General features: G+C 41.2%; 12 protein-coding genes and 13 long non-coding RNA genes across 79 annotated transcripts; 9 read left to right on the top strand and 16 right to left on the bottom strand.

Moving 5' to 3' along the window:
• Nucleotides 1–29,202: 29,202 nt before the first annotated feature.
• LOC111925514 (uncharacterized) lies at nucleotides 29,203–51,092 on the bottom strand. Of its 4 annotated transcripts, XM_086866136.1 has the most exons (6): nucleotides 51,061–51,092; nucleotides 49,717–49,791; nucleotides 36,299–36,411; nucleotides 35,501–35,564; nucleotides 33,638–33,772; nucleotides 30,189–33,417 (listed from the first exon to the last, which is right to left on the bottom strand). In XM_086866136.1, exons 2-6 carry the CDS (start codon nucleotides 49,748–49,750, stop codon nucleotides 33,410–33,412), a joined length of 354 nt encoding a protein of 117 aa, XP_086722262.1. In that variant the 5' UTR covers nucleotides 49,751–49,791; nucleotides 51,061–51,092; the 3' UTR covers nucleotides 30,189–33,409. The 4 variants fall into 4 exon arrangements, 1 of the variants encoding a protein (XP_086722262.1); XR_015279870.1 differs by lacking the exon at nucleotides 33,638–33,772 and having other exon boundaries at nucleotides 29,203–33,417; XR_015279868.1 differs by lacking the exons at nucleotides 30,189–33,417; nucleotides 33,638–33,772; nucleotides 35,501–35,564; nucleotides 36,299–36,411 and adding exons at nucleotides 46,680–47,383; nucleotides 47,479–48,515.
• A 25,267-nt stretch (nucleotides 51,093–76,359) lies between these two features.
• Nucleotides 76,360–179,803, bottom strand: XYLB (xylulokinase). 4 transcript variants are annotated; one of them, XM_086866081.1, is made up of 20 exons: nucleotides 156,995–157,090; nucleotides 155,958–156,064; nucleotides 154,736–154,818; nucleotides 153,808–153,877; nucleotides 152,326–152,406; nucleotides 151,038–151,124; nucleotides 149,757–149,885; nucleotides 148,425–148,490; nucleotides 145,609–145,681; nucleotides 140,117–140,235; nucleotides 138,895–138,976; nucleotides 137,829–137,869; nucleotides 137,307–137,422; nucleotides 135,158–135,273; nucleotides 132,795–132,868; nucleotides 131,311–131,407; nucleotides 90,535–90,593; nucleotides 86,640–86,727; nucleotides 84,355–84,449; nucleotides 76,360–76,645 (listed from the first exon to the last, which is right to left on the bottom strand). In XM_086866081.1, the coding sequence occupies exons 2-20, from the start codon at nucleotides 156,057–156,059 to the stop codon at nucleotides 76,562–76,564; spliced, it is 1,662 nt and encodes a 553-aa protein (XP_086722207.1). In that variant the 5' UTR covers nucleotides 156,060–156,064; nucleotides 156,995–157,090; the 3' UTR covers nucleotides 76,360–76,561. The 4 variants fall into 4 exon arrangements, with proteins under 4 accessions (XP_086722207.1, XP_086722197.1, XP_086722189.1 ...); XM_086866071.1 differs by lacking the exons at nucleotides 155,958–156,064; nucleotides 156,995–157,090 and adding an exon at nucleotides 178,726–179,803; XM_086866063.1 differs by lacking the exon at nucleotides 155,958–156,064 and having other exon boundaries at nucleotides 156,995–157,168.
• On the top strand, nucleotides 169,467–176,402 carry C1H9orf152 (chromosome 1 C9orf152 homolog). Its single transcript, XM_023921967.2, has 3 exons — nucleotides 169,467–169,557; nucleotides 170,503–170,889; nucleotides 175,582–176,402. The coding sequence occupies exons 2-3, from the start codon at nucleotides 170,664–170,666 to the stop codon at nucleotides 176,151–176,153; spliced, it is 798 nt and encodes a 265-aa protein (XP_023777735.2). The 5' UTR covers nucleotides 169,467–169,557; nucleotides 170,503–170,663; the 3' UTR covers nucleotides 176,154–176,402.
• Nucleotides 179,672–193,947, top strand: NUB1 (negative regulator of ubiquitin like proteins 1). Of its 3 annotated transcripts, XM_023921960.2 has the most exons (16): nucleotides 179,672–179,958; nucleotides 181,136–181,290; nucleotides 182,147–182,264; nucleotides 182,351–182,512; nucleotides 183,775–183,833; nucleotides 184,373–184,443; nucleotides 185,228–185,410; nucleotides 186,925–187,013; nucleotides 188,405–188,511; nucleotides 189,370–189,556; nucleotides 189,908–190,015; nucleotides 190,176–190,328; nucleotides 191,212–191,358; nucleotides 191,624–191,719; nucleotides 192,462–192,654; nucleotides 193,269–193,947. In XM_023921960.2, the coding sequence occupies exons 3-16, from the start codon at nucleotides 182,148–182,150 to the stop codon at nucleotides 193,430–193,432; spliced, it is 1,836 nt and encodes a 611-aa protein (XP_023777728.1). In that variant the 5' UTR covers nucleotides 179,672–179,958; nucleotides 181,136–181,290; nucleotide 182,147; the 3' UTR covers nucleotides 193,433–193,947. The 3 variants fall into 3 exon arrangements, with proteins under 3 accessions (XP_023777728.1, XP_023777727.1, XP_023777729.1); XM_023921959.2 differs by lacking the exon at nucleotides 181,136–181,290 and having other exon boundaries at nucleotides 179,744–179,958; XM_023921961.2 differs by lacking the exons at nucleotides 179,672–179,958; nucleotides 181,136–181,290 and adding an exon at nucleotides 181,352–181,507.
• Nucleotides 193,948–196,058: 2,111 nt separating this feature from the next.
• On the bottom strand, nucleotides 196,059–218,279 carry WDR86 (WD repeat domain 86). 5 transcript variants are annotated; one of them, XM_086866108.1, is made up of 8 exons: nucleotides 217,842–218,279; nucleotides 216,976–217,260; nucleotides 214,122–214,263; nucleotides 212,444–212,677; nucleotides 212,251–212,359; nucleotides 203,502–203,637; nucleotides 199,100–199,203; nucleotides 196,059–197,203 (listed from the first exon to the last, which is right to left on the bottom strand). In XM_086866108.1, the coding sequence occupies exons 2-8, from the start codon at nucleotides 217,136–217,138 to the stop codon at nucleotides 196,985–196,987; spliced, it is 1,107 nt and encodes a 368-aa protein (XP_086722234.1). In that variant the 5' UTR covers nucleotides 217,139–217,260; nucleotides 217,842–218,279; the 3' UTR covers nucleotides 196,059–196,984. The 5 variants fall into 5 exon arrangements, with proteins under 5 accessions (XP_086722234.1, XP_086722226.1, XP_086722218.1 ...); XM_086866100.1 differs by lacking the exon at nucleotides 217,842–218,279 and adding an exon at nucleotides 217,628–217,756; XM_086866092.1 differs by having other exon boundaries at nucleotides 212,251–212,677; nucleotides 217,842–218,257.
• Nucleotides 218,280–233,960: 15,681 nt separating this feature from the next.
• CRYGN (crystallin gamma N) lies at nucleotides 233,961–244,775 on the bottom strand. The gene is made up of 4 exons (XM_086866014.1): nucleotides 241,811–244,775; nucleotides 241,104–241,352; nucleotides 239,224–239,369; nucleotides 233,961–234,188 (listed from the first exon to the last, which is right to left on the bottom strand). Exons 1-4 carry the CDS (start codon nucleotides 241,829–241,831, stop codon nucleotides 234,053–234,055), a joined length of 552 nt encoding a protein of 183 aa, XP_086722140.1. The 5' UTR covers nucleotides 241,832–244,775; the 3' UTR covers nucleotides 233,961–234,052.
• A 4,556-nt stretch (nucleotides 244,776–249,331) lies between these two features.
• On the bottom strand, nucleotides 249,332–287,715 carry RHEB (Ras homolog, mTORC1 binding). Of its 2 annotated transcripts, XM_086866003.1 has the most exons (8): nucleotides 287,467–287,715; nucleotides 269,417–269,488; nucleotides 263,048–263,115; nucleotides 259,888–259,970; nucleotides 255,721–255,777; nucleotides 255,573–255,620; nucleotides 254,970–255,051; nucleotides 249,332–249,865 (listed from the first exon to the last, which is right to left on the bottom strand). In XM_086866003.1, exons 1-8 carry the CDS (start codon nucleotides 287,516–287,518, stop codon nucleotides 249,773–249,775), a joined length of 555 nt encoding a protein of 184 aa, XP_086722129.1. In that variant the 5' UTR covers nucleotides 287,519–287,715; the 3' UTR covers nucleotides 249,332–249,772. The 2 variants fall into 2 exon arrangements, with proteins under 2 accessions (XP_086722129.1, XP_086722133.1); XM_086866007.1 differs by lacking the exon at nucleotides 255,721–255,777 and having other exon boundaries at nucleotides 287,467–287,713.
• A 306-nt stretch (nucleotides 287,716–288,021) lies between these two features.
• On the top strand, nucleotides 288,022–303,700 carry LOC147656015 (uncharacterized). Its single transcript, XR_015279838.1, has 2 exons — nucleotides 288,022–288,525; nucleotides 301,084–303,700. It is a non-coding gene; the product is annotated as an uncharacterized LOC147656015 (long non-coding RNA).
• On the bottom strand, nucleotides 295,039–539,663 carry PRKAG2 (protein kinase AMP-activated non-catalytic subunit gamma 2). 10 transcript variants are annotated; one of them, XM_086865886.1, is made up of 18 exons: nucleotides 539,521–539,663; nucleotides 533,189–533,348; nucleotides 516,170–516,263; nucleotides 438,916–438,987; nucleotides 427,587–427,866; nucleotides 361,968–362,182; nucleotides 341,436–341,517; nucleotides 323,495–323,604; nucleotides 310,831–310,912; nucleotides 309,240–309,298; nucleotides 307,781–307,826; nucleotides 307,046–307,100; nucleotides 305,045–305,171; nucleotides 304,207–304,372; nucleotides 303,845–303,882; nucleotides 300,536–300,682; nucleotides 298,384–298,477; nucleotides 295,039–296,146 (listed from the first exon to the last, which is right to left on the bottom strand). In XM_086865886.1, the coding sequence occupies exons 3-18, from the start codon at nucleotides 516,197–516,199 to the stop codon at nucleotides 296,115–296,117; spliced, it is 1,635 nt and encodes a 544-aa protein (XP_086722012.1). In that variant the 5' UTR covers nucleotides 516,200–516,263; nucleotides 533,189–533,348; nucleotides 539,521–539,663; the 3' UTR covers nucleotides 295,039–296,114. The 10 variants fall into 10 exon arrangements, with proteins under 10 accessions (XP_086722012.1, XP_086722020.1, XP_086722002.1 ...); XM_086865894.1 differs by having other exon boundaries at nucleotides 538,276–539,628; XM_086865876.1 differs by lacking the exon at nucleotides 539,521–539,663 and adding an exon at nucleotides 538,968–539,222.
• On the top strand, nucleotides 341,756–359,675 carry LOC111925507 (uncharacterized). The gene is made up of 3 exons (XR_015279849.1): nucleotides 341,756–341,889; nucleotides 351,505–351,666; nucleotides 357,696–359,675. It is a non-coding gene; the product is annotated as an uncharacterized LOC111925507 (long non-coding RNA).
• Nucleotides 458,191–458,908, bottom strand: LOC147656014 (uncharacterized). Its single transcript, XR_015279853.1, has 3 exons — nucleotides 458,835–458,908; nucleotides 458,362–458,419; nucleotides 458,191–458,273 (listed from the first exon to the last, which is right to left on the bottom strand). It is a non-coding gene; the product is annotated as an uncharacterized LOC147656014 (long non-coding RNA).
• On the bottom strand, nucleotides 464,951–472,252 carry LOC111925506 (uncharacterized). The gene is made up of 4 exons (XR_002862272.2): nucleotides 472,170–472,252; nucleotides 467,482–467,549; nucleotides 465,557–465,635; nucleotides 464,951–465,471 (listed from the first exon to the last, which is right to left on the bottom strand). It is a non-coding gene; the product is annotated as an uncharacterized LOC111925506 (long non-coding RNA).
• LOC147656013 (uncharacterized) lies at nucleotides 481,448–483,488 on the bottom strand. The gene is made up of 3 exons (XR_015279850.1): nucleotides 483,384–483,488; nucleotides 482,064–482,996; nucleotides 481,448–481,516 (listed from the first exon to the last, which is right to left on the bottom strand). It is a non-coding gene; the product is annotated as an uncharacterized LOC147656013 (long non-coding RNA).
• Nucleotides 508,081–514,625, top strand: LOC147656012 (uncharacterized). The gene is made up of 2 exons (XR_015279856.1): nucleotides 508,081–510,633; nucleotides 513,458–514,625. It is a non-coding gene; the product is annotated as an uncharacterized LOC147656012 (long non-coding RNA).
• Nucleotides 539,190–585,927, top strand: GALNT11 (polypeptide N-acetylgalactosaminyltransferase 11). Of its 6 annotated transcripts, XM_023921953.2 has the most exons (14): nucleotides 539,414–542,968; nucleotides 543,871–543,955; nucleotides 546,115–546,285; nucleotides 554,983–555,315; nucleotides 559,038–559,161; nucleotides 560,522–560,688; nucleotides 565,003–565,128; nucleotides 566,423–566,672; nucleotides 568,956–569,073; nucleotides 570,709–570,861; nucleotides 573,450–573,668; nucleotides 576,795–576,899; nucleotides 582,060–582,197; nucleotides 585,154–585,927. In XM_023921953.2, the coding sequence occupies exons 4-14, from the start codon at nucleotides 555,021–555,023 to the stop codon at nucleotides 585,283–585,285; spliced, it is 1,827 nt and encodes a 608-aa protein (XP_023777721.2). In that variant the 5' UTR covers nucleotides 539,414–542,968; nucleotides 543,871–543,955; nucleotides 546,115–546,285; nucleotides 554,983–555,020; the 3' UTR covers nucleotides 585,286–585,927. The 6 variants fall into 6 exon arrangements, with proteins under 6 accessions (XP_023777720.2, XP_023777724.2, XP_023777721.2 ...); XM_023921955.2 differs by lacking the exons at nucleotides 539,414–542,968; nucleotides 543,871–543,955; nucleotides 546,115–546,285 and adding exons at nucleotides 552,051–552,119; nucleotides 553,964–554,037; XM_023921952.2 differs by lacking the exons at nucleotides 539,414–542,968; nucleotides 543,871–543,955; nucleotides 546,115–546,285 and adding an exon at nucleotides 539,190–539,339.
• A 2,161-nt stretch (nucleotides 585,928–588,088) lies between these two features.
• On the bottom strand, nucleotides 588,089–779,879 carry KMT2C (lysine methyltransferase 2C). 26 transcript variants are annotated; one of them, XM_086865599.1, is made up of 61 exons: nucleotides 779,535–779,871; nucleotides 779,247–779,423; nucleotides 732,463–732,551; nucleotides 719,423–719,561; nucleotides 705,844–706,050; nucleotides 701,646–701,785; nucleotides 699,911–700,020; nucleotides 676,576–676,738; nucleotides 675,741–675,912; nucleotides 672,876–672,990; nucleotides 671,900–672,072; nucleotides 670,967–671,127; nucleotides 668,476–668,589; nucleotides 666,098–666,831; nucleotides 658,820–658,939; nucleotides 656,316–656,432; nucleotides 652,465–652,566; nucleotides 652,182–652,286; nucleotides 650,832–651,013; nucleotides 649,962–650,126; nucleotides 649,254–649,363; nucleotides 643,840–643,905; nucleotides 642,190–642,402; nucleotides 639,389–639,517; nucleotides 638,063–638,182; nucleotides 635,784–635,914; nucleotides 633,998–634,184; nucleotides 628,646–628,750; nucleotides 628,245–628,292; nucleotides 626,947–627,084; nucleotides 626,731–626,763; nucleotides 626,525–626,644; nucleotides 624,320–624,458; nucleotides 623,848–624,062; nucleotides 623,658–623,731; nucleotides 620,914–621,096; nucleotides 618,417–620,285; nucleotides 617,057–617,382; nucleotides 614,456–616,275; nucleotides 613,278–613,389; nucleotides 612,251–612,329; nucleotides 612,068–612,131; nucleotides 609,798–610,030; nucleotides 605,201–606,904; nucleotides 603,765–603,977; nucleotides 603,179–603,343; nucleotides 601,782–601,923; nucleotides 600,525–600,672; nucleotides 599,633–599,811; nucleotides 599,387–599,538; nucleotides 598,938–599,190; nucleotides 598,272–598,411; nucleotides 597,269–597,373; nucleotides 594,276–595,395; nucleotides 593,221–593,357; nucleotides 592,908–593,050; nucleotides 592,475–592,643; nucleotides 591,482–591,598; nucleotides 590,802–590,875; nucleotides 590,317–590,425; nucleotides 588,089–590,098 (listed from the first exon to the last, which is right to left on the bottom strand). In XM_086865599.1, exons 2-61 carry the CDS (start codon nucleotides 779,420–779,422, stop codon nucleotides 590,006–590,008), a joined length of 14,961 nt encoding a protein of 4,986 aa, XP_086721725.1. In that variant the 5' UTR covers nucleotide 779,423; nucleotides 779,535–779,871; the 3' UTR covers nucleotides 588,089–590,005. The 26 variants fall into 26 exon arrangements, with proteins under 26 accessions (XP_086721725.1, XP_086721738.1, XP_086721729.1 ...); XM_086865612.1 differs by having other exon boundaries at nucleotides 592,920–593,050; XM_086865603.1 differs by having other exon boundaries at nucleotides 601,782–601,920.
• On the top strand, nucleotides 779,116–881,749 carry ACTR3B (actin related protein 3B). 2 transcript variants are annotated; one of them, XM_086865938.1, is made up of 12 exons: nucleotides 779,116–779,593; nucleotides 862,018–862,073; nucleotides 863,914–864,038; nucleotides 864,980–865,090; nucleotides 865,477–865,572; nucleotides 865,727–865,834; nucleotides 867,094–867,237; nucleotides 867,838–868,011; nucleotides 870,461–870,553; nucleotides 879,619–879,744; nucleotides 880,138–880,221; nucleotides 880,813–881,749. In XM_086865938.1, exons 3-12 carry the CDS (start codon nucleotides 863,967–863,969, stop codon nucleotides 880,906–880,908), a joined length of 1,104 nt encoding a protein of 367 aa, XP_086722064.1. In that variant the 5' UTR covers nucleotides 779,116–779,593; nucleotides 862,018–862,073; nucleotides 863,914–863,966; the 3' UTR covers nucleotides 880,909–881,749. The 2 variants fall into 2 exon arrangements, with proteins under 2 accessions (XP_086722064.1, XP_086722060.1); XM_086865934.1 differs by lacking the exon at nucleotides 779,116–779,593 and adding an exon at nucleotides 854,493–854,656.
• LOC147656011 (uncharacterized) lies at nucleotides 783,543–786,855 on the bottom strand. The gene is made up of 2 exons (XR_015279855.1): nucleotides 786,759–786,855; nucleotides 783,543–784,596 (listed from the first exon to the last, which is right to left on the bottom strand). It is a non-coding gene; the product is annotated as an uncharacterized LOC147656011 (long non-coding RNA).
• LOC147656010 (uncharacterized) lies at nucleotides 800,185–804,176 on the bottom strand. Its single transcript, XR_015279852.1, has 4 exons — nucleotides 803,941–804,176; nucleotides 803,823–803,894; nucleotides 803,628–803,719; nucleotides 800,185–803,466 (listed from the first exon to the last, which is right to left on the bottom strand). It is a non-coding gene; the product is annotated as an uncharacterized LOC147656010 (long non-coding RNA).
• XRCC2 (X-ray repair cross complementing 2) lies at nucleotides 817,544–831,792 on the bottom strand. The gene is made up of 3 exons (XM_086865948.1): nucleotides 831,682–831,792; nucleotides 827,288–827,369; nucleotides 817,544–821,678 (listed from the first exon to the last, which is right to left on the bottom strand). The coding sequence occupies exons 1-3, from the start codon at nucleotides 831,718–831,720 to the stop codon at nucleotides 820,963–820,965; spliced, it is 837 nt and encodes a 278-aa protein (XP_086722074.1). The 5' UTR covers nucleotides 831,721–831,792; the 3' UTR covers nucleotides 817,544–820,962.
• Nucleotides 832,515–833,772, bottom strand: LOC147656009 (uncharacterized). Its single transcript, XR_015279851.1, has 2 exons — nucleotides 833,671–833,772; nucleotides 832,515–832,874 (listed from the first exon to the last, which is right to left on the bottom strand). It is a non-coding gene; the product is annotated as an uncharacterized LOC147656009 (long non-coding RNA).
• Nucleotides 881,750–924,450: 42,701 nt separating the features above from the next.
• LOC147656008 (uncharacterized) lies at nucleotides 924,451–927,672 on the bottom strand. Its single transcript, XR_015279792.1, has 2 exons — nucleotides 927,619–927,672; nucleotides 924,451–927,055 (listed from the first exon to the last, which is right to left on the bottom strand). It is a non-coding gene; the product is annotated as an uncharacterized LOC147656008 (long non-coding RNA).
• A 100-nt stretch (nucleotides 927,673–927,772) lies between these two features.
• On the top strand, nucleotides 927,773–971,518 carry LOC111925496 (uncharacterized). Of its 2 annotated transcripts, none has more exons than XR_015279790.1 (5): nucleotides 927,773–927,925; nucleotides 928,669–928,853; nucleotides 946,266–946,483; nucleotides 966,021–966,203; nucleotides 966,677–971,518. It is a non-coding gene; the product is annotated as an uncharacterized LOC111925496 (long non-coding RNA). The 2 variants fall into 2 exon arrangements; XR_015279791.1 differs by having other exon boundaries at nucleotides 927,821–927,925; nucleotides 946,277–946,483.
• A 64,904-nt stretch (nucleotides 971,519–1,036,422) lies between these two features.
• Nucleotides 1,036,423–1,037,181, bottom strand: LOC147656007 (uncharacterized). The gene is made up of 3 exons (XR_015279789.1): nucleotides 1,037,109–1,037,181; nucleotides 1,036,851–1,036,909; nucleotides 1,036,423–1,036,777 (listed from the first exon to the last, which is right to left on the bottom strand). It is a non-coding gene; the product is annotated as an uncharacterized LOC147656007 (long non-coding RNA).
• A 6,939-nt stretch (nucleotides 1,037,182–1,044,120) lies between these two features.
• Nucleotides 1,044,121–1,046,361, top strand: LOC147656006 (uncharacterized). The gene is made up of 2 exons (XR_015279783.1): nucleotides 1,044,121–1,044,199; nucleotides 1,044,303–1,046,361. It is a non-coding gene; the product is annotated as an uncharacterized LOC147656006 (long non-coding RNA).
• Nucleotides 1,046,362–1,153,433: the final 107,072 nt, after the last annotated feature.

The raw sequence follows: 1,153,433 nt of genomic DNA, 5'->3' as shown, positions 1-1,153,433 counted from the left end.
CTCTAGCAGCTTTCTGCAAGTAAGGAGAGGATGTCTGAGTAGCAGACCAGGTTTGATTATTACTCCTGCAGTCTTTATGGTTTTGAATAGAGAAGATGAATGTTCTCACCACCTTCTATCACTGAAGAACTAACAAATTCCATAAATTCCAGCCAAAGGCGATTTGGATGGTGGATGCCAACAAACCTGGTGCAACATACCATGGCAATACAAACGTAAAATTCATGGACATATTCAGGCTTAAAGAGACACACCCATGAGCCTAGTGACCCAACTGAATTTTTCAGGGACAAAAATGAACCCAGGAGAACACAAAAAAAAAAAAGATTAGATTAAAAAAATATTTGGGGAACAGCATTTAAGACTTACAAGAAACCACCCAATTTTCACCAACACTGTCCACTGTTAGAAGAACAGATTGTTCAGACCTCTGTCTAGAGCTGTAGTGATGATGTTGAAAGGAAACAAAATGGGTTCTGTCTTAGAAAATTGAACCATTGCACAGTTATAATTGAACACCTACCTACCCCTGATAGCAGAAATATTTGGTACATGCACACCATCAGCCTGACTGAGGCTGGGCCAAGGCTTGCTCTGCCACCTGCTTTGTGGGGGACACTCTCTACAGGACAATGTGCAAATCTCCATCCTGCATGTGTTTCTTCCAGGTAACAGCAGGATGGTCCAGACTCAGGACAAAATAAAAACCATATGTAAGCACTCTGGGGCACAAGTAAGTTCCAACTGCAGAGCCATGCAATTATGGTTGCAGGAGCAATGTGAGACCAGATCCACCAAGTCTTCCTCTTACACTGTGTCTCAGGGCCTGCAGACAGCAATCTTCTGCCCAATTGCACATCATTTTTTGCCACTGTGATTATAAGGATTGTTTTGCATCTGTCCAACTGCCTGTCCAGAGTCAATGAAGCTACAAGACCTTGCACTCCTGGAGGAAAGGAAGACATTGGTCAATGATTTGTATTTTTCTTGCTCTTAGCATGGTCATATTCATACCTTCTTGGTGGGCCAGTTCCATCATCCACAACCCATGTCTCCTTCAGCAAGGAGGAGAGCACACAGAGATGACAGAGGGCTGATTCATCCTGAGAAGGTTCCTATCCATTTCAGATCCTACCCTACTACTGCTGAGGCAAGTAAAGTCCTTTCAGGGGCTTCCAGCTTTGTGCACACTTGAATTTCCAGTGGCAAGATTAGAGACTGTTCCATGGGCTGAGAAATGCAACAGTAAAAACCATGACCTAATATCCAAACTAAACTCCCCCCTCCCATTGGTTTTATCACATTACTCCTAATTAATCCCCTTTGCAGCAATTATTATTTTTTCCTGGCAAGTATGATTGCTGATTGTTGCCATAGGGCCAATTCTCTTTCATGTTAAGGTTGGCATAAATCTATTCTATAGGGGTGTCAAAGAGTTTGAGAGGTTAAGTTTTGTCTTATTTCAATTCCATGGGGAAAACACTGTAAAACTATCCAGAAGTTGCCCTATTAGCAGTGAGAGAGCAGAGATGTCCTGGGCCAGGCAATGTGGTGTAAGGGAGAGGGGATCTCCAGTCCATGTAACCACGGCACCTCTCCAGTGTCCTGGCATTCACTGCAATCACTACATCCCCTACAATCTGCAGGTCATTTCAGTATCATAAATGATAAAACAAGATGTAAGGCATCAGGGAATAGCCTTCTGTGGATGTAAGCACATAACTCCCATTAATGTGAACAGGAGTTATGCACAGGCAATGTGCTGAGAATGTACTCTCTGCTCTGCAGAGCACACTCGGCAAGTCTGAGTAATCTGTGGTTGATTTTAGTTTTCCCCCCAGAGCTCCCAATGAAGGGGGAGGCATGAGAAAGCTGGTGTACAAGGCATTAGCATCAAGGCACAAGTGAAAGAATACTCAATGGGATTATTAGTGCTTCCCCAGCACAGTAATGGATGGTGTCCTATAGGAATACTTTACATTCAGGAGCCATGAACCCAGCCCTTCTTTTCAGTGCAAATGAGGAGTGGTGGTTAAAGCAAAGGGGAACAAAGTTGAGAGCAGAGGAAGAGCTTTTTTATTTTCCTTTTTGTGGCCAGGAGAGGCTGTTCCTTTCTCTTGTCTTCATCTAACTATTGGTTGAAGTTTACCTACGTGCTCTGAGCACTCACATCCTTTTCTGTTGACAAACTCCCCCCGCTGCTCTCTTGTTGCCAATCCAGCTCACCATCAGTGTTCCAAGAGGATCTGGTCATGGAGAAACAAGAGACCCATGTAGCAAAGAGGGAGAGAACCCCTGGAGATGAATCCTCACCTGCATGGGATGAGCTGTCACAGCAGAGGATGATTGAAGCATTGAATCTACACTAGGACATTCAGGGAAATTAATTCAATTTCTGCTCCCACTTTAAATTAATTTGGATTATTTAATCCACATTAGGCTCCTTTATGCACACTCTCATTCAGAATTAGAGTGCCACTAATTCAGTTTACAAAGTAAATTAAGCTCAGCCAAATTATGCTATGTTAAACTTGAATGAGGGTCTATGAAGAGATTTAATGTGGTTTAATTATCCACTTTACATATCAAAAAATGCATAAAATAACACATTAAATGACAAAACCGGTCCCTGGAGCAGGAGAGAATGAAATCTGGGGCTCCTCCTCCCAGAAAAGGCCACTGGATGAGAGTCAAATGCCTTCTCCTTGTCTTGGGTTAGCTTCTCATTAAACAGGAAGAGTGGAGGCCTTTGAGCAGCTGAAGGTCCCCTGTCCCTCGTCATGACTGTGAGACAACTCTCTGGAGATGTGATGGATCAGTCTCCTGGATGCTGAGAATGAATTCTCTATTTAGGATATAGACTGTGAATATCTGCCCTAGGCATCTTCCGAGGATTTTCACAGCAGGAAAAGAGCATCCAGCAGCTCAGTGCTGAAGATCAGAGGAGAGAGAAAGAAACCACAGCATTTCAAAAGTGGGCTAGAAGATCTCTGAGCCTTTGCCTCAGCACCTATCCAGAACTCCTGAAGAATGGTAGTTGTTACGGGAAACTGAAAAACAGCAAATGGAAAGAGAGAGAGAGAGAGAGAGAGAGAGGAAAAACAATTTAACTTCAGTTTCCAAAAAAATACAAGCACAAGAGTTGAAGATCTTTCTAAATATTTACAGGACATCCAGGAACACTGAGCAACACTCGTATTTGGATTATTTTGCTGTTTAGAATATAAATAATAATATAATATATTTTTTTTATATATATTATATTTAAATATATATATAATTAAATATATTTTATAATAATATATCAAATAATATAAAATCATTTCTAAACCAATCTGATTCACTTTGGCAGAGTGAATGGAAGAAGAGCAGTATAGATCATTCCTCAGCTTCACCATCTTATAACATTTTGTATCAAGGTACTGAAATATGCTCTAGGTAAAACCGCTATTGGAACATGCAAAACTATGCGAGAAAATATAAATTAGTATAATAGTAATCAGCAGCTCACTTGCAAGAAGGAGGTTTATATCAAGAAAAAATCTTCAAGGTTCTGACTGGGATGTCACACTATGCAATATTTTCCTTAACAACATAATCTTTATGTTTACATATTCACACACAACACCACGGAGGGAGGGGCTACCAGCACACCAGAACACACAGGGCTACAGCTCAAAATCATCCTGGCAAATGATAGAAGGGGTCTGAAAAACCAGGATGTAAATGAGCTTTTGTCCTCAGTAAATATCAGGATCAGAGAGGAGCAACAACTGTATGACTACAAGCCAGCAACAACAGACTGGGGAGGAAGATCTGCAGAGAGGGACTGGAGGGTTGGAGTGGATCAGCAGCTAGATGTGAATCAACAGGGTTGTGCTGAAAACAGCTAACACCATGCTGAGGCATGCAAAGAGCACCAACATGTTTGAGATGTGTGAAGAAAGCCTTCTGCTCTGTTTGCTGCTGGTAAAGGCTTCACTGGAGAACTTTGTTTTGTTTTGGCCTCTGTATGTCAGAAGAAGTTGGATTAATGCAAGAGAGAGAGAGGAGATACAAATTTTAAATTTTAAAAAATAATTAAAAAAAAAAAAAAGAAAACAAAATTCAATCCATTACAAAAAAGACAGATATCATGATTTGTATGGAACAAGAACAGGGAAGTCCAGAAAACAGAACATGTAAAAGTAGCACCTGGTAGTGTTTGAAATTATTATCACTGGAGTGTTTCAAAAATTATATACAGAAGGTTTTGTTTGAACTGAAGTAACATACAGATTGAGGAACTGATTAGATCACTGGTTGGGTCTCTCAGAGACTTTTTACACCAAGAGATTTTACATTTGTTCCCATTTTGGTGGGACAATGTGACTTTGGTCAGATAACTAAATTCCTCTACTTACCAGTATTTCCATATGCTCTATAAATATACAGAAACTCATCCATTTCCAGAAAAACAAAAAAGTAACACACCAAGAAAATTTGTCTGGTCATGGATCTGCCAGGATGGAGCTGACTTCCAAAAATAAGTCAAAGCTGATCCACCCTGCTATGAATAGTGATAGTACAGATCAGGTTCATTCAACTAATTTTGCATATCGGCAGTAATGAGAGAAGAAGGGTTTTGTAGTCTAAATAGTTGTCTGGATTTCACCTTAAAGCCTCATTTCCTCAGAGAAAATGGTTGATCAAATACTGCTCCAATAAAAATCCCACCCATTTACAGCAAACAAGAACAGTTTCAAGACCACAGGAGTGTAGAACAGTCACCAAGGCACCACTTTAACACTGAACCTGCACCCAACTGTTTCTTGCTCAAAGGACAGGAAAAAAAAATGAGTGTAAACACAATGAAAGGAGTATTGTTCATGTGCCACCCTAATACTAGCAACCAGGATCTCTGGCTGATTTTGCTTATCATCCATTAAGGGAAACAGCTATAGGTCATCTCTGTGATTACCTAACACTCAGGAGAAGCAATAAAGCTCAGCTGGAGGTGTCACACTGCAGCAAAAAGTAAAGGCAGCCCAACTCTCATTTTTGTTTTTCACTACATTACTTCAGTTAACATAGTGCACTGTTAACATTAACTCCTGGCCATATATTGCTTTATAGATAGACAATCAATACTGCAACTGAAATATGATTTTGTTAAAACATCTAGGGGGCTGTATGCATTTAGCTTTCACACTATTTTCAGAAAATGAACATCAATATAAAAATAATGAGCCTCATAAAATAAAGCCTTGTTCATGTGGCTGAGCTGGCTTTTAAGAAAGAGGGCAGAGATTTATACTGAAGGCACCACAAAAGAAACAGCTTAGAACAACATTCAGCATCTCTATCAACCCCTGGAAGGACAATCAAGGCCAGTGCTGAAGCACAGTTTGCTTTTGCTCACTAGGGCATCCACTGGGATGGCAATGCTTGGCAGGAGCAGTTGGAAACACCAGCAAGAGAAAATGGCAGCAGAGCCTTGAACAGGAATATAAAATCACCTCTTTTTTCCAGATCCTCACAATAAGTCACATGTCTCGTTTTTGTAGACAAGTTGCTTTTGTTTACAAAAGAACTCAAGAGATTCAGAAGAGCCCAGCCTGGACACTGAAGGGCCAGCCAAGAGGAGAGGGAAGTCATGGGCACAAGGGTGCTGGTACCAATGATGGCAAAAAAATCCTCCTCCCCTAACAAACCAGATTCTTGGACAGTGGTAATCACTTTTGTCTTACCAGCTACAATTTTTGTTTGGTTTTCCCTAGGAAAAAACTAGTGAGGGTAGGGTTGGCTTTGAAATGTGACAAAAAGAAGTATTTCATCTCTTTGACAGACAAGTGGTATAACATGAAACTTCGCATGCTGCACCTCAAAAATTAAGGAATGTGGTCATGAAAGTGTGAGTGCCACATGCACAAGACAGTCTATGCTAAACTCCTTAAGACACGAGCTATACATCAAAGCCAAGATGAAATTAGGACATGTACATTGAAAATGACACCCTCTTCCTCCCATCCTTATAATTGTCAGGATCTCATACTACTACTTTTTTTAAACCTTTCTGAAATGTTTGCAGTGAATGAAGAGGTGACAGCATTCCAGGAAGTAATGTTAAAAGGGAAACCTGTAAAACAGCTGAATGACAGTAACCTGAATCAAATCAGATGGGGGACAGGTCCCTTTAGGATCAGATCCCTTTTAATTTATCTAAAGCAAGTCTCACTTCATTCCATCAAGCTCTTTTCACAAGATGTCTTCATTCAGAAATGAAGGTTCCAAAACACCTTCCTAAGACATGAGCAATCATCTGTTCATGGCTTTCCGTTTCGACTCAGGGGACATCACAGGTTGGGATGTCCCCAAGGAGAAGATGATCAAATGTTCAGTTCAGTTCAGTTGAGCCATTTCCAAGTTTAACCTCCTCTGCAGCTAACTCTGACCAGCAGGAAGCACCACTAGAAGCTCTACTCAAGATCAGATCTAAATGGATATCAGCCCATCAGTGTTTCCCTGAGCAGCAAAGCTGAGATTAAACATGGGCCCATGCCAAGAATGAGCAGAAGGTACTTCAGATCACAAGAGCTTGAAGAAAACTGATCATATCTTGTATATTGTAGATGTTCACCTGAGCTTGGTTTGTCATTTTTTCTTCTTTTTATGTGGATGGCTGATGTGAATTTATGGAAACTTTAATTTGTTTCAAACACAATAAGACATGCTGTGGTATTTTAAAAAACAATTAATCATCTTGAGTTTTCAATTAAGGATGTGCATAGACTGAACAACTTGCCACCCCAGCAAGGCAGGAGGAGATGATTAAAAACCTCCCGTTCTTTTCAGGTGGTGTACAGTACCAGCTGGCTTCTTCTTGCCTCAGGGAAAGTCCTTTCATCTATCACATGTTGTGTTATTGGGTGGATTATGTCATATCAAAGCCAATTACCTCATGTTATGGCAGCTCCTGACATAATGTAACAGAACGTTCTTTGGACGTGCAGCTCAATGCAGGAAGATGCAGATCTGTAACACCCAACAGGCGCAGCACTGTCTGCACTGCGGGCTGGTTTTGTGTGCCAAAACACCTCCTCACAGCTCTCTTCCTCTGCCCAACCTCTGCATGGGCTCCAAACCTGCTCTGAATAATCAAATATCATCTCCAAATCCATTTGGAGGGGAGCTCTTAACAGCAAAAATCCCACACCAAAATTTTCTATTTGCTGTTCAGGCACGAGGAGAAGCAGTGATGGGTACAGAGATAAGGATGGAAGGAGGGAAAATGGGAGCAAGCCCAGGAACACAGGCACAAACACCTCCTTCAGAAGGCAAGCCAAGCAACAGCCTGAAGCTTGATGAAATCTGGGAGGTTGGTCTGTCTGTTTAATATTTGTTTACATGTTTCCTTTCCTTGTTTCATTTGTCCCAGAAAGACAAGCTCCCAGGGAAGGAATTTAATCACTATCTTACTTAAGAGCATATCAGAAAAAAAAAACAACTCCTGAGAGGATGACAAGGTTTCTATCCTTTCCTGCTGTGAGCACAAGGAGTGGATTCTCTCTAATCCTCATTCCTGCACTGTGTTCTCCACCAGGTGCACAGGGGACCGTGAACATGAATCTCAGCCTCTTTCTCCTTTCATGGATCTGCCAGCTCAAAAAGTACCTTTTCTTCCAGTCTGAAATCAGACTCTTCATGTTTCTTCCCCACACAAAAAGATGTTAGCTAAGCAGATCTAAGAAGGACTAAGCAGGACTGCACAGACCTCAACCTGGTTCCAGTTGAGGATCCAACTCAACACGTATCTTCCATTTTTCCTCTTCAACTCCCAGAGCTGGGTCCAGGCTGAAAGTCACTGTCTCCTTCCTAGCTCAGAGGAGTCATTAGACCCTGGATGACCAATCTGCTTGTAGATTTGGGCATATCCAGAGTTTGTAGGACATCAGTGATCTTCATCCAAAGACCCAAGGGATCAGCTCTTGGTTCAGGTGAGTTTGCAGTGGTAGGAGAGTGATACTCAGGAGTAGGTTAGAAAAAGGCACACACCATTTTGGAGTAATCACAGGGTACATTATCCTTCATCCTTTGGTATTTTCCTTCAATGGTCTTATCTTACCTGAAAGGATCCTTCTGTTTTTATCAAGAACCAGAGATGACATACTGTCTCCTTCTCATTGCCCACACCAATTCCCATAAAGTAACTCTTATTCCCTTAAAAATTACTCAAAAATGTCTTTAGGCTGTTCTGCCTGTGTAGAGAGCTGAGGAAAGAGCCCAGAGACTGGAAAATGTCATAGTTTGCCATGCAGGTTTTCCCTCCCAAGCCAGCAACAAGCTTTAAACACCCTACACGTTTTATGAATTCTCCTGGGGCTGGAGATGTGGTTCCACTTATTTGTGCAGTATATAGCCCAACATGGTCCCATTGCTCCTGATTTATTCTGCAACATAAACATTAAGTAATATGTTATGACCTTTAGTTGATAACAACACCAGGGTGATGAAGATTTTGGCACAGGATGAGCAATGTGTCCTGGGAGATTTTGATTATACCCTTGATATTTAAATCACTCTACAAATGGCCAGCTGAAGAAATCTGATCATTTTGAAGATCTGGACCCTTACCAAAGAAACTGAGTCTCCTTCCTCTATCACACATACCTTAAACACTTATGTCCTGTTGTGGCTGTTTTACAGCCACCACTGGCACAGCTCCAGGGAGGGCACTTGAACCCCACAGCAAGGACTCAACTGTGCTGTCAAAGCCAATCTCTAAGTCAGTGGTGCTGGGTAAAATCTCACCAGGCAGAAGCTGGGTTGTGATGAGAACAGTAGAGACAGGAGAATAATGGTCCTTCTTGCTTAGTGGGTGATGTTACTGTGCAAAGGTTAATAACAAAGCTCCTCTCCACAAGTAGAACAAAGACACATAAAAGTTCTGAAGTGCCTGAGGTGTATCTTAGGTCCTGTATATGATGCAAGGCATCATATTTATGCATTCCAGAACAATCCCTGGAAGAAGAACAGCATAGTGAGGCTAGCATGAGACTACGCCTGAATTCATTAGCTGAGGCACAGGTGATGACTTTTTCTTTCTTCAACATAACTGACTCCCATTGTTGTCTACACAGGGATGTGAGAAAATGTCTGAGTGCAGAGATTCACAAGGTTTACAATCCCATAAATGACATCCTCTATGCCATACCACATTGGTTTATTGAAGTTTTGGTATTTTTTGCCATCAGATGCCAAAATGGGTGACTTCAGGGGAAAAGCTGAACTGGAAGTGGAGCACACCAGAAGCACATACAGGTTTTGGCAGGTCTAGGGATAATGGTGAGAGTACAACAAGCTCAGAAGATTTACAGATTTGGCCTGATATCCCAAACTCATCTGACCTTGCTAATCTTCTGCATTTCCACTATCACTTATGATAAAGGGGAGCATGAATTAAATGGAATAGTTTTACACACCTTTCAGTAGAAAAAGGATTTGTAATTTACGGAGTCTTTTCCTTCCACTGGAACAGTAAGTGGCAGAACTATGGGGCCTTGACAGGTTCCATATAACATTAAAGTAAACAGTGAGATAATAGAAATCACATTTAACTGCCAATGAAGAAGAGAAAAGCCTAGCAGTCCTTATCTCAGCTTTATTGGTCCTTGGGTAATGCTGTTAGCTTTTACTGTTGTTGATACACCCAATGTCCATTCTCATAATTTATGCTGCATCACCCAAATGAGAACATGAGAGGAATTTAGGTGCACCTGAGCCAGAGGAATTAAGTCAAATGGAGAGAGAGCATCACTGCCTGTAAGTTCTTTCTGTGCATTAGAGCTGGAGAAAAATCTAGTGATATGTTTACCTGGAAGGCAGAGTGTGTAGATTTTGGGTACATATGTAAAAAGTCCTCTGGTGAGCACTGATTGAGCCACCTCAGAGCCAGAAGCCAAAGCTGGACCATCAGCTTTATCAGTGAAATCATCCTGCTGAGAAAAAATGGGATTTGTTAGATTGGACTGAGCACCACACCAAAATGCCCTTGGATGCCAGTCAGACCCCAAAGGTGCTCCAATTATTGAATCAGCCTGCACATATCAGGACATGTTGTTCTGCTCAAAGGAAAATCTAAACCAGGTAAATAGGACAAGCAGAAAGAAAGGAGCAAATATATCTGCAACTGCAAGATGGCAAAGCTCTCTGTTCCTGAAGGGAACAAGTACCATGGGGGCAACTGAAATAAGTTTTAAGTCCTCACATAACAAAACCAATTAAACCCACCACGTTAACAGGATATTTAGGATAAAGACAATCCTGTCCATCTCACACATCTAAGCTAATACTTCTCCACAAGGCCCTTTTTAACCTCTTCAGCAACAGGCATTGTTCAAACAGTAATCTTGCAATGGTCTCCTGAGGAGTCCCAGCTGATGGACTCATTTCCATTAGATGCCAAAGCAGAAAAGCACCTATGAACTTCATAATCTTGATCAGCTTCAGCCCAGGGAGCCAGAGACAATTGTTTCCATTCAAGCAAGAAAAACACTTGAAACACCAACATGGGGAAAACACTTAAATCTTTAAACTCCCAGACAATGCTCAGTGGCAGCTGTCATGTTTTACACTCTCTAGTTTTAGAAATGATAGGTTGAAAAGTACTTTTTACTCTAGGAACAACTGGAGGTGCTGAAGTACTGCAACAAGAAACTGTTATTGTCATGCATACAGGATGTGGAAGATAAGCAGACTGTGACAATGGTCATTTGATAGTCATTACAAAAAGCTCAAATAGCCTCCCATGGCATGGAAGTTTATGTCCCCACCTCTCCTCAGATCATGTGCCCAGCTGTGTTGTGAAGTGGGAACAGCTTTAGTGCTTACAGAAAATTCATGTTCCATATTCCATGCTGTGGATTACTTACAGCATGGCACATCAGCCATTATTCACAAAGTGACTTAAGTTTCTGGAAACTTAATTAACTCCACACTTGGGATGTAGATGATTCTGACTTACCAGGAACCCCTCCAACCCACAGCCTTCAGCTAAACAGTCCCATTCTTTTACATACAAATGAGAACTAAGGCAATTGTATGGTTATCCCTGAGAACGAAGCCTGAGTCCAGGATTAAAATCCCAGCCATGCTCCTTCACCATGGAATCCTCCTCTTTGCCTGGCTCTCCTTTATCCACAGATGTTACAAACCAGCTAGTTCTGCTGGACTATGAGACTCAATGTCCCACAACAGCATTTGGCTCAAGGATTCAGTTTTGTGGATTAGCAAAGAGCTGAGTGTGGGTGACCATACACAGAAATCAGCACAGACCTGGAGTCATCCTTGGATATTTTTTCTAGACAGAGTTGTCAGACAAACTGTTAAAAGACTAAAGAGTCAATGTGGACAGCACCTACACACACATTTTTGGTACTAATAAAAGGGAGCTTGAAAGCTCCCTTGAAAAGGGAGCTGTGCTGTCTCAGCTCTCATTAGTGTTCCAGGCTTTGAAAAATCAAGTGAAAGTTTCAGAGATGTTTGAATGGCTGATTTGTCTCCAAGTTTACACTCCAGGGTGCTTAGTTTTAGAAGTAGGTGTAGAGCTGGATTCACCAACATATGGCACTTTTGTAATATCTCAGCACCTCTTTGCCCTGCCCCTACATCTGTGGCACCATGCAACTCATCATCTAAAGCTGTGCCAAGGCATTTGGAACAGTTACCTCCAGGTTAGCAGGACTGTACCAGCTCTGTATTGATCACTTGTCAAATATCATGCACATGTATCTGCAGCTGGTTAAGAAGCATTTCCTCTAGAAGTCAATATTTATTCATTAACAACCTTTTAGCTGGTTAATTGAAAGTGACAGGATGCATTTTGCCTAACAGATTGCATTTTACTGAGTAATTTCTAATTTACAGTAAATATGATTGAAAATAAAACTTAATTTCTGGTATCAGTTTAAAAATGGTTTGTGCTTCCAACAATCGTACCACAGGGAATGGTTTGGATTTATTTGTGTGTGTGCATGTGTGAGTTTTTTGAATTGCAGCAACTTAGTTGAGTTTGCCTCTTAATTTTGGGTATAAGAGCAAAGGGACCTTGTGGTGAAGGTGACAGCAAATTGTGTTAAAGAGTGATTAATCTGCTATTTCACCTTCTGGTCCTTTTTTAAGCAGGATTAGATATTTTCTTTTTCCTCTTCCTCCCTGTGGCATCTCGTATCCATTTAAAAACCTAAGCACCTAGGGGTTAATATGTTCCAGATAATAGTACAACAGAGATTTAAAAAACAAAAGTCAGATGCAGTGAACTCTGAACACTGCTTGTATTGTGGAAACTCTTATAAATAGGCACAGAAAAGAATAGCTGGTGCAAAGAGTTTTTATTCCCTCGGTAACAAAGGCAGGCGGCTTGTTACTGTGCTGAGCTCCTGCCTTCCCCTCGGCTCCTCTCACTCTGGCAGGTGAAGAGCATGATCCCTTTTGCTTGAAGTGTGTCCTACAGAGCAGGAGAGAGGCTGAAGCCTCCCAGGCTGTATTCCCAGCTCAGCCAGACTCCTGCAGGGTGTGGGAGCTGCTCTGAGGGCCGACACTGTTCGGGGTACCCCCATGAATTCCATGTTATTGTCCTCCAACAAGGTTGTACCAAATGTGCTTCATTTCCAAATAAATGGAAAAGGAAGGGTCTCCTCTCTACCCTCCTCACCTACCTTGCAAATTCATCCTTTGGATGTCCTGTGGAGCATATATTGACAAACTGGGCCAGGTTGGATGGGGCTTTGAGCAACCTGGTCTGGTGGAAAGTGACCCTGCTCACAGCAAGGAGGTTGGAACAAGATTATCTTTAAGGTCCTTTCCAACTCAAACCATCCTATGATTTTTATGATGCTGTGAACAAGAAATTGTCCAGAGCTTGAGCTCAGGAAACAAATGTGCTGAGGAGGCTGGCACCAGCCAAGAGGCTGCTCACCCTTCATATGGGGACAGGGGAGTCCCATGGCCCAACTGACCTGATGGAACACGGCAGGGAGCAGCCCATCTCCCCTAATTTAAGTATCCAAATGTCCAGCTGAGGCATATTCACCCTTGGTCTCATTTACAGCCAACAGTGAGATGGGAAGTGATCTCATCCTAAAATAAGTATCTAAGAGAGGTCAGAAGAACCACCCTCTACAAAGGGTCATTTTTCCTCCACTCCAAGGAAAAGGATCCTGGAGTGACTTTTCCAGTGAATATAAAAAACACCCACAATTGCCAACTTTGAGCTTCAGCACCGCTAAACTTTGCCATCAAAAGCGTACCTAGAGCAGATGAAGCTCCTGCTTTTAATTGATCGATTATCCCACAGAAGTCCTTTGAACCTGAGCCTAAATCAGTGATGCTGAGCTGCAGAGGCAGCAGCTGCCCCCAGCTGAGGCAGGGGGCAGGTGAAGCTCTGAAGACAGGTAGTCAGCAGAGCAGCACAATAAAAAGATTACATTTTTTAATGGAGATATTCCTTAGAGTCAGAGCCATGCTTTTTGATCTCTGTAGGAATGGATAATGAACTATGAAGATAACGCATGCACAACATTTAAGTACCAGGCAGAATTTGTATGCAATTTAATTAATCACTTTGAGGTGGGAGGGAAGATGTAATATAATTGCAACAGCCTTACATTTCAGCAGAGATTGATTAAAAATCACTTTTTTACACTCTTACTTATGCTAGTACAGCAAGCAGGGATGTACCAGGGAACTCGAGGGAAGTTGTCTATTACAAGACACCTTGTCACCTGTTTTCTGGGCAGGTTTCTAGGAGATCCCCTTCTTCCAAATGAAGAAGGTTCTGCTAACAAATCCTGGGAACATTTTACCCTTTCACATCCCCAGCATATGAGCACAAATATCAGGAGTGTACCATAAGAAATACTTTCCATGTGTCAGTCCTACAAAAGGGTAAAATTCTTCAAGCCAAGTTTCTTCTTTATTTAGCCAGGTCCTACTAATTTTCACCATAAACCCCACTGATTTTTATGGTGGATTTTTCAATAACTGAATTATTAAAACCAAGGTTTATTTTCTTATTAATAAAAAATATTATTATTTTCATAATAATTTTCTTTCTTTCTTTCTTTCTTTCTTTCTTTCTTTCTTTCTTTCTTTCTTTCTTTCTTTCTTTCTTTCTTTCTTTCTTTCTTTCTTTCTTTCTTTCTTTCTTTCTTTCTTTCTTTCTTTCTTTCTTTCTTTCTTTTTCTTTCTCTTCTCTCTCTTTCTTTCTCGTTTTCTTTTTTTTCTCTTTTTTTTTTGTTCTTCCACAGACATCCAGAAGACACCTTCTGTAATTTCACCAGCTCTGCCTATCTTAAGGTAAATACCCAGAGCTGTTCTGCCAGGCAGAAAGGGATATATGTCAGCTTTTGGGGTTGAAAATGGGTGCCATGGGATTGTTTCCACCATGGGAATCCTTGAGGTGGGCAAGGAAACTTTTCCCCCATCCTGGACATCCAACCCTCTCAATTCACCTCAGTTTATGATCCTACCTAATATACTACTGAGACATCAACCGGGATAAGTATGCCAGCCCTTTAACCAATTTATCAGCAGCTTTCCATGGCTTTAGCCTTGAAAATGAGAGGCTCTATTTCAACAATTTGCTTCCTGAATATCTCCCCTAAAATCCTGATAATGCTAACAGCACAAGGACCAATAACCTCATCCAAGGACACTGGGAGCTTGAACAGCTCGTGCAGTATCCTTTACGGATCGGGAGACCAGAAATGCCAGTGTGACATTACAGAGAGGGGAGCAGTATGCTAAAACAGCATGTTGGGCTCAGTGGAGAGTAGTATTTCTGCCAAGTACCACAGCTCAGCCTGGAGACAGACCGCTTTTGTTTTAAATCTCTCTGGCTACACTTCCGTCGGGATGATGCAATCCTTGAAGCAAATTAGTGTACACAGGAATCTCCATTGCACTGGAATATGTCATTAGAAATAACTGGTTTTAATGATGTTTTATCAGGGCTATGACAGAGTCAGCAAGTCATCTGAATAACAAGATATTGCTCCTCTGCAGTAGCTCAGGCTGTGCCAGAAATCCAGACCCTGTGACTAGTCTTTGAGTCTTTGTTGTTCTTTAAATGTCCTCAATATGGAAGGGAGAAAAGAAAGGGGATACAGAACAGCTAGGAAAGGCTGTTCTGGTTGCAGATCAACTTGGGCCAAAGGTTAATATTATTTTTGCCCTGCTTATATTGGTCCCATTGCAGAAAAAATTATATACAGCTTCCCAGCCTTTAAAGAGATTTAAAGAATAGAAAGGGGTTTGTTGTTTGGTTTTTTTTTTCTTGGAAATCTCCACATCTTCTTTCTCCAAGTCCTACAGAAAAGACTAATGATAAACCACTGTTTAGGGCACAGGCTTGGAACAGGGGAGAGCAGACTTCAGCTGTCAGTGTCACAGATATCCTGGGTGATCTTGGGCAAGTCATTTAGGCTGATTTCAACAGGAGGACATGCCTGGAGACCTGAGCTTCAGCTCTTGTCTCAGCTGGTCATCTCCAAATGCCTTCTAATTCATCTGGCTACAAAAAAGCTACATCACAATGCAAAAACAGTCATGTGGTAGTCCTCCACAGGAATCTCAGCAGCCAAGTGAGAACCAGCCCCAGTGGGGATGCTCATAGCTCACACAGACTTTGAAAGAATCAGCATAAGGAAAAACTGTAGACATGTAAGTTGTCAGCTCATGAAAGGTGGTAATTCACTCTGGTTTGTGTCTCACAGACCCTCTCCAGAGTTTCCTTAAACAAAACAAACTGCTTTCCCTGCAAGCAGCCAAAAAGGCTGGTTTTCCTCCTGACATTGATTAGTCTCTCTAGAGCTAGGAGAGGCATCATCATATCCAGAGGAAATTAGAGGGAGGTGGCAATGTGTTGTCAACAGAGCTGTAAGAAATTAGGAAAAACTGCCTGGGGAAACAAGCTGACTTGTGTTTCTTTGAAAAGTCATCAAGATTAGGAGTCTTGGGAAAGCTTCGCTGAAGTCAGTAGAAAAAAATTACAAGTAGGGATATTAATTTGGGCAGCAAGAAATTAAACACACAAAGAAAGAAACCTTGAAGTCGGTCAAAAAGGCTCCAAGAGGAAGATGCTGGTACTGTTAACCCAGCTGAAGGGGTGTGAGAACTCAGGGGCAGGGAAGGTCTCCATTTTGTGGAATAATGATGTGGAATAACATTTCCAATGTGTGGCATGGCTACACAAGATTGCTTGGAAGCAGATGGTCAAGGTACAAGTCATACCAAGCAACTCACTGATGAGCAGACACAGTGAAAGACCTGTGCTCAGGCTGGTGAAAATATAAACATTTAACTTGGGAAACAACTGTCTGCACTGAACAATGAGGCAGGAGGTTGTTTAAAAGTCAGACAGACCAAAGAAATGCTGACTGACTTGCTTTGCTTCATCAAACTACTTGAAAAAGTCAGAGGTTAGGATACTGATACTACAGCTCAGTACAGGGTCTTGAATGTAACCCTTGCACTTCCAAGCCAAGTGTTTTACATGTATGAATTCTTAGTTGGCAGGAGTCAGTATCCACACATCTTTTTCATATTTTCTATCATCCTTAACCTTAAGAAGTTCACCCTTCAAAAGTCTTACTGAAGTATATTTGTTTCAGGGAAGAAATTTCTTTTGAATGATGGGTGTTTCCTGAGGGGTAATTTCTTTGTAAGATGCCCATTAAGATCAAATTGTCATAGAGGTGGAGAAGAAACTGCATTTTCAAAGCACAGACCCACTGTGTGCTTTCAAAGAGAACCCTGGAAGACAGAACTTTTTCCAGGGTTTTCACTGGACAGAGTGATCCAGGACAAAAACTTTGGACCAATGCATCACTGCATGTTCCTCAGCTTTGCTTCCTAAGCCTACAGGAGCTCCATTACCCAATGTGGAGTTTAAAGTAGCAAAAAACATAAGAATAGAAAATGACCTTTGCTGTTCTGATAATTTTCTCAAGAGATTATCAGTTATAAATAGACCATCCCTACTAGGAAATACCAAAGAGGCCCCTTCCTCCCAAGAAGGGCAGGAGAAGTCTTTCTGCTCATCCCAGGGCAGTTCCAGGTTGGTGCAGGGTGACTGACACTGCTGGAGCTGGATTATACCAGCTTGTGAGCCACAACCATGTGATGCTCCAAGAAAAGGCACAGGTCAGACGTCTCCCTTCTTTTCATCTTTCTGATTTCTAGCACTACCTAAAAAAGAATTTGACACCAAAGAGGTGTGAGACAGCATGTCAGAAGAGAGGTTAATTTAGGACAATTTGGGGCAGATTTCTGCATATTCAGACAAAAAAGAAAGGGAAAAAAAAAAGTTTAAAAAAATTAAAAATAAAATAGTTTAATCTGGTCTGTTAAAGTTTGTAGGTGGCTTCGTTCTGGCAGGGACTGCAAATCAGCCAGCACCTGTGTGCATGGTGCAGAAAGCTCTGGCATCTCAACACCCTCTCCACCACTCAGCAGGATCAAAGAGCCATGTGCTCTGTCACCTTCCATTTCCAGATCCATGTACCTAGAAATGAATGGGGCAAGCCTGGCAGAACAAACAAGAGGTCTCAACATGTACAACAGACTTGATGCCTTCTTGTGAACAGATGCCAACTCTCTTCTTGGGCAACTCAAATTACCTTCTCAAATGCTTTTTGCACATCACTGTCACCCATATGCATGGAAAATTATGCCTATGAGCACACACAGTTGGGAGCAGGGAGCAGACACTAGAAGACTTTCCCTCCAGAGCTCAGGTATTGCAACATTTCCTTGGCCTGACTCCTGCCTGCCCTGCACTCTCTGGACAGCTCTTGCCTCTGTGTACGTGCAGGAAAGTTGCCAGGCTGCTCCTCTATTGCATAGCACCTTCAGCTCTGATCCAGGGAATGCACAAGGGACAGGAAACTCTGCTTTCCATGTCCAGGGCACTGAGAAACCCCAGAGCTGGGTGGCATGGTTACTTGCCAGTTTCTCCCCACAAGGCTGCTGCATGCTATGGAGTGATTAGAGAGACAAAACTACAGATACCTTTGTTTAAAAGAAGAGAACAAACAAGCAAAACTGTTTGCAAAAGCTACTTTTGTCATCAAAGAGGAACATAATTAACATCCCTTTTATGTCTCACTAAATATGGAGAGTAAATGAGCACCTTCTGATCTCCAGACTTCTGTGTTTATTTCTCTATTTTGCTATTGCTGGGGGACAAAAGTTGCTTTTCTCAACAAGCAGGGCCTCTCACAATAGCAGGTAATTAGTCAAGGGGCCCGAAGGGATCGAATCTTGTCAAGGGAAACTCATTTATACAGTCAGGTGATTAAGGCACATGATTGTGGCTGAGCACTGCAGTGGCCTATTGAGATACAATTGCATGCTTGTCACATGCAATCGGTGGCATTGGGAAATCACTATTTTCACACAGGCATCCCCTTTCCCCTTCAGGGAACCAGAAAGTGCAGCAAATCAGTTTGTGGGGGTTGTGTGCCATGTTTGGGGTGGGATGGGGAGACTGGTCCTCTCCTGCTCCAGGTCATGTTACATGGTCTGGCTGGGAAGGGGAAAGGACTTGGCAGTGATGCTCCCTGTGATGGTTCTCAGAGTAATTACCATAATGTGTCTCACTTTAAGAGACCTTTTCCTGGGAAGACTGAGGGTCTGTTTATAAATATTACCTATAAATAAGCCATGCTACCCCATGTGAGCTGCCCACGAGCTATAATTAGGGTCATGATGAATCCACATTGTTATGGATGCGCCTGACACCAAATATCAGCCTTAAATTTCCATGAGTGCCAAATGCAAGCATGGCAGAGCAGATACCCTATCCCATTTGTTGAAAATAAATGTCTTATTTACGTTGCCCTGGTTGTAATCTCTATCCCCAAGATGCTATTATTAACTACCACGAGTTTTCTCACTGAGCTGCACCGGACAGCCAAACAGGAGACAAAGATCTTGAGGGAGGCAGGAATGTCATGGGAGAGGCAGGATTTAGGAGCATGCTTTACTTAGAGAATTATTTCCAAAGCCTGTGGATGGTTAGGCCTTTATTATCTCCCTAAGAGCAGCACTCTGGACCAGACACCGAGGTGTGACCAAATGCTTTTGCATTTATACGTGATATTACATGTGATCAAACAGAGACAACATTCTGCATGTTATATTGTAAGATATAACTGATATAATTCTGTTCCTCCCATGCTATCCATCTCCACTGCCTCTGAGCTCACTCTCCATCCAGGCTGTCCCAGCATCCAGCTGGTTTCAATGCAGTTATGCACCTAGCTTTGCTCCAGAGGGTCTGTCAGGGGAAGAGAGTGGACCCAAAACCCCATCCATGCAGCCTGGACAAAGGAAACTCAAGTTCAGCTCACCCTAAAAGCCATGGAAGTGTTCGAGTTAAGCAACCTACCACTGCTGAAACAGCCTGAATTTGGAGGAGACCGGAGTCACAGCTTGTCACTGTCACAGCTTGTGCTGCCGGTGGGTCCGAGCATCGTCTCACAATGCAGACACCAGGCCTGAGCGTTGCCCTGGGGCACAAGTGAAGGTAATTTTGAGCATCTCCTAAAAGCCACCCTGAGCTTTTACCTGCTGACATTGGGAGCTGAAGCTGCAGCATCAAATGAGGAGTGAGAAATCACACTGAAGGCACCTTCCCAATGTGTGCCAAACACTTTCCTCTGGGGTAACTTAAAACTCAAGGCTTATTATTCTTTGCTTAGGGAACCACCCCAATTAAAACAGTCTATCAACACAACCTATGAGCTTAAATCTTTTTCATCAGGGGATATGGCATGAGTTCTTCCTTGCAAACATTGATCCCAGGGAAGCATTCCTGGCAAGGAGAGAGTACTGCTAAGTAAAGTCATGGAGAAATCCAGGGTTTGAACTCGCCTTCGCCCCTGTGTCTGCAAAATCTCTAACTGCATGCATAAGCACCTTGTTTGTGCAGGCAAATATGGGCTTAACATGCACAGCCAGGCACAATGAAGTAATTTTACAGTCAGTATGTACGTTCCAACCTCTGAAAATCTGTCCTCAAACATCCTTTAGATTCCAGAGTGCATCTGTCCGGAAGTCAAAGCAACTTTTGTATTTGCTCTTGTCATGAAATGCCTCCTCAGCAGAAATGATGCAGAACCATTTTTTGTCTTTCCCTTTCTATTTGGCTGCATTTGGAGAAGCTTAGAGCTGCAAATGATGGCCACCCAGCATCTCTGAGCAGCCCTCCAGCATTGGGATGAAATGCAGCTCTAACACCATGCACACAGATGACAGATGAGTAGCTTTGAGAAGCTGACTGAAAACCTGCCTCACCAGCCCGGGGCTCTGTCTGCTGCTGAAGGCATGCAGGTATTCCAGTGGGACGTGCAGAAATGTAGGGTATCATCGGCCTGGGGTTGGCAGGTCAGGCTGAGGGCGTGGGGAAGGCTTTCTCCACAGCTTATTTTTTAAATCCCTTGTCATGCACAACCCCCCTGTAGCTGTCATAATAAGTCCCCAGAGGCCATGAGAGGCCAGGGTGTCAGGTGGGTGTTTAGGTTAAACCTATATGGCATGTTTTCATAAAGTCTGTACTTCTGCCTGTTCTCCCCTTTCCTTCCCACGAGCTTCCTCCTGCTCCCATCATCCTCCATCCTACTACACTCACTGGAGAGGTTCAATTGACTCCAGTATGTATTTCTTCATCTCACCTCCTACCTTCCCAAACTCCTCAAAGAGTCACAGACAAAGAACCCCAAATGCAGGTCAAGCTGCCCTTGAAGTAACACTGCTGAGCCAAAGGCAACAGCCTCATGGTGGAGGCTATCAGGCAACAAAAACCCAGCCAGCCCTGGGGACCAGTGGTTCAGGTCATGGTTGCTGTAGTGCATCCCCACTGACTTCTGTGCAAGTCTTCAGCTTCTGTGCACAGTCTACAATGTCAAAGTCACACAATATATGTATATTCTCCCATGCTCAAAAAGAAGAGAAGGAAGAGACAGCAGATCTCATATTGATGACCATTTACTGACCCTGAGACACTGACATCATCAGAGCATGTTATTCAGGATATTTGAGCTCCAGATAAGTAGCAAAAGGGATGGTAATAGTCCATTCTGAATTGATACAGTCTGTCTGGTCAATGCTAACTTAGAGCCAAATTCAATAAAGCTGCTTTCTTCAGCATGACTAAAGGTTACATCAGGCAAGGTACTAAACACTGAGGAGCAAAACACCCAGAACAAAAAGGGTAGATAAATTTGACTGGCCCGAGTTACTTTGAGACACTGGGTATGCTGCTCTGGATCTGGCATGGCTTCAGATCCCAGCTGAAGACCATGGCCAGACAAGAGAACAGTCAGGAAGTCCACACCCCACTGCAGTCAGTGGCACATGTATTATTGACACTGGCGGAAGCAGAATTTCACCCTTCTTGTAAGGGCTGCACTAATTATTTGCAACCAGCATTGAAAACCCATGGATATAGGATTTATTTTCTCAACTGCTGGAGTCAGAGCAATCCAGCCTGAAGCATCTCGAGATATTTTGATCTCCAGAAAGTGCAAAACACCTCTCCTGGGACAGGGCCTTTAGCAGACCATCCTAAAATTAATACCACCCCGAAATTACTAGCCACCATGGACTGCATTTTCCATAACTCGTCTCAGATCAACAACCCAATTTGCAGCAAATGGTCCAGCTCTAGAGGAAACCAGCACATTTTTCTCCTTCCCCCGAGGATCATGCAGTCCATGTTCAAACTGCGGCTGGTGGGAGTTTTCGTGTTTAAAAATACCCGTCCCCATCCTCTCTCACACACAGGCACGGCTTGCGCGTGATGATCATTTATTAAAGCTCCTCGCTCGGAGGCGAGTGGCTGCTCCAGGCGGGTTGGTGACGGAGGAGGTGAGCGTGTACCCACGCCGCCGTTGGAGGTGCAAGCAGAGCTGTGCCTGCTGGGCTTCCTCTCCCTCCTGGGCTCCCATTCCTTGGAGAAGCGGCAGGAGGAACTTCGCTGGGGTCCTGTGGATGTCCTCGCCTTCTCCCTCCCAGTTGTCGTCTTGTTTGCTCGTGTTATTCTGCCTCTGAGTTAATGATGAGCCCTGACGTGGTTAAACACTGACCCAGACAGGGGTACTGACTACAGTGATATATTTTTATTATTTCTTTTGTACGGCGCTTCCTTTACAGCGGTTCATATTATACCAGGAATCAGTTTTAAACACACTCCAGGGTCTCTTCTTCCTATTCAGTGCATCCTATTAATGCATCCTGAAAGGGATTCTCACATGCACACACTTGATGTGGTTGCTATTTTTTTTCCCTTTCTTTCCTTTACCAATCTGCATCTCTCCATCCTGCCGGGGGATTAGGGCCATTGTTGCTATTTAAAACAGCTTCGCTTTGGTCTGTGCTCTGAAGGCTGGATGCTGGCCTGTCACTTTCCCACCTGCTTGGATAGTCTCTGCTTGGGCTGAAATCCCTCATTATGCCCTTCACTTCAATGACATGGATCTGCCGTGGAATCAGGGCCATAAATAATAGGCATCCCATGTGGTCCTGCCTCTGCAAGTACTAAATCAGTGCAGCTTTTGAACTGATGCAGTTGGCCCACTGAAATTGAGAAATTAAGACTTTATCTCCACCAATGCACAAAGTGTGGGTTTGGTTTCCTCGCCAACTTACAGCACTGGTCCTGAACACACATGTACCAACAGATGTAACTCCATTGTTTGAGCCACATCTCCTCTTCCAGCTGTGCTTACCCTGCTGCAAGATCTGGGATGGGAATTCAGGGGTTGAGAGTTAAGAAAACAGCAATCAAGGGAAAGGTTTAGGGCTTCTTCTATATCTATATATCATATAGATATAAGGTACGGGGAGCAAAACAGCTTCTTCGCAAGTTCAGCAAGCCTAAACCTCACCAGCTGTGATTCCTCTCACATTCAGCTCACTCCAGCCTGCTCACAGAGGAGATGCAAATAGGGGCTGCCTCATCTTTATGCCACCTGAACATTAAGATGACAAGGCAATCTCTGATTGCAAGACTAAAGCATCTCTCCATCCTTTTAGTGTTGTTGGAGCATTTCAGGAGACAGATCTGAGTGCTTGGGTCCAGCCCATTATGTTCAATGGAGCTGCATCCATTTATAGCTGTGCTACATTTGACTCTTGTAAAACACATAGACATGGGGAATAAATTAGTTTATGTAGGTCTTGGAGTTGTACACAAATGCACAATGATCTCAGATCCATCTGCTCCCCAAGGCCTGAAAGTGAAATCTGCTTCCAATCTTATGTTTTATGCTTATTACTGTCACGCTGTTTATACCCCTGAATGCTGCACATTCTCGTTTTGTTTAACATAAACAACAACTATGCACCGTCTGCTGAAACTTTGTCAACTGCCTCTTCCTTCTGTCTGGATAATGAAAAGACACAATCTAACAAATGCATCTTATTCTGTTTGCTTCCAGACATAATACATCAAGCCTGAAGGTAAGAAGCAAGGGGAGAAAATTAGATGGATTTGGTTTCAGTAGATGTAATTCAGCTTGGCTTCATGGAAGTCAGTAGAATAACTGGAAGCAAGCATGAACCAACAACCTAAACCAGTGCTGTACCCTTTTTAATCCCATTCCTGATCTTGCCACTATGCCAAGCAGAGAGGTGCACTCACAGGTTTGTGAATCCCATTGGATTCACCTGGAAAATGTTCACTTTTGAGAAGCTAAAGCAAGACCTACATTTGGGGCAACCTTCCCACATCCGCAGTGTTAGACTTTACCCTGATATATCCTGCTGTCCAATGCAGAAATACAGGACGTTGTGAACCTTTAGATATGGGATGTTTGAAGATTAGAATGCATGTGGCTTTTCTGCCCTGTGATATGTCCAGTCAACACATCTGCAGTGGCCAGCACCTCTGGGGAAGCTGAAGTTAGTGTTTTTCAGAATCTCTGTTACACCTAAATGTGTCATGAGCCACCCAAGGCATTTTGCTGTGGAAATTCCTCTGTTAATTTTCTTCTAAATAAATGCTCTTACAACCACAGCCAGGATTTGAGAAATGATGAGGAGAAAAAAAAACCTTGTCTGATTGTCATTTTCTCATGGCCATCCGAACTGCAAGAATGTCGGTCCCATCCAAACAAAATGTCGTTGCTGTTCCCTCAACAAAATGACATCCAGTTCCTCAGCTGAGGCTGCAGAACTCTTTTTTATGAAGAGTAACAGCAAATACAGAGAACAAGAAAAGGGAGAAAGGAGAAGAGACATTGACAAACTGATTTTAAACTCCCAATGTGAGCTACAGTTATAAAACATATGTATCATCCTAGCTTCTGTCATGCTAACTGTGCCAAATTCAGGGGGGAAAAAAAATCTACTAAAAAGCTCAGCAAAGCCCCATCCAAAAATATAGAGCCTGAAAAGTTTTGATTTGACTTTTTTTTTTTCCCTTTTCATAACTCACTTAGCTGTGTGGCTGCAACAAACCTAGCTGCCTAGAGTGATTTCCACCCTGCATTTCCCCAGCTTCTAATGGCTGAAATTAGGTAAAAGGACATGGATTTATGCAGGTCCCTGCCTTTATTTATCTGCACCTTCTTCCCCTGCAGGACTTTCTCTGAAGTTGCCCTCTGTTGTCAACAACCATCCCTTAGGTCTCAGTTTCCCCCTGCTAGAGCCTGCCAATCAAGCTCCACTGCATTCCTGAGTCTTAGCATCCCTAGCCTAAAAATCAGAGCATCTCTGTGACCAGATATTCACCTAAAGGACTTTAAGGTGTTCCCTGGTAGTTAATCATCACTCAAATGCACACTTCTGCAGAGACAGGGTAAGAGCACGCAGGATACCCAGAGCCACCTCTGCACAGGGATCTGGATTCCTGCTCTGCCAGTGCACTGCACAAAACACTGTCTTTGGCTTGCCACAGCCTCTAGGTAGATTGAAGCTGAGTTTAAGACACTGACAATGGGTGGAAAATGAACAGAAATGAGCTGTCAAAATGTTTTACAAACTTAGAAAAACTCAGGAGCGATGGGGACAGTAACAGCAGAAAGAGTCACAGTAACAATAATTACTGCTATTGATATCTACTAGATAATCAGTAAAACATAAAGCATTTACACATAGCTCTTGTCTCAGCTGTTTGATCATTTGATTTCCATTTCTGAATAAAGAAAAGCTTGTTTTGCTATTTCAACTCCTGAACCAATCCAAAACATATGCAGGGATGCCACACACACAAAATAAAACTAACACACACATCCTCCACCAGAGACAACCCGACATTTTCAAACCTAAAAAAAAAACCAAAATAAACTGTGAGTTTATCCTGAATGTGGGTGAGTTCTCATTTCACTGAGACAACTTTCTGGTGAAAATGACTAAATAATCAGCTGGGAAACTAAAGAAATAAAGTCACTAAAAATCAGCTCACCGAAGGATTTCTGCCCCAAATTTGACATAATGCATAATATTCCTGTGCCTTTCACTGCACTAGCACATCTTTACAAGCCACATGTTCAGGGCAGGTATGGACATTTCAGTAATAAGAACGATCTAGGTGAAGATGTCCCTGCTCATTGCAGGGGGGTTGGACCAGATGACCTTTAAAAGTCCCTTGTAGCCCAAACTCTTCTATGATTCTATGAGCCACAGGAGTAATAAAAGCAAGGCGTTAAAAAAGCTCTAGCAGGTCATCAGAGATATAAAACTCCTTGCTTGTGTGATAGGGGAATGAGAAGAAAGCAAAACAAGGATTTTGTAGAAAAGTTTCTCTGTGATTAACTGTAACAGCAGGGTTTTTTTGCATCTGCCCTGGATAAGAGCTGGTCAGGATGTGGGATGGGAATTAAGTTGGACTGGAGGACAGTCCAGCTTGAGGCCTTCCACAAGAAGCATATTCATCTCAAAAGAGAAAAGAAACGCAGCTTGAAGCCAGGAGCCTGACCCTCAGTCCCTCTGTTTCTATTTTCAGGTATGTGTAAGAGTGACCCTTATTTTGGCTAAAACCTGTGCCTGCTGAGACCAGCTGAGAAGCTCATGGTCCCTGACACAGGACATTGGTTTGGGAGTGCAGGGACAGGCCGAGGAAAGGCTTCACACAGGATGAGCTCACCAGGCTACCAAGGTTTCACAACAATCAGTGCTGTGCACGTTTGTGCCCCCTGCCCCAAATTTTGAGCTCAAAATCAGGAAACGATGAGGTCAGTTCCTGAGACAGCACCACAGGACTGGGTAAGTGGCAAGACTGAGGTGATATTGTCATAAAAGCTCCTGCTGGGGGCTGTGTTTGCTGGCAGCAGCACAGTTGCATTGCTCATGTCTGGGAGTGTTGAGAATGAGAAATTTTCTGTAACAAAACCCAGCCTGAGCCAAGGTGCAGAAAGAAGACAGAGGTTATAGGTCCAGTCTGGCAGCTGACCCACCTGGTGAAGACCTCAACTCAAAGCCAGAGGCCACAGAACAGAATGTGGAATGTAATAATCAGGTCCCCATGAGACAAAAATAGAAGTGTTTGTGGGGATGGATGCACTAAGACAATGCAGCCATGAAATAAAAGAGCCCAGCTCAATCTTTCCCTGTTTATTACAAGGAACAAGAGGCTGAGCAAGGTGAGCAGTGAGTGTGGAGGGAGGAAGGAAATGCATCGTGGGAGCCCCATGGAGTGAGCCAGTGTCGATTTGTTACCTGGGGTGAAGCAATCGCTGGAAAGTCTCCTGTGTTTGTGGTATTTTGTCACAATGAATATTTAATTAGGCCAAGGCATGCCTGGCAGTTTGCAGACACATTCTCACTGCTCCAGAGCCTCCATTGAGATGGGGGATGCACAAAGGAGTCTACAACCTCAGGCCAGTGTTTCTACCAAGTCACTCTTGTAGGCAGCTAAACCCTTGACCACTCCTTTAAAAACCTGACTTAGAGATGATAAATACAAGCACCGAGTGAGCAGCCAAAAAGAGAGCTTCCTTAAGCCTAAGCATTGCCAAGACTCAGAAATACCCTTTTTGTTTTGGCAGAAACGAGGCACCTATTCTATCTATGAATGTATGGCTGTAAGTATGAAGTTGTGTATACTGCTTGCTCTTGAAGAAAACCCTCAAGAAGCTTCATTACACTGAAAACCTCATTAGTCCTTTTAATTCCACAGTGGGAAATGTGACAGAGTCAAGGGTAATGTTATCCTGCACAAGTAGATGTGGCTGTGGGGATCACACATCAATGCTCCCAAGTAATCAGAATTCAAATCTGGCCATGGAAGCTGGTTTTGCCTCCAATAAATTAATTCCAACTTTTCACCAACCTTTCCAAATCAGGATCCTCAGAAACATGAGTGTTTCATTGTCCCCCCGGTGTCCTGAAACACATCCAGCCCTGAATCACCCAGCACTGGCAAGAGCAAACAGCACACATCTGCAGCCAGCAAAATGGCATCTGACAGCACCAAGGAGGCTGAATCCTGTGCCAAGGGCAGCTGCCAGCCTGGGGATGGTGGACTTCAAGATTCTGATGGGACATGAGTATTGTGCAGGCTTCCTGAGAAATTTACTCATGGCAAACACAGCAGTGCAGGATAAATAACTTTTCTCTCAAGGGATCCCTACCTTCAGACCAGCTCCCACAAATTTCAGAGGGTAAATTTCAGGCTGCCATTTTGCATTCTCTTATCACATTCTTGGTCTTAGAGGTGAAGGGAAGCATCTTCTTCAAGGGAAAAATATATCAAAAATAGTCCTGATGTTGTTCTCTTTCCTGTGAGCACATATACCTCAATTATTCTGTCATTTTCATTGATCCTAATGAAAGCACAAACTAAAAACTGATCATTAATTCACAGGCTCACTCGGTCCCTCTCTCACAGATTAACATTTGCTTATTTATGTAAATATTCCCTTTTTTTGCTCCATTCCCCAACATGCCATCATGCCCCAGAGGTTAAAAAAAAACAAACCCTCCAAAATCTGAGATTTCTTTTTTTTTAATTACCTGGAATTACCTGGACTGCACCAGATCCTGCTGGAGGCCTCAAACCACCCCATGATCACCATCACAGTGATTTTCTACTTTTCCAAACACTCAGCCCTATGACGCCCCTTCATGCCAGTTTGGCTCAGTTTTGAATTCACAGCAGGTCTCTGAAGGACAAAATTAACCTTAAGACCCTTTAACACGTGTTTGTCTGTTACAGCCCATTGAGATTTAACTTATTTTTCAGTGGATGAGCCATTGGCTTACAACTACCTTCTGCAAAACAGCTTCTCTGCAGCATTAGACCTGGCAGAGAGATGTCTTGAAAACTGCCTTTGCCCCAGTCAATCAGCAAGGGAGGAGATCTCAGCCTAGCTGGGGCTTCAACAGTTGCATGGATGTGCAACCACGTTGAAACAGCTCCCATAAATGCTTGCAGCAAGTGTGGATCCTGACACTGGCAACAGCTTTATGCTTCAAAATATCTTGCTACCTGTAGGCTAACTGCTTCCCATGTCAGCAAGGGGGAAAAAGGCTGAAGTGGGGGAAATTCCCCATTTGTTTGGCCTTGGAGGCTGCATTTGCTTGTGCGCAGCCTCTCACATGCTCCAACACTCCATCAAAATGTTGCCTGAACTCTTCCACCAATACTTCATCGTTCATCAGCTGGACTAACAAAGAGCACCTTCCCTCCCACCTCAGACCTCAAATCTCTGCTTGTCCCTCTGCTTTGGCATGGGTTTTCCAGGCAGAAAACATGGGGTGTGTTAAAGACCCCAGAGCTGCAGCAGGAGGTGGCCAAATAAATGGGACAAAGCTGCAGAAGTCAGGAGAAGAGCAGCAAAGAGAGGCCATGGTCCATCTGAGGCTTCCCAGCCCTGTGCATTAACCACAGTAAGCCCTCCGCTTACATCTTGTTTTATCCTCTAAATGCTGGAGGCTGTTTAGTGTCTTTTTTTCCTTTCCTTTTTTTATTTTCTGTTCAAATATTTTACTAGCTACACTGAAAAGAGAGCTACAAACAGTAGGGGAGAATCTCTCATGGCCAGAATACAATGAAGCGCATAAGTGCGGGGGATTGCTCCTTACAATGCTTGAATCAAAGATAAACATGAAAAGAGCTACCTCCTTAGAGCAAAAAACAGAGCAAGACACCATTCCCAAGGGGAGCAGTGGTGTCTTTAAAAAATAAATCAGCCACCCCAAAGGTCAGAGCTATGTGGGGAAGAATATTTTTTTCATCCTAGATCTCACCTGAATTTCAAATCCAGGTAATTTTCTGGCAAACAGCATTTGAGAAAACATTGGGGTGTAGGACTCACTGCAGAAAAGGTGTCTCTTCCAAGGACCCCATAACACTCCACAGTGTTTAAGTAAGGAAACTTCACAACGCCCCTAACTACTGTGTGGAAAGCTCTTCCTCATAAAATTATGTCATGCCTGTTTTGGGCTGACAGACCTCTACAAGACAACCACTGGCAGAGTGTGCTCTTCATCCCCTGTTTTCCAGCCCAGAGCTGCCTTCCCTCTGGAAATCTTTGGGCCCACTGTGGCATCCAGCACTGGCTGTATCCCAGAGAAATGAGCAGGCTCTTTCCCAAAAGCAAGGTACCTCTGTACCAGGAAGCCTTGGGTGCTTCTCAGCAGACCTCTGGAGGGCACAAACATACCCTAAATCCATAAAACATCCAAACTTATGAAATTAAGAACCACGGAGACAAGGACAGGCATTCTTGAATAACTGAGGCCAAAGATAAAGGTCCCTTGATGCCCTCCAAGGGACCCCATTGTCCCATATGGATGTTGCCAAAGCCTCCACAGCAGCACTGTGCAGCATCAGTCTGAGCCTCAATCCACTTCTACAAACCCCACGAGCTCTTCCCCTCAACTGGGATCTGTATCAGCAGACACAGGTCCCAGGGTCAGTGACACAAAAGTCACCCTTCAGCCCTTGGGTTGGGGTGAATCTGTTCCTGGAGAGCATGGAGGGTCTCAGGACGGGACTTCAGACCACAATCAGAGCTGCAAGAGGCTGAGATCATTGCTCCACTTGGATTTTCCAGCCAAGTAATCCAAGTGGTGAGGCACTGGCATGAGGAAAAAAGAAAAGTAAGCTTGAGGTGTCTTCAAAATGAATCCCCTTTTCTTCTGCCCACCTGCAGGGAAGGAGTAGTCTGGCTCTCACGACTGCCTGATAAATCCATGCAATATCCCAAAATATATGAGTTTTTATTTGGTCATGGGGTAAAAGAGAAAGCATCACAATAAGGGTTAAACCCCAGGCTGAGAGGGAGTGGTAACATGTGGAAACCAGTACAGTCTGCTGAAAGCTTCAGGATACTTTTAGAGCCCACCCTGTTCCATTGCCACCCAGAGAAGATGGAGGGCTAAATATTTATTGCCCTTTGAGAAAAGCTTCCCATGGCTGACTGGGCCTGTTCACCATGTCAGGGCTCTGCCACCATCGGTTGTAGATGCCAAATTTTTTGACACTTACACCCAGTGCAACTGCCTCCAGCAGAGTCTAAACACATGGGTTCTGCTGCTGCTTCCAATAATTTTATTCTGATGGGGGAATCAGCATGGCAGAGGAGAGGCAGGGACAGATTGCCCAGGACAGACACTGGGGTGTGCTCAGCTGCCACTACAGGCATAGCCCAGGCAGCACCAGCTCTTGGTGAAAAAAAACCCAAAAATATCTATCAGAGAGGAAGGAAACATGAGAAATAAAATGAGCATGCATAGCTCCTTCCAATGGTATTCCCCTAGCACCCAGAGGCAACCACAATTGAGGGGAAATTGGGTGGTGGTGTCTTTCAGTGATTTATCCTTTGAGGGAGAAAATCAAATTGATGTATTTCCCAGGGGAAGGAGAAGCCCACTGTCAGCACCAGAGGAATTTGATCGTAGGAGGGATAAGAGAAAAAAACACTTATTTTTTTTACTTGATTTGAGGATGCCTTTTCCTGAAAAAGAGAGGGAAATCCTGTTGTTAAGTTACACCATTGCTCTCCTGGAGCCCAGTAAAAGCCTTCTGCTGGCATCCACAACCTGAGTATGGGTCATTTGGGATGCATCACAGCCCAGGACAGCTGAGTACAGGCCAGACACATTTGAGTGCCCCATGGGACCCTTGTGCTTTGCATTTTGAGCCTGAGGAGGCTCAGTCTGTGTGATTACAATGCAGGGTTTTTTTTTTTGACAATTCATTGTCTTTCTGTGCAAATGGAAACTTCATGTCTTGCTTCCAGAGTCAGAGCAGCCTTCACTCTTTGACACATCCCTGGTTGCCTTAGCACTTTTCTCAGAGCTCTGTCCTTGTGTGTGCTACAAATTACTGTTTATATTTCCTCTGATTTGTGTTTCCTCTGATTGTGAGCAATGCTCAGATTTCACCAAGGTGTGTAACACACTCCAGTTAGCACAAGAAAACTCTGCTTTAGACAACAGCAACAAAACATCTCAGTTATATTTTCACCTGCCTCAAATTCCAGCTTTTCAAACACAAGGCAGACAGCAAAAGGCCTCTAGCAGAGGCTGGTCTGCCTGGAAAACAACTCAATTTGTACCAGCAGTGGAAAGCTGCTCCTGAACCTTACTCCTGCAATACAGACCAGTAACACAGCAGAAAGCTGAACCTTCACTGAAATGTGGTAAAAGGGATAAGGCCCAATGTGTGCTCAAGAGGATGTAAAAGAGTGTTTAGGCCCCAATATCACCTGGCATTAACTCTGTGGGAACAGCTGCAAAGATAATTTAACCAAACCACCAGGCCACCTCTTCCATCATGCTTCTTTACCCTCAAGAAATACAGAAAGAAAAAACCAGTTTAAGCATATTCATGGCAAATTCATGGCTCGCACTAGATTTTTAGTAGCCCAACAGGCCAAACATGGTCAATTCTTACCCCATGGCTAAAACAGAAAGTTGCTGCTGGCCAGGCTAACTTCTCATGGAAGAGATCTGCTGAGTTTGGTCCCGAAAAGGATTAAATTGCCTTTGTGCACTTTCCATGTGGATACATCCTGCTGGGATGGAGGGAGATGCTGGGCCAGAAGTTCTCATAATCTGCCTTGAAATTCAGTTTTGCTTTAACGGGTCCATTTTAGAGCCAACCTGGGACTGAGTGCATGTCAGAGGCACATTTTTAGCAATGTCATAGTTTGCAAAGAGCACTGGGGAGAGGCCCAGCCACAAAACACACATTCACCCAATGTCAAAGATGCCCAATGCTAAAGGCAAAGCAGCTCCCCACAGGCAGCAAACTCACTTGCCTGAGGCCACCCATTCGTGCTGCTGCAGGCGGCCGGGCTCCCAAACAAGCACGGGGCTGAGGGAGCAGAAAGGATTTTGCATGGTTCATGTGTCAGCCACGGCTCAGAAAGGTCAATCAGTTTTTCAGTGGGAGCCAAAGGAGAGAGAAAACTGCGGCTGATTAGGAGGCAGGGGGAGAAGGGGAGAAGGAATCTGCGGCCGTGCCAAAACCTTTGTAAACAAACTTCGCTGCAATGTTGCGGATGAAAGAGCAACGCCTGGCGAGCGGGACCCAGCTCCCAGCCATAAATCAGGAGCCGCTCCAGCAAAATCAAGGAAGTCACGCCGGCACAAGCGAGAGAAGAATCACTCCCTCCTGCTGCCGAACAATAGCCCCGGTCCCCCGAACACGGCTCCCCTCCCAGGCGGGAGCAGCGCGGCCGGGGGGCGGCACGGCCGGGGGGCTGCAGGAGCAGCCGAGACCCCGAATGCCAGACACAGCCGGCTTGGGGAGCAGAGGCTTCATCCATCGAGCCACAGCCGAGCCCCCGAATGCCAGACACAGCCGGCTTTGGGAACAGAGGCTTCATCCATCGAGCCACAGCCAAGACCCCGAATGCCAGACACAGCCGGCTTGGGGAGCAGAGGCTTCATCCATCGAGCCGCAGCCAGCTCAGGAGGAGGAGGAGGCGGTGGATTCACCTCCAACTTCTGGATTTCCTTTGTTCCTCCTCTCAAACAAATCCCTGCACAGGCGGGGATAGGGACAGAGATAGGGAAGGGGCGGTCGTCCCGAAAGGAGGAGAGCAGCAGCACGGACTGCAGCTCGCTGACAGCACGCTGAGCCGCAAGCCACTTTTTACACCCTTTTCAATAAATATTAGCTGGAGGGGGCTCTGCTTTTCCCACTCTCCTGCCAGCATGGCCTCTTATTGTTTACTCTCCCCCAGCAGTCCAGGCGTTCTTGTTAATGTGCTGTGATTGAGTACTTGGGAGAGGATGGCGCTTGGAGTTAGCTGCCGGCTCCCTTTGGAGAGCTGTTTACTCTTTCGTGGTGCCCATGGCCCGCTGAAGACAGTGCTCCTTCCCTCACCCCTGCTGCGTCCATCTGCTTTGTCTGCCTGTTTTCCTGCTGCCACCGGCAGGCAGCTGGCCTGCGCATTTCAGCTGGCTGTTCCTAAACCCCTGGAGGAAAAAATAAAATTAACCCCGTAAAGAAGGGGGCTGGGAAGGATGGGGAGGAAGGAGAGAGAGGAGCAGCTCTGCTGCCCAACGCTGCTCCCGCTCCACAGCTGCCTGCAAGGACAGGGGCCAGCACAGGGCTGAGCCTCAGCTGACATCAGGATGCTTCTGGAACCAGGCGAGGATTTGGCTGGTTTTTTTTGTCTTGTTTTGCATTTTCTACCTCCAGCAGGCAGCATGCAAGCACAAGGTTTTAGCTCTTCTTGAGTCTTGATGTCTCTGCCCCCACGGCACAGGGTTTCAGACTCCATTTCTCCCGGCCTTGATGTTGTTCCGTGGGTCTCTGCTGATCCCCTGGCTGAAGACAGCCCTCAGTCACACCTGGCAGCCCAAGCCTCCAGCAGGCACATCCTTCCCCCTCAGCAGCCCAAAACAAGAACATGCCAGTCAGACACCATGGAGCCAGGGCTGCTCTCCCACACTGTCACCTCCACTGTGCTTCTGTCAGTGCCCTACCAAAACCCTTCACATTGGTGCAGCCAGTGGGAACTCACGCTTGGTCTCAGGGACCCCAAAGGTTTATCAGGAGAGCTGTGACCAGAGTCAGTCAGTCCTAGCCATGGGGTGGTAGTCTGTGAGAACAGAGATAGCCTTACTGCCTTTTTAAAGTCTGTTTCTGCATTCCCCTGGAAACCAGACCCTTTGGAGTTGAAGGGAGGGCCAGGGTGTCTCTGTGGTTCACAGCATCACTGGACACACCAAGGCTCCACAGACCCTCAAGGACTGTGCTGTGCCAGTCACCCTCTGACCCGTGGGGACATTTTGTAGCAGAGCCAAAGACCATGTGGAGTCACTGACTACATGTTCACCCTGCAGGGAAGGTAGGAGACATCTGACATAAAGATGGAACAGGGCCTGGAGAGCCCGGTGAGGCTCCTGACGTTTGGGTAGCAAGAGGAGCCGAGCTTTCAGCTTGTCTTTCATCAGAGCCCTTGCCACAAGAGTATCCAAACCCTTTGGTCTATCCCAAAACCCTCTCAAACACTGCTCATTTCTGCACAGTCTAACCTGATCTGGGAAGAATTTTAACCACTAAAAGGCAGAACTGATAAGCAAGCTAACATGAGAACCTGCTGGGTGCCCACAGGCAGATGCAAATACGTACCTGTGTTCACACTCCCACCAGGCAAACACAGCAGCTCTAGGCATAAATACACATGTGACACACCCAGAAATCCCCACAGCACTCTCCAGCTGAGGGTTACTCACACACAGCTTTCCCCACATCTCCCTCCTCAAGCTCTGAGTGACAACTGGGGCCATTCCTGGCTTGCCTTTGACCTCCCTCAGCTCTGCAGACATAAACGAGGTCTGCTCCTCTTTGCACACAACACTCCCAGCTAACAGAAAAAGCAAGTGGAACCAGAAGTTAGCTACAGCTGTCAAGCCAATATTGTATGCTGGGGAAACCAGCAGAAGTTGCAAATCTCCAGGGAAAACTGTAAGCCCCCTTGTACACAGACTCCTACAGATAAGTAGGTAGCCAGGATCTAGCACTTCCCCAGGGGCCTCAGCGCCTAAGTCTGCTCCCTGGGGAGTCTTCAAAGCACATTTTCTTCTCCTTCACACCCTAAACCTGTGGAAGGCAGAGGCTTTAGTCTCTGCTCAGCCACACCTCTGCTGCTCCACGAGGCAGGCCTGGCAGGGGCTGTGCTTGGCACAGGTAAAGCTGATGCCAGGTGCACATCAGCAGGGAATCGCACCTCGGGATCTCACGTGTGCTCACTGGAGCTGCAACCAAAACCCTCTGCAAGACGTGCCCTCCCACTCCCCACCCACCTCTGCAGCAGCAGCTGGGAGAGCAAAGCTGCATCGCCTGTCTGGCACATTTGCCCTCATATACCTCTCTCCAGGTGTGCACAGCATTTTTTAACATTAGAGAGAGATGCTCCGGTGCCTCCAACAGAAAATAGATGCCCCTCATTGTTTGAGACTACATTCATAAAAGTCAAAATCTCTGTAAATAATAATTTCATGGATGTTCTGCTGTTGGTCTGGCTCCATTAGAGACACTTATTTTTCTTACCTTCATTTTCTCTCTGTTCTTCCAAGTAATAGGCTTTGTTGGTGCCAATTCCTTGCTGCTGCCCCTTGAAAATAGTTGTAGGTGAGAGAGGATGAAGACGTTCGCTCTCCAAAACCTTTGACTGTACAGCAAGGAGAGAAAATGCCACCTGCTACCTGATAGGGACTAGTTTCCTACTAGGAAAAATGGTTGCTAAACATCTGGCCTGACAGCTGACTTCCAGCAGAGCTGTAGGAGGCAGCAGAATATGCTGGACTGGAGACCCTGGCCACAGTTCAGCAGTACCAGGCTGCCCACTGCGATAGCAACAACAACAAAAAACTGATTCATCTTAAGCCTCTGGTTACCAGAATCCTCTGCAAATAACATGCAGGAAGCACAACAGTGCATATATGTAGAGGAACACAGCACCACAATGAGGATTTTATGCAAGCCAGGACCTCAAGCAGACCCAATGGAGTTTAGCCCCATCCCACTACCAGGTGCAGGTGCTGGGATCACTCCACACTGACCCAGTAACAGCCACTCATACCCTGACTGCAGTGCAGGAACTCCTGACCTGAGAGAAAGTGCCATGAATTTTCCTTTTTCTCTCCATAGCCCTTGGAGTGCTAACAAGTTAGCAGTGTTACTGATTCCCATCCAGGATGGGATTTGGGGTCCTACTTTCATCCCAGTCTCTATTCAGGCTGTGTCTGGGAGCCCTGGCCAGACATCTGATCCCAAACAGCAGAGGCCACCCAAGCATCCCAGAACCTGTGAGCTATGATAGTGAAATAACCTAGAAAGAAAACAAACCTTTTGTATTCTGGGGAGTCCACCACATTTCCAAAAGTGAGTCCAAAACTTAGCTATGGGATCTTTTACACAAGAGAGGTGGAAGTAGACCTGGATGGTAGAATTCTTCCTTCCTGGAGGAAAGGAGAGAAATTTTGGTTTTGAAATGGTGTGGAAATGTCCAGGGAGCAGAAGCACCAGCAGCAAAGGGAAAGCCTCAGGGCAGAGCTGTTGTGCAGGGCAGTCTGTATTTTGCAATGTGGCCTCATGCTGAGAAATGAATTATCTTGAATTATGACTCATTTCTGGTAAGCAGTGTGTTGTGAGGAAATACTTTAAGAGAGAGGGAAGATAAGGAGGTCCTGTGCACTGCCACAGAAGAATGACAGCAGGAGGACAACTTGGAGCTCAGCCTCCTGCCTTTGCTGCTTCTTCTAAGACACACATCAAAACAAGAGACATAAACTCTATCTCAACTGCAGAGACTGATCTAATTTTGCTCATTTCTTTGGCAGTTGGGTGAAACTGAATGAGCGTTTTTAGCGGTCTGACAGAGAGACTTGGCATTGTCATCATGAAGCATGAGAAAAACCATGAGTCAGGTTTGGAAATTGTGAGATTGGCTTGAAAAGCAGAAGATCTTTTTTTATTATTATTATTGCATCTGTTTAGAAACAATGCACATTCTTTGTCTTCAGCTACAGTTCACTGAAATGTTGGGGTCTGGCTTTTAAGGAAATCTATCTTTTTCAGCCAGAAGGAAAAAGAACATTTTTTTTCCTCATTAGTGATTGTTGTGCTGTTGTATGACACTGAACTCCAGGCTTTGGGGTGGGGGCAGAAAACTCCCAGCACCTTTCACGGGGCTTGCTGTGGAATTAATCAGTGAATTGGCTGGTCATTGACATGCATATAAATGCAGGCCTGACTCATGCTCCCACCGTGCATGTCCACTCATAGAATTCACCTCTCATAGTGTACGACTACATGAGCCAAAAGCATCCCCTCAGCTGCCAGAACAAGACAACAGATGTAAAAATTGGGGTCTGCCTTCTCATTTGCCTTCAGCTCTCACTAAATGAAGTTATCCCCCTGCCCACTCCAAATTTCAAAGGTTTGGACATAAGCACACAGCCAGGGTGCTCAAATGTCAAACTTGGTGTCAAGTGTCAAAGGTGGTAAAACCTTTCTGCTTTGATGTAAGACTCATGGCTTAGAGGCCTCATGATGAAATGCAAAGAATTAACCCCAAACATTCTTCTGCACGAGGAAAGCCTATCCCCTGATGCCTCCTCCTGCATGTCTGGTGCAAGCAAGACCGGAATCGGGCCATTTATCAAAGAAATGTGCAGTTTCCCCCCAGTACTGCAGTGGAAAAATGGCCATCAGTTTGCATTAAAAAGAAACCACAAACTTGGTACAAAGCACTCAGCCATGGAAACGTGCTTATGTGGCTCCCAGGATCCCTTTCTCTCCGTCAGAATTCACATGAAAAGCCCTCTCGCTGCTTTCCCTGTCAGCATTAACTCTTCCAAAATGATTGGCATCAAAGGTAGCAAACACTCCCTGCTGACAAAAGCCCCCCTCTGCCTGCCTGCAGCAGCCCCCCGCCCGCCACCGCCCCACTGCCCAGCGCTGACAGGTCCCATTGTGCCACTGTCCCACAGCAGCTGCACAGGCAACAAAGACATCAAGGCACAGGGGCTGGGGCTTGTTGGAGTTGTGGGAGGAAACACAAGCAAAGGAGAAAAGTGAGGCTGAAGGGAAGAGATCAACAGTTGGTGACTTAGGAGCTCGCTCCGAACACGTGAGAAGCAGCTAAAACCTAAAGGTTTTCTGCAAATGTACCTGCACGAGCATTTCTGCCTCTGATTATCCACTGCCCTGGCTTCCAACAGCACCAGAATCATTCAGCTAATTGCACTGTAAAGGTAACGGCCTATGAAATTTTTAATGGAGCAGATTGCACTTATAATTTTTATTTTTTTTTCCTCTGTGGTTCAATATACTTCAATATCTTTCCTCTCTTCTAGCATTTTATCCAGGATGACAGTGGATTTATACAATTGCCATTCTTTTTGCCATAAAGACTGAACTGTAAGACAGGTCCTTTTTCCAGCTGGATCCAGGCAGCTGGAGGCCACAGCTGGATGTACAAATGTTCTGAGGAACATTTGAAAACACATCCTGACCACCAGATCTCCAATAGATGCATGGAGCAATCACCTATCAGCAGTCACAGAGCTTGGGCATCCCTCTGCTGTGGCATAGCACAGGGGGAGGACAAAAGGCTTTGCTCAGGAAGGCATGGCTGCTGGGCTTCTACTGCTCCTCCAGGGAAAATAGAACTGGAAAAGGGAAAAGGAGAAAATATTTGAAGAGTTTATGCCAAGGATGGAAGTAAAGCAGTGTTTAAAGCAGGATGAGGGAAAATTCTAAAGGCAACATGGATCACGGTGATAGGATGCAGGAATAAGAGTACCAGTGGGGGCCAAACCCAAGGGAAGACTGCAGCATCCTTCTGCAGAGAATTTAGGTCCAAAACTGCCACATCTCACAGCCACTGCCAGCCCCCAAAGCTGACAACAGCCACTGGCATGTGGGTGGCTACACTTCTTGAGCAGAAACAAATCATCCTCTGCTGATGTCCAAGAGATCACGAGACATCCAGTTACAATCAGATCCTACAGACCCGTCTTACCCACCCTTATCCTCAATCCCATAAAGTTCCACCTTCATGGAATTGAGGATATAAGCATCCATCTTCTTTCCAGGTTCATCACTCATCCAGGATCCAGGCATCCCATTGCCTGAGGGACACACTTGGGGTTCATTGCTTGCCTAATGACAAAAACTCCTGCACAAAGCACAACCCTCAGGGTCACATGAGTGCACAGATATGGCTGAAGGAGGAGAAGAAGGAAAGGGATAATGTGATATGTTGGAGTTCTGCATATGGAGCAGGGGGAGCCAAGGAGTGCAGGGATCCACAGGTGTTTTTCATAAGACATCAAAATGAAACATCCTCTCAGCTCTTTCATATCAATACCATGAAATTCCTATTCCCTCAGAGACAACAAAATGCTCCATTTTCCACACTGCCTAAAAAAATTCCTGGGTGAAAAATTCCAGCTCCAGTCAGTCCTAAATATTAGCAGACAGGCTAGGAATACCACAGCCCCACTGGGCTAACTCCTCCTAGAAGATATGGAATCCCCTTAGTGGACTATATCACATCAGAAAAAGAGCAGGGAGAAAGAGCAAGCAGAAGAAATGGAGGAAGAAGCCCACACCCCAGAATTAACAAACACCCTAAGATGCCATAAATAACTTGATTTCCTGACTGAGCCCACCCTAAAAATGATCACCCATGGTCTGCACTGAGCAGATCATCATCAGATGAATAACCAGTGCTGCAAAAATGCCACCCCCTCTCACGTCTATAGAAAGTATCAATTTTAACAGTGTTAGTGGGAAGCTTTGCTTAGCATTGCTAACTCATACAAACACACACACACAATTCAGATATATCCTAATAGACAGCTCTGGCCCATGACATTCCTGCAGGTCAAAATTAAAATAAAAGGCAGAGACTCGGCGTGTACCTCTGGTTAGACTGCTAGCTTGCTCAACACAGAGGCTGCCTGCAGTTAATCAGCCTTCTTTCTCCACTAACTGTCACTGCAAACAAAGGAATTAGCAGAAGGTCTGTAGGGAGCATTGAGATAATTTGGCTGACTGAAGAAAAGAGAAAGAAAAGAAAAGCAAAACAAAATTACTGAGAAATTTACTTGCACTGACCTCTCCATAAATATTTAGATATAATCATCATTACCTTGGAGTAAATTAAGTTATAAACAGTCTCCACAATTGCACATGATGAATGCGTATCGGCATCAGAGAGCACTTTATTGCAAGTTAATGTGGAAACAGAACACCTCAATCAATCAGGATGCAGAAGAGCTGTCTGATGATATCAGCCCATCTCAACCTATTCATACAGGACACCATACACTCACTCACCCACACACGTCCTCCCCCCCTTTCTATTATATGAACAAATACATATGGAAGCCCAGAAGATGGTAAGATGTGTGTCTGTGGAGCTGGAATAACGAGGGATGTACAGTACGTGTCCTCAGTGGTGGTGGTGGTATTATTTATATCACGGTAACATCCACGGTGACTGAGGATACGGCCCCCCTGTGCTGAGCTCTGTGTACAAACACAGCCAAAAGCCATCTGGGTAGGATTCATCCGACTAGACACAGATATCCTCAGCAGGGATGTTGAGCTAATCACCGTCAGCTCCTTTCACAGCCAGCCGAGGGAAATCAGCACTTCCCGAGCACAACTTTCCAGACCTATTTTAGACATCCAGTTTAAGGAGAGATGAATCATGCCCTGGACTCCCTCGGCTGCTTTGGCTCTGTCCCCACAGACCCTTTGGGAGCCCCGGGTGACTGCTGCTGAAGTCAGCACCGACACTGCGGATGCCAGCTTGATGAGACAAGTCCCATCCGCTCCGACCGAGGGACTTGAGGGTTTAGGGAAAGCGGACAAACACATGGCAGGCGAAACAGAATCACATCTGAGCTACATTTTTGGATGTCAAACCACGTATCCTCCCAGGGCTGATGACTTCTCTGGCTTTGGAGCTGGGCTGCTAAAGAGCAGAGCAGAAGGGGGAGCGTGTTGCAGAGGCCTGTGCTGCTCACACCTCGCCTGCCCCTTCACTTTCAGTGTGAGAGCTGAGAGATGACAGTCCCTGAGCTTTGCCTTCCCTTCAAGCCACAGAGGCTCATTCCCCAGCCCTGTCTGACCCTTCCTCTCCAGCTCCTGCCCACGCCAAGCTGAGGCAGTTGCGAGTGCAGAGGACATATTTCAGTGAGCTCTGCCACCTCACTGCCAAACAGGAACAGGCTTTAGGAATTGGCTTCTTCATGTCACCTCCCCATCACACATTCTATTGCCACCTCCCAGTACTCCAAAACCCAGATGTGCCACACACACAGGACTAATAAGGGGTTTCCATCGTGCAAAGAAGAAAGGGAGTTGGTCTAATGAGACAACTGATGATGAAAGTGTTTCTCGGGAAAGGAGCATGATTAGAGATTATTAAGGCTCACAATTTCAGCAGTCTTGCAAGAGGACAAAGATTTTAACTGGAGGGTATGTATGCCTAAACCTCTTGAGAAAGTCACTGAAATAGGTCCTGACAATGTAAAGTGTTGGATTTAGGTCAATTCAAGACATCAGTGCATCATTCTGTGCCAGTGAAAAACTGGCTTCATCCAGTTTTCACTTCTGGGTTTTCTCTTATGAAGAAAACTTTCATATGCATTTTCCAACATGAACTGGGATGTCCAGTTCACAGTGATGCTCAGCTTTTATCTGCCTTTACAAGACATCAACAACAATAGACAGCTCAACAGGTGAAAAGTGCCAGACAGAAAATAATTAGAATGCAAACTAAGTGGGCTGAGAAGATCCTTCTTGCAGGAAGGTATTTATAGCAAGAGGTGAAAGAGAGACAACATAGCACTGACTGTCTCCACAATGTTACAAGGTGAAATAAAAATAAATAAAAATATTTCTTTTCTTACCCTCTTTGTTTATAGCCTAAATAGAATAAAGTAAATGTCCGTCTGTAGCTGCCTTGTTCCCTACACTGTGGGATCTTTCAAAAAGAGTTATCACAGATGCCTTTGCTGCTTTGGCGCCAATCCTGCCAGATTCTTCTTGGGACAAGACCCCTTCTTCTGTCAATGCCTTCCCTCAGTGCTACAACACCAACCCTTAATCCGATAATTACCTGGCCCAGTAAATTATTGCAATTAAGCCCAGTTCCCAGCTGCAGCCGAGCACAGCCTCCCGGCGGGGCTCCCAGCACAGCCCAGCAGAGCGGCCAAGCCCATTTTGCCAAGCAGTGTCTCATCCCTACTGAGATTTAGTCTAGAAGGAGAGAAGGAAATTGCTAAATCTTTCAGCACAAGGCCAAGATTTCTATAGATACCGAAAATCTATTGGCAGGCTCAGATCAAGGGCTTTTTAATTGAGTGAAGAACGTTAATTAGTAAATTTACTGACTTCTAAACACAGCAAGACCTAGGGCTTCAGATTACCATTGTGCAAGGACAAAGCAGCTTTCAAGGTCTAGAGAGCTTTTTCCCTTTTCTGCCTTACCCTCAAACACCAGAAACTATCTCAGTTAACTGTGGAAATACATGGATGGAGCAGTGGCAATCAGGCACTGCTTCTCTTTAGATGAGGGAAGCATTCAAAGGAGTCATTAGGGATGGTTATCTCTGAAAGGTGAAGAGGTCTGAAAAAAATACAAGGTGTTGCTAGAAAACAGAAAGATCAAAGTTAAAAGCATTTGGATGGATAAAGTGGTTGCAAAGATTATTACTTCTTAATATATAAATTACTCAAATCATTCCCATTTGTCTGCCTTCATGACCATATGAAAGAGGAGACCAAAGGCTTAGCTCCTGAGATGTTAAATCCTAAAAAATTCACCCATGTTTTAAGTTGTAATACATGAAGCACTTTTCCTGGAAAAACTGTCTTCAGACCAGCAGCAAAGGCTTTAAAACATGTTTGTTGTGGAATCAGAAAAAGAAGAGATCAAACCACAGCAGCTCAGCAGAGAAGGATTGCTGGAAAAGCAGAAACTAAAAATGTAATAACGGGAAGATGAAGACAGGAGGAAACAGCTCACCAAAGGGAATGGCCTTGCCAGGGAAAGGCAGCAGAGTTTATGGCCCTGCTCTTTATTAGCTGAGGAAGTCAACACACACTTCTGGGGAAAAAAAAATAGGAAAGGAAATAAAAAGGAGTTTAAGATTATTTTGATGGCTTGAGGCCAGCTTCATAGCAGACCTGAGTTGTGTCTGGGGATCTCTTCTCTATTTCCAACATTCCCTGTTGTTTTCCCATGAAATGATGGCTGGGAGGCTGGTGAGCACCATGTTTATGGTGTGCCACTCTACATCCTTTCCTGGGCACCTGCCATCCTTCCAGCCCAAAAGATCTATCCAGCAGCACTCAGCAAATGTCTAAACCATCCTCCACTTTCACAGTTCCTAATCCACTTTCCAGAGATGTGGGAAGCCCTTTCCCCAGCTCCATGGCCACATTTTGGCCGGAAATGCAAAACATAAGGAGGCTGGGAGTGTGCAAGGAGCCCAAGGAGGACGAATAGGGGCTTCAGCCACAATGCCACACATGTACACCACCCAGAAATCTCCCTTCCTGGGAGCAACAGGTTGATATTTTGGAGAGGTTTTAGCACCCAGGGAGAGCTACAAATTACCCACCATCAATAAGAAGCTTTTGGACAAGTGCAGCGACATCCTGCTTACCCAGTTTTCCCATATCTGATCAGGAGAAGCCAGAATATCTTGACGTGAAACTTGTGCAGGGATGTAGATAGGTGGGGGCTATTTTTCTAACTGTGTTAGGATCGAACAGGATGGCAGCCTGAGAATCTTTAATGGCCTCAGACAGGGAGAAAAACTTTGCATTTCACTTTGTAGAGCAGTGACAGAGCAGGGCACTTAGAAAGATACTGCACATGTTTGCATATTTATTTGCATGGCTACAACACATTATGCCCCTGGCCCCTGCAAGGTCAGCATTTACAGAGCACAGTGAACAAGGTGGCAGTCCCACAGTGATACCTGTCCTACATGTAGTGCTTGCAGCCATCCATTTTTGCCTTGGCAAAGTGAAGCCCAGGGTGAGTCAAGATACCTCCTAAGTTAGGGACAATTTTCAGTCTCTTATGGCAGGGTGGCACATCACTAAGACACACAGGCCTTTTTTTTATTTAAATCCTCCCTAATGGGGTTAATTGTGCTGCCCAGAAGGAAAGACCTGCTGCAGCACAAGGTTCTGCTGGCCCATTTAGCATAACCTGGAGTTTAAACAGAGAGGCAGCATTTCCTGTGTCAGCTCACCGCTTCAAATCTCACCTGAATCCTGCATCATGTATGAGACATCTGCACTGCAAACTGGTGGAACAAATCTGTCAGCAGAACAAACGTGCAGGGACAAATCTATCCCTGTTCCAGCAGCAACAGTGTTAACCCAGGGGACCCTTTTTGGCCTGCCAGAGTGAAACCGGACTCAGAGCAAGTAGGTCCCTATATGTATCTTGGAAGACAAAAAAAAATGACTGAAATAACATCAGTGGAAGCAGGAGTGCCTGTTCAGTGTGAGATGCACTGGTTGTGTCAGTCAAACTGTGTTTGGATTCAAATTACCACCAATCAGTTATGCCCTATACAAATCCATCCCTTAGTTAAAAAAAAAACCAACAAAAAACAGCAAAAACAAACCTTCTTAAAACCTATCTTGTGTTATGCCTTCAGGGCAAATTTGCTTTTATGAGCATGAATAATTCATGTATGTTCATTTATTATTAATTAATATTCCATGAACATGCATGGTTTATTCACCCAAACAAAGCATTGTGCCCCAGACTCTCTCCCTGCAGCCTGGCATTAGCTACATGCCACAGCCCAGCTGACCAAGGTGTTCAACCACTACCATTTATCACTTCTTTCTCCCTAGAATCCACCAAGAACTTTTTGACCCTTCTTGCTGCTCACTGACATTCTCCATTTCCAGGGCTGGAATAGGACAATTCAGCTCTATTCAACTTAAGTACTGGGAGAAGTTGAAAATGTGAGCTAGAGGGAGGCAAGAAGAGGAGTTTGATTTTTTTGGTGTGCTGTGCCCGACCGTACCCATTTCTATTTTGGAGAAGCAATGCCAGGCACACCAGATCATCACAGGGTCACTGGTCAGCTGGACTGATTGGGGGGAATTATTCCTCATTCATTGCTGCATCACCAGCAGCCACAACAGCATTTCCCACATGGAATTGTCTTCTGTCAGAGGTACTTCATTGCTGATATGGCAGAGATGCCTTAAGCCATAAGCCCATGCCAACCACATTTTCCTGCTGGGCAGGCATTTTGCTGAGAGCACACAGGGGTCCCCAGCACAGCCAAGAAAGTAATGAAAGTCTCTTCCATTTCAATATAGATCCTCATGTGCATTGACTCTGGCACCAGTCTGCACCATGAAGGGGCAGCTGGATTTTTCTCCTCAGCACACATCCTCTGAAGAGCCCACAGCTATTGGATTTTCTCCCATTGCTGGATCTGCACCCCAACACACGAGCAAAGCCTGCAGAGCCAGCACAAATCACGATCCATCACTCTCCAGAGGAACCCCAGCTGAGCCCCTTCAAGCCTGGTCAGAGCTGGCACTCAGCTCTCTGCAACCATCACCATCTACAGATCAGCAATCCACATTTTTATGGGACAGGCAGAGCAGGACTACTAATTGCCTCATTAAAATATGCACCTGCAGATGCCACCCACCACTGTCCTCATCATTGTCTCCACACCAGATCCAGGACTTCAGGTGTAAACAGACTCACTTGGAGAAACAAATCACCACCTGGATCTTTGCCCTCCCAGACAGGGCCCACGAAATCCCCCACCAAGGGATGTTTAGCTCTTGAATCTTCACCTGGTAGGAGCAGCCCTGTCACAAAACATTCCTGGAAGCTCAGTTCATGTCCCAGGTCTCAAAACCACCACTACACCTGCATCCTCTGTATTGCAGCCAGAAGAGTGCAGGATGAAGAGCTGGATTTCCTTTATTTGGGCTAAACCATTGCAATCTCTTTATATGGTCCTATGTGAGTCCTGATTTTCAAGCACAGGAATGCCGAGAGGAAATAGTAAAAAACTCCCTGTGTGTTAGACACTGGAACAGCTTCAAATCAAGAGTTAGCTGAAGCAAACAGAAGAGGCTCGATTTCAGCATTTATTAAAAGCAGAAGTGCAGCACAAAAAGAGGGAGAGGAGAAAGCTTTGCTTGCAGGAGATGCTCACGTGGTACTCAGCACCATGACGTACCAAGCAAAATGATGGACATTTCCTTGGCATTTCTGAAGTGGCACATGGAAGAAGAGAGGAATTAAAAACAACAATCTAATCAGTTTTAAATAGTGCTGGGTCCAAATCACATGTCTAAAGCCAGATAAACCCATCTTTGAGAGCCCAGAGCAGGGAGTGGAAGGGGCATGAAGCACCCCATTTCCCTCGCTTCTCTGTAAAAATTCGAAAAAAAGAACTGGGTCCAAATTCCCCCAGTTGTGGAGTGTTTTAGATCTGGACATGAAGTGCTTGATTCCAGTGAATACCCCAGGCAGCCTCCTATTGCCTCAGATTGTTTTACCAATAGAGATAAGTTCAGAAACACTCTTGACAGTTACAGACAATTTAACACACAGGGGCTGCTCGGGGAAAACTTAAAACTGTCATAATTCATCCTCCCCTTCCCCTAGTCCAGAAATGAAAGATTAAACCTAGGAAGATTTATTAAACTGACATTTTAATAGAATTTTTAGACTTTCCATGTTAATAGTTTAAATATAATTGAATTCCATGAAAGGGAGGAATAGAGGATGGAGCCGGTGTCCCCCAACAATAAGAATGTTTTAAACACTGGGGCATATCACTAATGCATAATTTAGTCCTATTTGCATGGCCCTTAGAACTGGGAGTAACGAAAACACAAATCTAATTAACAGAGTGAAAGAAATGCCTGCACCAGCAAACTTCATCTCAAGCTCCACTACCACACACCCACCCTCTGCAAGTTACAAACATGAAACAGATGGCAAGAAGGAGGGAAAAAAAATAAAAGACATCACACATCAGCTCTTGGAGAGGAAGAGGGGGGAAAAAAGAGAGAGAAAGCAGAAGGAATAGGATGGATAACCATGCTACTTGACGATGCAGCAATTAACTTGCTGAGGGTGGAATAATTCTTGCAGTGCCTCTCTGGTTGAAGAACTCTCCAAGCTTAGCTCAGTAGATGTACTGAGTGCAGTGGAGAGTAAACCAGTTTCCATAAATCCCAGCAGGAGTCCATTTCACTTTATAAGATTCATGTGAAAAATTGAAAATTCAGGTTTTTCCAAATGCATCTGTAATCAGCAGGCTGAGCCCCGTGGGTCCCCAGAGGTAACTGATCACAGCACAAAGTAGGGTTTCACAATCACACTGAGATTCTCCACTGCGTTTTCAAAGGTTAGACATTAATTCCTGATCAATACAAGGAACAGCAGGCTGCCCCCTACCCCCACTCCCAGAATTGTCTTACATTATTACCTGAGCCTTGGCTTTGTCCTGGAATTACTTAAAATCACAACTCAGAGCTGTAAGACACAGAGTCCCTCCAGATCCAGAGCAGAGGGGGGTGAGAAAGACCTTCCCCAGTACCTTCTTCCCCCATGCAGAAACAAATCCACCTAGGTCTGACAGTTGAAGGTAAACAAGATTTGTTGTGCTTAGCATGACACATTCAAAAATAAAAACCAGAATCTGAAGTTTCTCCAGGTCTAGTTGGACTCTGTAGAAAAAGGTCATTTCAAATTAATCTTCACTATCGAGTCTCCCTCCCTTAACAATGTGCCACACTTATTTTTGCTGGCTTTTTCTGTGCTATCACCATTACAGATTTCTTTGACATCATGATATCTCCCTTTAGAGCTGAAAACAAGCTCAGTGTGTGCCAAACACCATGTTTTCCAACTGAGATAAAAATAATGACAGAAAAATAAAATCTAGGGTATTCAACAGCTTCCGGTCATCAAAAACTTTCTGTTCTTCTCCAGACATGCATATTGGGCTGTCATTTGCTTTCCATTCACGTGATAGATGGTTTTTGGTGGTTTTGGTGATGTAGTTTGACATGGACTAGGTCAGGGGCAGGATGCAAGCTGGTCCATCAATCAGATTTAGAACCAGGTTTTGATTACTGGTCATGCTGGTTCTTACCCTGTCTCTCTTTCCATCTTGGTAACACTCCTGCAGATTTGAAGTCTTTAGCTGCTGACTGTAAGAGCTTCCTGGACTTCAGGCAGCATTTTGGGGAGGTTTTGGATACCTTCACAGTTAGGCAGGTTCATTAGCATGTGCTCATGGTCTCATATTTTTTACTGCCTCTCTGCAGGGCTCATTTATTCCACTAAAATCAAGCACAAGAATTCCCCCAAGGCATCCTTGTCAGATATGAAGTGACTGGGCTGCACAACACACTCTTTCCAGGTACTGCAGCAGGTACAGGTTTTTGGTGTCGTTCCTATTCCTTATCAAAGGGGAAATTGATGAATACCCACTTTTGCTGAGTTAGAATCTCCTGATGGCTAGTGAACGTGAATAAAACGTTATGCAAATTAGTGACTGAGAAGGGAATTCGGAACTGAACTTGAATATGAAACAGGTCATTAGTACAACACATCTTTAACATCTGTTGATTGTTTCTAATGTTAGGTTTGTGGCAAAACTGTCTATGTTGATATTTAGTGAGAGGAGCTAAAGCTGACCCTGCACTCGTGCCTTCTGAACGTGGTGCCACACTTGGTGTTAGGAAGCAGGAGTGATTCTGGGCAAACAAACAGGTCCCCAGACCTGGAGGAAAAACACTGTTTATGGCCTAAATTGCTATCTGATCACCTGCTCAGTACACCTCTGTGTTATGTGTGCCTAGGTGGCTGTGTAGAGTGTCTCATAAAATATGAATACTTCTTCCAAATAGGATGGTGCTTAATGTGCATTTACTGTATGAACACTTATAGGTTTCTATTATTATTTATAAGTCTACAGTGTGAGAAGCTTTTCTCTAATGTTCAAGAAGTGACAGTTTCCCTCTTGCCAAGGACAGGCAGAGAAGAGGACACATCAAGAGAAAGACAAACAGCAAATACTTTGTGTAAACAAGGAAAACTAGATTTTCTCTAAGTTATACAGGCTGTCTAGGTGTTTAAAATAAATTAAAATTGGGATGGATTTGAGCTTTGTAGGCTTGGTAGTGTAAGGTACAGTTTGTGTCTTGTCCTTTTGGTACAATCCAGTTTGTCTGGGCTCCTGTGCATGGGCTTATTTAGGGCTTGGGGGGTTTTTTCCAGGTTGAAGAAGGAGTGATGAAAGTCCTCAAGTAAAACAGGAAAAACTGACTTTCTTTGAAGATAAGCTGCCCCCAAAGGGTCTCCAACACATCACAGGAGAGGAGTGTCAAGTTAATGTTGGAGGCAGTGTGTCAGTAGTCTTTAAAAATTAAAAACTAATAATGTGACAAAAAAAAAAAACACACAAAAAAAAAACCAGTATCAAAATGAAGGAATGTTTCTTTGTGAGAAATAGGCTCTGGGATACACAGATATTCTCACATCCTTCTCCTCCCCTGGGACAGGATAGAGACCTCCCAGGAGGCCTCAGTCTCATAGGAAATGGTGATCATTACAGAGTGTTTTTAAATCTGGCTCTGCAAAGAAGAAACCTTCCAGTCTTGTGACATTCAAAGGAGAGATAGAAGGGGGGACAAAAAGAAGAAAATCTCTTTCCTACCTTCCTTCTGCTCAGTGGTTCTTGAGCTATCCATATGGAGTGGGAAAGGTGCAAGAGGAGAAAATGAGCAGTAATCTGTGAGCAAGGCAAGTGCAGGATGCAGCAGAGTGAGTTTCAAGCCATGGTATTGGTATGAGATTCAGTTTCTCATCTCTGGAGTGACCGCCAAGCTCATCCCATCTTCACGTACTCCAGATGAGGCTATTTCTCTCTGGCCAGAAATTCTGCCCTTCCAACATGAATTTCCAGCTTCCATGACCTACTTTTGACAATGCTGTCAGAAGTTTCTACACAAACTCTGCATAGGACAGCAACAGGAGCCCCCATTCAAATGAGGTCCTTCCTCAGGAGGGGGAGTGCTAAAAAGGTGGGGTTTTTTCCCCATTATTGCTTTAAATCCAGCACTTCATTTACAGCCTCTCTTTATAAAAGAAAGAAGTAGACAAACCCTCATGGCAGCAGTTGATCAAAGCTGATACAAGTGACCCACCCAAGCCATGGTCTGGAGTTTTGGTCAGCAATAGGAGAGCAAGGTACAAAGGTTACTTCTAGACGAGATGCATAACCAAGGAGAACACAGTCACAGCAGCAGTACAAGCAAAGAACAGACCATGTTCCTTCAGAAACAAAGGCACAGAGGCTTTTGCCTCCATGCAAGGTCCCCTCCCTGAAAGCAGCAGGGAGACAGGGGTACTGCCTAAAATTTCAGTGAGGAGAGAGGATATAGCACAGCACTTTCTATTGAAGGGTTCTGCCCACCCAGCCATTCTCTGTGTAGTGTCTGCACTTGCTTCTTAGGTATAAAAAGTCACTCACTGCCTGATGTAGGAGCTTTGAAACAAGAGACTGGTGTCTCATGATGTGCCAAAGCCTGCTGTCTCACAAGACAGGGATCACAAAGCTTGCCCTTTGTCAGAGCAAACCAAGGCAAAAATGGAACAATGCAAGAACTCAGAGCTTAGAGTTCTCCAAGCAGAGGACTCAGGGTGCAGAGATGCTCAGGATGCAACATCCAGCATGGTGATTTCAAAGATCTCATTCCAGATAAGAGCCACCTCCATAAACAAGGGGAAAGGAAAGGCAGTAGGAGTTTCCTGATCCAGTGTGCACTGCAACCCTCTGAACTAGAACTCCAGAGCTGGTGTAAGGAATGACAAACCACAGTGGGGTAAAGAAACCTGGAAGCCATGCAGCTTAACCTCAGCTCAGAGACTGGAGGTGCCTGAACAACAGGACATCAAGAGTCACCAGATTTACTGAATGAGGACCCACAGCCCCTACCCAGACCAATGCTTGGCTCCTGCATCCCCCATTCATTGCCTACTCATAAATGCTAAAACTCACCCAAGCATCTTCACCTCCCTTCTACAAACCACAGTGCTAGGCTACTACATTTATTATCCCATCACAATTAACCACTTCTGATTAGTTCAACTAATTACTGGGTGCTAGCAATTACTCACTGACAGGCCTCCTCAGAGTCTTTAATAGCTGTTCCCACAAGAGCAAACAGGTGAAGGCCAGAAGAGAAAAGCAAAACAACTAAACAAGGGGGAAATGAGGGAAAGAATTAAGAAATCCCTGGGCAGACCCAGGTCCTTTGAGATCCAGAGCAGCAAACAGCCCAGCTAATTAGCATGCAGTTGCATTGCCAGCATGCACAGAAATTCTCCCTCCAGCCCTTTTTCTTGCAGAAGCTCATGATTTGGGATTTGTCCACAATACAAGCACTAGACAGGATATGTTTGTACATTGTTGTTTCAATCCTGCAATGCCTCTCAAAAACACTAAATCGTGTCTGGGTAATTTTGTTTAGAGGGTGAATTTTGGATCCTAAAGCACCAAGTAGAGGCATTTTATTCACAGGTGACTGAAGACCTCTGAAAACAGGAGGATTAGGGGAGAATGGAAAATATGACAAAAGGGTAGCCTTTACTGATTTGGAACACACTTCTTTTATGGAAAACAGAGGAAAAAATCCTTAGGAGGATGCTCTAGATGTTGTAATAGCAACTGTATGTTTTCTGTTTCAGACCCTGACAACAGAACTTAACAGAGAATAAGTTGTTAATGACACTCATAGATGCAATCTTTATATGTATTAAATTCTACAGTGTGCAGAAAAAAAAAACATGGCTTTTTACCTGATGCTTAGAGAATACTCTTGCTCCTGTTGTCATTGAATTTTATGGGGTTTCCATGAACAGGAGAGTATCCAAATAGTGTCTTTGTTTCCAGGTGCTGCATGCTTCTCCCCCATGGCTGCAGCACCTGGAAGGTGTCTGCTTCCAGACATCCTACTCCAAACCCTTCTGAATTTAATAATACTGACCTGACAAGCTTTAAGGGAAGATTTCAACAAGTCCATAAAGCATTTGTGTTGACTTCCAGGTCGCTTTTTAACCAGAAGCCAGTCAGACACAGACAACATGATCACAGATCCTGAAGTACCTCAGCATCCCAGAGACAGTCTCCAAGCACAGCTGAGACCTTATCAGGAAGACTGTAATCCTGGGGAAGCTGCTACAGAACAGACATTAAGCAGCCTGACAACAATAAGCCTGGTTCAGTGCCTTATCCCTCCCTTGCTCAAAATGTGATTTTCCAAAATAATGAATTATTGTTTTCCAAGTAAGTTTTGCACTGGAACCACTCACTATTTCCCAAATTGTCCCTTCAGTCTGGAAAGACTGCAGTGAACACAAGGGAATGTATCCAACACTTCAAGCCTTGCTGTGCCACAGGTGATGATGGGGGGACTGGGCATGCTTGTGTGGAGACTGCTGGAAAACATGATTCCCACAGTGGAAAAGTTTCCTGAGCACACCACCTTGTCCCTTGGGTATCTGTGAGGGGTGGGGTGAATGTCCCTCAAAGCCCACAGATCCATACAGCATCACCTGCAGACCACAGATGAAATATTATCCCACATGTGCATGAAGTCATTACCCAAGTGCATTCCCAGCTTGAGCAGGAGAGGACGATGAGCATGGTCAGGAGACCTCTCCCACCCTGACAAACAGCAGCATGCACATCCTTTCCCTTTCCAAAGAAGAGCAAGGCGGGGAAGAAGGAGAGGACGCAGCTAAAGTTAAAATGTGCCATGAAACTTCTTTCTACAACAAACCGATTAACATCTGACTCTGCTATAGAACTCGAACAATGCTAAAGGCCGTGAAACGCTGTCTTAAAAGGCAATAAAAAACAATGGTCACACAAAGAGCCCTCACTGAGGCAGGAAGGGCCCCCAGACAGCCCCTGCCCAGCCTCTGCCCAGCCATCGACTGCTTTCATGCTCATGGCAAAAAGGTGCAGGAAAGACGTTTTGTTTCAAAGTGAAATCTTCCTGAATGAAGTGAGCATTGCAGAAAGGCAGGGCATGCAACGGCATCCCCTTGTACAGGAATTTCAAGAGCCCTTTGCTCAGAAGCCCACCCCCAGGTTCTGCTCTCTGCCCTCAAGGCACTCTGCTCTCAGCTCAGCCAGGGAGTCCCTCCTGTTTGCTTGTGTGGAGGTGGGATGCACATGAGCACTTGTGCAGCTGGCCACACAGCCACCTCCTGAGCTCAGCCAAGCTCCTGTAGCTCTAGTTCTGCTGCGTTTCTGCAGCTACATTCAAGATATTCTATTCTTCTCTGGTTCTGGGTGAGCTTTTCAGACCTCAGGAGATTATCCTGTGAACTGCATAAGAAAAGGCTGTTTTAACTCATGCTTTTGCTAATACGTTCAGTGCTGTAAATCAGCTGAAGTTCAAGCAGCCATGAATATCTGTAAGGTTAGATTTGATACTTCTAGTCAGCAATAATTTTTCCTGCAGACACACATGCACATAACACTGGGGTTTTTTTTCCTTAGAAGTCTTCATACATTTTCTTCACCTCTTTGTTCTTTTGTGCTTGCTTTCTACAATTGAAGCAGACAGAACATCTCCCAGGAAGGCTTTTGGAGATCTCATGAATTATATCTTCTAGGGTTGATTCCTTCATGGATCCTGCAGGCACCTCTGGCAGCAGAGGCAGAACTGCAAGTGGCCTCCAACATTTGGGGACCCAAAGGGAAAGCAACGGGAGCTGATGCACTGTCACCTCAGGGTCCTGGCAGACAACAAATTGTCCATGAGCCAGCAGTGCCCATGAGGGCAAGGCCAGTGGAATCCTGCTAAGCCTTAGAAAAAGCACTGCCAGCAGGTCAGGAAGGTGATCCTGCTCCTCTGCTCAAGATGAGGCACATCTGGAGATACAGATATCAGTACAGGAGAGATATGGAGCTCCTGGAGTAACTTCAGCAGAGAGCCACTAACTTGGTCAAGGCTCTGGAGAACCCCTCTCTTACGATGAAAGGCTGAGGGAGCTGTTCAGGCTCAAGAGGCGACTGAGGGGACCTCATCAATGTGTACAAATATCTAAAGGGTGGGTGCCAAGAAGATGGATCAGCTTTTCTTGGTGGTGCCAGCAATAGGAAAAGAGCCAACAGGCAGAAACTGATACTGAGGAAGCTCCACCTGAACATAAGGAAGAACTTCTTTACTACACAGTGACCAAGCACTAGAACAGATGGACCTGAGAGAATGTGGAGGCTTCCTCCCTGGAGATATTCCAGAGCCATCTGGACACAATCCTATGCCCTGTGCTTTGGGATGACCCTGCTTGAGCTGGGACACTGGACCAGATGATCCTCTGTGGTCCTTCCAATCTGACCTATTCTGTGATTCTGTGGTCTTGCTCACTCACCAAAGTGACAGGTTTTGGTGTCCCAGGCTCACAGATGATTGACTATTGGATTTGACGATCCTAAAGATCTTTTCCAACCTTAATGATCCTGATTTTATGAGCAGGGCTGGCATCCAGGAGCAGTGGTCCATGATCTAGAAAAGGTGGGTGCAGGAATTTCCAGAGAGGCTACTGTCAGAAAATCAACATCAGGAAGGAGCCTCTAGGAAGGGGAAATGTCAGACCAAGCTTGTCAGTGACCAGGGAATGGCTGACTAAGACAAGATTCCTGCCATGAATTACAGGGGTTTTATTTTTTACCTGCAAGAAGAAAAGGGTCTCTCACCTGCACGAGGAGGCACCTCCTACAAAGCATCCTCCACACTCCACCAAGCAGCAAAACAGTGTCCAGGTGTGACCAGCCTTGGCAGGGACCCCAGAAACAACCAGCATCTGTCCTGGGCAGGTCAAGCAGTGCTGCACAGGGCCCATGTTTGGGGCTGTGAGCCTGCAGAGGTGGGGCTTTGTTCAGAAGGGAGATGTGCCCAAGGGAAGCCCCACTGCTCCTCTGCACCAACCCTGAGGAACAGGTGGCTACAGCATGAATATCCATGCTGGCCTAGGATGTTTATTATCAAATCATGAGGGAAGTAAGGCCTGTGACTGCTTTACACTAATTCTGGATGGTATGAAAATGTAAGCCACTGGTTTTGCCTTTATGAGCAATACTTAGCTTGTTCTGTTCCTGAGCTTGTCTCCTGTGCAGTGTATTTCTTGTGCTGATAAATATTTATGCTCCGTGATTTTGATTTATACAAGGGGTTTAAATATTGTAAAGCTGGATATAACCAGCATAAAACAACATAAAACAAAGCACGAGTACCTAGAATGGGGTGGACTAAAAAGGGATGGCTCCTGCAGCAACCAAATTTTACTCCAGAGATGACCTCTTCCCCTCCCAGGAGCAGCAGAAATTGGCAACATCCCCCTCTCTGCTTTACAATTGAGATTTCCAACCTGTGTGTATCAAACAGGAGAGCTGTTTGCAGTATTGCCAAGGTTACTAGAGTGAAAACATTGCAAATGGCATTTGCATGATTGTACTTTCAAATCCTAACTTGTAGCAACAGTGCATTTTAAATGAAGGGGATTTATAACTCAAACCAGAACACTAATCATATTCTGGAGTAATAAGATTTATTTGTTGGTTGTTTGGTGGTTGTGGGGTTTTTTTAAGCTCAGAGACAACAAGCTATGTTCATGAAAAGGGGACTGGCTGGGCTTAAACCCTACTCCAACAACATTTTGAAAGGATTAGGAAAGAAACATGAATGTGCTCCATTTTCAATATGTGGTTCAGAGCCTGTGTAGTCTTTAAGGCTTCCTTGTATGAGAACATCCTAAATTGCTAAACAAGTTCAGACAATTGTCATTTTAAATGTGGAACTCAGATCAGCAAAAAAAAAAAGAAGGAGTCATCTGAGGATCAAGAATTGATGTTTAACAGCACCCAGATGTTCTCCAGCTATGAAATTCCTTACCCAAAGCACACTGGGCACACTCTGAAGCCATGCTCAGTCCTCCACTGAGGCTAGGATTTACAGCCCAATTTCAAGACCAACTAAAGCTGGGAACAGCTGCCATGTTCCCCACAACACTGGATTTCTGGAACAGGCTATTAAGGTTCTGGAGCACCTGACTTAAGGTCATGCAATATTTACAGGAGAAGGAGCTCATTTAGGCTGTAATTTAGGAGGTGCACTAAATCTCATGGTCTATATCCTTACATGGAATAAGTGGATTAACTCAATGTATACCACCCAAAGATCTTGATTTTAATCTCCATGCCCTGCACATGCCAGACTTACGGGAACAAAGGTGCTCCAAGAGGGTTTGATGGTTACCAGAAATGGCTCAAAAAAATTCCCTGGATTTTTGACAAAAAGGAACTTTTCCAGACATTTCTGAAATACCTCTGTAAAACACATGTTAAAGTCACCTTACAGGGTTGGTTTTAATATAAAAATTCTCAGTGGGCTGTTAAGCTGTCCTGTCAGACATGGAAAACCAGGAGTGCTGTGTGGTCTCTTTCTGTAGCCATCTGAAGAGATAATAAACCTCATCTGACCACTGAGAACTTCATATAACATGTCACTTAAATTGCATGATCATATACTTGCTGGCAGTTGATTTTAGACTAGTCAAAGGGTGTCAATTTAGGCAGCTAAAACCACCAACTAAAATCTCCAGTTGTGCTTGGAAATTCCAGCCTTCAGTGTATTCAGGCACACACTGACTTTATACAGTGTGTGTATATATATATATATATGTATAATTTCACACACACACATACATACATCTATAAATGAAAAAATTAATCTGAAATATGTCGCCCCGCAATCTGTCAAATAAAGCTGATATAATAAATATGTCACTTTATTTAACAACTGATGCTGAAGAGAACTAGGCAGAATGAAAGAAATGAAGACGGGGCTTAGTAAAAACACTGAGGAAGGCAGAAATTAAAGCAATCAATCACATTCTCATGGAATGTCTACACCACTCGAAATAATATTTTATTGTCTGCTATTGATTGGATGCCACTGAACAAAATTACAAACAATGAATCTGGTGTTATAAACAAGGATCACAATAAGAATAACTTATTTCAAAGCCTTGGCCATACACTTTGTAGACTGCAGGGTCCAGAACATCTGCTTCCTGTACCACCATAACCCAAGGGACATCCCTGCTCTCTGACAATGGGGAGGCCAAACTGCAAGGGTGCTGAAATAAGGGAACACTCCCATTTTGTCCTCCTTCACATTTTAAACATGAATGTTTAAAGCTTGCAAAATTTGGTAGGATTAGAGGACCCCACCAGGTAGGGGTGCACAAGAGAAGTGACGCTGTATTTTTCAAACAGTGAGATCTCAGTTTAGAAAGAAGGAGAATGCCTTGAATTTTATACTGATGCTTATCATAAGAAAAATAAAAAAAATTATCCTGCATCTGAGAGTAAAGTTATGGTACTCAGTAGCCAGTACCAGGCAATCTTTTGGAAAAAGAAAGAAAATTCCTATGGGCCCTCCATCAGCCAGTGTTCCCAAGTCTCTTGACAGGCTCCTGTCCCTTGCTGCAGTGGGATGATCCATGCAGGGACAAGGGACATGGACACATGCTGAGCCTGATGGAGGGAGCACAGGACGTGTCACATCCTCTTGCTGCTCACCAAGCCACAGGTTACTCATCAAACACCTTCACTAACAGCACCAGGACAACCTGGGGGAAAAGGTGTTCATTATGCTGAGCACTGGTCTGAAAGATCCTCCAGAGAGGATGAGCTGACACAGCAGTGAGAAGTAGGACCCACAGCTGCTTCAAAAACCCCTCTGAGCTTGGCTTGTTGTAAGGAGCAATGAATATATGGCAGGGAACTTTTGAGTAGCTTTCTCACCCCTCTGAAGCTCAGAGGATGATAAAACAGCATTACTAAAACCTCCAGAAAAATCAAATGAGATGTTTAGATAAGCCAGTCATTCCTGATACTGTCCACACTCTAAAATAAAAGTGGGAAAATATGTATGCAAAATGCTGGATGACGGAGCAAGCAGAGAGGATGGGTTAAAAGACACATCTCCCCTTCTTGAATTGTTCTGTGATGCCACTGCATTGTCACACATCAGCCATTTACAGACATGTGCAAATGGTGTGAAAACACTGGGCCAAATCCATCCATGGTGCAAATTCATTGAGTTCCAGCAGATCTACGCCGGGTTCTAATGAGACTTATTATGTATAACCAAACAGAATTCTAATTGGCAGCTTTGATTGCACCCCACATCATTTCTGCTCTAATTTACCCACATGGGGCGAGAAAGAGGTAACACACAGGTCTGGCTCCAGTGGTGACAGCAACAGGAGGAAGAGGGAAATCTATTCCTTGAGCTGTGCACAATGGCCGGGAATGGAGTTGAAGGTATTCCCCACTGAAGAAACATTTATCCTGCTGGTATGCAAGAATCAGGTTGTGTCTAATTTACCTTTATGCAGCTTTACCTACACAATAGTTTGCCAACCACCCCTGCAATATCAAACCTGTGTTACTAGAGATTTTATGGAGTGGGGGTCCTTATAGGCATTTGGGGAGTAAAAATTGTGCTTGGGATGTGAGGAAAAGTGTGTTTGTGCATGGGTGAGATTGCAGTTCAAGGGATTTGAAGACAATAATTACCTTCTCCCATCTGCCTCACATACTTTCCTTTCTTTTATAGACTCTACATGTCTCAAATTAGGAGACAATCTCAAGCCTACAGGGATCAGCATTCCCAACCCCACTTTTCTGGGAGGGAGAAGTGCTTCCAAGGGTCTCCCATTTAATGTGGATGAGATTTGTGTACACTGAACACACCCATCAACCAGTTTGGAAGGAAAAGCTGCTGTCCTCATGAATTACAGTCACTTCAGAAAGCTTGGCCTAGATCCCCACCAGGGTGAGATTGTCCTTGCAGGACTGGGACTGCTTGGTAGAGCCCATAGTCAGATCGATGGATCTTGGGTAGTTAATCCTGTGGATCCTTGGGGCCCAGAAAGATGATGGCCCCAGGCTGCAGAAAAGCTGTGGAGGTAAAGGCACAAGTGGTTGAAAGACAAAATACAAAGTGATTAGTGATGGCTGACTCCCAAACCTGCAGATGTTTGCCCCAGATCTGGGTGTGGCCAGTGTCTTGGTTGATGCCTTTGATGAAGGGTGGAGAACTTGCTTGTAAAATGCCTGGTGGGGTCAAGTCCTAAAGGGCTGGAAGTGTTCGAGAGGACAGGAGCAGAATTCAGACAGGCCTCAGCCTGAAATGCATCTGTAAGCAGCAAGAAGGAAATCTAGAGGAATGAGTTTAACCTCCTGCCCTGGGGAGGGACATCTCCAGAGCACAGGAACACAAGGTGCTTGTTAATGGCCTGGGGGACAGGGAAAAGGGCCACAAAGAGCCAGCAATGACAGCAGCATCCCATCAGAGCTATGATACACTGACTGGAGGGATCCACGGGGAAGCACGTGAACCTGCCATGGTGTAATGGGGGATAACCCCCAACTTTCCTGTTGTGACTCCCTATCCAAGACCAGGGCAGCCTCTGGACTTCCTATTGAAGACCAGGGATGCTTCCTGCTATCAGGTCAATGCACACCCCTCAATCAGACCAATTTGCTCTTTGGCCACTGCTGAATCTGTCTTTGGGACCAAGCCAGGCTGTGCAGAGGAGGACACCACATGTCCATGGCACAGTTTTCGGGGTGGACAGTGCTCTGCACCCACTTAGCAGCAATGCTGTGTGCACACAAGGAGTATTTAGGGGGTGGAAGGAGCCTTCAAGATGCACAAAGCCAAATGTGTCCAAATGTGAGCGAGGGAAGGCAGCAGGGTGGAGGAAAGCCGTCTGGCACCCTCTAGTGTGATGCTCTGAGAAAAGCTCGTCCCTCCACACCCAGCGCTGTTCCTCGGCAGCCTCTTTCCTCACCCCCACACCAACCACCCGTGCCCGCAGGCTCCGTCTCATCAGCCCCCTTTAATTACCATCCACTGTAGCAAGACACGAAACTCATTAGTGCGAGCGGCATCTCCTCGTGAGGAGCCTGTCGTGTCCCAAGACATCCAGTGAGTGTGAGCCTGATCAGAAGGAGATGGACAGCCCAGAGAGGCTTTACAGGAGATTTTAAAAGTTTTGGGGATCTGGCGTGGCTGAGGATAAAGAAGTGCCAATGCCAGGGCGTCAGGGCCACCATCACTGGCAGAGCCACATGTGCAGGGCTGGGCATGAAAACAGACGTGTCCCAGGGCACATGCTGGGAAATTAGTCATGTTGCTGTTGGACAGCATTTAGCTGGGAGAGAGCAGATTCAGCTGACTATGTGACATCTGGGGTGGGACATTTGTACTAAGAGAGTCTAAATTAAAAAAACAAAACTGCCAAGGACAGGCCAGGGTGTCCCAGTCCAGCCTGTACCCAGCAGTGTAGGCACAGCTGCAACCACCCAAGCATATTTCACTTTTTATGATTTGGCTCTCAAGTCACTGGAAGAAAAACAACTTTCTTCCGTTCCTAATCACCTTCACCGTCCTCCAGTGAACTTTTGGGTAATGTATGCTGTGTCACCGGAGCAGCGCTGCTCCATGAATGGCAAACAGGCACCCATATATTTCTCAGGATGACGGTTCCCAGCCGAGGAACCAACACAGAGCACATAAAGAGGAGATAAAACACCCCAACCCAGAGAGCACCATCCCCTCCCAGGCACTGGGACCACCTCCACAAACACTCCTGAACAAAATATCCTTCTCTCCCAGGGCTTTGAAAGCAAAAGTGTTTTGGTGTCAGGCCACGTGGCAGTGGGACAGTGATTGGTGGCCTGACCTTCAGCAGCTGTGATGGTGTAGGTGGGATGTAGGTCCCAGGAGCAGCTGCAGCCATCAGAGACAGGACAGGGCCAAGTCCCAGAAGACCATATGGGTGGTACTGCAACGACATTATTGTAAGTATCCCCGTTGACCGTGAAGACCTGGCATCTAACCAACCTTCCTGCCAGTGACACATCACTACCAGCATTTTGATGTGGTGGGGGTTTCTACAGTCTGCATAGAATTTTGTGTTTGGTTGAGGGCCAGCTTGTCACCTCAAAACAGTCCTATATCCTCATCCCTCATAGAATCATTTAGGTTGGAAAATACCTCTAAGATTATCAAGTCTAAACCTCAACCCAGCATTGCCAGTTCCACCACTAAACCACGTCCCTCAGTGCCACATCTACGCATCTTTTAAATCCCTCCCAGGATAGTGACTCCACCACTGCCCTGGGCAGCCTCTTCCAATTCTTCACAGCCCTTTCAGTGAAGAAATTTTTACCAATATCCAATCTAAACCTACCCTGGCACAAGTTCAGAACATTTCCTCTGGTCCCCTCAAAGAGACCAACCCTCACCTCTCTATAAGCTCATGTTCTTCCTTGTCTTGTTAGTCCAACACCAAAGGACTCTACTTGGGTAGGGAAAAACCAGGGCCATGTGTCTCCTACATCACCTCTTGCATCCTCACCACCCTCCTCTGTGTCCTGTGCTCCTCTGAGCCAGAAGGATATTTCCCATGAAAACCAGCTGCCAGTAATGCAGGCCATGGATCTGGCTCAGCTCTGGGTAAAGCTGGATCCAATTTTACAAAGCCCATCTCACAAGCAAGTTCATCTCCTATAAATAAACATAAAACCTGGAACATTTGCCTGGCCCCTGAAACAAAAGTAATTTTGCTACACAGCTTAAATTTTTATTGCTAGTTAGTGTAAGGCAGAAACACAAAAACACAGGCTGAACCAGGATCTGTGCAAGCTCTCACAGGCAGATCAGCCAGTGTATCCCCTTGATAACCTTTAAAATGCCTCTTGCCTGTCATGCTAAATTGTACAGCCATTTTGTGATGTGGACACATGTTCACAGATCCCATCCATGGGACAGACAGATCTCAAATATTGAATATATATATTCAAATAATAATGGCTTTTTTCCTCCCTTAGAGATGTAAGATTTCTTCTTTAAATCAACTTTTATTTTAAAAACGGAGACTCACCAAAAATGAGTATACTGAATTCGGTGAGCTAAAGGTATCAGAGGTGACTCAAGCCATGTTCAAGGCTTCAAAGTTATGACCAAATCACCAGCCCCCATCAGAAGCAGCAATTTGTTTTTTGGAGGCAGGGCAGGACAAGAAATGTTAAAACAACTCATTTACACCAGCCTTTCCACTTGCAAACCACAGCTCCTTTGACATGTGTGGTGCTTGAATCTTTCTGGGAAACCACAGAAAGATAGTCTTGACATAGAAACTTGACAGCAGCAGTGTTTCAGAGGGCATCACTTTAAAAACAGGTTTTGGTTGCTCTGTATCCTGCCTGCTGCAGTAAGCACCTAGGGAAGAGTAGCAAACAGACAACTCTGTGTAAAATTGGATTGTATTTTCTAGTTATGCACTTAGGTCACAAAAGGAAGAGAAAATGGGGTCCAAACCCGATCCTTGATCTGCAACATCACAGTGATCCACACCCACAGCTGTTCAGTGCTACTGCAGTAGAACTAATACAATGATACCCAAATCAAATTGGGACATCTTTCGTCTTCCCTCTGCCCTCCCCAAAAGTTTTGAATAAGAGCCATTAAAGGAAGGCTGGAGGGCAGGCCATTGCTCAAGGTCAATTAACACACCTCCCCTGTGGAAACTGCTCCTGGCAAGGGCTTGGCCACAACAGCTCAGGAAGGGGACGAGGGTCTGTGTGGATGAGAACAGAGTGAAATCGGTGACGATGAGACAAACAGTCTGAGCTGTTGGAAAACTGAGGAGTGAAACCAGTGAATAGAATGGAAAGATGAGGAAAAAAAGGAAGAAAAGAGGGGAGGGGAGGGGAGGGGAGGGGAGGGGAGGGGAGGGGAGGGGAGGGGAGGGGAGGGGAGGGGAGGGGAGGGGAGGGGAGGGGAGGGGAGGGGAGGGGAGGGGAGGGGAGGGGAGGGGAGGGGAGGGGAGGGGAGGGGAGGGGAGGGGAGGGGAGGGGAGGGGAGGGGAGGGGAGGGGAGGGGAGGGGAGGGGAGGGGAGGGGAGGGGAGGGGAGGGGAGGGGAGGGGAGGGGAGGGGAGGGGAGGGGAGGGGAGGGGAGGGGAGGGGAGGGGAGAGGAGAGGAGAGGAGAGGAGAGGAGAGGAGAGGAGAGGAGAGGAGAGGAGAGGAGAGGAGAGGAGAGGAGAGGAGAGGAGAGGAGAGGAGAGGAGAGGAGAGGAGAGGAGAGGAGAGGAGAGGAGAGAAGAGAAGAGGAGAGAAGAGAAGAGAAGAGAAGAGAAGAGAAGAGAAGAGAAGAGAAGAGAAGAGAAGAGAAGAGAAGAGAAGAGAAGAGAAGAGAAGAGAAGAGAAGAGAAGAGAAGAGAAGAGAAGAGAAGAGAAGAGAAGAGAAGAGAAGAGAAGAGAAGAGAAGAGAAGAGAAGAGAAGAGAAGAGAAGATAGACTGTTTCAATTGGAAAGGACATACAATGACCACTCAGTCCAACTCCCTGACCAGTTCAGGGTTGACCATGGTAAAGCCTGTTACTAAGGCACTGTCCAAAATCCTCCTAAATACTGACAGGCTTGAAGCATGGACCAAACCTCTGGAAAGCCTGTTCCAGTGTTTGACCACCCTCTCAGTAAAGAAATGCTTCATAATGTCCTATCTAACTCCTCCAGTGCAGTTTTCAACCATTCCCACACAGCCACTGGATGCCAGAGAGAAGAGCTCAGTAGTTCACTCTCCACTTCCCCTCCGCAGGGAGCTGTAGAGAGCAGTGAGGTCACCCCTCAGCCTCCTTTTCTCTGAACAGGACAAACTCAAAGCACTCAGAAGCTCCTCTCAGGACATTCCCTCCTCTGCTTTGTTGCTCTCCTCCAGACACATTCAAAGACCTTCACACCCTTCTTAAATTGCAGGGCCCAGACCTGCCCACAGTGCTCCAAATGAGGCCACACCAACACTGAACAGAGCAGGACAATCACCTCTTCTGTACAGGTGGTCTTGCTGTGTTTGAGGTACCACAGAATGGGTTTTGTCTTTTCAGCTGTCCAGGCTCACTGCTGACTCGTAGCCCACTACCAACCAGCATCTCACTGTCTGCACTTCTCAGCTGGGAAAGAGAGGAATGCTCAAGCAATGGCATTTATCTGTGTTTGTGCCATTAAGGAAAAAGCTTTAAACACAGCACATTATTTCTTGGTTTTAGTTACTAAAACAGAGATGGATTTTTTTTCTCAGTTTCCCTATTATCTTATTCTTCTTGCTTTTTCTTTAGCCATTACTTAGTTCAACTTGAACTTACTGTTAAGTGTACTCCCATCAATGCTGGTCAACAAAGCATTTAGGCACATGCTTAACTCAAAGCAGATAACTAAGGCACATTCAGCAAAACTCACCAGTACACCTCACTTTTTTTTTCTCTGAAAGGGGCCCTCCATCATTTTAAAAGCTGTATTTCTTTTCAACATAAAGCACTGCAGCCACAAAAATCAATCCACTCTGCTCCATCAGTGTGCATCTGTCACTCAGCTCCCAGCACGGGGAAAAGAGGAGGCACACACAGAAAACACTCACCCAGTCCCTTTCCTTTAAGAACAGCCAAGAGTAAAAAGATGCATAATTTAGCAGAACAGTTTTATTTGTGTATCAGGTTATTTTAAACGTCAGCTGAGGTTATGTTCTTATCTTCAGTTGCTGCTGGGTGTTGCTTCAAAGTCATTCTGAGTCACTGCTCTCCATCTTCATCTGCTGATGGGCCCCCAGGTAGTGATGGAAACATAACTTCCCTTGACATGGATAACCTCCAATAAAGGAGCGACTTCCCTTTTGACACGCTGATTAGAATGAAGGAGGGGAGGCGGAAGGGAAGAGGAAGGTGACTGTAGCTCTTGAAAAGCAAAGACAGCGGGCCACATCCTGCTCCCTGACTCTGTGCCATCAGATTCACTGCAAGTTATTTGCACAACGGCAAGAAACTCATTAGGTTGCTGCTAGGACTATTGATAGAAATGCAAATCTTTACCTACAGGACCTTATTCCACAGCAAATTAACAGCAGGCTGGGGAAAACCAAAAATCTGTAATCTCAGGGCTGAGAGTCTGTCAGAAGAAAATATAATTTCTGTTTCTCAGATACTAATCCAAAAAAAAAAAAAAAAAGACAAGGTCTAACTCCATTCAGATTTTCCATTGGTTGCATCAACATTGACTTAAAAGAAATTCTTCCATATTTCCATGAGCATGAATAAAGCAAGGATCAGAGCCTGAGAGTTCCATAAATTAGCCTGGCACAGTATGAAAGGGCTGCGCTCAGAGACACAGCCTGGCTGACTATTTAGAGGACCAAGAGAAGTCTACTCCAGGATCAAGTTTTGTTTTGGCTTGATAAGATTTTACCTGAGCCTTTACTTCTTTCCATTTTCTCCCATGGGCTTTGGATTAGGCTCCTTATAGTGAATTCAGCTTTGGCTACCCAATGTGACACCTCAAGAGGTCATCTAACTGAAAAAACAGGTAGAGGGTTTTCAGGAAAATCCTGCCCTGGTCTTCCAAGGGATCCTGCTAAGATGGCAACTGAGCCTTTGCATTGCTCCCAGTAAGGCTACCTGTAACAGGATCACACAGCCAGAGGCTTCAGCTCTCTAAGAAAGAGCATGAACACCCCCCACCTCGAGTCCTCAGTAGGGCCTGTACTTGCTGTCACAAGCTCATTTTCCACAGAGAGCCAAACATTGTCATTTACACCAATAAAAAGCTGAATTCAGCACTCTTTCCATAAAACGGATCGTGAACCCTTAACACCACTTGCCTCTCCTTGGAATAATAAATTATGAGGACAAATGGCAGAATCATTATCAGTTTCAATATCCAGTCATAAATAGTCTTGTAAGAACACTCAAATGATGGTGTTTTATTGCATTACATATCACTTGCCATTAATTACAGCATGAAACTTTTGTACTTTGATGAAAAGCATTTTAGCCAGCTCAGTTATAAATTTAAAAGAGTCTTAAAACAAAAGTCACCCCAAGTTGTGAGGTTTTTTTAATCTATAGATCTGAACACAAAATAGCATTTTTGTATTGGAATGACACAAAAGACAGGTTTTATAAAAGCTATTTTATTGCCCACTCATTCAGCTTCAGTGCTTACAGCAAACTAACAGTACCCATGACTATGTTTTACAATAACATTTTTGGCAGCCAGACTTCATTGCTACAGATACTTCATAGTCCATTTGGTTTAGTGGGGATTTTCTTCCTAATGATCAAGTGGTGTAGTGAATCAAGGTGATCTAGTTTACATTTCTGCCCTGTTTCTTTTGTTTGGATCATTTCTCCCTCCTTCTGTTACCACAACCCTCCATGCAGGACAGAATCACAGCTGGCTGCAGAGCAAGCCTGGCACCACCAGCAGCTGCTGGGTCAGTCCCCAGAAAATCTGGGATACACATAAAATCTCACAGAGAGAGAAAAATCTCATGACTTCAGCCTAAGAGCTAAATTTTCAAGCAATTGTGGGATCTGCCTTCGAATTTCCAGTTCAGAGGGATTCAGGCTGAAGCAATTTACGTTGCTGCTCCATGGCATTGATCACAATTTGCATTCGTTTGCAAAAGGGATTAAAGGGATTATCCCAGCCCGACTCTGGGCATGGAAACCTTGCAGCCACCACAGCCAAATTCCCCAGAGGATTCAGAGACTCTGCTCAGGTGAACAATAGTTTATCTATTATAGCAACCCCTCTGAATTCAAACAACTGTACATGAATGCACAGTCCCAAATCCAGGTGCTCTGCAGCAGTTTTACTGAATCCCATAAATTTCTCAGTAGATATGGAGAGGACATTTAGTTTTCCTTTCCCAGCCCTCTAGGAGGAATTATGAGTTGCCCAGTATTTAAATTATTCTCATGAGACCTGGGAGACCAAGGTTTGGCTCTTGTCCTACCAAAGGTCCCTGTTTTGCCCAGGGACACAGAAAAACACCCAGTTTCTCAGGGGTATGGTGGGAATCTGCTCGAGCTGAAGAGAGCTAAGCTTAGGAGTCAAAATCCTGTGACTGTCAATGGAGATCAGGTCCCTGCATTCCAGTGACTTCTTGCTCTTCCCATGTCTGGAAATGGTCCCCAGGGAGATTTGTACTGTGACCTTCATGGAGACAAAGGTAAAGCTGACCAGTCTGCAGTTTTCTTAGGCCCTCCTTGCTTGAGGATGACCTTGACATCAGCCTCTTCCCAGTCACTGGGGACCTTCCACAATCACCCCCACCTTTCAGAGATCACAGTGAACAGTCTTGCAATGGCATCTACCATCTTCCTCAGCACCCTTGAACACATCCCACCAGGTCCCATGCACCCATGTGTGCCCATTTTGCTTCACCAGTCCCTAAATTGATCCTCCCCTACAACAGGTGGCACCTGCCTCTCCTAAATCCTGCTACTAGGTATGAAAATGAAGAGGTTTGATGGCAGACCTTGCCAGTAATGACAAAGGCAAAGAGAACCTCAGCTTCCCCCATGCCCTTTGTCACTAGGTTGGCCAACACATTCATCAGCAAATCAGTGTGCTCCCATTTTCCCTTTCCTGGTGACTTACTTATAGAAATCCTTATTCCTGCCCTTCACAGCCTCACCAGTTTCATCTCATTTTGGCTTTTTGATTTTCATCCATGTTAGAGCATATCTGAGATCTGAGGACAAGTGACATTGGCCAAGACTCATCAGCACCTGTAAAAACAGATGTCATTGTCGCAACTTGACTGCTTCTTGAAAGGGTGACCATTTGCTTTTTGACACAAAAGTAAGAAATTGAAGAAAAACATCCTAACTGCTCATTTAAGGCAGCCTGTTCTTTCCCTTCTGCTTAGCTAGTTAAAACTCATTTGACAATCTGAGAGTTTAGCTCACAGTGCTCTTGCTTAAAATATAACAGATGGCCTCTAATAAGTAAATTGAAAAGTGCAAATAAGGTTAAAACAATTTTTCTTTATTGAATATCATTAACTTCAAGGCTGTCCACTTTAAAATGCTAATTAAACCTCACTTCCTTTTGCAGGGTTCCAGTGAAGAAAGATTGCCGTGGGGTAAATTCCTCTTGTTTGTAGAGGACCAGCCCAGAAAACTGATAGCAAACTGGGCTATTACATGCCCAAAGATTAAGGAGTTGGAAGCTTTCCATTATTTGTCCCTTCCTTACTTGTTCCTTCCCACAAACCAAACACAGTCAAGAAGAGGTCAAGTGTGAAACCCTGCTCTGTCCACACAGCAAACAGTTTCTCTAAAGGTCACTGTTGGTCCAAACCAGTTTTCACACAGGATTTCTCACACCTTGTTACCACCCTACAGCATGTTTTGCTGCAGGTGTGGAGCTCTGTATTCCTGGCACCACGCACAGAGTACAAGAGGTCCTCAAGCACCTCGCCCCCACCTTGCTCCTAATTTCCAGTGCTAATTTATTCCCAATCAGTTTGTGTCATTTGCTCATGTGCCAACACTGTTCTTTGGCTTGAAGAACTTTCTCCAACCTGAAGGATTTTTACTGAATAACCCAGTAAAAAAATTTTACTGAATAACCCAACTTCTTTGTGCTTCTGGCAAAGCAAGTTAAACTTTCAGCCTCCTCTCCTAGGACAGCCCTTCCTTTCCCCTGACCAAGATACCAGCACCTCCTTCACCTGTTCCAGTTTTAATTCTTCTTTCTTCAGCACAAGAGAGCAGATCTGGCTGTGTCTTACCGAAGTTCTGCATGAGGCAATGCTCCATCTCAACCAGAAAGGCACACAGGTAAAGTCAAGGATAACATTCACCTTCTTCATGGCCAGGTCATACTCATAGTTTTTAGTCATCATGTGAAAAAATTAGTATGCTTTTTACCTTTCACCTCCTGTTACTCCTGTTTACTCCTGTTGAAGGTTGATCTCCCAGTTGAAGGCAGATCCAAGAGGCACCACAGCTCAGCCCCCAAAGAGAGCCTTGTGTCCAACCGATGCAAAGTAGCCAGCTTTTTGGACAACAGCCTCAGGATGACAGCCTTTCACCATGAGCAGGGAGCTCTGGCTGCTGGATTTGACCCCAGGTGCCAGTTTGCAGGCCACCTTTGGTAGGCTGCAGGAAGCTCAGGGAGGGAGAAGTTTCCATGTCTGCTGTAAACCTGAGCTGCTGTAGAGGAAAAGGTTGGGATGCATCAGGCCAGAAAAAAAGAGAGCCTCTGCATGCCTGGGTCCCCTCATCAAGAATTCCCAAGTCCAGATGAATTCTCCCTCCCCCTCTAAACATGGTTCTCAGTCATCTGAGAAAGTTAATTTACTTTGTAATTTAAAGATTCAGAGTATAAATTACAAAATGCAGAACTTGATACAAATTGTCTGCCCAGTCTCACCTCAGTGATTTCTCATCCAGACAATCTGGCTGAACATTAGCATCCTTCTCTTCAAACTACTCATACTACAGATAATGCAACACTGCCTGTCCAGCAAACCTGAGTTACAACAAAGTTTCTGTGCCAAGAGGGAAGGGAAAAGAGCCTCTTGACATTTACTCTGGTCTTTATTGGAAGCCCTCTGTCCCACAGAGGCTCATCTTTCTTGCTGTGGAAGCCTGTGAACAAGGAGGGTTGACAACAGGCAGGGACAGTTGTAGCAACACTTGTTTAACCTGTCCATTTATAAATCATTACAAAACCACACACAATGAAGATCAAAACAAAAAAAAATCTGTATTCACTGGACAAACAGCAAAATTATTCTGTGCTGAAAGGTGTTTGGGAGAGTCTGCCAAACAGAGTCACAGAATGGTTTGGGTAAGAAGGGACCTTGAGATCATCTAGTTCCAATTCCTCTGCCACAGGCAGGGACACCTTCCACAAATGAAAAACAACAGCTGTATTTTCTGAGCCAAGAATCACTCTGAGGAAAATAAAACAATTTCACAGCAAGGGAGGGCTTGAAATGCAGCTTATTTGCTTATACACTCAGTTGATCTCTCTGACTAAATCACATATTGGATTAGCAGCATTCAATGTGTTCTCTTTCCTGAGCTTGAGTAGGTGTTTCTTCTAAGGGACAACAATTGCAGGGACCCAAATAATTTAACTGTGAAATGGAAATTGGGAAAATATATTGTTGCCTTTCAACAACATCTTTCTTGATGGAAAGGATGTTTCTGCTATATGCAGCTGTCCTCAAGCGGAGCAGTAACCCAGCAAAGAAATTATTCCAGGAGTGACAGGGGAATGTCCCATCCTAACCTAACAAGCTGTGACAGCCGTGTGAAGAGACGCTCCCAGGTGGCATAAACTGTGATATCAAAGTTGTGTGACTCCTTTGCCTCTCACTTGATTTCTGCAAGATGTTTTATTTTAAGATAAAAGTCCTCACCTAAGAAGCAGCTCTGTTTCTGCTCCACGTCCTTCTGTTACACAGCATGGCTTGGACTACTTTTTAAGGAGAATTCCATCTTCCAGAACACCAGTATTTATCAGATCTGGAAGAGAGTTGAGGTTTCAGGAGGGTAGTGAATACATGTCAATCAGAGAGTAAATAGTGTCCTCAAACAGCAAGTTGAGCAGACCTTTGTTTTCCTGTGCAAAGCTTGTCTCAGTCTTAAGGGAGCTGTCTTTCACTGAACCAGGGTTCTGAGCTTGCAGGCATAACACAAATGCCTGAGAGAGTCCAGCTTGAAGGGATACACACGAGCAAAGGCATGCAACTAAAGGACAAAAAGCAAGAATGTAAGTTACAAATCAAACAGTGTCTGCTGGATACCTCCATGCAGGTATGTGGAGAGGCAGTCTGGGGGGAGCTGGGGAGGTCAGTCTCACAGGTTTGACAGTAAAAACAGAGCAGTCCTGGAACAAGAAAGCTTTCCAGCTGTACAGTGGTAGCTGGGGACAAATCTTGTCTCCAAAGTTGAGACAAGCTTTCAATCAAGTCTTCAGGAGTTTTGGCACAAAAAGAGAAATCGGCTTTTTCTGTCCTCTTCTCCACACCACTGCCTTTCTACTCAGTAGGGAGAAACTGCTCACTCAGGAGACAAATCACCTGATCTGTTGTAGACATCTGCCACAAGGTAAGATGAACAACAGCCAGAAACTTCTCTCCCTCGTGGTCTTCTCCTCTGATTGCTGAAGGAGCCCATATGACAGCAGACAGAGATGTCTGCACTGGTCAGGTGAATCCCACACCTGAGTGACCAGACTCCTATTTGGCTGATGAGATGCTAAAAGAAGAACGACAACCAGATGGATGCATCACAGAGTGCTCTGCCAAAATATACCAAATAAAAGCATCTTAAGAATGTGTCACAAATACCTGTCATCTAAAGATGTTAGAGCAAAAAACACTGCAGGCAGTTAGTAATATCCCCAAAGTAGTCAGGCTGGTGATTGAACATGATATCTAATGGGCTAATGGGCAGGCTGACACATCAGAGCATGAGGTAACTCAGTGAAAGACTGGAACCAGAGATTGCAGCAGTATCCATAGGCTGTGATAGCTGCTCCTTCACCCTTCCCCTTAGGGTATGTGCTTCAAGAACACTGAACAAAGTCACTGAGTTCCCACTGTGGTTGAGACGTTCCCAGATGTCTGGGATCACCACAGAAACATTGTTCTGTTTGTTGAGGCCAACTTTTCAAAGCAGCAGAGAAGCAGAAGAACAGGGAATGAAAAATTACTCTTGGGATTGGATTTCAGCAAAGTGTCATGTAAGAGAACCTCTCAGCATCCCTCGGAAGTGGAAACAGCCAACAAGGTAAATCATCTACAAGAAAAGGTAGTTATCTGCTGTAAAAGAGGAAAAAAACTGCTTCTAGGGGAAAAAATAATCTAAAAATATTACATTCTGGCAATGAAAGCTGTGATGCCTGAAAGGTGAACCACTTGAACTGACCAACCAAAGAGGCTTGATCCAGACTGCAAAGTATGGAAGGTGAGCAGGGGTTACCTGAAGAATTCATTCAGACTTCTTTTGCCTTGCTCATTACGTAGTGCTTTTGACATGCATAAAATGAGCTTAAAGTAATAAAGAGGTAAGATTCTTTGGTGCAGACATGATTTTGCACCCAATTTGCACAGGAGTATAAAATTTCCAGCCACATGGAATCAGGATTACAGTCACTTTCAGAGAAGCTTGTTAGGGAAATGCTACTCACAAAACAGTGATGCCCTGGTATGAGATGAGTGAATGTTCTGCCTGTTTTCCTTTGCCATTTGTTTGGCAATTTCAGCCCATTTAACATGAGGGTCAAAACTTCATTAAAACCAAAATCCAAGAGGCTACATGAAAAATCATCAGCTGAGGAGAAGAGAAATCCAAAATATTCCCTTTCTCCTAAGAAGGAGGTTCTAAACTGGCCTTGCATTGATGACAACACCAAGATCAGACAGTTTAGTTCCCTAAAACATTGAGTTTTTTCCACTTAGCCCCTAACCTGCATGCAGCAGTCTGGGGACCAAGGTAATAGAAATGAGGATAAAACAAATTATTTGTTCAAAGTCCTGCTTTGGCTTTTAGTGGCTTTAGATACACATCCTTCACTGCACTGCTCTGTGATCTGTGGTGGTAGCTCAACTCCAAAGGAAAAGCAAGCTGAAAAACAAAAAGATTCCCCTGGGATCACACACGGTGGTATTCAGCTCAATTACTTATTAAAGCACCGACACAGCATGGATTTTTTTTTCAGTACATTACTTATTCAATCAGAGCTCCAACTCTCTCAGACTGATCCCTTAAGAAAAAGCAAACATCTTTCCCTGTTTGTTTCCAGCTGCATCACAAAAGACTTTAAAGACTTCAGGCTGCAAAAAAAACTGTTTGTCTTTGGGTTGTTGTACAGCAAGAGCTTGTGGGTGAATCCAGTCAAACTCTGATTGACTGGCAAGAGCACAGGGCCATCGAGCTAGGGAAGGTGCTTGGATTTTTCCATGTAGTAACCCATGACCCACGTCCACCCTACAGTAGCTTTGCTTGTGCAGGACAGGAGCTACAGGCGAGACAGCAGTGAATAATCTCTTTATGGCAATCAAGGGTTGTTGTTTTGGTTTTTTTTTACAGGAGGTGAGATCAATTTTCCATCAAGTTATTCTAGACTGGGAATAGCTCATCAGATATTTAAACACAGAAGCTGACCTTCCATCTAGGCAAGATGGGCATGCCATGTTGCTCACTTTGAAGAACAATAAGATCCCCTGTGGAGGAGGGAGGGAATCAACCTCGATAAAATATTTAGAGGTAGAAGATATTGCCTTGCCTTTGGATTTCTCTTAGCTAAGCTGTTGATTAAGTTGTAGAATCACTGAGATTGGAAAATAGCTCCAAGATCATTGAGTCCAGCTGACACCATAAGATTTCTCTGCTCCAGATAACCACAGTACCATAAGGTAAACAAGCTGGCAAAAAGCCCACATGGTTTTGGAAACCAAAGGGCACCAGATCCCATCACTGGGAACTTTTATTAAGGGATGTGCACATGAAAGCAGGAAGACTGTGTTTCCTTGGTAAGCTAATGTGATTTCCTAGAAGGACAAAAATAAAAGAGTAGTAGAAGTCTTACAGCAGAATTTCTTCAAAGGACCTTTCAAAGGGGAGATTTATTGAGTCTTATTCTATCAGACGCTAGTCAGTGAACATGTGCAACTTGGGTGAGCTGGAAAAAAAAGGAGCTTGTCTATAAATTCTTGTACTCCAGACACTGCTCCTCAGAGGACAGCCCTAATAAACCCATCAGCACAGCAATACTATAATTCAGTGGTGGCTCACTCTTCAGAGCCCTGCATCCGAGTCTTTTCTCAGGGACTCCTGCAGCAAACACACAGTGCATCAGCTGCCCTGAGGACACAGTGCTCTAATGCTAATGTGGAACATGTCAGAGAGCCCCAGCCCAGCCCAGCAGACAAGGAAGTGTCTCCTCTCCCTATTCAGAGAAGAATTCAGGCCCAGAAAGTAGTTAAATCATCCAGACAAAATCCTACTAGCACCACATAATACTTTGCTAGAAGCCAAGATATTAACTAGAAATGTTCTACAATGTGCTATGAGCTGGGAAATGTGAGCTTTAATCTTCCTCAGCTGAATAAGAAACTGATCTTGAGCCTCACATCTCACAAGCAAATAAAGCCAGAAAGCTGCAAGAGACAATAATCATCTCACCCTGACAAAACAAATGAGCTACTCAAGAAATTGTCACCAAAACTGCGCAAAGCTGAAAGATGTAGAGAAAGCAGAGTTATTGAATGCCTTCTTTTCATCAGTCTTTGCCAATAAGAATGATGAATCACTGACCCAGGAGACCAGGTTAAATGAATGTCAGGAGAAAGACCTTCCTTTGGTCAACAGGGGTCTGGAGAATCTCTCTTATGAGGAAAGGGTGAGGGAGCTGGGGCTGTTCAGCCTCGACATAGACCAGGCTCTGCTCAGTGACCCCCAGCAATGGGACAAGAGGAATGGGCAGAAACTGATGCCCAGAAAGTTCCACCTGAACATGAGGAAGAACCTCTTTACTGGTCAGTGACCAAGACTGGAACAGATCACTCAGAGAGGATGTGGAGTCTCCATCACTGGAGATGTTCCAGAACCATCTGGACACAATCCTGTGCTGTGTGCTCTGGGATAACCCTCTTGGAGTAGGGAGATGGCATCAAATGACCTCTGTGGCCCCTTCCAACCTGACCCATTCTGTGATTGTGACCTCTCCAAACCCCATCCCTGTGTTGTTAACTTTGACAGTAACCTGGCAGAGCTTCAGGCTACTGATGATGGTAATGCTACTTAAACTAGCAGGCATTGTTTAATTGTATAAATTAATCCTTCTGCATTTCTCTACAGCCTTGCTCAATGACAAAGCAAGTGCTGACAGTGGAGGCCTGCAAGAAATATTATATGTTCTAGCACTGTACCTTTGGACCTAGAGTAATAAGCACATAAAAGAGATAGATGTGTATTTCTAATGCTACCTTTTAAAGCAATTGCTTAAAAGAAGCCTGCTTTAGCAACTTGGAAATGTAATTCTTGACCTTCCTGAGCAATCATGCTAATATCAGGAGAAGCTGTAATTATTCAGTTGTGAACAAAAAAAAAGGTACTGTTCGTACTTAAAAGAGAAGCACTTAAATTTAAAAGTGAGTCTAAAGGAGGAATGTAAGTATTCCCTGGCCACTCCAGAGGTGAGTCATGGCAAGGGCTTCCCACTCTCAACAGAGATGTGGCAGGGGTAGAGAGAGTGTTCCTATGCCCCCAAAATATGAGGAATATGAATTTGAGTCACCCAGCTCCAGCAGGGGCACAATCCAGCTCTCAGTCAATAAAGAGATCCTCTACTCTCTACAATTCCATGGCTTATTTCCAATACACATTGCAGCTTCTACATACAGGAAGGGAAGAAAGGCTTCAGTCACTTCCATTAAACAATCTGCTTTATTCCCAGAAGAAATTTTATCCTAAGGGAAAAAATATCAGCTCCACAGAATGCAGTAAAGTGCTCCCACTTGCACAGGGATGTTCATTCAAATTCTGCAACTTCCACACCTCTTTGCAGAAAGATCTCTTGGCTCACATTTTCTAAGATTTTCTCAGCTAGAGGCTACTTAATCTGGACTTAAACATTTGAGGTGAAACAGTAGCAACAGAGCAAGACAATCAGGCTGTTCTATTCAAGATCTCCAAGAAAGAAATGGGATATTGGGGGTGTAAGAAAAAGATTTACCTTTCTGCCCTGTTAAGAGCAGAGCATGACAGAATTTCACAGCCAAGACAAGAAGGACAAAGGAAGAGAGTAACCCCAAGCTGGTATGCAAATGAACTGACTGCTTTTTGAAGCAGAAAGGGGACATATGAAACTTCTCATGTTTGGTCTCTTATTTTTTTACAAAACTGATGTCAAGTAAAACAATGCACAGTGGTGTCTGTATCACATAAAAACTCTGTGCTTTCCACAATCTATAAACCCCTACCATATCATGTTTTATCACAAAACAGGCTTTCCATAGTGTCATGTGGCTAGAATTTCCCATCTCAGAGGATCCCAGGGAGTCTTTATAAACTTTAATCAGCCTCCCCCACATATTAAAGAAAGATGGAATTAAGTCAGTGTGCTTATGCTTTCTGTGTAGACAAATATATAAACATCTCCAAGTTACAGATGAGCAGAAAGGTAGTTTCAAAATATTTAAGCAAGAGAAGTTGAAGAATTAAGATACTTTGCTAGACAGGTATGCAGAGGCTGGCATGCCAAACACATGGATCAAAGCTGACAGAGATGGGTAGAGTGACTCACATACACAAGGAACTTGACTTTGTCACCCAGCTCTTCCAAAACAGCAAGTGCAGTCTGAAAAGTACCTAAGAAAAATTGAGGCCACAAACACACAGAGCAATATGATGCTTTTTTAATCAGGTTTTCGATCACAATGTAATTTTTTTCCCCACCAACACACTCAAACACAGACATTTAAAAATTATTTGTCTACAAAGAGGAACAAAATGATTTAAACAGCTCCAGTAAATTCTGAGCAAATCTCTTCTGATCTTCTCCTTGGGAGCCCACTCAGCCGACATATAAATTTTGTTTGCTTCTATTTCACAAGACAAGATGAGGCTGGGTTGTAGATAACCTTCTGTTCAAGCTCAGCATATCTTTTCAGAAGTGGACGATAGAGCTAAAAAGGAAAAAGAAATAAATATGTCTCATTGAAAAATTAGATTTTTAAATTACACTACAGTTACAAAACATCTTCAGACATGAAAAATGTGATATCTTCACAGGTACCTGAAGATTTGGGGTGGTTTTCCCTCAATTTGCTCATGAAAGCACTGCAGAGTTTTCCCTCTTTAAATGTCACAGTTCTTTTTACCATCACCTTTACAGCTTAATTTTATGACATGCACAGGTTGTTCTTATTGTGACTGTGTTCTTGCTATAAGCAGAAGCCATTACTTTCAGCAGAAGCAGCTCAGCTAAAGTCACCTCTCCTGGTGTGACATGCCCCCTCAGTAATAGCTGTGCTAATCACCCAGGCAGAACTCCTGTCCTTGCCTCCCTCCACTGCCCCAGGATGGATCACTGCCTCTGTCTCCTCCTCCTCAGCCTCACTAATCACCCCACTGCCGCCCTCCAGCACAGTCAGATGGGTCCTCCTTGGCCAATGTGCTGACCAGGGCCTTCTAAAATGCACTTCACACTCCCTCTCAGACTCCTGCACCTTTTTGAGCTGCTTCTCTAATACACGTCTTTCACAGCTACAGCTTTTCCCATCCACAATCTGCCCAGAATGGTCCTTGCTCCCCAGGTCCAAGGACAAATGCAGACCCAGCTTCTATCCACAACTACACCAAGTCTCTGAGTAGTTTTTTTTTCTAGCTAGAATTTTCCAGGAGTTTTAGACACAGTATTGTTACAAACATAAAAAGAAGAATCAAGACTCAAATATATTCAAAACCCCAGACTCAGACATGTCCTGCACTTTTGGATATGGGTGAGATCCATGAAACCCTGAAAAAATATCTGTTCTGGCTCCAACCAAAAACTGTACTTCATCAAGATCTTGGAGATGCATCTTTCCCCTTATCTCCTCCCTCTGGTGTTAACTGTGCCTCTAATAAAATCAGTACCGTGACAAGCCATACCAGGACAGCTTTGCACATTTGCTGGCTCCAGCACAAAGAAGGGACTGCCAGGAGCCAGTGCAGGGTCTGGTACAGGCTCAAGCAGTCCTTAGGAGAATGAAATAAGGTCGTATCCCTGCCACAGTGAATCCTAGAGGCTGCCAGTCTGGTCTACGAGGCCTCTGCACTGACTCATAATCAGGGCAGCCTCGCTCCTGGCTCCAGGTTCAGAGAGGTTATAGAGCCATAATGAATCATACCCAGCAAACTGAATTACTGCTCTCATCAGTAAGCAAGATCTAGCATTTCAGTGTGTTTTGTCCTTCTCAGGACAGCAAACAACAGTGTGTGCACACACAGGAAAAATTCAGGAGGAAAATGCTTCAGCTGTAAACTCTGGGGATGTAATAGGAGACGAGCTTGTTCTTGTGCAGGTCTCTGTACAGTCCTGAAGTGGCCTCAGTGTCAGTAACAGCTATACTTTCCCAGATTAAATATATATATATATATATATATATATAAAAGAAACCACAAAGTTTTCTCACCTAAGAAATAAAAACAATGGGTTTTTGTTTTGTCTTTCAACAGATGGCAAAATACCCAGTTTTTATGTTTCATTTCTCCTGAATGATAGTTTAAGCCTGACCAGTAAAAACTGGATTTATCTGTTTATTTCCATTTCCACCTTCCACAACAGCAGGTGGAAGTGACTTAATGGACACATTCTGCAGATGGATCTAGTTTTGATCAACTCCTCCCTTTTTACAAACCAGATGTTACAGAAATTAAAGTTTCATTTCTGTTTCTATAACAGATTATGTACATGAAGAAGTATAGAAGAGAAGGAGCATCCACAGCAAGTGGAAAGAGACACTGTTCATTAGCCAATACTTCATGAAATAGTTTTTAAAGCCATCTCACAGTGACTGAGTCTTACAGTGTCTTCTACTGATTAAAGCAGAGAATCCTACTCACTCCTGCCTCTGCAACAGACTCATTCAGTGACCCCAGGCCAGGCATTTAATGTGTGTGTGCCCCAGCTCCTCTTCTCCACAGGACAGTGAAACTGAGATCCTGGAGGTTTATGCAGATTTATGGGGTTAGAAAATAAAATGCACCACTATTATGAAATGTCACATTACTCAGCATGGTATTTTTAACTAACTACATGAGGGCCTGGAGGGCTCAGAGAAGTACATATATATAAATTCTTTTCATGTTCCCAGAGAATATTATTGCTCCCATTTCTGGTAAATATGCACATCAGAGTAAACAAAACATTGAGCAGGCAGCTATGGCTATACTGGGAGTATCAGTATTTCAGACAAAACCAGCTCCTCTATTCACTGAAGCATCTGTAATGAAGACTGGCTATTTCTTACTTCACTATTCTGTAAATTTGATAAACCCTAAGTGCTCCTCAGCAAAGATTCAGCACAGCAAAGCTGCATTGGTGAGTGAGCTCAGGCACTGAGAAAGCAGGCTCCATATTATTTGCCCATCAGTATTTTTTACAAAATACACACAATGCATTTACCAGAAGGCTGGGAATTATTATTGTTAATATATCACTCTAAATTAAAATGTGTCAAAATAAATGAACAACCACATTTACTGACACAGTTTCTTTTTCCTGTTTATTGGACTTAAGCACTTAGTTTGTTAATTGAGAATATTCAGGCATTTGCAATAAGCTTTTCAGTCATTAGTGTAAATGAATCTTGCATTATGGACCATATGAAAAAAAAATTGCAAACAAATAATTAAGAATATTTCCTGTACTCTATTCCTGTTGTTTGGGGTAAAAAGCTGTGCAGCTCAGAGAGACAAGCAAAGCCTTAAATTCCTCCTCCTCAGGGAATTTGGCTGCAATACCACCAGTACATCATAGCTGATAAGTGCAGCAGTACCACAGGCTTTTCACAAGCAATATTTTTCATGCCAGCTGAGGTTTGGGGCTGGAGCAGTGCAGCTCCCAAGGAACACAAAGACCCAGAGCATGGCCTGAGTCTGCACTCAGGGGTGTCTGTGGAAGGTGATTCTCCACATCTCTCATGACTGAAGTACCTCCACAGAATCTTGGGCAACTCCTCCTGTGTGATCCCAGGAGTGTCTCTCCTGAGGCACTTATATAGATGTATTTTTATAATTGAGGTCCAAAGGGAATAAAGGACTCTCAATAATGCATAAAAACCCAAGGACATAAATTCCCTCTCTGCCATAGCCTCAAACCCAATCTATCAAACCATGATATTTAACAAAAGTAATTACATGTATCACAACACAAACCTTATTATTGTCCATAATTTAATTGTCCTTGCTTAATTATGGCCCTTTCTCCAGCTTATCTTTATACCCTACTCCACAACACTGACAATACTCTGACTGCTTCATTTACAAACCCTAAACTTCTCTCCTGGGACAATTTGGTCAGATTCTGACAGTCTCACGACTAAAGAAAATGCTAATGATAAATAATACATTATAACAGGGAATAATTTAACCTGCCCTCTCTGAAAAATGCATTTGTACAATGATACCTTGTTCTCCAGAAGAAATCAAATGTGTCATCCTGTTACTACATCTCCACATTACCAGCCTATGTGCTCAACAGGCCTTTCACTGTTTACAATGTCCCTGCCACCTTCTAATAGCAAAAGCAGCTAAAAACTATTACTACAAGTGACAATCCACATGGATCCTCCTATCTCCTGCAATGCTCTGTTAGCCAATCACTGGAGCAATTCAAAATTTACAAATTACAAAGATGATGTTGATGATTATCTCATTTTAATCTACCCGAGTACATTTAATCTACCCTGAATAGATTAAAATTAATCAGTCTCTCACAAACACTTGTAACTTCTGATAGGTTCCTTTTTTTTAAACCAAAGTCAAATTTCTCATACAGATTTGCTTAAGAAATCAAGAGTTGTTTTGTTTTTCAAATCATAGCAGTTGTTCACCTTTCTTAACAGAGAGAGAATAAAGCAGAAACAATAAAACAGAATTCTGAAGTACTCTGAAGACTTCTCCAAGGAACCACACCTGAAACAATTACATTCTTTACTTCAGCCATTCTGCAAGCCTATCTGAATCAGTTTAACAGGTTAAAAAATTATTGGCTACACAAATCACCTTAATCAAACTTCTATCAATAGCTATTATATGTTTGTGGTTGTATTATTATTACCTACTTTGCACTAAATTACCAACTTAAACCAATTCTAGAAAAACAACCTCCCCCCTTCAAAATCTAACTCAACAAAATATAATTATTTTAAATCAATAAATAGGTCATTATAACCTTCCTGGGTAATAGGGTCACTTCTATAAATCCAGCCACTTACAAGGCAATTCACCAAAGTCACAAAAACCTGTTAGGTTTACATTTTCCCTTCCTGAATTTTTTCAAGATTAATAATAATCTCAGCAGAGTCAATAATGCAATCAAAAATCACACATCCAGAGGTAGTGAGCTGCTCTATGCCTTCTCCCTACAAAACCCCACAGGACAATATCACAACCAATCTGGCACTCTGTCACAGGCACACAGCTTCTATAAACACGAGTGACCAACTCCCAGAAAATCGTGTTCTCTCTCATGTTTTATTTTTACTTAATTAACCAACTAGCCAACCATCCCTGTTTTAATAGATTACTAAAATAGATCTGAATTCTAATGCTGAAATAACAGATTATTTCTGTCTGTTAACATATATTTATTGCTTTAGAATCTCCTGGTTATTTTTGTCATGCTTAGTGGCTCTGATTAATCTTTTTCCTCGGGGAAGAGAGGAGGCCCCAAAGAGGTGAGATGACTCTTTAATTTTTGCTGTTCTGAAAAAAAAGGAAGGATTCATCCCACAGATTAACCCACAGATGACTGACTTGAGCTATTCTGGTGGAGTGAGTGACCAAGGACCATCACCACAGTGGTTTCCACCAGAACACCTCATGACCCATTTGGGTATGGACAGAGTTAGAAATAAACTCAGATTAATACCCATATCCCACAAAAATACTGGGAAATCAAGTTCAGCTAAGAGACTTGGGGTCATACCCACAGAGAGGGATTGATCCTCTTTGAAATGGTCTCTTCAAGGCAGGATGGTCTGCTACAGGACAAAGTCACATTGTTGCCAGACAAGTTGGAACTTTTGAGACTTCAGTTTCCACTAAAAACTGATTCATCGCCCACCACATGCTCTGTGTTCCCCATCTCGTGACTTTATTCTATTTTACCTGCCCATCAGTTTAATTGTTCCATAAGAGCTGCTCTGTGTGCTCTGCCCCTGCTTTTTTAAATCACATTCATTATCACAAATGATCCCTTAGAAATCAAAGAAAGGCTTTTTGCATTTTTGGTTCCTGGAAACCCCTGCTGTGGGCATAGGCCTTGGCAATGAAGGAGAAGCTACATCAAACTGTCCCATTTGACCTCTGTCTACAGGAGGTTTTCCTCTCTCCAATGATCTAACACCTTGTCTCCAAACTATACCCAGAAGAAAGGATGAAACCAGAGCAGATTGCTGTGTTATGACCTGTTTTTTCTCCACCCTGCCAAGATCTAGCTGTAGCCGTCCAAAAAATGTAAAGAAGTGGTTGGGGGAATTTCACATTGGTGAGCCAGACTCTTTCAGAAGAGCTCCTCAGCAAGACAGGACCTAACCTCGGGATGACTTTGAAGTTTATAAAAAGAACTATCATTTAAGTGAAAGGCTCTAACCTCAACAGAATGAAATTGGATGGACAGGGAGATGCAGCTCTGTATAAAACAGAATCAAACTGACTCATTGCATTATGAATTTTTACTGCACTGTTCATGCTAACACACTGTATTACTGACAGGCCCTCTGGCTTTCTGCAGTTTCACAGCCATGAAACTAGCCAGGGAATCCACCATCAACTGCAAAATTATGAGGCAGGAAGAAAAAAGAAATGGTGTGGAATATGTAATTGCAAGAAGCTGATTTTAATGGAATGAAGCTGGAAAGCTAAGCTAAAGAGCAGGAATGGTTATTCCTTCCCATGCTGTTTGGCCACTGCCTCCCTGTCATTCATTCCTATCTACTGGGGCAACAATTCACTACTGTACAATCATTTAAAACCAATAAAAAAGATGTGCAAGGAGAGCCAGCTCTAACCATGTGGAAAAGGAAAGTATTGAGAAGGAGATAATTAACTCTTTTAGCTTCCAGGCTGTTTTATGCAGAGAGCAAAAGAGAAAGAGGTACTGAATTCCCCAGTGATCTCTCCAGTCAGGTTTGCTTGGCCCCTGCAGGGGTACAAGGTGCTTGCAAGGCCCCTGTGAGTGACAGCTGTATTCTCTGCCCTTGAGTTTTATAGCTGAAGCAGCACCAGGGGGTCAAAATCAGGTCTCTGAGCACTTCCCATCTCCACCCCAGCCAGGCTGGCAGATTTTCAGCAGACAGCATTTTGGGGGGGGGACAGGGCAGCAACGTGAGGTTGAATCAGACACCAGGGAGCTGCTCCTGTGGTGTGTTCCCTGCAGAGAGCTTCAGCTGCAACACACGTGGCACAGGCCACTGTTGTTAATTATTTTATCTTTTAAAATGAGGGGGGAAGGTTGAGTAAATGAGATCAGATCAATCAAGTTTAAATTATTCAATGTCTTAATATTTCTGAAGGGGACTTCTATTCGATTACTGAGCTCCTCCATCTCAGTTAATAATTAAATAATACGCTGGCAGGCACAATGCAGCATGATCATTTCTGTTATTGCTCATGATGATATCTGGTGCTCCTCTACACATGTAGCTGGGAGTTAGTAGTTTTGGCAGATCATTAATTTCCCAGTTTAAATAAAAGCTTTAAAATCTTGTTGCCTGTAGTTAGGCCACTTCCAAATCTCATAAATGGTGGAGTGTGTGAGGCTGTGCTGATGTAAAAGAAGTTTTTTCACAGCTGAAGACCTTGGTGAGATTCACCTTTGTTATTTAAACATGTGCTCTGCAGGAACCTCGCTATATTGTATTGTTTATTTATTACCGCGCATTATATTTCAAAAGCTGTTGTAAACTAAAGCCTTTGGCTGAGAGTGAGACGTGCAGGGTTGCACTGGAGAGCCTGAGACAATGATTCCTTCCTTGGTTTTACAAGGGCTGGAATCACATAGTTACCAACAATGACTATCTCTTCTGCTTTGTCTACATGGGCCATAAAGCACAAGCCTCACCTTCAGACGTGCCGAAATTCACAGGAGGGGCACAGAACCAAAGATCTGTGCCTACTGATTCCTCCCAGCTGGCATGGTTTACATGGGAGCTACCACTTGATTATATACAATTATATACAATTGCTGACCACTCCTTACAGACAAGAAGGATTTTTGGAGGTGTTTTCCAAGAAGATAGAAAGCAGTCACCACACTTTTCCATGCTGCCTGGTGCAAACAAGTCCAGATTATTTTGTCAAGATTATTAGTTACAACCTGACTGGCCTGTATCCATATTCAACCTATTTTATAACTTTTTCTGTCCCTTAACAAAGAGATTTTTCTCTCTGATCACATCTTGTTTGGAAAATTCCTTCTCACAGACCTGGATGGTGGGATCAGGTTATTGTGCCATTACAACACCAAAAATCTCTCAAAATCAAATCTGCCTTTACAACAAGGAATAAGAGCTGTGTAACCAAGTGTTTCCTAAATCAATCCATTTTACCAGAAGAATTAGCAAACCACTACATTTTGAAGCAGTCAGGAAATGAAAAGAAAAATGGCATTCCCAAACTTGCTCACCTCCTCAGCCCCTGGGGTGGGTGTAACAGCCAACCTGGGCTCCGGTGCTAATTTCACAACATCAGCCAAGGACACATTCCTCTCAGCTACAAGTCCTGCAATGAGAATCACAATCCTGATCAATGCAAAGAAGCACCATGAGGGATGTGCCTCGACTCCCTGGCAAATTAATACATTATATTGATCTTCCCTGGTCAGGTCAGCATTCAGGATTGAAGGATAAATGGCAGAAGATCTTACATTCCTATGAGCTAGCCTGGGAAGTGGGGACTCTGTGATTGAGTTTTTGCCAATCACTCAATTCATACCCTGGGGAACAGGTAAGGAGCAGAAATGCTACTCAACAATATCAGTAATTATTTATGGTTACAACAATACAGTAAACAGCACTGAAAATATGAGGAAACAAAGGATTCAAGGACAAAATGTGACTAAACATAAAAATGAAGAGAAATTAAAACACAAGAAAATATTCTACGAATTATTTATATATTTATATGTAAGGAAGCAGAAAAATAGAGGAGTTCTGCTACAACAGCATTTTGCTCTGTGAGCAAATCACAGTGTTTCAGGAGCTCCCTGAACACCTGCTAAGAACCCCAGGCTAACTGTGAAACACCCCAGGTGCACACTGTAATATTATTAAAGAGCCCTTGCTATCAGTATTTCATTTATATAAGCAAGTCCTCACTCTTCCTCAATTCCTTTGCCTGGCCAAGAGTGAGGCAGCTGAAAGCATCAATCAAAAATGCCATTTAGGAACACACACAGCAAACCCCCTGGGGCTTGGCTGGCAGAGGACGTGAGCCGAGGAGTCTCTCCATCAGCACGGCTTCCGAAATCCTCACTCAAACGCTCTGTCAGCCAAGCCTCCACACCTCATGTGCCAAACTGGCAGAGGGAATACCCATCTCCCACACACACAAAATATCCACATGGCTCCACATTTCACATGCCATTGATGATGGCTCCACATTTCACATGCATTCAAGGACAAGGAATTTGCCTGCAGGATTAGGTGCTGGGAGGCTTCTGAAGCAGAAGGCAAAGTTTGAGTATAAAGAAAAACAGTTTGGAAACTTGACCCACGAGGTGCTAAAGTGTTCCCATTGTGGCTTCAAACATACAGATAACCCAAGTGTTTCCACTGTCCTGCAAAAGCCTATTTGGCCTGACAGAACCCTTTTGCCTTTTCTGGAGTTAAAGAGAGCGTGCTGTGTGCATTAAACACACCAGGTTTTGGTTGTACAATTTTTTGTGCTGTTTTCACATGCAAGAGATCATGTAGTCTTTAGATGCTATAATGTGACAGCAGAATTTGCTTCTAAAATTAAAACTTGGCTGATTTCTTCTGATGGGTGATGCTATCTTTTCCATGCTTGTTGCAATCCCATGGTCTTACATGAACATGTAGAAAAGTTATCCATGTCCTAAAGCCCAAATCCTAAAGATGCAAATCAAAAAAAACCTGAGGCTAACTAAAGTTGACCTAAACAAGGAATTCCACACTCCTTGAATTGTTTAGTTGTACTATATTAGAAACCATTTTAAAATACATGGATAAAAATTCATGGTTGGGATTCAAGTCTTAAATAGCTGACAGCCGACCCTCAACACACACCCACATGCATTAATAGATATAAGTTAATTAATGTGTAAATCTTGGGGCTTGGACTGTTATATTACAGTGAGCAAGATGACTGGTCAGCCTAAGAGTATACCAAGATTCATACTCTTATAAGAGAAAGTGCATGGAGCCCAGAAAACCTTGCATATCTTTCAACTTGATGTTTAAAAGCTGGAAGATAAATATAGGTTTAATACTGGACAGAAGTATTATAGGTCTTCTTGTCCCTGCCCGCTTTGATCTTCATTGCTAGGATCAACATTTTGTTTGGTTTGGCCATTTCATCAGCCCAGTTTACAGCCCACTCCACAAACTGGGGTGGCAGGCTGCTCCAGCACCTTCAGCTGGCTGTATTCTTCCGTGGATGTAGCAACTCAACATGTGAAGGGCTTAGACACTCCCCAGACAGTACCAACACTTCCCACACCCCATCCCTTGGTTGAGAAGCAGCCACCAGGCTTGGAATTGCAATGTAAATTATATTATCTGGCCTAATCCAAGTGTACTAAGAGCAAAAATCCCTCTTTGACCTGCACGACCTTCCAGTCAGATGTGCACAGCTTTACTCCCCGCTCATGTCCTGTAACATTAATCCCAAGTATTAACCAAGTGAAATTAAATTCCCTGACTGCTCCCAAGTGTCTCCTGGCAGCCTTACCGTGGATTGCTCTGTAAGCACTTCCCAGACAAGCAGAGTTGGCCGTGTCAATGGTGAACACGGGAGCATTGAACACATCAGACAGGACCTGAGGAGCATCAAAGCATCCATGAAACACAAAGGGCAAAGAAATCCTTCATCACTGCTCAGGAAAACAGGCAGCTGTCCCAAGCCCCAGCCAAGCACTCGGGAACCTGTGGAAAGAAGCACTGCAGGCAACAATGAGGCCTGAACTTGTCACACAACAGGGTATTGATAATTCTGAGCTACAGATGTAACTCTAGCCAGGAAATAAAGTCCCATTTCTCTCCAGATCTCTTGGTTACGGTTCAGAGGAGCCCCAGTTCAAGTGTCATCCCTCAAAAGCTCACACAATCAGCCCATGCTGATGTCAGGGCAAGGAGACCTGCTCAGGAATCCACAACTGGAGCCTGTTTCTTCTGTTTTCTTCCATCATATTAAGGCTGATTCAAGTGGAAAGGAAAGAGAGAAGAACCAGTCACGGCTCCTCCATTCTCAGCTTGGATAAAAATAAACCTCCAGCAATATGAAGGCCTGCTAAGCCTTTCTTCTTCGTCCCCACCATTCCCATCCTATTAGGATCAGCAGGGAGAGTGACACAGAAGCTGATTACATAGTCTCTAAATTTACCAGTTCTCCTTTTTTTAAGGGAACCTTAGCTATGAAGAAATATTGAGCTACTTGGCTTGAGTAATACAAATAAAATTTTACAGGCAAAGAATTTATTATGGTATCCAACAGGTACTAAAGTTATTCAACCACTCATCATTCTGCATTGAAATCAACACCATCAACACCTCAATGCACTTAGTACATGTGCTCTTCCCCACAGTTTAGGTTTAGAAAAACAATATAGAAGGGGAAAAATTAAGACATATTTGGATAGGGACATAGGAGGTTCAATAACTCCTTTCCAAAAACATGGTCAACAAATGCTTTCCATTTTGGTTTCATCACTTCTAGGGCTGCAGGTGCCCCTCAGGCTGAGCAAGGCAAGAAGCAGGAAACAATTGAGATATAATCTGTGCTGGTTTTATTACTTTTGCCAAAGGGAAAAGTGTCTTACCTGACTTAAATCCATGCAATTGAGTCTAAAATATAGCCAGATTGTCCAGCATTCCAAACCATTTGGATTAGTGCAAGGCAACCCTGATCCTGGAATTTATAACCCTGCTGTAGATGGACCCCAGGGCTTCATAAAAGATGACTAAGTATAGAAATATATTATACATGAAATTTCTAAAGGATTTTTCTTTCTCTGAAGTTTTATGGAGAATCTTCAAATCAAAACCTTTGAAAATCACTGATTTTCACAATGTAAATGAAAGTGGCTGTTTGCTGACTAGAACTTAATGGAAGCCTGAACTTTACACTTAAAAGTCTGTCTTCTGGTAAGACAGAGAAGTCAGGATTGGCTAATTTCATTTGCAAGCAAGCATTGAGCAACACATGAGCTTCAATGCTAGAGAACAAATGAAAAATTAATCATGGTTATCTTTTTAAAAGTCCTCTGGAAGTTATAAGGTCACAGAGCTCTAGTCCCACTGCCCATCCTGCCGGCCAATGCTACCACTTTGTTTCAACACATTCCCCATCTGCATCTTCACCTCATCTCTAGTAGGTATTTCTTGTCTTAAATTTAAATTGTACAATCTTTTGGACAACGATTTTTTTATTTTTTTTTCATCTCTGAAGAGCCTCATACAATGCAGCTCTATACTGATTGCTAAGAAAAATTATAATACTACAAATAATGTTTTAACAATTTAACAAATAACATTTTTTTACTATGATGATAAAATAAAAATTATTCAAAATTCATATATTTGGTAAGTCATTTGGAACTGTGTTATCTCTCACAAATAATTTAAAAAGAAACTGTTAAAGGCTGTACTGCTGAAGATAATTCACTGTGTTCCATGTGGCCATTAATCAAGCAGCACATATGTTATAAAAAGCTTCCTGGAACTGTGGAGAAAGCTGCCCTACTAAATTTTTTTAAACAGATTTTACTAAGTTGTCTCCTTTGTGGTGTAAAATATAGGAGTTCCTGAATGTTGATTAATTAAATGATAGTCTTTTGTAGCCCTGGAACAAATTATCCAAAATTGACCATGATAAGGGTGGAAGCTGTTATTCTTTATGCAACTGATATGGTTTCTGAGGTTTTGATTAAATTAAAAAGAAAGATCCAATTAACCAGTGATTGAATTAAGTGAATGACACTGTATTGATCATATTATTTTAAGGCACTTCTAATGAGTTTTAAAACCAGCTGAATTGTTATACGTGAAGAGCAAGCACCCAGCCCCCAGTCTCCCAATCCCATGATTTTTCAGCTGTGTATGTTACCAAATTACGCATTTTAAGAACATTTGTTTCTCTGCCTTCATTCCATAGCAAGGAGATCCTCCTGGCACCCTAACTGGAAATACAGCTTTAAAAACAAACTCATCTGTGAATACAATCTTTCCTGATGTACCCTTAGCAGAATTACTCCTGTAAGGACCAATGTTTTAAGCAATTAACCAATCAGTTAATTTTCCAGTGTCACATTCTTAGGCAAAGTAACCAAAGCAGGTGAAGAGAAGTGACATCTGCAGGCAAAACATGCCAAATTTGCTGCTCCCCAATCAGCTGTACAACCAGCACTTACAGACACACGTGCTTTAGATGCCTTAGGAGAAAACAGCTTTTTGCTTTTTTGCTCTTCGACCTCCATTTAATCCAGCTCAGGTTTTGTGGAGCAGAGAATTGACTGCAGTTGTCAAAGAGAATGGTGTGCAGCTGAGGCTGGCCTCGACTCTCTGGAGCTGACGGGAAGGGATTGCAATCCCCAGAAAACATTACACCTTGTGCTCACTGTTGCCAGTGATAAGACCTGGCCCAAGATTAGGAATTCTGGTGTACATGCCCGCCTCCACCAGTGTTGGAGGCTGTGGTTAAAGGGGAGCTTGTCAAGGCAGCCCTTGGAGCCCAGAAAGCTCCTTGGATCACCCAGAGGGAGACATTTACATTTTTTAAGTTAAAACACCATCCGTTTTCCTCTGCACTGCAACAGACGGGATCCCCCCTGATATTACAGGGTTGACAGATCGTGAGCAGACATCACATCACAGATGACTGGGTTTGGGCAGGATGAATCCCAATCCAGATGTCTCGCTCCGCGCTGTCGAAAGCCAGGTGAGAGGCCTCTCGCCATTTGTGAGCGAGGCTTTGCCAAGTCTCAGTGGGCAGAAACAGAGAGCACATGGTTCTCTCTTCTCCACAAGATGGATGAAGGATCTTACCCAGGCTGGATGTGCAGCAGCAGCAGCAAAAGAGGAGGCTGGGAAGAGAAAGGAACGACCCTACAGAAGTGTAGCCTCCTCACAGCAAATGTAACAATGCTAATAAATAACACAAAGGCAGGGGGTTGATATTTGTATGGGGGTGGTTGTTTGTTCATTTGTTTGTTTGTTGTTGGGTTTTTTCAGTGTTTAACACCAGCATGATTCCCCTTCAATTTAAAGAAACCAATAGTTCAACTTTGACTTGAATGACAAAAAAAAAAATCTCAGGTATTATATAAGAAGTTTCTTTGTGATTTCTTTGTTGATGGATTTAAGTGATGAGATCTGGAAATCACCAGTGCTTCAGATACACATTCATAAAACCAGTCAAGTGTGAAAAAACCTCTAAGTTCAAAGTAAAATTAGCACTAGGCTAAAGGTTTTCACACTAAACCTGAAGAAGCGCCCCAAAGACCTGCAGCAGATTCACAATTCCATATCTATACCTTCCTGTGCAGCTGCAGTGATTCTGCATTCAGTACAGCAAAATAAAAATGGAAATGTAATTGCAAATTCAGTTCAGGATTTAATTTCCTACTTACCTGTAAGATCTTTTTATTGTGGGATGCACCACCAGTAGCCAAAATCCTTGTTTTAGGCACTGCAATGCAATAAAAAGTACAAATCAGACTGACAGTGCATATGGTCAAGATTTGTGCTATTGAACCAAGCACAGTGAGAAGGAGGTGGGAGTCAGGGATCTCTCTCTGTACCTTTAATTTACCTTCTGTAAAAAAGGAGATAACACTAATTACCCACTTTTCCGAGGCACATTAGAACACTTCCTCAGAAGAGGCAACATAAATATTGCAGATCTATTATTATTGTAGTGCTATCAATGTCAGGGAGATTTGCAAAGGAGATACAGAGTAAGAAAGGCAGTGTTATTATATTACAGCTCTGGTTTGAGGTCAGATTGGTTTGGCTCATAGCTGTATATATACAAACTGACAGATAACCTTTAAAATCAGCAGTATTTTCCAAACTTATCTCCTCATGACGTTCACAGTCAGAGTTCACTGAAATCTGGGCAATCCCTATGTGCTTGAATGACAAGGAAGTGTGTCAAAAGGCAATTAGAGATGACCTAAATCACTGCACTAAAGTGAAAAATATATCTGAATCTTCATCCAGTGCAAACCCACAGCTTTGGGGGAGTTAAATAACATATCCTGTGTTCTTTAGGCTTACAGAAACCCATCCTTTCTTCCACATTCCTGAATGTCTGCCTTGCCATTTATTTGTGTGCATGCAACAAGCCACACATCTATCCATAATCACAATTCAGCAGGGCATAACAAATATAAATAGTCCAAATGGTCTCACTGAAGTTCTTCAAAGGCTTAAAACAAAATAAATGCATAAACACTTTGATAGCATACATTTTAAAAAATCTAAACACTTAATTAACCTGATTTATGACAATAAGTGATACCATCATATACCCTCCCAAAAGGGAAATTTCACAGTGGTTATTGTTTTGTTATCTTAACTTCCTTTTTAATAAAAGCTAAAGATAATTTATTTCTCACAAGGCGAAGTTGGGCAACTTACACTGATGCCCTAAATAACTTATTGTAATTTATCCTTTCAAGTATCTTAATGACAAAAGCCCCAAAGACAGAATTAGAAATAATCAGAAGATGCAGCTCACCACACCATTTCCAGACCCCCATCTGGGTGCTCAGGTGGAGCCCAAGACCCAGACAAAGAATTGCTTGGGAGACCCTATTTTACTGATAAATTTAATTTTATTTTCTTCTTTGGAGGATATTCAGTGATGCACAAATTGGGTTTTAAAAGCCATTAGGATCTCTGTCAATGTCAGTAAACAAATAAAACAAACAGCAGAGTGATTCCTCAGGGAAAACAAGTTTCAATTATACCAGCACAGAGTGACAGATTCCTGCCAAGATTATCACAACAACATAATAGCACAGAAACCACTGAAAAATAACCAGTAAGCCTCTGTTCCTAGAAACCAAACCAAACTCTAAATTATTTGTCTGGTAGTCACAATTCTGTCTTGCTAAACCTTGTTGCAAATATAAATTCTTGCAGAACTACCACATCCAACATAAAAACACCACATTTCAGAGACAGACAGCAAGGCAGGATAAGAAACAAACACACTGGCTACACTTTTCAGCAGTTCAAACCAAAGAATAAGTCAGGCTTTCTCTCCAGTGCCTCTGGAAAAGGGCTGAACCCACCACCAGGAAAGAACAGTGGGCAACATAAAAGGGCCAAAGCCAAACAGGAACCAGCCCTGTGAGAACAGCAAACACATCTTAGCTCAGCTGCCTCCTCCACTGTCATCACCATGCCAGCTCTCTGTCTCAGCACTTCTGCTCCACAGCTTCCCAAATGTTTGCATTTGGAATCCAGGAATGGATGGGAGACTTACTCCTTGATAGGTCAGAACCTTCAGGTTTTGGCTGCATTATAAATTTATGCCATCACTGTAATTCAAGCTATTTCTATATCAATAACTTATCAGAATCATAGGGGTGAATTTACAGTGCATTTGCTATTTAATACAGGCCATACACAAGAAAGTATTTACCCCACTATCAGTTGGGTTAGGTGTCTTCCAAGAGGACGAACCAGATCTCAAGCCTAAAATTGTTTAACATGCTGCTATCTGCACAACCATCTTAATCCAGACCAAGTCTTTTGTGGTAAAATATTAAGAATTATTTCAGAATGCATCTACTTGATAAAAGAAACTAACTTAATTTACACTGTGAAGTTTCTAACATTGGTTAGACAGCTCACATTCTAAATGGGATCCACTCATGAGTACAAACACTCACAGACACACAGCAAAAGCACCCAAAAACCTATGCTGAAGCTACATGAAGGGCAAAACCATTCATTCTCCTCCTCTTTGAGTAAATAAGATGTCTCATTTCACTGAAACACATCCCAGCAGGTTATAGCCAAGTGAGCTGTAGCCATCACTGTGGGATGACTGACTCTGAGCTGCTGTACAGGTGGGACTGATCCATCCAGGCAAAAGCAAAATCTCAGGTGAATGTGGTCCTCTGCAAGTGACCAGAGCAGGGAGAGCATCATCCCTCATTGAGTTTCAGTCACTTCTTACAGACAAGGATTAGATCCCTAAAGAACTACTTGAATTTGCTGAATTTTAGGTTTACTTCTTATTTCAGTCTCTCTCCAGAGAATGAGGAAAATACATTGATCACTGATTTCAGGGATTGTCTTTTTAATGCCAATATTGTGTGCTTTACTGAACAGTGGACATTTGCTCTGAGATGTGTAATTGGATACATCTTATAAATAAATAAAGCAAGCCCATCATTTATGTATAAAAGGCATTAACAGAGACATTGTTCATCCATCACCAGCAGTGTTCTCAGCCAGCTGTGTTTGAATCTGTCAGGAGCTACCATCCATCCCCTACAGCACTGCACAAAGAGAACTTCACAGTGTTACTAAAAAAAACCCCAACAGCAACTGTAGCAAACATAATTCAAGAATTCAATTCTTTGACAGTTGAGAGAATCAGATTTAAACATCTTTTAATTAAAAGCTCCCTGCATAGTACCTAACCAACCAGTTTATTTCCTTCTTATTGAAAAACTAATTATTTTTTAGAGAGCTGATGCTGAATTTTAACCCTATGTAGAAAGTTTTTGCAGCTGCACATGGCAGAGTGTTGTTCTGCCATGCACATCTTCTGGAGATCTCTTCTGTGGAACGTGGTGATTGACCTAACAAAACAGAGTTAAAATAATGGTTCCCAATGGACAGAAGGAGGGAAGAAGACCCAAGAAGCTTGTTTATGTGGGAAGTCTGAGCAAAAGGCACTTTCCCACACAATGCTGAGAAGGCAGCACACTCTGTGCACATCACTGAGCACACAAAAATACTCATTGTGCCTTCCACAGAGATCTAGCAAGAACTGAGTGATGTTAAAGTTCATCTCCTGTCTCTCACTTTCAGCCAAAATATTGCTTTCATGGAAAGGTACATAAGGAGAAGAAAAAAAATCTGTCACTGAGAAGAGAGGGAAATTACAATTATATATGTCAGCATTATATATAATTATATATTGTTTAGGAATATATATATATATAATATATCTGCATTGCCAATGGTCCCAAAAAGACTGCAGTCTTGCATCACTATGTGTTTACAAACACAGAGGAGGGGCAGGCACTGATCTCTGCTCTCTGGTGAGCAGTGACAGGACTGGAGGGAATGGCCTGAAGTTGTGTCAGGGGAGGTTTATGCTGGGTATTTGAGAAAGGTTCTTCACCCAGAGGGTGTTTGGGCACTGAACAGGCTCCCCAGGGCAGTGTCACAGCATCAAACCTGACAGAGTTCAAGAAGTGTTTGGATAACGCTCCTGGTCACATGGTGTGACACTTGGGCATTGGTCCTGTACAGGGCCGAGAGTTGGACTCAATCATCCTTGGGGGTCCCTTCCAACTGAGGGCATTCTATGATTCTATGATGATAAATGTAGATTTTAAGAAAAATAATTATATCAGCAAACTCACACCAGTCAGAAGGATAATGCTAATAATTATCACCAAAAGTCTTCTGCCACATTTGTGCAAGGAGACTGGAAGTAGAAAATCAGCCTCCTGTTCCACCAGGAAGATAAAGGACAGGTAAGACTGGTAACAGATCCAGATGCTGAAATTGGTGGGATGACTCCTGACCTCAGGGCTTTTAGATCTTGCTGTATTTCAACTGGACAGAAACGTGCGTCTATGTCACTGTGTCACTACAGAATTTTGCTGGTTCATGCACCTCTAAGTCCAAAACTAGAATTTGACTATCTATTTTGAGGCTAAAATCCCTTCAATATTTTCATCTAAATTTTCAGTGCTACCCACGGTCCTCGTTTGTACCCAAACTCCAGGCACTTGCTGACTTTCAAAACTCTTAAAAGATAATTCCAAGAATTCATCCAAGCAGCTTCATAACATCTTTCTCATCACAAATGAATCCATGAATAAAACAGAACAATAGAACATGTATTCAAAAAGCAGCTGATTATGCACATGAACCCACGCCAGTTATAAGCATGATTGCAAATAACTGCAATTTACAATTTGCAAGCAACAAGAAAAGCCCCTCCTTTATTTCTCTGATTAACTTCAAACACTGTAATTTAAAAAAAAAAAAAAGTATTTGCTAGCTTTCCTTTCAAGAAAAAACAAAACAAAACAGAACAAAAAATATATGGTTATTTTGTCCTATTTATCAAACAAATATTCCAAAATCATCCTCCTTGCTTATTAACTCTTCCAAAATTCATGCTAATTTTCTTTATTCATATAAAGACACTGAAATTTAACTCCCACTATGGTAAAATATTTATCTTTTCTAAACCCTTTTGATTATGGCCTTTTATGTCCCTGAGACTTCTCAGACTGGGTCCTAAACAATATCTACATGAATAAGGCAAAAGTAATGGAAACTGGAATATACCCTTTTTATTCTTTTATTTTATTTTTTTTATTTTAGATAAATACAACAGCCCAAGTAAAAGCCTTTCAAAATCTATTTTTTAGAAGTGTTTCTGACTTTCACTTCACTGAGGCATCAGCTAATTTATTACTGACAAAAACAAGCCAGTTTTGCCATAGAGGATGGTTGTTTTCTAACTGGCAAGCGAAGTTTTCATATATTTTGTAACATACTTTAATTTCACTGAGGGCTGCTCAGTTGTTTGTTAGGAATTTTCCAGACACAAAATTTAGTCTTATTTTTTAAATGCAGTGCCTGGGGAAGAAAAACAACTTTTACAGATAGAATTGATCATCAGCCTGTAAGGCCGCTGTAGTTGAGCTACCATTAAATCAGCTGTAATTCAGCAGAGGAGGGGGGGAAAGCCTGGATTTTCTCAGCAGCAATGACAAATATGCCTAATATTCTCAACATTTATGCTACTTACACAGATAAAGTCTCTACAATGACGTGGGGGTGACCAGGCATGCTGCTACTTGCTCCCACTGATGCAAGGCAAGAACAACACCACTAAAATGAGCAGAGGAGCAACAACTAAGCTGAAACAGAGTAGGAAGAGTTGAGTAACCAAGGCTCAAGTGCCACTGATAATCACAGGCCACCTTATGTTGTCAAGAAATTGTTTTTCATGAAGATGTCAAATTTAGCTTTCCTAAGACCTTATTTCAATCAAGACAAAACTTAGGATTTCAGAACCTGAAGCTTGAAAACACCAAATCACCTTACTGAAAATCCTCCTAGTGTAGCTCAGCTCAGAGATGAATTTAAAATTTAATGTTGACTCAAAGCCTTCACCTTCTTGATAGATTTCAGAAAGAAATAAACAAAGAAAAACATGCACATAAATTATCTCTTAACAGCTGTTTAAATTACTGCAGATCACCCCCAAAAAAAACCCACACAGCCCAAGAGGTACTACAGAGAAAACAAAATCTACTCAAGATAAAATTCAACTTCATTGACTGCAGCAGAATTATACTGCAGGGAAAACTTTGGTACATGAGTGGTAAAGACTTCTTTGGGAACAAGCAGATCGATAGTCATAACATTGTTATAACATATACATTGATATGCTCACAACAAGGCCTCTGAAATATTTGCAATTCTTGTAGAAATACTGCAGAGCTGCAACTGCTCATCAATTCAGAGTGATTTTTTAATTTTTCCTTTTTTTCTAGAAGCAGATTTCTATTTGACAGAATATTACAATGAAGCCTGGGACTTTCCAAAGGTAATTCCAAAGGTAGGGTATTAAAAAAAAAAAAATCTACAATTCAGTGATAGAGCTTATGGCAAGGAGACAGGGGGGAAAGCAGCAGATTCAGACAAATAATTTTTGTAGATAAAGGTTGAATATTTTGGAAAAATATCCCATTGAAGCTTTTAAGGAAAGAGATGGAAGAAATGGCAGAGGGATTGGAACTAGATGATCTTTAAGGTCACATCCAAACCAAGTCTTTCTGTGATTCTATGAACACTTAAAATCTGTTTGGTCAACACTGAAAATGTATTGGGGGAAGTCCTCTCCTGAAGACTTTATTACTGGAAGCAATTTATTGAACTTTGTTATCTCTTACTCATCTAATTTTTAGGTTCTGAATCAATTCATTAAAGAAAAAGCAGATAACATGTTTCACGAAGGAGCGTGATAAAAAGGATTCATGCACCAATGTAACTGCTTACATCAAGTTTTTGGTTTGGTTTTTTTTGGCCACTCAATTTTCCTCTTTTTTTACATAAAGGTTGGATATTATAAGAACTGTTTGTTGAGGGAAATACTAATAACCACAAAAACTGTTCAGCAGTTGTTCAAACATCTATAAAGTTGCCAAGGCTCCAATTAAAGGCTTAACCTAACAAGGAACAATCTGCTTTGATTTACCCTGTGTTGCCACATTATCCATAAGACTCTTGGCAACACCTCTACCTTCACCTTCCACTTCAGAATTCCTGTCATTCAGCAAATAAACAAGAGATTTGGAACCAATGTGACAAATGAAATGATTCTCAAAAAATGTTCTGAAGCAGGTGGTACCAGTGTGAAAACAAAACCTAGAAGAGATACAAGCCAGGCATTTTAAATCTGGCCATCACATCCAGTTTTTTAACAACATACCTGCAGACATCTCCAAAATAGTAAAAGGTCAGAGTGGACTATTTGCCTAAACGAGATCTCACAGCTTCCACACAGTGATCCCAGAGTCCAGATCTGTAAGCACTAAATTACAGTGACCTCAGAAAGACACAGAAACTCAGCTGAAGTGACTGAGAATTTACTGTGTCTACTGTTTTCATGTTTAATACCTTTAAATAGTTGCAGTCATCCTATAATTTATATTTTTATTCTTTAAACTTCACTTGATCTTTGTGGCTTTAGCCTTCCAGTTAAAACGTTATTATTAAAATTAGGTTTTCCTTTCACATGTTGGCACTTTACAGACCACAATTAAATTGCATCTTGTATTTCTTTTTAGTAAGCTAAGGATATTATGTTCTGCCACTCATTAAAAGGCATAATTTCAAGACCACAAACCACTGATGCTTAGTGCTGCTGGTCTAATACCATTGGCTTGCAGAAATGTCTTCACTTCTGAAACCATTATCAGAAAAAAGAGCAGAGTTGGTAAGAGCACTAAAAATGCCTGTCCCAGAAGTGTCTGACTGCATGTTGTCAGTTTGCCTATCCAGCTATTTACCAGTTTATAAAAACTCCTGATAAATCACAGAGGACCTTGCACTGGAAAATTGCCTGGGAGAAGTTTTTTGGAGAGAATGTTCTGGCTCTGAATGTCTGTAGCTCCAGCAGGCACATGCCCTGCAGTGCCACGTGAGAGGAGGTCAGGTGTCCTGTGGTCCCCATCACAGTGAGCACAGGGTTTTGGAGAGCTCTGCATGAGCTACATTCCAGTGCCTCTGGCAACCCTGACAATTCCTGCTGCTCAGCTCCCAGGCTAAGGTGAGACATTTACCCAGAGACTGGCACATGCAAGGCATGTTCAAAAATTAGTTTTAATAAAAAGGTCACTGCTACTTTAGGCATTCTCCTCTGACTATAACCAACTTTTTTCAGTTGCTCTGTAGGCAGCTTTGCAGCACAGTTCAGTATCTCCTCAAAGTATTCTGACACATGAGAAACTTGTGCTTGAAATTCAGCAAAATATGCATCCTCCCATGCCTATCACAATTCTGATGTCTATAAGTACCACATGTGGCTTTACAGATGACACATCAGTAAATAATGCTCGTTACTGAGTTATTTAGGATGACAAAAAACACAGTTCTTAACAAAGATTTGTCCTCATACACCAATATTCAGCATTGCAAATCTTCTAAGGGAAATAGAAAATTACATTGGCAAATCAACAAATGACACCATCCACTGAAGGTTAAAATGAGAAAAGCAAGCAAGGAGATAAATGAGCCACTCAAGGTCACACAAAATCAGAAGAACAACCAAGAATAGAACAAAGGCCTCTTCATTACTTAGATCACAAATGCATTCGATTCTGCATTAGTTAATCTGCAGAGTATGAGCATCAGTAGCAAGACATGTCCACAGGAGAAAATATAATAATAATGAGCTGCAAGTTCAGCACCACCTAAAGCCACAGGATATAATTAAAAGGCACAGGGTGCGATGACCTGACCTTGAATGCCACTCAAGTGATGAGAAAAAAGAACATGCTATCAAGTATTTTGATTCTAGAGAAACCCAAAGTACAACAAACCTGTGGGGAAAATCAATTTGGGATCTGGATTTGCAAAGCAGATCTCTACCATATCTCAGGTCTGCTCTGCTTCCCTCCACACCAGCCTTTGTGTCTTACCAGCAACAGCAATAAAAGCCTCTGGAAATGCAACAGAAAAGAGACAAGCCCAAGCAATATTTTATTTTTGCAAGGATAAGCATGATAAAAAACAGAAAAGAACTCCCAAATCAAGGGAATTTGGATGTTCTCTTTAAACATTTTTTTAAAAGAAGTATTACAACTGTTTTGACATCCACAAATATTGCCTGTAGCTTTTCATCTCCTAGTCCAGGAAGACTGGTTTGTGTTCATTCAGTGAGTGGTAAAGAATTTTTCTTCCTGATTTTTTTCTTTCATACCTCCTACTCTTCTCAATAGAAATAACCTACAGGTTGAAAAGTACTTCACAAGAATAAAATTAATTGATAGGAGGGTGTAACTGCTCGCCAAACACTAGCTGAGGTAGCAGAAAATCTGTTTATTTTGTTTGTTCAGTTAAGTTCCATATATCAAGAAGAGAAGAAAATGAATTGAGGCAGTAATATTTTTCTCCCTAAAAACTATGTACCAGACCTACTCACAGAAAAAAATCATGCTGACCTGCTCTATGTGACTATGCTGAGTTACTTCACTCCTCTGAACTCATTCTTTCTGTACCTAAAGAACACAGCACTGGGGACCACTTGAACCAGTTTGGTCTCTGAGCAGCACTAAAGCCTTCTGTTATTAATAAACCTTCTCTTTTCCAAGTGGATTATTTATAAATGAATTGTGTGACCTCTGGCAGGCTAGAACTAAACAGAGAATACAGTTTGGTCCCCTTTAACTGAAAAACAAAGGCTATGGAAAGATGAATAGAGAGAAGCAATTAATATTTCCTAATAATTGTCACAGTGAATGGGAGAACTGCTACGTTTCTCAGGGTTTCTGCACAGAAAGGTTCCAGGTAACTATTCATTCACGGGGCTGGGTTCATGTAAATCAGATGTTGTTGCCAAGCAACTATAGGTGCTAAGGAATGAAATACAGTCTGCAGAAACCTAATAGCCTGGAGAGAAAAAGGACTACAATCAGAGATTTATGGCATATATAAAAGGAAAAGAGTCATTCTCCCACACACAAAGAACACACATACTTTATTATAAGTGTCCTTAACATGTTTTTCTAAGGCATAATTAAGCAATAAAATTCCCACTACACCTCAAATCAAACAGGTAAATTCTTCTTTTTTTCTTTTTTTAATGTTTTGCTCGTTAAGTTTTCTAGAAATAGATCTTGGGAAATTAGCTACCAAGACAAAAGGTAAAATTTAACCCAAAGATCTTTCTTTTGCCCAAGGAAAGTGTTAGTTATACAGACAGCACTGCAACTGCCAATCAGCTTTACACTTTACCTTCTTATGTTTTTATACCATGCTCATTAACATTGCATCTGATCATCAGAAATTCTCTTTAAGCTTATTAAGATTTTAAAATATTTTTAGCAAGTTAATTAGAATACATTAACAGAGCTCATCTGTGTTCACCCATCATGCATATTTTATTTCATTCAGGCAAATTGCTTTTAAATGAAATATTAGATCTAGGAAGGGTACACTGTTGGGTACTGAACAATGCATCCCCTCAGTACAAACATGCTCTCTCTCACACCTTAATAGCTTCATGCCACTGAAAAGTGGGGGCTTTCTGATGACAAAGGGTTGTTTTAATTCCTTTTCTTATTACAATCCCCTGCAGTTGTGTTGTGCACACACGGGCCTGGTGTATCATCCTTGTACCTGAACCATTCTCTGCTGCCCTCATGTTCCCATATAATCAATAAAAGTAAAAGACTAAGAGTTCATTGCAACAGGAACCAAAGGTCCAGCTGAGGAGAAGGAGAAAACATTTTCAGCACCTCACACTGTAATTCAAAGGCTTTTACAAATTCATGGTGGGTGGGTTTGTTTTACTCCTGCTGATGGTGTCTGAGGATATCACTTGATCTAAGGGCAGGAGCCCAGTCAGGAGCTCTGGCACGGCGTGGCACAGGTTTGTGACAGGCAGGGGTGCCCATGGGTTTGACAGAACAAGAAGAAGCTCACAAAGGATGAACCTGAAATACCCTTGGTTTAGCAATCCTTGTAAATGCTTGCCTCTAATGGGCACTAAATGTCACCAAGTATAATTAAATAATAATTTCTGAAGAAAAAGGAGACAACAAAAATTACCTTGGTACATTTCTGGCTTGCCACTTGCAGAATTGTACTCAAGTCAGATGAAGTCCATCACTGGCCACTAAAACTTAACTATAATTCTACTAATAATATATTCCTCAAACTCCTAATATACCTTCACTCAATCCAGCCAAATAAGATATCTTTGAAATTATTCCTTTATGGCCCAAATACTTCTTCTCTGAGGAAGGATAGAAAATCACACTAATTTTACCAACAGTTCTCAAGTTACTTTTAGAGATCTGCAAAAATAAAAGGATAAACAAAATTTGCCAACCTCATGCTTGATTCAGATTTTGCACTCTCACTGCATTTCAATTAACCTGCCACAGATTGCAGAGCTGACATATTTGATTCAGATAGTAAAGAAAACACTCTTGAAAAAAAAAAAAAAAACAGGTCTGAATCCTTTGATGAGTGATCATACAATCCCTATCAAAATACACATTTAAGTCTCAGTCACCACACATTTCATGATCTGCATCATTAACACTGTCTGCTTTGAGGGATTTTGATAATCTCTTTGACAATCTATAGCAGTTCTTTATCTCCAAGGCACTGATGCCTTTTAACCAATGATCATTATTTAGGTATGCTTTGTGCCTGTAGCTTTCCCTGAGATGTTAATCTCCATAATTCAAGAAGCTGGTTTTTTATAAACTGCTGCCAAACTCCCCATGTTTTCTTCCACTGATGAACCCCTGAAAAATCAGGTGCGTTTCATTTAGCGTTTGGCTGAACACACCAGCCATGCTGACACGGGGATATTTTAAGCACAGATTAACAGTTTTTTGGAAAGTTCTTCCAAAGACCAAGAGAAGAGAACTGTTTCAATGGAGGGAGTCCCTTTTCTGTGGATAAATCACTATCGATTGCACTGAACCCAAACCCACCCTGCCATAACCTTTTCCTCTTATTTCTACATTTATTAATCAGCTCACACATCAAAAGCATAAGCCGCAGTCTACACTTTTTTCTCAAGCTTGACCAAGCAGAAGTTTTATGTTTTAAAGGAATTCTCAGCCTTTGGCAGCTGGAGAAGAGATTTCACATCCCTACCATGGAGCTGAAGTCCAGCAGCTGCCTTGGCTGCAGGGATCAACTGGGATCTCTCCCCAGGTCTCTCAGCACGCTGAGTAACAATCCCAAAAACCTATCTGCTGGCATTAAAAACAAAAACTGGCTTGGTTTATTTTGTAGCATTTAAGCAGAGATATGTCCTATCCTAAGGAAAAAAAAAAAACAACAAACCACATAGAAATCAATATAAATTTCTAGTAGCACTCTAATTGCAAAGAGTAGGGCTTGAATGAGCAATGAAGGTAAACCAACATTTAAATGTCATTGAGAGTGACCAAATACACTGAAATATGTTTACAATTAAGAGTATTCTCTAGATAAAGGAGGGGGTAAAGTAAAGCATGACTACCAGACAATAGCAAAATAAAATGCAATTTAGCAAAGCACATTTTTTCATTGGCCTACCCTGGCACATGCTCCTTGTTCCTACAACAGGAACAGTGACTCATTTATCCAAGCCAGCACCATTTTAACAAATCCCTATATTATCACTGCTAGAGCTGCATCTGTAGCACAGCTATGCCCAAGCTCACCTGCCTCAGGATTTTAATGACAACCTGGAGCACTCCATTTCTTTCAGAAACTTCCCTGTTAACCCAGCCTTCCCCAGAGCAGCTCAGTTATCCACCCCAATCCCCTCCTGCCTCTCTAGTCCCTCCAGAGAAGTCTCATCTATCTTCATTAAAGAAAAACTGAAGAACTCCTCCTGTCCATTCCCTCTCTCTTCCCCTTCTCCCAAAAACACAGCACAGAAGATTCACGGCCAATTCTTTTCTTTGAATTTTCTTCTGCAAAGGCCAAAATCTTCCACTACCTAAAGCCCAGCCCCAGATAAATATGGGACATCACTGAATAGCCACTGAATCTATCAATCAATTTTATTTTTATTTTTTTTAATTATCATTATTGTTGTTGTTATTTTAAAGTAAGAGGGTGCTCACATTTTCCTTTCAAATGCAAAAGGATAAGGTTTTCCTTTCTAGGTACATCCTCTGGGTACCTGAGATGTGGTTCACCAAAACCCAGCATACTCTCTGAGTCCCTTTCACTACACCACATCCAACCCTCACAAAAAACAGCAGTCAACAAAAATGTACAACATCTTTTCCCAATTCCTCACAGTTAACACATTAAGTGGCAATAAAGGGTGCAATGACTTTCCAAGGGCATGTACCTGTTTAATTATTCAAAAGAAAATTGACTCAGGCACCATGGTATGAAACACTAAAATATGCAAACGAAGTAAATTATGGGGGAAAGCAACAAAAGAGGAAAAAAGGGATCATGGTGAGAGGAACATATGGGGGCAGATTCTGATCATCTTGTGTTTCTGAGTTTCTCTATATATGTGTGTTTAAGAAGGAAAACTTGTGAAGTGACAGAGAAATTAATATTTACTCATCTCAGTATTCTGACCAGGGTCTTGAAACAATCTAACCATGCCTAGAATTTCCTAAGAGAGTGTTATTTTCACCTATATACATGAAGCAATTTCTGAAAAAGGAATGTTTACACCTTTCTAGACAATCAAATCTTACTGCTGGGAAAACACTTGTTTCAGCACAGGCTGTATAGAACCGAGGAAAATATTCAGGACCTGATCCATGAGTAGATCTCATTTATTCTAAATTAAGGGTCTGAAATAACTCACTAAAATAATAAGACCAGGTTAACAGAAAGGTATCATAACACCAATTCTAGCTATTTGTCCATAAAACATGAATATCCCATTAAAACAAAGAGCATTTGATTTTATCTTGGACCAGAGCAAATGTCTTTCCAATCAAGATATCCAGTGAATTGAATGTCTCTTGTAAGCAGGTGCTACTGTGTTATATTTTCATCCAAACTGCTGAGAATAAGCTGGAAGAAAATGACAAAGTAAATTGAACAAGAAAGTGTCTGATCTTGATGAATAATTCAATGATGCAATGCAACAAATACTGATTTTTTTTATTTTTTTTTTTTCCTGGTAAAGGCAGTTTACAACTGTCCTTTGCTTAGAAAAATGACCTTCTGATGGTAATTATACTTTTGTCTTTAGGCACTGGATGACAGTCTTAGTTATGCTCATGATTCCAGTTCGCAGCTCTGCTGCTGATCTCAAAGCACCCCATTCCTGCTATATCATCTAATCCTTTTTTAATAACATAATCCAACTGCTGAAGAACTTCAACTATAATATCAGGCACACTGGTCACTGACCGTTCTCTCACTATTCTGGTCACTTTTCTGAAGTCCTAAAAGGCACCAGAGAGCCACAGAGCCACAACCACCATTCCCATTCCCCGAGGAACTGCTCGAATGCAGGGCTAACATTCGAGGGCAGATAACAAAGGCATCACTGCCACTCCACAGCCAGCACAGACAGAAGGGAGCCTGGCAGTATTAAGCTGTGACACACAAAAGTTGGGCTTGCTGCAAGGTTTTGATAGTCAAGATAGCAAGACATAGGAAGAGGTTAACCACCATTGCCATTCCCTGAGGAGCTCCTTGACTGTGTGGATGACGATGGTGTGGACACAGAAAACCTTCACTCTGCACAACAGAAAAGTCACTCTGCAGCCAGGATTGCCAGAGACACAGGTGCAGGAAAACCACAGCTACACAATGAAAAGAGAATTCACCAGGAAAGGGCTGAGCTGGATACCAATCTCTGTTCCCAGAAGTATGTTTTTTATTACCAACAATTAAAAAAGGCAAATAAGAATTCACCTGTAGCATTCAGAATAAAGACTACGTTGGAAGAGCCCCATCAGTGGGGAGATGAGCTCAGCCTGGTGATAACCAGAGAGCCAGAGAAATCTTCCCTAGGGCTGTGGAACAGCACAGTGTATTCAGGTCTTTCTGTAAGCCATTCTTCACATATCAATATTAAAAAGGGACTTATTCACTAGAAGATCATGACTGAGAAAGGCTCATTTTGCCTTTTCTCATTTATTCTTCGTTCATTGGGCTCTACATCTCTTCCTTGGTGCACAGTCTTATTATGACAAAAAAGTAAAAATAATACAGTCTGCAGTAGGTTATCAATACAGCCAGAAAAACAACAAAATTATGAAAAATTAACCCCACTAAAATCTGTCACACTTGACATAACCAGGACTGTCTTAAATACAAGTAAGGACACAGGCACTCAGGTGCTTCTTTTCTGTCCCCTGCAATATTTCAACATTTCTTGCTCATGAATACTCAATTACATTTGGCAAGTTGGCAGCACTTCTTAACACCTAACAACCTAATAAAAATATTTTTTTCTCTGTGCTAGACAAATCTACCCACCTTCAACCTCTGCTACCCATAAAACAATTTATTCAAGTACCTTTACTCTGAGCACAGTTAACCTTTGCAATGTACAAAAGCTTCTGTGCCTCATAAATGAACAAAGAGCTCCTAATGAACAAAAAATACTTTCCTGACTTAAAGTTTAATATTAATTCTGGGAAAAGAAAGTATAATATTACTACCAATATATTGTACATAATACAGTATATAGCTCACGCATCTTCTTTTAAAAGGTTTCTCTTTTCAAAATACCATTGTATAAGATTTCTATACACCACAAGGATACTTTAGGTTACTGCAGATTTGCACTGGGAATCAGAAAAAGAATGATTATGAAAAGGGAAAAGCCCACTTGCACTAGTTAAAAAGCCAAGGGATGAATGAAAGAGGAAAACAAGATTAATTTTGTTTTCTTCATTTTAAGGTTGAACTTCAAGGAACCTTAACATCTCAAACATGGGTGTAAGTTTTCAGTGCATGAACTCCTGGCAGCCCATAATGTAAGAGAAGCACATTGGTTGCCAAGGAGACTTGAACTTACCACGCAAGAAGTCCAGTCCCGTATGGAAAAATGTAGGGACCCTTGAAGTCTTAAGTTTGAAAATCAATGATCAAGAGGAAAGAAAGTGGCATGGGAGCAGTTTTTATCCTCCTTTTCTTGATTTACAGGGATGAGGGATCAGAAGTGGACTGGAAGGCTTGAATTCACCAGTGTCACACTTCTCTGTAGAGACATTTTACATTAAAGCAAATTCTGGCTTTAGTTCTGTATTTTTAGCTGTATTTTAAATGAAAAACTGCACTGAATTCTGCTGTAACACAACTGTTGATCACACTCTGTTTTGTAACAGAAGTCCTGTCAGATATTTAGCCTTAGTTACTAAAAACTATCTTCAGGGAGTACAAACATTTCCCCTCTGGCATCCTGTCAGTCACAGCAAATCTGTAAATAAACTGTCAAACTCCATTCCAATCATTCCTGAATCTACAAGGGAAAAAAGTAGTAAAATTGGTGCAGCTGGTTGTAGTCCCTGTAGAGCAGGGCTGATTTCACAGCTTTAATATGGTTCACTACTTCACAGCCAGTCCGATCTGATATACAGCATGCAGAAATGAGTGACACCTTTGCTAATCATTTTCTTAAACTTATCACATGTGGAGGTAATAACAGATGCAATGACTTTTCAAGGGCATGGACTGGTTAATTTTTCAACAGCAAATCGACTCAAGTTCTGCAAAATTAAAAATCCACTAAGACACACTGTCAAGCTATCTAAATTATGGAAAATCACACAAAAAGGGAAAAACAAAGGTCTGGTCATGAGAAAGAGAGTGTTAGACCCTCTCCTTGTATGGTCTTATGCAAAGTAAGAATATAGCAACAGCAAACTGCCAAAAATCTAAAGAGAGGCGCTGACTTCAGCAAAGACTGACTAAATAAAATGGGAAACCCTATGTACTATTACCTAGAACATATTAGCACCTTTGTTCTGTAATTCATAACTTATTAAGTAATCCTGAAGGAGCTGGTCAAGAATTTTTCTGCCAGATACATTTTGTTGGACCAGAACTGAGGAGTTTCTGAAGGCCACATTGGAAAATGTGCAACTGAAGAAAGATCAGAAAGGCAGCAAATAAACACTGTCACCTTGCTGCCTATGGACTCAGTTAGGACATAAATACCCTGATTTAGAGCAAGGACAGAACATGAATCGGGATCCACTTTATCCTGCAGATTTTCCTTCACCATCAAGTTATACAAAGTCACAGTCTCTCTGGATTGGTGAATATTTCATAAGAGGCAGAATAGCCCCAAGCAGGAGACAGACTGACTCAAAATCCAATAGCAAAGACACTGGTTTGATTTATGTTAAATTTAAGTTCAAGACTCATTTCTGTTATCACTCAAAAAATGGATCTCTGTCTCCTAAAGGAGATGTATCCTTCATGTTTCCTCACAAAAACCCCCTAAAATGTGACTTTGAGACAGTTTGAACAGAAATTTTGAAAGCACATCACTTCTTATGAAACAAAACCACAAGTGTTTGATTGCAAATGCTCCCTCAGTCTCCCTGCTCAGGAAAGCAAACTTTTCATGCTGAAAAGCACCATAGGAAAGCAAAGAGCACTGAGGTCACTGTGACTGCAGTGAGTTTGAAGGTGGCAAAAACTAACATCACCCCCTTAATTAGGGTTGCCATATGGTCAGATTTCTGCTTTCACATTTCCTTTCTTAAGCTCAAATTTTGACTGGCTGGAAAGGGAGGAATACAAAATGCATCAAGGTTTACCATATGGGCCCTGGTCTCCAGTGCACTACATGTGTCAGAGATCTGACATATCGAAGACATCATGCTCACCATGCAAAGGCTACATGGCCTATCAGCTACTATTTCCTTCCACAAATTCCCAGAAGAAACCATGGGAGCCCTACCAAACATCTTCCATTTTCCTACCATACAGAAATCCAAACCATATGCTTCAAAGTTTGCAGAAGCAACAACTGCTGCTCTCCAGAGCTGAGTGTCAGCCTGGTTTACTCTCCTCTGTTTGTACACAAACATCCAAGCTGCAAATAACCCTTTGTGAACCTGAAAATTTCAGTGATTCAGGTCTGGACTCTTGTACATGTTGATGTTCAGGGTCCTTAGTAAAGCTTTCATCTGAGAATTAAACATCAAAATAAAAAAATTTTTAAAAAAAAGACAGGTCTGAATCTCATTTCCCATTTAACAGCTGAGGGAGTGGATAATCCCAGTCTAAAAATAGTCAATTCATGCTCAGAACACCCTTAAAAGACAGGAATTAACAGCATCCTGATTTCAAATGTGAGAAAAATAGAGAACACTCATTTAGATGAACTAGGACTGCAGGCCAAGTCTCCTGAGGTCAAAGCAGCACTGAAATCAGCCCATATTTTCAGTGTGAACTGCAGCCATGGCTCTGCTTGACGATCAATGAGACATAAAAAATCCAGCCTGTAAACTTCTTTTCATTCAAAAAAAGCAACATTATTTCAATTTCCAATAAGAAAGAAAATGGTTTATTGGATTGTCCTTCCAGTATTAAAAAAAAAAAATGAATTTACTTTGCATACAGAAGTTTCAGCCCTAGAAAAGTCCACAGTGAAATACATCCCTCTCTGGCAGCACAGCATAACACAGCAACTCCTGACATGAAATGAACCCTAAGATAACACCTGACAAAAAAGAGGACTTTAAGTAAAAAGAATGCAATTATCCCAATGGGAGTTGCTCCAGGGCACCTGTGTTAAACCCCCTGCCAAAAGTATTTTGAATCCTTTAATGGCAACAGATGATAAGAAAAGTTATGATGAGGGAAAGTCTGTGAGGCAACACCTGCAAAGTGAAGTATTTTTAAGAAAAATGCTTCAGACACAGAGACGGAAGTAATTAAAAATCCAAAGAAAAACGTGTGCTGCTGTCTTTGTTTTCACCCAAGCTGAACTTCCCCTGGAATTGAATCGCTGGCTCACTGGGGCAGCTGGCTGACATCCTGAGCCACGAACAGGAAAAGCTTGTCTGGGAAATCAGCACAAAACTCAGGATTGTTTGTTTGGAAAAGAGCCCACAAGTAAACACACACACACAGACACAGACCAAGGTCTGCAGCACAGACAGCTAGGGAATAGGACTGGGTGATCAAGGACCAAAATCCTTCATGTTGACTTTGCATCAATCTGATTTGCTTTCAGGAATGGCAGGTCCATGAGGCCAGGAGGGAAATCCAGGGCAGAGCAAACTCTCAATGGAACAGAGCAGGTTAGGGAACATTTATATAAACTAAATGCACAGAATTGCATGGGACCTCACAGGATGCACCCCTGAATGCTGAGGTGGTTGGCTGACATAATTGTGAGACCACTCTTTTGTCTTCAAAAGGTCATGGCCACTCAGGGAGGCCCCTCAGGACTGGAGGAAAGCAAATGTCTCTTCTGTCTTCAGCAATGGCAAAGGGGAGGACACCAGGAATTACAGGTCAGTCAGGCTCACCTTGATCCTTGGGAAGATGGAGAAAAACCTCCTGGAAACCATTTCCAAACATATGAAGGATAGAAACATGACTGGCATTAGTCAGCACAGCCTTCTAAGATGAGATGACTGGTTTGATGGATGAGGAGAAAGCAGGGGATGCTATCTCTGTTTTAGCAAGCCTTTTGACACTGTCTCCCACAAGATCTCCACTGACAAGCTGATGAAGTATGGACTAGATACATGGACAGTGAGGACTGAAAACTGGCTGAACTGCTGGACTTAAAGGTTATGAACAGTGGAACAAAGTCCAGCTGGAGGAAATTCCCTAGTGGTGTATCCCAAGGGTCAGCATTGTTCTGATATTGTTCAATATTAACAATTTGGGACAAAGTGTATCCTCAGCAAGACTGCAGGTGACACAAAACTGAGGAGACAAGACAGTTTTGCTGCCATCAGCAGGACCTCAGCAGGCTGGAGGAACAGACCAGGAGCCTCAACAGCAACCTCATTCAGTTTAATAAATGGAAGTGAAAAGTCCTGAAACCGGGGAGGAAATACCCCATGCACCAACTGGCTGAAGATTGGCTGGGAAGCAGCTTAGCAGAAAATGATCTGAGGATCCTGGAGTACAGCAAGGCAAACAAGATGTGTCAAACACAAAGCCATGTGTCCTTGCAGAAAAGGCAGCCAACAGCATCCTGGGTGGCACTAGAAAGAACAGGATGAGGAATGCCCAGCACATGGGACGCACATCAGCAGTGCTGGGTCCAGGCTGGGTGAGAGAGTGCAAGGACATGGTCACACTTCAGTGGGTCCCAGGAAGGAATGTGCAGATGATTAAGGGACTTCCAACATCTGGCATCCAAGGAGAGGCTGAGAGAGCTGGGACTGCTGAGTCTGGAGAAGACTCACAGGGAATCTTATCAGTGAGCATAAATTCTTGATGAGGGAGAGTAAGACAAGGGATTCTTCTCTGTACTGTCCAGTAATAGAAAAAGAGGCAAATGGCACAAACAGAAATAGAAAAAAAAATCTTTTCAATTATTTATTTTTTTTTTAATTGCACAGGTGATCAAATACTGCAAAGAGGCTCTGGAACCTCCACCTTTGTCTCTTTTGAGACAAAGAGTAGGTTTAGTTTAGCTATGAAGAAAATATGCTTTACTTGAGGGTGTTACAACACCCTCTGGTTGCCCAGAAGACTTGTGAGTGCCCCATCCCTGGAAGTGATCAAGGCCAGGTTGGCTGGGGCTTGGAGCAGCCTGGGATAGTGAAAGGTGCCCTGCCCATGGCAGTGGGGTGGAATGAGATGACATTTAAGACCCTTTCCAACCCAAACCATTCTGTGATTCTGTGATTAGAACCCAAACTGGACACAGTCCTGGGCCATCTCCTCCAGCTGGCCCAGCTCTGACTAGGCAAGCTCCAGAGATCATTTCCACCATCTTCCACACTGTGATTTGAATTGCTCTTAGTATAACACTATATGTAGCTGCAAACAGTGCAAAGTATCCTGAAAGACTACTTTGCAAAATCAGTCTGGGTGAGATATTAATGTATAAAGATCCATTTTTCCTCATCATATGCTTCAGTCTGTACAGACAAAAATACAAAGCTGCATGTAAGGATCGACTTTGAAATATATAGAAACTAAATAGCTGGGAAGCAGGGAGTTAGAGCAAAAGAGAAATGTGGTCATATGCCTCTAATTTTAAGTGCATCTTTGGTAGACTTAATGAAATCAGGGCAGAACAAGCTTAAGATGACAAAATTACTTAAGAAAGCACCATTATGAAGGTAATTTTTTTGACTAGTAAGTAATGACACTCTTGAGGACATCACAGCTATTTTGGAGAGCAAAAGTTTGTGAAAGTAGCCATCTTTGCCTTGCAGGAGCCTTTGACTCCGAAGCAAGCCAACTGATTTCAGTAGGAATTGGGCAGGACCACAGCAGCACAGTGCAACTCTTCAGGCTGTGATGATCTAATCCTAAAGACTTCAAGAACCAAACACATTTAGACCTGAAGACCTTGAAGACAGCTAATTTACATTTTGAGATAATACAATTGAGACAATCTTCTGTCCCCCATTATAAGCAGGAATACAATTGAGACAATCTTCTGTCCCCCATTATAAGCAGGGAACTCGTCATCATTTTCAAGGTCCTCATACATTTCATCAGAAAAACAAGTGGTACATCCAAGCATGCATAATACTATGGTTTTTAAGTGAGTAAAAAAGGCAGAAAAAGTATAAAGAACATGACTAAATTAATTTTCAGATCCTCCTGACTTCGAAGTGCCTGGAATTTAACACGGTGGTAGTTCCAGGGAGGAGAGTGGTCCATAACTTTGTAAGGAGGAAACAAAAGGAAGCACTTGGATGCTGCACGGAAACAGACAGTGGACACATTTACTTGACATGCTCCCTAAAAGCCCTGCAGGCTTCATCAGCTGTACTTGTAAGGCCTTTGAAGTGTGGCTGTTGCACAGCTTGTAAGTCCCTTCCTCTGGAGCTCGGGAGCTTGTGGTGTTATAAGCTACTTAAGCTCCTTAGTCCAGATCTAAGCAAACAGCTTGACACACTTACAAGCTTCACTCCCTCTTATTCTGAAGATGTTAAGCTGCTTAACTTACTGTCTTCAACTTTCAAATTCCTACAACCAAATCCTAGCCATATACCATGAATCTGCCTTTATTAGCCTGATTTTCCTCTCTGCTGAGGATCCTGAATGTCTTTTGCCAAGTCACCAGTAGAACAAAATGTTCTTTTATAGCTTAGTTCTTCCAAAGTCATAGCCAACACCTGAATGCCCATTGCTTTGGTAACTACCACTCTGCATTTCCAGTATCCACAGATTACTGTGTATCAACCATATTCACCTGTTCCAACAAATCTTTTTCCATTAATAAAGTCTGTCAAATATTTCAGTTAGTATTTAAAAAAAAAACTCCATACTGGTGTAACTCTCTCCTTGTTTTCACTATAAATTTTGGTTTGGTAGGAACTGTAGAAATTTTTGAAAGAAATTCTGCTTATACATAAAAGATGGTTTTCATCCAAATCAAACTGGTACCAAACTACCAGCATTTCCAATTAATAATCTTGCAAGAGAATCCTTAAACTTAGAAGTACCATAAGGCTGGCACAAATGGACATGACACATTTTCTAGGGCTGAAATCATTAAAGCTTTGTATCTATAAATAAAAGATAGGGCAGACATTAATAAATCTTAACAAGTAACCACAAAGAAGACACAATTCCATTTTAATCATAGCACAAAAAATAAGCTACTGAACCAAGTGTGGAAGTGCTGTTATATTGACACTAGAAATGTAAAAAATAAGATGGAAAGGCTTAAAATGCCTAGTTTTCACTGAGAATATTGATAGAAGCAACACACTGGTGAAAGGCAGGCAATCATTACATGCTGTAAAATAAAAGAACAAATTATATTGCAAAGATATAGGAAAACCACAGCAGTGAGTGTTGCTATACACTAATGAAAACCTGAAGCCAGAGCAGACAAAGCAGTTATTTGTACCAACTTGTAACATAATCCATACAGTCTGAATATCACATCAATACCAGAACCATACTACAGCCCCCTTGCCCAGGATGATGGCAATGATCAAAACACACACAAGGAGATCTCACAGACTGCCTGGACAGGCAATACAGGAACCATAACACACTACAGTTATCCCTATATTAGCATAAACTAATCAACTAATAAATGTTAAGCTAAACATCATGCACACAGCTGCTTTATGCTACTACTTCTCAAGAACCCTAGGGAAAAAAATCCCCAAGCAACTCCTGGCTTAAGTACAAAATCCATGAGTTCAGGATGTCAACAAGGGATGTTTAAAACAAATTATATGTTACCCATGCAAAAGTTGTGTTCAAATGGCCCAACTATTATAATGCTACCTGTAGAAAATATAAATGCTTTACACAAGCATAAACATAGATTTCCAATTGGTATTTAGATGAGGTCCTTCAGCAAAGTTTCTTGTACAAAGAAGGATGCCACAGGACAAGAATGAAAGTGGTCTCACAAATGAATAATCATTTTTTAAGACAGGACACGAAGAGTAGAAGTGATCAGTTTTCACAGCTGCTCTGTTTTTATAGCTGCTCTGAAAAAGCAGAGAATTAGACAATAAACCCCACACTGAAGAGATACCCAACAGCTGCTTGCACACCCAAGAGGCTCTGAAGTATTATCTTTGAGTAAAGCACAGTAAATTTTAAAAATTTCATAAAAATACCAGATCAATACTCAGAAAATGGAAAAAGCAAGTACATTATAAACTTTTATAAAAGGAATAAAGCCAGAAACAGCAGTATCCCATTGGTTAAATAAAAGTTGAGTCTCTGAATACTCAGTGCAGCACCACTCTTACATCTGAAAAAGAACATAGCAGAAATGGAAACAATATAGAGAGACACAACAAGGCTGATCAGAGGTGGGACAGCTTCCAATGAGACGTGAGTAAGTCCTGATTATAATTATTCAGCCAAGAAAAGAAATGGCTAAGGGGATACCAGGAGGAGCACAGCAGAGCACAGGAAGTCAGAGACTATAAATACAGAATAACTATTCCCTATTTCTCATAGTGCAAATCCTACCAAGGTGCAAATGAAGTTATCAGGTGACAAGCTTAACACAAACAAAAAACAGAGACATCTCAGACAATGCACAGCTCAGGTGAAGCTCTCAGCGCTGCAGGATACCATGGGTATCCTGCATCCAAAAACCTACATGCTTTTAAAATGTTATTAAAGAAATCATGGGGAAAAAAGTCCGTCAACAAATGTTACATAAAAAAACCCCTGAGGTTTGGGAAGTTGCTAAGCTGCAGACCAGGAGGATGCTCAAGCTTTGCTTAGTGTGTCACAGACTGGCCACTGTCAGAGGAAGACTTTGGCCTAGCTGTGCCTTTAGCAGCAGCAAAACTATTTCATCTTTGAGCACTCTTGGAAGAACTTCACCTTAATTCTCTTTTGAACAAAAGCTTGCAAATCAGGTCAAGCCAGAGGTGATCCAAAAGATTTTTTGGCTGGGAAGACACAGCTCGCACAACTTTCCTTTCACTGTTACAAAAGACATGAAAGTATTTTACATTGGGTGTTTAAAAAATTCACTATCAAGCCAACAAATAAAGCACCTTCAAATCTTGCAAAGAAATATTTGATTCTACCAGCCCCAAATGTCCAAGTGTAGCCATTCCCCCCTCAATAATTTTATTTCAAAAGTTATAAAAAGACAAAAGTCTTACAACCTTAATTATATTTATCATAATTCTGGAGATTGAAACAATCTTGACCTTTTTACCCACTTGCTAATGAAACTTCACATTAATCTTCTCTGTTTAGCAAGAGTTATCAAATGCCATATTGCATGTGAACTATATCTTGATTGCTGAGAAAACATCTCTTTGCTGAACATTATTTAGGCAGGCACTGAAGTTTCACTGACTTGAGAGGTACCTAAGAACCTTTTTGCATCAGAAATATCTAATCCTGACAGCGCTGAGCCAACTGGAGCCAAAACTCTGGACTTTAGCCCCAAAACTTTAGTCCATAATACCCCACCCAAAGGGTGGCTGGTCAAGATTCTGCTTTGCCTTCTTCCACTATCATGAAGAGTATAACACAACACAGATAGAAGAGAAAGCATTCTCTGTTTGTCAGAAATAATTAAACTCGTCACTGACTTTCTATAAAACTCAAAAGCCATCTGGGAAAAGAGCAGTATGTCTCCACATCCATGTGAGTGACAAGGTCAGAGCACCCCTCACTTCCTTGGTTGCATCTCCATCACTGACTCTGTTCATCATGCTGTAAATTAATCCATAAAAATTTGGATGGAGTACCTACTGTAATTAGTTCTATCTGTCTAAAGAATGCAAAACGAGATGGGGTGGCAGCTGAAGGATCCAATTGGCTCATGGCTGCAGAGTGACAGAACTAGGTCAATATACCAACTTTATTCAGAAGGAGGACAACATAAAATTAGCCTTGTCGTGTTACATTTCCCAGACAAGGTTTCAAGACCTTCAGTTAGCAAGAGCTCACTAATAAAATGTTTTATGTTTATACTCCTCCCTGTGATTTTTTTTTTTTTTTATATATCCCATTAGAAACTCTCCACTATAAGTTTATGGACTTTTGTCTGCTGTGTCCCTCAAACAAGAGCACCTCAAGAAGCTGACATTATGCCCCTCGAGAGCCTCCTTCAGGCTGAGGAAGTCCAGCTCCTCCAGCCTCTCTGCCCAAAGCAGGTCCTCCAGCCCCAAGGCATTTTGGTGGTTCCCCACTGCACTTGGTCCCGTTTGTCAATAAATTTCTTGCATTACATTAACAAACCTGGCACAGCGCTCCAGATGTCATCTGCTGGGCTGCTCAATTAAAGGACAATAATTCTTCTCCCTCAAGTGCCTGGCTGTGCTTCTGTTGGTACAGCCTTCATGTTCTCAGCCTTCCTTGCTGCAAGAACACACTGTTGGCTCATTTTTAGCTAGACCTCCCACATCCTTTTCAGCTGAGCTTTCCCCCAGATCCTTATCAAGGCAGGGAATCTATGTGTCCCAGGGGCAAGACTTGACATTTTTCCTTGTTGAATTTGATGAGGCTCCCAACAGACCATTCCTCTGTTTAACATGCAACTTGCATGATTTATTCAAGTCACAAGCATGAGTTTCTCATCATCACAGCAGAGGATAAGCCTGGAGATAGAGCTGAATGTGTAAGACAGGATTAGGTGTACGCTGGATGGAGAAGTGTGTTGCACAGCTCACCTCTTCAGCCTTTTCTCATTATATCACAAGACCTCTCTCAATGTTCATACTCACAGTGACTGACACACTGGGGGGTCTCACTGTTGAAACTTCTCTGGTCTGAGAGACTCTTTTTGAGGGATTTCTGCCAGGAATTTCTAAGCACACACTTGGTCACAAATGACATGACTCAGTTTTCTCAGTGGCTTTCAGGACGAGGTGAAAAATTAAAGTCCTGAACTTAGGAAACTGCTTCAGAACATGCTTAAACACAAATAGCATCATTAGTATCAACAAGTCAATGAGATGATAATGTCTGTATTTAAATGTAGGCTTATAAAAAAACCTAAAAAAATGGCCAGACTAGAGGTAAAGTCCATTTTTATAAAAATATGTACATTTTCTTCTAAAGATGCTTCCTTAAGTCACAGATGCAACTGAAGGGTAGGGAAGCTTTCACTGATACTGGCTCCACAGAACCTATTCTGCAGCTGAAGAAGCAGCTAAATTTCCACCAATGATCCTGTAGAAAGTGTGTTCCCTCTTGGTTTTGCCTTCTAAATTTTCTGTGAACTTTGAAAACATCTCCAGGAGTGGCCATCTGAAATTGTAATGGCAAATGAAAGGAGAAACACATAATTAAGTGTGAGGGAGAAGCTTCCACTACACTGACAAGTCAAGAAGTTCATGCATTTTTATTTATGTAAACCCATGGATACTTAGGATATCAACCAAATGTGTCTCAAGGTAAAATAATTTCTGCCACTAAGATCAGGATAGCGGGACGCCTGTGTAATTTTAAAAACAGCTTCAGAAGATTTAAAGACTGCCTTTTCACCAAAATACACATCACTAAATAACTTCTAAGGACTGTTTACTAAAATTATTGATAACATTCATACACCTGGGCATTTCCTTCGCATCATTGTCAGGACTAACACATCAGATAACTGCTGTGCTTGCAACCTAGAAGCACTTGGGCATTTCATGCATGAGCAGCACTAGGTCAGGAAGAGGTTAATGTGTGGAAACACAAAGTGGATTTGGCAAGAAGGAAGAGGAGGAAACAGTGCACTTCAGCAGAAGAATATGACATTTCAGCACACGAGGATATTAAAACATCAGCTATTTTCTTTGTAGGTAACGAGGGATGTGCACCACTATATGCTCCATATCTTGGCAAACTGAGGGTTACAATTTTCAGAGAACATGGAAGGGAATAACAGAATAATTTCTCAACACAGTGTGGGATTTGGATGAGGTGGTATCCACTAAGGATCTGGGAATGTCCTTTTTATCTCACAGTCACAAAACAATTTGAAACCTGGCAGGGAGGAAACAGTTATTCCCTTCCTGCTCTGTCGCTGAACCTAAATCAAGACCTGAAGTGTCAATTTACCCTCTAGAATCTTTTGTTGCAGTTTAATTTACTTTTTCTCCAATGTAATCCTGGTGTCACCTTACTGTTTAATATTGAAAGTTATTGACAAAAGAAATGCTGATTCATGAAAGTGAGATTTTGCTCTAATGTATTCATGTGAAAATAAATGAGCCTCTACTGCTACATGGTTTTTCCTCTTGCTCACATTTCATTTCAGCCCTGATAGAATTTCAGATGGGGTGAGTGGATCCTTCACAAATGCTGCAGCAAGTTTTTCTCAGCTGTGGGCCAACAAACAGAGCAGAGCACTGGAACAGCTGCCCAAGGAGGTCATGGAGTCTCTCTCCCTGGAGATATTCCAAACCCACCTGAACACGTTCCTGTGTCACCTGCTCCAGGTGACCCTGCCTTGGCAAGGAAGTCAGACTGGATGATCTCCAGAGGTCCCTTCCAACCCAAACAGTTCTGTGATTCTGTGAACAAATTTGATTTCAAAGAAAAGCCTCGCATCAGTGCAATAAGAATGCTCCTTGGAGTGTAAAAATGCACAACCACTCACACACTGAAGCAGAGCTGTCTCTGAACTTACTGGATCTGTTTATCTAGCTTGTTCCCTACTCATACAGCACATTCTGCTTCATGATACATATTTGCTGAGGCTTAATCCTGATTAAGATTTATATTCTAATCCAGCACTACTTATCCTCACTATTCATAGCAGCTGCACTATTCATAACCCAGTGCTTTCATTGATACTGTTTTGCAGGAGGAAGCAGCACAAGCTCCTGTTGTGCAGCATGGTCAAACCTTAAAGGTCAACACCAACCATGCTTCCTCTCTGCCAGTGCTTCCAGGGCTTCTCCATAATTGATTCCCATTTAACAATATGCATTGAAAATAACCACTGTTTGCTCTGCCTGGGTGCCAAAATCCTCATTCTTTGCAGGCTGCTGGTGCCACACCATTCAATTCAGTTCAAGTGAAAAATGCAACTTGGTCCTAGAAGGCCAGAGGATCACTCTGGAAGTCTAGTTATCCTCTGACAGCAGTGTGGCAAAAAGGCCCCTAAGCCTGGAAGAAGTACCTGAAAACATCTATGCAAGAGGATATTCAAAAATCTTCAAGAGGAATAGCCCAAGAAATGTCAACTTCAAAACCACAAGACATCTCCTGGAAGGTAAAGACCTGTCTCCAATCCAGAAACTCCTCTCTACACACCACCACTGTGAGGAGACACTCACTAGCTGCCACCACCCTCAGCAACAAAGCCAGCAAAACATCCAGGAGGTTTTTCAGCCAGAATGGTCCCATTTCTATTCCCAGCACAGATCAGGGATGACCATGGGAATGGAGTGGGATGAACAGACTACACTGACAGAATAAAGCACTTCAGAGTCTCATTCTGCAGCCACACTCCAAATATTTGTGCAATGAGAGAAAAGCATTGGAGAAAACCAAGAAAGGCAAGGACTTTGCTAATTGTATAGTAGCAGTTATTGAGCATTCAAATGCATGAAACAAAGCAACATGGCAAATAGCCTTAGGGTTCTCATCATGATGCAGAAAATGGGATTTTTAATTCTTTCCTGTAATAAAACATTTTGGAGTCTTTCAGTGCCTTCACAGAACCATTTTCAATGGCTCTGGATGCAGGATGATTCAGAATTCTGAGAAACTGAAACAAGAGGAGGAAGACAGAGACAGTCTGGGAAAAGGGTTGGGTTTCAATATTTGAAATACAATGGAAAAAAATTTCTCTGGTAACTGGGAAGAAGGAAGAAGGCTCACAAAACATGCTCAGTGTTCATTGTCATGTCCTACTCTGCCACATGCTCCCACTGTAGACACAGACATTGCAAATAACTTAATTCCAGCAGTGGAATCCTGCTTCCTGAAGCCAACAAGTGCTGTGGATGCACTAGCCATGCCCACCACATTAAGCTAAATAGAGCAGCAACCACCTCACAAACCTCTATCACATCAATTCCAGCAGTTATTCTGCCAGGAAAAGGTTAACCACGGGCTGTAGCAGAATCAGTTGTCACATGATTATGGAGCTACTTGCACTGCTTACCTCTTACACTGGGAGAAAAAAGGATCTATGAGCAGTGAAACAAGAGCAACTGCTGCAAACATCAGCTGTCACCACTGCTCTGCCAGCATCCTGCCTGCATGGATTCCCAAATGCAAGTGCTTTCCAGAAGATTGAAAAACAGTGATGAGGTCTCATAGTTTTTGTCTCTACACCCTGCTGTCAATGCAGAGCAGCCAGAGGAGAGGCAGCTCCTCCACTTGGGCTGGACACATGCCTTGACACCACCAGAATAAATTGAACTGAGGAGCACACTGAGCTGAAAGTATTTTTTATCACTATACTGACAAGCTAAGAACACTTCTGCACGGGGGCTCAACAGGACAGGCAAGTTCTTCCACAGTGTATAATAATGATTCTTCTCTCAGCTCAAACAGGAGTTGTAGAGAACACCTGAGAAGCCCCACCAGCTGATCCAGAGCCATGCAGCACCTGGATGGATGCAGAGGCACAGGCACAAGCCTGGCACAGCTCGGGAATGTTGGTCCCACCACGTGTGTCCAGCTCTCCCAGTCATGCAGACAGACCTACCCCTGTTGTGGTGTCCTCCCTCCACATGGGACCACCACAGGGTAGCCACAGGGAGGTTTGGCAACTGGTGTGCTCCATTTCACCTTCCTGAACAGCTTCCAAGGAAAACAGCAGCTTAAAAATGAAAAATGAGCTTTTACACAGGCGAGTACCTTGGCTGTGCACAAAGCAGGCAAGCCCAAAATGGCACACATATTTTCCTCTTTCCTCCCTGGATTTCTACTGATTCCAGTCAGTGTTTTATAAATACAAAAAATTATAAAAAAAAATATAAACCAAAGGATAAAGAACAACTCAGATCAATCCAGTTCTGATACGTTGAGGCACGCTTCATTTATTTTGGATGTTTTAATCATAGAGAGAGATATATCATGTGAAACGAGCATTTTCCTCGCTAGCTACCAGTATTTAAAGTTAGCAAAACAGAAGCCACTGAACATTTATTCAGGTGAACTCATGTATGTAATGGAGTTGCCTTCAGCAACTCTCCCTCGCTCCTGGGCCTCCTGTGACTGCACTACCTACATTTATCTTCCTCTGATGATCACAGCTGGGCAGGATTTTCAAACTTTAAACCAGAAAGCCTTGAAGCCTGCATTATACACAGTGCTAACAGCCCAAACAAAGAGGCAAGAGCAGCAAGAGGTTTATTGTAATACTGGTATTTTCCAAGCTCTTATTGAACAAAGCATTTAATCTAATGTATTACACTTAATGAAGAGTCAGGAACTTGTACTGCAAATAACAGATCAGATATAATTGGAATTTGCTCCGCACCACTAGCCTACATATATCAATAAAAACAATAACCACATTGGATTTTGGGCTCACTTCATTTGCATTTCTTAATTTAGTGTTTAACTAATTTAACAATAGTAATGATTTCATTCAAATTAAAATCTAAGGAAAATAATTTTAAAAAGGCATTAAAGATTTCATTAAGTTCCATCTAAATTAATATTAGCTTTCTTAATATTTTCAGTAAATTATTTTTTTCTCTCACCACTGAAACAAACGTGAAGTTTCCTCTGTGCAGTGAAGCTTTAGACAAACCTTGTTAGATTTATTGGTATTATTTCAAGCAATTAATTAATATACATTAGAGTTATTTAGAGAAAAAGCACAAAAAATGGCAGGAAAATAGATGAAGCTGTTTTTAAAACACTGCATTCAACTTAGATAATTGTTCTTTGAGCCTTTTATGTGAAGCTCTTAGGTACACACCATTCATCAGATCACTTTTTCCATACTTTTGGGGCATTGCTCCAAAGCATCAGATGCATGTGATTATTAAAGGAGTTATTGCAGTTCATTTATAAACAGAGTTCCATATTTTCAAACTGATATGTCAGCAATTGCTTATTCTAATTGTCATACTTAAAAGCAATGGTTTCAGATGTTCACCTCCCATTTCAGTGGATACCAGGCCTTTGTGTTCACAAAATTAAGTACCCAATATGAGCTTTGCTTCACTTTCTCTACAGAAAAACTGTTCATCTGCAGGTAACCTTAAGTCATTTAACTAGAAGTGCACTTAATTTGAAGAGATTAGTCAAGCAGCTCTTCACTTGTACATTTGTATTGCCATTATAATTAGAACTACTTCAAAATAACAAAAAGTTAATTTTTGACCAGAACAAACACAGGGAAAAAAAACAGATCAAGAGCACCTTAAGTGAAGAGATTGGATGCTTTTGAAAATATCCTTCAAAATCCCTCTGGGTCTGTGATCAGTGACCACCTTCATTCCAACACTACTCCCAGGGCTGCTGCCACACAGGATAAAATATACAACATTTCTGTATGTTTTAAGCTGGCCACCAAGAAAATGGCTATGTGCAGATAAATTCTGACTATCTGACTATTTACTCTGCTCTGTAACATATATTGGCAGTGGAGAGGGAAGGAGCTGAGTGATCCAGTCCTGGAAATACAAAGAAGGCAGCCAGGGATGCACTGGAATGGAGTCCCCAGGAGCCTTCCCTCAGCACGTGGACACCTCCAGGATACAAAGCCCTCTGCCAACAAAGCCCATATTTGAAATGCAACAAAAGTGATACTAGCCTGTTGAAAGGAAGACATAAGAACACCCTGAGGGAAGCTGCTAAATGATGGAGTACCTTGGCAAGATAGACAAGCACGCTGAAACTTTGGCTACCAACTTTAGAAGTTGAATGTGTTTACAAGTCAGTTAATTTCTTAGTGTTCCTGCAAAAGTGGAAATAGAAGATTTATATCTGAGCAAGATGCAGCCAATTTCTACAACCAGGAGCTAATTGAACTTTCATCCACCAGAACTTCTGAAAATGTTTAATAAATATGCATTTCAGAAGAATCCACAGAAATAGGCACAGCCAGAGGTGAAACATTAAGTGCTAAGCCACGCTTTAGGAACATTTCAGATAAATATTGACAAGTGCAGCTATCTGCAGTAGAGGTATCCTCTAAAGAACTTATTCACTTTGAGACACTATGAAAAATAAAACTATCACAAACCCTCCCTTTGCTTGTATGTATATACATACTTCTATTTTTAATTTCAAATTTCCAGCTTTCAGAGATTTCTTGACATTTCTTATTAATCTTCAGATATTGTCAAATGGAACACAAATACTTTAAAACCAACAAAAGTGGTAGAGAAGTGGCTGTTTTTAAACTCACTTTCTACTTGAGTAGTAATTGATGTACAGTGCTCAGCAGGCACTCCTGAGTTTAGTTTCACTTTGTCTGATGCTTTACAATCACTCTAACTGCAGACAGTAAAGACAATTTCAGATTCAAGCAAACTGTGTTCTTCTGTACACTCTTTGGATTTTCCAGCTAGGAAAGTTATAGCACTGACAAGCTGGAGGTCACTGCAAGACACTGTCAAGTCCAGCCTTTTGAATATCAAAGAGAAAAGTAATATCACTGTCCAGAGGCTGGGATCAGGAATTTCATGTCACCCACCATATCATCAAGGCAGGTAATTTTGTGGGTGTTCTAATCTTACTCATGCACACACTGATTTTCTTTCCTTGGGTCTGTCCTGTCACTGATCCCAAATTCCTCCAAGTGCAAAGGTAACACATTTCTGTTCTTACCTCAGAGAGAGAACAGCACTGCACTTGAAGGTTGTTTTTCATTAACTTGCCACCTTTTGCCACCTTTTGCACTTGGACTAAACTGAGGTTGTGAAAGCCTTGGGGTTGAGACCTGTCATTTTACATGCCCCACACACACCTTGCTAGTGCATGTTAGACACATCACATACAGATTAAATAACATTATAGTTTAAAGAATATTCTTCATGTGTGTTATTGAAAACTACAGGCCAGAAATAAGAAAAAAGAAGAGTTGCCCAAATTAATTCCTCATGTCTGAAGAGAATTGAAGTTATGCAAGTACAAAGCAAAATAACTTTTGTCCACAATTGTGTGAACTTCCTTAGGGTCTTACTTAAGAAACAAGAGAAGTGGTTGGCTATTTTTTTCTTGAGATATCTGGGTAAGAGCTGAGTAGCTGTCCTCTGGAAATCAAAGTCTGGATGGAAACAAAGCTTTAGATATCCAAAACTGTTTTTACAATTTAGGCAGTAATCTCTTTTTAAGTAAGGGAAAATTGCCTTGCCTAATTTCATGCAGCCAACAATCACAGCTAAAAATCACTGTATGTGCAAGCAATTGGAGGAAGCAGGGAAAGAATGACTTGTCTAGTAGGAACCCCTGTTAACACTGAAAACCTCAGGTGTGGGTTGATGCAGCTGAAAGCATTGAGACAGTCAATGCTCAGGAGTGATGCATAACCTGAGATGAGTTTAAGAAGCTGAATAACCTTAAACCAGAAAAAAAAGAAAAAAGCTGGAAGGACTAGGGAAGTCTTGGGAGAGCTGATTAGATTCACTAACAGGACTGTCACATTTAAGCAAAAAAATGAAAATACAGGAACATACCAGAAGAAAGATTTTAAACTAATAAATATGTAGCATTTCACTAAGTGTCAAATCAGGTAAATGTAGTATTTTAGAAGCAGAATGATTGTGAAAACAGAGCTTCATTTAAGTGATACCAGAAGCTGCTATAGGTATAAAAGATTGCTACACAGCAATGTTATATAGCTGTGAACCAGATGAACTTCCCAACAATGGAATTTCTTACAGATTCCCATGTGTCCGAGATGGAATGGACAGCTCTCATCTTTCAAACTCATTCTTCTATAACATAAATGATCTGTTTAGACCAGAGCACCTAGTTTTAGGGAGGGGAAAAAAAAAATCTTGTTTTAAAACTGCAAGTGCTAAAGAATCCACTACACCACTGTCAATTGCTGCAGTTTGATTTCAGTTTCTGTTAAAAATCTGCACCTTCTTTGTCATTTGAGGCTTGCCTGCTTTCAGCTTCTAGTTATTGAACCATAATGTTTCTGCCTGTAAGGCTCAAGAGTCCTATACTATCAAGTTTCCTTTCCCCAAGAAGGTACTTATAGGCTGCAGTCATGTCATTCTCTTGCTAATCTAATTGGATTTAAAACTGTAGATCAGTCTCAAAAAACAAGCAATAAAAGGAGATTTAGTAGATAACCCAACTGATCTCCAGGTCCCCAGCTTCCAGAGATCCACAAAGCTTTAACAAACCCGGCAAACTGACAACTTGACTATTTTTCTGAGTACTGCCTGAACAGTACATCCACTGACAGAGGCATAAACAATCTCTCCTAACATCAGGGCACAGGAATTGAAGCATTTACATATTTGGTCTTCTGCTGACCAGACATTAAAAGCAATTGTTCAAACACTGACAACATTTTATCATTGTGTCAGAAAAGAAAGACAGATAGTACCCTTTCCAATTAACTCTTCAGATTTTCTGTCTTCATTATGTTTCCTGTATATGTATGACAACAATAAAGTAAAATAAAAGCAAGACAATAGCCATTGCATGAAAAATTCTAGAGCACGTAAGCAGCTTCCTTATAGCACATGAAGTCATTTCCTTCAGAGATATTTTGTGTAACTCTTTAAAAAATTAGTTAAACTAATATTTTACTCTCCTGAGCCAAGCAATAATAAAAAGTCATTTTTTGTGAAATACTTGGTCAGGGAATTGGTAATAAGCTAACCAACCTTTCCAGATCACTGGCTTAAAACCAAGCCTTGCTTGATCGTGCCTTGAAGGCTCAGCTACGTGATAAAAGTCTGATGCTCTGTGAAAAATAAAAGGGGATAGAGTCAAGTTCTTGGCAAGCTATTGCCCATCTCACACTGGCACTCTTATCAGCCAGAAGTTTCATCAGAAAATACAAATATCCTCTGCAGCAGAATGACTGGCTTATCTGGGAGGAAGATCCTGCCTCTGATGAATTTCAAAGTACTTCTTGAGCCAACACTCCTCTCTCAAAAATATAGGTTTAAGACGTAATGGCAAGGCATTTCTGAGTTCTGTTTGTACTGCATGCCAAGCAGTACACTCTACTCCATCTCTGTTCCACGTTTCAATCTGGCTGTTACTGCTATTCACTGTTGTTTCAAAAAGAGAACTTCAATCTGCCACTGTCCTCTAATAATTTTTAAACTGTTTTCACAAGCTTGCTGAAGCGAAAGGCCCCTAACAAAGCCAGCACCCTCATGCTGCTGAAACACCATCAGCACTCTCAGCAGCAAACAGCAAGAGACAAGCACGAAGCCAACACAACATTTTAGTATTGATTTCTCTAAGAAATTTCAATCCCGCAGGGCATAAACATCAATTTAATCTGTATGCAACTACAAAATGGCCTCACTCCCAGTGTTCCTTATTTCAGCCAAAACACTGCTACAACTGGAGTAAACACACACCCAGCAGTGCAGGCAAAGGCTGACAGAACAAGTATCCCCACATTCCCAATAATTTGCAAGAGTTTTGGAGAGCACAGTCACAAACACCAAACAGTCAAGGACAACCACCAGCAGGAAAATCTGTCTCACAGCCAGACACAAAGGCACCCCTGAAGCATCCTGAGGACCAGTGGTTTCCAGCCCTGTTAAGCAGAAGAGCCAGTTAATCTTCCAATGAACTCAACATTTTGTGGTGGAGTAACAGCCTCACCTCTCACCTTTGGGTTTCTGTGCCTCCACGTGACAACAGGAACAATGAAACACAACTGCTCCATGTTGCACTTACTGATAGTTTGGAACAAGCTCCCAGGGAACTTCACTATCCCTGGAAGTGTTCAAAAACATGTAGGTGTGCTATTTCATGACATGTCTTAGTCAGCATGGTGGTGTCAGGTCAAATGTTGGATGTGATGATCTTGGCGGTCTTTTCCAACCTTAATGACTCCTTGAATCTATTTTCTGAGCATCCCTGACTCCATCAGACTACCTTCCCTGCAAGCAAAAAGCCACACATTACTGCTACCTCCAGCCTGCTGAGAAGAGCATCAGAAGAAAACACCACCTGAAGAAAAAAAAAAATTTATCACCTTGAAGTTTGCCCTCATAATCTTAAGCTGAGTTCTTCAGAGATGTAAATCCCCCCTCTAATCACCGAGAAATCAGGCCAGCATGCTCTGACATTCCTGTTTTTCTTCTTAGCACTGCAGGGCTGCTATTTTTTTCAAGAATGCACCCCACTGAAAAAAAATCAGCTCATTCTTGCAGCAGTGCAAAGCCCCAGGCATGTCAGTGTCACCCTAGCCTGCACTTGAGCACCAATACAGTCACTAGAATTCAAGGCACCAACATTATTTGTGAGTGATGGATTTATGTACATAAGAAACTATAAATAACACAATAATCACAGACACAGGGTTTTATGGACAAAGCCTGCACTCATAAAATGTGGCACCTTCTATCCACCTGCCCCTGCTGATGACAGGTGGCAGAATCAGATTCCTAAAGGTATAAAGGTGACAGAACAGCACATTGGGAATTGGAGTATTATGAACTCACTGATAGGCACAGAAAGCCCTGTCCAAAATTAGTAGCTTCAACACAGACCCCATCCCAGATAACAGCCTTCCTACATGGCAGGATTTATTAATTGCTGCTGCAGTGACACAGAAGCTTAATAAACACAACTCTAGCACACTCCTGACCCAACATGTATTGACTCAGGGCTCAGGTTACCATTGACATTAAGGTTCTACACTCTAGAGCAGAATATAATTTAAATATCTATTGACTACATGTGTGATCAACACAGAAACCCTACCTGTGTGCTATTTTTCTTCAGCATATGTGGCATACATCATGGCATATTTACTTCACCTGTCAGTAAGGTGGGGAATAGATTTTGCTCACAAAATTAATCAGTTTTGTGGGTCTTCACCAGGACAGCCTCACTAGGTCCAAGCAAGGACCATGGCAACATTCTCCAGTCAGTGGCAATTTTGGGATGAATTTTAGGATTGCTTGGTCTGGAATAGGAGCATGTCTGAAGTGATCATCAAGATTATTGAAGTACATAGTGGCAGATCAGTCTGTACCACTGACAGCTTTATAGCTGCTGTGATCACCTGTGTCACTGAGCTGCAGACACTGTCTTTTCTCCATAAAGTTACCATGGTTTTGACTTCAGAGAAACCCATAACCATGCAGTAAGAATGGCTGTGAGTCCAGCCTCTGATCTCCAGTTGTGAGCTTGGCTTTCCAAGGGGGATGGCTGTAAGCAGTAAAAGGAAGTGAAAAAATAGAATGTGTTTATGATACAATCAAAATTCAGGAAAATAAAGGCAGTACAGCAAACCTTCACCTTATCTTCATGAATCTCTGAATGGGAGGATGTAAACAAAAGGGACAGACCAAACTTCACTTGTTTGTTTCTAGATTCAACACTCAGTCCAGCCCTTAAGCACATAAGCAAAACAGGATACAGGGTGTTACTGAATGATTTCCTCTGAAACCTGATTGAGAAAGATTAGAGCAATTAGAACACGGTGACACACACTTTGAAAGCCCTTAAATCACGATTAATATAAGGTTTAACCTTTCTCCTAAGGATCATCTGGTGACTGTGTGCCATTTGCAGAACAAGGCTGACACGTCCCAGCCTCAGAGACAAAATTCATGAGACAGAATCCCCTGCCCTCTACTGGCGCCAAAGGCTCACTGAAATCTGAGCTCATGTCACAGGCAGCACAAACAGCACCTGAGGAGCTTTTTCAGAGGGTATTTTAAACTATTATTTGTAATTTATATCAGATCTATAATGTGCCGGACACATCCAACTGGGAACAAAACCTCACATATAAAAAGCTCCTTCAGCATCACTGCACTCCTTCCCAGAGCACCAGCTAGACTGAGGATTCAAAATACTGCTCCTTGCAAGATAATATATTCATTAACTGGAAGCTAATTCTAAGGGATTATCTAATGCTTGTCATGTTCACAGTGCAGAACCAAGAACTCTATATGGCAGGTTTTTATTTGTTTATTTTTCCAAAATTCTCTCTCACGTACGCTGTTGCTTTTCTGATTACAGCCATCCAAACTGCATTTGGCCCAAGAACAGAGAGGCAGGTTCATAGCTGCCAAAATCATTTTCCAGCACCTTGGTGCCAGAGCTAGGGAAATTCTTAGCCAGGTTTCTGACTCATAGGCACCACTGTGACAGCACCACACAAACCTCAGGGCACCCCAGGGATGCATTTGTTGTGACTGACCGTGTCATGTACGTTTCTCTTACACACTGATTTATTAGGTGTCATCACAGAACCTTCCAGATCTTGTGAGCACTTCCTACTGTGTTCTCCCATCAGTGCAAACAACAGCAATAAGAAAAAAAGAAGCCAAGATTTACCCTGCTGTGATTATATTTCTGAATGTAAATCAGCTTGATTCCTGGAAATATCAAAGTAAATCCCCCATGTAGGCAAGGCCTAAAAGGAATTGAATAAACACAAGGTCCTGACTGCATATTTAATCCAAAAAATAAATAAGCTTTTAAATCATATTAAAAGAAAAAAAAAAAAAAAAACAAAAAAAAAAAGCAGCCTGAAAAACAGCAGCTATTAAACAAGAGAAAGTCTGGCAATGCTGGAGTAATTCCCACAATGTTCATCCATACCCTGAAACACATTGAGAACACACCCTGTTTTCAGAGCTGTCACACAACAAATGCAGATGTGAGCCTGCCATCACTACACAAACAACAGAGTATGACATTTAAATAATACCACTAAGCAGAAGTGGGAGATGCACACAGCCTACACAATGTACAGCAGTTCTTTTTTAAAGCAATTCATCTGTTAAGCTACCAAATATCTAAAAGGCCCTAGGGATGCAACAAAACAAAAGTATACAATATTCTAAGGAATCCATGGGAATATAATCTAATCACACCTGTCTCCTTTTCATTGTAGGCATCTACAGTATTTTAAAAAATACTAATGAATTCTTAAAGCTTATTAAGCCACATCCTAAAACTATTTGAATTTTTGGCTGTACTACTCAGCCTAAATGTATTTACAGATAATTTATCCCCATTTGTTCCTGTGTCAGGATTGTCTGATATCTCAAATAGTTCTTCTCACACTCTAGTGCTTGTCTAACCCCTGACATTTACAGAGTGCAAAAGTGTCCTCAGCCATGAGCTTTCTAGGCTATATAAGCCAAGATTCTGGGGCAGCAGAATCTAAGAATGAAGGATAAACAGGTATTTTAAACACAGTCTATTTGAAATTCTGCCTGTCTCCATAAATAACCTCTACAAATAAATACAGTTTCAACTACATAAGAAAATATATAACACAGAAACCTTTACAGCGTAAATTTATGAGGTGGTGTTGTCAAGCCTTGTGATTTGTTCCAGCATCTCAGCATTTTCTCAACTTTAAACTCCTGGAGTTCTCTCTTAAAAATAAACAATAAAAATATTCTGTCCTTCATGATTATTGATAAAAGCCTGAGGGTAGGAGTCAAACAATGACTTGTGAAGAAGGAGGTCAGGATGTAAATAAAAATAATATTACTTTTAAAAATAGAATATGTATTAAAAATCTTCCAGAAGAGTTAATTCAGTATGTTTAAGGTACCACTGGCTGATACACTGACAGAAAACGTCAATAAAAATCTTACAGGCTTGCCTGTATTATTTTTGTAGAACTATACACCTAGTAATGAGATGAACGCACTCCTCTAGGTAAAATACTGGCTGACTTTGCTGTTCCAATGTGCTAAAAACTATTAATATCATAAACAGGATATCATAAATAAATAAATATTATAACATCAGTAATAATACCATATAATATCAAGAAATATCATGTATATCTAGGAAGCCAGACCTCTCACTTTCTAAATCACAAGACAGAGAAAGGGCTTCTGCCTTATTAATAGAAAACTGAGGTAAAGAGGTACGTGACCAGCTTATGGCAGATCCAAGAACTGAACATAGATTTCAGATTTTCTGAGTTACAATCTTGTGCTTCAGGCAGAAGGCTGGTCTCCTTTTCACTAACAAGCTATTGAAGGCCAAACTCTATAAAAATGGACAGTGCAGCTCAGAAACAATGAAACAGCAAGAATACTTGAAAAAGAAGTCTTCTTAAAGTTAAGCCTCCTTGGTCCTTCTAATGTTAACATCTGCAAAACCTTACACCCAACACAGCATCAACAGTTTTTCCAAAAGACCAAATTCATAACTCATAACCATTTCTGTATCCATCAGGCAGGACAGGAATCACAGTACAGACATTACTGCCTTTGGCTTCTAGTGCCATTAGCTCTCATCCTACTTACAGACTTTATATCCCAGCTTTTCAGCATGAATCCTCTTGGCCATGAACTGCCCTTCAATCAATGCTCGTATTTCTACTTCCTTTGGAAAGCTTGAAACCTGCACCAAAGAGGGAATGAATTAACAACACCATAACCAGCATACAGGGCCAAGCTACAGGGTGGTTAAAAACACAAGACAGATTTATTGACAAGGCAACTGATTATCTTTGCCTTCACCCTGAAGTCTGCTCTCATCTAGGCCCAGTTCTTCACTCATGCACGCAAGATGGACCTAAAGACTCATGACAGAGAACTCAAGCCATATCCTCAATGCTGTTGGCAAATACATCAAACCTAAAGTTGATGCACAATGAGAAGAAGTTTAAGGCAAGCTGCAAACTTTTCCCTAAGCATTTCCCATCACCAAGAGTGGCTTAGGAATCAATATCTCAAAAATAAAAGCAATTAGATAAAATTCAGATGAATTAAGCAATGTCATGGGAGTTTAAATCTGTTTCTGTCTGCACAAAAGTAAAACCATTCACTTTTCATTAATTTATTTAGCTTCTATCTATAACATTTTTCTGTTCTTTCATCAATGAGACAGGCAACAGAAGCACAAGAACATTGAACTGCAAACAAGTAGAAGGAATCCTTCACACAAAGTTAAGTTTCTCCATGCACTGCAGTAAGTGCCCACATTTGTGTAACAGCTAGAAGTGATTAAGCATTCATTTAACAGCCAACACTTAAGAGAGTAGAGCTGCACTGCAAACACCAGATAGCATCAATCTCTGTTCACCTACGTGAGGTCTAATCGACTGGGAGTCATGATTGATCAAAGACATCTCCTGAGTTTCAGTACCACCCAGAAAGCCAGGCATTTAAACAACATCCATTCCATCCATTCCTCAAAAAAAAAATAAAAAAAAAAAGGGAAAAAGATACAAAGAACTTCCTACAACTTAATTTCTATTTCATTCCACTTGGACTTGAGCCTGTGCTCACTTACATACCACTATGTGGCTTGTAGGTTACTCCAAGTCATGCAGGACAGCAAAATGAGGTTTTTAGTTCACACACTATATATATAGACAAAATACTACAGCCCAAAGTTTCAACACACCTTTATCTACGTGTCTAAAAACTTAAAAAACAAGGACTAAGTCATGTACATGTACTAAGTTCTCAGTGAGCTTAAAGTAAATCCTGTCTCAAAGACAGTGCTGGTTTCAACAAATCCAAATTTTCCAGTAAAGAAAGTATATAATAAAAAAATACCATATGAGTTCTAGTTCAGACATTGCTCTGTAGATGCTCTCAAGCTACAGACCAAATACTTCCTTATGAAAATCATCCCAGGGACTTGCATTAATAAATGACACTGGAAAGCAAGTATTTCAGACAGAAAGAAAATATATATATATATATATATATAATAGCAAAGATTTGAAGCCTTGACGGCACTCCTTCAAAGTTTGAGATATTAACCAGATTATTACTACCTTTTGGTTGTCTCTGTTGAATCTGTGAATCCCAACTGCTTCAGGAGTAATTTCCATCACATCAAAGTAGAAACCTGTATCAAGGAACATTAAAGAGTGTCATGTTTGCTCCCAGACCCAAAGTGGAATCCTATTTTTGCACACAGCTAAAATGCTAATAGATGTTTATCATGTATTTGGACAGATGAGTCACCACACAGCCTGTTTCTTTACTAATTTCAGTCCACACATCAACTTCTTAACAATGTTCTGAGCCATGTGGTTGGGTTCTTGGGGCTCTCCTGTGAAGAGTTGGATTTTAATGATCCCAGTGGGTCCCTTCCAACTCAGGATATTCTATAATCCTATGATTCTCCCAGTTTACAAAATGTGGATCTTAAACATGCCAAATGATGTAATAAACACCAAGCCTACAGAAGAGGATACATCCACCACAATACACACATTTGCAAGTAACACAGATAATACATTGCACATACAAGAAATAGTCTGAGTAAGAAATATGCAAGAGTGAAAGGAGAAAAAAAAAAACAAACACACACAATAAAAATGGCAAGTTGGTAAGAAGAGTACAGGAATATTGGAACATTTCATACCCTGGATTAAATTTCATGAGCTTATTAGAGAACATCAGATATTTTAAGTCACGAAGCAGAGCTGGTCTCTGAATAGTTTTGATGAGATCTGAGGAAATGCTGTAATGCTTTGTAGACAACTAGACAAAGATTCCTCTGGGTTGGTCAGAAAAGATATTCAAGAAAGGAGACCAGAAAAAATGAGGACAGAAAAACTGAACAGAATAGTTAACAAACTAAGGGGAGTTTTTGTGGTTCTAACCTTGTTAGAGCAAAACTGTGCTCCCCTATCAGACCTGTGATTACTGGCAAAATAAAATCCAAAGTAATATTGTGCTTTAGCACACATAACCTTTCTGGTTAAACATTCTGCAAAGTTGCCAGTAAGCAGCTCTGTGTGTCACAGACCTGCAGGCCCTGGCAGGGGATGCACATCCCAACCTTCCAATCCTGACCTCCAAACCTCTGCAGAGGCACCTCCCCACACAACAGGGAGCAAGGAGTAAAAGGGGGGGCATTTAACCAGCTATGCCTTTGCTTTGTTACCCCCAGACACCCAAATTATGGAGATTACTGCATTTTTACAGGTATACCCAGAGGTTATTCTAGTATATAGACTATTGAGGATGATTTCCATCAAACACCCATTTTATAGAGGAGTAAGATATTCAAGTGAATATACTATAACACAAACTTTAAAACTTCATGGCACTGTCCTGGTTCAGTAAAAATATTTTCATCAACTTCCAATTTTTTTAATATTGTCTAAACTGGCTGTCTTTGGGGTTTTAGAATAATTTCTTCCCATTTTCTAAAACACTAGAATTGATTTGTCTTCTAGTGAAAAGAGATTCCCGGTCATTTTAATACCCCACAGAGACTGGATTTGACAGACAACATAACACAGCTTCTAAAAATGAAAAATCTAATCTCACAGTGTCAAGAGGCTCTATCTTAAATTCACTTTGCTAAGGAGTGAAGTCTTCCATAGCTTAAATATCTACAATTAAAAACTTTGCTGCCTTTAATTTTACATTAATTTTACTCATATCAATTCACACCTGAGATGATGGTGATGATTTCAAACCCTGCTCTGCAATGGATCCATTTTAATCTTGATTAGACATGTGCTCACTTTTCAACAGCTTATTTCAGAGCTACATATTAGACTTGTAAAATGTTAAACTGTGGGAGAGAAAATAATGTAAAATTTCAAATCTGTGAGTTTAATAGTATTTTTAAAATATTTCCACCATCAGAATTTTGTTACATTTCATTCACTAACCATAACATGGGGGGAAAAAAGAGGAATGAAATTATTCTGTGACACACACTGGGGAAAATGCAGGAAATAAGAGCATCCCTTGACATCATTGCTTTGTACACATGCATGAGCAAGATTCTAGAGTAATGACTGAGAAAGAAATAATATGGAGCTACTTCATTCACTTGGTTTGAGTCTTCAGAAAAAGAAATAAACTTTAATGAAAGCCTCCTTCAGAAATTACTAGTTTTAAACATTCTACAGTTAAGACGTTACTAAAACCCTTCCAACGACCAAAGGAGATCCATAAATATGATTTTCTTACTCAGTGAATATTCAAGGAAAACACTGTGATGACACTTAGGCTGTCAACACGGTATTTCCAAGTACACATCAGGAATTTCTCTTGCTCTAGTTAACTTAATTCTTGACCTTTATGATGACCCAAGTAAAGCAGGTACAACACCCACTGCAGTATGTGTCTAAGCAAACCCTCAAAGTCCCAGCCCTGCTAAGGTTCATACCCAAATTTCCACTGTTTCCAGCAGCAGTTGATGATAAGGCTTTGGAGAATTCATCCCAGGAGCCTGAAGCACATTCATCTCTGATCCTCTCTCTCATCAGAGAGCCGTTCTTAAAACTGAAACACACAAACACACCATATGCATTTTCCAAAACGTTTAGCTCTAGATTTTTAAAGCATTTTGTTCCTTTACTTGCTATTGTTTATCAGCCAAATAAAGCTGGCCAAGTTAAAAGATATAATCACTTCATTATGGAAAGAGATAGAGAAAGAAGAGCAAGATAAAAGAAAACAACTTTTACAGGAGGTGCTGGGGAACACATTGCAGAGTCATTTCTCCAGTGAGTGGGATTAGACCCAGGCTGGCAGGCCATGCCAAACCCAGGCTAGCTCTGAACAGCTGAGACATCTCCTCAGAGGAGTGCCCTGCCACCACTCACTCTGAGATGACTCTGCAAGGAGCAGCAGGAGTGTCTCCACGTTGCATTTATGATTTCAGGACTATGGTACCTGCATGGAACCAGCTTAGGTCCAACAAGACTTATGAGGTCTGGTTCTGTGCCAGGATCTGGCAAAGGAAAGCACCACAGCCAGTAAACAAACCATGCAGTAAAATATGCATCTCTTCAATTTTTATGGTCTTTGCACACCTCATGCTGTCATCTTCTTTGTGAATATCACACTCCTGCAAAATACTGCAGCACTGGACTTTTATCCAGGAGAAAGCAGTTTGAACACTCTCCAGCACAAAGTTATCAGAGCAACTCAGCAGGAGAGGCACAGAAATATCAAAAATTAGGGCAAGGAAAACATTGAACTTTCATTCAGTAGCACCAACTCTTCAGTTGTTTCAGTGTTTCAGTTATTTGTTTTTTCTATACAAATACCCTGTCTTGTATATCAGGCATTTTTTTTCAAGTGAGAGTCCCCTATTAACTAATATTCCAGAAATAAAGAGGCCTTGGTTCCAAAGGGGCAGTGTCAGCTCAGAAATGACTAAACAGGAGGAACAGGAAGGATTAACTCAGCACTGCCAAGGCCACCACCAAACCACATGTTAGGCTGCAGTGAAAGAACAGCAGTGCAACATTTATTCAGAAAAATACCTCAGTATCTGCTTTCCTATTATGAACAGGTTGTTTATATAGCTCTTTTACACAGCAGAAGTAAAGAAAACATCAAGTAGAAGAAAAACTCAAATGTAAGTTAAAAACAAAAGCAAACAAACAAACAAGAAAAACCCCACAAAACAAAACAAACAAAACCTGCTGGGAAATCACTAAATAAAATTCAGTATCTTGCAATTGACATCATTTTTTTTAACTCAACTTCACGAACACTGTTCCCACTGTCATCTACTACTGTACAGGTGGGATTCAACACTACAGCTCCAGAGCAGACTTGAGCATTGCTGAAGTTCTGAGTTTCAAGCACATACAATCCAAGGGATTTAGACACAAAATTTATCTGTATATTACTTACAAATATTTTCCAAAACACTATGACCTGGACTGGAAATTTTAATCCAGAATACAGTGGTTCAGTGAGGGCAAACACAGCTCCAGTCCACCTGCTTGGCTGGCAAGGGGCCAAACAATTCCCAAATCACAGCATCCAAAAGCTACCAGGAGGATCATCTTCTCAGCTGGGTTTCTTGAGAGCCCAATATTTTCCTCAAGCACAGCCCTAATACACCCCTGAACAGCCCTGATTACACTCCTCTCTGGAAAAGGAATCTTCACCTGCTCCATTATGACCCTGCTGGACCACTAGAGGAGCACAGAAGTTGCACAGCCTGGTCAGGCTTCACACATCTCACATCCTGTCTCAGCAGGTTTGTTATTCCTGTACATTAAATGCATTACCTGAGATACACACAGTGAACAGGCTCTATCCGTACGCCAAAATAATTGCAGCTTTTATTGTCATGAGAATTTATCCCCCACAACTCTGCAGTTTCAGTTCTTCAAATTAAACAATAGGAATGCTACAATGTTGATGGAAATGTTTCAGCAGTAGATTGCCATATACCGTAGAGAATGCTGAATGTTCTATTCATTATCATTTCACAAAAGAAATAAAAAGCACTAACACAGGCAAAGAAATATATGTTATCGATCCCAGATGGAAAAAAAAATAAATTATATTACCATAAAAGTGCCATATATGTTTGAGAATCAACAGGATTGCAGAGGATATGACCTTCTAAGGCAGGAGTTGGCTCTTGGATCCACAGGAACAATGTGTCACTTGTGCCAAGGCTAATCTGGAGGGGAAAAAAATAATTGAAGCCTTATCACAATGTGCACGGAAAGCAATACAGAAATTAAATTAAAACCATTTGTTATTACCACTAATTGTTTTTAAATTACACATTAAGTCAATTGGATTTGTGTTGAAGCTAGCTCTGACTTAGGCTGTCATGCCAGTGAAATACATACGAGATGGAGACTTGGGTTTTAATGTCTGGAGTATTAGTTAAAAATAGTCACAAGAGTTTACTTAAAATCTTTCAGGCAGCTTACAGATTGATAGAAATAGAACAAACATAAATCCAATAAGCAAATCAACACTAGCAGGTACATATAACTGGTGACCTGCAGCTATTTATATTTCAAGTATTTCAAGCATCCAAGGACACAGACAGTTTTCAGGAGAGTGCTTTGACTTACTGCAATGTCTCCTTCTTGAAGTCTCATCCCTGCCAGTGATGCTGAAAGCAAAAAGAATACCAGGTACAAAGGTAGTTCTTTGACTCAATTACAGACTGTTTTCCAAGACATCATAGGACATTACAAACACTATCTCAAAGTACAATACAAGTGGCAAATATGCTCCTGATGGCCTTGGGCTATCCACCAGAAAAGATGGATAAAGCATTTGGGTGAGGGAGGGATTTTTAATAAAATCAAAATGCTCAAGACAAAGGACTACAGAACAGCATGATTTTTCTAATGGTTTATGTATTCAGGTTTTATATACAGTGGACCCTTGGTTAACAACACACTTTAAGGGAGGAACATTCCCACTTCTATCAGATTAATCACATATTTATTGGACTAAGTTGAATTTGGGTCTCTAGAAGAAAAAATTCGACTTTTGGGAAATGCAGTTTACCCAACTCCCAGAATAAGAATGTAAAATATATCATAATGAAGCTTCTATCATGAATCAAACCTGCAAAAGCTACTGTAATATGGGAAGTATTTTATTTTCATAGTCTTGAGAAACATAAATGTTTCCTTTACACTGAAAGAGTCTCCAGGATTCAAAAAGCTGACCCTAAATTGACACCTTCCCTAGTACTGAGATCTATCAGTCTGTTGAAAGGACAGCTCTAATTCGTAGAGAAAGCCAACAAGGTCCATCTCCAAATTTTTGTCTGAGAAGATACAAGAGCATTTTTTAAGTTCATATTTTCTAAAGGAAAATGTTAGCAGTTCATAGTAGGGATAATTTCTCATAGGCAGGTGAACAAAAACTGAAGCTATCAAGAGGCAAATGAATTCACCTCTGATTACTTGGCAAAAGAGAATTAATTTGTCATAAACAGCCTATCCAAGATAACTCTATCTCAGAAGAACTGGTGATGGAAGGGTGTTGGAAAGAGGAATTAATGCTGATAAAAACAATATTCTTTCATTTTATAGGCAGCACCCGAGAACCAGTAAGATAGATTTAGAATTTCAGTACATACATAATCATATCCACTGAATCTTGCACAGTTAATGATCTCACCTGGATTGTCTCCTGTAAATGCTACTATTTTACAGTCTGGGCTAAACCCATAACGCTGACTATAATATGGAGAAATGGGCCCCTAAGGAAAGAAAGAAAGAGAGGGAAAAAAGCTCAAAACAAATGGAATGCAGTCTTGCAATATATGACATAATATATTGTAACACAGAACTGAAAAACCCTAGAGCAGCTACAAGAATAATTTCTGAACATTTAAGGTATAAATGAATATTTTAAAAAAATTTAATGCACTTTTTTTTGTTGTAGTTGTTGAGAACCTCACAGAAATACCCTCAGATTAGATTTGGAAATAGGCTAGTAAATAGCAGCATTTTAGCTTTGGGTCTTTCTTCAGTTATTCACATCAAGTAACATAAACACATCTATCTGTTTTGCACATATACATGAATATTAATAGCTACAAATTAGAAATTCAATGCAAACATAAGAGGAAACACAACATTAATATACATCACAGCATCAAATGCTGGAATATGACCCTTATTATTTTAGAGGTCAAGAACTGTATTCTTTTAAGCCACATTTGATAGCCAAAGAGAAAAAAAAACAGAGGAAAACTATCCATAAAAAATACAAGGACATCTATAAGGATTTTTTTATATGTTCCTCTCCATTACAGCAGTGAATTCAGAGGGCTCAGGTGATGGGTATCTCCACTGCCTCACATGTGCACAGCTAAAGAATAGCTGGTTTTGTGCTGGGTAGGAAGATTAAACTCATTTACTCAGGAGATGTGAGGCTTGATTTGATTTCCCCATTATGCTACGTGAACTGAGGAGCTTTAAATATCCCAAATTATTCACAAAGATTACCTCATTAACTCTACAAACAGCTTAAAACAAGATCTCTGTTGAGAAATGCAAATGTTGGGTTCTGATTCTGCAGCAATAAACACCGTGTGCAGCTCTGCAGTGACCAGGTGCTCTGAGGCATGAGAGAGGACCCCAAAAATTCTTATCATTGGAGCATCTACCAAAAAGTTTCTCACACAGCCCAGGGCATGCAAGAATCCAAGGAGACCAAAGCTATGATGGGTGTCAGTCTCCAAAGATGTCAGTATTTGCTCTGAAAAACACCTTCAGAACACAGCTGGAAATATTAAACCAGCAGCATTGTACACACAAATGCACTCCAAATGCCATTAGCAAACTCCCAGAAAAGCCCCAGTTGTTATTTACAGCTCTTCTGGCCAGGCACATACCAGGACTGAGTGAGATGGCACAGGACAGCCTAGCCTCTCCTCTAATCCAGGGGCACAAGCATCAAGGCAGGACTTTGACCATGCCTTTTCCCAAATCTGCAGCAAGTTCATACCAGAACCTACAAGACAGATCAAAAGAGGAAGTGCATAGGGTTAAGCAAAGACAAGTCCAACAACAGAAAAATTTACAGATGTTTTACATTTAAAAAGGATGGTTTCAGCTCTTCTAAGAATAAAGGATACTGATAATTTAGCCTCTGGAGAGCTTTCACCTGCAAAAGTAGCAGAAAATGCTTCTCTGATGTACAGTGCACTAGGAAATTCAGTCATTCACAAATTATGAGTAATAATAAGAATATCATCCCCATCAGCTCCCCCCCAAATCTTCCACCCTAGACAAGGACTTCATACAAGTAACTAAAGGTGAAGGGCAATGTCTTGAAGATGTGCTGTGCTCAGTAGAGACCTAAAAGTGAAGAAATTCCCCCCTCACTGGGATGGCTTTACATTACTCCTACCTTTGAGCAGAGTATCCTATCAGCATCTAAATCCACACTGACTAATTTTTCTCCATATCAGTGTTTCCCTTTTCAACTTTTCAAATAAACCCTCTAATTTTGAGGATAATTTGGTATGCAGTTTTGAATACCAAAGCCATGATTTTCAGGAATGCTGAGCAGCCCAACTGAAATCTGCAACACCTGCGAGTGTGCAAACCTCTTAAGGCCAGGTTCTGTGAACTGATTTACAGGATGCAAAAAAACTAAATAACTGATTTGGTCACCTGTTTTCTCACCAGAACTATCTGTAGATCTGAAAAAGGCCTGTGCAATTTTGGTTCTGATTCTCATTGCTCTTTCCTCACTGCTTTATTGCTTGTTTAAAAGTTAATTGAAGTTGATTAGTGGCCAAATCTATACAACCTACTGAGCATTCCACACCCCTGGCTTCTGATTCTAAGATGCCTTTAATTGCACATTTCATTAGACTTCAAAATGTGTATGTTTTTTTGGTTAGTGCTGCTCAGGGACATAGTAATCTTACTCTAGATTTAGTTTTATTTCAGTTTTATTTCAAATACTGTTTGTCCCACAATTTATTTATCTCAGAAACACAGCCACATCATCAGTTGAGCACAGTGAAAAACCTGGTATTTCCTTTCATTCAGTACATTTTTAAGCTTTTTAAATCATAAAGATGGTGAAGTTGATGCCCCATGCAGTGCCTGTGGAACAGGACTTTGCTTGCAGTGCTAGGATGCAGAGGAAGAAAAGGATTCAAGCCCCAGACAGCACATCACAAGGCTCCAGCAGTGCTTCTACACTGAGAAAGGGCCTTTAACACACTCCTCATACACTTTGCTGCTGGTTACACAAGCACAAATGAGCTCACCCTACCAACTCCCAGCAGAGTTTTTCATACAGGCTTAAAAATGGTTTTAATAGCATTTATAAACAAACTTTATATTTATCGGTACAATCCCAAGTGCGGGATACAGTCCCAGTACAGTCCCAGTGTGGTCTGGACCTAGTGCTCCACACGGTGTTGTAAACAGAAAGTGCTGCACACTCGAGCTGAGACACTGGAAAAACTCAAGCCAAACAGCAGGATATTTGGATTATTCTTAATAACATAAAAACAGAATTAATTTTATCCAACTCAATCAATCCCATTTCAGGCAAATTAAACACACTTAACATATTTGCCCTTTGATGCAACAGCAGGAATTTGACAGAGTATGAAGTGCAACAATCCTCCCACAGACAAAGGATGTAAATCCCTTTTCTGCCATCAAAATCACCACTACACACCCAGAAAAGGAAAGATGGTAAGATTTACTCCATCTTATCTCAGTTCCCTATGAGAGATCAATTTTAAATCCAGCCATCTCCTCCTTCCCAAGGTAAACTGTGTCCTGACAAGGTAAACTCAGCCCAGAGTCACCACCTGCACTTTTCAGAGGTGGAGGGTGTGAGCAGCCACATGTTCCATGCTCTCAGGCATAACAGGGCTTTCTACAAGGAAACACACATATCCACAGATTTTCCTGGAAAAGTCCATGATTTAAAAGGCCAAAAATTTCTTCACTAAACTAAAGCAGTGAGGAACAGAATCTTTAAATTCACAGGAATTTTCTACAGAAAGGTTAGCTTTGCTGTTTTCTGCATTTTTTATTGGTTTGGGTTTTTTTAATCTTTCTTGGTCCATACCCCACAAGCCTAAAAGAAACATTTCACCAGAATCCTACAATGCAATTTTACAAGACATTAGGGCAGCCTTCAAGCTTTCCTGCTTAAAGCAGAAAAGCCTCTAATCTTTATAACTAAATGTTTACATTATACAGAAACAACTTCAATTTATTAACTGGCAGATGCAGTGGCACAAAGACTTTCATGTGCCCTGAGAAAAGAGAGATGAGGCAATTTGCCCCAGCCTCAGAAACTCATTTTAAAAATGTGAAACAACTGTTTTAGAAGAACTATTAATCTGTTGAGCTGGATTCATCCTATCCAGCTGTGGGCATGGGAATCTCTAGTCAGTGGAAAATAAACAGTTAAATGCTCCTCTGATTATATGAGGAGTGATGCACACCGAGTTTCTAACTCTAACACCTCTGCTCTTGATCTACTTCACAAAGTTTAATATACAAAATCAGTAATAATCTGATGAGTAAGGGGAGAAAACAAACAAGTACAAGGCAGCCCTTGTACTCATCACCCCATCAGCAGTGAAGGTCAACAGCCAAGGCCACAGCACAGTAAGAACTGAGGAAAGGGTCAAAACATGGATTAATAGATTTTCATATTTCACTGCAAACATCACTGACTTTTAGCACAGAATGACCAGGAGCATGATCAGGACTTGCTAATATTTATTACAAATACAAAAGTGTGAGTGCTTGAACGCTTAGGGGGGAAAGGGGAGAATACAAACACTTCCATTACAATGGCCCAACGATGCAGACTAACTGGTTTTATTAATCAACAAAGTAAAGATCAATATTTGCACACATTTATAAACAGGTAAGTGCATCTGTTTCTGCATTACAGCACTCTGGATTGCCTTTTCAGTGAGCTAAAGCCATGGGAAGTGTAATCACACAAGCTACAGGAGGAGTAAATTCAGCCCACCACACTCCTTTTGAAAAGGCTTCAGTCCAAAACATCCTTTTTTGATAGAACAACAAAAAACAAGTATGCTAAGCTACAATTTGCCTAAGGCTCTTAGAAAAGCATTTCAAAAGATAAAGCTTCTGCAGGTCAAGAGCTGAATTGCTGTTCTTTAAGGTGTCTTCTAAAAGAAACAATGCCCCAAGTGTTCAACTTCTTTAGGCCCCAGATGTATCTTACTTTTAACATCTGCACAATATAAATGAAAATCATTCTTCATTCCACTAGAAGGTAATTTCAGGTTTTTTAAATCAATCACTCAGGGTGCTCAGCCATTCACAAGTGATTTGAACCTTAAAAGATTGGACCTTTAAGAAGAAAAGGAAAAAATCCTGAAACTGAATAGCACATTTCCCACAATGACCTGCAAATTTAGAGAGATAAGTTATTGTGTAGAGCTAAACAATATGACAGGGTCTTTAAAAGACAATATGACCTGAAGTTAAACCTAAAGAAATGAAGAATAGGTCTATTATCTGAATATTATTTTGAGAGATGCATTTTAAACTACAATACACAGGTGCTAAGTAAAAGATCAAGTGAATCGAAAGAAACTGTAAATGACAAGAAAACAAGTTTTTCAGCTGCATCCAAATAACTACTGCATCCACTATACTTACATTTTATTACTGGGATTAGAATTTTCTCTCATTATATTAACAGAAGAAAGGAATGAATGAGGCAAAATATAACTTGCAATGCCAAAAAATCTTTTGTCTTGTAAAAAGAACAATAACATCCTGCTTAGTTCTCTTATCTTTTTTTCACACAAAGATTTAATAATCTTACATGCTCTGAACAGCACATAACATTTATTCAGGTTCTGCAAATATCCATAGGCGTAACAGAACAGGCTCTCCTGGAGCTGTTTGAAAAATATTACTCATTTTCTTAGAAAATTTTCCAATTAAGAAAATTTTAATTTTCCTTACTTTAAAATGCTTTGTTTTCCAACATTTTTTCATGTTCTGAAATTGGAGAAGAATGGCTTTCCTCCACTTTCTTCCAAGCAGAAAAGGTAAAGTAACATTATCAAAAAATGAAAAAATGAACGCAAATTGAAAATACTTTAAATGCTTATAATTTTAAACATTCAAATCAAAATTAACACTTCACTCTCACTGAAAAATAAAAAAATTAGTATGTTTCTTCATAAGAAAAAGCACCTAAAGATCTCACTATCTCTCTTTGAAGTACAATATGTAGCTGAGCAGCTCAAGTGCTCAGTATTTGGACCTGCTGAGGAGCAAAGTGCAAATCTCCAAAGAGTTATTGTTGCCAATAATACACAAAAAAAAATAAAATTCAGCTGTGGAAATACTTGGCTTAAAGGACAGGACCAGAAAACAGATATAATAATCTCACAAGTGTTATGAAATAAGCATGGATTGCTTTGCCATTTCTGAGGTCTCGAGCATAACTGGAAGCTCTGATAGCAAGTAAGTTGTCCATTAGCTAAAATTGATGTCTTGTCTTTTCCTGTAAGATTTGATGGAATAACAAAGGAGAAAAAATGAATTGGTTTTAACACATGGGTGTGAACCACGTCTCTGTAATGCAAAAATTCCACAGAGAGCCTTGTTATCTAACCTTTCAGCTCTGAAATATATCTTCTCTTCATTTCAGAGCAGAAATCAGAAAAGCTATTTAGAAATAACAGCAGAGCTCCCAGGAAAATGCTTTCCTTTGTAACTGCCATTTAAAATTGTCATTTAAAAGCTGGATAACTGAGATAATATACAACAGAAAAGACAGTAGTCTTGTCACTTTTTTGTCTTTGTTATGATGAATGGAGATATATGGAAGATTTCTTTTTTTTAACTGGGTTTAGTACACTTTGCTTTATTTATGCTTTTTTTCCTGGTTCATTTTGAAAATACATTTCTGTTGTAGATACACATTCCAGTTAGGTGGGGAAAAAAATCATCACAGTATACATCATGTTCACATCCTGTGCACCTCTGAGCTAAACCAGCAAAATCAAAGAAATATCAGAACTCTGAAGTTTAGTTTAATATTCCACAACTTTCTGATGCCTCTAAACAATCTTTCACCACTCCTGTACACATCACAAAATAATGAAAAAAGCTATAATTACATTTAGGAAGCTTTTCTGTGGAGCCATTTGATGGGAAGTGGGAATCAGTATGACGGGGATAGATAAGCTTAGCAAACAACAAACCCAAAGAAGTAATATACTTGTCATTAAAATTTAAAGATTGAAAACAAATTCCAGAGACCTTGTCCCCCATCTACATAATGCAGGGATGGAAAGGAAAATTTCCTTGTTAAACTGTTATTATGAAAAAAGCCCACACTTACCATCACTGTAATCAATGGGTGCATAAGTTCCTAGGAAAAGGGAAGCTGCAAAGCTACTGACCAAAGAGATTCTCTGAAAAAGAAAAAAAATTGGGAAATAGTGAGTCACATCAGTATTCACTTCAAAGAAAATAAGTGGAAAGCAAATTAAATAATTTGAAGCAGCAAATGTTAATAGATGCCTAAGGTTAGGCCCAGAAAGCACTCAAAAATACACCTAGAAGGATTATTCAGCTCTGACCATCACAGTAATACAGCACATATCAATCTGAAAGTAAACCCATGATAAAAGCTGTTAATAGCTCTGCCTTCTGAAACATGCAAAACACACCTACTATGTTTGCATATTCTGTTAGCATGAATCCACAACTTCAGTATATCACAGAATCTCATTTTCAAAGAAAAATACTTTCTAAAAAAAAAACACACACATGCAAAAAAAAAAAGAAAAAACCCACCTGTGTCTTGATGACAGGGGAAATGCTCAGAACCATGCTCTGCCCCACCCCCAGCACAGGTCTGTAAGCTTTTAGAAGCTCTGGCAAAGCTCTGAGAGCACCTTTAGCACCTCTTCATGACCCCTTCCTTCCAGCTGAGACCCCAGACCTCCCAGGAGTTTCTCACAGGAGCTGGTGATAATCAGTTTTGAACTGAGCCACTGCCTGCAGCTCTGCCTCAGGGCATGCTCCAGCTGCCTGAAATCCAGCTGTAGGGCTGGCCAAAAAATGCCCCATGTGACACAAGACACTGATCCACCATGAACCTGCTTCCTCTTCACATCTGCTGTGTGAACTATGAAATTAACCAGCCACCACCAGGCTTTCTGCATGATCAAGTATTGTCTGTTCCCAAGAAGCTAGCACAAAAGCAGACAAATTTCTCATTCTGTGCTGTGACTTGCTCAGAAGAAATATGGTTGTCACCCAATAACTAAACAGAATCAAACCTCTACTGGTGGAGTGAGCCAGAAGTGACAGGTTTTTTTATTAATGATCACAAAGCCACAGCTTCACACAACATTCAAGGGCAGCCTATAGCTAGAGCTCTAAGAGGTGATTGTAATGGCCAGGAAATTTAATGATGCACTTGCTCTTCATGCATCTCTCCTCAAGAATATATCACATTGTGCTGAGATAACAAAGGCTACCTTCTGTGGTGCCCCAGTGGGTAGTAGCTGCCTGAAATGGAAGGAAAAAAGGATGAAGTTAAACTGTAAATCAGCCAGCCAGTTTAGCAAGCTGACCTACAGAAGCAAAAACATCCACCTTCCACATGTCACTGAGACTGCCAAGATGTTAAGTGCTCCTTGAGGGTCCCCAAGACCAGCTCTGGCAGAGAGATATTTTGTGCTTGAACACACCTTGCATAAGCTTTATTGATAAAATTTGCCATCAGTTCAAACAGGCCCCAAGGTCCAAAATCAGTCTGACCAGTTCTCAGTTCCATGGACTCATGAAATTAACTGCTTCATACAGAGGTGAGATTTTAAAAAAATAAAACACACCAAAAAAAATTATTAATGCTATCAAGAACTGAAGGAATGGAAAACCAGGTCTTCCTTACTTCCTTACTTACTTCCCTTTGTACAAAAGGGGTCTATGTTTCTCATTTTCCAGTCAGTGGGAACTTCACCAGACTGTCACAACTTCTCAAATATGATGGACAGTGGCTTAGCCACTTCGTCCACCAGTTCCCTCAGAACCCATGGAAGTATCTCATCAGGTTCCATGGACTTGTACATCTTCAGGTTCCTTAGATGGTCTTGAACTTGATCTTCTCCTACACTGGGTGGTTCTCAACCGTCCCAACCCCTGCCTTTGCCTGCTGTGACAGGTGATGTGGCTGGAACTCTTGCCAGTGAAGGCCAAGGCAAAAAAGCCATTGAGTGCCTGGCCTTCCCCACAGCCTGGGTAACCGGGTCTCCCATTTCCTTTTGGACAGGGCCAACATTTTTCAAAGTCTTCCTTTCACCACTGACATACCTATAAATGCTTTTCTTGTTGCCCTTGATGTCCCTGGCCAGATTGAATTTTGTCAGGGTTTTAGCTTTCCCAACCTGATCCCTGACTGCTCAAACAACCTCTCAGTATTCCTGCCAGGCTACTGCCTTTATTTCCACCTACTGTAGGCTTCCTTTTTGTGTTTGAATCTGTCCAGGAGCAATTTGTTCATCCACACAATCACCAGGCCTCCTGATGTTTTTGCCTGACTTAATATTAGTTGGGATGCATTACTGCAGAGCTTGGAGAAGGTGATCCTTGAATATTAACCAGGTTAGGAGAGCCTGTATCCTTCCATTCCAACACTCCAGGAAGCATCCCACCACATCTCCATGATGCCAAAAGGATCATAACCCTCTAACTTCTGTTTATTCCCTGTGCCATGTGTGTTTGCCCAGATATTTGATCTGGATTGCCAATGAAGGTGACTTTACTGGCTGCTGCTGTCCTTCAGGTGCTCTCCTGCTGACTTGTCATCCCTCTCCAGGCTTTGGGTGTATCTCTTTCTGGTACTGGCATCAAACTGGTAGGAATGGGTTGGTCTGAGGTTCTCCTCCCCCAACAACTTCAGTTTAAAGCTCTATTCACCAGCTTGAGAAATCTAACACTCAAAGTAGAACTGATGTCAGATTTTTATCTGCCTAACTACTAATAATTTAACAAAATTAAAAAATAAAAAATTCAATTTTCATCTTTAATTCAAACACAAGAAGCAGAATAATCTTTAGCAAAAGGTCTGTATAAACATCTGTACAAAATTAATTTTAAAAGATTTTCAACCGTGTTTTCCAATAAGGGAATTGAAGTTAAGCCAACCTCAGTTTGCTTGTAGACCTCAGGATTCTGGCTGTAAATCTTTGCTATCTGGTTTCCTGTAAAACGCTGAGAAAGAAATGCAAATGCTTAGAAACACAAACCCTAAATGGAGTCAATAATCATTAACTCTGTGTAATGAGTTCAGAACATTGCACTTTGGATATTTAATTTGCCTGATGCATGATGAAAGTCAGTGCACAGCAGGCAATCTGCACTAAACAGGGTATAACACATAGTCTCATTATGAGAATTTTGTTCACCTTTTGAAAAAAAGGCATGTGGAAAAGCATTACTATCCATAATTTACATTTCAGAAATGACAGTTCAATGGAATGAATCACACTTATTCTGTGCACAGGAACCAGCACAATTCAAATGCTGCCTTCAAATCCTTGAAAAGGTTTAAGCTACACAATCTATGTACCTGCCTGTGAGGCAGGTGAATTGAAATTAAAGCAGAAAGTTTCATACTCAAAGCAGAAACTCCAGCACAGGCTAAAAACAGCTGTGAGAATATTTATTTTTCATCCACGTACTATGTCAAAAAATAAAAAAAACCTTCTAGCACTGAAACCTTAACATTTAACAACTAAAAAATAAACTGTTAGTGGTACACAAATTCTGATTTCAACAGCAACCATAAACTTTGAATGATGATTCAGAAACAGAAACATCATTCAGAAGTTAAAGCATTATTCTGTTGAACCAAGAGTATGAGCAGCCAGCTGCTGAGATGCCTGGAGAGCATCCCTGCTCCCACTTCACAAGGGATTGCCACAGTTACAAGGAGGGAAGACTCAGGCAGAGGAAACAAGTAACAATGTACCTCTGACAGTGTCCCAAACTTCCTAATCACTTCCCTTAGGTCAACAGCTGCTTGTTAGCCTGCAGGGACTATTAAAAGCCCAATATTTTAATTGCAGAAGTTTCCCAGAGCAGCAGTGCACAAATAGGTGGAAGGATTTACCCTAAACAAATCTGTAACACAAACTGGGTTTCCATCCCAATAGAAATGTGGCTACACAAGCTGTTCTCAGGGAACAACCAGGCCCTGAGACTTTAAGCATGGTCACCCAACACTGTATTTGGAAACCACTGGCCAAATGCTCACTCCAACTGCCTCCTGCTTCAAAAATTCCAGTGTTTGGTTCATTTCACCATAAAATTTCTGTATCTTCCTTTGTGAGACTAATGCAAAGCAATGGTTGGAGTTTCTTCAAAAGTTCTGTCGTTTAACCATGGCTGATGGTTACCTGCTGCAGTTCCCTGTGAGGATAGAATTGTTTCTATCACAAGATTCTGCTGGGAACTTTCTCCCCATCCATTCCTTACCTCATAGGCCCGGGAGCCAGTGACAGTGGCCAGGGGCTGGGCTCCCCCCATGGCTTTCTCCAGCGCTCTGCACTGGGAGGCTGTGCTGGAATCCATCCAGATGGGACTGTTACTGACTGAAAAACAGCCCTGTCATAAAAGAACACCCTTTATTAGGAAGTCTGATCTCTGAGAAGTCCCTGCTAGAGCAATAAAAATACAGCAGCCCTACGTTTCAGCTCCCAGCTCAGTTCTCTGACATGCCTTCTGCCATTCTCTCAGCAATTACAGAAATCAGATATCAGATATTGGGTAGAATGTTGGCCAGTGATGAAAAGTTCAGCCCAAATTTTACCTCAGTGGGAAACAACATTCTTTTTCTGCTGTCACTTCACAGACCCTGCAGCATGATGTCTCAGGACATCCTCTGGTAGCCAAAACCCCAGCCCCTTTTAGAACTCTGCAAACCATCAGATTATCTTCCTACAGCTCTACTAACACATTTGTCTTTAATGCATAGCCACCTGGAAATACAACTGAGGCTTAATATGCCATTTATTCCATCATTTTAATGCCATTTCCATGAGTTTTGCACAGATGAGATGGTTACAAAACCAGTGATTTAACACATCAGTTACACAAAAGTCTCCCTTTCAACATAAATCTGTCCTTTCTGACCCTGAAGTAAGGAAAAAAGGGTCTTCCAGAAGAAAGCTAAGTCCTCACAGGCGTTTTTTTTTGAATAACAGCTTGTCAAGTGTGTGTTCAAAGCTCAGCAATCAGACACATACAAAATGCTGAGGTTCAACAAGGTACTTGGTGATGATTTTAAGTCCACACAACATTACACTTACATTTTTCAGAGGTAAGTGTAAACTGGTCTTTTTAAAATAGATATATTTTCTTATGAAATCATTTGCACATCCTCCAAGGAAACTCAGTTACAGTGTGGTCTTTTCCACCACAATTTTTTTGTTAATATCAATATATTAAAAATGTAAAATATTTACAGATTGTTTACAAAAATATTACATTTTCTAGAAGAATGAAGAGACTGTTACTTTGACACAGAAAGATTCTGTGGGGATACCCACTGGCTTACCACTGTAAGCTTTTAAAGCAGAACATACTGTCATTCAGGAAAAAATAAAATGTCAAAAGCCCTGCAACTGAAGGAATAACTACTACATTTATGCTGGAGGGGCTTGCAGCCCAGCCAAACAAGAGGAAGAAGAAAAACAATGTGTAAGGATCAGAAAAAGGACAGTGTAGCCCTCCCTTCAGAGCTTTTGTGCATCTTACCTTTAGTGACTGATGTAAAGGCAGTTCAGATGATGCATTCTTTAAAATCTGGATGCTTCCTTTTTTCCAGTACACACTCCCATGTTGCTGTAGGAAATACAGAAACAGGGGATGGAGATGCCCTCCCAAGCCTCAAAGTTCATACCCTGATCTTACACTCTAAGTAACAAAAGAACTTTCTCCAAACTAGCACCAAAAAATGGCCCATTTCAAATCAAGGGTCTCATTAAAAACTCTTATGTAAGACTGAGCAAAGCAGACACTAAACCAGAACATTATTTTGAACTACGGAATTTTCTAGTGGGAGCAATTATTGTACTGCTAATGGCATTAGATACTTATTTGAGGGTTTTTTGAGCTGCAGCCAGGGCTCCAAAGTCAAGGTTTAGTTCTGTGCTATTACAAGCCTGCCCCCCTTGCTGGAGGGAGGCAAAATAAAGGGAATAGGGGAAGTCTGGAAATGTGCTCCCTTTTTTCACTGGAGTAAGGTGGGGTTACTTGGCAGTCCCCAGCTTGTGCTCCACTGAAGAATACCAGCTCTGATTTTCAGACACTTTGTTCAGACTTTCAACTGCAATCAATGAAACATGGAGATAAAAGCAAGGGTTTTGATTAATTAGTCCCAGATACATCAAGATGAATAACCTAAACCTCGCACGTCAGAATTAGCTATTGCTTTGGTGCTGTCTTCACCCTGAATATCATCTGTGAAAGTTAAAAAAGCTTTAGTTGATTCATTGGAGTACTAGAAGGAGACTGGCTAACTGACTAAAAGTCAGGGTGGGTTTTATAAATCTCAAAAAAAGGCATTATGCACTACAGGCTAAATCACAACAGCATTTTTGTAATTTCTGCATAATTTTTGCTGTTTCTGGGCAGATGCCTGTCCTAGCCAACAAGAAACTGCTCAGTAGGATGTTACTGTGCTTTTAGCAAACTGCTCCTTGCTGTTTCTCCTACCCCATTTTCCACAAGCACCTGGATCTGCTGAAATTCAAAATGAACAAAGAATTAAACCAAAGTGAAGCCAAGCAGTTCTGCACTATGCTGATCTAAATAACTGCACTGCAATAAACCTCATCCGCCACTCCCACAATCTTCTAGTGATTGTTGTGTGTGCTTCAGGTATCTGGTTCCCCTGAGGAATGTCTGTGGATGCTTATGTAGAAGTTGAGGTCTTATTTTATGCCTTTACAGTCTTCTGCCATACAATTGTTTAAATTTATCACTCTACCTTATACTTTGTCAAATAAATACAATAAAACTGAACTTTTCCGTACAAACTAACCTGGCCAGCACCAGACAAAGCTCTGATCTGAGAGAAGTTAAAGCCTGAAGACTTCATCTTTTCCAAGATCATATCCAGAGCCTACAACAACAAACAGAATCACGAATGACAGTAACGAGCTATCAAATTATGCATACTCACAATCTGGAATTAAACAGTAAATTCATGTCATCACTGATAAGAGTTCATTGGCAGATAATGAAAAATTAGTTAATGACTATGGACTTCTCAAAAATCTGCATAAATTAATTTATTAAGTGAGAGTCCATAAAAGAAAAGTTGAGTCACACGGGAAAAATAAGATCTTTAAAGAAACTGAATCACAAAGATCCATTCTTTGAATCCTAAATAAGAGGCAAAAATTAAAGAATTCCAATTAATTGAAAAGCACTTTAAGAGTGCTAGACACAAAGCAAGATTATCTTTTTCTGTTCTTACTTTTGAAAATCCATGAAATCTTAATAGGGTACACCCTGCACCCCATCCTACAAGATGATAAGCTCAATATCAGTGCCTCCAGTGTCAACAAATTCACAGATTGTATAACAGATGGATAATTAAAGTGATTTTAATATGTGATTTCAAGCATCTAGGTAAATTTTGTTCTTTACACATTTTCCTGAAGTTTAAAACCAAAAATTAATCTATTTTTGAATAGTTTAATTTAGAACAGCATTTCCCAGACTCTCTTGACAAATGAACCACTGCAAGACTTCCAAAGAAACATCATATATACCTATCTCATCATATTATTAATTTAATAATTACAACAGTTCCTCTTCATTATGGTTCAAAAAACCAGCTGCAAGCAAATTTACCAAACCTTTGTCAGCTACTGTGGATCACCAACTGGGGGTTCTGTGACCTTTCAAATATTTTAACAATTCAAATCCCTCTAGTGAGACAAATTTACATAGTACCATGTAAGTGTTGCAGAATCTGCACAGAAGTAAGGAAGGCCTTATTTTAAAATAGAAAAAAAATTTGTACTTCAAAATAAACATCAGTCAAAGTTACCGTGGATCAGTGAATAAATTGCCTTTTCACCACTTACCAGTTGTAACATCAACTGGTGAGCAAAGCTTATTCTAAACAAAATAGTTTAAGTAACCTGGGAGCTATAAAAACACAGATTTCAGGAAGGCAAAGTGACAGCTGCCCTATTTGTGTATGAGGGGGAAAAAAACAGTCTTTATTTCAAATGAAGAAAAGTCAGGAAGGAATATCTCACACATAGAATGCTGTAATAGTAGTGAGTGAAGAAATAAACAAAAAAAACCCATCAAAATGTTAGCAATTTCTACTATGTTTGTTGATAGCATTACTATTTGCATACCAAAGACATAGAACAACACTTCAAAGAAACAGAGTGTAAGCAAAAGGACTATGTTGATTTGAGTGATGGGTTCCACTATTCTCACAATAAACTTTCATTTCTGTAACAGCAAGGAAAAATTTGATCCATATAAAGGCTGTTCATACCTTGACCCACATAAGCACTGGTGAAGTGACTGTCAGTCTGTCACTGTGAATATAGACTCCACCTTGAGTCCTACAGAAAAACAGGATTTTCTCTTGGTAAATTCAGCAAATTTTTTTTTTTTTCTTTGCCAAGCACAGTTCTTCAAGTTCATTAATGACCAAAGAGAATTTGCAGTGCTTTTATGTTAAGAGCACAGATCGGTGTTTGAAACATAAAAAAGTAAAAGCCAGCTCCTAGGAGGTGACACGTTTGACCCAATTGCAAAGTAAGTGATTTTCAAGGAAAGGCCCTGATCCTGAAGATCTGGGATAGAATCCATTGCTGATACTGCTCATGGGCTCCATGTAATTCATAGTTATTTCTGTCACAATTAGTGACTTGAACCTCAAAGATGAAGTTCAATTTTTGCTGTTAAACCATCAAGTAAATAAATGTGTATTATAGAAACTTGTGACTGGAGGATGACATTTGTCAATTCTAGCCTATTGTTTAAGTAAGCAAATACTGTCATCCTATATCTTAACAACTGAATTTATCTCCAAATGCCTTTTAGATGCTCCCCTCATGCAATTTACATGCTGTTCTGAGAGCATCCCACCCACTCATGTCCACAAGTCTGAAGTGCCAAAAGAAAATTAATGGTTTATTTACACATAATATTTCAGGGTATATTTACTTAATTTATTTCCTATTGGGAGCTCTTGTTACATTTAAATGCAAGGAAGGAAAGAGCATATACTACCCTTGCAGAGTGAGAAACAGACATGACATGGCATGACATTTTCTATTCCTCCTACATATCAGTGAGACCAAATAGGGTAACAGTCCCCCCACCCCAATCTCCAAAGCTTTATTATTACCCAAGTAAAATATAAAATATAAAATATAAAATATAAAATATAAAATATAAAATATAAAATGCCTTACTTAAATTCTGGAAGGTCCTTATCAAAATGAACATTATCCTCGTAAATGACTCTCAGCTGTTCATCAATAGCAATGACTTTCAACTAGAAGATATAAAACAGGAAGTTAACAAAATCTAGCAATAATTGAATAGCACTGATGACTCATTTATAATAATTTAATTCTCACAGACAAAATGAAAAAAAAAAAAAGAAAAAATCACCCCAATCCATATAACTCATTGAAAGTAGGGCATAATTTTACATTAAACAAGTTATTATGTGATTTTCCAGCATGACACCTATTCAGAAACATGTGGGTTTGTTTGTTTGTATTTTCTTTCTCCTGTAATGCACAAGATTGGGCTACAGGCATGTGCTAAAGAACAGCAAACATATTACCAGGTTCATAGCTTGCATCACAGTAGCCAGTTTTTCCAATTCCTTCAAAGAATACAGTATCTTAGATTAAAGGCGTCATACACCCTCCTTTTTTGTCACCTCCTTTTTTTGCCTCATCTTACCAAGGAACCTTACAGACCCTTTAGGGTATCTTGAACTTTCCCTGCTCCCCAGATGGTGAGCAAATCAAACTCTGCCCATTTGGCAAAGCTCAGAGGGCATTACATAAATGTATTTTGAGCTACTGCAAAAGAATAGCAACATGGCCAGCTCCATAAAGCTGAGCCCTCTTGTAAGCATGAATTAGAAGGGTACCACAACCTTTCCTCATCTGTCTTTATTTAAGTTCACCTAGTTCTGAAGAAAGACAGTAAGAGCTGAGAAGAAAAGCAAGAGGGAAGCTCACATTCTGTGCCTATTTCAACCATGGGGAAAGTGCAAACTTCTGCTAAAGGAATTGATAAAAAAAAACCTACAAAGGCTGTCATTTCAAGGAGCTACATTCAAATAACAAGGCCATCCCCATTTTTACCACAGTAGTGTAGAGCCATTATCTATGCCCTGGCACAACTCATTACCAATCTGCACTGGCTTAAAAATGGCTCTGACCCACTGCAGCCTAATTGGCTCTCTGCTTGCAGCACGTCCCCGTGAAAACACTTGATCAACCTAACCTGGATGTGTCTTTTCAAGCTCCTAAACTTCAGCACAACCATAATGGTGATTTATGCTTGAGCACCTATTTTTAACATATTCAAGCCTCTGCACAACTTGGGCAGAGTTTCTATTTGCAGTGCAGCAATACCCAGCTGTGCCAACAAATCAGAATTTCAAGCAGAAACCTGAGCATCCGGGTTCACAGTCTTGATTAGCACGAGGACATTGGGAAACCAGGTTTGGGTGTGAATCCCAGCTCCCAAAGCAGCAGGCAGAGGGGTCTTCATGCAGCCTGCACATAGAGAAGGGCCACAGCACTATTCTGCAGGATTTAACAAATCCTTAGCAGGATGGGGAAGCAGGACACATTTGGACATACAACTCACTGCTTCAGATGGCAAACAGAAAGGGACAAAGGTGAAGGGGATATGGGAACCAGGTACATGCACTGTGTGGAGGACATGGACATCTTAAAACACACAAATAGCTTAAAATTATTATGGCCAAAAGCTAAAACATAGGAAGTTCCACTTCAAAATGAGGAAGAACTTTGTTACATTGACTGTGGCAGAGCATTGGAACAGGATAGCCAGGAACGACATGAAGTCTCCCCCTCTGGAGACATTCCAAACCCACGTGGACATATTCTTGTGTCACCCGCTCCAAGTGACTCTGCCTTGGCAGGAGGTTTGAACTGATTATCTGCAGAGATAATCACAGACTCACGGAATCGGTCAGGTTGGAGGGACCACAGCGGATCATCTGCTCCAGCCTCCCTGCCTTAGGAGGCTCGTCCCTAAACACACGGCACATGATTCTGCATAGACATCTACTATCTCCAGTGGCGGAGACTCCACAACGTTTCCGAGCAATCCAACCCTAAGGATGGTGCGATCCCGTGAATAATTTGTTCTCAGGCGTGTCGGGCTGCAGCGGGTGCGAGCCCCGGGCGGGGAGCAGGAGAGCGGGGACGGAAGGCGCGGGGAGGGGACGGAAGCGGCCGAGAGAAGGAAGGCCTGGCCCAGATCTTGCTCGGCGGCCGCGGTGGAGGGGGGAGAGCCGAGCGCATCCCCCGCACCCCGCCGGGGCAGCCCCCGTGCCCGCAGCCCGGGTGCGCCCGGAGCCGCAGCGGGCAGGGTCCGCAGCAGCCGGGGCGCCCCCGGCCCCGCCGCCCGGCCGAGGGAGGGGAGAGCACGGGAGGGGCGGGGGAGGTGCGCGGTACCTGCTGCGTGCTGAAATCCCAGCCCAGGTAGCAGGGAGCGGCCATGGCACGGCACGGCCCTCGCCGGAGAGCTGGGGCAGGGACCGGGAAGGGACCGGGAAGGGGGCGGCTCTGCCGGCCCGGCCTTCCCGGGCAGGAGCCGCCGGCCCAGCCCAGCGGAGCGGCAGCACCGCGGTTAATGAGTGCTCAGGGAGCAGGGAGCGGGACGAGCGCTCCATCCCTCGCACGGAAGAGCTCGGGGGCGATGTGGGGGTGGATCGAGGCCATGGTGGGGTGATGCTGCCATGGGATTGTCCCGAACGCGGGCCCGGTCCCTGCTGCGCAGCCCCAGTTCACACACCGGGGCGAGGTGATGCTGTCCCTCCGTTATGGTTTGCGGGGTAACCCGCAAAAGGCCGGCGCACAGGTCACAGTTAAACCTTTACACTGAGTATACATTTTAACAAAAGCGGCAGCTTTCATTGGTTACAAATTACGTGACTTTTCCCTGCATCCGAGTTTGCGTCCGTTTTGAGCAGGTGGTCCATGAGTTGATGGTCGCAATTACCCACTGCTGTAATCACTTTTCCCTCAGTTACTGCTCAGTTCTGCTGAATTCACTTTTGGTGGCTCTTGTCCAGCCCATTAATCTTGGGACTGTCTTCCCTTTCCTTAAAACAGCAGATTAGCCAAGCATACGGAATTCACAATGTAGTTGTTTAATCATAACTGTCCAGCTAAGCTATGGCTAGCAACTCAAAACAAAAAAAACCAGAAAAAAACCAAAAAAACACCTGCAAAGTTTGACACAAATCCTTGTTCAAATCTTGAGGGGCTTGGGATCAGGACGATGGGATGGTGGGATGATGTGATGCTGGGTCACACCATGGTGCCAGGGTGGTGCATGGGGCAGCTGAGCACAGATAACCAGCACCAATACACGGGGACCCCCAATGGAAGCACCCAGACCAGTGAGAGAACACCAGAGCTGCCATGCAGGAATCACCCAGGAACCAGAAACAAATCAAAATGAGCAACATCAAGCCACAGTCCCAAGGAATTAATTAAATTTTAATATCCCATTACTGCGATTAATATCCCACAGCCCTGTTGTGGTATCACACTCTAATCAGCACAAACACACACAGCATTCCATTAGAAAGCACAGTATTGTTACTTTGGTTGAAGTATTGTTTTCTAGTTTGCCTTTTTTCACTTGGGAGGGCTGGGGAGGTTTTAGGATTTTGCATTATCTGCCGTAGCATGTGACAAGCAAAGTGGCATTCCTTAACCAAAAGAAGACTCATGTGAAATACACTTCCATTCCACAGTCAAGGCAGTATCTCAGCAGAGCCTTAATGAAGTCAAATAGGTTTTGCATGCCCAAGATCTTAAACTATTTTTACAGTACAAACACTTAATTTGAGATAGCTCAGGTGGTCAGAGCATGGTGCTAATAATGCCAAGGTTGTGGCTTTGATCCCTGTATGAGCCATTCACTTAAGAGTTGGACTTGATGATCCATGTGGGTCTCTTTCAACTCAGAACATTCTGTGATTCTAATAATAAAATATTATAAAATTTCGTCATGGACTGAGCATTTAAAAATATATTCAGTGATTTCCAAAGCCCTAACACCCACAGACTTATACTTTCAATATTTCTAGTTATTGTTGTGAAGAACAACCTTTAGAACAATGGCCCACCATGTAGTGGTGGAATTTCCCTGCCCCTGAAGAGCTCATGCTGGATGAACCTGTCCTGAACAAAGGTCTCACTTAACCAGTGGCTGTGAAGGAAATAAGGTTTTTGAAATGTTACCAAGAACTGTTTCCTCAGTGTAATTTATACCAGAATAAAGGATCAAATAACACACAGAAGCTGGGTTTTTTATTAATGCTGAATGTGGCTGGTAAGCCAGAGAGGAGAGGTTTGCTCAGCCCTTTCATTGGCTGCAGTCTCTGTAAACAATAACAGATTCAAAGGTTGAGGCTTGAAGGGCTGCAATTTTCAAAAGATTTGAAAAAATGAATAGAAATTTAAGTCTGTAAGTCTGAATATAAAGAACAATGAATGACTTCTGAAAAGGAGAAATTTGTGGATTTTCATTTTTTTAAAGGGGGTATTGGCTAGTAGAAAGGGAACCAGAGTTTATAAATTTAAAAAAAAAAACAAAAAACCTTTTGATATTCTTTATCAGAATATCCTTCTGATATTCTTCAGCAACCAGATCAGAATACTCCCAAAAAACCAAGAAATTGCTTGACTTAAACAGCACAGAAAAGCTGGGGCTGGAATAACCTCCCTTGTATTATCAGTCTCCTTGATTAGGAACAAGGGGCCAAGACAAGTCAGGAGGAGAATCCACTGAAGGACAACTTGGGAATGTTATTTTTGCTGCTTTCACTGTTCATGTTTCTCAAAAGAAAATAAGGAAGTTTGGAGAATCAATGCCTTACCCAGTCACTCTGTTGCCCACCTTTTTATCAAGACAGCATTGTCTCAAATTTATTTTGAGTTTGGAATTATTTGAAATTTATTGTTTGAGTATGGAAAATGTTCATTGCTGCTGTTCTTTCTGGACTTAAATTCATGCCTACAGATACTGCCATAACTTCCAAAAATGTTTCCTGAAAGCAAAGAAGGTTTAGCTGTGCATTTATCAGTGAAGTTGCATTCATGTACTAGTGATGTTTTAGCACTGACAAATCCAGAATTTCCAGAGGGGATGGACAAAATCCCATTTATAATTGAAATGTCACCACTGCAGATTAACAGCTTGAGGCAAAGCACAGATTAATCACTCAAGACACATGGAGCAGAGTAAAGGGAAAAGCAAGTTATTCACCTTTTCCTATTAACTAGTTTCTGACCTGATGGAGAAGCAATATTTCCATGCTTTCCTAGGCCCCTGGCTGTTTAGATAAGTTACAACTAGGACGTCAATTAAAGCTATTTTTTCTTACCTCACTGTCAAGTTAACTGCAACTGCACATTTATATCAATTCATTGCAAACCATAAATTAACTGTATTCCAGATTCCTACATACTGAGATTTTTCACTTTTTATTCTCACTTCCAGTATCAAAACCTCCCTCTGATCTCAGCTGCACCCTGATACGAACTTAGATTTAACTGCACTCTTCAGCTTTGCACAGGGGAACTCCTTCAAAAACAGTGATAGCCTAAATTCCAGGCTTCATTATCATCACATCATCTGAGACATGCCAAGCTAAAGAGCAGATAGACCAGACCTTTGCTATAAATTAGGATGACTGTATTGACAGCAGTCCAGCTAATCTGATTTATACCAGCTACATAATTTAATGGGATGTGGAAGGACTCACACCTTCACAAGAAGCCCATAGGCAACTACAAAGCTAACAATCCTTCTGCTTCCAGAAGTAGATTTTGGGCACCTAACTAGCTATTTTAAGTAGCAGGGCAGCCTAGTGTTTCCAAGCCCCGAGCAGGTATTTCACACTGGGGAATCAGCGTAGGTGGGCCCAGCAGAAACAATGGGACAGGTAAGAGTCAGTGCAAATAGAGACTTAAGTAATGAACATGCAATAAACCACAGCAGCCCATGTCAGTACAGGCATTGATAAGTCTGCCAGCACAATTATCCTTTTCCCAACAAGAAATCTTGTGGCTCTTTAATTAGCCTCAGAAACATTAAACACAGTTAGCTGGGTCAGATGCAAGCCAGACTTTTTGCCAAGTAACCTGAGCCACCTGCACTGCTGCTAATGAGGTGGGAGATGTTTACAATGTTAAGCTCCAAGTAACACAACAATAACATATTAACACATCACGTTAAAAAAGAAATAATCTCAGCCTGAGCACTAGACCTACCTGCTAGAACAAAATCTGAACAATGGCAATGCTCTAAAGGTCATTCCCTTTCTACTCAGCATTGCAAGTACTCTTATCACAAAATCCCCAGCAATGTTTAACCAAGTACTGAGAATAAAAAATACCACAGGACCATAAATTAGTAGATGAAGTTTCTATTTTATTGAGATGGCATTGTAACACCAAAAGTGTTTTTCTTTCCCTAAATATGTATTTATCTGTTGAAGTTATTTTTGCACATGATCTTGTGGTAAACATTATATTTGTCTGTACCTCCAAATGCAGTGGAAAGTCTTATTATTCACTCTTTAAGAATAAGAACTTGATGCTTAAAAGCAATGTATTGAGGTGGGTGGTTCTTTACTGACTGTACTGTGAGCACCTGAATGTAAGGCAGAACTTTGTTGCTGTGCAGGCTGCCCAGAGTGGTTGTGGAGTTTCCCTCACTGGAGACATTCCAGGACCATCTGAACACAGTTCTGTGCAATGTGACCTTGGGCTACCCTTGACCAGGGATGTTGGCCCAGATGACCCACTGTGGTCTCTTCCAACCTAACCCACTCTGTGATTCTCTGAAGGCACGTACAAAGATCCAGCAAAATCCCTGTGAATGAGTTCCACAAAACGAAGCCCAGAGCACAGTTGTTGCACAGAGACTAAAAATGTAGATTATTTAAGTATAGTAATTACTCCACAAACTCACTGGCTGATTTAATTTTTTGACATGTGCATATTCAATATGCCAGGTGTGGTACTGCATTAACCAGTTAAGGCCCTTTATAGAAAACTCATGAGGAACTGGTGCAGGATTCCATATAAAAGCATGCACGAGCACACAAATAATGGGTAGGTAGAAGAGAAGAATTTAAATGATGGCTCAACTACACAATCTCAACAATACCATCAGTTTCATGGGCATTGGTCAATTTGCAGCTTCTATTTGATCATGTACTGAAAATACTCCTGTTTCCCTTCCATTGAATTCAGCAGATGTTTTGATTTCAGTGGGTACTGAATCAGGCACTATGGAATTGTATCTGGTTTTATATACTCTAGTTTTACAGATGTAATTTCCTTGACTCAATTAGGCTACCAGTGATTATGAAGTGCAGTACAAAGTCCTCATGAGATTTCTGCATGGAAGAGAAGTAAAGGATGCTTCTGAATAACAAATTATTTTTAGGATACTTCCCTCCTCTGCACGAACTTCAAGTCCACGTTCATTCTCACAATAGTAACAGTCCTCTTTGGAGGGCTATCCTAACTACAGCCATTTGCAAGGCTTATTAAAATTAACTTATGCACCCAGCAGAGTTTCTTGACAATGAATACCAAAGTAGTTTGTGTTCTAGTGCTCAAAAGCAAATATCTCAGAAGCAAGATGGTGTCATCCAGATAAAACTTTTCATTAACAACAGATTAACCACTTCTTTCACCCTGTACTTGATCCTTATCAAACTTCACTTACAGATAAGTACATCTTATTGATTAAAAGCAATCAAAGATAAACTCATTCCTCCTCAAACAATGCCTGAATTGGAAACTAATAAGGGACAAACCTTGCTCTTTTCAGCACCATCCTGCAACGACAAAAAATCTTCTTGCAGTCAAAAGTGAGTCAAAATCCTGTAGTTCTTAGGTGAAAAAATCAAGGCAGAAAAGTTATATAGCTTATACAATTTGTTTTAGAAACTGCTTGAAATTCCCACAGAATTCCTATATGCCTATTATGTTTCCTGGGAGAACAAATAACCACAGGCTGTTTTCACATCCCAGAACTGTAGCCTTCATAACTCCAGGGATAGAAAACAGTCAGAAAATTAGTTGGTATAGAAGAGTAACGCATGGGCCGGAGTTTATCTGTCTCTGTCACTTCAGCCCGCACCAGGAGTGGGTCACTCACATCCCCGGGAGCAGGATGACCCAAGGTGTGACTAGAGCACCTGCTCTACGGCTTTTTGGCTGTCAGTCTGAGCTCTGAGGAAGCAAGGACGAGAGGGAGGTCTTTTTCATGGGGTAATAGAGGATTTATTGCTCTGGGGAATCTTGGGGGAAAAAGACAGAAAATGCGAGCGTGAAACAGCTGAAATATGGAGGCGGTTCAAAGGGAGGGTACAAAGCATCAGCTAATTGGAGATATCCTGGGGAGGGTAAAAGGCAGGGTTCACAAAATCATCTTCCAATTTGGGAGGTAGGAGAGGAAATTGGGTCATATGGACTAATGAAACGTCGAAATTTAGGAGATTTCACAAGTGGAATCCCAAGCATGTGGTAGGCCTAAAATAGGATTGACAGGAGACTCAGGGTAGATTGACAATGTGGGGTGTGAAGGTCTGGGCAGGACGGTAATTTGGACCAAACCATCAACTTGGGCAACAACAGAACATACCATTGACAAGAAACACACTACAACAGAACAGAAGGATGCCAGGGGAAATGTGTGGGAAGATTTCAAAAGTTTATTTGTTTAAAATCTCTAACTGGTAAATATGTTCAGTCTCTTCTTAAACTTGCCTCTGCACATTGTCACTTTTAAAAGGGAATTTCAGAAACTCTTGGTGGGCAGGGATAGCAGAGCTGTGAAATGAACAATTCCTGACCCTCAATTTTGGAGGCTGGTTGTTTGCCCAGGAGAGTTTCCAGTCCTGTCAATGAGACAACCAACAGAGGGAGCAGCCTTCTAACAAAGCAAATTTCAGCATTTTTGTTTACTTTCTGTAGCAACTAACACTCCAAAGGAATATAATTTAATCCTCAGCAAGTGAAGACAGAGGAAAGGGGGTTTTAAATGTTTCTTATGTCAGGTACAAAAAACACATACAGAACATCTGCTGCATTTAGCTCCTCATGAGCAGCACAACTGAATTTGACATGCAGGAATACAGTAACTTCTGTTTGACCACATTTACCATCCACAAAATGAAAAAAAAACCAACAAAGAATGTGGTTCTGCAAAGGAGACTGTACAGCACCAAGCTCCTCACACCTGTAAAGCCAGATAAGTGAGTACTAAATCATAGACTCACAGGATACAAGGTTGGAAGAGACCTCAAGGATCAGCTGGTTCAACCTTTCTTGGCAAAAGCATGTAAAGTACAAGATATTTGGTATGAAACCTTCAGTGTTAACTTGGTTCAAGCCTTTAGAGACACTCAGGCAGAGTGCAGGATCAGAGATATTTGGTATATGCCTTCCTACACACATTACCTAATTATATTTACCTAAAGACACAAGGAATAAAACGGGTATTTAGAATCTTATCAAGGAAATGTCAAGATGGACTACATTGAACCCAAGCTCACCAAACCTTCAGAGGGATGTGAACAACAGCTGGTCCCTTCCTTTGACATACTTGAACCCTTTAGGTCTGAAAACACAAGAAAGATCAGATAATAGGAAACATCTCAAGATCATTTTGAAAACTTTCATCATGGGATCCTTCACCCCATTAGCAAGGACACGATGAGAGCACCAGAAATAATCTTGCACCATCAGAAAGTCTTGTGCTCTACTCACAACAGCCGTAACTGGGGCATGCTTTAAGGCTGTGCTTTCAAACAATAGAAATGTGTGTGCTCTTATCAAAAATCTCACTAAAAAGTAAACAATTACTATTGATTCTACTAATACTTTCTGGAATCCAAATAATAGCAGCCACCTTGTTTCTATCTTTTTTTGTGTTATTACATTTTCTAACAATAAAACAGTCACTTTCTTACACTCCAAGACTGCACTTAAATAAAAATTTTAAAGGCACTGTAGAAAGCTAGAAAAAGGGGATTATCACAGTTTCTTTGATTTTCTTTTTCAGTGCCAGTTAAAATCTACAGACATTTGTATTCTTTTTAACCTCCATGAACAGTGCTGAACATGTCTATAATTCAGTACACGAATATTATGAATAATATACCTCTAGTCTCAGGTGTGCAGTAAAACCCAGTGTTACAGGAAGTGCATTCAGTCAGTTAACCATTGTGAGCACTTTTAATTATCTTTAAATCAACAATTATTCCTAAAAGGTCCTCCAAACAATTTTTAATAAAAAACTAATTTACTACACAGAAATTAATTAGTATGAGATAAAATTAGTTGCATCTTTTTAAATGAGATTTTGCAACCAAGGTCAAGGGCAGTAAACATCTACTTCAGGTTCTAAAAGCCACAGCTTTTGGATTATGAAGTATTCTCAAATTTTTTATTGCCTCAAGGAAATGAAGAATTGGTTCCATTGTGATGGAAAGAAAAGACTTAAGGGAAATACGGCACTTCAGAATTCAGTGGATAATCAAGTGAAAACCACTCAGATGATGTTTTGATCAAGAATTTGTTCAATTAAAAAAGAACAAGTTTTGACACAAACCTAATCATGGCAATAAATTTTCAGAACCTATAGTGCTGTTCAGAGATACATGTGTCTGTGCTAGTAAATGGCTTGGCAGCTTAAACTCCTCAGCAACATAGAGCAACCCAAATGGAGATCTCTAACATTTCAGTCTCACTCCAATAGTGCCACCTGCTGCGTACTGGGAAAGTGTACAGGGCTCTGGAGCTTCAGGGAACTCAATTTAAAGATTGACTGGCTGATTTAAAAAGAAATCACATGGTGTGCATGTATGACAATAGGAATTTATTTTTATTTATGAGTAATACCTAAACAGGCAATACCTAAAAGGAAGTTGTTCCACTATCATGTAAGAACAGAACCTGTGGGTAATCTGTTTTCAAGTTTATCCCAGTGGCATAATAAGGATTAACTACAGCAGCTCACTACACATCAAAGTCACAATTAACCTCATGTACTTTCTGATGTCATGCAGATTAGAGCTGCAATTCATTTTATTAATCATATCCTGGTTGCAAATTTTTCACAAAAAAACCACACACACATATATATGTGTGTGTGTATGTGTGTGTGTGTGTGTGTGTGTGTGTGTGTGTGTGCGTGCAGACACAGAGATATGCCTTGATGGCAAAGTGTACCTGCACATACACACACACAAACCCATACACACCTCCAGAGACTGATTCAATCACATCTCAAATCCTGTGGGCAGTTTTGGGCCTGTCACGACAAGAAAGACATTGATGGAGCGTGTCCAGAGAAGAGCAACTGAGCTGGGAATGGGCCTGAAGTGGGGGCTCAGTCTGGAGAAAAAGAGGCTTGGGGGGACCTTCTCACCCTCTACAACTCCCTGACAGGAGTTCACAGTGAGGTGGGGGTCAGTCTCTTCTCTTGGGTAACAAGGATGAGAGGAAATGGCCTCACATTGCACCAGGAGAGGTTCAAAATGGATTTTAGGAAAACTTTTTCATGGAAATGGTTATAAACCATTGAAATAGGCTGCCCAGGGAAGTGGTGGAGTCACCATCACCAGAAGTATTTACAAAACACTTGGGGAATGGCACCTGAGAACATGGTTTAATGGTGAACATGGTGGTGGCTGGGTTGACTTGCAGGTTTCTTCCAGCCTTAACAATTCTGAGAAGACTGTTCACAAGTTTTCCCTGAAAAGCAAACAAACTGCCATGTATATGGGATTGGCTGAGCTAATCCTGTTTACAGTTCCTCTGTTCTGCTGTACCACCTGGACTCATTCCCTTTGTTTCACCAGCCATCTGGCTCTTTTACCTGGTTTGTGGCTCTGCAGTTTACCTGTGCTTGGGAGGAGACTGACTTGTATAAACCATTCATGTGACTACATGTGATGGCTTTTCCGTGATCCTGAGGGAATGGCACAGCACAAATAATTAATAGTAATTTCTGATCTAATATGAACTCGTTACATGTTAAATGCTCTTCTAATGAGAAGCCAAGCTCACATCCCTGAAGACAGAGCTTATGTTTCAGGTTTAAGGATGCTATCCTAGTAATTCCTCCTGCCACACACAGGAAGGCTGCACAAGTCACTTTCACAGGAGGTCAGAGAGTCAAATAGTGTGACTGGAATTTTAAAAAGGTTGGGTAACTTTTATGACCATTAATAATGTTTGTATTGAATGCCAGCTCAAACTGTAATGAAGTTAATTGAATCTCCTGTCCCAATGTATAAGGCAACCGCCTGAAGGTCCAGAGGCAGACTCCATGTGACAGCAGCTCAGAGCCCTGGATAAACAAGGCAATTGAGGCACTGCTTGCTGGTAGCAGGTGTTTGTCACTGCTGAAGGCAGAGTTTCAAAGTATATCTAACAAAGCCAATTGTTCTGTACATCAGAACAATTCTAACATGATATGTGCTTTTCCTGAGGTACAGAGAAGCCAACTTCAAGACTATCCACAGGGTTTGACAGAGTACTGTGTTTACTGTTCTCTCCCCGGCTAAGGCAGGAAAGGACTGAGCTGAGGTAGGTAACACAACTGTAAGACACAAGCATATTGGGAAGGCAGGAGTAATTATTGACAAGTCAGCTACAGCAAACTTACACATGTGAGCCTGCTAAGACTTCCCAGAACTCTGTGCACTGCATATCTAGAGTCTTGTCACCTGCAGACACAGAACTTCCAAGGGGATTCCCAGGATCTGCAGGATTTCAGCCTGATTCAGTCACTCGTTTACGAAGCAATCCAAGGAACATGAAGGAACAAGTGAACTATCTCAGCTCAGGCAACTGGGAAGCTCAAGTGTGTTGAACAGTCTCAGCTGCAATGTGTCAAGCTCCTGCCAAAAGCCTCCTCTGAAATCAGCCTCCTCTGAAATCAGCCACTGCAGCACTTTGGGCACATCAGCAGATTCCTGCTACAAAATGCACACCAGCCTGCAACAAACTGAACTTTTACCCTTTCCCAAATAGGAAAGGGCCCAGAATTTCTGAAGAAGGAAGGAGGCTTGGTTTATGTCTCACAATGAAGATGTTCAGTAATACCTAAAAGTTAGTCAGAAACCTGACTAAAAATAGCAAAGAAGTCTTCCTAGTTATATGAGTCAACCTGCTGAGGGTTTACTACTTTCATTAGCTACGGAATATCGTGACTACATAATCTGTATTATCTTTATAACTTTTTTAATCAATTGATACAACCTCTGCTCATGTCTATTGTTGTTTAATGAGTCTTAGTAAATGGCATCTTTTTCTTTTATATATGTTTTATAATAACATATTGTTGTTTCTCAGTATTTTGTCAGAAAACAATACTTGGAATTTATTACTCTGTTCCCTGACACCGTCTAACAAGAAACTTTTCTTACCAGAGTGTAACACATCTGTTACAGATATGTTACATACATACATGGTAACTCTTATTACCGTGTGTGCACACAGGGAATGTAACCATTTCAACTACGCAGATGTAACTGTAGTAGCACAACTGATTTTTATAGAGGGGATTTAACATCTTGCCTGGTGAAGAGGAAGTTGTGTGGAGACCTCATTGCAACCTTCCAGTGTCTGAAGGGAGCCTACAGGGAAGCTGGAGAGGGACTTTGCATCAGCATTTGTAGTGACAGGACAAGGAGTAATGGATACAGATTGATAGATGGGAAGTTTAGGCTGGATATTAGGAGGAAATTCTTTACTGTGAGGGTGGTGAGATATTGGAAGAGGTTGCCCAGGAAGGCTGTGGATTCCCCAGCCTTGGCAGTGCTAAAGACCAGGTTGGACAATTCCTTGAGCAAGTGTCCCAGCCCATGGCATGGGGACCTGGGACAAGATGGTCTTTAAGGTCCCTTTTAATCCTTAACATTCCATGATTTTATGAACTTCTCCTGTGCCACAACAGCACCACAAACCTGTGCAAGTTTTCATAAGTGAGTGGTTATTACCAGTCTAACAGGTACGGTTTATGTCCTTCTAGACACAAACTCTTCTCAGCCAGAAAAATAAAACATCCCCTCACAAAGTATCTTGAAAAGAGACCAGTGGATAAAAAAAAGCCTACTGTCAAAGCAATAGGAATGCTATCCATTTCTAAGAGAAACTACCACTTTCTTTCACTCAAGGCAACTTCAAACCATTAATCTTCTGTACAATTCCACTGACTTTAACTCAGCAGGTTAGAGCTGATCTAATAACACCAAGGTTGTGGATTTGATCCCTGTATGGACCATTCACTTCAGACTTGATCACCCCTGTGGGTCCCTCAGAACTCACTATATTCTGTGATTCTGTGACCTCTGTTGTGCCTGATGGAAGATACTGCATCTGGAGATGTTTGCACAAACCTATCTAAGCCTACACTTCAAGCAATGGAGATTCACAGTTCTAAGAGTATCACAGGACCTGAAGCCCAGAAGATGGGAAAAAGCATCGTGGAACCCACTGCTGTTTCCTCTGGCCGTACATCGCATTGTCCATTGTGACAAGTGCCCGCCTGGCTCCCGTGTCCCCACACCCCGGGTTCCATCGGAACCCACTGCTGCTGAGCCCCCGGCCCCGCCGCTCCGGACCCTTCGCCTCAAGGACAGCAGCTCTTACCTTGCTCCTGGGGAGGAGCTCAGGGAGCAGCTGGCTGGATCCCCGAGCATCCCCCGGAGGCTGTGCCCATGCCATGGGGTGCAGGTGGGTGCCCGGGGCTGCTGCAGGGCAATCTCAGCTCAGTGGGATGCTTTGGTGCCTCCGCTCTCCTAGAGTGTCAGAGCTGTGCCCAGTGCCTTTCCTCCTTGTCTTTAGGAAAAGTCAATGCTGCTTTATTAATCTGCATTTATTAGCCAACTATCCTGACAATTCTCTGCCCCTTCCATCAACAGTTTGGCTTTCCAGCCTTATTTCTCTACTTGGTTTATGCCACACAAAAGGTAAATTGTCTGTAGAGGATGACATTTTAGTTGCAAAAACTCTGTCTTGCATTAAAAATGGCTCTTAGGAAAGAACCCTGACTGTATATTCAAATTACTTTTGAGATAGTCCTTTCAAACTCTTACCAAAAATGTGTCACTGCATGAAAATGAGCAGATGCACGATTGTATCAAAATTGCAGTTTAACAGCAATTTTTTTTCACATACTAGTGTCTTGGGCCCTTGATGGACCTATTTCATGGACAAAAACTTGCAGTACACAGCCCCAGCAAAACTTTATACTTTACCTGATAGCCACACATTTTTCAAATTTTTGCCTCATTATGAGACAATACTGTTAAAATTTCATTAAGTTTTAAAATTTAGCTTACCATGCATTTTAAGAGTTTGCTCAGCTGTCATTAACAAAATTATTATTTCTTTAGTTTATTTCATTTTACAGAACAGCAGAAATCCTGAATGTATCAGAGTAAGGCATTCATGTCTCCAGTCTTCCTATTCCAAGTGTTGCTGGCCTGTATTTTTTTGACTCTGCACCCTGGCCTGAATACTTTTAACATATTATTTGAAAGGCAACAATAAGCACAAAAATATGAAAGCTTAATAAATACTCTCCTCCCATCCCACTGCCCCAAGAAACATCAGCAAGAATGTAACTGAAAGTTAAGGAAGAGGGAGTGGAGGGGGAAAGACACAAAATACACAGGAAAAAAGAAAAATATTTCCCAGGTGGAACTCCTGGCCTGGGGATGCCTCCACAACAGCATGCCTTTAAGAATTAGCATTGCTACATAAACCAGTATTACCCAGCTTTTTCTGCTCTTGTCTGTGTTCAACGAGGGTTTGTACTTCACTGTTTTTTTTGGCAAAGGTTCATATGCTCACAACCTTAAGTAAACATTAAATCCAGCTATGCAGACCTGATCGTGAACTCTTGTATGCAGGAGCTCCGGGCACTCGGCATGAAAACAACCTGAGTGACATCCCCAGCTTCAGTGCAGAGCAGACAACTCCCAACACAAGTCACTGTGCTTGGAAAAGTTACTCCTTCATTTAGGAAGATTTCAGATGCTTTGTACTTGATTTGCCTTTTTTTGCCTGCACAATGAAGGAAATGTCCTGCTTCTGCTTGACTTTTTCTTCCTTGTTGGAACAGATGGTGAAGGTTTACAAATACGTGACTGGTATTTTTTCAGTGACTCATAGCTCAGAGTCACAGGTTTCAGAAGGTGACAAGAAGCTCACCAAGATGGATGTAAGCATACTTGAAGAGCAGTATGACCATATAAAACAGAAGCAAAAACTGCAACACATTATTGTATATAAAACAGGTATGCTTATATTTGTAGAAAAAAATGCATATGTAATGTAAAGATGATTTCTTTAAATCTTTAATAACACCTAGTTTGTTCTTTTTGTCTTCAGCTTCAAGAAAGGTAGAAGTAAATTCCTTTTCTGTCATTTTGGGGTTTTATTTGTTTTGCTGAAAGGTGGTTTTACATTTATATCAATAAGCTTCATGTCAGTGAAATATTATTATGTATTTGAAACAAATGAACATATTTGAGGTAAGGTTTTACAGGTTTTATATCAGTAAAATAAAGTTCTAAACATAAATAGTAAACCTTACAGTAACCATGTTCTTCATGTCTACGGTAAGTGTATTTGTGCAATGTTTTCTGTAATATTTCTGCTCTCTTGAATGCTTCCATCAGAACCAGCAATTCTGGGTCACCTTTCCCTTTTTCCCATCTCTATCTGTGTAAAGAAAGACTACAGGAAGCAATGGCAAATATCAAGTAACAAGCACAAGTTGGGGTTTTGTTAAGAAATAACTTTGATTAAAAGTCATAGTGGGTAGCTAAGATACAAGCTTTGAGCAAAAGGTACTGTTTTGGAAGTATTATCAGTGCACATTGCTTGGAAAGTGTATAAATAGAAAAACAAGTAAGAATATGTATCACTCATCTACCTACCATGTCAAATTTATATTTTTATAAATATAGAAAGATTTTATATAAGAAACATACAATTATTTTAAAGTTGTTGGTTAGACTACTGCTGACAATACTACACCGATACATTAGCTTTCCAAGTTAAAGTGATATTAAGAATACTAAGAAAACTTCATGAAGTTGTCTTCTGAATTTAATTTTAATATAAAACCCATGCTTCATTCACCTCTCATACTAGTATTTAGCTCAACAAATGTAGAACTTAGGTTATTTAATTCTTTACATTTTCCTCTATGTTTTTCAACAGTTCTAGAATTTATCTGTGTAAGACTTCATGATCAAAACAATCAGAAAAAAAACATGTAATTATGAACTATGCAACAGATTTGCTTCTGCAGTATTCTTTCACCCAAATGTTTTGAAATTCTCATGCTAAAAGAATTAAAATCTCTGTGAGGAAGAAAAAAAATATATATACAAGCTTATTTTATCAGGTATCAAAAAACAACTAATTTGAAGACAAAACAGCCCATCTAATCAGTTATAGGAAAAATATGTTAGTTGAAGAAAGGGAGAAGAAGCCTTTATTCAGATTAATTCAAATGAAGTTTCAGATATAATGAATGTAATCAGAGCAGATTTTTTGCAAGGCCATTTGAAGATTAAAATATGTAAGAAAGTAGAACCGCACAGTTTCTGGGGAGTTTAAAATGTAGTAAGGTTAAAAATCCACATATGAATATTTTTATACATGTGCACATTCCCCAAAACATTCACAAAACCACATACCCTGCTGCACTGAACTTCTATCTTCAAACTATCTGTGTGAAAAGAATTCATGTCACTGTTAGAAGCAGTTGGAATTTGGGTAATTTTTGTTATGCTGAGTATTCAAGGTCCTAAAAGTTTATCTTACACATTCCTGTGTAAGCTGGGAAAACCTATTACATGGCTCAGCACTTTGCACCTGTTACATGCAACAGTTTTCAGGAATATGTGGAGCAGAAATGAACATTGCCATATCAGGACTGCCCTACATTACCCTGAAATTCCAGGTAGTTCCAAAAGGCAGTCCATGTATGTATCAGTGATTTGTACTGACAGCAAATTGTTTCCCTACCTAGAGGGTAAAATTATGGCTGTGCTGGGAAAGGGGTGCCAACAACAGCACCACCACAAACTCCACACATACACACAAACCTCAAAGGCCAGACACACAAACCCTGATGGAAGAGGAGCACCTTCAGTCCCCCATGGTATTAAAAGTCCCTGCCAAAGGTTGCTGTTCTTACCAGTAATACCCTGCTTTGCTCCTGCCTGGCAGAGCAGCTGTCCTTCCATGGAACCACAGGGACTTTGACAAACTGTAGGTTTGTTGCACCACAGCTGGAACAGTAATTCCAAGTTTTCCAGAGGACTTTTAGCTTTGTATGTCACTTCCTGCCTCCAGGAGTCGTGAAATCATAGACTTTTAGACAGAATTTAAGACCCTCTAACTTCTCTATTTTTTTGACAGAGGGGTTAGTAAAGAAGAAGTCACCTGAAAATAACTATGTTCTGTTTCTTCCCCAATACACACAGCCACATTCATGCTTCTGCCCACTCCTGATTATTTGAGAACAAAGACCATGACAAGATTTGAAAGGCACCAGTTAGGGAATAATACAGCAATGTATTCATTACTTATTGGCTAAGAAGCTGAAAACCAGTATTTACTTTAGGAATTAAGTGGGAGTATTCAGCACATGCAGTCACAAAAGAATAAATACTGGGGCAGAAATCCCTTCCAAGTACTTCCCAAGCTAACTTGAGATAAGATTAACTTTTGCCACTCCAGAAACCTTAAAAAAAAGTATCTATTAATGATGACAGCATATGGCCAGATGGTAAACAACTCTGCAACAAGTCAAAATAATACACAATTTACATGGAGAAAAAAGAAAGACAGAAAAACAGAAAGTCTGTATAAAGCCTTATTGAGAAGGTTGAACAGTGCTGGAGGTGTGTTAATTCAACACCCAGTGGCTCAGGACTATCGCATTTCTATCCAAGGTCATTGCTCAATTTTGTGTGCTGCACCTGTAGTCAAGCAAGGAATTAAATCAACCTTGAACTAAAAACCAGTGCACACTATTCAAATTGGACTAGATTTGTCACTCTGAACTTTCTGATCAGCTCAAGACAGAACATAGTTATTCTGATGACCAGTTCATAAGGTTCTAGATGTTCTGATGTTGCCTATCAATGTCAGTCCAGCCAAGAGCACGGTTAACATCACAAGAACATGCAAAGGTGCTTCACCTCAGTCTCTCAGTTCCATTCTCTCTTGGTTTTTCTCTTACATACAGAGAATAAGCCCTGGTTTTCACAGCTTGGTGCTACACTGTGCTGTTCTACAGAACACACAGGGCTCTGATTTGCACTCTTTTTGTAGCCAGCCAAGCTCAGCTTTATTTCTTGGATGAAGTCCAGTCATAACTTTGATTCTCACTGTTGCATGGTAGAGAATTGTGTGTTTTTATCTCTCTGAGTGGTGTCACCCTAAGAAATTCTGTTAACACACCTCACTGTACAGACAGATGCACAAACACACCTGTATCTCAAAGCTCTGCACGTGCCTCAGTCTCCTTTCTCCCGGTAACGCGGCACGAGAACCAATGTGGCCTGACATGGTTCTCCCTCCCAGCCATGCTGCAAAACAGCTCTTATCAGATCAACCCTTCATGGCCAAGGACCAGAAAAAACTCTGTGATATTATGCTGGGGTTGTTGTTTCAGCAGTGGGAGCCAAAGGCAGCAGAGAAAGCCATTGCTTAGCAAAATCCCTGTTGTACAGGTTCATCTACTGCCAGTAAATCAGCTGGGTCTGACATCTCCTAACACTTATTTGTAAAGATGACACAAAAGGCAGCTATAAAGCAGAGGTTGTATGTTGGGTTTTTGTGCAGGCAGCATCCTACTCACACTAGCTTCATTTCAAATTCAGGATTACAATCCTTTTAAAACAGCTGTTCAGAGACACTCAAAATATAATCAGCACTCTTCTATGTCTACTTTTCTCCCTTTAATGTGTTTCAGAACTTACACTGCAACAGACACAGTCACTGTAACTCAATCCTGTAAATAAAGCCAGCATTCTGCACAACCCCTGCTTTAAGCTGTATTTGTACCAACTGAAGTATATTTCATTAGTGCCAATGGATTATCTTTAGTGTAATAGATCAGTTTCTGTTCATTTTCAAGACACAGAAAACCAGCCATGTCCACAATTTGATGACTGCTACATGTAATTAAAGTAGCATTAGCATTTCTGTCCCTAATATCTTAAACATTTTTAAAAGTAACTTTCATAGTGCTTTAGAAATAAGGTTATAGAAGAATAAAAAAAAGGAGAGCAGAATCTCTCCAACTGTTACAGCTACTCTATACCTTTCACAGAGGAAGCAGATTCCTCTAAATTATCAGTCAGGCAACACTAGTGTGACAAGCTACTTACACAATTTATACTGACTGGAATAGTGAAACTGCAATAAAATATTAAAATACAAGCCTGTAATGTTCATGATCCCTCATTAAGAAAAGGAAGACATTCACAACTTGTTTCATCTGGAAATAGTCACAATATTATTAAGCTGTGAATACAAACTTCAAACAATATCAAACAGAACATTTTTGTCTTTCAAATTACAGCACTTGCCAACACACTGTGCAAGTCCCTACTCACCTTAAGAAGTTTTGCTTACAAGCAATTAATTACTGAAAGTCAATTCTCAATCTGTGCTGTTCATGAGTCTTAGAGTACCAGTTAGATCAATATTGGCTTGATGAATTTCCATTTTCATTTGACTAAAACTAGGATACCATTTATGCCCTCAGAACTGCAAAAGCAAGCATAAAGTAGCTCTACTCCTTAACCTGGCATCAAAAGAACTTGCACTACTCTCAGCCACTGAAAGAAAGAGCACAGCTAAAACTCATGTTAAAGCTTTCTAGATGAGTTTATGCTGCAGAAATCATATCCTTGATTTTTGCCACCATAGTAACACGCACAAATGCATTTCTCCTGCAGGTGGACATGAATATGTTCTGCCAGAATCAATGGTCAACCCTGTTCTAATTAATAAGAAAATTAAAAGATCAAAGTCATATAGAGGAGATGTTCCTGTCAGAAAGGTTACACTGGACACAATCAACAGCGGCAACTCAGAAGACGACTTGCTATGGCGCATCCACCTGGGAACTCACTGCCTGGGGCAGGCCCCTGGACAAGGAGATTCCTGGGATCTTTCCCATGGCAAAAGCACAGCATGGAGTTTTGACAACCAGAGACTGATTTCAGTGGGAAATGGCACACCACAGACCATGGAATCAGCAGGAGCAAGTGAACTGTCTCAGCTCAGACAACTGGGAAGCTCAAGTGTGTTGAACGGTCTCAGCAAAGAGAACAGCTGCAACATTTCAAGCTCCTGCCAAAAGCCTCCTCTGAAATCAGCCACTGCAGCACTTTGGGCACATCAGCAGATTGCCGCTATAAAATGCACACCAGCCTGCAACAAACTGAACTTTTACCCTTTCCCAAATAGGAAAGGGCCCAGAATTTCTGAAGCAGCAAGGAGGCTTGGTTTATATGTCTCACAATGAAGATGTTCAGTAATACCTAAAAGTTAGTCAGAAACTTGACTAAAGCTTAAAATAGCAAAATAGTCTTTCTAGTTACACAGATTAACCTGCTGAGGATCTACTACTTTTATTAGCCACAGAAGATTATGACTATATAATCTTCAATATCTTCATAATTGTTAACATATGATTTCATTATTCACTTTCAAGATATTCAAAATAATTTCTGATGTATTTTTTAAGTCAATTAATAAAATCTCTGCTCATTTCTATTGTTGTACTGAGACTTAGTAAATATAATTCCTTTCTGATACATAAATTCTATCATAATATATTTTTGGTTCCCATCTATCCTCATTGTTTCATTGGAAAACTAATGAGGTCTCCCCTTCTGCAAGATCTTTAGAGGGAGGAGATCTCTCTTGCAGGTGCTTTTCAATGACAAACAGGATCTATGTGTCACCCACTTCTGGCTGTAAGTGTTCAGACAGGTCTCTTTTCCAAATGTAGGCTTCACAAAAATCAGAGATAGGAAATGTCTCCCCACTGCAAATGGGTAGCCATGGGACATCATAATAACTGGGTTTTTTTCTTCACAGTTCAGTATTTAAAGAATGATTAGGAAGGAAAAAAAAAAAAAAAGAAGGAAAAAAAAAGATAAAGCATAGATATACCTAGTAGGTATACCAAGGAAAAATACTAGATAACAATTAGTCCATATGAAACAAGAAATTACCTGATAGGAAATACTTCAAAAACTTCATTATCCTTTGATTGATTTAGTTATCTTAATTAAACACGGACCTTAAAAACATTGGTTTTAAAGTCAGTGCAGGTTTATGCATGGACTAAGTAACTAACTCCTTTTTAAAATCTCATACAAACACTTTGTCCTTTCCTCAGGCTTCTCTAGCATATTACTGTACTTTGTACTGACTGGAACTAATTTAGAAAAGGCATTTTGCCTTTGGAGGATCTTTCAATTTAATTTCCAAGGACATTATGAAAGAGCATTTTCAGTAAGTTTTCATTTGTTAGTGGAGTAGTTTCAGTTATGAGAAAAGTTTCTACACTAAGATTTCATGAGACTGGAATATTACACACACACAATTGTCTAATGAGAAAATTATAGGTTTTTTCCTAAAAAAACTGCTAAAGCAGCTGTAGTGGGAATGAAACAGAAAAATAAAAAAAAACCCTAAAACTTCGAATACTAGGAAGTCCCACTTCTCAAGGGCACCTGATCTGCAAAACCTTTCCTGTTAACTTCTTCATGTTCAGCTATCATGGGCAGGAGCTTTCATCACTGTTACCACAAATGTAGCCAAGTTTCAAGCACTGAACTCAAGTCTGCCATAAAGCAAGTTTGCTCTGAATTTATCAGTAGGCAAGCCTGACTGATTTATGCACATGGGGGACCATGGAAGCCTAAAATTCTAGTTCAGTGTGTTGTTCACAAGCCCGTGATCCCTCTGAGGTTCTCATTTCCAAAGATGGAAACAGGACCCTCATGGTAGTTTGCTTGACTTCCTAAGGAAAATGTTAGGACATTCCTTCAGGTCCATCCATTCTAGAATAAATCACACTTCTGAGCAATTATTTCAGTCACACATAAATAAAATAAAGTAAAATAGAATGAAATCCCATTACTGCTGGGACAGCAAGCTGCTGGTCATATGAAATAATTAGCCCACATGAGTTGTAACTGGTGTTACCCATTAAAAGTTTATGTCTTTTACAGGCATCAAAAACATTCCAGGAACAAGCCCCAACCCCCTGAGGACCTCAAATACAAAACACAGTGTTGAGCAGCCCATGTTGAACAGCCAAATCCCTGAAGCCTCGTACCCTGCTCCCATTCCAGGACATTTTGGGGACTAGAAGTGACACTGGAGTACTTGCCTCAGCCTGAGGTGGTTTTTAGCATCAGGTTTTTCTACACCCCTCATGTATTCTTCCAGCCCAGTCTCTGAACCCAGGTTAGTTTCTGACAGCCCCACAACCAGGCAAGACCCTGCCCATCCCTGCTGATGGGGAAATACAAACTCCCATGCTAAATCTCAACCGCAACACTGCTGCCTTCAAAAAATACAGAAAAAACCCCCAACCTGCACATTTCTGACTCACATGCACAGAGGTGACAGATGAGGGGTGGCTGCAGAGCACTCAGCCTCTCCTGTCCCTCAGGCAGCCTTGGGGATCCCCACCACATCCCAGGAATGGGCTATCAGATACTCTGGAGCCAGAAGCTCCTGATGTTGTCACAGAAATGGATTTATTAACTGGTGTGCAACAAGCCAATTATATACTTGAGAGACACATTATTTTTTCCTGAGTTGTAAAAGCCTGGGTGCTGGTGGTCTCCCACAAATCAAGCACATCCACTATCAAAACATTTTACTACTTATATATTTTAGCAAACAAAGCCATTATTGTTTTTCTGCTACAAGTTAGGTAGTTCTTTTCTTAATTAGTATTATATCTTCTACTGGTTAATGATTCTCTTGCTTCTTATGATAATAAGCACTTTCTCATCTTTTGAGTCTGTGGGTTTCTTGGGAAAGTATTCGTGACATGTCCCTGCCAGAATTACCTTTTACCCAATTGGAGCGGATTTCAACACAGTTATTGAGTTGGTTTTATTTGTTTCTTCCTTATCTTGGGAGTTCTGCCCAATGTCCTTGCAGCCTGTAAATTCTGCATTCTTTGTGTTCACTACCAGTAGTAGCTCCTTCTTCCCAAGCTGTTAACCTTCCCCAAGGCCTGAGATCTTTGAAACATTTTGAGCCCTAAACCTTAATGTGGCAATTCTAATAACAATTAATTAATTTTTCTAAATAGTAGACATCACTTAGAACTTGTAAGTTGCTGTTTCGTGGGTTGTGTCTCACAGAACCACAGAATGAATGGGTCAGGTTGGAAGGGGCCACAGTGGTCATCTGGTCCAGTGTCCCAACTCAGGCAGGGCCATCCCAGAGCACATGGCACAGGATTGTGTCTGGATGGTTCTGGAATATCTCCAGTGAGGAAGACTCCACACCTTCTCTGTTCTAGTGCTTGGTCACTGCTCAGGGAAGAAGTTTTTCCTCACGTTCAGATGGAATTTCCTGTGCATCAGTTTCTTCCCATTGGCTCTTGTGCTGTTGCTGGGCACCACCAAGAAGAGCCTGGTCCATGCTCTTGGCATCTCTCTTTAGGCACTGACACACATGGATGGGGTAAACCTCCTCAGAGACAGGACATGGCCTCAAGCCGTGCCAGGGGAGCTTCCGCTGGATATTTGGAGGAATTTCTTCATGGAAAGGAAGATCAGACACTGGAACGGGCAGCCCAGGGAGGTGGTGGAGCCACCGTCCCTGGAGATATTTAAGGAAAGACGGGACACGTCACCCAGTTCCATGGTCTGGTTGATTTGGTGGTGTTCCATCATACATCAGACTCGAAGACCTCAGAGCTCTTTTCCAGCCTAACTGACGCTGTGATTCTGTGATTCCTTTCTTTTTCACTAGGCTTGAAAGCACGCAGAGACCAAGCCCCACAGAACGCCCCTACCGAAACGAATTCTGACCCACGGCGCGTCGGGCAGCGGGCCGGCCCGGCCCCTCACAGCCAGGGCAGGGCGCGGACATGGCGGGCGGGGCGCGGCTTCACGCACGTCACGCCCGTCTCCCTGGGCCTTCCGGGCTGCCGTAGGAGCCGCTCCCGATCCTCTCCCTCAGGAACCGCGGGCCTCGCCTTCCTCCCTCCCGGGAAGCAGCTCAGGAAGCAGCTGCGTCGGCCCCCGAGCTTCCCCCGGCGGCGGCTGTGCCGAGCCCGCGGGGCGCAGGTGGGTGCCCGGGGCCGGGGCCGTGCTGACACCGCCGCGGTGACAGCGGGGGATGGCGGTGCCGGCGCTGCCCTGGCACGGGAGGCACTGGATGTGCTCCTGGGGAAGGGATGAGGATGCCCGGGCACCTCGGGCTCGCAGGGATGGGGCTGCGGTCCCTGTGGGTTTGCTCATGGCGCTGCTTCAGTGCTTCCCCTCCGTCAGCCGCGGAGAAATGTGTCAGAGCTGTGCTTGCCTCCTTTTTGGGGAAAATTGATGTGTCCTGCTTTGTTATCCAACCATTCTGACAATCCCCTGTTCCTTCCATCAACAATTTGCCTTTTGAACCCGGTTGCTGCATTTTATGTCACGCTTCTTAATTCTTCACTTCTTTTATTTCACGTATAAGGCAAACTGGCCTTAGAGGATGACATTTTATTTACAAACGCTGAGTCTTGCACTCAGAGGATTTCTGGGGAAATACCCCTGTTGTTTACTCAAATGAGTTTAGAGAAAGTCCCTTTAAACTCATACCGAAAGTGAAATTGCGTCAGGAACGCTTGTGGTGTTTTATGGCTCGTGGAAGAGGAAGTCACAAATGTTTTTGCTATGGATTCTAATGCAATTTAGTGGTAGTGTGACGGAATTTATTATAAGTGTTAGAAATGTTACATATAAAATCGTAGGTTTTGTGTTTCTTAAAGTAAAAGTTTACTTTTTAAATAGAGGGTTTGTAAGAATAATTGGAGACTACAGCGGTGTTTTCTGTTTTGAGACCTTAATTAGAAATCACAAACTTACCAAGCTATAATATTGATAAACAAATGAATGAACAGTTTATAAATGTCACCCTTATTTACAATTCTTACGCTTAAGCATAGATTGCAGTTTTACATTTTATCTGGGTGACCCAAAACCAAGAGTAAGTTTTCTTGTAAATGTTAAGTAGAATTATGGCCATAAAATGGTTCTTCAGCATAACTTAAAAGTGGGAAAGTGATGGTTACAGTCTATTCATGAGAATTCCCTGGTGTGTTTCGGGAAAGGGGGAAAGCTCCATTAATAGCTACAGTGCACTGTTTTGAAAATTGAGTGGTTTTGTCACTTTTAGCTACGTAAATGCCATTGTTTGCCTTGGCTCTGAAATAATAGCAGCAGCATCCCAGCAGGAAAAAAAATGTGTGTTTGTCTCTGCTAGTTTTGACAGACACTGTGCAAATTACAGCAATCCAGCTGGAAGGGTTGTTAAACCATCCACTTGCCCAGGTCATCCCTCTGACTCCTGTTTAGAGGATACTGTTGTCAGTGCAGCTTCCAAGGAATTCTTTGTAGCTCAATAAAGCAGGGCTTGAGGTAAGACTGACCAGTAAACTTAACACATATTGAATATTTGCCTACTTTTTTCCCCCCTCAGATAGTGTGTTCTGAGCCAGGAGCAGTTTTTGAAACTGGGGGAACTTTTCCCTTTTCTCCTGAGAGCTGTGTGCCAATAAACAAGAGTCAAAGATGGAAACCACTCTGAAAGAAAAGTGAAGCTGATTAATCGAATTTCATGGTCACCTTAGGGCATGTATGCCAACATTTTAAATGCTTTTCTGTATAATTTAAAGGACATTTTCCATATGATTCACAGTGTTTAAGAGCCACAACTCTGCCATGCTTTATCATTCACCTAGAGTTTGTTTTTTCTGTTGTGATCTCTGCACCCACTTTTCCTTGTCCTCTGTGTGCCTTCCCTGCTTTTTGGGGTGTTTGGGTTTGTTTCCCAGGGGCATGCTGATTAATTCAGAGTTTCCTGCTTTGTCTGAGCTGAATCAGAAGTGGTGGATTGAGCAGCTGCATCCAGAGCAGGGCAAAACAACTGAATTGTCAATTTTGATGTATTGATGCTTTCTCCAATCACAGTTCACATGAGGGGATAGGAAGAGGTTTAATTTGTCTTGAAATGTTGGGGGACTTGTAAGTTATCCCTACTCCAACCCAAATTTTACCCTCTTAAATAATTTTTCCCCTGTCTTCTCATAGTTTAGCCTCAGTTTCCTCTCCTCACCAAAATGCATGGAATGCATTTAATACTCATTTATTGGAGAATTTTAAAATGTCATTTTGACTTCTTGAAAAGCAGAATATCTTGCTACAGGAAAGCTATATTCAAGAATTGTTTATTTTTCTCTCTTTTCCCTTCCCGACTGTGCTTTTATTTTAAAAGAATGGCACAAAAGAAGTATTTGATAGCAAAATTGACAAGCTGCTTAAGAGAGGACAAAATTCAGCTATGGAAACCACCATATACAAATGAAAAAAAAGAAGCTGGTGAAGAGATGAAGGTAAATATTTTCTCTGAGTTGATGTCATACATCTTCCATGTCTTACTGCTGGTGCATTTTCCCAGTTTTTCTTCTCATTTTCTCAGGAGCTTGTACAAAAATATTCATCCAAGCTGAATATCAATGAGAATGATACAGAGAATATGCTTGAAGAAATACGGTGTAAAGCAATTGAGCGTGGGACAGGAAATGAGAATTTTAAAGTAACTGGGATTGCGAGACTTGATATATATCTGCCTCGTAGAAAAGTGAGTAACACTGCAGCAAACTCTGCATAAGTAGCTTTATTTTGAGGTTTGAGTTCTAGATCTGTGTCTGTGCAGATATTTTCACCACAACTTTTTCAGGTGTTTTGTATGAGTGATCTGTGTCAGGTATATAAAAAATGGAGAGGGGAGAATTATGTATTTTAATTTCCCAGATATATGGGAATATGATGGCAAAGGAGTATAATATTGAGGAGTAATTTTCCCCTTCAGGATTTAATGGCAAATAATCTTTCCATTAAGAAAATTTAATTAGATTTAAGTGTTCATTTAAAGTTGATTCCTTCTGATGTAACTGCTTGTATTAGCGATAGAGAACAGATGTATTGTTTCAGCTGTAGAATACCTAAAGTTGATTCAGCATGTTAATGTCACTTGAACTTGGAAATGAGAAGCAGGATTTTCTTTTGTGATGGCAGTCACCTGTTCCCTTCCTCGATTCATAGAATTACAGAGTCACAGAATCATTAAGGTAGGAAAAGACCTCCAAGATCATCAAGTCCAGTCTTCACCAACCACCACCTTGTGAACTGAACCCTGTCACTTAGTGCCTCTTCCAGTTGTTTCTTAAACACTCCCAGGAGTGGAGATTCTACCACCTCCCTGGGCAGTCCATTCCAAAGCTCAGCCTTCTAGAGCAAGCTCCTAAAAGCTTCTCCAACAGAGAACTGAATTAAGTTTTGCCCCTTTAAAGTCAGGTTTCAACTTCTATTTTCACGCATAAAATACTCCTGTAGGGAAAAATAATTACCTGGGCTAAAGGGTAGAGAGTTTTAAGTGATTGTCATGCAGTTGAAACAACCAAGTGGTTTTATAATTCTACTTTATAATGCTGCTGGGCAAATAGGGGAATGAATTAATTTAAAAGTCCAGTTTATCTAATCTGGGACCAGAGACACTAATAGGAATTAATCATAACTTAGCCAGTCACAGGTGAGTGGCATAATTGCAAAGCACAGTTAAGATTGGAGGTGTATAATTAAATTAATTTAAATTGTTTGCTTCTGAATTTAGATTTATTTAATTCTGAATATTCTGCTGTTATAATGCTTGTTTTTAGCAGTTTAGCAAATACAGAACTGGAAATAACTACTACGTATGTCCAGCCATAACCTTCTCAATATGATTGCTATTTGGAAAAGAAATGTTATTGTAGAACATTTAATTAAGAAAATGTCCAAAATGTCTTGATATCATGCTTTTCCATTCCTCTTTCTTCTCCCCACCCAATATAATTACTACAGAGCAGGAAAATCCCACTGGAAACGAGTCTGTTCATCACAGGCAAAGAGCTCAGATCCCAGTAAGTGCAATCACCATTTGTGCTTCTCTCATGAGACACCACCCTGTCATAGAGCATTTTAAGAAAATGCAAAAAACCCCTTTTTTTGTTTGATTTAAACTTTTCTTAGCATGTATTCTCTGAACAGGATGTCCAGTGTCCCTGTAGGGCAGTTCTTCATGGGAACAGCTGTGGTTTAACAGATGGAAAACAGAAAAAAGATAGTTCTGTGTAAATCCCCAGCAAGTACTAGAGTTCCAAATATGTAACCAGGGAGATCCTCTGAACAGTGAACATTACCTTCTATTTCTTACGTGTTTTTAAACGTAAAAAAATCAGATTATTTTCTGTCTGCTTTTTTTTTTTCCATTTTTGTGTCCCAGGTTTTCTCTATATAGTACATAAGGCTCTCTGATCATCTTGTTTTACTTCTAAGCAACCATTTGTAGCAAAAATGTTAAGCCATTTATAATCACTAGGTTTCAGGTTTTATTGCTATTGCAGCAATATTGTATAACCTTGCAAATTTATGTTCATGGGTGAAATTATTTATTTCACAGGATAGCACAGGAATATGCATTACAAGAAAATGCTGTCAAAATAATCATAAATAAGAAGCAGCTTGATCTGGGTACGTATTTCTAGTTAAAGATACTTTTATGATAATTTTCTAGTTTTCTGTTTCTCAGAAGAAAAATTGCCTTGCAACTCCATTAATTTCAGAAATTTCAAAAAAAACAGCTGTTATATTTGTCAGATTCTGCTTTACAGGAAATGTATTAAATTATAATAATCCAAATTCTTAAATAGAATTAGATCAATTAAAGAAATACTGTAATGAATGTATAAAACTCCCTTTTCTGGTGTTGAAACACTGAAAATGCACATTCAAGAGAAACTCTAATTTTCTTCAAAAACCTTACTGTGTAATAGCATTTCCAAACACTTTTTGTAATGCTTTGCCATGCTCAACCTGTCAGACATATGGGAAATGATGATAACAGCTTTTTCTTTGCTGATGGCCCTGGGATATATCAGAGTTAGAACCATGGAACTGACAGAAGGCCCTCAGATTCACTTCCTTTGTCCCGTATTCTTGCGGTGTATGATTCTGGACATGTTCTTATTGCAGTTTTTGCCTGAAGTTCAATAAACTGAAATATAAATAAAGGTATTTTTTTAATGTTTTTTAAAAAAAAAAAAAAACAACAAGCAAAAAACAAAAAAAAACCAAAAAAACAAAAAACAAGGAAAGAAACATACCAGTCACTTCAAAAGCACTTTTAAGACACAAGTCTGATTCTAAATTTTGCTGACTGTGTCGGTAATTTTTAGGGGCTTTGACTGAGTTCTCAAGTCTTGCAATTTCAGCAGTTCCAGCAGTTGAATTATATTAATCACACTCTGTTATGCAGGTAAAACCCTTGAAGACCAGGGTGTCACACACAATGCAAAAGTGATGGTGCTTCAACTGGAACAGAGTGATGAGGAAACCAAAAGAAAAGTTCAGGAGGAAGAGCTTCAGTGTAAGAAAGAGAAAGAAATAAATGATAAGATGCAAAGAACTAAGAAGGGTTTGGAAATTCTAGCAGAGAGGGGTAAGTGGGCTCGTTGGGCTGGGGGGGATGTGGGTGTTCATTAACTTTTGTGCATCAAAAATTACATTCTCAGGCCTTTCAACATGGAAGAGTGCCTATACCATGGCTGAATTTCAGTTCATGCTTTTCTAGGTTTCTGCCTACTAGGAAACTGCATTTTAAGTTGGCTAAAACTTTTTTCCACCCTTTTTCCACAGCTAGAATGCTACAAAAAAACTTTGGCACTTTGCAGAGGATATAATATGAATCAGTTGTTTAATTGGCACTTGGCAGTTAAGAGACTGATGACTTGTGAGAAGCTTTAGATTTATTGTAGACAAAAGCACAGTGGCATAATGTGTTTTAAGTCATTAAACTTTTTTTTTTGTAGTTTAGCTATGGTTGTGTGTAACCATGGTTTCATTGTGCAGAGCAGCTCATTTGTCACTGTCATCTGCAACACGGCTGTGGTGTTCTCATTCCCTTGGATGCTGATTCCTGGCAACTGTGGATTAAATTAAAAGGATATAGTTAATTTAACAGTAATAATTTTTCAAATTGAGGTTGTGTTTGTGAACTGCAGTGCTTGATGGTGAGTTTAAATCACTTCTCTATTCCATTGTTTCACAAACCCGCAAGCAAGGAACTGAGAAGCTGGGCAGGTAACGAATTCCTGCCAAATGCAGAAACACCCGAACAAAGCTTCAAGGCTGCTGACTGCTGGTTTCTTGCCACAATACCAGGTTTTGAGCTCATGACAGAAGTGTTTGCTTCTTTTGGACTTAAGAGCTGGTTTAGACCCCAGATTTTGAATCCTGAGTTGGGTCTCTATGGTTTTTGCCACTGTCAGTTACAGCCAATGCCGGAGTAAAGAGCAGAGTCTGTAATGGGCTCCCAGGCTGAAGGCTCTGTCAGAGGTGTTGTAAGGGTTTAACAATCCTTTTGTTTCACCTGAGAGAAACCTCAGGACAGAAGCTGTTCATCTCAACAAACTCTTCCTTAACTGTCTTTTGTCTACAAGAAAATCACCTTTTCATTGTAAATCAAATGGAAGTGAAAACAAAATTGATAGTTTGATAAGAAGCATTAAAGGTGTGGGGAATGAAAATACTAAGCTGTATTTTTTCCCAGATTTATCAACTGTGCTCAGTTGTATTTTTTAAATATTCTGTGCTTTAGTTGATAAATCATTTCAAATGCTATGTTGTGTAAAGTGTAGGTGTTTTGTCATCTGCAAAAAAAACTTTATAATTCATGGAACTTCTAATACTGTGTCTAAATTTCTGCATGCACAAGGCCTTTTCCACAGTGACCTTTCTAGAAGTTCCTCATGTTTACCTAGCCAGAGCTACCAACTGGTTGGTCCAGAAAAACACACATGCAGCCTTTATATGTAATTATTGATATTTTTGTTGTTGTTGTTGTTGTTGTTGTTGTTTGCTGTTTTTTTAACAACATGCTAAAATAATCTTATGGCAGCAGAGTTGCTCTGTTGAAGGTGGTGTTTAAATTTTTAACATTTTAATATCTTTCAGAGGAGTACTTGGATCCAGACTCTGTCCCATACCTAGATATAGCTAATCAAACTGGAAGGTCAATTCAGATTCCTCCTCAAGCTAAAAAGGTAGGTGAAGGCATCTCACAGTGCCACTGAGATGGCTCTTTAAAGCTTGACCTGTGAAACATTTAAAATATGGGATTGAAATACACCCAGACTTTCTGGGAATGTAACCCTGGGCCCACTAGTGTTAAATACAAATAATTTTGAAATACAATTGAAGTAGAACTCTATAGTGGGGAATATTTCAGTCATCTGGAGATAACCTCCAGGTTCCTAATCTAATTGCAGGTCTAATTTTGCAGTAACCCCTGTGTGGTCCATATCTTACTTTGGGGTTTAAGACAGGCTTTAATTTTGTTATCTCAGTGCCTATTATAAATTTTGAATGTTTTTGAATGAAAAGCATGAAAGGTAACTTGTTTCTTTAGGCCTTATTTCTATTTGGAAACTTGATGAGTTACTCTAAATTTGACTCTGTTAAAGTAGTTTTTAGGTATTTTTCACTGTGTCTCCTTTCAAACTAACATTTATTCATCATTCAAGAAAGTTCCACATTCTTAACTGAAAATGCCTTTGGTTGGGTGCAAGTGTTGAGTTGCAGGATGACACACCTGATGTTGACCACTGAAACAGAAGAGTAGTGGTAGGTGCTGCCTTTCAGGATTACTGGATTTTCTGAAATAAATAAATTTTTTACAAATACTTGTAATTAAACCCAGTAACAAAATGTGGAGAAATGAGCCAATGTGTTCCAAGTGCTGTTCCAGCCTCTCCTGAGGCCTGCTGTGATTTCTGCATCACCTGAAGTCTCTGGGTGATGGGAATGTCCACTGTCCACTCTCACAGTGCATGCTGTTCTGATGAAGTGCTGAACATCATAATTCACTTAAAGAGTTAAAGCATCCAGTGTTCAAGTGAATGAGATTTCATCAGTATTGATCAAGGATCAGAGGATATATTGCAGGTTGTTTCTATCCAGAATTATTATTACATTTTCATGTGTTGTACTGCAGGAGTTTTCCTGATACATTCAAAACTTAATTTTCAGTTCTAAGGTTTTTCAGGAGGTGAATTTTTAGGTTTTGCTAGATAATTGTGATAGCAAAGTGAAACAAATTTGTTGCTGTTAGGAAGTGCAGCACCCAGAAAAATGCTGAGCTTTGTATCATTCACCATTAAAAATTTCTCTGGTGTTGTATACTTAAAGTAAGTTTGGTGCAGCATTTCATGTGCCAGTAATTTCATGTGCCACCCATTGCTTTTAACCAGACAATATCTGGCATTATCAGATGGGAGAAAAGTGTGAAGCAGTGTGAAATAGCACTGGTCTTACAGAACTGATACAGTGGTATTTTTCTAGGAAGAACAAGAACTCTGATGGATTACCTGGATATTTTCCTTTTAGCTCTTTGATTTGGGGAGGTGCAGTCAAAAGTCTCAATCTATTTTTCTAGGCACTTGTGCTGGCAATGGGTTACCATGAGAAGGGCAGAGCATTAATGAAGAAGAAAGAATATGAGATAGCACTGCCATATTTGTTGGATGCTGATAAACACTTCTGGTAAGAACATCTTGAGTCCTTGTGTCTGTCTTTACTGTCAGCCCATAAAGGAACAGCACAGCCTCTACCTGTGCATATAAATCAGGGCCAGTTTTGCCTGGGGTTGTTTCACACCCCCTCTTGCAGATGGGAAACAGCAGATAAAGCTCTGACTTGCAGTGACAGGTGGCTTCATGCAGAACAGCTGAAACAGATACTGCCACTGGGCAAGTTCATCTTTCATAACAACATAAACAGAAACTGTCAATATCCATGTACAAGGTTATAAATTGAATTAGCTTGAGAGACAGTTACGGATATTCATTTGCAGCTGCTCCTGTGAAGTAATAATTTCTTGTAAAAGGTGGAGCAGATAGTTGAGGTCAGTAACCATACCAGGGCTTCTGCAAGTAAATTAGTTTCTTATCAGCTGTCAGAGCCCTAAATTGCTCTCTTGAGATCCCAAAAGTAATATTGTCCCTGTCTGTTTCGCATCTGTGCGGGTGTGCAAGGAGACTGGCACAGTACTCAGCATGTTCATGTGCACTGAGGCAATTTCTCAGTCCTTCCAAAGACTGCACAGGGTTTAATTCCATTATGCTTTTAGAGATGCCATATTAAACAGTAGCCACAGCTCATTTTGTTAATGCTTTAAGATGTAGCACTGGCATGAGTCCTGCGTGTCAGTGAATGGAATGGGAGATCAGCGTTTGATTGCTGTTCCCCTGGCATCAGTTTGCTGCTTCAGATACAAAGAGTGTGCTTTCTCCAACATGAGTGTGCACACTTCTAATGTTGTTTTATGAATGTTAAAGGGGGGGAGGGTGCAAAATAAACAACCTTTTCCCAGAAAAAAAAAAAAATTGTTTTGTTTTCCAGTGAGTGTAGCACAGAGCTGCTGAACACAGTTGATAATTATGCAGTGCTGCAGCTGGATATAGTGTGGTGCTACTTCCGTCTGGAGCAGCTGGACTGCCTGGATGACGCAGAGAAAAAGCTGTCCACAGCACAGAGATGTTTCCAGAGGTGCTATGGGGAGAACCACGAAAGGCTTATTGACATCAAAGTATGCTGGGTTTGGCTGAATTTGGGTGGGATTTTTTCCTACATGTATTCAGTTACTGTTCAAGTATTGCAAGACTGGCTTTTAGAAGCTTGAAGTTTTCCTGTGTATCATTAGCCTGTCATCTGGTCCTGTAACTGTCAGCACAGGGAAAACATTGGGCCTGGCAAAAAGGTCATGGCAAACCCGTGTTTATATGCATTATGAAGGGTTTAGGTGTGGTGCTTTATCTGCACACTGAGTGTCACAAAGCCCTGACTGTCTTCTCTAGAGTGTTCTGTTGATAATGAACTGGTGTTCTGCTACATGCTTCTATCTACATGGTCCCCCCTCCTTCTTTAAACAATTCCTTAGGGAAGCTATGGTCGTGAGAAGGTTTTATTTCTACGGCTTTACCTCCTTCAAGGGATTGGGCACTACCACAGTGGCAGAGAAAAGGAGGCTGCAGAGTACATTCAGAAGGTAAGACACCTTTAGGTAAAACTCTGGAGTCCTTCACTCCAGCCCCTCAGTTTGGGTTCCATCTTGTACCTGTTCCTTGCTTACTCAGAGAAACAGGGAGGCATTTTTTGTTTGTATTTTAAAAGTGTAAGTGGTGTCATTTTGTTCTTTCCATATCCAGGCATCTTCTTTGTACGGAGAGCTGTCCATAGATCCTGATAAAGTGGATCGCCTGTCACTCCTGGGATTCTCGGAACAGGAAGCTCGCCTTGCCCTGCGAGCATGCCACGGGAATGTGGAGCATGCTGCCAATCTAATCACCAACAGGAGAGAGGTGAGGGCAGTGAAAGCATTAAATCACGGATCACCTGAGCTGGGGTGTCCATGAGATGTGTGCTGTGTGGCCAGAGAAGTGTGGTGCTAAATTAAGGACTTGGATTACCCCGCTCTGGCACTGTTGGTGTAGCTGACAGTTGGACGTGTTGGCACAAGTTTGAAACCAAAACTTAATGCACTAACAAGGGAAGCTCTGTCTCAAAATAGATGGGACCAGAGCACCAAGGACCTGTGGTTGTACTAGAGAGGTACATGGGAAGGCTTTGCACCACTGTTTGCTACTCAGCAGTGATCTGTATGGGAATAAACCACCAGGACCAAGCTGTCAATCCCAGGCTTGGCTGCCCCCTATTGTGGCTTTGTACTTGGAAGATCCAGGAGGGAAAAAGGATTTTTTTTTTGTGCTAGAGTGAGTGAAGACAATGCTGTCCAGATCTGAAGTGATGTTTGGTAAGCTGAGGAGGCACTTCTAGACTTCACACAGTGAAGTGTGGACAGAAAAGCCAACTGGCTGAGGGAAGGCTGAACAGAACTCCCTGGCTCCCTGCCCTGTTCTAACTGTCTGTCCTTGGCAAGTTTTGTCTGTGGGCCCATCTGCCAAACGGGTTTGTCACTTACCACACAGGGCCTGGAATAGCTGTGATGGCACCAGAGCTGATCTGCAGAGCGGAAGTGTGGCGACAGGGCTGGCTCATGGAAATGCAGCTTTATTTAGGAACGAGTGTCTGGCAGCACAGTCTGTATTTACAAAAAAAAAAAAAAAAAGCCTTTTCCTCAAGAGATTCAAACAAAGCAAAAAATCCAAGAAACCCTACATGCACAGGCTATGTGTTAAAGCGTTCCCATGCACAGTGAGCTTTGCAGTGTCTGTACTCTTGCAGGAAAAGGCGCAGATCAGGAGGGAGGAGAGAGCTAAAAGGCGGCGGCGGCTGGAAGACATCAATACCCTGAAAAGTATGGGCTACTCAGAGAGAGCTGCTCAAGTAGCTCTTCAAAAGACACGAGGAAACCTGGACCAAGCCTTTAAGGTAAGTGATTTGTCAGTAGAAGTAGTCTTGTACAAAAGAAATTTGATTGCTTTTTTTATTGTTTAGCAGATTCTTATTCTCTGTAGTCTACATTTTTTAGTTCATAGCTACCTCTTCTGAACTGTAATGACTGAACTTGCACTTCCTGACCCAATAAATCAGATGTCACTTAAGCTGGCTGGTATCAACCATTGGGCTGCATACACAACCATGTTGAGGACTGTTGTAGCTCTGTTGCTCTATTCTGATCTCTGTTTTCTTGCAGTTTATTCTTGACAATCCTGAGTTACTCTTGGAAGATGATGATGATGATTCTGTGGCCATGGACCAGTTTCAGGTTTCCCAAGAAAGTATTGAACAAGTAAGCTAGACCACTTGCTTTCTTGTGAGTTGGTTGTCTTGTTTCTGAGTTGTGCTTGCAAAGACAGCAGATTTTCCTTAAGTAAAGCTGTACAAATATTCTTTGACCCATGTCACTCAGGCCATCACAATCCAGGGTCCAGCATCCACTCTTTGTGGTGAAATCACCTGGGCTAACATGTAATTTGTAATTTGTGTACTTCCTGCCCATTGCACCAACCTGCCATGTGTGGATGTGGAGGGAAAGTGGGTGCACTGTAATGCTCTATCCCAAAAAAGACAGCAAATGAGAAATTTATTCAAGTCTCTAAATTCTGCAGTGCACAAGGGAAAGAGTTGGAATGTATTTCTCATGACAGGCTGACAAGCTTGCCAGTAGTTAAAGTGGCTGTGTAATTGATGTCAGGCCAGAAAACTGTATTGCCTAGGAAAAGTAAACAGCACATGCTGGATACACTGGAGTGGTTTGAAGTTTCCTTTTGAAAACAGAAAAATAATTGGTCTGGTACTAGACATGAGGCTCTTGATCCTGCTCAACATCCCCATGTGTTTAATAGGTCACTGCCCTGTTGTTAACTGTTCCAGTAAACCAGTCAGAGTCCTGGAATTCCTGGCATGTAGTGCTTTTCTCTGTGTGAGAGAATGACTGTCAGATGCAGAGTCAGATTCCTGTCAGACCCTGGTGTCAGATGAGCTTGTATTTCCCCAGATTTTCTGTACTTTCCTTTTTCCTCCTCCTGCAGCTGATGTACATGGGTTTCAGCCGTGAGTCGGCAGAGCAAGCTTTAAAGGTCTTTAAAGGGAACATCCACGTGGCTTCCCAAACCCTTGCTCATTATGGGGGAGTTCTTCCCCCTTCACTGCTGCTGTCCTCAGAAGGGTCCAGTCCATCAGAGGAATCTGCTTCTTCCAAGGACCTGCTCACAGAGTCTGCAGGTGAGAATGTTGCATCCAGCAGGGCAGGAAGGGGAGGCAAGGCAAGGCAAGGCTGTTCTGGCTTTTGTAGGAAATAGTTAAGCAATTTCTGCTGAAATAGTGGCACAGGGCTCCAGTGATACCCCAGGCTGTTTTTATTGGGAACACAGTTACAGGAAGGCAGCTGTTGTTCCCTGCAGTGGCAGCCACGAAGGGACCAGCTGCAGGCAGGTGCAGCCTAGGAGAAAAGGTGACTCAGGGTGTCTTGGGCAGGGCTAAGGAGTTTATTCCAGATCTGTGCTCTGCAGGTGGCTGATCTGCCTCTGATACTCCTTCAGCGTGTCCCTTACAGGATAGAACCATAATCCATAACTTTCCACTTAACAAAGAAACTTGCACATATTGTTTCTCTTGTTATTTGTCAGAGCTGTAGTGTTCCCTGCTGTATAATTAAAGTCTTTCCTGCACCATGTTTAAATAATAAGGGAAAAGGGCCATCCTACCCTGTCCTTTGCAGAGTAATTTTAAGAGGTGGTTGTGCAGGAGGGGGCTGACAGAGCAGCCATGCTGGTGAAACAGGGAGAGCATCAGCTTCTTTCAGTGATGAATTCACTGCTGCTGCTTTTTATTGGAAGGTTCCTCTAGTTCACCAACAGATGAAGACATGGAGACTGATGCAGTCAATGAAATCCTAGAGGATATTCCTGAACATGAAGAGGATTATCTGGATTTAACACTCGAGGAAGAAGAACAGATAATTCATGAATACTTATCCTATATACAAGTACCGCAGCACTAAATCCCATTAAATCTACTTCAGTTATATATATTTACCTTGTCAAATTGAGTTTGGATTATAAATGCACCTTCAGCTTATCTCTTACTAAGGGCCTTGAATTCCGTTAAACTATAGTTGGAATACTTAATTCCTGCTTATTTGTAACTCTGCTTAAAGCCTATGTTTGTGATACATTGTAATTTATTGTCATAGAAAAATAGAAACATTTATTTTCAGAAGAAAATTTAATAGAACTAAACTATATTTTTATTGTGAAAAAGGTTAACTCACTTAGTAAAGAAGCATTTCTATACCATTTTAAAATACCAGCTTTAAAAGAAAAACATGAGTTTGTAAATGAGAAACCATAGCTCATGAGGCTGTAGAGGTATATCAGCTTTCCAACTTTTCTTCTGAAAGATTTCTAAGAGACATTAATGTATCTGTTTTGCATGGGTTTATACCGTGTTCTGCTTGTCCCTTTCTGCAGGTGTTACACAGGCAATAAAGGTAACTCTGTGCTGCTTCTGCCTTCAGTGAGAGACCTCTGTGCTTTGTTTAAAAAGTGGGAACTACCTGGCAGGGCCCTGTCCTGGGACTGGGGGAGAGATGTACTGGAATTTCCTTTTATAGCTAAATAGCCACTTTCCCTAAGCAGCTCTGTTTAACCTCTGTAGGTGTGTGGCTTAAGGCTGATGGATTTCCACGGGATTACAGGATTTTCTGCAATCAGCTGTTGAACAGAGCTTGGTTCAGGCGCTGTCTCAGTAGTGGTGTCCAGCTCCAGCGTTCTGAAGAAGCATTTGGGGGTTTCTGTGGGTTTTTTTAACATCCCTTTTCCTGCCGTGTAAGCCCTCCTCTGCACCGGGAGCAGACATTCCTCTGCCTGGCAGCTTGGCTTGGACGTGGTTTATTCGTTTTCCATGACTCCACGCTCTCGGTAGAGGGAGCCCAGGCCCCGTCTGGAATCGGTGGGAGCAGGGAAGCGGCCGCGCTCTCCACTTGCAGGCAGAACATCAGCCCTCCGTGTGGTGCCAGTGTCTCCTTAGCCGGCACTTAGCGGCCGGGAAATGAGGCCGTGAACTGCTGTGCGCTGCAGGGAGCGGGGCCTCGGCCTGCGGAATCACTGCTCAGCTCCAGCGCGGGCACTGAACGGGCTGAGCACAGCATTGGCTTTTCGCTGATTCCCTCAGCCAAACACAGCAAAAAGCAGGCAGTGATTACATTGTTAAGGAATTATTTGGATTTCATTCTTCTCTATCAAGGCAAGTGCTGTAGAAAGTGAATGGCTTTCTATCTCTACCCTGAAAGCTGAAGGATTTACAAAGCCGGGAGTATGAGCTTCTGAGGGAGAACCAGCCCCAGCTCCATTACATCCTGTTTCTTTACAGGCCGGCACTGAGGAAATCCCCTGGACAAAATGCAGAGCAAAAACAGAACGGGGGAAAGAATTTAGAATTGAAAATATACAAATCATGGATGTAGTTTTAACAAGAAGGAGGTGGAAACAAATTTACTCCTCCATTCCCAAACCTCCTGGCCTCCTGGCATTGGCTGCCAGCCCCTGGGCATGCACTGAAGGCAGCACTGAGCTGCACATGCAGCAATTCCCTCTTTGAAGTGGCTTGCACAGCAAACTGTCATCGACAACTTCAGAAGGGAAGGTTTGTCCTTGGGGAATTTAAAATTAGCATCATAACATGCAGTGCTTGTCAGAGCAGCCATTCATCAATGATGTAACTCTGCCAGCGCAGTTGTAAGTCATCAGTAGAGCAGGAGGCATTGGCTGAAAGCTGTAAGTTAATTTTGACCGTGCATTTGGAGGCACTGTGATATGTTTAGCAACAGGCAGAAGTGGTAATGACTCATTAATTCCACTTTTTGAGATCTCTCCCTGCTGACTGTATGTGCAGCTGCTGTGTGCCCAGATAGGCTCTTTGTCACACGTACTGTGTGTGGAGTTTTAAACACAAAATGCAGCTCAGGTGATCTGGGGCACTCTGTCCAGCTCCTAAAGGCCTCCTGCTTAGCGTTGTCCTCAGAAGCCAAATACAGTCAGCTGCATGGCAAGCCAGCTCCAGCTCATAGTCACTGAGTCACAATGACCAACCTGAGAGGTTTACAGTGGAATTAAGTCTGCCTGATGCAGATGATCTCCCAAATTAGTCTCATGGTAGGCATTTCACATAATTTAAATGCTGTTTCCTACTAGATGTGAAAACCTGCCAGGTAAGAGCTACCAAAGCTGCTCAGCAGGCGAGGGGAGCAGGGTCTGTGATGGGCCTGACCCACTGACAGCGTTAAGGTGTCAGAACAGGAGGCTTTGGTGCCACCAGGACAGTGCTGATTCAGGGCCTGGAGCTCTTTGTCATCCCTGCTTTCCCTTAAGTCTGTGCTTTTGTGTCTGGTCCCTCCTCCTCCTGCTAGGGGAGCTGAGCTTTGGCACTTTGGTCTCTGGTGGGAGACAGAACAGCTCCACATACACCCAGCTCCAACCCCAGCACTGAGGGAAAGGCAAGAAATGTTTCCAAAAGTGTATGTGGGTTTTTTTTTCCTCCTATTCCATCCATTTGTGACTGCTGTGCTTCTGCAGCCAGGCCATACCCCCCCATATATGAGACAGGAATAAAAAGCAGACAGACAGTTGTCAGGAGATGCCACATGTTTATTAATCCATTCTAAAAAAGGATTACAGCATTTTTGTTTTGCTGTAGTACAGAATAAATAAAGCCATAAAAATAAAAACATGTGGTTAGATATTTTTGTACTGGTTCTACAAAGGCCTATATCTGCAAATAGAAAAATATAAGAACCCTTGTTACTTCATGGCTCAGTGGTTATCAGAGAAGGATGAACATGGAAAAAGACTGGGAAAACTCTTCAGTTTGACTGCTTCTCCAATGCTACTGGTAACCTAGCAAGACACAGCTTTAGGAGGAGGAAAGACAATACAAGGTTAGCAAACAGCTGACCTTGGCACACAAGGGCTGAGGTTTGGCTTGCTCTGTGGCTTATGTTTTGTTAAAAAAACCAATTAAATTCATTTCTGTCCTTCTACTCCCAGCTTCCCAGAGATGTCCAGTCTGCTTTAAACTCCTGCTGCAGAGGCAAACCCTCCTGTGTTGGCCTTGTCAGCCAATGACTGACACAAAGGTCAGCTGTGAAGATGGAATTCAAGGCCACCTTTCACTGCCACGCTGGGCTGAACATGGGTCATGGGAGTGGGCAACAGGAACATCTCCTTAGACATTGGGCACAGTGGTGCAACATCTCTGTGCCCCAGGGAACTGACACCAGCATTGTAAGGGAAGTTCCTAATTGCACACACACAATGGTACCTCACCTGAACCATGCTGCCTCCCCTCCTGACCCCAGAGCTGCTCAGCTGAGTCATCACAGCCACAGGATCTGACCTGAGTCCATCTGGCAGCCACAGAGAATCCTGGCTTCTCACACAGAGGTTCAGGCAAAGCCACTTCCCATCTCTTTCCAAGTTCTGGTTTACATGGACACAGTGGTGCAGAAAATAAAAGGTTCAGCTTTGGTCACTGACATAAAGCCTGCTCTGGACTGTCACATCAGTTCAACAGCCTCGTGCTGCCCATTCTCCTGCTGTACCATACAGCCAACTTTATTGTTGAAGAGACGAGACAGACTCCCCTTCTGGGAGCTCCTGCCCTGCACAGACCTCTCCTTCTTCAAGCGCCGCTTATTTCTCTTGCATATTCCCCGGATGTCCCAAATCCGTAGTGTGCCATCGTGGGAAGCTGTGTAGAGCAGCTCATTGTGGATCTGGAACAACAGGGTCACACTTAATACCAAGCCATACCGAGCTCAGAATCAGCACAGTCAAACTGTCAAAAATCAGAGCAAACACAGCTTGATCCTGACACTTAAGGCCTGAGCTCCTTGCAAGAGCCAGTATAAATTATCACAAAAGCTGCTGAAGTGGGATGAGACATTACCAAGTCAGGACTCATTTCTCAGCCACTTCACAGAGCCATAAACAGCAAGAGTTATTTATAACCCAGACCCTCTAGAAAAGCAATGAAGAACTAAACCCAGTGTCAGAGCAGGCTGTGGCTGGGAATTTCTGCACTGTTTTCAGACTCCTGGTTTTGATGTGGACTTAAGGAGGCACCAAAATCATCATTGGTGGGCAGTGAGGGAGTTCAGGGATGCTTCCTTTCTCACTTCCCTTCTTCCTTTGCACTAAATAATAGGTACAATTCCTCCTTCAAATTCCATTGATCTTCAAAACTTGCAGTAGTTTAACCTGCAGTGGTTCCATTTCCTTTATGAACTAATTGCTTCTATTGGGAATGTTTCCAATTGTCCTTGTCCTGCCCTGGAAACTAGACATCAGTCTTGGTGATCTTCCTGTTCCTGTCTCAGTGTGTCCCCCACCATGGGTGCCCCGTGGCTGCCTGTCTGTGCCGTGACAGTGAGCACCTCCCTGGCTTACATGAAGTACCACACCCCTCATTCAGCTCGTTATTGTACTTAAGTTCATCTTAAGGTTGCCTGGGTTATTTTGCCCCTCTACAGTTGGAAATTAAGTTACCAAGAAGAATACAAAGCCAAGCTTTGGTCTTGTCAATACTCAGGGCTACCCAGGGTGATTCTATCAGGTACTCCCCAAACACATCCAGGTGCCTGCCTGCTACACAACAACTGCCCTGTACCACGAGTTTGCAGTTTAAGATCATCCAGCCACTTGCTAATCCAGAAGAATATACAAGATAAAACCATATTTACAACTTGATGTGCTTGGGATCAACTCCAAAAGGAATTTTATCTCCTCTGTTTTTCTTTGGACCATCAGCCTTCCAGAATTACCAACATCTCATATTGGTAAAAAGCTTCATGCTGCACACAGCTTACTCTGAGATCCCAGTGCAGGGAGATGCAGATTCTTAGAGTGGCTGCCCCATCTGTGGAAGTGTTCAAGGCCAGGTTGGAAGGGGCATTGAGCATGAACCTGGTCTAGTGGAAAGGGTCCCTGCCCATGGCAGGGGGGTTGCAATGAGGTCCCTTCTAATGCAAACCCCTCTATGATTCCATGGTCTTTGCATGGCCACCAAGGATTACTAATTTCTCCTGTTTTAACTATGAAATGCCAGTCCCACTTGAGCCTAGAAAAAATGCAAACAACATTAACTTTCAGTTCTAAGCCAGTGACAGAAACCCCTCCACTTGCCTGGCAGGATGTGGGTCAGATATCACTACTGAGCTGCTTCTGACTGTTTAGAGATGCCATTCCCCCAGGTGGTTTGGGGACAATGCTATAATTATTCTTCATGCATAAGGCAGGAACTTCCTTTTCCCCTTAGAGCACTGCAAACACTTATAATTAGTGTCTTGTAATGGAAAGGGTCTCACGAGGCTGGAGTCCCTTCTGTGCCCCACACAGCATCAGTTCATCTGTCTCAGTTCTCGTGGCTGCTTATCCAACCTGACCTGAAAAAACCCTGATCCCAGACATGGGGCTGTCCCTGGGGACTCTTTCTGTGGTTTCACTTATTATTATTAACAAGCTTTTCTAAAATTACATACAGAATATTCAAGTCTTATGCTAGAACAACATCCAATCCAAGACACACAGAACAGTCAGCCACACCAGTTCCCACAAAACAAATGAGGGAGCAATCGAAAGGAAGAAACCCCACCAAGAAACCCCTTCCTGACCTGGATACAGTTGATGATGAACTTGTGTCCTCTGAAGATCTTCTGCAGGACTCCACTCCTGGAATTGAAAGCTCTTGCACAGGCATCACCACTTCCTGTGAACACTGACACAGCCACACAGCACAGCCAGATGTGAGCAGCCACATGAGGACAGTTCATACTAGTTCAAAAATGTACCTAAAACCAGCTCCCAGGGGGGCATGACATTTAATTTTGATTCTCTCCTCAGACAAACCAGGTAATTTTCATTTTGCTGACCCCAATATGCTTGTTTTGAGTTGTACTTTTTGAAACACTGAACTGGTTTAAACTTTAAGTTCCTACACAAACCACGATTTCACTCTACACATGCTTCAAGTATCTATTTCTGCTCTTCTCTTCCACAGCTATTTCCCTGCCTAAACGTGCCTCAGTAATTCTAAGCAGGCAATTTATCTCAAGTCTGGTTTTAAGGATTTCCACTCGACCTTTCCTTTGCTTTACCAGAGTTATTTACAGCTTTCCATTCAGTACTACAGTGTTTCCATCACCACTGCTGCTGCAAGAGGGGAAGGGCTGGGGTAACTAAATTGAGCATGACCAGGAATTTTGGCTATTCATCAGGTTTCCTTACATGTTCAAAGAACAATTTCTCAATGCTTCAGGATCTTCACATCAGATCCCTTGACTGCTGCATCCAGAAACTGTAAGGCAGTATTTTTAGATTTTGTACTTAGCAATATGCCCAGAAAAGAGCCCTTTCATGTGCCTTAAAGGTTACAAAGTGTTCTTGATAAACACTTTCCTTCAGTTAACCCAAACTCCTCAAGTTTATCTAGAGATAAATATTTCAGAGCTGCAAAAAGCAATATATTCACTGCTCCCTGCATTTCAGGTCTTTGTAAAAGACACTGGTATGGAAAAATTTTTACAAAACTGGAGTGCCTGAAGCCAACAGGCTCCTTATCTCTTGGGAGAAGTCAGGAACTGAATCTCTAAAGAGAGGTGGATAAATTATTATGGTTGTAAATTCAGGACTACAATAACAGATGAGAGAACAGACTATGTACTGCCACAAGCTTTTTAAATTCAAATGAAACAGCAGGGAGCTGGGCACCTCCTGGGTGCACCTCCAAGAAACATCTGGATGTAGAAAATCAATGTCACTTTATATGGGCCACTATAATTCAATTTCCAGCAGAGTCATGAAAAAGCATCATGTCCCACTCTGCAAATGAGCAGCAACAAAGTAAAGCAGGGAACAGGTACTGATTTTTCCCCAGTGAATGGAAATCACTTAATTCTGTTACAGACATGCAGAGTAGGAACCAATTAAGAGCTGCTTTCACTATGCAGCTGCCAGTTTACTTCAGCTGTTGCTATCAGAACTTCGCTTTTGACAGACGTCCTTTATCTCTTTTGAACTGTCACTCTGGATTTAGGAAGTCTCTCTCCACCTCTGAATTTCAAAGAAGAGCTGTTGATCTAACCCAGATTTAGAATTTAAATATATACTTATATAAGCCACCTGTGAAATAAGCAACAACAAAATAAAATTAATTTTCATTTTTTAATTTTCATAGACCCTTGGGAGAACAGTTTTGAAATGTTTCCCTTGAGTTTTTGCAACATGAAAACATATAAACCACATTAAATTTTAAATGGCTGTGCACATACTTTAAGAGAAAAAATAATCAATATATCATTAAATATATTAGATTGAGAGCCAGCTGTAGCATTCCCCATGCTATTAATTATACAAGCAGAGTGAGGAAAGCCACTGGAAACACATTCTGATAATTTACTGCTTAGTGTTCACATCTTTCTGGATTCTCTGTATACCATAAAGAGATTTTGGAAACAGACGTATTTTTCCTCTCCTTCTTCTACTCTATTTTCTTATTTAGACCACAAACTCCTTGGGGCAATGAGCCTTTGGGCAATGATCAGAGAGAAAGCAGCAGAATTACAATATTCTAACAGAAAATTACCACTTCTTGGCTGAGGATTTCTTTTTATATTCTTGTATTGGTACAAACGTGACATAAATCATAACAAACATAATTTAAGTATTTTTCTCCACACTTCTGAGAGACAGTTCTGATCTATCCCAGGTGAACAGATAGAATTTCAAGCTACACTAGTTCCATCACTGGTATCCAGTTAACATGTCTTTATAATTCTAATTCTAAAAAAAATATTAGATACCATGGAAATATGTGATAATAAAAGCAATCACAGTATATAAATTAATTCTTAAAGGGAAATTTCCTCTTTCATTGATTAACATGCATATAATGCATTCAAACAAGTACCTAATATTTTTCCAGAACTCTTTTTTTTACCCTTCAAGTGGAACAATTTGATACTCCCTGTTTGACACTTTTAGTATTTTTGCACTTGATTTAAAACAAGATCTTAAATAACTCTGAACTCTTCTATCTCACTATCAGGATGTTCTTCACAGGTCTGACTAAATGCAGCAATATTGTCTGCATTTTAATTTAAAAAAAGAGTGTTGTGGAAAAATAATGTATGTGCATGGCAGGAACAGGGTGGTGGAATGAGGGGGAAGAGAGAGAAAGCTGCAGAGTTGATGGGGGTGGCATCAGATAATGCAACTTTTGTTTGAGCTAAAGCTTTCTTTTCTTTACAGTTAGCTCAGGTCTTTACAGGCTGCATGAAAAGTAGGATCAACACTGAAAAACTGCAGCTCTGGAGGTCTCATTAAGGAAGGAGAGAATATCTGTCTCCCAGCCAGACATGAATGTCCATCACAGGATCAGGCAAACATCAGCTTAGCTCACCTCTGCCTAGTCTTGAGAAAACCAATGTTTTGGTTTGTGTCTTTATAATTAAAAGGAGGAAAACAACACACACAAAATCATCAGTACTTTGTCTACCAGTGATCATCTACCAGGATTACAATTTCTGGCTCATTTCCCTTGCTCTGCCTGCCTGCACCTTGGAGCAATAACGACTTGAAGGTGCAGTGTAGGTTCAGACCCTTCCCCCTTCCATTCAGCCTTCTAGCCAACTGCAGAAGCTGAAGTCAGCAGAAATTACAACCTACAGGTAGGGGAAAATGGGGTAATTCTGCCATGTAGGTGAGGAGAACTGAAATAACCATAAATTATAAATAAATATTTTACTGGGAAAAAAGCAGTGATGTGGGACTCATGCTGATAGGAAAACCAAAACAATGTTTCCTGACTAAAATTCTACCTCTGGGCCTGGTTACATGCTAAGTTTCCAAACATAATTAAGCAATCAGTTCAATTACTGGGTTATAATTGTAGTCAGGCAAGTATGGTGCCAGACAACTGCCACTAAACTGTGCAGGTACAACTCTGCTAACGTGCACCATCTTGCATCTGTCAGCCATTTATCACCATCACACTGAGGAGCTGCCAAAAGAGAGCTCAAGGCCCAGATAGCAACCACTCATTTAGTGTGATGTGTTCACTTCAAAGCTGAAGTGCAGAAAGCAAATCAGGAAAATGCTGTGAATGTCTAGGTTAGCTTAAGACATCCATGGCAATCTCCTTCAGGGTAGGAGAGAAGTTTTTTCTTTGGGAAGCAAGTGAAGGTACATCAAGTCAAACACCAGAGGCAGGATAAGACCAGGACGGCACAGAGAGAGGTTCACTGATAAAAACACAGGTGCTATCACAAATCCAGGCATGCAGAGGGAAAGCCAGCACAGACAGGGATTTAAAGAGGGAGATTTGATGGTCAGAATATACTGTTATGTCAGCAATAGACACTGATGTACAGAACCACTGTAAACAGGAGGACTGAAAGTAGGAGAGCTGAATCCTGAGCATTAGTAAGGCAAGCACAGCTTGGCTACTAGAGAAAAGTGCTTTGGGGAACAAATCCATGAATGATCAGGAAAAGAACACTTGTGGAAAATGAGTCTAGGAGACGGTCAGAGCCTGAACACGAAGCCTAAGAGTTAGAAAGGAGCAGTGAGCATCTGAGGTGTGATTCTGGTTTAGGACAGGTGTTACACAGAGCCTACAAGGCAGCAGAGAGAGGCACAGGGCTGTCCAGCAGCAGCACCTGCTGTACCCAGCACATGCAGCAGAAGTAGGTGACAGACACCAGACTAGTGAGGTTAAAGCACAGCTACACAAACAACCCCCAGACAGCTCAGGATTTAAGCCACTTCTCTTGGTAACAGAAACAAATCAACTGCCTCTTCATTTGTGAGAAGAGGGAGGTGGGAAATGAAGGGAAGGCCTAAGCTTCCCACATGGAGTGGTGCAGCAGTTTGGTACTGAACGTAAACATGCTGGAGTTGAAAAAAAGGACAACTTCACAAATGTTCAAAATTATTCTCCATTAACAGCCTTCAATCAAAGACAAACATTGAAAAGGAGACTGGAGGGGGCTGGAGAACACAGGAAAGGCAACTTACAGATGCCAGCATGGTATTTCAAAGTGCTAACGCTGTGTTTGTGAGCCTTGTAGGTCTGGATCCGCTCCCCAGTGTCTACAAACCAGCACTTCACTGTCCTGTCTGCGCTCCCCGAGTACAGGTGACGATTCACCAGCTGAGGGGAGAGAAAAACACATCAGCAGTGGCATCTCAGGCACCTTCATGAAAGAACTGCACTGAAGGGACCCAGCCCAAGTCACATTTTCCATCTCTGAGAGCAACAAGCTGTGCCTTGAAACAGAGGAATGGTGGGCAAACCAACCTTGAGTTCTTTGTAGTCGCATCTCCCAACGTCTTCTGGGTCTTAAAAACAGCCCCCAGCTTTCAGAACATAAAAGCTTAGCCCATCTGCTTGTGCCAGCAGGCAGGATTCCAGGGAGCTTAACAATGCTAACCCTACATCCATAATCAGTTATATTACTAAAACCTCAAAAGAAACCCCAGCAGTGTTGTTTCTGCAAAGCATATTTGACAAGAACTCTTACCAGATTGTTATGTTTTAATTAAAAAAAAAAAAAAAATCAGAACAATTCTGAGTAACAAGTTTTTTTAAAGAGGTAAATTAAAATTAAAATCCTACACACCATAAACCAGGGTTTATGTTTAGCATGATTGCTCTGCACAAGGTCAGTATTCAGAAACACTAACTCTTCCTTGAAATTGTTTTGTATCTGCATTTGCACAAGTCTTTTTAGACTGCTATTGAATAATTAAGTAACTATCCTGACACAGTGTTCTAAACGTCTTCAAGCAGATTGTCTTCTGCTGTGTGCTACCCCTTGTTGCACCAGTCATCTTGCACATTGTGAGAACTCACTGGTGGGGAAGATGGGGTTTGTTCCACATAGACAGGACAGAGAATGATGAAAGGAAGGACTGCAGCTGGGGAGCAGAGACAGAGAGAAAATAACTGACCTGTGCAAGACTAAAAAACCAACCAGTTCACAGTAAACAAACTACACAAAGCCTGGAAGCTCAGCAAGGAAAAACTCCATAGTGCATAGAAAAATCTGGCATTCTCTGTCTGGGCAAAGACATCAAACTGAAGGTTTTCATAGCCATTGTTATGTAGAGCCCAACTCCTGCTGAAAGCAGCCAGTCTCTCCAAAACCCAGCTGTGGCTCGAGGTATGTTTTATGGACTTGCAACAACCTCTGTATCAGAGGGATGGAGAGACAGGAGGGAGAACCCTGACCCCCACCACGAAGTGGAATTTTCCCAAGGTGTAATGAATGGTACCTTGTCTGTCCACCAGACACACAAATCAGAAGGTTGGAATGACCAGCAGTGCACAAATCCCTGATGCTTCTCCAGTATGTCCAGAAAACCAGAAAATGACAAATCAACTTGTGGTCATGCTTGTAGAGCACTTTTAAGGGCTGGTTCTTCAGCCAATCTGCTTAAATTTGGTCCCTGCTCTTTGCACACTCTGTATCTGTAAGGCTGGAATGTTCATGCTCTTCCATCTCTGCTCCCAATCAAAAAAGGAATGACTCCATTCCCAAAAGGCATCAGAAGTGAGCTTGTACAAAGTAACACTGTGCTGTGTTACAACGTGAAACAAAAGGTATTTTAAGATACCAAGCACTACAGTAATGGGACTGTGATAACCCACTCAGTAATTGTGTGCAGACAGACCAAGAGGTTCCCTGGCCACAGCTCCCACCAGCTCAGCTGGAGCAGGACATGCCCCTCTTCCTCCCAGCAGAACCTGGCCCATGGGAGAGATTTCATAGCTGAATGCCAGGAGCTTGTAAAGCACAAACCACTGTAAAAAGCCAGCAGTGCTTTGAAATGTCACTTCATATTACTTTTAAACTGTTTTAGCAACAGCATTAATGCTATATCTCCATGAGGAGGGAGAACAAATGGCCAGCAGCACTAACAAAACCAAGAACCACAAGTTAGCCTGAGGAAGGACTTTTAAATTTCAGTCTCTCCCTGAATAGGCATGAAGAGCATTGTCATGTGCACCTGCTGAATGGAAGAGAATGCTTTGAGTTGCAATCCTGCTGCATGGTTTGTGGCCAAGTTGTTACATTTCTTTTTTAGACATCTTGGTAGCAGCATCAACCCGCCCACTGAGCAAGGAAAAACACTAAATTATAACCTCCCACAGGTAAATGCCACTCCACATTAATAGTACATTAGGTTATACAGCTTCATTTCTACATTTAAGTGGGTGTATCAATGAACAGGAGAGCTGCAGTTTGCCTAGATTTGCTAATTTGTTAGATACAAAAATGTTTCAAATTACATAGACTTACTCAGGTAATTTATAGCATCAGGATTTTATTAGCTTTAGACTCATAGACTTGTTTGGGTTGGGAGGGACATTAAAGATCATCTCATTCAAAACCCCCACCATGGGCAGGGACATCTTCCATTATCCCAGGTTGCCCCAAGCCCCTTCCAACCTGGCCTTCAACACTTCCAGGGGTGGAGCAGCCACAGCTTCTCTGGGCAATCTGTTCCAGTCTCTCAGCACCCCCACAGGAAAGAATTTCTTCCTAATATAAACTAGCCTCTTTTAGTTTAAATCCATTTCCCCTTGTCCGATCACTCTACACCCGTATCCAAACTCCCTCTCCAGCTCTCTTGGAGCCCGCTTTAGGCACTGGAAAGGGCACTAAGGTGTCTCTGGAACCTTCTTTTCTCCAGATTGAACAACCCCAACTCTCTGTCCTCATCTCCATAGCACAGGTGCTCCATCCCTCTTCATCATCTTCGCCACCTCCTCTGGACATACTCCAACAAATCCATGTCTTTCCTGTGCTGAAGACTCTAGAGCTGGATGCAGCACAGCAGGTGGGGTCTCACAAGAGAAGAATCACCTCCCCTTTACTTGCCACCCATGCTGGTTTTGCTGAGATCTGGTGAGATGGTTCACACACCATCCATCTCTCTTAATTAAATTCAAAGCCTCTGTGCTGCCCCATGAAACACTTCATGCACCTTCCTTCCCCTCTCCAGTTAAAGCAATCTACCAGCTGCCACAGACTGAGCCTGCAGCAGAGCCAACAGCAAAACCCAGGGCAGGCTCTGACTGTCACAGAGCCCCTCATTCCCATGGCATTTTTATAAAACAGCATGAAATGGCTGTTAGTGAAGAAAGCCTTCCAGAGCTCTCAGCTTGGGCTGAAGTTGCATATCAGATTTGCCTTTAGTGATATGATAGGCATAATCTCATCTAAATTGGTTCATATCTCCACAGCTAAGGATAGCCCCCATTACAGTCACTGTCATCTAGGGCACAGTTCCTCTCATCCTGAGGCACATCTGAAAGAGATCCTGCCTTAGAAGTTGCTGTTTCTCCAACCTAACAACCTTCTCAGCTGTGACCAGAACAATTTAGGTGAGATCACTCTTTTGCTTAACCAAAGATAAGTCTAGCTTACAACTCCAGCCTAAGCTGCAACATTTCAGATATCTGCATTTAATCTGTATTTAAAATAAGAATTATCATCACTTACTGCTCCCCCAGCAAAAGCGCCTTAGAAGCTGGCCCCACACTGTTGTTTCAAAATGTTTAGGAGACAGAGTTACATATTCTAATCTGTGTCTGCCCAGAGAAGAGGTGACATTTCTAAAGCTGTGTTTTCCTTGGCTGGCTTTTGTGCACTTGGTTCACTTTGGCCAACTGCCCAACAAAGCTCCTGACCACAGAAAACCACAGCCAGGCAAGGACACCTGTAGCAGAGTGGATGACACAGAACAGATTTGCAGCTCAGATATCGAATGGCTGAGTGAATATTTCAAACCCATGTAGCTTCAAAAACATTAAAAACTTGGCAACAGTTTGATGCCCACTTCTAAAGCCTCAGTCAGACAGCAGAAAAAAAAAAAAAAATCACTGCATTGATATTTGCAGTTCTGGATTGTTAATTGTTCTCATGGCTCTGAGAGATTTTGCTTTGAACCAGATGAAACACTGACATGTGAATTGAGCAAATTTGTCTTAATCCTCGAGTCAAAGTACTGGAGAAGTAACTATGCCCTGAAAAAGTTCAGACGAACTGCTTGTGAGTTGCAGAGTAAAAGCAGTAGCAAAAGACAAGTTGTAAACACTTTAGTAGTTACAGGTCTTATTAATAAGAAAAAACCTTGGTTATAGCCTACAAAAACACCAGAATTTTAATAAAGAACAAATTATCACATCCAGGGTTGGTCTCTCAAGACAATCACAACCCTATTGCTTCACAAGTTTGGCTGAACTGCATAAATGCAGCAGCTTAAGATAATTTCTACCTGTAAGAATGCCAAAAAATATCTGCAAAAGAGCTGTTTAGCAGATATTTCAACTTTATAGGAATGGACCTTGCCCTCCCAATTAACCTTTGCTATGGGAAACAATTTTTGGAGAGGCAAGGAGAGGCAATTGATTCTCCCAAGAGATTTGGACATATCCTTTGGCTGAGGGTCACTGCACTCAGACTGGCCCTCATGAACTCCAGGATGGATTCACATGAGTGACCACATACCTCATCACCAGCTTATTCTTCTCATGGGGGTCAGCGTTCCTACAATCTGGAATTTGTGTCTTCTGCTCACAGCCACTTCTAAGTCAAAAATCACCAAGCTGGACCAATCTTGAGTTACAACTATGTAAGCCTTGGGCTGAGTTAAGAGTTTCAGGATCCCATTCAAACCACATCCATTTTAACGAGCTAACAAACTCCCTGTGGGCAAGAAATTGTTGGGTTGTGTTTTTTTTCCTGAGAATCCATCTAGAATGAGCTCTCTGGGCTGGCTGTTAAAAGAATGTTTTTCAACTTTTTTACTGCAGTGCAAAATGATGGCCCCATGTTTTGTTCTTACAGGTGTTGTACACTTTCACAATCTGTTCATTCACATCTCCATCCTCTGATGCAACAAATACAAACACAAGTTATGAAAAATACGTGCACTTAATTTAACTGGTGTAGCAAGAAAACATTTCTGTCCCCATGATCCCAACAGTTAAGCACATACAAAGAGTTCAGGCAGTGGCTTTGTTCAAAGCATTCTTTTCTTCTAGTCTGCTTTAAAAGGCAACTGAAGGGGATGGTCCAAACAAAGGAACTTTTGCAGGAAAACCAGAAGCAAGCCCTTGCCCACTCATGTTCATATTCTTCAAAAGGGAATTTTCTTTCAAGAATGTTTGCTGTAGGATCCAAGCTAAATTCCAAGCTGGATCATTTCTCTCTGCCAGCTTTTGGCAGCACAATTTTGATAAATACTCGGAGGCAGAACAATCAGCAAAGGACAAAGCAATCCTTGTGAACAGTTTGCAATGCTACTTAGGACAGACATTTAGAAAAACACACACAAACAAATATTTAAATCAGGGTTATTCAGCCTATTGCAGGCAGTCACATTAAGGAAAATGCATATTTGATTATTAATTGCAAATATTGGTCTTCAGCCAGGCCTGAAATTTTTTAAGTGGAAGAATGAGCATGAGCTATGTGATTACACTCAGCCCACCCTGGCTTTTTCCCATCACTTCCTATAAAATCTCATTATTGGCTCTTATATGAAGAGGGAGCTCCCAAAACAGCTGCTGCACTTTGTCTGCCAAGCTATCAACACACTGCAGGAGGAGGAGAGTGAAGAGTTCTCGCTGCTCCACTGCAAGTTACCTTGCCTGACTGGGAAAGTCAAGTAATCAATGCTGCCAAAGCACCTAACATCTACACAATTCTCACAGCAGATAGAAACTCTCTCAGCAAAACCTCTCAGCCCCATTTAAATGGTGGAAGGAGGAGAAAAATGGCATTATCACAAGCTGCAGAACCCCTTTGTCAGCAGAGCACATGCAGTGGGCTCAGCTGGTCACCTTCACCAGACTGACCCCTGGACCAGCCTGGGGAGCACAAACGACTCAACCTCATCACTCCCCTGTCCAGAACCACCAAGGACAGGGGACAAGGCAAAGCCCAAAGCTCACCAGCACTTTCTGTTCTGCCATGCTAGATGAAAGCTGCTTCCAGGCTCCTCTACTTACACTGCCTGGTAAGAACACCTTAAAGGATCTTAGAGCAACTGGGGAACATTCAAAATCTGAACATGTCTGTGGCATCACTCCTCTTCTTTCCACACACCAGCACTGCAGGAAGCAGGGTGGAAAACATGGGTGTGCTTTATGGCTATCTACCCAGAAAACTCCTTCAAGAAGCTCCAGGAATTTCCATTCACTGCTACAGCAAGACTATTGGTGTTTACTGGAAAGTAATGGGAGATGACTGGAACAGGCTGGACCTAATTTTCAGCAGTTCAGAACATCCTGGGGCATTCTCACTGTTAATAACAGCTTTTTAAAGTTGGGGAAAATATGGTCTCAATATCCAAATTTTTCCTGATCTGTGTCCAGGATGAGAAATCACACTGAGCATTTCTCAAACTTTTTGAAAGGTCATCCTCCCTTAGGGACCTTTATTTGAATAAATAAAATGAAAATAAGTCTTTATTTCTTTCCCTTTTTTTCTTCCCACACAAGCATTGTACCATCCAGAGAACAGGTAACTGCCTTCAACTGCTGGTACTAACTCAGCTCCTCCAGGACAGCAGAGTGAAAATCTGATGTAATTAGCAGCTCACTGCTGCACTGAAGAAAATTAATTACCATCAACAATTAAGACTTCTGTCTACTGTGAGCAGCTCACAACTGCTTCCCAGTCCTTCCTGACCCAGGATTTGAAAAATACCCTCCCAACTCACTGCCACAGATTCCAACACTGTCACTAGGATGTTTGTGGCAAAAAAGGCCCCAAAAGCTTTTTGAGAACAAAACAAAAATAATAGGAAAAACCCCACCTCTATTCAGGAAGTTTCCTTTCTGTTGAAACATCTTTGTATGGATTCTGGAGATTGACCCCTTTCTGAAAGAATGAAAATACCATGTGGGCTGTGCTGAATGGCAGCCAAGTGGAACAGAAGGGACAGTGTTGAACCCAGAAAGGCAGAGGGAGGAATTAGGAGAGATCGACAGCCTAAAGCTATTCAACAGCAGTGACTGCTTAAGCTGGGATAAGTTTGAGAGACCTGGACACTAAATGCTCTCTGTGGGGGCTGTTTGTACCTCAGCTGGACCCTCCCAGCCTCAAACATTAACTGGTGATGAGAGAAGCAAGGGGCTACCAGTCACTCAAGAAGATTTGGCCAGGACTGTTGCCAACACAGTCTTGGCAGCAGCAGTAGTCTTGTGTACTCTGAATTGTTCAGGTTTTCCAAATAGATGTATTGGTTTTGCTTTTCTTCTCCCCTACAAGAAGTTCTGTTTGTTTAAAGCCATTGCTTAACTCTGTGCTCACAGGCATTGCTCATTCCTGAGCATTCAAAGGGCGTAATTGAATTTCCCAGGCTTCTGGGAGAGGGTCAAGCCAGCTTTGTATAACAATTTTAGCAAGAACCCAATTAAATTAAGGCAAGTTCTGTTGTTGCCAATCTGTGCCTTGGAGAAGGGTTACAATTAAACAACAAAACATAGCGTGACACTAAGGACAGCAACAGATTTACTTCAGCATCCTTAGAGTACATTACCACAATATCATAAAAACAAGATTTAACACTGAGAATTTACCCAAGCAAGACAAACATTACTCCAGGGCAATATGATATTATGTGGGGTTTTTTTTGTCTTTCTAAAAGTGAAGGAAAACAGAATTCCTTCAGTACTCCCAGGTTTTTAGTCTGCTAGTGTCAGCTGTGACTACCTTATTTAGAAACAAAGGCAACTTTTATTAAACAGATATTAAAGATACACCCTGTAGCCTCTGTAAGGGAAAAACACTTATGGGCAACAAACACAAACAGGGAGAGCAGGGAGAAAAACTAGTCATTAACTTCGGTCAGACACATCCATGTATAAACATTTATGCTGACCTAAAGCTGAGTGACAGACCATCAGATACTCTCTTTAAATACACTATTAGTTTTTTCTGGTGGATAATGAGTGTACAGGAAAAGTGCTTGTGTGATAGTTCCCCTCTTGCTCCATCTGCCTGACCTTTTCCTCTCCCCTGCAACATTAACAAAGCTGGCAGCATTCAACAGAAAAATACTGCAAACAGAAAAACAGAGTATAGTTTTTCAGATCACGTTACATTTTTTCCCTCTCTCTCCTCCATCATTTCCTGATTTCTCTCCCCCATGCTCTGCTTCTTTTCTATTTTCCTTGCCTGTTTTCTTGTCATGGCCATCTGTTTTTCCCTTTCTTTTCTCACATCTCTCACATCTCCATGGTCTTTAATGTAGGATTTCTTTCAGCTTTATGCCTTCCTATTATCTTTTACCCACAGTTTTGGGTTGGACTTTGGGTTGGGTTTTTTGAAGTTATCTGGTTCACCGAGTGTTTTTCCCCTCTCCTTTTTAAATTACATGACCCTGTGTTACTTGCTCAGGTTATTTTCTTCAGAGTCTGGTGAGCCTGACTACACAATCCCACTCAGATGAACAGTGCTCTCAGCACACCTACTCATGAGTTCCATGACCTAGTGGAACTCAAATAGATATTAACCTAGAAGTTAGACCAGGGCAGCCACTAGAAGCTTAGAGGAGATCACTGAGTGTTTTAGAGAAAGAGGGTTTGCCTCAAAACCAGAGAGCACTATTATTTCATTATTACATGAATATTTAAGACCACCATTTACAACCACTTGGAAGAGCTTTATGAATGAAAAGACAACTGAGACCCACATGAGCTGACACATAGACACCCAAATGCCCTCAGGGAAGCTTCTGCTCTTACCTCTAGGCAAATTACTGATCCTTGGTGCTCCTTGAAAACTTTCAGCTGCTCTCCAGTGACAATATTCCAGGTCCTGATGGTGTAATCCGTGCTGCCAGAGAACAGCTCCCTGTTTGGTGCATCAAGTATAAGGCATAAGACGGCCCCCGTGTGTCCCAGCAGGGTCTGGTAGCAGCGCCCGCTGGACACCCACCAGACCTTCACAGTGCAGTCCGTGCTCCCTGTCACCAGCAGGTCCCTGCTCATTTTCTCCTCCTCTTCCTCCTCCTCTTCTTCCAGCACATCCCTGGAGGAATAGTGAGCTAGAGTCAGGACACAGTTCCGATGGCCCCGGAATTCCTGGATTTGTTTCTCCTTGTCCACGCTCCAGCAGCGGGCTGTCCTGTCATAGGAGCCACTGAAGAGATAGTCTTTAGCAACAAGGATTCTGCAAAAAATAAAGTGTGTGTATATGAACAGTATTGCTCTTTGTACATAACCATCTTTTCTCACAATTTCAGTCTCAAGTACTCCAAAGTCTGAAACAGCAGCATGAACATATCATATGTAAAAAAACATAAGCATTTTAAAAATCAAACACTTCCCGGTTTCTACTTTTAAAATTGAGATTCAGGTACGTTGATGCAGATATTTTTACACTATAGCATTGTAACTTTGTGCATTTTGCTTTGCTAAAATTCCTTCCAGCAAGGAATTGAACTTTTATAAGTTATATGTAATACCTAGAAATTTGTTTGGTTGTTTGCTTTGCATTTGTTGGGGTTTTTTGTAATCAGCTAATTCTTGATAATTGTTCATTAATATTTTTTTATAAAAAATTGTTTAAAAACAGATCTGTGACCATAACTTGGAATCAAAACAAAACAAAGCAACAAAACAACATTCCACGAATCTGAACTGTAACTGACAGTGTGAAAAATAACCATCTTTCTATCATCAAGTAAGGGGAGTGCAAGAAAAAAAAAATACACTTAATTTCACTTACGATCTCAAAAAAGGTAATGCAAGAGCACCCCACTTATTACACAACTGAAGACCAAACCAAAGATTACACCTCAGGAATTCAACTTCCTGGGCCTTCAAAATAATGAGTTGTAGCTGCACAAACATACAATAACAGAAAAAAATCTCTACAGTTCATATTTCCAAACCAGAGATAGGAAACACCCATAACCTGCCCTTTTTGTCAGCTGAGCTTGGTCCTCTGGAACCTTTCAAACAGGCAACAAAGTCATACGAATGGGGAACACATTTCCTATTTGCTGATTCAAGCAAAAATCAGGCCTGTGCCAAAACACAGAACTAGCCTCCCTAACTATTTACAGAATCTCACTACACATCATACGTGTTTTGAGTTTAGGAAGGAACTAAAAAGCCCACGTGCCCACCAGAAAATAAATGTTAAAAAAATACCAATCTTTGACTACTCTATTTGCCATTAATTAAATCCAGTCCAACTATTAATAGGCACTTTAAATGGAAAGGCCAATCAGCCACACACAGTAAGTTTATTATTAAACTTCATTTGCCCAAACAGAAATAATAATTACAGAAAAATCCCTGACTTTATCCCTCTTGCTGACACAAAAGCTTGACAGGATGTTTTTAAAGCTATTTATCAGAAGCATCTGTTATCAATTGGATAAGTTCTGGAATTTCATTCCTAGCCCTGGATTCCATTCCCCTGCTGTGTGCCTTTCATTTCTCTCCTATCTGTGTCAGCAGTGTTGCTAGAAAAACTAATCATTGCAGCACAGAACACAAACTCAGAGGTTTACACAGCCCCTTTTATGAGTGTAGCAATGGGGAACTGCAGTGAAATGATAAAGTGTGTGATAAGAGATGACAGGAACACGAGGGGAGAACCCCACCTGTTGACAATTGATGTGTGGCCTCGGTAAATGGCCAAGCACTGCCCAGTCACCACGTCCCACTTCCGAATGGTGTGGTCAGCGCTGCACGTGAAGGCAGCCTCGTTCTCCAAGTGACAGAAGGTGATGTAACTTTCATGTCCTAGCAATAACAAAGGAAATCAGTCACTGTGCATGCAGAAAGGACAGACTAGTCCAGCTCTTCAGCTTAACCAAAAGAAAGATACAAACAAATGTACCAAAACTCCAGCTTTAAATGCACCACCATGCTTTTCATGTTTAAAGATTTGTGTAAAACACAACCATTTCAAGTCACAGCAGAAAACTTCAATGATATCAGGATTAAGTGAAAGAGTAAAACAGTACAGTTCCGTCAATCAGGTAAACCAAACGGTATTATAAAAATGTAATGAGATAGACTAATATCAATATAATAAAACTCAGACTAATGAAGTTTGAAACCTTTAAAAAATAGCTTATTTTTTTAATTAAAAAATGTTTTTACTTCCTTCTTCTGAAAGCAGGGAGAAAAAGGCTGCATTTCAACCCAGCCCATTCATTGTCAGGACACAAACAGTCATATATCAAAGCATGAAACTCCAAAAAAATGACCTGAGACTTACCAGCAAGCCTTTGATTTCATTGTCCAGGCAGAATGAAAAGCAAACAAAAAAACATGCCAGGTAAATAGTCACGCAATACTTCCCCCATATGACTAAACCCCACAATTTTCTAAGTATCAGTATACCTTTAATGAGAAGGAAGGCAGAGTGGATGGGAAGGAAGGAGGGAGGAAGGAAGGATTAGAGCACAATTGTTCACACAATATTCAGAGTACACAGGGATTCTACAGTTATAATGAAAACAGACACAACCACTGCCCTAAAAATGTCACACTGACAAACAAGGCAATACCAAAAAAGAGGAATCAATACTACCACCTGAAGCCTTTGTTGCTGCTTAGCAGGATATGTCATTTTTTTATTGTAATATTAAATGCACCACACATAAAAATCACCTTAGGATTCAAGTCCCAGCTTCATCCAAGAATCTCTTGTGCGAAATTGCTGTCACCTATCTAATCATTGGACTACTATTACCTTGCACTCTTCTGTTTTAGACTGTAAGCTTTCAGGAGCAGAACAGCTTCCACTTAAGTCACTATGACAGTTATGGCTGAAGTTGGTGGGCCCTACTGTGACTTAAATACTACTCTTTGAGGAAAAAAAGAAAGAAAAATAAATTAAAGAAGAACAATTGTGATTAAAGAGAGACAGATGGACAAAGGTATTAGAAAAACAGAATATTGTAAAATAAAGAGATGGTAAAAAAACTGAGGGAAAGCAGACTTCCCAGTAAAACCCTGTTTCACTGACTGGAAAAAACAGATTTCACTACAATTCCTGAAGTTCAAAAGACTGTTGTAGTTCAAAAGGAAACCAGAATCCACGTTACAAACATATGGCTTGTTTCCTCTGAAACAAATTCATCAGATGCCAAAAATCAAACAGATCACCAGGGCTATAAGCAAAACTATATTCGTTCTCCCACATTTGTGAAACTTTTTGCAAAGAGGCCTGAATGGATCCAGTTTCAATCACTGGGATTTTTCTCACAGCATCATGTAATCCAGCTCTGAGACCAAAACAGCATCTTGGTTACTACAGCAAAGTCTGCCAGGCAGATTTTAACCATCAGCAGTACTCAACCCACTCACAGGGTGCCAAAATCCCCATATGGCAGACAAAGTCTGGTGCTGGTCTGGCCAAAAGCAGGCACCACACAAGTCTGCTGGTTGTGCTGTGGTGGAGCTTGAAACTGCATTAGAGACACAGGTTTATCAGTAATTATAGCTTGTAAAATTAAAATTGACACGACAACTGCATGTGTGCATAAGTATAAAATACATACAATTATCTGATTCGACTAACAGTTCACAAACCACCCGGCCCAACCTTCTTCAGATTTTACCCCAAACACTGGCAGATGTGGTAGATTCCATAATAATGGATGCTATCCAATACATTTCTCTTTCTAGTTAAAAGTTAATTAGTGGTTTAAAGAGATTTCTAAGCCTCAAGCAAATGCAGTGAGTTTTCCAGAAGCTAGAACCACGGCAGGATGTGGGGAAAAAAGACAATACTCCATAGTGAAAAACAAGCACGCAAGCAAACAAACAACAAGGAAATCACAGCAATGTGATTTCTTCTTTGGAAGAAAAAAACATTAGAAATTCCAAATTTAACAGCTTTATTTTTTTCTATTTGAAAAGAACATGAGAGGGAATACAAACATCTTTAGCCCACATCTAGACTCTTGCATGGCCAAACTATCTACAGTTTGTTTTTTTCTTTTCAATTACTGACATGACAGTCTAAGGATAATATTTTTTTTTAAGATGCAAAATAATTTAAATTGAAAAAGCCTTCAATTAACATTTCTGTGTATGAAATGAGGAGGGAAAACAAAAGCAACCTATTCAGCAAGGTTCTTTTCCAGACTTCTGGGTCAAGAGGTTCTAAATAAAGATCATCTGGAAATGAGATGATTAAAGAAAAAAAAAAGAAAAAAAAGAGAAAAAAAAGAATAACAAAAAGTCAGTATGTTTTCACGGTGTAAAACAGGGCAAGTTAAACAACTTCGCACACTCTGAGATAAAAGGATCCGTGCATTCAGTAGTGCTGGTAACCTGGTTTGGGTTGAAACAGCTCCTGCTTAACGTTGCTGTAATAAACAGCAAAACAAAACAAGTATGATTTTGGCTGCCCGGCAGGGACTGAAAGGGACCAGAACACGCTGTGTGGCCTGTGCCATGCTTCAGAGCCAAAGCCCAGGCGAAAAGCAGCTGCCGTACCTTGGAAGTGCCCGTGGCACTGGCTGTCGGCGGTGCTCCAGAGCCGCGCCGTGCCGTCCTCGCTGCCCGTCAGCAGCCGCTGCCCGTCGGGGCTCAGGCTCAGCCAGTTGATGCCCCCCTGGTGATCCGTGCAGACCTTCACGGCCGAGCCGCTGTTCCCCATCCCGGCGCTGATCACGGGCGCTTTGCAGCCCCCAGACCGTGCTCCGGACCTCCGGCCGTGCCCCACAGACCGACTGCTGCCATTACCTCAACTCCGAAACATCAGCAGGGCAGTCCAGGCTCCTGCACAGGGACACAAAGGGGGACCGGGAGATCCCGGTTAAATCGCTGCATCTCGCCGTGGCTGCATCGCTCCCTCAGCCAGGGTGAGCCGAAGCCCCGCGGCGGCAGATGGGCGCACACGCTGCCCGCTGTGCCCTCTCCGTGGCCATCGGGGCACATCCAGCCCTTTGGGGGGACTGAGCCCTGGCGGCGGTACCTCTACCTGGTGCCCTCGCCGAGGCTGCTGTTTTTAAAGCAATCTTAGGGCTGACTTTGGGCACGCCGGGGAGGTGACGCCTCCAAGAGGGGAGCCTGGGCTCAGGCGGCCCCCAAAGCTCCAGGCTGCCGCCATCCCTCCCGCACGGCCCCCCGGCATCTCGGCACTCACCGCCCCGGGCACGGCTCCGGCGGAGCGATCCTGCACTCGCCCTCCGGGCAGGGGGAACCTCCTCCCGCCAGGGCACCAGAGACACCGCCGGGGTGAGCACAGGGTCCCCCCGGCCGCCTCCACCCTGCGGGGAGGTGGGAAGGGCTCCCGCCGTGCCCCCTCAGCCCACCCCGGGGCGGGCCCTCAGCCCCCGCCCCGGCCCTGCCTCCATTACCTCCCGCTCCACGTTCGAGCCGCTTCCCCCAGCGGCGGCCGCCTCGCCTCTCCCGCGCAGCTTCCCCGGTGTTGCCGCTTTGCGCCTCGTCCTCCGCTCCGGAGGTGCCCGGCAGCGCTGCCCCTCCGAGACGGCCTCTTCCCGCAGCGACCCCGCTTCCCGGGGCTGCGGCCTCCCCGGGGCTGCGGCCGCCCCTACCGCCGTTCAGTCTCCCGGCGGGCCGGGGGAAGCGCAGGGCCGGGAGGGTCTCTCCCGGCTGGGGTCTCCTTAACAACCGCACTGCAGCCGGAGCAGCCCGACTGCACCCCCGCATCCGCGGCGGAGCCCCCGGGCTCGTCCCGGGGGAGGCAGCGCTTCCTGCCGCACCTTCGCCCCTCAGGACGCCCCGGGGGCACCGGCATTTCCTCCCTGGCCTCTCCTGGCCTCCCGGGGGGACGCAGAGGCTGCTGCTGGGAGCTGGGTTGAGGGAAGCCATCGCCTTTTGTTCCTCTTCTCGCCTCTCTCCCTGGGCGAGCTCCTGCCACGTTTCGCCTCGGGAGCCCCCCGACAGGAGCCCCAACCCCGCTGTCTCGCTTTGCCCCGACCCGAAGCTTTTGGGGCTCTTTGTTTGTTAGTGCAGCCCCTTGCCCATCCACGCCCTGCACCCCGTGGGCACGGATTCTGCTGCGGGCCCAGCTTTGTGCTGCCGCAGTCCACCTGGCCGAGGGCTCTGACAACATGGGCTGATGGGTTCTTGCCCACCGCGGTGTAAGTAAGTGTAGGAAGGATAAATCCCCTGGACAAAGTAACGTGGGGAGGCCAAGAGCTCCCAGCAAAACAGCAGCAGGGTCCGACGTGAATCACCCCCTACAAGAAAAGTGAGCTGCTGCTAATTTGCAGCTAAAAACGTGCTGGCGGGGGTAGGATAAATCACAAAACTTATTCTCCTAGCTTCTGTCCCGTTTGATCAGAAAAACACCTTTTTGTGTCCAATCCTCAGCCCCCAGCTCCATTTCAGTGTTGGTGCAGTATCGGGGTTCAGCAGGCGCTCGCTGACACCGAATGAGGCACCAGCCCTGCTCTGGCACGAGGTGCCCCAGCCTTGGGCCGGACAGAAATGTGTGCGTTAAATGGATTAATCCACGGGATGTGTTACTTTGCACAGCGCGTTCTGGCAGAGGCCAAACAGGACTAATACGTTACACCCAATGTAAACACGAGGTGATCCCGATTCAGCTGCCAGTTGTAACCATGCAGCCATGGAGAAACTTGCCAGACAGAGCTGTCGGGCTGCAAATTTGAGTTTTGTGAGGGTCAGGTCGAGCCCTGTAGCTTATGGTCCCCAGCCAGCTCTTTTCTGAAGAAACGTTTCCATACAACCCTCGTATGTTTGAGAAATGACCAAGAAGTTCTGGTGTGAGATGTGAATTCTGTATTTCTTCCCTCTGAAAATCACATTATCCGTGAAAAGATATTTTTTTGGACATGGAGGCCTGGGAATCGGCTGCTCTCAGGGAGTGTCCTTCACCATCTGCTCATACATCTGTCAAATCCACTCACAAACCCCTGCCCAGAGTCCTTGCTTGGGAAACTGTAGGATAGATTAGCACTCCTTTCTATTTTCCTATGTTTCTGTGGTGTGAATAAAAGAAAAAACTCAGAGGGAAGGGATATTTTGTTAGGTTTGAAGCAGGTCTGCACATTTTAAACCCACACAGTTTAAATCTCAAGGGGAGGCTGAGCTAGAGGGGAAACCCTTGGCCACAGTTCAACCATGCATCAGCTGTGGGAGCAGAGGGTGTGCTGTTCCTCCCCTTGCTCTTTTTAAAGCCTTTTCAAGGTTTTTTATTATTATTTCAAATTAATATTTCCCTCCTGTGGTGACTAATGAAAACATCTGAGCTCTTGAATAAATTCATGAATATTTATTCATTTTCTTGAGGTTTTTTTTTAAATCTTTTTTCAATTGGTTTTATCTGCCTGAATTTTAGGTAAGTTTTCTTTATTGTACTTGTGTTCTTGTGGCAGGTTTGTAATTGTGGGACAATGAAGAAAGTAAAAGAAAGTTACCTGCTACTTGATTTTGTTTGTCAGGACCCAAATCCTGCAGCTTATCCTCCTTCATCCAGACAGATGTGTACATACACAGATGCATGAGATGCTCTTATAACATCCAGACAGTGAAAAATCCTTAAGAAAGCTTCTAGATGTTTATAGCTGGATTCATAATACACGATCTGCAGGACCCAGTGGCTATTGCTAAGTTTGGAGCCAAGTTTAGAGTCTTCAGGCATCATCAGAAGTAAAGGAAGGATGCAGAGTTTAGATCAGCTACACTGTCTTTTGGAAGGGGAGGGGGACGCCTCTGCCCTTCACCATGGGCTATGACAGGGGTCCGACATCAGGCGGTTCCAAATTCTCCACAATTAAATAGAACAAATTGAGACTTTTATCTTCAAATCATACCTTCATTCCATCAAAGGTTCAACCTGTTCTCACATCTCTGACCCAGCAACAACACAGTACAGGAAGATACTTTAGTTCCCACACACACAAGACAGTAATGATCAGATGCAAAATCCTGTGTGAGCAACTTAATCCCAAATTACCTGTGCTTAGACTCACTTGCCAGATCTTCAGAAACACAGCATAGGCTCCCAGGCCTTAGAAATTACTTAGTCAGTATTTACATCACTATCTTTACTGATTATCTTTACTTCAGCATTTATATCTTTACTGATACAAATGCTGAAGAACGTTTCCCTTGAAAATATTTCAGTAATGCTGCAAATGCTTCCAACAATTTTATTGCTGTTGTTTGTGGAGGAAGGAACACAGGCAGCTCCTCCATGTCCACCTCCCCCTCCTGGGGCCTTGGGTATCAGGATGGGTTGCAATGGTCTTTGATGGACAACAAAGACTCTTTGTTCTGTCAAAGAAGCAGAGCCAATAACGCCCCAAAGAAGTAAGCACAGAGAGCTCGACCAAAAACAAAAGAATAAAGTGTGCAGCAGTGCAAATTATCTATCTTAGAGAATTAACCCCTTCCATGATCCCAGCCCCTCCCCCTTGTCTAAAGAAGGGCCTTTCCAGCTGCCAGAGTCTTTTCTCTTTCATCTATTGCTCTGCTTCAGGCTGTCAACCTCAATCGCTTTCAAAATTGCTGATAATTAAGTATTACCTCTTCCTTCACTTCAGAAAATTGCAAAAGCCAGCTAAGTCTCTTAAAACTAGTGTCAGGGACCTGAAGGATTTATAGTGGCACATTCTGCATGAACATGCAGTCTTGGTTGGTTTTTTTTTGATTCGACCACATCATTATAGTCAGTGAGAACTACAAACAAAAGCATGTTGTTGCATGGTGTCTCCAGAAGCAAGCTCCTTCACTGAGAAAACTACTCTAAGAAACTTTCCCTGGTAAAGTTAAATTTGATTTAAAAATCAGTCCAGTTGCACTGGTACAATGTAAATTTAACCTTTAATAGATTTAAATGTAGCTTCTACTAGTTTGATTTTATTCAAAATATTATCAACATCTAAGTGGCTTCACTTTGCAGTAAAAGTTGACATTGGTGAAGGCAATTTACGTTTACATGGGTTCAATTATCACCATGGTGCAGATGTAGCCTTACTCTGATGTGAGGATGGAGGAACAGTCTGCAGACTTTCAGACTGCAGACCCAAGATGCACAGCTGAACTCAGCATTGCAGCTCCTTCTGACCCCTCTGCAACCGACCTTTTTTACAGGCAGTACAGCTCTTTCCTTCCCTCCTTTGTGTGTGAATTCTTTGCAGCTTAAAATGCCCCAGGGTGCTCAGAAATCTAGTTCAGGTATAAACATTTAGCAAATTTCCCTGCAGGACAAAAGATGCTTGAAAACTGCTGCACTAGATTCTCCTGTAATTATATGGAACACTCTTTCGGTTTTTAACCAGATCTGAAACTGTATTTCCAAAACATTTATTTCTGATAATACTTGATTTTATGAGTTTCTTAACAAGAACACCCATCTGGAAAACCCATGTACATCCCTGCTCCCCAGTGCTGCTTCACCTGGGTGCCCCTAATCAATGCCAGGAGTCTGAAAGCTTGGGATCTGGAGAATCAACTGGTATCCAATGACCTAAGGAATGGTTAGGTGATATTAATGTTGCACAAATGGGCTCTTAGTAGCTGACTCCAATGTCAGGACCTGGTAGCAGTGGGAATTTAGCTGTGAACTTGGAGTAGGCAGAGAAAGGATTGCATTAACTTCCTGCTATGATGGAGCAATGGCTTAAAAGCAATGCTGCAGAGACATCTTATCTCCCTGGCTAAGAAAGCAGCTGCAATTTCCTAGAAATTTTTAAGCTGTGACATGCCAGGAAGTGTAAGAGCTCACGGCAGCTGTTTCAGAGATCACTGTAAATAGGTTTCTCCCCACACAGTCTATAGATGACAAGGCCCTTCCATCATGTCACGACATAGTGGGAACTTTACTGAATAATTCAAAATCACAAATATTTACAAAATTACAAAATAATAGTCAAAAGCTCATTTTACCCTGCTCCCTACTTCAATGGGAGCCCTGCTGTTTCTTCCAGACGGTAAGTTGGCCTCTTGCCCAGACCATATATCTCTTATGACAGGCTCCTTAAGGACCAAATCTAAATGGAAGCCAAAGGAAATATATCTTACTAAGTGACACGAGGGTAACTTTCTGAGTTTGATTCTGAGCCCATTTTAACTGCTTTTGCATGGATACAACTCTGCCGGCTTTAACTGCATTAATCCAGATTTGTACTGATGCAAGCAGAGAGCCTCAGTGTCTTTGACATTGGTACAAAAACAAATTTCCAAAAATGCTGAAGCTGCAGCCAGTGACCCAGGCAGTATTTTAACAATTGCATTCACATCTGGCCTCTGGAAGATTTCTCAGTTGTTTGTCTGCCTCATTATTAGCAGAGCCAAACCTTGGGTAAGGGGGGAGCAGTCACGATGTGTAAGACCTCGTTGTTGCTAAGAAAGTTATAGGAACAACTGATACCAAGCCCACTGACCACAGAATAATCTTCTGCAGCCTTGACTGAGCTTTGTATGAGGCTTCCAGGGCCAGACTGCCCCTGCTTCTGACACAGCTGCCACAAGAAGTGCACAACTCTTCCAGGAGTCTGAGAAAGGCAGGGAAGGTCTTAGATGGGTGTAGTTGGTGATGGTGGTAGTAAATAGTACCATTCAAATGTCAAAGCTTCTGCCCCACTCTGTGCCTCTGCCAGAGCATGTTTAGAGCCAGTGCTGTTCTTAATTTTCTCCACCAAATATGAGAGAGGTCCTTGGTAAACAGGACACCAGGGTGAACACTCAGCCCACCATGAGGTTTACAAGCACCTCCAAAGCTTGAACTGCTCAGCTGTAATATCTCAAGTTGGATTTGTAGAGAAAATATTCTCATGGTGCACCTATTCTTCTTTTGGCATTTCATGTTCTTTTGTGCATTTCTCACCTCACAAGATACATGCCTTTGTCTTCTCAAATACTCTCACCTCTAAGACTGAATTTTACTTCAGCCTGATCTAACATAGGTTTGCTTAGGGAAGCTGTGCTGTAACAACCTCCACCTCTGCTTGTGTGATTTTGAGTTCACCAGTGGGAACAATCTGTCTCTCATGTTCCTCTTGGGCTGAATAGAACTGGAACAGCAGCAACATCACTGGGTCCACAGTGCCAGAGCCTGGCAAAATCCTATGAAAATCAATGCACAATCCATGTGCAAAACACGGATAGTGACTGATGTTGTATTGAGGAGGGACATAAAGGAAGCCTGATGCCACACACTGATGCCATTACAAATCAGGTGTCAGGATGTCACCTCACTCCTCAATAATAGTCCATGGTTCTCCTGGTGAATAAATCTTTCTTTGTGTCTGCTCTCCTTTTTATCTCCCCCCTGAGTTCCCAGTAGTGTTCATCCCACTCTTGTTTTGGGAAGGCACCCTAACTGGAGTCCTCTCCTGCTGAGAGATTGCAATTTAGCTGGTCTGTAACCGTCTGTTTCCGTTCATTCCTGAGGTTTTCCAGCTGCCCACAAAAACAATGCACTGATACACTCTGTGCAGACTTGAACTACATCCAGAACAAAGGGTTAGGTGGGGCTGGGATATTCGGGGAGTGTTCTTTGTCCTGGAAAATGGAGCAGATACTGGCATGACATGATCAAAAAGATGATGATGAAGGAGCAATCTGCTGATATCCCAACCCACACATGGCCCAGCACCAGATTTTGGGCCCAAGCATCCAGCTCCTCACTGAACAAGTGTCAGGAGTACTGAACTCAGGCATCTAAGCACTGGGAGGGAAAACAAACTGAATTCTAAGGGGGGCTGATACTGCACTTTCACGGATGTGGAGTAGACAGATTTCATCAGAAAAGTTGTAATATTTAATTTTTCAGTTAAAGTCCTTCCCTCTCCTTTATTGTCCTTTTCTTTTCACAAAGAGGCATAAAGTGAGTAATAAAAATTGCTAACAGGAAAACTTCATGATTTATACCACCAGATCTCAGGCAGAACTCCCTGTTGAGTTTGAGGGAACAGCCTGATTAAACATTGATGCCACAATATGGTCTGTCTTAGCAACAACACTCACAAGTGAAATTCATCGAGGATATAAACCATGACATTTAAAATGCCTGTTGGGTTAAACTTGACCAAAAAAAAAAATAATACTTGTTGTGCGTGACTGTGGAAAATAAAGGCAATTGCCATGCCACTTTATGGAATATTGTGTGTGAATCACTGAAGCTATTAAGTCTTTTGCTGCCTTTTTCCTGGCCTCAAGAGGTTAACTTCTTCCCAGAGCCATTCTCTGGGGGGGAAATAAGAACCACGTGCGTGTGCCACAGAGCTGTGTCTGGTCTGGGGATGCGGGTGATCCGGATTTTGTGTTGTTTGCCTGAGAGACCCACTAGAGAGAATAATGAGAGGGTTCAAAGGAGGAATATTCTTCCTGCCAGAAGTGGTCGTTTAACTGGGCCTTCACTTATTTGTTGAGGGAGATTACTCACAGGGTCACCTGGCAAAAATGACTGGAAGTTAGGAAAGAAGGGGCCTCCTGCCAGCTATTTAAGAGAAAGAGAGAGAGAGAAATGGAGAAGAAACAGGAGAAAGAGCAGAGAGCTGTCTGCAGGGAAAGGGACATTTTGTGACTCAGAGAAGAAGCCAAGAACTAAGGCTGTAAAGGGAGAGAGAGGGAAGGGGCCCTGGGCTACTTAGAAGGCTTGGTGCTATATTCTGGTGACATTCAAGAATAAATTGGCACAGAGAAAAGTCATGGGCACGTACACATGGCTTGTGAAGACCTTGCAGTAGAGGTGGAGCTCTGGAAAAGGGTGAACAAAAATCACCAAAGTGCCCTGGGGTTCAGCCCTGGGTCTGGAGGTGTAGGGCAGCTGGGCTCCCCCATTCCACCTCCAAAGAGGGACCAAGAGAGCCTGTGCTAGGAAATCAAGGCCAGCAGGCTCAGCCAAGTCACTCACAGGTTGTTAGTTGTCCACTGCACCCGAAGGGGTGCTTTGGGAAGCTGCTTCTGAGATACCTCCATAAATCTCAGCCTGGACTGTTGTCACACCAGTAGGGGCCTTCTGGGGGTCTGAGGCAGCGTGGACTCACACAGAATTTGCCCTTGATCACGCCAACAAAGGAAGCTGTCGCAAGGCAGCAGCGATGCACCCACTGAGATCCAAGGACAAAGGAAATATACAGACCCAGCACAGTTCCCTGCTGCTTACTCCACTTCAACAAAACATCTGCTCACCCAGAATAAAATCCCTCCCCTGTTCTAAGCAGATCAGTTCCCCCTGAAATAGCAATAGGAGCTGCTGCATCTGCTCACACCATGGCCAGGCTTCAGCCCCAGGAGGATGAGGCTGTGGTTCAATCAGGCTGAGCTGCCTGCTTTATCTTACACTCTCCTGTGAGTAACTTTTCTTATTACACCTCTTTACACAAACACCAAACCCCAAGCAGGCAGAAAAGCCATCCAAAATACAGAAGAGTTATGACAGAGGCTCCAGCATCACGGGGTTTTGGAAAGGTTATTCATTTAGCAAAGAAGTAACTGTGCAAATTGGACTCTCTGGCAGCATTTGTGTGATGATAATCATGCTGATTAAGTGTTTGAGCCTTGGGATACTCTGGGAAAGGCACTAGGACCTAGGAAATAAGCACCCCCTGCTTTTGGAAGGCAGATAAGTGCTCTTCCTGTTCTGCTTTGTGAGTGATCCATCTCCTCTCACAGATCTGTTCATTCTGGATGCAGTTGCTCAAAATATGCATTACTTATGGTCATACAGATATATATACAAAGGGAATCAGCAGTTGTGCTGTTAACCCTTGGGTTCCCTGTTAGGCTGAGCCATGCAATGAGGAAAAGATTCAGAGCCCAGTTCTACAACTGATTTCAATTAAGTCAAATCAGTTGCATTAGCTAAGGTTATTAACTTAGGGAATATACTTTTCCTCTCTCCACTCTAAATTTGCTTTTGTGTCCATTACTCTTTGTTAATGAGGAAGGTGCTTTCTACCCTGATTTTTGTGTTGGTGAAGGAAAAGAGAAGCTGATTAGACAAATGGCCTTGATTCATTTCCAGCCTTAAATCTGACATACTGTTTTCATCTAATCAGCACTCTACAAGGGTATCAGCAAATATCTGATGTTTAAGGCATGGAGATGAATTCTCAGGGAGTTTCAAAGGCACAGAAGTGACAGAAGAAAAGAATTAGGACAGAGGAAATGCTATTTACCTCAGTCGGCTGTTCTGGGACTTTCCTCCACCCCTTCTCCAAGCATGAATTTCACAACTAAACCACTGAAAAGATAAAAACAATAGCTACTTTCCAGAGGCACTACTGAAATATGCAGCCTTGGAGCACTTGAACAGGAAGGGAAATGTGAAGAGTGACTTTTAACCATCTAGGAACATGTGCACGCTGTGGGCCAGCTATTCAGCTGCAGTAAATTGGTGCAGTCATGCTAAATAAATGTGATTGAACTATCTGGCTTGCTTGATGAGTCAGTTCTGCACCAGGCTCCTAAAGCAGCCGGTGTTCCTCTGGGACAGGCTGCAGGAGCCAAGGCACAGTTCTGGGCCAGCCCTAATTCACACTAATTGCCTTCAGTGCTGGGTAATCACCCTGTGCTGCCAGGAAATCAGGCTGTGCCCATCACTGCTGCACCCAGCAGAAGGCAAGAGCAGCGAAGGACTGGGACTGACAACTCCTGACACTGTTTTGGGTCTTTTCCATACAAGCTAAAATGCTCTGATGTGTCTTTCAAGAGGTGATTTGAAGCTAAATGGAAAAATCACTGATTTGAATGTTTTTATTATTGTTGATACTATTATTCATACTATTGTTATTCTGTGTTGCTTGGGAGGTGTTGTGGAAGGAACAGCTCCTGCAATAAATCAGTGCAGGCTTTGAGAAGCTGGTAATCTCTGTCCTCCCCTGGAGCTTCCATCATTTTGATGGCAAATTCATGCTGAGGAGTCAAATACCAAATTAAAAGAAAAAGGAAAAAAAAATAAACAAAGAACTAGAACAAGGGAAACTCTGTCTGGTGCTTCTTTCCAGCCAAAGAACTCTTTAATAGCAAACTATTAGACAAATCCCAGGCCTGGGGGGTTGTTACAGAGATTTTGGATTCCTACCAGAATTTTTTTGTGTGTATTTCCAAACCTGTATTGTCTGAATGCAGCTGAAAAGAAGAATTATTCAATACAAGGAGAACAAGTTCCAGTGTTGTGGATGCCCCTGTTTCTGATGGGATGTCCAATGTTTAATTGTCAAGGGAGCTGACTATTAAATATCATTTATTAATAAGTTTTAAGAAGAGAAGTCTGAAACCTTTGAAATGCTGATTGTCAATTCTACAGAGAGACCTGAACACAAATGATAAATTCCAGAAGTCAAAATTGTGTTTGCCTGGGTTTTTTCCTCTCTTTTTAGAAGGGAGATGATAAATTAATCTGGCTCCAACCCTCAGTGAAAAAAAAAAGAGGCTCTATTATTTTCAGAAGAATCATTTCGAAGGGCAAGTCAATAATAGCAGGACTCACACAAAATAAAACCTTTGAAATCCTATTATTATTATTATTATTACTATTATTATTATTATTACTACTATTATTATTGGTTCGTATGACTCAAACGTTATTGTTTTCTTCTTGCTTTACCAGCCAAGAAAACCAAAGACAACCATATAAAGTTTTGCAAATCTCAGCAATTTTGATTCCCACTTACACTGCTGGAGCAGCTGTGGCGCTCACAGAGTTTAGCAGGTCAGCTCTGTGTGTGGAGTGGCCCACAGCGTGCTTTGTCTTCTTGAAAACTTGATTTAAGAGCAGGATTAATGTACAGCCTGCCCTGCAGAACTAAAGGAAGCTCATAGTGCTGGGAGTGTTTCCATATAAGAGAGGGCTCAGTTGTGTGCTGGTACCTTATGGCTTCTGCAGAACTGGTTCATGTGCATGTAAGGGACTGGTTTTAGTGGTGGCCACCTTCAGCAAAGCATGCAAGGAAGAGATCTGTCCCATGAACAGTCTTTTGCTATTTCTGTCTAAGCTGCTGGTTCCCAACAGCACCAAAAAAAAAAAAAAAAAAAGAAAAAAAAAATCAAGGCTAAGGTCAGCTGAAACCACAGAGTTTTGCCCATCTGTGAGTCAGGATCATTCACCCACCTCCTCACCACCACGATCACAGGGCAGCAACGTCAAAGCTTAAAAGCACCTCTCCCAAAACATGAACAAACCTGTGCTGACCATGAGCCTTGTGTGTGTGGTGTCTTGCAGGGAAGGAGTTGCCCTGCTCACTTACCCCATCACAGATGATGAGCAGCACTGGTGGCCACCAAGAAATACATGAGAAAACTGCTTAGTTTATATCAGGCTAAACAAACTGAGAGGCAGCATACCAGAACTGCTGCAATGAGTTAACCAAATATTTTTAAAATTACATTTTTTTCCATGGAATAGCAGGGACTAATCCTTCACCATCCCAAATTCCCTAGCAGGAGCACATGAAACCATTCTGACTGAGAGGCAGCATTCAGTGCTTTTTGGATTGAGTGCAGGTGTGAATGCCTACAGGACATGTGGATTTACTGCAATCCACTACAGATCATCATATTCAAAGAAGGAATTTGCATTAACAATTTCTGTACGATTTCATGTTTACTTCACGAACAATTTGACTGAATACACTGGTACATTCCTCCATATGCTCACATGTTTAAACCAGGACAGCTTGACTTGATTACAAACTGTCTCATTCTGAATCATGTAAAGATGGTCAGCTGTCCATGGAAAACCTGGTACACCCACTTGCTCTTTCTTCAGTGCTCCCGTTGCTCATGGAAAATCAATATTTGTTTTATTTCTGTCCCTTTGCACTCTTTTCCATGTGTGTTTGGTTTCTGTCACAGCCACCAGTAAATATGGGAACAGCTCAAATTGTGTGGGATGTTATTGCACCTCCTCTGCTGACTGAAGGGTGACTCTTGGAAGAAGAAAGGACACCCAGCTATGTGAGCCTCAACCACTGAAGGTTGCTTTAACTGAGTTTAACCTCTCCAATAAACCAGATTATTTAAAATTAAACCCCCAAACAAGTCACCATTTGCAGTGTTGATGATGCTGATCACATTATGCAGATATTATCTAGTTCAAGACTTGTTAACTGTATCAGATTTACTCCTGGACAAGGGTTTGAGCCCATGGATAGTAAAAATTTCAAGGCCAAAGATGTGTTCACCCAAGTTAATTTTCTTTTGACCTCAACACAACATTGAAGAAAATGTGTAAAGAAAAGTAAGTGAAAACCAAACTAGCTGAAGCATGAGAACCAGAATATCTGTCAATGGTTCTGAGTATCATAGAATCACAGAATGGGTGAGGTTGGATGGAATCACTGGAGATCATCTGGTCCAACCTTCCTGGTCCCCTGGAGCACGTATTCAGGACGTCCAAAGAGCTTTTGAATATCTCCAGGCAAGGAGGCTCCAGAAGCTCTCTGGGAAACCTCTTCCAGAGCCCAGTCACTGTGTTCTCTCTACATTTTTACCTTCCCATTGCTTAGGTTGTAACAATGACCAGGGCTCTCCTCCTGGTGCCAGACTTCAGAGAGACCTTTTGAAGCTCTTCATTTCCTTTCTGCACACAGTCAAAGAGGTCACTGTTGAGCCAGACTTTCTACTTAAAGGACTAATAAAACAGTTCTAGCAGACACCAAAGAGTGAATTAATTTCTACCAGGTCCAGAGAGGTTTCTCTGGAGGAGGAGAGAAAGAAGCACAGGAAGGTGTGAGCGTGGGGCAGCCTCAGTAACAGGATAACACCTCTTTGATTCCCCAGGGAAGGGAGGTGTCTTTGCAGCCCTTTCACCTCTAAGCAGTGAGAAGAGATTCATTTGAACATGACAACATCACACATGCCAATAGTGGATCAGTAGGCAGTTTCCTTCTTACCTTCACTATATGTTCATGTACCAAGTAGTAGAGCAAGGCAAAAGCACTGCAGCTCCTCATATATCTTCCAGGGATTCATTTGAAAGAGATGTTCCATCAAATTTGCACATTATCCAGCTACAAAGAAAGGACATTGGTGTGTGCAGGCATTCTGGCAGGAGCTATTTGCTTCGGGGCCAGATGTAATTCAAAGTTATTCTAAATATTACACTGCAGCGTCTTAGCCAAGCACAGTAATGCTGATTATTAGGGTTTTCCTGGTTTTCCAGATGGAGCTGATTTCATTTAGTTCTCTCTCTTGTAATTAATAACTTGTCCCTTTTGTTCATTTTGAATCTTTGTCTCATCTTCAGCATTTTGTGGAATAGTATCCAATTTCCTCAAACCATTGCTTTCCTCCTCGGTTCACATAGCAGAGCTCATTCAGCCATACAGTTTAATGATGTGCAGCTCAAACCTCTGCTGCACAATCTCACATCCACTTCACATTGAGCTGGCATTTTTGTCATTTATATTTTATACGCTATAAACTAACAAATCATACCATTTCATACTAGAGCAATGTCAATAATCTTTTTTTTTTTTTTTTTTTTACAGAAAGAAACCACCAACGAGCCACTAGCAAGCATATGGGATCTGTACGTTCTGTCCTTTAAACAAGTGCAGATTTAGCAAGGAGGGGGAGGGAAAAGGAAGAGAACGAGAGCCACGTCCCCCCACTGCCAACGCAATGCATGTTCCTGCAGCACCAGTATTTGGATTAGGCCCATGGCCACCCTACTTATGTTTCAAATAGGCAAAAAATAGATGGAATTCAATTCCCCGCTGCCAGTTTTTAGCAAGATTAGGCTTGTGCACACAGAGGAATTTTTTTAAATAGCCTTCACATGGGACCAGCTCTTTGCATTGAGAGTGTGCTCATAAATGGGATATCAGATGTCAATAAATGATGAGTGTTTACTCTGCAGGCATATTACAGACTTGTGTAAAATGTTCTATAGGTAGCTAAACACTTACTGGTTACAAACAGGGTTCCACACAACAGCACAGATTAACCAGATTGTGTCTTTTGTGCTTTTAGTTCCTAGCATAAGGCATGGCTCAGTCCAGGAGTGGGATCCTAAGTATACTTCCACAATTTAAGCAGCAAATATTAATCTACTAGAGCATATAAACAAATAATTAGTTTGAAGTGTGTAGATGAAGCGGGCTTGCACACAGGGGCTGGATGCTGGAGTACAGCTGTGTGTACGTGCACAGTCCCACACTTCCCGCTGAGGACGGGCAGGGATGTCAGTGGGTCCCTCTAATGCTGCTCTGCACAGAGGGGAGTTGAACCACTGACCACTGGGAGCCATACAGCAAAATATCTGTGATATCACAGCTCTGACCCCAACATCAGTGGGACAGTCACCTCCCCCGGCTGTCTGTACAGTGTTGAAAAATGATGTGGGGGTGCCTGGGCTTATGCTGTTGTTCCCAGGGAATGTGGGTGGATGGTTGTTCTATATTTTCTTTTCTTTTGTCCTCCAAATACTTAGAGCATCTGGGACTCCAGTTATTGTATATTTTAAAGCCTTTGTTTCTTTATCCTTCATGCTGCACCGTGACACTGAATGTTTCAAATGAATGAAAAGCCCACAAAAAGCCTATTTTAAAGCTCATCACAATTCGATGCTTGTCTTTCTCTGGGACCACTTTGGGCTTTTTATAATAGAATAATGTCCAGGAGGTCACAACAGAGAGCACTGCACATGACTGAATATTAACTTTTAATAGAGTGCATTTTGCTCAGGAGCCGATTACAGCCTTCATGAGGCAAGAGCAATGCTAATCCTGGAAGGACTCCTAAAAATCTTTCATAAGCTGCATCTAATTAAAAGAAAATGAAATACGCAAGAGTTGATGCACGAGTTGTACATTTGTGCATCCCACTCAATGAATGAATCATTTCCCTGCCTTCTCTGACACAGAAATACCTTGCAACCCATTAAAGATCTTAAATATTTTTACATGTCTGATGGTCACCACAAGCCACCCAGGACATGGCCACTGAAGTCCAGAGCTGAGCTGGTGTAACTACAAGTGCTTCTGTGATGATTTGCATGGAGGATGCACCCAGACAACAGACTGTCTACATGAGGACATGGTTGTCTGTATCATTGCTAAGGCAGACATCACCCAAACTGCTGTTAAATTCGCAAGGTGGAATTTTTTTTGCATTTCCATATCCCCTCATAACACATATGTGCTGCTGGAGCAAATCTCAATCGATGCAACTCTACCAACGGTGTCACTTCATCACGGGAACAGCACATGTCCTCACATAGGCCCAGCTGTTACCAGTCACCCCAGTCCTGGTACTGGTAGAGAGCCACAGGGAGCCAAGATCCAAGTGGAAGGTGAATGACAAGGTGGATGGGTGTGAGTGGGTGGAATGGCAGGTGGATCTGGTGTCAGACTGGGCTGCAGCATGGGACCAACCAGCCCCTGGCACAGAGCACAGTCCTGCTCCTCCCCAGCGCTCAGGGAAGGGCAGATTCCCATTGCAGACCTGCAAAGCAGAGCAGCCCCGAGGGCACACACGCCTCGTGCTCCAGTATGCTGGGAACCTGTCAGCCTCACTCATGTCCCTGTAGAGGGCTGGGGCTGGGGTTAGATCACCAGCTTTCCCACTGGATTAACACAAAGCTTTGCAGCTCTGCCGGCACCATGCCTGCGCCTGTCAGGATCTATCAGACAGCCAAGGCTTAACAGCTAATAGAGTAACAGAGTGAAGAGAATAAAATTACCCCTTTCTGAAATAGCCAGAAACACCCTAGCTAATGCTGAACACAGCTTATTATTTTACAGAAGGGAGGCTACTGCCCTGTTGGGGGCTGCATGCTGTGGGAAGTGCCCTGGCTGCAGTGGACTGTCCAGAGCTGAAGGGGAAGAGTGGTTCCCATCCCAATTGCCAATCATGGAATGGGGTTCGGGGCACTGAAACAACTGGGGTGGACCAGGAACACTTAAGGGGCAGAAAGAAGGGGTTGTGAAATAAATGGCAGTGCAGTGGCTGTTTCCCTTTGCTGCTGATCCCTCAAAATGTCATTGTCATCTGAAGGGTTGAAGGAACAAAGAGAAGGTTGCTCAGGTTTTTGTGCCCTCAGGCTCGAGTTTTTTAAATGTATATTTTTAATGTGCAATGATTTAAAGTAAGTCAGGATGAATGGTTGCTTTCACTTTTTTATCAAGTCCAGCAGGTCATGGTCAGACAGACCCCACAAGTCGCTCAGCTCCTGCTATGATCCTCACATGTGTCCTCACATGGCCTCCAATGGCTCTGCGCCTGCGCTCCCCACCCATGTGTGCATCAACGTGACCCCCTCCAGGCATCAGGAGTCAGCTGGGGCCATCACATGGTGGCTGTAGTCAGGCCAGAGGGAACATGTGTCAGACCACAACCACAACCACAGCAGGCAAGTTCCTAGATCTGCTTGTCACCACCAGTTCTGGCCCATCCTCCCATGTCCTCCTTATAAACCACTGCAGAATCAGAAAGCAAATTCACAGCATGTAAATCAAGCTTAGAAAGATTAGAAGCCTCCTCTCTCTTGAACTTATGTTAGTTATGGAAAAAACGTGCTCGGAGCCAACAGCTGGAGTTTAACAATTTATTCCAGGGGTCAGTGAGTGGGGAGGAGGGTGATGCTCAGTCTCAGCAGGCCATGGCTGGCAGGGTGAAAGCTCAGCTAGAAGTAGTTGACAACTCTCCTGATGGACTGGACGCTGGCGCTGCGCGCCTGCCACTCGTTGAAGCTGCTGAACTCGCCGCGCTCCACCACGTACATGCGGCCTCGGTAGTTGGGCTCCTCGTACAGCACCCACCTGGGCACAAAGGGAGAGTCACCAGGGTCCCAGAACTGTGCTAGTGCCCTGCTCTGAGGGGCTGCTTTTAGGCACTGCTGTACTGCAAACCACCAGGGCCTGATTCCCAGTCCCATCCTGCACATAGAAATGCTCCTGGTGGAGTTTACTGTGGGTGCTTCCCCCTCCACCCCAGCTTGGCCTGGCAAATACCCACAGCCAGATTGGACCTTGCCTTTGGAAGATGTTTTGGGTTACACCACCAATAAAGCCTGGGCCCAAGGGCTCCCTGCTTCACATTACTGTAGGAATGGATCTCTCTGAGCTTCACTGTGTGCAACAGAAACAATTTAATAGCATTTTATAGTGCTAAAGAAGGATATGAGTCCCCTCAGCCCCTGCATAAACCACTTTTTTAGGGACTGTAAGGAGAAATATGCAATGCTTGATGGATGTTCTGCCTCTTTGAACTGATTCATTAGCAGTGATGGGAACCATATTTAGTAATTTCTCTCTTTGTTAGTAATTCTTAACAGCTTCTTTGATGCTTTCCAACAGAGAGCAGGGCTTGGCTTGGTTATCTTTATCTCTATCCAGAGTTAATGACAACTTTCCCTTGGAATGCAGTCAAATGTATACAACATTCAATAACCTTGGTGACTTTGGCATGCCTGATTTCTTCACCTGGCTTGGCTACATCATTCTCCATCACCCTGGCTTGTGACATGTCTTTCTCCATTTGAAGGTCAGGTCAGGAACAATTCTGATAGTCAAGAAGGTCAATTTTGCTGATTTTCTCTCCATTCACTTCATATGATCTTACTGTGGCCACAAGTGTCACCCCTGTCCTCTGTTTGAGTCTCCCATGCTTCTCAACCAAATTTTGCCATTGCTCTGAGTTTTACAGACAGGTTTCCACCCTGTCATTGCTGAGTTGCTCATCTCTGCCTCTTTCCTCTTATATTTTTTTAAGGTTTTATGAGGATTTCTGCTGCTTTTCCCATCTATTTGTTCAGCAATGACAGCAAAGCAGAAATGCAGTCCTCCAAATGATTTGGTTTCTGTGGTCTGCCTTTGCAGGAATTTAGCTGGGACATTGGGGTTGGGACTTACTGGATGTGGGATTTCCAGGGAGAAACTTCTTCAAGTACTGGAGGGGTCAAAGACTGCTGGGCCTTAAGGGTCAGACAACAGCTGGTGAACTCAGATCAGTCTAACCCGAAGCAAAAAGCTGGAGGCTTAGGAAAATAAGCTGTTTATACAACCAGCCACCCACGGGCATTATTTAAAAAACAAAACAAGAAAAGTTTGGGATATTTATCCAAGACACCTTACAGGTTCCTTGACATATTTGTTTTGTGTTTCTGAGAGGACATGAAGTGGGACTGTGGTGGTCCCTTCTCCCAGATCCCTGTGCAGGAGCAGGACCAGCACATGCATACCAGCATGGAATGCTGTGCCTTGGTTTTGTGAAAGAGCATCCTGCAGTGTCAGAGCCCTGTGTGTGGCATTGCTGACATGTGGCTCCTACAAACAGCCAACCTCATTCTCTGGCACTTGTTGCAGGCAGTTTATATCCAAACTGGAATTACAAAGTCATCCTCAGCCTCTGATGCTCACTTTGCAGCATGTGGGGAAGGCTGCCCACTGCTCACCTGTAAGTGCAGTGTACCCCCACCACTTATCTCAGTGTGCAGTGACACAGAGTGTCCTCAGCTTAATTAACAACAATTTATAAAATTCTCCTTCTCTTTGTTTTCAGTTCTTCTGCTTTAAGACATCTTTCAACAACAGGTGAACCCTGGGGAATAGAGCAGGGAGAAGAGCAGCCCCTCACAGTCACCATCTTTCCCAAGATTTCTTTCCAGACACATGGTTGATGTATCTGCACCATTACATGGAGGGAATGGGACAGGCTTTGGTGCAGATGGAAGCAGACTGAGTGACCTGGTGTGGTGATAAGAACCCCCACTGGCTTGTCCCTCTGCTTAGAGGAAGGCTGAAAAAACCCAAAAAATCAAAGGAATAAAAGGAATAACAGAAAGATGGGGGTGGAGTGTGTTGGCAGTGCAAGGTGATGAGTGAAGGACTGTATGGCTTACTTAGCTGCTCCTTTATTGCCTAAAATTTACGTTCTCTGAGACCATCAGTGAGAGGGGAAATCAAGACAGTCACGAGCCCAGAAAAAAAAAAAAAGAAAGGAGATGATCCTGTCCTCAAGCCCAGCATGGGAGAGCTGATCCAGGCACATAGCACACAGCCCTTAAACATCTCAGCACTGTGTTTCATTAGCACATAATCCCAGAGGACATGGGAATAAAATGCTCATGGAACCAACTCAAACTCTGTAAGTGGAAACTGGCTGCTCAAACTGAAAAATGAGGAGGGGAATGCTGTAGCATCAGCCTGAACCAAGCAGGAGGCTTTCACTGGAGCTCAAAGTCACTGATTCTCCGTGTAGGACTTGAGCGGTGCCATGGGCAAGTATTGCCTTTGCTAAGAAATATGTGATGTGCATTGGGCAGCAGCATTTGGGTCCCTGTTCTGCTTTGTATGTCACAACCCCACTGCAGAACAGCTACCAAACACTCATGAATGCTTCAGCAGGATAAATGGCTGGTCTGCTTCCTTCAAGTTATTCCACTGTAGTGTAGAAGAGCTCTTTTTGGGGAATTCTCTCCTGGACTGCAAAACAAATCCAGTTTTTTAAAACTGTTGTTTCTAGGCTGTCCTCTGTGGAGTGGCTGAGGCACAAAGGAGGACAAGAACCATACATCTTCATCTAAAATCAGATGATACCATATGTGATACTGGAGCTGGCTGTGCCCGTGGGACGGGCGAAGCCACTCACCACAAACCTGTAACAGCTTCCGAGGAGGCGGTGACACCGCAAAACTGCTCCGAAATAGCAATCCACTGCCAGCGTGGCTTAAACAGCTTTACCATCACCCTTTCTGGCTGTGTGGGGTAGCAATTCCCCACCCCAGAAGGGCAGCAGGGAAGGTGCTGAACCCCCTCAGGCTCACCATGCACCATGCCAAAGGACAATGTTTGTCTCCATTCCCATGTTTCCAGATGATCCATCATCACTTCCCGGGGGCATGGCCACCTCCACAAAGCGCAGGCAGCAACTTTTTATCAGCACATGACACCATCCATGGATTTTGAAATGGAAACAAATATTTCTGTATCCAACAGATGTCACATTGTGGGAATTGAGGGTGAAAATCACTGAGCAAGACTGTGGATGAAACTCCCTTTGTCTCCATTGATCCCATCTCCTCTGCTAACCAAACAGTCAAGGATGAGTCCTGGGACAGCTTTGCCAGGTTATGCCCAGCACCACCTACACCTGCAGCACCTCTGGAAGCACCTGGGTTTAGAAGGTCCATCCAAAGGAAGAAAGTGGTGCTATAGGGTCCCTTTCTTTCCCTGCTCCCACCTATCTGCAGAGGAATCTCATCCCTCCCTCCTTCCTACTGCAGCCTCTCTGACCTCCAGCAGGTCCCTCTGCATTGTCCTGCTTTTTAATTGCCTTTACAGACCTTTCCAAGCATGTCCTTCCCGGGATCTGAATGTAATGCTACAAACCTCAACGAGTTTCCTCACCATGCCTCCTCTCTGTGCTTTATTTTTTTCCAGTTTTTTCTCACTATTCATAGATCTTGAGAAGTCCTGTAATGTCAACACAAACCATCCAGACTCCTGTGTGAGGGAGAGCAAGCTTTGTTCCCTTTATATATTTTGTAGGGGAAAGGGAAAACCAATCTGAAAAATTCAAGTGCTTGAAAGTTTCTGGGCAGTTTCCCAATTTCTCAAGCTCCAGGCTCTGCTACAGGGACTCAAGCAGTAAATTGGCCCTAAAACTCTTGCCAGAGCACTCACAGGCTCCCTCTTGGCTTTGTAGTGTTGGTACTTGAATGCTCAGCACTGTCAGGGTCCCTGGTGGACTCCAGCCATTTCTTCCCATCAGGAGTGGGTAGCTCTGCTCCTTAATGAACTGTCATTGCCTAATCATAAGCCTGGATTTTTGGAAGAGGAGAGGCCTTGGCTGGATCAGAAAGAGTCCTGCAGGACACTTGCTGCTGTCAGGATATCTTGAACTTGGATGGCAACAACCTCTCCTTATTCTTAGGAAAAAAAATGGACACAAAGGGTCCAGCATCTCACACCAGGTGTCTGTGAGCTGCACAATATCCAGTCCAGGACAGGTGAAGAACAAGGTATCTGTGCTTCCTCCTCTGCAGGGGCTTCCCTGTGCCCCAGTGCCTCTCTCCAGCCACCCTCTGCCTGGCTCTGGGAAGCTGTGATGGCATTCCCCAGCTCCCAGCATGCTTGCAGTGAACACACAATTGTCAGACAGAGGAAAGGGGAGACAGACAGGTCTGACAATGAGAGAAAAGAACACAAAAAGGACCAACACCATTGAGAAAATACAAACTGCCACCAAACATCAAGGAAAAGGCAAAACTGATACCCTGCTCAGGCCTTCAGGAGCATCTGCAGGGGGAGGAGGGTGGGGCTGAGCCTCAGTCTGGGCATCACCACCGCTGTCAGCCCTGTCTTTCAGAGGAAGGATTTCATGTATAGGGGAGGTGCTCCTGCCTCAATTTTGCCATCACAGGAAAAGGTGTGGTGAAGTCACTTGCAAAGCAAAAGCCCTGACCTGCATCACCTGGAGCTGTCCATCCAACCTCCCTGAGCTTCAGCATGGATTTGAAAGAGGTGTGGAAGGCAAGCAGGAAGGCAGGCAGGAAGGAGATGGTTTTAGGCTTCTTGTTTCATACACCTTAAAAAGATCTCTCAGAGTTCTTGTAGCTCATGCTCGGCTGCCACCCTACAAAAGTCACGCCCCTTTGAAGCAGCTCTCAGTGGGCATGCACCAACATTCACCTTTAACAACAGGCTTAACAAATACTTTCAGGCTTTCTCCAAGTGACCCCAGCACTGACAGGGTTTTCCATGAGGGAGGAGTGTCTGCAGCTCCCTGTCCCCTGCGGTGCCCAGGGCAGGGAGCACAGCAGTGGCTGATGCCAGGACACGTGGAGTTACTTACGCGCCGTCGCCGTACACTTTGAGGGCATTGATGCAGGTCTTGTCCCAGCCTTGTCCCTGCAGGAAGGAGCAATCTTCTGTCAGCTCCATGCTGGGACCCCTAAAATGGCTCCCCTCGAATATTTCGATCCTGTAATGCTCACCGTGCTGGGGACAAAGGGATTGAAGTCAACAGCAACACCAAAAAAGCACAACAAATTATTTCTCTGGCTTTTATAAGACAAAGAGGGAGACAGAAGGGTGCTTTGGAAGGGGAATGTGAAGAGCAATCCAAGACCACTGGTGCCAGCATGAACAGAGCATGCACACCAACCACGAAAGCAGCCAAAAATCCCTATCCCTGTGCCTGGCTGCACCTTCCTGCACTGCTGTCCACATGCAAACACGGTGTGGGGTGCCAGTGCTCAGGCACACACAGCCCCTTGTCCATCTGTAGATCCCCCCACCAGCTCACAAACCCTCACCCCAAATGCAGCATCAGCTGTAGCCCTGATGCTCTGTGCACCCAAACAGGTAAAAAGGAACATATCCCGAGTGTACAAAGATGTTGGGCTACTCCCCTAAACTAATTCAGATTGCCTCCAGTTTCATGCATAGCTGCTGTTCCTGGTGAGAGATGTTCTGCCTTTCTTATAGGAAAATAAAAACGAGGGAGAAAAAGGAAACTTTCCCAGCATCATCATTGCTGTGTGAGCCCTTGATGGTCACACGACACAAATTACTCTGGGGAGATCTCTGCAGCCTGTGGCAGAGCTATGTGGGACAGAGCAAGCTCAAAGGATATTTTTAAGCCAAATTCAAAGAATACCTAAAGGTGTTTTTCAAATAAACAACGTCAGTGCACAAGAAGGCTGGGCTGCCATGCCAAACCCCACAGCAGGCAGCCGCCGGCAGCAGCTGAGGGACACCGTGCCTGAGCAAACATTCCTCCGGGAATCCGCGCTGCACAAATGCCTTGCAGCCCTTGCTGGCATCTCACAGGGAAATTCTTGGGCCAGGAAAGGAGGAGCACATCCTTGTGCTGGCCAGGGTCCAGGGCCTGGGCCAGAGCATCCCTCCACGTACGGATCATGGAGGTGCTTTGGGAATGATGTTACAGACCTGAAAGAGACCTGCTGCTGTGCCAAAAGCGATTTCAGGGCCAGTGAGAAATCTCACCAGCTCCAGCTGGGCTCATCATTGCCCTGGAGGACCTCAGTGATAGGAGAATTAATGGACAGACCCAACCCATATTCAGTTTTCTTTGCTACTTTTTAATCTTCCCATTTAAACCTTCCTCAGGTTAGTGTTTTTAAAAGCTTGATACAGGGAAGGGAAAACAATGGGTTTAGTTTAGGATTACTGGGGTCAGAGGGTGGTTTTCAACAGCAGAGAATTCAACTAAAATTTGCTAGGAGCAGCCCTATGTCTGCTTGGGAAGCCCTTGGACTGCCCTCTCCCCCTCTGGGTCTGTGGGGAGATGCAGCTGCTGCAGCTCAAACTTGCCTTGGGCAATGAACCTCTTCTGAATTCCCTTGTGAATATCCCATAGCAGCTTACATTAAAAGGAAAAGCACTCAGTACCAGCAGGACCTTGCCATCTCATCTAGAAAACCACAGGAATATCTCACCCTGTTAAAGGCACTGTGTTACACGGTGGGAGGAAGAAGATGTATCTTCCTCCTGTCTGGGGACACAGGGAACTGTCTCAGCTTTGTGGCCTGCACAGACCACTCTGAACGGGGACAAATCCACCCAGAAAACCTTCGTGCTCAACAGGCCACCCTATTTCTAAAGAACACAGATTTTTATGGCACTTATTCACAGGGCTCCTGTGACCAGGATAAACTAAACCCAGCGGTGCTCTGGCTGGAGAGCCAACACCAGCAGCGTCCCACTCACCATCCCGATGGGCCGGCAGGAGCCCAGGTGGTCGCTGCGTCCGTTCCAGCGGTAGAAATCGGGATACTCGCCGTGCTCCAGGATGTACTGCTGCCCTCGGAAGTCGGGGTGGTCAAAGCAGACCCAAGCTCCACTCTGGACACAGATGGAGTTGACTCGATTGAGGAAACCTTGGTCCTGGAAGCTGTTGCAGCTGCCACAGATGTCCAGCTTCCTGCCTGTGAAGCATCTGCCTTCGTAGAGAGTGATCTGAGGGAGGGAGGAGAAAGGGCCCGTGGTGAGGAGCAGGGACACGGCCGGACTCCCATTCCAAGCAGATGGGAATCTCTTGCAGATGCATCATTTCAGGATGGTTTGGTTTATTTTAGCTGCTTTCCAGCAAAAGGAGCACGGCATCACTGGCATTTTTTCCTAAGAAGCGTATTTGTTTTTCTGGGAACGCAGTGCGTCCCGCATTTATGACACTTCTTGCTGCCTCGTGCTCACTCACACATATTTCCAGCAGGAATGTTTAAACAGGAAATTCGGCTCCCGAAAGGCAACTCCTTCTGCCACACCCTCCCCATCCCTGCCACCAAATTTGCTCCCAGGATCACCACTCACACCCCGTCTGCTGGCTCTATTATCCTCATCAGCTCCTTCCACCCGGAGGATGCTCGGGCTCTCCGGCCCCAGGCTGAAAGGGAAGCGGTTGGGTCGTTACTTACTTTTCCTGAGTATTGAGACATTTTCTGCTGGCTGTTATCCAAGACCAAGAGCGGGAGCCAAACCAAAACGGCGATGGACAGATCGTTGGACACCCCACTATATAGGGGCCGTCGGGGGGGGGCCGGGCTGGGGCTGGTGTCGTGAGGGCTTTTTAACAAAGCCGCGGGAACCGGGGGCTTTGCGCTTTCCTGCTTCGTAGGCAGAACCGCCGGTAACGGGGCCTGCTGAGTCCGGGCTTTTGATTTTGGGCAGATGATCTGACAAAAGATTTGCTTGGCAGGGCTTTGGTCGATTAGCAGTGCACATTTACTGCTCCTTTTTGGAGGACTTCTTTTTTTTTACTTTTTTTGACCGTTTTTTGGTTTTTATTTCTATTTCTTGTTTCCTTCCCTCCTCTATTTTCCCCTGGGGTTTTTTTTCTCTCCTTTTTCTTTTTCCTCACAACAGATAACAAATAAGTGAGGAAACAACAGCATCTCTAAGCATGGCACATAATTTCTCTGTGTCAGGTTTGCTTTATCCCAGGTTGTTCCCACCTATTGCAGCATGGCAGCCAAGAGAGGGTGTCCTTGAAGACTCCTCACCAACAAATATTGCACTCCATCTGTCAAACCAATGATTTCTCATTTAACCTTTGAACCTCTCTAAATGGCACCTCCAAAAGCCAAGGACCTGATCCCCTCCAGAGCACAAAGGTTGGGCTCACAAGCCACTGATGTTACGCAGGAGCATCATTCTCAGGAATGTTTTGATCTTCCAGCATTGAAGCCCTGACTCACAGCTCTAAGTCAGGATTAGAGGGACTTTTGGACCATAAAGTTACCATATTAAAGTAAGTTACATTGCAGCTATATGGGACCATAAAGTCCTCGTCTGTGTTATAAGAATCCAGAGATAAAAATCCAGAGATTTTAACTGCCATATTTCCAGGACAAATAGCGAAGGAAGCTCCCAGCCCATAAACCCCATCAGTTTATATTAATGAGCCAGACTAGGAAGAGGTAAAGGCAGATGAATGGGGGTGGCCTATGGACCAGCATGCAGAGACATACCAAGGGGCCATGATAAAAGGAGATTTGTCTTTTATGCTTTTTAATAGCTCTGGAAGAGACTTCACACACAGCTCCTGCTCACTGAATCCTCCTCCTCACTCACAGGACTCCCATCATCTCCCCTTGCTGCTGCCTCTCTCCCTGGACCATCAGGCACACGCTTCAAATCCAGACCCTAAAACCTCCTCTCTTGGCAGGTTGCTCCCATCCTCACGCACGCCAGCAGCCTGGCTTGGCAGCCCCGCTCTGCTCACCACTTCATCTCGAGATTAAAGACTGCTTCAGGAGAAAGGATGTCATTATTAGGGCTCAAACGTGCGCCACCCTTTCAATTAAGATGTAAAAGTTAATAATTGTGTGTGCAGACACATGTAGGCTGAGCCAGAGAATGTCGCTGACTGGGATGCACTGGAGGAGGAAGGAGGGAGGTGGCACTTTGTGCTGGGAGAGGAAACACATCCTCCAGCTGATGCAGGCAAACCTGCCCCAGCATTGCAGGAACACAGTTCACAAATATGTATTGTGCTGTGAGGCAGGAAACAATAAAAAACCCTCATCGGATTAAAAAACCAACCTTGCCCAAAACCTCCTTGAAATGCTAGTGCTAATTTTAAGGTGTTAAATTAATCACCAGATGGTGCAGGGAAAAGTAACAGCATGCAGAAAGTCCCACTTGGAAGAGCTGCAGCCAAGATGGGGGGCATTAGCTCCCAAAAACCAGCCATTCCCTGTGGCCTTGCAGTGCCCTGGGAGGGAAGGAGAAGTTCCTCTTCTGAGTCATGGCTGGGAGCACGAGGACAATGGGGTGGCACCATGGGACCCAACTGGCATTGGGACCCAGCTCTCCATCCATTGGGGTTGTAGCTCACACACTCTTTGCATTGGCCATGAGCTGTTGGGTGCCTGGAGAGGAAGACCCTTGACATCCATGGCAGACTGCCCCAAGGCACCCAGGAAAGCAAATACTGCCTCAGGAGATTTTTATGGAACCACAAAAGCCTGGTTTCCTCTGGCTCTGTCTCATGAGGGGATTTTCCTTAAGGTGTGACATTTAATTCAATGTGCAAGAGCTTGATGAATCTGAGACTTGTGCTCAGCTGTCAGATTTCTTAAAAATTATCCAACAGATTCAAAAAGCTATTTCAGGAGAGATGGAAAGAGGTTGTGGCAATTTTATCCCCATTTTTTGAGAAACCACGTTAAAGACATGAAATAAGAAAGGACCTATCTCTAGAAAAAAAGAAAGTGATGGGAAAAAAGAATATTGAAGAATAGCAAATCATAATTCCTGGACAAACCCCCTTAACTCCTTGCCAAAGATGGAAAGGCTGCCAGTGGAAGAGAGAAAGAGTTAGTGGCTACTAACAGCATTTCAGGCAAGTGATGCTGGGGCTGACCTTCCCTCCTGATGCCCAGGTGCACCTGACCATGATCCCCACAGCAAAAGGGCTGTGGGCAGCTTTCTTCCACTGTGGCTGCTTAAAGGATGAAACACTGGGAATGAACTTGTAAATTTGAGTATTTGGCTTTAAGTCAAAACCCAAAAATATGAGATTCTTTTGTGGGTTTGGTTTAGAGGGAGGAATTGGGTTTGATGTCCACAAAGGCAGCTCCATGCTGTGCTATCCCTGCTGGCCTTCGCTGCCACAAGACTGAGGAGTGAAGTGGTGAGAGACAATTTGCTCTCCAAATTGTCCAGGCCAGAGCCAAGGGAGCTGAGCAGGGTATGACTCCTGGAGGTGAATCTTTGGGAGTGACCTCACTTATGTGAACAGCAATATTCCATGTCAGAGGCTTAGCAGGATTAGCATTCTGCTCAGAGGTACCTCCTACAGCTGGTACAGCCCCACACAAATAACCATTAATGGAGCAGCAACCAAGGAGCTGCTCCACATCCTCTGAAAGGGCCACACTTCAGCTTCTGGAGGAGCCTGTAATGTTTGCAAAGCAGTGTAAGACCAGGCACAGAAAATCCCTAGTTCAGGGCTTTCAAAACACCATCTTGCTTTGAAAAGCTCATAGATTCTTCACATACCTCAGTATGAGATACTTTGAGCTCATTAAATATGAAACAAACAAAAAAAGGGTCTTGCTCCTTCCCATGGAAAAATTTTTGGCTTGCTGCTGGGAATGGTGAGCACATCCTCTGGGCCTCCTCAGAGCAGCAACAGACCTGAGTGAGAAACTATCTCATGACTCAAGGGAGAGTTTCCATGTGAAATACACATTGCTTTTCAAAAGACCTGGCCCACCTCAGACCAGCTGCCAAAAGTACCAATTTCTGCTGGTGATTAACCCACTCTCTGTACCTGAGTGCACCACATGCTGCCTCCCAGAGCTGCCAGGGGAACTGGGAACACTGCAGAACATCTCCGCAAAACATTCAACCCACGCCCTCACTGGCAGAATACATCACCTGCTGCTGGAAATGGGAATCAGCTTCCAGGCAATGGTTTTGGGTTCAATGTGTTGCCTTCAGCATGGATGCACTGTGACATAAAAATCTCTGGAATATCTCTACCAAGGGTGGCCATCCCACACCCTGACCCACCACCCATCCCATGTCAGCAACACCTCATGTCACCCGTGTGGGGTAAGGACTCCAAAAAACCTCCTCAGACTCAGCAAACCCTGTTACAAAATAATGGATCTGACCAGGTTTCTGCTAGGAAAAACAGCTCCTCACCTTGGAGAGGGGACCTGCTGGTCAGGTGTAGCCAATTATGGTCCTGTTTTCAGTAATATTCTGTCCAGGGATCATCACACACCTCAGCATCTGACTGAGATGGGACTTTGGAAAGTCTCAGAAAGCCTGGGGTGTGAAATCCTTTCAGTTTTCATTGTATTTCAAAAAAGTTCCAGTAGGGGAACAGGAAATGCAAGGAAAAGCTGGATGTTAAGAACACCCATCACCCAGACCAGTTCAGTCACACTTCTGCATACTCACAATAGTTGAAGTGATCTGTGCAAAGGTTTTCACTCCATCTCTCCTGTTGTCAAAAGGGAGCAATTTTGACCTTATTAGATGAAGTTGTGAAGATGAGTCACTATTAGCAAAACACTTTGAAGATGAGCAGTCCTGATTACATAAGGGCTAATTAGAAGCTGTTGATTTCTCCTTCTGGAGAGGCTCAGCAGTGTTAATTAGCAGGGTAAGCCCAGCAAGCCTGGGCACATCATCACCACCTGCACTGCGCTCGCACAGCACCTGGGACATCTGCACCTTGTCCAGATATGACAGCACAGCTACTGCAGGCACACAGGAACAATGAAAACAATTTTCCAGCTTTTTTATTCTCTACCAAGGACTCACCAACCCTTTACAGAAGGTGGGAAGAAGCATTACAAAGAAGGTTCCACAGACCCAGAGCCAGCTCCCCAAATTCCCTGTCATGGAGTTAACCAGGTAGGGACAAACTTTGTTAGGCATGGAAAGAACAGGAAAAAGAAGGCTCATTAATTTATTTGGCACCTGCAGTCCATCCTGCCCCTGCTGAGCTCACCTGCCCCACTGACTTATTCATCCTCAGCATTTCCAGGCACGGCAGCTTGGAGATGGGCAGCTCCAGCCCTGGGACTCAGGATTATTCACACAGCAAAGCAAGGAGTTGGACAGGGGCACAAACAAGGCAGGAGTCACTTCCAAACCAGGGCATTGTAAATCCACACAAGTCAATGAGAGTTTAACATGACTTAGAATAGTTAATCTTCACATAACCACAGAATGGCTGGGATCAGCAGGCACCCCTGGAAGACACTTGGCCCAACCCCTGTTCAAGCAGGATCACCCAGAGCAGGTTGCTTGGGACCATGTCCAAGTGGCTTTTGAGTATGTCCAAGGTGGGAAACTGGTGGACTGTGCTCAACCTCACAGTAAAAAAATTTTGCTCATTTTCTCAACAGGAAAAGGACTTTTGCCCTTTTACTTTTGCAAATTATCATCGCTGAAGAATGAAGTTATTAAGTCTACATAATTCTTTTCCTAGCCTGGATCAGAGAACTTATACAAGACTGTATAAATTCATCAAGGAAAGCAGCAGTTTGCTACAAAGCATTATTCTGTACCTGTACCTAACAGGACTTCCACAACTGCCCAGCCCCTCCCCACCTTCAGGGCTGTCAGGGTGAAAATCCAACCTGTGCCAGCTCAGTACAAAGAAGCACAAGGCTTCCCCGGGGACCCTGTTAGACTCCAGCTGCTGAAGGTGCCATCCTGAGAAGCCAGGTGAAATCTCTGCAGCCAAGGATGAGGAGGAATTCACTGATCATGCTTAACTACACATTTCAGCAGAACTGCAAGACTATTGCACATGGCTGGTCTTTAGATCTTATTAGCAGAGAAAGGCTTGGACAAGTGGAATAATTTCCATTTTTTACTGGATGAAGCAGAAAGAGGAAGAAGGGAACAACATATGTGGATGAGTTCAATTGTTCAGCTATTATGGAAAATGCAAGAGCAGTACACATCTCTCTGTGCTGAGTACATTAACTGAGCTGGAAGGGACCCAAAAGCCCATCCAAGTTCCAACCCCCCTGCCATGGGCAGGTTCACTTTCTGCTTTGAGGTTGCTCAAAGCCCCATCCATTCTGGCTTTGTGGAGCATCCATAAACTCTGGGCAGCCTGTTCCAGTGTATCACTGCCCTTAAGAATTTTTTTATTACTCTAAACCTACTCCCTTGCAGTTTGAAGCCATTTTCCCTTGTCCTATCACTACATGGCATTGTGAAATGTTCCTTTCAAGTCTCAGAAATTCCCACTACAAATCATCCAGAGAATCTGCACTTGCCTTTAAGCCCTTTTGGAAAGCCTCACCACTGGAGGGCAGGACCTGAGTTACCCCAGACTGTTAAACTGCACGTGCCCTTATGCATCTCCTTTAAAACTCTTAGCAGCTGGCACACCTCAAGAAGCAATGCAGCAACTGGGGTTAGACTGATGCCAGTACACCTGCAGCCAGGTTTTTTTGACAAAAAAACAGGGCAGATGTGGTCACTGAGGTTTGTTTTACTCCAGAATTTCCACCTGTGACGCAGAACACAACACTGTGTCCGTGATGCAACGCCACAGCCTCGGGTCACGCAACAGCTCATCAGTGCCTGGGATGGGGCACTGAAGGATCACTCTGAACTGACACACCCAAGCTGGGCTCCTCCAGCCATGCCCTGCAGCCTCAGCCCTTCCTCCAGAGCCAAGCTACCCTCGCTCCAGTGCTGCAGGTTCTTGGGCAGCAAACAGCCCCAGCTCAGTCTGGCTCCCAAGTCAAAGCATGGACTCGTTTCCCTGAATGAGCTCCCTGCTGAACTCCAGCAATCCATCGTGCGTAACAATCTTCCAGCTACTCAACCTGTGCTTGGCACAAGGTGTGAGAATTCATGGAAAACAAGGTTTTCAGAAACACTGGGAAATATCCTAAGTGGAGAAAAAGGGCAATTTTTTTTTTACCAGTTACTCTCATGAGGACCAAAGAAAATACCAGGCTTTCCTATATACACTGTTGAGAGGTTTAGACCATTTTTTATATCATATGAGGGAACAAGCACACAAAGAAAATGAAGAACCAAATGCTTGATTTCTAGATTTTAGCACAGACTGGAATCCTGGTTGCAAAAACACTCCAACTTTCCTATGTACTCCTGTCAGAAATTAAGTTTTCAAATGAACACAAAAATGCAGGCTAAACACTTCATTTAATTAGCTGTTCCCCAAGTCAGCCTTGTTTGTTTTTACTGTTTTGGGTTTTGTTCTGCTGTTCGATACAAAGTAGGTCAACTGCAAATTTTTTAAATATAGAGTAGTAGTTTGTTACCAGACTTGAAAGATTACGGTTTGCTAAGCCTCCAGTCCAAAAGCCAAGGAAAAGCTTGGAGTTGGTCAGAGAAAGCTGTGCAGGAGCCCTGAACTGTGCATGGCCAGGCAGCAGGAGGCCGCTCACCTCTACCAGGAGCACAGGAATTCACAACAAACAGCCCACACTGATTTGTTCAGGACGTGCAATTTATTTTAAATGACATTTTTGTTCTCTTAACAAGTCTACGCTCGTGACCTGAATAAATCCACTCCATCCTGACAGCACTCCCAGTCACAAGTCCACGTGAACAGTCCGCAGCGCAGGAACTCGGGGTGGCTCTGCGCACCCTTTACTCAGTGGTTACAGAGGAAAAACACAGAGCAGGTTCTGACTGAAACCCAGGACTTCCCTTCCAAATAAAGCTGGCACTTGTCTCTCCTTCCCGTGACCGGGCACAAAGCAAAGCAGAGCTGCTTGGCCACCCTGGAGTTCCAGTAGCAAAAACGTTTGGGATCACTCGCAAACAACTTCCCAAGCAACAGTCAAACAATCCATTGGCTCCAAGGATCTCACGCCTCCTCTTAAGGTCAGCAGGTGAACATTTTTCACAAAAAAAAAAACAAACCAAAAAAAAAAACCTTGATATGGAGTAATCAACAAAAAATTATAAACAGAACATTTAAGGTTTGCAGCTATTTTATTTACAAGTATACATTTAACACAAAGAAACACTGATATCCAAGCCTAGTTAATAGTAGTGTAACAATATGCTTCATTTTGATGATTATTCTAACCAACAAACTACACTGAAAAATTAATGCCAGTAAAATTCTTGGTCATAATATTAAGAAATACAATATATAAATTGAAAATATGATTGCTTAAAATTTGAAAATGGAAGTGAAGCCATTTGCACAGGAGTCAGAGTTTAACATAATCTGAAGGGAAAGGCTCCAAACCAACTGTTTATCTTTCAGGTTAACAGAAGAAAAAAAATAAAATTAAAAAAAGGAAAAAAAAAAAAAAAAAAAAGAAGCATAGTTTATCCTTAAAGATAATGGGCAGTTTTGCTTCTTCAGGTAGAATGTATTCCCAGTGTTTTCAGGTTCTGCAGTGGAATTACATTACTGAGCATGAAGACTTCCCTTGTGAAGCTGCCCCATCGATTTTTTCTGCCTCCAAAATTATCCTCTTAAAAACATCAACGGCAGTCTGCAAAGAGAGAGCACACCATTAGGAGGGAAGGGGGGACTGCCCACTTACTGAAAGAACAACTGAAAAAATGTTAGCAGTTTCACCAACTACATCAGCAGATAAACTCACATCCAATGCTTATTCCAAAAGTGAGGAGGGCAAACACAGTAATTTTGGTTTCAAAGGGAAGTGCAAACCTCTATCCACAGCAATCCTCGGCAGGAAACTGAGCCAGATTCACAACAGAGCTAATAACTGTAATCACCTCACTTTGCCTGGTGAGCCTGCCCTGGTGACTGACAGCACAGAACGTTTGGATGCTGTGCTGCTCCAGAAAATAAACCAATCCGTTTGCTCTCAGTAATCTTTAAGATAAGGAACAATTACAGAAGGCAGCAGATTTTTCAGGTCTCAACACTGACTTTGCACAGCTCAGTATAAGGGGTGACTTTATTACACTTGATTTTCTCATTGTCCCTATGAGTAAGATCAGTATTAGACACGGTGCAAGGACACAAGGGGAAAGCACAGACTGAACTATCACTAATATTAAGCAATATCCTTTGATAAAGACCTCCTGAGAGAAAAGGGGTTACATTTTAAATAACCTGAGCTGCATGACTAGAGCTTCAATGTGTGCATCTTCAGCTTGGAAATGGTCCCCTGACCATCTCAGGCCACCATCTGATTCAACCTCTGGCCATCTACTTCAGGAATTCCAAGCACAGGAAAGTATTTATGTAAAAGTAGTCATGCTAGAAAGAGAATAAAAAGGGGGGTTTGCTGGTTTTAATCAGCAGGCTGAAGAGCACCCTGTGATTTATGGCTACATACTCTGATTTAACAGATGTTTTTCCACCTCCACAAGACATAATTCTTAACTGGATCACTTCCAAATTAATCTCATTGACTGAAGCCCCACAGCAATTTTAACAAGATTAGATTTAATGTTCAAGTTTCCCACATATATACTGTTTGTGCACAGTATGATCCCTGGAACTATTTAAAGTACTTCAGCAGCTGGAAAATAGGGTATTCCTCCATATAATGGAGTTTCCTGCAATCCCAACAGAACCTGACAGAACTGGCTCGTTAGTTCAGTAATGATACAACACATTTCCTGGGCAAATTAAGACTTTAGGAGAACCATGGCCAGGACTGCAGTTGCTATCAAACTGCTTCCACTAATGACAAGTTTCCCTTAATCAAAACCTGGTGGTGCACTGATTTACAAATATACTGCACCATCATTTTCTTAGAGTCAAAATTTTCAATGGTTTCGTTTTAACACTGAAGTTCTTTTTGCCCATGTGTCACAGCACCCATTAAAACTCCACAACTTACTCTGTCAACCAAAAGGCTGTACATTCCGTCAAAGATGAGCTGTTTGAAGCAGTAAGATGTAGGAGTTCACAGGGTATGTTAATTCATTTCACAGAAAATACAGATTCACTGGGAAGATTTAATTACTGTCCTACAGTGAACGCCTTGGAATTTGTAATTCAGCTCAAACGTGCTGAAGAGTTTTAGACTGACCCTTTAAACAACACAGGAAGATGTTTTGTGACAAGGAATAAAGGATGCAGCCAGACTTTATATGCATCTGCCTCCATATGGTCCAATTATGGAATGTGGGTCACACCCAGCCCACAGGAAGCCATCTGGCTTTTCCCTCTACCTTTCTCCCAGAGCAAACAGAAGAGATGCCAGCCTGGGCAACACCTGCTGCCCACAGAGCCCAGCAGTGAGCAGGGGACACCAGAGGCTCAGCTGCTGCTGCAGATGTGCCCTTGGTGTGAGCAGGGCAGGCAGCTCGGGAGGCAGATTCCCTGCACGGGCACGAATGTGCTGCCAGGAGCCAGCAGGAGGGTGCAACCACCCAAATCCAGCCCACAGTGCTGGAGTCACCCTTTGGCAAGTGTTTTGTTATTTCAAGGAGGAAACTCTCAGCTGTTCACACTACTGATTTATCCTAGCACAGAACTGGGCACAGGAATTTGAACAATAGCCAGGTAAAAGATGGTTTTTTCTCCCTGTCCTTTGCCATTCCAAACATGCCAGATCCCTGGATTCCAAACTACTCTGAAGCATTTACTAAGCAATGCATCTTCTGAGCTCCAAGACGAAGCTGCCCTTGAAAAAAGAAGTACAACCAAGCAATTATTTTTTAAGAGAGCTCCATTTTGGTAAGAAACAAATTTTTTGCTACCTCCTTGCTCCTTATGCAGTTTATCTAATGCATGTTGCATAACTGGATGAACACAATTTAGTTGCTTGTTACTTCCTAAATTCTTCCAGTAGAAGTTGGCTTCTAGCTTCACCTGGGTTTAAGACCACTTTGGATTCTGGCTGTATTTTCAAGAGTGACTTTACTGCACCAGGATTAAGATGAAGCACTCTATTACTGCCTAGGGAATTCCACAAGAAAAAAACTTGAAATTCCTGAAGTTAGCTGAAGCAGTTCAAGATGTCTGGTAATAATTAAGCATCTTAAGAAGATATGACAACAACAGCCCAGCAGTCATCACAGAGAGTCTTTTCCATTAAGTGTCAGGACTGCCTTCCCAAAGCCCAGGGATTTCCCTTGATGACTGATGTGCTGGTGATATGCAGACTCCTCCCAAAGTCCTACCAGGTCACACATGTCTGGAGGAACTGGCACATACTCAAGTTTATCTGACCTTGAGAACTCCTGCCAGCCACTATCATTTATCATCACCGCAGCTTTGATCTTTGCCTCTCTCACTTTCCATCTACTCCAAGTCATGCCACTTCTGGGATGTGTTATCTTTTGATAACTCTCTGCAGAATAGGCAGTTTGTTTAAGTTAATCTATAGAACTATTTCAATTGCCCAGTGTAATTTGGTTATTTATGCTCCATGGACTCTCACAGATGCTTCAAAATGGATTTTTAGAGGGGTTAAAGCAGAAAGGTAGAAAAGAGGGAAAAAGCCTTTGCTATCAGGGACACCCCCTTCTCCTCACCACTGTGAACAGCATCATGTACACAACCACTCTCAGACCAGCACACCAGAAATTGTCACATTTCTGCTCCAAATCCTCCAAATACAGATGGGTCTTGGTTTCAGAGAGAATTAACAGATATACCCTCAGTCAAGAAGCTTTGAACTCTCTGCTCAGGTTCCAAATCCCTCATCCAGTTTAGCTCATGCCTAAAGCATAAACCAGCTTTCTGTTAAGCAAACAGAAGCTGAAGCACTTTTGGAAGAAGTTTGGAATTAATCTGGATAGTCAAGTTACATTTGCAGTACCAAGCCAGTACAGGTGATTATTTGGATGAACCTCGATACAGAAAGTGCCAACCAACTTCTTTTTCCAGCAATGTTGGCTTATATAAGGTGAACACTCAGTACCAGGAAAATGACAAAACAGCTTGTTACCCAGTTCAAAACAAACCCTTCCCCCCCCCCCGACCAGACACAGCTTGAGAGTAAGAGAAGATACCCTGTCCTGACAGAAGTCTATGTATCAGCTCTTTTAATCCTGTCACATTAGGATTTGGAGGAGAAAACCCAAATGAGTTCAGAAGTGTTACTGCTCCAACTCACAGGGAGGGATGTTACAATGCCTGGTGTCTCCTTCTCCCCCAGCACCTTACAACTCCAGACTCCACACTTGGCTCTCAAAACTCAATCTTCCACCTCTTCAGAGCTGGAGATGTGTGAGAAGACTGAGGCAGCTGTGCCAGTGTTGGGCTCCTTCCCACTTTATTCCACACGTCCCAAGCCTCCAAAGGAAACACGCCAGAGAGCCTGAAGGATGGTCACATGCTGTGGGCACCTGTCTCAGAAGTGACATCTGATCTGCCAGACTTCTGAAGATGGACAAATTTACCAAGTGTATCCAAGTGTATTATATAGCAGGCATGATGCAGGAATTGTGTTCAGGCCTCTAACAACCTGCTCCTAAATGCAGAGGGATGGAATTTACAGCAACCTGTGATCACTGTTCTGAAGGATCCTGCAGAAAGGAAGATCTTTGACAGCCAGAATGCACAGGACTTCTGAATTCTTTTTGTGGGATTTGTCCAGGACTGTCCAGGATTTTGACTATCTGACATACAACTGCCATTCTGATTTCCCTGAAGGGTACCACATTTGATATATAAACTCCAGCTGGGAGCTTAACTTAATGCAGGAACACAAATACCTGGCAGTACAGGGGACTTTGTCACTGCAGCAAGTTAACATACAGGATATAACAAGCATCCTACAAAGCTTGTAGCTTCTTTACAAAAATAAACATGACATTTTTCTCCTTGGTTCAAGAACAATAAAAACTCCAGGAAAGTTATCAGTAAGATATTTTTCTGCTGGATATGGATTGCTGTGGTGTTACACATTGAGAACATATGCCAAATGAAAGAGAGCATAGGCAACAGCTTTGCCTAATCCAGAAGTATTAAACTATTTAAAGGGGTGGAAAAAAAGACCAGATATTTTTAACAGGTTTATTCTTTACACTGTCAGTTTAATTTCCTCTGGTATGCATTTGAAGCTCTCCAGAATAGAGAGAAGATATTGAGAAATTTCATGCTTCCATCATATGCCGTTTTGACAAGGTTAATGCAAGTCTTAGCCAGAAACAGAAATACTGATAAATTAACTCCAAGTGTTCTATATCACATAGCAAAAAAATAATCCAAGTTTTTCTTTCAGAGAAAAATCCAACTTTACTCAAGTAACTTGTACTATTGTTGACCATAATCAGACAAAATGATTATTCCCCCATTAGAGCCACTCAGCCTGCCCAGCACCTTAAAACACAAGGGTTCATCCTCTTACACCACCTTCACTGCTCTGCCAGAAGTGACTCCTGTTTAAGGTGAAAGACCCTGTTCCACCCACCTCATGGATATGAGTTTGTTACTAAGTGTTCTGATATGTTCAGTGAAAGCTGAAGTTCTTTCACTTCCTCCTCCCATTGACACTTGCAGGGAAAAACTTGTGTACATATACCTGAGTGCAGACAGTCGTTCTGCTTCCATCTACACAAAATATCTGTACAGCGCATGCAACTATTTTAGCTTCCTTTATTTAGTGAAACTCTGAGTCATCCATTACACTGCTATTTGAATAAAGTGACTCTTAAATCCATTACCTGATTTTCTTTAGCAGAAGATTCCAAGAAAGCTGCATTCCAGGATTCTGCTAAAGCTTTCCCTTCTTCATAGCTGATCACCCTGACCAGAGAAAGAAAAATATCTTTCTTATAACTTGCAGAAGAATTGGAATCTGATATGTTAAAAAATACCTCAGAGTACCAAAACACTTAAGTGTATTGTAATAGGAATGTCTTGTGAAGTCTGATCCAAAGCATTTGCTTTTGGCTGCTGTCAAATGCACTTCTGGGCCAGGTAAAACTGCTCTGTGACCCAGAAAAGCAGTTGTCCCAAAGTATTGCTTTGTTTTCATAATCTGTAATATCTGGTATTACTGCTATGACAAATACACTTCTGTTACTTACTTTGAAAAAAAACCAGAGTGTTAAATGACTGTCCCTGGAACCTCACTGCAAAAATCAACATTACAACAGAAGTTCATGGCTCGTAGTTCACATTCTGAACACAATTCCTTTGCCAGTAACTTATTTTGACCTAAAATTTGATTTTAGCTCTGGAAAGCCAAGAATAAACCCAGCGCGCTGCAGCCACAGGAATGCAGGCTGCTGCCTTGCATTTCCCACATTCTGGAGTTCACATACCGTTCCATATGCAGGTCTTTTTTATTTCCAACCAGCATAATGGGTATTCTGTGAAAGAAAGTTCAGAACTTCAGAACAGTTACAGTATACTGAACAAAGCACTAGCAACATGCCTGCAATGAAATGAGATGAAAGTGTCACTACTTACTGGACTTTTCCCACCATATCCAATAACTTGCCATGGATAACTTTTATCACTTCAAAACTGCAAAATAAAGGGATGAAGTCACACATGCACTCTGATGTTTATCCTCAATACCCAATACACAAGCAATTAAATGCATATGTAGGTTGTGTTTAAAACTTACTCTATGTATGCACAACTACACAGATGCTGGAATGTGTAACAGCAGCAAACTGGTCCCAGCAGCAGCAGAGACCAGCCTGAGCCTACCCTTACAGCCTCCCCAGTTATGGTATTTGCAGAAATAAATAATATTATCTAGGACTGATGCATCTAACACAGAATCATCCCAAGTCCCTCCCACCACTCATCTGGTTTGTATCTGCAGTGAGAAATTTAACTGCTGCAGTCCAACAGTCCTGGATGAGTATGTCAAATTAAAGCAAATTGAAAGAAAAAGTAATTAGTTAGGCAAGCTCCATCTTAAAAGAACACATTGTTTTTAATGAATATTTTGTTCATATATTTAATATGAAATAATTACTACTACTAATAAATAATAATAATTAAGTTTATTTATGTAAAAGCCAAAAAGAGCTAAAATTCTAATTTTCTGGAAAGTGAGTAAACTGATCTGCAAGATGGCACTGAAACAGTGATTACTCAAATATTCTGTTCCTCTACCATGTTGGTGAAGTTTGGATGACAGGAGGTAAGAAGCAGTACTGTAGAATATCAAGTCAAAAACCTCACTAACAAAATCCACTGCATTTGACATTTACTACTTTTGAGAACAAGCTATAAGTGGGGTTGAAGAGCAGATGTTGCACTTCTCTGGTTACACTATGGAAAAAATGCTGGTACATGAAGTGCACAACTTGGATTTAAGAGAGGCATAAGCTCAGGGATGAGACATGCAACTAGACAACAGAAAAGGGACCAAAACTTTTCCAGTTTCCAAGGTTGTTAGCTACAGGCAGTGTCTTGACTTGTACTGCATTTCAATTAGAAATGAAACTCTTCAAAATAGAGCAGCACTCAAACACACTTCCAGCTCAGAGCAATCAAAGACCTGGTGCCTAAAAACACCATTCAAAGCAGTAAAACTTCTCACTTCTAGAACAATAAACTCTACCACATTTAAGATGGATTTTCTGTCAAGTAGGTAAATTTGTCTGACTCCAGCAATAATATCTGAGACTCTGTGGAACACAATGCTTCTCCATGCTCAGCTAATAGTTTCAGTGTATCCAATCAAGAAAATGAGTTCTTTGTAAACAGAAGCGTGACTTAGTCCGGCACAAATTGCTACTGGTAACTCAAGCAGGATACTACAGATTACACCGTGGAAAATGTGGAATCAATGGAAAACGTGGAATCAGTGAAAGGACTTTAGGGACACAAGGAGCTTATGCTGAAAGAGTTTTAGTGAAATTCTAGTCTTGAGAACTGGTCTTGGATGCTCATAATTATTAAGAAAGTAAGAGCTGAATGGAGCTTGGCTGTGACAAGCGTTGAGAAGCATCGCTACACACAGAACTACGTGAACCTGCAAACTGAACGAATAAAAATGCTACCAAAACCCATCTGCTGCAGACCACAAAACTGTTTCTCAGTCTGAAGCAAGGAGAAAGATCTTAGCACCCTATCCACAGGCTAACTGAATCCCTAGGACAGTACAATCACAGTTTCCTTTCCACTATTAGGTGTGTTGTTTCCAGCTAAGCCAGAAACAACCACACCGCAAAAACACACCCTAGCGAGTCTTTGCCTGAGGCTCTCATGTACAATGCAGCCAGGAGCTCCTGAACCTGGGCTCTCCATTGCCCCACTTTGGGTGTCTATCTGCTTGTGTAAGATTGTTCACAAACTTCTTTTTTTAGTGAAAATACTACAAATAAAAAGCTGATCCTTGTTAACAAACCAAGGTGGAAACCACAGGAGAAGTGTTATTTAAACTCCAACACAATTCTGACACAGAAACAGCTTGCTAAGAACTGCCAGGAATGAAAGTAGCTTGACCAATTAATGTTCTAGAAAGCTTTCCAAATTAATAATGTTGAAAAGAGGAAGGACAAAAAGAAGCAAGGACTGACCAATCCAAAAATAGAACCATCACATCAAGCTGTGAAACTGTGGGATTTGGAGACTATAAGAGGTCCCTTCCAGTTCTGTCAAGCAAATGGGTTACAGCAAACAACTCAATGTGTGAAATACAAAAAAAACCCCACATTACTAGCTGTCAGATAAATGTGTTACACAAAATCATGGAACCTAGCAAGATACATAATTGGAATTTAATTAAGCTGAACTAGAGCAAAAGCCTTCCAGTAACCTTGCTGCTTAGAGCCTGGGAATAAGAAAAATCTAGGGCATTAGCTTTCATTCAAGTCCTATTTAAACTTCCCACTGGAGGTTAGCAGGGAAGCTGGAAACTGAAAAGAGCATTTCTATTAAGTCTGCTGTCAAAGCTCTCGCCCAGCTGGATCAATATTTGGATCAATATACACACTTTGACAGAAGTCAGGACAGGTGATGACTGATCTCATTGTCTGGGCAAGTCATCAAAGCTACCAGAGTTCTGTGGAAGATCTTTCCTATCACCTAAACACTGTCTTGATACAGAACATAAGGAATTGAACAAAACAGGATCATGGACATTTTGAAATTTTAAAGAAGAAACAGCAACAATTATAAAAACTTGGAATAAACTGATCAAGATTAAATACTGATGAAAAGACTTTTGAACTACAGCCTTAAGCTAGTCTGTCCTGTTTGTATTTTTACCGTAACTTGGTTTAACTGATTGAATGGAGTGGATGAGAAGGAACAAGTCCTTAAGCTGCCAAACAGGGAACAGCACGGAATCCTCTGAGCGATGTACATCAGTTTCAGTCAAAGGCACTTCTGTCCTCACAGCACCCATTGATCAATGATTTTTTGTATTTGCTTTAGGAGTGGAGCATTGTCTACTTAAGGCAGAGAATACTGACTCCTATTTCATACAAGTTACTCAGCACCAACACTGAACCTCCCACTAAAAAACCTCGACCCAACAGAGTTTGATAGTTTAGCATCTCTAGACACACAAAAGCCTAACACGTGCTTGCCCTTCTCTTCTTCAGAACTGGAGATGAAAACCAAGAATGAACAACTGTGAAATGTGTTCAACATTAAAGAACTTGCAAGCAGCAGAAGTTTATAGCCAGACTGTATCCTTCCTTTGAGAAGGAAAAAGAGCCAACTGGCAAGTTGCTTTACCTGTATTTTATGATAGTCTATCAAAGAGCTTGAAATGACCAGCTTTGTTTGATTCAGATGAAAATATATGAAACACTTCAGCACTTGTAAAAAGCTCATCAGCTGCCTTGAAAGTAGAAGGGAAACATCAACTTCTCTTGTACTTGCTGAGACTGAAAGGTCTAAGGTCTTAATCACTTTCTTCAAACAAAAATTTCAGAAAATGTTCAGCTGACCTAATAAAGATGCTGTACAATATTAGAAAATCAACTTCTATTCAAGAATAAGCAGTATTTAAACAAAACAAGATGACCAGAGGAAAGGAGGAAATAACAGAAGATGACAAAGCCACACAAAAGCTTGATGTGTCTCACATGACTCAAGGTACGATGGACTCTGGACAGGGAACGGCAAGGACAAGAGGGATGCTCTGGGACAACCTTCAGGGAGATTATTTGCAGCAGCATGCCAAGAGAAGATCTACAGTCCAAAGTCATCAATTGCTGTTTATATGAATATTTCTGTGGTTAATCAGGACAATTCAATACAAGAAGTCAAAGGAATTTCAGGTACTGTAAAAAGCCACAAGGCTGAAGGAATGATCTAGCAAGTGTTCTGTGCCCTTCAGCTTCGTATTTATGTCTGCCCTTGTATCTGATGCAAGAGCAATGAACTCTACTTATTTCTGAAACGATCCTTTGTACTTTAACTTACACCTCAAAACAATGTAGTTTAAGACTGTCTCATTTCTTACATGGTACCTTCCACATTAGCCTGCAAAGTCTCTGTGACATTTGGGTCTAGAGGGACATTTCTGGAAAAACATAAATATTCACTCCTACTATACTTCTAAGGGAGCAAGATTAATTGAAATAATCACACAAAATATAGCAGAGGCAGGAGCTAAACCCAGAAAATATTTAAAGAGAAGAACACAATAGATTTTATTACCTTTTTATTGACGTGACTGAATAAACAAGAATGTAGCCATTGATGTCTATGGAGTACGTCTGAGGAAATATGGAGTATTCATCCTGTGGAAGGAATATTGCATTTAAAATTAAGGGTGCCACAGTTCAGACCTTGATGCCATCAGATCACCATCAGGTAAATTGGTCATATCTCTACGACATTTTGTATAGGTAGAATTTTAAGAATTTTTTCATCATAATGTCACATGTGGCATCTTTACCAAACCAAGTGAAAGCTGTAAGTCTATGTGTATGCTCTACAGTTTAATCTACAGCTTTTATGGTTTATTCCCTCTAAGACTATGGATGAGCTGAAGCTCTTCCCAATCCTCTTATCCTGCTTAATTATCCCTTTGTATTAGGACAAAACATCCACTCCGTCCCACCACTAATTAGCAATTATGCCTCTTATCTTGCTGGTGATACATTTCAAAATCTTAATTTCAACAGCTGACAACAGGATTTAGCAGTTTGTAATTTCAAGTGACACTGATCACATCTAAATTACCTAAGGAATCTAGTAAGAAGTGAATAATTAGTGGCTTACTAACTAATGCTTATCAAACGCAAAAAACACAGTTATTAGTTGCTTTATGACAACTGAAAGTTACATTATAGGACAAGTGTTTACATAAATAAAAAAACAGGCAAAACCACCAGAAATTTTACTCAGTGAATTTATTACCCCTCTAGAAAAGGACTGACCAAATAGGCAAACAAAACAGACTGACATATTGCAGGTAAAGCAACACAAATACTATGGATCCAATGTTAAAAACCCGTTCCAATAGAAATTCCCAGGAAACATTTCCATTTTGACAAGAGCCATACTTCCTAATGTATGAGTTCTCAGATTGTTAAACCTATGCTTTGGAAGATGTTAATTTTAGCTGAAGATCAAACCTCTCTGTTATTGTCATGGCTGAACAGATGGAGCAGTGCAATCACACAGCTTAAATCTAGACAGCCAAAAGGAATCAAACTTCCCTTACTGGCAGAAGAGGAAAAACTCTTTATAAATCAACTTCACAGATCCAGCCAAAAAAAGTTTGAAAGAATAACACTTGGCAAAAGCTGCCCTCATCTGCCTTTATTGCTACACACTGAGGGCAGCCCTCCCCCATCTCCTCTGAAATGCCAAAGTACCACTCCAGTTGGATGTGATGTCCCAAAGTCAATACAGAAGAGATCTGAGCTAAGTCTGTGTAAAAAAGGTGAAAGTGCAACTCTGTAGTGGCTTGATTTTACCTGGAATTTCCCAGGACTGCCCCAGCTGGAATTTGGTGTTAGGTAAGATTTCCTTTTACACCCCTCTTCTGTGACTCTGTATCAAGACCCCTGTTGAACTGTACTGCATAAAGCTCAGTAAATAACCAGGAAAATAAAGAGGCACAAGACAGAGGAGGAATACCAAGAAAACTAAGTACCCTAATCTCAACTCTGCCTAATTCACGACTTTATTTTTAGCTTTTTAGGAGATGGAAGGAAAGCTGCTATGCTCACTGCAACTTATGGGTCAAATTAAGAAATTTGTCAAGTGATAAAATAATGTTGCTACAATTTTTCAAGCCATAGCCAGGTTTTCAAAAGTATGTAACAAATCTGCAATACAATTCTTGATGTGCTGTATACATATGAAGACTCCCTATGGGCCATTAAGCAAAACAGACTTGAGAAATAAATCTGTCCAAGCCACGCCTTCCACAACCCAACATCATCTCTCCCCTCTAACCCTGTGTGCCAGAAATCAAAGTTCAAATCGTTCCATGAAGAATTAAATCTGAAAATAACCACAGGCTGGGAAAAAAGCTGTTTAGGTTCCACAATACTGTATAACTTTAAATCAATCCTCAGCAATAGAGGTATGTTAGTGGTGAGTCACAGTGCCTTCTCAGAAAGCAATTTCCTCCTCAAAGAGGAATTTTTCTTTTATCACTACGCTATACAATTGGAGCTGTAACGCAAGTGCATTTACAATGGCAGTGAGTGACACCTATGGAGCTCATTCTGCTGCTCACACTCCTCAGCTTGCCCCTCTCTCACCCTCTCCTCAGCAGAGCATTCCCAATCCAGCAATCCTGCTCCAGGACATGTGGCTGGTGGTGTGCTCAGACACCTCTGAGTGATTACACATGTTGCTGATAAGCACCAAGGGCTGACACCATATAAATACAGCACGACTATTCCCCAGTCACACAGCTCTCTTCCAAGAAAGCAATCAAACATACCTAGAAAGCTCCAACCCCTCTGAAGAGTCAGTTATGAGCAGGCATCCTGCAGCTTTAAAGCTTTAAGTACTGGCAGAGTATTTTACAACACTAACATTGTTTAACACTGCTGATGGTTTGGAAAAACCCAAAGGCATAGTATGAGATCATGGAAGGCAAAAGCATGTAAGCAAAAAAAAAAAAATTAGTATAAAAATACAGGGGTTTAGTGGTCCCTGATGAGTTTTTTTTCCCTAATATAGTCTTTCAAATAATGCAGCACTCTCGTGCATGGGTTCAGCCAAGCAACACTGTGTAATGAACACCTGTACCTGCAAATAATGACCACCTGCACTTCCCAAAGCTCCCCAGCACGCTGCAGGACACCTGCTCCCTGTCATTATGTGGAGCTCGGACACAAACGTGAACCATCATGTTAAAATGCAGACAAACTGCAGCAGTTTATTGGTAACTCAGTAAGTACCACCTACATGAATCTGTCTGCTCCCCATGACTGCTCCATGGATACAAGTCATGGTAGTGTAGCTGGAGCAGACAAATATGAAAAAGCCATGAAAAATTTCCCCAGGGTTTACTGAAGCGCCATTTTTCATCTAAAGCAACACTGCTCATTTACTCTCTAAATATCACACAAGCTACTGAAGAACTTTTAGGACATCAGAGTTAAGGTAGTTTCCTCTTCCCTTTTTTAGGCACTCATTCAATAGATAGGGAAAAAAACAAACAACCCAGTAACAAAACACAAACCAAAACCTTTAAACACTACAGAAAAAGTTCTTTAGCGTCTAAATAAGTCAGGATCATTTTTAACTTTCACCTCTGAATGCACAGTCACTACCAACTTAGCTCAACAGGAGCATGAATACCTGTTGTCATAACTAGGAATAAAGATTCAAAGAAAGATTAACTTACCTGGCCAGCAGTGTCAACCAGCTGAAGATGATATTCTTGGCCATTTACTGTGATCAGTTTTGTAAAAGCTAGAACAAACAAGAAACACATAATCAGGTCAGAATTACACACAAGGAAGAGATTAGAAGTCACTTGTCCATGCTATCATCAGCCAAAGCATGAAGAAAAAGAACTCCAGTTAGAGGTTTTTAAATAGCAATAAAAGGTTGATCAGGTACTGTACTTTTAACTAGTCTATTGCAGATAGAAAAACTCAGAAATTTAATTTAAGATTTGAAATTTCAGATGATTCTCACACTGGATGCAGCAGCTTCTTATTTGCTCTCTTAAAAAGAAAGAGGGAATAAGAGGAATAAAAAGGGGGATTTCCATGCATTTTTACAAGATCCAGACAAACGTAATTTGTGGTAACACAAGACACTTAAATTCAGTTGGCATCAAAGCTAAGTTTGAACTTATTATAGGATCTTTTCCTTGCTTTCCAAGCAGTTTAGCAAGATAAATTTCCTAAATGCAAATACCATGAAGTAAGTGATCTGGACTGAAAAAAGGAAAAATCTTTGGGGGCTAAAACACACAGAGAACTTATGATTATATTAAACCTAAATGATGACAATTAGCTAAGTTCACCATGTTACTTTCACATTTGCTGTAGCTACCAGCCTATGCAGTCCCCAGTCACGAAGTACATTCAGTTCCTAAAAGTCCCTGAAAGTGATGAGAATTGCGGCTCTTCATTGGATTCATGAAATGCCAACGCGCTGTGAGCTGAGGAATCTTACTCAGTGTTTGTGTTATGCAACTGCAAAAGCAAACAGTGTCACAGCTCTTGCAGGAATAATGGCCCAACCAGAGCACAAAAACTTGGCTCTGGACGTCTCGTGTGGCCTTCAAGACACACTCCAGATGGCATTGCTGGGCACTACTGATACACTGAGTAAAGTCTGTGTTATCCTCTAGTTGGGGTGGTTTTCCCAACTAATAACAGTCCTCAGAAACCTCATCTGTCACTGCAGTGATGAGCAGAGAAACAGAGTCAGATGAACAGGGCACTTAGGTGAGCTGAGCTGGACAACAGCTTCCCAAAGCTGCACAGCTGAACGTTCCTGACCCCGCTGTGCAGTCCTTGCCCACGCCTGAAGTTGATGGAGTTGGCCAACTTTCCTCCTCCCAGCCAAAGCTCGTCGCTCTGTCAAGTCCCCACAATGTGAGCATTATCTTGAATAAGTGGGCTGAAATAGCTGAAACTGGAGGTTTCAACCCACCTCATAAATCCAATCCTTGAAAAAAAGGAGCAATTCAAACAGCAAAGCCAAGTTAAATGTCTAAATTAAAACTAAGTGTCTAAATCAATAATAGTGTAAAGTGTACCAGCAGTTTCCATTACCAGATCAGCAAATGACATTTGAAATGGAGCCTCAAAGAGAGCTCCTGCCTTACCCTGGTTATCATCTAAGATAGCTGCTTTAGCACATGTGCTGCCCTCAAATCAGTCTGGATAATGTTGTTATCATTGCACAAAAGTTTTAGGTTATGAAACAGATCCACAACAGCTCTTTGGCTTGGATGGATGCTGTGATGAGGACAAACTGTTTGAACAGATGTTAGCAGGCAGCATTGCTATATACAATATCACTGCTTGGAGTCAGAGGGAAAACAGACTCCTCTGGAGACACACTGCATTTACAGGTGTGTTCAAGTAACAGCCTCCCCAGTCTCTTGACACTTCACATACACATCAAAGCACTCTGCAGTCAAAGTAGCTTCAAGGGCATCATGAAGTTAATATTTAAAAAGAGACAGACGGCAGTTTTCTCAGACTATTCTAGAAGCCTAGAAGAGACACAGCAACAATGTCATCATCATCATTACTGAAAGCAGAGTGTGACAGAGATAGAAGGGAAACAGTGAAGGAGTCACCACAGCCTGGGAAGGAGAGCTGTGAGTGCAGTGCAGAGCCTTGCAGCACTAAGCACAGCCCACTGTGTGAAGACAAATCTGCTTTGATGAAGTCACAGCTAATGACTTCCATTTCTTTGCTGAAGCTTTTAAAAACACTCCTGGTTAAGAATTTAATTTTGTGAAAAACCTGGTCCCCTTGATCCAGTCAAAGTGTTCGCTTCCAATTCCATTACCTATCATCCTGGGACATCTGCTGTGCTTGTGCACAAGACAAACAACAATATGATGCCTGCACAATTTGCCTCTTCCTAATAGGCCAAGGACACTTTTCAGCAGACCTGACCTGACATTAAATCATAATGTGAGCATCTCCAAAACACTGCTCATCAACTGGAACATGGATTTTTGGAACAGTACGCTCTTATACCTTCCAACACAACTCCGGTGACCACCACTACCTGAAGATCAAGTACATTGAAATTAGACCAGCATGAATGAAATGATTTGAATGTGCAACTCAGTGACAGCTGCTGTGGAAACAAGCCATTATGATGAAAAAAAAAAAAAAATCCCAAACAGTAACAGGCAAAGAATTGCAGGCCTTTAGATCAATAGTGATACCAAGGAAAGGTACAGGAGTGATGTAACATCATTGCCATAATCTGGCTGGTAACTAAATACAACCAATTTGCAAGGGTTCCTCAGTTACCACCTCCTGCGTCCCTTTCTACTTGCCTTCATTCCAAAGTCAATGCCTGCCACTAATCTACCAGGACATCTTTTAAAACACTGAGATGGTGTGATGCAACAGAGTTATTTTTAGTTTTCCTCAGAAGCCTCACTTGTACCCCTTGGAAGGCTGCTCACCAGCAGCTCCTGAGAAGCACAGTTCACCCTTCCAGTGCAGTTGCCAAGGCACGTGTAGGAATTTAGCCTTGAAGATTCTCTGTCCAACTCATCTAAACCTAAAAGTGCCCCAAACACAACCAGTAGGATTCCTCCAGCCTCCTGCCCCTTTCTATTATGCTTCTACTCACATTTGTATTAAAAAACATGGGATGGAGGTAGGAAGCATGGGGGAAGATGTTCCTTTCCTTAGGGAGTTAGTGAGGCCATTTAGGGGAGAAATTAAGATCACAGAGCTGTGAAACAATGCTAGATGGCCCTCTAAAATAGCAACAAAAATTAAAAAGCAGCCAGGCAGGCTTTGGAGGACATATTTGACACCTGGCCAATCAAGTCATCTTACTTGCAACACAAGACATCCCTGGAAAGATGATGTGAGTGTAGTTAAGTGCACATCATCACCCATTCCTTCTGACCCATGTGAGTTTCAAATTCAGGTTCTAGATTTCACTCTTGTAAAACTGTTGCATTTTAATTTGCACCGGTCCTAGTTCATGTGAGTTGATCTGCCTGCAAAGCCCCATCCAGCCCAGTGTCCACACAGACTCCCTGCACATACTCCTGCTCTCCAAGGATCTTTTTTCTCTTTCCAACATTCCTGCAAGGAGTAGTTCCACTCACTTCTCAACCTGACTGTCTCAAGAATGGTCGCCCATTGAGATGTCACTCCTGTTGGGACATTCTGACAGGGAAAGTCTCTTTCCCCAAGCAATTATCTCTCACCTCCAGCGCTGTCACAACAGGATACAAGTTACTCTTCCTGACAGGTTTAGAAGGAGCAACTGAATTCAAGATGCTCCTTAACTGAAATAAATTAACTTTCTGGTGCTAATGTAATATAAGCAAAGAAAAATGTAGCAGCAAAGCTGTCCTAAATTTCACAAACATTAAGCAAAATCTGATGCACTTTCTTTTCCTTTTATCACTTCCAAAGGCAGAGATTTTCACCCTTAAAACCTGAAATTTCTACAGTATTAGGTCTTACTCCTATTGCTCAAAGCCTATAAACTACACAACTTGTTCCTGTAAGATCTTGACTACAGCTTGCCTTACATACAATTTAGCTTTGCAGTCAACATTTCATGCAAGTTTTATTATTTGAAGACAAAAATGATAAAGATTGTGTTACCAGCAGTACTGCAGCTTTCTACCCTTTCTTCACTGCTGGTAGAATACGGTAACAAATTATCAACAACAATTTTCTGGAGACAAAACAGAAATCACATAGGTCAGACTATCCTTTCCCATGTATACTTTTCATGTCCAAGTTGTTTTAAACATGTAGACCAAACCACTAGATGAAACTGAAAAGGTTTTACAACTTATTATAATGCCCTGTAAAAAGGCAACATTCTCCAACACTGTCCCTAGTATAAGAACCTGGACTTTAAACCCTTTTTGCCAATGTTGTCCAGCAAATGTGAAATCACAAGCTAGGAAAAGTCTTAAGAGTTGATCACATACTTTGCATCTTATGACCCTACACAGAATCAGAAACACAGCTGGGAGTGTCCAAAGATTTCACGGAACAAAGCTTTATAGTTAGGAAAAAAAATTAATGTATTACATTCTTAAATCAAAATAATTATTTTAAATTTCAGTGTTAAATTAAAATGTATTCTCTTGTCTGTTTTAAAATATTATCTCCATCAGGCATTCTGGGGCTTAAAGATGGCACAGATTTCCCACTGTTTTGAGCCCCAGGGCATAAGTTATCTTTTCAACATTTACTTCCCAGCAACGTTTTCTCATGTCAGAAGGACCCTTTAATTCTCTACCTTTCAGAAAGCAAATTCCTCCAGCCATGCCACAGATCACAAGACTTACACCAAATGAATAATGTTGTTTGTTTTCCAAACAGGAAATCAAATGAGAAGTTAAGGCTTTTCAAGATCCCCCTCTCAACAAGTCTTCATGGCCAGGACATGCTCAATGCTTAGAACTCAGATCAAGCAAACAATGCAGACTATGAGAGACAAGAGCAAAATTCATCTAGAGTTTATTTTTGTATAGTTCAGAAATGCTGAAGTTGTGAGACACACAACTACAGAGTTACAAACAGCAGCTACAGACAACAGATAAAGGATGAAACAAGACAAATCTTGTACCAACATGTCAAAATCCTAAAACAAGACACAGGTTCAGCATTTTGTAAAGACTTTGACTCTGTGTCTCTCAATCTTCACTCATTCACATGTAGCTGCATAAAACTAAAAGATTACTTTAAATAATTTGCACTTATATGGCACAGACAGTGAAAAATAAGCTGCCCCAAGTGACACTAAATCCCAGTATTTTGCTAGCAGCTTTAATTCAAGACATACACGATTTATAATTCAAGCCAAGTGAAAAAGGATGATGGAAAGTTAGTATTAATGACATCTGTATAGGAGCTAACATTCAGACCAAGGGCCAAAGTATCCACTCTGACTTGCTAAAGCAAATTTAGTTTCTCAAAAAGTAGCATTTGAATTTCAGTTCTAAGCAATAAAATAATCCCAAGTAAAACATCCTGATAGCTACTGATTTGTAATTATATACCATATAAATATATATTTTCAAAAAAACCCTTGTTCTTCTGATTGCTTCATTCAAACTTCCAGAGTATCATATAGGCTTAACATCATCCTGCTGCAGGAGTTCAAAACACTGAATATTTGTGCTAGACCACTGCATTTCAGAAGTCATTAAAATACAAGAACCTCAGAGCCACGATCATGAAACCACTTTTATTTGCCACATGACTAAAGTAAGCCAACATGATCACGTTACTCAGCCCAGCACTGCAGTTGTTCAAGTACTTTATGGCCACTGCTAGCTCAGAAAGAGGTGGCTGGATTGTAATGAATGCCAGGTAACCTCTGAAATGACTTTTTGCTCTTGGCAGCATTTTTAGCATTAGCGTCTTTACTCACCTGCTATGCCAGCTACTCACAAAGGTACGAAAATTATTTTTAAAAAAACTGATAAGAGAAAAACAAAAGCACTTGAGATGTCAAATACCCAGTATTTGCAGTAAGTTGACTGTGTACCAGCCTTGTTATCCAGCTGCTGGAAAGGAGTAAAAGGAGTAATTGAAAAGATTATCATGTTATCATAGCCACATAGTCTCCTTTCTAAGATAGTGGTTTAATCTTGATGGGTATTGCTGGCTTTCTGTTCATCTGGATATACTGATCCTATGTGAGACTGGAGTACTTCAGTACTTTTGGTGGCATGTTTTCATATGGTGTGATGTAAGGAATTTAAAGTGCCCCAAGCGCATGAGGGGAAGCAGATGCTGAACAACACACAAAGTACAAGGAGGTGAATTTTAGCCAGATTCATTAGATGTCCCTTTACTTAGTGTTCAAAGTTCAGCTGTTAGGTGAAATATCCACACAGTGATTTCCATGCTGCAACAATGCAGCATTGGTTTAAAAGAGTAATACAACTTCAGTGGTAATTAATGGACTTTAATGTTAATATGCAAATACCCACATAAGTAGTATGTATAACCCCAATGGCTTCTGATACAAGTTAGTTTGATACAGAAGAGGAGCTTGGCAGTTATTTACTTACTGTTCTCTATGGTTGGATCATATGAATCAACAAACTGTCCTTCCACAAACTGGATCGTCAGTGAAGATTTTCCTGTAAAGCAAAGGAAAGAAAAATCTGGAATGAAACAAAGTCTTCAGGTTGTTATCACTTCACTGCTTACTAGTAGATACACCAATTTTCTATCTAATATGAGCTCCGTGTGGTTTGTTTAAACTATCTATACATGACAACTGACCTATTTTTAATTTAAGTGCCTATTTCTAGTAACTGGGTCTCCTGAACATATAAAAAGCAGTGCAAAAGCTATTTGGCATGTGTTCTGCTTTTGTTTTAACAGGGCATAATTTAAATGATTCCTCCAGCTAAAAACAAATCTAAAAGCAGCAGTGCACAATCCTCATAGAACTAAATTTAACAAACTGATACACTTGGAACGTTTTTCTGTCAAGAAGCAAGTAAAATTCAAAATTTTCAGTAACCACAGAGGAAACTTGGATAGAATTAGCCAAATTTGCTTTTACTAGGAGACTGGACAGATTTCCCATAACAAAAGCATGATCTCAAAATTCTTGAGACAGATATACTCTCCTGTTAATCCTCCTACTGCCACAACAGACCAGTGGATGCCGTATTTTAAGCAGTGACTGAGGTGGCATAATTGGATTTTTCTTTAAAGCAATTTAACTGCTACTTTAGCAGACAACATTCTCCATTTCACTTAAAGAGTAATGCAAAGCACTGAACTTAGTAGCAGACTGAAAAAACGTTTAGTCTTGAAAGGTTTTACAAGATGGTGAATCAAATACATTGACCATAAAAAGCACCTTTAAAGCTCTGCAACTGAAGACTTCCCAAAGCATTACTGAAGCCTTAACACAATTTCCATTACAGCATATCATCTACATTTGGGAATCTCCTAGATCCTATTACATTATGTTTACTGGACAAATACCCTCTTACAAAGATTGCCAAGTGCATTAGATACTTTTGGACACGAGAACATTCTTCATGCTCCTTTATCTCTTTTCATCGTCAAGAAGCACAAACAAAATACAACCTCAAAATTTTGACTCAAAACCATCAGACTTGTTGGAAACCTCTCAATGACACCTTAAGTAACCAACATTGTGGTGGAAATATACAATACCATTGTTTTCAAGAATAAATTGCTTTGGGTAAAAACTGCCCACTTCCAGTACTCAGAAAATGTTCTTTCCTAAGCATTCCTTCAGGAGATAGTAAAAAAAAAAAAAGTCTTCCATTTCATTCTCTGCCATGCTTACACCCTTGCTGTCTCCTAATAATCATGACAGTTTATACAAGAAACAGTGCTAAAAAAAAAAAAATCCAGACAAACCCCTCAAAGACCAAGCATCACCAAGATTTTATCGAGTTGCTTTTTCTAAAATCAAGTTCTTAAGTTACATTTTCTGGTCTTATCTAACACCACAACTGGAGGTGTCATGCTCACAATGCATGAGTTGACAGAGGACATTTCACTCGAAACTGTTGCTCCAGAAAAGGCGCACACACCCCACCTCCAAATCATCCTAATAAAGTCAGATTAAGATTGAAATTAAGATTGAAACTGTGCCTCCCAGGAACTTTCTGAAACTGTGTATTTTGGACACCATTTAGAAAGTGAGCAAATTTTCAAGCTATTTCTCCTTTAGCTATAAATTTATGAAGTTGCTACCCAGAGTTCATGTTCCCGGAGTCTTTGCCAATACCAGCACATTAAGCACTCCATTTTAAAAAAAGGTTAACTACCTCTATATTAGGCTGTTAGATCTTCAAGGTAAGAGAGTTAAGTTCAGTAAAATCATCACTGAAATTTTTTCCTCCTAAGGATTCTGAACTAACTGAAAGACTTGACTGCTGCCGTCTGTCTGTGCTAAGCCTGGAAACTGAATAGCAGAAAGAAGTCAAAGCCAACAGAAAATGCTGCATTTCACACCCAGATGTATTAATTACTGCTTTTCTCCTAACAGTGAAAGAGGAGGAAACAGACAAAACCAGTGTTCCAACACTCTCCTCCTAAATTCCTCCAAGCTTTATAACAAGCCTTTCAGTAATGATGTGTTCATGCTCACGAGAGGAAGCCTGCTTTCTTCCATGAGGCACAGGGAAACTCTCCTGTCTGGAATTCAACACCCAACCCCTTGGGGTAAGTGCAGGCAACTGTACCCCACTAAACCAAGGCTTCCATGGACATGAGAAATCTAAACCCTGAGTCATTAACACCCAGCCGCCCATGTGTCTCAGCCCATGAGCAAGCAGAAGGCAGAATCCTGTGACCAATAGGTTGGCTTGAACTTTGTCCCACAGGGTTTTATTCCAGGCCTTTGACCTATGCTCGTGGACAGAGCGGAAAATCAAGTTGACAATTTAGCTCCTATCTGCTCTTGCCCCAGAAAGATCAGGCAAGGCTTTCAGCAAGGATTGCAACACAAACACAACGTCCGTGAGGCCAAGGGACTGCACGCAACCAGGCCTGCCGATGTGCCAGCTCCATCTCGGAGCACAGCAGGGAAGACGCAGCTGTCCAGATGTGCAGGCACCACGGGCACATTTCTGCCTCAACAGCAGAGAGAAGAGAGTCTGACACCAGCAGCAAAAGCTTGATTAGCTGATTACTCAAGGGTGCACACCTTGAAGAGAGGCTCAGCTCCAACGTGCCCTCCTTTGGAATAAAGCCACACATTTTTGCAGTTCACTAAGCTGCTCCTTGTAGCATCCTTCACACTGGTAAATTCAACAAATCCACTGTATTCAAGTCTCAGAAAAATAAACATCCACTGAGACCAAAAGGAGAAGGGAACTGAAGCAAGGCTGGAAGCTGGGTGCAGAGCCTTGCTGTGGTAACTCAAAGCACCAGATACTCAGTGGCAGAGTTGGAAGCAAAATTCTCCAAGTTTAATGACTCTCCCTCTGCCTGAAGGAATGGGGCAGAAGGGAAGGGCTGTAAGAAATGTGTTTCATGAGTGTTTAGAATACAAGTCCCAGGTGGCTGAAAACTCAGCTCAAGTTGTCCAGAAGTACCCAAAGTGTATTTGCATACACAATTCATTATTTATGGTATTATGTAATGTGAGAGTGGTAACGAAAAGAGTTTTCCACTGTCAAAACAGAAAAGGAGCACATTTTCACAGAGAAAGCCAGTTCAAAAACTGAAGCTGTTGTGTTTCTGTTCATACACTAGACCACTTGCACCATAAAGCAGAACATCCCATAAACACTCTGACTAGTGCAATCATAGCACATCAGTTTCAAATGCCAGTGCAATTGTCAAGGCAAAACAATTGCCAAATTGTGTTTTACTCATCCTTTTACTACTTGGACAAGAGCTGTGGTATTTATAATCCAGCCTTAAAATTCAAGCTTTACAACACTAGGCAGTTTACCAAGCAGATGAGTAACAGAGCCTAGGTGGGCTCAGGGACAGCTGGTCTCCCCAAAGAGGTCAGAGATTCTTCTGTGCACCACCACCTGCCTGCTGCCCCCATCTCACACCCTGTTCTCCTTGCAACAGGCTGGGGAAAAGCCCAGATTAAACTCTCATTGGCAGCCAAATTCTCCCCAAACCCAGGAGACAAAAATGATGCAACCAAGCATCGAGCAAGTCCAACAACAGCTCCACAAGCAGGGCATTGTGCAAGCAGGGCTGCACAGCTGCCCTCGGACGTGGCACGGCCACGGGCAGCACAGTGCAGCTTATCTCAACAGGAAGGGTTTCTCAATCCTTGAAACTGCCCACACAAGCCATCAGTAAACAGTTTGTCCTGCTCAGGAACAACAACTACTGAGGAGCTGCAGTTCTGCTGGCAGTGTAGATGCAGTTTCTTTAGCTCTTAAATATTTTGCTATTAAAATGCACAATTATGTAGTTGCCATAATCAATAAACATTTAACTGCTGGCAGCATCTCATCCACTCCTACCACAAGCCTTGAGCACCTTACCTAAGATAGTCTCTAGACTAACTTAGTAATTAGACTTACCTACTTAGTCTCCTTAGACTCTCCTTAGGTCTACCCAGTCTTGCCCACAGAACAAACTACTTTGGGCTTTGTCACAAAAAACACTCAACAAATTTCATAATGAAATGTTGTCACACACGTCAAATTAGGTAAGTGTGACTGCACACTCAAATTCCTACACTGCACAGAGATGAAGTTTTCATACCAAAAGAGACACTTCATTTAACTTGAACGTTGGTATCTTCATCTTCTTTAATTCACAATACCAAGATGCACAAAATGGAGACACTGGCATTTCCATAGTGCAGATTATCTATTCATCCTCAGAGCACAGAGCGCGACTGAACGACTTCCTGGAGCCGATGGAGGTTGGCTGGGTAGCAAAGAGGATTACAGCATCCCTCTTTGACAAAGATCTTCTCACAAGATCGCAGGCTATCTCAGAACCCATCACTAGCTCATCATTCATCTCAGGCCACATCATTAGCAACTTTCTATGCTTAATTAAGATACCCCCCCCAGGTACTAATTATGGCTGTGTAGTTGCTGTTTTGCTGATCATTGCTTTGTATTTGGTGAATTAGTCTAATGACTATAAAAATGATACATCTGTGTTAATAAAGAATTCTGTTTCTAGATCTATAAAGACAGCAATACAATGAGTAATTTGTGTTTTACTAAGATGCAACTTATTTCTACTATTAGACTTCTAATTGTGAGGAATTATATAAACATCTACATTGAGCTGTAGCTTTATACGTTATTGTAGTGATTTCCTTGTTATGCTAGCATTACAGTAACAGGATTAGAAAATTATTTTCTGATGCTTAGAGACAAAACTCTTCCTCAGTCCCTGCAATGAGCTCAATTCCTGCACTTGCTCATGATATTCATGCCTGATTTACAACACAGTGGTGGCACTCCTCTCAACGTGCTCTCTGAGCTTTCTGGAGGACACACTAAAGATTGCAATTCTGTAAGAGTGAAAGTTGGAGAACCTCAATGACACATCTTTTGGCAATTGATAAGGAGCCTCAAACACTGCAGAACCCTTTAAGACAAACCAAAGACCAAGTCAGCTTTTCAGGACAACAGAAGTTCTTCTTTAACTTCTTTGGCAATCTGTCTCATTGCTACAATTGTTCCCTGCCTGCTCCTGTCCTGTATTTTTTTATTAGCATATAAGGAAATATATTTGAAGTCCAAGGCAAGGTTTTGTAGCAAGAACTATTTCCGTTGTAAAAGAGGAGTTTCACGTGATGGCCTGTAACACCAAGAGCATGAGCCTCCTGAAAGATGCTTGTTTCCCTTCCTTCTGCATTGCACAATCTTCTTGAGGTTTATCAAAGATATTCCTCTGCAAGCCAGAGGAAATCTGAGAGCAGTCATTTAGAAGCAAGCCACATGGTTTCTTTTATTTTCTTCAGATTTCAAAGCAATCAGTCACAATCACAAGAGTACTTGCAGGCCCTTGCTAGGTCGGCAGCAATAAGCCTTCTGAACACAAGCCAAGAGTCATAATGCTATCTAGATCATATTTCCTGTAAAGAAAGCAAGAAGAGAGCATGTGCTTATTTTCCTTGATATTTAGCAGCAGGCTTGTTCCATCCTACAGCAGTGCTCATCCCTCAATGCTAACTTAAACTGTGTTGCAATGTATTACATGTCCAAGCAAGTATGTAGAGAAAAATTCCACTGCATTCCTGCAACAGCTTATACTTCCAGGCAGTCCATTTTTTGTCTCCAACAAGGTCAGTAACCACAGCAAAGGATTGTCAAAAGAGGTCTTTTAGTTATTTTAGCACACAGTCCAGTTACCTCTGCTTGTTACCCCTGCTGGCACAAAAGCAGAGGGCTGCAGCTTTCCTCCTGTTTCCCTTTTAATAAGCTAAATGCATTTTAATTCCATGTGTTTACTGTCAGTTTTGAAAGATGGGAAAAGCTGTTATAAAGCTTAAAAAAACCCCAAAAGCCAAAACAACTTCTGTGGCATATACCTCACCTGACCATGGAATGTATGCATACCTGGCTGCATGCAAGATGCTTTAATGAAGTATGGGGAACTGCATCCTGGTGTTCCTTAACTGCAAAGGAAATTCAGACATTCATATCCCAGACAGTTAACCTGTATTTTCTCAGATAAATACCATCCTCTCTATTTTCCCTTCATACTTCCTGCAGAAACTGTGCATCCCTGCAGCACCTTCCCACAGAACAAGGCTTAAAATATTTCAGGTGGCAGCAGGAATTCAATGGCCTTGGTAGGTGGGCAGCAAGCAACTTGAGTATACAAGCATCACTTGTATATTCTTTTACCTTTACTATCATTTACCTTTCCTTTTCTGTCCTATTAAACTGTCTTTATCCCAATCCCATTTTATCTTTTTCCCTAGCTGTGTCCTCAGTCCCACTCTGGGGAGTGAATGAATGGCACTGTGTGGTGTTCAGCTGCCCAGTGGGTTAAACCATAACAACTTCCTAGAAGAAAGTTTATTAAAGATCAGACTCTAACATTCCAGTTTATGACATACCTAAAGGTAAAGAGCCTGAAATTTGTACTGGCTTCCTCTCCAAAGGGGCAAAATTCAAGTTCTACTGCTGGGTATAATCCAAGCCCTTTCTCTCCATACACACACTTCAAGCAGCTCATTAGGTGTTTGAATAAACTTGACCTTTCCTTGGATCATTGGATATGTACAACATGAAATGAAATGCCTTTGAAAGATCCTTTTAGGAACTGCCATTGTTTCATCACTAAATCAGTTTTAAACACTATGTCATTACAAATAACACATCTCTCTTGCTTTAATGCATTCCATGTATTCCTCTTTTCTATCATCAAGGTTTTAGTTTCCACACAAGGAAACAAACTCTCAAATTCTGGTCACTTCTTTCTCGTGGCTAAAGATTTCTGGGATGTACAACCTAAACTGCCTTTCTTTCTTTAAGTGGATAGTTCCAGCTGTTCTCACAGTACCAGCTCTCCACCCTCTTCACAGACACTGCCTGTTGAATTTTCAAGTTCCATTAGGAAACAGTATAAACTCTTCCTTCCAGAAATCTCACTTGCATTTTCAGACCAGAGAGAACAAAAAGCCTTACCAAGATGAAAGACCTCAGTTCCACTGACATGCAGGTCTTCCCTAAAAAGGGCCTTGAAGACTGGAGCCATCTGACTCACAGCTGCCAACACTGTGGCCACCATACTTCAATCACTGCTTACAGCCACCACCAAGCAGAGGGCCAAGTCTCTGAAAATGTCATTAAACCCTTCCTGGCATCATTTAAAAACTCTAGGAATATGACCCTGAGCATATTGTAACACCAAGTAATACCAAGAATAGCTGAAATGAGTGAGGAATAGACCACCTTGGCAGTACTACTGAAATGGGTATGACCAGAGGGCCTCACAACCTTGGAACTGCAAAAACAATAGTAAGAGATATATTTCTCTTTTCCTTGTTGTAGGACGGCAGAAGGCAAGTACCTGACAAAATTCTGACAGGACATTAGTGGTAATATCATCCAGTCAATCACGTGATGCACATTTTTTAATTACTGCTAAGGACTTCCAGCCTTACTCTGAAGGGAAGTCCACAGAGCTCGCCACCAACTATAGCAAAAGCTGGAAGATACAACTGATTTGTGCCAAGAAGGGCAGGCTACCTGTACAACATAAAAAATACATAAATCAAACTGCATAATAATCACTATAAGATCTTGGCAACAAGAGACAGCTCCACTCTGCAGCAGTGTGTAACTGTGAGGTGGGCAGTCAACGTTTCAGGCTCTTGGTGTCACCACTGATGGTCCAAGGTCTGATGAACCCAAAGCCAGCAATGCACATGGCCAATAAACCCTGACACTCATGGACAGCTGCTACCAGCACCCAACATCAGCACACAGCACCATTCATTCACCTGATATTCCCATACTGGGGGAAGTCCCCAAGGCTGCATGAAGCATCAGGCACTGCAGTACCAACCCCAACAACACCAAAATCTCTTAGCACAGAACAGGGAAGGTGGTCTTTGGGGATACTGGCAGAGTTGTGTTGACTCCTTCTTCCTCCAGCACAGCAAGACATGGTCAACTCCATCACATCTCTGTCCACAACTCAGACACTGAGAGTTGTGATTAACGTTCATATTGTTGAGCCTTGACCATTTCTCCTATGCTAACCCAGTGGATCTACACATAACCACACCAACATAAAAACCAGCATGTGCCTGAACTGTTTCTTCTTCTACACAACTCTCTCCCCAACCACCAGGTTCTAATCACTTTTTGTTGTTACTGTTGTCTCTTCTCCAATTTCAGCTTTCTCTGAATTAACTGCCTGGGCACCTTCCATATTACTTCTGCTTATCATGGGAAGCTCCTCCCCTCTATTTATCAGGGTTGAAGAAAGCCACAATCTGTTAAAATGCCATGTTCACAGCCTTGCACTTTACCCAGCTGGAGTTAGTCATCAACCCCTCCCCACCAACGCTGGCTGCAAGCCTCCTGCATTTACACACTTAAATCTACCCAGGAGTAGCTGCTGAATACAGAGGACAATCTGTCAACAGTAAGGGAGGTTTAAAGTAATAATATACCAAAATCTCTGCCTGACGCACATGGGTAAAACAGCAGGGCAAAAATAAGACTCCAGACCATGCAGAATACCAGAAGAATCATTAGAGCCCCCAACCTTGGGAAATGTTAAAGGAATTCAAGCCAAAGATCGGTCAGATACAACATGACAGCTGATTTTGCCACAGGGCAGAGAAGATAGAATAAGTAATCCTTGTTTGCTATATCTTGCTATCAAGTTCTTGCCTGCCATGACAGTCAGCTGGCCTTCTTACCCTCCTAACCAGCACATATCCATCCATCTGTTGGCTCAAAAGGTACCTCAAATTCAGAGATTTTAGATAAGAATCATATTTCCCTGTTCTCAGTTTTCATATTATGTAGTGCTAAAAAGTCACAATACAAAACTCTGACCTTTGCAGGGAAGAAGAAAAACACAGAACAAATCAAAAAACATCACTACTGCCGTCTCACTCCCACCCTCCCTCAACCACCTAAAAGTATCCTGGGGGATAAAAAAGGATGACACCTGCAATTTGAAAATAAGCTCTTTTTCTATTTTTTCACAAATAAGCATCTTCCAGCCTGTCCAGCTCCAGCAGCTGAGGAAACCCTTGCAAATACCAGCTGGATTCTTCACTTCCCAGTGCTCCACTAGCACAACCACACAGCATGGACACACAGCTGAGTACTAAACTACAGTTTAAGACAACCTAAAGTCAAGTCAGACTTCAGGAGACACAGCAGAATATTCTATTTGTCTGCTGCACAGGTGTCTGTGTGCACATCAACTCTTCAGTTCTGCAAGTTTCACATTAGCTCTTCCTCTGTCCTATCACCACACTTGGGGATAAAAGGGTGATAAAAATGTGCAGTTGTAGGAGGGCAAGTAGAAAAAAGGTTAGGTGCCCTAAGACTCCTAAACACTCTGTATAAGGAAGAAGATTTTGAGACATTCAGACAACTTATTCTTCCTACCTTCACTGCTCAGAAAAACTTGCATTACCTTCCAACTGAACCATTTTTATACTTGAGTTTAGCAACCTCAAAAAGGTTTATGAAGAGTTTTGACTTTTTCTCAAAACATGAAGGTTTAAACAACACAACCAACACCTTCCTTTAGAATTTATCCACCAGAGACAAACCACACAAAAGAAGCGAGCACCATTTCCAAGAAAGCAATGAAGAACAAGGTACTTCAGCACACTAAGAAACATGGTGCTTGTTTACATGCACATTTCAAAGCAGAACCTTCCAGTTCTAATTAAAAAAAATGCTAATTTTGAAACGGATTTCAGAAGACCAAAAATTTGTTATTGATGGAATAACAAGCCTTGAAGCAAAATACACTTTACTGCATTAATGTCAAGTGCTTGATTGTTTTGACAGTTTGTAGGACAGATTTAATGGAGTTTTCCTACATATTATGCATCTCAGCTCTTTTGTATACAGCAAGAGTACCTTTAAAGGAGGTCATACATATTGAATGAAGTTTTGGCAATATAATTTGACAAGTTGTTGAAGCTAGACAGATGTATCCCACTAACTGGAGACAATGTTGTCAAGAGACACTTTCATATCCTAATTTTGTATTACACTTGCACATGTTTACATCCACACACTGAGGACCACTTGTATATTCCATCTTTGTCCAACTTAAAATTAATTTAACTCCATACCCCACGGAACACAACTAGGTTTGGCACAAATGATGTTCTGGTTCCTGTAATCTGAAATACCCAAGAACACTGACAACCATCCCAGAAATACTGACTCCTCAATCTTTGAGATTTTAGTGTCATATTAAAAAAGAGTGTTGAAAGAAAAAAAAAATCAGTTTAAAACATAATCTATCAGGGAATTGTGATTTCTACAGCTGATACCTATTTAACATAGAAAGAGCACAACTTTTCTGAACTAATCCTCCAAGTATCACATAGGGTCCTTCATTCCTTAAAAGCCCTTCAGAAATCATGCACATAATCTTATGCCTCATAACCTTTGGCCATTTCCCACAAACTCCTGATGACTCCACCCATACCAAACTGCTGTACATTTCCTCGTTCTGTTCTAGTCTCAAGTTCTCTAATTCATATAAGAAGTCCCATAAGAAATTCTAGCAGACTTCTCTTTTGCAGGAGCCCCCAAGGCTCAAGCTGGTCATTTGCTAGTCCTAACTTCATCTTGTAGAATACTGTGGTTGATGGTCCAAAATTTGCATTTTCAGAACCTTTGTCATCTGTTTGCACCAATGCCTCATCCACCACTGTCTCATCCAGCATCCATCATACAGCTATTCTTAAAAGGTACATGCCCAGCAATCAACATGTGTATGGTAAAATGAGGAAGAACCAGAGCATTTCAACAATTAAGCAGCTGTGATTCATCCCTCTGCTCCAAGTGCTGATAAACATAACCAAAGGTTGAGCCAACCAGGTTGAGGAGTCATCCAGTATTTGCAATAAACAGATACGCTGTAGGGTATCCTAACCAAAGACAGAAAACCACGCTGAAAAGCAACACAGTTTAGATTTGTTTCCACTGGCTTTCCACATAGGAAGGAAATCAGTGACTCTGAATGCCTTCCACTTCCTTGGACAGGTTGTAGCGAAGTGGGAGTCAGCCCCATCTCCCAAATAACAATCAATAGGACAAGAGAAAACAGTTGCACCAGGACAGGTTTAGATTAGATGACAGAAAAAGTATCTTCACAGAAAGTGTTGTCAAGCATTGGAACAGGCTGTCCAGGGAACCAGCTGAGTCACCAGCCCTGGAGGTATTTAAAAGATGTGTGGGTATGGTTTAGTGGTGGACCTGGCAGCGCTGGGTTAAGGGCTGGATTCCATGCTCTAAGAGGTCTTTTCCCAAAGCTTTGGTTTTGATCCATTGCAACATCTTTAATAGCACGAGTTTCCAGAAAGTTCCAGATTGTATCACTTGACACATCATCTGAATTTAAAGACTTTTGGAACAAGGTTTAGGTTTACCAGAGGTCAAATATTTTTTTTCCCTCAATTCCACATGAATTGATTAGATTTGACTACAGAAGGTTATTTAAACAAGTCAAGAACCTTGACAAACTTGATTTCTCCACGATTCCCTAGCACACACCTCACCCACCACCTGCACAAGGCAATCTTTTTCCATGAAGAGAACGAGTCCAGTTCAGAAGTTCCACTGCTGAAAGTTGACCAAAAGGTATCCATGCCTATCTCAGGTGGAGGAAAACACAGATGTGGTTCCATAACTAACCTGACTGAAGAAAAGTCTGCACAGCCACAAAGAGTCTACAACAAAAGCCTGTGCTCCTGACCCCATTCCCTCTGTCAGGGCTGCACTCACTGAGCTGACAAGATGAAGGAGACAAAAACCTTCCCTTCTGGCTGCTTTACTTTTCAAAGAAAACAATTCCCTGAGCTGGTGGACAGCCTTCCATCACACCGGTGCCGGTACCTGGATGGGGGTAGCAAGGTCCAACTTCCAGCCACAGCACAGGATTTGGTCAACTTGAGCCAAAAGGTGCCCCACCATACAGAGTTCATTTGCATCTGCCTTGATTACACAGCAATTAAAAAAGAAAACGGCTTGGATGTTTCTTGAGAAAAGCTACACCTGAAAGCCTGTTTTGGCACTGTGATCAAAAATTGCCTCAGTTTACTTCCTTGTGACAAGTTCAACAGAAGCAACTTTACCCCACAAAAAACCCAATTCAGCATCCACTACTTTGTACTGTATTTTGTATTTCTCAAAAAGGAAATGCAACCTGTAATGGTCCATATTAATAAGCTTTTAGTAAACTTAATAATCTGAAATCTTGTTAAAAGGTCTGCTAGACGACATAAAACAGATTTTGTCCACACTTCCCTTTTCCCCTATCCCATATACTCTCATTTACAGGAGAGCTGCCCACAATGGGCAGGAACCACACTGGAATGCCAATGTCCTAACCAGGACTGAAAGAGAGAAATCTTAAGGAACAACCATACCCCAAACTCAGGAAGCAGATTTTCCTTTTTCACATTCACAACAAATCTGCCATTCAATTCAAATACAGACCTTGGAAAACAAAAGGGAACCTCTCAAATCCTTAAGGAGACCACTGCATGACTGACAAGGGCTGCTTCGTGTTTTTACGCACCACGCTTCATGTCTGCAGCTTCTGATTTAGGAAAATTTGAGATGACACCAGCCAATTGACTCATGCAGGATTTGCAGAGCCTGAGTGCATTATGAACAGCCCACAGAGAAGCTGTTTCGATTTTGGATGGAATACACAATTAAGTTGAGCAGTTTTTAAAGCACGCCCTTGGATGTCACCTTGAGGAGAGCTACAGGAAGTTAATCATAATCGGCATTTATCACTTTTTAGCCTGCTCTTCTAATCCCGGCTGCGTGGTCACGCTGAGTTTCCGCAGCAGCCTGTACCGCAGAGGTGGCTGCCTGAGCCAGAACCTACACTTAAGGCAGTGTAGTATATATAAATGAAGAGCTCCAACCTTATATAGCTTATAAATTACACGATCTACATTTCATTTGGCTTTTCCTGTTGATGTTAACTTTAAGTTGTGCAATCAAACACCAGAACACCCCCATACATACAAGCAAAACGTGCAAGTGTTACCACTGATGGATCAGAGTAGGCAATTTAAGAGTTAATCCTGGAGCAGTGTCCTCAAATAACCCTACGGTGGCTTGATATTACAGCTGAACATGCTGCCTCTAGTGCTTCCCAGCTACTGCTATCAGATGCTCTGTAGCAACTTTCCCTGCTGTAGCCACTATCGCAGTCACTAACACCGAAATGCAATTAAAGCTGGCATTTCCAGTCTCATCCCAGTCCCCTGGGAGCTGCAACCTTTCCTCCTCACAGCACTGCCGCACCCTGGCAGAGCCAACTGCGGCCCTGGCAAGGGAAGGGCTGTGGAAGTCATCTTGGCGCTTACAAGGGACTCGGGAAAATGTTAACCTTACATATCAGCTGGCTCCCGAACCGCTCAATTTTCCTGTTAAATCTCAGGCTTTCCCATGTTGCGGACACAGCCGATTGTGTAAACCAAATTACAGCACACGACAGCGGTAATTTCTCCATTCCTCCTCTGTTGACATTTACACGGGCAATTTATCGCCTGCTAAAATTACCACTTCCCCCGTCCAATCCCAGAGGGATCCCTGCTCGGGGCGGAACGCTGCTGTGCGAGCAGATGCCATCTTTCAGATGCGAACAGCAAAGCCTCCGCTCCATTTTACAGTGCAAACCTTCTCATATTCAAACAACTTGCGTTTTCAAACTACGTTTTGCCATAACAATTATATTTACTATTTACAGGTCCATATTGAATGTACTGCTTTTTCTGCCCTTCTTGCTTTTCAAGTAAGGTGGAGGGGGAGGAGAGGCATTTTTTAGCTTAATACAATCACCTGGAAGCCCTTCCATACTGATCTAAACCTGACAGATCATTTTGTTCCATCACAGTTTTTTTTGATACCTGCATGCTGCAGTCAGACCGTGACTACTTCTGCCTGCAGCATGGTCTGCTCCACACCTACACACATAAAAGAAGTTGATTTATTTATCCGGAGAAGAAAATAGGTAAGTCCCCTATTATTAGTTGGATTTCCCCCTCAGAGCCATCAACTGCCCAGGAGAGCATTTTCAGATGACCAGTCCAAACAGGCAAAATTCAGAAAGAATTCCTGTTTCTGCAAGTACATCTGTAAAACCAGCAGCACAACTTATACAAACAGAAGAAAAGAAAACAGGCTGAGATAAAAACCTACGACTGAAACAGCTGATTCAAACAACACCTTCCTGCTTATCTTAAATCCATCCACTCAATATAATACAGAGAATCCCAGTAATAAGGTACTTTACAAGATGATCTAAGAAACCTCTTCTTTCAGACAGGCATCTGTGGTCTGAATTTGCATATCTGTTCTATAAACAGAAAGAGAATGAAACTGAGCACAAAGCATTTTTGGCGACTATGCTGCTTACTCTGAAAAGATTCAGAAAATCTTAGTCCTGCTTGATTTACTTCCAAGCAAATCCATTATTTCCAATTATATTTGGGATATTAGATTATGGCTGAAATACAAGTATGAAGATTCTTTTTAGTGAAGGCAGTAACTTTATAAAATTTTATGCTTCATCATGCATAAGACAGACTTCTTCCAGAATAAAATCTCAAGTAGCTAGTCTACCCTGGTCACTTCCCAACTAACAGTAATGGAAGTCAAGTTTCTCTGCTGTGAAACTCAAATCTTGGAATGAAATCCATCTGATTTCTACTCAGAACCTTGCTGAGACAAGCACACTTACAAAATGGAATTTAACTTTCTTAGACCAATTTAAGCCTGAGCAAAACTCAACAGAGACATTCTTGCGCAATTTTGTCTCATGTCATGCCACAACCTGCATGCTATATCCACAGATAATCAGTGTTCCTCACCAAAAAACAACTCCTGAAGCTCCTGGCAAATACTCTGTCTGCCTCTCAGAAAGGATGAGCCTGGGAATTCATGAGACTTCCACTCTGATCTCTCCCATCAGCAAAGAGTAAGAGTTTCACATATGAAAGGCTTGATGGTGGTGTTGAAAGATAGAGGGAGTGTATTCAAACAAGCAGACTCCTGAATTTTCTATTCTGAGAACTATTATACCAGAATACCACTCCCAACCGCTACTTTACCTGACAACAGCACTGGGATAAGATTAAAATTTAATGTAAGTAAAATAAACAAGGCCATAGCGAGAATCCAGCTCCATTTTCAGACCCTGTTTCACAAATCCCCATGGAGGGCGTGCCCACCCTTCACTCTACACGCTCCTAACCTGAGAGACCCATGGTGTTGTCGAATCATCAGCTGCAGTGGAAAAGGTCACTGTTTGAAATATATCATCAAAACCTGGTTATTTTGGCACCTAACTGAGAGAGACATGGGGAAAAAGAGCTCCACATTTTATGACAGCTTCATCTCAAACACTGTAGTCACAGGGGGAGCACCCAGCTTCTCAGAGCAGGTCACCTAAGCATTCAGGATGCCAAGCTATAAAACTGCAAGCATTTTACAACTCACCAGAGTTAGCCTGCCTAATTCCAGGGTCAAGATTAATGCTGATGGCAAAACAATGCCATTCACTAATTACAAAAGGAAATGCAGAAAGCATTTCCTTCCAGTCCTTCAGATTCTGGAATTATTCCCCACTTTAATGAGCATTACCTCTATACAATGCAGCATTTCCTCCAAAAGAAACGTACTTCCTCTTCTACCACCCAAACACTTGTTCTAAAATGAGGTTATATCCTTTCTTACCCAGGATTCAAGTGATATTCTTGCCATCATAATACAAAGCAGGACTTCATCAAAAGTTTCCCTGAAGCCAAACTCAGCCCCCATCCTCCTACACTGTAGGAGGCGTATTTGGGGAAGTAGAGGACAGCCTAAATCCCACAGGTTAACCTTCCTGCTTTTCTAACAGCTTTACAAGATGGTAGTAAAACCTCAATGGCCCATTTCTACTGCCTGAACTTTTACCTAAGTATTTGCCTAGAAATTTAATGAAAATGGAAGAAAAATTCCAGTAAATCGGATTTTTCCCCCCCTCTTAATTCTATTTTCGTACAACTTGTAGCTCTCCTAATAAAACTGGTCTTGTCCTATCAAGCCAAATTCCACATTAGTTCCAGAAAAGTTTAGTTGAAGAAGTTCAGCAGTAGGTCTCAAGTTAGGTACCTTTTAGCCATCCTTTCCATGAGTACTATTGCTTACATCACCAAACTAACAACAATATACTACTACTTCTCTATTTGTCCTCAACTGGTCCTACACACTACTAATATCTGATTTTTTTGACTGCTGTTTGTCAGTGTCAACAGATGAAGGACCAAAGCTCAACAGTACATTCAGTCTACACCACAGACTTCCAAAGGACAGAATTTCAAGCATTTCCCCTTCCCACTTACACTGTCCATTGCTTTGCTCCCACCAGTGCTCAAAGAAGAAAGAAAACGTAACACACAGGACAAAGAACAGACTGCAACAAGTGATGTCACACAGACTGTGCAAACTGATCAATCTACTACTCACTGTTCTGTTTAAGGACTGGACAAATTCATCATCCTTTTAACACCAGCCTGGCCACAACTATGCACATAATCCAGGAAAAAGCTCCTCTTATTCAGCCTTTTTTTTTTTTTTTTTTTTTTTTTTTTATTTAAAAGGGCTTTTTTAAAGGTTTCTTTATGCTGTGTACCATGTAAGAAAATTTGCTGATATAGTCACTACTTTCGATGTAAAAAGCCCCTTTATATCAGAGTAGTATTTCTCCGTAGCACCTTTTTTTCCCTAACCACACATTATCTTCCACACTGATCTATGCTTTTAAATTCGATCGATTAGCACCGGCTGTTCTACGGCTTGTTCCCCTCTGCTTCAAGAACTCGAATGCTGAAACATCTGAAACCGTTCTCCATCAGAGACCGTGAATGCAGGAGAAAGGGTCACACCTTTAGTATGGAACAAAACCCTCTATCAGCTGCTACAGACTCGTGCTGGACGCTTCTAGGAAGTTCGTCTGGATTGTCCCAGCAGCGCCGTGCCGGGCACAGCCCGGAGCCGACGCGGCCCCTCGGGAACAGCGGCTGCGCTGCTGCTGCCGCACCGGCACCTCCACGGGGGCAAAACCAGGCCAGATACGGGCAACAGACCCACCTGGCCTCCCCAGCATTTCAAACTAGCTCTAAATCACAGAATCACCGAGGCTGGAAAAGTGCTCTGAGGTCGACCAGGGACCCAACATAAACGTGTCAAGCACGGCACTGAGTGCCACATCCAGTCTTTCCTTAAAGACCTCCAGGAACAGTGACTCCACCAACTCCCTGGGCTACCCATTCCGGTGTCTAATCACCGTTACTGAGAATAATTTTTTCCTCATGTCCAAACTAAACTTCCCCCTGGCGCAGCTTAAGACTACGTCCTCTTGTCCTACCGCTGGTTGCCTGGGAGCAGAGCCCGACCCGCACCTGGCTGCACCCTCCTGTCCGGGACTTGTGGAGAGCGATGAGGCCTCTCCCGAGCCTCCTTTTCTCCGGGCTGAGCTCCCCCAGCCGCTCCTCACACGCGCTCCAGACCCTTCCCCAGCTCCGCTGCCCTTTTCCGGGCTCGCTCCATATGGAGCGCTGGATGGAGCTGGACCCCAGCACCTCCAAGCCGCGGGGCAGGACCCCTCTCCCCAGCTCCCCCGATGCCGCTTTTCCAGGCTGCGCTCAGGGCGTGCGGGGGGGCGAAACTTCCTATTAAGGGCACGGCGGCCGCGGGCCCGCAGCTCTGCGGCGCCGCCATGGCGGGGCCCTCCCTCGCTCCCTCCCTCGGGCCGCGGCTGCGCGCTCGGGGCGGCGGGAAGCGCCGCTGCCTCCACTGCACCTGCCGCCGCCGCCGCCGCGGGGGCGGGCGATGCGGGCGGCACCCGGGGCACCCCGCCCGCACCCCCGCCGCGACACCCGCGCCGCGCTCACCCACGCTCCGGTAGCCCAGGATCGCGATCTTGCGGGACTTGGACGGCGGCATCTTCTCCCCCGCCCGGCCCCGAACCACATCAAGGGCGGCGGCGGCGGCTGCGGCGGAGGGCGGCGGCGGGCGGCTGTGGAGGCGCGGGGCGCGGCGCCAGCGACATGCGGGGGGCGCGGGGGGAGCGGCGGCGGCCGGAGCGCGCTCGGGACGCGCGGCGCTGGCAGCGGCGGGGCCGCACCACGTGACCGCCGCCGCCGCGCGCCGGCCCCGCGTACGCACCTGCGCGTCACAGGAAAAAAACTCCCTGCGTCACCCCCGCCCGGCGCGCGCCCCCCTCCCGCCCGCCGATTGGCCGGCGCGGCGGCGGCGGCGGGCGGGGATTGGCCTGGGAGCGGCAACGGCCGCGTTCGAAGGGGAGGGGGCGGGGCCGGGCGGGCAAGGGCGAGCGGGGACACGGGGGGGGGAAGGGGTGGAAGAGGCGCGCGCCAAGGCCCCGCGCGCGTGCGCGCGCAGCGTGCGGCGGTTGGTGCGTCCCGCGCGCGCCGCTCGGGCCCGGGCCCGGCCCCTTTCCCGATCTCCGTCACCGAGACCGTCCCCGTCCCTATCCCTGTCCCCGTCCTTATCCCCGTCCCTATCCCTGTCCCCGTCCTTATCCCCATCCCTATCCCTGTCCCCGTCCTTATCCCCATCCCCGTCCTGACCCCGTCCTTATCCCCTTCCCAGTCCTGTCTCCACCCCCATCCCAGTCCCCATCTCCGTGCACATCCCTGTTCCTATCCCCATCCCTGTTCCTATCCCTGTCCTGGTCCCTATCCCCGTCCCTGCCTCCATGCCTGTCCTTGTCTCCTTCCTCATCTCCTTCCCCTCCCAGTCCCCGTCCCAGGGGCTCCTCCGCGGGCCATGGGATCTGTCCCGAGGCCCTCAGGCTCCCGGCTCGGCCGGGCTTGTTTGAATCTGAATTTATCTCGGTGCCTCCTCAGAGCGTTCCCCGTGCTGCAGATGATTTATGGAGAAACGTCGTGCCCCAGCGTCGATAAAGTGCTGGGAAGTGCATGGAAGGGAAGGTGGCGAGGCATTTGGGAGTTCGGGAATGGTTAGCTCTGAGGTCCAAGCGGTGGAGGGTTTTCTGCTTTGGAAAGAGGGCTGCGTGTACTGGTGGTGACCAACACTGAGTGGATGCAGAGTGGAAAGGAGAAAGACACGGAGACAGGAAAGTCGTATCTCCCCCCCTCTACTACTGATTTTGAACACTTTGGGTTAATATCTACCCTTTGCACATTTTCTTGAAAAATGAATGTTAGAACTGGTTTTTCTAATGTGCATCCTATCTTTCTGGGGAACACAGATACCTAACATGCAATTACACCAGGGTACAGCAAACCAACCTAACAGCTGGATGATGTTAAGGGGCATGGATTGGCTTCTCCCCGATCTCACCCATCCACTCCCACATATTCTTCTTACCTGGTGAGAAGGCAGGGAACTAAATCAAAAGAAAACCATTTGTACACAAAAGTGATTTGCTTCTTGGGGAGCAGACAGGCTTTTAGGAGATACCTGCATTTCTTGGGATAGTCTAATTATACCCTTTGTCTTCTGGATTATGGGGTTTTACAGGACAAGTGCTGGTAGCCTGTTAAACAGCAGGAATAACAGCTTTCAGTGAATAGGTACATGATGGAAGGATAGTTATTTCGTGACGGAACACGGGGGTTTTCTACTTTCTCAGTGATGGCTGTGGTGATATAACTCTGCATGCTCATTCTCTGTGTCCAGACTGTCTTTTCCACTCACTACAGCACAGATTCCCAGGTCATCACAGCCCTCGAGCATCACCCCATAGGAATTGGTGAGATCTGGGGGGCCTGCAAAAAAGCAGCAGCCTTTTTTGGCTTTTTTGGAAATCCAGCATTTGTAAACAGGGATCCTGTTCAAAGGTCCCCAAGAGGTGCTGGGGGACAGCCCTGCCTGATGTACAGCACCTTATTCCTCTTTGTTTTGTGTCTTGTAAAAGACACAATTGTTTATGAAGGACATGAGGATTGCAGCAGCCATGATCCTGCAGGACCAGCCCTTGGAGCTGTGCCATCATCTTTACATTCACTCCCTCTGGAACCATGCCATGGTCCAAAACTTGGGCTTTTTACTGAGCCAGAAAACTGAGAGGACTGAGATAAGAATTACCTTCTAATGACATACGTGGATTTGGAAAAATAGCTGAAGTTTGTGGTAATTATGCTTTCAGCTTCCATCTCCTTACATTTCTTATTACTTGCCTACCACACTTTGGCATTGGACTTTTTACTCTGGTGAAACCTAATTTGTATTTTCAGGATATATTTCCATACTCCTCCACATGCTCAGAGTGGTGAGCATCAGCAATTTTTTTCATTTGTGGGAGTTTCTGGTTTTGTTCCCTCCACTTGTTTTGATCAGGTCTTTTCCCTTATTCTCTTTTTTTCTTATCCCACTCTCCTTATGGAGCTGTGTCTATTTATTTATCTGGTTTCTATTAACTTGCCCCTGGCTCAGTCTGCTTGGAGAGTTCGCTACTGCAGGGTTTCTGTTTCTGTCCCTTTAGCTGGTTTTATTGCTTTGAATTGCAATGGAGTTGTCTCACCTTAGGATTACTGTCAGCAGCAACACAACTTGTCCTTCCTGCGCATGTGTTTATTTTGAAGAAAAACCTTTAACTTCCTTTTCTTCCACTGTTCCTTTGGAGAGAATTGGCTAATTCCTCCAGCAGGATCCTGTAAGTGCTTCATTTTGTGTTGGCTGGGACACTGGGAATACAGGGAAATACGGAGTTTTGAGGGAAGGTTTTGTGTTTCCATGCTGTAGGGCTGGGTGACACTGCTGATGGCCTTTGGCAGCATTCTGGGATGCTGCTACTCAAGTGGCAGCAGCTTAAGCAGAGATGAGAGGATCTGGAGTGTGGTAAGGCTGTTACTGCATTTCTCCTGCCCAGGTGAAATCTAAACACTTCTGGAGTGCTTTGAGCACAAGGCCAGCACACCTGTGGCTGATGTGAATGTCTAACCCAGGCACTGTGCATTATCTGAACTCTTAATGTTTATATATTTAGGACTGAACACCTCAAACACCAAGTGCCCCTTTGCTGAACTCCTCTCCCCATGGTAACAAGCCAGGTGTGATGCTCAGGTTGTTTTCCCAGGGCAGTGTTCCCTATGTTATGAATGGGCCAGGAGACCAGCTCCTTTTAAAAAGGCCTTTATTGAACAGGACAGCTCTGGGGTGGGGGCCCGAGGGGTCGCGCACACCGCCACTGCTCCACTGGACACCGTAGAAGAGGAGGATCCGTGCAGTTTTGTCACTAGGGCAGAGCTGGTCCTTCCTTCCTCATGGGAGTTCCTAAGAAGACTCATTTTTTTGGCCTTGTAGTCTAGGGTGTCATACTAGTCGAGTCCCTTAGTGGTTATGTCGGCCCTTGGAGGGAAGTCCGGGGACTCCTCTGGGTCTTCCTTGTTCGATGGTACTGGTTTTATTCCTCTTAGTGTGGCTTGTTGTCTCAGGGTTTTTTATCAGTGTGTGTGCGTCCCATGAGTCTCTGGTTTCTCTCGTTTACATAAAAGTCCTTATGTCATCCTCCTCCTCAGGGCCCAGCTGAACAAGGTACAGCAACCTGGGCCAGGGGTACAAGGTAAGGGGTTTACAAACAGTAACTGTAACATGGCTAACAATCTTCTAATTATTCTTAACACATAGCATCAGTTGCATTAGGAATTAGGGCTCTGCCTGTACATTCCCTGCTCCTGCTGCAGCCTCCTGACGTCTACAATGTTTGCAAACTGTGAGCTCCAAGGGAGTTCAGAGAACTGTGGGACAGGTGACGTACCCTGTGTGCCTCTGCACTGGCTGCACTCCAGGCCTTTTCCCTGTCTCCCTCTGCCAGGTACTCCCTCAAGTCAAACACAGCCTTGGGATCAGTTCAGATGAGAAATGACATTAATGTTATGGTAAATGAGATAACATGCTCAAAGAGTGCAACACATCAACTGAAAGACAAGAAAAAGGGGAAAACAGCAAGCAGGGGTAGAGTGAGTGTCTGTAGGGAGATCAGGGTGTTGAGGGAGGCTGGACAAACGGTGCATGACTTCCTTTTGTTGCCTGTATGTACCTTTTCCTGATGGACAAAGAACCAAATAGATTTCACATAGTAAAGGTAACTCAACAGTCAAGTATTTTTACAGTAATCCAGTACATGCAAACCCATGGCCACCTGGCTACTGAGCTCCCAAATGCAGAACAGCTCTGACTCGTACTTTCAATTCCTGCAGCAGCAATTACCAGCACAATTACCTGCTCTGTCCTTCAGCAAAGCGGGGCCTTCCCAAAGAGTGTTTTGAAGTGTGTCCAGTGTTTGCACTGGGCGTGCTTCCACAGGCACAGCACAGCCCCTGCTGCCCGCAGAGGTTACAAAGTACATTCAATTCAGCCTTGCACTTGTTTCTGTTCCCTCCTGCCTTTTCAGTGAGTGTGTTTTGCAATATTCGGCTAGAAACACTGGCAAAATATTAGTAGAAGCAAATTAAGGGACTAATTCAGCTCAGAGGGGCTGCTGACACCATGGGTTGATACCCTACAGGTCATGGTGTGCAGCTTGCAGGGACACACATTCCACAGGGTTTTTTCTAAAGGAATGAGTTTGATGTGTGAGTACAGGTCACCTCCTGCCCATTCACTTCAGCAGGAACAGGTCTGACTGCAACCACCAGAAAACAAATGAGTACCAAGAAAGCGACTTTCAAAACCACATTTAAATTAAGTCCTGAAGTGAAGAGTAAAGAGCAGTGTCTGCAGAACATTCTTTTTGCATAAATGCATTATGTGGGTACAAGGGTAGCATTAAATTGTCCGGAATGGCATTTTCCTCTGGAAATTACCTTTAATAAGTGTTCAATATGGGTGAAAGTTCACAGAAACTTTAGCAGTAAACTGGTTACTTCTAAAACTGCCTGCAGAACTCAGTGGGAGCAGTTACAGGGCCTGATTGAAAGGATTAAGCACGTGTGGTTTCACTTCTAGTTGGACCAAAACTGAAAAACTCCAACTTACCCGTACACTCATTCTAAAAATGACAAGGAGTGTTCTCCATGTGGAGTTTTGGAACTGCTTCAGTCAGATTCCTCCTGTCTGCCATGAGGACAAGAGCTCAGGCCTTGGAAATCAAGGCTTGTTCTTTATGTTTTAATCCAACATTCCCAGCACAACAGTATCCCTTAATAAAAGATGAATAGGTCTCAGATACACAACAATTGGAATTCACTTCCTAGCAAAGAGCAAATACTGTCTGATATCAGACCTTTTACCTAAAGGATTCCAGAAGTAAAACAGGAAAATGTTTTTCATCAGTGTCAGCAAAGGGTGATTTTTCCTCAGTTCAGAGCATCTCTAAGTACTGAAAAATACTGAGGGCCAAAGTCTACTAAAAACCATTTTCTTACACCTAAGCAGTTAAAAATATCTAGAGTAGGTAAAAGCCCTTCCAAGACAAGACCTTCAGAATAATTATCTTTCACAGACATCTCTTGCTGGGCAAGGAAATGCGCAGGAAAGCAAAGGCATCAATCACATGTTATTACAGTCCTGCTGGTTAAAATAGAACTCATTTCTTCACCTGCACTACTGAACAGGCTTTCAGGAGTCACAGGGGACATTTACTGACACTTCCATCTGCAGCATGGTCCAGTCTCTGACAAGGAGCTTCTGGAGCTGTTGCTGTGGTCTCAGGTCTATAGGTACAGCTTGCTGCCTGTCCAGAGGGGAGAATGCACAAGAACTGGAGTCTAATGACATTTTATTTATTCTCTTTCATGGCTGAGACCTCTAATGAGCTACATGAAGAGCCCTAGACTGAAGCTTTATTACACTGTCCCTTTAATGTGGAACATGCAGCAGCCCTGCTGAGTCACCCCTCCTCTCTCTACCCTCATTTACTTACTCCTGTCCCTTCCTTATGCTGGAACAAGCATTTTTCTAGCTCTGTAGAAAACGGATCTGTATTAAAAACGACACAATTTCTTTAGTTTTGTTAACTTCATCAGCACTGGCACTTGTGTCAGCACAAGCAGAGTGTATTTTGATGGCACTGCTGTTTATTCATGCTGGTGGGGTCACATCACAGTTCTGCCACTCACAAATGCAGACTTCAGAGCTGAATTCCAGAAAGAAAGGGTGGAAATTCTCTAAACACAGTTTTGTACCACTGAAGAGGCTGTTCTCCATAATTTTGCTAGTCCTGTGCCCACATGATAACAGCAGTTGTAATAATGTGAAAATGGGAAGCTTGTACGTGGCTATCTGAAAACTGCAAATTCATTCTGGCTTTCTGCACACTGCAGCAAGAAGGCAAGCCCACAGCATCTGCATGAACAGGGACAGAAGAATTTGTCCCTGTATATAAAATATATATATATAAATAATATAGTATTTATATATTTATATACATTTATTATAGTTAATAATATAATAAATACATTTTATATTTTTATATTTTTATATAAATATAATATTAAAATATTTATATATTTTATCTTTTACTAATATAATTACTGTATTTATATATGTATTATATTATTTATATATATATATATATATATATAAATATATATATAAAAAAATTATCAGTGGTTCAACCCTTATCTTTAAAAATACCTTGACCAGAGTGCTGAAGAATGTGCTCATGCAGCCGGGTGATAGAGAGATCTCACCATGCTTTTGGGCACCTCCCTGCCACCCCATCTCCCAGAGAAGGCTGCAGTGCCTGTGCTGGAGCAGAATCCTGCCTTTCACAAAGCTGCTTCTATGTGATTTGTGTGGCATTTGCAGGCAGCACTACTGCCCACTTACCCTTAATCAGTTACCTACCACAAATTCTTCCCTCCACACACCCTATGAAGAATGAGAGCCACTATTTTTAGTTTAAATCACTCCATCTCCCACACGAGGATTATCAGAGCTGGGCTGATGGCAGCTCTGATGGCAGCAACCAGCACCAGGCTGCTGCACTTAGGACAGTGCTCCAGTTCAGTATCATCAGGAATTGCAGGGAACAGAGTCAATATTTACCCAGTCAGAAAAGGTGCTGGAGAAGACTTGACAATGTTTTTCACATGGTAAGAAAGTGGAAGAAAGTCTTAAGTGAACAGTTTCCATTGTGTACTACAGGAATACTTTTAGTCATGAAAGATACCTGTAAGAAGGAAGTTTTTACACATTTAGTTCAAAATTTAAATTCTTGTAGGAAGGGGAAAAGTTTTGAAGAAATATTTTCATTACTATTATTACAATTATATTTACATTTCATAAGCAAACTGAAAACTGTTCACCTTTTACCTCCACATTTATAAATGGAAAAATAATGTATCCCTCTCCTGCATTTTTCCAGTGCAGTATTCAGGCTGGAAACACAGTACAGAAGTCTTACTGCAGTATTCCATCAACATAAGCCACCTTTAAATTTGAAGGAAAGTAAGAATGCTCCTGGTTTGCACTAATCCCAATGCATGTACATTCATACATGCGAAAGAACTTGGCACGAACTGCTAAAACCAAACTGATGTTGTAGGGTTTAATTTCTTCCATCTACAAGAATCTACAATTATAAAAGTCTCATCTTCAAACTTTACAGTACATTTACATTAGCAAATATCCCACAGCTTTCCTCACTCCTCCACTTCTGTACAAATCATATACAATAAAAAGTTTCGGGTTTTCATTGTACAAACATCATTTTACACTTTAATACAGGTGAAAATATTGTCCTCTGGCACCTCATTTCCTCCGTGGTGCCTGTGTATGACAGAGCACTTTCAATCCACGCTTCCGAAATCTTCAGCTCAAGTAACAAAGACTGGTGAACAGGGCACAGCTTCTGCAACTCCAAAGTTTTAAATAATGAGAAAAATCTCCCACTTGTTTGTATAACAATCAACAGTTTATTAATGGATATGGTGAAATTTTAGCTATCCACCAAAGATGTGTAAAAAATTGTCATGAAAGTAAAAATAAATAAAGCTGTTTTTAAATCAGTCTTGTTTTACACTTCAGTTCAGAATGCAACATTGAACACAAAACTGTCATTGAAGTTTTAAAGAAGTCTACCAATACCCAAATTACAGCTTTTATGACAAATCTAATGAGAACTGAAACTGATTTGGTTTTAGGTTTAAAGACTTTCACATTCAAATACAGTGTCTCGTTTAGCACAACACTTCCTTTGACAGTGATGGGCAACAGTGATGACATATTGCTGTATTTTGACATAAGGCACTATGATATGAATATGCCATACACTTGCCTTATGTCACATATATCCATTGCTGACCAGTGACTTCTGTCAAATACAAAATGAAAAAGTTTCAGAATACAGTGCATTTTAATGAAGGACATCATGTGAAGTCTTCCAGCAAATGTTTTGAAGACATTTTGAAATATGAGCCTACATTTTAACATAAGCTTTTGTCATGCTGCTTTTTTTGCGACATCACTGGGGGGAAGAGACTCATCATCCATCACTAAGTCCCAAAACACATTCTCAACCATCCTGCTCTGTTCCATTGCAGTCACTGCTCTTGAGACAAACGACCCAGAAACTCTGTTCAAGTTCTACAAACGTGTACATTCACAGCAGTCATTCGCTCTCGTTCTCCTTTTGTTTGGCACCTGGGAACAGAAGAGGAAAGCAGCTGTCATTTCCTTAGGCACACAAAACTGGAGAAGCTCATTCCAATTGCTGCAACTTTCCCTGATCACATCACCAGAATCAGAGTACTGAATACAACATTTCTAAAGAATAAACTGCAGGACTGCTAAATGTCAATGTGAGACACAGCAAGGGAAGCTCCAGACCATCACAGCTTTAATTTCATTGCTAAGTCTAAGTAACCCTTCTGGGAAGTTACTCCAAGTGCCTGTGAAGATTCTCCCCAGCACAAAAAAACATTAGTTTAAAAACCCACAGCCCAAACCTGTCCCTCATCTTAGAGCCAAGCTTCATCATCGTAACAGCCCCCAAAAAATGAATCCCTCTTGAGCACAAACTATGTGAGAATTTAGTTTAACTACACTGTGTTGATGGATCCATTTTTCCTGGCTCAGAGGCAGATTTTGCTTACAGCAGGGATCTGAGAGACCTGTCCAGCAGGACTGTGTAGCATCTCACCTGTTCTCCAGGTACTCAAACATGGTGAGCAATGACTGAACTTTATGGTGAGCTTGAACTCAGCAGCCAGCTCTACAGAATAAGAATCTCTTCCCAGAAACCTGGAGTTGCTACTTGTAATGTATAATCAAACACTGAAATATTCATTAATACATCCAGTTTTCACATCACAGCTGTTAATTTTTTCCTAAACACAGGCTGGTCTTAATTCCTGCCAGTCAGTAAATTTTCCTTTTCAGTCTGTGAAGAGAACTGGACGTGATTTATCTGCTGTTCTTAGGAGCAAAGTCGCATTTCATACTCTACAAATCAGATTTACATCGCAGACATTCTCCCTGCATGAGAAAAATTCCAGTCTAAAACTGGGCAGCTGCCTGTGGAAATGCAGTCTGATGCTTAACTGCTCCCCAGAACCACCTTTCCTCACCTCCTCTTTTCCAGTGGTGTAACCCTGCCCTCTCTGTTGCTCTAACCCCCGTCCTCAGTACCAGACTGTTCTGTGGGCAGGTTCAGCGTGCCAGGCTGACTAAACTGCAGCTTTTTTGCTGGCTCAGTTTCCCGTTAACTCAGTGAGTTACAGCAGCTCAGGGATCTCAGAGCATGCTGCTGGCCCAGAGTGGGAGCAGGAACGGCCCTTTGCAACAATTCCAGAGCACTTTGAGCTCAGCTCAGAGTTCCAACGTAGGTGTCCATGTAACTTCAGTACAACAAAGCTCTTGGTTTGTCAGCATCCAAATGCATCCTTCCTGTCTGAACTTTGCACCATTACCATTAAAATCTGCTTTCCTGGGCATCCACTCATACACTAAAATCCAGACCCTTCTAGGGTAGAAGGCTACCCTTCAGTCATGGATGAAACTTCCTCCTCTGCCTGGAGAGGCACAGGCTGCCTGTCCCTCTTCTTTCTCCAGACAAAGATTCCATTTGACCCAGATATCTGGGCTGATTTCTCATCCATGCTTTCACAGAGCTGGGTTCCTTGCTCTGCTCGTGCTCTTCCAGGTCATTAAAAGGAACCAGATGTACTGACAACACCTCCAGCAGTATCGCTGATTACTTCTCTTCAGAACTGAAATATTTCTGCTTGAACAAGGTACATTACCTTTTTTTTTTTTCTTTTCAAAGTCTATGGAGGTAAAAACACTTCTACACGATTATGCCATCTATCAGGGCAGGTATGAGATTTCAGTTAAGCTCACATCCTTAAAAAGTCTCTATGTATCTGGCTCTATTTGTCTGATTTGGTCTTTTTTGGAGGCAAAATGGTAATAATCTTCAAGACATTTTGCCTTCCTCACAGAGCTAAAGCAGGGCTTTGCTTTAGTTCTTGTGACACTGAAGTAATTTATGAGGTTGAAGTGAAGTTACAATTAAGAGCATAAAGCAGGTTAGTAACTCAGGCAAAACTTAAACTCAGAAGGTGGGGAAGGTGCCCTATTGTAGATGTTGTCTATACATTCTGCTTCACTCACTTAAAACATTAATCAAGACATGTTTTTCCCCAGAAAAGATATATGAACAGCAGGGACATTCATGAAGCTTCTGCATGCCCTCCTCAGTGAACAGGAGATTGACATTTAATATTCTGACAGCTTTTTCCTGAAATGAATTGTGTATTTAATAAGTATAATCAGTCACAAAAGCTGAAAATCAGACATTTATCACTGAAATAACTGAAATCCAGCAGGGTGTGCACACCACCAGTGCCTCATGGCAAGGCCCCAGGGCAGATCCATACCTGCAGGTGTGAGTACCAGAGCTTGTAGGATGTCAGAAAGGGAGATGATACCCACAATGCTATCAGCTTCATTCACTACCACCAAACGATGAACCTGCCAGCAGGGAGAAGAGTATGAGATGTATTTACCCAATTTAAAGTAGACAAAAGCAAAGAAAAACAGACAAAGAAACAAACAAAACCGCTGAAGTAAAGCAGTATGAAGACAAGTAGGAAAAAACAACCCAAAATGGTTCAAAATGTCAGGAATAGCAATTCTCTCACAGCAAGACAAACATGCTTGCCCTACATAAATGAAAATAGTGCATGTTTAAAAAGCACACAGCTATCTTACTCGGCCACAGAATCTGATATGAAGTGACAGGTAAGTTGAGATCTAGGTCTTGAAAATACTTCTGCTCTGAAAATGTGGCACTCACATCAAACACTTTTCCCCCAAGTTACAGCCTCTGCCCAGCTCAGCCTGTTGTCTCCAAAAAATTAGACACAGTAATGAAACAAGGATTCCTTCTAAAAAATACTTCCTAACTTCCTCAGCAGAGAGGCACAACACTAAAACTTATTGTCTTTTGACATCTCTGAGTTGGTTTTAACTTAATTTTTCTCACAGGGCTACACAATGAAAAGTGAGTGCCAGATTGGTTTTAAAACAATTAGTTTTAAACAGACTGCTTAAGACAGAAAAAGGATTCAATTTATCTATGCAAATAAACACAAGAACACAACCTGTAAGAAAGGTTTATCAACAGTAAGACCATATTTTCAAATAATGGCCTTATCCTTACAAACCTCTTCTATGGAACATTTTATACCACAAAACTTTTGTCCTAACTGTAGGGAAATTAGGTGGATACTCCTGTATCCTGAGGCTTATTGGCCCGAGCAAGCTGTGAAAGGCCACTGCAGAACCAGGAACTGTCTGTCCAAAGTTTAGAGCCTACTACATGTTTACTTTTATCCAAGTGAATTACCTTTCTTCACTATTAAGTTGAGAGAAAATATCTTTTTTTTGATAAGACTCTGCTGGTGGTATTTTAAACAGGTTTATTAATTTCAGCATATGCACGTATTTAGTAATTTTATTCCTCTCTCTGTGTAATGAATTCAAGAAAAATGGACAATGTTTCATTTGTTGAATTGCTTGTAAGATCAAGCAGTTGTCTGGCAGCTAAAAATAACTTTGTAGTAGTTTTGACTGACTCATTTTTACATGTAATCTTGCTGTGTTTAGACTGAACGAGAGGGTAGGAGTTGTTCTTAAAACCCAAATGTCTAAAGCTTCTTAAGATAGTAATAAAATAATCTAAGTTTGAAATCTGTGTATCAGGAATGCTAAAATTGTTCAATTCAGGAGGAAGCTCAAGCAAATGCAGAAAGTTACAAATTCAAATTGCCTAATGAGGTTGTAAGGGCTTATTAACAAAGTGGAAGTTTTCCTCATATCAAGTAAATGCCTGGTTACAACCCTAAAAAATTAGTAAATCTTGTAATTGATGAAGTTAAAGCATCTAAATGGAGCTGATCACACCCCAGAGAGGACTGAAACTGGGAATATTGATTTCCTTCTGCAGAGAAGCCTTACAGGGGAGGAAGACCTACAAACTCATTGACCTCTGCCTGTAAGAAGTTCCCAGTACTAACAAATAGACAAACTGCACCAAAAGACTGGACAGCACACAGATAAAAATTTACAAGAGCATTTAGTGAAAGCTTCTTGACAAGAATTTACTTTATGGTCCTGTTTCACTGTGTTTCTGTGAGAGCAGTGCAGGATTCCATCATGCATCAAAATGAGGTGCACCCAATAAATCTCCTGAGCCAAGCTATAAACTGGAGTTAAACAAATTATTTACTTGCAAAACTTATGACAGGCTTGGCAGAAACTTGGGAAAGCTCTGCACTCAGTTTAGTTAATGTCATACAACAGAAATAAACAGAACAAATAACTGAGTATTATTACAGGTACACTGTAAAATATTTTGCACATCCCTATAAGCATCTAAAACACGAGTCTATAGAGCAGACTGAGACCTAACACACACAATTATTAAAAAATACTTCCACCAAGCAATCAAAACAACTTAAAGAAGATAAATTTGTACTGTTTGCCAGTTTCATAACACAAATTGTAACTTATTATGTAGGGACTCACCTCAGCCTTCACTATTCTATCCACAATGGTCTCCAGTGTTTCCAGCATACTACACTTTACAACACCTTCAAAATACTGAGAGCGGTGCTGTAGGGCTTGTGTCACCGTGATATCTAAGTTATTATATGTTTTTTCAGCAGCAAGATTCTGCAAAAAAAAAAAAAAAACAACAAACCCAGGCCACATCAGACAGCTCAATACTTAGTAATAAAGTAATTAATAAAATAAATATTTTGGCATCAAGCAGATAGGCATTTCTGGTTTAAGTTGAGTCCATTCCAAGTAACATATTAAACAAAGCAGATGCTCTTCAGCTTCAGATTCTGGGAACTGTCAAGCACAATGATGCTAAACACCATCTGACATCCTGGGTTAATTGATAAAACTGGTATTATGCATTAGGCCAGTGAAAATCTTACTTTTTATCTCATCTTTGGCTTGGTGTCACTCATTCTGCTTTTGCCACGATCAGCAAATGCAAAGGTGAAACTCCTCAGATTTCACACCACACAGAATATACAATTTTTTTTTCTGTTTGTTTTTCACAGGGCAGGGGAAGACACCAACTGTTCTGAACACCACCCACAGAGTAGATGAGTGACTGAGAGCTAAGTGGAGAGCAAATTCATTCTTCACCTTTCTAATTTGTGGGCTCAAACTCCCTCTCCTGGACTCAGCTGGTGCTGTCATTTTGTGTGTCTGGGTGTATTTTAATAAGTACTGTAAGAATAATAACAATGAAATCCCATCCATACCACTAAAGGGAAGAGATTAAAAGAATTTGAAAGCTGACATTTTAAACTTTCATTCTAAGGATAGGATCATGCCTGCAGTGAGCGGACTCTGTCCAGACCTGCAAAAAGTTTCTGTAGGTGAGACCACAGTGATATTTTAGTAGTGTTGGCACAGCCTGGCCTACTGATTTTGCTGCTGAGGCACTGTAGGAAGAACAATGACAGAGCTTTTAAATGAAAGCATTGGACCAAGCAATACAATTAAATTAATTTTTGGCTAGACGATACACAGGTCAAGTTTTTTGACTGAATTACACCAAATGTGACAATTCAAGATGATCATGAAGATAAAAACAATTTTAGTTAATTATTTTAACCTGGTCCTAATGAAGGACATTGAGAGGACATAAAAACCTCTGCAAACTGAAGTCACCCTACACACAGTAACTGGTGCAATATAAAGCTATTCCTACACATCACTCCATTACCAGGTTTCCCCAGTCAAGAACCTGAAAATTAATTCACAGCTCTAAAAATGAAAGAAATCTATCAATTGAGACAGCTGCATACACAGACATGCCTTCAACCACCAAGCAAGGATATCAGCCACATGGTTACAAGTTAAAAATCAACATCTTGGAAATTCTACATTTATTGGAAGATCAGATAATATACTACAGATGAAATCATTTTTTTTTCATCTTTTAAAGCTGAAGATCAGGTTGAAGCAGACTGATGAAATCTGGAAGCTCAGAGGTGTTTATCTTTTAAGAACAGAATCTTTTCCCCCTAACTTAATAAGCAAACTAGGACATGTAAGGAAAATCCCAAGTAATCAATAAATGCCCTAACTCTTTCCCATGTTACTAGTTGGATGAAAACAATGATATATTTAAAATTATATCTTTGTGGTTTGGGGGTTTTATTCAGTACCCAATACATATTTTTTCCCAGATAAATGATTCTATATGTTACCTCATCACTTAAAATGAGAAAAGAAGTGAAACACATAAGGAGCCCTCCTCCTTTTAGTGTCTTTCTGAAGAAGAATGGGACATGAAGGAAACATGTCCTGGCTCAAAACCTAACACAGCTACAAAATAAACTGAAACACTGAATCCACCAGCTGTGAAATTTCATTGTCATTTATACATCAGGTCATTCTCTCCACAGCTACTGCCTATTCCCTGACAAGCTTTTATTGCAGAAGAGGATCTTACACAGTAGAGAATCCCAAATAATGAAGACAAATGCCTAGAAATGACAGGCATTTGATGAAGGAACAGTGACATCACAGAATTTTCAGTATTAAGAACAATGTTTGCAGCCAGAGAGATTTATAGGCTTAAGGTATTTCCACTTGGGACTATTCTTCATTTTACTGAAGGCCTTCTAGGTTGTGTTTCAGACATCTGGATTCTTCACTAGTGCAGCTGGTCAGTGGCAACCTGGGCAGTGAAATCTCTAGGAAATAATGTAGCTGTCAGATGCTGCAATTAGGAAGCAGGGGCACACTGCTGGGAGGGGTCAGGGATAAAAAAAATATGTATTTTTCAAGTTTCTGAAAGCCATGAGAATAGAAGAGCCCTTGCTCTCTGAGGCTGGTAAATCATGGCATGAATCTGAGTATGCAACTGGAATCTCGAGGAAAATCCAGAAACAGTGTCCTGGATTAGATCTAAAGCAGAAGGAATACGGATGCAAGGCTTTGGAGTCAGAGACACAAAAGAATGGGCCAAGTAGTTTTTACATCACTGAGAAGGTCAAGCTGTACAAAGTACTCAGACTGCACTGAGACATCTGCATTCTCTTTAAGAACACACTGGAGTGGCAGCAGCTAGAAAAAGGAAGTCCTCACTCAAAAACAGAAACCAACAAGAACAGAACAGTTCAGCTGTAAGAGACCTACAATGATCACCTGGTCCAAGAGCCTGATGCTCCAGGGAGGAGCAAAAGTTGAGGCATTTTATTAAGGGCACTGCCCAAGTGCCTCTTGAGCACTGACAGGCTGGGGGCATTGACCACCTCTCTGGGAAGCCTGTTCAGTGTTCTGCACCTCTTGGCAAAGAAATGCTTCCTAAAGCCCCATCTGAACCCCTGCAGTGTGGCTTTGAACCACTCCCATACTCCTGTCACTGGATCCCAGGGAGAAGAGCTCAGCACTTCATTCTCCACTTCCCCCCTTAGGAAGCCTCAAGAGCATTGAGCCCATCACTCTTGGCCTCCTTTTCTCCACACCAGACAAACCCAGAGTCCTTAGGTATTCCTCACAGGATATTCCTTCCAGCCTTTTCACCAGCTTTGATCCCCTCCTCTGGATTATGCCCAGCCAGATCTTATTTTGGGTAACATCCAGAGCAGTAAAAGCCTGTGTGCAAATAGTACTACTAAGGACAACTTAAATAAAAATAGTAATAAAAAGAAAAAAAAATTATGTGCAGGGTGAATTTGATTTCTTTCATTCTATTTATTAATTACAGTCAAAGGAACAAAATAAAACTATCATATTAATAAATTAATTTGCAAATGCTTACTACATATAAAATATTGAATAGAATTTAAGAGATATACTTACTATTACATCAAATTTGGAATAAATATCTACAACTTTTCCTAAAAAGAAAAGAAAAACCAAAGTTAACAAAGTGCTTAAAATACAGTATCAGTTTTCTTGCTTCCTGCTTTCATCTGTTATAATTACACAGAAAGAAATCACAGGTCAAGAAAGAAAGACTGAAAAAAAGCGCCCCAAACTACCAATAATTAAATTCTTCCAAGATCATCAACCTATATTTGCATAAGTATTTCTTTATATTCCCTTTCTTCCCCCATGCTTTTTTAATGATTTTTTTTTTTACTGTTTCTTGTGTTTTCCCCTCTGCCCCAGCATCAGCCCAGGGCTCAGCAGCATTTCTCTTCCCCCACTCTTGTACCCACCTGACTCATCCACAACAGGTAATGCCGATATCCTTCGCTCTACAAATATATTCAAGGCTTTAATGATAGGAGTGTCTGGATGTATGAAGGCAATGTTGTGATAAGTTCCTATTCCAAGTTCATCCAGATTCTTCTTCATAAAGGCAGGCTTTGGCATCTCTGACATCTAGGGGAATCAAAAGGAATGGATTTACACTGACATTCACTCATCCATCTGCAGATTCCAAGTCATGGTCACTGCAGTTTCCTGATACCAGATTAATACAAAACCCAAACAACCTAAGGGGTTTCTGTTTAAAGCAGCTCTAAATTAAGACAATGTAACCAGGATTTTTGCTCCATTTTTTTTTTGTAGCAACACATCACTAAAAGCTGTAGATCCTAAGCTATGTCATTCCCACTAAAACTGGAGAGAGAATATAGAAAACATTAATCTGAACATTTATTCTTGTTGCATTGTTTGGCCTCCTGTTCATTGCTGTGACTAACATTACTACAGAGAGTAATGACAATCTCATCTCTGGGAGACAATTCATTTTTCTTTTCATGTAAACAAACTCCTGAAGCTGAGGAGATGTTCCAGAAACAACAGCAAATTACTCCAATAGACAAGTCCTTCGTGTTAAGGTTTATTTAAAGGAGTAAAACAAAGTAAAGGTAAAATATAGGCCTTATATCAAACTTGAATTTCCCTGTTACAAATAAAAGATACAGAAAGACACAATGAATATGGAAGTCCATTATGAAATTTCTGCACTAAGACTTTAATTACTTCATTATATCAGAGGTCTACTGTGGGGAAAAATCAGTTAAGCACAGCATAGCTTTAAATACTTACAAAAAGCTGGAGGAACTTGAGGATTCTTTTATGGGTAAGTATATAAAGTGCATTTCCACTGACTGGATCTATAACTGGCAATCTGTGGATTTTGTTTTTGATCAATGAATATACAGCGTCAAAAAGGCTGAGGAGAAAAACATTTTATTTTGTTAATGAATTCTAGCTAACAACAAGTAATGCCAAATAATATATATACACATCTATAAATCCACATGAAGTATATGTGGTAATTATTTGTGTTATCTTTAGTGCTATAAAAAACAGAAGTTGAGGGATTTAAAACTAACTTTTGCAGGTTTTTGCTTTGCAACACATCAGAAACTATATCCTCATGGAAATCTAAATCTATTAAGAAAATTTAATGTAAAGTTTATTTTGTGGTACAAAGTACAGAAAAAATATTTCTTCACAAGTGTGAATTGTTTTTTCCAGTAAGTGCTGTGCTTGCAGTATCCCTGCACTCATAATGGGTCTTTCTGTTAAAAGAAACTGAAAAAATGGAGCTGTTGCACTTAATGAATCTCAGTCCCAAACTTCTATAACCTTTTCTACAAAGGGCATTTTTATAGCTACATGTATATATGCAAATAACCTCAAACAATTATTTAATAATTTCACTGAATTATCACTGGGGATTAGCAAAAAATGATCCTTAGGAGATCTAAAACATTCCCATGTACTGCAGACTAGGATGCAGCAACACTCCAACCTATGCAAATCTGCTCTTCTTGCAAGTGACACTTTTATTTTTTCCCTTGGTGTAGTAAGGCCATGATAAAGCAGCTGACTAGCAACTGCAATAAATTAGCAAGTAATAAAGTTCGTAAAACTCTGATAAACACCTCCTTGCTGAAGCAGGCTTCTTCCCATACACAAGGTGTGTGTTCTGAGTCCATCACAGGGATGAAATGGCCCCGTTTAATGCACACAGAGCCAAGATTCCCCCACTGCTGCAGACTCCACTCCTGGAGTAAGCATTTAACAATTCCCAAGTGCTGCAGTCTGTCACAGAACCCAAGCCCATCTCTGGATCAGGTCTGAAGCTGACCTGCCATAACCTTTTATAAAAGTTTTACTACATCTTCTTTATGGCAAGGCTTCTTGTGCTGCACCTCTGACTGAAAACAATTAAGGCTATTTTATTGTTTTAATAATATTATTTGCAACCTGCCACCATTCAAAATTCATCCCTCACAACTGAACTGAATGATTTATTCATAACTAAATGGCAATTCCACTGAGGATACAGCATTTCATTACTTCAGTGTAATCACTGGAGCTCCCTTCACCAGCTTCCTTTGCCAGGGCACAAATAATCCCAGTCCACAAACTGAAACCAAGAACCAGAACTTCACCCTCCAGTTCAACAATTACGTAGCACTCAAGATTTAAGTGATCAACTAAATACCCCTCTCAAGTAAATAAGGGATAATGACAGTTTAAAAACTATTTTTTTTAACTTCTATCAAGAAGAAAAGGACAGTCATTTATATTTTAAGAAACAGAGCCTTATAGCAGAGCAGAACAAACCACAGAGATATTGTCTTTCCTTTAGTTAAGGAAAGTTACTTGCCTTGAAAAGGACTTTAAGTTTCCAATTACTGTGACTGTTGAGGACAAGACAGCTGAAGGGCTATTTTTTTGTTTTTCATAAAATAAAGATGACCTGCAGGCTTGCTTGAAGGGTCATCCCATTGCCTGTTCTGCATTTTAATTTTGACCCATGTCTAGCTCATTTACCAGAACAGTTATGCTGATAAACGGCAAAAATTTAATTAAAAATTCCCTTTTTTTGATAATCTAAAATGTCTTCACTCACAATTAAAAAAAAAAGCTCTCACCCCTTTTCTTGATTAAAAGACAGTCCTTCTTTATTGTACTGCGGTTTGTAATACAAATTGTTTCTTAAGATAGAGAAGAGACCTTAAAGAGGCCTTAAAATCAGAGTTGAAACAGTGTTAGTGTAACTCAAGCTAAGACTGAACAGTGAAGTCCTACCTTGCATCTGGGGAGATGTTCACTAAAGGTTTAAAAGTCTCTTGTAAATAAAGCTCTGTGGATAGAAAATTAATAGACTGTTACCACTTCACACAAAAACATCAGCTCTTTTATGAAAGCATTTCATTAATTCATTCACACAAAATTAAGTGGCAGACAGCAATTTACAGTTATTCATTCTGCCATTTATGCACAGTGCTGTATACTGACATTAAAAAGACATAAAATTTAAAAGCAGGATTAAGCTTGATACCAGCAGAGGTCACTACAATTACAACAAATAATCCTTCACTTGTTCTGGTTCTGTGAGTGTCTGCTGCACACAGATACCTCCACCTATCATTCCATGGCATACAGACTACTTTTTACACAGAGCTGCCTCGCTGCAATCAGCACCTCTGCTCACACCCAGAATGTTGCACGAATTTCTGGCTGCATTGTGCAGATCACTCAGGCACAGCTCTATTCGTTCCCGCTCCACACTGCCTCACTGCAGTCGCTTTTTTCCTTTTTTAAAGAGCCATGAACGAGGGGCAAAGTGTTGTACAGCCCAGATCACCAGTCCACAGCTGTTTCAGATAAAAAAATAAGGAATAGGAGCCATAAGAGAAGCTTTTAGTATTTCTGCTTTCATTAAAGAATATGTGGAGAGAAGTCTATGACGAATTCAAAATCCGCTATGCTGAAAAACATCAGAACCTAGTAAATTATCAACCAAGTAGTAAATATTCTTACCCCTCCAGGTTTCTATCTTGTGCTCCTCCAATTCATAAATCTGAACCTACAATGAGTAGATGGAAATTCAACTTGAAGTAATTTAATTTTAAATCCATCATTAACTTGTAACAATCCGAATAATTTTCTTTTATTTCGTTGCCAAAAATCAAACAGAGTAAGAACAGTCCGTAATTTCTTGTAGGAGAAAGGGTGCAATCCTGTCCCTAATGCAGAGTACAATCCTGGATTTATCATTTCAGGGGACAAGAAAGCCTTTGCTGGCCTAGGTTTGTAGTCCAGCTCTTTTCTGGACTCAAAGGCATCACCTCAGTAATTTGTAACACTTTGCAACAACCATCCAGGGTAATCCCTTGGGTGACTGCTCACACACCCACACCAGTAAAAAGCTTACCCTGATCACCTGGCTTCTTAATGCTAACAGAATAAAGTTACCTGGTCACTACCAAGCAAGAGCACTTCTTTAGGGAGAAACTACCTGGATGTTCCCCATCACTCAATGGTGGATATTATCCAGCACATGAGTAGCAATGTGCTTCATACTGTATGTCCTGATGCTTTCAGAAAGAATGAATAAAATACTTTAAGAATTCAATTTTCTGCATAATTTCACCTATTAAAATTAGAGCATTCCCTGACAGAACATTTATTTATTTTTCTTAGAGAAGACTGCATCAGTTACTTAAGTCAGATATTTTCCCTCCTCAGCTATTCCTCCTTACTGCTGCCAGCTTAAGCAGAACCTGTGAATAGGACTTTAGGCAATGTAAATGAGTGAGAACTCATTAGGTAAAGTCTCATGGAAAAATCAGTAATATTGATTTAGAGGGTCATTACAACATGGAAACAATTTTAAAGAAGTCACCAGTGTGCAAGAACTTTTCATTTGTTCCTCCCTCCACTCCTTGTCAATCCCCAGGGAGAAAAAAAGAATTCTTTAACATGAAGAAAGGACAGTGCACCACTACTGGCATCTGATGAGAATTTCACTATAAATTTTAAAAAGTAACATGAGCTTTAAGAAGGTAAATACATCAGATGTCTGCTCCATGCAACTGTTCTTGATTTTCTTAGCCAGTGAAACATAGTACATATGTTTTAATTGGTAGAGAGGGAATTGTGATTTGACAGGAACAAGAAAGGGATGTAAATGTTTGTATGAACATGCAAGATAGAGAATTTCATCAACTGACTGCCAATGGGAATTTCAAATTACAGTTAATTGAAGTCAACAGATCTCCAACTGATTGTGCAATTCAGCCACATAACTAAAATATTTGCATACATTTAGCTAGTTTAACTTGTTTAGAATAGTAATTTTTTACAGCATCCAAGCCTCTGTAAGTTACCATCCAAAGACTTAAATAATAATGACAATCATCATAAACCTTTCAGTTTGATATTTCAGTCTCTGTACTGTGTGGCAAATGATCAAATTATAGCTTAACATCATACTTACCATTGGAGACTTATAGTATCTATGCAGTATGTTAATGAAATCTGTAATTGTTAACATTCCTGTAACAAGTGATACACAGAAAAATTCAGGTCTTTAGATATATACTTAATGTACAGAACTTTCAGCTATTTTCTCAATTTCTATTCACAATATGTAACATAAATGTCAAATCCATGTAAAATACTACTGGTATTGGACTATTTAACAGTAGGATTTCAAAACCATGTCTATTCACTTTCACATTGACACAGTGCTTCAGAATAAAAACACATCTGAAGTAGTATTCAATATTCAATATTATAACCCACTTTCAATCTGACTCAATAAACTCCTTGAATTCAGACCACATCCACCTCTAAAAACATGGAAAAAAAGGAGGAGGTTTAGAACACTTTTCAAGGTTGGAGAACTATTCTTGCCTTTCATTTTCTTTTTGAATAAGACACATTCTGATTATGTACTTGCCAAGTCAGGCAGACTCCTGAACTCAAACAAAGGAACAGTACAATACATTTTCTTGACTATTACTTATTACAGAACTTCATTCAATCATTTCCATGGTAATCCTCAATGTCTGTATGGAAACGTGACTTTTCAAAAGAGGAAAATAGCACATCCATTATATATCTATATATATATATATATATATTTTAAGCACCAACACCAAGCTATGTAATATAATATTGATGATTAGTTTAGTTACCTGAAAATATTAATCTTTTTTGAGCTTTCAAGTTCTAGACTTGAGAAGATGCAATTGCTCCACTGTTTACTACTCCTACATCTAAACTGAAGAAACTAAGAAATGGGGAAGGGAAAAATTAATCTGGAGGTCAGCTTCAAATCAGTAGAGCTTAGTTACAGACAGAACATCAAGTGAGATCAAATGAAAATAAAAACCACAGCACTCCTATGGTGTACTGCAAGACTGCTCCTACCCTCTTGGATTTAAAGTATTTTAACAAATGCTTTCTTAAGTAGCTACCATTCATTTCCAGGAATCCCCTTGTTCCAGGTCACAAGAAATACATACAATTCTATTTGTCACTGCCACTGTGACCCCATTTTCTAACTGCAACAGAGACCTAGTTTTGCAAAATTATTGTTGTGGTAATTAATGACCTGATTTTTAAAAAAGCAGTACATACAGCAAATGTTTTTCACCCAACATGGGACATCTCTGCAGCTTCAGTTCTGGTTTTAGAGATCCTCTCTGCCCCTTATTGAGCACAGGCAGAGACAGGCTCGTATTGCACTTATATTAGGATACTGGCATATTAAATTATTATCTTTATAGTTCCTGTTTTCAAATTTTACTTTCTGTGACCTTTCATTTTTAAATACACATTGAAGTGCAAATATTAGAGACTGAATTTCAGAAGGTTGGGACCTAAAAGAAGCATCATAATTCTCAAGGCACAGCAACACTGTGAAAGCTGGCACTATTTCACTCCTCACAAGGAGGGAAAAGAAACTCCCTTTGCCAGTATTTCTCTAGGATGTTACATGATGGCCAGGCTCAGACCACCTTCTGAAACAATAAAGCACCTTGGAAATTCAAGTAATCCTGGAAAATGTCAGAACTACTTACCTACAAAACTCTGTTTTTTACTCTCCCACAGTGGAGCTGCTCTCACACCGTTTGCCACCAAGGCAAAAAAGGCTTTTTTTACCTAAAAAAAAAAAAAAATAAAAAAAATAAAAAAACTAAACAAATATTTTTACAATTTTTTTTTTTTTTGCCTTGATTTAGCACACCAGACACCAACAGAAGGGTTTCCCCTTTCACCAGGAAAAACCCCAAAAGCAGTATAAACAGGTAGCTGGCATTCCAAATGGAACAGAAACCACAATGCCAAACAAAAACCTTAAGCTTTTTATTTTTAGAATGGTTAAAAAGCTAGAAAAAGCTTAGCAAAACTAGGTATGTTTTTCTTTTATTCTGTGAATATTTGAAATGAAAGCCTGATATAGCCATAAAATAGAGAAGGCCTTAAAATTAACACATGAAGACTATGCCATATTCTAGTCAATGTTTACTATAGCAAGTTGTTAAAAAAGTGAGATTGAAACAACAGCAGTTCCATATCCCCTACAGCTTTTAGACACCCGATTTATACAAATTTTAAAAAAGAGTTTGATTATTCTAAATACAACTGAAAGTTAAAAGAATTACCTAGTCTGTTTTGCTGCTGAAGAAATCAACCAAATACTTCAATTTTTAAAATGAATTAATCTTCCCCAGAATCAGAGGTTACAAGGTCATAGTGTCATTCTGAAAAGAAACACTTCCCTGTGAACTCTGGTTCTCTGAAAATGAAGGACTCAGGCACTGGTACACCTCAAAATCCTCATCTGGTGATGTGCTGGAGTATGACATCCTTCCTATCTTGCCCACACCCCTAAACAGTCTTCCTATGGAAAACACAATATAGAAGTTATGGCTCTTGCCCAGATTTTGACCTGGCACAAGACCAGGACACAACCAATCTTTATTTCTGTATCCATGAAATTTGTCCTTGGTCCAAGTAACACAGAATTGCAATTGCTTGCTGACTGCAACTTGAATAGATCATGATTATAAATCAGTATGTTAAAATTCTACTTTAAGTTATGTGCCAAGGGGATCCTCTCCACAACAGATCAATAGCAATAAAAGGGCTTCAGAGTCAAGGGAATCAGCATCCAATAAAGTAGTGGCAAAGTAAAATGTAGGGAGTGATCTGCATTTCTTACTACATCTATGCAGCCTGTCTGTTTCCTCCCTGACCATGAGAAGCAAATCCACCTTCCAAACAGCAGCAGATGACAGATTCAAAGCTGCCTCCTGACTTCAGAGATCCCATATCACCAATGAACAGGAATAACCACCAGCCATCATCCCTTAACTGCATTGAAACTGAAGAAGCCACATGGGGAAAAACAACAACAAAACCCTAGGGCCACAAGCAAGACTAAATACACATGATTTATCTAGAAAATGGTTAAACAGAAAGGTGCCAGAGGTGTTCAGCTACCCCACTGACACAAGGAGGAGTCAACCTAAACAAACATTACCAAATCCACCACAGGAGCATCTTAACTCATCAGGAAGACTGAAACCACAAAGAAACCCTCCAGGCAAGATGTATGAAGTGTTCCCACATAACAGCATCACACTTTGAGTTAAGCAGGGAGCTATTTCGGGAGCAGATACAAGACAGATGTGAGCTCACACAGACCAATTGCAGCTTGGAGCAAAATAAGTTCTAACTATTCCTCATCAAAAAAAGGGGAAAGGACACTCACACTGCTCGAAATCCCAAGCCTTCAGCTTTGGTATCTTTCCCCAACAAGAGTCACCACACAAGGTCACAGTCACTGTCAGCTCATGTCCCTAGTCTTTCACATATTCACAGTGAATATGAATCACTGTGAGATTGATGAGAAAGATGTTCAATGCTGGATCAGAACAAGAAGGGAACAGCTGATCTATTGAGGCCAGGGGGAAATAGCTTTCTCCCAGATAGCAATCATGCAACCCAACTCCTTCAGCAAGTTTACAAACCCTGTAATTGATAACCTGGAAAAGAAGCACGCCCGTGGCAGAAAACGCGTGGAAAGCCAACTACAGCACTTCAGGCAATCTCCAAATTCCTGCTACTACATCTTTCCCAGACACAGTAGCAGTTAGCACCATGCTCAGATGGGTGAGACAGCAAGGCTGAGATATTATTTTAGATTCAGAAAAGACATTTCAAAATAAAGTTCCAAAGATATACTACTCAAGATGCTGAGCTCGTAGATAATCCAGAATGAAAAGAAAGGATTCTTCAAAGGGTAAGTTCTTGCCCTGATCCTGTTTGATTTACTTGCAAGTTATTTGCCTCCAAGAATCACAAGAATCTTCAGTTAGGTGCCATCTTGTCTAGCTTTAAAAAACATGTTTTGGAAAATCTGAGGGCTGCAGAACAGATACAGCTACTAAGACAGTTCAGAATTAAATCCTTCATAAAAGACAAGGACTTTAGCTTAAGCATTAGGATATTAAACATCTGATGTGATAAATCACCAAAATTTAGTAAAGAAATACTTTAACTCAACCCCCTGGGCTGTCCTCCTAGACCACAGCTATTGTTGCCTCCAGTTGTATTGTAGAAAGTGTTACATAGTCACCTTTTAAATAAAGTAATAATACCATCAGCTCTTAATATTTGTCTCTTATTTAAGTAAGGAAATTACAAAGCAAAAACCCATCTTAACTCTTCTTTGCTAAAACTGCTTACTAGCACAAACATATACTCATCCACTCACACCTCTCTGCAGTTTCTGTGGTTGACCAATTTCAGTTGCCCAAAGTACTGCTTGGTGGCCAGCCAAAGCACAGGGGTGTGGAGCTGGGCTTCTGTCCAGCACTTTTAGATGTTTCAGTGATGCTCATGCAGAAAATACCCACAAGGACCTTGCTTTCTGTTGATACATAGTTAGTAGCCTTTGAAGATCTCCACCATGTCCCATCTTTGGACCTCCAACAGCGTCGTTAATTCTCGACCCCACAGTGTTGGACTGGCCTGACCTTCACCCATTGCTCAGCAGCCAGAGCCCATAGATTGTTGCTGTTCAACACCATATACAAACACTCTTAAAGCAAAGCACTTTTGTTCTCATTAACCATGTCCTAACACACACAATGAACCACTAAAAATGGGATTTATCTGCCCAGATTTAGAGGTTGTTCTGACATTTATCCTGACCTTGCATATTGACCCTGACTTCACAGTCAGCTGGGGCACAACTCACCAGCCTTCCACATCCGTATCCCACAGATGCCATCCTCCCCTCACTAAGATGTCTAGACATTTACAATTAGAAGATCAATTCTACTTCGTGTGACTGTCTTCTCCAAGATTCTGTCCTTTAAGTAGAAGAATCACATTTCAGCAAGAGCACAGCAATTAAATCTCAGATATATCATAGGTCACCTCAACAATAGCTGCTATTCCACTACACTGAGCACAACAGGAACAAGCTTTTTCTTACTACAGGAACTCATTACACTGTGAATATGCTGAAGAAAAGAACAGACTAATTTGGGTTAGACACAACCTCTGGAGGTCACTGTTTCAGCACAGCATTCAAACATTTCCACTGCAAGTCTGCAGGAGGACAAAGCCTCTTCCAATATAACAGTCATTACCAAGAAAGCAAGAGACCCAGATATAAAAGTCCTGTTTTTCAGGTAGAATATTTAGAAAACCTCATCCCTTAAAATTACTGAGCTCTTAAAAATAGCTGGATTACTGGGCAGTGAAACCAGGAACAGTAGTAGAAGATTTCACCAGACTCCAGAATAAGTTTTTGCTCACTGCCAAGAAACTCTGAAATAGACACTCCTTCTTACGAGATACCAGGAATTTTACAAGCCCTTGCAGAAATGCTCTCTCCAGTAAATATCTGTGAATGAGGGAACCACCTGAAAGGAAAACTGAGGATGAGCTCGTTTCCAAAAATTCAGTGTGTGTGCAACACACACACGTTTGTTTCACCTAACACTGTATTAAGAAAACTGTAACTATGTCCTTAAATAACCAGTGGGTTCAGACCTGTTTTCCAGGACTGTCCCATAAGGCAAGGAGGGTGACTGCTGCTGTTGAAATAATTGGCTTCATTTGCCTTGCAAAAAGATTCCTGTCCTTAACAAATTGTTGTGAGAAAAGAGCTGTCACAGTTCCTGGTGCTAAAGGGTCAGAGCTGAGCAGAGAATCCCACTGTGCTGAAAAACACAACTCAGCACCACTGCCTCGTGACAAAATTCCCTGAAAAGGCTCAAAGGCAGCAGAAGTGAGAAACAAAGCTATGGAACACCTTCAGATATGCTGGTACCAAGCAAGAGGATGATGCAATTCATTGTCCAGTAGCATTAAAGACCTGCCAGAACTTCTGAGGTAAGGCTGCAATCAAAAAGCAGGATGAAAATTGTGTATCTCTGTTTCACTGTGTAAGACAGCATCAGCCACTTGCCTGGAGAGCCCCTAATGTAACCCTAGGAAATGTCTATTTTATCAGATCAGAATAGAAAGGAAGAAGCTCCTTCTTACAATCTTTGGCACAGAGCTCCCATAAAAGCAGTATGAGACCCTGACACTTTTATCATCTCTGATTCCTGATGGATGGATGCTCTAAGGTGATCTAGAACATTCATCATCATTTTCACTGGGTAAATTGACAGATTCCCAGCTTATTTTTATTCCCAACTATTTTTAAGAAGTACAAAACTAGAGAGGACAAATACCTCCAAAAATACACATGTAGACTACAGTATCAAAACCAAATCTTTCAGGCAGTCCCTGAGAAACAACCACCCTTCCTAGCATTACAAAGTTTGACATGTACTTGAAAGGAATTTACAAGAGGAAAGCATCCAGTCTTAGCAGACTCAGTAAGAATAGCTGAAGAACTAAAGGAGAAGGTTGGATTTCTCCACCAATACACTCACATGTTTTAAGTACCAAACACCAAGGCATGAAGGGGCTTCTCGATGGCTTCCCCCTGCAAAGGGGGAAAAGTTTTATACTTTCAAAGGGAAACAGTCTTATCTCTATCTTCACAACACAAGCAAATGTGGCAAGGTCACTCCAGACACAGACTTTGTTCTCACCGTTAAGAGCGTGAAGGTGGAAGAAAAAGTTATTCCCTGAAAATTTCTTCTTCAGAGGCCAAACACTCCCATTTCAATAGTTCTTACCCAGTGGGAAGACACACAGCAGTACAACTGGTCTTTGTTGTAACAGGAAAATCATTAGGACTCTGCTGCAACCTTTGTACAGAATAAAACCTGGGCAACCCACACCTCACTCCCTTGGTTCAAGTGTGTTTATGAGCCAAGAGTCCTGAATGAGGCAGCAGTTTCCAGACCAACATAAACAAGACTGTGTTTCTTTAAGTAGCATGGCAAGTTCTCTGGCTGCCCAAATCTCAGCAAGTCTCTAAGAGAGGAAAAAGAAAAAGCTACTGCAGGTAAAGCTGGTCTTGCTCCCTAAGACAGGTGTGACAGATCTCCCCTGCTACTCCCTCATGCCACCAGGATTTCAGGCCATGCTTCCTCTGTACAAGGCTGCCACCTGAACAAAGTCCATGAAATATTATCTGGGAACGTGTTATAAACATATTACTAAGTTGAAAATACAACTTTGCCACAGAGCTCTTTGGACAGCCCTCCTCTTCTTTGCTGCTGGCATCATCTTCAAAGGACTTTTTCCTATGAGCTAAGTTGGAATATTCCTGCATTCATCCCCAGATCCCACAATTACCATTCTGATAATACAGAAGCAGTACAAGCTAAGTATTGTCCAACTCCATCATGCACTTTCACTTTGAAACAACTCCCAATGGAAATCATATTTAACTTACAATTCCTTTTTTTTTTTTTCCTTCAAATAAAGCTGTGATGCCCAATCCAGACATCTTTTTAAGTTACAGAAAACTACAGTCCTGTAAAGGAGCTATTTTGAAAAGTTAAAAATCTCTCTTCTGGTGCATTTATATAATTCAGTGTTTTTACTAACTGATTTGTCTGGGGAGACTAAACCAGTGTGAACAACACAACCAACCATCTCAACATTATGACTGCTGCATTCAAATTCATTTTCCAATTATTTTCTTCTTTGGTCTATGAATTAATTAGAAGCATATCCTCCTCAAAGGATCCTCAAACAAAGGCCACTTAAGGACAATAAAAACTTTCACCTAGGGCAAGGGACAAGCACTTCTTGGACTATATCAAGTAGAATTTTCTCCTTTACCTTACCAAGCAGATTGGGGAAACATTGGACAAACCTGTTATTAGCTGGGCAGCTACATTTGCTTCAATATCTGAAAAAACCCAACCAATAAGCATTCACAATCAGGTCCTCTAGCTCAGGTTGAATTTTGGAAAGCTTGTATGAAACCAGATCAAAATTCGTTTATCTTTTGCAGGTGATAGAAAGGGAACACTGCTGGGTAATCATGCACTTCTTACTGCCATGGCTGAGTAAAATATGTGATGGTTTAATACTCTTCAGGGCCAAGCCAAACCCCAGAAGTAACAGGCAGTCTTATCCTCAGGTTAAAACTATGCACATATTCTCGATTTCTCCCCTGGGAGCAGGTGCCATGTCCACATGCAGAGTTCTTCCCCACACCACATACCCGTGGAAAGATCCCAGTCCAGCCAAAGACACCAAACCAAGACCTGCACTGACACTCTGTGTCAATGTGTCCAAACTGGAGCTTTGTGCTGTCAGATTTCACACCACAACAGGCTAAGAGGGAATATCAGGTAAATCTGACGGGCAGAGCCAGTGGGAGCTGCTGCTGGGGAAGGGCACAGAAATTCCTTCACAGATTAAGATCTTATCCAAAAAGTGGTGATGGGGTAGAGAAGGCAAGGAGAATGATACGTAACTTTCACTCAGCCAAGCACAAACACCTTGCCTACACACTGTGTAGAAATTTCTGTTTAAGTGGCACCTATCATTCCTCCAAGATACACAAAGGAGCACTTCCTATTGATTGTGAGAGCTGCAGGAATTAAACTCCTATGCTTGTATACCAGCAACAGGAGAAGCTCTGAAAAAAACACAACAGACTTCCCGTATTTTGCTACTGATTACAGCCTGATCTCAATGAAGGGAGCTTTTATGTGGCTGCTCAACTGCCTCAGCCCACATGCTGGTTAGAAGCTAAATTAGATGATTCTCTTACAGTTCTGTGGGCAGGGTAAGCAAGGAGGGGTATTCACACTCCTCAGAAATGCAGACAGCAGCAGCTTCATCAGGGAGAAACCTCAAAGCCAACTAAGGAACAGACAGTCAATACTTTTGTAAAGCTGTGTGACAGCAGACCCAGAGTCTGCTGCGCGGTTCTGGGAGCAAACCATTCTGGAGCATTATTCCTGGAAGCCTGATTTATCTCATTACCTTGGAGAGAGGCAACACCCCAGTCAAGAATGACCTGGAGAGAATCAGAATAATAAATCCATTTACTGAATAGAGTCAGCACAAGAAAGAGAAATATAAATCCTCTTCCATTGTTCTAATGTTGAATCCATTGCATGCTCTGCAGAAGTTACAAGGCATATTTACTGATGGCTTGTCAAATCACTGAAGAGGTTTCCAGAACACTGTTTAAAATAAATTTTTTTAGTTATGTGGTAGAAAATTATTTGAACTCTTACTAGAGTGACAGGTTCCTACAAAAGCCTACATTGGTGATAACAAGATCTGGTCCATTAACAGCTTAGGTAATTTCATTAAACAGACAGGTTAAATCATTTATCCGAGTCACGCAAAATTTCTTCAGCACACAGAAGGAAATAAAAGGAAAGAGACTTTAGGATTCTGAAAGCTTATTCTGATTACTGTTTCCACATAAACATGATTTTTATTAGTTTATGAAGAAGTGCTGGACAAATGCTTTAAAAACAGTTTCAAGGTCATGGCGAGCAAAAGCTACAGATGTTTTATTATTAAAACCCAAATTTACTTGTAACAGGTAAGAATATAGTTTAGTCAAAGATTAGATAGAGCTTTTGACCCAAAGAGACCTTATGCAAACTCCACAAGACACAGCCACTACGTAACAGATCATTCTTGGGACTGCAGATTGCTGCTTGATACAAAGCAGGGAAGTCCTCATCTAATACTCACCTTCTACATTCCTCTTCTAGGGTTAATTGCTCTGTGCTAGAAAACAAGCTAATCCTTCTCATCTTTGTGTAGTCTGGGCAAAGCCACAACAAATTAATACATTTCTTTCAAGGTCAGACAAAAATCTGGCCTTAAGAAAGCTTTTGGAGCTAAGCTTCAGAGATTGCTATAAGCTAGGTAAGAGGCATTTCCTTAAAAAATGCTAATACAGTTCAGGATAGGGTGGGAGAGGGAAATGCATTGGTCTCTAAAAAAAAAACCAGATGCATGCAAAGAAGGAAAAATTGAAATCACATTAGATGATGACCAAATAACCTGGCAGACAGAATGTGAACAAAATGTTGTATTTTATTCACCTTTGAATTTAATACAAGAATTGTTTTGTTTTGTTTTCCATCAAAGGAAAATATCAGATTGTTGTGTCACTGTATATACCTGACAGAGGTTAAAACCAGCAAAAAGAAAGGCAAGGCAGACCTGGGTGTCCCCTCCTTCTCCCCCAGATCATCTGCACACCCAAATGCATGATCACTTGTACAGTGTTCACATGCTCTGCTCAAGACACAAGCTGGTGACCAATAAATCTGCATTCAGCTCAGTGATTTCCTGAAGTCTATCATAAAGACAAGCCAGAGCCATTTATATTTAGCATAATTAGAATGAAGAAGAATTGTAAGTTAATGCTTAGAGCAGCCCTTCAAGGGACAACCTCCATAACCCCTCCTAGGAGCTGTGAAGGGTTTATCCTCCTGTTTACATCAGGAGATGAGCAAAAGATGAGAAAGTTTATCCACGGTGAGCTGCACACTGTTGCAACTTGCCCAATTTCCCCATCATCCACAGAGTCAAATTTCCAGACTTCACAGGAAAGCTCATAACATCTAATTGTCTCCTGACTCCCTTCCTGGTCAGATCAGACTTTATGAAGTTTCTTTAATGTGTGCCAAGCAAAGGCAGTATCTTCCCTGGGAAAAGCCAAAGGCGGCAGCTTGTCACAAACAAGGAGCACTCGTGGGTCATGGGTAGGGAAAAGCCACAGCCATGAAGTTCAATATGATTCTATAAATATTTATGAGGAGCAAATAAGTATTAATAAACTGAAAAGGTAAAAAAACAGTCCACTATCAGTCTAGATCAAGAAAACTGGGCCAGCAAGCACTTTCCCAGGCCACTTCCAGGGCTCAGCACAGGATAGGAACCACTCCAGGCAGGCAGACCAGATGCAGATCCTGTTTTGGGGAAGCTCTAAGTAAAACCTCACTAAGGCAAACTGAGCTGTGCTGGCTGGCCTCAGGCAGAGCAGGGCTCAGCACACTGCATTTATTTAGTGTGGATGCTGAGTGCCAAGGGGCACACTGTCCTGCTGAAGCACAGTTCTGCACCACAGGAGCTGATGGCCAGCAGAGGTGCAAGAGCCACAGTGCAGCTGTCACAGTGCAGGTGTCAGATGAAACACACCACCCTGTGCTCTGGACACTCCAGCACAGAGTGCTGTGCCAGCACTGGGACCTGCCACATGCTGGCAGCTGCTGCAATCAAGCTCCCCATGCCTTCTGACTGACAGATAAGCAGAGCTGAAGAGACTCTCAGCCTTTTCCTGCTCTTTATTAGCTGCTATTTCTGCTATTTAAAGCCTTCTATTTCCAATGTAAGGGCACCTCACCATCCCCTCTCTTAGGGCTTAAACAAGATTCCTTTTGAAACTTCATACGAATTCCCTCACAGACACTGAGACTAAACATTTACTTTCATGAATCAGTGTTGCTTCAGTGGTATGACTGGTGCCTGTTATGTAAGGATAACATCTCCAATTTTACCACAACTAACAACAGGTTTAGAATACTTTCCAAATTTTATTATCTCACAAATAATTTTCCAGGGTAGAAGCATATGATGTGTGCTGTGATCGCTGACCAGCAGAGGGAGATGGGATACTGCTGCCAAACAAAAATCCAAAATGCAGAATCTTTCAAAGGATGCATGAGAACACAACCCAGACCCATTTTTTTCTTCTTCCTCCACTGATGATTACTAACTTATATTAATAAGGGAGGCAAGAAGTGAGTTCCTATTAATATTATTGATATTATTTATTATTGCATTATTTTTTGTGTGTTTTTAATATTATTAGAAACCTGAATTCAAAATACTGGTGAACTTTTTCAAGGCACCAGATCTTTTTTCTGGTGGGTGTTTCCTGTTTGTTTGTTTTTATATTAGGTGAAACACTAATCTGGATAGGAATGAAACAGACCCAGGAGAGATAAATATCCATTTGAGAGGATTCATGGACACTGAATGTTTCAGAGCTGGGTTTTCAAAGTACGAACTGACAGGAAGTCCTGAGGTACTGGACAGTAAATAATTTATACATTAAAAATTAAAATACAAGGAACGTTTAGAAGTTTTATTTGACCACTCTCATTGGGTTAATTCTCCACCATGTACTTATTCTGCTGTTTGAAACAAATGAAAAAAGCTATTCTATTCTTATATTCCCATATATGTTTGTGCACCAGCCACACCAACCAAACAATGACCATAATGTGTTTTGAAGAAACTGATGGTGGCACATTAACACAGGGTGCCAGATAAAGAACTAAACAGAAATACTGAACAGAAGTATTTAAGAGACCACCTAACAGTGTAGCCCTGGTAAGCATTCAGATCTACCTTTTTAGTGTTCTCTTAAATAGTTTTGTAAAACCTGAATTGGAAGATAGTGCCCATGCTGGAAGTGGACTCCTGCTTTACAGTGTTACGACTTTATGAATTGAAAGTAATGCAAGTGGATTAAGTGTAATAATGTAAAGTCAAAAAAATGCAGTTTAGAGGGGAAAAAAACTCCTCACCAGCAATACAAACTTAAGATTTGGTCCATATTTATTGTATATTACATTCTGAATGAGCAACTCCAGACATCCCTTCTATCACCAATGCTTTCAAATACCTGGAGAAGAAGACTAAGAATATGACTCCACGATCACAGACCAAGGTATTCCTTGTTCTCCTCTAGCTGTAATCCATGACAATCATTAGGGAAGCCAAATAAGACAGGGATTTTGGTGAAGTGCTGGTGGAAGTTCTTCCATTACCATGAAGTTACCTGTTCTCCTTTTATGGCGAAAACTGACTCACTCACTCTCTGCTTCCCCAGGTGTTACCTCACACTGGCTTGCCACCTGGAGAGGAAACTCTCACTTCTTGACATTAATAGCATTTTCTCAACTCAGCTCCAGCAATAAAAACTGGTATCTGGCATGATGTCATTCATCAACAGATCTGGAGATTCCAAAGGGAATCAATGGCCTGTCCCAAGGGCCTCAAGATTAACTGGTAAATGGAATAAAGAACAATCATCCCTGCAATTGCAATGGTGAGCAGGCTCAAGCCTTTGAGCCAGGTGAGCACACAGTGCAAGTTGTGGGTCATGCCCACTGCAGATACCAACTCCCAGCACATTATCTCATAGTGTGAGGAAAAAGTGTCTCCTGGAATGAAAAGGAGGCCAACAGTCTTTGAGAAGAGCTGAAAGAATGGCAGTGAACCCCATCATCCTAAAGCTGATTTTTCAGATCAAAGAGGTCTAAATTTTTTACTCAAGAGCTGACAGTCCTCCTCTCTTTCAGGCAGAAGAAAGGAAATACTGCAGAACTTTCCTCCCTCTAAGATGGTGAAAAAGTCAATGTAGATTTTTTACCTTTCAGACCATAGCACTCAGTCCAACATTATATACAATTATCTGATACACAAGATGGTTCTGTGAATGTTTTGGGACTGATATCTGATCATGGCTGCCTCTGACTGTGGAAAGCTAAGGTCTGAGTAGTACATTCCAGACCAAAATTACTAAATGGGCTTAGTTAAGTCAGAATTGGAGCATCTTTACAAGGCAAAACACACTGAAACAGCAAAAACCAAAGCAAGCAAAAAAAAAAATACCAATTGCAAAATCCAGGAAACAAAGAAAGCCACAGCTTTCTACCACACTGCAGAACAGATTAGTCTATTTCTATAGCAGGCAGCTAATGCCTTCTTTTGGCAAACAAATTCTTCAGACAGAGCCAAGAGTCTAGCAGATGATTTACTGATTAAATGCAAAATGAGAAGCTGAAAACAAAAATTTTCTGGAGAATGTAATAATTTGCATAATTAAGCCATCCATTTGAGTCCTAAACTGTCTTATCAGTATAGCAGGAACAGGCTCATAGCACCTGGGTACTCTTTAGCTGTTGCACAAGGGTCTTACACCAAATGTCTTTGAAGTAGATTCAGGTAGCCATGAAGAAGCCAATACAAATCTGGGGTCATCTGAAATTTTTATTTTTAGACAGAGAATTCAACTGCAAACCGAATTACATCCCCTCTTTCTGTTCTGCTAGGATGTTTTGCCCCAACTCCTCCTCGAGCATAACAGGAAAGACAGTTGAAACAATATAGTTTTGTACAGTCAAAGCACAGCACAATGGCAGCACTTCTCTTCAAGAGATTAAATTTCATTTAACACTCAGGAAACACTCATTAAAAAAAAAAAAAAAAAAAGAAAAAGAACTGCAAGCAAAGGCAGACTGAAAGAAAAATACTCACTTGTAGCGTAGTGTCGAAAACAACAAGCTTAGAGCTTGTTGGAACAATGTCATAACACTTGTGTGACCTCATGAATCGCACATAAATGTCACTTTCCGATTCTTCAAGTGCTGCAAGTAAAAACATTATGTTGTTTTATTTAAGGAACCTTAAAAAATAGAGTAGTATAAAAGCATGCCAAATCAACTGAACACCGCCAAAGGACAAACCTAAAGCAAAACTCAAATTCACACTTTCAGATCTGGACAGACAGTCACAGGTTTGCACTTTGCATTTCAGACTCATCCTTCCTTTCAGATTAAATAAAACAAAGACATAATGCATTGTTCCTCTTTGATGAGACAGGGTGTCTTTCCATACTAAAGAGTCAGATTCTTAAAAAAAATCTCTTTTTTTTTTCCCTAACAGCAACCTACTGGAATATGCATCTCAACACTATTATATACAGAGGAAGACAGTTTGAAACTTAAACAGTGTTTGGCTTCACTACCTCAAGCTCTTTAAATTAATATTTCTTGGATCTTTACTGCTACCTGCTTGACTTTTCATACATAATTCTCTATTTTCTGAAGAGACAGCAGGCAAGTTCCTTAATCAGTTCCATTCTCTTCAGGCTACAAAGAGCATCACAACTGCAACACTTCCTTTATAAAACCAGGATGCACGTGGCTGGAATGATTTTAGTGTTGCATGTCTGTAGCAAAGACATGCAATCCCACCCATATTATCTTAAATTTCCTTTGCATATGCTCAGATGCATGTGTATACACCCCCCAGATCTGCTCAGGTACATTAACTTTTTTCTTTTTTAAGCAGTTTGGCTCTTCATTCCTTCCAGCAGGTACCTAAAACTTGGTCAAGGATAATCCCTCCATCAGAGATGTACCCTTTAGACCCGTAATAATTCCACATAAACTTAGACATATATAACACTTTTGAAGAGCTCAATAAAAAAAACAAATAAAAAAAACCAAAAAAACAACCAACCCTTGAAATACCTACTGATCATTATCTTGCTCTGGATAAATTATTTGTCATTTCCACCAAATGGCTCTGCACAGCCATTTTAGTCCAAATTCACAGAAGCAAAGCTGCATCTCCCCTACAAGTGGCTGCTCCAGGACCCAGCATGTTCTACACACTGAGCAAGACCTTCATTTCCTATTCCCATTACTCATAAATAATTAAATAAATAATCAATAAGTCTGGTCTTTAGAAAGTTATGGCTGCTTCTACAATCCTAAGTGCAGTCCCAAGAGTTCTTATTTACTTCAACCTCAAGTTTGTAAACAATTAAGATACTATAGGTAGAAACAAGCATAGGAACACCTCAAATTCCACCAGAACAGTAAAATCACCATCCCTGGACGTGCTCAGAAAATGTGTGGATGTGGCACTTGGGGATATGGGATGGTGAACATGGTGTTAACAGTTGGACTTGATGGTTTTAAGAGGTTTTTTCCAACCTAAATGATTCAGTGATTCTATAAACCACAAAACAACCAGCTGAAAAAAGTGAACACTCTTAGAGAACATCATGGCTCCACAGAGTCGTGCCAACTCACTAACAATTTTTAAATGTATCAGGATAAGCACAGTAACTGTGAGCCAGAACAATTCAATCAGGGGAGGCTGTTCATGGCAGCCACAACCAGGAACTCTTACAGTGAAGGTGTGCTCATAAACCTTCCTCTCATTTACCACATTCCCACCCTCCAAACACAACTTCAACTGGACCTCAATAATCCCCACCCAGATGCAAAGGAATGGTTAAATGTTATCTCACCCTGCGCTGTCTTCCAGTTCAGGGGAGACACCACAAAGCAATTGCTTCCCTTTAATTTTAGCCGGAAAGTTACAATTAAAAATATTCATAAGCATGAGATAGCCATCTGTGAGCACTGTTAATACCCCTGTAAACAGCTAGGAAACTCTAGCAGGATCTGGACAAGGATCCAATTGTCCAGTTGGAACTGAAGTTTATTTCTACAGAAGATCCTTATACTATAAATAAGTACAATGCACCACTTTATTAGTTACTAACTAGCTAATCATGCAAAACATCAGCAGCACTGATTTAATTCTCATGTCCTACATAACTCCATCAAGTGCCTGTTGGAAAGGATATTTAAGACCTTCCAAGACCTTCAGCTACCTGGGAATACTCAACAGCTGCCACAGCCCAATTCTTTGTACAGGTATTGTGTATTATGTATAAATTATGTACATACACAGCTGTTCAGTGGAGAAAAAGTCTCCCAAACCTAAGGCTCAGCACTTCTCAGGGATGCACTCACACTCATCTTTCCTGCACAGCACAACTGCACAGGGCATAATCTTCTTCACAGTTTCTCTCCCCTTCCAGAGGACAAATTTCTTGCTTTGGGTTGTATCCAAACACCATTGTGCTGCAAATATAAGTAATCAAGTAAGAACACCCTCACCTCCATGAGGATATTTCTACTTTATTACCTGCCCACCTTCATTTTCCAGTCTTATTTGTTTTCCCAATAACTGCCCATTCATTCTGAAGCTTCTGCAGCACCTGCAAAGCAGTACTTCCTTCAGAAGGACATGGACAGATCCCTTCTGGCTTGACTTACAACCTCCCTTGGTCTCTGCACGTCATCTCTGAGCTGCACCCAAGATCATCTGCCCAATATGCAGGAGATATAAACACAGAACTGCCTCCAGCCAAACCTCAGCTCTCTACAGCTCATGATCTGGGAATCAGCTGGCTCACAGAGCAAATTCCCAGCAGAAGGCATCTGAATCTAGAGCAGGATTGGGGAGAAGAATCCACTAATAAATAGTTGAATGTGTATTTCTGTGGAGGTGCTCACTCACACAAGCTTATCACCTAAGTCATCTGGAAGTCATTTTGCAAGTGGACATTGCCCATGTGCACCCCCTCTCCCCAAGCCATAGGTGAAGGCAGAAATATTCAAATTCCCAGTGCTGTTTTTTGAGATTTTTAATAGAGAAGAAAGAGAAGTCACCTGGAAGGTTACAAATAAACCCTGTCAGACAGTTCAACACCTGACCTTGAGCACCTTGTCATACAGGCTTTTACAGAGTAAATTCTCTGTATTGGCATTTTATTTCATCCTACTGTTAGAGATCCTTTAAAGAGTAGAAGATCTATCTATTTGTATTTCTGCCATCCTGCTCCTCAGTCTTATTCACCAAAACGATTTTCACTTTCTTCCTTTTTCCCACCCTTCACCATTACATGAGACATGCTTTTGTTTTTTATTTCAGCCAGTAGCAGACGTTATTTACAAGAGCATCATAGCTCTTTTTTTTTTTTTTTTGACATTAATTATTCAACAATACTGACTCAGATATTGCAGTGGGACTCAGTACTAAGCATAACTGTCTATTCAGAGAGCTCTAAGGTAGAACTACCATCTGAATACTCATGCATGACACAAACTTCTGCAGCATTGCTGAAGCCATTTCCTCAGAGATCTACTGAACAGATGCCTTCCGTTCCACTCATACCTCTGCCACCATGCAGAGTGCTTTCCTATTCTAGCTTTCCCCTCAGAATTTCAAGGCTTTCAAAAGCAGAAAAAAAGAGAAGAGGAAAAAACAACAAAAAAAATGAAGTGCCTGCGGACGGAGAATAGGAATATAATACCAACACTTATAGAAAAGCTTCCAAATACTGCAACATAAAAACCTATAGAAAGTTCCTCAGAAGTGTCTCTTGCAAGCCACAAGCTGCATTTCTGGGCTGTGCTCTTACTGGGCTGGTCAAACAAGATCCTAGATCACATGTGCTTCCCGATTTCAACAACACAACATCATGACCTTTCCTATTATATTTTCTGTTACAGCTGTATTATGCTCCTGGTATCCACTCATATTTCAAGTTCAGTCACTGGTTCCAGGAGTGTTTGAAAGAAAGACACAGGTTCCACAGAGGCTGGGGTCTCACCTTCTTTAAAGTGTTAATTCCACCACAACCATGCCACAGTAGCTCTCCATAGCACCCCTGTCCCCATGGTTGCATTGAAGGCTGGGACCTCTAGCAACTCTCAACCATTTTATGAACTCAAACTTATCAACCTAAACCTTCTTATTAACCTAAACAACTGTTACTATAACTGACTTCTCAAAGTTTCATATGAAATTAATGGCCAATTTTTAAAGGCCCTTAAAAAGTAGGGAAAAAACAGCAGAGAGCAGTATGTAAAATATACACTCAACTAACTGCCTAGCCTGGTGAACAGCTTGGAGGAAGACAGAAACCACAAATACACACAGTAATTACACCATTCCCCCTGATTTTTTAATAAGAGTCAGTATGGAAACTGTGCAACTTAAAGAGCTTAAGAGTTTTCTTAGAGCAGCAGGAGCTGAGCTAAGCATTCCCAGCATTACTTTTCACCTTGACTACTACTGGCATAATCATCTCCCCTTAGCCAGATCCTATAGATAAAAGGAAATGGGGAAGTAGAAATGTAATTTTGTGATGTTCTCACTTGTACTAAACAATCCAGTTAGGGGAAAACACATTTTATTTTCTGTTACTTCACACATACATATCTGCACTTCAGGGCACTCCAAGCCATACTCCTATTCTAAAAGTCACATGATGTGCTGAATATCACATTTCAGATGCCAGAGAATGAAAATATTAAAGACCAAAGATTTTTTCATTACAATGTTCACAATGGAACTGATCCAGCAGCAATACATTAAGTAAAATTTATTAGTGTAATTATACTGATAAACTTTATTAAACGGTGTTATGCCACAGTACTCTCTACTATTCTTATATGTATATATAAACACATGTGCATATTTATATATAGATATTTATATATCTCCTGCCCTTTCCTTATACTAGAAGCTACCCAGAATAATGACAGCATCCACAGCAAAGATCAGCTTAGCTGTGCCAAATGGTGCCAGAAGACACCAAGGTGAACAACCACTTCAGTAAGTCAGGACAAGTTACCCTCCTGTTACAGATAACTTTTGGCAGAGAATATCACAGGTAAAAGACATCATTAACCTTGTAAATTGTTCTTCTGACTGCGGTTTTATCTGAAAGCTGTCACCAAAACTTGCTTTAAAGTTTCTGATAACTCCTGGTCTGAATTTACTGAAGCAGTTCTTTAATATCCTTGAAAACCTCCCACACAGCTTTCACAGTGCTGGAGATTGTAGGAGTTCTAGTGTAAGTCACTAACATAACACAGATCGGGAAAAAAACATTCACAGAGGATACAGTTCATCCACTCCAAGAGCAACAGTGACACTACTCAGAAGGAAGCATAAACTATTCCTCACCACCAGGCCCTGGAACACAGCTTTTAAGGGAAATAGAGGCATCTGAATGAAGCAGGGTTTCAGGAATAATGTTCTGGGAATCAAATGTCCAGGTAGGACTTTATCAGCATTCCTCAGCAGAGGGACAGATAGGAACAGATTCTGCAGAGGGATCCAGTATTCACTGTGTACAGGACATTGCTGTGATCATGAGCAAGAGCTTTACTTCAGCCTACCTTCTGTAAGACAAATATGGCTCATTTAGCAGATTTTTAGCTAGGTTTGAATGCTTCACATATTAAAATGTACATGGTATATCCAGAGAAAAGCCTGAGAACAAAGGGGCTGTCAGAGAAATGCAAGAAACTGCAATTTTGTCACAGAATTAAGGGGGCATGGCTGCTCAGTCTGCTGAGCTGTCTGCTAAAGAGCCAAGAACACTGGAAACAGTGAACAAGAAACCAGACACCAGAAGCTGAATCAATGTCAGACTTGGTAGGAAGGGAATCCTAACATAGTTTAAGAAGGGCAAGCACAGGAGAAAAGAAGCAGTGTTGTGTTGTATCATTTGATTTCTGTTTATTCATGAGGAAACTTATCTAATAAAAAGAAAAAAACCACACCACCAAAATAACCACCCATGCCATCAGCCACAGGGTAAGACTAAGTGGTAACAAAAGACAGAAAAAGCAGGAAGAGATGGTCACAAGAAACCTACTCTGTGTGGCAGGAGATAAATCACAGAACCAGAGAATATTCTGAGTTGGAGGGGACCCACGAGGATCAGAGTCCAGCTCCTGGCTCTACACAGGACAGCTCCAAAAGTTTTAGCACGTGCTTGACAAAACTTTGTTGCAGAGACGTCAGGCAAGACTAGCAATGTACTACTTATAATCATACAGGGGAAGAACCAAACAGGTTTACAGTCCAATATATAGGAAATAATAAGGTGACAGTGATAGGAGCTGACATCTCCATCACAAGCTGAAAGGCTTTCAAATGCAAAGAACAGGAAGAAAGGCTGTAGAGACAGAAACAAGACTTTATTTTTCTTTCTGATAACTACAAAGAAAAGTTATCAGAACTATCCTGGAAGACCACACATTGAAGTTACACAGTAGCATTATTCATGCAGCCACGGGCTATAGGATATGGATGTTGCACATTGAACATTTCCCACCCTGATCTAAAGGAATGTGTGAGCTGGCAGATAAAGATTACAGCAAGTTTATAGATGTAAGAAACTCTGATACAAAGGAGTGATAGGGAATGTATCAAGAGATCAGTATCAGGAGCCTCTTCAGTGTTCCAAGATTAATTCAATTGCATATTACAGCACAGATATATGATGTGACAGAGGAAAAGGACTTCAAAAAGAAGTGTGAGCACATAAGAACAACAACAGAGTAAGTGAGCTCTCCCTTGCTAACTGCACCTCATCCTGCAAACAGGAAGAGGGTCTAGAGGCACAGAAAATAAGAGATGAGAACAGGTACATGAAGAGATAAATAACAGTGAACAGAGAAGGAAATGCACTGTCTTGTTGCTCACGTCTTCAGAAAAAGGTTAATCTTTCTAATAACAGTAACAAGCTAAAAGAAACCAGAACACATCTTTAAGAACTATTTTCAGAATTGCTTAAGACATTTTCAAACATAACCTTCAGTATTGCGTGCATCTACCTTTTTTTTTTCTTTTGCACACATTTTAGTGTGTTTTCTGAATTCTAGAGCCAGTGCAACTGTTCAGTCACTTTGGATCACCAAGGTAATTGAGATGTTTTCTTCCCTTGTCACAAGGAGTTGCTCCATGCAGAGCCAGCAGGTTATTATGTGTGTAAACAGGAGTCACCCTAGCTAAAAGCAACCATTGCTGAACTGTGCAAGTTCATGCAGAAGATATACTACCAGTCTATAGGAAAAGCAAACAAATTCAAATCCAGTCAGATATTCCTAGAAGTGTACTGAAGCAAGTCATTAAAACCAGTGAATTTGTAAGCACCTGCAAAAGCAGCTCATCAAAAGCAAAGTCAACATGGCTGTGTCAGGAACAGCTCAGACTAATCAGTTTTTACCCAGAATAAAATGATCAACTAGATGAAAAAGAAGGGAGACACTAAATAAAAATAATATTAAAAAAAATGCAGTATGCTTGAGACACTAAACTTAAAGCAAGCAGGTACATCACTGCATGAGGAAAAGACAGAGTCACCACATGGTAGCTGCCTAACAAGCAATCCCAGCTGCAGCAAAACTAGTAATGTGTTTTTTTTAAGAGGTGGCAAGACTGGATGACAACAAGACACGGACTTCAGTTCAAAATCTTCCCCAAGCTGCAACATTTGCAAGGCTCACCTTATGCAAATCAGGTAGTGTAGAGTGGAATGCAAGCTCATACTGCACGACTTTACATTTTTACATCTCACTCTGGAAGTGTTTTTACCAGTAATTTGATACTTCCCATTACAACAGAGTATCAGGGGATCAAGACTTCATTTTATTCAACATTCTCTTTTGTGATCAAAACAGGAATAGACCACGCTTCAAAGAGCCTGCAGTAAGAGTTAGAAATTGTTGGAAGACTTAAAACTTTAGCATATCTTCAAACTGAATTTATAAGTGGCTTGGAGATAATACAATATTTCAAGAAATACCAAAATCTGAAAGAAACATTCAACTGGAAGAGTGCAAGTTATGGAGTGACTAAATACCACCACAACTGAGAGAGAAATACCTTGTTATTAACTTAATTTGCTACAGCAGAAGGAGGGAAGAAAAGACAGTTTGCTTAAGCAAAACAATAGGCAAACAGAAAAACCACCACAGGTGTTAGAGAGCCATTAATGCATTCCACAAGCTGGTTAGACAGGACAAAGCAACCTTATGACACTGTACAACCTCCTTCCTTAAAGGTCCAAAATGTGGAATGAAACAAATGTCCTCAAAAGCACATCCTGCTTAGAACAAAATAGTTCCTGACAATACTTCTAAAGATCCACATTTCTGGTTTGGAAGCTTAGATACCTACATGTCTTCAAATTCCAGCAGTACCTAAGAATCTTAAGAGAAAACTGATACAAAAGAAAACTGATCCAAACAGTTGTTTGGAACGATGAAAGAGTTGGATTATGTTGCAGTCTTACACTCACAGCACACTTCAAAATCCTGCACTTTTTTTTTTCCTCATTATTTGTTCCTTTTGTTCCTCATTATTGGTGTTAGTAAGTCCCAGTAACTGGGCTGAGAAGTTAACACTTCTGTTTTACTGTAGCTCTCCAGGGGCAGTGTGGATAAGCAAATGATTATTGTGAGATTTGAGAGAGACAAAAAAAAGTGATAGACACCTTAAGAAACTCCACATTCCAGAGCTAATCATAGGAACTCTGAAGTTCCCTGTCCAGGCAGGCAGAGAAACTTATTTGTGTATAAGCAAGAGCTGCCCTGTTTAGGAACTAACTGGTACACAGTAAACTGATAAACAGTATTGTAAGTCCAACCAAGTCCTTTCAAAAAATACTTCTGAAACAGCTCAGTATCTCTTAAATCAACTGTTGGTCAAAGGTTTGTACTTTGAGAAAAGCATCACTGTGGTTTTGTGAATAAAGGTAGCAACTTCAGCCTGCAGCCTTAGCGCTTCTAGGATTTTCACCACAACAAAGAATAAGCTGACCTGAAGAATTTTCTAAAACATGTTCAAGATTTTCCCTTGACAACAGGCACTATGATTTTTCGTTAAGCATCCCAAACAAAGATCTAAATTAAGATGTCGCCTGTCTGGAATGTGGGCCTGCTCTTCAAGATTGCGAGACACGAAATGCAACAAACTAAAAATGGTATTAAACTTCTGAATATTAATATCAGCAAACACTCTGTGCAGAGCTGGATTCAAGGGAAGTTTAAGGTATGTGATTAATGAGAGAATAAACCAGCCTGTATCTCTGCTGCAAGATTAGTAAACAATCTGAATTTTTGCTGTATCTTTAAAACAAGCCCAAGTCCTATTAGTTACACAGTTTGTACAAACTTTTAGAAAAGCAACAGCCATTTAAGCCTTCTAGGAATTAGTTTAAGATCAAACCTAAACATGCAGCTTAACCAAAGCATTAGTCACACAACGAGCATTTTCAAAATGAGCACATAGCATCTTCACAAGCTGCAGCCATATCCCTACTGAACAAGGCAAATATTTAATCTGGAGGCAATCTTCCACTGAAGACTAAACTCAAAGTATCGATACTTTAAGGGAGAAATACTTCAAGTCTTCAGCCATGAGAACTTTGGACTGTTTCCTGGAGAAACAGTTTTGTGAGGTCTAATAAATTGCTGGTCTCAAATCCTGAATAATTACTTACAACATCTTAAATTGAAGCTTTTAATAATTTGGTATTTACATTTTCATTTTTCTCTAGTTTGTCCTTGCACATTTCTTCTCCTTCCCTACCTATGCATGACAACACCTTCTAAACACCTATTACTGGCATTTCTTAGACAAATTTATGAACCTGCATGCACACTTTAATAGACTATCGAGTGTTCTGTTCCCATATATCACTAAGGAGATTTACCTACAGCAGGTGTAGCTTGAAGCTACACAGAAAAAGAACCAACAGCTTCATATCTGGAGCAGGTGACATCCAACACACACTCAATGTATGTGGGAACAATTTTCTGGAACCCATTTTACAGGTTTTATTGATCCCTTCTCTATACCACAGATACATTGCAATTCTTCCAAAGCTGACCTTCCCCTGAGCTGACTTGATTACTACACAGAGTAGCACTGGAGTTTTTGCCTTACTTTTTTTTAGGAACTGACTCAAAATTATACAGGAGAAATTCAAGCAAGACTGTGGCAGGAGAGATCTATGCAACTGCTTGTGTAGAGCAGAGCATTCACCTTCTGCACTCTGGCATTCACAAACTTCTGTCAAAGGCAGCCACGCAATCCCTTCCCCTGAGCAATCCCACTCCATCCTGCACTGAGTCAAAGCATTGAAGTCTCTCCTACAGTAACCATGCTGGAAGTTAGAATACTGTTTCAAAGCTCTTATAGGAAGAGTTTATATCCATTTATTCTTGTGCCAATGTTGTTCTTCATTTAATTTCCTTCCCTGGTGTTTACCCCCTTCCTGCCCCTTAAAGGATGTTTTCATACATACATATGTGTTATCACATCCCTTCTTGGTTTTCCTTTTACTGAGTTAAAGGAGCAAAGCCTTATGGTTTCCTCAAAAATGGCCTTTTTTTATGCCCATCTCAGTTTGCTCCCTTCTCCAGCAGCTCAGACATCTTTTTTCTCTCTGAATTTACATCAGTAGAAATTCAAAACAAGCATCAGAAAAGAATGCCACAGTGTAAGGGACTGGTAGGAAAAAAAAACCCTTTTTAATTCTGTTTCTTAAAACACCCAGTGTCAGAATTAAATACTCTGTCACAATACAAAGAGAAAAGCAAAATAATATAATAATACTGTAAAAAAAACCCCAAACAAACAAAACCCCCAACACAACTTATAAAACACCCTTAAAAGACAAAAAGAAAATCCCATCACAAGTAAAAGCAGTGGTCTATAGCACAGGAAAATTGCTTTTAGACAAAATGTAGAAGTACCATTAACTTCTGCCACAGTCAAAATTGGTAAAATCACCCAACTGGTTCAATGAAACAGTAAAATCCATAAAAAATTCAGCAAAGGAAGAAAGAACTTAAAACCAAGTTAGATTTACTCAAACAGTATTCAGTATATCTTGAAGATATCCACAACATACTCAAAAACCTTTTAGATGTAATCCACTCTTAGAAGGACAGGTTATCTAAGCTTTCCAAAGTTCCATCTAGATGCCAAGCTGGATGCCCAAAAGACAAATTCAACTTTGCTCTAACATAGTTAGGCTTGTATTAAACTGCTTTGGATTTAGGCTAATCCCAGCCATTAGTGCAACCCTTCCACAGAAGGATTTTCCCCTCAACTGTCAGATTTTCTATCTGTCAGTCTTCTTTACTCACAGAAGAGCCACAATAGCCACCCAAGGCAGTCACAGTATGGAGAAGAATATTTTGTCTCAAGATACAAGAACTGTTCCAAAAAACACAATGCCACCAGCTCCTGTATTTATTCTGGAAATGCTGCATTTCTTAACATGTTTCAGACTTAACTACTTCCCCAAATCCATGCAATGCTAATGAAGTTGTACATTCTGGAAGCTAAAATATTCAAATCAACAAAGTACCTGCAGACAGATTGTTGCAACCCGAGGATCAAGCTCCTACCCAAGAGCAGACCTGGTGTCAGTGTCATGACTTCAGGCTCCAAATGCTGCGATCATGCACCCTCAAGTTATCAAAACCACAGTGCACATTATGAGAAGTCCTATCTTACAGAACACCCACATCTGCTGCAGATGATTAATAAGCAGAAACATTTATGATTGTTTAGCAACAGTTAGATTGAGCCAACTGATGCAAATATTCTGCTGTCATTCCTGTCACACTGGCATTATTTCAGTTTGAACCAAGTCATCTCCACACAGAACTCAGCCATGCCCCAAGGCAGTAAGATTTCCAAGAGCACTGACTTGATCAGCCAAATTTAGAGGGTATCAATCCACCAAGACAGTTATCCTGTCTCATCTGTACTGTCCTGCCTATGTCTGTGCAGGGCATTAAGGAAGTCTATTGGACAGAACACTGGAGACCACCCTGTTAGGAAGTTTCTTTAAGGGAGGACTCTGTAGTCACCCTCCTCCATCCTGGTGATGCTCAGCAGAGCAGGCACAGACAAGTAACAAACAGCATTCTGGAGTCACCTACAAGGCCACACTGACACTGCTGCATCTTCCAGGTCTATCCTTGTTCAAGCACAAGACACTGTGAACTCAATGCCTGTTAAGCAAGAAATTGAGACGACATTGGCCAAAGTCCTCGATGACCTGTCAAGCAGTTGTTCACTAGCTGTGACAGCCCCTCTATCAAACCAAGCAGCTTCTGGACCAGGGAAGTTCTGCAGGGAAGCTCTTCACAGAGCTGAGCTGTTCCTCATCTGGTGCACACAGGAGTGGCAGCACCAGCAGGAGCAGCTGGTAAATGTGACTGTGAATCAGTCCTTGTCCAGCAGACATTAACACATGTGCACAACCTGAAGCAGCAATGTCATTCACATGTAGGACACCACCTCATTGTCCCAGTATTTCTTAGGGGTTTCACTTGGAAGATAATGTCTGCAAATCACACAGGTGCAACACTGGGCAGGACACAACGGGCCCCAGCACTTCCTTAAAACTGTTCTCAGCTCCCAGCAGCTTTGCCAAAGCAATTACATGGAATCACTGCCATGGTAAGCATTTTCTAGGAAGTCTCAGATACTTGTTTCCATAAACAAGTTAGGGAAAATACATGTTTTGATCACATTAAAATTTTATGAAAGCTTTCTCATCAAGAAGCTCTTGCATCCCTCAAGACCCAAGGCAGAGTTTTGAAGCATATCCTGTGTATCTTGTACTAAAACATCACTTCCCAGATGGGCAAGGCTTAAAAATTTTTGCTTCCTGAGAAAGACTGCAAATTTTACCTGCTAAATGGGTTATTTCCTAGTCAAGACAGAGTAGGGCTTTGCTCACTGTAAGGCTAAATATCATGTTAAGAATAAGACAGCTGTATCTTCAGTAGGAATAGGAAAACAGGACTGTTTGGCCACAGTAAGGACTGGGCTGACATGAACCCCTTGCAATACTTGCACAAGATAAAGACCTGTGTGTAGATCACAGGAACAACCTTCACTCATGACAACAAAACTTCCAACAGCTTCTCTTGCACTGCTCAATGAAGTTTTATACTTTTAATTATGTATCACTTGATCCATAATTTTCATCTTTAAAATATGAGGATGGAAGTTTCCTGGAGGAAAAAAAATCATGTATGGTGTTCCTACATAGCCAACTGGAAGGCAAAGGACAAGGGTGCCTAAGACAGTGTAGCACTCAATCATGATTTCTTGCATAAACTAATAAAGCTGACATCCGAATACTCCAGATATGTTGTTTTTTAACAACTTTGGAAAGTACATCATAGGAAAGATTGTATGAAATCTGTGAATAATAATTATCATCTCTGCTTAACAACTTCTTACTATGTTCACTCAGGATTCTAAACTATGTAAAATTTATTACAAAACATCCCTTTATCACTATCACCATGTCCCCAGGTATCTCAAAACACATCTCATGGGCAAAATACCATTCCTATGTGCCAGAGAGCATCAGCTTTAACAATCACATAATGAATGTTTATTAGAAATTAATTACAGTTGCAAAATAGTGGCTTAACTTTACCACCTCCTAACCCAAGCACTTGATCCTTCAGTCTTAAGAAGGAAACAAAACCTAACCTGCCTATTAACATGCATTTTATTACAAGCTTCTTTTAATTATTTTTGGCTCCAGAGTGACATCTGTTTTCATACCTTGATTCAGATATTCACTTGCCAGCAGGAGGCTGGCAGGCAGGAAGAGCTCAATAAACTACTTTTAATAAGACACAGTAAGAAAACCCGCAGAGCAGGGAAGGAATGACCCCAGACACAACAGCAGTGGAGATGCAATTACTGGAGAAAGTCTATTTCAGGAGACAGCCAGAAAGGAGCAGGTAATAGAAGAGATGCATGATTTAGGCAGAGTGAGATGAAGGCCAGAGCATCACTAGGAGAGATTCCACTGTAATGCAAACTGTTTATCCAATGTCTAAATGCAGCTTTGCGCAACAATTCAGAGAAGTAGAGCATTCAAGAGGGAGCACATTGGTTGCATGACGCTGATGCTACAACTGCTGCACACACTCTGCAGAATTCCCTTTTTCCAGACTAGGAATTGAGCACAGACTCATCAGAACCCTGCAATTAAATTAACTCAGTCTGCAGAAAGCACTTCCAAAAGGGGCTTGCAGATGCTACAGAAAAGGAGTTAATTCTGCTTTCAGCAGCTACTACTTCATTACTCAAGGTGAGCAGAAGGAAAAGATTAACATGGATGAGAGACAACATTGCAATAACATTGGTTTCCAAAATAACATGCTAAAACTATACCCACTGAATCAATACACCTGACAGACACCCATTTGTTACTCTAACCTAGTTTCTCTTCTCAGAGCACAGGAAGATGCTGGAACACAACCACTTATGGAATTCCAGCTTAACAAAATAAAGCTTGCAAGTGTAAATCATTAACTAAAGTCCTTTTTCATATTAGATCTTCAGAATAATTTATTTGTGTCCTTTTCCAAGCTCATCATAATCATCCATAGAAGAAAACCGAGAACCACTCTTGACACTGATCAGAAGTAGAAATATTCTTACCACAGAAACATTATTGCACATACACTAGACCTGAAGAAAAACACCCATGTGTATGAAGATAACCAGTTTTTGATCATTTATTACATTCATGAGATGACTCTCACTACTGTATTTCAGGCTACAATGTAAAACTCCACACCCATCAACAGGTAGCTCTCTCCCTTTTTGAGGAAAAGTAGGTAGGTCATTCCCACTCAAGGAATACTGAAAAGGATGAGGTCAGAATATTTTACTTGAAGTTTTCTGTTTATTTTTAAGCTGAATAACCCTACAGTTAAAAAGAGACTCTGGACTTCTTACATGGGAGTTTTTCCTTTCCTACTCTGACTGCTGCTTGGAGAAAGGTCCTTTAGGGAGACCTAAAAAAAATATCCCTGGCCTATCCAGTCCTTCTCCTCTGTGCACATACTGAGCCTGTTTGAGCTGTGGTGCACTGGTGCTGTTTAACATCATCTCACTCACATTTAGACTTACTTATCACCAAAGCAACATTATGAAGCCAGTCCTAGACAGAAGTAGTGACCCACCAGTAAGAAGTTACACTGCTCCTAGAGAGTTCAGCCAGATATATGAAGATGTTTCAGGCTAAAAACATGACCTGCACTTCCCTCTGCAACAATAGCATCCTATCTAACACTGTCCATGTTAATTAGGTATTAAATAGCTTAAACACATTCTTTTTACATAATAAAAATTAAAATTGCTCTTCAGTTTACACCACTTTTTATTTAGAAGTCACACCATGAGGGCCAGACTCTGCATACTTCATTACAGTACTACATAGACCATAAATCTTCCTAGCACCATTTTCTTCAATTTCACTCTCTTAATTAGAATCCAAATTAAATGAATGCCTTCTGTGCTTTCACATTCTCATTTGTGTAACCTTCGAGGAGAGGGACTAACAAATCCACATACTGGATGGCATTCAGCACACGCATTGAGCCTCATTTTTCAGCTCATTTTATTAAGTTCCCTGTTTCAACAGAACTGCACCATAATTTGATACACAAGATAGTTAGCAACTGTTGATGGATACAGAACTGGAAAGCTCACAAGAGCTGTAGTCAAAAGTAGAGGCAGTCAGGAAAGCAGTTCCAGAACAAGTTTCAAATTTCTCATTCAACTAGCAATTTTAAATGTCAGAAGAGAAACTTAAAGTTTGACAAAAGATCATCAGTTACAATTTGGCTGCAGACACTTAATGAAAGCTTATCAAGATTTCAGAGGTGTTTCTCAACTTCTGAGCACTTACCACTTGCTATCCAAAAACAAAGTGAACATCTCAAATGTCTTTTACTCTCCCACCCCCAATATTAGCACAAATACAATGACAGCAACCAGTGCAAAAATTTAGGTCATAAAGCAGGTACTGCAACTAAGCTGCCGCATTTCCAGCTGCATCTCAATTTTCAATGATTCTTTCTCTGGGCAGCAGGTTTTGGTCTGACTCTCACACTCTCACTTTTACTCACACCCTAGGTTCTGAATAGAGCACTCTACACCTTTACACTTGGCCTGAAAATTAGGCCTAAAGCCAGGTTCTCATTTAGTCTGAAAGGCTAATAAGGTGACTGCTCCTTTCAAAACCCACACCCTACTTTAAACTGGCCAGAGGCTTGCTATTAGACATGATCTTCTGACAGGCCTCTGAACTGCTCTCACCCACCCAGCTTGAGCATCCACAAAGCCTGAAATTTAGACCTAAAAGAGAGACAAAGCAAAACAGAAGCCTGAAAATCAGAAAAAAAAATTAAACCACTAAACTTTCTAAAGAATTCTGATTCTTTTACTGCAGAGTTTTAGAAGACATACAGATCTTCACCCTTATCAAGTGTCTCCACATAACTCCATGTTACACTCTTAAAAGCGCAAAGGTGTTTGAAACCTGAAAGTTTGTTGTTTCAGATTTTTTTTTAATCTAGAGATCCTTTCCAGATACCTAAATTTCTAAGATGATTAAAACAGATTTTAAAATGGCTTAACTATTAATGATTCAGCAGGTTTTAGGAACTTGTATCTCTCAGTAGCAAGCTTTATGGAAAAATAAATTGGTAAATCGGTAACTTTCTACCTCTCCATAAGCACAACATGAATACCTAACTAAAAATAGTTAAACAGTGTGAAAAAAACCAAAACCCTACAAGTTAGCAACAGATCCCCTGCACCAAATACTCACTTAAGCATGTTCAAGATGCACAAAGGCATGATTGCATTTCATTGCAATTCAAACTCTGTCTGGACTCAAAAAAAAAAAAAAAAAAAAAAAAAAAAGAAAGAAGGCAGCTCAAAGAATGCAATTGTTTAGAGCTTCCTTTTCTCACACACAGAAAGATTAAAATAAAAGGTGTTACTTTTCCAGACCAGTCCCACAACTGCAGTCAAAATGCTAGTAACCAAGAAGCTGCCTCATTAGCATACCAGCTTAGATATATCTTCTCACAGAATGACTCAGCCTGCTATTTTCAAAGTTTTCCTTAAATATTTGTCCTACATTTTACAATAAGAGTTACCAACTACAGAAAACACATCCCATGAAGTCTTAGCCACTTCACAATGCCGAGCACAGAGATTAAGCCATCCGTCCACATTTGCATCCACTAAGCTAATCCTTTCTGAAAATGAAAGCTCGAGATACTCAGCACGGATCTTTCAGAGGTGAAGTGGCTGCTTGGTGCAAGTTAGAGAAAAAAAGCATCCATGCTTTCCCACAACACGGTTTAGTGCCTGCAAGAGGGAAAAACTTGCCAGGAGTTGTCCTGTGAAAGCACAGCACACTCTGTCAGAACTGCAGCTCTTCAGAGCACAGCAAGGAACAACCACAGAGCGCAGCCACATAAGGAAAATTCAGTGTACAGCTGCCGCTTTGAACAGATGTATGTGCTGCCATAAGGAGTGGAAGCTTTAGTTGAAAGAGCTTTCCATCACTGCTCTCAAAGTCTATATTTGGTATCGCAGACGTATTCGAGGAGAACGGGTGTTTTACGGGGAGGAGGAGGAGGGGGTGCCATTCTGCGCTCCCCCGGAGCGGGACCCGGCCGGCGGCAGCCGCGGGTCGGGCACGGCCCGGCGGCGGCACCGGCACAAAAGCGCCGCAGCGGGAACGGCACCGGGACAAAAGCACCGCAGCGGGATCGGGCTGGCCCCGCGGCCGGCGAGGCTGCGACCCGCCCCGCAAGGACACGGCCCGGGCACGGCGCATCCCCCGCTCCCCGCCGGGGATCCCCCGCTCCCCCGCCCCCGCGCGGACCCCGCCGGCCGCGTGGGTGTCCCCGGCCCGCCCCCGGCCCCCGCTGCTGCCGTGGATTTTTACCTTCATCTTCGAGCTCTAGTTTCTCCAGCATCCCTTCGGAGGCGGCCGGGAGCTGCAAGGGAGCCGGAGCCGCTGCCGCCGCCTGCGGGAGGGAAGAGAGGAGAAGCAGATGAGCATCCAGGCGCGGACTCACCGGCCCCGCGGCGGCATCGGGCGGGGAGTGGCGGCGCGGAGCGGGCGGAGAGGAGGGAAGGCGGGACGGCGGCAGCTGCCCCTCGGCCTCCGCACACGCTGCCGCTCGCACACACCGCGGGGGGAGGAACCGGGGGGAGGAACCGAGGCTCGCCCTCCCTCAGCCCGTGAAGCCCCGGGCTCCCCCCGGGCTCCCCGGCCGTGCCTCCTGCGGGCGCCGCCTCTTCCCCGCTCGGCGGGAGCGGCTCCCCGAGCGCCCGTTCGCAGGACGGCGCTTCCCGCCACGCCTCGCCGCTCCCCCCTCCCCCCGGCGGAGCGGTTGGTACGTTCCGTTTTGCTGCAGTCGAGCCTGTTGGTCAGCGGCGGGAGGGGGAGGGAGCTACCACTTCCGCGCGGAAAAGGGAGGAGGAGGGGGGAAGGTTTAGTGCCCGGAGACCTCTGCTGGGGCAGCTGCTTCTTGCAGCCCGTTCCGCAGCCTCGGTTGTTCTCCGGGCTGCCCTGGACTAGAGCAGTCCGACTGAAGGTGGAGCGGGGGAAACCCTCCTCTCCCCCCGCCTGCGGGAGTTGGTACGCTCCCGCGCGTTCACCTGCGAGGCAGCGGCGGGGAAGCGGACGGTTCCACTGCCTCCCGGGGGGGTGTAAGGGTGTTGAGGGGGTTTCCCCTGTGCGTGACGGGAGCTCCCGCAGTGCGCCGAGCCGCTATCCCGGCCCTGGGGTGCCCTTTACCCCGGGATCCCCGGGTATCCTGGGTACCGCCATCCCGGGGTGCCCTCTATCCCGGGCTACCCTCTCTGTCCCGGGGTATCCCCGGTCAGGATACCCGCTCTATCTCGGGATGTTTTTTTATGTCGGGATACCCCCTCTATCCGGGGGTATCCGCCATTCCGGGGTACCCTCGATCCCCGGGTGGTCCCTATTTCGGGGTACCGCTCTGTCCCGAGGTGCCCGCTATGCCGGGGTACCCGCTCTGGGCACGGGCGCGCTCGCTTCCATTAAAAACAATTGCAGGCGAAGTTGCAATGCAAGGTTAGCCCGAATGCCGGCGTCTCCCGGGTGAGCGCCGCGGCTCTGCCCTCCCAGAGCCGCCCCGCCGGCAGCGCCTGAAGGACGGGCTGCACACCGCGGGAGCATTCCGTTTACCAGGAATGGGATTTACTGCGCCCAAATCTGCATCAGGGCCACTAAGCCAGTCAGGAGCAGAAGCGAGGGAAAAAAGGAAATATTCCAAATAGATTCGTCATTTACATTTATTTTGACAGTGAGGTGTGGCGAGCTTTAGCTGAGCTTCCTGAACTGAAATGAGCAGGTTCCCTCTGGCTGCTTAGGAAGCTCAGCGGGACCAGTTCAGACACGGATGCTGTGGAAGGGGATAAACAGATTATTTCTTTGGCAATGGCAGCAGATCTTGTGGGCAGACACACATGGATGGTGCTCCAAAGGAGTCACAGGAGTCATCAAGGAACATTTTAAACCTACTGGTCCCAGGGGGAAGCTCAGGCTTCAAAAGTTCAGTTTCTTCCTTCAAGGAGGGAAGGTTGATTAGACCTAGCATAGCACAGTAATGTGCATAAAATGTAGGGAAATATGAAAGATAATGAGAATAAAACTGTGACGGGGGAGAGAGCCAAAATTTATGGGAAAACAGAAAGCTGTCTTGTAATTTCTCAAGTCCAGTGAAGCTTCAAGAAAGGAAACAAACTGCTGGTGACAGCTTTTTTCTTTTCCCGAGCTCTCTCTTTCTAAGGACACTTTTAAGGATATATAAGGAAGTTAACAATAGCCTGTTCTTTACTGTGAAGGTCCTTTGAAAAGAAAATTCTAAAATATTTCATTCATAAGTTTATTTTTAAGATGCTTCTAGGATTTCAGTAAATAACTGACCAATCACACAAGACACCAAAGCAGTTCATATTCATTTATAGTATCTTCAGCCTACTAATCAAAATGCTTTGGAAGCTTTTAATTACTTCTGGGAGCTAGCTTTAAAAGCTCTAAATTATTTATCCTCCTTATCATGTACCTTGATACTGATAAGAGTTTTTAACACATTTTCCTAATCAAAGGAAGAGAAGATGATCTATCTGATTGAAAATAACTGCCATGATTTTGTTTCTTTTTATTTTAATTTACTCCCCATAATTATGTAGTAAGCACTAGCCACAAGGAAATACAGCTCCGAGGTTGTAGCTGGAAGTGACACTGAGACTTGAAAGATGTGCCTTGAATTTCACTGCTACAGAACACGAGATGTTTATAAGAAGTCAGTTAAGTCTATTTCCTGCTACACTGCGCTGCGAACCTCAGAGCTTGCTGCAAGATCAGGGTTTTACAGTGGCACAACCTACGTCCAGACCAAGAGTACTATGAGAAACTCAGGATAATAAAAAGGCAGTAATTTAATATAAAACAGAGATTTGTAATGGAAACATGTGCCATTCACACTGCTCAAAAAAGAAGCCCAAAGGAAATGGAGAGCCAAAGAGTGAAACCCCATCCTTCAATGTGCCTGCAGTCTCACGATTTGTTTAAACCAATTTTTGGAACAAGTTGCTGATCATGGCGTTCCTTTTGCTCCTCGCTTTGCATTCTGGCTCCTTTTGGCTTGTAGCAACACAGTGAGTCAGAACAGGAAACTGATGCAGCTGAAAACCAAAGGGACTAAAAGGAAAGATTGGGTTGTATCCAGATCAGCTCCTGATCCAACTCACTGTTTAGTTGTATCAGCACTGGCACACAAATTGTTCAGGGCAGGAGTGACAGTGGGACCACACCTTCTGGGAACAACCCACTCTTAAGTCAGCCTAAATCATGGGCAAAACACTGTCCAGATCATTATGGACAGGATTAGACAAATTAAAAGACATTTTAAACAGTATCGTCTCTCTACAGACTCCTTCTGTCATTTTACAGAAAGATTACTGGCTACAGAAAAAGAAAAAACATTTCTTGAAAAGGAGCTGTAATTTCTAGTGGGGTGATATTAAATCTTGTAACATTTCCTACCTGATTTTTTGTGACTATTTGTTCTACTGCCACAGAAGGTTTCCCTTAATGATAACCAAGGGATTTATCCAGGTTAAGCTTCAAAATTTGCTACCAGATTGTGTCAGGTAACCCAGTTTAACTGTTTGAGACACCCACTCTGACAGTACACACGTGTATCCTAAATATTGCCAGGCAACATAAATGCTAGAGAGAAAAGTTTAGAAGAGAAATATGTGCAAACCCCAAACTGCCTGAATACATTTCTTCTTTGCCACATTTTACAGGAATGTTACTTATGCCAAAAAACACAGAGCTACAACACGACCTTAATACAGTAGTGGCATCAATCTTTGTAGACATGAAGTAAAACAATTTGTGGTTGATACAACAGCAAAAGTCACAAAAGGTAGATGTAAACAAAAGAGATTTTAGGATTTCTGGGAAGGCTGGAATGTAAATTTGAATAGGTAACTGCTTACTTTGGCTGTTTTCTTTAGCTTCCTAGGGAAGTGAGGAGTGACTTATACTCTGTGGAAGTAAAATCAGTCCTGTAAATTATAGATGCACTTAATAATGAATACATTAAAGCTTATCTGATAATCTATGTTTCTTTTTTTCTGATAATCTAGGAGTCCTTTCAGTCCTGTGTTGTACTGAAGGAATCCCATCCTTTTCATAAGAACATGCTAAGTATTTAAGTTACAGGAATGGTTAAGAGATGTGAACAACAATTAACATCAGCAGAAGATCATTTTCTTTATAGTCTCCTGCCATCTTTCCTTACACTCTTTGGTGTAAGTTTGATTCCAAGATGTGTAAGAGAACAACTATCCCCATTTTAAGCAGATATAGGAAAGAAGGATCAGCAACCAAAGCCAAAGCACTCAGAGCCCCTCAAACGAGAGGATGGAAGTGCTGTGGGCAGCAGATGCAGTGTGAGTTCACTGGACTTCTGACACTCTCTTGCCTGCCGTGCACACGAGCAAACCAGATTGTCTGGGTGGAACAACTTCTAAAGGTCACGACAATATTCTCAAGGAAGGTACTAAGATTTCTTTACCTAACTGGAAGGGTTTAAGAGAGGGTTCCACAGAGGTCTGTGTTCTGTCTAACATCATTCAGTGTTTCCACTGATGATTCAATGAAGAAATGAATAACCTGACCACATTGTAAAATGACTCAAAGTGACTCAATGGTAAAAGAAGCTGCTCTTTTAGGGACAGCCCTAGAACTTAAAATAATTTTGAGAATTGCTACAGTGCTTTGAAAAACAGGATGCACTTTGATATGGGTAAGCAGAGTGTGTTATACAAAAATCAAATGGAAAAATAAAATGGGAAAGGATTGACTTCCAGCAGTCATGCAGGGAAAAGACCTGAGAGTGAAACTAAATGTGACACTACAATGTCAGTTTCTTGGAAATTTAAAAAAAAAATCACACTATTTACAAATGTGTTATAGGTAAGACATGGAGCATCTGTGCTACACATTCCCTGGTTAGATGCCAGCTGGGATACTGCATTCAGTTTTAGGGATTAAACTCAAGAATGAACTAAAAGAGTCTTAAAAAAAGGAACAGCAATGATCTACACGTTCAGAAAACATGACCTGTAAAGAAGAACTTGAAAACTTCCTAGTTTCTTCATCCACAAGGGGGAAAAAAACCAAACAAAAAACTGCACAAAAAACCCCACAGAAACAACACCACCCCAAATAAAAAACAAAATCAAACAAAAAACAACCCCCCAAAACCCAAACAAACAAACTCCCCCAAAAAACCACAACACCAGAAAACAAAGACTGAAGGAAAATATCTCAACAGTCTCCAAACATGATGTGTTTTTGCAAGAAGAAAAGTGACTAAAAATCTTCTGGGCCCACTGGTTATGGGATAAGAAGTTATCTACTTAGCCTTTAGTAAAGAATTCTCAGACTGGACTTAGGAAGAACTTTCTGAGTGTAACAGAAGTGAAGCACAAGCACATTTAGCTGAAAAAAAACTCTAGAATCTTCCATCACAGGAGGTTTTTAGCAACAGATTAAAAACCCCATTTATTCATTATTATTTCCATATAGTTGACTCCGTTGATGGGGGAAAATGAATTTTTAATGTCCCTTCCAGACTTGGTTGGTTTTTTTTTTAGTTTCTATTTTTGTCCAATCTTTAGAAAAATATATAGTCTTAGTATGGTAATTCCATGAGAACTCTTTATATGTATGTTATGTGCAAAACCCAGTTTACTAACCATCTATACAAATGTAAATTTTCTTTCACCCCTTCCTTCAAACAAGCAGCCTTAATTCTGAAATAGAAATATTATTGAGTATTAATAAAGATTACATATCAATCTTTGGTGACTGGATAGGAATAGAAAGAACAAACTAAAAAGAAATCCTGCTGCAACTCACAAGTGTGTCTGGAGTAGACTTACCCAGGCATTGCAACAAAAATGTTACCTGTGTTTTATTTAGAAATAGGCATTTCCAGGTAAATTCAAAGCTGTCTTTCTCTTTCCTATTGGCTTAACATGGATATGCTGGGATGCCACCTGCACAGCTCAGCAGTAAAACTGAATGCCCTTCTTGGCACTTCAGGGAAAAAAAAAGAAAAAAAAAAGACAAAAAAGAAAAAGGCTACTTACCTTATAAAACCTAATGGATTGAAGAGCAACAGGAGGAATTCCCATCTAAATGCAAATCAAGGCAAAGCCATTTTGAATGCAAAACTAAACTACAAATGGTAATTTTCCCACCATTTGCTACTGCTCCATACTACAATTACAGTTCTACACAACTATATAGTAGTTAACAACTCTTCTCCTGATGAGCTGTCAAAGAGCAATTTACAATTTTCCCCAAATGTATGTCATAAATATGTTTATTCTCTTGCAATCTGTGCAAAATTAATTTAGAACATTTCCTGCTTTTTTTTTTTTTTTTTTTTTTAATTTAGCCTGGTTTGTGAAGTGGAAAAGGACAAGTTATCAGGAGAAAAAAAAAAAGGTTTCATCTGCTGGTTACACTGTAAATTAAACTCCTACTTGTTTCTTGCTAGAGTGCAGTAACTGATACTGGTGGGCTTATGCCAGCTGAAAACACTTGAGTCAGTGAGGCTGAGGTCAGGATCCCAGCTTGGGTTCCTTCTGTATTTGATGTCTGAATATGAATTTTGTATTATCTGTGTGCTGCAAAGGTGACAGGGTGGCAGCCCCTGAGTCTGTCAGGTGTTTGAGGACACAGTTCTGGTCTGACACAGTCCTCACCTCAAAAACCTCAGGGTGATCAGAGCAGCTGAGCAGGAACTGTAATTTCTACCATTTATTCTAAGAACACTCTCCTCCAAGCACCAAACAAATGGTTAAGGAAGGGTATACCTCATACAACATACTGGATTTGAGTTTTTATTTCCCATATCCAGAAGGAATGCAATAAAAATTGCTTTAGTCTTAAGGCTTTTGAAATATCAAATGCTATAACCACGTCAGTGCGTAACGTGTAAATGAAGGTGGTGGCAGCTCAGATTTTACAATTTGTTTAGAACAGAGTAAAAAAGCAATCAATGTTCCCCACTGGATCCTTTCTGGATTCAGCTGGGTGTTCTGTCCCTAATCTGAGAGGCCCTCAGTGAATTAGGGACACAACTGTCCCATAGCAGGTATCAAAGTGAGGGAGTATCTATTCTAAATGTATTTCTAGTATGTACAGTGAGGCTGAAGACACTCTAATGATTTCGTTTCAAAACCCCTCAGACAGAGTTTGCCACTGGATAAGAACTCTACCCTGAAAGGATTTTTTTACTTCATCCCAATGTCATCAGAGTATGACTCAAGCAGTGGTCCTAAGCTGGAGTCTTTTGGCATGAAATACAGAACAACTGGATATTGCTTTTACATTTCATAACTAGTAACCAGCCTCCTGCTACAGGTATCCTCCCACATAACAGCTATGATATTCATTACTTTACAGAGTTAATTATTAGTGATAAGCAATTGGGGGTCTTTAGTAGGTCAAATAGATTACAAAAATGTAACAATAATAAATTTTAACCAAATCCTAAATAAATTTTTAAAAATTAAAAAAAAAAACCCAACAAAAAAGGAGAAATGGAGTGCATGTTGCACTAGAAAATATGATGAAATAGACAATCTTCTTTTCTACTAAATCCTCACTGCTACACTGAGTATGGGAATTTGCTTACCCTGGAGATACATGAAATGAACATGCAGAGAGATTTCACATTTTTAATGGTGAGCCCTTCCTAAATATTTCTGTATGGAAATGAACTTGAAGTTTAATCCCAGTGAGTTTTGTTCCTGGCTTAACTGAGAAACAGACTAGATTTACAGAACTTCCTTTGATCTAACACCAGAAACAAAGAACCTGTTTTACACATAAACACTGTCCTCCAGCACCTCAGTTTAAGGCAAAGAAAAATGGTCCCAGAGACAGAAGAGTTAAGCACTTCTGAAAAAAATAAACTTCAAAGAAAGTAAAATATGAAGGAATAGACTAGATCCCAAGCTAAACTCCTAGAGAGAAATCAAGGCAGGAGTAGAAAGGAGGCAGGATTTGTTTACATAACCTCTAATCTGTAGCTATGTCTGATCCTGTATCACTCTGCTACTCAGATAAAGTGGAGTTTAGAGTCAAGAATATCAGAGGCATTCTCCAGACAAGCCCTTGTGGCCAACATTCCTTCCTCAGATTACTCATGTTGAGTATAGGTGGAGTCCAAATCAAAATTATCAGTGTGACACATTATTAATCAACAGTTCAACAATTTAAATTCTGTCCTTTTGAGCACAACTTTCAAAGAAGTTAAATACTTGTGAGGAACTAACCTGAGTTTGTTATGAATACAGATGTTACAAGTGTTTTACCTGACTGCAAACACAGGGATGCCACTTAGTTTTAATCTCTACCAGAGTTCTTAAGTGTTCTTGTCTTAAATATTTGTTATTGTATGTGATCAAAAAGATGTACTTCAGCTGTTTTTACACACATGTTTGAGTGCTCCTTAGGTTTTCTTTGAAATAGGACCAACCTCTCATCACACTCAGGAGCTCAGTTAAGAGCAAGGGGGGAATTATTTCTGGTGAGAGCTGCAGCAATCAGGTACTGAGCATGATTACAGTAGATATTTTGTTGTGAAAAATGTACATTAAAAAAAAAAAAGCAAACAGAACAGATTAAGATATTACTAATGGTAAAACACAGGTAAACATTCACTAATTGAAAGTGAATGGGAAAGAAGAAAGTGAGCTCACATCAATATGTGTCTTCATTTGCTGGCATTGAATACAGGATTATTCATGTTAGTTAAAGTTATGCACTTACTTAAGTACTTTAGCTGGATTGAGGCCAGAGTACTGATGAGTAATCTGCAGAACCGAGGCCACTGAGAATAACAAATGAAAAAAAAAATACTCAGAGCCAAATCTGATTTAAATAAACACATTTACTATCTACCATTTTGATTTCTTCATCTTAGTGTTATATTTCAAAGCTCAGTCGTGAGTAGTGACTTCACTGCACGCTTATTACACCAGCTTTCAGTGATATTTTTTAAATTTAATATGAAACACGTTCCTGCTAAAAAAAGCCTGATATTAGTTGATACTACATTTGAGGCTCGAGTAAACATCACGAAATTCTAGTAACCTAATTGTAGTCTATCTTCAAAATGTAACTTTAGAATCACAGAATGATTTGGGTCAGAAGGGAGCTTAAAGATCATTTTGTTCCAACCCCCTGCTCTTGTCAGGGACATCTTCCACTAGACCAGGTTGGCTCAGAGTCCCATCCAACTTGGCCTTGAACACTTTCAGAAATGGGAAGTCCACGGTTTCAAGCCCAGTGCCTCACCACCCTTACAATAAAAAAATTCTTCCTAAAATCTCTTCTAAACATTCCCTCCTTCAGCTCAAGACCATTTCCCCCTCTCCAATCACTACATGACACTGTGTAGAGTCTCTCTCCAGTTTTCTTGTAGCCCCTTAAGGCATCTAAAGGTGCTCTAATGTCTCCCTGCAGCTTTCTCCTCTCCATTCTGAGCAGCCCCAAGATCTCCCAGCCTGGCATTTTCATGACCATCAGCAGTTCTGAAAGGCTGAAATCAGATGTGTCAAACCTGGATATCAGATGTAGGGCAGAGTTACAAAGGTGGTTTTCTGAGAAATACAGACAACCTTCAGCTCAGAGCTGAGTCACTCACAGCCTCAATAAAACTTCAAGAAATTTGCATAGACCTGGACTGAACAAGTCACCCCCTCTGTGGCATGAGCTGCTGTGCCACAAGGTGCAGGTAACTGCAGCTAAAGAGAAAATGAGCAGCTGCTACAGGTGGGCACTTTCTGCAGTGCTCATCACTCTGAAGATCCAGGAGGGCTCCAGAAGGAGCTTTTGGAAGCTGTCTCAAAGAGGCAGGCAAAGATAACAAGATATTTTTTAGTGCAGTTCTAGCAGGACTTTGAACACTGAGGAAGACTTCCTTGTAGCTCTTGGTGCTTGTGTGTTTGCATTAGATTTTAAGCCCACCCCACTGCTGAACAACTGGAGGCATGAGTGCTATCAGGGGCCCCACTAAGGCTTGTGAGGCCTGTTATCTCACAGTAGCTGCTATTATGCACAAACAAACCAATATATTAATAAACTTCCTTCAACACAGAGACTACGGTTGATCTGTAATCTCCAAGTAAATTAATTTTTGACTAAAAGCTGTTTTTCAGATGGCACTGAATGTGCATAGCTTGAGGAAGCTAACCCTCTTCCTGAATTCATTCCAGATTTGCTGCTGATCACTCCAGGCCTTGTTTTTGTGTGTTGCTTCTTTTTTCTATTGTTATGCACAAAAGAAATCTGCAATGACAGCAACATGCAATGTATCTCTTCCTTCTGCCCTGTATGCTTTCCCTTTCCACAGCCTCTTAACTACATCCTTCCCTCATTCCAGGTACACTGCCACTGAAACCAGATTGTACTCAGTTCTGATTCTGTGGTTTGACATCCTCTGGAAGGACTGAAACAAGGGCTGTGCTGAGCAAGAAGCGGATCAAGCACATGAGCTCAATGTTTCATGGCTACAAACAAGATCATAAAGGGACATGCAATAGTGGTAAGGCTTTTCCCTTTATTCCAGGAAGTAGAATTTAAAAAAATTGAAATTAGTTCCACACTAAGGACCAGGGATACACCTCCAGCAAGCCAGCCACCACACTCATGTTCCTGCAGAGCTGGTAGAGATGCAGATACAAAGGCTCAGTCATGGGCAGTGGGTGCTTTCAGTGTGGATATGGCAAATGCTGGCTTCACACTATGTAACCTTAGATGCAGACTGAGTCTGTAGTTAAATGTCTGCAAAGAACTGAAATTACTTCTTGACATGCCTCCCTGGGGCTCAGAAGTGCAGCCAACTTCACTGTGATCTTTTGTGTAAATCTTGATGTGCTCTGAAAAGATGAGGGCTTCCTGGCCACAGTTACAGCCTGCAGTGTAAAAGCCAGTATAAAAGTTGCTACAAACTTTAAACACAAGATTCTATCTCTAGTTAGCTTATCTTAAGCTACTTGCAGCTCCTGTTCAAAAAGTTATCTGAGTTATGTAGAATTTTTCATATATGTTTTACTATAACATTTCTGACTTAGAGAAGTGTAGCCCCATTTTTTTAATAAATGGGAAACTGAGGCACTGAGAAACCAAGATTCTCTGAGTTAGGGCTGCACAAGTGATCTCTGATGGGACAGATGGTTGCAGTCAGGTCTCTCTGATCAGCTGCTGGTGCTCCTCTTCAAATTCTTGCTTTTCTTAATGACTCTGCAACTGAAACATTCTTTGAATTCCAAGATTTTTTTCCCTGAAATAGCAACAGTCAAATCCCCGAGGGCATGAGAAAAAGAAAGTTGAAGAATGCATCCATATCTTATCCATATCTACATAACCTCTGTACCCATAAAATCTTTGATGATGGAAGAAACTGCTTAGTGACCAGTTCATATTGTACCATAGCCATGCCCTGATGGCATACTCCAGGAAAGAAAGTTGTGCACTTTCTGTGGCAACTATTTTGTATCAAGAATTGTGTAGCCAGCAGTGCCAGGGAAATTATTGTCTCTCTGCAGTCAGCACAGGTGAGGTCACACCTCACGTGCTGTGTCCAGTTCTGAGCCCGTCACAACAAGAAAGATATTGAGGGGCTGGAGCGTGTCCAGAGAAGGGCAACAGAGCTGGAGAAAGGTCTAGAGAGTGAATTCTATTAGCAGCAGCTGAGGGAGCTGGGGGTGTTTAGCCTGGAGACAAGGAGGCTCCAGGGGAGACCTTATCACTCCCTACAGCTCCCGACAGGAGGGTGCAGCCAGCTGGGGCTTGTGCTCTGCTCCCAGGCAACAGTGACAGGACAAGAGGCCATAGCCTCAAGGTGCATGAGGTTTAGACATCAGGAGGAATTTCTTTACGGGAAGGGTTGATAAACATTGGAATTGAGGCCCAAGGAGGTGGCAGAGTCACCATCCCTGGAGATATTCAAGAAATGACTGGATGTGGCACTCTGTGATCAGTGAAAGGTTAGACTTGACCTTAGAATTCTTTTCCAGCCTCAATGATTCTGTAATTCTGTATTCCTCACAGTGCTTCCTAAGAGATCAGTTTTGGCAGTGTCCTGTTCCTGTGTGCAGGATGTCTGTTGGGATTTACTTTTGTGCAGTTGTTTCTGGCAGGCTCAAGGGAAAGGGGTAGGAAAGGGGTCAGGTGTCTTCTCCCATGAGCCATGTCTCCATCAGTAGCTGTTCCCATTTACACAAGGAGCTCGATCCTAAATCCATAAATGTTTCCAAGTAAATACAATCCTGACACCCAAGAAATGCCAGACACACAACAGCAGGCAGACAGCAATCTTCCAGCTGCTGCCCTCCCTGCCACTCACTCAGCAACAATTTTCCATTGTCAGCAAGAATTCCTCTCCTCTCCTCTCCTCTCCTCTCCTCTCCTCTCCTCTCCTCTCCTCTCCTCTCCTCTCCTCTCCTCTCCTCTCCTCTCCTCTCCTCTCCTCTCCTCTCCTCTCCTCTCCTCTCCTCTCCTCTCCTCTCCTCTCCTCTCCTCTCCTCTCCTCTCCTCTCCTCTCCTCTCCTCTCCTCTCCTCTCCTCTCCTCTCCTCTCCTCTCCTCTCCTCTCCTCTCCTCTCCTCTCCTCTCCTCTCCTCTCCTCTCCTCTCCTCTCCCCTCTCCTCCTCCATAGTTTTTATTAATCTTTAACATTTTTCTCAACTCTTTTTTTTATCCTCTGCCCTTCATCTTCCTTTCTCATATTCAGTACTTGCTGTTGTCATTTTCAGATTTTTATAGCCCATAAAAATTGCACAAAGACCCTGATCCAGCAAAGTGACTTGACACACACATACCTTTAAGTGCTCCAGAACTGTTGACTCCAACAGAGCTACCACTGTGCTTAAATCGAACCACACATTTAAGTGTTTTCCTGGATCAAGGCCATCACCACACTGACATCAGCCAGAACAAAACAGCACCTGAGATTCAGCAACATAAATACATAGCAACCCCAACCAAACCCAGTGCTGTAACCTCCAGGTTACCTTTCCTCAGTGCTTTCTGTCATTGCTAACTCTGTTAAGGCTACATTTAAAATCTCTTCTGCAAGCATGCACTGGAAGTACTGCTTAGGAACAACCCTGCTTAAGCCAAGGCTTTCTTATGGTTTTAGAATTTGCCTGGCCTGTTTTGCTAGATCAGGATCTTGGACAATACGGTCCCCAGGGCAAAAAGCATGTTTATTTTTCTGCTTGAATCATATGTGCTCATATAGCACAAAATAGCAATTAGTAATTTTCTGTTCAGAAAAGGTACAAGGAAGATTCTCTACATACCACAGATGCCCTGACTTGTGCAGTTGTAAGTGAAAAATTATGATAGATCAAAATTTCAAAAGTCCAAGTTATTAACCTTAGCACTGGCACTTTACTGTAACCATAAATATGCAAAAAGACTAAAGTAATCCCTCCCCTCCTGAATTCTGCTCCCTCCCTTTCTTTTGCTAACCTTCTGCCTCCATTACTTTTTCTCTTTTATTCTCTCTTGATTACTTCACTGGTTTACACTTCAGCTTATAAATCCCATATGCTTGGAGCCTTGTTCTTTGTTAATCATAAAATAAGATTATGTGCACCTTGGGTATGTACAAATTATTACTGTCTTCCTGCAAATGTCTTCCACATGGCCCCACCCTCAGTTCCAGCTGAGAACTAAGCTGCTGTTGTGAACAGGCTCAAAGAATAAATATTTTGCATTCATTTCACTAGCACAATGGAAACATTTTTCCAGGCTGCTGCCAAGATGGTATCTAGTCCTCCTCTGACTCAGCAGCCCATGCAGCTGACTTTCAAATGACTTGCTTGATTGTAATCTTAAAAGAAAAAAAAACAAAAAACAAACCACAACAACCAGGTGCATTTTTAAAGAGCTGTATTGCTCTCCTCTTGTACAAGCAGGTAGTGACACTATAAAATGTGAAAGCTGAGAGAAAGAAGCCAAACAGGATTGAGCCCTTTTTGGGATGTCCCCTTTATTTCTTCCAACTTCACGGGTTTATTTCACCCAGTCAGAGAAAGGGATTGGGGAATGTTGTGAGGAAGTGAGAAAGGAATATGACTGCTTTATGCAGAAAATTTCCTCCTGGCATCAACCAGCCTTTTACATTCTTTAAAGCTCTGTTGGCCATTAAAGACAGTGTATCTAAAAATAAAATACAGACAAAGCTGGGTTAAGAGAGATGAAGATGGCTAGGAATTTTAGGAGTTCTCTTCCATTAGCATTTTTTCCTTATTCTTAGGTCACTTTCCCTCTAGTCCAATCCAGAAGCAGGAAAGGTGCAACGAGACAGGTTCAAAGCTGTTTATCTCTCCTCCATTCTCATGGGAAAACTTTGGTCTATAATCCCTACTGCTCTGTGAATAGACAGTCCTGATGGTGAATAATTTTAGTGTTCCAAAATTGTCCAGATACATCTGGTAAGAAACTGTCAGCAACCCTGCATGAAACTGCAGATTTATATTAAATCACAGAGTAGGCATCCAGCTTCTAATCACTGATGGAGGTTACTCCTACCAGAAGTTCTGATCTTCTAAACAGAATAAGAAGATGCTTATTAAATTAACAAGTCTAAAATTCAAAATAAACTGTGCCATGAGAAATCAGTTCAATGGGTAAAATGAGGCTGTCCCTCCAGCACCCTCTTACATCATGGTACTTAACCAAAAGATATCTATTTATATAGACACACGAGGCCAGATCCTTAGGTTTAGTCTTTTTATACCATGCATAGTGCAGGATTTAGGGTGATAAAAGTAATTTAGGTTTAAGCTACTAACTCTGTCTTCAGGGTGCTGGGGTCATGATTTTGGTACCAATGAGTATCTTAAAAAAGCCCCAGAGATGCTCTAGTTTTAATTGCCTTAGCTACTTATAGCCTTATGAGAGTTGTCAAAGCAGCTGGGAATTGATTGGACTCAGCATTCCTGCTATTCATCCTTTCCACCTCGCCTTCCTCCTTTTCATCTAGGACTAGGAGGAACAGGAATTGTAGGATTTCATGTCATTAAAATAAATTCTCCACTGAGTGAATGCATAGATAGTTGATTAAATTATTTCTGTAGCTGCAGAAAAAGCCACAACTTGACACAGACACACATTTCCTTAGGGCAGAAAAAAATCATCTTTATGCAATAAAATTTCCCTGCATTGTAAGATTGATTGCATGAATCTGAACACTGCAACCAGAATACAAATATATGAGGACACCAGTGTTTCAGGAAGTTGTAGCTGAACATTTTTTTCTTTTAAAACAATTAAGTAGCTTTTAAAAAAAAAAACAACCCAATGAATGAACCAGTATGAAAGGGATACCAAGAAGCTTTTTGCATATTCTAAATACTAAAATGGGAGAAAAACACCAAATGGGATACAAAAGATACGACTAATAGGGAGAAAGTGAAGTGAGGAAACAGAATATTAATCAAATGGGAGCTGGGATTAAAAAGTAGTGTGATATAGCTGAAATTTTCTATTTCTATAAAGTTCAGAATAATTTATTCTTTATTTATTTTATATTTATATTTAAATAAAATAAAATTTAAATAAAAATATTTAAATAAAAATATTTATTTTATATTTCTTTATTTAGTAGTATTATAATTATTATTATTATTATCCATTCCCACTAAGTCTCACTATAGACATTCCGACCATATTAAATAATTCTCCTATAAACTTATATTCAGTTCAGTGGAGGCACCATCATGCTCTGTCAAAGAAGACTGAAATCAGATTGGGTGGGCTCCAAACATTTTCTCATCAGTATTTTCATAATTGTTGTAGGGTTCATCACAGAGTGATTCCTTTACTAGGTTTGCTAATTTTAACTAATTAGTTATGTGCCCACTATTGGAAAAATATTTTAAATTTAAACACATTTTCACATGGATAGCAACAGGTCCCACAGGGAAAAAGGATTAAACAAGGATAGCTTGTTACAGCCCTTGGGATCTCTTAGGAACACAATCACCTCCTAAGAGTGCTGCTATTAAGGCACTTAAAAGGAGCCTGGACTCACCAGGCTGTAAATGACAGCCTTTGGGGCTCTAATTTTGGTCATCAGTTTACTGTGGTGTAAATCACAACTGAATCACAGTAATGTCTTGGCACCTTGGCACTCTCATACACTGCCTTAAACCACACAAATACTGAAATAAGGAGATCTGGTATATTGGAAAGCTGGGTTTTTGTGGTTTTTTTTTTTTTTTTTAAGACAAGCTCTCAGAATCAAAGAACACTTTTGTGTTCTCTTCATCAGATTTCAATCTCTTTACTCACCCAGCAGATTACAGAGCTCTGATAGGTGGTATGGCTTTTTGGAGAGAGCCAAACCAAAGGACCTGCTGCACACATCCTGGTTCCCAGGCTCCTTGCCAGCACAGGGTGTGATGTAACAGCCTCTCTCTCACGCTGAACAAGTTAACAGCCCCGTTGTGGAGTTTACTACATTTTGGCTAAGAAGCAGCATGAATAGCTTTGCAGGGAAGTGCTACTGTTTAACAAGTGAGTAGCTGCAGGAACAATCTGGTTTCTCCCTTTTATCCAGGACTGCAAGAGAGTCCCAGCTGTACATTACATCTCTCCTCTCCCATACACTGGAGCAGCAAGGACTGTGCAAGATGAATAGAGACCAGACTCCCTTCTGTGTGCTCTGTCTGCAGTTTAACCCACTCACACTGGCAAAGAGTAAGTCTCTGATGACCTTCTGGCTGACTTTTCCTCTTGTTAAGAACGTTCTGGGAAATTACTTGGCTTGGCAGTCATTTGGAGGAGGTAGCTCACTACACAATCGTATGGAAAGGACCATTTGTAGGCATGTTCTGACTTTGCCACTTCTTGTGAGCAGATGAAGCCCCAGCCTTGTTTTCCACCAAAAGAGACCTCAAAGGCAACTCTCCAGTCTGGAGCAAGCACCCTCTGGCCTGGGCTCCTCTCATGCTGGGAAAGGGGAAACCAGGAGATGAGGTATCACAGAAATGCTTGTGCTTGCAGGGAGTAGTGCTATTTTCACAGTGTCTTATGTGTCAGGGGAATAAAAAAGGATGAAAAAAAAAGGATGAAAGAAAAGGATACAACCACATAATGCCCAATGTACCACATTCCACTTCAAAATACGGACAAGGCGGAAACAGGGCAAACAGGTTCGTTACTGAATTTGCAACCTCTCTGCATTCCTTCCATGGTTTGTAATGTCACACTAGAGAAGAGTTATCGTTTACCACTTACTGCCTGAAGGTTACACCATCCAAACAGCACAAGGCCAAAGTACACAGTCGTGAACTGCATTGTGAAAAATCAAATTGCTCCTTTGCTGTTTAACGCAGCGTGCAGTAATCTTTGGGCACAGCTTTGATCTCTTATCAGTTGAATTTCTCATTATAACCTTCTAACTCAGCCACTAGGAACACCTACACATGCAGGGGAGAGCCTGGCAGAGCCACTGCAGTGGTGTGTGACAGCCCCAGCACTTCCAGCTTTGGGCATCTGAGGAGTGCCTGGATCAGAAATGCAGCACCTGGAGTCAATCCCTCCTTCACAGCCAGCCCCAGAGGCTCCTCAGCCCCCTGGGGATCTGATTCATCCCCTGCAAATGCCTCTCTGGGGGAACGAAGAGACAACTGGAGTTACTGTACTCCCAGCTTAAGCAGCTCAGAACGGTTTCTAAAGTTAGGTGGGATAAATGCAGACCTTGGTGATTACCACAGACACCCATTTAGCATGAGGTTAATTGCTTAGCTTTGTGTACTGTGGTGAGATGGTACTTGCTGAAGGAGGATCTCCCTCTCTCAGGAACGGTCTCCCACTATTTATTCCCCTTCCCAGAATCAAAGGCTTGAAAATCACATGAAAATACCCACTGTTGGAAGTGCTACTAAATTATGAAAGGGTTTGGTTACATCTGCTGGGAAATAAGTATTTTTATTCCTCCCTCCATGTCTTCTCTCTAACTGAACAGATTTAACTGTTTTGCACCCGAATCTCAGACAGGTGGAAAACAACTTCAGAACCAGTTTCAAGTGCCATTAATTATAAAAATAGACTAAGATTACTTCCAAGTCCTGGTACTGTATATCTTCCTATAGTTATCTGTTCTTCTGGTTTGTTTTTTTTTTAATATTTCCAAGGGTTCCCCTTTCCTACTGCACTATATATAGCAATCATGAATCATTTATAATAGTTCTGGGGTCTCACACATTATCATTATCAGTTAAGCAATGTCATAAATAAATGAGATTTAAGTTGACAGAGCCCTGTAGATAAGAGTCAACTTCTCATTTCAGATGTCAGCATAGATGCTTCCATATCATTGAATTGATCACCTAACAGCATGGCCACTGTGAAAGCCTTTATCATAAAATTTATAGTGTGTTTTTAAAATAACTGAAATTGTTGTGCCAGCAAATAGTGATCTAAGTTAAGAAGAAATTGAATTTGCCTCTTACAGATTTGTTTATGGCATGTGATTGTGAAATGATGTATTTATTAACACACAGCTCAGAATAAATGAAATATCTGAAATACAGTACTCAAGTGAAGAATGTTTGTCTACTGCTGTTGTATTTGCACAGGAATGTTGGGTCAATAATTTGCAGGGATCAAAATACACGACAGTGTTGAGAGAACAGAATCAGCTTCAGATTCATGTCCTTCTGCAGGAACTCAGCCTTTCTCTCTAACAGCTTCTCCTTCTAGAAGAGAGTGGCAAATCTTATCTCTCTTTCCAGTCTCTGTTGAAAATTAAACATCCACAGCTTTGTTCCTCACTGATCTGTGGCTGCTGACATTTATTGCCAAGTAAAGCAACACCTGAATGATTCACTGGCAGCCCTGCACACTCACTGCTCTCAGACATAAATGAGTACAGAGGGTACCAGACAATCAGGTGCCACACATCCCACACATTTCTGTATCTTCTGAACAGGAGAGCATTGAGTCCAGCATTCTGAAATCCCCCCAGACTTTCTCTTGTACATATATACAACCACAACTGTTCATAAAAACCTGCTGAGAATTCTGTTTCTTTATTCTGGCATCTTCTACTCAACTTCATGTTGTCTGAATCAGCAAATAATCAAAAACAAAACAAACTTTTCAGTCTTTCAGTCAGTGGAATGTGCTAAGATTATGCTGTTTCCTCACTTCTATTCTAACAGGTACAAAAGACTCTTCTGTAGCTGCATAACACAGATGAACACATTCATATGCAAATAATATGACTGATTGACTAAAACCTACCCAAAGTATTTTTGCATCCTACAAACCTTTGGGTTTAATAATTTCTGCACCCCAAGAATATACTGACACGGAAAGGCAGTGAGCTGGATACAGAAAAATTACACTGAAAAGAACTCTGGAGTTCCCTAACTATAATGTAGGACTTATTTTATTTAATACTTTAATAATTTCATTTTGCATAGCAGAAGAAAAAGTCTTTAATTTGTAGGGAGAGTTTGGCTACCTTGATCTGAAAAAACAAAGGCTGGCTACTGGTACAACAGGATGTAGCAAACAATGAATGAAAACAGCCTTTAATTATAACAGCAAATAGTTATAACCTGTCCATGAAAAAATTATGTTAAAAATCAGAGACTTCCTAACTTTTACAGAAGGGGCCCCCAGAATAGTGTGTGTGAATGACTTGAAAGTAGCAGATGAACTCTGATCCAGGACCCAAATGCTTTCAGCATCACAACAGCTACTGCTACTGGAGGTACCTCACACAAAGGCAAAAAGGCTTTGGGACTGCTGTGTTACTGTGTTCCAATCCTGGAACAGCTTTCCCATGGGTGAGTGGGAGGAAACTTCCTGCTTTTAAATAAATTACTGAGAGCTGGAATGAAACAGAACTCATAGCTGTTCAACAGAGCAACTGACCCCATGAACCTGTATGCCCTTTAGAGTTCTAGATTTTTAGATACAAAAAATGTTGAAGATTTTATATTTTGTAGGGGAAGAAAAGCTGGACAAGACAGATGCAGGGTGACAGATCACAGTCTGCTGGTTCCATGAGTCAGAGGAATGGAAAATACAGGTAATGTGAAGGAATTAACACAAAAGGAAAAGGGGGGAAAAAAGGCAGAGGAGAAAGAAAAAGAAAGTGATGCATCTGAGGCTCAGGCTGGCCAAGGGAGAGGGGAGAAGGCACAGAGCTATGCAGTACTGGAGAGTATCAGATGCTGGAATTCATGTGTTCCCAGGAACTGCTGAGTTCATGCATTACCAGAAACAGAAGAAACCACTCTTATGAAGACACCTTTGCTGTGTGGGAGGCTAGATAAATGCCCTGGTAGTGCTGCCCTTCTTTTTCTACTCTAGGAGCTGGGGCAGGAGGTGTGATAGCAACTTGTGCTATTAGTCACCAGCAGTCCCAGTCATCTCAGACTCCAGAGGCATCAGGAACTCGGAATCCCTGCAGCTCAGACTGTGAATTTCTTTTTTATGTGCTCTCTTTGTCTGCTAACTCTTTCATCAGCTCTTCTTAAGGGAGATAAAAGAAAATCCTAAATAAATTTTTATCCATCTCTGGGGTGGCATCTCAGCAGTGTATCCCAGGATCTGAAGCCATTGCAACACTCACTTTGAAAGCAGTGCAGAGATTAGTTACTATTTGGGTAAATCAGAAGGGAGTCACCACCTTTGGATTCCCAGTGTCCTCTCAGCCAAATTCTGAAGCAAACTGAAGGAAAAGGCCGGGTTCTCATTCTGTCCCACAGTATGGACACACACACACTGCAGCCCATCAGCTGTAACACAGGACACAGTCCACACACAACCCTGTACATTTCCCAGTGGAAAACTGGACACAAATTTTACTTACTGGTTTTGAGGTAGCACAGGGAGCTGGTGTCATGATGGGAGGCTTGGCTGCACTTTGAGATGGAGGCAGAGAAAATCTCTGCCCTGTGTCCGGAGGCGAGGAACAGTGAATCCGTGTTTCTAGTCTCTCAGGCTCATGCTTATAGGATTCAAGAGGAAACGTGGGCTGCTTGGTCACTTGTGTTGGGGTAGATGGAGAAGAGGAGAGGCTAGAGGCTGTGAACAACAATAATGACCACAGATCAGTTCAGGTGAAAAGCAGACAGAGATCTCAGCTTTACAGAAATCCTGTACTTTTTCATCACATTTCCCCAGACTAAAAGTAGGCATCTCACCTCCTTGTTTATGAAAGGGAATCTGTGCCTTGCCATTAAAACTCTTAAGTTGGTTGAACTGTCTGATCCACTACAGGAAGGCACAGTGGCAGGATGGGAGTGCTGGAGGTTTGTGTTGTATTAACCTCCTGTCTGATTGCTTATTTCTAAAATGACACTCAGTATGGGTATTACTTTATTGTTGTCATTTTAATACTCCTATGAGTCTCAGGATTAACTTTATCTCATGGCACATGGCTCAAAATCTTTAATGGTTGCTTTTTCTCCTTTTTCATTATTTTAACAGTATTTCAGTCATCAGTTAAAATACAATTAGGAGCAAACACAAAAAGGAACAAGGTGTATTTCTCCTGAGCCTCAGTTTGCTTTCTGTAAAGCTCTTGTACAGCATTATTACAAACCTAAATTGTTTTCAGCTGCCTTTGAGGAGAAAGATTGATCTTATCTTTTGCCAAAAATCAGTGTCAGCAGCAGATAATTTCTCTTGTGAGCACCCTGTTTTTATTTGACATGTGTATGTACCCCAGCTGTATTTTTGGTTACGTTCCTAGGGCAGCTCTGAATTGTGAACAAACAGATTTAAACTGTGTTTATTATCCATTTAAGAACCAGCAGACATCCACCACTAGTCAGAAAATTCAAGTTCCAACATCTGTGTTTCTGGTTACATGTACATCAGCAAACCAAGGGTGCTTCTCTGATGCCAGCATAAATCAGGACAGACTTAGGTGCATAAAATCCTAGAGGCTGAACCAGGATCTGTATTTTTAAGTGTGCTGCAAGACCTCTGAATTTGGCTCATTTCTTGTGCTTCCATAGACTTGTGTAGATGATTAATTAGTCCAAAGGGGACTCAAGCCCATCAAAAGAGAGCAGATTAATGAGCATAAAATCCCAGGTGTGTCAAAAATCAGAGAACTGTTTGAGAACGCATTGTTGCATTTTCATGGTAAACTTTCAGGGCTCCACCAGAGATTTTCGCACCAGAGGTTTCTTCCTAAATTCCTAGACTTGGAACACTGGACTTCCAACAACTCAGGGAGGGATCTGTTTCTTGGAGAAACTATTACTCCTGACATATCTGGGGAAGAGTTAGCATATTCTGTGTTTAAAGGAATTAACATATAATATGGGTAACTGTTCTTTCCCTATTATTCTTCTTTGAAAACAACTTTTCTTGATGGCTTTTACATAATAAGAGACTTAACTTTATAATAATAGAGTCACTCAACATGAAATCGGCAAAATAATTAGGCTCTAATATGTTTTATTAATAGTGGGTTTAGTGGTACAGAGCACTGTACCACTTTCAAAGAAAATCTTAATTCTCACTGATAAATTTTAGCTTTGATGGAATCAAAAAGGACCCCCTACTCAGTGCCTATCTTTGGTCCTTTTCCAAACTTGCAGATACACTTCCATTTAATTTGATTTTTAAAGAGCCCTGCAGCTCTGCCAGTCGAGCAGCAATGCCACAGGCCCAGAGGAGACTGGGGTTGGGGGCAGGTGCAGATGTTGGCTGATGTGACACAGAGTGAGGCAAGAGTAATAACCACCCCGGCATTTTGAATGTCCTCAAACCCTACTCATTTCAGGGGGACTGGAGAGGTGTGTTCCACTTCCTTAAGGACTGAAAGGACACCTAACTTGCCTGTTCAGTTTTTGCTCACTGACAAATTTAAATAAGCTGCTCTGAGGAAGATGTTCCTCTGCGTTTTTTATGGAATAAATGTTCCCTGAGTGCTCAAACTGGGAGTTGAGATAGCTATAATCGATGCAAATGGAAAACCACTAAAAGGGAGAAAACCACCATTAGATCTTAAATGCTTGCTGCTGGGATGTGTTCATTGTGTGCTAATGTATTCAGCAAGTCCACCAGAACCATTTCCAGTGCTGAGAGGCTCTGCCAGAAGAGCTTTTACCAGTCATAAACAGAAATACAGAAACTCAGCATCCGAGCAAGGCTGGCCTGCCAAGTGCAGAGGACATCTGTAGGACACAGGGACATGTGGATCAAAGGGGACCATGGAAGTCACATCTCTCACATCCTATGTAAACTACTGTCACCTCATCACAGACATGTAACAGCCCAGGCAGGACAGACAGAGTGGTTTCCATCTTATAAGAATGTTCACTGGTGGTGAATCTCCTTTTGGATGCCAGCCTTGGACACTTGGCCTGAGTTTTTATGGATGAAGAGAATCTGTGACTCCAGCAAACTGAGCCTTAGAACTGTTTGTTTCAACCAGGCACTTCAAACATAAAGTACTCACTGTGAGGCACACCCTAATACATCTGAGATTCAATTTGTCTGTGACTCAGTTTCTGCACAGAGTTGAAGGGAAAAATATAATTATTTTGCAGGCTACTGATAAAGTTAAGGTAATTAAGCTTTTCAATCTTTCAGAAGCCTACCTCATAGCATTTCTGTGGTATGTATGTTATTTACATTTGTACAATACTGAGACTAAAGTCATAATCACATAGGAAATGCTAAATTTTTAATGAATATTACAAGAAAATACTTTTGGCTGCTGTGATACAGCCTAGCACCCTAAACCCTATGAAGTTTTTTATAAAAGCCTTCCACATCAAAGAATGAAAATCTATAATATATCTCCAGAGCAAAGTTCAGGACTTTGTATTAACTTTAGTCCTATTGGACTGACAACTAAACAGCAGCGCTGGTGCAAATGTGTTGTTATCTGTACATGCAGTGGGGGCCCTGCTCTACTACAGCAGAAGGAATCCAGTGAAGAGACAAGATATACCTCTATCCCATGGCTAAAACCAGTTTATTTGGGAGAATGTACTTCAAACAAATGAGCAGGGAAAACCAGACAACAATTCAGGATTCTTTTATAATGAAGCTGCAACAATTCAGTAGGACTCATGTATGTAGAATTTGGGTGAAGAAACAAACTTGACATTGGCTACAAACCCTACTAGTTCTGGTAACAGTATGAACAAAATGTGGTGTTTTCATGTTATGAAACTAAATAGCTGTCCCTTTTTTTACAGCACAAAAGAATTTTAGAAAAAAAATTAAAAGAGAGAAAAAGGTCTAGCAGATAAGTTGCTGTGTCTCTGGCTAACAAAAGGGATTATCCTTTAGAGTTGGAACTGAGTAAGGTCTCTTCCAACCCAAAACATTTGATGATTCAATGATTCTATATTTCCTATGGATCAACCCTATCCATTCTGAAACAATCCAAGTTTTGCTTTGTTCTAATTCATTCTCACATTACCTTTCTTGGGACAAAACAAGAACAAATAAAGAGGATAACTTTGTGGTCTCCACATTGATGAATTGTAAGTACTAACATTTGCATAACTGATTATGCATATGAATTATAATGAGATTCATATGAATATGTGGTTCAAAACAACTTTCATATTACAGCTTTGCATGGAATGTGTATGTGAGATCCTAACAGAACTAGATAGCACTAGACTTCGAGCAGAACGGGGCTGTCTGCAGCTGCTTCCCCTTGTGACAGGGACAGCACATATGGATGGCTCAGCACTCAGTTCTGTGCCCCTAATTGAGCAACTTCAGATGGGATTGAGCCACACATCATGGGATGGATGTAAAAGTCCCAAAGAAGCTGGAATTGCAGTGCCCACACCTGTGGCTCAAGTCACACCCAGCACCAGCTGGTTTTGAGCTGGGCACAGACATACAAAACCAATGTTGCTCCTTTCACTTGTTTCTCTCGGGATTTACAACAATTTCTCCTAAATAAAGCCCTTATTTTGCACAGCATTAAGTTTTTCACCCATGTGAACATGGACATTCTGATCCAAACCAGCCCTTCACTGATACATAACAGGAAAGGATGAAGTGCTGCGTTGTCATCTGTGTACTCCCAAGGGAAAAAAGGGTGGATGCCCTCCTTCATTTCCTACATTCCCAGGGTGACACCCACAATGAGTTCTGTCACCTACATTTCATGCCTGACCTGGCAGGATGCATCTGGTGGTTTCTGAGAGGAAGGATGCTCATAACCCAGTGATTCCTGCCAAAGCCTCTCTTTTCATCAACCCTTTTCCAGAAAGAAAAACAGCTGCTGTCCCCATGAACCTTTGGAGCCACCCACCCCCATAGGATGCTGGAAGGGATTTCAGGGATGTGTTAACACTCCTTTACAGAGGTTTGGCTTCAGGGGGACAGTAATAGATAGAGTCATACTCCCCATTGAGGGCCCTAAGGATGGAGCCAGCAGCCTGCCCTCAAATTTTTATTTTTACCTTTGTGTGCTTAAATTGCTGAAACTGGAGTGAGTTACTGGCCATGAAAATGAAATCACTCTTCGCACTTTCCCTACAAAATCACACTTCAGTGTTCTCTCATCCTGTACCTGATCAAGCAAATAATAACATTGCTAATACATAAAGCTGCGGCTAAAACAGTTTTCTGAGGTCATCTATAGGGACATATTCATTTACCATTTAGAGTGAAACTTCTCAGCAAAAAACCAAAACAAAATAGAACAAAACAAAAACCAAAACCCCAAATCCCTCATCTCCTCAAAAAAACCCAAAAGACCAAAAGAAATTCCATTTGCAGTGTCTCCATGTGACACTTTTTCTTGACTCTTTCCCAGGACAACACTGTCCTTTCATTTGCATTCTCAGCTGGCAGTGAAACAGAGAAGGCGGCAGGCTGTGGCTGCTGAATTTTAAGTACCCTGCAGCACAAGTGAATCTGAGTTGAGCTGCTGGTTCATTAAGCTGATTCACTCTTCAGACACAATTCTATGTTAATTCTGACACATAAGCAAATCAATGCAAATTATGTGAAATGAGGTTTAATGCCACTTAATGGCAGTAAAGCTCTGAACCTATCAGCAGGTAAATGGCCACTGCCTGTTTCCATCCAAACAGTACTGGTGACATTGGCACTAAATGTTGTAAAATACCTATTAGTTTAAAAAATAATGAATTAAGTCTGAAGAGTAAATCTGAAGAGTTATGGTACCAAAAAACAGCATGGATACTGCCCAGGAAATTTCTTGTTTTATCTAACACTGTCACACACCAGTTCAGGTGCCTCTCACCATGTAAGAATTACAGCTCCTATTCTTGACCCCTATAGCCTTTATCTGTGATTGACACTGCATCACCCATATAATGGCCAGGCCTTCCAGCCCTTCCAAGCTCCCTGGTTCCAGCTGAGCAGCATCTATCCCAGCTGCATTAGCAAACACATTTATTTCAGTCTTACTAAAACAGCTCTGTGGCTTTTCATGTAGAGAGCACACCACTCAATGAGCAGCTTACTCGTTTCCAAAAACACCTTTCTGATGCTTTTATGAATCAGAGGAAGAGAAAAATACACCTCTGAAGTAATTAAAATGTTATATGTTGTCTGAAAATTTCACAGGAAAACATCTATTTTTGCAACTTAAAAATCTAAAACAAATCAAATGTATTTATAGTAGTTTGAACACAGTAAAGGAAACCACTTCTTAAGTGGTCTCAGCCATAGAAATACCTGACCCTAAAGCTCCAGCTTTTGCTCCAGATGCTATTTCATTTTGTAAAACCAAAGAAAAAGCCCCACTGGTATCCAGAATTCAGCCTGTTTTACTCCACTTGTGGCCTATTTATGTGCCAAACCCACACTTGTATCTGTGAAATCAGCAATGTAACACCTTTTCCTCGTAAAACTGAGAAAATCAGGAGCTGAGGAGTTTAATTAGCAAAATTTTGAGAACTGCTCTTCTTTCTGAAGATCTCAAGGCCCCTTTATGAGGAAAGGCTGATCAGGAGAAACTCTTGGCTGTATTCTTTAAAAATTATGAAGCTGTATCCTTAAAGGGGTTTACTGAAGATCTCTGCTGTAATGGTGATTAGACAGAGGATCTTCCACCTTGCCCAGAACCACACATTGGTTATCTTACATCTGTTAAATGTACTTGTCAAATCTGGAGAGGCTAAATACATTATGCCAGCTCATAAAGCAATAAGCACATGAGATCCAAGATCAGAAATCCTGGTGGAGAGCATCCCTCCCAATGGGCTTTTCTAATTCTCCTTGGCAGCAAGGTTCCAGCCTGGCTTCTAACTACTAATTTTCTGCCAATGCTTCTCCTTTGTCTTGCAAATACTGGAGAAAAAAGACCACGGCCAAATAATTCAGAGCAAAGAAAGGGGGATCACTCACAAGCTTGATGGCAAAGAATGGCTTTTTTTTTGAGACGGCCAAATGCACATTCCATTGCTGTTCGACAGCCTGACAGGTGATGAATGAAGAGGTCCTGGTAATGGTTGAGGTAGTCACTGAATAAGTGCCTGGGCTGGCACGAATAATTAACTCGGCATGGTAATTATACTGAGAGACTCAGCACCAAGGCTTCGTCAGACACCAGATGGCTGCGGCCAAGACTCAGAAACACAGACAACGTGTACCTTGCCAGCACAAGTGCCAGTGAACGGGGAAAAGCATTAACAGAGATCCTCAGCAGGTAGCAGCCTGATGGGGGAATATCCTGTAGAACCAGAAGCAGGAGAAGTTTGGGCACGAATCTTTACGAGAAACACACACATGAGCAAAGAATGCTTCACCCTCCTGGGCATCCATCACCCACAGAACACGGGCTCGTTTGCAGATATCAGCTTTTCACTTTCTCCGGGCAGCTCCCCTCCCCTGCCACCGACAGCAGAGCAGGAGCTGGGCAGGGCCACGAGGTGAAGGGCTCCAGCTGCACACAGAGCCGGGCAATGGCATGGGACAGCCCGGCATGGGGACGACCGCTGGGCTAGAACAGAAGCTAACTGCAGCGCTGTGATACCCAGCTAAAAAGTCGCTAAAATGAAAATCACTCACTGCTCTTCATTCAAACCGCGCTGTAGAGCCATGTGGCATCTGCGCAAACCCGCGTTTGTGACCCAAAGCCCTGAGTACAGAGCAGAATCGAGCCAGGGAGATGCACCCATGTGCGGGTGGCCCTTGGCACCAAAATCCCAAAGTCCCAAAGTCCCCGCTGCCTTCCCAGCACCGGCTCAGCTCCTCGGCCGGGCACAGCCCCACACCACAGGGCTCCCATGCTGCTGGCGCTGCTGGCCACAGCATGGGAGGAACAATGCCTACAGCGGGACGCCTTTATTTACCTAATACACCACCTGGCATTTAAACTTTCACTGAGTACTTCGTGTTCAGAGCCCTTAACGAAATAACTTTTGTTTTCTATTTTAGCAAAGAGGCTGGCTGCTCGGGCGGGCGTTTAACAGCGCTTTCCACATTAACCTCTGCTGTCCTGTCCAGGCGTCCTGTTCTGAGCCAAGCTGAGCTAAATGCCCCCCTGCCACTACAGAAAGCTGCAAGTTGCCCGTCTTTGGAGACACTTAGGTGTGTCCCTCCATCACCCTGCCCTCTGCCAGAGCCTGCCAGAACTGCTTTCTGCCTCTCTTTTGCACAGCAAAGCTCCCAAAGCACGGCCACCATCATCACTGTTCTGCTTCTGGGAGCACCCAAAGCTCTTCACAGACTGACGGGGAAACAGAGACCCCGGCCCTGAAGGGTTTGCATTTTGACAGGCAAAGCAAAAGAGGAGGAAAATTACGGGGGAAAGGTGGAACAAGGAACGCTGCACGCACAGTATTTAAAGATAAGTTTGGAAGCAATTACTTACTTGCTCTAATGGTTAATTTCACATTTAGGGATTTCATATTTAATCACTGCAATAAACATCAGCTTTTTGAAAGCAGCTGCTTGAGGGGTTGCAGAACAGAGCAGGCTGTTGTTTCACCTATGATTTATGATATGCTCATCCAGTGTAAATTAAAAAAAAAAAAAAGGTAATTGAGGCAAAGATTTGCTTGCAATAAAACAGTGCATTAACTGTGTAACTTATTTCTGTAGCACACTAAAGCAGAGGAACACCCCGTGGAATTGAAAAAAAAGCTCCAAACATTTTACAAATATGTAATTAGAGGTGCAAGTTGTCAAAAAGAACAGTCTAAATAAGAGTTCTGCATAACCCACTGAAATCCCTGTGGGTGATTTCATCTGCATAGCACATCCACTTGCTGTGTAACTGAGAGACAGAATATTAATGCACATAAAGACCAGTAGGGTATCTATTTGGAGGGTAGGTATGACAGCTCCAGGGCTGGTGCCAGGGGAACATGCACTGAACTGTGCACACAGCTAAAGGCTGTGATGGCACTGTGAGCCTTCCCAAGGCTGCCAATAGCAGGATATAAGGGTATCAGAGCAGAGACTTCAGGACTCAGGCCCTGGGACCTATTCTCTATTTAATTTATTGGTTTATGTTAGCCTCAGGTTCCAGCTCCTGCAATGAATAGGATAGCTCCAGAGGTGCCAGTAATAGCACCAGAAATACAGCTGGAATGCCAGTCTCACAGCACAGTTTAATTTTGTTTATTTTCTGCAATGTTTACAAGGGCACTGAGGTGTGAGTAATTAAATATTTGCAAAGTACTCTAAATCCTCAGGAAAGCTGAAGCTAAAGAAAGAAGCCATAAATTGACATTTCTTTGCTTCTGATATTATTTTTTTTCAACCTTTTCTTGTTTTATTAAAAGGAAAGAAAAATGTCTAATTCTAGCTGTTTTCAAAATTCAGCAAGAGTCCAGGCTTCAGCCTGTGGCATTTGCCTCTTCCCACTGTGTCTGAGTCAGACCTGTGCCTCATCATAATTCCTCTCTTGCTAACCTGGGAATTAATCTTTTTGTGCACATATGGCATGGCAGAGACAACACAGGGCTCTCTAGCACACCTACCAAAGGCTTCTGAAGAAATAACTAATGACTTCATGGCTCTTGTTTGATTGAAAATAAATTGCTGTGGGACTGCTCCTGCTCCTTATGCCACTTGGTAGCATAATTTCCATTGCCTTAGTTGGTACTGGATGGTGCTTTGAGCAGAACATTAGTGCAGTAAGTGGCTGCTTTCTCTAGACACCAGCCAGCACAGAACTTCCCCTCCCTTCCCTTGAAATGATCCATGCAGCACCAGCTTTCTTCTGCCTTTCACAATTAGATCTCAAGGTGATGTGGATGGTCAAAGAACTGCAGGCCTCAATCCTCCTGGTCAGTTCTAAATCAGAATGGTTTTCCAGAGCAGTACAAACACTCCTCTTGGCACAGGCAGCAGTGGGAAAGGGGCCAGGAGCAAAGCAGAATCACTGTACAATGGCATTGCTGGGTTTTACCCCTGGAAGTGTACAGGAAACTATAGCTCAATTTCTCCTGTGGGACAGAATTGTTCATCTAGGATCTGGTTGAGGATACAAGGGAGGAAAAAAGGGAGAAGACAGCTGCACAGCCATGCACCAAACCCACAGCTATATCAATACCCTGAACTGGGATGTATTTATCAACCACTGGCAAGTCCACACTGCCCATACATGAGGAATCAGTTATTACATTATTTTCACAGCACAGAAACTGGGTAAGGCTAAAATGAAATTAAGCCCTCTCCTCTTGCTGCAACTCTCCACACTCTTACCAATAAAGTACTGTTATGATACCCAGCAATGAAATGAGGCTGAGGAGCAGCAACATCACATCTGTACATTTAAACTTCAGGATGGAGCCAGGAAATACCCCAGGAAGCTATCCAAGGGTTATCAGAAGATATGTGTACAGAGTTTTAGATGCTGGTGTTGCCACAGCTGTGAAGTCAAACAGACTCAGCAACTGTGCTACCTGCCCAAGAGAGCCATGAACACTTGGGCCCATCCTACTCAAGGAGTTCAGCCAGAAATGAATCCCTACTTTGTTAACATAAGCCTAAAGGGAATTTCAAACTCATACCTGGATAAATATCAGTTACATGGAATGAACAAAAACTCTACTTGGGATATTCAATGATCCTATCAAGTTAAACTTTATCATCTTATTCTTCTTACCTGTCCATAAATAAAATTCAAACTCATGGGAAGGGACAACACTTCAGAGATGTCAATTGCATTGGATCAACCAACACCTGGTTCAATTTCATATCTCTGTTGTGAAGTGCTTCTATTGTCTGCAACATTTCTGATATTTCTGCACCAATTACATGGCACAGGGTTGGCCTGTGCCTTCCCAGCCATGTAGGTTTTCTTCACTCCTGATCTGCCTCCTTCTTCTTCAGACCAACCATCTCCTCTCCCCTCCATGTTTCCTGCTAAAATGTCATATCTGACTCTCCATTTCAGGACAAGTACAGACTGATGCTATGAGAATAAGTTAGAGGAATTCCTCACACATTTAATTTTTTCTTGCAATTTCATCTTCAGACATGCAGGCTGATTTAGACCTATCTCCTCCACTTGCCAAGTCAACAGAGTGCCTGCAAGACCAGCCCCCAAAAGCATGCACAGGGTGGCTCTCTTTGCTTGGCTGCCCAGCAGGTTACAGCTGATTCCTCCTCTCAACACCCAGCCCTGTGGTGCTGCAAACCTCTGGCAGAAAAGAGCAGGAGAGCCCCTTGGCAGAGCACATTTTTCCAAGGGCTAGTCAGGCAGTTTGCATCTCCAGGAAATCCTTCACCTCCCCTGTCATCCAACCCCAGCTTCACCCCACCGCCCATCCCAGGTCACTTATTATAGTGTGCCTCCAGCACATGATAAAGTCACATTCCTGGCTTGTTCTACTCCCCAGAGCCGTCATGCTGCTATAAAGCAAATGAAAACATAGAAGCCAAAAGGAGTCAGCATGCTGAGAATGAATACCTCACCAGCAGGCTTGCTGGAGCAGAGGATACCTCCATGCCAGAGATTCCCCCGGCTCAGTGGGAAATGTGACGTATTTAAGCAGATCTACCCCTGCCCTTACATTCTGCTCCTCTCCATCATCCCAGTTCTCATCTTTTGCAGGTGTCTCCCTAAGTCTCCAGAGACTTTGATCCCATTCCTGCACACCAGCATCAGCTGTGGACAGGCAGTTCACACTGACACACCAACCCAGCCACATTTCCCACTCAAGTTAATATTCCAAAGTGGGGTAGGGATTTTACAGCACCACTTCAGACCAATGCCCACTCACAGCCAGCCAGGTGCAAACCCAGAGGACTGGCATGCTGGAAGCTGCAGAAGCCAGGCAAAGCCAGAAGCCATAAAAATCAAAAAAGGTGAATAGATTGTTTGGTGTTTCCTTTGCATCAGAATAAAACTTGGTGCATCTCCAAGCAGGTACATTTGAAGAGGCTCTTCCTTGAATTTTGCTGCCTGTCTGACTACGGATAACACACTATCTAAAATCTTGGGCACGAGACAGACAAAGTCTCCAATATGAATGTTAATATACTAAAAGGGGAGCAATTGCAGGAGCAGTTCTGACCTGCTAACGTGCCAGAGAAAAGAAGCGTGGACAGACAGCTCTTAAGAATCTGCTCCTAGTGTTTTCCACCCAAGATGGATCAGTAAGAAAGCCACACTGATTACTCACAAAGCTCTGCATTAGAGGGAAGCCTGTGGGCAGAGGTGGCCTGCCCTGTTGTCTTCTGTAACTCTGCAGAGGTCAAGGAAAGGAGATGCACAGAGGACTTGTAAGCTCTTCTAGTTAAGGCTTTAATTCTGTGAGAATCTATGCACACAGGAGAGGGGTTTGAGAGGAGCCTGTAAAGAAGGGACCTGAGGGCAGGACCAGATCTCCTTGGGAAAGGATGACTCCACCAGCCAGGACCAGATGGAGCAATTGGTGAGGCTGCTGCGATAGCCCTGGCAGAGCCACTCAAATGCTGCTCTTCAGCTTGGAGCAGATGATTACTACAAACTCCACCCCACAACCTGCCCACTGAGACAGCTGGAAACAGGCAGGGGTCAGGGCTTCAAACCTGGAATAAAGTACATTCAACCTGAACCTTTCTGAAGAGCAGAAGGTCTCTTCACAGGACACGTGTGATCCCGGCAAGGCCAGCGGATGCTTCCCTGCCAACCTGCCCCAGCCCTGTGCAGGCCTGAGCAGGGGGCTGGTTATGCAAGTACTGACTCAGATGTCAGGGAGCAAAGCCAACACTGCAAAGGCCACGGGGAACAACTGTGAAATGATAAAAGATTTCAGTCACTGCTGACCGAAGCTGGATTTAACCTCACAGGGAAAAGCTTTTTAGCTTTTTATCTCATCACCAACCTGCTGCACCCGTCACTTCTCTCCAAGCTGCACTGTTTTGACCTCATTCCTGAAAATAAATTATGAGCTGTTTTCTCTGTAACAAGTAACTATTGCAGTGAAAAGTTGGTTGCTTTCAGTTATTAAAGCATGGATGTGCTGCAACCTGTTCCTGGAAGCACTGGCAGCTCTGGGACAAGTGCATTGCTATCTCAGCGTCTGCATATCTGAGATACCCAGGGCTCCTGCTCAGGAAGCCATTTAGATTGAATCTGCCTCCACAAACACTGTGACAAGTTCTCAGGCACTTCTGCAAGTAGTAACCCTCTATATTTTACCCCATTTTATGGAATGCTGGTGAAAATATATTTGATGCTGAGAGTTTGCTGCTGCTGAACACAAATGAATCAATCAGGTGGTAAAAAAACAGCTGGCTTTATAGAGCCACCCAGATGAGGGTTGGTGGCTGACAGCACATGAGCTGAGCCAGGTGCTGCAAAAAGTAGTTAGAAAAGGGGACTGGTTTCTAGTCCTTCCAGTCCAGACTCTGAGGACATAAGATTAGGAGACTGCACTTGCCAAGGAAACCACATCCTTTGCTTTCCTAAGCCTGTTATTTCTGAGGTATGTTCTTGATACCTCCAGAGAAATAGATGATACTGCAGAGACAGGGTAAGATCCTTAACTCCCATCAACCATGAGCTTCCAGATTGACTGCAGAGAACATCAGGAATCTTTGCAATGTTCTCCTTGCAAGAGAGGACAGGATGGTACAGAATAATGATCGTGGCTCTCCATAAGTTTCTCTAAGATTTATCCTTATGGGCTCTTGGAACAACAAGGGGCTTCAGCAGTTCATTTGCACCATTTGTTCCATTGCATTGTAAAGATGTGGCCAAAAGAAGCCTTTTTTTCTCTATTAAAAAAAAAAAAATCCCAACTCTTGCAGTGATTAAACAGATGTAGCCTGCTGAAGTTTCACCAGTGTAGAAGCAATTCAGCCACTGTTTTGGGGAAGGCAGCAGGCACTGATACTTTTTCTTGATTGAATATGAAGCATCCCTGAAGTTCTGTAGAACTTGAGCAGAATCCAGCTTGGAACAACTCAGCTGTATCAGTGGTTGGTACAAGCTGAACACCAGCCCAAGCCAGCTGAGATCTCTGGACTATCATGTGGCTGGCCACTGGCCTTGCAGAGCTTATGTACAAGGTATTCACACCATGTGGAGCCAAGTGAAGGATTTGTGATAGCATTTGCCTCAGTCCTGTCCACCTCAGTGATGCCAAGAGAGTGCTCAGCCCTATTCCAAACACAGATTGTGACAAGTTAGTCCTGGAGTTTGTATGAAAGTAACTTCTCAGCACAAACCTAAAACTTTGCAACCAGCAAACAGTTTTTGAGAAGGTGCTGACTTCCATTCAAGCGCAGTAGCAGCAAGAGTGGTTGTGGGTTTAAACCAAGACAAGATTGGAGCTGGGTGTGCTGGTACCGTTGGTACCAAGCAGGCAGGGCAGAGCAGGAAGCTTGAGATCTCAGGAGCTGGGGGACCAGTTTCCCCAAAATTGCAATTATTTGTGTTACTCTGGGCTCTGAGTGCATTACTTCATCTCGATAAACAAAGGCACAGTGCAAATAAAGGGCTCTGACAGTGAATCAAAACTATTTAGTGTGAAAGAAAATAATCAGAGCTGGGCAGGGGGCACAGCTGGCCACAGGAGGAGGCGAGAGCTGCAGAAACAAACGGGAATCAACCAGAGCCTGCCCTGCCATTAAAATGGCCAAGGTAAACAAGGCCAAATCTGTGAGAGTCCCTCAGCAATATGCAAAAGGAAAAAGGATCCCTGACAGACATGATTTTGTAACTTTGTCATTGCTGAGACACAATGGCACCAATCAGTGACCTTGCTCCCATTCCCTGTGTCCCACCAGAGAGAGCAGGGCTCCCAGCCACTGCACACCTTTGTACTATGGCAGAATGCATGAAATATGTAGAAATAAATTCATGCAGGAACAACAGAACACATTGCTAACTATATTTTGTTTCATTCCTTTGGTTGTTACCTGAAATCAATCAGAATCCAAAAGAAAATATTCCAAACCCTGCACTTAAAAATATATGTATCCCGTATTGATACTTTTCCATTTTTCCCGTGTTGGTGTCCAGTGCTGGAGTTTTAATGACATTTTGCTCTGGCTCTGTTTTCAACACCCCTGATGATAAGTACGTGCCAGCAGCTGCTGAAGCAACAGTTGCTGCAGATCCAGTGTCAGAGTGTGACAGACATGTGGACGGCTGCTGCAGATGGGAGGACACGCAGCCGGGGACCCTGTGATTCCCAGCCACGTGCCACAATGTGATCAAGTAAAACTGGCTCGGTCCTTTCCCTCGACTGCCTTCCTCTCCTCCTCCCCTTCCCTATGGAGCTGGGTTTTCTCTCTCACACTTGGAGCCCTCTAGTTTGGCTGACACAGGGGATTTAGCTCAATTAAACGAAGCAAGAAAGGAGAAATGTGTGCTGAACACAGGGAAACTGTCTGCCACCAGTATATATGGAGCAAAGGGTGCAGAAAACGCCTCAATATCCACAGCCATCCACAGCCACTTCATCCTTTACTCTGGGCTCTCCCAGCAGCCTTTCAGGCAGATCTAAAACCTTTAGCCAAGGGCTAAAGCACCAGGGGAACAGGATTCAGATTCAGGACTAAGGCTGGAAATAATCATGCAGTTTAGATGTGTGTCTTTGATGAATCACTAATGGAGATGGAGACCTTGCTGGGAGCCAGGCGCTGCCCTTGCAGGATTTCATTCCCTCATGGAGGTTACAGGGACGATTCCTGAAAATGCAGATGTTGCTATGTCCTTCCATATTCCTGTGGGGATCACCAGACTCTGTTAAATCTCTTCCTTCCCTCCTGCATCCCGGAGCTCACTGTGCTCCTGCTCCCATGGGTTTCTGAGGAAGAGGAAGCAGGAGCACAATGTGCTCACACCATCACTCTCCCTGGTGACAGCACTCACTGGTGAGCTGGCCTTGCCAAAGGAGGGGAAGGTGAGATGGCTCAAAGCACAGAGTCAGATTTCTGCAAATCCCAGGAGAACTGGCATCAAATATCAACATGTCCACTCAGCTCTGCAACACTGTCACAGATCAGCTACACCATCACAAATACTGAGCACTCTGCAGGGAAAAAATAACCAAATAGCCCTCACAATAATCTTCTACAGTAGATTATTAATCACTGTACAGATCCTTTTCAGGCTGCAGTTCTCTTCTCTCTGGAGAGTTGTATTTACCAAAACAACTGCCTTAAACATGTGGCAATGCATGTTTTGTCCCTTAAAAGTAATTATACATTTGCTTAGAGCAACAGGCATTTTTAAAGACCAAAGCCAACATTTGATGGTGGAGACTTTTCCAGAACACAAAGTCATGATTCAGCAGGGAGAACTTCTTCCTAGGAAAGTTTTCTGACCACAGAACTACTTAAAATGTCGGTTTGATGCACTAAGGTTGTTTATACCTGTAGCACAACACATATCCATTGATCAAACTGCAACTTCAAAACGGTCTCAGGTGCTTGGAAGCAGCAGTATGGTTAATTAATCATGTGAAACAAAACCCAGCAAAGGCAAGACATCAGCAGTAGAATACACAGGGCTCTGAAGAAATTCGCTTACATTAGACTTAACCAGAGCAGCATCTCTTACTCCCCTGAGAACAGAGATGCAATTTATCCCTTGAGCTACACAATTCTTTTGGAGCCAGACCCATTGTACCATTTACATCAAATATGTAGAGCATTATCCACAATGAGATGTAGACCAAAATCACAACCTACGCATCTCAGTTTACAAACCCAGTATTTATATGCTCCCCAGGGTTAAAAGTTGCTCTTTGAATGGGAGACAGAAGCACAAACCAGTGCATTCCCTTCCTTCCCGAGAGGCCCCAGCACATCCCTGTTCCTCGGCAGAGACATGCATTAATTCATGAGTTTTCCTGGGCAGCCGGGGCTGGCGGCGTTCCCACCGCACTGAGCTGAAATGCGGAGCTGCCCGTTCCTGGCAGGCTGCTGGGGTCAGCCTCTGCCATTGACTCAGCTGCCCCTGCTTGCTCTTGGGTTGCTAATCTGATCCCTCCAACACCATGGAGATGACTCCTGCTCAAATATTTGGCTTCCTGAGAGGCCAGCTTGCAGATAACGTGCAAAACGAAACGTGCCACAGAAATTCATGGGAAAAGCACATGCTTGTCATGATGGTAACACATGGAATGACTCTAGTTTGAAATGTGGCTAATCACGGCTAATCATGAATTTATTTGGTTTTTCCTGAAGATGAGCTGTTTTGCTTTAGGAAGCTTTCAGATCTCATCTGCTTTCCATCTTCTATGCATTTCATCCCACTTGGATAATGAAACTAATTCTCATTTGACCTTACTTCAAGGGGCACCTGGCCTTCCCAGTTGTCCCCACCAGTGCAAGGCTGCAATGCACAGGTCTGTGCTGCAGACAGAAACAAGTGAATTTCATTGAAATGCCATGAAACCTTTCTTACATGAGCACCTGTAATATATACCCATTTCAATAATAAAGTACATACGCTATTTTCACTTCTCCCTGCTCCAGTCCTACTCCCAGGGGATCTTCATGCCTTTTCTCTAAGGTGGACATTGCCCTTTCTAGCTGAGGATGCCAGGTCCACCCTCACTCTTGTGAACAGGCCTAAAAACCTCCCCAGTCATTCTGCTGAACTTCTATGGTTTGGATCTAGGTTTGGATTTTTAGGCTGTTTATCTACTCCATGCATAAAGGAAGACTGTCACTTCTGAGAGCTGTGGCTTCTGCTGGCCATAACACCAGAGTGTGGCCAAGCTGAACGTGCTCCCAAACACCTTGTTTTGCTCAGGGTGTTCCAGATCCCTTGGCACAAATGTTGGATCTCACACTCTGAGTTAGGTACAGCAACACCAACAATACATTCCCCTCTCAAATGTAAATATAACCCAGCATTTCAATGGCTGTGTTGTTACAAGTGGGCTTGATACGGCCACAGCAGAGCTACCAAAACATTGGATTAGACGTAGATGTCTCACAAGCCAATCCAATTTTAACTCATTCATTGATTGGCATCACAGGCAGCTCAGCCACCTTTGCTTGAGCATTGCACAACCCAGACCAAGAGCCAAAATTTTCAAAGAACTGTGCCTAAAGCTGTGCATGTGGAGCCTGTGTAATGCAGCTCTGATGATGAAGCCAACTTCTGGTTTATCTGCCTGGTATTCCATGGACATGTCCCAGGATTAAACAAACAAAAGTCCACTGGGCCTATACAGCCATTTTAATGCACATGGTCCTATTGTGACAAACACAACATTTATGTGCACACACTGTATTCACCCCTAAGACTGGTATCAAATGACTCAAAAAGTCACTAGCTCAAACCCTAAAGTGTCATGGTATTTAAGTCTATAAATGTCAGGATTCCTGTATTTTCTTCTTTTGAAACATTAAATCTTTCCAATATTTCTCTCCATTCAGAGGGGATATAAATTCCAAGGAGGGGGAAAAAAACCCAGTGCTTTTATTTTTGTTTCATTTTTTTAAAGAAAGAAAATTAAAGCTTTTATAAAGCAACATGATTCCAGAAGCCAGGGACATTAGAAACTAGAGATTCAATAAGCTGCAATAAATTTAGACTGGTAATTCTGCTTCATAAATTACTTTTGATTTCTTTTTTCATTTATATATACATATGAAAAATGAATACCTTAATTTACTCCTGATTTGTACTTATTTATGAAGCAAGAATCAGCTTCCATTGTACATAATATGATCATAAACCCAGCAATTATTCATGAGTTATGATCACAAAAATTGTAAATGTTCAACTGAAATAATGGTATAGAATATAAAAACAATTGAAATTAAAGAGTGTTCCAGCTCCACAATCTCATTTTCCTCTGATTCTGCTTTCCTTTCTGTGAATCCTGGGGACATTTCCTACCTACCACACGGTGATGATTTATGACTTGCTGTATCATGCTATGACTGTCTAAGAAACCTTTTGAATTTTATATCACAAATATTGGCAAAATGTAAAATAGAATACTACACCATCTTAGCAACACTGAAATGTGTGCTCCACATTGACAAAACTGATGGAAAAAGCCACAATAAACTAATTTGTTCAATTATTGTTGCAATTTAGCAAAGCTGTATTTTGGAAGAAAGGAAATGACTTGTGATTGATTCCATCTCTCATTTCACTCTCAAGCAAAAGTCTTGCTCTAAATCCCAATAAAAATCAGTAGCAAGACTTCCAGTGAGCATTACCTGGACTCCAAGTGAGTTATCAACTCACTCTACATATCTGCTCATGCACTTCCTGCCTCAGAGTAACTTCTAGAGCAAGTTGTTCACATCTGACTTGCACAGTCTCTGCCACTTTTATTCCCCGATATTTTAATATTCAACAAAATAAACTACTGTATTCTGGGTTGGGGTTTTTTTGCCTCTACTTAAGTATAGGTGGTCTAATGCATGCATGCATTAGTTTCTATAGAAATATCTGTTATAACTTCAGTCATGGTCAGGGACTGTATTTTGATTTGGCTGTGACATATGATTTGCTACCAGATTTACAGGTTACCAACTTCCAGCTGCCTGTACCTGTAATTGTACACATGTACACATGAAAATAAACAAATTGAAATTAAAGAACTCATAACTCAGGTTTTTAGAACAACTATTCCATGTAAAAATCCAGGCTGGACATCTTTCATATTTCCTAATTGTAAAACTATGCTAGAGAAGTCTAGGGACTTCAGTATAAAACCATGGCTAAAAAAAAAAGAAGAAAAACAAGCCATTCTTTCTGATGTCCCATAATGTGCTCTAAAGAAACTGAAATAAAAAGACCTAGGATCTTAAAAAAAAATTGATTCCCTCACTAGTGGAAATAGAAGCATTTATAGACCAATAATGTGGAGAATGAGAAGACACAATTACAATCCCACCAGCCAGCATGAAGGGTACTGTGTGTGTCAGTGGAAGGACTATGGAACCCAGACCCATCAGAAGGCAGCAAGAGAAATCCCACAAAAAGTGGAAATACTTCTAAATTAATGCAATATTTGTCTAATTGAGTGCCACTATATAAAATGGCACTTCTCTAAATCCTGAGCACCAAATGCACAACAGAACAGGGCAGTGAAGGTGCCTCACTCATTTCACAGCCATGCTGAGATGCCTTCCCATGACTCCTTTATATTAAATTTTACGTTCTTACACAACTCCCAAACTTGTCCCGATGCCATTTAATTAATTGAAATCACTCCTGCAGCCTGAGACTGAACACTGAGTGTTGTAATCCCTCTTGTTTAAATCAAGATCCTTTCAAATGTGGGCAAACATGCTGCCTGGTAGGTGTGCCTCTCTAAACATGTCAAAGAATAATCCGCCTGCATGTGCGATTGCCAAGCCACGTGGCTTGGCAGCCTCGCTGCAGTGGGATAAATATTATACCACTCAATACAGAGAGACACCTGGGCTTGGGGCATGCCTGGGTGACACACCCCGAAGTTAAACCTCCCATTTTTACATTCCTCACTGTGTGTTGAGAATTTAGCACATACTTTCTTGCTACGGGCAAACCTGCTGGACACAAGAGGTGAAAACCCAGGCAGGCACAGTTTAGGAAGGGCAGGACACAAGAGGCTCTATGAGAGACATCTCTGGCCTCTGCTGCAGAAAGGATGGGGCAGAGATGGGCCAAACCAGCCAAAGCATGATTGAGGACAGAGGGATGAGTTCAAACCTTCCCCAGCAAGGTCTTTTTGTTCATATTCTCAGCACAGAGAGCAGCTTTGCCTTGGCAAGTAATTTTTTGCCTTCCACCAGCTTTATGGCTGTGCTGGATCCAAGCTGATGAAGGGCTAAAGATGCTCTCACAAAGGGGCAATCACAGCCACCAAAACACTTGCCACAGCCCTGGATGATCTCTGCTGTTCCACAGAGGAGATTCTCCCCTTTTCTCCCTCCAAATAGCCTGAGTGCAGCCTGGTTTACAAGTTATGGGGATCTGGATGGAGACTGATAGTGTATTCTTAGATCTAAGCGGCTGCCAAAAAACCCCTCATGGAAATCAAGCAAAGCTGCCTGTGAGAACAGCTGAAGACAAGCAAGTGTTTGTCAGACAGCTACAGATAACTGCCAGGCTCCAGTACTCAAAACAGTACCAGGAATTTAGTCATAGAAAATCCTGAAACCCAACCTGCTTGACTGCCAAACCCTGTGTTTTTAACAAGGGTTGAAAAACAATCGAAAGTAACTCTGCTGGTTATGCAGAAGGAATAGTACAGTTTGATGCTTTTTAAATGGGAAGTAAAATTCAGCTCTTATTACATCTTTCAAGAAGAAAAAAATTGTAACAGCAATCCCAGGCAAATATGATCCTGGAGTAAGAAACAGCCATATATTTGTGTCCTGAAGCCCTTCTGCTGATTTCTACCTCCAACTCCTCCACCCCCATGCCTATGTTTCAATATTATCTCCTATAAAAAGTTGAATTTCATAATGTCAGCAGGACAGATGCTCCCTGTCCTGTCTGTATGGCAAGGTTTATGCAAAATAAAAGAGACATCCTTAGGGCTGAGAGAAGCAGATATTGCTATGAATAGCCCCACTGTGAGTTATTCACATAAGGAAGCTTTTACAGTTTTGAAAAGCTAAGCCCAGAAATTCTGCTGTGATTTTTAATGCCATGAAAACCTACCTTTACTTACAGCATCAAAAACCATATGGACACAGAATAAAACTGAAAAAAAAGCACAATGGTCTGTGTCATTAACTGCCACCAGTTACTTATGCACAGCCACACTGCTTTAGAGTCTTGTGCATTACCATTCCCCATACAGAACTAAAATTCTGTGCCTAATGTGGCATAATATTTGGGCTGAAACCATATGACAACAGGAAAGGTTAGTCACATATATTTTATACATAAAATAAAATCACAGCAGTGTAGAAGTTTGTGATCCATAGCTTATGTATTTCAGGTTCAAGCATCACATGAGCTTGATTCACACTGAGTCTGCTTTTGGAAGAGTCATGCTCAGCATGTGCCCAAGAAGGCAGGACAGGAAACCTACCCAGAGGCCCCACCTGCAAACCTCTTCTCTCATGAGAAGAAAGGCTCTCATGAAGGAAGCTCTGTGTCAGCTAATGAGCACTGACAGGACCAGTTGAGATTTTTATAGGTGGATTAGATTCCAAGAACTCACCCACGTACCTTCAACAGCCCATTAAATCATTAGAATGAAACACAGGGAGTTAGAAAGCAAAAAGCCAACTTTTCACAGTTTCTGTTCCTTTCTTTCCATTTCTGGGAGTTTGACACTTCTACCTGCTTTTCAGAAATCTTTCAGAAACTTGTTCTCTGGGGAGGAAAACCTGTTCCTAGTTTTTTTGCTGTTTGATGACACATGGCATTACTGCTTGCGCTACCAACACTTCCTTCCCAGAAGCATGCCTTTGACTTTTAGACTCTTGGCTACGTGTCCTGCTTCTCCCTCACTGACTGCACTGGTAAAATAAAGTCCATGAGCTCCAGCACAGCTTCCTCTCTCTACAGAAATACCCACAGCAGAGGACACTGGAATTGCAGACTCATTCCCAGAACTGCAGGATGATTCAAAGCTTACTGGGGATACAGAAAAGGGACAGCAAATACTAGCTCCTTTTCCAAAAGCCTTACAATCCATCAACCATCATTTCCCATTTGCCTCAGATCAATGACTCTTCAAATCTCCATCCTATATTAATGTGCATCAGATGCTGATAGTTCAGCTAAATTAAATTAGGGATGATTGGTGCTGATAGCAAATGTAGTGAGATTGCTGCCAAATGAGGCTCTCCCTCCACATTCAGCACTCTTATGAAATGCAGCCTCACAATAGGGAGCTCACTCTTCCACGTTTTTCACCAGCTGGGTAAACAGAGAGCTTAAGGCAAGAACTGTAAACTTGATCTGACACTCAAATCCATAGAAATTATTTAAATAATTGCCCAAGTGCTTTAGCTAAGGCAAAGGGCACTCACTGGATTCAGAGATTCCTTTGTACTACTGAAGGCTGTTCTGGCATTTTGCCACTGGGTTTTAGGAAATGAGCTGCAAGCACCTGAATGGGAAAATTTTTATCTGATTTACCCAAAATCACTCAGCAAGCTCTAATCAATGAAACCTAAACCTTTCATTTACCCTGTGTCTTTTCTAAGCAGTACATGCATCAACACCCCAATCTGAAATGGCAATCCCAGCCATCTGAAACTCAGCAGAATATTCTTCTGAGCATCCTTTTAAATTTCACAATACAAAAACATCTGGGCAAACAACATACTGATTGCAATAAAGAGCGTGTCTACACCGCAACCAACGGATGTAAAAATGCAACCATGCACTCACCAGGCCTGCCAACACCTCGGGGTATTTATGCAGAATTTCCTGCCACAGAGTTACCTGATTTAACTAAATTAATGCCTACTCAGTACACCTGCAAGGTGGCTGTATGTCATCACATCATGTCAGAGGCAGACACACACAGGCCTTCAGATTTCCTCCAAGAGAGCCAACAAAGTGTATTAAAATATGCTGGTTTCATCTCTGTGCTCAGCAATAACTGTCATAATTGCAAAATTAAGGATTATTCCATGTGTCCATTTTGTTTCCCAAACACTGAAATATAATCTCACATTGAAAGGGACACAGTACCCACAAAAATCTCATTCTGAGTTTCTCTGCTTGCTCTTACTCACTAATAACTAAATCACTGCTCAGCAGGCAATCGGTGTTTGTCCTTCTACCCTTCATAAAACTGTTTCTGTTGGAAAACTTAACAAGGATCTCTGCAAATGCACCTGCCCATGGGAAACACATACTGAGGATGAGATACTTGGATGAGATAACTGAGCACAAAGCACTGTCTTTGGATATGAAGATGGAAAACAGGCTCTGATACAACTGAAGGCATCCTGAGCAAACCAGGCCTTGAGTTACCTGCTTTGTAACCCCAAGGTGGAAATGTAGTTTGTCTGGTCTACTCTCCAAAGTCTTTCCAAGCAACAAGCAGGAGTGAATGAGTGCTATGATACAAAAAAAGCCCAGGAAAAATGGGAGTTCAGGAGCACTAATTTAAATAGAAGCACCTGTTACACTGAAACCAGGTGAGTAAGCCAGCAGAAAAGGTCCCCTTTGTGTAAGCAGAGAAGTGCAATTTGAAATAGAAAAAAAAATTAAAATTTCAGTTCTGGTTTTGATACTGAATCCCTCCTGACAGAATTCCTTCATCTTTCTGTGGCTGAGGCCTATTATAATCTGTAAAAAAAAGGGAACAAAGAATGAAACTGCTATTACTACCCCAGACCATGACACGTTATGGCAGAGAGCAAATTGATCATAAAGACTCTTTGGAACTGCTATAATAAGACTCCTGAAAAGAAATATTTAGGCAAAATGTGTTTTGGGTAAGTAACACTAAAAAAGTTGCATGTATAAACAATTAGTCTTTGTCAAATTCTCCAGTTATTGACATCATCCTGCTATAGCCCCTCACAACATCCCCTCTTACCCTGTTTGTGCTCCCTGCCCTCTCCTGTAGGAGCTGTGTGCCACTGTTAGTCAGGATTTACTATATTTGATTTCTTCCCTGAAACGAATGAGAGCAAAAAAAATAAAATAAAATACCTACTAACTGGAGCAGTGCCAGCAGGGACAGCAGCCCCTCTGCAATTCAGCTGCCCCCTCCCTGCTCCAGTTTGAGTGTCAGCAGCACAGTCCCCCCTGAGCAAAGCAGCTCAGCTCTAGAGCATCCCTTAATCGAAGTTAGAACCTCCTGCATATAAGTAGGAGTCAGCTGGGGTGAAACTCAAGCTACCGGTGCAGTGAACACTGATTTTCATCTGCTACATTAATCCCTCTTCTTATGACAACACATTTTCCTGAACGACCATACCTATGGGTCTTTAAAATTGAGTGGGTCAGATTTCTTTTGTCAAGTCTTTTCTCAAGGCTGAAAAGAGCTGTAGGAGACTGAGAGCAAGGGGGGAATTGATCTGCATCATTGTATCACTTTTCTGCAAAATACTGCATTTGAATACAACTCAGCTATTTTGTTCTCACATCCTTCACAATGCCTGAGTAAGCCACACAGAGCTGAGATTTGCTACTTTTCAAATGTATAACTACATTTGTCAGCTCATATTTCTGTTTAACCAGAAAGACATGTCAGTCTCTTTGAAGAAGAATATTATTGCAAAGAATGCAATCAGCTTCCTCTGTCCTGAAATGTTCCTTTTGCCATTAGACAATGGAATAAATCCAAGAACTCCTGTGAGTTCCTGTTTCCAATGATTGGTGCACAGTGTCTTAGCTATGAGCTCTTCAGACAGTCTCCTACATTGCAGGCTCAATGTTCCCTTTGGATTTCCTGTTCTTCCAGATGCCAGTGGAGCCGGGATGAGCTCTGCACCTGCCACTAAACACAGTATCAGTGTGAGCAGGGAGTAGGTTCAGGCTGGGATAATGAGCCTGAATTTCAGAAACCAAAAAATGGATACAGACCTGCTCCACTATGCCCTTAGAACTGCATAAAGGGAGTTTGTTCTGTCTCCCTCTCTCAGGTTGTACCCTTGAGAACTTAAATATCCAGCTCTTCACGGCAGGAGGGTGATTGTGTTGAGTCATGTAACCCAACAAGGGACAGAAGTCTGCCCTTATGCAGGGTGAGCTGACACCTCATCTATCTTTTAGTTATCCAAACCATTAAAACATGCAAAAACTCTCTCATTTCCATTTAGCTGATTAGCAGCTTTTGGGATGAGAATGTTCTTTATGTATAGAGCAATGTCAAATTCTGCATTTTATAAACTTTGATAAATACTTTCCAGGAATGGTTTAAAAGTATATACATTAAAGAATAATTTGATAAGCAATGTCTGCCCTGGGGTGTATGTCAGGACAGGTCTTGTCACAAAAACCTTTAAAATTAAAATGCTCTTCATTTCAAGTCTCACCTATTTCTGTCTCATTTTCTTACCATGACAAGCAGGGACACTGGGTATGGGCAGGAACAGCAACATGCCAGTGGTTCACCTACAGTTTTCCCCTCCTGCACCCAGGAAAGATGTGGTAGCCATGCAGAGCTGCTATTGAATTTAGGATCAAACTCTGCTGAACTTGTCCTACTCATCACTTCTAACCTTGCTTTTACCTGTTCAGCACCTTCCGTCTGCAACACCAGACTTGTGCTTACACTGTCTCCTTACACCTTGATAACCTTGTAACAGTGATGTGAATCCAAATGTGGGAAGAAAGGAGCCAAGGAGGATATGAACAGAAAATCCTGAGGCTGAAGAATAACCAGGTAACTGGCAGATTGATCACATCAGCAGCTATAACAATTTAGGATACTGAGGCACCATGAGGATCACAGAGTGAGGCTTCTTGTGTAATTCTTACTTTCAGACCATCTTAATGGGATTAATATCATCAGAATTGTACAGATGGGAAAATAGATTTTTCTCATCCTAATTGTGGTGTCCTTATGACAAAACCATGGGCACACTTCTACACCAGCAATTTTTTCCATGGCATATATACATCTCTGTGCCTCTATCTGCCTCATCACCTCGCATATGAGTAATAGCACCACAGCACAGAAGCTGTCACCACCAGGCTGGAACAGGTCTAACCAGGCATGGAGGCACTCCAGTGTGAGCTGGCCCTCTGTCAGGGAAGTGCTGCTTCAGGAGAAATTTGATTATAACATATCAGGAAAGGAAAAAAAGCCCCAACAACTCATTTGCACGTATAAGGTTTTATTCCTTTGCTGGAGGAATGCAAATACCAGGCAGCCTTTACATTGCCTCCAACGGTTTGGCTGATTATCACATTTCTAATTCCAGTTCACACAATCCACACAGCACTTTCTTATTATGGATGTGCTGCTGACATGAACAAAGACTGATTAGATAGTCAGACACAAGCCAAGGAAATAATAAATACACAACTCCACTTTTCAGAGAATTATTTTACTATAGGCACAGTTGTGTGCAGAGTTGAATTTGTCTTCGAGGCAATCTGATCTGCCTTTTCTTTGCAAAAAAGCTTTCTACCTATTGAGTTAAATCTTCCAGGTAGATAAATCACATAACAACATTTTTTGGGTTTATCATTTTCCCATCTGCTGGACGGGGATCTATTTTTGACTACCCTTATTACAGGTCTTACGAAGCTACATTCCTAATCCTATCAATGAGCCAAGAAATGTTTTCCCCCTTACATGTCCCACCTTGAAAATGTACCAATTCCTTGGTCATCAGTGTAGGAGAAAAATACACCATAAAGGCCAAGCTCTCTTCAGGTAAGCTGTGCCTTGGGTGGCCAAGGGTTGCATACCACAGTAGACAATCTACAGAGGTAAGTGCATGGGCTGCAGAACAAAAATCACCTTTTGTGTCAAGTTCTATGGGTCAGGCCCAAGGGTGGCATCAGTGGTGGCCTTCTCCTGTCTAACTGGTCACTTAGGAGCTGTGCTCAAAGGCAGCTTCGTGATACAGAGGTGCAGAATCAGCTGCAGTTATGCATTGCAATAGATGACCTTGGGTTTGTACTGAGCAAGCTCAAAGAGGACTAAATAAAGCCAGAGAAGATGAAGAAAAGACTGATAAAGTTGATCAAAGTGCAGGGTGATTCTTCTGTTTAGGAAAATATGACTGCAAGCAAAGAGTATGAGAGAAGCCTGTAAAATCAGACATGGGATGGAGATGGTAAACAGGGAAGGAGCATCAGATAAAATTAGCAGGAGGCTCAAAGCAAATACAAATAAATACTTCTGATATAACACATTCTTAAACAGCAGAACAGGTGCTGTTGTAGTTGCTAGATGTTTGGTTTTGAAACAAAATTGGACAAGATCCTGGAAAGAAACTATTTAAAGTCTACCAAACATCAGCTTTAGCTTAGGATGTGAGCCACAAAGTGCTGGAGGCTAAGAGAGTACAAAGGGAAATGTGTCCCCTACACTCATGTCCTGTTCTTACACTACCTGTGTCAGTGGCAATTGGCACAAAGAGACTGAAGTGGATGGATAATTGGCCTGACCTGGTACACTTGTGCTTTACCTGAAAGTTTCAAACAGTAAAAATAACAATGTAAGGAGAACATGCCTTTATCCTAGAGCCATTCACACAATGATTATGATAGAACACTTTATTTTCTACAGCCTAAACTTTACTATCTGTGAAATGATACTAATGGTGCCCATCTTTTAGCAACACACCATGATCTACAACTGAACAAACAACACAATGACAAAAAGTTGGTCATGTTATTAGCCAAAACCTTCCAGCCACCTAAATGTGTTGAGATGTCCTGGTCCAATTAGTCAAGGCTCTGTGAAAAGGTCTTAAAAGAAGGGGTAAAATTACATCAGGCATTAAATTTGATTTTCAGAAGCACCAACTGTTGCAGAGTATTTAATGCCTTTTGAAATCAAATCCTCCTTTTTGTGTTTATTTTGAAATCCAGGATGAGGGGTTCAGGCTGCTGTTTTCAGAAGAGTGAAGAGTCAAGTCCAAGATTTTGTGGCCTGTTTATGGCTACAAGATGTTGTAACAGCAGCAAGAGGATCAGGCCTGGTGGATTCCTGACTCCTATTAGAAAAGAAGCCAGGGAGGAAAAAGCAGGCTGAAATTGTCCTGCCTGCAAGGCAGAGAGGATGGATCCAAGTCCCCTTTAAACACAGCACCTGGATAACCATGTCAGCACAGCTGCTGGGCTTGCCTGGGAGGCAAAGTGAATTATGAACTCCATTGTGGGGCACTTGGGAAACTGATGCTCTCCTTTAAATTGGCAATCAGCTAATTTAAACTTGGCTTCTGTGGAGTCATTTTGCACAGCAGGACTGCAGCAGGGGCACACTCAAGCCTATGTGGTCACCCAAGGATGAGGCAGGGAAACAAACCCACCTTGGAAGCTACAGTGAGACTGAGGCTATTCCCTATCCCCAGATGGAGAGAAAAACTTCCACTGGTATGATTTCTACAGCCTAATTCCCTTCCAGTTTAGGCTGACTTTCCCCTTCATGTATGAGCCTCACAGACCTAGTTTTTGGCCAAGAGCCAGCACCAGGTGTATCATTCCAGGTCCTGACCACTCACCAGCTCCACCCAACAGAGAAGCAGCATCTCTTGATCTCCCAGAGAGTTTTGTAATTAAATATTACCGAATGCTGCTCATTCAGTATTTTCCAGGCTTTCATTTCAGCTGGCACTTCAAACCCATAATATCACCATTTCTCTACAAGCCTCCTCAGTTAGGATTAGTTTTGTCAGTCTTGAGTATTTTACAGTTTTTCTGTATTAGTCTCCTACATCTCAAGGTTAGTTTATGCTGCTGGGATTTCTTGTACGGGTATGGTGCTGCTTTGCTTTATGTTCTGTATCAGACTGGTATTTATTTTGAGAAAAAGTTGTAATGATTTGCAAGTTCAAACAGACTTCACATAGTGTCTAGTTTTCCTATTGCTGTTGCCCAGAAGGATCTCTGTGAAGTTTTAAACAAGGACCTGGCTGATGGAAAGGAAAACTTTGGTTTCCTATTACAGGATAAGAGGAGAAAATAGGGAAGAAAGTAAACTCAAGTCTGACAGCAGGAGAAAATTGTCACTTGCTCTGGAGTATGAAGGGGAGTTTTACTGCATCTCAGTGGAAGCAGAAGCTTCTTCATAGGCAGAAGAAGCACTTCTATAATCTTTCCAGCTAAGTGAGGTAAAAAACAGTTTACTGTCATGAAAAGATCATGAGAGGAGAATACTGGTACTGGGCACCCTGCTCTTTCCTGCTGCAAATTTTGTAACTGTGCCAAATCTGCTGCCAGGCTGAAGGTGGGAATAAAAGCACTAGACAGGGAATTTATTGGCACTAACTCCTGCAATTTGGGGAGAACTTCTGCCTTTTGGCAAATATAGCATTGTCACCTTGAGTGATGGTAACCAGCATCCCCAGAAGACTTGTGACTACACCTGTACAAGTCTTTGCATGATGTGTACAGTTCATTTGCTCTCATCTCCTCCTCATTAACACCTCTGTATTAGAGACATTCGTCCAAATGTTGATAAAATTTTAGATACCCAAAATCAGTGACAGAGGGCTGGAGTCATGCCTGGGGTGGGCTTTGTATCACAAGACCTTTTCAATGAATGACTTTCTTCTGTTTACAAAACTTACACTTCTATTTTCACACCTCCATGCTTGCTGTTTGGGAATACACTTAGGATATCTAATAACTTTGCAGTGCTCCTTCACAGCTCTAAAGCAGAGTAAAAAGATCATCTGGTGAAAAGAGAGGTGAGGAATATGGGTCTGATCCCCAGATAGTGTAAAAGCAGTGGGTCTCAAGTGAGGTCAAAAAATGTACTAAGAACTAATTCTATATTTTGCATTAAAATCCTTGAAAAGGATGGAGGGAATTTGGGATTGGGTGCAACCTCTCACCCTCCCCTGTTGCACAGGTGCATGTCAGCATTGAAAGCTGCTTATCTTAGTTCTTGGAAGATTAACTAAATGTAAAAGACACAATTTATAATACTAAACAAGAATCAGTATATTCAGGGCAGGGGCAGTTAAGCACCTACACATTTTAATATCAGCTATGTCTGCAAACTGTCAGCCCTAAAAGGTCATTAAAATAATCTGGCCCCTTATCAAGAACAAACTCTTGCTGACTGATAATTCTGAATACCTGATGCTAATTCCAGTCATCTCTACAAGCTAAATGAACCCTTCCCTGAGCATCATATATTCTGCCTGTGATATATGAGCTGTCTTTATGCAAATTCTGTTCTTTTCCCATCAAAGGCATTTTCAGTTTATTCTGTAGCTCTTTAACAAACTTTTAATGTTGTTGCTATTTTACCTTCACACCTACTGCCCTATCTTCATGAGGATAAGATGTAAGCACTAGCTGGGTTTAGAGGAAAAATAGGATCAAGTATCATTTACACGTCCTTTACAGAGGGCCCAGTTCCTATCAGGTGCCAAAACACTCAGCTCCCCTTAACTGCAACGTGAGATAGCAGCAACTTCACCAACAGCATTTGTTTTTTGTCAGGTTTGGGTCCCTCACAACTCTGTCCTTGCAGACACCAGCAACAATTTCAAAACGAGCAGGGATTTTGATAACTTATATACAAGACACAGGAGGCTATCAGCTCTGGTGACAGAGCTGCAGGTCTGCTTATAGGGAAGATAAGATCCCTTACATGTCTTTACTAGCTAAACAGCATCCCACAGGGTTTCACATCCCATGTGCTGGGTGATAGCTGCAAACACATCCTTCTGATAAAAAGTCATGTCATTTGCTAAAGCTTCAAACCCAGTGACAAAGGGAGGCTTCAGGATAAACAGATTCCCCTGAAATATTTGTTTTATGTGACAGATTATTCCTAAGAGGTTTCAAATGCCCCAGACTCCAGTCAATACCTGACTCTACAGCGCTTCCTATCACTGCCCCTTTTGATTTCCCTTGGTTTTCTTTCCTTGAGATCAAGGTGATCTATTTTTAGTGCAGGGACTGGTTAAGTGAGGAGTTGCTATAGTGACAGATAGCTGATACAAACTGAGTCCCACTGCAATTCCTGGGGCTGGGAAAGGAACAGTCCCCGAAGTGGGGCAGCAGCTGGGGGTGTTCAGACACTGCTCAGCTCAGGGACATTAAAAACTGCCCAGCACTCTCAGGGTGATGCTTAATGCATATGAAACAGCCAGAAGGCAGCCTGGGTACCTGTTGTAGGAAACACACACATCTTGCTGCCTCTGTTGGCCCAGTATATGTGCTGGTGTTGGTCTTCAGCTTTGCAGTGGTCCCCTTCTCTAAATAAACTGCACAAATGCATCCACCAAGAAGCACTCTGATCTTGAATGTTCATCAAAACAAGAACAATTTTGTAGCTGCATTGAGAATTGGGTGGGAAAAGATGAACAGCTACAATATTTGCAATTTCAGCTTTCCTTGCAACTGAACAAATGAGCATCGCAGAAATGCTGGTTGGAAAGGATGTCTGGAGGCCCTTTCTTCTATGTCTTGCTCAAAACAGGTCTGGTATCAACCAAGACTAGGTCAACCATGGTTTTGATTAGGAAACTCTTGAAAATCTCTTAGTATGGAGGCCACAGCCTCTGTAGGTTACCTGTGCCAGTACCCCACCAACCTCTTGAGGGAGTTTTTGCTGAGCCTGATCCTCCTCAGGCACAAATTCTTGCCTTGTCCTCCTTCTTTTACCATCTGTGACTCCTTACAAGAGTTTGGCCCTATCACCTTTGAAAGTGCCCTTCTGGGAGTTGCAAGCTGCTATTAAATTGCACCTTAGTCTTCCGTTTGCTGGACAAAAAAAAACTCTGCCAGTTTCCTCAGCCTCTCCTCACAGATCCCAAAACATCTGCTGTAGGTCACAAAACATTTTGACAGCCCTCCAGAAAAACCTTCTTCAGTTTCCCAGCCTCCTTCTGTCCTTCTGTGGAGGGGGAATCAGAAATTGGATACCTTGTTCCAGGTGCAGCCCAGCAGGCCAAGGTGGAGGGGGATAACTCCCTGGACTGGATTGCTGCATTCCTCCTGATGTAACCCAGTGTGTGGTTCACCTGCTGATAGTGACAGCACATTTCTGTATCATTTTCCAGATTATATCCACCACAACCTCTAGTTCTGGGGTGACTGACTCACTGGGAGGCAGGACCCAGCATGTCCTGCTGCAGGCTCACCTCACCACCCATAATCCCTGAGGGACATTACCAGGCCCCATACTGATCCCTAAATTCCTTAATACAATTAGGTCCCTTGGGAAATGCTGACATTTTTCCAGCTTCTCCTCCTTTCAATTCAATCCTCCTCTCAAGGAGACTGGTGCAACCCTTATCTCTGAACAGCCACCCAACTTTTGTAGCAAGAACCCTTCCATTGCAAGCTTTCCATCTCCTTCATGTCTCAGTTTGACTTGCCATTTCATTTCTGCCTGATTTGTATTTCTTAAATTGATTTATTGCCCTGTTCTTGTTTATTATCCCTAATTATACTCTATACAAGCAATGAAAATGTCACAAATCATCTGTTCCTCTTCAGGAGCATCACCCTCAAGGAAAGGCAGGATTGTCACAGGGATCCTGCGTTCACTATCATCATTCTTGCTCTGACTGATATAAAACCACGGGGCCAGATGGGCAGGATCTGTTAAACAATCCGGTGACTGTAGCTCCAAGTGTGTCAAAAGGGTCCTTGTTGCCCCACAGGGAACAAAGTACTGGGAAGCAGCTGTTTTCCAATGCCTGGAAGAAACTCTGAAGAAACAACAGGATGCTATTAATTAATGTCAGCTAATCCCATCACTCCTCCTCCAGCTAAACTGCCCCAGCTTTATCGAAGAAGGAGCAGAAAAAGGACAGAATGGGAACTCTCTGGTGCAAGCACGGGGGTCTGTCCTTAAACCAAGTAAGGCTGTGTGACCTTTCCAGCAGGGAGAATTCAGGCCTCTCAGCCAAGCCTGCCAGCTGCACCACGATATCTCACAGAGCAGCCCTTCATCTCCCGAGAGCGAAGCCTTCACGTGTCACTGTGACTCTGGAATGACATTAAATAGCTGAAACAATTTCAAGGCATTCAATCTCAGCATTACGGGCACTTTTAAGTCCTTGAACTGCTTTTAGAATAGAGGTGAAAGTAGAAAACAGCTGAATCTTGGTAATTCCTGGGATCTGCTGATCCACTAAACCTGACAAACAAGCTGCCTTAACAACATCTTTTAAACTTCAGTCTTGGGCAATTTGCTGAAACTTTGAGCAAGGAGTCAATAGTCCAAAACATTGATTTCTAATTAAACAAAAGTACACACCTATCTAAATTCTACTGTCAAGTGCAATTTTAGGCTGTAAAAACAGACCTGGGCTTGAAATTTGCTTTTAGAGTCTGACAACAGGATTTGTAATATAGTTGCATGGGAGTATAAATAAATTGTGGTCTAGCTTAGCACATTCAAATAAGTAGAAAGTCAGTCTAGGATAACAGCTTCTCATGCAGAGATATTCTTTTGAAGTGAGAACCCGTGGAAAGTACAGGGAAAGCAGGGGAAAAAAAATACCTCTATGCGACTCCCAGCTGGTGTAATAAGGATGCGAGAGGATGCATGGAAATGTGTAATTCCAGGGATTTTTAGTATGTAGGCAGTGACCCTCCAGCATCCATCATGAAGGCAGTCCAGGCTGTGTTCATTAAACTGAGGTGCCACATATAAAAGTCTTATCTACATTATTTTATTTCAGTCTTAAAAATGAATCAGATATTTATTTATATCAGAAGTAACAGAGATAGTGTCTGGCCTTACATACATATCAGAAATTACTTGTTACCTGAAGATAACAGAAGTAGAAGATGGAAAAAAGAAATACTGATAAATACATAAATATTATTTGCTGTCAGAAAAAGGCAGGATCTGCACCCTCTTTCACTCACAGCCAGTATCCAGCTTCCTTCTATCTCAGTTTCTCCTTCTGCAATGAACTCCTCCCCGTACTTGCATTTCACATCTTTTCTCAGATTCAATCCCAAGAATTGCTTTTCATTTCTTTCACTCAGGAATAACATTTATCCCACTTTTCAAATAACACTATTTGAATAGTTGCAGAATTGCAGGAAAGTGTCCTTCAGACAGTTAAAAATGAAATCTTTCTGCCTTTGCTGTGTCTAAGGGACAAACACCTGCACCCACAAGTAGCAACAAGAACCAGAACCACATGGACTCCTCCCAGATGGGAGATCTCCCTGCCTAAAAACCTGCACAGATTGTAAAGCAGCCAATCAAAAGGGAGGCTTGGCCCTGCTGCTCTCACCATGTTGTTGACAATATCATGTCAGTGCTGAATAATTCAGTCATTTATAATAATACAGATATTTTTGACCAAATTTTGTGATGAGACACACAGAGCTGCCTGGAGCAGGGCTAGGAGGAAGAGTCAGTGGGCAGACTCATTTGCAGCACTGATCTGGAAATTTGTGCCTTGAGAACACACTGTATTTTTACATGCCTAACCTGCCCTTCAGGCAAAAATAACTTCTTTGAAAATAAATTACTCAGAGAATTTGCATTCTTGGACAACTCATCATGAGGTCAGAGTCTACATCTACTTTAAGCCTGCAGGAGCTGCAGAAGCAGGATGCTGCACACTGTTCAATTTCCATTTCAGTTTCCACCAAATCAGTGGAGGTCTTATGGGGTTTATTACTGTCTGAATTTACAGGTGCCTGCTTGAAAACACCTTTCTGTTTCTAGTGCTTCATGCCCAGAGTCCTTTCCCCCCATTCAGAATCCCTCAAAGCTGTGCACAAAGCCAGGTTGTGCCAGAAAGCACCAGGACAGTGCAGGACAGTGCAGGACAGTATAAGGAAGCAGAAAATGGCAAACTAAAAAGTCTCAAAGGTTTAATCAGGCTTGTCACTGCTTTTCTCCTTCCAACAACCAGCTATAGAAATTTCACAGCTTCCAGGTCTTGGTGCACTCTGTAGTACAAGATTAATCAGTACTGATCAACCAGGACTGCACATCTTCTAAAATCACTGTCAGCTCAACAGAGCATGAAAACCAGTAGAGAAAATCATTAACAAACCAAAGCTGTCTCAGTCTCTCAAGCCTAGTCTCTGATGATGGTGGTTTTAAGCTGCTTTATTGGAACAACAGGATTTTGCTCTTTCAGTTCATTTATGGCAGTGCTGGAACATGCCTTCCTTCACTCTCATTTGTTTCTCCATAATTTTTTTCACTATTATTTCTCCTCCACTGCCTCATAACAAAAACATCCCACCAGAATAAGAAAAACCCCACTTTGGGGTGAAGCACTGGGTGAGCTGCAGCTCTCCAGGCTGGAAAAGAAGGAGATAAAGTCCTGTTTCCTTTTTACAATTGCTTCTCCATCATGTCTTCTATGCTTCATGTTTTTTCACCCTGCACTTCTCCTATGTTTTCTGTGCCTGTTCTCAGGCTTGTGCCAATGGACGCTGATGAGAGCCAGGCTGAATTATCCCCTGGGTTTTCATTTGCACTCGGAGGGGCTGTGAAACACCAACTCTTTGGTTTGGTGTAAGTCCCTGACGTGGACAGCTGTGTGAGCTGGTCACATCCCATGGCACGTTACCTGCACATGGTCATCATGGATGCAGTCGCCACACCCCATTATTGGGAAGGAAGAACATAATTTCTCTACTTGACACACAATCCATACTCACACCCAATCCCCAGGGTCTGGGAAGGACCATGGCACGAGACGGAAGAAGGCCCCTTGAGTTTTTGACTGAGAGGGGAAGTAATTTTCCTTTAGGTTGAGTACGTAGGGACAGCCCACAGCACCTCCCAGATGCACTCTAGAGCCTCAGCAGCCCTCCATTCCATGGTGGCTACAGAGACATGAGACAAAACATGCACTGAGCAAGATATGGAGCGACTCTGGGACCGCCCAATTCATGCGGGGCTGAAGCATCTTTGCACTTGTGTTCACTGGGGTCTGAGACATCCAGCAAGCTCTCTCCAATTTAGTCCCAATATGCACCTAATTATAACAATTGACAGGGAAATTATCCTCAAGAGTGTCATTGAGGTGGGACAGGACAGGGGCTGAGGGGCAGCACCAAGGTTTGCTTAGAGCCCCTTGGACCTGGCTTGTTGGGACTCAGCTTTGGCACCTGATAATTAGAAGTCACCTGACAAAAGTAACAAACCCCAAGAGAAGCAGCATGGGCAAGGAGAAGCTCCTGGGAAATTCCATGCAGCTAAAAGACTCCAAAGCGTTTTGAGGCTAAATGCCCGGCACTGGGCAGCCCTCACAGCGGCCACATGTGCTGCAGAGCATTTCCTTTGCTGGGCATGACCTGGGTAGGGAAAAAACACTTTAAATATTACTCCTTTTGCATATGTCACTCAGTTCTTTGTGGAATCCATGGTGTTGTTTAAAGGGCAGAGCAATTAGCCTCTCTGGGGTCACAAATTTTTCCCCTTCAGAAATGCCACAGAGCCTATCCATTTACAATACATCAAGCTGCTGCCAGGAGGAGAAACCGCCAGAATCCCGCACAGCAACTGCAAGAGGAAGGAGGAAACTATGCAGCAGTGATCTAGAGGCTGGAGAAAGTTCAGGTAATCCCTGTTCTCAGCCCTGCCAAAATCCTACTGCATAAATCAGCTTCCCTGCTGTTTGGTGGACAGCTCAAGCTTTGAGGTCTCCCTGTTGGCTGCTCCTCTCCCAGAGCAAACTGCGGGATCTCTGCCTTCACTCCTGCTCTCGTTTGCTCCTGGTACTCATTTGTGTTTTTCTCCTTTCCCTCTTTGTGTGTTCTCCCCTTCTGTTTGCATTCATGTCTCTCCTTGCTGTGCTCTTGGAATAAAAGGACTATAAAGCTCCAAACCTAGGGAATTACAGAGATGCCCATCCTTAGAAATGCCACTCTTTATTTCTCCACCAGCATGCAACTTCTGCACCAGTGCAGAGGAGAGAAGGGGTTTAGCTCAACTGATACACAGAAGAATGGTACTACTTGATAATTTTAGTTGGAGTGGCCTGATGACATCTAGCCCTGAGAAGCCAAGAAGCTGCCATGTCCCAATCCTATTTACAAGAACTGGAAGATTCTTCCATAAAAGATATGCAGAAGTGGCCAAGAAAAATCAAAAATTCCAAATTCAACCAGTCCAGGTATTAGATTACCCCTTTTGGGTGAATATCAGGGGATATTTTCTTCTTTCCTTTTCCACCCCTTTTCTGAATACAATCCAAGCTCATTTAGCAACAGGGAGGCTGCTGTCATTCATTTCTCATCTGATGGTAGATGACAACCAAATGCCATGTGCTGGTGTGTGATCAACCCTGAGAAGCCACCAAGCCTGGCTGCTACCAGCTCTCTTGCACACACTAATACTGATCATAAAACCTGCTGAGTGCCAGCAGTTCCCTTGAAAACTGCTCAGAAAGTGTCTATTGAAGCCTAATAACTACAAGATACAGATTAAATGTAGCAAATAATGCAAAGCTTTTGTTTTGACACTTCCCTGCATTTAATTAAGGCCATTGGGATGGGGGGATGAGGGGAAGGCATTTGCAAGTGTGTTAACCTGTTTCCTGAAAAGAACCCAGACTTTGTTGGGATGGCAGAGGTAATCCCCACAGCAGGGCATCCAAGGAAGGCAGTAACTCAGACTGCCTTTAGATTTTTCCCTTGTGACTTGGTAGTTTTCTGTTGATGATGGAAGTGCAGGGAGCTTAACAGGTCACACTCTTACAAGAACGGCATCTGCAAAATCTGTAGAGTGAAAGCTGTGCAGAAAACTCTGCCTGGTGCTCACTGGTGACTGGAGTGGGCTACAAAGCTGGAATAATACAAATGATGGAAAGAAGGAGCAAGTATTTTTGCACTGCTGGAATTATACTTCCAATTTTTTTTATATAACTCTGTCACAAACAGTACAGTTCATACAGTCAGATTTTTTGGTGCAGAACAAATTATTTTCTCCATGGAGTGAGTTGAGGACAGGGTTTAGAGTTAAACATGCAACACTGTGTTTAGTGCTTCCAGCAGTGAATCCTTTTGCAGATACTGGCTATTTCCTTCTGCTGATGAAACCACAATAAGACAGTGAATTTGTGGTTCAAAGTGCCATTCAACATTCAATCAACAAATAGCACATGTTTCTATCTATTCTACATGAGAATCTGGCACTTTTAATTAGAAATTTGGGAAGGAATTTTATGTCTTTAGGATAAATATTCCCCCTCTTGTATAAACACTGTGACCTGTCTTTGTGCATATTACTGACACTGTGAAATTCCAAAGACCTGGGTAATTTCTCATTCAAATCACCTTGACCTTCCTACCACTCCCACAGAAACCCTCAGGTGGGTTTAGGAAAACTCAGAACAAGACACAGCAAACAGTTTTAGATTTAAGATCACTCAACTGTACACAACAGGAAGAAAAGGAGAAGTGTTTGCAAGGATTACAACTTAAAAATTACACAACCAATCACTAAATAAATTAGAAAACATTAAACAGAAAACCAGGCCCCCTGGGCAGCCACCCATCCAACAGCTGTAATTCTTCATCACTAAATGTACATGTATGTCTCCACACTATCCATTTGGTCCAACACTACTCCTACTTTCATCATTCTGCTGGATTTGACACAGTGACTCCTGATCAATAGAGAGGAGAAGAGCCTTTGTACATGTCAGCCTCTCTAAACTGAGCCTGATCCAGCTGATTCAGTGTAACATCAGTTTTAACCCTCTTAGTCACAGAGCAGAATTTCTCAGTAACTCTCATGGTCTTCAGAGAAACAGCTACCATTAACCCATATAGGAAATGCATTAAAACTGGTATTTCTCCATTATTAAGAAAAAACAGCCAGATCCTGTTGAAAAATCCCCTTTCTCCTGACCAGCTGATCCCTGTGTGACACACAGATACTCTCTGACACACACACCTCAGCACCTGTATTGGAGCTAATACTCAGTGACCAGGAAATCTTTTGATTAAGAGAGAACGGTCCCTAATTGCAACTCAAACACAATTATACTGATAACTGCAGTATCAGAAAGATGTTTTTAAATGCATTACTTATGAGACTGATAAGAATTTTTTCTCTACTTAAAATTCATGTTTCAATAGATACTATTAGACTTAACTTAGAACTCAGTTATTATTGTTCAATTAAAGTAGCATCGGGCAACAAACCCTTCTGAATGCCATAGCATTTACTGTAAAGTTTCCTGTACCACCACTCTTTTCCTAAAGGTTATGGCTGATGTGGGTTACAGGTGTCAGCTCAGATTTTCATCTCTGGCACGAAACAACTCCAAAACACCCTCCACGTAACAAATACACAATTCATTCTGTGAAACTGGGGAGCACAACCTTGTTGCTCAATTATTCACTATCACCCTCTCCCAAAGGACAGTGAACATTATTCACTGACACCTTCTCCCTCCTTTCTGGATGCAGAGGGTCCTTACCAGACAGGCCCTGGGGGTCGGAGTGGCGCCTTTCCAAGATTTTGCATCGCTCCTTTCTCTTCTTGCTCCCTCTGAAGCTGCCAAAACGCTTCATGAGCTGCAACATGCACTCGCGTGGCGGCAGCTGTCGCTCATGCCCGGCGTTGGAGAAAAGAAAAGCAGCACGAGGGGCAAGGTGAGGTGTTGCTTTACGCCAAAAGCCCAGTTGTGAGAAAATAAATTTCCAGAAAGACAGTGTGGCTGCAAAAGAAGTCCAGCTGGCCAGCAGCTCAGCTCTGAGGTGCCTGGCTGTTGTCTTTGTGGAGAGCTGTCCTGCAGCAGGCTGCCGACCCTTGCTCGCCAGGCGCTTCCAGCCTTAATTCCGGCATACGGTAACTGCCCTGCAAGTCTGTGTGGACACGGGGAGAAGTTCAAAGTCTGCCCAGTTTGCAGCTACAGAGCTCTTATACATCAGCTGTCAGAAGCCACGGAGACCAAAACAACATTTCCCAGTGGATCAGCTCATGTGAAAAAGGTCAGGAGCCGCCTGATAAGCTCCCTTGTTTAAAAAATACTGCCTGTGCGAAGGAGCCACCAGCCCTCTTGAAGGGAACTGTCATGTGCAGCTTGGCATGATGACTCTTTCAACAGGCTGTAAAAGGAAAGCACCCCTGGACAGACAATTCCTGGCAGCAGTGTCCCAGGCGCACTGGCACCATGACGTGACATCACCCAACTATTTTGATTCACGTGTGCTGAGCCTTGGGAGTGACAGGAGAGCCCAGCTGACTGTCCATGAGCTCTGGAACGCCCAGCCCTCCACAGCTAATGACTGATGGATTCATGGGATCGAGCTCCTGCCAATTCATAAAAAGAAGGCTGATACCTTCTGGAAACCATAGTTGGAGTGATGGGCTGGAGTTTCTCTCTGACGTGCCCTCCCCATACTGCACATATCCCTGTGCTCAGTGTAGATTGCTCTGTTCAAATTTGCTTTCTGCAAAGCAGAAGGCACCAGCACAGCTGTTTGTAACACAGCAAAATCCACCTCGTGGTCTTTTCAATGAGACAAACATGCACGAGGCTGTTGCTCATCCCAATCAGTCAGGCTGTGTGATAATGTTCAGCTCTGAGTCTGTACATTTAGAGCAGTTTATTTTAGGAAAGGATTGCTCATTGTGGGCTGGATCTTGAGCAGCTGGAAAGGGGTGGAAGTGTGATCCAAGGCATGGTCAAACCATCGTAAGCAGCCTTCCTAAGATTATAGTAAATTCTCTGTTAAATCAAAAGCTTTTTTAAAAGTTTCAGAGCATCAGCCTTTCCTCTGGACACCACTATATTGTGAGGCTCAGCTCTTTCAGAAATAAAACCCTATATGAGTAATGAGAGTCTTATCTTTTTTTATTCCTATGAAGAATTAATGGTTATTTAATCTTTTTCCTCTACAAAGAAACATGACTTTTTCCTTGTGCCCATGATTGCTTCTGGGACTTAATATCATTAGGAAGGAAAACAAAACCCAGCCATGAATACTGCAGAAAAGGCCTTTATCTACACAGATTCCTTACAAGCTCTGGTTTTTCACAAAGATGCACTCATGCAAGGATATCTTGGGCCTTCAGGGACCCCAAGAATATGTGCAGAGGTGACAGCAAGTTCCTTTGTCATCCTCAGCTACCAGAGGCTCCCCCAAGTCTGCCCTGTAGAGAATGTGGAAGAAGACAGTACAGAGGACACCCTTGTTCTTTCACCTAGCAACAAAACGATCAAATTATTACCAAGGCACTTAATTACCTTCCACACAAGGCTCTGAAGTGATATCCAAGTGAGGCATGATGATAATTAACGTGAAGCTGTTCTCAGACTTTCCCCTTCTGACTAGTCCTCCCACTTTCTTTCACCCTCATCTCTGGCCCTGTTTCAGCTCTGCAAGTGAACATCCTGCTGCTTTTAACCAAATAACAATCCTTGACATAAAATCTCCTGTCAGCACAGTGTGTTTACAAAGCCCCTTCTCCAGCCCCTCCACTGAGACTCACTGTTCACCCAGTGCAGAGGAGAAGCAAATAGCAAATGGAGCAATGAGTTGAGGAATTAGCAGGGGAAAATGTGTTATTAAATATTTGGTTTAATATAGCTGTAAGAAGTCTTAAGCTCTGCACACCTCATCTGGCTTTGTGTGATCACCACATTTACCTTTGCAACCTCATCTGCACTGTCCCCTCCCTTCACTGTGCCGTGATCATGGCAGCACAACTGAGACAGCAGCTGCAGTGGGACAAACTCTGGCTCTCCCCACGAGCACATTTCATGTGCTGATTCTCAACCTACTTCCATAAGTACTTCCCATTTGAAAACCAGATCCCCATATCCAAAGCTGGATTCTCCTTGCTGCAAACTGAGCCCAGTCATTCTTCTCTTATCATGCACATGGAGAACAGTGTTCATTTCTGATCCAGAGTCATCCCAGGCATATTTGATAACAGTTATTTAGTTCCCTTTCCAGTCTTGGCCAAAATCACAAGAAGTGTTGCCTACACCCCCAATGCAGTTTGAACCTCAAGCTCCCCCAATTTCAGAAAAGCATTCCTCATTCTGCAGTGGCCAAAGGATTGCTAAGAATGACTTTATGTCATCAGAAAGCAAAAAATTGAAATCCCTTTTTAATGAGATAAGAATTGCTATCACTTCAGCATGGAAACAGCCCCCTTTTTGACAGAAACCAAGGATAAATAGTCGCTGATGACCTTTTCAAGCAGGGCCATTGCACCAGGAGGGCTCATTTCCCCTTATTAAGAGAAGCAGCAAGACTCTAATGTTTCTACACAGAGCTTCTAGAAAATGAAACAACACAGTTTAACAACTGACTTTCACAGTAATTTGTTAAAAAAAGCACTAAGTGTTTTGAGTATAATCAGTCTGTCTCCCACAGCTAATGGTCTAGCCCGTACTTGCACATTTACACCAGGTACTACATCTTCTTAATGATTCCAGTGCAAGGATCTTGTAAAACTAATAATAAAAAGCTGTGCTTCAAAGTGTTCCTTTGGGGCCATCTATGTTCTGGAGATTGAAAACACAAATCCTTTCCATCCCTTCCAAAGAACCATGAAATGGACTCTTGTCAAGCTACATTAAAGTCTTCCAAATTACTTATCCCATATTATAGTTTTTCAGCTGCATAAGGATAACACCGTGCCCCTCCAAAAATCCTACACAAACTCACTCTGGTAGATACCAAGCAATGGGCAGCTTAATAAAATTATTTTTGGGGAAGGAACAAACAAACACTGGTGTTTATGTGTGAAACATTTCTCTAGCTCCACTGTATCTGCAAAGTTCCCCAGACCTCAGCCCAAAAACCCCCCTCCCTGGCTGGGCTCCCTCTTTTTGATGCTTCTTGCTTTAAGTTCTCCATCTCTCAGGATAAGAGGACCTACCCCCCAGTGATTTGCCATGACTCTTCAGGCACAAACATACAAAAATAGGGGTTTTTTTTGTCTTGATGTGAAGATTTATTCTATGAGGTAGAATTGAAGGTGAGTGTTCAGATTTGGTCACCAGACAGAAAATAAAGAAGATGCCATCACACCAAACAAGTGCAGCCACCAGATATCAGAGCTTTGAAACACAAACTGATTCATCCATCTCATGGAGGTGTAAATGCTGTGCCATGGCAAAAATACTCTAAATACTGATATTTCAAACCATTTCTTCAGTTGCCTTTTTAACAGGAGCTTGAACCTGACATAAAAATGCAGCAACAAAAGAGGGCAAGCAATGGGGACCAGTTAGTGCTATCTAATTTATTCTGATGTGAAAATGGAAAAAAAAAAAGTTTTCCTCCTCAAAATTTAAGAGCTCATTTAGCTCAAAACAGGAAGGCTAAGAGGAATAGGTACCCCCTTAGTTACAATTACTGTTTGAACTGGCTGCTGACTGCACATCAGCAAAACCAAGCATTTCCCTTTCCTCATTGCTGAAAATTTCCTTGTTCAAAATGCCCTCTGTTTTTGTAATTGCTAAGAGAAAGAAAGTTCAGATCCATGCTCAGAAAGCTAAAGCATGAGTTATGCTTGCATTTCGACATGGATCATGTTTCTCTGCCATGTTGTCCTAAAAGTTTTCCCTAAATTGGATTTTTTTTTCTAATTTTCCTTTTTTAAACTCTACATAAATGTTGGCAAAATTAAGCATTTTTTAATGCTGTCATTGGTGCTGGCACATGCTTACACCTCTTGCAACACCAGACTGATCTTAACTGCAACCATATTTCATATAAATAGAAAATGTGGAAAATATTTCAAAATAACATGCAAATAAATATATAAAAGAGATTTTTCCTTTAAAAAAAAAAAAAATCCACTCGAGTCCAGGTGATGCAATGCACAATAACAAAAAGCCTGTTTAGCCTGAACACCATTTGCAGGCTGGTTGAACAGAACATATAGCTCAGGTTTTCAAAGAGAAACACAAACTACCACTTTCTCCATCTGGTCCAAGCCCAGCTCACACCCCATAAAAGACCTGCAAGTTTATGACTCCAAGCTGGGCTCAATTACTTCCCATAATCATAACCAAGTGTTTCCCTGTAACGAGTTTTCATCCCCCTTTTTTAAATACTATTTCATGCTGCTTTCACTACACATTAAGAAAGATTTCAATCTCTGAAAAATCTGTCAGAAAAATCTAAAAGTTTAATTTCACTTCTTACTAGCAGTCCCCTAAGGTGCACACTATATTCCCCAGAACTCTTGGTAAATTACTTATAAATTACATCCTGGCGTCTTTGTGATGTTTTCCTATCCTACTTTTCCAGAGCATGTAACACAAACCAGCAGGAATAGGAGTAACAACGATGGTAGTGTTGGCATATTGGTGATTTCTGGTACGAAAAATACTATTTCAGACCCAGAGCATCTATCCCAGGAGAGCAATAAACTGGGACTGATGACTATGATCCCATCCAGATGATAATTTTATCATTTCTCCACATCTTTCTGATAAAATTGGTGCATATGTTTCCAGCAGTCACTTCAGCAATTTCAGATCTTATTGTGGAAAATGGAGCTGTTTTTAAATGCATCACAATCTGGCTATGCTCAAAACACCAAAACAGTATTCAATCCAGGAAGTACAAGATGTCTGGTGACAACACCACTTCAAAAATTTAGTAAGTTCTCAGCTAAAGAAAAACATATCAGCAGTAACTTAAAAAAACCCAAAAAACCCAAACCAAAACAACAGAGACAATAAGTTCCTTAGAAGCATTTTCCACTTGGACTTTTCTCATCTCTTCTTGCTTCTCTTTCTTCTAGCTTCTGTCAAGTCTTTCAAATTTTGATCCACAAAACCTTGAGAAGGAGATGGGATTACTGGAACATCACAAATCTCCTTTTTGTTCTTTTCTTATCCTCCTTTCTTTACTGCTTCTTCAACCCTCATGAATTCAAACAGATTAAATTACATTGAAGTTAAAATGGGCATTGTAGGACTGAACAAAATACCACCTTCAGTTAAAGTCTTAAAGCCAGCACTGAATGGATCACAAAGGGAATGTCAGCAAATTAATTAGATTGAGATTGCTCAAAAAAAAAAAGTGATATGTTAGGGATGGCCAGTATCTGAAAAGTGAAATTCATACAACTATCCCAGTACTGAACTCCCATGAAACATAAGAGACTAAAAAATCACAGCATCACAACTCCACAGAAACACAGGCCTGCACTGATTCTGTTTTCAGAGATTTATTTGGAGAGAAGAGAAAAACTCACTGAATTAGCAACTGCTGGCACCAGTGCTCAGCTGTCCTTGCATGTCAACCCTGCACAAACCAGTCACCCCAAAATGACCCATTGCTCTGCCACAGTGGGTCAAATAAAGGCATATATGCTAAATCTATATATCTTACATATGTAAAATCAGACAGTGGCCAGCAGCACCCTATTAGACCTGTGAGACAACACGGAAATGCTGACTGAAGAGAAAATTGAACCACACCTTGAAAAGCTAAATGCTTAGATAATGCTTGAGAAGCCTTCTCCATTCCTGGCTCCAGCAGTTTCACCAATGACTGTCCCATTCTTCACTGATTAAAAATGGACCTCACAGTTCAGCTGCAAGGGAGCAGCAACTTCCAGAGGAATAAAACATTCCCCATGAGTCTGAAGGGCAAAGGAACATTTGTGTGCATCTCCTGCTCTTTGTTGCTGTGATGGTGCAGAAGAACCTGAAACCTACATTGAGGTCACTTCTTGGTGTTTACATAAATGTTATTTTGGCAGTGAAAGCAGGGTCTTGTAGCAGTGAGCTGAACTGCTCATCAACTCAAGCTCAAAGTTCACAAAATCCCAAGGACTAGCCAGGGTATCCATGGGAAGGACTTCAACTAATTATACAGCCACTGCCAGTCTGGTTACATCAATGGCCAAGGACATTGCACAGGACTCCATCCTGATGAACTAAACACAGGAGTGGTGCCAAGAGGGAAAATTCCTACAGGATCACCCAATGCTGCATTCTTAATACAAGTGGAATTGCTCCAGCAAGGGGAATACAATAGAAAGGGAGGAATCCTCTGTATGTAGACAGGGACTGCACTGAAAGCCCCTGTACAGTCCTTTTTCAATTGCAGCAAATACTTTCCTCTGTTCAAGCCATCCCTAGCAAAATACAGTAGGCCTTCAGGTCTTTAAAAAAACAATACAAGGGATTTAAAAAAAACCAACCAAACCTGCACAAAAAAACCCCAAAACCCCCAAAACAACAAAAAATATCAAACAAAACCATACGAAAAAAACTCCACAAAAGCTCCCCAAGATCTGTCTACATTTTCTATCTTTACTTTTCCTACAAATTAATAATTCAAAAAGCATCATTAGTTGGAAGCAAAGGAATAAAGCCAAGTGCCTTGCATGCTTTAATGTCATAATAACTGAACAACTGGAAAATCAGTTCTGTTAACTTCCCAAGATAAACATTTTAGGAGCCACCACCATCTCATATATAGAGAGAAATAGAGAGGAAGCTTACTAGGATCAGTTTTCCAAATATGCCAGAAGAGATGGGAATATAGAGGAGAAATTATACATTATCACACACATGAGGTCTGGAAGAGTAAATCTTTCTGGTTTCTTTTTCCAGGTTTTATTGTTGTTGTTGTTGTTTGTTTTAAAGGAGTTTGTTTTGTATTTTTTGCACTCAGATCTCACCAAGCTATTTTTATAGCAAAAGAAACTTCACTGACTTTTTAAAGAGAGATGAAAGCACTGTGAGAAAGACAGACCCTGCAGCATTTTTGGGGTGGTACAGAGGCACCTTAACAATCTTCAAAGGTACAGAAGGGACAAAGAAAGAGACAGTGGACATATATGAGAAAACTGGATTGTTTTACTGTCGACAGTGATCTAGAAACTTCTCAAGTATTTCCCATTGATTGATGATTCTACACCAATTTGTGTAACTGGCAGACAGATGACTTGGAAAAAGGACCCACAGGATCCAGCTAAAAAGCTGCTGTGACTGTGGGAGCCACAATCCTAGGATTCAAAGCATAGTGTGGAACAGCTTGGATGGTAAAAAGTTCCCTGTTCATTCACTGTACGAGTGAAAACACCAAGCACTGTAAAGTTCAGAGTTGTTATTTTTAGGATTGTGTGAAAAATCTCAGTGGGTTGGCTGGGACCAATGCAGACATGAACTAGAGAAAGCTTTGAGTTTTTATGCCTCGAGATGACAGAAGGGCTGGAAACCTGGGAGCTACAAGGCAGCAAGAGAATATTCCTGGAAAATCCAACCCTGCACACATAATACCTGGCAGGAGAAAAAATAGTCTGAAACTTTTCACAACAGCTAATGATAAAGGAAGAGACTGAAAAGGCTGTCAGCTGTGTCCTTGGGGATCTGCCTGAAAGCCAGAGTGGGAAAGGGGCAACACCACTGTCACTCCTTACACAACACTTCCTTGGTCATTTATATTTTAGGATCCCCTTATGAATCAAAGGATGTGATCAAGGCACATCCCAGATGACACTTTATTAATTTGCAGCCAGCATCTTTCCCTGTTCACTTCCTCAAAACATACTGAGCCTCAGATTGAGAGAATTCTGGAATCATGGAATCTCTTTTAGTGGTGACTTAGCTTAGCAATACATTGGGTCAAGCACAATACTAAATTGACAAATGTACCTTGTGAAGTAATTTTAAAATGATCTAAAATACTACCACAGATGTCCAGGATTTGTTGTAGAGAGCCATCAGGTGCCCAGATCTTGTCAAGGTTCATGCAGTGACTTTGGTGCTTAAAGTAGACAGCACTCTACCCAGTGGGTCTCATGTCACTAATCCCTAAATTCCACATCAAGAAACAAAGCACAAATTTAGTGTTATGGTCACAGAGCTCTGGATATATCCAGCAGCAGAGACTCTTGAATTTCTTGGTCTGCCCCAAAAGTCTCCTGAATCCTTAGTCCCTCACTCAGGTACCTCTCTTCTCAGGGGGACATTTCTAACACAGGCCTAGGAACCTTCTCTCACCTGGTGCAATTCTGGCTCTCAGAGTCAAGATTGCCTAAAACAGCCTGTAAAAACCTACCCATGTCCCAGGCTGAACACTTTTGTTATTATTAAATATTTGTGGAAAAAAACCCCTCCATCATCACCTGGCAGCTGGCAATAAAGCCTGGCAAATCTGACACTCAGCTCATTTGCAAGCACGTCACTGAAGCAAAAAATATTAAAATCTCTGTGCTAACAGACACAAACAGAAATTATTGCTCCAAGCCACATATTCCTTTAAACAGGTTGTTTCCAGTCATAATAAAATACTTTAAGGGCAGAGGAGGGGAGGAAGAAACACTGAAACAGGACTGAGTATGGCATTAATAGACTTTGGTTTTATTCTAAACTCTGCTATCAGGCAACTGCACAACCAGAGGAACAAAACTCTGCTATAAGGCAACTGCACAACCCACATCATCTTTGTGAGGGCTTCAGATGAAAATCTGTTTTCAGATGCTACTGCACTGCAAGAGTCTCATGCTTAGACTAATCCCTTTTCTACTCCTATTAACCAGAAAGTTAATTAAAAATCTAAAAGAAAATAAAGACCCACAGCAGATGAAGTAGATTTTTATGGTGACCACAAGTTTCTGGCTTTCCTCCCCGTTTATTTGCTGCCTATATCCATTACAGCCTATGTGCTCAAAGGCAAACAGCAAAATTCCTGTGCCTTCAGGAATTTCTCAGAGAGGAACAAGTGCAGGGTGGAAAGCACCAACCCTCAACCCAAGAGACCAAACTTCCACTGGCCTCAGTAGCAAAACTCAGGCTCACTGCCAGCACAACTGAGCTTCTCAAGATGTCTTTAAATTAATTTCCGAGTGGGTCTTTTCCTGCACGTGTTAAAAGATGTGACACGAGCTCCTGTTCCAAGCACAGCACTGACTAGGAAGGTCCTGCTGATCTTTGAATCAGAGCCCTCAACACCACCAGCCTAAATCAGCCCTTCAAATTCCCCCTGCACTCTTCAGTCCTCCCTATTTACAGACACCTGCTACAAAATTCACACTCTTAAACTACAATAATTAATGAAACTTCACAAAACATGGTGAATGTCCACTCAGGGTCATGGACAAAGGTCTGGGGAAACTGGAAGCAGAGGGAGATGCTCCTGTCCCAGTCTTCACCCACCAAGCTTGCACAGACCTGCCACATCACAGCCTGCACATATCTGGTGTGGGAGGGAATGCGTGGAGCACCAGCAGAGCCCAAAGGACTTTCTGCAGCTTAGCAGCTCCCTGGGCATCTCCTCCTAATGAGCTTAGCTACTTAGCCAGCAGTGAGCTAAACATCATGTCAGCAGGAAGTTTTTACTGGGTTTTTGTGGTACCCCCCTTCATGACTGCAAAGCTTTGTGTCTCTTCACAACCTTTCCTTGGTTGCCATCACCAGGCACTTCCTGAGGTGACAGATGGTTTTGCTGTCTGCTGCAGAGGCACAAAACATGCAGCCATGCCTGAGGAGTGCTTGGTGCTCCTGAGTTGGTCCATGGTGAGGAATGAACCTGTCTCTTCAACTGTTTTAACTGCTCAGCTCCAAGTTCCACTGTGTTAACAATGCCAGCACAAAACCATTTACATTTATCTAAGGACAAAGCAAACCAGTGTCCTTTCTTTACAGCACTGTGCCCACCCATCCCAACTTACCCCTTTAAGGCTGCAAATCAAGGGCTTGTTTCCCTCCTATATTAGTATTATTAGCATATTAATGAAATTCTTAACCTCATTTACCTCCTTGGTTTTTGCACCATGCAAAAAGAACAGAAAGAAGAGCTGAAGGCTTCCTTAGCACAGCAAAGGGCTCCTCTAATCCTGCAGCCTTCAGTCAAGTGGCAGACATTGCTTATAAACAGCTCAATTGAACATGATTCCTTCCCCAGTGCACAGCAAGTATCTGTGTCCAAGGCACAGGATAAGAAACTTTAGGGAAACAAAGTGCCAGCTTTAGAGAGAAGCACAAGTTCCTAGCCATGAATTCATCACAGGATTTTTCCCTCAGAATTTTTGCAAGACGTGCATGTGCTGTGGGCTGCTCAGCCTCACATCTGCTGGATGGACAAGAAAGTACTTTCTAAGAATTTCAGTGATGTCAGGCATTTTCTTTTTTTAATATGACCATAAAGTGGCAAAAGCTGTCAGTGGCACTGGCAGTAGCTTAAAAAAAATGTTGACGTTGCCTGGATACTGAGTCCTGTTCTAGCCTTGGATTTGCCTGCGTGTTTGCATTTGACAGAAGTAACTCCTTGGGATTTTAGGTTTTCTTTAATATTTTGAGATCCATGCAAATATCTCTCCTTATTCAGATCCTTCCTTCTGTCTCCTCCCCCACTTTTAGGCTTTGTAAAATGCAAACTAATTCCTCAACCATAGTAAAGCCACAAATAAGAAGCCGTAAAAATTTTTTTTCTAGCCTTTCGTTTTTTCCTCCAGGTTAATCTTTTCAGTTATATAAACACTTAGAAAATAGCATGGAAAAAGTATATGAGAATCTGTCTATGTGATTAAGCCTTTACTCCTTCTTTCCCAGTGACAGTATTTTATGCCTTGCATTTGCCACAGCTGAGATTTGCTCAGCTGTCTTTCTGTGACCTCCAAAGCTGAAGGCAGCAGGATTTAACATTGCTTTTCATGGAGTGCTTACAGTAAATCACTACTGGTGGGTATCCATGGAGTCTTGGGAAAAAAGAGCATTATTAATACCTGCTAATTTTTTGTTGCAGTGGATGGATTCCAGGTTTTCACTGATGGCAAAAATCCAGCTATTCCAACGGGAAGTGAATTTTCCCCAGTCTTTCCATTTATTGCTGTTCTGTTCCCAATCTGATTTGTGCTTTGGTGTCTGAAGAAAAGAGTTCTGGATGCCATTTAATGAAGTACTATATTTTATTATCCTTTATGGTAAAGAATTTGGAAGGACTTTAGAGAGCTTCATGCAGAAACAGAAACAGGACCAAAGTGCATATACAAAATAGAGCACTAAACTCCTCTTCCTGGCTGCAAGATGATAGAGAAGTAAATCCACTGAAGGCAATTTTTCCAGTCTGGTCCCTGACATGGTTGCCAAGTGAGGAACGGTGCACAGTTATCCCGGTGCCCCACAGCAGCAGATTTCAGCACCCTGTTGGGTTATTTTCCAAAGGAAATGATGTGCTGTTCAGATACTTTCTTTAGTGTCACTTGCTTTATTTATCTAATAATGTCACAGGATTTGAATAAGCAAGCAGATCTTTCAACAATGATACCCCAAACATCAGGTCCCCATTCCTGCAGAGCCCTTCTGCACTGGGGAATGACTCAGTTTAGCCATGCTCATGCAAAGGGCATACTCTCCTTCCTCTTCCAGTTCCTCATAAGAAAAAAAAAGTCCACATATTTTAACATTAAACATCATGACTGCATCATCTGAAAAGGGTAAATAAAGCTTGATTGCAACAAGAACAGGTACCAAAATCTCATAACTCTTCCCAGCTGATGTCAAGCACAAAGCAGTGTGAACACATGAGGTTCATCTATTCAATGTAATTCTCATTTTCCTCTCATTACAGTGGTAGCAGATGTGAGATTTTGGGCACTGTCAACTTCAACAGCTCTGTGGGGAGGAGAAGACACTTTCCTGTTGTAGCACTCCAAATCCTAAAATTTAAGCACTGGCAAAAAATGTACTCAGAAAAACTTGATGTTGACAAAAACCAGATGGAAACCTAGAAGCAGAAGCAAGCCCTGAAAAATATGTCTCTTCTTCTCAGCTTTAAAACTGGAATGGACAAAATGATAAGCATTTCCTCTCATAGCAGTGAGAGGAAAGAAAGGTGGAGATGCCTCAACAGGCCCATTTTGTGGTGATGCCTTTTGATGTTGCCTTCTCCAAGTCTGATGTTGCTGGAACCATCAGAGCACTTGGAAGTGTTTGAAGATGCAAAAGTCAGCGCATGGAGGCAGTGCCAGGACGCTCCCACTGAACACAGGCTTGTGCACAAGAAAAGCCTTCTTCCACTGCACAACTCTTCTGAAATACAAAATGCAATAAAGGAGTGAAAACGATGGTGTGAGTCCTGATAATCATGCTCTCCAATTCTCTTTTCCAAGCACAGGTGAGACTCCCAGCCCAGCCCAGGGCAGCTGGATCCTCTCTTGTCTCTCTTGACTAAACCAGAGCCAAATACGGCTAAAACCATTGCTGTATGTCCGTGCTCTCCTGGCATTCCCCCTTCCTGAGTTGTGGCTGGGCTCTCCAGGGAAGCAGCTGCATGCACTGGATTTAAGTTTCCCATTCTGCAGCACAGATTTTTTACACGTTCTGCTTTGTAAGCTTCTCCACTGACAATGTTCATATCTCCATATCCCGGCTATCCAGAGGGGCTGTAGGGACTTCCTGTGACAGCCACAGTGGCTTCCAGCTGCTCCAAACACTGCTTCAAAGCTCATCCCAAATTGATGGGTGACTTCAACAGCAGCATGACTTCTGGCCAGCCCTCAGCAGCTGCTGGGTTGACTTTAATGCCATTTAATTGCAGTGACATGTCTTTAATAACAAAACCCATGCCAAGAAACTGTGGTTGGAACAAGAGCTGACCTAAGGCCAGTTTCCAAAGGGTTTTCAATCCCCTCTGCTCTAACTTGTGGCTTCCTGGATGCTGCACAACCTCTCCTGGGTCACTGAGGGGACTGCAGCCACCCACAGCTTCTCCAGCCACTGGCACAGCCACACATAATGAGGACCCTCACCCCAAATGTCACCCTCTGAAAAAGCCATGTGCTCCTCCAGCACCATTCTCTGAGGGTGGGGACAATCCCAAGGTAGCCACCATCCTTGTCTGGTGGGGCTTTCTCCCTTAAAAAATATCTGAGATTCAACTCTCTTCCTCACCCCTGAATTCTGTGGTTAAATAAAAAAGCAACACATCAGCATGGGGCAGAAGCCCTTGATGACATCTCCCTTGCACAGAAGCTCCACACGCCCCCCCATACCACCCAAAAATCAGGACAGCCTTATCTTTCAGGATTTATCTGACAGCACAGATATGTGTGCCTATTGCTACATGGAGATGTTCCATATAACACACAGAAATACGACATGTTAATCTTCTTATTTGCATTTTCATATTCTAGTATTTTTTACACATTCTTCACTCCAGTGGCCTGGATAATACCAAAGCATAAGTCCTCCACTTAAACAAACTTCAAGGGAATGTGGCCCAGCACAAAGGAACCCCAAAGGCATGGCTATTTATTATATGCATCAATGAAATTGAGAAAAATGCTAAATCTCAGCTTCTTTTTTGGTCTTTGTTTCTACAACAAACAGGGAAAAAGAAAAATATTCTTAACATCTGCAACAATGCCCAAATCTGTCACTCCACAGCCGTGCCTTGGACCACTTCTCTAAATTTAGAACATCTGTCCCTACCTATCTTCCCTTGCCACTAGTAAGAATTTGCTGATAATCCACCTATTTTTCTGCAGACTGGGCTTCTGATCCAACAAAATCTAGACAGCTGTACAAATGGGTTTGCATTAATCCCCACCATTTGTTTGAAAGATTTCTGTGAACACCAGCAAACATACAAGATGTCAGATCAGCAATACTCCTCATTACTTACTATTTATCCCTTTGATTGCATTAGAAGTAAGAGTTTTCCTCTGGCTTTTAAGGACAAAACCCAACACTTAGATTACCATGTAGGAAACTATTATTTATTGTTCACCACCTTCACAGAGGGGATGAACAAATATTGCTGAAATTAGCCAAAATGTTTTTGGGTTTTCTTGTTGGATTTTTTCTGTTGTTGTTGTTTGGTTTGGCTTGGTTCTAGTTTTTTGTCTGTTTTGGTTTTTGTTTGTTTTAATTTGGTTTTTTTTGGGGTTTTTTTTTGAGTTTTGTTTTAAGGAGATTTTTGCTTTTTTCTTCGGATCAACTGACTTAGATGGATCAGCAAGGATTTACTACTAATTTCAGGCATCCACATTTGGAAATTGTTCCACTGGGTTCAGAGCCCAATCATCAAATCTTTACCTGTGTCACTGAAAAAGTCAGACATAGTAAATCAAATGAATTTAACTGCACACAACAGAGCAAAATTTATCTTCATGGAGGTAGAAACATGTTTTAAACAGCTTTGCTGCAAGAGGCAATACTTCTAAAAGATTAAAAAGCCCAGCTAACTGCTCATTCATTTTTGAGGTTCACACTCCTGAACAAGTTTAGGCTGGTGCTTCATTGCTGAGCCAAAAGCCCATTTCCATTACCTGGGTACTTGTTTCAGCTGCCACTGGTGCTTCTTGTCTTTCAGAAATCCTTCAAGATGCACTGAACATGGCCAGACTCACCCCTTCTCTACCACACACTAAAGAGGCAGCACTAATAGAGATGCAAAACACAGAATAAATCACTCAGGCACTATTTGCCATCTGTAGCTACTCTTGCTCGTGTATTAAGCATTAGCTCACGTGAAATTCTTTCACCTTCCCTCCAGAAAGTCTTGACCTTTGTGGAATTTAGATGTGCATGGACCTCTATTTTGCATGGATTAAAGCAAGTTTTGGCCTCTGGATGCTCAGTGCTCTGGGGCATGTCAGTGTGAAAGAGGAATTGAAGCAAAGGCTTTACTGCAAACAGCATCATCTTGTTGGAGCTACAGCTCAGGTTGCCAAGTGCAGTTCTCTCACCATTAAACAGCTTCATGGAAAGACTGTGAACATGAAGAGCTATGGAAACCTTATACTGAGGTTAAACAAACAAATCTGACACCAGACCTTCTGCCCAGGTCAGGCAGGCAATAAAGCAGATACTTTCATAGTGACCTTGAAATGAAATGCTCTGTACTTCCAAATAACAGTGTTGGTTGAAGAATATTTGATTAATGGCTTACCTCCACATATGTTCCCCAGCCAAAAATTAATCGCATTATGGTCCATGCATTTATCAACAATTAAATGTCTACCTTGATATAGAGTGTCATATCCTGACCTGAGGGCAATGTCAAACTCTCCTGGGATGAGGGGAGGTGAAGCTGATTTCCTGAACTGCTGAAATTACAGATTGGAGTGAGGGATTCTTTTAGTCCCTGATGTTTTAATTGGTTTTGAAGGGGGGAAAAAAACCAACGAAACCAACAAAACAGCAGCAAGTGTAGTCAAAGGTTCTTAGCTCAAAACCTAAAGCATTTCCAGGCAGGCAAGGCAATCCAGGCTCCCCACAGGAGAGGGAGAAGCAGTGGGATGCCCACAGGAGGGCACCTATGTTTCACAAGGCTCTAGGAGCTGCCAGGGAGGTGCAGTCCGGGCTGGCACAGTGTGGCACTGTCTGGCACAGCCGCTCCCACGCTCCTGTCACCGCAGTGCCGTGTCACACACCCACACAGAGCTCCCAGCCCTGCACTCACTCACATTTGGGGCTCAGAGAGCCGTAAACAGCAGGAGATGCTGCAAGAAGCAGACTACAAAGAAAGCCACCACAGCTGCCAACCAATAAAGTGTGCTTACAGGAAACCCAAGGCAAGCTTCAAAATAATTGAACTAAAGAACTGAGGTGCTTTGATGGTTGATCATCAAACGCTCTGAGTACTTGTTTCACTTATCAACTACACACATTAATATTTTCATCATCTAAGACTAGAACTTTTTTTAAGATACAGAAGAATGTTCAAATACTCTGTGATCTGCAAAAGAAAAGGGCATAACAGAAAGTTTATATAGAAAAATATCCAAAACAACAACAAATCAAAACCTAACAGTCCACAACCTTTTTTGTTTGTTTTGTTTAAAACTTAAATTAGAAAACTTTTTCCTTCTTATTTAAAAATGGATTTCATTAATACTTGGTGCCCTCTCTAGACTCAGCCTTCCCTGGTGGAAGGGTGGTTAAGTCTACTGATCCCTCTTAGAGATCCCAGGCATAGGAACCTTTGTAAGCTCTCTGCTGGCTTTAGGTTTGTTATTTAGCAGTCATCACTGTTGGTTTTAGGACTGTCATAAATCAGCTAATTTCTGACATTTGGATCTTTCAGCAATGCTCTGTAGATACACTGGTTTAGCTGTTCAGCTGGATAACAAATTCTAATACCCAAGCATACCAAAGCAGAAGCACTGTGTGAGAACATCAATTACAGATTATTGCCAGAGATGGATAATCAGAGATGACTCTATTGCCTAAAATCTTCCCTTCAGAAAGTTTTCTACTCAGGGCATTACTCTCAAAATCACATTCACTACAACATTTTTGCTTACCCCAGCTTTGCACTGTACCCCCACAAACCCTCATCTCCCTGCCCATCCTTTGCACTTTTTTCATAGAGCATCCACACACACCCACTTAGCAGCAAAACCATTTCATACAACACTGGCACAGCACAGAGGGCAAATCACAAAACGGTGCAAAATCTGGGGAGCATGGACCTCTGTCTAACATTCATGTGAGTGCCTGTGAGTAACAAAATACTTTTATAAGCCTGAATTGGATCCTTTGCACAGTGCTGTCTTTCATTCAGTATGTCCCACACTGTTCCAGGGAAGCTTGTCAGAAGCTTTGATGGATTTTCAAACAAATTTATTGAAAGGTTCAAATGGATGGGAACCGTTCATAGATCACTGTCCAAAAATTAGACCCAAGACCTGTTTTCTGACATGAGTAGAAGACTTCGCCTGTCATTTTAAATTAAGAACATGACTTCAAGCCTTCCAGCTGATGTGTTTATTCTTCTACTCACAATAAACCCCAAATCAATTAACTCACTGGGGTAGAAAATCCTAAACTAATTAATTTTAAAAAGTGGCATCTCTGTTCTCCTTGGCTTTGACAAAGGAAACATGAGCTCACTTTGGTCAAAGAGAAAGCAACATGGAAAGATTCAGCTGCACTACACAGATTCAGGAGAATGGGAATTAGATCAGTGACATAGGTTGGACTTACACCATTTCCACAGCAGTTTCAACTCTGTCAAACTGCAAGGACAAAAGACTTCTTCCTAGATATCCTAATTGACACTGATATTTATTTGACTTACTCTGGCAATGGGGAAAAATTCCTAAACCTGGCACCATGCAGAGCTTTATACTTTTTACTCTGCTTTTCCACATTTTCTTCTCTCAGTAATAACCAACCTGCTTCTAAGTTTGCTGTACAGATCAAATGGGCTAATGCCAACTCCACTGTCAGATGATCACTACAGGACTTGAAGGTGTTCCAGCCCCTGAGCAGATCCAAAGAGATGATCCAGGCTCTCCTTGCCCAGTTTGTGACTGCTGGAAGTGAGGAGTTGTTAAAAGCAGCTGCTGGAAGCTCATGTGATGGTTTATACCAGCTCAGCTGTGACAATGCAGTGATTCCTGCCTGTGGTTACTTCCCACACAAATGGGAACGTTACCTTCGCCTGGCTTTATGGTCAACAGGAAAATGTAGATGTGAAAACAGGAAGCAAATCTAGAAAACCTTGCAGGCAAGTGGCAGAGTCTGTGTGAAGTCTATAAAACCCTGTCAGTCAAATCACTGGTTATCAGCAGGACTCTCCTTCAAGAGCTTTTCACAGCCCCAAAGGCTGAAAAAAGCCAAGGCTCATTTCCACAAAGCCCATAAATTGAGACATGATAGTGATCAGCTCCTTGCCCTATTGACTCTCACAATGCACAGAGATTTACCATCATTTTTATAGAGCTTATTTTATTTTTAAAATCAGACCAAGCCCAGTCATAACTCACACTCACCCAAGAAGGGCTACATAAGAGCTGGCCTGAGCCTGGGATTTAACCCACTCTACTACACACACTGTATTCCTTAATCCAATAATTTTTCTGCCTTGTGATCTTTCATTACATATTTTTCCAAATCATAAAACCAATTGAGTCAACATTTATCATTTATTCAGTCCATTTTTGAGGTATTTTCCAAGCACTTTATCTAAGAAGCTGAAATCCCATAATATCTCAAAAACTTGGATTCATACCTTAAGTCATTATTACTCCTCCAGGCTCCAACCACATAGCAAAAAACCTTAGATACATAATGCCTTTTCAGTGGAATTATGACAAACATTCACTTAGAATCAGGAAAAGCAATGTACTTCTAAATGTGTGAACAAACCTGCTAAAATAAATAGGATTTCTCCTGCACTTATAAACAAATACTTCCTTAGGGGCCAAATTCTGAAATGATTGATGAAAATGTACACATCAATATAATTGAAAGTCTGCTCCTACATATATTCTCAGATTTGTAAAACACAGATAGTTAAATATAAACAGCCCAAGACCACCAAAAGTTCCACCACAATTTATTTCCAAATTATTTCCTGTAATCATAGACAGCAAAGCACTCTCTTTAGCTTGACTATTTCTTACATCTCTGCCTGCGTGGAAAAGTCACCTGCACATCAGGAATGCCCTTCAGAGAGGTTTTTTATCAAAAGACACAAAGAGCAGCAGTTCATCAGCCTTTGGAGATGTTCAGACTGCAGTTTCTATTTCCCCTTCATGCCAGCAGCAGTTTCTAAAAGAGCAAATATAAAACTAATGTCTTGTCCGCACATCACAAGGAATAATAATTTGGTTGTTATTAAAAGGTTTGATTATTTGTAGTATGCTCCATATCTGAAACCTCAGTAAAGAGACAGAAAATGGGGATGAATCTGGTCACAGATCTGTCCCATATTCTACAGATGAAAGTCAGAGACTAAAAAAATTACTTTTTCTTTTTTTCTTTTTTCTTTTTTTTCTTTATTTCCCTTTTTTTTTTTTTTTTTTTTTTAATGTTTGCATTTTAATCATTAGTAATTTAAGACAGTCCAAAAAATCTTTCTTGCCTAAACAGAGAGGGGAGGAATATAAAAGCATACTGGTCATACTCCCCCCATGCAGACAGCACTGACCATGGAAAACTAAGGTGAAAAGGGAAGCACATAGAAAGACATCTCCAAATAAACTAAGCACAATCACCATAGGCACGTTTTAACCAGACAAATCATCTGCTGCTGACAGCAGCAATCAGTAACTGGCAGGAGAAATGGTGCTGAATGTGGCTGGTCTTTGACCATGTGTGCAGCACCAGCTTAGCTGCAGCAGTGCTGACACATTTTGTCTGCAAAAAGTCATTTTTCTAGTGTAGATGAGACCAAAATGAACAATATTGGTGCCCTTGTCTGCCTTTGAGGGCAAAGCAAGCTTGAGAAAGGATGATTAGGTGTTCTTGCACACCAGAACTGGAGAATAAAGTGAGACAAACAGCTTTTTTCCTTTTTCCAGGTTTTATGGGATGACTGTGGAAGTGTCTACACCATCCTCCCAAGGTGGACCTGGACCGAGCAGCCCCGCCCTTCCCCAGCTTGCTCCCCTTGTCCTGCATAGTAGTCACAGCCACAAATCAAAGCTGTGTCCTGCCCTTTCCCTCTGCATCCCACCTGCCTGCCCATTCAGCATGGGAGAAGAGCTGGAAATGGAGTGGCCTCAGCTGTTCAGAGTCCTGGTGCAGACTGGAACTGATGAGTCTCTGCAGTTGTTGTCTGAAGGCTGGGAGGCTCCAAGATCATGGGAGGAATGCATTGATTTAGCAAAGAAAAATCGTAATGTAGATTTCACCAGCTGGCATGAGGAAAGACATCCCATTGCATGGTGACATTCTGCAGGAAAACATTCCTGAAGAGTAATGAGGAGAAATAGCTTGAGGAAAGGGAAAATAAAATGTCTCTGTCCAGCAGCCAACCCTCCACAAAAGCCTGTCCTGGGCTAAACCCCCTTCTCTGCAACCTGTCACCTAAATACCACAAATACAGAGTAAAATCTTGGGAGGGAATGAACTTCAGTCTAATGCTTGAAGAAAAATTTTAGCAGAGATCAGCCACAGTCCAAAGGCCTTCAAGGCACAATCTGGCAGCAGTGTGGCAGGGTTTTCCCAATTTCTTCCCTGGGTTACTGCAAATGAGAGCTACTTGCTCCATCTATGGGTAAAAATTAGTACAGTCAGGTTTTTCTCTTAGAGGGCATCATCTAACCATGAGATGTTCTACAAGGAAATAAATTACTAGAATGAATAAGGTAAATGACAACCATTCTGTCTTGCTTCTCACAGTCTTTTGAAAAATATACCATTTGGATCATTATTGTGGGAGCACCAAGAATCTTCCTTATGGATTACTTTTGGCATCACAGTTAATAGTATTGGCATTCAGAAGGAGAAAAAGTATTAAGAGGAAGCAGAACACTAAAACTTTGTATTGAAAAACATTTCCTTTCTCAAGTGCAATGAAAATTCACCATTCATGACTCAAATCTGACCACCAGCATCAAGGTGTTTCAAAGCTGTGTAATTTTCAATTCAATATTCCATAACCAGCTTTTAATTCTGAGCTAAATTTATCTTTTGATCCCATGTGCCACAACCTAAAGCTTTAGGTCGATGGAAACCTTTTAATTGATTTCCTTTGCTGGTAAAACTGACAGCATCACTAATGTGTCATGACTATTGCTGTTACTTGAACCAATTGTTTCAGAAGGCGAAGCAGCACTGAAAAGTGCTCAGATGTTCTTCAAATGAGGCACTCAGACCCACCAGAAAAGCTACATTTTAATGACTCAAATTTGATACAACCATCTACTTTTAGTAAAATATTCAGGGTGCTTGATTTTAGCCTATCTGCAGGGTTGCTCCCTGATTTCCAGTGGGTGAAATAAGATTGTTCTCATTTCTACGCGTCCTGCCTATGCAGGGAGAGCTCATGCAAGAAAAGTGTCATCTCTTGTGTTTCTTCCCAGTGCAGGTCATCCTCTTGGGTTTACTTTGGATCACCTCAGTTTACTGAGATGTGTTAGTGCTTTCTCTTGGCATTACACCTCTCACAAAAGTGACACACATGGGAAGTGCCTTCCCACTGCAGCCAGGGCTCGAGGATGTCTTGGAGCAGCAGATCCCAGCTTGTGCCTCATGAGAGCAGTTCATGCAGTTTTGAGCATCCTAAAACAAACTGGGAAGCAGTTTCATAATGCCAATTTTGAAATCACTTTTCATGACATCTCAAACTTCACCTCTTCACTCACCCTTTCCTCCTGCTGTCCCTGAAGAAACTCTGTGAAATCAGTGTCAGAGCTGTAGATGCCTACTGCAAGCTACAGGTCATACTAATGAACTCATATCCACTTAAAATGTAATTATTTTAATGTTCCATGGCTGCTCATGTGCCCACACTGCTGCTGGTGGTACTGAGTTTGATGTCACACCCAGATCCAACATTTTCCAATGAATCCCAATAGATCACAATCACCTTTCCTGCCCTTTGATATGCACACACAGCATTGGATTGTTGCAGGCTGAAGCCAGCTCTGGGTCCAGGTTCTGGGGCCAATCTCCACTTGCAGAAAGCACCTGGCTCTGGGAGGTATAAGGTGAGCAGCACAGAGGGGATGAATTTACCAAGCAGCACAGTACAGGGAAAAGCACTGCAGTCCACAGCACCACCTCAAAGCCAGGCTTAATTCACTCCCAATCCATATTCAGTTTTCAGCTATTGGTCTAACAGTGCTGTTGCAAAGAAATTCTCAGACAAAAAAAGAAATGAAAAATTAAATAAATTTGATAATTAAATTTCACAGCACTTGTACAGAAACCCAGCACACAAAGAGCTGTCTTGGATTTTTCTGCAGTGAACTTCTCAAAGTGAAGGGGCTGCACCAGTGGCCAAACACACACCTCATCCAAAAAGGTCACTGCAGGGCCTCTCCCAGAGAGACCTGAAGTGGATTTTTTGCTAAGGTGGGATGCTGAATATGAAGTCCCAAACAGAAGTTTACTGCTTCAAAGCTGTATTTATGAACTACCTGAAGTGGCTGGCAGCCACGTACATGTTATGGGAAGGCAATTTTTTCTTTCAAGGAAAATATTTTGTCAGATCAGAGCTGTGGGGTTATGACCAGATTCTGAACAGGGGTAACCAAAGGGAAGAGGCACAAAGATGAGCTCTTGGATATTGCAGAAAGCACAAGATGAGCAAAACCTTTAAACTCCCAGCCTGAAGTAGAAAGTATTTTAAGTTTCACATCTGCAAATCACTTTCTAGTTTGACATTGCCCTACCCTAGCTCTTCCTAAACTGTGTATATTCAAAAAACAAAATAACTTAGCTGGGAAAAGAGCAACTACATGGGAAAGCAAGCACTGTGAATACCACACATAGTCTTTAAAATGAAAACAAGCTCAGAAGAAGTTGCTTCCAAGAAAAACAAGGAAAATGCAGAGTAACAGGTTAGTCTATGTTTTGAACTATGTGTGGGAGGAGGAAGTGAAGGGAAGACAGAGTATGTTATTTGAAACAAAGACTGAAGACTGCACCTACTTTCCCTCACACACTGCTCATGATGACGGGAAAGGAGTGCAGCACAGACTCAGATAAAGTGCAGGACAAAAACAAACCCCAGGTCCCTGGGAACTTTTATCTGATGCTTTCTTTTTTTTTTTTTTTTTTTTTTAATTTTTTAAATTGCTGATTGCCTGGATAAAACACAGATTTGCCATAAACTCAAAGGGAAGACTTCAGTACAGAGTTTCCCAGAAGAGCCACAGCTGGGAGGGACATCTGCAGATCTCTGGTCTGATCCCTGCTCAAAGCAATGTTAAACTGGGATTTAGACTCAGAGCCTAGACGAGTCAATTTATTAAAATCTGCCAGGGCAGCAATTTCACAGCTCCTCTGGACCCCTGCTGCCACACCAGACCCTCCAAGAACGTTTTTTCCTACACATTCCTGGCATTTCCCTCACTGACTCCTGTACTTTCTCTGCACATCCCTGAAGGGCCTGACACTGTCTTGTCATAACCCCATTAGGAAGCTGAAGACAGCACAAAGGTCTTCTCCTCCTTTTTATCCTTCCCCCTACTCCACATGCAGCCCCAGTGTGATGGCCCTTTGCTGGACTGGTATGTCCCCATCTTTCTTGTACTGGGGAGCCCACAGCTGGACCCAGCACTGCTGATGTGTCTCACTCGTGCCAAGCAGAGGGGGAGAATGATTTCCCTTGCCCTGCTGGTGATCCTCAGAGTGCAGTCCAACAAAGAGTTAATTTTCATTTTAATGCAATTAATCCAGCACCAGCAGGGATGTAAAGACAGGCAAACACAGCAAGCCTAGCTGATCTAAATGCACTCACAGTTTGAGAGCTGATAAAACAACCTGAGTCCTATTCACTTTTAGCACAGGTATCCCAAGCTGCTTGAGTAAATGGGATTTTAATCACATAGTTTGTGGCAATTTTGAGCAGTGAAGCACCTTTAAGAAATGTGTTTTCACATTTAAGAATTTAAGCACCTTTAGAAATGTGGAGCCATGCACTGGTTTAGCTTTTCTCGGAGCTCTTCAGCCCAGCATCTCTGCAAATGTCTGAGGTGCCTGGTCTGAGGAGTGTCTGAGAAGCCTTGTCTCTCAGGAAATGCTTTTCAAGCCACAGAGAACTTGTTTTGAGTAGCACATAACCATTTAGCTTACTCTTCTGTAGTACATGGGTTTACTCTATTTGCAAAGTAGCAGAATGCAGAAGTACTGCTTGTAAAGATATAATAATACAGCAGAAATTTTAACCCATACTTTTCTGGAAGTCCTGAAAAGGTTTTGCTAAATAAAATCCTATCAAAGTTAATTAAATATAGTAAACTCTAAGAGTGTAATTCATTTCTTCTCCCTGTTTAGTACATCCTGAATAAAATCTACTTTAACGTGGCAGTGAAGGGTAGGTGTCTGCATTAGATTCACTGTAAGACACCTAAATGCTGTGAAAGCATGATAAGAAATGTTCTATTTCTCAGAAAGTTGTGGAAAGAGAAGAGTTATCAATTTAAACACCAATTAAAATCAGCACACCCTTTCCAAGAGGCTGTCTCTCTTGCCTTAAGAACAAAAGACCACGAGCACCCAAGCCCAGTGTAATTCCTGCAAGACTCCCGGAGCAGCAGGGTCATGGATATTTTCTGTTAGCTCAAATATAGCATGGCACCATTCCAAGCCTGCTCCTCAGGCAGTGGTGTGACCTTATCAAAAGGATTTTGCTGACTCCTGGAAGATTCCTTAATTTAATATTCTGTTGTACCTAGCTAGGACTTAAATAGTGCTGGCTGCTTAGATAAGTTGATTACAAAGTCCCAGGATGGCTTTACTCTGCAGTCTAAATTGCTGCTATTCATGCAGCAGAGATCCCTTTTCTGCATACTCCATCAGCAGAATACCACCAATATTTAAAGGCCATATTTAAACCTCTGTGGACTAGCAAGGAGAGCTTGAATGGATTTTAATTATTGTGAAGTTTTAACAAGAGGGGAGCATAAAAAGCATTCTTGAACTTCAAGAAGGGATGAAAAAATGTCCTTGAATAGATGTTTAGAGCCTTCTCTGAGTCTTTCAGAAACACTGACTCCTACTTTCAATCTCCTGATGGTGTTTTAGAGAGAAGCAAGGACTGGAAAAGATACCATTTCAATTAACCTTCAGCAGCACTTCTGACAGACAAAGAGAAAAATCCTGCATGGGTTTGTATTGCTGTGTTCTTGTGCACAAGACATTATGAAATGACCTGTTCTGATTAAAGCCAATGATTTTAAGAGAAATTCTCATAAAGAAAAATTATAAGGTCCTTCTCTACTATTTAAAATCACTGAAAACTCTCAATACATTGCAGGAAGTACACAGCCTAACACAGGTATAGGCATGACCATATTCTGTACCTACAATGTCACAGAAGATTTGCCAAAAATTTTTCATTATTTCTTCTGTTCACAGACTGAAAACTCACTGTGGTCTGACAATCCAGCAAGATATTATTCTTCTCTTTCCACTGTAACTCTGCTCCTTTCCCACAGCCACTAAACCCACATGCAGACCAGGTTTGGTTTGTTGACCAGCACTGGGAAACTTTGTTCAGTAAGAAAATTTTAAAATGGAAGCACATTCTCAATCCTGCTCATTTCTGGGTTCTAACAGCACACAGGCTGATGAAGAGCTAAAATCTTAGCCCAGTGCAAAGCTGTATATAGGAAAGTGCTCTGAGCCAAGGAGGTTTGCTATGCCTTTCATATTCTTGCAGAGGAGCTCAAATATCCCCTTCATGGTCATTTGACTGAAACAAATAAAATTTATTTCCATCCAGAAAAGGTCACTTGCCCTTCCTACAATAGGGCAAATAAATATCAATTAAAAAACACAGCTGAAATTCCCTTTGGGGTGTACAGACCTTTAACACCTGAGTGACATCATGTCAGTGCCCACCTCCACCACACATCCCAAGAATGTCTCCAGCTGTTCCCAAGTCCTGGCACTGATGTCCAACCAGCCTCGGTGAAACCACCCAGAAAATTCCCACTAACACGGACAAAGGATTTCTAAGCAGAGCACAGGAGTGTGATTTCCATCCTCAGCCCTGTGTAGGTGCCCCTGAGGTGTCCATGGCCCAAGTCACACCTCAGGGCCAGCATGTCAGAAACCCACAACACACGGTCAGTGAAAGAGATAATGAACAATTAGCACATGCCTCATCTGCACTTACTTCACTACCGCAGGTAAAGAATGGGCCAAGCCCAGGGGTACCGTGTATCTTCCTGAAATAACATGAGCAATTTCTTACTTTTTCTTGATCTGGAGAAAAACTTGATGCCCCCAGGAGAGGTAGACGGGTTAGAATTGGGGGAAGACTCTTTGGAGGAGGACCTGAAGATCCCACTGAAGCTCATTCGGCGTGGGGAGCGTGGGGGAGACTCCTGGTAGGGGAAGGGGAACACTGTTTTGGGTGAGCCAGGACTGTGTTTGGATCTCACAGGGGCAGAAACAGGGCTGGAAGGTCGGTTCTGGAGCCCTTTTGAGAAAAGGCCTTTTGAAGGACTGCCGGCTGAGTAGCTTTCGTCCACCTGAGGAGGAGAGAAGAAGGAAGAAAAAAAAAAAATCTCCATTAATTCAGTTCAGTTCAGTTCAGGCCTCCAGGATTTTTGAACTTGTCTCAACAGAGCCAGCTCCTGTTTGCTGGGTGGATCAGCCAGAGTTCCCCTTCCCCAGCATCTTGCCTCCACTGACACGCAGGTGTGTGTGTGCCACCTCTCTGGCCTCGTGCTGCCCCCTGCTCCTAAAGACACCCTGAATTTCACAAAAACATTTCAAGGTCTGCATACATTTTATTATCACACATATAATGCAGGACTTTGCTTACTGTTTTTATTTGCCACGCACCCCTCTTCCTTCCCTGCACAAATGAAAGATGACTGGAATGAATTTATTTAAGGCAATGAATGATCGTGGTTAGGAAAACACGGTGCCCCAAAGTCTTCCCCACGAATTTAAGCACCCACCCACACTGCTTAAATCTCCATCCCATGATGTGACTCAGCACAGCACACAAGTCCCCAGGTGCCTGACAGGCCTCCATGACACCCACCACAACCACAACTGTGGGATTGCAACTCCTACCCCAAAAATAGAGGAACCATTTTAGAGTGATGACGCTCCTGCTAATTACCTGAGCTGGCATATGACCTTTCTAACAGCTGTATCCCTTTTGGGATCTGTGCAGCCTTTCCAGCAGTGTGCACTCTGCAGGCTCACCCAGAAAGGGGAATAAAAGAACCCAGAAAAACAAACAAAAAAAAGAAATCAAGATTAAATTTTCCTCCCCTTACAATTAACAGAAGCTGACCCAAAATCTCTGTGGGATTTGCACGTGCCTGGGCTACAGGGAGAGTTTATTTCCTTCTGGAAGCACAAAGTCATTCTGTGGGTATAAGGCTGCTGTTTTAGCTGGGACATTTCTCATGAGTGAAGATCTCTGTTCCTGGCAGAAGGCAGCAGTGGGTTTCAGGTCACCAGGGAATGCTTAAGCCAAGGCCAAGGTGGATGTGCCCTCAGCCCCCTGCATGCCTTCTCCTCTCTGCCCAATTACTCAACACAAACCAGGAGGGATGGAGCAGGCAGCAGCTCCTCCCTGTGAAGATGGCTCTTGATGTGTGTCAGTCCAGTTAGGTAAGGGCATTGCTGCCATGGGGGTAATTTTAGGGAAAAATAGCATCTTTCATTAGGATGATTTAGATGAAAGGAAACCTCACAGGCACATATGCTCTCCTTTGGGTTGGTGAAGGGCTTGTGTGTATGAACCCAACTGAAAATGGTCAGCAAAGTTTAAAACCCATGCAAATAACTCCCTCTTCAAAATAGTGTTTATTCACAGCTCCAAAACACTTGTAGAAACATGTACAAGCAGCATAATGTCCAAATAGCTGCTCCCTCCATAACCCAAGGTCCCCTTCAGGTAGTCCTTTCTGTGTCCTGCACATGCACTTTGCACCAGCTCCTCTTTCCACTTGGGATGGGGCAGAGCTGGAGCAGGTCCCAGTGTGCAGAACTGCAGAATGGCCTGCAGAGATTACAATCTCCCTTTTGGGAAGGTTTCCAACCTAAAGGGCAAGTGACACCTTGTCTGGGAGATGGACACCAATAAGCATGGGTCACCAAGAGGGGCACAGACATGTGCCAGCACAGCCCTGGTTAGATGAAGAATTCTGCTCTGTGTTCCCCTGCACAGCACAGAGATGTCTGACAGGAGACAGAACAATTTTTATAACTGCATTCCTGTTTTTGACAGTGTGGGCAAAAATGTCTCAAACATATACCTGTCCTTTTACAGATGAATTAGGGGAGCAGTTGCCCTCAAGGGGGAATTTTTGAAAAAGATAAATCAATTCTAACTGAAGCATCAGCAACTACCAAAAGAAACAACAGATTCTGGACAGTCTCCACAAAAGAAAAAAAAAGCAGTAGTTTCATGCTTAATGTAGTTGCCTGAGGACCAGGCTTGCCTCCTAGCTCTGTCACAGATTCTCTGTGCAATCTTGAAAACTCATTCCAAATTAAAAATCTATTCTGCCATGAGGATTGTATCTCCTTTATTCCTCTAAGGCCTCCACCACTCAGACTGTCTCCCAGTGAGTATTTATCAAGAATAATAGGGCACAGTCCCTCAACTGAGACCTGAAATAATAACCACAGTATAGGAAGTTAATAAACAAATTGCACTTTTGTCATGGGTAAAACAGTCCCAAAGGGATAACTTTCTCATAAAAGCTCATTAACTTTACTAAAATATCACCTGTAAATCATCTGAGACTACTTATGCCTTGTTCTTTTCACAACTACACAGTTCAAGGAACAACCAAGTAGCACAATGGTACCTCCTTCTGCATTGCAATTTAAATAGGTCTGCTGCTAAATCTACTGCCTGAAAGTGAGTAGTAAGAACATTTTCTGTCTTATTTTAATCATGATACAAATCTGCCACTGCTACTGTAGTTTAGCTGTGTTTCCAGGATGGTAAGTTCATTATATTTTTTCCTAAAGTGACAAGCCATGGCATTTATAAAGCCAAGGACCTCATTCTGGCACTATCCTTAATGCTTCATGTTATCTTTTTTTGCATGCTTGTTTGGTTAAAATGACACAGATAGGAGACACTTCAAAACTGTGGTGTCCTTACACACTAAAGCAATTTTAGAGATGTAAAATGTCAAACAAAAATTTGTCAAAAAGGTCAGTATTCCCTTGTACATGCAAGCCAGACACAAAAGCAAATTGTTCTCAAATTCTGAGCAGAAGCAGCAGGGTGTTTTTATTTATTGCAATCACAACCAGTTGCCTTTTCTCCATCGTGCCAAGCAAATGAATTAATTAATTGTCAGAGCACCAGGGGCACACTGCTAAATACACATGTGCATGCTACCAAATTAAAGGAAATTACTACATTGAATTCTTCCCCAGCCTGTTAATTACACTCAGGTTACACCCACCATCACAAAGGGTAAATATGTGTGATTTTGCTTGGGGAATTACAACAGGATTGCTTGCTTAGAATATCATTTGTGGCTAATGGGTTGCAAGTTTTAAAAGATGATTAGGTGCTTCTGCAAGTAAAATCAGCAGCAACAGTTATCACAGCACATCCAAAAGTCATAAGGCAATGCTTATTTTCATGCCTCAACTGGGAATGCAGAAGAATCTTTGCTGTGGAATAAACCCCGTCAGCCCATGCAGACTTGGTGTGACAACTCTGGCAGTGATGCTAGAGGCAGGTTACACAGCTAGATCATTCATCAGCCTGTTCTTCATGCTTTTTGGACTCATTCCCTGAAGCTATGATAGGCAGGTAGGCTGAAAACTCCCACATGTGCTTTGGAAAGATAACTACTCCCCCAGCTGAGCTGTAGTAGCAGAATAAAAGTATTACACCCTGATTTCTCACATTAGTAAGCACTGTGAATCACTTTGTGTTGGCCCAGGAGAAGCTCTAAAGAGGGAACGGGCAGAAATATGAAACATGTCTAAAAACCCATATAAAAGCACATGAGGATATGGCTTATTTTACCCCAAACAGAAAATTGGCCTCTTGGAGAGAAGGAATCCAAACACAAAATGCAAGTACAATACTAATCAATGCACAAATAAGATCTAAAAAAAAGTTTGAAAAATTCTTCTAAGTACTAAGACTGTTCACCTAATTAAAACAAAACAAACCAAAACAAATAAAAAACCACAACAAAACCAAAACAAATACCCCAAAAACTCCAACCAACCAACAACAAAACATTTCCTATGCTGGCTTTGTGCAAAGCATATATGGGATGTTTGAGCTCTCTGCCCATCTCTGGACTCCTTAAACCTTAAAATTGGTTATGCTGGAGAGAAATGCCAGCTGCTGACCTTACGCCTGCAGAGAACAGTGGAGCTGGAATAGGGCTAAATTAGCAGCTGGGTGATAGTGCCAGTGTAACCCTACCCTCAGCCTAGAGCAGTGTACTCCCCAGGGAGGTGAAGCAACAGAGCAGAGCCCTGCCCTGCATCAGATGCACCGGTTCTAGTGACCAACTGCACCTGTTCAAGGCTGAACTGGTTATGTCACACAGCACTGAAAAAAAATCTCCTGAAATGCTCTAAGTTGTTATCAGTTTTCATGCTTTGCAGCACAAAAGGGTCCCGAGCTGGGGACCAGGGAGAGATTTTGCCCTCTTGTACACACTATGTTATCACAGGCAAGTTTCGAAAATACATCCAGAATTACCCACTCTTTAAAATAGAGCAACAAAACGAGGCATGTCTTACAGTGTTTGGCATCTAGGAGACTTAGCATCCCATTTTTTGAGTGAAACATAAAGTGATAGTGGGGCATTTGCACAAGTCAAGCAGCTCTGAAAGATTTCACTACAAGGAATAAGATTATGAAAGCTGCCCCAGTCATTTCACCTGAATGACGGAATCTTTCTCTCTTCCTAATCTCTTCTTCCTTTCTCCTAGTCTAGCATTTGGCTCTGCAACAGGATTGTGCACAAACCCTTTGTCTTCAGGCCAAGAGAACACTCCCTGACCTCTTTTACTTGTTGCTCTGTTTAACATACATCAAGTGAACAACCTTGTCTCTTGTGTGGTTAAGAATTATCCACCCTGAAGGTCATCCAAATCTTCCTGTATAAGATCCCTTTCTATGATTAAAAAACAATTTCCTTTGCATCTTCAACAGATTTAGTTACTGTGCTTCTGTTTTTTGTCTCAGCTTTACTGGCAAAGACCCAGGAGTGACGCTGGGGAAACCCCACTGGTTCTGTCCCTCCATGCAGCACTCATCCTTTCAATATTTCCTTCATCTGTTTTCTTACCTGGCTTGCAATTTTTCATCTTATTTCACAAGAAATACTGAAGTGCACTACACTTAATCACTACCATATGATAATCCCCAGTGCAATGGGCTAAGATAGCAAACTATTCATATTTCACCACTGACTGGTCTCTCGTCATCCTCACACCACCCATCTCAGCCCTGCCACGGGCAGAAATTTTCCCAACACTGTTATTTTCATTTCTTTGCTTTAGATTGGAAATCTGATCCCTCTTTTTTTTTTTTTTTTTTTTTTTTTATTTTTTTTTTATTTTATTTTTTTTTTTTTTATCTCCAGATAAAGTTCTCTCTAAGAATTAATTTCTGGTCCCAACCTAGAATTTAAGGAACACTGAACTGCAGGGGTGAGAGGTGTCCTGCCAAAGGTACATGCCCAGAAAAATGGATGAGCTCTGCTGAGAAGACCCTGACCATGGACAGGCAGAGACTGTTGGAAATCCAGGCACTGCCTGTGCCCCTGCCAGAGCACCTCTTCACATCCATCACCTCTGCTCTCCTGCCAAGGGTGCTCCAGCAACAGATCCTTGACTGAGCATATAGCTTCCCCAGAGGATGCTCTCGCTGAAAAATCTCTGGCTCTGGCTCAGTTTGTGGTGAATTTAGTTTCATTTCTCAGAACAGGCTGAAAAAATATTGTGTCAAATACAAATGGGCTCAATCTAAATAGTCTTTCAAAATGCTTCTGAAATTAAGTGAAAGTTATAAAATGCTCCTGAGCTCTGTTCCCTTTTATCCAACCCTGAACAGTGAGGACATTTATGGAGCAGTATGAAGTTCTGTTTGCTTTTACAATAGTGAGTTATTTGACCTTTATTTTGCCTCTTCACTTAAAATTTTTTTGAAAGGCAAGTAACAGAAAAGGAATTACCTCCCACCATCCTTGACAGGGACAGTAAACACAATTAGAGACAATACACCAGATAGATGTCTGCACTTGTTTCCTGCCCTTCCACTGAATCCCAACAAAAAAGCCCTTTGATAAAGTTAATTGGATGATTCTCTCATTCTGCTGGAATAAAAGAGCTCACAGAGACACAAGAGCTGACTTCATTAGACTGAAAGGTAATGAAGGACTTGCTCTCCCAGCGCTCACATTCACCACCACTGGTCCCCTTCGTTCTGCATGAGCTGTACCAGTCGAGATGGCATGGTATTTTACAGGGTCAGAGATGTCACTTCCCAAAACTAAAGTACAATGACACTTTCCCAGATTAAAATGCAGTGGGATGAGGCTGACTGCTCTGGCAGGCTCTGAGAGCTCTGGACTGCTGCACACATGGTCAGGGGGAGGTTTCCAGTAGTGAGCAGAGCTGCTCAAAGACAGAAAGCAGGTTTTAGGAAAGGGAAGAACAGGCTGGCTCCCTGTCCAGTTCCTAATCCCTAAGTACATTTATTTTAAAGCAGGATGGGGAGGAGCTGTGCACATCACAGTGAAGTGGTTGTTATGCATGCCCTTGCCCTGGGCTCCCTGCATCCACTGCAGATGACAATTTGTGCCAAGGCTGTGTCACTATCCAGGACTTGCTCCCCATCTTCACTGCTCATAAAAAATGGACAGTTAAAAGAAAAAAGTGAATCCAAAGGAGATTTATTTGCCAGTGAATGAGGAAGGAGGGGCTGAAAATGCAGATTTTTTTTTTTTTTCTTCTCCTCCCTTATCCAGAGGTCGCTCATGCCATTCCCATGAGTCACTGGACAAAACAAAAACAATTCTGTGACCAGTAGGAGGACAAAACACTGCTTGGAATCCTTCAGTATTGGGGTCACTCCCCCAATAGTCTGATTCTAGTTCACCAACACTTCCCTGCATTGCTGATAGCAGAACTGTGAGTTAGTGCCAAACACAGTTGGAGCAAAACCTCTACTTTCATCCTATTCCTTCATTTGTACATTGTACATTTGTTCATTGAACCCAATCTAATCCTTTAACCACTGACTCACATCCAGAATCCACAAACAGCTGATTACCTATAGCTATTCTCAAAATCTAACCCAGGCTTAGTGAAAGACTTCCCAAAAAGTCTGCATTAGATGCTCCTAGGTTTAACTGATCACAATTTGGCCAAATGAAGATGGGCTGTTTGTTTGCCAAATATGTTTTAAGTGAGTCATGTAATTTTGCATCAGAGTCTCTTGCTCAGAATTTATCACTCTCTCACCTTTCACTTTTGTATGAACCACAAATTGTAGCAGTAATGAGTCTGTCTGCCTTTCAAACCACTGATAAGGTATGATACAGTACAGCAACAGACAAAAACAAACAGACAAAAAAACCCCAATGTTTTGTCTGCCTAAAAACAAAATTTTCCACTGGTGAGTCTCCATTTATTTTAGAAACCAGGTTTTTATTCATTTACTAGGCTCCATGCTTATTCAGTCTCATTCCACTGTCTGAAACCAAAATGACTTGTGCTACTTTTCTATGTATGTGACACCAACGCTATGACATTTCTCAACCAAATTTATAATTTATAGTTCATTTAAACCCCCACATTTGTTCAATAAGAACAATTTACAATTAATTTAAATCCAAATGAGTCTATTATAATAGCGTTATTAATGAGCCAATATTAGGTATTTCATTGTTTTGCTCAGGACTAATGTTTGAGAAACCTGTACATTATCCTAATTGCAAACATCATAAATATTAACACAGTAATTGCCTTTTTTGCAGCCTTTTGAAACTTCATCTCTGCTCCATGATTTAGTCACAATCAACACTTGGCAGAGAAAACTCTGCCACTTCATTCAAGAGTGTTTCATCAGAGTTGTTTGGATTGAATTTTAAAACATCTTACTTTAACAGCTTCTGCTTTAAATACACTTAAGCTATTAATAGGATAGAGGTACCTTTGTAATCTAAAATAAACATCTCACCAGCTTTCTCCCCACACAGAGAAAAGAATTTTTAATGCACACTTCTTTTTCAAGCTTTGGTCTATATTTTTGTGACAATTCTGTTATTTCCATAAAGAAACAGATCAATATTATTCCTCAAATGTCTTTTCTCCCACCTCCTCCCTCCTTCATCTATAATTTTCTTGCTGACTCCTCATAAAGAAGTTTCCTGTGTAATTTTTTTTTTTTTTCTTTTTGATCATTCACAAACCTGGGCTTTAAGCTGAAGGCAATGGCTGTCAGTTTCCTGCAATTTCCATGCCTTATCCTTTAACCTACATTTGAGATGAAAGATCTATAAACATTCAGGGTGCTAAGACCTCTAAAATTGATAGAGCCATTTGGGTACAGGGGGGCACTCCTCCCTGACTGCTGCCCTGCCACACTGTACCAGAACTATTTTCTGAATGATTCTCCCAATCACTCATGATTTTCCAGGTCTCTTAACTGCCCCTCTTGCACTGTCTTTTCTCAGGCTGAGGAAATGCAGTAAATCTGATTGTTTCTCAGCTCCCAGCTGTCCTTGTGTATTATTTCTGTCTTTAACGATCCTCTAAGCTCTCTGTGCGGAAAGGATTTAAGCCATTTCTTTGAGCATGGGGCAGTCAGCAATACCAGTTGCTTTAGACAAAGCTACCTACACAAGTTAAGGCATTTTGTCAGGCAATAAGAAGGGCAGAAATATCTGTCCCAGGCACCTTTCTCCATCACACCATGCCAAATACTTCTACATGAGATCCTTCACAGTATTACATTCTCCATCTTCAAAAGAGGACGGTGAAAACTATCCCTATCCTCTTCCTGCCATTAGTCATAAAGGAAAGAAGAATACATCATTTATAATACTAGACATATTAATGAGAAGTGATTAAGGCTGAACTTCAGGAAATGTGTGTCACTTTACCACTGCTGCCAAAAAATTCCTACGTGAACCTGAACAAATAATTCTAGACTTGAATTTCCTAGCTGTGTAATGAGGTTTGTTGTCACAGGATAATGATTGAGAGACACTTGCATGGTAAACTGCTGAGAGTTTCTACAAAAAATGTTAATTCCTTTTCTAAAAGCCTTTCAAAAATAACAGAGAATTAAATTAATGGCATATTGGAAAGATGGGCTGTGAACTACTCTTGATCTATAGCCCAGGTGACAGAAGAGTTAAGTGCAGGAAGAGAGACATCCCTGATGAATTGCCTGTCTCCAGCATGATGAGTGAATGGAAAAAGCCAAACTACTGATGAAATACTGACTTTTAATAGATAAAAGTTACACACCATACAGTGATTTCAAAGTTGAACTAAGAAAAACTTTCCTCCTTGAAGAGCAACTTGGGGATTTTTTCATGCATCAGCAGTAGAGACTGGCAATGTTCTAGTGAGAATGAAATAAAATCTGCAGTCTGATGCTACTCATCATTCACTACCAGCAAAAATCCCAAATTTCTCATTGAGTTAAATGACATATTGGATGATATGTGTGGCAATGGATTTTAAAAGATGATCTGTATTTTTATCAGAAGTTGGGCACTTCTTACCATTCTGTTGTATGTGTTGAACAGAGCTCCAAGTATAATAGTAGAAAAAAACACTGGGTCTTATACACTCAGTCAAAAAGGTCAATTAAAAATACAACTTCAGATATTAAACCCCAGCTCTGTGGTTATTGCAAAGTCAGTTGCGCTTCCATAAGCAGAACTTGCCCCAGCATTTAGCAATGCTACAAAAAAAGAGGCAACTATTGAAATGTCCTTGCAGTTCTTCCAAGATATGAACTCATCTAAGGCCAGGTGGTGATCCAGGGTTGGACTCAATAATCTCAGAAGTATTTTCCAAAATAAATGAATCTGAGCTTTTGTGAAAAAGGAGTCCTGAGACCAGTTAGAAGAAAATGACTGGATTCAGGAATGGTAGAGTGGAAGTCATTAAACGATATAATGAAATTCTGCACATCAGGGCAATTAGCCTTGGCATATTCTTTCCTCATGACTGAGATTCATGCATCTTTCTCACCTTGCTTTGTGGAAAGAAGGTGATAAATGGAAAAATCAAGTTTTAGCCAGAAACCCCACCTTCTTCCAGCATGACTATCCCTTCCAAAAACATCACATTGTTCACTTTATTCAAACCCTCCAAACAGGCACTTTTTGGTGACACTGTATATTTTAGCTTCCCTGGCATCCAGAACACTTCCCCAGCATCAGCAACTCCTACCTCAGTCTAAAAGGTCCAACACAGAAAAGAATAAGGCCAGTATAATACATGTATTCAATTGCTGATGGATTGCAGAAATCCTAAAACATCTGTCCTTAGCTGTGAGGTGCAAAGGAATAGGAACTCATGCTGTCAACAGAGCTAAGTTATTATCATTCTAGATGCAGATCAGCTTCACTAAAGAGTATTTATTACTTTGCCTGCCTTAAACTAAACTTTCAGACTCTCTGCCACATGGCTAGTAGCAGGTTTAATGGTCCACAGCCTTGTAAATACTGTCACAAGTAAAACTGGTCTGCAGAGAATAGCTGAAGATCAGCTTGTGGGGCTCTCCATGGGTCAGAGAATCCCTCTTTGCCAAGCCCAGAACGTGGCTGGTAGGAGGCTTCCATTTATCAGACCAGCTTGCACTTGAATTCTTTGTGCAAATGAGGAGGCCAGGACCTGAAGATGACAGATCCCACCCACCATTTTTATTGCTTTGAAGGTTGTGTAGGTGCTGTATAACCATTGCCAGTGCCATCCATTGAATGTGCTGCCCTGATCCTTTTTAAAGCAAGCCAACTCTGTGGCTACATTAGCTTAATTTAATAGCATCAGAAAAACAAATCAGTGCCTCCAGAAGGATAACCTTGAGTTAATCCCACATTGAGGAGGAACTTTTCTACTTTGTTCACAGGAAGGCTCTACCACTATGGCTTCAGCAAATGAAGGCAGTTCATTTTTCCAGTGTCAAGGACAGAGAACAGTTAAACCCTCCAGAGAGAGAGTGCAGCCATCAGGAGGCAATTCCAGGAAAACCTACTAACAGCCACAGATTACTCTTTGGGCAGCAACACCTCAGGTAAGGTAAAGATATTCTTTAGAATACAGCTATGCAACATCCCCTCACTGATTTACAGCTGTGTTGCACACAACATCTGCAGTATTTACAATACCACCAGCAGCTTGCATCCTCTACAGGTTATACTGCACAGGCACTGTCAGGGTAAGGTCTGGATTTGCCTTAGTGCACCATTCTCAATGGGTTAATGGTATGGCAGGGAAGATAAAAACCCCAGGGTTTTATAAGCCTAAAAAATCATGTGTACCACAAGGGATTCAAGCACTGCAAAGAAGGGGAAGCTTTGGATATATCCTACCTTGCGAGAAGCATTTTTGTCTGTGCTCTCCACATCACCGTCCAAGAATGGCATGGCAAATGAGCTGAGATCCTGCAAGGACAGAGAAGAAAAGTTGATGTCTTTTATTAATGCCTTCTTCCTTCCATCAGAGTATCCCATGACTGAAGCCCACACATCTACTTCCAGAATTCACTGCTTCCCCCATAGCAATTGCTGGCAAGCAATAACACGGACTCTGATGGTTCTCCTCAGCTGTGAAACAATGCCAGATGTAAGTTACAAGTGAACAGGGAACCCTCAGCAGCACTTGCACCACATCACCATCAAAAACCACCTGCACAGCCAAAGTCAAAAGTCCTGTGTTAAAACTTTCAAGGGGAGGTACCGAAATCCCACAGAAAAATTGGTAGGAAATGATAGTTTAAACACATCCACTTGCTCAGCAAACACCTGTCTTGTCTTTAGTGGGATGTATGATCTTAAAGAATATTTATGGCAATAAACACAACCTGAATGAAAGAATGTCAACATTCTGAGAAATATGTAACTGCTAAAAAAAAGACAGAGAAAACTGACATGGTGCTCAGGGAGGAAATAGCAGATTCACTAGCACAAACGAAAGAAGCACCCACTTCTGCAGGACTGAAGACAACAAAGCCATAAGAAAAGCACACATGCTCATTTTTGACTAACAAAAACAAACTGCAATTATATTCCACCTCCTGCTGTCTGTTCTGTTTATGATACTTCATGTTCCAGCCACAGGGTTTTTAGAGCTCCTTTCTACATTCATAAGGAAATTATGTTAGTATCAAGTTTAGCATCTGTTTGATCAGAAAAGTACATCATGAGAAATTCTGTGACCAGAAGCATGAGGTTGCCTAATGCTGTATGCTGAAGAATTGATTCTTGGGTCCTAAATGGTGCTCTAAATGTCAGGAATACCTCCTCAACACAGAACCTTCCAGATGTGAGGCATCACCCTTTCCATGCAATGATTCAGTGCTTCTCAACCACCACATCTGCATCCATTTAAAAGAGTTCAAAATATAAATAAATAGCAATTTCACGTAAACCTAATTTGTGATGAAACAGAGCTTAATTAAAAATTAGCACTATCCATGAAGTCTGCAGGGCTTGCTTGTCTTCAGAATTCAGAGCAGCCACAGGTCTAATCACATCGCTTTGTGTAATCATATTAAAGTCAAAATATACTCAAAAATTTTGTATAACTCAGGCATAATTCTTACAAGTGTTTGAAAATATTCTGGTTACATAACGAGCAACAAAAATAAGGAAGAAATATTGAATTACTGGAACTGAAACACATGGGAATAATTCATGCCAAGTTGAAAAGAAACAAAAAAAAAAGCAGCCAGGCTTGGCCAAGCTGGCCTCAAATCATTAGGCCCCAAACAAATGTATTCCTGACAAATTTGTCTGTTCCCAGCCCTATCTATGCAGCACATTCAATGGGAACTATCTACAAAGCTCAACTATGCAACATCTCCCTCCTGCCTGGGCATCTGTTTCACATCACCTTTGTTTGCAAATAAAGACATAAGGAAACAACCCAAAACCAAAGGAAGAGATTAAAACTAAGGTTAAAATTACTTACTCCATATACAAATTATTTAGCCATAAATGGCATTTATAAACACCACCAATATACAGATTACCACTGTCATTATTATTCTTACTTCATATGCTACTACAGGGCTTAATTTAAGAATCTCTGTGAAGATATTTTAGAGCCTAATGAAAGTTATACAAAAACATATCCCCTTGTGTTTAATTTATCCAAAGGATTTACCAACATTTTCCTCTACCCATCTTCAGTAGTTCAGAAGCTGGAATCTGATGTGTGCTAAGTAATTTTCCATTAAATAAATCAAGAAAATAGCCTCTTTTGAGCTCCACATATTACTACCTCCATATTACTCCCTGGTGTAACTTCCAGGGAAGAAAGCAGCTGTTTAGGAAAGCTGGAGACTAGATGGCAGAAACTGGGTTGAAGGGGACACATATCTACTAACCAGGGTTGGAAAAGCTGTGCAGAAAACCTAGAACTGCCAGGAATTAAACCAAAATGTTTTATTTGAGCAGAAACCTTCAACATCAAGAGACAGTAGCTAGATACAACTATTTTTCTAGGAGATAAATTTCAGTTCTCATTTACAATTCCAAATTTAAAGCCACATATATATTAAAGTCTGAAGTCTACCAGTATAATGAAATCCAGATGATTACTCTGTTCTGATTTGTAGCTCTCAGATACTGTGGAGGTATTGTGATTTCATCTGTCTTTACATCCAGAACAAATCTCTACCTGTAAGACAAAATAACTGGACCTGGAGCTTTCTGGGCAGCATGAGACCTTTTTTTTTTGTTAATACAGCACTGCTGAACATTTTAAAGTGGGTAATAATTGTACTTTTAGTGCTGAGAAAAAGTCTATAATTGTAACTGCTACCTAACAATTTTTTAGTCTTTCATAGGATTCTATATATGAAAGCATCCATTCACAGAAGGAAAAAAAGTACATATATGAAATACCAGGCTACAAATGCTGCTTTCTCAATTCCAATTTGTTGGTTAAGCAAGGAAATATTAGGTGATTATTTCCCCTTCATGAATATTTCTGCAGAATACAGTTAGATAACTATTTATTTCTTGTGTTCCTCTTCATCCAGAAACACATGTGATGATGCAGTTGATGATACAGCAACTCTTAAAAAAACTCCAAAAAAATAAACTGCTCCAGAAGTGTTGCAAAATACCACAGAACTCTTGACAGACCGATGGTGCAGCCCTTGCCCTTGTCACAGTTATGGCTGCTCTGATCTGATGCCAAGAGATACACACAGAAGGCTTGCTCTGCCTGTGACTGGGGACTGAAGCTGCTCTTAGCTGTCCTGCTCTCCAGCTCTGCTTTACTCCACTTGGAAACAGCTCCCTGGACAACCACGTGGTTCTCAGAGACATTTAAAACTCCATCAAAGGCACACAGTGACGTCCTGGTAGGGGGAAGAGTCCTTCAGACCACGGAACCCTGGCTGCAGAAGGGCATTGTGCCCTGCATCCATCAGTCCTGCATTGTATCCTTGGACAGAAAACTTCTGCAGGGGCCACAGGCTGTGATCACCCCTGTACATGAAAAAAAAAAAGTCCTAGTGCTGCTAACCTGGAATTAAGAGTATGAAAAGCCTGTTTTGGAAGTTTCATTGGCTTTCCTGTCATGCTTGAGCTCCTTAGTCAGTCCTTCCATCACTCTGCTCCATCTGACAGCCAGACATCACTCCCACCATCCTGCTAGAAAAAATGACCTCTTGAGCACTTCAGATTTACTTTATAGCCACAAAAGCCACCTCAGATTTATTTTGTTTTCAATCCACTTTTATTTACAAGTGGTTGTCATGGCAGCTCCTGCTGTATTCACTGAAGAACACAGCCCCAGGGATAGCAAAGCTTTTCCTGGGGGACAGCAGAACCATGGCTCAGTGAGCTCCTGTCAGCAATCAGGCTCCCTCCTGGGGAGGGAAATATCCCACACCACCTACCCAACAGGTGAGTTTCCAGTGCAAGTCAGGATTATTCTGTTTTCATTTGCACTTACCTTCTCTATCACTTCTTTCCCTATTTCCTCTGGGCAAAAAACAGATATCTGGAAAGTTACAGATTCTTCGTGCAAATTTCTCCCTCAAAGGTGAGACCAATTCTAGCATGATTCTAGTCTAGGCTACCCCTACATCTAGAGGCTAATCCCTCTTAATTCCAGCTCCTTTTCCCCTGACATCCCTTGTATCAGAATATTTGGATTATGTGAAAAAAAGTAAGGATAAAATTTTTGTTCTTTTTTATCCTGGGAAAACAAAGAAGCTTTTCTCAGAACTGTTTTGGAGAATAGGAAAGAAAACCACATTTGAGGATGCAGAAAGCAAATATATTGGCTGGCATAGCAGAGTCAAATAGCAGGAGCAAGATCTGGTTAGCCAAACCATTTTTCACCTTCTCCAGCCAGTTTCACTCTTTCTTTCCTTACTGGGGAGAATTCCTGCCAAAAACGCTTGCCCAGACACGCTGGTCTGGAGGTTTATGCAGCTGGGAGACCTTGGTGTAAGAAGAGGGCTTCCAGCAATTCTGTTGCAGAGGCTGCATACTTAAATAACAGACCACTAAAGCCTTGAATCCAGTAAACAAAACAGAATAAACAGGATTCTTGTTGAATTATTGTTTAGTTTCATGGCTACTTTGGCAGCCAGGCTGATAAAGCTTCTCTGCAAGGGTTGAAGCCAAAGAGCCAGCAAGGGCTGGGGCATGCTGTGACTGACAACACAGACACCAATTTCCAATGTATTTTGGGTGGAAGCAGGACCTTTTTATGGCCCTGCTCAACAGTGTCCAAAATTTCAGGGCTGGGTATCAAAAGAATATTTCACAAACAGCTCCCTGCTGGCATCTTTTGCAACTGTCTATTCAAACATGAGGAATGGCTGTGAACAACATGGGGATGTGAAATTTATGCCACAGTGGTGGGTCCCCATGAACATGGTCAACTCTTTGGCCACGTTTCAGGGGTGACTGAGGTCAGAAGAGCTTCCTGGTAGCCCCATAACCAACCTCTGCTGAAAGTCTGGGTTCCTCAGCTATAAACAGCTTCAGAGTACTAGTGTGGGTAACATCACACAGTCCTGACTACGGATGGTGTCACCTTTGAGGCATTCTTTTTCTGCCTCACTAAGTTCTATATATGTGCTAGGATAGCACTGAATTTAAGGATGTGAAATGCCTGCCAGACATTACAGTTTATTTTTACAACATAACTCAAGCAGAAGGTGACACTTTACTAAGGCAGTTTTCAATATAGGAAGACAGGTCCTTTAATAAAATAAACAAAGAAAACAACATTCAGAGGAATTAATCTGAGTGCTGACAAGAGCTCTGATCTCACAAAAGATTGCTAAAAGCTGCACTCCTCAGCATCACACCTTAACAAAGTCTCCTCCTCTGCTGATACTACTGAGCTATAAGCACTTCAAGTATCCTAGCAAGGACAGAGAAGGTCAGGATTTTTATTAACATCAGCTGTGAACAGTTTCATTGCATTCTGCACACCAGCAGATTTTTTTAGATCAACCTTGAATTTTTACCTATGACAAGCCAATGTAAAACTCTGAATAGCAAATATGCTACATATGCTAATAGCCTGTGAGCAGAATCCACAGTTTGATCTCTGTGGAATAGAGGGCATAGCTTGGTAGCTCTGCTTGAACAGAAAATTGTCTTTTTCTGAGAACAAGACTATCTAGAAGCCCATGGGGATTTATTACAAATCTCTTCATTATTGCACAAGGAAAGATTCAAAACTCCTGACATACACAGGAATTTCTGTCCTTTTGTTATTGTTGTTTTGATATACCAGTTATAGTAAAGTATAAAAAGACTTGCTACATTCCTTTATTCTTTTAGGAGTAGGTTGCTCATTGCTTTGCTTTTCTCACTCCCCCATGCCATCTAGACTGTAGCATGTGTTTTGGAGAGAAATATATAAGTTGTACTGTGAGACTGAGGATGCTGGTGACTAAGTCTCAGTATGACTCAATGGGAGTGGGCAGGAACAGATGTACAAAGCTGGTTGGGTTAGTGCAAGCCAGTTTGTACTGCACAAGGCTATTCCAATTTATTTGTTTGCTATTACTTTTAAGGCTATTTGTACTTAAAAAAAAAAAAAAAAACAAACAAAAAAAGCACCAAAAAGACCAAACAAACAAAAAATAAACAAAACAGCCCAAAAAACAAAACAAAAAACCACCCCAAAACCAAACATGTAGGTCTAGAGTTTGAGGTGGTAGAAATAAGATATAGAGTCTTGATTGGTGAGGCTGTACTTGAACTGTGCTCAGTTCTGGGCCCCTCACTACAGGAAAGATATTGAGGGGCTGGGGACTGTTCAGAAAATTACAAGGGAGATGTGAAGGGTCTGGAATACAAGTCCTATAAGAAGGAGCTGAGGGAGCTGGGGAAGTTTAGCCTAGACAAAAAGAGGCTTTGTCAGACTCCACAACTCCCTGAAAGGAGGTTGGAGCCAAGTGGGGGTTGGTCTCTTCCCCCAAACAAGCAAGAGGACAAGAGGAAATGGTGGAGATGGCAGATTTGCAATGACCTCTTTGCTTCCCACCTAAATGATTCTATGATTTTGTCCACAATATGAAGATTCCAGAGGCAACACAGTCCAGGGGTTATTGGATGACTGTGCAGGACCAGATGTGTGCACTACAAGGTGGATACAACATCAGATTTGAAATAACAGAAGGTAAATCCCCCTAAATGACATGCCTGGAACAAATGGGAAACATTCCTTCCCAAAGAGGCACTATGTAAGAGGTTAGGGAGTAAAGGCTGACTGAAATCTAACCCAGATCTCAGTATATAAAAATCCTCATCCATCAGGTGATTATTCAATGTACTATGTAAAACAATTCACATATGAAAGCTTGGCAGAAGAAAACCACCCTACATGCAATTCAAAGGCATTTCTTTCAGCTGAAACAAGGAGTGGACATGGTCCTAAAGAGCTACTGAAGCCACTGCTCTCACCACAAGTCCTCCAACTTGGATTGCCTCCACTTGGGCAGAAAAAGCTGCTAAAACTATGCATTTCAAAGGGAAAGGAATCAAAAGAGCCATGAAACCAGCAAGTCATTGATATTTTCCTGAAAACAGCCGTCTTCCAAGCTGTTCTTCCTGAGTTATCCTGATCATGGGATACTTCCATGGCAGCATCCAGCACACTCTTCTTAATTTTTGAAATTCTTAACTGATCCTGACAGACATTAATCTCCAGCAGTCTACAGCAAATTCATTTTTTTCGTTTCTGGGGCTGTAGACAAGATCCATCAAAAAAACTTTCAAGAGAGTGTGGACTGATTTTTGTGTTGTTCTTACAGCACAATCTCAGACTTAAATCACAAGAACGCATTGCTTTGCTGTTTACAGAAAAAATGAAGTTTTCTTTCAAGCCTTGTGCTCTCCTGCCAGGAAACCCCACAGTATCTCATCAGTGATTCAGCCTTTGCAGATGAGCTGGGCACAGACAGGCTGGTGTGGGATGGAATCCCTCCTGCCTGGAGCCACATCATGTTTGCGATGTGCAGAGAGCTCAGGGCTGTGTGGAAATGCTGTGCTGGAGGGTGCTGCTCTCCACCTGATCAGTGAAGTCACAGAGCATCACAGAGGCACTCTGACAAAGCCTGACTACGATCCCCAAGTGCATGACAGCCTGCTTTGTCAGCTCCTTCACACCACAAACCACACAGCAGCGACTGGCAGCGTGTTTATTACAACAGCAGATGGACAACCTAGTGAACGTGCAAATAATGAAATGTCACTTAAAAAAAAGGAGAGAGAGAGAGAGAAAGTGAGAGAACAGCAGAGAAAGCATGCCAAGGAGGAAACCAAAATTCTCAATAGTCCCTGTGACACCACCACAAGTCACATACAAACACATGCACATACAAACCCATTATTAAGTGCTATTCCTGGGTGCTCAGCCAAAGACAACCTTTCTCCAGTGAGACATTTCATTCAAGAAGCACCCAAAATTTAGAAACACAAGGTAAAGGTAAGACAACACACCTCAGTTCTGGAAAATGTGATTAGGTGAGTGATGAGGAAGTTAAGAAACCAAGACACACGACTCTGAGGAAGGACTGCAGGAGACTGGAAATGTTACCCTTCGGATGGCACATACTCAGTGCCAATAGAAATGCTTTCCAATACTTATGAGTTTGTCTTACATAAATGAGACACAGGATTCCAACGTATTTGCAGAGAAAAACCAGCATTTGCTACAAAACACAATTTCAGCCACAGTGAAATGGCAGAACTGCAGGAAATAAAAGATGATTTTGCTGTAAAGTAATGAAAACACTTGAGCCACTGCAGCACAGGAGCAAACAATCAGAAGGGGATTTGATGCAAGGATCATATTGAGGCTTACTAAGTCATCTCCACACTTCAGCTACTATAGAAGTCACTATGTTTTGCAATTTTTATGTTTTTCCCCACTCTATTGGCCAAATCTCTTCAAAAACCATGTTCTCAAGGAAGAGTAGAACAAAACAGAATCAGAACTGAAAGCCCCCAGCTGATGGCCTTACCTGAGAAGGACTTGCAGGGTTCTCTCTTGCATATATATGACTACAAAAGGGGACATTCACACCAGGCAAAAGATCTCTGCCATAAATACTTGAACTGCAACTATTTTTTCCAGTTCACTGCATTTAGGAAGACAGCTGCCTGTTGCCTCCTCTTTCAATTCTTGTCAGTCAATAACTGTGAATAATCTTGACAATTAGAAGAAAGCTTACAGCTGGAAAGCCAGGCAAGTGAGAGGCCTGCTCTGATCTTGTAGTCCCTCAACTAAAAAAAAAATAAAAAAAAAATAAAGGGAAAATAAGCAGAAGCAAAGTGGAAATTAGGGAAGGAAATGAAGAACAAGATGATTCTGTGCTTTGTGTGCTGAAGACCTGATTGGAAGGTCAAGAGGGAACAGCACACAATGTCTATGATGAGGAAAGAATCCCCTCTTGGTGCTTACCTGACACATTTTCCTACTTCACTCTGCAGCTGCAGAGAACAACTTCATAGAGATGAAGTTTACAGTCACTTTGCTATAGCTTTTCTTATACCTTTAACACCACATGTAAAAAGAGACCAATAAATACAATATTCTTTATTTTGTAAGCTAAACTAGTTTTTTCTTTTCTCAAAAGAATGGATGTCTTCATTCATCATACTCTGAACTCTTTATTTTTGCTGCATTTTGCTGAAGCTGGCAACATAAAATGTCCTCATGGACAGAAGAAAGCTCAAATTCTCAGAGACAGTCGAGAAGACTTTATCACACTCATAGTACAGTATTCTGCCCAAACCCAGCCTGCATTTCCTTTAGGTCCCACCCCTGACTTTGAGCTAAGAGATAGTGAGATTCCTAGATTTCAGTTAGCAGTGACATCCAGTGCTAATAAATTACAACACATCATTCATGCTGTGGGAATCCAAAGCACTTCACAAACTACATATCCAGTCCAGAACAACTTCATGAGTACACTCCAGTGATGAGACTTTCATTGCCTGCTCTGGCTTTCTGGATTAGCTCTGGGAAGGCATTAGGAATATCTGTCACTAGTCATTACCACACACTTTCTGTCCAGCCTAGAGAGAAGGGGAAAGCCAGCATCTCTAACAGGCAATGTGCTCCCATTTCCCTGCCATGGGAGAGGCTGGACAGCTCGCTTAAACTTTGGAGGATTCAACACAGGAAAAATGAACACTGCATCTCACCTCTCCAACTTTACTGTCTATAAAGATGGAATAAAGTTGGGTGGGGTTTTCTGTTTTCTTTTTTCATTTTCCCCCTCTATTTAGAAAGCTGTCCAATCAAGGGGTTGCCTCTTACTACGGTGTGCACGGCAATGCGGAGGCTGCTTTACTCCGGCTCCAGCTCCACACACCGGTACCAGCGTAGCCATGACAACGCTCGGGCTGGGGATGCTGCTCCATCCCTGCAGGAGGCTGAGCCAATGCTCTGGCAGCAGAGTGAGCTCCCAGCCCCGTTGTTGGGCTGCAGGACCCAGCTGGGATATTTTCAGCCCAGTTTCAATCCTGGCTTTGCTCGCTGTCGAGACACACTCCAGGCATCCCTACACTGGGATCACAATGAGGCCCCAAGCTCTGGGGGCACTTCCAAGGGTTGCTGAGATGACATTTTCATTGCATGGCTTTGGCTGTTGTGTGGAACACAGGGTTAACTCCCTGATGGGGTGAGCGCCCAGTGGAGTGAGATGAAAGAACCACTGCATCCAACTGAAAAATCCCAGAATTTAAATTTCAAGGAAACAGGCCAGCTATACAACTTCTGAGAAAAAGCATGTTTGTTAAGAGAATTGGCAAGGTCCAAGGGATAGTAAATCTCACACTTCCAGGCCCACACACACCAAGCCCTGGTCACTTGTTAAAGTCTGTCACAAGGGATGTACTTTAAAGAGCATCAGAATTCTGCTTGGAAGAAGGTGTTAGAAGACACCAGTGATCATCTCTGGAAGAAATATGGATAAAATACTTGCCCATCTGTAAAATCTTGTGAACAATGAGACAAACAGAAGAACACAACAAAGAGATTACTCACTCATACTCTAGAAATAGCCACCACTGAAAATAAATTTTTGCAGTGGGTCTAGTTTGGAAATAATCCTCATATGGAAAGGGAAGAAATGACACATACCCAGGGTTTTTTTCGTAATTATTCTACATGCAGTACTAAAATTCTGAGGAAGATATATCCCCAAGTAAACTTCAGGCTTCTTTCAAGGACTATGACTTCATTAATATTTATTTTTTTTCAGAAATAGTTCCTAGTTTAGATCCAGTGCAGGGAAGAAAACCTTACAAACAATCCATATCAAATTCTGAACCCTTTAGCAGGAGTTTTCTGATTTTAGCCATTTTATTATTCCTTATGAGTCCATTTAAGCACCACAATTACAATGGACCAATCTAAAAATGCTGTGGAGAAATACACGCTCAGGGAAACCCAACTGAAAACTTAAGCTCATTATCCACATACACCAAAAGTAATTTCTGCTCTCTGCAATGGCTTTGAAACCCAGTAGGCACTGGTGAGCTGAAACAGGCAAATCTGCATTTGATTTGGCTGACAGTTTGTGCATCAAAATGTGTCGAGAAGCATTTGATCCTGCTTGGAGAGTGTGGGAAACATTTCCAACTTAGCAGGACACCCCGGACACGGTGACAGATGGGCAGAGTATGAGCCTGGCATGGGAGAGGCCATTTTAAAACTGGCTGTTGCTCCAAGCCATGTGGCAGACAGTCCAAACCCATTTGTCACAAAAAAATAAAGCTCACACCGGAATTACCAAACCAAGACTCAGGGAGAGGCCCTGCCTGCAGCTCAGCCTGGCACAGACACCCACCCTGCCATGGAGCATCATTGAAAACCTCCCATGAAATTAATGAGCATCCAAGAAGGAAACAAAACAAAGCAAAATACAGCAAAACTTTTTTTTTTTTTTCTCCCTCAAGATAAATGAAATCCACAAGCAGGAAATTTTGATTCAGAATAACAATTTTATTTTTTCATTTCTACCAAAAATTAAGTTTGTGCCTGTAATATGGCCCTAAAAAATACTGAGTATTTTTTTTCTCATCAGGAACATTAATTTCTATCTATATGTATTGAACAACTGTACAAGTATGAGTAAATATTTACATCCAAGTTTTATTCACACTTTTTTTGAGGTCTATCTGAAATGGAAATTGGACTTAGAACCACGACCAGGCACTAGAAGTCATCAAATACCTATTTAGGAAGTCTCTCTTACATCAGCACAGAAAGGGTAACTTTATCAAAATATATGATCTAAAAGCAAAGCCACTGGAATCTACACTGAGAAGCAGAAACAAACTGCCCTGGTGACTATGTCCTCCCAGATGTAGATGTGACAGTTCAACTCACAGGGCATCACTGTCCTACACACATATAAAACATGGTCTCATATAGGGCAGTGCATATGGAAACATATATAATTGTATGTGCATACAGACGTGGTAACAAGCTCTTACAGTTTTTAACTGCCATTTATTTTAAATTTAGGATCATTAACTATTTCTTGTCTTCAAATCAGCTTGTCACTGTCCCTACTTGGGTGGCCAAACAGGCTGAAATGACAGGAGGATTTTCTCCTCCTGATGGAAACCTGATGGCTCTTTGCTGACTGAAGCAAACTCTGGTTACAGGTGATTTCCATCAACTGTGTTTTGCTTCCAAAGATTTCTAACAATATTGCATTTGATTCCCCTAGTTTCTTCTTGATGAATGTCAGACATCCTTGTATAGATTGATGGGTGGATTTGGAGTGGGGGGTAGGTGGCTGAGCTTTTTTGCTTATTTCAAACTGGGGCATTTTAAAAAAATAAGTACATTTGTATTCCACTCCCAGTAATAAAAATGTACTAAACTGAAGTGCAACCAAGTCTTCTTTTGCTGGGTTTCCCACTGCCTCCCTTTGAATTGAGGGCTGGCCCCTTGTCAGCAGGATCCATTTCATCCTGCCGCCCATCATTCCCTCTTCCATCAGATAATCCTGCCCCCCAGGCTCCCAACTGCAGCAACTCCAGTTTCCTCACACCTCCCAGGGCTGCTCAAAGTCAGCACCGCCTCTGCTTTCCAGCCTCTCCTGCACTCACGACAGAGGAGACACAGCTGAGGGTGAAATCCCTTCCCCAAAGGCTGACACCCTCATCTCTCCCATGGCCCATAACAGTAAACAACAAGCAAAACACACAAGATGCTGGCAAAATACCCTGCATCTTATACTGGATTAAATTTAACTTGCTATTCATCATCACCCCACTAACAGAAGATCTTGAAACCCTTCAGGCTCTGATCCCAGGATGGAGCCGCCTCATCCGTTTTGGCTGTTCATTATCTCACAGATCCATTAATTGCAGTGCAAATTGCATGTGTCCAGCACTAATTCTGGTAGTAAAAAGGCAAAAATGCAAGGAGGAACACATGAATCCAATATTACACCTCTTTATCCTGACAAACCTCATCAAATATCAAATTAAAATCATTAAGCAAAACAGCAGTTCCTGAAAACCTGTGATTTGGGGTTGCAGTGACTAGCCATGGCAATTAGTTGCTCAGCAGTTCAGGAGGCTCTGAGATGAGCAGTAGGAGAAACCAAGCATTGCAGGATACAGAGACCAGATGGTTTTAAGCTGAAAATAAATGAACACCCCCCAAATGATAATCTCTCTTTCCAAAACATTAACGAAAAGTTATGCAAGGGATAAAAAACCAAAACCAACCCCAAACCCAAGCTACATTCTTTAACTAGATAAAAGAACATTTTGTTCAGCCTTGGAGTATCTATTGTAATTAAATGCTCTAAAAACAGGACAACAGCCCCGTGCCGGTCATGCAATCAAAAGAGACAAAACACGATGAAAAAACCAAAATACCCAAGAACCATGCATTTCTTACACAGCCCGGAGAATCCCTGCCTCTCGGCAGACTCCTACAGTGCACTCAGCCATCCACCTAAATGAATGCAAAACCTATCTTCCCCTGCTAAGATAAACCAATTTAATAATAAAAATAATCAAATCCAGAGAAACCCAAGGACAATCGAGCCCCCGCTCTGACTTACAGCTCTGAAAAATCCTGCAGTCTGGCTGGAAACGTCCATCGAAGAACTGCATTGAAAGCTTTTCCCTAAAGGCAAGCGCATTTAAACATCTCGGGCTCTGCTACTGGAGCCGATGCTGCAACAGATGGGGACCAGGGCTGGGTGTGTTCTGCCTCCCATCGCGGCGCGGGGATGGCAGCAGCGGTGGGAACCGCAGCAGGAAGGCGGGCGGGCTTCTCCCCGCTGCGGGCTCCCTGCCAAAAGCGCTCCCGGACTCAGGCAGGGCTCGCTGGCCCGGCTGCGGAGCCCGCAGCAGCCCGGCCGGGGGCCGGCGGCGCTCGGACACGGCGGCCAGGTCATGAAGCATCGTTTTGGGTGGTTAGGGGGATGCTCAGGGTGCGCCAGGGAAGTCGGAGGGTTCAAATAACCGCAGGCGTTTTTAATGCGATCTGATGGGGGGGAAAAAAAGATCCCGTTTTCAATAGCAGAAGTTTCAGATGACTGAGGCTGCGTCTGCATCGGTATCGAATACCTGGGGGAAGACAGCACAAAGCAGCAAATGCATTTTCAAGGTTGGAGTCTCTGGTGCTCCATAACAACCCTATTCTCCTCTTAACCACAGCTCCACTTTGTAGCTGCACAAAAGTCACATTATTTCTCTGGGCTTGAGTTTTCCCATCTGCAGCATGGGCAGGGGATAACTCGCCTGACTTTTTAATTTATTATAAAGACCTCACTGGGAAAATAAAGTGCCTGAGCCCAAAGTATAACCATCAAAAAAAAAAGAAAAAAAAAAGATAATAGTTATTTTGAAAGGGCACTGCATGAGCAAGTGCTTAGCAGAGCAGTGCAAACGTGCCCAGTAGGAGCTGAGAGATGGTGGGGGTTTGAGTTATCTTCTTCATCAAGATAAATCCCTCTTTTATAACCACATTCAGCTTTAATTACTCCAGCCAGTCTCACGGTGTCCTTTACTGGCAATGAAATTGTTCCCCAGACCACAGGGACATATCCTTGGCCAAGATGCTATCGAAGGTTGGCTCAGATGAGAACACCTCTGCTAGAACAAAGCAAAAGAAAGCAAAAGGCAGAAGGGTCATCCCTGCAGCTTCCAATACTTGAACAGAGGCATCAAAATGCCATGCAATGAACTGACACCTCTCTGGAGGAACAGGTGGCCACATCTTGAGCCATGGAGAATTGCCAATCCTTTCTTGGTCATCTCAAAATACCATTTGTGATGATCTCTTGAAAAACTCCCTAAGATGGAAGGTTTGCTTTAATTAATGACTACAGGTCACTAAACCATTAGATTAGTGGAGTGGACTTGGCTTACACTTCACTCTCAGTCTATTTATCCCATTCACTGGAGGATGCTGCACCCTTTTGCAAGAAGATGCAGCCAACACCGACCTTAATTCTGTCCACATCAAATAATAAATATCACTGAGGCTGGGCAGTACCTTTCCTTCAGCAGCAAAAGAGATGAGGTCCAGGTGACACCCCTCGTGTGCCAGGCAGACAGCACATCCTAGGAACCATGCACTGCTCTCCCTTCCTTCTGCGTGCTAAGTGCCTCTGACAACACAAACCCCTTGGGAGCAAAAAAAGCTGAAAATTGTACATAATGTTCACTCACAAATGGCAGCTATTGCTTGAATCCTTTCAAGACAAGATCACTGGCACACCTTAGTAACAAAAACATGCACAAATATTTGGTGTTTAGAAGATTTTTCCCCAGCTAAATGAATATTTTATGCATGCAGAATGTACAAATAGTTTAGGAAAATAAACAAGCTTTGTCTTAAATTCTGTTTAAGGGGTACAAGAGAACCCAGTACACCAGCTGGAGCAAGCAAAACCCATTTTGTCTCTCCTCCTTGAGCTGTAGAAGAAAGGAAGGAATCTCTGGTGACCTAGAGAGGGTAAAAAGGAAGACTGGATTCATAGTGGAATAAAAAGGGCTCTCCTGCAAAGCACAGTTCATGTCAAATACTTCTCTGTATAGGTAACTTCTAAGGATTATTCTGATTAGCAATCAGATCAAATAAAAAGGGGCATTAGCAGCCAGGAAAATGTCCCATACCCCTAAATCATTCCATTCAAATCACAGGGCTCAGTTCAATGTAGTCAATGCCAAGAATCATCCAGACCTATTAAAGTGTTTTTTTTTAAAAATAATCTTAAAACTGTTTCTGGTCTCAAAGTCTGATTGGCACAAATTCTACCTCTAGAACAAGAGGTAATTTCCTCCCCCACGTTTGGATAAGGAGCATGAAACAGATTGCACAACTACATCTCAGATAAGCAGAACAGTTAATGGTTTAGATACGATTTCATAAATATTTGCTGAACTAGTTTTTGGATTCCGTCCAGTTTCTGACAACCATTAAAAACATTGAAAAATTTTCCATTTTCTTTCACCCTTCTGGGTTGAAAAATAGGCAGGGAGGTTATATTGCTATCATTTCTTACCATTATTTAATGACTACTCGCATTTATGTTGATGTGCCCTGCCAAAGAAGCCCAAGTGATTCTTGAATTTACAGGCCTGAGGTGTCCAAATCACATTTATCTAAATATTTATATATTCTTCATTAAATATTCCCACACTGAATACCTGGGCTTATATGTGGCTGCATAAGCAAGTGGTGAAATCTGAGAGAAACCAACAATTTCTGAATAAACACCTTTTTTCACATTTGGATTTCAAGTGCCTGCGCTCTATCATGGATGCTGAAGCTCAGTGACTAAAAGCAGCAGTGAGTTACTGCACATCATCTGGCACAGGATGGTGCAATATGGGAAATCACACAAATAAAGTTATTTGATTACATTTTCAACCATACTTTACTGACAACTTCTAGGAGTTTCTGTGAACAGGGATCCAAAACTCCAGCCATTTCGTTGTTTCCTTACATATTAAGGATAATTCAAGAGGTTCCAGAAAATGCTTTATATAATCAACTTTCTATAACAATAGATTTTTCAGATATTTTCAATTTCTTCCCCCCCTCCACCCCAGTTCTTAAGTCCTTGCATCTCAAACTCAGCAGTCACTATTCATTTTATAAATATGTATCTTAAAAGAAAAGTTCCTTTTAGAGCACTACGAGATCACTCACATATTTGGACTGACTGTAGGATTCTCACACTTTACCAGGCAGTAACTCTGGAGGGAAAACAAATCACCAAAACCTGCTTGTGCCCTGGACTGTGAATCACACACCCACTTACAGCCCGAAGACTAAACTCTGAGCAAAGCAGATTTACGATGCTCACATTTTCACCAACATAAAGCTACAAAATTTCTTGCCCATCTGAAACAGGTTGTGCTGGTTTATTTTTCCTTTTGAAGAATTTGCTTTTCAAAAATGGAGAGTCAGACCCCTCAATCAGCTTCAGATTTGACTGCACATAATTCCTGCACAATTTCCTTGAACTGTTCCAAAACACAAACTCTATTTCATCTTTCTGGTCCAAGTACAAGCCTAAAGCATCATAAATACCTGACTGGCAGTACAGCAATCTTCCACAGTTTCCCAGAGGAGACAAAAAATGTCTGGCTATTGGTTGTTATTTATACTCCATAATTTTCCACAAAGATATGGTGGGTTTGTAAGTACTACATAAATTAGATGAGTTCATGGGGCCAGCTCCCATTATAGTTTCCTTTTTCTTAAGAGGCAAAGAGTGCCTTGAAATCAATAGAGCTTCTGTCTGTGAAGATATCACTTCAGAACACAGCAGATACAGCAATTATCCAAGTGCATGGTGAGCCACAGCTCTGCATGGCAGGGCAGGGCTTTGGTTCAGTGTGTAATTAGAAATATTTTTCATACTTTTTACAGCCAACACAGCCATCATATTCATGGTTGTCCTACCCCCATTCCTACAAGCACAAGCAGCAACCAAAAACAACATGCAATACAAATGTGCAGCCTCCATCCAAGAAGCCAAAGCACCTGGGCAATGCTCACATAAGAGAAGCAACTCCTTGAAGGGCAGAGAAATCCACAGCAGCAGCTGGGAGACCAGCAGAGCCCAAGGGGAAGATGAAATGGGAAGAAAAAAATCCCAAACCGCACCATAAACTACACCATCTCTTAGTAGGACACCCAAAGTAGTCTCTCAAGAGCTGATGTCAGGCAGAGGACAGCTGAGATCTGGAAGAATTGGAAAAGGGAGTACAAGAAAGAAACCAAAATATTTAGCCCCCAAGAGTAAGAGGCAGGGATGAACTGCAGAGTCCACCCCACCCAAATCAGGCAAAACTGCAATGCAGGGTGATGGAGATGGTACAAAAGAGAAAAATATCCCATGACAAACAAAATCCACAATTTACTCCTTTTTCCATCTCAAACAGCCACAATTTTTTCCTTGCAATTTTTCAGCCTGATCTACCAAGCAATGAACCAAGTAGCTGGGATTCCTGACTCACTGCTGACAAGCCAGAAGGAGAACATCCATGTGAGAAACATCAAACCCCAGTGAGCAATCACCCATCTCTCCCGGGGGAGGGAGCACCCTGCCAGCCTCTGCAATAAGGATGGATCATGCTGCACCAGGGATGCCTCAGCCAGCTCAGGCACCAAAAGCAGGATATCTGCATTCTCAAATCTCACTCTTCATCAGGACTCACACAAAGGGGTTTTTCCCTCTGTACTTGCATATATACCCAGATGCAAACGACACTGAAATGAGGAGGTGATCATACAAAGGCAGTATTGGAGGCTGCACAACAGCAGCCTAGTGCCTGCTCCACATGGACCCCACTGCCCTTCCCACCCATCTAGATCTCACAGATGGAGGGATGGAGCCTCTCTCCTATATCATGGTGGGGAGGATGAAGGTGTAGACACTTCTGGAGAGATGCCAGTTCAGAGCTGTACTGTGTCTGGGGTCAGGGGAGGTCTCTGGGTGCCTGGGGAGAATTACAAAGTCTGAGCTAGGACACAATATTCAATAACTGGGGGAGTGAAGGACCAACACTTTGGACTATAATCCTCTGTGGTGTGAGTGAAACCTCTCAGAGATGTCCTGGTCCTCTGAGGATGAATAAACCAGAGAGCAAAATTAATGTTAAAACTTGGTGGTGGCTCAGTGGTGCCTCATTCAGCTTTGCTCAAGGCATCTGGAGGGGCTGCCACACTGCTACCAGCAATGGTCTGGGAGGTTTGAATCAGTAGCAATTGGTGATTCAGGATGATCAGATTTCAACACTGTGGACTAGCTCAGAGTCCCCACTGCTTTCACTCTTTACAAAGGCACTGAATTTTTAAAGTTTTGAAGGACACAGGATGGGTCTTTCCTTGTTTCTACTGTATCCCTTAAGAACTTGGATGAGAAACACCCTTTGTGGGCCAGAAACAGTCCCACAAGACAATTGAAGAATGATACTGCAGCATCTAGAAATGGGAGAAAACCATGGGAAAGTAGGATCTGGTAGGTTATGGGTAAGAACTCCAACCAGGAGCTTCAGCATAGAATCCTTTTATATCTGTGTGCAATTGCTATTGGGATCTATAAAAAAGCGAAGTCTGCAATATGGCTTTCAGCCCTGCTGGTCCCAGAGTGGGATCTCTAAGGACCAGCACTTCCATGAGGACACAGCAGTGGCCAAATGGATGAATGGAGATGCCTCAGCTCTGCTGCTGCCTCCTCAATCTCTCTGCCTTTGGGTTGCTCTGTGCTCTCTCCCTTGGCAACACACACTGCTCCCAGGGGCTGTGGCAGCAACAGAGAAATGGGAGTCAGTGCCAAAAAGCCAGGGGAATAGGGTGAAAAAGTGAGGCAGGAAGGAGAAAAAGGTGATGGTAATTAGGTGCACATAAACCCTGCCACACCTGAGCAGTCTGTAACATTTTAAGACTGGCTTAGAGAGAGTGTGGTGGTGAACATATAATGCTACAGCACATCTGCAGCTCTCAGGAGAGCACTAATTATTTAGCCAAAAGAAAACATCCCGCTACAATAACATCACAGCACACCCATCCAGGAATTAAGATGCTTTTGCACGCTCATAGCAAGTTTTATTTTCTTTGAACCTCATGACTTAGGTTTGACTGATGTGCTGGATGTTGAGTTATTTCATTGAGGTTGTCTCTATGCCTGCAGGGCCCAGGTGAATTACCCACATCCTCACATCTTTGTTCAGCCTGGCTAGGGACGATATGTTCTTCAGGTCAGGGATTTTGGGCTTTCTAAGGCACTCTGTGCACGTAGCAACTTTGCTCTATGCAGGTTTTACCTTTTGTAGGTGTGCAATAAATAGTAACCATTAACTCTGAATTGAAGCAAGGGCCCACCTAGAAAAGGATAAAGTGGCTGCCTACATACAGGAATGAACAGTTAAAATGTCATCAAAGGTTTAGAAGCTGAAGTACAAAGATCTCTGCTGGTATCAACTGGCTGTTATAAAAAAAGAGGTAAGAGCACCTTGCAGCATTTAAAGTAGGTCAGCACTGCCAGAAAAGAAATACTTTTAAATACATCGTGATGCAGAAACCTGACACTGAGTTACAAATTCACCAGAAAGAATTTGTCAGCTTAACCAAGAAAGAAGTAAATGAGTTTTCCCACTCAATTTAACTTAGAGACATGCAGCAGTTGGGGCTGAATGTAATGGGTGTGAGCCACATCAACACTTGCAGACTGGCATGAACACCCTAGGAATAGTTACATCCACAGTATTATGGTTCCTATTGGAATGAGCAGTCAGACTTTCAGACTGTAACTAGAGATGAGCACAGGGAGTTCTGGAAGATAGATGGACCATTTCCCTGAGAGCCGGTTCATCTACTCCCACAGCACCGGTGGTTGCCCAGCTCTCAGGGAAGCTGCTCCACAGGGCTGGTGTCAGAGCAGAACACCTGGCACAGAGGGCTGGTGTCAGAGCACACACATCACACAGGGCTGGCGTCACAGCAGAAGATGTCACACAGGGCTGCTGTCAGAGCAGACACGTCACACAGGGCTGGTGTCACAGAAGACACGTCACACGGGGCTGCTGTCACAGCAGATGTCACACGGGGCTGGTGTCAGAGCAGAAGATGTCACACAGGGCTGGTGTCAGAGCAGATGTCACACGGGGCTGGTGTCACAGCAGACATCACACAGGGCTGGTGTCACAGCAGACATCACACAGGGCTGGTGTCACAGCAGACGTCACACGGGGCTGCTGGCACCAGCTCCCCTCTGCTGGTGCTGCAGCCCAAGGACCCCCCCAGCAGAGCCACCTCCCCTCCCCAAAAGGACACAAAATGCTTGGAGGCAAAGCCCAGGTGTTCCACTGTAGCATCCACAAACGCAGTGGAAGCCCTGTGGTGATGAGCTCTGAAATAGATGCCATCTATGATAAAAGGCCAGTGTTTATTTAATCAACAGAGGCAGTTCTGAATATAGGATGCACCCTGTGAGAGTGAAGTTATTTTAAGATCAAATATTTGATTACCACCACAGGGACTTATTTACAAAAAAACCCCCAAAATACCAAACAAACAAACAAAAAGGAAACCAAGTAAGAGCATATGCGAGTTTAGGTTATTCTTCCTATTTTGGTCTTGTAAATAATAATTTAACAAAATCTACCCACATTGGAAAGAGAACTGTGCTCTCAAAGTCTCTCACTGCAGGCAACAGCACTTTAAATACATCCTGGACACAAAATTTGCCTAAAGAAAAGTGAATGCAATTTGATTTTAAAGAATCCAACTAATAAAAAACAACAACAACAAAAAAAAATTAAAAAATCAAATACAAGTGCAAATTATCACGTCAGAAGAAACACTTATGTAAATTTCTGCAGTATTCTGGTTTTCATTTGTTTTGTTTGTTTTCTTGTGTTGGGTTTTTTGAAGGTAAGACAAAACAATCTGTGATTGCACAAAAAGCAATCACTAAGGTATGATATAAAACAGGCTTTTTCCACTTAAGAGGTTCATGAAATAATTTAAAAGAGGAAACCTTTTAAAGTCTGTAACCTTTACACCTTACAAAAAAAGGATGTAAACTGTCACTCAATTGATTTTATTCATACTGTGACCCTGGTTAATAAAAGTAATAATGTGTGTGAATATATGTAGATCTACTTGAAAAAATACACACACACTCATATATATAAATACAGACACATGCATAAAAACTACTGTTGCAGGTGAATATTTTTAGTTCTTCTGACCTTCCATGGCCTCCCTGCTACATCTATATTTTAAATGATGAAGGATGACTGTGGTTGAGGTTGGCAGGGTAACCACATTCTATTCCCAGTAGATAAATTCCAGCAAGCCCTGAAGGCTGATGGGTCTTCTCTCTCAATCATATAGGTTTGTTTAGGAAGAGTTAAATTTTTATTTTTTTTCAAATACTTTCAGCATTTTGTAGAACTGGAAGAAAAAGTAATATTTCTTTTTTTTTTTATACTTTGTACACTTGACACAATATTGACTTAAACACACAAATGAAATAGCAGCAACAACTACAACCTACACACAAAGCATCACTTGTTTGATTCCTCACACTGAAGTTGTCCTCCACAGACATCTGGTCTTCCAAACCTGCCCCAAACATCCCAGATTCCACTAGAGGCAGTATCACAAGCCCCAAACCTGTTTTGGGGAGATTCTATGAATTCTGATGAAAAAATACTGAAGATTGAAATCAGAACATTAATTATGTCATATCAATGTAAAAGATCAATCAATTTGATCCAACTTTCCCCAAGGCATAGAATAGCCCAAGTTGGAAAAGACCTCAAAAGATCATCCAGAACTACCTTTCATGGAAAGGGAGCCTAGATGAAATTATCTAGCACCCTGCCCAGTCACATCTTGAAAACCTCCTGGAAAGACCAATTCCATACCTCAAATACCACATTTATACAGTGTTTGTTTTAATCACTGTGTTATAGTGCTGCACTGGGTAACAAAAGTCCAAAGGCTTTTGAGCTGACAGAAACCCCCCTGAGAGTGCCCAACCACCTCCCTCCAGCTGTCAGCACCAGAGCAGCTTCTGAACAGGAACACATCCCATAAACAGCAGGATCATCTGTTTTGAAGGTTGGAGACTGAAATCTTGTTTCTTGGCAACATTCAGTAATTCAAAGCACATTCTTATGTGTTTCATAAAATGTCTTTTTCTTCCTTTTCTAGTACTTTTGAGCCTATACACATTTTCCAGTGAGAACAGGGGTGGTGCACATGGGTCCCAATCCCAATCTCTGACTCCCCACATGGACCTGGGCAAAACTGTGCTTTGCTATGGCAGGTATAATGAGACCTGACAGAGCTAATATGAGATCTAATACTTCCACTGATTTATCAGCAAGACTCACTCTTCCACACCAGGCTGTGCAGACACATTTGCAAAATGCAGGAGTATCAGTTTAGAACAGGCAGGTACAACCACAGCTCCTGTTTATTTGTCATAAAAAGGAAAAATCACTAATGGGTGTTCCAAAAACTTTGCTGTTTTCATTTCTCCCTTCCTGGCTGTTCTTTGTTGTTTTTTTAGACTACACTCTATTCAGAGGTACCACCTTTCAACAGAACGTACAGTAACAAGTATTGTTTAGTGAAATTCAGATATAAAGATAATAATATGGCATTAAATAAGAAAGCACCAAGAAACCTGAGAAATCATTTGGCCACAACACCAGCATTAACTATGACAAACAGCAGATTTGGATCTTGATCAACAAACAACCAGTGGTTAAGGGCTTTGCAAACAACTCCAGAAAGGCTTTCAACCTTGTCCTTGTTGTTGGATACCTCTGTAGCACTCCTGCCAAAGATAATTCTCCCCTACAGCCCAGTAATATGTTTTGAAAAGAGAATTTTATTTACTTTAGGATATGTTAATTAAAATTTGCGTGTGTTATTAGCAGCAAGTTCTTAAGAATGCACAAGTTGTCATCTATTTTGGAAGGAAAAAAAGGAGCAATTGCAGTTACAAAAAACCCCTGGGTTTACCCTCTCCTAGTACTTGAATTAAAACATTATGAGCATGGCATAATATACCAGCTACAATGTCCTAAAATAGAATAAACATTTCCATCCACATACAGCTCAAGATATTTTTTTCTCTAGGACCACTGCCTGTCTTGATTGCAGAGCAGTTTTTGAAAACAGATTTCTCAGCTCCTCAGCTTTCCACTCTAATGCTTCTGAAATATGCCCGTTTAACAAGTTGCAGGGGCACCTCAGGGACCTCCTGCTGAAACTCTGACAGCACACAGACATTGTAATAAACTGGCTTCCACCTCAGCTAAAGCTTTTTTTACAAAAGGTTTTTCCATACAGAATTCATTCCTCGGTGCTAAGAGTCTGATTACCTCTCTTCAGAGCATCATCTACAGATTTCCACTGAAAGTTTATCAGCAGAGACTGTTCTAGGGAAATAAGAGAAATATATCTAACTTGAACTTTGCAATGCAGCCTTTCACTGTCTTTGGAAGTTATGCTGTAAAGTCAGATTTTTGTGTAATACACACAACATCTTGAGCATCGGTAGAAAAGGAGCTAATTTGGTTTATTTGCTCTAGGGCAGGAGGAAGGGAAGCAGAAAACATCTGGAAGAAGAAAATTAAACCTCTACAACTGCCTGGAAAACACAATTTCAAATGTTAGATTTCAAGGTCACGGAAGGAAATGACCACTGACTGGACTCTATTTAAATGCACTATGAAGCTCAATACTGTGCCTATTTTTAGGCAAGAATAATAACTATTCCCCTTTCTTCTGTACAAACTTATTCCTAACAGGCATCCTGTCCAAAGAGTCATCCAGGGCAACTCCTAATACTGACAGGAGCACAGTATGGGGCTATATGGCTGCCTACAACACTTATTTCTTCCTACCACCAAGGTGATATTAGCACTACATTTCTAGGATGGAGCTTCCTTCCCTGGGCCCAAGTCCAACATCTACTCCAGTCAATGATGATCCAGAACTCATGTCAGACTCTAGGCTACATCCCAGCTGAAAGGCAGTCCAGCCAGTATCCCTCAAAATGTCTTAGCCTTAATTAGTCTGTGACAATTTTAGCTGTGGTCTTCTGAGCCAGAGCTTGGACAGACAGGTGCTTCAGAACCATCCAGAGTAAAGTGAGCACCAGTAACATCCACTAGCTTATGACATGGTTAACCTTTCTGAATCTATTCCTCACTTCAGTTTTACAAAAATTAAGCGGTTTATCTAATTTAGTGCTAGAGTCTGAGCTTCATGTACTGAAAGAACAAGCATAATGTTCTTGCATGAACTGATTATTGGATCATTGGGAGAAGAAAATGTGATTCACATGCTTGAGGTTAAAACAAATGAAGGTGTTTGGGACAGAAGGGATTTCCTCTTCCTCCTTCCTTCCTGCCCCAATGTGAAAGCGCTTTGTGTGGTTGATTTTTATCTTTTTTATGTGTGGTCCAATTTCCAGGGCCACATTGGAAAATTATCTAACAAATTCTTCCTGCTGGGAAAGTAAATTTCAGAATAAAAAGCTGGTAGCAGTCTTGATTACTCCAGCCCCTTTCCTGCAGCACATCATGGTGGTGGCTTTTGGTTTCAGTGACACTCTATTGAAGTGATGGGCTCTGAGCTGCAGTGGGTCCCTGCATACGGGGTGCAATGTTCTCTAGATCCTTGTAGCATGAAACCTTTGGAGATGGCAACTACCAACGCTGACAGAGGAGCACCACTTGGAAAGAATTGACATCAGTCATGGAACAAAAAGCAAACACAGCACTTCAGGGATGTACCCCCAGGTTTCTGTCTCTCACAAACATCGCTGCACACACACGCACAAACACAGTCATGGCAACCAGTGCCGCTGCACACAGATTTTTTGAGATATTCATTTTGTTGTCCTAAGCAACCACCAGATCAGCTTGTTCCTCCAGATGTAACCACAAACATTCAGCAGCTTAAGCTAAGCTCTCTGGCCAATTTCATGTATTTTTTTTCTTTTTTTTTTTTCCTTTTTTTTTTTGTTTTCCGTTGAGGAAATGAGGTAACAGGACCATGCAGGGCAGTCCATATTGATCTTACCCAGCTACTAAATTTCTTCAGTTTATGAAAATCACTAAGGGGTAGTTTCTGTGCCAGCTACTAAGAAAGCTGTAGAGCAAGTCAGTGCCTCTAATACATTACAAAACTAGTTGTAAAATCATAAGCTTGATGTATGGCTTGAGCTACAGCCACATGCTCAAAACAAGGGTTGCATCTGAATCCAGGATTTTGCAATTGCTATTTTAACAACCTGTTTTAAACTGCCTTCAAGCCTTGCCAAACTGTAATGAGAAAGAGCAGAAATTTTCCAAAGCTGTGTCTACCCAAAAAGGAGCTATCTGAGAAAACTTCAGCCAAAATAATTAAGCTGCCCCTAAAAAATGTTGCAGAGAATATTTCTATATAAGAAACAATTTTCATTTTAGAGGGAGATTTCTAGCTCCTCCTTGGTTTGGGTCTAAGAGTTGTGACTTGGCAAGACAGACTGCATAAGTCAAACATTTTTGCTCTCTATACAAAAATGAACCTAAATTAAACTATTTTATACAGGGACTTTCACACTTACATTGGACAAACACTGGCAGCAGTGAGACTGAAAAACTGAGCTCCTTCAAATAAGGGGAGGGAAAATGTGGGAGATAATGTGGTCAGACTAACAAGTAAGCAGCTGTGGTATCTGAGAATATCTCAAAAGGTGCAAAGGATTGAGAGTTGGAGAACAGAATCTAATACTTGCTGGACAAGGAGACTGAAATTGTGTTCAAAGATCCACAGAGTGGAAGTTGGGATTAAGAAGCAGACGAGAGGCAGGGACAGAGCAAAGTAGCTGAAGGCATAGGATGGGAGTGAGACAGCTTTATTGGGAATGGGCAAAAGAGACTTCACTTCCTGTCCACCTCCAAAAGATTAAACAGAATCAATTCCTCCTGAATAAAGCAACAGGACTGGGTAAACTGACATTATGGCTAGGATTCAACTGAGACTGAGACACCCAAGTTCAGGTGTCTCACCACAAATGCTTACATATTTGTTTAAATTCCCAGGATAGAAAACAGATGTGAAGGGTAGCATTCAGTGGCTGAAATAGAGGTCCTTATTGTGATCTGAGACAACACAGGTGAGGGCACAAGGCTGACATCTGCCACAGCATCTATGTGGGGCTTGCACTCCATGGGAGAACACCAATTTGTCTGGAGTCCTTTGGCAGAAAATATGTTATTGTTTGTGATTGACATATTCTCTCCAGAGAAGGGACAGCAGCAGTATCCCAGTGTCAATGAGAAAAGCTGAAGGCCTGGCAGGGTACCTTAGCACAGCTCCAGTGGTAGATTACAGGCTTAAACATGAGCATCCTAATGGATCTGCAGAAAAGAACAGAATTGAAGTTGGACAAATGTTGCGTCCGAATGTTTCTCAGCTTTTAAGGCATTGACTTTGTAACCTTACCAATATTCTTTCAACACTTCTTGCATATTCCTATATAAAGGCCTTCTGTATGAATTTGGACTGGGGTAGCCAGAAGCATCTGAGGAAATTCAAACAAATCTTTGATTTCTGGTAGTCCATAAAACAGCACTAGGCATACATAATGCACAGCATGTTCTCTACAGATAGGTACCTTTGCCAACTAAAGCAACCCCAGAGATGGTTTTCCTAACCACTAAAGACAAATACGCTTAAACAAATGGTTTATGAAATCCAATAGCAAGGCACTGAGAGCAAGGCCAGTCTAGTTTGATTTCTCTGCCTCCTGTTTATCTCTCCTTGAGGAATTCAAACTGAGAAGTCCTTGTGTAACTCGCAAAGACCAAAGAGGAAGCTCAAAGCACTGTGAAAAGGTTTGTGAAGACAACAACTGGAAGCAGATACATGCTTTGCACTATGTTAATCATGAACAGTTTTTGTTTGAAATCTCAAACACAAGCTCGAGCAATTCAGGCCCCAAACCTGATGCGGATATTTGGCAATCACCAATCTGTGTGCAAAAGAATAAAGAAAACCCTGCTCTTTGTACTGCCGTTAGAGCTGTTTACTTTCTGGCGTGAGTTCACAGTTCCTGAGATCTTAGAGTAAGTTCTGTAACCACAGAGCTGCAAAAGTTTGAGAACTGTACCAGACCTTGGGACAGCAGTTCAACAAACAACTACAAAAGAAGAATTCAGATCTTCAAAGAGAAAGAGGAAGGAAATCAGCTGTCAGATAGCTTAAAAAAGAAAGAAAAAAGATGCAGATGATTTATCGCTTACCACTGTACCTAAGAAAAGAATCTCAACAACCATGAGCCTGTGAGACTAACTGTAAAAGGTAATGGAAGCTGAAATTTTCTCCTTCAAGGAGACACAGCATTTTTTTCAGCAGGGATAAGATGTGTGGACCTTCAGAGGCACTAAACGCAGCCTGTCCCAATCCCTGTCCCTCAGCCCATCACGCTGAGCAGCACTAGGTGCTTCCTCAGGAGTCAGACACACCCCAAGCTCTCACAGTGAGCACTGAAATGACCTCCTCCACACTCAGGGGACCGTGATTTCTATCACACACACAGAGAAAGGTTAAATCAAAGCCATCTCAGCAACCTCGGCTTTTTAGGCCCAGTCTTGTAGCTGTACATCATTTCAGTAAGTTCACAGCTCCACACCAGATCCCCTAAGTGGGAATGCACAGAGGCCCTTGGGGAAAAAAAAATCCACAGTATCCCTGGGATAATGCCAATGTGTCATCTCAAAACTACTAACATCTAGTATATTTCAACTGACTTTGATATTCTGTTGCTATTTCTTCAAACAAAAGCTTTTTGATTTGTTGCTTTCACTGAAGGAAGAAGACTAGATTAAAAAAAACAGTCAACAGAAGAGATTAAGTATGGGATCCCAAGACAAAACAGGAATAAATTTACTTTGATTTTCTTCTCTCCTTTTTTAGCCCTCCCTTTCCACATTTCAATTGTCTTATAAAAATCTATCATGGTTCTTACAAACTCATAGAAGGAATAGTACAGATTAATTTTTTAATTTTTCAAATTAATTTTTAAAATATTATTTCTCAATTATTTAATAAATTGTATCATTACTTTGGGAACATGTCTTCTCTTCTAGTTTATTCCATTTGCAAGCACATAGTTTACCCCCAGTGCAAAAGCAGATGTCTCCAAGCAGCATCATCCAGGAATTTTTTCAGATAAGAAACAAAGTTATCTCAGCAATACCATTCTTGCCTTAACCAGCAGTGAGTATGTAAAAAATGGTTTAATCTGGGTATGATGCACTGCAGTTTACTAAATTGTATAACTTAGGGAGTATTTCATTTTATTTAGCTAAACTATTGATACACTGCAGTCAATTTAGCTGGATAGTTTTTGGTAATAACACATTTACCTGCATTTCTAATTGCCACTTCTTTTGCTTCCTCTTATTTCTGCCGTTTCATAATTTTGCTTGGACAACTAAAACACATATAAAACACAGTCTTTAACCTTCATTCTCATCAGAAATCTGCTCCCCACTAGCCATAGCTGTTCCCCCATCTCTTAGGCTCACACTCTAGTTTCACATACAGGATACAATTTACCCTAAACACATCCTAAAATGCACATATTCCAACATGATTACATCTCTTCTCAGTGTGAGTGTTGTTGCCATGTAGACCAAGCCTATGAGATAAATTTTTTCTTCATGGGCTGAAGTAAGCCAAATGCCCCAGTAAATTTGTATATGAGAAAAACAAGGCAAAATCCCAAAGTTACCATCCATATCCATAAAAAAACGAGCTGAGAAGAGCATGTCAGACACCCATGTAAAGCTTTATAGGCATCATTACTGGCCACAGGTTGAGCAACTGAGATGTGCACATTTCTTGTAAGAGCTACTAAAGGAAGCGACAATCTATAATTTAGCTTATTTTTCTATGTAGGAATGCAGCATGAGCAAAGGAAAACATGATTGACAGCCCACATACAATTCAATATGTTCCACTTAGGAGATCTTGGAGCATTGTAATTAGTGAAAACCAAAATACATGTTTTTGGTGAAGAGCTGTCACCAGCTCAACTCACAGGAATTGCATTTTCAGTTTGAAAGAGTGTAAGGATTAGTTTACAGAATTCAGTTTAATGTTATCCCAAATGACACTAAGCTTTGCTAGTGAAGGAGCCAAGAAAGACCAAAATGACCCACAGCAGACCTCCCAAAGACTGATTGATGATGAACTCAAATACTGTTTGCTAACAAATATCATATATTAATATCAATAGCAACTCAGAGCCTGTATTACATTGCCAACAACAGCAAGCTCCACAGGCCATGTTCCCCTACTGATATCCATGAATATTTTTGACCACAAATAGTATTACATAAAACTAAAGGAATATTTGTATCAATTATAGCAACTAAGAATAACTCCAGGAAAAAATCCTACCTTCCTGTGGTACCTCAACATTTTAAAATGGTAATTTGGTTCTCTTTGTTTATCCTACATGGCTGAAAGGTTTTTAAGTAATTCCTAAATTATGCCACCTTCAAGCCAAAAAGATCTGAATTCTGGAGCCAAGGCAGCCCAGCAGACAGACCCTCAGGGTGCTGGGAGCAGCAGAAGGAAATTCTAAAGCCAAAATGCTATTCAGGAGTTTGAAAATAAGTTAGGAATTTCCCCCAGAAAAGCTCTGCAGCAAAGAGGCCTGGGTGCACTGCCGGCTGCCGGGGAAGATCGAATCTGGACGCCTCTTTCAAGGGCCAAGGCATTCACCTGCTGCCAAGGAGCAGCAGGTCTGCCCCCATTCCTGAGCTGCCAACAGGCTGAAGTAGTCTTTGAAACACACAGGGTAAATTAGCATGAAAATGAAAAGCAACAAATTTAAAAATGCAGATGGAGGCAGAAAGTGGCCCCAAATTGGGATTTTCCAGGCTGTGACTGATCTGTGGCTTGTTCAATTACTCTGGGTTTATAAGATCATTACTATAAACTTACTCATTAAGCCATTGCAAAATGTGGTGGAGCTGCTTACCTGGTACTCATTTCTATGGAATCACATACAATTTTTGTAGGCCAAAGATTACCATCGAAGTTCAGAGAAATGTTGGTGGGGTTAATAAGGGAAACATTCAAATGAAAGTTCTCAGGCCGAGAATTCTACAAATGCTCCTAATTCATCCTCCCAATAGCTCCATCAGGGAGATAGAGACAAAAGCTTCTCCTTTTTAGAAACTTTGGAAAGAAAAGCAGAGAAAGTAATTTCTCCAGAGTTACTGCAGGAGCAAGCAGGAGGTATCCAGCTTTAGATCTTCAGTCACACACGCATTGGCACAAGTGTTGGATCTACCTGAGCCCTTCTCTCAGGTCAGAGGAGAATTCCTCATCGCCAGGACTGTATCTGTGTAGACACCACCAAATGAAACTTCAACAGGAAGACATGGAAATACTTCCTAATGAAACAGTTTGGCAGCGAGGCGAATTAAGGACCAATTCTCCTTGCAGGCTTGGCACATAAGACTCATTAAAGTTAACAACTGATATGAGACTCATGTGCAAGGGAAAGTGATTAGAGCCTTAAATCCAATCAACGTCAGGTTTGCCACATTGTTCCACTTCAACAACTTTGCTGCCCACGCTGATATTTCTTTCCCAAGGAAATTTGTATTTACATTTTTCTTTCTGTGGCTTTTTTTTTTTCTTTATTTTTCTTTTTGTTTTTTTGAGAAATTCAAACATTACGTATTTTGTGTTGCTGTTAACAGGGCTGCCTCTAAAAGTAAAAATGGTCACACCTGGATAATTGGGAATGTGAGGATTAGGGACTGTTCCAGAATTAAGGACTTCAAAAAAAAGCTAAAATAAAAGCTCATAATTCAGTGAAAGCTGAGAAGCTGTCCAGAGGGATGAATACATACACATACTCCTTATTTCTTGGTCAAGATGGAAAAAATGCACTAGCAGATTTTGGAAAATGGCTTCCTGGGAATCTCCTCGATTAGCAAGATGCTGCTTTCAGAGCCAGAACAGCTCTAAGAACAGTTCTTATCTCACACACACAAGCAGTGTTCAAACTACTCTTCAAACTAACAGCCAAGTGCTCCTTTTGTTGTTTTGGGGCTTTTTTAACCAAAAATAGATCGAATCAACCCAGGGAAGGACTCCACAGTGACCTTTGGGCTCCACAAACCCCACTTTTCCTACCTGCTTAGCACAGGATAACTCTCCTCTCCTGTGCTCACCAGAGCCCCTTCCCAGGTTTGTTTCCATCCCAGACCCTCCAGGTCACAAACCAGCAGGGTCTTTTAAAGACCCTCAATGTGCTTACCTGGAGCCAGTGAGAACTTAAAAATGGCACATTTGTATTACTTAAACCTTAAAAAATAAAGCTACTCAAGAAAACATCTACATACAGATGCTGTAAGATGTCAGAGCAGAGAATATTTCTAGAGATGCATGATGTGTTACATGACAGAACAGTCTTAGATTGGCAACAATAATACAAAATAATAATAAATAATACAAAGTTTGGTCATTTTCAAGCAGAGAAAGAGAAAAGAAAAGAGTGGTGCAGAAGCTTCTCGAACTTTCCCATCTCCAAAGAAAATAAAGCTCTGCTCTCCACCAACATGAGAAGCACTTTCTGCCCACTCAAATAACAACCATACTGTCACCTACATGCCACTGAGGTCTGTAGAGAAAATCTTTAATTCTTTTTTTCTCAATTTATATTCAAGCAGTAAACAAAAGCTTCTAAAAATATATGTGGAAAAAAAAAATACTGCACTGATGTTTTCTTCTCTCAGACTGGTACTTTTGATTATCTAAATGATGGAATTACAGAATAGAAGGCACAAAAATATTCTGAAATTTAGGATTATTTGGGGGGAAACAATGAATTGTTGCCATATGACAGTAAGATAAATATCTTACATAGGCAGGTTACAAATAAATCTACAAATAACAAATCCTACAAACTAATCTAATATAATCTGAAACAGCTTTTAAAAAGCCTGAGTGAGTCAAGAAAGAAGAGTAGATGTGATATGTCTTATGTTCTCACACATGACACTCTCATAACCAATTAGAGAAACAAGGTACAGGTAAAAAATCACTGTGAGAGTGTCCCCTCTAAGAAAGCTCTCAGAAGGGGAATCAGTAACTTGTCACTAAGGCTGGACATTTCCTGCATAGCATCACTGTTGGTCTGGATGTAGGCAGCACCTTATTTATCACCTGGATAACTGATTTGAGAAGATACTTCATAATGATTTTATTTAGACTGTGTGAGGTTTCTGAATTGTTTTAGGAACAGTAGAAGTAACCAGAGTGATCTTGCAAACCAAGAAAAGATCCTCATCCATGAAATAAACCACTGTAAACTACAACAGGTTAGAGAAAGGAGACAACACATAAATATGAAGCAGGGAACAGCTGGCTACTAGCCAGGCTGCTAAAAGGGAGAACTACTTGAGGATGAGTCAGTGACATGAAACTGAAAAAAAACCCCTCAAATGTATCCAAATGGGTACATTAGGAGAGCTGTCAGACGGCATTACAGGCAATTTTGCCACTCCATAAGACTCCTGTGAATCTAATTTTAGAACTTGTTTGTCCAGAGCATCTTCCAAACACAGTGCTCCAAAATGGAGCAGTCCAGAGAAGCAGAGGAGGATTATCACATTTGGCCTATGTGTCGATAGAACTGGGGTTTCCAGACTAGGAAAGAGAAAAGCAGAAATAAACATGGCAGTGGTCAAATATTCTCCATGGTCACTAAGCCAAGATATAAATCAACTTAATTTGTAGGAAGTAAGATTTAGATTGGACAGATAATTTCCTGTCAATATGACCACAAAGTTTACAAGACTGCCAAGGGATGCTGAAGAACCTGCTGCTTTGGGAGGTGGTAGATCTTTCTAGGATGAGGTTCTATCAAACAGAGCTTAGCCAGAGATGGTCTGACAGCTTTGGACACTGCATCTAAGATTTGTAGCATCCCACACACTTCGCTTTCATGGAAAGGGTTGTCTTGGGTAAGGGAAATTGCAGCATTATCTCCTCTTCCCATCTGGATTCAGCAGAGGCAGAGCTTCACCTGAACATCTGTGTGTGCAGGGCCAGGATGGGAGAGTTGTTTGTGGAAGCACCATCTACTGCTTTAACTATTTTCATTTTTCCTTTCTAACTCTTTTCATTGATCCTGCTGGATTTTTGTGACCTATCTGCCATCCATGGCCTCAGTCCAGTCCAGTTACATCTATCCTGCTTTAATGCAAGAGCCTGGACTGAGAGATCTCCTAAGATCCAGAAAAGGAAGCCACTTTCCAGAGGGTGTGTCACAACAATGGGGCTTAAGACCTTGGCTTTGACTTCATAAAGGCTGAATCCATTCTAGTTTCAATTGTTTTTTCCCACAACAGACAATCATGAACAATATGGTGATTCACAACAGGAATGAAATATAGTTTTTGTAACATCAGATCTGGTTCCCTTGCCTCATGTAACAAACAGAAAGAAAAATATATATTTGAATAGTCCTGATTTTAAGAGTCTCAAGAGCCCTCTTACATGCTGCAGTCTTCAATATATTCTTATAAGAACAAAATTTGTAATATTTTTTTTGCCTTTCATTCAGTCCTTAGGTATTCAATTTGTGGTACCATACAACATTCCACAAACAGGACTCTATGCAAAGTGTATAGTTTTCAATAAATAATATAATTTACAAAGAAAATAACCCCTGAAGCACATGAGCAACACATACACACTGATAGCTGTTCTTGTTCCTTCAAACACATCAAATCCACTTTCCCTTTGCACTCAGAACTTCAGGTGAGATCAGTGGACAGAAGGGGTTAGGCCACCCTCTGCTCCCACAGTGAATGGGCAAGGTGCTGCAGGTGCCAACCTTTGTGTCTCAAGTCCTCTTGTTTGGCACCAGAAACATGGCATTATTTTAGCAGAAACTGTACCTTCCCTCCAGCAATACCCAGGGATCACCTGAAGGAAAGAGAGCTCCAGAAAAAGTGCAAAGTTCAACTCACAAACAGGTCAAGTAGATTTTCTGATCAGATCACTTTTTTAATGCTATGTTTACACTGCAAAATGCTCCAAGCAGGCTAAGATCCCACCCAGACTATTCATCAAACACTTCAGCTACCTCTGAGCTTTCTTGTAAAACCCGAAAGCACTTTCAATTTCATTTAGGAAGAACACAGCACAAAGAGTGCCCATAAAGTCAATCACAGGTGCAAGAGCAAAAAGCTTCCTGACTCATTAATGTTTCTCAGCCAACACACCCTTTGTCTTCTCATGAGTTATGAAACTGCCTGAAGACTGGAGTTGGAAGAGGTGCAGTGGCTTTCACTGCACTGTAACACCAAGTCCCAGCGCTGCCCTTGTCTGCTTTGCTGCTTATGGATTTTCCTTCACACGCTCTCTGGGTAACACTGAGGAAAGCCCTGTTCCACCACAGTGGCTTGCTGTGAAAATATTTATATAACAAAGAGTTGCTGAAAGTGCAAAGGTGAAATATGACCCTGCCACAGTATGACATTTAATTATTAAGCAAGTTTTAGAGTTTCAAGATAGAGAAACACTGCCCTGATTAGTATCAAAGTAGTAAACACTGTCTTCAAAAGGGTTTTGTTACAAATGTAGAAGTGAAAAAAAAGAATTAAAGCAGCCAAAAATGTAAAGCTTTATTTCAACACAATTCTTTATTCCTTTTGTTTTAGCTGCAGAAACACAGGCACAGTACAATGCCTAACCAGCCATGCAGCAACCTGTCCAATTTATAGCAGTGCTTGGCAATTTTAGATTTTCCTTCAGGTGCTGACAGTCATGATGCAAAAGAAAAGCCACGTGACTGATTACAGTCTGCACTCTGAAAAGACAAAATAAAAGAGAAATGGGGAAAAAAAATAATTCCTGAACCTTCATGTTTGGCTGTCATTTGAGAGCTAGACAGAGAGATTATGTTGTTATACACCCATCTTTCTGTCCCTGAGGAAAGCATTCCTCAGGGTGACAATAAGGAAAGGCCACTGTGATGACAGGTCAGGGCTGGCAGTCATAACAGCAGGACATGCTTCCCCTGTCCCCCAGTTCCTAAATATCAGTTTTTAACTCACAGGGTACCATTGATGGATCCCAGAAGTGGTACTGAGCCCATGGTTACCTTCTCATTTAGAAATGTGGCCTTATTTCAGCCAAACAAATTTTCATTCACTGATTTCTAATTCTGGTCATCTCTTGATTAGCAATTATTTTCTTAAAGTAGTTCCTGGGTACATCACTAAGCCTAATGCATTCTTTTGCTCTCAACTATATTGACTTCTATAGAAAAAACACATTACTTCAGAAAAGTTAGAAGACTGGGTAAAGCCACCTATCCATTTTTGGGAGGAGGAGAACAAAATCAGGTCTACAGTCTGAAACTTTCTGTACCAAATTTGAAATTTTAAAATATGAGTCAAATTCGCAGCGTAAGGAGCTTAATTATTCTTTAAAAACAATCTGTTTTCTCTCAGTTATCCTATACTGCAGTATACAAATAACCAGCCCAAATTGTACAAGGGAAGCTGAGAAAAAGAGAACAAATTTTCACCATGGCCACGGAGACCGACAACTGCTGGAGGCAGGTTACCAGACATAACTGAAAAATTATTTCACCTGCTATTGCAAATCCTGCATTCCTAAGTACTTTAGACAAACCTCTTAATCCTCGACTTGAAACAATTCCCAGGCTGAAGCATTCAAATCAAAGTAACATAAAGTTAACCCTCAACAAAGAAAATTCATGGCTTTACAAAGATGTCCTTTACAGCAAATTTAGCTTGAATCAGATACTTGCAAAAGCACTCAAACCTGACTGATCTGCAAAGGCAGAGGCTTTTCTTTTAAGAAAAGAAGTGGAAGGAAATAAACAGTTAAAAAAATATTAAGATAAAAATCACACAAATTAAGAAGCCACAAAGAAACAGGAACTGTCAGCCAGTTATTTTTAACAAAACCCAAACCACTAAGGTATTGCTATAAGGTAAAAAAGGTAACTCATTACACTGATAATAAAAATAGATTGATACAACCAGAAAGCTTTCGTTAACTGTTTTAAAATTAAAATATGTGTATTTAAACCAGGTCAACAGCAATTTTACTTGTGAATTAAGATGCTGTTGCTGCGGAGTATAAAATCTTCCCAGATGTAGGTTACAATTCCTTAGTCCTGGAAGAGTGTATTGTCAGGTCATCAGGTCAGGAACTAAGAGTTGCCTCTGTCACTAATATACCTTCTGACTTTTATTAAAGCAAAGCAAAAATCCATCTTTCAGTCCTGTGTAAATACAGAATTTAAAGCCAAAATGCTCTGGAAAGACAACCTGTGTACTGACACCAGAAAATTTACAGTCTGTGTTTGACAAGGATTTACTAATGCTTATTTAAGGAGATCTGTGCATAATTCAAGATCATAAAACAATTCAAAGGGGAAGGAGTTTCTAAGTCTTTAGACCCAGCTCCTACTGAAAGTAGGGTCAGCAGGGAACTTCAACCAGGGTGCACAGGGCTTTGGCCAGTCTTGTCTTGAAAACCTCCAAATATTCATAATCTTTAAGATCTGAAAGAAACAGCTCCTTTCAAAATTACACAGGAGTTCTTGTGTCAAAACAAGCTTTGTGTGATACTCCTCTGATTGCCTCTGACATGGAAGCTTTTTATTACTGTACTGAACATATTTTCATATCACCTTCTCTCTTTTAGTTCAAGGCTCAAGACACACCTGCAGCATTAAAAATCCCAGATGTTGCCTTGATGATTGAGTGAAATTATGTGGCTATGTAAGCTGGAAATGGAATCAGAGCTGGTCACTGGCTAACAGACTCCAAATATGCAGGGAAAAAACCCAAACTCAAATTCTTACAAGGAATTATTAGAGTTTATAATTTTACTTATTTTAATGGGACAAACTGTGTTTTCAGCAGCTTATCAGTTTCTTAATCAGCAGATGAGCCTAAAAGGCATTTCTGTAAGTTCTAAAGCAGGACTGTGAGATCAGAGAACAGTTCAGGTTGGAAGGGAATGACATAAATATCTGTCCCAAACATCAAGGTTTAAAAGAGGTTAGCAATATGGTCAGACAAGGGGCTTAAAAGAAGGCTACACCCATAGTTTCAAATTGACTCTACAAACACCAAACATTTCAGAAAAATGGGGGAAAAATTGTTTTTAATTCAATCTCATCTCAGGTTTTGGAAAACATGGTTTGGAACATTTAGTTTTGGTTACACAGGAAAATTGACATTATTGGGTGGATAGTAAACTGTTTTGGTGTTATATAAGTCATTGGTTAAAAATCCATGTGACTTCAAAGGGAGATTACACAAGATTATAGACCTAGGGTGAAATTCTGGCTCTGATTAAAATCACTGGCAAAAATCCCACTGGCTTAACCACTGCCAGGATTCTGCCTCTAACACACCCCTGTTTTACCAGGCAAAGCCACAAATGCAGACCCAGATGTAGTTAACAAGTGCATTTCTCTGCAACAATTAAACTCAGAAAACTTTTCATGCTCTCCTCCGGAGCTGTGAGAGGATTTTTCTTATTTTTAAGATATTCTCTCTTCCACTGTAGATTTTTCTTTCTACACAAACTAGGAAGATTGTGGACGTAAACAAAAATAATTGTAACAGTCTGGGAAAAAGAAGCTGTGAAATGCATTTTTCTGTTGTTTTAGAAGCTGTGGCTTCAGAAATAGCATGGAATACAGAAACCTTCCTCCCTCTTCATTGCCTTTCCCACTACTGATGAAGCTGGAGTGACCATGGTCCAGCTTCAATAGTGGCCTAAGGATGGCATCCTGACACACAGGAGCTTGCAGAGCATTCTTTAGAAAAGCACCCTGAGACAGGCTAGACCTGATCCAGAGATTCAGATTCTGAGTGTTGAGGTGGGAATATTGTTCACACTGGCATTTCATCTGCATATCCACATTCTCCCTTTTATTTATTTTAAACCTGCCTTTACCACAGGGATGCTGTCAGGGGAACAACTCCATAACTGAAAAAAACCCCAAAACAGTCTGAAAGCAAGCACTGGAGTGCTCCTTGTGCCTCAGATAGTGTTTCATGTGGCAGCCCAAAGGCAGTCAGATTAAAAGTAAATTCTGATCCCGATTTTTACAGCGTTTCCTCATTCCCCAAGACAAATCCTGCCTGACTGTTCCAGCGTGCCCTGCACCAGCACGTTAATGAGCATGAGGCCAACACCTCTGCAAGTGATCAACACAGCAGCAGAGAGCCAGCCAGGCACCTTCCATGCTGACAGGAAAGCACCTGCAGCTGTCAGTGGACAGCTGAAAACATGCACTGCACAGCCCCCTCGGAGGCTGTGGGGAGATGTCTGCTCTCCCCAGCAGGTATAGAGGTCATGCATTATCATATATTCTCCCTTGCCAGGTAAATTCACGGCATCCTGCCTTGTTCTGGAAAAAGGCATTCTTGGAATCAATCCCAACACCACCATTTGTTTCCCTCATGCTTTCAACACAGCCCTGTACTTCAGCAAAAGGTTCCCCCACATAAAAAAAATGAGCCTAACACTCATTTACAGCAAAAATGTCGTGACAGTTAACTGAGTAATGCTGGTAAAGGCCTCTGAAAATATAAATCACTATAGTGTTGAATTATTAACCTCAATTATTATTGCTTATGCAGTGCTTTGGGTTAGGGCTCACAAAGGCAAGAGGAGATTAATTATAACTTGTCTCAAAAGCAAAATAGGAGGAAGTGGAACACCCTCAATTTTGCTGCAAAAACATGGTCACTTAGAGCAGCCTGAAGATGCTGAGATCACTATGTTCATTAGGCAGTGGCCAAGGGTGCTCCAGTGAGCACTTGGCCCACAAGAAAGGGATCAGTCAGTTTCTGCCTCTCAGCAGCACTTGAAACTCCATGGAACAACTCCACAGACATATCAAATGCTCCTTCTCACACTGGCCCAGTGACAAACCTTAACATGTACACAACCAAAAAGCATCAACTTAGGTTTCTTAGGAAAGAACCTCTTCCCAAAACCACAACCCTGCATTTGTCATAAAGTCTGCTTTTTATCATCTGCTTCTGTCAGGAACTTAACTCCAGAATTTAAATTATTGTTGCTGTGTTAAGAGAAAATATCAGTCTTCAGAGCAAGTTTTAAATGCAAGCAGTGTAACCCTCTGTGCCCAATGTAAACACTGCACAACTGCTGCCCTGCTGGGCTGTGGAAGGAGCAGGAGAGGCAGCTGTCACTGCAGGGCAATGGGTGCTTTATTTTTGTATGCTCTGAACTGATATGGAAAATCCAATTCTCTGTGAAATTACACCCCTTGTAATACTGGAAATGCACAGAGCAAAGTATGTGAAATGCAGGCAGCACTGGGGCTGCTTTTAGAGAAGTTAACTGTCTGGTTTCTCCAAAAGGCCTGCAGGATTCACAGGTTGTTTATCTTTTTCCTTCCCAAAACAATCAAATCATAGACTTAAATCTGTCACAGGCATTTTGTACTATGAGCATTACTCTCCAAAAGTACTGACATCCTTGCACATGGCATTGCCAAAACAGGTGAAAGAGGTAAATAACTAGAAAAATTAACTCGCTCCTGGCAACAAAGTCAGTAATTTTTTACCTTGATCATATCCCCTAAGGAAGGCAGCACTGCACTTTAGAGGACCTCAATACAAAGATTATCAGAGCAGTTCAGATACCAGGGCAAGTGAGACTGTGGTTCCTGGAGGAGCAAAGCAATTTCTTCAGAGTATGAGGGTATTAGCTTAGACCTCTTGAGCTGAACACACTGTATGTGCCAGTCAGAATTAACATGCTTGATTCAGCAACTATCTCTTTATTTGGATCCAAATGTTCACAAAAACAGCAGGGTTGGGTTTTTTTTAAGTCTTGCTGCAGATGGAAATTTCCATACTACAGTTCTGCAATGATTGTAAACAAGAGGTTTCAACACCATCAGATCTTAACCTTTTATAAGAAGAGTGTCTGAATAATCTGTTGGGAGGGAGATCAGGGCAATCCACCAAGGGCTTTGTGCAAAAAGAAGGAACTGAGACTGAAAGCTACAATTCTGGTGCTCCCCACTTTTCAACTCTGAAGAAGACAAGGCAAAAGCCAGGGGGGAAGGGATGGAAAGAAAAAAAAAAGTCACTAACTTTGCAGAACTTAAACTTTATTCAGACTTTAAAGTCTGATTCTGCTCCTTAATACAATATTATATATTAGTTTTAATTTTAGTCATAGGAGAAAAGCCTCTACAAATGCTATATGATTCCTCCCTCTCCCACACCTCCTAGTTCAGGACACTGCATAGATGCTTTCCAGTACTGGTTGACTTCGATTTTGAGCCATGGCATCCAAAACACAACACGTTTGAGTTTTTTTCGTTAACCTGAGGAGTGAACAGGGACAGAGTTTCCTAAAATACAACCTTTCTAAACCACATTCCCAGGCTGCTGTGAGGGAGAAGCAGCAGCCAATGCTGAGCTTCCACATCCATGCTCCATATCCCTCCAATTTGCTGCACATCCTGAAGATGAAGTGGCTCTGCTTCTGTCAAACCTTTTACAGATCATGTTTTCACATGTACACAGGAAAACACAGGGTTTCTGCATTTCCAACCCTTGTCCTCTGCGCAGAGGTTGATTTTTAAGCTACTTCACGATTTACCTTAATCTTCAGACATCAATAGAGGGATTGAATGTTTCAAGGGTGTATTTATACAAGCAGGCCTAAGTTATCTAAGGAACAAATTGTCCCTGCCACACCTTTCCATGGCAGGAGCCAGGCAGATTAGCTTTGTTTTCTCTCCAAGGAAAAATGAAGTAAAATAATAATAAAATAACAGTTTTTAAAACCCCAATATCTAAACACCTAATAAGTTGCATGGTGATTTGGGGTTAAATACCAAATTCTAGGTCTTCCTTAAGGCTTAAATTATAAATCAAGTGCAAAACTGCCAAAACCTTGCGTCATATCTAGCAAACACAGACACATATTTCAAGTGCAGAAAGAACATTTCAAACCCTTGAAACACAATCAATCTGGTTAACAAACCCACATTCTCCAAGCAGAGATGTTCTGGGTCATGACTTCTGAACTTCATACAGAGAAGTGACCCAGCCTTGTGCAAAGTTATCTCCATTGGAGAGGATTTCCCCCAGAGTCTCCTTTGACCATTTCCACCTTTCATAAGATTTACCAGACTCATTTACTGACTTGTTCATCAGGCTGTTTTAACAAAATTCTCTCTGTAACAGCTATGCTGTTACAGCAGTCTGAACAAAACCAAATGTTTAAACTTCCTTCCGTCCCATTTTGGCCACCAAGGGACTATCTTTTGCTGCCTATAGTTTCATATCCACTAATTAAAGAGTGCATCTCATCTGCATTGCACCACTAACCATAAAAACCCAATTAACCACCTGCCTCACACTTGTGAATTGAACTCTATGAATTATCACAGCACCAATAAAATGAGATATTACACTGTCCTTTTAAAATTAGATGAATCTTCTTCCTTAGAGTTGTTTTTGGGTTTTGGTGGTGGTGGGTTGTTTTTTTTTTGCTTTGGGTTTTTCTTTGTTTTTCTTAAACCTAACAGGACGGAGTTGGAAAGCCTGGTTCTTTATGAGTACCTGTCCCTCGAATTCCTTGTTCAAGTTTGCATCCTATGTATAATTTCTGATTAATATCTACTTGGCCACTTTGACTTTACTTTGAGTTCTGCGTATCATACTGGGCCTGGTTTTACAAACCTGGCAGTGATACCTGTAAGTTAAATTTTGTATTTTTTTTTGCATTAACAGGGATACAATTTGAGACTCTATTTTCGTTTCTTAAAAAACAACAAAAACAGTGTCACACAGAAAAATGGCTACTTTCATACCCTAGTGAGCAGTGACTATGGTTTGCTGCTGAATTATTGCATAGATTGGAAAACACAGCTCCGAGAAAAGATCTGTAATTGTTTAGTGGTTGGGCTGCTGGCAGAATTCCCTGCCTGGGGCTGTTTTTATAAATAGGCCTGAGGACAAACAAACAAGCTACTAATAACAAGTTGACTATTATGTTTTGAAGCAGCCCTGCTTTGTGTTTTCCAGCACATGAGAAGCTCAGATGGCAAATATAGCAAAATCCATAGCAAGAAGCAAGGCTAGATCATGCCCATGTCAAAATTTCAGTCCGCTAAAATAAACTTAATCTGGGGGAAATACCAAAATACACAAGGCTGCTCATGGCTGTGCTGTGTCAGATCTCCATTCCAGTATTACTAGGTATCGTTAGGAAATGAGGTAAAATGGCTCAGTAACAGACATCACTTACTCCAGAAATCCAGACGAATTCCTCAAGTCAGCTGGTCTTGCTTTTTCCATGAGTTCTTTTTGCCATGTCCTACTTAGAACAACATCAACAATCTGGACATTATTCATAACATCCTGTTTGACTCTGAAAAAGTTCTCAGGTTTATCAGAAACACACAGGTATCTCATCACAGCTTCTCATTTCATGAATAATCTGGTGGCTACTTTTCTGCCACCTCTACTTCAGCCTGTTCATCTAATCTCATCACACTGCAAAATTCTTTTCTTTCTTTTAACATTTTCTGAAGGTAATTTAGGATTCCCAGCTAAATACTCAAACTCATTTACTGGTTCTTCACTACCTTCTCTTGAGAAAGACATTCTGTCTTCTATATCATTCTCTACTATTTTATATACTTCATTCTGTTTCAGGAAATAATTACATCAGTAGAAGATTTTTTTTTTTTTTTTACCTTTGGTATTACAAGCTTATTTGTTACCAATCAATGGAAGCCAAGGGAGTTTATATGGGAACAACCATCCTGATGCAGTAACTCTTCCAAACAGTGCAGCTAAAGTAAAATAGCTTGGAGGAAGGTGAGGAAAATTACCTTTTTGGTAAAGGTGAGGGCCCTTACCTTTTACATTTCTCTCCTGCTGCTTATGGATCTTATCTGTTACGTGGAGGATGATCTTCACCAGTCTCTATCAGCCCTGACTTCCTTGAAATAGACATCACAACTTTCCTGACTGCTGCCCATCTTCTCTGCTAAGATTCCTCTTGGAGCGGCTTACTTTTTCTTTCCATAACTGTTTTGATTTTCCTTTCTTTTGTCTTATGTATCCTCCTTGGAGAGCACACTTTGTCCCCACAACCCTTCTCAGAGACTTAGCAGCTCTCTTATCTCTTTATGTCATTCAGCATTAGCAGCTTAGCCTTCAAAAACAAATCCTCTTTTTTTGCTGATAAGAGGAGACACTTACGCTCTTCCTTCCCCTCTGTTTTCTTCTGTCTTTGGAGGGAAGATCTCTCCAGTTCTAACAGCACTCCATGTGGTGATGCAGGCAAGAACATGGAGTCCAGTGGACCATGTGTAATTGCTACTGAGGAGAGCACTTTCCCGATAATACCCAGAAACGATGGAGTCAGCACGGATTAAGGAAACAACAACGCGCTCAGCATTTATGGCAACGCACTGACGCATTTCAGGGTGCGTGCTGCAGCCCCAGGGGAAGCAGCACTAACACCACCAGCACAGATGAAAGGACTCTAGGTAGTGCTAAAAACAAAACCAAGCCAGACCAATGCATTTTCCCAGAAGAAAACATTTGCTCCCAGAATAAGAGTTCTATCTCTCTGGCAGAACATTGGTCCTAATTGAAGCAGAGCAGAAAGAGGTGCTGGTAGGAATAACTGGGAGGAGCAGCAGCTGCTTTCTCTTCAGAATCACCAGCCACACAGACACAGTTCCCTTGGCACAGCAAATGCCCTCCCTGACAGTGCCTTCATAAATCAGCTTCACTGCCACAAGATGAATTTGTACTTGGTTGAATTTTGTATGGTCCAGAGTCTGCAACACAAAACAATCACAGCTTTCAGCAAAGCTTAACTTCTCCTACCTCCATGGGATGGTGGTGGGGTGCAGAGACAGATTCCCTCTCCAGGGAATCTTGGCAGGTGAGCCAAAGGAATTGCCAGGCCTAGGGCTGGGAAGGACCTGCTTCCTGGATAAATGGACTACTACATGGCTGTTCATCTAGCAATTTTACCACAAGCACTAAATCCATCAGGGGGAAAAAAACCCCAAACTTTACTAAAGCTTAAGCACTACCAAATCAGTTAGCTAAACATTTCACTATGTAAGTATACATACACGTAAGCAGCTTTGTTCTTGAAATTCTGCTGTTCCTCAGCAGGTATTTAAAAACACAAGAAAACCTTCAGAGCACCAACTTACACAAGAGGGGATGAAAATGACATTCTTTTTCAGCTTGAACAAAACCAGTTGTTTCTGCAAGTTTCTGCTGCCTTTCTGTACCACAGCTGTTCCAACCCCACTGTCAGCTTTAGCCAATTGTAAGTCATCAGTTTTCAGCACACAATGCAGCTGAAAGCCATTTCTGCTGGTAGCACTGTTGGAAATGAATCATTATTTGCTCAGATCTTGTATTAACCTTTTATTTCCCTTCAATGTCACCACTGAAAAAGGACAGCTCACACCCTTCAAAGAGACCTGAGAAAAGAGATAGCCAAAAAAAAAAAAGAGAAAAGGAGACAGGTCAGGGAAACAGGGAATAAGATATATAAAGTATAGCATAAAAAAAGGGAAACAACACTTCGAAAATTATTCCAAGCCTTATCAGCCTCTCAAGCCACCTGAAGAATACTCTGAAAAAGAATCCCATCAACTACTTGACATAAGCTTAGTTTCTTTCAAAAAGTATGCACCACATCAATAAAAAAAAATGTGGAAAGCAGGTTACCCTGAGCAGATGGAGACAAAGTGTAAGCAGGTTTAGCTCCAAAGGTCACATTTTTTTAGTCAAACCATTCAACATCTACTCCATCCACTTGCTCTAGTCACCCTCCCTACTGTAAATTTAAAGCTACTACTAGACAGCTACTACTGCTGCAAAGAAGACAGTTGAAGTCCTAACTAAACATGGAAACCTGTTAAATGCCATCTGAACAACTTGGTTAGATAATTATTTTGCCTTGCTGTACAAAACTGATCTATTTTCATTCATAGTTCTGTAACAAGAGGTCTATAGGCTATCAAACCTGTAGCTACACAAATACATAGACAATAACTTCTGTCTTAGTGGGCTATAATTCAACAAAAATGACATATGTTCCCTTATGGTATAAATTTTTTCAAGATAAGTTTTAGCTAAAATTAAGATTATAAAGATTTTTTTTTAAAATATACAATATTTTTCAAGTGAAAAAAAAATAATATTGAATCACAAAGGTCTGTCACTATGACCATGAAATCTGGTAGGGTCTCCTGGTCTGTCTTGTGCCATGTCTGTGAGACTGCCCAACTTTGGCCTAGCAATAAACCAGACAGGTGTGGGAAATACCTCAGTTTCTTACTAAATTCTGCCAAGATTTAGTTTGCACTCTTGTTATCCCCTTTGCATCCTCTTGCTGTTTTTCTTTGCCACTCAAGTGCCAGCTAACATTGCTGAGAAAAGGGGAAGTCTCATGTGCTCTCTCTTGCTGGCATCCTGGGCAGCTTGGAGGAACCAAGGAATTTCAAGTCCCCAGTGCAAAGAGAAGCAATAATCCTTCCATGAAACAACTTCCTGAAACCTGGGTAAACAACAGTGTTGTAAGCCAGGACCGCTGGTGATGATACCAAGATACTGGGCTGACACCCTAAGAGAAACATGAGGATCTCTCATGAAAAGGACTGGATAATCTGAACAGATGGAGGAACAGAAATCAGGTTAATTCAATTTAATTTAATTATTTTAGTTGAGTCCTTAATCCCTCATTTATGTATTCAAGGACTATAATTTTGTCTAAAACTTGAGCACTCAACATCTGGATAGAGACAAACTGAAGTGTACCTGTCTCAAAAGGTTAACTGGGAGATGCCCTGGTAATTTGCTATGGATAAAGCACAGGCATCAGGAGGCCTCCAGAACAGATAAAAAGCTTTAATCCTATATTGATATATATAAACAGTGTGAAAGCTCATCTGGAATAATGTGTACAGTTCTGGTCATCTGCTCAGGGAAGGTTAATTCAGCTGGCAACAGGTGCAGCACCAGGCTGTTTTGACGATGAGAGGAACAGAGAGTCTCTCTTGTGGGACGTGACTAAAGGAGCTTGGCTCGCTGGGTTCCGCAGTTGACAGCTGATAGTGTGTGTGATCCTTCTCCACAGTTACATAAGGTGCATAAACATCAACAAGGGAGAAGAGGTAAAGGACACTTTGTGTGTACAATTAGAAAATGGAAAATTATTGTGCATAAATTGAGGTTGGAAATTAGGAGGGGAAAATAGCGACATTCTGGGGGAAAGCTCGAATGAGAGCAAGAAATATCACCACTTTGCACACTGATGAAGTTTACTGTAGGGAAGATATGATGGCACTGCCTAAAAGGTTTTCCTACAGGAGGTAGGAAATAAATGGCAAGTTAAAGAAGGCTCCTTCTTGCTTTATGTATCCCCAAGAGCAAGAAGGGAAACAAATAATAATTATTTCTAGCATTGTTTTTCTAGACTCAAGAAATTCTGATCCTCCTGTTGAGACCCAATAACTGACTGATCTCCAGAAGAAAAATAGCTCTTTTGTCTAATGACTGAAAGATGAGGAAGGGATACAGACCAGAGAAATGAGTCATTCTAGGTATAATGTGAGAGTCAACATAAAAATATATGATTTAGAAAGGTTAATTCTGAACTGTTTTCCAAATCTAGAATGAGTCTGATACACAACCTGTGGCTCCATGTCAGAATGTGACCTTTTCCACGTTCAGAGTGTGATAACCATCTTCTGTGGCTACACGTGCAACAAAACATATCAGACGTGTCACAAGAAATCCTTTTCCCTGATGCCATGGTTCTGGTCCTTCTCAAAACCTCAGATCAGATGTGCCCCAAGGATTACATGCAAAAAAGACACATGGAACTACAGGTGTGTGCAGGCACACCCACATACACGCATACATAACACGGGATACTGCTCATAAAAATGTACCATCTGCTTATTTAAGAGTTTCAGGTGCCCCAAGTTTTGATGAAGGGCTGTATAATGAGTCCAAAAGGGAGTCAAGAGGATATTGCCTATGTAAACTAACAACAAGCAGAAACTATCTTTATAACCTACTGAACAGCCTGGGAAAACAAACAAGCAAGCAAACACTGTTTCTGTGAATCTGAATGAAATTTCTTTTTAACAGATTTGAAAGAGAAGCCTAGAAAGAGGAAGGATGAGCTTTAAAAGTGAATTTACAAGTAAACAAGGACTGAGAAAGAAAAGAAAAAAAAAACTTCCTGAAAATGGATGGGAAAGGCCACCTAGAAATACACAGATCTAGTATTTCCAGCATTTGACCAACCACCACCACAGTCCCAACTTTCACCTGTCTCAGCCACCTGGCTGATTTCTTTCATCACAATTAGAAAAAACAGACCCTCACTGGGGGAGATCTGAACCGATTTGTCATCATCCTTGCAGGTTTAAACCGCAGTTCCCACGGTGAGGGCGTCCTTCGCAGCACAGGCTCCTCCTCAGCTCTCCCCAGGGCTTAGGGAACAGAAGGCTCTCCAGAGACTTCAGCTGCTGGAACTTTGGGACTCTGCTGACCTGTCTTCTAAAATAGTGGGAGTGACTTCCGTTGCTGCCCCAGCAGTGCTTTAGGAGCCCAGAGCATGCCAAAACACTGCTTGCCCTTGCATATAACTCGAGTTACAAAAGCACAGCTGTACTCAGTTTAAGGCAGGGTGATGCTTTCCTACCCCTTATTTAACACTGGCTTATTTCCATCAGCCATAAGAACAGTGAATGGCAGGGAAGGAATGTTTTATGGGGAGCCATGGGTTCACGGTCCTCTTTGATTTTGCTTCAAGGGAGTCAAATCGTCTTCATCCACAACTGAAGGCAGTAAATGTTTTGACACAGGGGTCTGGCAGCAGACCTCATCACAGGTAAACTGAGGCCAAAGGGAGTCACATTATAGATGAGTTTATACAGGGAAAGCTCCACACAGAGCCAGTGAAGAATCAGGAGTAGAGTGGGTCAAGACATCTGCAGTGCTGAATTACCTACAATGGTCTGGCTTTAAGCTTGATGGGGTTTTAGCTTACATATAAGTGTAGGGAGCTATTGAGCTCTACTTTCCAGCATGCTATAGTCTTGGACAAGTTACTTATTAAATTTTTGCTTTCCAAGCTTCACATCAGAAGAAATTATACTTCCAGGGCAGCTTTAAATCAATCATTTCTCCTAAACATTTAGAAATTTGCAGAAGGAAGGACATGGAGGGGGGGCAGTGCATTAGGGTTATTATGTTGGCTCTTCCCCAGGCTTTCTTTCGAAGAGAGTTTTAAAAGAAATGCTTGGATCACATACCCGTTCAATAAAAACCTGGATTTCTTTCAAGAGTCTACTTCTTTGGCAAGAGCAAATAAAGCAGTTCTCCTGGTGTTTAAGGTGTAAGTGAAACATTGAGTGCACAGGAAGTTGGTATTAGAAGGCACAATTGTATGATAAGAGCTGCAAGAGGACAAACTGAGTATCATATGAATAACAAGATGAGACTGGGGAAAATCAGGACCTTGCATGCATCCAAGAATTGACAGTTCAATGACTGGTGATATTTACATTCCTGATCCAGATTAGTTAGGGCATTGATGTTACTGGGTTCGCCAGGAACCAAACCAGGGCCAGTGCAGGCAGGCAAAGTGCTAGAGAAGAAATTGAGTTTACATGGAATGAACAAGACCATGTTTTTCTCCAGACAGAGATAAGCAAAATTCTTGTCTTCATTCAGGATCTTCCAACAGTTTCCTTCAGAAAATGAATCTTTACTCTAAACTCTGTTCCATACTTGGCAGTTTTTGGCAAAGTCCTCCCTATCATGCAGTCCAGAGGAAGTAACTTCCTTGAATTCCAGCATAAATGTTCCTAGCACTCCTAAACACCAACAATGCACTTAGTGATCACTGCCCCAGATATCTATGATAGCTATCTACATGTCAGTCATGTATGACAAGACATAACTCCTACGGCACTTCAGGGCTTTTCATATGCAAAAGTTTGTATCAGCTCCAGAGCTTACTGCACACACTCTGCTCCCAGCCAAGTAATGAACCACCCAAAGATCAGCAGAGCAAGAGCTTGATTTGGGCTACACACTCCCTTCAAAATGAAGAACAAAGCCATTAGGGTTTCAGGGTCAAGACTTCCATGTTTCACACTTGAGGGATATCCTCTTCCTCCTCAGCCCTGACACATGGAAGGAGAAGCACAGCTGGATCCAAGATAAAGTGAGCTTGTGGTTAGGAGGTTACACTGTTGCTCAGTCTGGCTAAACTTGGCTTTAACCACCAAATCAGCTGTGTATTTTTGGACTGGTGAGGAAATGAGATGTTCATGACCTGATTCAGAAACTAAAACTTTGAACAAAGTTTTAGATGAATCTGTTAATGAATTAACAGCAATAGCTGAGCTTATATTTGACTGAATTTCTATGGTCAGCTTAATGAATACATGTACTTGGAAATTACTTAGCTGAGATAAACATTTGTGCTTACTCTGCTTTGAAGTAATACATAAAATACAGAAATATGTTGCACCAGTCACAGTTGCTTTACATGCAATTTCCCAACAATAAAAAGAGCAAGAAAATGTTAAGGCTTTTGCCAAAACGTATAATTAAATTTCCTTCCCAAAGCTATACACTTCCTGTGAAGTCCAACCAATGTGCCAGACCAAGAACTCCGGCTCCAGCCATCAGAGAAAGTCCTGTCCCTCCTCTGCTGTCACAGATATTTTTCTGAGCAGTTCTGTAACTGCTCACAGACTCACAGACAGCCCTGCTGAAAGGCCTGAGAAACAGAATATCCTAGAAAGGAAAAAAGGAAGTTTTAAGGCCTATTTTTAATTAATTACCAGATAGAAATAAACCTTTCTTGGAACTTCTGGAAGCTTCTCGGAAAAGCTTCTTGGAAAAGTCAACCTTCCCTCAAACTGGCCTTGTGTACAAATTAGGACAGATAAAAGAAGGGGGTTTTTATATTAATGAAATCATGATAAATTCTGAGAAGATGCTTAGAAAAGAAAACAACATTAACTAAATTGCTATGATCATTCCAACAACAAAAACATCTAGGCAAGTATATGTACTACATATAAAATATACCCTTCATATATTATGCAAACATGCATAAAACAGTTTGAATTTAAAAGTTCTCAGCCTGAGCATAAAGGCATACTTATTTAAATGGCTGTTATAAACCCATATAAAGTACAGAACTTAGCTTGATAACTGTCTCTTCATCTCATATAGTTACCATGCCTCTATATAAACAAAATATGGTCTGTCAGATTTCTGTTTGGCCTTTTTGTATTTTGTCTCTACAATGGGGATGTGAAAGAGAAAGGCTGAACGTATTTATTCTGGTCTGGGCATCTGGCCAAAAGTAAAAGAGATATTTTAGGTTTCCTGTCTCACAGTGAATTCAACCTTTTACCTGCCTCCCCATTTTAGACCACAGCTACAGAATTACAGCTGTAACACAATCAGAATAGCAGAGAGGGTGCATCATAGCATTAGCCATAAATATTACCACTGTACCCTGGTTTCACTCCCCCATCTCCATCTCAGCTCTCTTATATCAGAAACTTTGCACAATCCTCTCACATGTTGTAAGACTTGTGGTAAGCAGAGCTGTAAAATTTGTCTGCAAGGAGAGAAACTCTCAGCAAAACAACTAGTAGAAACCTGGTTGTTTTTCAAATGGAATTATTGCAAAATCAAAACCAAAAATACTGGGTTCACCAAGAACCAAACCAGGATATTTTAGTATCCATTCATGAGATATTCCTAGTACACTGTATTTTGCTCATTTATACTTTATACACTCACAAGCTTTAGGTGATTCCTTCTCACATCCCTCCAAGCTGCACAGAGCCATAACAAAATCCTAACACTTCCATCCTGTGCAGAAAGAGTGTCTCCAGTTCCAACCCCACTGTCCATAACAGCTCCAGTGTCAAGGAAAGTGCTCCTGCTAAGAAAAGTAACACCAGAATGGCATTCAGCATATCTAGTGGTGAGCAGCTCAGAATGCTGGAAATCTTCCTCCAGCAGATTCAGCTGCTCTATGCTCTGGGCTGAACAGGTTGCCTAAGCCATATAAAATAATTTTTAAATCCCCTAAAATGCTGATTGTAGGTATCTTCCATGAAACAGCAGGAACCTTGTGGCACACATTAGTGTTAAGCACCCCACCTGTGAGCAAAGTCACCAAAAATTCTGAAAAACAAGATATTCACTCCTAAAGTTTGCCCAGTCTCAGCAGTGTAAACAAATGTAAAAATCCTTTCCCTAAAGACTCAATACATAATTATGTGAGCCTGATTTTTGCTCTTCATGTTTTGTGGTAGGTTTTGGAAACTCTAGAGATAGCAGCTAGTGCTTTTGGCTTGGGTAATACTGCTCAGGGAATATTCACAGAATCACAGAACAGGTCAGGCTGGAAGGTACCACAGAGGGACATCTGGTCCCACCTCCATGCTCAAGCAGGGTCAACCCAGAGCACATGGCACAGGATTATGTCCAGATGGTTCTGGAATATCTCCCACAAGGGAGACTCCACACCCTCTCTGAGCAATCTGTCCCAATGTGTCATCACTCACACAATAAAGAAGTTTAAATAAAGAATATTACTCGTGTGGAGGTTACAGTGGCTTTTGGAAATCATAGGATTATAAAAATAGGAGCACATAATAAAGAAAAATCTGATGTGAAAACTGAAGACTGGGAAGAGGGCGGAGAAACTGAGATCTTTTGGCAACATGCTCAGAATCAGCCTTAGTCAGCAAAGATGTTCAGGGGATTACTGTGAAATCAAGTTCCCAGCCCAGTGCCAGGAAGTCAGATTTCCACATTACAATGATAAATATTTTCAATGGTAATTGCTGGGAGGCCAATCCTGCCTGTCAAAACAGAAGTGCCACAGTGGACTGTTGTGATGAATTTCATAGGATGAACTCAACCCATGATCAGTCTTTACAGCTGTCCTTGTGATAACTTTAACAGTACTGAATTTACATATTTTAACAAAAAAAGGGATCAATCTAACTGCTTGGATAAAACCATGCTATCTCTCTGCATTGTCACTTTTCTGCAATGCTATCAGCAATCATATTTCTACTGTTAAATAGTTTTCTATCTCCCTCATTCCATTTAAAGCACATTTTGGCATAATCAGAGTGCTTTTCAATCAGTCCTGGTAAAACCAAGTATCTGTCTTAGAGAAAAAGCAATTGCATTGGCATGATCAAGTTTCTAATGACAGATCCATTATATAATCAACAAAATGGTGTTTTTGCTGGCTATTGCCTTTCCTCTTGCCTCCATAATAGTTCTTCTCTCAGTCAGACATTTGCAACTCATTTAGTAAATGGACAATGTAAGCATTTGGATTTTCACCAGTTGTGTTGCATTGTGCTGATTACTAATTGCATCTGTTGCATCTCACTGCAGAAATATCTGCTTTTCTGCATAGGTAGGATGATCCTTCAGGCACAGGTGAACATGCAAGTGCCCTGCACATAACTTGTATTTTCTGCTTCCTTTATATAAAAACCCTTTCCATCTCCAGGGGATGGAAAGCTGGGGCTGGTAGCTTACTTGTGTACAAAAAAATTCCATTGTGGAGTGAAACATAAATTTACTGATTTTACTTTATGAATCTCACTGAATTCACTAACTTCATTTTCAGTTGCTCCTAATTCCATATAGCTCCCATTCTACAGGGTAAATGTGCCATTTTCAGGCTCATTCTACCAAATGGTCATCTCTTCATCACTGTCTTTACCTGTAGTGTTTCTGAGTTTAAGAAAACTACATTCTAGATATTTCTACATCACAGTTCTTGAGAGGAAATTATATTTTGTCATTATGAATAATCCTCTCCCCCCCCCAGTCTAAATATGTAATTTTATTTTACTTATTTTATGCAGTTTATCTGGAAACCATTCCACACTGCTTTGGATTATAGTACACAGTATGGAAGAGAGTTAGATATTTAACTCCACCACGATATATTTTGAAATGCCACTGCCATGTTACATTAATAATTAAGTCATTCAAGTTTTCCACTTCCAATATTTAGGCAATATCAAATAACCAGAACCAAAAAGTAACAGATAATTTCAAGCTAGCTCAGCAGTAAAATGCAACTACCTGTTACAATTTTAAGTTGCTGAAGTCTGCAATCCCAAATAGCCAAAAACATGGGTAGAAGTAAATAAATAAAAAAAGAAAACTTCTAAAATTATCTGGCAGGGGCAGACTAAACCAGAGGATTCCTGTCATGGGAGTTCTCCTGTGCTACATTTACATTCCCAATAAGCAAGTCCAGGCATATTTGTTTTTACACATTCGTTTCCACACCAAGACACATTTCCATTCCCCCCTCCCTTCTTCTGCTTTTGTGTTCCATCGTCCACATCAACAATTAGTGGAAATGCCTGGCTGTGCCTGTTCACATTGTTCCCAGACTTTTCTCTCCCCCAGTGAGCTCTGAAGACCATGCATTATTTGACATGACATGACTTGGAGACCTTCTACAGCAATGGCTGTATGCAGGGAAGCAGACAGAGGCAAGGAAGATGTGGTTACATCTGGGACAGTAGGATACAAGTCACTTTGTGTTAATCCCATAGAACAATAGCCCAGGTGATTGAACTTTAAGTAACTTAAGTCTTGTAAACCAAAAACCACCAGAAATCAAAACAGCCTGAAGGTTAAGCTCGTTGCTCTGTTTGTTTTGTGACATGAAAACACAGGATATGCATAACGTGGGGTTTTCCCCTGAAATAATTAAACATCTATTGTATTTTCCATCACAGCTCATTTCTCTGCAACATGAGCAATTTGCCAGCTTGTCTATACACACTGAATGTATTCAGTTTAGAGCAAACAGCTGCACACAGGGCAGCTTCCCTCCACACACACTAGCTCTGCTCATCACAGAATCACAAAATATGCTGAGTTGGAAGGGACCCCCAAGGATGATTGAGTCCAACTCTCGGCCCTGTACAGGACCAATGCCCAAGTGTCATACCATGTGACCAGGAGCGTTATCCAAACACTTCTTGAACTCTGTCAGGTTTGATGCTGTGACACTGCCCTGGGGAGCCTGTTCAGTGCCCAAACACCCTCTGGGTGAAGAACCTTTCTCAAATACCCAGCATAAACCTCCCCTGACACAACTTCAGGCCATTCCCTCCAGTCCTGTCACTGCTCACCAGAGAGCAGAGAGCAGTGCCTGCCCCTCCTCTTCCCCTCACAAGGAAATTGTAACTGCAGGGAGGTCTCCCCTCAGTCTCCTCCAGGCTGAACAGACCAAGTGCCCTCAGCCACTCCTCACATGGCTTCTTCTCAAGACTCCTTCATCATCTTCATTGCCCTCCTTTGGATGGTCTCTAATGGTTTCATGTCTTTCTTGTCATGTGGCTCCCAAAACTGCCCCCAGGACTCGAGGGGAGGGTGCCCCAGTGCAGAGCAGAGCAGGACAATCCCCTCCCTGTCCAGCTGCCAATGCAGGGCTGATGTCCCCCATGACTCTGTTGGCCCTCCTGGCTCCAGGGCACTGCTGACTCACATTCAGCTTCCACTGAGCAGCACCCCCAGGTCCCTTTCTGTACCCCTGCTTCCCAGCCTCTCATTCCATATATCCAGGGCTGCCCCACCTCAGGTGCAGAATCCAGCACTTTCTCTTATTGAACTTCATACAGTTGGTAAGGACTTGGGTCCTTACCTATTTTTTAAATTAGTCAGGTGCACAGAACATTCAAGACCATAACATACAAACAAAGGAACCTATTGCCCTCTGAAAATGAACTTTCAGAAATATGTAGAGTGTGTTAGTTAATATTTCTCTCACTTGTTGCTGAAGACAAGAAATTAGATTTTACCATTCCTCCAAGAGAAGGTGATTGAATCCCTGACACACTCACCAGATTTCAACCTCTGTGTCCCAACTCTCATCCATTAAAGTGCATATACTGATCAATGCCATTGATCTTTAAAGCCTTTGCTTTTGCATGTGTGCCTCTTCCTTGGTTACTTCAACCCAAATCCTTCTGCTTCATAAACATGCTGACAAAAAAATCAATGCATATTATGGCAGAGAAATATATTTTTTTAATTTTTAAAAATTTATATTTGAAAGTAAATTTGAAATAACTACTCACAGGGAGTCTGAACACATTAAATGCCTATAGTAGCTCACAAAACTTTTGAAGTTTACCTAGGTAAAAAATATATGAACAAAAAATCCTCTCACAATTTTAAATGATCACAGTCTTTTCTCAAGTTACATTGAAAAGAAATTTCTTTTTGAAGTCTTTATCACATGCAATACTTGGTCTCTCAGTCAAATGTAAGACAAAGATACACAGACTTTATAATGTGTCACAACAGATTGCAACGCACCAAGTATCAGTATTAGTTTCAGTCTTTATCATCAAGAGAGCAGCTGCTATTTATCTCTTCCCAAATTACTTCCTAGTATTACTTTCAATCTCTGTTCCATTGGAATAAAAACCAATTTCTGATTTGCTTGGGGTTTTTTGGTGTTTTTCTTGTTGCTGTATTTTTTGTTTGTTTGTTTGTTCCATTTTAGCTATCAGGCACAAGAGAATGTTACTGGAAGTGTAAAAGTAGGAAAGTGACTTTTTTGTAATGCAGTTATAAATAGCAAAGAGGGATGAATGGCATCTTGAAAGTCTGAAAGATGTAAAGCTTAATTTTCAAATGTAATTAAGGATATCCTGATGCAAATGGACTGGCAGGATCTTCAAATACTGTAAAAGAACCTAAGATGCCTTTGAAAATCCCATCTCTTTGAGCTACTAGCCTTCTTAGCACCTGTTTTCTTTTCTCAAGGCTTAATCTTGTGAATGGCATTTCAAGTAAACTTGAGTCATATTTGCAGATTTTTTGGATCTGAGACTAAGACAGATGGGCATCAAAAATGAGTGAGTTACCAATGCTTATCAAGTTACCACTCATTTTATCTGACAATGAAAATAAAACATATTGGCTAAGTAGGAAGGCATTGTAAGGCAACATGAATTTTTCAGCACAGCAGGAGGATGGGAGGATGCACAGAATCTATTGGGAAATCCAGCTGGGGAACAGCAGCTTCCCTTGCCTTGGTAAATGGTTGAGGTTCACCAGGACAGCTGAGGAATACTGGTGAAGAATAGTTTTGTCTGACTAAGGAATGGAGATGAATTCATTCCTGTGCATGGTTAAGTAAGACACTTCCTCTTTTACTGACTCCAGCGTTTTACAGCTGAAAATTAAGAAAAAGCTCTTACATTCCAATTGATGACATGTCCACAGATCTGCAGCAGATCTTTTCAGTAGACAAGAGCAAGAACTCTTAGTACAATAAAGAAAGAAGGGAATTCAAGTAATTGCACTTTTTGAATTACTGGATTTACTTTATAGAGAAAAATGCTGGCATGTACTCTCCTGCCTCTGCGCAGCTTAAAGCATGTAAAGTCATTCTAAAACACATAAAAAATATAAGGAAAATGTATAATTAATCATCACCCAACTAAAAGACTTCTCTTAAATTAGTATTTACCTTGATTATCAACTCACTAAATAAAGAGCAAAGGGAACAGCTGAATAACATATTCTACCTCCCATTCAAGCTATAAATTTTATGTTTATGAATAACGTTGGCTCAACTTTTCAAATGGCAAAATTTCTCCATTTTCCCAAAAAATGTAGAATTTATCTAGGATTAGTGGAAGGAGTATCAAAGAATTCTCTTTGATAGGAGTATTCTCTTTCCTGCTCTAGCTGGCAGCAGCACTAGAGAATGTCCAGCTCCAGTAAATGGAAGGACAGTCAGTGGATTTCAGGAAAGGAGACAGAATGCCTGCAAACTCTTTGGAAACTGCTGTAGATTGAACATGGCTGGTAAAGAGCTGTTTCAGATGTACCCAAACTCCATTTTCTTGACAATGTAGATGGCTACATGTGAAATAGCTGCAGATGCCTTGTTTCAAGAATTCTACAACTGATGTGCCACCAGCTATAAAGAAAAATAAAAGACTAACATTTCACAGCTCTCAACAACCACATGAACCGCATGGAGGATGTGATAATTAGGCACACTCATTGGTACCACTTTTGATGCTGGAAATTAAAATAGTCTCTGCTAATTTATTTAATATCCTCAATCCTTGGTCTTCCTGATCAGGCTGCCAAGAGTCCTAATAGTGTTATTTTAAGACATGGCATGTCTGTCTTTAGACATAAGACTGGAATCCTTTCACTTCACACATATTTTCAAAAAGCAAAAGGAAAAATACTTCCCATGACTGCTGTCTCAGGCTAGTGTTATATATGGATCTGGCTTAGGTTGAGCTTGTACATGGATCCCTATGGATAAATATCATAGAAAGTAGGCTTGGCTTATGGTTAAGGTACGGGAACTGGGTCTGAAAACTGCAGGAGTCCAACTATCACATTCCTATACATCATGAGAAAAGTTGCCTAAACTCCAGACATCTCCTTGAATATCAGCACTGCAGGGATGAAGTTGTTTCTCCGCACCTCCTCCAGCCAATTCAATCTGTCAAGGCTTTAAATTCTTCAGAGAGTTTGTCTTTACTAACATATGTACAGACATCTAACAGCATTCAGTCATGGATGGAAAGAAGATCCCACAAGCTGTTTTGGTGTTTCAGTGTGGCACACTGACACTTTAAAAGTTCATTCTTTGTGGACCTTTAAGCCTCAGCCATTCATCAATGCACAGCCTACGCCTCCTCTGCCCTCAGGCCATACAGCAGATAGAGACTCAGATTGCTGAGGATTTAGTGCTCTTATCCTTGAACTGTCTTTCCTCAGGCTTCTTGGTTTAGATCACACTCCCAACACATGATTAATACTCACTAACAGCAAATCCCCCTCTAACGAATTTATGCAAAAAGAATGACAACACATGATGAAAACCGCATTCCAGAAGATGCAATGATCTATTGAGAAGCTGGCAAACTCATACACAACATGGTAACACTGACTAAGCACCTTTTTTTACCTCTTCCTTACTCTTCCCTCCTTTTTCAAGTCTTGTTGGCACTATTTTGCCCCCAGTTTTGATACCCATCTCAGAATCCTTTTCCCAGAAGTCTCTACACTCCTTCTGACTGAATTCAATTTCACTCAGACTGGCTCTATGTTTTTGGAACAAGATCCAACCAACCGTGGAGTTCAATTCCATGTGCTGTGTAGTGACTGAACTGAACTGTCTGTCTCCAGGAACTTTCACTTGCTCGAATGTGTTCTGTCAGAGCAGTGAAACAGGGGAGTTTCCATCCTTAAAATCTGATGGGCACAATCCTGAGCAACCTGCTCTAGTCGACCACTGGGTCAGCAATCACAGCTGGACTAGACAACTCCAGATCTCTCTCTTCCAACCTCAGCAATTCCATGATTGTGTAAAAGTGCTTGTTTGCACTTACAAGGCCACATGGACAAAAGCAAAGCAACGCAGGCCTAGCAAACACATTAAATGTACACCTGTTTAAAGGCATACAACAGTCCTGTATCAGCAGAAATTTTTCAAGGATTAAGACTAGGTGGCCTTAATAGAGTCATTGTAACACACTTGAGCAATCTCTACATAATTCCTCTCTTCAGATTTCCTTGTAGAGTCCATTCAAAATAAGTGGCAAGCAGGTAACAATCCATTTCTTCCATTAGACAGGCCACAGGAAATGCTTATGGCACCTGTTTAGTCCATCACATTCCTAAACTATCCCATTTCTATGGAGAACTTGTCTTCACGAAAAAGTTTCTTCATGCTTGGACTCAGATTTTACCCCTAATCTAGCTCACCAAGCACTGATTCATCCAGTTCCATGGAAAACATGTTTCCAACCTCTTCTAAACAAATCAACAGGCATGTAGTTTCCACAAACCAGACCCAAACTTCAGTCATTCATAAAAGGCACCTGGTAAGTCCACAACTGAGCAGGAAAGTCCTGTATTTTGTAGAGTTGTCAGGCAGCACTCTGACCACTCAGAGAGGATTGCTTTCTTCAGCTTGCAGAAGGAGAGTATTTTCTTATTTTCATTGTTCTAGCAGCATTACTGACATGAAAAGTTGACCAAAAATTGTGCAATGGCTGTTGTACATAAAGGATAATAAAAGCTTCATAATATGGCAGACAATGCTTATAATGCACACACTTCCTCCTAATGAATCCTCAGTTATATGAATATGTTCTGCAGCAGCTTAAAAGAGGCATATAGCTCTCTCACCCTGGTCACAAAAATAGATTAAGTCTTCAGCTTATGACATAGGTTCTGGTTTTGGAGCAGAAGGTCACAGGCACCCTTTGCAATAATGACCATAAGGTCTGAAGAGTCATGGTGTGGGAAATAAATGACAACCATGAAACTCACACTGCAATGCATTTGCTCTGCATCCCACTGGGTCATGCTTACATAATGTAATTTACTGTCAAGCTAAATTTTATGAAAATTAGAAGGATTTTATAAACCATTCTATGAATCCTCAATGTCAAAAACTGAAGTATGCCATTATGGTTCTCTACTGGATAAATAATGCTTTCATGCTTTAAAGGTTTCATATGCAAGCAACTTAGGAGAGGAAGTATTACAGAAGCAAACACTAAACTGAAGCATTATACTCCAGTCTCTACAACTACATAAAGAATAAACACAAAAATCATTCTGCTTATCTAACATACTTTGGTGTTTCAGCTCACTGCTGGTATAAGAAATAGTTCAGTAGCAGTACAGCACTGTATCACCACACCAATAACAATATTTTATATTTATTGATGGCATCATATATTCATGTGTGTACATTAGTTTTCCTTTTCAGGAGAAAAACCACACTCCAGGATTGAAATCTTTTTCTTTTAGCCTTTGAAGACATGCAAAGGTCTCCCTGTTTGTGAGACTGTAATACTTTCTCCAGTGTGTCTACAGTGCAAACAACAGTAGAAAATTGAGACAGTGATCCCCTGCAACCAGATCAGGCCCTGGAGCCAATTCCCAAAGCCTGGTGATCAGTCTAGGGTAAAATAGCCCACATTGTGACATCTCTTGTTTGCTGCTGATGTCTTCCTTGATGCTTCATTTCTCTTGTAACCAACTTTGCTCTTTCATTATTCACTGTGCATGGGATGCCTTTTGACAGAAATTCAGCTTTTCTTCAAAGGGATGAGAATTTCATATGCTACTTCACTCAACATGAATGTCCCCAATTTGGGCAACCAGTACTGGCTCAGTTTTGCCTCCTTTCTCCTGCCAAGCTAGCACCTGGGCCCACCAACCTACTTCCATGACTGTCCATATACCATCAACAAAATGAGGGTGGAATTCTGGTTTCAGTCACATCTAAGTAGCTCCCTTGAATGCAATGTGAAGAAGTTGAGCATAAGCTGAACCTTGTGAGTCTGTGAATAGGAGCTGGAACTTCCTAGGTGGAGATCACTGTCCCCTACTTCACTCTTGATCCCTCTGGAGCATGACTTTTCTTCTGTTCCACTAATTCCCAATACAAGCACAATATAAACTTCCCTGAACCCGAAAGTCTCACCATCCACATTTCTGTGAGGTTCTTCCACATTCATAACTTATTTCTCCAAGGAAATTAACATTTCTCTGAGCTCACAGTACTCACAGGCTCAGGTGTAAATAAAGGAGGTTGGGTAAGACTCTTTAGGAGCAGAATCCCAAACCAGGAAAAGTAATATTTTCTAAGACACAACATGTTTCTATACACTGATGGTCTGTTTATGTTATGCTTTAGAACAAAAAAGACTAATGCTTCCTTAATTGCAGTGGCAGCTATTATGATTGTAAACATGAATCCTTTCTTTTATCCTTCATATAATTCAAAGTACCATCCCAACACTCCTGAGCAAATACCTCTTGCCCTTTCCTGTCTTAATATATCAGCTCTTGAGGGAGGAATCCAAATTTAAACTTCAAGGCCACAGAGGCTCAGGACAACTCAGAGCCTGCCCTGTGAGAACAAGAGGGAGAACAGTTGCAGATTTAATTTTAGGGAAACATTTCTCTCTCCTCTGTCTTTCTCTCCCTTCACCTCCTCTTCCCAAGAAAGCAAACATTTCTTTCATTCCTAGATCACATTTGAAGCTGATTTCTTTTCACCTTTGAAAGAATTCACTAGATTATTCCCCATCTGCAGCTTTCTAAAGTGACTCCTAGACTGAAGTGCTGTTCTTGTCAGCCCACCCTGCAATTACCAGGAGACAAGAAGCACCCTGCAAAAACTGTGACAGAAAAAAAATCATTTCACAGCGATTTATTAGGCATGCAGCCATTAATGACTTTGCAAGTGTGGAAAGCAAGATGGAGGGCAGAGCCTGAGCCAACAGTAGCTGTCAGAACATCATTGTCATCTATCGGGTTAGAAATACTTAAGCCATCTGATGTCCAGCCTGGCATCCCAGCATAACACCAAGCCTGGAAACAGCAATAAGTTTTGACATTGAGGGGTCTCTTCTAAATCACAGAGGTTGACAAAGAAAAGGGAGAAACTGCATAGATGTTTCGTTGTATGGCATAGAAAATAAAGAATCCTGATCTCCAAGCACATCCTCCTAGTGCATTAACTCTGCTGTCAGGGCTGAAGTACCAGAGGGAAGAACCACTTCACTGAACTGAAAGGTGTTTTGATATTCATTCACAGATGTTATTTTTGTGCTTATTGTGAAAAAAAACTTCTTTGTTCTTTTGAATAAAAAGTCACCTTGTGATGTATTTGGGAAAAATCCAAGGAAGTGCCAAGCTCCTACAATTCCCACCTGCTGGGAGCAGCGGGTGCTTGGCACCTGGCATAGTGAAGCTCTTGAGAGAGGTTGTGCCCCGAGTTGCGTTCGTGTAAATACAACACAACTTTGCTAGCACTGACTGATCCATCCCAGATGAAATTCAAAGTAAACAAGAGCAGATTTTTTTTTTTTTTTTTGGCAGCACCAGGGGCCTACAGTGGCAACGTTAACTTTAGAACAGATCGATTTTGCAAGATGACAAAAGAACATTCTGATCTCACTCCTGTGAGCTCCTACTCAGTAGACAATTGCATCCCATCTCAGAATAGACTTTTAAAAATGTTCAAAGCAATGTGCAAGCAGTAACTTCTAATGGCTTAAAAAGGAATTTTATAATGCTAATGTCTATATATTACAGATATAATGCATCTAGAGAGCAAAGGTTTCTATTTAAATCTGTAGCAGCTTTCAAAGATATTTGGACCAGAAATTTCCATTTAGGCATCTCTAATTTCAAGACTTCTGAATGTGCTGCTGAGACAGAAAGAGGTTGATATGACCTTTACAAAGGGTCCTGCAATTACATTCTGGTCCATCTAAATTACTAGTTTAGGTCAGTTGCATATTTACAAAGAAAACAACAACCAAACAAACAGATGTTCCATCATCCCAGCCATACAGCAAACACTCCCCTGCCATCCTACAGAATAAAGCCCCTGCTTTATTCTTGGCTACTGAGCACAAGCTGAGAGCAGTGAGGAAAGCCAGCCTGCAGGAATTTAGTGGTCCACCACTCCCAGAAGCACAGGCAGGGTACCACCCACCTGTGCTGAAGAAGACTGAGCACAGAAAGGTGAAAATAGAGTGTTTCCAGTGGTTTTTTTTGTATCTTCTATATTGTTCTTCCTTGAGAAAGGTGTACCTAAGAAATATCCTGGAGTGTTGCAAGCCACAAACCTGCTTTCTTCAATTGATCTCTTTTTTCCCACTGTCACAGACAACCCCCAAAACAGTAAAACTATATGGAGGAGGGAAGAAATGCATACAACTTTCTTTTCAGAAATCCCTATTACTCCACAATCCTCTAGCCTAATTATAGTGTATTTTGCATCCTTCACTTTTTTTCCCCCTAATGTATTTTACTTTTTCAGTCAGCATTTCTGTATGACCAATAAATATGTTTTAGGTCAGCCTGCATCACAACAGTACCTCTCTGTCCCATTGCTTCCTCTTTCAGAATGGACTCCTCTCTCCCCTCCTACTCAGATCTTGTTAGTTCTTCTCTTGTTCCTAATTTGAAGATCCAAATGAGCATGAATTACATGTCTCAGCAATAAACATGATCTCACAGAAGCACAAAAAAGAGGATGAACAAAATAAAAATTACTGTCTGGTGAAAGCTCCCTTGACAACTACAGCTACACTGACAGGCGCCACTGAAATAATAGGAATGATGCTTCAAAACAACAGCCAAGACAACGTTATGAAAGAGAAAAAAAAACAGTCTAAACAGATCTTTTCAAATGCAGATTCCTCTGTCAAGTAAGGAGAATGTGAAAAATGTTCTTTCTTATAGCACAGCCATGTTCAAACTCTGCCACATTCCAGAAAGCCACTAAAAATATGAGTACAACCATGGGCTCAGTTTGACGAATGTAATGATGCAGAATGGAAGAGAAGGATCATATTTTGGGGATGGAGAGGAAGGATGGAAGGTGTTATCACCAAATCTTGAAGTTCTTCCAACTGGGTGAACAACAAAACTTAGGTTGACTTCAGTGCAACATCAGGAGGCATTTGCAAGCTTGTATCTGAATCACTACCATTACCCAGGTGACAAACTGCATAGCAAAAAGCCAAGAGATCATGAACATGAAAAATTATGATCCACTACTAAAAATGTTCCATACAAGACAGAACTAAGGCAATACTCCTGAGTAAAGGTTCTTTATGGATTAGGGAGGAAATTAGGAAAAAAACATTAGCATTCCTCTGTCAATAATGATTTAGTGCTAATGAGTTCCTTAAATACTTTTTTCATGTAAGCTTCACACCATAAAAGAATGAAAATTGTTCTAAATTCTGGTATGGTCAGAGATATCTGGTGGTCAGCAGGTATTTCAAAAACCTGCTGGTTTTTGAAAAAAACCTGTAAAATCCTGCAACAACCACAGGAAACTCCAAAACTACCTATGTCTCCTCAGCAGGCAGAAAATGCAGCTCCTGGGATCCAACTGCACAAGAGTTTCTGGCTAGACTGAGTCAGAGGTGGGGGGGCAGTGGAAAGAGATGGCAAAGACAATATTGCAGGCAGGGTGGGAAGGAATAATGAGCAGGGGGGAGTGGTGCTTTGGTGTGGTACATTTTATTTGATGGTATTTTAGATCCCTATTGTGAAGTACTACTGGCAACATGGTAAAGTGTATTGCCTAAAATCCTCTGTCACAAATACATAGGCAACACCCATGTTAGCAGAAACAGACCCTTTTCTTCTAGTACTGAATGCACTCTGAGCTCCAGAAGTTTGGCTTGGGCTCTTGGGCTTGCATTCCTCCCCAGAGAAAAATAAAATCTGCAGAAGAGTCATGTACTTTTCCTCCATTTTATTCCACACACTCAAGACACCTAATAAATTTGCTTTGACTTCTTATTCTTTCCTAAAACAAAGGAAAAATCATAGAACCAGAAATATATTTTTTGCTCCTTGGTGGCCTGGCAAAGATACGGGTAGAACTGTTTCTCACTTTTATATAATGAGATTTAAAACAAACTAATAAACAAAAAAACCCCAAACATCAATAAATAAAACAACAGTGCACAGAAAAGATACAAGGACTTTGTCATTTCTTGCCAGAAGCACTGAAACCAAAAGTACATCAGGACTGAGAATAGCAAACTAATAGCTACATGGATCACAAGAACATCCTAATAGTAAAGAAAACAAATAATCTAAGTTTTGAAAGGCATGTAATTCTGAAGACGGAGCCAGTCAGCCTTTTAGTACTCACTGGAAATAGAAACTTTTGATCTGTGGTTATTCTGTATCTATATCTACAATTTCTTGCGTGTTACTTTATAGCGGAATACACAGAACAGAGCCGGTGAACAGGCTGCATGGCTCACTAGTTTGCTCCACTGGGAATACAACTGCTCTACTCCTTCGGCAATGACCAGACTGCTTGGATCCAAATCTGAGCGAGCTCTGGGTTCCCCAGCCCTGGGAAATTCACAAGTGGATTAGTCTTGAGAGAGAGGGAAGAATCAGATTAAACGCTGGTTCAGCCACAGGAAGGGACAGTTCCCGGAGCCAAACCTGGGAATGCTGAGACCAGCGTTTGGGGGTGAACAGACCTTTCGCGGCGAGTCTGAGAGGGAGCTGGGTGAGACAAACTGAGCCAAGCCCACAGCCCAGGGCACAGGAGCACTTCTACAGCAGGGAGTAAGAGTCACTTGTGAAACTGCGACAGTGAGGATACTCCTCCGTGCCACGGACCCTGCATCCTGCGCTCCCAGCACTGCACGGGGGGCAAGACCCCACTCCTCAGCCCACCCCAGATGTGGAGGACTCGCCTGTTGCAGGGAGCACCCCCAGCCCAGCATGCCCCAAACTGCAGAGCTCGGCGCAGGAAACACCTCTCCCTGCCTCTCACTGCTCTCCATGTCAGCGAAAAACATGCCTAAACCACGCCAGCTGCCGAAGGGGAGGAAGAGCGAGGAGCCACTTACGGGGATGTGCACTCGCAACATGAGTTTCTTGTGGCTGGAGCTTTTCCTGCTGCTGCTGCTGCTGGTGCTGCTGCTGGAGGCATCTTTCTTCTTGTCCATGGCAGTGCTTCCCATGCCCTCACCCAAGCGTGGTGCTGAGCGATGGATCTGGAGAGGGAGGCTCCTCTTCCACTTCTCCCCACAGTCCCACGGGCCGCAGTTACTCCAGGCTCCTAATTTTCTTTTTTCTTTTCTCTCTCTTTTTTCTTTTTACCTCCTGTCCTAATGGCCTTAGGAAATTTGGGGGGGGGGGGGGGGGGGCGCGGGGAGGGAGCAGGCGGAGGGGGGAGACTGAGAGAAGCCGAGGGAAGGGGAGGAGTTTCTCCAGCTCCGGTCTTTAATCCCAGCAGCGAGGTGTCAGGGGGGACCTTCGCAAGAGCATGAGGTGCCCCTACAGACGCTGCTCCCTTTCTCACTCTTCCGCCCTTTCGAAAATATCCGGAGCATCCTGGGGGAGGGGGGGAGAAAGTTTCCTTCCCCTCGCGTAGCCCGGCCGCACTCTCACCAAAAGAGAGAGAGAAAAAAATAAATAACCCAAACCGACCCCCAAAACACCCGAAGGCCACAAGACCCGAAAAGGGGAAGGCGTTCGGGCGACGCTCTTGGCAGACCGTGGAGTCCCGCGGGGAGCCCGACCGGGGAGGGAGAGAGGGAAGGAGGGCAGGAGGATGGGAGGAGGTGCCCGGGCGCTCCGAGAGCCCCGGCAGGGTCCCCGGGAGCTGCAAAACGAGCACCACGCAACTTTCCCGCAAGTCCGGCCGCTTCCCCCGGCTGCCGCTCGCCCCGGGCCGCCCCGCCGGCCCCTTGGCGGGGGGAGAGGAGCTGGAGCTGTGCCTGCATTCCCCGGGCTGCCGGAGCACGGAGGTGGGCAAATAGGCTGGGTTTCACCTTGCCAAAAACGCCCAAAGGCGGCGCGGTTCCTCTCCCTCCCGACCTCCCAGGCTGTTTCCTCGCCTCCCTCCCCTCAGGATTTCTCCTGGCCGTGCCCTAAGGGAGGGGTATTTCTTTCCCTGAGGCACCGCTTCCCACCCGCGCTCCCCGCAGCCCAACCCGGCCGCTGCAGCCCCGGGATGGCGCTGGGCAAGGAGGGGGCCCCGCCAGCTTTCATCCCCGCTGGGTGAAACCCCAGGCTGCCCTCCCTTCGCCGGGCTGACAGGGAACGCGCCAGGCCCAGGAGGGCCGCAGTCCACCCCTGAACGTAGATTTTTCCGCTCCCTCCCTCCAAAAAGCCTTCAACGCGCTTGCAGATTCAGCCGAGCGAAAGAGGCGGCTCTGCCCCCGCTGGCGAATGGATTTGGCGTCGCCGGGTCACAGAGAAGGAAAAGCTTCCAACATCCATCACCTGTGGCTGTGCTGCTGCCTCAGAGCAACCCCACGGCAGTGCCACCCCTGCTGCCAGGCTGCCACCAGGGCTGAGTCTGGGACACCAAGCACAGAGAGGTGGCTTTTCTTTAGGACAGCAGGTGGTTTAAACAAGCATACATTGTGCATCAAAAGGTGAGCGTTTGTTTCAGAAGTGGCTCTTCTTCCCTCGACAATCTCTGCACCTTTTTACGCTGCCTGAATTTGAGGATAAAACCAAGCCTGTTGCAGCCACAGACCTTTGATCACAGAATTTAAACTCAGATTTTCCCCGGGTTCAAAGATGTGCGTCACTCCCAACAAATCTTAGGGGATTCTATAAAACAATGTTTGAGGAGAGACGGGAGAAGAGTTTTCCTCAAAAAATTTATCTTCTGAAAAATACAGGGTTGCAGTGGTTATCATCAAGAAATACAAGAATTCAGATTTATTTCCCTCCTTATGGAAGTCTCAGTATTTAACAGGTGCAAAGTTTGGTTGGGTGGAAAGCCTGTAGCCACTTCTCCAAAACAATACAATTAAATAAAATTAAATAAAAATATGACCCCTTTAATGTAATAGACAACTGTGCTATAGGTTCCTACAGGATTTCATGGAAGGAAACAGAAATGAAACAGGGCTTAACATCACTGACACCAGGTCAGGAAGGGATGTGGATGGGTCTGCTTTCTCCCAACATTTATATAAACTCTGGCAACAAAGGGCTGTTTCCAAGGTATATGGGAATGACTGGAATAAAGAAATAAAAAAAAATTACTAATAAGCATGCCTATGAAAAAAATTGTCATAACATTTTTTCTAGATACTATGGCCTTGAGAGTTAAAAAAATTAGGGAAGAAAAGGTAGAATTTCTTTAGAAGGATTTTTAACAACGGGTATTATAAGCACAGAGATCTCCTGGACATTCTTCATTAAGTTAACAAACATTCAAGGTGGAATAAAAATTACATATATATAGTCCTTTTCCTTGTTTATGCAAAATTGTTTCCCACAATATTATAATTTATTTTCTACATTTAGTATTTTAAATCTAAATTAATTCTTCTTCTTTTAGATTATTTGTATGAATAATTGTGGTTATTGTAGAAGAAGTTTCAGAAAATTACATAAAGGCAGCACGATCAAACTCCCAAACCTAAAAAAAAATCCACAAATCAACCTCCCCACCATCAGGATATTGCCTTAAGCACATTTATAACTTTCAGAATACCACAGTAAGGGGTTATCCTTATTTTTTTTTTCCTTTGACCCTCTAAGATCTCAAATATGACCTTTGATTCTCCAGCCATATTTTTAAACTTTTCATTGCAGCTCTGAGGATTAGAGACATGTTAAAAAAAAAACTAAACAAACCACCAAAAATTACAACAAACAACAAAACAAAGCCTAAATCCTCCTACAGTTGCTAGACTTCAAGAGCTTGACTCCTTGTAAAATCAAGTGTCAATAAGACCCTGCCATAAAATAATCACCAATTATTTCAGACATTAGAGCACCATGTTTTTTATCCTTCTTTTATCTTTCATGGATAAACGTAGGCAGCATATGAACAAACATTGTAAATACCTTTAATGAAATCTGAAGTTATTTTGATTCATTTTATTACCAACAACCATGCGTGCAGACGCATGTAAGCATCTAAATTACTAATTTCACAGACAAATGGGTACTAAAACACTTTGGAGAATATCATGGAATCACAGAGTGGTTTGGGATGGAAGAGACCTTAGAGATTATTTGGTTCCAAACCCCTTCCTATGGGCAAGGACACTTTCCACTAGACCAGGTTGCTCAGAGCTCAATCCAACCTGGCCATGAACGCTTCCAGGGATGGGGCATCACATTTTCCACCAAATATTTAGAGGTTTCATGACCCCTCAGGGGGGAAAAGCAGAACAGCATTTCAAACACACCAGGCACACTTTGCCATTCCCCTACACCACCCAAATGTTCCCCATTATAGCTCAGCCCTACCTGTAACTCAGCAGAAGCAGCACATTTTGGGCTACACCCTGCCACAGGACTTGCCCTAGTTAATCCTTAAATACAGGCTGAGTCAATTTGTCCATAATAAATTTCCCCAAGTACATTCCTAAGTTTATAAAATAGCCATAAAACTTTTCTTTGAGCCTTGGTTGTATTGATTATAGTTGCTGTAAGGAAAATAATGTCACCAGTGAACTTTTGTGTTGAGGTTCCACACCCAATATGTAGAGATTTTCTAAAGACTTTAAATTTCACTGAAAAAATATATCTAAAAAAATGTGGTGAATGGGGAGAGCTACGTGAGTTGTTGGTGGGTTTTAAATCGTTATTAAAACCAGTATTTTTTGGTAACACTTTATAGTTTGTTGTTGGTAATATAATTTATATTGCATTAGAGAAAAAAAGCTATCTGTGAAAAAAACCTATTATTCTTTCTCTGCAGATGATATATTAATCATACTGTGAGCATTCAATGTAGATTTTTCACACATGCAGTCTGTAGGTATATTTCAGGCAGAAAACCCTGCAGAAGTCTCATTTTGGGTGACTAAATTTCCTACCAGAAATAATGTGTTTGTTCTATACCAGAGTGAATATTGTAATTTCTCAAGTCAACCACATTATTTCTTAAGTATATGTATACATATATTCTTATTTGGGACTTTCCAACCTTTTAAAAATGTTTCTAGAATTTAGAGACAAGTTCTTAAAAATCAAGACATTTTGAAATCTGGAAGCCCAAGGCCTTGTCTTGTTATTGGTATTCAGTATCACAGCATTAACTGTGCTTAATCATAGCTATTTTCTCTTTATTCTCTTCTTATGTTAATATTTGTCCTTGCTGGTCTCTGCACTTCCTCCTCTGCCTATCCCTTTCTTTTCACATTTCACCTCTCATTCTCATCTTTCTGATTTTGTTCTCCGTCTTTCTCTCTTTTCCAATTTGCCACTCAGTTCTTTAAGCACGCTTAGTCGATTGCTTGGTTTCTGTTCAACACATTTATTAGACTGAATTCAACCTTGCTGCATAGGGCTCCTTAACTTAATTACCAGTACAATCTAATTAACCTGATGCAGTATTGGGATGCAGCAGTCCCTGCACAAGCCTTCTGTAGAGGCCAGAGAGGACACCCCCTGACATCTGTCTTCCCACACCCACACTCACCTGCTACCTGCTGACACTCGGCACAGTACGGGACGCAGATTTCAAGTCAAGTAGAATACAGGCTCAACATAAGGAAATTCCTGTAGACAGCTAAATTGCATTGTTTGCAGCAAAACTGCAATTAAAATTGCCTTCCTGGGGGAAATTTTCTGGAGGAATTGCAAGTCTGCCAGGAAAGCCTGAGTGGCTGAAGCAAGTGAGGTAATGAGGTTAATGAGAGGAGCTTCCTGTCCCCAGAAGGTCTCCAGGAACATAACAGTAGCAAAGAGTGACAAATATTTGTGCTGAGAGAGGGGTTGTGTGGACAGGTGGCTGTGCTTCCTCTCTAGGCTGTCAGACACCTTCTGGTCTGTAAGTGGTCACTGCAATGGATTCTCTTGTCACCTGAAGCCCAGCAGCACAGTGCCCTGCCGCTCCCTCCTTTACTGTCACACCATTTCTGCTGGGTGCTGGCTGCTTCCTCCAGAGCTGCTGCACTGCTTCATCCTCTGGGTCACTGGGATGTCTTCTCAGCCAGACCACAGCACAGAGGAGAGGAAGTGAGAAAGAAGCAGTTTCATAGCACTTTCCTAGGCTGTTTCTCTAATTTAATCTGACTCCTAATTTCTCTCAAACTGCCAAGGGAAGGGGCAGTTTTTGAGTTTACTTCCTTTTCCACTTGCAAATCTTGTCCACCTTGACAACTGATCCTGGGTACCAAAAAGTTTCAGAAGTCTTCATTCAAAATGAGTAGGTCCATGGAATGGGTTTATTTGGTACACAGAAGGCCGTGGCATGGGCTCTGGTGCAAGGATTGGCAGGAGGCTCCCTGTTTGGCAGCTGCAGTGCTTGCCTCACTGTGCCTCATCCTCATGGCTCCAGAACCACAATCCCCACGAGGCTGCCCTCATGCTGCACAGCACTAACCCCGCAGGAAATGCAGGCACAGGAAATCAGATGAGCGCATCTGAACCCCATCGTGTGGTCACATTAAGGCCAGCACTGTTCTATAGACTGTTGACAGGTAAGTTCTATTTCTCATTTGTATCATTACACTGTAAAAGAAGAATAATGTTCTCTGGCATCTCTGCTAGAAAGCATCTGGGAGACCTGCCTAGGTACAAACATGAAAAACTCATTTTCTCGTTTGAACCACAACAGCTTGATAAAAGACCTTGAGGCTGATTTTTCAAAGTTCACACAACCTCTGTTGGTTCTGAGAGCCAGGAGAGCCTTCCAAAAATCGAAGTACCTTTTGAGACATCATTTTATTAGATTGGTTTCTATATATAAAAAAATTTCCATTAACTGGAATGATGCTGTTCAGCCTCAAGTTTTCTTAGTATTTAAGAGTCATAGAAGAAATGACAAAGACTTTTTAAAGTAGTTTTTTTAAAGTAGTGTCGTGGTTTTAAACTAGTAACAAAAAAACTACTTATTTCTTGTTGTGAGATATGGATTAGAACAAGAGCAAAACAGGCTTAAAACTTAAGAGGAATAAAGACAGTTTATTAACAAACTACAAGAACAAGAATACCAGAATAAACTTTCAGAAAACCCCCTTATCTTCCACATTTTAACTATTTCTCTGTACACATGACAACATAGAGACAAATAACTTTAGGACTTTGGTGGTTAAAAACAGTCTTAATTCTTGCTACAGTCTTTCATCAGTCTTTGCAGAGAAACAGAAGTCTCTTTCTGTTAGCTTACGGAGTTTCTCACTAGAAAACTATTTTTCATCATAGTTTTCTATTTCTCTAATGCCAGCTGCCCGGAAATCTGTCATTAGATCTTCTCCTCCCATTTCACATCTCCAAGGTGTGTATGGGTCACAGAGTTTAGGAATCTTATTTTAAGGATAAGTTATTCAAAGGCAGAAGTCTTCTTCATTTGTCTCTGTGAGCCTTCCTGGAAAACAGTTTTCTCTTTGCCCTCAAAGCTTCAAAATCTTCACTCAACTCAATTCCAGCAACTCACAGTATCACAAGCACTCTCTCTGTCTCTCTTCTGCTCAAAAGTTACACTTTGAATATCTCACTCCTCCTAATACTCTTATCATGAATTAAAGGAGTCTTTTTATACTATTATTGTCCATCTCCATAGCTTTAACAGAAAGATATTTCAGCTGTAAAGCATCTCCTTATTCTCTCTTTCTTATTTAAACTTAACTCTTTTCTTCACTGTTTTTGGTGGTTCTGTGATGTCTCCTCTATGTTGATTGTCTCTCTCTCTCTGTCTTTCTGAGAAAAGGAGTAATCTGTATGTTTATCCAGGTAGTAAAAGAATTAAAAGCTTTAGGAAAACTGCAAGAGTTCATGGTGTTAAGTTTCAGTCTAGCAGCAAAAACTGAAAACCAAGCTCGGCTGGCCAGCGCTGCTTCTCTTCTCCCTCCCCCCCCCCTCCACCCCGCGGCCTTGTAGGCCTGGAGAGGGGGGGAGGAGGCCAAGACAGAGCCTGCTACCTTGTCCGAAGCCGGAAACCAAAGAGAGCAAGAGAATTCTGTCTGTACTTCTTAAGGGGGTGTTTACAAGTTGAATTCACTTTTTAATGGTCAGATCTGCTGTCAATTCTTGAAAATGACCGATAATTGGTCAGGAGGGAAAAACTCCCATCAGCCACCAGCAGCTTCAACTTCCTCTTCCTCCAAGCTGTCTTAAAGGTAAAGCTACCCCATGACATTCCACCCCTTCAACTTGTAAACACCTACTCAAAAATTATCAATTATATTCAATATACAACTTAAAAACTAATAAATTGACAGAAAAGAAGAAACAAATATTTACTACTTTTTACCCCTAGATTTTACTATCACTGCTATATAAACTTAGAACAATCATGCTTTGCTCTTACTTAATCCTTTATCTCACAGTAACACTATTAATATACTAGTTTAGATTTGCTAATTTTCGTTTTCCCGGCCAATGCACCAATTAAATGTCGTGGTTTTAAACTAGTAACAAAAAAACTACTTATTTCTTGTTGTGAGATATGGATTAGAACAAGAGCAAAACAGGCTTAAAACTTAAGAGGAATAAAGACAGTTTATTAACAAACTACAAGAACAAGAATACCAGAATAAACTTTCAGAAAACCCCCTTATCTTCCACATTTTAACTATTTCTCTGTACACATGACAACATAGAGACAAATAACTTTAGGACTTTGGTGGTTAAAAACAGTCTTAATTCTTGCTACAGTCTTTCATCAGTCTTTGCAGAGAAACAGAAGTCTCTTTCTGTTAGCTTACGGAGTTTCTCACTAGAAAACTATTTTTCATCATAGTTTTCTATTTCTCTAATGCCAGCTGCCCGGAAATCTGTCATTAGATCTTCTCCTCCCATTTCACATCTCCAAGGTGTGTATGGGTCACAGAGTTTAGGAATCTTATTTTAAGGATAAGTTATTCAAAGGCAGAAGTCTTCTTCATTTGTCTCTGTGAGCCTTCCTGGAAAACAGTTTTCTCTTTGCCCTCAAAGCTTCAAAATCTTCACTCAACTCAATTCCAGCAACTCACAGTATCACAAGCACTCTCTCTGTCTCTCTTCTGCTCAAAAGTTACACTTTGAATATCTCACTCCTCCTAATACTCTTATCATGAATTAAAGGAGTCTTTTTATACTATTATTGTCCATCTCCATAGCTTTAACAGAAAGATATTTCAGCTGTAAAGCATCTCCTTATTCTCTCTTTCTTATTTAAACTTAACTCTTTTCTTCACTGTTTTTGGTGGTTCTGTGATGTCTCCTCTATGTTGATTGTCTCTCTCTCTCTGTCTTTCTGAGAAAAGGAGTAATCTGTATGTTTATCCAGGTAGTAAAAGAATTAAAAGCTTTAGGAAAACTGCAAGAGTTCATGGTGTTAAGTTTCAGTCTAGCAGCAAAAACTGAAAACCAAGCTCGGCTGGCCAGCGCTGCTTCTCTTCTCCCTCCCCCCCCCCTCCACCCCGCGGCCTTGTAGGCCTGGAGAGGGGGGGGAGGAGGCCAAGACAGAGCCTGCTACCTTGTCCGAAGCCGGAAACCAAAGAGAGCAAGAGAATTCTGTCTGTACTTCTTAAGGGGGTGTTTACAAGTTGAATTCACTTTTTAATGGTCAGATCTGCTGTCAATTCTTGAAAATGACCGATAATTGGTCAGGAGGGAAAAACTCCCATCAGCCACCAGCAGCTTCAACTTCCTCTTCCTCCAAGCTGTCTTAAAGGTAAAGCTACCCCATGACAAGTAGTTAATTTCCTCCTTACTGACACAGGAAATTTTCTTTAGTGTTTTCTACTGATGATTGTGAGTCAGAATTTCTGGCTGTTAGCCAAACACAATACTTGGAGCTTTTGATTTGCATATATATGCCTAAAAGTTAGACAGATAACCTCAATCAAAATTTAATATAACAGATTATATGCAAAACCAATGAGAAAAGATTCATTTTCCATATTGAGTGATTTTTGTCAGTTGTGCAAATTAACACAGAGAATTACAGTTAGAATTCAAGAGGAGTCTGCTTTTCATTTTCTTTTCTAACAATATGCATAATGCAGTACATTAGCTAAAAGAATATTTAAAGGAGGCAGAGACATGGTTCTACCAGATATGTGTGGGCATAAGAACAAAAAGGGTTTTCAGCAGCACGAATCTGAAAGTACTTCCATGTTCTTCCCAGTGAAGAATTCAGCAAGCTGAAGAATTATAAACACACTTTCTACAAGCCTTCTCTATGTGATAACATCAGAGTTTATTCCTTTGCATGAAGTGTGCTTGGCTTCAGACAGGACAGTGGGCAGGAGCAGCACTTTCCTTCTGGAGTGAAGGGGGTGAGACTGCCCCAAAAGATCAGTCTGTTACTGCTTGGTGGTGCTGCTGCAAAAAGAGCTGAGGCTTCCAAAGCAATCATAAGTAGTTGATTCCAGGATGGTCTGTAAGATCTCAAAGAAAATAAATTTTGCATATTTAGCTTCAAATTTGTTATGCTGCAAGCTACTGGCGACACAGTGTCCTGTAGCCGTGTTCACCACTTGACCTCCATCCAAGGTCAGTGGTAAAACTCCCTTTAGGGATGACAAAATTGGAACAATCATAAAACAATCCAAACATGTTCCCTATGAACTAATAACAGGAGAGCCCCAGAAATCCCATTATGTGTGAATAATCAGTGAGAGGGTGATAGTTTATGGATGAGACAGAGGACTGAATAAAAACAGGAAGAAAGAGCAAAATGATATGAAACCCCCACTGCACAATGGCTTTCAAAGGATCAGAATGCACAGAAACTTTGCTTGGCTACACACCTTGGTAGCCAGGACTTATGGATATCACAACATGTGCAACAAGAACCAAACATCTGAAAAGCATGAGAGGCAACTCCTCCCTGTTTTCATAAATAAATTGTATTTCTCTTATACTGAGAGCACAGTCTTTCTAAACTAGGTTTGTTTAAAACAACACCAACATCTTTTTTTGATCCCAGGTATCTACTCTATGTAATTGAGGTGCTGCAAGATTTGTTTTTATGCTTCTCCATGTGTGATTGGCACATGGATGATGAGCAAATGTTTTGTGTGAATTCATGCAGATCCAAGATGCCAACTCCCCATGACAAAAGGTGTAATGTTGGAAAAGTGGCTTACAACTGTCATCACCAGCACCAGAACACAGGCCTGAGCACTGTCCTGGAAATGTCCTGATTGTTAAACTGTTCACAGCACCTGCAGAGCTTTGGCTCAGGTTGTAGCTCTCCAAGACACTGCCAAGGCATGGCTCAGGAATTAACACCAGTCAGGGATCATTGCCAGTAGAAAGCCTGGTAGTGGCTCTCTGTCTGAGAGGTAAGAGTTTTCCTAAAAGTTTCCTAAAAGCTGTACCCTCTGAGATCTCCAGCTCAGACCTGTGCCAAGAGGATGGAAATATTAGATCCTGGGTTCCCTGTGTGCCTGGGCTCTCTGAAAACTAAACTACAGTTGTTCCTCAGTCTTTTCAATGCCTGTCAGCACACCACTACCACAGGAAGAGGCTAACACAGTTCCCACTATACTGTTCCTGCTTTGGCAGAAAATGAGCTGTACAAGAAGGAATCCTCAGATGTACAGTGATGAATGAACCAAGGCTCATGATTATTGGCAAATCATTCTGACACATGAATGGTGACAGATATATTCAGTTAAAGACTGCAGATTGTACATAGCACTGATGTAATTACAAAATAAGTATATATTTATAACATAGCAAGTGCAGATTTAAAAAATTTCATGCAGTCAGATTCTAAGGCCAGGAGAATCTGACTAACAGTGTTAGGAAGTGGTGAAAATGGCAGTAAGGAAAGGTGTATAATAACATAATTTAATGTCAGGAAGAAATTTTTTTTCAAAATACCTCAAAATCATTTCATTTTAATTGTATTTCTTAAGAACAGCATCTAAAATCTTACCAGGAGAGCTTTAGAAGCAACTAATACCTAGAAATGACCCTAGAACATAAAAGTGGTCCCCACAATGAATCCAAAGAGTTCCCAAAAATAGTAAATGTAATTCAGTGTAGCTTAATTAAGACTATTATTTTATTCTCAATTAAAATTTTGATTATGTCTTATTATGCAAAATATCTGGACTTTGGAGTCTTTAAATGAAAAATTACAAGGTAACATTGGAGACACATGCACGCTCAATAGATTCATTGAAGGTAAAAAATGAGTTAAAAGAAAAGGAATGGCTCAAGGAGAACTTCAGGTGTTGAAGACAGACGGCAAAACAAACAAACGAACACAATTATTAATTGATTGTATTCTGTTACTGATGAAGAGGTTATAGTTGTAATATTCCTAGATAGGTAGGAATTAACATATGAAGGCACAAGGTAGTTAACATGAATCCTCAAAGTTATGCTGGCCATGCAATCAGAGATGTTCTACTGAACATCCTCAATAAAATAAAAAGAAAGTAGCTCTTACCTTTGTAATTAGTAACTGATAGGTCCCCATTTTGGGCCAAGTCAGTAACTTCCAGCAGAAAGCAGCCAGTCCTCAGCTCTCTGGGTATTCAACTCTGCAGGGAGAGCACAGAGAACAGTTTGAATTGACTTCCCTATACATGGTCTTTACTCCTTATTCAACAGTCAGTTTAGAGAGCCAAACAAATACAAGCAACCAGCAGGAATATCTCTTATTTCAGTGAATGAGTACACACTCAGAAGCTCACACAAAGTTCTGGGAAAGTGAGCATCAGTACGGTGCAATTTGCCTCCTGGAATCATGAGACATGGCATACAAAGATCTGCTTGGAAAGAATGGATGTCAAGATCACATCCACTTCTACAGACCAAGGAAGTCAGCCACAAAGTGTGGAAAACTGTTACTGCTGGATGAATAAAATCAGGAATCCTGCGTAGGAGGGGCACAAAACTTATATACTGAAGGAGAGTGAAGAGCAGGGGAATGCTTGAAAAAATTGTAAAGTCCTGTATCAGGTGAGGTGCAAATGATTTCTGTTTCTGTAAGCATCTCTGCAAGCTTCACAGATGACAGGAATTGGCTTTAAATACCGATTTATTTTATTTTCTGGTATACATAAAACTGTGGGTGGGAAATGTGGGAGGCTCTCTTAAGTTGAGTGAAATATGTTCTTTATGCCCAGCATTACTGAGGTCCACACAAGACCTATTTCCACTGGGAGCTGGCCACGAGGTGAGTGGTCCCAAGAGTCTCAGTGCTGAACTCCAGTGGGTCTTGGTCAGATGCTTTGGGACCACAACAGCTTGGGGGAAAGGAGGGAGAGAGCAGTCATCCTCCTGTCAAATTTCCTCATGCCCATCCACACTACTCCTGATGGCACAAGACTAATCATGTAGAAGATATTTTTATTGTACAGTAGTAAGCTCCACTGAGCATTACTCTATTACCTGAACTAATAAAATTATCAGAATTATGAATATCTGAACTGATATTTAATATCTAGAAGATTATAATGACAAGCATTTTCTGTCTAGGAACTTCAAATCAGGACTGTAACACATTTGTATTTTGACTGCATATACTAAAAGAGTAATTAAATAATGTAAAACTAATTAAGAATATAGGAGGATCATCCATATGTAAAACCCACCATAAACAGGTCTAATTTTGTACCACATGAAAGATACAGAATTGCTGATATGCAGACATAAACATATGTGACATATATATATATATATCAAACCAGTCTCAAGCATTCCATATGAAATTTGCTGGAAGCAGGCCATTAATTACTAAAGCTGAGGCTAATCTTGAAATCTTATCATAACAGAAGTTTTGTTTTTATCAGGACTTGAGAATCCATATTCAACAAACATTATTTCACTGCCAAAATAAAATACAAAATACATGGTACAATGTGGTTGATTTAATGGAATAGTCAAATGCCACTCTTAGGCTGTTAATACTCAGAATTTACTTTTTGGTGTTTGGACAAACATTTATGCTGTTCTTCAAATATGTGAGGTTTGCTGTCATTCAACTCATCACCTAGGAGTGGAAACTCAGTTTATTTTAAGGTTTTTGGAGATAAGGGAGCAATTTTTGCCATTCATGTCTGCAGAATCTGGCAATAATCCCTTAGCAAAAGGCTTAGTCCCACCAGAGCACTGATGTCACATAAAATTAGGGCAAGTTCAGGAAAAATATTTTTAGTGTATTCTTCTCATTAACACTAAAAGAGAAGCTGAGGGAATCCCAGCACCCAAACAAATACACATAAAAGGTCACACAAATATTTATCACCAAATCACACAAAAAATTACAGCTTCAACAGTAAAGGTAAGTGAATGATACAATTTTCTTATCCATAAAAGAATTATATTCCTCATTAATTCTTTTCACAGCAAAGCTGCTTCATTATTTATCCTCTGGATAAGCAATTATTAGCAACATTGTTCCTGGGTAGTATATGTTGGTTTTCTCTTTAATATTTTCTATGAAATACCATATATTTCAAGCTGCAAAAAGCAAAATTGAAAGAAACTCCCAAAACTGAAGAGTTGCTCTAAGCAAATAAATAGCTCTTGGTATCAAAGGAGTGCTGGGCAGGAGGAAACATGTACTTTCTCCTTGAAGAAAACTGGAGAGCACTGGAATTACAGATTTATATAAGCTCTTTCAAAAAACATCAGCCTAACTCTGAGGGTCTTCTCAGCCAAATCAATTAAGCTGAAGTTTAAAGTAGTTATAAGAAAAAAAAAAAAAATAAAAAACAAGCCCTGTAATGAAAACATTTAGAACTGCAGTAAGTTTCTTGTGTATAACAGCAAGTAAGTTCTGGAATAGATTTTCAACAAATCGAAAAAGATAAAATGGTAATATATTAATGAAAGTGATTATATTTATTATGATAACAGGGTAATTAGAGGTGATTGGAATATGTTCCTACACAGAATGTAAATGTTAATTTGAGAATTAGGCCAAATGAGGTAGGAATACCAAAAGATTGGTGTCCAATTCTCAGCTTGATACCAGGGCTGGGTCTGCCCTGTTACTATGTTGTTTAAACACAGCCCCCAGCTTAACTCTTAGTCAGAGAAAAAAAAGGTAACCCATAAATTTTGGTGTTTTCAAGCTACAAAGCTGGAATTGAAAGCACCACAGATTAGCTCATCATGGACATTGTGTTATAAACTGAATTAAAGAATGTACTCATTTGGGTGAAAGACCGTTATACTCTTACAACAATGTTAATAGAAGTTAACTATTTTAATGCTCCAAGTCCTCTGATGTTTTCCAATACACATCCTTGCCCAGAAGGAGAGTTCTCCCAAAAATTACTGAGAAAGGGCAAGAGTGACTCATTTCAACCTCAGTCCTACAGACTGTGAGGTAGTTCTGAACATTATGAGACTTTTCCAGAGACTCTGGCATCATGTGGAAGTACCATGAAGCCAAAGGTGTGGCACCCACCATGAGCATAGAAACTCAAAATTATTCTCAAAATTATACCAATTAGACTGGAAAAGAGAAGACTTTGAAGTGATGTAATTGCAGCCTTCCAGTACCTGAAGGGAGCCCACACAAAGATGGAGAGACACTATTTACAAGAGCATGAACTGATAGGACAAGGGGAAATGGCCTCAAACTGAAAAAAATTTCTTTACTATCTGGGGCATGAGGCACTGGAACAGGTTGGCCAGAAAAGTTTTGGATACCTGATCTCTGAAAGTGTTTAAGGCCAAGCTGGACGGTGCTCTGAGCAGCCTGGTCTAGTGGAAGGTGTTCAGCATAATGCAGAGGTTTGTACTGGGTGGTTTTTAAGGCCCCTTCCAACCCAGGCTATTTTGTTATTCTATGCTGATGATTCTATGAAAGATTACTGTAGATGAAAGTATCTTAGGGAATAAATAATTGTGTGGTATAAAATCTGTGGAAGTGAAATACTTCCAGGGCAGCAGGCAATTCTTGTTGGAGGAAACAAGTTAAGGAAGGCAAACAAGGATGGAGGCCAAATCAATTCTCAGCTGCCACTGGACATGATAGTTCCAGGCCATGTCCCCTCTGCCACTAGAGCTGACACAGGAATGCATTGTTGTCTTTGTCCCCCCAAGTGACCACAAGGACCTTCTGCTCTGAGTCAAATGTCACCGCTGAGCTTCAGTGCTCGAGTGGTTTACAGACACACTGAGTAAATGCTGATGCCTTGTGGAGCTCTCAGAAACCTCCTGAAGTCAAATGCTGAACTTGTCTCTTGTAACACAAAACCACAAACCTGTCGTTTCATGTGCCTTTATCACATTAGATCTGGAGTTGGTTTTTTTAAGTCTTCCAATGAGCCAAAGTAAACCTATTTTTCATGCACTACCTATAAATCTATAAAATCTAAATTTTCTCTTTTGTTGATATAGCCTTGGTGATATACACTGATAATCATTGCTCAACATTTAAAATGTGCCTGTTTAAACTTGGTGTGGGTATTCTGCAGATTTTTTTTAGTGTGCCTGTGAAGGGTTTGCATGCTTTCTGCAAAGAAAATAAATAGAACAAATAGTATGGCACCACAAGTTGGTCAATTATTAGCTTTTGCATACTCAGATCATGGCCCTTCTTTACAAGGACACGTGTTAATATATAATAGAAGTGTATTTCAGTTCTTTTTAAATTGATTTTTCAGACGCACAGTGCAATCTTATAAGGTCAGATGGAAAGTAAGTAGCCAAAGACAGGCCTTTCAGAATATATGAGCCACTAGCCACACATCATGAGAAATAAAACTGGAACTAAACATATGAAAATGATTTTTATTTTGTAGTATAGCATTTGGCACCCACCAGCCTCACTTAAGCCTGGACAAACTATCTGTAATGGTCTTAAAATGTGATTTGAACATTTCCCAGATCAGGGAGACGTAGTAAATGTCAAGGGCCAAGTTTAGAACCCACTGCTTCAAGCTGCTGACCACAGCTCTGACAGTCCTGTGAAGCTGCAATTGCTTATTAATATCCAATTATCATTTTGAGGTTGTAGAAGTTGTAAGTGGGGAACAGAAAACAACTTTAATATGATTTTGTGAATAGAAAATGAGGTGGCAGGGAACTCAAAGTGGCCAGGGTAAGTACACATAGTAATCAAAATTTTTGTGGCTACATTCAGAGACAGAACTAGGAAAATGTGAGAGAGAAATATTTTATTCTGAGATGTATTAAGGCAAGTCAGAGTTTTGTGAACCAAAATATTCCCAACATATAGTTACAGATAAAAATGACCAGAGAAAAAGTAGGCAGATACTTAGAAAACAGTAGCCAGAGAACTGCAAACTGATTCGTGCAGCCTGAAGACAGAGGCTGAGCCAAGGAACCAGAGACTGAGAAACAGTCTGGGCTCACTAGCTCATTGGGAGACTTCTGATAAGATAAAGAAAATCATATCAGAACAGTCCAGTTCAGCCTTCAACAAGCTGCCTGAACTTTGTACTGTTATGTCTGGTACAGGCAATGTTAATGCAAGGAGGGCTGTGTTACAGGGCTTCACACCATGCTGGGACCGTGTTTATTCTGTACCAAGTTCAAAGTCACCCCGAAGTAAGAACACCTGAGAAAGGTTACAGCAGAGGTGTAAAGGTCTGAGGGCTCTACACTCCCATACACAACCCTGCCCACAAAACCAAAGAACACTTGGGTCTTATGTTTCATATATCTGATGGCTAAACTCTCCATCTCTTTGCTAAGCAGGGGCTAAGGAGGAAAAGGGCCCTTGAAATTAAGAGTATCTAGAAACTTCAAACTTCCAAACACTTCAATTCCCATTTTTGCCATCCATTTATCTTCATTAAATTGTTAAAAATTTAATTGCATTAAATTCCTAAAAATGAGAAGATTTCAGCTGCATTTTCAAATGGAATTATAATAATAATTTATTACTTATGAATTTCACATTAGATATTTATAAAGCTGTAATTTGCAAAAATCATCACCCTTTCTGAAGGGACCTGAAAGGGGAAAAAAAACCCAACCAAAACCAAAATCAATTCAAAACTGAAACCAAGAATGTGTTCTAATCAAACTGTACAACAGGAAAGTAAGGGTTTCACAGAGTACAGTAATGACCTTATCTCCTTCATTAATTTGAGTGCCCCATTGTAAGAGATAAGAAAAAGTGTTATCAGGGGTAGGTGACAAGATATTCTGCTTCAGGTTGGAACAGCTCTGAGTAACCTCTTTATCACTAAGACATGAAAAAGTCAGCTCTCAAATTTTCTAGGTGAGCCAAGTCTGATGTGGACAGCAGAAACTAATCAGCCTGTCAGCCTTCTACTGCATGAGGTGTTGGAACAGCTTTGAAAGGGCTTTATTGACAAACATAATCCTAGTGACCCATCTTATATATTTTTATAAATTTTTCCATTATTGAAAATCTTGTGGGTTTAAGTGTTGTTTTATCCCCAAATCTCTGTCAGTGGTAAAACAGATTCTACATAGGTGGCATATGAATTCAGCACTCCTTTCAGCATTGTGGATCTGTTCCTTGGGGGTAAATGACAAACTCCTGGAATACTTATTGCACACCAGCTGTGGGACTCACTCAAGTCACACGAGAAATCTATCACTGACGTGCAAAGCCCAAGCCACTGACAGCAAAAATTCCTGGGGTGAAATGCTACATTTGCTCAGCAAGTTTTAGTCAGAACAATGGCAAGCAGTGAAGTATTGGAGGGGTTGGAGATCAAGAGTCCCCACTACAATGCCACAGTATAAATTAGACTGACAATATAAATTACATCTCAACTTATACTGGTGAGATTCTCTAGTATTATATATTTCATTTATTACATGGGTGAGATATCAGTTATTTAAGTATACCCAGACACTTGACAGGAAAAGCCAAAACTGTTTGTAACTGTCTGGGTGAATCTAGGACAGAAGCATGAATGTAGCAAGCACTCTTCTGTTTATATTGTCTTGGGGTTTAAAGTGTGTTCACCTGCAGTTTGGGATGGGTCCACATGCTTTATGGGTTTGGTTTTCATTTTGTTGCATCAGAAAAAAAATCTGTATATAAACCTGGAAACCTGAGACCTGAGTTTCTTTTAGCTGTATGGATTTTATCCTAGCTGTACGGACTTTAACCTAGTTGTACAACATATGTAAACATGCTATTAAAGTTTCTATCTATTAACAGCTGTGAGGAAAACCTCAGAGACTTGATCAGTACAGACAGACAGGTGTGCAAGGAAGCTGGAATAAGAATTCTGAGACCTCTCTATGAGCTTAAATGCTTCATAATGGCAATCTGAAGGCCAACATTATGTTATTATGAAAGTTAATCATTAACCTATTAATATGTTTATCAATTTAAATTTTTGTTCACTACTGCATGAGAAAACAAAAACAGGTTGAGACTTCCACACAAATAGCAAAATCCCTGGCAGTTTTTTTACAAGCAGTTAGAGGGTGGCCTACTCCAAACCACTTAAGATCCACCTTTCCAGAGTATAGTATGTCCACAGTTTTTATTGAAATATGTGGGAGCAGGTCTAGTAAGATCTCCTTGGCCTCTGTCTCCATCATGGACACAATCCCATGTGGTTCATTCACTACACTGGCATTAGTGGTCTGAATCAAGGACAAAGAAGGCAACAGGCTCTTCCAGTGTGGGAATTTTGCCCAAAAGAAATCTTACAGGGGTTAAGTGCTGTGCTACTGTTTTCTCATTTGTAAACCAGGACTTATAAGTCTTTCCTATTTCAAAGGGCTATGGAATGATAAAGGGTTTAATACAGATAGACTGCAGTAATAACATAAAATGCTACAATATCCATGGAACATTCTCTGGGAGCCTAACAGATTCAGACAAAAATGTTTTTAAAAGCCATAGCTGGAAAAGCAAAGCTGTCTTTTCCTTCTGTTCCGAGGCAGCTTTGGCAGGAAGAACTATACTGCAGAGAGCACACAATAATTTTTCTGATTTAAAATGTGAAAAAAAAAGGTAAGGACTGTGTTACAAGAACATGGCACTATAAAAGGATGATCTAAAAAAGCCCACTGCATGTGGTTTATACAAATATCACTGAGCCCACAGTATCTCCTGGTTTTGTTCAGGCTGTCTCTTGAAAAGAGGACACCCATTATCTATTATCTGCAAACAGATAAGCATTTAATTCTAGGTGAACAGTTTTGTCTATGGAGAAACCCAATGAAGTCAGCAGAGCTCCCTGTGTACACATAAGGATGGTAATTTTAGTCCAGCTACAGCATTAGAGTTTTGGATCCTGACTTTCAGAACTTTAATATGTTCAGCATGTTACACAGCTCCAGCAGTAACAGCCAGAGACAGGCAGCAAGAGAATTTTATAATCGGGCCCTTAGCACCATACTGGACTGACCCTTCTGGTTTAAACTTTCCATGACAGGACAGCGTGCATGAGCATTGCTCTGAGGGAATTTCTCTCTTCCATCTGCTTTTGCCAATAATGTTGGCTAGTGAAGACTGCTGTGTAAAGAAAAAAAAATAAATATCCCAGTTTACCCTCTAACTTCCAGGCCTTCATCCCCAGAACACACAGATTTAAAGGAACCTTTTGTGCAATACAAAAAATAAAACAGCTGGCTGCCCACAAGGCCTCACCCAAGACAAAACAGTAACAGCCCTTCAGTTAATCTATCTTCCTGGCTCAGCCAGATGCCAAGGAATCCAGAGCCTCCCAGACTTCTGGGAAGCAAGTAAATACCATAAAATGCCACAGGTCAAACCATCTAATGCTGCTTTACTGCCCCTGATCTGTAGTTGTTGGGAGCTGCTCGTCCTCAGGCTCACAGCTCCTGCTGATATTCTGGTGGCAGCACTAGCTGGCAGGATGCTGTTGCTGCTAGGACTGTGCTGTTCCTCTTACCACAGCAAAAATGAAATCACCTCCTAGATTACATTCCAGAAAAGGCCAGGTATCTGCAATTGCCCCTTTGTGAAAATGTGTGGGAGAACAAAAAAAGTCAAATGTGAATATGTGTGTGTCCTTGGTTGCTTGGTTGAGGTTCTTTTCCTTTTTTTTTTTTTTCATTCAGCTAAATACTTTTGGTGTGTTGGAAACAAAAAATCAGCCTTGGGCTAATACCTGCAGATTAAAAGGTGAAGTTGATCACTATCAAAATACTTTGTGACCTAAAATGAAGCTCTGAGTAATCATCACAATTGGCTAAAAGGAAATGGAAGAATTAAACTTCTTTAAAGCACACAGTCATAGAATGGTTTGGGTTGGGTTTTTAAAGCTTATCTAGCCCCAGCAACAAGCAGGGACGTCTTCAATCAGACCAGGTTGCTCAGAGCCCCATCCAAGCTGACTCTGAATGTTTCCAGGGATGGGGCATCCACCATCTCTCTGGGCAACCAGTGCCTCGCCACCCTCATTGTAAAACATTTCTTCCTTATAATTGTCACCATCATAGTGACCTTGTCAGACAGAGTGCCCAACACTTAAGTTAATTTGATCTCTGAAAGCTTAATATAAAGCTTAAATAGTTTTAACTTTGTATGGTCTGGCTTTCTCCATCAGGCTGGAACACAAGATTTGATGGCAGGGTACCAGCAATGCTCTTGTTGTTAGTAGCAAGACTCTTGGCATTTCAGCCCCATGTTTCAGTTATGTATATGGATGTCTATTACTAGAAAATCAGAAAAATCACACAATCTCCTTATCCCATCACTTTTTATCTCGGTTTCCTGTAAGTCAAGAACATCTTCTTATGCCCTGAGAGCTGAGCTGAGGAATGGAGGTACAGTGAAATGATTTGTATATGACAGTCAGTGATCTAAGAAGAAACTGAGCATAAATCTACAGAAATCATGGTTGCAAGCCAAACCAGATGACCACATTTGAACCAAATCGTGCTAAATTAAATAAAATCTTTCTGTAGCACCCAGCATGATGTTATTTATGCCTTGAAACAGCATATTTCTTTCCCAGATCTTCCTGTCCAATCATTTAAAGGCTTGGTCCAAAAGAGATAACATAGAGAATCTGACTGTCAAAAGATCTGCTGCCAGCTGCAGTCACCTGCAGGGACTGGGAAGAAAGACATGACTGATGATAGCATCAAGACTTTGGCTGAGATTGTTACGCTTCATAAAGCTGTCATTGTTTGAAAAGTGATGTCTGTTCCGTCTGCATCATGATGGAACCAGCAGTGATCCATCCCTTGGATTCTACCCAAGGAAAGGCCAAAGAGAAACACTGAAAACAAAGAAAATGGGCAGACTACTGTTGCCTGCCTCTGCCCCCAACCACAACCCACATGAGCTCAGTTTGTTGTTTTGGCAGGAGAGCAGGCACTGAATAAGCAAGAAGAGCTGAAACTGGCAGAACAGTCAGAAAAGTATTTAGAGTTGTTTATGTATGAATGATTGCAGGGTGGGAAGGGCAGACTTATTTGGATAGATCAGGTAAAGCCCTGGGGGCAGCACTGAAAACAGAGCCCTTTGCAATCAGATGAGTAACATGACCCTGGACTGCTTTCTCTTTTCCCTCTGTGCACACTCCAAGTTGCAGTCGAGCTTTGCCTTGGAGTACTTTTGAACGTTTCATTCACAGGTATTTGTTAAATCCTGCTATAGCCCAGAAGATGCCTACCACTTTAATCCTCTCTTAACAACTCAGATTTTTGGAGTTGTAGCCAAGGTTCACTTGCTGACTCTCAGCCTCAGGAGGCCTTGGAATATTTGGACGGTGTATTTACCTTCCTCTGATTTCATTACAAGAGTGATACTTCTATACTACCTCCTCTAAAGGAGGGACAGGTCCATCACTGGTAGCATAGGTGTGACACCACCAGCCATGCTTAATTGCATTCAAATTCAGAATAGTAAACACAGAACTGTGCAAACACCATGTCTGTTTTGCAGAGTTAACCTGATTGAGAAATTGCTGCTGTTTGAAATGTTTGCCGCTGCCTTTGTTGTGGGGATTATTCCTTTTGTAAACACAGCCACTGTGGGGCAGCAAGACATAAGCATTTGATAGAGTGTGCTTTGCCTTCTGCCTGCAGATGAGTGGGATGATGCAAATGTCACCACCCTTTGCCAGAAGCACATTTCCCCGGTCAGGGTGACTTGGTGACTTGGTAATCATGATAAGTTTTGAAAGTAATGTTGAGATAAGGCAGCACCAAAACTGCTTTAAGTAGTTTATGTGTCTATTCTGAGAGAAGATGTCAACAACTCATAGCTTGAGGACGTTTGAACTTCCCTTGTGCACGGTGCCAAATTCTGCGTTCTCAGGAGGCTCACGCCTACATGCAAACAGACAAGTTGCTATTTGCTTTTGCCATTTTCCCAGAGGAAATGATGGTGCCAGACAAGTGTGAGCAGACCAGCCTCATATAGTGTGTCTGGCTGCGTGGTTTGTAACTCTGCAAATTGAAATGATGAGCACTCCCACCACACTCAATGACCACACTCTGGTCATTGCCCAGGGACACAGAAGGGTGACTCTAATCCAGGAGAGCATGAGATCCTCCTTTGAGCATCAAGTCTCCAGACTCAGACACACAAGCTCTTTCCAAATTTGTATCAGGGTTTTATTGGAATTCTCACTACTCTTCATTGCCTTGGATTCCTAGAGCACCTGCACTCAACGTAAACAAAGATTTGGACCCCAGCTGAAGAAGGGGAATTGTAACTGATGCAAGATTGATAATGGAGAAATAACTACTGGAGCTCATAATTATAATTTAGAGACATAAGTTAACTAAAACAGTACAGAAGCTATTTTTTTCCAAGTTTGGTCTTGCCATTAAAATGAGATACAGACTATTAAAACTGGTTTGGGTAAAATACAGAAAATCTACTTGCTAAAAATAGGAAATCAGATGCAATAGTCACTCCTGAGGACTAATTTTGAGCCAGATCTCTGACATAAAGTACTACCATGTTTATGTGCACTGTGACAGCCTTTCTCATCTTCCATTTGAAAAACCAAGGTTTTCTGACTTTAAATATAGTCAATAATGATTGTGAGTTTTATTTAATGCAAGCTGGTTACTGAGCAAGAAAACAATCAACTTTAGTTTTCAGTTTATCTATGTAATACATAATGTAAGAATTTTGTAAACCTTTCTTTGCCCTTTAAACATAAATCACAAGGAATAAAACCTTTAGTTCAATCAAAATTTGTGCTTCTTGATAGGCTTCCACATGAATTACCTAATTATATCAAAGAAGCAGATTAAAAGGATTTACTTAGTGATCCTGGGTAAGAGGGGAACAAATGAGGAAGAAAAAATAATGGCAAACCTCACAGTAATGGAAATTGTCTGTTTTGTTTTTTTTCTTAGGCGTCAAGATATCAGAAGTGAATGCTGAAGTTATCCTTAGATAAGTCTCCCAGAGTAAGAGTTAACCATTATAAGTTAAATCAGTGTTACAGACTACATGATGAAGAGCCATGGGCTGAAGTGTACAAGTTTCAATGCCTGAAACAGCCTGGACATAACAGTACAGAGCTCTCTGCAGGTTAAAGGATCTTCTCTCTTTGCAGGGTTAAGGCACAATCTGAGAGAGCAAAGAAGCCACTTATCTCCTCAGTAAGAGCACCATGGACATTAAAAAGATTGTTAATAGCTGCTTTCTTTTTCCTTTTTCTTCTCTATGGGACATTACCAGATACAGAGATCTGAAGTTTTGTGTTGGGTTTTGTTTTGGTCAGGTCTAGGGGGTAAATACTTTTCAATGTTAAATATACACATACAAAACACTTGGAAAGAAAATTTTTGAAGACTGACTAAAAAGTCTTTATTTTAATACTAGCCAAATTGATTTTTACCTTTTTTGCTTTTATATATTCTCTATATTCTTTACACATATATTTGTAGCTCTGTAGCCTATTACTGTATTTGTATCTGGCTTCAGTAGTTTTCTCTACCTCTTCTCTACCCTGACAAGCAGAAAGACAAAACACATTTCAGCAGCTCCAAACCCCATGGGTCCAAGGCCTCTATCCTATCTTGGCTTTCTGGGAGCCAAGGTTGAAACCAGCTCTTTCAGACACATTGTCATAAAAAAAAAGTTCAGTTCCTGTCTAAAAAGGGGCTACAGAAACTGTGGAACCAAAAGGGGGGAACTGCTTCATCACTTATGCTTCTAATTGGAGATTCTTGTCAATTATACTAATTTGCTAAATTTATAGAACTGTATTCACCTTATGTGGGGTGGGCACTTTTCCATATCTGTCCCTTGGAGGCCACCAGTAAATTATATTACCTCCTATACTAATATTGTCTTGAAAGTATGTTGCTTTATTTCCAGATCTTTAAGGCATCAAGTTAATACTTCACACACATGAAAAGGATTTTGTTTTGGACTAGTATAAAAAGTATTAAAGCATTAAAAATTATGTGATTTTGGAAAGGAAGGATATATCTAATGCTGCTGATCACCAGCTTTTCACCACCCTTTGAAAGGTAAAATAATTGCAGAAATTGATGGGACTGAACATAACTGGCTATCAAAAACCCTACACTGGTTGTAAAGTCAATTTGAAATAGGTAAGTTCAAAATTTCATAGTCCCAGGAAGAACCAGCCACAACTTCCCAACACTCTGATCACCAGACTGTACATCAAAGCATATGGTGTAATGAACTTCAGCCAAAAGCAGTGAAAATAAAGCTGACTGGGAGATAAAAGTTACCTGAGTGTGTTCAGGCTACTCAGTATTTTGCTTCCCCAGTGCACTGTTGTGGGGACCCACCTAGTGAAACCAGGAAGAATTGCACCAGTCCAGAACATGAAAGAAAGGGACTGTTGAGCCAAGGAGACAAATAACTGAACAATATAATTTAGTATATTGAAAGTGGTGAAACATGTGGCAAGACGAGAGAGACCACAAATTCCAGCCAACCTACAGTCACCATCTGGTATTGCTTTGTAACTCTCAGATAACTTGGTTTCAAAATCTGTTGCAGCAGAAGCTTGCATTTAGGAGAATGGATAATATCTTTTGGTTTAACTCAAACTGGTGCACTGCCAGACAACATATTTGGGACTCATGCTCAGCATTACCAGCCTGAGCGCCAACAAAATCTGGAGTTGGTCTTTGTAAAATCAGAAGAATGGCTTTGTTAAAAAATACTAGAAGCTATTTCCCTTTGTCTTTTCACTTATTTTTTTATTTTTAATTTGACTCTGTTGGATGAGCCATCATTTTATGTATTTGTCAAATCTTTAAGGCTTTATTCCTGTGATCACAAGAACTGGAGGCTTTCATTACAATGAAAGCTGAAATTTTTATCTTCTTTCTTTTTGGCAACAAAAAGAAACAAAGGCTGTAAGAACACACCAGGATGGTTTGATTTACAGCACATTTTTAAGCAATGAAGTGCTGAAATTAAATTTTGTTACAGCCAGTATCGATCTGTTCAAAGGGATTTTGCCCTCATTTCCTCATTTCCAAGTCCTCACTTATTTGATCCACAAAAGAACGAAAATTTTCATTAGTAAAAAATCTCCAGAATATGCAGGCATTAAAATCAGATACCTGTCTCAACACCTGGTATTTTCTCTTGATGATACAAAATTATATACTTTTTTTTTCCATCACAAGGGCGTACAAAAAGGATTGAGATTTGGATTAATTTACTTATGAAAACAGTTTATAATACTCTTTTTCTTCTTGAATGAAGCAACAAACACATTTTGTTTTGTCATCCTCCAAAAGAGAATTTCAAATACTAAATATCCAGTTATAAACAGGTAATTTATAGCACAGGAACTCACCCCCCAAACTCTTAGAATCACCTACTTTTGATTCTGCTCTTGTCTACACATATTTAGGTCCTTATGGTTTACGTGACTTTATTTCTTGAAAATTCCTGGATAATCAACACCACAGAACAACTTCTTAGCATCTAGAACTGCCACTTAAGTTTGTAGAAGAGCCATCCATCCCAATTTAGAGGCAACAGAATTCTAATTTATCTTACCCCAATCACAGATTACTTCTCTCTTCCTTGACAAGACTATTCCAAGAAAATCCTGACTCTTCTAAGTCCTCCTCATGCCAATCAGCCTAATCTCAGAATTTGGAATATTTCCACTTCTTTCTCTTCTTATCCTATTTGAGATACTACTGCTACTTACTAGCATTTCTCTAACAAATGATACTTTACTTAAAATTCTACCTGAAATCCGTGGCTGCTGTAAGAGCATATCCCACTAGTCACTGCAGCACTACCTGGAACACAGGGACTCTGCTCATGGTTCTTGATTACACACAAACATCAAGGCACACAGGCCATAATCAATTTCTACTTGCCTTTCTACTGCTGTCCCTGAAAGCAAGGGGAGCAGGCATTACTGTCAGAGCACTGGTTCTGGAGCAGTGATTTTTGACCTCAGTAATAGGAACAGAAATCCTTGCACTCTAAAGCCCTCCTTTGGGGCTCAGTACCTTCTATTCCTCCCTTTCCCTCTGCTGAAATAGTTCCTTTTCTCCTGTCCCCTCCCTGCTTCTTCCTCTTAGCAGCCCCAAAAGAATTTGCTGTAAAAAGACAGAGTATATTGTGATTTGTGGTGAGAGGAATTCAGACACATGGCTGCACAGGCAAGTTTGGGGATCCCCATAATCCTCACAATGCTATCTATTAGAGATATATTAGGGTGAGGAACAGAACTCCTTTCTCTGGGGCTCTCCAAAGCCTCTCCAACCTCCCTTCCCCCTATAGCATCCATAAAATGCTGCTGACCCTTTCCCCAGCTGGATCCCTGTCACCATACAGGACCCCTACTACTGAAAATGCTACCTAAATCTGAGTATCTTACAGATAATTCTTCTGATTGTAAATGGCAGTTAGATGCTAAATGGCATTGCCACCAGTCCCTCTTCTTCAGCTTTGTGTCCTTATGTAGCTTCCTGTACTTTTTACACTTTCTTATCCCCTGTCAATACTTCAGGTGTTCTGTCCTGGTGTTTTCTCCTGCTCTGACCATGTACAATATCTCAGCAGAAATACACCAGGGGGCATCTCACAGCTCACACAGAATTCCCTTGCTATTAACATGCTATTCCCCTAGAACAGCACAATGTCTATTCAGGGTAGATTTCTGTGGTATTTATCTTTCAATTTCACCATTTTCCTCAGGCAGTTCACTTCTTTCAGAGCTTGACATTTTCAGATAGTGAAATAATGGTTTCCTCCAGTCATTCATTTAATTTAATAGGCCCCTGAATTGCCTTGAGCATTTTAATCATACCGATCTTTTCATGCTAAAATAAGGAGTAAATTTACATTAACTGCACAGCTCTTGGGTACTGTATAGACCAATCAGAAGACTTATTTTTGTTTTCATTTATTGAAATAAAGTTTATGACACTTCTAAAACTTGCATTTTAGAAATACTGGTTTTTACAGCCTACTTTAACATATTTCTCTGGTAAGCCACAAGTTAATGGAGCAACAAAGAGTACGTTGCTGATGGGGATTTTTTCTTTTTCTTGTTTTTCTTTCAATTTGCCTGGGAATTCTGAGACAGGTCAGGCATCCCTGCTTGTAGTGATATTTAACTGCCCAACAAGAAACTGTTTAGCTGCAAGTGGTTCTAGTCTAAAAAGATAAAGTAGGCACAAGCTGTGGGAGTAATAATTTTATCAATATATTGTATATAACAAATAAAGACATCAAGAAATAAATCCAGATTTATGGAGAGAGCACCTTGAGGGACAGTCATGTCTCCTAATTTTTGTCCTCTAAGTTATAGGAATATAATTTCCTCTGCAGTTTCTCACATGTGCATAAGGTAGGAAACACAACTACTCCTGAATTTCACATCTTCTTTGAAAAAAACAATGCAAAGATGAGGTTTACTGCAAACATATGTCAGGCCCCTGAAAAAGAAGAATGATTTAAAGTACAAGTTTGTAAATCACTGTCTGATTGTTCATGAAAATTGCCAAGTTGTGAATTTTTTTTAAGATGTGTTATTGAAACAGACAAGAAAGACAAATTGGAGGGGAGGGGCAGAAGAAAAAGAAGACAAGTACCACTCTGTGATTAAAATTGCTACAGAGAAGCAGGAATTATCCCCAGTTAGTAGGAAAGAGAATAATTTTATAAAACCAATGGGAAAAAGAAATCTAAAATGGAACAATGAATATTACTGGATAATAATGAATATTACTGGATAACCACCCTTTCCTTATTACACATACATCCTTTTTATGCATTTTTTAGTTCTAGGAAAATGAAAGCCCATTCCTAAAAATGCAGAAAAACCCCCTGTAGTATGAAAAAGCAAAAAAGCATCCTGTTGTACAACAGATTTGGTGCTAGAGGCTGAGATATCTTTTGATGAAAGATTATACCTGCTGTATAGAAAAAAATTACCAAAAAAAAAAACCCTTTATAACAGAAATGCCAGAATTCAGGCTTGGAGTCCTAGTTTTAGCTTGAACTCTATCTAACCCCAGTTTCTGTGACATAACTAAAGATTCTGTCAGACTGTTCAGGAAGTCTGAGTATTTCTCACATACTTACCTATGAAAATGACATTTTAGAAGTTTTCATCAAAACAGGAAGACAGAGTGATGCAACAGAAAAAGCACTGAAGGATTCACTTCTATTTTTTTTGTCTGCCACTGCTTTGTTGGATGACCTGGAACAAACAACTTCATCTTTCTGTGCTTAACTTCCACATCTGTAAAAAGAAGATAATGAGACTGAACTCCTCTGCAAATAAACTTTTTCCCTTCTCTTATCAGAGTTGAAACAACGATGGAAGGAAACTCTTGGTAGAGTTGTAATATAGTTCACTGGTAAAAAGCCAATTCAATTATGAGACTTCTTGGGTTTATGGGATTGTTTTCATTCTCAAACTTTGCAAAACAGTCCAAAGTGGAAAAGAAATCAGCCCAGGCTGACTGGGCTCCAGAGCCTGTGAAGTGATCTGAGCACAGTTGAGCAACACTGGACCAAATGTTTAGCAAATTACTTCCCTCCACAGATTCCAAGGAAAGTTTTATTTCAGTAAAAAGAAATTCTAGAAAATGTAGCATCTCACTCCCAGATCTTAAGAGTGAGAACTTCAGAACATGAAAAACAGATGGAATTTAGCCAGCAACACCTCAAAGATAAAACACAACTTCTTCAATTCTGGAGAGACTCTACAGAAGAACTTAAAAATGTTAAGAAGTGCAGAAAAATAACAGCCTGGGCTGAAAAATGAAGGACAAAAATTTAAAGAGAATTGAAGAGACCATGACAATATTACTCTGTATGCTCATTGCTGCAATTCCTTGCTAAGACAAAACTCTTTGGAAGATCCTTACATCTGTGAATTCTCCCAGGCACTGCATGCCACACAACTGGCTCCTTCCTCATATTCCTGCAGATTTTAGGGCAACATCACACATGCTCATCGTTCCAGCTTACTACTTGTTTCCTGCTTCATTACAATGGTTCATTGTAATGCTTCATTATAATGGGTTAATGTATTTAGCTGTTTGGAGATCTTATCTGTGTCTTGTGTATGGGAAAAGGGAGAAAACCTGTTTCTTGTAACATATTCGTTTTGCTTGTTATTAGTTTTGTCTGTTTATTGTAACATACTAGGTTTGCTCTCATCTCTGTCTGAGCAGGATATTTGAGAGGTACAATGCTCTCCTGACACCAGCAATGCTAGAAGGAATTCTTTATTCTTTATTGTTATTATTTATTGCACTATCAAAGCATTCTGTCAATAAAATGTGCAGGAGCACAGCTGATGCCCAATGAAGTCTGAAAAATGCTTCATAGCTTGTTGTAGGACATCCAAAAAAGAAACTATTGAGCTTGCTGACTTGTTTTCTTCATCAACTTTCATCAGCCTAAGAGGACAGCCTTGGTGCTAAAAGTTTTGTATTTCCAACAAGAAAATGTAAATAATTTAAAGCTTGAGAGGCTGAGGAAAAAACTCATTCAGCATTCCAAAACTCATTTAATTATCATCTAGCTTTTCCAGTTATCCTTCTTTTTGATTTCTTTGCCCTGAATCTTAGCCTAAATTCTTCTTAGGGAAGTTGTGCTACTCTAACAAGACCTAACTGGTCTTGATTCACAGATGACAGGGTGCAAAGCCTGTCATCAACCAAATTCATTCTGATTTCCCTTTGTGGGGAAAAAAAAAAAAAAAAAAATCTCTTTCAGCTACAGGATTTAATGGCTTAAGAACTGGCCATTCTGGGTGTCAGCTGAAGTATCTGTAGTTGCCCCAGAATTCTTGGCCACTGGATATCTTCCAGTCTTAGGGAGTCATTAAGCTGTGTTCCAAGTGTCATTCCATATCCATGCACCATAATACAACACACTGTCACTAATTCTTCACACAAGCCTCATTACCAACAGATCTGAGTATTTCAGGATGGCTTTTCATACATAACCTCTTGGATTCTTCCCCTAAATCAATTCCCCTAAATCAACTCCCTGAATCAATTCACTGGTATGACTAGCTAAGGAAAATTCAGGAAACAGCATTAAAAGCTAAGCATTATTCCCTCTGTACAGCCTGGAAAACCCTAAAAGTTCTGACACCTACACTGAAGTGTCCCCATGCCGATGTCTTCATCTGCATGCAAATTCCTCCTACAGTCGATAGAGAACTACTCAATACAGTTGATGAAGCAAAGAGCTACTCAGCTGTTCAGAATACACTGATCTAGCTGCCTTGAGGTGGTCTGAACAGCTTGTTGTGCAACCATGAGCAGGGTTCAGCTTGCCAACCATCTGTGCTCAGTGACAACTGTGGTGGACTGAGATATCAACAACTTCCACATAAGATTTCAGATAGAACAGGCTGTTTTAGCATACCTGCTGCTTCTTGGAGCAGGAGGCCAGGTAGAAAACTCCTCAGTGCCTAAACTGGCACTCGATGCCTGCATTTATGTAACTAAATCCCACATTAATTCTCTGCTGAGTATAAGGGGAGCTTAGACATCTGGTTCACATGGAGACACCTACACACCGAAAACCAAATTTAGGTGCCTTAATCTGCTGGCTGAATTCACCCTTTTACTTGGATATTTCCTCAGCTGGCAGCTGCATTAGCATTATGCTTAAGAGGCTTCAATGGACATTTTTCTCATTTCCATTTCTAATCCACTCATGAGAACATTTATACTTTTGGCCTCTCCAATACACTTGCAGCAATTTACAACTGTAACTCTAGAGAAAACATACTTTCTTTTGCTTATTTTAAATTTATTGCCTGGAAATTTCACTCAGGATATCTAAATCTTATGCTGTAAGAAACACATAATTCACTTTTTCTCTTACAATAGATTTTTTGACCACTATCATATTAACATCCCTTCACAGAATTCCTTCAAAATTAAACCATTCAAACATATTCAAATACATTTTTTAATTTTTTTTTTTTTTTAAGGAAGCAATTCCACATCTCCAGTAAGTTCATTGCTTTTCTCTTTACCTTTCTTGGTGCTTTAGGGAGAATTCCACACAGTATTCAAGATGTGCAAACATTTTTGATTTTGCAAATATTTTCCATCTTGTTCTATTCCGGTCTTAGTGTACTGAATATCCATTTTGCCTTTTCACCTGCTCCAAAGCACAGAATTGATGCCTTCAATAGATGAACCACAAGAGCTCCACAGATTCTTTCCTGAGTGCTCCTAATAAATTTAAGGGTATGTGGGATGATCTTATGCTATGGGCTTTTCCTCTGTGGTGGATAACAGTCTCTCCTATTCAGACATCTGTTTTTGCAAAGCTATTTAGAATATAATCCCTTTGAGATCTCCACCCACTGTCAAATTTGATACACATGGTCCAAGATTTCAGAAGTACTTGAGAAGAGACAGCAGAACAGATAAGCCCATATACATGCTCTGAGTTGTCATTTGACCTCATTTCCTTGGGAAAGCAGGCAAAAAAACCATGTCAAGTGGTCTTCAGCAAAAGTAACAATAGGAAGGAAGAGGTTTGAGAGCAACCAGACAAATGTCCTGCTTCCTCAAACACTCCAAATAGAACTCTCCAGCACCTACAAGGGCTTTTCTATGCCACTCAAAACCAGACTCACTTAGAAATTCTACCGGGGAATGTGCAGACTGATTTCAGTCATAGACAGCCCACAGGCAAACAATTGTAACAGGAAACCACTGAAATAAATGCTAGTCCCCCCAGTTATTGAAAGAATATTTGGAGTTTTCTCCAGTCTTCTCCATCACAGCTGGTCAACAAGCACTACACATCAGCTGGAGAAATTTGTTCTGAACAATCTGGATTTGGAAAAATAATACATATTAATTCTGTTTGGTTCAGGGGACATTTGGCTCCTTTTTCACAAAGCAGATGGATCAATGTAGGAAAAGAGACAGGATTTAAAGAATAGCTTTTGTAGCTGACTGTCCATTTCTCTTGTGTAATTTCTGTGTCCAAGACATGACAACAACAGAAATCAAATTTCAGTGCTTGAATACATATGGGACCCAAATTTTGACCCCAACCCACACTGACACAGGATTACTTTGGGTTACGGCTTCTTGCCAGGACTTTTATATGAGTTCTTGCCCCTTGCTGAGAGCACATAGGAAGTGGGTCAACTAGTTAACACTAAGGAGTTATCACAGATCTTATTAAGCAATTGGGCTAGACAGATTATCATTATCAGGAATTTTGAGAAGTGAAATACGTCCCAAAGACCTTACAGTAAATGACACTAAAAAGTATAGATTTATTAATTCTCTTAATAAAATGATAATCCAAGCACCAGGGAAATTCTTATCGATAAGAATTACAAGGATTTACAAGGTGGGAAACAACTGGCCAAATTAGGACTTCCAGGCTAATGTTTCTGCAGAAAACAGATAGCATATATGCTGAGTTGCTTTTACCTAAAAGAGCTTAACACACACTTGCAGTCCTTGGGTTAAATTATTATGAGAGAGAGATCAAAGGTGCATGTTAGCCATTATGAAGCAGGAATTCTGAAAAACTGTTTGATGGGGGCTGACTGTGTGGCTATATCATTTAACTGCACCTTGCTTTCATCCTGATCTCTGCTACCCCCTTACCATCCAACTACTAACCCCTCCACAGGCTCTAACTCCCTTTTCTCTCACTGCAGCTTCTGATTATGGATTGCCTTTTTGCCCTCTGTACTCTAATGCTCCAGCTACAGCTCTTTGACAGGTTCTGGGTTCTGCTCTATTTTTGTTATTATAAAGCACCTTGCCATAATCTCTGGATACTGGGGGCAATATCCACCAAAGAATAGGGTTGGATGTGTCAACCCAGTTTAATTTCCACTTCAATAAAATAAAACTGCCATCTTCAAAGTGTCACTCAGGAGCTCAAATTCTGTAATCTGGATATTTATAAAATAAATTTCCAGTCCCAACTATGCCGTGCAAATCTGAAAATGACTTTGTTCTTAAACCTCACCAGGGTTTACAAACCCAACATGCCTTCCAGCCTCACCCCTTCACCCTTTACCTGCCTGGAGAAACACCACCTATCAAATCGGTCCTGCACAAAGACAGATCTGTGGTGTGGTGGGTTTAGAAAGCCAGTGGTTTGACCCCTTACTCTGTAAATGAAAGATCTGAGGTTTCAGCACGACTCCCCACCTGTGAGGACATAAATCTTGTCGCTATGGAAGCACATTAACTGCCAATCTCAGGTTACTTCAGTGTAGTTGTGGTAGATTTTCCTCTGCTATGTCCCTCTTCCAGCTGAAGAAACCAGGCCCTCACATTCCACATGGCAACTCAAGCTGGAGGGTGAGGGATCCAAGGCTGGTCAGCCCAGACATCCTCCATCAGCCTGACCTACACACCTTTTTTCCCCCTTCAAAGCCCCTGGATAAATACAGGGACTGAAGTATCTCTTTAATAAGAGGGAAGATTGCTCGAGCTGGTCCTTTTCAGTCTATGGACTGAGAAGGGATCTCATTAATACTTATAAATATCTCAAGAGGTGGGTGCCAAGAGGATGGTGCTGGACTCTTTTTGGTGGTCCCCAGCAACAGGATAAGGAGCAATGGCCATAAACTAACACACAAGAGGTTTATCTTCTAGATGAGTAAGACATTCTTTACATTGAGTGTGGCAGAGCACTGGAACAACTGCCCAGGAAGGTCACGGAGTCTCCCCTCTCTGGATCCAAATCCACCTGGACACATTTCTGTGTCACCAGCTCCATGTGAACCTGCCTTGGCAGAGTCGGGCAGGATGGGATCTCCAGAGAGACTTTCCGACCCAAACAATTATGTCCCAACTTCCAGGGGGCCATTTAGGGATGAAAAGCCCGAAACAAATACCTCGAGGGGCTGGAAAAGGCTCTGATCGTCACAAAGAGCTGCCAGACACCGTGTAAACCCAGTGGGATGAGACATACACAGCAAATCTAAGGGGAGGAAGGGAGTGAAAGCCGCACATCCAAAGCCCTGCACTCCTGATTCCCCTCACAGCTCGGAAAAAGGGATGCAGGCCACAGCCTCACAGCTCCTCGGCGATACCCCTCAGGTCTCGCCATGTTCTCCGGCTGCCCCAGCCCCGCCTGTCATGGCGGCGGAGGAGGAGGAGGAAGAGGAGGAGAATGGGGAGGAGAAGGAGGAGGAGGCAGCGGTCACATGGCGCCAGCGCCGCCACAGCGGGCGCGGGGCGGGCGAAGGGGTGATGCCACCGCCGCGGTGAGTGCGGGGCTGTGCGGGACACGGGCCGTGGTGGCGGCGTGAGGGGAGGCGGCTCCGGCAGGGGAACCGGCACCGGGGTGAGGGGCAGCCCGGGGGTGCGGGTCGGGGCCAGCGGCGGTATCGGGCTCTCTGTACACCGTGGTGCTCGGTCTCGATGATGTCCGAGGTCTTTTCTAACCTAGTTGATTGTGTGATTCTGTTTTCCCGCCTGCCCTGAGGCAGCGGTTCCTGATCCCCAGAGGCTGGTCCGGTGCGGGGCAGCCCCGGTTCGGGTCTCGGGTGAGGTGGCAGCGGGAGGCTGCCCCGGCCGGGTCCCTGCCTGACCCGGGCCCTTGCTGAGGGCTCCTGGTTTAACCTGACCCCGGGGGGAGACCGAGGAGCTGCAGCGGGGTGTGCTGCACAAGATGAGAAATAACACAACTGCTGTTTCTTATAGTCTTTAAATGCATGTGAAGGCGCAGCAGCAGCCAGCCTGCAGGTTGACTGAAACTCTGCAAATCTGACCCGAAATGTGAGGATCTGTACGTCTTGGTGTTGCTGGCGCTGCTCCGGTCATTGATTCGTTTGTAGGGCGAGGTCAGGCATTGCTTTTTGGAGCGCTCTGTGATCCCGTGAAGTATTAAAGCTTTCTTTTCTTTATGACTGGGAAATTTATTTTCAAACTGTTTCTTCCCCCTTCCCCCACCCTCACCTTCCGCTCCCCCCTTGTTCTTCAGTATATACTTATACGCAATAGTGAGGCTTCTCTTTTCCTTTTAGCAAATGTGTGCTATTCTTCGTGGCTGGTCTCCAGCTTTTCTAGTCAGTTCATTATTGCCATGTGGTATTTTTCTTTTTTTGTGTGTGCGTTAAAGCTTATAAGGAAAGCTGCAGCAGAACAAGCTGAAGCAAATGGACTGTCACAAAGTTACTTGCAAGGCAGAAGAAAGGTTCTCTGGTCCCTTGCTTGCAAGAAAACAGACTGATCTGAGTAAGCCACTAAAAGCCCTGTGCTGCTGGCAGTGGGAGGCTTAGCAGGTCAGAATTCCCTGCTGTAATGTGGTACTGGAAGCAAACGTTGTGTTTAGAATCCACCTTTCCAGACAGCTGTTTCACCTTTGTTCACTTTGTCACAGGTGTCAGCCTTAAAACTGCTGTTGTAAGTAATTAGAACATTGATGCTCTCAATTATAGCATCTCTGTCAAGCTGTATCCTGCGTTGTTTTTAATATCAGTAGCAGGGCAGCTGCAGTAGACTCTACAGGACTTTAAAAGAATCAAAGTGCAGCCCCTACTTTTCTAAAGTAAAAAATAACATCTCATGACCTGGCTTTGTTGCTCTGCTGTAAACAATCAGTGTTTTCTCCATTTGATCTAGAGTATTTGGAGCATTGCTTTCTGTTTGAAGGAAGGCTGAAATTTCTCAGTGCCAGCACAGTAACTGCAGTTGGGCAGTGTTGTTAGCACTCTGCTAACATGCTTTGTTTTTCACTGGAAAATGTATTTTGACATAAGATCAAATCCCTTCTCTTGTAAGAAAGAGTAGTCTGGTAGTCTATAAGTTATATTAAGTATTCTTGCATGCTTTATGAGATAGGATTTGCTTTTTTTCTTTCCTATGGATGCCATCTTAATAGGAAACTATTCCTGGGTATCTCTGATTAGCTTAAGCTGATCCAAGTGCGGGCTGTGCCCAAGAAAGGATGGTACCAACCTCTTCCTGACAGTATGTTTCTGCCATGCTGCCTCATAGAGAACCTCTAAATATGTGAAATAGTCCAGCTGGGATTCCTAGGCCTCTTTTTAGAACAGCTTAAATGTCCAGGTGGTTCCAGATAAGAGGCTTTTGATTAACTAGCAATTGGCCTCCCCCGGTAGAACTGTCTCTGAAGAACTGCATGCATTCTGCATAAGCTTTTCCTCATCTCTGGGTAAGATAAGCTCCTGCAGAGTTTTAGGAGCTCTTCTGCAGCAGGGAAGGAAAGAAATAACAGTGCAGCTCTAATGAGCCTTCTTCTCCCAGCCTCAGATGAGGATGCCAGCAGGCGAAGTGGCATTTGTTCTGCTGGAAGAGAGTCTGACTGCAGATTTCAGGGCCTGTGGCCCAGCTTCTACTATCTAATCACATTCTCAGAGGATGCAAATCAATACTGCATTATGCACAGGCGTAGCTCTGGATAGAGTTTCTGAAAAGCTTCTGTGTAACCGTAGTTTATGAGAATGGGTGAGTCTGATCATTTTCATAGTGATGTAAAATAACAGTGATTGAAGTGTGATTGAAGCACTTTAGGTGGCAGAAGTTCTGGAAACCGGGCAAGGGGAATAAAGATAAATTATTGTATTTTGAAAATTTATCTACAAAAAATAGGCTTCCTCACAATAAGTGATAGAAACCCCATGGTTTTAATGGTGGGTATAGGGTGTGTGTGTGGTGTGGGGGTCACACGGATGAGGTTAGTAGTAGTAAAAGGTGGTAAAAGTGGGGATTTTGGATCTTTCAGTGAGAAAAAAACAGGGTACTAGAAGGGGTGGAGGTGGGTGAAAAGAACAGAGGCAGGATGGTTCTTTTGTTACATTCCTGGGAGGTCCTGTAGAATGGTTGCAGTCTGAGCACCAGGCTAAGTTTGGCAGTGTGGCAGCTGTGTGTTGATAACTTGAAGCAGAGAAGTAAAGGGAGACTTCCACTGAAGGGAAAAAGTAAAACTTCCAAGATTACAATCATTCTTTTCTATAACTGTTGCTTGTCAATTTCCTAAAGTGTTTGGTCTGCCTGATAGGTGATAGTGCAGCTATCAAAAATTGCCCCAAAATCAAGCAATTTCTTTTGGTACCATTCATTTTGGAGAGATGCTGCTTGCTGTTGCACAATAAAAGTATGTTCTTGTATTTCAAGTGCAGAAATGAATTTACTTGTTCTTTCTCAAAAAGTATTACAGAAGTGAAATCTGTTTCAATCCCCGTTAGAGTGTGGGAGGCAGATAAACTGTCTTCTTATCTAAGGTTGCTTTTCAAAACATATGGTGGTTTATGGAGATAAAAGCATTTGCTGTTGCAGCTACTGTGTTAATGTGTAAAGTAGTGTCAGTGGTAAGGTTTTGGATGTTCAAGCAGGGTTTTGCAGCATGGGTAAAAGCATTTGTTTAGCTGTTTTTGTGTAAGAGTCAATAGTATGCACCACAACCTTCAGCCATGTTCTAGCGTGTTTCTCATGTGAGTCACCATTGTGTAAGAATCAGTGTAAATGTTCTGTTTGAAAACTCTGTAAAAGCTAGAAATACATTGCAGCAAAAAAAGGTGGAAAATTAGGAAACTGATTGGACTGTTTAATTCAAAAATTGACTTCAAGTATACTAAATTTTTGATATTTTGTTATAGGAACTTCTGAGCTCATTCCCTGAGATGTGAAAACATGCTAAATTAAACTGATGATGCTACTGAAATGCAGAGTATGGATTAAAGTGCCTGTTTATGTGTTGTATGTGTTGTATCTTACCCCTTTCTTATGCAGTCTGGCTTAGCAGCCTGATCCTTTGCATGTTTAAAACTGGAACACAGTGCCTAGGGGTGAATCAGCTTTTCCACTGCTGACGCGGATTAGAGACCCCTGAGGTAGAATTTGGTTCTGCCTGCTCTGCCTGCTTTAGAGGGTGAGTAAGAAGAAGTTGTGCAGGGCAGGGAGGAGTCCAGAGCTGCTACCCCATAGTGCTCACAAGTCTTTGATGAGCAAAATTCAGTTGTGAGCAGGCGATCTCTTGTGGTTTTCTGTCTCGTGGCAGTAGTAGCATTGCAAGTTCTGCATTTCTGAGACTGAAGTTGGCTTTGACTGACAAGTTCTACCTTACCAGCTCTGCTACAGAGACTGTTCACATTTGTGCTCCAGCCTTTCCTGCCATGGAGCAGGACAAAAGTAACTCCTCTTGCTGCTCAAGAGGGAAGGAATATATACATGAATGGCTTTTTGGGGGGTAACTGCCTACCTGCAATAACTTTTTTTTATTCCCAAGACTTCAACTACGAGGACATTGCACCATTTTAAAGTCAGATTTTAAATTGACAGGCTAAGCTAATAAACTTGCAGAGGCATGCTGAAAGGAAGGTACCTCAGTGAAGGGTTGCTATGTGCCAGACTGATTTAAGCAAATACTTAATGAATGTTAGAGGCATGTTCATGGAGGTCTTTTTAGTTTGTGTAAAACCGTCCAAATGCTGCTTGGCTAAATGACACAGATTTTCTTGTGCAGACAAGGATTAAATTGGATGCTTTAAACCTTGGAGGTGGCCTTAATTAAAACACAGATACTTTTCCAGGAAGCACAAACTATCCTGGTTTGATTCAAAACCCCTTATGAATTAATCTTTGTAGGTATTTTGACTATTTTGCCAGTTCCTCAAGCATACCATCAAGAACAAAGGATGCCACTGTCTCTTTGACACTTCCCATATTTTTTATTGAATATGTGTTCTAGAAGCATTTCTTTTAGTTTTTCATTTTCCTGGAATACCTTAATTTCGTCAGTTAGCATGAATCTCTTATCTCTGGTGTCAGCAGATGTCAAGACTCATCACCTATGAACCAAGAGATGGCCAAGTTCTGGATTGCACATTAACCTTCTGTGCAAGCAGAGTGTTCAGAGGTATGGCTCCTACTGAAGTGGGAAAATGTATTTTTGATCTGCTATTCATTTTGTTGCAACATCCATGATTTCAACATCAAAATCCTGAGTATGTTTTCCCGTTAGAAACATTGGCAATAGATAAGTAGAAGAAAAGTGACCAAGAGGGGATGGAAAAGGAGTGGTCCACGACTCTTTCCTCAAAGGGATTTCTTATGACAAGGAAAGACCACAGAGAAGGACTGAAACAATAAGAAAATTAATTTTTGGCACAACTTGTAGAAGTTTGCTGTCCTTATAGGCAGTGTACAATGTTTCTGCTAGTGAGTTCTTTTAATCCAACAATTAAGGTATTTGTCTTAATGCATGAGAAGAGAGCCAAGACATTGAATTGCTGAGAATCTCATCAAAATCTGCAGCTGAACAAATACTTCAACCAGAGTGTCCCTTGGCTCAATCTGGTACCTGTCCTGGTGCAGCCAATGAGTTGAAGAGAAAAGTAGGTTTATATCTTTAGGATTCCTCTCTTTTATTAATGTCTAGAGACATTTGTGAGAAGATAAATGACATAGAGAGAAACCTGTGTGCAGAAAAGACTTTAAACTTCTAATGAGAAAATGAATCCAAAACAAGAAGATTGCAGAGTCTTGGTTTATCTCAGAATTTCTTACTGGGGAAAAATGAAAGATCCAAATGGCATGGATACTGTGGACTGTGCTAGAGCTTGAAGAGAAAAACTCCAAGTGATGTTGATTTCTGGACATAAGAAATGCGGATGACTATTAAGTTCAACTCATGCTTTTAGTATTTTTTCACTTCTACTTTTTGTTTTAAACAATGACCATTAATAAACATGGAAAAACACAGGACATGGTACATTGAGGAAATCACTAAGATAGTGCCATCCTTAACAGCATGGAGAAATGCAGTAGGGTTAAGAACTTTGAGCACTTTAGCATGAGTTAAATATTTTCCTATTAGAAACGATCTAGGGATTTAAACTGTAACTTGTTTTAACCTCACATCTAATTCTGGGGCTATATTTTATCTATTGTTTATACCTTTTGTTTGTTTGGTTTTTGTTGTTTTTTTTTTTTAAACAAATCCTTATGCTTATATCAGTTACTCAGGCTTCATAAAGATGTTTAATCTTGTACAAAGTATTTTTATGTAAATTTCTGCCTATTGAAAAGGAAAACCCTGTAGAAAGAGAAATGAATTAGATGATATGTAGGGAGTAGGCAGGGAGGTCTAGGAGTTCTGTAATTGATGCTGCAGAATAAGGTGCAATGTAACAATTCTCATTAAGGCAGTTTCCAACTCTCTAGTACAAATAGTAACATACTTGCAGAGATTCTGCATTTTATACATGTTCAGGTAGAGTCTTGGGAAGTTTCCAGTGTGAGATGGCAGATGTCTTTTGTGTATTTTTTTGTATCCAGCTGTTGACATCAGCACTGAGTTCTACACAAGTGGATGGTAGATGTGTTCTGGGAGCTACTGCAGAACCTGTGCCAGGTGCAATTTCCATGGCTGGTAGTTACAGGTTTAAAACAGACTGGTCAACCCCACTTTTTACCACTGTCCCACTCAAAAGTTCTTCAGTGAGGTCTGTTTTGTTGACAGATTTGCTGCCAGCTTTTTTTATTTTTGTCAGGAGGGTTGCACAAATGAGGCCTGAATTTAATTTTTTGTCATTTTTTTAAGAATTAGAAAATGTGTTTTCAGTTTCCTTGTAAAGACTGGAAAAAAAGCCCAAAGCACTTTTGATGAAAATTTCTGAAGATGAACAGAAAAAACACCTAGAAAATTTCCGTCAAAATCTGAGAATCTTATGAAGTTCCTAGTAATTTAGAAAATGAGGAGTAAGGGAATTTTTATACAACTTAATGATCATTTTCTCTAGCATTACTGTGGTCTAGTCATGATGAATGTTACTGATGGATTATGTGAGTGGCAGGAAGATGGCCATGTGTATATGTATATGGCCAAATCCGTGGATTGATATATGGATCATATATCAGCTGAAAAAAACCCTGAAACAACGTAATAAAAGAGATGTGAAAAACAATTAAAACCAGAACAATATATTGATAATTTTGGGGCAGTGAATGCAGACAAATGAGTATATGCAGCATTGGTGTCCTCAGACTCATCCAAACGGGCCTGTTTTCCTACAGAAACCTGTGCTTGTTACCCCATTCCCAGTCAGGACTCGCAAGCAGCAAAGTGTTAAGTTTCTGGCTCAGCGGCTCATTGTTCACTGGGAATGAAGACACGCTGCTGCTGCAGTCAATGTGCTCTCCCTGTGTAACCTTGCTCTGCTTTAGTGCCGACTCTTCTGGAAAAAGGTGAGGGTTCTACAGTTCAGCTGTTCCTGTAGAAGTGTCACTAATCCAATTATTTTGCATGAATCTGCATTTTTGTTGTTATTTCGGTGAGCTTTGCAGACATAAACTGTGAGGAACAGCTAAGCAGATTTTAAATGTTTAGAAAAGGTATTAAGCAGCTTATTTGTGTGTAGTTGACCTTGCAAACTCTCTTACATTCTGCATTTATATATAGTGCTGAAGGGTTATTAAACTAGTATTTAGATGCATGGATCTTTAACGTGAGAGAGATGCCATGAAGAGGAACTTGTGGGGTGTTTAACCTTGCTGTTTTCTAAGCCCTGTGGAAAGGAAGGGGCTGTATTAAAAAATGCATTGCAGCTTATTTTGGAGACATTCTGGCTTCTTTCAGAGCTGTTTTTACTGATGAAAAGAAAATCTTACTGTTTGAATTAGAAGAAAGTATTTATTAGCAACAAAAAAGGCTGAAGGTATTTTTAGGACTCCAGGAATGGCATGACATGTATTTGTGTGCCAGATGGCTTAAAGGAACATCCAGCTCAGCAGCCTACAGAGCGTTTGTCAGGGGGATAGGTAAGAATTTCTTTCTTATAACTGTGCTTTGGGAAATAAGCTTTTTTTTTTGAGGGGAATGAGGACACTGCAGCAGCATGAAACTGTGTACTGTATAGTACTTATTTATCCAGAACTGAGAACTAGGATATTGGTAAACTTGTATTTCTTATCCAATAGTCCTTGTTTTCTCTAATCAGGCTGGACTATTATGTTACTTTTCTTGATGCAATGTTCTGTTGCAAGGTGTGGTTGTAACTAAACCTGGTGCTCTTTTCAGCTGTTTGTTGACAGGAGATCCTGATTTACAAAAGTTTTTCTTTCCAAAACTTATAACTGTTTTTTCCATTAAAATTGTGTCTTTAAATTAGAGAGTGAAATACTCTCACTTCATGGAGTGGAGTAATATGTGGGGAGAAAGGAATCCTCTATCAATTAGGGAAAAACCCAATATGTTTTATTGTTGACAAAGAAGTGGAAGGTGTTGCTGCAGAAGATACTTGAACATTTCTTTAAGGGTGCTTTTTGTTTGAAATGCAAGTGGGTAAAGGAAGAATCTCATGTTTTTATTATAAAAAAGCCAAAGTGTTTGCATGGAATGGCAGCCTGCTAAGTAAAGCTTTTTTACTGGAGTTGAGAAATTCCAAAAAGCTTGATAAGCAATTTCCCTTCCTAGGGGAGGTGTTTCAGTGTATAGTTCACAGATTTGAAAACAATACTGTGCAATATTTAGACATCTCTGGTTAAAGCCCTGAAACTGAAATACAAATCAGTATATGAATGAGTCATTTGATGCTTGAAAAATAGTGAGGGCTAAGAATGTAGACTTAACAAGATGAATTTTTAAATTTGTCCTAAAACACTTCAAGCTTGTTAGACTTCATATACTCAGAATATAGTTTCATAGCTCTTCAACAATTCTTGCAACTAATCTATGTGCCTTTCTTTATCTTTAAAATATAATGAATATTGGTATTTTAATGATATGTTAAGTGTTGCGCAAGATTTTGTATTCATTCCATGAGGATATATTTTAGGTGGTATGACATGGATTTGTATATCTGTGCTGAAATGACTAAACTGTTAGCTCTCAAAGCTTTGAAAGTTGAATTTAGAAGGGACTTGCAGAGGCTAATTAAAAATAGATCTTAATGTGTTATCTCATTAAAATGAATGGGAACAGTGGGCTTATGCAAGAGGACAGCCTATGGTCCACAGGATATTTATGTGAATGAGTGTTGGTGTGACTGAACATTAACAGGATTTAACATTAGTCTTTTTTAGTTCTTTCTTTCTCCTTCCTACCTTGCACCTTACTAAAAACACTGGGTCTGTTTTCTTGGCAACATCCCTGTAGATAGCAACAGGCTGCTATTTTAGCTCTCATCCCAAAGCTGTCTCTTCTGCAGGCTGAAGGAGCCCAGCATCCAGAGTTCTCACAGGGCAAGTGTTCCAGCCTGTGACCATCTTGGTGGCCTTTAACTGACCTCACTCCAGTTTCCTGATATCTGTCTTGTACTGGCAAATCCCTCCCTGGGTGCTGTCCTCTGCCTGTGGTCACAGGGAGATGTGGAACTGTACCCCTGGGTCAGCTGCCTTGCTCCTGTGGGTCCATCCCTCAGCTCTCCTTGCTGCAGGGCTGTGCTTGTCTGCAGAGCTGTTCCTCAGGCTGTGCCAGCAGCCACAGTTTGTCTGTCCCAGGTGCAGGACTTGGCATCTGTCCTTGCTGAATGTCACAATTTAGTTTCCTGTAGGCCCAACCTACCTTTACATGAGTAGCTACCTGCTTGTATTCTGTCAAAAAAAAGACAATTCATAAAGTGAAATCACCCATCCCTCTGTAAGGTCAAAAATTAATGGTGGTTTTTAATTAAAGACAGAATGGTAGATAGATCCAATTTAGTGATAAAACAATCCTATAGGAGGGTTTTTAAAGAAGGAGTTAAATTGGCTCAATGCTTAGATTCTGGAGCACATGAAACACTTTTATTTGGAAGTGTCTATTACTTTTGCTCTGGCTGTATGTTAGTGGTTGTTGCTCCTAGTGATATGTGTTGGATCTGAAGCAAAAGCTGCCTGAGGTGTGCCTTTTTCATCTTGTTGGTATTAACTGTGACTTGCCCTGAAGAGAGAGATTCTAATGGAAAGGTTGCATGGAAAAAAATAATTCTTGAGCAAGTGCAGGAGGTGTGTGAATGGCATCTCTGTTTGTTTGATGATGTGTATTATTGCAGTACTGCTTCTTCCTAATCTGGCCTCTGTTCATTGCACTGTTAATGCTGTTGTTTGATAGTGATTCAACCAGTAAATTGGAAAGCCTGTTCATGGGTAGCTATAACATCTTGGAGGCCAAGAAATGTAGGAAGAGTTAAGGCTATTAGAAGAGCAAAGTTGCATTCGTGAGTAGTGTTGTTTTATATTCTTATGTCCTGCTCCCCCCAAAAAATAAGAAAGTAAAAATTAGAAGCATCTATAGAAGTTCATGCAGCAAATTATCCAAATAATCTGTAGAAAGATAAAGTAGTTTAATGATTTCTTTTTCTTTTGGAATTCTCTTTAAAAATGAAGATTATATACATCTGTTCCTTGCCTCAATATGGTTCCAAAATACACAGGTAGTCTTGCAGGGGACTTGGGTAGTAGAGTTGTATATGTCTTTTCCTGATTTTTTTTTTTTAGATAAAAAGCTGTTCTTGGAAAAACTACAAGCAGACTTTAAGGTTTTCTCAAATAATTTTTCCTCCTATTTCAAAAATCTTGAGGTTAGTCTGATCCTCTGTTTGACCTCTGACAAACATGAGTTTTGGCACAGTTATGAAATATCTACTCATACGGTGTGTTTACTAAACTGTTGAGGTTAATCCAAGCAGATGTCAGTGCTTAAGCAGTGGCAGGTCATAGAGTCTGTAGCAAATATTGCTCTTTAAGCCAAAATATTGTGGATTGTGGTTGACATTTTTTGCTTCCTTTAAAAATATCAAAGGCCAACACATTGGGCCAGTGTTACTGAGAGCTGCACAAGTTACTAACAACAAACCCTTCTGGGCTGTTGGGGGGAACACAGTTGTATCCTTGTTGGGCCAGTTATTAAATGAATGTAAATATCCTGGGCTTGATGTATGAAATTAATGTCATGGTAGTGGTGTAAGGCTGATAAAAGAAGCTGCTGTGATATGAAAAGCACAGTGAGTACTGCAGCTCAGGTCTGGCAGGTGGGCTCCTGGAGAGTTTTCCAACTTAGTAATTGATTGAATTTAATAAACTTTTACCGAATCACTAATTTTTAACCTTTATAACCTCTTTAAAAAAATCTATTATTTACTTGTGCAAAGAACTGAGACTTATGTACTGGAATTTGTGGAAATTAGCAGTATTTTACTCCTGGCATTTCTGGTATGTGGGTCTGCAAACTCAGTTTCAAGGCTTTTCCAAAGGAAAATTGTCATACAATAAATATATGACAATCAAGTAGAGCAACAAGAGAGACACTGAAAGGCTGAATATTTGGTTAGAAAGTCTCAGAATACTGTTCCTTTCAATCTTGGTCTCTTCTGAGCTCATGCTGATGGAGGCAGCTTCTGTGATGTGTTTTTTCCTTTCTTGCCTCCAAACTGGGTTGTAATTTCCTGATGTAGGAGATACTGCCACCTTGGATGATTTGTGTTTGCTATGTTGAAGTGTCTCTGGATTCCTGAGTGCACCAGAGTGAACACAGTGAACTCCATCCATCTCTAGGGCATGGGAATGAGTGCCTGTAAAATACTTAAAGGTGTTATCATTTATTACTTGCTCTGGAAGCTCCTATCTTGCCAAGCAAAAGGAAATGCCTTCTGTTTATTTTGGATGTTCTTTACTTACTTGAGTTTTTTGGAAAGGAGAATTGTTTGGGGTGTTTTTTTACTTTTGGCAGCAGTACTGCTCTTCAGAAAAGAAGGGGAGATGCATGGTAGACCCTCAAGCCTAGTCTCTTTCCAAGAAAATTTGTTAGGAACTGTATTGTGAAACAATTCTTCTGTCTATGTTTAAATAATGGGTTATTCTTTTGTGGCATTTAGTATTTTTGTTTGCACTTAAATAAATAAATAGAAAAGGGTTTCAACTGTACTGTCCAAGTAATAATTTATTGGTGACTGGACACATTGTTACAGTATTGCATAGGTGAAAATTATTCTTATGAGCCCATTGGTTATCTGAATAGTACAATTCTGCTTTTTTTTTTAAATTTCAGTTGTTTTTATCTAGTGGTTCAAACCTGCCAGCTGTGCTTGCATTAGCTGAGCTTTAGGCTATTGAGTTAAAAATATATATAATCTCATTTTTTCATGCAACATGTGTCAGGGCTGAGAAGGATCCTAATACTTTGGATTTGAAAGGCATGTCCTTTGTATCTCCTGTATTCAGGAACAGGTTTTCTCTATTTCAGAAAAGAAAAAAAAAGTGAGGAAGAAATAAAGAAGGATTTGGCTTTTCTTAAGTTTCAAAATCTTGCTTGGAGAAACCAACTGGGAGAGGATGGATGTTTAAGACATTCATCAAGGAATTATGACCTTCCATGGGCTGAGATAGTTTTTGGGCAAATTGGGAAAATGCATTTCCTAGAAGACTTCACAACTCTGGAGTGCAAGGGAGTCTGGACAGAGTAAGACTTTTATTCACTGTGTGTACATGGAAGGAGGTCATGGATAGGGAGATGGCTGAGATAAGAATCAAGGGTGTCAGCCTCTGTGAACTGAATGTTTCCTTCAGTGTCCTTGTGCCCAGCTGCAGACTCCTCTCCTTCACCCTCTGGCACTTACCAAAATTTTTTTTTTTGTTGCACACTGAAATGAGTGGAGGGATTCTTGTTCCTTGGTATGTTGAAGAGGGGAAGAGATACATTCGTGATTGTGCTTTGTATGCATAAAAATGTACGGCTGGAAAGGTTCTCTTGTTTCCTCAGGGCAGATCCAAAGCAGACTGACATGGCCAAAGACATGGAAACCTCTGGCCTAAAGCATATTTGTAAAAAGTCAGTCAGACTAAAACTGTCAAAAATAGGAGTGTGTAGCTCTGACACAGATCGTGATTCTGTCTGATTTAATGGTGGAGGTGGTTGAGATCCAATGGACAGTGTTTGTGTAAATACATATGTGTTGGTGAATAAAGTCAACTGATAAGCCTCAATGTGCTTTTCATGCACAGGGTTAACTTTTTTTTTCCCATTCTGATTTCAGGATTATCTACATAGTGAGTCTGTATTTTCATGCCAAATGAATTACCAAATGTCTTGGTTGAATAGCAAGGTACTGAACGGGCACAGCCTGTGATTTGTGGAGGTTTGGCATTCTGTTTAAATGCAGTATTTCAACATCTTTATCATTTTACAAAATGCTGGAATAGTGAAGGAGAGGAAAAGGTGAAGCAGATCTAGCAAAGATCAGGTGGAAATAGTACTTGGTTTATTTAGTTTTGGTTTGCATTTGTTACTTTTGTAGCAGTAGCCAAGCATGAGCTTTTAGCCTGGTCAGAGATGGAAGGGATGTACAGCAATGTCTTCACTCTGGTGATCAGTAATTTATCCCTTCCTCTTTAATCTGAGTGTACCTGATGTCAGTCACAGCAAACTTGAACCTTACAGTGGCTGGAAGTACCACAGCAGCAGGTGTAGCTGTGAGCTATGAAAGACATGCAAGGAACTAGGGGAATATTTAACCTGTGAGGAATTCTGCTCTTATGCCTGTCTTCTGACTGTTACCAGAGATAGAATAGATTATGTTAGATTTTTTATGCAAGCTGCAGTGTAGTTTCATCCTTAAACAACTCTGAAATGAAAAGGTTACTCTGTTATAGTAATTTTTATCTTACTAGGACAGTTCTGTCCCAAAGTGTCAGGACATGTTAGGATTGTCCATCTGTGTTACCATAGTGAATGGAAAAACACCTCGAGCAGTTTTTGAGGAGCAGTATGTTAGGATTGGACAAATCTTACAGCAGATGACCTTCTGGTGGCCATGCAAAAAGAACCTGGCAAGCACCCAGGTCCTCTTTTATGGAGAAGCAGTAATTGTCTGCAGACTGCCATGCAAGAAGAATTATTATAATGAGAGGCTATAACTGTTTATCTGCTCTTGCTCCTCTGCAGCCTCACATGCTTTTTCTGAGCCGAGGTTCACCTTGTGTTAGCACAGGGCATGAGGCACTGGGGATTGGTCATCTTCTCTAACTGGTAAACCTATTCTGCTAGCGAAAATGAGGATTTTCTTCAATCATTTCTGCCCCAGAGCTTTCTGTGCCTGACTAATTTCATGGCTTTGCTGTTAAGCAGAGAGATTTCTGTGTGAAAGTGTTAGAGAGAGCCTGTTTCACAGAGAGCACAATTCATCTGTATGCACAGGGTCAGCCTGAGATTTAAACCCTCTGTAAGACCTTTTTAAGCTCCTTGGGCTCAAATGCTCCGTAGATTGTTGCCTTGCAGAAGTGAGGGAGTTTGACATGGTAAGAACAATGGGTAAATTATTTCTGAGGAGGGTGGGTTTTGGTATTTTGATTTACTCTATGGATATTTTGTTCTTGGGAGATGATGACCTGCTGCAGTGTGGGAAGTGTAAGCTTGAATTTTGACAGATCTTCTTTTTGGATGCAAGTCACTAAGGACTCAGAATTATGTTGCCAAAGTAAAAGGTGTCTTTATAATGTTCTTTGGGATCATTAGCAGCTTCTACCTTTATTTAATAGTTTCCCATGTCAAGAAGGAATAATTTGTTTATACTCATAAATGTTCTGGTTTGTTCTTTGCCAGACTGACCTGAAAACTTCCGGTAGTTTCTGACTTCTTGAGTAATTTGAAAAGTGTATTAGCATAACTTATTGACTCCCACCCCAATATTTGTTTTCCTAAAATAAAAGTTTTGCAAATGAAAGGTTATTGAATTATTTAATGATTTTTTGTTACTGTGCAAAGAATTTGTTGTGGTTTGATAGTAATTAAAGAAACAAATTCTTTTAGTTAGCAGTTTTTCCCCCCTGAGTTTGCAGGACTGATCTGTATAGTTTATAAGGTGTGTGGAGTTTTTTGTTAGTGTGGAGTTTTTTGTTTGGAGTTTTTGTTTTGTTGGTTTTGGTTTGTTTTATTTGATTTCTTTTGCAGGGTTGGGGAGGGTGTTGAGCCTTTTCAAGATTTGGGGAACTCCAGAAAGTGTACCAAATTCTTCTGGCCCATAAGTAAGCTATTTTCATCAGCTTCATTGGCTTCACTTCACAGTTTTGCTTATGACAGTAATGTTCAGTACAGCTTGGGGAAATTGTTTTGTGGATGTCTAAAGTAAAACTCTAGTCTGGGTTGCTTCCTTCCAGCTCTAGATGGGCATCTTCTCCAGAGAATATAAAAGCTTTTCTGGAGTCTTCAGAGGTCTGGGGGAACCCAGTAAATTGCCTTAGAGCTTTTCCTTCTTTTCCTATCCCATCTGTGTTCGTTTTGTGGAGAATATTATCTGTGAATGTGACTGTCTTCGTGCTGTGTGTTATTCAAATGCACCCCATGTTTTCTGGAACTCTTGGGACACTCATGAAGGCTGTTCTCAAGTCTGGGGCAAGAAGAACTGAACCACGTAGCTTTTTTGAATCCATGGTTTCTCATTCCATGCTTTAGGATAGGATCTGAGCTACAGAAATGGATACATCTACTCTTGGGCAACTGGCTCAGAGTGGCCCTGCTTGATCAAGGGGGTTGGACAAGGTGATCTCTAGATGGTCTCTCCAGCCAAAACAATTCTGTGAAGAATCAATTCCTTGTGTATAGTATATTTAATGATACAGTTATTTATTTAATTCAAGGCAGACATACTAGAGTTATATTTCTCTATATATTATATAGAAATATAATTATATATGAGGAAAATTAATAATTTTTGCCTTTGATTGTGGTGTGTCACTGGGGTCTTAGTGATTGCTCCGTATTTTAAAGCAGTGGTGTCCACATTAAATGTGAAAACTGGTCATGTTTACTTTTTGAATGGGAGAGTGAAAAGGGATTTACTTCTTAAGGCCTGTGCTTAAATTTTAAGTTCTGAAAGTCATTTAATGGATGACTAGCTTATTGAATGTATTTCATAATGTATAAGGTAACAGGCAGCACTCTCAAAATGCATATTTTTCATTCTTTTTCAGGTAATTGAGAATGGGCCCTCAAGGATGCTGAGTGTACAATGGGAAGTGTCACACTTCGCTATTTCTGCTATGGCTGCCTCTTCACATCCGTGACCTGGACACTTCTGCTCTTTGTTTATTTCAACTTCAGTGAAGAGAACCAATCCTTCAAGAATGTGCCCATCAAGGGGCTGGAACCTCAGAGGCCATTTCCAAAAAAATTCTATCCCCGTTTTACACGAGGGCCAGTTCATATACCTGAATTGCAACAGAAAGAGAATAAGATAGGAAACTCTTTTGGAAATCATATCCAGGATCCAGTTAAGGGGGAGATAGAATTCTCTCCTGAAATGGGTAAGTGATTTTCAGTGTTGGTGATAGACTTAATAAAACAACAGGAGAAATGAGATAGTTTGCTGTAAAAAAAAATTCAGGGGAAAGTGTATAATGAAGAAGTTTTGTTTGTAAAAATGCAGGTGGTACTTGTGACTCTCTTCATTAGGAATTACTTAAAATTTATTCTACAGTGATTAACCCAAAATACTCTTTCTAACATTTACATTTATGCTGTGTAAGTGCTGATGAAGACTGGGTTACAGCAGGGTCTGCCCTTGATGAGCTAAATCTTCCTTTCAGAAGGTTCAGTGTGTGCTTTTTTCATATCTTACTCCTGTATTAATGAGGCTCAAATACATAAGCTTTAATTAACTGCAGAGAAGCTCTACTTACATGCAGTAATTAAAAATAGCTTGATATCAATAAACAAGAAGAGGACCCATTGATTTGGAGACTATGCTTGGAGTATGACTTAATCTACAAGAAATGCATGTAGGACAAACTTACAATGCAAAATTGAGATGACAATAATTAGAGCCAAATCCTGCTTACTTTGTACCAGCAAAGGTCTGTATGTTTCACTAGAACATGTTTCATCAATGAGGTGATTTAGTTTTGTGTTCCAAATTAAACTGCTTTGTGTATTCTAGTGCTTACAGCACATTCACTGCTGTGTTTAGATGTGCAAACAGGCACGTTATGTACTGGATTAAAACTTGGTTTGCGTTTGGAGGCAGAAGTGTTGTGGCATTGGTTTCTGCTGATGCTTTGGAAATACAGCACAGAAACCTTCAGAGCCAGGGTTTAATGCTCAAATCTCAGTGAACTCCCCTGCCATGACTGTGGACAAATGGTGAATCACAATCTTTGTGAGTTTATAGAACTTTACTAAACTTCACTTTCTGAGTTGGTCGTTAGACCTGTGTGAATATGTTAGAAAAATGTCAGTTCATGTTGCCCTGTGGCATCACAAGTGTTTTTCAGTTCACTGCAAAAAATCTGATTGCCAAGTGAGGTGAAGGCCAGTCCAGAGGTGGCCATTTCTTTCCAACTATTCAGTCTGGGCCAGGAAAGAAATGGAGCTTTTAAACTGAGAAGACCTTTGATCTTGAAACTGAGTGACTGGCTTGGTCGGTGAAAGCCAAGGGGAGTTAGAGTGCCAGGATAAATTCTACAGGAATCATCAGGAGACAGCTCTTAAGACAAGATGTTGTAGGAGAGGGCTTCCTGAAGTCTGTCTAGGGTAGGACAGTGATAAACACGCACAGGAAAAAAAAAAAAAAAGGGAAAAGAAAGTTGGTGTATGATAGTCAAAACCAAACTGTCAGCTGATAGGTCAGTTTATCTTTTCTTTATTCATTAATTTGTGAGAGCCACATATAACACTGCTGAAGTAAAGTCTAAACTGAGGTTTTGACTGCAAGCCGCTTCTTTTCCAAGGGCTTCTGTTTGCTGTTTGATCTGAAATCTTTCATGTCTTTTGCATGCATTTGATACTGTTCTTCATGAGAGGGTTTTAAAAATATTAGGACTTCATAAATATATTCATAAGATCAGAAAAATGTAGCTAGTGGTTGTCTAAGGATGGATTGTAGAATGAGACATTTGGGATGTGATTTAAGCTCATACTTGGTACGAAGAAAACATTTTAAGGTGACCACAGTATGTTGTGCCACCGATTATACCAGAATAATGGAGATGGGTGTCTGAACTGACCAGCTGGAGACGTTCCTTTTGGAATGGATGTGGTTCATTAGAAGGCTGACTGACCCCTTTAGGCTGCTAGGGCTGGGGGAGTGACACTGCCCCTGTAAACAGACCTCATTCCTACCCCCACAGCACAGCTCATCCACAGTGGGAGCACTCATCCATGAGCAGCACAGCCAGTCACAAGACACTGTGTGGCTGTGTCCCATTTGTCTCTCAGGTATCACTGCCCGGCACTTCCCACTTGGTCCTGCACAAATGTCAGGGCATTTACTCTTGAGCTGTTTGGTAATGCAGCTGCATTGCCATTGCTGAACTCAAGACTGATAGCCACAGGGTGGTAAATGTAAATGGTGGGAATATGGGAACATGGAATTCCCTCCAGAATGTCACCTGGTACCTGTAGATAGGCTTTGTCACTGAGACACAGTTGTGCCCTGAAGGCCCAGATTGATTACTTGTTTTAAAGCTTTTTTCCTTTTCGAACTTTTGAAATGACTTCTTTTTTGTGTTTAACCCAACTCATTTTCTCCAGGCTTGAGCTCAGCTGGCATTTGCATAACTGGTGAAAACTGGAGAACATGAGGTGTGGAGACAGGCTGAGAGGATTGAGTTTATTCTGCCTCAGAGAGAAGGCCTGAGGGGTGAGATTTTATTGCTGTCAGCAGCAGCTGAATAGGAGGCTGTAGGGAAGGTGGAGGCAGACTCCTTCCAGAGTGCATGGGATTATGATAAAAAATTGGAAAGAGGGCATTTCAGTTAAGGAAGAAGAAAAACACATTCAGTGTGATGGTGGTCAAGTGCTTGAATGGGGAAATAAGAGGTTGTAGAATTTCCATCTTTGGAGATATTGAAGGCTTTCAAAACTTAACTGCACTGGTTCTGAACAACCTGATCTATCTGGACCTGCTTTTGGGAAGGAGATTGGACCACGTGTGTCCCTTTCAATCTGAATTTGTCTATGAATGTATGAAACATATTTTTCTGGAAGCATGTGAATGAGGAACCCTCCTGTTAACTATTTTCTTCAGATTTTGAGTGATATGGAGATATGGGCAGGGTGGAAGGAAATAACTTACATGATCTTTGCTTACTTCTTGTACTGAAATTTCAGTGAAATTGCCTGTGTAGCTTGATAGTAACTGAAGAGGTGACAGACATCTCATTCTGTGCAGCCAGCTGAATACAGACAACAAAAAATAATCACTCTGTACCTGAGTTGTTGCAGAAGTGGCTGGAGGTACAGGTGGTGGCAGACACCAGCTGTCTCTCCCTCATGGAGTTGTGTGAAGTGCCACAATGTTTTGGTTCTGTTCCCATGGGTGAGTGCGTGGCTCAGTGAGAGCAGCCCATGGCACTGAGTCAAGGCAGGCAGGATGGCATTGAAAATTTCATCTTGGTTTATAGCAGTTGGCATTTCCTAAAACCAACAGTTACTTCTGCCATGCTTAGTAACAGTTGCCACTTCTGCTAAAATAATCAACTAACAGCAGCTCTGCTGGTGTTTTACTTGCTGTCAAATCCAAGGTGAGATAAACAAAAGGTTACAGTTCTTGCAGTTGTTTTTGTTACCACAGACTTCAGAACTGCATGAAATTGGAGCTGCTATTGTGAGGATTTTTCTACCATTCTAAATGTATTTCCTCTCTCAAAAATCCCATTACAGACCCGTCACCTGTAGGGATAGTTGCTGATTCATTGTGTGCCAAAGTCTATCCTCTGTTGCTTGTTTGATGTTGGTTTTAGGTGGTGCTAAGAATTAGAGGCCATATGAGTGAAGGGAGGCAATAAACACAGTGGAGCCAGCAGTCTTTGGAGAAGGATTTGATTTTATTACAGCTGCTACTCATAAGTGCTACATGTTTGTAAGAGGGAGCAGAAATAGTTGCACAAATAGACACTTTGCAAAACCAGAGGGATTTTTAAGAGCATAATGGATTTTAGAAGAGGTTAAAGCATATGTTTCAATCCTTGATTTCTTTCAAACGATGTTTTTGAGCCTGTTAGCTGATCTTGACATGTTTCTTTTGCAGGAATGATTTTTAATGAAGAAGATCAGGAAGTGAGAGACTTGGGCTATCAGAAGCATGCTTTCAATATGCTTATCAGCAATCGACTGGGATACCACAGGGAGGTACCTGATACAAGAGATGCAAAGTAGGTGCTGATTTGTGGCAAGAACGTGCTATAGTTTCATGTGCTCAATGGCTTGTTATACCTGATGTAGTATTTAATATTTTTGGTATAACATTTCTATCATACACTGTTCTATCCTCATGTGTTGCTGAAGGCAGATTTTTCAGCTGTTTAATAGGAGTGCATGAGGTTAGGATTTCTATTCTTTGGTCTTTTCTGGTTTTTTTGACTGAATATTATTTCTGGAGATGTAATTTTTTATTTTTTTTTTGTCAGCTGCTAAAGGTATGTGATAGGTTGTGCACTGCTCTGAGTATTTTCTATTAAAGAGCATATATTTTTCTATAATCTACCTGGTGCATATAAGGGGGAACAACTCACCTCTGTAACAATAATAAAAACTCCCAACACTGAAAAATAAATAAACTTGCATCCATTTTTCTAGTTTTTTTTCCGGTGTAGGTGAATGTAATTAATTATACTTGCTGAAAGTTTTTCCCGGAATTGAGCTTGTTCTAAGTAAATGAAAGCTTTTCTAATATACTTCTGGGTTTTCATTTATAATTTCTTATTCATATTGGATTCCCCCCATTCCTGGCATCTTCATATGGTGTTAATCTGTGATACTTGGCCCTATTAGAATTAAGGATGAGCTTTGAAAATAAGAAAAATTAATGATCTTTTGCTTTAAGTGGGATTCATCTTGCAGATTAAGATGCTTAGATTACTGCTTTCTAGTCAGTTGTCTCTGCTTTTATCATAATTAGCAGAGATCCAGTCAGTGCAGTTAATGAAGCATGCAGAGCTCTTCAGCTTACAAAACACTTGACAGCCTTAGGGTGAGCTGAATACTATTTAGACTGCACTGACAGCAGTGGCTAGACTTAAGTGTCTTAATCTGCCCTCTGAATCCCAAGGTTGGTTGTGTAAATAGGTATTTAGCACCAGTGGAGTTTTTCTAGGGTAACCAACCTTGTCTCCAGCAGCTGGCCAATAAAGCTGTGGTATTTTTGTGAGTCTCATGTCATATTTGAACTGTCTGAGCTACCTGAGGGTACTAGACTATGTTTTGACAGCTGAAACAAGCCCTCACTGTCTTCTGCTCTCTGTCTTGAGGATCTCTGGTTCTTGTTCTCACCTCAGTCTATGATATCCTCTGTTTTCTAATAAGCAGCAGTGTTAACTATGAGTCTGTATTATGTGGAAAGTAACTTACTATGCTTAGCCCTCCTATAGCTGTTACATGTCTGGGCTCATTATGTTCATGTTAGGGATTCCTCCTACACATTTATTCCTTGTTTGTTATTTATGAAGTTCCAGCAGTGACCCAGCTCTATGGAAACCCCTCTGTAAATAGTTACAAAGACTGTTCCTTTTGCAGATGCAGAGAGAAGTCCTACCCTGCAGATCTGCCCTCTGCCAGTGTGGTGATTTGCTTCTACAACGAGGCACTCTCTGCCCTGCTCCGCACAGTGCACAGCGTCCTGGACCGCACCCCCGCCCACCTCCTGCATGAAATCATTCTGGTGGATGACAACAGTGAATTGGGTGAGAGACTCTTTCAGGAATATTGCACTTCTGGGCGATTTCCTGTGCTTTATTGACTGGTCAAAATAAATTGTGGAAGTTCATGAAATTTGCATTTCATGATGCAAAACCAGTTTGTACTGCAGCCCATCACCAGAGTGCCAGCCAGTAGAGATGTGTGGTGTCCTGAGATGACATCCTCTTTGCTACTGGTGCTATTTTACTGATGAGCTTTGTATCATACAGAATTTAACATTCAAAATTAGATTTTGAAGCTAATAATCATAGAATCAAAGAATGTTAGAATGCTGGAAGGAACCTTAAATATCATCTAGTCCAAACTCCTGCCATGGGCAGGGATACTTCCCACTACACAAGATTGCTCAAATCCCTACTCAACCTGGCCTTCAATGCTTCCAGGGATGGGTGATCCACAGCTTCCCTGAACAACCTGTTTCAGTGTCTCACAACCCTGACAGTAAAGAATTTCTTCTTAATATCTATCCTTAATTCTCCCTCTTTCAGTTTGTGCTCATTACACCTTATCCTGTCACTACAGTTCCTGGTGAGTCCCTCTCCAGCTTCCCTGTAGGGTTCCTTCAGATACAGGAAGGTTGCATTGAGGTCTCCACACAACCTTCTCTTCTCCAGGCTGAACCAGCCCCAGTTTTCCTCTGCCTTTCCAGGGGAGGTGCTCCACTCTTATCTCACCTCTTGCACACACTGATGAGTGGGGGTCATGAAGTGGTTGTTTATAGTTTGGATTTTCTTAACAGTTCCTTGCTTGGGCTGCTCAGGTGCTCAGAGCAGATGACAGGGAGGCCGCTACTTGCTGTAGCGAGTATGAATGCATCTGCCAGGAGCACTCGGACACTCCTGGCTGCAGTCTTGCCGATGGGTTGCTGTGACACAATGGGAGCAGTGCCGTGTTTTGTACTTGCTCAGCATTTCGGGCCGGCAGCGTGCTGGGGCTGGAGCTCACCGTGGCTGGGTGGGCACTGCGTGGCTCTCGAACATCCTCTTGTGGCCATGCTAGGAGCAGCTGTCCTGGCTCTGGGAGCAGCCTCTGCTCCAGCAGGCATGGAGGGGCCCTGGAGGGGTAGATCCTGCAGAGCTGCTTTGCTCCTGGTGAAGGATTGCTACTTTTTCTCTCGATTGACAGACAAGGCAAAGACAGACATGCAATTCAAAGCCTTTCATTTTGGCCCTTCAAAAGCCAAATACCTGTTGAGGAATGTGTTAGCATAGCAGTTCTTGTCAGCAAGACTGTGCAAGTTTCCTGCTCGTCTCTTTACAAGTCCACTTCTTGCATTTTAAAAATGATTTTTAGATTGTATTTTTATTTATTATATATAATTATAGCTCCCTTGATCTCATTGTTTGGTTTCTAGTTTAAGGTCTCACTTGCTCTGAGAGACTGATTAGACATGTCTGCTGTAGAATGGCATTCTCAGTTGATTTCTCTGAGGTCAGATCAAATGTCGAGATACAAGAGAGAACAAAGATCAAACACTGTTCCTTGCTGATGAGAATGTGTAATATTTAAAGCGTGTTTTATTTTGTGTTTTGGGAGCATATGCCTTGCTATAAAGTGTCTTGTGCAATTTGTTTTGTATTCAGAGCTTGCCTCACTTCAAAACTCTTTCTTCTGAATGTGAGGATACATTTGATTGATGCCTGTGTTGAGGCATAATACCATCACTCTTCTGGTCTGTTAAATTGAAGCAATTAGTGAATTTGAGCCAAATTAAGTTCAAAACATTCAAGTAGCTAATAAAGTCTTTCTGACTTTAAATGAACTTGTTCTGAAGCCAAAGGCAGGAGGAGGTATTGTTTATACAGAATGACTGCTCTTGATGCTAATGATCCTATGTTTTTGCTTCTGCTTAATTTTAATGGATGGATTCTTACAGCAGAGGAAAGGTGGGGACTGGGGATGGTTTTGGAACTGAGAAAATGAATAAAAGGTTTGGCTGTGCTGTGGATATCATGAGCTCAGGCAGATTGCTTGATCTTTATGCCCCTTTGTTTTGTTTTTTAATTAAAGATTAGTTTTCTTTCCATTGCCTTTTTTCTGAAGTGCTGTTCTAGATGAGATTCTCTCTAGCTTTTCACCTGCAAATATGAGAACAGTGCTACACATCAGTGTTGTTGTGCAAACCTTGGGCTTTTGCACCTAGTTGTGCGTCAAAAAGCATCTTAGACTCAATCATCAACAGTTCTACTAGCTAAGTTGGTGTTGCCATGGCTCAGCCAAGCCCACTGTTGTAGTTTTTTTCCCTTCCCTGAAAGGCAGGATTTCTTTTTCTGGTGTAAGCTCTTTCTCCCTGATTTGGCCTTAACCTGTTATGGAAAAGCCTGAGGATGTGTTTTGAAGGCGGTTACTGGAGGCATTCTTCTGTGTAGAAGAAGAGATTGAATAACAGAAAAGGAGCCAATTGTCTGCAACTCAGTACTTTAGAACAGTTTAAAATAATAACACTCCAGACTCCCGTCCTAGGGCCCATTTTGCCTTTGTTCCGCAGACATGGAAGAAGGCAATGCCTAAAGTAATTTTTGAAGACTTGAAAGAAGTATTCTCTTTGGAGCAAAATTTCTTAGGCTGGATTGAAGCAGTTTTTTGGGTTATATCAAAGATAATCAGTGTTCCCATCACCAGTGGACATGAAGGTGACACACAAAAACCCATCAACAGCAAAAATCCCAAAGTGTGTCAGAGACAAACCTGCCTGTTAAGAATGATCTGTGATATGGGCCCAGTTGCCAGCAGAATGCCATTTTGTGTGGGTCAAAACTCTACTGGGCCTTACATTCTGCTGCTCAAGCTGATGTTGTGGACCTGGTTTAGCTCCTGGTGTGGATGTGACATATTTTCCTTTTTTTTTTCCCTATTCTTTTCAGAAGTTTGCAGATATGAAACTCTATTGATTTGCCTCATCTGCTGTAAGAGTTGAATTTGATAACTGAGCTTTTCTGCTTTGTTCTGGTCCATTGTTTCTGTAGGTGTACACTGTTCTTCTCTTGCTATAATGAATCAGGTGAAGAATGATTCAAACACTATTTTTAGGTTTGCAAATATGCCCTGCTTGTTTAGGTATCTCATTTGGAGCACTTTAAAGGTGATGTAATCAATTTTCTAGAAGATTTTCTCTGACATCTTCCCTATTGTGTCTGGCATATGATGTCATTATTCCAGAACAGGGGAGAGAATTCCAAATGACCCAAATGAGAATGACCCAAATGAGTTCTGTCTGTATCTCCCCAGAGAATTTCCTTTGTCCTAGAATATTCACTAGCATCATACTTGTTGTGTGTTACCTTCTCACTTCTGAGCCACCATGTTTCCTTGCAGTGCAAAGGCTTAACATTTGGAATTTCATCTGGGAATCTCAAGCCTGAAAGTTCTTATTCCTTCTTAATGTTACAGCTATGACTTCCACATATATGCCATTGACATTTAATCTTGTTCACAGCAACTTTAATGTTTTAGCTGGCATTCATCAGAATGTTTATTTTGGCATATCCTCTGATGAAAGTTCGTCTGCCTCTGCCTCTCTATACCAGAGTCCTCTATGAAGTCTCAGTTTGTTTTTTGTTTTTCTTTTCCATTTTATATTCCTCTTTATTTCTCCATAAGCTTATTAACTTATGCTTTTTCATTACTTCAGTCTTTATGTGTCCATCTTCTTTTCAGTAGTTCTGCTTTAATGTTAGAAACCACTGACCTTGGGTGAAAGAAGTATTGTTACTCTCAAAATTGCCATTGATGTTAGCTAAGTTACAGTAGTGCCCATAGACTCCAGTGAACTCTACACTCCTTCAAAAGCACAGGCTTGCCAGGAGAATCTTTGATCCTTTGGGTTTTAGAAAAGCAACCAGCTGTGAGTGAGTTGTACTTGGTATCTGTTGTTCTGTCAGTTAAGCAGGCACAGATAATATAAGGTGTCTTCCTGCTTCCTCTGAAAGGTGTCAGCATTTGTTTTCATGTATGGAATGTTGCAATTTAAATCATTTGCCTGCATGAAATGTTTATTGTTGCATCTGTTGCAAATGCCAGTCACCATGAGAAGAATTTGGAAGTGTGTTTCTTTGAACAGATTTTTTTTTTTTTTTTAAGTCTAGTAGTTCCAGTTAACTAATGTACTAAAGGCATCAGAGAGGAAGTGTAGGATGTGGGAGGACTGTCCATATCATACTCTTGGTTTGAAGCTGTGCAGTGTAAGAGTAACATTTTGATTAAGATTTTGGCCATTTTTGAGTTCAATATCTGGAGATTTTAAACAGAGCTTTCAGAATTTCTGTCCTGTTGTTGAACTTGTGTTTTGCTTTTTTCAGCTGACTTGAAAAAAGACTTGAGTGATTATGTTAAAACTCAGCTTCCCAAAACCACAAAACTGGTAAGAAATGAGAAGAGGGAAGGCTTGATCAGAGGAAGGATGATTGGAGCCTCTCATGCCACAGGTACACTTGCTTTTTTCTCTTTTCCTTGCATACTTTGATGATAAATTGATTGGGTGACTTCTCTTTTTGTAGTGCAGCTTTTCAGGTGTTGGATTTTTGACCTGTGGTTACTTTAGTCCCCTGAAAGGGCTCTGCATGTCATGTCACACTCTAAGCTATACAACTTAGAATTATCCCAAATATTTCTTTTGCACTATCCTCTGCACTATCTGAAATGATCATTTGGAAAGTTTGGAAATTTGGATCCAAATTAGAGTGTTTTTTAAACCTGGAGACACTTCGAGTGTCCCAGCTGTTGATTCTTTTCCTTTTTCTCCTGGAGACATTTGCTTTCAATAAAATGAGGTACTTTTTTAGAGTGGTTAAGTGAAATTGTGAAACAAAACCAGTATTATGCTCTAAAAAAGTACCTCACTTTATTGTTGCGAACACAAATTATCATCATCCCAAATTTTCCCTTGCACTATATCTCAAACAATGTTTGCAGTGTTAGTGAAACAATGTAGAATTTTTCCTATTCTTGCCCTGAAAGAGTGTTGTCTCGGCAGCATCTCCATGTGGTCAATATACCATAGTTGCAGCATATTTTTTGCATGTTTTATATGCAAACTTTTGCTCTAAAATGAACTCTGCTCCCTTTTAAGGTACACTCGTTTGGTTTTTAATGCTCAAATCTAATAGCAATATTTTTTTGTATAAGCTTTTCTGTTGCAGTGACTGTTAATTGGGAAAACCAATATTTGGTGCTTTATAAACAGCCTTTACCAGAATGTGCTTTCAGTTAAATTCTCTGGCATCTGAGAAATTGTGTGCTCCTTTCTTAAATAATTTTGAGTGGCAGATAAGTCTCTTTATTAGTTTTTACCCATTAGCATTGTAATGATATAATCCAGAGAGAAGATTGTGCTTGCATTTTCCAAGCTGTGCTAAAATTAATTTCATTTAGTGCAATTTTAAGTAATTTTTTTTCCTCTTCTGAACTGCAAGAGTTCCATCTCCATGCCCAGTCAAATATTGTCTGGGGGGTGTTATATTTACACACTTCGAAGTTGTTTTCTTTAAAGCTGTTTACTATCTCTTCCACGTCATTCTAGTGTTACATAAATTTTATGTTGTGTCATAAAGATGCTGGTGCCTTTTTAGACCAAATGATCATGAAGACATGTCATAGATCAAACTGTTCTTACTGACTGTGGCAGGTAATCTCCATGTAAAATGCCAAGTATTGCTTTGTCTAATGCACGTGTGTTTGCACTGAATTGCATGTTTGATTTTTGTTTTGTGTGCTCTGCAGGGAAGGTGCTGGTGTTCCTGGACAGTCACTGTGAGGTGAATGAGATGTGGCTGCAGCCTCTGCTGACTCCCATCAGGGAGGATCGCAGGACTGTGGTGTGCCCCGTGATCGACATCATCAGCGCTGACACCCTCACCTACAGCTCCTCCCCTGTCGTGCGCGGGGGCTTTAACTGGGGCCTGCACTTCAAATGGGATCTCGTTCCTTTGGCAGAGCTGGAAGGACCCGAGGGTGCCACTGCTCCAATCAAGTAAGGTTCCTCCTCTGTGGTGAGAAGCTCTGTGTAACACAGGGATGATCAGAAGCGGTAGGGAGTGTTCTATGGCTGTGCAGGTTCAGGAGCAGGTCCCTAACCTGTCAAATATCCGAGTTGTTTATTTCACTTAGAAATAGGGAACAGTAACCAGAACTATGTCACTTTAATTTCTTGCATTTAATCATGAATTAGATATATGTTTTATTAGGTCAAGAAAGCACGCTTCTAGAAAATGCTTATACAATAGCAGCTTTTGCTGAAGACCAAATTCTGTGGGAGCTTATGGTAGTTTGTATTAAATCTGACCCATAATTCCACTTTTGAGCTGTGCATTGATGTTTGTTTCCATTCTGTTGATGTTCTTGGCTTAATGATAATTTTGGTACTGCCTTTGTTCTAGGAGTAGCCAGCATATCCCACTAATATGAACTATATCATTTCTGTGATGAAATGCTAAAGAATTACTAGATTGGGAAAATCTGTTTATGTAATAGGAATTAGTTTTTGCAGTCTTTTGAGAGTTGTTTTGAAACAAAAGTCTTGGTAAAGCTCAACACTGGGCCTTGAAAGTTACCTTCCTTATCTTTTAACCATTGATGGCTATGTGACCCATACAGAACTGGTAATATCTGGCTCTAGTGGACATGTAGCTGATGTAAAATGGTGTCAGCAGGCACCTTCTACTAGAAGCAGACAGGTATGGTTCAACACAAGAACAGAACTGTCCCAAGTGAATCCCTTCATGAAAAGAACCAGAGCTGCTACAGTAAAGGCAAGAAGCTTTTTCTAAGCACTGTGCTTTTTCTAGCTGCAGGTATCAATCTCAGTACAGAATTCAGCTTTCTCAGGTGGAGGAACTTCCCGTTTTTTACAAACTGACTCCTTGTGGATAAGATTTGTCAAGTGAATCAGAAATTGGGTGTGTTTTCATTTCGATCTAGTTCTCTTTTCTTGGACTATAAATGAAGAGCATTTCTGCAGCCACAAACAGTTCAAGCACAAGGTTCTCTGCTGTCATCAGACAGCTCTGCAGCTGGCCTTCCCATGTCTCCCCATCCCGTGATTTTGTCTGAGAAGCCAGGAAAATTATTAAATTATTTAACAGTTCTTCTGGCTTGTTTGGAGAGTGTCACTGTGACAGTTTCTGAACCTGGAAGGAAAGGACAGACTGAAAAAATATGAGTGGGGAATCAGCACTGAGTGTTAAAATCCTTTTTCTGTTAAAAGCTATTCTCACATTTAATTTGGTCAGTGGCTGAAGGTTAGCTGCTGCTGTGTTCAACACTGTTGTTGCATTCCTTCAACTGACTTTTATGAAAAAGTCCAATGCTAAAAAGACAGAGAACTTTATAGTTAAAGCACGTGTAATAATCTGAAAAGATAAGCTTTTCTGAGTATGAAAGTGATTTTTCCTACCTAAAAGTCTCTGCCTCCTTTGCAAAAGAAGCTGAGATCGCTGTTGAGCCTTGAAAATGAGTTTCCATCCAACAGAAAGTATTGCATTTTAGAGACTTTCCACAATGAAGTATTTTGGTGTCAGAGTCAAAGGGAAAATTGAGAGCAACCTTTCAATCCAGTTTTTTTAAGGTGACAGAAACTGTAGTAGAAATTTATGTGAGAACAAGCAATGAAATCTTGATATAGGCTTGGTTTCATCGCAAGGTTTTTTTTTTGCAAGGATGGGAAAGAGAGTTTTTCCAGCCCATTGGATGTTTCAACTATCATGTTGTGTTCTTATGTAGTGTTTTTACTGTTATATTCTTGTAGGTCAACTACGTATTCCAGTGTTGTGATACAATAGGAATTCAATGTAGAGACTGAACAGTGCAGATCATGTGCTGATTTTTACAGAATAGAACACATTCTAGTAACATACAGACGAGGTGAAAAACTGGCAAGTGCCAGAGGGACCATCTGTATAAATACACAAACTGTAAATAACTTTCCAGTAAACTGATAATTGAGTCACCGATGAAACAAAGCTGCCTTTGGCATTCATTGTTTCTCTTTCTCTGTCTTATTCCTTTTCCTCAAGTTTACTAGGTAAAAAAATATGATTTATAGGTATTGGAACAATGGAAGATCACAAATATCACTTTCAGATTTTGAAAATGGTTTGAGACTAGAACACATGTCTAAGTGACCAAAGAATTTAAATTGTATTATGTCAGTTTATAAATTTGGACTTTAGGACCAGCTGACTCAGCAAAAATTACTGTGTGGGCTTCTTTTTCTTTCTCTAAAAGAAAATGAACTTCTTTCCATGAACCTTTGCAGGTCACCCACCATGGCTGGAGGGCTGTTTGCCATGGACCGCGAGTACTTCAATGAGCTTGGGCAGTACGACAGTGGCATGGACATCTGGGGAGGAGAAAACCTGGAAATATCTTTTCGGGTAATCAGAGAATTTACAGCTCTGTAGCTGAATGTTTGTGGCTTTTTCTTGGTTTGGTGTTGGAGCATTTCATAGTAACTGTAAAGAAGCATAGGAAAAGAAGAATTATGCAAGTTTTTGAAATTAGTTTATGAGCAATGTCTAATGAATTTCACAAATTGATTAGAAATGTGTCGTTCACAAATTGCTAAGATGTAAGTTTAGTACATTTCCTTGGACAGTTCAGCTTTCTTTTTTAGGACCTGGAAATGTAAAGTTTTCTGGTACTAAATTGAGAGTCATGTAGAGGAGTCATCTTGGTTGGAAAAATAATGAGAAAATCATATTGGGAAGATCTGAAAATGATGCTGCAATGTATATATGCATATTGTATATACACTGTATGCTTCCTGTATTTTCTTTCATCTTCCCTGTCACTCCACTGAAAGAAAAACAACTTACTGTACTTAATGTCATGCTTATCTCTGCTTTTGTAAAGGGCATTCAGCAACAGGTTTGACAAGAGTCTGCCTGAAAATGATATGCTATCATGACTGATATGAAAAGGGGATTAAAAGGTGAAGTTAGCATAAAAAACCCAGACAAACCTAAAACCAGACATACAACCTCCAAAACTTTAGAGAATCTGTCAATTAGAGAAATCAAGATTAGAGTTCAAAAATAAGAACTGGAATTTCATACATTTGAGTCACTTCAAAGGAGTGTGTACTGAATAAATAAAATCTTTCAATTTTCAGTATAAATGTAATCATTAGGTATCTGAGTAGAAGTGTGTGGAGTATAAGGAGATTATTGTTGTTATCTTGTAATACACAGTTTCAATAAAAAGGGCTTTGAAAAACTGGAGCATACTTGAGAATTTTGAGCTTCTGGAAGTCCCCATCTCTCTGGGGGAGGCTTGGAAAGAAGCCGAGTCTTTATCTTGTCTAGAAGGAATTATAAAAGTGACTTGATTAGAAACTGCTAATGTGGGAAGATTTTCTGGGACTGGAGAACATATTATTCCAGCAAAGGGACAATGCTGGTAATTTGCTGGAAGATGAAGTTAAAAAATAAATTTAAAAATAGAAATGGAAATAGAGTGTGAATAAAAGGTAGATCTCTGGTGTCACAGATAAAGACTCCTAAATGTTTCTGAATGGGAGCAGTGCTTTTGAGTTCCCCTGTCTTAACAGAAACAAACAGCTCTGTCCAATAAGTTTCCATACTTAGTTCTCCAGGCTCCAGTAATGATGAAGACTGGTCTTCCTTATCTGTCACAGAATTGTGGACAATTTTTATGCAGTTAAATGAATTTAGGTAACTTAATCTGCAGGATGAGTCCTAGCCCATATATCTCAATCTTTTCTGACAGTTCGTTAGAGCAAAATATTTTAGAAAATTTTCTGTTTGTCCCTTGAAAGCCATGATGTGTTTTGTGGAAAGTGTGGTCATATGAGAAAAATAATCATTTGTAACATGGAGATCTAAAAATCTAGTTTGTCAGAAAACATGACATGAAGGCAAACGTTACTGATACCTAATCCTGCATAATGTATGACCCTACCAAGGTATCCCTTGAAGAAGGAGAGAAGTTAGTGAGCAATTTGAACAATAAGTGAGCGATTTGAACATGTTCTATTTGTTGATGGACAGATCTGGATGTGTGGCGGCAGACTTGTGATCATTCCCTGCTCCAGGGTGGGACACATTTTCCGTAAGAGGCGTCCCTATGGCTCACCTGGGGGACAGGACACTATGGCTCATAACTCACTGAGGCTGGCACATGTGTGGATGGATGAATACAAGGTAAGAGACAGTTCTGGGTCATGCAATAAAGTAATTAAATGGTTATTAACTGGCTTTTTTTGTCAAAGAGCTGTGTCACAGTGGGATCTGTTATGCCTCTGATGGGGTTTTCCTTCTGTAGTCTGATCTCCTAATGTTAGTTCTGATAGGAATTCCTAAATTCTGTAGAATTATCATTTGGCTTTTGAGTGCTCAAATCTCCTCCTTGTTCCTTTACTGCCTGCAGGAGATTGAGTTTTATGCCTTTTTAGTGAAGTAAAAGCTGATGGATGAGCCTTTGAAAGCTCTGCACTGCTTTGTGTCCAAATCAGTGTTATGTGGCAGCCATGTACTGTGCCTTCAGGTAGTTTCCATGTCGGTGAGATGGGGATTTTTTTTTTTTTTTTGGCAGCTTGTTTGTTTTCTGTTTTAGTTAGGAATCTGCTTCTTAGTCTGTCTTGTTCTGGAAGAGCAATCAGGAGTAACTTCTGTATTCAAGGGCAAGCGTATTACTTCCTTGTCTTCAGATCTTGATACTGGTGCTTTTAAACATAGAGCAGGTGTGTTTCTCAACCCCTCATCTCTGAGATACTTAATGACATTTTGCCCTCTGAGACTACAGGATTTTCTGTGTGCTCAGCTCCTGTGGCCCCTGTAATTTGTATACAAGATGTATCCTATTAATTTTATTTTCTTTAGAGGTTTATTGTTCATTCTCCATCCTTTATTTTGATCTTCAGTTCGAGGAACCTATTAGAGGCCATTCATTTGTATTTCTAGTCTCCATCTCTGTAATGCTTTGGTAGATTTGATCTATCACTCTCCCTTTTACCGATGTCTGGGCACAGTTATTTTGTGATTAATGACAGCTTTCTCTGAAGCTTGGACTTAATTCTTTGTTATGATTTCCAGCTGAACTGCTTTATCCAGCAAGCACTTGGACTGCTGATTCTAGCAGTCTCTTATCACAGATTTGTGTCCAGAACTTCTTCAGCTGTTTCTAGTCTGATGCTCTGATAGCTGCCAGAGAATGTATGGAAGACAAGCTTGGAAATATTTTTGGTTTTATAAGAATAATGCAAATATGTAGGGCCAGCCAGTATAATTTACCAAAGCAATCTAACAATGCACAGTACAAAGATAAGACTTAAAGGAGTAAATATCAGTATTTAATAAAAGAAATGGCATAAGGGAAATGATTCAGCAAAATTTTCGTAACTGTCAAAAGCAAAATGCAAAAGTGTTAAGTTAAGGTATACAGTTATAATAAATAACACATGAAAGGTAGGATACCAACATTTGTACTTCAACCAGGAAAAAGGAAATTGGAATAGGAGAACTACTTTTTGAAGCAGACCAGATTGTGATGTCCACTCGGTCTCCAGACTTCCTCAGAGCTGGCCAACAGTCCAGTGTAGACCAAATACACACTTCCTCTGCTGGGTAGTTATTTTAACTACTGGGTAATCATAATAGCAGTGACACATCAAGCACATCCAAATGCTCAAAGATCTTGATGAGGAGAGATGTGTGACTTGTCCAGAGGTGATGCTGTCTGTCTTCTGAATATCAGATAGCAGGAAATAATTGGAAACTGTAAGAACCACATCATGGTAGGTGGATTCCAGATACCTCCTAGAGATGAATCCAGCAAAATACCATAGTTCAGTGCCCTGAAATCTGAATTCTAAATGGTACCTAATAAATTATTGTGCAAATTTTCTGTGTGTTCTGTAAATCTGTCTGGAATTAAATGCTGAAAGGGGATTTTTTTTCTTGTATAAGCAGTAGTATTCGTGTACATTGTACATTCATGAGTTCCTCTTTGTCCCCATTGTCTCTGCATTGGAGTCAAACAGCACATGAAATTGGGTTGGAATCTTAATCTGTCTTCACCTAACCTGTAAGATTCTGAATATCATCATAAAATAGAATGTGAAAATAACATTGTAGGAGCCTTTTTGGAGATGATGCAGATGAATGGAAAGAACTGGACATCCCAGAAAGCCCAGGTGGCAGTTCTGATTATTCACATGAATAAGGTGTGGTCCCACTGAACTTCATGATATTAGTCCCATTTATGAATCTATTCTGGAGTGGTTTTACCCTGATCATTTGTAAAGTTGGAAGGCTGGAAACTGCAAGACAAAACACATGAATCCCACAGCAATGAAAACAATCCATTGAACAATCAAAATAGTTTCAAGAAACCTTTGTCAGGTGAGGCTGCTGATGATACATGCAACTCTTTTTCACTTACTGATTTTAGGATGCTTGTGTTGCCAATGGAATAAAGTCAGGGGCTGATTTGTTTCTTCTTCAGGTTGGCATCTAAAACGATCAGCAAATTTGTACTTGAGAATTGTCTTCATCAAAAAAAACCCAAAAACCTCAGATAGAAAGATTAGCTCAGAGTTAGGCAAGATTAAATTTTGCTTCCTGTGACAGTCCAAGCATTGCAATTTTCTACTTCCAGTTTCAAACTTACTGGTTGAAAGCACTAGCAAAATGAAATGAAATTTTGGGAGTTCTGGAAAAAGGAAAAAAATTGGAATCGGTAATCTGAAATTCTTCTCTCCTTTTCCCCAACCTGTTTCTCTTAAATACAGGAGCAGTATTTTGCTTTGAGACCTGAGCTGAGGATGAGGAGCTATGGAAATATCACCGACCGTGTAGAACTGAGGAAGAGATTGAACTGCAAGTCATTTAAGTGGTATTTAGATAACATCTATCCTGAGATGCAAATATCTGGGCCCAATGCCAAAGCTCCACAGCCAGTTTTTATTAATAGAGCACAGAAACGACCAAAAATAATCCAGCGTGGAAGGGTAAGAGATACTTAAATACATAGAATTCCGGTTTTGTTGATTGCTATGAGACTTTTTTCTTAAAAAATTTGCTCAAATACAACAAAAAAAGTCTGTTTCCATAAGTTTTGTAACAAGCTATCTTGAAAGTAACAGGATTTTTTGTTGAATGAGTTCCAGTCTGATCTATATTTCAGGTCATCCTTAGATTAGATACTGTTCTGTGAGATTTCTTACCTGGAAGTTCCGTGTTAGGAAGTTTTGCTGTCTTTAGAATGTATTTTCATAGCTGTTGGTTTTGAAGATGGATTTGGATAGAGAGAACTTTGGCCTCAAATATTCACGCTCTGTTGGTTTATGATAAGAGTACAGAGTAATTAGCTTCCAAATTCGTTGCTTTTACTGGGTAATTTTCTGCAAAGGTGAACATTTGCATCTGAGGCCGATGATGGCTTTTCTAATCTTGGCTGTTAGCTAATGAACAAAAAATGAGGTTTTTCTCCTCTCTTTTTTTTTCAAAGTAGAAGTTGAGAGGAATTTTTATGTGTATTCATTAAGGAAATCATGATTAAATTCATGCCTTATCTCTGACACCTTTGCTTATGGTTTTGTATGCAGGCAGAGTCACCAGATGGTTGCATCTGCTCTTTCCAGGGTCAAATTCACTTAGTGGGTGCATTTCATGCTTCCCAAAAATAATGGATGGTTTCAAACCCAAGACAACTTTCTCAATGTCTTCTCTGTGGAAGAGAATACTCTAGAATAAACTGCTTCCTGTGCTCACAGATTATGGTTAGCAGGTTCCCTTTTAGCTCAGTAGTTGGAAGCATTTAGTAGTGGTGTCCCCACAGGGACACAGGCTGCAGTAGCTGCTGACAATTGCTGGTTCTGCAAAAAGTGAGTCAGGAGGACCTGTGTTCATGCAGGACCTATTGACACCATTAGGTCTTTTGCTTGGAAGCAGCTGTCTGGAAATCCTCAATTTGTGCAAGTATTTTTATAGCAATATCCCAGCCAAGCTGTGAAGTTACTTATGTGGTTTACCTGAATAAAACTGATACAATGGGCTGATTCCCCTAGTTGTTGGATGCTATTACTACCCTAGTCAGACCTTTCTTCTCCTTTTAAAAATTTAATAGCTTTCTCCTTTCATTCAGACAGAAATTTAACTGAGGAATTGTTGATGTTGGAGAGAGCTGCTTGAGGGATCTGAATATCTCAGCAACACTTAAGGTTAAATCTTCTCAGCAGTTATTTACCATGGTTTAATTTTGAGGAAAACTTTGTGCACTCCTTAAGAAATGGGGAAAAGAAGCAGAAAAATGCAGTTCCTTGGCTTGGCTCTCTGGGGTTCAAGAATTATACCCAGCATTGTATGAGAGAGTCAGCTTTGGCTCTGATGGTGGTATAAACTATTTCCAGATGCCTGCAAGGAACAGAATGATCAGCCAATGTCACCACTGCGTGCCAGACTCTTTAGGATTTGGGAGGAATCGCTCCAGATCTCAGTTTATTCTCAAAAACTAATTGGGCCACAGATAAGTGGTGGTTTGACATCTGGGAAGAAATGTAATGATCACAAATGGTTGCAGCTGTTGCCAGTGTTATCCAATGCTGGCCATCATGGCCAATAAAAAAAAAAGGACAAAAATAATACAAAACTCATATACTGTATGGTTTAAAAGCCTTATGTTGAGTGAGGAATGATGAAAGTGACATCTGTGCTAGATCTGGTGTGTGAGGAAATGTTACTTAGAATGTTACTTAGAATTTGTTTCATATGTGTGTGGGGAACAGGAGAAACATAGTGCACACCAGGTGATTGTTGATGTGCCTTAGGACAGCTATTTCCAGAAATGGTGTTTAGTGAAAAATATTATTTGGTATTTGTGCTAATTGTTGCTGTCATGTGACTGAGCAGTGTTTTTCCTTTTATTACTGGAAGTATATTTTGGTTTCTAAAAATTTGTAGAGTCAATAACAATGCCAAGACAGCTATGGATGTCTTCATAATAAAGTTCAGCTGGCTAGTTAATCAGCTTGGCCTGGAGTTCAGGACAGTAAATTCTTTTTTCCTCTACATCCAGCTCCAGATTGGAAATAAGTATTTTTAATGTGGGTGTCAGATCTGAGGCCCTGCCATCTCTCAGCTCATAATGTGCAGGCAGTGTTTGCTGCCTGAAGAGTCTGATCCCCAGCATGTCAGGGGAAGAAAAGGCTGAAAAGAAGTCAGAAGGAAAAAAAAAGAAAGCCAGAATTAGAGGTGTTTTGTCTCCCTGAGTACCTCTGTGTGGATACATCAAGATCTTAATGATTTTTTGATTCTTGAAATAGCACAACCTAAACTTTGTACAGCAGAAAATGTCTTGGATGTCTCTTAGGGTGGGCATCATTGTTCAAATCAGGAGAGATTGCCAGCTTGCTGAGAGCCTCGTTTGCTTTGATGGTAGGTGCTCACAGTTCTGCATCACAGGACATGCTTCTGACCTGAATTCAGTCCTTTGGTACACCATTCCCTTAAATCAGGCCAGGTAGGGCAATAGAGCAAAAATAGTATTTGGATATTTATAAAATGTTCTCTTCCTCCCTGATCCATCAATAAAATACCATAGCTGATAACTGTGGCTTTTCAGTTACATAAATGCTCTTGAAAATCAATTTGCAAGCAACATAAATCTCTGTTTTTTTTTCAGTAATTCCTTCTCCTTTCTCAAGGAGGTGGACCCATTCCACGAAGAGAAACTGTAGGAGGATACTTACGTTTAAGCTAAACTGTAGTAAAATGCAGTTTATATAGTACAGTCAATACTCCTGAGCAGAATTTGTGGGGCCTCAGACTTCCATGGAGACTGAAGAGGGCAAATAACCTTAACAGAGTAGAGCTAGCATGTGCTGAGCCAAGGGTGTGTGTACTTCACTTGTACCAGAGAGAAATCTTGATGTAATTAAAAAACAAATTGAGACTGTTCATTGCAGTTTTTTCTCCAAATTATCTGAAAAACAGAATCGTATTTTAAAAGGGAAGTTTTTTTTAATTACTGAGAGTGTTGGCTGAGTTTTTTTGAGCACACTAGGGATCTACAGCTTTGAGCACACTTTGAGGTCTAGCACTGTTTTTGACTCTATCAAACTGTTTTCCTTTCATAGCTTTATCACCTCCAAACCAACAAATGCCTGGTTGCCCAGGGCCACCCAAGTCAGAAAGGAGGCCTGGTGGTGGTTCGGGAATGTGACTACAATGATCAGAACCAGGTATGAGATTCCCAGTTATACTGAACAGTGATTCATATCTTCAAAATGATCAATATGTTTTCCTACTGGCAAAGTGCCCTGGTGTGGCATCTCATCAGCAGACAGGCTGCTCACAGAGGGTCCTTCAAACCACAGGGCTGGCCAAGGACACTGTGGAGCTCCTACTAATGCTGAGTGTTGGGTATTGTAATCAGCTGTCTTTATGGCATGAATCTCTGTATTTGGCTGAAGGGTGCCCTAAAGTGGCTCCTGATGGGTTCATAATCCACTGATTGGCACTTAAGAATTTGTAGCAGCTCTTTCAGCTGGTTCCTCATACTGGAATTTAAAGCAGCCCTTTCCTGCCCTGCTGGTGTTTATGTACTGTATAACCAGTCCTCTGCTGCTGAAGTGGCTGCAGTTTGGGGTAAATGAATGATTTGTTGTTAAAGAAATGGAATTCAGAAGATTCTTCGGCTACGGGTGAATTGCTGATCTGGAGATGAATTAGGGTTAGATGTGAAAACCTAATGAGAATTTTAGTTTTACTACATGAAACCTTTGCTGTTTCACTTCTTTCAGTTGACAGAAATTCAGGACTTGGATAAAAAGTCTCCAGAAGAGAGAGATCTTCAGCTAATGCCATAAAGGCTTACATAGCTAAGAACTACACTTGAAAACATTATGATTTAGGAGCCCATGGGACCCAATTCTAAAAGCTAGGTTGGATCTAAAGAGAAAAGTAAAGACACAGAATAAATGGAGCATGGGATGTAAAGCAGCATAGCTTTAGTAAAGGTGGATTGTGCTGGACTGCTCTATGACATGGGCAACAATTTTCAGGTTATGGAAACTGCAGCAGTGGAAGCAGAGTGATTAGTGATAGTCCCAACAAAATGCTGTGTGCTTTGTCACCTAATGGGACTTTCTGCCTCCTACTTGTGGCCTCACCAGCTGAGTGTGACAGAGGAAGACAGAGGGGTGTTTGCAGTTCTCTGGATAAGTGTGGCTGGCTCTTGACATGTGGCCTTCAGGTCCAATTGTCAGACACAAGCAAGTACAAGTACATCATTGTACTTCACCTCTGCAGCACTGAGAAATCATCACTATGACCAAATTGCAAGTTCTTGTGTTAAAGGTGAATGAATTAAAGCTGGAATGAGAATGGAAGTTTTCCTGTTTCATCTATTCCATTTGCTGTAACACAGACAGCAAGTCTTGCAAATATAAAGGTTGTGTAGGTGTAATAGTAACTGATGGGCACTGTCATCACTGATTGTACATTTGCAGTGCCTGAGCTGGAGTGCTGCTTTCTGAGCCATTCTGTCTTCAGGTGAGAAAGCCTGGGCATGATGTCCACACAGTTATGCTTCTCTTTGCTGCAATATTTCTCATAATGAAGTGCCACATGCCTGAAAGAGAAACTCTGTTGGTTTTCCATATCAAAACTTTTTTCTGACTTTTTTTAAGCCAGGAGAATGAACTTCAGTTATTCCTTTGGCACTGAGAACAACAATCAGAGCACAGATTTGTCTATCTTTGGCTTCTCGTGAATCTGGTTTACTAGTGGTAAATTTAGCAATTAGTTCTCATAAAAAAACTGGCTGTGCTATCTTCTTTCACAATGATTTTGTTCTCCAACCAAGTATGTCAACCAACACTGTTTTTCTGTTATTAGACTTATTTTGTTCTCCTAATAAATCCCAAAAGTGCATTCAGCCAACTTGCTGTCATAACCTCTTGAACAATATTGCTATAGATATGTGAGAACAATGTAGAGAAAGATGACACTTATTTAGCAGCTTCTGCTTCTAAAAATAGCAAGAAACATCCTGACTATTGGAAACTTTTAACTGCTGTTTCAGTCAACTTGTTGGCATTTTCAGCTAGTTTTGCTCTAGAATTATCTCTTTTATTTGTCCTAGGAAAAAAGCCTGTGTTGGTCTGGTGAATGCATGTGAGAGTTTACCAGCCTCTCTAAAGCCATGGGGCTGGCCTTAAAAGCTATTCTATTTTGCCTTTGGTTCATGCTTGCTTTGTTTCACTAGTCTTCATGGCTGCTAAGGAGTTTCAAATTCTCATATAACTTGGGTTTTAAAGAAATAACAGGTGTTCTGTAGCTTTCAATTGTATCAACATTATGAGCAGTGCTTTTCATTGTAGTTGACTTAGATGGTCATAATTAGGTAGAGTTGAAAATTAGTCATGCACATCACACTGTCCTGTTTTCTCAGGCTTGACTTGACTGACATTCAGGTCATATTTTTGCTATAGAAAGAAAATAATAGGGGAAGTGGTTCTCATATATAGAAAATATATTAAAAATTATGTCTTTAAGTTATAATGAAAATTAGAATGACCCACTAACTGTAATAGAAACAGTCTGGGATAATTCTGGGGCCTGAACAGAAATTTAGGAATAAGTAATGAAAGTCTTGTTAGAAGTAGCATAAGTAGAAGAGGTGATGATATCTTATAGAACAGAGGTTTGAAGTGATAGAAGAGGCATCTGTGCTCTGGACCTTAAAAAAATGTACTCAAGCACAGGAGTTCAGAAAAGGTCTGTTAGCATTACTGTAGCACTTAATAAATGTAAGAATATGTCCTTTACAAGCTGTTCAAGACTCAAACTATAAGGTTTTGCTCCCATGTGCAATTTTTCTGTAAGATCTTTCACCTTAAATCTCTAGATCATGGCTGTTAGCTTTTCTGACATAGCACATGTCTGGAGTGAGTGTGAAGATGTGCAAATTCAGTCTTGCTGCTTTTCCATAAACAATTGAAAGCACAATTCTTTGGTCCCTCTAATGTTTGTTGTGAAGCATCTGCAGCACACTGAGCTGTGGAGCAGAGGGCACATATCTGCTTTGAATGACCCTCAGGAGGGTGCTGGATTTTCAGAGTAACAATAGCTTCAAGCAACGATCACAGTCCCCCAAATTTGGCTGTTTGTGGTGATTGTCACAGGCTGCTTGGTGTTGTGATGCCATTGCTATCCATAATAACAGGAGCTGAAGTATCTGCAGATGGATGTGATGGTGCAAATGGCTGGGAACATCTCCGCCTCAAGGCTGAGGCAGCTCTTTTGTGTTTTTAAGCTGAATTTTTATCTTTTACAAACCGTCTGACAGAATAATAAAGCCATGCCAAGCTAAGCAACAGATAATAACTGATGGAAGTACTGGAATACTCCATGGGTCATGGCAGGGATTTTATTTCAGACAAAGGGCTGTTTCTGCAGTAGTCACTGTCTTGTATTTACTGAAAATTTTCAATGTATTTTACTAGTACTAATGACATTTGCAGATCAGATAAAAATGTGTATACACAAAGCTTTGCCAGTTGGCCAGCCATGTCTTTTGCTGCACTCCAATGATCTCTAAAAGCCAAAGGGTAGGCAGATGTTTCCTGGCATATTTCATATAATTTGAAATTCAGGAGAGGGCTGTGGGATTTGTCTGAGTCACATGGATAAAGTCAAGTCCTGAAGGTACTGAAGTCCTAGGAAGCCTGAGTTTTAAATCTGTAAGTAGCTTAAACTACATTTTGAGGGGTCTGAATTAAATGTCCAGTTCTTCCTAAGCTGCACCTGTGTAAAACAAGTTCAGACTAACAGAGCTCACACTTTGGACCTCTTCCCATTTTTTTTTCCATGACATCTACTGTAGCACATGCTGTGCACCTGCCTGAAGGTGTCCAAGCACCTTTCATGAACCTGTTGACTGTGTTGAGAGGCAGGGAGAAAAAGCTGCTAGAAAGAGGCCAGTCCTACAGTATTCACCAATTCATTTAACCACAACCATGATCATTTTCATTATGGAGAGGGGATTTTTTCATAACATTCTGCCATTTAGGTTTTATTTGAAAACAGAAATGATTCATTATACTCTAATTGCATCTCACTGATTTTGTTTGACACCAGTGAAAATGGCCAGCGACTTTCCCTAGACCTTTGGAGCAGATCATTGCCATGTGTCTCTGGGGGACAGCAATTAAAGGTGCTGCTTTCCTGCTGAGTGTGGGAACTGGACACAGTCAAAGTTTTAGAAACCATCATAATGATGCTCTCCTAACTCTGCTAGTTAAGAAGTGCATGCAGGTTGAAAATATCCTGCACCTATGTTGCTTCTTTTTTTAATAGATTAGATTTTTTAATGGTTGGGTTTGTTTGGTTTTTTTGGGGGTTTTTGTTTCGTTTTTTTGGACTTTTGTTTTGTTTTGTGTTTCTTTTTAGAAAATACATAGGAGGATAAAACAAGAGAGCTCTCAGAAATGAGACATAAATCCTGGGAAGGCACTTTTCTGCCTATAGACTTTAGACACCGTGCTGCCTACCAGGAGTTTGTTTCCTATATGGGGCTGTTGCTTCTGACAGCCCTTAGCAGCAAGAGCTGAACATCATCCTTGCAGTCTTCAGCAGAAAATTAGTTAATAATTTTTGGAGCATGGTAAAGCTTGCAATTGTGTAACAAAGAAAGCACATGGGGTGTCTTTGCTTTCCCGGTGCTTGAATCTGTTAATAATCTGCAAATTCATAGTGATACTCTAATCTAGATTTGGAACCAAATTTGGGCCTATTTTTCCTCTTTCCTTTGTTTTCTACACTAAACACATAATTAGTTTGAAATTAATTTTGGCTGTCTTGTGTAAGCCTTTCTGGAGAAGTATCACATTGGATTTAACCACTGTCTTGTTTTTTTGCCATTACTCAGCTTTTGATTGAAGATCTGTTCCCTGTGTCACTGCAGTTTTCTCTCTCCATTTTTACCAGTTCATCTCATTTGGATTTGGCTCCATCATTATTCTTCCAGTAGTAATTCTCTCTGGCAAGTCCTGCCATTTCTCCATTCTCTCCTCCCTCTTGAATCTTGTCATGCTTTCTTCATGACAGGGTTTAAACAGAAAAGAGTATTTTAGAAGGCACAAAATGCCTGAGGTTGGGGAAAATTTTAATGTGATCCCTGCACTTCTTCCAAGGAGGCCTTGGAAGGCTCTTGTGTTACAATTAGTCACTGTGATAATGAGCTGTGTGCTTTCCAGTCATGCTGTCCAACTCACAGCTTGCTGCAAGGCCCATCTCTGACATCCAGATGTTGAAGTATCTCCTCTGTAGGTAAACAAAAGATTCAAGGAAAGTGCCCTGAAACATTGCAATAAATGTCTTTCTATCTCCTCTTTCAGGTCTGGATTTACAATGAGGATCATGAACTGATTTTAAACAATCTGCTTTGCTTGGACGTTTCGGAAACTCGCTCATCCGACCCCCCTCGTCTCATGAAATGCCACGGCTCAGGTGGCTCACAGCAGTGGACATTTGGGGTAAGTGGAGAGGCTGGCATATGGCACATTACTTATAATCAATGTCTCAATCAGGGACAGTAGCACTAACAGGACATCAGGGTTGAGTTTAGTTGTGACTAAGTGTCAGATGTACCAAGGCAGTTTCACTGCACCAGGCCCAACCCATGGTTCAAGCAGCCTGTACAGAATTTGCAGAGCCTTTGATGGCAGCATTTCAGTCTTAATAAAACTTTTGCTGAGCTCTGGGACATACACATCCTTTGCAACATAGAAAGGTTTCTGCAGCTCCACTGAGCCTTTCTTCTGCCAATCACAGCCACCCACAGCACTGTGGATTATCTGGGATATGCCAGAGAGAACAAAATCCACCCCAGAGCTTTGTTGTGTTGTGTTTGCAGGACTGGGAGACCAGGAGGAGTCCATGTGGTGATTCCTGCTTGATGAAGCACAGGGCACAGCAGTTGCTTCTGCCCTGTAATTATCTCATTAGTTTAATTGTTAAAGCCTAGAATGGTCAATTCCACAAAACTGAGCCAGTGCTGCTCACACATGGAATTTGTCTCCTGGGTATTCACTCTGAGGCTGCCCCTCACATGCCCTCAGCCTAGCAGAGAGTCTGTAGCACCAACATGATTGAACAAAGGTGCTGTGTTCCACAGCTGCAGGATCAAGTCCAGGGAGTTATGGATTCTGGTCACCGACATAGGACTCAAAGAGACATGTTTCTGCTTGGTTAATCTCAGGAAACCATTTATTCAACACAGGAACAAACTCATCTTAAATCCAGAGACAGAGAACCCAGAACAGAGGTAGGGTGGGGGTTTCATGGGGCAGAGCCGGGGTGGAGTGTTTTGGTCTGGGTCTAACAAGAATACAGTAAGGGGCACAAACCAATCAGAACACACCCTGGGCTGCCACCCCCACGAGGGATCCAGGCTGGGGCAACTCTTCCAGGGCTCACAGGGCACATCACCTGAGGCAGAGGGTGGAATTTATTTTTGCCAAAGCTACACCTCTCACTTTCACAATGCTCATCTAAAATCTAATCTTCGCCCCCCTGGGTGGGGGCACCCCACACAAAGGGAGGGAGAGCCCTGCTGGGCTTCCAGCACAGCTCTGTACAGCCTCTTGGGTTCATACCATGCTGGTGGTTGGCAGCTCGACTTCCCAGGGGGTGACCTACATGTCCTTGCAGCCCACTATGGTGTGGAGATAGAGAGGCAGATACCATGTGAGCCTGGGGTTGTGTGTGTCTGACACTTGCACTAGCACTGCCACAGCTGCCCAGGGCAGTGGGAATAGTGAGCTGAGCAGATCTGCTGAGCAGAGGCTATTGAGGGTTCTGCAGCTTTTGTTTGCAGGCAGGGATTTTACAGGAGTGAGGGAATGGCCTCACTGGGTACATGTTGGTGGTGCCTGTGGCAGGGGTGGAGAATCTGCACTTGATGTGTGACACGTGGACCTCGAGCTGGCCATGGCCACTGTGGGAGGTGGATCTGTAACAGGGTCACATTGGTGCTCATCAGCGATCCACAAGAAAAGAGTCAAGTACTAGCATTGATTAGGAAGGGAATAGAAACCAAAGCAGGAAAATGTCAGCACACCATGGCAGTTTGTACTGCACATGCTGGTTCTCTCCTCTCAGAAAGGCTGAATTAGGGCTGCAGAAGGCTCAGAAGAGCATGGAAAGGCAAATGGAAGGTGTGGGGCACCTTTCCCAAAAGGAATATGAGAGCTGGCTGGGGCCCTTTAGATCTCAAGTCTTTTGGAACAAGGGGAAATCCATTGAGTGAGTCATTGATACAAGGCAATACTAACTGCACTGTCAGTTGTGGTACAAGCCTTAGACTGGGGAGATATTTTGGAGGAGTGTTGTGTTTTCTTACCATGTCGTCCTGCTTCACTGGACATCTGGTTGTGGCCATAAGCAGTGGCAGAGCCTGGAATGGCTGTTCTCCTGTATCTGCTCCCTCTGTGCAGGAGAACAGGAGGTGGCTGCCCATGGGAGCATGCCCATGGGCAGAGAGCCCTCCCAGACAGCTTCAGTAGGCTGTTAGTAGAGGAGATGGCACAGTCCTCTAAAGGTAATAAAAGAATAGGATCTGTTTCCTTGTCACTGCTGGCTGGGGTTTGGCCTTGCCCTGGCTAGGGGCACCCACCCTTCATGAGGCCTGTCATGATGCATGCAGCTCCTCAGTGTGTGGGTGCTGATGGCAGTGGCACTGCTCAGGCATGGTCAGATACAGAACAGGGACCTCTGTTCAGCCTGGAGAAAAGGCCCCAGGGAGACCTTAAAGAATCCTTGCAGTGCCTAAGGGGACTATAGGAGAGCTGGAGAGGGTCTTTTTGCTAGAGCATGGAGTGATAAGACAAGGGGGAATGGATTTAAACTGATAGAGGGCAAGTTTAGATTAGATATGAGGAAGAAATTCTTTGCTGTGAGGGTGGTGTGATGCTGGAACAGGTTGCTCGGAGAAACTGTGGATGCCCCATCTCTAGAAATGTTCATGGCAAACTTATATGGGGCTCGGAGCAACCTGGTCTAGTGGAAGGTGTCCATGGCCCTGGCAGGATAGTTTGACCTAAATGATCTTTAAGGTCCCTCCCAAACCAAACCACTCTAGGATTCCATGACCTGCCTGTGCCCACTACAGCCTTGTGGGCTCTCTTTGCTGAGCACAGGGGAATGGGTTTGATCATCCCTCCAGCTCATTAAAAAACTGTGGCATAAACAAAATCCCAAATGGGGGCCTGTGAGGACGTGAGAGCCTTTGTTTCAAAGTCTGTATGTGGTTATGGGATGTGCTGTACTCCACTGCTGCTGTGGGTCTAGTGTGTCAGGAAGGCTGCTGAAAGGCTCATCTGTCAAGGAAGGAGCATCCCCTCCCCTTGGGCATCACTTTCAGCTCCAGTTTGACAATGGAGAACAGAAGTTTTAGTAAATAAATCCCATCTGTCTTTTTGTGTGCTCTAGAAAAACAACCGTCTGTACCAGGTCTCTGTGGGGCAGTGCCTGAAGGTGGTGGATCCACTGAGCCACAAGGGCTATGTGACCGTGGCCATCTGCGACGGGTCCCTTCCTCAGCAGTGGCACTTTGAGAGCTGAGCCAGCGAGGAGGTGGCTGAGGAGAGTTCAGCTGAGCCCTGGTTCCCCTTCAGCCACGATCTGAAGTCATTCTGGTTTTGTGTGGAGCCCTTGGCTGCTACACCTGGCACAACCATCGAAGGAGCTGCTGGAAATGCCCTGCCCTGAGGAGCTGAGTGTGGGAAGGTCCAGGTGGTTCCTGGTCACACACTGAAAGCAGCAGCACCACTGCACAAAGAAGTGAAATTAATCATTGGTTCCTTGGATGATCCTGGATTATTGGACTGGTTTTAAGTAAGAGAAATCATGAGAGCAATGTAATTGTGAGATTTCAGCTTTGTGGATCTTCTACATGACAATGACAGAAAGGAGTCCTCCTTGACTATTTCATGTGCAGTATCTCAGTAATTTACATTTCTAGTATGGGTTTACCGGCCAAAATTATTTTACTTTTTCTGGAAAATATTTTTATTCCCTTTCATCTGATAATTGTCAGTTGTAATATTTAAATTTAGTTCTTTTAATTTTAGGACATTTCATGTAGTTTAAGTTCTTTGCTGTCATTTGTCACCTCATATTTAAAACAAAGTAACTATTGCAAAGTCTATTTTGATGACTCATGACAGTAGCTGCATTTAAAATAAAGTATCATTTTTTTATTAATTTGTATGGCCTTACTCTTTGTAGCTGTTGGACCAGAAAGCACCAACTTAGACACTGATGCAGACTAATGTTCAGACAGTTTGGGTCTTCCCTTGTTTTCACTCCCTTTCTCCCTTCCTCACATCTTGGAAGGCTTGATAAATAGTTTCTGAGGTTTTTCCTCTACTTCTCTGTTTTCATTTATTTTACTATTTCTCTTCCTGCCTCAGCTTCTTCAGTGTGTGGAGGCTCCTGCAGAAAAGCTGCTCTTACCCAGTGTATTTTCTCTTAGCACCGTTGTTGGCCTTGTTTCTTGCTCCACAGCAGCTGCGTTCCCTGGGATCTCAGAAGTGCCAGGACAGCCTCGCCCTTTCCACTTGGGCAGCAGAAACATTCTTCAACTGCACAAATACTCCAGCAACCCCTTACTGACCTTTTTGGCAGTGTGAAGCAAATAACGATCATGCTGGAGTAATTACAGACCCCCATCTTTCTGCAGAGAGGAGATTTACTTGTGCCAGTCTCTGTTTGGTCCTTCAGCCACCTGCCACCTGCAGGAGGATGCAAAGGAGCAGGTAAGAGTGGCCTGGCCACAGGGCAGCTGCTTTGCCTCCTCCACTAGTCCTGGAGGAAGTGTGCCCCTGGGAGCAGGGAGAACCAGGTACCAGGGTTTAAAGAGCAGAACAAATTGGCTGAAGTGGAAGTTCTTCCAGATAAAGCATTACAATGGGAGAAATTAAGTTAGACACCAGTCAAGCTCCTTCCTACCAAGAAAAACCTCTGAAACCAATCCCAGCCCCCTTGGTCAGCTGAGCCTGTGCTGTGCCTTGCTCAGGGACAGCTGGAGTCTTGCCATCAGTTCCCAGGTGACTCCTGCAGTCAGGCAGGGCTTGCAGGGTAGGGCTGGAACATGGTGTCAGCTCAGGTGAATCCTTTCACTGGTGGCAGTGGCAGTCTGGCTGGTTGCTGTGTGAAATTCCAGTCTTTGCTGGGGAGAAGGGATGGGCTGCAGCTTCATTTATGTCTGGCTCACCCTGACTGCAGCAGGTGCTGGCACAGCTGCTCCCAGCTGTGTGCAGGGCTTTTCCGTGACATTGGTGGTGGCAGCCATATTCTGCAGAAGTCTGGCTTGGCCTTTTCTTCTGTTGCCTTTGTCTTTTTAAAAAAAAAACAGTAAAAAAACCAGAAAACCTAAACAAATCCTCAAACAGGGAGAGCAGCAGCTTTCTTTATTTACAGTCTGAGTTGGTTTGCACAGAGAATTTTTAACCTTTTGCTCCCAGAGGGGAGAGCTGGAGGCTGCTGTCACCAGGAGCGATGCCAGTTTCCAGGAATAGATGGAGGTGATGGAGTTGTTCCTGCAGGGAGTTCCTGGCCACAGACAGATCTGGTACAGACACATAGCCAGGCCATCACCTGAGTGAGGGGGAGAGATCTCTGCTGGGAAAACCCAGCCCTGGGCCAGGGGCCTGTTCCCAGCTGGGCTGCCTGGTGTAACCAAAAATTCAGTTTTGCCCTGTATTTGTGACCACTCCCAACTGCCCTGGGAGGCGTTGGTGAAGAGGAAGCACAGAAGGAAAAGCCTCATCCCAGGGTAGGCACTGTCATAGCTCATAGCTCCCAGCTTGTTGCTGTCATACTGAGAATTTATTTAGAAGGAACGCTGCCTGGGGCTGATTTTTAAGCCCCTGCATCAAATACCTTTTACTTGCTGGCTCCTGCAGTGCGTGGGGCTGTGGCTGCCAGAGGAGCAGACCAATCCTGCAACAGCCAAAGTGCAGCATATAAATAACACCAGGGAACAGCTCTGGCCTGGCTGCTTCCCAGTGCTCCCTGATAAGTCTTGGAGCCTTTTTTTTAGTCTGGACCTGAGCAGACAGCTTGCTGGGAATGTCTCTGGTGTCCAGCACTGGAGTCAAAGCAGTCCAACGTGGTGTCACAGCAGCAACATGGACATTTAGCCCCCTCAGTCCTTTGTTTGCTCCCCCTCCTGCAGGATGGAGGGGACTGAGAGGGTGTGAAGTGTTCAAACTCATGGGTTGAGATCAGGATCTGGCACCCACTGTGAAATTTAGGATGCACTGGAGAAGGGGGAAGGCAAAATACTTCTCGATGGTGGAATCCACAAAGATCCTGGAAGAAGCAGAAACCACACACCTCAAATGACAACAGCAGGATGCACTTTATAGATGTAAAATATTTTTATTCGTAAATGCTGATCTTCTAAATCTGTTTCCACAAATTCCAAAACCCATAACACTCTGTATACTTCAAAAAATTCTTTTTTTTGTGTTGTTTTTGTGGTTTTTTTGCCAACATTAGATACTATTATACAGAACAGAAAAAACTGTAGGACAAATACTGGTAGGATGTTGGAATATTGTACAAGAGAAGAAAAATATTCAAGAAACAATTTAATACAGCTATTTATCAAGAGAAAAATATATACAATTGATTTATTCTGTAAGATAAAAATACATCATGCCATATACATTACAAGTTCAGAACTGTATTACTGAATATACCAACAGTTTACAGTCCACTTTAATTGTGCACACAAAAAAAACTTCATTTTTTTTTTTATATTTAGCCTGTGAAGTGTCAGTACCAGAATTTTAAGTACAAAATAAAAAGCTAACCTGGTTCAAAATGCTGATTAAATTTCTACAAGCAAACACAAAACAGTGTTTATTTTTTTAAAGAAATGTAAACAAAAACAATCCATACAAACACATCTTTAAATTACATTTTCCAAAACCCTATTGCCAGAGTCCTGCAGCTGCAAGCACATTATACACCTAATTTTTTTCCTTATTTTCCTTTTAAGAAGGCTATCGCATCAGACTGAAGCTCCAACTCATTCTATACTGTTTACACGATTTAATGTAGGCTGAACAGTCACCTAATTCTTGACTACTTTTGCTGAAGAATAAAAACCATGTCCAGCCTCTATTTTGGGTGGTTTTAGCAGTTATTCACAGTTATCACAAATTGTAAGCACAAAAAAACCTGACTTAAGAAATAGGGATGCAACAATATAATACAAATAAAATTAATCTAAATTACCCAAACAGCTACAAAAGTCAGAGTTGTAATATACACGCCTTTACCAGGCTTAAGGTTTACTTAAAAAAATTCTTGTAAGACCACAGTTGAGACTGCTTTAAACATACAAAACCCCCTCTCTTTAAATTGAGATTTTGGTTATTCCGAACTGGGAATCGCATGTCCGTGAGTACACGAGATCATATTGTAACATCCCTATCAACGTTTGAGAGTAAGCACCCGAACTGCTGCAGAGTCTGGTAGCATTTGGTCAATAACTATTTTTATACTGTATTTTTTTTTCTCAAAATATTTACACTTTTATACAAAGTAACAGAGTTTGTTAGTTCTGCAGGTAACAGCAGCAGCTTGGCTTTCTTCTAACTTTCTTTTTAAAAATAGCTTCATTCACTTATTCAATAATAAATACAAAAAGGTTCTCTTATTTTACAGAAATCAAAAACTACAATAAACTGACTCATGGAATCAAGTATTTAAATGTATTTTAGTGCAAGTTATTTTTTCCCTTAGCTCTATCCCTAAGGAAGTCGTTTCAGTACATTCCTTGTTCAGTGGTGTCTACTTTTATTTAAAATTTTTTCTTTAATTAGAGGGCCTGCCCCTTTATCAAATAAGGCTGTGGCCAGCACTTTGGACTTCTCCCTTTCGCTGGTGATTTCAGTCTTACATTCATAGTGGCCACCTGCCCTCCTGCAGGTCAGCCAGCGGTTCTTTGCCCAAGTTAAACAGTTTCTCCTTAGTGAGCTCAAAAACAAAAGTGCTGGACCATTCTGTTAACTCAGTTTCACCTCCACGTGTCTGGAAAGTCAGCTTCAGATTTTGCCGGCTTGCTTCTGGTGCTTGTTATTGGTGGGTTATTTTCCTTTTTTTTTTTTTTTTTCTTTTTAAGTACTTGTGTAGAAATCTGTATTTCCAGAAGTGATATTTATTTTTTTCCCCTTTAAAAAGGCAACAATTTTCTGTCGACAAAATCAAAATGTGAATCACTTCTTCCTAGGGACAAGCAACCCTCAAAGACAGCAAGGAATGCATTCTAGTTCATCCACTTTCGGCAGTTTACAGCTCCACAGTGACATGGAATCTTGTGCTGGTCATCTTCAAAATCGAACTTATAGTCATAGCAAAGCTGGAAGGAGAGGCATGAGAGTGGTTATGGAAGAGTTGGGATTTGCCAGAGCTTTCCCTGCAGGTTAAACACAGCAGAGGCTGCTGCACTGTAAGGGACAGGCACAGGACAGGGGAAGGGAAATGTCACCTCCCCCCAGCACAAACAAGTGCCACTGGCTGGGAATCACAGAATGGATGCACGTGGCAAGAGGGGTGTAAAGCCAGAACCTGCCCTACCTCCTCCCCCTTCTGGATTCTTCTGCTGGAGCTGATGATAATTTTGTGTCCTCTCTCAAAAGTGACCACCTCAGCCACGCAGTTGGGTGCACACGAATGGTTGATGTACCTGCAAAAGAAGAGTGGGACAGATGAAACCTTTTAGGAAAACCCATCCCTTGAGGCAAATCTGAATCAAACCTCAGGATGGCCTTAGCTCCACGGGCTCACCGCCTTTCCACATACAATTACATTACTCTGTACTTGTTTCTTTACCTAGAAAATGTCAAAAAAATCAAGGATCAAAAAAAAATTCCTTTCTTCACAGCTGCCATGAAATGTAACTGAAAGATGAGCAAAGCTGATGGAAGAGACAGTGGGACAGTTTGAAGACTGAATGCACCAGCTCAGAGAATAAACCCCACACACTCTGAGCCTCCAACAGCCCCAGGCCAACACAGGGGATGCCCCAGGAGGAGGTGAGGGATCCCTCCAGGGCCACCCACCTTGCAGGGCCTCCCGTTAGGGTGGCGTCGATGACGTGGTCGTTGTCAATGCGGAACATGTACACGCCACGGTTCTGAAAGACACAAGTGGCACAAGGGCTCTGGTAAGGCTTTACTGCATTGCCAGTGATGAACCAACAGCATGGGCCAGCTCCAAGTGCCCTCCTTCATTCCACACCAGGCACTGCCCATTGGCTCATGAGGGAAAGCAGTGTCATGTACTGTCTGTGTCCCCTTGCGTTTGTGAGGGATGATGATGGGTTATGAACACAAACCTCTGGACAATTTAGTTTTCCCTAAAAGCTTCACACTGCTTTTTATCCAGGATATCTGACTGCTTCCCAAACAGGCAGTAACTGTTACAATGCCACTGAGTCACACACAAAGGAAGTGGCTTTAAATTTAAGAAGTTCTCATTAAAAACGGAGGTCCCGACACATCTGCCAGAGCTGTGCCTGGAACAGAAGATGGCCAGGGTGCTGTGAGATTTATTAAACGTTGAAATACTCTGACAACAATCACTGTAGAGTCCTCTGGTTTTATTTTAAGCCTATTTGCGTTTATTGGCACAGCAGAAAACAAATCAGGGGACCTGAATTCATCGGGGAGAACAGCATCTGTTTTGTTCTATGAATGTCTGAATGGGGAAGGGGAAAGAGAGAATGAACAAACACCCTTACCTGAGACTCATAGAGCTTCTCCTTCCTGTTTGCAACCTCATTCCGGATAATCGTCCCGATATATTCAATGACCATTGTGTGCTTTTCAATGTCTCGAGCAGCATATAAACCCAGGCCCTACACAATGTACACTGAGAGTTAATAACTTTACACTCTGTTTTCCTCTCTGTGCCCCGAACCAACAGTGGAAAGGGGAGAGAAGCAGCACTGATAAATAATTGATGGACTAACAGCCCAACGCAGAATCCAGCCTCACACGGATCCCAGAAAACTCGGCTGCTGTCTCAGTGGGGGAGCTGCTCTTACCCCTCTGACACTGACTGTGTAAAGGTTATAAATTCACTGAGAAATAAAAGTGGGTTCTGCTAGACCAGAGACACCTGAGAGGAACCCAGGCACGGTGAAGTCCAGCCTGAAATAAATAACAACCATGCCCACACATGGCCAGATTAGTCACAAAGCTTTTCCAAAACAGACTGTGGGGCAAAACCGGCAGCATCACGTAAAGCAATGGATTTTATACTCTTCTGAAGGCAAGCAAGTACTGAGCTCTTCCTGCTGGTCTTGGACTACTTCATCAGCTTAGCCTGAGCATCTCATGCTTCCACTGTGTATTTCTATTTTTATCAAGTTTTACTACAGTTTTGAGGAATAGGCATAAAAACCCTAACAACAAACCAGCCCAAAACTTAAAAAAAAAATAAATTCTTTCTCTGGATGACCATAGCAAATGAATTTTTCAGATATTTACAGTAATTAGAAAGAAATCTTACTTAAGGTCAATCTGTGCAATTGATGTGCCACATAAAAATTGCCAATTTTGGAACGAGACTGCAAGGAATTTTGCAATAGGTTTAGTTTCAGATTTTCATCTGGATTCGGATAAATATTTATATATAAAATATAACATCTACAAAATTCAGCTGTAAAACAGGTATTAATAAAAGCACATGTAATTGTTTTTAATATCCATTTCCTGAAGTTGGAACTGACCTGAATGCGAGAGCGAGCCAGGTACACGTTGGATTTCCACTCGGTTTTCATCTTGCGGTACTGAGAGGACTTGGAATGGACGAACTGTTTGCTGTAAGGCGCGTTCAGCTCCCCCGTGACTGTGCTCTGAAAGGACTTCGATGTGCTGGTGCTATTCAAGGTGTGAGGCCTGTAGGAATTGGGCATGTAACAGGAAAGAATACAAGAAAAACTGAAGATTTCTCTGAAAACAGCCAGGAAACCCAATAAAAATCCTCTCAGACATACAGACACTTAAAGCCAGCTAGCGGAGACACAAAGCAGTTCCTCTGACTGGGGCATGCACATTCACAGCCAAGGACGACAGGGTTTGTAAGCAGCAGACGAAAGCACAAATAACCCTAAAGCAGCCTATAAACCCTGGGCTGTACTATGTGAAATTAAAACAAAATACCTTAACACAAACCTCTTGACATGGGTACTCATTTTAGGCTCAGCACGGGCACAGCCCGTGGGGTTGATGGCAAGAGGGAGTTCCATTAAGGGGTTTCGGCCGTAGCGGAAAGTGTAGTTCTCACAGGCCTCAACCCCTGGCAGCTGCAAAAAAAAAAAAAGAGAGAGAGAAAAAGAAAAAAATTAGAAATAATTATGTGTTTAATTATGTGTGTAACAAAATTGTTACTTTCTCATACTTCTTTCTGTTCCCCTTGTCGTGTGTCTATCCAGCAAGTGGGATGATCCAGCAAGAATTGGGGTGGTGAACTCACCGATTCTGCAATCCTGGCCACTGCAGAGACTGTCAAACCAAAGAGGTCTTCACCCTTCAGATAGCCGGGGAACAGCTGGAGCATTTCAGATTCTTTTCTAACAGAAGCAACGGGCTCCAGGATTTTATCCCACACACCTACACAACCATTGGGAGAGAATTACAGTGATCAAAAAAATAAAAACTGTTGCACTTGGTTTCAAAACAAATGCCTGAGGATATGGGAACCAGAACCCAGCACTGAGAAAGTTTTTGTCTTTGCCTATACAAACAGGCCAGGGTCTAAAAGCTGAAGTGGAGACCGACTGGTTGCTAATTTTTGGGATTTAACAAATCCCGAACACACCGTTGATTCTCAGTTCTCTGAAATGGAGCTTTCAGTGTTCTCAGCATGGAAACTTTCAGTCCTTTGACAAGAACATGGACAGGCTTCTCTTGAGGAATCCTGCAAAAGTACGGTTTTCTGAAAATACAAAATATATTCTATTTCCACTGATTGTCTGCAGTCAGTTCTGTGTGGGTATCAGCACCCACAGCACCAAGGCCTTGAGACCCAGAGGCTTACAGGCCTCCAGAACATCCATGAGCCAATTTCCAAGACCTGTCCATATGTTTATGGACACCCTGACAGAGACACTACCCACCCTGAGAACAATGTGGTCACTCAGCTGTTTTTAGAGCTCCCTAACTTGAGCCCAGCTGATCTGAAGATAACTGAGCAGAGGCTCTGTATTTAAACAAAGTCACTTTTCATGAAATGAAACCTGTGCTGACTTTCCTACCGCTTTAGTTAATTTTCAGCACTCAATCTTGGGTCTCCTCTGTAGACTCGGAACAATTCTTCTGATCTGTAGCTTATACAGTTTCTTCAGAGGTGTTCACATCTTCACAGCAAGGTATTAAAAATGGAAGCTCACCATAAACATTATGTTAGAACAGTGCCTGCAACAGTTGCTTCAAAAAGGTACTGTACCATAGGAATCCGCAGTACCCCAACAAACAACAAAGCCACAAAGTCACCCCAGGACACTCACGATCTTAGTTCACAAAATTTACCTTTAGGTGTTGTGTCAGTCAGAACCAGATCCTCATGGCCCTGCTCCACCACTTTGATGACGAAGAGCGGGAGCCCGTCCTTCTCCTCGATGGAGCAGAGGTAGCGGCATCGCCTGTTGGCGTACCTCATGCTCCAGTACAGCCGGCTGGCCTCATACCCCACGGGGAAGAGGGCTTTGGAGGAGTGGAAGGCCTGCATCTGCTGTGGCAGCAGCTGGCCCACGGCGTGGAAGATGAGGCTTCCCACACGGAAGGTGTGGTCGCGCTCCCCGCGCTGGACGATGCTGGCGATCTGCCGCACCTCGTCGCGCTGCACGTACACCCTCCGGAACACCGCAAAATAACTCAGCTCCTGCTCGTGAGTTCCCTTTGGTTTGTGCATGGGGCAAAGCATGGTCTTGTCTTTAAAAAACATGCATTGTGCTTTAATGGCACAGGTAAAGTGATAAATATTGGTGCACCTTAACCTGTGGCAACCGCTGGTGGCACCCATTTTGTGACAGAACATGCATTTCATCTGCAGGCCTCTCCGCAGTGCTAGTTCCACGTTTATTAAGGCACCAGCTTGTGTCTCATAGACTTCTGTAGACCAAAGAGCACAGTTCAAATGGACCCAAAGGTCTAAATCCAGGTTGAGAAGCCTTGCTGGTCCATCAGTTAATCCGTCACCTTCCTCATGACAGAAGCAACATTTCCTGTAGTCTTTAGGCACAGGGTCTGGTTTAAGGGTTGTGCCCAGTTTTTTAAGAAATTCGTCTATTTCTTCTTCACAAGGAGGTTTGAATGATCCTTTAGGAATCACAATCTGAATGCTCCACTTTTTCCATTTCATCCCCTTCCATTTCTTACTGGGAGGCCGGCAGTCCTCCAGACTGCTGTGTATTGCTTTTAACCTGGGTTTGAGTTTCACCGTTACCTTCAGCTCATCTGGTTTTGCCTCTACCTTGGCTGCTTCAAACGCAGGGGGGAACATGATGGGGGGTGATGAGGGTGGAGAAACCTTTTCCTGCAGCTGAGGCAGACAGTGGACATCCAAAGTGGAGATGTTGTTGCTGTACTGATGGAATGCTTTGGGTGGCCTCTCCTTCATCGGCGACTGTGGCAGGGGTGGGACCGATTCCTGATAACCAACAGAAAAACTCTTTAAGAAAAAGATCCCAAACCTGTTTATCATTAAATATAACCTGAAAACATGGGCACCTCAGTAGGAGGGCGGCTTCTCCAAATGCCTAAAATCAAGATGCAGCAACAGAGAAAGATGGAAATTATCCTAACCCGTCTTACCACAGCTTGGGCCAGGATATGGAGCAAGAAATTCTCCCAGCCCACCTAGAACATGGTGCCCCTTTAATATACGAGAGAAAGCACAAACAATCTTTTGTCCAGGTTCTGAATGCAAAACTCCTCAATTGCGCTTAGTGAGCTGAGTGCCAGCTTTAGTTCTTAAGGGTTCTTAGAAAGTTTTGTTACAACACAAAGTAACCTTAAAATATGTGTCAAAGAACTAATTTAAAGTGTAAGAATCCGGTATTTGGTAGAAGTGGAAAATTCAGAACTAATGCCATGTATTTTTCTCCTGGAAACAAGTGAGGAGGAATTCCTGCAGAGCTGTGGATTAGATACAACTTGAGGACTTAAACTATTCAGTCACAGTAAATAAAAATTATACCTGCAGAGATTTGTGGGAAAACAAACAAACAAACAAAAACCTAAGACAGAAAACAAGAACAACAAAGGAAGTTTAGATTATGAAGTGCTTAACGTGCTTTGTGTGATTAATCTTGAAAGAGTAAATTAAAGGATTGAGAGGCTGAACATGACATTTAATTAGCTTAATTAGGTACATGCTGATGCACTTGTAGAGGAATGTTGCCCTGTTTATACACAACTGAAAATGAGCTACATGGGACACTAAAAGGATATGGATGAACACAAAGTTATCTTCTCCAGGGCTGTATTTTTTAAATTCAATTCCTCCTGAGAAAATAAGGAGGATGCACTTGAAGGAAGGATTCAAACTATACAGTCTGCACAGGACTGTGAGAACACATTGATTAGGTAAAGCTTGAAGGACACAGCTGTTCTGTCCAATGGTTTAGGAGAAAAGAGTAACATCTGATCTAGAAACAGCAGAAGACAAGTTAGTTAAAAGTACACAAAAAATTTTAACTGTGAGAAACTCAGCAGGATCATTCAGTCTTCAGTGAAGACTATTTCACTTTTAATGATTAAATAATTAGATAAATTTAATTCCACCTTCCTCTGACACTGAATGACTCTCGACACAGCAAGAAGTGATGCCCTGTTTCTCTCAGATTTCAGACACTCCTCGCAGTGTCTGCATGTAGACAACTATAGCAGAATATTCGGGACCACCTGAGAAAATTTCCTGAACCAATTCCACCTTCAGCTGAATAAACTTCTTCAGATGTACTTCTCCAGTAATAAGAGCCTCCTTTTCCTGGTCACTGTCAGCTCACAGTCTCCTTACTGGTGTTTTAGTAATCAATGCTTTTAAAATGGCAGCTTCACCCAAATAAAATCAGGGAACAGGATTCTATTTTCCCAGTTTTACTGAACAAATGAAACTTCTTATAAACTTGCTGCTCAATTATTATTTTCACAGCTGCAATTTTATTTTTAACTATATAAGCCAAATCCAAATGCAGCATATGCTCCTTAAAAACATGTCTGTGGTTGTTTACAATGCCCAGAGAACTTGAATGACTGATTTTTTGAGACTGCATCTTCAAAGCCTGGGAGGGGAGCCAGAGGTGGTGGCTTTTCTGCCATGCATCTGTCAGACACAAAGTTCTGCAAATATGGTTTTTACTTCATGCGGCTGGTCCAGAATCTCAATGTCTGAATATTGAGCAATTAATTTATAAACCTCTCAAATTAAGTGCAAGCTTCCCCCTCGGCCCCTTTCTGTTCTCCGACAAATAGCTGCAGTAATTTCAGCTCACTTGGGTCTGCCAGTGTTTGATACTTACTTTGTTCTCTGAGTTTTTTGCTTGCACAGCTGCTGAATAAAGAACAAAGCAGTTGTTGCTACAGAATACAATGTCCTTCATTTTATCTGAGCCTTCTTGGGAATCCTGGGAATCAAACACAGAAGAGTGTAAGAAGTGCATTTTAATACCATTCTTCACATAGTAAGTGTAATGAAACAGGTCTTCCAATCTGGCTAGAAACTCTTTTATTTGTGAACATTTGTGAAATAATGAGGGATGCTGTGATATAAATACTTGATTATTTGACAGATAATCTAACATTACCACCACCTACACCCTTGTTCTTCAGCATTTCCTGCTTCTCACAGAAATTTAACAATCAAAATAAAGCATTCTATACCATGCACCCATCTGCTCCATAGGCACTCTTGCAAAGCAAAATCCATTTTCTTTTATCTTTAGATGGCAAAAGAATGTTTCATTTCAGCCTAATCAAAGCCAGATCACACTGTTTTATCTACTGATCCATCTGCAAAACCTTACTGGGAATTCAGTGCATTCCTGCCTGTGTGAACCCTTTACTCTACTCAGGTGCTGGCTAGGTCTTTGTGGTGCAGTCACCTCCTGGTCACTGAAGAGCAATGGTATTTTTTGAAGGAATGACAGCTCCCAGTGTAAGGACAAGAGACTTCAACTGAAATCTAATTCCTGCCCAAAATGAGTAAAAGTATTCCTGCTCTTACAGTAATTCCTGACACAGCAACGTGGCTGCCTCACAAGTAAGGTTTTTTGAACTGAGGTCCCTGAAGAGGTCAGGGAAGGAGATTGGTAGCAGGGCTTTGAGAACTCCCATAGATGGGACCTGGTTTATGAAATGTACTGGAATATCCCACCCTGAATTAGGACACACGAGGAAGGGAGACTACCCAGGAAGCTGAAGTGCTCTTGGCTGGCAGGACAAGCAGGACTTTATATCATCATCCCTTGCTTTAAGGAGCCCCAGCTGAGTACAGGGCCCTGCCCTGGGCACCTCAGCACTGACCTGTTTGAGGAAGGGCAGGTCTTTGAAGGATTTCCTCACTCCACTGCCCAGAACCACGACCTTGCAGTGGGAGCACCAGCGAGGCCTCAGTGCTGAGCCTTCTGCCATGTTCTGGCTGTGATCCTTGTAGCCAGCCAGACCTAGGGAACAGATTATCTGTCAGAGGCTGTAGCAGATCAAACAAATTTATCAGAAATCACAGCGTTCTTCACAGCACTCTCTTGGCATGGAAGGAGGGCTTTAAACTGTGGCCTGATAGATAAATTGTATAAATCAGACCTAAAACAATGCAAACCAGGAAAAAAACACATTCTTGTGTAAAAAATGACAAAATAAACTAACACAGGAATACAGGCTTAAACAACCATGTCAAGCTTTCCAGCATAGGAACAATCTTTCTGGACAAAACAAACCCTAATAAATGTAAGGAATTATGGGAGTAATGCCTCACTGACACTGATGAAAACAGACAATGGAAATCCAAGATGGACGATTACTCATGGTTAAACCCAGGAGCATCCACATGATCACATATGAAGAGAAAGTTTTATTTGGAACAAGAACCAATTATTGAATTCTAGAGCATGGATTTATAAGGCTAAAATACATCATTTCTGACTCAGTTAAACCCTGGTACTGAACACCTGGAAGTTAAAGGCCACTCACCATTGCTGTTGGCAGGGAATGGCACATTGGGCTGCTTGAGTCCGTAGGGCCCCACGATCCTGGCAGGCCCCATGGATCCTGCCTGGGGACCCTGCAGGAGCAAGTGCTGCCTGTACTCCATAGGTGGGTTCCCTCTGTGAGTGTTGGTGGCTGCCATGGAGGATGGGACGTCTGGAGCATTACTGACCTCGTAACTGTTGGGAATTCTGACATGGAGCAGGTTGGAGAATGCTGCTACAACGCTGCTGATGTTCTAAAAACAGTAACAAAAACAAACCTTTGTTTACATCTGACAAGCAGCTCCCACAGCAGAGATACAAACTATTAGAAGATTGCAACAGCAGCATTACTATACACTGTTACACTGTAACCCCCCCCGAGTTACTATATATAAACCAAATTAACTGCTCTGGTGCTCTATGTATGTAATACAGGCTAATTCCTTTTACCTCAGCAGCTGTGGGATGTAAAGTAATTGCTACAGAGATAAGGCCAGATTTAGGACCATTCTGGGATGGTCCAAGCTGGGAGAAGAAGCCAGAACCAGGTAATGCTCCTGAACCAGGTTCTGATTTTATGTAATTCCTTTTGGCTTCTGAACCTGAAAAGGAAACAGAATACAGCACATTAATCCTACACTTAAGGAAACAGAAGAACAATCATAGTTGAAAGTGTTCGTTCTACTGCAGCCTCACCTTTCCCAGTGCTGCTGGGTAGGATGGGAATGATGGGAGATGGGACAGGTTCTGGGTTCTCCTCCTTTACAACCGACAAGTCTGGGTAGCGACTGATCTCCATTCCCACCACGCTTTCAGGAGAGGAAGAAGGAACAAAGCTATCCGGAGTGTCCCTGTCCTCACAGTGATCTTGAACCCTGGAACAAAACCCAAAAAAGTTGTTTGGGAAATGGATGAAACTTCTGGTAAGCCATCACCTCTGGGTATCTCATATTCCACTGCACACGTATTCCATTTCTCAGGAAAGGTCCACGAAGAAAAACCAAGGACATTAACAGAGCCAAACCCTCTGCTCCCCATGGCTCTATCTACCAGGGTAAAAATGAGCATTTAATATTTGAACTGTTTTAATATTTAAACTGTCTGGCCTTTGTCCACATACAGGCTCCAGTGTTTCACAGACACTCATATTTTGGGCAGGAAAGTGAAAGGGAGGCAAAGGGCAAGATCTCTGCGGGGAGGTTCTTGTTCCAGCCAGTGTTACTCACCTGGGAAACTGAATGGAGCTGTGCAGTTTCAGGCTGGGACTTGCACAGCCTTGCTGCTGCTACAGCAGTCACCAGTTACTACAGCACCACACTACCATTTTCTTCCACTTTTAAGAGACCAAGGTAAGGTATTCCTAACTATTTAACAGCATCTGGAGTCTAGCAATGGCTGGAATCACCTACTTCACTATGCTGTTCCCTACGTGGGGAATGTTAAGAGTCAAAATGATCCCAATTCCATTCTCTGCCCTTCTGTGGCTGTGCACAAAGATTCTGTTTCTCCACATCTTCACAGTCTCATCCACTGAAAGATCACAGAATCTGCTCCAAGTATCTTTTTGAAGATGTCAAGGAAAACCTACCTTAACTCCTCCTGGTTGTTGTGAGGTGGTGTTGGAAGCGAAGCAGGAACATCCACAGTTTTGGGGCCCTGAGCCATTGCTCTGGCTAATAAATCATCCTGTGGTCTGAAAGGCAACTGGAACTGCTTTGGCCCCAGAGCTTTGGTAACTGAAACCAGAAAGGCACAGCACAATGAGACATCTGGACAGCTCTTTCAGTGACAGACATGCTGCCTGCTGGGTGTGGGTGGGGTCTGATGCTGACACCATTCTGAGATGCTTGGAAGTTCAAAAAATTGTGACCATTCAGGATTAACTTCCATTTTTACAAAAACCTGCAAATTTTGAGCGAACAGGGATTAAAAGGCTTTTGAGTGTGTCTTCTGCCACTATGAGAGGATGTCTGTTTACTTAAAAAACCCACAGAACTACAAAAAAATCAACAATTTTGTAACAACAAAGGAAAAGGGGTGTGAAGAAAAGGATTTTAATCACTGAATAGTCTTTACAAAAAGCCAATATAAGGAATATTTATACTGAAGAAAGCAATTTTAACTGTCCAAATTGCAAGAATCAGGAAATACATAATGACTGCACACATTCTGGTTAGGCTGCTTTGAGCTCATTCAACCAAGGAGCTCACGCCAGTCATTTGTACCAGACCCAGAAAACTGATCTTCACATTTCCTGTTTCATTTCTTAAGCGTGTGTCTAGCTCTCAACATGTTTTTGAACAAAGCAAAGGCACTGATACTTGACACTGTACTGTGTAAAATTTTGCTGGCTAGTAATGGTCATAACCTTCAGAAGTCTGGGTATATTGTTTTCATAAAGGAGTATTGCAAGTGAGAAGCATCCTAGGAGGTAACCTGGAGGAGACCGAGGGAAGACCTCCCAGCTCCTTCATGACTGGGGGCAGAGGGGCAGGTGTGTATTTCCTCTCTGGGCACCAGACCCAAGAAAAGGCCTCAAGTTGTGTCAGGGGACGTTTAGGTGGGATATTAGAGAAAGGTTCTTCACCCAGAGGGTGGCTGAGCACTGAACAGGCTCCCCAGGGTGGTGGTCACAGCACCAAACCTGATAGAGCTCCAGGAACACTTGTACAACACTCTCAGGCACAAGGTGGGACTGCTGGGGGTGTCCTGTGCAGGGCTGGAGCTGGACTCAGAAACCCTTGTGGGTCCCTTCCAACTCAGCGTATGTGGTGATTCTAAGATCTGTTTTGCCATTTGCTACAGACAGGACTGACTTTACAGAACAGACACGCATGAGCCTTACCATCGTGGCCTCCCAGCACTCCAGCCTTGCCAGCGAGTTCCTCCGTGGTGGCGAAGCCATTGACCAACTTCTGGCAGGCCACGGGCGGCGGCGTGGGAGGGAGAGAGGCAGGGGGGGTCGGGGGATTGCTCAGATTGTTCTGCTGCATGACATGAATTAAAGAACCATCAATCAGGATGGAACACAGGGAGAGAACTTGCCTTGTTCCAGTAATGTAACCCATTCAGAGTCTCATGCCCAGATGTAGAACTGATATGCAGCCACAGCTGATACCCGAGCATGTGACAGAAAAGAAGAAAGGTATCTACTGTACAAGGCACAAGGATTGGCTTTTCTTGTATCACTGATACCAAAGAAATAGCTCACATGAGTAAACACAGCCAAATACATTACCAAGTAAGATGTAGCTAAACTGTTTACAAAAATAACACCAAGAACACTTTAAGGAATGGTTTCCAATGAGTTCCTACAGTTTCAGCAAAGGTCCCAATTCCATGCTGAGAGAGCTGGTGCACAGTGACTCTCCAACACCATGAACACCAACTGTCCCTGAAGGGGAAGCTGCCTCTTGTTCAGCACAGGATGAACTGTCACTGAAGCAGGTACCATGCAGCAGCAGACACTCCTCAAGTTCATACTATGGGCTACTTCTCACCAGTTTATTCAACTGCCCATATTTTAAATGAAAATTAAATGAGAACATTCAGTTCTTCAGTATCTGTTGTTGCTGCAGTCATACCCACAAAGCTAATCCTCATTACTCACTTTTGACCACAACAACTATTTCTTTAGGTCCCATTCTCAGCTTACACACTGTGTAAGGCTGGAAAAAACACCACTGGTTTTGATAGGTTTTTATATTAGGGTATCCAAGCAGAAAATTTGATTCTGTCTGTTCAGTATCCCACTGCCCTCCCAATATTGCCACTCTGATCTCGGAGACTGAGTTTTAAATGCTGTGGGTTATTAACTCATCAACAAACAGTCTATTTTGTTCAGAATTCCCAGGTTCTTAGTTAGGGCTTGGTGGGCAAATGAGAAAAAGTCCATTATTTAATTCACATTAAGAAATGCTTTAATGCTTTCAGTGACTTTGCAAAGTACTGAGAATTCAGTCTTTTCTGCTCCACAAAACTGTAATTACAATTTTCATTATTTAGCATCCATTTGTTGAAAACACATTTAGAGTTTTTCATTACTTTACAACAGCAGTTTCCAGAACCAATATCCACTTTCAGAGAGTAAAACAGTGATGACTGTTTTGCACTATCAGGTCTAGCAGTAGGTTATTTTATTTCTAGTTGCATAAAAGACAAAAACTATGACTAGTAGTAATAATATCATGGACTTCTCTTCCCACTGAGAGCACACAACAGAAATCCAGATTAAAACCATACCTTGTAAATGAGTTGAGAGTAGTAATCTGAAGCCCCATCGAGAGTAGCACTACCAAAACTTCCCACAAGTCGATTTCCACCATTTAGCTGGCCACTGCCATAGGGGAGAAAGTGTGCAAAGCTCACTCCAATTATTGGTTCCACCAAAGGCAGAAGAGAAAGTTGCTGTATTCAAAGAAAAAAAAAAAGACAGAAATTAAGTATAACAGAAAACATTGCAATTCTCCAATCAGTAGAGTGGTTTCTAAATTAGAAGAATTGGAATTTATCCACTGTCAGGAAATTGTCAAACACAGGACTCTCTGTTAAGGAATATGGTCCCCTGTTCAGCTACAGCTCCCTGCCAGTTCATCCAAAGGCTGCCAGAACTGACAGGAACTCTGTGGCTTTGGGACTACCTACCATGTCCACCCATCCTCCAAAATTAAAGCAGCCACAAACTTTCAATTCCCTGATTTTGTGGAAATTCACATTTTCCCCACCCTATGCTCAAAATTCAACTTAAGCATCAACTTCACTTCCACTGGGAGAAATCCACTGCTCCACGTGGCCTCTGGACTGCCTTTCCCAGCCCCTGCACACTCACCTGTTTCAGCTGGATGAAGGTATCTGCATTAGGATAAACAGCCTGCTTTTCTTCTTCCTCTTTCTTCCTTTTCTTGGACCGAGGAGCTGCCTTCTCTCCCGTCCTCTGAGCCCGCTTGTTTCTCTGCTTCTTGGTTTCAGGTCCTACATCTGTTCTCTGGAGCTGGCTGTTACTGCACCCAAAAGCACCTTGCATCTGGGCTCCTGCAGTTTGCTGGTGTGGAAAAAGGAAGTGCAGCAGAATTTTTGACATGTTAATACACAGTTCACTCCGATTTACTGCACGACTGTGAAAGCACAGGCACAGAGTAATAAATCTCACTGAAAACAAAGTGAATTTTGCTGGCAGGTGGAACTGCTGAACTGTCCCCACAGACAGAATTATGACCTCCCATTAACACCACTGACATCTGAAAACATCATTAAAAACTCACAGGCCAGTAACATTCTCCTTTGAATACCCCCTAAAATAAAGTTACATGTGCATGAAACCTTGGAGACGTTCACAAGGGCCTAATGGAAGACAGACTTGGTGGCAGAAGAAAGGTGTGGAAGTTAATATAATATGGAAGTATTTTGAGGTTAGAAACAAAGAAACTGTTGTGAAACATTTCTGGATTGTACCACTTTCTTAAGTACTTCCAGTACAAATCTGCAAAGCCTTTCTTCACATAGAAGAATAGCTGTGTAAAAGGGATCAGAACAGGACTTTAATGCTACAGGGGCCAGCCAAAACAAAGCCCATTTTTTAAAAAATCCATTATTATTTTAAACAGCTCTACATGACCCCTACCACCACTATTCTAATGTTCCCATTACATGTTTTAACTGTGGATTTTTAACACTTAATTACCTGCTGCTCACAATTACTTTTATGGGTATTTTTTTCCTTTTAAATACATCTACATTTTGTTAAAATAATTAATTTACAGTTTAGGCAGTCAAACCCAAATGTAGAGATTCAGACCACAATAAAATGGCTAACAAGTCTACTACCTCCACAGAAAGCACTTTTCTTTGGGTCTGTTTTTAAAGACCTTATAAATTGATAAATCACTCAGGTGGAGTCAGAGGAGAAAGGAGCACCCAGACACACCACGTTCTGTACAGACACATACTGGTGCGTAATCAGGAACCATACTGTAAATCCTGCCTTAATATCAGGAAGTGGTATTCTTCAAAGATGATTTTCTGAAGAAAAATACTTTTTTTGCATTTTAATGACTGCTGAATATGCTGACCTAAGAAGCCATACCAAAATTTATTCTTTTTTCAACACAGGTGGTTTACTTGAGGAGAAAAGAAAGGAAAGAGGCAAAAATTCTTTAAAGCTGTTTCCTCCACCCTCACACAGGTAGGTTTTGTTCCCACAATGCCTACAGAAAGGCAGACTAGGCTGGACTGCTGCTGACTGCAGTGTAACAAAATCAGGCTCACCATTCCTTCCGCTGGACTCTGCTTCTCTGATAACTTTTTATCCCCAGAAGCCTCTTCTTCTGCTCGGCCACTGCTCTCCGGTTTCTGATTTAGAAGAGATGAGGATTTCTTGTTTTTTAGCAGGTGTTTCAACAGTTCATTCCCTGACTCCCCTTTGGTGGCCAGAGCACTGGGTGGCTGTGCAGGACTTAGAGCTGAAGAGGTGGGCTGTGAGGTGACCTTATCCTCCTCCACCTTAATACTGCTTGGATTTTCTGGTTTAGGCTCAGCTTGACCTGAGCATTGATCAGTTTCTGCCTTTTCCAGTTTAACTTCTTGGAGGCTGGTGGGTGTGTCCATTTTAGCCTTCTCAGCCTCTGCATTCCCCCTGGGCTGTTTCTGGGACACGCTGCTGCTGCTGGGGAGCTTCCCCTCCAGCTCCGGGGAGCTGCGGCTCTCTCCTGTGTTGGATGCGGAGGGGCCCGTCAGCTCCATGGACTCCTGCTCATCCTGGTGCCGTGGCTCACTGGGGGTGTTCACTGTAGGGGTGGAGGTAGCATCAGAAATGGTTGGGGTTGATGGTGCAGTGATATCCGAGTGTGGAGTTGACGGGGCTTTTATGGACTCGGCATCGTCGTCCTTTTTCTTTTTCCGTGTCCTTTTCTTTTTGCCTTTCTCTTCTGGGATTATGTCAGAATACAGCTGGATGAGAGACTGGCCTGCTACAGGGATGTTTGCAGCCTGGGGCACACCAGTGTCCGACCCACATGGAGCACCGCCCCCCAGCACTGGAGATGAAGGTACAGCAGAAGGGAACGGAGGCCTGACCTGGTTCTGTGTAAACGGAGTCCCAGGGAGATTCCCATGAGTTTGTTTTACATTATGGAAATTGGGGGCTCCACCTGGAACAGCAGATGCATCAGGTACAAAAGCTGCAGGTCCCACCGGCCTTCGCTCTGTGTTTTGCATAAAATTGGAGGCAGGAGGGGAGGTGACAGCACCTTGCTGCAGGATTTGCCCCATCTGCTGCTGCTGCTGCTGCTGCTGCTGCTGTGGGGACGGCTGCAGGGGCCGAGGGGTTTGCAAGAAATCACAAGGCAGCTCAGAATTGAAGAAAGGTATCTGAGATAAAGATGTTTTGTTATTCAGTTCAGGCCCCATCATACTGTGCTGCTCCAGCTCCATCCTCTGCTGCAGAGCTCTCTGTCGATCCACCTCCTGCATCAGCTGGATGCGCTGCCGCTCCTGCTGCTCCCGAAGGCGCTCCTTCCGCTCCCGCTCCTGGAAACTTTCACTGAAAGGGTTGTTGTCCTCAAACTCCACCCTTGGGGGTGGCCCTGACTGTGCAGCTGCATTTGGGCCAGCCACAGGAGCGGGTGCACCAGGAGTAATTGGCAATGGTGTCATTGGAGGCTGCATCCTCGCTGGATTCATGGATATGTGACTCGCAGGGGTGCCTGCAGATTGCCATCCAGATAAATTTGGCATCCTGGTGGGGTTGGATTGCCCAGGGATCACCACTGCATGCTGCTGATGCTGGAGCTGCTGTGCCACCATGGGGAAGCTCTGCTGATTCATTGCTGGTGCTGTTCCACCTGGAACCATGGGAGGCTGGGCCTGGACCCCTGGCATTATGGAATGTGGGGCCATCCCACACTGCTGCTGCTGCTGCTTGATCCGGTATTCCTCAATCAGCTCCGCGTGCTCCTTCTGCTGCTTCCGGATCTAGACATTGAAACAGTCATTATTCGCCTCTGCCACGAACTGGCTGTGCAAGAAGCATAAACCACCTAACTCACCATGTAATTCCAGGAGACAACCAACCTCAGGCCAAAACAGCACTTCTGGAGTGTTTTTAATGCCAAACAGCCATTATTTCATTATAATGGCATTCAAACAGTCCCCAGCCCAAAATGTCAGACAAAGCAGCAGCGCCTCAAAGCTCTAATTACACACCAAGACTGCACTGTGCTAGAGAATATAGAGAAATTATTTAGAGAAACCTAAATAAACCAGCAGTGATCCTTGTCCTGCAGATCTTATCATCCATGCACAGGATACACTCGAGAATAGACAGGAAAAGGGAAACAGTGAGATGGATGATGTTCACACATCAGCAACATTTAAAAAAGATGCAACTGGAAAGGAAAAGTTTGCAGGAAAACAGTGATGGATATTCCCATTTGTTCACAGGCAGATCCTTAAACATCTCACGTCAGATGAAAATTGCAACTGCTGCTTGAAAATTCAAAATTTTAAAACCAAAATAAACTCAACATGGACACTACAAGTTATGCCTTGTAGTTTAGACAAACAGGAGAAGTCGAGGGAAGGACACAACACTGTCAACTGGACAAGCAAGAACCTTTCAGAAACACTGCAGAGACCCAACTAAACTAGTCTTTAAAAGAATAAAAGGATTTGCAATCCAGTGGTTGATGATACATATGTTATGAAAAATCTTTCACTTCTGTTCATTAGATTATGACTTCCACAGCTCATGTAGTGATAGAAAAACACTGTAACATATTTCAAATTGTGCGACAGTCCTCTCCTTTATCTGAAGCAAGGACTAAGACCAAAAGCTCCAGGTAACAGTGATGCCACAGGACACACTTCAGGCTGCAGGACAGATGCACCCCAAAAGGTTATTTATACAATAATCCCAGGTCCAAGATGATTTAGGAGCTCTGCCTTGGCACTGACACTGCTGGATAAACAGTGCAACCGCACAGAGCCACTGACTGGATCCATCTGCACTGCACAGATTCAGTGCTCCAGGGCTTCTTTGTGGTCCTGGAGCACCAAACCTGTGCTGGCTCTGTGGGGCTGTACCACGAGGCACCCAAAGCACCACAACCTCCAGTGTCTGCAGGGGTGGATCAGCCTTGTCTGTCCCTGGAATGAGCTGAAGTGTCCAAGGCACAGGGCTGAGCACAGCCAGAGGCCCTGAGCTGAGCTGGAGGTTTCAGCAGTGCAGGGAGAGCAGGGCAGAGCTGTGAGCACAGGCACAGTGCCACAGGGGCCATCTGGCAGTGTCTGTGTGGCTCCATGCCTGGCCAAGAACCCCGTCTCACATCAGCTCCTGGAGCACAGTCAGCTCTGGGTTCTCCGTGCCTGTGGCCAGGACCAGCCACTCACAGGGATCCAGGAGCTCTTTTCTCTCTGTACAGAGACTTTTCAAAAACTATCAGGAGCTTGATTGCAGAAAAATTACTTGATCTGATTTGAAAGAGTGGCAAATTGCTTCCAATAGAAGCTGGGTGAAACTATACTTTAAACCTCATTTAAGCTCCTATGAGGTACAGAAGAAAATGCTGCTTAAGATGTGGATGAATCAACCACTGGTCTAAATAAGTGGCTAAAGGGCACTGGATGGCTTCTGCCAGCACTAGATTAAACTTAAATTTAGACATTACTAATAGGAGAACCTTAATTATGGGGCAGTAAATGGATCTGCCAGCAATGTCATGGTTAGCAGCTGTTATTTCAGTCTAACTCCACCATAAGATTAGACTGTTGTATGTATAATAAAGATTGGTTAAAGGGAATTTTTTTGGCGTTTATTCTATGTGTGATTCATTGTGGAAGGGGAAAAAAAATATGTAGAAATAATTTACCCACTCCATCCCTCTTCCTCACAGTGGAAAGATGAGCCAACTAATATCCTATCCAGCACATACTTTGTCTTGAAGTAACACAGGAGTGAGAACTTGAGGGTCAAATATCACTCAGGACTTCGTTCCAAGCTGTCTGCTGCCAAGTTTTTCCTTTATATTAGTAAAGAATTTTCATTTTCAGCAGGACTAGCTGATCCTGATAATCATGCCAGATATTTTATAAAAAATGTCTTGAGAAACACAGCACTAACTACTGGTGGGCAAAGCATATTAACAAAACTACCACAGGTTTACCTCACTTACTATTATCACAGTTACAATATGTATAATTCCAACTGAATGTAAGGAAAGGAAAACACAGCCCAGTGAAAGTGGCTACATGTAGAAACAGGGGCCCAGAGAGGCTGGGAAATCTCTTCTCCTGGAGACTCACAGAACTTGACTGACAAGGTGCTGAGTAATCTGATTTAATCATGAAGCTACTTCTGCTTTGATCAAAAAAGATCTCCAGACATCCCTTTGACCTGTGTTATTCCATTACACAAGAGTGATGATCAGCATCTAGGAATGAGACAGACCATAAAACTGATCTAACACTAAAGATATAATAAAAAGAGATTTTCAAACTGTAAAAAAAGAAGATTGGGTTAGGAGGTTCATTCAAGCCTGAAACAAAGCCCCACATGCTAAAACTTATCTCTGAATGTTTCATTTTTGCTTTGCATGGTGCCAGGAACTCTGCTGCAAGTCATTTTGTCAAGGAATTCCCCTCTTCCTGAAGTACTAACCCAGCTTTTTGTCATAATGTTTGCCACAGAATATTCCTTTGCAGCTCCAGTGTCACCTACACTCCAGAGCATTGCTGTTACAGGCACAGAACAGGGAGTGGCTCCTTTAGGTAGAGCTCCACTGTGCCTTTCAGAAGATTTTAAGGAAAGAGTTACTACCACTGTGACAGCTCAGTGCCAAGGTGAAGAGTCTGGATTCCAGATGATTACCTGATCTAGCTGTTTTTGGACCATACTTTGCTGCTCAGTAACATGTTTCAGCTGTTCTGCATCTTCCTCTGGGAACTCCCGGCCGGCTTTCTTGGCTGTGCGCTGTTTGGCTGAGAGGGCCTTCTTGGATTTTCTGTGGGCTCCAATCTGCTCCTCCAGGTACTTCTGTTGCATTTGAAGAAGTTGTTGTGTATCCTGCAGCCATTCCTCATATTGCTTTCTTTGTGAATCATCTAGAAAGAAGGGAAATGAAGTGTGATATGACCTCATCCTGGAGATGAGCTCTCATCCTACTTTTTAAAACTCAAGTTTAACCATCAGGTTTTCCCTCTTATTTTAAAAAACTATAGGTCAAATTCAGCCAAATTTGACAGAGAACTTGGTATTTCAAGTAGTAGTATGTTCTTGGAGTGACTTGAGTAAATGAGACAGATATCCAAATTACTGCAGTTGTGAGATAAAACAGTTTTAACACAGTCCATTTCAGGAGGTATCAGCCAGAAGTTGAGGCACCAAACCTGCACTTGCCAGTGAACAAATGTGGCTTTGAGAACTGCTACAGAACCCAGTGGTTCCCTGTCCTGACACAGAAGAGGGGACATGGAAGATCTCTGGGAGTACTCAAGTACAAAGAGATTAGGGAACAGGGACATAAACTTACAGCCTGATTAGTTCTGGTGCTTGCATAAAACTGTTGTACATACAAAACTTATTTTTCTTACAACTTCTAAGAAAAATATTAAAATTATGAACACCAACAAATATTCATAAAGTGAAAGAAAGACACTGTCTTTGTAAAAATCCCTTTGTCAGTGTCAGCCCTCAGCACAGGTCCTCAGCCCCAGTGCCATTTCCTGACCCCAAAGTAAATGCCTCTCATTTAGGCTGTAACTGAGATGCTGCTCTTCTTTCAAATGAGAAATGCTCATCTGCCACAGGCAGTCCATTGCTCTCTGGTGTTTTTCTGGAGGCAAAACAACCATGTCTGATAACACTTGACCTGCACTAAGCACAGAAAGCAAGAGAGAGCAGTGGTGATGGTGTCATTTGTCTTCTGATCACGTTTTCAGTGAGCTGTGACACGACAAATAAGCACCCCTCTTCCTTGTGAAGATCCTTGTTTAACAGAGATACCACACAGCATCACAATTTCAAGATAATCACATCCTCCTTGTGCTCCAGACCCTGCCACCTTCAACTCCACAACTCACTGAGTCAGTGACAGCTTTGACTGAACAGCTCAACTAAACCTACTCAGGGTGAGCTACAGCCTCAAGGTGCTTTCAGGGAAAAATTCTGGAGAACTGATCCCAAAAACTGAGGGGACAATTGAGGGGAAACACTGAGAGTAACATGGGAAACATGAAAGTACTGAAATTTTAATGAGTTCCAGGTAAGAGTAACTACTACTAAACTGAAAAACAGATTTACTCAAGTGCTCAGAACCCACCACCACCCAACCAGAGTGGGGCCATGCTGAGTGCCACGTGAAATCTCACCACAAATGATTAATACAAATATCACCAAAGCTCCCTACTGCATACTCAGTGCTGCTACTTCAGCTTCTGGAAAATGTGAAGGAGTTTACTTCTGTTTCTTATTCACAAACACCAAGTGAAGTATTTATAATGTTAGAAACACTTTTTTACACATGGTCTTCGTCTCCCAACATATACTCAGCTTTAATTGCTGCTAATAAATCTTTCTCTTCACAGAGAATAGGATTCACAATTGATCTAGGGCAGCCAGAAATATGAAATGCAAAAAGCTAGCACAGTGTATTTCTGCTTTCAACAACTGTGCTTCACAGCCAGGCTTGCCTAACCAGTGCCTGGAAAGCTTTTTCTGATATTTGTTTAAATGACAATGATGCTGCACAAAACTTTCTGCTTCTGAAATAAAAAATTCCATCAACACACACAGCTGTTCTCACTGAGCTCAGAATATTGCAACAAAACCCAAGCCCAGGTTTCTGATACAGCAGTCTGACAGCTAATAGATTCCTACTCTCACACAAACCCAAATAATGTTCATTTTCTGTTTCCCTCTTTCCTTCTGGTGTTTTGTTGATGGTATCTTCCAGAAAAAAAATGTTAGCAGCATTTAGTATACACCCCTTCAATACCTGGCATCATAATGGTGAAATTACTCTATTTTAAAAGGATGATCTTTTTAAGAGATCCACTTATGGACAGTTCTTTTTAGAGAAAACAGAACTGTAAAATGAAAAAACCAAAACCCATACAATAAATTATTAAATCTTTACTTACTGACAAAACCAGGACCAAAATTGGGAGGATTAGGTCTAGAAATCTGAGGTGTCAAACTTCCATCCTACAAGTTTCAGTAGAACAGACAGACAAGGATATTAAATCATTATTCAATTAAAATACCCAAAACCTAGTTATCATTATTGGACAGTTTTGTTTCAAGCCCATATTAAGTTGCATTACCTGAGTAATCGCCTGCTGCATGTGATTTTGGCCTTCACTGCTCTGAGCCCCTGGCACTGGCTGACCCATAAAGGGAAACCTATTGATAAGCAGAAAGAGAAACTGCAACCTTGCAAACTGGCATTTGAGGAGAGACAACTTTTTTATGTTCAACTCAAACAAAGCACCCCAATGTTTTACAGACATTCTCTTTAACTTCTGTATCAAACCTTTTCAACATCTGGAGGATACAGACAGCATTTTGCCCTTGGTTGAAACTATTCCATTTTACATTTTTCAGAGAGATGATGTAAATTATGACCTACTGTGCTAGAACAGTGAAAACACAAACACACATGTCTGTATTTGTATTTTAATATTTTATAATTTAAAGAAGAACAGCTGAATGTATTTAGGTTTCATAGTCACCATCACAGTCAACTGGAGCTGGGTAAATGTACACCTTGGTAAGCCATTTATTATCATGGGGCACTGGACAGAAAAAACCCAGTTTGAAGTGCCACACAAAAAGAACAGGCACAGATCCTCCCTGGCCCATGGACTGCCCACCTACCATAAGGACAGCAGCCTGCACAGTTCATGGCTCCTTTTTTTCCCAGAAGGGATTTAAGGAGAGGATGAAAATTCCACCACTTGGGCTAAACCTTACTTATACCCAGCATTACATGATGCTGCAACATGAGGTTCCACTGTTACATGGTCACTCCCAGTATTCCAGCACAACCTGTGGGACATGTGTCATTACCCAATTAGCAAGTGGGAAAACAAGAAGAGTATAAACAGTGAAGCCATGCTGATCATGTTGATCCATGACATTACAACTGGAACACAAGCCTGATGCATTTGAGTACCTTTTATAGCTCCTACTACCAGCCACACTGGCTTTATTCCTAGGAGATCATCCTGTGTTAGCATGGAATGGGAACTACATGACAGAAACAATTTTTTTCAATTTCCTGCACAGTTTCCCTGAGTCATCCCCTTCTACATTCTGTAGTCCCAAAGAATGACAGCAAGTGCTGCCTACCTGTTCATGACCATTGGTGGCATCCCCATGTTACTCTGTGCCATGACTTTGTTGATCCCCTTAAGAGCCACCATTTTTGCTTTCATTATGGGATCCGTAATTGCATCAAAATCTGTAAGACAAAAACAGCAGCAGTGATTATCACACAGCTGAATATTACAAATTATTAAATGGAAATTACTTGTTTATATTTAGTTTATGTGTAAATCTTCAGTAAAACATTAACTGCATTCCTAGTTCACATTAACAGTCTTCCCCAGTGATATTCAAGGTTCATAAGCAGTTTCACGTATCCTGTAGAAGTTAAGTCTATCAACAGCTGTCCTTGTTTTCAGCCACAACAAACAAACAAAAGCAGGTCAGTATGAGAGTATGAGAAGGGCTCTAGACCAAATCTGGCCTATGACCCTACAGATTTAATAAATTCTATTTGTAGGTTTAAGACTCAGGATGAGAACTTGTTTCTGTTGTCTCAACTGGCAACTGGTAGACCATCACTAATGCACTACGAGAATGGCCTTGATGGTCACTGTAGTTACAACAATTCCAAAAATTTAATGTTTCATTATCAGTTAAATGATGGAGATGAACTTCATTTGAACACTCAAACTGCTAGGCTATATTAAACAAGCAAACCCAGTTTTTCTTAAATGTTTTTTAGGACAAGCAGAATTATATGTGATATTACTGGGCCTTGTACAGACTGTGGGTTAGTAACAGCTTTTGATAATCCCTTTTCTTGTGACACAAAAAATACTGCAAAAAAATGACATAAAGCAACCATAAACATGGAATTTATAGATCAAATATCAGAAGGTCAGCTACAGCACTCGATCACTTAATTTTGTTTATAAAGGATGCATTTACCCCCTATCTCATGAGAAGCTAAAGTATAAAGAGAGTATGTGACACAGCTGATGTCACAAACATTATCAGTAAAGCAGAGTTATCCTGATCCTGGGAATGGTAACAGGAGTCTTGCCACAGGGTTCAGAATTCCACCTACATGCTCAATTTCCATACTCCCTTTGTACCTAAAAGGCAGGTTGATTTTTATTATGCCATTTTCAAGCTCTACATATTTACCTGCTACTCGCAGTGCTGTGGATTATTTAACTGTTTGTTGCTGTATTTTTGAAACAACAACTAAAACACAGACAAACAGGACACCCACATACCAATATTGGGGAAAAATGGCTCCGAACGCTGGCGAATCATGGCTTGCATCTGTCTCTGCTGCTGCTGCTCCTGTCTCTCCTGATCCAAGAGGTCCTGCAGAAGAAGTGGCTGTTCCTCTAGCAGAAGTGGCCTCTCTCGGTTTTGCTGCTGAGCTAATGGCTGAGGGAGCATCATCTGCTGGGGACCAGAGATGCCACTGGGACCAGGACGGTTTGGTACAGCCACAGTCTGATTAGATGTCTGTCCTGTCCCGAAGTTATGATTAGATGACTGACCCTGAATAAATCCTGGATTTGGTGATCCTTGAGAAAAATTATGGTTCATTCGTGGAACCATGGGCAGATTTGAATTTAAAGTGTTTTCCAAGATCTGTCCAGCAGGTGTCATGAGTGTTTGTGGAATACCTGATCCATGGTTCATTTGTGTGGGTGGCAGAGATTGAGATGGAGATCCCAGAGTTCTTCCTTCAGCATTGTCTGAGCTTTCACTAGACAGCAAACTTGAGAGGACTGGGGTGGACCCAGAAATACTGCAGGAACTTACTGCTCCTTGAACAGGCAGTGGAGCAGATCCCTGAGCATTTGGACTAGGCACAGTTGCATCTTGACTAGGAACAGCAGGAGTTTTGTCAGGGAATTCTGGGTTAGCAGGTTGAGCAGGAGCCTTTTCTCCATCCTTCAGCTCCACCTCAGCAGCCTGTTGAGTACTTGTGGATTCAGTATTTCCATCACCTTTTTCATTTTCATTCTTCTTTTCCTCTTGAGTGTTTGGGGAAAGTACTTCTGCTTTAATTTCATTTTCTGTAGCTGATTTCTTTGGTGGAGACTGGGTCTCAGCAGGGGCAACAGCTGTATCACCTTGCTCTTTCTGTTTGGGTTCTTCTGCCTTGCCCTGAATATCTAGTTTGTCATCAATGGGGACACTAAGGTCCAGTTCTTCATTGAACATTCCTTTTTTATCCCCCACATCAAGGTCTGGGTCTGTGTATGCAATTAAATCAAATTCTCCAGATCTCAGAAGATCATCAAGGTGAGGATCATTGGTTTCCAAATTATCCAGAGTGTCCAGTTCATCTCCTTTCCCATCCTCTGTGTCCAGGTTCAGATTTTCCAAATCCTCATCATCTAAATCCTTGACTTCAACCCCATCAAGGTCTTTCACATCCAAATCTTTTACAGCAGGATCATCAGGATCAAGCTTTTCTTCTAGACCATCACTTGGCTGGTTAGGAATCTGCAAGTTTGCAGCTTCACCACTTGGTGCAGATGTAGACAAGGACGGTCCTGGGAATGCATCGGCAACTGGCTGACCCAGAGAACGCATCACAAGGGCAGGAGGGTTCTCAGGATTGATCTGATCCTGCTGGGACTGGGACATGTGCTCCAAACTCGCCGACATCTGCAACTGGTTTGGTATTCCTTGAGAATTGTGTCTCAGCGGTTCTGCCTGTCTTGGGCCTGGGAAATCCTGCCTGGGCAGGAAGCCGGGGTGCCGCTGGTGCTGAGCTGCTGCATCCAGCACAGAGGCAGCGGCAGGATTGAAGGGCAGCCTCGGCCTCCCGTCAGGAGCTCTGTGGCGCAGCTCGATGAATGCCTGACCCAGGATGTTGTGCTGCTGGACCGGAATTCCCTGCGGGGGAAAGTGCTGCGAGATCCCGGGTGCGTTATTGATCTGTGGGCTGCTCACTGCCCGGGGCATGTCAATAGACAGGGATCTCCTCAGCTGTGGGGGAACTCCAGGGCGCTGCATCGGCTGCTGAGGACCAAGGAAACGTTCCTGGCCCGAGGGTGGACCATGGCCACCTCCTGGAAACCCATATCTAAAATAAAGCATGAAAGGCCAAATCATCTTTTTTTCTCGGTCTTGCATGACAAAATAACTGTTCACCAAAACGCTTTACATGATGCATTCATCAAGATATATAAATAAATGTTTTGACTAATTATACTTACATTTAAATGAGCTTTATGACTACAATAAAATAATTGCTTTAATTATGTTTAACAAACAACCTGTTTTCAATTTCACTAATAATAATGGATAGAAAACTCTGACAGTCAGAACTAACCTAGTAATTAAAATACATGTTAATGCAATTCAGAGTAAAAAAAACAAACTGTGTGTGGATTTAGAAATTACTGAAATAAATCCAGATACTGAAAAAATTAATTTCTTACAATGTATGTTGATACTGGTATTCATTTTACATTGTAGCATTCACTGTAAAAATGCCACAGACAGAAGTTGACATTTGATTACATTTTCATTAGAAATTAATTTATTCATTATTAAGACATCAAAAATAAAGTCTGATCTTTTTCTTTAGAAATGCCCCAAAAGCCATGGACAACAAGCTGTTTCAGGTCACCTCAGTTTGAATAGTTCTGCAGTTTCTCCATTTATTTTTCTGAATTGCTCCCAACAAAACAGAGTAAAATACTTGGTGTAAAACACATTCTAATGTTACAGGAAAACCCATTGCACATACAGAGTTCAGGAAGGTTACCAGCTCCTGTAGATGATTTTCCATCCTGTCCAAAAAGCCCCCTTTCTCTACCTACCCCTTTAATACCCTGAGTTTAAGAGATCCAAGAGCTTACCTCAGACCATGAGGTCTCATCCCCATGGTGTTCATGTCTCCTGGGAACTGGGGCCTGCTGAACTGCCCATCCCCAGGGAATGGCCCACGCTGGTCCTTCGGGTACATGGAGAACCTTGGCCCACCAGGAGGGACCACAGATGACCGAATATTCCCAGGATAGGGAGGAGGAGGGCGGTTAAAGATTTGATTTATGTTGTCTTGCTGCCAGTGCTGAAGAGGGGCTGCATGGGGAGGAGCTGCTGCGTCCTGCAAGGCCTTTTCCTGGCGAACTGCATTCTTCTTCTGCTGCTGCTGCTGTAGAATAATCTCACGGAGCTTCTGGCGCTGTTTAAAAGAAAATAAATCATTACGCTTGACACTGCAATTGACATCTTTTGAAGTGTTACACTCTGCTAGGTTAAGCTTTTTGGAGGAAAGAAATCCTTCAGTTGTTACAGGAAAATTAATTATGAACAACTACAATCACCTCAGAAATGAGAAGAGGGGCCAAAAGGTGCACATGGTGCTGGTAACACAACTTAATATCCAGACCTCTTGGTAAAGTGTATGGTGTGATCCCACTCTACCAATTAACATGGAAGCAACTCTCTTTCCCTTTTTCTATTCCAGTAATGCAGACCCTTTCACCACAGGACAAGTGCATTCTGAGGGACAAAGGTGACTAGAGGGCCACTGAAGAAAATTCAGCTAGACATTTATGCCACAACTGCAGAATTTACTCTGAACTCTGTATGATAAATACCAGCAGTTTTCCATTAAATTCACTTCCCATCCCTCCTTCCAAACAAAAGACTGAGTAGCTTTCCACAAGCTGAATGTAATTCTATCTCTCAGCAAGAGCTGTTTGCCAGACATTCATGGACAGAAATCTGGTGTGAATGTGCCTCAAGAAGAGGAGTGACCAAGGGAAGGATTCACCTCAATATGCTGGCCAACTGCAAAGTCAGACGTGTAGTCTGAGATCTTTGTCTGTACTCCCTTCTCCAGCCAGTGAACAAGTCACTGACAATCAGTTCCACACCTCATTTGTTGAAGAACAGAACATACTGATCTTTTAAAATGTTTCTTTTCCTAAGACTGTAACTAAAAGCGCTGTTACAGACAAACCATCTATGTCTTCAGTGGATTCAAATACAGATTTTCTTTTTTTTGGATCTTGTCCAAACTCCTTAAAAATTACTGACAATTCTGTATTCTGTATATTGTGGTTCTACCCAGAAGAACCAAACTGACACATTAGGTAAATTAAGATAATTCGTAACTTACACAAAGTTACATTTAATAGCAAGAAACTTCAAGTATTAACAAGAATGGGGGAAATTCTACTTCCAGAATTTTAGTATCCTCAGAATTCTCACCTGTCTTAACTTCTCAGTATCTGCTTGAGACATATTCATGGTATTCTGTGTATCTGTTACTCCTGTGGTGGGTGCTGGGCCAGGAACTTGTGAAACTTTGGGAAACTGTTGTCCTTGAGAAGTCATTGGAGAATTTCCAGATGCACTGAAGGTGCCCTCAGATCCAGGCCGTGGCTGTTCGGCAGCATCACGGGCCAGCTGACCAGTTCCAAAAGATTCTGGCTGGGGCCTTGGAGTCATTGGTGGTTGATCATATGGGTCACGTGCTGGAGTAGCTGCACCATGGCTAAATGAATCTGTTATTGCAGGTCCTGCAGATCTGGGAGTTTGAGAACATGGGTCTGATGGCCTGACAAAAGTGCCCTGCAACCTGCTCTGTGGTGTCTGCAGGAAAGGATCTCTATTTGGTATAAGACCTGGCCTTGTCATGGCAGGTCTGTTAAAACTCTCAGGAATCCCTGGCCTTGGGGTTGCTGGCTGCTGAGAGTAAGGATCACTGAGAACTGGCCGTGGTGTTCCAGGAGGTTGGGCATAGGGATCAGAATGTCTCTGGTTTGCTGGGGACTGAGCAAACAGATCTGCTGGTTGAGCAGGTCTTGGTGTTGGTGGCTGCTGCATGTATGGATCCACTGCAGTGGGACGGGGAGTTCCTGGGGGCTGGGCATAAGGATCAGCAACTGGCCGAGGAGTACCTGGAGGCTGGGAGTAAGGGTCCTGAGAAGCTGGCCTGGAGATGGGCCCAGACTGAGGGAAAGAATCACCCTGCTGTCGCACTATCCGCGGCGGATGGGCAAAAGGCTCCTTTATTGCAGGGTGGGGAGTGAGGGGAGGCTGGCTGTAGGGATCATTGGCCTGGTTATGAGGGAAGTTATCCACCGGCCGCGGTGTCAGAGGGGGCCTTTCGTAGGGATCAACAGCAACGCGCCGCGGCGTGGCTGGCATGGAGGAGTAAGGATCTTGTGGGGACTGAGGAGGACGCAGAGGAGTTTTGAAAGGTCCAGGGCTGCCATCCACAGGAGCAGGAGTTGGAGTCAATGGAGGCCGTGCATAGGCATCAGCAGAGGTTACTCTCTGTCTCTGAAATGTGTCAGTCCTAGGGGCCGGCTTAGTAAATGGATCGCTGCTTCCAGCAGCTAAAGGAACCTTCCCTGCCTGCTCCATAACTATGGGTGACCGTGGCACTCCCAGGGGTTTGGAGAACTGCTCTGCTGGCATGACAGGCCTGGGTGTGTCTGGTGGCTTTGCATAGGGATCGCTGCTACCTGGAGATGAAGAACACGAGTCCCTGACCGGCGAGGGCCTGCTTCCCGACGGCTCCCGAGATATGGAGGACTGTGCAGCACAGGAATCTAACGGGGCAATGGTGTTCCTTCTAACAAAGTTCTGGTTGATGGGTGCTGGTCTGGGCGTCCCCACCATTTTAGCATACGGATCCATCGGAGAAGGAGGCCTCGTGTTTGTGGAACCTGGAGAAAACATCTGCTGTGATGATGTCTGAGGAGTCTGAGACTGAGACAGTGAATCGTGTACTGGGATTCGGGTGGGAGTGGGAGGTGGGGCTTGTGGCTTTAGGAACACATCATCTGAGGACGCTGACGTGGGCGTAGCAGGGAGCTGCTGCTGCTTTGTGAACAGATCCTTATGGAATGTCTGTTGTGCAGGAGACATACTTCCATTGCCAGTCTGCGGCGTTAAGGGGCTCTGGATCCCACTGCTGGGTGTGTCTGAGCCAGACTGGCTCAGGAGTTGCTGTGAACCAAACTGCTGCTGCTGTTGCTGCTGCTGCTGTTGCTGCTGCTCATTTTTCACCTGTTCAAGCTTCTGTGTGGCTTCTATTTTGGCCTGTTGTTTACTTTTTTGCCGCATTTGCTGTTTAAAAATTATGAGGAAAAATGTTATACTTCTAAGTTCAGGGTATGCAAAATCTTTCTAATGACTGAATCTACAATTAAAACTTTAGGACACATCCAATATCAGTTACAAGTAACTGCAAATTTTAAATGCAATAGGAGGAGAGAGTCCAGCTATCTGTGAAGTTCAATTACCTTGACATGCATCTTGCTTGCCTGGGAATAAGCATTTCCCAGGTTGCCTAAAGAGCATCACTGCTTTCCAACCTTGTACTCTGGAGACAAAGGTTATTAACATGCAGCACTGGTGTGGGCTTTGAGAGACACCCAGCCCCATGTGAGGCAGCAGTCTGCAGGACAAAGTTATTGCAATACAGGCAATGTAATAAAAACCTACTGCACCAGCCACCCATGCAGAGAAAGAACAACCTGTTTCTATAATACACAGGATTTTAGAGTCAAAATTGAAAAAAAAACTTTTTTTACAAGCAGCTGATCTTCTGATAACATCTATTTTCTTTCCAAGCAGAATGGCTGACTGTATACTCCTCTATAAAAAAAGATTCAAATTGATTTTATTACAACAGATTCCAACAACGCAGTAAAAAGCAGGGAGACAATAACAAAACACCCTAAATGCTACACACCTGTCTGAATTTCCATTCCTGCTCATGTTCCGATTCCCTCTGTTTTAATGGATCTTTGAAGAGGTCGGAGTCGATGCGTGAGCTGGGATCGATGCTATCCTGTTGCTGCTGTCTTTTCATGGAGTCATTTGACATCTGTACTTTATTGATGCGCAAGGCAGCTCTATTATCTCTGGCTTTTTGCTGGAAGAAGAGAAAAGATGCAGTTAGACTTATTTTCTTCTAAGTGTGCACACTGCATCTGTTATTCCTAAAAAAATCCATCACCAAATTATTTGTACAGCCTGTTTTAATCACACACATCCTTGTGGAAATGACATTATGCACTTCCAAAACAATTCTGAACAGAACATACTTCACAACTCTACAGAAATTCTGTATTTAACATATATAGAAGGAACTAAGAGGTTACTAGCAATTAGTAAATTAATGAACCTATTAGCAAAGCTTTTCTGTACAGGAGGGTGTCTGTTCCAGGCCCTGTGCTGTGCCAAGAAACTGTTAAACCCACCAGTTTACCTTTCAAATCACATATTGGTGTGGTCTACAACATGAAGGCTGAGCACAGCAGATGATGTTTGGATCAATAAAGGCCACTAATGTGGAGAACTTCAATGACAAGAAAAATACAGTCTAGTCCATTAAATGACCTCTGAAGATCTAAGTCAGTTAACAGTTAACAGTATAAACATAGGATATGGGCTTATGGATCAGGAAAACGTGTATGGAGACACAGCAATTCCTCTTCAATGAGGCATTTTACAGCCATAGTGACACTTTAAAGTATCTAATGGAAGTTTCAAAGAGCCTGTTTTACCACCAATCTAGCATGTGATTTCTTCTCTGAAGCAAACCCTCACATCCTCTTTTTCACAAATTTATTTGCAGCTGTCAAGTAGGGGTTGCCTTGAGGAAAGAGCTTTAACACTTCCCCATCCTCCCCAACAATGAAATAGTGACATGGATGAGAGCACCAATGTCACAGCAGCAGAAAAATCACTGTCATTTTTCCCTGTAAGTGATGGGATTGTGCATGCTAAGTAAAGTAAAAAGCCTACAGTGAAAATTTACTAACACTCCTCTGAATTTCATTTCAGCCTTCACTCAATCCCTCAGAGTTCAAGTCCCTCAGGAGACACATCACATTGGCTCCTTGTGTGCACAATGCCAGGAACACCAGCAGGAGCTGCATGGCAGGAGCACAAGGACTGTTGTGAGAGGAATTAACCACATCTTGCTGTGTAAATACTGGTGAGCAGGAGCATGCACCCTCCTCCTATACATAAGGGAAGTAATTTTTGCTGCTGACTTTACCCATCACAAGGATAGGACTGCAGTTTTTAAGAACAGTGAAAAATAAAGCAATCAGTAATAGAAATAATTGTGAAGTGGTAAATGCCACCTGTATAAGTGGGTATTATCTTATAAATACTGCAAAGAAGGAATCACCAAGATTGACTATAGCATGGGCAAGATGGAGGTCCAAAGGTGCTAGAATTGCAATGCTGAATAAAAAGCAGAATAATGATGATGCCTCAGTGACACAAAGAAGAAACGAGAGAATTATTCTTTCAAGTGGAAAGGGTTTCAGAAAGATCAAGAACTCTACTTCTCACAATAAGTCTGGGATATGATTTATCCTCTTAAGCCAGAGATAAGGGCACTTTTGAATTTGGACAGCAGAAGATGATGTAGTAGTGCTAAACTCTGAGTCATCAATATGCAGAGGAATGAAGTTTGCTTACTGATGGGACTATATGAAAAAAGGGTAGGTAGGGGAAGGCTAAGAGACTGAAAACTGCAAAATCCACAGAAACCTGTAAATTGAGAATAACCATCCAATTGCTGCTGTGAAGAAACGAAGATGAGAGAATGGAAGTTAAAGAAAAGTACATTTGCCAACAATTGTTGAGAAAGTCCAAAAAAATCAATAATACAGGTTCTGAGATCTGGATGCACACAGGCTTCAACAAAGCTTAAGGTCACCCCCTTTGAATGGCAGAAGTTCTGCAGGAGGAAATCAATGACTATGTAACTCCAGATAGCTGCTACAAGTACCTGTGCTCACTTAACTCAGTTGTGAAGAAGGTGAATGATTTTGGAGAGAAAAATGGAGTCCTTCATGCTCCCTACAAAATGGTGTTAGAAAAATGGGTATCAGAAGAGTTTCCATACAAAGCAATACAGGAGAGTAAGCAGAGACAGGGAGCAGTAAAGGAAGAACACAAGGAGTAGAAGTAAATGAGGAAAGCAGAGGTGTGAGCACTGACACCTCTGGAATTGTTAGTTCAATAGCTGAAAGACTTCAGCAACTCTAAAGGGGAAAAAAGAATAGCCAGTGAGAGGGGATGATGAAAGGGAGAGGAATCTCATGATCAGCTGTTATTATCCTTCTCAAGAAACTGGTAAGATTCTGTATAGAAAGAGACAGAGCAAAGATGATTTGAGGTATGAATCAAATGCAACTGAGAGGCAGTGGGAGCCATAGATGTTCTCATCTCATCTGATGTCTTTAGATTGCACAGTACTAATAGAGTTTATTCCAAGACTGAAAAACAAAGAATACAGGTAGAACTATTCAGATGTAGGAGTTAAATTCAAAAGGTTTTCTTGTAGTAAGGGAACTTTCACTAAACCTAGAACTTGAGTTAAAAACAAAACAAAACCAAACAAAAAGCCACAACCTTATAAATGAAATATAGGTTTGCTGGAAGCATGCAAATACAGATGGGAATTGTTCTTACCACATAGGGAGCCCTCTCTTGAGAGCTTGCTTTCCTCCACAGTTTAGCAATTTGCTTCACTCTTGTAGCCCAGTCTGCAACCAAAAAATGCGTCAATACACAAGGCTATGGTAAGTCTATTTGAGATGCTTTCAAATCAAGGTGCACCAACTGCTACAAAATATTCAAATTGATTCAGTAAATCACTCACCTGGGAATTCTTCCTTCAGGTTAGGAAAATTGATATTTGTGTAGAGAACAGGTGCTACAGTTGCCATTTCACCCAGAGCTTCTTCCTTCTCCCACTTCAGGGTGCTTCTTTGAGCATTGGACATGGTATCGCCTTCACCTTCCAGAGGTGGAGCAGCTGGTGCCCATGAGCTGTTGGGATCACTCACCATTGGATTGAACGCTGGATTCTTATCCCTGACAGAAGAGAAAAGGGGTTTGTTTTACAGATTGTATAAAAACAACAAAACAGACCAATTCAACTAGCAAAGCACTCATTCTGTTTGCTATTTCAGCAGTAAACACACTGCAAGAATACACAAGGTTTTGCAGTGCCTGTCAAGAACTAATAATATCAAATTATTAGTAACCAACAACACCCTCCAGGTGGTTTTTTTTTTACTCTTTTTTATTTAATGCTAAATAAATATCTTTTATTCCCCATCTGAACTTACCTGGCATCAGTGTATGGCTGCTGTGTAATGGGAGAGAAGGTGCCCAGCCCACCTCCAGCAGCCAGAGCTGTGTGAGGGAGATGAGGGTTGGGGCCAATCAGACCATTCATGAGGGGCACTCTTGGAAATGCATTCTCTCCTGGAAAAAGAAGTTTAAGTCACTCATTTAAGTTTTCAAGGGTAACTGCTACTAAGGCAGAGGTGGAACTTTTCACTGAGAAAACAATGTCTCCTCTAGTGAAAAACTAAATGCTTTAAAATTTTACAGTGCTGCTCTTACTGTTTTGGGAAAGATTTTAGATCATTTTTAAATCCTTCCCTATAAGTGTAAAGGATTCTTTTCTGCTCTATCACATCCCTGCACAGATTTTTTTTTTTTTTTTGTCTAAAATGTAATTTTTATTCAAAAATGGATTCCCAAAACTTTTACAGTAGCCCATGCATTGTACTGCACCTTATATTGAGGTAATAAACCTAAAAGCTAATGGTCTTCACGTTTTTTAGACCCAGATCCAAGCAACAAGCCATGGAGAATGTGGTTTTCAGTCCTTGTGGGATGATCACTAGCCACCTGAATTAAACATCTCTTCTGAGACTCCTGAGCATTGTACCAATGTAAGCCTCATTATCCACTAGCTTCCTAATTTGTAACCAATGAAACAGATAACTCTGCTCAAATGAGCATTAACATTTTCTAATTAAATGTCCAGTCTAGCTGTATGAAGGCAGAAAATGTTATTTATTTGATTACAGTATTACAAATGTGGCACAGGCAGATTCATTCCAGCAGATGGTATTTGCAGATGTTACTACACAGAATTAACTCTGGCCTTTGGATCCCCTCACTTAAGTGAGATTATAACTGTTGCCCCAGTATTTCCTTAAAAGCACAGAAGTAGCTCAGGAATCAGATGCATCTGCAGGATGACACTGTATCATTCTCCCATTTCAGGAGACTGTTTCTGATCTAAAGGTTACGTAGGCTACACAGCAACTACAATTGTAACACAAGACTTAAGAGGATGTTACTGTGCTAGTAAACACAGTAACTAACTGTGAAGTCCTGGCAAACGAACAGGATGGAGTCAGGCCTCTGGTTTGCACTGGCTGCCCCCTTGTCTTTATGAGAAGAGCAGTAATTTTATTTGAAATTGCTGAACCTTGATGCAAGCTGCCCTGTTACTGAAGCATTTATCTCACAGAAATGTGTGGATCATTCCACTGGAGCAGAACCAAACTGTAAATCTAAAAATTTGTTGTCATGGCAGTTCCCACAGGGAGGAGCTGAAAATCTTACAGAGCCCAAATGCTGGAGCTATCCCCAAATACTCAAGTAACTGGGAAACAGACAATGATATCTGTATTATCTTTTGCTTTAAATCAACTCATTATGCACTTAAAACATGCTCCCTTCTATGAAGGTTTTGAAGTATTTAGGTTTTATGAAAACTGATCCAACTAGGAAACAAATCACTTTTCTTCTTATGCTTAATTCACTGGTCAAATCAATTTGCACAGTCCTTTTTGTAGTACCAGTATAAAAGAGTGTACACTCTTCACATGAGCTCATGGAAAACCACTAGAGGTGTTCAATGAGGAAATGAGCATGTTCAATTATATTCACACATACTGCTTAAAAAACCAGCTCTACTGATACTAACACTGAAACCAGTTTCTTGCCTTCAATACAAGAGCAAGATGCTGTATCAACTCATGGTAGTCTTGCTAGTAATGAAGAAAAATAAAGTGTAATTTCCAAGATAAATTTAAAATTTGTTTAGCCTTTCTGTTAGGACTAACTAATACATTAAACTGCATTCTTACAGAAATTAAGACTCAGTAAATCAGCATTACAGAGACTCTTGCCTTACCCTTGAGGAGGTACTCAAAAGTAATTAAGAGTGAAGTCAGAAGAGAACACATGCTTTATCACAGACTACTTTCCAAACCATTTAAGTGTCAGCTAAAATAAAAGCACCGATATGTCAGAAAAATCTGAAGTAACTGTCCTTCTGTATTAACAATATTTACATGGATGTTAATCATGTACTCCCTTCAGAACAGGTTAGGAATAATATCGCACAAATTAACAACAGCGGATTCCACAATTTTGCATAAGGTGTGTCCTACTTCCACATCAGCATTTAAAAGGTGCACAACTCTCCTGGCCAGGCTGCTGCTCACAAAAGCACCAGAGGAACATACCTTGGCTGTGCAAAGACATGAGCTGTGGTGGGGGAGGAGGCTGTGGCAGAGGAGCTGGCTGTGTGGCTGCTGGGCTCAACACAGCTGTGAACAAATCTTCAACATCCTTCCCTCCCAGCTCTGCAAAAAAAAACCACTCTGCATGAGTTGCTGGCATTGCTTGTGAACTGTGTTCCATAAAAGACAAGGAGGCTCAGAACACGTACCTGGGATTTTGTACAGTTTGCCAAGAATAGCACCTGGACAAAGTAAAGGCAACACAGGGTAAGTGATCATCAGAGAAAGCAGTAAAAGTAATAGTGCAAGCAAGTCTAAATAGGGCTGTTACAATACAGAGATGTGTCATTTGGGGGAAAGGAAAAAGAAAAGGTGATTTTTACATAAGTTCTGTAGAAGGCCAAGATTAAGGACATGAATATTACCATCTGTGACCATTTTGTCTAGTTCTGGACTGAGGATTCCATCTAACTGCTCTTCACTCAGTGGCCGTGAGCTCTGGTTGGCATTCGGCTGAGGCAGAGAAGAAGGATCATCAGAGATGGGGCCAATATCCAATCCAGCTAGAGGAAGAAATAATATTAAATTAGACATGAATAGCAAAATTTATTAGTACTGAATAACGAGCATAAACCCTGTTTCCTTCCCCTAGAATTCAGCTGTCAATTAAACCAGGACTTTCTAATATTTGAAAGGTAAGACAAAACAAAACGTTGATTAGAAAAGGTTTAAAAATCCTTCACACTCTTTCCCTCCAGTTTACTGTATTGTTTGAGGAATGTTAATTGAATATAATGCAACTGGAAGAATGGGAAGTAAGACTGAGTTTAGGTTCAGCATAGTTTTGAACGTATAGGTTTCAGTATATAGTTCCATTTAAACTATTTTTCACATTTTTAAAAGAATCACACCAATAGTAAATATGGTTCATCCTCATGTACCTGAAGGTTTATTTCAAATGTTCTTGACTTCAAATATTACATAAAATATTTACTGAAATGTTGTTGAAGTACAGCCAATACAAAACAAGTTAGTTTCTCTTTCAAAACAAATCCTGACTATTATGGGTTACATCATAATGATTTGTTGGCACTAAGAAAACATAACTCACTACATAAATTTTCTAGTATCCCTTACAAGTCAATAAATCTCTCTTATGAGAAAAATCTGGTAAAAAAGAACTATGTCTTTTACTGTTTAAAATATATTTGTGTAATAATTACCAAATAACCCAAAATTTAAAATAACGAAACATGCCATTCTACTTATTTACATAATTCTACTTATTTTTTACATAAAGTGATGAACCATTATCCAGTGAAAACAAAAGGATACTGACTGCTTTAATCATGCTTTACTATACCCACATTGATAAAAATTCTTTTCATTTACAAAATATATCACTATGATAAAAACTACACACTACTACAGGAAGTAATATTTACAGTGGCAGCAAGAAAATGCATGGGTTTGTATCATGAAACACAAAAAATTAAGGAAGGTTTTCAGAAGCTGTAAGCAAAACTTGATGCAGGACTCTTAAAGGCAGAGTGCAGAGTTTAGAGGTCGTGTTAGACTCAAACACCAGAGAGTGGAAAATGAAACATGAATTAGTGACACAGTAAAGGAGAAGTAATTTCTACACATGCAGTTCTTTCACCTACAACCACTAGGAAAAGAGGGCTACTGCTAACCATGGATCATCCATTGTTTAGATTCTTACCAAATGGGGAGGGTGAGTTCTCAACCTGGAAAGTGCATAAATCAAGACCTACAGGACCCAAACCAGATAAAATGGATGATTACAACACGAAAACAAAAAAAAAGTAAAGAAAAAGCTGCATGCTGAAAAAAGCTACGCAGGTATGAGAGACAACAGCAGCTACAATTTATCCTCTCTTAAGCAGCAAAGCAAAGAGCCAAGTAAAAACAAAATGTTGACAAGTTTGGGCATTTTTTTGGTAGAACAAACCAAAATCATTCCAAACCAAGGTATTCTTAAGATATGAAAATTGTATGAAATGACCTAGAGCATAACCTACAGATATACTACAACAAATACATCTATAATAAAGAGGAAAAAAACCGAAACAATGACTAGAGAGACCCTACAGACATACATACCTGAATGATCTCCAGACTTTACCAAATCATCAGAAAGTATTCCAAGAATATCATCGTCAGTATTTAAGACCTCAGAAAGATCAGCTAAAGGATCGTCAGCGCTGCCTGTAGAAGATGCAAAGAACAAAATCAACATTTCTACATCTCTGGTGATGTTCTTGAGCTGCAAACCCAAACACAGATGTACCAGGCTCTGAGGGTCTTCTATGCTGTGTTGAATCTGCAAGTGTCCCTGGGGTCAGAGACTGTGCTGAGCTGCAGCCCCTCCCTGCCAGGACTGAGCCACCTGTATGTGCTTACTTTGTTTAGTCTTTTTACAAGTGATAATGTGAACACATCATGTTGAACAAACATTGGATGATTTCAGGGAAAAAATAATCCCAAAATCTACTCTGAACTTGCAACCTCTAAGCCAGAAAGGACCATGAATGAATAAGTCAACACATAGGTTTTATTTAGGACAGCTCACAGTAAGCCTACGAAGAGCATTTTTTTAAAAAAAGGTGATCAGTTACTTCTTTTACCATCACTCTCTTTCTTAATACAGAAGCAACTAATTACTACACCCTGATAGGAAAGTGAAACCTAAGAGTAAGAAGGAATAGTAAATAAATAGAAATTGAAGCTGATACTTTTAAGATCAGAAGAAAACTTGAAGGAGCAAGAATGGCCAGAAGTAGAAATGTCATGTTTGTTTGTCATCTAGGGAAAACTGACCTGGTCGAGCAATTAATTCTTTAATATTAAATAATAAATTCTGGATACTATTATCTTCCTGACCTCCAATTCATTAGAGAGTAATTACTCCAAATGGCCCATCTGGTTTTATTAACTACTTGCTTTGGACTGTTACAGATGTGCAACATTTGCAAAAAATGTTTGACAAACAAAAGTTGAGAAAAATATTTTTCAGTAAAACTGCAGACCATCATGATTACATGAACAATCACTGCCAGACCAATAAAACATGATGAGATGGCAAATATAAATTAAACAGAAAAAAGGGATTAATACTAATCATAAAATATACAGTCTGGACAACAAATATATGGCCAGGCTGAAGAGGGACCAGAAAGCCAAAAAAACACACACATTTCGCACAAATACAGATGTATTTCCCATTGTTACAATCCAACTGTCCCAGAAAGTATACAGCTTAATTCAGAGCCTGGTGCCAAGGATTTACTTCTATCATGAGGTTACTTTCCAAGCTGCTAAATTTAACAATGAATTACAATTGCCTTCTGATTTTCAGAGACAACCCTTTTCCCTTCTTCCATTACCAAGTCAGAACAAAAACTGTTTTTCTTCTCTTTACTATTTTTATTCTTCATTTTCATCCTTTGTAATCAGACAAGATGAAACCATCCTAATTAAATCAGGTTTTATATCTGCCACTCAACAAGGTGGATTAATAAGCCAGTGCAGACCAGTTCATTTAAAGGTACAAACAAAATACAGCTCCTACTGATACCAGCAAAACTATCTAAAAGTGCCCTCAAAACTACACCACTTGGCAGGTGTAGTTATTTGTCTACCTGATAAAAGGTACTGTCAAAGATAAGTCTCTCAACAGAGCCTAGTTATTGGGGTTTGCTGGGTTGTTTTTTGGGTTTTTTAAAAAAGTTGGTTTGGGTTTTTTCAGATACTTCTTTTCCTTCTGGCAATTTGGTCTCATTATGCAAGTAACTGTAACACCAGACACCACAAGGTGATGTAATGACTTCAGCTGGCTGAAGGATTGATTTTAGCCCTTCTTTAACTTTCCTCAATTCCTGCTTGGAGACAGCTAAATATCAGGGAGGAAAAAAAACATGGAGGAAGCACTGGGACTGTATTGGCAGCCTTTAATTCTTCTACACTATTTTACTTTACAGTGCTTTTCTCCACAGCCTTTGTGCTAGGGAACAATCCCTAACAATTCAGCTTCTAATCTAAATATAAATACATTGTTTAAGTAGCTGGGAAGAGCTCAGGTGAAAAAAAATTATCTAATATTTAAAGGTAAGAAGTTTACCACCTGTAGCTAAAAACTGGCCATGAATACATTCAGGCTTCAAATTTAAGGGTCTCTTAACTATGAAGGAAATCAGATTCCACAGTGGCCTTCAGATGAAATAAGCTGGAAAAACTATCCTGCTTTCAAAACAAAGTTTGTTAAGTCTATAAAAAGACCTGAGTGTTGGTGACAGCAGAGGGATAGAGTCTATAATCCATAAAACTCACACAAGTCATCTAATCTAAAGCATGTTTTTACTTTTCTTCTTCTATTTTTTCCTTGTTTTAATTCCATGTGTGTTAAATATTATCTTGGAAACAACGGAATCACTTGAGTCAGCTGCTTCAGATCACAATCAATAGCTGGCTGACATCTGCTGCCAAACAAATAGCTCAATACTGCTCATTAATTTGACTCTTTCAGAATGGAGATGAAAGCCAAGACAAAGCAAAAAGGAAAATAATTTTCTTGTAATGCTGGATCTCTAAGAGAGAACAGTTTTAATGCTATCTTGTGATCCTGATCCCTCAAATGCAGTTATTTATTTATGAAATTCTAAAATCATAAAAATGCCTCTCCCAAGGCTGCAGCCATCCCAAGATGCTTAATCACACAGTAACATTTCTAGTTATAAAATGTCCCTGCAGTACCTGAATCAGTTGCAGATACTCAGACAACTTCTCTCCTTTTGTCTAGGAACGATTTCTTTAGCATTCTCTGGAGACCTCACTTGAGTAGATGACTTTTTCAGCACTTACAGAAAAAAATACACTGAATTTAAGCTATTTCAAACTAAAGGAAAGGTCACATTGCCTGAGCCTTCGCAGAACACAGCTCATCAAGTGGCTTCTTTTTCATCAGGGACACACAGGTCAGGAAACTCAAGAGGCAGACAGTCCTCAGAATACAACAGATCTAAATCAACACCTTCAACTTCACCCATGAACAGACAGCAAGACCTGTGAGCAAACCTTTGCACTCAACTCCAGCACTTGGAAGTGATTTCAAGGGTTGGTGCCATGCAGAACAGAGTGCACAGAGTGCCACGTGTTAGAAAAACACAGGAAAGGTGAGTTTTCTAACATAAAATAAAACCAGCAACCTCTGCTAGACAAAAAGCAGGGCTGGGAGCCTGAAGGTCAGTTGAGTCACAGTTCCTAGAAATTAACACTAAACAAAGGACTCCCAAACCCCTCTTCTGTCCAGCTCTGCCAATCTCCATCACTACTGCAATCCTGGCTTGTGAAAGGTTCAGCCACCCTTAACCAAAGAGTGAGAACAAATAAATGACAGAATGTGTCCCTGAAATGCACTGTCAGTTCAGGAGCAGCTGGAACACATCGCTGCCCTCCCCAGCAGTGCTGGTCACCTGCTGGAAAGCAGAGCAGGGTCACTTCTTCAGATGCTTGAGAGGTCTCTGGAAGATGAACAAACATATCTAACCCTTAATCCTGGGATTACACAAATGGAATTTCCAAGAGAAGAACATTTTCCTTGTGGAAAAGACCTGTGCAATTAAGGAAGGACTCTGACAGGAGTCAGCAATCCGTGTGGGAAGTGGCACTGTAGGAAAACAGCACAGCTGGTGACAACACAGCCCTGCAGCCCCCAGCACAGGGAACAAACAGTTCATGTTGCTCCTGCTCCACAGCCAGGTCTGTAGGGAAATGGAAATGATGAAAGCATCAGGTGCCCTGGGACACTGTTCTCATCTGCAGCTCCAGCCAGAAGGGAGCTCAGCAATTAGCCAGTGAACCAGGGCCTCCCACACAGAGGATGCTATTGTGGAAATAACTGTGTCCCACAAAGTCACAGGCAAAGAGTTCAGAACTGCACTGGAACTGGTCAATACCAGCACATGACTTCACCCACTGCTGCCCCAACTACACCAAACAGCTCCATCTGGACCCAATTTTGGATGGAAATCTGAACATTTGCAAGAGAATTGTGAAAGACAACTGAGTTGAGAACATTCCTATGGCCAGAAAACACTGTCCTTTGAGTATCTCACATGTCAAATTGGAAAGACAGTAGGCTATCCATTAAAGCCATTCCTAGTGATTTATTTATTAATAGACATTCTTTATTATTTATTTCTGAATATAAAGTTTTACAACTCTGTTTTTATGGAGAACTTTCAGACTTTGGAAAAACAGAACATTAAATTAACATTAACTTCATGATTTTCTAAAACCCTGTACTACCATAACACATGAACACATCAGTGACTTCAAGCTTGCAATTGGATAAGCCAGCAAAGACCTCTGAAGTTGAATTTTTCTGGCTACAAAAGAAAGCCAGGGTGGAAAAAAAGTTATAGTGAGATTATCTTGTAGTGCTGGAACTAAGGAAACACAAACCATGCAACACTTCATTTCTAGCAGCTTCACCTTCAGAAGTTACTTTTTGCATTCTCTATTATTCACAACTTAACTGTAGAAGAATCAATATTTAAATATAATACAGCCTTTTGCTTTTTCATTTAGCAGATTTTCACTGAGTAACAATCACAAACAGGTGACCTTTCTTCAAGTGACTCTCTGGACAGTGGAAAATGTGACAGTGTGTGCAAAGAGTTTCAGATGGAAAAACTTTGGGGATCAGCTGAAACACAAGCCACGAATTAATTAATATACAAAAGAAATAACAGATTTTAAAAATAAAGACACCTCTGGCAAACAGCATATACTACAAGACAGAGAAAAAATAATTTGAAGGAGACAGTAAGGTTTTAATTGCTCTTTTGTATGAGGCTGCTCTTTCAGCAGCACTTTACAACCCTCTGGCTATTTGCAAAACTCTCAGCAGAACCTTCAGTAAGGTTTTGCAATAGCAGAAGCAAAAGATTGCCTAGGGGCTACAAACTAGCTGGAAAGGGCACTCATGTTCAGAAAGGACATGGTGAAACAAATTCTGAGGAGACTGGCAACCTAAAATAACCTAAAACACTAAAGAAAAGAATATCTGGATGATATTCATCCAACTAGTATTCACTAGACTACTAAAAATATCATTTAATGAGAGTATCTATGTTTTCTTCTATAATGAACTGTATGCTTTTTCTTACACAGAGCTAATTTTCATGGATTTTATAGCCATGGATATTACAGTTAAGATGCTGCAGATTTGCATTAAGCACCAATTGTTGTGTCATCCACTGCTCTTTCTGAAACAGCTAAAGCCTTTGAGAAGAGTATCACTAAATATCAGTGTTAGTTAACCTCACAAGCACGGTTCATATATAGAATGCTGAAAAATAAACCCTGGGAAGAAATTGGAAGAGAGAGTGGAAAAGCCCAGCCACCACAATCAACTCAAACTACTGAATTATCACTAAGTTTAGATTTGTATACCTGGAGGTCCCAGTTTTGCCTGAGCTGGAGTGGAGGTGGAGCTGAGAAGGGGGTCAGATGAAGGATCCAGGAAATTGGTGGCCAAGTTTGTTTTACATGAAAGTGGAAGTGACTCTTCAGGTAAATTGTCCAGGCTCATCTTGTTCTGTCTACTGGTATCCAGTAGGTCTTTCCCAAAGAAAGCTTCCTGCAAAGAAGACAAAATGATTTAAGGTAGGAAGAACATTGTATTGACTGAAAAATTTGAGTAAACGACAAAGCTACAATTAAAAGCCAAGGATTAATAAGAATATAAAAACACAGTCTCAGTCTCACAAGCATTCCAGTATGGCAATTTTCTCTTCCAGGCTCTAAGGACTGGCTACAGTGGCTATTACATTAGGAAGCTACATTACCAAAGTTTTAGGATTAAATTCACGCCTTAGGTTATACAGAAAAACTTTAGCCCTCTTAAACATATGTGGCACTGACAGTGTACCAATACAGTGGTATTATCTATCACAATTTGTTTATTATTTAAAATATTTCTCGTAGCACAAAAAGGACAGCTGAAGAAGGGGAACATTACTGGGCAACTTGGTCTAGAACTCCGGTTCAGTTTTGAGAATGACCATACACTGCATTTCACAAAATCATCCTCATGTCTAAGTGCAATAACAAAATACCTGAAGATGTTTAACTTACATTATAAAAGTGGCTTTTAAAATACTATGTAAGAGCTATCACTCAGCTAAGCCTGAATACTCAGTAATTTGGCAACAACCTATCAAACTTTCAAATCAACCTTTATTCATTATGTAACAACCTTTCTGTTTCCATGTTGTCTTTAAAAATCTTGATTTAGGATACAGTTCTAAAAATAAATCTGAAAGTATATTTTTTCAGTAGCAAGCATTGTAATACTAACAAAGAATCTAAGAAACATTCTAAAACATGTATTAAAAATATTTTTCCTTATTAGTCCAAAGGAAATGTTTAAGTATTTTCTTTCCAAGTCACTTCCCCACTTAAGAAATACTATTTTTTAAAGAGAAAATGTTCTGCCTCTCTGTTAATTCTTTGCTTTCAATCCCAATACAGTTCATGCCATGACGTTTGGCAAACATCTACAAAACAATCAAAGTTGCAACTTTAGAAAGTCCCCTTCACCATGAAGAAGGTGGCTGAGAAGAACAACAAGCTAAATAAGTGAGAGATACATATACATATAAACCAGCCAGTTTATAACCTGATTAATGGAAGGGAAGTTGCTCAATCACCATTAATATCCTGGTTATTATCCACAACTGCTGCCTCTTACCTGCTAGGGACACCATGAAATTAATGGGAGGGGAGAAGATGGGTAAGGAGATGCAGTGCATATAAATCCATAAAACTGTAGGAAACAAGTTTCCCTTATCAACTCATGTTCTATACTCCTCAAAAAGCAAAATGAGAAGCTAAGGAAGCGGCCTGACCAGGCTAAGACATCCTAGAGGCTGAATGTGGAAACATCATGCGTCAGTTCAGAGAGCAAAGGAATGATTTTTCCACCCCATCTCATCTCACAGAACAAGGAGAGATCCAAATACATTGAGAAGGATTCTCCAGAATCCTGGAGATTTAATATAATCTACAGTTTTCTGTACAAGCTCATGAACATTCTTTACAGAAAACCCCTTTCATTTAAATCATCATTTTGGAATCAGGAAAGAAACATTAATGGTTTAAAAGAACTATGAGACAGCACATGAAGATTAGGCTTTTAAATGGATTTACAGCATGAGGAGCAGATCACCAGCTTTACCTGCAAATAGGCAGGAAAGGTTTCTTCAAGTTTATTTTTCTTTTTCCTGTAGCGCTTTTTTATTTTCTCAGTACTTTCAGAAGCTGGGGCAGACTCCTCAACCGGAGTGTCTGGCAGCTGCTCTGTCCAACCTACAAAGGAACATCCAGGCACAAATAAATAAAACACTCAGTATTTACCTCTAAATAAATAATAAAACACTCAGTATTTAGCTCTAAAGGTATAGTGGCAGCACATCTGGCTACCTCTGGGTGCCTGGGTTACTGCACATGACTCCAGATACATTCCAAAGGTGGCTTTTATCCAGCTGTGAACTGCCCTGACCACCCAGGCTCTGGCAGCAGGAAATGCCAGATGTGACACCAGCCACATCACTGTTCTACTTCCCAGGTACACACAGACCTTTAACTTCTGTATCCCCAGGCAACCTAAGAATTCACTAATTTGATGGAAATTATAGGTGCCATTCAAGCAGATATTTGAAAAGACAATTCCACTGCAGAAGTATCTCCAAAGTGATACTGGAGACTTAATACCCTACTTTTTCACAAATTAGAATTAAAAAACTTATTTTTTTTAAATTTGAGAAAGAACTATCATATAAATAATGAACAACCTAGCAAAATAAATCTATAAAGGAGCCCTTCAAGAGAAATTACACATTTATTCAACTGTCATATTTCAAAGTGGCACTGCTTTTTCTAATAAACACAAAAGCACACAGTGCTCATCAATCATTCAGTATTTTTTATTACAGCAGAGCAAGAAAAACACTGCAGGTAATGCAGAACTTTTCAAGCCCTGCTTCTTCTGTCTTGCCAAAGCAAATTACATGAAGTTAAGGACTCTGGCAAGTTATTTAAGAAACCATATTATCATGGTAATAAAATCAGCTCTGCTTTGTACTGCAGTGATCTCCTGTAGCATATCTAGAGGACCATGAGTGGAATGAGGTTCACCAACACTGTGACCTCTGCACTGCCTGAGAGGGAGATACTACAGAGAAAAGGAGTGGATATGACAAGGGGGCAAAAGATCCTGGTAAGGCTGATGAGTACTGGCCATTGAGAAGCAGGCTCTTGGCAAGCTATGATTTGTATTTTTCTCAACTAGCAATTGTGCCTGAGCAGACAAAAAGAAGGTCCAACTTTCAATTGAGGAGTACTTGTTTAAGAATACTTCTTTTAAACAATATGCATTGTAGTGTTACCCAGAATGAAAATTAGCTTTTTATCCAATTAAATTTTTTTTTTTACTTAAGGGAGCAAACCTCTTATGGAAATAAAAAGATCTAACACAAGATTTACAACACAACCAGAAGTAAAGCAGTATGATACACTGAAATATTATTTACAAAGCAGAAACAAAGCTGCAGCACTAATATTAAAGAGAAAGCAAACACTATACCAAGATTGGGAACTTTTTCCTAAGATTTTGGAACTGAACTAAATATATTCCACATCTCCCTGAATGGTACCTCAACATTCTCTAGATTAGTGTGAGCAACTCCAGATGAATGGAATAATTTAGTCTAATCACACAAAGCAAGAAAGATAAAAAGGCCCATGAATAAAATCTGACTTCTTGTCAGATGTCCAGTCTACTGAGAACTGCAGTGTCAGAAGCATGAAAATGGCTCTGCCATGGGAAAAGACACCCAACAAAGTCAAGGATTCTTCAGCCCTGGAAAAGGCAACACTGATGGGGAAATATGATAAACAACTAGAAAGTATTTCTGTATTAAAAATTACTATGAATGATTTTTTAAAAATAATCTTACATAACACTAAACATGAGGGCAGCTTATGAAACTCTCAGATATCCAATATATGGTTAAAAAAAAAAAAGGAATTATTTCTTCATGCAACAATAACATATCACTAAACTCTCCAATGAAGGATTTTCCAGAGCATAAACAGCTATATAAAAATTAATTAGACACACTCATGGAATATGGAACATTGCTGAATATTAAAACTGATGGTCCAGGAGACACCCCTGGACCAGGGCTACATCTGGAGAAAGGTGTATCAGAAAGAGGATTGCTCTAAATCCAACTAAGTAATAATAATAATTCATTTTATCTCCTATAACAGCCTGCAATTCCTTGTTTCAGTTTCTCTGTACATCATGGGCTCTGTTGAAATTTATCTATGCAGGAATGGGTATTTTCAGTTGAATTAATAAAGCCATCATGACAAACATACATGTTGGTGAGTTGTATTGCTTTTACTGCATTAAGCATGAACAAGTATTTAACACCAAATTCCTGCACTTACCTTCATCTCTGCCAGGCAACTGTTCAGAAACAGATCCAGAAGAATCCTTCCTGGAGAGAGATCTTTTTGTCTTCCCCTGCCCTGTACGACTTCTCTGACGTACCATAAATCCACCAATACCTGAAAAAGGAAGAAGAAAGTCAATGTATTGAATAGAAACTGTGTTTCATAGTATGAAAGAGAGCCAAAATTACTCTGCAGGTCAAGGAGACTGCTGCATCAAGATGTCTAAGGATGAATCGGAGCTACTTGAGGAGTTTTCATCTGGAGTTTTACGAAACATTTCTGAATTTTTATGTCTCAGTGGGTATAAATGTAATGAAAGATGACTAGAATTTCAGGACTGTAGAACATCCACAAGAAGTTCAAATCACCAAACCTGGCAATTTTCAGATGTTGGTCTTCCCCTCCCTCGGAGCAAACTGGTGAGTTGCTGGAATTAACTGTCAATCTACCAAATGAAACCTATTACAGAATCTCAAAGGACCACTAAAAATCCTCTGCAAATTGCTCTGGAGAGCCCACCACTCCAAATGATGCTACTAGAGAAGAATGTATCCCAAATAAAAAGATAATTAATCAACATAGTGCCTGGAAACTCCTGAATCCTTCACTAGAGACTGCAGAGTTCCTGATCCTCTGCAGTTGGTGTGTATGTATCTAAATGTATCAGACACAGATCTGTGTCATTTTCCAAAGGAATTGTTGGTGGCAGAAAACTAATGGATAACTAATGGACGTATTCTAAGTGGATATAGCTCAACTGTTTGTGCACCCAAGACATATAGTTAATTAATTCATTCAGGATAATTAAGAGTCAACTGCACAAAGAAATTAAAATAAATTAATTCATCCAATAACTGAATTCATTAACATTCACCTGTCAGAAGTAATCTGCAAAAACCTGGTAAACTACTCCTCTAAAATATTTCAGAAAACAAGTTAAATAACTGAAAAAGTTCTCTGAAGTTCCCATATGTATATGTTCATATATATATACATACACACATAAAACTCTCCTCCAATTGTACAAAGCACAATTTCCTATCAAGTTAAGAATCAATACAAGGCACAGATCTGAACTACCACAAGTAATTGACAAGCACACTAAGAACAAGTGCACTGCTGACCAGCAACCTTTGGAAATGCGTTTTGGCAAGAAGAAAAAAAGGAAACTTTAAATAGAATAGGGATAAAAATCTACAGTCAACAATAAGCAGTAGAATACTTCAGAATTTCATAGTGTTCTCTAATTTTTTTTTTTGTAATTATACAGAAAAGAAAATGAACAATGGACACATAATGATGTAAGCTACTTTATCCTACCAGGTCTGTAAGGTTTTCGCTTCCTTTTTTTAATCCCATCAGCCCCTTCAGCCACTTTGGTATCATCATCCACAGCTTCTCGTTCTGGGCTGGAATCTGATTTTCCATCACAATCCATAAGGTCACCTTCTGCAAAAAAGAGGCAATGGTAACTTTAAGAAAAGGGACAGAGAATTATTTTTCCCACTTCCACATCTGTTTATGAGAAATTGGCTGAGAACACAGATTTTTCAAAAGGGTGACAGATAATCATAATCCCTGGACATTTTTGGGAAACCCATCCTATCTATGTATGCATTTCCTATGAGATGATGTTTAGACAAAACCAGCATATAAATACTATAACTAGTATATGTAAATCAGAGAAAGTTTTTGGTACTTCCTTCTGAAGCCTGTGCCAAGTGTCTGAGCAATCTCTAGCTATTCCACCAAGGAAAATGGATCCAATTTACCAAGATAAACTTCCTTTTCTTCACTGTCCTCCTCTTTCTCTGACAGGGCTTTTTTTTTATTGAGAAGACACTTAAAAACTGCAGCCTGCACTTGGGAGGTGAAGTGCAATGACTTTTGTGTAGTGGGTTCATAACTTGAAGCTGTGTGACTGACTGCAAGCGGACTGATGTATGAAGAGGAATTTGATTTATATAATACAAAATTCAGCCCAAAGGAATTACTCAGGCTTGAAGATGCAGACTATAATTCAAAGTTAAGAGTTTATATTCTGTGGGAATGAAGGATAGAAACATATAAAGTATGCTGACATTAAAAAGCCTCTGGTGTTGAATAGAGAGGGAACTAATTCTTCCTGATATCCCCAAAAAGACCTTGCATCTTCATTTTATTATAAACCACCTGAAATGTTAAATATAATCTCACCCCTGAAAAGATACTGGAATTCTCATGTTCTGCTTTGGATATAGGTGCATAATTCTAGATGGAGTAAAACCCCATGCAGTTGTAAGAAGGAGAAATGTTGTTATAACAGAGCTGGAATCTTTCACACCACTTCTGCTGTGGTAGAGCTGCAACCCTCACTCTTCCCAAGCTCGGTGATGGCTCAGACTTTCCCACTGATAAAGACCTCACTGAGCTCTTCCAACAAAGCCAGTGGATGGCAAGGGCCATCAAGCTGAAGCTCCCAAAGCAAGCTCAACTTTCAAGTCAACTCTAAAAGGTAGAAGACCCAATGAAAGCTGAACCTGATGCAAGCCAACAGATGAGACGGTAACAAAATTCCATGAGCTCACTTTTCTCAGATAAAGCCTCTTTTTTCCACCTGGAACATCAAGAGTCAAAATTAGGTTTTTTTCCCTTTCTCCCTGGGGTTACTACACTGTGTTACTCCAACCAAAGCCATGGCACAGCTTTATTCATCCTAATGCTCACACAAAAATTCCAGATGTTCAGAGACAGATCCCCTCTGCAGAGTAGAGCCCTACACACCTGGAGCTTCAAGGAAATCCAGACCATCTCCCACGTACTCACTGTGCTGTTACCATCACACACATCAATGTGCTTTAACCCTCAAAAAGATAACAAAAGGTGATCAGAACTGAAATTGAAGTTGTGGACACTCTGGTTCTCCCTTTCATACCCTGCTATCACATCTACATATCCTGTTACCTACTTGAAAAGACCTACCACCTATAGAGGCCAACAAGTAGGTAATGAAATCAGTCATATAGAAAACAGGCACACATTTTTAAAAGTAAAGATTATTAACCACTGAAGGAGAACAAGGGAAGTGACTACCTGCCTCCAAATTCAAAAGCATTTTTTGCTTTCAGAAACCTAGCTGATGGAGAACATGAAAATGTGAGATGAAATTTCAGAGTCCATGTAATGCTAGGATAATGTACCAAATCCTTTTAATACTGAAAGAAATGAAAGAAAAACAAACTGTTTAAAAGGTTATAAGGAAATAAAAGGAAGCTATTTTTAGGAAATAATAGTTCTAGTCAGCAACAGAGGGTAAGAATGTGCTCATCAAATAGTAACAATACTTCTATCAACAAGTTAACACTGAAACTTCATTGATGGCTGAACTACCCAGTTATCTCAAGTACACTGTAGCTAAAATAAGCTTCTTATGACATTTAATCTGATTAACAAGGCAGTGTTGCATTAACAGAATTGTGGGGAGGTGGGGTGCCTCAGCTCCTCTCCAAAGAGACACCCACATGACCCATGCAATGACTTTCTCACCTGCCAGGGTAAGAAGCCTTGCCCCAGGCCACAGATTAACACCTGTTGTGCCATCACCCCTCTCAGGATGCACAGCCACACCACAGCAAGGACAACGGTGCTGCACCACTCAAATGTCAGCCCAGATCACTGACTCATGTCAGCTCACCTTATTTCTTTCAGAAAATACCCTCAGCAAAGAACTACTTCACTTTCCCACTTGATTTTAATACCAGCTTCTCAGTGATACAGATGTTGCTCTGCTGAGCCAACACTTTCAAACAGTTTGCACTGAATTTGAGTACACTTGCACTCAGCGAGTGCACAATGTTTCCCACAGGTAACCCAAAGATTAGACAAAAAAAATCATCTCCTATTTCCAGTGCTGGCAGCCCTAAAAGGTCAGTTTCCTATAGGATGGATGACCCATAAACAGAACAAGGAAAATTCCTGAAATGGACAACAATGAGCCATAACTACTGTTCAAGAAATTTCCATGAAACATTCTGTACAGAACACAGGAGTATCAGTGTAATAAAAACTCCCAGGGATATTTGCAGTACACACAGGTACTGCAACACTCCACGCTAAAAGACATGCCAAAAGTAGACTGCTACCTCTACTGTCATCCATCTCCCCATCTCTTGAGTGTTCTGACTGGGCATCTGGGGGTGTCTGAAGCACAGCCACACTGTTCTGATTTATAATCTTCAGTTTAAGCTTTGGTTTCGTCCGTTTTCTTCTCGGTACTGTAACAGTGAGGCTCTGTAACTGAGACATGCCGGATTCTGTCAAGCAGACTCCATCCTGGGTGTATGTCTTCGGTGGGTCTATAAAAGTTGAATGAATCATAACAGCAATATAAAACTCTTTTAATTTACAAGTCTTAGATTTTTTAGGAATAGCACTTACAAGAGTTAATAATCCACATGTACGGAGCTGACCAGTGAGTGAAGAAATTGGTATAAATAAACCAGAGGTATCTGACACTGTCTTACACATTACAATTACAGCTTTATGATTTAGAGTCTGTTGTCAAATTCAGCAATAATCCATTATATTGCTATGAAACAACTTATAGCAAAGACTCATCAGCAAGAACAATTTAATTATGGAAACTGGTGCCTTGCAGGATATTTCTGTATTACTGGCACCCACAGAAAACTGTGCAAGTCATACTCTGTGTCCCTGTTGCTTATCAGCCAAGGCCCCCAGCCAGCCCTCAGCACTTTACCTTCATCTTATTGATAACATCAAACCTCCTGGTAACTCAGAGAAATTATCAGCCCTATCTTATAGGCAGATAAAAAACTGAAGTTGTATCAAGTGAACTGCTCAAGACCAAACTGGAAATTGTGGGTAGAACCCAAGTCTCCCAAGACCTGCAAGACTGCTTCCTCCTCAAGCTGTTAAATGACAATTGAGTCCACAGATAAGCTCTAATATTCCTTAATTCACCATGCAGAAAGGCTCTGTCACCTGTGCTGGGGCCCTGCAAGTGGAAGCTTGGGAACTTTCAGGGAATTGCTAAATGACAAAGAGGCTGCAATGATGCTTCAGCTCTCTGGAGTCAATTAAATCATGATTTGATAACACAGCTTTTGAAAACATACAAATATAATAGCATTTGTTCCATTTAACCAAAAACATTTCCTCATGTAACAATACAGCTGGTTCTGAACAAATTCTTCCCACTTGACTGCCTTCTTACACTGAACTTGAAAGGTGTGTGTTTCAAAAACATCTCACACTCTTTTTCAGGTTGAGTATTTGAGGGGAGAACCTTCTCTCAGGTGTCAAATAGAAAAAAAAACTCTGATGTGATGGAAGCTGTCCCAACACGACGGAAGCTGCTGGGTGCTATCACTACAAAGACTGACTTGGGAGTAAGCTTGTCAGGATTATGAATTCCTAGCACACACCAGACAAATACAGAAAAGCTGCATCTTCCTAACAGCTCAAGCCTGTAAACATTTGTATATATGCTTGACTCAGCCACACTGTGTTATCACCACTGATATTAAGGCAAGCAAGTAAGACTGCAGTTCAAAGCATAATTTAAAGTAATTATTATAGTGCAGGTATGGCAGGCAAGAGAGAAGTAAGAAGAGAGAATGAGGAAAAAAAATGTAAAGCATGCTGTGGTAACTGAAGGATAGTTAATGCTGTGTGACACAAAACCATAGGAAAAGGAATTTTTGTCTCATGTAAAAATATACCCTTAAAATATGCTAAATGATCAGATATTAAGCATTTCCATTCTTTACCTAGTTCTTTTGATTTTGAAATAATCTGAGCTCCAACTGATGAATCACAACAGTCCAAAGAAGGCACTGAAAAATATAAGGAAAATAATTTCAACTTTTAAAAATGGTGACTTGATTTAAATTGAAACTATAAATTTTCCTTCCAACAGTTCTGTTAAACTCCTAAATTTATACTGTTTGTAATTATTTACTTGCACCTTTAAATGAAAGTGCTTTTCATTGTCACAGATGTGACTACAAAAGAAGTCTTGATACAAACTGAAGTTCTCAAACTTCCTAAAGCCAAGAATGACATTGGAATAGCACTGAACTCAATGGGAAATGATCTACTAGACCAAGGGCAAATGAATACACTGGAATTTGTGGGTTGGAAAGCTCTACACTAGACATGATGTTCAGGTTTTGCTGTCCTAATCATTAAAAAGTTAAGGGTTTTGAGGAGTATTGATCAGTATTTCCCCAAGGAGGGGCCAGCACACTCCAAGAGCTTTGCACAGAAGATTCTCACTGTGTCTGTGCTGTCAGACCTCTTACACAGCACTTGGAGAAGGCTGATGTATCTGAAAACAGATAACACAGGACCTGCTGAAGTTAGACAGGGCAATTCTTATTTCAGACAGAAGTACTGATAAATGGAACAGCAGACACTCAAAAACTACCCCTTGTGTGCTACAGGGCAGCAGTGGAAGAGTGTGACTTAAAAAATAATAATCAAAACGTTCTTCAACACAAGGCTACTTTTGCAGTGGGCAGAAATGCTCTACCCTTTTTCCTTAACTACGTAACTGCAATCATGCTTCACTCACCTATGATATGTAAACTAAATTTTACAATTAGTAGTGACCTCACAGAGATTATGCAGACAGAGCAGTAAAGTGATAATTAGGAGCTTCTATCTCGCAAACACAAGACTAGAATCAGAAAAGCTGTTAGTCTGGCACAGTTAGCATTACCACAGAGGCAAGTTTATCCACACTTATCTTCCTGGTTTTGGTTGTTTGTTTTTTTTTTTTGCCTAGAAATCTTTTTCATGTTGAATTTAGGACTCAAGGAGTATTTCTTTTGTGCCTGTCACACAAGATGAGACCCTTGAGGGAGAAGACCTGTGGGGTCCATGTCCATGTGTCACATCAACCATGGCACATATGCTGCTGCTCCCACCTCACACACACCATGGCCAGGGAGAGACAAGGAAAAGCACAAAAGCTTCCAAGCAACATTTAAAATGAGTATGAAACATACAGGATGCTATCTAGCATGTAAAAAAATTTAAGGAAACTGCAAGTCTGTCTTCAATAACTACAGGGCTTTTAAAGTTTTATGTAATGTGCAACTAATGCACACGGTATAACCTACAGAAAATCAGTATTTCTTGCAATTAGTAAATGAAAGGAGCCTATGAGAACTACTGAAAAACTGAACTCAACAATGGAGAGAGAAGACAAGAAAGAAAATAAATTGAAGATGACATTTTGAAAGAGACACGGAGCCGGAAAGAAACAAAGAATAGGGGACAAGCTGCAGAAAGGAAGATATTCAAAACACTGAATTGAAACAACACAAAATAGGCAGATTGTAAGAACTATTCAAAACGGAATAAGACATCATCTGTTCATCTGATTTGTTGTAATTTACAAGATGGTTTTAAGACTGAAGTAGCAATTACTGAATTAGAATCTAAGGTAAACAAGAAATTCAGAAAAACAGTTCTGAACAGTTGTGAACAGGAATTTGAAATACTTCATTTAGAAGTCAAACAACAGAAAGATCTTCTCATCCAGGTCAGATTGAACAATTTTAGCTTTGGAGACTGAATAGAGTTGAAATGTTCAAATAAACAAGCTGATAGTGACAGAGGTGAGGCCTTCAGAGACCCACTCACAAAAACTGCACGAACAGTGTTTGAAGACAGTATCAAACAGACTTGTAGAAAAAGAACTAATTAGTGTGCAGAGTAAGGATTACAATCAATAAAATGCAAAGCAGAAAAGTGCAGTACTATTAGAGAAAGTCGATCCAAAGGGAGAAAATTAAAACGAAAAGAAATAGTGCTTTCTGAGGCATTCAGCTGAATTTTAACCAAAACTGCTAAATTTATCAGCAAAAGGGTTTAAACATGCTGAATAATGTATAGCATTTAGTAGCCTCAGCTGAAAGCAAATGATTGCACAGAATATAATAAGAAAAGAAAGTGGAGTTCATTTTTAAGGCTGTATTAGAAAAGATTCTATGAAAAAATGAAACCAAAATATGGTACAGAGTGGAATGGTTGATGTAGAAATACAGCCCTAGCAGAACACACTTTATTGGGTGCCTGCATAACTGTCAGTGATAATACAAGGATTTTTTTTGGTAAATACAATAACATAAGAACATTAGAGATGACAGAATAACTGCGCCAAATAATAAAAAAATTCAAAAGTTAACTTTTTAACACATTAACATATTATATTGGATTTATATCTTGTGTTTGTAAAGTACATAGAATTAAATTCCAGAACGAAGAAAAATTTAAATCAGTTTAATGAAAATGATACAACAGAGACTGCCAGCTGTAATGTGTCTCACTGGCTGTATCAGGAACCCCTGGAAGGGGTAAGTGATACCAAATCCTCACTGCCTCCCCAAGTATGTTTTACTTGAGCCCCAGGAGGTGTAAGTGCACACAGGCAGCTTCAGAAACCGCAATCAAATCAGTTCTAACTGGTTACAGAAAACCAGGCAGAGCTGGTCCTTCTGCATCCTGCAGAGAAACAAAAACAGCACCAAGGGAGGAGGAAGCTGAGTCTGGATGAAGACAGGATGGGAGTGGATGAAATTTGCAGATGGGGTATATGACATATGGCAGAACTGATGAGTAGATGGCCAAAAACTGCTTGTCCAGGAGTGGATGTGGATGAGAGACACACACACCCCTCCCAAACATGCAGGAATTACAGCACAGGGGAAAAGCTGCTGCTACTTAATGCACCTAGCTAGCATCTAGTCATGAGAATTTATAAATTTCTCAAAAGGACACAGCAATATGCTGGGGAACATTTCTTATAACCTGAAACAGTACTAAAAGGAACCTGAAAAAGCTATGCTGGAACAAATCTTACACCATTCCGGCTTTTGATATTTATGTATGCTCAAGAAGAAAAACACTATCTTTTATTTCTGTTTCCTGAAGAAGACAACTTTTTAAGAATATCAGGTATGGTGAGACAGGGAAGAGCTCTTGCAAATTTAAAGAAGTTTCCACTTTCTGAAGAAAGAAAAATGAAAGCTCCTTCTCAGTATCTACACACTCGAACCATTTGCTCTTCACCAAGGGTACACCTGCAGTGTTTTGTTTATTTATTAGGTTGAGGGGCTCTTGTTTCTTCTAAAAATAAAGTAGTTAAAAGCCCTGTAATAATATTTGCAACATATCTATGATACATGAAATGAAAAGGGCAAGAACCATCCCAGTAAGAATCCCACAATATGATACATTTTTAGAACCTTTCTACTGCTAACTACATTTATTTCTCCAAGTTTATCAAATGCTAATTCTTCTCACTTTGAAACAAAAAATTACAGAAAATTTTCAGAAGAGTTTTAGAAAAATTCATGAAAGACCGAAACATTTCATATAAAAATACATGCAGGTATTTCTATGAACATGCATCAAAGGACTTATTCAGACATGCAACTGTGCAAATGTACATGTGTTAGAGAGGTCTTAATACTCAGTCAAAACAGGAAAGAGTAAGCAGATAAAATTCTCTTATAAGAAAGGTGAAAAAAAAAACCTGCAAAGAAAACTTGGAACTCCCAAGAGATTGGTTCCAATTCCTTGGAACCCAAACCTAAGCAGCACAACTTCACAGAGATGTGCAGGAAGGACTAATTCAGGGGCCAGCTTCTGCCTGGAAGTGAAATACCTCTTGTGAAACTGTCCCATCTCACGTATCACGAGCTTTAATTATCTCTAAAAGGTAGTTCTACCAGCTTCAAAGAGAAAAGAAGTATTTCTTACTTGGAACTTTTTGCTCTAAGTACTCAAAGCTTATTATAAAAATAAACAAAAGTCTGCATTATATCTGAAAGTTCTTGCTTTTTCCACCTAAAAAACCTCTTTCCTTTTGAATTTTTGAAAGCAGATCTTTACAATGAAGTGACTTGCAAAAATACAGAAGCATTACTCATTCTTCTATTTGTGATAAAAATGGGTTACTTGGAAGTGTTCCAGCAAGGAGTATATAAAACTCCAAGGTCAGGCCAGTAAGTTACAATTACTGCTGTGATGAGGACATGCCAATGTTAAGGCACATTAAATGCTCCATTGAACTTTTCTTGGCAGACCTCTCAAGCCTATGCCTCACATCTTCGATCCTGACCAGTAAAACCAATCTCACTGACAACTTCTTGGTGGATACAAATTTTCTTGAATTATTTGCTTACTTCTTGTACCTTCCTCTTACTGTTCTCTTGTGATACCCCAATGAAGGGGTAATATGAACACTTTCATGTGCTTATGCTAAAATGGGAAGACGTGTCAATGTTAAAGGAACCAACTGAAACAGCAACTTCCCAGAGCTGACATGCAGGGAAAACAGACCTGGGCTATCACCCTTGCAGCAAGATTAAATATAAGACTATAAATCATGTCACAGGCTAACCTAACTGCTGACAGGCCACTCACAGAGCATTAGCCAGCACCATCCCAGATACCCAGAACCAGATGCCACAAATGTCCCTCAACTGCAGTAACCTCAGCTCCTCAAGTGCCACTGCTACACAACCGTGGTACAGACCAACAAGGCTGTCAGTGTCCATGCCCAGAGAAGTGCGAAGTTCATCAGAAGGAATTACACATTTTAGTTAATAAGGAAGTGGTAACTCCCAGACAAAAAAGTATGGCCAATTCTTCTCAAGACTGCAGCTAGGGAAGGAAGCATTTGTCTTGAATACTGGGAGAGTTGAGGAAAAGGCATGAAGAAAACATGAGGGAGGAGGGGAAAAGTGCTTCCACAGACTGCCGTTACAGCTACTGCTGCATCAGACAGCCTCAAAGCATCAAAATACACAAAGTTTTTGTGCTTAGAAATAGTTTTCAGATTCTGCTGCAGATGTAACTTTAGAGAACTGGGCTATCTTCCTTCCACTTGACAAAGTGAGATGCCTTTGAGCCCTTCACTCCCAAAGGCTCCTAGCAGTTTATCCCTATCTTCAATACCTCTACGCAGATCTCCCATGGGGTTTCCTCTGGCCTAAAGCACTTGAGGGTGTGAAAAGAGCCTATGACACTTCCACAAGAGCCCTTAAAAAGAACACGAAAAAAATCTTACTTCTACCACGAGCCAAACCTCCATCAGAGCACAGAACACATTCCCAAACCTATTTATTGAAGTGTGCAATCCTGCCATTGGTTTCGATCGTCTTCTTACCGTTCGTTGGTGGAATGTATGGCCTACAAATGGTACAGTCAAAACCCATATCAGCTATGTTTTCCACTTCCTCCTCTGTGTTTAAGTTCTGACAGATTGCATGCATCCATCTAGAAATTAAGTGGGGGAAAAAATACAATTTAAAGGAAATAGATGGTGTTTTAGGAGACCCAAGTATCAGTCTATGGTCCAAGTAAATGGGAAATAGTTGTTCAGTTTGAATTCTTTTAGGGAGAAACCACAGAATCAGGTTTTCCATATACAGCATCCCCTACAGTGGTGTGTGTTACACCCTGTATATGGAGCAGCACATCAACTATTTCCCTCCACAGGAAGGAACCCTCTATAAAACAATCTCCCAAGTATATTTTTGTATGATAATTTTCTCCCTACATTGCAATAATTTTCATTACTTTATACAATGTAATCTAGATTCAGCCTCACAACAATAGTCTTGTGAGGTAAATTAGTTTTGTTTTTACAGGGCAGGGGGGAAGAAGCCGAGAGTGATTAATTAATTTGCCCAGAGTCAGACAGTTAAATCTGTGGTACAACCAAGAATAAACTACTAAGAGACTTCTGAGACTCAGTAATCCAGTGTTCTTTACCACATGACCATTTCCTTCATCTCTACACTTTTACTTTAGGGGACAAAAAATTAAAATAAGATTTGAACAGGAAAAACATTGAAATATTAGAAATCCTTACCGATCACACTGTCTACACTGAATTATAAGCTCCTCATCCCTGTACATGCGGTAGCAGATTGGGCAGGTAGACAAACTTGCACAGGGAGCACACTGTGTGTAATTATTTTGCCATTCACATCTTAAACCTGGAGAAGTTGCTCCACAGTGTCTGCACCAAACACACCTGCAGAACAGACAAATAGATCTATTACTGTCAGTTCACAGGAAGATCATTTTGTGGCTTTAAATCTCTTCCACTTAGAATGAGGTGAATAATTAAGTTTTAACTTAACAACATGTTTAACCACAAATGTTTAACAACATTTTTTGTACTTTGTAAAGAAAGTTCCTAATTAATAATTCCCTTGAAACTGCAAAAGCAGGCAGATGGGTTCTTGTAACAGCTCAACAGATCAAAGGAGTTCCTGCTTCCAGTTGCCATTCACTTTGAGATCCGGAGACTTAACCATGTGAAAGGTCTGGTCTGTTTGTGTTTCACCCGAGTAAAACAAATGGTTTTCACAGGGTTTTATTTCTAATACACTTGGGTGAAACACACATTTATTTTTCCAGCTGAACACTGGAATTAATGCAATGAATGTAAATTTGAAATTTTTTCTTGCTATGAGTTTCAAAAGAGAAATTTTTTCTATCTCTACTTATGTGGGTTTTGGTATGAGAAGCAGTTCTAAGAGAAGGTAAGAGTTTCCCTTATAGACTGATAATTGAATAAAACAACTCAAAGGCATTTTGTTGGCTTTGTTTAATACACCTGACTTAGACGCAATTAAAACCTGGTTACAAATCAACTGACATTACAAATACCAAGTGACAGAGAGAAGCAGAAGAGGCCAGCAGTCAGCATCTCTGACCCCAGGCCCAAACACACCATTTGCACTTCCAGCCTCCCTTTGGCACAGTCTGCAGGGGTGGATCCAGGCAGTAGGTGTGGTAGCTGATGTCGCAGTCATCACACAGGAGGAGTCTCCCTGGATCTGTGGCTTTCCCACAGGCTTCACACACTGTGCACTCCAGGCACCTCCAACCTTTGCTAAGTACCACTTTAGTAATCTGAAAAACACAAGGTGAGAATTAGTTGAAAATGGTTCAGTGAAGTGTGATCAATGTATAAATTAAGGTCTGGCTTGTGGACCTCAGGATACTCTTCTGGGCACACCACCCACATCTCAAGGAGCTCTTTATCAATCAGACTTTTTGAAGCTTCAACGAATAGGAATGGATTAAACAGAAAGAAACTGTTCTCCTTTCTACTTTTAAAAACAGGTGCAATGTTTCCCTTTTTAAGTCACCTGGGACTTCACCTGACTGCCAGGACTTTTCAAATATCACGGACAGTGGCATGGCAGCTGCATCAGCCAATTCCCTCAGGACTCTGGGATGCATCTTGTCAAGTCCCAGAGACTTGTGTACATTCTGGTTCCTCAAGAGATCACAAACCTGATCCTCTCATGTCATGATGTGATCATGGTGCTGAAGTTTTAGTCAACTGAAGCAAACAGCTAACTTACTGCAATTGATATATAATGCAAGAGTAGTATATAAACAAAAAGTCAAATTATAATTGCACGAAATACACATATGGCATTTTGTGAAGTATGTGCAAAATAAAGTTTTTTGACATGTTTAAAAAAAAATACCACTTTTGCACAGATATACTTACATCACAACCAATGAAAAGTGTATAGTGTATATACTGCAGTAAATAGCTTATTTTGTGCTTGCTAGGTCATTTCACAGCATTCAAATTTAATTTTCACACATTCTCTCCTAGACTAATGAATGTAAAATGTATTAATTAACCACTCCAACTGCTGTCAATTCTGACAGCCAACAGGCAAATTGAATCAACTAAACCTTATGCCCCAAGTAAATGAAGATGCAGTATAATTTTTTTCTTTGTTTTTAATTCTGCTTGTATCTAGTTTTAAAGCTTCTATCTCTAACTGTTATTTTAACCAACTGCTGGATAATCAGCGCTATTTATGGTTGTGAAATTACAAAAAGGTTAATTTCTCTTGAGGCTATGCATACTATAAAATGACATTTAATTAAAGTCTTTCACAAGTCACATACAAATAATGGTCACATTAGCTGATGAATATCTAACAAGTTAATGACTCCCCTAATTACCACAAAACCAAAGGCAGCATAGTGCTATTAAAGTACAATATGAAAACAGTGTAATCAAGTGATTTTTGTGTGTAACAACAGCACTCACCTTAATACTGACACAGTATGGATGGTAACACTGCCCACACTGGGAACAGGCCAGCAACCGGCCCTCAGCACCTTGGCCAAAACTCCCACAAACCACACACATATCCTGCAATGACACACAAGAGCAGACTCTCAACACCTGCCAGACACTACATTCTGAAAACATGTAACTATAAAATCCAACTAGCATGCTGTATCATTTAACTACCAACAAGGGCATTCATTCACGTTTTTCTAATTAAGAGCAGGGAAACAAAATGAAAAATCGGAACTATTCTCCTAACCTGATGGAGAGTGAACTTGTCACTGTTAGAGAAGAGGACAACTGTGTTATGCATCGAGTTTTCTTCTTCATCTTTATTAGATGAAATATCCATGGTTGTGACCTATTAAAAAACCACAAAATATAAGTAGCAAGCACATCACATTTTCTAAGACATGAGACAATATGAAACATTCTCTAAATAAGAGTTCTGTGAATATTTATTCATATAGTTTAAACTTTCATAAAAAGCTACCTCCATCAGAAATTACTGCCTTAATCCACATTTTCTCATCATCAGTATTATAGCTTTACAAACATATTCTCTTCCTCTGCTTTTTTCACCTACACATATTATCCCATTACACTTCCAAATGGAACTGGAAGGAAAGACATAGTCTAAGAAAAAAATCACTAAGCAGAAATTGTCATACTGTGCCCAGACTGCTCTGTTCCCTGCACGTAAACACTGAAGTTCTTTTTATCAAAAAGTTAATTGCAGTAACAGACTTCTGAGTATTAATTCAAAGAGCAACTGCATATTTTGTCCCATATTGCCTAAAATGTGGTTTCCCTAATGCTCCAAGTATATTAGAGGAATAAATAAGTGTTCAAAAGTTACTTGCTGCAAGCAGTTTATGAGCATTATCTATCTTTACCATAAAAACTTGCACTGAACTTGAAACATCTGTTTTTATCTCCTTCCATCAGTTCTTACTATAGACAGCAACTTTTCTTTTTCATCAAGTGATTTTTATTCTGATAAATTACTTACAAATTTTATTCTGATAAATTACCCTTACTAATCCACCACATTAATGTACAGCTTCTCAAGAAGAGAATAAAGAATGAGAGACTTCAACTGTGTTCTGATTTTCATGTGAATCTTGCAATAGAGAAGTTGCTGTCCATGAATTTAAACTAATAGGCCCAACTGTTATCTCTGAATCAGGAATACAAGGGCACACAGTTCCATATAAAAGATCAAATGCATGATAGAGAAATGTAACTTTGTTTTACCAGTTGTTCCAATTATATATATGTGGATTATTTTAAATACAGTGTAAGTCCTACACAGATAAGTTTTGTTTGAGTAATAATTTAAGTATTTCACAAATCCAAACATAACTCTAGGGACAAATGTAAATATCATTACATCAGCTAGAGAAATCCTTCTGATACACAATTGCTGAAACTCAGCATTTACTAAGAAACAGCTAAAAAGGGAATACATTCTTTATGTGCTTTGATTACCAAATATTTGAGAGCACTGCAGCTGTAACTAACCAGTTAACTCCAAAGCACTTGAAATACCTTGATACCATCAGGGACAGTACTTCCTTACCTACTTTTCCACAGGTTTCACAAAATTTTTGTAATTGCACATTCAAAAGAGCAGAATTTGAAGGGCTGAATGACAGCAATCTTGGTGTTTGCTGAACCCCAGAACTGACCCACTATGGGTTACCCTGTGACCACCTTTTTCCCCATTCCCAGGATATACCAAGGTACTTCCAAATCTGTGTGGCTGTCCACTGATCCTATGCTGAGTAAGAATTATTTTGTGCAAATTGAATGAAAATACTCCCATTTCAAATATTTATCTGGAAAAAGGCTGATCTCATGGTATTGCTAATTTCATCTACTCAATCACAAGGCAACCGCATCTCTGGAACTCCGGAGCTGCCATCTGCATGATGACTCAAAGGATCAAATTCCTGTAGGAAATTGTGGAGAGTGATGTCCATTTTGTATTTATAGCAAAGTTACCTAAATCACTCACCTCAGTTCAAATATAAAAACTTTTAGAAGTTTGATCTATAAACCCCAGCTTCTCCTGAAGTACAGATTTGTGCTTTGTAACACCAAAATAATGATGTGAATGCCTCCAATTCATTAAGGTGCTGTAAAAAGCCTAAGTGGAATTCATCCTGTACATTTAAAATTACAAATTTGCTTATGAATCTTGACCATCCAATGCTTTAAAAGGGAAAAGTGACAGTGTTGATTGTTCCTTCTTAAAATCATAAACACCTGAGTATTCCAAGGTATCATTACACATGCAACAGAAAGTGTGACAAACTCAAACAGATTACACACAAGAACACAAAAACATAGCTCTACAGAGAGTGTCAGGAATTACTTCACAAAGACATAAAATGAACAAGTCCCTCTCCAAACATAAGGAACAGGATGTCTCACAAAACAGGCAGCGCTAGTTGGTAATCGAAGTTTAAAAGAAACTTTCATATAGAACAAGTCCACAGTGGGGAAGAAAAAATTGTTTTACAGTCCAGATTTCTGAGTTTTTCATACCAGAATCCTTCTTCTTATGAGGAGCAGACTAGGACTGTGTAGGATTTTTAAGTTCCAGAAACACTTCAAGCATTAAGTAGCTTAACTATCAACTGCAGTGAGCAATCACCTGCTTACAATCACTTCACTGCTTCTGAAGAATAGGAGACAGCAAATGTAATCATCATTTTCTCAAAGCTTTCTGGACAGAAGCTGTGTACAGAACAGTAGACATATGATCACAACAAAGAACTGAGAGACACTGAGAGTTACATTAATTCATTAAAGAGTCAAGGAAGCTTTAGTTATCTAATCATGATCTGTAAGGGCTCTCTGAAGGACTCAGCAATTCTGGGGACAGAGAAATCTGATTGATGCGACTTACTTCACTATCAAATTTTTTTGGCAAAGTCCTTCTCCAAAGCTACTTAAAAAAAGTTAAACTGAAGAGGAATGGTCCCTATACTGATAAATACACAAAATAAAGTGGGGAATAAATTATCAGTTTTGTATGTGGGAGAATAGCACTAGTCAAAATCTGACAGGGCCTGCCTGCTAACAGGTGGTGTTACTCAATGCACTTGTGTGCAATCTGAAAAATCAAGTGTGACGCAAGGTGACAAAGCTTGCCAACAGGATTGGGATATTCAGAGTAATAAAATCCAAAAGACAAGTGTGAAGAACTGCACAAGAACTTCATAAAGCTGAGTGCTGGGCTATAAAATGGCAGATGAAGGTCCACACAGTAAGGAAATTAACACGACAAAAGAATTGGCATTGATGATGGGAAATATGGAGTAGTTTCCATACAAGGAACAGCTCAAAATACTGGCATTCTCCATACTTGCAAGTCAAGAGTGGAAAGCAGAGGAGAAGAAATGATGGAGGTCTACAGAAACTGAGTGGCATGGATGAAGTGAATAGAAACCAGCTTTCCACTGTCTCTTCTCTAAGAGCACTGCGAAGCAGGCAGCTCATCCAGGAGGCAGCCACTTAAAACATAAGCTGTGGAGCTGAAGAACTGAAAAAGGTTAACATGGTTTTCCTAAAGTTTTTTTCAAGTGAATGGGCAGATTTATGAAGGAAGCTCCAACACAGGTTGCCCAAGACAAAGACATCACATCTTGTTCAGCAAGTCCTCAACCCACAAAGTGCTGAAATGTCTCCTCCTCTTCTGTTCTGCACTCCTGCACCACCACTCAGTCTAGAAGAACCTCTGCTCTGGTCTCCTATGGCTGCTGTTACACTCTCAAGCACAAACCCTGCTCTCTCCTTCTGGGTTGTTCCAGTCACTGCTGCCTTTACCCAAGCACGGTTCTGCACATGAGGAAATGGAACTTTAAAACTCCCAACTGTTTTGACTTTAAATGGCAAGAGCAGCACAGAATTGCCTCAAGCCCACTGAGCTGTAGTGTTCTAGTTCTTCATCACAAGCAGTAACAGCCAGGCTTCATCAAACACCCCTGGCTCTGCAGAGTTTGTTGTTTTTTTTATACAGTATTTTAATACAAAAATTATAGCTGAATAAAACTGTTACATTAACAGACTGCAATACGACTTCAAAAAAGATGTCCTTACCCCTGGAATGACCACAGCCCCCACTCCATTCTTCAGTTTTGATCTTCCTCTGCCACCTCTTCCTGAGAGACCAGCTCCTCTCGGTCTCCGCTTCCCTGGGAATCCTGATCCTCGGCCCTATTCAATGTAAGGTAACAATGTAAATGCAACCTCAAGTTCTTTTGTTACATGGGATTCAAACTTGTTCAGTTCATCTAGGGAAAAACATAAGTAAAAAAAAAAACAAACTGTGATTTCAGGCGAGTATGTGCACACCAGGGCATGGTCATTAAACCTCTGCATAAATTTGTGTGAAATAAACTTTAATTACTTACATGGTGTAATATGCTCATCTTTATCATCAATGAGAAAGCAGCCAAACCAGCAATGTTTATTTTCTGCTCAGGAGTAAATGGAAATATGCATTTCCCCCACCATTTCCCCTCCACCTCAGTTGCAAAGTTTCCAAAATATATCTTTTATTCTATGATTCATTTTTCTTTTCTCTTTGAACAGTCAGCCCAGACAGTCATGGGACTTCTTGCCCAGGGTCTGGACACTTGATTACTGCTAATCATAGATACTTTTCTTACACTATGAATAAATCGAGTGAAACCTGGAATTTATTAGGATTGAGTCCCACTCACAAAACAAAGTGAGAGCTGGCTCCATGGAACTCTCTTAATTCAGCATATACAGAGAGAGTTTTTTGTATTAATTCTATCAGTTACACTCAGATCAACATTCCCCATACTGTGAAGTTTTTTTTATACAATCTTCACTTATATACAGACAGCTTCTTTTCTCCCTTCCCTATTTAACATGCAGATGCAGAGCTGCAGTGTTGTGCTTTGGAGCATTCAGTGTGTTCAACTACAATTATCTTTGGGAGAGCAAGTATGATTTTACTATTACCTGTTATTCATATAGTGACTTAAGTTTGGAATTTTGGGGTTTTTTGGTTTGAGGTTTTTTTTAATTTCTGAATTAACTAAGCACAAGAGGATTCCTAATCCCCCCCTAATCATTTCCAGAGAGAAAAATCACATCCCCCAGTTCTGGCTGATCTCTAAGACATATTTACAGTGTGTCTCAGAGCCTCTAATCTGTGTAACTGATAATTATGGCATGTACTCAAATAAGCACCTTTCCTACTACAAAGTAAGCACTGACATTATTTATTGTATTTTATATTTGTCAATAATCTCAGCTCCTAATACAGCCCAAGTGTGGAGTACAGAGTATGGGGTATCCAAACATTTGCTGCAAAATACTTCTAATACCACAGCAGAACATTTGCTCTGTAAAACATTGTTGATGGAAGCAACAAAGCTCTGTGGGGACTGTGTCACCAGCAGACATGAAGGGTCTTTCCTGATGGAGACAGGAGTTCCTTGGATGGAAATAAGCACTGTGGGCTCAATATTCCCTTACAGTATTTCTCAAATATTCCAACTCCTGCTTTAAAGAACATAAAGAACTTTATGGTCATAACTGAAGGGAGAACTGAAGGATCCCAATGTTAAAATTGTATTAACACCCATATAATAAAGGAAAGAGAAATTAAATTGACTCACACACCACGCTAATGTAATACAATGATACTTGAGTGAAAGGAATGATGTTACTGGAGGCTGAGGTGAAACAAAAAAATGTCCTTAGGTATCTATGGAGTTAATACATATGCACATACAGGACAAACAATCATCAATTTTTTAATGTGAAAACTCTTCTGACAAGTTTCTTATTTTCTGTTTCAGAACAGGTGTCAGTATTGTTATTTTCACACAACTAGTAACAGGAATAAGCACACACTTGTATCAATGTTAATGCTGAATATTAAGCTGAAAATTAATGCTTAAAGCAGCAAAAGCTAAGCTGATGTCAAATTAAAATAAAATTAGAATGAGAGTTAAAGTGAGATGAACTTAAATCATTGGGAAGCTACAGCTATTTGTCAGTTTCATAATTTAGCTTTTTCTTTTAAATTTACTTAAACCAAATAATTCTACTTTAGTTACTTCATGGTAAATGTCACCGTGGATATAAGTTTTAGTCCATCTAATCAGGTAGGAAAGTTGTTTTTTATTCTCCCATCAGCTAAAAATTATGTCACTTTGAATCCACTCTGCAAGATTTCTCCACAGCAATGAATTCAAGCCATCATTCAGATCTCTGCTCCTTTCCATGCCTGGCTTACCTTACTGCCAGTCTTGAGGACATTTTCCTTCTCAGGTAATTTATTTTGACAGCCAACCATAAAAAATGATATACTTAACACACACAAAATTTGGGTAATACGAAGTATTCTTTGCCACTGAAAATCAAGGCAATGCCATCATACTGTACACTCTGGAGAGCTCACATCTTTTAGCCTGAAACCTCCAGAGTTTCAATAATTTTTAGAGGCCTTGAACAGTAACAGAATGGAAGATTAATTAAGGTGTGAGATACAGAATTTCATCACTAATCTCTACAGCAGAAAGATAGCAATGGATACATGAAAATAAATTCAAGTTATTTACCACTTTGATGCTCCAAATGGCACTGCCAGGAAGCTGTCTGGATTTAAAAATGTCCCGACCTTCTGAAATGTCTGGGGACCAGGAAGGTGGGCTGACTGTATTATTGGTACTCCAAGCCCCCTAGGATACGGTAGGTGAGAAAATAGATGTATAAAACTTTGCAACATAAAAAAAAAAAAAAAAGAAAAAAAAAAGGAAAAAAAAAACCAAAACAAAAGCAAAAAGCAAGCAACAAAAAAAAAATCTGAAAAGCAAAGCACATGCAGGCATAGGCATTACTACATTAACTTAAGTAGTCAATTAGTTCACTGAGTGAGTAGAAAGCGGGAAATTTTTAGTTTCTCATTGAAACACACCCTAAAATTAATGGTTACTTCCAACTGATGGTTAAGTGCAACAAAATGAGTTTTATAAAGAAAGCTTAATACAAATCTAAAGCAAGCAATCACAACAACAGCAAATTACATGTTTAATTTTTATTGCATCAGTGAAGACGACAGTGGTTGGAGGTGGCAACATCCCCTTTTATATTCCAAATCAGAGTTTGGAAGAACTGATGGCCTCAGTTGACTTTTGAAGCTAAACTACCCCCAATCTAGTCTGAGAATCACAGCAAACAAGAGTGAATATGAATAAACCAATGGACAAAAGGAAAGGAAAATAGCCATGGTAATCAACAAAGCAGCTCATTCCTGCAAGTCTACCATAAATAAACCATTATAAAACCCTACCACTGGTTTTCTTTCACCCCAGCATTTTCATGTTATGCTGTGGTATCACATTTTAACATGCTATTATGTATATGTAATAATATACACCATATGTGTACCTACAAGCTCTTTTTAGTTAATTATTATCCCTATTTATGTAGTTCCATCATGGTGAGATATTGTATGACTGTCGCTAGAAATAAAGCAAAAACAAGAAGAAAATACTAAGACAAACAAGGAAAAAAATACTGAGGCTCCTCATACTAAGTAAGTAAATAAGTAAAACCTGTGGAAGACTTTCTCAAGCACAGAAGAAAGACTGTGGGAGACAGACATCATAAATAACTTGACTGCCAATTTACACATTAGATTAATAAAGGACAGTACATTTTCCCAATTCTGAATTTGTGAGAGTAAAAAATACTGAATACCAGGATGAGAAGTGGAACTGATGAGAAATGTAGGTTTACCTTCCCCAGAATGCCATTCAGCAGCACAATCCCAGGGCTGATATGGAATAACCTCATGCATACAAACAATCCCAACTATTCACAACTTCTCACAAGGGCAAGCCCAAACACATTTACACCTTTGACTACTGGGATGTACAATAATGATAATAAGCATTAAGGAAAATGAGATGGCTTTGCAAAATGTGTGGGGTTTGTTTGTTTTTTTTTTCTGAAGAGCAATTTTTCCATCAAGAATTCGTGTGAAGTAAGTTTCTTTGGAATCAACAACTTCATCAAAACATATATTCATCTTGGACTGCAAGGAGGTGTCTTGCTAACAGCTGCACTGACTGAAAATAGGGCTATCCCTCATCAGTGACCTAAAAGCCTAATTATGGATAAAAGTCACATGGGAAAAACACCAGCACTTGGTACAACCCAGAGTGTGGACACAGTGGTATTCAGCATAAATCTGCTTTTTGGGAGTTTAGCTTTACATGCACAGGAAAAGAAATATGGACAACATAACATTTATAAAAGTTACGACTTGACTGTTCTGCCCACACAACCTACAAACTGCTTATTGCCCAGAGCACCTGTGTGCTTGGGATGGCCATCAACGCCTCCCCTCTGCCAAGGGGCTCCCAAAAGCCACTCCAGAACAGCTCCTGACAGCAGCTGCTCGAGGGTTCCAGTCAGTGTGCTCACAGAAACACTCTGGATTGGAAGATTTTACTATCTCAGTTTTCTCCTTGACTTCAGATAGGTGGTCATCATGCAGACCAGTCAGGAGATCAAGAGGTTTTCATCATCCTCGAACAGGAGAACAGTGCTGGGCAGAAACCTTCTGCACCTTCAGACCTAGAGATGGACGAGTCCCTGTTCACACCCAGGGCACAAGGATGGAACATCGTGACAAAACAGGGACATCATGTTAAAAATGGGGGGGAAAAAGGGAAATTTGATATCCTGGTAGGCTAGTAAACAGCAGGTCTGTGGCACAGGAGATCTGCCTTAACTATTCCAGACATAGTTTTACTGTTAAGTAACAGTCAATTTTAGCAGGTGAAATTCAAACTTCCATTGAATTTTAATTAGTTTCCCCATTACTTCTAAAATTCATAATGCATGGTAGGTTAACTGTTCTTATAAAATGGCAACTCAAAGAAAATCTGTACAGCAGCACAAAGAAAATCTATTTGTCAAAGAAGCAATCTTTACATCAATCTATAAAGGAGGCAACATGCTGACAGTGTCAAAATTCAAGATCTTAAACATGCTGAAAATACTTAATCAACAACTAAAATTACCTACTCTTAGTCTGGAGGTACAAAATTATTCTTTTAAGAAGATAACTTTTCTAGTGATTAAATATATTCAAAAGATTAAAAAGCTAAAAGAATACTAAATATGAAAACGAAATATTCAGTCTTGCAAAACAAAATGATTTGTATATGATTCATGAACCATATTGTTAAGAATTAGATTGGAAATTTAATCCAAGTTTTATTGTAGATCAGAAAAATTTGAATTCTTGGTCAGATAAACTTAATTAAAAACACATTTCCACAATACCACGAACAAATGAATTACATCAAAGAGATGCATTAATTATATTTTGGCTTTTAATTAATGCCTATTACCACACAACACTGCAGAGAAAGTTCTATTCAGTTCATTTACATCAGAACCCCAGCAATAATTATGTACTGTGACAGAAACAGGAAGTTCTAATTCTCAATCATATTCTTGAGTCCTCAAAATTGAACAACACAGCTGCAAGTAAATTATAACAAAAGGAAACCCAGTGTCAGCAAGGGTCAGGAGATCTCACTAAATTACCACTGACTGTGTTTAGCTGCTTAACGCTTTATGAATCTACTGCAATTGCAAATGCACAAAGCTCGATTTGCAATTTAATATTTAATGTAATTTTAGGGTTATGAACAAACTTTAATCACTTGAAAATACAGTTCTCCTCATTAAAAAAACCCCAAAAAAACCAACCAAGCACCAAACATAAGAACCATACCAGAAACTGATCCTTGGAAAAGACTGGTTTTTGATCTTTTTTTCCAACAACATACTTAGTGATACCATGTAAGTGAAGACAGCAAAAAAGCCATACCATCCAAGACAGCACACAAACCCATCACAGCACTCTGTCTTTTTTGGTCTCATTTAAAAAAACTCTTGAAACACCAACAGATAGTCAGTGTGTTGCATAATGGCAATCACCAGCATCTTAGTGATGAATATTAAATATCTCTGAACACGGTATTTCTCAAGGAAAACACTCTGGAATAAAACTATAATAGTATTTATGGAATTTACAAACCCAGCAGAAGTCTACTGTTTTTTATTCAAAATGATTCTACAGAATGATCTCAACTTTTCACCTACCAGTGTTTCAGTGCCAAAATTTGTAATGCCTTCTATTTACTGACTTAATCTTATACTTTCCAGTACACAGTGCTATAGCAAAAATAACTATTTCAAATCTGTTCAATTCAGATACACAGAACAAATACAACATTTAATACAGACCTCCACAGAAAATAGTCATTTTCCTTGCAAAGATTAATTTCAAACTGGATCTATGTCAGATTAGTCATTAATAAACTTAGATGATAATTTCTACTATGACTGCTGCTTCAGAAAATAAATTTGAAAATTATCAAAGTGGGGTCCTGCCCCTGACATATATTTGTAGTTTATAGGCAAGAGTAGTATATCTCTATATTCCATGGAGAAGAAACTGGACAGACACAACTCTAAGGACAGCACTATAAAAACCTGATCATGCTGACAGCTCAGGGTATCTGTAATCTATGAACACTCAAATTTCATATACATGTAAAAATTAATTTGGCTGCACTATGGAATAGGCGAACAGGAATAACAGACAGTCCTTGGAACAAAACCCAGTGAGATGCTGAGCCTGGCAGGTAGAGGGTCCTCCCACAGGGCAGAATGCAGCTTTTGTGTAGCTGAGGGTATGGATAACATGCTGTCCTAAAAAACACTCTCAGTAGAAAGGCACCTTACTGACATGGGCTGACACGTTCCCCAAAGCCGAGTAAATCTGTACCAGCCACAGCCAATTCCTACAGCTCCTAACTGTACCTACACTTTGATTTATACACATCCCCCCTTTTGGTCAGAGGCTGAATTTTTTCCTGTTGCTTCTAAGCAAAGTTGGGATGCCTGCAAAAATGCCAGGCAGCAGAGAAATGCTGCCATCAGTGACACTGACTGCAGCCCTGGAAGGGGTTCATGAAGTTTTTTTAAGCAGAATATTGTCTTCATTTTTGAGATGGGTTTTAGTCCTTTCCAAACAGGAGCAATGTGGTGTTGCAGATATATCACTAGAACAGGAAATTACTTCAGATTATGCAGAACTTTGTACTCAGTGGCAAACCAGAATAATTAATCAAATAAATTTTATTAGCAATTGTATTAACAGATTCTGAAGAAAGGGCTGATAATTCATCCTACTGTCCAGCACAAGACATTAATTTAGTGAGAACGAATTCAAATCAGAAACTATCCTTCTACATGGATTCCGCTGACTCCAGTGAAGCATGTGTCTTATAAAATTCAGGAGAAATATAGCCAGGATCCAGAGAAATTCTTTTCTTATTCTTCTTTATAGGAAGTTCCATAAACCCATTGCAATGGATATATAATTACATTTTTAATGCATAAGGACAAGGAATAATGAAGTAAGGAAAAGGACATTCCAACTGCATATTAGAAGCTTTCAAACTTCTAGGAGAAAGTGCAAAATACTACTATTTGTGAAATTACATTGGCTTGTCTTTGGGGTTCACAGAGTGACCAGACTTCATGAAGGAGCTATTTTAAACCTGAGCAGTCCTGGACAAGAAACAAGTTCTGCAATGGAAATTTCTTTGCACAACAGAAGAAAGCAGGGGTGAACCCAATGTTAACTTCACCAGGCACAGGAGCCACAATCTCTTTCATCAGCAAAACCCACCCAATTTGTGTAACTTTCTGTCCTCCTCTCTACGACAGGCAGCCAAGAACTCCTGCAGCTGCCAGGTAACACTTGTATGGCATAACCTCACACCTGACACTGAGACACACAACAGCAATATCTGCTGTTTTATAAACAGGAAGAAGCAGACTCCAAATCCATAAAATTAATCCTCTTTTTAGAAAACAACTGCTCTTCAGTGCCACCCAGAGAAAAATCACACATGACCTGGTTTGCTCCAAACAGCTACACCTGTAACTTTATAGAAGCACCTTTTCCTTCAGTATTGTTTTTCCCATTTTTCACTTGCTTTCAGATCAATGTGATCACCCCCAGATGGACAAGAACTGAAACACTGTGTTAGGTTAAAATGTTCTAAAATAAACTTGCTTATGTCTCTTCTTGATCTGTGGAGTTCCAATGACATGGAAAATATGATGGAAAATCATCAAAGAGCACTTTTCTCAGCTGACAGCACCTGTCCTGTATAATGCTTTCCAAAAGCCAGAATTGGAGAAAGCATCCATTTTGAAGTGTCTATAGTACTGACACAAAGAAACAACAGGTCTTATTTCTCTGGTTTTATACCTGGTGAAAAACTACCTGCGTGCCTTCCAAACTATCCCACAGAATCCCCATGTAACAGGAAATCAAACTGTCTGGATGCAATCCTGTGCCATGTGCTCTGGGATGACCCTGCTTGAGCAGGGAGGTTAGACCAGATGGCCCATTGTTCTCCCTTCCAACCTGACCCATTCTGTGATTTAGCTTCTGCTCCTATCCACAACTCTCCACTCGGAAAACTACACATTTCTTTTAAAAAATTAATGTTCTCAGCAGAAAGAGTAATTTAGAACTCCCAGAAAATAAACCTAAACCTATTTCTGTTTGCAATCTAAAGCGATTTAAATACATGCCTTCCACATTGTGGATTTGTCCAATTATATCTTTCTCAAAAGGAAAATACCTGCCTGTAACTGGACATCTAAAAATCTTTTTTTTTTCATAATCTACAGAACACCATTCAACAGTTTCCAGTCCCTCATCAAAAGCCCAGAGGAGGAACTTCAGAGTACTGAAGGGAAATTTATTTAAGGCATTGATGTATCTCTGCAAATATGATATACACACTCGACTGTACAGTGACCCAGGAAAACCTAACTGCAGCACAACAAACACAAATCTCCTAAACTCAGTGGAAACAGCAGAAAAACTTTCCAGAACATTATCTCATACCTTAGAAACCAAAAATTTTTGAACCCTTAGGTAACATGCAAAAATGGAAAGAATTGTGCAATATATAAAAATATATAAATATAAAATAAATAAAATATAAAAAAAAAGTTTGGTTATCACCACCAGAAAAGCATGAAATCATCAACCTGGAAGTCACAAAGACTAAAAATACGATGAGCAGATGAAACACTAACTTGTCACATTGACATACTTTTTGTATAGAATTTGACCAACAAGAAATGAATACCCTGGACTGATAAACCATTTTCCCTGGAACACAACTCTATTAGAGAAAAAGAGGTTACAAAAAGTGTCAGAGTTGAGGATTCTTTTCACTTATCAAATTTAATCTTAGTCAAGCCACAATGATCTGTACAAGACAGTTCTTGCATGGTATTTCCTAATGTAACAAACCCACACAATTATTTACCACACCATTAGAAACATCGATCAAGAAAATACCTGACAGTGATACTTCCTATATCTACAGGATACAGAGTTGTAGAAGTTTTTTCTCTAAAGCCAGTTTAAGAAGCTTTAACACACTTTGAAAGTGCCAGCTAAAATAAATGCATATATAAAAAATATAAAAAGTTACATTAAACAGCACAGCATTACATCTATTTGCATTTGTAGCATATTGTATGAAAAATACAACAAATTTTCTTCTAGTTTGCTTTAACAATGAGCCAACAGAAACTTACACTCTCCCCAGAGAAGCTTTATGATGGCTGACTTTTTAATTATTTACCATAACATTAATTCCTTGAAGAAATAAACTACACTCTCACTTAGGAGAATAAATGCATAAGAAATAGGTGAATTTGATGAGTTATACTGAAATTTAATAAACACATAATGAAACAGTGCATGTGCTTACCTGTCTGGATCTGGGTCTTCCAGGGGAAAACTTGCGTTTGGTGATGGCCGGTTTTCCCATGCCAATTTTCGGAGTGACTGATATGTAGGTGGTTGGGAGAGCGCTCCCAGCAGCTGGAGGCAGCACTGGGGGCTGACTGTGCTGCACATCTCGTGCAGGATGCAAGTCTAGAGAAACGTCTGGTGAGGAAGACACATTTGTCTTATTTAGATTAAGTGATGGGGGAAGTGAGGGACAAATCTCAGTCGGTGGTTTTATGGGTTTGTCTCCAACTGGTGAACTATTTGCAACACCTCCATTTGAAGCAGCAGTTTCTACTTCTAGAAGTGCTGGTGCTTCTGACTTCTCATGGGTTTCTTCCCTTTCTACGTCTTTCTGCACTTTTATTATTTCCAGTTGTTGTTCTACGGGGACAGAAATATCTCCTTTTCTTTCAGTCTCCAGCATTTCTGGTGTCCCAGTCATGGTCTCAGGTACTGAAGACAGAGACCGAGAGTCTGCTGTGGACACTTCTGATAGCTCCACAGTACCTTGAGGCAGCTGTGCATCTTCAGCTTGTTTGTCCAACTCCTGCTGTGCTACAGCTTCAACACCTTCTACCACTTCCATTATTTTTTCAGTCTGACTGTCACCAGATGCTGATGTCTTTTTAGGAGACATTTCCATTTCAGCTGAATTGATCTCAACAGAGACTTCTGCTTCCAGTTGTGTGGGCTTTTCTTCTGGTGATATGCCTGTAATTAAGTACAACCATATTAAAGGCTCACTGTGAAAAAGAAAAAAAAAACTTCAGGTCTACTGGTCAACAAGTATACTTGGTACACATCATGCAGGCCAGTACATATCACTTTACTTCTGTGAATTTAATATGCAGCTTAAAATATACTACATAAATACCTTTCTTTGTAGCTATTTTTACAGTACTCTATATTTTTAGTTCATTATTTTTCTTCCCTGAAAATGCAGCTGAGTCAATTACATGAAAATAGACCCAAGATTAATTTTTGAGGAACTGAACACACATTTCCAGGTAGGCAGCCAAAAGTAGTTTCTTCTTTGTCATTTCTGTGTATTGAAGTTGTATGTTTTCATAAATTTATGTACTTTAAGCTATTGTCCCAACACTTTCAAAAAGCTAAGAAGAACAGGACAAGTACAAACAACAACATTTTCCTTCAAAATCTCTTTCAGACTTTAGGAAACCAACTCAAATGAAAACAGCTGCTGTTGGTTTAATTTAATTTACTAATGTATTATGAATTTCTTTCAAAAATATTTATCTAGCCCTCCCTTGAACCAAACCAAGCACCTTTCATCCGTAACATTCTTCATCAAGGAGTTCCAGAGTTTTTGTTCCACTCTATAAAGAATCACATTCCTTGTTCTGAATTTGGCTTCTCACACCTTCCTCTGATGGGCCCTAATTCTCTTACAGGCCACTTACTTTCTATTACACTTGCACTCTTCTTAAACTCACACTCCTACAACTTCCTCAGCCACACTAAGTTCACAGCCAGCATTTTATTCTGAGTATTTCTTCACAGTTTAGATCATGGCCCTTCTACCACAGGCTGGGATGCACAACTCGGTGATCACAGCTAACCTGAAAAGTTGGGATTTTTTTACTTTGTTTTTAAATACAAGTTTCTTGTCTCCCCTTACAGCAAACATCCTCTAACATCATCTGGGACTGAATGGGACACTGAATGGGACATCCTGGCAAGTTCTTTACCCTTGATATTGGTCACTAATGCATCTAGTGGATTTGACACTTCTTAGCTGCTCCTCCCTGTGCATTTGATAAGATGTAGTTTCTCCCCAAAACATAAATGAACAGCTGCTGCAACCTTGTCTGGAAGATAAAGTTTGACTTACAAAGGGAAAAAAAAAACCAAACAAAAACCCCCCCAAAAAACAAACCCCAGAAACCAAAAAACAAAAACAAAACCAGAAAATCCTTAACGAAGGATCCCTGAGGAGTTACAACAATAAAGCACATGAGAGAAAGTGTGAGTGACAGTATTTGAACAGCAACAGGTCATTGGGTCTTACAACAAACTTCCAGCATACAAAGCATTCAACTATTTTTCCAGCTTGGAAAAAGCCAGTCCCAACAAAAAAAAGTAAAAAAACAAATATAAAGCAACACAAATATTCTGAACTCTCTTTGCCTTCAATACAACACTTCTTTTATTAAGCAAAGAAGTTAATACTCTTGCTTGAGAACTCAGAACTATTGCAATGTGTCTCCTATTGCTTTCTAGGTACTTTTTCCTCTTGCATTTATAAAGCACTGCAAACATTATTGACTGCAGGAAGGTTCTGGTTTTGAAGGGTTCTGAACTGGTATTTTCTCAGAGTACAAAACTCTTTCTTACCTTCTGTAACACACCCAACAGCTGATTCCTGATCAGGGCCATCACCAATAATGGGTTGTTCCTGAAATGCCATATCCTCTCCAACACTTTCCATTTCCATTTCATTTGTACAAGCTTAAGGAGAAGCAAAGCAGTTATTAAAATTGTTGTGTTTATTCTACTACTTTGGCATCAACAACTGCTGTCACTGTTTGACCTTTTGGCTAAAGAGAGATTGATATTTAATGATGATAGTCAGGTCAGTAAGAAGGTTAAAGGGACTACACAGTACTCCTTAAAAAATAAGAACATTTTACTTATTAACAATGAAGCTGTTTTATACTATTCAGATGGTAAAACATGTCTGTAAGGCAATTACATACACCTTATAGTGAAAACATGCACACAGTCAGACTTCTGCATAGCCTGAGCAATACAAGAAAGAATTTTCTTAAATTCCAAGTCTATAAAATTCAATAGAACTGGAAGCATGAAGGCTTCAAATTTGTATACAAATACTACAATGGATTATGGCATAGATATGAAGTTCCATCTACTATCAGCATTGGGAACACTGATTTTCACCTTATGTCTTCATCAACATGCAAACTGAATTTTGCCACTTTAGAACTAAAATATCTTAATCTCTGGCACTACTGAGTGCTTTTTTGGGTGACAGGATCATTATAGAGCACAGAAACAGGAAGCACTTATTTTTAACCCCTTGTGTAAAAGCTTTTTCAGTTAAGGACATTGATTAAAATGCACTAGATGAAGTATGGAAAACAAACTATACAGCAAGCATTAACTTGAAGAGAGCTGATCCTCCAAGGATGTTAGCACAAAAAAAAAGTGAAACAAATACAGCATTCTGCATCAAGAAAGTCTTTTTTAAGTTCAAAAAGCCAGGAACTATTAGGTGATACTACTTTTAGCACCCTAAAAGCTGTGCTCAGACTCTGCCTACTTTAAAGCAATACTTTAACTTCAAGGAAACGATCATTTAGATTGGCTCCAAATCTGATTTTAAAGTACAGAAGTGCTCTCCTGGGTATAAAACACTGCATGACTGTACTGATGTAATAGCTCCAGATTAATCCTAGCAGCTGAGATGACAGTCCTGTTCTTCCTTGGGGACAAGAGCATGCTTGTCAATGTTTCTACTAGCTAGAAATCCTAACAGAAGCACTGCTTAAAACTTCAGCCTTCCAGATAAACCTGCTACTTAAAAGGAGTTTTTGTAGGAGACTGGGAGTTGTGCCAGTGTATGTTTTGTTTTGGACATCTTCAAAATGCTCTAAGAACACTGCCTGGGAGTCCACAGCCTCTCCTAAGCTTTCAGAAGGGAATGATCTGCAAAGGCTGAAGTGGCCACTCCTCCTAACCTGGTGGCCATGTTCCCTGACAGAGTGAACTCATTTACAGACATTTACCTCCTGTCACTGCCCTTCCTCTAGCAGCACCTTTTCCATCATGTCTTTACTGCTCACAAAAGGTAATTTACAGGATAGCATCAAAGGGATGACTTGTTTATACAAAGCATCAGTTTGAACACAAACATTAGAGTTTGTTGGAGTCCAACATCTCCCCCTTCCTGCCAAAATTTACCAGGCTTTCAAAATCATAGATACTTACAGATAACAAAAAACCAGTGCACAAGCACTGCTGCTTAAGCCCAAAAAATGCACATGGCAGTGGCTCTGCAGTTGATCTGTTATATTTTACCTTGCTTCTGAATTTAACCACAGCTGTACTTCTCCAGGGAAATTCAGCCTGGATGAGTGTAGGTGCTGCCCAACAGACCACGTGGTGTGAAATACACAAAAGCTTTTAGTCATGATTATAACACTGCTCTTGTGGATGACCCACTGGGTTCAGATCAGCAGATCCAAGTCCTCCCTGTGCTTACTGTTACTGACCTATTGTTTAAAAAATACACATCTCCACAACTTTCTGCCTTCTGCTTGACTTGTCCACTTAGACAAGAATGTCTCAGAAACAAGATGACTGATCATATGCTGCTTTGAAAAAGGATACCTATTAAAAGCTGTTTAGCTAAATAAACACGTGCCCCTTGAACGCAGTCCAGCTCCCACTGCTCTGTCCTTCCTGGATAAAGTGAGGAGAACAGACACTATGAGAGTGACCAGCAGTTAGAGAGAAACAGGAGAACTGAACGTCTCCAAGAATACCTACCTGGCACAAATAAGTAGAACAGCCAGGCTGCCAAATGAATACATTTATGAACTGTACCACATTCAAAATAAATTAGTGAAGTTTACAGCTACAGGCTGAGAGGCTGGAGATGGAAGGTTGAGAGACACAATTATGGTGCTCACTAGCCCATGTTTGTATCCAGGGCCACCCATGGATTGCTTGAGCAGCTACTGTTAGACAGAGGAAGGGATGAACCTCACAGAGCAGAATTTGAGTGGCTGGTTCACAGAAGACTTAGTGAGACTGCAGATATTACATCTGACTTCAGTGTTTTGGAACTGTGAAGTTTGATTACCTGTTATACTGTCAGGTCCAGGAATGAGTTCAGAGGTGTTCATTACATCACATGACTGAGTCTGATCCCCTTCTCCTTGTCTACAAAGAGTGCAGATGTAGTCTTTCAATTGAGACTCCAATTCACTACCTGGAGATCTGTCACATTCTATGTGAATCCATCTGGGGAGATTAATTTATTGTGGTTTAATTTATTGTGACTGTGATTTTAGTAATGAAAATATGAAGCATCATAGTAAAAATCCATTAAAAAGTAGCACTGCTTCCCATTCCTATGGGGAAATAAAAATTTTCATCCAATGCTTGATTATGGAGATTTTTTAAGGAATAAGCATATGTCAGCATGTCAAACAGTGAACAAACTTAAACATGAAGACCTAAATTGTCCCTAAAGCAAATCAGACTCCACAAGATGTAGAGCATCATCATGCTGCTGCACAGTAAGATACAATACCACTGAATATGACCCATAGCTCATATTCTTGAAATGTTCCAAATTGTGTATTTTATATTTTTTTATATTACTAAAATAGAAAGAGACATAAAATTAAACAGAAAATATAAACCTGAAAATTAAAAAAAACAAAAACAACCCAGATCACTGCAACAACAGTGTTTAAGCTTTAGGACAATGACTTTTTTAGCACGTTCCCTTACAAAACAGGTTAAATTCAAGAGGCAGCAGCAGCTTGCAGCAAGCAATTGTCAGGTACCCTCATGTAACTACCAATTAATGCTTATTTGTTAACATTAAAATGAAGCTACCTGCTATTGTTCATTGTATTTAGGGATGAAAGATCAAGGAGCTGCACAAGATCCTGTGGCACTGTACATCAAACACAGTGTACATTCTTCCCAGAAACCCATCAGTGTCACATAGCTCATCAAAAGCTTTACACATTTTAGTACAAATTAACAAAAGCTGGATACTTACCTTTTGCACATGTGACAATGCAACATATCTTTCTGGAAGTCTTGGAGGCACAGTTTTTCACAGAAAGGACAAGATAAGTTGTCTTGCTGTTGGTAACAACTGTCACATACCAAACAGTTATGGTGCCACTGACAACTTGTTCGTGTGCCACACTCAGCACATATTCTACAGTTCTAGAGATCACAAGAATTTAGTAATTAATTATGATATTTCACAATGTGATAGAACTGCCATTAACTGACATTTTCATGTTTTGAATTAAATTTAATAGCTTTTGTCCTTGATAACACAAAAAGTTATCCAAGACCTGACAGCAGAGCATGAATAACCTGCAAAACAGCAAGAAGTTTCCGGACACTACTCCCTGACTTGAAAAAGAGTATTTCTTATGGGGTCAAACTTTTTTGTTGCTACTCTGTTATCTTGTTAGCTGCCACAAACTGATGTAACATTACATACATATCATATACAGGGACTTCCCATGTTATGGTGCAATTACTTTCAAAGGTACTGATAAAACATGAAATTCATCCTGCCTTCCTCAAATGCAAAGGAACCCACAAGGTGCAGAACTGTTCTGGTAAGCAAGGAGGAGTTGAATATAAAGAGACTTCAAGTACAGATTACATATACTATTATATAGCTTTGAGTGTACATTTTTGTTCCCACTGGATCACAAAAGCAGCTGTTATTAACTGCAGGTTATCCACTGCACCTGGATCCTACACTTCTCTTTTTCCCTATGGAGGCTGATTTACTGTCCTGTAAAGGCTGCTTCAGCCACAGCACTGACAGCTTCCCCCACAGAGCAGCTGTAGAGCCACAGGATTTACATCCAAGTGGGATTCCTTCAGAAATCACAAATTACATTACATGGCAACAGCAATGCACAATACACCTGGAACAGCACAGTGTGGATAACAAAGTTTGAGCTCTAATAAATGACAAGGAGTTACTCTGAAACCTTTCCACTTACTTTACATTTCCAACCATTTGTTGGTACGGCATCCATAACTGGTTGTAGACAGAAAGTGTGGTAGCCTTTGTCGCATGTATCGCACACCAGCATCTTGTTGTCTTCCCCAGAGTGTCTAAGGAAAGTAACAAGTGATCAAAAATTACTCCAGTAAGCAGCAATAAAAGATCTGTTTCAAGTAAAGTCTAAACAGGAAGACACAGGTGTGCACACAGAAATATGCAAACACTACTTACAAATATCTCCAGAGATAATTGCCTTCAAATTAATTTTTATATGTGAGTGCAGACCACTGTGTTTATTCATCAAGAGCTGAGCCTGAGCAACCATTCTGAATACTAGGTATTGGCCCACTTTCACTTACACACATGTAAACAGGTTTAATGGTCTTTCTGTACTGAAATCAGTTCAAAATCTGCAATGTACATTGTATTTCTTTCTGAAAAGAACATCCAATTGTACTTGTTTCTGCAGTTTTTCCAAAGGAAGAAGGGAGCCAAGTCTGACAACTGGAGCTCCTACAGTGTCAAACAATATGACTGCAAGAGCAAAGCAAACATTAAAGGAAGAGATTTCAATTTTTCTACAGTGATATATTACAGAGCTCCACCACAGATTCCAGTGATAAAATGAATTTGCTGACAGCAAGACAAATAGTTTGGTAATATCTAAAGGCATTGTGTTCTGCCTTAGTTTAAATAAATTAATTCAGTAAGTAAACATGCAACAAGATTTGCCTAGATAAAGCTTTGCAGTATATGGGATTTTACATGCTAGATACCACCTCATTACCTGGGAGATCTGGTATTTTAAAAAAAACCCTCTTTGCATGAAGATATGCTTAAAATGTTGTTCCTCCAATAACGGTGAAAAACCGCCATGCTGCATTGTGTAATTATAGAATCAAAGAATGGTTTGGGTTGGAAAGGACCTTAAAGACCATCCAGTTCCATGGGCAGTGATACCTCCCACTAGACCAGGCTGTTCAGAGCCCATCCACCCTGGCTTTGAACATTTCCAGGGTGAGGCATCCACGGCTTCTCCAGCCAACCTGTTCTGAGCGCCCGTCTGCCCAGCCTGTACTGGTGGTGCTTGGGATTGTTCCAATTCAGGTGCAGAACGTTGCACTTGGCTGTGCTGAAGTTCATGAGGTTCACCTCTCCAGCCTGCCCAGGTCCCCCTGGATGGTGTCCCTTCTCTTCAGCATCAACTGCCCCACACAGCTTAGTGTCGTGGGCAAACTCACTGAGGGTGCCCTCGACCCAGCTGCCCATGTCATAACAAAGGTATTTAGCAGCACCAGCCCCAATTCCAACTCCTGAAGAACAACACTCATCACTGGTCTCCGCCTGAGTCCTTGACCCCAACTCTCGAGTCCACAGAGTGCTCCACCTGCCGAATCCATTTCTCTCCACTTTAGAGAAAAGGATACTGTGCTGGACACTGCGCAACTCCAGGTAAGTGACATCAGTTGCTCTTCCCCGTAACTTCTGTAATCCCATCACAGCAGGCACCAGATTTTTCAGGCACTGTTTGCCCTCAGTGAAGTTGTGGTGTCTGTAACCATCACCTCCTTATGTCCCAGGTGTCTCAGCACAGTTTCCAGGAGGATCTGCTCTATGACTTTAGTAGGCAGGGAGGTGGGACTGACTGTGATTCCCCAAGTCTTCCTTATTTCCAAAAATGGGGTCTATGTTTCTTCTTTTCCAGTCAGTGGGAACTTCACCAGAGTGCCAAAACTTCTAAAATATGATGGACAGTGGCTTAGCCACCTCATCCACTGGTTCCCTCAAAGTCCTTGAATGTAACTCATGTGGTCCCACAGACTGGGTGTAAACACATCACATTTTCTCTACTTTTCTACTAAAAAGAAGATTTGTTAGCAGATGCTGTAATTACCCAGTAAAACATTTTCAGGGATACTTCTTAGAATGTGTTTCTCTTTTCTAGTTTCACTGCTGAGATTTGCTATCTGCTGTGTGTGATCAGGGAACACCCTTTTTTTTTGAAGCGGGTTGAGCGAATTGCTAGTAGATACCAAGTGTTCGGCTTGGGAAACAGGAAAGCACCGACTGATCAGATACATGAGGCAGTACTAGAGTGGGTTTTTTTCCTTCATACTGCCACAGCTGATCTGACTAAAGCTGAACAAAACTCTTATTTCTTTTTCAGTAAGTCCTTTAAAAAAAACAAGCAAGTGAAAGAACCCTGCAGTGCCCATCAGAGTAAGTTATAAGAAAGCACATCCACAAGCAGTCAGAATTTTCTAAGTGAACCCTTTCGGTGCCACAGCAATTGAGTTTCATTGTCTCTGTCTTTGTCTGGTGCAACTACTCCATCAGGGCCACTGAAGTCACTTTGTTTCTTTGTTCAACTAAGCCACGGTTTTGTTTTCATAATGACTCTTTACTTACCTCTGAAAGACATTATATGAGAGGGCCTAATGCAGGAGACCTGTCCAGTGTGCAGGTACAGGCACAACTGAACTGTCAGCTGAGTAAAAAGCACAGCTTCTCACACTGTGAAGGCACTACATCGAAATTATTTATTTGGTAAATTTGAGAAAAATCCTCCTGTATAAAAGGAGGAAAAAATCAGAATGTTTTGCTGCTTTCCAGAACCTGCCAAGGTAATGGTAACTTTTGGGGTGAAACACACAGGACTTTCAGCTCAGCTCTTTCAGAACAAAGCTTACAATACAAGGGTTTGCTCAGCTACTTATTACAGCATCGTAACAGGGAAGATGGGAAAATCATCTACATTTTTTGGGGAAAAAAAACCCCCCAAACAACGAAATATGCATTTCAAAATCACAGGACATAAATCTCATGCCATCCTCCTCCATGTCCTGTAAATCTCACTTACTTGCAGTTCTGGCACACTTTGCAATCAGGACACTGCCAACCTGCTCTTTTTAGAGGTGTGACTTGAATGTCCAGACACATCCCATGGTAGTGCTGGCCACAGGTAGTACAAAAAAGTTGATCTAAGAGGTCTCCAGGGCTATCGCACACTGCACAATTTGCTTCTTCCTTTGCTAAAAAGAAATATTTTTTTTCAATTATTATTTTGTTCAAAATTATGAACAATTCAGTGAACCCAAAAAATTATTTAGTAGTTCTTATGCATACAAAACTTGATCATTCTTAAGAAATTCAAATTTAATTAATATATTTAATAGTTACTATTTTAATTCCATTTTCTCAACTAATCTTCTCATAACAAAAGTACATTCATTTTAAACCTTAATGAAGTTTTACAAAAAGAAACAGTTTTATTCTCCTTGAGATACAGCTGAGAGCTTCAGAATCAACTCCTCTGTGGAACAAGTATAAAATAAAGCTCCTAACAGACCTACATCTATTACTTAGCTCAAGTGTTAGTAAGAAGGTTGCTCTAATTTGAGTTAGGATAAGGAACTTTATCAATTTGAACTAAAAGCTGAAAGAAGACAAGCCTGACCAGTAAACCCCTTCCTCGTTCTGCCATTAAAAGAAAAATACTTTGCTGTGCAGCACGGCTGGTCTTTAAAAACAGAAGAGTATGAACTCACATCTTTTCTATCCCTGAACACACATTAATTCTTGGGTGTGAAATGCGACAGTGCATCTAAACAAATGCATTCTTAAACTGATCCTATGACAGTGCAGTTTTCATAAAACCTGGTACTAACTGTGTCATTTGAACACTGTGTACTTACATCTTTCAGGAGCCTGATCAATGTGGTCTGGACAAAGGAGGGACAAGTTACTGAAATCCTGAAATGTGCCTGCTCCAGCAGCACAGGGGTAATGGTACATCTGGGTACATTTCTCTTCACAGCATTTGATAGTGGCTCCAAGGTGCTTACAAAATGCACATCGCTGAAAAACGAACAGAACAAGCCATTAAAAAATTCCTTTTTCATGTAATTTTTTAGCCAGATCTGTTCCCCTCCTTCATTTAGCAGATGAACACCTTAGCCAGTAGGAGGTAGTGAATACTGAGAAGGAAACTAGTGGGTTGTGTCTTTCAGTGGCACTCCCAAGTCTTTACTTAAAATGTTTAATGAAACCCACTCTAAACGCTCTCTGATGATTAAGATTCTTCTTGTCACAGAAAAGCATTTTCATTCTATGTTATCTAATTTGAGCTACGTTCAGTAATGGAGCTTGGAGACTTATTCTGAAAATAAAGGCAGATGACACCATGCTGTCAATAGGTTATGACTAAAAACCACGTGGCTCTCTAAGCTGTAATGTAAAACCACAGACACTGTAATCAGAAATGCAAATGGAAATCAAGTATGACGTTCTCCCAAAAATCTTACTGACATTATACAATTCTCTCTGGGACGATAATGCATTACATAACCTTGCACTCTCATCTCATCTTGCCTTTCAAGACTACACAAATATCACCACCAAACTTTGAGAAGTCATAAATAGGCACGATTATTATTAGACACCAGAGAAATAATTTCTCAGAAAGAACTATACAATGATCCTCCAGTTCTCTAGTCAAGAGAGAGCAGAGTCTATCAGTCTGCTTGCAAAAAATCACCCACACCTTTCTGATTCAGTTAATCAATCTTTTTTTTTTTCTTGGATTCATTACAGTCCCTGAAGCACTGTAACATCCTTTTGCACTTTTTCACCAAGGCAACAATACTTTTTAAGGCACAGCACCGTAAGATTTTGAGTAAACTTAAGAAAAAACAGGTCAGTGGCTCACAGGAAGGCATACATAATACACAGCAACAACTGAGCTCAGGGACTCTCATTTTTCACAATAAAAATACAACACTAAAACTGGTGTGCTTGATTGCTAGCTGAAGTGTCAAGTAACATCCAAATATGAACATAAACCAAATCAAAGAAAAGCTATGTACTACATCTGCTTAATTCTTAGAATACAGACAATATTTATTACCATAATTCTTCTCTGTTTCAGAGCCTGGCATGAAATTAGGCATGAAAAAGTGCTACTACAAGTCCACAGATATCAAAACCAGCCCATATGAAAACACAAATCACAAAGCTGCCTGTGTCAACAGCTACCTTGATATACTTTAAAACCAGATGAAATGAACATCTTCAGAAAAATATCTCCCTGCACCACAACTCATGGAAAAGAGACAGAAAAAATATTAGTGTATGCTAAACAGAACTGCAGTGTAAAGAGATAAAATGCTCTGGCAGAGAAATTGAAGGGATCACCAAGGAGAACTACTGCCAAGTTTGTGGGCTACAATGCTTAGTCTGTCCTCTGATCTGCAGGCCATCTCACCTCTACCCATGTCTAATACCTGCTGACACTATGGGAAAGGTGCATCCTGGTGCTTTACCAGCTGAAATGCAGAGGAGAGGAGGGGAACAAGATAAGCAAATAACAACATGGAGCAAGGCAGCAGCAATGGTAATTACATTTATGGACTGACAACAAAACAGAAGTCGTGCAAGAAACTCCTCGCAGGAAACAATACCTTCAGTGAGCACTTGCTGAGGATGCTGCACAAGGTAAATCCTGAACTTAGATGTAAAACCACGAAAATATAGCTCAAAGCCTCCAACTTCAAGAACTGCAGCTCCACAATGAGCCACACACAACCACAACCCTATTTTGTTCTTGATGTTCTGAAAACCTATGGAAATTAACCAGGTTTAGCTAAGACACAACTCTTCCAGACCACTTTTTTCAAAGATTTGACTCGGTACAAAAAAAAAAACCAAAAAAACCCCCAAACCAAGCAAAAAAAAACCCCAAACAAACAAACAAACAAACACACAAAAAAAATCAACCAAAAAACACACAAAAAACCCAAACAAACAAAAAGGAAACAACAAAGGAAGGGGAACTTGGGAGAAGCTAAGGTCCAAAATGTATCCCTCAAAAAAGTATTCAACAAGACTTTGCTGGATCCCACCACTGACCCTTAGTAACTATTTAATCGGGGAAAGAAAATTATGACATAACTGTAAGCACTCAAATATTCCAACATTTATTAAAAGCTCAGAATAATGGAATAAAATAGCAATATAAATGGCATTTTTAAACACCACATCTGTTTTTCAAAACCACCAATCAACCATGGTACGTAGCAAATACACAATCAGAATGTAACTTTTCCCAAATGCTCTATGACTAAATGATGAATTTATTGAAAATGAGCAAACTACAGGATTACTAAAAAACCTTGAAAAATGTTAATATTGGTTTAAGGAACCACATAAAGATGCTGGAAGAAAAATGGAAGCCCAAGTTACATGTAATTGAACCCTTCAAACCCATCTGCTAAACTGCACTGGCAATGAAAAGCATTTGGCAGATAAGCAAAACACACTTTGAAAACAATGTGGTATGTATCATCTGAAGCAAATAAAAAGCACAGAATATCAACATTTGCTGAATTTGTAAGAGAGATAAAGCAGTCTGAAGAAATTAATGCCCAAAGGGATTTTTTTGGCAGCAGATGTTGGTGAGAAGAGTTACTTTTCCAGCACTAGAAGCCAACACTCTTCTGAAGCCAGGCCCCATGCTATGACCCCAAAAGAACAGCAGAAATGTATTACATGAAACAAAAATATTAAAAGCTCTGCTAAATAAAATCAGTAACAAATACTACTTTACTACTGCTAAAATATGGAATCATGACAGCAGGAGATGGAATGAAGCAATAAATCATATTGCCCATGAGATGCATGCCCATATGAGGACAGTACCAGAGCCAGGGACAGTCTGCAGTCTCCAGTTTTGTTAGTATGAACACAAAATAAGGTGTTCTGTGAAGGGGGTAGAAGCTGAATCCAAGTAGCTGAAAGGCAGGTATTGGAAAATAGTGAGCTCTCAAGGCAAAACAAACACTGTTTTGTTTATGGATCAAATAATTTTACATTCCTGTTCTATGGGAAGAAAACCCCAACTTTACAAGGTGTCAGGAAGCTGGAGAGATAGTTTATTACTTATTCATAATAAACTCAAAGAAATAAACTAAAACAGAGCCAGCAGACTACTTTCCTACTCAGTCCTTTGGTGCTTACCAACTGTTCCCTTCAGTAAGTTCCTTGTGCACTTGTCCCTTGCAAGAAAGCTCTGAGTCCATCCCTACTTGTGCTACTTCTTATTGTTGTCACTCCCAGCATTTAAAACTATCCACTCTTCTTTCTACTTGGCAATTTAGACTTTTTTTTTTTTTTTTTACATCTGCTTTTTCAGACAGAAGAGGAACTGAATTTTAAAAGCAAAAGCTATGCCATCTTTAAAAATTAATTTTAAAATTCCCTTTGTTTACTAATCCCATTGGCTCAAATATGACATTTTTGCACAAATACAGTGCAAGAGGAAGGGCTAAATGAACTAACAGGGAAACGTAAGAAATCCTAATCAATCACCACCTCTGTATTCTAGCTCTACGGCAGAACATCCTCCATGAAGTAAGAGTGGCAGAAACCACACACAAGATTTACAGGAAGACAAAAATTCATACCTCCTTGCTACAACTGAAATTGCACCAAAACCAGCTAAACAAAAATGTTCATTCTGCCTTGTTCAGCTCAGCTGAATGTCACAAATCCTACTGACTTTACTGGAAACACATGGCCAAAGTGGAAAATGGTGACAAGAGACGTAGCTTTTTGTTTATGTATTTCTAACCTTCCTGTTGCTCCCTACTTCAGAGTACTCCAAAATTCGAATTATAAAAATATGCCTGTAATACCATGTAATATTTTAACCAGATAGTAGCAAGAACTAATCAGAAGTCATGTTTCATCATTATTTTACTGCCCTTAGAATCACTTTATAGTATTACTGTCTCAGCAACTGGACAAGTAACAAACTTTAGAAGGCAGATATTAAAGAAAGGCTAAAATACAGTCTTTGAGTAAGTACCTTGCAACTTGGTTAGTGTCCTAAACCTCTATGTTAGTAATGTGAATTGCAAAATGTTCTTAAAGAAAATAAAAAAAAATTTACTAATCATGGTCCTTTTTTTAAAAAAAGATCAGGTGACAAAACCTATGAGAACAATATGAAATCTTGATTTTATGATAGTGCACCACAAATACACACAAGCCATCTGTCCTTGGTTAAACATTAATAATTTAATGTATTACCTGTAAGAACAAATTTCAGACAGTTTAGCTATTGGGAAATGCTGTCACACAAACCTGTGACTGAAGAGAACTGGACCTTAACAACATGTCATTAACGAGGGCATGAAGAAATTTTTGTATAAACAGTGATTAATGAAGTTCTCTGATAGTTCTGATAATCTTCATTGCTTACTCCATCATCTAGAAAAAGCTTTATATTGCTTGCAGACACTAATGACCATTAGCACCTCTCATGTCAAATACACTGGTTTAAGTACCATAAAGTACTAAAGAGCACAATGCAGTAAGATGGCAACATAAAAACAATTAATGGCTTTCAACTGAACTGCTGATTAGAAGTACTAAGCAGAACACCTTTCCAGGAGTACTGGAAATTACCTTCCAGCTTTTTAATTTTATATGAATCATGTCACAAATTTGGAAATTACTTCAATTCATAACAAGCAAGTCAATCACAGATCAGTTATTCTTCTTCCTCAAATCTTATCACAGTGACTCAACACATGTAATCAAGGTAGAAAGCAGGAGTGTGGAAATTTAACGCTCTCTACAAGTCACTATGTTGTTTCTCATTCCTACCAGCTGCCTCTCTTTTTCACCTTCATTAAAAAGTACATTAAATTAATTGTGTTGATATTAAGGCATTTAAGAATTCAGAGAAAAAAACATTCAAGTTTTGGAGGGGTGGTTTTTGTAATAGCGATGAATAGGTTAAAAACTTGCAAGAATCAAGGTTGCTAAGTAAGATACCATTTTTTTATTTGAAACCTGAAATAGGTAGAGGAAAACATACAAACTTTATGGCACACAAATTCTTCCTCATGTAACCTGAAATGTTCCCAAATCCTGTTTATTCAGAAGCTCCACAGAAGGGTTTGGGTGCCTTAGAGCTGTGTTCTCCTCATCATTACATAAGCTAGTGGAATAACTGAATGCATATGATTTCCCTCACACACTCTGCCTTTGCTACTTTTTTCACACTTTCTTGAGGAAAAAGGGTTGTTTTTTTTATTCACCTCCTCGCTTTCTGCAAGATTTAGAATAATGTAAATGTTTTGAGTGAGGCTAAGCTTTTCCACAGCTAACAACCAGTTACTGCCTTAATTCCCATCTAATATCCACCATGGCAGAAGAGCAAGCACGAGCCTGTTGTTTAGTTAGACTGTCAACAACAAGAAGGTCAATAATGTTTAATGTAATTTAAACTGTGGTTATTAGGCTTCAGCATCAGCAACTCCAGGACAAACAAGGCAAGAACAGAAATCATCAGCTTTGGTTTGAGGCTGCTTTTTGGCAGGCTCAGAAAACAGACTATTGTGCCAGTTCCATTTGATTCATGCTCGGAAGGTCTCAAGAAGTGTGTGTAGACATTTCTTTGTGTTGGCAGAGCACGGGCTGAGCCACAAATTGTTGGAGGCTTGAGAAAAAAATAACTGAGGGAAACATTGCTACATGCTTGTTGTTTAATGATCATCTCTAGGCATCTGTTACTGGTCATTGCAGAACATACTGGGATAAAGTCAACTCTCTCTTGAATCCAGCACAGCTCTTACACTCCTAAATAATATAGAGGGATTCTGGGTAGCTCAAGCATTCTATAGGTTACGTCTTAAGTACATTTATAAAGGCATTTCAAGTAAAAGGAAAAACACAGTCACATTGTGCTTCCAAATGACACACAGCTTGATGAGGACATCCTAACTTCATTATACTTAATAAGGCTTAGTCATCTTATGGAATTTACTTCATGGCAATTCAGTTCATGGAATTTACTTCAGTTATGGAATTCACTTCAGGCAGATCCCATCAAACAGTGGGTGTCCATTTTCAGGCTACAGTACTGGCCAGATCTCCACTGCCTGCAGCTGGAATTGGAACACAGCTCACAGGGAGGTCAAAATTTAGATGACAGTCTTGAGCTGTCCTACAAGAACACAATTTCTCTACTGGTACCACAGCCAAGCCCACACCAAAGTTTTTGTCAGCATAGAACTATCAAAGAAGGGATGTTAATGGAGACTGCTTAAAAATACTTTCATATAAATCCTCTTCAATTTTTACAAGTTTTCTGAACAATAAAAAGTAGGGCTAAACTTCTCATAACACATCTCTAGATTCTCTTATGTATTTTTGGAACACTTAGACAAAACTTTCCAGCCATTTCTGAGAACAGAAAAGTCATTAACAAAAACATTTTGTTCATGTTAAAAGCAACCTCATTCATGGGACTTGCAATTTGTCCTAAGTTTTAGTGTGGGGAATGCAATGTCTGCCCTTTCCCTAAAGACCTATCCAGATGTGACCAAGCCTGAGAAAATTATATTTTTTTATTTTTTTTTTTCACGTAAAACACTTCCAAAAATTTGTCAGTGAAAAATCACAGAAAAACCTACTCTCGTTGATTATGACTGATCCTCTCCAATTTCTAGCACTGACTGAACATCGTACACCTCCTGCAAAGATTCCTTCAGTCTGACAAGGATAAGAGGGACAAAGTCTGTAATAAAAAATACTCTAAGCCTAAGCACAAAAGGCCACTGGCATGGAAAGAAGACATCCCAAAGGATCCTGATACTACTGTCACTTGAGAGTATCCAGTACACAGGCAAATGGACAAGCAAGGAGCAAAGAGACAAAAGGTATTAACTGTGTGCAAATCAATCTGATGAAACTGGGAGGAGAAACCAGGGAAGGAGATGGAAGCTGAGGAGGGGCAGGGATAGCACTTGAAGTGCCAATTAATCAAACCTGGGCACTCAAATTGGATAAAGACCTAAGGGAACTTGGGTGCTAAGACACCGGAAATGGTGACAGGACAGATCTAAGAAAGAACCTAGGCAAAAGGATGAGAAATGTTATGGAGAGATGAAGAGTGGAAATGGCTAAAAATATCAACTGGAACAAGAAGTCAGAAGTCTGAGGCAACTGAAATTGGATGAAGATTACAAGAAGGAAAAGTACACTGTACTCTGGCACCTAGTGCTGTATCACTATCAGCCAGCCAGCTCAAATAGCAGCCCTCTTATGTAGCCACAAAGGCTTTGAGCCCACAGTTTGGGAGGTCTGCCTTTTCCCTTTTCTCCCTGACAAAAGGAAGTGATACAGGCAGACAAACACAAAGCAACACAGAGACATGGAGACACAGATCAAGGAATGAGCAGACATGCACACATGTACATATGTGAGTGCATTAAAACACAAGGAGGATTACAGATCAAACGTGGATTTTGTGTATAAAATAGATCTTTTAAGAGGAGTCACTGCATTAAAGAAACCTGTTACCTGTGAGACTGTGCTTAATTTACAGAGGTGAAAAAAGGAAACATTGGAAAAGGTTGTGAATGGCTTGTAGAAGAATAAAAGCACTTAAGTTATAGCAACTGAACAATGGCCTGCAAAGGAGGTGTAGTTTCATTTCTTCCATGAAGCTCCTTGATGATACTAGGCAGGGCACTATGTAAATTTTTCCTTCTTTTTATTTTTTTTTTCTCCCTAGTTCTTAATCTTACTGTTAAAAGCCTGGAGTTTTCTCTGACCTGTAAAAATTCAGCCTTAATTTCTACATAGATTGTGCACTCACAACTACAACAGAGTGAAGGAAGTATCAGTGCAACCTTTTTAACATAGTCTGAGTATTTCCGAAACTCTTTCAATTTGCCATCAAAATTAGAAGATATAAATAAATTCAGCTTCTCTGGGGGAAAATTTAGCCTAAGATACATAACAAGGCCATATAAAAATATGCCTATTTAAGGAAATTTATAGACAAGCTATTCACATGTTCATTACAGTAAAAATATTATAGACATCGTCATACAGAAATGAGGAATTCCTTCTTTTCAGCAGTATCTGCATAGTCTACATACCTACACACTAAACAATAATGAAAAAATGGAATATCAAAGAGGTTTATACTAAGACAGCAATGTCCATCCTATGGACTGAATAGGGACAAACTGTTCTGCATGTGACCATACAATTAAAGATGCATAATCAAGGCCTAGGCACAAAAGAAATTAATTGTGTGCAAAGGACACTAACTGTGTGCAAAGGATGTTAATTGTGTGCAGACAACCTGTCTTCTGAAATGGCCTTGCTTTGTGTTTTCATTTCATTACCTTTAATAATGCATCCTTTTAAGAAAGATTTTGTAAATACATTACCCTGATTTAACAGAAAGTTAACATCATCCAAAGTCACTATACACACCCAATGACACATAAAATTTACAAGGTAATAGAAGGGATGGAGTGACAAAAAACTCTGGATTATGTAGAGACATAAAAAAAAAAAGCAAGAATTTCCTGCCTTTAATACCTTCCTCATTAGTGAGCACCTCCTTAGTATTCCTTCCCCACTGACTGCAATCAGTACCTTATTGTTCATAATTCCTATTTCCTTGGCTGTTCCTAAATTGCACTCTCCAAATGGCACAAAGTCATCGTAAACAAAATCCTACATCTTCAGTTCACTAATTTTTGTAAATGGAGCTCAAACAAAGCAATTAGGTGGCATACATTGAAACTACCAGCTTGAACATTAATATCATTTCTTTCCTAATAAAAAACTTGACATGTTTTATCTGGCTGGGGCTTTTAGCTTTTTTTTCAATTTGACTAAATTAGTCACTTACATGTATTTGTCCCACTGCTTCACCCAAGACATGGTATTCCCAAACACTATATAATTCTTTAACTCACTAGCCACTGACATAAATAAATAAGCCTCATGTCTTTCCATCTTGTTCCTTCACTGGTATTCCTCGGGCAAGCACTGTGAAGTGCAACATCTTGACGTCGAATTTAAAAATCCAAAATTCCTGGTCAAGCATTGAAGCAGGTTATTCAGCTGTTGTTCTGAGCGTCAGGGAGGTGAGAGTAAGATCGGCTGCTTGTTTCAGTTTTGCAGAATGCTGCCTCAGTAGCTTGCGAGGAAAAAAGCTGCCAAATTTTGTAATGAATTCCACAGAACATTAAGTCTGATGCTTAGCAGAAACCATAACTGTTAAGTAAATGATATCCTTTTGATGAATACCCTTATTTGAAAACAACATTGATTCTTCTAACCCTCCAGCAGTGTCCCAAAACAGATGTGCACAACTGCAAATTCTGTTTGCTTTCAGGTTTACGAAGTGTGATGACATTTTTACAATCCTGCATGAGCCCTTTTACCCAGGAGTAAAATAAAGCACAATAATTCTTCACCATCTGTTTGTTAATTTTGCATTCATTTAACTTTGCATTTTAAACTAATAATCATTTTCTTATAATATAGTTTGCTCCATTGGTAGAAATTACAGCTGTTCAATTAAAAAAGGAATGGTTTGTAACACAGTTTTCCTCTAAATAATTCCATTGCTCTTAATTATAGCAATGTTAGTGCCATCAAATGGAAAAGAGCTGCCAGAGATTAGTGTTATGCTTTATATGTCACAGATTCCCTTAGTAAATGTACTTATCTTCTTCTGTTCCAGCACCAACTCCTACTTGGTCTCTTTAACATTAAACCCATTTTTCTCCACTAAGAGATTCTGTGTGTTTTCTAACATTGTTATGTGTAAAGGTACAAACAATTAAATGAAGCTTCTGTTTCATTTGTGGCACAAAGTCAAACCAAGCACAGTCCTACCTCTTCATAATGCTTTTCCTTAATCTCTAATGACAGGACAATGAGGTTTTGATATTTACATTTCAGCTGGTTACAGCTAAACTAGGGTGGAATAATGTCCTAAAAGCTTTTTCTCACCATGTTTACAGTCAAATGGGGAGATCCCATTCCTTTATCAAAAGTAACACCACATTGAAATAACATGAATAATACATCAGAGCTAGTGAAAGGGAAACAATTTGGGTCAACAAAAGATGTGGTGCTTGCAGAGAGAGCAGGAGCCAGTCTGAAATTCTGAGAGTTCTACTGTGGACTCTGTGTTATGCTCTGGACAGAGCATTTTCCACACAGACCAGGCTGTAAGATCACAGGCCCTAAACAGAGACTGTCCCCACGCTGACACAGTGGAGAGTCCACTTCACTGAGGTTCCTGGGCTTAATCATCATCATCATCATCTACAAATAAACTCCTCAAGAGACACAGGCTGCTCAGCTAATTCCTGTGAGCAAGTCCAGTAGTATTAGAGAGCTGATCAGATGGTTAAAACAATCAAGATGATTGCACTGTTTTCTAAAACTAATTTTATCTGATGGCACAGAAATCTCAGCATCAGCTGATACCCTAATGCTGTGACAGCGTTAAGATAACAATTCTGTCACAGTACTAGGATGAGTATTTAACTTAAAACACCCATAAGGCAAGAGATGGTTTACCACAAAATTGATTTATTTCAATGAAAGGAGTTCAGAAAAGGCTGAAAAACACTCAGCTAGTGCCTAAGACTGTAACAGAGCACTCACTTACAGAAAGGAACTTCCAGAAGCACCACACAGAACAAGCTCACATAAAATGAGGAGTGGAAGTACAACCACACATTAGTGAGATGCTCAGCTTCCAGTCCTACCAGAATCCTGAGCATCCTGACCTTTCAGTTTCTCAGACGAGTGAGCACTGCTGCCAAGGCCGACCTTTACTGGGGGATTTATCCATCACAGTATTTTATTTCTGACAGGAAGCAAACATTCTGGAAGTGCCCAAGGCACATTCTGATGTGATGGATGTGTAATGGTAACAGTCTTCCCAATGATCTGCCATCTATTTCAAGTTTCTCTCATTAAAAAAACTCACCTGGTATGGCATTTGAGAAAACTGAGACTCTTTCTTATTGAATGTATCAAATCCATTTACATTTTGGAAAATGAGCATTTCCCTCACAAAGCTCAAAGAATAATAACAACTGAAACGTCTTCTTGTGTAATTTCTCCAGAAATCCTCTATTTGCTTTTAAAGGTTTATGATTTGTCAATACATCTCCCTGGAAATACCACACAAACACCACCTAATACTCTGTAACAACCTGCAGTAATTGAAAGGAAAAAACCCTCAGTATTTGCTTGGATTGGGTATATAGATTCAGATTCACTATTTATTCTGTAGATTCTGTCATTCTTCCCAGTTCCTTGCAAAGCAATTTCATACTGAAGCAGAGTGGGTAAAATTTTTTTGAATGGAAAGGAAATCTAGTATAAATTAAAAACTGCAAAGGGAAAGGCTAGATGTGGAAGCACTTGCAGTTTTATTAAATTAAGGGTGTCTACATTGCAGCCTGAATACATGTATCTGAAGTGAGACCATGACACTGCAATATAATGTATCAAGTTCTTTTACCCAAGTTAGATGCTTCAGGAAATAAATATTTATTTATTTCCTAACAGCTACTTTCCCTCCCTGATGTACTGAAGAGGAAAGTGACATGTTTGTGGGAAACAGTATCACTGAAAATACACTAGTAAAAAAAAACTTATGTGAAGTGCTGCTTTGAGAACATGCCACTTCATCAGTTCTTCAATTAATATTATTTAATAGGATTCTTATAATTAATCATGACTATGACTCATGGAACACCTACACATTCATTACTGGCAGCAGACTTACTATTGTCTCCCTACTTTTTATTTCCAGGTCAGCTCTGCAGAATGGGGAAGATAACTATATACATGAAAATAAACAGTATTAGTTCTTTCACATAAAGAAATTACTATCAACAGCAGTCTATGAGGAAAAATAATTTCAATGCAAGTAATGTCTGTACTTCCCACTAAGGTGATGCACTTGCACAGGAAGGGCAGTTGCCCCACATTTGTGAAGATTCCTAAGATGCCTCTCTCATGCCTGATTTGCTCCATGTTATTAAAAAAAAACACTCAACGACACCTGCATTAATGGCACTATTTCATACTGATGTCTGCAATATTTATGCTCAATCTGCAACTCTGGGACAGAACTTAGACTAATGGAAGTCAATAACAAAATCTTCAGGGAGTTCAAAAGTATTTTTTGCTAATGGTTTGATTTTGCGAGCTGCTGAGTACACCAATCTCAGAAGTAGCTTTTAGGCTACTGCTTAAAAGCAAACCAATGCCAATAGACTAATATGAGTATTCTTAAGTTTGAAAGCATGTTTGTAAGATTTTTTTGAGGATGGGTGAAAACCCCAAATGAAAACCCACAATATCATTTATATTAATCAGGAAAAAAACCTCAGATTTTTTTTTGACTGGAATAATCAGAACCCCTTTATAATTCTAATTTCACTAAAGAGTCTGGACTGTAAAGCTCTCATTCAAAAAAAACCCATGTGACTCACATTCATGATAAATTTAACAGACATGCTTAAATAAAATACTATATAAAAGGAAAACTGCTGTGAAACCTAGATTAGAGTCAGTTGTGTAACACTAAGCAAACAATGCTACAGCTGAGCAAATACACCCACTAGTCCCACTGAGGTATTTTTTCCTTTTATTCCTGTGCTATATATTAAGGAAAAAGCTGCTGAAGAGACCTTTTTATTTCTATAATGCTCAAAGTATAATGAGGACTTGTCCTTGACTGAAACTAAGCAGTATTAACTCCAAAAGACTGATTAGTCTTTTTTCATAAGTATAACCATCACACAAAAGGCAAAATTAGACCCTTGAGCACCAACAATAAAAAACCCCAGATTAGCTACAGAAAAGACCGAATATAAAATATTTAAATCAGAAACAACCATGAGTGAGGTGGTAATAGGGCTGGAAAACAAGGGCTGCATTAAAACACCTACAAAGGTGAGGAGATTGGTGGTACTTCCACACTTCCATGTGTAGATTTTTATAAACTTACTGCTGGCATGTTGGTTAAGAGATGGGTATGGTTTCCTGATTTTTTAAATATATACAGAGCTCCAGTTTTCTTATTTACTGAAAATATTAATGGCATAATAATTTAAATAAATTTGTTAATATTTCCATGCATTTTAAAATTAGATTTTATTTCCCTGTTCCACATTCAGAGTTTGGGGGTATTCCACTGACATTTTATCTCTTTTGTAGATATTGAAGGACTTTACCATTGTTGCTGAGCACAGAAGGACAGGAGAAAAGGAGAGCCCAAGTATCTGCGTTCTCATTTTCCACAGCCAAGCCCCAAAATGGGTCAGTCCCACCAGCAAAATGACACTAACCAAGGAAGAAGGTACATTCTTGACTGGAGAGGCAGTGTGATTTTCCTTTAGTGGGTTTTCTTTGCTCTTCAGAGATCAGGCTCTCTCTAGTTTTAACACATAACCCTCACCCCAGACTATAAAACCCTGCAATGGACTGTAAGTGAATTACCATGTCATTGCATTAATGCTCAGAGTAACATTTATGAAATACACCAAGGGAAGTGGAGAGAGGGAAAAAAAAGATGATTTCTTTTAACATAATATGAAAAAAAGTGTTTTCTACTCAAGTCATGCAAAAGGAAGAAAAGGTCTTTGTGAAACACACTTCAGCAATTTGGAACATACACTGCACAATTTCACTTCAGAGCTTTCAGTAAACTGTTAGCGAATAAAGAAAACCTGCACTGGAAATTCCTCCAGGAACACAGGCCCTTTCATGTTTCTCAGCAAGGCTCTTTGGCTTTCATTCCTGGGCTGTTGCTGTTTCTCAGTCTCTTTCTGTGCCCCCAGTCCATTTTGTCTGGTTCCTACACCTCAGCCTGCCCTCAGTGCTTTATCACCTACTCAGCATCAAAGTCCTCTCAGAAATGTTTCTGTAGCCATGATCTCTCTCCTAATTCTGGTACCCACCTATCCTACATCTAGAGTTCAAGTGAGGCGCATTTTTCAAAGCATTCACCTTGAAAAAAACTCATACTGAAAATTCTAAGGCTGACTGTGCTTTCCCACTTGAGTGTCATGGGAGCGCTCCCGGGGTGAGCTCCCTGGAACCTCCTCCTGGCTCCAGAGCAGGAACCCACCAGCACCACTGCTCTGCGAGCAAAAACAATGATCAGGATGAAATATCAAACACTTCCCCCTTCAGATGAAGCCACATGAACCATCTTAAGGAAAGACACTTAGTGCTGCCTAAGTAACCCAAGTACTTTCCTCTCTCATTTGCTGCTGTATTCCACAAACGCAGTTATATTGGGAAAGATCATTTAGGTAGATTCACCTGCCAGAAATGACGCTGTGCTTCTGTTTCAGACATGCAAAACTCTAGGGGACACAGAGCAATGGTAGTAAGACAAACTGCATCTGTGTGCTGGAAAGAAGTGAGAGTTTAAGAAAAGTTCTGTCTCACTGTGAAAAAAAGCTTATTATTCAAACCTAAAACATATTTACTAGAATCCATCCACTGGTCATTGTCCCTGGCAAGGGAAGCTCTAGAACTTGGTTCTTATGGCCCAAATAAGGAACAAGACACAGTTCTACTCTAAGTACTGAGTGCCAATGTGCACTGACAGTACCACTTGATCTGCACACAAATTCACAGTATTTTTTTTTCATATACTTGGAAACAAATAGGTAGGAATATAAACATAGATGTTATTTCACAGCAGGTTTGTGACAAAGCACATCAAAAGAAAAATCTCAGAAGAAAACTTGTTTAAGAATGTGCATCTTTTGTTCTGCTTCATCTGAGAAGGCAAATTCTTCTCTGAACTGCGATTCACAAATTAAAGCCTGCCTTCCTCTTGTAAATACAATAAACATAATGAAGACAATATAAAAAAAATAATGATAGCTAGATAAGTTTCCTATGACCATGTGCTCCTTTTCCCAGGCAACAGGTCAGAATCACACTGATAACAGGTTATCAAACAAGGAACTACTACAGAGACTGGAAAGTGACATTTAAGTATCTGCACTTGATAAGAATCAAACTCCATAAACAAGAGCAGAAAAAGCTCTAAATCAAACACTTTGCTGATATTTGGTATATTGATACTCTACTGTACATTAGCACATAAACAGATCAGTGTTTTGCTTTTATAAAAAAGGAACATCTTTTGTTTCTTGAGATGCCGATTTTAAAAAGTGCTAAATTGGAAATGTGTCATATAGTCTTGAAGGAAGTATTTCTTCATAATCCTAATAAACTTTTCCACTTGTAAAAATCCCAAAGACCTTGACAGGCTGAAGCGTAGTAGTGGCTTTACTGGAATGTTAATAATAAAAATGTTTAATTATGGGAAAATTACATTAAAATTCTGTATTTATTTTAAATTAAATTTTGGCTAGGGAAAAAGCCTCATATTCCTCAGATTATTTTAGAAACAAAATTTTAATTAAATATTTTCAGTTTAATACTGTAGCTTTGTATGCCTTTATTTTTTTCCACTGGCTGGCTGACTTGGAAAGTTACTTAATGATAACAGAGTATCTCACACCTCTCACACCACATTGTATAAACCTGAAGTATCAATCCATCTAACAAATGGTAGGGGGAAAGAAAAAGCTCTTCACTCAATAAATCTCAAATTACATTGCAAAAATGAACCCTTATTAACAACCTCAGCCATGTACCCAAACCTACCCAAGTATCAAAGTATTTAGAGGTGAACAATTACCTCAAAAAGACTAGGAAAATAAATAAGGTTTTTTTTTAATAAATGGAAAATTCAAACTGAAAATAATTTCCAGACCCCTTCAATCATCAGAATTGTTAAGCCTTTACTTTAGCCACGTATTTCCCAGGTGTTACTGCCTCTCACTTTATGACCATAACTATTCAGACAGATCAGGCTGGTTTATAGTAATCCTTTACAAACTTTTTAAATACACCACTGAAGATTCACATACAAGTGTGGAGTCTAATTATATCCCAAGGTATCCATAATTTAGGAGCCAAATAATTAAAGAAAATGTACTAGAAGAAGAGAATCTCAAAGCTCTTAATTCGCATTTACTCAGTTTTAAATAATACTTCATTGTCTTAAATACCAACAGGGATTTAGAAAAATGTATTTTATTTTGTTCTAGAAAATGTGGTCTAGGTCTCTCTCAGAGAACTGGAGAAATGGAAACTATGTTTTGAAAGCTGAGTCCTTAAGTCTGTAGCTTCAAAGGTGCTGTGTTTTGATAGGTAACAAAACTCTTCTGTCAGAACTGTAATTTAGATTTTTCTGTTCTGTGTTTCACTGTGGAAGAAAAAATAGTATCACAGAGTCAAAGAATGGTTTGGGTTAGAAGGGACATTAAAGATCATCCAGTTCCAACCCCCTGCCATGTGCAGGGATGCCTTCCAGCAGGCCAGGCTGGATCCTGGTCAAAGGATCCATCTAACACTTCCAGGGATGGGGCAGCCACAGCTTCTCTGGGCAACCTGTTCCAATCCTTACCCTCCTCACAGGGAAGAATTGTTTCCACTCCAAATCCAGGCTAAACCTCCTCTCTGTTTGAAGCCATTCCCCCCTGTTTTCCCACTACTTGGAGCTTTGAGCAACCTGGCTGGAAGGTGTCCCTGCCCATGGCAGGGGAGTTGGAACTGGATGATCTTTAATGTCCCTTCCAACCCAAATCATTCTGTGATTCTGCGACCTCAAATGAGCAATGCTCTTGTTATGGTAAAGTTTATTTCGGTTCAAATGAAAGAATACTTTAATTTCTGTTCACTTGACAATGCTAATGAGAATTCATTTGTAGATCTTACTGAGCACCAAATATCTGCTCCCAAGCTGCTGGAACTGCAAAAAATCTGAACACACAGAGGTCTCATGGCAGCTCTGTAACCTGAAGAGATTTATCAAAGCTGTACTGACATCATTTATGGTATACAAAGGTGTTCCAGAAGAGCTACCCATGTAAATCAGAGCCAACTATGACAATTTTAAGATACCTCAGCTGCTTTCCAGAACTTGGGAAATACAGCTATAAAATAATTGACACAGACTTTCTGATTCCATTTGCAAGCTCGAAGAACAATTCACATTCTTCAAGACAACAAGGATCTGACTTTAGGTAACCAAAATCCAAACCATTATGGAAAAGAGTAAATCATAGAAGATAATTTACAGTGTTAAACTATCCCCAAAGTTGCACCCTCAGTCAGTAAGGTCCTTTAAAAACAATGATTATCCTCATCAGCTGGGAAATGGCTACAGATCTCTAGAGAAACTCCAAATAACAAGGTAATTCATGGAAAACTTCAATAGACTATGGCCTCTACTGCTGAACTGTTACAGTATGTCTCAAACATGCCAGGAACTGAATGAAACTACCAAACTGACCTAAAGCACATGCCAGTGTCTTCTTGGTGAGACATATGTCACTATTTCTCCAGTCTCTTTCTCTAGCACTTTCTGTGCTGGAGTTCTCTGAGACAGAAACCCATAAAAAAGAGTAGATCTTATTTTGGAAGAAAACTTCCTGCAGTACTTCCTCAGTTGCAGGACAAAAGCAATTACAGGAAAAAAAACTCGATAAGATAAAATCAGAAGCCACTCCCAGCAGCCAGGTAGTCCCTCCCAAGCTGTAGTGAAGGGAGATGAGGAGAAGCCAAGTGCCTGCTGTGTGCAAAAGCACCATAAAAAACTCAAGGGTTGAATACCAGAGGTGCTCATTTAGTTTCCTGCTACAAAGCTCCATCTTGAAAATGGGCAAATGCAGAGGACACAGCCTAGAAATGGTATAAATTAAGATCTATTACATTCTCTTAATGCATTTTTCTTTGGATTTAAGAATAAGTCATTCCCCCAATAATGAAAAAGGAGGTAGGGAACTTTTAAAACATCGAAGAACTGCAAATCCTCCACTCCATCTAGAAAAACTCCACATGACTCCATGCTCTGCTCAGGTTGGGACACACACAAAGCCAACACAATCCCTACATTCAGGATTCTGTCATCTAAGCCATTTCTCACACAGTTTTTCTCAACAAAAAAAAAACAAACTTTTTTTTTTCTCAAAAAAAAAAAAACCTAAATGAAAAATTGCTGTGGTTAAATGGGCACAATCCTCCCCAGTGTATGAAGTTAGAAATACATTAGGATGTTGATGCTCCCTTTTACACACAAGGAACAACAAAAGGAAGTATCATTTTAGCCAAACTGGTTTTCAACTTGAAGTAGCACAAATAAAACACACCACAAAAAACAAGGACAATTTTCAACAAGATGAGAAGAGCACTGAGATCAAGAAGTGAAGATACATTCAAAATATGGACAGTTTTAGAAGATGTATAAACGTGTTCCTCATCTTTACCATCGCCTTATTTCTCTCTGATCTACCTTTCTAGGCTAGGATTCAAGCTAGAATCAAGTCTTGGGCAAAGAATTTAAAACAGACGTTTCATTACTATCATGTTTCTCCTATTCAGTCTTCAAGCAGATAGGAACCTCCTTCTTGGTTTCCACCAACACTGATTTCTTTGACTTTTGTGTCCTTGACCATGTCTCCTAAACCTGGAAACTGCTTCCTACATCTTATCAGAAGTGAAAGCTGCCTGGGAAAGTTACCCTTGCTATCCTTTCTTGTGCCCAGTTTATTCAAAAGTACTTTAAACACATTAATCTACTTCCTTAAACTCACTTTCTTTACTGAGCTATTTACACACTGGGGGAAAAACACCAGTCCACCTCATTTGGGACTCTGCAGCATACACAGTAGCTATGGCTAGACAATTTAAGGCAGGCAACTGGCAAACTTTTATTTTTCCTCAGCTGACTGCAGACAAACAGCAACCAACTCAATACATGCAAAATGAATATCATAAAGTACTATTTAAAAATACCTGAAAATATTTCAGGAATCACTATTTCAGAAACCAGTCTTGTTAAAACCTGAACAAATGAAAGACTTAAAGGCCTCTACATTTTACATGATAATGTAAGTTCACATTTCCAAGTATCTAAAAGCAGGAGAGTTACAAAAGTATAAGACTGAAACCAAAAAATACAAGAAAAAGCTGTAAACTCCACTTGTCCACATCTATTATATTTTTTCCAAGGAAAAAACTCTAATTTTCAGATCCATCAGGTTCTTTTCCTTACTTTAATCTTATTAAATCTACAGTTCACACTGTTTTTGCATCTTACACTAAGATGCTGTAGAAGCACCAATAAAAGTCTATCTTCCTGAAGCTAACAACAGTTTCTTTACTACAAATTTTATATACTGAGAAAAACACTTATGAATGGTAAGAAAATTGAGTTAAGTTCCAGATCAAACAAATGACTTGAACTTTTGTCTCCCCCACTTATATTTTGAAGAGCTGTTTTCTTTCAAACCTTGAAACAAAATGACTCCCAAACCCCATGAAATGCTATTAAAGTAGTGGGGGAAGGCACTGCCACATTGGGGTGTTGAAGCTCTACCTTACACACTGTACCAGGATAATGAGGTGAATTCTTAGGAGTCATCCTGAGAAAAGCTCTGGCACTAGGTCTGTCACCAAGATCACCAGCTCTTCCTTATGACCTCCTAAACTTAGAAAGCAGTCCTGAGCAAACCCATGGCTCTCCCTTGCTGAGATAAGCAAGACAAGCAATGAAATGAACTGAGGCAGCCCACCACAGATCTGACTGCATATTCCAGCTTTTCTTTGTCCCTTGTCACAAACCAATGTGATACACAGGATTTCAAACACCTCATAGATGCAGGTTTGTGCACTCATGAATAGTAAAGGATGACAAACCCCAGACTTTGAAAGAAAGACAAAGAATCCACCTCTGTCTAGACACAAATACATGAAACAAACTGGTCAGGTGCCTTTGCCAGGCCTTCAACGAGCAAATCAAAAGAAGTGAAGAAGAAAGACATGCTAAGCAGGGTATTTTGTGAGGCATTCACAGATTCTGAAATCTCTGTAGTGCCATGTTTTAAACCTTCAGCAAACAAGTGCCCAGAAGAAAATCAAAATGGATAAAAATATGTATTTTGGAATAGGTCAGTGAAGTATGTCCACACGAGCTTTACTAATGCAATCACAAGTCCAGTGAAGCCAAATGGACATCTCAACTGGTAAACAGAATAATAAGAAACACTGTCATATCCAGTTAAAGCAGATTTGCAAACAATAGGCAGCCTAACTAATGAGAAACATGGATGTAGCTTACAAATGAGAGTCCCTCAAGGTAAGAACAGGACCAACATATTCTCCAAAAACTGAAAGATCTAAACCAATGGACTATATCACCAAAAGCTGGTTACAATTCAAATATGCATTTTTACATGAACAGAAGGAAAAGAAAATGTACTTTCCCAGTAAAGATGTCAGTGCTGCAGACCACATCACAAACCAGTTCCTCATGTCAAAAGAACTTCCAAAAAGACAGAAATTCCCTACCAAGCAAACAACAACAAACCCAAAGCAAATTAGGTAGCAAACAGAGGAAAGAGCATACAGCTTTGTTTTATTTAAACTATTTTTCTGAGCACATAGCTGCACTTGCATGGCCAACAGATTTCAGAACATGTGAAGAGAACTTTTCTTTTAAAATGCAGGAACACCCCACTGAAAGAAGCCCAAATGAAAAGAAGCACAAGGTACTGCAAACATCAACATATACTTTTGATTAATTAATTTACCTTTCATTCTAAACTTTTTAAAAGTAACTCACACAAAGATGAGCTTTTCCACTACCACACAAGACAACCAAGACCCTATACTTCTCTCTGCTTTCTTAATCTTAGCAACAAGTTAAAAATTAGTGGAGAAATTATTACCAAGCACTACAGCCTGGACACAAGCAAACATAGGATTACTTGGGCTCCAAGCCAGTTCCACATAAACTCCCTGAGTAATCATTACACTTCTTTGTATTGAGGAACAGAGAACTACAGAAGAGGTTGGTCCTTATTTTTCCAAAAACTAAACTAAACTAAACTAACATAAAAAGCAAAGAAATCCCTGGTGTGATAGTGGGATAAAGAAGTCCAATTCCATCTATCTATTCCTCTACAATCACAGTTGTGCCTTTACTCAGCTCTCCCTGGGAATATCACACGAAGGATAAAAGAGAATAACAAAATCAGCATCATTATTTGTGGAACTGAATTAACTGAGCTAGACCATACCTTGGACCAGGTTCCTGACATGGAGGGAATAAACCTGATGCCTTGGGAGTGGATGCTGGGGGGATGCTGATGGAGTCATTCCATGATAGGTCATGTCCCAGTCGCAACTGGACCCCTGCCCTCGGTACCCCTATACATTGTGAAGTTCACCACGCCCTTGGGTGTTTTGAGCTTGCCCCCAGGACCTGCAGTTTCTGCAATGTGTTGTTTTACCACCATTAAAGCTTTTTGGGCAAATCCATCATTCCTGTCCCTCTATTTTGCCAGACCAGTCCCAGGGTCACAGAGACTGGGACAACTCTTCACTGGCTGACTGCTGGACTACACAAAGAAAGTTTCTCAATGGCTTCAGCAATGACTGAGTAGAAAATACACAAAATAGCACTCTATTCAAACTCCTCTCTCTGCATTACCATGAAACACGTGCAACGTGGGATCTAAATGTTATTTGCAGAATTTGTAAAAATCAGTAGGGAAGATTGAGTGCAGCCCATGAAAAGAAGGGGTCGAAACAGGAACTGCAACACCAGAGATGCTCATTCTTCAAAAAGTTTGTAGTTAAGTAATTCCATTGTAAACATTTGTGCAAAACTTGAAAATGTACTGATGACAAAGGTGAGGCACCATCACCCTGAGCACAGGGGATGAGCAAGGTACTGGACAAAAAGAAATGAAACTGAAATAACAAAAACAGGATGAAATTCAATACAGTGAAACATAAACTTGAACAGCTCAACCAGGACTTCAGTTAGAAGAAATTACTAGACAGGAATGAGTTGATCACAAAATGACTGTAAGCCAAAAACAAAGGGGCAAAAACCTTTCAGCAGCGAGACTTTTAAAAAAAAGTATTCAATTTTGAGTATTTCAATTCTTATTGTCATTTTTAATACATACACACACAAACAAATGTTTTAATGTTTTCAAGCTCATCTAGAGCTTAATACTGTCAGGTTCACTCATTTTGAATAGTCTTATTTTGAAAGCAAGAACACTGAAATTAAGTAAATTATTCAAAACAAAGCATTTACCTAATATGAATACAAGAAGGTGCAAAGAAAGGTGTATTCTATGGCTTGTATTGAAAGACTGATGTAAAGCATCATTTTAGTCAAAATGATGGAGAACATCTACTGGTACCTTATGCCAAATTCTGTGCTCTATTATAATGCACATAAAGTGAGAATACTCAAGTGAAAAAAGGCCTAAGCATAACCATGGGAAAACCACAAAAAAATTACAAAGATTTGTTTATATCATGGCTGATTTAATATAAAAAATAAAATCATTATTAAAAATCCATCTTGGGCATTATTAAATATGACATGTGGTAAAACCAATGTGAAATATATCTCCAATATTTCAAAATGGTAGCAGAATATGACACCAGAACAAGTTCATCTTTTTCAAAAGTAATTAACTTTTCCAAAGACATTACTACTTCACTTTAAAATATTAATATTTATCTAAAAATTTATTTATTATTAGATTAAGTATTTCTATGAGTATTTAGAGTATCAACCTAAGTTTCATAGCAAACACCAGCTTTTTTATACTAACCTGCTTTTTGAAACTGGCATGAAAGTAATTCAGTAATAGTAATTTTTAGTATATTTGAGTCATGTAATTTCAGGATATAAATTGGTACAATAAATATTTCCTCTATAAGAGTATTTACTGATTAAATTCAACTTTTCTTTTGTCTCTAATTTGTTTTGGTCAGTCTGGTTCTTTCTACCTTCCTACCTATTCTAGTTACCTCAAAACTAATTAATGATATATTCCATGCAACTCCAGGAAACTTTTTAATAAATTGCAACAGAAGTTTTTAGCACAAGGATCTGCCCAAGGAAACCTTATTATCCTTATAAATGGGAGCTCAGAGATCCATACCTGGATATTTTTAGTCACACTTGCATTTGTCTTTTGTATTGCATTTATCTTTTCATCAACCCTACCCACCCTGTTTTCTTACAGACTTGAGCATTCAAGTGTTTTTACTCACTTCTGTGCTCCCTGAGACAACAGCTTTGTCCACGTTCAGCGATACCTGCTCTTCAGTCTGGCAGACTCCCACAGACCACTCCGCACAGCGGTGATGAGCCCAGCAGTGACCTGGTGTGTGCAGAGAGAGAAAGGGCCAGGGTTGGACAGCTCTGTCAAGCACTTCCTCCAAGTATGGAACTCAGCTCTGGCAGTAAATACTTGCCAGAAAAAACAGAGAATTCTTCTCCCCCTTTTTATTTTTCTTGTTGCAGCACCGAAAACCCGTATTAACATACACTGAATATATTGCAGTTACTCTCAGACACTAAAAACACTGCAATTTTGTTTTATATACAATACACTTTTTTTATCTGTTTATAGATTTTAAGTGCCTGATTATGTAATCATAGCACTGGGGTGCACAGCATTCCTTGACTTTGATTCTACATTCAATGCTTGTGTGACACACACAGACACAAAGAGTTCCATTTGACCTCATATATCACTGCACATAACATTTCCCTAGGTTTGTACTCTTTTAATTTATGATTCCCAAGGACAGGATATCTGTGTGTTCATGTAGAATATGCTCATATGATGCTTTAGAAATCTACACAAAGTGTTTAAAAGCTCAAATATAGCATGAATAGAAACTCATATAAATGACTGAGAAAATGGCATCAATACAACAAACACAGTATTAGAGATGCAAATAACTAATAAAAAAAAAAATCAGAATTTGTAGAATTCAAAATATAACTTTTACAAGAAGTTTCTAATTCAATTCTGGGGAAAAAAAATGCAAATTATGTATACTTCCAATGGAATTCTCTGACTGCTTTATACAGGAATTAGAAATGATGGTTTACACTAGTTCTTGAAATTAGTTATCAGCCAACTTAATAATTCAAGCTACAAAAAAAACAATCCCAAAAAAATCTCTGTACGGTTTTAGTAAGAGTTATTTACAAATAATAGAAACTTTAAAAATGTAGATTGATAAAGCTTCGCCCACCCATTTATACACACTATAGTAAAACTATTTAAACAAAACCATTGGATTTAATTTTTTCCTTTTAATTAGACCTTGAAACAAGTTTCCATAGTCATGAAAGACTGGCATTTTTGTTATTATATAAATGTATTTCTATTTTTTGGAGCAAAATATGTGAATGGACTACTGGAATCAAAGCATTTGGACACAGATGCCTCCTGAAAAAGTAATTAATAACTTAATTATAGAGAAGTTCAATTGAAATGAAAGAGCAGATGATAAACCAGACATTTTTCTGACAGAAAACCTGCATATTCTGGAAACATGCACATGCATTATGCCTCTACTGCTCTAATGATGCTGCTCTTTTAAATCTTCTGTTCCATTGTTTCCAATAATACCTGCAGCAGGAGATCAGGTAACATCATAGGATTAAGATTTTTGAGAATTATATTAAGCTGTGCCTCATTCCTTTTCCCTATTCTCCCCGAAACAGAATCATGGTACTGAAGGTATTACTACTTGAACACCAGTTCTGCAGCAGATTACAAACATTTTCCACACAAAGCTGAGGATTCTCTTTTCTGGAGAGAAGACTAAAAAACCACAATGTGACAAGGGCAAAAGCTACCAAAGCACCACCAAAAACTGGACAAACACCACAGCCATAAAAAAACCAACAGCTGGAAAATTTCACTCATGTCACTGTGGCTACTGTACTGCTACTGGACAGGGAGAAAAAGGTAACAATGGATCTTACCTGTTGGCTCAAATAAGGCTTGAACATCAATGTCATCTGGTAAGCCAACTAAACTGAGTTCATCCCAGAATTTGACAACCTGATCGTCAGAAGCAGTTTGGGTGCTTACACTTGTACATGATGCTATACTCGATCGAGATCTGTATCAGGAAGCAGAAAAACAAATTTAGAAGTGACCACATTCTTTGTTCAACTAGCCAGATACTAACAAACGATCCAAAACTCACAGCGAGTAAAATGTTTTCCTAATATGATAAAAAATAAATTAACACGAACTAAAGTCCTGCGTATACTTTATCCCAACACTTTCCCCAGTAACAGTTTCCAGTTCAAGCTGCTGTTCAGTAAACAAGCCTGCTCTCTTCCAATTCCTCAGGATACACACGCTTCTTTAAGTTTGATTCTATATACATTAAAACTTGCTCAACCCTTGGAATTGAGAATGAGGTAACAACATTCAGAAGCGAGGTGCTTATAGAAAATACTCCAGCTGTGGGGGGAAGGTAGAAAAAAGACCAGGACTTCAAAATCTGTTTGGAAATAAACATCTTTATACAATGCCATCAGATGTTAGGTGGGGGGGAGGCAGAGGAAAAGGAGGGGGGGAGGGAAGGGGAGGGAGATTAAAAAATGCAGTGATATAAAGATACTATATTGTACTAGTTTATAACCTTATTAAATTGTTCCCCAAATTCTAATCTCAACAGAAAACAATTCACACAACTCAGATTACTGCATTTTAAAAAACATTAGCGATGACTCTACATTTCCTGCAGGCTAAAGAATATCTTAGACATCTAAGGGTGTGCAGTTAGGCCTACTGATAAGAGACCTGATCACTGATACCTCAACAATTGGTAGGAAAGGTGGTGCTGCATTTTCCATTAAGATTCTTTGAACTTGATTATTCTCTGCTATTAATAACTCAATTGTATGCATTTGTCAATAGATACAGTAACCACTGGAACCTGTGATAATTGCGCTTTCCTGAAAACTTTGTTCTGGTTCAGTCATTACATTCATAAATACATTTTAAAACCCCTCAGTTTATGGGAAAAAGAGTAACATCTCTCTTGTACCACCCAGGAAAACTTAAAAGTTTTTTATTATTACATGGTAACTTCATGACCTGCCTAATTTTTAAAAAAAAATCGACCCCAAAACCTATTAACTGTGACACTATCAACATCTAAAACATCCTTAAAAAGCAGTATGTTCTGTTTGACAAAAGTGGTTCTCAACACCATTCATGTCCACTGGAATTACCGAATAGTTTGGATTGGAAAGGATTTTGTTCCAACCCTCCTACAATGGCCAGAGACATCTTCCACTCTCCCAGGTTGCTCTAAGGTCTGTCCAACCTGCCCTTGAACACTTTGAAGGAGGGAGCACCAACAACTGTTCTGGGCAGCCTGTGCCAACACTTCACCCCCATGAACATGGAGCCTCCTCGACCACCAAACTGCTACTCACAACACTGAAGCTTAAAGGATCTTTAAGAAAAACTAAATCCCAACTGACAAGGCATTTTTCTGCATAAAAAAGCTTTCTCACACTATCAAACCAATCCATTTACAGAACTTCTCAATTTACTCTGCAATCTCACCCTGCAGAGAAACACTTTACACAGACTTCTCTGAAAATATTACTTCATGTACCTATAGAATACAGCCTGAGGCGAGGGTGTTACTTTTACTAGCTTCAAGAAAAGCCACTTTTCTGTATCAGCATTACACAATGTGCACTTTTCCACCACCAACACGATGACAAAAACATACAATGTGCACCCAAGCAACCTCAGTGAGTGCAGAACACTCTCAGAAGCTTCTGCAGCAGCAGCACAGCCACAGACAGGTCTGACTCAGGGAGTCTGGCAGAGCCAGCAGCTGCCTCCCTCACTGTTTCCCTCCCGGGCTGGGAGTCAATCCCCCAATGCCCTGTCTTGCTCCACATCGCTCGTGGCTCTGCATCCCTGCCCCACATCATCACCACTCCACACTGCCCATGCTTCTGCATCACGATCCCACCCTCCACCCCTCATCTTCGCCTGGCCCACAGCTCCGCCTCACCATCCTGCACCACTGTAACACATCACCCTTCAGCATTACTGTAACACAGCACCCTACAGCAGCACCACTGTAACACATCACCATCCTGCACGACTGTAACACAGCACCACCCTGCACCACTGTAACACAGCACCCTTCAGCATTACTGTAACACATCACCCTTCAGCACCACTGTAACACATCACCATCCCACACCACTGTAACACAGCACCATCCTGCAGCACTGTAACACAGCACCCTACAGCACCACTGTAACACAGCACCCTACAGCACCACTGTAACACATCACCATCCTGCACGACTGTAACACAGCACCACCCTGCACCACTGTAACACAGCACCCTTCAGCATTACTGTAACACATCACCATCCTGCACGACTGTAACACAGCACCACCCTGCACCACTGTAACACAGCACCCTTCAGCATTACTGTAACACATCACCATCCCACACCACTGTAACACAGCACCATCCTGCACCACTGTAACACAGCACCCTTCAGCACCACTGTAACACATCACCATCCCACACCACTGTAACACAGCACCATCAGGCACCACTGTAACACATTACCGTCCAGAATCATTGTAACACATCACCATCCCACATCACTCCTTGCCCTCTGCCCCACAATGCCCTCAACAACACATCACCAACCCACATCACCAGTACCGCCCTTGACACTGCACCACCCTCAACCCCACACTGCCCACTGCTCCACCTCACCACAGTGCCCTCAACCCTGCACCACCCACAGCCCTGCACCACCCACAACCCCTTCACCACCCTCAACCCTTCACCACCCACAGCCCCTTCACCACCCACAGCCCCTTCACCACCCTCAGCCCCTCACTGCCCTCAACCCTGTGCCTCCCACAGCCCCTCACCACCCTCAATCCCACACCACCCACAGCTTCTCACTACCCTCAACCCCACACTGCCCACTGCTCCATCTCACCACAGTGCCCTCAACCCTGCACCGCCTACAGCCCTGCACCACCCACAGCCCTGCACCACACACAGCCCCTTCACCACCCACAGCCCCTTCACCACCCTCAACCCTTCACCACCCACAGCCCCTTCACCACCCACAGCCCCTCACTGCCCTCAACCCTGTGCCTCCCAGAGCCCCTCACTGCCCTCAACCCTGTGCCTCCCACAGCCCCTCACTGCCTTCAACCCCTCACTACCCTCAACCCTGTGCCTCCCACAGCCCCTCACCATCCTCAATCCCACACCACCCACAGCTTCTCACTACCCTCAACCCCACAATGCCCAAAGCATAGCTGTGGCCTGTAGCCCTGCATCATCACTGGCTCCCCTCATGCTTCTCTATGTTGCAGCTGCTCTGTCACACAGACAGCACTGAATAATCCCACATCCACCATCAATCCTGAATGAATCCAAGTCAACACAAGTCCCCAGTGACAGGACCCCCATGCCCATGACAACATGGCCCTGATCAGCCCCATCCCAGTGCCCTCGCCAGACACACCATGTACTGAGCACCCTCCACTGTGGGGCCAGGAATGCCCCTGCCATCCCCCACAGTCAGTGAGAGGCCTGGGGACCATGAGCAAAGCCCCCTGTCTAGGAGAGCTGCCAGCAAACCCCACTCCTGCAGGGCAGGAGCCACGGCTGTGTGCCCTCAACAGCACAGGCACCATGGCAAGAGCCAGCGCTGGACGGCAAGAGGAGAGGCTCCAATCAGGGGGGCAGAGGCTACCCATTATTCCAGGTTACACAACACATGAAGCGTCAGAAATCCATACTCTTCCACCCTTTATGTGTACTTTTACTTCAGCATCACAAGTAGATGTGCTTTACAGTAGCTATGTCTCTTTTCTGTGTTCTTCCAGAGTGAAGATTCTCACTTGGGAAAGAAACAAATCCATTTTTAAAAAGCACAAGAGACAGCCACTGCTATACTGCTCACGTGTTGGTTGCTCTGGGGCTGTTTTTAGTTCAGTTTTTGTATGCATTGATTTTCTTCACAAACATTAATATTAAAAACCCACATCACACAAATACATGGTAGTTGCCTATTGTAGTACAGAACCAGTAAAGATCCTTCCTGAATTTTGTGCAAAATAAAAAATCTGCATATTTACTGTAGGACAGACTTACTTCTTCTGGCCTCTCTGTTTGCGTGGCACTGAGTTTTGCCTTGGAGTTCTCTCACAAGCTCCATCGGTGCTGTCGCTGGCTTCACTCTTATTTAAAGGCTGATTTTTCCATGGGATAACATACCCAGGAGTGGGACCGAATTGTTTTAAGTCTCCTTGTCCTAATGAGCTCCGTTCTCCACAGTAACAAAAGGCGCAGAGTTGTTCGCTGTAAAGGGAAGATCATTACTTCTTTATTAGGGGAAAACCAGCAGAGGATACTCCATCGAAGAGTAAATTTCATGCTAATTTAACCCTTTATAATAAGACAATAAAATCTCCCACATGCTGTCAGGTATCAGAATTCAGCATTCAGAAACACTATTTCCAGCTAATTAGCAGTTACATTAAAATAACTTTTTTTTTCTGTTCACAAAACTGCCTGATTAACAAAGCAAACAAAAAAATGTCCATGTTATATTCAAATTATTAGAATTTCCAAAATTCTGTGTGTCTAGACACATGCCTGCTAAAAGGCATCAAAATGCTACAGAACACATACATTACATTATAGAACATTATAACACATACACCTTTCTGGAAGCACATACAGTTTATGTTTAACACAATGTGCAAATACTATGCTCTAAAAGGTTTACTAAAATGGAGAAAAATGGAATAACGAGAAGACCACAGCAGTGGCTACAGTCACACATGCCAAAGCACACCACATACACAAATCCAACCATCCTCATTTACTTCAATATTTAAAGACAAAATGATGTCTAAAAGTTTTACTGGAAGAATTTTATATTTACAGAACTGTGACCGCTGCAATACCCCGTACCATTTGCAATTATGTTTTAACATGCACAACATAGTGACAGGATTGAAATGACAGCTCTGACAGCACTCCTTGTGTCACATCATATGGAAGCTACTGAAAAATATTTCTATAATAAACATACCCACAAACTTAAAATGTGAACTTCTGCAACTAATGCAGTTTGCATTAAAGGAAGGCCATTTAACACTTCTTTTTTTTTTTTTTTTTTAATGCTTAAATGAGCAATTCTGTTTTCTTCGTATTTCTGCCCCAAAGACCCCAAAAAGATGCCTCAGGGAATCAGGCACTTGGAGAGAGGCTTAGTTATGTCTGGATTCCATTTAAATAGATTTCAGTGCATCTCCAAGGTGGCACATTTGGATTTGGGACACTCTGTGCTCTGTGAGTGAGAGGAGGAAAGTGAAGTGGGAGGAAGAGAAAACCTTAAGGCTAAACTGCTGTAAAATATTTACTAAATTCTGGGGGAAAAAATAAAGCCTCCTGTGCTTTTCAGCCTGAAGAGACAAGAACAGCAAGAGAAAAAAGTGTAAGTGGAAAAGGAAAGTTCCAGATCAGAAGAGAAAACCCTGAGAATCCAACAAAGCCGCTGATATTTGGTTTATCATACTCTGGGATGGCTCCTCTTGCTCTCACCATAGAGAAACAATAGGAACAAAGAAAAAGAAGAAAAAAACCTGAAGTTGTCTACTACTGCTGGTAATACCAGACAGTCAGATGTGAAGGAAAGGAGAAGAGTTTCATGAGCCCAAAATGAAGCCAGAATGAAGCCAATTGCTTTTATTTATGGTTGACAGGTAGGACTGCACTTTCATTAAGGCAGATGGACCACTGAGAACATGCAGGTTGGTGGGCAGATAAATTAAATCCCATTCATGGTTCTGAAATTACACCTTCCTATGGTACTGTTAGGAAACATTTGTCCTCATCTCATGGCCTCGGCTGCACACCCCTCACTGATCTGCCTCAACACACAACCAGAATGAGCCAGAACAACCCCCGGAGCTGATGGCAAATGTCTGACACGTTCCAGAAATCTTTAGAAAGAGATGTCCAAAGACAAAAAAATCCAAAGAAAATATGGATAAAGGTAGCGTGAGAGCAGTAAAAAATGAGGAGTTACACTGAACAGTATGTAAGCCTATTTCACAGCTAGCTTTCAGTGTGATAGAGCAACCAATACACTATTATTTGTCTGTCAGTGACTGTAACCACTGGACTGCCAGTGAAACCTGATCTGGCCTCACAAGCAGAGTTCCTAAGCAGGGAAAGCAAAACTATTTATGCTGGTTGAGACTAGAGAGACTTGTGAGGAGAATTAAGAGATTTAAACAGGCAACACCATGGTATATAAATTACACTAGTTACACACCCAAGATTATCCACAGTGGAATAAATAATTATTCATACATTCTGTTAGGACAGACTATCACTGCTCATTAAAAGACTTGAGGATAATTACAAACAAATAAACAACGCTCTTTAAAGTGGAGTCATAGCAAATATGCAATAATATTAAAGTCTATAAAAGAGAAATATGAAACAGTAATTAAGAAAAAAAAACAAACTAACTTTTCAAGTGGTATTATTTGAAAAGGCATATAGGAGTAAAGCTGGTATTTCTGGAGCCTGTAAGGCAGCTCCAGCATCACAACTTCCAGCAGTAGCTTTCTGCAAGCAGAGTGGAGTGAAACAACAGGAGCAGTGAGTTTCACAGCTACTCTGCAGCGTGGTGCAGACAGCTGTGGAGCTGTCAAGAATCATATGGCTTGTGCTACTGCTCCTGCTCCAGCAGAGCTGGGGAACGCAGCTGAACCGAGTGCTCACCATGGGGTGGGGGCTGGGGGAGCCTTCACTGAAGGCTGTTTGCACATGGATGCAGAAGTTAAAGACAGGAGCAGCAGAACGTGCCCAGAGCACTGCCAGAACACTGTGGGGCTGAGATACAGGGGAGAGATTATACAGAGGGGGAAAAAAGGTTTCACAATTGCCAAGGGGGTAAGCAGAGGGGCTTCAACTGTACCCACAGCCAGACACTCAAAAACACTCAGTGGCAGTCAACTCCCAGCCTCCTCTGGGATGCTGGAGAGACCCTCTGCAGGAAAGCCACGCTGCTCTGCCTCCTGACATGCCACAGCTGCTGGCTTGTCATGCCGTATACAAAGTGGCCATTTCCATCATGTTAGCCTTTTAGCTTTAAGTGCTCAGTAAATATTTTAAGTTATGTCTGTATGGGCAGAAGGTAGAGATTTTTTCCTATCATTCGAGGACTGCAGAAAGTACTTAACAAATCTACTTTCCATATGTCAATATGCAATTAGAGGATCTAAATCTGTGATGCAAGAAGAACTCTCATATTGAAGATAACGAAATAGAGTTACTGGCAAATCTTAAGATCAAACCCTAGATCTGTTATCATAATTAACATATTTTAAGAACAGGATAATTCAAAATGGGATAAAAAGCAAGAGACGATGTGTCACAAATCTTTTTATAAGATACTAAGAAAAAAGAAGCTCATCAGTACTCAAATCATTTAAGATATATCTTAGGCTCTCCCAAAATGTAAGTTCATCATTATCTATAACTTCAATTTAAATTACATATTTTCCCATGACAAATGCTACTTTCTTATAAAAGTTTAAAGATCCAGAGGTGGTTTATTACCAGGAGGTGCTCCTATACCTCACCTCATCCCAGAGGATTTCACAGATTTAAGCACAGAAAATTTAATACATAACACTGAGGAAAAACTGTGCTCAGAATGAACCAGACATACTGGGTTTTGGGGATGCAGTAAGAGGCAGAAAAGCTAATAATCTCTGAAGCTAATGTCTGTTCCCACAGGAGGAGATCCAGACTTGGATCTTGTTTGAAGGATGCCCTTTCTAACAAGAAACATGTTGATCCCATCACTCTTTCACAGCCATTCTCTTTTACAGGTTCTTATTTCATCAGGTCAGTGTCTCTTCTTCACGCATTCACTCAACCCCCTGACAAAAATCTAAAGTGCTATAATCCTCCCCTGTCCACATCCTGACAAAGGATAACAAAATGTCCTGCAGCCACTTAATCCTGAAGGAAAGGAGACCAGTCACTATTTCCTCTACTTGACTGATGACAGGCATCAGGACTCATCCTAAAACACAGACTTTCCCACTGAAACAACTTCATTTCAACACATGCAGTATTGGGCAACTAATTGCACAATATTAAATCACAACCAGAGGAGGAGAAACATCTGGTTTGCTTGCAAATATTCAGTCAGAGAATTAAGGTAAACCTGAGAGTCCCTTAAACTTATTTATTAACAAAATTAAGCCTTAGCATCAGGATTACCAACACCTGTAGTTGTACTTCCAGGAGTCAGGAGAAGCCCCTCCTGAATCTTTCTGAGCTGGGAAATGGCACTGGCTAATCCTGTGTCAGGCAAAGCTCCTAGATAACAAGCAGACGTGGAGACTGGCTCATGCAAACATATTTTGTTTATGCTGTGGCCCGTATCTCACAGATGTGCACTCGTGAGCACTGTGCGGCTTCTGGAAATCTTCAGATGTGTCCACGGGAGGTTGTGTGACCCTCAAGAGTATCTCACTCTCACTCTCCTGCCTGTTTTTCATACATGGGTAGAATGCACCACAAGCTACAGTGATATGGGGCACGTCATGCTCCCACATCTCCATGTATACAGCTGGGGGAATAAATCTTTATTCCTCATTCTCACAGGAATAACTTCCTTCCTTTCCATGTGTCCAGGGCTCCCACACAGCTGAATGCCAAGCCAGACAGTGAGTGGCCTATGCTGAGCACATCTGTCAGTGAGATGCTTGAAGTTATCCAACACTTTGTACTCAATGGTGAGGGTGGCAGGCTAAAGCAAATCCTGCAGCTGCCTGCTCTGAAGAGGGGTGTTAAAGGTGCCCTTCTTTCAGGAGAGCCTGCACAGGGGAATCCAAGCATCACACAGAGATGAAGAGGAGGATATCAACAGCAGGAGAAATTCAAACTCTTGGATTCAGATCAAGGGATGCTCACCTTGTAACTTTTCTGAAATTCCTCCCAACCTATTGTGGGGCTGATATTACCAGAAGAGTTTTGCTGTGCATTCACCTTTCCCAATTAATCATACTAAAACCAGGTTTAAACAGGAAAAAACAATGGACTATATTTGAGAAAATGCAAGGCATGGCAATTCTAGTAAGATCCACTAGCTATAGCCATTGCCTCAACATTAAACACTCAAGTTGCAGATGATCACTACTGCCATTTGCCATGATAACAATTGCACTAAAGTTAAAAAGAAGCCCAACTCAGAAAGCATCAAGATCTCTTTCATTCAGGATTTGGGTTGAAAAAGAAAGTGAAGAGGGTATCATGCGACTTTTGCTACAAATTTGTCTTAGTGGAATTATGCAATAATTTTCCTCAATGCCTGGAAATGCCTTCAGAATGTCTTTTCCACACACTACTTGTTACAGAGATTTACAGTGTTTTTAACATCTATTTTTCACAATTAAAATTAAGCTCAACACAGTGAAATGGACTATTTGGGAGCAAAACAGAACTTCAGAACATCGTTTGTACTAATTACTGAAGCAGACTGATGAAAATTGGCCTTGAGAATTCTTCTTCCACCTAACCTTGTTAGTAATTTTAACATATGCTAAAAGGCTAAGCTAAATGCTACAGGGGACCTCTACCATTTATTTAGCCCTGCCAAGTTGTGCTAATGCACAAAATACCTTTGCTCTTGTTATATGTTGTGTTATTTAAAGAGTAAAGTGATTTTCTCCTTAGTGAAGACGCACCGTTGTATCATTTATGTAAATTCAAATCAATACCTGCAAGCTGCATTTTTAGTGAAGGAAAAAAACCCTACATTTCTGTCTTGAAACAAGACTGGGGATCTGCATCGGTGTGAGTTCAAATAGATGTGAGATATTCATAGAGGTAAAGTTACTCTGAAACTCAATGAAGCCAGCATCATCTAAATATTCTGTAAATATCTGGACCTCAATAATAATGAAGCTTGGAAAGAAAATACTGAAGAAACATCACTAGGTGAGGCATAACAGCTTCACATTGATAAAGGATTAACAACCCAATAAATTACCCTTCTGAATGAAGGATACTAAGGACAGACAAGGATGGAAAGGACAAATGGAGACACCACAAAGAGAAAGAAGAAAAATAATCTACGCTAAAAGCTATATTTAAGCATTTGACACAATCTCCTTCCAATAGGTAACTGAATCACAGAACAACCTCAAATTGTGAAGTGGCACTATTTACTATTAAAAAGATTTGAGTTTCAAATAATTATTTAACTTATGCAGCATAATTCTTTTCAAAAAAAGAATTTTGAGACAGAGCTCATATGAACTTCAGGCAAAGAATTTAAAAAGTTTATACAAAGCAATTAAACTGCATTAGACAATAACTACTTTCCAATTTCGTCAAACCAGCACAGTTGGAGTTCTACAGCCATATAATCAACTTAATGACACTCTTCTCATTTGAATGAAAGAAAACATTACCCTCCAAACACAACCAAAACAACACATCCTTACTGACATTTTGAAATTTAGAAAATACGTTCTTATTCACCACAAATTGTGTCAGCTTTAATTTAAACAAGTATTTAAAGCTCAGTTAGGGTTTAACATACCCTAGCTGCAAGAGGAGTTAACAGAATGCCAGTGCTGAAAAAAGTGAATTTAGGGGTCTAATTCTAAGGCCCTCTAGATAATTCCTTAAGGTCCATGTGAACTGATTTGTACTCTCAAGTAACAATCCCCTACAGAATGCAATTTATTGTACCTGTAAAGTGGCAATTCATGCAATTCTGAGAGTTTTCTTCACCTCTGAGGGATAAAAGTCAAAGAATAAGAAGTCGTGTAGCTTCAGCCTTCAGTATGCATCTGTGCCCAGGAAGTATTGTCTGTGTAAGCCAAATTTTCTCTTTTGGTAATTAAAAAATACTACACAGAATGGTTTGGGGTGGAGGGACTTGAAACACCATCCAGTTCCAACCCTCCTGCCAAGGCAGAGACACCTTCCACTACAACAGGCTGCTCAAAGCCCCATCCAGCCTGGCCTTGAAGACTTCCACGGATGGGGCAGCCACAGTCACACTCAATCCACACGGAGGTGCCAGCCTCTCTTGAAGGCAATTTCATACAAATACTAAGTAGTGTCTTACTATCTGAAAATTACTGAGACTTAGCATTTAGCAAGCTGGCTTCAAACAGCAGTTTTTCAAGAAAGCTTCATCTAAGCAGGATAAGCAGAGGCACAGGGATACCAAAGAGGAGGCAGACATGGTACTATCCACGCCCCCCCAGTATTCAAGGCCTACCTGTGTCGACTGTGATTCCTCTACACTCATTCTCAGTTTCTCTTTCATGAAATTGCCCAGTCTGCTCTTGACCACACCTAAAGTTTCAAGGTTTGGCAAGGATGTCTCCATAGACAACCCTCAGCTGTACAAAGAATCACCTCCTTTTATTTTGCATCTAACCCTTGAAAGTTTCACTTGATGACACTCAGTTTCTTGCATTAAAAGAAACTAAACAGTCAAGATACACCCACCTATCCCACTCCATCTATGATTCTGAAGCTTCCTTCTCCAACATGTTTTACAAACTGAAGGGTCCTGAATTGTTTAAATGGAATCTACTTCAGATCTTTGATCAACCCTTCTGTTGTTCTGTAAAACGTTTTAAGTTTTACTATATTAATTTCTGAAGTTACAGATAGACTTTCTGTAACCCTATGGAAATTGGTCCAAATTAACTTCTCTAAACACCTCACCAAGCAGACCCCATGTGCTTCAGAAGAGCTTTAGCACGTTGAAGCTACGAGCACAAAGATTCTCTCTTCACTAAGCACACTCTCTCAGCCCCTATGTGAAAGCAGACTCCATATGCTCCATCCATTCCCTGTGAATGAACATCCTTCTGGCAAAGGTCAGAGACACTCACAGGGGATCATCTCTGCAACGACAGCTCTGGGGTGCTGTGAGTGCAGATTTTACCATTTAAATTGCTTGTACTTTCCATCAGCTTTGGTATGGAAGCAAGGAAGGAATGCAGGGCACAACACTGAGTTTGCAGCATGAGGGAAATGGAAGGTGCTGGAGAAATGGGACTATTGACTATGGGAAATAGCACAGATCACACAGACAGCCAAAGGAAACAAGAAGAAAACAGACACAGCTGACAAGGCAATGAACAAGAAAATGGGATAAAAGGGTAAGAATAAATACCATGTAACGAACACCTGTCTAGAAGGCACTGGAAATGGATGGAAGGAAACTGCACATCAGGCAAAGAGACAAAGAAGAGTAAACCTCAACTAAGTGAACCATGAAACAATGATTAAAACCGATGAGCAGTTTAGAATTAGCGAAGAGAATGAGAATATGAGCATTCAACAACAGAAAAAAACCCCAAGAGACTGGCAAAGGAAGGCGAAGGGAAAAAAACCAAATGGAAGAGGTGATATATGGAAGAAATGAGAGAAAACACTGTATTCACTTAACACTGAAACAGAAGATCCCAGACTATTACCACTGTGGATACCCTGTATCTGTGCAATCCCTGACAAAGCAGGCATCCCCTGCTGTGAAGGGTACTGCCCTCTGCCCTCCAGCATGGCCTGACACACTGCCAGCCATGGGGTGCTTCTGTCTGTCTGACTCCCCATCTCCCAGAGGACAGCAATGTTGTCCAGGTGTCAGACCTGACCTGCCAGGGCTCAGACTGCTGCTCACCAGTGCAGGACTTGTAAGCAGCAGTGCAGACCCAGGTGGAGACAAGCAGTCTTAGGACGGAGATGAAACACAAAAAGTGTCTAAGAACATCTGTGAGAAGCTGAGAATGGGACTCCAGAAGCCTGGAGTACCTGCTCATGGCTGGGCAGGAGGTATTTCATGGTTTCGGTGGTTGGACCTTCCTACAGAACAGATTAAATCATGGACCAAAGGTCTGTGCAACTTAAAGGCCCAGCCATGAATGTCACTGATTATGGTGTCAAATCCCACGAGGCACAAGTTCTACATGAGAGCATTAAACACATTATGGCCACAATGGCAATTGTTCAGCCTAAGCAAAAGGCAGAATTTTGGCTGCCTCTGAAACCCTTCTTTGGCCCCATTTGTGTGACACGCCTTCTGTGCTCTGAGAAAGACACAGACCATCTGGAGAAAACTCAAACCAGCAAGGATCTGAGCTCAAGAAAACATCATCTACAAAGAAAGTAGGAACAAATTTGGGATTTCTGTTACGAGGTAAAGCATGCTGGGAAATAAATGAGAGGCTTTTGCACAAAGCTGTCCTCCATTATCCTTGGCAGATGGTATGAGTAGTAATGGAATAAACCCAGAATGAGGAGAGTGTGGGTTAGATATGAGGAAAGTGGTTCCAACAGTAAAAACAAAGAAGAGACTGGAAGGGACTGTTTAGGGAAGATATGGAGTTTTTATTACTGCAAGATTTAAGAGCAGTTTATATAAGTTTGTGTCAGGAATGACAGCTGTAGATAACTGCCTTGGAAAAGGAGGTGAACCAGATGAGTTCCAAAGGTCCCTTCCTGCCCTATAAATCCAAGGCGAAGTTGCTTCAACAATGATTTGTCACAGAATTCTTGAGACCATTTCCCTAACAATGCATGAACAAACAGGATGGAAAAGCAGTAAATATTTAACTTTTTTTCTCATTTTTCAGTGTGTGGTCTTTGTCTTTAGTTGTGCCCTGCTAGCCAAATCAGTAATTTCACTCTGGGTTTGACTGGTAATTAATATAATGCTGAAGTAGTACTTTACTTTGGAAGACAAAGGAATGGTATGCCTTCTTTCCAGATGTAAATCACTGGTTTCAGAGGAAGATACCATAAATGCTTATATGGATCTAGAGCTGGAAATGTAAAGGCAAAACTCTGCAATGACTTCAAATGCCCTGTGTCATGCATAAGGTCCATTCTCTGCAGAAACAATTATTGGAGAAAAACATTCACACAGAACTGCAAACTGTATCACAGTACAGGTTCATGAAAAGAAATAATCCATTTCAAAATTAATCTTAATGCTGTTTGCTCCTCAAAACATGTTCTTGACTTTACAACTTCAACACATTTTTTAACATACTTTAATATTAAATCTTTTATCTAAATACCTCCTGCCTAGAGACCTAGCTTTTCCTTCCATCACTACAGTACTATTCTGTCCAGACTGTCTACTCTCTGCCACTCCACAATTCCTTTTTCCACTGAGTTTTGCTCTGAGTGTTACAAATTTTGTAATATGCTTTAAGATTATTAAAAAAAAAAAAAAAAAAAAAAGGAACTAAGAGAAGTTCACTGCTATTTTTTTTCACTATTTTCTTTGTTCACGCGATCTACAGATGTCCACCAACCACTTCTTTTCTATGGAATAAAGCACCCAAGCCCTCCATCTCCACACTCCAGATTTCATCCTAGCAGCAGCAGCAACAAAGTAACAGGGAATGGCGCAATTGGTCTGGAATGAAAATTACGTGCTTTGTCCAATTACAAGTGAAGCAAGAAAGCAGGAAGGTGTTTTGCCAGTTCTTTGGTTTGGGTTTTTTTCTGTAGTTTTAGCAACAATCTCACAAGAACAGATATTTAAGCAGGCCAAAGTACCAAAATCAAAAAGAGCTGTGTGAAAACCTCAGATTTAAGAATGTTCCGTCTTCATGATTATGGCAAAAGGACTGAAAACATGCAATTAATGTGATTCACAGTCTCCGAGAGCAGACAGAAAGTAAAATGAATCAAAAGGTGTTTTGTTCTTCTATGAAATTGTGTTTCTAGGCCATTCTCATTAGCTTTTAATGCCAGGGGTTGCCAATGTGGGAAACAGAGGAGGAAGGTGGAAGTGGGCTCTGCTCTGAGTCGCAGCCGGCTCCTGGCTCCCTGCCTTCCCCAAGGGCTGCACTTCCCCTGCTCTCTGCAGGCAGCACAAACCAAGGCAGCAGATTCCTTTCGAAGAAGCTGGATTCCACTCAGCCTTAAGTCCCGGGCTGACAGAAGCTTCTCACAAGGCTTAGAAAAAGAAAAAAGGGAACAACCAAAGGAAAAGGCTCCAAAATCCATGACGCTCATGATATATAGGAGCTGGCAGTGTTACTCCTGCCGCTGCCAGGCTTGGGAGTTTATCTTTGCTTGATGTTATTGCCCCTCCCCACATGTGGTCAATAATTCACTCGCTCCTTTCAAGCACACGCCTCACCCCTTTTCAGCCTCCCTACCCCAGTATGGCTCAGACTCTCTTTATTTTAATGGGATTTTAACACATTGCTTTCTGAGCACTACTCCTGAATCTGTTGTTTAATTCCCTGCCCCAATCCCACTCGCTGTCAGTAGTTCTCTTGGTTTTCCATATCCCACCTCAGGAAGGTTCCAAAATTTACCAGCTCTCTCGCCTTTCTCTTGAATGTTTTTATTTAGCCGCAGTCTCGGGAAGGATCCAGAGAAAAATACCACACAAGCCAAGCTCTGGCTAATGTCTCAGCTACTGAGATCTCCTTTCTCATTTTGACATGACCTACTATGTTAAAATCACTGGTTTTCAGTAGAAAAATATTTAGTTTTTTCACGGAAAATACTTTATTTTATGCCCTGTGCCCTGTGTTTCTCTAATTCCTTTATCTTCACTAACAAAGACAGAAACACAGAATTGTCTTATAGTCAACTCTGAAAAAAGCAATGCAAAAGTAGCTCCACCTACACCTATATCTACTTCTTGTGGAGGCTTGGATTCTTTTCTGTCTTCAAGGCAATATCTGCTCTGTCTGTTATGATATACTCTCATAATTCTCCTATGTCTCACATACCTAAAGCTATTTTTAAATATACAAACACTTCCATTTTATTAGAAAGCGTAAGTTACTTATATTATAAAACAGAAAAGCTTACCAAGAAAGAGATGAAGCTGGTGAGTATGAATTATTTGGAAATCAGCTTTAAAACTACTTCTCCAAGTTACAGTTTTAAGGCACTGTGGAGTCACACTTTATCCTGAATCTTGATTCATTTCCTCCTATCATTACACAACCACTAGCAATGTCTATTATTTCAGACACTGTATTTTCTCCTAAGAAAACACAGTCAATTCAGCCCCCAGAATTCAGCCCTCCAAACCCTGCACGACACAATGTCGGTAGCAGCACTACACAGATGATGACACAAACAATTGATCAAAAGTCACAGATCAGAAGAGGTTTTTTTCAAGACTCACTTCCAGAGAAACCCTGACACCTGGGATTTTTCCACTGATATGAGGACATCAATGACTTCTGTGACTTACCCCCATTCTGCCTCTAAGCTTGAAATCAAAATTACCTGGGGTCAGAGAAACCCTCTGATTCCCAATTAACAGTTTTATACCTCCTCAATACATTTCTTTCCAAAATGTCAGAGACAGTCTGATCACTATTATTTTAATTAAAAATTAATAGTACTCAGCTTTTTAATGCTTTGATCAGCCAAAGCAATGAGCACATAATAGCCATTCCATCCTGACTGATCAAAGTCAACACTTTCAGTTGGAAGGAAGAATAAGTTGAGGGCAAATAAGGGCTGGCTCAGAACCAGGCCAAAGTTTTTTCAGGAGGCTGTTGTCCAGTTTTTAAGAAACAAGTCTATGGCTATGGAAAGTGGTGTAATCAAATATTCATGATAACAGCAAAAAAGTAACCTTGAGAAGAACAGAGAGCAGATGAAACAGCACTAAAATTTTTGCAAATGATCCAAAACAGGGTCAAATAATGAAGCAGAACAGCTGCTCAGTTCAAGTTGCTCTACGTATTTAGTGCAATTTAATCTCAGCCTTTGAAGATTCCATCAAGAACAGAAATTTTTAGGTATTTCACGCAGGTATATGCACAAGAACTATTTAACTGAATTTTCTGTGAGAAGCAAAGTAGTTCTTGGAATCTAAGAAGTTTGTGAGCATGTAAAACATGAAAATTATATATGCATCAAGTAGACTAAGTAATTTTTTTGTGCATGGAAAATATGCTTTGTGTTGGATTAAGAGGAAGAAAAATGATGACAACAGTTCTCTCCAAGTCTGTCAAAATATAATTATACCTGTAACTGTCTGGTAGCTGGTAACAGCACCTTCTGCAGCAAGACAGACCTGGTACTGGGTTAGAAAATATTATCAGAGCTTCACCAGAGAAGCTCTTCTAGAATTGTGTGACACTGTTTCAACAGTGACCACAGTCAGTGTGTTCTCGTCTCACTCATGTAACATAATACTTTCTCTGCTTTTAGGCTCATTTGTGTTAATAAAAATGTAAAAAAATACAAATGGTATTTTCTCTGTAAGAACACAGCAGATATGGTAAGAGATTTGGTTTACTTTGTTCCTGAAAATACACTCATACAAGCTGAAACATCAAAAATTACTTTATATAAATTTGCTAATATACCATTTCCTACACAGCGGGAAAGCTTCAATAATCACATTTTATCTCCTATACTTATGCCTCCTTTAATTTACCCAGCAAATATGCTGTAACTCAAGGGTTTCCCAGAGCAGTGTGAGGACAGCACTCACAGAACGTGCTTTCCACCTTGATCTCCCCATGTGCCAATTAAGGCACCAGGCCCAGCACATCAAAGCAGCGGCAGCGAGTCCCAGCCCTGTGCCCCGAGCACTCTGCACCCCAGAGCCCCAGCCCCAGCCCTGCCCCTGACTCAGCAGCCGCCTCCTCCGCGCTCTCTCACTCACCTGGTTTTGGCTTCCACACCCACGGAGGCGGTGGAGCTCGTGGACTCCTCGGACACGGAGTGCTGAAGGATTGGTGTTAGCTGCTTGGTGCTCTCCACTTCCGTCTGGGCATCCTCTTCTGCAGACTGCTCCTTGACTTCTGGGTGAAAGAATACCAAAAAAAAATAAAAATTAGTATTTTATCTGCACCTGGAAGCCTTCCCTTGCACAGAAAACATCCATTTTATTTACAGATGGGTTAACCCATGTAAATATCTTCTGCCACACAACAAAATTAAAAGAATAGGAAATTATCACATCTAGCTAAAACATGAAACTAGATGCTTACAAAATTATTTTCATAACACAAAATGCCACGGTGAACTAAAGCTGTTCAATAGCAACAAGGAATGGGGTGAGGGGAGAGCTGTTCAGTGACAAACTTCACACAAGGCTGGAGTTTTAGACATTTCCATTCTCCCCACATCTCTCACGTACCTGCTGTGTCAGCCCTGAACAAACATCACAATGTTCACTAATTTGGTGTATATTCAACCTTTTTTCCTCCTCTACTACCTTTTACTTTGTTAAATTCCCTGCACAAATTCATTCCTGGTTACACTAACTATGCTGGCACAGGGTTGAGGAGGTGAAGGAATGAAGGACATGGTTTATGCCAGCTTAAACTTCTTTCTGAACTGAAGGAACATAACCAATTTTTAGCATGCCTTTACATCAACTTAGTTGTTAGATGTATATATAAATAAATACATCTACAGTTGAAAATTTTAGATTTAACTAGAAAGTTTGGTTTCGCTCTTAGACATGAAACATGAAGTTGCCACTGTCTGCGTAACTTTAAATCCTCTTCCCAATCACTTCCCCCTTTGCTTGTAGTGAGTCAGGGATTTACCAGAAGGACATGGCAAAGTGCACCAGAACACACAGGAACAAGGTTCAAGGCTGTACAGCAACAGAATTTGGTGTTTCTGCACTCCTCTGTACTTTGATTTTTCAAACCTAAGCAACATAAAAATCACAAGACTCTGACAGATGTGCTCTGACATATCCAGCTTAAGATACACATGCCTCATTCTGCCTGTGTCCATGGTTTCTAGATCTGTCTCACACCCTTGCCAGAGGAAGGTCCCCTTCAAAATTCCCAGTGAACATGGGTTTGAGCTCAGAGGCCAGTACATACAGCTCTTGCAAAGAAGTCCAGTGAGAGTAAAGCAGCAGATTATTTAGAAAACTTCAGCAGAAAATACATTCACATTTTTTTAAAAAATAATGTACAACATGTCAAAATATAATTAAATATTGCAAAGGATAAATGACAAGTGGAGAAATGAAAGGGTAGAAGAATCTGCTACATGGGTGGGCATGCATAAAAACCTGCTGCAAGCTTTAATCTTATAAATAAAACCAGGAAAAGAGAAAATTTCTCAGAACATAAAACTGTGCAGCTTGGTCTAAAATACTGAAATCCTATGCCTGCTACAGCACATGGAAAATGGGAAATCTGTCTTGTTTCATGCACAGAGATCCAAGTAAGATTTTTCTTTAACCAAAAGTGAACTCATTTAGGAAGACAATGTATAACATTTAAAACTCTGTGAACACCTCTAAACAGTATTGAGGAGAAATAACATTAAGGCAAAAAAAAATCCTGTTCATGACAGAGTGCTCCAAGTATTTATCTGAGCTGGTGTAAACTGAAACTGCTTCTCCTATTTCAGTTATCAGTAACATACATCTGAAATGTTTTTTGGACACCTGAAACATCCAAAAGTGACCACCTTTCCAAAATCCAAATGGCTGGTATTAAACTCCTTCACCACTGCTCTGAAAAAAGAGTGCTGAATGATGATTTGACACTAAATAAATATCTTCTTGGGAATACATCTCTTGGAATAGTAAATGCCTCTGTACGGAAAACAAAACAAAATAAAAGCAAACCCCACACCCTCAGTTTTTGGCACATCTGAAGAAACATCCCTGGATGTTTCCTGGATGAAGATTCCCGAAAGAGGCAGTGTCCAGCAGAGCCATCATAGCGGTCTGCAGTGCGTTTCCAAGTATGTTGGATCCAAAAGACAATCTTGTGCCAGTAACCCCCAAATTTCTAAATGCAACCTCAATGAAGAGAGCAAAACATAAACACCTAGAAGACAGGCAGACGCCAAAGCACTCAGAACAAAACCCACAACACAGCCTGGGACAGCCACGCCTGAAGTGCTCCAGGAAGACCACCGGAAACCCCGGCCTTGCTCTGATCCATCTTGGCGACTTTCTTTAACCTAGTTAAACTGTGCAAAAGGAACTCTGTCTTTTTTGTGCGCCTGCTGAAACTTTCAATCGAGTGAAGGAAAAAAGCCATTTACTCTCTGCCAGCTTTCATCTCATTACCATTACTGGGCACCCAGCACACTGGGAAGGCAAAGTTCAGGGGCACTCACACTCACTCCCAGGAACTCTGGACTGTGCGAGAAGACACAGATTGTTTCACTACACATGACAACTATATGAGCTTACATCCTTATGGTGCATTTCCCCTGCTGTTTGCTTCTCCAGAGAAGGAGGGACCCAAATTATACTAAATGAGACAAACAACATCTCAGTTGCTGTCTCCGCAATAAAGCAAACTGTGCCTCAATATGCCGTTGGAAGCCTGAAAATACAGGCTCACTAAATAGCATCAAAGTAGTGTGTGTTACTTGCAAAAAAAACTTTGTGGAAAGTTTTCCTGCAGAAAACTGAGGAAGAACAGGAGCACTGCATTTCATGATTCAAATTCCTAGGAGATGGATCCCAGCACTGGCCTGGCAAGGGGACATCTCAAATACACCTTAGAGATGTTCATGGAAGCACCTTGCACAGTATGCTTAATGAACATCATCAGATTTGGTTATGGCATCCTACTTTGAAGCTACTGGGAATGAAGGATCGATCCATGGATGATTAACAAATGGGAAGCTCATTTGCAGATTCATATGTAATGTTTTGTTTTGTGTCCTCTTTTCATAATTGTTTTGGCACAATGAAGGTCTTGCCTATGTATAGTGAGTTAGAGGGGAAACTGAGATTTAAATAATCTAATTGTACAATTCCCCAGAGTCTCTAAGTTATTTTTTAATGTCATTATCCTTTACTAAAACTTTAGGAAAATACTAGGAAACACTGTACTCATTTTTTTTTATTATTTTAATACAATTATATTCATAGTTCTTTCTCACCTGGCTGCTGAGGACAGAAAAGCTTTCTTTTCTTATTACAAGAAATCACCCAAAATTGCAAGGACTAAAGTTCCTGTCCATATGGGCCATTGAAAGGCTTGAGAATTCCACACATTTTACAACTTGGGTAACTCACAGAATCACATCTGGTTGAGGCTGGAAGGTGGCCCAGAGCCACCTTGTCCAAACCCCTGTTCAAGCAGGGCCACCAGAGCCAGATATCCAGATGATTTTTGAGCATCTCCAAGGACAGAAATAGGAAATAAAAAGAAAAAAAATTCAATTGCCTAACATTGAAAGGGGACTGATATGCAGGGAAGTCACTGAGACTGATAAGATTTACAACACGTGTATTCAATTTCTCTTTTAATTAACACTTCCATCACATTTGCTTCAGTAAGGTGTATACAGTGGTGAAAAGATAATCCTTAGCTTTTACACTATTCAAGCTGTAATTTGGATTTTTTCAAATGAGGAGAAAGACACTTAACAGAGGTTCAAAGATTTCTTCTCATATTATTTTTATTCCCCTTTATAAAGCAGAATGCAGAGAACACTCAAAATAACAAACAGCATATAGCACCCCCAGTTGATTATGCAGACTACCCACCTTCCTAACAGTAGCTGGTCTCCTTATTTACATGTCTTATGTAGAGATTTACAACATTCTGAGTAATAATCATGTTTTCCTGCTCTACCTTCAGACCCCTTGGAAACCTCTCCCCATGTGAGACACACGTGGGACATGCAGACTCACAAGGGAAGCCCTGTTTTTTTAAGCCTCCCCTGTGGCAGGGCTTGTGGAAAGCAGGAGACTGGGGATAGTTGGGATTTTATTTCACAGCTTTCTTTGGGATGTGATGAAGCAACATCAACTTAAGATCTAAAATGTTCCATTGTTACAAACAATCCTTTTCTGTTTTCTAGCAATCACAAAGCCCTATTCTACAAGCTACCTGGGTAAACATACAACAAAATAAAGAGATTATGTGTGGGCTCTGCTGTGGCAATCAGGTCAGACATCAGCATATCCCAAAAGTTTTCTTTTAAATACTCAGAAACTACCCGTCTAGTCAAAACCTAAAAATACTGCAAGAGTTCTACCAGAAAAAAGACAAAACTTTAAAATATTATAATATTCATTAAGAAGTGACACTTAAACAAACAAACCCCAAATAACTGTCATAAACATAAAATTTATATTCTACTACTAAATTGATATTTAGATGCAGCAGGTTGACTGTTTAACCACCTTACTGTCAGACCTACTGAAAAGGCAAGCAATGAAGCTCATGTCATGAGCTTCCAAAACTTTCATTAAGAACAGAAAGTATTGCAGGCTGGAAAGTACTAAGATCACCAAACACAGTAGGGACATCCCAGGGATCTCAGCTGTTGCCTACCAAGATGTTCTGTGAGAGGGAGTAATGAGCTTCTGAAGGCAGACACAGCTATTTTTGCACAAGGAGGGGATAGTGCTGTGTCAGGAAACAGCCAATGGGACCAGGTGCCCCATAGGGGTCTGCAGAACTACAAACAACACCAAAATCCTCCAGTACTTTTGACAGATAAAAACCAGGTCACTGTAGCAACAATATGAAAAGAAACCTTAACAAGAGAATGCAAACTATGAATTTAAAACACCTACCTGTCCTGGTTTTGGCCACCATGGTTAATTTTCTTTTTAGTATTGGGTACAGTGCTGTGTTCTGGATTTAGGATGACATTTAATTTTGGTAACACACCGATGTTTCAGTTGTTGCTAAACAGTGCTTACTCTAAAGCAAGGACTTCAGTTGCCCATGCTCTGCCAGCAAACAGGTGCAAAAAGAAGCCAGGAGAGAGCATGGCCAGGACAGCTGACCCAAACTGGCCAGAGAGATCCTCCACACCATGGAACATCATGCCCAGCAGACCACAGAATGGTTTGAGGGACCTTAAAGATCATTCAGTTCCAACCTCCTGCCATGGGCAGGGACACCTTTCACTAGACCAGGTTGCTCAGAGCCCCATCCAACCCATCCTTGAACATTTAGAAAGATGGGGCAGGCACAGCTTCTCTGGGAAACCTGTGTCAGGGGCTCACCACTGTTCTAATCTCAATCCAGAGTTTTTACCTTTTTCCAATTCTCCTCCCCATACCAGTAGGGCAGGGAATGAGGGGGCACCTGTGCAGTGCTCAGCAGACAGCTGGGATAAATCATGATGCTGTCCAGTACTATAATTACCAAGTTTCACTCAACTGTCCCAGTTTAGGAACAAAACGAAAGTTTCCACTACTCAGAGCTCATAATTCTGTTACTGCTCTGGACACAATTTAATAGCAACATCACCTCTCCTGCCAGTGTCTGAGCAAGTCATGTGCAGAGATCTCTTAGGTGCAGCAAACTTTTTACAATAATCTGAAAGAGGGTAGTTTCAGATTACTATTAGAAAAGAATTCTTCCTGTGAGGGTGGTGAGATCCTGGCACAGGCTGCCCAGAGAAGCTGTGGATGCCCCATCCCTGGAAGTGCTCAAGGCCAGGTTGGATGTGACTTGGACAACTGTGGTCTAGGGGTCCCTGTCCATGGCAGGATGGTTGGAACTTGATGATCTTTAAGGTCCTTTCCAATCCAAACTACTCTACAGTTCTCTGATTTACTTACTATGTTAGATGGAGACAAGAAAACCTGGAGTTACTCTTCTTCTGTACACTCCACCGTACATTTTGATACTTTTGATTCAAATGAGCTCTTAACTGTTCTTAACTGTTAAATACATTTCATACAGAAAATAATTGCAAATTTTGTATTAGTTATAAAACAGAAACAAGACTCTCAATGTAGGACCATTTAAACTGTAATTCTGGTCACCTGAAAAACATAAAACCGTATTATGGATAGCCATAACATGGAACCTCCATGACTGAGGAAGTTCCTAATCTAGGAGGGTTATTCAACAGCACTCATCTGATTATTTTCCCACTAATTTGTTTAGGTCTTTTTGAAACCCAGGTCAAGTTGTTCATGCCCAAAGCATCCAGGAACAATGAATTCTGTAATTGTGCTAGATGCTGAGTGCAAATGCACCTGCCCTTGTACTCTCTGAACACAACCTGATGTCCCCTAATTTTTGTGTTGCACAACAAAATGAATCACTGTGCCTTGTCCATTTTCTCCAAAGCAATCATCATTTTTTGGACCCTATTACATTCCTCCTCAGTGAAATCACTTCAGATTGAAGCTTTTACCTTAACTGATCCCCACACAGAAGCTATTACTTACTTCTTGTCATACTTGTTGGCCTTTCCTGTACTTTCCCAATTACAGCTCATCCTTTTGGAGAAGGGAAAGCAGAACTGCACGTGGCATTTAACATGCCAAGGATTTATAAAGCAACAGTAAAAAGGGAAAAAAAACTCTTGCTGACGCTTTATTCCGCTTATCCCTTTGCCAGTAATTCCTAGAATTTTTCACTCTTTGACTTATGAAAGCTTCTGCAATTCTCAGAAGAACTGAAGCACTACTTGCCCAGGTAGCAAAAGCTATTTCACAGTGATTTTTGAAAAGCAGGATGGTAATTTTGCCCTGCATGTTCTTTTACATTAACTACTACTGAATTAAGAGTCATCTAATTTTCTACGGTCACTCTTCAATGCCTTTTAAATGGGTACCTCTTTTATTATCTCAAATAAGTTCATTTTACCTACTACGTTCTTCCCCTTTGAACCTGACCCAGAAAAGGTCTAGCAGGATAAGTGTTTGTGGGATTCCAACACCAGCCTGGTTTATACTGTGATTTTAATTCATAGCAGTGGTTTTCTCTTCTATTTCTTTCACCAAACTCAAGAGTCAGACTCAACACAACATTACTATATATTACAATGTAATAAAAATTAAGACAGGTCTCCAGAATTAGCAAGTGGTTCCTGCTCATGGCAGAAGGGATGGAACAAGATGATCTTTGAGGTCCCTTCCAACCCAGCCCATTCTGTGATTCTATAAACTAAAATATACACAGAGCAGCCCTTTTTTCAGTGAAGAGATGAGCCTATAGCACACAAGCACATGCAAGTATTTCAGTGTATTTGACTGGTAATGGCCATGCAGATCTTCCATCACATCACTAATGATGCAGATTTAAACATCAAGGTAATAGAGAAGTGGACAACTCTAGGTCTTAGGAAACTTTTGAAACCTTTTGTAATATGTTTAACAAAGCATAGTTTGATACCAAAACTGCAATAGTGCTATTGAATAAATAAGCAAAATCAAATCAAAAATAAATTGCATTTCTGAAATAACCTCCAGAATGAAACACTCAGTGAGGTTAAAACTGATTTGGAAGTAACAGATTCCACCAGCTCTCAAAACACCTGAGACAGAGATATTTATTGGTCAGAAGGCAAAAAAATCAGATTTTTCTAAATGGCCCATTTTAAGTGTACATGATGATAAATGGTATTATTGAGTAAGCCTGTAATGGTTTAAATGCAAATATCAAGTAACCTCCTCTTTTGTTTGCTTTCCTCATTACAAACGAATTACCAGAATATAAAGCAAAAATAGTAAGATGCTTACAGTAATTACAACAACATGCATCAGTTCTGCTAATTTTTCCAGTGGCTGAGCAGGCAGGAGTCAGCAGCACAGAAAAGAAGAAATTACTCCTTTCTAATGAGTACACAGAATATTAGTTGCCTTAAAAATATTTAAGTGCATTTCTAAGCACGTATTTACCACAGATATATATGGCCAAGTTTAATCTAAAAACAAGCCCTCAGTGGTGTTTATTCTTCCTTTCATTAATTTTCGAAGAGATGGTTGGTAATGATGAGGCCAAAGTATCTGTCTGGATTTTAAAAGTGGATTTTGGTATTAACACACGGCCAAGAGCTTTTGCCATGAGTGCTTGCTCTCAGGTGTTTTACTTTGCTTTAATGAGAGGCTCTACTCAGTATGCTTCATGTAATTGCAAGGGATGCCTATATTTCCTTTAATAAGCAGGATATTGCAGATTTATTTTTCTCTAAAAAAGGGCTTTTCAGGCTGCTTCAAAGCAGATGAGATTCTGAATTAGTCCAAAATTCCCTGGCAACTTCTGCATGAATAACTTTGCTCCACTGAGAAGTGTTTGTTTCTGGTTCTTCAGTGCTTTGTCCAGAGACCAATGAAGCTGGTGAGAGGAAGCTTTATCTTCAGGAAGTTAATGAGAAATCCAACAAGAAATCAACTGGCCAGGCAACGTCACTTGGTCTAATAAAAATATTACTAACAATAACAATAATGTAGATAAGGAACTACTGCTTGATAAAATCATCCAGGCTCTTTTATCTATTATCAACTCTAAAGCCTCTGAACACCATGGGGAGTTGAGGGTCTGGTAGAAAGCACTGCTCTAAGAGCTGGTTGACGTGGTATGGATAGTTAACAGAATAAATACCTGATGGATTTACTAATAATTTCCCAAGAGACTTAGCAGTTCAAATAAACTTATTTCATTGCATTTCTCTCAGATCTGAATCTCAACATTTTTATATAGGAAGAATTACAGACTCTAGAATGAGTTGGCATATTTCACAAGTGCTCTCAAAAAAAGAAAAAAAAAGGAAAAAAAGAAAAAAAAGAGGGGAATAATCAGATAATTAACACACAGAATTTTCAACTTAAATGTAGAGCCAAGAAAATATCAAGTACAGAAACTTGCTGAAACTAACAGAAGATGGGGAAAAGAAGTAGAAGCCAAGTCTTCATTAGTAGCAAAAGGGCTACCAAACCTACAGAAAGCATATCAGGAGCTACTTGGTGTATTATTTCCTTCTTTCGATTAGCAGTTTTAGATCTGCATGTATCCCTGTGCACAAAACCACATGCTTTCCAGAATTTTCTGGTTTGTATTTTTTTGGCCATTAGAAACTCACTCATCAGAAAAAAACTGCTCTTATGTAGAGGAGAAGCACAAGAGGATCCCAGAGGGGAACGCAGCATTTTGCAGCAAACAGTAACTTTACTGATAACCAGAAAGGTGGAAGGTGCTGACAGCTGGAAGGTTTTGACAGGAACAGAGGCACTAGGCACAAACAAAAACATAGGAGGTTCCCTCTGAACATCGGGAAACCCTTTTTTACTGTGAGGGTGCCTGAACACTGACACAGGTTGTCCAGGGCAGGTTGTGGAGCCTCAATCCTTGGAGATAGAAGCTGTCTGGACATGGTACTGGACAGTCAGCTCCAGGTGACCCTGCTGGAGCAGGGGTGCGGAGCACATGATCCCCAGAGATCCCAGCCATCCTTAACCATACTATGATGCTGTGATGCCAAAATGATGGAAGGAATGGGGAACCACAACATCAGCTGGATGGAGAAACACCAGTGCAGTATCACTGGGGGAGCCACAGTGAAGAAAAATGAAGTAGCAGACAGCTGGAAAGACCAATACAAAGCTGAAGAGCAGAACAGACATAAGTGAGGAGCCAAAGGATCAGCAGAAGAGACAGGACTGGTGGGTAAATGAAAGGAGTCTGTCCTGAGATTTACAAGAAGCTGAAAATCTATTGATTCAGTAGAAGCAGTAGTCGACACCCTTTTTTCAGGAAAAAGTTTACTTAGCTCCAAACAGATCTTTTTTCCCAAATTTCCAGAATTTCCTTTCTCCAATTCCAAATCCCTCCTCCTCTCTTTCCGTCCTTAAGAATTCATCTACACCAAAGGGAACTTAGTACTTGGCAGAAAAGGGACAGGGCTCAGGAATCGCTGCAGTTGGCAGGAGAAGCAGCCATACTGAACTGATCAGAGCAGCACACGGCTTATCCTGCTCTGCTTCCAACTCTGCCTCGTTTCACATGTGAGATTAAAGAATTGTGGGAAGGGCAGTAACTTGTTTCCCGAACTGCAATTAAAATGACTGCCTCAGCATTGCAAAAGAGCCCCTTTGGGAAGAATTTTTGCCTTTTTTTTATTTAAACAAACATTTGTGTCAACATGACAAATAGATATAATGTTTGGTACTTGCACACTCCTTGCTTTTTCTCCCCATAGAAGATTTGACAGCTACCAAACATTTCTTTATTTTAGGTGGGATTATATGGGGCATATCCTTTTTAACTCCCTGTGAGGGGAGTTCTTATTCCTACTCCATCGCTCTGTTCTCTAAAAGCAGAGCTCATTATACTGAATATAACATTAATAACATGACCTTCTCTCATTTTATGGAATTTAATAAATAAAACAGAAACAACCTCAAAAACCCAAACTCCCACAGTAAAATAATTCCTGATTATTCTCAACATATGAATCAAACAATGGAAAAGAAGTTAGGCACACATTAATCAAAAATACGTCACAAATCACATGTCAAGAACTTTAGACATTTCAAGTTCTGTAATATTACTATATTGTGTTTTGGTTTGACAACTACTACAGGAAATTGTTGGCAAGACCACTCTTTGCAAGCAAAGAAAACAAAACCCTCTTTTAATTGAAGTAGAAATTACAAAACTAGCATACAAATACCCTTCAATTTAATTAACACAGTTTTAAACAGAACAGAAACTGAGATTATTCCTTCTCCCACACTTTTGTACCAACTCAGGTAAGTGCTTAGAATAAGTTTTAGAAGCAGCAGCCTTTTCAGATAATATGATTAAACCTCTAACATGTCACATGGTGCCCAGCTTTTAAAATAAAGTAATTGTGATTCTGTCTCTACCAAACTGCTCAACAAGATAATGCTCTTTCAAGGCTATTTTGGTTCCCCTGCAAAAATGGGATTTCAGACCTATGTATTTTTATTAGGCATCTTTTCAGTGAGGAATACAATCTGTAAATCCAGCCTGGGCTCAGCACTAAAGTGACGGTGCCTGACTTCCAGCTGCAGACCCAGTGGAGTCTTGGTCCATTGGCATTTCCAGCACAGTGCTCCACTGTCCATACCTTTAGAAATGGCTATCAGCCCCCTGTGACACTCATCATTTTATCTGATGAAAGATAATGGAGAGAGTTATCTATATGCACTCTCAGAGCCTTAAAAATAATTAAGTGTTCCTCTCTCTTCTGAATCAAAAACTGCTCTCAGATTTCTGTTGAGGAACTGTGTTTAAAATAACAAAAGCAAGAAAAAATACAGCTACCACTTAATTCCCTACATAGTAGTGTACCAGTTGTTAAGTTTGACTTTTTTTTTCTTTTTTTAAACATATTTACAATTTATAAAACTTACCACTTTAAGGGGACACTTTCTGTCCCCTTCACCAACTTTGATAAGTCTGCTTCTATCACAGAGGATACAAAGAGTAATCAGCATCATCACAACATAATATAATGATGTAATAACAGAATTACAACTTCCTTTACCCTACTCTGTTTTTCTACACAAAAATACCTGCTCCAACTTTTTTACTTATTTATTAGTTTATTAACTAGTAATTACCTACTTGTAGAAGCTGCAGAAGATCACCCAAGTTCACTACCATCAGCAGTTTTATTTGCAGGGGCAATGGACATAATAAAGCAATGAAACAAACCTTGTATTACGCTTTAATCTAGGCTCCCTCCACATGCCATTAACACTTAAGTTCAACACAAGTTGTGACTATACACTCCTGACACTCCCCAAAGCCTCCAGTCACGAGCACAAAGCGTTCTTAGCATCATTCCACGTCTAGCAAGCAGGAAGCAAGCAACCAGCACACACACAAAGCCCATCCTCAGGAGAACTTCAGCCTCTTCCTCCTGCTCCTACTCTGTGGCTTTCACCACAGCAGCCACACTCCTGCATGGCTCATCAAAAATGCTGCTGCAAAAATGGCTCTTTTCAGGTCCTTGACTTGTTGTCCCTATAAAACTACACTATCCACAGACCCTTGTCTTCATCTTCAAGGATTTCACTACTTTACCCCCTCCACTCAGCAGCTTTGAAAGGAATTGGACAACTCCCTTAACTCAGCTGGCATTTCCATGCCATTTCTGCCCTGATCACCAGCTTCTCTCTGTGCTTCCTTCCACTTTTCTCATTACAAATACAGGACCACCTAATTGAATTTATAAAACCTTAGGTCTGTCTCAATGTATTTTCAAGGCTTATTCCTGTCAAACCAACAAACTTCTGCCAAGTGGCTAAGGCATCATCCTTCCCCATGGGTTTCATCCTTCTGCATTCAGTCCCTGGTTAAAAACAGGCAAATGGCTGCAGACACGTGCCTGGCAAGAAGAAGGTGACAGTTCTTCACCATGGCCTTTATTCATGTGTTCACTCATCTGTTTGTCTCTTTAGGCTCCTGAACTGCCAGAACAGAAATCACAAACTGTTTCAACAGTACTCAGTCCCAAACAATGAGCTCCCTCTGGTAACTGAAGCATTTGGGTACCACCACAACAAATATTTACCAAAGCAGGAACACAGATTTATCCTCTTTCCTAAGCAGCAGCAAGAAGCATTAGCATTTGGTTATCCTGGTTATCCCTTTGGTATATAATCTGCTGTAGTGTGCTGAAGATACAGGTCAATAAGTAGTAGTGTATTTTGGCAGGTATTCCAAAAACAAGCAGCTGCCACTTCAGAGCTTTTATTTTTGTTAGATACAGCCTTGCAAAAGTAGGAAAAGAACCTCTACATATCTATACCACAAAGACATTCCCATTAGACTATTTAAAACTAATAGCTTCAGTAGCTTTAAATTAATACATGTTTAAAGGGTTTAGAGGGTTTTTGCTTTTAAATCTGCCCAAATGCACATCTCATACTACAAAATGAAATAACTATTTCTTGTCTATCAAGTACTGCATAACTAAATGCATTTCTGAGAGAGAAGAAGCACCCAGAGAGCATCAACACTATATTCTCAGTACCTGTTTCCACAGTGTTTTCTGTTTCTGCTGCCTCCAAACCATCCATACTGTCTTCATCCTCCACTGCAGTTTTTCCTCTACTCCGAGGCCTGCAAACATAAGAAGGAAAATCTCTTTTTAGACTGAAAGCATCTGTAAAATTAGGATTTAAATTACTTCATTTTGAAGGATGAATGTCGGCACTTAATAATGTAACATTCAAGTTAACCCATGATTTCAGTCTTGAACAACCTGGAAACTTCCTCCCCTTTTTCCCCATTCTAGGTTTATGTCCCCAGCAAATTACACTTGAATCAGCAGTTGGCCCCTTAAGTTTCTCTGATTCTTCATACAAGAAAAATACAATAATTAACTTTAACTGATCAAACAACAGACTAACTCAGCCAGATTTTGACACAAGCATCCTGTCTGCTCCATGTAATAAGTAACTACAGAGAGGTGAGAGTGAATACTATCCAAAATCTAGGCAGTAGCTACTATAAAATAGAGACTGATCCACGCAGAGCACCCTTGGAAGAAATTTCAATAGAATAATAATGATGCTAAAGCAATGAAACTGAAACACACATTATTTTCAGTGAAACAATATTTTGACACATGAAGTAAAATGTTATGAGAGATGACTAGATGTCATCACATTAAAAAAGTCATCACGTGAGGACAGCCTGTCAAAACTAAAATACCTGGCAGATTTGTTTCAATTTCAACCAAGGTCTGATGGAAAGCAGACAGGTTTGTGCCACAAATTCTAGCCTTTTTTCCCTGCCTAGCTCTTCAGTAACTATCATGGTGGGCTGTTGAGAAGCCGAGGCATCCAGATTCCCAGCTGTTCAGCAGCCCATTTGAAAGGGAGCCAAGAGCTTGGCAACTCGCCTCCCAAATTTTCAGGCTACTTGGCAACCTGCCTGGCATGCTGACGGAAAGCCTGGGAGACCCTGGGAGCTTCTGATTCCAAGTACACAAATTTTGAGCCGTTTGGGGCATCTCAGCAGTTCCAACATCCCAGAGCTCCCAGGCAACCATTCACCCAACCAACATGCCTTGAATCGGGATGCCACGCAGGCCAGCCCACGGGCACCCCGCCTGCCCCCCCAAACAAAACCCCTCCAGTTCCTCTTTCACAGAGGATTCTGAAAGGTTTGGGTTTAGTTCTGCATTGGGGAGAAAAGGTTTTGGGTTTTTTTTGAAGCGATTAAATCATTCCAAAACCAGCACTTCCCGTTTTTGTACAGTCTGTTATACACTTTGGTCCATCCAAACTACTTCCGCAGGACTGGATCTGCTAAATCAGCTACAGGAGAAATGCTATCATGCAATGCCTTTGGTTCTCTTGGATCAAAGAACTGGGCAGAACTGGAACCATCTCTGGAGTCTGAACAGGTTGCTCTCCTGCTAGAAGAGGATTTACTCTCTTGGACTACCCAGAGCAAGACAACCTCTTCAGACTGTGCTGGGACCATTTTAGTCTCTGTGAAGGAGGAGAAGAATTAAAATGAGGCTCAAACCAAAGTCTGAAAACCTCCCACTCAATTTACAAAGGAGCTGGGGGAAAGAAAAAAGCAAGAAGAGATTAAGGACAAGAGGACTTTTCTTGGCATCCCTATAAAATTTTTCAGGATAATGCTGAAAAAACGTGAGCACAGTGGGAACCCTAGGGATTACAAGGTTATCATTCCCCTTGCCTGCTTACCCATAAGCGGTGACAGCACACCCAGAACACACAAAGTAAGTAACAGCCTTCTTAAGAGAGACAGAAGCATCCCCTTCACTTATCTGCCACTTTAAAAGCTCCCAGTGTAAATCCCACGTGTCACAAAAATTGAAAGCAGAATAAACTGCACAGTGATCAGAAGAAACTGTCTTGCACTCCCCTCCCTTCAGCCATGCATCAGCCCATCCAGGAGCAGTGACCAGTGAGCTGGCTGGAATGGGGACACATGTTTTGGAAGTGGGAAGGACATGAACACTGCTGGCAGCAGCATCTGAGATGGTCACACAGGTGGATTCCTTCCATAACAAAGAGCAGGGAATAGAGCAACTGGAATATCACAGCCACTGGGTAGAACAGGGTCTTCCAGCGACACTGAGATACAGCAAGGAAGGCAACACTCCTCTCTAACACTTAGAAAAACAAAACAGGAGGTAAAGAAGCCAAAAGCATTTAAGTATTAAATTTCTTGCAGATCTTCACAGCATCATCCAGTACCCAGTGAAAGGACAGGAATGCAGGTGAGTGAAAACACTTCCCTTGGTGCAGGAATGCTCAAAAGCTTTACAGAACACAATCAGCTAAGGACAGGGATTATTTCTAAATCCTATCCCAATTATTCTTCTACCAACTACCTGTCTGCAATACAAGCCCATACTAAACAAGGATTACTGTGAAATCATAAAACATAAATGACAGTTCTGCTTTTTCATAGGAATCCCTTTTTCAGTATTCCCCAACACAAACCTGGAGGTAAAACTTGCTGGATAGTGGAAGAGGATGATTGTTTATGTTTATTTAATAATTTACAGATGAGTTTAGATTTTCTATTAAACTATAGTTCATGTATTAAACACTAAAGTACCTCACAAAGCCTTTTTAAACATTTTATTTGAACAAGAGCAGTATTCACGCCTTGAACTCCCTGCTGTATTTTATCAACCTATTTAACACCAAGGAAAAGCAGAGGTTTAAATTAATTAAACATAATTGCTTCTTTCAGTAGAAGATATAACCACGTCTGGTGTTTTCTTGCCATTCCCCTCCCACAAATATTCTACAAAAAGTCTTTTTAATGTTGTGCAGGTTTTAAACATAACTGAAAAAACAGTGGAAAACATGGTATCGTTAACTTATTTCTGCTGGTTATATTCATTTCCCAGTGATCAGAAGAGATTTTATAGCCTACAAATTTATGTTTGGCTTAGAGCAAAAAAAAATAGTTCAAGTCACAAAACAGTGAAATATACATTGTACTGACAACTGTAATTTAATGTTTCCACAGCAAATGCCATTTGAGAAGGCCATATAGCATACCTAATCTCTGCAATCAGCATTTGTAATAGGAACGGATTTTTCATGTTATTTGCATTAAGTTTACATATTTCATACATAAAGCTTTTGGCTGGTTTGCATAACACTGCATTTTTCCACTGACAAACCCTGTTAATTTTTTATTTTTTCTCTACTTATTTCCACTTGCCCTTCAACACAGTGGGAAAAGCAGCCTGTACTCTGTTCTTTGCCTGGGACTTGGTTTCTTCTCAAGTTCATCCTTCTGAAGGAGGATGTGAGATGTCAAGAGGGGAGAGAGGGTGTTAGGGGCCAGTTTTTGCTGCCTTGAAGCAATCAGGAACAACAGCCTGTGACTATTTCCCTTTACCCACACGAAGCCAGGCAGTCCAGAACCATAACTGATGTACTGAACACTACAACATCAGTTCTGCTCTAGATCTTGAAGCACAGCCCTGAACTTTCTTACCAGGAGGAGCAACTACATCACCCTTCCACGCAACACTGCAGAGCCCCCAGCAGCTCAGGACGGCAGAACCATTGAACACAGACGAGCCACGTCTCTCACAGCTCACAGCAGACCCAGAACAAAATGTACAGCAGAGCCTGACCAATACACACTCTGCCAGAAAACAATAAATATTAGTCAGTGGGCAGGCAGGGAGCTTGGTACGCGGGCTGAAGTGCTGCCAAGGTCCCTGCCATGGCTTCCTCGCCCGCCTTTTTCCTACAACAGAGTTCAATTTAGAAGAAAAAAAAAAACAAGAGCACGTCTATTTCTGCTCAAAAGAACAGGTCCACTGAGAGAAATACAACTTCTTGAAGTGTTTAAAGACCATTCAGCATTTTACAGAATAATAATCAACACTAAAGACAAAAGTATATTTTTTTATTAAAAAAAGTCCTGTGTATACAGGACTCCAGCTGAATGTAATTACTGTCTATCATAATTTTACTCCTACTTCCATAAAATAGAGTCACTTATCAGAATCCTTTGTGACCTACTCCTAAATTTTTTATCAATTAGCTTTTTTAGTTAATGCCTTTCATTAATCTCCATCTTTAAATATACCATGGTAAACAAAATCTCATAATTCTTCTCTGGGTAAGCAACTAATTAAATTTAGCCCGGAGGGGAAAAAAAACCCCATAAAAACCAATCACAGGGCTCAGCAGAGCATTAGGTACTCCCTCTGCACAGGGGAAAGCCCTGCTGAGGCTGTCTCAAAGCCCTGAGGACTTGGATAACACTGGGAGATCACCAGGCACCTGAGCAGTTTCTGCTGAATGCATGGAGAGCAGCATGGGAGAAAATGGAAGTATTATTCACCTGGCAGTAATGAGATACTGTTTCTTTTCTTCTCTTTTCTGCATAATTGGGTTTTTTTGGTGTTTTGTTTAGTTGTTGGTTGAAAGGTGACAGCAATAGCGCCATAACTGGACAAGTACAATGTAGGTCAAAAGTACATCTTAAATCATCTCATTCTTTCCACAAAGTGATCAGGAATAAGGCCATGGGCCAACATTTCCTGGAACCACATGAAATAACTGACAAAGCTACTATCCTCAGATGCCTGTCACTGCCAGGCCTAGTTTATGATTACCCAGAAGTTATTGCCAGACACCAGTTTCTAAAAGTCTTCCCTAAGTTGCTACCAACAAAATCATGTGACAGCTTGTTCAAGATCATCTATCAAAACTACCATTCTCACCCTGTGCATTTTGTTCCAGGCTTATGAAAACAAGTACATGCAATCCACTCTCAAGAGTTTACCCCTTTTTCCAAAATGCTGAAACCTCTACATCATTCAGAAAAGAAACCATCTTCCTTCGTATGCACTGCAAACCATGGAGGAAACTGATGGTACTAAATATATAAAACAGGGCCAATAACCTTAAAAAGCAGTGTAACATCTGGGATACAGTAACATCCTAAACCAGCACAGATGTCTTGTTAAATGAACATCTGTCCACAGCCTTACGCTGGAAGATGGTACAGGAATGATTTATAAAAAGGTTCAATTAGTGCTGCCATCAGCACGGCTAGTCACAAATTAATGTTCACAGGCACTTTCACAAGTGAAAGCTGTTACCCTCTTTTCAAGAATCTTTTTAACAGGTGTGCAAAAGCCACATGCTCCCACTACACTACTACTGAAGCGTGGAGTCCTAAATACAGCTGTAAAAGTTTAACTGTGCTTAAGTAGAGGCTAAAATACTCAAGGTTCAGCTGGTAGCCCTAAGCAAAAAGAACCACACCACAGTAGGCAAGAATCAGTTCATGGAAATACCTATGAGGAAAAGGAGGGTTTTTTACCCCTCTCTGAACACTACTTTACTCTTTATTACTTCTAAGAGCTGGGAAAATTCTACATCCAGGTCTGGATAAATGAAAAGCACAGCCCTGGAAGCAAGGAAGATGCCACCTAGCTAGAATTAACTTCAACAGCCTTAAACATTAACAAACCTAAAACAGGAAACTCCCTCTTATATTGACTCCAGCTTCAAACCGATTCTGATTTAAAAGATTCTTAAAAGGATTTTTTAATTGGGCAACCAGTAACATGTGAAAATGTTTTCTGCCTTTGTCCTCACTCTCCCCAGTGTTTTCTTTAGTATATGGTAAAAAAAAATGCAACATGTAGCTTCTTCCTATTTACTCTTATGTTATATATGTATATACTGAAGGCTGAGGGACCCTGATGCATGGGAAAGATGTACAACAGAAACATGACATGTGAAAGGTGACAAGAAGTTAACCGTTTACTAATAGAGAGAAGTGAAAACTTTCTTGTTTAACATCTGCTGAACCAGACTTCAACTAAAATCTCACTGAACTTGCACAACCTTTCATTTCATTACTAAGACATCTCAAAAATACATTTAATATTGCCTGTTAGTCTCCTGGTATAATCAAAGACAAGTGTGTTTCTTACCACTTTTAATTTATAAACCATAATAATCTTTTAATAAAATACTACATCAAAGAGAAGTGACCCAGATTACATTTAAAACCAAAACATTGCAACTTCCCATCTTACACCTCCTCTAACCAGTAACGATCTAAAAAACATTATTCAGTCACTCAGCGTTATTCCTTTACTCAGGCTGAAACATCTTCAGAGCTGAAACTTTTTCACATCTATATTTTATGCAGTTACAACTGAGAGCAATAAACACCTGAAAAAGAAAATAAATATAGCCTTTGAGATCAGGGATGTCTGAGAAAAAGCGTAAAAAGAACCTACCTCTGCCAGACAATTCTTAAATTAAGCTTAACTCTTCCAGTACTCCCCTGTGACAGGGAGATTCGTCAAAGATTTCCTACACTGCCCAAAGAAATGCAAATACAATTCTTTTTAAGATTATTTGTACTGAATATCATAGATGCATCTTTGCTTTCATTCTAGAGTACAGTCACTGTTGACATAAAGTAAACAAATGCAAAGGAAACCCACTGGTAAATGCAGAACTCTTGAGGAAACAAGGCTGTCCTGAGAGGCTGGGAGTGAAGTATCAAAATGAGTCTGCATTGCCTAGCTCTTGCCAGTTAAAAGCCAAATAAATTAGTACTTTTGAGCAAATGTGAAGTTTGGTTCTCTGTATTTTTGACCTCAATTGTCCTCACATATATACCCGTACTGTGGAGGTTCTCAGGATCACATTGGTGCAAAATTACTTTCCATGGGAGACTGAGAAAAGGCAAATAGGATGTGCTGCCTGCAGGCACTCATCAGAGGACTGTCTACCCAAATCAAAGAGCATTAGGAATGTCATCCCACGGTTGAAAAATTTTAATCTCAACTCAGTTTTGCGAAAGGCCCCCACTACCAGGAGAGGCTGAAACTGCACTGTCTGGACAAAGCCACCATATTCAGTATTTTCTCTGTTCATCCCTGATGTTATTTACAGTTGTTCAGTTTGAGTCTGGAACTGCTCTTCTAAGAGATAAAGCTGATGGAGATTATCATAGCTGAAACAGAGCTTTACTGACAATATCAAGACCATGAAGTCTTCTTCCCAACTTGTTACCTATTTGAGAACATCCTCAGTGGGTTGGCAAGAGACAGAGGGTCACACCAGCCAAAGATCAAACCAGGAAGATTCAGTATCACTGATTACCAGTTCATTAACAGCTGCAGGTACATCAAATAATACATTTTTCACATAAGCCCATAAAATACCCATGAAGTTATAGCTCTGCTACAACCAGTTATGGCCTGAGACACTGACAATAAGCCTACTACACTGCAAGGACTTCTGCACACCTTTTTGTCATAATATTAGATGAGAAAATCTGAGTTGGATGTTCAAAGTATGAAGCCAGGCTGCCTGATCTACATGTATGGACTTGGAGATTTGGAGACAGTTCCAGTAAAAGAGTGAGAAATCATATAAAAGGCTTTCAGATCTTTCAGCTTTCTTTTTTACTTTTCAAACTGACTGCTTAGACATCTATAAATTCTGTTAAGTGAAAATTGCTTTCAGTCAACTATCTGTCACATTAACCCAGCAATGCACAGCATCAGAAACTGGTACAGGTTCTTCTTTCTCAAGAACCACATTCCAACTGCTAAGTGGCCTCGTTTGTAGTTTTAGTTCTATAATACAAAACATTTTACGTGCAGAGCTGAACGATCACACACTTCTCAGAAAAAACTGCAAAATAAAATTTCAGATGCAATTACAACACATTATCTATCTATGGGTTTGCACAAACTACACCCTTTCTATATTTCTGTATTTGTTACCAATGCACTTGGCCATATTCTCTAACATAATCATGCAAAACAACATACCAGACTTGCAGGACTTGTAATATTTTTTAAAACCTTTTCTAGAATCAAATTAAGACAATTTTTTGGGAGCACCAAGAGCTACCAAGAAGAGGCACCTGCAAGTTTCCAATCCCAGCAAGTTGTTTATGTACCTGGCTCCAGATTTGATAATGGCTCTGCTTCTGTAACTCCCCTAGACAACAGTTAGTGTGAAACTCTTTGGTAAATTTGCTAAATAATGTTTAGCAAGTCCACTGACTGTTTTCACATATTCTCTTTTGATAGACAAAGAGAACGAAATGGCATCATGAACTGGCACTGCCAAGAGCACAAATTTCTAACCTCTGCAAGACTTTCATGTGCGACAAATTCAACCTGCACCATTCAACACTTCTCTTGTCCACACTCTTCTAAGTAAACAAAATTGCACCAAAATATGCTATTGCACCCAACACTGCATTTTCCTGACAGGAAGAGTAAGCATCCACTTTGATCTGAACACAAGATTTGTTTCTCCATGACGACGGGCTATGCCAAGTTCTAACTCCTCCAATCTTGTGAACAGCCATGGTGCCCAGAATTTTTTACCCACATCAGCACCAAGCTTGTGTCTTTTTTAAGAATTATCCAGCTCCTTGTTCTTTCACATGCTGCAGGCAGGGTTTGCCTGCTACTCTCTTTTGAATAAAGGTGGCAACACAATGGTAAGGGCTGTAATTCCCATGTCTGGTGATTTCAAGATCCTGTACATAAAATTCAGCGGATCTGAGTCATCACGCATGAGAAACAGCTGCCAAGTACTTGGAACTTGGTAGAAGTTTTGGTCTCTGTGAACAGATTTTTGTAATTTTAGCACCATTAATTAGAAGTCATTTTCAGAGACTTCCTTTTGGAACTTTGCAGTCTGACAGTCTTATCACAGGAACATCATGAAGATTCTTGCAAAGTGCATTTGTTTCCTTAAGTTAAATATCCTTGCTGGATATATTTAGGTGCCAGGTGAAGGCCGTACTCTCTGTCACTCAGCCACACACAGTGCAGGTGTACAAACAATCCAATAATCTAATACTAAAGTTTTTACTCAGAGAAGTGTTTTTAAACCCATCAAGTGCAGTCTGCATACACTGATTATACAGGGTTTTAACCACTGCTTTTACTCATCATTAATTCAACTCGGACACTCAAAAAAGGATGCAAATATTCAATTATTTTATGTTTTACATAAACTAACCTCCACTCACAAGACATCATTTTGAGATGTTTCCAGATCTTGCATCTATCAAAATGCATCAGTCAGCTCATAATATCTCATGCTTTCTCATCACATAAAGCTCACAATCTTTTGTCTCAAGTCACTTTCGCTAATGTCTTCAGACTTCATAGCAAACACAAGTCTTCTTGTAGATTACATGGAAAATAACTCCATTCTTTCTTGGTTTTGAACTGGTCCTGATGCCACTAATACAACAGAAAAGCCCAACACATTTCTCTCTCTCAGGTATGTGTTACAGAATTTCCTGAGAAAGGCATCTGTCCACCAGCTTCACCTGAAATTATGTTTCATAAAGCAAAGAAGAACCTATGGGAAACAATTTCAGTGTATTTGATCTTAAACAAGCATTTAAGCTTCAGCTAGAAGGATCAGGACATGAAAGGAAGGGCAGTACCCAAAGAGCTATAAATAACTTGCTTTTATACAAGATGCTGGCCTAGAATACATTAGATAGAATTTTCTTTATAATACTCAAATTAATTGATGGCATGTAAGAAAAGTAGTTCTTGCATGTCAACCACAGTTTGTCATTATCCATCTAAAATGGATTTAGACAAGAAAAAAAACACAACAGAAATGAATGTCATATCACCACGTATCTTTTCCATCTGTTAGCACCCTTAGTGCTCCTTATAAAGAAATGCATTTTTATTTCAGATAATGTCAACAAGTATTATGAAATATTTCTTTTTCAATAGAACTGCTAAACCTAGGAAAGCCAAAGGAAAAAAACACAAGATCTGCTCACTAATTAAAAATCCATTAAAACTTAGTCAGAAGGCTTGGAAAACCTCAGAAGAGTAAAAATAGGTCTAAGAAGAAAATGGGCAATGGAATCAGATGGGTGTCAGTGTATATTTATAATTCACATGAATTGTTTTTCTTTTAACAAAATTGTTTTCAAACTAGATGTAAATCCTAAGAGCCAGATCATGAAAACTATTTTTATACCAGAGTAAATAAAAGTCTGGAAATACTATTGTGAAATATAAACAACAAGTAGCATAATAAGCAACACTCCATAGCACAGGCACAAGTAATACAGATCTTCAAACATGTCTAAAAGCTTCTGTATAAACAGGCATATCAATCTCTAGGGGTGTTGATGAGGTAGAAATTCTAAGTTTTTTGTTAGAAATTCTACTAACAATAATGTGCCTAAACCTTTTTTTCATCCCTGAAGAAGAGTCTTCTAACCTAGAGACATAAATTTGCCTTCTGACAATTACAGATAGCTTACATATAGCTCCAAGTAATTACAATAAAAAACTTTTAAACTTCTGTTCCAAGGACTGTTAAATTACCATTATTATTTGGGACAATGATCACTGCTGTTCACTAACATTCTCAAAAATTTCACCTATTTTTATTCAAGACCACTACCAGTTATACCAAGTTGCTTTGTATATTTTTTTCTCCATCCTTTAATATTGAATATATGAATTAATGTTATTTTTAAAATTATTTGGAGGGATTAATTCCTTTTATTCAAGTCTCAGTTCCTTGTTTCTTTAGTATGCTCTGAAAGAAACCCTTTTAAAAAGTGAAGTTAATAAAAAGATGGGCTTCCCAGCACCTGATGCTAGAGTAGTTCTTCTACAGCACCTTCACACTCCCACTTTCCTCAGCCTGAGAAGGGATCAGACTGTGTCAGAACTGCCAGCACGAGAGTGATCTACTGCTCAGCCTACGTCATACGATACAGGTCAGAGTTATAAACAAAATTGTCTCTGTGTCACATGAGAGGGGCACGTCCCCAGCCAACCCTGCTGGAGCAACTACTACAATGGAAGTCATCCAAGAGGACCAGCTGATACCTCCAGGTCAAGTTCCTTTGAGGCCACCATGCAAGGACATAAGCTGCAAACTCATTCCCTTTACTGCCCTGCAACTTGCACAGGGTCCTCAAGGTCTGCAACTTCTCTCCAGTTCCACAAATATACTCAGTTTAAACATTAAAACGTGTTTTTTTTAATGTAATAGGAAACTAATTCTTGAAATCTATGTTCACTGTGAAGAAAACCACTAAAATGTTCAAGATTCAAACATGCAGACCTGGTGACATAAAAATTATTCTAAGCTGAATTAACACTGACTGAATTTATACCCAGCAAAAGAGATAGTTTTCATCCACACCAGTTCCATTCATTCATTAGAGGTTCACGAAGCAGTCAGGGAGAAGAGTAGTGAGAGGAAAGAGTTACTGGAGAAGAAGGAGAGAGAATAAAGCAAGTGGAGCTTCTTTTAGTGACAGAGCAAGTAATTCTGTCTAAAAGGATTTGGAAATCATAATCTGAATCCCTCTACCTCCTAACTTTTTTTTTTTTCCTGCAAACCACCAGAAAAAAAGTAATGAAGAGAATCAGAAATGATATTGCAGCTGATTTATAATGGGACTATTTGTATATTTACCTAATCTTTTCTGAGCATAGACCTTCTGGAATGACAGCTTCTTAGATATTTATACTTTTATTTCAGCTTGCTTTTTACATATACACATATGCTTCTAATTAACATTTACAGCATGGAAATTCAGTTCTACTCACCAGACCACACCACACAGCCTTAAAAATTATCTTAATCAAACGTTTCAGATGTACTTTCAGGTATAAAAAGCTGGCAGAGCAGCTCTGAAAGAGAACTGGCAACCACTTTGTGAAGATGACAAAGACAGGGAAGCACATATGTGTAACTTAATGACCCTAAAGCTACTCATATTTATCCAAATACTACCTTGGTGTCGCCACAGGACAGAGCAGTTCCTAGCTCACAGCCACACAAATTTCAGTATTAAAATAATTATTTTTTTCTTAAGAGTATTCTGAATAATTTTTTTTGCAGTATTTTTGCACACTGAAATTTCTCTTGAAGTACCTGAAAGCCTTTATGCTAATAAAAGAACTACAACTGAGGTACGCCTTGCCCTCGGAACCTTAGAAACCATTTGTCTTTTGCAATCAATGTATTAAAGATAACGTTTGAAAAGAATCTTCAACCACAAAGGTGCTCAACATTCATTACACCATCCTGGAAAAGCTGCTACAGAGAGTGCTATCAGAACAGAAGTCTGACTGCTCACGGATTCACTGGACACAATGCCAGAATCATTATCCATGCGAGCCCAATATCCATAACTATCACTCAATAATCGTAATTGATTGAAGCCCGTCTTTCAGAAAGCCACTCACTTTGCCATTCCCTTTGTCATTCATTCCTCCTTCTGAATTCATGCTCATTTCCTTTGTGAACTTCTCTGGTTTCAGCTTTCAACCACTGGTTCTTGTACTTTTTCCTCTTACATTAGGGATCTCTTAAGAACTCTGTATTTTCTCTGCCAGAGATATTTACCGTTCTCTAACTACTACTTGTTTTTAGGGTTTAAATCTCCCACCCCATAACCAAACAGACTGAGCACCTCTACCTTCCTCTCCCAAAGCAATTTTCTCCAAGCTTTCTACAATCTCTGGTCCGTTTCATGACTTCTTGCCAGTATTTCGGTCTTTCAGCTGTGGATATCTGAATCACATTGAAATGGCAGCAGCAAATCTCACAATCTCTATGATAAACAGAGCTTCAGTGCACAGCCACAAACATCCCACACTTTAAATCTCCTGCCAGCAATGCTCCTTTCTGGACTGCAGCCCCATCCCTACATCTCTACATGGCAACACCATCCCCTCTTCTTATTCTGAAGAGCATTTTGCTTAACTGCTCTTCTGCCTCTTCCCTGTGCTCATCCATGTCATTCCATATACAGATTTCAACAGCAGTAATTGTTATTAATATTGACTAATACCAGACTTCACTGCTGGAGGACCACCCAAAACACCCAAAGCAAAGCAGTGACAGTTCCCAAAGAAAACAAAGTGCTTGGTCAGCCAATCCTTAAACCAATTACTGCAGGCTTTATTCCACTGAATAATTCAAACAAATAGTTTTAATCAGAGTATAAAACACTGTTAAGCCCAGCACCTTTAAAGAAATCCATTTACATTACATCTTCATAGAAAATGATGGATAAAGGACCACATCAGATGACCTAGTATCTCCATCAAAGGAAACTTGTAAAACTCACAAAGTGGATAAAAGGCTGAAAAGGGAAAGAATAAAAAAAGAAGCCCACCAAACCTAAGAGTTCCTGTTTCTAAAGAATGCAGCGAATATATATTAATATGTAAAACAATAAGTATCCATATCTGTCCAAAAGTCATGTCTTCCACATTTGTCATCATTTCAGTGGGAACCATAGGATTTCACTATCTCACAGAAGTGAGCACTATGTATTTCAATATACTTGGTAGCATAATAAAATATTCTACTGAAATTACGAGATTTAAAAAACAATTACTTTATTGCTTCTTACAACTTTTTCACTGTAAAATTCAACTCCAAGGTAGTAATTGGCAGGGACAAAATTATGTAGCAATTAGGGCATGACAGCAAAAGCAAACAAGAACTGAAAATGGGTTCGACACTTCTGGTAACAAGCAGGTAATTATCACAGCAGCTTGAAAGGGGCATAATCAACCAAACTGACATCATCCCTCCCACATAATAAAATGTGAAATCCCTTTACGTGCAGTGTAGCTCTTACACACAGCTGGTAAATGCTGCTAGTCTAGTCTCGATGTTTGTGTCTGCAGAGCAGCTGAGGTTACATTTGGGATGGTTAAAGACGAATAATTTTATTTATTCATTATTTATTTAGGATGGTAATACCTATTACATGTTTTCATCCACTGTGGCCTACAGATATTATCACTAGAAAACGCTATTTTATAAAACTGCCCTCTCTCTTCTGAGTATAACTTTGTTTTCAAAGTTCCTAAGAAAGAGAAAAAAAATCTCTGCCTACCATTATATTTCCACCACCATCTAGAAGACAAAACAAGTTTAATATTTTTAACAGAAAACTAGAAAGTTGCTATTTTTAAACATGCTTCATTCTTAACTACTGTATTTTAGCAGCAACACTTTTTCCCTCACAATGGGTTTGCTTAAACTCAGCTGTGAACATTAAATGTTGTCTCAAAGCAGCACTGTGCTGTGGACATGCCCCTTACCTCAACACGGTCTAATAGCAAAATAAACAGTAATGTATTCATCTTTATCATATATTTGATGTAATTAAAATACAATTTAAAGGTAGTATTCAATTCATTCATTTCTCAGCTGTGCCCTTTCAGCACTATTTTACTGCCAGATTCTCACTCTCATCAGCAGCAGCCCCGACTGACTCAATCAATGGTGGTTGTTTCAGAGCAGGCTGGGGGGAACCTCTTTCTCCCCTGTTTTCTATATCCCTAACCTGTGTTCTTCTCCATTTTCTCTCTCTTGGTGTTGACAAATCCATTTACCTCCACGTTGTCTGTCAATACCATTAACTCGCTGCTCCCACCTTTTTCCAGCTCATTAACAGCAAGGCCGAACTCAACACTAATCCTAAACTTAACTATTTCCACACAGCTCCCCCACCTTTTGGATGGGTTTTGTTCCTTGTTTCTTGGATACAAGCAATTTCAAACACACTGGAATTGCAGCTCAATTTGTATTGATTTTTCATGACAAATTTCCACAAAACATTTACAGAATATCTGCACCTATCATTTTGTAAACTGTGCTGCAAGTACTGTAAGTAAAATGAATTATTAACCCTTATTTTCTCATCTTTAAAAGTTCAGCACTAACACATCACAACATTAATTCTTTAGACAGCTGTTAAGCGTCCTACTTTTTATCATTTATTTTGTTATATTTAGACTTTTTTCCACAAAATTCTCAAGAAGATAACACAAAGCAGTCTTCCTGGATCTCAGCTTCTGTAAAATATTGGGGCAGTTTTAAGTATTCCTTGTAAAAATTAAATTTCATGAGTGTGCAGCCTAAACATGGCATGCCTTGACTTGTGGAAGGTTTGATTTACTGACAAGTAAAGCAGATGTGGGCACAACAGGAGATATTTAATTGCTGACTATATGATACTGACATGATGATGATGCTAATACTATACCAAACCTCGTCTTTTTTCCTCCATATCTGAGCCATTTTAAATCTCCAATTATTTAAATGGGTTAAAATTGTTCAAGATGGGTATTTAAACGGGTTAAAATTGTTGAAGACGTATTAAAATGTATTATCAAGAATTCTCTAAACTAGAATAAAGTGATAAAAGCACAAGTTTATAAATTTAAAACTATACCACAGCAAAAGGAAACACTGACCTCAAAGCTAGAAAGGATAAAGACTAAATAAATAATTTTAAAAGTTATTTGTAAACTAACTGCCATTAATAAGGCCCACTCCTTTTAAAAGCAAAGCTTCTCTGAACAGAGGGGATTTTACTATGACAATATGAAGAAGAGTTTTACAAGGAAACCTAGCGTGGGTCAAAGCAGAACTGACAGGACTGGGACGAGAGTCAGACATTCACCTGAAGGAACAGGTAAGCTGCACGTACCCTTTCCCAAGGGAGGTCACTGCCAGGAGATCCCAGCCTGGATCTCCACGCAGGGATCTCAGCACTGCCCTGGCAGAGCAACAGGGCTGAGCAGCTGCAAGAAAAGCAACTGCCCAAGTCACTGCTGCCAGCAGAACAGATCTCTGCGACCGTGGCCTTAAACGCCCTGGAAATATAAAACTAACTAGAAAGTTTCCATTACCAACAAAACAACGGGCAGGTAAATTACCAAGGAACAGGTACTCAGAAATGATGAGGTGGGAATCCTTCAGTAACCTTCACCACCTTCTCCTCCCCACTTACCCTTCTTGTTTCAGTGAGAGATCACACCAAAAATGCCCTTTTACTGAAAGCTTAAAGCTACAGCAGCAGCCAGGAGCCACAGCATCAATCATACTGGATAGGATATTCTATGATGCTTTAATTCTAAAGACTTGGGGACTCACAGAAATTCCAGGCCCAGTAAGCTCCAGAACAAGCACATAAAGGCATCTGATAAGGGGACAAATACTGGTTTTCTTCTTTGCATCTGGATCCTACAATAAAAGGTAACGTTTGTTTCAGGGTCCCTAAGGGAAACTTTCTTCATCTAAACAGCTGGAAATAATGTTTTGTTGGAAAAAATACAGTATTTTGAAGTAGAGATCCTTCCAAGAAAAGCTCTGAGAAGATGCCAGGAAAACAAAGTTAATAAAAAAAATAAAAAAAAAATTACCTTCTCTATATACAGACACACCCCAACACCTTATTTTCTTACAGCCAATTCTACATCCCAATCTACAGGTATGTTGAGGGTTTCTTTCTTCCAAAAAAGAGATCAGAAGTTGAGGTTTAGCTTCCATTGGAAAATAAAAACAAACATGGGCTTGAGACTCATTAGACACACCCCAAATTAGCACACCCCAACATTTAATTTATTGCAGAATAACACTGAGTTGGTAATGCACAGAGTAAGAACTTCACCTTAAAAAAATAACCATAACAACACTGACAAAGTGTTCTGCCATTAAACAGAATCTCTTAGCAATGCCACTGAACTCATAGCTAAGCTTAATACAAAATATCAACAAATATAAACTTCATTAGGACAGTACACTTCTGTTATTCCAAGTCAAATGCAAGCCTTTTTAAATGATTAGCCTTGGATGTGCACATTAAAATAAAAATATATGAGTCTGAGAGCCTGACTCAAAACCATCACACCTGCACATGCAGGGCTGACTAATTAACCTGTGTAGTTCATCAAGGACCATCTGAAAGCCCTTTGGATTTTATGCATTTTGTTATCAGCATAGTTCAGAACATTTGGATGAAAAGCTTATGTAATTTTAAACTATTATGAAAGGGTTTTTTTCATGAAACCCTACAAATTTTGATGACTTCTTTATAAATTCTTCCTCTGAAGAAGAATTGTGTTCTTTCAAGTTTCCTTGGCCATAGATTTTATACTTGGGTTCACTCAAATCATAAAAATTAAAACTGCTAAACTTACTAGCTAATAAATATACCATCTAGCTATAAATACACCATCACTACAACAAACAAACAAAGAATCAATCAATTTGATTTTTAAAATTAATGACAGCACATCTTAGAAAACATACTGCTGAAGAATGAATGGCAGGGGGAAAAGAATCTCTGAAAAATGTCATCCACTCCTAAATATCTCAGCTAAAATTTGCTACCCTATTGCACCAGCTGCAAAATTCCACCTCTGCTGCCTTGGAAGACTACAGAAACCAGGTTTCACACCATCAGCAATATCATGGGCCAAATGCAATGGTGGTCTGACACGTTGCTCACCAACACCTCAGTAAGAAAGGTTTTCTTTTTGTCAAGGAGTTTGTCTGAACGAGTACAGCAACTACTGATGTTCTTAACACACATGAGGAAAAAACTCCGGAAGATTTTCATTTCAAAGAGACATAACAAAAATTACACCAAGGCCAACCAGTTCTTCAATGTGACAAATGTATCAGAAGAAAATGTACTTAAAATAAATGTGACTCAGATAAGCAGCTACTATCAGTTTACTACAGGTACCCTATTTGAATAAAGCAAAGTCAGTTAACAGTATTGTCCCACAATCAGATTTTTAATACTTGCATTAAAGCTAAGGAAAATAGTAAAGCTCCTATTATGTGCTTTTAGAAACAAATTTATAATAGAAGTATGTCTGAAGCTGCATCTTAAGGGAAAAAATAACAGCCAACAAAGTATTTAGAATTTTCCATACTATTATTCAGGAAGATCTAAGAATACCAAAATATTTTTAAAACAATAAGAAAAAGTAAAGGTTTAAGCCACATTAGAAAACTCCCCCTAAAGCTTACAGTTATTGCAGTACTTCTTAAGGCAGAGTTTCATGACAAAAATACTCGTTTTGTGCGGCAGAGACACACAAAAGGATTCTTCAGGATGCCAAACACTTTCAGAACTCTCCAGTGATGACTCATCCTGTTATGTATACAAAGCTTTCATTAAAAAAAAAAAAAAAAAAGTCAGTTGGCATCATTACAGATCCTCAGTTAGCGATCTTCAACTTACTGTTAGTTCTTGTACAAAGTATTCTAAACACTGCAATGAAGTATTCTGGTATGCTAATTTTGGGGAGGAAAACGTGCAACTTAACTTGAATGGCCTTTCTTACACAGAGTTTCTACTCTAGTTCACAAACGGCTCCAAGATGGCCTCAAACACAGTTTTTAGCTACACAGAAATGCTTTGTTGCTCCACAGCAGTTCCTTGCCAGTCGCGCTGATCAACTATTTTGCCAAAACCAGAAAAATAAGTCTTTCAAAATGAGTCTTGATGACTGGAACAAAAAGAACCACTTCTTAAAGGAGGAAAAAAAAAAAACAAAACAAAAGCGGGGGTGGGGGGGAAGGGTAGTTTAACTGCTCCTAAAAACTGTGAAAGCATTCCTCCTGGATCTCTCCTTAGATGTGCTGTTTTCATCCCTCCACCCCAAATTAATTAATTTATTTAGATAATCTGTTGTTCTACAACAAAACCACAATAAACTAAAACTGCCACATAGATGCAAATAATTGTGATACATTGTTCTGCTATACTGACAAGTATCTTCTAATAAGACAGATTTCTTTTTTATATATATACAACTTCTTTGAAATGTGGTGTTGGTTTTTGTAATTGGCTGTTGTTTGCTTTACTTATACACACGAATGTTTGCAAGATGTACTGAAACCAGAAGCCTCCCACAGCACTACACACAGTACACCAAGCCTGCATCTTGCTCCTTCAAGTCTTTCCAGACTTTTCCAAGTCAAGAGGGTCGTTTCCATTCCTGCTCATCTTCTACCTGCAGGCAGCCACCTACAAACCCAGGTGGGGTGGTGCTTTAGCACAAACTAGCACTGACCTCCTCAAACTCATCTCCAGATTCACTCCTCATAGGCAGCAAATCTGGAGTTTGCAACCCTCCCACAGCATCGTCTGGCCCAACTCAAACAAACAAGCAAGACAGAAATAATTTCCTTTATGTTCAATCCCCCCAGTCACTCACTTCTCTAATAATTCAGTTCCTAGTGTTGAACCTTTTCTAAATATGGCCACATAAGCATAAGCAGCGAGCCTCAGTGCCAGCTATGCAATTTCTCTTTCCCACTGGGGACAAGTTTTCCAGCATCTCAGATGTTTTCAGAACAGACGCCTCCCCCACCACTGCCACATATACATTTTATTTTATTTCTTATGAACGCCTCTTACCCAAAGCAGTTACAAGTGCCAAATCATCTGATTTCACAGAGTGTCAAAAGAAAAGCCAGATCTAAGAACTTTTATAGCATTTTCTATCCCTTCTTCCTCTGCAACATGTTGAATTGGAAATAATACTCTTCATTTGCTCAAATTCCAGTGGCTACAAGAAGTCTGCTGTCCCTCTCCAGTCATTTACATTGATCATAGGGCTTAATCAACTACACCATGTTTCTGTAAGTTTAAGCTGTCCATGGATACTGTCAAGGCTATACGTGATCAAAGAGACAAACTAAATTTGTGGATTCATGCAATGAGTCTCTGAGCTTTAAGCATACTGATTTCCATGTTTCACAAAAAATAAACCTAAGAACAGCCCATTTTTTACTGCTTCCAGACGAGCTATGAAGGCATGTGTTAGAAAGCGTAACAAAATCCTTTTTATTTTTTTTTTATTTAGTTGTAAGTTTTTGTTATTCTCTCATTATTTATGTACTACCACAGGTGGTCATGGCAAATTACCAACATAATTTATGCTGGTTCTTTAACTGCTAGTCTAGCTTGCTAATTAAATAGCAGAAAAAAAAAACCCCAAACAAACAAAAAAACCCCCACACCCCAGTCTTCAGCAGTTAAAAAGCAGAGGTACAGGAAAGCAGGAGACACCCCCAGACAACAACAGAAGCTTCACATTTGCCTTTAACAGACGATGGTTAAATGGAAGCAGACACCATTTTCATTTCCTCACATTTAATCAGCAGTGGATGGAAGAGGGCAGAGGAACAAGGAAAGCCTCTTCAGCAGAGGTTTGGACAGGGCTGGGGTTGGGGGGGAACAAGGAGCCTCACAAAAAACAGGAGGCATTTCCAAGCACATGGCACAAACATAATGGAGGGTCCAGCATGGGCTTGCCTCCACTGAACAAACAAAAGGGGATACTTTAATCATATTTTAATGAGGCTTTGCACGTGACCTGGTCCATTAGATGCTGAAATGCTGCTGCAGTTACTCTACAGCCACCTTGGCATTTGGTGGCTAATGCTCCAACTGGCCGCTACAGTACCCCTGAGAAAGGAAAAATAAATAAAGCTGCTGCAGCAGCTTTGGTTGATAACAGCACTAATACACTGGGGGTTTAAAAGATCTGTAGATCCACAGACATCAGCATGATCAAGTGTGAAACCTTAACTCACTAATAACCAGTTCTATCAGGAGACATATTATGCAGAATAATTAAGTCAATTTATGTTATATAAAAAAAAGGTTCATTATCCAAATACAAATATTATTTAACTAATAGAATAAATCAAAACCAAAGCCATGAGGTAGACATTTAACATCAGAAAACAAGATACCATGGCTCCTTATGGCTGCAAAAAGTGAAAAAATTTCTTGCCCTAAGAACCTCAGCAAAACTTGCTAACAGTCCAGAAATCCTGGTTTTGGAGTCAATTTGTCTCCTACTGCCTCCAAAGAGCAGTCCTGTTAAACACATACAATTTTCTTTCAGTTTAAATAAAATTTCCCTGATGTGCCCTAGCACTTTCAACCACATCTCTGGCATACGTGCACATCTTTGGAAAGCATATAATCTGGTTTTCCCACACATACATTTTCATGCATCCTGACAAGCATAACCACAATTCACAATGAAAAGGTGATCACAAAATCAGCATTTACTGTCTCTTCCAACACTTACTACACAGCACTGATGCAGAAGGACCAAAAAAATCCCGAGTGAAACTCTGCTCTCCCAGAACTCTGAACTGTGGAACTCCACACTCAGCACACTGGAAGTTTGTGTGATCGATGAGAGGCTAGACACATACAAAGGAGATTTTATGCTCAACAGATCTTACACAGCAATACTATCCTGGACTCCAGAAATCCCACAATTCTTTCCCAGTCTTCTGCAATTAGTGGTTTGGGGAAGTATCATTACAAAACTACTTTTGTCTTACTTTCCTATTAACCACTGCAGGACACCCACATCTCTGACCTGACCTAGCACAGATGCTGTTGAGAAATAAGTAATTTCTCCAAATTATTTTACAAATAGGCTCTGAATCAAGAAAGCTCATCATACTGTCCAGATTATTGTCACATCTAAAGAATCATCTTTAGCAACACTAAACTTTATTTCCAGCTTTGTATTCAATATCCTGTATTCCAAAAACTGAACCTGTGTCTGTGCAGCTTTTAGTGGTTTATAAAAGCTATATTCCTCCAAAAGACTGGTTCCTGATTTCTGGTGCCCAGAGACTCCCACGTGGACTTCCAGAGTTCTGTTCTGCATGGTGGGAAGCAAGAAAAATGCCCAAGCATCCTATATACCTTCCCATTCAGGATCTTTGTCCATTCTGTACTGAAAAGTAGTCAGGTCATTATCTACCACAGCAAAACAATAACCTTGAGGCAAGCTTCTTGTCATACAATCATGCTTTTTAACAAGGTGCTTTCACAGTCAAAGAACACCTATTTTTCTTGCATTTAAGCAACATGAAGCTCTTCTGGCAGATCAATGGATCCTTGTAATCGCCAAATTTCCTGCACAACATCAGAAATTAAATCCCCTGTGTCCTGTAAATACAATTGCCTGACATTTTGCTGCTATTTTCTAATCTGAAATAATACCCAATGCACAAGCATTTTAACCTTACCTTTATATAGGGAATTTATTAATTTTTTTATTCTTCTTGTCACTTAAAGACTACCAGGAGAGAATCATGCAAGGTTGTTCTGCCCCCCACCTTGGATAAAGTCCTGACTTCGAGCACTCAGGCTCATCTTTTTGATGGAATTTGACAAGCATCTTTAAATGTCAAGACCAAAGAGCCAAGGAAGGAGTTTTATGAAAAACAATTGGTGTTCACTGATTGTGGGCAAGTTCATCCTCATTCCTAAAAGTTGCTTAATTTCACCCTTTTATTTTCCTTAAGGATGTGGTCAATGTTCATGAGGAAACCTAGTAAAAGACAAAGTGCAGAATCCCATGATCTGGATGGTTCTGACTTGGAAGGTGTGTGCTAGGATGGCACGGAGCTCTGTCAGTACATTTCACTTTTGCTGCTCAGGTTGAATTAGGGTATAGGATGATCTGCAGAAAGTTTAGTTCTGATGAGTTTAGCAGGCTTAGGAGGCTGTTGGAAGGTCTGGAGAGGAGATTACAGGAGAGATTATTTCAAGATACGTCTTCTTTCAGTACAAGCTGCAACCACTGAAAAGACTGTGCAAACGGGACTCCCTAAAAAGCAACCACCTCCCTGCAACCTTGCTTTCTTAGAGCCTTAAGAGACATAACCCCACCACCACTGCTTTTCTGCCCTGACTATGCCACCACAGCACATCTTCCAAGTTTCTCAGAAGTAACTTCATGCTCAGAAGATGCTACAAAACAGTCAGAAAAAACTGCCATTATAAACTACTGAAGAGACCACAACCATCACTAGCTTTTCTATTACAAAGAAGCCCTTGCAAGACAGCCTTCCCTAGAAAAAACCTACTACTCTTCACCTACAAATTTATGTCTTACCAAGAAAGCCAAGTAGCTACTCTTTACCTGCCTCCTGGCCTGCAACTTCTGGCACAGGCGATGGTGAGAAGTGTAAAGACAAAATATGGAGTACTATATGCAAAATTATTCAGCCTTACATCACTCTGATAAAATTTAACACGTAGTATCAGTTTTCCAAATGCTGATTGTGTTTGATGAAATCAAGTATCTGACAATAGGCTGGGTCTCAGAGGCATGAAATACACATCTAGCTCAAGAAGAAATAAGCCTAGTTCTCTCTGAGTGACCCCAAAGTGCCCCTTTTTTTCTTTTCACACAACAGAACTGTGATTCTTGCCAGCCTCTGCAAAGCAGTGGGAGTAAAACATGACTAATTGGCCAGTAGAAGAATAATAGAGAAATCAAGAACAAGTTTATGCCATTTATAATTGTTGTGATTTCAGCTTAGCACTGTTTCACAGAATCTAAGTTGACAGAAAACTGTTCTCACATTTTCTTGATATCTGAAGAATGAAAAACTATTCCACAATGCCTGGTTTATTTTTTTATAAAGCATCCTCTTCCCCACGGTTTCTGATCATGCAGAGCAGCAATTGGCCAGCAGTATTCAAAATAGGAGGTACAGAACAGTCTAGGCTATCGAATTCTTACTTCTACTGATGAATGTTTACTCTCATGACTATTTTATTTCAATGGAAAACTTTCTATTGACTTCACTTGTCTTTGAAACAGAATTGTGTACCTTAGAGAATACCCCACCATGCTGATTAATAATTAAATGAATCCATACAGTACTTATTCACTGACAGCTCTTTATTTGGAGGTCCAGAGGCATCAATAATGAAAACTCCTCTGTAGTACTGGCAAAGCTGTCAGCAGCAGATGTTGAAGATTAGGCAGCCATGAGGAAAGAAATAAATATAATATAGGATGGTTTACATATCAACTGTATGTAGGTCTATCAATAGTCAGGGGAACCACCTCTCCCTAACTTTTACATCTCCCAGCATTCACCACAGAAAACAGCAGCCAACTATCTTCATCAACATGGGTGAATGCAGATGTCAGAACTGGCCAGAGCAATCCCTGGCTACACAGCACAGTCCAGAAACTCTGACTTTCCGGTAACAAACTAAACTGGAGTCAACCGATTTCAAAACATCCCCAAGGGAAGCAACAGAACAGCCTGAAATAGCAGCTATTCACCAGTTCAGCTCCAGGACACTACAACCTTCTACGGAAACCATCTCTACACAACCATCTCAGTTACTGAACCACAGGCATTAAGACAGATTCAATATCTACATTTCTGAAAAATGGAATAAAGAAAGTAAATAACTTATTAACTTCTCATAGCTAAACATAGCTAAACATTCTTCATCATTCTAGGTAGATTTTTATTTGAGGACAAATATATCAGAGGAAAAAAAACTGTGTCTAAGTATTTTACATCTTGTTCACTAATGAATATTTAAACAAAATATACAGGGCAGACTCCTCTCCCCAACATTTTGAATTTGAAATTGAAGAATTTGTTCATGCAGGATTGTACCCTGATGCACACAAACCAACTCAGGAATCTTCCAGACTTCCTCACCATCACTCTGCTCTTCCAAAAACTAGACTTCAAGTTGTAATAGCTGTTATTTCTGAAACTGCATAAACCTGTCTTCACATGGTTCCCTAAACTGTTTATTTTTCTTAATTTAAAAATCTTAGCTTCCTTTAACAAGGTGAAAACAAAGATGACAAGGAAACAGAAAAGCCAACTCAATACACGTAACAATAAGCACTACTTACAGGCAAGCTACCTCACCAAGGTGGATTAAGGTGAAAGAGAAAGACTGAAGTCCACACTCCTCAAGCTCCATCTCCCATCTGTTTTGCAGATTATATTCCTGTAACTCTGGGTTCCTCTTTCCTGAGCACTGCAAACCCACCATGCTTCCAAAAGCCCTGTCTCTACCTTGCTTTTGTACCCCTTCCTCTGCGCAATTCGCTTTCTACTAAAATACTGCAAAGCCAAAGTGAAGTGTTTCCAAGGAGAACAGTCTCTCAAAGGTTAACAACAGTATTTACTGCTCAACCCTGACCTCCATTTTATGGCAGTCCTGAACGTACACACTGAATGACTTCTGCCACAACTGTGACTAAACCTTCTGTACACAAGGCAAGGCTGACATGGCAGTGACAACACCTAGCACACCTACTATGTGACCCAGATCAAGGACCTTTGAACACGTTAGAAAATATTCTAGGTTCATTCATTTCCTCATCACTCTCCTTGATCACCATTGGTGTCTTCTCACATGCTAAATACATTCTTAATAGTGCCACAAAACCGTGCTGACAAAATTGCCCCACTCAAGCCTAAGGGCAAGGTGACTAAAATAAAGATCCAACTTTATTTCTTCTCATTGTTCCAGATATACCATCCTTGTATAGTCCCTTCCAGCCTATCCCTTCCCCCTGCCCTATCCTCTTTGTTCCACCAAGTACATCACATCCTTTCATCCTGCTCCTCTTGCTTACAAAAAGCCTTCAAATTGTATTAAACTCAGTACCTTCACAAGTCACTTGATTCAAAGAAGGCAGATTTCTGCAGAACTGTAAGCCTAAATAAGAATTCTGTTTGAGGTTTTCTGAATTCTGGAAAAAATACAGCTCCCTTTCCTCCTGGTCTCAAATCTAAATCTCAAACAGATCCTCCATGAAATGATTATTCCCTAAACTGCCCTCTTCAGTTTGTCCCATTTTTCTCTATGGCACCTGATGTTACATGCTAACAGTGACTGCAAACTGGTTAACCATAAACTGTATAGAAACTATATAAACCAGGCAGTAATAATCTGCTTTCACATGCACTTCTTCCTAAATGGAGTCTTCCAAATCAACCTACCTTTTCTTTTTACAACATGAGGGCACTTGGGGCTCAGAAAGTAAAAAAAAAAAAAAAAAAAAAAAATAGAGAAAGAGAGAGAAAAGGAAGATCCAGAGTAAAAACAACATGGAAGTGTTTGTGGTTGGATGGAATACATTGAGCTTCATCTAAAAGAAATAATTCCTGAATCCTGAGTTATACCAAAGAACTGCAAGTCCTGGCTAAAAAAACAAACACATAAGCAGACTCCTCTTCCATGCCTTTACCTTCTCTCATAAAGTAAGGATACATAAACATTCACCTTTTGATGCTTGGAAATCAGGATGAAAACGTGGGACAAAGAGGCCAACGTGAAATCTTTTATTTTCTAGCTGTATTACGAAAGCACCATCAGCACAAGCCACACTAACAGTGTAACATTTCGTCAGTGAGTACAAACAAGAGGGAGACTTCCCTGAAGAGACAGACAGAAATGAAGAGTGCTATGACTAACTTCCAACAGACCTTATGGAGGAGTCAAATATCCTCCAAATGCGTGATATCATCTAGGCTTGTGCCTGGCATTGGACCTCAACACTGAGATGAAAAAAAAATTCTAACAAGGCCACATGTAATTATGCTCCATTTTTTTAATCAAAGATACTTCCAAAGGACAAAGCTTAACTGTGATGTTTTACCACTCAACTCCATGTGAGATGTCAGGAAAAAAAAAAATCTGTCAAGACCACTAAAAGACACATCTGTTTGCTGAACACATTCCCCATCAGATTACCAAACACAAAGACGTGAACACTGTCAAACAGAAGGCGCTCACCTATTCCCAAAACCACGTGAGTGTTTCTCTGCCACGCCGCTTTCCCTACCGAATTTCCATGACATTTCCTGGTTCACCTCAGCCGTCCCAGGGAGCACCACTGCGGCACAGCAAATGCCATGAATTGCAAGAAGACATCTGATATCTGTGATATCACACGCTGGGATCCTGCCAGAGAACCTCAACATGCCAAAAGGATTTCGCAGAGGAAAGACAGAATTATAAAAGACTAGCTGAAGGCCCACTGTCAAACTGGATTTCTGTACTTCTTTCTTCAAACACCCTACGTCCCAGGGTTTCCAGGAGCTTTATTAATTACTAAAATTGGAACTGCCCAAATAAAACAAAAGAGTGTCTTTCACCTTGTTTAGAGTGTGCTTTTGACACCACTCCAGTCAGTCCCCCATCCTCTTGGGCTGTGTATTTTATACTAAATGGTACACCTCAAGAACATACTCCTCCATACTAAGAGTTTTCTATCCACATTTTCAGAACAGGAAACCAGAAATGCAAAGCCGTAAGATTTGACAGCAGTGATGAGAAAAGAATACTTTAACCATTATTTTTAAATAGCTGAATAAATTAAATACAATAAGTCTGGAAATACACGTAAAGCTGAATGGTCCTTTTAGCCTGAACAAAAGGAGAAACAAATACATGGCTGCTTTTAATTTTTGCTCAGCCATTTACCCTTAAGAGATCATTTTCAGGCAAGTCCAATGAACGGTCACATTAAGAAACTGTACATGATGCAACTACTTTCTACTGGCATATTATGTAAAAGACAATAATACTACCCCCTGTGTCCTCCCCTCCAAAAAAAAAGAACATTTTGCCAAAACTCTCAGGAGTTTCTGCTTAGGAGAGAATAATACAGAAAAAAAAAATAAGAATAAAGAAGAAGGCAAGGAAAAAAAATGTAAGTTAAATGCAGAGTCAGACAAAATAATTATACAAAATTAAATATTATACCTACAAAAAAAAGGAGTATTTTGACCTAAAAGCACCTATATTTAATGCTGGCAGAATATTAGGTATTAGTTTGCACAAAACGGACAAAACAAAAGAAGAGTAATAAAACAGTTTTGTAAATCAGACAAGGAACTAAAAACTATAGATACTCGAACTCCAAGTATATGCTCAACAGAAAAGCCATTTACAGTGAAGTAGTAAAGGATGTAGAACCAAACCCTTTAAAAACAAATGTACAGTAGTCATCAGTGAAGTTACTGAGTGGCACTTAGACGCAGCTGATCACACAGCACTGGGGAAAAAAAGTCTTATCTTGTCTCCAGCTTCTATCTTACAAGTAAATGGTTAAAATATTTACACTCAGCAGTCTGGGAGCTGCAGTTATTTTCTGTAGCAAGTGTATTTTTTTGTGCAGGGGCATCAAACAGCACACAGGACCATCATCACCATGATGTACACGCAGCACAAAGACCCCTGCACGTAACCTCCAGCTCAGGAGCTGTGTATACTTCAATACCCAGCATTGTACAGAGTCACTGAGAACCTTTAAATGTCTGCCCAGTTGTTTCAGTTTTGCTATAGGAGTACGAACCCACTACTGCTTTTTTTCTTTCCATGAAAAAGCCTCTAACTGTTTTCATACTGATCTTCAGTTCTTTCAACAACTCTACGCCGAATAACGCTATTCTAAGAAAGAAAATTAAGTTAAACAAAAATCTAAACTAACTAAGGAACATTCTTCAATTATGTAATAATCCAGTTAGAGTGTTAACTAATGATTCACTGGTGAGGTGAAGTGCTTAGTATCCAGAATTAGGCACAAGACTGAAGGAGTTTTTCAGGAAAATACAAAACATTACACCAATTAACTGGTTCATATTTTGAAAGCATAAGTTGCTATGTTGAGTGGGTTTCTTTAATCAACCTGCTACCAAAGTAAGGCCACCGGAAAAAGGGGTAGCCAGCCTGTCATACTGCCCAAATAAAAAAAGAAATAGACTTTTCTTTATACTTGTACCAAGTTTGTTAAAGCCAGCCAGTTACGTAACACTTACTTTGACTTATGACCTATTTGCACACTGCTCATACAAAAATCATCATATATGATGCTCTGGCCATCCATTATGCACTAGAAATATAGTTTATTTTTTGCAGTGTTTTTATTTTTTTCCCTTAGTTTAGAACTACAGTTTAAAACAGTGGATCACCTAAAATTAACACTATACAGGTATGGTCTGAAAACATGCAAAATTAAAATGGCACGCTCTTCAAAAACAGCGTGCACAGAATACTTCAAAATATTAAAGAAAAATTAACCCTAGCTCCATTTTCCATCTCTCCAGTATTTACATCAGGAAGTGACCAAAAAAAAAAAAAAAAAGAAAAGAAAAAAAAAGGAAAAGGAAAAGGAAAAAAAAATAGTTGTGCTATAGCTAACCATATAAAGTCGTATTTTTTAAAGAATATCTGCGGGCACACGTGTGTAGGTGTACCCAGGGCAGCGCTGACCGGATGCCCGGCTGCGCCCGGGTCAGAGCGAGCGGGGCTTTTGTGGTTCTTTCTCCCACCCACCACCCTCCTTTCCCTTATTTTTATTTTGTAAACGGCCTCGGATTATCCAGCGAGCGTGTAACTTGAACCTCTACACCCACGTCTGGACGCGGGTCCGGGTTTTTTTTTGACCAAACGGCGTCGAATTCGCCGTGCCGAGTGTCAGCGGCGCCCAGTCCCCACGCCAAGTTTGCCGCCCGGTCCCGGCGGGTCCCCCGTCCCCGGGGAGCCCCTTCCCGCTGTCACCGCCTGCCCTCGATACAAAGAAGTTCAGCGCCAGCCGTACTCACCCCCGGCGAACTGGCTCTGCGCGACATCGCCCAGCGCCGCGGAACCGCTCGCAAATCCCCTCTGGAAAATGGAGGGGCTGGCACCGGTGCGATCCGGAGGGAAGAGAAGTTATTTACATGCCAGGGCCCGAGCCCAGCACGGAGCGGAGACGCCGATGCTCAGCACTGCCCGCGGTCTGCCATGTTCGTGCCGCTCGCTCGGCGCTCCCCCGGCCGCTGCCCCGGGGCCTCGGGCGGCTCTACAGGGCCCCCCCCATGGCGGCGCCGCCGGGGAGCGATGCGCCACAGCCCCGATCGCCGCGGAACTTCGGCTCCGGGATCCTCCCCGAACCAGGCTGGGGCCGCCGGCGGAGGAGGGCGGAGGGGGAGGGGAGCGGGGGGAAGGGGAGGGGAAAGGAAAAAAAAAAAAAAAAAAAAAAGAAAAAAAAAGAAAAAAAAAAAAGAGGAGGAGGGGGAAAAAAAAAAAAAAAAAAAGAGCCGAGGGAGAGAAAGTAGATCCGACGCAGCCGGGCGCCGCCAATGTGCGGACCGGAGCGCTGCGGCAGGAGCGGGGCCGCCCGCGCTCGGGAGGCGGAGCGGCGGCGGCCGGAGGCGCAGCGCCCCCGCCGGAGGCTCCCCCGGGCCGGCCCCCGCAGGGGCCCGCGGGCCCGCACGGCCGAGCCCGGGGCCGAAGCCGGGAACCGAGCATGGAGCGCCCGGCCGCTCCCCGCGCCGGCCCCGTCCGGGAGCACCCTCCGAGCGCGGCGGGCGGCAGCGCTCCCGCTCCCTTCCCCCCACGCCCGCACTTTGCCATTTAACAAAGCGGCGCAACCAAAAGTTACGTTTCCATAGACGCCAGCCGCTTTCCTGGCGGCCCCTCCTCGGCTGCTGGGGCTGCTCTGGGAAAAGCAGGGTTTCACCCGTCAAAGATTAACGCGGGACTCGGGGGATCGTCTTTCTCCCCCCTCCGCTTTTTCCACAGAATGACAGAAGCGTTTGGGTTGGAGATCAGCTACTTCAAGCCCCGGGCAAGGCAGGGTCACCTGGAGCAGGTGACACAGGAACACGTCCAGGTGGGTTTGGAATGTCTCCAGCGAAAGGAGACTCCATGACTTCCCTGGGCAGCCTCTTCCAGTGCTGTGCCACTCTCAACGTAAAGAAGTTCTTCCTTAGTTAGTGTTTTATGTTTTAGTTTTATTTTCCTCTCCCCTTCCCACACCCCCCCCAACATTTTCCCGGCTGCTCTACACTTCTCCAAAACAATCTGGAATGGACAAGCTAAGAAAGCAAAGCTTGACAAATGTCCATCTACAAATGGCTCTTTCCTAATCCTCCAAATGCTCCCTGCCAATTTTATTCTCCTGCAGAGAGAAAAACAAATCAAGGAAACATTACGCAAGTGTCACTTCACTTGCATTGATAGATACTTGCAAACCAATGGGTCCTGCCAATTTGAGCAGTAATGCAACTACCTTTGTTCAACTTCCCTTCACGCAAAAACCCCAAAGCAGCTGTTGTGTAATGCTTTGCTTCTGTCAATCTCAAGTTTTTTTAAAATTTGTTTAGGTATCAGACATCTGCAAGACACAGGTTGACACGTTGACAACAATAATCTGACTTGTCCGCCAAACAAAGTAAGACCATGCATCACCTCTATTTTCTCACTCATCTTAATATTTTCTCTTATCAAATTCTCTTCTGTCACACCGAGCTGCAGCTGGACATAGTTAATCTTGCACACCATCTGTTGTGGACAAGCAAGTAATTTCAATATTGTCTTATGAATACTGGTTAGAGAAAGTACCAATAAATGCACCTAGGAACTCAGAGACACCGTTTCGCCTCTAAGACTGAACTAAACAAATCCCCGCACTGATTCACAGAGCAGGATCTACCCAGGTAGATGGAGTGGACCAGTGCTGCCTCTCCTTCAATTTTCAACGTGTTATAGGTGCCCAGCCTACAGGAAAGTTTTTATCAAGCCCATTCTGCAGAGATAAAGACAAAATTTTAAAAAGAAAGCACTCACATGAAAAAATCTCCAGGTGTTTACTCTGAAACAAGTAACTATTGTATAAGAGCCATTGTGCCATGTTAGTACAGGTACGGACACATAAATGTATTTGGCTACAAGGTGCTATCACGCTCTGGCTTATCAGCACATCTCTGTAACCACACGTATTAGCACACTCAATCTGCTGCAATGAGAAGGTTAAATATGTTACTCCAAACCTTAGCTGAGACGGTGAATGTCATGGGTTTGTTCTGCATTAAGGGTTGGTTGCCTTGGTCCAACTAACAAGGGGTGAACTGCAAAGCCCCTACTCAGACATTAATCACTTTGCCTATTCCCGTTCACACTCAAAATCCTTCAGGTTCAGCCAGGACAAGCCCCTGTTGGACATCCATCTCTGCTGAGTTAAAACATTTTTCTAACCAATTATTCTGAGATCAAATAAAGTCAGCTCCCCTTCAACCAAAGAAGCTACCAAGCAGCAGACAGAAGCTGTGTGTTCCCCAAAGCATATTAAACAAAAGGAGTGTTTAGAGTCAGTAGGTTAAGCAAGGCTGGAGCACCAAGTTTCCTGTGTGCCATCTATGCTGTAACTGCCTGTTTTGATGAGCTTCCACTACAGCCCTGGTGTGGTACCATTCCAGGTGATACCCCTGCAGCATGACTGACCTGCCATCAATTCAAAGGGTTGTCTTTCTTGCGCTGCTCTACCTTAAACCTGCAGATATTTTCACGTGTTACACTGTTAAAAACTTTAGGTTTTCACCTAGAAGGTAATGGGTCCCCTGACAAGTTTAAGTCTTCTAGCACAAACAAGTTGTAATTTAATAATAGCTGGTTAAAATAATAATAATAATAAATTACTCTCAGTATTTTTCCCTGCTGTTCATGGGACCCAAGATAACAGGTATGAAGCCATATTAGACAGCCTTGTTCTTCCCCTTCTTTGGGGATGGATTTTCTCTCACATCAAAGGGTGAAATTTAGTTATTTTACTGTAAGAGGACATTAATTGCCATAAAAATCTTAGTAAGGAAAAAGTGTGATTTTACTACAGCACAGTCAGATGTGGTCCAACACCAGTCATGTTGACTGATTACTACTTCTCCACACAAACTGCCCATAAATTGCTATCAGTAGGATTATATGTTCAGCAGCAGTTCCAATGGAAGCTGATCCCACCCCACACCTCTTCTTCCCAGCCTTGGAATTGTTCCCATTCAGATGAATGTTGGATTGTGGACCAGACACATGGACCAAACCTGCTACAGGGCAACCCAGCAAGAAGCAGCAGGGATGGACACTGAGAAAAGGCAAAGCAATTGTGTCTGCAGCAGTTCCCTGCCCTGATTCACACATCTCCACAAACGTGTGTCACCATAATGGCAAGGCAGGAAGTGTTTATGCCAATGCTTCTGCCAAGAAAACGTACATGGGAAAAATGGGACCAGTCATCTCTTCTCAGACTTTTTTTTTTTTTTTTTAATAAGCAACAGAAGTCGTAGATTTAATGATTAAGATAAAAACTTATGTCTATACATATGGTAGACTGTTTTCTTCCAAGCTCAAACTGATAAACTCAAGGATGCCACTCTTGAGTTAATAAAGACACATTGAGTGAAGCACACCCTATCTGTTTGTGATAGGCCCTATTTACATTCCTAACTTTGAGAGAATGTTTCTTCACAGCAACCAAGAGAAATTCAGAAACAGACAAGTCACCAATTCCAACATACTCTATCAAAATTTCAGATGAAGCACATACAAATAAGAGTCATGGGCTCCTCAACAGAAGTATTTCTTGGTTCCTCTAACTGGGTCATACATCTGATCCGTTACTTCATGATTTTAAAATGTAAAGACAGATATATTAGGAAGCTCAAAAATGTGTTTCTCTTTCTTAAACATTTTCTTTAACTCCTGCCGACCTGCTATTTCCAAAATATTCAATGGCTTTCTAAAAATATTATAGTTGTAACAACTTGAGATTAAGCACTAAATACAGAGCTACCAAAAGACAACAGCAGAAAAGGAAATGCAGTATTTCTCCTTAGCCTGGCAATTCTACTGAAATGTAAAGGCATTTTACCTTCTAGCATCCCTTTATGCTTCCATGCTACATAGCAACTCAAACCACCCTCTTCTGTGAATAATTTCTCTGTAAATTCCAATTTTCATGCCAAAGGATTAAACAGAAGACAACTGACTCCTTTTTTCTACTGCATCTGAAGGGGTTTGGAAGTTCTTAGTTTCTAACCTGTACCACAACATTCTCTAGAGATAGACTCCATTTCTAAAAGTAAAAAATGAAATTAAAAAAGGTTCCAAACAGTCTATTTCCTCTCCCCTTCTCTCTCTTCTTGTGAGCATGAGCCAGATCATATCTAGACCCAAAGACAGGTTGGCAGCATGTCACACAGCCAAGAAACACGTTTTGTGTATTAACTGCATACCCACATTAACATAGTGTGATAAATTTGATTTAAAACCATTACATCTAAGATGTCGCATATAGCAAGCTTGCTTTTAGAAACAGAACTTGCACAGCAATGTAAGTCAGATAATTGAAACAGCTTTCTATGAAGAAAGCATCACATTTGGTCTCTTCTCATGGTTTTGACTGGCAAGGTTTGACAAATATAACTTCCAACCCCTCTACCATGAGCAGGGACACCTTCCATAGACCAGATTACTCCAAGCCCCGTCCAGCCTGGCCAGAAACACTTCCAGGGATGGGGTAGCCACAGCTTGTCTGGTCAAACTGTTCCAGTGGCTCACCACCCTCACAGCAAAGTGTTCCTAAAAATCTAATCTAAACCTGCCCCCTGACAGTTGGAAGCCATTCCCCCTTGTCCTGTCACTAGACTTCCTGATGAAAATTTTCTTTATGACAAAAAAAAATTAAAGAGATGAGCAAATCAATACAGAGAGGACTAAAACCCAGCATAGATGAAAAGACCACAAGTTCAAAAGAAGATGCAAGATGAGAAGAGGCAGAAAAACAGAAATACCTAAACACTCCCAGGCCATCAGAAAATGACTCATTGCTAGTGACATGCACTGTTAGCTCCTAGCACAGGCAGCACAAAACTGTTTTCAACAGTGCATGATGGAAATCCAATGAGACTATAAATTCTGACGTATCTGCTTTAACATAATCAAAATAGCCCTATACTTTTCTAGTAGATAAACTTTTAAATGTACTTTTTAAAAAGAAAATCTGGAATGCCAGGTGACACCATTTCTGAAAAAAACAATCCCAATGTAGTAAAAAAGTAATAATTTATTTAGTATATGTGGAATTACACAGATTGATAAAGCAAGTATCTAGTGACAAAGGAAAAAAAAACACAGACAATGAAACAAAGAGATTGAGTAAACTATTTTCTTTCCATAAACAGTACAGGAAAACACCATCTAGAAAACAAGTTATTACACATCATTCACTGTGTAAAAGCAATGGGTACAACATAAATAACAGACCTCACCTTGAGAAGGGATGCACATGGAGTAGGATCACTCACTCACTCAGGTTGACAAAGACCTCAAAGGTCAGCCAGTCCAACCTCCTGCTCAAAGCAGGTCACAGTCAGTTCCCAAAATGGTTTAAAAGTATTTTGAAGTTCAATTTGTTGTTTACATAGCTGTGTAATTACACACAGTGCTGAAATCCAATGGGGGGACCCTACTTGAAATAACTTATGTCAAGTACAGACAACAGCAATCAGGGCATAAAGGTGATATTCAGACAAACTAAATCCCACCTAAACACCTTTGTTTAGTATTTCTTATTAGATTGCCCCTGTTCAGACCCCAGTCTATCTGAATTCCATTTCAGAGATAACTATTTCATTCTTCTGACTAAGCATAAAGACCTTAGCAAAAATTTAAAGACACTTCCTCCTTTCATTAGTAAGCTCCTTTAGAATAGTAAAATAAATCTAATTATTCCTTTCAAGTTTTGAAAGAAAACAACTCAGACAGAAACTAGACCATCACAATGCTACTAAAAAAGAAACCTAGATGGCATGACCACAGGAGCTAGAACTCAGCCTCTGCCCTGTCCCCAAGGCCCATTACTAATAGCTATTATGGAATATGCTCCCACACCACATGCCATGGTCACATCCATGCACATGTAAATTCTCCAAGTTCAGTTCAGGCTACAAACTAGGGGACAAAAAGAAAAAAAAAAAAAAAAGAGGAAAACCCCAGAAATATTCAACAACTTGAGTGAACATTTATAGTCTTTAGATAAAAGCCAGCTAACAAATGTCTATCACAATATTTTTCCAAATTCTAGCCACGAGGAAAGCAGTGCATCTGAGAAGATACGGAATAGCTGAGAGCCCAAGCTTCAACTCAACAAGTTTAAACATGTCCAAGACAATTATGACTTCACTTTTTCTAAGTGTGAGCACGTTAACTATAGAATAGACAAGAAACTTTCATTGGTCTAAAAAAGCCTTTAAAATAACATAGTAAAGCTAACAATGTAAAAACAGATTTTTTTTCATCTATCAAGACTAAAGCAAGTAAAATGAAAAGAGATGCATGAATTAAAAAAAAAAAGTAAACCAAAAATATTCTTAAACAAACATTTATTTACATTATCAGTAATTTAAAACCCCCACTGACAGCATCTGATTAACAGGCCTTGAGATCAGGATTTTCTGCTTGTCCATAAAGTAGGTTCACAACCAACAGTACTTCCTCTGTTCTACTCTACCAATGTATCCTTGTCTGAGAAGACCACAGAGAGCGCATGAAATGTGAGTTTACCGAGTTTTCATATTTATTCTTTACCAACCAATACATTTGAAATCAATGTATTTCCAAGCTGCTCACAGCACACCACAAGACAATGAATACACTCCCATTCCATTAAAGAAAGAGACAACAGCACAGTCAGACATGAGCCAGTCCTTAGTGCTACATGTAAGAGCTCAGAGATTATTTATTTAAATAATTTTGCTTACAGATCATTTATTTCTTGAGTTACCCTCCCATTTCTGGGCCCAGTTCCCTCCTAAAGGGTTTCTCGACAACACAGGCAGAAATATAAATTAGAATTCCTGCCAAATGTGTTTTGCATTTTCCTTTGTATAAATCTCTACCAGGATGCCTGATGCAAGGTTAATTACTCAAAACATGAACCAGGAAACATTGTGTGTGAGAAGCCTGAAGTAGCACTGAAAGCCAGCATTTCCCAGAGCCTCATGGCTTGCACATCCCATCTCCTCTGCTCCCTCCAGAGCAATTCTGCTGTGAGCTGTTCCTCCTAAACTTACATCCCTATGGGTTAGAGAACATTAACTGTGCCACGCTGTTTGCCCAGGAGGCTGGAAGTGAAACTGATGAGAATTCTATCAGTTTGATTGAATTCCTCCTTAAAAGAACACAAACAATGAAACAAATCCAGTTATGGTTACACCAGTACATTAAACGTAGTTGGTGATGTTGGCCTTGAGGCTGACAAGCGCCAGACAGCTTCCATCCACGCTATCTAATTCCCAAACTCCCACACAAAGCAGCCACACACAAACTATGCTGGGAACAGCATGTGGACCACACGGAACCTTGGGCCAGCCTTGAGAATGGCTTGGCAGTGGTCAGAACTGGATGAGAAACCATGTGACAGTGGGGACAACGCCGGGGACAGCAGTGTCCAGCAACTCCAAACATTCCCTGCTGGGTTTTCCACAACCACGGACAAGAAGCTGAGTGTTTCATGTGCCAGAACACTATTGCTGGCTCCAGCCATGCCTCTCATCCATACAAAACACTAGCACAGCCACAAATCAGCCCCACTCAGGAATGGAAAAATTTAAGGAAACTGAAATGATCAGTTCTTTTTATTTTTATTTCAAAATTCCCTTTTCCAAGGTTTTCCTCACAATGGAAATAGAAATCTGGCCCATTTCTAAGTTCTAGTCTCATCCTCCAGTTCAGTGGGCCATGGTAAGAAAAAAATAGTCACTTGCTTTTATTACAAGGGGAAAAACAGAAGGAAAAAAGCTGAAGGTGAAAGAAACACATAAGCAACGAATGGGATCTAGGGAAAAAGGAACTGAGAAGGCTGGGAGAGAAAAATCTGAGGAAGTTGCTGAGTCTTTGGAATCAGCTAACAGAAGTTTTCAGAGCACGTATCTCAGAGGGTAAGAAGAGGCTTTCATCATCCATACGTCTAATAGAAAACCAAAATATCAGAACAAACAGCCCAACATGTTTGTGAAAACGCTGAGGACAACTGTTTCACAAAGTTGAGGGTGCCAGAAGAGCAGTTACTTCACACTTCACTCTATTAGGGCAGGCTCCATTTTAAACATCTCAATGTGTACAGTGATTTGGCTGGAAGTGGTAACGAGAAGCACTCGCTGTGCCAAGGAAGGGGGAAAGCGAGAGCAGTAGAGAGAGGAGAGCAAATTTTTATCTTCAATTAACTGAAAGAAGAAAAGCAAATTTCAACAAACTCTTTGAACTTGTTGCTAGAATCTCTTGAGACTACAATTTAAAGGAGAACTGGCAGTTATTGTACTGGGATGTGCACAATGGCAAAGTATTCCAAAGCAGAGGAGAGATAGGAAATGTATATGAACAATACAGGCTACATCAAAAGCAGCCAGTAATAAGGGTCTGAAACTAGAAAGAATCATATTAGGAATGGAAACAAGGGCATTTTAATGAATATAAAGGAACAGCATAAACTGTCAGGGATAAAAATCAGAAGAGATAAAAGCACAGCATGCAGTATTACCACTGTGGAGTATAAAAGGCAAACAAAGTTTCAGGAATATTTTAGAAGTAAGAAGGGAAACACAAAAGTCTGTACAAACAGTGTTTAGAAAGAACAAACGGATAACAAAACAGACTCAAATGCCATTTTCTGTATTTCAGCCTTCATAAAACAGACTTATTGTAGCTAATACTAGAAATTGATTTTGTTGCTAGACTAAATAATCAGAGAAATTCAAGTCAGCAGGACTAGAAGAATTTCACACAATGCTTGAGAAACAGAGAGAAGTAATCTCTAAACTATGAGCAGTCATCTTCCCTAATACAGTCCTGGTAAAAATGTCCTAAGAGAGGCTGGCAACAATGAACTACGGCACTCAGAGGGTTTTTATTTGCAAATTCTTTTCAACCCATGTGAATGGACATTGCAAGAAAGTCCCTTCTGCCAAGACCTGCATGAGGACATTGACACACACAGTAGAGTGGGGCAGGGGCTACAAATATTTTTGAAGACAAGATCTTAGCAAAAATCATTCTGATAAATTAAGAAGTGGCTCATATTAACCAAGTGAAACCTAATAAAGACTAGCAATCTTTTGAAGGATAAATCAGTTAAATCAATATTATGTTGCTAAAGAGGTTAAGCTTGCTCAGTGCAGAACAAAGGAGACAATCACCTGACAAATGAAAGTTTTGTATAAAAATTTTTCTCCATTTCAGCTGTGAAGTCTTAGCTGTAATGTAAGACAAAACTGGCTTAATCAGCAGTAAAGAATATTTATTTTATACTATACCAAATTAGTTACTGAAACCAATTCCCTAGAGATACAGGGGAACTACCTTCACAAAATACTTCAAAAACAAGTCAGAGAACCATTTGTCACAAATGGATACACAACATACAGAAGGATGAGCAAGACACCCTGAAGTCTTTTTTTGCCATACAGTTCCATTTATCTCTATTGATACAGGAAAAGTAAATATTCCTTTTATTTTAAAGAATTTCATTGTGCATCTGAACGTCACACTTCAGGAAAAAGAACCCTGAATAATTAACATTCCGGGTTTATGAAATGGCTTACTACTAACTCTCCCAAATTTTAAGACAATTACTCTTCTCTTTGTTAATAACAATATGTAGCTATCCTGTCCTGTACTCTTGAGTCCTAGGAACACTGCAGACAGACAGGAGGGTAAGACACAATTATTGGAACACCCAGGTTCCATGAACACTGGGATGTTCCAGAAGTCATTATGGATTAGCTACAGCTTCCAGTCAGTACTCACATCACCCACCTCAGATATCAGTAAATGTTTAGTGTGCACATTTGGACCACATCTTTGCTACCAAAAATCCCTTTTATCTTACTGTTCCATACAAGTGACTCAAGTGCACATGCCCCAAGGAATATAAATATATAACAGGCAAAGTAAAAAACTGGTCATTTTTCCTAAAGCTGATTTTTTTTTTTCTTGAGATCCTAATTAAAACTAGTTTTGGCAAGACTTTATTTTCAGTAATAATGCAGTACAACAGCAAAAGCCCTCTTTTTCCCTCCCCCTACCCAATGCCAAAAAAGTCTGGGTGGAAACATCCTAGTTTGATAGTGCTTCCAGCAGTTTCTTGAAGAAAAGCAATTAGAATGTTGATAAATACAGAACTGAAAATTAGCAATTATAAATTTATATGAGAATGGCTGGCAATAGGATTGGGTGCATGTGTGATTTAGTAAAAATACTTCGCCCCAAATAAATACTAAAGGCAAAAATATTCTGAAAGAAGCAAGATCTCATTTGCTTTTATTATAATGCCTGTATATTGATATACTTGTAGGAAGGATCTTCCAGGATACCAGAAATTATTATTAGCATAAAATATTTTACTCACATTGTAATTTGAGGGTGCTTTAAATACTCAATTTAAGAATAATTTTCTGGGTCAAAGCAAGAACTGAAATTCCTTATTTAATCCATGCCAGTGTCTGAGGCAAGGAAGAGGAGAACCACTCCTCTATCTATATGCTGTGAAGAACCCTCTCAACATCACTGTTTCTTTTTAAACAACCAATGAACCAGCTTTATGTGACCATAGGCTGTAAAAATCTCAATCTCCTGAATTCACTCCTGTGTGGAAAGCTCGAAAGAGACAGCCTGAAAACCAAAATCCCCCGAATTTCAGAGAGCAGAGGTTGTACCTTTGCAGAGAGCGCTGCAGGCTGGCGGTGCTGCCAAGAGCTCTGCCTCCCTCCAGCAGCCTGGCCCTTGCTCTGGCCTCCTCCTCCTCCCTCGTGCTATCACAAACACGTTTCTTTGCCAGGTTACTTCTACCCCAGCTCAGTTTCCCAGTGCAGCTCACCACAAGCGCCTGGGTCAGCACAGGGGAGAGGACAAACAGCTGGTAGCAGAGGGAGGGCAGCGCTGCTGCTCCTTTTCACTGCCAGAACCAGCTTAAGATTTATGGTGTTTGGGGAAAATAACCACCTGATGCACTCCCTACACTCAGAGCCTATGTTTCTTTAAGTAAGAAATATTCCAGGTTTGTTTTCCTACTTTATCTTACTTGCTTTCAAAAGCACCAGTGCTGTAGAAGAACTTACACAGCATAGTTCCTGAAGCAAGTGCCTAAACTTATTTTGACTAACAGAGGGATGGCATGAGCAGCACTGTCTGGTGCCATCCTTCCAATGGGGGGGAAAAAAAAAAACCTGAAAAAAAAATGCAGAATTCAGTATGAGTTACCAAACATACAAGTTACAAGCCAAAAAGCAGTAAAATCTTGCTCCTCTGTATTTATTCAAACTGTATGAACCATGCAGATTGTATGAACTGGTGATCAAATATGTTGAACACAAAAAGGAGAAAAGCTTTCGATATTTCCTGGAATTGTCAGTCATCTCATTATTTAGCAATTAATAACATCTTAGTGGACCTATAACAGCATTTCTTGAAAAGTTAATTTCACAGCATTAGTGTACAGTATAGTGTATAAGGGAGTGAGCCTTAGTGGTGGATAAAGAAATTCTATTTTTCCTGGTAATAGATAACCCTGCTACCTCTTCATTATTGCTGGAGTGCAAGGAGTTAAAAAACAATTCCAGCCTGAAAAAGGCAGAGTTCACCTATTCTCAGCAAGCCAACTGCCTTGGAAAACAATCTCTCAGCTGAAATTATGACAAAGAATAGAAATGTCCATTTCCAATTACTTATCTTATGAAAGAACAATGACAAGAAGCTAGTAGGAGTTAACATGCTAACAAAAAAAAAAATCCACAAGCAAAGCCAAGAAAATTGAACTGTTTTATTGTTTTAAATAAAACAATAAAAGGGAAAAGTCTCCCCTGTCATTGCACACAGGATGAAGAGATGTTTGGTGCGTTTGGCTCAGTGTAGCAACCAAGAGACTGGGCAAGCCACGCCTTGGGACCAGAATGTTGAGATTTCAGCCATCAGACTTGATCTGTCCGACAGCTCTTGGAAGTCCTCTCATGACAAGTGCTACTGAAGTTCAATGGATCGTTAAATACAAACAGAGAGAAACTAACAACTGAAATGTCAAAAAAAAAGTCTTGAACAGTCCTTCCCAGCAAGTGCAGTCTGTTTCAAACTGGGGAAATGGTGCATCTATTTCCAGCATTCAGCTTAACTTCACTCACCCATAAGACACAAGTGAAGACTCTACATGAATCCACATTTTAACAACTTTGTGGCAAAACAATTTGATAAACCCAATCCATCACACAAATACTTATCAAGAACTGAAAATCTGAAGATTAATACAGATATCATTCACCTCCTGAGCACTGTGAGCCAGGCTCCTATGCAGAAAATACATAAAGCAGTTGGGGAATTGCTTGGTAATTCAAATACAGCAGAGGAAGTCACAGAACATGGGCTGCTGAAGAAAATGGCATAAAGCTCAGCCCTGTTCTGCTGAAAGCCAACTTCAATCCTCACACCTCATCTCCTCCTCACTCTGTGTTCCACTATGTGCCTTCTGGCTTTTGGCCAAACAGTTTGATACACGTGGCTTTTACAGGCCAGTGTTTGCTTTAATACATTAACTCTTTGCTGTGCAATAGCTGTATAAAGCTTGTCCATCCGAAGACCTCAAGCTTGCCAGGTACCGATGACCTCCCCTGACTGAGAGCTTGTATTTAGGAACATTTTTATCCTACAACACAACATACATCTTACATTTGCAAATGTTAAATTTTGAATTGAGAAAAGGGCAGGCAAGTAAAGACACAAGTATCACACAGAAGGTGTGTGATGAACTAAAGAAACACAGCTGAGCTATAAAGCTCTATCCAACATGTTAAGGTTCTTTTGAAATGAAGAGAAGGTATCTTTAAATATTGGCCTACCCTAATGCAAACGCATCACTAAATTGCTAGTAAAAATTCTCAAATAATAATTTCTTGGCAAAAACACTTATGCTTAAGGGTCCTCAAAACTATCACCATACGTGAAATCAATGATCTTTGAAAACCTACTGCAGTTTACATTGGCCATAGTAACAAAAAACTACTATGGAAATTAAAACATGGGTAATTAAAAAGGAAACACAAAATGTTCTCCACAATTTTGAAAGCATTATTATATGCTGCTTTAAAGTAAACACGTTTGCAAAAATAACTTGTAGCATACCTCAAGATCTGATGGATGCTGAAAATAAAGTTTTGAAGTGAGCTTTGACACTGATCTACAAAGGGTCACAATGAATGAGACTTGTGCTGCTAGAATTTGCTAAGAAGCAGCATCTGTTTGTGCTTCTTATAACCTGCAGAGATTAAGAAAGCTCTGCTACTTAAAATTGATTACAAAAATGTTTACTGCACCTGTACAATAATGTTCTGATACATTTTCATGAACAACCAGCTGTTCATACAATGACAGTACAGTTAAGACAGAACTCTTCCTCTACATTTTTTTGACCACATTCCTATTCTTCAGGTCCCTACCCTGGAACTTGAGGTATAATCCAAGCAAGAGTTAAGTTCCTAAGATTTCAGGCCATATAATGAGGTGGCACCTAATTATTTCCATTTTTCCTCTACAATCTTAGTAGTTCATTTAACCATGCATCTGAAAGCTTCTTTCTTCTCCATCATGTCCTAGCTTTAGTAATGCAACTTTACTGCCTTTTTTCAACTTTTATAAATCCAGTCTTTCTACCTTTTGAGGCAGAAAGGCAATACTACAAAAATATTTTCTTTGTTCACTGCTTTGATTACACTTCTCTGTATTCTTCCTGATGTACCATGGCATGAACAACTTCCTTGCTCTAAACTTCAAGGCTCTGCATGGCCTGTTCTTGCTCCACCTCTTGAATTTGAATTGCTGCTCTGTACAGATACCCCTTGTCAAAATGTAGGGAAGAAAACAGAAGTGTTGGTCTGGCAGTTCAGGCAGGGAACCAGTTATCTCTGGAAATCCTCAAGGTGACAATGCTACCCTGCTTTAAATATATCCTCCGAGTCGGATGCCTGTGAATCACTCCCCGATGCTGAGATAGCCAGGGTACTTGAACTTCTGCATGTTCTTTTGCTCACAGCATTCTCACAGCTCCCTTGTTCTTTCCCAATACATTTCTTACATTTACATGCTGTCTTATCTTTAAATTTAAATTACGAAATTGTTTGTGCAGGAACAACCTTTGCTTATGCATTTGTACTGCATGTAGTGTTATGGTGCCCTGGCCTCTGGGCACAATTACAATATAAATAATAAAAATGAACTGTTCACCTAAGATTAACTCTCCTGACAGTGCTACATGAAGCTACATCCTTCAAACAATGATAAAAGGCTGTTCTAGCACTACATTCTACCATCTGTAGCTCTCTCCAGGCACTCATGACATTGATCCCCAGTTCTTCACCCATAGGAAGCCTCCACTGCTCCCTGTACTTATCTCTGTCCACAGCATCAGTGGAATTTTTACTGATAACCAGGTAAAACACAGAATGACACGTGGGCAAGCACTGTCCTACTGAAGAACCCTCTGCTCCCTTAACATAAGCCTACTTCTGGGAAGAGTTGAGAATCCCTGGCATCTCACAGGAGCAGATTCAAGGCAGTTTTCCATCTGTCTGCTTAAACTCATCAAATTTGCTTAAAAACATGGCCTTCAAAGAAGGTAAAGTACCAACCTAAAGCACATTCCAATATGGCACTGCTGTTTAATGGAGGCATCCATAGCTGAGGAATTATTCTATTCTGGCTTTTCCAGTTTAATGCAGTGCTCTTCATTTTATCATTACTTAGACTGCACTTAGACTGAACAATCAGTGGAACATTTCCTATAATGGGATAAAGCAGTTGAACAATTTGACTGGCTAATAGTGATTTAGACATGTGATTACAGTATAGAAAATGGTCTGACATATGCTCTTTTATCTGGTTTACATGAGGCACATTAATCCAACTGGAAAGCACAGAAGTGAAAAGGAAGACAGGACCAAGCACTCTGAAGGAAAAAATAGAAAATAGTTTTAGTTGTCCTGCTTCTGTATTTGCTAGGCAAGTTGTAATCAGTGTTTTATAAACAGGAAAACTTATTAAAAAAACCATTTTCATCCCCAAATGGATGAAACTACAAACCACCCATCTATACCTGTGCTGCACAGGTTAGAAAAGAAATATTTTTTAATAAAAACCTAGCTTAAAAATAATTTATGACTTATTTCATAAATCCTTTACCAGGAGTACAGAATTTGCAGAAAGATGCAGCAGGACAGGGAGCACCATGCCAGCCAGGAACAATCAGAGTGTGAACAAAAAGAGTATTGATTCATTTTAATTTTTTTGTCAGCTAATTTAATTTCCCAATTTTTATACAAACACTTATGTCAGTATAAGGTCACATTTTACAGGATTATTTTATTTCTTCCTGAATGCAGCAAACAACATTCCCATGACAACAAAAACCTAACTGAAGGCAAGGAATTACCTCTTCTACACACACTTTTCTTCAGGACTGCATACACAACCTCAAACTGGCCTAAGAAGATATGCAAATTTTCACATATAACACTATTTAGTTTTTTTATGCATTTGGTACATTTCAGTTACATTTTTCTTCAGAAGAACTTCCTTTAAAAGAAAATATTCAAATGTTTCCTATGCAAGGTTTGGATTCTGTAGTTAAAAATAAAACCAAAGTATATAAAACTAAACATAAAGGAGATGAACCCAAGAACTTCCCCACGTGTACATTTGCCAACTACTTTCAACGACCGCTATATTAAAAATGTTATCAGGAAAATACATAAGATAATGAAAAGATGGAGCTGTAAACAATACACCTTCCCCAAAACCAGAGGTGACATGAAAATCTTTGCAGGTAAACTTTCATCCATGACAACAACAACAACAAAAAAATCATATATCCCAAGCTAATGATAGTTCTGTCCTGGGATACTTGTATATAAATTTGTAAAAATATTTTTTATAAAAACAAATGCACATAAAGATGCATGGTCTTTGCATGTGTTTAGGTCCAGCCCAGCAGAATCCCTTTTCATGGTTTGGACTTCCACTGTGACCCTACGGTCGGGCTTGACCTTAAAGGTCTTTTCCAACCGAAATGATTCCGGCACGGAAATTGGCAGTGATGTTCGGGATGGGCGCTCAGGGAAGCGCCAGGACCTCTCCAGGACAAACACGGCAGTGTCAAACTGAGCGCGTCCCCCAAAACAAAGGGAACAACCTCTGAACCCCGAGGCTCGGGAAGACCTCACAGCGCAGGAACTGCTTTGGTCACCTCCTGACGTTCCTCGGCCAAACGTGCCGCCCAGCTTTGCCCTATTACCGCTGCCATCAGCTATGCCATGGCAAGCTCCATCCTACTCAAAAATAACCCGCGGGGAGCGCAGCCAGCGCGGCAGCGGCGCTTCCCGGGAAGCGGCCCCGGGGCCTCTCCCCGAGCGCAGCCCGGCCCCGCACCCCGGGCACCGCAGCGCGGCCGCCCCGCTCCCTCCGCCGAGCAGCGCTGCCCGGCCCGGCCCGCCGGGATCCCCGCCCGGGGCTGCGGGGAGCGGGGCGGCCCCTGGGGAGCGCCCAGCGGGGCTGGGGGGGGGCGCTGGGGCGGGCGAGCACCCGCGCCCCCGGCGGGGAGAGGCCGCGGCGAAGGGAGAGCTGCCAGCGCCTGGGAACGGGCTCTCCCCGCCATCCTCCGCCCCCTCCCTCCGTGTGTTTGTTTGTTGTGCTTCGGCACCGTCCCGCCGGCGCGTCCCTCCGTGCGGCGGCCGCTGACAGCTCCCCCCGCGCCGCCGAGAAACTCCTGCCTCAACTCTGCGTGTGCGCGGGGGTGTCCTCCCCGCCACCCGCCGAGAAACGTGCTTTCCTCCCCAAAAAGAGGAGGGGAAGGGGGGGGCATAACCAGGGAAAGCGACGAGGAACTACCGTCAGCGCACAGGGAGTACCCAGGCGACGCTGAAGGCAGCCGAGCGCCCTGGAAGGGAACGGACCCAAAAAGAAGGGGGAAGGTGCAGAGGCGAGGGAAAAAGGAGGAAGAGGTTGAAGGGGGAAGAGCTAAAGAGAAACTCCCAAGAAGGAGGAGAAAAAAGGAATAGGGATGGTGAAAGAAAAGTGAAAAAGGGAGAGCAGGCGGAGGAAGACAAAGGTGAAAAAGGAGGAGGAGGGGAAAGTGCAAAGGGGAGAGGAGGAGAAGAAAGAAGGGCCCTTCTCAAAATGGCATTAGGCAGAGGGAGGGGGCGACGAGCAGCGAGTCTCCACTGACAGCTCTGCCTGCGCCTGGCCGCCTGCCCCGGCCCCTCTCTGCCTCGCACACACAAACGCTGAACTTACTTCTTTCTGGCTCTCTGGAAAGGGGAAGCGCCATCTTTGCGAGGCCGGCCCCTAGGTCTTTTGTCTGTGGCTGCTGCTGCTGCTGCTGAGGGGGGAGCTCCAGGCTCGGGGGGCTGCTGCTGCTGCTGAGGCGGCTCCACCACCGCCACCACCAGACTCTTGTCCTCCGTTGACATCCTAGTCAGCAGGACGAGAGAGACACATGGATGATGATGATGAGGATGAAGATGAGGATGGTGATGGGGATCCCGATGCTCCTCCTGCTCCCGCGGCTCCTCTCCTCCTCACCTCCGCCTCCTCCACCTCCGCCTCGCATCGCTGGCCTCAGCCGCCGCCGACCAGCACAGGTAGCAGGGGGAGCAGCATGGGGAGAGCAGGAGGAGGAGGGGAGGGGGAGGGGGGGGGCGAAGAGAAAGCGCAGAGGACGGAAGGAAGGGTCTCACACACAATAACACCCTCCCCGGGCTCGGCGGGGTCTGTCGGGGCTGGGGGAGGTGAAGAGAGCGAGCGAGAGAGACGCGGCTGGTCCCGCCGCTGGGCGCCCCCGCTCAGAGGCCCCGGGCGCTGGCGGCGGCTCCGGCTGCTGCGCTGCCCGGCTGCGGCGGCCGCCGCTTCATTGTACCCTGGCCCTGCGCCCTCCCCCCGCGCAGAGCCCCCGGGGGCGGAGGAGGAGCGGGCGGCGGCGGCGGAGGCGGCGGGGGCCGAGGCCGAGCGGAGGAAGTTTTGACAGCTCCAGCTGTTGTGTGTGTCGAGGGGCTGAGTCCGGCCGGGCTCCGCGTCCCCTTCCCAGCCGGGCCGGGAGCAGGAAGTTTAACTTTGGGGAAAGAAGGAGGAGGAAGGGTGAAAAAGGGGGAGGAGGAAGGGGGAGGAGGAGGCGGCGCCCTGCCCCCTCCCCGCGGGGTGGAGAAGGGATCCCGGCGCTGCCCTGGTGTGTAACCCCCCCTCCCCGACTCCCTTCCCCCCCGCCAGTGCGACACATAGACACAGCGACCGCCCGCCCTCCTCCTCCTCCCCTGCCGCGGCCCCACACTGCGCCTGCCCCGCCCGCCCACCGCCCGTCCCCCGGCGCAGACACCCATCCGCCGCCTCGCTGACCTCACGGGCTGGGCTGGGGCCGCGCCGGGCTGCGGGGAAACCGCGGAGCGGGGCCCGGACGGGACGCGGCGCCGCGGGGCGCTCCGCGCACCCCACCCCGCACCGCGCCCCGTCCGCTGCCCCAGCGCTCCCCCACCCTCTTCCCGCCCTTGTTATTTCTTTTTATTTGTTCCCCCCGTGGAAAAGGAAAACCCCTTTCTGGAAGCGAGCGGCCGCTCCGCGGCGGACAGCCCCGTCGCTCCCCGCACACGGGCTGCGCTCCGCAGGACGCGGCTCCGGGAGCAGCGCTCGGTGCCCACCCCGGCGGCGCTCGCTTCCCCCCGAGCCCCGCGGAGCCCCCGGGGAGGCGGCTGGAGCCCGGCGGCGAGAGCGCTCCCCCTTCCCCCCGCCGCGCGTCTGCGGCTCGGGGCGGTGGAGGCGGGGGGAGCCGCGGGCGCCCCGGGGGATGGGAAGGAGGGAGGGAGCAGAGTTCAGCGCTGTGTGCGAGGGAGACAAAGTCTGGGGAGCGTGGCCGCTTTCCAGCAGCTCCGGCTGGAACAGCTGCGGGCGCTCGGAGCGGGGGGGGGTCTCCCCGGGCAGGGGCCCGGCTGGCTGGCTGCCTGCCCGCCCGGCTGCGGGGCGGGGTTAAGCCTCATTACACGGGATTTAACGTGTCCCGGAGGCCAGCGGGGACTCGGGCTCCGAAGGGAGGCGGGGGAGCGCCGTGGCCTCGCAGCCGGAGACAAGTCCGTCCACGGGGCGAGGAAGCGGCCGCGCCCCCGGACTTTCCTCCCGGGCGCTGCCCCGGCGCGCTCCGCTGCCCGCGGCGGGAGCGGCTCCAGCGGAGCGCGGCCCCGGGCCCCCGCGCCGGGCACCGCCCCAAGGGCACCCCTGAGCCGCCCCCGCGGGGCCCCAGCCCGGCCGTCCCTCCCTCTTTCCCTCCCTCCTTCCTTCCTTGCCTCCCTGCCGGGGTCGGAGCGGAGGGAGCGGCTCGGGGCGCGGATGCTGAATCACGAAACGGGGCGCACGGACGGAGGAGCAGCGCGGTGACTCGCGCTTGGCGGGCGGGTTCGGGAACTTCGCCGGACTTGCAGACGTGGTGGGGAGCGATAGCCCCAAGGGTGCGAGTAAACATTCCGAGAGCCCCGCACGGAGCGTGTTTCCAGTCGCTTTTAGGTTTCTGTTTGAAGCCCAGTTGATAAAATGGCCTGGGGTATCACACAGGTACAAAGAGGGAAGGAGGGGCTGATGTTAGTCGCTATTCTTTTTAAAAGTAAAAATAAACACAAAGCAATCCAGACCTTTACACTGCTTTTCCTTCTTCAATTTTTCACTTGTCAGCGTCGGAATACAAAATTAAATTGTATGCTGTGGCAAATACGACCTTTGCTGGCCTGTTCTTTTTTCAGAACCATTTAATAATATAACGCCTTTGTTGATTCCTTTTCTAGGTTTGTGAGTAATTAAATTTGACTTCTGTGACATTTTTGTATAATGTATAAAATACGTTAGAAAGTAACACATTTGTCTCCACTTACATGTATATAAAATTGTATAGAGCCATCCCTATTGTTCAACCATGCAAGAACAGCTGGGTTGTTGGTATGGCTTTCTTGGCCCTATCACTGAAAATGTACTCATTTATGCCAAATAAAAAAAAATACATCCTGAGTTAAGTGTTTGTATTATGAAGTCTGCAAATGACAGCGTGGGTATACTGCTCATACAGATTCAGATATGGGATCTTAATGTGTTTACATGTTGTCTGACAGAAGAAAGTGCCTTTGAATTTTGTTAACTCAGACAAGTTAGCGTAATTTAACTGAAAACATTTAATGCTGTTCAGGCCCAGGCTTGAGTGGAGTAGAGAGAAAAAGGGCAGGGAGAGGGAAGGAAAAGGCCACCGCCTCTGCACGGTGGGATCGCTGGTGTGGCATTTGCTGGAGTTGCCAGGTTGCCATCTGGTCTACTGAAAAAAATGGCCATCTCCTGGAAGACTGGCTGTGCGTGAGCGGGCCCTGTGCACATGCGCCACGGCTTGGGTGAGCCTCGGATGTGTCAGAGCCAGTCTGCATGTGCAAATTGATTGGAACTGTGACACGTGAGCCCACCGTGGGCTCACACCAACTGCTTGGTGTGTGGGGAATAGCTGCCACATCCCACAGCAGAAACACGTCTGGCAAAATCACTGGGTTCACTTGTCTGTGCATGGTTCATCCAGCCCTCCCATGGAAACGTTTTTTTAATACCTTTAGGTCACCTGCAAGTGATTGAGCTTTGGGATGTGTGTCTTATACTAAAATGTATAATTTGATTTTTTTTCTCATTTTGTTTTTGTTAATACATTAATTATATGTATGCATATCTAACACAATACAAATGGGAGTGGAGGCAGGACAAAGTCAGTGTTGGTGTAGTGTGGTCTAGCACAGGAGCGAATTACGGACTTAGTTCTGCTGCTGTGCCTTATCTCCCTACGTGTCCAAACACAGCTGGGCAGGTCGGTGCTGTGAAGGGCTGCGGCCACTGCTGTGGCAATCAAAGGTGTGAAGAACTGTGTAGGACTGAGAGACTCGTGAGCAGGAACCTGAGGCTGAGATGGAGTTGTAGGAAAGCGTATTTGCTGGCATTACCTGTCACTCGGAGAAGGCAGAGGGACGAGCTGAGACGCGTCACCCCACATAAATCCAGTGTGGGAGTGCTTTGTTGATTCAGGATATTTGAACAGTTCTGTCAGGAAAATTTTTACGTTTATGCTTTGGCCACACTAACCACCTATTATAAATTATCGCTGTCTGGAAAACACACATTTTTACAGCAAATATGTAATATTGAATGAGCAGGTTGTCTGCTTTACTGAATGTTAAGAGATCTTCTAGTTTATTGTAACCTAACTCAGGTGAGCTGACACACCTGCTTTTTTTCACTTTCAAGGGCAGGCAGCATTGAAACTTTCAACTAGAATTTTACATTCTAGCCTTCCTTAAAATAAACATTTCTATAGTTTTGGAATTGTTTTTGAAATGTAAGTGAGACCCTTGCAGTTCTGATTAAACAAGGCGTGCTAGCAGTTTTAACTTCAAAACATTCTAAATTTTCCCAATGTGCTTAATAACAAATACTTTCATGACAGAAAAAGTTGAAGACAGGATATTGTCTTAAATCAGCTAGTTAAGGAAAATAATCTTGTTAAAATTAAAGGAAAATGACAGCTGGAATGTAAATATCATTTTGCCTTTATACAACTAAAGTGGTGTATGGAACATAATAAGAAAATTATTCTGGATTCTATCAGGAATGGGATCCAGATACTTTCTGTTTTATGACATTAATTCAGAACTCTGCCAGTTTAATGATAATTCATGACTCTACATAAACCAAATAAAAGTTTAATTTTTGTTTTCTTTATGCTTGTGGTCCCATTGCAGAAAAGTCCAGGTTATCACAAAGGCTGCATTTAAGCTACATCAGCAACATGGTAACATTTCAGATGTTCTGTATATTGAACCACTTTGTCTTACCCTGTGCTAAATTGATAATTGACTGTGTTCAACATCTGCTTCACTTCAGTGTGCTGCTCTGAAAACTGTGGACAGTTTGGTGCTGCTGCACATCCCATATGGTTCTCCTTGTAGCAAACTTCAGGATGAAGGTGCAGGGGCAGCTGAGTGCAACAAAATCAGCTGCCCATGATATTTGTATTTGTTTTACAACTGCATTTATATTCACCCAAGTCCTTCAGCAATCACCAAATTACTGGACTTTTTTCAGTAATAAAAACCCAAGCCCAAGATAATTTAAAAAAGTTCTAGACAAAGCCTAAATCAAGTGACAAAATCAGGATTACATCATACAAATACGTGACTTCTAGTTAATTTGTACTAAGCTTGGCTGGGCTACAAAATGTTACATATGCTAATTGTCGTATGCTAACCAATGTGTTGTGGAAGCCTAGTTTTAAACTTGAAATGTTTGTTTCTTCTTTTCATCAGTTTTGCTTACTTGTCATCTCATGGATCTGCCTTACTGGAGGCAGCAGCACAGCCTGGGCAGTGGGTATGACACACACACCCTTCCTTTAGCAGCAGGGACTTGTCCAGCAGTTTGGGGAGATGTTTTTTGCTGTGATGGTGGGAGACAAGCCTCATTTCTCCATCCTGAGCAGCATCCCCAGACGGCCCCAGCAGTTACCAGGGGCTCTGGAGCAGTGCACATAGTGTGGAGGTCCAGTTTGCCTAGAATCCATCTAACTGCTCTCTTTGGAGGCATCCACAGTCTGTGAGGAAAAAACATTTCATTCAAGTTCATGTTTTCTCACCTGCTCCCCTCTGTGAAATATCCTGTCTTCTGTTGGACAACAGCTGCCCCCCACACAAACAGATCCAGAGTTTGTAGGAAAGTGCAGCTAACACAGGCCAGGCTTCCCATCCCCACCAGCTCCCCATCCCTTCCTGTTCCCCATCCCTTCCTGTTCCCCATCCCTTCCTGTTCCCCATCCCTTCCTGCTCCCCATCCCTGCCTGCTCCCCATCCCTGCCTGCTCCCCATCCCTGCCTGCTCCCCATCCCTGCCTGTTCCCCATCCCTGCCTGCTCTCCATCCCTGTCTACTCCCCATCCCTGCCTGTTCCCCATCCCTGCCTGCTCCCCATCCCTTCCTGTTCCCCATCCCTTCCTGTTCCCCATCCCTTCCTGCTCCCCATCCCTGCCTGCTCTCCATCCCTGCCTGCTCTCCATCCCTATCTGCTCCCCATCCCTGCCTGTTCCCCATCCCTGCCTGCTCCCCATCCCTGCCTGCTCCCCGTCCCTGCCTGCTCCCCATATCTGCAAGCTTCCCATCCCTGCCTGCTTCCCATCCCTGCCTGTTCTCCATCCCTGCCTGTTCTCCATCCCTGCCTGCTCCCCATCCCCACCAGCTCCCCATCCCTTCCTGCTCCCCATCCCTGCCTGTTCCCCATCCCTTCCTGTTCCCCATCCCTGCCTGTTCCCCATCCCTGCCTGTTCCCCATCCCTGCCTGCTCCCCATCCCTGCCTGTTCCCCATCCCTTCCTGTTCCCCATCCCTGCCTGTTCCCCATCCCTGCCTGCTCCCCATCTCTGCCTGTTCCCCATCCCTGTCTGCTCCCCATCCCTGTCTGCTCCCCATCCCTGTCTGCTCCCCATCCCTGTCTGCTCTCCATCCCTGCCTGCTCCCCATCCCTGCCTGCTCCCCATCCCTGCCTGCTCCCCATCCCTGCCTGTTCCCCATCCCTGCCTGCTCCCCATCTCTGCCTGTTCCCCATCCCTGCCTGCTCCCCATCTCTGCCTGTTCCCCATCCCTGTCTGCTCTCCATCCCTGCCTGTTCCCCATCCCTGCCTGCTCCCCCCTGACCAGTTCAGTGTGTGCTGAAGGCAGTGTGCCCACGCTGTGATGGATGTGCTCCCTCGCACCTTTACACCTCAGCCTCACCAAACCCTAAGGCCTTTTCATCATATTAAGCTCCTTTGACTGGGCTAATGTGACTGAGAAACACACCTTTTTTTATCCATTAAGATGAGGCCAAAAATGTTAAGTGCTCAAGATGCAAGCCCCTAGGGCTTGTCTATATATCGAGTTATTACACGTGGAGGCTTTTATCTTTATAAAAAAATGTTCTTTTTGTGCACGCCAGAGTGTGAATTTAAAATCAGTGGTTGTAGTATAACCCTCATGCAGACTTACTCATCCTGGCATCTTCTGTCTTTTTTTTTTTCTCTTTTTTATATTAAGTCTAACTTCTTTAATTCATTTAGGTGAAATCAAAAAAAGGTGCTCAGAGTGAGTTTGTCCACATGAGGAATTATGCTCGCCTGCCTCTGATAGTAGTATTAATAATACTTTCCTATATGGAGAAGCTTTGTCTATTAGGAATGTTAATTTTGCACATGTTGGCACTTATTTGCATTTGAATCATCCTATTTTTACAAGTGGTAGCTGAGGCACTCTACTGAAATTCATTAAGTTATTCCAAACTGAGGTCATGATCCTGGGGGTTCTAAACTAGGCAGATAAATAACTAGATGCATAAATAGATTTACTGAAGACAACTACCTACTGATTAAAGTTTGTTCTGTCTTTAAACATTTTCAGAAATGCTTAAATTTTTCCTAAACTTGCAATTTACGTGATTTTTTCTTAGAAGGAACAATGAAAATTCTTGTTACGTTGTATTTTTTTAGCATCCCTGTGAAGTCACATAAAGTATCTACAACTTAGTTAGGAACTTCTGTCCCATTCTTTATGAATTCCTGTTTGGTTTACACATTTATGAAACTGTAATTCTATAAACTTTGGTATTCTTTTATTTATCTATGTCGTGGTGAGCAGCAGAGAAATAATATTTTGTAGCATACTATTAATTGCATGGGGGTTTTAATCCAAAAAGATAGAATGCTAATAGTTCGAGGAAAATCAAATTAGTACCTGAAAGTAGTGCGTGGCAAACAGTGCAGATAGATGGAAAAACCCCAGAGCCAGCAGCAAGAACCCAGGGCAGTAGCTGGCCCCTTTGTGTGCACCTCTGGGGAAAGACAATAGATTGCTGTGAAGTTGGGACTTTATCATGCAGCAAGTTAAATAAATGTCTGAGCAGTGTTTGCTATTTGCAGGAGTGGTGTGTTACACTCAGATTACTTAACAGAAATAATACAAACCTTGCCATGAAATGGGGGAAAGGATTTGTTTGTGTGCGGTCATATATTCGGTTTTTATTCTGTGTTTTGCACAGCACCTCATGCACAGGTAGTTCCTTACCTGAGATCCTGGGTGCTATGATAATAGGATTTTAAATACTGTTTGTTTGAAATAAGCTTGCCATAGATTGCCAGTTTTGCAAGGAAATAATCTCTGCCTCACCATGGGATGGTCTCATGTTCAGTAGAGTTGTTTTAATGTGGGAGAGGCCTTGGGTTGTAGTGAGGTAAGCACCTGGGCACAGGTGCCCAATCCTGTTTACAGCTGTTTACTTCAATAACATTGTGTGTCTGAGTAAGAAGGGCAGCATTTGGCCTTTGGTTTTTAGAGCAAATTGCAAACAATTAATGGTGACATGTCACATACATGGGTTCCAGAACAGAATTCAGTCCCTCACTTCTTTAATAACTAATTTTTTAAACCAATTAGCTACATACCCCTTTGGAAAGAATAGCAGAGCCTTCACAGCCAAGACTTTAGTGAGATTCTAAATTACATATATAATAAAGGTTGTGCATGTGTTTTCTGGCTGAGAACCATGTTATATTTCAGCCTCCAGCAAAAATTTTCTCCAAGCTGTAGTCCCTCAACAAAAACACACTTTTTAATGAAAGTCCTGACACCACCTTAATTACAGTGCAGCAAACATTACCATCATAATCCCATTTCATCCTTAGGCAAGGAGAGCATCCCTGGGGGCCTGGCTGCCAGTGACCAGTTTTACAGAAACAACCTTTTCCCTGATGCATTTTTTTTAATTTAACCTGTGCTGTGCTGCTCGGGGGGAAGATGCATGTGGAGCTGCTCATGCTCATCTCCCCACACTCCTTGCAGCCCTCCTGGCACTCCTGGAGGATCAGCCAGCCCTGGGCCTGGAGGATCTACCAGTACCTAGGGATGCCCAGCCTGCAGCCACATCTTTGGCTTCCTCACACTTCTGCCTGTCTGCCATGGGAGCCCAGCAGGAGCCAAAGTTCATGTCCAGCACCTTTGTACCACAGGGGTTTTACCCTGACACTTTTCAGCATCCCCCCAGGCTGTCTTTCTGATTTATCCCAGTGCCCAGACACAATCCCCCCTTTTTTGCTGGCCGCCACACTTCAGTAAAATCCGTGCTTTGGATCCAGTAGTGCAGGGGGGAAGGCTCTCCCAGTGGCAGCCCTAATCCAGGTGGGTGAGGACAGAGCTGTTTGGAAAGCAGGGCTGTGCTGTGCCCAGCACTGATATGTTCATTTGAAGCAGCCTTCAGTGTCTCCAGGCTTTCACAGTATTTGGGTGGGTGAGTAAAATGTGATCAGTTTCTCATTACCATGTCAATTCAGTGCAAAGATTTTGTGTGGGGACTGCAGTATTGACAGGACAAGCTTGCAAGGCTGTGTGAAGCTGGGATATTTTCCTACCAGAAATTCCTACCAGAATATATATTGTACATGTATTAACACAAGGGGTAATACTTGTGATTCTTAGATTTTTTTTTTTTGTCCTGCCTTCTTAAATCAAAGTAATAAATCTGTATGATCAAAAGAGTTAGAATAATCAATCTCTCCAAATTGATCTGAAAATCCTAATTAAAGGCTAGAGGGAAATTAAACATGAGGGTTTTTGTTCTCTCTACAGCATTGTCAAGTACAGTACAGTTTTCTGTTATGGAACTCCTAGAATTCTTCTGTACAGAGTAAAATCATGCAGCTGAGATACTGTCTCTAAAAACAAGCCACAGCCCTGTGTCTGCTGGGAGGACGTTTCTGTTATCCTGTTCCCTTCTATTTAGGTTCTCATATGGTGTTAATCACCATGGTATCTTACAGCTTTGTAAAAATATAGTGCACCATATGTGATAAATCACTAATATTAAGAATGAAGATGCTGGAGGAAAATACTCTTCCCAAATCTAAAGCAGAAGACGTGCAGTAATGGACATACCCAGAGAAGCAGCCTGAGTGAAAGGAGCATGAATAAAAGAGATGGGGTCAGAATCATTCCTAAGGTGATAATATTTCATCCAGTCACTGCTTGTGAGTGTGAATGGCACTCTCACTCCTTTCTTCCCCAACCTGTGCTACAGCTCACTAAAGCAGAGGGGCTATGTCCAAGTCATCTCTTATTCCCTCCTTTGCACTGCAGACCAGTGCCTGCTTTGTAGTGTTCAGGCTATCAGTCAAAGGAAGATAATTGGCCAAAAAATGCAAAGTAACCTTGTGCATTTGTTGCTAATTAAGTGCACGCATAATTACAATCCAAACATAAAGCAAAAGGATGGACTGTACTTCCATTGGAAAGAATGCACTAGGAGTGGTCATAAATAATCCCCCCAACTGGTAATCTCAGTTACATATTTTCTCATGTTTTTTTCATTTCCCACTTAGTTCCAGCCAGATCTGTTTTCTATTTATATTGTCAAGTGTCAACACATAAATAATTTTCTCTGTTGTATCCCTCACTACTACATTCTTTTTCTTGATAGAATAGCAGAAGTAATTATATTTATAAATGGAATGCCTGTTTTGCCTAAGTACTTCATATAATTCCCTTCTGTAAGAGGGATTTTTATAATTCCTCTAAAAATGTCTTGGCAAGGATCAACCTACCAGTTGGTAGTGTGGATCCAGCCTTTAGGAACAGAACTGGGGATTCTGATCCCTTTGGCCAACAGGCAGGAGGGCACCACAGAAAAAAATGCTCTCATTTGTTTTAGAGAATGATGTTGTTGAATATGTGCAGTTATTAAGTACCCAGAAAGCAAATTCACTGAGAATTGCTTCCCACCTGTGGATTCCTCTGTTCAGCACAGAATTATTTTGGCAACTGAAGAATTCTTCATTGTGGATGGCTGTGGGAAGATATTAATCCTGTTCTTCAAGTAAGATGCATTCACTGATCTACTAGACCTGCTCCACCTCTACTGTTTCATATTGTGAGAGGAAATCAAAGGAATACCAAGTGTTGAATGAGTAATCTCAAGTCATTCTTATCCCCTCTCTGCCTTTTTTTTTTTTCAGCTGCTTTCTGCAGACAAGTTCAGATGTCCCTTTCTCAATAGGAGTAGAGCAGAGGGAGATCTTTTGTGATCTCTGCATTAAGGCAACTTCAGTTTTCCATCTCTGGGCACTCCTTGAGAAAACCTCACTCAAAATCATCATATGGGGATGGCAGATCCCAGCCACAGACAGTTCACAGCTGCCTCCCTGGATGGAAGAGCAAAATGCCTCCTGGAGCTGATCTGCAGTACAGGAGGAGAAAATCAGGATTTTCTTACTGGTTTCTTCTGTGTGTATGTGCATGGGTGTTCTTTCATTATAGTTTCTCCAATATTTGTTCTGATTAAAGATTATTCCAGGGCAGCAGCTACAAAGCAGTGAGCCATCCTGTTCCTACAGATATGGCAAGCTTGCAGAGTGTTGTATTGGAGCATTCAAACCCCATGTCCTGTGTGGTTTGGGAGCTGAAAATGTCTGTGTGGGAGATATGGGTGATGTAAGACATATCCTTGGCCTTGGTGAAAAGACTGCCTGCACCTCTGGAGTCTCACAGGGTTTGAGGCACAACCCTGCAGTGTGGTTAGCATTTCCATGGGTACCTCAGCCAGTGGAGGTTCCAGTACCGAGCTTTCCCTCTTGTATGGTCAGCAGAACCAAACACTCATTGCCCCAGGAGTTCAGCTGCTCCTGGTCCGGTATCTTCAGCACAGATCCGCTCAGACCAGCAGCTTTCATTGCCGCATCGGTGACTTGGCAGCCAGCACACTCATATCTCTGTCCCTGCAGGAAGGGGTCCTGAGCTAGAAAGGCAGGGATGTCACATCCTCAGCCACTGCAGTGACATCCAGGAGGGCTGGGAGCGCCAGTCCCTGGAGAGCCAGGGCTGCCGTGGCCTGCTTTGTGCAGAAGATTTGAGCACGCTGCGTGCTGCACCTCCAACAGCGTCGTTCCAGCAGTGTCAGCTACACAACCCATCAAACTGGGAATGCTCCTGGGTGGTTGGTCCTGGCAGGTCGTGGCTCTGTTCCTGTCCTCTTGGCAAGTCTGATTTAGCTCCTTTACAGCTCTGGCTCCATAAGCTGCAGCCTCTGAAGCACAGAGAAACCCAAGTCCATTTCCCATTCCCCTGTACATTTATTCAGAGGCCTCTCAGAAGTTTTGGACTGTAGTCTTTCCTTTTCCCTGTGTACCCCCTCTAAGGGTTCATGTTTATTTAAGATTTAACTTTATGAGCAGTTTTCTTTCTCTCAGTATACACAGCTCAAATTTGGTCTGTTCCCTCAGCTTTTGCATCCAGCTGGTCTGACTGATTTAATGTCGCTGATTTACCGGTATAATTTAGCTTGTCTGAAGGCAAGCAAGATTGATGTTGGCTGAAATAAAATTCTGAGATGCCTATGGAGTTTTATTGCCCTAGATTTTTTGATTGCTATTTATTCACAAAAGTGGGCAGAACTCTGACTTGAGATTTTTCAGGAATGCCTCCATTATGTCAGAGCTGCTAATTCTTTGAGTCAAGTCATTGTGGTTAGCCAATCTTGTTTTCTGTCTCTGTGGTAAGATTTTACATCCAGAAGGCTAACCTCAATGCTCCCCCACGAAAGCAAGCAGGGATGACAAAGCATTTCCTTCTTTGACCTCTATACTTGAGTTTTGTTGAAAGATGAAATCTATCAAATCAGACCAAATGCCAAATCACCTGCATGAGAATGAACAGGTCAAACCCTTCCCCTGTAGCAATGTGTGGAGCAAAAATATACTGAAACATGTTTTTTAAAGTAATTTCTTTTCTAAATTTTTTTCCAAATTCAGACTATGAACTATGAAATTCTCTCATGCTTTTGAGTTACATATGGTTATGTATCACATCAGAGCAAACTTGAGGTTATTAGGATTTTCAAATTGTGCATACTTGTCTTGAATTTTCTTAGTTTGTGTTGTTTTTGAGGGGAGTAAGTGGAATGTTCTGATTTCATTATAAACCTGCTGGGATAGTGCTGAGCTGGATCCCTTCTGCTGTGACAAAGGACACACTACAGACCCTCAACACCTCCTCTTGATTCCCACAGGGGTTGGTTCTCCTTCCAATTAGCAACATAATCACCCATGAAGTAAAGAACTCAGTCCCACCCAGATGCATCTGGAGCTGGTTTCATGAGTGAAAGTTATACAATATCAGCATTATGTCATATAAAATCTTCTGGCTTGTCACCATGAAATTCACTTGGGCGCTCTGTTTGTACCCCTGGTGCTGTGTAAAGCAGCTGGAGCAAACTGACCCTTTGGACCATGCTTAGCTCCCTACTTTAATTCCCAGGATTATGATGATAGAGCAGGTGTGTTCCCTGTGCTGGAGCTGCCCTGACTGGCCATTCTGCTGCCCTGGCACTCTCAGATCAGTGACAGGTCAGACCAAGTGAGTGAGTGACAAAGGAACCTGCCACTGATAACTCTTTGCATGTGGTTGGAAGTACTGGTGACTGCACAATTCCCTCAAACTGGAGCATTTCAAACAATAAAAGCACGGCTTGGAAACTGCCTCTGATAGTGGACAGCTGACCACTTTGTCACTGTTGCCACTTTGGCATCACAGAAGATTGACCTGAATTCTTGATCTGGCCAGTCTGTTGATCTGTAATCATAGTGATCCGTTAATTATTTGGCATAATTACAGACAATTTATTATAATGAAAGGTTTAACTATACCTACCTTTGTAAGTTTCCATGTTGTTTTTCACTGAGGCAATTTTCAGGCATAAAAAAATCCAGCATGCACTGCCTTAAAACAAGCCATTCCACAAAGATTGTGGAGCTTTACTGGCAAATTCTCCGTACAATATTCTCTGCTCAGGCAGTAAATATCAGAGCCATGAGAAACATCCTGTATTCTTCACACACACACACCCCACAGGGGACTAGAATCCCTCTTGATGCTGTTTTACCCATGCACTCATGACCTGGACTTCCATAATTCCTCTTTGCTGTGATATTAGCACCAGGTGTACCATCAGTACACCTACCTTTTCATGTAATCTCTGATAGAGAGATGCAGTTAGCAAATGGCATCAGGTATTAATGCAGAAGTGACCTTTTAATGTCATGCACAGATACACGAAGAAAGAACTGCCACTGAAAACTTCTGATTAAAGATAAAAGTAGACAGCCTGTAAAAACATTAAGATAAAAAGTAAATCCATTTGCCCTGAGTTTCCCCTGCTATCCCACCTCCTACTCTAAATTGATGTTGTCAGCACTCATGATTTTATCACAAGTCTTGTGATGTTTGATGTTTCACTTACACTCCAGCTACTACAGTTGTGTAATGAGGTTAGAAACTCAGCTTTCCTCTTTCTTTAATTTAAAGTAAGTTTCTAGTCCTAATGGTTAGAGTATAAAGCTTGCAAGTGTGACCCAGGTGCACCCTAACAGCTCAAAAACCAGAAAGCACAGTAAAAGAGCTCCACATTTATCGTTTCACAGACAGGCTTGTGATTTTGAGGGTCAAACTGTAGTTCCTGAACATTTGGAGCTGGCAATAGCAGCTTGGAAAAAAAAGTGCTTGAACAAAGTCCCACACCGTGTTGTATTTTCCAGGGAGGCATAGCAGTCATTATGCCACAGTGATAATTCCCTTTTCAGACATGCACATTTTCCTGTGTAGTTTGTTATGCAGGGCTCAGCCCCAGCCTGGCTGGTCTGGAGGGGATTGTCCTGGTGTGTAACAATTTGCCTGGTGATGGAGGGCTCAAAATGCTCCTTGTGCTGACACAGAGGAGAGGTTTTGCAGCACTCCTTAGTCCCCACAGACTGGTAGGTTTGTCCATAAAAACCTGTAAAACCAGGAATGTTCTGACTTCCAGTCTAGGAAGCTGATCTGCCTTTTGTAAAGCTCCAACCAGGAATACCCCACCCCTGCCAATCCAGCAACGAAGAGGCAAAGAAGCAAACAAATGTAAATATAGAAATACAGTTACATTGAAAACAGCTGGTTTGACTTACAGTGCCCAGAATGTGCCAAGTGCAGGTTTTGATGTAAAGACCAAGAATACTCAGCTGCTGGCTTTGGAAAAACCAAGCCCCCAACAGCAACAACTCAGATTTGAAGGAGACACCATATTTAAATGGAGTTCCAAATTATCAAAGACTTCCCAGTATATCACTAAAAGTATGAATTTTACCAAGAACTGGAGGGTTATCCAAAGCAATGGGCAGAGTCTGAGTGTGGTGTGGGCACATTGGTCAAAACTCCTCTGCAGTCACAGACTGCTGGTGACAAAGGTCCCTCTGTGCTTGCCCTGAATGATGGTGTAATCCATTCTGGAGGTGACAAAATTACAAATAACTGACAAAGCCTAATTGCAAAGAAAAGGTGAAAGTCCATGAGACTCAAATACTACCTGAGTGTACAGAATAACAGTTGAGCTTTTATGTTCCTCAGATATAAAAGGGTGACAAACTAAAATTGTATAACATTTGTATAACTAAAGAAGCTCAACTGATTCTATACTGTCTCTGTTAGTAATTTTGTTCCTGAATTCAGCAGTAATTTCCATGTGGTGATTTCAATGAGACTGACACTTTGCTTCTAAATGCTTCCCCTGTAAAAAGCTGAAGAAAACATTATTAACTCTCGATCCCTTTGATAAGTGTTTCAGAGGGCACACGTATTTCTGTGTATCACAAACCACATTATTTAGGCCTATGGACTTACATTTTTTATCTCTAATTTAAAGGGCTGTGAAAAATCTTTGTCTTCCAAGAGGTATATTCTTCAGCTTTAGGAACTTCTAAATAACTTTAAAAAGGCTATAAAAAACATTGGAAGGGTCTGCATCTTCTTTATCTTAGTTTCTGTGAAGAAGAACTTTATTTTTTATGTTTTTCCAGCTCTGCTTTATATAATTACTTTCAAATACACCCAAATCATCATCCCTGTACTGAAATGAACTGTCTCTTACTCTCACCTAGGCAGGCCTGTGGTGCTAGCATAACAATGTTAAATGTATTTTTGAAATCTAAAATGAGTCAGGTTTAAAAGATTTTCCCACCTGTATTGTCCCTAATTCTATGGCTCTCTGGCAGGAATCCTGTTGCTGAGGCAGGACAATTTAATGCTGGTTGTTTTCTTTTTTTAAATAACAGAAAGTGTGTAAGTTCCTTGTGGCACCTGTGCAGATAAATCTGCATTCGAGCCATTGATATCACTTTGAAACTCCACAACACATGAATTAAAGTGCTGGTATTGCTGTCCTCTGAGTCTGTCTCCTTTTCTGTGTCGCTAAGCATTAATTATTGTGGTCTTGACACTCTGTGCTGCCCTTTTTCTTCTCTTTCCTCCTCCCCAGTCCCCACTGTCACACCCAGTGGCTGGGGAGTCTTTCTATTAAAGCAGTCCTGCTCATCTCCCAATAAAGGGCCATCAGCCAACACATTCTGGGCCTACATTCATCTCATAAATATTGGTACAGGCTTAAATAAATGCAGTCCTTCATTTAATGTACTTGATTTCAATGGAATTACATGGGGAATTAATTTGCCTCTGTTTGTAGTCTGAAAAACAATAAAATAGGGAAATGCTTAGAATCCATGGCTCAGCTTTCCAAGCTGGATGAAGGATGTTTCTGCCCATTAATCAACACAGCAGCAGATTCCTGAGGCTCATGCCTTTTCTATACAAACACATAATATTTTAGGCCTTACTGATACAAGGCCAGAAGGATCTCTAGGTGACAGCTGTGCTGACATCAGCCTGTGGACCTGTCTGTAATGTCATGTATTTCAGTATGTGTCTGTAATTCCCGCTACATTTGGGATATTTCTGTCTTTGCATAATAAAAAGAGTTTTCATTTGTGTAGCACTTTACAAAGAGGTGCCAGCAGCAGCTCCAGGGGTCAATGTGACAAGGTCCAGCAGAGTGTGAGCAGCTGGCCTGGTGTGTGTTGCTGTGTGTAGCGCTTGTTCACTCCCTGTGCCTTGTGACTTGCTCTGTACCCCAGCAAAAAGCTGAATATCAGGATATTCCAGTACAACTGGATGGGAAGTCACACAAGTGAAGGACTTGTGATGAACTTTTCAGTAAAACTTCATACCTATTTTTTATTCCATTTATTCATCTCCCATCTTTTCTGCCTGCATATTATACACTGCTCTGTTTCTTTACCATCTTTCCCCCCGTTGCTCTGTGCCTTTTTCTTCCCAGATGAAACATCCCTCTTTTTTCCATTGACTGCCCTTTGTAGGTTCTCTCCATATAGCTCATAATTTCTTTCCCTCACCTCCCCCAACTCATCCCAGCATCTTGGGCAGGAGTGATTGAAGGCATGGAGTCTGAAAGAGCAAACCAGTCTCTAGAGAGAGAAACACTGCAGATCATTATCTTTCTCACTCGGTTAATGGAGAAACAGAAAATATGTGAAGCCAGCTGATAACATAATAAATGTGTGGATGAAAGTCCTTTTGCTGCAAGAGATATCATAAATATAAGGTACCTACAGGTATTTGATCTGAGCAAAGTCTTCCTTGACTCTCAGTATTTCCATTCTAGGTCCCAGACATCTAGATGATGTCTGTAGGAACACACAGGAAATCCAGATCTGCACTTTAATTAAATCAGTGACATTTTAGTGTGGAAGGTGCAGGAAAGCATTTTTTATCTCTTCCAGAGTGGTCAGCACACAAATTACAATAGTGTTCATGGTTATTGATACCATGATAAAACTGATCTGCCCAAGAGCCTTTTGCTGATTCTTCATGGATCAGTTAGGTCAGTCCTCACAGTGAAAAGTGCTTGAACTGTAGCATTACCATTTCAAATAATTTTCTAACAGCTCTCTGAAAATAGAAGAAAACTAAGAATACAATAGTTGAGACCCCTTATAAAATCCTCCTGGAGGAGTCCAAGGATACTCACCATTGGTCTCAATGGAGCTTTCACACATCCTTGAAAGGAATTAATTAAGCTGGAAAAGCTGGCTAGAAACCAGTCTTCCTATAATGTCTTCCATAATTTGCTCCAAGGGACACATTTATAGTCACTCAGCCTTTTTTATAGATCTTGTGCAAGATGAAGGGCTGGGTCACAATTGCAAGACTTTAATGAATAGATGTTTGTTACATGCCACAACCCAAATAATTTTTCAAGCATCTCAACACTGTGCAGTATTTTCAGTCTGGACTTCCCCAAGGATATGGGACAGAATGATAACTGCAGCCTCTGGAATCGCAGGGAGATAGTGACTGGTTTTGTTCCTTCTTCCACACTGACCCACTGAGGTGCAGAGAGAAAATGCCAGCAACTGAAATTTCTACTCTTGATTTTGTTTCCCACAGATTTGAAGATTTCAGTTACTTCTTTTTATTCATACTAATTTCTCTGTATACAGTCTTATATGGAAACATTACAATAGGAAGGCTCCTCCAATTAACAAAACTTTACTGAAATTTTAAATGTCTATCAGCTACAGCCAGGTCTCAGGATAACATTATGCTTTTTAAAGAGCCCCGAGATCTTCTTCATGAACTCTGTTTAATTTTATAAGAATTGTCTGTTATTTCCATTCCACCAAATGCTGCCATTTTTGAGTGTGAAGCTCACTGGAGTTTCAGAATAGGGTGACCTTTGATTACCAAATACAAATTTAGTCAGAAACTTCTTATCTGAAGGAAGCCCATATTAAGAACTAGCTCCCTTCCAAATTGTCCTTATCTTTCTGGGGAAACAGAGCACATGGAAACTGGACTTTTTTGCTGGACATTTTCCACCTGGCCACAAACACTGGAAATCGTGTTTTAGCATGGTAAAGCAAGCAGGCATTGCACAAAGAAACACTGAATGCATTTGTATATTGCACCAGAACCAGCCTTGAGTCACCATATTGATACACAAAGGATCAGATAATAAACTTTTTATTAGCAGCCAGGAATTTCTTTTGAAAATTATTCTTTTTTTGACGTGCCTACATATGGCCTGAAGGATGCTGGTACTGTTCTCCTTCTATCAAAATAGGATATAATGTGTGACTGTGTTCTAGAAAAGTGTTACCTTTTTTAACAGATTTATAATTTTTTAATGTCAGACCACCACAGAGCTTTCAAGCGATAGCTGCTGGCCAAAACTACATTAGGAAAGTGCACGTTCTGCTCCATTTCCCTCAAGGAAGGGGAGGTAAACATGGGCAATCTGGACTGGGAGGGCCAGAGCAGAGGTAAGGAGGCAGCCAGCTCCCCTGGCTCCTACTGTGCTCTTCCTGGGGCTGCTGCTGGATTCATCCATGGCAGCCTCAAAGAAAGAGAACAGAACCCTTCCTGGAATTAACAATCCCTTGCTTTAGTGCCTGTGTCCATTATTAAGAAAAAAGCTGTCTTACTGCAGAGCAGTAGCTGTGCCTCAGCTTTCCAGGGCAGCTGCTGGGCTCTGTGCAGACAGACAGAGGCTTCTTCTGCCCTGGCCTCCAGCAGCAGTGTTGGCTTGGGCACTGAGCCACGCTTACACAGCCCCGTGGCTCCTGCAAGGGGCTGGCACGGCTCTGCTGGCTCCGAGTAGGGGCAGGGTGAGCTCACATCTGTCTGCACCTGCCTGACAGAGTTAAAAATGGGGGTGGAAAAAGAATCTACGGGAGCACCTCTGAATCCACCTTGCGCTGGCAGCCGGAGCGCTCCAAGCCGGGGGTGCTGGGCTGGATCCTGCAGGAGGGACAGGGAGAGGCTCTGGAGCCTGCTCCTTCCACACTGCCCACAGGAACTCAGCAGGAACAACAGCTCTTGCAGAGCTTCTGCAGGCAGCCCATACACCCATTTCTTCCCGAAATGTCAATACAAAAGTAACAATACAAAATAGCAAAGGAGGGATGTTGTATTCTGCTGGATCCCAGCTACTCTGAGATGTGAAGCACAGTGGGATTTTTTGCCTCCTGATGGGGAGATGGAGGCAATATTTGTGGTGGGGGGGAAACAATATTTAATGGTGAATTAGCACTGCTGGCAGACATACCTGGAAAACAGGGCTGGTGGAAGCTGTTCTTTTCATCTGCAAGGGAAAGCAGTGCACTTTAAAACTCAGTGCATTTTGAAATACTTATAAAATCCGTGCAGCACAATCTGAAACCATTATTAACCAGTTAGTCACGGTGCTGTTAATTGCAAGTCACCTCAGACCAGGGAGGCTGGGTAAGGAACTGAGCTCAGGAAAAACGACCACCTACTTCAGGCCCCTATTAGTCACTGCTGAAATTAAGTGACAACTCCAGCAGGATGAGCCAGGTCACCTTGGTTGGATATTTGGGCTTCACATGCAGAGAGCAAGTCAGAAAGCCAGTCTGCTTCCCTAGGGAAAGGAGGTTTGGGAGAAATGTAGATAGTCCTAAATGCTGTGTTTGCCTTCACTTTTCCCCCTCACCTCCCCAAACTCCCAGCCCTCCTCTCAGGAGGAGGAGGAACCCTCTCATCAGGGCTGCCCTGGATGCCTTTGGAATATTTGCCTTGGAGGAACGCCTGTTGGGCACTGAACTGACCTGGGCTCACTCTCTATTAAGAAACAGTCAGTGGTGCTGGGCTGAGCAGAGCCTGTAGTGCCCTTTTCCTGCTTCCTCTGGGTGCCCAAACAGCTGTGAAAGAGATGGGCAGATTTCACCTCATCTCTGTGTTTCTGTTAGCACTTGTCAGTGTTTTCTGAGAGTGCCCTTCCAGTGATCTTTTAAGTTCTGTGTAGGATCTGGCCTAAATCTGGGTTGCAGAGGGGTTTAGGTGGGAGACTGACCAGGGCCCGTCAGACATGATGGTGGTTAGGCAGTGCTGTCTTTGGCACTTCTGGAACTAAGGTCTCTAAATTCTGTCCAAATTTAGAGGTTAAGGAGTAGGGATAAACTCTGAGGATCCTTCTAAAAAAGCACTCGGTATATAAATTGCTCCTGCCCACAGACAGCCGCATTGTTTGGGTCTGTGGCAGAAGGAAGCGGGGTCAGGTGTTTCTTTTGTGCTCAGTGAAATGATATCTGTGAGCCCGAGGAGCTGGAAGGGATATCTGAGGTCACCGAGTTCAGCCCTTCACTACTGCAGACAAACATGATGTAATCCCTTTCATTGCATGGGCAAACTTCCATTCTAAAAGTAGTTTTGCTTGCTTTCCTTTTTTCCCTCCCCTTGTTTTGCTCTCCTGTCCTGCAGTGAAGTTATGCCCAACTTTTCGTTTTTGAGCTTGTGTTAATTCCCAGCTAGTTTTCCTGTTATACACTTATGTCTAGCCCTTGTCTCCACATTTTTGGTATTTCTGGTGAGTGGAAATGGAAGATGATGAAATCCACAGGAAGAGAGTTCAGCATCTCTATTTGTGCTTGTTAACTACTCAGCCCACTAGTGCTTGATTAGACAATTTTGAGATACAGGCAAATGATAATTACATTGGTCACAGTACATTTAACTGAGTATCTGAAGTGTCCATTAAAAAGAAAACCCTTCTAGAACAAGAACTTTTATTTTATTAAACGATTTAGAATTTAGTCATGTGGCTCTTGAAGATACTTATAACTGAATTATAAAGTAGTTTATTTCACTTAGTGTCACTTTACATTTTACCAGTTGGAAGATCTGCAAAGTGTTTCACAAGGCAGAGATAAGTCCCCTGGAACCTTCTGATTCCATCTGAAAAACCTGGGCTCCTTTGCTCTCCCTTTGTCTTAGCACATTCCAGCTACCAGCAATGTCCCAGTCAGCCAGACCCCCCAACAGCAATCTGGCATCTCTTTGCTCTTCATCTCTGTCACACTGGACTTGGGAGATGGTTTGGAGCCAGTTTTGCAATGGAGGTAGAACAGAAAAGCAAAGGCTTGAGAGCAAAGTGATGAGGGTAGAAAAATGTTCTCTAAGTGTGTGCAGGTGACTGTGGTTAAAAGGAAGTGTGAACATTTGCTGGCTTGCCTAGCACAACAGAACACTGCAAGCCACCATCCCTTGCGATACATTCAAGGCAATTTTATTCTGAATTTCTTTCCAAGTAAAATTTTAAACTTGTTTTCTGATCAGTTTAACACATTGGTCCCTGGGACATTCTGCTCAATGCCTGGAGAGCTGCTTCTTCCTCCCATCCGTGCTCAAAGCTTGGCTCTCCCCATCAGCTACAAAATAAAAGAACTTGGATGGGTCTAATCAGCACGATGGATATTGATTCACAATAACACAGGACCAGTTGGAATTTGTATCCATCAGCACCATCAGCATGTTCTGGTTCACAGTCACATGAAGCCAGTTTGAATTTATATATATGCATCATCAGCACTGCATGTTCACACAGAGCCAATTTGCAAATACATCTATAACCCGAAGTGCACATGGCCACTTGGATGTCTTGACTCCATTTGGATATCCCAACTCCATTTGGATGTCTCAACTCATAGTTTTTACAGAATGATCTCCTCTTTAGGGCAGTTCCTTGAGTGGCTACACAGGTACACACAGACCTAGGTGCACCAACTACCTCTAAGACCATTTTCCCTCTCTGAGGTTTGGCTGCCAGTGCTCCAGGCCAGCCCAGATGTGCTGTGGCTGCAACCTGGGAACAGGCTGCTGGGAAAAGACCGTGTGGGAAGAGCTGGGAGAAGTCCCACTGGCAGCTCTTCTCTCCAGCTCTCACAAGTCTATGGCGGAGTGATGCTGCAGCTACATCTGAGCCTGGCCTCATCCTTCACTGACCCTCACCTTGATTGATGTTGGAGCAGCCTCATCCCACATTCATGGTGCTCCCTGACCCTGTGCACAGTATGGTTCATGTGCCTGAAGCCCAGAGAAGTGCTCCCTTTGGCTTTTTTGGGGCAGGGAAGGCACAGGCACATCTCCCTTGAATTCAGGATGAGCAGTACTGGGCCCTGTTCCTGAGCAGGCACCTGAGTGCTGCGGTCATGTATCTTTCTATAAATAATTACTTCACTTCATCACTTGCAGCTTCTTTTCATCCCCTCCTTTCCCTCAGACCGATGACTGTTTTGGGATGGAAGGCTTTTTTCCTCTCTAGCTGGACCAAGGCCATTCAATGGAGTGAGCAGCAGGAGGTACTGAAAGAGAGATACTGTTAGCACTGTTTCCACATGCCCAAAGACTGATCTTTATGCAGCTGAGACTACAAGGGATATCCCTTAAAATAAAGGCCAGCTTATTACCCATCTTCTCCAACTCCTGTGGAACTAAATATCCTGAAGTTGAGAGAAGCTGCTGCACAAAGCGTCTTTATAGCTCTCAGTGTGCCTTCTTTGCTGGCTCCAGCTGCCCCTACACTCTGTTTTTCCTCAGTCTTTTCTTCAATATTTTTTCCAGTTGACTTAGTTATTACAGTACATGGACCAGACTGAGGAAAATACACTGAAGGTTGGAGCTGGCAGAGCAGGGAGAGCTGCGAGGGAAGTGCTTTTGCCATCCCATGACATCATCCGTGCGTTAATTGGTCGCATTCCCGCGGATGGGAGGCACTGGCCGGTGTCCTTGGGCTCACTTCCGTGATACAGAACAGAGACACTGCCTGTCTCCTGCCAGCCTCTTTCATTGCCAGCCTTCTGGCAAAGCTTAGGACATTTATAAATACAGTACAGTACTTTATTTAGCCTCTAGTGAGAAAAAGTCACTTCACAGCTCCAGTTTAGGCACAAGGCACTAACAAGCAGATTAGAAAAAAATATATCCTTTACATAAAAACATTTCAAATGAATACATGAAAGTTGATTTGTATTCCAGATGACCTCGCAAACCAGGATATTGAGCTGTGCCTTTTATCTCCAGAGAAATGGGTTCAAATCCTGATTAGCCCATAGAGGAAATTCCATTTAATGGTATAATTTTGGTGGGCTGAAAAGCTGTTCCCTGCCTAGAACCACCATCTATTATGGCATGATTGGCAGTCTGTGTTCAAGACAGAACAAGAACTTCACCTCATCTCTACTCCTATTACTTCAGCCTGCCATGAGCTTGCAGTACCCAACCCTCAGCTCCCACAGAGCCTGAGAAAAGGGGATTTGTGGCATGAACAGAGTCCCCACAGCTGTGTCTGGGCAGGGCAGAGCCTGCCTGCGGCTACTGGGGGCCGTGGTGGGGCCAGGAGAATGAAGAGGTGGCACAGGGGAGCCTGAGAAAACAAGGAAGCTGTTGGAGGGAAGTTTCAATGGACAAAGATGGAAAGTAGGCGAGAAGAGGAAAAAAAGGAACGAGGATGGACAGGGAAAGGATGCATGGATAAGCAAAGGGAGGGATGAAGGTATGCCAGGAGCTGAAGGCAATAAAGCAGAATGGGTGTAACTCTGTCTAAACAGCAGAAGGAACAGTCAGCTGTGGGAGGGAGTCCCACAAGGTCATGATGTCTGAATGTTCTCACTGTGGCTGGTGGTCCTGGTGTAGAAATGCCCTTAGACCTCACAGGATTGTTGTTTTCCCAAATCTTCATTCTTCAGAGCACAAAACACTGTTTTGGAGGGGAGCAGCAAATCTGCAAGACAGATCATCAGCCAGCTCAGGCTTCTGTCATATCTTTGCAGAAGCCACAGATTAAGCAAAGAAAGGCTCATCTTCAGTCTGATCAGTGCAGTATTTCCATATTGTCTGGCTGTATTTCTCCCGTCAGTGGGAAAAGCCCATATGGGGTCCTACCAGGTGTTCTCTGTAGGCAGAGTAAGTGCAGGGAAGCAACAGGAATTTTCACTGTGACACTGGTGAGCCTTGTGAGCCTGTTCAGTGAAGGCCTGTGAGCAGACACAAAACTTTGTCAGTCTGAGGTGGTGCAGGAGTGGATAAGGACGGCTATGAAAGTATTGCTGCCACACTAGGACAGCTTTACAGCTAGACCTCAATGTTCTCCTCTCTGTCCTTTTCATAACCAGCTTGGGTGTGAGAACAAGGGATGTGCTCACAAGAGACCTGTTTGGGGTGGTCTTAGGATAACAAAGTCTGAGTTTAGAAGGGCATTGATAATGAGGAAAAATGTTATAAAGTCAGCCTGATGATGAAGTGCAAGCCACCATACTCTGGGAGGAGAAATACAAAAAGAGGATTTCCCAGCTGGGCAACAGCATCAGGAGGGACTGAGGGTGCAGAGGGGACAAAAGGCTGAGGGTAAGGACAATATCATGTTTCCTTTCCTGGCTGTATTTCCTCCAGCTGTAAAAGCTGCTGTCTATTACCCTGTTGCTCATCATCCCCTCCCACCTCAGGTTTCAGCTTTTTCATACCTGTTTATCCTCAGCCTCACCTGGGCCTGTTGAACTGGTGATCAGGGAAGCCCTGTTATTTGAATTATTGCCTGTAACCTGGACCATTCACCCAGATTGTGTTTGGAGCAATCCCCCGGCAGTTATGCTGCTGACCTGGGAGGGGGAGAGCCTGCAGCTGAGGGGTGGTGATAAGCAGCTGGAGTGGGTGAAAAGAAATAAACTTTTCACCCAGCTCAGCTGCAGGCAGAACAGGATGTGAGACTGCAACCTAAGACATAGGAGATAATTATTCTACTCTGCCTGGCACCGGTGAGGCCTCAGCTGGAATAGAATGTCCAGTTTTGGGTACTGTGCTGTAAAGAAAAATGTAGACAAACTGGACAGAGTCCAGGAGAGAGACATTAGAAATATCAGAGGCATAGAAGGAACAACCTAGGAGGAAATGTTGAAAGGATTGTTTGTTTAGTCTGGGAACAGCAGAGTCTAAAGAAGATCTGTGATAAAAATCTTGCAATATGTTAAAGTTTATTGTAAGGAGGATGGTGATAAATCTTTCCCCATGCTTGCTGAGGGATAGGGAAAGAAGGAACCAGTTTTATTTGCAGGTAATAAAATTTAGGTTTGACATTAGGAAAAACTTTCTAGATAAGGGGGTGATACAGTAAAGCCAGGCAGGGAGTGCATGGATCTTGTTAAAATTCAGAAGGGTGTTTTGTTTTAATAACGAGCATCGAAAGAATAAAGATGTTTCTTGTTTAAATAACTCTTCTGGGCTGACGCCTGGGACTGGGTTTCCACATGCTGAGAGTCCAACCGTGTGGATGCACTTGCAAGGAACAGCTCTTGGCCTGCAAGCTCCAGGGCAGACATTCTTCTTCATGAGCAGCATATACAAACCCCAGCAGCTTGGGACTGATCTCTTTTTCTACGTATTCCTGCAATGCAAATAAGCCATCATGGAATACAAGGATCTGTATAAAATTTTACAAATGCAGGAATAGCCTTTCTCTTACGATCCCATTTCTGGCCCCACTGTATTTCTTCCTTGCAGGTTCGTATGCTATATATCTCTAATCCCTTGTTTGCAGATTTGGTATGTGTGCACAGCCAGAGATACATCCCTGATTGCTGTTAATCTTTTGAGTGTTTTTACGTTATACAGCATATGTCCAGGGAAAGTTCTATCTTGTGCTTTAATGATACTCCCTGATCCTCCAGCGACACTCCTGGAAACAGAAAATCACACCATCATGTTTCCATCCCAGCGAGTTCTCAGGCTGTGAATTGAAAGAATCTCTGAATATTTTCAGAAGTTCAGTCTGATGTGTTTGCAAACCTAGGAAAGAAGTGGAAGGTTGGTCTAGAGGCTGGGTGTGGAGAAAGTCCGCACACAAAAGTCCCACACTGCAGTTTTGGACTTGCCTATGACCTCGCAGGGTTCAAAATCAATGGCTAGAGCTGGTCAGAATTTTTTTTTGAGGCTTACAATAGAATGTGTTTTTCTCATGAGGTAAACTCTACAAGAGAGTAAATATATTTGCTGTTTTAAGGGTGGTGAGGCTCTGGAGCAGGTCACCTAAAGAAGCTGTTGATGCCCCATTCCTGGAACTGTTCATGGCCAGGCTGGATGAGGCTTGGAGCACCTGGAAGGTGTCTCTGCCCCATGGCAGGGGACTTGGAATGAAGTGATCTTTCAGGTACATCCCAATTCAAACCTTTCTATGATTCTGTGATTCTTACATTAATTGATTTGGATTTTAAGTGTAACTTCAGGAATGAGTGTTCTGGATTTTCTGCTGCAGGGTTTTACTTTTTTAGTTTTAGCTTTTGGTTTTAGTTTTTAGTTGCAAAATCTATCAGACGTGTTTTACTTTAAATTCCCAGTATATGTGCTTAACTTTCATTGCACCTTGAGGTGATTTATCTGTAAATGAACTCTAATCAAGAGACCTGAAGTCATGTGGGATGCTTCTAATATTTTGAAGGTAAGTAATATTAAGCCTAAGTCACATTTAAAGAGGATATTAATTGAAGTAGTAGAGCAGGACAAATCAGTAAAACAGAACAGCCAGTCAAACTGGGTTATAGTTGCTTTGCTTTCCACAAAAGCACGAAGTACCCATGAGGTATTAATTACCATATTAATATTTTTTACAGTTCTTTGCAGAAGATAGGTGTCTACAGCATGTGTTGTGCAGAACCAAGAAGTGGTCATTCTTGCCTATTAAAATAAATTAGGAAAGGAAACAGATGTCAGGAACCTTCTCTCCCGGGGGGTTGCTGGTTCACAGGAGGGCTCCTGGAGATGGAGCCTGCAGCTCCATGATGAGCCTTCCCGCCCCTAACTCTTGGCAGTTCTGCAGGGAATTAGGATAGCTCTGTGCTCCCAGATCTTCCTGTCATAGCTGCGGCATCATGAAAGGGTTACTGGGATAGAATGAGAAGACAGGAAGGGGTTGGAGGGAGGAGAGGGAGGACTCATCATCCTTGATGTAGATATTGAACAGCTGGACTTCAAAGACTGCATTAGTCACCCCAGGCTCCACATACAGTCAGTGGAGAGGAAAAGGAGCTCAAGATATTTGTCTCAGGACAGGAAATGCCTGTTTCCCTGCTGCCTATGGGAGACATGTAGGTACCTGGATACTGGTGAAGTTAGCTGAGGTGACCTTGCATGGCCTATTGGTTATGGCAGTTTCCTGGGAGGAGAGATCCTGAGCTCTGGCCTCTGCTTCAGGGACTTCTGATGGAGTTTATGCAGATTGCAGGTCACCCAGACACAAGCATTAGAGAATTCAGTGTCCCTTCTTCCTCCAGCCAAGGAGAGTGCATTATCCCAGGGACTGAGTGCATTATATCAGGGGCTGAATTATGCTGAGGAAAGTGAGAGATGCATGTTTGAATGCTCTTTTACAGAAGAAGGAACTTGGTCCATGTGCTGCTTTCAAGAGAGTGCTTTGACCATTAAGCAACTGAAAGTGGGAACCACGTCCTGTACAGCCCCTGCTCTGTGAGGCAGCAGCGGCTGCCATTACCTTCTGGGAGGAGAAGACCTGCCAGGAGGTCTTGCCATGACCCAGCAGCCTGGACAGACTGGTTGTTTCAGAGGATTTAGGCTGAAGAGCAATTTCAGAGCCCTGATGGACTTGGAAGTGAGCTGGGTGTTGAACTTTCAGGCTTGTCAGGCCTGAGGCTCTACCTAGGGAGGAGCACGAGATGTCACAGTTAAAAAGATTCACTCTTCGCTGTCCACACCTGACATCTGGGCAGAGCAAACCTGAATCTCTCACAGGGGCATCAAACCCAGCTCCTGTTGGCTTCCTCTGGGTTTCTGGCAGCCCTTGGATGATCCATGGTGGATCACAGGGGTGAGGCACCAGCTGAAGGGCTCTGGATGACAGTTGCTCCAGGGCACTGCTGGTTTTCCCAAGCCTTGCAGCACACCCCAGTAAAAGCCTTGCAGGCAGAAGGCTGTGCTGCAGACCAGTGGGAGGGAGAGCAGGAGGAGGAACGACACAACACATTACAGCCAGGGAAAATGATTCTGCATCAGGGATTATGTAACTTTTGACATGTCCTACATATCACGATGCAGTACCAGGGAGCTCACGCTGTGCCCTGCCACGTTAGCAGGGCTCACTTTAGACAGTCACTGTTAAATGACATTCCTGTCCTGTCAGAGCTTCTCCAATTTCATGTCTTCTGGGGCAGCTCCTCAGATGCCGCATGCTGCGTGGCACCAGGCTGGAGCTGCATGCTGCACGTGCCTGTGCCTGGCCAGTGCCAGGGGAAGCTGCTCTTATCTCCTGCTTCAGCTCCCTGCAGATGGACGGAGGCTTATGGACAAGCCCTTCGCCCCACTGCAGGCCAGCACCCATCAAGACGTGGTTTGCATTTAACTGCTCCTCAGGAGCAGGAATCCTCGCTTGGGAAGCAAAATCCTTTGGCACCGTTACCAGACCAAACCCATCCCTGCTGGCTTTACGGCCTCTGATGGCTTTTCCACATTTCACATGGGACTGAGCTCTCAAATGCATTTTACAAACTTGACCAACTCCCTCCAATGCTGGAGTTCATTTTCCCATTGATATTTTGCTTATTCCAAATGAACTCCACACCTTGATTTTTATTTTTTTTTATTAGTTTTTTTTCTTTCAACAGAGAGAAAATGGGCAAGTAGAAGTGCATCACATGTACAGTCTGGGAAGTGCACAGAGGCGGCCACGCAGCCATTGCAGGGGTTTGGCACCTCGCTCAGGAATGAGCACATGCAGGTAGAATGTTATTCCACTGCTCCTGCTGAGCACTTCGCCATTCAGTCTCTGCTGAATCCCAAAGTCAAGCAAAAAGCAGCTGGTTAAGGTGGAATTTGAAAATCAGTCATAAGATAAACAGGTTGCAACATTAAGCACTCTCCAAGGGAAAAGCAGTGTGCAGCATATGTTCTTACTTTGGAAGATATTTAAAAAAAACCCAACAACTTTAATGGACTCTTCACTGGCTTATGCTAGTGGAGCTGTTAATTAATTAAATAACTATATGTGAATGGCATCCATTGGGAAAGAGCCTCACAGCTTCCAGATGCCAGTTATTGGCCCCATTATGGGCCTAAAACTATTACAGTAAATCATTACATGCTCCAAGATGAACTGGCACACGACTGCTATGAGGAAGGATGGAGCTATTCTCACTTGTGCCATTTTGTGCCAGTTTTTATCTAGTGAGATTAATTAGTACTTTTAGAAGTGCAAGTCAGAGCTATAAAATATTAAAGGATATTCCATCAATGGAGTGGAGACCTGCTTAAGCAGGGCTTTTAAAACTTTTGGATATTCATGGGTAGATCAGAGTTGGAAGAGATAATGAACAACATCTGATTTTGATTTTTTTTTAAAGAAAGGTCAGATTTATAGCTAGTGGGACTGCATGAAAGCTCCTTTGTGTGTTATGGGAATACTCAGAGGAGGACATTAAAGTTTATCACTGAAGTTCAGGTGCCAGGTAAGCAAACAGTTTCTCAGGCCAAAACCAATCATTTAAGGCAGTTATTCCAAATATATTCAAATCAACCAGAAAGTATTAAATAACCTTTTAGCCTGCATCCCCTGCTGGGAGGGGAACATTTTCTGACATTGGATGGCAGCCTAGAATCTATGACCTGGCCTAGAAATGGCCTTTTTTTTTCTTCTTTTTTAATTAATAAGCTATAAATTTTCACCCCAAATGACCACTATGGACCTTTCTGTCTTTTTAGGCTGTGAGAGGGAAAACCACTGAGTTACCTACATCATCGCTTGCCCAGACAGAGCATCCTTTGAAAATCCTCTTGCCTGCTCTGTCTGTTTTGAAGCCCAAAAGCTGAGTACTGAAGAGGCACTCCAGGGACTGTTTATACAGTTTACCCAATAATTAGTTCTTAGAGACATTAATTCATGGATAGACACTTCCTCTGAGAAATTATTCCACAGCTGAAATTCCTCCCACAGCTGGACGAGCCAGGCTGAGCACATGGGGCTGGAGATTTTGCAGTCCATCAGCCAGAGCTGGGGAGGAGTAGTGCTGAGGGATCTACTGCTGACACTGTCCTCTTGCTCCAAGCCCCACTCTGAACCACGTGCGAAATCTCTTGCCTGAACCTGAGTTCAAGTAGGGTTCAAGTGGGGCCAGAGAGGCCAAGGGGGCTACAAGGAGCCACTTTTACTGGTGCTGGTAACCAGCCCTCCCACGCAGCCCTTCCGGGGCAGGCTGAGAGATGCCAGCACTGATAGGCCTCTCCTGCTTAACACAACAACCTGTTTGTCCAGAAGGACAGACAGGATCTCCCCCAGCTCAGTGGGAAAGTGTCCCAGACTGTTCCGGAACAAAGAACCTCCACATGCCCCCAGGACACAAATCAGGGGTGGCAGTGGGGCTGTGGGTGAAATGCTCTGCTGCTCAGCCACATCACATTCAGGTCAGCCTGGCTTGGAGGACAACATCCCTTCCCTACACCACGCTGTATACGACACAGGGTAGACCACATGTCCAAAGCTGTTCACCATGGGTAGAAAAATCAGGTACTTGTTGGGTGGGAGGATTCAACAAGAGAATGGATGTCTCAGGAAAACCAACATCATTTCACTGCTTCTCCTAAAGCAAAGGTAAGGCCACAGTCACACAAATCCTACAGGGAAGTGGAATTTACTGTACAAGAAAAGCATGAGCGAGGGTTTGCTGACTAACCCCTCGTTAAAGGAAACAAATTGATTTATTATATGAGCATGACAAATTGAGGCACCGGTCTTGCAAGTTGGGCTGTGTGAGCAGCTCCCCATGTCCACGTGGCTCTGATACAGCCCAGTAAGGCTGACAACTGGGAGTTGTAGTTGCCAAACCGGGAATATTGCTGGCTCGATCACAAAAGGTTGGAAAGTTTGTGGTTATACTTTTCTGACGCGCCTGAGATTTGGGTGGGAGCCATGGGAGCTACAGCTCCTCTGCTGAGGCAAAAGGATAGACAGCTGCTTTTTCAGCCCTCCCCAGCATGTGTGCTGGTAAGAAAGCACAGCCTTTTCTGTTTTTAAATGAAAACAAATTGCTTTTAGGACCTTGGATCTGAAGAGAAGAGTGTCATCGTGTGTCCAACACAAACAAAAAACTGAGCTGAGCCAAGACCAGCCCAGTGCTTGTCTCCCATTCTCTGGCTGTAAACACAAGAGACTCCTTTTGGCTTGTGTGAGAGTGGGAGGGAATGCAATCACCAAGCAAAAAATGTTGCTTCTACTAGATAGTTTAACGTCATGTAGGCAGGAGTTGTGCTTTTCTACTGTGCACACTTTTCTACTCCATGGAGTCTTTGACTGGCCTGTCCTTGTAGTAGAGGAAAATAAACTGAGATAAAATGCAGCTACTTTTTTTCTGCAACACAGATTATTACACTTTATTGGACTTTTTCCTGAGTGGAACATAAATACCAAAAATACCAGTGCGGTCCTAAGCCATCAAAACAATGACTGATGTGTTTGGTGGGAAAGGGCTCCAAGTCACTGGGGCACGAGGAGTACAGGAGACTGGGGATAGATGTTTAGATCACAGATTTTGATCCAGAACAAGGTGGAAGTAATTGCCAGTCATCACAGGCTGGGAACAGAACTGTGGTGTGTTCAGTGATCCCAGTTCCCAGAACTGTTCTGGGAACAGAACTCCCGTGTTCAGTGAGCCCATGGATACCTCTACAGGCCTCAGAATCACAACATGAGACAACAGCCATGGTCAGCATGGCCTGATGTCCTTCTCCAGCCAGCACCACCTGGCTCTGCCCGTGCATGTGCTTCCCTAGACACCACAGTAATTTTTTCATGCCCCATGTTCTGAGTAATTTGGGAAAGACACAGGAAAAAGGAAGAGAACCATATATAATGACTGTAGAGTTAATGGTGGATTTCAAGTTTCTAGGTGGAGGAATAATGGATTAGTGTTAGAAGTCTGGTTCAGTTATATATGTTCTGGCAGATGCAGCTGGAGGAAACCTTAAGGTATAGATGAAAAGTCCATTTTCACTTTGTAAAGATATATGCACACCCTTAACTTTAAAGGTATAAATTTTCCCGTTGACTTCCCTGGAACTATTCATGCATTAAACATACGCATGAGCCTTTCTAGAAATAGGGAATATAAATGAGGCTACCAAAATAGTTAACTAGAAATACTTTCTGTATAATGGAATAGAAAAATTTACAAGGGGTGTGCACATAGGAGCTCTTAGGAACAGATAAACGTAGGCCACACTGTTAAAGGACAGCATCACTGCTTGTGTATGAGAGGGTGTTTTCAGCTACCTACAGAGCAGACTGGAGTGCAGTTTGCTTTCATTACATTAATTAAGCAATTTACTGGAATTTAGCATGTGGCAGATTGGCAGGAGGCAAGTTTAACTTGGGTTATGTAGCTGAGATCCTTTCATTGCGTTGACAACCTCGAGTCCTGCCAACAGAGCAGCACACTCAGTGCATTTCTGCTGGTGGCTTCTGTGCTAAGTCCAACTTCAACAATTCCACTGGAGCCTGACAAAGAGAATGGATAAAAATCAACAGAATCTACATTACTTGAGGAGTCTGTTGTGGTCAAGATATCCTGAGTCTGTTCATAAGTAGTGAATTTTCATTCAAGCAGAAGCTTACCTGGGCTAGCAAGAACTGTTAACCTGTAACTAATTTTTAATATTCACATGAAAAGTTTTTTTATTCTTATTGTCTGTAGCTATTTCTTCACATCATTTTTATTGATAGGTTTCTTGTCTAGGTTATGCTGTAGTCATTAGCATTTAAATTTATAGATTGCTCTGGGGTTACCATGGCCTGTTTGGGAATGTCAACTACCCAAACTTCCAGCAAGTATACAAAATTGAAACTTGAACTGGTGGTTGGAGAACATGAACCCAGCCTACAGCACAATCAAAACCATTAGAGGCCAAAGGTCACTACTTTGGCAAAGCTGCCCTATACTCAAGCCTTTTGGATCTGTGTTTGTTAAAACACCTTAAACCAGACCTTTAAGCTTTGCTGTTCCATGGCAGAAGCCTGGGCAAGTCACATCCTCAACCATCTTCTATGTTTCCTTTTATGAATTAAAAATGAGTACTCAAACAAGACCATCAACTAAAAGTCTGCAAAAAGCAATTCCTTATTCAGGGGTACTTAAGGCTTTTATGGAGTTTCACAGGACTGGGGAGGTTTGGGTCTTTGTATCAAGACTACACTCTGACCTCTCTTTTCTTCTGTATTCAAAACCTAATGTCACTCTGCCCAAGATTATCTGGATCTGCTTTTCAGTATCAAGACCTTGATTAAGTGGTGAGAAGGAAAGCTGTGGGGAAACAAGGCAAATCCAAAATGAGATGAGGCTTCACTCTCTACTCCAGTCTCCACTGTATTTATTCTGGTTTCCAGTAGGCTTCTTTTGACAAAGAAAGATTTATTGCTTGAGCTTTGGCACAATGTTTCAGACAGGCAGGAGAGCTGGGACAGTGAGCTGGAGACCACAGTGTAAGAAAATGTACCTCACATTCAGTTTTCATTAAACAAAAGGATTTCTCCATTGCCTTTGAATGTCCTCTTTTGTGTCATGATGACTTTGCAAGATGAAATGCCTTCCGTCCTATCTGTGTATTGCTGTTGTTCACAAGAATCCTGGAGGCAGCTAACTATATGTTTTAGTCTGTGTATGAATTAGCATTTTTGTTTTAGTACATCCTACCCCGTAATTATACTGAATTGGTTTTGGAGAGTCTGAAAGCCTACCTGCTTCCCAAATATAATGGTTTTGGCTTCAAATAAATGACAGAACAACAATGACACTGAAATCATCCAGAACGGAGAGTAGCCAAGACCAATTTTACATATTGAGAATTCAGCAGGTTTTGAAATTTTGCACTGATATTTTATGATTTCTTATCCTAACAGGAAGCACTTTTGTTTGTGTCACCTTTATTTTCCTACAAACTAAACATTGCTCTAGGAGAAAACAGGCTGTAGGATCAAAAGAACTAGAAAACCGGCCTTGTTATTCTGTGTCTGCATTTTTATCATCTTCAGGCTCTAATTCAGCTGTGCTGTACATGTAAAAGTGCAAATTCAGAAGGAATAGTTCAGAATTTTCTTCATACCCAGTGAGTTCATTTAAACATCTGTCAGCAGCGCCACCTGCTCTGTGTTCTAGCACTCCCTCCTACTTTTCCCATTGTCCATGGTACCTGATCAATCTATGAGTGGAGCAACAGTGTGTTGAGGAATGCACGGGCCAGACTGGAGTATGGTTTTAGTTCAAAAAATAAACCCAGAAAATGTCCTTTTCTTGCCTTTGGGATAGGATACCACACACACTCTGTCTTACCAGAAAAGGAAGTATTGGGAAATTTTGTTTCCTAGAAGAGCTATTAGAAGCAGCAATAAAACCTAAACCAACACAAAAAGAAAAGCCTGTTTTGTAACTTTGACACTCTGTTATACTGCTGTTTCTCGTTACTATCTGGTTCATAGTCAGCACAGCCATGAGGGTGGGTAAAGTGTCACCAAGACTGGTGGATGCAACCTCTGTCCTTCATTCAGAGTAGAAAAACCACTTGAGGTTTTTTACAAAACAGAAGTGACTTTGTCACAAAACACAGGCATGAGATCCCACCAGAGCAGAGCCATGAGCAGAGCTATGGAATTTGAGAATGAGAATGAGAGACAGGGTTTTCCTTTAGTGGTGTCTGTACTTTGTGACAGTGGTTCAGAGTCACTGCCACTACATGTGAGGATTGTGTACCTCTAGAGAGGAGCAGAGCTGGCTCTCCTTGTGCTAGGAGGGATGCCAGGAGCAGTGCCCTGGTCCAGGAGCTGTGCTGCACCTGCCAGCAGGTACCCCCAGGTGAGTCCCCTTCAGGCTGTGCTGCAGTGCTTGGTCACAGGGGTGAATTACTGACATCAGTGTGAGTTGATCTGCAGCCAGCAAAGACCTGAGAATGTCAGAAATTTCCATTTCCACCAGCCTGAGAAAGGCTAATTTGCTACCATGGCATGGTGAAAATCAGGCATATTAGGATTTCCCTTCTGAGTCCAGGGAGGGTCTCACTGAATCCTCTGCCATGCTGGGAGATGGAACCTTTCCTGAGCATTTAGCAGCCAGCAGTGGATCACGGACACTCTCTGGCAGGCACCAGGCAGCTGAGCCCTGCCTGCCTCCAGCTAGCACTGACTGCTCCTTGATTTAACCACACCTGTGGGAGCAAAGGAAAGAGCTCAGCCAGTTGTTAGGATACTTAGGGAATCCCACAGGACATTTCCACAAAATTGACAACTGTGCTAGTAAGTACTTTTTTGTGTCTGCTCGAGGGACTGAAATGTCTAAGTTATTATCTGAGCAGGGACTTCAGGCTTAATAGGCTCAGAGTTCTAGTGCAGGCCATACAATCAATGGAAAGGGGCATGTAGTGTCAGCCTGCAAGATTTGTTGTGAACAGCATTGCAGAATAATCATATTTGGAATGCCTCCATGGATTTTAAAGATGGTGAGCCCTTTCCTTTAACTGCGTGGGCTATTCAGATTCCTGGCTCCACTAGCTTCTGTAACTGCATTGCCTATGCAACTGGTCTATAGCATTGCTTAGGGGACTCATAAATTTTTTTTAAAGCATCATTTTTTTCTGATGGGTGAAAATACAAGCACCTGTATAATTTTACAAAATACGATTTTATTGTCAGAAAAGTGCCACTGATGCGTATGGTAATTGAAATGCAAGCAGTGGCAGCAGTACCACTGCAGAGCCACTAAGTTAAGGCATTAAAATAAAGGATGAGGGAAAATTTGCCATGACCTTGTAAGGGAATGCTTTTCATCATGGGCAAGATTGCTCAGCAGCCATGGGGACAGGGTGGCCTCCCACCAGCTTCCTGCTTCCCAGAAGGGGTTGAATGGTGTCCCATCTCCAGCTATGACAGGAGCTTCCAGTGGCAGTATGTCCACCAGGACATGCTCACAGGAATTCAGAGGAGCAGAACAGCAGCTCTGGTGGTGTCTCCTCTCCAGCCAGATGTTCCTCTTCATGATGGCAGCAGGCTGCTCCTACAAGGTCATGACCTTTTGAGTGTGCTGGTTTTAGCTAAGCCATTCTTTGCTACTATGGGCATTTTTCTATGGGCTCTGGAGAGAAATGGAGCCCTTTGCCTGCCAACTTTTGATGACCAAATAGTTCTCCTGTTTCCTGTACTTCAGCAAAACCTTGAAGAGTTTACCAAACAGTCTCCCCTCTTCTCAACTCCTTCCCCTCTCACTTCCCTCCTCACAGAGATATTGGGATGGAGACAGAACTGTCAGTGATGGAACCTGAGATGTGCCTCAGAGACAGCATTGCCCACCACAGCACGGTCTTCTCCATCAGGAGTGTGAGAGTGTGCAGATATTCTAAGTCAAAATTATTTTTCATCCCTTGACAGGAGATGTAGAGTCCATTCTTTGACCTTTGTCAAGCCACCTCTGAGGCCTTAACTTCTGTCTGCCACTGCAGGAAACTCAGCCTTGGTTGGCCTCTTTTTGGAGCAATGGCCTAAAATCTTCTTATCCTTCTTATATTCAAGATTTCCTCTCTTTCCTATCTCCCCCACAGCTAGGAGGTCTTTAGCACAGCCCAGCGAGACGTATGATAAAGAAACCTGGCAAAAGGTTTAAATTAGCTCTAGTGGTTGTGCCAACTCCTGTAGAACGAGAGTGCCAAGATCCAAACATGGCTGTTCACCAGCATTTGGCAAGGCGGTGACATCTTGTCACTGCTATCCTGGAGCACTGAGGCCCACACAGGTACAACGACCAGCTGGCTGGGGCACGATGCAAAGCAGGGTGGGAAAGCAGAGGGAAGAGTGCCAGACTTTTCCCAAAAGAAGTCACAGCCCTGTTTCTTCAAAATCATCTACGCAAATGTGACATTACTCCTGATTGCAAACAGAATCAAGCCTCCACAGCTACTTACCAGTTACACTCATGTGTCACATGGGTTCAGGCTTCCCTATCTGGGTAGCCCAGTCTGTGCAAGTAATAAAGAATATACATAAACCCTCAGCAAAGGACAGAACAACTCACTTTCAGTGAAGCTTGCTCCTGCCACAGAAAGCTGCAAGAGTGCTCTGGAGCTAAGTGCTGACTGTTGGGAAGGTGCCTAGAGCTGGAGGGAAAAAAACCCCAGCATGAAACAGGAAGTCTGTTTTTACATTTAATTCCTCCTGAGTCTAGAGCAGTAGAGTTTTATATTTTCATTATAAATAAGCTATAAAGCATCTACAGTGGAATCCATATTCCCAGGTGGGAACAACTTATAGTGAACCTACAGGTCCACTCTAGTCAGCCTTCTCCTTGAATGTATTACCATGCTAGGTAGGTCTGTGAACAGTTCACAGGCCCTTTTGTCACACTCCACGTTATTCATAGCCCAGTGCCACTCTGCTGCCTTCTCTCAGACACATGGATGGCCAGGCCTTTGATTTCAGAGACTGCTGCAGAGCATCAGTTCTCCGTCCAGATCATGCACATGCATTGTAATCATGCTCCTTTACCTGTCTGAAAATTTTTGCCATTGTCAAAGTCTTCCGAGCCCTTCCAGTGCCTCCCCTTCTTTAGGAAATGCAGGGGTCCTGTGCTACTCTGTAGTTGTTGGACACATGGCACCTGTCTGCAGCTTTTACACACGTGAGAATTCACCGCAGCTTTCTACATCAGCTGAAGTTTGGTGCTGTGGCACAGCTTTATCCTGAGGTGGGTGTAAAGTTTGGCATCAGGCTTGGTGATGCCAAAATTATACTGCCCATCACGCCAGCATGGTATTTGCATATAAAAAGTACGTTTGAATAAAGAGGTTCAAGAGACATTTTATTAGAGCAGCCACAGAAAAGAAAGAAGTCATGTTCCTCTTCAGATACAGTCCAAGGCTTCTATACAGCTGCCATCAAATTGGTATTTCTTTTTCCTCTGTCCATTACTATCCAGCAAAAATACAACTGCAGGTATGTTTCCAAGGGGGAACATTCATCTTCTGCCATTTCCAGACTTCAGGGAAAATTAAGTTTCTGAGATTAGTTATATAAGAAAAAGGAAACTTGAATTTTATGTGCAAGTGAAAACTTAAACCAAGCAAACTATTATTTGTATTTTATTTGCCCTATAAAAAGTCTAGGAATACAAAGAACTTTTAACTGAATATAAAACTTGACATTTTCTTTCCAGGTGTCCATAGAAATACTAGTTTAGTTGAAAATAAGTATAAAACCTGCAAAATACCTTTATTTGGTTTTGCCAAGAAGCCCTCTCGTTATGAAAAGGGTGAACTCATTTCTCTTTATTTCAAGCTTGCTGCTTTAATTCCATGTTGCATATGAAACAACAAACAAAATTCTAAGGAATGTAAAAAGTTCCTGTGCCTACAAAAGCCTTAATAATACCACCCTGAGCTGAAGAACAATGGCACTGACATGAAAGGATTTTCATTTCTAAGAAATACCTGCCTAAATCAGAATTCAGGAATACATGTATTCCATGCTCCTCTGCAGGGCTGCTTTAGCACAGACCTACTAAACCAAAATGTGCTTCCTCCCTGGAAGACTGAGCTGCAGCAGTTCAGGGCACCCCAGGTGAGACAGTGGGCTGGAGACAGGGTGGTACCTCAGGTCTAGGTGAAAGAGGAGGATCTGCATTAAACAGAGTATTCCAGGTACAATGCTACATTTCACACACTGTTCCTGGCTCACAAAGATGGACTGCAGTCTCCACTAACTACAATTGGTACAAAGTTTTGAGAAAATTCTCCATTTAAAAAATGGCAAACCCCATGTTTAATACCCACAGAGCATTAAGGTACAAACAAAACTGCTGCTTCCCAGGTTCTTTATCACTACATCTTTCTGAGACTTGTCTCCTAAAGGTTCATTTTTCCAAATGGCATAATTTTGGCAAAGGATGAGGTCAGTGAACTCCTGGTTTATGTACTGCCTATCTCTCCTGCAGCATTACAGGGATATAGATGCTCAGCACCTCAGAAATTCAGGCTTGCTATACAGCTAAAACAAATGTGCAGAGCATGAATATTACAATTACCAGAGAATTAAAAAAATCTGTCTGCATTCAAAGTAAAAATAAAACTGGGAAATTTCAAAATTTCCTGAGGTGCTCTTTTTGATCGACTAGAACTTTGGCTTCATTTCAATTTAGGCATTTCTTTTATAGAACAATACAAAATACAAATGGCATTGTGAATAATATAAAAGTTTTTTTTCCCAGATGGGAATGCTAGAGCATATCCATTGTTTTTTTTTTCTCAAGCATATTCTTTAGCAAGTATGATTTTATGAAGAAGTTAATCATCAGTGGAGCTGTATTCTCCAATGGAGAGGGGAACTGTTTGGTTTTGATTTTTTCCTAGTAGAAATTACAGACCTAGAATTTTCAGATTTTGAAGTTCTCCAGTTCTACTTGAAATTTCCCATTCTTTTTTACAAAAAAATCAATAATGCCCTTTATCATAATTCATAGTGGAATTGTCTATTCATGGTAAACTTGGGTCCACTCTAGGCTGAATGGTTGTTATATATTTTTCATGGATTTGTGTACTTATGCAGGTTTTGAAATAAAATACATATTGGTGCTGATGGATGAGAAAGCACAAATGAAGTGACACTCTATAAAATCATCAGCTCTGGGGAGATGTCTAAAAGGCAAAGTTTGCTCGTCTGTCAGAGTAAAAGAAATGATGGTGTGAAGAAGTGATCAGATGGAAGGTTTAAAATCAGAAGGGAAAAAAAGAAGTTTTCCCACAGAAAGAATAATTAAACTGAACTCATTGTGAACAGACACAGTGGAATGCAAGAGGGTAACTGAACTATACACAGCTGGGATTCCAGACATACATTCAGCTTGAAAAAGCTGCTTCAGAAGTCAGGAAATTCAAAGGTAAGTGTCTCACAACAGAACTTTTTAGGCATCTTCCTCAAAAAGATACTGAGCTAGATACTTCTTCTTAATATGCATTTTTGTTAATAATCTCTTCAATCTAAACTATAAAACGTGCTGTGCAACATGACTGAACAAACATCACTGTGAGAAGTATTTCCCCCTTGTTTGAGTAATTTGAATTTGTAAGCTAATGTAAGTTTTTGTATTAAATAATGTACTGTGTGCAATTTTCTTTCGTGTAAAGCACTTTGAAGCTTTCAAAGGGTACTCTAGGTTCATAAATAATGTGGTGTTCTTTGCCAGAACTGTAGGGCATTTCTCATAAGTTCCGAATCTTCTTTGCCAGAATTGCAACATGTTACATGCCAAATCCTGCACACAAATGTTCTGCATGTGGCAAATACATGTTGGTAAAGACCAGAGGCATGGCATTCCTGGATTTCTTAGAGAGAGTGGGGAGGGGAAAGAAGTGGGAAGGAATAATGAGTGAGGGCAGAGAAAAAACTCTGTGCATCATTTAAAAAAATTATAAACAACAAAAAAACAACCTCTACTCCCAAAACATCCCATAACTTGTGCACAATTATTTTGAAAAGTTAAACTGTTTGCTGCATACAGCACAAACTCACAGGTACCTAGAGCTAGGTCTTCACTTCTCCTTCAGTTATGGAAATCAGGCCCCCATTGCTTTAATAGCTGAAGATTCTTCAATGCCAGGCGTTTGTAAGTGTCAGAACACCTGCAATCCCTGCTCCTCTGAGCACTCACTAACATAAATGGGGAGGCTGAGAGCCAGGAGAAGGAGCACAGTCAGGATCACCACTGTTTAATAAGCTGTGAAAATGAATCCTCGTCTTCAGGCAAAATTGGCATTTTTTATGCCCAAAGCTACAGGGAATAAACCAAGGCCAATGTTCATAAAGAGTGAACTCTGGCTTCTTTGCAACCTCTGCCACAGACAACCTACTTCTGGAGCTTGGAAGAGAAGGAGTGTAAAGCAGCAAGACCCAGAATTCTAACAGGCATTTGGCCACATAGGTTAGATTGCTGAAGGTTACCAGAATTTTATTGTGTCTTTGGTTACCATTCCTGATTAAGCACAAACAAGTAATGTCGACATTCCTCTATAGTTTGGACTGATTTGCAGAAGTGATTCAAAAATTTTACCATTCCCTGCCCTTCACTTTCATTTAAGAAAATGGTGACAAAAATTATTAATCACCCAGCAACAACCAGCTAGTCAAAAAGTTACTAAAAGCTATTTAGAATTAATCAGGCCTTAAGCACTGGGATTTGATAAACATTTACAAAATAAACCGATGTTAAAACTGAACTCCACATTCCGCAACACTAAATGGACGTTTTACTATCTGGTTTCTTTTGAGGTGGCAAGAAACTACAGTAAAACCTTTGCTGTTGCCAGAATTACACTGCTTAGAGAAAAATATCCTGTGGGTTACCATTTGCTGCCATGATTTACAGAGATATGGTCTGTAGTCTGTATCAGTTTCATGTGGAAGTTTTAAAGGTAAAAAGCTTTCTGCAGAGTTTGCAGATTTCTGCATTAGTGTCTGTGTTGTTGCAAAGAGGATCAGGTGGTGCTGTGTCACAAGCTTTTCAAGGAAGTTAGCACATTTCTTCAGGTTCATCTCCTGCAAGGTGAGACTCTCCCCTCCATTGCTTCTGTCTATCCAATAAAAAGCTGATAAACTGTCTAGAAGTAAAACACAGAGCGAGGGGTGAGCACAGAACAGGTTTTCTAAAGAGTAGAGAGTGAGGAGTAACTGAGTGCTACTACTGCAGCTCACAAGGAAAAGCCTTCCCAGGCACCCCTTTATCATTTCTTCAGTCCCTTGCACCAGTCTGTTCTCAAGAATGGTGACCAGCCGGAGCATATCGAAATGGTAATCTGTGTCAACAAACATGACTTCTACTTCCAGTCCTCCTTCTGCTTTGGGAATGATGCAGCGGGCGATAAGGTGATAAAGCATTTCTGTTTTTCCCGTCCCTTCTGGGCCATGGAATTCAATAACATCTCCTGTTCAAAAATAAAGCAGCATGTTGTCAGGTAAGAGCACTTAGAGCCCAGAGCTGGTTTCCAGTGTTTTCTGAACCAATACTCACTATTCCATAAATTGGGAAATGCATTTTATTTGACATTCATAAAACTGTTTAAATTCTGGTTAGCATATACCAAAAGGTATTTCAGTTTTCAAGAAAGACCTCTAAAATGAAGTTAATCAACTGTGAACAAAGGTTGAAAACCTCTGCCAGCATCATCTAGGAGACTCCCATCAATGAAAGGCTGGCAACTGGATTTCATCTGTATCATTATAGGCAGATGAAGGCAGAAGAGGAAGCTGCTACACGAAAGCGGCCAAGAAACCATCTATACTATGCACACACAATTAAGAAATAATAGAGGACAAAACAAAACAAAAAATCTGACATATTAGAGGTCACTTGACATATATGTCACATGATGCATGCCACAAGACCCCTGCAGGAATCTGTGACTGGTGAAGAGCACACCAGTAAGTTTATTTGGCACTTATAATCTACTGTGCTGGTAGTAATGTGAAACTGCTTCTTTTGATGAGGGAGATTCAGGGACTCCTTCAACTCCAGGCAATGCCTCTGTCTGAGCAAAGGATCTCTGTTCATAAAAGGATTCAGCCTAATTACCTCATCCATGTGGGTCATAAAATACATATCATAAAAATTTAAAATGTTAATTAAAAACAGCATTACACTTCATTAGAAAACCAGTTCTTTTGTTGGATGTGAATGCAAGATACTCTAAAGCCTTATCCAAAGTCTTCTGATGTCTTGTATCAGAGCAAGACTCTAGAAAAAGTTAATTTATTAGCTGCTCTTTATAAATTTCTAATTTTGGAAACTGGATTATTTATGACATTTTGGATTTTATAGGCAGAAGGGTAACTACATGCAGTAAGGAAAATCACACAACTGTAATTGCAGGAAGGTGAGAGATTTCCACGGCCTTGGCAAGTGCAAATGGCCTAACAGCTTTCCATAGGGGGATGTGAGACGAGAGAATTAACTGCAACTTTCCTTAAACATGTTTGTGCCTGCCTGAGTTAACAGGGTTTTTCAAGTCACTGCTCAACTTCCAGAGGATGTGTCCTCATTCACAAGTGCCTACAATGTCAAGATGCAGTTTGGGATGAGGGTAGGAGGAGGGTACGGAAGAAACCAAGCCTTCTGCCTTTGCAAGTGTTAAAAGCAATTTACACCTGATGTGACAAGTCTGTCCATTTCAGTGACACTCAGAAATACCATTTCTATGAGTTTCTGATACTTTTAAATTTATTAAAAAGCTTGATTGCCTCCCAAGCCCTTACTAAGCTGTTCCAAATTGCTCCCACTCTTCTGAGATGAAAGATAACTACAGTTCCTGGGACATAAATTTTTATTTTCTCTTCCTGTCCAGAGGTCGCACTGCCCAACTCTGACACTTGCAATCAGTGGCTCTGCTGTCACACAGCCTGTGCCGGAGACATAACCACACCCTGGCAGGGTGAGATACCAGCTTGAAAGAACCCCTCCTAAAAGTGCTGGCTAGGTCATTCCCTCATATTTTGTCTCTTGAAATATTTTAGAACAATTGCATAAGGCAGCTCTTGATAAGGAACAAAGTGTATCTTTTTCCACTGGCTGTGGCACAGAACTTCTGCCACCCTGATTGGCATCTCTGAATCCAGACCAGTAACTGACTGGGGCCGATTGGCAAAAGACTGCTTCACCTGCCTTTACAGCAAAATATGACCTGCTGGATTCCAAAATTATTCTGGGAAATAAATGCTTCACTTTTTCCATTTGAAGATATTCTAGAAGGATGTCTGTGTGCTACAGAACGACACTGGATTAGGTGGGTTGTTTTTTTTTTATTGACAGAACTTATAAAACTTATTTAAGTAAAAATTCTAAGTTGAATGACAAAAATCATTCTCAGAGGTTTTTGTGGTGGTGGTTTATAAATGCGAATAGCAAGACAGCCCAGCACCCCTCGAAGTTGTTTCAACATTGCTGAAAGAGATAGACAGCTTCCTTGTAGCTTGACCAAGACACTTGAGTTACTCTGAAAACAGTAACAGCTTGAACTGCAAGAAAACCTCAAGAGAGCTGGGTATTTCTGTGCCTTCCTGATTATCCAAGAGGCTGCCCATAAGAAGAACGGGTGCAAAACAGGAGCCATTTATAGCAACATCTATAAATGTAGGGTTTCATTGAATTAGCAACCAGGCTGTTACAGTAAGATAAGAGGGGAAATTCATTTCTCTGGATCAGAGAGGACAAACCATGACACAGCAAAGGAGGAAGCGAGGCCAGTAACATTTTCAAGAAGCCTCTGACACACTGACACGGTCACAGAAGAAACTGAGTAATCAGGACTAGCATCATCCATTAATGTCAAAACATCTTTGAAAGGAGGATTAGTAAAAAGATACTGTCACAGGATGAGAACAGGCTGAGAAGGAGAGCAGGAACAGCACTTTAACATGGAAGAAAGTTAATGGGAATTTTTTCTATTAGAATTGGTGTTGGCAGACATTAAACATATCAGTAGATGAATGTTCCATTAGCTTGGCAAAACATGTAGAAGGCAAACTAATTGGGTTAATAAAGACTTAAGTTTGTGAAGATTTAACAGATGGAGATGGATGAGCTGAATGATTTCACAAGAAATTCATTACTGGTGAATTCAAGAGTTAGGTTTTAAGTAGTCCCCCAACACACTGCCTGGCTCAGGGTAGCCTGAACTGGTCCATTAAAGAGAACAACAGTCCACTCCTATGAATGGCCATGCAGGTTAAACTAAATGATGCTGAAGAAATGTAAATATTTATGTAAGATTAATATATTTTTAACTGAAACAATGTGCTCAGTCCTGGTCATCCGTTTGGTGTCATGTGTTAAATGAGAAGAGCCTTACTTTTGTTGGTTATCAATCCACCAGCAAATACCAGTTAAACTATTTTCTGACACTGCAGATACAAACAGGCTGTTGGAGCACTCAGCAATAACTTTGTGTGTTTCACATTGTAGGCTACCTTGAAGTTCCTGGGCTGGTCATTTACAAAACTGTGCAGAAGCTGTCACTAATATTTATACCATTTGTAAGTGAAGTAGAAAGGCCTAATATTTATTCCAAGTTAATGTTGGGTGTCATGCAATTGGTGAACATCAGAGCCTACACTGACACCCACACCTTCATGTCAGTGGCACAGGGGAAATATGACTGGCAGTAGTGGAAGATTATTTAATGCTTATGTCACTTTTGCTCCATTCCAGAAGAGCTTAAATGGTATGTAATTAATGTACTTATGTGCTCTTAAATATGCAAGTCCATCATAACTAGAAGCAGTGGTTAGAGTATCACATTAATACCTGTATTATCTATCCCTATTTTACAGTACCCTGACATGCAAGTTATGAACACTTAACTATAATGTAACCTTTGGATAGTTTATTGAAACTTCATATATTTGTTTGGTTTAAATTCCGTCAGAAAAAAGAATTATTTAGGTCTTTGCATTGCCTTAATCACAGCATTTTAAATGAAGAGCAGTTCAGTATAGACTTCATGGGTAACAGATTACAGAATTCCACAGTGACACACTGAAAGTCAAGCTCATGACAAATGGAGAGGTAGGCCTTCAACAGGGATTTGAGACTGAATAATGAGAACACACATCAAAATAACACATGGGCTCACATGAATACTGTGGTATTAAAAGACAAAGCAAAAACATAATAAAAAGTGAAATCCATTTATATACATACAAGAGCTGTGCTAATATTTTAGGCAGCTTCATTAATGTCAGCCAAAAAGCATCACTATTACAGGTAATAATTGATACAATTTGTTGGAAGTAGAAGAAAAACACAAGTGCTTCAAAAGCTTAATGACTGTTGGCACAGAGAAACCAGTGATGAACTTTAGAAGACTTCCAGCCATCTTAGAACTGAGGTTCTGGAACAGTCTTCAGACAGACATGAACAATATATAAAGCTTAAAGAGCAAAGCAGATAATTTGACATGAAATTATGTAACGGTATGGAGTGCAACAAGGACAGTTAGTGATCCCCAAGAAAACGTCTTAAAATCTGTTTGACCAGTACATAACTGAATCTCAGTTTGGTTCTCAAATCAATTCAAATCTCAAATATTTGTTTGTTGTGTGTAAAGTTGACTAAGAAATACCAAACATCCAGACTAAGAGATCATTTAATATTTATGTTTCAAAAAAAATACAGTAATATCTCATCTTCTAAAAAAATTAAGAATTTGAGAGCCTTGTGAAGCATACACCAATTTCACTCCTGGCCCTTAATTCTTCTTGTGAGTTACACAGCAGTTCAGAAATGAGAGTATTTAAATATTCTTCTCTGCTCTACTTGCACTGGCTCAGCAGTATTTCTCCATCCTTTATCATTGTTATGTCACATTGGAAACTTTCAGGGCAGGAATCATGTACTGCTAAAGCCCATATGTGTTCTCTAGTGCTGCAAAACAATACACAAAGGGTCTCAGAGTGACTGTGTTTAAAGACTAAGCATCATCTCTCACACCATTATCCTGATTATTTTAATAGCTTTTTCTGTTCTTTCTTCTGAATCTTCCATATTTGTGGGAAATCAAACTGCAGACAAGTGTGCTGCTAACCACTGAAGCCACATACTTGCCCTATAGAATCCTCTCACTCCTACATAAATTCCACAACACTAGTACCTCACCACTGATCCTTACAGTTTGCCACTCATATGCCTTTTATATATATATATATATATATATATATATATATTAGTCCTCTGTAATCAGAGTTGTCTCTACCATCGTGAAATTCATGAAATTTCACATACTCTGGAAAATCAGTCTGCCTTCCTGAATAATGTGTTCATTTCTTTTTAGTTCACTAATTTCTTTCATTAAAATATCTAACCTTGATCTTAAAATTTCTTGTACTAGTGTCATTGAAAGGTTACCCCATTTCTCCCATCTGAAATTCTCGTTCATTCACTGAAGGTCTCTATGAGCCATGTTGATCCTGACATTGTGAACTCATTCAACTAATTAGTACCTATGTCCATAATGAAATTGTTTATGAAGTTCTATCTAAGTATACTTAGGATTTTTCAGGTCAGGACTGGAGGGCTTGATGACTTGGCTTCATTGAAAAATACTGTTTGCTCATGCCCCTTATCCTAACTTACTCAGACAACTCTGTATCACTGAATTCTTTGCTATTTACTGAACCTCATGCTCTTTGCAAATTTCTGTAGTTATGACTTCGTTGTCTAGACCAGTGATTTAAAAAAAAAACAAACACAGAGGTTTAATGACAGACTCTAGAACAAATTGCTGGAAAACAACTGACACTGACCAATGTGCTTGGTATTTACTCACCTACACCTGTGTTTTGATATGCATAAAGTAGATTTTAAGACCTATTTAATAATGTTTGGAAGGGCGACTTTGCATTATTCCATTTTATATCATTTGCATTGAACTACAACAATTAAAATTCTGATCTAGGGCAAAATAATTTACTTGTATGCTTATCTCTGAGAATACTTTTACATGAACATTTTTCCATAGATGGGATAAAGACACATTTTTACCATGAACAGGAGATCCCTCCTCAGCAAACAGATAAGGTTCAAGATTCTTCAGAGAACTTCTACCCTCAAGTCGTGCAAGCAGCTTTTAAAGACAAGATAAAGAGCAATGCTGTTAGCTTAAAAGTAATGGACCTCAGAAACAAATTTAAAGGATTCTAAGAACTGACAGTTTTCCATCACAGTCCTATTGAAAAATTAGTGTGATTTTAAAAATGTTTTCATAAATACATATGGAAATGTATAGTCTGGACTTCAGTAACAGAAGGTCCCGGCCTCACAAACAATGAGCACACAGGTGGCTCAGTGGCAATGGGGACTGGAGATATGAGAAGTTTAAAAAGCAAAGGCTGCTCAGGGACATTGGTGAGATGGATTGCCTCCAGTACACAGCAGTGCTGTGTATTTCATTCCAAAGAAAAAAGGAAAAGAACATAATTTGTAACAATCATCATCTCCAAAAAAAATACTGGCTGAGAGATGAAACCTTCCCTATCATCAATCCCCTAAGCCAGCCTCTCTAAGCATTTGTAAGTAAAACAATGTGCATTTCACCTGAAAAGTTACACAGGACTCCTCTGGGCTACAATCCTATTATATCATAGTTACTTGTTCAAACAGAGTATGGATTAAGAATGTTCAAAAGTAATTAGTCACCAGTGGCTCTGCAAGAACCTTTCTAAAGCAAGCTTGAATTTGTTAAGCAAGTTCTCCAAAGCCCCTCGTAAAATAAGTCCATTGTAAAATTAATTAGTTCAAAGATCATGGACAGTTTCTCAAATTGAGAGGTATTTGCATAGCAAGTAGACAGGTATTCACAAAACCTGTGTTAGTAGTTCTGGCACACTGTGTAAAGCAAGAATGAACATTTTCCCTAGTGCTGAACATGTTCCCTGGGAGCTGTTATTCCCTACATGTATTAGCACACATGGGAAACAACATTATTGGGATGCTCAGTGTCACCAGAGCACCTACCCTGGTGCCAAATACTACATTCTCCAAGACACCCAGCCATCATTTAAAGATCTGGACAAAACAAATCCTGTCCAGTTTTATCCCATCCTCAAGAACAAAAGAGCAGTGAGCACACACCTTCTAACAACTACTGCCTTCTCTTGCTTTCCTCCTTGTCACATCCATGAGCAACACTTGCTCTGAATGATCTTAAAAGTTCTTTGAACAGTTGTGTGTGTTTTCCTTTAACAGTAAAATAAAACTCCATTAAATGGTCCTGAATTTACTTCAAGTGGTCACAATGGGAATCTTAAGTGTGACATTTTCATTGACATTTTAAGAGTCCCTTCCATTAACAAAATGTCAATGTGTTTGCCTTGGCCTCTTCATATGTATCCAGGAGAGTTTTCTGACTCGTCCTCTGAAGGGCTAAAAAAACACTCAAATTGACCTTGCTCTGGATCAGCAGATCCTCCCATTACACATCACACATTTGTGCAGCACAGAAAACACATGGTGATCTCCTGGGAATCAGCAGGGTTCCATTATCTGGGCAAAGCAAAAATCCAGATGAATGTATGTACATAAGAATGCAGGAATGGAACTTGGGACACATAAACCAGCAGCTCTCCTTGTCAGACCCTATGTGTGCAGCTCTTCTGTGCCTGGCCCTGGCCAGTGCAGAAGCTGCACCCACTGGGGAGAAGAACCAGAAATCCCTCACCCCTTTGTCTGCAGTGGAAGTTGAGGCAAAGAGGAAAACCACCACAAGGCTCCTGCTTTCTGATGCTCTCCACTTCTTAGCAGAGGAAGCACCGCTGCGACGCACAGGGATAACAGAGGCTTAATGATGGGCACTGCTGGGGCCAGCAGTCACGACTACTGCTGGCATAAACACATTGTTGCATCCTCGTGCCCCTAAATTTGTACATTAACAAATATATCCTCTGCAGTTTATTTTTTTCTGGAACAGTGAGCCCCTGTTTCCTCTTAGATTATCAACCCTTTAAGTTTACTGAGAGAGCTCTGGAAACACACAGTAAATTGATCGCTATCGTTTAAATATGAATCTGCCGTTATTTAAATGACAAGTTTATATATTAATTTTAAATAACTACAGGTGCTTTCTCTGAGCACTGCTCATGTAGGTAATTTATGGTAATTTGCTGATGATAGCGCACCTGTGTTTTTATCAAGCTTGTATTTACTTCCGAGTTCTGAAGCAGAATCTCCAAAGGCACTTGCCTCATTAGTGCCATGCTGGGAGCAACAGGGTTCCTGGCAGAAACAGCCAACAATTTTCCTTCAACTCTCACAAAGGTTTGTCCACACTGCAGTAGAAGTGATGGAAGCAAACCTGAGATGAGACACTACACAGGCATCCCTCACCTCTGCCCACATTACAGACAGGGACAGCATGGGCTGTTCCAAACAGAGCAAGAGCCACCTTGGCTCAGTTCCAGAGGAGGCATTCTCATTTTGCCTCCCCATATGTTCTTCTAGAAAATGAGAGGGGGAGAAATCTACAGCATGTAAAGGGTAATCTGGAGGGTGGATGTCAGGTGTCCCAAGCTTTGTCACAGACAATGCACAGAACACAGCAGTATGGTACCACTGGAGAAACTTGGAGTAGGAAAAAGCTTAGAAAAAAATCCCAAGTCAATTTCAAATCCCATAGTAGAGGCTTCAGATTCTATAATCAAAGTGTAGGTGCTCATTTCTTCCTCCATAAGCCTCTCCATCTTTTTTTTTACACAAAACACTACCCTTTAGCAACCTGCTAGTGATAGCTTCTCACTCCTAGATGTTCTTTGAAAATGTAATTATGCCAGCAAGAAACTGCACAGATGTGCAGTTCCACATAGAGAACAAGCTGTACAGAAAAAGTTCAGCAGCAGCTGGGTTAAATGTCATCAATGACAAAGCTGATGGGACTCAAATATTTCAGCTATGCCTTTTATAATTGATCAATATGCATACAGACAGTCCCACTGACTAATGCATGACCTGCTTGTACTCTGTTGGTTTCAACAGAGCTGTGCATCAATGGAAGCACATATGTAGGTCTTGTAAGGAATTTCTTCATTAAAATGTTAAAGAAATTCAAATTAAATACTCCAGCCCTGGTAGAAGCTGTGAGCTAACCTAGAGGCTATTTACACATACAAACCTATCTTGAATACTACTCAAAATTTAATTCTCAACCACTGTAATTGCTATGAGCTTTTGTAAACTTTGGGCATGAAGACATATGCAAGCTATTTATTATTATTCTTATTGTGATTTACCAAAGATGTTTTGCAAGAAGTTCTAATTTGTTGTATTAATTACATTAAATAATAAAAGCACAATACTGCGGTCTGAGAATAACTCAGTAAAATCTGATGTTATGCATGAGGCTGTTTAAATAAGTATTATTTTAAATTAAGTGTTTTCTGTTTCAAGTGCTTTTACCATTTTTTGTCTGAACACTGTATTCATACATTGACTTTTCTTAACGCATTGGTTGTCAACTCCTCCCTTGTTCCAGGCTGGACATCCATTCATTGCAGGGAGTTGATGCCATGCGCATTCCCTGTTGGCACCACTCATGTGGACAAATAAATGCATCTATCCCTTGGACAAAGAGCACAGCTCATGTCCTTAATTCGTGTCTATTTGCCAATAGTAGACATCTGGTACTATTATTTTTTTTACGTGTCAAAAGGGCTTAAAAGCTCAAGTCCCACTAAAAACCACACAGAGATTTAACAATAAATATTATCACACTTTTCTGTTGTATGTGAACTATTCAGCATATTCTGGTACACTTACACACAAATCTCCAAGCAATTAAGTTGCTGATTGCAAGTGGAAGTTTCTAACAAATAAAACATCCAGAAATGAAAAAACAAAGCTAATAAAACAACACAACAAAATCCCAAAACTCAAACCTCTTTTCTCTTACAGAGGAGGAAAGCAATTCCACCTTACATAATGTTTATTTATAGAACCATAAAGTTGGAAGTGTTTAAGACCAAGTCCGAACCTTTAAATGAAACTTTCTCCTCTCAAACACCTGGGAGGGGAGCGCGAAGGGAACATTTATAAAGGAATTATCGAGACACCTGAACCAACCTCCCCCCGTGCTGCAGGACGCCCATAGCAGGAGCCCACCCGCATCCCGACACAAAGGCAGAGCAGGGACCCAGGGGACCCCGATCCCTCCTGGATCCACGGAAAATCCATCGGGAAAGCTTCCGCGGCCTTTCGAGGGGCGGGACTCCCTCCCTCACGCACCGCCCCCTCAGGAGGCCCCGCAGGGGCTGCCCCGCACCCGCCCCGTGGGTGTGAGTGGGAACCTCGGCGCCCCTCTTCTTCCCCGGCTGCGACCTCGCCCGGTCCTCCCCGCCCGTGTGCCCGGGCCCGGGGCTGAGGGGAGCGGGGCGGGAGCCGCGCCTCACCTGCGTGCCCGACTCCGCCCCGCCGAACGCGTCACCCATGGCGGCCCCGCGGCCCCGCGGTCGCAGCCACCGCTCCGCAGCGCCCCCGCCCGGCCGCGCCCTCTGCGCCTGCGCGGCTCGGCCCCCCGGGAGCGCGGGGTGGAGCCTGCGGGCTGTGGAGTCACGGGTTCGAGTCCCGCCTCTGGCTCAATTCATGGCCGCCCCTCCGCTTGTCCCTCGTACGTGTACGTGGCTTGGGATTCCTTGGACACGGCCGGAAGAATCACTGAGTTAAATAGGTTGGAAAAGACTTCTGGGGTCATCGAGTACAACTTATGAGTGAACACCACCATATCAAGCAGACCACGACACTCAGTCCCATGTCCAATGTTTCATTAAACACCTCCAGCAGCTCCCTGGGCTGCCCATTCCAGTGTGTAATTACTCCTTCAGAGAATAAATTCTTCCTGTGTCCAGCCTAAATCTTTGGAACAGCTTACAACCGTGTCCTCTCGTCATGTCCCGAGTTACGTGAGAGAAGAACCTGGCCCCCACCCGGTGACAACAAGCTGTTTATTTCTTTTTAAGGACGTGTCTTTCTATAGGTATATGTGTGTTTTTTCTGCTCCTGCTGGAAAGGGGCAGGTGGTTGGGCTAGTGTGACTCAGGGGATGCTCCTTGGTCACATTGGGGTAGCTGTGACTCAAGGGAAGCTCATTCGCGTGGCTGCGATTAAACACTGCAAAATTGCTCTTTGCCAAAGCCAGCTATCAATTATGGCTTAAATTAAAAGGGGTCTAGAATATTTTAATAAGTCCCTGGAATGAACTGGCCTTGCGTGGTGTGTGATGCTGTGAGGCAGGAGCTGATGGTCAATGGCTTGGTCACAGCAGCAGCTGTGTGCCTGTGGTCAGCAGCCGGACCTGCTCCACCCAGACCACAGCCCATCCACTGCAGTTGTGCAGCCTGGGCAGGCAAGAGGGATGGGCACAGGGAGAACACAGGAGAACCTGTTTGTTTCTTCCATAGGCTAAATGCAAAACCAGCAGGATAAGAAGAGCAGCTCCCAGTATCTGCGTATCAAAGAGCAGTAATGATATCATCCCTTCGGGTCTAGCGAGGTCATTGGTGATACTGCACGTCCTGTCCTTATAGTTAGGAGGAGAAACTGGTGGTGGTGTTCTTCTCTGTTTCTTCAAAGAAATCATGTTTTTCTATAAAAAAAGTTTCTACTAGCATGCATCACAGCAGAAAATCTAACCTCAGATGCAAGGCATTAGCTTTGTTTACTCTTTCAACCCTCTTCCAGCCCAAAATATGCCGCTCCAATACAAAACTGCTGCTACTTGACTAACTCTAGATGGATGCCATCAGATAGACTTAACCCAACTCAAACCACTAGTTTTGGTGTCTAGTCCTAATTCTGTTCATTAAAGAACAGAAGGGAGACGGTTGCTCTGCATAGCCTGAATAGCCTTTGTCTTTTTCTGTATGGATACACGTGCTGAATTATCAGGAGCATGGAAGGTGGTGCTCTGGTTAGAAAGACTTGGATGGCTGTGGGGAGGGCACAAAAATGCAAGTACAATACTTCTGGTTTCATTGTATTGAAGGAAGTTTCTGCTTTGCATTTTGGAAGAAGTCAACATAAGGGACAGACAACTTTAAGACCTGTGTGTCTGAGTATTCTTACAGTACCTCAGTGGTCTGGGACACATTCCCTGGAAGAGTTTAAAAGCTTTGTTAATTAGTGGTGATTACCCTTGAAGCTGACTGAGGAGTGAACTAAACCAAAAGCAGAGTGGACTTGCTGTGACGACAAAGACACTACTCACTGCATCAACCACATGATGGTCTTTTAAAAATAATTATAGGTTCTTTGTTGCTCTCATCCTCTAATTAAAGATGTTGCGCTAATTTTTAAAAAGTGATTGCTACTTGAATTTAGAGCTGTAAAATAGCACAGATAAATGCCAGTTGACTGAAGCCCACTCCTACCTCATCACTTACCATTGTGAGTGTCCCAGTAGGGTTCTGTGGGAGCTCTTCTACTGCAGTGCTGAACACAGCTTTGGCATTACAATCTAATGCAAAATGAAGTATCACAGTTCACTGGAGATCAAGCAACAAATATTTGAGAGAGAGAGGGTAAAAACATAGAACACATTTGAGCAGGAAAAAAAAAAAGATATTAAGGATATTTAATAGCTTGAAATAGTACACAATAATTAGAGATTTGTAAATCAAATGCACTGGTCACCTAGATAGGCAGATTGCACATCAGCAGTCAGCATTGCTGGCATCTTACCACATTTTGTAATATTTTATCAAAGCTGTCTGTATACTTCTTATAGTTAATCTTTATTTTTTTGTTTGTTTTTCTCCCTGCATGGTAAACCTCTTCATTAACCTTACTGCTTAGGAGAAAAACAGTAACATGGGTAAGGAGAGAAATTCTTTATCGTTGATTTCAGCAGAGCAAGGATTTTAATTGCACCCCTCTATTTTTTGGGCTTCTGGTGGGGTTATTTATTTATTTATTTATGATTCATTCTTTCATATTTTTCTGTAGCGTTTCTGAGTGATAGTGGGTGATACAGGATCCCACCCACCCCTTACTCTTCCTTCTGAGACAGCAGAATCTTCCTTAAAGCAGTACAGCTCTAAGTAGCTCCATGCTACTAAGGTCTCCACGCCCCAGCACACCTGTTTCTACAGGCAGAAAATTAGTGTTCCTTTGTTTGGCATGAGGGGAGCCTAAGGGGGCCCCTGGAGCCACAGCGGTGCTTGTGTAGCAGTTCAGCAGCAGGAACAAAGACCTTCCTAACAGCACAAAGATCAGACTCTAGGGGTGAGCATCTCTGTCTTTATGAAATGTGTATTCCGGAGAAAATTCCTCTTTCCTAATCTTGATTTTGAACATCTCCCACACCCCCTGTATTTTCCACTGCATGTGTTTAAGACCTGCATCGTTACAAGGAAAAATGATAGTACAGGAGAGGAAGGCATTTAAAGTGGATTTGCAGCCCTAAACAAAATTATTTTTTATTGTATTTTTTTAAAAATTATTTGTTTATTCATACATTCACTATTGTTAATTTCAGCCAGCAGAAGAAAACTGAGATGGGTTCTGGAGAAGGAAGGACTATCTCAGATGCCCCACAGCTGTTGACAGTCTACTGTATATATAAATATTTAATTTTTTTTTAAGATGCAAAATCCTAAATTTAAATTGCCAGTTGGTTTACAATAGTCTCAAGAATTAGATTATTAGACTTTAGATGGCAGTCTGAAGAACTAATACCCTGTCCTGTAACAAGGCCTGAGGTAAGAGCTTAAACAAAAGGGGAAAAGCATGAAGAAAACCAGTATGTTGACATAAGAAAGTTAGATTGGGTGAGGATGTTTGAAAAAACCACATCAGACTTTTTTATTTAATTAAGTAATAGCTAATTTAGAAACTGGAATGTAAATGCTTCCTCCTTTGAGCGTTTGTTTTTTTTTTCCCAGCCACAGAGATTTTGCTCCAATATAAGCTTCATCATTTTCAGTGTATTGTCACTTAATGTTCCCTCACAAGATTTGTGTGGGTGACATTCCAGCACAAACCAGCTCCAAACAGACCTTCTAGCTTGAAAATAGTTTGTTCATGTAGTTGAACTAAACTCTTCCAATCAAGTCAATTGTTGTTTTCCTAATTAATGTCCAGACTCTTAAATACCTTCATTCCAGAGGTGACAAACTGACTCTTCCAAAAATCATCATACAAAAGAATCACTCCCACAAATAAAACAGAAAGGTTTCGAGTTGAGTCTTATCTCCTCCTTTGTGCAGTAGTACTCAAACCCCAAAAGATTTATCAACTAAAGACCATCTCAAAGTTGCAAGCAGACGAAAAAAGGATTAATAATAATAATAATAACAACAGAAGTAGTAGTGGTAGTAAGAATTAAGACTTAAAGTATGTGTTGAGTCTCCATGTAGTGAATGCCATCAGATTAGTTGCAACCTCTCTGTTGTGTGACTCTTCCAGTTTCACGGGGCTAGTTTCAGCCTCACTGTTCCAAGTTTCTCTCAATAAGTGAAGTGATCTGTCACTGGGTTTTATTAGATTTTTGCTTTTATTTTTTAGAGCAGATGGCTGATTCTTTTTACCTGGAGAGCTGCCACTTTCTTTAGATGCATTTGGGCTTTATGGTAGTTTAATTTATCTGTTTATTTGAGAAATAAGTAACCTAAATTGCAAATGTGTTACAATTTCACTGACCTCAGAAAAGCTGATAGATTTGATGCATAGATTTCCTGAATTTTGTTGAAAAAATAAAAACAACCCCACAAATAGAAAATAATTTAATCCACTGGTAGCTGGACTGCTAGCCATGAAAAAGCAACTTGAGGTCTTTATTAGTTCTGGCATCTGTGATCACAGAATCATAACATGGTTTGGGTTGGAAGGGACCTTAAAGCTCATCTAGTTCCTGTCCCCTTGCCACAGGCAGGGAACCTTCCACTAGACCAGGTTGCTCAGAGCACAATCCAGCATGGCCTGGAATAGTTTCATGGCCAGTTCCTGGATATTCTGCTTTATCTTTCAGCCTTCAGACATACATCAGAAATAAACTTTCTCTGTATAACAACCTGTATTTATATCTAGGTTTCTTATTTGCCTTTCATCAGCTCCTATTCCCGAGCTGGAATTACTTCATGTTTGTACCACATTGTCCTTTTCCTGAAGCTACCTCTGTCTGCCTGAATGATTCTGCACTGGCTCACTGCAAAGTTGCCAAATACCCCTTTCTTGGACTGGTGACCCAGCCAGGGGTATTTTCTTGCTTGTCTACGGGCCCAGTTTCAGGTTAGCAATAAGTAAGGCTTACAGAGAAGAACACGTGATTTGTAAAGCCACTTTCATAGCTAGCAGTGACTACAAATAAAGTTTCTCTTTGAGTACTTGAGCTCTGACCTGCAGCCCATGGAGGGAGAGGTCTTGTGTTCGACCTTGTGAACCTCCTTCTCTGCTCGTACCCCACTGATGGAATAAAGAAAATTCTGCCTCAGTCGAACATGCTCGTGAAAATATCCTCTGCCTTCTACAGTGCTGTTCAATGAAGTATGAATGATCTTTCTAAATTCTGTTACCTGGGGGTTACCCTTTACTTGAGGGTTGATGCCCTTACAAGCCCCAGGTTTTTCAAAGAATCCCTGCAGGCACTATGACCCTGCTGAAGAATTCACACAAATCCTAGGCCTGTCAATAGGAGTGAATCAGTATCTTAATTAATTAGCTATTTATGATCCCCTAGGCACACTGCTAAAAGGGCATCCTCTAGTAGGGTAGCTGGCACTGAGTTCAAGCTGACTGGTATTTCTTGGTGAAAACAAACCACAGTTTGCCTGTGTGGTAAAGAGAATTAATATTTGAGAACTAATGGTAAATTTCAAGCATGCAAGAAAAATAACTGTATAATCCAGGCCATTTCTTTTCTTTTTGCTTTTTTCTTTCTTTTTTTTTTTTTTTTTTACTGAATAGGGAATTCCCATTTTATCCTTTTTACACAAATTTAGCATTAAAGTTTCTGTTTTCTGTAATCCCCATGGACCTCCTGTCAGCGTGGAATATACATCTATTTCTTTTCTTTTTGATCTTAACACTTGTAAGTAATAAATAATTGATTACTGAAGGAATTCTGGGAATATATTCAGCCTTAAATTGAGCACTAAACTATTTGCAAATGTGCTTAGGCACTAGCCCAAAAGATACATCAAAAGAATGTCAATGGATATTGGGAAGTGAAGTGCCATCATATGTTGGAATTAGGAAGCATAAAATATAAGTAGAGAGATAACACTGTCAGATCTGCTGCCAGTAGTAATAGAAAAAGGTATGTTTTTATACAAGGCTATAAACTGTTGTTAAAACTGCACTGGACTTTTACCTCACTCCAGACCCTATTTGTGGAATGTCTTGTGTTTGACTGTTGTCTTAAAACTGGGACTTGACCGTACTCTCATCTCAGAGATACCTAAAGCTGAGCCTGAACAGCCTATGAGCTCCATCTGTCAGGAAGAGCTGGGGTACATTTACTGCAGTGACTGCCCATCTTTGGCACTGCACACAGGTTCTCTGTGGCAGTCTGATTTCACCATGGCTCCAATACCCCATATAAGCTTGCTCAGTAAAGTGACCAAGTCTGTCCTACTGTGGGTAAACTGTTTGTAGGGTCTGAGCTAACCTCACTACACCTGCACTGCTGTGCTTCCAGAAGAGTCATATCCCAGTATCTCGATATATGTGAATAAATTTAGGTGTTGTGGGATGTTAGCCTTGCCACTACTTCTGAAGCTCAAGTCTGCTCTTCATGGAGCACATCCTTTGGGAATCCACTTACAAACACACAAATGAAAAGATGGTAGCAACAAGGAAGAGTGAGGATGGATTTATTTACCTAAGCTAAATTGTTCTTGACCAGCCTGGCTGTTTTTTATGCTGAAATGACTGGCTAAAAAGATGAGAGAATGGATGTAATACATTACCTCTTCAGTAAGGCTTCTATAGCATCCTGATCTGGAAGATGAGGAAATACAGCTTGGATGAACAGACTATTAGATCAGTCTAAAACTGACTGGATCATGAGGTTCGAAGAACAGTTATCAACAGCCCAAAACTCAATAGTAATGTACCCCAGGATTGGTGGTGTTCAATATTTTCACTGTGATCAGTGAGAATGCAAATTCTAAAAACCTGTGTGTGATGCTAAACTAAGGGAAATGATTAGCATCCTGAAAAACAGAGCTTCAGTCCAGAGGGACTGAAAACACCTGTGTTTTCACATGAATGAACCTTAAGACATTCATTAAGGTGTGTGAAGCCTGGTACCTCACACAGCAACACAAACTGGAAATTTACTATGAAATGTGGAAACTTAGAGCAAATTTGAGGACAAGTGCCACAGTTTTCATCTTGGGAGATTTGAACTGGACATTAGCAGAATTTCTTCAGTAGGAGGACAGTACATCACTGGAATACATTTTTTGGAAGAGTTGTGAAATCTTGCTCCTTGAAGGTTTTCAAGATTCATCCAAGTAAATCCACAGCTGGTTTGATTTATAGTTGGTGACAGTCTGGCTTTGAGTGGGAGGTTGGTTCAAATGGCCTTCAGCAGCTTATTCCTGTTTCTCTGTGCAATCCTTGTTTCCACACAGCAGCTAGAGGAGTCTCAGGTGAGTTTGTCTGTGGCCTGCCTGGGTCTGTAGGGTCTTGCTTGCTTAGAAGTTTCTCAGAAGTTCCAGTCTGTGCAAACTGGACATCTGTCACCATGGCTATGGATCAAAGATGGCTTTGCAATGACTTTTTCAGAGCCCTTTCAGTCTCCTGGTACTGTGGAAAGATGCATTATCCATAATGGATGTTACATCAGCCTCGGAGAGTCTCTTGTGTAAGGCAACTGGCAGTACCCTGCTGTGAAGTTGCATATGTGGAGAATTGCAGAGATCATCTTGCACCCTGGCATGTTTATAGTTCTTCTGTCAGGAGCATGGAAGATGGTCATGGGAGAAACACAGAATTGAGCCATCAACAGTTTAACAACGTGTAGTTCTCCTATCAGAGAATAAAGTCTGGCAGAAAACAAAAAAAATTGTGTGGACTCTCTTGGCTGAATAAAAACAGGTTGAATGGAGATCTCATCTTCAAAATCTCCAGGCAGAAGTGTTTTGGAAGTTGCTGAGATATCACAGGTTAACAATTCAGGTGTGAAAACCACTCCATGAAACATTTTTTCTGATCTTAACGTTAAATACACTAAGATATTTGAATGAAAGGAGGCCATAGTTAAAATGAGTGATTTAAAAAATGTTCTTGTTAGCTCAGCTCACTGGTGAACTAGAGTACAAGACTTTGCTCTTTGGGTTTTGAAATACTGAAACTCCCCTAGGATGGGAAACCTCTTCCTACTGGTTGTTAAAGAAAATAGCCATCTAATATTCTGCTAGGTTAGATGGCTTGTCATGGCCTGGGAACATCATCCCGTGTTTTGATTTCCTATATTCATTGTGTCCTGACACTACTGCAAAAATTCACTTTGGAATAAGTAGCATTTCTCTGATTTTTATATGAATTAAATGTATTTGTTCATACCTATTTCAATGCCTGATTTCCTGCACATGCTCTCACAATAAACTGCTGATAGGAATGTTCACTGAAGCAGCAGATTTGTTAGGCAACATTCAAGTAAATTTTCAGAAAATTAGTTATCAATAAATAATTCTAAATAAATGTATAAAAAATATATAAACCACATTTTTTTTCCCATCAACTGTATGTTCTGTGTACTCACATAAACAGTGATGGCCTGAATCTTCTGATGATGCATGTTCATAACAAACTTGCTGAGGGACAGGTTATAAAAAGAGTTCCTCTTACAGAAACATTTGGAAAAAAAAGTTACAACTGTGATTTGGTAACAGTACTCTCAGGAGGGAAAAGTAGGTGATAGCATCCTTTCTCTGTAAATGGGGTTTTCTGACATACTTTTGCATCTTATGTAGACCATGAAAACATGTTCACCTCTTTCACTGCCATAATCTGTGACAAACACTGCAGCAGTGAACAGTGTTCTCTTGAAACATTAAGGACTTCACTAAACCACATCTGAGTAATTTAAAATTTTCAATGTCCAGGCTAAGTTTGCAATTGTCTGATTGCTTTAAAACAACATAAACTCAAGCTGCTCCTGGAAGATGTGAACCCTGTCTGGGCTGCACATTCTTGCTGTCTGCTTTGCGCTATGCTGGTGGTCATGCACTGAACCAGGTCAGCCTTGCAATACTGCTGGGACCTGATGGAGGAAGTTTTGATGCTCAGTTCTCAGTGATGCAGAGATGGCATCATGAAACCAGAAGTGAGAGAGGCCAGGCCATGCCATGCCTCTGTATTTAGGTTGGCAAAAAGTGACTACAGTTGCAGGGAGACCTTAGTCTCAAAAACAAAGCCTGAAATTCTGAAGCATGCATTCAGAAATTCTGAAATTCTGAAATTCTGAATTCAATTCAATGAAATTCTGAAGCATTCTGGAAGTGTCCAGAAGAAAATACCCTGTTGCCAGACCACCTGGAGGTGATCCAAAATGGTTTTTGTCCCTGACCCAACACAGGGCAGTTTCTACCCTTTCATTCGTGAGGGAACTGCGATAGATCCGTAGGCTGAAACAATTTCTGGATAAATCCTCTGATGGCAGTAGAATCTCAACAATGTGATTTCACACAGCTACAGCAGCAATAAGTGCACTGCAGTGCTTCCCCCAAAGACCTGGATGCAAGCACTTGCTTGGGCTGATTAAACAGATGGTCAACAACAAAGGAGATGATCCAGGTCAACTTGAGAAGTTGGGAAGCAATAGCAGACCTGTGGGAGCTGCACAGCCCAAGACCATGGATTTCTGAGAACCTCTCCATGTCCAACAGGTATTTCAGAAGCTAACTGAAATTTTAAATTACTTATTACTTACTTATATTTAAATTACTACAAGGATCCTATGCAATAAGAGCAGGCTTTCTGACACCTCTCAGCCATCAACAAAGTTCCTGGCCTTCTAAGAGACTTATCTGTGTCTATGTTAACTGGAAAATCTGCTTCTCTGGATGCAGTTGTAGAAGGAGAACCTGACATGGAAACATCTGCAAAATATGTGCATCACTTAAATGGAATCACTGGTCTGACAGGTACTGAGGATGCCGAGAGCAAAGGACTAGGAAAGAATGGGGCTGGTTTGCAACAGAGGGGAAATGGGGGCTGATGTGGTTAGGACTCTGAGAGTAACACCACAGCTTCTTTTGAACATGACAGCCCCTAATATTGCTGAGGTTTTTTTCTGAAATTAAGGATAACAAGGATTATTTAGAGAGTAACAGAGTTACGGGAGCCCAGAAAAGCTCTGCTTACCCCATAATCTGGAGGCTTCAGCAGACTATTGAGTTTGCCGGCTCTTCTAAAGTGAACCTAATAGTTCCTTCAAAACTAAAATAAAATAGGCAGAATCTTTCTCTCTATTCCATTTTCCATCTTGCCATTGGCAAAGCCCCAACAGGCCAAAGCCTGCACTAAAGTAATCCCCATCCCCACAAATTAATGTAAAGAGTAGCATGGAGATAAAAACAAAAGGGCATAATTTTGTTGATTTTACACATTATTACAGCTGCAGCAACAACTGTTCTCCATGCTATCAAGAGATGAGGTGCCTCTGAGAAGTTAAATAAAGCTGCCTTAGGAGCAGTGAAAGGGAATACAAATAGGTCATTTTGCTTTCCCTGGAAGCAATTCTGCTCATGCTTTAGCATAGACATAAATGAAGGGCCTGGAGAATGAACAGGAAACAGTGCTGATAAATTTGAGCAATTGTAGAGGTATCTTTTGGAGGTAGAATTCAAACCTTACCTGAATCTTCAATATTGCTCTCTTTCTCTTGGGATCCTGTCTTGGAAAAAATCCCACTTCACAACCAAGGGAATTAGCATAAAATTCCCATAGAAAAAATATTCCATAGAAAAAAATATTTAAATCATTAATTACAAGCATCTCTGCTTACATATGACCATGCATTGACCTCTATATGGCTAAATGAACCGTGCCACCGCTTTCTTTTTTCATTTTATCACCTTTTATTTTCAGTCCCTTCTGGCCTTATGGTGTGTTGTCTCGCTGTGCTTTGCCTGTGGGATATTTCAGTGCAGGTAGCAGCCACGTGCTCCCCTCCTCACTGGCAGCTTTTTGACTTGAGTCCTTCCCACCGCCCGCTCGGTCCTCAGTGGCAGCAGTGACTTGGCACAGAAAACGATGCTTGAAGGATTACCAGAGCACTGTCTGTGCAGAGGCAGCCAGGTGTTGACCACGGCAGGAGAAATAAATGCTCATTTTCTTTTTCTCAAGCTTGCCCACCCCCTTTCAGTTAACAGAAGGTGAGTCAGGCCCAGCCAGTGCTTCGATGCCTGCTGATGTTCTCCAGCTGTGCATTCCTCATCTGCCTCTGTTCTTTATTTCCCCCCCACCTCCGTTTTGAAGGATGAAAGTAATGACAATGTGGGATTCTAAATATAACCGAGCTGCTTGCAGGTTCTGTGATTGTGCTGTGGGCTGTGTGAAATCCGAGGCAACAGAACGCCTGCTTACAGTGTTGCTTTAGGTGAGAATCTGTTTAGTGGCCTAAGACAATGCTGGAGACATACAAAAGCCCAAAGGCCAGCATTCTAAGGGAGATGTTGGCAGTGGTTGCCTGAAACCCTCTGTCTATTACAGGTAATGTCCCTGCTGGAAAATGATGATTCAGTGGCAGATCCCCATTACAACAAATTAGGTATTTGCCGGTACATGAAGATTCATTGAGTGAAGCATTTCAGGGAGTGAGCACATCCATCCTCACAAGGGCACCCCAGGAGTACTTGATCCCAGTGAGGGAGTTATTTTTTTAGGCTGCAGGCCTCAGAGCTGAAGAAGTCCCTTCTGCTCCCTCACCTCCTCCTACTCTCAGCCACTTCTTCCCACTCTCTTACTCCTCCTTCTGCTACTCTGGCACAAGCATTTGGGCATGTGGTGAAGTGCAAAGGGAGAGCTAATCTGACTTAAAAAAACTCTGGCTGAAAAAGAAGTGGTGGGGGGTTATCGAGCTCAGCTCCCTGCTCTAATTTATTTGCAGCAACCTAAGAGGTACAAGGAGGAACAATGTAGGAGCAGGGACTCCTTCAGCAGACAAAGCTGCTCAAAATAATGCTCATCAGGCTATGATAGGATTTCCTTTTTGTGGTGACTTCTTCCTGCCACCTGCAAGGAGACAAGACAGTTCTGTGGCAGTTTGCTTGATGAGGATGGGGAGGAAATAACCTGCTCACAAGTACTGGGTGCCAAACTGGGCATCAAAGGGGAATTTGGAAAAAACTGTCAAGTGACAGTCAAGATCGATATTCTACTTTGACATATATTTCAGTTTAAAATAAAAGTTTTTAACTAGTGAAACTCTTCATGGTTTGAGCCTCACTGCCTTCAAACAGAGGAACTACCATTTAGTTCAAAGCACTGATAAGAGAAACCACTTGTCCATTAGAGAATCCTCTATGGAAAGGGAAATATATCCTTGGTTTATATCAAGGAATATTTCATCTGTACTCTGAAAGTTAATGGTTTATGTAATTTGTAAAGTATCTTTCTATGAATTTTTCTTGTGATGTTGAATGTTACCATTGTGCACACAGATATATCTATATATATATATTTATCTCCTTACCTCCTTTGTTTTTCAGTCTTACTCACCTCTTGTCCTCTGGAGACAACTGGAGGCTGTAGAGAGTGTTTTCAATGAGTCAGTTTGAAAGTGACTCTGGGGATCTGAGGTTGCACAAGTGCTTTTGAATACACAACCAAGGACTTGATATACCCCATAGCTTCAGGCATTAGGTTAAAGTGAAATAATGCTTCAAAACTAATTCCTGGCCATCAGGCAGTGATTCCAAGTGAAGACAGATAGCTCAGAGGCCATGTCAGTGTGCTGGAGGCAATAACTCTCCTTTTGTTTGTAATGAATCTATGGGATGATGAAGCCTGTGGGCTGAAGAAGAAGCTCCTGGGATAGATGATAAGATGAAGATGTGTCTGAGACCAGGTGCCTGACTTGGGACTGCCTGGGGGTTGTCTCTGTCCCTTGCAGATCAAGAATACTGAGCTCTAGGAAGGCAGGTAATGATAGGTGGACTCTTAAATGGGAAAATACAAGCAGTCACTGAGTGGGAACGAGAGTTCTGCCTTCTGGAGGTGCTCATAATTAAGGAGTCAGATTGATGCTTAGCTTCTCACTGACCATTGAATGTTGTCCTCTTTGCAGCTCAGTGAGCCAGCTGTCATAGGAGATGCGTTGGAATGGGGCTGAGCATTTTATATTCTATATTTATATAATGGCTGGAAGATCTTGCTAGAGAAGCAGGAGCTGTGGGAAAGAAGAGTCTGGGTCTTTAACACCCTGGGAGCATGCTGCAAAGACTGATTTGTCATCTCCACCCGTGTTCAGCAGTGAACACCTATGTAAGGCTCACTTGGATATCCTAAGATCATGTTTTATTTTACTTTTTTCCAGGGAGCTTTGCAGAAAGCAAAATTATGAGGCAGCCTTTAGTGGCTCATTATGCTTCTTTTTCAGACCTCAAGTAAGGTTTATTCCAAAGTGATGACAAAAGTTGATACTGATGTATATACATACCTACAATAAATTCATCTGGCAGTTATTTGGTACTACATTAAGTGGCCAGAATCACTATTTTGAGTTCCCCAAACTGGATGGTTTGCTGGTAATGTAAGTGGGAAGGGTCTGACCTTCTGGCTATTAAATCAGCAGGTTTTTTGTTTTTTTTTTTAAACTTAATTGTGTTATAGAAGTCAATATAGAACAAGCCCCTTGTATTTCACTTTTTTCAAATCCCAGAAGAAATACTGGTGTCTGGGGTGTCGTGCACAGAGATGACCCATGACATTGTCCATTGTCATTACAAAATAAGTAAGGGTTCACAAAGTGATGAGCAATGACTGTGACTGCTGGATAATCTTTATTGCCTCATTCAATGGAACTCTCAGCTCCTGAATTACATTAGAATCTCATATTTCATCTACAAAACTGTGAAGCAGATACATTTTTCAAACAATATGAACATTTTTCTTTCCTATTTTTTTCAGGCCAATTCCTCCAACTCCTGAGGGAGACAGAGTGCCTGGCTAAGTGGGAAAGTAATAGTACATCTGCAATGAATAGATAAGATAAAAACTTGCTCTATTGTAAAGGGTGCAGCTGCTTGATTGCATCGGCTTATTTTGTCAGTATGTGATTCCCACTTTCCTCTTGTCAGTCTTTGAGATTATTAGTACTGAATCTTCACCTCGGTGCTTGCATCTGCTGATAGTCTTTCTTACTTTGAACCTCATGGTGCGATAGCCTGAACTGCTGTAATGACAGGTTTTTATGCAAAAAAACTCCCTGCAAACAACAAAACAAAACAAGCTGAGGAAAGGCATGGCACCTACATAAGTCCCAGAGAAGTGCTTCTTCCTTAGCTGCTCTAAAGAGTTGCTCCAAGCCTTTTTCAGAGTGGGAGTATAGGCAAGAGGAAAGCTAATATGCAAGGATTTATGGCATAGTAGCCATGCATGTCTGTCTCAGATGGGGGTCTGCTTGTAGTGTGGGTAAGTACATTTAATTTAACTTTGATCTACTTTGCTTGGGCAACAAGCAGGGTGAAGAGATCAATGGAAGTGCCACCCACTCGGTTCTTCAGCCCCAGCCCACTCCGCACGGCTGCGCTGTCACTGCTGCCTGTAGCTGAGATACAAAGATTAGGAATGGTTTGCATATGTTTACAGGTGCTGCAATTGTATTTTTATTTCCAGTTGCAGAACAGACCTGTTGCACTACGGTCTACGTGAAGGTGGTGTGTGAAACCAGGTGTCCACAGACTTGAAAGTCTTTATTTTCGCAAACACTGATGCCATGATACGGGAGACTCAGAACACGGGGGTTGCCTCTGTATGGCAATAGTATCAAAACATTTTGTTATTCATTAGCAAAATTCTGTGCTTTGTGGAAAAAGCCCAATTTGTCTGCTAGCTGATAAATATTTCAGTGCCCCAAAACAAGTGGAGCTTGGTACAGGGAGATATGAGTGGAGATACAGGAGCAGAGGGGGAAGCAGCAGCAAAACATATTTGAGAAAATTATCTTTGTCCATATAGGAGAAGATAAAAATACCGCTTTAGGAAGATGGGTTTCCCTTGATATATTATGTAGGGAAATAATAAGTTTTGAAAGTGACTGAGCATTTTAAAATGCTGAGGCTTGCATAAACCTTTATGGTGCTTGAGGTGGAGAAGGGAAAAACGGTGTAAATCAATAGACAATTATCACAGGTCTGAGCACTTTGCAGTGAGTGACAGCTGTTGGATGTTGGACCTGTGAACTTAGAGTCAAAACAACACCTCACACTCAGCATTTTTACTGCTAAATGGATAAATACTTGCAGTGATTTAAGTCTAACTAGAGATTCTGGGGAATTTTAATATGCAAATGCCCAATAAAGATTGCTTGAGTTTGCAGTAAGCTCTAGCTCCTGTTTTTGCGAATATTTTTTGTGGGAAGGCCTTGGAGAATGAAGCAGTCCATTTCACTGTTGGCAGAATGAATATCCCAGGATTTCCATGTAACTGAAGAGAATTAGCCCCTGGCCTCTGTGGAAGGCTGGGTTTCCACCTCCAATTAATGTGTGTCAGTACCAGCCTCAGAGCCCTTCTGGTGTGTGACTTGTTGCAACCTGAAAAATTCACAAGTTTTTCCTCAAAAGCTTTTTTAAAAATAGTTCTGCTGCTTAGGAAAGTTACACACAGACTCAGAGAGATAGTTGGTCTAAATAGCAGGGTTTTAGGAGATGAGGAATGGCATGTTGCTTTTAATGGTGCTTCAGACTCGCTAGTGCCCTACTCCTGCAGCAAAGCTTGGTCAGACCCTGTTTTGTGCCTCTGGGGCTGATCCTGTCACATGCAGTTTGGATGTCTGTGATTTGTGAACAGCTGTATTCAGCTACAATAAATGTTTTCTTAAAGCCTGATTAGATCAAAATGATGTTTGTGTTGTGTGTGACAGTGCTGTGGTGACTTTGAGAACCAAAGACTTCATCACAAAGAGGTTTCAATGTATCTCTGGTTTGGCTGATTAACAAATGCATTTAGTAACTGGAAAAATATGTTGTTGCTTTGTTGATGTGTCGACTCATTTGATGTATTTTAAAAGAAAACAAACAACAAACTGCTTGTCCAAACGAGTCTACTGACATGTCTGTGGAGGTAGGCTGGGCTGGAGGATGTCGAGATTGTCTCATCAGATTATTGTGATCTTGTTTGCTTCATGGTCTGTATGAAGAAATCACTTCTCTATTACCATCAGGTCTTCTGGGCCCCAGAGGAGGTTTCATATGGCATTGTTGTGACAAACACATCTAGGCTTTATGAACAGCATGTCATGGGAAACTTAGCAAACCACGAAACTCAAGCAGGTTTGATATTGATAAAAGCTACGTTGCATAAAAGTTATCTGAATGGTATTTTAATGACTCAGCCAATAATAGGAGAAAATATTCTGTTCAGCGCACAAGGGACAAGATGTGTAGCTGTCAATCTAGAGTAACAGAGGCTCAGCTCAGTTTGCAAGTGATTTTATTTAAGGATGGAATCATTGGACAGGAGGTTCAGCACACACATATGGGTGAGGCACTTCTCAGAGTGGGAGTGGTTCTATATCATGTTGAGCTGGGTTATTGTTTGCATCCCGGTGTACCCCTGCATGAACTTAAATCTCTCTCTCTTGGTGTTTTTTGTTTGGGTGGCCATACATGCTCCAACAGTGACAAATTCATCACTGTGTTGTTGTGTTCAATGCCTTTCTGCTGGGTTTCTGTAGCTATTTCAGGCAAAATAAACAAATAATCTTTTAGACAGTGGCACCTGGGAAGTTACCTCTGCCATGATAATTTGTTAATTTGTTGTTCTCTAATAATAGAGTTGTGCTGATGCTGCAATCTCTCTCTGAGGGCGATATTGGCCTTTCCCTGTAAGATTCTCAGCAATTTTCTTTACACAACTCCTCAAAATCTTTCAGGCCTCTACCCTTGATTGGTTGAAATTGCCCAGTAAGTTTGTTGGAGGGAGGGAAGAAGCTATCAGATAATATAAACTTTTTCCTAAGAATACCAAACTGAAAACCCAAAGGAGGAATTTGAAGGTGAACACTACAATTAATATAAGAATTTGACAAATACAACTGACTCTGTGCTATTCCCGTGTTCAATATGGACAGACTTATTTTTTCTCCCTAAATTTACCATTCATTAGTGTATTGCTGGGATTGTTAAGCAAGATAGGATGAATGGAGTAGTTCAGACTTTCCTCAGGTACTGGCTAGACTTTCTGATGTTTGCAAGAATTCTTCAGAAGAGAAGGTGTAAAATCTCCTGATGTAAAAATATGGCTTCTTGTGTACTCTTTTTAAAATTAGAGCTGCGATTTTTTGCAAATTTCATGGTGCAGCATCACAAAGTACACAGAACTGAGTATATGGGACAAAATTGAGTGCTCTGTTTTAAAACCATGTGACACAGTTATGTCATTATATATACATATACACCTCAATATGCTTAGACTGTACAGTCAATAATCAGACTTTGAGGTAGATGGGCACATTAACATAGGTGAAAGTCATCATGGGTTTACTCCAAGTCTCCTGGTTTTGCTCACATTCGAGGAACTGCTGTTTTAATTAATTATGAATGTTCTATATAATAATATTTCTCTTTGAATATGAGAACTCTCAAAATATGAGTGTATTATTTGCATAGGTTTGAGAGTTGCTGCAGCTGACATTCTCAGCTAACACTGAGTCACAATTGCTGGACTGGCTTCAGATTACAGACAGTTCCTAGCAAAGTGCAAAAGGGCAATTTCTCAGCTGGGGTAAGATGAAGTTGTGAGAATTCAAGTTTAAAGGCAAAGAATCAGAGAGGTTTAAAATAAGCTTTGCATAGCCTCTACTTCAAAGGCACTTTCTAAGGCATTCAGCTACCATGGTGATGAATGTGGTATAAATAGAAAATAGATTAGATAGAATCCAAAACGTTTGAGAGTAGATCTAAATTAACAGTGGCCATTCAGGAAAGGGTGGTAGGAAGTCACTGTGCAAAATTTAAGAAAATACACACCAATAGTAAATCTAAAGTGGCTTATAGAAAGAGGAAGGTAGGAAGTAGTTGATTAGATCATGGCTGGTAGTACAATAGCAACAGGAGTATTGGATTCTGATTCTGTTCAACCCTAGCACAGAAAAAGCAGACACAGGAGATGTTTTAGAAACCTGAGGAGCACTGAAAAATTCTTAGCTGGGAGACAAAAACTTTTTTTGAACAGGCAGGTGCTGGTAATGACAACATAACCCCATGGATCTATGAAGCACACAAGACATCCCACAACAGTAGGATACACAACTAGAAAAGACACTTACAAATAAGACATTCTGAAAAGTACATCTCTGTCCCCCATCAACCAAGCCCTCTTTAACTTGTCTCGTATCTTTATCACTAACCATTCCAATACTTGCATCATATGACCCTGATATAATTTAAAGACAGAAAGTACTTTTTTAGACCGTTTGCAGCAAGCAGACCAAGCAGCTTGTAGTTTTTTGCCACAGTATATTAAGGTCTGTTTGGCAGGAATTAAAGGCCTCGATTTGCAGACTTATTTAAAGGACATAAAACTTCAGGAACATGGATGGTTCTGTTGTGTTCAGTGGGAGTACTCATGTACTTTAAATTGCAGGTGGACAGAACCACCCTGCTGAAGAATGGTCCCATTTCTACCTGTGCACAGGTATAAATATGCAATAAACTAATGTGTGCTTTACAGATACGTCTTTGTATGAATATTTCACACTGTGCTACTGCTCTTTTTGGGGGGCTTTTCAGCCTAGGGGAAGGTTTAGCTTTTCCATCCATTTACTTTCTAGTGATTGAGTAACACTCTGTGATTGCTGGTGTATGAACATCATTACCTGGTGACCTTTCCTAAGTGCTTGTACGATGACAACTGTGTAACAGCTGCTCTTAAACCAGCCTCAAGTTTACTACGATCAAGGGATTAAAGACCTGTTTTTCGTGCTGCTGCTTTCTGAGATTCTGAAGTGAGTCCTTTTTGTTGTCATCACTTCTGATAGTTATAAAACAAGGTGGAAATTTGATCATGTATTTGTGACTGAGATGTCAGCACTGGTTTTGGCTGGCACAATGAACAAAATCAGAGGGGATAATTTATCTAACTCAGAAGTAATTCACTAAATATGATACGGCAGCATTTCTCCACATCAAAAATTCAAAGTTTAAAGAAAGAGTGCTGACTGGACATGTATCAAATTTTAGATTTGAAAGTAATTTTAAAAAGACCCCAAAACATATTATTTTGGATGAAGCATGATAGCTGGACAGCACGGAAACTTCAGGAGAGATGCGACAGTGCTTCCTGATCCTCAAGTTACACAATTCAAGATATTGGTGGCCTCTCTCTGGGGAGGTAGAAGTGCAGGAGGATGTTCACAGGGCCTCTGTGAAAGTGTCCACTAAATAAAATGTACACCCTGACAACTAATCCTTTCAACTAGAATTTACCACGAACAAGTGGCCTGCAGGTAGGTTGTTCAGGCAACATGAAGACCCACAGTGTCAGCAGTACAGTCCTTTGCAGATCTTAGGGGTTATCAGTACCAGTGAGACAGCAGAGTGCTTTTACAGAGCAGCTCAGCAAGGAGGAAAAGCTGACTGAAGCTGATCTCAAGCAGTGGAGAGGTTATGTAAACAAAGAAAACCCTTTTTGTAGTCTCATTTCTTTGAGGGTATGCAAACACTGTTGGTTAACCTGCTAATTCATTTGATGAAGTCCCTGGACTCTGAGCTGCCACTAATCTTGTGCATCTGTTTTGTTTAAGAACCCCCGTCTCCTCCTGATGGATTACAGATGTAACCAAAGCTGGGTTTCCATTACCCCTTCCCTGAAACAGCAACATGATATAGCTGGGATGGCACTATTACCTTTGGAGATGATGATCAAGAACACAATGTGCAGTTCATCTTAACACAAAGCATCACAAGCACCCCCTTCTCATATACTGGCTTCTCGTAGCTGAGTGCAGATGTGCATTTTCAAAGTTATCTGAGTTTCTTGGGACCTGCTCTGTTAGCACTGAATAATCTCTCATGGGAGTAAAGGATTATCAAAGCTACATCACCTTCTACTCCCTTAGATTACTTTCTTTGTTGTAAACATACAGTAACATCAACACTTTAAGATAAAACCCCTACAATAAAAAGTCAACCCCCAACCCTCTCCTGCCTACACAGTTCTGCCTTTGAGCCTGAAATGAAAGAGTGGCAGATATTTAGCCACATCACTTAACACATTCCTGGAAGGCATTTGGATGCTGTGGTGAAAAGGGGTGTATACCAACCAACATAAGACAACAAAGCCTAAATTATGTAACTCATGGCAGGCACTACAGACATCCAAACTGAGACCTCCTTGGGTGTCCATTTCTCTTCCAGCACAGCTTAAACTCAGCAACTGTGGTGACCTTTACAGTGCTGAGAGCAGAAGGATATAATGATGCCTGTGGGCTTAAAGCATGAAATGACAGTTACAAGGGCTGTGTTCTGAGGGAGAGGCCAGGGTGTCCTCCAAAGGCTGCAAAATGATGGATTTGGAAGAATGTATCATTCCCTATATCTTAGATCAGGTGTCTCCTTCTTCCTTTTCTACCTGAGAAACTAGTTAATTGTTATTGCCTTTTAAATAACAATTACATACTGGGTTTCTAATATCACGCCAGGATGAATTAATGTTTTCACATTTCCCATTGCTCCAAGACCATCAGCTGGCACATGTCATCACAGTTTCATGGCACAATTTCTGTTCCAAGGTACTCCATGGACTTGCCTCTATGTTATTTAAACTACAGACAGATGTCGTCTTCTAAAACAGCTTAAGATGTTACTATGTCTTACCCCTGCCCTCACTACTGCTAACAAAGCAAGTTGTTTGAGTGCTCCCTAACCCACTTCAGGCACAATCAACACAGTTAGTGTATGGCTCCTATTTAAATTGTTTGAACTCAGCTGATTCTGCTTGAAGTGGGTTAGGGAGCACTCAAACAGCTGGGAGAGCTACCCGGGTAGTAATCAATGCCCAAGGGACTCTATAAACAGCTTGAAAAGAGAACAGCAGGGCACAAACGTTTCAAACCTCTGCAGCTGTTTGCAAATTGAATGTCTGCAGAGAGCCTGTAAGCTGCACATGAGCTATTGCAATAGATTTCCAGATGAGATATTCTCTCTCCTCAGCTGTAACAGCTAGCAGTGTCTTAAAAAAATAAAATGAAATGAAAGTTGAGAATTATAAGAAAGTTTATGGTGATGTGCCCATATAGCATACGAGCAGATATTCTCTGAGCCCAGTGCAGCATATTGTGCAACAGCATGGGAGAGGGGAAATTTTGGCCAGGAAAGTCAAAGCATATTCTTTCTTTTATCTGTTGGATGCTAAAGCAGCGCCTTCCATGTGCTGTTTGATTTCACCGGCCAGACGAGGGGGGCAGACAACTTCCATCGTGCTCCAATCCCCAGCTCTGGAGGTACTTATTAGAGTCTGAAAATTCACTGTTTCAACCCCCCGATAAGGGAGCCCATCCAACAAGCAAATTGGGCTCCCTTCCATCATGCTCTGTATCTTCCAAAATCTCCAAGGGGAACAGAACGAACAAATATGTTGAGCGAGTGTGCTCAGTTTGTGGCAAACGGCAGAACAACCCCCCCAGGACATATGCACAGTCTATAGCCATCGCACCAACACTGGGTATGAGGACCAGAGGATGAATCTCATTAATTTTCTGCCACAGGCCTTCAGTCAGCACAAGCTGCTGGTAGAGTAACGTGGAGCTGGGAGCGGGGGATAGGAAACTGCCCCCTCATGGGAAACACGCTTGCTCTGTAGTTCATGCTCAGGCCAAGGCATCTGGAGGAGCTATTTCTGGCATCACCACGCACTCCCAGCGTGACCAGGGCTGAGTCACACATCATTATCCCGTATGCAAATTAGATGTCAACAACTTTGCAGGTGATGTTTGTTGCAGCCCGTTTTTTTTTTTTTTTTTTGTTTTGTTTTTTTGTTTTTGTTTGAAGTGCTCAAGTGTACCAGTACAAGGTATTCTGGGCTGACCTGGAGGATCTGTGGGCTGTAGCGCAGCCACCTGCACCCAAAGAAACAGTGTTTTATGTTTTTACAAGTGATTGGTTCCATGTTGGTGTTTTTTCCGGGGGCAAACCCCACCTTCACTGAGACGTGAACCGAGGCAGGTCTTGCTCTGAGGGGCAGCAGCATCTGCAGTGTTTGCTGGGGGTGGGGAGCCTTTTATTCCCCCTGCAATAATGCGTTGTAGCCTTTGCCATCATATGTGGCTTGGAAGAATCACAGAATATCCTGAGTTGGAAGGGACCCACAAGAATCCTCAAGTCCAGCTCCTGAACCTGTACAGGACATCCCCAAGAGCCACATTATGTGACCGAGAATGTTTTCCAAACATTTCTTGAGCTCTGTCAGGCTGGTGTTGTGACCATTTTTTTGGGGACCCTGTTCCAGCATCCAACCACTCTCTGTGTGAAGAACCTCTGCCTAATATCCAACCTAATTTTTTTAATATCTAACTTAAGAAGATTTTAAACTGATGAAATCCATCATGTTAGGCCATGTAGCACTGGTTGATGTGGATGAAGGAGTATTCTCACAAGCGAGATTGAGTGTGCGGCCTGTACATGTTTTTAGTGGTGTGGAATAATGAGTGGAACGTGTTTGCTTTAGCTGGGGTTATTTTCTCCACAGTGTCTAATAGCTAGTTGGGATTTGTGCTGAGCACAGGGTTCATAACACAGAGATGTCCACTTTGGGAAACGGGAGTTCCGTTTGGAAGAGGCAACCCAGGCAGGTGGCGGAGTCACCATCGCTGGAGGTGTTTTAGGAAAGACTGAACGTGGTGTGGTCGTGCAGGATGGTAGGCTGGACTCGAGGACGTCCGAACTCTTTCCCAAGCTCATTGACTCGGCAGTGCCGAGTTCATCACCCAGCCCCGAGCGCGGCTCTCTACCACAGCCCCGCACCGGCTGCTCCCTCACGCCGCGCCCGCGGGCGGGCCCTGACCCGACATGGCGGCCCGGGCGCGGGCGGCGGCGCAGGCGCGGGGGGCGGCGCTGGCGGCGGCCGCTGCGGGCCCGCGCGCATGGAGCCCGCGCCGGGGGAGCCGGCGGCCGCCCGGATGGTGGCGTAGGGCCCGCACTGCCGGCCCCGCAGCATGGCGAGCTGCCTGCCGCCCTGCGTGATCGACGGCGGCACCGGGTGAGTGCGGGCAGGGAGGACCGGGGGGTGTCTCCGCGCCGCGCCCCTCCGCCGCCTCCCGCTGCCGGCGAGCGCTCCTCGCACGGGGCCGCGCTCCTGCCGTGTGTCCCGGTGCCCTCTCGGCTTGCTGAGGGTTTCTCTCCCCTCCGGCCTTCCGCGGGCTGGTGCCCATCGCTCTCGTCCTCCCTCTCCCCCTCCTGCCCTTCCATCCCGCTGGAGCGCGGAGCGGGGCAGCCCCGCCGTGCGTGTTTCTGTGTGCCCTTTTCGCCTCTCGGGACCCGTTTTCGTTTGTGCCCTCTGGCTTTGAAGTATTGCATGATGCAAGTGCTAAAATTGGGGACGGCTGGTTTCCGAAGGGGAGAGGAGCCAGGAGCCGGCGCAGAGACCGAACCTGGGGAGGTTCAGGGAGATGCCCGTGCCGGGCGCGATCCTGTCGGTGCGGTGCATGGACACAGAGCCCGGCGGGCACAGCTCCCCTGGCCCCGGGCCGCTCTCGGGGCCGCCTCCTGCCTCCTCGGCCCGTTTGAGACCAGCCGTCCCCAGTTTTAGCCTTTTCAGCTGAGGTGAGAGCGCGCTGCCTTGCTCCAGTGATGCGCTTGGTCTTTGGGTCATCCCTTCGCCTTTCTCAGCTCAGTGTGATCTGAGTATTCCATACTTAACCAAACCACAAGTTTTGTAACTCAAGTCTGTGAGGGCAGGAGCGACTCTGAATTGCAGAGGCTGTGCTTGGGAGGCGTTTCAGGAGCGGGTCTGTCATACCTTTCTGTGCTAGAGAAGACCCATTCAGCATCCAGTCCTGCTGTGCCTTGCCGGGGGGGGAGGTGTCAGAGGGAACTGTAATGAAAGTAATACTGCATTGCATCTGTGATGTGCTTTTGCTAATTAATACCTTTCCTTTGGCCCAGCAGTTACAGACAGCTCTGAGGAGAGGAAGTGAAGCATCGGTCCATGAGTAACTACTCATGTGGTAGCTTTACTTGTCAGACTCGGTGTCACTGATTGCATTAATTTAGCCTTTCCTGTGCAGAGAATTTGCAACACTGTTTTAATTTCTTTAATTCTTGGAAAGTTATCTTTAAAATTTCCTGAACTGAACAATCTTTAAAAAACCAAACCCCAAACTAATCAAACTGAATCAAGAAACCAAATCCCTAGGTAACTGCATGAAGCGCTTTCCAGTGTTGTGGTGCCACATTACCTATATCCTGAAATAGTGTGTCACATTTTCAAGTATGTCTGTGTTAAACTGTCATGAAAGTTTTAGAAGTTTTTGCTTGTTTCTGCTCATACCTTAGCTTACCAGAAACCAGTTCTGTTCCCTCAGTGGAAAATACTGGAGTTCACATCTGGAGATTTTGGAAGTAGAATAGAGACCAGGTTCTACTTTGTGTGCAATTCTGCTTGCTCTTTAGATACTTGGTAGTTTCCCATATTTCTTCTATATATTTGCTGAAGATACTGTAAGTATCTGTTCTCCAAAGATATGTTGATACTACAGGATTACTACTTCATAGTTTTGAGAGAAATGAGGTGTTTAGGTGGATCCTTTAACAAGGGTGCAGTAGAAACTGTAAAACTCAGAAAATGCATTAAATGCCAAAGCTGCTTTTTGCAGGAGACCCCCTTGGCTTTCAGTTTGTGGAGTAATTCCAGTGTTACACTAGCAGTAGATATTGCTGGCCAACAGTTACACAAAATAAATAAAGATAGGACATTGCTTATTGTGTCCTTTCAAATAAATAGTAATTGAAGTAGAATTTCTAAAATCTGTTTAGTGCTTGCATGGGTAAAGCTGATGGGTTTTGTGGGGGTGGGGGGGCATGTATATTGTTTTGTTTCAGGAAGGGTTTGCACATTTTTTGTTTTTCAATGACTCCAAGTGGTCTTGATTCACAGGAGACAACATGATGTCTCTGCTGGTGGGACTTGTGCTTGATTTTGCTCTAGGGCAGTCAAAAATGGAAGACTTTTCAACACAGAGACTACTGAATGTGAAATAAGTTATCTTTCAGAATTCAGGGTGAAATGAGTCTGAACAAAAGCAGCCAGAAGAAGTAGCTTGACTCATTGGTACACAGTCTCTGGAATTTTCCTCTGTGTGGGCTGAAAACCTTCTTATTGTTAGAATGAATCTACTTCGGGTTACAAGCTTCAAATAATTCATTCAAATTATTCATGAAAGGGCTTTCAGATTAAAAATTTGGAATAGCAGAGAGGGAAAGGTATATGCAGACATGCACTGTGTGACATTGTGTATATTAAATACACTTTTCTGCTTAAAGTGAATGAGTTGTTCTGTCCCATCACTAATCCATCTTTTTTCATGTAAGGGGTTTTAAGGAGTTTGTTAAAAGAATGGTTTTGTTGTTGTTTTGTGCATAGGGAGGCTGGCTTAATTTACTGTTATTTGTAGCCACATGCCTCAGTCCTGTAAAATGCCAGAATTCCTCCAAAAGAAGTGAGAACAGGTATATAAAAAATAGTTACAGACCTTCAGTGAGAAGGTCTGTAAAAACATGTTTTTATTGCAGGACAGGATAACATTCCTTTAGTCTATTGGATATAGATGACTTGAATTTTATTTGACTTGCCATAAACTGTTCACTCTTTATTCACAAATTTTGCAGAAATAGTTAATAATTTGCTATTATATTTTCCATTAATATTTGCAAATGACTTGACATAGTGCAATTTTGATGCACTATGTCAAGTAGTTTTCTCTGCATGAGGTTCTCCTCGTGATCAGTTTACACATTGCTGTTACTCTCTTTGTGGAGAAGGGCATGCTATTTTTAGTTTCTCAGGACTACCAGGCCTTTTTGTGTTGCTGTTTTAAATAGCTTTAAACTTCATAACTAGTTTATTAATTGGCATTTAGCTGTGGACATCAGAACAGTAGTAGGTGGGTGGGAAAAACAAAGATATCTTAAAATACCTTTCTTCAGTGTATTTGCAGACACTGAGAAGCGGTTCTGGTTTGGGTGTATTTTATTGCAGCCATTCCTTTTTAGTAGAGAGAAAGTCTACTTTGGCAAAGTCTTACAGATGAATTTAGAGGTAAATACTTGATTTCTGGGAGAAGTGTGATGGACTGGCTCTTAAAACTTGAAGCTTATGATGTTTTTTGATGATGTTGCTATTAAAGATAGCTGCAGCCTCAGAACATGCTATATTTTCCCTCTCTTACTGTATTTCTGATGCCTAGTAAGTTGCTTTAGCCAAGTATTACCTCTGCTCTTTGCATGTGAGACATGTGAACGTGCATTATTGTGATTGTTGTTCTGGGTCTAAGGAGCTTGAGTTAATTAACTGTTTTTTATAATCACAGGCTTCAGTGCTGCAAAGTTCTAGACTTCCTCAAGAAACCCAATGGCTATACTGTACTCTTTATTCTTATAGTGGCTGCTGGTGCTCTTGGGTAAATTGTGCAGACAAAATAGATTTTTCTTCTATTTGATATTTTCTCCTTCATGTCTTCTTCATTCCCATTCCTCAATTTCAAAAGTGCTTTTCTAGATCTTCATGAAGAACTTGTGTTGCAAGTTCCTCAGACATACTTGTAATAATGATAATAGAGTCTGCTATGGCAGCCTGGCATCACAGGTGTTCTGGCAGCAGTAGCCTGGTTATTCAGTCTCTTAGCTGTCAGAGAAAGTGTTCTATTTTCAGAGGCTATTGTTTGTTTACAGGACTTTCTCAAAGCATTCTGCTATTTTTAATCACGTCATATTTATCTTTTCAGAGGGTTTTTTTGTGCGAATGTAACATGTTTTAAAGATGTGGACCAAAAAAGCACTAGAGAGTGATGAAATGATAAAATAGTCACATTTGGGCTTTGCTCTTTTGCATACTTGCACAGAGAAAAATTGGATGTCTTGTGTTTTCAGATGGATAAAGGAACTGCTTGAGTTGGTGATTTGTTCTCAGGTTTTGGGAAGAATTTTCCAAAACATATCTCTTCTCTCTAAAGTGGTTAAGGGTGCAGCATCTGCTTCTAAGTGAAGTCCATTTGTATATCTTTGGAGTCAATTCTTAATATAAGTTTTTCCATCTTTCCATCTTGGTGGGACCTCAGAAGAGAACAGCGTTAGGATGACCAATTCTCATACAAAAGTTTGTGAAAATAACTTGTGTATGAACTCGTCACCTGGTCAAAACAGTATGGGAGAGACCACACTATTTTTAGAAATTGCTTGTTTCAATAATATGTCATTTCCAGAGATTTAGAAAAAAAGTAGTAGTCCTCCAAATCTCCTTGCATGAAATAGCCTTAATCTATTGGATCGGTTTTCTGCTAATTTTTAGTGCAGTATCCTATATTTTGGCCAGTTTCCAGTAGATTCCTATCTCACTGGCAACAAATTGCTGCTTTTAATGAAATTAAGTTGGAATACTGATTATCTACACATTCTGCTACAGCTGTCTCTGTAATTTTACAGATCACAAGATGTTGCATTACCATTAGTCTGCTAGGCTGTAACCCAGGAGAAATAAAACCTTTTTTTAGATGCTTAAATATTCATTGGAGAAGGGACCGGAGACCAGGTAGCCTCTGTAACTGTTTAAGTCCAGAGCCTTTCCCATCAGTGAATATTTAAATATCATGTAGAAAAGGGAGTATTTTCTGTAGGAAGTCCTGGAAATGGGTCACCCAAACGCTTTAATGTACCCTTGAGAGGTGCAATGAATTTGGGTCTTGCTGGGCAGACCAGAGATCTGGGACCAAGTCTGCCGTGTACTGAGGCTTCCTGGTTAGCAAAGAGCAGCACAACTACATAATCTATTTTCCTACTCTTCCTCAGTGGTCTTGGGAGAAATTTGAGTTTCCCTTCCATTTGGTTTTGTCAAAAACACCTGAAATGTGGCTGCTTGTTCCAGTCTGTCTCTTGTTTGATGCTAAGTAGTTTTTTGGGGTTTTTTAAACTTTTTTTTTTTCTTCTGCTTATTTGCTTCACCATTGAACTGAGAATTCAGTTATTCTCTTCGTTTTAGTATTAGTCTTTCATGGATTAATTGCATGCAAAAGAAATCTTTCCATATGTTACCTTCTGTGAGAAGAATTATTTGAAAATAATTTTTTTCATTATATTGAGAAACTTACTTGGTAATTTTTTTCACTAGGTGAATTAGCCCAGGTTAAAAATGAATCTGGAAAATACTGAGCCGTAGGGGTTTGGTAACTTTACAAGTTGCTCTCATAGGGGGATCTGATCCATTCTGGAGAGAGAAAGTAAAGCTCTTGCAGACTGGTAGCCCAAATTGACTTTTAGAGAGTGTTTTCTTTTTTTAATACTGTGAGTGGGCGTGAGTTTAGCATGTGTGTTAAGAGAAATGATGGCAAACTGAACTCACCTCTTGGCCAGACTTTAGTTTGAATTTAGTTGAAATGAGTTCTGGTTAGACTGCAGAAAACTTTTTATTTATTCACGCACGCAGATATGTAAAAATTGTATGAAAAGTATATATATGTATTTACATGTCTCTGTGTGTAGATAGCGTCTTTGGGTTTTGTTACTGAGGCTTGAAGGGCGTTTTTCCTGATGTTTCTGCGTAATTTTAATTTCTAAGTCTTGAAACTAGGTCTTAAAAAATAAAATGTTTTGCTTGCTTTTCTTTATGTTCATTTAGTCATGATTCATTTCAGAGAGAGAAATAAGAGGAAGTGGCCTGTACTGGTCTTAAATCCCAGTGGAACATCTGTTGTTGCTTGTTATGTTTTAGCACTATTCCCTAGGTATGCCTCATTCTAAAATGTGAAGAATCTATGTGATAATAATCATAAAAAGAATTTTTACTAGTAATGTCCTTCTTTACAGTCAGTCTAATTTAACATCCTGATTATGCTTTTCTGAGAGCCACAGCAAATGTGCATAAACAATTTGGATTAGACTGAAAGCATATGTCTATAATGATGATTAAAAACCCAGCAAAACCTTCCCTCCAAAACACATTCTTTTTAGCCTTGGGGGGAATGCCTTTTTAACTATTGTTTGAAGTCTGTTGAAGCTATAGCTTTGAAGAGAAGTTGAAATATAAATATTTCAGTTCCAAGGTCATTGATAATTCAATTTAGATTAATTCCTTTATCTAAGAAAACTGTGATTCTTAATGAGTATTTTTTATATCAAATACTCTGTAAAGAGGAACCTACTTTTTAAGCTGCTAATGAAGATGCAAACCCTCTGCTTTGGCCATGGCATAATATTGTTCGCAAATGTTGAGACTAGGATACAGACAAAGACTTTATATTCACTTTAGGACATAGACTGGGATTGGTCTCATTTCAGAATGTCATGGTTTTAGGTTTCTTGTGTAAAAATGATGTGAACAATGCTGATTCCCTCAAATCATGCTGCTGTTGTACTTCTGTTTCAAGCTAATGGCAATATTCAAGAATTACATCATTCTCTGCAAGCTTTCAATCAATTTAGTTGGGTTGGTTTTTCTTTTAACACTGTTTCTGTTGTGGGTTTTGTTGTTATTGTGGGTTTTTTCTTTTTTCTCCCCCCCTAGGAAATAGAGCTCTTTTTCATAGTCTGGGATGTTAATTATTTCTAATTGCTAAAGACCTGAAGTAGCTGCAGCCACTAACGCCTGTAGAAATTTTTACATGAAATTTTTTTCCTTTTTTTATTCCTTCTCCCTTCTTTTTGTCTCTTGATGTTTTACTTGTTAAAATATATTTTATATGTATATGGAAAGAAATAATCAATACTTTGTACTGTCTGCTGCCCATTTCTAAAGCATTTCGTCTGTGCAGGCTTGCTTTGGTTTGGTATTTGTCTTTTATCACACACAGATACCATACCTGTGGCAAAGTGGGAGGTTTGTTCAAGGCCTGAAGGGGAATTGTTTGTAACAAAAGTTCTCAGTTGTGGTTTATACTTGTGACACTGTATTATTTCTTTTTTTCCTGTGTTTGAGAATATTAAACAAATATGTAAAGTCTAAGGCTCTCTTTGGTCATTGTAACAGAAGGGTAAAATCTGCAAGGCTCTAATTTTTACCAAAGGGTGCAATGTGACCTGCCTGTCCTTTGTCATAGCTGGTCAACAAGATGGAAGAAGTAAGAGTTGTATTTTCAGACTTGATAGTTCTAAATAACACTAGCAAAATCTGTAAGCAGAAGTTGTCTGAAAAATAAATTAACACCTAAAACATTTTCTACTTTGAGTTTTCTTTTCAGCAGGATGATACTTGAAAGCATAATCCAGAAAATGTACACATGGCAAGTGATACATGTTTCACCTTCACTTTAAGCACTGGAGTAAATTGAAAGTATTTTTTTTCTTCATGTTTTTGCATCTAAGTGCATCTAATGACCTGGTGATCTTTTATTTTTTTTTTGTTTTTCTTTCTAGGTATACAAAGCTTGGCTATGCAGGAAATACGGAACCTCAGTTCATTATCCCATCATGTGAGTTGTTTTTTTTGTCCCTCCAAATTGTAACATACACTGCTGTCACTGAGCACTTTCAGGATTAAATGGTGTGCTTCCAACTCCCAACTCAGTCATCGTAGTCCCATGTCCATCTGGGAAGCAATATTCATCCTGTTAGCATCTTTGGCTGGAGTGTAGCTAAACAGAGCTCCTTGTTTGCAGTTAGCTAGGACTGTTGCTCATTAAACCAGCTCTTGGTTGCTATGACAAAGATGAGGAGAACTCCAGTCCAATTTCCTTTTTATCTCCATTATTTTTTTGCCAGGACTCTTGAGTAGACAGAATGCAATTTACCTCCTGTCTACCTGACACCATGGTTACAGCCTGGATAATCTGGGGAAGGCTCCCAATCAAATTAAGTACTGAAGTGCAGGTGGTGTCTGCCTTATTTACATTGTCTGGGACTGTAGACAGTTTAATATTCAAAAAGTTGTTCCTATTAGAAAATGTTCTTTTTGGGTGTGTGTTTACCAATTAATATGTTCTTGCACATTTGACATACTTTTGTTGAACAGATTTACTCTTTAATTTTTTTGTGTGTTAAACTTGTTTAAAACGTTGTACTTTTCTGGTGTTCATGATTTTAATTGGCATCTTAATAGTTTCTCTGAAATTCTGTATATATATATGTTTATAAATAGTAGCACTGACTATTTATTTACATCTATTATGTTACCATCTATTATGGAGGCATCTGTTACCTCCATTTATGTTAAACACTGCTTTTTATTTTCTTTAAACTTTGCCAATTAACTACTTATTAATGCACCTAGACTATCTTGTAGCTACTCATGGTAGAAAGTATAAAGATTAGGAAATTATAAAGGTAATTGATGGCCAAAGAAGTGAAGGGGACACATGTTCTTCACCAGGTGTAGCTGCAGTACTGCTTACAGTCTCACTATTTTAAGTATTTTAAAATTTGAAACCTAAACCACTGGTAAAGATCTAGATACCTTATATTAAAGAAATGGGATAGAAGGGATTTCCTGTGAATTTGCTATAAATCTTGTTTTATACAACTGTAAACCTGTTGGGGAGAGTAGATATTCTTCCAAAAGAATTGTTTGCCCGTGAGTCATTTTTTGGTGCTAGTAGTATTTGGTGTGTTTGTGGATGATGCCTGCCTACTCTGCATTTTCTGCTGTATGTTATTTAGATCCTGATTGTGACCTATTAAAAGAAAACTATATTAATAAGGTTATGTTTTAGCAGTACTTCATTCCATTTTTATTTTTAGCTTGCCCCAGATTTGATTTTTGCTGTCTCATCTTCTTGCCTACAGCAGCCATCATCTAATAATTTTAGTGATAGTTGCAGGCTGCTAATGGGAAGTATAAGTGTCTCCAAAGATCTCTCTGTAGCACTGCAAATTGATTTCTCCCCTTCCTCTTTCCTCTTTCTCACCAACCAGGATAATGACTTCAATACTTATTTTTGAATACACAGTTGATTTTCTTCTTCTCCTATGCTCTTCCTCTTTATTCTAGAGTTAAAACTCAGGAAATCATGTTGCTTCCTGGAATGCTGCACTTGTACAGGTTTAGTGACCGCTGTAGTCTATAACAAAATGCATTTTCAATATTTTCTGTGAATTATTATGTACAGTAATGAGGGATGGGTGACCAGAATCCTACAGGATGCAATGAGAATGAACTCAGCTCTCTTGGCTTTTCAGTAGATCACTTACATGATTTCTACTTCTTATATCCCAATCTTTATTTCTGGAAAATAATCCTTAAGTTAATAAATATTCTTCAGTTGGTATTTAGCTGTTTTAATTTTGTTTTGATTTGTTATTTGCATTTATTTTAAGGTATTGCAATCCGAGAGTCGGCCAAAGTGGGGGACCAGGCTCAGAGGAGGGTAATGAAAGGTGTTGATGATCTGGACTTTTTCATAGGAGATGAAGCCATAGATAAACCTACCTATGCTACAAAGGTGAGCATTCAGGAGACTGAGATAGCCTTTCCTAAGTCTCATATTTTTATGATAAAGTGTTCTGGGACTTCTGGATAGCCATTCAAAACACGTTTCCTTTTTTTTTTGTGAAGCATTTTTATTGCTTATTAAAAACTGTGTGATTTGGTTCATGGCTTTAGCCTTTTTTAGGTATGTGTTTCACTAGTGCTGTCTTGTGTGGTTGATGTTTGTGTAAATATTCATTGATACAGTGCAGCTGTTCAGTTCTCAAAATTCTGAGCTATTAAAATAGTCATATACACTGAATTTTTAAATTCTTGCTAAAAGTGTACCCTTTTAACATGGCATATGAACTGGGAAATGTGTTGGATACTTTTGCTTCAGGGAATGTCACAATTGTTTTGTGAAGGTCTGTCTTCAGTGCAGCTTTTCTGTGAATCATATTTTCCATACCCTAGTAAAGGACTTCTTGTACTTACAAAGCATTACTGGCTTATGAACTATGTGGAAAAAAATCATATTTTATACATCCTTCTGTGTTACTTAAATGTCAGCTGTGTTCTTAACGTTGAACAAAATGTAAGCATCATCCCTGCCAGAAATTGTCGTTGAAAAATATATAGCCTATATGGTTTTTATTTCTTTTTATAATATGGGAAGACATATTGAAGCCAAGTAGGATTCTCAACTTTGTAAGTGATAAAATTTATACAAAAAGAGGTCAAAAAACAGTTCTGCAACAGACTAACAGGAATAGAGTCTGGATTCTGGCTGCTAGTCCTGCACGGTAGAATTGGGCTTGGAAGTACCTGGGAGCAGTAGGTAACTTTGAATTGTGCCTCTAGATTAAAGCCAGGATGGTTTGGTAAGGTACCTGTGAGATGAGGTGTCAGACTCTTCCTGTTGCTGGGTTTATTTGTCCTTGCCTCACCCAGTGCTGACAGGTTTTGCTGTTGCAGTGGCCTATCCGACATGGAATTGTTGAAGACTGGGACCTCATGGAGAGGTTCATGGAGCAGGTCATTTTTAAGTACCTTCGAGCTGAGCCTGAGGATCACTATTTTTTAATGGTGAGTTAATGTGGCCTGGTAAGGAAATAGTTTTGTAAGAGGAAAACCAAATACTGTTCCAAGCACGAGTAGCTCTGCTGGAGGATTTTTCTCTGTATGTCTTACTTGTGTATGACAGACACAAGTATGTAGAATGTGTACATAGAAATGACAGGGTTTGGGTTGGGAGGAGAAAACTAGTCTTTGAAGCTGCATTATAGCTGTGTTTTGTTAATTTTGTGATTCAGTCTACTGCAGGTCAGCTATTGCTTTTGAGGAGTTTCAAACACTGTTTAAATTCTGTTTAAAATTTTTTGTTTTGAGTGCACTGAGGATTTTTAAAGTTTGAAAACCATACCAAGCAGGATCCTATTGAGGTGGTTTTTCAAAACTCTTTGTTTTTGCAGACAGAGCCTCCACTGAACACACCAGAAAACAGAGAATATCTTGCAGAAATCATGTTTGAATCATTTAACATCCCAGGACTTTACATTGCCGTGCAGGTGAACAAAGTGAATGTGTTCTTCTAAAATACAAAATAACTGCAGTGTTTTGGTCTTTTGTAGGCACGTGTCTAAAGTGTTTGAAACAATAATTTTTGAGAGTGTAAATTAGAACACTCTGCCTGCTTCTAAATATGAACTCTGTGTACTGTAGGCAGTGTTGGCCTTAGCTGCCTCCTGGACATCACGGCAGGTGGGGGAGCGGACTCTGACTGGAATTGTCATCGACAGTGGTGATGGTGTGACCCATGTAATCCCCGTGGTAAGTAGCAGGCTGCGCTTTGAAATCAGCACTGCTTTGGACAGCGTTTGTTTACTATAAATTTAAATAAGAAGCATCAAATGAAACCTTAGTTTTAAATTTTTCATGTTGTTTGGGATTTCTTTCCTTGCAAAAGTATTATTTTGTTATGTATTAATTTAGCTTGCAGACTAGAGGAGGATCACAGTAAGGAACCATCAATCCAGCTTTTAAAAGGCTATTTCTGTGTAAAACCTTACCTTCCATTACTGTGATGCCTCAGTTCTCTTAAATATCAATGATTATCATGGGTTTGTCTCCTGCATGCCAACAGTGTCTGACAAGAAGTGTCCTAACTTTTTTCACACCCTGCATTTTGACTGTTTAGTATATCTGGCAATGTGTGCTTTTTGTATGATTTATTGTATTTTATTGTTTCCACTCTGCTTACGTGGAAACAACTACAAATTTATATAAGTACCTGTTTGTAGATGTGATCAATCTCATCAGTTTAGTTATGTGAGGATGTTAAAAATACAGTTATCTGTTTATACTGACATCTGTTGATGTCATTCTGTGTATTTTTGAGCCATACTGTGTCCTTGAATGATAAGTTGTATTAGAAATTAAAATTTGATTCCCTCTAACTTCATCTTGCATTTTGATGTTAACTTGATCTCAGTGTTTTGTCATATGGGCAATGCTGAGAACAAGCAGCATTTACTGTGTGGAGCTCTGAAAGGTGTAATAAAAAAGCAAGGGAAGAAATAATGTGGCTTAGCAATACCAGTGTTTTCAGTAAATGCATCCTAAAAAAATTCAGCAAATAGATTTCTTATTTTTGTTGTGCTTATTATAAGATCCTACTTCTTGCTTCAGTTTTCTATTCCTATTTGATTTTTCTTGTCTGAGAAATTTAATTTTATACATTTTTCTATTAATTTTTCAGTCTCAAACAGAACACAGGTAGTTGATTTATATTATATTTGCTTTTTTGATGATGCCTTAAAGGAACCATCCGATCTGACTGATGTGTACAAGACTGTTTATCACTCGTGTATCTGTTAGATAGTCGATACCTGTTTATATTTTGTAGACAAGGTCTTTAAACAAAAATGATACCCACTTTGCAGTGAGGTGCACATTTTTAGAGTGATTTTTAAGTTTCAAGATTTTGCTTTTAATAGAAAATCAAAAATGTTATTACAAAAATGAATGTTAATTATTGATACACAGTAAGTTTTCCACTTAAATATGTCTTTTCCTCTCCTCCTACATAGGCAGAAGGCTATGTAATTGGAAGTTGCATCAAACATATTCCTATTGCAGGTAGAGATATTACTTACTTTATTCAACAGCTTCTAAGGGAAAGGGAGGTAGGAATTCCTCCTGAACAATCTCTGGAGACAGCAAAAGCCATAAAGGTACACCCTCCTTTATCTCTTAATAAATACATAAGAAATCTCTGTGAGCTAAATTTTTGGCTCTAGCAAAAGTTGCCAGTGGCTCTCTTAAAAATGCAAATGTAGGCAGTGTATTATAATTACACCAGCTTCTGGTGGTTTATCCGGTCAAGAATGGGGAAAGGAGAAAGAGGAAGAAAATATTCATGCTAAACTGTTTGGAGTGAGTATGTCCCACAGATTAAATCAGCATTTAGACTTTGGAGTTGTTTAAAATTTGCTTTGTAATGGAATTAAAAAAAAAAAAAAAGAATAGGGTGATTGTGTGGGCCTGCTCTTGCAGTGAAAGCTTGCCCTTGAAATTCTTTATTGTCACAGTCCTGCTGTTGGTGGTGTTTTCATTTTGAGAGAGGCAAATGTAGCTGAGTCAGCATATGCAGCCCTTTGGAAGCAAAGGGGCCTCGAGCCTCGTGGGGCTGAGGCTTCAGTAGTGCTTTGGGTGAGAAAGTCCCTTGACCACACCATCTGTAAAAATGCTCACATTTTTCTTTCCTGATTGTGTTGCACTTGAATTCACTGATGTACTAATTACTTCAGCTATTTTTAACGCCTTCTTAACAGGAGAAGTACTGTTACATTTGCCCCGACATAGTGAAGGAATTTGCCAAGTACGACGGCGACTCTCGCAAGTGGATCAAACAATACACGGGCATCAACGCCATCAATAAAACCAAGTTTATTATAGATGTTGGTTACGAGAGGTTCCTGGGGCCCGAAATCTTCTTCCATCCCGAGGTAAGAACAGGGAATAGCTGTGTGAAGTTGTGCCATTCCCGGTGCCTGGGCGCCATCCCGTGGCAGTGAGGGGCCAGTGAGTCTCCTGAGCACAAGCCAGGTGTGCTCACAGGTAACTTCAACACAGTAGGAAAGTGGTTATCTCATGTCCAGTCTAACGTTTAAAACATCTCATTCTTCTCCTTTAAAGGCAGTCTGAACTTGAGGAGAAATTGCTTGAATTCAGTTTTTGTATAGTATTTTCTTCTTTTTTTCAGTCTCAATTTAAGCAAGTCTGCCTCTATACTTTTTATGCTGTCAATCCCTTTGGGCACTACTAAGCATGGCATTGATGATATTCTAAATATTGGATGCAGACTTTTGATACCGAGTCAATTTGTAAGGCATGGATGATAAATTTATCCTTGAAGGAAGTCTATTGAAATCTTTCTTGGTGTGGTCATCAGTAGTATGTACAGTTCTAGGAAAGATTACTGCACCTCTTCTGTGTGAGTTTTGGTAGTTCAGTTTGAGTGAGCCTCAGGATATTGTTGAGAGGAAGGAGTCAGGTTTTAGTACAGGTCCTCTGCATTCCTGCACACTCGGTTGAGCTTATGCAGGCACCCACAGTCTGTAATACTGTTAAAAACTTTTATTAAAATCCACACCAACAGTGGATGAAGTTTCCCATTTTTTACCCTTGTCCGTGGAAGAATATTAAAAAGCTGCTCTCCTCCATCTTTTGTCTGAATTCTAGCTTTATTCTTCTGTAGTCGGTTTGTAGCCATGTGATCTTCTGCCAATATTAAATCTCTGGGCTAAATAGTTTTTCTTCCCTGCTGTTTCCCAATGTGATATAACAGAGAAGCATTCAATCCCATGTCAGACATAATTTTAAGAGCTTCTCTTTCCATAGTCTCTAAAAAGACTGTTGGGAATGGGATAAAGTTCCAATTTCCAATTTTTTCATTTCTTAGTTGTTTCTTGACTCTGTATTGAAAAAAACACCCAAATCTGAACTAACTTCCTAGACAAGAAAAACATAGTAGATAATGGGTACTGCATCCAAAGAGGATTTCTTGTTATGTTTCATTAACTCCTCACTTGAAAGGGAAGCAAGTTAGCTAGGTAAAAGCTGCCTTTGGTAAAGCTGTCTTGTAATCTTTTCCTATTTTCAGTTTACAGAATTTGTTCTGAAGTCTTTAATACTCCTGAAGTTAGGTCTTGGGGTTTGTGGTTATCCAGATTATTTCTCTGCTTTTTAAATTAGATATTTTATTTGCCATTCTCCAACTATATCATATTGGCTGGCAGCCTGCAATTTTACATTCAGTTCTTATGTCCCTGTTCTGGGGTGATGTTATACTCTACCTCTCATTTCTATTTATTCCTTTTATCTTGCTGTTTAATCAATATCTTTATGAAGAGCTCAGGAGTTTTCAGGCTGTAGTTCATTCAGATGAAATTCGGTGTGCAGGAGCTTCTCTTTTGATTTATGTGGCTTCATGTTTTTGCTTCTTGCATGATTAATTCTTACTGTGGGAGTTAGCTTTAATTTTTTTTGAGTGCCACCATCATCCTTAGGGCTCCTGAGCTCCAAGCCAACTCCCATTGCTAATTTTCTCTCAGTTCTGTGTATACTTGTTTTGTTTGACTGTTGTTATTTTTTCAGCCATACCTCATCTTATTTTTAATGAAAATCCCATTTGCTTCTACACAAAAGCTTATAATATATCTAGAATAATATGGTAATAATATGGTATATATATATAATAATAATATTATATATTGGTAATTAATTTAATTTTTCAGACATAGGCTATTACCAGTTCTTTTCTTTGAAGCTTATTTTAAGTGGAAAATTTCCACTAGGCTGTTTTGTAGCTTTAGCAACTCTTGACTCTAGTTTATAAATTCAGAAGTTTACATTAGCACTGTGTTCATGTTTGCATTGATGGGGGCTTTCACTCAGAACCTTAGACTATTCATACTTTTTTGAGCATTAGATACTTCCTGGGCTTGGGGAAAAAAAATCTGAGTTTTGGTGGGAATTTAACTGAAATATTTTAGCAGCATTAAAGTCTTTTTGTAGAGAAACATTCTGATTTACAGACTGGTGTTTTTAATCTCACTTGAAAGGAAAGGCAGGACCACAGTGCATGGTAACAGTGTGTTTAATATTGCAGGAGAACTCAAGCTCATCTTGCAGGCAATAAAAGTGCATAGTGTATGAATTGTAAACAGTGAATTTCTGACCAAGGAAGAGAATTTTGGGTTTCTCAGCAGAAAAATAAATCTCATTTCCTCTGTAGAGAAGTGTTTGTTTTAATGTAGAATAAGTGGTGAGCAAGGCTACTACTAAAACTCCTACTCGGTCCTTATTATAAAGTCTCTCCACAGTCTTATTTCTGCCTTTTTATTTCTCTGTTCTTTGGATGAAAAATCTAATGCCTGTTCTGTTTCATTTTAGTTTGCTAACCCTGATTTCATGGAATCCATTTCGGATGTAGTTGATGAAGTTATACAGAACTGTCCCATTGATGTCCGGCGTCCATTATATAAGGTACGGCCTTTCTCTTGTAAAATTCATGTAATTTAATTAAAGCCTAAATATCAGCATCATGGCTACCACTTCCTCCACAATGAGAAATGTAAACTTTGGATAGAAATTAAATGAAGTTCCACTTATGATGCCCAGAGGTATTTGCTACTTTTTAGTTCTGAAAGAAAAGTTTCTGTAAAGGCTTGATACATAGGTAAGTATTGTATCCCTGAGGAGCTGTGGCAGAGGGATGTTACTTGGATCTGACATTTCTAATGTGAATTCTTGTGCATGAAGGACTTGTGGTTTTGCCCATATTAAGAGTTATACTGTGGTCTTACCCCTCTCACTACCCTCCTTCCCCTGCTTTATTAAGTAGTGGTTTCCAGTTGGTTTTTTTCAGTCTTGTCTTGTACCTGTCCATTGCAGTTCAGTCAGTTCTACATCACTTAAAAAGTACATGAAAACTGAAAATATTTTATGAGAGAACAATTAGGCTAGGTTAAACCTGCTTAAATACAAGGTGTAGTCCAGAAAGTACTTTCAGTTCCTGATTCTTTAAGGAGTGAAAAGTAAGGTACTGACAGGTGTAGTCCATGGCAAGCTCTGTCTGTGTCAGCAGCACATCCCACATCCCTTGGTTCCCTTTCTTTCTGCTTGTGCAGGAGCAGTGCAATTTTGGAAATAACAGCATAAAGTTACAGCACACAGAGGTTGTCTGCTCATGTAGAAGGTGGTAGTGTTCCTCACCTGGGAGAATGTCCATTAAGTTCCAACTAAGTCATGTCTCAGGATAATTTGTAACTATTAAAATTTTAGAGTCTCTTCTCCTTGCCTGGTAAACACCCTCTGTAATCTAGAATGAGATGGAGCACTCCAGAGCAGATCTGTGGGGCAGGACAAAAGGGGAAGTTGAGCTGCTTAACAGGCTCATATGTCAATTCTGCAGTAGATGTCTTCAATGACTTCAAGCTTAAGTAGCAGCAGGGTTTAGGAGCCCCTCAGTGTGTGGTTGTTCTTAGGTTCTCTGCTTTTTATCTGAGAGACCAAAGCTTTCTCAGAGTAACAAATTCTTTGCTTGGTGTAGGGTAGGTTTTGGTACTGATTAGAAAGTGGTTTTTAAAATTTGAGGTTGTTACTTCTGCCTCATCATAATCAGCACACAAATAACTTTCTCTTGGCTTGCCACTGATTGAGACTTTGTTTTTCTTTTTTCTGTTTTTCATTATACTTGCTTAATTAAAATAATGTTTCACAATTACTTGTTGAATGTACTGAGAGATGTCAGTAGTTATTAGTGATAATAGTTGCTATCTTCTTTAAGCAAGGTCACTTCAAAGGGACGAGCATCTCTTGTTCTCATTGTTTAAAGCAGTGTCTGGGTGCAGAAATATTCCTCTCATACTTTTTCTCTGAGATTTATCAGTTCACTTGCCCACAGTGCTGAGCGGTGGCCAGCCAAGACCCTGTGCTTTGGAGCTGAGTTTCCATCAAATGTATTTGGATTCTTCCTCAGCATTTCTGCAGAAAATACCTAAAAAAAAGAAAATACCTACCTTCTAGATTTTTTAATATGTATGTAGCCTTTGAATCATTGTTCTACAGCCCATCTTTTGATGTCCTATGGTATCAGTGATTGAGAGACGGGGACATCAGAGTTGAAACCAGAACCCCATTTTATTGAGTATGCAAGGTGTTTATATAAGGTTTTACTTGTATGGCACTTATATAAGGTTCTGCTTTTGGTAACAATTTCCCATTGGTTATACAGTCTTCGTGACATCAGTTACTTGGTAAACATTACAAAGTTTCACAACATATCTCTGGGTCACTTCTACCCCAGGGAGTAGTTATCTGTGTCTGTCTGTCCCATGGTTTCTGTTTGATTAGGCCTAAGATACTAGGCTCCTTTATCAGTTCCATTGTGCTCCCTGTTTTATTCCCCATACTGTAGTATTTCTGAGTTTTATTGCCAGTATCCCTGTTTCCTAATCTGATCAACATCTCTCACAAGGCCAGTTATCTTACCTCATATTGATGTTTGGACCAGCAGAACCTTGGTAAGACTTCTTTAGCTACATCTGTGACAGCCCAGCCTAAAGGGAAGAAAGCATCTAAGATTTGTAAATGGTCATTGGTCAAAAGAAACAACAAAAGTCAGAGGGCCTGAAAGTTTTTTAATAAATTACACACTTGGCATGGAAATTGGTCTGTTAGTCTCTGACCTACTATCTAAGCACACAGCAGTAGGTTTTGGGTAAAGGGGTAGGTTTAAAGGGAAGAGATGAATTAAAGAGGGAGAGATTAATTAAAGAAAGAAAGAGAGAAAAAGGGAGCACCAGTCCTGGTTTCTGGTTTTTTTTTTTCACTGTTGAACCAACTGCATCAGTCTGGCCAATTACATGTCAGGGTCCTGGGGGCACCCCCTGCACTTGGGGTGGGGGTACCTTCTTATGGAGAGGTTTCACTGCCCCAAATACAGGTTTCTTGCTTTCTGTGTAAATTAGTTACCATGTGCAGTCTGTCCTTTCAGGCCGTTCTGGAAATGGGTTGGAGGGCTTTGGAGGCTTTTGGTGGTAGAAATCCTACCCTGTATGGCAACCACCCATGCCAACTTCCTCCCACTCATACTGTGTTGTGGTTTGTTCTCATGGACAAATGCCCTGCGTGTGCCTGGCCCCTCTTCTCCAGCCAAATCTGGTTCTTCCTCTCAGTGTGTTAATACCAACAGTCCCTGGTTATAACCAGCAATTCTTGTCTGTTATTACCAACAGTTCTTGGTTGGTTCCACAGCTGTTTAGTTATTGGTGTTTGAGCCCCTTATTTTCTTGAAATTGAGAATTCAAAAGGATTTCACTTTGGACTGCTACTTTACAGCACCAGTAGAGAGTGGGCTTTAATCATAGGACTTTTCCATCTTGGTCACAATTTGACTTGGTTTTGTTGAAAGTTCAATAACAGAAATATTATTTCACTTGAGTTGTTATTTGTGCAAGAAAAAAGTTTCAAAGGCTGTTTGTTAAAAAACAAGTTCTCTCTTAACAGCTGTTAGTTTTGGGAACAGGCAGTGTTTCTGTTAAGCCCAAGAAGGACTTAGTCCAAGTGCAGTTTGTCAGAGCTGAGGCCTAATGAGAATTTCCCAGATTACACTGGGGCCTGATTTGGGGGAGATGCAGCCCTAGAAATCCATCCCACAACTGAAGTCAGCTTCTCTGTGCCTCCACGAGATCCCATAACCTGCAGCACAAATATCCTTTCATTCACATGATGAAGCCTTTTTTAATTGTATAATGATTGCCAGCAATGCACTCTCTAATTCCCATGATTACATCTTCTTAATGTGATTGCTTGGAAAAACTGATTTGTATTCTCTAGCACAGAGCTGAGAGATCTGGATTGCTTGGGATGAATTGCTTTCTGCTAAAACAGAAAAAATATAGGTATGGGTTTGAAACCAGGGAACTTGCATTGAAATTTGAAAAAATGAGGTGGGTTTTGGTGGGTTTATTATTTATTTTTTTGTTGTTGTTTTTGGCAAACCCAAAGCTTCAGAAAGCAAAATGAAAGTTAAAACAAGTGCTTAAATGAAATGAGAAATGGCAGAAGAGATAATTCTTGGATCTTATTATGTGGATGAAACAATTTGGCATCCTGACTGCGTCAATCATTCCTGTGTGTTGAATTCCACTGAAAAATGACCCATTGTGCAATGAATGCAGCTAAAAGTGCTGCATTTGTGGGGCTCAATGAGACATCATCCTTGGCATTCTCTGAGTAGAATGGTGTATAGTTCATCTAGTTCTATTTTTTTGAGAATTCCTTAGCTTTTTTCCTTAAAATATCATTCCACAACCTTTACTTATACCCGTCTCATAATTATACAAATACATGGTATAACTGATAACTCAGAAATTGAAAGAAATTATAGGGAGAGTGCAGCATGATGGGGCCTGTGGTCTGCACAAAAATGAGACCCTTCCCCAACTTTCAGGTTCCTGAGAGCACACCAGTGCTCTGGATAACTACTGCACACCCAGCTTGGATCAGTGATGAACATCTGCTCCTGTGGTACAGCCACAGCAGATGCTGGTGTGGAATGTTTTCAGTGGTAGTTGGTATTTAAAAGGCTCTTTTCAACCTGAGAGTGATCTGAAACTTGTCCTAACATTTGTCAGTCAGGACATGAGATTTTGGCACTTAATGTCAAAAAACAGTTTCCTCCTGAATGTAGTTATAATAACTTTAGAGGTGGACAAAGGGCTTTGAAAAAGTTGTATAAACTGATTGATAGCCTAATAAACAGTATTTTTTGTTAGCAATAGGTTCAGAAACTACCACTTTTATTCTGAGTTCTACTTCATCTTTTTTTTCCTTATCCAGAGTCTCTCCCCAGATAATTCCAGAGTTAAGATAAGAACAATAGTAACAGTTCTGAGGTCCTTGCCTTCTCCCAGTACAAAGGATAGAAATGTAGTCACTGACTGTCCCAGCAATTGATTTCTTTCAACTTTCCTCTGCTATGTTTTTAACACAAATATCTGAATGAAAGAATATAAGATAAATGGCATCTGAATCCAGGTAAATTACCTCTGAAAGGTCCTAGCCAAGTATGCGTAACCATTCATTATTCAGATCATGCTGCATCAAATCACATCTTTGACCTCAAACTTCTAACCCAACTTCTCAAGTTGAAAATTCTGCATGAGGTGGGGGTCTGCAGGATATTGGCAAGTGTGGTGTTTTATTGGAGATGAGTTATCCAGGTTTTCCATGGAAACACAGGTGCATGGAGAGATTTTGACAAATTGGCTCTTTTCCTTAGAGAAGGTGACTTCTTAGCTGGGTGTGCAGCTGTTGTAGACTCAGATCAGTCTCTCTCAAAATGAAAACTTAGTGAAATAGTAAAGTCAAGCTCGTTGCTACAGTTCAGACTTGGACTGTGCTGGTTGTGTCAGTGTTCACTCAGCAAGTTAAACTGCCGAGCTACCAAGGGCCCATCCTCAAACACTGGAGAGGTCCCAGGTGCAGGGGCTAACGGGGTGCTAAAAACCTCCTGCCATCACTCCTGATTTCAACTGCTGGTGAGTAGAAACACTTGGTGTGAGAGCAGCTCCAGCTGCACAGCGTGGTGGGTAGATGGCACTGTTGGACTGGCTTTGCTGATCTGTGCTCCAGCACCACAGAAATTCCCTGTTACTGACCCAGAGCAGAGTGGGGAAGCTCTGGGTGTGAGAGAAGGGTGGAAAGACTGCCAGGCCATGGCATCTGCTGGCACTGTGACAGGACATGGGAAAGGAACAGCATTCCTGCTGAATTCTGCTGTATTCCTGCAGAATTTGAATGAAAGCCCCAAGAGATTAACTCTGTCATTGTAGTACAGGAGTACTGAGGAAAAGCCCTGCTTATTCCTATCACAGCTGTAAATAAATTTTTAAGATGACTCCTTCTAGCTGGTTTAACAATAGCTCAGTGCATTTGCAGGATTTTCTGGTTCCTTTTGTGTCTGAGGTGTATTTCTGCAGAATGGCACCACCATATGTCATGCTGAAATCTCTTGCTATTACTTGAAATGTGAAATGAACGTTAAATTCATTATTTTAAGGAAAAATAAATGGTTTCTTTATTAGTAGAAGTAAATGTATTTTAAAAATATTCCCACAATATTCCCACCAAATTCTCACAATAAATTTACTACTTTGTGCTATATTTATTGTATGGTATGAACTATATTTATCCTTATACTTCCCATACTCTGTTGGCAAATAGTGCCCAGTTTTAACCAAATTAAGAGACATGTAGCTTAATTGATTCACTTGCTAATGAAGTGCTTGGCTTCAGTTTATGAACCTTCCTGGTTTTACCCCTAATAATTTTTGTTAACAGTCATATATTGATCTCCTTACATGTCTCTGGTGGTCTGGTCATGTCATGTTAACTTTAATTTAGGCTGTCAGTTGGGAAGAAGGGAAAATGGGATGTGTTGTTCTTACTTGCCAGAAAAGCAGGGGATGCTTTTCAGTTTGGTGCTGCAGAGTCTGATGTGTCCAGCTGAGAGTGTGCTCACACCTTGGTGCACTGTGAAGATGCACAAGCTAGTTCAGCACCTTGTGTTTGGTAGTGCTGAGTTCTTCAGGAGCTAATTTCACTCTTTTCACTCTTTATGTAAGCTTGATTTGGTCAACAGCCCTCCTGTTGTAGGAGCTGGGGTGCTCTGTTAGGGAATTTCATATCTCTGCAGCATTACAGCAGGCATAATAACAGAAATGGTACAACGAGAAACTCAGTATCACAGAGTTCACAAGAGAAGCAAAAGGTACAGATGAGAAGTGAGAAATTTCTTTGCCAGCCCCTCTGAGGTGATCTTGATGGTCTTAGAGGTCTTTTCCACCCTTAATGATTCTGTGATTGGTATCCACTCCCCTGATGTCCTTCCAGAAATAACCTGTTTCCCTGTATGTGCTTGTTGTGGTTAACTTTTCCAGGTGTGTGGAGGGGCTTCATCCCTCTCTGCTAAGGGAACACATTCTTTTGAAACAGCTTAAATGTTCAGCCAGTTAGCTATAAAAGTGAAAACCAGCTGGAGGTTCTTTCCATCAGCAAGTATGATAATTGGTGTTAGCTGAGAAACATGTGGGCTGCTTGGAGCTGTTAAACCAGCTGAAGTGTGTTTGAGCAGAGTAAGATCAGAAGAAGTCTTCTTTAAAGGAATCAGCTGGAAAGAGATACTTAAAGCCTAATATCTTTGATGTCTTTTTCTGGGAGGCCAGAGGATTCTCCTGACAGGCTGAAAACCCAAACATCACTACTAAGCTTTCTCCACGGGTGTATTTAGCATGCTTTAGTTTTATGTTTTCTGTTAAGTAGTTATTAGAATTATGCAGATTTATTTTAGAGAAGGTATTTGAGAGGTCAGGGTGGAGCAAGGAGGTGGGTGGTGCCCCCTTGGTTTTCTGGGGGTTTTTTTCTGTTTTTTTTTAATCTGACCCTCTTTTTTCACCTTTACTGTGTACTTTTCAAGTGGTGGGTGTGGTGTTTGAGGGAATTGGAATGGATATGGATTCTGCTTTCATTGTAGGTGGGGAATACCTGGCTTTGACCTCACTTGCTGAGTTGAGAACTTCCTGAAGGCTGTATGACAAGTCTTCTGCTAGAGAGTTAGCATGGATTTGATCTGGCACTGACAAGAAGTGCAGGGAGCAGGGGAATAGTAACTTTATAATTAACCAGCTTCTAAAGTTGGTGCCTTCTAAAGGCAGTTGGTGTCACCTAGTTACTTACATCCAGAATTTTGCTTAGCCTGTCTGGTCCAGATATGTGATAATGAGGTGACTCATCTTTTCAACATTTGTACTTTGGCGCTTCCATTCTCCTTGGGCAGTGTTATTGTTGAACTGATTTTGGTGTGTATAAGTGAATAATCATAATTTGAAGAAGATGTAGCTTCTTACCCTCTAACCCTGGAATGGTAGCTAGGTAGAAAGACCCTCCCAATGATACTGCTAACTCTGTAGTTACATGAATTGGTCTTGGATGTATTCGAAAAATTATTCTTGGGTTTATTCTAGAGTCTATTTTTAGTGATAGCATTGTCCACTTTATGGAGTATGCTTGAAGTTTAATTTGCTTTGAATAGAATTATTGCTTTCACATTCTTCGCCAACTTCATTAACTCCAGGTAATATTTTCTGATGGCATCTTTTAAATTGCTATTTCATCACTCAGGTTGGTTGTTGTCTTTTCTTGCACATTAGCAATTTCCTTTTCCCAAGTGGAGTGCATGACCACTTTGATGCAGGGGAATAGATGTTCTTGTGTATGGAGAGAGTTGGGGGAATCCTCCCTCCTGCTTTAACTTCAGGATCAGCTATGATTTATGGCTCTTTTTCTCTCCTCCTCTTTTCCTTTTGGAAATGTTTCAGTAATGTTATGGGGACTTGTGTTTCTTTCTTTAAAACACACCTGCCTTGTTATGCATTCTTTTATTTTGTAGATAATCTGAAACTGTGAAGGAATGAGGTTTTTCCTACTGTAATGGTTTTTATGATGTGCAGGGATTTTTTTCTCATGAATAAACAAAACAGCTTTCTTCTCTCTTTACAAGGTACAAACAAGATTTCCCTGGATATCTGTTGCTTAAAATCCAAGCACTTCTGCACCTTGCAAGTGTGAACACTTAATATGCATGTCTTTGACTCTTCAGATCCATGTGCAGGCTGAAGACAGTGGGTCAGGGATTCTTGCATTATGTGCACAGTCTTGGTCTGCAATGTTGAAAAAATGTTACTGAGAGATAATCCTTGGACCTGTGTACAATGAACTCGTGATCCAAGTTCCCTGTGGAAATGTGTCACAGGCATGTTAGTGATTTTAGCACTGTGCAAAGGCCTGTGTGCAGTTTTATCAGATTAAGTGCTTTTTTCTGATCAAGAATTGCATTTTTGCTGCCACTGATGTTACGTTCTAGGGGTTCTGTTTTGAATCCCCCACCTTTGAAATTACTTCTGTGTTAGTCTGGGATGCTGCAGTGTTATCAGAATTAGGGATGGGAAATTCTAAAATGTCTGTTCAGCATCCAAAAACAAGTCCAGCCTGAGAGGCATTTGGTTCTGCTCTGAAAACTGAATAATACCATACAGGCAAGGGAAGTGGCATCATACCTTCCTCTGTGCTGCAATTCTCTGTGAAGGTGTGATGCCTTTTGAAGTACTCTAGAAATTTAAAAAAAAAAAAAAAAGTTCTAGACAATTCTGTAGCTATGCAATATGATGAGACTTTAATCTTATTTAGTGTCAGGGCTAAAACTGTTTGCTGTGAACATCCCCAGAGAAACTTCTTGATGTAGTGTCTTATTTCTGCTGCTCTGCATATGGAGGGTGCTAGCTCATGGTTTTAATGGAATCCTCCTTTGTAGTAACCCATTCGACATAAATATATTTAAAGGAGAAAAGCCATGAACTTCCTACCTTGTCAGCTTCCTAATGATGCTGAGATTCAAAAAGTCACCTCTGCAGTGTTGGCTGTTGGGAAACTTGCTTGAAGATGAATTTACAGAATATTTACAGAATGTGTCTTTAATTTCTGCACAGAATGTGGTCCTTTCAGGAGGATCCACGATGTTCAGGGACTTTGGACGACGACTGCAAAGGGATTTGAAGAGAGTGGTGGATGCAAGATTGCGGCTTAGCGAGGAGCTCAGTGGTGGTCGGATAAAAGTAAGTGAGCATTTCAAGTGCGTTAATTACATGAGTAGTGACAGAAATCAAGTTCAAAGTTTTCACCTCACTAGTGAAAATACACTGTAAAGTCAGTAAGGTGTTTGTGTTGTTAAAAGCACCGATAGCCTTGCAGCACATAGCTCTTTATGGGAATCTTCAAATTACTGTGAGCAGTTCTGGTTTTCCTTCTAGGAGATGTGTTAGCAGTAGGGAAGAGTCATTTAACTTTGTGTCCTTCATCATGGTTATTATGAAGAGTTTTATGACTTGATCTCCTAGGGGGAGCATATCTGAGTAATAAGTGTGGTAGTGATGTGAATAGAGGGTTAAAGGTCTGGTTCTGACCATGTCAAGTTTGAAAACCAACTAAATGTGAACTGTTTTCCTTAGCCCAAACCAGTGGAAGTTCAAGTGATAACACATCACATGCAGCGTTACGCAGTTTGGTTTGGAGGTTCCATGCTGGCTTCAACAGTAAGTCTTCATCAAAGTTGTTCTTAATTTTTATTGTATGTTGAATTCTGGATCCATTTGATCCCAGTACTAAGTTGTAAACTTTTTCATTGTCACAGCCTAAACTGTGTCACATTCTGGAGTCCTTACCCAAATTTTATCTCAGTAAAATTTGTACAGGGCAAATGGAAGCTTGCTCAAGTAAGGATATTATGAGTTGACATAATTCTGAAGTAATTTTGATATGATAGTTCCAATATAGTGCCCTTATTCTTTAAATCAGCACTAGAGATGAGTTAGGACTTCAGGAATATAGAATCCAAATCAATGGTCTTAAATGCAAGAGAGAAGCAAATACAAGAAAATGGGAGTAATTGGTGTCTGCCAAGTGGGACTTCTTACTGCTGTGTTTAAAAGCAGTCCTGCGACCAGACAAAGTTCTTTTGATTAGTTGCATTCATATCCTACTATTTCTCATTTTATTATATTTCAAAATGCAATACAATGTTGTAAAGTTTCAACCTACAGAAATGTCAAGACATTATTTATTTGTTGTTTTTTTACTACTTACATTCTTATGCTTTTGGGGGGATTTGTTTTATATTTTTATAGCCAGAGTTTTTCCAAGTGTGTCACACCAAGAAGGACTATGAAGAGTATGGCCCTAGTATTTGTCGTCATAATCCTGTTTTTGGAGTCATGTCATAACGTTCATCCAGTGGAAATAAGATCTCTGAAACGATGCTGGTGAAGAAACTCATGAAGTGCAGAGGAAGGCAGCAGATACTGTAAATACTGAAGCAAGATGTGGTTAACTCTGAGGCATTTGGATCACCATTGTGCACTAAAGCACAGCTTACAGCCCATTTCAGTACGAGCCATTTCTCTGCTGACTACTCAGAGCCTTTCCTTCTTTCTTCCTAAATGTGAGGTTATTGAAAATAGGTACGTCTCGGTTTAGGAGGTTGTGCAAATACTACTGAAACTGCATCTAGAAGAATAAGGCAGTGTTTTACTGCTTGTGGAAAGATCTAAACCTTTCCCACTTGTGCCCTGAGTTTGCAATCAAACCTTTAGCAATGGAGCACTAAATACCACATTGCCTTTAGGGGAGTTGGAGTGGATACAGGTACCTACCCAAATGGAACAGATTGCAGGATTGGGACAGTACTTTGTAAATGTAGGTTTTCATATAATTTTGTATTTTATGATGTTGGTAGGGTGAATTGATGACTAGTTCTAAGCACGAACAGCTGTCAATGTCATGGAGTGGTGTTATGCATTTCCAGGTGTGAGGCGTGTATTGGAGTAGTGCTGGTATATTTTTTGGGGGAAAAACAAAAAGCCATGTATGATAGAAACTGATCTGTTCATGTTTGGATGATACAAGTGATTTGCAGTATTGTGCAAAGTTTATTATAGCCACTGTTCTTTTGTTTTGAATTTTCTGAAAATGTTTTTTAGGAGATGATGTTTTGTTTTGCTGTTGGTGAGTGATGGATGACACACGGGCCTTGCACCAGTGAAATAAAAGCTGTTAACATCTTTATGAATGTTGGTGGTCCTGATTTCCTCTCCCACTTCACCTCACGAGGTTGGCTTTGCATTTGTATTTCTGTCTATGTGGGATCACATACGCTGAATGTAAAGGGAGCTCTGGAGAATTCTGGTCTTGTTTAGTGCAGGTCTCACTTCAAAATGCTCTGTTTGCTCAGGGCCAGTCAAGTTTCTGTGAATGGAGATTCCTGAACACTTGGGCAAGTTGTTCCAGGCCTTAACTACTCTGTTATGGGTACGTGTTCTTGTGTTATGGACAAAGCTTTTGTTCTGCTGTGGTTTAAACCTAATAGAGTAGGAAATCCTGCTTCTCCTGTCCTTGCTGATATTTATCCTAAAGGTTTTAAACAGTTTCTGTAGCCCAATCAGAGTTTTGTTAGGCAAATAAATTTGATTTTAGCTTTCATATTTTTTTTTCATGAAGGAATTGAGACCAAGCAATTATTTCTTCCGCATAAGTTAGAAATTAAACAAAATGGGACTGCAGGACTCAAGCCTGCTTCTGAATGCTTTTCAACTTAAAGCTCAGCACTCAGGGGAAAAACATTAAAACATAATTTGCTCAATCCTCTCACTAAGAAAGAAATGGATATTCTATTACAATATGTACTTTTTCAGCTTGTTCCAGTGTCACATCTGCTTGTCTCTGTTTAAATCTACATTTCAAATTTATTGGTGCATTGCTGCCTACTTAGGATTTTGGCCTGTAAAGCAGAATCCAGAGCCATGGATGAAATCAGGCTTCAGAGGAAGAGTCACATATTGGTGCACTGAGAAAGTGCTGAGGCACCAGCATACTCACATGGTGCTACAAAATAGGCAATGCTGGGCAAATAGCATGGGAGGTTACATGGGGCTTGCAAACAGCTCTAACCAGGCATTGAGGCATCTTGCAATTTGCTGGAGGTGGGTAATTTTTTGAGAAAAACTTGTGACACAAGGTATGGGCACCCATTTTGTCTTGTGGGTGGTGGGAAGAAAGCTTTCAGAAAGCAAGCAAAACATCAAACCAGTAAATGTGCTCACGTTTGCTCTTCATGGAAAAGTACAAATAGTAAGAATGTTTAGGATGTTTGAATGATCTGAAGTTGAATTATCCTGTTCTTAAAGTTTTTAGAAGTCTGAACTACCTGCCACACCACAGACCCTGTGAGTGTAAAACAATCATTGGGCTGAAAAAAATCCAAGGTGAGATTAGTCAGGGCACCAATGCAAATGTGAGGTATAAACCCCTTCTGTCTTTGTGCCCTTGGGATAATTTGACCTTCAGGGCAGGTAAGCTTGCCTTTTCAGTTACATTTTATGAATTTGTTGCAAATAGTTAATGAATATCCACATTGACACTGAAAATGATCCCCATACCTTGTGTTTTGGGTGCTAACTTAAAAAGGAGCACATGGTTTGAGTTCTTTTGGACAGAGGAAGGAATTGAACCCGAGACTTCTAAACAAGAAGGGCCAGCAGGTACCTAGTCCGTATCCAGGCACTTACACACCAGCATGGTTTCCTATGGAATGATCTGTGTAAACAAAAATAAAACATTTCTGGGGCTTGGTGAGGGTAAAGGTTTGCTGCTCTTACAGCTGTTGTCGAAGGGGTTGTGGTCCTGCTTTGTCCTTGGTGATCACAGGACACTTCTGTGAGATGATTTGAAGTGTTAACCTTGCAGGCAACTTCACCCCACCCCTGTTTTCCTGAACAGAATGATCTGTTAGAGTGCTTCACCCTGCTTGGGGAAACTGGGAAGTTTATGAATTGAACAATGAACCTCGATCTTAATCGGTCTGAAGCTTTGCTGGTGCTTTCTAAATGAATCTTGTGAAATTGGGTCCTTTGGTTGGTTGGTTGATTTGTTTGGGATTTTTTGTTTCTTAAGTTTTTTAATTGGTTTGTAGAATGTCTCGAGCATCTTTTAAAAAGTTCTTCAAAGATCTAGATCAGCATGGCTTAGGTGGAGGGCCTGCATGGAGGCAGAGCACAGGTAAGCTAAACTGCAGCAAGAAGTTCAGCCTCATCTACATAGCTGTAATTGGGGGTTTTGGCTCTGTTAAAGATTTGTGACACTGTGTGCCCATTAGAAAAAGGGGTTACCTGTCTCCCTCAGCCAGTTAGCAGATGTTGTGTTCTACCTTTGATTAACTTTGACTTGGTTTGAGTCAGTGCTCTAGAACTGGAAAGTATGGTTTCCTGTTATAAATCTTCTGAGCTTTTCCCTTTTTTTTCAGTAGTATTTAAAAACACTTGAAGCTTTTATGGAGCTAAAGAGCACTGTGCATATGTTCAGTGTACTACTTTCAACTAACTACAATTAGTGAAGTCTTGATGTGTATTGGAGTGCTGATCTTTCTGTAAATAATTCATTCTTTATGATTGCTGGCTTCTCTCTCATCTGGAAAAATTGCTGTTGTGCCAAACCAGCACTGGAGATGGAACAAGCAAAAACCTTATTAAAAACCACCAGGGATACTGAGCAGAGATATGCAGTCTCCAGCCTAACTGGAAAGTGTGTTGCATGATATTAAATGTTGTGTGGTACCTTCAGATAGTTACAGAAAATGAAAGCTCAGGTAAAGCTGTGAGATAGCCACTCACTTCAGTACAGTGGTCTCTTGCAAGAGCATTTTTGCAAAAGGTAAAGAAAAAGTAGTGAAGGAGAGTGTTTGTATAACTTTTAAGTTTCTTAGGTTTCTTTCCTACAAGCTAAACATAGGTGACAGAAGAAAGAATCAGAAGGGTATGTATTCATGTCTTGCTTTTGTGGTCACTTTTGTTCTTGCTCTTTCACCTCTGATGATTCCTCTGCCAATTTCCAGGGCCTGATCCAAAGTCAGTGGGAAATATTTCTCTTTGGCATTATTGATCCTGTATTGATATTGATAATATTCTGTATACTTTTCTATTTATTACAGCCACTTGCCATGTCAGTCTTGCCCATGCTGCATCACTTCAGGCTGGTCACTTCATATCTCTGCTTTTTCCTGACCTTTTCCTAGGGACTGCCTCTTAGATAAATACCTTAGCACTCAACGTGTGTGCTCTGACATAAGTGAAAAATCCTTAGGTGCAGATGTCTGACATGGTCACTTGGGCTTCAAAAGTAGCATAATTAAATTCTGAGGACAAGTCATCTCATCCTAGCATATATGCATCTAAAAGAAGATACTTCATTCATCCTTTGGCAGTGCTTTTTCCATTCAGTTAATAAAATTCTATGGTATGATGCACAGATGTTGCATCTAATTCTTAAAGGTTCAAAGCTGGAGGAAAAAACCCACAACCCACTCTTGATTTTGGTGTCTGGGCACTGTTACTGGAACAGACTGAGGCAGTGTGGCTCCTGCACTACACCCAAGAAAAATGCTGAAGGATGCTGCTCTGCTTCGTTGGCTTCCAAACAACCTGAGAATTTTTACTTTGATGTTATTTAAATGAACAACCTGGGTGGTCCTGCTTGTGTGTTCACAGGTTGGGTCTTGCTGTGCCAGCCTGTTACACCTCCTGACTGTTTTTTTTATGGAAGATTAACTCCTGTGAGCTGCAGCTTTCTCTGGCGCAGGGTAAGGGTGAGCTGGCGCAGCTGTTCCCGTGTGCCCGGGGACAGCGGAGCTGCCACGGTGTCATCTCACAGCACAGAGCTCTCAGCAGCTTTCTCAGCTGTGCCAGCACTTGTCACATTGTTCAAGAAGGAGGTTTTGTCCACTCTTAAGCAGTGCTTGTAGAAGTGGCATTTGTGCCTTGCAGCTCTCTCCTGCTGGGCAGGTGAATGGCTCTGGAGGAGCCCGAGAACCCATCTGCTGCCTTCAGCTATTGCTGAAGTAGAGGTCAGGCTAAATCAGGATATTTGGATTATTTTTCAGCTTTCCAATGGGTGAAATTGGGAAGAAGGAGGAGAATTTGGTAACTCTTTTAGGGGTTTAAATGAGATTTTGTATTTTTACAATAAAAGCCTGTCATACTGGGGACAGGCATGGGGTTCATACAAGTACCTGTAAATAAACAAGGTTTCTGTCACCTCTCCTGCTTTTCCAGTGCTATGTTCCTTTAAGTCTCTAGAGTTCAGTTGGTAAATATAACAAGGTTTTATTAGTGGTAATTGTTACTTAGGCCTAGTTTGAGGTTGGGTGCTGCTTTGCTTCCCATTCCAGGAACCTGTTACATCTTCCCAACTGCTTAGACTATTCTAAAATTAAAGACTTTACATTTCCCAACAACCATGGTATCTTGTGTTATTAATCAATATATGGAAAATCATGAAGGGATTTCCCCCGCATTTTCAGTTTATTTTCCAGTTTAAGCCAGGCAAGGAAGTGACAGAGCTGCCAATCGGGAGAGGTGTTTCTCTGCATAGGAAACAAAGTGAGTGGATGTGGAAAGTCAGTAAATAGAGGATATTTATGAGAATGATTGCCTCCATATATCTTGAGTTTGTGATGCACTAAAGGAAGTGGTGTGCTGTTATGTGTGTTCCTATCAGTGAGTAAAGGAGCAGAGTGGTTTAATTGGGAGGCTGTGTTCCTCTCAAGCAGTTTTTTAGCAGTTTTCTGTGCTGTTGTTTTTTCCAGCACCCTGTGGGGGTAATGACAAGAGTTGCAGCCACTTTTGCAAAGGGAAAATTGTTCACTGCCTTTGCCAGTTGATATGAAGGAGAAATATATTTTTAATGTGAACCTGTATTGCTTGCAATTCTATTTCTGTTGGTAATCTGCAGTTTGGTGCAGGATATAGTTGGGTCAGTTGCAATAAGAATTAGTTAAAACAATTGAAGGTACGTTGCTGAGGTGATTGGCACCACCCTGGCCCACAGAGGAGCACAGAACTGACAGCTGGGTGTGTGCTGTCTGGTGTGTATGGTCTGTTGTGCTTTCATGACATTTTGGGTCAGCATTTACTGCAGTGTTAAGTCCTCATAACTTCTTCCAAAGTATTGCTAGAAATCTATTTCTGCCCTTTTCTTGGTGGTCGAGTGACAAAAGTGGCAATTTCTGACAGATTTTTTTTTTCAGTTATTCTGACTTGTGCTTCTCTTGGACACCAATTACTGATGCAGTGATCTGCAGAGTGAGAGTAGAAATCCTGGTGTTTCTGGGTTGTATATTCTGACATTTATTAATTGTTCCTTGTTTAGCAGCCTGCATCCCCGGCTCTGCTGTTGCTTTTGCTGTGGCTCTTGCACAACTTCTCAGCACATTTACTTGTGTAGTTGTGTGCTATGTCTGTAATGCATTAGATGATATTGGCAATTAAAGGATTACAACCAGGATCTAATTATGGCCCTGTGGAATAAAGTTTTCAAATTATTCTGCTGCAGTCTATAATTACACTGTGTGTGCCCTGATGCCAAGGATTAATAGGGGGATTACAGGCTGTTTCCCCTGTAACATGCAGTTCATGGGTATGCTGTTCACAACTCACTGGCTTTAAGGAGCTGGTGACCTCTCATGGGGAATATTATTAAAGGATACAGTCCAGGAGAATGTTTTGTGTTATGTTATGCTTGTTTCCTTCTCTAACCCTGAGTTTATCATGCAGGGACTAGTCACAGTAGCTCAGATGTTGAGTAGAGAACCCTGAAATTGAAGTATTAAGGAAGTGAAAGCAAACAAGCTTCAGTAGCCAAGCCTATGCTGTTAAACTCAGTCATCTTTTGCACTCTTCCTTCACACCTGAGCACAAAGCTGTGGATTCCCCATTGCTGTGGAATGGAGAAGGGAGCTTTCATGATACATTGGTACGTATTACACAAGTAGGAGGATATAAACATTTTATTTCTGTTTATCTGGAAATTATGTACTCCAAGAACCTCTGCAATCAACACTTCTCTGAAGAACTGCAGTTGTTAGTTGTGATGAAGATAAACCAATGCTGGTGTTATTTGAAATGGATGAGAATGTAACCAAGGACTGTCTTTGGAGTAGCAAAAGAGTTCTGAACTGTTGTTTGGGAAGCTTAGGCTGCTTTCTGCGATTACAAGATACAAACTGAATACCATGTAACTTTGTGAACTTGGATGTCTCTCCTAAAGGGTAGTACCAAACCTTAGATGAATTCTGAAATATATCATCTTGCTTCCCGTGTCCGTTCTGAGTGGCTGAAGCAATGCCTGTAAACTGAACATGCTGAAAGCCCTTCTTTGGCACTGAGACCCACTTGCATGAAACAGCCTGTTCTTACTCAACTCCCCTGTGCCAGTGAAGTGACCAGGTCTGGGTCCTGGTTAAAAGGATTTTTTCCAGGTCTGGGTTGCTTTATGGGCTGGTCTCTGCCCTTTGTTGATTCCTGAGTTGTGCTCTGCTTGGCTCACTTAAAATTGGCCATGGCCAAAGTGGTGCTGTGGATCATGATTACGATTTAATGGCATAGTTGATGGCGCTCCAGCTCCTGGGAATGTTCCTTGGAAGTGTTTAATTTGCCAGCATAAATCAAACCTGTGTCTTTTGAGTAGCAGAGTGATGCTATATATTTCAAACAGGATGTTTTATTTTCTTAAGACCCCATATCTTTGTCATGCTGGTTTGTACATGAATCTGATTTATGTTTTAGGAGAGTGCTTTTACTATATATGCCAAAGAAATGTGAACCTTGGACTGTCAGATAACAATGATGAGAAAAGACTCTCCAGTTTTTTAAAAAAAATAAAAAAATAAATAAAAATCATAGTTTTTAAGACATTAAGACAGTTCTTAATGCCAGAATAGGATTTAAATGTGTAAGTTGTACATATGTAACAATACAGGTCGGCTTATACTCCTGACTTTTTGTAGCTTTTGTAGTTTTTCATGGTTAACAGGATTTTTTCCTTCGTCTTTTCATTTCAATGTTTTGCATGAGTTACCGTCGTGTAACCTCAGTAAAGCTGTCATTACAGAGATGTATCTGGCATCTAATTTGTCTTTGAGAATCTTTCCTCCTGATGGGAACATGTGAGAAAGGAAGAACCACCCTCCCTGACTTTCACATTTCTCTGGATGGCTTTACAGAACTATCAATTGAACAAATAAGGCCTGGCAGCTGGAGCCAGCCTGCTGTGTGCATGGCATGAACATTAAAGCTCTTCTGTCTTTCTCTTCAAGCAGAAACTGCTTTGAAACTGTAGTAAAAATTCTCCTTTGTCCTTTTGTGTCTGTATGGTACTTTCCCCGTTCCCTCTGGCACAGTTTTCTTCTGTCTTGCTCCTAAGAAGTTGGCCTGGATGTTTAGATTAAATGATTAATTTAATGAAAAAGATTAGCTGTGACAAAATGTGACTTTTCAGTAGAAAGGGGAAGACTTTTTGGGCTATAAATAGTAATTTTTGAGAACAGGGAATACAGTTCTCAGTATTTGGCAAGATGCCCTCTTTTGAGCCTATGCCTTCTCAAATGGGTACAACTTAATGAAATAGTAAAGCAGAGTTAAATAACACTTCTAGATGCAGTTGCCATTGTGGTTTGCATAGCAGCAGAAGAGCAGTGAAAAATAAACTGTTAATATCAGCAGATGACAAGTTTAGTGGTGTCATTCTTTTCAAAGCCAAGCATTGCCTTCTTTTTCACAGGTCAGGCTGTGTGCTCGTAATTAAAGACAAAGAAAGCAAATCTTTCACAGAATAGTAATTTTAATCCATCCAGTGATTTAGAAACTCTGGGTCATGAGTACTCCAAAGTCTTAATAACTGAAGGTAACAGTAAAATTAATTCCCCTTTCCTCTCCTGGTGCTGAATGTAACTGGGCAACAGCTTGGTACAATCATGAGTTAAACTGCAAAGATAGAAATACCTGAAACATTAAACAAAGTAAACTACAGCACAGCCCACCCAGTTCTTTCTGAAGGGAAGATCATTATTTGTGTCACAGGCTTTTATAGCAGCACTGCAAAAATCTTATAAAAATTATATTAAAGATCAGCCACCCTTGAACGTATTAGGCTTCCAGCTGTGATCAGGTTTGTCACAGAAGCCCAGTGAGTTTTGTGTGAGGGTCTTGACTTTATTTAATTGTGTCTACTGTAATAATAAAGCTATTTCTTGCTCCTGGGTGCATACAGGAAAACAAGCAACTTGTGATTAAATGCATGTTTGGGTCCTGGCTGTAGCACTTAGTGATTTGTGAGCCATTGTGTCTTCAGAGACAAAAAGAAAATTTTTCTCTAGAGAGCACACTCTAATTGTTCACATAGGTACATTAAACTTTTACACATGAATAATAAATTATATGGAAGAGGAGCTGCCTCTTTGCAGCCACTTTTTACCTGTTCCAGCCACCACCAGAAATCATCAGGCAGACCAGCAGCTCCCTGAGACCATTCAGATAATTTCTGACCTAGGGGTTGGTGTTCCTTGTTTGGGATTTCTCTCCCATCTGAGGGTTGGTCTGGTCTGTAGCTTCTGAAGGTAGCTGTCACTCTAACCAGACACTCAAAACTAAATACTAATATTTTTGGGTTTGTTTTTTGCTTGGTTGGGTCTTCTGGGTTTGGTTTTTATTTTGATTTTGTTTTTTGTTTAAAGGAAGGATTCATGATGGGCTGCTCAGCATTTTCTCAGTCCAAAAACCAGTTTTGATAAAACACTTTTTCATAACAAGCTTTTTTTTTTTTTTGTGAGGAAAAGAAAGTATTTCAGTCCCCAAGCTGAAATTGTTTTTTTTCAAATGATGCTGATAAAAGTATCGCACATCAAATGGTGATTACACTGCACTTTTGCTATGATCTACTCTAGTTGGGATTTTCCTTTCCTTTTGGACTAGAGGCAAGTGCTTTCAGGATTTCTCTACCTTTTTTCTTTTTTTTTTTTCTTTTTTTTTTTTTTTTTTTTTTGTTTAATAAGTTTTCATTTCATTTGAATCTGCTCAAAAGTTTGGTCGAAGTGCTGCTTTGGCTTTGTGAGCTCCAATAAATCTAATGTTTTGACCAGTATTGGGTACTGCCAGAGATGTACTCAGCACTCGAGCAGGCTTCCATGGCAGTAATTAACAACAGATACTAATTTTCTTCAATCCAGATGATCTCTGATACCATCATGGGAATGGTGAATACTGATTAGGAAGGCAAACATATGGAAGCCTGGCACAGCGCTGTAGATCTCTCAGTTTCTTAGTCTTGTTGACCATTCTGTTGGGTTTTTCAGCTCTGAAGGGCAGCAGAGTGGAGCTAGATGTGAGCAAATCCTCCTGGAAGCAGGGGGTATTATGAAAAACATATTTTACAATTTTTCTCTTCCTGAAGTTGTTAGCACTTCTGTGAGGAAGGCATTCATCACATTTGATATTCCTGATTCCTTAGTGGATATTCAGGTAACTCACTCTTTTGAGCCCAGAAAACAGGGTTATAATCCTGAGATAATGTGCTGTGTTTCAGGACAGCACATCTATTCCACTTTATGATTCTCAGATACCTGAACCTGAGCTCATCAGTTTTTGCTCTCTTTGTAATCCAAGGAGGGAAGTGTGTGCTGCTGAGTGCAATTCACACAGGTCTGAAATAGGTCAGAGGAATGACTGTGGCACTGCCTGTTCCTTTCCATGCAGTGAGGTCAAGACATGCAACTGAAGCTGAGTGAGAAGTTTTCTTCCACTCAAATCTGTGTCACAAGCTTGGGCTTAAACCTTCTGGTGGTATATGCAGTCTCTGACAAGGACAGACATTTGCTAACCTTCTTCAGAAACAGCAGGCTTTTCCTGAGTCTTGAGAAGATCAGGTTAGGATTACAATCTCTGAAAGGCTGAGAAAAGCTGTTTACTTCCAGAAGCAGGGAAAGAAACTGCATTTCCTAATGAAATTTCTGGTAATGTTTTCATGCTGCCCTGAATTTTGAGTTGATTCAGACATCCATTTACCAATTACCAGCTGGTGGAAGCACTAAATTGAGTGTAACCGTCACGATCAGATAAACTGTGAGTGTTTATTCTTTCCATGCATCCTTTCTTCATTATTCAGTGGTACTTTGAGGTGCTGTACTTTAGCTGCCTGATGTAATTTGTGTGAGTGTGAATATTACATCTTTTCAAAGGTGTGGGGTTGATGTGCGGCGTCGGAGCTGAGAAGGTTCATTTCACCTTGTTTGTGACAGTACTGCTTATGCTTAAAGATCTTCTTTTGATGTCTTTGAAATCATTTTACTCCTGGACTGTAGCTATTCTTGGGTCCTTCGGTATTTGTGTTTCATGAATCTGTTTTTAATGTTACTTTGCTTCTTATCTTCACTGAGCTGTCAGCATCTCTTCCTTCTAACAAACAGGGCTGCAATGACTTGCTATATTGTGATTTATCGAGGGCTGGGGACATCAAACAAGGCATTTATTATAGCTTTGGAGTTCAATAATAGGGAGTTCAGACACAGGGATTCAGCCTTCTTATCTTAAAGGCAACTGTTAGTTCATCAGTGACTGTAATTCCTGCATTTCTTGCCACTCAAAGCAAAGAACAGGCTCCTATATAGCTTTATGAATTAATTTCATACCAGCTAGGATTGCTTAACCTTTTCCAAATCATGAATTAGAGCTTCTAAGAAGAAGCAGACAGACGAGGAGGAGAGCAGGATGTTAAACTGTGAGCGCACTGAAAGAAGATTGGAACTTACCACTCCTTGGGGAGAAGGAGGCCAGGGAGTGGAGCCTGTTCCATCAGCATTTGTTTGCTAAAGGCATGTTAAGATAGGAGGTGCCAAAGGGATCCTGTTACCTTGAAGCTGATCTTTTGTTTTTATGATAATCTTGATGGGAATTAAAAGACCTGAGACAGCCACACCATGGCTTTGCTGTGTGCAGCCTTTTGAACAGCTGGCCTGCTCTTTTGGATATCTCTGGTTACCTATGGTATGGATGAGAAATGTGAGGAGTATTGGCAGGGCTTTGAATGCCAGTACCCAGCTCAGTGGTCCTTCTCTTGTCCTTCCACAAAGGTGATGTGATGCTAAGGGTTCTTGTAAAAAAGCTGTGCCATGGTTCCTGTGGTGTGGGCTGAAATCCCTGTGTGATCTGTTTGCCATTGGTGTAGCAGGAGGAGAAGTAAAGAACTTGCAAAGTAAAGTCACAAGCATTACCTTCATATAAAGTTTAAACATATAAAGAGTGCCCAGTCCATTGGCCAGAAGTTTAAATAATCCCTTTTAGGCAGTCTGGAGCATCTTGTGATCAGTCTAGCACTTGCTGCTCAGGACATTTGGACAAGTCCAGCTCGGTGGTGTTTTCATTGGTGCTGTAAAACTGAATGCAGTGCTTCTGTTCCCTGCTCTCAGCTGCTGTGTGATGGCTGTTATTATACAACGCCCATCCATCATTCCAGCCATTCAGCTGCACAGTATCCAGCTATTTGTCTTGCACACTGAAAATTACTGTCAAGTGTCCCGTTGTTTCAGCCAGGTTTGCTCCTCTGCAGTGAATAACAGCAATTGCCTTTGACATCAAACACTGTGTGTCAACTGCCTCAAAATTTTGAGGTGCACCCCAAGTCCCTCATCAAAGACGTGATTTGACTGGTGAAGGTAAGTTAACCTGTTAAGAATGACTCCAAAGAAGCAAAAAACAGGTGCTGTTCCCTACAATTATTTGTACCATTTGTATTTCAAGCGACATCTTGAATTGTGAGGTTAAAAAGGGCAGGCTCATAGCAGAGAACAAATTCTGTGTCACAGGAATGACACCCTCCACTTACATGTGGGTTTTCTTTTGAAGTCAAGAATTGTGCAAGGTGACTTGATGGCCTCAGGCAGGGAAGCAGAAGCAGAGGACAGTAAATGACTTGCTGTAGGAGGTACAAAGGGTCAATGGTGGTGGAAAAGTATCAAAGTACCCTCTCCAGTCCCAGGCCAGAGCATTTTCCCTGCTCACACACAGGGCTGTCAATATCCTCTTGCTCTGGGCTGCCATTTTCCTGGGACATTGCTCTGAGGATAACCTTCTAATTAAATTGTTTACAGACAAGTGATTTGCTGGGCTACCTACACTGTGTCTTTTCTGCTCCACTGGCTAGGAGTGCTGGGCACATCACAGGGCCTTTAGGTTTTTTTGCAGGAAAATTTTCCCTGTGAACACACCAGAGAAAATGCAGCAGCTCAGTCTGTGCTGAGCTTTCCTGAATCAACATGACAGAAGCAATGTGAGCAGCTCAACTGTTGGTCCTTCTGGACTATAGTGTTGATTTTCAGGACAGCACTGTTTTCTACATCTGGAAATCCATCACATGGATTTCCCATGTGCTCTAACAGTGTCTTTTGAAAGTGTACAGTGGCTGTGGGATGTCAGTGGCTGAAGCAGACCAACATTTCATGGATGAATGCTCCTGAATAATGTTCATTTATTTGTTTATTTGTTGGCAGCTTTAGAGCAAAGTTTGTGAGACACCAGCCTGCATGCAGAGGCAAATGTCTCTTCTCTGCTTGGCTGGGAAGGTTCTTGACAATAGATGTTCTGGCAGCAAGGCCTGGGCTGTTTGGGAAGGAGTCACCTATGGAAAGCATGTACTGTGGAGAAGGCAGCAGCCAGGATCATGCAAATTGTTTTCTTCAACCTAAAAATAGAAGAGCAATAACAGCGGCTGAAAACAGGATGTCCTGTCCCTCACTGGTACTGGGGAGGGTGTTTCAGTTTAACCTCATACTTGGGAGAACAGCATGATTCTGTTAGTCAGGTGTAACAAGAAGGCTTTCTTAGGGAGTCAAAATCAGTGTTAATTCAGTCCAAATGGCTGCATTAGTCTGGATTGTGTTGGCCTTTGAACACAAAGGGTTGTGGGGCACGGAGGGATGGGGAGGAGGGTTGTACTGACATTTCATCTAAAGCCCAGGGCAGCTGATGCTGTTTTGGTTGCTCCACAGGTCCATGTGCCTGCTGTGTCCAATTCTATGCCCATCTTCTTTTGGAAGATCTGGTACATTGCTATGTTCATCACAGCACTACCTTGTCTCCTGCTCATTACTTCAGTACTTCTGGTGGTCCTAAGCAAAGAACCTGAGCTGCTGTGCAGGTTCATAATGTGGGAGAAGATACATGGATTTAACCTGTGGGTTACATAGGGAAAATATGTTTATTGTTCTGTAATTTTCTCTAGGGAAGTTGTTAAAAGTTCAAATGCTTTAAAAAAAGCTGATTTACTTGTTGCTGTGCTTAACTTGGATAAGAATGTGAAAGCATTTGGTTTTCCTAATCTTGATGAAAAAAAGTTTGTATGAAGAATTTCCCAACAGCCATCCACCACTACCATCATGAACAGCCTGCATTAACCTGTTGACTCCTGCTTCCTAGTCAGTTTTAAATCCTACTTGTGGTGTTAGGATCCTGTCATTAGACTTGACAGTTTTAAAAGAATTCCAAGCTTTTGGCCAGCTCATTGCATGAAGCCTTAACTGATGTAAATTTATTATTCCTTGGCTAACATTTGTATAAGCAAAAGGAATTGCACCACTGCAGTTAGCCTACAAGGTGCAAAGTCATAGATACTGAACAGCAATTTCCTTCATTACTCTGATTTTTTGTAAGTAAAGTGCTTCTGGTATATTGCCAACCATTTTTTTCCCAAGGTCATTTTTATTTAATGTATCATAGTGCTTAATTCTGCTATAGCTCTGTCTGAGTTGAATTAGGAATCCCTATACGTTGCAACAATTTCTTTTGAAAGTATACTGTAGTAATACTTCTCAGAAGAGTGAAATGTCCAGGTATTATTAATAGGTACACTTTTTCAGGGATTTTGAAGATGGTAAAAAAAAGCTATCATACACCTCAGTGATCTTTGCTGAAATTTAACTGGAGCACTTGATGGAAGTGTGGAGGCAGCCCAAATTCCTGGCCTTGCTTTGCTATCTCCATTACAGAAGTGAGTGGGAATCAGCAGAGCAGAGCTTTCAGGAAATGTCGATAATTGGGAAACTGATGGACAGATGTTGCCATTTTTATATGCCTTTATACAGTCAAAATATTTCACTCATCAGTCCTAGCAGGTTCCCCAACTCTGAGTAATTATTCCACCTGTCACTGTCCTGTGCTCCCTGTCTCATTAGAGATCAAATACAGGATATAATGTTCAGTATTGGTTTAAACTGGGTCTGGGAGGGCTGCTTGGTCCTCATCTTCTAATTTTGTCATTTTCAGAAGAGCACGGTTTAGGAGCAATAGTGGGATAGGAAGATTCAATATCTGAGGGGATCTTGCAGGTTGTCTGGGACAGAGTGGTCTCAGTTCTCTGCTGCCTGTGTAGAATCCTGAACTTGGCAGGTGTTAATTAGCAGTTAATTCTGGCCAGTGCAATCAGGAAGAGCTGGAACACAACCCAGTGTTTGATGCATTGCTACAGTTCACATCCCTTTTAGGTCACTTACACAGTAACACTCTGTAGAAATGCTACAGAGCACATAGCCCACTGCACATTTTCCAGCCACAGGAATGACTGCATAGCTGTTGTCTTCTATAACTGACATTTATGTCTTTGGTTAGAACACATCTAGTAAAAAACCCCTTCAGTAAATGGTAAGAGGTAGCAGGGTGGTGTGTTGTGCTTTTTTTCAGAAAGCTGTGTTTAGAAAAAATTCAACATTGCAAGGCCAAGACATTCTGCAGTGGGCAGCACCAAATGAGCAGGGAGAAATAGCTCTCTACATCTGTAGAACAATGTGTTTTATTTCTGCCTGCATGTAGCAGCCACCAGCTCTTATTTACAGCTGCCCTGGAGTCTGTCAGTTTTGCCACAGACAGAACACACTGTCCCTTGTGTTGAACAATCTCTGTTGCTGTGTGTTTACAGTCACCTTGTGCTGCTTGTCACCCCACAAACCACACTCACTGAGCCCCTCATCAGCATCCAGGTCCCAGGCCAAGGGGCTTTTAGTCCCAAGAAAGATCTCCATTACCATCAGAATTGTGCTGCCCCTTCTAGGATCCCCTCTGGCTTTCAGTGAAACCAGTTAACTTTGGGAAAGCTGCTGAGTGGCAGGAGTTTCCCATTTGCTTTGCTGGGCTGGGCAGGGAAGGAGTGCAGGGAAAGAAAAACAAGAGTGAGTGTGAATTTGTGTAAGATAGTTTCTAATTTCTTGCTTTTTTATATGTTTGACTTTGTCATAGTTGGGTTCTCAGGAAGGACACCTGACCATAGCATCATGGAATGGTTTGGGTTGGCACTTTTAAAGGTCATTTAGTCCAAGCTCTGTGCAGTGGGTAGGGACATCTTCCACAGATGAGTTTAGCCTTCTGCACTTCACCTGACAGTCTCCTGTATGGATTTGATGCAGTAAAAGGAGACTATACTGAATAACCAGATCTAACCCAGATTTCCAGATGACCCTGTGAGTAAAGCAGAGATATTCATGAATGCCTTCTCATGTACTTGAATGTCTTACATCAGCCTTATTGTTTTCAAAATATTTTTGCTATTTTTTACCTACTTATTTTCTCCTCTGAAATTACTGTCCTAGATGATAATAGTAATGGGTTTAATTTTGTAATAGAAATACTCCTTGTAGCAGTGTTTGGCCATCTCTGCAACACAATGGTTTCCCCAGTTGCCCAGATGCTCATTGGTAGATCTCTGTGACTGTGTGAATTAAAATAAACTATCAGCCAGACCCAGTTTGTTAGTTATGGAAAGGGAACTAAGGTATTAATTGCAAATGGAGTGCATCAATTTGACTGGCATGAGTTGGAAATGCCTGAGGAAGCTGGCAATCCATCTCTACAATCTTGCTCCTCAGAAATTCTAATTAGAGATAGCAATTGGGTCCTTTGAATTTTTTTTTTCCATGTGCACTCTAAGCAACATGAAACCAATTAACTTCCTCATTGCATTGATACTTTACTTTAGGTACAGAACATAGTGATAATAGAAGACATTTCCATTTGAATTCTTGCATTTTGGCCTTCAACAGAAAATCAGATAATTGCAATTTATTGGACAATTACAGATTATATAGGAACGCAATTTTTTATCTTTTTTCTACCAGAAAGGAAACCCTAGACCTTTCTACTTCTAGAAACTTTTTTTGCACAGAGCTTGTGATTTCTCAGCAATTTTCAAAAACCTGATAAGGATGCACATTAATTAATTTTAGATGAAGGAAACTTCTTTGCAGTTAATCTTTAAGTCTGACTGCTATTCTGTATGAAAAGCTCTCCTTGGCTGGCAGTAGGTATTTAACTAGGATTTTGTTTGGAGGCAAGGCCCAAGTCTGGGCACTGTACATGTTCACACACAGGATCAAGTGTCTTGATCCAGCTTGGGATGATTGATAAATTCAGCTTTTCCTGTTCTGACTTCCTTCTGTTTAGGTAGGATTTATTTCTGAGGGAAAGTTGTATAAAGCCAAAAGTGAAAGTTTTATGGTGGTTCCAATTACATTGCTCTAGCAAAGAGAAATACTGAATTGAGGCTGGTGGGGTCTTGGGAAGATGCAGGAACAGATCTGTCTCAAGACATTTACTCCAAGCCTTACTTCCATTTACTTTCTTTATCAGTCCTTTATTCAAGGCTCATACATCAAGAACAACCATGATGATTTCTGTGAAACAGTGTCTGTTTGGGGAAACTCAACAAAGGGTAAAAACTGGCAGAGACTGGAGTACCTGGCACTGTCTAAATGGGGATTTATGGTGTTAGAGACCTCCAGTCTGCTCCCCATCATGGCCTCACATGGTGCTGCCTGTGCTCCATGATGCAGAAGGAGGAAGAGGCTTCCTGCTGCCATTGTTGGATCCTTCCCAGTTGTTTACACAGCTCTGTCCAGCTCTGACAGATACCCAGACCCAGCTCTCTGTTCAGACATCACCCCCAAACAGATGCAGCTTACTGAGAAACCAGTTTCTCTATTGCTCAATAAAGCAGTGCAAGGCAGCTGTACTTTATTTTCTGCATAAGCTGTGCTGAGGTCCTTGGCAGTGAATTAAAGCCCAGCATGAGATTTCAGCATTTGCAGCAGCATGATCCAACCTTTGCATGTGCTGGGTGTGGGGAGTGTGGCCCCATCCTTGTGATATCCATGGGTGTGACATTCTTTGCCCTCTGGAAAATCAATTGTTTTCATTTCCTCCCTCACCTCCCCTCCCTCCAGCAGCCACTGCAACCACTGTGGTACCAACTTCCCACCTGAGGGCAGGGAGAAGAAGGTGGGGAAGGTGGGATGGCTGCTGCTGCCTAACACACAGTGCAGGGGTGCTGCTGCTGGGCTTGTGGCTGCTGAGGAACCACAGACCACAGAGAGTAACTCAGGCGCTGCTGGGTGCATTTCCAGAGGTCCTGCCTGCAATGGTTTCAAGGAAATCGAGCAATTTCTGTGCTCTCGTCTCCTCCTGGTGAACCTGCAGAGCAAAATCAGCTGCATTACACAGATTTGCAAAGCAATATTGAGAGCTGAGGGCTTTGTTGGGTTTTTTTTTGTTTTTTTTTTTGTTTTGTTTTGTTTTTTGTTTAGATTCTGAGAGAATTGCAAGAAGATGCAAAAAAACTCTTTTAAAGCCAGGTTGTATTTAACATAAAGGAAAATACAAGTCTCGGGAAACTGAACTTAATGTCTTTTTGGTTTGTAGTTATTGTTCTCGATCCCATGGGAGTGATGAGAAGTGGATTTTCGTACTGCATAGAGTCTGTACTGCAATACTTTTCTGTAAATCCAACTTGCATATGTGCAGCACTGCTCTGTGGTGCAAGAAATAGTTCTGTGGTACTGAACACTATTTGATGAGCTAGAGGGAGCTCTTAGACAAAGATATGTGCTATTTCAGCCTTGCTTTTTCTCTTCAAAACAGTAATTTTAATATCACCAACCTGTCATGACTACTGTTTTCCAAACTTATGGCAACACTTAAAGACTTGGAATAGGTTTTCTGTGTAAGAAATTTGGTTTTGTTGAGCTCGTTTGCCTGTCTGACCTCCAGAAAAAATTTGGTCACCCTGATAGAGGACTACTACAATGTTTCCCTTACAATGACTTCCTGCTACAGTGGAAAGGCAAATATCTGCCTAAAAAAACAAAACTCATTTTTAATTCTGAGGTCAGCAGAGCTGTATGTAAAGAGGTGTTTTCCAGTGAAAAGCACATTTGCTCATGGGATGTTCCTGTGCTCAATTGCCTGTTCCTTAACAGCCTGACCCAAAGCTCTCTGCTCTCTGTGGGATGACACTCATTGACTTCAACAGTTTGACCCCAATTATTTCCTGCTGGAAAATAATTCACGCAAGAAGAATTCTGTTGTCTTGAAAAGTTTGTGAAGACTCTGTAGGTTTTCTCTCATCAGAGCTCCTCCCTGCTCTCATGTCTGGATTTGGTAAAAAGGTTTTGGTGCTTCATGGATCTTGAACCATCACTTTCCCATGTTCAGATTACCTTTCAATACTTAGTGAAATAAACCCTGCAGGATCTCACAAGCCCAGTAGTGCTGCTTTGCTCAGTTTACAGGTGGAAGGACTGAGGTGCACCATGAACTGTGTCCACAGAAACATGCAGGATTTCTGTGGCAAAGCCACTGAGTCCCCAAACCTTCCCACCTTTGCTGTGTGGCTTGGATCATAGGGTTTGCAGGCTTTTAGATGTTAACATGTGTGTCAAAACCAAGCTTGCAACCCTTTTCCCCTCTGGTTAAGAATTTTGCTGTTTATTTCTGAATATCAGTACTTCCATGAAATTCAAACTCCCTGACTGCCCCATACCTCAATGTCCAGTTTGTTGAAGCACAGCAATAGCGAGTTTTCTCAGCTGGGTGTGATGGATTCCTACCTGTACATCTTTTACAGCGAGCTGGTACCTGGGTACAAAAATGTTATCTCTTAAACCTGGACTATTGGCATTTGTAATTCAAGGCAGGATGCGTTTTTATGTGTGGAGATAATGGAGAACAAGTCTCAAAGATTCCTGCACAAAAGCAGCACTAAAATCAAGTGGAGCATGGAGTCCTTTTCAGTACAGATGAAATCAATGGCTCTTTCAGCTCCAGCTGCCACACGTGATGTCCCAGCCAGGTCTGTCTGTGCAGGGAGCTGGTGATGCTGGGAATACTTTCACAGGCAGAGGGTTAGGTCAAGTACCTGGTTTTGTACCTGGAGGGTCAGGAAGAACTGCCTGTGTAACTTCACCATTGCTATGACCTTTCTTTCCCAGAGAACAATTTGTTCTGGGTCGGACAAACCATTTCTAGGTTTCCATTTCAAAATAAATACATTCAGGGTGAAAAGTAAGGAGAAAAACCCCCATAATAAAAAAATACTTTGTAACCCTTGAAAATTGCCTTGTTTTTCCATTACAGGATGTTTCAAATAAACTCCATTCACCACCACTCCCTGGGCCTGGCCATCCAGAGAGGTTTTTACCCAGTGAACAGAACACCCATCCATGCCATGGACGCCAGTTTCTCCAGGAAAATGCTGTGGGAGACAGTGTCAAGGGCTTTACTATAGTCCAGGCAGACATCCACAGCCTGCCCTTCTCCCACTAAGTGGGTCACCCTGTCACAGGAGGAGAGAAGGTTGGCCAGGCAGGACTTGCCCTTCCTAAACCCCTGCTGGCTGAGCATGATCCCCTCTTCGTCCTTGTGTGCTGTGTGATGGCACTCAAGATGACCTTCTCCATGACATTCCTTAGCACTGAATCTGTAGTTCCCTGGATCCTTCTTCTGGATCTTCTTGTAGTTGAGCATCACATTTTCTGACTTCCCCAGCTTGCCAGGACTGCTGGCAAATGTTGGAAAATGTCTCAGTGAGAACTTCCTGCAGCTCCCTCAGTCTCTGTGGGTGGATCCCATCTGGCCCCTTAGAGCTGTGTGTGTCTTTAGTGGTGTACCAGGTCCCTGAGATTTTCCCCTTTGATTATTTTCCCTTTGATTCATTCTGCTCCCCATCCCAGTCTTCAGGGGAGATTCAGCTTGGACTGGGGGATGCTGAACCTCAGCTCTGAGAATTGAAATCACAGTTTGAAATATTTGCTCTGAAGAACCTGGAGAGGCAAGGTGTGGTTTGCCCTTTCCTGTCTCACAGGGAACTGTAGCAGGACCTGCTTTTTAGGTGCTCTTTAGGAACATCAGTCAGGTGCCTCGGACTGTAGGGGAGAACAGATGAAAATGAAATTTTCTTATCTACAGTCAAGGATGCTTCAGTTGGCAGCTGTTGCTGAAGTCACTTCCAATCTCATCTTGCAGAAATATGCTGCCAGTTAACATGCACTGGCTTGCTTTTCTTCCCATTACAGATGCAGCTGCCAGGAGCTGGGACCAGTCCCAGTGGGTAAACTGGCCACGGGGCCTGCAAGGTAATGTGTGTCTAGAGCAAGAAAGGGAGAGTGAGGAGATGCAGGAATTATTTTTACATATGCACCTCAGCCCAGACTGGGCATCCTGGACCTGGCAAGGTTTTTCTCTGTGTATTTGTTGCTGCTGAGGCTGTTTTGCCTGTAAGTGCCTGCCCAGGGTCTGCCCCTCAGTGTGTGTTTGTGCAGGGCTCTGCATTTCTGCAGCACAGGAAGTGATGGCTGCAGTCTGGAGGCTGCTCAGGTTGTGTGGGTGGCAGTGTCCACATAAAACCCTTCCACAGGAGAGAGAGGGTGTTATAACATTCCTCAGAGCTTCGTCTGGGGGTAAGATTTACGGGGGACAGGCTAAAATCCATCTGGATCAGCACCAAATGCTGAGGCATATTCCCACATTCCCCGATAAGGACATAGCCATGTAGCTGTATGGTCCTCCTGCTTGTATCACAATGCATCTGGCTCTGTGAAAAGGTCAGGAGGATTGCCAGTATCACTATAATTGTTTACAGGCTGGTAGAGCATTGAAACTGCTCCCCAGCCCCAAATTTAATCTTTTTTAAAAATCCTAGGCCTGGGATATCTGCCATTAAAAAAATCCCTGGCTGAAAAGTTCCCGCTAATTTAATGTTTTCAGGTCAGGACAGGAGTCTTCTGAATTGTTTGTCTGATATATAAATAACTTATTATACACATATATGGTGTAAATAACTAATTTTGGGGAAAACTCTTAGAATGCAGTCTTTTAGAAATACAAGCCAAGTAGTGAAGGCTTGAAACTGCCCCAGAGGTTTGAGTCCACCGGTTCAGTGAAAAACAATGAAAATTATATGAGGATCATTTGATATCTGGTTTAGATTCCTAAAATATTGTGGCTACAGTGTAAGCATCTGCAGGCAAAGCAGATGTCAAAGCTCTCATAGTTGATGAAGATGAAGGCAAAATAGTCACTGGAGAGATCTGCTTTAAGCTGAATTAGATCATTCTCTAAATTCCTGTTAATTATTGGGATCTTAGACACCTGGATTCCATGTATGGAGCTATAGGTAGGCACTTATATAGAGGTTCAATCTCTGGAGCAGAATTTGACTGTAAATGAACAGAAAACATAACCTGGAGAGATTAACACTTGCTCAGCCTAAATATGAAAAGACTGAGAAGGAGTAGTTTTAGTCTCCAAATACACTGAGGACTGCTACCAAGAATAACTTGTTTTTCAAGTTCCTGCAGAATGATGAGAAATGATGGATTTTGGTTGCAACCAGGAGGATTTAGAATCAACATCACATAAAACTTGGTAATGAAACACTGGAGAGATATTCACTGAGAAGGATGTAGAGCTGTCAACATTTGAGGTATTTGTCAACAAATATCTGGCAGAAGAGGCTGGTTTGGATTCCTTACAGTTCAGTAACTGAAAGATAAGATCTCTTTACTAGTGTAGAATAATTGAAACACAATGTATAATACACTACACAAATCACGGCTTCGTTTACATTTCCTGCCCTGGAATTGAGGATGTCACCAGACTGTGGATGGTTATTGACTTATTGACTGTGGGTGGTTATGTGTTTACATTTTCTTGAGGTGTCACTAATGTGGCAGCAAGAACAAAAGTCTTTCTAGAGCAATTCAAAAGCAGTTTTAAGCTACTTGTAAAACAAGTGGTATGAGCATTTCTGCAATCATTTTGCCTGTTAAAGGTATCCCATCCACCATTTTGAACCTCTCAAAATCAACCTCCTACATGTCCTGTAGAAGCAGCTTCTGAAGAGTCCTGTAGGAAAACCTGTGTGCTCTAGAGCACATGGCACATCTTATGCTCTGCATTACAGCTGAGAAATTGCAATAGACACATTCTAAATGCTTGGGCACTGGAATTTTCTGGCAAAAAATAGGGACAAATGAAATCTTCAAAGGCATTTGACATAAAGTAGTTTAAGCCTTGTGAACTGCTGAAACAGCATGTTTGGGTAGGGCTATCTACTGTAGCTATTATAAATATCAAACACTACATTACTGTGGCTGTGTTATCTCTGACAAGATTAAGTGCATTCCTGTCAGAGAGAATTTTCCGATAAAGATTTCATTGCCTCTTCCTCACATACAAAATGATAAGTGACCCTGATATTTCTCTGCTCCACTTTATCAATAAAAATTGTTCTACTTGGATTATTTCTGTTTGTCTCCTAATGAAGTGACATTTTGTGATGTGTCAGTCAATCCTGGACTTGAGAGAGACATATGAACTCAAACCCACGTCCTAGAATTTGTAACTATGCACCACACCCTGAAATATGCTGTGCTAGGCTTTTAATCTGCTTTGCTCATAAAACCATAAATCACCAATTAAAAATAATTACTGAGGTGAGGGAATAGATTATTTGATGAAGCAGATTGCTCACTGTGAATCATAGCATCACTTGCTGAAACAGACATGTAATGGCATGGACTTGGAGACATCGAAGTTGATTTAGGAATAGACACCAGCAATGTTAAATCAAAGTTACTGCTTATAGAGCAGAATTTATAGTTTGCTGGGTAGACATCCTGAGGACCACATGGAATCCCATGAATACTAAATATTCCATGCTGCATGTGAAAAGAGCAAGACAGTGGTCTAAAATATGCACAGGGACCTGAATTGATGACTGTGCCATCATGTCCTTTTCCTCACTCCATCCTAATGAATCCATTTCCAGGGAATCTCAGGTGTGCTGGGGTGAGTCCTCCATACTCAGTTGGGCACAGCCAAGGGAGTTGGGATTTCCATGTTGGCTCAGGTGCGTTTACCCAGAATGAAAGTTACCCTTTGATACTCTGTTTGTTGGAGAACTTCATGATGGCTGAGGCTGCTTTCCAGAGCTTCCTGGGAAGTGTGAATGCCATTTTAAGAATATTTTTAGCAATGGAGGTAGCTTTGGGAATGAGAAGGAGTCAGTGGCCAAACAGGAGCTCAGGACACCTGCCCATTAGGGATCTACTGCAGGTGGTGTCTAGTGGATTGAAACCAGTTCCACCTAGACTGTGAACAGACCAAGAGACATGTTAGTCCCCAGGCATGAGAGGAAGAAAGGGGAAGAGCATTTAGGAAAGGCTTAGGCTGGTGAGATTGCATCTGATTGTGGAATTCACTATCTTAACTGAGGCAAGGAGCCAAGTGGAGAGCCAGGAAAATGGAGAAAGGAGCTGTGTCTAGAGAACTGCCACCATGGCATGGGTGAATCACTGATTACCTCCATCCCAACAAGGAGCCATTCATTCTTACACCAATGGCTGTTCTGGTGGCTGAACACCTGAGTAGCAAGACCAGACACTGAGCAAGTTGATGTGAATCTGCAGCAGTCAGTGCCAGTGGTTTAAAGGATCTGCAGCTGTTTTCATAGGTGACATCGTTTTCATTGCCCATTATGATGTCAGGTGTGTTAAATTTACGAGGCAGTGTGTTTATTTTAATGTGCAGTGTCTGCATCTCACCAGCCACATATATTTCAATCTTTAATGCAGCCATCTCTTTGGATTACAACACTCTTGTATATTTACTCACAGTCTCTCTGAATGGAGAATTGAACAGTATCTCTTGGCATTTTACTAATTAAATAGATTGTGTGTTTTGCTGGCAGTGTGTTGTGAACATTAGCTTCTGAAAGCTTTTTCATTTGTCATTGTCTCATTCCTTGGCATTATGATTACTGCAATTTTATATGTGATAAGACTATACAGCAAGTTAGACTGTATGTCAGAAATTCCTGCCAGCAGCAATCTGCTCTGTGAGATAGAAGTATAATGGGATTCACAATGTTCACTCACACTCTCCTCATCAGCATTTCTTCCCTTCTCTTGACTGGCTGTTTTATTTGTGTCTCTCCCTGTTCCATTTGGACTGTGAGGAGAGGGCAGTGCTCTCTCTTGATTTTCTGCTTTAACCTTGACTGTGAAACACTTTCTTATCAGGAAGCTGTTAGATGGGGGTTTCACAAAGGCCAGGATGCTGAGGAGCATGTGGCTGTGAATAGGATATGTGTTCTCACAGGTACTATCAGCTCCCCTGCCTCTTAGGGTGTGGAAGAAGCTGCTCCATCCCTAAACCTCCAGCCCAGTGGCACTACTCTGGCAGGGTGTGAGGCATAAAATCCCATTGCTGAGCACTGGCTTCTGCTGGCACTGATTGGGGTCTACAAATCCTCATGTTGCCTTAAGGTTTAGGGTTGCTGTTGCAGCACAGTGGTGTTTGTACCTTTTTGGGCCCATTTTCTACTGTAGAAAAGCCACAGCCATCAGTGTGAATGGTGTTTGTATCCCCTAATTTAGGATGTCTCCATTATTTATCCAGTAGATAGTTTATCTTTGGAAAAAGATTCTAGTCCTGATTTCAGAAACTTCTGGTGAGATGCAGATTTAAATTTTGGGATTGGTAAACTCTCAGATTGAGATGGCTGTGTGTGAGCCACGTGCTCACATTTTATTCCATGAAGAACCTGTTGATGGAGTGACCAGATTTCAGGGAGTTGTTCAGCTCTGTATAAATGTAGGATGAGGTTAGTACTTCATAGGTTTCACTAACTGGACAGGGTGGCTCTCTTTGAGATACAATGTGAGGTCATCTGCAGATGTTTCGATGTAGACACTGGCAAGATGTGCCTGGAGGTGATGGTGCTGGATGTCAAAGCTACTGTGATGTCTGTCCCAAGGAATGGCAGGGACCTTGAAAATTGCCTTCTCCAGACTCCTCATCTGAAAGGGACCCCTTCTAGAAATGCTGTTGAAGTGATCCCAAGCTTGGAAATCCTTCTTTCTTCCTCACTGATGCTTCCAATGGCCACAGCTGCCTCCTCCCTGAGCAATGAATTGCACACAGCAGTGAAGGTGCTGTGCTGCTGTTTCTGCAGGATTATTGTGCCTTGAAGCCTCTTCACAGCTGCATCTCCAGAAGCCATCAATCTGCTCCAATCTGATGAAGTGCATCCATCTTCCTCCCTCTCCCAGTGGCCTCATCTCCTGATGACAATGCCTGTTCTTTTGTGGATGTGCTTTGGAACCCCTCTAAGCATGCTGATCTCAACACTTTTTTAACGCTTGTTAGGCTTTTCTATTTCTTTAAGGAAGGGAGCTGCTCTTGTAAGTTATACCTTTTGAATTGATCTTTTTGCTCGGGCAAAATAAGATCAATCAAATCATATGGCTAATAAAATTGATAAAGAACCAATGAAAGCCCAATGACACACCATCTGGCACACTGAAGATGAATGAGAAAACCAAGCCACTGCTCAAATCTTAACCTTCCCAATCACATTAGAAGCTCATTCACACTTCATAATAGCCCAATATTTCATTTCAGCTACCGAGATTAATGCCAAAGAATACATAATCAGACAATAATTCTCTGTATCTTTCCATCCAGATGCATCGAGTGGAGTCATCAAAATAAACAGATCAACTGTTTATTCCTTCCCACCATATTCACTAGCACTGTAACAGCAGCAGCAACCAAAACAAAACCTCTGCAGGAACTGGGGATCCTGCTGTTAAACAAAGGCAGCTGAAAATAAAAGCTTTTCCAAAGCATCACAGTTATTAAGGAGGAGAACCCCTGTTAAATTCCACGAAATTTCAAGTTGTAACTCATGGAGCCTCCTGCTGCGGAGCTATCAATGGGCTTTTGAAATTTTCACCTGGCTCTGCCAAGAAGGGTGTTACCACAGAATATAAAGTAGAATCTCAGGTGTAGAGGTGAGGTGAGAGCACCACAGTGCAGTCAATGGAGTTGTATCTTACCAAGGACTTTCAAACCTCAGAAAGAAACAGAAAAGCCAGATAAGGGTTATTGGAGGTTCTAGTTCTGAACAGCCACATCTATAACATTGAGTGACCTTTTAGAAACTGAACACACCCTTAACATGGATTGTGATCCTGATGCACCCTGAAAATATGGGATATTTTAACAAATATTGACAAATTGTCAGTGTAATCATACCAGACAGGGCTGGAGATTTAACTGCATATTTGAAGTACAGATTGCTGAAGGCTCCTCAGCTTCCCCTGCAGCACTGCTGGCCATCCCTCTCGTAATGTAGGGAATCTTGTACACATCTGCTGAGTTGTGAGCTGTTCACAGTCCCAGTGGCAGGCCTTCGTCATCTATCACCTCAGGTCCTAATCAGAGTGCTGCTCTGCCCGTGATGTGTTGGTGCAATACATCTGCCCAGAGACAGGGCTGGATATTGCAAGCCCACACACCCCCGTGTTTATGGATGTGTGTGGAGGGGTGTCAGAGCACACACGGAGCCTTTGCTCTCTTTGGCTTTAGATTAAAACTATATTGATGTTTACAGGGTAGCTCAGGGCCCCCAAAAGAGAGGTGTGCATCTCTCAAAATGCCTGTGGGCTAAGGTAATCCTGCTGTATCTGCCCCCGAGGGATGACATGAATAAGGAACATTGACGTTGGTGGGAGGATTGCAGCAATTGTGCTCAGTGATATTAAATGACCATTAAACCATCTATTAAGCCCCACAATAAATGGCATACTGAATCATCTGAACCATGCAAAATATCTTAAAGAGCTGACTTACCAGGAGAACTCAGTGAGTAGTTACACACAGGGCGTAGCTCAATACAGTGCATTTATTAATGATACAAAGGAAAAGATAGGCTCATTACTAACAAGGTTTGTGGTTTGGAGCAGCAGCTGGCAGCGGTGAACAGTGTTGAGGGAAGGAGAGTTATACTGTGTCCTGTGATGTGGAATGATTTAAAGAACCAGCACTTCTAATGCACCCAAATGCCAACATGTGCCCTGGGAAGTGGAGCTGTGTCTGGAGCTGGCAGGATGTGGAGCTGCCTCCTGGAAGTCATTGACTTGGGGAGGGGATGGGAGGTCATGGTCAATAAACAGTGGGCAGTGGTTGTCTGATATAATTATGTAGCTCAGAGATCTAATGGGAGACTCAGATGTAAATCCAGGGGAAAATGGAACAAAAGAAAGAGATATTATTGCTGTTTGTTGCTGTAGTGTGTTCAGTGGCCAGAAATTATCTTGGAGTCTGAACATAGGTGCAGTGCGGCCCTTACTACAAGAATAGCCACTTACATTTAAAAAAAAATTATCCAAGTTTAAGCAAAAAGCCTAATTACAAGAGGAAGGTTACTCAGAAACAAATACATGTCTTACAGACTGTTAGCACCTATGTGGAACAGAAAATTACTGAAGGCAGAGGGCTGTGGAAATGAGCAGGCAAAGACATGGTGAGATCCTGTGCCAGAACTCCAAGCTGAATATATTCAGGGTAATGACACAAAACTTTTTACAAGCTAGCAGCCCTGGTAATACTCCATCTAATGGTTTTGTGGATTCTGCATCACTGCTGGATTTCTCTTGGTAAGCTTTACTCAGTTGAAGTAGAAATTATGCAGGAATTACCAGGTGAAATGTTATGCCCTGTATTACGGTGCTGTCATACTCACTGATCCTAATGTTCCCTCCTGGCATTACAAATCTGTGAACCTAAGGAACACATGACTGAAGGGCAGCCATGGTGCAGCTGCTGCATTCTTAAGTGGAGAAAGCTATCTGGGTCATATCTTGGGGAGAGAGATTATGCTGTGCTGGGGAGACAGGCAGAGCTGAGGACTGACCTTTGGCTTGTTCTCAGTGACAGGAATTGCAAATGCACGTTCTTTGCAAAAATACACCTCTCCCTGCCTGTCCTAGGCAGCCTTGCTTCTGCAAAGGTCTGCTAAAGACAGTGCCTGGCTGGCTCTGCATGAAGCTTTGTGAGGGGTAAGAGGGGAGCATTTTTGTAGGGGACCTACTTAGGGCTTGTAGTGGAAGAAGGCTGTTTGAGTGGCCACAGAGTGAGCTGGTTCAGTTCTCCCCTGTTCCAGCAACAACTCAGACCAACATTACCCATGTTTAGCACTGTGCCATCCCCTGCTGTCAATGCTTCTCACAATGCAGCCCAGGATATCATTTTCCTTCTTGGCTGCAGGGACTCATTGCCACTGAAATGATGTGCTCAGCTTGGTGTCCACCAGCACCCCCAGGGCCTCCTCTGCCAAGCTGCTTTCCAGTCAGTCAGCCCCCAGCTTGCCTTGGTGCCTGGGGATGCTCCTCCCCAGCTGCAGGACTTGGCACTTGCCTTTGCTGAGCTGCATGACATTCCTGTTGGCCCATTTTCCCAGCCTACTGAGGTCCCTCTGGATGGCATCATAGCCTCTGGTCAATCAACCACTCCTCCCAGTTCTGTATTGTCTGCAAATTTGCTTGCCCATCGGTTGGCTTCAGTAGCCAAGCTGCTGCTGGACATTCTGCCACATGAAACTTCTACCAAGACTTTCACCAATGCAAGGAAAGCTTCATGCCCAGGCAGCCCAGTGTAGCCAGGGCTGTGAGCTGAGTGCCACATTTGGGACACCTCTACACACAGCAGTGTGACAGCAGCAGTAGGCCAGGGACACAGGTATCTAGGTTAGGTTTCTAGTAGAGGACTGGTGTCTCCTGTGCTTCTGTTTTCTTATCAAAATGGTCCCCTGATGCCCGTGGCCTCCGTCCTTGTGCACAGCTACACCAGGAGACCATCATTTATCTATCCTCCCTCTAGACACATCTACACCTTACAGCTGATTCCACTACAAGAATCAGTGAGTTAATGTGGAGTTTTCTGATGGAGTCACAGATCATGCAGGCTACTGAGTCCTGCAGAGACACTGGATCAGACCCCAATAGCTCTTCATCACTCTTAACAATAAACCCACACTGGTAATCTCTGTCTCAGCAAAACTGATGCCCTCAGAGGTGGGGCTGGGCTGCTCTGGAGCTGGGGTGGCCATCACTTGCTCTGGCATTTCTGCTCTGTTCATCGTGGTGTGATGTAGTTGCACTCTTAGATACTTTTCAGACTCACTAAATCATGGCAGTTCCCAGGAACTGATTGAGAAGTTGTATTCTCAGCTCCCTGGAAAATTGTTGCTATTACATTGTCACATCAACAGTCAGACAGGGATTTTTAGAGGCAAATAATACCAGATCAAGTGGGGAGATTAAAAGGTGTAACCAATAAAAAGGACAAAGCAACAGGGATGAAAAATTATTGCAGTGCAGATTAATTGCAAAGCACTTACAGATGTAAAGTGTAAGTCATACAAGTCAGGAAGGGAAGAGAGAGCTTGATAGACAAGGAATAAAATACAAAGTACAGGAATAAATGCAATTTCAACAGAAAGTTTATGAGGAATTATTGCTCTGAGGTAAAGAATCTGAGGCTGGAAGGAATAGCTAATAAAGCAGAAGGAAAGTAATTTATTATTTGAAGAGGTTAAGGTTTAGGAGCAAAATCTGTGACAGTCCTTTAATATCAGCAGAGATCTGAGTGCCATTATTCCCTTGGATAACCTTGAGACCTCTGGAGCTTCTGCAAACTACTGAATGAGATCAGCAATAGCCTGTCCTGTTCATGAAATAATTGTGGGTTCTTTCTCCATTTTTCAGAGGAAAATTCAGAGGTAGCAAATGTGAACCTGAAGGCTGAATGAATTTGATGAACACTTGTGAAATGCATTGGCCTGGGCTGCCGTGGAGCTCATCACATTGAGACAATTCATTGAAATCACGGTCACAAGGAAAAAGCTGTGTTATGGTGAGAGTTTGACATCCCAGCTGAGCCAGTCTGGCCTGGTGAGCTGGGAGAGGCAGCACACAGCAGTTTTTTCAGCTCCCAGGCAGGTGGTGCAGCCATCATCTGTTCAGTGTAGGTAGCAGCCGCTGCAGTATCCACAGGTGACACTTCTGCCACTGAGGCTGCTTGACAAGTCCACTACAAAACCCTCATATTAGGTTGGCATCATTTTGCTGGACATTAACAGTTAGAGAAAAACTTTCTTTGATGGACTGTTCGAAGAACATGGGATCGGTGATTTTTTCCTTCCTCAGCTTCTCTCTCAGCCGTGGCTCAAGGCTGGGAATGTGACAACAGGCTGGCTGTGGGGTCCTCTTGGAGCAGCCAAGGCCACTTGTCTTCAGCCACTGGCATTGCCTTCAGCTTTCTTTACTGATGTGCTCATTTTCCTCATTGGTGCAAAGGGCTCCAGCACACAATTCCAGAGACTGTGTATGCAGTATTCGTGTTTCTAGGGAAAGAAGAATTTGATGTCTTTTCCCCTTGTAATTAATGTACAAGTTTGAAACCTTTCACTTAAACTGATGCCTACACTCAGCCAATGTCAGTCTTTTGATGAAAAATGTTTGAAAAACAGAAAGATTGCTGTCCTATACTAGGTGAAGGTTCCTAGAGAGTTTACCCAACAATTCCATCATTTCATGTGTAAATGTCTGCCTTATGTACAGAAGGGCTTTCTGGGGGAATAAAATAATTTAGACCTTTCTGGTTTGTTAACTTGACCATGTAATAGAAGGAAAGCCGTGCTATCAGTCTGAAGGGGGATGAAATATTTTCTACTGAATGCACAATTCATAAGAACATGAGAATGACCATACAAGATCAAATCAAAATCCATCCAAGCCTGTGTTTGGCACAGTCAATAACGGGTCAGAGGGAAAATGTAGAGCAAAAGAGTAAGCAGACAATATACCCTCTTTACCATCAGCACTCTATGGTTTTGTTATACATACTATTTTTATTTTTTGTTGTTGTTGTTATTTTGCCTTCACAAACACAGATCATAATCCTGAAGTCAGTAGCCATGCTATAGATTTGTGTAAAAATTCCTGGTGCTCTCATTGGGCTGAGGTCAGTAATGCAAGTTATGGCAGAGCTGCTGATCCAAAGCCCTTTCTGCTGGAAGAGTCCAGGACTGGAGATCTTGGTGGTTTCAAGACCAGCTAGGATTGACTTGCTCTCTGGAAACTGAGATACTGATTTGACATTCTCTAAGAGTAAAGATAGTCCTGGGATTATATTTAATAAATAAACCTTGGTGGTGAATTCCCTCAAGTAGCTGTCGAAGATTCACATTGGTATTTCAGTAAAAAGCAGAAGCCTTGATGGTACAACAAAGCTGATATACTGAAGCAAATTAAATTTTTACCACTGAATACTTGAAGCTCAATTAATCAGTTCTTTAAAGTCAAGAACACTTATACTTTTAATTACTGAATTTAGTCATATTATAGCAGCAAATACAAAAATATTTGCTATAAATTTTCCTGGCCATGTATGGTCCGATTATTTGTGGGAATAATTGCTACATGGACTAGAATTGCATTATCTTAGGTTATTGGATTACATATCATGTCCTGCTGAATTATAATATCATTTTGTTTAAATGAAAGTGCTAAAATAAATGATAGCTTCTGCTTTAAGGCTGTGGATTAGTTAGTCAAGATGATCTTAGTATTAACTCTGCAAGGAAGATAAATCGGTTAAAGGAAAAACTTGACATCTTATCAATTTTTCTATATAGAGGTTTTAGTGGAAAAAAATGCTTGTTGCAGCAGTTTAATTTTAGTTCCTTAATCATATGTTAAGTAAGCTTCTACTAGGAGTTTAACATGTCCTTGGACCTAATGAAACCAGGCACTCACACGGTGGCAGCAGCAGGACGAGGTGTCTTAGGGTAGGAATAACCCAAACAAGTCATGTTGATGTTCCTCCTTCCCATCAAAAAGTTTACCAAAGGTTTTATGGTGCCTAATGACAACAAATCTGGGTGCCAGATATTCACAAGAAAGGCAGGTTAGTGTGTGCTCCCAGGACCCCTTTCAGTGGCATTTCTGTATTAAAACAAAGACAGGGGCAAACTATTAAGGAAGACCTCTTGTGGTAGGATGAGGGGGAATAATTTTGAAGCAAAGGAGGGTAGATTCAGACTAGATATAAGAAATATTTTTTTTACAATGAGGGTGGTAAAACACTGTCACAGATTGACCAGAGAGGTGGCAGATCCCCCATTCCTGGAAACATTCAAGGCTAGGTTGGATGAGGCTCTCAGACACCTGGTCTAGTAGGAAATGTCCCTACCTGTGGCAGGCAGGCTGGACAAGATGACCTTTAAAAGTCACTTCCAACCCAGACTGTTCTATGATTCTATAACTCTGTACAAAAATTTTGAGATAGAAGACTGGGGAGATGATTGGAAAAACTAAATGAAAGGCAATTTAAAGAAGAAAAACTCTGCACAAACTCCAGATTCAGTGGAAACACCAAATGCATGAGGAATAGTAGGAAGGGCTGGGAGAGCACTCATGGGTGTCATGGCTTGGAGCAATGGGATGAGGAGGCAATGGCTTTACTCTGCCTAAGCTGGTGGGTCGTTAATCTTCTGGTCTTCCTGGGCAGGTTATAACTGGGACACACTGATGGACAGGATAGAATTCAAGCACAGATAATAATAAGGCTGTAGAGCAGGATTTATGAAGTAAAGTTAAGCACCAAATGTGCACGGTTTGTCTCTGTGACAGCCTGACATTAGAGCAGTGTAAATACAGATGAAAAGGAAGAGGTGTCATTTAACATAATAGAAGGATGCTGTGAGCAAGGGCTTTACACACGTCCTCACTTCAAGGAAGTCTGCACATTAATGAAGACAAAACTCAACCCCTTCTGCATGCTTGGCTGATGCTGAGATTCCCACCCCCCTGCAACTCCTCAGCCTGTGCCTTATCCCTCCTCCCTGGAGGGAAATCAATCACTCCTAGCCACATCCAGGTGCGTTGAAGAGGGATTCACTCTCCTGGGAGTCAGCAAAACTCCCTTCCCGTTTCTCCAGATGCTCAGATTAAATCCCTTTAGTCAATGATGTGCTGCACATGGTCCCTGCTCTCCTGTCACCTGTATCTCAGGTCAGGTTTGAGGTTTGAGGTTACCTGAGAGCTCTAATCCAACACTGCTCACTGGGGCACTGGCACACAAACACTTGGCCCTGAGAAACCAGCCAGTGAAATGGAATACAAAGCTCCCAAACCTCAGGAAAACTTAGGAGACCACCAGTTTGAAAAAAAACCTGTCCAGAGGAGCTGTCTGCAGCTCCTTTCTGATTCCTCACTCAAGGATAGCAGCTGTCTGAAAGTTTCCTACAGCTCAGGACAAAGCAACCAGGGCTCAGCTATCAGAAAAGCATCCAGAAGTAGTAATTTCCCATTATTTCTTAGATTGCATTTTAATTATTGACAGGCAGGCAGCCAGCATTGGATGGCGATGGCTGCCAAGAGCCCAAAGGCCTTCTATACAGGGGGCTAAATTTTGTTAATGATCTGAGTTTCTGCCAAACTCACTGCCACATATCAGGACTGACACTAAGTAGACTTGGAGGCTGTTTCAGTTAAGTGCTTGCACTTTATTTACATGAGCCATTCTGTATACTGCTGCTCAGAAAATACAGAAGAGCTCAGAGAAGAAATAAGGATGGGTGAGTACCTCTGGATAGCTGACCAATTTCCTTCTCCACATCATCAAGTTATTTTTCTGCAGCTGGGGAAGAAAGTAGCCTTTATACTGTCATATTAATTTAAGAAAATTTCTTTCTTTCCAGTGCTACCTGCCCTTCTGCCTCTCATTCCAGGAAAGAACTTTACTAGGAAATTACTAGTTTGGAAATTTTTGTACAAGAGGAATGTGTTGGTTTTTGGGTTCCTTTCTGAAGTGCTAATGTGTCTGTTTTATTTTTCTTAGTATTTCAGCTCAAGCAGTCACACAGAGTTTAGATCCATTACCTTCCTTGAAAAGGTCTTTCATGACATTCAGCTTCTTTCTTTCCTTCCTTGGCTGCCAAATCTGCATGCCCCCATCTTCCCCCTGATTTTTATTAAGGTTGGAGATCAGCTTATCTGAACTTCACTTTTGTCCTTGCCCCTGGTGTATTAAATTCAGAGATTCATCTACTAATTTCAAATTAATTTTCATCCTTCCATGTTCCACTTCCTGAAAACCATCTCTCATGCACTACCCAGGGGTTTCCAGGAAATCCTTATGATATCCCCTCTTCTAAGACCTCTTGTGGCTCCCATGGCAAAGAGGACGGTGCTGTTGCCATCAGAGGGTTTTACTACTACCACCAGTTTCTTGGCTGTGATGTTTTTCCCAGGACTTCAGCTTGTCCCACCTCCTGCATTCAGAAGGATCCTAAAGGAATGAATGTAGCACTGGCAGGATGTTCAGCAGGTGACCTGAATGCACAGGAGTGGTATTGCAGCAGGATGTGATGCTGACAGGATGGGGATTTCAGCTCACCATTCTGGTCTTGGGGCTGGCTGGCAGGGGCAATGTCAGACTGTCCCCTCCTGTGTCAGCCTTGCAGTCAGAGCTCCTTCCCTGAGCTCTGGACACCTTGTAAATCACTTGTAAAGTGATTGCTTGGAAACTGTGGAATATCTGAATATCTGAAATGTGTGCCCATTGCCTATACCCACACAGCTTCATGACACACACAAAACTCTTAAGCAGGATCTAGGGCTGAGAAGTACAAGAAGTTGTGATTCCTTACTCTTAAGTCAGGAAAGCAATCACCTGTCAAGGCAATTTATCTTCCTTGTTTTATCTTCTGAGAAAAAATGTGTGGCTGATAAATTTATAGAAGTTAACATGAGCAGGTTATTTTAAAGGAAATACCATCCTCAAGAAATCCCTTCTGCTCAAATTTGTCTGCCCCCCAATGTCTTGCAGAAAGGTTATTACTGAGTGTTTTAATTCCCCCTCTAGGCCTCCACAGCTGAGTTCTCATTTCCCTTCCCTTCCCTTCCCTTCCCTTCCCTTCCCTTCCCTTCCCTTCCCTTCCCTTCCCTTCCCTTCCCTTCCCTTCCCTTCCCTTCCCTTCCCTTCCCTTCCCTTCCCTTCCCTTCCCTTCCCTTCCCTTCCCTTCCCTTCCCTTCCCTTCCCTTCCCTTCCCTTCCCTTCCCTTCCCTTCCCTTCCCTTCCCTTCCCTTCCCTTCCCTTCCCTTCCCTTCCCTTCCCTTCCCTTCCCTTCCCTTCCCTTCCCTTCCCTTCCCTTCCCTTCCTTTTGTTTTTCCACTTCTAATATAAATAAAATTCCAAGTGGAATGCATCTCATTAATGATTATGTTTCATATTAATTTAGGTAACCCAGGAGATGATGCTGTATAAAGCACTCAGTGGAGCAATAGGCTGAGTGCCAGCATGTTGGATAAGCAGGAAAACAAATTCCCAGAAGGATCAGTGCTTTGTGTTTAGTTCACTACCTTGCCTAGTTCTTTGTCCTGGCAATAGACTCCCAGTAATGTAAAATAATGCTTAATAAAACTTACACTTGAAAAAGTAATTTGCTTGGGCTATTGATTTAATTAAATGGAGCCCATTTGTTTGAGCAGTGTTTGTGTTTTAAATGCACAGCACAGAACCACAGAGGGATGTTCCTCACTGCAGTTCCTTCCTGCAGTGAGCTAAGGAATGGCAAAGGAGCTTCCCTTGGCATGTGCCCTGTTGGAAATCTAAATATGGAGGGTTGATAATTTATCAGTGACTGGTGCTCCAGTTTGGACTGATGTCTATGGACTGGGAACTCTTTGTGTCCTGCAATGGAATAGGGAGAGTTGGCAACTTTACATCAATGGGGATTTTCTCTGTGATTGGTTTTCCTTTTTACTCAATAACAAATAAAAGGCTTTAAAATACCATGAAACTTGTTAGGTTTTGTAAACCTGATGTCTATTCTAGCAACTGCCTCTCTTTTTTTGGTGAATTTACTCATCTCTTCATTATCCATGAGTCACACTGTTCGTCAGATCTGACTGACTGTGTTCTGGAAGGCCTCACCTGCAAAAGATCTTGGTGAGAGTTGGAAAGGTCCCTCCATTGTACAATTTGGAATTTTTAAAGTGCAGTTATGCTTTTCTATTTGGTTTAGTGCTGGGCAACAGTTTACAGGTGAAAGAAACAGCAATAAACCAGTAATATTAGGAAACAACTCTTTAGTGTTAGAGTATATAGACTGGTTGCCTTGGATCTATGATTGCTAATAAGGTATGAGAAAATGTCAGACATTTCATTTTTTGTGTGTCTTTTTTTAAGGCTGAGATGTCAGGAGTGCTGCTTTCCACTCATTCTGAAAGGGGAGTCAGTAGTGTTCTGCAGAAGTGTCTCTAAAACCTCTAGAACTGATTAAAAATAAGATTTTGAATTTTTTGGCTAGTACAGAATAAAAATGTTGTGTTACTGTGAATGCCTGTTGAATTCTGTGCATCACTCTGTGGGCATGAGAATAAGGAATTACAATCACCCTAAATTACTAAACTTTCTTTGTACAGAGAGTAGAAAGTCAAGAATATCCTCTTCAAGCACTGCAGAACAGGGCATCAATTCTCTCATCTGGGGACCCTCACAGGGCCCCAAAGAATGGCCACATCACTGAATTTTTGTGCAGAAGGCTCATCCTAATTTCCAATCACAAAATGACCTTTCATCTTCCCACTCAGATTCTGAGGAATATGGGTGGTATGAGAAGCTGAATGGGATGGAATAAAAAAAGAAATCTTATTGTTTCATGTTTAGTGCACCATATTCTTCATAAAGCTCAGAAGATGTGTTTGATTTTCTTCTAGCTTGATATAATTGTGTATTTTGTGCTGACACTTAATTTCCCTCCTCAGAGTTGCCATTTTATACCATCAACTAATTGTTCATTATTTTTGAAAAGGAGAGAGGAATTTAAGACCTCCAGAGAAATCTAGAAGTCACTGGGTGTCTGTGGTTGGGCTCCAGTAGCAAAGTGTAATTGCTTCTCTGATAGTCAGAGGAGACATTCTCCATCAAGCCAGGGAAGTACAAGTAAATAAATACCCTCATTAGATTTTGCAGTGAGGCCCTCATCACTTAAGTTATTGATATTTCAATTAATTTGGAGCACTCTCAGGATCCTTGCTGCTTACAGACTGCTGACCTTCATGGTCAGTGATGCTAATGCTCAGTTAATTGTGAACAGGTTAATGCCCAGTTAGTTATAAGCAGGATCATGCTCTTAAAAAAATGCAAATGTGTTTGCTGTCTGAGAAATTATTTAACAATCAGCAAAGGTATGGACAGGAAGAGTTGTTGGTATTATTCCTCTTCTTCATTTAGTTTCTCATGAGTTTTTTAAGTGTTTTGATTAGTTTATTTATCTCCCATTATCAAATATCTTTGTGCCTAAAGAGAAGAAAAGCAGAAAGAAGACATTGTGATTTTTTTGTATCGATTTCCTAACATGAAAGAGGTGTCAGAAATTTTTAAGATTACAAATCCAAATGCAAAGAAATTAGTAAATCACAGCCATAGTTCTCCCTCTTTGTGCATCATTTAGACAGACATACATGGGAAAAAAAACATATGAAGGTGCAGTTAAAGAATCATAAAACTATAGAACTATATAAAATATATAAACTATAGAACTATATAAAACTTTTTAGAAGGAACCTTTAAAGTCATCCAGTCCAACCTCCCTGCAACAAGCAGGGATGTCTTCACCTACACCAGGTTGCTCAGAGACCCATCCAGCCTGACTTTGAATCATTCCAGGATTAAATCCTGATGCACAGAAATCTGCTTGCTTTCTGTGGAATTTCACAGGGCTTTCTGATCATAAAGCTCCCTGTACAACCACTGGCATGACATCCATTCTTGCTTCCTCCTGAGCACCTCCCTGTCTTCCTCTGGACTTGGGAAACCCTAGTAGATGCAGGTACTGGGTTTTTTATAGCAGCAGAGCAAATAAAATATAAGGGCTGTATTGTAAGAGCTGTGTGAGGTGCAATATAACATTATAAATTCCCTCAGCTATTCCATGTTCTGTGATTCATTCTATTCCTCACCAGCTCAACTGTGAAAGCACCATTCACAATGCTACTGACTGTTCTGGGAAGCATCTGTCTTGAAACTGTACCAGAGGGTAATTAAAAAGGGAGCAGGGGGACTGTTTGAACCATATTAATTGTGTGAAAATCCTTCTCACTGCTTCTCAATTCTCACTATTGAGAATAAAGGAAAGCAACAGCTTTTCCAAAAATGTTATTTATTAATATTTATAATAATTAAAAATAATATTTATATTAAATAATACTAAAACTACTCATAGCTCTTTTGTTTTCTTTCTGTTATTTATTAATTTTAAATAGACCTTATGATCCAGCCAAGCAGGATTTTTATGGCCTTAATGAAAGGAATAATAAAATCCACAATGTGTCCCTTTCTTCCCCATCATCTCCTTGTTGAGCTGTCTAAGAAACACTTGGCCAGTTGCTGCAACACACTGATGTTTTAAATCCACACCATCCATCTTGCAATTGGTTGCAATCAGTGACGTTGAGAGAATTCAGCAGAATCAGCTTTTTTAGGCTCAATACAGGTAAAAAAATTAAAAGCCTGTAGTTTTTAGCTGAAGAATTCATTCAATATATTCTTCATTTAATCACAATCAAGGCAAATTTCTATTAAAACTCACTGTGCACTTGACTACTCATGTAATAGGAACTACAGCAACAATGAGGTGTTAGTTGTCTTTTTTCCTTTCCTTTTCCTTTGACTCTTGAATCTGTACAATATCCATGGAGTGCAACTAACTACAATCTTCCTATTTAATCTTAAAATGTAATTAAAACAAAGAAGTGTGAAATGAAAAGCAATCAGACAGAAAATACAGACTCCAGTCAGAGAACTTCTGTCTGTTTTAGGAATATAAATTGGACTGATTGCATACTTGTATCAGCCTAATCAAAGTAGTGCTAGAAACCAAACTGGTTTTTGAGGAGAAAAAAACCAGATATAATCAGGTTTTCTGGTCTATAGTGGTCAAAAATCAACCAAGATTACAAAAGTCTTGTTGGGTCAGGTTGGGAGTTCAGGGATGAGCCTGTGTTGAGAGTCCATGGAAAGGCTCTGGGGGTCAGGAGAAGTAGCAAGTACCAGCCCTGCTAGTTTTGGTCATCACTGCAATTTCTGAGCCAAAAATTTTAACAGTGGCCAGGCACTCCCGGCCAAATGAACAACAGCAATGCCTGCTTTGGTTTGGCATTTTACTCAGGGAAGTTCTTATCCTCATCCTCTTTTGTATTTCTACCTTATCTGATTGTCACTGAGGAGGCTTTCAGCCATTTAACAAACAGTTTAGTACTTAATCATGTCTGTGTCAGCACTCCTAGCCTGCAAAACTAAAAATGAAAAAATGAAAAAAAAAAGGAAAATAATTCCTGGTTTTGGAAACTCTTTGGGCAAGATTTGTCCTCTCTCTATGTACAGAACTTCATCCTACCTTGACTATTTTTATGTTACCAGGATCCATATAAAAAAGAGTTTGTCACCATTCTGTAGATCAGCCCATTTGACTCAAAAATTAAATAATAGTAATATGAACATCAGGTACCAACAGTGAAGCTCTTAATCAGTTTATCCAGGAGTGCTTTATGAAGGTGGCCAGGTGCAGCAGTAACCAGTTCTCTTTCTCAAAATGACACCCATAGGTGTCCATTTTTCCTCATCTCTCTCCCTATTATGAACTGCCTGACAAATAAACTGTTCAAAAAAGTGGCAAATTATTTTTTTCATCACTGTTACCTACTTTTCCACAGTGGGCAAGAATCTCATACTCCTACATAACTGGTTTTAAAACAAACATTCTCTGTGTCCTCTCAGGAATTTACAATGAAAAGCTCTCCATCAGATTTTGCTTTATTCACTCTGTACTTGGTCCATAGCCACCATCAGTCTTTGGTTAAATTAGGATCAGTTCAATTTGCTGTACCTCTTGGGTGGACAGTCCAGGAGAATTATCTTTCTCAATGGATATTTTATCTCTGTTTGAATCAGGATTGTGAAAAATCTCACCACTGTGAAAGAAAAATCTTTCCAGGCTGCAAATCTAATTATCATGAGCCCAAGAACCTTGGGTATCAGTCCTGCATTTAGCTATTTTTAGGTGTTGAAGGTAAAGTACAGAGAGCTGTGCAGCAGCAGGGAGCAGGACAACTTCATCCCCTTGTCCAGGATGGTCCACCTTGGGTCAGGGAGAACCCTGGGAGGGAGAACTGCTCCTTCCCAGACAGCACCAAGCCTCACTTAACTGGGAAAACCTGCAGGAACTGGGAGACTGTAGGAGAGGAGGTGACCAGGAGGTTGTGAAGGGAATGAAGAGGGAGGAAAAGGGAGGAAGAGGGAGGGAGGGAGGAAGAGGGAGAGAGGGAGAGAGGGAGAGAAGGAGAGAGGGAGAGAGGGACCCAATAGGTGTGGACTGGGATAGATCTCTTTACACCTCCGTATTTTCAGTCATCTCACCTGTAAGACCCAAGTTTCATCCACCTAAGATTACCTCCTTCTAGAGCATGCTTTGACAAAGTGCAGAACTTGAGTTTTTATTGGGGAAGATTGAGGTGAGGCCTCCCTAAGCCTGACACCTCACACAGCACTGGAGAGCCTGGACAGGCTTGTGTTGGGGCTCAAGCCACAATGTCCAGCAGTGATTCCATCCTCAATCTCCCCAGCACCAACCTAAGAGCCTCCCTGGCACCAGGTGGTGGAGGATTGGTGCCCTGCATCAACTGTTTTTTGAGAATACCATGTGCCTGCAGAGGCTGGGGAATGGCCTGGTGCAGCCAAATTTCTGACCACAAAGCCAGAATTTCCCGAGTAGCATTGAGTAGAAAAGAGGGAAGCACTGAAAATTATTAGCAGTGCTTCCCCGTTATAATTTCCATGGTTTAGCAGGAAGACCACTCTGTCTTTCTTCATGGTTTCAGCATGAAGGGAGGAGCAAAGCAGGTGAAATCCTGTGCTGAATGGAGTGCTGCTCATTGGCAGGGCATTAGCCACTGCTAAGAGGAGAGTGTTTGGTGAGGTCTGTGACTATCCACCACTCCAGTCTGAGAAGAAGACAATAACACAGATGAACCTATGCTCCTCATTCTTCCTACTTCTGTTAGTGCTCTTGTCTCCTTTCCACTCTTCAGTTTGCCTCTACCCCCTTTGATATTCTTATCAAAATTTAATTCTCTCAGTGTTTTCTTCCCTGCATTACCAGCACTCTCTCCCAATTTCTCCTTTCATGGCATTTCCCTCTTATCTTCTTTTGAGGCCAAATTACTTTTGTTTTGTACCACCCGGTTTTCTTTCACCAGCTCTATTCCTCCTCTTCACAACCCAAACTCTGTTTTCCCAGGAGGTTTGGCTTATCCCAGCTCTTTGAATTCAATTAATTGATCTTCATCAGCCAGATTGCCATTGGCAAAGAAAACCAGCACGCTGACTGTCTTTGTGCTTTAACTTCTGTTTTATTCTCATTTAATTTGTGCCCTTAGCAGCTTACTAAGCCCTAATTACCTCTGCTGCCACCTCACTGTATTCAATTATAGCCTTCATCTCACTGACCTGATGTCTCTGTCCTCATCAAATCTCACCTTTCTGACTTTGCCCATTATTTTTGTACAAAGTCAGTACCCTCCATGGGGAGTTCTGTTCTTCCAATCTCACTTCATTTTCTTGACTGTTTCCAAGCACTTATGCTCCATTTCCCTGCCTTCACTTCTCCAAGTTATTATAGGATTCACCAGAGGACAGACAGACCAGGCACTCAGGCAGTGGTTTCAACCAGGACATCTTGACCTGGCTTGAAGAAAATTGATCTATACATCAGCATCTCATGGTAAACATAAAAAAAATCTCCCACACCCACTGCACAAACCCTCAGATGCCCATACAGGGCTATTTAATACATTTTTGCTGGTAGAAATGATCCCTCTGGTGCCTGGGTACCTCCTCTCCTGCTGCTTTCATTCCGCTTCCTATTATCTCTTCTCCCACCATCCCATCCCACCGCTGTCAGGTCATGATCCTCAGATATGCCTCTTTCAAATAGCCTAAATTTCCCATATCCTTCACTCCCTGACCTACTTTTGTGCTGCTCCTGCTCTCTTCCTTCTTGCAAATCTGACAATAGTGCAGTGCTGACCACAGCAGTAATACCTTTACTCTTCCTCCACTCTCTTCATTCTGCTTTGTTTCTTTATGCCTGACTTTGTTAACTTCTCTGGAAAGACTGATGTTTTCCTTGTACCTAACATCCTATCCCTTTGCCCTATTTTAATTTTTACCTTTCTTTTCATATTTTCTCTCTCCCATGATGGTGATTTTTGAGTGATTTATGGGCTCTATTTTGGAAGCAGGGATGGTTCACCACTTGAAAAACTCTTAGCCACAACAGAGAAATGCCCCTGAAAGTTCATTTCTCACTGAGTTGCTCCTTCAAAGTGCTGATGTTTGACCTTTCCAGCTTTCCTGACTCTTGTTGTGAAGTCCTTTCATATGGCTAAGTTGGACTCTGGGTGACATCTGTGATTCTGCCCAGCAGGTTTCTGGTGAGTGCTTGGATCCCTCATGAGTGGATTCTGGTGAGTGCTGCATCAAACTTCATCTGCTGATGGCAATATACCATGGTCCATCATGCCTCTGATATCTCCTAATTTCATTCACTCCACTCGTGCTTCTTTAAAAAAAGAAATTCTGTCAACTGCTGCCACACTGCCCATGTAAAGGGTGTCATGCAAGAAGGTTCTGGACATGAAGACTTGCTGCAGGAGCCCCAGCCTATTAAAAACAATGCCTGTGTGATTTCTTTCTGTTTTTTTAATCCATCTCACAGGTGAGGAGGATCTGGGCAATTGCCCTTTCTAGGCTTTCAAACTCATCAGTCAGGATTCTGATTCCTCCCAATGTTCTGATTCCCATTTCAGCTCTTTTCTCAGCTGGATGTTTGACCTCATTGTTGGTTTCTCATAGTGCTGGTGCTGAGATGTGGCCTTGAGGAAATTTGCAGATCATAGGCATCAAATTATATATAAAATCCACCTGCTCCAATCCTTTGCTGTTCACAGGGAGCCAGGGTCCCCTGTCCTGAAGCTGAGCCCCACTCAGGGAAGGTCTCCAAAAATAACCTTGATCTTTCCTCTCCCACAATGAGATCTATTGCTCTGGACTGGGAGGGTGGCTCCTGAAATGATATGCTAATTCCCCAGCCATTAGTGCAGCCTCAGATGAACATTTCCCTGTGAGGGAACAGGCTGTGAGACTTTCCCTGAGTTATTTTCTCACCTGGGGCTTGCTCCAGAGGCAATGAGCAGAGTTACTGCTCGATCTCTCACTCACAAAGGAGTGAAGCATGGTCAGGTTCCTCCTCTGACCTTATGTTAGAAGAGAAAGTGCTTTTTAGTACTTTTTCTTTTTGACATGACTGTACTCCTTTATCTTCTTCCTATTCTTCCTGAACACTAAACTCCCTTCACAATCCCCTTGCTAATCACAAAATTCCTTTTTTCCTTCCTCCCTGTTTTACTCTGATGTGTTACTAGAGAGATACATGAGAATAAAACAAAATAAAGTGTAAATTTGGAAAACACAGAGCTGTTTTGATTATCTGGTTGCTTTTGTGCCATCCTTGAAAATTCTGTTTCTGTGTAAGAAATTCTTTTAAATCAGAGGAGATCTTTGTGCCTTCCCTGCTCATTGAGATGTTTTGTGGTACACACAGGTACAGTAATATGACAGCTGAGCTTCAGGTATGCTGAATGATTCCCATTTATCCCAAAGCTTTGCATGAAAGCAAGTTATTATTAAATCATTGAACAAGTCTCTTTCTAAGCCTCCCAGAGCAGGCAGTCTGAATCCAATCCCTTCCCAGGGTGCAATTAAATGAAATCTTCAGCCCTGTTGCAATATTTATCCCAGGGCATCAGATGGAATGACAGAGTTTAATACTGCAAAGAATTACAGTGGCATTTTTTATCATGTCCAGCTTACATCTCAGCCTTGCTTTCATTTACTTACCTCTAAATTCAGTGTATTTACTCTTCAAAGGTGTACTGTGGCTATTTCTGCCTAGTAAAAAATAGATAATGTGTGTGCCTACAGCTTGTTGTAAATGTGTACAGAAGCACATTATGGGGGTCAGATTTCCAGGAGACACAAACCAACACTATTTCTTTAATGTGCTTGTAATATCAGCCAACTTTCACTGCTTAGAACTATTTACAGCTATTTTCCCCTTTACACAATGGATTTCAAGGTCACAGTCACCAATAAAACAGAGGAATTGGGTCAGACTGGAGTGTCTGCACCTACTGTAAGATGAATGAACTACTTAAAATCGGTGGTGGTGCTACAGGCCCCTGTTGACACATAAATTGGTGAGTGTTAAGTTAGTGAGCTTGGGAACTTAGTGTCTGGAAGGAGGAACTCAGAGTTTTACTGCTTTATGGATGTGCTGTAAGTGAAGCAGAACGATGTGATGACAACGGCACTGGGTGGGTTACCCAAAGTGTTGTGTGATTTGGGGCACATCCTTCACCTGGACACACTCTCTCTGCTCACTGGGGTGAAATAAAGGTGTTGCTCCTTTCCTCTGCACTGAGAACCTTAGAGCAGAGCAGCTTTTATTCTCTAACATAAAGCCCTCGTTGAGAAAGACAGGTTGTATCTGTAGGGATGCATAGCCTGTGGAGCTGAGCACTAGAGCTCCTCTGATTTGATAAGGTTCATAAACATTCCCATCATTTTTTGGGTTCCCAGGGCAAGCAGGTGGAGGCAAATCTCTATGACTTCCAGGAATACTAAGGTTTTTGTGAGTCTGCTTCTTCCCTAACCTGGCTAAGGGAGGCTCTGCCTTGCTGTCATGAGAGATACTTTTATTTAAAAGTGCCTTTTCCTTCTACACTCCTGTCAGTTTTCTTTCAAAGCTATCTCAGAGTGGTAATTTGGGAAATCAAGCTTAAAGCTTCCAATTACTCTGTTGACAGACCTCTTTCAGAGTCCAGGCCGCTTCTTTATTGGTGATTCACATTTTGCACCCTGAACAGTAGGTTTCCTATTTCAGAAGTTTGAAGTTGTCTCAGAAGGAGACCTTCTCTCCTGACATGGTGGTGGTGGAGCTACAGCAGCAAACCCCAGTCTATCTCCTCTTATTTAGGGTCCTTGCCATCCTTTGGAGCAGGTGGAGGGGTGCTCCTTACTTTTTTTGGACACATCTTCTGCATTTTAGGCATCTGTCATGCCTTTGGACAGTTGCTGCATTTTCTGTCCTGTTTCCTTTTAGCATGGATGCATGGAAGGGGAGTGCAGGTGTGCTGAGCATAGGGTTTTACTGCTAGGATTGAGCTGGGAGCAGTAGCTGCTTATTTCTCTGGAGTTCAGGCTGGAGTGGAGACAAGATGGGGAAAGTGAGTGTTCAGAGATGCTAAGGATAAAATGGTAAGGAAAGGAAGTGGTTGTTAATCAAGGAATGTGGTCCTCCTGAGTTAAAAAAATTAAGAAACTAAAATTTTAACGAGAATAAGATCAGCTTAAGGTAAGAGAAATATAAAGAATTTAAAAAGCAACATAGGTGATCAATGATTGCTAGGTGTGGTTAAAAGCAAGTCCATACAGCTCCTGCTTGTAGTCAACAATTGCCAAGATGAAATGAATAGCCTAAGGATATATGCATCATTCCACTTATCTTAATACTCTGTTAAGAATATGACTATGTATCATTTACTCGTCTTGTGTTTACAGAAGGATGTGGAGGCTCCGGATCCAAGGGCAGTGATGGTGTGGAAGGAGGCCTCTAATGTATGAAGTTAAAGCATAAAAAGAAGTTTTTCCCCATGTAAGAGTAGATGGAAAAAAATATATTCCCATAGTTCTTTGTACCACCACGTCCCTGTACCCCAGTTAGATGTACCCAGGGGGCCTGTGGGCCGTCCCTCCCCTTTTTACCTTCTCTGTCCTTTCTCTAGAAAGTTCTCCCTTCCCAGTTTCCCCATTGGCCCCAATTTGCTGCAATCTCCACCCCTCTTATCCCACTGGTTCTCCCTCCCCCTGACCCCGCTCACATACCACTTTACCCTGTTCCTATTGGACCCTGACCCTTGGATCCACCCCCTCAAACCCATATAAATCCCTTTACCCAGCAGTATTCTCTTTCTTTTTTCCTGGACCCCTTCAGTGTGTGACTACAGGAAACCCCACAGGAACTCCATACAAGGACCCTTCCTGGCTCTCTGTTGTAGCTCTGCTATCTGTGGTGAGTGTGAGTGTGATTGCAGCCTGCTCAGACACGTTCTTCCCTGGAGGCACTTTTGGGAAGGCAGTGTCACCTCACCATCACCATCTGATGCTGCAGAAGGAGACATGAATGATGAAGTGTTGTGGAAAGAAAGGGACCGTGTCTGCACCCCCAGGCAAGGAATCTGAGCCAAGTCCAAGAGAACCAGGAGAGCTGCCAATGAGGCACAGTTAAAAAGTTAAAGCCTGAGGAAGAGGGAGATTTCCTTGAAAGGACCCCAGACCCATTTTAAAAGAGGAACTGAGCACACACAGAGGGGTGTGGAGCTCATTGCCAGATGAGGCGAGAGTGGGCAGAGTCAGGCAGTGAATATTAGGCACATTGTGTAATCCTGTGCATCTGTAACACTTTGGGGAATAAGCAGGGAATGAGGGGCAGTGGTGGGGTGCACATGTTTTTGAGAGGTGACTCCATGGGCCTCCTGGCCATAATAAACATACCCTCCCTAACTTTAAATAGTTGAAGAGTCCTTTGTGATTTTACTGCTTCACTCCATGTAGAGCTTCTCATGAAGAGCATTGCATGGGGAAACGGACTGTAGGAAACATGAGAGAAATAGCTTTATTTTTGAAAATGGTTTTATTTTTGAATAGAAGACTTAAGGAGGATATGAAAGTTACTGATAAGTGAGAAGAAAACACTTAAGTTCATTTTTTGTAATTTGTATTAATTACCTGTGCCTGACTATGTCATGGGACCAGGCAGGGATTCTGCCTTGCTTTTGTGCTTGGAGAGCTGCAAGGACCTGAGAGCCAAGACCTCATTACTCAAGATTCCCTGTGGCTGAAGGACAACTTCATCCAAGCAGGCAAGACCTGGGCCATTTCTGAGTATCTCATGGTCTGTGTCTAGCTGAGAGGAGTCTGGATGGCATCACCATGTACAGGTGAGTTCCAGGTGCCTGCTCTGGTCTCCCTCCCTGGTTTCTCTTTACAGGTGGATGAGAAAAAGGGGTTACTGAGTCAGTGTAGAGCTTGTTCATGCTTTTTCAGTGCTGTTACCAGCAGTGATTGTACAATTTAAAGGCTAACATGCAATGGAAGAAGCTCTTCCTGGGAGCTTTGTTTCAGGACCAGAGGTAATTTTTCTGAGGCTGATAATGTTGAAAATTAATAATTCCCCATTTGAATTAATTAATGTATTTTGATTGTCTTAGTATTAGGAATGTAATGAAGAAAAAGTGCATGTGGGGGAGGTGAACCCAATTAAAATGTAATTGTTTCATTCAATTCGCAATCTTGCATTAGTGAATCTGTGAAAAGGAGTTTTTATAATTAATGAGAAAAATAGGTTTGATGATGTCTGCCACCACATTTGGAGTCCGTCTATACTACAACAAAAAGAAATTCAAGATGTTTGTGTCTGGAAACAGCATCTGGTATGTATCCCTCCTTTCTGACTTGCTAAGAGTTTATTAATCATTTACATGAGAATAGAAAAAGCCATTCAAAAGAAGAAAATATATAATGATCCTTTACTGCCACTTCTAATACTGGAAATATCTAATGTATCATAGTGGGGACCCTCCTCCAGAATGGTAAGGCTTATAAACTTGATGAAATGACTACCTTCTAACTAAATTCCATCTGTTCCAAATATTCCGGGAAGCACTGTGTTGCACTAGATTTTGGCAAACTGTTATATGAGGTTCAGCCCCATATTAGCATTTTAATTGCTGCCTGATTGCTTTTATGTTGCAAAACTCAGTTCGCAACAGTGTGTAGGTTGCAATTAGTTTTTACTGTGTGATTCATTAGTTCCTATAAAGCATGTCGTGCTGCAACATTTGGAAGGTAATTTGCTAGAAACATTAGTGCTGGCATTCAAGGGTGGGGAGTGGCACTGGAAATGCAGCAGTCCTGCCTTCTACAGGCTGAGCCCACGTTTGCTGGCAGGACCTCTTCTCTCTAGTGAGATTGAGCTAACAGCTGCAGATGAAATTGTCTCACGGTGACAGGTTTTCCATGTAAACAGCATCTTGTTCCTGCAGCCTGCTCCGGATGGGTTTACATCTGCCTGGGATCTGAGCGCGGCTGGTAGAATGGACACGGGTGTGGGAGTTCCTTTCCTGGGAGTTTGGCTGCAGAGCTCAGCCTGGTTTGTGGTATTCCTCTGGGGGATGTCTTCTTCATGCCTCAAGAATCTCACACTTCCTTTGGAGATGCTGTCATGTTCACATTGCTCGTCATGGGGAGGATGTGTTTGTTCAAGTTACATGAATCAGTTGTGCCTTGGGAAAAGGGAAGAAATTAAGTACCATCTTTAAAACTCTGCTACCTCCATCATCCTATAGTCCCTAGACAAAAAACAGGTATTTCAACTGGGTTTAAAACCAGCCAAGACTTCTTAGCCCCATTCTGTTAAGAACAGTGGTTCATTTTGCCTTTTTCTATGTCTTTCAGAAACTGTTGTCTCTAGCAGAAAAATTAAAAAAATAGTGCATGAGGAGGCAATCAGTGAATTTTCTACTGGTACACGCATGGTGTGACAGTTTTTTTGAGTATCCATGTCAGTCATGTTATTTTGTCTTCCCTGACTGGATGAAACTGGATAACTGAAATAACCTGTAAAGGTTATTCTGCATGTGGCTGCTGGCAGTCTAAATTCTAAATCCTGGCTGTGAATGGCCTGTCTGGGGTGCATCACACCACACATGACACTTCAGTACTCACTGCTAGCACCTCTCTGAAGGTGTAAATCTCAAAATGTAGCCTATGGTTTTAAGGAGGAATTTGAATTTTTCCTGGCTGATTGATAAAAAAGGATGCAGAAAACAATAGCTAAGACATCTCCCTTCTGAGAAATTACCCATAGGATGTTCTGGGTTTCCTTTCATCTCTTTTCACAAACTCTGAAGATTTGAAGTCAAACTTTTGGGCATCTTGACTGTCAGAAGTTCTGCCTTGGGAGCACTTGCCAAGTGAAGAAAAACTAATTCCTGCAGAAATCCATTTAAATAAAGCTAAACTGGCATATTTTTAATTATATAACAAATAAGGTAAAATATAAACTTTCAATACTTCAGCTCAGACTGTAAAAGCTCACTCAATTTTCTAGCATACACTTTACACCTGTAGGAGTCAAAACCACCTGCAGCAGTTTAGTCTTCCCTGTTGGTTTGGTCTAAGTGGCAGCTGCCTCCCAGCCTTGATTTTTCATCTCTCAGATTCAGCATCTTGTTGCTCACACCAAATTGTAGTGCAAAGTGGGGTCTGTGCTGGGAGATTTGAGATGCATGCTCTAGTTGTCTGTTGATAACTCTGATTATGGAAAAAGAGTTTATTTGTTCCTTTCAGCTCAAGCTGTCCAGTGTGTTCTCTGTTGTGCTAGGACAGTCTGACTGCTGAGAGGATGAGTGCAGAGGTCAGCTGCCAGGAAAAGGTGAGTGGCTCCTAAGATTTTATGTTAGGTGTGAGTCAAAAGTGCAGGATTTGTGCCTCTTTTTGTGTTTCTGCTGCCTGGACAGTGAAAGCCATGGGAGGTGTACTGACAGCAACAGAGGTAACGTCAAAGTGGGGTAGATGGAAATCTTTATCCTGCTGCCTTTTGCTATTTATGTAGCTTGTAGTGTGTGGAGCCTAACCAGCCAAAAATCTTCCCTGAAGGCTTAGCTGGTAGTCAATGTTGGCTGCTGTGCCAGCACTGCCTGTGAATAATTTGTTTGGATCTCTGTAGGGTGGGAGTAGGCAGGATTTCCCAAGTAGGAGTTTGCCTTGCTCAGGTTTGAGGACTAAGTCCCACCAGAGCAGCTGCTGTGACTGCAGTGAAATACAAGTGAGTTTCCTGTGTGTATTTGAATCCTTGCTCCAAATATAACAGTTCATAAAGAAATAGCCAGGGAAATCAGGAGCACCATTTGCTCTGCTCATCCTCTGCTGGCCCACAGAGGTGGGCAGGGCAGGGCAGGCAGTGGATGTGGGGAAGGGAAAGTGATGGGCTGAGATTTGAATGGTGCAAATGCATATTTGGTGTCTGACATGCAGGAAGGTGGGCACTGACTCTGGTGAACTCTACTGAGCCTGTCTAGTTGCCTTGGATTTAGTCCTGTAGTGTTACCCAGACTCTCTTGGGAATGGTGATTATTCAGTACCCAGCAGAGCTGATCTCCAGGAGTGTGGCTAAGACTTAGGAATCATGAAAACGTAACCATGAAAATATAAATCCTTTGTTGCAGTGGAAATATTTTTCTTCAGCCCAACTTATACTGGTTAAAATGATAAGCTGAGCTGGAAAAAAAAAAAGCCCAAAAGTCTGTGTTACACTTGAGTAGAACTGTCTGTGTGCTCTATAACTGTAAGTAACTGAGAATTACGTGGGGCATTGTAGTGATCAAAATTTACTGCAGAGGCAAATCCTTACACCAGAGACAGTAACATATCTGTGCAACAGCATGGTTGGAAGGAGTTTTTTTCCATGGTATTTTTTTTTCTGTATAAGCTTTAAAGGAAAATTGAGACTTTTATAAATTTATATTTAAGAAATGAGCAAGTAAATTAAGACTTTTTTCTAAATGTAAAGTTGATTTCTTTTTTTTTTCTTTCCACCTTCCCCAAACATTCCTTTGGTGAGGAAGCGCAGGTGGGGATGGTTGTCAATATTTTTTTCATCCCAGCACTTTCAGTGTGTAGAGCTGCCCTCAGAGACTCCCTTTGCCCCTGCAAAAAAAATGAGGGACACTTTTGGAGATAAGGCATTTGCTTTTTACCCACCAATGGGTAAAAAGGGGAATAAAAGCTGATGACATTATAGGACTTGGTACATACTTAAAAAAATAAACGCAGCCTAGTGCTGCTCATATTTCCAGCTTTCTTCTCTTATTCATTTTTCTTTCACAAGCACAAGCTGTAGGTGGGGGAAGTTTGAATGAAGTTGGCAGAGGCATTTTGTGTGAGACTGTGCTGCTTTTAATGTACCCCACGTACCACTTTAGCCATCACTGCTGCTTCTGTGAGACTTTTGATGGTGACATTGTGGTTTGCTGAAAAGGCTCTGAAATCCTGTGGAGAGGCTGATTTTCTATTTCACTGTGTTTTATAGATTGTCTTTTGCAAATGTGTTTTACTCTAGTGGACAGATGAAAAACTTGACATCTTTGTGACTCAATATTTAAATCACATGGAATAGTGAGGGGTGAGGGCAAGTGTTCCTAGCCCAGCTTTTCAAAAGGAAAATAGGTGCAGAATGTGCATGGAAGAAGATCTGATCCTTGTTTGGATGGCTGTGGGCTGGAGGAGAGGAGATTAAGGCAAGCCTGGAGTCAGGCTGGCATGGGTGTGAGAGAATGCTCAATGTCTGCTTTCCTCTGCAAGGCCATGCCAGTGCAAGGAGATTGCACTATTTCACTTTGCAGCATAATGGAAAAATTCAGTGTAACATCAGCCTAATGTTCACAGGGGCCAGCAGGAATCTCTGCTCTCCCAGAGGAAATGGGAGTGAAGGAATTCATACCTATAAGGAGAATTTCTTTGCAGAATTGACTGATGAGAGATGGCATGAAGCAAACGTGAAAGAAATCCCCCACATGCATCTGGCTTTGGAGTGAGACCAGCCCTTTTCTTTGAGATGCCACACAAGTGGCTAGTGATGGAAAAAGCTGATTGTAAGACAAAAATAAAAATATGGCAGTCACTTTCAACCCATCAAACTAGCTGACATCAATGCTTCAGCAGATCAGTCAGTGGTTGATTTATTTCTCCATGTATTTCTCTGGCACACCCAGCCCCTCTTTCTGAGAAAAGGAAAACATTTGTGTGTTTGTATGTTTTAAGAGTTGATTTTTCAGTGGAGCTGCTCAGGATGTTGGTTAAGTGAAAAATAATTCTGTGTGTTTTAGTAAATGCAATTCATCAGAAGCTGTGCAGATTTACTGGGTAGAGCTACACTGAACACAATGGCATCTGCAGATAAAAAAAAGATAAATTATGATATTACTCTTGCTCTATGATTCATTGGGAAGAATGCAGAAGGCAAGCATTTTCTTCAAAGAAATTATTCTTTGAAGACTGAACAGTGACTATAAAACAACAAAACACCTCCTTTGCAATGGTTTTAAATATTGTTGTACATAAAATCTAATTTATATGGTATTAAAGGCTTTTCTTTGGCCTACAAATCATCTTTGAAAAATGCATCTTGTAAATGGTTCATCAGACGCATCTCAAATACTTTTATGATTATTAGTAAATGGAATTAGAGCACCTTGTAGTAGTTTTATTACATTTTGCACTCTGTAATGGATTACAGAGAGGCTCTCACCGCTGTAGCTCAGGCTGCATAGCGACTTCTAAGTCAATGTGCATTTTTCATAGGTTCTTTGTTTTTTGGGTAGATACACCACTTAGCTCTGAAATGATCCATGCCTGATGCCAGCTGAAAGTGGGAGCAATCAAATGGAGCTGCCTCTGTTTGTTAAGAAAGCCCATGATGTGTGTAAATGACTGGCCTTTACCACCTGTTTTTGTTTATTGCTTTGTCTGGCAGGTGGAAGGAGATCTCCTGCACCCAAAGGAGGTGTGAGAGAGGGAGGGGCTCACCACAGGTCATGTTGGTGTTAATTGTGGGGTGTTCAGGGTGTCACCAAGCTCCCATGACACACACTGGTGTAGAGGGTCAGTGATAACACTGTGATAACACACGCTGCCCCAAGCAGTGCTGGCCCTCACATTTGTGGGGCTGGATGTAGTCCCCTGTCTGCAGCTGAGCTGGTCAGTGTGGGCTGGGCTGGAGAGAAATGAGTGTGTTTAGGGCATGAGTTATTTCAGGTTAGGTGTCCAACTTGTGTCTAGTTAGTGTGCAACATCGATATCCTCACTAGTACAGAGAGGTAGCTTGTGTGGACACTTGAATTTGGCCAGATGAAAGTAGTTTAAACTACTTGTGTGGGTTTTTCTGACAAAAACAACAGATAACAGAGCATGATTCATCCTGCCCTTATTGGAAATCTCCACATGAATCAGTAAGGCTGGAAAAGACTCCTGCTAACCCAGCACCACCATATTCACCACAAAACCATCTCCAGGTGTCACATTCATGTGTTTTATGAACACTTCCAATCATCATGATTCCAGCACATCCCTGGGAAGCCTGGTCTAATGCTTGGCAACCCTTACAGTGGAGACGTTTTTTCCTAATATCCAATCCAAATCTCCTCTGGTGCAACCTGAGGCCATTTCCTCTCATCCTTGGCATCTACATGTGCTTTCCACTCACTGCAGGCAAGTCCTGGGTGAGTTGTTCAGGCAGCACAGCTTATCTGGAGCCAGCTCAGGTAAACAGGATAAATCTGAGCTCTACAGGCCTGTAAGAAGATTTCTGCTGCCTCAAATCTGCAAGTTTTGTCCAACTGCATAACATGTAGTAAAGAATTCTAATTCCTCCAGAACTCGGGCATTTTTGTCCTTAACTTGCCCCAGTTAGAGCTCCATGCTGAGGTCCATCTAGAAACTGGTCTTGGGTTCTAATTTATAGACATGCTTTGAAAACATAAACCATTATCCAAATAATACAGTGCCTTATCCCAGCAGGGCCTGGCCCAGTAGCACTGGTGAAGTTCTTACTGCTCCCATGTTTTTCCTTGTTCACAAAAGGACCCACGTGCTTGCTAGATGAGTGTTGAAGTAAAGCACCAGCACATAAGTGCTTTGCTGAGCAGGGATTGATTAAAATACATACTTCGGGGCCTTACTTAATTATGTGTTGGGGACTGCATAATTGGCACCGTAGTGAAGCCATTTAATAGCTTTCTTCTGATAAATCTGTACATGCACAGCAGTCCTGAACTGTAATTTAGCATGATAATGCCAGCTTCATCAAGGCCTGTGGAAAAAAGCAGAAAGACGTCTGGCGCTCTGCGTCCTTGTGAGAAGACTGAATTGGTGATTGCAGTCTCTGATCTGATAAAAAGCACCTTCAGTGTATTTTTCCACTGAAATAGCTTCTTGAGCAGAATGAATGAGGCCCTGCACAGCTGGCAGAGACTGAGCTTCCTAAGGTAGTAAGGTAGATTTTCAGTGACTAGTCAGAGTCAAGCTGACAAACAGTGGCACAAGATAAATTCATTACAGGACTTGTAGAGATTATAATGCCCTCAGAAAATTTTAAATAGCCCTCTGCCCTGTGTTTTCAGGGTTAATACAAAGCTACAACACTACCAGAAGCTTCACAAAATGTGCATATTTAATAAGTATCTTTGAGAACAAGTGGTGACTCTTTGCTTCTTCTCTTTGTTGCAATACAGAGAGAGACAAACTCTTGTGCTATCAGAGTTCACACTGCACACAAGCAGAAAGAGACCCTCGAGGAAGGTGCAAGCTGGGATCTAAAGGCTGCACAGGTCACTCTCCAAATTGAGTCCTGGCTGTGGCTGCTGGCTTGTCACTCCCAGCCATGGACAGGGATTACAGATTCTCTTCCCTGCTGCTGCCTTTCTTCTCTGGCATCCTGCAGGGCAGCTCCCCTCTGGCTGTGCTGGTGTGACTGTTGCTGAAAAAAGCTTGTCAAATGTATTGTGTTGGGAAGAAATGGGTTTTTCTTCGCAACTGAGAAGGCATTGAAATTTATGTTTCAGTTTTCTCAAAAAAAAATCAAGTTTTCCAGTGTGTTTCTGGAGTTCAGCCTGTGCAGTGCAGGGAAATTAGCCTGTGCAATATTGATATCCCTTTTAGATGGGATACGTGCAGATATACATGTACCTCAAAGAGTCTCCCAAGAAGGAGACAAAGCAAAGGAGACAAAGAAGGTGAAGCAAAAAGTCATGAGATGTTTAAATCTGTTAAGAAAATTGGCAGTTTGACAAGCAAAGCTTTTGAGCATGCATCATAAAAGCATGAAACACTTGCTCTGAAGGATAAGTTTCTACCAGCCAGTGCTTCACAGCTCATGGGAAGGAGGGGACCTGCTTGTCCTGAGGCCCAGCTGTGGATATTTGTCATGGGGTTCATCCCACCAGCCCACATCCAAGGCCTTGTTAAGAATGTTTTGGCCACTGGGGAGAGCTGATAACTTCAGCAGATATTTCTTTACTGTTCATTTATCTGAAATGTTAAAAATAGGCAAGTTCTGCCCCCTGAAGATTATGCAGTGGAGGGTTTTACTTCAGGTATTTTATTATTCTGCAGCAGTCTTCCCAAAAAATGGCCTATTTCCTCACTCAGCTTGTAGTGAAAATATTTGACTTGTTTTCAATAAATCTGAAGGCCATCAAGTAGTGAGGTATTTGGTTTATTTTTATGGTGTCTTCTCCAGTGCTGTTCTTGTATTGTGTTTGTACATTGGAAGGACCAATGCATTAGAAGAGGTTAAATAGCTTTTGTTTATGAAGATGTTGCTGACATAAATATTTTGATATCATTAAGTGGCTGCTCCTCTTCATGAGAGTGCTAAATATCATGCAAAACTGAAATAAATGTTACATTGGGGAACTCTAGAGAGCAGTAAGAAAAATAGTCTTTAAAACAGGAGAACTGTAATTTATGTTTCACCTGATTCTGTTTCCTATGAAATTATCTGGATTTATAGTCTAAAAAGAATGATCTTGTCCAAAGGGGAGGCATATTTTACTAAATTTTGTCTTACCTTAAATCAAGCTTTACTGTTCCTTGAGCAAGGTGGAACAGATGTTAGAACAGCCTAAAATAAAAAAAATCTCTGCCAGTCTCCTGAAGTGAAGCAAATGGCAAACAATTGTTTAATGGAATGTAAAAAATGGGAAATAATTGTCAAAAGTGGCTTCTTTAGGGGTAAATCCCTCTAACAACAAACAAGAAAACCTCAAGAAGAATTTCAGGAGGTTTGGGAAGGGTGAAAGCTACCATCCAAAGAGATGTAGGTGTTTTAAGAGTCCTTCTGTGGCTCCTTCATAGCCGAGGGAAGTTCAGCAGTACAGACTCAATCACCATCACAGAGTAGCTACAACAAGAAAGACAGATTGTGTTTGTAAGGTCCTTCCATGGGGAGGAAAGGGATTTTGGGCTAATGGCTCAGCTCCAGAAAGTTCCATCTGTGGACAGATGGAAAGTTTCTGGGCTCTTGAGATAGCTCTTGGGTTCTTGAGACAACAGGAGTTCCATGAAGGTGTGTAGGCAGGGCACAGAGATGTCTTCATCATCTCCTCATCCAACAAAATTTCCTGGGCCCCAGCATTCTCCATTATTCCATCTCATCAAGAGCACACAAGATGAATGGAAAGCATCTAAATTTAATGAAGAGTGTACTGCAAACAAAGTAGGAGGCATATTAATTTGTTGTGAGCTAAGGAGCTAATAGAAAACACAAAACTTCTGGGAATAAGCAGAGATGAAGATTAAAGAGTTGTGAATTATTCACTTACTGCCATGAGATGAGAGAGGCATGGTGCAATTGATCCTCTCCACTGCTCCTTCCCTGCTATGTGTGACTTACACCTACCTCAGATTATGGAATCTGCCATAAAAATTAAATTGCACTGCTAAGACCATTCCAAGGACAAAGAAAAAAACATTAAAGGATGCTCCTACCTCTGCAGATGCTGCTGCTGCACATACTGACTCAGCAGTTCAGATTTTCACCTGCTGCAGGTGGTGACAATCCCATTGTTCCTTTGGTCCCTGCATCTCCCCTGCAGAGTGTCCCTTCTGACACATTCCTGCGAGGACAAGAAGTCTGTGTAAATGAGCACAGCTCCATCAGTCTGATGCATTCAGCTGTGACCAGCCCATGTGAGATATTCACAGCTCTCACACAACCCTCTGGCTGTGTGTCCCCAGTTGTCCCCCATTGAAATTATCCCCCTTCAAGTACCTGAATGATGCTTCCCTCTTGCCAGCCAGCTGGGATGTTTTTGCCCAGCTTGGCCATCAGAAGGGATCAGGTGCTGTTGAACAGATTCCATCCCCTGCCTTAGCTGCAAGCATTTAGGGTACAAGAGAGAACCACCCAGACCTGTCTCTGTCCTGCATCCCAGCTACCTGCTGTGTGTGTGTCAGAAGGTGAGTTGAATCCATCAATGACATATGACCCTCCTTTTGTTGCCAGCTGAATTTTCTGCTGTCAGTACATCCTGCTGTAGCCTGAACTGCTGCTCCCAGACTGGCACTGAAATGCCCAGACAGGTGGTGCAATTCAGTGCTCACTTACAGAACATGAGTTTGAGCTTGCATGACTTTGATTTTGCCTCCTGTGCAACACCTTCTCCTTCATGCTGCTCTTACCAAAAAAGCAGAGTCAGGGATTGCTCTTGCAGCAGGTTTCAGGCTGAAAACAGCCCATTGACAAATGGTGCTAAGTCTCACAGAGTTCCTCTGTGCTCTGCTTTGCTCAGCTGTGCTATCAGCTGTTTCTGGTTTAGTTATTATCAGGCTGCTACAGAGACCTTAGCATAAGGGACAATGTAAATTAAAGACAAAGAGGTGTACCCAATAATTCATTGCCTTTCTCACTTCTCATTTGGCATTGAGAGAATATCACTTCCTGATTCAACATTTGGTGCCTGGCCAAACACTAAATTTAGGTATTTGTTGTCCCCTGTTTACCATTTGCATGAGGAGAGAAATATTGCTCATTGAGTCACTGCTGCTACCTTAGAAATAGCTCTGCTGCCCTAAAAGCTTACCCCTTAATTGAAATGGATAAAAGGTGGGTCAAGTAAAGAAAGCAAAGCAGCTACCAGAGGGGATGCCATGCCCTTTCCTTGCATACAACCTGATTAATTCTTATTGTTTAATGCCTGGAGGAAACAGTTGCAGATCACTTCAAGGTAGGTATCACAGGGCATGACTTAATTTTTAATACTGGAGGGTATGACACTGCATTTATCACTTTCTTAGCTATTGCAATTTGTTTTTCCTGCCAGACACAGATCCCAGGGTAGTTTATCTCATGAGAACATTGATAATGGGGAAGCACCTTCATCAGAATAGGAGCTCCTTGTGGGAAGATGAACAGAAGAGCTTCTCCTTAGCACTGTTGCCTTCCCTCAATGACTCTGATAAGCCAAAAGCAGGGGTGGAACACGGCTTGTGCACAAGAGGTGGTCTGCAAGGTTCCAGGGAATGGGAGCCTGTAGCTGTGGGTGTACCACGGCCAGTGCCTGGGGGTTTGACAGGAGAGATGGGAATAGCTGTCTCTGGTGCTTTGTCCTGAATATCTTCATGTGCTGATAAAGATGTCCCCAGCTGTGCTTTATGACTGACATTGCAGTATTTAATAATGAGTAAATCATGGGATGGTCCAAGAAGTCCACACAGTGGTGAGTGAGGTTCATAATGAGCAACCACTGCCTGTCTTGCTGAAGGCCTTTGGCTCACTTCTGCCTCCCACTCCTGTGTCCTTATGTACCATTCCAACTCCTCTTCCACACAGCACAGCCACCCCCTGGAAAAGACTCCTGTACCCCATCTTAAGGGCTGTGTTTTGGTTTTCTCCTTGGTTTTCCTTCAACATTTTTGCTTGCTTCTGTGCCTCACACTAGCTGCCAGCCAGACACACATTCCTCCAGCAAACAGCATGTCACTTCCCTCAGCACCCTTATTCACAAGATGTACCTCCTGAATTACTGTTCAAAGCTTTGGGTTTGTTTATTTTTTTTCTTTCCTTTCTACCCCTCCAGTTTTTCCTTGTTGTAAGGATTATCTTTGCTCTGTGTTTTTGCAGAGCCACAGACAAGGAAGGTTGGTTTGACAGCAGCTCTGGGTGCTTCTGCATGTGGGTGAGCCACAGGGTCCCTCCTGGAGCCAGAGGAGGTGTCAAAGTCACGGGCTGGTGTAAATGCACAGCTGAGGCTGTGGCTGTGTCCCTGCCATTTCTTTTCCTTGCTGCTAATGTGCAATAACTCTGCTAGGAAGATTATACAGCTTCCATATGGGGGCTCGCTTTTTCAGTGATTTGTACTAAGAGCTGTTCAGAAGCTGCAAAGTGAATTTTGTTTGCCAACCATGCGAGCCTCTTGCTTGTTTTTCTGGCAGGTGCAGGGAAGACACGGGCCACTTGTTTGCCTCCTAGTTTCTATGCAAGAGCATGGTGACATCTGCTCTGTTTGACATTGTCTGTGCCGTGTGCAGGATGCTGAAACGTGGATTTTTATGACTGCTGCCTCTCTGGGAGCTCTGAGAAAATTAGATATTTGTCTCATGAGGTTCATCTGGTGGGGAAAAACATTTAAATGACTGCATGAGGCTGCAGTGATGCTGTTCTTATCCTTTAAAATGAGAAAGCAGATTGTTTTGCTTTTGTGCCGGGATTTTGTCTCGTACCCAGGTTGATGCTTAGCACTGACAAAAAGAGGACGGGCTGATTGCCACAGAGCTCTGGGCAGCATTTATTCCAGTGTGTATGCACCAGTCTGAACACCCAATAAAAGCACTAGATGGAGATACTTAAATTTATTTGAGCACCAGGGAGCTTTGGCTCCCTGAGTCAAAAGAGCCATAGCTCTGCACACACCTGTGCTGCTGCACGTTGGCCTGGAAATTAATTGCCTGAATTTGACAGAATTGGCTGTGTTTGTGTTAGGAAAGTCCCTTCAGAGGAGCTGATGCTGAGTACCCCCTTTAGCCTCATATTATGATAGTTTTTATTTCAAACCAAACTTAACCTGTTGCTCTGGAGTGAGTTTTCCCACTTGATCAGTAATTTGAAGGTGTTCCAAGGAGCAGCCCTTGGTTTGTAACCCCACACCCCATTTGGGAGTGGGATTTGTACTGCTTTTGGTGAACACCTGGGGAAGAGCTTCTGTTGTAGTTTCCTCCAGAGGAGATTTATTTCATACATGCCAACACTGTGCTGCAGACCAAAGTAAGGGGGATTCACTTGAGAACCTCCTTGCTGCTTTGAACCAAACAGAATACCCTAATGCAGACTCAACCAGCATGAGTTAGACATGACTGGGAGTTTTTCCACATGTGCCCTGTCCATACTAACTGGAACAAATCCACCTGCTCCCATCTTCCCTGTTCTTTGGCTGAAAATGGGAAAAAGTAGATGAAGAAATCTGTGGCACTTAGGAATTGTACTGGAGGGGAGTTGTAAACACTTTCTGTGGGACTGGGCTGGGTGAGCTATGTTCTTGAGCTGAATCACCTTGAAGATGTGTAGGAGATGGGCAGCCAAGTCTGGGATCTGGCCCAAGTACCAGGACAGAAAAAGCAGCACCAAAGTCTGCACTAGAAACTGCTGAACCACATTAGAACCTGTATTTATGGGCAGATGTTATAGTATTTCTCTCTTTCTTCCCACTCTCATCCCCCTTTTAATTCATAGTAGTTTAGGCTTTTCATTTAAAGTTTGAAATTATCCTAAGAGAACGCTTTGAATGAACACCATTTTCCAGTAGAAGGCCTTTATTAAACATTTTTGATTAGCCTTTTTGATTGTTGAATTTTAAAAGATTTCCTCTTGGCATGGTAATCAGGCTTTAAGAAGGAAATTTCTTATAAAAGGACTCAGTGGTTGGTTATAAAAAAAATGCAAACAGATGTGGTTAGCAATAAAATCGCACCATGATGTCTTTTAATTCCATATTAATATGTAATTGAGTAATAAAATAGTGGCCTAATGTTTTGCATGCTGCAGTTTTACATACCCATAATTTATCCTGTAATGTTACCTGGCTTTCTTAATCTCATCACAGTATAAAATTGGAATTCCATTATTGGAATTAAATTCAATTTCTGCTACACTTTATATCTGAGTCTGCCAGGCAGCAGTGAAAACCTTCAGGACAATTTACTAGAAGCTAAAATTGCTGTTTTTCTTTCAGCATAAGACACAAATTAGACAAAACTGCATCTTCCAGTAATGTGGGTAATATACAGAAGCTGAGCTCTACTAAAAAAAGAAAGGGGGTTTTATTTATAATTAAGAGTAGGATAACCACTAAGCCTATAAAGCCATCATCCAGAGTTGATAGTGGGATTTTTATTTTACAGATATTCTGTGTTTTTTTAGGAATCTGTAATCATTCAAAAGCCATACAAAGCCTTGGAAGCTGCCTAGGAGAATTGCTTACCAGCCTATTTTGAATGCATCTGAAACAGATTTAATTTACAGTGATCCTCCAGCAAAGCTTCTCTATAGATTCAGTTCCCTCTGGCTTGCTCTTATATCTAAATCTGTCTTACAGAACAATCTTCCTGGCTTTAATGATACCCAAAATAAATATATAATTATGCTTGTTCCTGTAAGTCATGACCATTTCCATAGGATGAAACAGTACACGTGGGATTTGTTTGAATTTGATGTTAACACAGTCACTGTTGCAGCTCCAAGTGCTCTGCAGACAGAATTCTTTCGACTCCAGCAAAAAAAATTAAATTAAACCCACAAAATAGAGACCATCAGATGATTCCAAGGCTCTTTTGTTATCTCTAAGCTGGGCTTTTTTAGAGATGCCTCAGCGAGGCACAGGGTTTCTGAAGTGTACATTTTACTCATTTTCAACAGCACATTAAGAAAAAACCACAGAGCAAATGTAATACGGATACTTAATTTTGTGGATCTAGCAAACCATAAATGTTGCATGTAGAAGCAGAGGTAGATTAGCTTTTTAGCAGGAGCTGGTGTTATCTGAAAAGTTTCACTGGAAAATTAAGTTTTCTTTTGAAAATGTTCCTTCAGCAAGGATGTGTTGGCAGAGGCAAAGGCTTTGGGAAACACTGTGGGCTCTGTGTGTAGCACCAGGGGATGGATCCTGGTCTGATGTGTCCTCCAAAATGTAACCTGTGACCCTTGGGGCCTCACTGGCTTTTTGCCAACAGAGCATGATGAACATGATCGTGAGAAAAGGCCTTATTTTAGACATTCTCCCAAGAAAACAACATTTCCCTTGGTAAATCACATGTATTTTATGCCAAATAACATTTCTGCTGCTTTGAAATGTGCTGTCAGTTGCCACAAACATCAATTCATTGGTGAAAATGCTGCATGTTATCAGTTTTTATATATTTCAGACATTTTGTTTTCGTAAACCTAGTCATAAAAATCCATATCTCTTCCACTGACAATTTTAATAGAAGTTCAGCCTTAGCAGGATCTGTATTCAGCAAGATGCTGCATCTGCCCAAATCCTTTCACAGAGGAAAATACTCCTCCTGTGGCTACATTAGAGATAGGAAAGGATGTAATAAATTCCACATGTTTTTAAAAAATTGGAGTAAGCTGATGTTGAAGGTTCTGGAGGATTGTGTGTACTCAATGTACTGAGCCAATAGGTACAATGTAGTTCTAAAAAAAAAAAAAAAAAAGTTCAAATCCAGCCTTGTATTAAGGTTTGGCCTCTCAGTGTTCAGGACCTTAAAAATTAACTTTTTTTTTTCTTCACAGAAAAAAAACTGGTTAAGGGTAAGTTTATCTTATTTGCTATTAAATTGGGTGTTCAGGAGCCACTTCATGCCACAGAATGAAATAATTGTAGAGAATTTTTTTTTGTCCTGAGATGTTTTTAAATAAGTTGCAAATCTGATTAAAGAATTTATTCTGTGATTTTTTTTTTGTTATATTTTGCTCTTCACTGAATCCTTTGTGTCACAGATTCTAGCACATCCCAGATGAGCTACTCCTAAGACATCCCAGATATTCTACTCCTAAGACAGCACCCTGAAATTTTTAGCATGCAATTTTAGCACATAATTACTATTTGGTCAAAAGTGCCTTTCCAGTATCTTCATCTTTGCCACTGTGAGTGAAGAAAATGTTATCCTCACCTTGTCCCTATAGAAAGAGGTAATTTTTTGGAAAACATTTGAGCTCCTTTCAATATACATGTAATTTTCTGTCTGGATGTGCCTGAACATTTTGCTGTGCTCAATGCTGAAAAATAGATTTCCTGTAATTTTGAAATTCCCCTGGCACATGACAAGTGACTGAAAAGTGAAGTTACATAAACTTCCAGATCAAAGGATGCTTCTCTCAGGGTACTCTGCTGAGTGACACTGTATGAGAATGAAGCACCCAACTGGAAGCAAATATTTATTCTTGTTTTCCTTTGATCATCAGACATATTAAAAATAGCAGCTCCAAATGAGGTTGCATTCTTGAAGTCTCAGCCATTTATTTGACTGCAGTAACCTTTTTACACCTGCAACTATTATAAATGAAGTTTTACTGCTGCCTGGCAGATGTATTATTTTCTTTTGAAGCACAAAAAAAAAAAAGCAGTTTTGGGGGACATTTTTGTATATCCATGATTTCAAGTATTAGTGGCAGCAAAGAAAGCATAAACTCTTTTCAGCCATTTCATGTATTGTTTTTTTTTTTTTTGTTGGAAATGGTTTAAATACATGGAGGAAGAGCTGATAGATTTTGACACAAACTGTGAAGATGGATCCTGTTACCTTTGTGTTCTCCATGGTTCACACTCCACCTTTGCTGTTGTTCTTGGGGTATTCATATGAGTGACTGTGGGTTATGCTAAAGGACACTTCTGTCCCTCCTGTGGCCCTGCCATTTTCTATCTCCTCCAAAGACCTTGGCAACCAAGTGTTTCAACTGTTTTGCTGTCAAATGCTGTAGAAATTTTTAACATCTGCCCCATTTGCATGCTGCCTCTTGATGATCCACCATGAGTAACTGAGAAACTCTGGCTGCCTAAACTGCAATAAGCCTTAAGGCAATTATTGCTTCCCTCAGTGATCCATGGAAAATCACCTCTCTGCTCATTTAGGAAAATGCAAAGCTTTTCCTTCTTTCAGGGCTTATGTCTTGCCTTGCTGATGGGATGGTAACACCTCTGGTGTTGGTCATAAGCCCTTTAAGGCTCTAATGCAACCATGTGTAAATACATAAATAATCCACTGATTTGACTTCATCTGCCTGTGCTCCCTCTGTGTCGGCTTAGAGCTTCCCAGGCACCCTGGGATTGGTGCTCACCATGGGCACTCAGTCCAAGGCTGAAATAATTTTTGTAAAGTAAAAGAGAGTGTGCATGTGGTAATATTTATGCACTAATCTTCTTTTCTGGCCAGGCTGAAGCTACTCTAAGAAATTGTCTCACAGTTTATTTTTTTTTTTTCCCCAACATATCAGTAGTGACTAAAATTTCTAGTGAAGTTTATGATCCATTGTTCTTTAAAGTGTTGCATGAATGAGTAATTTTGCCTAGAATCTAAAATGGTGAACTTTATACGGAGCACTAAAGTGTCTTAGGGGTATATTTCAGTCATCCCTAAGTCCAACTTTCTATATGTGATAAAATTGTCAGATGAGTAACTCCTTCCTGATAGTCACCTATGCTGTATCCTTTGTGGTTTGTACATCTTATCATTTTAGTTTTATTTGAAAAGTATCAGTAAACTTGTTTTGCTGCCTCCAATGCATTTAATAATTTTAGGTCACATGCAGGTGTCATCTGAAGAGGTGGACACTGAAGGAGGAATCAGCTGTGTTCCCTGCCTGGCAAGGCATAATTGCTACTTCAGGAATGTTAACTGCAAATTGCATGTCAGCAATGGATGCAATCTAATGGGAGATTCTCCTGAGCTTCCCAGATCCACAGGTGTTTCCATCTCCTGATGCCACCAAAGGTTTCTCAGGAAGGAAATGCCACAGGTGAGAAATTCTCAGAACTACTGAAGTGGTTTATTGCTAAAAATACTTCTGAATGTAATAAAATACCTGGGTGTTAGGCTTCTAGTCAGGGAAACTTCTTGGAAACTGAGATGAGCTGCAGGTTGATCAACAGCAGGTAAGCTGCAGTAGTTCTTTCAGAAATAAAATGTGTACTTGTAATAAAGGACTGTTGGGTAAGTGCAATAGATTATATGAGTATGGATAAATGGAAAATAACTTGGTGAAGCTGGTGGAAGGATTCCTACTGTTGCCCATATAAATACTGCAGAAATTTTCTGTCCCAGAAGTTACTAAAATTGTACATTAAATGAACAAAAATATAACCAGAATACTGTTAACATCAGCAATATATACATTGCAAGAGAAAATGTTGCATTCATCAGAAATGAGCCTTTTGCTACCCTCTTCCTAACTCCAGATTTATGAGTCTTCCTAACTCCAGAAGGATGAGTTGAAACTTTTCAGCTGAGAAATGACATCTAAGTATCAGAGATGATCTTGCTTTGAACCACATCACAATTATAGCTTCTTTTGCTAAATTGTGAAGAGAGACAAACAAAAATAGTCTATCAACCATACCAGAAATATGAATACATTATTTGATTGATACCACATGCAAGAGCAGGTGAAAAAAAAATCTACTGAAAGAACATTCTGCTTTTATTTACTCCAATCACTAGTATGTTTCTTCTAAAAACAATGGTGCCATAATTCTCTTTATAAATTAGTGAATTAACTGTACAGTTCCATGGGATTTAGCTATTTAAACTCAGGATTTGTTTCATAACAAGATGTTGTGTTTACAAGAAACATTAATCTTGTGTGTTTGCTACTCCAGCTCTGGGTAACTTAAGTAGAGCAGAGAGGTGGGTGAGTGTGGGTGTTTATTTTACACAGAGCTGGATAACTCTCTTGGTTGACTTCTTTACCTAGCAGTTAATACTGGAAAGAGTAAACAAAGAAAAGTCAGCATCACAGCACTGTATCTGCAGAACTGCATTTAGGGAAATATTTTTGCATTTCTGCTTTACAGATACCAGAAAAGATTGCAAAAGCTGAGAGGAAGAAAAGGATCTGCATGCTCACATATATTATTTGATGGTTATAGGTCTGTCCCACTTATGGAACAAGGGTGGTTGAAACAAGAAGTGCTGTTAACAAGGCATTAGGAGAATGGGATGTTTCTGATCATTAGAGCTCCATGAAGACACAGAAAGTCATAGAATTAATGTAGTGCTCAGTATTTACAAGGAATGTCAATTAGAGACGCTGAGAAATGAAAGAGGGGATAAACACAAATATTTATTTTAAGAACACAGGTGCAAGTTACAAATCTCTACAGCAAATCAAGCCCTGAAATGTTCTAGCTAGAAAAATAGGGGGGAAAAGGTCAGAAGGATGTGGTGTGAACATCATCTGTGGTACTTGTGAGCCCTTCTGATTTGAGTAAAGGGGAGAACTGGAAAAAAGGAGAACTGCCCTGTGGCCTGAGGACTCATGCTCCAGTGGTTTTCTCCATGTGCTGTTAACATCTGGTCATGGATACAGGACAGTCAATCAGTGCTGGAGAAACAGTCTCGGTCTCTCTGCCTTGTTCTCAGCCATGGTAATCACTACCTTGTGTAGTAAAAGTAGGAAGAGACTTGGACAGGATTTATTGATAATGAATTCACTTTATTTTTTTAATTTTTTTTTTTCTTTTTAAACAGCTGCATGGAAAACTCTGTTTTTCCTCCTTTGCTTTTCAGCAGACTTTGATAAATGGGAACCTTAGCATAGGTTTTGCCAGAGAGAGAGAGCTGGTAAGCCGAGAACCTTTTGGTTTCAGGCAGTGTCAGTGACTGCCTTTAGCAATGCTCCTGTGCCAAACGGGGTGGATGTGACACTGAGCACCCTGCTCCTGCCTGGGGGCACACAGTGGTGGGCATGACACCTGCACTGGGAATGCCGGTGGAAATTGCTCAGGCAGGTCAAGGTAGCTGCTGTAAAGCTGCCTTGGAGACTGTGAGATGCATCTCTCTCCATTTTGGACAAATCAGTGGATGCAGGTGCACAGACAAAGCTCCTGGGGTGCAGTGATGCACAGGTCTTACCAATCAAAAGGCTGATGCTGAAGAGGTAAAGAGCTCATTAGATTATTTCAATGAATGAGGTAACACTAGAGGGAGAAAGTGTTTGAAGTATTTATCAAGTGTCTTACAAGTGCCTATGTCTGATAGTCTTTTATCAGACAAAAATAATGGTTTATACTACTTGCAAAAAAGGAGTATATTATAAATTTTTAGTTCTTTGTATGTATTAAACATCTTTTGAGTAATAAGCACTACATTTTAAGAGCAAAACTAAATCTATTGCAAGATTAAAGGTTATCACTGTTCAAATCACCATACTGCTTCTGAGTTATACTTCAGGGAGGGATATCTTACCTAAATCATATTTGTGCCCATAGAATAATTCAAAGAGGATTCTCAGAGTTGGCCTGAACATGTAAAGTCATAGCAACAACTAAGTTTTCTGAATTGGATTCATTTATGACCACCAGAGTTTTCTTTCTGTTGCATGACATTTCCTCACTGAATTCAGGAGTATTTACTGGGAGCAAATCACATTTTCAGACACCTTAAGTGGGAAGCCAAACCCTTATTTTTTACTTGATGCTTTCAATTTAATGAAGAATTATCCAATTCTACAGAATTGGACAACTTTGTAGAAAAAGAGCTTCCCCCTTTTTTCCTCCCATTACCTGCTGTTGGAGCATGGGGTATGTAAATTTACACACCATTTACACATTTACAGATTGTAAATCTCTTGGGAATGCCAAGAGCTAATTTCTTGGTGTTTTTTTTTTTGTTTGTTCATCTTTGGTTTTTTAAATGTATGTATGTGTGTTTTAAGGATTTCTGGAGTTCAGAGCAAACTAGCAGACTCTGGAGGTTTATTCCTGTCAGGGATGCTGTGCTATTGATTCCCACAGAGGAAAGGCTGAATTGTCCAGAACACAGCTCTGGGTCTGCCCCTTTGCTTTTTTCCCAGTGCTGGCAGAGGGATGATGTGGATGAGAGCAGAGTGGGTAGTTTGATAGCACCAGCTGAGACATTGATTTCAGTTTTAGATCAAAAATCCTCTTCTCTAGGTACCTAATGTGAAATCCTCATATGACAGCAGGCACTTAGCTGGGGTTTATCAGACCATCCTCACTGAGGAAAAATACAATGCATTTCATAAAGTGTATTCCCTGGGTGGCTCCTGCTGAGTTAAATGGGACTAAAGCAAATAATTAATGCTTCTCTTAGTAGCATTTTTTCACCCTGACCAATGTATTTGTTGTTATTAAAAGTTATTAAAAGTATTTTTTTTCCAGCCTGACATCCTAGCAGGTAGAACAAGCTTTCATCTCCTTGCACTTTTGATAGCAGCTTTTGCCCACTGTACTTCAGATGTGTGTGAGGAAGGCCTCTTTAATGTGGCAAGAGTAAATATCTGCAGAAATATTTTAATTATTTTAAGATGACTTGTTATAAAGGCTTTCTTCCAATCTCCTTAGCATTTTTGTTTAGCCCTTATTACTGAGAGAACATTGTTCTTTTACCTTGAGATGGAGAACAGAAAGTTTAGGACAGAAATAATAAACTTTTTTACTTCCTTTTAGTTTATTTTTTAAGCTTAAATATTACTGTAGTGGATACTTTCCATGGTATTGATAATAACAATGAGAGATCAGCCATAGATCATAGACTATTGTGATGTAATGGATTATGTATTAAATGCAACTGTACTTTCTTTTACTCAAAGTTTAAATTACATGTGACATTCAGATCAATGAGAGGATTTTGAATTAATGTCTCGTTATCTCCTAATAGAACAATAAACACTAATGCAGGTGTTCCCAGGTAGTAACTTTCTTCAGAATATGGTCTGACTGTAGCAGGCTTTAGTTCATAATAACATTTAATGTATTTCTATATTAACACCAACAGAAACAAAGGTGGGGCAATCCACTGCTGATGCTGAGGTCTGTGTTAATCCTGGTTTCAGCTTGGTGTTAACCCAATCCTCATTTGCTGAATGAGATGGAAGGAATTGAGCTCTTATAAATCCAGCTAAATCCCCAAAGTGTGAAGGGTTTTGTCTGTGAGCGCTGTGTTATGACAACTTTAATCAGCTAAAAAGGAACATATTGGAAAGGTTGTTTGTTACAGGCAAGCACAAGACTGTCCCCTGAGTGTGAGCAGCCTCTGTTAAACCTCTCTGTTAAACCACACTGATGGGACCAATGGCCAGTGTCACATCTCTGCTCAGTTCATATGCTCAGACCTTTGCTTCTCTTTAAGCCTGCTTTAAGCTCCTGTCACAGTTTGATTAATGAGTGTAAAAAACCACAGATTTTGTGAGACAGCAAGAAGGAGTGATAGCAAGAATGAGTTTCTATGAAAATGTGTAAAGCAGAGCTAAAGAAAGTTTGTATCTGACTCTGAAGCCTTAAAGATTTAAAGAAACATTGTGCACAAACTCTTTTAAGAATCAGTGGGGAAAGCCTCAATTTCACCCGTATGCATGGAACCAAAATGATTTCTATTAATAAATTAAGGGCTTGGCCTTGCTAAATTGATTCCAAATATACCAGGGTGAAGAACATTATCTTGCCTAATGAAGTTGTGTAAATGGCTGAAGAAAATTGTCACTGGGATTTTGTTTAAAGAAGTGGAAGAAGAGTTTGGCTGAAAAGCTAAGTACACACCAAGATATGTAATTATGAGAAGATGAGTTAATATTGTTTATCTTTTCTTACTTTAATTTGGATTACTTGTAGCTGGAGAAAGAGGGGAAATTTAGTGTTTTTTTGGGAAAACTGGAATGGTAACAACTGTAACTTTGATTCCACAGAAACAATTACTTTCCATCGGAGCTGGCATTTTGACTGTCTGCTCTGGCTGTCAGTTTGTGCTGCAGCTCTGTGTGTTTGTCCTCAGTGCAAGTCTGGTGTTCTGGTGGTCCTGTCTCCTCACAGAGTCACTGTGAGTGTGTCAACACAGGCTTTAATCCACTGTTGCTGAATCGATGGCCATCTTATTCCCCTTTGTGCTCAAATTGAGGTCAATGATTCTGAAGTGAAGAAATCAATAGGCAATTGATGTCCTGAAGGAGATGAAAAATGAAACCTGACTTGTGGAATAGTGGCACAAGATATACATAAAAATGATGGTGAAATTTGCCTTAGGCAAAGCAGCTTCAAACAACTTGCTGCACCTTTACCAGAGAACTGCTTGCATGTTTGCTAGATCAGACAGAATTTGCTGATGGTTTTGGACCATTTCTTAGACAGTCTTTGCTAGTTTTTCTGTCTTCATTTTCTCAGTTTAGTGTGTTGTAGTAGTTTGTTTGGTTTTGGTTTTTTTTTTGTTTTTTTAAATAATTTTCCTATTATTCTGAGACTGCATCTTGTTCTGAACCTGCCAACATCTCCCATCTCACAACTTTCTCTTTTTATCTTTCTCTTGCTTCTAGCATCCTTATACCTTTTGTGCACTACTCCACACTTTTGGAATCATTATCTCATGTGCTAATGTTTCTTAAAATCCTTCTTAAAATCTCATCTGTTTTCTAAGGCTCTAATAAAAATCCCTTAGACATTAACCAAACCTGTTAAGATGGGTTGATGCGTCTTCTGTGTTGACAACAGAAGCTTCTGGATGAGTCTTAGCTGCTTTCCCTGAATATTATAATTCATTAAACTTGAAGATATTGCTGGTGAATACCCTTCTTTTGCTCTAGCCTTCAAACCCTAAATATTAGTAAAATTGGTTTGTGAATTGGTGTGAGTTAATCCACTACTGCTGAGCCCACAAGCTTTGAGAAGAGCTGCAGAAGTGAGATCCAAGCAGGGCTGAAAATACAGCAGTGTGATCTGTGACTGAGGAAACTGAAATCTTGGTTTCCTGTGGCTTTATATTGTGTGGTTGGATTATCTTCCAGCAAATTAAGCACAGCCTCTGACTGAAACGTTGTCTGAATTTCTAACAGCATTTGTAGCACTCTGCACTCAGGAGGATTCTCTGATGTCTGACTCCATAATTAAAGTGGTGCTGATCTAATTTCTTTCCTCTGCATTGGAACCTCTTTTCACAAAACTTTCAGGGTCTAAATGCATCTAAGCCTTCAGTTCCTCTCTTCACATTTTCACTGAATCTGGCTGAGTTCTGGTTCTGATGTGAAGAGAACGCACAAAGGCTGTGGGAGCCAAACCCCTTTTTGTCTCAAATCCTTCCAAAATGGTTGGAGCAGGAGTCATGGCTCAAATCTTTTGAAAATTGATGGCAGTTCCTCAGTTATGGGAGTGGATGGAGGATTGTCTACAAAAATTTCTGCTTGCCTTTTTGTGTAAAGAGTTGGTAACTCTTGGGAGATACTTTCTGGTGGGCATGCATTTGAAACCACCTTGGTGTGTCAGAAGGTCTAGAGAACAAGGCTTATTATTATTTTACATGTAACATGTTAAGACATGCTTCATTCTTCATTTGCTTTCATTCTAAGCAAAAAGTGGGAAATAAAATTTTGTAGCAAAATGAAAACATACCTACTCTTTCCACAGAGACTTATTTTGTAATTTCCATAGAATTATTCCTTATAGAATTAGAAAGCACGACAAATTTGTTTATAAATTATGTAAAAAAGCAAGAGCATAATTTTGGAAATTATTGGAGAGAAATCCAGATTTTTAAGCAGCCAGAGGGCACCTGTACTTTTGATTTGAAGGAAGTTCTGCTTATGTGGGTAGAATTTGAATTTGGCTTTCACAGTTACTGGAGAGCACAGAGGGGCCTTCTCACTTTGATTTAGGAATTTGCTCTGGATGGGGATATGACAAAAGGGGTTTGGCAGAGTCTGGGTGCTGGCAGAGAGTAGGAAGGAGTTGTTCTTGTGTGTAGGTAGGAAATAAAATATGTCTGTCCATCCACAAATGATGACTGTGGAAGTAGTTTTACACTCTCTGATGAACCCAGGTGATGATGCAAAGTTAAATTTTTTGTCATTCTTGAAGCAAACCTTCCAGTGCTGAAATCCCAGCTGATGGCTGATGCCATGGTGGCTACTGTGAGGAACCACCTGGAAACCAATTTCTGAGGTGCTTTTTGAACACAGCATTATTTTCCTCTGCAGAAACACAGAGAAAAAGAGTGCCTGTAAATGTACATTGGGATTTGGGCAAACCTGTGTTGCATTAAGTCTCCCTGAATTAGTGTTATTTTTCCCAGACATTGCATTTTGGGAAGATTTTTTAATGGAAGGGGTGGCTGAAGCCTTTTAGTAATTTGTAAGCATCTTATAGTGATTGGTTATTGTCATCTAAAAATTTGCTTTTATTTCCTGCTGGAATTTGTTTCACTTTGACATTGGACCTTGTTATGCCTTTGTCTGCTGACCTAAAGATTGTGTTAAGTCAGAAAAATCTTCTTCTTAGAACAGATATTTATAGATTAATTCATCTTAACCTTAAGCCAAACCCAGCATTTTTAAAACTCTTGGTGGAAAGGTGATTTTATACACCTTGAATTATTTTTCCTTATCAGTTCTGAACCTGTGCTTGACCTCTGCACTCTGAGAATGATGACAGAAATGTAATGGACTGATCTCCAGTGAGAATGTCTCCATGGTCTCATAAGCAGGTATTTGTATATTCCCATGGGATATTTCTGCTTTTAGATTTCACGGTTCTACAGCCATCCTAGATGTTGTTAACCTGAGTTATAGAGATATGTGTATTTATTTTTTTGGGCTTAATAATTCAGTGTTTTGCTTCTTAAGGTTCACTGGTACTTTAAGGTAGACTATAGCATTTTTCTTTTCATCCTCTCCTCTTGCTTGTTTGTCTGAAAATTTCACAGAAATTAACTTTTAAAGTGAGCAGTACATGTTTAGAGATAGAAAAATATCCCAAAAGGATATCCTTCCCACTCTTTGTTGTACCCCAGCCATGTCCTAAAAGCCAGTGAAGGAGCAGTCTCAGATTCAGAAGTCAGCAGACAACTACTCATTATTCCTCATTATTTCATTGTGTGTTCCTTATTCTGGTATTATCAGGCAGCAGAGTTGAAACATTTCTTTAGTCTTCCTTTTTTTCAAAGCACTCCAGCCCAACACACTCCAAGGAAAGGATCTCACTAACAGAGTTCAGGGAGCTATCGAGTTTTTCCTTTCTCTGGGCAATAAGCAAATGTGTTTTCTCATTATTTCTTTTGTTGTTAGCACATTAATATGAAACCAGAAAGCAAAGACCAACAGCTAAGGGTGATAAGGGATTTGCTGATGTTTCATGAAGGCAGCTAGATTGCAGCAATACAGCTGGGAAATAGGAATACTAAAGTCTACTCTAAACTCTATTTTATGATAATGACTCATAAAATATCAGTTCTTTGCTTTAAGACATTGTGGCTGTATAGTAACTGCATTTCTGCAGAAAGTATCTCTAAGCTGAGTAGTAAGACTAACTTATCAAATTGAGAGGAAAATGAGGGAAAGATATTATTTTTTTTAGCTCGAATATGATTCTTCTGGCCCCAGATTTTTGAGTAAAAATTGAAGATAAATCTTAAGGAAGGAAAAAAAAATGTGGACTATAAATGTAATAACTTGCTAGAGCCTTTTACGAACCCTCAGTACAAACAATATTTCTTGTGATAGCTTTGAAGATGGAATTTGGGTTATATTTCATGTGCTGATGCATACAACAGTGGCTGTAGTACGTGACAAATATTTCTTTTATTATTTTTTTCTGAGAAAACCTACATGCCATCAATACAAAAACTTCCACCTAGAACTCCCATTGCACTTTTTCTTCTTCACTATAAATCTGCAAGTGTTTTGTTGAGGGGAAACAAAGAACAGCAAAAAATAAAAGATTATAATATTTCATTTTAATTGAGGTCTTTGTTGTGCTCATTGCACTCCAAATGGACTCCAGAAATGCTCTTTGTAGTGAGACCATGTCAAAGAGCCTGGTCTTTAATTTGTGGGAGTAGTGATATTCTGCAGTGCAGCTCCACAGAAGTCAGCAGAGCTGCTTCAGACAGCCCCAGAGGAGGGTCTGCTTTATCTGTTTGGTGTCAGAACAACTTAACAGAGGGTTGGTATCATTCTTCCCAGGTGCAGTTTATTGTGCAGTTATTAAGGTATTTATCTCTGGATGTCTGTAATCGAGCCTTTTGCAGCCAAACCCAGACAACCTGTGCTCCTTTTGGTCAATAGGTCAGGTGAGCTGGACCCTAAAAGAGTTTTTTCCATGGAGCTGGAAGAAGTAGGGCTCTAAGCTTTGAAAAAGGGGGCAGAATACAGATATGTCTAGTCTTTTGTAGATGGTTATCAGCTTGTTTTGCTCTTGATCCTCATCTGAAAGAAATAGATCCATGTTAGTGTGAATATATCCTGGTTTTGACCTGAGATATACCTGGGCTGTGTTACCTGGTGCAATATATGGACTGGTGTAATATATTGGCTATCACCAACCCCACCCCTGCACGGACCCACCATGAACCCATGGTGAACACGGTGGTGTTGGGTCAATTTTGAACTCAGTCATCTTAGAGGTCTTTTCCAATGATTCTGTATTTTTTCATTCTGTGATTTACATGTGCTGATAGAACAAGCTGTCCCTGAGCTGTGCAAATCCACAGTTAGGTACTGTGGGATATGAGAAAAGCTGCTGCAAAAGGGCATTCTGGCTGTTTTGATCCTGCAGAGCACTTCTGTGTGTCACAGGCAGCGACTGGCACTGGAGCCTTTAGAAGCAGGTGTCCAAACGAGGGAAGGAGGATGCTCCATGCAGAATGCACAGTCCCCAGGACTATGTCAGGGAGACAGTTTTCATTTTTATTTACTCCACATGTTTTCCTTTCCCTTGTTTTGCTGCTGTGGAACTCCACTTTAGGGAAGCTGCCTGTGCCTTATGTTGCTGTTGAGCCTTCACCATCCGGACAGCAAAACTGGCTTCGGGTCAGAAAAACAAGTTTGGCCTCTTGTGATTTCTGCAGCCCAGCTGAACAAGCCTGGAATTTGTTGTATATGTGAGGGGAATACGAGTGAGTTCTCACAGCTATCTTATCACTTCTCCTTGTCATTTCTGCTGTTTTGTCTTGCTGCTCCTCCTAATCCACCTCGCAGTTGTGTGCAGTGAACATGTGCAAATACATCGTGGAGCTCTCAAGGAAGGGAAGGAATGCCAGGAGTGACCTTGCATGGCAACGTGGGGATGTTTTTGTAGGGACAGGTTTCAGCAAATTGTTGCTGGCCTTGCCTGTGCCCTGAGCAACTTTGAAACATGAAGTCAGAAGTGCCACAAACACAACCTATCCCCTCCCCTCAGCTTCCACCCAATACAGACTGTTTCTCCAAAATTTATCCCTTGGAGAAAAAAAAAATCTCTTAAAAAGTCCTTATATATGTATCCAGAGATAGGTTAACTTGTGCTCTAATAGAATTTCTGCCTAAGTAACTGGGCAATAATCTAAATTGGTCCAAAATACAACAGCAAAATAGGGAGAGGAAACAATGTACTTTTTTTTTTTTCCTTTTCCTCAGCAAAGGCTGCAGAACTCCAAGGTACTGATAACATTTAGCCTTCTCTTCAGTAAATATCTGTCCCCTGAGGACCCTGACAATGGCTAAAACCCAGTTGTTCACTCCAGCAGAGTTCTAGAAATATCCTGCTGTTCTAAAATTGTAACTGTGAAACAGGATAAACAGGACAGCAATGTCTCATTATAAAAATTCCCTGTGATGCCATTTCTAAATCAAGCTAGTATGCAAGAAGTGTCCTGGAGCAGAAGAGAGGCTTTCCTGTTTTTCATTCCCCTCTGATACTGTCTGTGTGGGAGGCAGCTGTTGGAAGGCCTGCAGAAACTTGAGAATTTGACTGAAAGCCATAAAATTGTACAAATACATTCAAAAGCTTTGTGCAGTTTCTGTTGTAATCTGGGTTGCAAGTTTATGGTGAGACCTGGAAACTTCATCTGCCTATTATTTGATGTGAAAGTTTTGCTATGTATTTTTTGGAACATCTAATTTGAAATATTAAAATGCATCTGTAAAGAAGAGGTGTAAATACTTTCCTGGAATCAACTCCCATGCATGAGACTAATTACAGAAAAGAATTCTCTTCAACATCTATGTCTGCATATGTCTGTTTTCATCTAGGGCTGCTGTTCATTGTTATTCAGGGGTGCTTTCCAACTGTTTTATCATATTGTGTTAATTAAAATGATGTTTTCATTAGCTTCTGTTCATGTATGGTTGGAATCTAGATTTTTGAAGAGAGATTTTAGCAGATAATAGAATGTGGGCAGCACAATGGAGGCCACAGGGAGCTCATTACCCTTTTCCCAATTCATTGTGGTTTCATCAGTCATTAATTCCACTCTAAGTTCCCTGTTGTTAGAATGTACATTGTGAGTGACTTTACTTTTCATATTCAACAATGTGCCACTTTCCATGCATAATACAAAGGTAGACAGTAATTACTGGCAGCATTAGAATACTTCAAAAGATTTAGAGACGTGGAAGAAGGCTCCCTGAGGAGGGTGCGTTTGAGAGTGTTTGAGTCAACAACACAACCTTGTAAGGCTGGAGAAAAAGGCAGTGAAGAAAAGGGCTGATGCTGAACTTGCTCTTAAATCACAAAGTGATAGAGTGGGTTAGGTTGAAGACTCTGGTCTAAGGTTCTGCTTTTAAAGCAGGGCTGACTTCAGTGTTGGGTGATACTGCCCAGGGCCTTTTCCAATTAGGTTGTAAATATTTTTGAGGACACTGATTTCAGGCTTGACTGCCCTTAAGATGTTGAGCTTATACGTATATTTAATGGGATTTTTTCTTCTAACTAGCACCTCTTATCCCTTGTGCTGTTGTGCTTTGCCTCTCTGAACACTTTGTGTGTCTTCTGTCTATACCAACCCACTAAGTAGTTAAAGACAGTAATAAGATTGTCCCTTGGACCCTCTTTTCCAGGAAGAACCAAACCAGTTTTTTCAGCCTCTTGAGGTACTTTGTGTGCTCCAGGCTCTGGAACATCTGCTGTACTCTCTCTTGTGTCTGTGTCCCTCCCATATACAGGAGCCCCAAATGAGACACAGTACTCCATATGCTGTCTTGCAAGTGCCAAACAATGATTAAAAACCACTTCTCTTGACTAGTTCTTGATGCTTTTTGCCCAGTATTTGGTTGTTTATATTTGCTGCAGTGGTGTGCTGCTCACTTGCCCTCCATTTGCCCACCAGCACCCGTGGATCCTTACCTGTGGAGCTGCTTTCCAGCTGCTTGGCCTCTAGCCTGTGCCAGCGTGCAGATTATTCCTCCCCATCTACAGGGAATTTCCTGAACTCTGGGAAATTTCTGCCAGCTCATTTCCCCAGTCTGTCAAGCCCCTTCTGCAGCTCCCTCTTGCCATCCTTGAAAATGCATCTGATGTTTGTCTTGCTCAAGCCACCACAAGCCTCCCCAGCCACCATGGTCTTTTAAAGACACAGAGAACAGATCCTTAATGCATCAACTATCACCCTTGGGTGCTCCCTTCCTGCTCTCACACATTTTGGTACAGGCTGGTGTCGTCCCTTCTTTGGTCTTCTGCCACAAGCAGTGCTTCACTGCCCTTGGCTTTGCCCTCAGCACAGGGGTGTGGGAGGAGACCTTTCAGTAAACACAAAGGTGATGAAAGCACCAAATACCTCATGTATTTCTATGTGGAGGATCAATGTCCATACCCATTTAAATTTACACACTCATGTGGCTTATATCCATCACCCACCCTGTGTGTGTGATTCACACACAGGAGCCAAAGGACACACAGATACAAAACCTTGTGCCCTGACATCCCTGTCTCCTTGCACAACTGCGGATGGACCCTGTGCATCCCACAGGTTCACACCTGGGAGCTGGAAGCAAGCTCCCCAGAATGGACTGAGGTCATACCAGACTTTTGGCTGGGCTATTGTTCAGTTCATAGATTTACTGTCCTCTTTTGGTTGCTTACTAGGTGCCACAGCGTGAGCAGATCCAGAAGTGAAGGCTCTCCCTAGAAAAGTGAAGTGATGGCTGGTTTGAAGTCAGCACTCAAACAGGTGTATGAAGAGAAAGGTAGGACAGAGGACTACCAGCTATCAGGAAAGCTGAGTATAATCCTGGCACAATCCTATAACTCACAGAGCACATTAGGTGCTGAAATTCTTATTCCTCATTTTCTTGACAAATGATGCAACAAGAGCAGAAAATGGCTAATATGAATCTTGTCTCAAGCCTGTGATTACAGCGGTAATAAGGAATGATATAAACTTAACTCGTTCCTGTTACAGGGTGCTAAGGAGAGTGAATTGCATGTCAGGAGCAGTGTGCAGCCAGAACAGAAACTGGCTGTGAAATAACTTTAATAACCCTTTTTCATGATTTTTGAATTCTGTTAACATGTGGAGTTCTTGTTTGATACTCAAGGCGACAGAAAACAAATGTTTCTTAGCTGTACCTCTTGACCATCAAAGACAATTTTATTTAAAGGAAGGATATTCTGTGAGGATTTCAGGCTCACAGAATGGTTTGGGTTGGAAGAAAACCCTAAAGGTCATGTAGTCCAACCCCTCTGAAATGAACAGGGACACCTTGAACTACATTAGATGGCTCAGAGCCTCATTCAGCCTAACCTCAAATGTTTGCAGGGATCATTCACCACATCTCTGGACAGCCTGTTCCTGTGTTTCACTGAAGAAATCAAATTTTAAAAAAATTCTTCCTTATATCTAGTCTGAATCTACCCATGCAGGGCATGAAACACTTCACAAATGCCATCTTCTAGCCAGACTCTGTGTGGGTTTGCTTTACTTGAACATGAAATCTTGCAGAAAACATAATACATAATACAGAAATCATGGCAAAAGGAGAGGCTTCAGTTCCTGGAAATCTCTATTTACTTATCTGGATTTTGATCCCTTTCTATATTTTCTAACTAAACTGTCATTAAATTACTAAGCTCTGATAAACCAAATAACTGGTCTAGCCCTTTAGTTTTCTTTCAGGCAGCAATAATGTATCTCAGTGTTTTAGGAGGGGGCACAATCTTTCCAAGCCACTGTTTTGCAGCCCTCTGGGGCAGCACTCTGCTGAGCTGCCAATTCATGGATTATCAGATGCCTTCCCCTTTCACTTCCTTGTGTCAAAAGGCTTCTCTCAAAAGCTTGATTCCTTTAATAGTCTTATCTTCATCTCTTCTTAGTGACCATGATTGAAATGATCCTTTCTGGAACATAATAACTTGGCTTAGGACTGTCCATTTTACCAAATTCTTGCCATTTTAAACTATGAAAACAATTTTCTTCATTTATTTTGTTTTTGACATCTCTGTTCTTTTGGTACTTCAGTGTTTCTTTAATGCCTCCATTTATTTTTGGCCAAATGAGAACTGTCTCATTTTGTTGGGATTTTCTGATTCTGATGTTCATTCTGACATTTTTCTTTGTAGAAAGTGTAGAAGATGTGGGGTTTTTTTAAGCACTGAAAGCCAGACAACAGTGTTAGAATTTTGATATCAGAAGCATGCACACAGACTGATTCTCTTCTATTTGCAATGTTTCTTCTTCAGTGATCTGTTTCTAGTTCATCTGCAGACTTGCAGATTCAATGCAAAGCTTTTTATCATGTTTGCATGCAGGTTTACTGCTGGTTTCAGATCATTAGCTGCTCTTGAAAGTGTTTGTGGTATTACTAATGGGGCCCAAGCTGAACCTTAGTTGTGATTAAGTACTTCCATATTTGCAAAATCCTCTTTGGTATTATCTGTTAGTTTCTCTTTTGGGTCTTACAGCCAGTGCTCACTGATTGGTTTCTGCTTTGAAACTGCAACTCCAGGGGAGGCTTGAAAATGTTATTCATAGATACTTGCTTGGGTCAATATAGCAAGTGCACCATCTATTTCACTTTGTGTACACATCTTCAAGTAGCTCCCAAACCTGTGGGTGTGTAAGAGGCTCATAAACAGCTCTGTGATTCTGCAGCAGATCTGCTCCCAGCCCTCCCTGCTGCTTCTGTAAAGAGAGTTTGATTAATTTCAACAGGTCAAAAGTTGGTGTTTTCTGTTGATGCCAAAAGGTTTTTCTTTTTGGGCTCCTCTTGTGCTGTAGCCTCCATGGCAGTTTGCTAATCTAGCACAGGTTCTGTGGGCTTTGCAGGGGGCTTACATTTTTCTTCTGATTTTTGAACCATTTTATATTGGAGTCTTGGTACATGCTATATTACTTGAAAAAGAGGTCATGGGGCAGGGCTTTTTTGCACTTTAAAATAATATGGCTCTTGCTTGAGACTAAAGTCTGGTCTTTTATGGCTTCAGACCATTTGCTTCAGTCATTCTTAGTGTTTGCTGCAGCTCATATTCCCAGGCCATCAGCATGCCCTTTCACATTTTCAGATGAATTGTCTGGCTTGCTGTCCAGTGAAATTTTTATACATATCCCTGTACAATATTTAAATTCTACTTTATTGTCATAAGGTGGAAACAGAAGTAAGAATTTCAGCTCTGCTCATAAATTTAGCACCCTGCTTTACCAGTTTCCTCTGTCATGGCACAGAAGGTGCAAAAGTGTCATTTTGGATCCTTTGCTATATCCCATGGCATTGCCATGAGGAAGGAGAATACTCAGCTTCTTGTGTCATTAAACTTGACACTTCTGCATAATTTTGACCAGCTGCATCTCAGAACCAAAAATTGCGTAATCCAAGATAATGGCCCATTTTCTTCCAAGGTGAAGAAAATGGTTCCTGCTGCAACAGAAAATGTAGAGAAAATGTACAAGAAGGCCTCCTCCCTCTGATGGTGTTGTGCAGGTAAACCCAGGCTATCCACATGTGACACTTTTCCAGCCTGCCTTCAAAAACTCCTGTATCAGGAAGGTTCAGTAGTTTCTCTAGGGGTATGAAAAACAATTTTGTAATTCTGATATAACATTACCTTTTTCCTTGCTTTATTGGTAATCAAGGAGAAAGCAGATCCATTAATTGGGTTTTTCTCTGAATGTTGTTTCCTGCTTTTGTATGGCAGATACCATGTGCTCTGTATCTTTTCTGAACTCCTGTGATTTTACTGGCGCATGTTGTTTAGTCATATTTTTATTTTGGGCATATTTTATTTTGGCATATTTTATTTTGGTGAAATTTAGTGGTTCCAACTGTGTTAATTGGGTCATTTTTTAAAACTATACTTACTGCTCTGTGTCTATCTTGTGACTGGAATGCTATTTAATGAACAGGATCTCTTAAGAAAAATTATCAAAAATTCTTCACTGTGTTTAAAACACACATCTCACTGACTTTTTGGTGCACTGGAGCATAAGTTTTACACATCATCACAGCTTTTTTCCCCACTGCCTGTGCAGTTGCCTGAATTTGTTTTCTGTAGTATTTTTTCCTGTGGTCATGCTGATTGCTGTGTTAAGGCATTGCTTCCTGCTTGCCACCATTTGCAAAATTCATCTCTGTTGCAGTTGCTTCCCAATTTTGCTTACAGATTCTTATCAATATATCTTCTTGGCCTTCCTCTAGGATTCTGTGTAGCTATTTCTTTTAGTGTTTGATATATGCCCATCTGTATATATCTTGACTACAGTGGAGTGAAATCCATCCCTAGAGCTCACAGACTTGCTTTTTAATAGTTACAACCTGTCTGGTTTTTAATAAGAAAGTCTTTTATGACCCCATCTTCAGAGGAAAGGGCCCTTAAATTTGCCTCTTCATTTTGTCTCTTTCTCATTGCAGTTTTTAATAAGTAATGGACAGTGCTCTAGACTTGCTGTGATTTTGTAAATGCATTTCCATCTTCGCTGAGTTTTTGTATTAATGTTCACAAAATACGCAGCATTTAGGATGAAGGAAAAAAAGAGTGTGGGAGACTTTCTTCAAACAACAGTCAGAAACCTCATGTTCACAAGCCTTGAACCTCATGGTGAACTTAAGACACCATGATATGTGCTGGAAAGGCCCAGCAGGACAGGCAGTGCAGCAAGGTTCTGATGACAGCACTGATCAGAGCTTCTTGACACAGGTGATTGAGAAGCTGATGAGTGGGGAGACACAGCTGAACCTCATGTTTTCATTGCATGTGAAGTTTGGAAGAAACCTTGATGACACCGACTGCATGAAGGAAAAAGGATTATGAAAGGAGGCCATAAAGCAAGATCACAGCCCCAGACTTCAGCAGAACAGACTTTGAGTCTTCAGGGACCTGGGCCTTGTTCTGTCCAGTTTGAAAATCTCCAAAGCCAGTGATTCTCTGAGCATCATTTTCTCTGTGAATATCTTTTCCCCTCTTCCATTGTCCTGTCTTCTGTCTTTTTAGGTACAAATGCTGGATCATCCTGTCTCTGTCCAGCTGTTAAACTCGTTTCACTGAAATGTTGAAGTCAATTGATCTGCTATGGTCAGTCATGTACACACAGCTTTCTGTGTTTCACTCACCTGTTCTGGTTTCCTGTCTTGTGGGGTCTTATTCCCTTCAGTGAACATTTCAGTACTGCAGGTCAAAGTGGTCATAAGGCTGCTGAGAAGGGGCAAGGATGAGAGAAACAAGGGCACAGCTGGTGCTATTTTCAGTCTGTTCAGTCTGAGATCAGTGTACAGGGGGTGACAACACACATCTTGGAAATAAATGCAGGGTTCATACCTGTAGATCTTTGTTTTCCTCACCTATGAATAATGTTTGACAAGGGAATGAGCAAATATGGAGACCACTGAAGATCTTTGACTTGGAACTAATCGGTTCAGAAGTAGCATGAAAGATGGTGACATAAAAACCAGGCTGGGTTGTTCTTCACAAAGTCATAGGAGTGGAGAGCACTCACTGTAATGCAAGAAGGATGATGAACAAGCACAAGGAGCTGTAAATCTTAATGCAAGTTCTTAGTTACCCATATCTGTTGCAAATAAAATATATTTCAGAGAGAGCTTGTTCAGCAAGTGCTTTGAATGTATTTCTGATGGACTTTGGTAAAGTTAATTAAGGTAAGTAGAATAGTGTGAACTTCAATTAAGTACTGACCGATAGAAAAAAACCCAAAACTGTTTTACAGTGTTTAGACAAAGATCATGTTAGCTGAGAATCATCATGTAATTATACATTTATAATTCACAAGACTTGAAGGAATATTAAGAAATGAAACAGTAACAATGGATTTCAAGTGGGAAGGCTTCAATACTCACAAAATTGGTAGGTGTTGCCTGGGAGGCAAGCCTGATGGAACAGGGAATTTAAGAAAGCTGGCAGTTCCTTACAGAAGAATATTAATAAGGCTCTCTCCTTGTGGAGGAGAGATAAGAAGTCAGTAAGAGATCAACTTGGCTAAATTATGAGCCTTTCATTGACTTCAAACAGAGGAGAAAAGGGTACAGAAAGTAGAAACTAGGTCATGTTAGTAAGAAGGAGAATAAAGACCTTGTGAGAGCTCTCAGTGACCTAATCAAAAAGGTTAAGACATGAAGTGAGATGAAATAGCAAGGCACATTACTTAGGAGAAGTCCAAACGTTGACACTTAATAGACAGAAGATTTGGAGAAGCCTAAACTGATGAATCTTTATTCTGTGCTGATCTTCACTCGCCAGCAGGTAGACAGCACTATTAATACCTGTGCAGAAAGGAGTGAAATGACAGCCAGAGCAGGAGAGCAAAACAGCAGAGGGAGTTCTCAAATTGATCATGTGAAGTTTTTCTGTAAAAGGAGTTTTAGCAGCCCTTAGCAACCTCTGGGAGTGTCTGGAGATGAGTGAGGTACCCAGTGGTTGTAGAATGTGAATGGATACCAGGGAAGGGTGGTCTACCCAGAAATAGACTGATTAGTTCTCTCAGAGAAACATAGCACACAAGAATTTCACCATGAAAGGAAGGATATAGTGAAGTCCTCCAAGGTTTCCTCAGGGATTGGCTGTGACTGGTGTTTTTGTTTGTGACCTGTACAATGGAGAGGATCCTGAGATGACAATCCCCCATCAGAGTGACACAGACCATAATTCAAAATGATCTTGACAGAATTGGAGGTATGACCTGAAAAATGAGAACATTATTTAATAGGGAATGATTACGCTTATGAAGGAATAATCAAGTAGATGACTACAGAACAAGAAGATAACACTCTGGACATTCTGAGATGGCTGAAGAGGCTGTAGAGAACTGCAAAATAGACAGAGATGAATGATGGCAAGCTCTGCAAAGTATTTAGTGTCACAGGGAATGTGTGAGCAGGAGCACAGGCTGCCCTGTGTTGTAATTACTTCTGTGTAGCAAAAGAATGGCCTTAGACGGAGAATTGCACCATTTTTAGTGCTGTCTTTCAAGACAGAGATGATCCATTCTCTAGCTGAGAACAGTTTGAAACATGACCTACAAGAAAATATTGAAAGAATTTGTCTTGTTCAAGCTAAAGAAAGAATGCTGATAAGAACATACTGTCTCCCTTATTTAATTTTCATATTACTTTTTACTTATTTTTTCCGTATTTTCTCTAGTTTAAGAAAAAACAAGAGTATCTTCTCTAAGTGCATTTTTGAAATGGAAGAAGGAGAAGACTTGACCTTCAGCAAGGAAGTTTCAATTTGAGCTGCAGAGACTCTGTCATTTGGGCTGACTTCATTGTCAAATATTCATCAGGAATGTCAGGAATGTCTTGGGCAGGGAGATGGGTGGACCAGGTAATGCCATTTTGGATTTCTCCCAACCTGATTTTCTGCAGTGTGAGTGAATGAGATTTTTATTTGCATTACTATTTGGAGGCAGTGACCCTTCTCCCTGCTAATGCTACCCTGGCCTGTGAGCAGAATGACATGAGGATGAGCAGGAATTCTGCTGGCAGCAATCACTTGTTCTTGTCCTGTCTTTACTTTCAGACCTCTAGTCACCAAAAAGAAGGATATTATCCACATGGCACTGATTTTTCACTTGATACAGACAGAGAGTGAAATTCATATTTAAACCTTTGATTGAAAACTGTTTATTTCTGTATGATGTGTAAATACCACATTATCACTTCACAACTGATGAGTGAGCAGAAAAATAAACATCTTTGTGCTCATTTGTTTGCAATACAGGCAAATCTGTTCACATTATGAAATGAAATAATTTTGCCAGCTTCTAAATATCTTTTTTTCATTTCCATTGTTTTCAGGCTTCAAAATGGAATTAGTCTGCAAGAACATGGTAGAAAGGCAAAATATAATTGCTGAAGAGAGAAATTGGCAAGGAGTTAAGACTTGTCTATCATTTGTCATCTATCAGTTGCAGAGGAGGAATAAATGACTCTTGTTAGACTCTGAGATGGTTTGTATTAAGACAGAGTTTATTGTGTTTAATGGCATTTGAACCTTCCATAAGACAATATGTTTCAGCCTTGTGTACTCTCAGTTTTAGAAAACAGTTGCAGATGGAATTTCCTAGAAATAAATGATGCTGTGGGTTGATTGATACATATGAACCCAAAGCCCCCAAAGACTGTCAGCTAAAAAAAAAACCACTGAGGAGTCAAAGACAAGAGTAAGACTTTTCTTCTTAATAAATCTGTTCTCATGAGCCATAAATAATTCTGATATCTAGGACGATTTTCTCAGGACAGAGAGCATCATGTTTTGGTGTTTGATATGGTTACACTTACATGTCATTTCTTCCTGTACATAAGAAGTAGCTGTACTGTGTTGAGGGATCTGGTTTTATGCTGTCAGAATGTGTAATCAATAGTTTTAAATATTCTATTTTTTTTTTTTTAACATGTGGGAAGTTATGTATAATGCAGCATGTGAGAATACCTTTAGCACTGCTGCTAATGAAAATCCATTTTCTTCAAATCTCAGGCTTTAATGAATGCAGGAATGTGTTATTCCTTGCAGACATTATTTTGAAGATTATCCCAGGTTATTAGATTTGATTAAAGGATTTTATGCTTGGCTTGCTTGAGAGCTGAGGATTAAGCAATAAGGAGCTTTCTCCTATGCTGTATCTTTGGGCTTATCATTTCAGTACCGCAGGGCTTTGATTACTTACCCAATTTTGTAAAACATACAGATTTTGTTAATTTACAGCTTTTCAGATCAGTCAGAGCTATTATGCCTGCTGGGTGATATCCTGCCTGACAAGCCCTATTACAGGCTAGGTTTGCTTCTGCTGGCTTGACCAATGTATGCCCTTTGTCAATACAGAGCACTCAGCCCTTGCGGGGATCTCAGTCCCTCCATACAGAGACTTCAGTGTCCTTGGGGATTGAACTTGCCTACTTGGTAGCAAAGTTTTGGTGCTCAGAAGCTTTTTTAAAACTTACATGGAGGACGTGAAGTTCTTCAGCTTCATTTAGAGACAAGGACAGCTACTAAGATGGTTCAGGGGATGCTTGTCTGGATTGTTTGTCTGCTCTACTGTAGAACTATCCCTGATCTGCCTTTGCACAAGACCAGGCTTCATCTGGTGCTTTTTTCTGGAGTCTTCGGAGGGAAAGGTGAGGAATCCAGATGCTCACTTCACTGTTACGATGGTTTACAGAGAACAAATGTGTTTTCATTCCATGGATGCTGCAGGCAGGGGATGAAGTGTGTGTCTGTATTGTCCCCTTCTGAAGGCAGTGCAGAGGTGATCAGAAGTGCTTGAGCAGGGTCAGAAGATAGCTGTGAATTACTCTCCTGAGGATAAAATCCCATTTTGCTCGTAGTTCTGCCTCCCATGCACCAGGAGTTAGGGCTGTAAGAAGTCTTCTCCACACCAGTGGGTGTGCCTGGCTGTTGTGCTGTGTTTGTGCTCACCCACAGCCTGTGCACTGGGGGTGTCCAGGTGGGAATGCTGTCACTCACATCCTCCAGCCAAACTTGGAGCAGTTCCAGCAGATGATCTGCTGCAGGTGCCTTTGTAGGCCATTCTTCCCATATACTCTCTCAAAGAGCAGGTCAGACTCAAGGATGTGGGGTTTTGGGGTTGGTCTTCAATACCAGTAGATGCACCTCATGTGGTCTTTGTTCATGGCAAAAGACTTTCCTTGTCCCTAAACAGCTGCCTGAAGGATACAGCTTTTGTTTCTAAAACATTCTGTTTTGCTGGTTCTTCAGCTCATTTCCAGTGTGGGATAAAGGACCTTGGAATTTAGAACAAAACCAAACCTCTGATTCTTCAACCCAGCTTCCCACAGGTGGATTGCTAGCAGAATGAGTCCAGGAGACTGCCCAGGCTACTTCTTGATATTTCAAGACCCTGCATGTGTATAGATTCCTCAGATGTTCTTTGAAATATGTGGGCTGGTGGTCACTTTAGTGTTAAATTTCAGTGTAGAGCAGCAGATAAATACAGTTGCTGAGCTCTCACAACCTCTAATGCATTGAATTGCTATTGCCCCATCTGACTTGATATTCCCCCTTTGGTCTATGATTTTGATTATTTTTTCCAGCCTTGACCTCTTTTCCATTATCAAAGAGCTGAAAGACAGACACCATTGTTTAATTCCCTGGGGTCAGTTCATAACTTATTCAGCATATTAATTGTGTGTTTCACCGTGCTTGGCTTATCTTCCTTCAAACAACTCATTTGCAGAGCTGCAGTTCAATCTGGTTCCTTTTGAAAGAAATTAACCTTAGATTGAGCAGAAATCACAGTCTGTAGCTGTTAACCCATGGGAGTTCAGGGAAAGCTCTGGACTGCACAGCCTTTGTCAACTTTTAATACGTAAGGTGGTCCAGGTGGTGATGTGACATAGAATTCAGTTACAGTAATTCCAGAGGAGAGGTATGAAAGGGAGCCAAGACATTTCTAATGCTGTTGATGATGAATATTCCTTTGCTTTCCTTACTTGCTGTTTCTTGGCAGGACCCCCCTTCTTTTTTACATATTGTCCTTGATAGAGGCATTTGGGCAGGTGGGATAATGCAAGGGTGAATGTCTCAGAATAGTCAGCTCAGCTAATTTCCTCTCAGTTGTCCCTTAGTAAGTTTGGCAGGTGTGGACCTGAGCAACCTTAGGGAACAGTAAAAAAATTCCAGTGACTAATAATTCAGAAACTCTTCCTGAATGAAACACACCATTTTAGTTTCTGTTTTGGTGTTTTAATCAATCAATTGAACTTAATAAAATCTGATCCATATTCAGACATTAAAAACCTTTCACCTAAATTAACTTTTGATAGAAGCATTTTATTAGTGTTCTTAGACCTCCAACGAGGAGTAACGATGGTAAATCATTAATATATATGCTGCCATTTTAAAATTTAAATCTGTGCCCTGATGTGTTTTACTGTTTTATAGCTATTATATGAAGCCCCTTGGGATGTTCTCATAAAAGGTGTCCCATAAATTTTATATAGCCTTGTACTGCATTATATTTTACTGCAATATTCCAGCTTTTCATAAAACCTCCAAGGCATCATTTTTTTTTTTTTTTTCCCCTGAAGGCCTCCATGAGAGAAAGACATCAAAATTTGTGTTGGCAATTTCCAGTGAAAACACCTACCATTTGCAATTGTCATCTCTGTTCTCATTGACATATTGCCTTCTGTCATTTTCAATGGAAAAAGCTTAGGTGTAAAAGATACAAATGGAGATGGATCTGTAGGAATAAGAGGGATCTATTTTATATGTACTTCTGTCTCTGATTACATACCAGTTGGTTTCTCTCTGCTTGTTTTACCATCCTGCTGAGCTTTCACAGGCTTTCCTGCAGTTTAGCTGTGGTAAAAACAGCCAGGGCCACATTCTACAGGGGACCAGGGATGCAGATGCTGGGTGGGGTCCATATGCTCCCAAGTCCTAATGATGGTCCCTAGGGATAAATAAATGAACCCTAACACAGAATCCAAGCTTAGGAATACTGCCCTGTGATCCCCATTGGTAGGAACAAAGAGAGAGATGATGATTTTGTCAGCCCTCTGGAGACTTGTAGGCCCTACAAAGGAGAGGTCTCCTGGATGGTAGCCTGAAATTCAGTACATGAGCTTAATTCCCATATATGCCACAACACACTGTCAATACATTGGCATGATATTAGAAGAGAGCAGGTTTTTAATGTTACTTTGGAGGCCTAAAGATGCAAAATTCCTCTTTGTGTGTGGGAATCTGAAATGTTCTGGGGTGCTTAAATTATTAAAATCTGGAGATGGGCATGTGGAGAAGACTCTGGGACAATGTCATCTCGCTCTCAGTGTGCAGTGCCCAAGGCTGTGGTGCCTGAAGGGAAGGGAAGGAGTCCTTCAGGAAAGCCATACTGCTGTTCCAGAAACAGCAGCTGCTCCAAACTCCAGTGAGAAGGGGTTGCAGAAACCCAGCAGCTCAAAATAGACTGTTGCAGACATTGGGGAATACAGAGGAACTTTCTTCACGCTGTGAATGTTCTTCAAAATCACATCAATTGTTTCTTAATGTGGAAATGATTTTGCTGCTACTGCTTTGCTCAAGGATTTACTTTAGTCCCTGCTTGAATTGCTTTGGGGCAGGCAGGAGGTACTTTCCATGTCTTTCAATTTCTTCAAGGGCCATCAATGCTTTTCCTTGAAGCCTTACTTGCAATGATTCTCAGTTATCAAATAAAATGCTCTCCTAGATTCCAAGTTAAGATAAGAAATACTTAAATTGGAATGCTTAAAGCAAAAGATAATTTCAGAAGGGTCCCATGAGTTTTCAGGCCCGTGATGTTTCTGAGCATTTGTCATCCTCTTCAGTTATTTTTGATGGGACTAGTGATGTGCCAACAAATTCTGCCTGTCCACAGATCTGACATCAGGGTTGCTGCCTCTGAGCAGATTGCTTGAGAGCTAATACCTCCTAACTTGTGCCTTGTGAATGATGCATGTATCTTCTACCCCCTTTGACCCCCACATCATCTATGGTCTAATTCAGAGTGAACTTAAGTGAGAAAAGGAAAGAAAATTTTGAAACATGGTCACTTCTTGTAATTTTGCCTACTGAGTTTTCCTCTTGGGATCTGGTTTTGTTCTTGTATTAGGTGTGCTGCTGGTCCAAATGCCTCTATAAGCCCATTTACTGTCTCACTCCTTGCTGTTTGATTCTGTTCATCATTATTATCCACCCTTGTCAGCAATTTTAATCACAGTGATGAAACCAGATTAGAACTATTTAAATATGCTAATATGGTGACAGGCAATTGAAGGGCTTCTTATAAATGACTGAAAATCAAGCATAGCTTCCTGTGCTTTGCTGCACCTTATTAGCTGTGATGTTTCTGCTTGTCAGAGAAGTTATACTGCCACTTTCTTTGTGGTCTGACTTACCCTTTTGATTACTCTGTTTATTTCAAATCCTTTCCAAACTGTGTTTGTGCATTTCTCTCCTCACCACAGAGGGTTTGTAGAACTGCATCACAAATTGCACCCAATTGCAATGGACCATAACCTACCAGAAAAGCAGGTGATCAGGCAGGAACAGTTAAACAATCACTGGAGAACTTCAGAGAATGAATCAGGAATTCCTGTCACCTGTTTTGCAGCTAGGAAGGCAGGAGATGTAAATGTAAGCTTTAGAAACCACTGACCAGCACAACATAGGAATATAAAGGTATCACAGAGTTGTCAAATCTCCTGGCAGGGGGCTTTTCAAGACACTTTAGGCATGTCAGATAGTGATAGGACAAGGGGGAATAGTTTTAAACTGAAAAGAAAAGGTTTAGATTAGATGTTAGGAAGAACTTCTTTATTCAGAGGGTGATGAGACACGGGCACAGGGTGCCCAGAGAAGCTGTGGACACCCCTGACATGGAAAAGCCCAAGGCCAGGTTGGATGGGGTTTTGAGCTACCTGCTCCAGTGAAAGGTGTTCCTGCCCTTGGCAGGGGAGTTGGAATTAGATGATCTTTTGGGTGCCTTCCAACTCATATCCTTCTATGATTCTATGATTGTTACAGGCCTGAATTTATTGCCAAGTTTAATTTGGTCAGCTAGAAGTCTAACTTCATTTCATGCTTCTGACTAATCTAATTATGGTAGCAAAACATTGAGATTAGCAGTCTCCAGTGTAACTCTAAATGAAAAAGACAGCCCAGATCCCAGTAGAGATCCTGGCCTGTGTTATAATTCTGGCAGAGTGGGAGGCAGTGGGAATAGGAAAGCAGTGTGTCTGTTTTGTGGTTGCAGCAGAAGTGCTTGTCCTACACAGACTTACATGGGAGATAAAGACTTTGCTGGAGGATGAGGTCTCTAGACAGCTTTCCTCAGGAACATGTGGGTTTTTGACGTGTTTACAAACAAAGTAAAGAAACTGTTTGCAAAATTGTAACAGAAGAATTGATTATATTGGCTTTTGTTTTGGGTGGGATGAGGGTGTGTCTAGGTTGCAATGTCTAATAAAAATTAATTTGTGGCAGACATTAGCATTTCAGAAAAAATAATCTAAAGAAAATTTAATTTTATGCATTGTCTTTTTCTGAGATCTTTATGACCTTTGGTGTACTATGCTGTTGTACAGTCAGATGTAGGGCTGGGAGATGTAACCACAGGTGATTATTTGGGAGAGACAGGAGGCCCATGTACATTGTAGCCAGCAGTGGTGAGATCTCAGCTGAGTGTTACAGACACATATTACTGATGCATTTAAAGCAAATCCTGAGCAGTTGTAGAGACCCTGAAAAATGAACTCTAGAAGGAGAGGAGTAGAAAGTGAAAACTAAGTCTTCAATTTATAAAAATAGAAAATATGAATTTTTCAGTGCCCTAGGAGTTGGACAAGAAATAGTGAGCTTAACGCTTGGAAAGGGAGGTTCAGGTTAGAATGACACTGAAGTTAGGAAAAGTCTTTTTGGAGGATCTGTGGAGCTGTATGGGAGATGTATAATTTTCACCACTGGAGGTCTTTCAGAAGCACTCAGCTCAGCATTGCTTGGGATGATTAAGGCATGGCAAATCCTCAGCTGGCACACAGCTTAGAGATCTGATGGTGTCCCTTTCTATTTACTGCATCAAAAGGAATAATAAGGAAGTATAAACTCACAAAATGTCATGATAATTTATAATTTCAAATAAAATAATAAAAAAATTAGAATATTTAAAAGGCTAAAAACTCTCCTACCAAATGAATTCTCAGTTCTAGACTCTGGATAAATGAACATTGGATGTATCCCAAGATAAATTTGGAAAATGCTAGAGAGATTAAATCACATACATGTCATTCTTTTCAAAGCAGGATGTCATTTGTATGTTTTACATCAAAACAAATACTATAAAACTGCAGTGCTTTTCAGAGCCTGTCTTCACTCAGACAAAAAAGTCTCTTACTGTCATGTATTCCCAAGTAAACTCCTTGAGAGTGAGATGGGAGAGAGTGAGTGACCTTCAGCTGAAGAACGAGGTCACATGTTGAGGATACCTTGGGATGCCTTGTCTTGTTACATCACCATTGCAGGCAATGAAGAAAGCTTTTCAAGAGGTAACAAAAATCCAGTGCTTACAGGGATTTACAGTCTAACACGATAAATCACCTTTGCTACCCAGGCATGAGAATAGACTTGATGCTATTTCTACTACTCATAAAATCAGAAGCTTGCTTTATGCAGGAGCAGGCATTAAAACTGGGCTAATATTTCTGCCCTGCTATGCATAAATATAGCAAAAATATCTATATGTCCAAGAGCGCAAGATTTGCCTCTGAGTTTAAAAAGCTAATGGAAATAAATCAGTGTGTATAAAACCAGGAGAGAAATGTAATTAATGCCTCTCAGTGCACTCTTCTCCAAATAAGAATCCCCTGGCAAAAACTACACCTGCGAGCAACTGGGTAATGTAAAGTGTCACTTACAGCCGTCACTAATGGAGCTCTCAGTACGTAAAGTGATGAGCTCCCAGCCACAGGGTTTATTGAAAATGTTAAATAGTTCAGAGCACATAAATACAAGCTGAGCTGAACTCTCAGCTCAGCTTTGCCAAGAGATCTGCAAAGCAAGACTGGAATGGGATATACAGCAGAAAGCTGCTGCCCTGGATGCGCTCCCCCTCCCCAGCCAGGACAAGGATCTACTTTAGAGTCTGTTTTCTAGTGGTTGCCTATAATCTATGATTGAAAGGGTCAGATCAGAAGTTAATTATGTGTTTTTGATTGCTGAAATTTAGTTTCTCCTTTGTTGAATTATTGTTGTCATGCTGAGTTAGGGCAGCCAGAAGTTTATTTCTTTTTGTCACATAGATTTATTCTGCAGTATTCTGTACTTGGAGCAGGGGGGAAGAGAGATTTCAAAATCTTCCAGAAATCTTAATGTAAATGGACTTTAAAAACATAATGCCTTTTATCATCGTTTTACTGAACTCCCCTGGAATTATCAACTTCAGCTTTGAATTTTTCGACTTCATTTTCACCTATCAATGTTCCAAGGTGTAGCCTGAATAAAACAAACTAGTGACACTATTTTTTTCTTTTTTTTGTTCTTCTCATTTGGTGTGTCCCAAAAATTTATTGCCCGGGCCCAGCTAGGAAATGTGGCCATTGATTTATATTCAGTTCCCTGAAAGATAAAAGGTGGTTGTGTTCTTAGAAGATCTGCTTCCCTGAAGTTTGGTTTCATATGTTGGAGGAAGCTCTTACATCTCTATGAATGAACAGCACTAGCCTCAAACAGAGTCTTCAGGATCTTAGTAAAAGTAAACAATAATTAAAAAATGCTAAGAAGAACATAATTACAGAGCTGTTAGTCAGCATTCACAATCAAGTACTTTCCCTGACATCATTGTTAACAGTGTACAGCTAATCCTTTGGAAGAGTTTTATTTATACTCAATACAATTTATTTTCCATTTTCACTTCTATTTATCTGTTTTTATGATAATGAATGCTTAATCCACCATTCATCACTGGTCTTACTATGATCCATTCTTGAACATTTAAATCTGATTATAGCAGTGATATATCTTAAGGAATTAGCAGAGCAAAGTGTGAGCAGCAGGACATTATCTGGCTTTTTATTTTTGTGTAGGTAGCATTTTTCAGGTGGTGTTTCTAAATTTTTGTAACAAAAATAAATGAAATGGCTGCAGAAGGGGAATGTAGGAGAAGAGAGGATTAGGCTTAAGGTTAAAATGGGTTAATAACAGCCAGGAAGTGTAGTTTTGTGAGAGCTTATCAGCATCACTCTCTCCATGGATGTAAGAAGGAGCCTGGATACTGCAACAATTCAGTTGTGGATGGCTCCCCAGTGCTCTGGTGATTCATTTTTACTGGTTCTGTATAAAACCACAGAATTCAGTGAAATTTAAGAAAAGAAGATAAGCGTAATGCTGTCAAAAGTGATAACCAACAGAAGAGACCAGACCTGATTTTGATGCTACACCAACAATCCAAAGCCAATGTCTTGATGATTTTCTAGAAGAGTAAGACCTGAAGATTGGTGGTTGTTGGCCAAGGTAGTGATGGGTATTTGAAGGCAATTTATACTGGGGAGGAGAGGTTTCTGGTGCCACAGCTTATTCCTTCCCCTTAAACAGCACAGCAGTGGTGTCACATGTGCAACACAACCACACTGCAGTTTTTGTCAGCACAGCTGACAAATCACAGCTTGTGTGGCTGCTGGGTGAAACAAGAATTGTAGCAACAGCTGGTGACAAAGGTCTCTGCTCCAGGCCCCATCCCACAAAAAACCCTCCTGCTTTAGCAATCCTGGCAAGACAAGAAACCCAGACCTTTGCCTACACCAGTGTTGTTGCTCTTAAAAATGTTTAGGTAATTACAGAGCTATTTTATTATCATGTTGCTCCATTAAGCTGTGCTGGGAACTAGTTTGCAAAGTTCCTTTGGGCATAGTTGGGTCAGTTCCCACCAGAAGTTTTTAAACCTTGCTGTTCATTCTTGATAGTGATATACTATTGAGGTGGCAAGAAGTGGAGGCTTATGAGAACAATATTGCACAATACAACACAGGTTATCTATTACCCTGATAGTACTAACAAGGTGAGGATAACTACTTGTTGTACATGGAAATGAAAATAATGGCCATTTCCCTGTAAAGCATTGTAGTTTCCTGCTGCACAGCCCAGTTCAAACACTGCAGGCCTTAAGGAGAAATCTGGATGGGTGCAAGTTGTGTGGAGTACAGGAGCATGAGAGATATAGTAGGGAAAGAGATCACCTTGTAGGCAGATTTATGTAGGACATTTAAAGAAAAAGGTGGAAGGTCTGGACTTGATCTATTAGGGAGGAATAGCTGGATTCTACTCTTGGGAAAACTGTAGGAGAGGAGATTTACAGACCTCTCTGGGCAATGTTCAAGACCGTGGCTTGTTGTATGTCACTCAACCAGCCCTGTTTCCCTGCCCATTCTATACTGAAATGTGGCCCTGCTGAGAAGGTAATGGAGAGAGGCCAGAGAGGCTGCAGAGAAGGTGGAGGGGAGCCTGGGTAAGGCTGATCTGAGTGTGGGTAATGGAAGAGGCAATAAGAGAGGTGCTGAGATCTTGAGCCAGCTAATCAACACCTTTTTGTAAAGCTAGAAACTCTTAAAAAACAGTCTTTATTTTATAGGCAAAAGGAAAGAATACTGCAAACTGCTTAATCTTTCCAAAAGAAGACTAAGAGGCTCATACAAAGGCAGAATTATGTCCCAGCTCTTCTGCCACGAGCCATTGAACTTGTAGTGAAATATGAAGGTGCCATTTTTGGCCAGATTGGATTAGTAAAACAACCACATCTATTAGCAAAACTTAAGGCACTGTGAGATATAGTTATCCTATGATAAAAAAATGTGTTGCAATATAAAAAATAGGTTCATTTGGCATTCTTGAGACGTAAAGTCATTGAAATTGCTTTTGTTAGAACAGCACAGGGGAGGGAGCTTATGAATAGGAATAAAAATGCTTTTGTGCTTATATTAACTGTGAAGTGACTTAGGTATCATACAGAACAGTTTTTCCTTCCTCTTCTTTCTTTTATTTTTCTTCTTTTTTTCCTTCTGAGTGAGCTTCTTCCTTCATTGTGATGTTGAGATAAATAGAATGGAAAATAAATCTTAGGTGAATGGACAACTTGTATTCCAGCTCTGTCTGTTTTAATTTTACAGTGACCATATATCCACCTGGGACAGAGGACACAGATACCTCAACTCAAATTTTCAGAGTAATTTGGTTAAAATTGAAAAAAGTTTTTTCAAAATAGCACGATTACAAACTCATATTTTTACATAAACAGGCATGAAAGCATTTTCATCCATACATTAGAGATGGGTACCCAGCTTTGACTGAATTTACCTCAGCAGGTGGCTTGCTGGGGTAGGGCAGGAAGAGCTGCCTTGAGCAGGTGGAGAGGCTGGGTCTGCCTGGAGAGCTCCACAGGGAGCCCCAGTAACAGCATCCCGTGTCAACACATCACAACGGATCCTCAGATCAATACTCCTTTGGTTTGCATACTTGTAAGGCTGAATGAATAATTGAGCAAACAATTGTAACAGAATGACAATTCCCTACTGGAGATTGTTAGAGGAGCAGCATGATTCCCTTTCCAATAAATCTGGAGGTTTTTGTGTGTTGTTACATCTCATTTGCAGAGACTGCTGCTTAGGTCTCTGCTTGATCAGATGAAGAGCTGATGGGAGAGGGACTCCTGGTGCTCACACGTGAGGGATTGTGTGACCTCTCAAGTCTTGTATTTCCACTGGATAAGAAAATGGGATAGGGGTTGTCATCTCAGTGCTCTGCCGGCTGAACTCTTCTCTGCATGGTGAGAAAATGGCTTTGCTTAGAAATTCCTATGTCATATTCGTGCTTTGGGCTGATTTTCTTTTTCCACACAGCTTTCAGCACATTAGTCATTGTTCAGCTGTCGCTTGAGATGGAGAGTCCAGAATTTTGAGTATTTTGTACTCCCCATTCTAAATGTGCTCCATATTAATAGTCTGAAATTCACAGAATCATAGAACATTTTGGGTTGGAAGGGACTTTTAAAGCTCATCTTGTCCAACCTCCCTGCAATGAGCAGAGTTGCTTTCAAATCGATGGGGAGCCCCACCCAACCTGACCTTGAATGTTTCCAGGGATGGGGCATCCAGCACCTCTCTGGGCAACCTGTGCCAGTGTTTCACCACCCTCACTGTAAAAATCTCTTCCTTATTTGTAGCCTGAATATGTCCTCTTTTAATTTAAAACTATTACTCCTTGTCCTATCACAACAGGCCCTGCTAAAAAGTTTGTCTCTGTTTTTCATGTAGCCCCTTTAGGTACTGGAAGGTGCTCTAAGGTCTCCCCAGAACCTTTTCTTCCCCAGGCTGATCAAGCCCAGCTCTCTCAGCTTTTCCTCACAGCAGAGGTGCTCCATTCCTCTGTTCATCTTTATGGCTTCCTCCAGACTCACTCCAACATGTCCATGTCCTGCTTCCTTCTGCCTTAAACATCTCATTCTGCTCTCAGAAATCCCTTTTCTCTGTGGGACACAAGGCTGACACAGCCAAATGAACCGAACTAAACCCACACAGGATCCCTGAACTAAGTAATTTCATCTATGCCCACTGAGCTCCTCACAAGCGGCCTTGAGCCTTGAGGTTGACCTTGTGAACCTTGGTTCTCAGAGTTGGCAGCTTTGACTTTCTGTAGCTGGTGACAAGGTTGAGCCTTTCCCCAGAAACCAATTTAGAGCCATTTTCCCTTTCCAGTCTTTTCCATGGGGCACTGTCTCCCATAACATCCTCTTCCTGGAGTCACCATCCATCTGTCAGAAGCTGCTGTCATTCCTTCCCACCACACCTTCCCCTGGACTGCTCCTCAGCACCTCTGCTGTCAAACCCAGCTGCCCTCAATCCTGCTGTGGACCTGGAAGTACAGACTGAATAATGTCACACAAGGGCTGTCTGACAATGAGGTGCATAATGAAGTGATGACGGGATTTGCATTTGTAGTTGGTTTCATCCTCTGCTCAGGGTGACTGCAGCCCTTAGGAAATGTAATTCTTGGTGTAGAAATTGTAAATACTTCAGCAGGCATTCAGTTTTCAAAAGGAGAAAGGAAAATTGTGATATTTGAGGCACTTGTTATGGCAAGTTCTGCACTCTGCAGAGACATTGAGGACACAGCAATGTGCATGTGTGTTTGTGCACATGTGCATGTGCAATGCCTCTGGAGGCTTGGTGGAGCTTTTCACCTTGTACTTTGGCAGAAGCAGGTTCAAATCCCAGCTTTGCCTAGCTGATAACAGTGCTTCCCTGTCCTTGTCATCCTGGATCTGGTAGAATGAGAGCTGAATTTATCTCTTCAGGCATCCAACTCTACTAACATCTATGTTTTCCACTCCCAGCCTCTGGTGTGAGTTGCAGGAAATGGCAGAACCAGTGGCAAAGTTTCCTTCTGATCAGTTCTGTACAGAGGAAATATTACAGAGTTAATTTCCAAGGCATGTGGAGCAGTGGAAATAGTACTTTCTAATTAAAGATTAAATTGCCACTTAGGTAGTCAGACAGGCGTTAAGCCACCTTCTGAGCTCAAGGAAGTGGCTCCCTGTCAGAAAGAAGGCATATATCACCTGAGAATATGAACTTGAAGTGACTTGGTGGATTGATATTTAGAGAGCAGCTCTTCTAGCTGTATTTAGGTAAAAAACCAACATGAATTACTGAAGGGATATGCTTAAGACAAACACTATTCAGCTTGATGCAGGAGTATCTTCATAAAGGCAAGAAAATCTGTGTGCAGGTGACATAAGAGGTAAGAGCTGATGTTATAACTGGTCTCAGGGGCTGTCACTGCCAGGAAGTGGGAGAAAAATCTGACATAAAATTTGTTTTGGGAGACACCAACTTGTTAATGTCAAAACTTAAGGTAAACAATCAAGAGTTAAATTCAAAACAGGAAAAACATTTGCATTTGAAATATTGTTCCTATCCATACTTCTCCAGTTAAGTGCCATAACTTTATTGAAAGATTCAGAAATACTTACCACAGGTCACATCTCTCTCACTTTGCTAATAAAAAGACTATTTATTCCAGAAATGCTACTGTCATGAGTCACTGCCCCAGTGATCTGCTCTGTGGATAAGTCCCAGAGAAATCACAATATACCAGTGGAGGAAAGTAGGAACAGAAATGTCAATAAAATTGATCTCAAATATCTGAGGATTGAAGTAGACTTCTAATCAGAGGGATGATATCACTCATGACCTTAACTCCCTCACCTTATCCTTGGTGGGTAGTGCCTCCTGTGTGTGTCTTCCCAATAAAACCAAAGGTGGTTTGTTTTCTCCTTGTGTCTATAGGGAGGACAATGGCATCTCAGGGTTAAAACAGCTCCTGGGCTCTCCCATGGTCAGGCTGAGACAGCAACAGCCTTTCTGCATTTATTTTCATGCTCAGCAGTAGAAAATACCTTCTTGCAAGTTGTCCAAAGCCGTTAACATTTCAGCTTTATTAGTGCTTCCTTCATGCATGTAATCACAGCCATTGCCACTGCTCCTCTTAGACTTGGTGAAGGGAAGTAATTATCAAAGGGAGAAAGGAGACCTCAAGGTCAGGATTATACCTGAGTGCTTTGTATTTCAGACACCAGCAGTGTCACAAGCCCTGACAGCCTCCCCCACCTAAAAATAAAGGTGTTGGTGGAGCATGACTACACGTGTCCTCCATATAAGTAGAGGAAGTTTAGACATCTTCCTTTTCTTGTGACTTCCAGAGAGTTTCTTTGGGGTGAAACGAACCCTTCCTTCAATGAGTAAAAGGAATTTTCTCTGCTCTTCAAACAAATGTGTCTTTCAAGGAATTGGTGGGTTTTCTGCCAGTAGGGTTTCACTATGCCCAATACAGGTCAGCCAGACTAAAACTTGCAATTTTATATGTATTTCTGTAATTTAAAAGAAATATCAGGTAAGTAAAATACGGCATTTGTCTTGATTTTCCTGTTTCGGGCTTTGCCTGGGTTTTTGAATTCTGGAAAGTGAAAACAAACTTTGTTATTCTAAGAAACACTTGGCTTTCACTTGTCAACTGTAGAAAAATGATGTAAAGAGGTGGAGAAAATTTATACCCTTAATGTATTGCCATGAAATAGTCTCATTGCCTTATATGCCTGCTGCACAAAAGGGTGTGACAGACTGTTTTTCTGTTCCCATTAAAACCTCCTCCTTTTTCTATAATGCTTCAAGATAGACCTTCCCTGGGTGGTTGGCTGTCAATTGCTTGTGCACATTGCCTTTTAGTATATATTTTTCTCTTTATATGTCAGTCAGGGGGGTGGGAATTTTCAGAAGCAGCAAATGCTGGAGGAGTTTTTGGTAACTTTTTGTGGACTTTTCCAAGCCAAAGTATTTCTTCTTTCCCTCCATCTGAGAATCAGTGAAGGTTGTCTTGAAGATGTGTTGTTGTTTATGGTAACCCTGTGGAATAGCAAGGCTTGAAACTTCACTGGTTTTGCTATCACTGTGCTCCAGGAGATGTGCTGTGAGGATAGGGAGTTGACATAACATTTCTTCTCCTGTCATCTCTGATGATGCAGATGCACAAATGAGGTTCTAGTTGTTTACTTGCATGTTAATTTTAAGCTTAATTAGTAACACAAGGGGTGTAGGGAATTAGTGTTTGACAAATAGAAGAAGACACATTTGGAAGGAGAATGAAGCAATGTTTGTTTTTAAGCTCCTAAGAGGCTGTTGTGAACTATGAAGAGGAAAGGAAAATAAAGTTGAACTATAGGAAAAGTGCTTAAGAGTGTGTCCTTTCAAGTACTCCTTACACTAATTTAAAAGGGCAATGACTGAAAATATAAAGAGCAGAGCAAAATTTGTCCTGTACTTAATTTTTTAGAGGAATAAGAGCCAGTAAGAGCATGGCTGTTCATTCCCTAGGGAAGATGTGGGATTAAGTTACAAAGGAAACATATAGTTTTATCCACTGGCCCCTCTGTGATTCTTGCAGTCCTTTAATAGCTTCATTCCAGCCTTATGTTGGCTAAGCAATCAACAGAAGAGATTGTTTTGTCATCACTGTGTAGCCAGTGCTGAGGCACAGGGAGAATGGCTTTAAGGACCCCTGCCATTTACCCCTAATATTTCCCCTTCCCAGGTGAAAAGCAGCCTTTGTGGAGGATCTCACGTTCTGATATTTCTGAACCCTTTCTTAGATTGCAGAATGGCACCAAGGGTCACATAAAAACTGGTGGAGAGTCAAGACCAGGTCTGAGGGGTGTGACCTGTGTTGCAAGCAGCAGCAGCAGTTGTTCAGGAGGTAAGATTTACCTCTGGCTCACATTGTACTGTTGTTCCTGGTGTGTTTAGAGGCCGTATCTCCTCCTTTCCTGCTGTGCAAGCCATCACTCACCTGGAAACACAGAGCAGCGAGATCAAAGCACATGAAGCAGCTACATTGCACTTGCAAGGTGCTTTAAAGTCTTGTGCCTCTGTTCTTGGTGTCAGCTGAACAACCTCAGCAGAACAGGGTGGCCTGGCTCCACAGCTTTTGATTCTGGGAGTCCCTGGAGGGCAACACTCTGTTTAGAATTGGAGGAAAATCAGTAAGAGCAGGTGAAGGGTGGGAATTACTGTGCAGCTCCTGCAGGAAAGGTAAGGGCTCACAGTTCCTGTAGCATATCAGCTTTGAATGATTATCTCTCCAGAACACTGCTTTGCACAAGAAGCTTGTCTCAGGTCCTCTCAGCAGCTGGAGACCCTTCTGGTTTTGTTTAGTTTAAAATGTCATTTCAGCAGTGCTGATGAGCAAGGGCATATGGAGAGGGCACAGCGCTGTCACCCATGCTGCAGGTCACGAGAAGCAGATCAGCACTTCTCATCCCCAGGAAGGCTCCATCCAGCCCTGTCCTCTGAGGGGTTCTCTCAGTCCATCTGTGCTGTGGTGGGGGCACCCCACAGAGCTGCTCTATTTTACCTTTTTGCTGTTTTGCCTGGACTGTACTTGGTTTTTCCCTGTAACTGTGCCCACTGTGCAGGGAGAGGGAAGTACAGCACCTCCTGGTTTTGATGGTCCCATGGAGAGTTCTTGTAGAGATATTGGGTCCTGCTTCCATTTCCCACATTTCACAGCTCTGTCACTGAAATTGCAGTGGCTGTTTATTGCCAACATTGGCTAAAAACTTTGGAGCTTGGCATGTTCCTGCTTGCATGTAGGAAGAGTTGGACAGTAAAGTGTGAATCTCTGCCAGGTATGTTTGGGTCTTATAATTGGTTTTTTGTTGGTTTTGTTTTGTTTATTTTAGTTTAGTTTTTTTTTTTTTTTTCCCCTAGAAAATGACAGCTCTGGCATTGGGTTCTCTTCTGTTCCCTGCTAAACTGGTGGGCAGTTTAGTAGAAATTTCAGTGTGACTGGTAGTAAAGTGAATTTACTCTGGGGTTTCTGAGCAGAGCAGCTGGCCCTGCATAGATCTATCTACAATGCCCTGCATGAGCTGGTCTATACTTTTATATAGAATATATAATATATGTTATATATATTATATATTATATATAATATATAATATATTATATATTATATATTATATATTATATATTATATATTATATATTATATATTATATATTATATATACTTACATAATATATATATATATATAAATATATACTATATTTAAATAGTGCTTTTTTACACCTCCCCTGAGAAACCATTTGCTTTTCCTTGAAATAATAATGAGTGCAGTTGAAATTGGATTGGTTCCCAAATGCCGTAAATTTTTTTTCGTGGTTTTGAGACGGACTTCCAAAATAATTGACTAAGCTACAAGTAGAATTAAATACATATTATACACTTACAAGCAGTCTACCTTTAATATTTACACTATGTCAGCTATCTTTATTTATTTATTTTTTTAAAAACCAAAAAATCTATTGCAGCATTTCTCAGAGTTTTGATTGTTAGTGTATTCTGTAGTTATTTATGGATAAATGTAGTATATGGCAGATGTAGGCAAATTGCAACTTTGAACAGTTCTGTGCTCAGCTGCTTAAAAGGAAAAAGCCTGTTTCACATTTCTGTGCCATTCACAAGCAATTTTACCAGCTTTCATAAAAGGCATAGAGAGACTTCTCCCTTCTTCAGACCGAGTTGAAGCCAAATATTTTCTGTCTTCCACCAGGGACTAAGTGAATGATGCTCAGAGCTTCCTCAGCAAGGTTTCCTGAAATCACAGGAGAAGCTCTCCTTGTCAGGAATTCAATTCAAGGCATCAGCAAAAACCCTGGTTCCTAAATCAGCACACAGTAATACTTTACTTTTTGTAAAAAGTCAGCTTTCTCTAGATCAAAGAGGAATTTTTCTAGAACTAAGAAGCATGTAAGAATACATGTTCTGGTTAAATTCTCTATGCAAAGATTATCTGAAGTTTTTCAAAAATATTTCTGGACTACTGTTGCAATATTTTTATTCAGTCTTTTATTTTTCCTTTTCTTATCATTATCAATTGACTTGGTTTCTTCAACAAAATGTTGAGATGAAAATTATAAACGTATTTTCTTCTTCTGCAAAAAAAAAAAAAGGTGGAGTTTGATGTTTAGTTAATTGATTATTTAAAAAAAAAGTATCAGGATACAACTTTTGTTTTGCTGGCAAAGTTTTGGGTCACACTCATTTTTTGAGGCCAATGCTATCATAACTGGGTTGAACCTGACAACTTTTTGGCACTCTTCTGCAGCTGAGTAATAATTCCATTGAGGTTCATGTAATAATTCAATTCTGCTTCACCTGCCTTTGCCAGTCACTCATGCTCAAATAAATCTTATTAATAGGACATAATGCTCCAGACCTGTGCTGACTTTGATCCTGTTCTTTAAGGAAAACTCCTGCCCCTCTCCCTGTGATACCAGTTTCCTGTTCTTTGTGCTGCTACAAATAATATACTTCATACTTTCAAGTTTAATCTTTTTACTGCACTTTGTTTATGTGTTGTTTTTGTAAAATTGTTCTGCCCACATGATTGAAATTATTCTTACAAAATTTCTCTGCTCAAGCCTCCTTGTATTTTTATCAGTTTGTATTGCTCCCCTCAAAGAGACTCTCGTCTCCAATTTCCACAGTAATTTTCCTATGCACTTAAATTTTTCTCCTAGAAATCCTCTTTTGGCCTATCTGTTACAATTTTTGTTTTGTTTAATCCATTTTAATTTGGAGAATGAAAAAACATTTAACTTGACCCAGGAAAAGAACAATGTTTTTGAAATCCAGAGGACATTTCTGTTGAGTTGTTACCACTATTATGGATGTCCTAGTACCTGGGTACTTATTTAGGGACTATGTTACATTCCCATGTTTTAGAAAATATGTGGAAACAACTGTTAATTCCCTCACTGGTGAATGAAATGCTATATTCAATTTTTAGCATTCATGTCTATTCTTTAGCATCTTTTAAAGTTATTTATGGAACGGGATTTCTATCTACTTTTACAAAAGCAAATGTGATATTTTCTTCTTTCTTTAACAGACTGCTTTGCCTCTTGATGAAAACCTAGCTGTCTGCACTACTTCATGCAGGAATTGTTTCCTTTCTCAGTTCTTATTTTAAGGGAGATTTGCTGGTTTTGTTGTCTAACCCACTAGTTCAGGTGCCTCTTGTTAGGCTGGTTTGCTGCATTCCTGTCTCCATGTCTGATGTTATAGCAGTGCTTATCAGGATGAGAGATGAAAATCCTGGCCCTGTGGCATTTAATAAAAAATAGTAATACGTAGAAGGGAGGATGAATGAACTAAATTCGATTAAATAAATAACTTCTAGAATAGTGATGTTTCCTGGTCTGCATTCTGTATGATATTCCCCTAACAGAGAAGACATTGCCCTCCTGTATTTCCCTTTTCTCCCCTGATATTCCTCCTTTTCCTCTTCCCACTGAGGTGTTGTGTGTGTTTTTCCTGTGTGGCTCCACACAGGAGCAGTGGGTGATTGAGACTACACCTGAGAGTTTTGCTTGCAGAAGGCTGTGGGTGGGCTGAGTTTCTCTGACTCTCTGGAGAGGCTGTGTGTGTGAGAAAGGTCTGGCACTGGGGTGGGATAGCAGAGCCTTCCCTGGGGTGAGGTCTTTTGGGAGGGAATGATCAAAAGAGAGCAGAGTCATGGAGTGGAATTTTAACTCCCTTAGGATGGAAGAAAGTACCACGAGTTTGATGTTAACAGTCCACAGAACACAGAGCAGGCTGCTCTTTCTGTTTACCCCTGCCCTGAGCCACTACAGCACACTCACCACTTCTGGACCTGTACATTTTATCCTGCTTCATGCCTTCCCTGGGGAAAAGTTAACTTGCACTCACTTTTGCTTCCCTGCACTGCTGTTTTTCCTGATCATGGAGGAGCTGTGGTACTTTTCCAGTGTCTTTTTTTTGGGTGTGTTGAGAAGACCTAAACAACGCCACGTCTTCCTAAATCTTCTGCTGTCACAGGCAGTGCTCCAGAGGCAGACATAAATCAGGCCCTGATGACTTTTCCTTCTCTGTTGTAATACACCTAGCTCCATTAACTTCTGAACATGAGGCCCCATCTTTCAGAAACCATCACTGCTTTGACGTGTTCAGGGCCAGAAGTGAAGAGCCTGGCGCTGAGGAAGGAGGGGAGCCACATCCCACCCAACCTTCACACTCTGTTTTCTTCCCTGAAAACTCCTGTGTTTACTGATGTTTCTCATGAACACAGGGCAGCTCCAAACAGGGAGCTCAGCACGAGCTGCAGGAGAAGCAATTTCAAACAAGAGACGATTTGGAGCAATCAGCAGCAGCCCTAACATAAAGCTCATGGAGTCAGTGTTCCCTTCCCATGCCATTTGCATCAAGGGCAGCCTTCACGTGGAGAAAGACACAATGTCACTTTGCTTTCCAGTCTCCCTCTGTGGATGAGGGCTCTTTCCTTCTTCTCCCCATTTCATGGCCATGACCAGTCCCAAAAAGGCTGGGAAATGAACGTAGACCTCCTGGTTCAAAAGTTATTACTGAAAGGACTGTTGTCCTTTGCATGTCTTTCTCCAAACACTGGATTTGATTTCTAGGAAATACTGACTAAGGAGACATTAAATAATGAAAAATGCATAAGTGTCTTGCATTGTAGCACTAAAAAGAAATGCATTAGCACAGTAGTTCTTTCCCCTGCTGTCCCACCTCTGTTATCTGAGGATGTTGTTGTAAGGCAGTTCAGAGGCTGACACACACTTTGCAAGTATAGATTGTCTTTCCCAGCAGTGCTGCAGTAAAATGTGTTTTTGGGAGGAATCTCTTGGTTTCCCCTGTGATCTCTTATTTTAATCTTCCCTCTCTTCAGCTCTTGTTAGCAATACCTCTGAGCTTTGGAAAGGACTGACTGGCCACCAGAGTCACCTGCTCAAATAATCTAAAGTCTTTAGACAGATATCAGAATTCATTTTGTGATTCCAATATCAAAACTGTTTGCATTTCTGTGCTTTCTCTCAATATTCTTTTGGTATTAGGACAAATAAATGTTTTTAATCCATCTGAGGACTTTCAACTGCCATTTGCTGTTAAGCACATCTCTGAATGAAGCAGTAGGGCACTTGTATCTGTGCTTTCACTGTATTTCTGTGCTTGAGCTGCAGCAGCTGAAATGAATAGTGACATAGCATTGATGGAGCAATGTGATCAGGGCACACTAATTTGGAAGCACAACTGTCCCATGGGGCTGATGTGATGTGATGTTGTGCAAGGACAAGAATCTGTCTGATAAACCCCCAAATGCCTCTTGTGTACTAAAATGCCTCTAGTTTTTCAGCCCTGGAAGAAGCATCTCCAAGTCTCTCCAGACTCTCTGATGACTGAATCATCTCATTATAGGAGACTACCACAAGCACATCTCCAGCACTACTCTCAGCACTTATGTCAGCAAAAGAACAGCAGTTTCACAGTCTGAACAATTTGCTAACTCAAAAAAAATTACTACTAAAATGAGTGCTTAAAAATGACAGCTTAAAAAAGGGAATCTCATAAAAGTAAATTGAGTTTAGACAAATGAAATAAGATGGTGTTTTAGTTTTTGGCTTCCCCAAATCCTGTTAATTTTGGGTCCTGGTCACTTAAGTGTTTTACTTAATGAGATCACTAAAAAAAATGAGGTACATGTTGCTGATGTAAAGGAAATTCCAGCAGCGACTGTATAGAAACTGATAAGGATTTGCTGCTGGGGTAGTTCTTGGAAATAGGAGTTGAAAAGCTAATAATTATTGTAGAAATCTTATTGACTTTAGTTAGTGGTTACATAAAACTGTCCTGATCTGTTAAAGGCAAACCTTTTTCCTCAGAAATAAGGCAGTATTTTCCCAACAAGGATATTTGGTATTTGTGATACCATCCATCTAAGAAAAAACACTTTTTCTTCATAGAAGGAGGAATGTAACAGGCTTCCTCTGTACATATGGAGCTATAATTGGGATAATTATACATATAATATATATAATTTGGAGTGTTGTCTCCATGAGAGAGTTCTTCTGCTGCCCCTCTGCTCTTGGCTGCTACCAGCTGCTGATCTTGGTGTGACCCAGAGAATTCTCAGCACTCAGAGCTGGACAAAGGGTTTTCAGTCCTGCACAACAACTATTTTCTTGTGCTGTCAGATTTCACACAGACTTGTAACTTCTTGCTGGTTTGAAAGCTGGAATGCTTGATACTTTAAGAGGCTTAGGTTCACCTTGTAGCAGATAATTGAGTCTCAGAGTCACTGAACTCCAGATTCTTAGAATGATTCAGTTTGATTCAGTGTTCTTCCATGCATTCAATACTACATGCTTTTGTTTCTTTCACCTTTCCCCTAAAAGCTTGCACATCTTCAGAAACAAACTCCAGGTAAAATGCTACAGCTGGAGTGGCAAAATGTTCCATTCAGTGTGGGTGTTAAAAAGGTATTGCAAGCAATTTCACTAGCACTAATAAGTGTTATTGGAATTGTTTGGCTTAGAAGAAGCATGATGGGTTTAAAAACCTAAAAGTTAAAGAATTCTGTGAATAGGGAGATCATTCTCAACAGGGAATTATTTCATTTATTATGAATATATAAACTCCTATTCTGGACAATAAGTGCTGAGAACAGCAGGGTTAGGAATTTTATGGCTTTTAGAATAACCAGCCCAATAATTTGAGTTATAGAAGTGGCTGGACTTTTTGAATCCTGGTCTTCAGAAAAGCTTAGGGCAAATCTTTAGAACAATTTCTGTTAAGTGTCCAGTTACACTGAACTCATACTTAAAAGGAAAAGAGGAGCATAAACTGAAATCCTAATTTCAGTAATAATAATGCTGTTATTTGCTTAAGTGGGAGAAATTGCTTCTGAGACTTGTCTTGGGAGAAGGGTGATAAAGGGTTTACAGTTACTCTAAAAAGGGATTTCTTGTGTAAAATTAATACAAGCTGTCAAAAACATCTTCCTAAAAACAGGGAAAGGGCTGTTGGAAACTGGTCTAAATGTCCCTAACTGTGGCATAAAATATTACTCTGTTTATCTGAAAAGGCAAGAGAAGAATAGCAGAAATAACTGTATTGGGAGCACTCTAAGTCCTGGTAAATGTGAGATAATGAGGCTTAAGATTCTTCCACTGAGATTAAAATAAATGGTATTACACTGTACTTGCTGAGGGCAGCAGTGCCTGTGTGTGGTTATCAAGGCTCAGTTAGCCCATGGTAGCTGTCTCTTGATCACCTGAATGTACAGGTTGAAAGAAGAAAAAAAAAAGCCAAACAAACAACAAAACAAACAAAAGAACCCCAAACAAGCCATGTCTGAACACTCCATAGAGCACCAGAGGTAGTGAGACTGGGATTTTACTTTACCATTATCTGGGAGATCAAAGCTGCTGGCTGTCTAGTTTTGTCTTCCCCTCTCATAAAAGCATAGCAAGCAGCCCTTTTACCCCATAGGTACCTAACAGGTGATTGAAAGCTTTTTATTCTCTTTCTGACTACATCAGCTAGTCTAATAAAAAAAAGGCATCTTTCCCCATATTTCTTTGGATCCTTAAAAACCTACAACATTACCGCCACCATATCCTTAACACATTCAGAATGGAGGGAAAACAGATGAGAAATGGGGTGTTAACCCTGTACCATTCCTGCCAGTCAGTTAGAGCAGTTATCTAATGATACTGTATTTTAGTGTTAGGAGTATTCAGGTTTAATTGGGTAAAGTATTGCCTTTTTTGATATCACTTCCTTTGCTCTGCTCTGATCCACAGAAGTCTGAAGCTGACTTTATCAAGCCCCAGCTGCTCAGAATTTTCTGCAGTTCAGGTAGGAGACACTCATGTCTGTAAATATTGACTTTCTCCTTCAAACCCTGCTGTGGCTGACATATGTTGTTCTCTGTCCCCTCTTTAAAGCCCAATTAATAATACTGAGGAGTTCAATGTGATCCTGACTCCTGCTGTATTACTGAGCCAGTGGCTTCTTTTCTAATATTGAGCCAGTTAACCTCTGATCTATTACCATTAAACTATAAAATTCAATAGGTAGGGGCTGGGCTTTAAATAATTGAGAACAGGCTACAGGGTAATTAGATATTATGAACTGGGGTTGAAGAAGATCTAATAATCTGAGGAGAGATGCAAATCCATAGTAGAAAGTTCTCTGGAGGATTACTCCCTTTTCATTTAGGGGCTGGTAGGAAGGCTGGGCAATACATATGCCTGCAAACTAGTCTGTCAATACTGAGTGGGCTCAGGAAGAAAATAAGTATAATGCTGACATGTTCAATATGGAATATGTGACAGAGTCTAAGTAAGTTGGATGAATATTTCTTAATTAGTGTAGGAAACATGTTGTAATTCAGATATATGAACACTCCTAAGTATCTTCATGACTTATTCATGACTATTCTTAGCTGCTATGGAAGCAAACCATGACATACTGCAGACTTCTTCTGTTGATAATAAAACTGAATCCGCTGGTAAATTACTCTGTAGAAAAGATTTTTTTCAGGCAGTACTGCAGGAAAAGGTTCAGATCCCAATGAATCTGATAGAGTTAGAAGACTTACTCAGGTCTTATAGGATCAGAGAAGCTGGAGACCCTAAAATTTAGGGCAGGGACATAAAGTCCCTTGATAGCCACCGAAGGGCTCCTTTTGACACAGCTGTGTTTAAAACCAAAATTTTGTGCTCATGAAAGCCACTGGTGTTTGAATCTGAACATTTTAAAGGAAATTTTTAGGAATGTGGGAAGGAAATGCTTCTTCCTGTTCTCTCCTGATGTTTGTAAGCCTTGCAAGAGTGGAGTCAGTTTGCCTGTGCTGTGGGAATTGCTGATGATTATCCACCAGTTTGCAGCACTAACTCAAAATGTGGCAGAACAAAATTTCAGAATGACTAAGTCAAAACAGAGTCTAACTGGGCTAAGGCATTTTGAGCTCAATGGGACTGCTCATGTGGTTAGAATTAATTTACAGCTCCAAAATTAGTCTAGATTTCACTATCAGTTTATACACTTCCATTTTAAGGGCAGGTATATAAATCGCACATCTCAATAAGGGGCCATGAAAGGTACCCTCAAACAGTAACTTTGAATTTTTGTCAGCACTTTACTAAAAAAAAATGGATTGGAAAAAGGGATATTTACAGCTTCTGAAAAGAGCAGTTCATTTTCCTGAGTACACACTGTTCCTGAAGCGTAGAGGAAATCCTCTAGACAGTTGAATTATTGACATCTATCACTAAATCAGTCATCCTGTGCTTCTACCACAGTGTCTGAGCTGAGGTGCACTGAATATCTCCATGATTCTTCAGTCTACTTCATGTGTTTGAGGTGCTACAAATACTCATTCCTATAGCCAGCAGTATCCTGTGAAATTGTGCTTGAACTGCTTGCAAGAGAAAGCAAAGGAGAATTCAGGCTTATGCAATTTCCTGCTTTCCTACAAACCTCTTTCTGTCCAGGGTTCCACAAAACAAATGGGGAACTCTTAATTTTCAGCAGGGAAAGCATAGTTTTAATGCCAGTATAGCAGCTAATCTGGTTAGCATGGGCCATTTGAACAATATTTTTCCACATTCAGAGTGTATTCATGACTGCCTTGTGATCTCAGTAACAATCCTGAATCCCCTGGGTGGCACACAGGTCAGAATCTCTTGTCTTAAATTAATTCTATTTGAGCCTTCCTCTGGAGTCCCAAGCAAAATCAGAATGATGTCAATGTCCCTGGAAAGCATGAAGAGACAGCTTGGGAGGTAAACTCAGGATCTCAGCTCAGCTTTGGCATTTATTCATTATGTGGCAATTCCCAGTGAGGGTCATAAAATGTTCCGCCGGAAATACACACAAATGGAAATTCTCCAAAAGAGGGAACATAGATACTGTTTATAGATTAAAAGTAGGTTATCAGGAAATTAAATTATTTTAGTGAAAATTTGGCTGAAAAGTCTCTTGGGTTGAGATAAAAATAGAAAAAAAATCTCACTAAGTTATTTCTATCAGTACTTTCTGATTACTTCAGTGGTCTTTAGGATTTTGCCCTCTCTGTCAACAAGATTGTTATAGAGATCCAAATGAAAACATAGTCCTCACCCTTTGAAAAGCAGGCATAAATGCTATAAAAAAGGAAGGAGCACAAAGCATAAAATAAGTCTTCCTCTTTAATCCACTTTATGCTACAAGCTTTGCTGCAAGATGCTTCATAGTGATGAGTCTGTGCCCTCCTTTCACAGCTAAAACTGAAAAATGAATAAATGGTTCAGCTTTTACTCCCTCTCCAAATACAAAGCTCATCTGCTTGTTTGTCAATCCTTTCTTTGCTCCCTCTTAATTGCATCCATGTCTATCAGCAATCATTAATGCCTCTAATAATGAGGGAAAACTTGCAAAGGCTGAATGCTGAGAGTGGCAGTTCTGAAGTGTGAGCTTGCTTGTGCACTGTGCTCTTGTTTTTTGTTATGTGGGGGTAGGATTTTGTTTTTGCAATGTGCTGCAGAAGAGACATCCTTTGGGGATGGAGAAATTGCTTCTTGGAACCCTAACCAAAAGAAGAATCAGGAGTAAACAATTTTTCCTTTTTTTCTTTCCATTTTTTAAAAAAATTATTATTTCAAACGTTGATTTTGTGTGAAATAAGAAAAATTCCAGTATGTGTTTAATGTTATATTTAAGCAAATAAACATGGCAGACATTGCAGTTTGGGGTGATAATAGGTGGCAATTTATTTATTTATTCATTCCAAACTTCTACATGCACATTAATGGAGCATCTCTTCCTGGATGTAGGATTTTTATGAGATTCATAAAAATCCAGCAGAATTAAGACAAGAGAAAGCACTAACAAACTAGGAGAAGCCTTTTTGGACACAAAAATAGCTGTCTGCAAAACTGATACCCTTCTGATCTATTCTTCTTTCTGATTCCTTCTTCCCACATTTCCTTCAGATCATCTCAATCCTTCTGTGCAAACACATCCCCTGAATCTCTGAAACCCTGTAAGGGCCATCCCCAGTGGGATTTTCATGTGCCCTCAAGAGCAGACCCAGTGTCCTTTGGAAGCAGAGATAATGAGGATTACAAGCTGCTGCATTCTCTGAAGGGATATTCCAGCAGTATTGTCCTTTCTTATGTTCAAAGCAGGGTTCAGTACTTCTGTTGGTCTTACTTGTGGGAACATGGGGAGAGAGATTGCATTGGATCAGAAGAAGTTGTCAAGATTTCTCTGTACACTGCTACAGAGATGTAGAAGTGGTGCCAAATCCTGTAACAAAATACTTCAGACTATGTAGAATTATAAAAATTGCACCCAGGCATCTTAAAAGGCTTACTGGACATTTTTTGTTTTAGTCTTCTTTGATCACTTTGGGCATATGATGCTATGGTATGGACTTTAATAATTTGTAATCATAGTTGATACTTTGATTTCCACAGGAATTTCACTTCTGTGTTTCAAGACCAACATCTTTCTCATTACTTTTTTTCCCCCTTAGGTGTCACCTGGTTGAAGAAGGAGTAATGAGAGGGAAAGTTTTGGTCAACTTCTGCAATCTTTAGACCCTTCTCAGTACAATCAATATATTCAGAACTTTGATGCATCAATATGGTTGCACACCAGCTTGTCTTCTAATCTCTAACCAGGTTCAACCTCTGAATTCCCATGACCATCTGAATTGGAGTGAGATAAAAGTGAGTTTTTCACTGACTGTGAAGGGAGGCTTTGGTAAATATGTGCCATAGATGGCACATAGATCCTTGGCTGATGCCTGAATTTTTTTGTGAGGGTGGTGGTAAGTATACAATGCCACATGGTGTCTTGTGGCTGCTTTCTGAGGCACAGAACCACTTCCAATTCAGGTGTAATTTACAGCCTGCTCTTGCTTTCTCCCTGACCAATTGCATGAACTCTGTAATAATTTGGGCTGGTGTGTTCTTATATGGTGGAATAATCCCCTGTATTCTTCATTTCACTTAAAGCAGGTACATTTTCTGTGCAGCTCTTTAGTCATAGAGTGAGAAATAGGAATGTGATGTGCAGACACATCTGGTGGCACCATCACAGGGTGTGCTGGTGTGAGAGGGGGTGTCCAGGTGTTGGGTGTGTGAAGAGCAGCCCCAGTTTGCAGTCACCTAATTAATGACAGCAGAGCCCCATGAGAAGAAGAGCCTGAAGTGGCCCATGAGTTACAAACCTGCATCAGGTGATGGCAGCATGGGTGGGCTGCTCCTGGTGCTGTCTACAAAATGCCAGCTCCCTGCAGGGGTTAAAAATGGGATGTTTTTTGTATTATGGACCTTAGAGCCCACTTTGATAGCTGGTCACTGAAGATGATGATACTTGCACAGGAATTAACAGGGATAGAGGGATTTAAGGAGAGTAAATCTATGTGAAGGTGTGGCATATCAAAGAGTTGGATATCAAGCAGAAGTTCTGGCTGGTATTGTAGAAGTTGCTGGAAAATATGCTGTGGTGGTAGCAATGTCAATATGAAGAACACAATGAGAAACTCATAAAAGAAGAAGCAGAAATATGAATTCACAAGTTTCCCAACCTGAAATACTCTGAGATATATGAATAGCAGACTCTGAGAGTTGCCTCTCCACACAAAAAAATATATTAAAGGACCACCTCTCCTTCAGCTGGACCAGAAACAATATGTTTATGTTAGAACATCCTAATCCAGTTTGGATTCACCTTGAACCTCTTGTTAAAAAGGTAATTTTGTGTCGAGTTCTCTGCCCTACTACAACCCAACAATGTTGTTCCCCCTATGATCGACAATTGGACCATGCAGCTGGGAGACTCTGACATCCATGAGACACTGAGACACCTCATGTGGAGGCTGCTTCCTTTGTCCTGTAAAGACTTAGATTAGGCAAGAGCAGATGGATGATAATCATGCAAATGACAACCATAACAAGTCTGTGCAACAGAAAAGGTGATTTTTATTTTTTTTTCTGTTAATTGCACCTCAAAAAACTGCCCTGAATTTCCAGCAGAACTCACAGCAGCAGAGCTCAACCTGCTATTTGGCTTTATTCTCTTTTGCATTTCTCTTTGTTCTATCTGCTTTCCTCCGTGCTCAAGCCCACCTTCATATTTTAGAGCACCTTGAAGTGTTTCACAAATGCAGGTTAATTAGCAGTTTCAGACCAAACTTTACAAATAGGCAGGAGCTTTTATCAAGCGCAGGACTGGAGTGGTTTGGTCTGTCTGCTTTGAATCTGAGGCATGATGGCTCTGCTGGACAAAATGGGCATGTGCTTATTGAAGCTGACACAAGGAATGATGTTTTTTCTCTGGTGCAGGGTGAAGCTTAGCTACCTTTTTCTTAGAAATCTCTAATGATGACAGCCCAAACCCCTCCTTACCTTCTATTCCAGCTTTGGAATATCTATCTCTCAGCTACAGCAGGCATGAAGAACACCTTATTACTGGTTTGGTTTTTTTTCTGTATGTATCTTTTATGTTGTTGATGTTTGTTTTCTTGGTCTCCTTTTTCCAACTGAGCTGAGCCCCAAGCCTTTCCCATAGGTCACATTTTCTAGAGCTCTTGTTGTTGTTTTTCTCTACTCTCTCTGATCCATGCATTCCTTGAACTGTGATGCTCAAAGCAGAAGAGTGTTCCCTTAGTGATTAGGTCAACTTTGAGTTGCAAAGAAGAAATTCTGTTTGTATTTCAAGAGTTATTTTATGTTATTCTTCTTTTTTTTATTTTATTTTTTTCTCTTTTTAAAGCAGTTTGACATTGGCTTCTCTTTACTTTGTTATCCTCTAAAAAACCCAAATCCTTTTTGTAGAAGAGCTGCATAATCAGTTGCCACTTATCTCTTGTGCAGTTGATTATTCTGTGGAGTTTGTATTTGTGCTCTGCAACACATCCCTTACAGGCTGCTTCTCCAAGGGGACAGTCTTATCAATTCTTCCTACTGAAAGGCAGAACATACTTAATTTATAGATAGGTTAACCATATTCACTGTAATTCCAGATGGTTTAGCGTCCAGGGAGAGTGTGACTGTATCTGCAACAAATCTGGAAAACAGAATATAATTTTTCTTTTCCTTGAGCATCTTTTATCCCAGTCATGGGTAGGACATGCTGCTGCTGAGTAGTATCACAGAGCTGCTTTGGAACAGAGCAAAGTTAAATCTGAAAGGAGAATGTAGCTCATTGGAGCACTTTTTTTCTATGAGAGTTTTATAAAAACATTCAGAATATGATGTCCTGGTATTTCCTGAGGCTGAAGTCATAGACTGTAGTATTTCCCACCAGCTCTAAATCAGAGCTGAGTTACAGCAGGGCTCCTTTCACATGCCAGGTTCTTTAGGAGATTTAGGAACTTCATACTGCCTCTTTGCATGAGCCCAAAGATGCTAAATACTGGTAATTAGTAACTAATGGAAATTAATACATGACTAATATGGGGGAATAATTTAGGTCCTACTTATGATCTTCTATAATGAACAACACTTGCACTTTCATGGTTGCTATTATCACAGTGTGAGTCTGACAGAGAGCTGCAAGTATAGATCAATTTGCAATAATAATAAAAAAAATTTGTCTGGAGGAAACCAATTCAGTGTTTGAATTAATGGAAATGCAGTTCTGTTCAGTCAGTGACTAAACCAGGTTGATGCTGTATAAGTCAAATGTCACAGCTATCATTGTCTGCAACTTCTAGTGGGACGAAAAATCCTTCAGATAAATTGTCTTCTGCAGTCTGCATGGTCTGTTTCTGTCTGAATTTTCACTCGGTTGTGCCCCCTTTCTTGGATGTGGTTTTGTGCTCTGATGTACAGCAGCTGCCCTGAGCTGGTGGTTTCAGCCAGTACAAATCTCTTCTCACAGTGTGCTCTGTGCTGTCTGCTGGCAAAGAGCAGCATCAAATCGAGTTACTACAGCTCTCGCTCAGGCGCCAATTAAGAGTGATCCTGAAACGTGTTGTGCTACATAACCTGAGAAACCTGACAGCTGTGTATGGAAAGCAGGAAGATTAACTTTTCCCCCTAAATCACTGAGAAATCCCCAGTGACACAGTATTTGTGAAAAATGAATATGAATAATATATGCATTTTTTTTACACAGATGTTTTAAAATATACAAACAGTTTAGGAGATGAAGTTACATCTCTAAAATCCCTGTGAACTTTGCTTTACTTCTTCCCATCTCAGCAGCATAAATCTTGCCTTGGGGAACTATTTGCAAGCCCAAGCAGGGGATTTTAAACCTGTGTGAGCACCTCCTGCCCACATCACAGAGGATCAATCCATACCACAGCAGCATGATAATGCTCTGCATGAAAAATTCTGCAGAAGCCTTATCAAAACCTACCAGGGAATGAGACCAGAGAGTGTTATTTTGAGTGCAAAGGCTGACCACACATTTTGAGAGTGAGGTTGTTAATCTCAGCACTGTCAAAAAATGTGGTACCTGGGGAAGAAATTAAAAAAAAAACCAAACATCAGCTTGCTTTTGTTTGTATATTTATGGCTGGACAATGCAGCATTTCCTTTTCTTACTTCTGCTTCTGCCTTCCTCAACAGAATTCCCATCACTGTGATGTAATGGGTCAAGTTAATCACCAATAATACCACTTGGTCTGACAAGGAGTTGATATATTTTTTTTCCTTTCTTTTGTATACTCTTTCACATCTGTCCATTTGTGATATTCATCTTTTGCAGATTATCCTGCAGGACTTGGCTCCAGAGGCAGAAGCAGGACAACATTATTATGGGATATTCATATCAGCTATGAATGTTTTGAAGCTGACTCTCCAGCACCTTGTTGTGATGCAAACACTTCTCCCCTGAAAACCAGCTGTAAAGTGCCTACTACAAATGCAAATAGCTGTAAGAGCATGCAAGGCAATACATTATCTGGCACCATAGCACTAAAATTTTGAGGAGGAGGAAGAAAAATTTTAATTTAACCCACAAAGCATGGCTTGCTCTTGCTTCTATTTGAGAAGATATCATCATAATCTCTTCCAAAATCACTCGTATTAATCTCACAGCATTTACGTTAATCACAGCCATTCATGCAACTCGTGCAGAAATCAAGAACCTATGATGTCTCTTATCACAGCATCAGTGGGATGGGTAATTAAAAGCTAATCAAGTGGTCTCCAGGAGTTCTGGGCCATCATTTAGTACTGTAGCCAGCATGATGGATTAAAGCAGTAACTCAGCCTGAAAAGACAGAATCCATGTTATTTTTCCTCAATTTAATTCAAATGGTAGAATTTCATCCTTTTGGTAAGATAGATGATGCCATTTCAGAGTATTGTATGTTCGTGGGTGGATTTAGGAGGGGAGGATTTAATAATAAGGAAAAGGGAGGATATAATAAGAGGAAAAAGAGAAACAGGTTGTTGATTGAGCAATAAATTACAGACAGCACAGCAAGGTGGGCAAAATGACAATCCTGGAGCTCAATCCCTTTTGAACACAAACTGCAGATTGGTGCAGTTCAGTCTCTGGATCCTCATGGATGCTCTGAGAGCTTTGCTGAGTTTTTTCTGACAGAAGGATTCCCATATACCTTCTGTCTCTTCACCTCCTAAATTCCTCCTTCCTATTTCCTGCTTCCTTTCCTCTGGGAAAATCTTGCTCATTTGAAAAGCAAAAGGCCAAAGCTCAGGAACTACAGGCTAGCTGGTGTAAATCATTAAAGCACCTCTGGAGGTTTTGGTAGCCATTAATGTGCTCTGTGATGTGTCTGTGAATTGTAAAACTCTCTGGGTTGATGGGGACACATGTGAAGATTTGCACTAATTATTCTCTTGACTCAGTATTAATTTGGTACCCTGGGCTGTTCTCTATTAACACAAATGGAAAAATAGCTAAATCCTTGGAGGCTCTCACACTAAAGAATCTTCTCCATAAGGTAAAAACCACACAGTGGCAGACTGATCATGGGGAAAAACCAGTTTTTTAAGAATCTTAGTCTCTTGAAGACCTTTGTGAAGTGCAGTCTCTGACAAGAACATGTCTTTGCTGTCTCTCCTTAAAGCCCTGTTGTTGGGCTGGTTGTGTCAGTGAAGGAAAAACCACTCTCTTCTCCTCAGCAAACTGTCAGACTGTGTCAGTAAAAATGATGCACAGCAATGACAAGTTCAGGGTGGTATCAGTGCTTGTTTTCAGTCAGTGATGTGACCTTACATTTGCCTCTATGACATTTGTCATTAGTGATAATTAGGTATGTTCTGCATCCCATAGCTTCCAATTTTTCCTTACCCAACTTTTTCCTCTTCACTGCCTGATTTTCTGGAGTTCTTCCTAGAGCAAATTGCACCAGACACACCTGGTAATTTATACTCAAGCTTCTACTTGTGTTTGATGAAAAATAGGAAGCACATTTTTAGCTTAGATTAGACTAAGAATGATCTATTAACTAACTATTAAACAGCTGTAGGTCAGAGCAGAGGTTCAGCTTTCTCAGTACTCTCTCTGAGAGTGGGCAATAGTAGAGGCAAGAAGTGCAGAGTGATATTTCCCAGCAAATTCTTCCAGCCTCTGATATGTGACTCAGAAAATTCCTTAGCCAGAAGGGTTAGATCTTTGCATTTAGCACCCCTTCCTCCACTGATTTATATTTTTGCTTTGAAATGTGTTTGTCATGTACAGTGATTTATAAAAATTCCAAAGGCTGAGCAGCTCCAGGTGGTGTTGGGTGCTGACCCCTGTGCCCTGCATTACTCCAGGAGGAAAGACTGTCTCCTATGGACACTGGCTATGTTGGATTTTATGTTTACAGTGAGGCAGGTGAGGGTAGGTTTCTCTCTTCTCCAGTGCTGTGCCAGCTCTGGGCAGCCCTGCCTGGTGGTCCCCAAGGGATTGATTGTTCTCAGGCTTTCACCTGTATGAAAAAGAGGCTTTTATGGTAAAGCTCTGTGTTGCTCCAACAAACTGCCCACTGATTTCTCAATTTATTTTTGTTTGGTTCACCACTGCACTGATTCTACAGTATAGCTGATTTTATGCCCTTCTAGAGCAGTGACCAGCAATAAACAGGCAGCAATAAACCTTGACCTATTGGCCATTTTTTTCCCCCAAATAGTGATTATATTTTAATGTGGAAGGAAATGTTCTCATGGAATACGTTTCTCAAAAGGAGCAGTAATAAAAAAAAAAATAAAACCAAAAAGGAGACAGGAAGGAATGGAAAGAAAATGGGACTTACTCTGCTTATTTGCTTCCTGTGACCTGAATATAATTTATGTGCATTAATAAGTAAAGGACAAGTTACCATAAAGTTTTATATTGTCTTTCTCTTGATGGAATAATAATTGTAAAATGGCAAAACCCAGGCCCTGTTTGTTGTTAGAAATGGATTGTATGTATGAATACCTTGTGGAGGTAAGTGGTGAAATTGTAGCTTATGAAGGTGTTTATTTTATATTGCTTTTGTGTGCAGGGCAATAAGTCTCCACTTGTTTGTGATTTTTATTAAATATGATGCCCTCTCATATTTTATGAGAAATATTTTTGCAAAGTAATCCATTTTATTCATCATCTGAAATTTACCTAATGAATATATATTGCATATGATTAATTTTCTTATATTTCACTGTTCCAAGCATTTAAAAAATGCTAATATAACCAGAATGGGCAGCTTCATGCTATCCAATAAACTGCAGATGAATAGAAGCTTTTAGCAAAGGTGTTTGAACTTGCAGCTCATGGCTGGTTGGCAATGTTTTGCTTTCAGACAAAATGAGTTTTCTCAAAGATTCTTTTCCTTCTCCTTGTTCTCGACTAAACTGAACTGAAATGCCTGACTTGCTGTTTATATGATTTAAGAATTTGAACTGTGTAATTGGATGGGGTCTGCAATTTGTTTCCATCCTGTGGTTGTGTTTGTCTCTTCTTGTTTCATCAGATGCTGCAGAGGGAAACAGTATCCCTCTTTATAGTGAAACAGAAAATACCGAAAATGTTTACAAGTTTGGGCACCTCTAGCAAGGCCCTTTTGTTCTCTAATACATTCTTATGAATTAAAATGTGCCAGAAGCTGGGGTTTTTTTCTGTCTATTAGGTGAAATGGTGGACTTCCTTTAATACACATGGATTGTCTCTTAGTGAATCTGTCCCTGGAAGTTGCATTTCATAAGTTCTGTAGACAGAGAGTGATATGTGACATTTTTTGTGACCTCTGTGTCTTGGGATCAAAGTGGTGTAATGAAGCTTTTGGTCTGTCTGTTCCCCTTCTACAGCTTTTGGTGCAGGTGGCCATTTCCACTCAGTGATGGAGTGACTCTGTCCTTGCCAGCACCGATGAAATCACATCTTGGGTCTTGTGGTCTGTTTTGTCCCCTCACTGCCAGAAGGACGTTGAGGTGCTGGAGAGGGTCCATAGAAGGTCAGCAAAGCTGGTGAAGGATGTGGAGCACAAGTGAGCAGCAGCTGGAGGAGTCAACCTGGAGAAAAAGAGCTCAGGGGGGACCTTCTGACTCTCTAGGGCCCCTGAAAGGAGGCTGTGCCGGGTGGGGATCAGCAACTTCTCCCAAGGAACAAATGATAGTGAGTGAAAGGAAATGGCCTCTGGTTATGCCAGGGGAGAATTAGGTTGGATATCAGGAAAACTTTCCATCAAAAGGGCAAGCACTGGACCAGGCTGCCCAGGGGAGTGGTGGAGTCACTGCAGGTATTTCAAAGATGTGTAGACGTGGCTTTTAAGGACTTGGTTTAGTGGGGGCTTGGCAGTGCTGGGTAAACATTTGGACTTGATGATCTTAAGGGTCTTTTCCAAGCTAAATGATTCTACAAGAATTAAAGACTTGAATGATGTCTTCAAAACTTAGGTAAACAGAGCACAAAAAAAAGAAGGAACCAAAGGGGTCACCAAAGAAGGGGAGGACCAAAGGGGAGACCAAGGAAGGAACAAGAGGCATTTATGGGCTCATATATCCTGGACATAACAGACATCCAGCCAGTTGTGTCACACGAGACCCAAATTGCTTTACAGGAAGGAACTGGAAATACTGATTGGGGTGGATGGGAAAGAAGGCAGAAAACCTCACTTGTGGGACAACTGCAAGAAAACAGTCTTTTTTAAACTTTACCATTCATGAAACAGCTTTTGTATTTTGGAGCTGGATTGAGTTTCTGATATGGTTAAGGCCATGCTGTGAATCACTACTGACAAGCTGGACATTTTTTGATCATAACCTACAGTCCCTGTATTTCCAGGCAAGCTTCTAGCTTGGAACAATCGAGTGTGTGGCAAAGTCAACACTCTGGGGAAGCAGAGATGCTGATTAAGATATGGATATCATCCCAATGAGTAGGAAAGTGAGAGAAATAATCTCTTTTTCCATAGTCTGGAAATTTGGAGTTGTATATCCCATTATTTCCACCCCTTCTCTAGTATTCATAGAAATGTATGGCAGTTTGGTCTTACAGTTTGTTTCTTTTCCCCAAAGTAGGTAAGAATATTGTTATTAAAAATATGAGAATTCTGTGCTAGATTAAAAGCAGGTAGAGTCCAATCCTTTCCCTGTTTGTAATCAGTGATTCCCCTGGGTGAGGATTAACAGGTTGGATGGGAAGCTATTTTTATCTGGCATATCCTACCAGCTCCTGGCAAGCAGCAGTTCAAGGAATTTCTGAGCCATCATTAATCTGCAATGACATATTCTCTATCAGTGAGATTAAACTTTTTTATGAACCAGATTTTGCTTTTGTGCCTACAATTTCCTGTGGCAATGAGTTACACAATTTAATTATGAAGTGCATAAAAAATAATTTCTGTTGGTTTTGTTTTTTTTTTTACTTTCCTTCTGATTATTGCATTTCACACTGGCTATTTCTTGGGCATCATGAATAATTATTTGCAGCCTTTCTTGTCTCTACAGTTTGTATAACAGACCTCTCCTATCCCTTTCTTCCCTCTCTAATTCATATAACCTATAATTTTATATGTGTGGTTATGTTTTTTTTTCCCCAAATGCGTTTCTTTGAATTCATTAGTATTGAAATTCAACAGCAATCTTATCACCCTGTCATTCAGCATTGTGATCTCCTTTTGTGAGTGTCTGAAATCAGCACAGAATTGACTGTTCTGAATAGGTTTTTGTTATTTATTCCTTTCCCTAAACCATTTATGAATATGCTGAGCTGAACAAACACTGGGACAGTTCCTTGAGGGACTTCCCTGGTAACTTTACACCCCCCCTATCCAGATTTTTATTTTAAATTTTGTTTCTTGTATTTTAATGTGTGCATTAATCTGTAAGGACATATTTGTTTTGTTGGTCTGTCCATGCCTGTGGTTCCCTACATTATTTCCCATCTATATTCACATGCTTCTCCTCCAGACGAGGATTTTTCCCACAAAGGCAGAACTTCCCCACTGACTACACAGCAGTGAGCTGGGAGCAAGGCCAGTGGAGTTAGGAGCAATGCAGTTCATGTTATCCAATAGAAATCCCACTGATAAAGGGGCTGTGGTGCCTTTCCTTCATCACCACTGGAAGAGAAGAACAGCTCCAGCCACCACACTAAACACAGCCTGGGCTCACTTCTGCATCAGGAGAAGGCAAGGGGAGAGCAGCAGACCTGGCTGACCATTAATTGAACCTGACAAGTGTTTACATGAGGAATCAGTCTGGAACTGCCCTAAATGCACTGATTTATAAGGTTATTGATTAGCAGTGACCAGTCAGGAAGAGCAGTGGCAAACTGCTGCTTCAGCATTGCCCTTAAGAGCAGAGATCAGTGCAAACAGCCCAGGCCTGTGTATTTATAGCAGTATCCACACACTCATTGCCATCCCAGGCTGCCATTTACATATTCATATTCACAACCTGGTGCATTCACCAGACCCAATCCATGCTCTGTTATCGTTCATATTGATTAGGTTTTTACACACATATTGAGACAGATGTACTAGATGTACTTGTTTTTAGCTGATACATATTTATAAAGGAAGACGACTAAGTGTGTGCCTGTGGTCACAGTTTATCTTTTGCTGCCTTGCTTTCTGAGGGATACAACACAGCTTTCTTCAAGATTACTTCCCTTTTTATTGGTATCTCATCTTCCACACCAAAACAGTCTCTAAAGTCCTTCAAATTATAAATATATCTTAACACTTCTTGATGTAATGCATCATATTTATTCATCTCACAACCCAAGTATGAAATATTCTTAGTCTACTGAGGTTGCTGTACATGGAATATTTTAATGTTGTAAAAATCAGCTTTTCTCAGGAAAATAATTTTTCATCACCTTAATATTGGAGTACTCTTTTCAGATGTATGAATAAAATTTGGTGTCTTAAAATCCTCATTTATAGTAATGCTTTTGAACTTAAGATGCAAATACAATGCAAAATTAGGTTTATCATTTACCCTTTCTCTGATAGTACAGAGAAATATTATATATCAAGCCTAGTTTCAAGTCCAGTGAGTTTTCTCACTCAAATGCCTTCTGTTCTGATGAACTTGCATCTCCTGAGGGGACAGAAGCCTCTAAACAGAAAATTTCCTACCAGTTCTCCTGACATGCTCTGTGACTGAAGCCCTACAATTTCTTTTCTCCATCTCTGCTCTATCTCTCTCTCTCTCTCTCTCTATCTATCTCTCTCTCTCTCTCTCTTTCTCTCTCTCTCTCTCTCTCTCTCTCTCTATCTACCCACCCACAAAATTATGAGAAATATTGTGGATGCAGGACACAAATGCATTGGAGCCCTAGGGAGCCTTCTTAGTAATATCAACCCTCTTCATTTACACAATTCATTCTTATCATTTGTTATTAATATTTATTATTTTCCTTCCTCCCTTTGCACAGCCTGGCAATGCTCCACAGCCCTGGGGCTGGTGGCTGTGGTTCCTGGAGTAGCCAGGGTAGTGCAATGCACTTCTGCACTTCCAGGTAACCCTGACCATGCTTCCCATTGCTGAGTGAAGGAGATTTTTCTTTCTGCTCCTCAGGTCAATCAGACCTGACTTCAAGAGATCAGATTTCCACTACCATTTTGTTTCTTGGTCTCTCTTGGAGAGATTTAGCTGCTGGCAGGTACTTCTGGATGGATGTTGTCTGAAATCTCAGGATCTTCCTTTGAGCAGCAGCACTGAGGATGCTGAAGCTGTCCAGGGGCAGGGGAATACCCAGGGCAGCATGTACACACTGCAAACAACTCACATGTCACCACACTGTCCTTCCAGGTTAGCTGCATCACCATGAGACTTTGCCTGAGGCACTCACAGGGACCTGCTGGTTCAGGTTTTATGGCACCAGGGAACTTTTGGGATGGGCATTGTGGAGTGCAAAGTGAACACTGTCCTTCAGCAAAGAGGGAGGGCAGCCATCAGCACAGTGCTGTGAATGCCATCTAGCAAAAACAGGCAAGGTTTAGGTCTCTCTGCTAAATAAATAAATTAGAGCTTTTGGCTACCAAAGGTCTCATCTGAACAGAAATTGTTCTGGCTGTTAGCATGATGTTTGCCTTGGATGTTGCAGAAAGAAAACATTTAGAAGACTGAACTGTGCAAATGGGATTTGGAAGCTTTAGATTCAAGTCTGTATTTGTAGAGATTAATATTACAGCGATACTTGTAGTTATACTTTCAGTGGACTGGTCAGAGCCCCTGAAACAAACCCACTGCTTTCTTTGCCCTGTTTTGGTCTGTTGTGGCAGCTCTCACTGCCACATCCATTAGCAGGGTTAGTCCCCACTATGACCAAGGTAAAACTGACCTGTGAGATGATCCTGGGTCCACATCCCTAATTCTCTTCCTCTGGAGAACTAAAGGAGCTTTCTGGGGGACTGGCAGGAGCCAGGGTTGCTCATCTGTGAACACAAGGGCCTTTTCTGCATTTCACACTTCTACATTTCTACATTTCTACTACTTCTACAAGAATCTTTGTAGGAAATTGTGAGTTCTGCAATTCTGTAAATTGTCCTGGCAAGAAATCAATAAAGACCAAAGCCTGATGAACTGGGTTTCCATGAATGATTTCATTAAAAGCCCAAAACCAGCCAGATGCTTAGATAGACTTAGCTTTAGGCATCTGATCAGTCTTACTTTTAGTCAGCTTTCCCCTGTCTTAGCTCCAGGCATGCCAGCAGCTCAAGTAAAGATGTCTTGATGGAACAAGTTTATGTCCATGATAAATCACAATAATGAAATACGTGTTTTCTGCTTCCCTGAGTGTAAAAAAAAAAAAAAGAGAGAATGACAATTTCTGGTTTGTTTTTTGCTTTGAGAATCCTATGTATAGTCATGTCTGCTATCAAATTTAGGTGTTATTAAAATTCCCTGTGCTGTATGAACCGAGTAGTAACTAGACAAATTTTCTAATCCAAATTAGCTTTACTGCTGGGTAAAGTTTAGGGACTGCAGCGTGGCTATTCAAGCATCTGTTGTGAATGCTGATTTGAACCCTTGTTAAGAACAAGGCCTGGGTTTCACCTCTCTGCTTCTCTGCTCCCCCTCCAGCTTGAGAGGATAATGGACAGTCATAACTCCTGGTCTTGGAGGTCATTTTACACTTACAATCCTTTCAACCTCCAGTAATCTCTAAGAATTGTGAATTATATTTATTATTAGTGCCCTCAGAGAGCCTCAGTTTCCTTGACTGAGACAGGATTTAAATGAACAAGATGAAGGGAACTGGAATACAGAAGCTTTCCTAGTTTGCAAAGTACATTCAGCTTTGACTGTTGCTTTGCATATGTGATTCTTGTTTTGCAGATAAATAGCAGCACGAATGGATTCACATGTAAATTTGTCCCATGATGATGCTGTGTAGCAGAAAAGAACATGGCTCTCCAGGGCTTGTCTGCTGCATTTCAAGGGGCAGCCAAGTCCTTTGTAAAGCTGGCTGATATGCTCAGGACTGAGGCCAGGGGAAAGAGTGAGAAATTCCTTTTTGCTATCAACTTTGTGCAATTGCCAGCAGCAGACACAGCACACATCAGTGTGTGTGAAGGGGTAAAGGGGCAGATTTTTGTTAGGGATTTCCATCAGAGAATCTTCACTTCAGAACCAGCACGGTCCCCACCACTGTTTGATTGCTGGGGCTCAACCACCAGGGTGCAGAGGGCAGGAACTTCCCATTAATATTCCCATGAATATTCCCATGAATAATGGGAGCAAAAAGCAACCCAGTGTTTTAAAATCCACTCTCAGCTCTCCTGGGCTGAGTGATGTCACACTTCTGTCTGCAGGATCATTTAGTCAACTCCCCCTGAAACCCAACTGTTTGTAATGGAAATGCTGATAGCTTATCTTCAGTGGCAATAACGGAGGAACCATGAAATATGCCCAGGGAGCCCCTTTATTGGCTTTAAAGTGACAACAGAGGCACATTCACAACTGTAATCTGCTCAGGACAGAAATTTGCTCCTTGTTATCTGTGGGTCCAAATTTAATGCGTTTTTAATTGCCTATTCACCGCACCTACCAATTAAGGCAAAATGATATCTCTTCATTTTAAAAATGTATGAGCTTTACAATTAGAAGTAATTGTCCTTGTTAATTGAAAGTGAGCTTTATTTTCTGTTGATTGTATTTTATTTTTTTTTCATTAAAGGATTGTAAAGACTTTTGAAACCTCATTAAAGGGCAAATGGTATCGTGTGCTTCCACTGCAGTCACAAAGGACAAACTAGGGGGTCAGCTCAGCACTTGGGGGCTCTTTAAGCTCTTTAAGCACAAAGTAAAGTTAGTGATGTTTAAATATGCTGAACCATGCCAGAGGGTAACTTTAACACTGGACATCTTTTTCTCACTGCTATCAGTAGCACTCAGACTCTTGCCCCTTGGGACAATGGCCATCACTACATTATGTATAAGTGCTTTCCAAGGAAAATAGTGCCAAGCTCTTGTGTGCTGCTGTTTGATGAAGGAATGTTAAATATATCTGTACAGCATGCAGAAGACTCTTAGGGAACACCAAGAATTTTATAAGGCCCAGAATATTGGACACAGGGTCAGGAAATCCGTAGGTGGATCAGGGAATCAGGCAAAATGGAGCACCCAGCACAGGAACCATAGCTGTTGTTCACATCAAGGTTGCAGGAGATTGGTCTGATCAATCAATATTTCAAATTATTTTCTCATTCAGGGGACAAGAGAAATCTCCTGCCTATTGCTCCCATATCTCATGCTGAAAATGTTCAGAGAAAGGAAAACAGAAAAATGGCAAGCTCAGATGAAAATACTGAAGAAAATTTTGGGAATGGAAACACCAAGGCAGTACTTTTACATTCTGAACATCTCATTCCTTATAAAAAGTTAGCTGCATCATGATTTTGATAATGGCATCACACCTTCAGTAGCAGAACTGGGACATCTTCAACATTCAGGCTACCCTGCCTACCAGTAAATGCCAGAATTAAACTTCAGTGCATGAAATCAAACCTCACTGCTGTGTAAAGATCCTGCCCAGGAGCCTCAGAGTCCCTGTTTCCCCTTCAGCAGAGAGCTGGAGCCTGCAGAGATGCACTGACTGACATGCAAAGGCATCTTTCATCTTTTCCTGTCCATGCTTTTGCAAATGGAAGCAAATGGACACAGCCAGCGTTTTTTTCTAAAAACTCTCTTCCTTATTCTTCACATCACCTTTAAATTACAGGATCCCACATTCCAAAGAGCAGCTCAGAAGAAAGACACAAGGCAACTGCTTCATTTAACACTGCTTGACAAAATGATCTCTCATGACCTCCCAGCAGCAACCTTCTCACTCATTTTAAGTACAGTGTAATTGCTGCGTGTCTGACTCACCTCGCTGTTTTTCAAGTGCACATCTATAGCTACGTTTTTAGGCATGACTTTAAAACACACAGTTAAATGCTCTCTGTTCATGTATTTCTGTATTGCTCTGGTGTTCTGGCTGGGATGTGTGTCAGTCAAATGGACATTTAACTTTTTCTTCAGAGGGAGGAAAATGCTGTGGGATAATATTGCTTGGTTTGTGTGAAATGAGCACTTGAAAGCTGCATGTATCTGTGATTTGGGTGTAATCAGATTTAATGGGACAATGCTTGGATTGCTTCTTCCCAGACCTGGCAAATTGCTCAGCCCTTTGATTTGCAGGTTTTTCTGTCAGGGACCAGTTCAGTTTGAGTGGTTCTCTGTGTATTCTCAGCAAGATACTGGAGATATAGATCCACAGGCAAAAGGAAAGCTCGAACCATGGTTGCATTCCCCATTAAAGCACAAATATGTTTTTTGGGCTGTATTCATGTTCAGAAGCTCTCAAAATAATGGTCATGCTTCCTGCTGAAGCTGGAAGGGAGTGAGAAGGATCTAGAGGTGTTCCATCCTGTCTTAACAACAGTGTCTGAGCAAGGGGCACATGTTACTCTCAAGGCCCACCTCTCTTTCCTTTAATTGTAGTGGGAAGCCAGAACACTAGCAAAGCTAAACAGCTGGTATTAGCTGAAACCAATTTCCATCATGCTGTTTATATAATCACTGTGTGATTAATATGTTGGAAATACCCCATGTAGAAACCCACAGTTATTCTACAAAGGAAATTTATGCCGATTCTTATGACATTTATCTTAAGATGGGCTAAAGAACTCTGCAGAGGTGCCTCTCTCCCCACCCTATTCAAGGAGCCCAGGAGTGGAATTCCAGATACCCAGAGTAGTAAGAGCAACCCCAGCCTGGTGAGCCATACTTGGTCACCTATTCTTCAGTTATAGTCTTCATGTATAGTTTATTTTTCAAGTTATTTTGAGAATACATTTAGAATTTAAATATATTAGTGGAAAACTAGAATTTACTACAACTAAATTTAAAAATACATGCATAATATTCCCTTAGATTTACTTCAGGGCATTACAGCTTGTGATACAATTTTGCACTAAAAAGATTAATCTTTAAAATCCATTGTTACTTCTGGATTTTATTGAGGAAACTGTGGAATTAATTTGGACCTAAGGGACAAATCCTTGATGGGTGCAAATGAGTGCCTAATCCTGTCATCAAGTGTCTGTTGTTTTGTCTTAATCTTGAAATGAAAATGCTTTTCAACCCCAAGTAGTCCAATGCACAGGGCACTCAGGAAAAGTCTGTCTTTGTTTTCACTGGTCTGCTGAGGTTACTTGGATGCTGCATTTTTCTCTTAAAGCTCTTCCAGGTAGAACAGATCCATCCAAGGCTTTGCTCCACAGGGTCCTGAAGCTTGTGGGAGCCATGGAAATTAGACCCAGCTTGAGTGGTCCCCCACAAGCACTGGGAGTCCTGAGTGCCCTCCAGCAGTGAGCTTTTAAGAGGGCTTGTCTCCTTCCACAAGTCCCTGTTGATCTTGATTTCCTCAGTGTCCCTTCCTTGTACAAATAAGACTTGACCCCTAAAACCAGAAGACAGTTTTGCAAGACAGTGATTGCCCAAGGTCTTGTTTACTTTCAAAATTGTTAAAGATGAGAATCTGGAGTGAAACAGTTGTGCTACTTGCTAGTCTTGAATGATGTCTCAGGTGTATTTATATTAGCTCATTCCTATATTCTATAATTCATATGGATTTTTAATTAACCTTCAAGAAACATACTGTGATGTGTGTTTTTATCTTATTTGTGTCTCCTGCTGGTAGGTGGGGAGAAGGAATCTTTGATCCACAGGCTGGCCATTACCACATCTCTGTGTAATTTAGCCATGAGCAGCAGGGTATGTGTGACTCAGATACAGAGGAACCACTTGACTGGAGCTGCCCAGGGTAATGTGTGCTGGTTTAATTTTCTTCACAGTAGCAACATGGGGCTGTGCTTTGGCTTTAAGAGTTTGGGATGGAAACATTCTTGAGCCTTTCCTGGCAGAGTTGTGAGGACTAGGGCCAGGTTCATTTATTTTTAAACTATTTTTAGAGAAAGTTTCTTGTCTACCTTGCTCATTCTCACTATCTTTTATATGCTGAACTTCTTCCACTCCTCTTCCATTTCCTTTCTCAGCACTGCTTTTCCTTGTGCTGCACATCTGCTATTCTTCCTCTTCCTATTTATTTCCTCTTCCTAGTTTCTAAAATCACCAAAACCACCCCCACCCTTCCATCTTTCTTCTTTTCCAGAAACCCTCAGGCTTTCTGTCTATTGATCTGTTATGTGTTATATGTTATCTGTTATGTGTTATGAACTTTGCCTTGTTTTATTCTGTTGATTTAAGAGGGAAGCTTAGCTGTGCAGGGGACTTGTCATCCCAGTGCTTTCCACTGCAAAGCACAGGGCAGTTAAAATGGTGTGAACATGTTTTGCAGTAATAATCACTATAATGCTTATGCTTGCATGGGAAAATATTAACTAGAGTCCAGTTAGAGGCATAAATCCTGAAAATTGCAGAGATCTCTAATTATGTGGCTACAGCAAAGACTTAAAAATATTGATGGCAGTTCTGTTCCTCTTGTGTACAATGTAAGAAAAGAGGTAGCAGAGACCTCTTACCGTTTTTGCCTTTTACATAACTCTACCCTTACCAGCAGAAACACTACCACCCAATTCAGCAGCTAGTTGATTTTAGCACAGATTTCTGAGATCAGAGCTCTGCAGCAACTTACAAAACATGAGTTGGTTTGTAGTCATAGTACCATGTAGCACAATATCAATAAAAAGGGTGGAGGTAAGAATTATTTTTGTATACTCACCTTGTAGAAAAACTTGAGCTCTGAAGGTTTTAAACCAGCATTTTCTTTTAGCATTTTCTGCTAAGCCAGCAGGTGCAGGTTGAGCAGAAATAGGTAGATCCCATATTCTCTTACTGTGTAAATGGTGACACGTGGCTAGTGAGGTTTTCAAATGTGCCTCAGGAATAAATCTCTATGAAAAGCAGACTCATAAACATTCAGGTTCTGCTAACATCAAGTCCAAATGAAGTTTGTGTGGGCAAACAAAGTCAAAGCCTTCATATCATAACAATGTGGGTTTTTCTATTGACTCTTGAGTATCTAATCTAATCACTGAGATATTTTTTTGCCTACAAACTGTCTCAGCACCCCAGCATAAAAAAATTCTGCTTACATACATGTGTGAGTGATGCACATGTGTCTGCCTGCACTGCCATGAACACAACACCCAGGAGGGAGAGGATGGAGAGGGAGAGGATTCTTTTTGCACCATTACTCTCAAAAGATGTTTTGGAGCAAATTCAGGGAGAAGTTAAGCTTTGTCTGCCACATTAAGTCAATGTGTATTAAAGGCACAATAAAGATGCAAAGACGTCAATGAGCACAACAGCCGGTGCAGTCAAAACTGTCAGGCTGAGGTCTCTGGAATGTGTGATTTCTTCCCTTTAAAGGTTTTTTGAAAAGTAGAAGTGAGCATAATTAACTGTCCTAGCAAGATATAAGTTGTTTTCTGGGAAAAACACTGAGATTTTGCCTACATATTTCATGCAGCTGTGATTATATAAAAGGGGGTTTTAGGAGACTGGTCTCCTCTGATTGCATCCTTGTTATAAATGCATTAATTTCCATTTCTTTGTTTTGTTACAATTGCACAGGCATTTTATGATTTAAAAAATAATTAAATTAATAATAATTTTTAATAAAGAAAAAAGTGTTGTAAGGAAGAAATTTCTTTTAAACAAATTTCCTTACCAATTTTTAGTCTTTTAGTTATTAATTTTCTTTCTCACCAATGAATCTTGCCCTGATGCTCATGATGGGGTCAGACATGTCTGCAACATAGAGCAAGTGGTAGGGGCTGCTGAAATATGTTCAGATATGGCCAGATAAGCCTGTCTGAAACCTTTGAGGGCTGCATGTACCTTTCTGGGGGTAAAATTAGGCCTTTGTTATGTTCTGCAAGAAGCCAAGACTGGGAGATTTGTGAGAGGCAAGATGCACAGAGCTTCAACAAATGAAACACATATTTTCAGGTCACAGTGTCAAGGATCACAAGTTTACAGCTTACAGCCTGGATACATTAATTTTCTTCTATGGGCCATAAAACTATTACAGCAGCCATTACTAAAAGAGATTCAACACTGTGAAAAAGCCTGGCCACTTTTATATCTCTGGGTCAATAGGCATGCACAGTTTTGCAATCCTTTGCATCCACAGCTGCTTCTTAGGCATGGCTATAACCCTGCTAAAAACCTCCTTTTCTAACTGATAGGTGTGATGTTACTACTTTCCTATATTCTCTATAATTACTGATGGTTTTTTTAGGATATTGTATGCAGTTTATTGCTGATTCTGAATTCGAAATGAAGACTCATGTTCTACTTAGTAACATTTTCATAACAGTTCCCTTGTATAGGTAGTTTAGAGGTGAAAATATAAGTAGCTCTTCTGTCTTTTCCTAATGGGTTGGGTATTTAGTGACAGTAGAGGTTCAGGGATCTTTTATTTTTGAGACAGCCAATGGGGAAGTCAAGGATATACTTTTTATTATCCCCAAACAATGGCAAATCTTGAAGCCTTGAAAATAAATTCTTGCTAAAAGAAATGTCTATGGCATAGGATCTGATGCTTTCTTAATCTGAATTCTTAGTAAAGTTAGTATAATGCATCTATTGTGTAGGGAGATACTCAGAAAAAGCAAATCAAACATTCACTCCAGACAATCAAAAAGCCATTCACGGTTCACTCTCTCTGGACAAATTGAGTCATAAAATAAATTCCCAGCTTGCAAGAGCTTCCCCAGAGGCAAGACATCATCTCAATAACAATATGGCCAATATGGTCTTTCTTCAACACTTTTGCATTCAGAGAATTTATAAATACAGGTGTGACAGTGTTTTAGAGCCTCTCACAGTAACAGCAGAACAAAGCTGTGTCTGTGCTAGGTAGGTAGGCAAATAATTTACCATTGTTTGACACTATGAAAATTAGAACAGCCTGAACTTGGGGTTTTGGAGATGTTCTCAGCTTCTTCTGGCTCTATTCATTTGAAAAGTAGCTGTCTTTCAGGTCCTTGATGGGAAAACACAAATCCTTTCTGAAAATGCTCCATAGTCTGAACATTTGTCTGGTTTTTCCTACATAATGAATGGCAGTGGGGAGATCTGTGCTGAGAAAAGAATGTCTGCTTCACTGTAGTAATTAAAGATTTTACTCCTTTTTAAAATTTTTCTATTAAGCTGAAAATTTCATTCATCACAAATACAAAGAAAATGTTATTAGATGGTATAAGCCTCTGGCATATTTCTTAGTACACAGCCATGCCATGGGGAAATATTGTAAGGAAGGTCCATTTGTGTTCCACTTACTGGCTTTTACTCCTTGGAAAGATTCTTTAATGATGAATGTGTTTAAAAATCCATTACAACTGGTACATTGGGTTGTTTTCAGTTGGAAAGGGAGAAAAAGCAGCATAAACAATTTTATATTTCAAATGCATTTTGTGCTGAAACATTCTGCTCTGGCAGAATTTAAACTGCAGACAGATTGGAACAAATAATGCAGAACTGTTTTGTTTTAAAATATTGGTAGAGATAAAAAAATGTATTATTCAAGGGAGCTCTTTGGACTTGTTCTGAAATAGTAAAGAGTGAATGCAGATGGTCTTAAATACATATGTAAGAGAGAAAGTTGAGGGAGATATAGCACATGGGGCCCAGCTGGGATCCTTTCAGATGCTCTGCAGGGAAGCTCTCAGGCTTGTAAAGTTTATTTTTCCTTCTTCCTCCTCCAAAGGCTGTGGTAAATATTTTCCATCTTGTATCCTTTAATCTGCTCACCTTATTTACTCTTCACTTTCCTCTTCCTTCTCAGACATCCTTGATGAGAATGTGATCACTGGTCAGCTTGCTTATACTTTTATTTCTTCTCTTCAGCGTCACTTCCTTTGAAGTCTTCATCTGAAACCTGTCTTGCATGAACACAAGGAAGATATCTTCTCTGCACCCTACTCTGGCCATCTCTGTGCTTCATTGGAGTGTTTTTTACTTGCTTGGAAGGTACTTGGGACAGTCTACTCTGAGGCCTCTGCAACACCCTCATGCTCTTGGTTGATGGGAAAGGTCAGTCTCCCTCACCATACCATGCAATTCTGAGGTCTCCCTTGTAATACCATGGACATTGCTTAAATTTCTTCATGACTAGACTTCACGTGACAGGTGGCATGAAGAGCTTTTGTGTAAGAAACAACCTCAGGGATCTTGTGTTTGCTCCCAGTGAAAAGCCCATCAAACAGGTGAAGCAGGTGGAGTTTCTCCATTTTCAGGATGGTGGCTTTCAGAGCTGTGGGGATCACTTCTCTTGCTCTCACACTTCACAACCATCAGTCACATGTTTTATTTCTACCCTACAGGCAGCTGGACCTGTTGCACCCCAATGTTTTTAAAGCAGGGATCAATAGTGTTTTATTTTGCAGCACAAACACTTCAAGGGGAAAGCAGCACAGTGCAGGTCATTCTTTGTGCCCGCTTCCAATAAATATTTAGCCTGGGGCTCATGGAGAAATGTGTAAGTTGTTGATGAGGAATGCATTGAGGTTGATGCTGTATGGTCAGAAAACAAGAGACAGTGTGTCTGAGAGGGGTTTGCAGTGCTCATGTCCCACTTCAGGCCAGTCTGCTGCCCAAGAGGCTTTCTGGCATTGCTGCCTGCCAGGGGGAGCAGCAGTTTCGGGGTTGCAGGCTGGTGAAACGTGGTGGTGACTGCAGCCTGCAGCTTCCCTGCCTGGCTGTGTGCATTCCCTGCCCAGAGCCCCTTCTCTGACATCCCCCTTCCCATTCCCAGTACATACACGGTACTGGGAGGCAGCTGGGGTTTAATCTTCTCCATCACAGGCATCACAAACTAACAGTGCTAACAAACTGTCAGGGCTGCACTGGTGGCTGCCTGTAGAGACCTTGTGAGGGGCCCCCAGGCTGGCAGGACAGATGAGGGGGGTTGGAGACAATCTCAGCCCTGGGCATCAGGTGCCTCCATGGGGATAGGCTGAGGTCAATGCTTCAAGAAAAAGTGCTGTGTTTTCGCATTCAGACCCCTCCTAGGAGATCTGCCACACGGCTGGCAGGTATCTTTTCAACCCTTTTCGTGTTCAGCAGCTGTAGTTGGGCAAAATTATCTCAAAACCTACAGCTTTCTCTGCCTCCAGCCAACATATTGATGTGTTTGTGAGTAAATCAGCAGGGGGATACCCTTCAGCAAGTGCCACAACTGTCCTCAGGCAAAAATTATAGTGACCCTCCAAGGGAAGCATCAGTCATTGCCCTCTGTGGAAGTCTGAGTTTTAACTTTTCTATCTCCTGTCAATAAATAGCAGCCAAGGTTTTCTGACCATTTGAGATGCTCAGGACTAAATTAATCCACCTGCCGATACAATCAATATTGAGGCCAAAAATATAAGGCCAGTGTAGGTATGGAATTCTGATATAAAGCCAGAACAGGAATGGAACACTGTAGTTGTGACTCACCTGTTGCCATGTACTTACCTGGGATGAGGCTTAATTTATTCTGGGCTGGTTTTTCAAACATGCCTAAAGGTAGCTGGTGCAAGGACTTGCAAACCTGGTAGGTACAGGGGAGTTTCTGTCTCCACAGTCAATATTGTCATATTTGTAGCTAACTGGGAATCTCGTGATTGTATTGGCGTGTGAAAAAGAGATGATGTGGACTGAAGTACTGGTGATAAAAAACATCAGTAGGCAATACCACAGAAGGAAAAGAGTGTAGTTAACTGCTCTGCTTGAGAGAACTGGGGATGGGAGGGACACTTCAAAGCAAGGACTGAAAAAGGTATTAAATTATTTTATCTCCCTGATGAGTTTTGCTCTACATTTTTCTTCCACCCTTTCAGCCAAGGAAGCTGGCATTTAATAGGAAAACATCTCTCAGTAAATAACCAGATAAGATTGAGGGATATCTTTAATATCAGCAATGTGCATAAGTACCTTTAATAGGCATGGCACTAGCTCTGGAAGTGACTGCTCCTTATGAGCACCTCAAATTGGCATATTCTGTAGGATCCTTTTGATGTGCAGATCTAATCTGTCTTTGAGCAGTAATTGTGCAGCTCACACAATAGTATTAGCATGTAGACCATGCAGCTCGACTCTGTAAACCTGTTCTGCTGCAGCAGATGGAGTAGCAGCTTGTTTTTGAAATTGAGATAAAATATAAAAAAAACAGAAGCAATTTTTTTGAAATTATTTTTTTTTGAGGGGAGGGGTGTGTCTGTGCTGTAATTTTGGAAGAAGTCAAGACAGCAAGATCAAACACCTGGACCCTCTTTAGCTAAAACTTTTATCACCATTAGATACAAATGTTTATTTATTCTTCACAATATCTGCATTTTCATTTCCAAAAACAACCAGTTATTTCTGGTGCCCCAGTTTCTAGTTTCTTTTTTTTTTTTCACTATACAGAGGCCTATTTTTACAAAGTGACACTTCAGAAATCAAGCTTCTTCAATGAGATTTAAATTGGACATGCAATCTCCTTAGTTATTTGGAAATAATTTGAACCCAGATAGTTATAATGTAAATATCCACCATTTATCCATATCAGAATAATTTAATATCAGAGAAAGAGTTGAAACTGATATAAATTCATTAATGTTTTCTGTGTGTGTGAAAGGAAGGAGTAAAGTATACTTCCTGTTTACACTGGGTAGAAAGTGATGTGATTAAAAACAAAGGTTTGGCTTAAATCAGAAGAGCAGCTGCCTAATAGCGAGACAGTCAGCATCTGAATAGTTTGTTCAGGAGGCTGAGCAATCTCTGTTTGAAAATTTTGTGAAAAGCTGAGATACCTATCAAGAATTATCTGTTAGATCTGCTCAGAAAAATATTCTCTAGGTAAGATCACAAGGTCTTTTCCAGCCTCAATGTAGGTATCATGACATATGATATATATATATATATATATATATATATATATATATGTATTCAGAACTTCATGTATACCATTTAACAGATACAACTGATCCTGTCCCCACATATCCACATATACAATGCACTAGACCAATATATATTGATCGTTTACAGACACGGCCTGATGATTTATATTTAGATTCCTAATTTTTCACACTGTGGAATGAAAAGCTAATCAGTCTAACAATAATGAAGGCTGGCAAATGCAGAGCAGATGCAGAGGTTTTGCTAAGGAGCTCATTCTTTCTTTTCAGCTCCAAGAAAACTCTGCAGATGGGCCACAAGGTGGCAGATGAGCTGCAAAGATTACAGATTATTAGCTGCAAAATAAAAATAAGATTGCAAATGACAAGTTAAAACAAACCCCACAACAATTAGGGATGGAGTCATCGCTGTGCTTTTGGGTGCTTTCCTTGAAATTCAGCAATTCTTCTCATTTTCATCACATGACAAAGTAAACCAAATATCCCCATCCCCATTGCAACAGGTTTGGGTTCTGATTATACTCAATGGTAAAAAAATCAACCACAGTAATTTTTTTGGACAGGCTCCTTGCCTTGGGCAATATTAAAAAAAAATTACTGATTTTGGCCTTTCATCAGTGTTTGGACTGCAACAGCTCAAGCATGAATTATTTTACATCTGATGGTTTGGAGCTGTAGTGAAGAAATTTCCTTGAGACTGGAGTGTAACGATTGCACTGTGTGCTTGTGCTGGAGCCCTCACCTTGTTTAAATGCCTCTGTGAATCTGCTGAGTGTAGCAGAAGAGAGATGAGTGATAAAAACCTGGCAGCACTTGTTTTCTGCAGTTCAGAAACAGTGAGCAGGGATCCTGGCTCTGCTCTGTGCCTCATCCACTGTCTGGAAGATCATTCTCTCTCTATTATTTTTTCTGAACTAGGGACAGTCTGCTCTGCACACTTACAACCAATATTAAAAAAATCCTCTTGAACTGCTATAATTTTCTTTCTGGGATGGACTAAATTATAGTTATTGTCTGAATCACTGCCCACCTCAACAAACATGCAGCAGACAGGAAACAAGCTCTAATTAATTTCATTCTTCATTTCAAGAAGACTGAGTTCTCCTTCAGCTTTGTCTCTGAGGCTGATCTGAACCTGTTCTTGTGAGAGCCATTTGAAGCACAGATTAACCCTCATTGTGACAGCCCCTCACCAGCAGTACAAGACCTAATTGGAGCAAAGACATGCTGCTTGTTCATGGAAACATTAATAACAGTTTCATTGCTTTTGTAGTTTTAAATAATTTTACTGAATAATTGAGCAGAAATTTATTCTTTTTGTTTTGAAAGCAGTCCTCTCATTTTTCAGCTTGTGTTTGTTATGCTGTTGTTGATTCTCCTGTGTTTGATCTTATGTTTACTATAAGAATATATACTGGAGTACTTTTAAAATGTAATAAATGAATTTGCTGTCTGTGGTTGTACATAAGGCTTTGCAATTATATGAGTGATTTTTTTTTTATAAATAATTCAGCCAGTATTAATCAAAAATTCTTGTTTAATAATCACTTGATTTAGTCTCTTCTGTTTATTAGTTTTCTTCTTATTAAAATAGTCTCTCATAAGTTATAGGAACTCTCTGAGTATATCCCAGAGAGATCCAGTGACTGTCAGAGTAAAAGGCTGAAAAAAGATCTCTTTGAATGTTTTTTCAAAGGCTTACTGTGTTTCTGTTACTTTTCTTAACTCATTGTCCTGAGAGCAAGAAGGGCCAGATTTTCAGAGTGCAGAAGAGAAATGCTTACAGTGCCTTTTGCCTTATGGTTTATTATGGTGGCATAATCTATCAAGAGTATTTAATGATTAAGTTAATAATAATTCTGGAAAATCAAGAATTTATATTTTCACTGTTTCAAAGGAAAAGCACAAATTAGTTTCTATTATAAATCCAGCTTAGAGAAGGAAGGAAAAAAGTTTTTATGAGATTGTCCTAATTTCAGGTGGGATAGAGTTAATTTTCTTCCTAATGGCTGGTAGAGTTCTGCATTTTGAATTTAGAATGAGAACAATGCTGATAACACAGTGATATTTTAGTGCTTACTTTAAATCAAGATCTTTTCAGCTTCTCACACCAGAGAGGAGGCTAAAGGGGCACAAGAAGCTGGGAGGGGACAGCTGACCCCAACTGGCCAAAGGGATATTCCAGACCACATGGAATCACAGGATGTAAAGGGTGGAGAAAGCTGGCCAGGGGTTGCTGCTTGGGAACTGCCTGGGCCTGGGTTGGTGGGTGGAGAGCAATTGCATAGTGCATTATTTATGTATTATAATTATTATTGATCATTATTTTTCTTTCCCCTTCATTTTCTCTACTATTAAACTATCTTTATCTCAACTCAAAATTTTACCTTTTTTCCCCAGTTGTGTCTCCCATCCCACTGTGTGAGGGAAGGAGGCAGTGCCTGTGTGGTGTTTAACCATGACAGATGAGAGTTTTCTGGAATCTCTAGGCTGAACAACATGATTGGTAAATTCCTAGTCTTGTGGTGATGTGAGTATCCATCACCTTGGCTGGCTTTGGGGGAGCCAAAAGCATTCAGAGCCACTCAGGTGTGGGCACAAGTCCTGGAAGAATTAGCAGAGGGTGTAATGTCTCCTTGCTGGAACTGGCACAGCTGATTTCCTGATTTGGAGGAGCTGATTTGCTCTCAGCTGTAGCACTTACACTTATTGAGACGAAATAATTTGATTCAGGTTATACTGTTCACTCTTCTCCTTTGCATTTCCTGATTTGTCTTGTTTAGTTATTTCTGTCCCTAAACAGTGGTTCCAACAAGGCCTTATCACTGCAAAGAAGCTGTTTTTTACAGGTATCACAAACCTTATACAAACAAAATGCTCCTTTTTAATCAGGTCTTCTGGTATTTCTAGTCAAAAAAAGAACCCACTAGGGTCTGCCATTTAATAAACTCTTAGGGGAGAATCACATGTTTTTAGCTGTACTGAAAAAATTGAGTATTTAAAAGTTTTAGCAGGGAGAGATGGCAGTTAAGAAGTTATGAGGAAGGGATTGCTTATTAAGCATGCTGGACATTTTCAGTCTTTTAAATCATATTTCAAGTTTTTTTCTGATATCCTGAATAAAGTCAATATTCTTTTGGAAAAGCTCAAGCAGCAAGGTTTTCTGCACTAGAGTTACTTGCATGGATTAGTCCAGCTGAATTCATCTTCCTTGGCTTCCTTTACAGGCAGCAGAGTCAAAATGTGGGACTCATAGGGTGCTATTCTACTCAGCCTAAAATAATTTAAGTTAATCACATGCTTGAATCATCTAATTCTTCCTGATGACCATAAAGAGGCACTCAGGTATTTGTTTGGCAGCTGACATCCTTTCTGTGGACATTTGAAGTGAGATGAAATCCCACCCACAGAGACTTTGTGGGAGAAGGCAGGAAGAGTTTGTATAATGTGGCACTGTAAGAACTGAGATGGTGTAAAGCTGAATTCACTGCATGAGTCAGTGATGCTGTTGTGTGGAACAGCTAAATCATTATAGTGATAACAGAATCTGACTTTTTGCATATTTTTAGTTACAATACCATGATTATCTACACTATTATGCCATAGTTACAATAGTAATAGTATAATTAGGAGTTATTATGCTGTGATGTATTTCCTAGGTCAGGAAAAGGAGGAGAAGCTGTTTCTGGAAAACCAAACTGAAATCTATTAACTTAAAAGTCTATGTCCTTTCTTTATGGATTAGGTTTAAACATAATGTTTATAATTTAAAATGGGCATTTATGAAGTTTTGCTCAGAGTCCTATCTGGGAGATGTCAGGTATTTTGTATACTTTATAAAAGTACTAATGTGAGAACTTGAGAAGTAAAGTGGAGAATCTCTGCCTTTGTGATAGCTGTGGCTGAACATTATCCCCATTTTATAACCTGCTTTATGCTAGTTATACACCAGAGTAAATGGATATTGTACTTTGAAGGGAGTGGTATTTTCTGCCATTATAGGCCTGAATGTATATGAAAACCTGTTTTGGTGATGGACAGTGGAATGGATGGGGTGGAGAGAATACAGAAGATGGGATTGGGAATCAACGGCTCTTGACAATCTTGGTAGAAGACATCTTGAAAATGAGGTTATTTTTATATCAAGGTAGCATCTGCATTCCTACATCTGCTTAGAAATGAAAGCTTGAGTGTAGGAATCTGTGAAAGGAATGGAAAATGTTAAGAGACACAGTTAGTAAAAGGCAAGTTGGAGGTGATGATGGGTTGGGAATATGTTCCCACTAATCCTGGCGCCCTGTACCAGTCAGAGTCTATCATTAGATAGAATTTCTTGCCTCAAGCACCCATTTATCTTTAATGTAAGGAGCATGCAGGAGAATGCTCATGGTATATTGCAGCAGATGAAAGACTGCCAAAGTTGATTAGCAGTAGTCAGCCTTCTCCATATATTTTTTATTGGAATTCTGAGATTAATTTTATGTCCTTTGGTATTGTTATTTTTGTCTCTTCAGTTGACAGAAAATACAAGGGAGGGTGTTTTCAGAGATGTAGGGTATGTATAATTTTTCTTTGCTATCTTCTTTCTGAATAGTTCCTCCTTGCAGTCAATAATTTTTCACCCAGGTATGAGCTGGAAAAGCTCTACATGAGTCATTGTTGTACAATGCTGATAAGATGCTATCAAAAGCTGAAGAAGAAGCATATTAGTTTTTCTTCTCACATCCTACACTACAGATAAAAGGTACATGTCAATAGAAAATGTGTCCATCTGGAGGAAATGTTCTTATAGAAATCTTTATTATTTGGGTGGTTTTTTTGTTTTTTTTTTTAAATTTTATTATTATTATTACAGCCAATCCTTTCACCAAAACCTCCCCAGACTAATGTTTATAATGCAGGAAATATAGACCAGCAATTGTAATATTCTTCATTCTAGTGCACCTGGCCACTCTTCAAAATGCAGCAATGCTACTTGGAACAAGAGTTTTCCTCTGGATTGTATGAAGATGTGGTGGGAGACAGATTCAGATCCTTTGCCTCCAACAGTTTGGCACTGGCACAATGTCCATCTGACACAAACCAGTCCATGTGCATATTGCCAGGTTCTCTTGTGTTCCAAAGTGATCTACTGAAAATGGTCAAATCTGCCCAGGAATCTCATGAGATTCTGGGAGATACTGCTCAAATCTGCCCTCTGTCAGTGTACCAGGATGAACAATATTTCAAAGTCTGGGGATATTGCCTGGCACCTTTCAGTTTGGTAGTAGAGATATGGCTTCTGCGATAATCAGAGTTACATATATTTTGATATCACAAATGCCAGTGCTCAAAAAGCTATCTCTATCATCAAACTTGGAGTTATGTGCCAGTTACATGTGCTGTCAATAAAAACCTGGGTTTATAGTCTCTGAGGCAGAGCATTACAGGAAGAATTAATGATTTAAGAATTTGGAAACTAAATTTTTCTATTAGATATTATTCCTTTTTGACAAATGCCTCTAAAAGCCAGAGTTCACGTTGTTCCATGGCTGTCTCCATACACAGATACAGCTGCCTCCCTTCAAACATTCTGGCTGTTGGTAGGAAGTGAATCCATGACTTTGTGACTATTGCTGGGAAGTGAATCTTTGACCTTCCATACCAAAAGAGTAAGATGTGAGCTAAAAGAGTAAACCTTTCAGCTGTAAGAATTCAATGGATTATTACAGACTTGCTCTTAAATGAAAATGTGGTTATACACTAAGCCAGTGTATTATTACACTTCCATTTTCTCTACTGAAAGGTCTATTAGCCTCTCTGTAGCATGATCTAATATCTGTTGAAGTCAATGTGAGCTTTCCATTGAGTGTAATCGGCTCAGATTCATGATCTAATTGTGTGAGTCTGTTCATACCAGCTAGAATTAAGCAGGATATAAGAGTGAAGATGTAATCTTTAAAATCTATGCATTTATCTCTAGATCTGCCTCTCCATATACATCTGTTTTCCATGTAAACACTTAGACATAACAGAATATGTCTGAAGATGGCAACATAATGTGTGAAGGAATCCAGTCTAAATTTAATCAAGTGATTTTAAAGGGAAACTTAGCTAAAGCTGATAGAAAGAAAAAGGAGGTATGTGAGTGAAAGGAAAAGAAAATATAGGAGTTCTCATGAGTAACCTTCCCAAAGAAGGGAAACTGAGATGCAGTTTCATGGTGGATGGTTTTACTTCTGCCGCTCTGAAAAACTCAGCTATCCTAGATCTGATAAATGCATTCTCTTAGAACAGTTTTTTTATAATCAGGGTTTTTGGCCATCAGCATATATTTGTTTTGTTTGAGGCTCATTTCCTACTTTTTCTTTCTCTGTGGCTGCAATGAATATATTTTTGATTTTTTTTTTATCTGAGTATTTTTCACAGATATTTTGGTCACTGTCACTAAGGGCTGGTTCTCCAAAGGCAGAGTGGACCCAACATAAATCCATCAGCAAGGAGTCAGTCCTCTGAGACTGTGCAAATTATATGGAAAACATTCCCATCTTTTTAATCTTGAGGTATGTGAAAGAGGCCCTAAAGTCTGAATTTTTAATTTAATTTTTTTACCAGAGGAAAACACTCTGGTAAAGACAAGACTGGGGCTTTAGGGCAGTTTTGTGTTGCAGCAAAGGGTTCTCAGTCATCTTCTGTGGTTCAAGTACTTGACCTGAATCTTTTAATTCTCCTTTTACTACTGTGTACATGAATGGCCACAGCTCATTTGCATATATTTTAATGGTAATTCAAACACAAGCAACTAAGTTAGACCCCAAAAGGGACTGTATGTGCTACAGTTCTGCCCACACCTCACATCTCCCCACTTTCACTAACAGGCAGAACTGCACAATGACAAATCTTCATTGTGACAACCAAAATTTCCACCAGTGGGAATTACCTCTGTTGGAAAGCAGGCAAGGATATTATCCTGCAAATTGTGGTTAATTGCCATGAGGAGTCCATCCAAATGGAACTCTAGTTGCTAGGCAGTAGATGGATCACTTTAAATCTATAGTATAGACAAGGATAGACTATAAATCAGCAAAAATTCTCAGTGGACAAGCTACTTCAGCCAGAATTATTTATTGTGGTGGAAATTAACATACATTTGATGTGTGCCTATATAAGGTGACAGGATACAGCGACTGGGAGAGCATTACATGGGATATGGCTGTGGGCTGCAGACTGCTGGGAGAAAATCCTGCTTTGCATCAAACTCAGGGAGAGACTGACACCACTCAAATCTTCCAGAGTTTGTCACTGCTGATAGAGAAACCACCTGGTATTATTCTTTCTATAAGCAAAGGAAAACTATCATAAATCATTCACTAACTTTTAAAATAAAAAAAATATATATATTAGTAATAACACAGTGCTGACAACTTTGAGCTCTCTGAAGGGCTCACAGACACTTGCTTCCAAAACCCTCTGCAGAGAGTAGAAATAACATAAGGATTTGGGGCCAGGCTTACTGAATTTCCCTATCTCTCCCTCTATCTTCCAGTCAACAGGCATCCACATCAATAACTGTGCATATTGTAGGAAATGTGAATGTTTTTTATATTGTATTATTGGTCTATAAATCATATTTTGATTCACTTAGAAACTCAAAACAGAGGCTGAATGGTGTGTTAGGAAGCAAGAATGCAGGTATAGAATGGGGAACACTGTGTCTCGTGTCTCTATTTTACCGTGCCAGAGGAAGGGAGTGGCATGGCACAAACCCAGAAATCTTTCCCCCTCAGAGTCCCCATATTTGCACAGGCCCTGCCAGAAAACACATTTGAGGATGCGGCTCCATCCCACAAATTCCCTCTTTGCCATCCTTCTCCTGTCTCATCTCATCTCATCTCTTCACCACTTCGTCCAAAGGAGCAGGAGAACAGAAAGCAGCAAGAGGAAGCTGGAAAACACATTGTCTGGAGGTCCAGGACATGTTTGTGTGACATGAACTATGTGCCTTTTGGGCACCCTGAGCTGTAGGATGGGCCCATGCTCTGGACTTGTTGATCTTAGATATCTTTTCCAAACTAAATTATTCTATGATTCTCTGTAGCATGTTCTGCTTGCCCCACAAACAGCTGGAATAACTTGGATTGTGACATGGCTAACATCAAACCTGGGGATCAACACTGCTTTTTTTGAGAATGCCATGAAGTTTCTACTGAGAAGAACCAACTTATTAATTAAACTTTCTCCTGTAACAACATGACATCCCTAGGGAGCTGGTTCAGACAGGAAATGAGGAGAAAAAGGAAGGAGATACAATTTAGGGCAAGAGTAATTTTTTTAGACATTCCTGTTTTGATGCACTTAGCAGGGGTGGGCAGGTTGTCTGATCAAATTTACATTTGACCTAATGGCCTCAGTCTGCCTTAATATCAGTGGAGACAAGTAGGCACTGCAAAGGCATGACTCACCTCCTGAAAGCAGACATCTGAGTCCAGAGAAGCCCCCAGAAGTGCCTATTTCTTTCCATTGATTATATAGACCAGATATGAGTGCTCACATTACAGATGTATAAAGATGGGGGGGTTGTGGAGACACTGCAGAAAAGCACTTTTGGTACATCCACCAAATATAAAATAAGTCAATCAATAACATGATTAAATCTTTTGGGCAGGAAACATCTTCCTGATGTGCTGGTGCATGCAAAGTCTGGGAATAGCAATAAAGACTCTCAGAAATACCAGAAGAGAAAAAATAAGTTTGATTCACCCTTGATCAGTATCCTATTGTCACATCCAGTGGGATTTGGCTGGGTGCAGCCATGCCAGGTGATCACCTGCAGACCCAGTGCAGGCAGCTTTATGAATTGACCAATGTGTCTTATTTCACAGGGTGGAAACTCAATTGCTGCACTGAGATCTGTCATGGGATCTATGAAATATGACTGACATTAAAAGAAAATTAAAAAAAAAAGGGTAATTTGATAACCTCATAAATATTCTGGGTTAAATTAGTTTTTATCATTTTAGAGGATTAGGTTTCCACATAAACTTTTATTGGCTACAACATCTTTATTACTTGACTCAAACTCTAGTTTTCTGGATTTTATTTTGGTCTTGTGGAGATACTTAATTTTATTAGATTGTTTGAACTTGCCTAAGTGCAGCTGTTGATCAGTCCCTTTCTACATCCTCATTTCTTCTTCTGCCTTTTCTGGTAAATTATTTCTGCCATCAAAACCAAAATCTGCTAGTCTTAGTAAAATTAATTTTGGCCATTTCCATAGTAGGAAAACTTAGCATGATTTCCAGAAACCCAGATGCTTTTCAAAGATCATCCATCAGGTATATCAAAGAAGACCTTGGTTGTTTTGGGCAGCCTTGTTTTGCTTGCCTCTGTGTGGTTTTTTTTAATATTCACTGGTCAATAATCCTGCACATAATTTGCACTGGATTTCTGAGGATTTAGGTCTTCTAGGTTTGATTACATATATAAAAATATCAAGCTATTGCAAATTTTTTCATACATTGCACTAAAATATATGTAAATGCTGTCAACAGGGAAAGTTGTGAGATATTTTCTATTTTGTGTTTCTTCTCATATACAGATTTTTTTCTAGTTAACCTATTCTTAATCTTGTTGAATTTCAAAGATTTTTTTAAATGCTTTTTTTCTGTCTTTTTAATGCAAAAAATAAAAATAACCTGCACAAAAAAATCTCCCCCAAAAATCCAACCAAAAACAGAAACAAAAAAAACACGTATTTTCTGTCTATAAATAGAAAGAAATAGAAAGTTGTTTTGTTGTTTTCCAGATTGCTATCCAGTGCTACAGAGCATAGAAAGATATTGCCAATTTATGTAGAAAATCAAGGAACAAAAGTTAACAAGGAGACTTAAAACTGGTCTTGGACTGATCTTTTCTTTCAGCATCCACAGTCCAATCTTACAAAAGTCTTAATTTATTTTTACACCACCCAGGGTATAAAAAGCTAAAAATGGAGTTAAATTAGCTATTGTATATTCTATTACACATTATGTGCATGTATAGTCTCTAAGAAAACACATATCAGCATATTCAGCATATGCACAAGGATTGAAACGTACAGTTGAAAGTCTGCTGTCCCAAACTGGATTAGATTCGAAGGAGATAATAAGGGGATAGGAAAGATGCTCTAAAGTTGTTTGTATTTATTGTGGACCTCTAAAGAACCCCTATAGGGCATGTTAGTGAATAGGCAGTCAGTCCACATCATCATCTGGTTATAATTTTGTTCTTTGCATCACTGAACCCAAAAAGTGACTCCAAATATGTAATGGGTTCAAGAGCTGCTGGAATTTGTGGTGGGGTTGTGTAGTGTTTGTTTTGGTTTCTCTTTTCTGCTCACTTTTGCTTTGCTGTATTTGTCTCATATGGTGCAGTTTCAGCAGACAGGATGTAAATAGCCAGACTTTCTAGCTTTCCCCTCAAACAAATCAGTTTTTCTCTACCACCTCTGTGTTGGTCTATGGGGGGTATAGAAATCCTCTCGGTACACCTGGCCATTTCCTTGCCTTGTTTGTGGAGGGTTGTAACATTAACTGGGCTCACCCATCCTCTTAATCTGGTCCATTCCCAGCTGTGCACACTTGGGCCCACTGTGTGTCTGGACAGCCTTTTTCCCTTGATTCTTGTTGTTTCCAGCATATTGACTTCTAGGATGGAAGAAGTGATGCTCAGCAGCAGTGACCCAGCAGTGTGTGCTCCTCTCTCGGCAAGTAAATCAAGAGAGTGTCTCTCTCCTCCAGTCTGTTCATCAGCCCATGGGCTCTTGCAGCCCCTGTGTCATATGGTTTGTGCACATAATACACTCTTTGCAGCTAGGAATTGGGCCTGAAAGGAGAAATTGCTGCAGCAGCTCAGTGACATTTCTTCTGTAGCTACATTTTACTTGTCCTTACCAGTTCATTCCCCTCCAGAAGTTTAACAGGCTGAACTGGACTTTGATTTAGAAAATCTCAGTTGTGCAAAATGCAGTTTTACGAACTCCCTAAGGTACAGAAACAATATTAACAGTAGATGATAATTAGAGCTATTGGAGCCTGATTGTTAATTGGGTTGTTACAAATGAAACACGTGGATCATTAAAAGGACATCAAACATGGTGGCTTGGAGTAGGGACATCAGGCTTTGGCAAAGACAAATTGTTCATTAAGGCCATATGATGACTGTAAGTAGCAGTTGTTAACACCAAATTTCACTCTGATGGGATGCTCTTTGGTGCCTGGCTAATTTCCTTTCTTATCTTCTCCTGCTTCTTTAATGGGCTTTTTCTTTGCTGTGTGTTATCTTTGGCTTTGTCACTGTCAGCTGTGTGCACTGGCCCTGACAGCCTCCTGTCAGGTTTTCTGTCTGCCTGTTTGTTTGTGCAGCCATTGCTTAACTAAGTCACTGATGTACACCAGACACATCAGTCCTTTTTAGCTTGGTGGGAGCACTCCAGTGCACATGGGAGTCTCCTAATTTCTCTTTATTATCCTGGTTGTTTCTCTTTTCTGTTCCACTGTGGTTATCAGCACAGCCAAAGTACCAGAGTTAGGATCACCTGTTGCTCTACACCCAAACTGAGTGAGCAGAAGCAATCCCACCAAAATGACAGAGTATAATATCAACATCAGCAAAATCAGGAGCAAGGCCTCAGTAAAAAGATCCTCCACATGTGCTGAGATGATATCAGTACTCTAAGACAAAGCTGGTTCTGGGAAAACCTTTCAGCTGGGATATCTTAGGTGTTTTAGACTAATTTCAGGATAGACCTTTATTTTTCTAGTATTTAATTTCCAGAGGAGTTCTGCACTCAGCAGTATTTGGCGTTAGTCCTCTGATGGACAACAGGCAGCCTGCTCATTAGTCCTCAATTTAATTGGTTTTTAGTCACTCTTCAGTTGTACAGATACTTTTATTGACTTTCATTTTTCTTTCCAGGCCTTTCCAGAATTTTTTAGCCTTTACTTGGAGAGAGGAAGCCTAAAAAAATTTCTGAGGGTATGGGGCTGGGTTAAAACCCACCACACCAGGAAAAGGGTTGAGAGGTGAGGGGTGCTCTATTCCATCTTTGTCCCAAATAATTGAGGGTGTACCTGAAGGTGCCTAGAAGAAAGCTGGAGAGTGATTTTTGCAAGGGCAGGTAGAGATAGAACAGTGGGGAATGGCTTTAAACAGACAAAGAGTAGGTTTAGATTGGATATTAGGAAGAAATTTTTTATTGTGGGGCATTGGATGTGCCATCTCTGGAAGTGTCCAAGGGCAGGGTGAGTGGGGCTCTGAGCAACCCAGGATGGTGGAAGTGTCCCTGCACAGAAAGGGAGGAGATCTTTAGGGTCTCTTCCAACCCAGATTGCTTTAGGATTCTGTTTCATGACTTCTGGGGCTCATGGCAACATGCTTTCAGTTTGGTTCACCCTTGATCAGTATCTTAGTGTCACATCCAGTGGGATCTGGCTGGGTGCAGCCATGCCAGGTGATCACCTGCAGACCAGTGCAGGCAGCTTTTTGAATTGACCAAATGCTTATGTGCTTGTGCAGTCCATATGAAGCAAAATAACCAGGTACTGCTACGGGGAATGGAGCTGCCAGTTTGGCATGCATCTCTGCTTGAAAAATTAGACTGAATAAATTCATGCAGATACCCTGTCAATCAGCTGCTGCAGCTGTGTGGTTCTGAAGAGTCTGAGGGTCATTTGTATCCTTCAGAGACAAGCCTACAGCAGACACATGGTCTGATAATAGCATCCATCTCCACACAGGCCTTGATTCTGCTGCTGATTTTGTGAGCAGAAGGCTTTTCCTGTGAGGAAACCCTCTGCCATAAGGATTCCCCAGGCTGGGCAGTGCCATCTGTAGACAGGTATTTGTACCATGGTGACCTATGCTCTATGGCAATAGAAATCACTTTGATAACAGTTAAAGGCTTACTTTCAATAAAGAAAAAGTGATATTTCTCTCATTGGTAAGATTAATGCATCATATGCATTCTAAACATCGTCTCCTAAGCTGTCTGGCCTGAATTTTGTGTAATGCAAATGCTATTTTTTCCTTCTTCCTGCTTACAGTACCCTTCAATTGAAGAAATAGCTTTTCAAAGGAGACATAACACTTTGCAATGCTTTAATCTTTGTAAATGTGGAAATCTGATCTTTATAATCACTTCCAATTATTTCTTATAGCAGACCTTTCTAACCCTAAGAGGTTATTGATGTAATTGTGTTTCCTTCTTGTTAGGCAAATGATATCCTGTAAAGTGTCTTGAGTAAAATTAATGGCTCCATTTTTTATTGATCTGTTTGGCTCATGCAATTGATTTACCTTTCAGTACTGATTGGCTGATGATACTCACAGTCAGAGATGATAAATAAATCCTTTTCTAATGCAAAGCATCATGAAAGAAATTGCCCACTGAAATCTTTCTCTTTTCAGTAGGTATTTAACTGATGCAGAAAGGAGATTTGTCACAATGAATAAAATCTAAGGTTGTTTTTTTTTTTTTTTTAGTAATGGGAGAAGATAATTCTTGACAATAGAATCAGCTTTTTCTTGTCACAGGCAGACTATTCCCTATGGAAAATATCCTTCTCCCTATAATATCCTTCCCTTGTAATTTTAACTGATTTTCAGGTTCACTAAACCAATCAAAGATGAAAGATGTGCAATGGATGCATAATAACACAGGATATGAAACTTCTCTTTCCTGTGGTGTTGCCAGCAATACCATGGTGTCATCCAGCCAGGAGTCCAGCATGGGAAATTTCGAAATCAATCCTTACCCCACTGAAAGGGATCTGCCAGCCTGGAAATGAGAAGGGAAAGCTTCTTTAAGACATTGTGGGCCACCTGCTCATTCCTTTTCTTCTCTAATCATCTTCAGGACTATCTTTTAAATGCTAAGGATATCAAATGCACACAGATATATAAAAAGTTTTTCCAAATGTGTCAAAGACTTGAAAACACAAAAGCAAAGCCTGGGGTGTCATTGTGCAACATGGGTTCAGCTGTGAAATCTCCTTGGGGCCACTGGCCTGTGCCAGTGCTGCTGTGGGGGACAGAAAGGGTCTGGAGACCATTGCCTTATGAATATTTTAACTCTGGTCTCATGTAGCAGGCTTGGATAAGATGTTGACAATTTCTACCACCTCTAAACATGAGCAGAAGGTGTTTGTGTTCAGTACTCAAGCTGTTGGAAGTTTTTCCACCCGTACAGCATCACACTGGGTCAGAATTCCAGAGCTAAAGAATTAGGTACCATTGACATGTGGTTTTAGGGGGTGTTATTGTAAATCAAGAGAGAGTTATGTTGTCCCTAGAAGCATAGCATGATAATCAGGACCCCAAAGCACCTTCCTCATGCTGAAGTTAATGGTATGACACCTTTTTTTGCAGGAGCAGGACAGGAGAAATCTGCTTCCACAAGAGTTCCACGTGAGTTGGAAATGATGAGATAATCAGAATTGGGCCCTTTGATTTTTTCTGCTGTTCTGTTCTAACCTTCTAACCTGCTGCTTCTTTCCACCAGAAAATGCAGAGAAGTATTAATTTCTCTCATATAAACCACATGTTCTTGTTAAACAGATTCCTGCACCTGGCTCATGGCTCCTGGAGAGCTCCTTTGCATATCCCACTCTCTAATTGCCAGCCACAGTGACCTTCAAGTGCTTTGTGCAAAATGCTGGAGAATGACCAAGAGCAACGTTTTAATAACTTCACTAGCATATTAAAATGTGGGGGGGAAAAAAAAATCTACTTTATTGTGTGGAACAGCTGGTACTCATTTCAATAGGATTTACCGAAAAACTTTTTTGCTTCTGGGTTTAGGATGACTCATAATTGATCCCAAGAGGAGAGCTCAACTAATCTCTGAACAAAACATAATTATGATAAGTATTTTGGAAAATTTAATTATTCTGCCCTTGGGAACTTACAGCCTTTAGAAGAGGTCTGCTTCTTACCACATTTATTTGGACTAGTGATTTGTAAAGGGACAAATAACATTTAACTCCCATCATAAAACAACCTTAATTTTGGCATCATTAAAAAATTAATCAAGGCACATACACATTGAATGGCATTGGTGTGGCCAAGACCCAAGTCCTCAAAGGTATACAACTGCCCAGATATGAATTGGCCATCTAATACTCAGTGATTTTGATGGAATTATTTACTTAACAGACGTTGCAGGTCTGAGACTAAGTCCTAGTGGGTACCAGCTGGCATATGTGACGCTGCATAAATGCTGATGTTGCACAGCAGTGACTGAGACACTGAGAGAGCAGCTCTGATGGCTGCTAAATGTGGGAGACGATGGTTTGGGCAGCAGAGGGAGAAAGCAGAGCAATGTCAATGCTGTCAGGCAGAGAAAGGAAGTTTCACCCAAGGGGAGCAAAGACTCCACTGTTTCAAGAATTAAAAGAAATTTTCCATAATTCACTCTTACTCTATTGATCAAGAGTATTGAGAAACATCCTCTGATTGGCATCATATTTTGTGGGTTCAGACATTCTTTGGAGCACCTGGCAAAAATATATCAAGGTGAAGATCAGATCTAAGGGGTTGCACATTAAACTAACAGCAAAGTTTTCACCATCAAGTAACATTTGGATTTTGGTTTTCACAAGTCCTGCTGGAGATGTGATCTCACCAATTAAAATTTAATTTTTCAGCATCTGGTGACTAGAACAGTGTATTCCTGGTTTTTTGCTTAAGAGGAAGCTCTCAGAGTTCAATATGGCTTCTGCTGCTAGACTCCAGGAAAGACAGTATAGAAATGTTTTAAGTGAAAAAAAATGATTACTTGATACAAGAAAAACCTTTAAAATAAAAAATAAAAACAAACAAAAAACCAAACTTCAAATCCCATGACCAACCAAGCTGCAAAACAAAATAGAACAACAGCAAGGGGAAAATAAAGATATTTTCTTTTGACTTCAAATGATCATTCATTCTTTCTGTCTGTGATAAAACAGTCAAAATAATTGAAAGAATCTAGCTTGATCCCTTACAAAAATAATGCCTCCTTTATTAAAACACTGCAAATACATTTTTGCTGGCAGGAAAATATATAAGTCTAGACTATTTTCTCAATTCCCCAAGATCACCTTAACAGGACCCTGCAGCTAAACAAGAACTTACACTTATCAAATTCACTTTCACTACATACCTGGCACAGTAATGCTTGAGAGTGGAAACAGCATGGTGGGAATCAGATTATGCAGTCTACTGAAAAGTGTGGATTTAAATGTTGTATCACAAATTTCCACCACACAAAACTTCAGGGGCTTATATATTTTGAGTCAAACTTGCATCACTGGTGATGTAGGGATGGTGTGTGTGAGGCATCAGCTGTCCCTTGCACACTAATGTCAGGTCCAGTTTGGGGCTGCAGATGTGGGAAGGGGCAGTTTGGAGCCAGGTACAGGAATCTGTCCTTGCCCACAGACACAAACTGCACTGGTGCCCCTAGGACAGACTTTGTCATCATCTGGAGGGTGGAGATGAAAACACCCTTCAGAAAAACAGGCAGAACTCCTGATTTCATAAAACATGGAGCCAACCCCCATGGGTTCTCTCAGCCCCAGGTTTGGGCAAAGCAACAACTTTCTGCATGTGCAAGGCCCTGCAGTATCCATCAGTTGTGCTGCTATTTGGGCAGCAGGAGTCCCAAGGAGTTTTCTCCATGAATGCCACAGCTCAGAGCATTTTAGAGATGGTTCACTAGCGTGAACTAGGTGTGTATGCATGATCTGTGTGACTTTTTGTTTTGTTTTGTTTTGTTTCTTTTGTTTTCTTTTGTTTTGGTATGACTCTGCTTTACTGGGGCAGGCTAAACCTTCAAGAGGCACCAGTAAGTACTGCTTGCTGTGTTATGGGTAATACTCACATTATCAGCACTCTGGAGAACTGGAGAAAGTCCTGCAAAATAGAAATCCATGGTTTGGTGTTCATAGAGCTCTCAGTCAATTTATTTGTTTTGCAAGTAAAATATTAATTTTATAATTTCTGCCAAATATCAAATCCAAATTCAAACTCAAACTGGAAGTCAGGTTGGAGACCCCTTCATCTTCATCATCACCTACTAGTAATAGGATTTTTTGGGTCAAGATGCCCCAGTACAGGTCCATTAGCCTTTGGCTGGATTTCTGCAGCAGGGCTCAGTGCATTGTCTGCAGACTATAGAGTTACACAATAGCAAATGTTCATGTCTGTGACTTCTGCTTTTGATCTGCGAGATGATCTTTTTTGATGACCTTTTTTCCTAATGTTTCTTCTTCATTGTTTATGAGCATTTCAAACAGCTTTCTTTCTTTCTTTCTTTCTCTCTTTCTCTCTTTCTCTCTCTCTCTCTCTCTCTTTCTTTCTCTCTCTCTTTCTTTCTCTCTCCATCTTTTCTGTAGCTTTTTATTGTCACTAATGTGTGACAGTTGTTTAAATGAATAATTAAGTCGATCCAGGTTTAAATATTGATTAATTGTTAAGGAGCCTGGGTTCAAAGTGGGTGCCTGCATAAAGGGTTGGCATACATGAGAAGGGAAATACACCAGGAAAGAAAAGACCATATAGTCTTTTGACCACTTTATTGAGTGATTTTGTATTAAATTACTAAAAAGCTTTAAAAAATTATACTATAAATTTTTGAGCTCCAGATCTAATCTTGCTGTAAGAGAATATAATTTTCCACATTACACTGCTATAAAAAAAACCGTGTGACATACCCCTGCCTACTGGCAGAGAGGCAAAGAAAATCCATTACAAGAACATCCAGATGTTCTGGTAATGCCACTGTGGTGCCTGATTGTACTTGAATGCAGGTTGGTGTTTGAAATCCAGATCCACTTCCCAAACTGTACATTCCTCACCAGCCACATGACAGTTCTCACAAATGATCACACCATGAATGATGTCTAATATCCATCCATATGAAAGTTTGGAGTCTGAATTTATGCTGCAGTTATGTGGTCCTAATGGCAAATCCTCAGCTGAAACAAACTGTTCTGTTAAAGACAGGAAAGTCACTGTGATTTAGAACAAAATTGGAATAAATTTTTCTTAGCAGAAGCATTTAATGGAAAACAGAAATGTCCTGTAGGATGCATCCCAATGGATCACTTGTTTTAGGAAGCAGGAGAAACTCTCAATTGCAGATCTCCCCTGCTATCTCCTGCATCTCCACTTCTTGTATCAGCAGGTGGCAGCTGTATATCAAGGGCAGTTACACTTCTGAAATCAAAAGATTTGGTTTAGGTTTAGTACTGCAAAAGTGAGATCAGAATTTTGTTTCCTCTTTTTGTACCTTAGACAAGTGTCAGTGTTTGTTAGATCTCTGCCTAGATGGAGACTGGTGAGGGAGAGCTGGGTTTAAGAAAGAGATAAAACCAATTTGATCAGTAAACAGGAAGAAAAAGCAACTCTTCTACTTGCTGATCCATACAAAAAAACCCATTTTTCTTTCACAGAAAAACCCAAGGAAGTGATTTTTCATTCTGGGCAAAACTGCAGAAAAGACATGAAAAGTGCTTTTTCCAAGGATTTTTCTCCAAGGCAGATGCACCTCGAATCCCAATGACGACAGAGGGCTGGTGTGCTGTGCAGTCCCCATGCTCCAGGGGAGGATGGGGTGTATCAGTCCTGAATTACAAGTGAACAAGCCATGTCCTTCTGCTCCATTCAGATCAGGGTGATCTGTCTGTCTGTCAGTCTCAGCAATGGTGCTGCTGCCCATCGTCAGCATACGTCAGCACTTGCCATGCAAAATTCACTGGCAATAGCACTTTTTGACTTCCATTATAATTCATTTCACTATCAGGCTGCAAAACCCCTGTGGCTGAGAGACTCAGAATTAAAGGAGCCTTTCTGTGTGAAATAAGCAGTAAATCTCTGAAGTAGTCATCTGTTTTGGTGTATCTGGTGTGTAAGCCTGGACATTCTGTTTCTGGTGGCATCAATTTATTATATAAAGAGCTGTGGCGTCACTATCAGAAGTTCCAGATGCTTCTGTGCCTGCATGTGGAAAGTCAAAGCAAGGAAAGGGATTCTGGCTTTGATTGTTTTTTGTAGCATATTTTTGTTGGAAATGGTGATCTGAGGCAAACACGAATTTTAAGAGGAAAAGTAAAGTTGCAAGAGACCATTGTTGTAGAGAATTCTGCCTGTCAGCATTGAGTAATACATTTCCACAAACCAACACATTGGCTTCTAAGAGGGGAACAAGCAGGACTGTAAGGATTAGTTTTTCTTCCAGAGAGCAGTGTTTGCTGCTTTGTAGGCAAGTTTGTAATCCTGCACAACAGTTTTTATTCCTCACTTGGCTAGTCCATGTCTGGTAACAATGCCCTGCTTGCTGTAGCTGTGCTCTGTGCCACGAAAGATTGGCACCACTGGGGTGAGAAACAGGCAGCAGGCTGGAGGAGACACAGCTCTGAGGAGGATGACCACAAGGAGGATGACCATAAGGAGGTATTTGGTCTTTTCAGCAACCAGACAAGAGCCCTTTGTGTTTGTGCTTTCAGATTGTGACCCCATGTCTCGTGATTTGATAAATCAATATCTCCAGAAACAATCTAGCCAGGCCTAGATTTCAAACATCCCCAAACAGTAAACTACTTCAGAGCTGTGCTGCATAACAGGGGTGAGTGGAGAGGTCATTTGTTTATATTTCTATGATCAAGAAGATGTGCCCTAGAGCCCTTCTGAAGGTCTTAGCACAAATACACTCTCTAATACCCAGCTGAGAACTAAAAAGCTGCAGTGAAACTTGACTGGTTTTAAAAGAAGCAGAATCAGACCAGCACTAAGTGCTTTCTAAAACTTTGGCTTCCCTTGAGCTTTTTTTGACAATTCAGAATAATTCTTTGATGTGCTACCAGCAGAAATACTTCTATCCAGTATTAATTTGAAGAAACAGCAATTTTACTCTCATGAAAGAAGCACCAATATGAAGGCTTGGACCTTTTCAGCAGCCAGTGCAAGATGTCACGGGAGTGTTATCAACATAAGAGTGACCATACCAATTGGAATAAAAAGTCTATTAATCCTAGCAGTGCATCCTGCTGCTGCTTATCAAGCCTCAGTGTTCAGGTCCTGCAAATCCCTGAGGTGGAGGGACTGGCTGTGAAAAAGCTGTGTGAGGCCTGTGTTGAGAGCACTGATTGAGGGGCTCAGCCAGTTGTGTTGTGTTTTGCAGCTCTTCCCTGCCACAAGGACAGCAGCCACCTAGAGCCACTGATAACTCAACTAATGCTTAACTACAAAAGGAATCAAATCTGAAACAAATAACAAAATCTAAGATTAATTTTCCTTTCTCTTACCTTTTACTAACTTGATTGGTGAAACTTCCAGGCTTTTAGCTGTTGCTACCCCAGGTCCCCCTGTGGTCCTTTAATTTTCCACCTGCTGCATCCTTCTGATCCCAAGAGAGCTTTAAGGCAAAGGTTAAATGTTGCCATTGGTATTTTGGCTATTTCGTCCCTGGGCTCCCTTAGGAGGAGTGAATGCCCTGGTTAGGGGCTGGTGTCCACTTTTACCACTTGTCCCAGCACCTCTTCTGTGATTATTCAGTTTCAGACAGACCTATGGGCTATACACAACTCTTCTCAGTTTCTTCTACAGCTAACACCTGTACAAATAATTTATTAACCATCTGACAATGGCCTTGTCTTTCCTGAGTGATCCTTGTCCACTGGGATTATCAGTTGGCCCTACAGGCTCTCTAGGCAGGCATTTTGCTTCTGGTGTATTGGAAGAAGAAATTACTATTTGTTTTCATCTTTTAATCAATTGCTTCTCAAATAGTTTTTTCCATGAACCTGATTTTATTTTGTGTTTACTATAAAGAATTTATGATACTTCACTAGTATTTTTCTTACTATTATTTGTTTTGGGTACAGTTTCAGTCTGTGGAATGATACCTTCTTAATTCTAGTAACTTCTTTTTCTTTGCAGTGCCATCCTGCTGCTTTCCTGTTATCCTTCCTCAAGATTTCCTTAATGGGTGGTATTCACTGTGCTTCCAGTTTCACATCCTTCAGTAGTCCTCACACTGCCTAAAAGATTTTAATTCCCTTAGCTGGTTGATTCAACTTTTTAACAAGCTTCCTCATTTTTATCAAAGTTGTCTATTAGAGTTTAGCTCTACTACACTGGACTTTTGTTGTGGTGGCAGAGATATTGAATCTCAGTCCCTGTTAAAAGTGGAGCTTCCACTGTGCAGGTCTGAATCAGAGCTAGAGCATTGCTCAGTGTGAAGGCAGGGGTTGCTTTTCATCTCACCATCTGCTTCAATGGACTATTGCAGATAACTGGAATCCCTGAATATATTAATAAGATAATTCCTGTTTCACACTGCAATAACTGTTTTAGAGGATCCACTCAGGGAATTTGCCAGCATACAAAGCTGAAACCCATGCTCCTGAAATTATCCATTCACAGCCAGCTTTCACCAACAGGGTGGAGAACAAATTGAAGAATGGGAGCTACCCTGAAAATTTGAACCATAATTTCTCCTTGCACACATTTCACTTCATAAACAGCCAGTGCTTAGTCTTTGCTGGAGTGGGAACAGTGATCCTTAATTCACTCATTCATCACTGATTTGCCAATCCCTTCCAGACAGACTGGACCTGCAGGTTGCTGCAGGGCAGGAGAGGAGGGGATCTTATCAGAGGCACAGAAGGAAAATCCTCTCCAACTTCAAGCCAAGCCCAGTCCTTGGGGGTGTGTTTGTACCACATGGCACCACACAGCTCTGAGAAACAAATCTGAACACACAACCTAATGTTGCATCTTGATGGTTTTTCACACTCTGGGAGGTCTTCAGCATATGCCAGTATAACCCAGATATGTACTCCACTTTGTTTATTTGTTTATTTGTTTATTTATATTTATTTATTTTAATTTTTTTTCTTTTTTGTCTGAGGTTTGTAGTATTAGGAAGAAGAACTAGAATGTACTAGAGTACTAGTACTAGCATTAAAGTGAAGAACTAACATCAAATATACTTCTTTCTTCCCTGAGGTAGTGTGATATTCTAAGAAGTCTACTCCCTATTTTGTATGCATTGTATTCTCTATTGTGTATGCATTTATGTCTGTAATGAATTTATAGGTGTTTTTTTGTGGATTACTGAACAGGGCTGGAGTAGTTTTCACAGGAGAGAAGACCATGTTTCTAAATCATGAGTGTAGGGAGTTACCATCACAGATGGTGGCTTTTACTCTATGCTGTTAAATCCTGCTACAAATGTGGATTCAGATACAGCTGAAGTGAAAGCAGACCAATGCCTGCTCAGCTTCTGACTTTTTTATTCTTGCACTGTGAATATCCTTACATGAGATGAAAACTTACCAGGGACTAACAACATGGTGATTACATCCTGGCAAAATCCAAAGTAAGAGGAAAGTATGCAGGTGAACGATGATTACTGAGGGCACACATTATTCTTCTCCTGAAAATGATTACTTTTTTTTTGGAAAACAAAGGAGAAAAGCCCACACTCTAAGCACAACACTAACAATGATGTATCACAGTGTTTACCTCTCCCTCTTCCTAAGATTGAGTAAAGACAATTCCTATCGCTGAGTTGCACTCCTGGCAGTTTTGGATACAGTTTGGCAATAGTGTCACGCTATTGGCAAGAGTTCAAATGAACAGAAACCTATGAAGATATCTAATGACAACAGCAAATTCTGAATGTGTTTGTCTAGTGTCTTGTACAATATATTTGTAATTATTTATCCTGATGTCCAGCCTTCCTTGTAGCTTTGGCCTCTCAATGGAGCATAAAGGAGAGCAGAGATCTCTGAAACACAACTAAAACACAGATTGGAATTCTCACTTTATTTCCGTGGGCTGTCTCATGACAAATATTTAATTGGCTGTAGATGAGTAAAGCACATATACCACCTGCCAACATCTTTATTTGGAAAGAAATCATTGAGAAGTTTGGTCACTGCAATGTCACTCTTCCTAAGAGCAGGTAGGACTGGGACAACATGTTATGGCAGTCTTATTTGCAGGTTCTTGTAATTTCATTAGGATTTGATTGTTTCTCCTAGACAATTTTATAGGGACTTTTTTTATTTTATTTATTTATTCAGTTTCTATAGATTGTTAGAGAAGATGATGCTGCTCCAGCAGGTCTTACAGCAAATGCTTTTATGAGCTCTGGATGCCATGGACACTACTGGGAGCTTTTCTCTTTTACAGTGAATTACAAAGCTGAAATGTGAAAAAACAAGTTTGCTCCCTTTATTGCTTCTTTGTGGTGCACAAGGGCAGTTTCAGTGTCTATTCTGCCACTGGCCCTTCAACATGAATATCAAACTCTGAATACCTGGATTTGTTCAGTAGCTCTGGGGAGAACAAGTTCAACAGGACAGAAATATCGCAATAGACAAAGCAAAACCTGCATTTTATTCCTTATTCAGCGTCTGAACTGCTGCATGATTCCAAACTCTACTTTTTGTGCATTGGGGTTTTTGCCAAGATTGATTTCATCCAACTTTAGGTGTTACCCTTCTAGTTAAAAGGAAAGAGAGATGTATATTTAGGGAGTGGCTCATCTGACCTATCTTAGATGTCATCTTTGGCTTCAGAAGAATCACACCATTGATCAAGACATGCTTCACCTTGTCATACATAAGAGTCATAATGGGTCACATGAATCACTTACACTTGGAAGAAAAATCACTGACAGGAGAACTTGGTGCCTCCTTATCCTTATTTTCACATAAACACTTCAACTGTGCAAGAGAGAGAGTCACCAAGGCCACAGGGGCCTTCATCTGTTTCCTGTGATCACATACTGAGCAGCGCTATCTGATTCTGAGGGCACAGTTCTGCTTTATTTATGAGTCTAGTTATTTTAAGGCAGAAGAAAAATCAGAGCTTCTGAAGAAATCCTCAAGCTTTTCATCCTAGAGTAAGATGCTGCTTGTAGGCAAAGAAAAAACAGCTTGGGAGATGGAGTATGACAGTACTTTCTGACTACTTTTAAGCACAAGAAAAGCAGTTCTGGGTGTCCTGTGGATGGAACTGGCTGACACAAGTCATGGTGAGCTTAAGCCCTTACTTGAGCAGAGATAGTGAAAAAATTCTAGAAATAAATGATAGGTCTCACATACCACTTGTGTTTCAGTCTGTTTTGATTTCCAGCAAATGGCCCCAAGGCTAAAAAGAGGCAAACTTACTTTTCTTGGAAGATAAGAGGAAGAAACCCCAACCCTGTTGTGATTAAAGGACTTGAAGGGACACGGTGACAGGCATGTGAAGAGATTGACCTAACACTTGATCAGACATTTCTAATATGTTAGAAAACTTATTCCTTCTGAACACTGATGCTGATATGCCCTTGGGACACATAGCAGGGATCAGACTTGAATATAAATGTGTGCTGGAAAGGCTGTTCACTGGATAGGGGGAAATTGTGCATCGTGAGTGCCTCCTGTGCAGATCACAGCAGCTGCTGGGGGCAATCTGCTGTAGATAATATATCCTCATACCACACTCTCATACAGACCTATATCTCCACCAGTATTTTATATTCCTCTACTTACACAAAGGAGGAGAAGGGTTGGAGGGTTGGGTGTCATCTTCATCAGACACCAAGTGTTTGACCAGCTTCCAGTGTCTGGTTATGCTCCCAGTGGGTATCTTTTAAGGATAATTGATTCCACCCACAGATAGATCATGTCTGAGTATGAAAAAAAGCCTTGAATTTTGTTTAAATTATACAGGTAGAGTGGGATCAGTCTGAGCTCTTGAGCTGTCTTCCTCCCAGAGAGAGGAACCATTTTATCTTACTTTGTTTCCTTTTTCAGTCAATTAGCAGAAAGAAGCAATTTAGAGGATGATGTATGCAATTGCTTAGCCATCAGCTTTAGAGTGAGATAAATCATAATACAGATTCTCTTGACTGGGCATGGAGACAAAGGTTGAGTCATGTTTAAGTGAATGTGAGCCAGACTTTACTGAATCATTTCTGCCCCAACTTTTCCTGCTATGCATTTCTTCTTGCCATCTCAAGGACAGCAGTCAATGCAGGACAGAACAGTGTCAGGCTAGGAAAACAAACAGCAAACCCAGCAGTATTAAGGCATTACCTTCTAATAAAAAATTGGCAGGCAAGTCTGATGAACAGGGCTGTGTGAAAGATACCCATCATACTGCACTTTGGAGGCAGCACTGGAGCACAGCTGACTTGAAAAAAATAAAATATATGTACTTTAGATTTTAGATTTGGGTTGAAAAGCCAACATATGTATCTGCCTGGAACTAGTGCTTCAGTTTGCTATGTTCACCTCTGGAAAATTGTTGCTCATCCAACTGTGAATATGACAGAGAGCTGGGCTCCCTCGAGGGAAGCACAGGAGCAGGCAGTTTCAGTGGATGAAGTATATCATTGGCACACACACACCGAGCAAAGGCGTGCTGGGGAGGCCCACTTCTGAGTGATGGCAAGTAAATCAGAAATAATATCCTAGGCCAAAGGACCATAGCTCTGGAGGTTGTTGTGATATGGTTATATGGATGGAAGGTGAAAGTGAATGGCCTCCAGATACAAGGACATTCAGGGAGGTGTCTGGGTAAGTAACTCCTGAAACAGAGAGGCAGCACTGCAAAGGCCCACAGGGATACAAACAGCAGGTAGCACTAACAGGCACCATGGAGATGGGCTCAATGTGGTTGGAGGGGGATTAGACTTTATTTTGTGGCTGTTTGATGATTTTGTGTTTGTTTCATGAGAAAGGTGTCTCGACATGGAAGAAGCTGGAAGTGAAAGGCCTGCACCCTGGTGAGACAGCAAACCATCAAGTGGAGGAAAACAGAGCTAAAGACCCACTTGCAGCACGAACCCTGACTGATTGCAGCAGCTGAAAATGGGCCTGGGAGTGAGGTGTTACCGAGGCAGAGGGGCCTGTGCCCACCAGGGAGAACCACTCTTGTGCTTGCACAAAAAGCAGAAAAGCAAGGCTGGGAGGGGACTGAGTCTCTTAGGCCTGGATGGCCTAACCCTGGGGAGTGACAGGGTGACTTTGCTCAGTTTAGCGAGGTGTTTCCTTTTCTTCATTTCTATCTACCCCTTCAAAAGGCTAAAGGCTTGTCCCAGCAGGGAAATCTGGAAAAGCCAGAGTATAAACCCAAGATCTAGATGTTGATTTCCCATACTAATGAAATATTAGTTAAATGTTACTTGACCCAGCTGAGCTAGTGTGGCTGCTGGAGAGCCACAGAGCTGAGGTCAGGGACCCTCACAGGACAAAACAAAAATTGAATTAACCCTTTTGATATCCAGCCCAGACCACAATTCCAGCCAGCACATCCCAGCATGGACATTATGGTCCCATTCCAGTGGAGCCAATGAATCAAGCCTCTCATCCCCTGCTAATACTGTTGACTGCATGTTAGACACCCCATGCTTCTCCAGACGCCTTCACAGCAGATGTCCAAGGAACCACAGCTGATGCCCTGCTATTGCCACTCTCTGCAATACCTGAACAAACTAGAGAAAAAACAACAAAAATCATCCACATGTGAGGTGAATTCCAAAGGTCACTGTGTGCTGGGAAGCACCATGGAAGAGCCTGAAAGTGGAAGGGAGCAAGCTGCCTTCATACAAACTCATCAGGTCCACAGCAGCCCTTTGTGCCCACAATGAGTTGTGTTCAGCGTGTAAAACCAGATATCAAATTCATGTGAATCCAATAGGCTAAGCTATAAAATTCTTAATATAATATTGAGGTGTTACTCTGATGTAATAGGCCATTTAGAAAAAAATGGATATAGATTTTCTGTCTTTTACCTGATCCATTTCCTTTCTTACAAAGGAGCAGCTAAGGAGGAAAGTGCTGTACTCTTGTTTCATAACCATTCCTCTGATGCTTATGGTGATGCTTTAATGGAGATGCTTTGAATCATTTGCTTTATATTGCTGTTACCTGTTATTTTCATATCCACTTTCCATTACAGTTAAGCCAAGCACCCATTTAGTGATTCTTACCCAAGGCCACGAGCAAACAATAGCAAGATATTTAGTGTTACTAAAAAGACTTGGGAACTTTGTGTGTCCATAAACTGTACAAATATTTTTGTGAACCAAATGAGTTTGCACACATGGCTGGGATTTATGCTCAGAGCTGTAGATTTTGTAGTTGTGCAGGGTTCTTGGCATCTGTGCTCCAGGAGTGGGGAATTTCAGCAATTTGTTATAAAACGCTGCATTGCAAAAAGCTTGAGCACTTTTTTATGCAAAAGATTGAATGCATGTTGCATATCCTTTCCTGGCACCTTGTCTGCAGGAAGGTTGGGCTCACAGCAACCACAAAAAGAGGCAAATCCCTTGATGAAGCAGTAAAACTCCTGGATTTGACCCTGTGGATCCTTAATACCAGTATCAGAGCAGAGGAGTGATGGGGCTGCTTCCAGAGTTAATTGAAATTTCCTGTATTATGATAGTCTGGAAAAAAATTGTGGGTTTACCCAAATATATATATATTAAAAGCAAGAACAACAGATATCTATCATCAAAAATATTTTGCTCAAAGCAAATAAAATTCTCTAAACCTCTCTGTCTCTCCCTGTCACACAAGGTTTCCTGCTGCCAACCTAAGGTAAGAGTTTGAAGGCAGCAAAACATTCTACTTTTGACATTTTCTGAATACATCATTTTTCACTGTGAAGCCATCTTATGCCTTAGAATTTGCTAAACCTTTGACATATCATAAAAACCACAAACAACAGCAAACAAGAACATCAGCAAAGCAACACATACTTCACTGAAACCTTTAAATAAAATTGTTTTTTTCCCATTTTGTCTTACAGGTCCATTGAATTGATTTGTTCTCCTCTAGTTGCTGTGTAATGCAGGGGGTTTGGGATTTGGGAGAAGAAAGGGTACTTTTGGAGATATTTAATTCAATCCTTCATTTTTCAGCTTCTTTCAGTGATGCCTTTAATGATTCAATTCTTCAGACGTGCCATTGTGGGTATGTGTGTAACACATTGTCACTTACCTGCCTCTTACAACCCAGGAGTATCAGGAGTGGTAGCCTGAACAATAATTGGAAGCTGTATTATATTATTTCATCCAGAATATTGTACAAAACAAGGGACAAGTTCACTGTCAGCCACTCTGAGGGCAGAATCTATCATCTGGGTGCTGTGGAAATGAATAGGTTACATTCCCTGGTTTATCTGAATGTACCTCTTCACTTACACTAAATTGGGTGCTGAATGCAGGCTTCTTCCCAAAGTTAGAAAAGAGTAAGTTGGACACAGCCAAATGTAACTTGAGCAAGGCAAGGGAACTAATGATTTGTAAAGCCTGTGTTTAGTAAATAACAAAGCAAAAATAAAAGGATTGTCAAAAAGACTTGGTTCTAATGATAAGTAAAAAGATTTGGTCCTAAAATTAAACCCTTTATGTTCTGTTAATTAACACTTAGCCATGCTTAGTAGTCATTAACTGTCCTGTGGTTTTCCCACTACCTAACTGTTAATTCAGTGAGACAAACTCAGTAAGTGACTGATAGGTAGGACTGTCTTTAAAACACCATAAATCATATTGACCAGTGATTACTTAACAGCTTTTTGTTCCCAGTCCTTTTTGAAAACCTTTTCCTGATGCAGTGAGACATGACTTAGTGGAGATGAGGGATTTATCTTTCTTTACTCTTCTTGCTTTAACAAGATTGTGTTAAAGGATGAATAAAAAAATATTTGAATCACATTATAGTGCTAACACACACATTCCACTTCCCCCCACCCCCCTGCAATGCCAAAACAATCCCAAACAAGAAAAACAAAAAAGAAATTATTCTCAGCATAATTGTTAGTGAAATTCTACTTCCAGGAGCCACCCTGTTTCCTGTATAGTAGTAAAACTCTTCTGGAGTCATGAGCTACAAAATCCTATCCATGGATCATGTCATCCCAGTGAGGATCACAATGTACTTGCTCCCATATCATTCCTAAAACAAGTTTTTCAGTTTGATCCTTCAGATACTCCTGAATGGCACAGCCTGGATTTCAGAGTGTCCTCCAACAGTTCCATTTCCACCAAAACTTCCCCCTGAATGGGGAAATGTGCCTTTCTCTTGAGCAGACTAAAGATTGCTCTACACCTGAAACTGAGCACTGATTTATGCCATGTTGAGAAAAGCTCTTTCCCTGGAAGTGTGTGGTTCCAGTGGCAGATCTGGATTCCTCTGGGTCATCCTTGCTCCTGTGGTGGAGAGGGGGCTGGTACCTCCTCTTGCTTGCATGGCTGGTACTCCCTCTGAATGAATGTTTCCCTTGTCGCAACTCCTAAGAGGTTAAAAGGTAAAAGATTGTAAAAGAACAGAGGTGGATAGCTTGAATACAAGAATTTTAAAGGAACCAGCCAAAGTACTCTTAAATTCTTTAAAACTGATGGTTAGCAAGACCATGAAACTGCAGGAAAGTAAATACTGATGTTTTTAAAGGATAATTAGTATGACTAGGGTAATTACAGTTCTTTCAGTAAGACATTGATTCCAGAGAAGATAATGGAACAGTCAATCTGGGATTTGACTGATGCAGGATTAAAAGACAGTAATATAATTAATGCTAATCTGCCTAAGATTATTAGCAGTAGATCTTGTCAAACTAAAGTGGATAACTTTACTTGATAGCTTTACAAACTATGCAGATAAGGAGAATAATATCCCTTTGATGGACTTAGGCTTTGCTAAGAAATTTGCCTTAGTCTCACACAGAAAAGTAGAAAATCAACATGGATGCCTTGAATTGATTAAAAACTGCTAATGGGAAGAACTCAAAACATTCCTGTAAATTAGAGATCATTACCGGACAGGTGACCTGCTAGTAAAGATTGTTATTTAACAGTTCTGTCAATGCTTTGAATAAAATCCTATCAGATAAACCAAGGTAGTGACAGTAATATTGGGGGAGTGATAAATAACGAGAGGAGGTGTGATGGAGATGGAATGATCTGCATTGATTGGCAAACTGAGCTTGGCCAAGCAATGTGTAACAGCAAATACAAGGTCATAAATTGAACAAAGAACAAAGGAATGGGCGCTGGACAGAGGCTGCTGCTCAAGAAATTGGTTCCCTGGAAGATCTGGCCAAGATGAATGAAACTGACTCACTGCAGACTCCTTGTTTGGGGGTCTCACCAGTGGGGTGGAGAGGTTTCTTTGATTGTCAACTAGGGGACCATTCAATCAGTTTTGTGAGGTTTGGACATTCTAAATTCGGTTGGTTGTTGTTGTAGGTTGTTTTTGTTTTATCATAGGTCTATACATAACCAAAGTCTTCATTTAGCAAGTTACCCAGGACCATTTCTTCCATTAAGCATATGCTTAAATAGTTTGCTGAGCTGGGGACCTTCGCCACAAGATACTCTTCCATTATCTCGTGGTTGTTTTTTTCCCTTGGTTTCATAAACTCATTTGGATGCAGTGGTTTTCTGTGGTTTAATTTACTTTCTCTGTGTTATTATTGTCTCCAAACTGTGTATATTTACAAAAGGAATTAAATGAGTTCTATTTATTTTACAGCCTGTAATGGCCCTTTTGGAGGGAAGCCATTATGTAGATACTTAGAACATACATCTTTTCGCATTAGAAAGCTCTCATGACATAAATACAAGAAAACAAATATCAGGCTCAGTCCTGGGAACAATTTATCGCAAAACAGGCTTTATTTCCAAGAACAGCTCTGTAAAAAAGCTGAACTATTCATTCAGCTGTGAGTGTCTCCTGATTTTTCCCCATTAAAGCAGGAGTTTTGTTATAGATGTCTGGGTAAAATTGTCATTAAAAAATGCAAGTGCTTTTTTGTGAGTAATTGCACGTGCAGAAATCACAACCAGTTTCAGTAGGACTGTTCCTGTTGCTCCCAGTCTCAGCTCAGTTACATGAAGGTGATTTAAGGACCCTTTTGTTTTTGTTTGTTTGTGTTGCATAGTCAGTACAGGAAACTTAAGCAGAAGCTGAATCTGGACCAGTGTAACGAATGGAATGTTGCATTAGAAAGGAGAGGAGAGGAGAGGAGAGGAGAGGAGAGGAGAGGAGAGGAGAGGAGAGGAGAGGAGAGGAGAGGAGAGGAGAGGAGAGGAGAGGAGAGGAGAGGAGAGGAGAGGAGAGGAGAGGAGAGGAGAGGAGAGGAGAGGAGAGGAGAGGAGAGGAGAGGAGAGGAGAGGAGAGGAGAGGAGAGGAGAGGAGAGGAGAGGAGAGGAGAGGAGAGGAGAGGAGAGGAGAGGAGAGGAGAGGAGAGGAGAGGAGAGGAGAGGAGAGGAGAGGAGAGGAGAGGAGAGGAGAGGGAGAGGGAAGCCACAGAAAACAATTTAACAGAGAGAGTGTTGTAGTGGGTAGTGGGTGACTTTCTCCACTGCCTTGTGTCAGGGTCACTGGTGACTGTTCTTTCAAATATTGTTCAGGGGTAGTATTATCCCTCTTATGTCCAAACTTATGTCTGCTTCATCCTGGATGAAATTGTTATTCAAAAAATGACTGTACTAGCGAAGTTTTGTGGAGTGAATATTTTAGCTTCTGCCTACAGTCAGTTTTGAAAATAAATGGTGTGTGCTTAAATGCAATTGGTCTACCACAGCTGAAGTCAAAGAGTCTTGTATTAAACATAAAAATTGTCTGGATGTATTGACCTTAACATGGCAGCAATGATTTATCCCAGGTGAGAATCTCTGTCTGCATGTTTATTTATTCCCTTTGTTTTCCTTCTCTTCCTCACTGCTCCTATACTTTTTGATTCTCTCATCCCACCCTGCTCCTTCTGCCTACAGACAAATATATACATCTAGACTTGATTCTCATTCACTTTCTTTTTAAATTTTGCTATGAAGTTTAAGGCTGATTTCTGAACAGAGCCAGAAGTGATTCAGTTTTTATGCTCAAGAATTTTTTTCTTTCTTCATGCTAATCAAATCCAGCAATTTGAAAGGGATAGATGCAAGCTGTGACTAGCCAGGCTCAAAGATTATTTCTTGACATCATATTAATGCCAAAAATCTCAGTTGTTTTGTTCTGGTCATTGCTGCTCTATGAACATAGAAAAATGGTTGTTTTTTTTTTTTTTGTATGTCCTAGACAATCAGCCCAATTTTCTTTGAAAATATCTCTTGCCAGAATGTATCCCTCAGATGCAAAGCCTGGTATGTTGATACTATGCCTAACTCGTGGTTTAGTGTGAAAGACCTTGAATTAATGACTTCAGAATTTATAACTTCAGAATTTATATTAAACATATTTATCACCTATTGAACTGATACTTGGAGAGCAAATTATAAAAAAAAATAAAAATATTTTTTTTCCTTTTCCAATTCCAACTGAAAAAAAAACAGAGAATGAATCAGTGGATAAAACTTTCATGTTGAGCATGGTAAATATTTATTTGCAGTCATAGTATTGGGAAATCATAGCCTTCTGTATTTTGAGCTAAAGACTGAAGTCTACAGCTAAAAGATTGTGAGTCAGATCTGTGCTTTTGCCCTTCCTCTGAAAAAAACTGCCAGCAAAAATACAAAGTAATAATGTTTGAAAAACTGCAGTTTGTACCTGTTTCTAATTAGGTTCAGAGATCCAAGGCCATGGGCAGCAGAGAGAGCAGAGTGGAACAAGGATGAAGGCCATTGAAAGGGGATAGGAGACCCAAAGGGTCTGGATTAAGAGTGACGGGATAGCTGAGATGATTCTTTGTGAGGAAAAGCAGAAGGCAGAACCATAACCAGTGCACTTGTCAGCCTGCAACCTGTCTTGCAGAGAATAAATAATCTTAGCAAACAATCTCAGCCAAATCTAGTAGTGAAATGGGCACCTGAATTTCATGCTGATTCCATATAAATTCATAAGTGTTGATTTGGGTAATGCAAAACTCTGTCATCTGACTGGGTTCCTTCACAGGTGAAGATTTCAGGGGAGATTTTACTTGAGGTCCAAATACCTTGTCCTTAGCAAGAAGAAAGGTAAAAAGGTAGCCAGGAGACTGATGATTTCAGAAAGCATAGATCAGGGAAATTGTTCACTAAAACTGAAATAGAGGAAAAGATGTCATAGCAGAAAGCAGTAGAAAAAGAGTGAGTGAAAGGGAAGAGCCTTTGTGTCACAGTGACTGAAGGCCAGAAGTCAGAGAGAAGCAATAATATTTTAATCACTTTATTCCAAGGCAAGACCTGTAAAGTTTCCACATTATGTGGACCCAGATTATCCCTAAATATTTATTTTGATGGTGCCATTCATTCAAGACTTGTTTGCTTCATGCCCTTCCAGAATGGGGAGAGCAAGGAGAACCAGACTTTGCAAACCCAGGCAAGTTGTAGGCAAGCTGTCATCTTGGAGACAGGAAACAGACTAGAAAATCTGGAGTCTTAAGGGTTTTGTCTTCTTCTACCTGTTTCACCTTCACTTAAATCCTTGTGTATATATATATGTATAAATATATATATATACACACACACACACACACACACACCACACACAACACACACACACACATATATATATATATATATATACATAAAATCCTCCATGCAAAAAGCACTGACACCTCCATTTCTTTCATGGTCAGACAGAAGTAGATCTGGGTGATCAAGAAAATAACAAATGTAACAAGTCAGCAGGGGAAATGGTGTTTTTGCTGCCTTCTACAGCTTTCAAATAAAGACTGGACACTATTGTGCATCTCTCACAAACAATTCCAGTAGCTCTTGATCATCTGCCTGGGAAAGAGTTTCAAGGTTCCCAAATTTATCTCCTGCATACATTTCACTCAGCTTTGAAGTGAAAGAAGGGGTCTTCAAGATGCTGGGATTGGGCTTTGGATTTAACAGGCAAACACAAGGAATGACCAAATCTAAAGAGCTCTTGGCATGAGCTTTGTTAAATTTTCACATCTTTTCATTGTTTGTGAAGTCCAGGCTTGGGTTATGGTTGCTCTATTGTGATTTATAAGTTAAAAAGGTACCTGGCATATATACATGCTTGATGGAAAATCAACAGTTACTGTTTATGTTCAAGGTCATGGGCCTGGGACGTTGGAACCAATCTGCAGCCAGAAGATTGTCCTCAACTGAGGAATTTTGGAAAGCTTTGACAGAAGGGGTAGAGTGCCTTTTATAACAATTTCTGGGGGATCACCCTATCTCTGAGCAATAGCAAGAAATGCTTCTGCTGTTTTGATTTTGTTTTCTTTAATGTATGCACTGCAAATTAACACAGCCTTCAGAATTTTAGGGAAAACAGTCATTAAGAGGTAACCATCCCACATTTGTAGGATGGCTCGCTGGCAGCATTTGCTCTAATTGACCCATTCAGGAGAGTTATGTTGGTTGTGTGAACATAATCGACCCACAGCAGATTATTATTTCTGTCACAATGCTTCTTTGCAGATGTGATAGAAAGTAACTTAGGCAGGGGCTTACTGGCTTCAGAGAATCTCATCAGCCTTGAGCAGTACAAATACTTGTATGCTACTGAGATAAACATGAAATACAACATTCATAAACACCAGGCCCTTGGGCTCAGAACACCTAATGAATGTGGAATGTGTTTCTTATATTATAGTAGATGTGAGGGAATGCTACATAGTAACTGAAAATAGAGTACTATTCATGAAATATCCTTTGTAAAAAAAATGTTTATTTATGTTTATCTTTAATTAATACATTGCAATAACATCTGTTCATATAAAATTAGGAAAATTATTGACTCAAATGCAAGTTATTTGAGCAATCATAATTCTCTGACTGACAGCTTGCTGGAAACATTTGCATTTTATACCTGTATCATGACAAGTCTGGCAAATTGTATCTTACTAGCCCATTAATATTTTGCAGAATGTCAAATAATGTCCTTATTGGAAGAGATTTTTTTATTTTTTTGTCTATCTTATAGAAACCAAACCCCAAATTAAGTGAGATTTTAGTCAGTTTGCCATGTCTACATATAAAAAATGAACTTTAAGTGAAACGTGCTGGGGAGATTAATTAAATTATATCTCTTAGTCTTGGATTTAATCAAGTAATTTTTGAAATCATGGCATGCATATAATCCTGCATTTATGGTGGTGGTGGGAAATGCCCTCAGTGTTCCACTACTTACAGATTTTATAGAAGCTGTGATTGGGCAGCAGTTCCTCAAATCCAGATTGTATTCACTTCTTATCTGCCCTTAATACATTGCCAGGAGTTTTTGTATTTAAATTAAAAATTAAAATGCATCATATGCAAAATGTAAAGTAAGCTGGTATATGAATCATTTAAACTGCAATATATACCCCTGCAGAAACCAGTTTAGATTAATTTCTGAAAAGAAAATCATTAAAAAAAAATTACACCCTGTTATCTGTAGAGTTGTGACTTCCTATGTTTATTTCAAGGAGGTTGCCTGGTTTTGGTGACAAATATACTCTGTGCAGCAAGAGGAAACAAGCTGCATATGATTCTTGGTGTGTTAGCATCAAAGTCTCTTTCTTTACTCCAAGAATTTGTTCCTGTGCAAAGACATTGAAACCAATGGCTTTTTAAGAAAAAATGCTCCTGGGAGCAGTTAAGGCTGAAAAATTTCTCTCATTTCTACAAAATTCATTCCCAGCTTTTACCTCAGACTTTTCACTCACCAAATAATCTACAAGATAGAATTTCATGGAAAATCATGTCTTTATGGAGGTGTCATGGACACACCTGAAATTTTGCCACTGGCAAAGCCTGTAGGCACTGAGTTTTGATGTGAGACGTGAGCTATGAAAATTTCATCCAAGGAGAAAAGGGTGAGGAAAAACAGGAAGGGAAAAAGGGAAGGGAGATAGAATGAAGACAACGCATGTAATTTTCAACAGCTGTACCTTAAGGCCTGGTAGGAAGAGACTGGAGGCCTTTGCATTTGCCTGCATATGAGATGAACATGACACTGCTCAGCCAGGCCTCCTGTCTCACCTCTCCTCAATCCTCCTCAGGCTCCAACCCATCCTGGGCCATGTGTCTTGCAGGTGTTTTAGGATGAGGGATGTTTAGCTATGAGAAATGAGCTCTTGGCAAGAGTACAGGGAGTACATGAGGAGCCTGGTGAGTGCCCCTGGCACCTTTTGACCTGTGCAGGTCACCCAGGATGTGATCAAGCATCATCACCTTCAGCCCCAAAATGCATCTTAAGAGACCAAGCATGTACCTCCTTGGGTGGCACCTCTGCACACAAACAGCTGCCTTAGATCCATGATGAGCAGGCATGCAGCATGGAAAGACAAGCAGAAATGCTGGGATGTTGGTCTTGGGGACTTCAAAACCTCTGTCATTATTTTTGAAGGATTCAATTTCTCTTGGATTTTGATTCTCCCATCATACTGATACTTAAATTGATTTGGACTCCAGAATGTTGTACTTGCTCCTTGGAGGACTGTTTTACTTCCTTGGAGTTTGAGACTCCTGCAGGAGGATATATTGAGGTGTAAAGACTTAAATAAAGTCTGCAGAATGGCATGTGACTGCATCAGCTACATGTGAGGTACCCCCCACCCAGGGAGGCAAAGATTTAGTTTTGGATAAGCATTGTTAAAGTGAGAGGCTTCAAAGCCTGGGAAGAGTGGATTCTATCCCTCTGCCTCAGACGATGGGCCTTGTGAGCCAAAAAGAATTGCCCACTCATGGGGTGAGAGTCCAGGGTGTTCTGAATGGGTTTGAGTCCCTAGGGTTTCTCCCTTGCTGTGTTCCTATTAGACCCTGAACTTAAACTCCACCCTGGTTCTGTCCCTTAAAACCCATCACCCTGTCTCTGTTGGGTGCTGTCTCTGGATCTGAGTTTGTTCCTGTGCTGAATAATGGTTTCCTGAGCAGAAGTCCATGTTGGTGTCTCATCCCGGTCACTGGTGACTGTACCCTCCCTGGACATGATCCTGCAGCCCCAGAATGTGACAGCAGCATACTTTATGGTATTTTGCTTTTCTTTTGTTTCCTTCAGGAGAATGTTTTTGACTGGAATACTTCCATGTGAAAATGACTCAGTTCCTGTGTCCATTTCACTTGGAAACCACTGAGAAGCATTAAACACAGAATCTCACATTAGCATTAATGAAAACCCACTTTTTAGAGCAGAAGTTGACATTACCTGGCACCAACTGATGCCTTGTAAGAGCCACTGACAAGTTCTATTTGTGGAGACAATTCAGCATATAAACAGTGTAGAGATAAAGAAACAGGGTTGACTTGTTTTTATCTGGTTATTTAGCATAAAGACATCACTTTTGCTTCTCAAATATTGACTTACTCTTCTTGTTGTTGCTGAACATGAATAGATTAGGGCAAATGTGTCTACTTTTTTTGGACAATTTTGACTTGAATTAAGATAAAAGCCGCTTTTAATCAAGTATCTCGTGCTCCGTAGCTTCTCAGCCATTCCTTATCTCTTACAGAGCACATAATCCACTCTGTCATTTTGATTCTGTATCAACAATTGTCAAGATTGGTTATCACTCTCCTCCCTGACCAGCAGATACTTGATCAGAACAGATTTAGGATGACCAGACTCTTTTGAAAGAAGAAGGCAAAGATTTTGAATTTTTTCTTAGTGCTTAAACTGATCCCTAGGGGGTTTTTGCAGATGAAGAGAGTTCTGTTTTTTCAGACTTCAAATTTTCCAGTATGTTTTCTATTTCCATGTGAATTCAATGTCTTGGCTGATAAAGTGACAGAATTCTGGAAATGTTTCTCTAGAGACATTTGAGAACATTCACAGTCCATCCTTCAGAGGACCCAACACAAGACCCATTTTTCAGAATGAAGCAGAGAAAGAGTCAGTCCAGCCAACAGCTACTTCCAAAAAAAAACCCAAAACCAAACCAAAAAACAAACCAAAACAACCCCAAAACCAAGTAAAAAAACCCACAAAAAAGGAAAAAAAGCTCATATTGGCAGCTTTGAGATATTAGATGTTCCAACAAGTTCTTAATAAATGGAACATTTCTGATTTTGATGTACAGTACTTAAACTCTATGATCCCTAAGATGTTACTTTAGGAGACTGTTTTGTTCTTGACAGGTTTTCAATACATTTGGAACAGAGTCTGAAAGTTGGAGGGCTTCATTTAGATAGAGAACTATGAAGAGTCTGGGCTGGAGATGTACAGAAATACGTGCACAGTCTGAATTTCAGTCTGTGGTCCCCCAGAGGGAAGAGAAGGCTAAGAGGAAATCTGCTTACTTCTTAGGGATCCTGAAGGAGAAATAAGGGATAAATTGCTTGGGCTAACTTGCTATCCAGGGTTCCTCCCTCTGTGGAAATGCCTGAAGGTCTGCCAATTAGAGGGGGAAAAGGAAAAAAAAGAAAAGAGCTGAAAACTATTAAAATACACGAATGCTGGAACTGCACAGCACTTCCAGACCTTGCTATGAATTTTCTTACTTCCAAGGGATGCTAGTGAACAATGTGTTCCTTTGTTGTGTTGACCTGTTTGTTTTTTTCTTCTTTTAATCCATCTGTAGAATAATCACAATAAATAATAAACTGTGCCTCTGGGTGTGTTTGCAAAATGATGGCCCCAATGCTCACCTACTACAGAAGGGTCTTCTGAATGTGGCTGGGTGAGTTCTACAGTGTCTGACTGAGCAGCCCCAATGCTGCAGGCTTTTGGAAAATTGAATGAACCCCAGTGTGGAAGAGGCCAGGTGGGATTTACTTCACAGCCTCACTCAAGGTCTGAAAGGCTTTTGAGAATGTTACAGTGGGCTCTGTGAGTGCAGATCCAGCTTGTGCAGACTGAAGGCTCCACGCAAATATTTAGAGCAGCCCTACTTGCAAGGGTTTGCTCATTCACTCTGCGAAGTCATTTTGAAGGATTAAAGGTGTTACCAGAATGTGTGATGAATTCATAATAAATGTACCTAATTTTAAGTACTTTTAATACTTTGCACATTAACCTCTTTATAAAAAAAAAATAAAAATAAAGAAACCCAAAATAAAGACTTTGTAGACAGGCACATGGATGAAGACTGTGTATTATTATCAAGTCATGTAGAAAGTGTCCCAAAGTTTTCTTTTGTATCTCATACAAACAGGACTCCTGGGCTACTTGTCATGGAGTAACAATTATCATGGCCCATATATTGTCTGCTTCACTTATTGACAGCTTGAGCATAAGTTTATTTGAATAAGCAGAGCTCCTCCTGATGGGAAACCTGTGGCAGGAAGCTTAGACTCTGGATCCTAATGGTGGGTTAATCAGGGTAGTCCCAGAGGTCTTTGTTCTGGGAGAGTTCACACCCAATTAGGATGTCCTCCACTGTGCATGTGAGTGAAGAATCACAGAATCACAGAACTGTTTGGGTTTGAAGGGACCTCTGAAGATCATCCAGTCCAACCTCCCTGCCAAGACAGGGTAACCTGGAACAGGTGGCACAGGAACTCCTCCAGGTGGGTTTGGAATGTCTCCAGAGAGATTCCATGACCTCCCTGGGCAGCTGTTCCAGTGCTCTGCAACCCTCAACATGAGGAAGTTCTTTGCATTGAGGTTGAATTTACTGTGATTTACTTTGTGGTCATTGCTCCTTGTTCTGTTGCTGGGCACCACTGAAAGGGGTCTGGCACCATCCTCTGACACCATCCTTGAGATATGGACTTGTATTTATGAGGTCCTCTCTGAGTCTTCTCTGTACTAACCAGGCCCAGGTCCCACAATGTTTCCTCATAACAGAGATGCTCCAGACCCTTTTTTATCTTTGTGACCCTCTGCTGGACCCTCTCCAAGTACCCCCTTGTCTCTTGTACTGAGGAGCCCAGAACTGGACAGAGCACTCCAGATGTGGCCTCAGCAGGGCAGAGTAGAGGGGAAGGATCCCCTCCCTTGACCTGCTGACCACACTCCTGAAGCACCCCAGGACACCACTGACCCTCCTGACCAGGGCACTGCTGGCTCATGGCCAACTTGCCACTCTCCAAGACTCCCAGGTCCTTCTCAGCAGCGCTGCTCTCTAGCAGGTAGGAATACACAGTCTCATAGCTAATGTTAGTTACCTTTCAAAGGCTTCCTTCTGGAATAAAACCTGAAGAACAAATGTACAGTTTTCCACTTATAACTAGTTTTAAGCAAAATAGAGACTTCCATATAGGTTCAGTCCTCAAGAAACTACACCAGAAGTTTCAGAGGTCTTTTCTGAGAGTTTTGGTGAACTCGAGTCTGACTAAACCAGCTACATCTTGATAATAATCTCTCTGAGAGTGCTTTTTATTTTAACCATAGAAAAATCTGTCATTTAAAAAAGCATGCAAGTCCACATTATTTTTGGGTCTGGCTTTATTCCTGTTGTTGGATATAGGCCTGTGTGCTTCTTGGCTCTTATCTGAGCTATGGACAGTTACCAGGCGAAGACTACACTCAGCTGATGAATTGATTTAGCAGGAATGACAGAGGTCTGCATTTGATCTTTTATGTCTCGAGTTTAACTTCTCCTGACAATCACTCAGCTTTGATCTTAAACAATTTGAAGCAATTTGCCCACAATTCCTCACTGTAAGTGAGCCAGTTCTAGTCAATATGTCTATCTCTTTGAGGGAAAAATGTTCCAGTTTGTTCTCTGTGAAGGAAATCCTGCTACTATTTTCACTGGGGGAAAAAAGTCTTGCATAACATAACATGGTTTATCTGGGAGAGATATGATGAGGACGCTGTTTTTAATGATAGCTCAGCTAAAGTATAATGTGCAATGACTTTAGGAGGTTATAATTTGAGAATCAGAATCTCACAAAGAGAGAAAAAGGGCAGCATGAAAAATTGATCATAGGAATGCCCAGTCTCCATAAGAAGGCACTTTGAAAGGGGAACACCTTTCATGCTTTCAAAGGGAGCCTTACCACCTGAAAAGGCATTTATCAGAGTCAGGAAACAAGACTCCTGTGAAACTTGCAGTCCAGAACTGGAAACTGCAGTAACAGGTTCCATGTTTTGTTGCAAACTTGCAGTTTTTGCTATATTCACTGAAAGCTCTGGGTAAATTTGTACTATGAGTGAATTTGGGTGTGTTTACAGGCGTCACTGAAGACTGGGCAGTGGCAGTAAGAGAATATTTTTGTTTTATGGATCTTGAAACATCCTCCCCAATTCACAAATCTTCAGAGAAGTCCCGGTCTTAGCCCTGATGTTTGAAAGGGTCTTTGAAAGGTATCAGAAGTACTGCACTTTCATGGAATTCTTGGATGTACTGAAGTGGCTAAATTTTTACATGAAAACTGAAATACCTAAAAGCAGAAAGCACTTAAGAACGTCAGAAACTAAGTTTTCTGTTATTCACATATTATAATTCTACTTTAATTTTGATGCAATAAAAAAAAACGTTAAGATAAAACATGGACTATACCTCAGATTTCATCCCAAAGCCAAAGACATCCAAGTCTATGTGTCTCAAGTATTCTTCTGTTCCACTGACCCAAGTTGTCCAGGTCTTTTGGTTCAAGCTTGAATTTTTAATCTTTAAAACCCTCTTAGATTTTCCTCTCTGAGCACACATTAGCAGACATTTGTGCCTGTCTGGGCCATAAAACTTCCCAGATTTTATAGCACTGCTGCTACATGTGCTGCAAGGTCTCCTGGAGATGCTCCCAGACAGAGGACACAGCTATGTGGGATTTTAAAGGCTGTTATCAATAATGTTCTGGAGCTTGTTGTGAGCACAGTTGGCTTCTTATGCTTGAACACTCATTTTATTTTTTCTGTGTATTTGGTTTGGACTGGTAGAACAACATTTGCTGATTCTGGTGGTTTTTTTTGTGTCAGGCTGAAGATGCTGGAGTTTGGGTGTATTTCATGAATATCTGAGGCTCTTTTGCATTACAGATAGATCAACACTACCTCAGCAAACACCCCAGGGATTCATATCTCTATGCAGAGGACAAGCGCTTTCTTGAGCCAAGCTCACATTCTGACAACTAACAGAATTAATGTTTTTGCTTTGCACACCACTGTCAGTGTAAGTGATGCAGCACACGACAGTGACCTATAACTTGTCCATTCATCAAAACCTGGACTGCACAATTTTGTGGTGTTTTCTAAATGGCTGGATAAATGCCTTGATCCAAACACCACTGGAATCAGTGAGAAGATTGTGTTAATGTTTCTGGGATTTAGGTTGAACCCACAGAGGTTACAGATTTTTGGAGGGCAGATAATTTTGTATGGCCTTTTGAAACCCATATCTTTTAGAGAGATGTCCTACATAGAGTGTGTGCTAGAGGTTAACAGCGCAAATCATCATAACTCATTAGGACCATCATACAGAGATTCATAAACTTCTGTAGAGTTTGCTCAGCAGAACTAGTTATTTTATAGTTTTTAGATTCCTGATGGGCAGTTTCTAACACCTCTCCTGGACACTTGAAAATCCTGTGAAGCTGATGTATTCCATTCAGTCCCTGGCAGTCTGCATCCTGCTGAGAATACAAATGGTTTGCAGTTGTGCCTTTGCCTCTTGCTCACTGCCGTGTCGGGAAGTGAATGCAGATGGGCTCATTTGTTGACAACCAACAACATGGTTTGGATAGAAATTGCAGCTATGACACCAATTCCCTATTGTATAGCACTCCAAAATCATTGAATATTTACAAAAGGTCAAATTCACCTCAAAGACAGTGCTGAACTAAATTCACCGAAGGTACAGAGAAAACATGAGCAAGGATACTTGACTCCTGTTTCTCTTTTTTGGGGGGTGAAGCCTGCAGACCAATTTGGATATTCATACAAGATACAGAACCTTTTGAAATCCCTGAACTTCTCATTGTAAAAGGTGGTGTCTTTTATTTTTCTGGTCCCATCCCATTATTAAAGTTGCTTAGAGGGAAAACATTGTGAGTGATTGACTGAGGGTGACTGCTTCTCTAGTCAGTAGTAGCGCCCAAAAAAACATGGAAACATGGAATGCTGAGAGCCAGAGTCTGGAAAATCGCTGAAGTTTCTCAAAAGCAGCCAGGCAGATAACCAAGGGGCTCAGGCAAGGTGACAGAAAACCAGATCTCCACAGCTACAGGGCAGGCAGCAGTCACCCTTCAGGCTGTTGGAGCATCTTCAAAACTAATACAACTAGGAAGAGCATTTTCATTCCAATGAACTGATAAGATCAAATATCTATTTATACATATGGCATTAATCTTTGACTGATCAGACATCACTTTTCTTCTTTCCCTGTGTCTCAGAGTAAGGCCAGTTTTGGATCTCAGTCTAGTATTAGGCTTATCTTTCTGGGAGCACACTTCAGACTGATGGAAATTTGTCTTATTTCATGGATTCTCAAATGATTGTATTTTTATTCCACCATTGTTTAACCATTTATCCTTCCATTCCTCCTTTACTGCATCTGATACAAGTTTTCAACTTTATGTGCTTCATTCTAATCTATAGTGACTTCCTCATGTGCATCACTTGCAGCAAGACTGGTATTTTATTATTTTAAATTGTAGGGAAATGTAGAGAAAAACAGTGAGAAGATGACAGAAGTGTCTGGCTCATCTCAGAAGCCTCTAAAAAGATCGGAAACAATCCAATTTCATTTTTGAAAGTAAGTGATTTCCACACTTTGGAATTGGAGGATAGCAATGCCAGCGAACAGGAGCCACCTCTCCAGGCTCCTGCCAGATGTAAATCCCTGTAGTACCAAACTGGAGAAAAGAAGGGCCAGTCTTAATCCTTTCTGACAAGGTAGAGAAGAAAAATATTTTGCACATTTTGCAATTGTTGAATTGTTGAAAGCAATTTGTTGCTTTCAGGCTGTTAACTGAACAGAGACATATAGGGTTATTTAAGCAGTATTTTCATTTTACAAATGACTATACTATGTGTTTGTTTCCCCAGAAAGAAAAATGAGATGCTTTCTTCTCCCTTTTTTATCCTTTGGAGAAAAGATGTGTGTGTATGTTGTAGGAAACTTGTTGCCTGTGAGTGTAACAGAGGAGAAAGTAGAAGTGAGGAGAAAGAACAATTTCAGCCAAAGGTTAGAATTGGAACAACAAAAAGTTGCTATAAATGTTTCATGAATTTGGTTTAGACTGGATTGCTCCAATCCACAAAACTAATTTTCAGGTAGTTGAGTAAGGGCAAAGGAACCTGTCAGCTCCTGAAGCAGAGCACAGCGAGCTGGCAAGATAAGCTGCATGACCTGGTGACAGCAGTGGGAGCTCTGCAGCAGGGCCTGTGGTTGGTGGCATCTGCAGATTCCTTCTAGTCCTGGGAAGGACCTTCTGCCTGGCAGGGGACAGACTACAGCATGACGTGACTGCTGGGCACAGACTGCTAAACTGCTTTCCCTGGACACATATGTCGTTCCGATTGGGAACGGCTAGAAAGAATGACACTGGACTCTCAAGGGGGTTTCAACAGGAGAATCCTCTAGTTTATTGCTTCAAGCCTGTCTTATAGACATATACGTGGAAAGTACAGAAAAGAAACTCTTATTGGCTAGCAAAGTGCTACATCACCATCATTGGTCAGGGGCACACAACTCCCCTGACTCCCTCCTGCAAGGAGAACAAGAGGACAGATAAACAGCACCTGGCAGTTGTTTTCTGTCTCTGAGGATTGTTTTGAAATCCTCCTTTGAATTCCTAGGCTAGCTTCTCAGGCAGGACTGAGAGGCCATGGACCTGCAGTTTCTGCAGCTCCCTGCAGCTTGTTCCAAAGCTAGCATCCATACACGTGTGGCACCAAGCTGCTGCTGCTGCTGTCATTGCCACCAGCAAAGGTGGTGTGGAGACCTGGCTTGTCTGAAAATGTCATTAAATTCCTCCTCCTGCACATAGTGTGGGTCAAACACACCTGGACCTAGCTGAGGTGTCCAAGGGTCTCCCACCCAAACAGTGTCACTGCAGGAGGCAGGTCTTTTGTAGTTTTGTGTCTTGTCTGCCAGACTCATGTCCCAGATGCCCAAGGGCATTCTGCACAGCAAGTACACTTATGTTTAGAAAACTAATTATGGCCCCACACAGAGGTTTGTCTGAATAAATCTGGATATCTACAGCAAAGACATCTCTATGAGCTGCTCAATATGTCCATTGACTACACCATGACTAAATCAATTGATGTTTACTCAGTGGAAGTCACTGGTATTTATGGTGCAATTTATCTCATTCTGAAGCAGACTAAAATTAGTCAAGTGGCTCTCACCCTAAAAGTGCCAGTTTCTCTCCACTGACTAATGTGAGCCTGATGCAAGATATTCTGATTTAACCCTTCATTTCTTTCAGATATTACAGGTTAAGTGAGCTCAATTTCTTTCTAGTTATACTGGTCATGTGCGAATCCTATGAAGACTTCCCAAATCCTAAACTTTCAAGCTGGAAGGAGAGGTAAAGCTTTAGTAACTTATGAACCAGAGTTTTGTCTGAATGACAGTCAGCTCAACCAGTCACAGGGATGGTTGGCAGTTCAGTGACTCAGTGCCTAGCTTACCTCAGGCCAACTTCAAATGTGAACCCCAAAACAGCTCCTGTCACTGTCCACTTAAACCATCATGGCTCAGGTGGCATTGACCAGCTTAGAAATCAGAGTAAAATGAATTATTTACTAAATTGTGCTGGTGCATTTTTTTGTCTGTTATTAACCTTTATGGTACTTGCAGTATTTGAGCACTCTTCAGTTTTTCCCCTTAGGCCATCAGTGCTTGCTTGCAGTCCAGAGGAGAACAGCTCTGTGCACAGTGCTGTTGCATATTTTCACCAATTTATCTGAGGGCAGAATTAACTGATATAAGCAATTATGAGACTTACAAGATTAATAATGGACCTCCTTTGACTACATGAGATAAATGGATATGATGTCACTAAACTGCCCTCCGATTATCCTTTAAGATCACAAACACTCTCACAGGTAACACTTGGGATGTTATGTAGGAATATAAATACAAAATTCATTGATGGCATATTGATTTCATACAGTGATTAAAGCATTTACCTTAGCTATACTTATTACTTACCATAACTCCAAAAATGGCAGCACATTCAGCTTCTCACTAATAGAAAAACATTGTTCAAGTTTCTCTGAAGAGATATACAAATTGTTTGGGAAGAGTGTTCTGCATAATCACCTGTTTAAATAATTACCAACATCCTCCTCCTGCTGATGTTCTACAATAATTCTAATGATTTCTGAAAACATTGTATAGCCCTCTCTAGCTGGTGCAGACATGTCAAAATTTTCTGGTCTAGCAGTCAGCAAGGGGAAGAAATTGTGCTTTGCATTTGTAGGACTTTTTTCTCCAGTGTCAAAGCCAAATGTTCTGCCAAACATCTTGCTCCTGTGCAGTGTTTTTTGCACGTATCCAGATGTCTCTGCCCTGTGTCACAGTGGGCTGTGGGTTGCTTTTTAGATTAAGAAGAGAGAAAAACATTTTATTGTCTTTTTGGATAAATTTAGTCATTAATCTCCTGAGTTTTCTTTATTTTTTTTTCCCAGATAGAGTAAACATGGTACTTGATGCCACTGTTTGAATTTAAGATATTTATATAGTCTTTTCTTGTTGGGGAATTGGGAAATTGACTCCTCAGTAGGGTTGAAAGTATACTTAAGTAAACAGCCATGTGAAATGCAAAGCATGTTGTGATTTTATTTTACCGTTCCTTAAAAAATGGAAGTTTTTTTTTTTGTTTTAATTATGGTAACAATTTACCCTAATACAAGCCAGCAAGTTTCTACAATGACATATTGAATGCTTATGGTAGACAAGGATGGTGGCAATGCCATCGCTTTTGTCTTCAGCAGCATCCAGCCACGGCTCCAGATTTGACATCTTGTGGTGGCAATGGCATTTCCCTCATTGCCTCTGTTTGCTTCTGTTCCACTTTACTGGTACTTGCCCTTTAAATTGAACAAAGATAAGATGATTTAATTATCTGTCTCACTTTAGTGGAAGTGAGGTAATTATTTAACTGTTGAATATTTTCCTGTGTCACCATCATTATTTTTTCCAATAATGTCCTTATCTTCTCTTGTGCAAATTCCTGAGGAGATCATGGGTCCTTTGTAGAACAGACCTTTAAATATATTGACATTAAAACCCACAGACACAGATGAGCCAGGATTAATGCTTAAATCTCAAGGGCTTCCAAATGTCAATGACAACATGAAAGTTGTGCATGGAACTGAGCTGAAAATTCCCATGAAATGTGCCTGTCGAAAAACACCGATTTTCACTTATTCCAGACTGTTCAATTGAAATTCCCGTTCTTCCAAATTAATATTTAAAAAGTTAGACATTACTTCAGTTTCTGGGAGGATTTGTTACACCACTGAGTGCAATTATCATTCCCAACCTGTTGTGAAACAAAGTACTTAATGCTAAAAGCAGCAGGGATGCTGGGCGTCTGGGGCTCCCTGTTAAAAGCGCACTGGTTTGTTCACACTGGAGTTAATGCAGCCTGCTTTCCTCCAGGTTATATCTTGTGGCTGGCTGTCTGGTGTCTAATGAAGTGTGTGTTCATGTTGCATCTTTTAGTACTTTACAAGCTCTCTTTGTCAGCCAATTTTCATGAAAGATCTCTCAGATTTCTGCTTGTGTTCAATTTGGTTTTGTTATAGCAGGACTGTCACACAGTTTCTCTGGCACACACACACATACTGAAAAGAGCTGCTTAACCTCCATAACCTGACAAAAAGACTTTAAGATGTCTGCAAATAATTAATCCAATTGTGAATTTGCTTGTGGGTTTTGCTTGTGGGGAAATCACTGTTGCAATGGCCAGGTTTGTGTTGGCTGGTTGTTGCACAAGTCCATGCCTCAACCTTCCAGTGACCTTCCTGCAGAGAAAGGCTGTCTTGGGATTGTTTGCATCAGCATGTTATGGCCATGAATGCTATCAAAAATAATGGACTGGTTTGGAGGGTTTTCTTTTGTCAAATGAATTCCAGTGGATAACACTTCATGGTTTGTAAGCTAACCTGATGGTTGCAAAGAAATTACAGCTCGTGGCAGAAACAGATGCTGGCTGTGTCAGAACATCTGAGGTTTTAATGAGGCAGAATTTTGTTACCCGACCCTACATCCAGTAGCTTGTCATCTAGTTGTGAGCAGAATAATTACCAGTGATAAGGACTCATTAAAAAGGTAATTCTCTTTTAATAGGAACTGCTGTCTGAAGCTCAGCCTTTGGGCTATCAAACCTCTGAGTGGCATACGAGGGATGGCAAGGAGATGGCAGCCAGTGTGCAGCTCAGGGGGCTGGGATGGAGCAGAATGCTTTGTAATGTCACCCTCCATTTACAAAGAAAAGCACATTGGATAGAAGTCAGAGGAATGCCCTTTTGTAAGAACTGCAGTAGGACTTATGACTCTCAACCCTTTTAACAACAGGAAATATGAGAAGATTAGCAATATCTGACTCCATAGATGAGCACAGACCTCATAGCAGGGACAAAGGCAGCAAATTGGATCTAAAATGAATCAGAGGAAAAGCCTTTAGAACAACAATGACTCGAGGAACATCAGGGCTGAAGAGGATTTTGGGGAGATAGGAAGAAAAAGGAAATCCTTTTTGCCTTTTAGGGACGATGTCTTCACAGTTTTTATGCCCTTTGGGCTTGTGAAGGAGTGATTTGGCTGACTAGCAGAACAGACAAGGCTGCAGAAGTTTTCTGGCTTCTGTGCCTAGGAGAAGGCTCAACATCACTTTTTGCCCTCCCATTGAGCTACTTGGTGAGAGATTCATAGCTAAATGCTCTGAGTTAAGACCAAGTATGGGAGTTTTGAAGCTGGGAATTAATTTTCCTCCTTGGCTGGATGGGACTTGTGGGAACTGGAGGCACAGAAAGCTCCCAGAGCCTTGTGTGCACAGGCTCGGAGATAGAAATGGATACAGAGTTTGACCTAAGACCTTGGGAAAGGCTTGAAGATTTGGTACAATAAAGTTACACAGACATGAAGCAGGAATGTGGGTTTATAGTTTAAGCAGAAATATGTTTTAAACAAGTAGAAATATGCTTTATGTAAGTGAAAAAATATGTTGAGCAAAATAGTGAAAAATTTTAAGGTTTAACAATAGAACCTGTAATAATAGAATTGGTAAGAAGCTGAAGATGTAGGTTTGTGTAGTGTTATATGACTGGATAAGAAAAGATGCATTGTGGTAGAGTCATGTAATGCAGAACTGTTAATGATTGGTGTAAAAAGTTATTAGCGAGCTTTGTTGAAATAGTTGATTGGCTAATATAAAAGACATTCTAACTGGAGTTAAGGTGTCTTCTGATGTGATGGCATTGAATGAAACATCTTTAATGTCTAAACCCTTCCATGAGACTGATTATGCAATAAAATGTCTTTTACAGTGTCTCTCAGTCATCCCTGTCTCAATAATCCCAACAGGACTGATTAGAGGGAGAAGACTGTCATTTGAAAAGAGACCAGGTTCTCTTCCCTACAGCAGCCTGAGCAAGAGGCAAGTGGGTAACTCAGGAAAATGCTCATGGTCTCACAGTGTGGCTGGTTGCTGCAATTAACTGTTCATTTTGTGATGTATTTGCATGCATTAATAATTCAGCCAGAGGAGTGGGTGTCAATAGTGGTTTGATACCTGGGAGATGTGAAATCAGCTTTGTCCACTCCAGTGTGGATAAATGTTGGGGAAAAGACAGCAGTTTCTTATCTTTGATATTCAGTTCAGTGCTCCAGAACAGCTGCCCTCCTGCCTATGCAGCATCCAGGCCACAGGACATTGCAGAGGACATTACCCTGACACTCTCCCAGCTCAGGTTTTGGGCATGATTCTCCAGCCTTGCTCAACCAAGAATCCTGTTGGTTCAGAGACCATTAAAAATTACCTGCTGTGTGACTTTTCTTCCTGTTCTGATCATTCTTTATCTTCTTAAATCTTATTTAAGGACCTCTTTTTACTCTGCCTGCCACTATGTCCACGGAAAGCACGGAGGTTATATTGAGAAAAAAAAGGAGAAAAATATTTAGGATTTTTAAACACTTTTCTACAAAAAAGATAAAATTTCTTAAGCCTACATTCACAATAGGCATGGAAAAAGAGCCAAAAATTATAATAGTGTTATTATATACTATGTATTTTTTGTATTAATATAATTTTACTTAGCAGGTTAAGTGGATGGCTTTTTAGTAATTCTCTAGGAAAATTCTCTTATGAGCTCAGCACAGTTATGTTATTTTCTTCTCTCTTTATCTGGAAAGACTTTTGATATAGCTCATTTAGGGTGGAAAAGGATGGTGCACCCCTGTACTGGGGGCTTTCCTGCACCTTGGAGTCACAGGGTCTCTTCTGTTCTGTTTACTGCTTTTACATCCCTTTTTATGCCTTTCCAATGCTTGTGAAGCAAACTGGAGGTGCCCAGAAACAAGGATGACAGAACTTAATTTAAATTTCCTTGTGTGCTGGACTGTCCTACCTGAGACTGCTCAATGCATTTAATTTCTATTATTTTAACTATTTTGCAGTTAAGACTGAGCAGTAAAGATGAAATCCCCCTCTTTCTGTCTTTCTCTACTCTTATGGTGCTGCAAAGCATATTTCAAGGCACTTTTTTATGCTCTGCCTTAAGAATACAGCACTGGCCAGGGGCAAATGGTCCCTGTAGCTCTATTAATGTTAAATGAGGCTTTTCATAAATCATGACTAAATTTCCTGTTACATTATGCCAGAAATTCTTTTCTAAATGCTCAGTGAAATCAAAGTAGCACACAAGGATTGACATTTAAGTTGCATACTTACCTAAAAAATATTTTACACACTGCATTACAAAGCTGAAGATAATTTAAAAACAGTAATTCATATTAATGCCATTAAGTAGAAAGGAAGTATATTTTCAATGCTTAAACATGTTTATCTGGCAGCTTAATAAAATATTAGAACAAACAGAAAAGTCAGGGGTCCAATTTTCAAATGTTGCTCGCTCATATTTGGAAAAGGGTAAATAACCCTGCATTCCAAACAAAAAGAGTGTTAGCTACCAGGGATCAGTAGAAGATTTATATGTCTCTTTTTGTCTTTCATCTGCCTAAAACAAATAAAATTCATGCTGCACCTATGATGATGGAAGTAATAAAGGAAATGGTAATCAAGTAGAATTAAACACTCTGAAATTGTCGAGCAACAAATTACTTGAAGTGAATGTTTAAACTGCATAATCATTTTACTGGAAGAATGGAAAATCTCATCAAGCACTACAGATGGACAGATGGAGAACTAAGGATTGTTGTTTCCCATGAGTTCAGTTCTTTCTGATGAAAATGCTCCTCCCCTTGTTGCTGTGGCTTGTATCCCTCATTCTGCAAGGCTCAATCCTTGTTTAAATCTTTACACTTGAACGTTCATCGTGTTCATTCCACTTTGGGACTGCTGTCTGCACAGCCTATTCCTCTCACTTCAAACACTGGGTTTAGAAAAATTGTCCTGGAGCTCTTGTCCTTCCCTGTCCTATCCTTGTGTAAATCCTGGTTCCTCTGAGAAGGGAAGGCAGCACAGAGATGAGTGCTGGAGAGTTTACAGGTTTTATTTTTTTGGTCTCATTTGAAAACATCTCCAAAGGGCAAGGCTAGAGGGTGCCTGTAAGGGTGAGTGAGCAGAACCATTGGGTTGAATGGGAGAAAGCCATGCCTTGGTTTTCCTTAGCTCTTTACAGTAATTTGCACAATTATCAGTCTTATGGGAGGACTGCACATCTGTTCAGCAGGAGGTGCTGGAGAACCACAGCTTGAGGCCCTTTTGTGTCTTCAGACTGCAAATAGGGTAGGAATGTGTCTTAGTTAAACCTCCCTGGGTCATTTTGGCTTCTGCCAGTCTGGTGCAAGACAAGGCTTAGCACTGAGGTGTGAGATGAACAGAGAACTTCTGCAAAGCATGGGTCCTCCCTGCTGTGACCACCACTGTAGGAACTAATTTTAATGAGGAAGAGCAATGTGGCCTCAGAAGAAAGCCAGTTATTAGTAGCTGCTGTCAGCAGAAGTGTTTTCAGTACTGAGTGTTGGTAATGTTCTCAGCCGGTTCCAGCTGACACATGGCTGAATCTTTTCTCCTCCCTGGTCTTTGTGCTGCCCTTTTCTGAGAGCACTGAAGAACCTTCCCTGATAGAAAACTGCTCAGGAACACACATCTGATTTTACCTGCCCTTTCCTCATGGTAGCTGAACAACTCTGAGGGAAAGATGTTAACTGGCAATATCAAATTCCTGTTATATCCATGTGGATCCACAAGACGAAGCTTACAGCAGAGGCAGGGCTGCTCTGAATTATGGCAGATCCTGAATTATGGCTGGCCCAGAGTTATGGCTGAGCTGTTGTCATCTGGGACATCTTTGCTCATTTCACCCATTCACCTGAGGCTGCCAGACACTCAGTAGCCAGAAGCAGGACCTCATTGTGCCAGACAACAGCATCCACATATGATCAGGCTCTAATAAAACAGGTGGCAATATTTTTTCAGGAGCATTGGATCCAAAAGGGAGGTTCATACATATTCCAGAGTTTGCAGACTGTGACAGTGCACCTGCTCCCATGGCAGCATCCCTGGCTGTGCAGTGGGTGTGTGTTTCTCTGTTTCCAAGCAGCAGATTACTGTTTGAAAAAGTTCATTATAAAGAAATGTTTCAATTAGTGAAATCTCTCTGACCCTCTGTCATTTTTGTACTCACCAGCTTTCCTTGTGTGGGTGAATCTATCCTTCCTTCATTCAGAGGCTTAACAAAAGTCATTAAAATTGCCACAAAGTTGTCTGTGAGAAATTCCTGTGTGTGAAAGAAAACAGATGGGAGAGTGTTGGAAGGGTTGTTTAGTTTTTTTAAAAATCTTTTTATTTTTCTGATCTCCTTGTCCTCTTCAATCATGTGAAACACAAGTAAGCATTCAAATAATAAGACGTTTGTGTAAAATTACTTTTTCCTTGCCCTTGTTTTATATTACATGAATCTATCCATTTTCCCTGCATAAACAAACAAGATTAATTATTCTTGGATGTTTGAGAATATTTCTGCCTCTTATCATCAAGCCCACTCAAATGATTAAAAGGAATAATAAAAACAGCATTTCATGTTGAATAAAACGTCTTTCATTTGGTCATTAATGCACTGTGGTCCTTATGTACCAACACCCTAAGCAATTAAATTCTCATGAGGTAGATTAGCCTTTGAAGGCTAATCAGAAACCCAACAGAAGCACATTTGAAGGGGCACATATTTCAAGAACTGGCTGAAGGATGGATGTTTAGAGGTAGTTTTGAATGCTCGCTGTTCATAGCAGAAAATGGTTTGTGTCATCAGAAGTGAGTGTGAATCCATTTTCCTGTCTTGTGAAAAATGCTGAAGCTTCAAGGAGTTCTTTGTGCTGAACCCATGTGCATTGGAAACCTATCAAAATGACTGTGTTTGCTTATTTATTTTTTCCTGAGAAATGAGGAAGGGGCTGTTGAGGAACAGAGCAGTCTTGAGAGAGCGAAGTGTTTGTTTGTCAAGCCCCTCTCCTGAACTCCCTGTGGATGCTCTGCTTTTTAGGAGGGAAAGGGCTCTTTCCATCTCCCCTCACTGTCAACTAGTGCTCTGAGTAGCACATGCACATGAGCACATGTGGAAAGAGAGTGATTTGTGTCTCCCTCCTCTACTCAGGTACTGATTGGAGATTTTGATTGCTCATCTTCTCCAACAAAAATGAACTGGTTTTGAGGAAAAAAAAAAAGACCAAATGGTCTTGTTGATTCATCAGTTCTCTACAAGGAATATCTTGCTGAATACTTTCCAATAAATTACCTCTCCTGTTTTATGTATCCAGCTCAGCCCTTGTTTTTTCTCCTCTGTGCCAGAAGTGATTGCCCTGCTGTGGAGAAAAGATAAAAGAACTTCTTTGTTCCTTGAGACAAAGTGAGGAGAGATTGAGGCACAAACAGCAGCCCTTTGTTAAATTGGAATGAATCTTGAGCACCCACTTGATGTCTTGAGATAGTGACCACACAGGGAGGCAGAGGACAGACCCTTCAAGTCTTCTGGAGTTGGGCCCTTTGAGCTTTGTCTGTATGAACACCATTCCTGCCTATGTGAAGTATTCAACAGCAACAAACAGGACAACTGAGCTGTCAGCAACAGGAGGAATTCAAGATAAGGTGGAGTCTTCTCTCTTTCTCCAGACCACCCCCTGGCTCCACAATTTGGAATTCTGAGCCTCTGTTCAGAGGGTGAATCTTGGCAGCAAAGCATCCTTTTGAGTTGGATTAACTGTGAAAGAAGATACAAGCAGGTTGGAACATGGCTGGGCAATGAACTGCACTGAAGAGGACCACAGCGACAATTTGGGAAGTGTACCATTAAATAGACAAATTTTTACTATTTTGAGAACATTTAGTGGGTGTCCACATAGTTTGGGACTGTCATCCTAGTCAGGCAGGCATGAAAACATAGTGGTTATTTTTATTTCTACATTTTTTTCTTTTGTCTTACCCTCCACGTTCAGCATTTTAATGCTTCTGGAAACTTGAACTGAACAGCTCACCAGTGGGTGCTGTTGACTGCAGTGTCCCAGTGGCATTCTACAGCTCACTTTGATGCATTCAGAGCTCAAAAGATCTTCATCCTTTGTCATGTCTTTGTCATCTTTGTCCTTTGTACATGCTTTGTACCTACTGGACTTGGTCTAAGTAACAAAGTTGATGTCTTTTTCTTATTTTAATTTATTTCAGTCTTTCTCTTTTGGCTTATGGCTATGGGAAGTGTTTTATTTGAGTGCCTCTTCATTGATAAACACTACACATGTCATAAACTTATGAAAGAAAACTTATTCTGTCGGCAGAAGCATTCCCTCAAGTCAGACCTGCTTGGACAGGTGGATGAGGGAAGCGTTACATGACTGACTTCAGAAGGGTCGTTCTGGCAAGTGTCACGGAATTGAATTTAAAATGTCAGACACTTGCTCCCGTTATAGCTCCTGCTGGGCACCAAAGCCTGTTGAAAAACCCTAAAAGACAGCTGGAAAAGGGAGTATTGTAGCAAATGTCACTGTGTTTTAATTGACTGGTCTGAACAAGGAAATCCACAAAATACTGAGAGGCCAAGTCCTTGCCCTCGGGTAGTTGGCTTCAGGAGAACTTGCAGGTGCCTTCAAAGTGTACGTCATGCATCCCTGTTGTCTAAGAAGATAAGAGTCTAATGCAGCTGGTGAAGTTCAGCTTTGAGTTTGAGAGGTGTAGGTCTGTGTTCAGCTCCACAGGTCAGGGGTTCAAACCTTGCTAACGACTTTTGAAGAAGCAAATCTCACACGTCTATGTCAGAAAGCAGCCCCAGAAGTTTAACACCGGTGAGTTGTCAGTAACCTATTGAAAAGCAATGGTATGAAGAAGGGAAGATTTTTGCCTTTGAAAATGCAATCTCCACACCCTGCTGTACCTGAAAATGTGCTTTAGCAGTGGTAAAAATGTCACATTGCCACCGACATGCATTGGACAGGTCTGCCAGAGCAGACAGGGCTCATTTGGCAAAATGCAGTAATGGTAGATATTCTCAGCATTCAAAAGACTTCAGCTGAGCTAGAGTTGAGCCAACCCATCAGGGAAGGCTGCTCTTATTTTTCTTAGTCATTTTTCTCCTCACACTTGTCCACCATTTTCTCCTAAGAAAAGTAGAGAGTGCGGGGAGATGACTTTCTCTGTAGGGAGAAGACAGGGGAGTGAACACTTGTCTCAGGTGTGAAAATGTGTTGTTAGGGAGATAAAGCCATAGGCACAGACATGTGGAACATGTCAAAACATCTTGACTTGCCTTTCAATCAAAGAAATGTGAAAGCTTCTGGAAAAAAATCCCTCAGCTACCACCTGAGCTAGCGTTACAATGCCTTTTATATATAACTAAATAAAAATAAGGCCAGTGTGCAGTGATTACTTATGGATCTCATGCTGAGTTTTTGGACAATTCTACATATAGGTAAAAAAAAAGGTACTTTTGAGCTTTATTTCTAGTAATAATTTTGGGAAGGACTTTCTAATATTTTACAGGTCACCAATAGCTGCCAGAGGATGAGAAGCAGCAGCATAGATGAACCTTCCCAGGACCTGGGCCATGTGTAGCATGTTGTGATGTTCATTGGCAAAATGGGAAAGGGCAGCATTGGCCAAGGGAATCTGGTAGCAGATTAAGGGGGCTTAAGCAATTTAGAAAGAAGATATGAATACCTCTTCCCTGTGAGAGTGAAGAAAACCTATTCTACTGTAAATCCTCTGGCATGATGCTGAAAGAAGAGAGTGCTGTACCTCAAGGCACAGTCCTTTAATGAATGAAAAGGATGCTCCTGCTCTGAGGAGGTTTAGTTCAAATAAAGTTCTAGTTTGGGCTTGTGGAGGATTCAGCCACTTTACTCTTTTGCCCTGCTCCCACCTGTGTCACACATTCCCAGGTGTACATCTCCTTGTAATAACACTCAGGACAGGAAGAGAATAGCTCAGCTTTCATGTGGTGGTGGAGGATTAAAACAGAAACAGAACCTGAGGGGGTTGGTATACTTTTTGTGTTTTGAGAAGCAGCAGGCAACAAAAAGAAATGAAAGAAAAATCCACTTCTGTCCCTAGAGATCCAGCAGACAAAAGAGACAAGGTATGAGAGGAAAGAGATGCCTGGAGAGGAAAAAGATTGGCCCAAGGTCATAGAGCCAGGGCAGGGTTTGCTGAGGAGTCAAAGCTTTCCCTATGCCTATGGTTTGTCTGTTTGTTGGATGTTCTTGACTTAAGATGTCATTTTCAAAGCTGAGTTAGCAGCTGTAATTGCACTCCAGTCATCTTTATTACATTCTCATAGTTTATTCAGGCAGCCTCTTAGGCACAGCACTTTATGGACCTCTGGAATGGCAGGTGTGTGCTGTGAGGAGCTCAGTTTAGGCTGCACTTAGCACTGCAAGGTAATGGCAGACAATAAAGTAAAGCAGACAGGTGGGAGGGCTGTAACACTGAATGTGCTGATATATCAAAGGAAAGGTAATGAAATCCTATGTGGGTAGATCATCCTTCATCTGTAAAACAGGACAGTTCTTAGCAAGAGGGAATTACATTTAAATGTAGCTTTGCCTTCCTAATGTTTTTTGGACATTGTACCTTCTCTCTTGTCTGTGTTGTGATGATGGCTAGACTTTCCCTGGGATCTCAAGTTTAGTGTGGACAAGAAAAGAAGAAGCTTTCAATAATATTTAAGGATAAAAAAAAATAGATTAAAACCTAATTTTTTGCCTAGCATCAGCTTTCAAAAATTGAATGAGGCTGGACCTGAAGTAAAGGTGTGCTGGCCAGTAAGAATGTATGGATAGAAAATTCAGTGCTAAATGTGAGATAATAGTGAACATTAGGAGATTAGTATGTTCAGACATTCTGGAGTATCACTGTCCTGCTATACAAAAAGTCAGAAGGGTGAAATTGCATTGAGAGCAGTAATTCTATAAATGTGTCTTATGCCTGTTGGAGAATAGTGCTGTCCTTGAGAAAAAAAAAAAAAAAAAGCAGGAAATTGATAAAGACAATTAAACATTAATAATCTGATTGTAATTGTACCAAAAGTCTTTGAATCAGTTTGAAAGAATGGAAAAATCAGAGGTATGGAGGTGAGCAGAAGGCAGACTAACAGTTTGATCAAAGGGACAGCATGTCATGCTGCTTGATACCTTTTTCCGATAAAGCGATTTTATCCATGGGATTTACCTTGTAAAAAAAACCAAAAAAACAAACTTAAAAAGCATTTGAGAAAGTTCCATGTGGGAAACTGCAAGTAAAAGCAGAAAACATGAGGACCAGTGCAAGAACTGTACAGTGAAATGACAGAAAAGAAGCTGTGGTAGGTAACAGGAGCTATGTCAGTCTCAGGGAAATTACTGACAATCTTTTTCAGTAATCCTTGTAAGATCACTTAATAGACAAATAAAGGAGAAATGGCGAGGAAATTCCTTCACAAGGTGACTAGGAGACACCATGGCTATGAAAAGATAAATACCTTGGTAGGCTGCACTGGCACAAGGACCTCCAGTAGAAGTAAGTAAGTAATGACCTCACCATGTGGGACATTGGTCAGGCATCAGGAATTGTAACCTTTTTCTATATAAAATGTAAATGTAAAATTCTGGCCATCTACATTCAAGTGAGATGAATAACAAGGAAGCAGGAAAGTAGTGTGGGTTCCTACCCACTTTCTCAAGAAAGTGTCCTTTATGAAAAGAGAAATGAATAAAACTCCAACAGCCTGGTAAAAAGGTTTTTACCAGGTGTATGGAAACCATCAATAAATCTGTGATTGATAAGCAAATGCACAGGTGGAGACTCAGGAGAAGGGATAAGAAGAGAAGAGAGAAGAGATGAGAAGGGAAGGGAAGGGAAGAGAAGAGAAGAGAAGAGAAGAGAAGAGAAGAGAAGAGAAGAGAAGAGAAGAGAAGAGAAGAGAAGAGAAGAGAAGAGAAGAGAAGAGAAGAGAAGAGAAGAGAAGAGAAGAGAAGAGAAGAGAAGAGAAGATTAATAATACAGGTGAAGGAACACACACAGACTAGCTGGGGATACTCTTTAGTTAGAAATTTCTTACCATCAGAGGAGCAAGGCTCTGGAACAGTTTCTGAAAGGGGTCAGGATACAAAACCAGGTTATTCTGAAGATGTTCTGCATGTATTTTGTCTGCCTGCAACAGGCAGGGTCAAAACACAATGACCTGGGAAATCCCTTCTTGCCCTGCACACCTCAACATTAAAGAGGAATGGATGATGTCATGGATGCATGTAGAGAACTAATCTCCATATGAATTCTTATTCACTGTCCTCATCTGAGTGTTTTTTTTTGGCTCTCATGGCAGTGTTTGAACACTGTCTGACTGAGTTTTGGATGTGATATCTTTTGAAGTAATCTGCAACCCTTTCTCCCCAGCCCTGAAAGCATGTCATCCATCAGGGAGTACATCCCTGAGCATCCTAGCCTCCAAGGATACATCTCAAAGGGCTGAGTGTCAATGGGAGAAGACAATGAATCACTGAGGCATGAAGGCAGGTACGTAGCTGTGAGAGATGCTCTGGTTTATGTGTCTGCAGTGGGGAGGAGGAGGTGTGCAAAGTACAGAAAATAAACTGTAGGACAAACACTGCTTTTATGATTACTAAAAAACTTCACACTCCATCAATTCTAAGACCTCTAGTTCTAAGACCTCCAATATCTGAGGCTTACAAACAACCATAACTCACTAAACCTTCACGACTCTGGGTCAGAAATGCACCCCTGGTGATTAGAATTCAGTAGATCTCCATCTCTTTACACCATGCTTGGGTCTGACCACACAACCATCCTGATGGCCTTTGGCTTGGACTGTCTATTAATTTAGGTACAGCATTTATGTCTGCAAAGTTATCAGTTATCTGAATAATGTCATATGAAAGGGAAATGCAATTTCATTTAGAGATCTACAGGGATAATTCAGTGTTCCAAATAGCCCCTTGGCAGATCTGCAAATTAAAGGTTACTTTCTTCCTCAGTTTAATAACAGAGCTCTCCGTGATGTATCTATCTTAGTAAGAAAATAAAAAAATTTCAGAATCAAATTTTGCAACTGCTCACATAGTACTTGGATATTTATAAGATATTTACATATCTTAATATAAGATATTTATAATCTGAATTATTTCAGCCTTTAGTAAATCTATAACTGTCACTTACAGAAGTAGACACTGAAGCTTTTCCTTATGTGAGCTGAAATCAGTGGCCCATTCAAATGCCCCCCAAACACCCCCTAATAGTTGGACTTTGGAGATCTCACTACATAGGGAGCTACTACAGGTCAAAACCAGGTCCATGATTTTAACTTACATTTGTTTTATGCTGGTTTCAGAGCATATTTAAAGACACATCCTAAGTTTTTCCTAGTTAAAACAGATTATCATCTTGTGGAAACAGATCTGTCCCTTCTGTGACGTGCAAAGAGCTGCCAGGTCTGTCTGAACCTCATCCCACCAAGCTTAGACCTTAACTGGGCTCCTTGGATGGTCCCATAGGAAAAACAGGAGGGAAGATTTACTTTTGTAAGGCAATGAATTTAAAAGTATTGAGACTGAATAGAATAGGGCAAGCCTAATTTTCAGTGATTCTCTTAAGTTGTGCTGCCTGTAGTGTCACAACCTTCACTTGGAAGGATGTGAACACACCTTTCTGCTTACCTGGAGGTAGCACTTAGAGGGAGGAGCAATGCAGGTGGCAACTGCTGGAAGTGAGGAACTGTTTCTTATTCTGGCATTGAACACTTGTAAACTTTCCTTGTTTGGAATTCCGACCTAAGCAGTTTGTACAAAAAAAAGGCATAGAATCATAGAAAGGCTTGGGTTGGAAAGGACCTTAATGACCTCTCTGCCATGGGCAGGGATACCCTCCACTGTCCCAGGGTGCTCCAAGCCCCATCCAACATGTCCTTGGACACTTCCAGGGATCCAGGGGCAGCCACAGCTTCTCCAGTCGACATGTTCTAGTGTCAAACTTCATTAAAGAACTTCCTACTAATTTCTAATCAAAATCTTGTCTCTTTTAGTTTAAATTTTTCCCCCTTGTCCTATCATTTTCTGCCTTGTAAAAAGTTGCTCTCCCTCTTTTTACAGTCATTTGTATGAAAGTCTTAGAAGAGTTAGAGAGACATTTGATAAATTAATCTGAATTTCTTTCCATGAAGATGGGAAAATTAAAAAATAAAAAAGGCCACTTTGCCACTGATAAGCATTACCCAAGAAAGTAGCATAACTTCTGGAATAATGACTTGTGTTCATTAACATCCGAGCTTCTACACCACAAATTTTTGCCAGAATGGTTTTTGTGCTGGCCAGTGTAATGAGGCAGATTTCCTCTTCACTTTGGTGTCCAGGCAAAAAGCTCTAGTTCATCATCAGTTACACTGCCATTCTAGTTACAGAGTTTATTGGAAGATTGAGTGGTTGGAGGATAAGAACTGAGACACAGATTCTTAAAGGACATCACTCAACTTGTCCTCACTGTCTTTCTGATGACAATATCAATATCACTTTCTGTGTTCAAGCAGCAAAACTTTGCAGTAGGAGCCTACAGAGAACTCTGAATCTCCTGATCAGTTATCAGGGCTTTGCATTGTGTCCCTTCCCATCGCAGCCATGTCTGCACAGGTCTGAAAATCACTTGCTGCAGTGGCTCTCTGTAGTGTGCTGAGTGCAGGTGTTTGATTTGTGTTGGTCTCTTGCCTCCTTTCTGGCCCAGCTTCAGGGACTGAAAGCCATGATAACAAAAACTACCCTGTGTCATTAGCTTGAAAAAATCTTATTATCCCAACCCACTGCTAGAGTTGGAATAGAAGGCCACGGAGATCTCCATCTCAAATGAAAGTTTGTTCTTATATGTTAACCCTTGTGCTTAAAAATAATTTATTATTTTGATTTGTAAGGATATTTGTTGTCTGCCATAAAAATAAAAAAATACATTTTATATTACTGAATTTCCTCAATTTTGTTTCCTCAATATTGTTGTGACATAGTTGCGTTTGTGTGATTTAACCCGCCATTGATAGAAAAAGGAATAATTTGCTATTAGTTAAGAAGAGCTCTAGATGGTACTCCAGAACAAACCCTTAAAACTTCATTAGATGTTGCCTTTTTTTTCTTCCTTAAAATATGTTTCTGTGTATCAGGCAGAGTATATTTTTTAACCACTTTTCCTAAAAGCTGGGATTGGTTAGACTTCTCAAAACACGCTTATTTAAAGAAATTTTCATTATCCTAAATTAATAACCTGCTAATTTATTATGGGACACAGCTCTCTGCATTCAGGAAAATGAGGATGTTACTGCTGCTTCCTGCCTGTGGCATTTCCTTTCCTTCCTGGGATGTGAACTTCTCTGGGTCACTATCAAACTACATTTCTGCAGTCTTTTGCTTCTCTGCTTAAAACAGTTTCAGACCAGATCCGAGGAAACGCTGAACATTTTAAATTCCTGTTGAAAGGGACATGCACAGTGAGAGTCTTAACACCTACTCAGGTCAGGTACTACTTTGATTCTGCTACAAAAGAGGGAAGCTGTGAGCTTCAGTTCCCACAGAGTTATTCAGTGTTTATCTCCAAAGGGGTATGACATTTGAAGTGTAGTAACAAGCATCTATCCTAAGCAGACAAAGCTAAATGCAAATTTCACGGCAATGAAAATACAGAATTTCCATTTCATGCTTGGAAGAAGGGGCAGGCTTTGTATGACCTGATCCAATTTCAGAGACTTCCTGAACTGATAGCTCTGATCCAAATTAGCTGCTGCTGCCCTTGAATGCCTGTGGTCCTTGCTGTCTGTTTCTGTATTTCTGTCCTGAGATTTGATCCTCTGCCCTTCCCTGTCTTCCAGCACCGACTCCATTTCAGAGCTTTGCGAAGCTCCCACTTCTGTCCCACGTGGCAGCATTTAGCAGCCCACATTACTAGTTTCAACTCCTGTCTTTGACCACTCCAACCTCTCCAAATTCTCATATCTTCCTATCTGCAGCATCAACACCTCCGGTGACCATCCCATGCCAAAGTACTTCCCGTGGGGAGCAGCCCTGCTGGCTGGTAGGAATTACCTGGATAGTAGGCTCTAGGAAAGGCAGCAGGTGTTTAAACTGATTTTGTTATTGAGGTGCTCAGCACAAGCTGCTCCCCCACTGATGCAGTTGTTCTATTACACCATCAAGGCTGATCTGTGCAGGGGAAGGTCATGGGTTTGCCCCTTTGGTTTTGGTGACTAATTTCTTTCCCCAGATAAAATCTTATCTTCCCTTTCCCTTTCTGCCAGAAACACATACAGAATCGTTGGCTGGGGCAGGTCCCAGATGGTACAGGGCAACTACCCTAGGGCACATAGGAAGTCTCTGGTGGGGCAGGAAATCAACCCTCCACCAAAATGGCAAGATTTTTTCTTCTTTAAACTCAGAGCCAAGGCAAAATTCCAGGCCCCATTACTGCTGCTGAGGGGAAAAGAAGGGACTCTTTGCTGACTTCATATAGATGTTGCTGCCCTTAGAGCAGAGAGAAAGCCTGGGGCTGTCACACAGGTGACAAAGTCTAAAGTCTTGGGGCTCCTCCATCCTCTAAGAGGGACATAGAGCTGCTGTATGGAGCAGAGAGGAGCTTACTATCAGTGATGTGCACCAAAAAGTGGAATTGAAATTTTCCCAGCCCCTGATTCCCAGTCACAAAAATGTGACAACTCCAATCCCAGTTTTTCCAGGAAAAGGTTGGTGTGGAAACCTCCTCCAAGGCTGCACCAGATTCTCCAAACCATGGATTTGGGATAAAGGAGAGTAGAGGAAGGGTCTGTTCTCCCCACAGTGGCTCGTGTAGAGCAGTATGGAACTCTTCCCACACTCTTCTAAACCTCTGTTTTCCCTTCAGGCAGGACAATGCACCAACCTTCAGTTAAACACTTCCCCAAGCAGCCAGGAGTGCAGCTGGGTCCTCTCACTGCAGTGCATCTGTTCCCACTAAATGTGAGGTGCTGTCTTGCAAACTCTTCCTCTCTTAATAAATTATTGATGAAGCTTCTCCCTGACAGATTGCGAAACCAGGGAGCCTTGGGCAATTCTGCTCCTCCCCTAAAATGTTCTAACACTTGTATTTATCTGAAGAACATATGCTTGTTGTTCCCAATGACTTTGAAGCTTTTTGAGTTGTTGTCTTCTTCAGGAACACAAATACTTAGGCTTCCTGCAGACAGGAGAATCACCTTCCCGTCCTCTACACTTAACTTTCCATAGTGTTTTTGGAATTTAATTGCAAAATACTTTACTGGGGATGTGACTGGACTGCTTACTGATGGATTATGAAGTTTTAACTTTGGACTGACGGTTGATATTGGTATAATTGCTCAACAAAGAAGCAAGTTAACACAAAACTCTGTTTTGTTTTTTGTAAATTTCTGTACAACTTCACATCTAAGAAGCCAAAGAGCATTGGATTGCTCAGGTTTTATAAACACAGGAGGTTCTCAGAACAGTAGGAAAACATGATTTCAATCGAGTTTTTCAAAAATACAGACTCAAATTAGCCACCTTGGAGTCAGCATGGCAGATATGAGATTCTTGTCAGCATGCCTGGGGGGGCTTGTCTGCCCTGAGTCATCTCTGCATTTCTTAGACCACTAAAAACATGAGGCAGAGCCGTATCTCTGCTGGAAACTGAGTTCCCCAGGCATGTTCTGACTACAGCAAGTTGCCTTGGGGGTATGTTAGCAGTCAAAACCTGGCTTATCTCTACAAGCAGACAGAGTAACCTTCAAATGGCAAAATATATTTTAATGTTAGTAATGCCACATGCATTGCTGTCCCAGTCACAATCAAGGCTGACCTGGGCTTTGCAGTGCTTGAGCTACACAGGTGGGCTTGGGGCAGGTAGGTCTGCTGGGGTCATGCCCATGCACAGGTCAGGTCATTTTTAAAGGGCTTTACTGAGTGCTGGAAGCTGGATTGCAGCCTTTAGAAAGTGGGTTAGCAATCAAACTTTACATTCTTCCCAATTCCCCTCAAGTCATCTTTGTAAAACTCTGCACCCTTTTACTGTGCCAAAAATATTTAAAAATATTCCCTTTTAAGTCAGCAGAATCTCCTGCTATTTCCATACTTACCTTCACCATTATTTTTATCTGCTCTGTTTTGTGCTTCTAGAGTCAGGTAGAACTTTTTTGTTCTCTTTGAAAGCTGCAAATGTTCACCTACCAGACTGTTTTTGTGTTGCCTACCCTGGCTTAATGGAGAGGGATCCTTTAAATTCCCCAAGGAAGGGGGTGTAGAAAGGAGGAGGGATGGCAAAAAGCAGGTAGAGTTTGGAGGCTGGAATACACTTTTCAGCACTGTTTGTGAGTGTTTATATATGTTCTCCTTGGAAGCATTCAGATCTGTGTGTGTCAGTTTCTGCGTGGTAAGAGCTTGAACCTTTAGGGTTTAATTTTTGAAATTTGACATTATTTTAATTCCCTAAGCCATCAGTTACCATACCCAAATGGCCATTGTTTCCTTGTACCAGAGAAAAATGCAAGCTAGTTTTCCTTCCATACCTTTGTCCCAGTGTGCCAATCCTTAGTTTAGGTTATGAGGTATCATAAAGTTTATGTAAGACTGTTGTTTCCACTCTATTTTTCACTATTACTAATACAGACTTTGAAGCAAAGAACATAAATATAAAAAAAAAAAAATAAAAAAATCATCTGCTTCTTCTGTCTGACATGGTAGTCTGGCTAATTCTTGATTTGTGGGTAAAACTTAAGGTTTCAATCTATTAACCTTATTTTATTTTTACATATCTCCTTTGCTGTCTGAGACCTGCAATTAAAACATTCATCCATTGTGAAAAGCAGATAGGAAAAGCATTGACTGCTGGCTAAGATGGATATTCCCAACCATCAGATAAAATGAATCTCTTTTTATGAAATGTCTACATCTTCATCAAAGGTACACCCAGTTCACCCTCCTTCATCCTAAATTGCAACCATTTTCTAAACACTTGGGAAGGATGGATAATACTCTAAAGAAACTACCTGGATTGTCCCAGGGCAACATCTGTGGCTGCAATTACCTTCCTGGTGAAATAATCCCATCTCTCATCTCTCAAAGGTTATAGTTTTCAGTGACAGGATCCTTTAAAGCCTTCTGTAAGGGTTAGGAGCTTTTAGAGGTCTTGCACTCTAATTGGGATCTCTTTAGGTGACTTTTTTTTACATTACCAGAGAATGCTTTTTAAGTCATGACTGAAATGATCATGTGAAGGGCAGTGACAGAAATGGGACCACAGATTCACCTGTTAGAGATATAGCAAACCACTGTCTCTAACTAACTGTGAGCATGGTTTCTGGGCCCTGATCTTGGGAACAAGAGGCTTATTTCTGAAATTAATATTGTAAGATTAATCTGAAGTAAATCCAAACACCTCAAAATAAGATTTTCTCATTTATTGGACAGAGTTTGGGAAAGAGTTTCCAAACATTCTGGACCACAGGAAGGTCTCAGCCCCAGGTGTACCTCACCCGTTCATGCTCCTGGTGAAAGATTTGCAGAGGCAGCAGGGATCTGCTGTGTCCAGGACCTGTGGCACCCTACAAACCATAACTGGGGTGTTCCTGTGGCTGGGCCTCATGGACATGAGCTGAACAAACTGAATACAAGCAAACATTGAATGACAGTCGTGGTCAAGATTTTGCAGCCTGAAACGCAGGTGCTTCATTCCAGGAACATTTCCAAAACTGGAAGAGTGATTTCACTGCTGGTTTTGTGCCTCAATATCCTCAAATTTGGCACGTTAAACTGTGGGGTAGGATGGGAGACAAGGGCCAGCAGTGGTCCATGCTGGTACCACACTCAGCACAGGGCAGCGCTGTGGGGAGGTGCCAGCTGTGGTCTGGCAGCAGTAAAGCTGCTCAGGCTGAGGTCCAGCTGACCTCTCTTGCATTCCCACAGGATTTATTAACTCAGGTTGTAGCAGATCTGCACCATTTCTTATTTCTGGTACTACCGTGGTCGAGCTCAGGGCTTGAGGGGCCACTTGGTGGGCAACACTTTAGGAACTTTTGAGGATGATACCCTTGAAGCTCATACTCTTGCCTGGGGTGTGGAGTGTTAGTTAGCAAGGATGACAAAAAGGATTTCTGGAAACTTCATAATTCACACAAAAACAGTGCCACTGTGTGTTTCATTTACACACTAAGCTCTGGAACAAATAGTTACAAAAAATATTTGGTTGGTTCTGGGTCATCAAGTCCAGACACTTTTCACCTTTGTGAACATTGTAAATCCTGTTCATAATCTGACAAACTCTATTTTGAGATCATCTAGATTGCCTTTCCCCCATTTCAGCAAGGCATTCAGAAGCCTCACTCTTCTAACAGAAACTGCCATATGATTCTCAGCCCAAATTTACTGACAGCTAAGTCCTTGTTCCAGCATTTCTTTTAATAGTCCTCCCTCTAGGGTTTATACCCAATCTATCATCTCGCATTTTACAGAATGAGCATCTCTCTTTCATTTTTTAAACCAAACAAGTTAAATATACGATAAACGGCTTTAAAGTGAGATGAGATCAGACTTATTGTCTCATAGAATTGCACAGCAAGTCTTAAGCACCTCTTTCAAATCATCTTTTTTGTTCTAGAGTGCAGTGTTAAATCTGAAGTTATATAGTGAAGTATTAAAGACAGGGATTTGTTTATTCCTGTGGGAAAATACCTGCCATGCTGTGCCATTACTGGAAATATCACATCTGAAAAGTTCCTGGCTCACAGTGATTATTTTCATGCTGAATTCCCTCTTCCCCCCAGCCATGCTATTTTTCTTGTGGGGCTATTCCCAATCCAGCAAGCTTTATATAGTTCCTGCTGTTGGGGTAAGATTTTCTGTTCTGGGATTTTCCCCCAGCATTCTGGGCTAGGGATTTTTCAGTACCCTGGGTATACTGTGATCCCTGGACTTGGCTTTTATCTGGGATGTGATTTAATCTTCTACCTGTGCTCCATTACTCTGATTGCCTCAGCTTTACAAGCAATCCTGCCTCTTTCTTACTAAAACAAGAAATGTAATGCTTATTTAATATTTTGTCTAAAACTTTAATCCCCTCTTAATCCATACTGTATTTGTCCCTTTTCTTCTTCCTTTTAGGTAGACACCTTTCATCGGAAATAACTCAGTTTGACTGCTGGGGTTTCTCATCCTCTTGACAGCATTAACAGATCAGATGTTTTGCTGATAGTTCTGATATGATGGTCCCAATTTATTTTTCTTGTTGGGTTACAGGAATCATTTTCTAAAAGTGAATAAACAAGAACTCTTTACCTGTACACAGAAGTTAATTGGTAGTGGAATAATTTAGAGATGATATCACAGTGCCCTTCTGGCACAGGATGCACCATCTCTTTCATGCTCATTGATCCTGTTTAATTCCCCTGGCAGGCAGACTACAGCTTCCATCAGACCTCTGGAGCCCACCATGCACAGGTCACTGTGTCTGACACCTGCATTTCATTTAACATCCCTCACAAGTGGCTGTCCCTTGATTGCTCATTTGCCTCACTCCCACCTTATGCAACACGCAGGCACAGCTGGGTGGGTGGGCAGCATCCTGCCTAGGTGTGCACCTTCCACAGGGCTCTCACATGTCACCATAGCAAAACTAAATGCTGCTGCTTTGATCCAGTTTAATCAGGTGTCTCAATTTTGTGAGCATTAAAACCATTCAAAGTATTTTCATGTAACTCTGACATTTTTATTTTTTTTTTTGTGATTAATGAAAAGAAGTAGGGTGAAATTAAATACCTCTAAAATGTTTTGTCAGTTTTCCCCCTATGCTCCAACTCTGCTTTGCACTGACTGACAAATAAGATGCATATGAAATTAAAATCACCAATGAATAACACATTTCTCCAGGAGAGCGTGTAAAGCCAGGAAGATTGTCTTTCCCATTTATGAATTTAAAGCATGAATAATTTAGCAATGTACTGGCACACTAAATATTTATTTGTGGTGCTGCTCTGAGCAGAAAAGATTAAAAAAGGCACAGAAAACAAACTTGACTTTGACCATGAAGATATAAATAGGAGATTTACATGCTGACTTAAGAGGTTTAGGAGCATGTACCTCAGTTGCAATAGGATTTATGCTACTAAATCCACATAGTTCTTCTAGAAATGTCCTCTAACCTCCTCTGTGTTTCCTATCTATTGCCTTGGTTTGTCTGGATGTGCCTTCTACTTCTGGCCCTTTTTGAACACAATATGTGCTAATAGTCTGGAATCAGCACTTCAGCTGTGCTGGTTTTAATTATAAATACACTTCATTCAATTAAAGATTAAATCCCCCATCCCTGACTAGTTTTCTGAAATTGGGCTAAAAATCAGAGCACTTCTTTTTCTGTGTGCCAGGCAAATCATGGTTGGCCCTCCCTGGAATCAGCCTCTGGAGGGAATATGGGGGTGGAAAGAGAGGATAGCTGACTGTGTTTGCTGTAAATAGAGAGGAAGGAATCTGGGGATGTGTTTTGCACTGTCCGGTTTCCAAAGATGAAAAGCAAACACCACCTAAAACCCCTCAGGCAGCTCAGTGTCTCTGTTTTCTCTGTCTGTTCTCAGCTGTCACCCTTTGAAATGGTTCTTAGGGTCCTACATCTCTGAGTTACTGCTCTGAATCAATTTAGAGAGATGCATGGAGGAACAGGACGGAGTGGACAAAATGTGCAGACACAGAGCTGCTTTTAAGTGCTTGGCTTTGTAGTTCATACACCACGATTTTAAGAAGGAAGCTGACTGCATGTATTTTTAGCTAGAGATAAACAGCACAGGTAAAGAGAGATGATATTTTAAATAGGAAAGCACAAAATGACTGAGCATCCCACTGTTTGCATTCTGAGTCATATTAGAAGTATCTTTTCAAAATGCTTCCTTCGTATTTTTCACTTTTGCAGTTCCTTTTTTTTTAACAAGCCAATCATATTGTTTTCCTCTGCAGAGTGCTAAGATGAACATTGCATTTTCAAGCTGGTAAATGAGCTGAAATGTTGCATTTAAAACCACTTACTGCCAAATCTCCCACACAGGAGAAATATCTTGTGAGCCAAGTAGTGTGCCCAGAGCAGAGTCTGGGCAACTCAGGCTTCAAATGCAGCTCCTTCCCAGGAGAGGCAGAAAAAATGTGAAGTGTCAGTGAGATGGCTTTGTGAAAGAAGACACCCAGGTGAATGTTGGGCTGTGCATGCAGAAAGCAGTGCCTGGAATTCTCTGGTCTGTGGTACAGCAGATGGTTGGAGTCAGACTAGATAATAACAATGGCCTATTGAGATTGCATAAGCCATAAGTGGCATGAAGATAGGAATGTATGTTTATGCTAACCCTGTGAAAACTCTTTGAAAACATCAGTAGAATTAAAAAATCAGGCAAATAGAGGCTAAGGAAAGCCAGAATTTGGGGAAGACTACTAATTTATGCATAGCCACTGTGATTGCCTTTTAATGCTGCACATTTTTTTTTGTGCTGTGAGGGTTCAGCAGGGAAAATAACTTTCTTCTGACCTGTCCTGGCCGAGCCAGTGGGACACCTGTGTCATAGGACTGCTTGGAAGCCCTGTCTTTGGGTTTGGGAACCCTGGGAGCACGGATTTGGGCACAGGGCTCCCCTGTCACAGTGGGGTACAAAGCAGAACCTCCACACTATCAGAGAGAACAGATTTAGGCTTTCATCTTTAATTACTATTCCAGCTGGTAATACTCTGAGCTCTACCCCTGCAGACAGGCTGATGGTAACACCCAGCCCTGCAGTGCCCCAGCCCATCAGTGGACTAGACCTCAATCCTCAGGTCTCAGCTGGAAAACAGAGGCAGGAGCAGCTCCTTGTACAGGAACGCTGTGAGCCAGGGAAGGCCATTACTGACAGATTGCAACTTGCTCAGACAGCAACTGTTAAATAAATGGAAAATGTCTCATATAAGACTGTCAGTTCCTCCACTGATCATCTCCAGAGCAGAGACTGGTAATTATGGCACTGTGCATTAAATTAAATGGTCAGTTTGTCAAATAAATTGTAAGTTAATTAATTTTTCCTTATTCTCTATAAGATTTGTACTGAACTTGTCTTCAAAGGCCTTAACATTATGTGTTTTCTAGTCTCATTATTTTAGCTACAGCTAAACCCACCTCACTCTGAAGCTTGTATTATCCACCAGCCACATGTGTAAAAGCTGTGTTCTTTTCCCCACTTTGCCTGGTGGTAGGTGGCCACACATCTGAAATAAGAATCATGACCTTAATTTAGTATTCTGAGTATAAATTTTTCCTGCTTGAATTCCTGCTTTATTCTTGACAAGACTTCATGCTCATTAATTATTTGACACAATGAGCAATATCATCTTCACTCCTTAACTGTGTATTTTAATTTTTTCCCCTCTTCTTAAAAAAAAACAAACGATCTTTTTTTTGTGCCCATTTGGAACAAGCAGTCTCCTGGGAGCTTGAGGCAGTTCTCATCCTTCACCTTTCATCTGTAGCTGAAAACAAGAGTCTGCCACCACCCACTCAGCAGCACAGGTTAATGCCAGCAGAGTTCACAGTCCTCTGAAGCCTCCTTGCCTCCTGCACAGTCATCTCTCCATCTGGATGAGCTGAAGGCACTTTCCTCAGCAGAACACTGCAGTAGCTGGGTGTTGTTTATAGATTTCCTTGGCAAGGGATGCTGTGGCACACATCAGTGTCACACACACAGCAGGGCTTTGGGCAGCCAGGCTGGTGGCAGCTCCTGCAGGGTGGGTTAAGCAGGGTGACAGTGACCTTTTTGGGGATGAAGTGTTGTCCACACCAGACTTCCTTAGACCCACCTCTTCCCACTTCCAGCTGTGACCTCTCTCTGTCCCCTCCCCATGGCAGCAATAGCCTGGCCCAAGTGATCTCTGTAGGATTAGGGTAGAAAATGCATCCAACTCCGTGTTCCTCCTCCGTGTGCTCAGCCTGGCAGTTTCCTGTGCTGTAGACAATGCTGAAAATTCCAGCCCCTAGCTGCTGCTGGTTTTACTCATTTCTTTCTGTTTTCCAAACTCCAGGTCTCACAGCTAGGCTCAGAAATGACCCCCTTGAGGTAGGACATTCTATTTTGTCATACTCTGGATCTGTCTCTCCAAAAAGTGCCCAGTAATGAAGGAAAATTGGGATACTTAACAACTAAACATACATGTAGAAGTCAGACTTTACAGTGCACTGCTCCTGGGGAAAGCTCATTTCCTTTGAGAAAAAACATCATCTTTCTGCATTTTGGATTTATCAATCTTTCTTAAGGGCAATCTGGATTTTGTAGAATGGATGACTATAAAGATATGGAAAATTAATATATGCAGTGTTGGGTGAAGGTCCAGTCAAAGTGAATTCAAATGTGAACTTAAACAATGGAAAATCAATTCCCAAGCCACAGTTCATAACTACTTAATCAAAATAAAGAGTTACTCCTGCCTATTTAGATAAATGTACTTTTCCCTTATTTTACACTAATAAATATTGTATTGCAAATGGTACATCAGAGAGATGACTTTTTTTATTCTGTGGAGGAAGAGAAGTGGTTAATATGCAAATTTTTATGACTTTCTGGGATTAAAAAATGAGGAGAATGTTGTAAAGTTTTTTGTGAAAGATGAAGCAATGACAAAGATGTAAGAGAAACCCACAGCTCACAAGTGCCTTTCATCAAATACTGCCCAATCAATAAAATGCTAAACAAAATTAGACAGCTGGCGTAAAAATAACACATACAAGATCGCTTTGGAAATCAAACTAAAAATAAAGATTATGATTTGTCTTGGGTTTAAATGGTTTAATTCTTCTTTGTGTTGGATTTTTTTTTTTAATTTGCAAGTGGTTTGTTTGTTTTTAATTGCAGATTGTTTGTGGCCTTCTGTGGGAGTGAGATGTTAAAATAACAGTGTTAATAGCAGAGGACCACAGAGGGACAAAGAGTTCCCTACAACTCCCCCTAAACTTCCTCCAGCAAACCTTGCTTAAAGCAACAAGGTCATGCTTTTGGAAAGAGCTGGAGACCTGAGTCTTCCAGATGTGGTATGCTTTACATGTGTTGTAAAAGCTGTAGCTTTATGTAAGTGTCTAAAAACTAAAATTAATCTGGTGATTTAGTCCCAAGCTAAAACAGTACCTGGGGAAGGTTGGGGGGAACAAGGGAGAGGATGAGCTTGGCACTCTAATTCCTTGTCCATGAACATGGAGGTTGTCTCCTGCTGGATTAGCTCATCAGAAGGAGTTAGAGCAGTAAAAGTGCATTGGTTCTGGAACTTTCCAGTCACCCCTGTTTTGTTGCATCCCAGCATTAGCTAAATGCATGGTTCCTAATGCATTAGATAAATCTGGTTCTCTTGCAGTCCTGAGAGTTGCAATGGATTGGCTGCTTTAAAGAGAGCAGAATTCAGTCCTCTGTTGTGGCTCACTACCCTGCTGTGGGTAAATGCTAAAGAAAGTCAACTTTTTTCCAAAAGATTAATGTCTTTCCAACCCACATCCACTAATTGATTTCTCTCTAGAAATAGTAATAAATATAAATATAAATGTAGTGTTTGTGATAGTTCTACTATCTGCTGAGGTTTCTGATTCACTGCTTTATTTGAAGTGGCACTTTTTATTTCAAGGCACTCTGGTTCAAGTACTTCTGAGCTTATGTTTGAAAGGTTATTTTGATCATCATTGCCTTCCTGGAAGTCACAATGCTGAGATGATGCTGCACCTGTTGGGTTTGTGCTACTGCTTTCATCACCTGAACCGTGTTCAAACATTCCTTCTTGACAAACGCCTCAGAAGTTCAGAGAATCCAAATGGCTTCCTGTTCCCTGCAGCTTCTGGAAAAAAATTATCTTTGTTTGCACGTGGAGATGGAGAGAGGCTCTCAGCAGCTTCTGGCTTCTGCCTTCAGAATGGGGTGAAGGCCCTTGTCTGGAAATACAGACAAGTGTTCAGTGTGGGCACTGGAGGATAAGGGGCCAGCTGGGGGCAGAAGTGACATTGCTCTGGTGAAAAGTAAGAGGTGGGCAGGCAAGCTGAGAACAGATACTGAAAAAGAGAAGAAAGATAGTGAGGAGATTTCTATCTGATGGGGAGAAAAGTGATTGAAAAATGCATAGAGCAAAGAGAAAAACGAAGGGTGGGCAAAACATATTGTCAAGATCTTGTGGGGATTATGACTGGGCAAAATTACATTTGCCAAGACCAAAGGAAAGGGTGTTGGAAGGACCATGTGGTGAGAAGCAGATATCTGTCACTCCCCTGTAGGAGCACCTTAGTTCTGATTATTTTTTCAATAACTTTACAACCAAGTGTTTCTTGAAGCTGAAGTCCTCCTGATGGATGGAAGAGATGTGGCATAGTTACACAGTGTGGTATTACTGAGGAGAAAAGAGGAGGTGAATTGTTAGCAGAATGGCGTTAGGGTGGTGTTTACTTGTGCTGTGTGAATTGTGTACTGCAGTTTTACTGCATCCAGAGTGAAAGGAAGACAGATGAGTTACAATTTTCTGCAAGGAAATTGAGTGGTAAGGTCTGTCCTAAACTCCCAGGAGGAATCACTGAGAGAAGTCATTTGATTTCTCAAATTCATATCATTGTGGTATTGGAAAATACCTCCAAAGGTCAGCCAGTCCATTCACTGCCCAAGGCAGGGTCACCTTTATCAAAGTTATTCATGTCAAACTTGCTATTGAAGATATCCAATGCTAAACACTCATACCCTCCCCAGACATCCCATTCTCTTGCTTAGAAAGCATCTAGAAATCTTTTATTCCTGGTTTACACTTTGTTGGCTCTTAGTGAAATATTTCAATCTCCTGTTTTGAAGGTCACTTTGTAGGCTTGATGAGATCTTGTCATGACTGCAAGGCAAGCTCTAACTCCTGCTGCAGCACACTGCAATGGGGGCTCTGCTGGTTTAGGGGCCAGGGCTTAGCAGATGTGCCCATGGTGAATCAAACACCTGCATCTGGCATCATTACTGCAATTTGGGACCTCAGCAACAACAGCTGTCCCCTAGCTCTCATAAAAAGACCTGGGATTTTGATTTTTTTTCAGAGAAAAACAAAGCTGGAGGCTCTGCCCCTGCTTTTTTTAATGCAGAAAATAGAGATTCAAATGTGATTTTACCTGAGCTGCTGCTGGGTTCCCTGAACCCATTGCACTCCTTAAATAGTCACAGAACAAAAATTTGGAAGAAAGCTCTGTAACTTCAGTGCCCTGAACTGTGAGAATAGTTGTTTCAAAGTTTTACAGTATATGCTTGTGAGAGTAGAGTTGATCAAGTCCTCATGCTTCTTTCTTTTTATTTTATAAACACTACTGTAAGAGTTCTTAAATCTTTGTTATTTATGCAGAAAGAAGGCATTAAGTTCAATAGATTCAATAGATCCAATTGCCCCAAAACTGCATCTTCAGCATAGAAAGAAACTGGGGAAATAATCCTTTTAGATTTGTGCAGTTATAGGAAGAAATTATGTGTGTGCTTCAGGAAAAAGGGAAAGAAACCCAGGGGACAAATATTGATCTTAAGTTTTCATGTAAAATGTGAGCTCCTTGCATCAAGAGCTCTGATTAACTGCTTGTCTCTACAGCACCTCATTACAGCAGAGTTACTGCAAATGTATTCTCCTGACTATCATATTAATAATGCCTAATAGGAACGATAAAATGACTTTTGTATCTCTCCTCCATGATGCAGTGCAGACACATGAAAGGAAAATACAGCTCTATATGCATATTTAATAGACAGCCACTGCTTGTAACCACTGAAAGTCCTTCTAAAGCATGAAGAACTTAATGAGTGTTTCAAGCACAACTGGTCCTTACACACTTGCCTTGAAAATTTGACATCAGTGGAAAAGCTGAAATAGTAAGAACTCCAGGATTGCGCTTTGGGTGAATTTTGAATCAAGGAATGGTACAGGGACCCAAGGCGACAGGCTAAACATGGCCTATATGATGTCCATGGAAAAGTGTTGTTATGCTTCATTTTATGCAAGAATAAACAGAAATATTAATGCTTCCCTTTCTTTTGGCAAACTGTGTTGTTTGCTGATGAAAGAAGTAAATAATATTAATCCTTGTGGCTATTATCAATGTTATTACTAAAGATTTCGCATGCATTTTAGGGAGCAGGAAAATAAATGTACACCCACTGAAAATCCCAAGGCCTCTCTTTAGGAGCTGGATTGCTGTGAGCAGGAGGATGTGGAGCTATCTGAATCTGGATGAATGAAGCTGTGTGTCTTGTGCAGTCCTCAGGCAGAAGATTTCTGTCTGCTGCCTGTGCTGGCAATGAATTCTTCTTTCAAATGGACACTGAGCACTACCAGGACATTTCAGAAGTGTATTGAGACAGTTCATCCTGGAAAATGTGATTTCACAGCCAGTAAAACATTAGACATGGTAATAAAAAAGCTTAATATGTGTTGTTTGTTTTGCTGGCAACAGCAATTTTTAATTTTTTTTTTTTTTTTAATTGAGCTTTTGAAGCTGAGCAGAATGAAGCCTCTACAGGATTTTTGGAGCAATTTGGTTTGGATTTTCATCAGGAAGATTATTGTTTCCTTGCAGACAATAACAACAACAACAAAAAAATCCTGTAAAAATAACTGCTTCTCTGGGTTTTTGACAACCACAGGCACAAGCCCCAGACACTCCAGTCCTGGAGCTTGTCTAGAACACTCACCCCAGGGAAACAGCCTCTTCAGGCAAAACCTGGTGCCTTGGTGCTGGCCTGTAAAACTGTCTGATAAGGACTGTAGTTTAATTGCTGGTTTAGGACAGCCTAAACCTGCCTTGCTGTGTGCCCCAGCTGCCTGCCATGCCCCAAAAGGAGAGCCAGAGGACCTGGAAGCAGGCAGATAAATGGGGCTCCTCGCAGAGGGGCTGCCACGCACACACAGCCCAGGCAGGGGGAGGGATGGAACCAGCACTTCCCACAGTGATATCAAACTACATAACTGTGCTTCCAGGCTTGCAGGAAATTAAGTCAGGACTGCTGAAGACCAGGGCATTGATAAAAACTGTAGCTGCTGGTGATTTACATTAATCTGGAGGCTGTGATTGTGGCAGTTCAGGGATAGCTCTAAGCTCAGTTTGGATATCACTGAGAGGAGAGAGGCAGAGAGCCTAAACATCAACCACCCTTAAATGGACTGTGAAATGTGAGTCAGAGCCTTGATTTAATTCTTTATTATGGTGGAGAGGTTCAAAGTGAAGCATTACATTTTACCTTGGAGCTCTCAGTGAAGGCAGCAGGTTGGTCACAGCAAAAGCCAAGCACAGGGTAGTGGCATGAGAATGTCATGCCTCAAGTTTAAAATGAGACATTTTGCTCACTTGCAGAGTGCCAGTTATCTTCTATGATGCTTCCTACATTTTCCAGCGTCTTGTTATTTTCCCTGACAATAAGGGTCCAAAGCTAAGGAGAGTTTTATGTCCTGAAACTCTCAATACTCTCTGAGAGTGGAGGCAGCTCTGGGGCAGGGAAAGAGACTGCAGGCACAAGGGGCTCCCAGGAGCTGCATATCCCCCTTTTTTTAATGTGCAACATTTGGTATCCAATCAATGCCATCTGAAACAGGGTGGGCCAAAAATAAAAACAGCAAGTGAGAAATGAAGTGGCCAGAGAAGCAAAACCGGGCTCACAACCTGCTTCTTTAAAAGCATCCTTGAACAGGTGGACACTCTTCATGTAGCTCCAAGAGCACTCAGAAAATAAAGAGGGAGAAAAACTCTTCAGACCCAGTGAGAACCAAAAATGTCAGAGAAAAAAAAAAAAAACCAAACAAAGATCCCTTGATCAAGGGCATCAAAGACAGAAGGAATGTCTGAAGGAATGGGAACAGATGTGTGACCGCAATCCATCACCAAGAAAATGCTGTGGGCTGTGACTCTTGGAAATGCCATCATCTGGGATTAAAGTCTCACCTGTCCAGCAAATTTTAGGAAAAAAAGCAAGGGGCTCTGGAATTGCAAATGATTTAATCTTTTAATCTTAAACATATTTTTACCTTTGTGTTTAATAGCTGCCAGTAGACCTGCCACCCATTGATACGGCTTATGACTAATTTGTTTTTTAATCCATTTATTCTCCTGGCTTGTATGATATATCACAGCAATGAGTTACAAAATTGAAGTGTGGTAAGGTGTTTGGCAGGCTGCTTATCCTTGTGGCCTATTTGTCATACTGTGAGAAATAGTCAACAGCTCACTCTCTAAGTGCAATAAGCCTTCCTAGCTCTTCTTTTACTTGTCACCTCAGAGCTGAGGGCTTCTGTGGGGTAGGAATTGTGGGGAAGTTGGGATCTTTCACCTGTATTTTCTATTCCTTTGAGTTTTTTTCTTTTACTGCACTTTCATTTACTTTGCTGTTATGCACAGCCTTCAGAATACAATAAATCACATTTCATTTATGTTTCTAGTGGGCTTAAACACATTTCAATACTTCAGACTCGCCTTTAGAGTTTTGATTTTGTTCTCCTGCTGTTCATCAGCATTTCCAGCTACAGTGGCTCACAAAATGAATACAGGTTGATCATCATTTTTTAACATGCTCTGTGTAAGCAATTTCATCTGGCTCAGAACACAGGCACTGAAAAGTCCTGAAGCCAGACACAGTTTTAAATGGATGCAAAAAAATGTGAATGATTTCACTGTTTACCTGCTTGTAACTTACCAGCTTCAAGTGAAGCCACTACATAACTTTACCACTTCATTTATCTTTCCCAGCTGCTGCATATAGAGGTTTCTCTTCATGCCACCCTGCAGATCTTTATCTGCACCTTTGCAGAAAATATCTTTCTCTGGCATCTCCTTCTTTAAACCAAAGCAAACCAGTAGATTATTGATTCTCATGAAAAACATGCCAGCAATGTACATTAGGTGGGTGTGGACCTGTTGGAGTGAGCCCAGAGGAGACCATGGAGATGCTCAGAGGGCTGGAGCACCTCTGCTATGGAGACAGGATAAGAGAGCTGGGTTTGTTCAGCTTGGAGAAGGCTCTGGAGAGACCTTATAGCACCTTGTAGTACCTAAAGAGGTTACAAGAGAGCTGGAGAGGGACTTCTGACAAATGCATGTAGTGATGGGACAAGGGGAAATGGCTTTAAACTGGAAGAGAGGAGATATAAATTCAAGCACTATCCAGATGAAGGTATAGATGCAACAGACTGTACCTCTTCTCTGAGTGGTGGAAAAGTCCCTCATTATGGATTGATAGAAAAGTCAAGAGATTATTTAGAAAGTGTACAATGAAAGGGTAGGTGCCTGTATGCTGATCAAGGCTCAGGCCTATTGGTTTATGACAGTTGTAAAAATTGAAATGTTGCTTACTGTTCACGGTAATACCTCTGAACAAGCAGTATTGTAAATTCTAAGAAAATGCCAATCTCCAAATCAGATATATCTCTCATGTCTGTATTTCTTATGTAGCTTATGCTTCTTATATGGCTTACTTACACTCCCTCAAGCCATCAAAGAAAATGCATTAACTTTGAGCTGAAAAGAGCTGAGTTATTATTTCTTTGTCACTGTTGGACACAAAATTATTCACACAGGCGCAGCTCGAAGTGTGATGAAAGAAGAAGAAGGTTTATTTGTTCTTTCAGCATTTATAGGTTTTTGACAAGGACCAGGGGTTGGATAGTCAGGTCACCACCTTCCCAACCACACTGGCCCTGACAGACATCCATCAAAAGGCATATCTTTAATGGAATGTATAAACACCTATGTTTAGAGTTACTTTCCAGGGATAGTGGCTAGGAATTATGAAAACAATATCGAAAGGTCTGATTCTCAGGGTGACATTTCTTGTGTCCTAACTTGGGAAGGCCAAACAGGAAGGGATGCAAGGCAAATCAGAACTACGTAGTTTCTTGCATTTGTGTCCTCATTGTATGCACAGAGACAGATCTCTGACAGTGCTGCTGTGTGAACCATCGTGGTGGCTGGCAATACAAACTAAAGTTGCAGATCTGAATATATATTCCTTTAACTGACAGGTCTATCCTAAACAAACCCTTTCTTAGCAGGGAAGTAGTGAAACTGTTAACCAGGTTGTAAAAATTGTTAACCAGGTTAACAATTTTATAAAGAAGTCTTGGCTCAGTATCCATTGAGATAAATAGAAGTTTAATATCTTTAACATATCTTTTCAGTTGTTACTGGGTAACTATGGAAACCTGAAGTCAGCTGTTCAATCAAACAGTGCTCTCTAGTCTTGCAGTCTTTTCATTCCTAGTATCAAACAGGAGTTAAAAAATGTGTCTCAACAGAAATTTAGTCTTTGTGAAAATGGTGATGATGACATTGTGTGCTTAGAGCACCATCTTGAAAAAGTGCTTTAAGTTATTGCAGGGAAAAGTAGTTTAGTCTGGCCCACTGCTGCATTATTTACAATGTGAGAGCTCTGATGCACCTGTCCTTCCAAACTCTGAGCAATGGAAAGGTTTGGACACGTGAATGCTTTACTGGGGAGCACTAAATCACTCTGGCAGCTGCTTCATGACCATTTCCCAGGTACAGGCACTCCTCTAAGGGGATCTGATAGCAAATGTGAGGGACCTGGGGCTAACACTTTTACTTCTGTTTAAAACACTTAAACTTCTGTTCATTGAGACCTGAAAGCATAAACACAGGTCAATTGCTGTAAAGTAACAGTAAAGTGTTGATTTGTTAAACTAAGAAAATGTTTCATATTTCTATATTGGTGTTTGTAAAACTATTTTCTAAAAAATCAGGGTCTCCTCTGAGAGTAACAGTACCCTGCTTTATATAGCAATGCACATCTCAATTTTATGAAGTGGATTTTTTCCTTAATGACCAAAAGACAATTTTATATGTAATTTTGTCCTTGCTGAACTTTCAGAAGGAGAATTATTACTCTTTGCCTCAAAGTGTTTATGGGTCTGTTCTGTGGCTGGTTTTAGGGCTACCATGTCAAAGGTATTTGGTGATTGCTATTTTGATGCCCAGCTGTAAAAGCTTCACAGGCTCCTCATCTGCATAGTTTCTGAAATCCAGGCCAGTGAGAAATTCGGGGCAGTTTGCCAAAGCTGTTGGAAAATGGCATTCTCTGTTTGTAGAGGGCATAATTTCACAAAGTTGATAATACAAGAGTGGAAATGTCAGGGGAGATTGTGACTAAATTAGACACTGAGCTGCCAGGTGTTTAGATGCCAATTTCTTGTCATCAAGGGAATGTCAGAGCAGATGTTTTACACCCAGAGCAGAACTGTGGTGTGCATCCACCTCATGTCAGCCCTCCCTGGCTGGGGAATTGACCACTGGTGAGGAAAAGGAGAAGGCAGCACTGTGGGAATAGCTCCTGCTGTCCAAACCCGGTTAGAAGGAGGTGTCTCAGGGGAAATGGCTGCAGTAAATCGGGTTTGTTCTGGGAAAGGCAGGCAGTTAGTCAGGTCTCTGCTTACTGAATGTGTTCACTGGGATTTCCAATAGAGAAGAGGCTTTTAGTACCACTCTGTGCAAAGCGCTCTTTTCTGCCACGGGGTAAGGGAGGCACCGGTTGGAGAAGTTTGTTCCTCTTTGTCTCCTCCACACTACATCTGCACTCTGTTTCCTCAAATCTCCTTTTCTACCATTGGGCCTTTTGTTGCCTTTCCCCAGCCCAGAATTGTAGCTCTCTGGTTTATTTCCCAGCATAACAGAAGGCTTAAATATGAAACTCTACTACTGCTCTAAGTAGTAAAAAGTAAAAAGTAGTAAAAATCACAAGCTTGGTGCTAGATAAGAGTGCTCTGCCAATGCTGTTCTGTGCTGCTTTTTTCCTCAGTACCTTGAGGCTGAAATGTTGACATTAAGAGCATATTATTAGCTCCTATATGGATATGGACATCCATGTATCCATATAGCTATATGGATAGGAAAAGGAGTGATGGATACAAATTAAGAGGAGAAATTTAGGTTAAATATTAAGAAGAAATACTTTCAAATTAATTAGCAACAAATGCAGTTCAGGACTTAGATTACAAAGTCTTGATCCAAAGATCACAGTGAAAATCCACCGTTTCTCTTTTTCTCTCTCTTTTTTTCTCTCTCTCTTCTTAGCTATACTGCAAAAGGAACAAGGAAAATGCAAGGCAAATTTATTGAAATGGGACGAGACTAAGAATGTATTGCAACTTTTTCCCTTGAAATGAATATGAATTATTTGAATTCAGAGCATGGAAGCGGTTGAGCCCCTCTGACCTGCTCAAAGGCTCCAGACACCCAGAAGCATTTCCTTGGCTGCTTGTGAGAGATGTCTTTTGAAAATATTGCCCCATTTAGAGTTTCTGAGCTCAAAAAATTTCTGAGCATTGAGCTCAGTGGTAATGAAGACAAAACATCCCACAGCTCAGTGCCTACCAGCAGACAAACTTCCAAGCAGATCCCATTGCCAGATGCTGCCTACTTTGCTTCTTTTATCAGCCATCACCTGCTTTTATACACTCAGTGATTAATTTAGGCCATCCCCAATCCTCAGGCAGAAGTTTTTGCAACTTGATTAATATTAAATACTTTTGGCTTATTAAAATAATAATTTTGCTTTTGCATAATTAAGATCTTTAAAGGATTATCTATATTTTTTTCCTCTCCATGTGGCAGCCCTAAGAGCTCGGTAGTTATTGATCACCACGAATCCTAATGTAACCACAAGAGTTTGTGATACAGCTCTGATCTGCCTCTGCATTGCTAATGAAGGCACTTCAAGCAAATGAGATTAGCTTCAGCTTTATGTAGCTCATATAGAAGCTTTAAAAATATATGAAATAAAAGTCCTCCTGATAATTTTGACATTACTAGAGATAAAAGTCTTATCCCGACCTGAGGTAGCATCCTAATATTTTTTCAAAGCTGCAGGTGTAAACCTCTGTGTCTCTTCTGAGTCAGCCCTCCAGGTTTGTTGTGTTCTGCAGCAAGGAGAGATCAGCATGAGATAAAGGACCATGATACCACCACAGCCTCAGGGCAGTGGAAGTAACAGCTAATGATGATCACAGAATCACAGAATATTAAGGGTTTGGAATGGACCTTAAACATAATTTAGTCCCAACTCCCCTGCCATGGGCAGGGACACCTTCCACTGGACCAGGCTGCTCAGAGCCTCATCCAGCCTGGCTTTGGTCATTGCCAGGGCTGGGGCATCCACCACCTTCCTGGGCATCCTGCTCTGGTGGCTCACCATCGTAAGTAAAAAAATTCTTCCTAATATCCAGCCTAAATTTCCACTCTTTCAGTCTGTATCCATTACTCCTTGTCCCATCCCTATCCTATCAAAACATCTGGGACAAACTCAGCCCTAGAACAGTCTGCATTGTGTGTTTCATTTCTTCCTTTGGGAAATAAAGAATTGTTCACTTCAAAAGTGGATTTTCACTCAGAAAAGTTCTGAGTGAACACTCTGTTCTGCTTCTGAGTGCAGGCAAAGATTGGAAATAGTGGCTGGACATCTATTAATGGAAAGGGAAAGAAGGAAAGAGGGGTTTTGCAACTTGTCTTTCTAAGTCACTTCAGGAGGTTGTCTGGACTTATAGGTACTCAAAAGGAGCCTTTAATTGCCTTTCTTATTTGGCTGTGGTGAGATCAAACCTAACTGCTCTGCAGACAGGGTCTGGGAGGCCAAACAAGCAAAGAGTGTCAGTAGAAGGTGCAACAAGTCTTCTTGGAATTGACTCCTCTGACAACTGAACCAAACTCCTCAGGCCTCAGAATGTACAACTGAAGTTAGATAAACATTTTTGCCAATGAGGGCTGAGTGATCACCTCTACTGTGGGGGCAGTTCAGAATCTTCTTGATACTGCACATGATCTCAGAGCCTGTGTTAAGAGCTGGTACAGATCATGCACATTTTCTTCAACCATAACTGACTCAAGCCTTTATATTTTTCACTACTACAACTCTAGGGTGATAAAAGGACAAAATTCCCTAATGATTATCAAGTATTTGGATACTGTGGCAATAAAGCTATATTAGTAACCAGAGAATCTGTTAGTAGTTGACTGAGGTGATGCAGCAGGAATTGGACAATAATTTATTTTTAGGTAAGATGTTTTTATCCATTTTAGCAACATTTCACACTAGTTCTCTGAACCCTGAAACTCTAACAAGGACCATTTCAGAAATTAAAAATGTATGGCATGAGGCTATTTGATGCTACCATTAAGGCACTTCACTGTTGTATTCCTGGATCATCAGGGGAGGAGGAGGAGGGGTGTCCTTCAAAATGAGCAGAAGCTGCACATTGCACAGCTGCATGGAGGGAGCCTGAGTGCATTTTGCTCAGGGAAAAGAGGCAGTGGTGGCCAGCAAGAATTGCCTTACATAATAGAAATGGCAAACAGCCTTTGGGTGTGCAGTCAAGAGGGAGAGAAGCCTCTGGACAGGACATGCCAAAACACTGAGGAGATTTTGCTGTTGGATCTCAGCCATTCAGTGCCCAATGGCAGCAAAGACATCCCACCACAAAAATTCAATTTTCTTTACATGTTTATCCATTCTTTGAATTTGCCTTTTCATTCATATCAGCTTGGCTGTGTCCTGGTACTGTACAACCTCTGACTGCCTGAGCAGATAGTTTTTCCCTGACTTTTGTGTCATACATGAAGAACAGTCTTGGAAAAGGCAGGGGCTGGGCTGATAATGCACTGCTGTTGTGTAGGTGGGCTCAGCACTTCCTTTAAATTCCCGCTGGCTAAAGGGGTCAAAGCCAGCTGGCTGGAACAAGGCTTATTAACCCTGCCTTTAACCACCTAAATGCAAATGGCCAGACTTCTGAGAAATGATGGACACCCAAGGAAATTTCCTGTCTTTCTCTGGACACATTTGGGGAATTCTCATTAAAAGGCTACAGTACTAATCCAGCTGGCAAACCCTGAGGGCTTGGCTAATTCCAAAGGACTGAGCTCTGTGACCTTTCTGTTGAGTGCAATGTTTATCATATGTGAGCTGGAACAAAGAGCAAGAGGGTGTCAGGACAAAATTCATGCCCTGAATCACAAACAGAACTGGAAAGAGAACACAGCTGTAATAATTTTGTTTCTTGCTCTAACTGTCCTTGTGGTAAAACATGGCTGATTATGGGTTCTCAGGGCTCCTTACTGCCGTTATTTTGCTTCTGCAAAAGTTGCCACATTCGTTCCTAGTGTGGCTGTCTAAAGGAAGAGAATTCAGAGGCCCACTGTGAGACAAGGTAAATAACTTTTATTTGTCTGCAGGTCCTGGAGCACCTTCAGGAGGAATGTGCAGCTCTGAGCCAATGTCCCACCTGATGGCAGTGGACTGGCTTCTCCCAGGGTTTTGTAAATGTTCCTCAAGACTGCACTTATGAAAATTAAGCTTCTGCAAGTACTACTTGCTGTTAAAATCACATTCTGTTATCAGAGACATTCTCAAATTAGTATCCTGGGTTTCACTGAAATGTTCTGAATGGTTTGGTCATTTCCAAGAATAGATTTAGATGAAGGAAGATGAAGTTTGTCATGTTAAAGAAAGACAAGGAAAGTATCTCTGCTATAGGCTTCAATAGGAATATTCTTATTTATAGAAGATAAACAAAATATTTCACATAGTAAGAACTGACTTAAATCCATGTTTAAGTGGGGGATAGCTCTCTATGGTATGACACAAAGCTCATCTCTTCCCAGCTCAGTGTTGTCCTGAAATCCTTCATACAAAGCTCATTAAAGACTCACAATGATATCACCTGGTGTGCACATTTGCACCACAGGCTTGGGCTGGTTTAAGGCCACAATAAACTCTTCCCATGCTTTAATTCATCCCTGAGATTTGAAATGGAAGCAGCTTTTGTTCTTTCCCTCTGCAATGAGCAAGACACAGAAGCTGCATTTACTATGAAACTTGTGGTATGGTGCTTCTTAGTCCAGAGAATCATAGAATGGTTTGGTTTGGAAGGGACCCTCAAGATCTCATCTGGTTCCAACCCCCTGCAATGGGCAGGAACACCTCCCACGAGATCAGTGTGCTCAGAGCCCCATCCAACCTGGCCTTGAGCACTTCCAGGGATGGGGCATCCACAGCTTCTCTGAGCAACCTGTGCCAGTGCCTCAGCACCCTCACTGGAGAGGATTTCCTTCTAATACCCAATTTAAGCCTGGCCTCTTCCAGTTTAAAGCCATTTTCCCTTGTTCTAGTACCAGGTACCCTTGTGCAGTGAAGCCCTGAAGGATGGGAAGGCAGCAAGGGCTGAGCTGTGACTGCAGAGCTGTTAGCACTGCTGTGACAAACAGAGCATACTTAAGCAACCTGCTCATTTTCACCCTACCTGAACATGAGAGCAAGAGAAGTTCAGTGTAATTAACAGTGGAGAAATACAGGGGATGGAAAAGCATGAGGCAGTGTTTATTTAAGGAGCTATAAACCTGGTGAAAAAACCCAAAAATTCCTACCAGAGAGGGTGCTATTACAGTCAGTTTTTGTTAAGAATATTTCTGTAATAAATATGCAACTCCATAAAAGGCTATAAAACTGCCTGAATAAAACCCAAGGAACAGATTTCTGAAGCCCAGGAGCTACAAGGGGTAGAAGCATCAAGTTTTGTTCATAGCTCCCTTACCCTGAGCTCATGCATGTGTGGGAAGCTGCATTCCCACAAATGTCTGATTCATGATGATCCCCTATTGTCCAGTGGCTGAAATGGAAACTGGGGAGTCCCAGTGGGGAGCTACTGCTCCCACGGGGCTTGTGTGAGAAATGCTGGGGAGTTTTACAGCTTGTGGAATACTTCTGCACACTGCCCTTCATCGTTTTGTTTGGGCTGCAGCTGTACCCCGTGGTAATAATGTTAATAACTGTAATGCCATGGATGATAATGGTCTTTGATGTGGGTTTGACTGATAATGGTCCTTGACATGGGTTTCCCAGAATTCAAATGTATTTTTGTACAGTGAGGCTGTCCTGTGCCATGGGCTGTTCCTCCCCTCCTTTCCTGGGAGCAGTCTGGCAGGAGAGGAACAAGAAGGGTCAGAGCTACAGAGCTCAGAGAAGGAGGGCTGGGCTAACACTGAAACCAAAATGGGCCTAAGGGGGAGAAGCACAGAGACTCAGGGCTTATGGGGAAAGCACTGTCAGTACCTAAAATATTTTCCAGCACCTAAAATATCTTTCCTACTTAAAAAAGCAGCAGAAACTAAAAATAGTAATTAACAAAATGCTGAATTGAAATTGTGATTGGAGTAATATGATGGGTTTGCATGGCAATGTTTTGGTAGCAGGGGTTTTGATACAGGGCTGACTTCTGTGAGAAGCTGCCAGAAGCTCCCCCTGTGTCTGACAGAGCCAGTGCCGACTGTCTCAGTTAGTGAAGAGCTGCAGTCCATGGAAAAGACCCACACTGGAGAAGTTTAGGGATGACTTCGTGGGAAGAATCTCATGCTGGAGCAGGGAAAGAGGTGAGAGTTTGCCCACAGGGAGGAAGGAGCAGAAGAGAGAGTGATGAACAATCCCCCATCCCAGTCCCCCTGTGCTGCTGTGGGGAGGAGGCAGAGAAAATATGGAGTGAAGTAGAGCCCAGGAGAAAAACAGAGGTGGGAAGAAGGAGGTAATTATTTGTAAAAAGTTATTGGTATTAAGTTATTACAAATCAAATGAGAGTAGGATAATGAAAAATAAAAACTAAAGCCACTCCTATAGCTCCTCCACAACCAAAACCTTTCTATGCAAACATAACAGAAATAATCATATTTCAAACATAACACAAATAATAATATTTCAAACATAACATGGACTGAAAATGATCTGCCATCATGCAAAGGTGGACATTAACTCCTATCCATCGACCAAAGGTTCTTTCTAGTTAAAGAATTTGTCCTGCCTTTGCTTCTTTCAAAGCTTTTACCAGAAATTTGGTTTCAGTAAGAAAATAATTATACCCATCCCAATCAAAGGTCATCCTAATGTAGGAGGTAAAAAAATTATCTGAAAAAAGACTTTTAAAGCTGTAGGTTTTGTCTCACTGGCAAAGAAAATTTTCTATTTCATATCATTATATGAGCTTTTGGATTTGCAAGGAGAGTACAGATTCTGAAATAAAACCCCTTCTCTCTAAATGCTTAGATTTCACACACTGTTTTTATCATTATTGCTCAATGTGATAAATTTCTAGTAACGTTTACACAGCATTTTATAAACCTCATAAGATATTTTCTACATCCCAAAGTCCCACAGTCTAAGGAAAAAAGGCAAATCATGTAGTTCAGGAAAAACAGGAGCTTTGTCATCTGAAAACAGACCTGAAACCCATCTTGTTTAGAATCCTGACCCTGACACCAGCACAGACACTGTTTCAGAGGGAAGCCACAGAACCTGGCAGGGTAAGGTAGATTTTCTTCCTCACACTGGTCTCTAATCACAGGTGCCTGCTCTAAGTCCTGATGGGTGAGGTTCTAAAATCCTTGGATCTCCCTCGGGATGGAGGAGATAAAGGAAAGGAAGGCCTGAAGCTCACAGGAATCCTGTGTTGGGAAAAGTCCCCCATCCAAGGAAGCTGGTGGGAGGTGGGTGAGGTGCAGACACCAAGATTTTCTACTGATTACACACAGACACTGCAGGAAAGACATAGATTTATCAGCTCAGGTAGCACTGGGATTCTTCTGTAAACCTACATCAGACCTGGTATCCACTTCATGATATGTCCTCCATACAGAACAGTAATTTTCCCCCAGATGTGAAAACAAATGGAAGTCTTTCACTTGGTCCTGCTCTCAGAACCACTTCAGCTGGGGAATGTAATTATTAACATGTTTGAAGTAATGAGAATGCTCATGTACTTTGGCAGAAGAGAGTGACAGTGCTCAGCACCAGCCAAAACTGAGTGTTTGCATGAACGGACTTTTGTAGCACGGATTTCTTAAGCTTAAAACCCAAAATTCTCTCAGAGACAGAGAATTACATATTTTTCTCTCGTCAAAATATTTAGACAGATTTACCCATAGTGTCCTGGGTTTTGGTTGTCTTGTAGCCTCTAAAAAAGAAACAGAATTTGACTTTGAAAACAACATTTCAGAATGTTCACATGAAATTCTCCTTCCTTTGAGGTGCTGCATGAATGATGGCCAGGTAGGGGTGCAAAGGCTTTAACACAGGTGTGTAAAAAATGTCAAGTACACATTTCTTGGGAGAAAAATATTTTCCTAGACCTTCTTCTTCTGCTGGGTTTTATCCTGGAACCGAAAGCTTTCCATAGCTGAGTTCACATTTCCATTTGTAATTGCAAGATCAGAGGAAGATGAAGCAGAAAAGTTTAAAACCAGAACCATATGGAGAAGAAAGTTTCCATGCTAATGGATGTGTTAATTCCTCAGTGTTTGCTTTTGCATCAGAATGAAACAAACTCATGTTTTAAAATTTCAGAAGTCCTGCAAAAAGCTGATTCAAAAATTCTGGAAAGGATCTTTTTGTCACGATTTCTGTGAAAATAAACATGCATTTTGGAAGTGTCAATATTGCAAAATATTGATTAATGAGGAAGTACCTAATTTTCAATGTCTCCACCAGAAAGTAGAAATTGTTCTTCTATTCCCTAGAAAGAACTCTCCTCCTCTGCTGATTCCTCTGCCAGCCTCCCACATTCTTCTTTCTTCTCAGTGTGATTGAAGGAATAAAGTTAATTGAAAATTAGTGGTCAGCTCCACTTATTACTGATCACACACACCAAATCACTGCAGCTCCAGTGAGCAGAGGAGAACTCCACAATGTTTCCACAGTGCTGATAGAACTTCACGAGTGATAAGTGTTTTAAACTCTAGCTCTTTACCTTTTATTTTTCCTCCAATGAGTGAGTGGGAGTTTTTACAATGAATGTAAATGCAAGTACCTCCCACTTAAGCAGAATTATATTACAGCAGCTCATTACTTCTTTCATTCTCAAATATATAAAAGGACATTTCCCCCACAATTAAGATACTGTTGTGTGATCCTCTGAATAGGCTGTAGCTTCTATGGCTGTGTTTAAGAACAGAATCATTGATATTTATGTAGTTCCCAGCAGACTGTGCAGTTCCTCCTCTGAGGCATAAAGGACTTTATATTGGTCATTATGAAGCACACTGGATTTGTGCTTTCTCTAGGAGTCATGACTGTTGTGGAACACCTGAATCGCTGTTGCACAGCGTGTATCACTGGTGACAACTGGATGATTGATCCAAGATTAGTTCATTAAAATTTAATTTGATGTCTTTCATAATGTTGGCTCCAGTGCTGCTTTCTCTGAAGTCCTGCTTCCTTTGAAGTTTTGTCACTGTCTTTTTCAATATCGAGATCAAACACTTCATCTGCATAAGTGTTACCATTCAGGGCAGCTCTGTGTGTGACCTGTTTCCTTGATCAAGATTTTCTGGTGACCTATGCAATCAGTCTGTGTCTGTTGTGCTACTGAACATCCAGAGCTCAGCCACATAGCCTGGAAGACTTTCATGGGTTTTGGTGTGATTTTCCTTTTTTTATTATTTTTTAATTTTTTTTTTTTTCCATTTTGAAATGGACTTTTGAAAGTTTGGTGGTTTTTTTTTATTCCACACCCTGAAATGTTTAGAGAAGTTTGGAGTTGATAATCTGAATGCAGCTAGAATGTATTTTTATGCTTTACATCCTCTATTCTCATACTGTGCCATCATGACCCCCCCAAGAAAGTCCCCATGTGTCTTGATTGCAGTTGACAAAATATACAACAATTTTATTTCTCCTTGGATTCCAAAAGCAATAAGAATTAGCAGTCTGATTTTATTCATAGCCTTTTCTCCTTGTCACAGAGATCAAGTTCACATTTATCAGACTTCCTCCAAGTCATCAATGTTGCTCTGCTGTTTTGCAGTTTCATCAATTTATGACAGAACACTTACATTAGTGTGATTGTTTCTTCAATTTTTCCTTTCTCTGAAAGTATTCCTCTTTTGGACTTATTACTGCTATTATTCTGCAGCACTCTGTTCAATCTCCTTCTCTGATGAGGGGAGCTCATCACCAGTAGATATGAAAAATACAGGAGATAGAGCTGTAGGTGGTAGTAGGAACAAGGAGAATAAATGTGGCAACTCTGCAAGTTATGCAAGTCTAGGAACAACTTACATTCTCTAATTTTTGTTGACGCATTTTTGAAAAGAAATTCACAGATTTAAGGACTTTGAGGATCTGAGTGTTGGAAAATTTCATCCCAGGCGCTTTGTCTAAGGTCACATGTAGAGAGCTTTTGTAAGAGCTGGAACCAAATATCTTGAGACCTGATTAGCTGCAGGATTATGAGCCTTTTGTTTATTCCCTCTCCTGTGGTCATTGCAGCATCACACACTCCCTTCAGTCACATTTAGCTAATGGAAAAGTTGTCATCTAATGTGCTGAAGATGTTGCTTTGTCTCTCATATTTCAAACATTCCAAACTACAAAGCTAAAGAAAAAAGATGTCTTCAGTTCCTCATTTATCATTTCTACTCTCACAGGATCTGCTGCTGCTGCAGAATTTGTTTCCAAAGTGAGTTAAGGGAAAAATCCCTCCTAATTGCTAAACTCTTCTGGTTTATCTCTTATTAGTTGCAATTAAACACATTAATTACTTAGATGTCTGTTATTCATGACAGATTGTCATAAAGTGTCTTTTAAAAACACTTCCAATTTAGTGACATTTTCCCCCTTTCAGGAATATTATGATGATAACATAGGAGGTACTTGCCAAAAATGCTTTCTGGGTGGGGTAATAAATCAATGTAGCAACATCAGCCCAAGTGATATTGAAGACAAAAGGCTCTATGGAGATTTGCCATAGGTAGGTGTGGTCTCCTCCTCGTGGCTGCTTTGTTTCTACAGTTCTCATATTTCACTGCCAGGACATTATAACCTGAATCACTTTGAGACAATAAAACCAACAGTCATGGTCATTGCCTCCAAATACTTCACAAATTACTCAATTCAGTTTTCCATTTCTTTGGGAAATCAATTCCATGTCTGTATTTTAGCTCTGGTGAGCACAACGACCACTGTTTGGAGAGATGATGATGTGCCAGAATAATCTGTGGCCAAGTGGGATCAGCACCTGTCAAAACCACAGTGCCTTTCCTGCCTGAAGCTTTATCTAGGAGCACACCTAGCAAGGAAATGCAAATATTTCTTGGTCTTTTAGGCTAAAGATGTGATGAAAACAAAATGTGGTTACTAGTTTGCATATTTACGGTTAAAACAGACACTGAGGAATGCACCTTAAAGGCATAGATTTTGTTATTGTTGTTGTTTTTGCTGTTTTTAATTTTGCTTTGTTTGTTTTTTTGGGGTTTTTTTTTAATAGCAAGAAGTAATTTCCTCTGGGTTAGCACATGGTGACTCATGCCAGTTCCTGAAGCATGGCACACAATAAATTACAGAACTAGCATTTGATGTTTCTTGTCACCTGAAGAGCCAGGTTACAGATTGCAAGATTTGCCAAGATAGTCTTGGCACAATTCTTTACAAATATGCACACTCATATTTTTTAGCTTCCACCAGGCACTGAATTTATTTTCCAGAGTTTTAAGGCAAATAAAGAAGTTAAAGGGAATTTTGAGAAATACTTTTTGCATCTTTGGGGTCATCTATAAATGTTTGGCATGTGTCAAAGCTGTATACAACACCTTAAGTATGAACTCATTCTCATTAGTCTTGGGCAGCTCCTGTGCTTTCACACTGAAAACCTTCTCTGTCCAAGTACAGAGTCTGCCAGGAACTTCACCTGAAGGAAGTAATTTTCTTTCCAACCAACTAAATTCACTTACCAGCTTCCTTTATATTTAATCTGTACAAAGCCAGGAGTGATACCCACATACCAGAGTGAATATTCCAGCCAGTAGCAACCAGTTACCCACCTCTCCATACCTTGAGGTGCAGCCAGAACTCAAAACAGTAAACTATCTATCACCCCCAGTTAAATTCCAGACACAACAACAACAATATTTATGTTGTGGGTTTAGGGTTGAAAAGTGAAATATTTGGGAAGAGGATCTAGAGTTTTCCATCAGTCTACACTTGTGTCCAGGAGAGGACAGCAGCTCCTAGTGCTGCAGAACACCTGGCTGTGTTGAGCAGCATGTAGCAAGATCACGAGCACAGGCAGAGATTTAGCAGAGCAGAAAGTGGAGATGGGCAAGTAGAAGTAGAAATAGAAAGTAGAAGAAGAAACAGAAGATGCACCATCTTCAGGTCCACCCTCATGGCTCCATTGTCCTGGCCATCCCCTCAGACACACAGTGAAGGCTGTCAGGCTTGGCAGACCTCTTTCTCCAGCCCTTTCTTTGGTTGTGATGGAGCCTGTTTTTGTGTTTTCTGTTTATACTGTAATCAAAATACTTGTTTTGAAATGTTTGGTTTCATTTGGGTGGGCTGTAAAAGCCTCCTGTTTTTCCTCTGCTTCTGAATGGAAAATGAGGCTTCAAAGTGGCAGACTCAAGAGCTTCATTTTGGAAGCTGTTAAAATGAAATGTTCCATCATGTTAGAAAGCAATTATTTGTGAAACTTGAAAACAAAATTCCAATATTTCTAAAATCCTTCCATTTCTTTTCAGCAGAAACAAAACATCCGCAACCCAACAAAAAACCTCAAACTAAAAACAATCCTGTTCTGGAAATTAGATATGAATCTACTGGAAGCTCCACTTGCATAAAGCTGCACACTTCATTCCTACTGAAACTCCTTTCTTCATTCAATTTGGTGGTTAAAAGGAAAAATAAAACAGCCCTCCCCCAGTTTAGGGACAGGACCAGAAGGGAATGACATCAGTGTCACTTGCAGGCTGGGTTGGGGACTTAGGAAGTGCCAACACTACCAGTTTCTCTCCATTTCTCCTGGGACTTTGCTAATGGATTTTAGCCAGTGGGTTGAGCGTGCCAGGGATGTCTTTGAAATAAAAGCAGCCTCATTTTCAAAAATACTCAATGCCTGTCTTTTACTGACTGCAAAAGAGCTTCACTAAACTGAAAGGACAGACATGTTCGTGTAGGTGTTTAGCCAGGTGACACTCAGGTTACTTTATCTACAAGACACAATTTCTGATGCTAATACATGGTGTTTCCCCTATAAGCAGTCATGCAAGTGTATATTGGAAAGTTGAGCAGTCTGTCAGAAAATAATATGATATTTTCACATATGCTAAAATACATATGCTTATTTACTGTGTGTGTACAGATCCTTTTGGGCTCAGTACTATTGAAACAAATTCTTGTAGAAACTTGAAACTGAGGCAGTTGTGTTATAATGTTCTTTTTACAGCCAGATTTAACAGTTATCTCTTGTTTTTCTTAATTTGTATTAGTTAATTGCTTTTCAAATCAAAATTAATAGAGGCAGAGCTCCTGTGAGATTCTGGGAGTGTGCTGGGAGCATGTTGTGTTACATCTGCTCACTTCCCTTTGAATTGAATCAGATTTTGGACTGTAACAGTGTGTTAATGGGTGCTGTCACACACACACTTTGATGAAACCATATTTCTACATTCTGAATTTTCAGCCCTAAACTTGACCCTACTGGACCCATGAGAGGAGTTTTAGTTCCCTGTGAGGGGCCTCTTTTAAACTTATGCCAATGCATTTTGAAAGAGTTCTTTCAGATTACACTATTGCATGGAAGTTGCTGGACAAGACTTTATTGTCAGCATCACAGGTTTGTCCCAAAGATGCCAAAGTCAATGGTATATTAATCTATTTATTTGCACCTGCAGATCCCTGAATGATAGTGAAAGACACAGTTTGCATCCCTGAATTCCAGGACAGTGTCACTAATAAACAGCATGTATGTGATCACAGTGTGTAGGAACAACTCAAAGACTTAATGAGACACAGGAGACTTTAGAAGAAATATCAGTGAAGGGAAAGAGTTAGAACAGTGAGTGTGGAATAAAAGGGAGAAACAGGAAAAGATGGGCACATAGGACTGAAGATACAAATGACATGAGGTGAAGTTCAGTCTGTTCCACAGGAAAGGAGAGAAGGCAGATGGTTCTCAGCTATTACAACTGTTCCTGCAACTGTTCCTGCAAGCAGGAGTCACATCAGCAAAGCTGCCTCCAGGATCTTGGGTGAGGAGTGATGGAATGAGGAGGAAGATGGCAGGAAAGATTCACAGGATTCTTTAGTGACTAAGGTAGGGAAAGATCTCCTCTGCCTTTAAGGCTGTAAGTCATAGTAAGGCTGCAATGATACTGTGCCCATTTGCAGTGCCCTGAGAAATCTTTGTTCTCTGAAGACGTGCACGGATACAAGAAAATCCAAGCTGAAAAATGAAAACCTAAATTGCATTTAAAAAGTGAATTATCTACTTTAAGGAAGTGAAAGCTATCCCTGGATCAATCCATTCTGGAGAACATTGACCTAGATGTGTAGGTCTCCAGGGTGAGATATTTGGTTTTAGCAGAAAAATGTTCATTCACACTGAGTCCTTCTAGAGATTTACAAAATATTAAACTTGCATCTGATACTTATGCAGTGAACCAAATTCTTGCCTTCAGCAAAATTAATTTCATATGGAGTTAGCCAGTGGAGTTGCTCAGAACTCCAGCTAAAGGAAATGAGAGGCACATCTAATCTAGAATCTCATGTGGAAACCAGCAATATAGATTGTGACATTATTTAGAAATATTTCATAGTCAATACTGTGACTTCAAAGCTCAATCTGATCTCAGACCTGGCGTGGATACATGACATTTATTAGTAGAGGTGATGAAGGACTGGCATCCAGCTGATGTCATCAGACAAATTACTTCTCCATTACCTATTGATTACTGTTCTGCCTGGCCAAAAGTACTTGCTTACTTTTTGTATCAATGGGAAACAGAAAAATTCAATAACTGACCACTTTAGCTAATTATCCAGTTCTTGACATGCTTTAACTATGGACAAATAGAAACTGTGGCTTTTCCAGCACTCAGGAATCTGTTCTCTCAGCAGAATAATCCAAGAGAACATATTGGTTTTGGGTTTTTCTGATTCTTCTCCACTAGGTGATAGATTTAATTCATGCTCCAGTCCTAATTTTCCAGAAGTGGGACACAGTTAGTCAAGGATGACTTTACTATATTTGATCCACAAGACAGAGATTTGATTTCAGAGGGAATTATTAGTAGGGTTTATGGAAAAGTTTGGATCCAAAAGGTTTCCACAAAAAAAAAAAAATCATAGTTATTTAAATAGAAATGCAGTGTGTAAGAATGTGTCAGTTTTCACAGAATAGGATAGGAGAAAATCCAAGTGTCTTTTCTTTCCTATCATTTTATTTTGATAGGAAAGAAACAATTTCTTCTGACTCTATTGTCCAAACTTATTTTGTCTAGACTGCTCCATCCCATGCCAATATGTATTTTTATAGCATTGCAAAGGCAACACATAACTTGATATATTATTTCCTTATCTCTGCAAAACATTTTGGCACCGCTGAAATGAAATACTTCTGTAGTCTCAAAATCAAACAACAGATTCCTGTGTATGAAAAGACTTCTGGTTTCATTTTGTTTTCCCTCTTTTCATGAAGTTACCTAGTATGACCACAGATGTTATGATGTGTTCTGGTGACAGAATAGTAAGATCTATTTCCTAGTCACAGTTGAGATTACAGTTAGAAGATCCAGACTGGTTCATGTTCTCAAAGAGCTGATTCTTTCACGTGGAGAAAAACCCCCGACAACTCTCCTTCCTGTGAAATCAACCTGGTGTTGTTGCATCTCTGCAGAGGTGTTGTGGGGGTGACATTTTATAGACCTTCTGATAGAATTTGAGATGGGATAGACACAGCCCTGAGATGGGAGAGCTAAAGGGGAATTCATCAAGCTGGGAATGTGATGGATAAGTTTTCAGACTGAAGAAAGGATGGGAAATGACCAAGTGCCCTTAGAATGGTGGAAATGGAATGGATGAAGGAAATGTTTCTCTACTAACACCAAGTCAAAAAGGGATTTGTCTTGTTCAGGTCTCCTAACTCGCTGCTAAAGAATCAAGAAGACTCACCAGGCAATTGTGACTAAATTCAGACATTCCAATCCTGCTGTGAACCTGGAGGATGGTGATCTGGGATGAGCACTTGCTCTGGGATGGGAAAACTGAAATTAATGAGCAATGTGAGCACAGATAGCATCTTGGTGGCAGATTTCAGCTCAGGAGACCATTATTATTAGCATTTAGGTCCTTCCAAATATCTCTTTAAGAGTAAGGATGTGAAGAGTCATTGATTTGGAGCTAAGGAGCAGCTCCCCAAGACAGAAACTCCCCTGTCCCTCAGCAGTACTGCCACCACCCCAGGGGTGTTCTACAGCTCTGTGCAAGAGCTGTTCTTTTAAGATCTCTAAAAATTGCATGGAAAAGGCTATGAAAAAACCCTGCCCTGATTTACATCCCTCACAACTTCAAAGTTTCAGCCAGCTTCTACAGAGAGTAAATCAGAAAAGGGTTTGTCTCACTGGCTGTTTGATCTGTCTGTAGTTGTTTAGCAGCTCTCTAGATTGGCACGCCATGGCCAGGGAACTTCAGGAGCCCTTATGACTTCTGGGAAAACATGAAGTAATTAATAAAAAACTTTCTTTAATCTGCATTCTCAAGGGCAAAATGGTCACCTACTGGAAAAATGGTGAGATGGATTTCATCAGTAAAAGAAAAAAAAGAGAAAAATATAACACCCACCAGCTTTGCTTTCTAGATTCCTTGTAACTATAGCTGGGAGAAGGTTGAAACCTTGCACTACAACATTTCAACTAACTAATTAACTAACTAACTAACTAACTAACTAACTAAATAAATAAATAAATAGAAGTATTAAAGATCAAACTTTTCAAATCTATTGTTAACATTTACTTCACATAGAGGATCTCAGTGTCTCTGGATGTGCTACAGCATTCCCCTTCCTCAGACAGCTGTGAATCCATGTCCAACTCCTGTTTTTGTGTTTCCCAAAGCAGAGAAGAAACACCTCACCAGCCTTCAGGGAACATCTTGGTTATTTTGTAGTCTCTGCTATGAAATCTTCACATGGATGTCTGAATGGTGTCATCATTTGTTAGGAATATGAATGGGAAAACGGGACCACACATAAAAATCTGAATGAACTTTGAATAGGAGCTGACAGGGAGAGCTGGAATTCATTTCTTGTGGACAGCAGTGGTTTCTGTGTGAGAAAAGGGTGAATGGGAAATTGCAGAGTTACAAAAGGTGTGTGTTTGACAGGGTTGTGCTTTCTCCATTTGTGAGTAGGATCAGGATGTTCTTGCCTCTGGCACTTTTGAATAGGGTGACTTTTCCTCAGCTCAAAAGACTCAAGTCCTGGCCCTTTCTCATTTGCACAGTGAGCTCTAAATGCCCTGACTGCATTCATGTACAATTGTCAGTAATGAGGAATAATATATGTATTTATCTATATCTGTGCTTGGGAGTTACTCACACCTCCCAGTGCTGAGTGAGGTAGCACTCAGGCCATCTTTCACAAGAAAAATAAATGAACAGTCATTAGCTTTTTATTACTTCTGTGATATATGTAAGTGCTTTTGCTAAGTGACTGCTTCAGTTTTAACAGCTGAAAGTTAAGCACCCTTAAAAGAGAGTGCAGTTTTGTGTTCACTGAGGTAGAAAGGATAACTTTTCTGGCATGATGGAGGTTTTTGAATGTTATTACATGCCCTGTGACCAAGTGGGGCTTTAAGATTACAGTTCCAAAACTGAAACCTATTGAGTGACACATCAGGGACTGGAGAGTGAAACATTAGCCCTGGGTAGGTGTGTTATCAAGGATGAGGCGTGTGTGGCATATAATCAGTGTCCAAAACTGGCAGGGAGCATAGCTGGGACAGGTAACTTGAACAGAATTCCATACCACAGAATGCATGGTCAGGATATAAACTGGGGAAATTACCTGGAAGCAGGGACTGATATGGGCTCAGGAAGGGGGGATCTGGCATCAGTCAGTGGGTGGTGAGGAATTCTATTGTTACATAATTTTTTTTTTTTGTGGGTTGTTTTCTTTCCTTTTTTGTTATCACCACCATTATTATTATTTAGCACTGTTTTTGTATTTTACTTAGTTTTCAATTATTTAACTGCTCTTATCTCAACCTACAAGTTGTACTTTTGATTCTCCTCTGCATTCTACGGGGGTGGGGAGGGAAGTGAGGAGGGTTGAGTGAGTGAGTGCCTTCATGGTGCTTCATTTCTCTAATTCCAGCTGGCTTTAAGCCACAGAACTGGTCCCTGACTTCCCAGTGGTGCTGGCTTTGTCAGTGTGATGACATCCACGGGCTGATGATTCCCAGTTTTTACTGTTCCTCTTTGGATAGGGTACATTTCACAGACATTCCTGCTCTTGTTTAATAGCACTTTCTGCAGATGGGTTCCTTGGATTAACATCTTGCCTTTGTTCAGCTGTCAAAAATAATTCATGCAACAGTGCGAAACATATTTGAGGCAAATAATAGCGCAATAATGAATATAAACCATGTAGCAGTGCAATGCAGATGAAACAAATAGGGAAGGAGATGAAAGAATTAATAACTACAACTACTGGAAACAGATTCTCTTTTTAAAGGTAAACACAGAGTGATAAACATCAGCCTAAAAAGAAAAAGTGTGTGCAGCCTGGAAACAAGGTGTAGACAAGCAGAACACAATCTCTCCTTAAAGCAGCAGAAAAATAATCAGAAAATGTCTGGCAAGAGAAACTAAGTCGTCTCTAAAGACTGCCAAAAAATCATACATAATGCATTTGACTGCCTGCTTTGCTCTTTGCATACCCAGAGCTTTTGGTTGTGTCAGAGGAAGATCTGGCAAAGCCAAAGAGGTGAAGCTCTGAACAGGAATCCAACACACATTTTGCTTCATTTACATCCTTCCCTACATAGGCTTAGATGACTTCATCCCCTTGTAAATTATCCCATTATCATCACTGTAACAGCTGAAAGCTGATCTCAAATGAACTGACCTGCATGATGTTACATCTGAGCTTATTTATTTGGAGCAGCACTGCAAGCTTGGTTGAATCTTTGGAGGATTTTTTTCCAGTTTGTTTGTTTTGGTTTTTTTTAACATAAATATAAAATATATATAATGTTCACTTTGCAAAAGAGAAAAGCTGAAGATTTGTGAAGCTCCATGAAAAAGAATTTAACAAGATGAAGACCTGACTTAAGCACATTTATGCAAGTCCTTAAATCCCTCGTTGTTTAAATCTTCACTTAATTTTGTGCACAATGCTAAGGATGCTTTTCCAGCCCATTGACCACAAGGTATAGTAAATATGTTTACCTAAGAACTTTTCCCAGTGCTACAGAAGTACATTTTATTGTGCAAGGTTTCTACTTTAAAAAAAAATCTTTTTTTTTTTTTTTCTGAATAAGAAGTTACTACAAGTCAGGAGGAGGTGTGAAGGTGGGACAGAATTTATACAAGGGAGAGATCTCCCAGGTTGTAGTGACCCAGAACAATGATATGCCCTTGTCCACATCCATCAGGGAAAGAGGGGAGATAGCTCAGACACTGTTTAATTACTTTCTGGCAATTAGTAGGTACCTGGCCTTTGCCAGTCACATTAGTGGTGGTGGTGAGGGCAAGCATGAGAAAGGCAAATCCCATCAGGCTGGTGAAAAACAAATACCTTTTTCCATAAAAGTGTAAGTAACATAAAGGATTTTCCAAATGAGCTGGTCCATTTTGCTTACTGAGGATTTTAAAATCATTGTCTTTTAAATGAATGGAAGTAGTTTTGACCCAAGAACTCAGAAAATCAAAGCAAAATCCATTTCTTTTTTCCCTTGCTGTCCATGGACATCATGTTTATGCCATATTAACCCCTTGATCTGGGACTCCTCCTGGTTATCTCAGAGAACAGGAAAAATTAATTTTCCCTATTTTTAAGCCAAAATTTAGCTGCTAGGAAAGAAGAACAATGGAGATTTGTTAATGTTAGAGATGTCATAAGGAAGATGTACTGGGTGTTCCTAGTGGCATCAGGCTTTTTCTCCCCTATTATTGTGATTCTTCTGCATCGAGGTTCCAGACAGGATTTTTCTTTTACGTTTGTGTAAGAGTAGGAAGCTGGATCAGTTGTTTCTGTAGCATGTGCTGCATTTCCTTTCCTATGGTACACAGCACAAAGTACATAGAAAAGGAGAAAAGATACTTCACAAATCCTCTGCTAGAGGAGGTATTTAAAGCAGGGAAGCAGCAGCCACACTCCACTGCACATTTCTGGTGTGGCACATTACTTGTGTGGGTTTGGGTTTCCCAATCTACATCCTTGGTCAGCATAAGATGGAAGGAAGGTCTGCAGGGCGAGGACAGATGTTCTCTGAGCCAGCTAAAGAAATAATCATAGTGTGTCATATGGAAAAAGTGATTTTTCTCTTTTTTCTCCCCACTTGTTGTCTTTTGGGCCCGAATCCACAGATATGGTGGGAAAAGGGAAGTGTTGTCCAGTAGTTCATTTGTGTTCTCCTGACCCACAGAACCATTCAGAAAAAACAAGTTCTTGCTCTTTTTTAGAAGCAAGTGAAAATAATTTTCCACTAAGCCTTTCTCATTTAAAATAATTACATATATTTTGTCTCTGTCTAAGACAATATGCATGCTAAATATTAAAAAGCATTTTTGCATGTTGTTATTGAATAGGTTTTGTAAAGTACCTTGATGGTTATTTCTCTTTCATTTCAATGCATGTCAGATGATTTAGAAAATTCTGATAACTGCCTCTCCTACCTTTCTATAAATACCTTAAAAATCTCTGACCTGCATAACCCAGATAAAGGCAGACAGTACAGCAGCAATTTGTATGCTTTGTGGATGGCAAATGATCCACATGGATTGTCTGGCTCTCCACACCAGAGTGTCTCTTTCCATTGTGGCCCTGAGAAGGACATGGTTTTCTGCAGTTAATTCAAGTTGTAGGCATGAGTAAGGAAGAGAAACTGCTCTAAAGGGAGAGAACAGACTTGTCTGACAAGCAGGAGGAGCCTCCTAACATTGTAGAGGTAACTTTGGGAAATAACTGCACAGGGAACAATTATTGACATCTTCTAGGTCACTTAAGCCACAACTGGAAATAAGCAGGGCAAATCTAAGCTTTTCTAGAAGAGAAAACATTGTGAGGGGCTATTTTTTAACCACATTGCCTGTTCTTGTCTCAGACACACTACTAAAATTCAGGCCAGATATTTATTTGCATATGGATTTGCCAAGGTGTCAAACAGTTTCTAAGACATCATTTGAGGATGCTCAGATAATCCAGAGGCTGTCACCATGATGGGATCACATCCTGCTGCACAGGGAAAGACTTTGCATGCTTCTCCCTTGTCCAATTCTGTTCTACTTTTTGATGCTATCTTAGAAAATAAAAGTTTGGGAGTTCTTGGACTTTGGATAATTGTGGAATTTGAGAACTCAGATTACAAAATTCTCCTTGAATTCTCTAAGCCTGGGAGTTAATTTCCTTTGCTGTTATATGTTTTTGGCAAGACTGATAAAAAATATCCGTTGCACTAAAGATAGGAAATATCCTGTGGAGGACTGAAAGGGAAGTTGCATTAAGAAAACTTTTTTTGAGAGACATCTCCAGAGAAGATGGTTTATTTAATGTTGCTGGGAAAAAAATTACATTTCTTTCAGACTCTTGCTCCCTTTTACCAAAAAAATTACACTTGAGCACTACCAACTAAGTCAGAAGGCTGTTGTCAGGCATTATTAACATTTACATGTCCTTGAATGTTTCAGGGAGTGTTTCCTTGATATTGTGATTTTTTTTTCTTTTTTGATGTCATACCTTGTAAAGTTGGTGAGAGCATCCTGGAAGAGGGTGAATGCTTCACTTTCTTTTTAATTCCTGTCTTCTGTTGTCATCAGAACTCATATTGTTGTAAGCTAAATGCCTCAGTACAGAAGTGGAGATATTTTGCTTCTTCAGGCTCTTTTTATTCTTCTACACTGCCAGCTTGTGAATTGGTCTTTGATAAATGTTTCCTTCAGAGCAACTTTTTACAGATCCTCTTGAGGTTAAAACTTTTCAAAGAATACCACTAAACTTTCACTGAACATGCAACAAACTGTACATCAATATAGAACTCTTCCTACGATTTTAGCTGTTTTGGAGAGAAAAAATGGAAAAAGAAAATGAAGAAAACAGAATAAGGAAAATAAAAACAAAAAGGAAGAAAAAATTTGTTCTTAATTCCACACATATCTTTCAGAGATCTGATCTCCTGTCCTTGGACATTCTTTTGTCCAAATAATGAGTATTAATTGTGACTTGTACATATTAGTGTGAGAGCAGTGAAGCAAAATAGAAATAAACGATAGAATTAAAGAGTGGAAAAACATACCATAGGTATGGCTCAGGATGTCAGAAATGTTCTAGAAATCTTTATGAGATGGATAATGGGAAAATAGGACTGATTCAATAGGTAACAACATGCTCCACAAGCCAGATGTAACCCCAGCTTAGACACATGGCCCTCCCCACCAGATTATCCCCACAGGGACCTGCTTGCATTAATAACCCTCAGTAGATTCTCTGCTGAGGTAAAGTGTTGGAGTCTGAGATACAGATTGTGTGCCCTTGTTTCTAATACTTAGTTATAGGATTTAAAAAAACCACTGAATTTCATATAATATGGAATTCATGAGCATGTTTTCGTGGTGATACATGAAAACAAATGCTAAAGTTAGATAGGAGAAATGTAAATGTGTGAATTAGAAAATTTTTTAAATCACTGGGTGAAAAAGTAGTTTAGAGAGCAAGAGACAAGATGGAGGGTTTAGGGTGTTGTCTCTTGTCCTTCTTCTTTCTCCTTCATGTTCTTCTCCTAAGGGTTTTTGGGTAGTAGTAAGTGATTGGGTAGAAAATGCCGCAGTGCAGCACACAGGTGTTGGGTCATTGGGTCACTAAGAAAAATAATTTAGTTGGCATCTGTTAATTGGATAAATGGACATATAAAAGACCTTGAAGAAGATCTTTGTTGGCCATTTTGCCCCTTTACTATCATAGTGCACATAGCTCCTTGTACCTTGTAATGCTGATAAGAAAAAATAAACAACTGAGACCGAACAAGAGAAAACCAGCCTCCCTCTCATCAATCTTCAGTTCAAAGGGAAAAAGAACCCAAATCCAAAAGTCCTTAACTAGACAGTAAAGTGGCTGGGGAAGAGAGTGGGTAGCACTGCTGCTTTGAGCCCAGAGAATTCAAACAGGTTTGCATCATTCTCCTGGAGCAGAAGGAAATGTGTCCAAGAGACTGTAGAGCATTAGGAACAGCTCTCAACAAATTAATTCCTGCTTGGAATTCTCTATACAGCCCTACAAAGTATGGATTTTGATAGGTTTGCAGGGAGGGTAAAAATGCCATCAGAGGAGCATCTTGCTGTTTCACACAGGGGAAAATCAGTTCTGCACGTGACTTCATGGAGGAGTCTGCACTGGCTTGTGGGAGAGTGCAGCAGGGCTTTTATTTTGGTGCTGGAATAAAATATCAACAATAAATTCTTATGTAATTATCAGTGCTCTGTTTCCATCAGAAATGCTCAACATACCTGACTTCAAAAGATAAGATTCTTTACCAGGTAGACTAGGTCAGTCATGTCTTGTCAGTAAATACTGCATCTAATAGCACATCTATTTTTACTGAAGTTAAAATTATTGTTTTAATGCATTATTATTTGTTAATTTTCACCTGAATGTGTCACATTAAAATAAAACTTTTAGTACCCAAACAAAGATATGAAGAAGCATAATTTCACCTGCAAAATTCAGAACAACAGAACAAGGCCAGGCACTTGCTGATTGCCTCACAGGCAATGTCACAGCAAAGGGCCACATCCTTTCCTTGGTGCCAGCAGTGTAATTTGCAACAAGAGCACTATGAGCATTTCCATTATGTTCTGGTTATGAAGTAGAACAGTGAATATGATAATCTGGGAAGAATTGCTTGAATACAGGAAATCAGTTTATGGAACAGAATGAATTGATAAGAAATGTGGATGGCAAAGGTAAATGTGGTTTCTCAGCTGGCTTAAACTAAGGCTGCCATGGGGAAGGAGTGTCCCTTCCCTTTCTGCTTCCTCTCCTCCTTTTCATGGTTCAATAATTTCACTGAGTGTGTGAAATTTTCAACCAGCTCAGTGGAGATGGCTTGTGACACTTTTGACATTACCAACCCAGCAGAACTGGGGCACATCTTCTAAGTCCACATATGTGCCTTCATTACACGATGATGAGGGACCAGAAGAGGCAGACACTCACTGATCTCTTCTGCCTCATGGAAACCTAGGTCTGTGTGCCACAAGGGACCACAACACGCTGTGACAGATCCCCATGTGGACATCAGGGCTGCAGAACCCTGCTGAGGTGGTCTTTACCCCTCAGGCAGATGCACAGAAAAGTAATGTTTGAGTTTGTAAAATATGATACACAAACTCTGTGGCAGAGCTGGAGATAAATCTCTTAAATTGCAGTCAATAATATCAGTCACAGAGTCTTGAGATGTCTTATGCTATTAGCACTGGACTGAACTCTGTCTGAAAGAGGCAGGATTGATATGGCTGTGATGACTTCTATGCCAGTGAGCCAGCTTGGCCAGAGATCACACCAGCCAATGGAATATCACTGAGGGCAAGTTAAGGTCTCCAGATGCCAATGTCTTTTAACATTCCTACCACAAGAGTGATACTGGGATGTGTATTCTATTATTTAATTAGGTGAAGCCAATCCTTATTTAGCATTATTTTGATGTTTAATATAGTTTGTCTTTTTTTTGGTCACAGGACCCACAAATCAATATGTATTGAGTTAAACAACCACAATGAGATAGTTAATTCTCATCCACCACACTTGGAGCACTACCTGCATTGACTAGAGAAAGCAGAGCTGCCTCCTTACACTGAAAAGCAAGGAAAAATGCACTAATGACATTGCCAAGTACTAACCCTTAGTTATTTAAGTTGGAATTTTTGCTGAATTAAACTATCAGTTCTTCCACGTTGAATGATGACTTTTCCAAGCTTGCTCATAGGTATGCATTTGAAGTTTCTATCTGTATGTTTTATACTCTATGGTCAATTTCAGACACATTAAAGGTAAAAATGACACAATCTGACTTAAACTGGCACCTGGGTTCTTACTTTTACGTATTAATCACGTTTTTTTGCATTGCAGTAAGAAGCCTCTATATAAAACCTGGTGCCACCAGTGAAAGTACATTTACTGCAGGGTATTTGGCAAATAGACAACACCATTATCCCATCTTTGCTGCTTGCTTTTACACATAGACTTTAGCAGTGGGTGGCAAGTGGTTATCCTACCTGTAACAGTGTGAAAGGGTTTAGCTGGATAAAGCACTAGCTGTCAATGCCATTTTTCTTCACAGAGCTCAAAATACTTAGAATATTTCTTCCAACCCTGGTGTTTAAGTTTCTGTGATCATGCACAGCTCTTCTCTACCTCTGAGTGAGCGTAAACACATTAATGGCTTTATGATTAATGAGAAAAGCCTGGAAATGTCATTATTCACAACTTAGAGCTCAGAAGGTAAACAGTAATAATCCCAAAGCAATTGGCTTAAAATTAGTAGAGTTATATGTAAACAATTATAAGTTGAAAAAACACCCACAAAAAAAGCAAATTTCATAGTGGCAGTTATGAATGCCTTGGAAAAGCAATTTTATGGTTCACTAAAAGGGTGGGGGAATGTGTTTTTCTCAGGCATTTCACTATGGCAGGATCCTGAACCCAGGTGATGCTTTCTTAACATTGCTACAATACACATAGATAACAAATTTTTCTAAGAGTAGTGTTCAGAGCCTCAGCATTGTATAGTAAAGCTGAATAGCAGATGATGCCTCAGGGAGATTTCAGTCTCTTGGGGATTAAATGGACCAAAGCCCTGTGAAATTATTTCTTTGAGGATACCTACCAGGCAGTGAGAGACTAGAAATAAACACTGCCCAAGCTTGGTGTAAATCCTGCCACAGCCCAGGCAGAGCAGTGCCAAGCTGTGACTTGTTTAGCAGTGAAGACACCCAAACCATGGCATGGCCATTCCTGACCTAGGACAGGTCCAGGACCTGCTTTTCCTGCTCTTGGAACCTGCTCCCACAACCAGCACTGATGGAGACACCTGACAAAAAAGTATGTGGGCTTTTGTTTCAGCTATCTTAAAGCTCCACTCCTTCATTAATTCTCTACAACCCTTTTGATTCAGGTTTTCTGTGTTCAGTTTGGCATTAAGTAGTTCTGCTCTTTCAGAAAGCAGAACTGAGGAATTACCTTGCCAGCTTCTGTTGAGACATCTCAATATTTTCAAGTAACTGCCTTTGCAATCTAATATTTTTATTTTTTTTTTTTACAGTCTATAACCAGGCAAATGCCATGTGTATAAAATAAATGAAGGTTCCTTACATTTTCCACTTTTCCAGATTTTCTAAGTATGAAGTGGTGGGGTTTTTCTCACCTCTCTTTAGGTAAAATTATGTTCCTGTGACATGAGACTTCATAATATTCCCAGAAAACGGCATTTGTGATGGAATCAAACCAAAACTATTTATATTTTTTTTTCCTCATAAGAATGCTTAAGGAAGAATGTAATCTTGCTGCTAATTTTTTCCAACATCCTCTTATGGCACAATCTTTCTTTCTCCATTATTATAGTAATTCTAAATAAATTTTTGTGCCTCATATATGATTATAGAACAGTTTTCTGGAAACAAAATCTTCTGTCCCTCATATCAAACTCTTTGAAGATCACATCTATTCAACCACCTCCCTAGACAGAGAAGCAGCAAATAAAGTCTTTCTAACTCTCTAAATAAATATCTTTAAGGCAGGAAACAACTTGATATTGATAGGTTACAGTGACAGCATTAGCACCATGTGGCTATGGCCATGTATTATACTCTTTTAGTTACTTTTTGTGCAGTAAACCAAAGGTATGCAAAGATCTCTACCAGCCTTGTGTCTCATTAAATATTCTTAATAGAGTACTTTATGTGAACTGTCAATACCTGCAGAGAGACCTTTTCAAAGAAATTTCTGAGTTGACCAAGGCTGTTCTAAATGTTTGCTTCCCTCCCTTGTATCTGGTACTTCACTTAATACCCAGCTGTTGTGGTTTTGTTTTGTTTTGTTTTGTGATTTTGGTGAGGTTTTTTTGTTTGTTTTTTTGTTTCTCTTTTTGTTTTTGTTTTGTTGAGGTTTTTAAGATACAGTTAAATGTAATTTAAAAGAGCCAACAAAGTCAAAGGTTAATGTTTTGTGCATGTGTCTTTTCCTGAATATATTTGCCTCCCTCTCATAATCTTTGTATCATTTTGTAATTAAACCCACAAAGTTTGAAGGTTTGTCTTGCATTTCTTCTGCTTTCAACAGAAAGTTGTTCTCTTTATTGCATCTAATTTGTGTTTTGGTTGCAGAGAAGATTGTGCATTTTCCTTAAAGGTGTTGAAGACCCTTGCAGTGCTTTTTGTCACTCTGCATCTTCAAATTTTTCACAGGAATGGAATCTTTGCTAATGGCTCTCTTTTATTATGCACTGTTCTCTTTGGTGTCAAATATGACTATACTCTTCAGGGAGACTTAAAAAGGGATGGCCCACTCATTGTCCTAGTTCATAAAGAGCAGCTGAAGTGGAAGAAATATTATCATTAAAGAATTTTCCTGGAGGTCTTCCAGGGAAAGCTTCAAGACTAAGCAAATGAGAAAGGCAATCTCCATCAGTTACACCTGATTGTTCAGAGAATTAAGCTTGTTATAGAAATAATAACAGATGCATTTCCTGTCATTGAGAGGTTTGCTGGCGAGGCTAGAGCCAGAGGAAGGACTTTGGGCTGTGCCAAAATTATTATATTTAGTGATGTTATAGTTCATACCTGCTGCAGCTTAATTTGAGCTGCCATTTGTGTTCCCCTTTTGGTGCTGGCACTCTCCTCCACCCACAGAAACAGGGAGTGCTGTTTCCAGGGTCCAGGCTGATCCAAACCTACCCAGCAGCTCTGGTTATGTCACTGATCAACTGAATAATGCAAACCAAGACCCGCCTAAAGGGGACAAAAGCCATTTAGAGACAGTCTTGTCACACCACAGAGAAAAGAGGGGCAGGTGTTTTGTGCAAGGGGCTGTATACAGAGCTAGAGAAGTAGATTTGTACCTGAATAGCACACGATGAGTGCAACCTCCAGTGCTGCTGTAATACAGCTGAACCAGAAAAGTATCTGAGCACAGCTAATTTTAACCTTCATGGTTATTATATCTGGATTGATAAACAGCCATAGCCAAAGACAGAGAGCAGTTTTTTATTCCTGTGTCCTGGGTCTGGAAAATTCCTGCTGTATGTTGCATCCAGATGCAGTTGCAAACACTGCAGCTGCATTCTGAGATCAGCTGGCAGAGCTGTGGTGCACCACAGGGTCCCACTGACCCAGGACTGGAGAGATGCAGGGACAGGTTCACACTGTGGCCTGAGATAACCAGAGTGTCCTCTGATAAGTCCCTAATTCTGGATGTTAAGGATGGCAGAGAAAGCCAAAAGAAGGGAGGTTGACACTTAGTAGAACTTCTGATCTTGCTGCCACCCCTACAGGCAAATCATCTAAACTTCAAATGAATGGGATCAGAAACAAGAGCACCAGAGATGGAATTTTCTCTCTCTCTCTCTTTCTTTCTTTTATTTATTTATTTATTTTGTGTGTGTGTGTGTGTTTCCACCAGTCTCTGCAATACTGTTTATGTCTTCTGTCTCCCTGCTATGTGGGTCACAGACAAACTTGTCTGCTCCTAAAAAGTCATCGTGTTCTTTTATCTGCCATCAGGACCAGTCAGGCTGCTGCTGATCTACCTGTCCCATACCTTGCTGTGGCTCATGACTGTGAGTTCTAGCTCATAAGATGTGCCAGGAATCCCATTTTCCCACAAAGCAGCGTTGTTATAACAGATATAAAATAACTAGAGGGTAGGCTGTGGCAGCTGCACGTGGATGGGCAGAAGGAGGCTGTATCTCATTTTTCTATCTCAGTAATTGCTCTGTTTCCCCTAAGGGCAGCTCTGCTAAGCCTGACTCCCTCCCTGCCTGGAACAGAGCTGGGCTCAGCTCTCCTAGGCAGCACCAACCCAGGTCTAGTCCTCTGCTTTGCTCCCACTGGGAATATTGGATAGGGTTATTTTCCCCTAATCATCTCCTAGAAGGGGAGAGAGAGTGTGGGAGCTGCATTTTTTAAGGGATGGACCCAGGAAAGCGTGTGTATTGGTACTTCCAAAGGGTGTGCAGATTACTGTCAGGACCAAGGTTATTAGAAATGCCTGCAATTCTGCTTATTCAATTATTAAATCAGTGCTCTCCGCTTTTTAAAATACTTAAATGTGCTTGGAGGAGAAAGATACTTAATTTGCACATTAGCTAGAACAAAAGCTTTTGTTCTGGGTTGATTAAATGCATTGCAACTGCTCCCACATCTTTCTCCAGGCAAGCACCTAGAATTTATGTACTGAAACTCATGAGCAATGGAGATGACTGTGCACATGAGGATGGGAATAGAGAGGATTTTGCTGCCTGTGTGTCTAACTCTTTTGCAAAAGCTGATTCCTGTCTTCAGTCTGCTTTCCTCCAAGCAGTGGAGAACACTATTTGAAGATCTGGTCACTGGTCTCCAGCTGGTCCAGATCAGAACTCAGAGGAGTTGGCTGAGGAAGAGAGGAAATGACATTGCAGCCTTCCAAAAGCCATTCGTGCCTCCAGGGCTGATCAAAATGTCTGAGGAGTCATACTGGCATGTCACTAACAAACAGGCACCCAGTCAATCATGGTGCATTTGGGGTCCTTTGCCTAGACAGGGAGAAGAGCTGAGAGAAAATGAGCAGTCAGCAGAACCCTGTGTGCCAGCTCAGCCATTCCTTGGTGCAGCACTGGTCTGTCCTGTCTGCTGCAGGACAGAGCTGCAAATATTTACACTTTGCATCATCTGTTACATCAGGCAGCTGAAACCCTCTTCACCAGTAACTATTAGAAGCTAACAGCTACACAAACCATGGATTGGGCAGTGATAGTCAAGGTGAGAGAAACTGATCCCTTGGCTGATCCCTCCTGTGTCCAAAAAATCTCTTTGGCAGTGTGGGTTTAAGAGTATTTTCAGTAGCAACAAGACACTTTGTAAAATTCTCCTTGCTCCTCTTTTCACTGCAGCCATCTTTTGAACTAAGCCTGTCAGCAGCCTCTGGAGCTGTTCAGAACCTTTTCTGCTGGATATCAAACTTCTTTTTATAGAGCAGTTCACTTCTTTCTTCCAGTTTGCACAGAGGCAGTAGACACATCTGAACCCACAGGATATTTTTGGAAAATTAAAAAGAAAAATGTTTATTTCAAGAAAACAGAGAAGGCAGCTCACTTTTTGAACAGGGCCAAGGTGGCTGTTTAAAATGTTGATGCTGTTACAAAAGGCCTGGTGACAGAATGGTAGTTCAGTGTTTGTCTTGTCTATTGTTCTCTCATGAGATTAATCCTTTTTATTTATGCTAGGGGCAGCTTGCACGGTGCAGATGAAGGCAGTGAAAATGAGCAATGAACTCTCTGGACAGGAGAGGAGCTCTCAGGTGCTGTCCTCAGCCTGAGACTGCTGACTTTAATTCAGGCTGGTGCATTGGGATCACGACTGCTCAGAGTGGGAGGGAAGAGCTGGCTCTTGAGTCCTGCTGAACTCAGCTGCTTGGGTTTAATAAATCAGCTGGATTTATTCTCACATACCTTTAGACCTCTCTAGTATCATCCTGGGCTTCCTTTGCAATCAGTAAGAGGAATGGGCACCTACAGCAGTGTTACAGGTGCTCCAGAGGAGCTGCATCCCCCAGACTCTGCTCACTCTTGCTGAATATCCACTGACTCTGATGGGAACCCTGTGGGATCAGTGTGGGTTAGAATATTCAAGTGCAGGGAACTACATTTAGCCATCTGAATGTAGCTTTAGTGGGAAAAAAGCTTTTTGTTTCTATCTCCTAGAAGCTTTCTATACTTTAAATGTATGAATTCTTTTTATCTGCAACCACTCCCTGGTGGGAGGACACATGTGTAGCAAATTTAAACCTACTGAAAATAAGCCTGTTTTCCTTATTTACCTTTCTCTGACTCTGTAGGAATAGTCCTCTCACTTGCCAGGCACCATGGGTGACAGAGTATAAACCACTGAGTTTAGAAAGTGTTTTGTGATTAAAACTATGAGAATAACCTTAGTGACACTGCTGGTGGCTTATGGCTTATGAACCAGTGAGGCACCTCCTGAGAAGGAAACAGCAAATTATGGAGGAATCAGGAATAAAATCCTGCTTTCCCTACACTGATAGTGTGGAAAGTACTTACCTGGCAGCTCTTGTGGTGAGTTTTATCAAAGCAGCTGCTGCTGGTCTAATTCTCCTGCCAAGTAAGCCAGGTTTTGATCTTTGTGACAGCAGTTAGGGCAGCCTAAATGTGTACTACTGCTCCCCACCACCCAGATGAGTGTCTCTGGCACCAGAAATACTGCAGGAATCCTAGCCATCATGAATGATTCTGCTGCCCTTAGACAAAGTTCCAGTCTGTATTTGGGAATTTTGTTGTCTCCAGGTGCAGCCTCTCATGGTGGAAAAGAGACAGCACAGGGAGTTTTCCCCATGCTTGACACCTGGAACATAAAGAAATACTGCCTTGACTGAAAAGTCCACATTTTTTCTGGGATACTCTGAAACCCCTCCATGGCCTGCTGGAGATGAGGAGCAGCTGCCCATGTGTTTTGCAAAGAGACAAAAGCATTCTGTACATTGCCCTGTTAAAATAGTGACTCATAGAAAGGGAGAGGTTTTGAAAAATCAAGCAAGAGGAGTGAGAGTGCATGTGACTGTGTGTGCATGATACATAAAAGTCTGAGTGAGGATTAATATTGTATTAGAAATTTAACAACCCTGAATCACTGCAGTTTTCATTTAATGTTTTACCAAATGCCTGTAACCTTAAAAGTCTAATACATGACAGATACACTTAATTACCTCGCTGTAAGAAAAATAATGATCAGGACTGTTAAGTAGGAGAAATGAAACATGACTAAGCTGGCATTTGTTACAGTGCCTAGTTTTAGACTTTTCCAAGCCATTTGATGGCAAGGCAAGGCTGTAAGCAGTGGGTGGTTACTAATGCCTTTCCATGGTCAAAGTAACACTTTCTGTGCCGCTCTCCACACTGGGCTTGGGATGTGCTGGGGCATCCCCAGGATGCTCAGAAGAAAGGGAGGAGTGGGATGAATAGAGGGGGGTAGAGCATGAGAGTTCACCACTGACACCATCAGGACTGGGGGAATCATCTCCTCCAAGGCCCAGTTTGAGGTGAACAAGAAATTAATAATTTTGTGAGATTTAAACTAAATTGAGTGATTAATAATTTAAAAATTATTTGTTATTGCAAAATGCAATAGCTGGTACCTGGTTCAATATTCAGGTTTCATGAATAAAAACAACATGTAGTTTCAGTGAAGCAGACTTAGCTGTGGGCCTAATATGGAGTGCACCACCAGGAGGAAGAGATGATTTGTGACATAAATTGAGTTAATCTTTATCTGTTGAGAGTTGGTTTAATTTTTTAAAAAAACCCTGAACAAACAAAACTTGATATTAATGGTAAATCCAGCCATAGTCTTCAAAAAATATACCTTGCAAATGTCCTTGGGCATCAGCAGACAAAGCTTCTGACTGGAGCATCTTTTAATGTAGTCTTTTTTCTTCTCCTTCTTCTTCTTCCTTCCTCAAATTTTGATTCATTACAAAGTCAAAAACTGTTGAGCTGAAAAATGATCACGTTTAAATTTCTTTTATGTTAAACATGTCAGTGATGCAGCAAAGTGCTTTTTGTATTTCTCTATTGCTCGAGGCATTTCTTAAAGCCTTTTCTCATGATCTACTTCTACCCAACTGCCTGGGAAAAGAAAAAAAATTCTTCTGAATGAATTGATTTATGAACACAGCTATTGGTTTTTAACACACTTTTTGGTTTTTTTTGTCTTTCTCTCCTGGATGAAAGATGTTAAGTCTATGAATATTATTGATTCTAAAAATTCTTTCTCATATGTCTCATACAATCAAGGAGATTAGTCAGAGAGAGAGAGAGAGAGAGAAACTTTTTTGGTCTTTTAATTCATCCCCTTACTATAACAGGACTGTAATCTAAAGCATATCCAGTACTTTGCTTTGTCCAATTCAAAATAATTTGGTAGATGTGGGCTTTGGAAATGCCCAGAAAATACCTCCAGGGTCTCATCAGTCCATGTTGATCTGGATCAGTTGAGGATGCTCTCTGCAGACCAGCTTCATGGTGCTTTAAAAATAAATTAATTATTAAAATTAATATAAATATACATATATAATTAATTAAAATATTAATTAAAAATTAAGATATGCCTTTCTGGGTGGTGTTTTTAGGTATGTGGCTCTTCTAATGAGAATTTCTGGAGACCTGCACCTTTGAATCCCATGGAGCAGAGCGTGGCAGTGGCTTGTTTGTAACGGATGGGGGATGCTCGCCAGGTCCTCTCTGTGTATCAGGGGCTTTGCCTCAGTTTCTTGTTTTTCTCAGAATGCCCTAGATTAAAACTGTTCTTTGCTTTCTGTCCTGACTGCAACTGAGTATTGGCATCCTTCAGCTCATGAGCTGGATTGGAGGGCAGCTGAGATCCAAGCTGGAGCATGTTTGCTCAATTTTGCTCTATTTTGTGTGAATGCCTTTGACATATTCTTATTATTTTTTATTTTTTTTTTTTAATCAAGAGTCTGTTTAACATCTTGCAAGGGCCAGGTAAGCAATTTCTGTTTGGTCATGACCAATTTTATTTATTTATGAGCAGATAACATTCCATTACCAAGCAATATAATGCAAGCTAAGGTCATTATCTCAAAGTTTACGTCACTGTTACAGTTTTCCAATAGCAAAAAAAGTCAAAGATAAACACTGAATGTGCTGTGTTCTTGAAGGGACTGGAGCCAGATGCATTTTCTAGGTCTGTCACTGGACTGAGTTTCCCATGATCCATGGGCTGGGGTGCAGGTCCTCTGCAGAACTGCCATGGTTGTGTTTGAGCTGAGAAGAGGGTTCTTTTTCTACAAGGTGTGGCACTACATAGTGATTAGAGACCTTACACCAACCCAGGCCACTCGTTCAAATATCAACTAATTTTTAACATTTGAAGTACCCACAGAATCATTTGGGTTGGAAAAGACCTCTGAGACTGTTGAGTCCAATCTTGGACTAACCTGCACCTCGCCAACTTCACCACAACACTGAGTGCTGCATCCAATAGTTTCTTCAGCACTTACAGGGATGGTGCCACCACCACCTCTCTGGGCAGTCCATTCCGACTTTAAAAATCCTTTCTGTGGAGAAATTCTTCCTGATGTGCCAACTGAACCTCCTCTGGTGCAGCTTTAGGCTGTTTCCTCTTGTTCTGTTGCTGGTTGCCTGAGAGGAGAGACTGATCCCGCCTGCTGCAGCCTCCTTTCAGGGGGTTGTGGAGAGGGATAAGGTCCTCCCTGAGCATCCTTTTCTCCAGGCTAAATTCCTCCAGCTATCTCAGCTACTCCTCACAGGATTTGGGCTCCAGACCCTGCACCAGCTCAGTTGTCCTTCTCAGGACACTCTCCAGCCCCTCCATGTCCTTGTAGTGGGGGCCCAGAACTGGACACAGAGCTCCAGGTGTGGCCTCACCAGTGCCCAGTACAGGGGGACAATCACTCCCTGGTCCTGCTGGCCACACCATTGCTATCCAAGCCAGGATGCCATTGGCTTTCTTGGCCACCTGGGCACTCCTGGCTCATGTTCAGGTGGCTATCGACCCAGATCCAAGATCAGCAGTTGAGGAAAAAGAGTAGGAACAAAGTCTTTCTGACAAGAAGTCCTTTGGGCAAAGTTGTGGTGAGGGAAATGAATGGAGTGCTCATATTTTTCTACTTCTCTGATTGTTTTTGCTTGTTTATTTGTCAGTAGGAAACGAACGTGCAGCTTCCACATATCTCAGGCAAATCCAGGGGATGCTTTTAAGCAAAAAAGTACGCACTGCTCTTTTTCAGCAGGTGCTCTTCACGTCCCTTAGTGCTTACTGAAGTAATAAATCAATTAAGGAGAGTATGGTGAGCATTTTTTAAACTTAAACACATATCCAGGAAACAAAGTATGTGCCTGGATTTCTATGTGCCACTGCCCAGGAGATCACATGGACGCAAGGGCATTGGTAAAAAAATGAAAAAGAAAGTGAAAAGGAGAAGGAGGAGAAGGAGAAGGAAAAGGAAAAGGAAAATGAAGCCTCTACTTTATAAAATTGATTCATTTCATGTAGTTCATTTTTGAAAAATTATGGCCTAGAGACATCAATTTTTACTTGTATCCACTCAGGCAGACTTTTAAATCTAGACACACCTATAGCACTGAGCAGTGTGTATTGAGTACGTGCTATCCATTGGGGGGACAGCCAGGGCCCAGAAAGTTTTCTGCTCAGAGGCAGATCCACCTGAAAGTGATGCTTTTTCATATCTGTTTTTCACCAAGCCATCACTGAACCCTGACCCAAACTCTCCATGACCATGCAGCAACAACTGCAAGTTTTATTAATGTCAGTGCCCTTGCTGCTCAGTCCATTGAAATTTTGGGGACATGTCCACACCACTTATTTAATTTTTGGCCTAGGAGACAGTGGGTGAGGGTAGGTCCCAGAACAAGCATTTAGTGGCTGACTGTGTTTTTGTCAAGTGTTTCTAAAGGAACAACTGTCAGACCTTGCTGGATAAAGATATGGTTTGCTTTAATTTTTAAAGAACAGCCTGCAGGTGCAACACCCACTCATCCTCCTCCTGCAAATCATGCCAGCTTAGAGATAAGCAAGTATCTGGAAACAAATTAATTGAAATCTGCATTTCTTTCTGGCTTAACACTTGCACTGCTCTGCTACCTGGAAGCTGAAGTCATAAATCCAGTCTCTCTGTGTGCTAAATGTTATGGCAGGAAAAGGAATTTTTGGGAGTTTGTTATGTTTGCTTGGGTCTGAAGAATTCCACATCCCTGTTCACTCACCTTTTAGATAATTTTAACACTTTCCCAAGAAATTGCTGCTATTTCTTTGGAGGATAGCCTTGGCTGAAATGCACTCTGGCTCTTTGAGATACTAAATTAAAATATCATTATAGTCTATTTATCAGTGAGTAGAGGCAGGGGATCCTTGGTATTGCCCTAAAAATACTGTGTTCTTTGACCAGCCCTCTCTAAATGAGGATGGAACAAGAGGTCACCAAGTAGGAAATCAGAGGAAAAATCAGCAGTAAGCAAGATTAACTAAAAAGATGAACTGAGTAACAAATAAGCAGCATAAAGCTGATCTCCTGTTAAAGGAGGATAATCAATACAGGTTTTTCTAGTAATCTTCGTTATTTCCTATGAATTTCCAAAGAGGCTGAGGAAGGAAGAAATATTGGAATAGCAATGTTTTCAATCCTGCTTGAGGATAACTTAAAATTCTACTCCCTCATGCAGCTGGTCATCAGCAGAGCACAGAACTCCAAAACTATTTCTGAAATTCAGCCTTTTCAACTTGATTCCAAGCAGGGCTCTGACAATATCTGGGTAATTGCAGACTGCTTGGAGATATTCCCTTGTTCCCAGTTTAAGGTCTTTCTCAAAAACAAAAACAACAATAAAATTGCATAGATTGTTACTTCAGAAACAGTCAGAAATCACTGGTCTGCTTTCCATGATGTTCCCTTGAAGCACATTACCATTTTTGTGAGGAAGCACAGTGAAAGCCAACAGTAAGTGTTGTGGCACACATCTGTAGTAGCAAAGTTTCGAAGGGGGGTATGAGATATGGGTCTGAAAAAGAGAGAGAACAGTGCTTTCTGTAGCTCTTTGTTGCTGTTGTGAATAGCATCACAATATCTCTTAATGAAGCAGATGTTCAGATAAAGAGTTTCAGGATACAGACACCAAAAAATAGAAGTTTCCACAGTTTCCACACAGCATGAGTTCCAGCTCTGTTATCCTTGTTAGCCAGTTGTCATGCTCTGCCTGGCAAACCATAAGCTCAAAGGCATCTGTTTGATGGAAAATATATCAGAAATATTTCCATTACAGTTTCTTAAACACATCTTGCAGTGCATTTTCATCATGTTAGAAGGAACCTTTTCAGACTTGTGATCCCAATTGTTATTACTCATTTCACTCTCATTTGGGGCACCATGTCCCTAATGCACTGCTGTTGTAAAATAGGAAATAAGTTTACATAAAACAGATGATTTTGATTTAATTGCTTTTTACTCTAATTACGTGTTAGTGCTTGCTAACTGGAACTGTGTCAAACAATCTCCAAAGTCTCATGAGAAAATTGTTATGTTAACATCCATGTGTGGTAATACTCTAATACCTTTGGGACTCTGGCTCATTTTTGGATGTATAAATCAGAAAATTGTAAGGGGAAGGTGAAAAGGTGCTTTGGAGGAGAGATCTGGTTTATGCCTCAAGTATGGGGTAAGAAAGTCACACCTCATTTTGGAGAAGCCTCAATCACTGGTATCACTGTTCCCAGAGAGAAAGAGATTTGGAGACTACTTTCAAGTGCAAAATATCTGCTAAAAAGGCTTGGTGAATCCAGAATTAGGTGCAGAGCAAAGACAATTAGACCACTGTGTCAAAACCAGCATTTGCCCTGGAGAGCATCTGGCTCTGCATTTGTGTCCAGACTCTCATCACCTCCTACAAGCCCGAGGCTGGTGAGTGTCCATTAGGGAATGTCAGCCAGAGGCAGGGACAAAGGAACAAATCCACCCTGTGTACATGGCTTAACAGGATGTGCTTAGTGTTTAGCTGCCATGGCTGATGTTGAAGTGGCCTGCTTGGCTCATTGACAAGGAAGGATTTGGCAAGCAGAAGCATAAAGCTGGCTAATGGGAAAGGTGCACAAATCTCTGCAAAAACTGTAGCTGGCTCTGTGCAATCTGGAGGCAAAGCCAAAACCATCATGTGCACTGAGGTATAAAATGGACAAAATAAAAAGGAAAACAGGACCATAAAGGGCAACAGCAGTGACTACAGTGTAGTCGTGCTGCTCATGGCCTCCCACAGCCCGTGTTAGAGCACACAGATGCTGTAATCACTCCTCTCATGCCTTTGACTGGGTGACAAGTATTCTCCTCATGCTGTGGAAGAGCTGTGCTGTGTGGTGGTGAAAACCATCTGCCAGGACCTGTGCAACTGCCTCCATCCAGCACACACAGGAGCGTACATCCTTCTTGTGAAAGTGATACAGAAGGACACAAGTCCCCTGGCCACTCTAACTCAACTCAGATTATGAAGTAATGAAGATTTGAGTTACAAGAGCCCTGCAGTGAAACCTCAGTGGAGGCAGCTGGAAACAGAGCAAGCCTACAACAACAACCATGGGTGAATGCAGCAGGGTTTGTGCAGACACCATAAACACACCTGTGCTCAACCCACCCTGACCCCCACTCTGCAGCTGAGCGTGGGTTTGTGTCCACGGTGTGAACTCTGAGGTGTGGGAATGGCATCTGCCCTACAGGACCTGGAGTGGGAAATGATGAGGGAAAAAAGCTCAATTTATCACTCTACAAGGCAGAAAAGAACCTGAGTGCACAAAGTGGTGTAGAGGGTAGAAATTGTGTGGGTTATGCCAAAGTTTGAAGAGCTGATGTAAGGTTTTCATGTTTGCTAACACATATGGATGCTTGGTGGTCCTATGAAGACAGACTAATGTTGTGTTATGGACAGGTTTCTCTCCTCAGCCTCAAGGACAGAGTTGTCTGGAATCCCCAAATCCAGGAAAGGGGATTATCTGACCTGAAAGTAAATTTTTTCCCTATGACTTCTGCATCTTCAGGCCTTTGCTTCTAAAGATCACAGGCTAATCCTGGGCTATGCTAAGATGCCTCAGGGAGATGGGTTTCCTGTGGGAGTCTCTATCAAGAACTGCAGAATCATATTCCCTTTGCTTATTTTAGTTAATGGTGTGAAATTGCTCCAGAAAAAAAGAGGATATGTGAGTAAAAAGGAATTTTTCAAACCTAAGTACGATTACAGGGGAATCAAAATAGCTTTTCCCCTTCAAATTTATCATGAAGATCTCCCTCAATGGGACTCTTTGTTGTCAATGGAGATAAAAAGGTAGTTTAAGAGAGCAGGTCACCTGATCTGTTTCAGATGTCTCTGTCAGCACCATGATTTTCCCCCACCTCTGCCCCTGTTCACTGGACCTCCACTGACTTTAAAGACAGCCTTGCAGTGGCTGGCTCAGCTACAGCCACCTCCATTTAGTCAGCTAAATCCAGCAGCTGATACACAGAAAGTGGGTCAGAGATGTCAAGTGCAAAACCAGGACAGCAATGAACAGACACATTCATCAAACTCTTCTATTGGATGAAAAGCTGGTGCAGTAGCTGCAGTACACAGCTACTTCTTCTCTTTCATTAAAATGTGCTTGGATCACTCTTCACTTAAAGGTTCTCCTTTACATTTCACCTTTTCCCTTAGAAGTAGCCCTGGAACTCAGAGTATTTTCTTTGAATATCACAGCCTCAACCTCCAGGGTTAGTTATTTTTCAACAAAATTGCCCTTGCCTAAGCAGTGCTGTATGCTAACCAGAACTATGTCAAAACATTAATTCACTTTCCTAATTATTTTGTGAGGGGAGGGCTTTTGGGATATTTAAATAATGTTGTAAATCTAATTAAGGAAATCTAAAAGACTCTTGAGTTTTCCCAGTTGGCATTATTTCCTGCATTTCTTCCACTGATGCTGATGTTCCTCCAGTCACCTCAGGATTCATCAGGAGATGTTGGGCTTTGCAGAACAAGCTGTTTACACAGGAAAATGGAAAGTACTCAGTGCCATGCAAGTCTTCTGATTGATAATATGCCCAAAGCACAGTATATGGGCTTCTTTCTCTTAGGCCAGGTTTTGTGTGCCAAGCACTGTCTGAGGTCTGCAGTGATTTATCTGTGCACCCCTCTGCAGTTGCAGGGGGGGTGGCAGGATGCTGAAAGTGCAAGTGCATTGCTCTGGCACTAATAACAAACATCTGTATTTCTGTATTTTCTGTATTTCAGTCCAGGCTCTGTCTAGAAGTGCAAGTTAAGACCTCTTCCAGTAATTTATGAGACAAGTGAGGAGCCAGCAATGTGAAGGAAGCTGCCAGGGAAAATCCTTAATAGCATGAAATGCTATTAAGACAACATGCAGCCCTGGAACAATGTGACATGATTTCTGTTCTTCATTTTTGTCAAAGTATTGCAACTTCCTTGCAGCTTGAGGAGCCACATGAACCACACCAGTCCCAGGGTCAACTAACTATCCAGACCTTAGTATGCCACGATGGAACATTTTTTTTCTCTTCAGTGACACTTCCAAGAAAGTCAGTGCTGACTGACCCACAAATTTACCAAACTATTGCTTCTCCTGCTTATAAGCTCAGGTTCCTCCTGATAGGTCATGAATCATAAAGTTGCCCTGAATGCTTGTACAGTTCATAGGGCAGATGGAGCTGTGACCCATGGCTGAGGTCATTAAGCTCTTATAAAGCCAGAAGTAATAACAATAATAGCAAGAAGTTTGAAGAAGCCTGTGCCCTCCTTGAGGTTCTGGGAAAGACATCTGCTGTAAGCAGTTCTTTCATACAAGATGCAAAGAAGCACTGTGAAAACCCATTCTTGTGTTTTGTCACTGATTTCTGTGCCATCATTACCCTTTCTCTAACCCAAATATTTGCATTTTCATGTGTTCCCATATTGTTAATCCTTTTATTGTCATTGCTGTTTTCATGGATATAATTTCTCCTCATAAGTGACTTTTCATTGGTGCAAGCATTGTTTCATTGCTGTATTGTGTTGTACAGCTGCTATTTTTCCTAGAATTGCATTCTTTGCCTGTAATTTCCTGCTTAGTGCTTAGCACAAACACCTGTTGTCCTTTCCTGTAATTTTTGCTTTTTTCCCTCCCTAGTTCAGTTTTGCTATTGTCTGTAATTCAGCCTCCCCAGACTTCTTTCATGGAGTATTCCTCCCTATAATTTGCATCTTTTGCAATATTGTGCATTCCTTTCTTGTTTTAAAGGAAAGTTGCAACACTATTAATCAGATTTTCTTTTCCTACATGCTGTTCTGCTTCAGGTTCAGCACTTATTTCTTTTTCCTCTCATATTCCACTATCATATTAATAGTGAATTTTCACCACCTTCCAGAACAGCCTTCAATGTTTGAGCACCCTTTCAGTGATGAAATATTCCCCAGTATCCAACTAAATCTCTCTTTCCTTTCTCACAGGAATCTGATGACTAAGCACTGCCTCTTAACTACCCTCTTACCCCACCCCCTCAACCTTTGTCTTTCTATCTTTTCCTTCCCCACTTTTCTCTTGTTTCTCTCTCATTGAGCTACAACGTGTTTACATAAGTGCTCTGAATAGTGGGATGTAAATAAGTATTTTGCTGTCAAATGTTTCATTTTTGTTTCCTTCTCTGGACTATAATTCTTTCTTGATTGGTCACAGCATAGTTTATCTCAGTTCATTACATGGCTGTCAGAAATCCAAGCCATAGCTTGATATATTCAATCAGTGCCCTTGACTTCAGTAATGTGCAGTGGGCTTTAGATTAAATTGTTATTGTTAACAGCTTATGCACCTTGCAGTGCAGTCCTTGCAGGGCCTTGGGTTGTTTGGATGGAGAAGCAGCTGCTCCTGAGAGTGAACCAGGACCCATGGCAGGAGTTCACTCCCTGGGATTTGTCTCCTGTAATATGAGGCCAGGCAGATCTTGGTCCAGGCTGCAGCTGAAGCAGATGGCACTGCCTTGAAAAGTCATGGGAATTCTTAGTAAGCTTTGAAGCTTCTTGAGTTGAGGCTGTAAATAAAGCAGGTTTTCTGGAGAGAGGTAAAATAGATTTCTGGATAGATTTTCATCCACAGCTAAAATAGGAAAACTGTTAGGTAAACAATCCCTTCTTCCAGGCCAAAGTAAAATCTCTCCCCTTCAAAGCCAAATTAACTTGATGGTGCAACTCAAACTACCTTGCTGCTGCTGCCTTAGTCATGGGGTATGTCCACTGGTGCTTCACCCTCGGTGGCAGTGCAGCCTGTGCTGGTGCCTTCAGCCTGCACTGAGACTTGTCAGAATGAGGCCAGCCTGTAGGCCAGCCTAGATATACTGCCAGCCCAAAGACACTGCCAAACTCATCTTTTTATGGCCCTTGACAACACAATTCCTCCTGACTGTATGGACAGAAGTGGGCACCAAGGTGTCTCTACACTACAGCATCTTCATCGAGCAATGCTGAAGAGGATTTAAACCCCAAAATTTGAAGTCATCTTCACTCAGCATTTTACCTGAGAAGCACAGATGGTATCTTTTTTGTCTGGGCTTTTAGACTTTTTTGGATTTCCCTCACTGGTTTCTAAGAAAAATTTAAGACACTTGAGTCATCAAACTATCCCTTGAATTCTCTTCTAGCAGTAGTGAAGTCTAGCAAACCATGGTCAGCAATGGTATCCAAAAACCTGTGCTACATAAAAATGTGCAAGTCACACCCCAGTGAACACAAACCCAGCAGTAATACAAAATCTACTAAAAAAGAGACGATAGGCTGTCAGGTTTTCACCACCATCACATCTGTTCTAAGGGGACCCATACCCACCTCGAGAGCCTGAAGAAGCTGCTTGGAATGTAAACATTTTCCACACAATCAGTTCTTTTATATTTTCTCAGAAACTTGCTTCAAATCCCTTATGCTGCACCATTTACCACCAAAGTCATCATTAAAAGGGAAATACCAAAGAAGAGTACGTACCATATGGAAGCATATAATTCCTTGAATCATACATAGGAAAATTGTCAGTATGCCCCCAAACTTAAAAATATTCCTGAATCCTCTGCCTAGAGCTCCTCCCAAGGCATAATATACTTTACCTACTACACAACATCCTTATAGGAATTTTATGGATGCAACAACCTCCACGAGACAGAAAAAAGACATGCACAGGCAAAGCAGAATGGCAAAAGCACCCAACTATTAGCAGACTAAGAACTTTCCTCACACAGACACTCAATTTCCTCTCTGTCTCTCTGTTCCAGGGGAAGCTATAAAACACTTTCCAAAGGTGGCAATCAAAAGACATTACTCATGATAAGAAAAAGTCACAGCATCAACAGAGACATTCATGGCACATTATAATTCTCCTCTTTCAGCACCACTCCAAATTGCTTCCCAGTGAAACTGCTCATGTGCCATATAAATTCTTACTCTCTCCTTCCTCTGTGTCTCTTTCCAGTGGTAGATGCTCTCATGGCAGCTTTCCCTTTGTAATACCCTTCCATCTCTACTACACCTATCAAACTTTTTCTCTTACATTCCCCTCACAACTGATTGAGATCACAATTAAATTCCATCCATGCTCATCCTCATTCTCACCTTTGAAATATGGCTCACCTATTCCTGGCTCAGCAATGAGCTTTTAAGCCTGGTATCTGCCTGCTGTTTCAAAGTAAATCAGTTAATGTAACAAAAGGTGGTTGCTCCTCCATACAAACTTTGTCTAGCTTGATATATAACTTAGATCAATGCTTAGAAAAACAACACCTCCAAATCTATTCTTTTGCATAAATATTATTCAGACTTGATTTCCATGGCTCCAAATGAATTTTTTAAGGGATTTTTTTTCTTTTCTTTTTTACAGGGTGGATGGTAGTTCTAGTGGTCTACTACTTAACTTTCTTAATTGGAGTTAAACAAACTGACTTAAACTTTAAAAAGTCTATATATATATGTGAATAAATTTACCTCTGCATCAACCAGGATGGTTTGCTGCAGCAACACAGCTCTTGCTCCTTTTGTAATGCATGTTTAACTGTCTCAGCACCTCCCTGTGAAATATCTGGCTTTTAGAGCCATATGTCTGTGTTGAGCTGTAAGATGTGTGCTCGTGTGTCACCTGCTACAAGGAGACCCTGATGCATGCCTTGGTCCCTGAGGCTTTACTGCCCAGGCAGCTCCATGCAAGGCTTAATCCTGACATTCCCCTGGAGTGAACTTCAAACTGAAGTGGTGCTAGGCACAATGCACAGTGTGGGGAGTGCAGGCAGAGCTGGGCTAAAGATCCTTCTGAAGCACAAGGACGTGGATCAGAGCAGCACTGGGCTCCCTTTGCAGCTGATCACAGAGGGACAGCCCCCAGGTGATCTACACAGCCTGGTACTTCATGGTGAGCAGCATCTTTCAAATTGGGAAGGTCTTGCCCTTTCTCCCATTGAGCACAGCATGTGACATGAATGCAGAAACACTCTTGCTGCTCTTTGAGGAAGTGGTTTGTTAGTAAAATAGCCAATAGACATGAACACTTGAATTCAGGTACTTCATTTATGCTGCTTTTGAAATTTAAACAGGCTAAGTGACCCCTCCTGAATTAGTCTTATGACTCCATATGATTCTATGACTGTATTTTACCTTTCTTCTTTTTAAACTTGTTTTCTTTCTGTCAGTAAGAGCCCATCAGACTATTCTGTAGTCCTTGTGTCCCTGATGACATAACATCTAATCTCTGTGCACAGGAATGCACTAGGGAAACTCTCAGGGACTGAAATTCCAGAGAAATATTTCTCTAGGTGGAGTGAAAAAGGTGGGATGGCAGATTGTACTGAAACACTTACCATGAGTGAATTTTCAGTTTGGGATAATTTGTTCCCAGGTCTCTCTCTGAGTTATGTGCAACCTGTATTGCAAACCTGCCTAGTAACACATTCAGTCCTGCTTTCTTCAATATTAAATTAATCTACCAAAGCCTTTATATGTGTGACCCTGTGGCAAAGTCAGTCACCTGCATTCTCCCAAACTGCTGAAAACACCACAAGGGAAATTTAAATTCTCAAAAACTGATGGTGCTTTGATGTTGGTAAATTTTTTAATGTCATTTTGGCATGTAATAGCAACAAACACAGAAAAATCCTAAAAACTGTGATTGTGTCTCTGTCAGTTGTTTAGGGTGTAAAAGCTAGAAAGGGGATGCTGTTGGGGATTATATATTTATAAAAACAGACTAGATTCAGTAGCTCAGTAAAGGAAAGTACCTGGTTCCAGTTTGGTGGGGGTGATCAGCTGCACAAAAAACACTGGCTAGGGAGTGTTGGGGTGGTTTGTGGTGCTGCAGAAAAGTCTTTGGATTTATGTGCAGATGATATGGTAAATGGGTCAGGCATGGGATGCTCAGAAATGGAACCTTCTATTCCCTGCAGGAAAAATCCAGATTCAGCTCAAGCACAGTGTTCAGTCCAGAGCACACCAGTACTAATGCAGACAACCTGTGGGAGTTTGGAGGAGTTAAATGGAGTTCAGTAAAAGAGGAGGGACAGTAACAGCCTTCAGAGATGCAAAAAATGTTATAAACATCAAGGAATAAGCTGCTCACCCTGTTCCTTGTGGGTAGGAGAGAAAGAACCACCATTATTCAGCAATAATGGAGAGTTTTGTTAGACATTAGGAAAAAACCTTTTAAGGTTGCTGAAGCTGTAGGAGAGCCCAGCATTTCCACCTTTGTGGGTTGTTACCAAGAAGCTGTGCAGGCACCCATCAGCAATGATTTGTTAATGATTCTGAGCAGAACTGACCTCTGAAGTTCTCATTCCCATGAATGGGAAGCCAGTGGTTTGTGTAGATCCCATACATAATTTAGGAAGCCCACAGCTGCTGCCTGTAGGCTTCCAAAAACAGTAATGCTCAAAAGTCCTTGGCAGAAGATGCTGTCTTTCCCAGTGGTACACAGGGGTGTTTGTGGATGTAATTTCTTTTTTCTGCCTGAGCATCAGAGTCCTCTATTTACTTATCCTTGGCAAACCCTATGTGCTCATTAGTGAGCTAAAAGGCAATAGGTACACTTTAGGAAGCTAGATCACTTGCTTTGCTTCAAACATTGGCTTGGCAAAACTGAGTTTTTTCTTCAAACATGGACAAACCTTGTTTCTTACCAAGATGTTTCATTTTATCCTGATCACCCTAGCCATCCTGGCTTTCCTTTTTTTTTTTGTTTTACCCAAAGTTCTGTATTTCAAAATAAAATATTTAAAGAACAAAAAAGAATTGTACCAAGTAATTTTTCCTATTGATCCACATCAGCTTTAGAAGCTGGCTGGAAGGAGACAAGTTCAAGTATTCCACTTTAGCTACTTTAAGGTACAAGCAAACATCTAAAAATCCCATTCAGAGCCTTTTCTGCAAGCTAAAAATTGTATTACAGTGCTCATTTCTCACTGATTTTCTTATGCAGAAAGTAACGAGGGAAGCAGGGTGCTCAGGCCAGGTCCTGCATCACTCTTCCTGTGAAGAAATTATTAGATTTAGATTTGATTAGAGAAATGCTTTAATACTGATTTGGGCACTCTCATAACATCTTAATCCATCTTTAACTTGACAGTTTAGCTTGATTCTGATGACCACACTTAGCAGAAAACAATACTACAGGACAAAGAATGTGTCAGTTTTATGTCTAGTGGAGGGCAATGAAATAAACTGCTAAAAGACACTCTAACAAAAGTTATTTCCAAAGCTGGCAGTGCTACCTGAAGAGCAGGGTGCCCTTGAAAAATTATATATTCCTTCCTCAGCTCAGTATCTGCAACATTTGCAAGCTCGTTGAGTAGTTGCTAAATAATGTATTCGGTTTCTAATTATTCTTGCAGATGAGAACAGCTATAACACAGCCATCACATAGCCCAGCTCTGCTTTTCTTATGAGCATTGATGTTTGTTTAGCAGGTTTGCCAGCTGTGGGTGCTACATTCTCCTTGTTTTACTTGCAATGAGCATGAACCTGGAAGACCTTATGATCCTTCTGCAAACCATGAGTTTCTCTGCGTCCTGACTCATTTCTGGAGTGAGCTGGAGGATGGAGCACCTCCCAGGGCCAGACTTGCACACAAACTGAATAATTTAGCATGAAAAATGCTGTTGTATTCAGCAAAATATTTCCCTCTAGGATTAGTGAATGTAAGAGGAAAGCAAAAGAAGTTAATGTTTGCCAGAAGGGAAATAAAATCTCTCCCCCACTATGGGGCTCAACTGAGCAATCAATCTTGAACAGGCAGACCAGCATGCCCAGAGACAAACACCCTAGCCCTTCTCCCCTGCAGAAATTTATTAGTTTGAGAAAATTTCCACAGCTTGCTCTCTGTACTCTATTTTCATAGCTTACAAGTGTTCCTGGAGGGCAGGAAACCCAAAAGTGTGTTTTGAGTAATTGTTGCATTTCTCCTTGAGAGCAGCAAGGGAGAAGCCACAGACATCCCGTTCTCCAGCCAGGGTGGTTCATACACAACGCTGTGTTCTCTCAGCTGAGGAGGAATGCAGCACACAGAGGAGGGGGTGACACCTCTGGCTCTCAGCCTGCTATCCCCTCAGTTTGGAGATTTCCCCAGGGACACTGATGAGTGTGGTGAAGGGTTTTTGAGCTACAGACAAGCAGAGCCTGAACCAACACTGCTGTTTTGGACTCATTCTCCCTCATCCCCCTGGATCTATTGCAGACCAGTCAGGAAATATCTTAATCTTCCAGTAGAGCACAGCAGAGATAGGAATTGCTGTTAACTGTGTTCACTACTTCCTTTTCACTTGTTAACAAGGGAATGGTGAACAGGAGCTCATTGCAGTTACAACTTCCTCATGAGGTGGAGAGGAGGGGCAGGCCCTGATCTCTGCTCTGGGGTGACAGTGACAGAACCTGAGGCAGTGGCCTGAACTTGGGTCAGGGGAGGCTTAGGTTGGATGTTAAGAAAAGGTTCTTCACCCAGAGGGTGTTTGGGCACTGAACAGGCTCCCCAGGGCAGTGTCACAGCACCAAACCTGACAGAGTTCAAGAAGTATTTACACAATGCTCTCAGGCTCACAGTGGGATTCTTGGGGTTTTCCTATGCACAGCCAGGAATTGGACTGTATTCCTTTCCAAGACCACCAAATCTGAATTAAAAGCTCAATAATTAACATGCTGTTGCTATAAACTTGTGGTGGATAATAAAGATGCTATTTCTATCATGTTTCCCATTTGTTTCCCAAAGAACTATTCCCAAGGCAGCAGCAAACTGACTAGAGGTCAGATCAGAGACATTGTTGACCTCCATTTGCAGGTGCCACCACTAAATCTTAAAAAGCCATTACAGATGAGACCATGAAATTGTTTCTAACAGCTACTGCTTGGTTTGAATGATGCTGTCATTTTTAAATCTCTTCTGCAATGAGTGTTCTCATCCTGACATATCTTTATTTTATGGAGTTGGTTGAAGATTTTGAAGAACATTTTTCAGGAAGGGATTGCTTTGATGATATACTTTGCACATAATACTTGAACAATCCCCATCTGAAAGCTGTGTTAAGATATCATTTTACTCCTGGTGGAAGCAGGGAAGTCCTGATGGATGCAAGAGCAGGGAAGGCAGATTAAACAGTGGGGTGTGAAGGAATAATTATTCTGTGTGCTTATCAGAGGAAATTGATTATCAGACATTCCTGATCAATTAATTTTCCTTACATCTGTTTTTTTCACAAGAATGAAAATGACTTTATTAAAATTTCATGGTCTAAGGGAGCTTTTAATACTATAAACCAATACTGCCAATAAGCTGTTAGTACAAACAGTCCACCCTAGCAGTGATGTGCAAAAATTTCAAATAAGGAAGAAAACAGTTAGGAAAAAGAGAAAAACTGGGAAGAGCTAAATGAAATTAAAGAAATGTGTAGTGAGTGGTAGCCTCTTCCTTGTTGCGTTACTCCTTCATTAGAGTTTTCTGTCTGTATTTCTGTCTGGAATTGTCTCTTTTCACTAAAATATAATGCACTTATAAGGTGAAGAAATTATCTAGAATGTCACTATGTTATTTTTGAGACTTGTTTTTCAAAATTAATGAAGTCTACCAGTGCTGTTACCAAAACTCTGGGCTTTTAAATTTATACCTCAGTGTTTGGAGCTCACAGAAAGCAGAAATACAAGCCAAGAATTATGGAGGGAGGGCAGGGGACACATCTTGGGCTGTTCTGTGCAGTCAGGAACCATGAGTTCGTCCACCTACCCATATGCTGTGGTTTGTTTGCTCCATCTGGAGTGGTGACTCGACTCTGCATGAACCTGCAGGATTGACTTACCCTCTCATTTTCCTCCTGACCCTTCTTGCTCTCTTGTCAGGACCTAAAAATTCCTCACTTGGTCAGGGACTCCCCAGCTGCACAGGTGGAACAGAACAGTGATTGAAGTTCAAGCAGTGAACCAACAAAGCTGAAACAAAGGGACTGACTTCACTGCTTGCCATCTTTCATGCAAAATATTTAATTATTCAGGGTAACACTCTAGGTGGGAGATTTGAACTGTCCTGAAGACTTCTCATGTGCTGTACCTAAAAAAATCTTTATGCTTCAGAGCAATTTTTTTCATTTTGATGTGTTGATTAACAGACATGATGGAGAATATGAAGTCTCTCAGGTAGTTCTCACTGCAAAACCAATCCAATTGTATACAGATAACAAACATTAAAAAATTCTTTTGCAGATGCACAAAGGCTCGAAAAGGACAGTTTTTTGTTATTTTGTTTTGTTGTACTCTTTTACTGAGATGGTAAGTGTTTATCTATGGTTTAAAACAACCAAGAACTATAGATTGTGCATCTGCAATAGTGGTCATGTAGGAGCTGGATGTCAGAACTGCACCTTGGGGATTATTGTGTAACCCATATGGATCTCCAGACAAAGATGCTCTTGCACAGCTGCTTGCATGTCAGGCTCTGGGCACTGTCCAGGCAGCAACCAGACACTGTTCACAAGCTTTGTTTCCTCATGGAAGCTTTACCTTTCACAAAAATGTCAAGATTTTGTCAAGTATTCTATTGATGCAGTAGTTAAGTGATAGAAGGTGAGACTTTCCTATCTGAACAGAGAAAAGCAATTTTTATTATAGTAAATCACCTAATCAAGAAGACAGATATGCCATAGAGTATTTAGGAAAATTTATCTGGAGATTGCAAGACACAGTGCTTTGCTGCTGAAAATACCCCTCTATCAGCTTGGAGTTCTGCTTGTAATATTATTTCCTTCTCTAGGAAACACTTTCTGCATCAATCTCAAAAGCAGGAATGTTTTCTTCTTGAGCTGTAGACCAACTGGTCAAGGGGGAATAGCAGCAAGGATGAAAGTGATGTCCTTGAATCCTTCATACAAATAATTTAGATTCAATCTATTTACAGGGGTTAGATGCCAGTACATAATTCAGATCCCATTAGCCTAGAACATCAAGGGTGAGATGATACTTAGATAGATCCTACAAACACAAATCTCCTTTTTCTTAATGCAGTTAACCTAACATAGCTCACCTTACAATGCAAAATAAGCACCCTGAAGAATCAGAAAAAATGTGTAATTTAAAGTAAAATCCTAGTTTTCTTATTCATTTTGGAGACTGCATTGCTGTTTTTCCATCACTGCAACTGTATTGCGTGGTTACAATCGTCAGGACCCATCTGAATTTCCAGGTTAAAATCACAACAATAAAATAAAAGGAAATTCTTTCCACCATGGACTATGAAGGACAGAAGGGCAATCAAAAGACTTAATTTGAACATCATTGTTGACTAGAATATTGACTCACTGCGATCATTACTGTGGAATTAATCTAGTAGAATTTAGACACATAAAATGCAGACTTCTGTGTAGGAGTTGCTAGTTATCCTGGGCTCCCTGTGTGGCCATTGGAAACTCAGCCAGGGAACTTTCAGAGAAATTAAGATGCATTTTATCTCATCCTAAAGATGCCTACAGACCTGACTTTAAAATGTTTCTCTCCACAGACTGAAGAGAGCACCTTGGCAGGCTCATAGACTGGGGGAGTGCAATGTCAGCTTAGGTGGAGCATGCAGTGCCCATTTATTAAGAAGAAGCCACAGAAGCACTTGAAAATCCTGGCTGAAACTGTGAATACTAAACTGGCTGCTCTCTTGTTGGTCTGGCTCTGAAGAGAGGGGTCACAGCACCAGAAGCCCATGAAATTCCTGAAGAAATCCCAAGGAATGAGAGCAAGAACATAGCCCTCTCTCAGGGAAGTCTTATAAAACTTTGATTTTGCCTCACAGTGTAGGATTGTGGGGAGGGGAAATGTCATGTTTGTTTTCAGGTTGCTAGAAACAGCAGAGCTGTAAAATGTTGTAGGAGAAACAGGAAAAACCTCTGAATCTTTGTTAACCAGTGGGAGCCAGGGATCAGCCTGACCTTCTGGAAATGGTTCCTTTTGAGAACTGATGAGCTGTACCCATTTTTATGACAGACCTTGCTCAGCAAGTCCCTTTTGCTCAGTTGTAATTTCTGCTGGAGTAAGTAACTAGATTACAATGTTATAGGGTACATATGGTCCTTACAGCAGGTGAATTAAAACTTCCCTGATTCTCTTCGGTCGCTGCTGCTGCCAAAACAAAGGTATTTTGCATTAAACAAGAAATCTATGACTTTAAATCTGCCTTGCTCCAACAGCCAGGCTCACTTAAAAAACGATGGTTCAGCCAATGACCAGCCTGTTAATTTACTGAAGAGATTATTGAATCTTGCCAAAATGCAAAAAAAGAAAAGAAGAGCTAAGCTTTTCCATCATTGCTGGTAAAAAAAGTGAAAATGATGAAACAAACTGTGTGTACAGGAAATTAAATCTCTGGGACAAAACAACCTGGTTAGCTAGAAAGGGAGCCAAGCAGCCAGGAGACAGTAACACTGCAATCATAATATATCCACATTTTTGGCTGCCAGGTTCTTAATAAATGCCCCCTTTGCTTCAGTGTTTTGCTCTCTGCCTTCTGTCTATTCATTTTCTTCCCCTGGAATAAAGCTTTCCACTTCAGTTCTGCTTTTAATTCTCAATTCCAGCTTTCTCAGAATTAATCTTTATTGTGCTGTGCTGTCTGTAGGTGCCAAAGTCTCCAACTAAACTACTGCACAAATTTAGGAATGACAATAACTTCCTCTACCAAGTGTTTTCCCAGGAATCAGCACAAAGGTCCATGTTAGAGTTCCTGGGTCTTGCAGCAGACAGGACCTGTCTCCCCACAGCCAGCCTAAATTGCTATAAAATCTTGACTCTAACAGAGTAAGAACTTCCAAAATTGGTAGCTAAGATTAAAAATGTAGAAATAAACTACCACTAATGAGAAAAAGCCATCTTAATCAGGAGGACAGGGTTCAATTTAGATTTTTTGGCTCAATACTTGCTCTTTCTCCTTGAAGATCACTTTTGAAAAGAAGAGCCCTTGAAGCTTAATTTTATGAAGTCTGGATTAACACTGGCAAGCAGAGATCTGAGAAGCTCCTCCAGAGCAGGATGGTGTAGGGATCCTTCAGTCAACATGATTTCTGGGAAATCTTGTATTACACAACATACATGTATGTAATCACGGACCAAAACCTTCCAGGAGTGCTGCATAATGACCAAATATCATCTTCTGAGCTTCCAGCTAGCACAGCATGGCCTGTGACCCTCCCAAGACACTGCTTCTAAACCCAAACATTCACAAACAGATTGATGGCTGGTTGCTGCTGAATGCTCACTGTTATTGTTAATTACAGGGCTTCCCATGGTGAAGTGTTTATGAGGCTCCCAGCTTTCACTGACTGTCAAAGGGAACTTAGTCCCTTCACACCACTGGAGAAACTGGCACAGTATAAACCCATCAAGTGGAAACAAAGAATTAAACATCAGTGGTTTGCCAGAGCTTTGGTGTCAGCCTTCTCCTCCCCTCTTTTCATTGCCATGAGAGCAGCTGAGATACACAAGGAAAGGCAAAAGAAAAGAAGCCTTTCAACAGGAGACAAAAATGAATCACTTTAGAATAAACATAATTCCTCAGCCATGAAGGGCAATTAAACTTATTTTACTAGTGAAAAGGAGAGCTTAATAAAGTTATGAGTGTTTTAAAACTCATAAAGGAAATTTTTACATTCCCCCTTCATGGATGAACTCTCACAAGTCACAAGTTTGTGAGCTCATTATCAGCTGCCATTCAGGGAGCTGCAGGTTGTTAAAAGTTCTTTGTCAACTCCATCTCCAGGCTTCACCATTAATTCAAGACTGGGTTTTTTCCCTTCTATCCAGGGAATTAGAACCCAATAACAATTTTGATTAGAACAAGATAAACAATATATTCAGTTGCCCATCTCTTCATGCCAGATCTGTAAAATGATCAGCCAAATAACTGGTAGATTTTCAGGTTTTTGCTTTTCCCCAAGTAGCTGTTGAAAACAGGTCAAAATATGAACACGTGATGGGAGGAGCAAAGGAAGTCAGGTGGTGGAGCAAAACCTGAAACATAAGAACGTAAGCAAATAATCAGGTTTAAGGAAGGTATTTGAAAGCCTGGACAATTTAACCCTGGTTCATCATGAACATAATTGTCACCTTCTGAATGGATCCATATCACTTTGAATGTTTTCATCCTCTCTGGGGATTTTCTGCATTATTTGGATTTTTCGTCTCCTACTCTGGATAAGCTTTACTTGCCATAGATTGACTTATTTTAGTGATTCTGGCTTAAAATTGCTTTGGATTTACAGATAGAAATTGCCTTCTCTTTCAGTGCTTATACAATCACACATGCAACAGGGGAGAGGGGCGAGCTGGGGGGATTCTTGATTTGTTTCTGGTTCCTAAGAGCTCACATAGAATAGACATGAACTTTGGTTGTGATCTGCTGCAGTGAAAATCCCTGTATCTGAAAATGCTTCAGGAAGTTTGGGCAATTCCTAAAATAATAATGAGTGAAAGCTGTATGCAAAAATTTGTCTTTTAACTGCAGCTACGTTGTGCCAAGCAAAATAAAATAAGAAGTGAGCTGAGATATAGAGCTTAATTCACATTCTCCCCTTCTGTGGTAAACCAAACAAAATGTACCATCTCAGATGAAATCTCAGACACTTAAAATAATAGCACAAAGCAGTCACACCACAGCTGGTATTTTCAGAGGGGTCACCATACAAGAAGCTCCAAGGAGTGTGCCCAAAACTCACCTTTCACTCAGGCACCTCTGTAAGTGGCTACTTCTTAAAACTCAGCTGCTTTGTTCCTGTGCATAAAACACCGAACATTTTGAAGCTTTCAGATGTTATTTATCAAGGCAACAACAGGGCAGGAAAAATAACACTCCCTACAAAGCTCTTGACCTTTTTTTTCAATCCCACTCTCCTGCACATTTTAATGCATGATTTTAAATGCTCTGCAATGAAAGGGAAATTAGGCTGATGTGATAGTAGTGGTGCAGTTATTTACAGTTTTTCCTGGAGGCTGATTCAGATCTGTTTTTGCTGGACCATGCACCATCAGGTTTCTTTGAATATCCTCATCAGTACTCCCCAGGATCTGGGCATTGTACAAGCATAAGTGTGATGCAAGCACATGAATATTTTAGGAAGCTGC

Source organism: Cyanistes caeruleus, chromosome 1, assembly GCF_971803275.1.
Source record: "Cyanistes caeruleus chromosome 1, bCyaCae1.hap1.1, whole genome shotgun sequence".
NCBI lineage: Eukaryota > Metazoa > Chordata > Aves > Passeriformes > Paridae > Cyanistes > Cyanistes caeruleus.
This window is presented reverse-complemented; position numbering and strand designations above follow the sequence as displayed.

What these genes read in the sequence shown, in the direction of transcription:
- LOC111925514 (XM_086866136.1), bottom strand. Translation starts at nt 49,750, where the DNA reads ATGGATAGCTCAAGAACCACTGAGCAGAAGGAAG. An exon ending in AACCACTGAGCAGAAGGAAG is followed by an intron (nt 36,412 to 49,716) that starts GTAGGAAAGAGA and finishes CCTTTCCTCCAG; the next exon opens with GAAGGAAGAATTCTACCATC. An exon ending in GACTCCCCAGAATACAAAAG is followed by an intron (nt 35,565 to 36,298) that starts GTTTGTTTTCTT and finishes ACTATTTTCAAG; the next exon opens with GGGCAGCAGCAAGGAATTGG.
- XYLB (XM_086866081.1), bottom strand. Translation starts at nt 156,059, where the DNA reads ATGAAGACCCCTCTGCCTGCTGCTTTGGGAGCTGGGATTCACACCCAA. An exon ending in ACCCATTGATTACAGTGATG is followed by an intron (nt 140,236 to 145,608) that starts GTAAGTGTGGGC and finishes TCTGTCTTGTAG; the next exon opens with GTTCTGGTATGAACTTGCTG. An exon ending in TGCCATCTCACTCAGTCCTG is followed by an intron (nt 138,977 to 140,116) that starts GTATGTGCCTGG and finishes TTCTTTCCTTAG; the next exon opens with GGGCCCATTTCTCCATATTA.
- C1H9orf152 (XM_023921967.2), top strand. Translation starts at nt 170,664, where the DNA reads ATGAAGGAAATGTCCTGCTTCTGCTTGACTTTTTCTTCCTTGTTGGAA. An exon ending in CATTATTGTATATAAAACAG is followed by an intron (nt 170,890 to 175,581) that starts GTATGCTTATAT and finishes TTTCTCCTGCAG; the next exon opens with GTGGACATGAATATGTTCTG.
- NUB1 (XM_023921960.2), top strand. Translation starts at nt 182,148, where the DNA reads ATGGCACAAAAGAAGTATTTGATAGCAAAATTGACAAGCTGCTTAAGA. An exon ending in TTCCTCCTCAAGCTAAAAAG is followed by an intron (nt 187,014 to 188,404) that starts GTAGGTGAAGGC and finishes CTATTTTTCTAG; the next exon opens with GCACTTGTGCTGGCAATGGG. An exon ending in GATGCTGATAAACACTTCTG is followed by an intron (nt 188,512 to 189,369) that starts GTAAGAACATCT and finishes TTTGTTTTCCAG; the next exon opens with TGAGTGTAGCACAGAGCTGC.
- WDR86 (XM_086866092.1), bottom strand. Translation starts at nt 217,138, where the DNA reads ATGGGGAACAGCGGCTCGGCCGTGAAGGTCTGCACGGATCACCAGGGG. An exon ending in GTGCCACGGGCACTTCCAAG is followed by an intron (nt 214,264 to 216,975) that starts GTACGGCAGCTG and finishes TGTTATTGCTAG; the next exon opens with GACATGAAAGTTACATCACC. An exon ending in GATCAGTAATTTGCCTAGAG is followed by an intron (nt 203,638 to 212,250) that starts GTAAGAGCAGAA and finishes CTCTCCCCTCAG; the next exon opens with CTGGTGAATCGTCACCTGTA.
- CRYGN (XM_086866014.1), bottom strand. Translation starts at nt 241,831, where the DNA reads ATGTCTCAATACTCAGGAAAA. An exon ending in CCTGCCGGCCCATCGGGATG is followed by an intron (nt 239,370 to 241,103) that starts GTGAGTGGGACG and finishes CTTTGTCCCCAG; the next exon opens with CACGGTGAGCATTACAGGAT. An exon ending in AAAGTGTACGGCGACGGCGC is followed by an intron (nt 234,189 to 239,223) that starts GTAAGTAACTCC and finishes CTTTGTGCCCAG; the next exon opens with GTGGGTGCTGTACGAGGAGC.
- RHEB (XM_086866003.1), bottom strand. Translation starts at nt 287,518, where the DNA reads ATGCCGCCGTCCAAGTCCCGCAAGATCGCGATCCTGGGCTACCGGAGC. An exon ending in TGGTTGACACTGCTGGCCAG is followed by an intron (nt 259,971 to 263,047) that starts GTAAGTTAATCT and finishes TTCCTTCCACAG; the next exon opens with GATGAATACTCCATATTTCC. An exon ending in AAAGACCTGCATATGGAACG is followed by an intron (nt 255,052 to 255,572) that starts GTATGTGAACTC and finishes TTCTCTGGTCAG; the next exon opens with GGTGATCAGCTATGAAGAAG.
- PRKAG2 (XM_086865857.1), bottom strand. Translation starts at nt 504,815, where the DNA reads ATGGGAAGCACTGCCATGGACAAGAAGAAAGATGCCTCCAGCAGCAGC. An exon ending in AACATCTCCCCAGATGCAAG is followed by an intron (nt 305,172 to 307,045) that starts GTAGGACTTCAC and finishes TTTTCTCCTCAG; the next exon opens with CCTTTTTGACGCTGTATATT. An exon ending in ATAGAATAGTGAAGGCTGAG is followed by an intron (nt 298,478 to 300,535) that starts GTGAGTCCCTAC and finishes CCCTGCTGGCAG; the next exon opens with GTTCATCGTTTGGTGGTAGT.
- GALNT11 (XM_023921952.2), top strand. Translation starts at nt 555,021, where the DNA reads ATGGGAAGTGTCACACTTCGCTATTTCTGCTATGGCTGCCTCTTCACA. An exon ending in GGTGCCACTGCTCCAATCAA is followed by an intron (nt 566,673 to 568,955) that starts GTAAGGTTCCTC and finishes GAACCTTTGCAG; the next exon opens with GTCACCCACCATGGCTGGAG. An exon ending in CACAGCAGTGGACATTTGGG is followed by an intron (nt 582,198 to 585,153) that starts GTAAGTGGAGAG and finishes TGTGTGCTCTAG; the next exon opens with AAAAACAACCGTCTGTACCA.
- KMT2C (XM_086865599.1), bottom strand. Translation starts at nt 779,422, where the DNA reads ATGTCAACGGAGGACAAGAGTCTGGTGGTGGCGGTGGTGGAGCCGCCT. An exon ending in CCTGAAGGAAGAATTCCCAG is followed by an intron (nt 623,732 to 623,847) that starts GTGAGTGATTTA and finishes TTTTGGTTGCAG; the next exon opens with ACTGGGCTACAAGAGTGAAG. An exon ending in AAGAGAGGGCTCCCTATGTG is followed by an intron (nt 621,097 to 623,657) that starts GTAAGAACAATT and finishes CTCTTCTTCCAG; the next exon opens with CAAAAAGCCAGAGATAATAG.
- XRCC2 (XM_086865948.1), bottom strand. Translation starts at nt 831,720, where the DNA reads ATGGGTGACGCGTTCGGCGGGGCGGAGTCGGGCACGCAG. An exon ending in GGGCGGAGTCGGGCACGCAG is followed by an intron (nt 827,370 to 831,681) that starts GTGAGGCGCGGC and finishes TGTCTTTAAAAG; the next exon opens with CTGCTTGCACGACTTGAGGG. An exon ending in GGAGGGATCTCCTGTTCATG is followed by an intron (nt 821,679 to 827,287) that starts GTAAAAATGTGT and finishes ATTTTTGAACAG; the next exon opens with GAGATGTTATTGAATTCCAT.
- ACTR3B (XM_086865934.1), top strand. Translation starts at nt 854,613, where the DNA reads ATGGCGAGCTGCCTGCCGCCCTGCGTGATCGACGGCGGCACCGG. An exon ending in TCAGTTCATTATCCCATCAT is followed by an intron (nt 862,074 to 863,913) that starts GTGAGTTGTTTT and finishes ATTTATTTTAAG; the next exon opens with GTATTGCAATCCGAGAGTCG. An exon ending in GACTTTACATTGCCGTGCAG is followed by an intron (nt 865,573 to 865,726) that starts GTGAACAAAGTG and finishes TGTGTACTGTAG; the next exon opens with GCAGTGTTGGCCTTAGCTGC.